The sequence below is a fragment of the Athene noctua genome, chromosome 5 (assembly GCF_965140245.1).
Source record: "Athene noctua chromosome 5, bAthNoc1.hap1.1, whole genome shotgun sequence".
Lineage (NCBI taxonomy): Eukaryota > Metazoa > Chordata > Aves > Strigiformes > Strigidae > Athene > Athene noctua.
The window spans coordinates 42,848,862-44,002,294 of NC_134041.1; the positions used below are offsets into that span (position 1 = coordinate 42,848,862).

Below are 1,153,433 nucleotides of genomic sequence, written 5' to 3' on the forward strand. Positions count from 1 at the left end.
CATGTTTTTTACTCACACTGTCCACACAGCAGGACCCCACTTCACCCCCGTCTCCCCACTTCCCATTTCTCTGTACATGTTCTCTCCTCAGGTTAGAAACTCTCTGTTATTGTGTGTTTATATAGCAGCTTGTATAAGAGAGCCTAATCACCCACAGACTTTGTCCAGCAATTGCTGAAGGGAAGTATGTATCAAGCACCCCACTCAGCCAACTATTTAACACTCCCACAAGTGTTATATCCATGACAGATATTTGGTGGGAATAGGAAGAAAGGCCAAGTTCCCTTGTTTGTAAGTAGCTACAGCCTGGAAAGTTTGAGTTACCCTCTGCAAAGCTCTTCTATCTGAGTAACTTATAGCAGGAAAGTTCACTAATGAAGTTAATGACAGATAAGGCAATGATGATTACACTGACACTTTCTTTAGAAGTAGAGCAAAATACAGGACTAGAAGCAAATTCCAGGGACGTAAATCAATTTGGTATTACAGGCTTTGAGTGTATTAAGAAACTAAAACCTATTAAAAATAATTCAAATATGGGACGCAGTGGATTTGTCATTTCAAAAGGACAGCTTCCACAAAGCAGCATTCATACAAACCACATTACCACACACACACAGAAGCCAGCATCTTCCTCTCATGATTAGAGGTCACCAGCACCAACTACATCTAAAAGTGGCTGTCAGTTTTATAATTAATCTGTGCTGACGGATCCATTAATTGGAGCAGATCACAGTGCTCAAGCAATGTAGGTTGCAATACTTTAACAATGCCAATGCAAAACAGTCAATGTTTCAAATGACCTCATGCCACAGCCAGTTCTTTTGGAAAAAAAAAGGCCTCCACAAACTGAAATCCTTGCACCTTTCTCCCTTTCCTTTTATTGCAGTCTTCTATCATAAAGAAACATCAAGCTGAGGGCAGATGTGGGAAAAAGTCACTTGCTATGCTGGTAAATGTTAGAGGCAAATGCTGTACTGTCAGTTGTAATTTGATCTTACAAACTGTTTCATTGGAAATTTTATGTATAGCAATAAGATTTCCCTGCTGCACCAAAAATAAATCTGTCCATCCAATTACCAGCAAATTATCAACTGTTAACTTCATTAGTGAACAGTAATTTCTTCCTATCCCACAGGGGGAAAAGGAAGCTAGAAAAATCCTACTCCTGCCTGACTTCAGTGCAGTTACAGGACAGTTGTTCTCAATTCATGACACTTAATGTGCCCAGAGTTGAATTCCCTGGTTACTGTATCTGAGTGGCTTTGGAAGTAACACAAAGTCATGGAAATCTGTGATGGCAAAACAAGTTCTGCAAGGAGTAACCCTACTTGAGATATATACACATACAGCTTTTCTTCTGGCTGCACTGATGCAGGTTCCTTATGTCACCCTGCAGAGACATAATTTCTGCATGAGACATAGCTGGCCTGAGAACATGGCTCCCCTGCAAGGCAAGGAGATGCTCCAGCTCCCAACATACACTTGCGCTGCTCCCAACAGCTCAAAAAGTGGAAAGGTTAGTTGGAGCAAGCTTGTAGCTTTAATTCCAAGTGTTTTATCTTGAAGGGCTTTATGAACAGCTGTTTTGCATTCCTGTTAAGAGCTGATATTTTGTCATACACAAGAAGCCTTTTGGTCATACAAAATGCAGAGGCACTAGCCTGCATATTCTTGATTGCCACCTACTGGCATTCTACATATTAGAGCAAGGCTTACAAATATGCAGATAATAGAAACTAGACAGCTTCAGACAGCTTTCTAAGCCCTAGTTTCTCTTAAGTACTGTGCAACAACAACAAAGAGAGAAAAAGACAAGACAACCTCACAAAGCCACTACTCGATGACTGATCTAAAAGATTAGAAAACCAGAAACTTGGGTTTAGAAAGGATATAAAGGTGTCCCTACAGGGTTTTTTTCTACTAACAACTACATCATTGACAAAAAGTCCACCTTTTTCCTCTGCTGCATTAGAAATTTTAAACCATCAGGCTTTTTGGTCTGACTTGGAGCTCACTTAATGATCTGCAACACAAAGAGGTAGAATAAAGAGCACCTAAGAGTTTCTGTAGCACTTTTTACGGGTAGATCAGAATACCGGGACAAGTGTCCTCCTGCACTAGGAATCCTCCATGAGAAGGGCTTGTACACTGATATTTCACTTTGGATCTTAAAGGAAACCAGAATCCTCAACCCCACTCACCAGACACAGAACTGGACATGAGAAATGGGAACAGTTTACCCCTGGCTACCCAGCAAACCAGAGAAACAACTAGGACAGAATGCAGGTCATCTCTAATAACACAGCCACAGGACATGTCCCAAACCAGAATCCAAGCCATTTTCCCAGCTGAATGACTCCACCAGCAGTGGAACCAGCCTTGTAGGACCCTGGCAACGACTGTCCTTTGTTAGAAGACAACCTTGCAAGACCATCATTACAATCAGCTTTAAGTCATCAGTAGTGGCTTTTCAGAATCCAAACCTGACTGCTCACTGCCCTGCACATTACATCTATTCAGACAGCTGGTCCCTCCTTGCATTCCACTGCAACAGTGCTGAATGCCAATCAGGCAATACGTAAAGCTTCTCAAAACTTAAGGAACAAAGTAAGATTCTCCAGGTTTTGCAGTCCATTGAAACCATGCTTTCTGAAGAGCTCTTTTAGGCAATGCTAGAGGACAAATAAGAATGTATTAAAACCACACCAGGTTCATAGTTTTGCTACGAAACCATAAGAAACTAGAAAATACATTCAGATCAGAAGTCACTGAAAAAAACCTCAAAGTCAAGAGAGTGCAGATACACAAGATGAAAACTAATGATTTTTTCTTTCTTTTAATGAATCAAGACAGTGAAAGTTTCACAGAGTAAGAAGAAATCAGCCTCTGTATCGAGCCATTCATCAAAAGAAACTTAAACATGGCCTACAAACTAAAGTCCCAATTAGTAGGTTCTTTTTAATACGACTCTATGGTTCAGCCTCAGTGTTCTAATATAGGTGCTGCTACTTACACACTTCAATACAAACTAAGGTTTTGAATAGCAGCATATGGTATTCATAGCTCCACACCCTTGCAGAAGCCACCAGGGTTTCCAAGTTTGAAACCTAGATCATACGTAAATTCATCTCAAAATCAAGCATGGTCCTTTGTGGAAAAGAACAACATACTTTGAGATTCTTGTAACTCTAAGTGTCCAGTTCTCCCAGTAGCATTTTGAATTCATATAGGTTTTAGTACATATGCCAGTTTATTCATGTCTAGCATACTTAAGGATTTCTCTGCCCTTTTTTTTTTGTAGTCAATTATTTGCTGGTAACAAGTAGTGATGCCTGGCAGAATTCCCAGGAAGAACAAATATTCATTTTTAAATTTGTTTATTTTTAAATGAGCCAAGTAAATCAAGAAACAATACTTCAAAAATATTTTTCACACCTGAAGTCTACAAATTCTCTTCAACAAAAGCACTGACATATGAGACAATAGTTTCCTGGAAACAGCATCAAGACCCAGAAATCCTACACCATTAGACAAGGTATCTCGTTCAGACTCATGAACTGGCATTTCATTCTGCCGAAGTGAGAACTGAAAATATTCTCTCTGTATTTGGTTTTCTTCAAACCTCTGCTTTCTACCCAAAAGATTACTTTTCATTTCAGGGGGAACCACAAGAAAGAATAAAAGTTCCATGACAGCACAATACTTTTCTTCTTTAGGTTGTGATCAAACTGCACTTTGAATGACAGGAGCCTCCAACAGAAAGGTGTTTAAAACCAATAGTCCACATTACAAAATTTTAGTAGCTACTCTGGCTATCTGCTGCTTACTGATGACATTAACATTGCCTACCAGAGAGAACACAGATCAGTACCTTTATCAAGTCACTGAAAGCAAGCTTATCATAGATAGGATTAAGACATGAACATTATACTCAGACCCAGACTTCAAAGTTGAGAGCAATTTCATCCAGACTTTGCAATCAGTTCACTTCTACTTCAAAAGAAAGAAAATAAATCATTACTTATTTTCTCCACTTTTATTATTTTCCTGCCAACTTCTCTAATCTCACAAGAATCTTTGCATTATATAACTGTCCAAGCCATTCTTCCTTGTCTGTCTTTCCCCAGCAAATCAGATGAACTGATGGATCAAGCTTCAAAGGTCAAATTTATTTTTCATACTTAATATTAGTTAACTTATTTTCAAAGCCTGAAGGTTGCAGCATAATCTTACACACATTCTATATCAAAAAACTAGCTATGGTTGATGTCAGGAGGACAGGTTCCATTAAATGCTCTCCTAGTAGGACTGAGGAACAAACCTGCATGTTAGGCTCACCCTACGCAGCACTTCTTTAAATACAGTTCCATGACAATGCAGGGAGGTTGACCTCTGTGTTGAGCCATACACATTTAGGCTAAAATCAGGCGTTAGTCAAGCAAGAAAAAAATTTGACTTCTTAGTCAACTGTTCTGGAACCTTCTGTGAGCCACAGCAGACAGTATTTACATGCAATTATCTTAACTGCAACATTTTTTTAAGCTTTGTTAAGAGAGGAAACCATGAAGCCAGACAGTATAGGATTGAAAGCCATGACTCGCTTTTAGCTGATTAGCTTCCCGATAAAGAGTTTGGGAGACAACAGAATACAACCACTTCAGTTAGACATTATGCAAGCATATTCAGAGCGTCCTCAGTTTACAGACACAGTCTTGATAATGGTGAAAGACAGAACCAAACGGAGCATAAGGAATGTACTCCCAGATACTAGTGGAGAAACCAACAGTGAAGAAAGTGAATAGAACTCAATTTCTTTCACCTGCTAAGGGATATATGTCACTCCAGACTGGAGAATTGCAGACATCACCAAAAGAAATGTCATAAAGCCAGAGTTAGAACTTGAAGGTGTTTGGAGCAGATCATCTTATGACCCCATTGAATTTAGTGTGGTCATATCAGAGATAGGTATGGCCTAGCTTAACACCTGGTTATTGCAGAATAAGGCTTCATGAAAACCAAGCAATGAGATACAGCTCCACTTGTGCATGCGCTGGTTATGTTCGTCCAGTGCTACTCCTGACTACTCTATGACTACTCATAGGAGCGCCCTCCTCCACAAATACTTCCCTTTGTCTAGGCTACCATCCAGTTCTTCCAGAAACACAGATCCTATCCAGCATCTGATCAAAAAATCATAACAAAGATGCAAACAGCTGGAAAAGTGTTGTACGCAACTGTATTTTACTGTGTATCCACAGTATCCATTGATCTACCTCCAGCCATCCTGTTACCTGACCACAGCATAGGAAAAATCAAACTTGTGTTGCTAGAGGGGTGAGGGATTTCACAAAGGGCCTAGGATCCAGAAAGCACTTTCAAGGTACTTGTACATACATATGTTATACAAACACTCTCACACAGCCTGGCTTCCAGGCAGCTCAGAGTACCCAGACTCCAAATGTATTCATTAGCCAATTACAGGATGCTCTGTGAGCTGGGAAGTGGAGAGGACAAGTTTCTCAAGTCCTTCTGCTGTTCTATATGTAGAGGACCTCAGGAACAGCAGAAAAAGAATGACCAGGGAGAGCCTCCATCCCCTGCTAGACACGGGAGGCAACACGGCAATGAGTGATGAGGGAAAGGCTGAGGTGCTTAATGCCTTCTTTGCCTCAGTCTTTAATAACAAGACTAGTTGCATTGACAGAATCCAGCCTCCTCAGCCAGAAGACAGAGACTGGGAAAACAACCCCCTCGCATTCCAGGAGGAGACAGTCAGTGACCTGCTGCATCACACAGACACACACAGATCTATGGGACCCGATGGGATACACCCGAGGGTGCTGAAGGAGCTGGCTGGGGTGCTCTCCATCATTTACCAGCGGTCCTGGCTGACCGGGGAGATCCCAACAGATTGGAAATTGGCCAGTGTGACACCCATCTATAAGAAGGGTCAGAAGGATGATCCAGGAAATTAAAGGCCTGACAGCTTGACTTCAGTGCCCGGGAAGCTGATGGAGCAGCTCCTCCTGAGAACCATCACGCAACACATGCGGGACAACCAGATGCTCAGGCCCAGTCAGCATGGGTTTATGAAAGGCAGGTCCTGCTTCACAAACCTGATCTACAACAGGGCGACCTGCTTATGGGATGAGGGAAAGGCTGTGGATGTTGTCTACCTTGACTTTAGTAAGGCCTTTGACACCATTTCCTACAGCATTCCTCCTGATTGTTCAAAAAGAAAAAGGGGGAGTTGTGGAGAAGTTTTTGGAAGATAACGGCAACCTGGTCCTTGATACCGACATGAGTAACTCTCTGCTAGCTGCCCCTGTGTAAAGAACTTACTGTTCAATGTTCCTCTCTGGCTTGCCACTGCATAGAGAGCTATTGTTTTAGCCAATTCCTTAACTAGAGATACGGAGTGAAGTTGAAACATTGAGTAGGAGGTCCATAGACTTGTGCTTCTTGCGTGTGCTTCTCGCGTTGTACCAATGAAATATGAGTTATATTGTGTGGACAGTAGCTTAGAACCAATCACAGCTTGTTTAACTGTATGTGATCACACCTTAATAGTATATAAGATGCTCTGTACTTAATAAAATTCGGATCAAGCTGGCAAACCATATTGGTGTTATTCTTGATACCCAGGCTTTATCCGTCGACACATTCCCCTGGCAAAACTGGCTGCTTGTGGCTTGGATGGGCACACGCTTTGCTGGGTAAAAAACTGGCTGCGTGGCCGGGCCCAGAGTTGTGGTGAATGGAGTTAAATCCAGTTGGCAGCTGGTCACAAGTGGTGTCCCCCAGGGCTCAGTTTTGGGGCCACTCCTGTTTAACATCTTTATCGATGATCTAGACGAGGGGATCGAGTGCACCTTCAGTCAGTTTGCAGATGACACCAAGTTGGGTGGGAGTGTTGATCTGCTCGAGGGTAGGGAGGCTCTGCAGAGAGACCTGGACAGGCTGGAGCCATGGGCTGAGGCCACCTGGAGGAGTTTCAATAAGGGCAAATGCCGGGGGCTGCCCTTGGGCCACAACAACCCCCAGCAGCGCTACAGGCTTGGGGAGGAGTGGCTGGAGAGCTGCCAGTCAGAGAGGGACCTGGGGGTGTTGATTGACAGCCGGCTGAACAGGAGCCAGCAGTGAGCCCAGGTGGCCAAGAAGGCCAACGGCATCCTGGCTTGTGTCAGCAATAGCGTGACCTCATCGCCCTCTACAAATACCTGAAAGGAGGATGCAGAGAGCTGGGGATGAGTCTCTTTAACAAAGTAACAAGCGACAGGACAAGAGGGAATGGCCTCAAGTTGTACCAGGGAAGGTTTAGACTGGATATTAGGAAGAATTCCTTTTCAGAAAGGGTTGTTAGGTATTGGAATGGGCTGCCCAGGGAAGTGGTGGAGTCGCCATCCCTGGAGGGCTTTAAGAGTTGGTTTGACATATTGCTGAGGGATCTGGTGTAGCTGACAACTGTCAATGTTAGGTTAATGGTTGGACTAGATGATCTTCAAGGTCTTTTCCAACCTAAATGATTCTGTGAAAATGAAACAAGCCCTCCCTGCCCCAAAGTCCTTAAATGTATCAAGGCAAGACAAACAAAAGGTTAAGAGGAAACCAGTAATATTATTCCCATTCCTGAGTACACATAACTGAGACACAAAAGAAAAGTTTATGGTCACATCATAGTCCTTTGGCAGCCTGAGCAGGTGATATTGGGTGTCCCAAATCCTAGAGCAGTGCTTCTCTCCTGAGAAAGTCAAGCAAGCAACTGAACCCTGCAAAACTCCAAACCACACAGCTAATATCATAATCAGACCTGAACTCAGCACACAGCAGTTTCCTTCCTCTGCGTTACTATTAAATGTGGCAGGAAAGACTTGTGTGCACACATGTATCTGTATATATTGCACACCCAAGTGGGATGTGGATTCCTTTCTAGTGATTGCTTGCAGTTTTTCTGGAGGGGAGCAAATATTTTAAAAAAGGTCAAACTTCCAGAAAGAAGATTCTCATGCTGTCGAATACTAGTCTGGAGAATCAGAGTAGCCTCTGACAGGCCGGTTTCTTAATCTAAACGATTCCACATTGGCAACTGACAGTCCTTTCAATGAAGAAGCACCTGAGTACTTAATAACAGAGAATTAACGATCTGACAATAGGCAAGGTACTTGCTCAGGCATTAGTAAGGAAACAGAGTGACACCTTACATGAAAAGCTACTTGAATGCCATTTAAACTTGTCAAATTGCAGAAAATAGAGCTGCAAATTGATAAAATCAAGGTTATTCATTATGTGAACTAATGTCTAATTTTCTTAAATTGCATCCATTTTACACAAGTTAAACCAAGAGAGATTCTCTGCCTGAAATATTAATGCGTGGGAATGATCCTGGATGGGGAAAACTACCCAGCACCACCAAGAACTGCTGTAATGCATTCAGAGATCCTGCAGCTAGAAGACACCAAACCAATCACCCTCTCTGACCTCCTATAAAACAAGATCATACCATGCTCTAAATGAATTCCCTGCTTCAGCTAGAGCACACTGTCAAGAGAGGGCAAAATTGCCAGTAAAGAAGAATCTGTGACAATCCTTGGTAAAACACTCCAGTGGTTAATTACTCTCATTCTTCTCAAACAGCTCTTTCTTCTGGCCTAAATTTGTCTAGCTGCAACTTTCAGCCAGCAGCAACCACAATACACTTGTCAGCTAGATGGCAGAACATTTCTGGTCCTTATATAGGTACTTATAGACTGGTCAAACCACCTTTAAACCTCAGCTCAATAAACTAAAACAGATTGTGCTCAGAGAATGTCACTGAAGGACATGGTTTTTTCAGACCTTTTAATCATTCTGACAGATTGCCTCTGATCCTCCTCCAATTTATCAGCATCATTCTAGCACCGTTGAAAGGAGACCCGGACATGCTATCACAAAAGCAATTGCACCGGTGACAACAGCATTACCTCCTGACTCTCATTTAACAATCCCTCATTTTCCCATGCGAAGACCTCACTAATCCTTATGGTAATTTGGGAACTGTTTTTTCAGCAGGTGAACCAAGTCCCTCTCAGAGTCCTCCCCTTCCCCAAAGGGTTTCCCACTCTGCAAGCATAACCTCTTTAGTTCCTAGATGCCAAATCTAACTTTTGGCCCTATTAGGATACTCCACATTTGCTTGCTTACATTCTCCTATATGGTACTACTGGCTTGGAAACCTGGTATCACAGAATACCATCTCCTTTGTTGACACAAGGCTGAGGGGAGCATATCTGCAGATTTTAATCACTAATGATTTGGGTTTTTCTTCTACATTCACTATTTAAAAAAATATTAAACAACATAGGGCTAGGAACCAAACACTGCAGGACTTTGCTAGAAATACACCTGCTCAACAATGATTCCTTGTTAACCATCGCATTTAGAGACCTGTCACAGCTGGCCAGTTGGCAATGTCATTAGTGTGTGCCATGTTAATTCTGTATCACTTTTTTCCCAAAATGTCCTGTGGTAGAAAGTCAACTGCTTTAGAGATGTCAAGAGTATTTCCTTTAATCAACCACATTTATCAAAAAAGAGATATCAAGTTAGTTTGACAGGATCTATTTTCCATAAACCCATCTTGACTGACATTAATTATATTACTCTTTTTAACTCTTTGCTACTCAAATCCCTTTATCAGTCATTTCGTTATTTTGCCCAGAATAAACATCAAATTGACAAGGCTATAATTACAGGGTTTGTTTTGTTTACCCTTTTTATACATTGGCACAACATCAGGCTTCTTCCAGGCTTCTGGAACCTCCCCCCACAGAATGAATATCGTCAGTGTCCCAAAGAGATGAGCATGCCATCATTTTAAAAACTGCTTATGGATGCAAGGGTCAAACTGGCTCCAGCACCTACTTACACAGGATGCACAGGATATGCATCAAGCATCTCACTAAAGCACACCTAAGACAGGAACGAACACTGAGAAAGAACAAATAAAAATGCTAGAGGGTAGGTGCCTCAATCTATTGCACTTTCAGGGACTTAAATTACTACAATAATATTTCAAGACTCCTTTGAGAGGGGAACACTCTGCAGCTGCCCCCTGACCTGTCCATCCAACAGAAGCAGGGAGAGGAGCCCTGAATGCCGTCCTGCTTTGCATGGTTTGATCAGAGACTGCAAATCAGAGCAACTGTGAGAACTAAGCACAAGTGAGCACATTTGGGAGGGTGGTAACAACTCATTACCATGAGAGGAGACAACTGTTTGCTCAAGCCTTCCAGGCATGGACCCTAATTGAAATCAGTGCTGAACAAAGTCAGGAGATAGGGAAACTTAGAGATGTCAGCAAAATCTGACTCTTAATGAAAAAAAGATTAGACAAGTGGAAACCAGGCTAAGAAGAGGCTAGAGGGCCTAGATGGAAGTGATAGTTGATATAAGAGATGGGGACATGTCATTGAGTAACAAAGGCATTGCAGAAGGGCAATAAGGCAGCAGAGGAGAAAGAAGCAGTTAACATGGAGAAGATGGTGGAAGAGGAAGAAATTAAATTGACAGTACCGCTACAAAACCAGATGTAATCACGTTTCAACAATCCCCTCTCAGCCTGCTTCAGTTAGCTTTCACAGCCTTTGCTCAGTGCTGTCAAGCTCCATACCACTTCACAGAGGGGAAAAAATATTACAGGAAGTGAGAAAATGAAATGGAAGTTTTCAGGACTGAGCCCTGGATCTCCTTACCACTCGCTGCAGTTGTGCAACTGTAGCTGCTCTGCTCTCCAGGGCTGTGTTAACCCTGGTCAGCGCCAGGACATTTGACTCTGACAAAAATTGTATACAATAAAACTCCTTTTGGTAGAGGTGCTGCAGGTCAAGTTAATTTGCCTTCTGACACAAGCAGCATGGTGGTGTGCTGTTCTGAAGAGGGGAAGTCACAAAAGGCCAAACCCAACAAACTTCGTAATTTCTCACCCTTAAGAGCAACCCTGGGCTTTAAGGATATAGATGATACATTGGAAATGGGGGCTATGTGTTTCCAAACTTAACCTACTACATTGCCTAAATTAGTTTTGGTAGGAAGAAGAGAAAGGGAGGAATTAAACTTCTGACTCAGAAAAAAAGCAGGATCCTGAGCAGTGAGGCAGTATGGTGATGAATCTGTTCTGAGGTGTATTTTGTAAATACAAGGATAACTATACTTAATGCCAGTAACCTGACAGCACAAGGATTTCAACTGCAAGTGTGACAATACCAGCAAGGGAACACTAGTTGTGCCTTACTTTTGTGGTAACAGACTCAGGCAAAAGAAATGTATCATCAGTTTACTAGGTTTAGTAAAACTTTATTGTGCTATGTTGAAAGCATATTTGCCTGTATGTAAAACAATATCAAACCCATTACAGAGCTGGCCAAATTGGCTGGCAACTCAGAAGAGATGGCATAGCTAACAGCAACCAAACTAAAATATTGGGACTAAATCAAACTGACAATGTCCCTTTAAGGGAATAAGCGTAACCAAAGAGGTCTATTTTTAAACCACTTTTGCAGAAGGCTGCTGCCATTTCTGACACTGTTACCAGCAGCCAAGACAGCATCTGCAGCAGCAATTTCATGGAGACAATATAGCAGGAGCGTCCTCCTCTACCTCCCTCCCCAGCCTTGTCTCAGGAAAACAGCAGTGAAAAGATTTTAATGAATTTTGTTCCCCAAAAAACTCAAAGCAAAGCAACCAACATATGGGGCATTCATCAAATGGAACAACAATAGCCATGATTGTGCATGCTCAGCGCTCTGATCTTTCAGCAGTGTTGCTATTGTTAGTCAGACCACTTGTGGCTCTAGAATATCAAAGAGGGAGAGATGCAGCAACTGATCGGTATCTGTAAGAAATGGGTATGATGAAATCTACAGCCAGAGCTACAAGGTAGGAGACTCATCCTTCCAGGACAGATTGGTCTCCAGGGGACCTTTCCACCTCTCCTCCACTCAAACAAAATTCATTCCTTTTTCAGAAAGTCTGTTAGGTGTTGGAAAAAAAAAAAAATCTTTTGATTATCATTTGAAGAAACAACAGTGTTCCTTGTAGAATGATTTAAAAGACCTCACGATTTTCATATTTTCTTAAACAGAATTTGTTTAGGACTTCTTTTTATTCCTATGCAATATTAGGAAACAAGTCTAAAGAGGAGATGTAGAACACCTAGGCAAAAGACCCACTTTAAAATTCTTAAGCCCATATTAGACATAGAGGAAAAAACCTACAACTCATATAGTAGAAAGTATTTTTATCTCCCACTTCTACCAATTCACTAAAGCAACATTGTGGTGAAGTGTCAAATTGGCCTAGCTGATTTATTCAGCAGTAAAATCCAAGAGATGCTCCATGCATCAGGAAGGTTGTAGTTTCAGATTAATAAATTCATGTTGACACAGCTCTTAATACAGGACTTGCTCATTTGCAGCCTATATTCTCACAAAATAGGGAAACAGCTGCTAATTAACAGTGTTTCTGTGAGCTGAGTAGTTGCACCCAATATTGGCAACATTTTAGGTTTTCACACTAGGGAATACAGCATTAACTTGGGTCAAGCCATCTCTGCAGTTCTTAAAACTTCCTTCACATTGCAGAACACAATTTAATAGAGACATAACCTCCCCAACATCTTCCCCTTCTCCCATCAACAGACCTCTAATATCCCCGTGGCACCTTGAGCAATTGCTTGCACAGCAAAGCAGTAGCAGAGAGGTATTTAAACTGTTTCAGCTGTCTTTCACACAGTTTCAACACCATGTGATCATCAAAGACTCTATAGACCACAGTAATCCACAAATTGTAACTTCATTATCTAGGACAAAACTGGACATTTACATGGATTGCAACAATGTAGCACAAACTTCATAAACATCCTCTTCTAACCTTAAAATAGCATAATTTCCAGAACAGAAAGTGCTCCATTCTTCATTAGCATCAAAATGTCACTAATGGTGCCACTAGACATCAAGCATCATCCTTTTGAGAATCTGGCATATTCTTCACTCTCCCAGCTTTCAGATGAGTACAGCATTCAGCTGAATAGCTTTTTCAACAAATGACATGTCACAGCCTTGACACAAAAATACTTGCACCTTGTCAATCATTCACTCACCATCAAGTTCAAATGCTCATGTTCAGAGAAGAATTTGATCTGCACTGCAGTTAACATTAAATATGGACTATCAGAGGAGAAGATGAGTGTAAGTAAAAGTACAAAGCAAATGTGGCAAATCAGAGAAAATACCATGTCATTTGTACATTAAATAGGCAACACAACTTCTGTATCATGTGGAAAATCAGGCACACAGAACAACAAAAGCTGAGTGTTAGATGACAAGGATCAAAATGTAAGCTGATATGGATGGTCTCCAATTTTAAACTGGTGACCTAAACATCCCAGCCCAAAGGTTAGCTACTGTTTTATCTATCAAGGTTGTTATTCTGCAAGCATCACTAATATAACACAGCCAGTCAGGTCCTTTATTGCCAGAGAGAAATCCATGTGTCATTTCCAACACCCCAGTTATTTCTTTGATAGATGTGTAAAACAAAGCACTATTGTGCACAGCAAGTTGCCTGTACTAGCCAAAGCATCATTCATCACTCCGTTCAAACCAATTCAGTCTGAACTGAAACTATGGTAAAAATTAAACATAGTCACTTTGGAATTATTCAGACAAAATAATGGTCATTACTAACTTTTGTACTCAACATCTCTGGGTCCATGTCACAGAAATAACTCAAATATCTTAAAGATGCCTGCGAGCAACTAAAGGCTTAGTCTGGGATTTCTGAAAGGTCTAAAAGAATTAAATTCAAAAGAGCTGGATGCTTAATACCTGCAGTTCACTTCAGAAATAACAATCTAATAAGCCTGGAATGACAAAGAAAGTAATTTCTACAGAATCCAGATGCTAGCAGAATTGATAATAATGCAAGATACAAGCTATATGAAAGGTCTTGTTTAGTATTACACTCTTACTGCTTTTCAGAGTCATTTTAGAGAGTCATCTTGGCCTCATTCTCCTGTCCTCCCCCTTCTTCTCCCTTCCCCTAAAGGGCTTTCCACTGAATAGTATGGTATTTCACAATTACATTCTTAATGAAGAATTACATTTAATTGAGAAGCCCATTTTCTGGCATAGCACTACTTTGACATGATGTTCTCAACCAGCCTGTTCCCTGATTTTTCCCAGTCCTCCCAAATCACCCAGAGAAGTCATTTTAACCATCTGTGCATGCTATCTTCTGTGGAGACCCTGCTGGGCCACCTCACATAGCTGGGACACAATTGAGTTTTTGCCCCATATGTCTCATTTTACAGTTAAGGATTTGGATATATTATTGCTCTCATTTAATAGTCTGTTTACTTCCTTTTATCTTGGTGCCAACCATCTTAGATTATGAAAGATTACACAAACCGGTCAGTCATCATACATCATCTAATCTGATACACAACAGTTCTGAAGTTATTGATTCATATAAATTTTCATATCCCATTGAACAGCCCAATCTGATCAACTCAATTTAATTAAATGCCACTGATTCATTACTTCAAGCTCTTAACTTCTACATGCTAGATTAGCTGGGTTTCTGTCCCTTCAGTTTTCTTTTCAACCCTCTTTCATGGATCAGGTAACTCTATACTGCATTTGCAGTCAAAGACCTCGGGGAATCAACTGAAGAGCAGCAATCTTCAATAAAGCCAAGTTTCTCCATTAAAACAGGCTCCACTTAATCACTCTTTGAATCAACGTGCTGCAGCTTCAATGAGAACAGTTCCAGTGCAGGGCATTCCCAAGACTCTAGGCAATGGATAACTGCCATACAAGGACACAAAAGCTTACTTAAATGACACACTGGGAGATTGTCTCTATGCTCAGTGACAGCAGATACAGATGAAGCAACCTGCTTTTGTGCCTCTCTCTTTTGACATTCTGATGCTTTTTCAAGCTACTTTTGGAAGCCTGGAAGCACCATGGATCCTCTTTTCATAGTGGTTTGTATGTACAGGGCTTCTTCCCATTTTACTGTGCCACTGCAGCACAAACGTATTTCCTGTTCTAAGCCACATTATCTCAGGATGTCTCTTGGAAATGAACACTGGCATGGGGGAGAGGAGTGTAATAGCAAGTCCTGAAGCTCTTAAAGTAATGTATTTTTCTCCTGGTTTTAAATTATTTTATTATATCTCAGATTTTCATCACATTACCTAAAATGGCAAGAGCTAGCCTACCACTCACTTCAATAGCATTGCCATTACTGCAAAGCAGCATCTCTTTTAATAGTGCCAGGGTTAGTGGCTCCAGACAGAAAAAAGGGATTATGGTAGGGTGCCCATTTACTCACTGCTACCTCATTTCATCAGCCATTTATCAACACATTCTTCATTTGGAGAAATAAAATCAATGGTAGGTGGAGCTCTTTCAGTGCATTTAACTTCCCTGGCATGATACAGGTGGTAACACAGCTGAGATCAAATGAGATCAAACACTTTCATCTTTCCTCCAGAGCCAGCTTGGCTGCAGACTAGCTGCTTCTCAATTAGAGATTGCAATATTTCTGGCAAGGGTTAAGCATGCTTTCTACAGCTGGGATTTGCCTGGCTGTTGCTTTTTTTACTTAAAGAACATTCACTTTCTTCTCACTAGCTCATTCCATAAAAAGAGAAAGGCTGGCTCAAGTTATGTGTGAGACATAAATCTATAGAAAGCTTTAAGCAGATAAGGAGACCAAGATACTAGAACACTGATGCTGTGTTACAGTTTATAAACCCTGTCACACACTGCAATAAGCATTTCTCTGTTAGCTTCCTACAAAAGGGTTATAACTGCATTGTGAACAAAGCCCAAGGAAGATTCAGGAGCCCTCATGGCTTCTTGCTAAGTTACTTCTGCTCCCTGAACATCTTTATTACAAGTTGGGATAACAACAGTTACTGAACAACAATTGCCTTGCACAGGAAATTTTACCAAGTTTAATTTCTTGGGCTACCCATGAGGACAATAGAAGAGGAGTACCATCATTCCAGTGCTTTACAGGGAGAAAGAGGTACTGTAGTAGCTTGTTTCACTTTCAGAAATCTTGATGCCTCTCTGAGTTTTATATTTAATGTGTAAGGTAAATATAAATTAGCTATCCTGTCTCTAGAAGGATTAGAGATCCTGAAATCAAAATGTTAGTAATGACTTATGTTCATATGGTACCAAAAATGGTATCTCTGTTATGGCTTGCAAGACTCACCAAGAATGACTTATACAGAATCAAAACCTGAAGAGAAGTCACACCAGCACAAACATTTTCTTTTTGACAGGACAGAGTATTTCAGAATGTAAACCAAGGGGCAAGGAAACACAACTAGATGTTCCTACCTTTGCCATAAATTCCCCAGATTATCTTTAAGGACACTTATTACTTCATGTGATTTAATATTGTAGTAGAATACTTCAGATTTTTACCTGTCTCCACATCTGGTGCCTCTCTACATCCCCTGCATGGTCCACAGGATGACAGCATGCCACTCTTCATTCATTTAAGATTCTATACTAACACTTTGACAGAAATGTATTTGCTTCAGTTGGTCAGTCTTCGCAATTTGTCAACGCTTCACAAGTAATGATTCAAAATCACTAGGATGCCTAGTTTTCAAGTTTAAAGCCAAATGACTTGTAGTCTCACTCCTCATACAATGATCAGCAACATCTGTCTGACAGGTAACATACTAATTTACATATACTTTTACATATATACATTTAAAACACTACATACAAGAGGCTTTTTTTCCCCATATTCAGACTAGTTTCTCATCCAGTAATGCATACATTGTGTTTTGTACTTTATGAATTCCTAGTATGCATGTAACTCAATAAATCAGCACTTATAAATCAGCCACAGTCTCTGTGTTGCATCCATCTTCCCACTCCCTGCCCTGAAATGCTTTGTCAGCAAAGGCCTGAGCTACTGGTTTTGCAGGTGCATGTAGATCAATATTAAACACATGGTAGTTTAGTCTGGAATGACTAATATTAGCTCTGCTTCACCAGTCATTCAGAGAGTGCAGTTACCTAAGGTGAGATTTCCAAAGCACTCAACACTGATCAAAGTCAGCAGTTCAACTCTTGTTGAGATCCAGCATACAGGTCTTCCCTTATGCACTGATTATATTGGCTATGGTAAGTAGGACAACATTAAGAAGGATGCCAGACGGTTCAAAACAACCTGTTGTGTTACAGCTAACAGCTCTTTCACCTGCTGAAACCCACAAACCTTGGCTGCCCTGAGAACAGGCACAACTCACCACATCCATACTATGTAAAATGTATGTCATCTTAATTTCTAGTATTTTCCACAGAAAAAAATGGGTACCCAGGACTCCCACTTCATTACCCTTCAGTGATATTCAATGCAAAGTGAGTAGTCAAATTTTTCTACACATTTTAGGTTGCATCTTGCCCGAGACTTAGGGAAGTAGAATCACAGAACTGTATAAAAGAAAGAAAAAACACACACCAGAAACCAATCTGAAGCATAACAACTTCACATAAGCTGTTTCCATCTCTAAAAGCAATCCTGACTGCTACCGGCATTAACATTTCCTTTACCAAAGAGCCAGGAAATGTCTTTGCTACTTAAGTACCACATGATTTTAGGCAGGGTATCATCATAAATTGATGAAAAGCAAAGAGCTTTGATACGATGGAAAAAATGGATTATTAGTTAACTTAAAAGGGATGTAGAAAAACACCATCAAGGACGCATCAGTGTTTCAGCCACAGGTATCACAGCTTAGTATATTGTCCCAAAACACACATGGGAGGGCAGCAAATTGATCCACAGGTGCTAACACAATTAGAGACCATAACTAATGCTTCAGATCAAGGAAGCTGACAGCATACCAAAAAAAAAAAAAGGAACCAGCAAAAACAGTGTCATTGTATGTTACCTGTCCAGCCTGGGTGTGTGGGCAGATAGTAAAAATAATTCACACTGCAAAGTTAGCACCTCTGTCGAGGGAGACAGTATGCCTATCATGAAGTGTCATGACACACCAGAGACAATCACAGCCCTTCACAGCTTGAACTGACAGACAAACCAAGCACAAGAACTATTTCCTTCACCACTGGAACGCAGCCTCCTTTGAAGAAAAACACTGAAGGGATTTAACAGCAAAAATTTAACTCTGCACTGCAGCTAATCCATAGGAAACTGCAAAAATAGGGGAACTTAAGGAAACAGTCTATAGCTGGAAAACAGCCAGGTACTGGAGATAACCCCAGCTGCACACAGTGATTAGAAGTAATACCACTTGTTAATGTCCACATCTGACTTAAATCCTTGCCTTAGATACTTATTCTGAGTCACAGCACAGTGCCGAGGAACCTGGAACCCCACCAGTTTAAAAATCACCTACTAAATCATCACCCCACCTCCTGCAGCAGCCAAGGTTTCTACATCCAAATGCTCACCCAAACATCTTCAAGATCTCATCAGTCACAACCTGAGTGCAGCTTTTGGAGGGGAGTTATAGGGAGGCTCCAGACTGCCACGGCAGGAGACAAGAGTGTTATATGCAGTCAGTAGGTGCTGTGAATACTGTCAGACTAGATCCTTGCTGTGTATCAAGGGCACCTTTTTACAGTCCCCACCAATATGAAATATGCAGGCTATTACATTTACATACTGCCTTCACCTTCCAGCTGCTTTAGGAACAAGACAATAGCCCATGGAGAATGCCTCTCCGCTCTTTCCTCTTGTTCTTTTGCATACCCTTGAGCTGCACTGCTCTCAGTGAAATGCCAAAGAAACCCAGCTTTCATCCTCCATGGCAGCCCTCTACCCCACAGGGAAACACATCAAAGCTGTCAGTCCCACACACACATTGCCATTTACTGAGAAATCACCCTGTCCTCTCACCCATCCGCCCCTCAACAGATGAGCAACTTCACCACATGCATGTCAGCCTTCAGTATGAAATGGAAAAGCCTGCAGCCAAAGCAACAGCTGCCATAGCTGATTTAGCCATTGGTAAAAAAGGAAGTGAGGAAAAGAAGACTGAAACTGTTGTCTCTGCTGTTACTTGTATTACAGAAGGCCTTGATCAGCACTGTTACAGATACATTGCCTACACACACTAAGACTCTGGCTCAGGGTAAGGTGTCAATACAGGAGTCAGGCAAGAGAATTAGTATTTCTGTTTCTACAATCCATTAATTCAGTGACCACAAGACATGACTAAGGCCACAAAAGGAAAACTGTGATTTGTATTTCCTCTTCTCTGACACTGACTAGCACCAGACCAGGAAATTCAAGTGCAAGAGCTCCAGCAGCCCAAAAAGAGACTTTAGAAAGGAAATCCAGTGGGCAAGCCTCAAAACTGCATTTGTCAAAATGGTAACTCAGACTTCCATGTTAATGCCCTAAGCTTCTCCCAGGCCCTGAACTGGCTCCATTATCTGTACAGAATGGTGCAGTACAGATGAAGACATGAACACCAGACTCACAGCACACATCTAGAGCAGGCATTCCAGCAGCTGTTCTCCCTCTCCTGAACTTCACTTCTCCTAAGCCTTCAGAAGAAAGCTGTATACAAGATCTCAAGCCCCAAGTTGCAGTGGGTTTTTGGTGAGGGTTTTTTATTTGTTTTCCTCCTGACAGACCCTAATTTCCATTGATCCAAGGTGGACACAAAAAAAGAACTGAGGGAAACTATAAGCCTTTTGGCTACTCCATTAGCACCAGCTATGTCCTCCTATATTCCAAGATGCTGCTGAAGCTGCATGACTTCACAGCTCTCTCTGCTTTGAAGGGTGCATTTACCCTGCCCTCCAAGCATATCTGTGTTTGTACTACTGTGGTAACTCATGGCTCCAAAGAGGGGAGGACACCATGATAACAAATGCAGCACACATACATAATAAGCAGCAGCTCCTGCCTCCAAAAGTAGTCCTAATTTAAAACAAGAGGCAATGAGAAGGATGAACCAGGTACAGAGGACAAGGTAAGAGGAAGGAAAAGCTATTAAATGAACAGGTGCTTTCATTGACTGTCTCTACACCCCTCCAGTTTTTTAGCTACCTACAACCAACACACCATAAAGACTGAAACCATGAATCAGGATTTGAGGCTTTTTTTGGTCCAGAAGAGGGCAAAAATACAGCATAAAGCTATCCTAATCCATGGAAATTCAGCTGTTCCAACACACTTTCGAGCAAGCAATTACAAGTGATAGGGTGATTCTCTAGAGGAGTGTTAGGGGAGGCAGGGATTTAAATGCTGCTCTGAATTTTACAACAGGTGAAGATACTTATCTACCCTGACCTGGCCCTGCTTTTTATGACTGGCTTTTTCCATTCTCAAGTGCCTATAAAGTACAAGGGAGAGAAAGTGTGGGAGTATCCCACTTCTTATCCCTGCCTGCAGCAAAGACAATGTTTAATTTATAGCATGCCTACTACACACACCCCTCCACATCTTGTATCCCTCAGAATCCACACCAGAAGGGCATGACATCTCCTCCAGATTGCAACATACTCATTCATTTTCAGATACCAGTGCTGCTGCTTAGGATGAACATACTGCATACGAGGAAATTACTAGGGGGGGAAAAAAAAGAAGAAAAAAAGACACACACATTGCCAAGCTCTTTTCCAAGAAGGTTATGCTAGAAAACTGGGCAGTGATCTGAAAAGACAACTTCAGATGAATAGACTCATATGCAGCCCATGTACTTAACCTGTATGCCAACAAGCAATATAGCACAGCTCTGCTGTTCATCCCATCTGATTGTAGAAGGGTGGGAGCTGGAAGCTTTGCGCTGCCAAAAGGCCAGCCACCAGCCAAAAGGTACATTTGGTTGCTTGTCAGTGCAGCAGATGTGAAATGGGCATCCCTTCCCTTCTCTGACCTCCTCAAGGACAGTAAAAGCAGCTCCAGAGAAGGAAATAACAGAGGTCAGGAAAAATAACTGATTTTCTGAAAGTTCTGGGTTTTGGCACTATTCCCACATCATGTTTTTCCACCAGAAATTCATAAAGAAAATACAATCCCTTTAATATTTCTCTCTTGCATAAGAAAATGCAGGGATCTGAGGACATTCAGATTTAAAAAGTCAGTTCTCAATAGCAGCAAGGAAGGTTTGTGCTGACAGGATTAAGAGGAGGTTTGACCAGCATGTGGGAACACCAAACATGTAGGACCACAGAACCGTAAGCCTATATGAAATATCTCAAATTCCTCTTTACAAATACCCTGCTTACTCACTGCCTGTTGGAGCACTAAAACATGTACTGGGGTATCTCAAACCTGAAGGCACATTCTTTAAATTCAATGGTCTTTTAAATACTGGGTAGAGACATTGCTCCACCTGGCCATGCAGCATGGAGAAGTATTGTGACCATAAATACAGCAGGAAGCAGAGTTTCCCTTCATGCCTCTACTCAAATCAGTACTGGGGAGGAAAAGGGTGCAAACAGGCAATGGAAAAATCTGTATGTAAGAACTCTACCCTTAAATGAGATTCCTCTTAATAAAGATATGACAAAAAAGTGATCTTGCTACCTAACACAACAGTAGAATATCTGCCCAATCCCGTCATACTATAAAACAGTAAAAAGAGGGAGTTGATTGCAGCAGCTAATAGACAGATGCCATGCAAAACAAAGACAGCAGAGATGTGAGAAGAGCACAGAGGAGAGGCTTCACAGAGTTATCATCCTGAAAGAGGAAAGGACACTTGCTTCTTGGTATGCTCACCACCTTCTAGATACTCCATCAAAAACCACCAAGCCAAAGATATTCATTTTGGCCCTTAAATTATAAAATTCACACATCTGACTGCTAGGAAGATCTCCTGTATTACATATAATTTTAAGCAAGGTGACTGGATAAATCCACCAGTGATGAGCTTTTTAAAAGTTACTAATTTAACCAGTCATTGTAATTTCAAATCAGAAACTGTATTTAAAGCCACTGGGACACTGAAGTTATTCTATTATTTACAGAGCCATTCTTAATAACATATTTATTTAATAAAATATATGTAAATTGTATGTGCTCATTAGAACAGTTAACCCAAGCATATTTCTAACTTAATACAATAATCCATAGCCTTCTCAGAGAACACCTCTCCTTCCCTGTTCACAGGAATTTACAGGGAACAGCCTCCTCTTCTTAAAGTCAGGGTGTAAGAGGGATATTAAAAAAGTTCACAGGAAGGACCAATGTTTTAACCTGTTCTGTCTAATCTGAATAATAAAATTTTAACAACATGCTCCACTTAGTCACAACTCAACAAGTCAAGTCTCCAGTCTCCATTTTCAGGCCCTCCTCTGACCGAGTTTGATCTGAGGATCAAACACAGTTCACTGCTTCAGCATCTCTTCTTATAGTGCAGGCTTGAAAAACCAATAGCCCTTTCTTTGTCCAAGAAAGCATCTCATGAACGATTCATTTCTGGTCATTCTGTATCAGGTCCAGGATTTTTTCCCACCACCACTCACTGTGTTACATTAGAATAGACAAGAAGGGAAGCAAGCTCCATAGTCTAAATGGCTTTCACAGTCTCAAAAGGAAGGGGGGTGATGGGGAGATGAGGGAGGGAGAAGCAACCCCTACAACCAACAGATCATACCCAGACAGTCATAACCAACTAATGATGAAAGTTAACATTTTGCTTTCACAGATATATAGGAGGAACTGAACAATGCTGATGCTGTGCACCGCCTTAATGGACAATTAAGTTCCTTTATAATGGCAGAAATTAGTAAGAAGCAGCAGGATTTTTCACTTCAGTCTTCCTACCATTACCATGCAGTATTGCTCAGGTTCTGGTTTGTGCTGGGGATACTTAAAGTACTTTACTCAGAGAAACTACTGTCCCTTAGAAAGGACTCTCAAAGAATCATTTTACCACCTCATAGGTTCAAGGCTCTAAAAACATGTTACCCTGAGGAAAACAGAAGTGAAGAATGACTTGCTGTAGTACTACCAAACACTGGAAAGGAGCAGTTTTGCTTGAGCATGAGGTACTTTAGAGAACAAAACAGAGTAATATATGGCATCATCTGGCAACACCAGGAAGCAGTAGTTTTTGCCAGGGACACAGGAACATCTGATGTATTTAGTCAAATGTTTTATGTGTATTAATGCTTAACAGAAGCCCTTGGCATCCTCCAAGTGGGTCAAAGCTCCCAAGACTCCAGAGAATCCCAAGGTACTCCTGGACTCCCATACTCCATCAGACTGTGTGGTGACAAGAGCAGTCCTCCAGTGTCTGCACACCTTATAGTCTTGTAGCTTTCTCCTTCGCCTTACATGCATGGCCTCAGAAGAAAAGCATCTATACTGCTCCTCCTTTTTCCTCTTACTTTACTTCATCTGTCTATTAAGAACAGACCTTTGTGCTTTAAGACAGGAAATAGGTCTGATCCAACAGACTAGAGCCATACTTTCAAGCATGGTGAATATTTGAGTCTGCACATTTATTTTAGCACTGGAAGACCTACTAACCACCTCTAAGGACATGCCAATACAGAAACCCATAGAAAAGGTACAGAATTGGGAAGGAGCAGTCAGCCTCATATTTCCTAGGATTGTTATAGGACACACAACACTCAGTCCATTATGCTGCTTGCCTTTTTTAGGTCCAAGCTAATTGCACAATAAACACCAAGTCCACGTTTCATGCCTTATTTTAGGTATACAACAACTCTGTGGGTGCATAAACATCAAGCTAAACAGTCCATGAAAGACACTGCAGCGAGGCTGGAAAAGTTACTAAACCCTGTTTGGTCAGAGAAACTGTCTCTGTCTTGGAACGAGACAAACAGCTTTGATTTTTTCCAAAAGGCATTTCATCAGGAAGGTGTATGGCACACAGTAATTACCTATGCTCTCAAAAGCGGTGAGACAGACGACCAGCTGCCTACCTATACTCCTCCTGGCCCAGCTCCCAAGCGCTCTGGCATTTTCTGCTGTTGCCTACATGAATTAGACAGAAGACAAAGGCAAAGTGCATTAAGGTTTCTGCCAATTGGGTAGCGCTTTGAGTTTTAAGGACCACAGCCTAGGATTCAGTTACAACAGTTACTGTTTACAACATGCTACAAATACCCTGTTAGGAAACATAACAGCTCTCTAACTGCAGAGCTGCTCTGTAGTGTGAAATATGTCAACAGGGCTTTGCCAGGGTACAGAGATGTTAAGTATTCTGCATGTCCTTGAAATCCAAGTGTTCATGCCACCAAGTCTGACTAGCCTCTCACATACACTCCCTGGATGGGAAATTGAAGGTGAGTAGATTAATTTCAAACTTTCTCTATTTTCTTTTTAATTTCAAATCAAAATAGTGTGTTCACCATACCACATCATTACCTTCTGTCCTTGTAACACAGGACATATGAAAATCCAGATGCAAGTAAAGGCAGCTTCTCTTCAGAGATATGATGGGACCAAAATTTCAGTTTACCTTCTCCAAGTTACCTGTTACCTCTGAAGCCTCATTCAGAAAAAACACTTGGCTCTTTTTGAGGGAAGAACACTTACAGTAACAAGCAGCCACTGACTCAATTGCCCCATTTTCACAAGACACTATACTATTTCAAGTATTCCTTTGCCTAGCAGATTCTGACATCATGCAGGTACAGTGTAATTTATTTCAGACAAAAGAGATCAAGAGAGAAAAACAGTAAAGCTCCCAGGAAAGCGCACAGCATGACCGTGTTTCCCCTCTGTGGCAAAATGCAGCAACTTCAAGAACAAAATGGCACCAGAAACCATCTTTAAAACGTAAAGGTATAGGGGGGAGGGGAGAGAAAAGACGACTAAAAGACTAGCAATTCTACAGCTGTACTTGTTAACCAAACAGATACAACGAATAAGTGACTATCTGTAAAAGAGGAGAAGTGCAACAGGGAATGTAAGGGGCAAAGGACTACAGGGAACACAAGGTACAAAGGAAAGACTGCAAAGTAAATTTCTCCCAGGCATTTCGTCAAAGACCATGGCAAATTCAGGAACAGATTCCATAGCAATTGTGCAATGTAACCTGAAAGAGTCAACTGTTGTCCAGGGATATTTATGATGCTTTATTGAGGGAAGCTATTATCCCTTGGAACGGACTACAGAAGAATCATTTTGCTACTTCACAGGTCCAAGGCTCTAAAAATCTCTGTTACACTTAGGAGAGTAAAAGTGAAGTATGCAGAAGTGATCAAAGGAGAACAGACTGGTTTTATAGCCTGCAGGGGAAACAACTGATCATATATTCTTCCTATGACAAACAACCGAGAAAGTAATTGAGAGCCTAGCAGAAACCAATGTTGTTACCTCAGCATTATTGATTTTGGGCAGACATCTTAATCTAACACATGACAAAACTTTGGTCATTGCAGTAAGATATAGCTTTCAAGGAAAAATGATATTTATAAAGGTGGTTTATGGTTCAGTTAGAGATTCTTATGAAGTCAAGCCCAGGCTATAAAGGAATGGAAAGAAAGGGACTTCTTAAAAACAAAATGGATAGAAAGTTCGATTAAAAAGTGAAAATATGATTCAAGTACACTAAAGCAGAAGGATCTTCTGATCTTCAAAACACTAAAGGGAAGCAGTAAAAACATGACTTTAAAATACTCTAGTAAGAAAGCCTTATTCTTGTCAAAAGGATGACTAGCACTGAAAAATTCACAGTTCACCTGTTAGGGGTTCTTTAAGAAAATTCTGATGAAATTTAACAGAAATGTTCCAATTGTTTATATTAAAAGGAGCTGAGGTTATTTAAAATATATATAACAAAATGAAGCCAGAACAGGATAAAACAATAAAAGTCTATATAGCCCTTTGTTTACCATTACGTTTCTTTGAGTTTGAATGTTAAAAAAAAAAAAAAAAACAACAAACTATTAATACTAAGGAGCAAAATCATATAAAATTGTAATGATCATCTTCAGAATATATGTAGAGAGAAAAAAATTGAGTTCAATTCATGGCAATTACTGAGAGCACATCTTCATTTTTTAAAAAAGTGGAGAAATAGAGGGAGCATTACTCACACTTAAAAAATTCTTTCCTACTTTCCCTCTGTTTCCTTCTACAAGCAATCTGCCCTCTGCAGTGTCAGACACTTCTCTCTGCACTTCCCATTCTCCTGTTTTCTGAGGATATCTGTGCCTCCCCCCCTGTCCTTTTCAGCCTGAAGGGGGCAATGCACCATAAATGGAGTTTCAGGTGATGACACCAACTGGGAGCTCTCTCCAGCAGATGTATTTTACTTGCTAAATCCAGTACTGCCTTTTACTGCATCATACTAGCAAACCACAGTTGACTAATAAAGATAGTCCCTTCTATATTCTTCCCAAGTGACAAAGAGTCTACTAGGAATTCTTGATTTTAAGTCCCACAGTGAATAGTCTGGCATGATTCTCACATGCTTATGTCAAAATCTTACTCACAAAAGGACAGTCTTACTTAGAGCTCTCTAGGAACCAGATCTATTGAGATGATCATTCATTGTTCTTTAATATGCTTGGGCCAGATTATCTAACAATACCCCAGTCCTGCACCTCTCCTGCTATCATGCTGCTGCCATTGCTTTTGTGCACTGGAAACTCTAGGACAAATGTCCTTAAGGGAAGGGGAAAACCACTGGGCTTCCGAAACTAGCCTTCTTTTTTTGGCATCTATTCACAGAACTGGTATGAAACAAATCCAGTTTGCTGGCCTTTGACACAGATTTCTTCAGGTGTTAAAAAAAAAAAAAAAGAGGCAAAAGATAATGGCATGGGAGAGCCTCGTTAATGAGGTGTCATGGCTATGGTTGATTTGTTCACCTCTTCTTTTATTACATGTGTCACTGTGATAAGAAGCAAAATTTCTTACATTTTGTTTATGCACAGCTTAAGACATAAGTGGAGCAGCATATTGAGACTTACATCAGACATTTTAAGTAAAGCAGAATGCTCCACTCAAGTTGCACCTATTTCCATCACATGGGGACCATCAGCAGGAGCAAATGAATACCAAGCTTTACTCCACAGTAGCAAGCACCCATTGCACCACTGTCCATGCACTTGCTCCACATGTGAGACTGGGCCACGACCTGGAAGGAGATCATTCAGAACAGTCTGTCACCTGTTTTGAAAAATTCAAGGTGCCTCTGAAACACATCCTTCAGTGACAAACTCTCTTTGTCAGGAGAACTGCTTCTATCATTGGATCTGTAAAGCTGAGCCACTGAACAAGCTATTTCACTGGGTCTCCCCCAGTCATGCTCAATTTGAGTCTTACAGTCCTTGATACTTGTGGGATATTTTCATAGAAGCCATTAACTTACATTGCACTGGGAATTACACTGCTTGGCAGGGGCTATCTCTCCTCATGATACCTGTATGTCCAAAGTTGAACCTAGTCTTGTAATGAGATGGCAAAAAGTAGTCATATATATTCAAAATGTTGGCCTGTAAGCCAGTAAGGCCTGAAAATATTTACCAATATGTCAAAATGCTTCTAGCTGAAAACCGTTTCTAAACCATTCGCTGTTTGCAAGTTTAATGGCTTAAGGCTTATGGGCTCATGAATCACTAGCTTTCTTAGCAGCAGCATTTGAAATGTTGATACCTTAGCCTTGAAATAGATGTGAAGGTACCACAGCCTTTACAAGCTGTTATCGAAAGACATACTTTAAAAGCTCCCACAGAAGACTGAATGCGATAGAAGTAGCTGAGCAGGATGAAAGTAACTGAACCAACTTAGTTAAAGTCATTGTTCATGTCCGCGTTCCATTTTAGTGATTATCCTCCAGTTGGACAATGAATCATATTAAAGGAAGCTTTGATACTTACAGTTTGTCTGATAAAAAATCCAGATGACTTTAGAAGCAATGATGAGTATTTGGGAAACTATTAGTCTTATTTCAAATTACTGAATTCAACTATCAGAAGAAAATTTTGGAGAGCAATTCCATTTATCACAGATAAAAAAAAAAAAAAAAAGATTGTACCACTCTTACAATCCCAAGATTTCAGTTGAGAAGATGTATGAACATTCATGGCAAAAAAATTGCTACAACAGATACACGTGGAATGAGTATCTCTAAGGTCAAGTAGGTTATGCCAGTAAATGGCAAACAGTACATTACAGAACTGCAAAATGAAATGTTAAATGTACACTATATTACAGAGATAAGAGGGATGGAACAGACAAATACAATAGCAAAACGAACTGGAAGAAAAAAGAAATCTCAATTGTGAATAAAAAAATAATAATTCCATATACGGTCTTCTAAAATATGCCACCATCAATTGATTTATCTAGGTCTTGCAAGGGGATCTACACTGTGTAGTGTAAAATTATAAAATATATATGTGTTTTGTCTACAATCCCTAAGATAAATGAATGAACACATAAATATGGTGAGTAAATTCTGTTTCAGTTTTAATCAAAGAGATTCCAAAAATCCATTAAAATAAAACAAATAAATAAACAAATACAATACAATAGAATGCTTCTAGGTTTGTTTATCTGTGAATAGCCTAAAAGGTATGGAAATTCACAGCTTCCCATTTTTTCTGAGTAACTGGTCCCATCTATGCATGCATTCATCCACCATATCAATCCAGACAATTTGCAGATCTGCCTCTTCACTCCCATCTCCTTGCAGCCAGATTAAAATCACAATCTGTTTCAAACACCTCTCTGAGGATGGCTAAAATCAGCCTCAGCTCTCCAACTGTTCTCCTCCATCAATATAGATAAATATGACAATTTTGCCTATCACTCAACTCATAACTCTTCATTTTCAACTCTAATTTCTCTCCAGGCCCTCCCATTTAACCATATAAAAATGAGAAAGATTTTAACATATTTTCAAGATTATTTCTGTATGTTCACCTTCACAACTAAAAACTTTTGTCAAGTTCTCATCACCTTGACCACTGCAACTTCTTTCCCCAGCTCTAATCTCATTCAAATCCCATTCATCCAGAATGCCACCTTAATCAGCATTTTCAGCAAATAGTTTAACCATTTGAATGCATTCTTCTCTGGTTCCTCCTTGTATTTCAGCTTTTGCTCATTCTGCACTCATATTTGAGGTAAACTCCTTGTAAACACCTCCAAACCTCATTTTCCTTCCTCCTGAATTCTCCTTAAAACTTAGCTGCTCCAATTTGTCCTGAGAAATCTGACAATTAGACTACTGCCAAGCACACTGATCAATACAACCCAATTCTTACACTTCCTGCCCAAGATCATGTTTTTTACATTCATATTGTAAGCTTTTGGGGGCAAAACCCACTGTCTCCTTTCAGCTGTACATAAGCTCCAAACACATTTCTGCTTACCGAACTAAATGCATGTAGTATTTACACTTGCTTCTCAACAGTTTATGCAAATGCTGCCATGTTTTAGAGGACCATGTGACTACTATCCTCATCGTAAACAGAATAATGTGTGAGTAACCAAGACTTGAAGTAAGCACCATTTAAACTATACTTGAAACCACACCAGCAACATTGCAGTCTGAATGAAGCAGACACAACATGCAACTCCACTGAATTCTTTCCAATGTCACAGGCCAATATACCTTCAACTAAAGTATAGGAGTTAAGTCCAGTGAGTTGTGCTGTTCAAACATGACTATACACACTTCCTTCAGGGTGTCTGTGTTCTACAGTGATTTTCCACCACAGAGTCAATATGATTCTTCAAAGGAGTCACCTTATACCCACTCCGGTCTAGTAAAACCATTCTAGCTACCACTAGGGTTAGTACGCATGTTGCCAGTAGATCCAGTAAAACCATGTCAGCAGCAACTATGGTTTAGTGCACATGTAGCAGGTAGGCTTTCAATCACTGGGCAGTGGCTGAGCCACCCACAGATTTTTACTTCTTTATAGTGCAAGATAAGACAATCAAGGCGGTTATATATTGCTCTTTACCACCACCTTGGAGCAGACTACAGACCACCAACATCCTGGAAGGCAAAGCTTGCCAGAACACATGGCTGAGCTCAGGTAGCTGACACGAGAGAGCGAAGAGGGGAAGAAAAACAAAACAACAAAGAAAAAAAAAAAATAGGTTAATGGAAGGGAATGGCTTATTAAATTCACGGCAAGTCATCTATCATTTTACACTGGTGCCTCAGTTACTAGGCGCTACTGGTCTATCTAAAATAGCTGCAAATGAAGGGCAGAAACCCAGAATTGAGAGGGCAGACTTTTCAGTAAGCTAATGCTCTGCCAGTCCCACTTCTATGGTAAGTCTGCACAGCTAGATGACACCATGGTGGATGGTGTGCAACATTCCCACATACAAAAATACTCCTGGAAGGAAAGTTTCCTTATGAGAACAGGTTATTGCAGATATCAATTACCCAGTGAGTGTGAAGCTGTGGATAGATTATCAATATGAATTAAGTGAGGATTCACACGCTCTGAGGTCAGCCACTGACTAGCCAGTCTGCATCCTGCCTGTCCTACTCCTTACGTTTCACAAAAGTGATCATGTTCTGGCTTCTGTCTGAAGATGCTGCCAAAGCCTTCCTACCCTTTCAGGGAGAAGACGCTTTCAGGCACAGCAAATATGCCTACTGACTACAACACTGCAAACAATCCTGATCTCCCATGAGATCTGCAACTGGACTGACCTCACAGATATAGGGAGCAGTGGGGTTTGTAACCAAGCCCCTTCACAGAGTTTTTATCTCTAGGTAGCCTTCACCTTACTCAGCAAAACTAGTAGGCAGAAATCTACCCAAATGTTTAAATGCCCAAGTAACCACAGCACACTGCAAACATGCGTCTAATTAATCTGATTAATCAAAGTTTCCTGTTCAGCAATATATCACAGAGCTATGTAAAATTAAAACTGCATGTCTCAAAGAAAAGCAGTTGGCTCCTTTCTATTTAGTTGGAAGACTTTAACTCTTCTGCCACTCTAAGAAAGCATTTTATCTTGACTTAGGTATCTGTAAATCAGCTTTCTTATCCAAAAGAAGCAATACATTGTCCAATACACTGACACAGTAAAACACCTTCTAACACTGCCACCACTGGTAAGCTATTACTGCATAAAAACTTGGGGCAAAAATGTTTCAGACACACGTTTAAGTACGTTAGCAATTCTGTTCACCAGTTCTCCTGGAGATTTCAGAAACTTGAAGTTTCCAGAGAGCTTCAAGAGTGGCAGCTCGTCGAGTTGAGAGTGCAACACAACATTGAAAGTTTACAAATTTAGAGTTTCATGAAAAAGTCAGCATATCCCCCAGTTACTCCCTCTCCTGCTGCAGTTGTACAGAATAGTCACTAGATGGAGCTGCACAGTCACAAATCTGATTTATGGCTGCTAGAAGAGTGTGTTGTCTACTACAGTTCTGTTTGGCCTAAAGCTGACACGTTCCAGCGCTTCCTGATAACTCTTCTGAAAGATGGGATGAAATGCTTTCATTTACAAAAGCAAGATGTACACAGAGAAAAGTGATGAGATACCGAATGGAGGGGGGGGGGAACAACCAAACACCAAAACCAGGAAACCAACAACACTCACAGCTTTCAAAATCAAATAAATTTTCAAGTGAACTGAAAGATATTTTACCTGCCAAGACAGATCAGATGTCTTGTTTTGTTCTGCAAGTCAGAAAGCACAGCAGACTCAGTGCTTGACATGATTAGCTGCTGAAAAAGAAATACAAGTGCTCTGAGCTCAAGTCTTTGCAAATAAGGTCTAGCACACGCTAAAAATACAGTGATAGGCAAACCCATTTCCCAGAAATGTCCTCGTGATACACTTAATCCTGCATTTAAAATGTACTTACAGAATAATCTTTTGCTGCTAACTGTATTGACACTAGACAGTTATACTAGCATAGGAACTAAACTGAAGTATCATCCTAACCTATCAGCACACCATTCATCAAGCTTTTTAGGGATTAACTATGTGCCAGAAGGGAAGTTTTACCTGCCTCTGTTGAGGCCAAGTTGCAACCCACTTCATTCCTGTGTATTCCTGGTCCGTGTGCAACATTGCTCATTTCATCTCCCGTAGAGTGACAAAATGATAGATCTTCACATCTTTCTTGGGTTTTGCAAAATTCATATATTGACAACACTTCACAAAACGAAAATCAAATCCCCAGCCTGCCTTCAAAGGGTACTGCAGGGTCCTTTCAGCACTATGTAATGAAACAAAAGCGCAGAAAAAGTTTTTTGCCCAGTTTCTAAGAAAAGATGGCAGCACAGTCACTGCTGGTTTATATATCAATTCCCTCTGCGACAGGCCAGGCCAGGGCGATCCCTAAACAACCAGGCTGTCTGTCAGACAGTGGCAAAGGCACTGCTGCACCTCATCAGGAAGATGCTGCGGGAGGCTGAAACAGCAACAGAGGAAACCAGGCCCCATTCCCCCTCTTGGGGAGATCTTTCTTGATCCCTTTCACCGGGAAACTCGCAGTTCTTCTGGTCGTATGACTTAAGTCCAACAATCTTACACGCTTTTTGAAAATAAATCTGCTCGCACCTTGGCTGCAAAAACCATCAGTGCTAAGGGAAGGAGAGCCTTTCCAAGGGCTAACTGAAGGCCCAAGACTCTCATGAGGACATTTCTCTGAAGAGTTCCACCGTCGAAGCCCATTACCAGTTCACACAACATCTGGGTGTGTTTTAAAACAAAGTCAGCAGCGAAGGCATGCCAGAACCAGTCTCTGAAGAGGTGGCGACACAACCCCCAGGTGCTGCTTTTGTGACTGCACCCCGTTACGGAGGGCGGCACTGCAGAGGACGGCGGGCGTGTCCCGCGGGACGCCCATCCTCCCGCCAGCCCAGCCCAGCCCAGCCCAGCCCAGCCCAGCCCAGCCCAGCCCAGCCCATCCTCCCGCCAGCCCAGCCCAGCCCAGCCCAGCCCAGCCCAGCCCATCCTCCCGCCAGCCCAGCCCAGCCCAGCCCAGCCCAGCCCAGCCCAGCCCAGCCCAGCCCAGCCCAGCACAGCACAGCACAGCACAGCACAGCACAGCACAGCACAGCACAGCACAGCACAGCACCGCGCACCTCGAGGCGCGGGTGGGGAAAACCCACCACAGTCCAACAACGCGCCGGCGCCAAAGGGACGCGCCGGACGCCACGCCCCGCCCCGCCGCCACGTGCCGCCGGGCCCCGCCCGCCCGCCCCGCGCTCCCTCCCGGCCCCGCCCCTCGCTCCCTCCCGGCCCCGCCCCTCGCTCCCTCCCGGCCCCGCCCCGCGCTCCCTCCCGGCCCCGCCCCGCGCTCCCTCCCGGCCCCGCCCCGCGCTCCCTCCCGGCCCCGCCCCGCGCTCCCTCCCGGCCCCGCCCCTCGCTCCCTCCCGGCCCCGCCCCTCGCTCCCTCCCGGCCCCGCACCGCGCTCCCTCCCGGCCCCGCAATGCCCCTTTTCAGCGTGCCCAAAGAAGTGGCCGTCGGGACGGCGATGCTAGGGGTCGCCTTCGCCACGGGGATGCTCGCAGGTAAGCGGCGCCCCCCCGCACGCACACGGGGAGGGGGTGAGGCCTGCGCCCTCCCCTTAGCCTCACCGGGGCCGGGCCGGGGACCGCGGCGCCCGGGCAGGTCCCCCCTAGGGCGGCGGGGCTGGGCGGCCGTCGGGGGAGCGGGGCTGCCCTGCGAGCCGGGATTTCGCCGAGATGCGGCGGTAAATAGACAGATGCTATTAGAGCCCAAGCCGCTGCCTCTAATCCCGCTACCGCAGCGTGGGGCCCTGCGGCCGGCGAGGTCGGGGCCAAGGTCCCGGCGAAGGCGAGAGCACGCTCCCTGCCCGACCCCTGCCTGCATTTGGCCAGGCAGGAAAGGCTGTGGTGGTGTCCTGGTCACAGCTTTCTCTTCTGGGAACAGTTTCGCTTTCATTCCCCGGGGTTAGGAGGAGCGAGCCCACGATCAGGCTGGGGACGGAGGCTGGTGCTGGGCTTGTAACACAGCCGCTTGCTTACTTACCCTTTGACTTCAAGCAAGTTGCTGAAATAATCTACACCTCAGTGTGACCGTCTGTAAAATAGAGCCATTACCAGGAAATGAAACAAAAATCTAGAAATAAAAAGCGTTAATAGCAAACAACTATCAGGAGACGTGGACTGGTGGAGGTTTTTTGGTTGTTATTTCTTCAAAGTATTTGCCTCCTTGGGTAAAAGAAGCATTGGGCATCAAAGCTGAGATCGGTTCTGCATTTAAGTAGACAAGCAATAGTCTACTTAACAGCACCTACTTTTTTTGCGTAGTGGTTTCACGCTAAACAAGCCATTTAGCAATGCCAGATTTCCCCTGGCTAGAGGGCAGGACACTGTCATTAGCAAAACACAGAGCTTGAGAAGATGCATCAGCTGATGGCCCTGAAGACCAGCAGCCTCTATCCATCTGCAAAACAAGGCCCCTAGACTGAGAAAAAAGTGTGCCTCATTCATGCTTCTCTCCTTACACTCCCCCTTTGAGTTCTGATGTGGTTACTTGTCCTGTAAGAATATGACAGCTTGTAGCTTCACATTGGCCACTGAACAATGCAGTACACAAGCCTCTTTCATCCTTTACAGACTTGGGCTGGACATCTTAGAGGTTAAAAAGAAGGTGGAAAAAAAAAAATGTAGTCCACTGAGATGTCCAGCTACGCTGTATTTTCCTTTTTCACTGGATTTTTCAGAGCAAAGTATTCTTTAACCTTTAGTAATACTTAAGTGCTTGCTTTATTTAAGCAGGCAATAACTGGAAAAAATAAAAGGTCTTATTATTCCTTTTTTTTTTTTTTTTTTTTTTTAGGTAAAAGATACCCTTCTTTAGGTTTTGGTATACCCAAATCATCCAAGAGTATTATTGGGAAAAGCAGCCCTCTCTGGCAATATATACTGGATCACTCTCTGCGGGAACATCCAATTCTAAAGAAGCTGCGGCTGGTCAGTATTATATCCCCCAAGGCAGGTTTTCTGTTGAGTGCTGTTACTGTTCCTCTAGGACCTGTTGGTCTCGCCCACACCTCATCCTGAACTGCTGGACTTTTTGTGATATTCCTTCCTCCCTCTTACTTGCATACACATTAGAATTTGTTTTGAACTTTGGAGTCCAGGAGACTCTTCAATATTCAGGGCTACCTAAATGAGTATTTAATAGTATTGTCATACGTTTTAGACATGTCTCTTCATGGCTCCCAAGGCCATGTGTTTGGGCTGCACTTGATTTTGACTTGAACAGATGACTTCTGTTCATTTTAGTTGGCATATAAGGAAACTATAGCTCAGAGAAGTGATGAACTATAGCTCACAGCAGACTTCCTGACTCAAGATTGAGTCATTTCAAGTGAGACAAACTACTCCTGTAAAAAAAGCAATTAACTGTTAAGTACTGGAGCTAGTTGGTTGGAATGAGCCCTAGAGGAAGAAAGGAAAGCAGCAGACCGTCCTTTTCCATTCAACTGCCAGGCACAGCTCTGCTTCTCCTGCTCCCCTACTCAGTGTCAGGGGCCCTCCCAACCCTGGCATGGGCACAGCAACTCCAGCTCCACTGTGTGACCAGAACCACAACCACGTAGTATGACCTTCGGCAGCAGACTTTAACCTAGCAGTTCAGGAAAACATCCTACATGTCTTGGAGGAGTAAGGGCATAAACCCAAAGGTTATAGCTTAAAAAAATAAGTGCATCTGTTTATGTAAATTCACAGAAATAAAGGACTTTCATGGTCAAGGTTCCTCTGTGGTTCTTCATCAGTTACAACTATTGCTGACTTTGCCACAGCCATGGTAACTTTGGGGCATATTATTGCTTTGATCAGCCACTGCGTATGACACACACCCCACGTGCCTTAGTTACTGTTAAATTCAAACCAATTTCTGGCTCAGGTGGAGCACAAAGCCATCTAAAATGAGAAAGGTAGGAGTATCTCTTTTTCATGGTTTCTCTGGGCTTTTTCCCTAGGAAGCTTTCGGTTTTGCTTGTGGTGATATTTTTTTCTTCTTTCTAGCTCACTGCTGATCATCCCTGCAGTAAAATGATGGTGTCCTGTGACCAGGCTCAGCTTATGGCAAATTTGGTCAAACTCATTAAAGCCAAGAAAGTTATTGAAATAGGTAAGAGTGTCACTTTGTCCTCTCTGCAGCAGAATAAAGCTTCTGGCTGTCCTTCTCCAAATACAGCCATGTGAACATTAAGATATATCTAAACATGGTAAGGCACTGCAGACCTGGCTTCGCAAACAGGAGGGCAAACTACAGTGTGAAAAGTAGTGTCTGATTTGCACTTTGCACTTACTTGCTACTTTTCTATCTGTGCATTCACTAATACTGGCATCAGCATGGATGTCTCATCAACTCTGAGACCATCTGAAAAAAATAAGATCAACATGTCACTTGGGTTTCCTGCAGTTGCAGGGCAGGGTGTATTCTTTCTGTATCAGTTGCTTGCTAGAAGGAATTGTTTTGCTGCACAGGCCCTGCATCCAAGCCACTTGCCATGATGCACCTATGTTAGCGGGATGTCCCAAAGTCAGAGTGATGCTGAGCAGCCAGGTATGGGTTCCCACCATCTTTATTCTTGGCCTGGCTGTTATTTGGCTGGTATTTTCCTGCTGGTCCAGTCCCTTTGACTCAGGATTTAGCTCCACTTTTAAATAAGGGCATTCCTCAGAGACACAGGACCAGACTCTGCCCTATGTGTCCAGACTTTTGGAAAAAGCTGACATTAAGCTTTGCTAAAGGATTGATTTAAAGAGAAAAAAAATAGTAGTAAAAACTTATCCAAACCTGCCATTACATTAAAATAGAGGGGAAACCCTTTTGTGTCCATTAGCAAACTGCTATCCTTGACTCCTTTGGGGTTTTTATTCCTGAACGGAGCTGTAGTTTGCTTTTTTCTTTTTTTCCACAATATGGTAAGTGTTGATGACTCTTATGATTTCCCTAGGTGTTTTTACAGGTTATAATACCTTGAATATGGCACTTGTCCTGCCAGATAATGGGAGAGTTATTGCCTGTGATATAAATGAGGACTATGTCAAAATTGGAAAGCCACTGTGGAAAGAGGTAAGCAGCATCTCTTCTGTTACATGTTTGGGACAGTTGTATTTTCATGTCAAGGGGTTTTGGTATCTTAGATGTACACATTCACACACAAGCACTGATATAATTAAAAGGAGGCTGAGACAGTTCAATTTGGAAAGACAAATAAGTCTGTCTGGAACCTAGAAATAATAGGAAAAATATTAGAACACCAGTCACTCCCTGAGTGCAACCTACTAAGAGGTTATCTCTTGACTGCTTTCATCAGCTCTTTGGGTTTTTCCATTCTAGGCAGGAGTAGAGCATAAAATTGACCTGCGGATTAAGCCAGCAATTCAAACACTTGGTAAGCAACCTAAAATACTTTTTTTTTTCCTTCCCTTCCCTAGAAATAGCAGATAGATCTAATACTGATGAAATCTAAGACCAAATATGCTTGTGGTATGATCCCTTTGCTAACAGTGAGACAGCTTCTCTTATATTTAAAAAATAAATTAATTAGAATTCAGAAAACTTCACTTCATAAGTTCAAAGTTTTCCTATATGCTAGCAGAGAGGAAAAAAATGCTTGTCCTGTGTAGCGTGGGCTGTACTGGTCACTCACCTGTTCTGTCCATCACCTTGTTTAATCTGTCAAGTACTATTGTCAGCTGCTTCTGGGAAAGCTGATTAAAATAGATTAATTAGACAAATCCCAATTTCTCTTACCCATTCTAAGCAACTATTTCTTTGTTATAGACAGGAAGAGTTTTCTGAAAGGGCTGAGGTGTAAACAAAATACAGAAGCCAATATAAGACTTAGGGTATAACAGTTGAATTGTAACCAGAGGAGTTAAAATATAGTATTTGCCAAAAGCACGCAAGGCCATTAGAAAGGCAATGACTTTTCTCATTCAAAAGAAGACAAGATGTGGGGTAGATGAAATATGAATAAATATTTCAAAAATGCAAGGACTGTGCTAGGAATGGAGGAGGTGAAAGGTTTTCAGCAAAGGTGTTTGATGGATCCATACATCCATCCATAATCTTGCATTACTTCCAAATTCATCCATCCTTTCTAAAATGTCAAATATTAGCAGTCTGCTAGGATGCACTGTCCTTGAAGTCTGAAGGAGACCTTGTCTAGGCAATGCTTCAGACAGAAAGATCCTCTGCTGGCAGAGGATAAGGGCAGGTGAGAGGGGTGGCTGAGAACTTTAGGAAGGCAGCAGTCAGCCCCTCCGCCACTGTCAATTTGGAGTTCTCAGTCAAGAAGTCCATTTAGGAGAACTTAAAACTGAATTCCACTTCTACTTAGAGCAACCTTTTGCTGTAATAATGATCTCTGACAGGGTTTGTTTATAACCTGTATCACAGCACTTGATCATCGAGAGATTAGCATTTAGGAGCTGTTCATAAATGTGAGAAAAGTCCTAATCCACTTAAAACAATTCTCCTCAGTCAGCTCAAAAAACAGCTGAAGGTGTAGAATGCATCCAGTTTCAAACTGCTTGACTTGTTTTTACTGCACCTTTCAGCAGTCCCGGCTGTATCCTGCAGGTTTAGAACTACTCAATGAACTTCCAAGTAGGCAGAACTTGGTAACTGAGTGTTTTATGGCATACATCATGTCTAGATTGGTTTCTGTGGGATAAGCTTTTCTAGTAATTAGTTGTAGAGGAATACGCTGCCTGGTCAAGGTGCCAAAACCATTATTTAATGAGAACTTTGACACAAATGGACAACTTCCTCCTACAGAGCATTAACCAGGGTGTAACTCACTTTGTTGCTCATCTAGATGAACTGTTGGCCAGTGGAGAAGCTGAAACCTTTGACTTTGCTTTCATTGATGCGGATAAAGAAAGCTACAATGAGTACTATGAAAAATGTTTGCGCCTCATAAAGAAAGGGGGAATAATAGCTATTGATAATGTAAGTACTGCAGCTGTAGTGGTAGTAGCACAGGGAGTTACTGCTTTTGCCTCTGGGAAAGGAAAAAAAAAGTCACAGTGGGATTCTGGTAATGTGATTTCTGACCTGCAAATCGGTTGCCGATTGCAATGTGTTTGTTCCATGTTATACAAAGGAGGCTTTTAAAATTCAACATAAATTCCTAAAGTAAGCTGTATGGAACACTAGTATAAGCAAGGAATAAAACCCTGTAGAAGTAAGAAGTAATGTGTTAAATTTATGTTAGTACATAAACAGCCTGTGATAACAGAAACTTTTAAAATTTTTTTGTAATTCATTACAGAGAATGCTGTGTATTATTCTGATTTGTCTTGTAGTGCATTTTCTACTATGTACAGTACTTACACAAGATCAAAGGTAGCACTTATAATCGTTAACTACTATTATCAATTAATAACTTTTACTAGAAACAAAAAATTATGTTAAACTGCAAGCACCTTTGGGTTTATGGTGGCAGCTAAATAGGGGCTTTTAAAAATACCTATGTTCAATCACTTCTTTTTTTTCTTAATTTTGAGTTCTAATTTGCAGTAGAAGTACAATTAGCCAGTTCTGTGGACTCCCAATCCCACTTGCTTATGAGAGCTCCATATCAGACACCACTAGAAATCTGAAATACAACAAATAATATCAGTTTCTAGAAAATATGCAGGACCTTTTCCAAAGCTTCCTTTGTGGTCCGAGGAACATATTGGAACAAATGAGGTGCATGACATTTCTTTTTTCAATAGGTCCTTTGGAGTGGAAGGGTGCTAAAACCAAGAAAGGATGACTTGGCCACCCAGAGCATTCACCACCTCAATGAGAAGCTTCAGAGAGATGCACGAGTCAATATCAGCATGCTCCCAATGGGGGATGGAGTCACATTAGCATTCAAGTTGTAACTGGAGGAAGCCCAGCAGATGGGAAACAAGCAGCATCAAATCATCAGGAAAAATGCAGGCGAAGCAGTATCAAAAAATGGTTATTTAACCTATATCTCCACTGAATAGCACAGCCTGGGAAAGTAGACTTTAGGAGCAGCAAGATCCTAAGGGCAGCTAAATTTGGAAGAGACACTTATTTTGAGACCTACTATGGCTTCTTATTTTAATTGTAATAAAGCAAGTAAACTTATGTGAAGTTGTCCTTGTAAGACAATGGTTGAAAACAATGTCCCTGTGTAGAACAACTGAGTTTTGAGTCGGTACAACAAAGTCATTTTCTGTCCTAAAAGAAGCTACTAAGTAGAATAATCAGTCCTACCATCAGAAGGAAAAGTGGAGTTTACTAATGTTAAAATCCATAATAGAAAAATTGATTTTTAATCAAATGTACATGACCTCAAGGAGATTGTTAGCCTTCTCACACTAACAATATTGAAAGTCACTGGTAGTCCTTGAAGGGTACTACATAAGAAGCCTCAAATATACACGTGTGGGAAGGAAAAAAAAAAAAAAAGTTGTCTTTAAAAGCATGTCAAACAGTATTTCCAATACAAAGCACTCCCTAAAAATTTTGTGTGCAAGGGCTGGGTTTCTTTAACCTATGTAACAGTGTAGGTTCTTACTTTTTTTGAAGTCAGGATGAGGAAGAGCAAATGGGCAAGAAGACAAGAAGAAAACCAAAACAATTCCTCCTTCCTCTCTCCCTCCTGCCTGCCAGCCAAAGAAGCAACTTACTAGGTGCTTGTTTCCTAGAAAGTTGGAAGCACAGAGCATTGGTGGCAAGTCTACAGAAGGAAAATGGTGATTGTAAGAGGATGCAATACAGCTGTTAACTGGCTATTCAAATAATTACTGCAAGCAGAGTTTCCCTTCCCTAGGCAGCATGTAACAAAATGATGCATTTTCCCTACCATATTCTCAACTCCCTAGTTAACTTCATTTGCTGTTATCATTCATTACTTTTGTTTCATCCTGATGCATTCTATAAAATTTTTGATCAGGAAACAGCAGTTGAAAAAGCTCACCTTAGCTGGGACCAATGAAAGAGACTTAAAGGGCAGGAGGCATATTCTGTTTGAGCTGGAGAATAAGAATCCAACTAATTACTTATTTCCACGGTGAAATAAAATTAATACTAACTAATTTTTAGGGATTTTTATTTCATCTTGAAATTCTTATTAGAAAACCTAATTAAACAAGAAAGCAGAACTAGCATTTTACAGACAAAAGCTCCACTGTCTTACTGTTTTAGGGGACTGATACACTGAAAGGGTATCATATGCATGTTGAGAGAAAAGGTCACTTTAGATTTGCTGATAAGGGGCAGACATTCAGGGCACAGGTCGTGCCTGTCTCAGGTGATAACATACCACAGTGGGAGAGTAGTGAAGAAAGGAAGCATCACTGATGGTTTCAGAGTAGGGCTATGAGTGAGATCTCAATTCTATTTCTGTCACTTCCACTTAAAACCCTGATTCAGCAAAGCATGTCAGGATGTGCTTAAGTACTTTGCTGAATTGAAGACTGGCTGCCGTAAAGTAAAATCCATGTCTGTGAGAAGACCAGGACAAGATGCATATGGCCCTTAAATGAGATTTTAAATAGGGCATAAAGCTTGCCCAATTTTTCTTTCTGGGTACAGTTTTACCCTCAGCGCTTCAAACCTCTGTGTGCTCAATTTTCTTATCTGCGTGAGAGAAATAACACATTAGCAAAGTCTTAATGACTATAATAGCTCTCAGATGGAGTGGCTAAAGGAATATACACAACCATTATACATTTGCATGCAAATCTTCTGGCCATGTTCTCCGTTACAATCTTTTGAAGTAGACAAAAAATGGTAAGGGTTACAAACACAAAATAGGATACTTTTAACAGCTGGGGCATCCTCTCAAATATTCCTGCTTTCAGAGGCCATAAGCTGATAATCACAAGTGAGCTACAAGCTGTTAAGGTTACATGCCCTGGCCTAAAAGTACCATGATGGCCTTTCCCAAAGGCACAGAAGTCACTGGAAGATTGATCACAGACTCTGTAACTGTTTTGCTACTAGCTTCCAGGTTGCAAGAATCCTCCCAGTCAAGCAGAGCCAAAAATGGGCAAACACTGTGAGTATTTTTGCAAGACACTGTCAAATAACAGTTTAGCAATGTTCAAAACCCAGATACAATCATAGTTCATGAATTCAAAAACTCTTCCTTGAATGGTGGGAACTGGCAAAGTCCCCATCCCCTATGCTAGAGAAAGACTTGTTGAGTGCCTGAGGCTGAAGCCGTGTGCAGTGGGCTAGTATTTTGCCTCTGCCTTGGACTCTGCTCCATTTTAAATATGCAGAGCATAGTGTGAGCATTTAATCAAACCTGTCTCCATCCTGATCACGTAATTACCATTAGAAAGAATAGCAATGTGTCCCTAAACTATAGATTGATGAGCCATCTGTAAGCTGAAACAAAGAGCAGAAGGAAGCTTAATTGAATCAAATATTTAGAATACATTACACTCTATCTTGTGGTTACTCAGAAGCTGGCCTTCTCTTCAGGCTTCTGTCCTGTGCATCTGGAATTCATCACTGCTAACTGCATTTAATCCTTCAACCTTACTATAAAGTGACTGCTGATAATATATAATTATGGTTTAATTCAAGTGGTGAATCAGCTTTGGGGAATTTGTGGGGACAATGGGAATTTAGGCTTTCATTAGGTGGTGAGAGTGGACGATAATGCAGCACAAGTCTTTGTCTCTCTCTAATGGTGAGATCATGTATGGGAGTTTAGGGGCCTGCTCACTCCTCTCAGGTAACACTGCCTGAGCTACTGCTCACACTGTAGAGGCTCAGGATTTTTGACCCCTAAAGAGGACCTGACCTGTGGGCATAGCTGTTGCCCAAACCCTACCACCCAATTCTTAATGCAACACTGGCAAGGGTTGACCCCAGAGGTAACCACTAAAGGGCACTAAAGAAAAAAAAAAAAAAAAAAAAAAAATTCCCCCTAGTGCAGTAACTCCCAGGAGCCACCATGACAATGAAAGCATGTAATCCTAGCTGCTGGTCAGGTATTGGTCCCTGGTCCAAAGATGTCACATTTGAAACGGTATGGTGTAATATTTGGATGGGTGACAGGGAAAGGAACAGAAGACTGTTTCAGAGCAGACTTTGCATCTCTACTGGCTAATTAAATGAGCAGAAGACACTCACTCATCAGTGCTGCCACGCTCCCCTTTGTGCTGGCCCTCTGTGATATTCCCAGAGGAAAGAGCAAGAGCTTAGACTTACCTACAGCATGGAAAACACTCAGGACTCAAGACTGGGTGCTCAGAAATCTAGACAGAGAGCTTGTCCCAGAAAGAAGCAACTCACTGTCCGAGGGTAGACACAATGGTTCTTCAATGCTCAAGGATCACTGACACATTTTCAACACCAGCTTTTGATCCCACTGAGACATGCAGGGGATGAAGCAGGGAGCATCATCGGTTTCTCACGTTGCTTCAGGCCTAAAGGAAAACTGGTTGTCGGGTGTAGTGTAAGTCAGAGGCATTTGTTTGAACCTCTGACGCTGCCATCCCTCCTCCTTTTAACAAACTCATCAACTGTTTTTAATCTGTTTGAATTTAGCCACAGTACACACAGACAGCATTTTCTGTGAATTGCTGCTCATAGAAGACAATTAGCAAGCTTTTTGTGATAAAGCCTTTAGGATACAGGGAAAGGAACATGAATATAAACCTCACCTAAATGCCCGCCCCTCTGAAGCATGAACATCTCCCCACATGCCGCAGAAACCCTGCAGCTCAGACCTGAGGCCACTGCCATATCTCAGACCCTGCAATCTTGACGATTATTTGGGTAGCAACAGCAGCAAGTGACATAACTTGCAGATGGTTCCTTTTTGATGATGCAGTATCCCACTCAGCTGCATCCCTGCTTATGTTCTCTTTATCACTTAAAGAAACCCATCCTAAATGGCCACAACATGGGTAAATAAGCTAAGAGGTCAGTGCTGGCTTAAGAGACTGCTCTCACTACTGGTCAAGACGAATACAGCTTGATTTTATCTAACCCATCTACTGAAACTGCACAGGCTTCCTCCATCCCTGGCACCACCCTTTCACTACCGCGAGGAACATGTCCCTGTTGAGCAGCCCCATCCATTCTTCCAAACAACAGGTACGCCAACACATTCAGATAACCTGTGAGCTCCACACACTCAAGAAATCTGGACCCATCTCTGTGTGGTTTGCAGCATATTTGATTTTACTGCTTATTTCATTTTCACAGGAGCAGCAGCACTATCACTGCAAATAAAACGAGAAAGGTCTTTTGGGGCAGGATTTCTGAGGAGATCCCAAACAAGAAGTACTGGACAAAGGCAATTCTTCCCTCTTTGCACCGTAAGAGCTGCAAATGAGAGTTTCCTGCAACAGGGAGCACTGAAGTTTCTTCAGAGAAACTTGAAGGTGTAAGCTTTTTGTTTCCTCACCCATACCTTGCTCTGCTCTGTGGTCTGCCAAGCCCTGCCCCAGGCTTTTCTCTGCCGCTGCTGCTGCATGTTGTGCACGGTGATTTGCACTGGGATGAAAGGCTCTGCACGGGTATAAAGCATTACCCCTGCATAATTCTAATCACACACAAATTGGTCTCATGCATTTGAAGCTACTCATGGTTTCTAAGTCACCTCTTTTATAATAATAATTTTAAAACCAATGTTTTGAAAAAGGAAATGAACAAACATAAAACCTGTAGAAGAGGGAAATTAATGTGGGATTTCAGTCAAGTTATTTATCTTCCTTTTAGGCTCTGTGCAATACTGTAGGGATAAGCACATAACTAGCTGCTTTAATATTTACTCCTATTACAGGAAAAGTAAACATTGCTGATAAGTCACCGCTTTCCAGGATTAGATTTCATATTTTAGAGGCTGCCTTAAATTAATGCAGAAGCAAACATTATCTTTTCTTCTTATTCATATATTTCCCTAATGAGTTCCAAGCAAATTGTGCCTACTTATATTTTATGATTTTAAATAATTAAAACATTTTATGTAGGCAACTAAAATTCTCCCCAGAGTTAGCAGAAAGATTATTGATTGAACAGATCTCAAGCTACAAGAAAAAAATATTATTTAGTTTAAAGGCTCATAATTTTATTCCTATTCACCTACTGAAAAACCAAGAGACTGCATTTTCACAGCAGCCTTCTGAGTTATGCTTGTGATAGGGTTATGTTGGTGAGCTGAAAGTAGTAACTTCTTGACATCATGAAATTAGATTTGCAGAAGATAGATAATGAGAGTGTTATTGCTGCTGTCACAAGTAAATGCAATGCCTAACTACTGCACACACACATGACAACACAGTGTTCATTACTCAGGATAAAGCCTGGCTATACATTCACAACACCAAGAATTTGAATAAAATCCACAAATGAAAACATCAACAGAAGTCCACTCTCAGTGGAAGACCGGTTCACAGGACACCCAACCTCTATGTGTCATGTTGCATGGCATGGCCACAGGAGCCCATAGGGTTATGGCCCAGATCTTACTGGCCTGTAGCACAACCCCCAGCAGAAAGGGGGTTTCTACCAGCATGAGAAGAAAAACAAATGAACCAAACCACAACAACAACAAAAAAGATAAATAAACACATTTTAAAACAGGTGCAGAGAAACCTGTAGAAGGGAAATGAATGCTTGCAAATCTAAAAGGAAACAAAATCCAGTGAAGCTGGAGGTAAAATTTAGGCTTATTTGTAAGAAACCTCATGCTTGTCCATGATGTCACTTGTATCTCTTAATGTGTGCTTTAGGAAGCAAACATTAGGAGTTCACATTTAAAGGTAAACAAAACATGTAGCTCCTTGGACTAGAAAAACAAAATGAAGAAACTGCAAAACTTAGGCAAATGTATATAAATATGTAAAATGCTGACTTCTATGCATTATTGTGTACCCTGCAGGTCCTGCCTTTTTCCCTGTAACAGCTAAACTCACACAGGCTGTGGCTCATGACACCCAATGCTTACTTCATTTCTTTATAAGGTACATATTTTTGCATTTGCCTGCTACAAGTTGACATTGCTTATGTCCACTACAGGCCAAAATCTGGAAGGCAGGAGGGGCAGTAAGAGCTGTAACCAGTAGAAGTGTAAAGTTCCATCACATGGCAGTGGACACCTTTGACTCCAGGCAGAGCTGTGAGGACCAAATGGGTACAGGGAGGGGGCAGTGAGACCACACTGCTCTGTGTGGAAGGATCCACATCTGCCTCCACCTCTGGCAAGATCCAGCTCCACAGACAGAGGTGAGAAATGGTCCCTCAGGTGCCTTCCACCCAGCTACCAATGTCTCCTCAGCCTCCTGAGCACATCAGCAGGGTATTGGTGTGCCATTTCCACAGCGTCACCTTCAACGTCCTCTAGCCATCTAAATGTCAGCTGCTATAAAATGCTCTCCCAAGACACTTAATCCATCTTTTCAACATAGAGTAATTAGTGGGGTCGTTCCAAAGCAGAAAGCCAGTTAATTGTGCAACTACTGTGCTGTCATGTATTTTACCAAAGAGATTAATACAACCTGAATGAAATTGCAGGGCCCTCCTTGGTTTCCTTCGAACATCAGAGCTAGATTATATTCCAGTGAACCTCAAAGACATCCCCAGTACAGAGGAACATTAATTCACTATCAAAGTACAATTGCAAATTACAAATATTCACTAAGTCAACCTCCTGATAAAACAGTTCCTATGCAAAGAGCTGCTTTTTCTCCACAGATGTGTAGAACCAGCTTCTACATCACCTCTTGGTCTTCCCATGGCTGTTGTAGATTTTAGGGGCATAGTCATTTCCTGGAACTATTCCCACCAACAGGCAATAGTCCTTCTCCTCAGGTTGGGAGGACCATCAATATGGAACCAGTAAGGTGTCCTGCTAAGGGCATGGGCCACAGTACCAAAACTGAGCTCCCTTGGTCCCTGTTAAGGACTGCTGCATGGGTTGGACCTATTCTCACAATCCAAGACTGATCAAAGTTATCACTGAAGACTATCTTGAAAGAGGCAAAAGTGTAAACACATTTAATCAATACCCAGAGATCTGGGGTCCCAAAATTTGTTCTGGTGTTAAAGAAAGGATCCCAGGTACCACCAAGCTTGACACATTCCCCTCTCTCTCACAGCTTTGATTACTTTGATGGATGCTACCAAGTTTTCCTTTCTTGATTTTCCACAGTTTTCACTCACATACCAGATACTGAGTGAAGCCCTTTAGCGCCAGCTTAACTTCAAATGTGTATTTAAACTTCCAGACATGGACTGTGGTAAACTCTTAATGAAAGCTTCAGACTTGCAGCTAGGGTCTGCCTGTTGACCTTAGCAATCATGTATGGTCACCTCCAGAAACTGCATTAAAGGTACATGATTAAGACTTCAACACTAAGCACTCAGGTTACAAAAGACTAATTAAATGGACACAAGAAATCTTAATTTTGGCCATCCCTATTACATATAGGCATTATAATATAGATTTTAGTTTTATGATCAAGCATTTCTGCATTCTACCTCTATGTGCTCCTTCCTGACCTTATTAAGTCTCATTTTACCTCTTCCGCCTTCTAATAAAGGCTAATGAAGTGAGAACATATAAACAGGAAAAGAGCTGGCTTTGAGCAGCCTGAGCCAGTAGGGGATTCCTAGATCTCAGAAGGGCCAAGGAGCCTTGTGCTGTGGTCACATTTCTCCAGCAGAAGAGGTAGCAGAAATTAGGGAACCACTAGCAGAAGTTAACTGCTTTTTCTATGTTTAATTATCCTTCTGCTTTGTGTTTATCTTACTTCATCTCCATAAAAGAAAATTGGACTGTAACAGCTAGAGCAACAGCAGATAATTTCAGCTAACTCCCTGTATGTTTCCTCCAAGGAATCAACGGCTATCAAGCAGAAGGGAGGAAAATCGGAGGAAAGGCAAGAATGGGTTTCCCTATGCAACAGGAAAGTTACTCTGTGAAGGAAAGCATTAAAAGTAAAGCCTTTCTTTTTCAGAAAGTTTACATTTTGAATGCTTCTCCACTTCTCTTTCTTTCTCTCCCCTGCTGCTAACCAGACTGAGGTCTTTGTGCTCGAAACCCTGCCCCTCAGGTACCTGTTTGGTGCTTGTGCAGGCAGCTCAGCTCACATGGCCAAGGCAGGCACATTGCCACTTGCACCAAACACCAACAAGGCCACGCTCTGCAGCGCAGCCAGCATGCAGAGGGGCCAGGCATGCCCCAACCCCACCAAACTAAGCACGTGTCCTATAGTGACACACCATATTTTTAATTCAGGAAATCCCAAAGAGAAGTATGAGTGCAATCTCATTCCAGGAAGAAGAAACTGAATTAGCCTAACATAAAACCCTTGCAAGGCAGTGAGCTCATGCTTCTTGCAGAGCACCGCTCTCTGTGCTGATAGTGAGTCATGCTTGGTTAAACACCGGGGGAACCAAGAGCAACCACCTAACTCCCTGGCACTCCTCTTGGGATGGGGCCATACTGTGAGTTAGAAGAAGCTGTGCCTCTGGGAGAGGCTGCTGTGAATGACTGCAGTGGGACTTTGAGCCAGATCATTTAGCCCACAAGAGGGAGAAATTTTGAAGCAGAAGGTGGGTTAGTTGTGTTGTGCTGGCTTGGCAGGGACACCTACCAAGACTCCCAACATTTACGCATGCTCATGAACTCACCTTATAATGGGCATGATGAAGTTAAATGAGGTGAGCTTCAGGCTACAGAAATGGGCTATAATCAATTTCAACAGCATGCTGAATGCACAAAATGGCCTAAATGCAGAGAGCCTTTCTACAAAGCTTTAGGTCTCACCTGAAAGCCTACCAGTCTTGCACCAGGACTGAATGCTGTACTAGATTTCCCAAGGAACTTCAAAAAAGTAAAACAAAAATACAGTGTAAGGAGATCAGCCTTCTGTTACAGAAGCTGTAATACAGGTCTACATCTACACTAAATTGCAATACCCTGGAGAGGTATTTGTGAATTGCAGTTTACTTAAAAACATTTCATAAAATACTGATTCCTGAAACACTGGAGACGCCCATTCACACTCACCTGGTGCTATCTCTGCCAGTGAAGACTCTGCAGCTGGCAGTATGGAGGGCTACTGCCTCCATTTGCCACACCCATAGAGATATCTGTCAGAGCTGGTCCCATTCAGCTCAATCGATGAACCTCTCAGGTACAACAATGAGCAGCCTGCATCCAAACACTACAGCAAAAACCAGTACACCCTCCTCTGCCATGGGCAGGCTTTTGTGCAGGCTAAAGGACATGCATCAAGTGCCAACAACAAGGGAGGGCAGAAACCACTCCCTGCCCTGCTCCCCAAAGTACATGCTGCCAGTTAGAGAAGTGAAAATGATACCAGGTGACTCATGATCAGTTGTAACCCACCCAATCCACTCAACAAGATAGCAAGGAAGAGATTCACTATAACTGTAAATCTGGCCTGGGCCCAGCCCCCTGCACCAGGGCAGTTGGCAGTGCACCCGCTCCTCCCACCCCCCCGCAGCTGAGGGACTTCATTCAGTGTGCCTGACAAAGAGGTGTTTGCATGCTCTGCTTGCAAAGACCAGCAAGTGTCCCCAAAGAAGGGAGAAGGACAAGGTGAGGCACCCTGCAGTAGCAGGCAGTGGGGAGCCCACGGCAGCAGTGCTGGCCACAGGGTTCACTGCCCAGCACCAGTTTTCTGATTTTGTCCAGGAAAGACAAATTTTGTACATTCATGAACAAAATAGCCCAGAGGAAGTTGTCTCCGCTTCCTACCCTCAACTGCCACATGCTGCACAACAGCTTTTTAACAGCCCCTCCATGTGAAGGGGATGGTGGTAGAGTTGCTCCTCACAGCAGTGCTGACCACCCTGTAACTGCTGCTGGTCAGAGGCTGCTGCTCCACGACACCGGCAGCTCAAGCAGCCAAAAGGGTACACATGCTTCACCACAGCATCCCCATGGGACAGGCCCTGAGCAGACTTGCTGGCCTCTCCTCTCTGTCCCCATGCTCCAATTGCTTGATTGGGACTTAAATTAATTGCAAAGCCGAGGGAAGAGTTTGTGAGCTACCTACACTGTGGCAGCGCAAGGTCCCCGGGCTGCAGCCCACACTGCTGGTGCGCCACGCGGCCATCAGTCCAGCCCTTCCGCAGTGCCCGGTACATGGGAAGATCACAACGTGGGGATCAAGGCACAGGAAGATCATGAGTCTGGCAACATTTTGAATCCTTTGCCTTCTGGTTTGTGGCAGCTAGTGTGCCCTGTCCTCCTGTCAGCAGGTGCTTCTCAAAGGTAAGGGTGGCCAGAACTTCTCGGGAAATCAAGAGATCTCTGCCACAGAGCAGCAGTCGGAAGGGTAACCTGCTTTGTTAATTAGTTTTTGCACCCAGGAATGAGCTGCCGACAGCCCGATGTAGAGAACAGGACCCACTGCTCTTGCAGAAGCGGACGGACGCTGCCCAGGTCTCTCAGGCTCAAGGCTTGGAGAGCATCCGAGCGCCAGCGTACGCGGGGGTTCGCTCCTCTACTTTGTCCCTTAGCTCAGAGCGGGGGGCGGCCGCTGCAGCTCCCGTCCTCCCGCCGGTGGGCTGCGGCAGGGCCGCGCCACGCTCCCGCGGCGGCGGCTCCCGGCAGAGGGCGGCGAGGACGCCAGCGGCCACCAGGTGGCGGCCTTGGCCCGCGGCCGGGCGGCGCGGGGCGGGATCCGCCCTCAGGGGACGCTCCCGCTCCCAGCCCTGAGGCGGCGGCCGCCCGGCGGCGCGCCCGCACTCGCACCGCGTAACGCTCTCGGGAGCCGCAGGGGAGCACACGAAAGTACCCCTCCTCCCCGCACCACTTATCCGCACAACAGACAAGCCCTAAACACTAAATAGCAAAACTTACCCTCTCCTAAGTGGTTATGTATGCCCAATGTTCAGTTAAGGTGGGGTTTTAGTAATGCCACCATCAGTCAGTAAAATATCCCAGCACAGATCTCACCAGTTCCTTGTGAGGTGCTTCCTCAGCTCTCCCACCTGTGCTGGGCCCAGGTTCAGGCCGAGCACTGTAACCCTGACTCACACTAGCACACCCAAACCTACTCCATGGAGCCCACCGAGTAAGATTAGTGAGGTTTCCACAATAGCCATTTAGTATTTTAATGCTCATAGGAGCACAAGCAACGTAAAACAGAAAAGGTTCCAAGTTGTTAACAATGCAAAATCATTAAACAGAGTCATTACTTTAGCATTAGGATCTCCCCCCATGGATCCAGGACAAAGAACATCCCAATGAAAACACCCACAAACCCTTGACAGATTTCCAATATGTGTTACTGTTAACCAGCAGTAATCATACTGCAAGTATTGCCATGCTATCAGTTTCAGCAGAAAATGCTCATTTAAAAACATATGCTGTAGTAAAGGTTGGAGCTGAAACAAAATCTGACTGCTCGACATCTTTAAAGGTCTGTCAGCACTTTTCCCAACACCAACAGATAAACGAGTGTAGATGTGAACCAAATCTTAGTGTATAACACCATACATTTTGCCTAATACCATTTTTATCAGTTTTAATTGCATATTATTTTTCAGAAATCACTGTGCAAAAAGACGTTTGCCTCCTTTTACATGAGCATCAGTGTCAAACTCACAGCTAAAGCAGAAGATGCTGTACATTAGGCTCACAAAAATTGTTTATGGCTTTCCATTTGACCCAGCAGCACGTGGAAAGACAGACACAACGGGCAACTAAAATGCAAGTCCAGGAACAACCATAAGAAGGGAAACTAAAATACAATGAATTCACACTACAATAATCGATATAATCTGTGTTTTAATTCCTATTCCAGATCAAGAATATTCCTCTGCAAAGGGAGGCTGACAAACACAATAAAATCACTTGCAACATAGTCCTTTCATGCCACATAACAACACAACCAGCTGCTTCTTTGGGTTGTCCTTCCTGCCAGTTCACAGGAAGCATTTGTACCTGCCATTAAGACACTGCTGTCACAGGTGTGACCCAGTATTTGTCATCAGTAGTGGCTTACCTCGCAATGGATTGTTTCTGTCTTTGCTGACTGGTACAATAAGGAAGCAAGGACCTTTGACATAAGTAGGGCTGGATCATCCATGCGTGGTTGTCTTCTGTTTGCTCAGATCTACTTCCTATAGTAGTGCAGTCACCGTGGATATAAATGCATCTTTGTGCCCGGTAGACAGGCTATTGCAGTAAGAAGCCAAACACCAGAACAGGACATCAGGGGGCAGTAAGCAGCACACTATTACTACCTGGCTTTATCCCAGTGACACAGCCAAAGGAAAGGTAAAAACATGTACCCCAACGCTCAGGGGTGAAGGTTTCCATGCCCATCCCAAAATAGTTCCAAACTTCCTGGTTTTGAATGACTGCAGTGCAGAAGAGGCCGATTTAAGAGTACACCATACCCAGATGAACTATGTGAAAAGTGCAAGGTTCATTGAAACAATCTGGAGAATTTCCACAGCACAGCAAGAACATAAGTGTTCAAGTTACTCAGTAACTTGCAAAATTCAGAGCATCATAATCTCATGTGAAATGTTTTTTTATTTATGAAAGTGTAATTAAGTCTCCTTGCAATACGCACATGGACAACCCCTAGCCCAGCTGTACCAGGCAGGAATGCAATGCTACAGTTCACACAAACAAGATGCACAGCCATGCTCAGGTCATTGGTTATCTCAAGTGTTTTTATTTTATTCAGAATGACACCTGAGGAAGGGCTGGCTAGCACTCAAAGTTATCATTAAGGCTTTTTACATGTTCTAACAAAATGGAGCTATTTAAACTACCAACATTCCTTATCATAAAACTCCAATTACACCACCAGCTTCTGTAACACAGTTGAAAAGAAAGTTTGAAAGCTGTTTTTATAAGCCTCACTTGAGAGATGTCAATAGACACCGAACTTCCTTTTCATGATCAAAGTAGTGATTTATGACAGAATATTTAGGAAAACTCACATTTTCACAGTTGTCTTAACTACTGCAGAGCCCTTTTATTTCTCCAGTTGCCTATCACATTATAACAAATGAAACTACTTAAGGTTTAAAGGCCAAGGACTAGTGAAGTGATGCACAGGAAAACAGTAAAATTAATTGGTTCAAGCTTTCCATTACTAATTTGTATGAAGAGTTGAACAGAAACTCTGCAATATATGCTTTTATTTCACTTGCCCATTTTGTGCCCTCAGGAGAAACAGCTAGAAGTGAGAAGCAGGTAGTGAAGAAAGGGTTAGAGTAGCTGTTTCTAAGGGAAAAAAAAAACAAAAACAAAAACCACAGAACAAAAAAACCCAAACCACCACCCACAAAAAAAATACAAAATACCACCATCAAAAAAAAAAAAAAGGAAAAAAAAAAGAAAAAAAAAGAAAAAAAAGAAAAAAGTGTCAGACCGCTAGACCACCACAGCCCTATCAAAAGCTTCCAAAAACTGAGAAACATCAGTGTTGCAGCTATGGTGGTTTAAGGACGTAAACAAGGCATTGTTCATAAATATAGGACAAGAGTCCTTTATTTGCCCAGGTGCTATAGCTGGACAATGCATACAGACACACAGCATTTATTCTTCTTTCAGAAGCCTGGACACACTTTGCGAGGCACCAAAGATGGTTATACTGAAAAGAACCTGTACTAAAATTCAAATGTCTGCCTGCAGAGTCTCTAGCTTTAAGTGGTCTAGCTCGTAAGAACACTTCAAACTAAAAACACAGTTTCCAAACATTAATATGCAATGAGTGCCACAAATTGCACCTTACTCGCTTCTTCTATCACCAAGTGGTGGAAGTGCTCCTCAGAAAAGGGCATTTAGTATGAACAACAATAAGGTACTCCAAAGCACAAATGCTGACAAACTTTTGCTTTGCTATGTAACAAAACTAGTTGAATACACTAGCAAGCCTGCTGAAGAGCCTAAGCTGGAAGCTCAAGCTCTGCTCCATCTTCTGCAAAGAAGGCAGCTCAGCTATTCCACAGCTAAAGCCTGAACACAGGCTGTTTACAACAAAGTACTTGAGAATTTGAGTATGAGGGCAATAGTGCAAGATGGAACGAGACCTCAAGCAAATCACTAGGACTTTTATGAGGGTTAAGTCTAATCCAGCATGAACCAAACACAGCTTGCAAACCAGAGATAATGATCTCTGATCTCTTCCTGATCATAAGCTAGCCACCTGCTCTATAAAATCTGCTGTGAACTACAGCCTGCACAACTAAGTATCAAGATATCCTTCTCAGCTATGAGAGACTGTAAGGAGTAGGCTCCAGGCACTCCCTTGAACTCAATAAATCCCGATTCTTAAATGTAAGCACTGTAACTACATGTATTTAATATATTCCACATTTAAAGCATTCACAGCTAGTTATGTTTGACCTTAAGGGATGTTATGCTTAGGGACCAAATATCCCTCATATTTCTATCTTCTTAATTCTATCCTGGAAAAACATGAGAGAGTATTTCCATTATTCTGCATGTTTCTGGACTTAAATGTCTATCTGCCAAGATTTATTAGTCAAAAGGAAAGCAAAATCAGATGCATTTTCCTTCATCTCCACTTAAAATTAAGCCTTTATTTCAGTCATTGCAAGCAGAAACCTCACAGCAGCTTGGATAAAAGCAGGCTGTTATACCATTACACCGTTAATGTTCAATTGCAGAGATACATCTCACTTCATACAAATAAGCAAAAGGTGTATTTGTGGTGAGGTTTTTCACTCCTCGGCCAAAAGCATCAAGGAGCAGTTCTTAAATGTCTCAGTATGCCAAGTACATCATTCTGCACTCTTTGCATCAGGAGGCCAACTAGTAGCACAGTAAATCTTGCCCATGGAACGCAGGGGGAATTAAACCATTGTATCACAAGTCTTACCTGACAGAAAAGCACATTCAACTTGCTTGAGGAATCCAACTGTTCAGTGAAAACCACCTATATTCAGTGTTGCTGGGGAGGGAGAGGGTGAAGGGGTGGTGTCCTTAATTGCACAAAGGTATAGAGCACTACTTCTTGGATTATTTTAAGCTAAAACTTAACTGAGCACTACCCTCGTATCTTAGCTCTTAAAATATTTGAGGCACAAGTATGTGTGTGTACTTGTTTTATTCATAATTTGTCTTGGGATACCAAATGTACTTCTACTTCAGGTGATTTAACAAAAATTGTTGACCTCATTTCAAAACATCCACTGATCCATTTTTCATTCAATGGCAATATCAAATGCTAAAAGGAACATAAAAACAAACATGCACACAATTGTACAGTTTTCATAAATGTCTATTTCATTATTTGTGGGTAGCGCATTAAACAGTTAAATACATTTAAATAATGTTTAAGTGACTGCACTAATGCAGAATTTTAACTAGATGGGTAACCAATTTAACTAGAAACCAGCTAACAAGTAACTGTCTAAATACTCCAAATACAGCTCTTGTTCTAGGTCATCCTTCTTGGGGAAAAAAAGCCTGCTGGTCACATTGGAAATACATTTTAAGGCCAAATTCTTCTGATATCCCTTCTCTGCAGCAGCTTCTTTGCCTTTTTAAGCCTCCAATTCCAGGCCAAGACCAAGTTTATGGCCACCAGCATTGATGCTCTTTCCATCTATCAGGGCAGACAGTGTAAGCTTCACACCTGTAAGATTTTTAAAACAGCACATTTAGAATATACAAGCAGAGTAGCTATCATGCAACTCAACCTCCGTCATTACAAGTCCCAGTTGTAGCTCCTTTTCCATGTCTTTACTTTCCTCTAAAGACATCTAAGCAAAAATATGTTTACCCATGAAATCTATTGAAAGCTATGAAAGCTAGTCACGTGAATCAAACTAGGTGCTTTTTGTAAATACCATGTTACAGAGTGGATATACAAAGTCTCTTAATTGCTAAGTACACAAGAGCTCTCCTTTTCTACATTAAGGTGTGCAAAGGAGGAAATTATGCACAGTTAAGACAGACACTTGTACCAAGGAAAATGGAATGAAACTATGATTTTTATTGGTTTTCAAATAAGGAACTAACCAATGGTAATATAGCATTAACAGGTCTTCCATATTTAAGCAGAATAGAAGTTAAGTTCTGAAGGTTTTTTTACTAAGTATGAAGAGCAGGAAGTATGTTCTTTGATGATTAATCATTATTTCAAGACCCACTATCATTCAATACGACACAACTGGAGAAAGCTATGACGAAGAAAGACTGCTTTGCCCAGCCTAAAGCTAACCTATCAAACACAATACAGTCCATTCCTACACAAATCAATGAGGAATGATGCAGAAATACCATCAGATACAGTGGAATTTGTCTTGTTTAGATAAAGGTTTAATGTCCAACATAAGCTACTATAAAACACCTACTTTGCCTTCAAGACAAAATTATTCCGAAGAAGGGAAATAGTTGCATATAAATACAAGATGTCCAAGATTTTCTTTGTGATGCATAAAAGGGATGTACATGACATTAATTCATGTAATAACTCTTACCTGGCCTCAGGGTTTGGGTGTAACCCACTCCAACTAGGCTAGAATTGTTCACTTTTGCCTGAAAAAAAAACAAGACAAAGGCAACTGACATGTTGGAACTGATTAGTTCTTTGTTATCATTCAGAAGCTAGAATAACTACAGCAAAACTGCCACTATCAACTTAATCAAGCTTTGATTGTTCTTTCAATATCTTTATGCTTACTGGATTCTTGCCAGCTATGGCCTTGCCCCCCTACTTACAAGTGAAGTAGTAACATATTTAAGAGCAGACAGAATGTAAGGGCAGGGAGAACTGTTACTGAAACATAATTTGGCAGGTGAACTTCCCCACTTTCCCCTTTTCAGGCGGCCGTAGCAATTTACCACCAGTCTCCCAAAACAAGCCACTTCAGAAGAATCCTCCGTGTTCATACTATTACAAAAGAATTTGTATCTTGCAAGTCCAATCAGTCAAGCAGCAAACATTTCGTAGTATCATCATAAACAATTGTGCAAAATTATTTATCTTGCTTGGCATCACTTCCTCTATAGGCTGATTCCCACAATCCAGGTTCAGTTCTAACTTGTAACAGAGAAAACTTTTCTGCAAATCGCCCTTTTAAACAGTATCACCAGACTTCTCACCATGAGAATATGACAGAGTCCCAAAAACTGGTTTTGAAAAAATTCTGTAAACTTATGGAACTAGACATGAGGATGTATTTATTAAAAAAAAAAAAAATTTGAAAAAAACCACAAGTCCTCTAGAGTAGCACAACATTTGACAGTTGGATTCTAAAAGAGACTTTGTTGCATAAAACATTATAGAATTTAAATACTGCTGGTTTAATTATAACTGCCTAGATTGTAAGAGTAATTCCTACAAGACTTCCTGACCTATTACCTTATTTTGCACTGAAAATAACACTGTGCTTTGCATAACCTTTTTGGTCAGAGCCATACTTACAGAGATAGAAGCAGTGGAATCCAACTTGTATTTAGCCGCGATGCCAAAGCGAGTGCTGTTGCTACCTGCTGTCCAGGCCAGGTTTACAGCAGTTTCAAGATTGTCACTCACTTTCTGGTAAATTGAACCACCAAATTCTGAACCATCATTGCTGCACAAATTAAGAAAAAAGTTAAGTTTCCTATATTTATGTAGTCCCAACAGCTGAGGTTTTTTTTAACTAATTCAAATTTTTATTCAAATGAGAATTCCAAAAGTTTCAGTTGTTTCACATTTTTCAACAGGAGAAGGGAAGATGAACAAAGGCTTCAAGGCAAAATAAAACTGCAGTAATTCATGGGAAAAAAAAAGATATTTCAGTGCTACATCTAATTCTCATACTAATGTTGAACTAAGTACTTGAATGTAATTCCAGATCACACCCTTACAAAACAGATGAATGTTAACAGTTCAGAAACAGGTATTCTGAATTCTATGATTACTGAATACATATATTCCTAAAGAATTAGATGACCTTTCTAAACATCTGTCACAATGTCTGACATAAGTAAACTGAAATGGAATTCTCACAGCCCAGACTATGAAGTGTTTTGTAGCTTCCTCCCATACCCCTCAACCTCTATAAACCCTGATACAATGCCCATCCTCCCCCTCCAAAAGGGCAAACTTCTACCTCAAAAATCATTAAGTTATTTCCTAACTAAATGCACTAGAACACCACCAATTAACTTATACCATGTTCTTCAGTAGATTTTGATCAGCTTGCTTTGAAGAGCATTTAAGATCTAAATGCAGCAAGTCTGAAAGAAGTTCATAAACAAGACGTCTTACACTTTAGTTACACACCAAGTGCTTCATGCACTCATCATCCCAGAAAGGCAAGAAGATGAACCTACTCAAGAAGTCCAAAAATAAAGCTCTAGTCTTGCTCCAGAAACTACTACTGGCCTACTTAAACAGCTTGACACTTATCACTACCTCTAACAAATCTACTGCCCTTAAATTATAGTCAGATACAGTTCAATGTAATGGGAAAGCTGGAAAAACCATTACCATCAGCACTGCATAACTGAACTACTGCACTTCCCATTTGGATGTACTTTGGTATTTGCTAAGCTGCAGCATATATCATGCTCTAAGTGCTAACAAGCCATGAGTATTTACTGTTTTGAAAGAGTACCATTTACCATTTAGTTAAGAGTTTCTTATTGAAAAATGCACTCCACCTAATGGCCTTGCAAGCATTTCTATTCTTACTAGAGGGAATGGTAGAAAAAGCCTGCTTCTCTAAATCTGGACACAATTTTCAGTACTTACACATTAGTGTGCAGTTGGAAGTCTCCAGTCTTGTAACCCACAGAGAAGTTATTTCTTGTCAATTTTGATTTGGCACTATCGAAAGTCATCTGATAGCCAGCAAGCCAGCCTTCATAACCAAAGACAGCTGAACCATGGATTGCAGGTCCAGCAAAATCAAAGTCAACATCACAACCTAGGTTTAGGCATTCACGTTTATAAGCTGACTTAATTTTACCACTTTTCTTTCTGAAACAGAGAAACAGTTATCTTAAGACAACGCTTGATCCTCCTCAGTGAGCTGTCAAATTCGAGCTGTATGACTCCACACAATGTATCTAAATGCCATGCACTCACATTCTCTAGACTAGCCCATCAAGTAAGCACAGGGCTACTGCAAACAGGCATTTTGTGGCGAACAGAGGGGCATTTTCATGCTTCCCGTAATCTTACAGGTACTTCTATCCCAAAGAAATTAGCAAAGTGAACTGTTGTGAAATGCCCATAGAAAAAGATGTGATGCTAAAGAGCAGAAGCCTTCAGCACTGGGATTTCCTAGTTTGGATCAATAGCAAACCATACAAATATCTTTGTCAATACAACAGACTGGATGAATATTCACTGACCATGGGTGTTCTTACTGCCCTAAATAAGGTGAAAAGGCTAATAATTCTTACCCCGTATTTGGTGAGAAAGTTGTATCAAATGTCAACTTCAAACCTTTGGCAATCTAATTCAAGGGGGAAAAGATAAGATAAAGCTATAAATCCAGTTCTGCTAGCTCGGTAAAACAAATAAATCCTCTCTTAATCTATTACCTGATCTTCAATTGCAATTTCTGTTCCCAGAGTGTTATCTGTGTTCCATTTTTCTGTGAAAGTCAGTCCATACTCAGCCCACTTGTATTTGGTCTCCAAGCTCCCATTCACTTTTCCAGTGTCTGTGTTCGATGAACCAGATGTTGTGAATTCCTAAAAAGGACAATGTCCATGTTATACAGAAAATACATGTGATCCTGAAAGCATCACACAGTGCCAAAAGAGAAAAGACTTTTCTTCAGCAAACACTAAGATCTTGTTATTCTATGCAACAATTTTAACAACATTAGACAACTTGTGTAGGGAGAGAGGGGAATGACACAGACAAGAAGTCCTAAACAATTCATGCCCACAGAGGCCTCCTTCCACTCCCCATCTCAATTGCAGTGTTTCTGCCACTATTACAAAATGTACAGGTTTGCGACATAACTCAGAAACAAGACAGTAGTTACTGTAAGTATTCTCCTTAAAAGGAGAAACACGTTCCTGAAATATAAGGTTAATCTGACACTCCTAATGAGCAAATTAAAAATCAAACAAGAGCCCTAAGGCACATAACACAACTCCAGCAAAATTCTTTAAGGATCACATATGTATTTTCATTATTCCAGTCAACCACCTCTAAAGATAAATTATGTACAACTGTAAAATGTCATAGAAAGTCATTGTTTTTCAAATTAGGGGTGGGGCAGGTGGTGGTTTGGGTTTTTGGGGGGGGTGTTGCTTTTTGAGTGAGTTCTTAGTCTAACCAACACAGCAGACTTTCACACAAGCCATAGGTACATGTGTTTTTACTGACATCTACAAAATTCCTCTTCCCCTGACAGGTTTAATGACACACAGGAGGAACATTCATGTTTGAATTGTGAGCTAAGGCAACAGTTTGACTGTATGCTTCTGATAAAGTCTGTCTTAGAATTCTTGAAAGAATTTAGAAGTTAGCACTATCACTCGCATCTCCTTATTAAACTAAGTAGTCTTTGATGTCTCTGGTTACTCACAATGACAGAATGAATAATTTCTGTGTTCCACTATTCAGAAACTAAAGGCAATATCCGGTAGAAGTGGAAGTTTGGTTTGCAATGTACACTAAAGAGCTCTTTCCACTGAAATGTTATTGCCCTTATAATTTTAAAAGCTTATTATTTCAACTTTTTAAAGCATATAAATCAAAATTTTTATCTCTGACTTCCTCCACCCGGAGTACTATTTTTCAGATTGACTCCTCACACTCACCTCCCTCAGAAGGGAAAACGAATTTGAAGCCACAAATCCTTAAGCATTCGTATTCTCACAGCCCAAAACCTACCGCACATCACAAGCGCCGACACTGTTCCTCAATGGTGGCTGATCAAATTTAACCACAGCCAAGACATCTACTTGTATTATGTTAGTGAACCACTAAACCATCTTCATAGTTGCATAGAGGCTTATTTCTTAGCAAGTGACAGGCACTATACAACTTCAAGTCCAAATAGCTTTCAGCTTTAACTTCTTGCTTTGTGCTATTCCTACTGCACAGGGCACATGTGACCACAACCATTGTGGTAATAGCTTTAGGAGAGCAAATCATTACATTATCTCTTATCTCTGCTTTAAAGCATCTGCAGTACATACACGCCAACACTTTCTCCTCCTGGGAAGGATAGCTTATAACTGATATGGGATTCACATGTGGGCTTGGATTTTTCAGAGAGTTTTACAAGTATTACAGGTAGTCCTCAAAAGAAACAGGCTAAAATAAGAATAGCTACACCTATAATAGGGTTCTTGCAAACTGTGCTTCAGTTGAGATACAGACTCCCAGAAAAGACACAACATATAACCCATGCACCTTGTTTCTAACAACCAGTTACAATATTAAAGCTTCCGGTTATGGGGAAAAAAAAAATTAAAAAAAAAAAAATCTACCTATCTTACAAAGTCTAGTCTAGAAATAGAGAACATTTATAGGAGCCACTGCTTGCATGACCAAGACATCTTGCACAAAACATTACTGCAGCACTTTAATACCTTTAAAGAGGAGCCAAAGACTCAATGTGCTAATTCACTGTCAGCTACTTCACAGAAGAATCAAGATGCCACGTTTCCTCCAAGTAAAAGTAGCATCGCAGGGTACTTCAGAAATAAATTCTGTGTACTATGACTGATACAAAAATGTGTCAGCTATTTGTTCAGCTTCAGACATAAGGTGAGGGACAACTAAAACTAAACAGTGCGATACGATACCCCTGTTACATTCAGATGCTTAGGGACTTCTGAAATTATTTTACACCAAAAGTTTATCATTCATATAACCTATAAACCATTCAACAGCATACAGAAGGTGTCCTTTCTAATTAAATATCAGAACAAACCCGGGAAAAAAATAATGAAAGGTATCTAAACTCACCACTCCACTTGCAGATTTTGTTTTCACATCCAGTTTCACCAACCCAAAACCTTAACAAACAGAAGACAAAGTTACACCAATAGGCTTTAACTGAGATCACACACATTTTCACAGAATCTGGTTTTCCAAGCAGTCTCGGCAGTGTGCCATATATATATACAGATATAAAACTAAGGCTGACTTCAGTAACACTCAAATTTTAGATGCCACAGTGGTTAGAGGCGGCCACTCTGGAGCAAGCCAGGAGTTCTATTCCATCATCACCACATCAAAAGTGGGAAATAATCTCTCAGTTATACACTGCATATCTAACTATCAAATGACAACTTCCAAGAGTAAATTCAGTGACAGACAAAATGCATTCTTTTCTGTTCCTGGAATGGCACCGGCTTTGTAGTCAATGTCATTTCAAGAGCTATCTCAATTTGTGTCTCAGCACCAAGAAAAAATATATCTCAAAGTAAAAAAAAAAACAAACTGTAAAAGTGAAGTCACTGGGAAATACACAGCCACTGGAACTGTAATATAAGTAGGTTTTATAGGAGTGTCAATTCACACTGTTACCCATAGAGCTGAGTGACAGTCTTTGTGAAAGAGCCCCCAAAGACCAAACAGCACTCTCACAAAGAATAATTCAACTATGCAACTGTCTGGTATTAAAGCATTATAAAATGTTAAAGAATTCTTTATCCCAATAGCTATTCCTCTCTCTATTTCAAAAGAGGCTATAATGTTTACAGTGGTATATATCCCTTATATATACCTTACATGGTATATATCAACAATGTTGTGGCACAGACTGGTAAAGTGTACTCCTAAATTAAATTACACTTGATGCTTACATTCTTGCATATTGTACACCTGACATTTATGTGACTAAAGCACTAAGATTTTAACAGATTTCACATTAAAACAGCCCACAAAAAGCCTCTAGAGACCTGTTAGTTGATGGTAATAATATAAAACCAACACACCTTCCCCCTCCTCAAACACAAGCATTTGAGCATTCAATTTTACATACAGGCTTAAAAAGGCAATTCATTGTTGCACCACAGACACAATGTTTTATAAAAGGTACTATTCTTACCATATCCTTTATTGAAGATATCTCTGGCAGATTTGCCAAGGTCTACATATGATGGAGGAATCGCCATTGGAGCTGAAAGGTAACAAGCTCATTAATAGCAAACCTTTTACCAGTGTGCACATAAAGAAAATGCTACCATAACTCTTTGAAGATACTCTTTAAGGTAGATTCATCTATGAAGGCAGTTAATAGACAGATGCCTCAATTACAGTATTCTGAAACACCTACAGATTTTCAGTGATGGTCACTGTGAATAATAAATGCTTTCTTGGCTTAGGTAATCTGCTTGTAGAGAAAAGGTACTGCATGACCACCCAGTTCCTAATTTTTCAAATAGATTTCTCCATACATTTTTGAATACCAGAAATCAACTAATAGCTCACGTTTCCAGAGTTGGCAGTTACCACCAAAAACCCAAAAACTGTAAATGTGAAAGACTATAATGCAGACAGTTACTTCCTACAGTTCCACAAAGTCAAATTTGACAGATGTTTATGAAAATTATCTGGAAGGACCTGCAATTCATTTTGAAAAAGTTATTTTCAAAATGTAAAAAGAGTGCATATCTGCTTTGCAACATCATTTGTCCCATTTTTTAAAATGGTAGACATGCAATTTAAAAAGGAATATCTAAAATACCATTAACTAGTAATCAATCTGATTAAGTTCCCCCCCTCCCTAACACACAAGAGTTTATATTTGGGGAGTTGTCTTGCTCAATTAAAATGAAGAAGTGGTAGGAGTGCTGGGTCAGTGAGAAAAGCTCTCTTTAAGAGTCCCTTTCTCAGGTGGTGAGCCTCTGGCAATCTCACTGTTAAAGAATCTGTCATTCAAGACTAGCTATGACCCAGGCTCCCTGGCCCAAAGGACAGATACCAGCCTAAGGTCTCACACAGGCCTGTATAGTTCTCCTCCCGGTGAAGATACACTCTATCTGTACCTTCATTCAGTGACTGTTTTGCCACGATTTCAATAGCAAATGGCCACTGTTATGGAGGCACTGTATTTTAACATTTTAAAATACAGAAAACAGAGCATATTTAACAGAGCTAACTCCCTCCATGCTGTAAAAGTAGGGGGAAAAAAAAAAGGGGGGGGAGGGGAGAACAATGAAACTAACTAGATAAAGCACCATTAAAAGGCTAAACACAAGCAAACAAAAATGTTATCTTTTCAAACTGATTGGTCACATTGGTTTTGCAGAGAAAGTCAGATTAACATAACTGACTGTTTATCTTGCTCCTGTGGGGTTTTTTGTTTCTGTTTAAGTAAATGGAAAAATATCTTCAGTTAACTTTCAACTGAAAGCAGAAAAAATAACTTTCATTTCTATATAGTCCTTTTATCCAATACTTAAATTTCCAACACCTGGCTATAGAATTGCTTATCTTCTGCAGATCTCTGCAAGATAAGTGTATTCCATAACATGGAATCAAGGTAAAATCTCCCCCTCCACTTAAAAAGTTTCTCTCCATCTTTTCATGGCCTACATAAAATGAAAACTTTCATGGAACACTCGATTCAGATATAATTCCTTTAGGGCACATTCCACTAAACAGACTGTTGTTTCAGAACAGCATCCATATAAAAACCCCCACCAAATTACACCTGCCATATACAGCCTAATTGTATGAACTGCTATTTAAAAAAAAGTTTTAGCAATCACTGGTAAGGCATAGGACTGTTTCTTATCTTTCTACAATTTCTAATACAGTCTTCCAGAGTACCTTACTCCACTTGCCTAAGCCATAAGAAGATAACTTCAACCTCCTCTGCACAAACACATTTGTATTTGTAGTTTAATGAAAAAAAAAAATAATGTTAAAACCCCTTCATTAGTAACGACTTGTAAACTCTACAACCAGGTCGCTACAACAAGACATCCATGACTTGTTCAAGAACATAAACCAAATCTGTTTTTCCAGAGTTAAATAAACTCTTTAAAAAAAAAGGACATGAAAATGACTTAGAGCATTTGAAGCTTAAAAAGGCCTAGCCCAAGTTGAAATCCATAGTAAGTAAGTCTTGAGGAAAAAAAAATTCTATAGCAGGACAGATACTAATCCCAGTGACAAGACATTAAATGGATCCTATTATTTATTCAATAAAAAAAAACCAGATGGTAGACCAAATTATGAGATAGTGTTGGAACAGTGCTCTTCCTCCTCTAAATTTCTGCTGTACAGCAACTGTACTATTCAGTAGTAGTTTAAAATAATTTAGAGAAGATTTAGCTATGTATTTTTCCTCTAATGAATAGGTCTCACTTCCAACTAACATCTTCAGAAGAATAATTATTTCTGGTTTTAAAGTTTTATACTAGGCTTTAGCACAAACAGGCTTTTACAGTATAAATATATAAATGAGCTTTTCACTTTTGTTTTCAATGTTTCCAATCTGACTAGACAACCATTACAGACAGGAGATTTATGGTAAGCAATAATGTCCTGAGAAGTTACCAAGCTGGTAACTGTGTCTAAATTCAAAGGATTACTACAGTAAAAAGGATGTTGTCATTTTATCTGGCCTAGGTAGGCATCCTTCCCATTGCAAGGAAACGAAACAGTATTTGTCAGACACTCCAGTCTACAGCCAAATTTTGTGATAAAAAGTTTTAACAGAGTACAACTGTCACACTGCTGCTCTAATGCTATACTAACAGAGATGGACAAGGACAAAATGGGAAATCAAGGGTTAATTCTGGGTGTATTAAATACCTGATAAGCCAGTGCCATCATCAGAATGCTCATTAAATGAAAACAGGGCCAAAAAAAAAAAATCATTCCTGTCCTCCAATGTTGGCAAGTTACCTAGGTTTACAAGTTCTTATACTCAGAAGCAACTTTCTTCAACCCTATTTTGAAGTGTCTTTCACTTAAAAACTAATTAGAAGTAACTAAGTAAGTACCATTTAACAACAAGAGGTTTGTTGTGAAAGAACTATCAGATAATCTTACTCCTCATTTCAAAAACACAGAATCTACTTGAATCAAATGGGAGCTCCATCCTGATCTTTGTTTCATGCTAATTAATCTGTTACTCAAGAGCAACAAGCATGCTTCCTTCTTCTGTAAAAATAATCATCCCAAGAACAGGAAAATGTATTCATGTTATCAGAATTATTACATCAGTTTTCCTTCGAGGTAGAATGTCAAAACTCTCTCAGAACCTACAATTAAAGGAATGCCAAATACTTCTGTAAAGATTTCTGACAGTTTTAACATCTCAGGATATTGAAGATCAGGCTATAATAAAAACACATAAGTGCTCGTGCAATTTTTAAAAAAAGGCCATCACTACACTGAAATTCTATTCCAGCAGCGTAAATAACAACAGAGAAATTGATAATATTCAAAAAATACTCTGCTAAAATACATGGGACACACGCTGACCTTTAGACTTGCACCGCTACAAAAGCTTAAAGAAAAAACACCACCTCGTTACCCTTGCTTCAGCTCTCTCCCTACTGACATCTCGGAGGTGGGCACACTAGTCTAGTAGCCATAGCTAGGCCGATTTAGAGACTCTACGGAGAAGGGAAAGAAAATTAAACATCTGAAAACAACAGCATGTTCAGAAACCGAAAGCAGAACCTCCCTGAAGAGGACACCGAAAGGGAACACGGGGATGCGAAGAGCCAGGCCGGGCCGCAGGGGCAGGCGGCACACCCTGCCCGGGAAGGGCCCGGGCGGCGGCGCCCAGGCCGCCCGCTGCCGCCAGGCCCGCCGCCAGGCCAGCGGCGCCCGCTGCCGCCGCAAGGTGAACTCCTCCACGCGGCCATCTTGGGCATCCCGGCCTGACCCCCTCCCGCCGCCCTTTATGTAATCGCGGCCCGGGCCGGGCTCGCACGCCGAGGAGGGCGCGGCGCCTGCGGAGGCCGCGGCGGGAGGCGGAAAGGGGCAGCGCGTGCGGAGAAACACCCCCCGCACCCCCTTGCCGGCCGCCGCCCCGCCTGCCCGTCCGCGCCGTGAGCCTGGGCGCTGGGGAAGATGCCGCCGGCCCCACGCGGCCCCCCGGCCCCACTCGCCACCCCTCCGACCGCTCGCACACGGGCGAGCCCCGCCCGCCTCCCCTGCTCCCGCGGGGCCAGCTGTAGCCCGGGCCGGCACCTGGCTAACGCGGGAGGGCGACGGGGCCGGGAGGAGCGAGGCCGGGGGCGCAGGCAGGTCTCGCCGTGAGGAGGCCGCGCTGCTGCAGCCGCTGGCACTGGAGGGCGAACTGAAGGAGACACCGATCCGCCCGCCCGCCGCCGCCGCGCAGGACCCCGACGAGCCGGGGCCGCCCCGCCCGCCGCCTCCCGCCACCCGCCGCCCCGCGCCGCCGTCCGGCCTGCGGGAGGCGCCGCCGCCCGGGGCCCAGAGCCGGGGGGCGGCGGGAGACCCCGCACCCCCGAGCGAGGAGCCGGATAGAGGCGCCGCGGCCCGGCAGGCGCTCGGTGGGGCAGCCCCGACGGCGAAGAGGGGCCCTGCGGTGGCGGGTGGGGCTTGCGCTGGCGGGCGGGGTCGCGTCGCCGGGGAGGACCGTGGCAGCCGCGCCGGGCGCCCGCGGGGCGGGAGGGCGAAGCCTGCCGAGGTGCAGCGGCGGGAGCGACTGTTGGGGCTGCGGCGGCCTTCAGGTGCCCTTGTTCAGAGGGAGCGGAGCTAGGGAGTGACAGGCGCGGCCAGGGCAGCCCCACGCCGCCTAGGGACGGCGGGGCAGAGGGTGCCGGCTCATCAGCGGGCCTATGGCTGCCGTACCCAGGGAGCATTTCTCCGTTGGAGTGTTTAAGTAGACATACTCCACGTGGGGATGGGAGGCTGAAGTAAGGCTCTCGGCAGTACTTAGAGGGAGACCCATGCCCAGGGCTACTGCCCTTCCCGAGAAACTACTGGTCTTCTTTTCAGGATCCCCCTCCTCTAGTCTTGGCAATGGCATGTGAAGTCCTTCGCCTAAGGAGCAGCCGCGGACAGCAGCTCTGCAGCCAGCCAAGGTGATGCTGGTAGTATTTGCTGGGAGCGCGCTTGTTGGAGGTAGCCCTTTGCTCCTCACAGCCCCCAAGACGCCTTCCTCACAAGGGCCAGCCGTTGCGGAGCACTGGGGCCATGGCACGCTGCCCTGCAAACCTCTGCAGGGCTGCTCTCCCATTTCTCACAACTCTTTGAAGCTCTGAACGTATTACACCTAACATGCTCTCCCCAAAACCCACAGACACATGGCAAAATCCAGCAGCATGGCAGACCCACAGCTGATCTGACAGCTTGTACACCATCTAATGAGGTTTACTACCTCTTTCAGACAAGTGCCACAGTCTCTCCAGTTGCCTAAGCTCCATTTTTACCTTCCTGTCAGCTCCACCAGAAGACTGCGTGTCTGGTCAGGAGAAGCAGTAACCCTCAGAAAGCTTTCTTACTGCTGTCCTGATCATAAATAAGACATCTTGGAGAAAACAGTCAGATGTCTGTTCTGCAGCAGTCACTGCACACTGCAGCAGGAATCACTGAGTCACCAGTGCAGACCACTGCTGGGCCAAGGAACTGCAGGATAGGCATTTTTGACAGTCATAGTTCTCCCTTCTTTACTTGTATTATGACATGATGAGAATTCTTCAAGAAAGTAAAAATATTTTACAAATTATATTTGAATAGTAAGAAAAATATCATCCAACACTACCAGTTTACCAGAACACATGGTACAACAGTAATTTTCCAGGTTATTAATAAGAGAGCAGATTAGCAGCAAAGCCCAGCATAATGCCAGTCAGCACTTGCTAGTTATATCAAAAGATAAGCAACTGATTTTTTTTTTTTGGTGTAAGACCAATATTTTCATGTTACAACACCCAACAGGTTAGTATGTTTCATTTTGATATTTTTAAATAAACAGCTTGGCATTCCACAGGGGATGTGTATTGATGAATCAAAAAGGAAAACCACATGCTGAGACAATAAATAGCACTAGGGAAAAAAACCTTAGTGTATCTTATTGTGCATGGGAACATATATTAGGAATAAATAGAAGTCTGATAAGTAAAAATAGATTGTGGCATGAGTTGTTCATTATTTAAAGACATACATTTATTATTCATACCCATAGTATAAATCCATTCTGAATAAAAGTTTAATTTCATGAGACATCAGCTTTTTACCTTTTTTTTTTTTCTTTTAAAGATTAATGTTTTAGTCATGGTTTGGCTTTATTTTTAGCAAGAAAGTACTTACTGCCCCACCCTGAGCAAAAAAAAAAAAGCAATGAATCACTTGCTTTGTGAGACAAAGCAGAGACAGAATCTGAGCCAGACAGCAGCACACAAACTCCTCTGCATTAACATTCCAGGCTTCTGTAGGAACAGCCTCTCACTCTCACTTGTATAACCATGTCTTATTTCTCACAGCATATCTGTTAAAGCTTCGAGCGCCTAGAAAGGCACCCTTTCAGTCCTGCAATAGCAAGCCATCTAAATTACTCTGGAGCTTTCTTAGCTCTCATACCATTCAGTGCACACACACCCTGTGCAGGTGTGCTCACTCCAAATGGGCTGGTTTTCTGTTGAAAATAAGCAGCGCTCGGTTTTTGTGCCACTTGCTTTGCAACTATTCCACTTTGTTTGAATATACCCATGTATATGCATAACTGACATCACAGAGTTTTGTTCTACTGGTGCATTTGGAAAAAAACCCACACACATCATTACATAAGTTTACTGCCATTTGAACACAAACTCTGCTTATCTCTCCATACATTATCATCACAATTACTTAAGTAATGTATGTGATCAACAAAAAGAGAGCAAGTGGATACAGTGCATATCAGTGTCCATCAAACATCTTAGATAAGTTTATGTTCACTTCTAACAGGAGCTGATGTCATTGTCTGGCTCTCCCCTCCAGATGCAGACCTTCAAGTTGAAGACTCAGTGGAAAAGAAACCTTAGCAAAAGTGTAGCAATGAACAACTAAGTAAATTAGGACTACTCATTCTGAAACAAGTTGACCTAAGAGATATAGCAGAGATTATGAAAGTATAACCAGCAGGGAAAAGGTGAAAAATAGTTGAAGCTAGCAGGAAACAAGTTCAGAACAAGCAAAGCAAAGGGATTTTTTCCATCAAAGGAATGCCATTCAGTGGAATTACCTGCCACAAGAAGCTAAGTGTTTAAATGGACTCCAGGGGAAACTAGACAGGTCTGTGTAAGAGAAATGCCATGAGGACTGCTAATTACTAATCCATTCAATCATTATGTATGGCTGTATGGCCTCTCTGGAGTCAGAAAATCCCCCAACTACAAATGGAGGTATCATTTAAGCTTGCCCTGTTCTTACACTTTTTTTTTTTTTTTGGCACACACTGCCTAAATAATTGCTTAATTCATCATCTCAGAAGCAGGAATATTATGCTAGCTACACCTCTTGTTTGATGCCATGCAACTGCCTTTATGCAAACCAGGCATCTGGAAAGCCCTAGGAGAGCAACCAGGTCAGGCCCATACTGCCAGCATCCTTTAGCCTGACAGATTTAAAGCCTTTTAATTTTTTTTTTCCCAAGCACTTTTATATAGTTTTCTTTCAGTTTAGCTTGAACAATTAGGAAGAAGTTTAACTTAAACCAGATACCAAGATACACTTCAACAGGTCAACACAGAAGCCAACACATTTAAATCACCTGAATCAGATGCATACGCAGATAATCCCTTAACTCAGAAGAATACCAACGAATATTAGCCTGTGAGTTTAGAGCTGAGAAGGCAAGCAGAAAACAAGTTTGAGAAAGCCAATGAGGAATCCACTCGTTTGCAGGCCCTGCTAAAGCTAATGGAGAGACTGAGTACCCTACAGCTTCATAGCTAACGAAAGCTGATTGCCCGCAGCTCTACAGCCAAAGCAAACTAAAAATCCAGTCCTTCTTGTTATGATCTGTGGATGCACTGTGCACTCTTCCAGTGCATGTTCAGTGCTAAGGCACCCTATTCCCAAATAAACAGTAAGAGGGATGTAGAAAAGTTCTATTAAAGAGCAAGAAGAAACTGAAATTAAAACTAACCCACACAGAAGAGCCTGTACTTGCTTCTTACAGATTTATCTTTGGTTGACTGTAAATTCTTTCCCTTCTTCTTTCTGTTGCAGTTTCCATTGCCTCCAGATCTTTTTTTTTTTTTTTTAATCTTCAGTAGCTCAAGGAATAAACAACTTTTTAACAAAGCTAACTATTACCTGATAAACCTACAAACCTTTGAGTTTCCTGACACCCTGAAATAGGCTTCATTCCTTGGAGGAGATATGTCCTGGAAAGGGAGGAGTAATCAAGTAATCAAATGCTGATTTGTAAGCAAAACACAAACATTCATGCAAAACTCACTGAGAAACTCGAAGAGATATGCCCAGTGTTCCTAAATCACTTATGTGGAGCAACAGGTTTGAGTGATTGGTGCAACAATGCTTACCTGAATTAAATATGAGAACAACTACTCATTTCTGCTGTATTGTTGGCATTTCTGCACATGGTACAGACTGTAGCAGTTACTGTGTCAGAGATACATGACACAGTTTTAGAGGTTAAAAATTCTTCAATTATCTCAAGTTTTTCATAAAAAATTGAATGAGGATTACATGCCTCAGAAAACTCAGTGCATTTTACAACAAAGAAATTACACTGCAGAGCAGCAGGCCTCCAAGACTTTACTCACCTGGCTGAAAACAGTTTGCCTGCATAAAACTGATTCCTTCTCTCACTGTAAAGCTTGACCTGGTGAGGGACACAGGTGCACAAGAACAATGAACAGTGAACAACGTTTTTATGGCCTTGTCTCTCACTGAAGCCACTCCAGGGTTAAGACTAAACTTTGTAAATAACACTGTAAAGGTGTGGGGGGAACAAAGTAAAGCTGAGCCATGGAGGAGGAAGAACACCTGGAAGGCTGTGGCCAAGCCATTGCAAGTGATCTACTGTGTTCAGAAGTGTTTAACAGAGGACTTGGGGAGGGGTATGGACAACAGTTTGCCCCCAGACAAATCCTTCCCTGACATCACGTCTTTTTACAATTATTTATAGGGTGTCTTTATTATGATCAGAGTATTCTGATGATAGTCTTTATTGTAAACCGCTCTGGATTCACAGCTCCAAACCTGAAAGCATCTGTACAGTAACAGCACATGTTGTTGGCCATTTGGTTTTTGAAGGACTAAGTTTTCTTCAACAAATACACAATGTAAAAATCTTAATATTTGTTGTCATTCCAACCTGCCGCTCAATCACTTTCTCTGTGAAGGTCTTTCTTAAGGTCACCTCTCTTTCTAGGGTGCCTGTTTGTAGCAAGCTTTACAACCTAGCAAGTGATGGGAGGCCATTTGCAGCGCTCAAACTGGAGGGTTTTCAGGCTGCTGTAACCTGAGCTCCTGCCCCAAATGGCCTCGGACTTCGAGGAAGCTGCAGCTGGGGACAGGCTGGCTGAGGTCTGACAGGAGTGCGTGCCTTGGCTCCTTGGAGGCTGTCCCCCCTGGGTAGGTAAGGCAGGTTGACTTGGGGTAGGACACACTATGGGACATGGGTCTTTCAACAAGTGAAAACAGCGGATTTCTGAAAGCAGACATGTTAGGGGTAGGTCGGTGGTGCTAAGCAACAGGACAAGGCTGAGCTAGTCAGCAGGGCCCTGCACCATGCTGCAGTGGTCCCTTTTTGGTTCTAGGTGCACCATTCAGCTGCAGTGGGTGGATGTGATGCCTATGACCCCTGAGCGAGCTCAGAACCAGCTATCACTTACCTGTAAAGAGTGTGGGGCAGCCTCAATTTCATCCCATAAGTATATAGGCATAAAGTGCCTGCTGTACACGTCTGCTCTATTCTTCGGACCCAGCAATCAAGACACATGTTGCTGAACAATTAATTCCCTGGCTGCTGCCTTTCAGGAGTGCAGGCAGTGGAGGGCAGGCTTTCCCGGCTGGCTGAGCACTACCATGTCAGGTTGTAGGAGGGAAACTGAACTGTTGATACTGAGATAGAGCCCAGACTTTGAAAAAAAAAAAAAAAAAGGATAAAGAGAAAGAGGGGGCAGTTGGGTTTCTTTCCACCGTCTTTGTAAAAGCAAACTGACATCCTGTGTTACGCTGAGGCCTCGTTGGTAGCTGCCACACCACCCAGCAGCACATCCTATGGAGAAACAGCCAATTTTGATGGAGTTGACCTAAAATCGATTGATCTGTGATCAGCTAGAGTTTCACCTGAGCAATCTGACACAGCTGGTTCTCTGGGAGGAAAGGCTTATCTTGATAGGACAAACCTGTTATGAAACCTACAAGTGATTTATCTGCACATATATTTTGACAGCTCTCATGCTAACAAATACAAAAGTAGTGAATGAATTACCTTTTCCACCTGCATGATTTCCTTGGAAGACTGTATAGTCCACACATTCATGTGACATGGGCATGTGCAAAGTGAGCAACCTTTGCCAACATATGTGAATTCTATAGTCCTTAAAGGCTTCACATTTTCATCTGAATATAAATTGTTAGAGCACAAAAATAAGGACCTGTGGGGTAATCTATGCTCTCTCTATGGCAAATTTTCCCTCTTTCACAGAAATTTGACTATGTGTACAATCATGTTCTACCTAGCTGTCAGGTGCTCAGTGCAGGTCTCAGTGCAGCAGGGCTGATGATAGTGATTCTTATAACTAGGTCTGCCTAACAACCCTCAGTAAACGGTCATATTTTATTAACACATTATTTCATTGACTCCTTTTTATTTACTCATAATGCAGGTTCAAGTCCAGAAATTTATATCAGCCTGAACATTTTTTCAAAAGTTTTGATTAAAATTCTCAGTGCTTTATAAGGGAAAAATGCTGTACCCAATTGAAATAGTTCTTGTAAAGGTTTAATTGAGAAAACTCTGTGCTTATTATGTGTAAACAGGTATTTCAGACATCACATGGAAGGAATGCCTTTTGCTGTCTAGTAAAACTCACCCATTCAATCTATAAACTACAGAAGGATCTCCCATGGTACAATTTGGCAATTGATTTCTCCAAAGGGTGTATTGATGGAGCACGCTTCATCTCTGCACTTAATGTAATTGGTCTAAGCCATCTCCCAGGAGCACCTGTGCATACTTCATCCCACAGCTGAAGAAGCGGGATGAGATTTCTTATAAGATTTTACCTCTGTATTGTAAACCTGACTGTGATTCTGAAGCAGAACAGAAAGTCCCCACAGCTAACCATTCAGGAGTCTAAGAACCCCAAATGCCTCCTATGCTGAGGAACAAGACAGACAGAAGCATGAGTAAGTACTAACACAAAAGGATAATAAACTTGTGACAGAAACAAGGGCAAAGGTATCTGTTGACAAGAATGAAGAAAGTGGGGCTTTACTGCAGATTGACCTGCAGCAATTAATTTCACTTCTCTTTAAGATTCTTTGCCCTTCTGCAAAAAGGGAGTAATGACACTGACATCTTTTGTAGAGCCCAGGACAAAGGAAATGTTGAAAAAAATTGTCCTGCTTTCCAGCTGTTACCTAACTACAACTTCTCTTTTTTAAAGTCACATTGAAAAACTTGCACACCCAGGTGTAAAACTAACAGAGCATGTAGCAGACAGATAAGACATTGCTTAAAAATCCACACAAATAAAAATCCTCTGCATTTAAACGTGACAAGATCGGTACAATAAATGTGGCCTATCACAGTCTAAAGAGGCAATATTTTTTGTGTACAACCAAATTACTGGGACAAATCATGCACCATTCTAAATAAAACTAAACTACTTCTTAGATGTCCCCTTTTCTTTCTATTTGGAAGGAAGATGTGTCTAGGCATACCTGTTTCATACCTGGAGAATGCATTCACCACATTCTTAGAATTCAGGCATTTAAAAAACTTTTACGCTGTGGTTTGGAGAGACGTTTGTCTGGCACTGCTGCATATTTGGTTTAAAATGTATTCCAAATGCTAAGCAATTTCTAAATAATGAAGTGTTAAGATAAATTTTAGATCATCCAAGAGTTCAAGCATAGCAGATGATGGACATACAGACATGCTGCTTTATTAGAGTCCCAAAGAGCTCCATCTCTCTGAGTTGTGCCTGGAGAGGTACTGTGGTGTTCCTGGTGGTAAGCTAACACGAATAATTTGGACATTCATAAACACACACTGCATGAAGGCTGATCTTTGGATTGTGACACTGTCCCTCCTCATTTTCACTGTAGAATCCGTTACAGCAAAACAATAAATACAACAAGAGTAACATCTTAAAGGTTTTTACCAAAATATAGGACCCCATCTTTTATACCTGAAGCTTTGCTTTAAATATGCACGTGACTACTTTGGGTTAAATATTTGTGTTGGCTTTGTGTGTGTGGTGGGGGTTTTGTTAGCAGGGGAGGGGGCAACAGCACTTGTCCCCTGTTACAAGCTTCTCAAAGCTTCCCTGGCCCCAAATTGGACCCACCTCTGGCCAAGGCCAAGCCAATTAGCTTGTTCCACTGTAATAACGTTTAAGAAGGGAAACCTGAAAGGAGGACTTGTGAGGAAGCGTCATGAAGGAGACGCCTGTGCAAACACCGAAGTCAGTGGAAAAAAAGAGTGGGGGTGGTGCGCTGGTGCAGAGGTTCCCCTGCAGCCCAGGACCCCATGCCTGAGCAGGTGCCTGTGCTCAAAGGAGGCTGGGGCTCTGTGGGAAGTCTCCGCTGTTGTAGTTCGTTGCTGGGAGGATTGCAAACTGCAGGAGGGGCCCACAACTGAGCAGCTCGGGAAGAGCTGCACCTTGTGGGAGGGACTTACACTGGAGCAGTTTGGGAAGAGCTGCCGCCCGTTCGAAGGACTCATGTCGGAGAAAGTTCATGGAGGACTGTCTCCCATAAGAGGAACCCCATGCTGGAGCAGGGCAAGAGTTTCTAAAATGTGGTTATACTTCTCACTGTCCTAGTCTGTTAACTGTTGTCATTGTTAGTGTTTGAATTAAACTGATGTTCTTTTTCTAACAAGCCTGTCTTTTGCCCCTGACAAAAATGGGTGAGTCATCCCTCTCTGTCCTTATCTCGATCCTGTTTTATTTTCTCCTTCCCCTTCCTGAGGGGGAAGGAGTGATCAAGCAGCTCTGTGGTGTTCAGTTGCCTTCTGAGCTCAAACCAATGACAATATTCACAAGCATAAGATGAAAATTGAAATTTACTTAGCTTTACTTCACATTGGCTTTGCCCAAGCACCCATAAAAAAACAATTTTATTGTGTAAGTGGCTATGGTCAAAGAGCATAAAGCTCAGTACGCTGTAAGATTAAAAAAGGGCAAATTTTGCAAATTTGTACTTTGATGGAGGAACAGGAAGAAATACTTTTTACATAGGTGTCTCTATATAAATGTTTTTTCTAAATTAGTCTAGACAGTATGCATCAACCTAGGAAAAATATCAAGAACTATTCTAATGACCAGTGTTACTGTCTATGTGGTCTGGAAAGCAGATGGACATTAACTTTTTTTCAAAAAGTTATCTTGCATTAGTCAGATATATCAAATGTGACATAAAACTAAGTAGGAGATGCTATTGCTAATAATGACTGTCTTTCAGATACAGTGTGATCTGGAGACTTGAAAAGCCTGTGTTGGTGAAAATGGATGGTATGTGTTTGCAGATGGGCCCACAGGTGCAGGTCGTGGAAAAATTCCATGTCACTCACTTCATCAGTGTGAGTTACGACCAGAACAAAAGATGTATCTTTAGAACAAAGACCTGCAAGTAATGACCCACAAAATACATATTTCTTAAAAATAACTTCACTGAGTACTGGGTAACCAAACAGACCTCTGTCACTTGATGTATATTCGGAGGTCAACAGTTCAATTAACCCAGCAACAGATTAAAGAAGTCATAAACATTAAGAGGCTAGCTAGAGCATATATAGAGAAATAGCACATGGTTCGTTGATCATAAGGAATGATCACAAGGAATGAGTCCTTTCAGTGAGAAAAGTGAGCCTTTATTCCATCTTTGTCATATAGAGATAAGTTTTCTACAAGGATATTTTCAGACCCAGGAGGAAGGTTTCCAGGCTTCCATGTAACTTAACGTGGTTCAAGCAGAAAATACAACCTTAAGAAACAGAATAAAAGAAAGAACTAAAATATATTTTTATACACATTTAAACTCCACATTTCTGTCTGCATTTTGATTAAAACTTAGGTACATACTACATATTTTAAGTTTATGCATATAGTTAAAAAAAAGTGTTTTGAAGCAAGTTGAATATTTTACTGAAGTAACTTCCCACATTTTAAAAAAATTATTGGAACACATTATAAACCATAGTGGTTTATACTGGTTGTCTACAAATGTATTATCAAGGTATCATGCATTACAAATGTATTACCAACAGCTTAGTAATGCTTTTTAAGTGACACTAAAGTTGGAATATCATGCTCCTCCACTACATTCAGGGTTCTCCTTGTGTGAATCCACACACTTTTGTTTTGTTAGAAATTTGTTTTGATGCTGACATCTGACTGTGCATTTCAGAAGTTTACAAAACCAGCTTTCCTTTGTGTATTTGCACTAAATCTGGCTTCTCATGTGTCTTCAGTTCAGTGTGCCAAACTGCTTGAAGTTATCCCACCCCAAGTATTCTTGTGGAAAGGATTAAAAAAAAAAAATCTTTTTTTACTTCAGCACTTCCATTCTTCTTGCAGACAGGCTTGGTGATTCAACCAAGCCACAATAGTTATAGTTCTGAGTCAGGCTTGAACTGTTGTGCTTTCTTTATCAGTGCAGTCTCTCCCTATTTCCCCTAGTAATAGAGTTAAAATTTAAAGCTTATTATAAATGAAAGAGAAAGCTATTAATTAGAATAACCTAGATATATTCATTCCTTCAGAGATTTTTAAAAAAAAGATTATGCTGTACCAAGGTTACAAATAATAGCAGTAATAGAGATTTAGCTATGCAGGAAGTCTCATGGTTGGTGTTTGCAATCCTGCATTTCCAGTATTATTAAATCAGTAGATACCCAGAAGTCATCCTACAATATGCTAGATTCATCCACCAAAATTAGATATTCATAGAAGAAAGCTGTAATGAGATCAGAAAGTAATCATATAAGATTTATTATACAGTACACTAAAACAGAAGTTACGGAATAACAAAGATAAAACTTGAAAGATGCTCGTACGTGGAGATCTCTGTTCTGTTTGGCCACAGGAAATATCTCCATCAAGCAGCAGCCTAACCTGCCTCAGCTTGATGACATCATCATCCAGCATTACACCATCACTGAAAATTCTACACTTTGGAAAAGTGAACTCCATCAGTCAAGAAGTTAATGGGGTTTTTTTAACCTCCTTTAAGCCAGGAAGGGCAGAATAATCTCCCTTTTGAAAGTCAAACCCTGTGAAATCCAAGTTTTTTGACAGTATCTCAGGTTGGGAAAAAGCAGTAATGAAACCCAAAACAACAATCCTAAAATAAAGACATTAATAAACTGCAGCTTCAGGCTGTATATCCACCAACACGGTCCAGGACAACTGACTCAGTGATACAGTGGGCTTCTACCTTTTTGCGCCATTATGTGGCTGTTAGCATTTGTTCAGTACTACATCATAAGATTAACTGCACAAAGTGCCAAATACAGCATGGGTCATACAGTGTACAACTTCACTCCATCCTGGGGGATCTCAGCCGAGCTGTGATCATTTCTGCGAGGGATACACTCTGTCTCCGGGCTTTCATGTTTCCAGCACCATTTTCAATATGCTTGGCAGCTTTCTTCTGACACAGACTGCAGTTAAAGTACTTTGAAGTGATGCTGTGGATGCTTTCTGATACATCTGCCCCCTTGCCTTTTCTCTGCAGTATACAACATACCACTCAATATACAGCCTTATGTAGAAGCCTCCATGCTTCTACAACTGGCACTGCCAGAAGTTCATAAGGTTTTTGTGAGCTGACTTATGTAGACTGCTAGATGTGTGGAATCAAGTACAATTGCGTATGCATTGTTTTTCTCATTTTCCTTCTTTCTTTTACTCAGCTGTTCATTGCAGGCACAAACAGGCAGTTTTACTAGCAGCATGTTTATTTTCTTTGACTGCAGTCCTGATTTCTTATTGCTCAGGGAATTTATATATAAGAGACTATGATTTGAAGATACTCTTGCTGTTTTAAATAAGCTATCTGAGAAGCCAGATGCAGTATAATAGGTTTGTCTGATTAAGTCCACTGCAATCTTTGGCATGCCTGGGGCTACTTCTGTGCTTTCATTTTCCAGGAGGATGAATTTCAAATGTGCTTTGAAATCCTCAGAGCAGGATACAGGTGTTCAAGTGACAAAAGTCAGTGCCCAGTAATCTTAATGCACAAACATTTCTTTTGGCAGGATCCTGGCACTCCAGCTGTTATTCCAATATGCCGGCTGGCTGGTTTCCATTAATCACTTCCGGCAGAAGAAAAGGCCTTCCAAAGATCCTTCACCTTTGGCCTGTACTCAAGAAGCAAAAAGGATGTAGCAACATCCAACATCCATCTTGTGCCAGAAGGGATCTTCAGCCTAACAGAGAGCATGATTCTGAGTTTTTTGCCATGAAATTCCCCACAGGTCCATCCTGGAAGACTCAACAATCTTGTCAGCCACACCACATTTTAGGTTTCTATATCTAGATAGGGTGTTAATCCTTGGTTACCCTGCCTGTGTTTGTAGCTAGCTGACAAGTTAGTTCATGCCTAGAAGAGATCTGGCAAGACATTATCACAGGGATGATGATTAGAAGGTGGATAATGTGGCACAAGCTTTCTAAGACTTCTGTGGTTAGGGGAAAAAAGTAGAAAAAGGAATCAAGAAAATATGGATGCAAATCCAAGTCAACTTCAGCCCTTTCTTTCCTGCATTTGGGAACATAAATATACAAGAAATCCTTAGGTAAAACTAAATTCCTCTTAGTGACCTAAAAATTAGAAAACTTCTAAAGAACACTACATTTCACTTAACATTAAGATTAAACATTTTAATAAAGTTGGCACACTCAATTAAGGAACCCAAACTACCTTTATTCTGGTTCTGATAAATGCCCTCAGAAACACTGATGGGTTTATTTGTCAATGCACTCTCATTAAGCTGCCTTATTTCTTCCCAAGGGAGTTAAGAAAGCCTCCGTCCTAAGCCAGCATCTTTCTTACCTGTCTGAGGATGAATTCTCACAGTTCTTCAGCTGTCAGATCAGAGTTGGAGATACCAGGGTTCTGCATCCCAACCACTTACTGCCCCTGGATCCAATGGGGTTTGAATTCCCACATCTTACACATCTGGAGACTAAGGACTAGTGCCTTCTCTTAAGAGCTAAAACCAAAAGTGATACTGAAAACTATATATGCATTTAATCTTATGTGGGGCATTTCTTAAGATCAAGTCAAAGAGCTGACCTAGTTTCCTTATGGTTCCTTAGTCTTTGTGTAACTCTAGGTGTAAACTCTTCCTGCATCTGATGTGGTAGCATTTATTAGTATTGGATGAGTTGGCATTGGACTTTGAACTTTTAGACGGGATGTGAATATGGACACCAGGTAGCTACGGGTAAGCTCAGGCTACTGTCTTCTTATGGATAATGTGCTCAGCACACCACATGCTGGCATGCAACTTCCTTTTGTGCTGCAGCGTTCTGGGCTATTCTGTCATTCCCTGCCAGTTCGCCCATGCCACGGGAAAAGCAGAGGAGGGATTTGTGCATATAAATAGTACATGGAAAACCAAGGGCAAATCAATAGCCATCAGATAATACAGCCTACATCTGCACTGAAAAGCCAAAGTGAAAATGACACAAGTTGTGAACCTTCCACAAACCACGCCAGCTAGCACAGGTTTGAATTTAACTGAGATGCATTTGGACATGGTAGGGATAATGCCCGAGTAGGAGTCTGTCTATGGATTTAGCTACTGGTGTAACTGTCTTGTAGGCAACTATTCCTGAAATAAAATAAGTTAATTCTGGCATATAAACCCCAGTTCATTCCCGGTTAGTGTGCACACCACACCAGCGCTGCCATAACTTGGTCATGCCATCACATCAGCCTGTCCCTGCTTTGACAATCCCAGTCTGAAACATCAGGACAGAGATGGCATGAGGAGTCTTTCATGTTGTCAGCTGGCCAGAAGCAGACACCAGCCCCTACTAAAGCTCTGGTTTTCAATTACTGCAACCCCCAGCTTGGAGAAACAGCCTGATTAAGAGAAAACCAGAGCAACCAACAGAAGAACACCTTTGTGAAGAAGTCATGTCAAGAATGGGCAGAGGCTTTCAGCAAGGCTTACATTCAGCAGAGCCCATTGCAAACCACTCTCCCTCTTCCTCTGCGGTCTCCTCTTGCTTATTTAATGCAGCCTGCAGGAGAGCACACACTTTTCTCAGCATTTCCAGTCTCATGCTTGACAGCTTATGATTGTCACATGAGGGGCATTAGCCAGGGTGGCTATTTTTAGTAGGCAGGGCAGAAACAGAGGTAGAGCCTTCGGGTGAGTGCACTGCAAACCTGTTACAGATTGAATCACTTCTTGGCACCCTCATAAAAGCATTTAGTTAACAAACTGCCTTCCTCTTCGGAAACACTGGTATCGGCAAGCAGTTGCTCTGTAACACACTGAAGTGCTGTTGTGCCCTGGGGTGGGGAGCAGAACACACCTTGCAGAGTCATCCATCAAGGCGCTGTTAACCGAGCTGACATCCCCCTAAGTCAAGTTAGTATCTTGCAAGATACTAATGGAACTTGCTAAGATACACTGAAACCTACTGAGCAGCAAAGTAAGGGCTGCAGGTACCTAGAAGACGTAATTTGGGCATCGACTACCATTTAGTTGGCGCAGCCTGATCTGATGCAAAATAATATGTGCAGTTTTACAGACGCTCAAGCTAGTGCTTTTGTTTTTATTGTCTTCTCTTTCCATAACTTCAGCTCCTGTTTCTAGGTCAAACTGTCACTTCCTGCAAACAGTTCAAGCTGCCTCCAAAAGCCTCCTGGAGCAGAGCGCTGCCATAACCCTGTGTGCCACAGGCGGGACCTACTCTCCTTTTCTTTCCACCATAAGGCGAAGCACAGGAGGATGGGGAGAACACTCACCTTATTTCTGGCAGAAGCATGCACGAAATTGTTACACATCACAAAAACTATTTTTATGCATGTAGAAACAATACTTGTATCAGGTCATTGATCTCTACATATTCAGTATTCCAAACCTCCCCCAATATTAAAAAAAACCAAACAACTACCAAGAAATCTTTTAGAGTGCCATTAGGATACAGAAGTCTTACCTTCTTAGCTTTGCCCCAAAACACCCCACAAAACCCTAATATCATAATTTCAATCCAAAAATTTAAACTCTGGAGGTGGCCTTTGTGATGAGACTTGTAACAAAGTTACAAAAGCCAGAAAAAATGCAGGTTACAGTTTTATCAGTTCCTGTCAGTGTTTCCATTCATACGTGAGAGATTCCTTAGAGGACACGGTCACCTCTTGAATACTTTCTGGTAAACTCCTCGAGCTTCATTCTTCAGTCTCCTTCACAGTATTTGTGAAATGAATTGCTTTTCCCTACATTTACTAAAAGACCATTCTTCAGCGCTACAGTAAGAATAGCAAACTTGTTGCCTGCTGCTGTCTTTTCTTCCTCTCTGCCCCTTTCTTTTCAGGTCTATTGCCACCAACTATAGTTATCTGAGAACCTACCAGTGATCAAGAGACACAGATTCAGTTTTGAGGACTTCATCTAAAGGAGTGAGGGGAAAAAAGTTAATAGCTTTTTGTATTTAAAATGAATGATGCTTCTTTGAAAACAAGCATTCCTTATTTCCTTCCAAATTGATCGTGCTTGCCGTGGTATGCTAGAGTTTAGAGCTTGAAGAGAACTTTTTGAGAAACCAATGACACTTAAAAAAACCCAAGCCTGTTACCGAATGGGCTGTCGATATTTTACACAAGTCAAATGATTACTATGAATAGTCCAGTGAGTACCCATCCTAGTATCAAACTTAAGTACAGTTTTGACAGCAACAGGAATGACTTTAGTATTTGTCAGCTGTTTAGCAATCCAGAGAGAACCAGTAATTTAATGAGAGTTTGTCATAAATCATTGCCAAAATAAAAAGCATATCAGTCATAGTAGCTGCAGACTTAAGACCACAGCTGTAACCTTTAATTACTACATCACCAAAACCAGTTATTTCTCCAGAAATAGTTTGAGGTATATGCACATACTTGTAACAGATTCATATAGTATGTGCCAACTATATTTTGTTAGCATTACTGATTTCCATATTGGAGGAAGAACTTGTAACACTATCACATCTATGCTTTAAATCAATTTCAGTTAGTCCAAAGTTAGTTGTGAAAATATGCTTAGTCTTTGTGAATTACTTTGACAGCTCTATGAAAGGCCAAGATTAATAATTCAATATACATTTTGAATGATGAATAGTAAATGAGACTGACACCTGCACGTTTAATTGATAAGAATAAACTACTTCCTTGGAGTTTACTGAAGAAAGAAATAGGATGCAATGATATAATTAAACAGCTTGCAGATGCTAAGGGTATTGTAATGTCATTAATTTAATTAATCAGGAGAATAGTTTCTGTTCTGTACCTGATTTCCTTATGAGAGTTTTGAAAATAAAACTGAAAAGTGGTCCAAGAAACAAAATCTGAAATTGGTTATCCTCAGATTCTATCAACTAAGAGTGTAGGCTAGTGAGAGGTGTTTCACCTGCATTTTCACACCAGACAAACCCATCTGCCTAGATTCTGTTTTATTTCTTCATTACAAATAGCAGCAACTATTTCTCTTTCTAGCTCTGGTTGTAGTAGAAACATTGAGAAGTGCAAGTTATTGTGGAGGGGAAAGATTTTTTTATTCAAAGTTCACATCTCTAAGCAGTATTGTAACATATTCTGGGAAGCAGGCAGCTATTTTCCCTGGAAGTGTTCCCGATCTGTTCTACAACACCCAAAACACATACTTGCTTAGTTCCCTAGAACACAAGCTACTGCTTCCCAGAATATTAGACCAAAGGCCACAGTAAGTACTTTGCAACTGGCACAGTGAACCTTATTCCTTTTGCTTCCCCTTCTTCCTTGTTTTGGTTTTTTTTTTTTTTTTTGTATTGCCATATCTGTTTTCCTTTTTGAATCTGGTCTTTTAAAAACCAATTCAAAAACCCCCAAAACCACATTTAAGTGTTTCATATTCAGTATCCTTTCTCTAAATTATCACACTGATCAAGATTCTGTAATTCAGAGGGAGGTAAACAAAAAATTTTCTAACAGTTCAGTACATTAAGTTTACCTGGCTCACACTAATCAGAGAATGTTTTAGCTGGATTAAGGTCACAAAATATATTTAAAAATTGTGATTTACAAATATGAACATACAACTCCAAGGCATACAGTATACTTGGTATGCTGTTTAAATTTCTCCACAGGAATAAATGTACATCCTTTCACATAACAAATGACTGAAATCCATGACTGAAAGCAACAACAAACCTAACATACAAACCCATTAGAAGAGTATGTAAGTTTTCAGAAGTTAACTTTACTATTTCTTTTTTTACCAATATTTTTTATAGACTATCGATTTAACACTGTTCACCATCAGTACCTAGAGACATTACAGTTACTTCAGTTGAAGTCTTGGAAAGTCTTTTTTCATATTTAACTGAGATATTACAAGATGGAACACATTTTCTACCTTTTTAATAACAAAGATATTGAAGTGATTTGCCACAACAATTTACAACTGACAAAAACATTAGGCACACCGATACATGCATTATGGAGCACGCATTTTCACACCAGTAAAACAGAGCTTAGGGGCAAAACAACTCTAAAACCTAGATTAATCAGGTATACTTTTACGGTCACAATGCTAACAGAGATAATGAGACATCATTCTACATATAAATAAAAACACTTAACATCTTTCAAGTATTTTATTTTAGTACTTTTAAATATGTTTTAATACAACAAAGATATAAAACAATATATTAATTCATTCTGAGTTTAGAATCAAAACAATATTTACTTATTTACAGTACTCATTTTAAACTTTACTGCCATAACTTCTAGCCATTAGGTAATACTACTTTCTCTGTCAGAAAAAAATTGAAGTAACTGTTCAGTGTGAAAAGCTATGTTTCTACATCGCTATTATGTTAAGTACCATGTACAATGCAGTCTGTGATTTCTCACAATTGAGAAATTTCTTGTATTTGAAAGAACTGTAAGAGCGAAACTAAGGTAGTTAGTCTTTCTAACTACGCAGTCACTGGGCTAATAAGTCAGATTATTGTGCTCCACGTTTATCAACTTAAGTTCTTACACACCTGTTACAAACTTGTTTTAAAAATGTGCATGTCACTGAATTATGTACATAATACTCACTGCAAATTTCTTAAGATACAAATTTTAAGTATGCAGAATACTGCTATATGGAAAGTTCAGTGTTCACAATACTATAGCATTTGAGGAGTTGTAAAAGGTTTTTTTGGTGTTTATTCATCATACAATGAACTAGATATCAGTAGGTTCACTCCAAAGGACTTTTTTTTTTTCCCCCAGGAATACTGTTTCAGTTAGAATACTGACAATGTCAAAGATGCATCAGAAATAGTAAACTGTATGAATCATCAGTGGTCTATCAATTAACCCCTGATTGATAAAGTCTACATGCACAAAATGATTCAGAGGGTAAAACTGTCTCACTGCTAGCACTTCTGCCAAATATACTTCTATCTTGACACAACTATGATGGTTTTTGTAGCTACAGGTCAAGTTTCTATAAAAGTATCCTAGTTTATTTAAAAAAAACAAAAAAATCAATATTGTTTGTAGATTACTGCAAATTCTCACCAACTCTTCTGTAGAAACTACATGACCAGCATGAAAAGCTATCATAGTTGTTATATTTCTGTTATACTCCAGGTCCACAAAACCTACTTGTTTTTCTTAAGACATCTGCTATTTCGTCAAATGCATATTTAATGATTAAGACTCAGCTCCACAATAGTTTTGGTGCTTGAAAACTTAGTGGACTTTGATATATCAAAAAAGTAGCTAAATAGTAATGAACAGGTGTACCACTAAGTATGCAAGCACTGCTTAAAAAATGCAAGGAGATACTAACTGTTGCAAGAGACTGGTACTGATGTCCAAGTTCAACCCTTTCCTCTTCCCTCTTCAGTACTCTTTTTGGCATGACATGAGACACAGCCATACAGAAGAGTATAGGAATCTGTGTTTTTATCCCCACTGAAGGGTTTTAATACTTCTAAATAACCTTAAAATGCTTACAACATTTAACTGACTTGCTTTTTAAAGCAGCTAATTACTAAGGGGTTTTTTTGATGCCTTTTTTTTTTCAGATTTATTCCCTCAGAACCCAGTTAAGTGGTAGTTTCTTTGATACTGGAATGTTTTTTTTCTATAGTAGAAGCGAGCAGGGGGGAAATAATGGAAAATCAAAAAGGAAGTTTCATTACCTATTCTTATTACTGTAGCAGTATACCACACACAGCATGCACTTGATCTTATCCAAGAAAACACAAACTAAAATGGTGACCCTCCCTGAAGTCAAGAATATTTAGTGTTTTACTTAAAGTTAAGCATATAATTTGCTTCATCACAAGCAGTATACTTACAGAATCCAATTCTTGCTAGTCTTGGACATTTACAAATTTCAGGCCTACCTACATTTCTGTACCAACACTCTGTATAAGTGTTATCTTGTTTGCCAAAGGACATGAAGATAATTAGCATATATAGAAGCTTTGTATATCACTATTCAAGAACAGTTGTAGGAACCTTGCTTAATGATCCTTTCATAAGCTTTTTTCACCGTAATCAGAATTTGCCAAGACACACATATATGAAAGTCTAATTTCTGTATGCAGGTGTAATGTCATAAACCCACTAGTTTAGGGGATCTTCCAGAAAGGAAAAAATAAAGGCAAAAAGTTTAGAAAAGCTATTATAAAAAACTGTGGCATAAGGTACAACCCCCCAAAAAAAAAGAACCAGAGGGGAAGTGCCTCTGTCTCTATCACTTTCAGGTATGTGCATACATATCCCCAAACATAATGATAAGGAAGAGCTCAAAACCACTGTCAAGTCTCCAAGTCTCAAATATTGCTAGATTTGCTAAGCTACTAAAAATATGTGACCTTCCCTTCTTTTTTGTATATTCAGAGTTATTCAGTTATGAGTTTTCCACTTCATTATTTTGTGCACTTTGTAGTGCTAGACTAACATTAGACACTTGCACTTGCTGGAGTAACACTTCAAGGTCCTTTCCAACCTAGCTGATTCTGTGTGAATTCAGATTATGTGTGCACTCCCACAGACCACAGAAGATGACTTTGGACAAAACAAGCCCAGCAAGTTAAAGGACAGCAAAAAGACTGGTGCATGAATGTAAGGGAGAAGGGCAACCCTAAACATACTTATTAAATTCAAGGCCCAACGATGCTCTGCCGCCTTAAGTGTTTGACAGCAGCAAAGCGCTGCAGAATGCTTCTAAAACACTGACTCTTTGCCAGTTACTTTCAACTTGTTTCTATCTAATTAACAATAAAGCTTACATTACCAACTTTACAGGCTGACCTGTGCTCTTTGCATGCGAGATCAGATTTTTCTGGTTTCTATCAATTTCAAGCTTTCTTCTTGCGTGTTTATAGACAGACAAAATGAACTTCCAAAATAGATGAGGACAATTATCCTGTCAATGTTTTAATCTGCTTCAATGCTCACAAAATCAACCTCTGTGTATTACTTATCTTGGATTCAGATACTTAGCATCAAGAGAAACAACACAAAAGAACAAGTTTCCTTTAAAAAACACTGATAGGCTATGCTGATTTAAAACATGGATTTACTGAATGGAATTTGAAAAATTAAATTAGAACAAAGAAAGAAGCCTTATGTTTAAAAGTATATGAACTTCATTTTTAAAAAGTAGTATTGAAATGATAGCTTTACTTCATGTAAACATTGTTACACTGGGCTGACAATTCTGCATGTTTAAGTTGCAAAATAATTTTTCAGTTTAGACACAGCTATGGTATTTAGCAGTAACATGGTTCTTTTCAGAATCATCACCTTAGCAAGTTTAACTGCATACCTCTCCACGTTAGAATGCAATCCTGCACCTCCTGAGAACGGATATTTCCTAGAGTTTAAAAAAATAGCATGTGTGTGCATTGCAAAGGCAAATATAAATTAATAGAGCTCTTTGATTATAAAGTCTCAAGAGGAATGTTCAAATTGCCTTTCTGAAATCAGAAAGGTAAGAACAGCACATGAAAAGTCTAAATCTTCCAGAATTTTTTTTTTTTTTTTTTCTTAAGTGTAAGCATACTCCCCCAGTTTGGACGGCAAGAACCGTCAGTCAATGTCAGATTGAACAATACAGTATTAAACCTGCAAATTTGCTAAAAAATTGGAATGCTACCGATATAAAAGTCTGCCATATAGTACAAAGTATATGTGCTCAATACGGTTGGCAGAGATACTCCAAGATGCAAAATTCCTCTGTAAAATAGGAGCTAAATTAAGTTACAAAAGTAATATACTATGAAGAGCGGAAGATCGTCAAGTTAGTACAATCCAGGTTTATAAAAGGAACACAATACAGCGAGGAGCAGCCCAAATACAGACTGTCTTGCAAAATGCCAAAGGCTTTTCCATGCAAATATTGTGGCCATTAAGTCAGCTTGTACCAAGCTGGAAGTGTTTTGTGTAACTTTCCTAGGCTGACTTTTGCACATACCACCTATTCTGAAGTTGCAATAACCAAATTTAAAGGTCCATACCATTTTTATGTTCTGCACCTTTTACCTATCAGTTTTCATGTAGCATAACTCTAATTTAAAGTCTCTACAGCCAACATCAGTATTGTCTCCTTACAAACCACCACATAAGAGATCACTGTGTCAGCTTTGCTTAGGCATTATGGACTTGGAGTGTTGGTTTGGGGGGGGGTGGGGGGGGTGTTCTGGGTTTTGTTTTGTTTTTTTCTTTTAAACAACCAAAACTTAACTGCTTATGGTACTTTTATCTTCAGTGTAGTAAATGAGCAACTTAAATTAAGAACTAGTCTCTTTTCATACTTGTTAGAAGAACATACACTGTGTGTGTTTATATATATAAACAAATATACTGCATGTATATATATCCACAGATATTCAACACTGATGACACCAGAGTGCTAAAACATACATCAATATGAGCACTATTTCCAATACTCACTATTATTACTTTTCTTGAAAGAGTTACTACATGCATTTCCCCATCCATTTATGGGACAGTAAGATATATGAAGATAACTGTTCTGTTTTCCCAGTGTTAAAGAGCTGCTCCTAAAAAGCATGCACAGGTTTGGATACAAAGCAATTAAAACCATACAAAAGTTATTTTGTGGCTTTAAACTCACTAAAGCTAAATTAACCTTACTTTCAGTGGATGTAGCATTTACTTTAACTCATTTATTTAAACACAAAAGGGAAAACTTCAAAGTGCTAGAACAATCATATAGACAACTGATACACTAGACTAAATAAGTTCCCGTTAAAGAAAACAGATCATCACTGCATAGCCACAAGGCAGACCTTCAGTTTTGGCAACCTGTATGCAGACCACTTACACTGTCAATTATACTTTAAGACTTGTTATTTCACAGTTAAAAGACCCTTTTAGCAAGGAACTATACTGCCTTCTTCATATGACACAGTACTCCTCAATCTTTAAGTATACACGGGGTTTGTTTTGAATTTATGACTGTTTTAAAGAAAGTCTTCATAAAGTCCTGATTTTTTTAGTCAGTATACATAAAGGCTGACATGTCAGGTAATGGAGAGTGTTTGGACCAGTAAGGGGTATATTATATTCAGTACAAGCATGTATTTGAGGTTTAAGTTACATAAACATTCACAAAGAACCTTACTAAGGGTATCAGTATTCTGGTTCATATTCATGGTTCACTGATGGCCTTTGCCAGTCCCTGCATTGTTTTCTGTTTTAGCAACAAGAAAACAAAACACATCCCTGTGAAGTATGAGAAACCCCAATTTATGGCTAAGAATCTAATAAACAAGACAATGAGGTGGTGGTCACGGAGTGAAAAATGTTATTTTACATCCCCCTGCAGCTAGCCTTGTAGAATCTTAGTCATAATGCTTCATGAAAATCTGAACTGACCCACACGCTCTTCAGCCAATCAATCTTTTCAGTATAGTAGGTTTTGAAAAGGGCCAGCAATATTCATTGGGAACAGTACCATTAACATTGCATTCAAAAAAAGAAAACATCGGAAACCAGATCCTTGCTCTCCTACTCTGTTGATATGCTCTAGTATTAGCCAATGTATGGTAATACAAAAAGAGTCTTGTAGTGATGTAAAAGGCAATGAATACGTCTATAGAATAATGTTCATGTGCAGCCAAAATGAAGAAGATTCCAAAGAGATTCAGGACCCAGGACAAGGTGTGCAAGAAGTTCCAGCTCCTTGGTGTATCTAGGAGAAAACAGAAAGTGACTAACCTTGACTGTCTCAAAAATATGGCTTATTACGAAACCCAGGTCTAAACATTGTAAGTTTTTGTACAGAATTTTCATCCAAAAATGTGATGAAGTTACTGTCTTCATCTGGAAATATTGTTTATGTCTACAGGTCCAATAAATCCAATGAAAACAACCACACAAGTTATAAATGTCTATCACTTCATGACTTCATTTACAAATACAGCTGTTACACATTTCTGGATTAACAGAGCATCCTAAAATGGTTTAGGACCATGTGAAGCAGAATTCTTTGTTCAACCAACTTCTTTTAATGAAAATCATGCCTTTTCCATGTAATAAGGGGGAAAATGTCATAAAGCATACATAACTCTCTTATTGCAGTTATTCCACCATAGATGAATTCAAACTATGTTAGCTTGCCAAATGTACCAAATCACACTTTGTATTTACAGAAGAGCACTATTGTTTCATATACTCTCAGTCAGCATGATGTTTGGTATTTTGGCTTTACGGATGATACTAAAGGTACAGCCACCTAGATGGGTATTTTGCCTGATAGGGGTCAGTGGCTGATACCTAGAGAAATGGTCAGGAACTGACAATCCTAAGTATCTTCCCTAGTATTCTCCTAGTAGAAAGCTAGAAATCTTTCTAATTTTCTTGGCTCATGTGTTCTCTCAAGTGTGTCCTATTCATCCTTCCAATTAATCTAGGTGGTGCTGTTCTTTTCGTGTCAAGCAAACAACCACAGACCTGAGAAAGAGCACAGCAAACTCAGTTTATATTTCTTTGCTTAAATGTTACACTCTGAACTTTCTGAGGAAGTAATGCAACAGATATTCTTAATACTTACAAGACATTTAAATATTTACACTCTTGTACCCTTGGTTGACAAGCAGTACATATTCTTAATACTTAAGGACATTTAAGTATTGACACTCTATACTTACATTCTGTGACAAAGAAGTTGAGCATGGTCAGGACAACAGTGTGGCCACTAAACATATAATCTCCACATGTATGTACTCCAGTCAGAGTCATTCCAAAGCCACTCCATATTGCAAATGCCCGCTGGAGTTTTGCCCAAACATTGCCATACAACTAAAACAAAGCAACATTAACTTTTAGTAAGTTCCAAACCCAATGCCTGTGCAGTTATGTTCTTAAAGTTAACTGTATAGCACTATGTAGGTTTAATAACGTTTATCATGTTGGGTCTTTTATTAAAATGCAGGTTAGCACATCACTGGATTTTATTTTGGTAGTGAGTCAAATTAGTAACTACCGTTACTAATTATATTCATCATACCTCTACCTCTGATGAATACTGGAATTTAGAGCAAGTATTTTGTTGCAAGTGATTTATATACAGTCGCCACCTGTTTTTGAATATATTAAACCTCTCAATGCATCACTGTCCAGCTTCCAATATATTCAGCTCAAACCTCTTCTAACTAAAAGTTAGGATAAAACCATAAAAATCCCATGTTCTATGGGTATCCCTTATTTATTAGAAGGGGTGAAATAATAAGTGTGGTGGTTTTTTTTTAAAAAAGCATGCATCCAACAAGACAAATGATTACTCCACTTCCAGCCTTTCTTCATTAAGTCAGTATCTTAAGTGCACACTTCTCTGATGTATTCTCTCCGGTTTACATTATGAAATATTCTGAACAGCCTTCCCCAAGTAACTATCTCCTCTCCAAAGTGGCAAGTGCTTCTAAGACCCCTAAGGATGCTTGCCTGCATACTGACAATTAATGAAGGGGTGTGGAGGGGAACAGGAGAGAAACAACACTGTTCTTACAAACACACACTTAACGTTATGGTCACAACAATCTAAATCATATCTTAAATAAAATTTTAAAAAAGGAAACAAGAAAAACAATCTTAAGTTTTTACCTTTCCAGTACACTGCAAGTGCTGGCCTGGCACAGAGAGTGAGGTAACAAACATTGTAATGCAACGTAGTAAGAATACTGTCCCCATGAGGCTGCACAGCCTTCGCAGAAGTATAGATCTGGGAAAAGTACATAGGAACTGATTTCAAGAATCCTAATAGATTATATTTTTAAATCAGGAAAGTTATGATAAACACATTTCCCCACACTCCAACTTAGTCCCATGAAGTCCATTCATCATTGCTGCATGCTTCACAGTAAAAAAAAAAATAATTTTTTTTAAAGTAGTACTGCAAAGATATAGTTCCACATGACAGGGTGAGACACTGTAGCAGGCTTACTGTGGCCAAAAGGTACAACTACACTCCTCTGAAGCTATACTTGTACTAGCTTTGGCACTCATACCTTCCGTTGGCAAACTGATAAAAATCAACAAACTGGTAAAAATTTAACTTAAGATACACATGCACACAAAAAGGTTTTCTACCCTTTGGTGACAGCAAGCTGCTAGGCTGGCTAAGTCATCCTGTGAAATTTCATTCTTGTAGGATTTTCTTACTGTACAGAATTGTTACAGTATGAGAGTATAAGTATATACTGACATTCTCTGAAACATATATTCTGAAGGAAATGACATATAAATCTGGTTAAAAAGTAAATTCAGATTACTCCTTTATAAGATTCATGAGTTGCCATTCTTGATTAAATCCTCCCAGTCAATTTTAACAGAACATATTAGAAACTTACAAGATTCTTATTGAACAGAAAGTCTTAAACAATCATCATAAATTCTTGTTACAGTCCTTTCTCTGAATCAAAGTAGCAGTTAATTTGAATTTTACATATAGTATATATATTTATACATTGTATATATTGTACCTGTGTTTGTGAAGCAGAAGAACCAACAGCCAAATGTAGCAAAGAATTACGCCGCATACTTCAGTCATAGCAAAAGCCCATGGTATCCTAGGGACGCTAAAAAAAAAAAAAGGATGAAGCAAGAAAGTTAACTTAAAATACCAAGGCTTAATTTTTCTTTCTAGTCTCAGCATTGAGAATAAAGGCATATAAAGTTCTAACTACAGAACTAACTTGCATTAATCTGACAATAAACTAGAACAAAAAATTATTTTGTTAGATTGAATAAGAATTTGAATTTTTAATTACATTATCTCATTTCTAATAATGTATTTTCAATAGACATTTACCCACAATTCACTAAGTCAATCTCTAGTATGCTCTCTTAATTTACACGTGCGATTTACTAACAAGATGTATTCCTCTACCATTGTTTCCCAACAACCTTTTCCATTTTGAAAAACTTGCATCATGTGAACTATGCTGCTTATGCTTATAAGAATGCCATGTCCACACAATTAATGAAATCCTGCAAAGCCTAAAATCCTAGATACTTGTAATGAAGTAGAACTGCACAGGAAACTTAGGAAAAATAAAAGCTGTTTTCCAAGTTAGATTTCAGTGATAATCACTATATGCAAACCTTTTAGCCTTGCTTGTGAAAAGATTTAATATTTTCTTGCACACGTATGGCACCAGTAACAATTTCTACTCTGCAATTTCACCAAATTACAGATCAACAGATTTCAGGAGGCTGCTCCTTGTAGTTTTGTGTTCCCCAATATAAAGGGGTGGCAAAGCACTGCTTAAACGCTGGCTCTATAGTAATCCCCTTGCATTGTTTTGTGAGCTGCTGCTTTCTGACCTCCCCCATCCTCCTGCCACTCAATACCGTGGTACTGTCCCGGGATCAAAATCCAGTAATGCCACAGCTCCTGCTCTCTCTTCCCTCTTTCACTCTGCTGGATGTGGTCCATCCCTGATGAGTTATATCTAAATTTATGGGGGATTCAGCAGTTACTCAAAAGATTAGACTCCTACTGACTTCATGAAAACCACTGATGAAAATGAAAGTTACTGGCAGGAATTAAGAAGATCATGAAGACTGAACTCTTAGTTTATTGTTTAGAGAGTTTTAAAATACAAGATAAGTTCTCTATGGTGCAAGTGTACTTCCCCAAAGGGAGCATTTATCCTCTACTAAATCTATAGTCAATAACTAGAATTTCACTTTTGCTATTGTGTCTCTTTTCTGCCTGAATTGGAACGTGTTCTTTAAAAAACGAGCATGTACTGCCTAAATCACAGCAGTGTTTTCTATTCAGTCTACTTCAGATGGTTTCTCTAAACCATCTTCAACAAGTTGACAGTTGGGAGACAACAAAATACAGTACCAATGCTATCCCCTTCCAATTTCCCTGCTCACTGGCAGACCAAAATATACCTTCATCAAAAGTTTTTCTATATCAAGACATGTTAAGCTTCATAGCAACAACTGGATTTCAGAAAAAACATGTGGCTGCCTACTGATGCCAGCTGACCATCACTCTTTGGACCAGAATGAGAGGACAGACAAATTAACTCCTGTATTGACATTAGCTAAAGATATATAATTAAATATAGATAGAACAGAAGCTCTATTTATTTACCCGAAAAGACTAAATCTCTGCAGCTAACTGATGCATATTTTAATCTTAGCAGAACATTTTATTACACTCTAATTACTATTTTGCAGAGGCATCTTCAAGAGCACATGGAACTTCAAGAATGAAGAAAAGACAGCCTATACTTTAACCATCAAGTTACTATTTTGTTTTAAAAGAAAATTTCTTACCTATCTAGAAAGATGTCTGGCAGAGGTGGATATGTTTGCATGTCAGGTACTCGCTCATGTACTATAACCATAACAAATGATGTAAAGCCAAACACTATGAAGACATACACACAACTTAAAACCGTTTTCCAATACTCAGGGTCCAGTCTTCGTGCAGAGTGTTTGTTTTTTCCATTTGCATATTGATACTGATCACCATTCAAGTCAGTAATTGGTCCATCATAGTCCCGAGGTACGTCACCATTACAAAACCAATCAGTACCCTGCAGTGAACCAACACTTGGGCACGCTGTGCCAACATGACTATCGCTGTTGTAACCCAGCTCTTCTAGGACATCAATATGTTGCTTCTGCAGTTTGCGTATGGACAACATCAGCCTTTTGATATCCCCCAGGATTTTGATTTCCAAAGGAGGGGATCGTAAATCATACTCAGTAAGTGTCAGTAGTGTAATTCCATCTAGTCTGTGTCTATTGCACAGAACATCCACATATTCACAGAAGCCTTCTTCCTTCAGCCACTTAGCCACGTTCTTGGTAGTCCAACGTCGAATGCAAAGCTGGTTATTCCCTGCCATCATCCTTCTTTATCCACCAATAGAATTGACCTGTTACATATTAGGGAAAGAAATAAGACCTGAATGTTTAACTAGGATTATTGAAACACCAGTGTATTTTGTGCAATTTTAGATCCTTAATAAGCCAAAGGCTTTTTATATGAGCCAGCTAAAAAAAAGGACATAGAATTTATTAGGTAATATTAAAATGCTTTTAAAATAATTTCATTTTTCTTGAATAAAAAGTATCTCACCTGTTCCTAAATAGAAATTTAAAGCTACTAAGAAGCAGAGTATTTCCTAGATGTACCCAGTCAACTTTTATTCTTTTGTTAATAAAATAAATAAATCCAAGTTTGTTAATTCCACTAGGCAATAAAAACCGAAGATTACTCTGTTTAAATACCAGCTTAATCATTAGCCGTTTCCACTGTTTGCAGTTCATAAACTAAGAGAAAGTATAGCCAGCAACCATGTAAAACTGAATTAAAGCTAAAATAACAGGTCCAATACATTCCACTGTTTTGAAGTATATACTGAAGCTTAGGTGCCATGGCATTCCCCATCCCTCCCCAATAAACCTAGGACTAGGTATCTACAGCTATATTGACCTAAGACATCTTAGTTGTATGCTGATGGTGCAGCCATCATGTTTCTATATTTGTTCGGTCTCAGTAATTTAGATGGTTATTATATTGTGAATCCTTTAAAATATTCAGCTTTCAAAACAACATTACTAGAAATTAAGCATTAGCTTTAATTCCAAAGAATTTTCAGAAGTGATGTGGTAATAGATAATGTAACAACACACCAAAACCAGAAAAGATGTATTCTCTTCACATAGATTTCTCAGTAATTATTTTCTTGACTCTACAATATTGTTTTAATGAAGGCAAGACATCTCAGCAACATTTTAGTCACATGGAAGTGACGAGTTACCAGAACAACTTAGAACAACCACCAGAAAAAAGTTAACCACAGAATGTTATGTAATACATGAAAAAACTTTGAAAAGCTACCAACATGTAAAAGTAATAAAAAGCTTATCCAATATTTAAGACCCACAGCAGTACAGAATGGATTTATGCATAATTTTTATTTGGTGGCTTATGTACAGCTACCATCTAAGAAACAGCTACAATTTCACAGCTCCTTTGTACTCAAAAAATGTCTAATTAACTAGAATGCTTTAATCATGCCAACCAAATCTCAGAAAATACAAGACAGTACAATACACTAGTGCCACATACATCAAGATTTTCAGAAGGAAAGCATCTAAACAGTCTATTTAGTCTATTATTTATCTTCTGTATATAGTAAACAGGTACTCAAATCCATCATGAATATTCAACAGTTTTACATCTTTTTCAGGGACACAGCTCTTCCAAAAACAGAGGCTTTTTGCTTCTTACTTCTCTTTTTAAAGAGGTACTGCACCTATTGTTAGAAGTAGCTCTTATAATAATTATTGGATGCAACTTTTTCTTCCAGCTTACATCTAATCTAATAGGACCACACACTATTTTGTTCTATATGAGACAATTCAATTTGTTCAGTGAGATTTCCCAGCAGTGCTAAAGAAATAGTTCAGAATAAAAATGAGAAGGAAAAAAAGCCAACAAACTTGCCCTTCTACAAGAATTGAGGGAGTGGTACTAAAAGAATTAAAGGAGTGATACTTATGAAGATATTCTCTCTGGAGTGGATTGTATATTAACAACATGTACTTAACGCATAGTTTTAATTTCTCAGAACTCCATATACAATCAATATGTATATAAGCTTTAATACTGTGATTTAAATAGTTGCCAAAACATCCACAAACCACTACTAGAATCTCTGCATTTACTCTTCCTTCTCCATATAAAAGGGTATTTTCTAATTTCTATGTTATTTTACTATTTTTTAAAGTCTTGCTCAAAACAACTGTAACAACTACTTTGCTCACACAGCTATTAACAAGAGAAATGATGACATTTAATTTGTAATTAATGATCAGTTAATTGACCTTTTTTGTACTACATATTTTTATCTTACTCCAGTAAAATAAACAAACTTCATTTGCTTATCTGGACTTCCAATTTTCCTTATTCAGAAATACAGATGAAATACTGAAAAAAATTCTTAATCACAGCATTTTTTTATAACACGGTAATCATCAAAAGTCTTCTAAAAGCAGTGAATTTAGACTCACCAAAAATACACTCAACTTACTGATTTGTCTTCTAACCTAAGCAACTTCTGAGGGAAAAGGCAGGAAACAAGTCAAGTAGCCTAACACCAGGCTAGTGCTTCTTCATTTGGCACTGCAGGAATAAAAATGAACCCTTACCAAACATGCAGTAAAAGTAACCTTACAACACTGAGTAAGCATACCCATCAAAGGTCACTAATGAATGGGCTGCACCTGGGAGAAAGTCTACATTAATCTTAAAATGCATCTGATAGGACCGGCTCCCGTTTTTATATGCTGTCAAAGACAAGACAACCAACTGGAAAAGACAAAGAAATCAACAAAAGAAACAAGTACTTACACAAAATACAACTCAAACCATTCCATACAGCTGGTAGCTAATTTCATCACAACAGTTAAGTTCAATTTTGATGACAAGGCAACTTCTTTCAAGTCAGAAACTGCCTTCTCCTTCAGACTACTCATTTAATGCCACTTTTGTAGTTTAAAGAGTAAAAGGCACTTTCCCTCATAGTCTTAGCACCTGGAATACAATACAGATCTCTGCGCCCAGCTGCTCCTGTTCATTTCTGAAGCTTAAGAATGCTACATAACATTTCCAACACTACCAGTCTGCAATGCAAAAGTGACTAACGTAACAGAACAGACCAAGTCACCTACATAACTGTACTTGTCTTCTGAAAGAAAGCAGCACTGGTAACTACTCTGCCTTCCGCATTACTGGTTTTATTGCTGAAACCAAATAATTATCTCACGATGAATAACATGCGTGAGCAACACAGAGCAAGCACAGACTTAAGCGTCAGAGGGCGAAATATACTTTTTGCCTGACATCAGCGATGTCTGTAGCTAGCTAGTTGATTACGTTCCTGCTACTGTGACTTTAAACTTAGTCAGCTCATCAGCAGTACGTATCATGTGTCCCATTTCCCTTTTTCCTTCCCTGGCCTTTCAATTAACAGCATGAACACAACTGAATATGAACTTCATCTGCATATGCAAAAGCATTTTTTTTTTTTAAAAGCAAAATGTTACTTTATGAGCCATGAACATTTCTACAATTTGGTTAGGGCATAAGAAATTAGATGCCTCTGAGAGGCTGAGTATACCCTGGTTGTTAGCACATATTTTTCCTAGATGTATATTTAAATATGGAAAATTAATCTCTCAAAATTTTTATCCAAAATTCTACCATGTCTTTCTCTACTGAATTACTGCCAGTCAGCCATTAAGTCCCTAACTTTCCCAGCATACAGACTTTGAGTCAGTATACTGAGGAAAAAATGTGGAAAGTTGAGTATATTATCATTACTCTAGCCAAGGAAAACTATCATTACTATCACACTAACATTAGGCTGCAATCTTGTTAAAGAAACCACACTTGATTACACCACAATTATAGCTGAAGGGTTAAATAAGATCCTAGTTATGTCCACAGCAGTTCACAGAATGCTGAGTGGATTTGTTTATTCCAGACAGCATGCAAAGCCCTACTGGCACCTTTACTGGTTCACCACCTGCCTTCATGTGCCTGGGAGAGCCTGTAGCTCTCTCCTTGCTGACATGCCTTGACTTTTTTGCCCCAGCTACGTTCAATTCTCACTATCCTTGAGAAGAATTTTAGGAAGGACACTGAAGAATTATCAGATCTCAAGTGACTTAACCTACATTTCTCTGTGGAAGGTTTCAAACTGAAGTCTGAATATAGGCAATTCCAACTTAGCCCCTCCTTCGCTGGATCCACTGGCCTAGGAGCACACCTTGGGGGAAAAGTTTTACTGTACAAAGGCTGCTGATTCACAATGTGGACAAGACCCAGGTTTGAGGCCTTGGCTCCCCAACAAAGAAGCCATACACAAAAACGTGTGCTGAGTCAGCCTGCAATAATAAGGCCACTGTCACATACCAACTTAGGAATGCTCTGCTGGAAAAAGAACACACAGCATTGCCTTTGTTACACATCAAGTCTCAAATACTCTGCTGACTTGTATCAAAAACCTGTCATTTGCTCTTCCTAAAAACTCTAAATTCTTCAGTGCTTGGTTAAAGCAAATAGCACCAAAGGTTTCATTGCTATATAATATACAGTCACTTAATCCTTACCTTTTAAATACCACCATATAGAGTACAATATCTTGTAAAACAAAAGTAGAAAAAGAACACTTGCAAAAACAATACATGATTTTTTAAGGGTTTAATACAATAGCTACCATGATATACATAAAATGATCAAATACAGCAAAATGCCCACGAGATTGAAAAATTGGATATTTTCCTGAAGCAAGCATACAACAACTTAAAACGCGGAAAAATTCCTGTAGTACTTGCATTCAGTTTTACTCGATGACTTTGCTATCAGCGTTGTTTCATAAACATTTCTAGTTAGTGAGATTATCAGCAGTATTTTAACTGTACTCAAAGGTCTCAGTGCTATTTATGAAGGTAAGATAAGAAATCTTATAAAGTAACACTTGCTTAGTTTTTCGTATGTCTTAGGTTTTAAACCATCAGGAAGATGTGCTTTTCAAGAATTATTCACTTAAGTGCTGCACTGTGGAAAATATAGAACTGATACTGTGAAATCAAAGGTTAGCTCTATACGCTTAGAAGAGTCTGCTGGAACGCCTCCATGCAAAACTGACAGCAGTTACTACAGAAAGTCCTGAAAGCTAAACATATTTGTCTTAAGAACCACTAAGTGCAATTACATAACTGCAGCAAGCTGAACAGAATACACACTGCTCCCTGACTTTTACACCTCATTAAACCAAATGGGTTGTACTATACTCGAGTGAACACTAAGAGCGCTCAACTACTGCTCTACTTACCAGTTAACAAAACATTTTTTATCCTACCACCGTAATTCAAGGCAAACACAAGTGATTTTTAAACAACTGATCAAGTACTCCACCACTTAACTTAGGATGTAATTTACAGTATTAACATTTGTACAAGATCTCGAGCATTTCAGGTGCTCAATGTGAAGTGTCAAGTGTTTTTCCCTCCAACTTCAAGAAATAGTATATCTGTCTCCTAACAAAATGTTTGCTGCTCTTCATCCTTATACAACTTAGCAGTAAAACAATTCTGGTTTGTTTTACACCTTTCATTTCCTTCTTTTCTTCCCACGGCCCCATCTTAGGATAGAAATAGGGGAAGACATGAACAAACTCTCCATCCAAATTAATACCAGAACAATATCCGAAGTGAAAGTATGTTTGGTTTTGCTCTCCACAAATCATTTACAACCTGATCTTTCTGGTCTAGCAAAAATCTAGAAGTCTTCTTCATTTCAGACGCATTAAAATAAATGAGAAATAAACTTTTTAAAGTTATGTGATTATCAAATAAACATTTGTAATGTAATATGGCTTATATATATTATACAGGCTGCAAAACTGAGCTCTGTACAAAGAAAAGTAATAACAGATTGCAAACCTTAGGCCAAGCTGGGTTTTTAATTGTATACTACCAAAAAAACGCCCATACAGCCAGCAAAAAGAAGATCACATAGAACAGAAATCAAGATAATTCTTGCTCTCTACAAATCTACAGAATGTTTCCTTCACATCTAAGTAGGACTGTCGCAACAAACTTACGAAACTTCCCAAAGAATTTCCTTCCACTGGGTATAAAAATCACTTTGCCCCAATCCTGCAAGTCAATTCCACCTTTTTTTTCTATATCACAGAAAGCAAAAGGAAGAACCAGATCACGGGAATTTCCTCACCTCTGGTATTCAGCAAGAGGCACCCCCTCCCAAACATGAGGGGTATTGAAATGCCAGGAAATGTCTTGCTGAGCTCTTGCCACTCCAGAGAGCAGCACAATCACAGACACCGTGTCCAGCTGCACTAGGGAGCTCTGTGGAAATAGAGCACATTTAGCTCAAGTGAAATCCTCCATCAACTCGTCTGACAACGCACACTGTGTGTTGAGTTTTTATAAAATTAGTTCTGCAAACTGAAGCATCAAATACAAAACCATGAGACCATTTCAACTCCAATTACAAACCAATAAATGTGAACATTAGAATTGCCTCTCATTTGCCTCGACTTCCATTAACTTAGAGAGCTGAATAAACCTATACTTTATTTTTTTAAATAGGAATCAATAATCATTAAGTAATTAGCCCGTGAGGCCACCTAATGCATCAACAATATAGATTTGAGAGACTGAGTGGGTGACAAGTCCCTGCAGGATGTCGGCTTTCTAAACACACTCGGGCCTTAAACTCACACAGGCAGACTCCTCCCTTTATACCTGAAACTCCAACAGCACGCATGCAGATCAGGAGCAGCGCTTTTCCATGCTGCCTTGTTAATTATCAAATTCTACATGTTCAGAAACTTTTTTTACTCAACAATATTTTGCCCTCAGAAAACCCACCAGTTTTACACCACTGGCAGAGAAAAAGAGTAAAACAGCCGAATATCTGTTTCGCCCAGGTACGAGTGTTTTGATATCTGACTGTAAGACTGACACAAAGCACAAGCACTCGGCACCAATTCCAAAAACGATTCGTTTCCTGTGAAGGCTGCCAGTGGAATGGGAAACCAAACGATTTCCCTCTCCTACCAGACTCTCTATAACGAAAAAGCACAGTAGCAGCACGCCCCCGACCTACCCGATATTTTTCCAATTCCTGCTCAGCACATCGCGGATCCTGCCACCTCCCCGACGAACACGTTCACGCCCTGTCTGCTAATGGGGCTTCTTCCCTCGTTGATCACAGCCGAAGTCGAAAATTTACTAAGTTCTGAACGAAATCGACACAGCCAGGCACAAAGCCTAAACCACTCCATCCTCTCCACAGCAGATAGAATAACTTAAGCGAGAGACGCGCACGATTTTTAGTTTCTCAGCAGGCTGGTTTCCGCAGGAGCTGGCGCCGAGAGCCCGCCAGCCCACGCGGGATGAGGGTCAGACCCCACGAGAGATGTGTCCGTGCAAGATACGCGCATTAATTTAGGCGGAGCAGATTTTCGTCCAAGAGACAATACAAGCGGCTTCCCCCTCACCGTGCGGTAGATGAAGCTGCCACCGGAGCGAAGCCGCCCTTTCCCTCCCGAGACCCGCGGAGCCCGTCCGCAGCCCGGGGCGCGCACACGCTGCCCCCGGCCCCGCCGCAGGGAGGGAAGCTCCCGGGGACCCGCTCAGGCGATCGACGGCCGGCAGCGGGGCGGCCCCAGCGCCGGGCACCGCGCTGCGACGCAAGGCTCCTGCGGGGAGGAGGGGGGGGGGGGCGCGCCCCCACACCGCCCCGCGCCTCGCCCCGCCTCACCTGCCGCCACGACTGCAGCGCTAATTGGCGATGGCGCAGCGCCCGGCCCCAGGGCGGCGGCAGCAGCGGCGGCGGCTCCTGCGCGCCCTCCCTCTCTCTGGCGGCGGCGGCGACCACCGCCACCACCCCATCACCCGGCCGGAAGTGGCGGCCGCCAGCGCCTCGCGGGCGGCGGAAGGGGCGGGAACGGCGCGGGCGCCGCTTCCGGGAGGGGCCGCGGGGCCGGTGTGTGTCTGCTCAGTGCTCCGCCGCCGCGAACCGGCCTCCCGCCGGGCTCTGCCGGCCTCGGCGTAGTGCGGGGCCAGGCCGTGGGTGACGGGTCCCTGCCGGGTTGTTACCGCGGGCCTTGCCGACACGGGCTCAGAGCACGTGCGGGACTCACAGAATGTTTTGGGTTGGAAGGGACCTCAAAGACCATCTAGCTCCAACCCCCCTGCCCTGGGCAGGGACACCTTCCACTGGACCAGGTTGCTCAAAGCCCCGTCCAGCCTGGCCTTGGACACTGCCAGGGAGGGGGCAGCCACAGCTGCTCTGGGCAACCTGTTCCAGTGTCTCACCATCCTCACTGTAAAGGATTTCTTCCTTCTGTCTAATCTAAATCTAACCCCTTCAGTTTAAAACCATCACCCCTCATGCTGTCCCTAAACTCTCTGATAAGAGCCTCCCCGTCTTTCCTGGAGAGTACTGCACAGTTGCTATAAGGTATCCCCGGAGCCTTCTCTGAACACCCCCAACTCTCTCAGCCTGTCCTCGCAGCGGAGATGCTCCAGCCCCCTGACCATGAGGGGCTGCTGCCCGCCAGTGCCCCACCTGTGTGCTGAGCGGGGGCCTCCCTTCCTGGGCCCACAGGCACGTTTACGCCCCAGTATCCACCCCGTCATTAACCTCCCCACTGGGTGCAGGCACGTGAATGGCTCATTGAATGGCTGCGACCCTGAACTCATTGGAATATGGGTCTTACATATGTGGAAGTACAGTCACAACACCTTCGAGCTCTATAAGAAACTCAAAATCTGTAAACGGTTGGCAGCATATTTTTTAGAAGTCATAAACCAAGAAGAGAATAAATCATCCATAATCTCCATAGAGATCAGCTGAAGGGAGAAGCAAGGGTATCTTGTTCTTCTGACTGAAGAACAGAACATGTCTAAAACAGGCTAAGGATATAAAACTGAACTCCTGGAAGTTACTATAGTATGTTTTTTTTCCAGTATGATCTTTCTGTCCATCATTAGGAAGTACCTTAGTACAGCCTGGATGTGAGAAAGATGAAGGTTTTCAACCACACTAAATAGGATTTTTCTTAGATTTTTTATGAGACATGAATGAACTCATAGAGTGACCCTGACATAATGTAAAAACCCACCAGTGTAGTAATGAAAATATCCCCATCCTTCATTGAAAGGCATATGTCAGGACAAAATAGCGGAGAAGACTTACAGGACCCTCATCCTGCCAATTTTCATATCAAACAATCATTACAAAACATTTCTCTTTAGATGCACTCTTTTTTGCACCACTATTCTTTTCTGATGTCTGTAGAAAAAATAAAACTGGCAGCTGGCTGACTGCACTCGGTCAGTCATTTATCCAAGGTGATCCAAAGCACAGATGTGAACAGCAGAGATGACTTATGAAAGCTTCAACAAGGCACTGTAACTTCAGGAGCTCCATAACCTATAAATAATACAAATGGAGGGAACAGAAGGAGACAGGTGAACTAGAAAAAAAATACTCCAGAAATAAATTTTTTTTTGTATATCAACTGACTGTGGTGCAGCCAGCCCTTTGCAGCAGCATAATGCAGTCTGAGGAACATTCAGAATTTGCTTTGTTGATGGTGTAATTATTATGAGGTTCAAGACAAGTCTAAATTGAAGTAAAAAGCAGGTGCCAGTGTAGTTCCATTAAGTTAATAACACTAGCCTTTTCAGAGATTTTGGCTTTGTATTTTTTCTTCACGAGAAAAAAAAAAAAAAGATATTTTGCAATGCTTACATGTTGCTACAGTGAAACAAGGAAATTTTGCATTTCAACATTCTTTAAAGCTACATCAAGTTGTCAAGTCATCGAGCAATCTGATGCAAATATCCACAACTGCTCAATCTCAATTGTAATGAGCTATATACATTTCAAATATATCAAATACTGGATATTCAGAACAGAAGCTGTAAGAACTTCTGCCCATTGCCACATGCCCTGATACTGCTTCAGAAATGCTTATCTCCAGCATTCTGTTCCATCCTGTTTCATTTGCTACACAAAATGATGTGTAGTTTCCCAAATGAGTTGCTGAAGTTGGAGGGAATGTTTTGCTTTCTTTTCCAGTTTAGCAGCCTCTGTGAACAATGTAGGAATTAAGTGCAATTTCAGTCCTCGCGATGTTCCCCTTCTTTCCCTCTCCATGCACTAGATGAAAAACTGACAAGTCTGAATTCATCAGTGACAAACCATAGCACAATACATATGAATCTGAAAACAAACAAACAAACAAAACAATCAAATGGACCTTGTTTTCCTGTTAATAATAGACCTGTTAATAAAGCTGGTTGAAAGTTGAGGTAATTTTGCTTACTCCAGGTCCAGATATTCACATTTAAAATAACTAAGAGTTATCTGACAAGGAAAACAAAACTATAGGAGAGCAGGGCAATTTAGTTAAACAAGAGTTTATGTTTCTCTATTATGTGCATTCTCCACTTTTTCTGCCATGAATTTTTCTTCACCAACTGTCAGTCAGTCACAACTTTTTGCACACTTCCAGGTGCTTGGTACAGTTTACAATACACTGACAAATTTGCCTGGATGTAAAAACTGGTTTAAACTAATAATGTAAAAATAAGTAAAAACTGAAATTAAAAATTGCTGCTAAAATAACTGTAGCAGGCTACAGAGCTGTCTTATCACAGAATAGGTCACGGTGTCAGTGTCTTAAATACAGTCCTGGAGCTAACACTCCTTTCAGATCTCAGCCTTTTTGTGGGAGGTGCCAGGAGAGTGCTGCTTTGTTCAGAGTGCTATTACTTTGTTGTGTGGTTTTTTAATATAAACATGCACTAGAGTCCACCAGCTCACCAGATTGCAGGATGGAAGCAAAACTGAAAGCAAAAGTTTCCTCATCCTGTTTCCCTACTCTGTTTACAGCAAGATCAGCAATCCCCCTACAAACGACTTCCCAGATTCAGTCTCCAGACTTTAGAAGTCCAGGTTAGAAAACAAACCATTTTTTCTGGGTTTTGAGGTGAGATTTTTTGGTAATCTCATTTTTGTACAGATCAGGTTCTGCCTTATTATTTCCTTGTAATCTCTGTGCTTCTGTTGAAGCATACTTAAATCAGTCATATGTGAACTTTCAAGCATCTATTTTTTTAAATTTCTTGCTCCTGCAATGGAAGAAGAGACTGAATGCCTATAGAAACACAGCTAGCTGAATTCCCTTGCTGTAATGTTTTCGCTATAAAAGCTTTCTTTTTTTCAGGATATGTGAAAGGAGTTTGATTTTGGCCCAGTTTTCACAAGAGAGATGGAAAGGTGTCACTGGAATGGTATCGGTTAGTACTGACAGCAGTATTTTCAATAGAAGATCCTCCATGAATGTCCCATTTTCCACTGCTGCACATTTTCCTGGTAATACCATGCTGAATGTTACTAGAGCATTCCATGGCATTTTACACTGTTGCCAACTAATACCTTATTAGCCAGGAAATGTTTGATTTAGATTATTGCACCCAAGCACTACCTACAAAGTAACCACAAGGCATAGACCAATTAGAAGGATGCCTTCTGCTGAGTGTTCTGAAATTAATCATGCATTAATTTCAGCTGAAACAGCAGGTATTTTAAGATCATATATAATTGTATACAGATGTTTGTCTTAGAGCTGCCCATCATTCCAACAGTCAGGATAATGTCCAAATTCTTGGAATCTCAAAAGTCCCAACTGCAGAGAAAACTAATTTTGCCTCTGTTCAGTGGAACCATGTATCAGTTTGTTGCTTTTTACATCCATCCTTACTAGCTTCAAAATGGCCAGGAAAAAAGCAAAGCTGTTGAGAGCCAAATCCGTCGAGACAAAAGATTACACCTGGAAGGAATCTCCTGCCAAATTTGAGGACAAAGCTAGGTTCATGCTTATCATAGTTTTTTAGCATTTGCATCCAGGCTACTTTTAGACAAACTGAAATGCAACAATTCTCACAAAGTCAGGGAACCGTGGCCTTTTCCTGAATGTTAACACAAGGACAAAATAAGGCACTACAGGAGCAGAGAGATGATAGAACAAAGCCTTCAAGCTTCACTTAGGGGAGTTAGCACTTCTGCTGAGAAGGATCTCCAGCTTCCTAGGGGTTTCTTGTCAAGGCATGTCCTAGCAGCAGAGAGCCTGACTGTCCTGCATTGGCCCACAGATGTAATGGCTAAATCCTGTGTAAACAAATGGAAGGAGAGGTATATTCTGAGAACAGCAGGCAAGGGAGAGCATGGAGCAGGAAAAGATGCTTTTGTTCTCTCTAGTGAGGTTACCTCCTGTGGGTTAGTTTGTAATGGAGCTGGTTTGAAAGACACGTCTCTGCCTCCTGTCCGTTTCAAAGGTATCTCCTGGAAAAAAAAGTCAGTAACACAGCTTTACTAAAGTCATGTTTGCAGACTATTAAATGTTTAGAAGATGCTAGGTGTGGAAGGCCAAAGTTTTGAAGCAGGTGGCTGTACGCCATACGAATGTTGGAGACACACAGGGTTTGCAGATCATTATTCTGGAGTTCATGTTTCTCTGCTCATCCGCTTTCATGCCACAGATGAACTCTGAATTATTTGTGCATTTGGGGTAGAGACCAATAAAAGTTTTACAGCTGAAAAGGGCCAGACTTAAACATGTCACCTTGACAGAACTTGATTGCCAACAAATGGGCTGGGCTTACATTTAAAAAAAATCTACCTCACCTTGAGCCTCCACCCAGAAACCTGAGAAAAGTAAACAAAATTAAAAAACTTCACCTGCTCAGTTATTTTCCTTATTCATGAGCACAAATAAATAATCTCTAAAAGTACTATCTTACTGAAGGAAAAAAGAACAAAACAGAAAGACAAGGAAACATATTAAGGACATGTATGTAGTGCTTGAAATATAACTTCAACCATTTTTACAGTCCCCTCTGCTGGATCTGGCCAGCTGGTTACCTCACTCAGAGAAGAGCCTTGGCTGCTTGTCCCACTGCTCCCTCTAGATAAGCACTACAGCACTGTTGCTTTAGTTTCTCCTACTTCACCTTTTAGGCCAGAACATATATGGGAGTAGGAACTAACAGACTCTTTGTATACAGGAGGCTCTTAAACAGTTTCTTCACTAAATCCACAGAATTTTAATAATTTCTGCTTTCATGAGAGGCTCTAAGCGAAGTCACCTCCTTCTTCTTGCATGTAACTTTTGCCCTCTAATGCTGCAAATTATTACCTTGTATTAGGGTGATCTCTCACCCTGAGTACTCCTAAACACAGTTAATTAGCCCAGACTTTAAGACAGTCTCAGTGGCTCTCCATTATATGCGTCTTGATAAAATAAAATATAACAAACCCTCTCTCCATTGTAGTAAATCAACACATGTGGAATAAAGGGGGCTTAGACCTGATCAAGGGTTCTTTCCATTCATTGCCTTTTTTATACAGGTGATAAGATCAGCAACAAGCTTCTCTTAGGTCACCTTCTCTCTGGACTGCTTTAGTAGAGGAACCATGGCTCTGCATGTCAGCTGCCAGGCTTACAAAGGAAGAGTACCTGCATTTCATGTGTTTTGCCCTGTAGCCCCATTACTGGCAGTCTTACAACCCCCTACCAGGAGTCACACATCCTACAAACCAGAAGCACAAGAACGGCTGCACTTGAAAGGGCCCACTAATATTGCAATTTGATATGATGGGTCTCCAACCTGTGGCTCATCAGTTCTTCCTATATAAATTAACTCAGTGGCTTACAAGTTTCACCTGACAGCCATTATACTCAGGTTCTTTGTTCTCTTTTTAATGGAAGGAAGTATTGTACAATATGTGGCAGGTATATTGTATTAAGACAGTGATGAAAGTAGTGACTGTAATAGAAAAGATTAAATGTGTAACATACAGTTAGGCTCAGATAATTTTACTTGGTAAAAAACTCAGTAGCTTCAAAAAATACATTTCTCTAGATTATTGATGATAAGCAAGACATCATCATCCATGTGTTGTTTAACCTCCTGGTGCCCAAGTCAGTGGGACCCGCTGGTGCATTTCTGACCCTTCTGCAGGTATGTTTTTAAGCACCTCAAAATAAGCGGGAGACAATTGTTACAGGGGGAGAGTTGCCACTCTTCTTGCACTGGACAGATTTCTATTTTTCCTTTATTGGGCCTTTAATTGCTTGTGAATGGCCAGATCTGGCTGAGTACTGCTGCTGTGCTGAGGACACCTCTGGAGACAGTCACAGCCATGTCCTGGTGGGCATCCTGTGGGCAGGGGGCTGCTGCCACATGCATCTGATGCTCCTGGCACTGAGGCTGCTGTGTGGTAGAGCAGTGCAGCTCAGGGGATGAGCCCTGAGGAGTGGACCGGAACCAGTAAGGGCACAGTAATGTCAGGTCTGGTACATGCATCGGTTTCAACTGGCTGTACCTGTTAGTGCAATGCACAGGCAAGCAGCCAGCCCTGGGGAGGGGGCTCGGGGGAAGCCGCAGCGCAGAGGAGACTTGGCTCAGTGGCAGGAGCTGATGCCTGGCACCTGCCCCAGCCCATCTCCCGGCCTCCCCTGTGACTGCCCCGGGGGCTGGCAGCACCCCAGTGCCCAGCACTGTGCCTCTGGCTGGTGGGAGCGGGGTCTCTCCCCGGCTCTCGGCATGTCTGGGGCAGAGGCGCTGGGTCCCCGGCGACCCGAAGGTGCTGGGGCGTGCACAGGGGACACCCCCTCCCTTAAAGAAATTGAGCAGCTCCTGAACACCGGGCGGCCGTCTTGCAACCACGTTGATGAAGTATGGCCTAATCTCTTTTTAGGAGACCTGTAAGTACAGCTTTACAGACACGCCTCTGTTGTACAGTCTGTCTGTTAGTATGCCTGACAGGTGCAGCTTTAGGCAGCTGATAGCTTTGCTAATTGCTCTTTCCGAGATAAAATTATGACTAAGGTAGTACTAGTTTCTCAGTTAGCTCTTAGAAGAAATTCACAGGCTGACACTCCAGCAAATGGCTTTGGAAATGCAATTGTAGTGCTTCTCCTGCTCCATAAATATCTCTGCACCCATGTCACTTTGTTTGTCTTTTTCTTTTCCTTAGAGTAACAGCTCACAACAGATTTGTTTTGTGGAAAATGGGTGTGACCCATGTTTTAAATGCTGCCCATGGCACAGCATACAGCCACGGAGGCCAGGACTTTTATGGAGCGACCATTGATTATTATGGGGTACCAGCCCATGATCTCCCAAGTTTTGATATAAGCCAGTTCTTTTTCTCTGCGGCACAATTTATCCACAACGCCTTGAACATACCAGGAGGTACGAAATTATTGTTGGTCACATTTTTATGTGAGTCGGCAGCATCTTGCAAGAGGTCAGCTCCACGAGCTCAGTGGTGGACAAATCACTACATGTTCTCCTGCCAGCTGCTGGCCACCTGCATGGTGGGTGGCAGGAGGAGGGAATGCTGAGCACATGGATGGAGCTCTAACTAGGTCCCAAAAAGTTGGCCTCAGAAAAGGGATGAACGGTGCAGGAAAGAGAGATGGGCAGAGAGGAGAGGAGAGGAGGTGGTATAGAGACAAATATCTGGAAGGAAAGGCTGGTTCAAAAAGGGGGAAGTAAAAATATGAAACAATGAACACTCTTTTTTGAGACCCTCATGGCAACTGTATTTGTAAGAACAAATGAATCAAGAGACTGATTTCTACAGCCACCAACTGCATAAAGAGGGTCATGTATTGCAGATGATCTTCTTGCATGAACAGGGCCTGCAGAGCTGTGCCCCTAAGGAGAAGATTTACCTTTACCCAAGGATATTTAGTGTGTTGCACAGGAGACTGAGCTTCTTGGCACTGGTGCAATAAAATACTAATTAACCTGTATTACATAAAAGACCGTTTCTTAGCATGAGTAAACTGGCATTAATGGAGCAGTCTCAGTCTGTATCACAAGTTCTGCCTTCAAAAGAGAATTACAGTTGCAGCAAATTGCCTTATTATGCAATGGTACTACGCCAGTCATTTTTTCTTGGTGGCTAATGTGTCAGTACCATCCTTTCAGGCCAGATTTTAGCATTCTTCTTCACCCAAGTAAGCTCCTTTGAAATCAGTGGGTTTGGTTTTCCTCCTGCTCACAACAGAACAACTTCATTGCTTTGTTCATTCATCCACTGTATTGCTTCTCTTCTGTGGTTATATGTTTGTTGTTTTGTGGTTTTTTTTTTAACCAGCTAAAATTTTGGTACATTGTGCTGTTGGAGTTAGCAGGTCAGCTTCCCTGGTCCTAGCATATCTCATGATAAATCACCACTTGCCATTGGTTGAGGCCATCAAAACAGTGAAGGAACATAGATGGATTTCACCCAATCGTGGCTTTCTGAAACACCTGCGAAATTTGGATGCTCAGCTACGGCAAAAGAGGGACTGCTGAAAAGGCAAACCCATTTATATTCACTTTTCTGAGTTTCAGCCTTCATAGCCATTGTGTATATACATCTTCCTATGATCAATGCATGCTGGAAAAATGAAGAAAATTGTGCATCAAAGAAGAGAACCATAAATGAATTAATTTTGACAGCTCAGTTCCTTCAAGACCAGTACAGCCAACATCAGCACCATAAGCACCGTGTGCTGCAGAGCTGCTGTGCCTAGCGTGGTGCTACGAGATGACTCCACTGCAGTGGTTAAGATGGACTGAATTTGTTCCTGAATTTGTGCTAATGACAGAGGCAATTTAATAGTTGCATCTAGCTGTACAGTATGTTTGAGCATAATCAGCTTCCTCGGTTTGGTTACAGTTTTCATGTGTGTGGTCTCATAAGACCATTTTGTGTTCCAGGCCTGGTGATATGGCAAGGGCAATTTCTTAAGAGCCCAAGCACTGCCATGGAAACATTCCTCTTTCACTGGTCTGCTAACTATTGCAGTGCTACAGGAAGCTGTGACAGCCTGAAGACCCACACCAGCAGAATAAACTTCTGTGCAGCTCTCTCTGCAGTCTCTGGGTCAACAAACCCACAAACCTTTTCTTGTGTAAATATGTTTTCAGCAATATAATGTGTATTATGTAATATATTGAGGACATTAAAAAAAGATACCAGATCTTCAAAGCATTTTGTGAGCTTGAACTCATTGGTTCACTCTCCCTCCAAATTATCCCAAATCAGTTCTGTGTAAGTGGCTTTGAATCATCCCTAGTTTAAACTAGGTAGGAACTTAGTTAGCTTACATCAAAGGCTAGGCTTAATTGAGACAAATTAGTTTTAAGCTGTTTTGAGGATGTCACTTTTACTGTCACTAGTTAATCAGGACTTAAACTGATGTGATTTTTAATACAGAAACAGCATTTGAAATTCATGCTCCTGCTCTGCCTGAAAATCAGCTTGTTACCTTGTGATGAACCATGAAGCAATAATCAAATCTGTTTTTTCCCTTTGCTACTGGTTTGATTCATTGATTAACCAACCTTATAAACCTTCCCTGCCAGATTAAGTAAATACATTTCTGCTGTTTGTTTGCATTTGAAGCATCAGTTTTGATCACTTTCTTCTCCACTGGAAGAGACTTACAAGGTTATTAGAAGACTTAGATCATGGTGACTTGTGAGTTGAATCTCTTCTTTCCCAGGCCCCCTATCCTCCTTAATTTTTGAAGAGGTTATGACACAAATGCTGATTCTGCCTAGCACTTATGGGAATGTAGAAATCCCTCCCAAATTGCAGTATAACAAATGCTTTGCAAAATAAGTATCTTTAAGATCCTTTCAGAGGTCTATTCAACTGTTCATTCAGATTTTCCTATATGTTGCCAAAGAGCTCCACTGATGAGAGAAGGAGATGACATTGTAGTGTAAAAAGATCAGCTAGAAAAATCATATTGAAAACCCAATATTGCTAGGACAATCTTTATACCTCACAAAGCAGCAGAGTGGTGGAGGAGGAGCTGGATTTGCTTTGAAGTTCTCCATTAGAGTTAATAGGGATTTATGAGGTAATATTTCGTTGTAATTTATATTTCATTCACATTACAGTAGATTTTAGTCTAGAAACCTTTTGAAGACATGGTATTGAAAAATCTGAAATTCATGTGAGTGAAATAATGCATCTTAATGCCTTTAGGCTGGGCAAAATTAGACACATGTGAGCAAGATTAATGGAACCTCCCATCAGGATAATGCTTTGCATGCCCCTGAACATCTGTCCCACAAAGCCACAGCTGTGAAAGCTGCTCCTGTTGTAAATTAGTACCTGCTTTTGGAGATACTGCTCATCCTGGGAGAGTATTGCTTCACTGGGGGTAGAGAAAAGAGTACAGAGCAAAGCTGAGTCAGTATGGCATCCATGCCACCAATGACATGGTAGTGATCTTGCACAGCAAGACTTACACCAGTGGAGGGAATTAATTAGAAACTCTTTTCAAGGGCACTGGCAAATCACAGAAGTGTTTTTAATCTGTGAAGTTAGTGTTGCCTATATTTCCTGCTTGCCTGTATTGCTCCCTTCCTTATATACAGTTTAACTTTGGCTCCAGGTCTGCTTAGGGTAAAAATTTCCAGTCAACATAAGCAAAAGTGGTAGAATTAGTCCTATAAATTATAACAGAAAACACTGTCTGCTGTGATGTGGTAGGATGAAAAGAAACCTTCTCACCTGTCACACTACTCATAGTTCAGGTCATGATGTGACATGACATTAGCACTTCACTGTTTTCCACTATCAGTGGGAAAACTTGTATTTCAAATATTCATTTGGCAAGTTGGACTAAGGAATCAACACAGAAGAAAAAATAGTGCTTCATCAGTGGCACTTTGTTCAGAAGATTCACATCTGTCAACAGGGTCTATGCACCCTGGTGACTAAAGGCACTGAATGTTAACTCCTAACTGAGGGAGGGTTCTGTTTTGAAAGATGTTTAAGTACCTAAAGGTAATCTGGGTACCTGCTGAGCTGGCCAGAGCACTGTGGCTCATGCAGGAGACTGCAGGAACTGTCAGTCCTGGACATCCAGCCTGACCAGGAGCTGATTACCTTACATCTCCTCTAAAACAAACAGGCACACAGGCCTTCCTGCCCCAGGCTTGCTTACTATGGGGTCTTTCCTCAATCTGTTCTTAATTCCATTATCCCTTTTCATTTAGTGGTTAGCTGAAGAACGAATCTGACAAAAGCCCACAGCGTTGTGCATACAGTACAGGAATGACCTCCTCCCATGGGAAAGGACTATACCAGAAAGAAGAGTTAGACATCCTCTGAAGTGAATGTGAAACTCAATTTTTTGTTCTTTTGAGAGCAATTTTCATCTAGATCCTGTTCCTGAACCACCTTACCGAATAGATCATGAGGGCTAGTGCCAGCTCAGCAGCAGCTGCGAGGGTGTGTCTGTGAGCAGAGAGCACAGGGAAAGGGACTGTCCCAGCCACAGCTGTGGCAGAGTTAAATCTGCTTAAAGTAATCACGAAACCACAGTGTCACCTGAAGGGAGCCATGTAAAATTCCAATGGAAACTTCCCTTCATTTTATTTTCCAGTACAAGAACTGAGGGCATGAGATCAAGTCAGTAGAAACAAGAGGAGGGGGTTTAGGTGAGCTGTGTAATGTCTTGCCACAGGATGTTGCAGAGGGTAAAAGCCTATGACTGTTCAAGGGGTAACTGAAAAAGTTTATGGGATGGAAATCCACTGAGGGTTAACAAATGCTCCATCAGATCTGGAAGTTCATGAGCTGCTGGAAGCTGGGAGAGTGTTAGAAAGCAGTATAATTCATGCTTGTGTAATCTTACTTTCCGTAAGCATCCACTTACAGCCACAGACAGGGGGAGGATAGTGGGCTCAACAGACTTTTGGTAAGGCCCAGGACAGCTGCTCTTATGGCCGTTATTTTGAACTCACCCTGAAGATGAGCTGTCCCCTCTTTCCCGGTAGCTTATTATTAGAACCAGTTCACATGAGGCATTTGGGACTGCGTCTCAGTTGCATTGACCGACATTTCTTTCATAGGGAAAGCTCTGTGCTGGCAGGCACAGCAACATAGTTTATGTGGTGAGGGGAGTAATGTTTTATTTGCATAAGATTCGCTTAATGCAGACTTTTCATTTATGTGGCTGTTCCCCGTTCCATCAGGGATGTAGTGCTGAGCTAATCCGGGGTGGCGTCAAGGCGCATGCCGTATTTAGAGACAGCCACCTGCTTGGGAACGTCAAGCCACAGCAAAGAGCATGCCTCAAAAAAAAAATTTCCCCTGTGGATTCTACAGCAGTGGCATTGGGCCAGCTCTCCCCTGCCTAAATCTACATGTGGCCACCAAAGGGGTCAGCACCCGAAGAGGGCCAGACACCGTCAGCCCAGGACTGCTCTGAGCCTGGCACTCCCTCTGCCCAGGAACTGTCAGATATTTTGGACAGCTGCAAAGTGGAATTAAATCACATGGATGAAGAGCGGCCTAATCTCTACATAGGCAGTATGTAAGTGTTATTTGAGGCTGAGCTGTTCTGAAGGGCTGGGGAGTATAGTACTTGTTAACATATGCTGTCCAACTATATTTAGTTAGGGTTGTTAAACTTCATTGCCTTAAAATAGGCTTACGATTAACATAGAAGAAAGCAAAAGAACTATCCATTAAAGAAAGAACCTACAGAACAGAATAAAATTAATTAAGAAGACTCTCTTTATTGCTTTACATTATTTTATAATTATTCAATGTATAGATTTTGTAAATGCTGCAACATTTACCACATTAAACACAAGACAGACTTGTGATCCTGAGTAGCCTTAAAATTGAATTATGATTGGTTTTTACCTTTTTCAATTTAATTTTAACTAGAATGGAATTTTTCACATTAAAAAAAGTACTCTGATTTTTGCTGTTTGTATGGTATGACAACTTGATTTGCAGTTGAAATTTCTGAAAAAAACCCCAACTATTCTGAATGACAGCAGACTTCACTGTTTATTTTTCAAACTTGTGCGGATGGTTGTTTCACTCTGGAGCATGGAGAAAGCACACAGTCATCTGCACTCAACGTGTATAGTGCTCAATGTTATGCCAAAACAAGTTCCTTCCACCACCCACAGGTTGCAAACTTGTTTAAGTATCTGAAAATTACAATTATAACAATTTGTAAATGAGAGAAGCAGGAGGAACTAAGAATCCTTTGGCTAATTGCCCATTGATTACAGCTAAAAGTGGACATTCTTTTAGCTATGAAAAAGCAAAGCCTAAAAGTGAACTAGATGACACTGGGGATATAATCTACATTTACAAAACTTGGTTTTACAAATTACAGCCTGCTTCCTAATCTCACTGCATTTTAATCAGGAGCGTGACACCTGCAGATGAGCCCTATGCACAGCAGGTGGCTGCCCCCTAGTAGGCAATGGTGGGCACCCAGAAACATGGTTGTGCTGGTCTGGCCCCAGGTGTGGAAAAGCAGAAGCCAGCAAAACATGCGGTACTTCACTGAACTTTTGCCTTGATGATGAGAGTGGGACTTTGTCTTTCCAGTTAAACTTCATAACTATACTTGGAAATTAACTTTTTTACTTTATTAGAACCAGTTGGTGAATAAGGATTTGCAGAATTGAGCCCAACAGGTAGTAAAAGCAAAGATCTAAGATTGTATAAAGATCACTGAAATTGTATTGTCTTTACACCATCATTTGATTTTTAGATAGTCTTCTAAGTGCAGTTCTAAGACCTTTTAATGCCTGTGGATATATATGCTTCAAATTATTCTCGCATGTTTATTTTCAATCATATTCTGTCTCTTGAGGAAAAAAAACAACAAATGGTGGGACAAAAATGTATAGGTAACAACACTGTTTACATGTAGTAAGGAAAAGATGAACTTTGAGACCATTCAGCTAACAGGAATAAAAATGTAAACAGCTTTGTTTGCTAATGCAACAGCTGATTGCTAATATTGAGCTTGAATACGAGTTACAGACTGCAATCAGTGAAACTGGAAGTTTATTGAGTGCTACAGATAGGATTTTCTTTATTCTGCCAACATCAATAAGACAACTATGAACCTGAAAATAAGGTTTCATGGGATCTTCCTGAGGTGGAAAGGGGGAACAGAGAGAGTATTCGCATTTAGGGCTCAACCCAATACTCAGTGAAGTCAATAAACAGAGGATGTTTCTGTACTGAGCAAACCCGTGCCAGCATCAGGACTTGTGCCAGAGCTAAAATAACCTGAAGCAGTACCCTAAATTGTCACTGCTTGTTCCTGTGGAACCAATTATGTGCAGTTTCTGTGGAGCTACTTGGAAATTAAAGATGAATCTAGAATTGATGCTATGTCTCCTTACGACTTTATCTGAAATTTGATGGCTAAGCACTTTAAACAAGTTAAATATCTCTCATAAAATAAAGTAGGGATGGCTGACTTTACATGATGTCTTTCATCCTGGAGGACTTTGAAGTGGTCAACAAACTGATTATTAAATATTTGTCTGGCTATCAGCCATTGTTGATACACAAGGCCAAGACCAAGACTCTTTGGGTTGAAAGGTAAAATATTTTTAAAGTGCTACATATAAGCAGCTGAGCATACAAGATGTAAAAGATCCTGCAGAAATCAAACTCCATGCTGATCTTAAGCAGGCAGGTTTATCAACTGGGGTTTAGCCGGATTAGCAAGGCTAATACCACTCTAGCAAAGAAACATATTACAGGCTGAGACAAAATGGTTACAGGCTATGCTAAAACCTGAGTGCGTTCTTTCAACAGACATATTTCAAGTCCAATTGTAGGAGGACCTGAGCTACCTCTTGAAGTGAACATTTTTAAGGTGTTTGGGCCAGTAATTCCCAATGCCTTTGTAGTCAACTGGAGCCTGTAACACTTGCTAAATTTGCAGGAAGTTATAAGCAGGAAACTGTTTGCAGGAGCAAAAGAACTTGGAATTCTGCATTTCCACATATATTTTGAGTATATTCAGAAATCACAACCTTTTACCTTTCTTTTACTACCTTACTCTTTCTTACACAACATGTCTCAAAGCATGGTGGGCACTGGGCTCTACAGAAAGGAATACATTACAAGACAACAAGATACCTCGAGTTGCTTTCTGTCGTGAGCTTTCATACATGTTCTCCACAGCTCCATAGCCCACAACAAAGAAGACCTGAAGAGGCTTGGTGTCACCCATGCACTGAATGCAGCACAATTTGCATGGGGAATCAAAGGAGACTAAACTTTCCATGGCCAGGAAAGGCATTATTATGGAATAGCTGCAGAGGACTTGACTGACTTTCACCTTAGTGCATGTTTCTGTACCACATCTGAGTGCATTCACAAGGCCAAATGGCGAGTCCCTCTCCTGGTGATAAACCACTGCTCTTACACAGCACTTTCATTAAGTGATCACAAATTACTTTAGCAGCATTAACTAAACCTCACTCAGCCATTTGGGTAAGCCTAATTATCCACTTACAGAATTGTCTCCATTGGCAGGTGGGAGGACAGCAGGATCCTGAAAGATTAGAGTTACCAACAAAACTTGTCCAAATCAGTGTCAAGGATCGCACGTGGTCTACTGATAATCATCAGAGTATATGATCAGAGTGTATCAGAGTGTATCAGGAGAAGAAAAAAAAGGAATTATAAAAAGAAATGTTGTATTTTATTGAGTGGGGAGAGAGTCCTGAATTCTCAGTTGGAAACCACGGATTTTTAAAGTTTTTCTGTACTGATTTGTCAGAATACATAACACAAAAATTGTTACTGTCTGGTTTGAGAAACAGCCAAAAGCTGCAAAGAGCTATTGTAGAGACATGCCAACTGGCCATTTACAAAGCCTAATGCCATGTGTTTTCCTCTCTTTCTGGACTCAGATCTCTAGTAACAAAAAGTGGTTCTTGATTTATGAAAGAGATGAATACCCTGGGGGCTACTTTGTTTCAGCTGCCATAAACTGGATCTCTCAGAGATGAGATGAGATGATGAGATGAGATGAGATGAGATGAGATGAGATGAGATGAGATGAGACGAGATGAGACGAGATGAGACGCGAGTGAGGCAGAAGTACAAACTTATGCAATCTGTGACCATGGCACTATTCCGTGCAGCCTGGAACAGCACTACATGTATTCACTTCTATTTTGAAGGGAAAATCTTTGTTCACTGTATTCCTAGAAAAAACAGATCTGCTTCCCTTGTGTTGGCTTAACTTATGATCTTCTATCACTTTCCTCTAGGCAATGCTATCCAAAGAGTTATCCAGTAGCAAGAAATTTCATCAGGCTGCAGAATTTACATATTGAACTGAGATACAATATACACCTACGTAAACTCTAAACTCTTATAAAATTTAAAAAAAAAAATCAAAGTGACAGAGAGAAACGTCAGACAGACAATCTGAATATGAGATAAAGATGAAAGGAACATGACCTAAAGCTTTGGCATCAAACCTATCTTTCATCTCTGTTTAGGGAATAGAAGGTTTCTGAATTTCATATGCTCCAGTCACTCCTCAATCATTCAGTTAAATGTGAAGCAACAAATGTGCTAGATACTCCTCTAGGATACATTCCCAGTTTGTTGTCCATTCTGCTCATTAAAACTCATAAAACTCAACTCCAAGAGAAAACAGGCCCCTGTTTAAAGTTAAAGCTCTTACAGATATCCCTGGACATAAAAAGATGCTAATCTGTTTTGCTGCATTGGGATCAGCAAATGAAAAGGGGAAAAAATGTTGCAGTCCAACATGTATAAGAAATCACCCAGATGAGGGACAGAATTTTCCCACCCTGGTGACAATAGATGTTCAATGGCTGGCGACTTTCCAGAGGTACCTTCCTCCTGCCATGCCCTCTGCCCATCTTTATGGACCTGAGATTTATAGCAAATGTGATAAATTTTCACTATAAATTAGCCACCTTTTCACACTCAGAATTCCCCATTTCTACAAAATTTCTTTTTTACACAACATTGCTGTGTCTGTAGCACTAGTGAACACAGAAAGAGCCAAGTTCTTTAATTTTACAGGAATAATTAATAAAGGAACCAGTCTTTCAACCCAACTCTGCTTGCTTAGAAGACAGGTTTCTCCCAGTACACTGTCCTCTGTGCCTCGCAAAGGAAAGGTGCCTGCAAAGATAAAATGCTAATCAGACTTCTGAAATGACTGCCCAAACTGGCAAGCTAAGCTAGACCACCCTGGTGTAGTTCTCATCTTAGAGCAGGTCCTGGAAAAGAAATTGTAGTTTTAGACTGAAGTCCTAGACAAGCAGAGGTAAAATACCTGGGGAAAGTACCTGGTGGCAATTCCAACATCTCAGCAGATTAACGTAGCATTTGCCCAGAGTTCATTTGCCAGATGCATTCATTTCTGTACAAGATAACTCAGTGCAACATCAGAACATAAACACTGGGACCAAATTAATCCTTGAGGAAACTCCCACCAAAAACCAGTGGTGTAACCCAGGGCCGAATTCGTCTTCCTATTTCCAAAAAGAGAAGTCTGCCAAGGACAGCGTGGCCTAAGAGGCACACATTGCTGGCAGGCCCTCAAGTGTCGAAATAGAACCAGCATCGCTGGCCGCGTACATCCCGTCCTCTGCAGGCAAGACACAGACAAGAAAAACAATCAAGTTGTCTGGTGAAAAAAGCAGCTTCCTGGGATTGCTCTAGCCACGGTGTAATTGTGATCAATCTGCATTGGCAAGTATCAGCTTTCCATGTGTGTTTCGCCTAATGCAGGCTGCCTGTGGAGAGCAGCTCAGGCAGGCTGATGCATGCTTGTTATCGCCAGCGTAAATATCTCTGCCTTGTGTTATTGTGGCACAAAGCAGCTGGACCATTTGAAAATCATTTAAAAAGCACTATAAAATTAGGGCTCCAGTGCTCTTATTTTATGACTTTCATGAGCAGCATTGCCTAGAGAGAAATTACCCTCTTTATTTTCAAGGCTAAAGGTTCTTTTAACATTCATCAAAATCAAAGTGCACCCTTGATAACACATTGAGCTGTTACTTATCTAGTACAGACTCTTTACCTTCTGCATAATATCACATTTGAGATCTTAGTTCTTCATATACAACTCATTTCATAGTGTCTGCTGTTGTTTTCACCAAGTGAATTTGCACAGTTTCAGGAGAGGCTGGCTGATGCCCTGAAACATATTCTTTCCATAATTCCTAATTTTTTAAAAATTTCTAACACAATAGCCTGGAGTGGGTTTGTTACTGATCCTCCTATAAAAATGGTTAATTACCTCTTCTGACAATGGGTTTGTACAGACCAATTATGCACTGTAAGCAAAAGATTTTCAAGGGCATAAATAATACTTGGGTGCATAACCTGATAGACTCCCCTTTCTCCCTTTGAAAAATCTCTCTCCCATATATATATATATATATATATAAAGTATTTGATAATTATACTTTTTTCCATTCTTGTTTTCACAGACACCTTCTTTACCAAACTCAGGAAAACGGTGAGTGAACCAAAGCAGCATGACAAAATTCAAACAGTACAAAGGGAAAGGCATTCTTCTTAGAAATAAAAAAGAAGCGCAGCCGTATCCACCATACATAAGTTCAAATCTGAAGGGTTTAGGAAGAGACACTGCATGAAATCTTCAGCCACAGAGATTGCGAGTGGGGAATGGTGGGGCCCTGCACATCCTCTGTCCTGCAGCTCAGGCAAACCACTGTTTTCCTCTGTGTTGTTTAACCTGCCTCAGGTTTCAGTAAGACACTGGTTACCTTATTATCCAGACATCAAATACAGACTGAAGAGAAACATTTTGAAAGTCATAACCTTAAGTCTTTGGCCCTCTTTGACCAGGATTTTGTCTTTATTTCCTCTGGGGGTAGCAGGCTGCAATCCTGCGTCAAAAGGTGGCACGCTTTCGTATCCTGCAAGGGCGGCTTGTTGGTGCTAATAGATGCTGCTGTGAAAGCACTCGTAGCCACATAGAGGAGCTGTAAAGTCAAGATGCTGCAGCATCCTGCATGGAGGAAATGTAACTGGCCAGAAGGCAGGCTGTGTGTGTGTGAAGAGAGCCTCGCCACCATGCAGCACCTCTGCTAGCAGATGGAGTTTGAATTTTTAACCACCAAGGTCTTGCCTGGTGCCACCCAGTTTGTGGTTCATCAACAGGATACTTAAGCTAACAGAGGAATGAGACGGAGTTATTTGGTAATCACAATTGTTTATAACTCTAGGAAGGCAGAAAAAGGGACAGGCATGGCTAGCAGAGTCTGCTGTCACCACGATAGAGAAAGTGGAACAGGCATTTAGTAAGTCAGGATAAGAAAGCACTTCAGCTCTACGGCACATTTTTCTATTCCAATGGTCAGCGAGTCAGTAGCCACTTTTCTGTGTCTGACAGTCCCAGCAACAGAGAAAAGGGCCCAACTGAGTTGACCTAGCCCTGAACTCCTGCATTTCAGACTAGTTTATCTTTTGCATTAGGACTGACCTACACAGTCTCAGCCCTTACTTTTGGCAATGGTCAAAAGTAAGCGGCAGGAGAAGAGCAGAGTTCAGTGTAGCCCTCTCAAGACCTTATCCAACACTGCAACCATGACTGTGTCCTGTTCAGGAGCTTACTGCCTTCTGAGCTGACCTGTGCGGATGCTTGTTCCCTCTCAGGTATATACATCTTGCTCAATAGAACACATATAGAAAAGTCAGGTATATACACCTCACCCAGTAGAATAGAAATAGAAGATTTCATCTACCCAGAACTTTCAAATTCTTAGACAGCCCTGAGTTTTCCTTTGTTTTCAGGATAAACCTGTGCTGAACAGTTTTCACTACTGTCTTCACTAAAAATGATAACAAATTGACATTTGAAGTTAATGCTTCAGTGCTGAAAGGGGAGGATTTTCCTCTCAAGCATGGAAGGGGAACAGATGTCTATAGAGTATTGTTTCCCCCTACACACATACCAACTAAAACCTCAACGTGTAAAGGGTATGTGCTTGCTCATCTCATGTCCAGAGCAGGATTAAGCATACCCTGGAGCTGCTTTGACCTAGATGATCAGTTGCTGGAAGCTTAGCAAAAGTACCCAGGTTGTAGGATGTCCTGGATGAGGCAGATTCAAAGTAATTTTGTGCTCTGTTAAACCTATTAAATTTCAGGAAGGTTTAATCTACTTCTGGGTAGCAGGTGAGACCCTGTAACCCAGATGTGGGCAACCAAAGGGCAAAAGAAAGCTCCTATATGCTGGCAGTGCTCTTGTGGTGTTGCCAGCAGCTGCAGAGCTTCCATCACTCACTTTCCTCACAAGATGAAGCTGATTCTGCTGCTAACTGCAGAACCAAGATGGGAAAAAAAAGTCATTTTACCAAAAGAAGCAATATAAGAAGCAATACCTTAAAAAGCCAAGTAGGATCAGCATCGTGAGGGGGAAGGTGGTGAGGGCACCGCGGTCTGTGTTAGCATCATCTCATGGGGCAAGGGTGTTCCTGCCCAGGTGATGGGCGTCCATATCATCAGTTGATTTTCCTCATCATAACAACAGTTGAAAGTGTCTTTAAACATTTTTCTTTTGCTTCTTCACTTTTGCTCCCTTGTCATCCTCCTCCTTGCTGCCACTGTAAAAAGAACCTTGGTTCATAGTGACAAATGTATTCCGAGCATGGCAGGCAGATGCTGGGTGTTTGGTGCCCATGTTATATAATTTGCTATTTAGTAATGGATATTGTGGACATCTCATTCATAAAACAGGTAGAAAAGGTGGCAAGGCTGGTTAGACGTGAAGGTCAATGATTCTCCATCAGCCCAGAGCAGAGTCTAGGGGAAAACAGCGTAAGAAACAGGACAACTATAGAGTGATTCTTCCCCTGCCTATCTTCCAGATTTTGGCCTTCAATACATTGGCTACTTCCTAAACTTCATAATGCTTTTAATGGCTGCAGACTGGACAGAAGGGCTGGTCCTAGTACAAAGCTCCCTAACTGACACCTCGCCCCAACAAGCACCCTGCCTCCATCTGCTGCAGGGAGGCTAGCTCAGGCTGTGAGGGAGAAGAGAGGAGGAAGGGTGAAGGACAGCTGAGCCAGCTGTTGCTGGTGGGTGGGCCTGCTGCTGAGGGGTCTCCAGCATGGCTGCCAGGGCCATGAGGCTTTGTCCCCTCCTCAGATGAACTGCAAATCTGCTGGTAGCTTTCCTCGAAGCCTCATTCTGACCTGAGTTGAAGGTCAGGCAGCAGCAGGCTTTACTCTGTGCTTCCCGGCTCCATGTGGCGGGATCACCTGGCGGGAGGGGACAGCATGACCGGGGTCAGGACCCCACCGCTGGGACCCCACTGCTGGGAGCCCCAGGGTCTGTGTGGTGCTGCTGTCTGGAAATAACTCCTATGGGTTAGTAAGTGCCTGGGAATTTCCACTGACGCCCAATAAGCTTTGCAAGTTTTCTTCATCTTTCTTCTGTCTTTTAGAAGGATGCAAGGGAAGCATCATTCCAGAGTGGGTAACTCAAAGCCTCCAGCAGTCTGACTGCAGTTTCCAAACCAATTTCCATTCTTGTAGAGGGTTTATTTCCTATACAAAAAATATTCAAAGTAAAAGCAGCTGGGGAGAGAATGCGAACAGCATGGACTCCTCCATTCAAGTCAGAGTCCCGCCTGCTCCTCAGAGAGGCTCTGTCCTGGCAGTGGAAATCATAGAATCCATAGAGTGGATTGGGTTAGAAGGGACCTTAAAGACCATCTATCTCCAGTGCTCCTGCCACAGGCAGGGACACCTTCCATTAGACCTGGTTGCTCAAAGCCTCATCTAACCTGGCCTTGAACACTGCCAGGGAGGGGACAGCCACAACCTCTCTCGGCAACCTGTTCCAGTGTCTCACCACTCTCACAGTAAAGAATTTCTTCCTTCTATCTAATCTGAATCTACCCTCTTTCAGTTTAAAACTGTTACACATCCTATCCCTACACTCCTTGACAAAGAGACCCTCCCCATCTTTCCTGTAGGCCCCCTTTAAGTACTGCACAGTCGCTATAAGGTCTGCTCTCTGTGAGACACATGTGACTGAAGGGTCAGTTTTCCCCTCAAGAACAGGCAGGAGAGACACTCTCAGAGGCAACCACCACTGCTCACCCAGTCCAGCAACTCAATGCAACAGGTTTTCAGTGCTCAGGCATGTTCTCCCACCCAGCCTCTCCCTTTGCATTCCCCTCTCTTCCTGAAAGCTGGAGGAGGAGATGTTTGCACTATCTTGGCTCTTTTCCTGCCATGACTGGAGCAAGTGGGAAAGGGAAGAAAAACATATTCGGAGAGAGAGAGAACAAAAGACTAAAAGAATCACCCTAGTTTTTACTTTGAGTGATTGGTGGATGTCCTGGACTGGTTTGTAGAACAGATTTTGCCAGTGGAAGAAAACCCAGGCCAACTGCACTGTGCACAGGAAAAATGAACACTGCTACAGGCTTTTCTGATATAGGATACAGTGTAGATCATTTGATGTATACACTCAGGTCAATACCAATTTAATTCATCCAGTACATTTCAAATTTTTCTTCCATCCAACAAGTGCAGTTTCTTGTGTATCGTAACAGCTCCCTTTAAATGCCATTCATGAGTATACTGTGCATTTTTTAATCATTCAAGATTGCTTTCTTCTGCCATCTTCTGGCAACATGAAAAATCACAGCGTTTCAGTAACAGCAGTGTTGCTGTGCTGGCCTAAGGCAAAGGTTGTCAGTAAAGACAGTGTATAATTATATCGGCATATTTGGAAAAAATATAGCCCTTTTTGCATAGTTGAAAGCTTGCCTAATTCTTCCAGCTCTACCAGTTGATCTAGTAGCTGGTTAGTAGCTGGTTTAGTAGCTGGTCTTGTTGATCTTCAGTGGTTATCCCGGAGCAAAATGTCTGATTTGTAGATCTTGCGTTTCTTGAATGTCTGTAACAGAAAAAGAGAGTTGCATAACATGTGAGACTTCACCATTTTATAATAGGACTTCATCAAGTATACCCTAAATATTTTGAAAAGAGTCATTTTTGCCAGTTTTGATCTCAGTTTTGCTCCTTGACAAAAGACATCTATGACACCACAGGAAGATCTTGTCTGATAGGCATGTAAAGCTTTTCCTTCTACTGCAACAACTATTTCTGTCTGATCTCTCAATGTAAACACCACAAATCATGCCAAAACACCTTGCATTATTTGCTTAAGTCTAAACCAAAACATTTTCTGTATTTTGTTAAAAACCTATATAAGATTTCTGTAAGACTAAATTTTGGTTCCTGAGGCTTTTGTCTGTTTTCCTGCAATCACACAGAGGTTTTTTGTAAATGACTACTTGTGATCCCCACTCTCCTGTCACAATAGCATTTTCCACATAGTTGTGCTAAAAATATGAAAATTATATATAATCATTAAAAAAAGAAAAAATTTAAAAGGAGAAAATGCCGATATTTCCCCTTAAAATAAACTCAAAATTCAGAGCCAATAAGAAAAACTACTCACAAAATTCCAGCCTGCAAAGAGAACATAAATAAAAGCTGTTCAAAGCTTTGTTCATTTTCAATAGCACCAGCAAAAATGACTGCTTGGGATGCCAGGCATTGGAGAGAAAGGATGTTAATGCTATTTATAGCTCACGGGTGGCTCCCATTACCATTGTACCTGAGAAGCTTGCAGTCCTTAATGTATTCCTGCTCACAGCAACTTTCTCAAGCAAAGGACAGCCTTCCGAGGGCTGTGCTTGAGGCACTGAGGTTTGCTTTGGGAAAATGGACTGTTACATTTGCAGTCTGTTCCCAAACTGTCTATTATAAACCGCCTGCAGCAGACACAACCTCCTGCAAGGCTGCACTCCCTGCTTGACTCTGCCTCCTGGGAGCCATGAAGCTGATGCTTTGCTGGAGGCTCTTCTTCCCTCCATCACCCTGCCAGCTTTGGCATCGATCTATAGTCCACACCAAGCCTCAGCAGGGAACAGCATCAGAAAAACAACAACATAAAACCTGACAAGATAATGGCAAGACCCTTCAAAAACTTGCTGACACATAATAATCTTTGCTACTGCCCTGCCTGACCAACTGCAAGACAGGTGGCATCAGCGTGGTATCTGGGGAGTGGGGCAGCACTGCACTGCTGGCTGCTTGCAGAGACAGCACTGCAAGGCCTGGCAGGGAAACTCCTTCTCACCAGCCAGCAAATGGCAGGGCAAGCTCTCCCAGTGACCCTGGGACTGGACATTCCATAGAGGAGCAACCATGTCCCTCCTGCCCTTGGCCCCTCATCCATCACAGCCCAGAGAGGTGGCTGCACACACTGCTTTACCCACACTCCCTGACTAGGCAGCTCCCTGGTTCACTCTCATTTACCTGGCCCCAATACCTGGGAGGAGCAACAGGAAAACCACCCCCAGTTTTATTTCTTCAAATTCAAGATACAGAATTAAGAGCAAATATTCATCAGACACATACTCAAATGTTTGCAAGAGAAAGTAAACCCCAGTTCTAGGTCTTAATATCTCCTCTTGGTAGTTTTCATGTACCTCATCAGTGGTCAATTCCTTTGTGACATGACCCTACTTAAAAGATGACTTAATCAAAAACCAAATAATCATTTTAAAGCCAGCAATTAAAAAAAATCTAAAGAAAAAACATTCCACCCTGCCCCAACAAAGCTGACAGCGTCCCTTAAGCTCTATGAAGTGCCTGGAAAAGCTTAAGTGCCAGAATAGATCTTCCACTGTAGAGTTTTGAATCTTTTTGCTCTTGATTGCACTCCAACGAGTTTGTACAGCTTTATCAACCTTAGAAAAAGGTGTCTTTTTGTATGTACCCTTTCAAGCAAGGCAAGGCAAGGAGAGCACTTCACTGCTTACGTTAAAAGAGCAGGGAAAGACAGACAGCTCAAAGATATCCCTGCCAAACAACTGAGGAATATCAAAATCCCTTTATTCGTGCCTTCAGATCTTCTGAAATCTTGCAAGCTTGACAGCATTGTCAATTTTGTATTGACAGCAGCAGTCAGACAAAAATAATTTGAGGAGTAAATCAAGGAGAAGACACCCCCCCGTTCCTTAATTGTCACACAAATCCATACTGCCTGCAGAAGGGCAAGTGCGTTGGAGTCCCTTTTAATAGCAATATATTAACATCCTTGTTTGTCTTCCCTGAAGTTTACAAGGCATCCCACTCCCCGCCTCAGAGTCTGGTCTCTTTGACATCATTCGTACGAGAACTGCCCATAATTTACACCTATTGACAGCCTGTGACACTGATGAAATCTCAGCACAGCGTTAGCTGTGACAGCACTCACTGAACTGTTATCAATATCAAGGTCACTTTGTTTTTCTTGCTCTCACTGGAGCTACTCTGCCCTCAGGGCACAGGCTGCCCAAGGAAACATGCTGTCTAAGCTCCTCACAAGCCACAGCCTCTCTGCTCCATTACTGGCGTTATATAAGATTAGAGTGAAGTTTCTGCTATTAGGAGCGGTTAGCTGCATGGTGATTGTGTGCTCTCCTGATTATAGCACATAGCACAGTTATGGCTGCTAGCAGCAGGACTTAAAACTACAGCTATTTTAATTCAGGGAGAAGCATCAGTGTAGTTGAGATGTGTCAAGAAACCCAGTAGTTTCAGGGGGGTTTAATTCCTAGCTGTGGTACCCTGGACAGGAATGCCCCAGAAGAGAATTAAAGGGGAAAGCATCACTGTAGGTTTGACAGATCTCCACAGATGAGTCGGAAATTATGGTAGGAGCCTCTGGAGGGCAGCGCTGTCTTGCTGGGTATGGTGCACTGAATAGCTCAGAGATGCCAGCTGCTAAGGTAATACTTCTTTATTTTTATTTTTATTTTTTAATCTCCTTTGAATCTGAAAGCTGCAGATGTAAAAGCTGTGATCCTGCCACAGCCATGGCCTGACACTGCAAGCAGGACTCCCCATTTTTCCACCCACCACCTCCATTTTTCAAGCATCCTTTCCTGCAGCATTAACCCTGTATGGGCAGGTGCCTCTTCCTGGGCTTCGTGGCTCTTAAATGGGAGGGCTGGAGGAGGCGGGGGGGCTGGGGGCTGGAGACAACACAGAGGTTCTCCCCCCTTGGAAAAATAGGGCCTTGGGAAAATACGCACATTGATAAAATATGTTGCGCTGCAAAAGAAAGGAAATGCTCTCCAGGAGCACTTGCATGAGCTAACAATAACATCCTCTCCCCAAAAACCAGCAGGGCACAGGTGAGGCTCCTTCCATGAACCTGAATCCTGTAGCAGGGCCATGAGCCTGGCTGAGCAAGCTGTGCTCCTCCTGGAGGCTTGCCTCGTCCAAGGACAAGGGTGGCTGTGTGAGCTGGGATGGGCTGTGGGAAGGAGCTGTGTGAGAGCAAGCAGTGGGAGGCCTCACTGGGGCTCCCTACCTCACTCAGGAGCCTATCTGAGCTGAGACACTTGGGCTTCAGCTCCACCAGCGTCACCTCACAGCTCTGTCCGTGCCTGGCCATGCACCCCCTTGACCTGCCTTAGCACTGTGGGCTCTCCCGGCTATCTGAATCCCTGGCTGAAGCTGGTCGCCCTCACCTGCCCTGCCATCCCACTGCTCCCACTCCTGAAACAGCCTTGTGTGTCCCTGCCATCCCCAGGTGCATGCAGCTCCTGTGGGGCCGCAGCAGGCTGTCTCTGCTCTGCAGCAGACCCTCCAGCCCCACAGGCAGCCCTGCACGGGCATGGGAGGGCTCACTGAGCTTTTTGCTCTCCAGCCCAGTGCAGGCTCCTCACAAAGCAGAAGTTGGTACCTTCCACCTCAGTTTGGAGGAGTCAGAGGGCCCCATCATAAACGTACAAGGCCAGACGTGAACAGAGGTGTCAGGAGGGAGACCAAGCAGTGAAGAGGTGTGAAGACTCAAATTTTCTCCCACCCAGTAAAACACGCCTGCCAGCATAGGGCGAAGGGCATCTGCGAGCTGAGCTGAGGGTTTAGCTGTGGAGGAGGCTTGCAGGGCTGCTCCCGCTCCTTCCCCACACTGTGGTTAAAGAGAGGGCTGTATTTTCCAGAGCCCTCAATCTGGCATCTTTCCCAGGTAGTAAATTCTCTTAAAAACCGAACCAAACAGAGCTTTACTTGTACATTCTGCTTTTCTCTTCACTCTGGAATAATGGCAATGGCATTAATACAGTGCTGCATTGAACATGTACCCACACTGAGGCCAAGGGACCGATTCTGGCTTCCATTATTCAGGGGCACTGCCTCTGGTGAGGCAGATCAGGCTTTAAACAGCGAGCAGGAGCAATGAACTTCTACTGTTCCCCGCTGTTTGAATGTGGGCAAAATAAAAGGCCATAATATATGATGCAGTCAGCCAAGAAAGCAATATTGCTCTGCCATGTGCACAGTCTACACCGAGACAAGTCCAGGATCTCATTTCTAAATTCCCATAGGTGCCTCATTTAAACCATCAGCCATAACCTGCTTCTCATTTTCAATACCACTTGGTATTAGAGCTGCAGTGAACTGCTGGTGAGAGATTCTAATTCCTGCAAACAAGCCCCTGTAGGTTTGCAAGGAAAACAGAGAGTTCCCCTCTCGGTTGCCTGCTAGGTTCCCATCTGGCTGTTTTAACTTTGCTATTGCTTTTAAATGTGCCTGTTTCTGCACACGAGGCTTTCAGCTCTACCTCAAGAGACTCCTGGGTTCTCTTAGCGTCGGATTCTGGCCAAAATGTAGAGACACAGATTGGGTCTTCTTAACAAAAAGGAAGATCAGAATTCACATTACAGTATCTGAAAGATTAATTCCACTTACATGATCATTTCCCTGTGAACCACACTTCTTTCCATCTGGATTTTTCCATCAGGGGGACAAAGAGCTGTAGTGTTAAGCACTACCTGAGAGAAAAGAGCAAGGAGTGTAAAAGATGAGTGCAGAGATGCTTGCTGAGAGAAAAAAGAAGCAAAAACAGAATAGAGAGCAATTTCACATGCATTGAGAAACTTTTATTTTATTTTTTTTTCCCACATAAATTATATTCTGATCTCATGCTTTGGTATTTTGAACCATTTAGTTTGTCAGACTTTGATTCAGGAATTAGGATATTTGGCTGCACAAGCTTTCTGTATCATGTTATTGTTATCTAGTGTTTGCATTATTTTAGTAACCACAGCCAAAATTAGTGCCCTGTTGTGCCCAAGGCTATCAATAATCTCATGTAAGACCTTGTTATTGAGAGACACCTGTCCCTATATGGGTTACTCTCATAATCACAAGCAGAGCTGTGCCAGCTAGGAAGGTGCTAGCAAAAGGGATAGAGGAAAGATGACTTGGGGTCCAACTAATGCCTTGCCATAGAATCCTCCTGGGAGCTTCAACAGCTATTTAATCTCTCTACAGCCCAGTTCAGTCTTTAGGAGTCAAGGTAACAACGTGACAAAATGGCAAGAGGCTTTCTCCCTGTTGTAGATGTGAAAATGAGGGCTAGGTGAGTAAATGGCTGCTCAGTTAGTGTTCATTTTTAGTTAGACAAAACATGTTTTTCTCAACCAGGAACAAGCCACTTTTACTTTAGCATTGCATAAAATCTGTTAAAATATTAAAACAAGACAATGCTAATTTTTTTAAAATAACAAAATGAACTATTTCAAATCTACAATAATGGAGTGCTTGTGTTTTTTCCAGAACTTTGCTAAGTTTTCTTTGACTGAAATCTGCAAATGCAACACAAATCCGTTAAATGCTTTAGCCAATTCAAATCAGTGGGGGTTGTGCGTTTTTTTCTTCTCCTTGCCAAAAAAATCTTCAGTAGAAAACGGCAATTGTTCCCAGTGTAGAAAAAGAAAAAGAAAAGCCTTGCAGACTGTAGTACTCAAGTGACCAGATAATATCAGGGAGATACAAAGCTCTCAGTGAAGTTGTTGTAAAGGAGGTCCTGTAATGACCACGTCCCTCGGGAGCTGCACCCAGCTGCATGTAAGCAGGGTGTGGAGTCACACCCAGCCCTCCCTGGGTGCTCCCTGAAGCTCCGCAGTGTCGGCCCTGCAGCCTGTGTCTCCGGGGTGGCTCTTGTGTCCCCCAGGGAAATCCAAGCCTCCACAGCTCAGATACTGAGCCAACCAGGCACCAGCCAACTGGGGTGTGCCCCAGTGCTCTGGGTGTGTGGGAACTGATGCATAATCAAAACAGTTTTAAAGCTTGTGCTACCTTATATTCTCCTGGGGAAGCAAGGAGGTTAACACATCTGGATTGCCCTTAAAACATCTATGTAGTCTCAAATGTCTCCTATAGGTAGAAGGCTATTTTTGGTTGCTGTTGTTTTTAACTAGAAAAGAAAAAAAAAAAAAGGGGGGGGGTGGGGTGTAAGAGAAAGAAAGAATCTAATGAGATGGTCTTTAGGTACTTTCAGGCTACAGTTTAAAAGAAAAGTAATCCTATCCAACTGCATGGTCTAGATCTCTGCAGAAAACATTAGGGACTTTGTAAGACAGAATTATTTTTTTTTCCAGTTACAGGGGCTCCTGCCCTCCTGCTCTCACTGGCTGTTTCCAACAAGAGCAGCTTCTGGGAGCCACCCAGAGGGAGAAGCTTAGAGAAATGAAATCAGTGGCAACACTTTGCTAGCTTTGCCGTATCTTAAAGTAGTAGCGGGGGGGGAGGAACCCTCAGCAAAGTCCCTGGTCTTCAATTAAAAAATTCATATTACTTTCCTCATTAGTCCAATCATCTGGTATAGCTATTTCCAAGCTTACCCCAAAGCCCCCGCAGAGCAATTCAATTTCAAGGCCAGTGCAGCGCAGGGCAGAGCGATATGCTTGGGAGGAGCTATGCTTTGTGTTCACACGAGGAGCTCACTCATCTGGTGTTAGTCATGTGAAGCAAATGATGCTGACACACTTTTTGGAAAGAGCATTGCTGTATGAAAGGAACCTCTGTTGCAAAATACCTCCCTGACTGCAAAGGCTGGAGTTGCCTGCTAAATTTCACCAGCACCAAACAAGCTCAATTCTTGGAGAACCTCCGCAAAGTTGGGTCTTGAACAAGAGGCCTTGCAATGTAATTCTCTCTACTAATCATCACCATTAGTGTAACTAGCTGACAGGCTACAACAGAAGTTTAAAGCAGTGGGGACTAGGAGAACTGAAAGTTTAGTATCCATCTGCTTACCTCCGTAACTTCAGCCATTAAACCATCTGCAGCAACTGAGAATCATCCACACTCCTTGACAATGAGCCTGTGGTCTTATGGATCTCCTGATGTAGAAGCTGTATTATCTTTTTCTTGATTTCATTTTACTGCTTCAGCTTAATGTTCTGTGTTGGTGAAAGTACAGACAGGTCATCATGACAGTGCTGGCAGTAGCTCTTGAGCACAGTGCATGACTTTTGCAAGGCAGTAAAACCTGTAGGGCAATGCTCAATATCCTTTTTTCTGTGCTATTCTTCATGCTAATCTGTGCTGGGATTACACAACATACTCTTTTACCAAAGCTCTATGTGTTACATTATCTGCCCTGAAAAATTTGTTGGCTTTTATCCCTATATTCCTCTACTTCCCTGCAGTTCTTGTCCTTCATCATTAAAAGTAAAATCAGTCAGCTTCTTTTCCATTTCTCCCATCATTTTTATTGTGCTTTTCATATTTTGCTTATTAAGTAGTTACCCTAAGGAGACTTCATTTTTATTGGAACATACAAAAAGCTACAACTGCTCTTAACATTTGTGGGGAGGAGGAAGAGGGAGAAGGGAGCAGGTGAAGCAAATTTTAGGCTGAGGTCACAGAAATATGTGTGATGTGTTCAACAATATGTCTTGCATCATTTCACTTCTTTTCTCATAAGCAACAAGATATTATCCCTTGCTTTCTGATTATTCTCCAAATCAGCCTACACTGTTACAAATAATGTACTTGGATGTTTGGACAAAGTTGTTGTTGTTGCTTTAAGAGCAACATCTAACATCTATCTGGTTGCTGCTGTTGTAGGGCAGGGGACAGATGAGATGACTTCCGAAGGTCCCATCTGCACATGTTTTCTAGAATTGCTGAGAAAATAAACCCAAACTCTAGATTTAGGCATTCAGGCATTAGAGTGAAAGCTGGTGCCACATCAGAATAAACACCAAGCCACTCTACTTTGGGAAGAGTTCTAGTGTGCCTCTCACATTCTTTATGGATTTAACAGCAAACAACCAAATGAAGGTCATCAGTGTTCTCTGGCAGTGAGAACAACAATTCAGGATAATGAGAACCTGGCAGGAGAAATGATTCTAAGGTCTCAGAGAAGGGACTGCTTGGATATCTTTGAACTCTTGCTCTCAGCTGAGCTCTGCTTCAGGCTGGACTGTCTGGCCCAAGCTTCCTGGGTCTAAACCAGCAAACAACTTTGCAAAAGGGATGCCCATATTCCAATGCATGATCCATGAGGGAGCAAAACAGTCCTAGATGGGATTCTTAACAGGGCAACCAGGCCAGAACTTTCAGCTCTATAATTTCCCCAAATTCACATGCTCTTTCTTCTCACATCCCAGGTAAGTACTCTACCTCTCAGATGAGAGAAACAGCCTCTCTCTGGAGGCAAGTAGCTACCACATTGTTTATACAAAGTAGAACAGCTCCCAGAGGAGAGACTGAGAGAGACAGACTCAAGTGTACAGTATAGCTGAGTGTTCAGGGGTATTCAACAGAGAGACAGAAAAAACTAGTTCAAATTCTCTCCATTTCTATCTATATACATACAGACATATATATAGATATGTATATATGCATGTGAAAATCCATTCATATGTATACATGCATGTAGGTGTATTTATGTGTTTAAATACATCTCTATAAATGAAAGAAAACTATGCAGATACATTTTATATATGTATACACATACACTATATGACTGTGTCTTACATACACACACAGCCAAAGATTTCCACCTTGGCCCTAGAAGCTTTGTAAGTGTAAGTCAGTCCAATGATTCATTCTTTCAAATACTTTCAGTTTTAACTAACCAGAATCAAGTGTGCACAAACACTTTGGTAACCCTCCAACATAAAGTACTGGAGCTTTCTTGCATGCACTCAACAGTGCTATAGTAACAGAAATAATACCTGCACCTGCGAGGTTCAGCTAGTGCTGGTTTGGGTGGCACAGGATGTTCTTTTTCAACAGTGTTACTTGACAAGAAATTACATCATATCGTGGTATGCTGCTGCTTTCTCAGGGGATGAATTACATGCCTGTAGAGTCCTACCACAGAATCAGTCCTGCTCTCTGGATGCTTTTAGCAACAACTGCAGGCCCTGCTGCACACACTAGTTATAATAATGGAGGGTAATGAACAGGACTACTTTCTAGGAAATATTATTTCTGTATGAAAGTTTCCTCTTAATTCATTTCAGAAAAGCTGTCTCTGATACAGCCTGAGTGCGTGCAAGAGAGGAGCATGATGCCTCACACCAGAGACTCTCCATCTCCGACTAGCAGTGCAGGGAGCAGAGCTTCCTATGAAACACCAGCACTATCAGACCTCCAGCGGCTCTTTTGGTTCAGAGGAGGGTCTGATAATCATGTGGACCAAGTCTGGCCAAATATTTACCTGGGAGATGCGTAAGAACATATGGTCCTATCATTACGCTGTTACTGGTCCCTGGGAGGAGGAAGAAGGGGTGCAGTACACTGGGGAGCAGCTTTTGGGTCTGCAGGAATGTTTTGCGATACAGGCTTCCAAAACTGATAACATAAGGAGTTTGTATGTCACGGAAAACATGACATACAAAATGGTGACTTGCTCATAGCGTGTCTGAGTTGGGTTTTCTATAATCTGTGAACCATAGAGGATTTGGCAGGGGAAGAATTATTTGCATTCTAGACAAAAGTCCTTAAAGAACCCACTCCAAATCGGTGTCAACTCTGAGATGCATTATCTGGCCTGGAAACTGTGCTCTAAGTCAGCAAACAGGAGCACCCTAGCCCTCACACTCAGATAGGAGTAGCAGAATCAACAGCCAAATTGGGGAGGACTCAAATGAACAATACAATAGGGACTTTGCCAGTCCACATCCAAACTTTCTTTCAAAGATGGTAAAACTGAAAATATCAAACAGGAATTTTCATGCAAATACCTTATTCTTGTGACCACTTCTATTTACTGCCATTTCCTTCTATTTCGACTACTGCAGATTACATAGATCATCAGTTCATTTTTCCTAACCCCTCCTCCTCATGAATACATCAAAGATCACAGTTTGGTGGAATAACTTCAGTCCGAGTTTATGGTGGGAAGCAGGGAGAACCTGGCTGGTGTGCATGATGCAGCTGCTTCATGTCCAATCCAGGAACGAGGTGCTGCTGCATCTGTGGGGGTTCTCGCCCTTGCAACCCATGCATACTATGAATGAGAGATTAGCTCTAGAACTTGGTAAACAACTATTTATAGGAAAATCTTGACCACTTTATATAGTAAACCATGTTCCCAGGGATTAACTGCTGGGAGGCATTTGCTTAACTAACAGTATCCCACCAGCAAGCCTGTGTTCTTGCTGCTCCCCACACCACCATATCACATTTTTCATGTGCAGAGCACTGTGGGCTTCTAGAAATGTGCTACTCTGTAAGCAAGCTGCAGTTCCTGCATCCCTCCCTAGCAGGAGCAGGCACTAACTTTAAAACCATGCTATTTTAGCAGAACGTTAGGAGTGTTGCCAATGAGCCCTTCATGTCTTTCAACAGGTGGGCTGCTAGGAGCAAAACTACTCTTCAAAGCCTCAACATTACTCATATCCTTAATGCAGCAGATGGGCCATATAGCATCAACACAGGAGCCAAATATTACGAAGATCTGCAAATAGAGTACTACGGAGTAGAAGCATTTGATGATCCGTCATTTGATTTAAGTATCTTCTTTTACGATGCTGCCAATTTCATAGGCAAAGCCTTAAACACTTCAGGAGGTAAGAGGGAGGCAAAGAGAAGTTTTGGGAGGAAGTTTCAGCACAAGCCAAATGACTTCTCCTTGCAGTAACAGGCAGCCAGAAAAGCTCAGATTCAGCATACAGTTCGAGACGACACATGCAGAACCGCCGCATCAAGGATGGGAGAAGGGGGTCTATGCCATGTGCTGCAGGGAAGGTGGCCGTGGCCAGGTCCCTGGGAGCCAGGGAAGGCTGGCAGCCCCAAGCCCCGTGTGGTGGGAGGAAGGGCCAACTCCAGGAGCAGAGTGAGAGGGGAGGGCAGAGGCTCTGGCACTACGGGTGCTCCCTCATGGGTCCTCCCTGCGGGAATTGGCAGGATCTGTGTGCCTTCACATGCACCTCGCACCCGCTGCACCCCAGCATGGGCTCCAGCCCGGTGATCCTGCCCGGTGTACCACAGCCCTGCTCCCGATCCCAATGCACTCAGCTGGGAGCAGTGGCACTTCAGCTCTGGCTTAAATGCTTCACATGCTTAAGTGCTTCACAGAACTGGAGCTTTATTCAGACTGTCTATTAAGCTAGAGAAGCAGCAGAAGTTAATGAACTAAGTCGAAAACTACGAGCCTGACCCACAGCCTGCTGAATTTTTGTCAGCAGAGTTTGGATTATGGCCTAGTTATAATTTCCATTTGTTCCAGAGTTTGCTCCGACTCTGACTGGCTGCAAGATCTGCTGCTTTCACTGGAGTGCTTTATTAAATCCCTAGTTATAGCTCACAGTGGGCTGCTGAGATACAGTAAATTATGAGTCCATTTTTACAGGCAGACTATCCTACAGAGTTTATGAGACTTGTCAGTGATCACAGTGAGGGCTGGGCCAAAATTTTCTGCCAAAACTGTTGGGTTTTTTTTCCACAGAAAACTATACTAACAAGTTTAGTCACAGAAAGCTTCTCCTTCCACAGAAAATTTCAACTATTTTAATCTGAAGCCTAAATTAGATGCAGGAGGTCAGTATGAAATACTGCCTTGCTGGAGATTTATGGCATTATCTTATAATAGCCCTCCCTGAAAACATGAGTATCAGCTAATTGTCATCATTGTTTTCTGAACTTGTTTCTAGTAGTTTTAGTCTTCCCTGTGTTTTTCTCACTTCAGAAATGCTAAATTCCGCTCACCTTGCTGTGCCTCTTTTTTTCTGCAGGTAAGGTGTTTGTTCATTGTGCCATGGGGGTGAGCCGCTCAGCATCTTTAGTGCTTGCCTTTTTAATGATCCATGAAAACATGACACTCGTGGATGCTCTGAAAACAGTGAGTGCTCACAGAGACATCTGCCCAAATTCAGGGTTCCTCAGCCAGCTCCGGGACTTGGACATTAAACTAAACGAAGAGCGGAGAGGAACCAGAGCATCTGCTACCAAAGAGCTGTAAAAGAGTATCACTGAAAGAGAGGAAAAAATGTTATTTGAGTTTCTTGTATCTCTCTTAAATTAATTGCATTTGTAAACTAGGGACACAATTTTATGATACACTAGAATGCATGTTATTACTAAAAGTAGATTTTACTTGATCTTTCCATTTTGCAAAGCCCTCCTAGATTATATTTACGATTGGTTATATATTGTATCATTCACTCTCCACCTTAAAACATTGCTCTTTGCTGGTTTAAAAAAAAAAAAAAAAGATATCAGGTTCCACTTCAGAAATAGCTGTGTTTCAGCAACTAGTGAAGCTCGTATCATTTTATGAAGTGTTAGGCTATTTGAGGTGAAAGATGCCATATTATTTATGCTACAATAATGGTTAGAAGTTTTCTTACAAACCAGCCCCCCATCCCCTTGCTCCCTGTATCTAAAATGGTTTCTATTTTGAGACTTGAATCTGGCACTGGTTAGTTCTTGCTTTTACAATTGGTGGAGCCCCTGAGTTGGGGGTAAGAGCCTGTTTAAAGGCAGAACAGCTGGGAAACAACACAAGCCACTCTTTAAGAAATTATTCCAGGTCTCTCTACAGTGTTTTCCCTTTGACTGTTCATTAGATTTAGGGGTTTTTTTTCTTCCATGAAAATACCTTTGTTTGAGAGGGCATTCAAATATTGTTCTTCTTCCCTAATAAAATTTATCCAGGAGATGCTGTGGAAAATGCTTCTGAAGAGGAAGGTGGGGTCCCAGCTGAGGCTCCAAACAGCTGCATGGGCAGCAGGAGCAGGAAAACATTTGACAACAAAGTTCTATGTATCTCAAACTTGTCTGACAGTTTAACGTTATAAAACATGGGATTTTCTTTCTCAAAAATAAAGGTCATTAACATTGCAACATCGTGTTCTGTGGCATTTGCTTTTGTGAGGGGACCCAAGTGAAAACTGATGGGACACAGGAATGGCAAAGGAGGTGCTGACAGGCATCAAGCTTTCATCTTTGTGTCTCTGGGCCACCATAAGAGCACTCAATAGCTACTGTCATCTGATGGATCAGTGCTGCCTGGAAACTATGTGAAGCACATCTGGCTCTTGGCTCCCAGCAGACAAACATTGGCAGCACTCGGGGAAGCCAGCTCGAGGATGGCAGTTGTTTGCATTCCTAGTACCAAACTCAGGAATGCAGAGGCATGAATACTCCCCACCATGTGAGATGGCTACGCAAGAACAGCACAGCAACAAGGGAAAACATTCCATGCCATTCCCAGTACTATCCACAAAGCAGATTTCTGCCTTCAGGGCAGACAACTCAGCACCTTTTATAATGCTCTTTGGTGATATCTACATCTGCTATGTGGCCAGGCCACAGGATCAAGAGCACACAAAGCTGAGCATTTGCAATTGAGGATGTGACCCCCACACAGAGGGCATCTCAGAGGGGTTTTGCAGTGGACTAATCCATGGATTGGACATCCCTGAGCAGCAGGAGAGTAGTGCTGGAGTGCTTCTTTGCTTTCGTTCCCTGCATAAGGAAATTTGCCCACGAGCTCTGGGGTTGCTCTGTAAGGTCAACAAAACCACAGCAAGTAGCAACGGTCAGCTTAAAAGTACGCTTCTGACCAAAATCGAAATTTAACATGCATGTCTCTGTCACCAGTTGACTCTAACAAACTGATTTCAAGGTACAGAACGAGTAGGGGAAAAAAACCAGTGGATCTGGCTATTAGGGAAGGCCCCAGCCCCAAGCACAGTTCCGTTATGCTTCCCACCGATAGGAAAACTCTCGCTGCCTTTAGCAGCAGCGGGACCGAGGCTCGCCAGCCATTTTCGGCCGCGGAGCCAAGGGCACAGCTGAAGATGCGTTCGCTGGGGGTGCGAGCACCTGCAAATTAAACTCGTTTCACGAGATAAAAACTTACAGGTTGGTGCAACTGGAAAACCCGCACCTTACTCGGGCGGTACGTGGCTGCAAACGCTGCTAAACGACACACACAGTGCAATGTAGGACGCGCGGCTCCCCCCGCCGGGCCCCCGCACCCGGGCCCGGCCCCGCCGCCTCCCGCCGCGCCAGGTGGCGCCGCCAGATGGCGCCGTCGGCCCGTCGGCGCGGGCGGCGGGGCGGGGCCGCGCGGGGCGGGGCGGGGCCGCTGCCCGGCCGCCCCCGGGCCCCCACTCCGTACCGGCCCTTTTGTTCCGAATTCGGGTCAAAGCCCGCGGGAAGCGGAGCAGCCGGTGCCCGGGGGTGGGCGCTGTGCTTGGGAGCGCGCCCGCCCTCTGCCGCCCGGGAGGCTGGGGCACAGACGTCGCCCCCAGGGTAGAACTCGACCCCCGCACCGTGCGCAGGGCTGGGGCAAGGCCCAGCCACCCCCCCGACGCCTGCTGCGGGCATGAACCGCAACTGCCCACCAACGCGGGTGGGCCGGGGTGAGCCCGGTCGCCCCCAGCCGCTCACACCCGGGGTAAACCGCAGCCGCGTGGCTAGGAAGCGCCCACGGCAAAGCTCGGGGTCTGGGTGAGCCCCCCGCGGGCCGCCGCCCTGCGCGCTCAGGTGCCAAGCCAGGAATGGCCACCGGCGCAGCCCCCGCCGGTCACATCTGCTCACACCACCTGACCACCGGCCTCGGGCACAGCTCAGCCCCCCCGGCTGCCGCCCGCCCCTTGCCTTGCTCTGCCCGATGCTTGCAGGTCCAAAGAGGGTAGAGGATTATGGTTTAGAATTAACACAATTAAAAATAGACTTTGAATAAACACAGAGGGGCTAGAAACTGGCACATTAAGAGGAAACTAAGTGCTATTACTCAAACAAAGGTAATCCAAGACACCGCAGCGCGGGAGCTTCGACTACCAGGCAAGTACTTTTAAGCTTGTTTACAAACCAGCCAACCCCCAGTGAACTCAATACATGCACTGAGCAGCATGAATTTAACCACAGCCAGCTCCGCAAGCACTGAGACAATTGCAGGGCTAGGCCAGATTATCGTCGCTGCAGTCGTACTCAGAAAGTCTAATATTTGTGAAATTCCAGTTTGCTTTCCGGCTGGATTCCCAGGCTGAGGATCTCTCACTGAAAAAGATGCTTAAATTCAATGGGCTTGTTTTTTAAAATACCAATCTGGCTTGTATTTAAAGTTCTTACGGATCAGTCTTTAAGATAATAGCCACGAAACACTGTATCTGGGGTTCCTTCTTCCCAGCTGATGTTCACAAGAGTTGTTCCTGGGAAGGGAGAAACTGGCCAGCCAGTTACACTGGAGAAAATGTGAAACAGACTATGAATGAAATGCTGTGCAGTTCAAAAACAAAAAAATCGAAAGATTAAGAATTTTGAGAGGGGGGTGGGGGGGATTTTTTTTTATGGTTTTCTTGTTTCTCTTTCTTTTTTTAATACTAACTCTATAGTTAGTTTGAGGCTTCTAGGGATTATTTATAACTTAGATAGAATTTTCAGACAGAAATGGGATTTTTAATATCAGCAGTCTTGCTCAGAAGATTTTTATTGAGGAAATATGTTTGTATGGATGTGGAAGTCATCGGGATGCTTGGAGTAAAAGAGTACAGAAAGAGAAGACTGGGTTAAATTAATTCCTGCTAAATACCTACCATCAGACTTGCTGTCTATATGGGGAGCTGGAGACAGAACTGTACCAGGGTAAAAAGGATACTGTGTCTATTTATAGCACTGCCTTCAACACTGTAGGAATTCAAAGGAAAGCTCCAACTCAGCACACAGACTTCTCATCATCTGCTTCTGTCAAGATTAAATCAGGGCTGAGATCATTCCCTTCCTCTGCAAATCCTTGCTAGGAAGGATCTGTTTCTTTCTGCAAGTAAGGAACTACTATGGTACAAACCACTCCAGGGTTCATATGGTCTGAGATCTGGGAGCCCTTACCCAGCCAAATGTCACTTCTTTCTACTTGGTAGTTGGAGGAAGGGAAGAAAAAGAGCCTCACAAGCCTCAGCACTTTAGCAGGAAAGACTTGAAGGTGTTTCACCTGCTCTGCATTCCTCCTCCCCATACTGTCCCCAGCCCTTCTCCTTATACCAGATGCTCTGGGGTGCTTGCAAACAAAAGGGTAGTGTAGCTCCAGCACGCTCCCAGGGCCAGGCAGTAGAGAGAGGAAGAGGAACAGGGTCCTGACACATGGTCATGGTCAGTCACGGTGTCACTTACTGAGATGAGGCCCTAACCCTACGGGGGGTATGTGCCCCTCTTGCCATTGCAGGGCCACCCATCTCTGGGAAGGCGTGGGCTGCAGTAGGTGTATGGGGCACCTGTTTATCAGTAGAAATTATCTCTGATGCTAAGAGTACAAATGAGAGCAGCCTTGGAAAAGGTATTAGCGAAAACCTGACCGCCACTCTAAAAATAAGGCAGGCTCCTGAAGTTCTTTTGCTTTGCTCTACTTTTAGCATCATGGTGCCTCAGATCTTTCCTTCTCATCTTTCACCTTCCAGTGTCTCTTTAATAAGAGCTGCTCTTTCGTTCTTCACAAAGCACTACCTACTCTACTCTCTTAGTGCTCCTCTTTTGTAATTCCATTATCAAGCTGTCTGCTAGGTGGGGAGCAGAAGTTGCAGGACTTGGTGCTGCCTTTGAGGTACAGGTAATTATTACGTGCATCTGTTATTGTGGTTGCTGCCTTAACAGGTGGAAAACATGCTGTTCTCTGATAAATTTGCAGCACTCTGCTCCTGCCTTTTCTCTAAAGCCAGTTTGTGTGGTGTTCCTAAAATAATAAACACAGCCTCACTGCTGCCACAAAAAACCCTTGGTAAATATATTTTTATGGGAATGAAATATTAAAGGATTTGAACAGTTATTCACTGAAAGCAAAGTATGAGCAGTAAGGTTGGGTAAAGATTCAAAGGCTGGCTTGCTTCCTTTCCCTGGGGCACATCAAGGCTGTACTGTTTGCACTTTAGAGATGGATAGTGGGGAATTACTTAACCCAAAATGATGGAAACAATTCAGACTATAATAATATAGCATGAGAGTTTCTCACATTACATCTATTCCCCATACTGCTGGCTATATTCTGCCTTCAACTTCATATGCACAACTCTCATTGGATTCTAGAGGAACTGTATTTGAAGCCAAAATGCGTTTCATTGTCTTTCTAAAGTCTCTCTAAGTTTAGTTGCTAAATCCTGAGCTCAAGGACAAAGCTTGTCTAAACATTTTCCAGTGTCTGTCTCTGTGAGATTCCCATCTGCTGTGTTTTATTTCCAGTTTCATCTTCCTGCTTTCCTAAAAACACAAAGCAGAAACACATGTTTCCTCTGCCCTGAAGTGGAGGAATCACCAAATTTCCCAGCAGGTTCTCTCACAACATATGATGGATCCAAGTTTGTCTACAAATGCTACAAGCCCTTTGTGGAGTAGAAAGGGAGGAGACCAGAAATGTGGGCCAAGTTTCTGAGTATTATGAACACACCCCCATCCCCCCAAAGGGACTTCATATCCTGTTTCCTCTCTCCCAAAAATTTCACCTGGCTTTGGGTTTCATTAGGAGAAATACACATTGCTGGAGTTCAGGCTCTAAGTCTTTGCTTCGTGCTTCCTGCTGACACTGCAGAGACTACAAGAGCCATGAAAGCTGTGTCTGACCTGGGGGCTTCAAATTTACTACAATAGCAGAGCAAATTAAATGGAGAGCACATTAAGCGGGTTGGGAGATTGTTGTTGACCAACAAATCTTCATTAAGTTCCTGCACCAAGCTGTGCTGAACCTCCGATGGAACTGATTATTGTGTCTCCATCTGTGTTTCAACTATTTCTCCACCAGGCTTAAAAGAAATTCAAACTTGCTTTAGGTCTAATTAGAAATAAAACACAATATTAATCCACCTTGCCCCATACACACAGCCAGTTTGCAGGTGTTGGTGCATCATTCAAACAGGCCAAGTTCCACTCTGGTCACCACCAGTTATTTACTGCCCTGGTTTTTGCTAGCTCTTTTATTTACTGCCAGTGTCTCACAGAGATTTTGTTCACTGTTTTATGGTGACTCTCTGGATTACTGGTTTGCATTACCAGTGACAAAGTCTGAGATCAGTTCCTGGCACTGGTCTCCAGACGTTTCAGCTCAACCCCAAGAGTTCATACAACTCGCACCTCCCCACGGCAAAGCCTGTGCTTGGCCTAACAGCAGCTTCCACAGGATTAGAGCAAAGCCCCGTTCTGATATTCATGACTAAAGGGAGGCTGCCACAACTGGGGCCTCTGTCAGCCTTCCCTGCAGACCACTACTAGAAATACAGTTCCACAGGTAAAAACCAGGTGCCAAGCTACTCTGCTGTATGAGCTTTAAAAAACACTCTTCCCAATTTAGGTCAAACATAGAGAGGTTTGGGGGAAAAGTGCAAGGGAAAGCAAGGGGAATTAAACAGCAGTACTGAGAGTTACGTAGCTTTAGCATCTGCAGTGTACATGCACAGCAGGATCTTCTACCACAGACTGTCCGTGCCCTAAGGTAAGGTAAGAAACAATTACTAGGTATTTCTCTTCTAAATGTAAGGTAAGAAACAAAAGGTACATGGAGATACAGCATGAATGAGGGAGTTAGCCTTCAGTATCATTCTTTGTCAGATAACGTTTATGGTGGCCAGACTATGTGTTGGCCATGGATATTAGCCATAGCCCATACCCTGTTGTGCTCAGAGTCAGGTAACACTTGAAAAACATGAGCGGGACTCAACCTAACCTTTTCTGTATCAAAGAGAATGCATCAGTTATTTGGGAGTGTGCAGCAGCACCTCAGTACACAGGATGTTACTGGTTCCCAGCACTTGGGCACTGCCTGCCCCTCACAAAGCTTTCCTGTTGTGTCCCAGGCAAGACTGAAGAGTGCAACCACTTGCCTTATAGTGGGATCCAAATTATTTTTTGCTAGTGGTTAACTGGTTTCTATGCTCTAGAAGAACATATGTTCTGTTCTTTTTTGTACCAGGTGATCTATGACATTTGGGGACACATTTTTAACTGCTAGTTTGTTTTATAAATATGGTAAGAGTTAACCTAAAGGACAAATGATTAGAATTACCCAAAATCCCACAAGCTAATATAACTGCTGGGAAATTCTAGACCTCAAATCAGCTGTGCTACAGAATATGATGAGTTCCTATTTTTCTCCATTCAGCAGACTTGGTAGCAAGATTTTACAATGAGAAGAAAGCAATTTGCTTAGCTGACTTGGGATTTCATCTCCTTCCGTTGCATCTCTTAGACTATACACACGTCAGCAAGCAAGTCTCAGCTCTGTTCAGTCTCAGTCTGACCTCTGTACTAACTTGATTTATTGTTTTCAGTTCTCAAATAGTATATTACGTTATACCCCAAAGGGTCTGATTAGAACTGGCCAGTATTTTAATGATTTATGAGGGGCATCTGGGACTGCATGGGTAGCATACGTGTTGTGTCACTACTATAGGAGGAGTCTGCATTGACCATACCAGCGTGCTCCAAGACAAGACTGTGTCAAATTCCAATAAGCTTTAGTTCACAAACCTGATTTGACAGGTGGCCAAGCTTGCACTGGGACTGACTGTAGTTCTCATGGTGGGAATAAAAGAAAACAGCTGGACTGCTTCTAGCCATTGCATTATGAGAGGATTTCCATTCCTTTCTTTTGTTCTATTTCTGTCTTGCAGTGGTTAAGGAGGTGTTTATCCTTCCTCGTTCTGTAGCCAAAAACCTGGGCAACAGGAGCTTGCTATCAGCTCTATGGTTTATCTTTCTGCCAGAAGATGCTGGTGAGAAATACAGGCTACTGGAACTAGCCTTACAAACCTCTCTAAGTCCTGCCATGGCTATCACATTGCTAGAAAGTCTTAGATCAGAGAGGCTGGGGTGAAAGACAAAGAAACAATTAGATTTTTAAGCCATAATGTCACTGCGTTTAATAAGGAATTGTGCTGTATCTTTAGGGTATCTCTAAAGGATGACTTTGCAGTTGCTGAAAGAAGGGTATCAGGAGCACAGCATGGTGATGTAGGGTTCTTCTGTGCCCTTGGTTTGATTTTACATGTTCTGAGTTCTATTTTGAGCACCAAAGCCAAAATGTGCCAAAGCATTCCTAGGAAATCTTATCCCCCAGCATGGAAGTCCAATCTTGACCATGCCTTTCACCTCATAATGTAAGCTGCTTTTGACTCACTAGAGGTGGGCACAACTTTTGACCCAAATTAAACCCAAGGGTGACTCTACCCAGGTTCAGCTATCACTACTAGTGACAGCACTCTGGCCCTGGGTTGCTTCCCAGCTCAGACTTGTGGTGAGATGTAGAAAAATCACCCAACTTAACTTTACTATCTCCACCTGTGTGGTGGGAACAGCAGTGTCTTCCTCACAGGCTCACTGTGATAACAACTATAACATTCATTCCAGTGCTTAAGAAACACCAGGGAACCACAGCCGCCTACCTCCTGCTGTTTCCTGTCTTCCTTCCTCGCAGGTTGCTCAACCCTCCTGCTATGCCACCATAGGGATACATGCCTGCTGTCTCCCTGTTGGGTAGCATAGAGCTATCTTCATGGTGCTGGTAGAGACCACAGGACAAGAACAAAGAGCAGTGAGGCTGTCAATAGTCCCAGACAGAATAGACCCCAAATAAAAGGCAATATATTGTTTTTAAGATAGAAGAACATACCAGAGCTAGTCACAGGGGAGAAGGGCTTTGCATTGTGCCATCCTTTCAGTTAAATCCTTCAGGCAGAAGCCATTCATTTGTAATGGGATTCTTTGAATTCTGAAGCCTGATGTTTCCAGTGCTGGACTGGAGGACACTGCTATACTAGTTATTGTTTGTTACAGCAGCCTCATTCACCTTCAGATGTGGCCTGCTAAACTCTGGTGGGGAACACGGGACACCGACCTAAGAGACTGCATTGCAACTGGGGTTCTGTGCAAGGCACAGCACAGGAAATTCTTGGCCTCTGAACACTACTGCAGCAAGAAACAAACATGTCTCCTGCCTCTAGATCATTTTGGAGGTGACCTGGAAAAAATAGATCAGGCTAGATTAAGAGTTTGCAACACAGAATAAGCCTGAAGAGTAAGACCATGTCAGAGACTGGAAACAACAGCTAAGTGACACTTTGTCCTTCTTTCATTAAGCTAGATGCAGCATGCCCAGCAAGCCATCTGTGGCTTTCTTGTGTTGCGTTCAGTTGGAAGTGAGATGTCCATATCAACACCCCTTACAAAGTAGACAGTATGCAGAAGAGTGTAGTAGAAGGGCTGCTTGGCAGTTGCAGTTTCACCCCAAACAACCACAGAGAGGGAGCAGAGCATATACCCTGCAGTGTATAGCACTAACAGGCTCTGCCTCCCACACAACGACAGTGCTGAGGCTGAAACATATCACTGCAAATACAAGCCTCCAGTCCACTGGATCTCCTTCAGAGAAATAGACTCAGCATATTTCAGGCGATTTGTGAATAAACCCAGGCTTGTACCTCTCCACAGGGTTATGCTGTACTAACATCATCCAGTAATGACAACACCACACACTCTCTGCAACCACAGCCTGCAAATATTGGTAAAGCATTACCAAAAGTCGTGTAAAAGCAACTAGGATTTGTGGTGTTCAGGGAAGATGAAGGCGTTGGAGTGGTTGTACCAAAACACCAGTGTTGGCCAGACAACCCAGCAGGTTACTAACAACTCTAAGAGGAAATCAGTGGCACGCGTTACTCCTCATTTATTAGCAATCTGCATCAACTCGCCCGCCTGTCTTTCAGAATGTCCTTTGAGTTTTTCAGTAGTCTTCTGAGGGTGCTTCCACAAGAAAAAGAACAGAGTTTATCCATTTAGAATATACTTACTGGCTTTCACTGGACAAGTCATTGCTGGAGGCAATAGAGATACAATGATGTAACAACCCTTGTGCACAGACGAGCCAGCCTTAACATGGAAGAACTGAATTTTAGGCAAGCTTGTCTTCAATTGGGAGCATAGGGATAGCAAGAGTGTATCATGAATGTAGCATGTCCAAGAGCTGTTTAGTGCTACAATACTGTAGATTGTAATTTTTGTTTTCTCAAGAGGGGGTGAAAAATATCAGTACTTCATGGAGGAACGAGTTATAGACTGTCAGAACTGGTCATCGGGGTCAAGTCTGATGGCTGAAGTCCATTGCAGGAGATGACACTCGCAATGATGTTTGATCTAGGAGTGGTAGCCTGACATGGAGCTAGAGAGACTCTCAAATATGGGCATGCTGTTGCAGTGACAAATAGCTTGGAGACACAGAAGATACATTTTGGAGCAGTTACTGTCTTTGGGTCATATGCAGTGTGTCTGATGCTCTACCAGATCAGGTTGGGTTAATGGGTATAAGGACACACTTAGCAGCTGAGAGCACAGGAGTACCAAGGGGTTCCAGAGGGCCCAATTTTGTAGCTGAACTTCTGTACTTACAGCCAAAAGCCCTGTGTCTTTGCTTGGACTAGGGCTGGAGGGGAACTCGCTTTCCTTTGCTTGCTTGCCAAGAGCCAAGTTCAGGTCCTTAGAGCTCTACAAGGCTTTCACTCCAGCTGATGACTTCATGAACACCTAGCGTCGGGAGGAACACAGCTCCCTGCACAGCTTTAAATGTTTGTGTTTCCCTGCATATGCCGATGACATCATTGCCACCTGAGGGCCTGAACTCTGGTCTTGGCAGGTAAAAGCCTTTCGGGTCACCTTACATTGGGATTCTTGCTCCCGATGCATATTTATGTAATGATTGCTAGATGGCTGTAATTAAATGACTGTAAAGCACCACCTAAAATGCACTAGTAATAAATTCTTAATAGCTGATGCTATAACAAGCAGTTACAAAAATATATATTGTAACATGCAGATTGTTAAGTGTCTGGGCCTGTTCAATGCACAGCTTTAAATAGTTACAATGCACAGTATTATAATGGCATGTAAAATTTGTAACTAGTAAATAAAAGGTCCCATTCAGCAACAGAATATACCCAAGCTTCAGTGGTGAAGAAGCCACAGAAAAGCTTGAAGTGGATGAGCTATCTCCTCCTTGCTATCTCTGCAATCCTTTTGGTGGATCTAGCAGCCATGGTTTCTGTAAAGCGTACTCCATGTGCCCACCCCTGCCTGGTGCAGACTCTATCCCTTCCTCTGTCCTAACTCAGAAACATGGTTACGATCCCATTTATATTACAAAAATGCAACTATGTCCACAAAACTCTTGGTTTTGCATTCCTTGAGAAAGGGGTGGGTCAGGGAAAATCCATTTAGCTGCCCATATTTTTCACTTTTCTTTTATCCAGTCAAAGCTGCAGTGTGGGCGATATCTCTACAGAGGTGATTTCTTGTGACTAAGGAATAAAATAAATATACATTCAAAACAGAAAAATTAGCAAAATCAGCAAGTTGGCCAGGTTTTGCTTATTTGATACAACATTGCTGCACATGGAACATTGCTGCTTCTGTCTAGCCACTGTCAGGAACCACACACATGGTTGGTAGATACAAGTGTACTAACCAGCTGATGACAAGGGAATATTTTATACTACAGTTGCAGACAAAAATGAGGCCACCCTGCCTTAGGGCCTGCATACTGATGTACATCCTGAAACAGTCAAGACCATCAGGTCTGAGCCCTGCTGGCTGGGCCTCAGACTTGCTATAAAAAAATTAGACATTTTTGAGGCTTCTGAGGCCTGGCAACCCATAACATCAGTGGAAGCTGTGGTAAATTCAACATATTTGAGAACCAGGATGGGTTGATTAATTTCTTCCTTACATTTGAGTAGGGCTTTGCATCAGAAATGTTGCTGCTGATTTCCCTGGATGTCACATGGAGGAAAATTCTACTTGGACAGAGGTGTACAGTTAGGACAGAAAATTGGGTACCAATGCAATACTGAGGGGGAAAAAAGCAAACAGATATTTTCTTCTTCTTTGTACTCCTCAAAGCTGTCCAATACAGTTTGATTTAGTTAGTCTGCTCCTCAACATAGGCTCTGCATGGTCCACCTAAATGGATTTTGCCAAGTCACACCAAGTAAGTGCCTTACCATAAGCATATAGCTGGGTTAAAGTTGTGGGTTTGGAAGCCTCTACTAAATTTGGAAGTGCTGTTCAGATTACATCCTCCAGCTGCTGGAGAGATTTTCTTACAAACAGTTGGCTACTCAAATACCTTGTGCCTCCCTGGAAACTGCCTCTATCTCAGCTTTCAAGTCCAGCCAGCCTTACCTCAGTCATCACTGTATTTGATTCATACCATCTATATCTCATAGCACTCCTAGCAATTGATAAATTACGGTTCCAGTGAGGCTATCGGGTTAGACACCAAGGAAGAAAGAATGATGACAGTAATACTTGTCATTTGTGTGGAGATGTAGCAACACAAAACCCTCTCTCAGACATATGTTATCTTGGAGGAATCTTTCCAAGGGGTAGGCTTTCTGGGAAACATTTATGACTTTTGAATACACGATAGGCATGAACTTGACATGACCTACTTTGGCCAAGCCCTGGGCTTCAGCCTGGTCTTTTACCACCACAAATCAGTCTATTTGAAGTGCAGTCAGATTGATATCTTCACTGAGATGTCAAGGTTACAATGCATACCAGCTTGAGAAAAAAACGGCATGTAGAGCACTTTGTTATCAGGATTTAAAAATTCAGAAATATTTTTACCAGAGCCAGAGTAAAATGGCTATGTTCTACCCATACACAAAAGCCAATACCATGCCCAGGATGATTAATTATTCAATGCATCATTGAAATGAGAACATTAACGTACTCATATTATACTCAAATCCCTCATTTACCTTGGTATTGAAAAATGCAAGGAAAAACAGAAGATATAAAGCTTTTCTACTAAATATCCTAGACACAAGAGTTGTTTTTTCCTCCTGACTTTCCAGAGCATCATGCTGCAGGGTTTTCTGTCATCCCATCTCAACCTTCACACCATCCTCTCAGCTTGACCTCGTGCTAATGTAATGCCAAACTGTCAAATTACACTGACTTTTGAGTTTGTTCTTTCTTAATTAAATACTATAGTGTTGGAGAAATTGGATAAAAGGTGGCACATATTTCCAAGGTCCAAGACACCTGTCCAGGGACACCTGTCTCTAAAGGCCCTCTCCTCAGTGCGGCGCTGAACAGTACTAATTGTGTTACAGATAAAGCGGTAGTCACTGAATTAACTGACAAACAACCAAAGCATCCACAGTATATGCAGTCCACAGGGGCATCCACTGCTGGGAAGAGAGGAAGCCTAAACAGTCAGGGAGGAGATATTCTCTGGGACTTTTCACAGAACCACTTTCCTTTCATCCTGGGATAGTCCATATATAAGGAACCACTGATGTGGCTGCTCTCATAGCCCAACTGCAGCAAAGCCACTAATGGGTTTCCAGAAAGGCAGTTACAGCTGCAGGCATGGCATGGCAACACATATGGCCTGTGTCATACTCCAGGTCGCTCTAGATATCAGAATGACCTTCTGCCCTGTGATAGGCCTATCTGACTGCAATTCTCCTGCTAGTCATAATTAAAGAAATTCTATTACACAGTTCAGATACAATTACAGTTGTAGTACAAACCCATTCAAAATTAGTCTAAATATAATGGTAAAATTTCTCCTACGTGATTGAATAATTACTGGAATACAGCTCCAGTAGGGCAAAGATCAGGAATGTTTCATATGAGTATCATTCAGAAACTGGCATTTTAGAATCTTATTGCTCATTCATACAACACACATCACAGAAACAGATCCACTAAAAAAAGCAAATATAGCTGAATTGAGCATCATTAAAAACATATTTTTAAAATGAAGAACCACCACATTATTACATATAATCATTTTCCTTTCACACTAATTTGTTTTAATCTATTCATGCTCCTTATAAAACATTACACAATTTTAATCATAGCATTGTTTTCTTTAAATATGTGCATTTCAGTAAATGATACTTGCATGTATAAATTTAGTGAGTTAAAATGTTAAGACTGACGCTAGAACTGAGCAGTCATTTATTCAGAAAAAAATTGCCTTGTTTTCCTGTCTGTAAATTTTCTATGGAAAGCTATTATTTTTTTTCAGTGTATTCATTATTCAACATATTAGTTGAATAGTCCTACAGAGACTTCTCTGCTTTTGAATCATTCACAGCCTGTTAGGTTCAATTACTTCACATTTGAAATTTGAACCCTGGTCCTTCCTTTTTATTGGACATAGAGTTTACATGAACCTATGCTGTTCTCCAGTTGAAAAAGTGCAATCAGAATGCAGATGGAATGAGTTTTGTAAACAGCATCAGCAGTTCTTGTCTGTTTCAACAGAAGTAAATTCCTTAGCTATAATACAAGATCAATATGAGCAAAAGCTTAAAGCCATCTTAAGATAATTCTGAAGAAATACACCCATCGTATAAAGACCATTATTCCACAACATTTGATATCCACATAGCACACACTACCTTCTTTTGCCAAGCCTACGCAGTTATGTTCCCTTCTAGAAAGACAACTTTAAAAAAAAAAAAAAAAAAAAAAAAGATCTCTGACGGAGCACTTTTCCTCAGGTGTGCTATACTTCAGAGTTATTCACCCAGCTGTTACAGGGATGGAGTTATGGACCTGGAAAGTACAGCTCCCAGAAGGGCTGCCAAGTAAGCTGTCGCCTGTCCCTCTCCATCATAATGGCAGCCTGAACACCTCAACGTCACCAGGACTTTTGGGCAGCGCCCTGTAATTCTCCACTCCTGTGAGACTTAGGAAAGCAGGGCTGACAGTAGCCTTCAGTCCTCCGAGGCTAGGTAATATGAAAATCAAAGTATTTATACAGGAGAGAGGGTGAGAGGAAGGGATTACAGGCAGTACTAAACAAGAAAAAAAATGCAAACCAGTTGAAAACAACTTTATAGGGAGTGAGAAGTGCCCTAGAGTGGTCATTAGCGATGCTGCAAAGAATGGGATACATCCAAAAAGGGGAACATTTGCTGCAGATATTATGAGGTGGGAAAGATTGGAGGAGGCTGTTATTCTTGGAAGTATTTAATGAACTGGCAGATGGCCCTGTGGTCAGGACACAGGAAACGCAAGTCCCATTTCTGTTGCAAGACCTCCTGTGTGAAGGAGAAGTCACACTGGTGTCTGAGATCACCAGTGGGAGCTGGGCAGACCTGGTGCAGCGGGCACTGGGGTGGCCAGTGTCAAAGCAGCTCTCAAAGTCTGGGAGATGTCTGTTCCAGTGTGGGAATTCCTCCATGCCTCCTCTTGCATAAAACCATCCAAAATGGGCAAGAACATCTGCTTTTGTTTTCACAGTAAAAGCTGACACTGGAGGAGATATGCACATTTGGGAGGGGAACACATTCCACAGTGGAGCTCTTTGTAATACAAACAATACAAGACCATCCTGGGAACATCATTATGTGGTGAAAACTTACTGTATTCAAGAGGACAAGGCTGCCTGTGAAGGTGGCAGAAGAAGGTGCACTGAAATAAGAGGGCCCCTCTTGGCAGCTGGTTGGCAAGGCAAATCACCCAAAGTGCACAGCGGAAGGGTGGCTTCTAGTCAAGATTCAGTGGCCTAACACTGACAGAACAGTCACTGCTGCCCTCCTTCATTTCTGGGGACATTTCAGGGACTTAGTTACTGCATTTCTCCTTCAGCAAAACAGTGGATTAATATAAAGTTGCAACGAGTTCCCAAGTTGGGCTAGTCTTTAGACTCTCTCTGTGCATGGAGAAGTACCTTGATGGGAAACTAGGAAAACCTTTCACCACAGTTAGTGTTTGGAAAGTAATTGTCAGTGGAGGTGCTTGAACGTGAATACAATCTATTTGTACATGATGGAGATGTTCAGCAGAAAGATTAAAGGTTTCAGGTTTAATGTCCTGGACTGTTCTACCCCAAACCATCCCTCTAATCATTTATGCAAAAGGCATTCAGTAGGCAGCGCCAGAGCAAGACTTTGAGTCACTGACTACAACTACACCCGTCCTAGACAGATGCTTCTGTTCTAAAACTGCATGAGTTTACAGACTTCCCAATATCTCTGTAATGCAGATGCTTGACTAATTTTTAGAATATAGAAAAAAAAAATTTTTAATCTTTTCTTAAAACAGAAATCTAATAAAAATAGAATTTCTATTCCCCTTTTAAAAAAATCCTCCCAGGAGTTCAAATCTATAGCTAACACAGTGAACCACTATTTCAAAAGAAATGTACCACATAGGAACAGAGTAATTCCAGAGATAAACTGATGTCGAAAAAAAGGTATTTCTCCTTGTAATTGAAGTATTTACTTCAAGATTAGAAATGGGATGGTTCTTGGAGGGGACAGAGAGGAAAGGAATGCAAATGAAACAAGCTAATAAAGAAAAAGTATTAGTGCTCATATGAATGGCAACTGGAATCATTATAACTTACTCTTGTGGATTTTTTCTACCATGAACATTTGTCATGAGGACAACATGTATGTCTGGTAACTACCATTGGAAAGAACCAAAATACTCCTTACGGAGTTTCCCCTGCTGAAGCTAACAGTTAAGAGCTAACCAGTGAATAAGATTTTGCATGACCATTAATTCTACTGAATTCAGCTCAGTTTGTTGAGCAAATTATAAAAGGAAAAAATCAGATAAAGTATATATAAGGAAGTCCTGGTTACATGGTTAAAGGAAAAGCTCAGCATACCAAATTAGTAACTTGTTTCTACACCCACTGAGTAGCTACACTTACACAATACATTTTCTGTAGCATTATCTCTTTCTATTTGAAAGCAGAACTCATGTGCTGGCATGTCAAGGACTGGACTGTTTCACTATGGTAATAGTGTGTAGAATTTCAGATAGTAGTATGAACTTCCCCACTTCCCATGAAAAAAATATTTAAAAATATAATAATGAAGTTTTAATCAAGTGTTGGAAAGAAGGGTTGAGTAGTCAGATCAAAATAAGCCTACTGAGGCCCTGAGGATAACAGTTAGCAAAAGCTTTTGCTTCCAATTTGCCATAATAATATAAAACTTTATTTTAAAAGCACAGGCTTTGAAATCATTGTCTGAACCACAACATGGAACTATGTGAACCACTGATTGTCTTTGTTTAGGACTATCATAGTTTAGATTGCAACAGTATTCCCAAGTCCAGTCATGGCCTCTGCTGTGATAAGCACATAAACAGACAAGAGAGAGTATCCAGAAGCTTATTACTGGAACTGTCGTTGAGCTTTGCGAGGGGGTAAGGGGAGGTGAGAGGAAGAGAGAGTGACCTCAGTCTCTGGCTGGTGGTGAACGTCTGCACTCCACCTTTCAGGATGGCCTGGGACTCCCTGTGCAGCAGGGACTTACTGCGCCCCAAGATAAGAAGTGCCTCAAGTCAGACGCTGGGCAGCCAGAACAGTGACAGAACACCGTCCCTGGAGGAGCTGCAGCGCCTGCTCTGGACACGTGCACACCCCACGGGGCACGTGGATGAAGTCTGGCCAAACCTTTACGTGGGAGACCTGTAAGAGAGAGGGAAGGGTTGGAAGTATTGATGCAACGCTTAGCCCCCACCCTATTTCCCTTGAAACCTTCCACTCTTTGTTTAAAGAAAGAGAAATAGGCACTGATTTGGGGACCCCTCACAGTAAGTCTAAGTGTGGAGCAAGGCTGAACCGTGCACAAGATGCTGTAAGCGTAGAGAAAAGGCATCCTAGGTATCCAAAAAGAATATCCCCCCTCCTGATTTCTCTTCCTGCATTAGTACAGGAGTCTCACGCTGCAAGAGCCTGGTGAGGCCATGGCATCGTTACTGCAGGCAGTCTTGCCAGAGCTAGGTAAAACAGGATCAGCCTTGTTTTTACCTCGTGTTGCCAGGTGACATCAGTCCCCTGAACTCATGAATGCTCAGCAGAGGTGACTTGATGAAAAAACAAACAGCAGAAGACTCTTTGCTTTGTACAGAAATACCACCACCACCTTTTTATTTTTTGTGAGTTGAGAAGAAAAACCTAAACTGATGTTTGGGAGAAAAATGCGGGAAATGTAAAAGTCAGTTTCTTAACAAGCCACTTCTGGTCTATGCTTTGGACCTGATCAACCTGTCAGAAAATAGCCACTACAACTTCACATGGTTTTAACAAACTGCACCATCAGCAGCATGTTCTACCCCGCATTGTAATGCAGCAGGCAAACCGTCCTTCTTCTAGGTACATTGCTCGTGACAAAGCACAGCTGAGCCGAATGGGCATCTCCCATGTTGTGAATGCTGCTGCTGGGCGATTTCGCATTGACACCGGACCCAAGTTCTACAAAGACCTGCCTGTGGATTACTATGGAGTGGAAGCAGAGGACAACCCAAGCTTTGACCTCAGCATTTACTTCTACCCAGTTGCTCAGTACATAAGAGCAGCACTGAATTCCCCAAGAGGTAACTGCACCATCTGTGCACACTGCATATCTTCTGCATAGGAGCCAAGTCTAGCAAGTTATCAAATAATATCTGGCATAAACCAAACACTGGCAGATATGGGTAAAAATGGAGATACCCAAACCAAGTAGCATCACACCTGCCTCTTGAACTCCCACAGTGAGTGGGAGTTCCCCTCTTCCCCTGAAACAGGGAAGGATGGACTGGACAGGCTTTCCAAGGGCTTTTCCCTATACTTAGTGCTATTTATTAGCAAAAGACAAAATAGCAAGTATCCTTTATTACCTATAGGGACACACTGACCTGGGAGGAGGCACATATACACTTGATCTTTCAAAATTAGTGATGGGGTTTAAAATAAAAGCTGGGATGGCAAGCATCATATCTGAGTAACAAGAATCAACTATAGTGCTACAATCTGTGCAAGTCCTACAAATGCAGGGTAGGGAGGAACTTGCTGGGAAACAATTCTGTAGACAAGAACCTAAGCAACACCGCCAGCAGGAGATAATGTCATGCTGTTGCTAGAAGGAGAATAACCTTGAAATAGGAAAATAACAAAATCCTTGGACTCGCTCAACACAGGCCAGGTACAATGCCAGAGGCCTGGGGCTAGTGGGGGATCATTATCATGAAGGACAAACCCTTACAAAAGCAAGTCTCCACTGTGCCACAAAACTGTACAGGTACCCGCTCACAAATAAGTGATTTTTTTAAAGAGAAGTTATGCACTCAGCAAACAGTTTTGCCCACATCATGGTGAGCTTTATTATCAATGAGGGTCCTAAAATACTAACTACCCAGCTTAATCATATGCAGCTAGTAGATATGATCCACACCATACAAGCTAGGAAAGGGAGACACAATAACAGAAAATAGTGTACCTCCATGCTAGATACTTCAGCATTTACTGCTGTTTGGAGGTCTTGATCCATCCTGTTAGAAAGTATTTGCATTTCTGCAACTGAGGGTTACATTTGGATTCCAAAACCACTAACATATTTGGGGAATTTGGATCTGCACTCATTTCTGTTACAGCATAGGTGATTTGCAACTGAAGTAATGATTGGTGGTGCTCCAGAGAAAGGTAAGATCCAAGATCTTTTCATGCATGTGTAAAAAAAAATAGTTCCAAATCAATTGACAAAAGACAGAAAACAACAGAGAAATCGTGGTGGCTGCAAAAGCAGACAAAACCAGTGCTTTGCAAGATGCCCAAATACTGAAAATTATGAATGCAGAACAAGTTAGGGCTCAAGGCTAACACAATGAATTCATCGTGTCCAGAGTACATATTTATCCCTCCTCCCATGCTTTTAGATAGTGCTTTACTGAATTCCATATGGAAGCAGGGTTCTGGGAATGGAGACAAGGTGAAATTCAATCATATACAGTCCAGCTGTTGCTGACATTCATCATTTTAAGGAAAGCGCAACAGTTTAGAAAATATATAAACAAGATGTTCTGGAAGCATAATTTTCTGAGGTACAGAAATTTAGCAGCTAAATACTCATGACCTATACAGGGATGAGACAGGGAGGGGATTGTTACTCAAATCATTTAAAAGAAGAAGAAAAAATGGCATTTATTATAAGCAGTGATGCTGAACAAAAGATTATACCAGGTGACAAGAGGCCTGTTCATATTAAATTCAGGATGTAATGAGGCACTTCTGTTTGAGAAGTCATTGAAGACTGCTGCTTAACTATTACAAGCAAATTCAACATGTTTTTTTTTTAAATGGAATTAGATTATCTTTTTCACCTGGGAGGATAAGTCAAAGTTAAGACTATATGAGGCACAAACATATTTAAAACTATAAATCAAATACTCATTAGAATTAAGTAAGAACTGTTACTTCCATCATGCTTGAGGAAAAATTTTGATGCTTTACACCAGAAGTCCAGAAAACAGCATGGACAGATTTGTTCCAGATTTCTACCTCAGCTGAACTGAATATCTCTTTGGTGCTGTAAGGAATTTATTTTTAAGGCAATTTCTTCAAACCTGAATGTGAGCATGTGCAGAAGGAAGCAGGGGAGCATGCACTCACGTGCTCCTAACTGGGAGCTATTCCTGTCACAATGGTCAATGGCTGCGTCACACCCTGAATGACTTCAACAACTTTGTTGTTGTACAGATTAAGAAATACATGCACTACTATTGTAGCCATGCCATATAAGCATTATTTTATGAACTCTGCTTCCTTGGCTGCCTTTCCTTCAGCACAGCCTTCCTGTTCCTTTGCCCACATAACAGAGCTGTTTGGGAAGGCTCATCCAAGAGCAAGCAGATGCCCAATCTGCCCCCTTCTCTGCAAGGCAAAACATAGTGTCAGGGGAGTACTGGCTTTCTCCCTCATGCTCAAGAGGCAACTCCTTGAATATCAATCTTGCCCCTCTGCATGGCTATCTGTACTATTTGCATTTTTCTGGAGTGCAGCTAAACCTAAGTGTAAGTCATCAGGGTTTGGTAAAGTCTAACAGAAAAGAGAGGGAAAGAGAACTTGAGAGCGCAGATGAAAGCATGCCATGAAAACTATTAAACTAACACCGTGCAGTGAAAAAGATTCCCAAGCTTCTCCTTTCATTGATCTCTGAACATGTTTAAAACAGGCAGGTTAAAATCACCCATTAACTTCCTGAAATGGCAAACCCTCTCAAAGGCATTTCCCTTCTTCCAATTCAGTGGAGTAAATGAAAAGCTAGGCACCCTTTCCTGCTGCTTTCTTGTTGGTGGTAGTTATGAAAGAAACTTAATTTAGGAGAAAAGGATCCTCTCTCTTGACTCTGCCATAGGTGCATTACATACATCAGTTTGTCCTCCCACTTTCCAGCAGATGACAGCCCTTACCTGTTCCAGAAGGCATGAGGACACACTACCATTTAAAGTTCTCCCTAGGCTTCTTGCTGTTTTCAGCTGTGACAAAATAGACACTGGATTAATCAAGAAATAGACAACTGAATCTACACCTGGCTACAGGACAGTGGTTAAAAGGTAACAGGAGATGAGGAGACCACGGTGGAGTGGGAAGAGTTCTTGGGGATCGCTAGCCCAGCAGAGCTCTCTTTTTGCTGAGCAGCATATTTCTGCTGGATTCAATGGAGTGAGGGCAGCTAGGGTGTTCACTCTGGGTGATGGATCTGGAGCCTGGTCTTAAGCCAAACTGAATCCATCCTGCAAGAAAGCAAGGGCTAGTTCAGGACATTTAGCTCAGTTAATGATGAGTAGCAAAAGGACAATAAGATATTATGTGTTTTAATGACTGATTTGTTCAACAACATTGAATTTCCCAACTTGAATTTGGCCAACAAAGTTGAATGTGCAAACTTTATCCCTAGTGCAAACTCTTTGATGTCAGTAGAGTTAGAGCAGGCATGAGCTGGATATAATATCCATAATCCGTTGTTAAAAACCAAGTGTTATTGTTCTGCACAAATCCCAGCCAGATGACAGTTATTGTCTGCCTCTGCAAAAAGTAGCTTGAGATGTGCAGTGCAACATTTCAAATAAGGATTGCAAGATTTAATAATGCCAGAAGCTAAGTGCCCCCACTTCTCCTCAGTTAATCCCATTATTCCTAAGGGATCCTGTTACATGCTCAGAGAGAAGGTTGCAACATGGCCCTCTAATGTGAGATCAGTCCAACTTCTTTTTTGCACTATATGTCAAAACAGATGGGAGCAGGAAAGGCAGAGTTGGAGGATGTTGGTTTGCAGCATGGATTCTGTGGTAATAACTTCCTTGCCCACCCTATGACAGGGGCATGCACCACCAGTGCCTCTGAGTGCTGCTTTCCTAGGCTGTGATCCAGCAATCACTTGGGAATCTGAGCCTCAGTGCTGGGATGGTGCATCTCGGCTGCATCCCGTGAGAGGGTGACACAACGCACTGTTATCAAGCCCGCTGCAGTCAGCCCACATGGTGCAGACATGCTTTGGGTGCTAGTCAAATGCAGTATATCATGGTGGGTGCAGAGTGTCGCTTAACCCACTTACAGCTACTGCTAAAAGACAAGGGTCTGAGCCTGTAAACAGAACCAAATAGCAACACAGCTTTTGTTTCCTGACTCAAGTTTAACATTCAATTTGTTTGCTACAAATAATCACATAGTAAATTCAAATCTGCTTTCATTAGAGCAATTTTACGTTAATTAAATCATTTCACAGGACTGATTTATCTGCAACAAACAGTCATTTTACTGTCAGTGTACCAGCATTTATCATAACCTCTGTGCATGCTGAAACAAGGGCTAACAATGTGGAATAGATAGTGCACATGTAAAAGATAATATATCTGCATCCTCATGGGAACAAGTGTATTAGAGAGCCGTGAAGATTAAGTCCATGGTCAATAGTTGGGGCTTGTCCAGGTTTTTGCTGAGACACCTTCTAAAGCTAATGTTGATCTAGGAGGACTCTTGAAGTGCAGATAAACCAGAGAAGCAGGGAAGAAAATTCAGTGTGTTCTTACTCACCACCTCCTCCTCTCAGACACAGAGTTGGATTTAAAACGGTAGAACTTCAGTCTATACAAGTAAGAACCTGGAATTTTTTCTGCTTTCTGTGTCCACAACAAAAACACATTAGGCAATATTTAATGGCAGCATCCATACCTGCATTCAGCTCAGTCTTCAGTTCCGGACTACAGGTGAGGCTGAGCGTTTTCCAAGAAGGCTCCATCTGGGTGGAAAAAAAATGGATCCAAGTACAGTTTTACAGAAATTCAGTTCAGAACAGCAAGTCTGTCCCCCATCCAATTTCTGGCCAACTTTAGATTGAACTTCAAAATATTAGTGATTTAAAAATCAAATCCAACATCAAAGCCATCTCTTCTTGGTTGTTTTTTTGTTTGGTCCCCCCATCCCTCCCTGGTGCAGTTCAAGCCATAAATATAATTTCTTTTTCTTTTAGTTGTAGAGTGCTGGTAGCTTAGAAGTTTTTAAACAAACAAACAAACAAACAAACAAATAAAATTAAAGTGGTTCTGGTTCCAAATATTTCAGAACATGTTGTTCCTTGGCTTCTGTTGTCTGAGGTGCGCATTAGGGCAAGTGTCTGAATTTCCCCAGTCCCTGCCCTTACATTACAGTTAGGCCTGCTGAAGCATGGATTTTCCAAAGACCTTTTGGACTTACCCCTATTCACAGTATTTCTCAAAGAGATATTGCACTCCTGACTCCTTTACATTCCTCTGAAAATCTCAGACTTGGGTTATGTGTGTCTGAAGTGCCTCCTCTGGGAAGATAATATAGAATACATATCTCACAAGGTTGGTGTGAAGGCTAATGATACTGCAGCACATCGAAGAAAAGTTTAGTGAAAATTCAAATTAGTATTGTCTTTTAGCAGGGGTTCAAAGCATTTCTCCATATTCCTATAGAAAGTAGGACTTCACTTCCAAGAATCCCCTGGAGTTAATGGAATTGAGGGGTAGATGTAATTTAACTTGAATAATGGCACCAGTATCTCAGGCTGTATCTGAATGGAAGAACACAAATAGAAATCATTTGATCTTCTAATTCTGCAAAACTGACATTATATTGGAAAAACCTCTTCCTTCCCTCAAAGGTTTTGATGTCCAGTCCAAGTCTGCTGTCACCAGAGCTTTTTTCGCTGCTTCCTTGGAGACTGTATTTGTCCCTTTATTTCTGCTGAAGACATGTCTATCTTTAGGGCTGAGATCAGATTTCTCATGCCAGGATAATGAAAGGTGGCTGTGTCACATACATTGTGGAATTCAACACTTCTCTCAACCTGCTGGCCAGAGCAGGTTTTTACAACACATGCTCATGCTCTCTGAGCATGTGGCTATGTCATTAGTCAGAACTGGAACTGTTGCTAAATAAATACTCTGTCACAAGCAAAATGCATTTAAGATTAAAAGCTGTACACAAAGTACCCAGAATTAGCACCCAGGGAGATGGGGGCAATCAGTCTGAGGTTTTTGGCTGGATCTGAACTCATCATCCAACAAAGATATTTTTGTCTCTCTCCCTGGTAAAAGAGAAATTAAGATGCTGCAAGCACAAACAAAACAAGGAACTAGCCCTGAAAAGTTGTCCATTCTTTCTACCCCTCCTCACATTTTACAGAGAAATAGCATTTGAGATACTTTATTCCATCTCCAAAGGAAGAACATCTTTTTCTGGATATAAATTGTATTGTTGTTATATTGCTTTTGGTACAGCTATACAATTAATAAATAAGAGACCATGAATGTGAGTCTAAAAAAATAAAAATTTTTAAAAATGCAGAAAATTTAGTTTCAAAGTTCTGAAGATTTTCAGAGAAGAAGTGTTCTGACATTTTCATGCCTAAAAGACAATATTTTTTTTCAGCTGCATTAATGGGAGACACAGCTGTCCATTAGGTGGTCAGAAGCTCAAATCTGATTATAATCACTGGTTACTTTAATAATGCCCAATTGTTGAGCCATGGTCTTTGTGAAAAGACTAGGTCTGACTGCAGCAAAGGACGAAAGAGTTTGGAAATTTTTAGGCAGATCTATAATTGAGTAGAACAACAGAACATTTTTTTTCCAATTAAAAATTTCTCATTGAGTCATACAATTTCTATGAAAGTTGAAGCATTTTACAATATTTACAAGATGCAGGTTTTCAGGTTCCAGAATGAGCTCTTTGTTCACATCCAGAGGAAAAGGACTACAAACCTGAACTTTTCCAAATTAAAGCAATCCTTTTGACAAAATTCCCTTTAATTTCACATTAGAGCATTTTAAAAAGTGTTTATCTCCTTCCAGCATGGGTCAAAGACACACATTAGAAACCTGGGAAGCAGTCATGATATAGAGTTACGTTTCTCAGGCTGCTCCTATTAGTGGTCACGGCAGAAAAACCAAAAGCAGAGCAGAGAGGAGGAGTGAGCTGTACTCCTGGATCCCTGAGAAGGTCTTCCCTGAGGCTCGCTTACAGCAACATTGAAGGACTCACAATATTACTCTTAATGAACGTGCACACCTCACATTGAAATCTCTGGGGAACTCAAAGCATTTCATAAATTGCTTTTCTAGTACCTAATACAGAAGGTCATTAGGGGAGGATAGTGACTATAGATGCACAGAGCAGGCTATAGAAATTAAAAAAAAACAGTAAATAAGCTAATGCAAATGGCATATACAAACAGGAGCTGTTCTTAATGGTAACACCCATTTTCTCACACACTTCCAACAAAGTCTGGGCAGCCATCAGCACTCTCAGAAAGCATTACTGCCCTAAGCAAAGGAGAAAAAAGCTTGTGGAAAACCAGGAGGGTTCCTGTAATAGCAGCAAGCACTCCTGGGCATTACACACTGGAAATCCCAAGTTTCCAGGCCCTCTGTTAGTAAGGAACCCACCAAGGCTGCTTGCCATAGCATGGCCTTCAAGTATGAAAACTTGAAGCTTTGCCAGTAAGTACATCAATCCCAAAAGCACATGTGAGCAAGCAGGGATACCATGGATGATAGGATGGGCAGGAGGGCTAAAGACATGCCATCAGGCTGACAGCTAAGCTCAAACAAGCAGTCATGGATCCTGGAATACAATTATGAATTTTCTGTCCCCATCTATTAAAAACCCCACTGTTCCCCAACCAGGTCTGCTCTGCAGGGTTGAGCACACCGACTTGCTCAACCCCAGTATCAGCACCACTTCCATCTCTGCTCCAGCACCATCTGGCCTCCTGGCATAACTGCATCTCTCTCCTTTTTCCAGGCAAAGTACTAGTTCACTGTGCAATGGGAATCAGTCGATCTGCAGCTCTTGTCCTCGCTTTCCTAATGATCTGTGAAGATATGTCCCTCTCTGAGGCCATTCAGACTGTGCGCTCACACAGAGGGATCTGTCCCAACTCTGGCTTCCTCAAGCAGCTTTGGGAGTTGGATCTCCAGTTAGGAAGGGGGAAAGGCAGAGGAACAGAAACCTGCTAAAGCCAAGGGACTATGTCTTCTGGCACCAGACTGAGATACGCTGCCCTCACTGAAGACAGTGCAAGGATGCTTTCAGGACTGTTCTGTAGCTGCACCGAGAAACTCCTTGTGAAATGGCTGAGCATGAGCAAGCTGGTAGGAGTTTGGTATGTATTTTTTGGATAAGCCCACTAATTGGAAAGAAAGTGAAATAAAGAGGATTCAAACTGGCAGTTTTGCCCTCCTGGGCCTGTTTATTTATTAACTACCTGTTGGGCAGGGCATAGGGAGCAGTTGGGTTTTCATGCAGAAGTAAAAAGCAGCACAGTCAACTTGAAAAAAGGCTTTTTACTTGCTTATAATTGCATTTACATGGCAAGAGGGAAAACAGCTAAACTAGTAAAAAGAAAAAGAAAGCATGAGGGTTTTAAGCAAATCTTTAACATTTCACATCCAGCTGGCATAGGGTGAGACTTCAGGTTTTGCAAGCTGACATGCTCCTTTAGTCTGACATGGTGACACTAGCCAGGATCCAACTCAGAGCTTGGACTCCCTCTATTACAAGCCGCAGAGGGTCTTGCTGAGACCTGCACAAGTCCTTTTAGCTTCAAATCTATGGCAAACACTCAGAGCTTAAAAAGACCATGAAATCCTCAGGAGCCAATACTGGAGGTCTCAGCCAGACGCAGTAGCCTGGGGCAGGGCTATCGACAGCCTCACTGCTGCTCAGAGGGAAGGAAGGTGTCCCCTTGCCCATGTAAAGCGAGGGGCATGCTTAGGGCACACTGCCGGCTGGTGCGCTGCAGGGCAGCAGCAGTGCCAGACAGAAACGTTCTCCTCTTGGCTTGCAACCCGATGCTCCAAATCACATTCACCAAATTTCCCTGTTTTAACAGAAAGTCAGAACCTAGTGTCATCATGTCAGAGCAAAAATGAGCAATGCCTCTAACAAATCCAAAGCAGCAGCTCTGCATTTCGATTACTCTTTTACGCCCAATTGGCCACATTTAATCTTGTGAAGAACTCAAAGCAGATATTTGCTTCAGTGCAATTACAGCCACATACAGAACATTGGCAAATGCAAACAATATAGAATTTCCACTTGACGGCAGATTAATTTGGTGTGATGTTTTCCCTTGAGAGGTCTTAAAGGCCTGTAGTTCTGAAAGTACCCTGCAGTTTGTATTTATAGCACTATGGATGTTGAATAGAAAAAGAGAAGCATATACTCATTCTGAATTGAAGTTTCTTTTGCCTCCGTACATTAAAAAAAATCAACTGAGTATAACACACTTCCACTGCATTTCTTATAATGCAATATGGAAGCATGACTTCCCTGCAGAACCTATAGAGAAATTCAGGAGGTGTTTCCACTTTTATAAACATAGTAAGTAAAACACAAGTAATGCTACATGCTAATTTCTTCTCAGGAAAACAGAAAGATGGGTCTTCCCTCCAGAAAGGGTCCCATCCTTTGAGACTGGAGTAAGCAGCCAGAGGGAGGTCATAGCTAATGATGGAAAAGTAAGTCAAGTTATAGCTTTCACAGGCCTCTTACTGGCTGCCATAGCAAGGAGATTAGATTTCAGTGAGCATGGTGGCTGAACCACTCCTGGCACTGGGGTCTCCTCCACCTCGGTCTGTCTGGGGATCAGTATTGTAGACCATGCTGAAGCTATTTTGTGAGTAGTCTTTTCAGTTGCCTTACTAACCACTCCCTTCAAGTCTCTGTAACTCAAGCCTATGCCAAGCCAAATGGCACTATATTAGAGCACAAGGGGCGTATGAAACACAACAGTCCAAAATCTCTGTGCATTGAGCCTGTCAGGACAAGTCGTAATTCCCAGCAAGTTGCACATCTGGAAACATCTGTGGTTGCAGGGCAGAATTTAAAGTGAACAACTTCTCAGAGTGACTTAGCCTAAATTTACCCCAGCTGAGGCCTGTTGGCCATTGCAGGACTATCCAGCTGGCCAGGGACAGCCACAGATTCACCTGCCATGCATGACCTGCAGCTGGGAGCAGTAAGTCTGGCTGGAGCTGTGGCCCACTGCTAAAGCCAGAGCACTGGCAAAGCTGGGCTGCTGGCTGGATGTCACTGGTACAGGTGTATAGTGGAAGCTTCCTCTTCAACCTGGAAAAAAACCAACAAAAACAATGACGAACAAGAGGTCAAAAACACTGACCCAAAGACAATAAAGTAGCTACCCAACCCCAGGACAAAAAATTTCCCTTTCTAGAAGAGTCTGAGCTGGTTCCAGCGCTTTGCATTGCCGGGATGTTCAGACAGTAGGACGCAGGTCCCCCCACCTCCTTGCAGTTTCTCCACCTTCCAGCAGACAGTACTTGAGCCCACCATTACCTTCCCTCTCTGCAAGGGCTGCAGCGCCATGGAGCTGGCCTGGCAGGGGCACAGGTGCAGGCTTGGTAGCTGATGACAATTAATCAGTCTCTTAAAGTTACAGCTGGAATCATGACAAGAAAGTGAAAACAATATTGAGGTGGTTTCAGGTATATCTTGTGCTGCAATTTTTTGAGATCCAGAAAGAAGGAATAGCTTCTTTTTACCACAGCTGTCCTTGCTAACAGCAAGGCTTTGGTCCTGGCATGCAGCTGTCAATTTTGCTGCTGCTGAGTGAGGTAAAGGAAGCCCTACTCACTGCCCTGCAGGTGTACTGCCTCTGCAGCACCAGCTGTAATCACATTTGCCTAGTGCCCTACCTAAATATTACCTGCCAAAAGCAATGTCAGCTGAGACTGCAGACAGGGTGGAAGTGATCAGAACAGCAGATTCAGACATATTAATGGACAGAGCAATGTTGATGCTACCATTTTTTACATGACTACTTCTTACCCAGTGCAGAGCAAACACTGAGGTTTATTTACAAACACCTATTCATTCTGGGTGCTTATGAAGGAGTGACCTCCAGCACTGTGGTGGAGCTGCTGTACTTCCTACACAGGTAAGCCTGCGAGGGAGGATGAGTGTCTTAACCCCTTTTCACAGACAAGACACCTGGATTTTGCCTGAGCTGCAGCAGGATGTTTGGGGAAAAGCACAACAGGATTGATCTCCAGCCTCCAGAATTGGCACGAAAGCATGAGAATAGTTTTCTCACATAAGATATCTTGCCTTCACCAGCTTTTCCTCCCAGACTTTCAGCAATGATAAATACAGAGAATATTGCTGCGGGCGTGTCTGCACTGCGTTATTTATCCTTTGGATTTGCACTTAGGGTTTTATTTGTAAAAGGAAAGTGGGACTATAAATCTGCTCTGCAAGGAGCCAAGGGAAGAGAGGATAGACATTTTCAACAAGTTGCATGAAAAGAGATGATGACAAGGACAGGTTTCCAATGGAAAGAAATGCCAGCCAGGGTATTGCCCGGGTACACATCATGTGTACTGGCAACAACTCAGAGTGTCTGCCTTTTTCTTGCAGGTGCATTAATTCCTCCTTGCACAAGTAGATTTGGGGTTGCTGCAGCAAGGATGGCTCTCCTACAGGACTTTTTAAATTCATAGCTTTTACCCTTTTTCTCTTGGAAAAAAAAAAAAAAGGGAAAGAAAAAAAAAGTGAACTGGGACCAGAATAGACCACAAAGCTGAAAACCTAAGTGTGACCAAGACTAACTTGTCGGTGTTGAGTACCAAGCCACTGGACAAGCCTAAGCTGACCACATGCCAGGGTAACCGTTTTGTTCACAACCTTCAGTGTACACACAGCCTCTCTTTGCATACAGCGCCCTCAGTAACACACAGTGCCTGTAGGCGAGGATGGAGGCAAGCAGTCTCACAGGCTGATCCCCTGGTTCTGCATTACACCAGCCTGTTCAACTTTAGCCAGTGGATCCCACTTCATCTTTGAATTCAGCACTACCCAACAAGACCAGGTGGCTTTCTTCTGCATAACCCTTATATCTAGAACAGATCTACCCAGCTTATGCCAGCCCCTCCAGAATTGCAAAGCACTGTCAAGTCCACTTGCCAGACATTATCCTCCTGTTATTTTATGTCTTGTATTTTCCCAATAATAAGGCTGAGCTATGTGTTACCGTGGAGAGGGGCTTCAAAATAGCTTGTGCTTTGCAAATTTACTTCATAGTCTAAGGTTTAAAAAGTATATGCAGCTCCTGAAGCCAAGTCAAACAGGGATGTAGGGCCTGCAAGGCTTTCAACAGTTAAGTTTTCTTTAGGCTACAATTATTTTGCTTAGAAACTAGACCCTTGATCTGTTGCAGGAGGCTGCAGTTTAATAAAGTCAAACAATTTGCTCTTTGCAATGTACTATTTGTGGTACAAGCATCATTGAGTTACGCTGCTCCCCCTCACCACTGCCTCCTGGAACTTTGTCTGTTTATATACAGAAAGCACTCTCAGGAAGCACTCCTAAAAATACCCAGCAATGTTAATTAAGGATCTGGCTCTGGCTCTCCTCCTCCTGATTCTGCCTCCATAACATCCTTCCATCATCTTCCTGCTCAAAAACCCTGGCTGTTCAAGCAACCTTATTCCTGTCTCACCCTCTAAAAAAAAAAAAAAATCATCCGTTTGCTTCCTCCTCTGCCAGTAGCCATCCTCCATCCTGTCAAAGAGCAACTTCCACAGTGTTGCCATGCCATGTGCCCTCTAGTGTTTTCTCACTTGATCACTAAATTACAGTGAGGTCCACATCGTCTTTTTCAAATCCTTGAGTACACCTACATGGCTCTGCTCCCTTTGCAAACAATAAGGTGTCAAGTCAGGGCAAAAATAGCACCAGAAAAAGAATAAGATCTTTACTTTATAAAGGGGCATTTGAAGACTGCAAAATAAGACACAGTACTCTCCACAGACTAACTTTTGAGACCATTCTCAGGGAAGTTACCCTGGAGACAAAGCATCTCCCAGTGGAAATACCATTGCAAATAAAACTATTTTCACAGTAGTATCAATAGAAAATCTGCACAGCAAAAATCCAGCCAGCTGACAAAAATATCAGTTATTAAACCAGGTAAAATTCGAAAGCAGATCAGGGATTCAGCTTACACAGATCTGTCTGTTGCCCAAGACGTGGGCAGAACCTCCCCTCACACAAAATGCCACTTGTCAGGGGATAGGGTCTTCTGTGGCTGCTGCAGTCTGATCCTGATTGTTGCCAATCATCTTCATGACCACAAAGATCTTCCAGCACATTCACTAGGCACCCAGCACAAGCCAAGATTCATAGCAGCACAAAGGATCTTTGATCCTTCAGTCTGTCCACATATCACCTATTGATTTGAATGTTTCTTTTCTGTACGTGTTCAGCAGACAGACCCTAAAAATGAAAACTCAACTGCTCTGCCATTGTGGTAGATAAGATCTACCATTGTGGTTATTCTCAGCGTAAAATTCTTCAGAGAGGCAGTTGCTGCTCTACAAACCCCTTTCTATGAAAATAAAACATCTAATTAAATAATTCCTCCTAATTCAATAGTAACTATAATTCATCAATTTGTCTAATATTAAATATCAGCAATGAAATATTCAAAAAAATTTACAACCAAAATGATTCATCAAAGCCCTTAAGATTGCTTTTGGAAGACAAATAGTTCTTAGATAAAAATTCCCAAAACCCAAGAAGCACAGAACTGTAAGAAGTGAGACACTGATAATTTTTGCACCAAAAACCTTTACGTTGCTTACAATAAATAAATAAATACATAAATCAGTTCTTTACAAAAACCCCACCCATCATTGGAAAATCATCAGCCAGCGAGGAGTGAGCAAGGAATTATTTGCTCAGCTCTGGTGACAATTGGCTGTTACTAGAGTTATTCTGACACATTGTTTTGGAGAACATCTGTTTCCACTCCAACTCCTTTAACTTTCAGATGTGAAAAACAAAAGCTCATTTTCATGCCATGTCTCCCATCTTCAGTTGGCAACGGTTGCGTGATTATGAAGTTATTGTTATGCTGGATGATCTGTTTGTCAGTTTATATTTTCCTATCATATCTATTTTTAGCTGCTCATTAGTATTACTTGGAGCCTCTCCTATAAATCTTAAACATTTATAGCACATCTCGACAATTCATCAAATGGAGCCAACCTCCAAGGAAAGGAAACCCAAACCACTTCCCCCTGCTTAGCTGAATGAGATTCAGATCCTTGTCTTTTAAACTTCAAACTCAACATTTTCCCATCTGCTCTTTATACACAACAGCCCTTTTGCTCTGCACCAATATTTTATTCTCCATTCATAACTTTTTACTTCCCTCCAGAGGTTTCCTGATACTTTTAGTCTGCTGGACTCGTAGAAGACTTGGATTTTGGAGGATTTCCCCCTCCCCCGCCTCCATTGAAGGGGAAAAATAATCATTCAGCAATGAATGGCCACTTTTCATTACTCATTCACAAGAGAGACACAGCATGATCCCAGGGCTGGACTAAAAGACACTTTTCTTTGCCATTCTCACACAAGGAAAACAGTATTTTATCAGAGACTATTCAAACTAAGGATATTTGGAAAATTATTTTTTACACTCTGTTCTATTCAGTGACTTGCATTTCTAATACTCTGTGTGTGCATGTATAACTATGCATCAGCTGCACAATTTTTGTAGCTGTGACCATGCCTGGAGGTACCAGTACATGTGATTTGGCCAGGTCACCCATGCAGGGAACATTTCTAAAGGGTTCAGTCTATAACGACCAATGACAAGATGATTTCAAGAAATAAGCACCAGAAGATGTTGCCTGGCCAAGAGTTTTGCAAAAGAAAAATCTCCACTCGTGAAGAAACGTCATCCCCCTGTCAGTTGGCTGCTGGGATAGGCTAAACAGCAGCTCCTGGCTGGTGGAACCAAACACTGCCCCAGGCCAGGGGAGATTGATCTCCTGCTCCTCGGCTGTCCTGGGGAAATCCCAGCCTTGCATCCTCTGCACATTTGAAGGATAAGCAACACATTTCTCAGATGCAGCTGTTAATTGTCTGTATGCAATTAGCTGATACCCAACTGGAACATATAACTGATTAAAAATCAGATGGACCATCTTTTTAATTTCCTACATATTTGAATCAATCAGAGGAGACATCATATAATAAGAAATTAAAACCGTACCAAGGAAAACAGTCCTGGCATGCATGTTAGTCTTACAGAATGGCTTTAATTTAAAGAGCTCATCTGATCAGGCAAAGAGTTGTATGTTGGTTTTTAGAGAGGTAGGGAGTGCTCAGGAGAAGGCAGTAACAGTTCAGAGTATTTAAATTTTTACAATTGCTTTCCATCAATTAACGCAATTCTTCAATTCACCTGATGTCTTTTCCTACTGTCAATTTTCATGGAAGAAAAAAAATAAAATTAATTTAGGCTCAGTTACAGCTCCAGCTCCATGTAGTTACAGCCTGATTTTACAATCACTATAACCTGCAGCAGGTCCTCCAGTTTCTAACCCATCCTGTTTTGCACCAGACATACATCAACTTACCTGCATCTCTGCTTTCCCAGATCCTTTTGGTCACATGTCAAGTATCAGTGCCATAGCAGTCTGTCTGGCCAGTCATCCAAAAGCATTTCAACAGGCAAATACTAATGCAACATTTTTTAGGCTAGTCATGTTGACAACAGTCATCCCAATGCTCAGAAATACCTGCCTGCCAGTAAAGGTGTTGTCTTGCTAAAAAAAAAAAATAAAAGAAATACATTTTGGGCCATTTGGAAAAAAAAAAAAATCCTAGGAGGATGAAAATTCTGTATATTCTAGTAGTTATCCCATGCAATGTACTGCAAGAGCACTTCTGGAGTGCTGTGATTGTCCTGGCAGAATATCGCACTGTGGAATATCAGCTCACAATGTGGAAGAGCTGTTTTGGGGAAAAAAAGCAAACTGTGCAGGCACAATGACTCACAGAGATGAAAGATTACAACCCAAGCAAGTCAAAGAAAGTACCATCATATCAGGATCCCCTCCCCACCCCAACCATTCTTCCCATGAAAAGAAGTGTGCCAAATCCCTTACAATTCTTTCAAATTAAAACATAACATTAAATTGAAGATTGACACAAAGTACAAGGTTCAAATCTTATCCAGATTTCCCTTAGAACTAGACACTTACAGATCTGGGATCTTAAAGTTTATTATTGTAATAGCAACCTTGGATCCAGAATCACAACTAGACTCAGACACGAATACAAATGACCCCTGTATCTACCTAAGCAAGAACTGTATTTCTGACAGCCCCAGATGTTCGGAACTCATGTATCACCCACCCACACCCTTTCCCATTGTGGGAATGTCTTTATAAAGCATGGGATTTTATTATTATTATTTGTCTCAAGGTTCATTGTTTTCATTATTTTCTTGACAAGAGCAATAAATTTATATTCCTCCTCCTCTCCCCTGCCAAGGAAAGCTGAGATTTTCTGGTAGATTTAGGAGTGTGTACCATGTTATGAGACATGAAAAAAGCTATAAGAGCTAGAGTACTGCCACCTGATACACCACAGCCATGTCCTAGGGCTAAAGCAGCTGGGAGCACATGCTGTTTCATTTACTTGGCTATGCCTTAAAATGAGCAGTGTCAGGGAAGGACGTATACGTACATATGTATTATGGCATCTTCAACATCCATGACATTGGGACATTTAACAAATCTCTTCCCTTCCCAGCAGCTCCAAGCCCTGCTCTGTCAGCTTTGGGAAGGGACAGTCCTTTGTGAGCCATCAGTCACACTAAGATCTCTACTCAAACTGAGATGATTCCCACCAGAAAGAGGAAATTTGACCAGGCCCTGTGTTATCACATACAAACTGATGGAACAAATCCGTGTCTCAATTTGAAGGGGATCATTTCTTAACAGAGGCATAACCAATCTATTTATTTATTTATTTAAACATCTGGAAAGCCCATATAATAATACGATTTATACAAGGCTTTGGTCTTTCGAAGGAAGATTTAGCTACATTAGCCCATAAGATGCGTGAATTGCCCAGTTTGGAAGCTATCCTTTTAGCAGTGTTGTATACACATACTCACATGAGAGTCTGGCTGCCAAAGCAGGAGGAAAGTTTCATGTCATTATAAAGTAAAGTTTATAAGATGAACTACTGCATAGTCCAAAGGAACCCACCTGTAACAATGAAAACATAATTCTTCTTAGTAACTAACGGCATAAATATTCCATGGCATCAAGAAATACAACTCAGAAACAGAAAACACTTGCAATACACACTTAACACTAGCAGAATGCAAGAGACAGGCCCCACAACACAGCTGGGACCATGAGCTTGCAGCAGCCTGGTGTGTGCCAAGCCACCATGCCTCTGTGCTTACCTTTAGATCTTTCTCAGATACTATTGCTCAGCCCCATGGGGGCAGAGGGATGTTCTGTCCTAAGCACAACAGCTACATGGCTGCAGGGTGGCTAAAGAGAGAAAAGAGGAGGACAGGACGTAGCAGGGACCACAGGAGGACAGGCACCCAAGTTGCTCCCATGAGCTGCAACTCGTCCAAAGGCCTGAACTCCCACCAGAGCGCAGTGATGCTTTGCCCACGTTGTTTCTCACAAACACCAATATGGCCTTGAGGTTTCCACTGTCCTGTCATGGATGCCCACAGAATTTGGAGTTCAGACTGAAGACTTCTAGTAATTTCTGCCACAGCAGCATAGCAGGGCTCTGGAGACACCAGCAGTATTTATAACAGCCTGAAAAATTGTACCTCTTCTCACCAGCAGAACCAGTTCCCTGAGCTGAATGCTACAGCTAATTGAGAGAAGACTGTCGTATACCATCACAGCTAAATTTACTGCTGATCCTCAAGATCAGGTTGTGCTGACTGCATTGTGACAGCAGTGTCTAAAGGGAGGTCATCATAATTTCTAAATTTTCCCTCTAGGAACAAGAGTTTCTTCTGCATCTGCACTGCTACATTTCTTTCTATTTATAGGTTTGAACCCTGTGATGTAATCTTCCTCTTTGTTTCCATAGAAACAATATTTAATGTATTCTACTTTCAAGTTTTTCTTCCTTTAGGTTACCCACCTCCTCCGCTCTCTCCCTCCCTTTTTAAAGAGATAAGTCAATAGGTAAAACCTGTACTTACTTATCTCTAGCATGCAGCATAGTTATCTCTTTCTAAAACCAGGCTTATTCACATCACTAAAAAATTCAAGACATTTCAAAAATATGCCTAGGAATAATTTTATGCAGTGTTTATACATATTACTTTTCTGATGGTAAATGATCTATAATTGCAATAGTCAGCAACTCCTATTGATAGCTCAGTTTTCTCAAAAATTTGAGTTCTGCATCTTGGCTCCAAGTCCTCTTTTCCTGGAAACATCCTCTCACTGACAATCCATTCAGCTTTCCCAGTTTTACTCATCAAGCTGGAGCTCCTGACAGCCAGTCCTGTCCCTGGCGCTTCCCTTCTGGTGGGAGGGCATCTCCTGACACCTCTCTGCATGCTCTGCTCTGCAAGGTGGTGTTCTCAGGTTTATTGTGGCTCTGAGTTCATTTAATTCACATGAAAACCCTCTATGTTAATGTTCTTTTAAAACAATTGGTTGTCACTTCACTGTCTGTAAGTTAAGAAAATGCAGGAGATTGAATCCATAATTTATACTGAAATCAGCATCTGTAACAGCTGGAATAAAGTGCATGGAATGTATTCTTAGAGAAACGAGGATGCTTTGGATGTGCGGTGGGCCAAGCTAAAAGCTTTCTTTAAAGTTCTCAGTGAGAGCGTGTTTATGTGGATGGGTTGAAAGATGTGAGAGAGACTGGCTGATTTCACAAAAAGAGACTATTTTAACACTGCATAAAAATTAAAAGTAGCAATGCTCTAAATGTCATTGATTAATTTTGACTGGGAAACGTTTTTATTACTCATGACTCGTGCCTTCATGATATAAAACAGTAAGTGAGCTGGACTGATGATCATCTGCTCTACAAACAATGAAGTTACAGCCAGAAATTTTTAGGACTACCCATCTTGGAACATAAAAGTACAGGTAAAATCCTAACTTAGATGTGGACCAAGAACCCTCAATTAGAATTTGTGTGCTGAAGGGGAGAAAAGGTGTTAGAGCATATGCTGGATATAAAGTCAGTAAATAATACAAATTTTATGCTATCAAAGTGAACATGGAAGTTATCTGCAGTCAGCATCTTCCATTTTGGGTCATATGGGTTGTAGACTGACATCCGTCAATTCCTGTGTCAGCTCCAAAAAATGCCAGGCTCCTTTCTAAGGTATCTGATCTTGATGAAGAGGCTCCAAGCCACTTCACAAAATCTCTGACTTGGCAACAGCAAGGGACGTAGGATGGGAAGACTTACATGATCTAGACCTCTGTCAGCATCTCTGGATCCTTTTCAAAAATTCATCACAATTTTTCCTCACCCCCCTAAAATAAGGGTTTCCCACACTCTGCATTCCTATTGGAAGCTGCTCCAGGAAGCCATTTCTCTCCCTCTTCAAACTCAAAAGCATTCATAGTGAGTTTTGTCCCAGGCAACCACTGCTGTTATTAAGCCTTCATATCTCCCAGTCCAACCATGGCTTAATAACTTGACAACTCTGTCTCCTTCGTAGTGGTTACTCAGTTTCTTGAAGAGCCTCAGTAAAAATCATGTTTGACAGGAAAGGGAACATTAGCAAGCTTCAAGTATTTGTCACTAGGTTTTGTTAGTTTATTTCTGAAGCAAAACATTTCTGGTAACTAAAATGCAGAGCATATTTCATGGTCTGGCAATGCATTGCTTTAGAGATTGTGGTTTTGTAAAGAAAGAGCTTTATCAAGTTGTTTTCTTCTCAAAGACACTCCTTGACACTGGACAGGTCCAATTGGGTCTCAGTAAATCAAATGCTTATTTGATGTTAGCGAAACTAAGATGCAACTGCTGTTTTCCTCAAGGTTGTCAGAAAGCTTTTCAGTAATCACTTCCAGCCAGAATAGATGCTCAATTGTTCTTCTTTCCTGCTTCAAGGGGGAAAAAACAGCAGCTTGCTCTTCCTCAATAATTCCTTCATATTTCATTTTTAATCTCTTAAGCAAATTATAAGTGAAAACCTTTGATGTATGCGCCAGCCCAACTCATTCATTTCTCAGTACTTGCTGGACTAGAGAGGATCTCCTGTTCTTATGCATGTGGATGATAATAACACTTCAAAGCCCCCAGGCATGTGTTAGCTTTCCCTGATTTCCTTTCTAAGTATGCGTTTTGTGGGCCAACACAAGTTAAGACCCATAAACAGCTGCACTTGAATGCCATCTATTAAGGCAGTCTTGCTATCTCTCATAGTGTAACAACTCTATTTTATCTTCACAGAACTACTCCGTCTGGCTTTTGTATTTTTCCTGAAATGGAGTACCTCATTTCCAACATTTAAGGTGTTCTCAGTTTAAAAGAGTCTGGAACCTGATCAAACTCAGAGGAAAAAGCCATTAAAAGGCATTGGCCCTGAGGTGGCGTGGAGCATTCTTGGTAGATTACAAGGCATTGTTTTGCTGTTGTGGGGTTTTATGACATGAAGTGTACTTGATTACTTCTAGGAGGATGGTAGGTCACAGCCATATGGTACTACAGGACCAGATGTTCCAAGTAAAGCAGAACAGCTGCACCTGAGCAGTGGTCCGGCAAAATTCCCCCAAGCTTGCTTAGGAAAAATGAAAACGGGACATATTTCAAACCAGTTAATAAATTACAGTTATCACCATTATTTAGTCTGTTGAACTCATTATCAGAACACTTGTAGGCAAAGAGCATAGAATAGTTAAAGAGAATATCAGTCACATAAATAAGGAAAAACACCATGAGAGACAATTTACACTGGAAGAAAAGAAATAGCTTTGGAAATGCTGTAAAACTCCACGCTTCAGGCTTCCAGCCAAGCTTTATCTAAGGAGGTGGAGTGGGGAGATTAAACAGATTTTCTGTGGGGCAGAAAATTTATCCCATAAGTGGGGATTTAATGTACTTTCCTTTGAGGTGTTTGTTACTGACCATGGTCGGTAGAACAGACACCAGACTAATGGCACCAGCACAGCAACTCTGATGTTTCTCCATCTGCACTGCCAGTGAGCCAGAAGCCTGTACCAAGAGGACAGCAAACATCAATCCAATTTCTGGCTCTCAGCTCTATTTAAATCTAGATTTGGCACTCCATATTCCATGAGATTACTCTGACCTGAAATCTGCTCTCAGCAAAACTTTCTGATCAGAGTTACATACCAAGTATCTATTATTTTTGTTTGTTTTTTAAAACATGCTATGCTTAGGGAATGGGTTGGGTCACATGTTTCTGGAACCTGTAGCAGTATGTTATTAAGGATATAGAGAAGTAGAACAAAAAACCTTCTTATCCCAATGAACAATAAGAGTAGAAACAGACTGTGGCAGTTTCCCAATGTGTCATCAAGAGAATTTAAGTGCAATCCCCTGTGTGTGATACTGTTGTATATTAGGGAAAAAAAAACCCTTGAATTTTGGCAATGATATTTTCTTTGTAGAGCAGTTTAAATGCTACAACCAATAGGAGGTGCCTGATTTGTGGACATCAGGAGCATGTCGGGATGCCCTGCTCAGTGCAGAATTGTACTCGCTGGTTAATACTCTCTGTGCAAGATTTCTCTGGTAGGTGCTCTTCTTGCAGCGCTTCCTCTTAGTACCAACAGAAATAGGGGGGTAAGCAGTTTAGGGGCCCAGGTTCTTCCTGTTCCCAGCATTCTTTGGTAAGGGGATGTTACAAGAAAGCCTCCATCCTTTATTTTCCACATTACTGTGCCTTGCGATCTATACTCCATTTCTACACAAATCTCCCAGAACGTTTTTTCTGCTGACAGTGAGAGAAAATGCAGAACAGTGAACAAACCTCCTTTCAGAGTCCTGACCCCAGCCTCCTCCACAAGACCAGGAAAGGCCAGGGAACCTCGATCAGGACTGGGGTGCTTCCCTCCTAGCTCCCAGAGAGCTTGCATTGTCCCTAGCCTCAAATACTGTCACTACTGCTGGGCTATTAGCCCTGTCAGAGACATAGTGAGATGCACCAGCCGGTAAATTTGACTCCTACCAGGTCAAATCCAAGTTATCCTCCTGACAACACTGCCTAAGAAGCTCATAAAACAGTATTTCTACCTGTTATACTATTTGGATAAACAACATCAACTGTTATTTATAAGAACACTTGCTTATTGACTTCACACACACACACCCCCCCCAACATAAAAAGTAATGTAGCAGGAGTCTAATTTCTGATGGACCTTTCAGTTCCCCCTATTTCCAGAATTTCAGAAATGCTCCTAATGTGTTGATTTAAAACATTCAGACACTGAAATACTTGCTCTGTGAAGCAAAGCTGCCCCTTTGATTTGATTTGCAGCATGGTCTCACAAGTCAACATCATTCTGATTCCCCTGCTGATAGAAGTTAGCACAACTGATATCTAGCTGAAAAAGAAGTAATGAACACAACAGACAATGCTTATTAAAGAATCAGATAAAACTCTGAATATATCAATCAAAAATAAGCATACAGTCAATATTTTCTGAAAATCCTTTACTAGGAGATGAAGAGAGAACAACAAACTCAAGCTCAAATGGTAGGTTACATAGGGCAGCAACTGTCTTTTTTGTTTTATGGGTCTGCAACGCCTGCCTCAGCAGAGCCCCAACCCCTGATGGGGGCCATTAAGCAATACTTCAGTATAAAGAGAAATTAAACAAGCAATGCCCAGCTAGATACTCATGCACGCAAGGTATTGTCAAAAAAGTTTTATGTAGTGCTGCATAAACACCAAGTAACTTCAGCAAGAGTCAAGGGCACACGGCATTTTGTGAGGAGGGTACACAGCCATTTAAAACATTTCTCTCTATCTGTAGTAATCAAAACAAGTTATAGCCAGGCTATGGCTATATGTCTAACTTGAAGACTACTTGTCTGTGCAAGAGGGAACCATCTGGATTTACTTTATGGTTAACTTTAAAATATATATATAAGGTTTCTTAACTTTTGCCAAACAACTGGAAACATAATGATTTCTGCATGCGTTTAGCATCTCAGTACAGCTGCAAATGTCAATTAGGACAATCTTATATAATTATATACTTATTCTTCCCATGCAATTGTTAAAAACCCAGCTTTTCCAAATAATAGCATATTTTGTAGCGAAGAGGAAATCTTCCAGTCCACCAGGTTGGAATGGGGGAGGGAAGTCTTCTAAAGCAGAACTTTACTCAAAGCTTTTATTTTAAACTAACATAAAAATTTCAAGCCTTAGAAAACAGTGTGCTAGATTTTTCCAGCTGTACCTCCAGTGTGGTCTGGCCAGAAATCTACCATTTCTCTCCCTTCTTCTTTTCTTTACCCAGTTCTTGTGGAAGAATACAGTCCTCCTAAGAACTCTTTAATAAAACAAAACAAAACAACAAACTTCTGGCTTCTGGTTTTTTTTCCCCTTCTCACCCCTTCCCCCCTGAATGGGTCTCTAGCTCTCAACCTTTCCACAGCTCCATACTCTGTGCCACAGAAACTGCCATCTAGGAAGCTGGTTGGTGGCATTTTTTTTGGCCTCAGTCTTGCTCATTCTGCTTGGGTGTTACGCTTTTTCCCTGTCTAAGCCTTTGCCTCTTGTATGTAGAGCATCAGCTCTCAAGGCTAGGAATTGCCTTTTCTCATGTATCTTAACGGTGCCCAGTGCTGTTCTTGGTTGGCACTTTGACACTTTCAGAATACACCTGAAAACTAAAGGGATAATGAATTTTGTCCAGGGTCATGTTCTGGGGCTGGTGCTGTTGCTTTGCTAAGACAGGCACGTGGGTGACTGCACACGAGAGCCCACCACTGACAGCAGGGACCTGCAGGCTCAACAAGAGCAGGCTGAATGCGTGCAAGGCTCCAGGAAGAGGGAGTGATCTGCATGTTCAAAGCACCATCGTCAGCTTAGCCAAGATTTTTAGAAACAACCAATAACATGGCAAACATCTGCTTTTAGGAACCCAAGGCAACTATTCAACTTTCCAGAAGGCAGGTGCTTACCTTGTCCAAAATAAGAGCCTTCCCGCTGTGTTTCCCATGTGTCCAGGCTCCAAAGCACTATAAATCATTGGCCACTCTCAAAATATCTCAGTAGCTAGTATTTTTTACTTAACAAAAGTAAAACTAATGGAAACACATACAACTGGTCCCCAAAATAGAACATTTTTCCAGGAGGCAAACGATCCCTCCCCACATGTTCTTTGGGCCCTACAGAAAGAGGGGCACAAGGGCTCGTTTTGTTTTGACAGCCAGGCAGACAAACAAATACTTCTGTTTCAGCTTAATATTCCTGGAACTCAGAATGCCAGCCTGAAAAAACAATACCACAAAACATTTTTGTGCCATCAATCTGACATCAGAAAGACAACCTTGGGGAGCGATAGCCCAACAGAAGCAACAGACCACTGCCCGTCTCCGTGCTGTGCTACCCAGGGCACGCAGACCTTCCATCACACAGAGCAGCCTCCTCTCATCAGCACTGCCTGTCTGCTGTATCATCGTACCCATATTCCCCCATACTGGGTCACCTGCAGGGATAAAAATAAAACAACCGCTGCTAGTTTCTGTTATATGGGGTCTGTATCTCCTCCTCTACAAAGTTTCTCTGTTATCAGTATAAAATTAATTTGCACAACAACCTTCCAAGTTAGCTTAGAAGGCACAGCAGGTTTCTAACATCTAAGCTCTTTCTCATTTTAAGAGTGACTATCTGAATAATTGGCAGGGAGGAGCTTGGCTGCTTTATAATACAGATACTTGGCTAGAGTGATGTTAGCATGAAACAGCAGCACATCCAATGCCCAGAACTTGAACTGAAACTGTTTGTTATTACTTCACATCTGTACTGCAGTATTAGCTACAGGCCATGACTAAGTCTGGTCGTGGCCCTTCTGGGATGAACTTACATCTTTTAAACAGACAGGGAATGACAAAGGTAGTTGGAAGGATTTGAAGTAACATTAAAAATAATTGGTGTAGTAAGGAACTTGTGTCCCACTGAAAATTAATGGTACCTGCCCTGGGAATGGATACTTTGGAAAAAAAACTTGAGCAACCCAAAACTTTGGTCAAGCACAGGCATTTGCTTTGATAGAAGACTTCCTTTCTTTCAAGAGATGAAAAAAGTTCCACAGTGGATGTTCATCAACAACTGGCTGCTTTTTGAATGCGATGGGGTAAGAATAGGGAGCACTGTTAGTCAGAAAGATAGGCAAGAAGCACATGCAGGTCTGCTCGGAGAGATCATTTCCAAGATGGTCATCTCAGTAGAAGGTGCTGGGAGGCCCCAGAAAGCAGGTGCAGAGACCAATGGGCTACTTCCCAGTGTCATGCGCTTGTCCTGACTGGTCTCTGCCTCCTTCCCCCACTCCAAGGCAGAAAGCAATGGATCTGAAGAATTTCCCTGAAGAAATATTGATACTCACATGATGGCTGGAGCTTCTTATGTCATTGCAAGCCTGGCTCCAGCAGCACCAAATTCTCAGTACTCCTAATAAAAGTTGTCTGAGCTGGCAACACTGAGGCATGGTTTGCTGCAGAACAAAGGCTTGGGGAGAGGATAATGGTCTGGATACCAGCTCCTAGCATGTGATCACTGAACCCTCTAGCAGACATCCCTGTGGGTCACAAAGGTCACCATTCTCATAGCAGACAGATTGCTGCAGTGGAAAAGGGGTGGCTCTGACACCAGGAAACACAGATTTCATCTTCTACGAATCTGGCCAGGGCTTAATACAGAAAGATTTAGATTTTCTTCAAGAGGAAGGCATGAAGTTTTTCAGGAAACTATTTTAGGGAAGTAGGGAATTTTTCAAAGGTTGGAGAGTGTACCTCCACCTCTTTTTGGCAAGCGGTGCCCATGTCACCAGACCTGAGCACCACATCACTTTCTCAGCAGAGAAAGGCATTTCAAAAGTCAGAGGGATACTGAGAGAGGCAGTGCTGAAGAAAACTGAGACAGTAGGTAGAGGAAGGTGGCTTTCTGGTGGTGCACGTGCAAGAGATGAGGACCTTGTCAGGATGCCACCTCTCCCCATTGCCTGTTGTTGTGCCAGTGCCAAATCACTTGTGCACAGGAAAGAGCAGTGCAATGCTCCTAATTTACATGCAGCAGTAAACATAGCATCAGGCTTGACAAGGGGACAAAAAGATGAAAGATGAGGTTTGATTTATTATAGTCGACATGCAGGCATCACATTATCTTAGTCATACCGAGGCTAGGTAACTAAATTGCCAAGTTTAATGTTTCAGGTCACATCAGGGAAACAGTTTTACCAGCAGATGTAAAGATTGTCCTTTGGAGTGGGTAGCACTCAAGGTCAGAGTCAGCAAATCCTCCTCTAAAAATAGACTCTAGTTGCAAAGTTGGTAAGATTTCCTTTGTCGTTCTGCCACACTTCACAGGACCCAGCTACCTAGAGCACTCACCTAAGCTTACAGGTAAGGCTCAACAATATATATTTTCTGTTGTACTTCTTGTGCTCCTTTTCGTCCTTTTATAACCTAGTTTAGTAAACCAGGGGGAGGACTGAGAGCTGGCAAACTTTCTAAGGTAACTGATAACTTCATAAACTTGTTGCAAAGAAAAAAAAAAAAAAAAAGCTTAAAACTACTGCAAGGTCACAGAGGTTTTGAAAGTATAATTCACAATTTTTTAAAAGCCAAGTTGGTGATGTTACAGAAATTACTTTAGAGAATAGGAAACAAGGTGCCAAAACTATATTTATCTGAGAGATAATTTCAATTTAAAAGTTAGGAATAAAAATGCAATTTTTCAAGCTTTTGTAACATGCATCACATAATATTTTTACTTGTTCTTCAATAATTGCTCCACCCTCCAGTCAAATTTAACTTTTCCAATTGAATTACAATTCTCTCAGATGACACTGTGTTTTAAGTTTCTTTGGGCACTCTCATAATATTTAATGAAATCTCATCTTAATCTGCTTTAAATTAACCAGTTCAGTCAACAATAAAGAATGAGGGCAAAAATAAGTTTTTAAAAAGTCATCAGTGGCTTAGAAATTCATTGAAGTAGCTGATTAGTTGTGAATATTCACAGAAGAGTCTGGGAAGTAATTGCACAGAGGCTATGATTCTTCTGGTTTAAAACTGTTTAAAGACGAACGCACTGAATGAACTATTTTACAGTCCCTGAACACTTCAGGCAGAAGAATGCAGGGGTAAAATTAGTGAAGTACTGCAGGTACCCCGGGGATTTCCAATTTTGGACATACAACACTTGGGTTTAGGGCTCTTTTCAAGAAAGCTTTTTTTTTTTTTTTAAGAACTTCTCCCTCCCAAGAAATATTTGTACAAAATTAACTTTTTTTGTCTAATGTTAGGGAAAAAAGCCACCCAAGGAACCTTTGCAGCACCCTAGCTCACTGCAGTACCCTGGAGCGCAGCATCAGGTTACACAGGAGAGCATACAGCTCTTCATGGCTATGGCCAGTGTTGGGAGTCCGAGCAAAATGTTCTGGGGATTGCATATCAGGGAGCACCACTTTAAATTCATTTAGATAAACCATCTGACAAAGCAAGCTTCCGTTACCACAGCTAACCAACCATCCCTCAGCTCAACTGATGTACTTTGAGTCATAAAATCCAAAGCACTGTTTACCCTCCTCCCAAGTGCAAACACTGCACTCCTGACAGCATGCACATTGGCTTCTGCAAGCAGAACTTTCTAGTTTATAAAACAGCCCTCTGCTTAGCCATACTCAAAAAGGGTAAGTACTTTTTTACCCTGAAGGGAGGTATGTACCTGGCATGCTGGCTGGAAAAGGAAGAACAGAACATTTCTTAAGAATTCAGGAACTTGCTCAATAGATCCTCACTATTTCTGAAGACCCTCAGTCATTAGATGTGATTTTTCTCTGCTTTCAGCACTAAGAGTGCACTTACCTGGAGACAGATTATGAAACTGGATTCAAGCCTTTTGCACATTTTTTTGACAGTGCAGGAGAACTGGTATTCTCTATCCTTACCTTCTCTCAGGTACTTCCGTCTCTTGTACACACCTGTTACAGACGCTGTTCCTCCATGAAGATCTTATCTAAGGTAGTTATTAAACTGAAAGAAGTAAATGAAAATAAAAGCATTATTTTTGCAATTGACTGGAAGCCAAGAATGCCTCAGGTCTGGACCCCATGGAAGATAGAAGTCCTCTGATTTCAGTGGCGTTGAATTGTACCTCATAAGTAAAAACTTTCAAATAAGTCAGCTCACCGTAAAGCATCAGAAAAGAAAGTGGGAACAATTTCCCAGTAACAAGCACTTCATGCATAAAAATTACTTCTTAATCGTAATTAAAGGTTATTTTTTTCCTTTTTATTGTTCTTTTATCCAAGTTTTGTGTTCATGGCATTCAATAAATTCAGTGCCCAGACTTCAGTCTTAAACCACTGACTAATTTCAAGGTCACCATGTTTATCTCCTATTGAACTGGTGTGGGCATAAGGTCTACTAGAAATGTCATTAATTCTGTAGACTTCTGAAAGGTCCAGAGCTGACAGATGGATAGTCTACTTTGATTATTTTCTTTCCCTTCCAAAGCAAAAGCAGCCTTAAGATACCACAGCTCCACTCCTTTTTCAGACATGTCATGAAAAAAAGAGGTAGGAAGCAAAATCTGAAAGCACTGAAACAGGAATAAGATTAAAATATGCCTACACATTTACAAATAGGTTATATATTTAGGTGTTTGCTGGATGTTGAAAACCTTCAATTCCCAGCTGAACCAGAAGAATTTGCGATTGCTTGGTCTTTTCAGGGACAGCAGCTTTTAGGCAACTCCCCCAATACAAAGCCAAGGCTGGTACACTTGTCCACACCAAATTAAATTTAATAAAGCCAGCATCAAAAGCCCCACTAGTACAGGTGATTGATGTCATAGGGGCTGGGAGAACTCCCAAGAGCAGAAGACATGGGTGGTAAAGAATTTAAACTATTCTGTTATATAAATATGGACTGAAGGGGACATTAAGGCAAGGAAGCCCTGTGCCCTCTCTGTCAGGCAGGACAGAACAGCTAACAGGATTACAGTTGTTCCTTCTGAAGGGAAGAGCAAGGAAAATTGTCTTCTGTCTCTGTTTTTCTTCCCACCTTTCATTTGTTCAGCCTCTCTTTCACGTTTGTACCAACACCACTGGGCTCTGACGTTATTGGAGATCTGTAGCTTCAGGCACACAAACACAGCTACAAATTGACAGCCGGAGTACATACACCTGGGACAACAGTGGTGATGGAGTAATCCCCCCTAGATCAAGGAGGGGTGCAGAAAAGAAGGGGAGAGGGTACATAAGTCCTCACAAAGGAAAAAGGCAAACATGAGCCTTTTCTCTGTGTGTCTGCTTTTTTTCCAAATTTTTTTTTTTTTTAAATCTCTACAGCTGACTTGGATCTTAACTCTCAGGCATAAATCTTGCCAAATTGTTTGGCATCTTTATACACAGCATTAAGGCTTGCACAGCACGGTGAGCCAAAAATATTAAGAAACTTAGTATTTTGTTATGTAGATAATGACTTATAGCTTTCAGTCTCAAAGTACTCAGAAAATTCCACATCTGGAAAATCAGCATTAGAAGTGTACACACCACCACTGAAGCTCTGACATTCACCTCTAGATACGAACCTCAGTTTCCCCACCAATCTGTGGGATTACCAAACTGTAGAGCTCATGACTGATGCTTCCAAAAGCATTAGTTAGCCCCCTACAAATTTTGGGATGGGGGAGACTCATCCCTCTGGTTGAACGAATTTGAAAATGGGCCACTATGTTCTGACTTCCCAGGGCCTTCCTGGAAACCTGGGGTTAATTTGAGTAGTTCAAGGGACTCAGAACAAGGTGCAGAAAAGAAATCTTTTGCTGCTGTATCACTGCTGCAGCCACTAGACTGTGTTCATTCTCTGAATCAAACAGCAAGTAGACTAGCATATTTTCCCTTTTTTCCCCTTGCACTTTCTTTCCTCCCTCCCTGTTTTGTTAAAAATAAAATAAAAAAGCTGAAGAGCTCTATAAGAAATTCCATTTGGCAGCTGTAGAGTGGATAGTGCACATAAAGAAGAGATTCCTTTGCTGTGCCTAATGCATGCTGCTTATCCAAATTAGCCACACAATTACTTCTATCAATGCAAAAATAGTTTAATGTTTTTTTCTAGTGCACAGCACTTGAGAACGACTTAAAATGCAGTGTAATTTGCCACAGTGTATGTCCTGAAGTGGCTCGCTAATGAAAAGAGGATTAACTCTCCATTATTCTGAATTACCATTTTGTGAAATCACTAACAATATTTTCATTTATATACATATAACCCAAGGGGGAGAAATATTCCAGCCATCCAAGTGATTAACAAATAAAATTCATTAAATAACATGCACTTTGGTCTTATTTATGAAGAGAAAGATTAGGGTATAAAAATGCAGATGACTGAATTTTTATCATCCTTGTTCTGATAATACACTTAAGCCCGTGACAGCGTAATTGTTGAGCACTGGCAGTTCGGCGTCACAGGCACACACTGGACTGAGAGGCAGAGCCCACGGGATGTCAGGCTCGGCAGACAAAACCTTGCAGGCTTGAGCATCGGACCCCAGTCCCGCGGAGGTGGGCCCAGCCCTCGGCTGCTAACCAGTCCACCCAGGCTGGGCACAGAGAGGGAACGGGAAGGTCTCAGCAGCTCACAGGGCCTGCCCTCATCACAGTGCAGCAGAACAAGAAAGGAGCCATGGCCTGGGCACAAGGGAAGAGTGGGACGAGACACAGATTGCTCTGGCTCACTAGAAGGGAACTCCCAACTCCAGATGCAGGACTCCATTCCTCACTACGCCCCAAAACTGGGCTTGAACCTTCCTGCTGGGGGACAATGGCAGTTTCTGCTGCTGACTCTCCTCTTCACCCCTCCCTCATAGAATAATAAAGGCTCTGCTGTGCTGGAGCAGCGCTGCAAGAAGCAAGCAGCGTGCAGAATCTCTTTTTTCAAAGGGTGTGAGGACTGTCCCTATGCCAGAGAGCTTTCAAATCCAAGGTTGCATGTCCCCAGCAGAGTATGGTGCCATGAAGCAACTGCCAAGCTGGTACAGGAAAGCTGTGTTAGTACATCATCGAGCCTGCACTAACTAGTCTATAAGGAAAAGCATTTTAGCCCAAACGAAGCACTGCAAGAGGTAGGAGACTGCTCTTGACAAGTCTGTGCAGGGGTAACCCTGCAATCTGTCTGCCATCTGCCTGCACTGGGTGAACACCCTGCAAGGGACAATCTCCCCTCCCCAGAGGTCTGCAAAAGAAATTTGAGCTTTCCCTGACTGGGCTTGTGCTAGAGAGTCATCCGTATATAGATACACAGTCATTTTTATAGCCACAACAGCATTAAGAACAGCCAACAAAAAAAAAAATCTAATCCACTTTTCACTTTTTAACCTAAAAGGGCAGGCCTAGGAAACAGTCTTCCCTGGGCACTGTTTGGTGTAGACAGAACAGTCAATGAGATAAGAGGTTAGACATCATTGGTTCCTAGAAAGACACAAGCCTTTCTGTCCTTCTCCCCCAATCAAATGCTTCATAGTAATTAATTTCAGAGCTCAAGTAGCAAACTAGACCCTTTTTCCACCTTCCCCTCCTCCTATTTAAACTGTTACTTCTTACTTAGTCTAGAGTGAAATCTGAAATACATATTTTGTTAGAGGAATTTCAGCTGATGCTTTCCTGTGTTCTAATTCAATTTAAATATCCTCACAGCAGATAATATTGGCAAGGCATAAAAGAACATAGCTTACTTAAAAGTTCAGGGAGCATATGGCTTCCGAGGACAGACAGAAATGAGTATTTCTCAGCAGTAATCTAACTTCCAGAGTGCTAACCAAGCTTCAAACTGAGACAGTGTTACAGTACCACAAACGATCACTTGCAGATTGTAATTGCCCTGTTTTGAGGTCTGCAGTCTATGAGCAGGACTATTGGTGTAACAAATCAATGCACTGTGGCCACCAAGCAAGATTACTGATTACATTGCTTTCCTCCTCTTCATTTCCTACCCTCCCATTTTACAGAGCATGAACAAAAGCACAGTCCGTCCTTCAGCATCAAGGCACCAGGCTCTCAGTTAAGATAATTCCTTACTAGACAAAGAGCAGTTCTTATCAAGTTCTAGATAACAGCCTATTCACTCACAAAGTCAGACTGCATTAGATTTGTATCTCTGACTGTCTAACATTTTCGAAACTGTTAAGTCTGCATATAGAATTAGCATAATTCTGGCAAGGGATAGAAAAAGGATCTCCTAGGGAATGGCCACTAGGAGCACAGAGATGGGACTTGGTGCTACTCAGAGGCACGCAAGACCAAGCCCAGGGTGAGTTTACTAGAAGCTGGAATTCCCAGAGTCCTTTACAAATCTCAACAGAGGACCACTTAGCTAAACATCATCATGTTTTAGGAAGCTTGGCTGAAAGATAGATCGCCTTGCCAGCGAAAGCAAGCCAATTTTTGAACAAAGGTGTATATATGCCAAACAAAAAATGACTCCACAATCTCGCTTAGCTTTGGAGTAGGAAAACAGGAATCATTTGGCTTTTTCAAGTTTTGCAGAGAAACAGAACATGACAGGCACAAAAGAGCCCAAACTGAGGAAACCAACCCCATGGGTACACAGGATGTCAGTGAAAAATGGTCATCTTGCTTTCAGGAGAGCTCTACAACAGCTGCATGGAGACATCAGCCAAATTTTTGTAATTAAAAGGACACAAACACCACCAGTGGCCAACACAAAAAATTTGTGGGAGACGCTACAGGATTTGTTGCCTGCTAGAAAGGTGGATTTTTGGCAGGCTATACTCATACACTTCATAAGAGCAAGCCCAACTCCACCTCTTGTTGTTATGAGACTCCTACAGAACTGCAAGGTTCAACTTGTCTCCTCAACTGGAGAGGCAGGAGCAACCACTGCCCTGAGACATCAGGGAGTCCAGCAGGAGAAACATGACCGACCACCAGGGAGATGGAGCAGACAAGAAAGGCTGCAGCAGAGGGCTGGCAACACAGGAAAAAGAGGAACTTATTTCAGAGGACAAGAGGGGAAGATGGTTAAGTGACAACTGGCAACAGGGTAAACAGGAGGTCAGGCATGTGGCCAGCCCCAAATTCTAGTTTCTAGAGATTTGCTGTAGCGTAAAGATCAGCTGCATGAGCAGTTTAACTTCCTGCTGAGAAAGAGCAGAACAAAACGTGCTTTGCCTTAAGAAACATGCAAATCCACAGAAGAAAACCAAAGGAGATATTACAACATCTATGTCCCTCACAATAATCCTTCTCCAACATTGTGCCTGCATCTATGACACGAGTATTTGTCTGGTAGTGTGCAGAGTTTCCAGTGCTGTTAATTTTGACTGAACAGCTCCCATGTACATCTTTATCGCTTGTCAATCACTCCCTTGTTTTTTTTTCTTTACTGAGAATACTTGGATGTACTGTACCTTAGCTTTCCCCCTGCAAATTTTCTTCAAGTAATCAAAAAATTAAAATGAAAAATGATCTGAAAAACCCTTGACCTAAACACACCCAGTGTTGTATGTGTAGGGATACCAGCTGATGCCTCTGGCAGGACAGTGCAGTGCCACACCTGAGCTAAGGAGCACAGCATTGCACTCTTACAGCTGTACTGCACCTGCAGCAGCTGGTAAGGTTGCTGCTGGTGCAAGGGTTTCTATATCACACATATTTTGCTGGGCTTTTACCCAAGAAACTTCAGATGCAGGGGATTAGGAAAGTTAAACATGGATGCAAAAAACCCACCTGTCCAAGAGACAAGAATATTCTTGTAAACCTGTAGTTACCTGCCATGTCCTAAGGCAGTATCTTTCTAAAGGCATGGATGGAGGAGGTGTCAAGACTCAAGTTCATCTCTGGCCTTTAACTCCTCTCACCAGCTTTGCAACAACTCCAGGCTGCCCTCAGCTCCCGCTGCACTGCTTGTGGGGTCAATGCCCAGGTGCTAAGTAAAGCACAGCCTTGAGGAAGTGGGGGAGGAGGGAGACCTCCTAACTGGGATGTAACTTTGACTCCACAGCTGGGAGAGGCAAACTCTAAAGGAAAAGCCTCAATCAGGACAGCAGCTGAGGAAATCACAGCAAGCAGGAGAAAATCTGGAGCTTTAAGAGAAGTGTGAAGCAAACACCAAAGGATTCAATGCTAGCAGATAGCTCAAAACGCACAGGACATCAAGGTTGTCAGTTCTGAGCAACACAGCTCTGACAGCATGGCCAGGCAAAGGGTGTTATTTCTGCCAACATTAATGATACTCTGATTTTAGTTACAGGATAACATTACTCCATTGCTCTCTTCTATATGTTCATCAGTGATTCTTCCTACCCATTTAGCAGGTACACATCTAGGTAAAAAAAAAAAAAAAAAAAAAAAGAGTGAACCTAAAAAGGAGGAAGTTCTTGAGCCCATCCTCACTAAAAAATATTTTGTCAATCAGTCAGTGGTGCTGCAAAAAGGCAAACTCTCATTGCTGCAAAAAGTCTGTGAGGTTCAGCATGCAGGGCTGCATTAAGATCTTGAAAGAGAAGAAGAGGTACACCCAGCATTCCCTTGAATGGACAAATTTATCTCTCTGCATTGCTGAAAATCACATAAAGAAGCCGCCTTTAGGAGATTCACAATTAATGCTAAAGAAACATATTTTCCCTACTCCATTCCCCTAGCTGCTCTAGATCCCTTGGACCAAGCCAAATTCTCACCAGTGGATTTTCCAATAAATAAATTCCCAGTGGACTCTGAACTTCAGTGATGACAAACCTTTGGCTTTTGTTCCCATTGCTGGTGAGCTCACCCAACGAAGAATTCCTTGCCTAGTCCAGGGGAGACAGAAATCCAAGTGCGAGTCTGTGTCATACACAGTACATGGCACATCCGTCCCATACCATGCCCAGCCCAATCACGCTTGGCCAGTGCTGCTCCCAGAGCCCCACCACTGGAGCAGCACTCGCTTGCTTTGTGCTTCCTCAGGTGTCCTGGTTCAGCTAGGATGGGGTTAAGTTTCCCCAGCAGTGGGGAGGGAGCTCCAGCCAGGTATACCATGCTGACATCAGGTCTGGGCGCCAAGCGCAGGGACAGTTTCTGTGTTGCTTTAGTCCTCGACGGGACCTCCGTACCTTTGTGGTATATCTCTGTATATCTTTTGTCCTGTTTACTGTTATTACTGCTTATTGTTATTGCTATTGTTGTTGTTCAGTTTATTATTTGTTACACTGTTGTATTAAATTTTTCCTCATCTCAACCCCGAGGTTTGTATCTCACTCCCTGCCCCGTCCAGTCTGAAGGTGGGGGAGGGACAACGGCAGCATGGTCTCTGATCCCAGCAGGGCCTAAACCACCACATCAGGTTAACTTATTTTGATTGCATTCTAGTTTCTTGCACATCCTGAGAGCACTACTCCATGGACAAGATGTCATCAGCAGGTTTGAACGCTGGGAAGAAAAATGCATACACAGCAATCAAAGTAGATCCTGATGAGGATTACTGTACCCCAGGTGCATTTGAATTGGAGCGACTCTTCTGGAAAGGATGCCCGAAGTACACTCATGTCAATGAAGTCTGGCCCAACCTCTACATAGGAGATGAGTAAGTATACGTAGTACAACTCTTCTACATAGGAGATAAGCTGTACTAAGTACAGCTCACCAACAGAACAAGGTGTTTTTTTCCCCCTCCTACCCATTCATTAGTATTTAGTGGTGATGATGTGATTTGATGAGCTACTGGCAGATGCCAGACTTCAACAGAGCCATCAGAGCCTGGTATGGCCCTTACAGATACAGACACACAGTGTTGGTTGCTGCTGCTTCAGGAAGTGCTGGGTAAGTGCAGCAGGGTCTACTTTAAAGACCAAGTAAGAGGAGCAGTTGTGGCACCAGCGTAGGCTGCAGAGGTCGAAGCTAGTCATGATCTATTTTTAAATGGCTCATTTCAGGGAGTAATTTGTCATTTATCTCTGAAAGTCCTTCCACAGTTACACTGAAAAGAGCACGGCCTAGATGTGTTGGACCACAGCTTAGGTTGGTTTAAGCCTAAAATGTAATTCTTGAAAAGTGACTGAAGAGACACCTCAACCCAAAGTGGTTTTCTGCATTTCCTAGCCTATGCTTGTGTACATGGAATACTCTGCATTTCCAAATTGCTCAAGAGATTAAAACAAGCAGAACCTTGCGGAAGGCAAAGCTGCAGATACACGTCTTGCTGATGAGACCAAGCATGATTTGAAAAAAACCCAAATCCTCAAAACAGACTTAGCTCTGCTGAGCACAGGACTAAACTAGAAACAGCCTATTCCAACAAGCAGAGATGACTTAAGCGAAGCAAGAGAACTTTTCTTATCCCTTAGGCAGTATTGGTCCATTTCCCATTTTCCTCTACACCCTGTGTTAACACAACATTTATTTCACATCATCACTATAAGGCACAAGCAGAAGCCCCACTGGCTCCAAAGTTCTCAATTTTTTAAAAGGTCCTAAAATTCATCTGTTGCCAGTTTATAAAAGAAGAAAGATATACAGCCTTGAAAGTTACAAGACTCCTAATATCATCGACCAATTACTTCTGTGGCACCAGAGGCAACAGAAAGACACACGAGTTCTGGGCTTCAACCAAGCTGGGGCTCCCACTTCCAGAGAAAGAAGAAGAAAAAAAAAAATAAAATAAAGAGCCATGGGAAGAGCCTGGTCAAATGATTCAGGAACAAAGGAAAAGGGGGTTGAGTTGTCCTCTCCCCATACTACCCCACCCCTCTTGTTAGATATTTCTAACACAAGATTCAGTGTAAAGAACAACCAGAATTATTCTGAATGAAGCCATTAGAAGAATTTCCATCTTATCTCTGTGATGAAGCTACAGCTCTGCCTTCTGAGCTAAGGGATGTTATGGGAACACAGGTCTTTGGACAGTCAGTCCTCAAGCCCAGGACACCAGTCACTGACTCTTTCCTGTAATCATTCCTTGATACACCTTGTAATTTAATAACTGCTAGGAGATATGTCTCTGAATACAACACACACCTGCACTTAGTACAAACCAGAGGAACCGAAAAAACAAACTTCCTGACAGGTACTTTAAGCTACACACACTGGGCAGTATATTTCTGCAGAAAAAAAATCAGGAGGAAAAGCAACAGTGCTTCAAGGGGAAACAGGTCCTCGATGTGACTGGGACAAAAGAATGAGAAAACCAATAGAGAAGGAAAAAAAAGTGAGGAGCAGGTGGGGGGTGAACAGAAGTAAAACTTCACCAGAAAAAGGGGCTCCCTGAAAGAGAACCATTATTGTCAGCCAGATAAGGGCAAACTTGACATCCAATAGCAGAAAATCTGAGATGAGAACTGGTCTTCAGGCAAGATGCAGCTTTCATTACCGGATCTAAAATCTGATTTGAAGCAGGCAGGGACCTCTGTATCTATCCTCAGCCAGTTCCACAACTTAATTCTGACCAACAGCTTCCCCCTTCAGTGTGGCAGGGTTTTTCGTATTGTTTTATTTTCAGATCTTGCTGTAGCACTGGTCGCCAAAGAGCTGCTATGGAGACGTGAACAGATGTTGGGTGTATTTGCATCCTTAGCCATGCTAAATTAAGGTTGATCTTGAAAGAATTTAGTGGAGCTCATCAACAAAATCAAGTGAACACACACATACAGTTTATCTTCAGCGCCTTCACATCTGTGCTTCATTCCTGCCTCCTGCATTTACAAGGTTAACAGAACTTGTGACTGCTTATGGAAATGCTAATTAATTACCCTGACTAGTAACCGCATCTTCCTTCTAATGCAATACAGGCTATCAAGGAGTCCTGTGAGGCCACTCAATCCTTTTGTTACACTGCTTTGCTGCAGATGTTGCCCAGAGGCAATGAAATCTCCATGAGCCTGTCAGGCCCAGAATAATCAAAGTCTCAAAATATAACATGCTGTGTTCAGCTCCTATTGAAATTTTCCTCCAGCAAGTTCCAAGGACTTTTAAAGACCAGACACTGGAACTTGCAGGAGACAGCCCGGTGATAGGAACAAAACAGGCTCTGCCAAGATTTTCATTCAGCAGTTACCAGGATTAGTGCTTGCATGTACCCTCCTCGCATCCAGAAGCCTTCTAAAGGGATAGAATGCAGCTTTGTCTTGCTCCTTTCTTTCACTGGTCACCAGGTTACTTGCACGGGCAGTTTTACTGGCTGATCCCAAGCCTGCTTGGTTCACTACAATCACATGGAAAATCTCTGCCAGTTATGCAGCTTGTAGTTTGTTCTTGTAGCTCTTCAGTGGTCACCTCATTACCTGAGATGATATTCATGGTTCCACATTTCTGAATTTCAAAGAATATTTTAGCTGAAGACAAAGGCCTCCCAATATTTTGTTTTCCTCTTAACCATCCTCTCTCTCATTAGGATTTAACGCTTGATCACATTTTCAAGTTTTTCTGTGTTCTCAAACTATTCGCAGGGAAAAAGTAGTCTTCTGGAGCCTAATTCTTCACAGGTTAAATATGAAAAATAATTTTCTGGATATGCAGCTGAACTGAGCTTCCACTTTAAGAAAGTTATGGTCAGTTCTTGTCCCAGTAGAGCCCCAGCTCAAGAACACAAGCTGTTCATAACATTATGTTCTTGAGAATTAACCCAGGTAAGGTTCAAAGAGTACACGAGTAACTCAAACCTACACATTGGAGTGTATGATAATTATAACTAAACTTTAAATATATGCTTATCTAAAACTCATTCTCTCCTCTTCCTTTTCTTCAGAAAAACACTACAGTATGTCTTTTTTCAAGTGACTAAGTAGAAAGACATTTTATACTGATCTAGATGGGACTCACTCAGGGTAGCAAAGTAATTAGTGTTACGAACTCCTAGGATCTACACCAGTATTAATCATACAAAAATAGGAGTGCATACAGATTATAACAACACTCTTGAGGACATAATTTCAACTCTGTTAGTTTGAGAATCTGCCAGTTGTAACAGCAGTTTAACAATCCAGGAAATCAGATTTGTAATACTGGACCATAGATGTCCTAAAGCAGCAGTGGTTTCCAAGACAATTAACACTTCCCCACACAATATCACCTCTGTCTACAGGTGATTTCTAATACTTGGTGAGTGACTGAAGTCAAGACCAGGAACTGACTGATGTCATGTGATATGTTGATGCCATGTGAATACATGTGGTATGTTGATGCCTTTGCTGTATGGAAAGCAGAGAGGTGTTTTCTCTGTCTAGGTTGTATCACTCACAAAAACAACATCCACTGTTTGGGGCTAGAGGAAAATAGACTAAATCTTTTTCTACGATGTGTTATGAAGATCCTGTTCTGTGGTACCTAAAAATTCTTCCAATTCACACTGAACAGGAGGTATTCACAGAAATGGAGCAACACCTCAGAAGGAAAAAGGGATACAATGCTACACTATCTAGATTCCCTCAGTGCTGGAGTTACCAAAGGAAATTGGGTCAGTATTATTGGAAATTCTCAACATCTCTCCTCAGGAGAGAGAACTGCCAGATTTTCTTAAGAAAGTGTCAATATTGCCTATATTCAGAAAGCTTCTTTCTGACACTGACCATCTGGTAAATTATCATCCTGCATCAAGCTTTCCTTCAGCGTTAAAGAAAATGGAAAACTTAGAGAGACGATTCCTTTTCTAGTAACATGTAGCCTCAGATTTCCTTGTGTTTTATCAATCTGGTCACGTCAATCTGTGGCTTTAACAGTCTATACTGAAACATGTTTGCATTGCCCAACCTTTGCATGAAGTTTAAAGAGACTTGGCTCTACCTAGAGCTTATGAGCATACCAGTTGTCCGGTTGACCAGTACCAGCTATAAAGTGCTAACATACCTGTGGAGGGAGCTGCTCTGCCCACTCCCTCATGAGGCATTTTGGAACATTGCTTCCCTTCCTTTAGACGCACTTGGGTTTTCATCATGAGATGTGTTCTCTTCCTTTTGTTAACTGCTTTTAACATACTTAATACTTGATGTGGAGTTGCAGGCTGCAGTGCCTGCAAGTTGCTTTTCCTCCCCTCTTCCAACTCCATACCTTTGGGCATCTTCCTGATGAAACCAGCTGGGACTAAAACTTGTCATGACAGTAATGACAGTATTTTTGAAAAGAGAGAGAGAAGGTATTTTGTACACTGGAGATGGCAACTTGAAAGCAAGCATTTTCTTTCACATTACAACTACTTACATTGTTGCTTCCAGAAGAAGGCAGAATTTGCTACAGCACTTGCTTTTAATCCTGTGAATCTTAGCTTTAAAACTGACAACTGGCACAGTTAATGTCTTGGGCCCTTTACTTGCCCTTGCACAACACAAGAGATGTAAATAGTCTTTTGAGAACCATCTGAAAATGGATGACATTTTTGTTTGGGTCAGTTCTCCCTCTTGGTGATAGTCTGCTACTGTCAATACATCCCTATGTGAAAGCGATTTTGTCTCCAATTTTCACCATTTAGGTGGCATTCCCATATCAAAGTACTCCCCCTTGCCTCCGAACTTTAGAAACATGTTTATGAGTCCATCTGTCCTACAGTAGATGCAGAGTCCGATTCAGCAAAGCACTGAGCTTTTGTTTAACATGCTCTGCTACAGAGAGGAGGACTTCTGGGTATGCTTAACTTCAGCACATGTTTATGTGCTCTGAATTGAAGAGCTGATGAGTTTTTACATGGGGCCAATCTGCCCAGTTCACCTCCTACTAAACTGACTTATACTGAAATTTTCACTGGTATCTCCCAGTGCCAGACTTCACCTTCCCTGCACAGGAACACATTCAAGGCAGACACTGGAGACCACAGCTGTACCATGTAAAAGGAAATCAAGTGCTAATAGCACAGATGGTGGAGACATAAAAAATTAAAACAACTGCAAGAATAGTCAAATGCTTATGGCTTCACCTATGCTGGCATTTGTAGCAAACTCTTCTTTACAATGACTACTTAAAATTCCACTATAATCACATAAATGGAAATATTAATTGCAATTTATTAGAAAATAGCAGCACCTGAAGAGGGAAAGAAGAATATTGTTAACTCAACTATTAAACTCTGGTAGTGAGCCAACTGCAAGGGGAAAAAAAACCCGTGCCATTTCCAGTTGAAAGTGAATTACAGTTATAAATCCTCCAGTAAGGTATATGATTCATATACCCCTGAATGATCCTACGCTATTAGTCACCTCAACCAATCGGATATTTGCAGATATTTATGCTTGATTTATTCCTTCATTTCATCTAAAATACTGATACCTCAGGCACAGTAAAAACTGCAAGGAAGATGAAAAGCAATCCCCTCTCCTTGGGATGCAACCAGGAATATTATGCACGATGGAACACAAAAAAAATTAGGCTCTGATTAAAATAAATGGATAATGAGGGATGCTTCCACAATGGCCTTTACACTAGAGGTTCAGCTGAAGTTGGAAAGCAAGCCAGTCCTTGACACAAAGCCGGAGTTCACTGATGGCTAAAGCCAGTCCAAACAAACACGTCAAGGGGTACAGTAACATTTCCATTTACAGACATATAGGTCCCCCTATATGAGGGCTTAACAGCCTGTTTCTTGCTCTCTGTTAACTAAGAATCAACATGCTGCAGACACAGCATGACCTCAAGTTTAACTGCCTATATTATGGCAGTGTCAGAGTCTCAGCACAGGCTGTCCCTGACCAATAGTATTTATGATCAGTGGGCAAGATAAAGAGACAGCTGATGGGAACAAAAAAGCAGACAAAGCTGGGTCAGTACGACAAGTGGTCATCCAACAAGGTTGTTTGCCTAGCTTTTGGGAAACAGTTTTACAAGGGGGAAAAAAAAAAGAACAGAATTTTTGAAGAAACAGAGAGATCTCTTTTATGAAAACATAATGGGGGATGGAGAGAAAGGAAAAACAGTAAGTGTAAGTGCTTGCTAATTTCTGTATCAAGTTTGAACCCAAGCACTCTTGCTCTTGAGAAAGAGTAAACATCTCTTCAACTTTCTTCAAAAGATACAAATTCTAAAGCCCAAGACAGGCACCTTTTGCAGTCCTGTGAACACTATTATGTACTGCAAAATAGTTGTTCCCTCAGATTTCTACACAACATTATGTATTACAAACCTTAGGAAAAGCTTTCCGCAGATAATACTGTCCAGGGTTATCTGCTGGAAGAAAGGTACCCGACATCCTCTTTACCGATTATATGCAATAGGTCAGCCTGTGGATGCACAAGCCACACACCCACAGAACGTACATACATTGACCATGCTCCACTTAGCCAGGGCAAATGTTTTAGGTCTTGTTTCAACTAACAAGTTCTACAACACCTACACAAGCACAGTTTGAGTATCCCAGTGAAAATGTGAAGATCTTAACAGATCTGAGTGCTAGAAAATGTATGCTCAGTGTTGAGAAGTCCTCTAGATTAGCAACATCAGTAGAAAGAAGAAAATGTGCATCCATATGATAAAGATTGTAATGGGCAAGGTTGCATTCAGTCCAAAAGGATATTGCTGAATTAGTATACATATTGAACACAATTAAAAAGCAGATGACATTTCAAAATCAGCCTGTCCCAAGCATTGAGGAAACAGTATAAATTCTTCAGTGCCAAAACCAGTAGAGTAGATAATCCCTTCAGTACTTCCTTGGTACGCTTAGAATTTACAATTAAAAAAAAAAAAGAAAAAAATTTCACAAATTATTTCACAGAATCACAGAATCCTCTAGGATGGAAAAGACCTTGAAGATCATCCAGTCCATCCATTAACCTAACACTGACAGCTCCCAACTACACCATATCCCTCAGCGCTATGTCGACCCCACTCTTAAAACCCCTCCAGGGATGGGGACTCCACCACCCAACAACCCCTTCTGTAAAGAAATGCTTCCTAATATCCAGTCTAACCTTCCCTGGAGCAATGAGACCATTACCTCTTGTCCAATCGCTTGTTACTTGGTTAAAAAGTCTCATCCCCAGCTCTCTGCACCCTCCTTTCAGGCAGTTGTAGAGGGCAATGAGGTCTCCCCTCAGCCTCCTCTTCTCCACACTAAACACCCCCAGTTCCCTCAGCCGCTCCTCGTACAACCTGTGCTCCAGACCCTGCACCAGCTTCATTGCCCTTCTCCAGACAACGTCCTTTTTGTAGTGAGGGGCCCAAAACTGAACACAGTCATCAAGGTGCGGCCTCACCAGTGCCGAGTACAGGGGCAAGAGCCCTTCCCTGTCCCTGCTGGCCACGCTATTGCTGACACAAGCCAGGATGCCACTGGCCGCCTTGGCCACCTGGGCACACTGCTGGCTCCTGTTCAGCTGGCTGTCAATCAACACCCCCAGGTCCCTCTCTGACTGGCAGCTCTCCAGCCACTCCTCCCCAAGCCTGTAGCGCTGCTGGGGGTTGTTGTGGCCCAAGTGCAGCCCCCAGCATTTGGCCTTATTGAAACTCCTACAGTTGGCCTCTCGCCAATCGCTCATCGCTCCAGTCTGTCCAGGTCTCTATTTAGTTACATCTGCGCATTTTCAATGGGCTTTTTGCAGCAGCATTCAAGGTCAATACACTGGCTGCTTCCGATTCCATTTCCAGCCTGAGCCATGGGAAAGAGGGAGCTAACAGAGTAACATGTGTACTCCCAAACTCCCAGCAGGCCAAGGGCAAAATGATGGCTAATGCAAATTGTGATGCAAAATGAACACGTAACTGCCTTGCCTTTAATTGATTAAATAAAAAGGAGGAGAGCTAATTCCATTCCAGCCCCCAAATTCACAGTATGCAGCTACAGGCAAGACTCAAGATGTGGAAAGGGAAGTTCCCAGGAGCTTAGCCAGATTGATCTGACGGCTTATGCAGCCGGTGGAAGACAGTATCCCTTCTTTCTGAATACCTACTGAAACACTAGGCCTACTGAACACTTGACAATGAGATCCTAAAACACAGAACAAGATTGTAAGTACACTCGTCAGGAACAAATGCATTTGTTGCACACACTATGTCAAATATCAATCTCCTGAGAATCTAATCAAGGAAACAGTAAAATTTCATTTCAGATGAATGTAACTGTCAAATGTTAATGACTGTCATGCGACCTATTGTTTGACATTGTCTTTGCTTGGAACAATTTTGTTATTTACTTCAAATGCTATTTATTAGCCTTAGCAGTGCTTGCAGAAGCCAAAATTTGGTAGTATCAACAGTCCATCAAAAACTTTGTTTGTATAGAGCATATGTACCTGAAGAGAATCTTAAGGCACAAGTCTCCTAAAAGGAGGGAGAAAAAGTATTTGTAAGTCAATCACTGCAACAAGAATATAAAGGAAAGGAGTGAGCATTATTTAACCTGAGGTGAAGGTGGCAAAGCACAGCACCAGCAGCAAGATACTGCTACTTGTCTGTCCAGAGCATGCCGAGCTTAGGCAGGCATCACCACACTAATTGGAGTTTTTATTTACTATTTGAAATCGCTGCATAGGGGACTTACAACATTTCATTGCAAAAATGCCAGTAGGGTCAAGACATTATCATTCCTGTCCATAAAGGAATTTTCTGCAGGGAGGAAAATCTACTCAGAACAGCCAATTATCATGAGCTTAATTTAAGTAAGAGCAAGCATAGGTAAGACCTTCAGTATCCATATCCCAGTTAAATGCTCTGATCACTAGGTTCACGACTGCTCAAAAAGAGGTTTTGAGTTCGACAGAGGCTGGGAATTTGGAGTCAACTTCAAGCTATTCTGAGCTGTCACCACTAGAATTATGAAACACAACAGGTAGCCCATCACAACGTCCTGTGTGACAGCAGCTGCATTTACACATTGAAAAGTTCAGGGAACATCCATGGAGAGAGGTACTTTTGATTGGAAAATGCTGTTTCAAATCATGCACTAATTCATTTATGGCAGCAGTAGTTATGTGAAAACATATTAACAGAATAAAGCCTATGCAACTTTTCATAAAAAGCTCAATAGTCTTCCTAGGCACTAACGAAACTTGACAGCTTTTCCAGAATAAAACTTGCCAAACCTAAAAGCTTTCTGTAATGCAATTAAAAAGTTTTTACATGCCCATCCACAAACTCTGCACTTTTTGAGGAATTTCAGGCTCCTGGCAAGCACTTACGAGTGGGTATTGGACACACAAAAATCTAGGACTTCCTATTCTATCTGACTTCGCTTGTCCAATAGAAAAGAGGACAAGAATAAATTAGAATATTGGGCTAAAGATATGATGTTCAGCTTTCACTAAAGGCTAATATCCAGTTTCCATATCTAGTTCTTTTTGCTTTAGACCTCCGGTTTAACAAAAAATGACAGTAAAAGGAAACCTGATAGGGAACTGTAACCACAGAAGGGTGACATTTTAAAAATATTTTTATTTTTAAAAATAGAAATGGAGAAAAAAACCCTCAGTAACTTCTTTTAGGAATGAAGAGCTTCTTTTTGAATCCCAGATGATCTTACTACTCACATATCACTGACTCTATTAGTTCTGTGATATCAATTGATGGGGAGACAGGTCCTATTTCAAATTCTGCCACTGATTTGCTTTTATGACTTTAAACAATTCATTCTGTTTCTTTCTGTATCTCAAGTTTCTTCTTGTACAAGATGGATAGAAGCCACTATTGCTTGCATTAAAAAGGTGCCAGGAAAATAAATTACTCTAAGGACCTGGGAGAGATAGTTATGAACTCCAGAAGGATCATTCACTTTGAATGACAGTATCTTAAGATCTTTACAATGGTAAATGATGCATTATTGAAGCATTATCAGTTTCATTAACGTTTAGAACATACCAAATCAGAGATTTTTTTTTCTGGCGTGCTGTGTAAGAAGCTTCTTCACTGACATGACAGCTCTTGTTTTACTCTTAACAGGAAAACTGCATTAGATCGCTACAGCCTTGAGAAGGAAGGCTTCACTCACATCCTCAATGCGGCCCATGGTCAGCGGAATGTGGACACAGGACCAGAATACTATCATGACATGACTGTGGAGTACCATGGAGTGGAAGCAGATGATCTCCCCACTTTCAAGCTCAGCCAATTCTTCTATTCAGCATCTAAATTCATTGATAATGCGCTTCAGGATGAAAGAAGTAAGGAGGGTGCTGAAAATGGTTAAGAACAGTACAGTACTCCATCTGATTATGAGCATAGCTCCAAGCATTCAAGCTTGTGGGAATGAAACAAGTCCAATACAGTTTAACAGAGAATATAAAACTAGTAGTAGGGAACTAGTATAAGAGAAGGTAAAGTTTTTTGTTGCTGTTTTGACTCCTTCATAAACACATTGGAGAGAATTAGACTTTGCATAGGTTCCATGAACTAGCTGTTTTTTCCTCAAATTAGTCCCTGTTAAGAAAGGTTGAATGAATATTGGCTGTGTAGTGGTGGGAGCGGAACACAAGTGCTCTGCAGAGATTCCAGGCTGTCACTCCACAGCTTCATGCTCTGCAGCATTAGATTCACTCTAAAAATATAAAACCACCTTCCTACTTTGGCCATCAGATCTACCCCATGCTATAACAGATTTATCTGCCATGTTCCAAGCAGCAGGGGACCCAAACAACTCTGACAGCAGAGATCTAGAGACATTTCATTAAAGCCTTTGTAAATTGTTAGCTTGATTACTACAATTCATAATTTTCTGACCTCCAGTAGTGTTCTATCAGAAAGCTTTACAGTGATGTAAAATGCTACAGCCTAGGTCTCACACTGGCTTTCAATACTACTCCTACTCTTTCCCTCACATGCTTTTTTTTTTTAAATAAATCTCTACAGGATATTTTAACAGAAACCAACTGAGAAACTTAAGACTTTCCTTCTGACCTACGAAGACCTTACTATCTGAGGGTCACATAGCAAGTTTCTAGCTTCATGTCAGCTTCTGTTCTTGGCTGTTTAGCTCAGCTGTAGGCAGCTACTACCTGGCTTCGCCCCAATAGCCAGACAGGTCTTCACATTTTACCCTTTCAGCAAATATCATCTACAGCAACTTTCCCTTGTTGAAGAGAAAGTCTTGAAAGTGGTTCAGTTTTAAAAATCAAAGTCTTAATAGCAGGAGAAACTGCTTCAGGAGCTTACTTGCTTGTGAAGAAAGGCACCTGATATTTCAAAAAGGTATGTTTGAAGCACTGCTTCTGGGAGGGAGTGGATAACTAACACCACCTGTGCCTAGACATGGCTGGAGGCCAGAGGTCAGCATCAGGCTGGAGTAGCTGAAATAAGAAATGAAGACTTCCTCACTCCCACTACCCTCCTGTTACTCCAAGACCTTTGTCTGCTGCACTGAGGTAAAGAAACAGGCACAAGGGAAGCAGCAAAGGCTTGAAAAAATAACCTTGCATCCCAGTACCTATTGGGGCAGGGAAGGATGGGATGCAGGGGGAGTAGTATTAACCTTTTTGTTTCAAAAACACATCAAAGTCCAGGAAGTTCTGAAACAGTATCAAGCACCAGTACAACAGTAAAACACTAGTCCAAATCGGAGTGACTGGATGAACTTCCAGAAAACAAAAAAATCTGCACTTGCGTAGATACTACCAACTGCAATCATTTCTGTAGCTGTCCATTGCCTGCCACATTCACACAGTTTTTAAACAAGACAGCTAGGATCTCTTCTGATAGACTCTAATACAAATAATTACCATAATAGTCATGAAGAAAAAGAGCAAGCTCTTAACTTTCTCCAGAGAAAAAAGTACACTAAATGTACATCTCCTATCCCAGCCAAAGACACACATAAAGGTCCATGTTGAACGCATGGCCAATACACATCTACAGAACAAGAGAATGACTCCAGAAACTACACTGATGTCTCTTACACTTACAGGAGGAAAGACTAGAGGCAAGTAAGTAGTTCTTTCCTCCAACAACATAAATGCATTATTTGTGAATGTGTATCTAGTGTAGAAAGGTGCTCTGTATTTCAAATCCCTAATGAAAGGACTATTTGTGTTCATCTTCCTGATTGACAAAGAGCATCCAGATTCCTAAACAGGACATTATACTAAGTAACCAAGTACTCATCTCCAGTGGTGATAACATGTGACTTCAGAATCTGGTGCAAAAGATTTCTGATCAATACCACAATTACAGTTATTTGCTACTTTGCGTTAGAACTGAGCAAATGCAAAGAGAGGGAAAATGGGAAAAAAGAAAGTTTTGACTCATGTGACCAGAATGTACGTATTAATGAATTTACTTCAGTTGTATCGCATTGTTTGCGGTGTGACCTTCAGTCTGCCAAGTGATCAAATTAACTGAATAGCTGTCTTCATACAACACTTTTTGCTGGGAAGATGCTCATTAGTCAAAGTTGTTGAAACAAGTTATGCAAATGAAGTAGCCTCTCTTTCTGCAACAGGCCAGAAATTCTGCCAATTTGAGTGCTGCCAAAACACAGTACTAATGCTGTAATTCTGATCTACCCTTCAAAAATCTTTGTCATGGTGAAAAAACTACCTTAGAGCAGTACTTGCAGAGTTTAAGCATGGGCAGAGGAACTTAAAAACAGTGAAAGCAGCCCAGCTATAAGAGTAAGTTTTAGAGGCAAACTCAAACCGTTCAATTATGCATGCTATCATTCAGCTGTGCATAAAGATTTCCCCAAACATGCAATTCAGCTCACAGAACAGCTTAAAATTTCTACCAGCAAGGCCTGATTAATCTGAAAGGAAGACATAATTTTAAAGAGGTTTTTAAGCTCCCTACTATGCTACAAATTTAGTACTTGTTCCCTTGGTGTCTTAGTTCCTCAGAATGTGAAGTAGAGGGGAATAGGATTTTCTTTCCATGTGAAGATGCCATGGGAAAAAAATACATTAAGGACAGAGATTAAAAAATGCAATGTGAGAAAAATAATGTATGAGACAGATACAAAGACCCAAGGCATTTGACCAAAGACACCTCAACATTCATCACTCCATCTGACTCTGGAGAGGGATCTGAATCTAGACAGATTTTCAAGTATCACAAGCCCAAGTCAAGTGATCAAAATATTCCAGGGACCTGTCACCACTGGCGTGTAGACCTCTGGCTCTTCATGCATTTTATACTCAGCCATACCTTGAAGGATACAAGTGGTCAGAATCAAAGACTGTAAGAGCAGACTCCCTCTTGGGGAAAGAGTTTTCAGATCGGTCCTTACATCAGAACTGAAGAAACTACAAAACAGTACAGAAGGGACATGGCTCTGCAGAATAATACCAGCGTTTTGCTGTAACAGGCAGTCAAATCTTGACTAGTCACACACACGGAAGAGACTTAGTTTTCGTACAACCAGGGGGCATTTCAGAAAATTGTATGGACATTTTTTTGCCTTTGCTAACATAATATAAAACTGTACATTTTCTCCTAGATCTCCTGCTTTTACCACCCACACAAAGCAAAGACTTCCTTGTCCTATCATGTATTTTACCACCTCAACAGCAACCCATTTGGAAGGTGGGAAGCTCTAAAGAGAAGCATGAAGAGCTGAACAAATGAGAGTTTTCATCCGTTTCAAATATTTGCAGTAATAATAGAAAGCATTATCATTTTCCAGGAGAGAAAAGGCACTTTTAGTTATCAGAGACTGGAATTTTGCCAAGATGCCTCTAAAACTATCTGCTGGGATTAGGATGCAGACTAACCATTAATCCTCTAGTGTTGGCAGTTCTTGATGCATCCATTACACAGCAATGCTACTTGTGCCAAGACATCTTCTTGTGCCTGGAAGCAAAGGAGTTAATTGGCAGGAGTCATGGCTTTGCACCCAACACTTCTCACTAGGCATAGCTGACAGAGATAAACTATTATTGGCCCTGATAGGATTTTTTTTTTTCCTGTGGTAATTCAGCTTAGCAGGGTGTTAGAGAGAATGCTCCAAATCTACTTCCTTCAGCAGTTCAACCCTTTGCGAGAGCCCCTCAAGGGCTTTGAATCATTTTTGGAAATCTTTTGAAGTGTTTCAAAACCTGTCAATCAGACCTGAACCCACTCACTGTTCTCTTCCTCCACCTCCTCCAGACACAGCAAATGGGGAAGGTTCCACTTTGACTTATATCCTTGCTAGTACCTGGAGCCAAGGACTTTCTGCCTCTGGAAGTCCAAAGTTAAACCAAGCAATGTCACTAAGCTAAATCTTGAGACACATTTATTCAGAGACAAAAACTATTAGCAGAGACTTTGTATTCACAGTATACAAGACAGGCCACTACTTCAAGTAGACGATCATATAAAACACTCAGAGGCGATGGTAGTGGTGAATTACTTTCATTCAACACAACAGGATAAGGGTGACTAGCCAGAGATTTCCAACGAAGCTCTTCTACAGTTTAAGAGATGGTTTCTTTCTATCCCCCTGGTTGTATGCCTATTAACTTCTATGGCCCTTCTTATTTTTCTGCCCTCAAAAATATCACTGAACCTTAAAAAGACTTGTTAACTATATCTTACAAATGAAGTATTTGGGCATAAAGAGATGCAATCTAGATCCTGAAGGACACGACTGTCAGAAAAACAACAACAAAAAAAATCAAATTCTGTTAGCTTTTGTGTCTAGCTGGTAGAACTGAAAAAGTCACCTCCATGCATCCCATTTATCCTCATGGTTTAATAGCAAACCAAAACCTACCACACCCTGCACTTTGGTCATTATACCCAAACACATAATTATATATATGCTGCTTGTGAGGCCTGTAAGATTAGGCTGCAGCAGGGCTTGCTATGTTACTTAATGCAAGGCTGCAGCCCCCAGGCCTTCTCTGCAACCTTTGTTCACAAATAAATTTAAAAATACTTGTTTTAGGATTAAATGGTGAAATGCTGGGGTTTCAACCCCAAGCCCCAAATTAAGGTTGACATATGGGTGATTCCCCCAGCCCTTCACAAAGGGGGTGAGTTTACCTTTAGGCTTCCCTCCAGGGTGCAGCCAGCCTTGCAGGGAGAGCCATGAGGTAAACGAGCCCCGGGAGTCCGCATTAAGTAAACAAAGGTCAGGTGTCCCACTTAGGGATAAAAGCTGGGACCACTTGCAGGAAGGGGCAGTGTCTGTCTGTGAGGTGGATGCACTGTGCAGAGTTCCCTGTTGGGGAAGGCCCTCCTGCCTCCCTGGGACTGGGCTCCAGTCAGGTCTGGCCTTTGTAAAGGTGGGCTGTGTAGAGATTCGGTATGTGGCTTCCTTGGTCTTATGTATTTGGTTTGTTGACTCGGTTGTCTCCTGTCCCTTCTATGGGAGACTGCATTTCACTATTTATTCCACCTATTGTTGGTTGTGTGGTGTCATTGTTGGGGTCAGTGGGATTGATGTCGATTATGTATAATTTGACTGACTTGTTTGTACCCCCAGTGCTCACCCATGTACTGACCCTTTTGTATCAAATACAATTAGGTTATTGGTTTATCTTTATGCTGGCTGTGTCCTTTATGCTAGGCCTAATAATTGGCAAAACAAATGGGTAATCTCCAATGCAGATGGCGTTCAGTTAGTACAGTAAGATTTACAGCCTCAGCTTCCCCATCTATAAACAGCTGGACCTTACAAAAATGCTAGTAAAGGTAATCAAGTCACCAAACAAAGCAGGGGCATTACAGAAACCTTCAATGTCAAAAAAAGAAATGACTGAGTGTCATCTCTGCATCATTTCTCTTTGTTTCCACAGACAAGGTTCTGGTTCACTGTGCTATGGGTCGCAGCCGGTCAGCCACACTTGTCTTGGCTTACCTTATGATTTACAAGAACATGACAGTAGTGGATGCCATTGAGCAAGTATTGAGACACCGATGCATCTTGCCAAACCGGGGCTTCTTGAAGCAGCTGAGAGAACTGGACATAGCATTGGCACTGCAGAGGAGGAACACCAAAAACAGCCTACCACCTGATGACAACGAGAACAGCACCATGAACTAGTATTGCTCCTGGCAGGGTTGTACTACTGGAAAAGAAATTCCATAAAAGGAGAGGAGGAGAAGGTGTAGTTAATTACACAGTCACAAGGATCATTTGTTATTTGGAAGGAAAAACAAAGTAATTTCAAATGCTGTCAAGATGAGAAAGAAGGGAAGCCAAATTTAAAACCCATCATCTTAGAATGTTCTAGCCCTAGCAGAATTCTTTGTTACATCAACAAATAAATTTTACCCTCTGTAAAAAAGCCTTTCCAACACAAAAGCAGGCACAACTTAAAGCAAACCATCTTCTAGCCAAGTACTCTCAAAATCCTGATCCTAACCCAAGCACAGAGCCTTTAAAAGAGTACAGCCAGGCATTCCTGAAGAAATTTTGCAGGAAAAACACCAAGATGATAGCAGCATAGATGAATTAAGTTCAGTCCCAGAGTCCTGAAGGATTTCATGGTTTGTCTTTTTGTGCCCTTTTCTGGCATCTCCATTTCTTCTTTCACAGTAAGCACCTAGGGCAGCACAGCCTTTAAAGAAGACCTCCAGATGAGGATCAACTACCCAGTTTTCATAATGAACTTTGCAGCAGACCATGAAAACTAGAAATAAAGCAAGACTCTTAAGAAGGTCAGATGCATAAGTAGCTATAACAGGCAACAATTCAAGGAGATACATACATACAATATTTTAGCAGTTTCAGGTTTTTTTTTCCTAAATGCTTCAACTCCCTGAATTTTAAAAGGTCCTACATATAGAGTATCCAAGTCAATTTACTAGTCCACAAAAAAGAAGACTGAAAAAATTATGTGTGGTGATTTGCTTTCCTGCACTTGGAAAAACTAATGGCTAGAACAAACAAAAATAGGATGTCCTTTACACTGCTAAGAGAAAGTTCAAGATCAAACTTGTGGAGCCCTGATAACCCCCTAAATAATCATGGATTATAAACAGTTCTAATAAGATTTTAGTTTTGATTAAAAAGGCAAAAGACACAGGCGAAGGCTTTAAAAAAATACTTCACAACCTCATTAACCAGGAAAAAGCTGCTGCTGTACTTTCAGAAACCACTGTTTATATTTACCACTACCAAGTATTTTCTCCTATCTCAGCTCTAGACACCTTAATACATTATTGTGCTCCAGTGCAGTTGCTAATAATTGTATCTGTTGACAGAAGTAGTCTAAATACACAAATGGGGACTACTTTTTTGCCTAAACTTATTCAATTTGCTCTATTTGATACAAATGAGTAACTGTTTTGACACAACCAGAGTTTTCCCACCTTAGCAGTACCTGAGATTCTTAAAATATACTGTAGAGGAGGATTACGATTAAGCCACATTTACCTTTTTTGCAGTTGCGAAACAGTCAAGTCATCACCCTCCCCACTGGAATTTTGCCTAATTCAATGTAGCAGGTAAGAGCTATTTACTGCCTCAGTGCCCAAGAGGAGCAACCTAGCCACTGAGAGCACAGTTTTCTTGGTCTTTACCACCTGACAAAGACTGTGACTTTGGTGCAGTACAGACTGTAGAAATCTTGGACACTTCCTAAAAAAAGAAAGAACACAGGGCAGAAACGTGCCAGTGAAAACTGGAAGTATACACTACAAACCAAATAGAGTTGAGCACAACTGTAGACCATTTTTTGTACATGTTAACAGCTCTTTATAGGCTTAACCTCTCTAGTGTGAAGGCTTTTCTATTCCTTCCCTTCCTTCTGGGGCCCAAAACCCAGTAAATTAGTCATCTCCAAACAGTAACTGTAGCGAAGGCTGCAAGCACTCATAATGCAATGCTTGTATTTACCTGTATAATAAATACCTTGCCTTCAAATTCTCAACACAGCAGAACACAATAAACACAACTAGACTACTATTAAAAAACAAATAACACATCACAGTGTGTATCTCTATCATGGATTTTGTTCACAAACTCTAGGACTTACAGCAGGATCTCTACACTTGGATTAGAAAAAAAACCACAGAAAAAAACAGAAATAAAAGGAAACTCAAAGGAAGTCATTTGACACTTCAAAAATATATAAGCAGTCACAATGTGGGTTTAAAGAGTCAAAAAATTCTTGGATGGGGTCCCTCAACTCTTTCCATCTACTTCCATAGACCTTCAAGTGCACCTTTTGAGAGCACCTTACTCTCTACAGTGATTTAATTCTCAACCCAGACATGCAACAGTTTGTCCAGCCTTGTGTCTGACAAACCTGCCTTTCAGACACATGGCCCTGCTCTTTCATTTACTGTGATGGAGAAAGCTGAGCTTTCTCACCTCTGTCAGCAATGTGTTTCTTAGCAGTAGCCTTACAGACAGCAATTCTATACCAAATGATGTTTTAAAATACAAGTATCTACCAGGATTTACTTCAGTCAAGGTACAGGTTATTTTCTTTCTTGTGTACTGCATGATAGCTTGATGACTGCTGTAACTAGAAGAGGTTTTGTAGCTGGTTTACATGCAGAACTGTACTTGAACATTTTCTGGGGCCTGGAGATGGGTATTTCTTTTGCAGTCTGAGACTTGTGCAAATACACAAGGAAAAATTTTAATTTCCTGAGGCCCAACTGCTTTTGGTGGAGACTGACAGAGCTTTCAAACAGCAGTCTCTCACCAATAGAAAGCAAAACACTAGACCGCTTAAGTAGTTCCCACTCATTTTGTCCTGTATAAGAGATTAGGAAATTGGCAAATGGCAACACTGACACAGTGACAGAAGAATGTATTGACAATCTAAAGGACAGGATTCCAAGCTACTGAGAAACCAGGAGCTGCTATTCTTGCATGGAGATGAAAAATAGCACAAAAGTGATTTCTCAAGAAGTAAAGCCGGAATAGAACCCTGTATTCCGGTGTTTCTACACATACTACTTAAAGGCCTTAAACACAGCTTAAACTTACTCTTATTTAGTAGATAGAGAAAAAAACTACCAAGAATTAAATTACTCAAAGTTATGATAAAGCCAGAACTTGTAACCCTACCTTGTATCTGCTTACAAACACACTCCCTACTCCACAAAAAGCTCAAACCAACAACTTTTGGTCAATGCATACCCCAGAGCTTCACTATGAAGAGTTGACTGATATGACTACATATGCTGGAAAGACATAGTTTTGATACAGAACACTATTAAAAGTAAAGGGAAGAGGAAGAAAAACAGTCATAGATCTTTACTATACTGGTCAGTTTGCCTGCTACTAAAGGTATCAGTCTCTACAGAACAGGCTGTACTAGGATCACCCTCCAAAACTGCAGATAATTGCCAGGCCCATTCTTTCTATTTATCACACTGTATATAAGTGCAGTTTGATTCCATCAACTAGCCTGCCCAATAGACAAAATAAACAGCTTACAGAACTGAAAGACATAAGACAGCGATCTAACATGACTTTTTTGTACGTTTAGAAGTCCTCTGTTTCTTATATGACACAGCTTCTCACAAAGTAAAAATTAGGTTATATTTTGCCCACTGCTAGGAGATCACATAGCTAGAGTGCAACAATGCATACCATTGCCATCTTAGCTAAAGGGCTAGAGTGCAGCTTTCAAGAGTACTGTCATTTGGCAGCTTCCAGATGAAGTAAATTCTGCTCCAAAGAAAGGTCTTTTCCCTAGAACCAGGCCCTGCCTGAAGTGCTCTGCTGGTACAGCTATGCCAATTATACAATTCTGAAGTAAACATACTTCTTACTTCCCAGCTTTTTTCCCCTTCCAATTCTCCCAGAATTAGACTAAATCAGAAAAAGCAAAAGTTTGGGAACACGTAGCTTCCTCAAAGCAGGCAACTCCTGCAAGTTGCTAACTAGGTAACTAACAAGCGTTAGCAGCAGTGACTTCACCTACAAGCCAGGTCTGCAAGCAAAAGTACATGCAGAATGAGGCAAGTTTATTTCCTTCTTGCAAATCACTAGTGGTATGGAGTATTCTATTTGTGAAACCAAAGACTAAGATTGCATGGGCAGGGAAACCTCCTGCATTTCACAAGAATCATCTATTGCAAATCTGAAGAATTCTTTGAGACTCAAGTAAGAGCTAATTCTCAACTGGGGTGCTGCTAGGGCACACTGTCAAAACTGACATTACGATGGGCACACAATACACAGAAGAAGTAGATTTGCCAAGGAAAAGACAGCCGCCTTATGAAACAGAAATTTTAGTGCAGTAATGCAATTCACAGCTATATGAGAAAAGATGTAAGAAAGCCACTTGTCCTCCTGAAAGACGTTCAGTTCCAAAATAAAATTAATATTGGAAACATGTCTGTTGAGCACACACAGTGCATCATTTTCCACCCAACTTTTAATCCATATATTGCAAATACAGAATTTTAGTAATATGCTGGAGTCAGGATGCTCCATTTCAGGTCAGCACATACTGAAATGGTAAGAAGGTCTGAATTGCCTGTATGTTACAGGCTTAGAAACCTGAAACTAAACAGCAGTGGATAAAGACCTGGGTGCTTTTTTCACTCACTGTAAAAACACACAAACGAAAAATCACAAAACATAGTGCTACTGTGAGATGCAATTATCAAGCAAAGTCCTAGATGAAAGGCTGCATGTTAACTGTGTTGAGTTCAACTTTCCTTTTCCTAAGCCTAAAAAAATGTGACAGCAACTTTGTGAAGATGAACACGCATATGGTTTACATACTATGAATACTCTCTGCCTTCAAAAAAGCAAATTTGACAGTGTAAGTGCATGAACAAAGATCTTTGTTGTATTTTGCTCTCCTTATCAAGCATTCTGAACTCCTAAAACACAAGTTACTCCAAATTACCATTTGACCAGCAATTTTAGCTCCCATTCAGATCTGCTATTTTAGACTGCTGCCCCATCATATTAAAAATGAACAGGTATGTGCATGAATCTGTAGCATCAGTTTCTTGATTTGGTAAGACCACAAACTTTAAGGATCTTATTTAAAGAAATACACATTGCTCTGACTTTTGAGCATGTATCACCCATAAAGCGACTTTATACACTGGAATGGGGACAGAGTTTTCAGTTAAGACAACAATCCTTTCACCTTAGCTAGCAACCTTCCTGCAGCATTTCAGTGGGCTAGAGGGGGGAATTCAGAGGCAACATTCACATAGAAGCATTTTTGAAAAATACTTAAAGGATTTTTTCTGGTGCAGATTGATACACACCCAATTTAAACATGGTCCACACTCAAGCTCCATGTATCAACAACCGTCTTGATTTTTACAGACCTTCTATTGCTAGATCGTAAGTGTTCATATATGTGTGTATGTGTTCACGGGCACACATATACATGCATTTACACAGAACTCAGAGGTTCAACACAAGATTTGCATCATCTTGTAACCCAGCAACAATGACAAAGGAAGAGATCACAATTCTACCATTAGGGTAGAGTTCCAACACCACGTCTGTTACTATCATAAACCTTTTTACATATATAACACTTTTTATAGGAAAGAAGTTTCATACATTAAATATTGACAACCTTGTAATGTATTAAATACATATTTATTCAATATTTTATTAAGATTATTAAAAAAAATAATCTTAGATACTCTTTATTTTCACAAGGTGTATGCAATTATGAGAGTAACCTACACTTAGGCTCTAACAGCCTAATCCAAACCCCATCAACTTTAATGGGCTTTAGATCAAGCATGTGAGAGCACTGTAACAAACACTGTTTCAGGAGGTAAGTCCCATGCAACATCAAACTATGACAAGACACAAGAGGCTAAAAATGGCTCATCATAATTTATTTTATGTTAAAATGTACAGCTTGGGGGTGTGTGTGTGTTGTTTTTTTGCAGTATTTATTTTTGTTTCTTGGGTGTTTTTTTTGTGTGTGTTTTTTTTAAGTGACTGACTAAAAAGATAACAGATAAATACAAGAGTGTCACTGGGTCCTATTTTTACATGTACCAAGCCTCTTCTGTTCGGCCCTTACAGTCACTCTGTACAGGTACAAAGGCTACAAAAAAGGAAGCAATATAAACAGACACAAATAACTTTTGCCTTTTTACATGCGATCTGTAAGCTTAGTTTGAGCTATTCACACGCTACTGCTCTATTTTTTCCCTTAAAAAATAACTCCAATATTTTATAAAGATAGAAAAATCTACAGATGGAATGAAAATGTAAAGTTAGAGGCATTTCCATAAAATAGCAACTTTACACCAAATTCACTACTTTTTTTTTTTTTTATCCTGCCAAGTATTTGGACATATATGAAAATGTTTCAAAACTTGACAAATAAACACTGAGATGTTTCAATCAACAAAAAACCGTAACAGTATTTATAAAACAGAAAGCTGCCTTTTTTCCTACCCCAGCCCCAAAGAAACTGGTCACAAAAATGGAAAAGTCTCAACTTTACACTAAACATACAGCAATAAAACCCTTTGAACTAACTAAAATGTGAATAGCTTTTGCAGCTTTTTTTTTTTAATTATTTTTTACAAGTTTTATAATTAACAAAAATATAGTTCTGTTTTTTTTACCCCTCAAACTAGGGTAACCTAATCAAGGCAAAAAAATTAAGAAATGGCTTACTGTTAAGCACAACACTTGTACAGTACTACAAAATGCACTGTCACTAACAAAGACATTAGCGGCATGCAGAAGTGTCACCTTCAGAAACAAAATAATACAATAAAAGAACTGCTAAAAGGCATTTACATGTGGGGAAAGGAGAGAAAAAGCTCACGATCCAGTACTGTCTGATAGTTTGGGAGTCTATTTATCCACATTTTTAATGGGAGCAGGCACATAAAATGGCTCTGAACCATCAGCTGCTGTGTAATTGCAGTTCATAGAAAGAGTTCTTCCTTTCCAGAGAACTTCAAGCTCAATGAAATAAACAAAAAATGGAAAACCACCTAATTCCCCCCAATGAAGAGAAGTTAAATCCCACAAAAAAACCCCCAACAAACAAAAAGAAACAAAATATAAAACAAGAAATAAAGAAAAAAGAAAAACTTGTATAAGGCTTTTGCTGCATACAGCTTTTAAATGGTGCCAACAAATGTTTTTGCATTCACACCAATTGCTGGTTTTGAAATCATACTCTCCAAAAGATATTTGTGCAGATCAATCCAATATGCCAGTTTGGTAGTCTGTCTCTCCAAAGGGCCTACCTTCTCATGTAGGATCCATTAAGAGACTGTTTAGACATGCCTGTATTCATGTAGCCATGATGCCCTGGAGGAGTGTACATCATGTTACTGTGGGGTGCTGTCTGCATTGGTTGCTGTGCATATGGCTGAGTTCCCATCATCCCCATCTGCATCTGCATAGGGTACTGGGGTGTTTGATTCATATACCCATGATTACTGTGATATCCACTATTCATCATTGGCTGGGACATACTATAACCATTCATAGCATTAAGGGTATTCATATTCATGTTCACTGAATTGACATTATAAGCTGGGGCTGGCATCAAATTTACACTCATGTTCATACCACGCTGCATCGTTAAGGTCCGTGCGGGCCCTTGCATGGCCACAGTCTGTGAAGCACGCCCATAAATTTGTGGCTGATGGGCTGCTGCAGCAGGTGGCAGAGGCGTGGATTTGGTTCTTACAGAAACATGACCTTTGCTGGCCATCTGAGTCTGCAGTCTTTGGGTGTGGGATATTCCAATATTCGATGAAGTAATATTACGCTGCAAAAGGGGAGGTGGCAAATTCATGGGAGGAGGAGTAAGGTTGGGGGGCGGGGTCATGGTAGCCTGTGCTTGGGGCCCTCCAGGAACAGCATGTGGAGACTGAGAAAGCTGAACAAGACCTGTATTACTTAAGGGGGTAGATAAAGAGGCACTGTTTGCATAGGAAGTTACAGCAGCTGAATGGCTGTAAGGCAAAGAATGATCCATAAGCGTGTTAGTTAACTGTTGCAGTTTGGCAAGGCTGAAGGTGGCAGATGGCTGTGAGTAATGCCCTGCTCCAAATTCACTCTGCCCCATTCTTTCATATAATCCAATGTTGGCATTGCCAGTCTCAGGGATTTCAGTTAACTGCATAGGTGGTGTAAAATTAGCGGCCATGCTGCACTGGGATAACTGTTGGTTGCTGCTTGGAGGCCTTTCAACAACACAACCTTGGGGAGATTTTACATTACATGTGGGAGGGGAATTGATGTTTGTTTGTTGCATCATACTGCAGCTTCCATTAATGTTAGACATCTGCTGTGTCACTGCACAGCTACTCTGTGTTAGGTTACTGGATGTAAGGCTACTGTATGAGCAACTGTTTTGAGAAGAATTGTTTCCACAGATACTACTACCCATCGTAGAATCATAACTGCTTGGGTTTTCATAGTTTTCTGTTGTGCTCTCAATGCTCCCTAAGTCACTAAACCCACTATCCACAACCTGTTGCGAATGATCAGAAACTGAGGGAACGTCCATCATTGGGCTGGTCTCCATGTTCTGTAGAGATGGCACAGAAATGGCACTTTGATCTGGGCTGATCTGAGCATAGCTGTTCTCTAAAGGAGCAACATTTGGACTATTAACAGAACGAACTGACTGGCTGGGATGAGAGTGTACAGACGAAACTGGGCTACTATGGTCAGACTGCTGACAATCATCCAGCGTGGTCATTTGGGGACTTTGGTCATTATGGGCATAGTTTTGCAAACTTCTACAGGCCTCTTGAGTCTCTGCACAGTCCTGAAACGTATCTTCATGTTCACTGGCTTCTTGGGTTAGAGACTGTACTGCTTGAACAGTCTCTGAATCAATCTCCATGGTCTCAGTACTCTCTCCCTTGAAATCGGAATGTGATTCTTCTCCAGCTTTTTGGTCCTGGTTGTTATCTGTATGATCATCATCAGATTCAGGCACTGGGTCTGAATCTGTAGCAAGTTCTTTCTGGTCACTTTCACACTCATCAGCTGCAAGGTCAACACCACATTCCATTAAGTCTTCCTGATTTGAATTACCAGTTTGAACATTTACGTCTAAAAAAGATTGCTGAGTTTCCAGCATTTCTTTGAAAGCTTCACCAGGCAATTCCTCTTTCTCCACTTCTGTTGAACCCATGTGGCTATCATCTTCATCGTCTGCATCATGATCCTCATTGTGAGAAGGTTCTTCATCCTCTTCCTCCTCCTCCTCCTGATCATCCAAATGCATGGACTCCTCTTTTTGCAAAAACACCTCTCCTGCTTTGTCTTTTTCTTGATCTTTTAAAGTGATTCCACTTTCTTCTACATTCCTTTCTTCTTCCCCAGCTTTCATCGTATCATTTTCTTGTTTTTCAAATGGTTCACTGGGTGGACACAGAGTTTCAGGTTCTACCTCTTTTACCTCATCACTGGGTGGTGGTAATACTTCAACAGGCTCTTTAATCACTTCCTCTGTAACAGCAGGAACTGAGCAGGGCTTGTCTTCAGCAACTTCCTTTTGTTCCTCCACCATCACCTGATAGTCAGGCTCCATAGGAGTCTCAGGTGGAGTGTATAAGTTTAACTTAAAGCCAGGTTTTCTTTCTTTGCTTTGTCTCCATTTAGAGGGACCACGCTTAACTCCTTTGGGCCAACCCTGCTTACTCTTTAAAGGTTCAAGATTGTCTTTAGTGCTTTCTTCCAACACAGCTACATCCTCTGTATTATCTTAGGAAGCAATAGAGACAAAAGAAAAGTCTTAGCTTGCACAAACTAATCAATATTTTCAAACATAAACTCAAAAATAATTTATAAACTCAAAATATATTATGAAGCTCTGGAACAAGAGTTATAAACAGATCTCAAACCACAATATAATGACATAATATTTATGGCTCAAGCACACTTAAACAGATATGTAAAGTTGTTCTTGTTTGGTGGCCTTTTAACAGTGATCTTCAGAAGCACTGTTGAAACACTAGAATAATCCCAGAGATTTGAATCACAAGACATGTAAACTAAAGCAAAAATATTGTCCAAATATTTGATTATCAACCTTTGTTTTTAGAATAGAGGTATGCCATCACTTTATAGAGACATTGATCTAATGCATATTCATCTTTTTCGATATTAATAACATAAGAGTCTGGAATTTCCTGTTTGACCATTCCAGAGGACAAGCCATAGTAAGCAGATAATCATGCTTTAGTACCAACACTGGAAAAAAAAAAAAAAAGGTGGTTCATTCTGGTATCTTCTCATGGGAAGCATATGTCACAACTCACAATACATGACAAAATGCAAAAGATAACTGAAAGTAAATACAGTTCATCAGAACACTAGATCCACTGACTATAAAAAAACTACCCAAGCACATTCACTCCTCTCCTCTCTCCCCAGGTATCACTTACACATGCACCAGAAAAACGGAGAATTCTCAGGATATAACATGCTGCACTCAGGAGAGTAACGGCTTCAGTGATAGTCCTTTGCCAAGTTCTGCCTCTCACCATAGTGTTGTAACACTCTTACAGTCAATTAATATGATGACGTGGTCCATGGACAAATACACAGTATCAGTCTAGTTAAAGCAGTGCAAACATGACCACTGGGACATAGCTGGAACACTCTGAATTTTCTACAATTAGTTTAATTCATTTCTGCTGAGAAGCAGGTAAAAGCAGTAATATTCTGATGTACCTGTGCACTGGTTTGTAACAGCACCAACATTCGTAAGCATGATTGCTCTAGTCACACAAAAGCTGTTCAAAATAGGAATCAGTACACGATCCCCTCAACTGAGGATCACAGAGATTAAAACTTCCCATGCAATTATGGAAATACTAAAATAATACCCACTGGCTTCTTAGAGAAAAATATATAGACCTAAGAATCTAGTCATTCATTCTGGAATTAAAACTTATAAGCGTAATTTGAGAGCCAGGAGGTCAAGGAATGAGTGTATGTTCAGAATAGCATTAGTAGTTTCACTATCCATCCATTAGCTTTTCCGCCAGAAAATATCCTTGAAGTCAAAACTAGATAAGCAGCTTTGAAAGAACACAGTTAAAACTGTCCCTCTGTTTTGTGGGAAAAAAATAAGGACCCTAGTACCGAGGATATATTGTGTCCCAGAAACAACAAACATGTCATTGAATTACCAACAATGCTGAATAGAAAGATATTTGTGTAAATCAAATCTTACTTTTTGCTTGTATCCTTTACCAAGGATACAAACCCAATATACAATATTCCAGTGATATCCCTGCTCCGTTGAGTAAAAATGCCCTGTTGCAGGGACATAAAAGTTGGTTTTGGCAACGTGACAAAGATGCATTGCTTCTGACTGAAGAACAATTGCTTCTTGAACATAAAAAACCAGATTACAATATTAATGGGTCAGGAATAACAAAAGAAGTAAACACAAGAGAAACAAAACAAAATCTGAAGCCATCATGGAATTCTAATAAACTACGTGAGATTAATGGCTCCAGTAGCACCTCTAAGAGGAAAGCACTATTAAGACTGTAAGATTTTAAGACTGAAATGGCTAAATATATCCTGTTAAAAATTTCCAGATTTATGACAAAAATAAACACATCCTTTGAAGGCCACCCAACAAATTAATTTTGTGATGATACAACATTTTCAGCTTACTTGTACAATTGTCATCACTCCTGTAACAATGAATGTCTTTCTCCTCCTTGTTCTGCTCTTCCTCCTCCTCCTTCTCCTGTTTCTGCTGCCCAGGTTGATACTCAAAAGCTTTTCTAATCACAGGCTTCAAGTCATCATCCTCCCCATCCATCTCACAGGTAGGTTCCAGCTGAGGCATGGGACGCTCTTCATCCGAGTTATCAAATGGCTCATTCAACACTTCTGTTGTTTCTGAAATTGTCTCTGTTGTAACACTGCTATTAATCCTTCTGCGTTTACGGCCCCTTTTCTTTTTCAGTATGAAAGGTCTCTGAAAAAGCAATTCCACAAATATAACTCTTCCTACATTACTGTTTATTAGCTGACTCTGGATATAAAAAAATACATCTTTGTGAACTGAGTTTACAATAACTATTTACTCATTCAAAAAAACATCTTACATTGCATCAAATTCAAATGTAGATAGAATCTGAAAGTAAAATGTCTGAACAGGTAAAATAAATATGTATCTATACATGCACACAAACCTTTCTGTATGTGAAATTAAGATGAGAATTTTCTTCATATTGTAGTGACTTTTACCTTCTTCTGTCAAATAATATTCATAGCAATATTACATAAACTGTACTTACATGGTTTTCCTCTGTAGATTTATAATCCCCCAACAACCTTCACAAGTATCAAAGTTTATTCTTCTACATTTCTGGTTTCTGCTATTTTAGAAATAAGTATGTATATAGAAAAACAGGTAACAGCAAAGGAAGCGCACCTCAAGTTTCACATGGGTCTCACCAATACACTAAAAGAATCCTACAGTTGGTTGCTATAAAGAAAAAACCTGTTCCATAGTTTATATTTCTATTATTATGCATTCTCACAGATTTATAGTTACTTTTAAGTTTGCTCATCTGTAGTATAAATTAAGGGACACTCCAGTTCCCTAACTGTCACCAGAGACACCTCAATACATATGCTAAAGTGAGTGCTTTCAAATTTTGGGATGCTTAGTTTACTAATTTAAGCCATTGAAATAGTTGATTTTTCAACCAAATTAAGAATTATGTAAACACTGCAGTAATCAGAATTTAACATTTAAAATCTCTTGGAAATTAGAAGAATATGGGTAAAAAACCCCTTTTGTTTTAACAGCACTTGCTTTGGAGAAAGAGTAATCCCCTTTAATGATTTCCTATAACAAAAACAACAGAAAGATAAACACCATAAGCTGGACTCCATCTTAAAAGGAAAAAAGGACTAACCATTAAAATATTGAACTAATACCAATGCCAAACAGCAGAGGGCAATCACTAGTTTAAAAATTAACAGGAAATCCTGATTGTTCTGTGGAAAATCCAAAAGATGAAAAAATGGATGGAGGAGAGAAAAACAGAAGACAGTTGTTCAGTGTCCAAACAATATAGAAAGGATTAAAACAGTCTAATAAACGTTTGTAAAAAACCAGATTGTTATTTTGATTATAACAATTCGATTGAAATCAGAGATGAATGACTTTAAACCAAACCATTGAAGTAACACACCTTTCTTTTTAGGGCCAGTGACTGTGGCTTTGTCAGCCGGGGAGGTGAACTCTGTTGATTCTCATCCCCGCCATCCTCCTCGCTGCTTTCCTTAGATTGCTCTGTGGATTGCCCTCGCTCCCCCACACTTTCTGGAGATCGCAAATATTTATTTTTAGATTGTACTTTTGCAGGTGATTGCCTACTATTAGTTCTTGTGGAGAATATTTCTTGCTCTTCCTTTTCCCAGCAGCTAGCTTGTTCCATCAGACGCTCAGCCTGAAGGGTTGAGGTTAAAATAATAGGTCACTGAAACAGCATTTACTTATCCATATCCTTTACGTTCAGCTAAAGAGTTACAATAAGTCAACCCTGATTAGCACTGCTGGCTAACCTAGCAACAACATTTCAGCTGAATCATCTAGTAGCTCCTTTACAACAGTTAGGATAACAAACCAAAGAAGATTGCATTTCATGGGATATTTAGCACTATTAATGATGCAGCGAATTGATTTAAGTCCTTTAGCACTACATTACATGCCCACTGACATGGATCACTTTGAGCAAGTTCATAACACAAAGAATCGATTGACACTGCAGCCCCTGAGCTCTGCACCAAATTTGATCTGATTACATGCTCTTCGACTACCTCAAGAGTGATAAATACAGTTCCATGACAAGTGATTCATGTTTTAAGTTTTCATATTCATCCCCCCAAAGTTACCATGTCTTGCTGCACAGCTTCCAAAAATTGTGCATTACAGTAATACCAGTATCCTCTATCATTAAGCAGCAGTCAAAGTAAAAACTGTTCTATTTAAGACAGCCTGATGTTGAATATTCAGAGTGATGAAATTCAAAGCAAGGGGAATCCAGAATCAGAAGTTTCTGCTATTACCTCCTTTTCTGCTTCTCTCTCTTCTTCAGAAACTGCAGCATTAGAAGCTAACAAAGGAGTCCATCTCAAGCTTTCAGGATCTACTTCGTTGATACGTGGATTCGCTTTCAGTTTCTCCATATGACTTGAAATCAGCTTTTCCCTTCTAATAATTACAAATCTACAATCCAATAAACAGTAATTTATTTTAGAAAGCAATCTTCTAAAACAACTTTCCTACAGTTTAAATCCTTTTGCACAATAACCTGTGAAAATAGATGAGTAAATAAATGGATACATCAAACTGAAAATATCAGCTGGCACTACTGACTGATTACTAAGAGGAAGTGAGGAAAAAACAGTTTATGAAGTGAAAGCTCAATACTAAACATCACTAGAGCAACAGAGACTGAAGTAAACGTTTTATAGTTGATTACTCTAAATCCATGCAAGTGTTAAATGTTAGCCCTTCAGTCACTGCCAGAACAATTTCCATGTTTAATATAACACAGAAGCATAAATAGAAAAACACTGTGGATCATCAAGTAGAGTGAGAAAGTCATTAATATTACAACTGAAGACAGTTAGGCAACTAACTGGACAAAAGAGCAAGTTAGAAACACAGGTTTTCTAATGAAGCATAAAAGTGTACCTTAGCCCTATGCTGATGCAGTAGAAAACAATTTTCTAATTACTACGAAATGAAGTAGCATATTGAAAATAGGTAAAGACTAACAATAACTGTGTTATTACACAGTGTGTTAATATACTAGCACATAACCCAAAGTCTCCTGTTACAAATCACAGAATACCAGGTTGGAAGGGACCTCAAGAATCATCTGGTCCGACCTTTCTTGACAAAAACACAGTCTAGACAAGATGGGCCAGCACCCCATCCAGCTGTATCTTAAAAGTGTCCAGTGTTGGGGAATGCACAACTTCCCTGGGGAGATTACTCCAATGGTTGATTGTTCTCATTCTTAAAAACTTCCCTTGTGTCCCATCAGAAACTCCCCAGGAGTAACTTGCACCCATTACCCCTTGTCTTTTCCATGTGACGCCTTGTAAAAATGGAGTCTTCAACTTTGTAGCCACCCTTTAAATGGTGGATCATGGTGATAAGGTCTCCCCTAAGCCCACTCTTCTTGAGACTGAACAAACCCAAATCTCCCGGCCTTTCCTCACATAGCAGGCTTCCCTGTCCTTTGATCAACTTTGTGGCCCTCCTCTGGGCCCTCTGCAGCCTGTCCACATCTTTTTTGTACAGTGGGAAACAAAACTGAACACAGTATTCCAGGTGTGACCTGACAAGCGCTGAGTAGAGTGGGATAATGACTTCTTTATCTCTGCTGGTGACGCCTTTACTGACGCAACCAGGCATCCTGTTGGCTTTCTTTGCCACAGCAGCACACTGTTCACTCATATTGAGCTTGTCACCCACCAGGAACCCAGGTCCCTTTCCAAAGACCTGCTCCTCAAAGAACTATACAATTCTAAACAATGAAAAATATGTCGGGGTTCTTTTTAGCAAGGATTTCAAATGCTGTAAAAATCAGGTAGGTTAAGTGATAACATGGCTTTTAACCATGAGGATGCTTAAAAAAACCCCAACAAACAGATCCAGCTGAACCCTTTTCACAGAACTGTGACAAACTTCTACTTCACTATGTGTAAGAAAAATTATCAAAGCTTAGGAAATCACAAGAAGCCATACCCAACTGTCAAGATAAGTGTCTGGCAGGGATTTCTAATACGTAATTTCTTTTCCTGGCTGAGCCACTGACCTTCTGGATACCTCTAGCCAGGTCAGTTCACACCCCTATCTAAGCTTTACTACCTGTGAAGAAAGACTAACTGACCTTGTTCATAAAGTATTTTGAATTCTACTGATAAAATGTTATTTTCTAATTGGGTGTCAGTATTCAGGGCCTGTAATAATTTGTGACAGGGCAAAGGCTGCATGTAAGTAATGAACACCTATTTGATTCTGCCTTAAAATGCATTTGTCCCATCAGGTTGTCCATAAAAAAGCACCACAGAAAGTTACAGTTTCAATGCAACGATAGTACTCCTCTTACTTCTCTCATAACACCATCAAGTAAGCTACTCTCCTTTTTGAAGACTTGCATTCGTATCAGTTCAAAACTTAGTTTTGAATATTAGCAGTGGTGCACATAAGTTACTGAGGCTGAGCTATTCCTGATCGTCATTTTATTTTTTGGCAACCCACTGTTTCTAAAGCAGTTTTGCTTAATTATAAAGTTTCTATGATTAGAATATCCAGAAAGAGTTATGCAGCTCTTCAGAAACACAAATACCATTGAAAGTCACTTAAGGTATTTTACGAAAAAAAAGAGCCCAAACAAGAAAAACCACTCAAGGTCTAAAATATCAATCAAAATTATTAAGAAGGAAGATATTCACAAAACAGAACTCACCTTCCCAGTGTGCTAACTCAACACTGATCATATCATTAAATAGAAACTTGTATTCCCAGTAGTACCTTGGGAAGGAGGACTTCATGTAGAGGTGATCTGATCCCATGGCTTGTGTGAATGCAGTAAGGACTGAAAAAAGGGGGTGTGGAGAGACAGACTGCCATCCACCCACAAACGCAAGTTTTTCCCTCACCAGTATTCAAAGCAAAATATTTGCAAAGCAACAGTTGGGAATTGTACTTACAGAAGATGATAGTGAATCAAACAAAATTCTTCACTGAAAATGTTTCAATCTGGCCACACCCTTCTATTAACCATTAACATGAAAGAGGATCCAAAACACCACCATTTGTTTAGGGAGAAAAACTTTTTAGACAAGACCCCATTTAGACAAGACCCCATTAACAAGACCCAGCTGTAATGACTTCTTCAGTAAGATGGTTATCATTCATTTTCAGGTCAAAATTTGACACAGGTATTTTTCACATCAAAAAACTATTTTTTGAGTAGAGAATGTGAATGTTTTGTCTTGGTATTTTAAAAATATTTTACAAGATTCACTGACCTATCTTCTCTTTTATCTATCATTCTATGTTGCTGCAGGGTTGTGGCAATATCATGTGGACACATTCCAGTAGCTCGACTCATTCCTTTGATGCTGATTTGTTTTTCATGGTGACAGTTAAGATATTCTAATATGACACTTTTCCAGTAAGCCAAGTATGAGAGACGACCCAGATCAGACAATGGTTTTTCAGGGGATCCTGCTTGACCCTCTCTTCTAGAAAGTAAATAGCCTAGAATAAAAAGAAACAGAATACCTTATTGAGATAACCAAAATAAAGCATTTGAACTGCCCCTTAAGAAAGTTGGTATTAACAGAAAGATCAGCATGACTGATTACATTATTGTAACTCTTGCAGTTAAAGAAATCCTATCAACAATAGAGATTGGTTTTCATCATTATAGTGACATAGAAAAAGATTTAATCTTCGTAAAAGACTCAGATCTTATGAGAATTAAATGTTAACCTAAACCCCCCTTCTAATCATAAGAGGAGAGAAAAAGCCAACATGTTTCAGAACAGGTGACATCATATATGATCTCATCTAGAACTACAACTGCCTGGCCTGTTAAGAAACTTTTACACCTGAGTTACATCACTGAAGCCAAGAACTTTCGTAAGAATCTCAACAGGAAATGTCATGGGTAATATCAGCTAAGTAATTTTTCTTCAAGAAGCCTGGGGTGACCTAAGTTTTTGATTTAACTGTTGTATTTCAGAGGTGACATATAATTTACAAGTTGAACTGCTAGAATTACTTATGAGAAATAGTTCAAAAATAATCTCCCTTAATTCACATTTAAGAACATTCACACAAGACAGTAACTGATCAGCTATTATTCAATACACCACCTTTGATTTATATTCCATGTACGTTGTAAGCCCTTTTTAACTCCTTTCAGCTTTAAGAAGTTTCTACAATTTAAAGGAGAACACACTTGCTTGGAGAAAAGAGCAGTGTGGTATTTGTCACTATTAAAATTCATTCCGGATAAAGAAAAAAATAAACAATTGATAAAATGTATCCTTTCACAGTAATTCACCCCTGCATAATACATATACTGCACTGTGTCTTTACAAACACTACCAAAACACAGGCCTTAGACATCAGGCTTATAAAATGCTTCTTCCACACTGCAAGCATGGACATCACACTTATGGAATTACCTTATTCAAAGTCATTTGGAATCCACCAACACATACAGTTCTTTTGTCTTCCAGTATTCTTAAATACTTTTTTTTTTCTTTCAAGTTGGAATCCTTCCTCTTATTTTTCACAGATTGCTTTAAAACATATCTAGTACAGCCATGTCATATTTGCTAAACAAATCCTCCTGACTTCTTCACAAAGTTTCTCCTAATCAAGTTAGTTATAAATTAAGAACATATTAACATCCAGATTCGAAGCAGTGGCTGTTCCATTATTTTCATGTATGCTCTACCATATACAAACCGTACACACACATATCTATTTTTATATGTATATAAAAATATGAAATGCACACTTACATACACACATGCATATTTACTCAGCCTAAAACAATGGTCTTCCTTCTTTGGGAGCAATACAAAAGGTCCACAACAGAATTTGGAAAACACATATGCACTGGTCATCATACTCTAACCTCCAGTTTGCATAAAAATGTTTACACAGAAAAACAGACATCCTACTACAGTTTAAGTGATCAGTAACAACATAGGTACTGAAATAAATAGCATACCCATCATACCTACTAGCATGATTTATGATAAAATGCCAGAGATTGAGGAGGAATGCCATCCCACATCTGCCTACTTCTACATAGCACACAAACACCTACATAAAGCCTGCGTACATCTGCATGGCACCACTGGAAACACAGCAAGTAAATTTGTTCCGTTTTACAGAAGACACGCTACCTTAAAACTTAAGAAAAGGAAGGTGTTTTGACATTTCAAGTTGCAGCATATTAAATTTTTTAATAACTAGATGATACACCTTAGTATTGTATGTAGCTGTTGTTGACAGAAAAAGCCAAACTTCACATTCAAAACCACACTGTATCCTGAATAGTTTGAAGATAAAGAAGTGTTTTAGTTCCAACTGCACAACAGGAGACCTATAGTGTATAGCTTATTCTGCATAATTTTAGAGACAAAGATTCACTTGTACCAAGAAAGAATTTTGGATCAGCTCGCTTACAACATATAAAGACAAGTTGTATACTAAGACATCATTGCCAATAGAAACACATGCCAAACTGCAGCAGTACAAATAGTGATAGAAGTCTCAACAGAGGAAAAGAGAGGGAGAATAGCCTACATTTTAAAAACAAATCCATGAGGAGAATTTACAGTTGCTTCAAGTAACTTTAAGTTTAACCTACCAAACTTCACGTTCCAGAAAACCTGGGCACTAATAGTGTTTGCAAGACCTGAATTTCATTCTTGTACTTCAGTATACTTTAAAATTACTTTGACAAGAGCTTTCTTCCTCCACTTCCATTTTCCTTATACATAACAGGGCTGTAACTATAGTTTCTTGGTAAACATCTTAATGAGGTTTAATAAGAAATTACTATCAAGAGTTTGAAATCATTAGTTAGGCAACCACAAGTAGCTTTAGTGTTTAACTAGTATATCCTTGCTCATCAGATCCTTCCAATGGATGGGAACTTTAAGACTAGTTCTTAGCAGTCATTTTCACATATTTTTATTCTACATTAAAACAGTGAAACTTCACCTGCATGGCAGTAACATCTGTCAGTATTCTTCTGCCATTCTACAATATAATCTATGCTTATCCAAGATACTCACATTTTATAGCATCAAAAATATAAATAAGAGGTAACAGTCTCAGTTACATGTAGTGAGCACTAAATGGAAAATTTCTCTTAACAGATTCTGTGATTTGAATGACATCTATTAAATTAAACTTACCAATGAGACGTCAAATAATTGATTTAAGTTGCAGGTAAATAAAAAACACTGATCTTGGTAGTTCGTGTATCTATCCTGAAGCATCTGAAATGAGTACAATATGCCCCTGTTAAAGAGATACCCTCAGTGTCATTGTATCTGCCTAATCTTAATAATGGATAGCCTTCAAGTGGAAACCTGAGAGAACTTTCTTAAACTATAAACCCTGATATGAGACTATCAACAATAGCAACATTCAGAGGACAAAATATAGCTCCTCCCCACCCACTCCCTAAGAGTAAACAAGTCAGACTGTATGTTACACACACACATAAAACCCCACACCAAAACGTAAAACCTGATCTAGATGAACAAAGAGTTGTCTATCTTATCTTCCAGACATATGGATGATAGTATCACAAAATTAAATGGTTAAAATACCATTAATGACTTATTTCTTGCCTTATCTCCAACCTTCATAGTGAAGCAACATGCCACATGCAACTTACAGCCTTTGATTTCTGTCATCTGAAATCTCCCCAAAACCTCTAAGGTTTTATCTTATTCAAGATTTAATACAATTAGAAGAAATTCAATTGGAGAAAGGGAGAGTTAGTGTAAGATACATATATTTTATGCCTTCAACATGAAATTAGGAGATAATCAGACATTAAAACAAACATTTAAAGAAAATAACTTGAGCAGTATCTTGTAATTTCAATCTAGAGCATGACTAGTATATAACACCGAAAATAGCTACAGCAGAGTTCACAACACAGGTACATGAAAACAGTAACTTTAATACATCAATGTCAATCTCCAGAAACCTTCAGATACTTAATTACTGATTTTGTTATGCTCAGCTCTGTCTCTTTAAACAAATTAAACAGCGTGAGATCAGAGGTCTAGCGTGATAGTACCCTGTTCTGACAGTGGCCAACAAAAAAAATCCAAGGGACAGACTAAAACAGGCAACCAATCAATCAATCTTGTGAAACTCACATGCAAACAGAATTAGTCTGGTTCCATCCTAAGAAATGGAATACACCAGATGTCTATCATCCCCACACCTTTTAGTATTTTTAAAGAACTTGATATGATTTGGCAAGTATCACTGTCTTTTGCAAGCATCACAGAGTCTATCTTCCTCCTCCACTCACTGCATTTACCTACATTTTCACTAGTCTTTATTGTTATGTCCACTAATATGGCTGGTACGGACATGAGGTGAACTGACTTGTATCTCCCTAGCTCTCTCCTGAATATCTTCTAAAAATCGGGATCACACCAGCCCTTTTTCAGTTCTATGACATGAAAGCAGTTTTATGCATACTTCAAGTTACAAACTGCCATAAGCAGCTATTTCATTACTAAGTCTCTCTTATCTCTAAATCCCCAAGACATATCCTTCTTACCCTGCCATACACATTTTCAAACTTCATTACCTTAGCTTTCTAATATTTAAACATAAATCACTCCAAAGTTTTAAATAAGGTGGATACAATTTAGCTTGAGACAGCTGAATTGAATTTTATTATCTACTGAAAAAATATATACTTGTCCCTTTGCTTTTTAACATGGTAGCAAAGGCAGGCTAGCCCTCAAGTGTGAAAAACAACAGAGATGCAGATTACATAGAGGCCAGTGGCACAGGAATAAGCAGCAAAGACACTTGACAATTGAACTGGTACACTGAGAAAGACCAAGTGAACACACTACAACTGACAGAAGTCAAAAGAAGATTTAAGGTATTCTTTAAGGACTCTCCTGCAATCTGTGTGCTCTCTATACATGCTCGATATTCTACAGCAATGAACATACCAATTTATCTTTTAACTTCTGATGAATGGTCAAAAAAAAAAAATCTAGCTAAAAAGTTCCATTTCTTTGAGTGTGTTTAAGATTGGCCACAGTCATTATAGAGCATTATTAGATTTTCGAGTAAGCTAAGTAATTTAACTTGATTCAAGTAAACCATAAACCCAAAACCCCATCTTGTCTTCTTGTTCCCTCCAGCCCATTTGCAGCCTGGATGTAGGTGTCTGAAGTACACTTCTTCACATGCACACAAGAGAGCATGGCCACACTATGGCTCAGTTACACACAACCATATTTCACACGATTGAATGAAACACTAGTGGTTTCCTAGCTAATATCAAGGTTTTGAACAAGTATTTTTAATGTAATCATATTTACTATTTCTATTTTAAAAAAAAACTTTATATCCTGGGACAATCTTAGAAATGTTGTATTTTATATTCAATACAAAGAGTAAGCAATAGTTGGTTGATTAGCATCCACACTTTGGAAAATAAAGAATTGTAACAGAGTAGGTTTTAAGAAGAAGAAATAGAAGGCTGTATTGGGTTTGTAAAGTAAGTGTATTAGTCCTCTTTTTATGGAAGTATCACAACATCACTTGCAATCTCCAGTGAGCAATACAATTATATATTTTATTAAAAATCCAACAAGTCAGAATACAATCCACTGGGAGCCTCCTGAGGCAGTTTTAACGCAATTTACTCCAGAAGATGCTACCAGATGAATCTCTACTATTATTTCCTGTGTTCTACTAACCATGTGCTCCTTTAATGGAACATCTCACAGATCAGCCTCACCACACACAATAGACACTGTGCTGATCTAATACAATTCCTCTACTCCTTGAACTTCACCGCTTACGGTAGTCAGGTTCTTTGAGGACAGTGACACAAACATGAGGCAATTCACACTCATCAGGATCCATGTATGATGTTTAACTATTGTTCTGAAAATATCTTTCATCTCATTGCATCGCATTGTCTTCAGCAGAAATAAACAGAATCAGCAAAAATGTGCCTGAATGGGAAATAAGAGTATAGAACCTCATTTTGTACCTGGACAAGTACTTACAAATTGCAGCTTTTTTCTCCTATGCTACTACCAAATCCATGTATTTGTTTTGCACTTATGCGGTTTAAAAATAAAACAGAGTCTTCAAAATGGATCCCAAGGGTAGGGATTTGTGAGTCCCACATTTTGGCTAGGATGGATTTTTTGTTTGCTACAAAAAGCTGGAAATAATAGTTTACGCTGAAAAATTTAAAATAAATTTATCTGAGAGTCTGTGACCTTGGAAGCAGTTTTATGTATCAATCACATAATACATAGGAGACAGAACACAGTTCTGATCTTACTTAAGAAGTCATGTTCAATACCACCTTCTAAGAAATCAATAACATTAATCTCTCTGAATAAGAAAGTTACAAATACTAGTGAAGAAAGTCTGTTATGTTCTTGTAACTGAGACAGTACTCAGTTTACAAAAAAACCCCAAATGACAAATGTCTTAAAATGAGGATGTGTACTACCAGAGTATTCCAGAGTCCTTGTCTTGAATCATCCTAGCTGTTCCAGAGAACACAACTCTTCATTCAAATTTTGCAATTCAAATTTAACCTTCACTTTTAAAAAAAATTATCTGCAGATTAGATTGGCTTTTAGCTTAAAGCAAAGCTGGAGCCAAATACAGTCTTTCTTTCAAAACCAGAATCACACTGTTGGTAGCTTAATGCAAGAAAAGAAGCATAGCTTTGCTTCACTGAAAACACTTATTACAGAGAAATGTTTACATGCTATTGCATCCCTCCACATTCACAGAATTAATAAATGTAACACAGAGAGCTCTTGCATTGGAGCAACTCTTACAGAGCACAAGAACAGTGCACAAAATGCAACACAGCAGAGGTGCCTAGATTAGAATAACTCCAAGAAGTCTTTTAGCAGTAACCCTGCCACTATAACCTACTGGACTTTGAACAAGAGTGGATTTGGCAAATAAGAAATCTTTATGCTATTAGCAGGGTTTCATCAAGACAGTTTCCTCTCGAGCTTTTTAGGCTATCACCTTTCATGCTTCCTAATAAAACTGCTTGATCATCATCATGGTACCTTGCTTCAAAGAGGAAAATTTCTGTTCTGACTTTTAAACTTCATTTACACGGAAGAAAAAAAACTCTCCACCTTTTAAAGCAGAAAGAGTCAAAATTCCAGAGAACTATCATTGCAAAAACATTAATTTATTGCTTATGTATTAACATACTCCCAAAACAGATGACACTATATTATCACATCTCCAAATAATTTTTAAATCAAGAAATTCAGATGGTATACTTGTAGTAAATAATGACTGAGAATCAGGGTATAGAATAAGTCATGTGAACCAAATTCATATCTCTTAACACTGGCTTCCAACATGAAGTCTCTCTTTGTAATGTAATTACTGTAATTCAGCTCACAGTAAAACACAAAAGCAAACTTAAAGGGTTCAAACTTGCTTAAGCCTTGCCCACTTCAAAAACAGGTTTCAACTCACAAATATGACACAGCTTAGAACAACTATCAGGTTGTCAGCTCTCACAGAGTCATGAAATAGCTCCTGAGCTGCTACAGAATGTCATAATAAGGTAAACTGTCACCAGCTTCAGTTTGCCTATGAGACATGTCATCTGCACGTACTGGTATTCAGCAGCTGAGTTGTAAATGACTTTACTGCCTGTGAATCAAGGACAAGACAGACAACAAAGATAGAAGCACTGCTGCCATTCTAAGGGACATGCTTGCTCTACAGCCATGCACTACAGTCACTGCAATCAAATTAATTTGAACAGCTACACAGAATTGCTGTCAATGCACAACTAAACTTCATTTTATCTTTCTGGACCTGTTCAGCTATACTCACAATAGTAATACATCACTGATCCTATAAACAGGCTGGAAGAAAGTTGCCAGTGTTGAGTACCACATCAAGTCCAGTTCAAAATGCACCTATGCAACACAGTGCCTAAAATGACAGCCTGCTGACAGCAATTTACTTCCAAACTTCCTGAAGTTTACTTCCAAAGTAAGTTATCCTACCTTGAACTTATCTAATGCTAACAGCAGAAGTTTCAGAAGACAGTATATGTAGAAATACCTGTAGACAGAATTTATACAGATCCAGAAGCACCTTACCATTTGTTATGTGACTTATACTAAGTCAAACCTCCATCATCTTTGTAATACCATGATGATACAAATTCATTTATTTCACTCATTGCCGTAGCTGTCCACTCTTCCTTGCCTTTTTTGAAGATGTATGTAACATTTGCCACCTTTCAGTTACTGAGGATGTCCCCCAGCTGGCATGACTTCTCAAAGATGATATGCAGAGGTCCTGCAATCATGTCAGCCAGTTCCCTTGGATGAATTTCACCTGGTCCTATAAGTCTGCGTATGTTCATTTTACTTAAGTACGCTGTAACTTGATCTTCCTAATTTACCATCTCTAGCACCTCTGTGCTCCTTAAGTTCTGCCACACCAGACAACAGGCCCTGTCAGTGAAAATCAAGGCAGAGACAGTATGGAGTACCTCAGATCCCTTCTGAGATTCCCACCACACCCTCATGTGTCACACGATGCCTACTCCATTCCACAGCAGGGCCATATGCTGCTTACTCCTCATTTGACTGTCCACATACTTGTAAGCTCTCCTGTTGCTCTCCAGATTCCTCAGTTTCAACTCCAACCAAACTCTGGCTTAATTCCATTCCTGCACATGTAATACCAGTACCTTCTGTAGACTTCGTTTTCGCTCGGGTCAGGAGTTCTCCCTGCAGTCTAACAGGCTTACTGCCATGTCTGCTATTTTTATGACACCAGAATAAGTCATTTCTGCACTTTGAGGAAACTGTCTCTGGAGATCAACATGTCCCATGCTCCTTGCCCTTCACAGCAGCCTCTCACAGGACACTACTTACCAGTTCTCTAAACAAGGTAAAATTCTGGGCCTTAGTCTGCTAGTTGCCTTCCTTACTTCCCTCAGGATCTGAAACCCTGCTATCTCACGGCTGCAACAGCCTGGGCTGCCACTACTGCTTGCCTGATCAATTCCTCTTTACTTGCAAGTAGCAGATCCAGCAAAGCATTTGCCCTAGCCAGTCCTTCCAAAACCTGTGACAAAATATTGTCCCAAACACCTTACAGATATCTGCAGGACTGCTTGTATACTTTCCATCAGAGCGTTTCAGGTAGTCCTTGAGAACAAGGGCCTTCCACTAGCAGATGTCATCCAGTTGCTTGGAAGGTTCACCCTCTTCCCTTTTTGAACAGGCTGTCTGTAACAAACACCTACCACAGTATTTATGATTGCTGCCCTAGCCTCTGATTCTGAGGTGTATGACTTGAGGGTGAGTGGGCGCCTGCATGGTGTTTGGCTGATGGCCAGGTTTAAACCATGACACCGGCTTATCACCCACCCTGTAGTGGAGCTCCATGCTTCCAAGTCATTCCTTTGTGAAGAGTACAATGTCCTCTCCTCAGCTTCTCTGCTTGTCCTTCCTGAGGAGACTGTTAATCCATCTATTGCAGCCGTCCAGTCTTCTGACTGAGATTACAGCTCTATGACAGAGCACAGTCTTCCAATTCCTCATTTTTGTCTTCAGGACTTAAGAAACTGGAATAATGAGATCTCAAATGCAGTGTGAGAGGGCCCCTTCCCCTGCCTACCCCAGTCACATTGTCTCTTGCAAACCCCACTCTCCAAGAAGCCCAAGACTTGGATTGCTACTTATTCCCCTAAAAGTTCTGTCCGAGTCAGTCTGTGTTGTGCCAGTGTGGTCATTCCAACTGGTGCCTGTGACACCTCACCACTGTGGTTGTGTGGGCTCTCTGGACCCTCAGAACACCTTATTCTGGGCCAGCTGTTCCACTAAACTGCCAGGTTTGCATATCTCAGTCATGCACATGTTTGTTAAGTAAGAAACTGAACACAAGTTTATCTCACTTCAAGACTTGACAAGCAACTTCATCTGCTGTCTTCCGGTTACCAAACATAGTTCTATCACCTTCTGAATTAAGGATCCATCAACATGCTCCCTTCTCCTATGCTATGCTTCAAAATGCTCATGCTGAATTAGGAACCAAATTAATTGTACACAAACTAATTTCTCCTTAGCTGCTATCACACAGTTCTAAAATGCACAGCTCTAGAATGTAGTATCTTGTTCCATTTCCTACCATTTAGTCTGAATATTGCTCAGTACAAGAAACTAATACAAATATTGGTATCATATTTTACAGTGTACCAAGTTTACAGCAAAGGTCATACTGCATTTGTATGTTTTTCTACTGTTATGAAAAAATGAAAAAATACTTTAAACAAGTATCAGTCTTCATGAAGTGTCAAGATAAACAGTTATAAGAAGCTTCACAAAGCGGCAAATATTTTCTCCTTGTATTTAGGATTCATCTTGGAGAGCACTTCTATGATCTTGTATCTACACAAAGGCTGAGGAAGGTTCAACACTTGTGGTTTTTATATTAATATTCTAGATGCATTTCTGCCCATTTTAAACATTATTTTCCTATCAGGAAGTATATTTAGCATTAATATGCCCTCTAAACTTGCAGCTATTTAAGTAACAGGTGACAAATTCACAGGTATTTCTACTAATCACTTGATCGAGAGTAACTACATAACAAACAGGAACATTTGGACCTTGAATGCATGGTGCACCTCTGCACCAGCTGTACAGATTAACTGCATTGCAAATTAGAGCAACAACACATGCAATTAAGCATCTGGATGATATTGGTTATTCACCCCATCATGTGACAGACTTAAGAAGTCAGCAATGAAGTCCCCTGATCTAGTCTATCTGCCAGTGAAGTCAGATCAAAAATACCACCACTGACCTGAGCTGCTGGCAGGTAGCAAAGGGATAGGAACAACGTACTGATGTCATGAAAATGGGAGTCAAATAGGAGCAGGTTGCTTGGATCATAAGAACAGATTTTAGTCTACCGATCTTCCCCCAGTTTTAGAATGAATGTAGCCTTTACAGCAGAAGTCCATTTATAAACATATACACTACATCAGCAAAATGAGAAATTAATGCTATGCTAGCATTCTGGATTTCAGAATGCCATCTCTTCCTCATTGTATAACTTACACCTGTCAATCTCAGGTTCATATTTATGCATGCACATCACAACCACACATATAAATGTTTACATATGCTTCCACACATAGCAACAGTATCCCAACACCACTGAAGCAACTCTCATACAGAAGACAGAATCAAGTTACTTATGAAAGCTTTCCAGATAGACACTTTAAAGATGCCAACACACTGCTAAAACCCTGAGCAGACAAGGGAGCCGCAATAAAATCAAACTACTGCCAGAAGTTGGAAGCAGCTTGATATCTACTTCTGAGAGTCCCCTGGTCATAAAATGGAGACTTTCTGAAAGCTGTAAGCAATAGTTTGTGGTCAAAAGATTGCCCTTATGTAATCAGCACTGTTCAGTTCCTATTTATATTTTGTTAATATTTGCGTCAGAAGAAAACATATTAATGAGAATCTATCCAGAACAAAAGAAGCAAGCAGTGAACTATTTGCCCTTTCATGTTCTTAGTTCTTCTCAGTTTCTTTAAAGGCCAGCCCCCCCAGATGAATTACCAGACTTGGGCAGATGAAATTGAGCACTTTTCCATTAAACTTTGTTTTGTTTGAAACATAACCAAGTAAAATAAGTCCCTTAATATGGAAATGAAGAACTCGTAAGTTTCCATGCAGTTTTCTGTATCAAACCAGAGATCTGAAAGGACAGAAAATGCTAGTACCAGTATCTAAAGTGAAGATGTCCCTCAAATCAGCATTTCAAGTTATCCTAAGAGACTTCCTTTTGTCTTATAAAACATCAAATACTTTGTTTTGAAATTATATGAACAAGTTGTGAAGACACAGGTTCAAAAGGGTAGTTGTAAAAATCAAAACAGCTGAGTATTCAGACAGGGCAGCTCAATGCAGTTAGGTCAGCTCAGCATTCAAAGTTCAACAGACACAACCGTGAGTGGAAGACAGAAATAGGTAAGGTGAAAGTCTGAGCTTATTAAGACTTAAGATTCCTAAAACTAATTCGTGTTACCGTTTTTTCCATAACTATTCTGTGTGCCTCTGAACTGTTCTTATCTATGTCAATGGGAGGAAGGTCAAAGATAGAGGACCTTAAATAGGTGTTAGTACCCTCTTTGAAAGCACTTTTGAGGCAGCTTCAAAGGACCCCAATGCCAAGATCCACACAAACACTATAAAAAAAAAAACACTAGCTGTAACTTGAGATGCTTAGATCAGTGAACAACCTGCTACATTCTCTTTTTTTCTTTGTCTGGTTAAAGAAAAGCTTTCTTTGTGATGAACAGAGTAAGCCAAAGATTCTCTCATTATTGTTACAAGAAATAATGCCAGCTCTTATTCCTCTCCACATCCTCAAGTAAACTCAACACAGGGGGCCCAAAACCTTTAGTTCCTTTACAGAAAGCTTCAGAGAAGAGGTTAGAACTAAACAAATGCCCTTCATGAAGGGAAGGAAAGGTAAAGATAACTGCATTACAGTCAGACCAACAAAAGAAGGCACCCTTTGAGTGAATTAATTGGCTAACACTTATTTTACCTGTGCCAGTTGACAGTAAACCCCTTGAATGGAGGTTCTGTGTACAAAGTACTTACAGAGTGAAAGCATAAGCAAGAGAAAAGGAACTGAAGTACCCTTAAAAGCAAGACTTGCATGAACAGAGGGCATTGGTCCTGACTAGCAATTTGATGAACAAATCTGTCAGCAGGTTAAGTAGTTTAGAAGTTCATTAACAAGGCTGGACTGTTCTTGATTTTATAAGCAACTTTTTTGTCATTATTTAAATTCACATTTTAAAATTATTAAGTAAATTATACTGAATGGTAAATTGCTTATACAACTGTAATTGTTGAATGAATTTTCTTTAAGAACTACCATTACCTTCTGGTGTTTAGTTTTGACAGCATATAAGTACCATTGTTAAATTTATATCATACATGCTGATTAGAAAATACTACCTATTTGCCTTCTTATAGGCTCTACATACTCCTGCAAGACTCAGTTGACAAGACAGGAAGATGGACCTAGGAGGCTATGCCTAATATAACAAGTAAAGTGAATATCCCCAGAACCTTTAAATGGCACTGAGGCCAACCAGCACAGACAGATGGCATACATACCATTAAGCTCTGACTTTCAGCTAGAGTGTTAACCTGGCTGTTAACATAACGCTCTCAGACTCATGGCTCAGGAAAATTGTTATCACACTTGGGAAGTGACAGATGCCCTGGACCAAAATTGTATCAGGGATGGTTTTAACAGTTTTAGAGCAGTAACCAAGTTCCAAAGCCCAAGAGCTTTTTCTATCATTGTTTTATCCCTACAAAAGACAGTGTAGTAGTACTAAAGAACATGAACAAAAGCAAAATGGGGAGTCAGTACTGAGAAGTCAAAAGGCACATGTAGGAAGTCACTGCAAATACCGTATTTGCTCAGGTAAGTGGTCATGACACACATACTCTAAGACACAACAGAAGATGCAAACTGCATTTGTCATATGTGAACAGCAAAATGTCATTGCTCTTCATTTGCTCTACTAAAGCATATTGTAGAACAAGGAACTAACGAAGTAAGATTTAGAAGAAAGAACCAACAGATGAAGAAGGTTATTAGGGAATCTCATGGTGATACCTGGTTAGCCAGCAGATACAGGAATTGCATGATAAAAAGAGTTGATATCACCCACCAAGTACTGAACACAAAAATCCACCTATTAAAGCACATTTCAGAAAGCTAAGCCCTAGACATGGCAATTTGCTATCTACCATTGCTCAAAAGAGCAGTAAACAAGCAAAAAAAATAAAATTCTTTACAAGCAGGTAGAACTGCCTGATAAAATTATTGGCACTGGAGAAGAAAGGTACCTGTTAAGAAAGCCACCAGGTTATCACATTGAGGTGAGATGTCTCACTGTGCCTCAACAACAGGGTGACAGGCTACAAAATATCCACTTTGTCCACTGACTTGCTCCAACAGAACCACACTCTGCAGTGAAGTTCTGATGAAATTCATGATCATTAAAGATGCTCTACTTAATGAAAATCTGTTTTCAGCCACCAGTCTTCAGCAGATGGCTTCTTCTGTTCACTAATGCCCTATAAAGATAGCTTTGTCCAACAAACATTTGTTTTGTTACCATGTTCGGCCTTGTCTTTTAGCTGTTTTCAATGCTATCTGAAATAAAGATGCTCTTCAGTTAAAACAGTCTTAGCTTCTGTATCTGAAGTGACATGCCCTCTTTCTTTTGCAGTTCTGATAAATGCAGTGTCTTGAAGCTATATAAAAATGATGCCAAGAAATCCCAAGAGGCTGATTTTCTTGGAATAATCTTAAATCAACAAAGCTTGATTCAAAATCTATCTTTATTCCTCCTTCATCTAAATCTCAGCTTGACACAATGTTTCTTCTTAGTTATTTAGGAGAGATCAAACCTACGTCTTCAGGTCAACAACATAATCAGTCATCAAGAAAAGAACATAAAATAAGAAGCAGTATTCAGGCTCCTTCACAAATTCACAGCTCCCATAGACACTTTCAGCTCCCTCTTAAAAAGAAAAAAAAAAAAGGCAGGTAATTCAACCTTTCCTTTGGACACAATACATCCGTAAACACGTCCTAGCTGAAACCAGGACAACACACCAGTAAAAACAACCAGAACACAGTGTTCTATATTGGGCTACACAAATCAAGTCAGTTAGTAGTAAAAAAAATACCCAAAAAACCAAACCAACATAGAATGATTCAATACTGGCCACCACAGGTAATAAATGACACAGGCCTGTTTTATACAGATCCTTAAATTTATGGTGTTGACTTTGTAAGTGTAGTCTGAGAATACATTATTCCAATAAAGCCTATTAGAAAAATATTCTTGTTCCTCTTCACCCTCAGCCTCTCACTCTCACCCTGTTGTTTGCTACACCCTCAGCATAAGAATACAGTTCTTTGAAGACTGTGAGAAAGGGAACGCCAAAATGTTCTTGGTTAAAATAAATTTAACTTTTAAAAAAAGTATATGGTCTCACTTCATCACCACCTCAATTCTGTCTACAGACTATAGCAAAGTAAAACAATAAACAACTTATTTTTAAAGCATGTTTATGCCTTGATTGTATTTCAGATATATTTCAGTATTTGTTACAGCAAACTCTAAAACACCTCAACACCGGACTTTGGAAAAGAACAGTGTAAGGGGTTTACAGAGCGAGCGCATCATTCCAGACACCCTTGTTTTCCAAATGTTATTTCTACTTCATATCCACATCTGATTGAAATACTTACACATTTTTAAAAATGCCCCCGGTTTTCTTCAAGTAGTTTTTCCAAAGTATTACTTTCTGGGCTATGTGTTATTTCCCATGACCAGATTAAGGGATTTAGACTACCAATTCTATATAAACACATACTAAAGAAGTAGATCCAACCACTTAAAACCCACTGCAGCTTAGGCCTAGCTCTAAACAGCACACTGCTATCAGAAGTGGTTCCCAGCAGTTCCACAAGCATACCAGAATTTACATGCCATACATGTGAACGTACTTCCTCTGATCTCTCCTAACAATTTGCTCCATTACAGCAAATTCCTGTATTTTTAAGAAATTACCTCTTCTTTTTCCCTGCAGTCTGCTTTGTTTTCCAGAAGTTCATTTATGAATTAGTATAAAGAACACAAATTTTCTCAGTTCAAGGTCCGTGTCTTTTTTCCAGTTGAATAGAGAGTTTTAAAACAGTTACCCCTCACCTCAGCCTGTTACTACAAGGCAAGTCTACACAGCTACTTAAAACAAGTTAAGGCTATACAGCAAAGAAACTGTGTGAATTCATCACAATGAAGAAAACTGTACGTCTTTCCATTATTCCTGCATTCAAGTATTCTTAAAAGAAGAAACAACACCATTTCCATACTGTAACGGCTTCATTCACCTCATTCCAGCTTCCTACCAAAAAATGAAAGCCCTTGAATAAAGAAAATATGTCACCTTTTCCAAGGCTCTTCCTTTACCAATAAAATACTTTTTCAGAGCCACTGTAAAAACCTCAAGCAGCATTTTTACTCCATTTCACCATTTAATTCCAACCCATTTTCTACTTTTAAAAAGTTACTGATCTTCAAAACAGGGATAACATTTTCTCAGATGCTACTATCATCTATTAGCCTTAAATGCGAGGCCACGTGTTCGTCCATTACTACTTTCAATTTTTATTCAACTTGATTTTTTATTTTTTTTTAGAAAGGAATAAACATGATGAAAAGAGTCATTGTTTTCAGGTTCAGTACACAGAGGATTAATTTACTCTGTTGTTAAAGCAGAAAGCCTAGAAATACTATAGCAAGAACCAGAGATAAAAGTTATGAAATCAAACTTTTAGCACAGCAACACTTCCAAGCCCTCTTAATATACCAAAGCACCACAAAGCCAGTATGGAAGATGGAACTAGAACACCTCACTGTTCAAACTGGAACTAGTCATGGAAAGCTCAACCCTGACTCCTGAAGACCCTGCAAAAACCCAAGATACAGCAATGGACATTAGTGAGAAAACTAGGCCCCAAATTGACTAAAAGAAATTCTTATTTTCCATCAAAAATAACCTTTTGCCACTATCAGAAGACAGAGGTTTTAAAGTACTGGCGCCATGAAGAAGTTGGAAATAACTAGCTGATCCTTGTAGGGAGAACAAAATTGCACTAAAGATCAGGAAAAAAAAATAAATATCTATTTATACTCTTCACACTCTCCTTAAACTGTGCCCTGCAGACTAACCTAGGTGTCACACAATGCAGTTTTTTTCAGCTTGTTTCAAAACTGTCTCAAAACTGCTGGCAATAATAAACAAATCCACTGTCTGCATTCTTATCAATAGTTTTATGTTATGTGCCAGTGCTTGTGGGACAGCTTCTGTGCCTTAAGTAATTCTCCAGACTCAATCCACAATGCTTACCACTTCTGCATGACTGCGCCCTAAGCAATGAATATCTTCCACATTTCCATAGAGAGATGCAGACCTTTCGAATCAAGTGCAAACTGGAAAGCATTCAAGAATGCACTGTACAAAGGTATCTGTCCTTTTTTTGCCTGTTCACTGCCCCATCACCGTCCCTTTACTTCTCAATGAAAAGTGCAGACAGCATCATTACGTGATCTGGGTTTAACAAACACCTTCAAGGACACCTGTCCTTACTCCTCATCCACTTCTAGCCTAGAATGTTTCACTGATTCAGCTTTGGACACAAGTGCCCCTAAATGGTTGCATGTGGACAAACGATTGTAGGAATCTGCAGCAAAGAAGAAAACGACTAGAATTGAGGTCAAATAGGCTGTAGTTCCAGATCTTCAAAAAAGTTCTTCAAAGCTGTAAACAGCAAAGGAACACTCCACCCCACCAAATCTTGTTCACAGGCCTTTGCTGAGCGTTTTCCTACTGAGAAGCAACACAGGCTAATGAATATTGCCACTAACCTGACTGAGCGAAGAAGTGAATCTCTCTGTTACCAATTTATAAATATTGGTAATAGTCCTGACCTTTATCAATTGTTCCTATGTTTAGTCATGAAAAGCATTTAGAAAGCAAGACATAACTTTACATGTACAGTTTATTTTCCCATTATTTGTAGAGCAAATTTTTTGTTCCTCTCATCCCTGGGAAACTTGCCTTCCCTAGTGTAACACATTAGCTGTTGCACAAGTTCTGCTACTGCTGGTACTCTGCTGCTTCTGCAAATCAGGACTTGAAGATTTACCCACCTGTTTGAATGGAACAAGAAAAAAAAAACCAAACAACCAAAAACAAGAAACAAATACCAAGTTTGGGGAAATGAGCAAACAAGGACATTTTACAGACCCACTTTTCCTACACCAGAATACAACCCCTCAAGATAAATTCTGTTTGTTTCTTCCACTGCCAGACTTGAATTGTCTTTCCCTATCATGGTCTCCTAACAAAAAACCTGAGCTATGCATCCTAGAAGGAAATCAGGGGTTAGTTCAAGCTAATGGAAAAAAAAAAAAAGTGCACCATTAAAAGTTTAGCACAATAAATGATAAAAAGGTCAAAAAGTCAGCACTGACTTTCCCACAGACAAATGAAAAAAACCCCAACCTATACACCCAAACTAAAAGACAAATGTAGCCCACAGAATCCCAGCACCATTAAAGCACGTTTCCTCTCTCTAGCAAAAATAATCATTTCACAATGAACAGAAGCCAAACCAAAAAAAGGAATTCTGAAGGGAAGAAATTGCTACAATCAATTGGACCAGAAACACCCTCAAGATAAATAACAAAAGGCTATCAAGGACTTAGCTCCTCAGCATTGAATCCAGTTGTTACTGTGTTGTAAATGAATCCTTAACATACTTAGCCAGCACAGTTCACAGAATCATCTAGGTTGGAAAAATCCCTTGAAGACCATATAGTCCAAACACTAACCTGACAGTTCCCAACTACACCAGATCCCTCAGTGCTATGTCGACCCCACTCTTAAATACCTCCAGGGATGGGGACTCCACCACCTCCCTGGGCAGCCCATTCCAACGCCTAACAACCCGCTCTGTAAAGAAATGCTTCCTAATATCCAGTCTAAACCTTCCCTGGCGCAACTTGAGGCCATCACCTCTTGTCCTATCGCTTATTACTTGGTTAAAGAGGCTCATCCCCAGCTCTCTGCAACCTCCTTTCAGGTAGCTGTAGAGGGCAATGAGGTCTCCCCTCAGCCTCCTCTTCTCCACACTAAACACCCCCAGTACCCTCAGCCACTCCGCGTACGACCTGTGCTCCAGACCCTGCACCAGCTTCGTTGCGCTTCTCTGGACACGCTCGAGTCATTCAATGTCCTTTTTGTAGTGAGGGGCCCAAAACTGAACACAGTCATCAAGGTGCGGCCTCACCAGTGCCGAGTACAGGGGTAAGATCCCTTCCCTGTCCCTGCTGGCCACGCTATTGCTGACACAAGCCAGGATGCCATTGGCCGCCTTGGCCACCTGGGCACACTGCTGGCTCATATTCAGCCGGCTGTCAATCAGCACCCCCAGGTCCCTCTCTGACTGGCAGCTCTCCAGCCACTCCTCCCCAAGCCTGTAGCGCTGCTGGGGGTTGTTGTGGCCCAAGGGCAGCCCCCGGCATTTGCCCTTATTGAAACTCCTCCAGGTGGCCTCAGCCCATGGCTCCAGCCTGTCCAGGTCTCTCTGCAGAGCCTCCCTGCCCTCGAGCAGATCAACACTCCCACCCAACTTGGTGTGGTCTGCAAACTGACTGAGGGTGCACTCGGTCCCCTTGTCTAGATCATCAATAAAGATGTTAAACAGGAGTGGCCCCAAATCCAAGCCCTGGGGGACACCACTCGTGACTGGCCACCAACTGGATTTAACTCCATTCACCAAAACTCTTTGGGCCCGGCCATGAAGCCAGTTTTTTACCCAGTAAAGAGTGTGCCCATCCAAGCTGTGAGCAGCCAGTTTTGCCAGGGGAATGCTGTAGGAAATGGTGTCAAAGGCCTTACTAAAGTCAAGGTAGACAATATCCACAGCCTTTCCCTCATCCCGTAAGCAGGTCGCCCTGTTGTAGATCAGGTTTGTGAAGCAGGACCTGCCTTTCATAAACACATGCTGACTGGGCCTGAGCATCTGGTTGTCCCACACGTGTTGTGTGACGGTGCTCAGGATGAGCTGCTCCATCAGTTTCCTGGGCACTGAAGTCAAGCTGACAGGCCTGTAATTTCCTGGATCATCCTTCTGACCCTTCTTATAGATAGGCGTCACACTGGCCAATTTCCAATCTGTTGGGACCTCCCTGCTCAGTCAGGACCGCTGGTAAATGATGGAAAGCAGCTTGGCGAGCACCCCAGCCAGCTCCTTCAGCACCCTCGGGTGTATCCCATCTGGTCCCATAGATCCGTGTGTGTGTGTGATGCAGCAGGTCACTGACTCTCCTCCTGGAATGTGGGGGGGTCATTCTCCCAGTCTCTGTCTCCTGGGTGAGGAGGCTGGATTCCCTCAGTGCAACTAGTCTTGTTATTAAAGACTGAGGCAAAGAAGGCATTAAGCACCTCAGCCTTTCCCTCATCACTTGTTACCATGTTTCCTCCTGCATCTAGCAGGGGATGGAGGCTCTCCCTGGTCTTTCTTTTGCTGAAGTACTTATAGAAACATTTCTTGTTATCCTTGATTGCTGAAGCCAGAATAATTTCTAGCTGGGCTTTAGACCTCCTGATTTCTGCCCTGCATAGCCTCACAGCATCTGTGTAATAGCTGTGAGTGGCTAGCCCCTTCTTCCAAAGGGCTGTAAACTCTCCTTTCCTCCCCGAGTTGCAGACAAGGCTCCCTGTTCAGACAGAGTGGCCTTCTCTGGTGCTGGCTTCTCTTACAGCACCTGGGGACTGCCTGCTCCTGTGCCATTAACACTTTATTCTTAAAGAATGTCTAGCCTTCCTGGACCCCAAGGGATCCTGTCCAGCAGGTGCCTAAACAAGTCAAAGTCAGCCCTCTGGAAGTCCAGGATGTCAGTTCTGCTGCCTCCTCTCCTGGCTTCTCTAAGAGAACTCTATTATTACATGATCACTGTGCCCTAGTCAGCCCCCAGCTACCACATCATCCACCAGTCCTTTGCTGTTCACAAAGAGGAGGTCCAGCAGGGCACCTTCTCTGGTCAGTTCACTCACCAGCCGGAAAGGTTTATCTTAATATTGTCACATGCATTTTCTTCCTCCAACTGCGGCTAGGCCTCCAGTATGGAATTTGCAATACAGTAAGCAAAAATACGAGACTGATGAGATAAGCTTTGTGAAGAGGTGTGAATCAAAATATTGCTTTAAACATACAGAAAACAAGTATCAAATACTGCAGTATTCCATTCTAGTAATATTGAACTCTTGTGTTAGATATGCCAAATAAAGAAATACTAATACTTTTTGACACTGCAGCTTAGTGAATAGAAATAGAAAGCACATGAAGATGCTAAGCTTTGTGAGAGCTCAAATCATGGAAGAAAAACTTCTTGTATAGGGAAGCTGCTGAAGTTTATAAGAGAAATGGGACTGCATCAAGAGAGGCAGCTACAACACTGTAGGTTCAGAGCTTGCACTGTCAAAACCACAACAGCAATGCAGGCTGAACTGACAGAGGGCATATAGAGACTTACCCAAATGCAAATAGTATAATCCTCATGACAGGAACGATAGTTGTGTATCACCACAAATGGACATGAAGTGAAACAAACTCAGAATGCAATCTTATACAATGAAAGCCTGCTCTCTCTGGTTTATTTCTGTACCAACTTAAGCTGGAGTCTACTTGTCCAAAATTTAGTTTAAAGCAAATACAGAAGACTGATACAGAAGTCAATTACTCTTTCCCTCAGGTACAACCCTGCACTCACAATCCAGTCAACCTCACAGAATACAAGAAGGAGGAAATGAAAACAAACAAGCTCAAATTCAATAAGTTTGGCAAGAATTATCAGTCCTGGAAAAGGCAGGAAGGTATAAATATAACAAGCAAATTAAGACCCTTATTCATTTTCAGTAACTGCTTATATACACTCCAAGTAAAGATTAGGTTCCCTATTTAAAAAAATCAACATAGTTCTAAAATAATATTTAATAAAGCATACTCAGTTTAAATAAAATGAAGACTTCATGTAAATCATTTTGTCTTCAGTATGACATGCTTCTAGAAAGTAAGACAGGTTAAGCTGTTTTTATCTTGAAGTGAATTAAGCAAAATGAAGCAGTCTCAAGTCTGCAATTTTACAAATCAACAGTTTCACCATATGATAGATATTTAGAACTAAACTTTTTTTTCAATTCTAACAGTCCAACTAGTTTCTATCACAGTCAAAACCTTTAATTTCCCTACAAAAAAAAAATCTGAAAAGCCTTACCAAGCTTTAAAAAACCAGAACAGATAAAGATGCATATATTGTGTTTTTAAAAACATTTCTATTTAAATAACCAGTGACACACAGTAAACTACACATTAAATGTTTGCTGAAGGTAATCAGACACTCAGGCATTTTACAGCACACTTTCTTCTCACAAAATTTATAAGTACTCCTGCTAAAAATATTTTTTCCACATGTAAGAATATAGATTTCTGAAGAGACGGACAGACCTTCCACAAAGCTTTTATGTTGGTGTCTACAGAGTAAGAATTAACAGCATTATCATTAAGTTGAAATGTAGTTAGGAAAAAGTTGGGAAAAAACCCCAGAATACATGGTCAGAAAACAAATAAATAGAAAACAAATAAAAGGATTAGTTTTCCCTTGCAAGTTACAGGATGACTGCATAGACTCATTGTAAAAATTAAAATTTATCCAAGACAAAGGAATGCATCACAATCTCAAACAAATGCATTTCACTTACCTAAAAAGAAACAAATTCTGTACCACAAACTACATTTTCATCATACTGCTGACAAAGCAGAAGTTGTGTAGAGGCTTAAGGCTGCATTCCTTCCATCCTAACTATCAAGTGTATACATACAAAGTAATGAGAGCAGTCAACTGCTTGCACTCAGTTCCTGAGACCCTCCCCTTTTGTGGTAACAATCATATTCTGAAAATTACTTGCTCAGTTACATTTTTATTATTTTAGTCTAAAACCTGTTCTGGTTACTGTTAGAAAAGAGACAAGTACCGGTGACTGCTTCACAAAATTCAAAATAGAGCAGTTTAGATGTGTTATTGCATAACAAATGAATACTTAACATTCAGAGTATAAAATTTATCTTCTACTAAATTTATGAGAACATGACAATCTAGATAACGTTATTGGCAAAAAATGTTTTAAATTATGGTAAACTTGCTCTGTTCAAGCTTAGAATAATAACCAGGCTTTTATGTTATATCCCATCTTCTCAGGCCAGTTAGAGCAACATATTCTCAAGAGACCACAAGTGAACAGAAAGGGTGAACCACAAAGATGGTAGTCAATCAATTACAATATCAGAGGTAGAAACACAAATAAATTTTTTTAAAAAAAGTAAATATTTGATTTTGAAGGGGTTTTGTGTGAAGACAGATTTTGGGTTCACTAATCCCAGTGAGGCTATGGCTGCCCCATTTAATGGCATGCAGCCTCCATCCGGCAGAAGGAAACAAGCCTTGAAGTTACCTTCCCTTCTACACCTAGGGAAAAACAGCCACAAGCAGTTCACTCACTAACTTTCACTTAGTTTGCACCTCACTCACTACAGAGCCAGACTTTCTCAGCCACCTCTTGGTTCTTCTGCTGGAAACTGAAGACAGTCTGATTCCTGCTCAGTTAAGGGAACCTCTGTCCAGAAAACAAAGGGAAAACACTGTGGAAAGCTACTGAAGGACTGACTGCATATGGATGAAGTGGGCAGTGTGTTAACTACAGCAGAAGCTAAAGCTGGTCTCTGGACTATGCCCAGCATGTATATAGCTGCAGCCTACACCTGTAATACAAACAGGAAAGGTATAATAATAGCACCAGATAAGCTTCAAAGCTAAAGATATCATCAGGTCACATTGCAAGTTATAGAAGTCCTAATGATTCAAACAACCTGATGAGCTTCCAGATTTTTCCAGAAGGATAAGAGGGACAGAATACCCTACTGATTTTTCCAGATTAAGAAGCACATAGCACAGTAAGAGAGCACAGATCCAGAGATATGCATCATATCCATATCCAGACCTTCTGTGTAATCCATAGGTTTCATAGGTGTACCATCGGTTTTGTACACATAGCTACCACAAACTCAACTAGAATGTTTGTTCAGAGTGCTTTTTTTGAAAGACACCACAGAGTAAAAAACAAAGGAAAAGCCTAGAAGTACTTACCAGTTGTGACCAGTAAGAGCTCCCCATCTCCTTTTGCAAGAAGAGATCCTAATTCTAAAACGGGGCCAACTTCTACCTAAGTAAGCTTAAATTTCACCGAAGGTCCAGAAATATGCGGTACTTCTCACTGCCTTTCCTAAAAGGTTGCAGAAGGCACACAATGGAACAGCTGATGTGTTCTGCTCCAGTGATAGCTACATTTCAATGGTGGATTAAGTGGTCCAGAACCATCCTTAAGTAACTCAGGGATACAGTGAAGACTGTTTATAAAGCCGTACAATGCTGAGACATACTCAGTATCTTTATGAACTAGTCATACTGGGTAGAACACTACAAGACACTGAAAACTCTACAGTTACAAATTACTGGTTTTGGCCTGATGCTATACTGCAATGTATTATTATTTGCATTTTCATATTCTTGTATACACCTTCAGGGAATGAATCCTATTAACTATCTCTTTTGTCATGTAATTCTACAGTGCTTTAACTAATAGTGAAAACTAATCACAGAGAACATACACTAATTCCTTATCGTCCTCCCTCAAAATTACAGTATAAAGTCGGATTCTGTAGTACTGAGGACACTCAACTGAAAAGTTTCTTTAGAGAATTTTGGCTGGAGTTTCATCACAGCTTAAAGATTTGGGGAGTATCAAATCTATATTTAAACAAGTGTGCTTGAAGCTTTCTGACAGGTCAGGCAACTCAGCAAAATAAAGCAGCAAGTACACATACACCTACACTTTTATTGGTAACAATTTCCACTAAGGAAGTGATGAACTTCAAGACAAAAACCAAAATAAATTCCTTCTATGCGCCAATTCTTCAGCTAAAGCATCTTATTTTAGCTAAAAAATTGTAAATTAGAAATATTAGAATGTAGACAATGCCTTGGACTAACACCTTCTTAGCTATAATCACAAATAATTGCTGCTTCTTATACTAATGAGCAAGGCAAAATGGAAAGTAATTTAGACAATTCATTCAGGGTAATAGCTTTGTGAGTTAATATTACTGCTGAGAGATCCATTCTCAATTTCCGTGAGTACAATAACAGAGCAGCAGTAAGTTTTTCACTTCAGGGAGCTTTTCTGTCCTATGTAAATATAAACAGAAATCCCATTATCTATTGATAAACAACAAAACGAGTTAAATAAAGTTTCATGTATTACAATTCCTTGTAACAGCATCAGCTCCCTGGATCACAAGTGTAAATAAAACACTTCACTTACTGAAATCAATGAGAAACCTTCCAAATCCTTGCCTTTGGTATTGGGGCATGATCATTATGCAGGAGACATTGTACTTCTGCTGGCAAAGCTTTTCCTGTGGGAAGGAGAAACAGATCAAGTATGTCAAAGCACTGCTGAAGTGGGCAATTGCCTGCACCTGCCACTGTCCTTGTAAAATATCCCAATAAGGTGAACAGATGCATGGGGTCAGTACCAAAGTCAAATAATTCCATGTTAATACTTCATTATAAGGAGGAAGTATCAAACATACCCTTCAAAATACTTATTAGTGAACTGCTCAGCATCTTAAACATTAAAATACATTATCTAAACAACATAATGAAGTTTAAGCGCTGTAAAGGAGGAGAAAGGTAAGACAACATATTTTCATGATTCGCTGACAATTCTGTCAAGGATGAAAAAGTGGAAAATAATATCCATACACATGATGAAGTTGTATTTTCTGCAATTGCTACATTAAGTGCCTGCTGGTTTCCATCTTTATTTTGTCTTCTTTCTCTAAATGAATATAAGAGTCAGGGTGGAGGGGAGGAACCCCATACCCACAGAACTACGAAGTTACACTTGAAGCATGCTAAATTTTTCAAAGCAAAATGCTTCGCACCTGAATCCAAATCAAGGCAGAACACTCAGAAGCCAGAGCTCTTTCAGACAGAGTGAACTAATATAACATACTGGCAATTGAGTCAAATATTACACTGATTATGACAACAGAAGGAAGAATCTCAACTATGGAGGTGTTTCAGCAACATAAGGTTATAAGTCCTTTCAGATTTAATGATAAAAAGGAAGAGCTTTCAAATCCTGTTACATTTAAAAGATCACACACCAAAAAAACCCCCCAAAGTCAGCACAAGGTAGTTTTCAGGGAGACCAAATAAATCAACTAAAAATATCCAGGTCAGCATTAACTGACAAGAAGTCATGTCAAGCACATATAGTTTAAGACACCACCTATCACTTCAGCCCCTCACTAAGATGACACCAGACCAGTGATGACACTGACAGGATCATGTGCCAGTACGCTGTTTCCAAACATTTCTTCAGCTGTGAGAACAGATACCCAAGCCATATTTTGCAAGGTGTCTTAGTTTCTACAGCATGGTGAATTATTCCCTCTGTATAGGCTACCTAAACCCTCAAAACTGTTGCTAGTATGAAGTTAATATCCTGGCAATGTATTTGTAATCTTGGAAGAAAAGACAGAGCATTTCTGCCAGCAAGAGCATACACACACAGAGGTTTTCTAAAAAAAAAAAAAAAAAAAAAAAAAAAAAAGGGGGGGGGGGGGGAAATGCAACAACACATGAACACATGCAGTTCAGCAAATAATTTGAGATTAAGTTTTTTTCCTCTAAGTTTTGGTAGTTAAAACATTTGTGATCAAATGTGACAGATAGTCTGGTCACACGCCACAGGGGGGAAGTGGGGGAAGAAGATGCATCCTTGCTGAAAAAAGGAGCAAACATCACGAGAGACTCACCTTAACACCTGCAGTATCTTAAATAAATCTAGAAAATACTTGCCTATATCAGAGTTGACATGTTTGTATGCCACAAGAACTTCTGACTGACATAAGAGACAGTGAAAATCATGCCTATACATCTCACTGTTACTTTAATCCCAGCAAGGCCCACATCTCAGAAGAACTGGCCAGACCCCCAAGAGATCGCTGTATAGTATGCAGGTACTTGAGAAGATTTTTAGACTTCTTCAAAACAGTATCTTCATACTAATCACCACTTAAAGAAAGAAAATTATATAGGTGATAGGAGGTGGTGATACTAGGAGCAAGTAGTACTGAATTTCTGAGTAACAGCACCAATTCATCACAATTCTTATGGACAATAATGGAAGCTTTTCTTGTTGCAGGCACATCCAATTATACTTCACCATTACTTTTGGTCATCTTTGTCACCACAGTACACATGGGTATTATTTTTGTTTATAGCAGCCATCTATTGCTTTAAAATTTAAAGCAAAAGCACAATCAACATACATATCCACTCTGAAGAAGGCATCCACCATAGTCAATGCATTCTTAAATTCAGTGCAGTGAGTAACTGCATTAGATCACACTGTACACAAGAGATGAACATGGCCACTTATGTCTAAATAGCCAGCCTGAATGAGCAGTAAAACCATGAAAACACATCAACATTTCAAACAACTAACACTTTTAAAAGTTAAGACTTGGTATACTATTGCAAAAATGGAAAAAGATTCAGTTTTCAACTGAAACCACACCACATTCTGGAAACAAACAAAAAAACCCCAAACCAACACTCCACTCCCCACAGCATGTGGTTGAATGCACATACAATTTCTCAATTTGCATCAGCCTTTGAGACAAGAAGATACAAGTGTATTTGAGACAACACACATTATATTTGAGATTTACGGAGAAGATTTCAGGCTTCCACATTTTTTTTCTTTGCTGTTGGCACAAGTATGAAGTAAAGCAGGAAATTAGGAATGTTAAAAAAACCCGATCACAATAAAAACAAACATCACTTTTTTTTTTACCTTAGAGAAATATCCAACTAAATGGCAGCCTTTCTCATCATTTTTTGTAAGGACATAGAAGAGGAATGGTTCTACATCATAATACAAGGTTTTGTGGTCCAGAAAGAGCTTAGCTAGCAAACAAAGATTCTGACAGTAAATTTTGCTCACATTTCCATCAACCTAGAAAGCAAGACAGATGCAGTTATTTCCAATGGCACAAAAAATGTTAGGACAAAACAACTTATGGAATCAATCATATCCCTAGAAGGAACGTGAACAATATGGTGTTACAGAAAGAAAACCACATTAAGGTTCAGAAGAAAAATGCCCCAGGTTCTTATTACATAAGAATTTTCCAGTGTGTACTAATTACTTTGCATGTGTAAGCATCTTCCAGGTATCCAGATTTATTAAACAAAGTAACTTCACCTACTCATTGTTTAAGTCAGACTTACCTCTTTCACTTCGTTCCTGGAAGGAAAATAAATATGACTGGCAGAGAATAAAAATTTACTAGCTAAAACTACATTAAACTGTGGTTTGCTAGAAGGTAGTGGTGTACAACAATTAAAATAGAACAAAAAACCCCCAATGAAGTGCATTATGTTGAATCCTTAAGGTGTAAGGCCAATGAATGAGTTGCCAATTATGTATCACTCACAGCAATGTTTTAGATAAATTAGACAAGACAAAATTTCTGTGCCAGACTAAAATGCTATTGAGTGAGAGAACTAAATATTCAGGCTAACTACTACAATTAGTCTAGGTATGTTATGAGTGTAAAGAGTCAAGCTGTGATTCAGACAGCTCCAGAAAAGACAGACACAGATGCAGATTTCCTCGATCAATTAGTTACTCCCTGAAAGGGATGGCTCAGTCAAAGGCAACAGCATTTTTGAAATAAGCATCTTAATGGAGAAGTTTGCTCGTACAGATACTCTTTGATGAAATCACTAGCTGTATTTCAGTGACAGCTAAATGGTATGTAAACCATGCTGAAAAAGAAGGCATATTTCTACTCTAACTCATCTTTTAGTAAGAATCCTAGTTACAAATGTGAGTAAAGCTCAACCTTTAGGATATATTTAGGGGTTTCAAGATGACTTCAACAGTATAGCTGCATTATCTGGGTTAAAGAAAAAAACATTTAATGAACAGCTACTGATTCTAAAGGCATAAGAATAAACACAGCACTCAACAACCTATCAAATACATTAAGCTCTCAACCAACTCACTCCATTGTCCATATATTTTTTATTCCTTTTCACACTTATTAGCAAGTGTTCAAATTAAATGCGAACATGAAGCAAGTAGAATTCATCACTGGGTAAGTCATAAGCCTGAAAACCCAAATTATGCAAGCTATCTGTTTCAGTAAGAACATTTGTACAAAACTTCTTCAATTCCAGCCAAACACAGCTTGTTCGTCAGTTTTAAATGTGAGAAGAGAAAAAGAAAAAAAAAAAAAAAAGAGGGACTGCAAGTTCAAAAGCAAGCATCTGTCGAAAGTTTCTTGGCTATAGCACAGTAGTAAACTATGTCAAAGTCTTCTCTCAAATCTGTCAAAGTCATGCTCTGGGCAGAGGCACATAAATCTTAAATGCCAAACTCGTTTCTATTTTTCTCAAAACCAGAAAGTATGAAGGAAACCACAAACCCTTCATTCTGCCCAACAGAAAACAGGTGCACAGAATTCCTGAAAGTACCAATAAAGGAAGGATTATCAGCTGATGAGTAGTTCTTACAGTTATCAGACTATAAACTGATGTTAACCTTTGAAATAAAATTTTAAAAATTTTAGAAATTCTTAACAGAAGTGCTTATTGAAGCACCTAAGATAAAGGAAATAAAAGCAGTGAAGAAAGAGTTGGGACATTGCTTTCACATGCACCTTGTTTTCCTTGTGTTTTTTGTGTCAATCCTTGACCTCTCCACCCCATTCTCACCGCTGTATTTTACTTTTTTTTTAACAAGTTTTTATTCACATGTTGGCAGTAGCTAATAAAAATAAACTGGAAAGCAGGATTTGCCTATTGTATGCTGCACAATTCTTACCATCTGCTAATAGAGAAAATGGGAATTATTTTGGACTGACTAGGACAATTTTGTTTCTTGATAGGAAAAGGAGTTAAGTCTGTTTAAAACTGAAGTCTTTTGCTGTCAGATCTACAGTCTTCATAAAAACCTGTCCAAGTCAGGAAGGAAGCCATCTTGATAAAGATAGCTATTTTTTTAATAGCACAAATCCAAACAAGTGAACCAAATACTAAGATTTTGTTCAAATTTAATAAGAACTTCAAGACTGCATCTACCATTGCTTGAATGAATAATGGCAATGACCAGGAAGACCAGACATTTATACAATATGAAAACACAAGTTTCAATTAGAATATATGATACCTGCAATTAAAAAGAAGTTATCAAGATACACATCTAAATACTGCTGTTGAGAAACAGCCTCAGACCAAGTCTTAATAACCCCAGCAGTCTTTTCTGTAAATGCAATCCTTAACAGCTCTTGAGAAACAGGAATGTGGAGGTTAACACACAGCTTTAATAACTGCAGGTATGCTATCTGAAACAGAATTCTGTTGTCCAGGATATCCTTCAAAGTTTAAAAGATGCTGTCTCTCAAGAGAATAGTGTAGATTATAAAAGAATACATTTCTACAAGCTCAACTGTGGACTTCCTAAATTCAGTGTTTTCTATCCAAAGTTAGACTGAACCTCCATCATCCAACCAGGATGTTCCAGGGCAGGTTTCTCAAATATCCAAAAGGAAGGTAAAAGCACTTAATAGCTGTATTTGTATTTTTAGAACAATACACAAGAAACTGTCTGCTTGCTTTTATACACTGGAAGCATCTACAAGATGATCAGTATTCTCTCAACCTCCAAGATACTCAAATAGCCAGATATGAATGGGTGCAAGAGGTACTTTTGCTGAGAAGGTAAAGGCAATCCAGTCAAAGGGCTGCCATTGCAGTACCCATCTAAGATGCATGCTATACAAGTATCTTAAGAGGTTGGCTAATGCACAAAGTACAAAGAAAGTAAGAATAGCAAGGGAACATGGCAGGGTGGGACAGCAAAGATGGACTTGTTTTTGCAGTGTAAGGAGAATCTCCAAGGAAGTATTTAAGTATGCTACAGTTTTCATGAGTTCTACAACTGGTCTGTAATGTCTACAAATTGGTTACTTTCAGAAATTTAGATTTCTTGATATACCTACCTCAAATACTGAAAGGTCATTTCTTCTGTAAATTTCATTGGCTGGAGGATGAAACCAGCCACATTTCTTTGAGTGCCTTAACAAAATGTTTTTACTTTTCATGTATTTAAGACAGAATTCACACAGGTAAAGCTTTGGTAATCTGTATGAAAATCAGAAAGATATTTTATACAGAAAAAAAATTTGTTGAATTCTGTAAAGAAGAAAGTTACCACAAAGTGAAAGGCCCTCCCCATTTAAATATAAGGTACGATAAGTACATGCTGCTTACATTTAAATAAATATCACATTAGAGTGAATGATTAAACATACACACATCAGCCATTAGAAAAGAAATAGAAGAAAAAAATCAGATTAAATCAAGCAGAGTGAACCTAATTCAATACAGTTGGAGTGCAGACAGTTGTTTTGCGGTCCAGACTCCAGTAGATCCCAGTTATTTCCCCCTTCCCACATTCTACCTAAGCCTTTGCTGTGGTCTCCATCAATGCAGGCACACTGGAGTCATACCTCAGGTTTCACCCTTTTTCCAACAAACACAAAGGAGGCACACAGAAGAATACAGGGAATCTCTCTCCCTTTAATCTTCCTTATTTTGTACATGGGGAAGGCTAGGAGATTATTTTTCTTTCCACTGTCTTCCAAATACTTGGGTGGGACTGCAAACTGGAGCAGGATTGAACCCCCTCACCCCCACCTAAACTATCACTTTACTTGAACAGAGAAGCCCATCCAAACTGTTTGCACACAGGCAGAAAGTCTCCCTTCCACACACCTCCATGACACAGGAAACACAGATGACTGTATTCCTCCAGGAAGGGTTCAGTTCCCACTACATACAAGTAAACCACATGCCCCATGTAAGACAATGCTGACCTGTGTTCTACATACTAGAAACCGCTCCTTTCATTGAATTTTATGGCTATTTACCTTCATTCTTAAATTACTGAAGCAGTGGAAGACTGCTGCAGAAACTATCCTACAAAGTTTCAGCGCAAAGGACAATCTATCAGCTCTGAAGTTACTGGCACATCCTGGGACACACTGGGATCACAACCATGGTTTACACTATTCTAAGAAAGTTTATCAACAACATAAGAAGTACTTTGAACTGTTTGTTGTATGATGTAATCACACTGCACTCAGAGCTGAGGACCACACTGCCTCCTACAGATGCCATTCCACTGTCACCTCATACTAAGAATTACCCGTCATTATGCCTCTATCTGGGATTAAGTAAGTTAATGGAACAGGTACCAACTCTTTCACAATATGATATAAATTGGAGGGAATAAGTAACTGAAATATTAACACTACAAAAGCAGTGGTATAGGCAATAAAAACACTCTACACTTTTTTAGCCCTTGTTTTTTATATTACCAATTAACAATATAGCCCTCATTCCCACCACGCAAATATGATAATATCTAGGAACGAGTGGGATGGAGAGAAAAGGCAGCTTACAATAATGCTATACAAAGGCATTTCTGGAACAGACCACATAACTTGGTTTTTTGTTATAGTAGTAGAGCTTGATAAACATACAGTTCTGAAAATCTCCATGTGTGCCATAGATCCAATGGATTCATAAAACATTTATTTTCAGCACATGCAAAAGTCAGCAGAGATCTTCTGAGCACACATACTAGTTCATGCTCTCTGCCTGACTCCGAGGTGCACCCTGGCAAAGAAGGCCAGAAATGAGACACTGTTGCCATGAGTTGCTCACTTTGACTTTATTTATCTAACATGTTCAGATTTCTCCCTGGTCCCTAGAAAGAGGAGGTTAACAAATTCTGGATGACAAACAAGATTAAGTGCTCTACATGGCCAGAAACTGGACATACCTGGTTGCAGTGGTTAAAAAACAAAAACCAGCTTAACAAAACCCGCACAAAACCACAAAACACCCAGCACAAAAAAATACACCAAGCAAAAACCAAAAAACCCACAAAGAAACCCCAGACAAAACCAGGCCAATACACACTCCAAGATTATGTTTATGCAGGACTAGGAAAAACAGCCTTCCATGATTAGAACTAGTTAAAAAAAAAAAAAAAAAAGACAAAAAAAGACAAATCCTTGTTCTCACTTTTAACTACAAAAGCATATTTACAAGTTGTAAATCATAAATAATTATAAAAGAGTAAGAGAATAAATTACAATTATCATAGTAAGTATTCCAACAATGTATGATGATCTTGACAACTCGCTACCTTGCGTATTCCTGTGGGTAAGGTGAAGAGTACCAGGTCTGGATCTCATATTTTCCGAATTCAATCACTGAAGGGTATCGCCCACTTGTTTCACCTGTGTTTTTACACCCAATTTTCTGTCAGGTGCAATAAAAGCAAAATATTATTTCTAGAAAAAGGAAAGTTAGCTTTAGATCATCAATTTCACCCAGTAAAGCTGTGAAAACCCTGAAGTATTCAAATCAGTTGCTAAAGTTCTTCCAACCTGGACAGAGGACATAAGTCTGCAAACAGCCAAGTATAAACAGTGAAAAATTTATTTCCAGGTGCCAAACAACTACACATGAAGTTAAATGAGCAGTGCATACAAGTAAGCACATACAAATAGATGGTGCATGGCCCAATCAAACAAGAAGCACAAGTGCCTCTGTTCTCATCTCTTGAAATACCTAGTGCGAGGACTTCTCTACAGTTCTATTTCAAACTCAAAGCTGTCCTTCTGCCAAAACAATGAGGGAGAAGGCATAAGATAAGCATAACCCTTCTAGAGTCCTTTTAATTTACCTCATAACAATCAACAGTATACTAACACACACTAATCCTGGCTATCATACTGACGTATCAGAAAATGACTACTAGACCCTGAAGTACTGGTAAATACAAAGAAGGAAGAAAGGTGGGAGTAAAGAAAAGGAATTTCAATGACAAATTTTAGAAGTCTTAGCACCTAGCATTTTTGGACTGCTTATGAAAGACAAAAAAAGGAGGAGATGGGAACAATTTTCCCCAAGCAAATGGAAGTGCAAACTAATAACAAAGTTGAATCTTTAAACTTGGTTCGAGTTTGTTGGTTAATACACTCTGAATGAAGACTATAAAAAGATCACTGCATTGAACCATAGCAGGTAATATCAGTTCTTGTACAGTAAACCTGAAATAAACCTAAGTGAATTCCATTACTGAAAAAAGTACAAGACATACTCTTTTATGATGCAATTTTATAAAAAATACCAATTGAAATGTTACATGCACCTCCCTACCCAGGTTCTCAAAGATACTGGTTGCTCATTTCATGGACACAGAAAAAGTAAAGTCTGGTTTGCTATGGGAAGATTCAGGTGCCATGTCCAGCTTCCTTGGCAAAAAAACCCCAAACCCTCAAACAAAACAATTCGGTCTCCACAAGGTTTAGTTTACCACTACATATGTTTAAGAACAACACTAACACCAGCTGGTATAAATAGTTTTAGTCAGATTCAGCTCAAATATTTTCACTGCTAGAAAAAGTCTGCAGTATTTAAACTCAAAGTGTGTTAAATAATTGCATAAAATGAAGTTACAGACTCACTAAACCCAGTTTCCCACCACCAAACAGTATTTGCTGGGACAGACTTAATTTTTTACATTGGTTGCTTTATCTACAGAGAAAAAAAAAAAATCATTGGGCACATTTTTACCGACCAACATCCTCTCCAGTCCCGACCAGGATGTCAGCTATGCTTAATCTCTATGCTTTATCAGTGGTACTCCTGTGCCCAAAATGCTCAAGCGTATCTTTCAAAATCTGTCCTAAGTGTCACTTATCATCTGACCCACTCCAGTATGATGCCTTGTCTCCCATTCAGGAGAATGTAACCGTATATACAGTGTATCCCAAATTAAATTCAGAACAAGCATGACATTAGATCAAAAGGTATATTATTAAAAACGAAGATGAATACACATATGAAGATTAAATGAGGTTTTATTTACAGAAATAACTACATTTTATGCAACATGATTCTTACCTCCAGGGAAAGTTCTCGAGCCTGCTTAAATACTTCCAAATCCTCCTGTGTAACAGTATCCTTGCTTCCCACCAGAAATACATCCGTATTTTCTTGTTTGATGCTTAGTTTGATTTCAGTATCTGTTATTCAAAACCAGCAAAAAGTTTATTTACAGACATGAAGACTATATGTGCCTTAGCAAAGTGATACTCCTAAAAAGCATTGTAGCAACTGTGGCTGTTATGACTCCCTATTTTAACTAAATTTGGGATTACCAAATAACAGAAATGAAACATTCCTCCCCTTTTTGTTTTGTAGTTTGCTGTTGCATGAGCTATTTTTGGTATTTGCTTGTCTGTCTGTCTAAGCCTTTACAGTCCAGTTTACTAAATTAGTTTTGAACCTCATGAAATGGAGTTTACTCTATCACTAGAACTATGCCAGGTGATAAATTCTGGTATACTCTACAAGGTAAAAAAGAAAAAAAAAATAAGAGGAAAAAAGTTGCCCTTTAAAGTTGGAGACCAGTGCTAAGCTAAGTCTACATTCAAACATTATAAATATATTCTTTTCTTAAATAAAAGCAATTATAAAAAAGGTAGCTCACAGCAGTACAGATCAAGTGTTGTGGAGACTAGCAGGATGGAACTGTTCATGAAAAAGCAATGGAGCAGAGGGAAATGAATTGAAATGCTCAATGTTATAAGCACTGACAGCACACAATCATGACGACAGCACTATTGCCAGAGAAAGGGCAGGGAAGAACAAGGAAATAGCATGAAAAATGGCTACTCATGCGGTACTACACAGCCATAAGCAACATTATGAAGGCATTTGGGGCTCCTAGTGTCACTACAGATGCAAAAAATAATAAAAAGGTGGTGTGGTATTAGTCAGAAAAAAAAAAAAAACCAAACATTTTCGGGATTTAGTCAGCATTAGATAAAAGGTCAAAGTTTTGTTGCTTTTGTATGAAAGTGAAGTAAGAACAAGAGAAATAGCTAAGACCTATGTGACAATATAAGAATTTTGGTTTGGACGGGACGCAGGTTTGGTTGGCGCTTTGACCTTTGCTTACCATCATCCTGATCAGGTTTAATCCTTCCGTCTGCCAAGCTCCCCTTCCCTGGTGAGGGGGTCCCCATCTGAGGGGTCACTTTATACTTTAATATGCCTAGATTCCTGTGCTTTTTAAGGAAAGTTGTTCTCTTGAGGTGAGCAATTGCTTTAAAAGCATGTCCTCTAGACACACCCCATCCAGAGGTACAGGCATGAGAAATAAACCTGCTCCCAACCTCTTTCTTTCCATAGAAACAGCTATTAGATTTTGATGTGGAAGATAATTCTGGTTTACGACGCAAATATTTGGGTGATGCATAGCTTGGGTGTCCCTTTTTTCGAGACTGTCCCTGAGTGGTATAGATATGAGAGAGTCCATCAAAGAGTCCCTTTAGCTGACTATTATTAGGAAGGCTACTAAAGGAGGGTACACTTGACCGACTGGAAGAACTTTGGGGAGAGTTAGAAGAAGTGGAAGTGCTGGATTTTTGCGAACTGGGGCTCTGACCAGAGATGGGGGTTGGGGGTAGAAGTGAAGAAGGTGGAGGTTTTAGCTTTTGTGTGGTACCTGTAGCCAACACAAGAGAAGTGCATGACTGTTTCTGAGAGACCTTTTTCCTTGGACGATAGTGCTTTGAAAAGTCTATTATTTCACCTCGTGATCTGCGACCATCAGGTGATGGTGTAAAGAACTTAGTAAGGCCATCAATGAGCCCTTTGGTTTTCTTGTTAACTTTAAGTGTAGAGGCAGATATGTAGGTGGAGGTGGTGGTGATTTTGGTGGTGGCACCAGGCCGAGTGGGGTCTGTAACAGGCAATCTGCTGCTTGAATCCTTCACAGATGCAGCATGACCAGATGAAGGTGTGGTACAGACTTTAGTCTTTTGACCCCTACCAGGTGACCCCCTTCCTGTGAATGCATTCACGGATCCTTCATCACTGGTTACAGACCTATGCAAAAATTTGGAAAATGAAAATCAGCATTAAACGTCTGTAACTACTGCCAAACAGTACTACAATTTATACAAGTTACTTATGCCACTGTACTTAATCTCTAAAGAAATTTAAAGACATATACACTTTGGAAATACATTTCACATTATGACATAACATCCAACTACTCCCCCCCCCCCTTTTTTTTTTTTCCCCCTAGCCTCCTTTTCTTAAAAAGACATTCCACAGTACATATAAATAGAAGCAGCTGGGATAGTAGGATCTCCAAAGTATATAGTCTCCCCACCTACTTTTAGGCATCATAGAAGCGTGCTTCTTTGGGGAAAAACACCAATGCACTGTGTCCGAGCACATCAACTGATCCATCACCACAGAGTTTATTGTACACACAAAGGAGATACACATGTTCAGTGTTAATAAATTACTGCATATCAAAACACTTAACTTCAGACTACATTTGTTTAAATTGTAGAGAAAGTCTATTAGTCCTTTAAAGCAATACAGTCAGTTTTCAAGAAACTGCTATTTTTTCCATACTGTATGTTAACACTAGTGTAAAAATTACCACCAAAGACCTAAAAGCAAAGTGAGGTAGTTTATGAAGAGCTTTACAACAAAACCGAAAAAATAGACTCTGTTTCCTTTAGAAATTGTAACAATAGCAAAACCAAAAATAGCCAAGAAAAGGGTGTTTGAAGAAAAGACATAAACCAGTCAGTGGAAGGTGTTAAGAGTGGTATATGTTATTTAAATGCTAGGAAGAAAAAGAACATGCTGAAAGCCAATGTTTGTGACACCAGAAGCACAGGTAGCTGGTCGCAAATGACTGAAGAGAGGAACAAGACTGAATGATACGCTGAAGAGCAGTAAATTGTAAGTATATAGAAACACAAGGTTTAAAAATATTTGCAGTAAAAGAAATAGGTATCAGGAGGCATGATCAAATTGCAAATCCAAACAAAGCTATACAGTTGAATCAAATGCTTCTATTCCCTCTTCCATCTTGCTCTTTGAAGTTAGCTTATTTACTCTGCAGTGGAAAGTTTTCTTCCACAGATTTTGCCTTCTTAATTGAGATGCTGAAGTAATTAATTCCAACAGGTTGCTTCTAATTAGAGATTGAACAGCCTGGGGCGACCATCTGGTTTACTGAACTCCAAGGGCCCACCAGTTTAAGAACTAGCCCCTTTTCCACTCACACATCCCTAAATTTGGTTAGCTTCTAAGAGGCAACAAAACCAAAAACTTCTAAGCCTTTTGAATCCTTTGGTGTCATAAGCTTATGTCCATCACAAGACCTATTCTCACTACCAGGTGCAGTAATCACCATCAGTGCCAGGGGCCAAACACACCTGGTTTTAGTTAATCCTACACAGTAATTTGCCTGTGAAGGGCTTCCTACAGATGGTCAACCAGCAAAAAATTACTGCAGTACTACTGGACAGATTTCTTTGTAGAGACAAAAAAAACTTAAGTGGCATTAGCTAACCTTCCTGTATTTCCTGTGACCACAGACTTTTAATTATGACACTGTCATTTTCTGTACCTCATGATCAATTTTAAATAGGATTACATTAGGAAGAGTCTCTCCCCTTATCCCATCTCCTACTCACTGTTTTTCCAATACAGGATTACTTTGTTTTCTTCATACAGATAATTATTAGGCATTGAAGTCACAGAAGTGTGCCCATAGTATTTAAAATATTTATTACACAAAGAACACTCACAAGTACTATAACATGCTCATGTGCTATAAAGAAGAGGAAATCTTTATAAAAATACTCACAATCATCATGCAATGTTCAGAGAACTTCTGCATCCTCTATTATGACATTTACTTTAAAAGTTGTATCTCAGAATCCCATTAGCAAAATATCACAGTAAAACCCTCATAACCTTCCAACCTTTGTTCTACATGTATGAGGAAGGAGGAGAAACAGAATTACTGTCAGACAAACATTCTTTCTAAATCCACTGTGGGAACCCAAATCAGGAATGTGTTTGGAGAAGATGGCAGTACTGTATTAGAACCCTAACCTCCAAGTTGAAGGCTTAGGAGTTTTCAAAGGGGTAAAACTAGAAGTGTAGATAGAGATATATGGAATATTTTTATTATACACACAGTGGTATATAGGAATTTCAGTTAAAACACTGAAAGTTGTATGGCTATTTCAATGACCTTCAAATTCCTAAGTTATTTAGTCAGGAAGAGAATGGAGAAGTAAAAGAATGTTTCACCCATTCTTCCTTTAACAACATGCTCTCATGAGCCACTACAACTATATCTTTTACTTTCATGTAGCACGACACTTCATCCTTGTCCTGTACTGCTTTCCTAGTGCAACATACGCTGCAGTTCAGGACAAGGACCAAAAAAGGCAAAATAAGAGATCCTGGCAGAGAGAAAAGAGAAAGAGAATATACCAAGCTGCACAACACCAAGTACATCAACCTGACTAGTGTGCCATATCCTAGTACTGAGAGTACATTTTTTTTTTCCCTTCTGTTTTTACATGTTGGCTCCACTGGCTCTAGAAATCCTTATTTTGCAAAATGCAAAGTTTTACAGCAGCTACCGTGCAACTCTGAAGAATATCAAACAGGTGTTTAGACTACAGAGAAAAATGGTTGGGTAACAGCCACATGACAGAATGAGTAGTAGATAGAGCCAGAAAGCTTTACAGCTGCTGAGTTGACATGGCCAAACAGATAGTTAAGTAGAAGGAGAAGAAAGGTGTATGTGGATAGGAACATGTGATGGAGGGCAACATACTACTTGAGTTAACACAGAATCTGTTCCTGTTTAACATTCAGTGTAATGTCAACTCAGCATTTGATCACTACTTAAACAATCCTCCAACCAAGCCTTGAGATGTTCAGCTACAGTGTTCCCTGGAAAAATAGATGCCAAAAGAATTACAGCATTCTCTTGTCTTAGATAAACACATTCCCAAGAAGCAAGAGGAACTGCAACCTCTTCCCTAGTAACCAGTGGCAGCTTAACAGCAGAATTCAAATAATAATTTTTTCCAGAGTACCACTGAAACTAGAACTTCTGTAGCTCTTGCATAATTTTCATTTTGGAGTGGGTTTTGTGAGCTGATATTAACTAATGAAGTCATTTTTATACAACTTTTGAGTAGGTCTTTGAGCAGAACAGTTTTCTGAAGTTGGAAATAATAACTCACTATTATCCACTTAGCATAGATTTTGTATGTACTTCAATTATTTGAAGTTACACTTAAAAGATAGCTGTGGCATATGTTATCATGCAGACTTTTATTTGCATCTGCTATAGGTACAAGTTTTTTTAAAAAATGATGGGATCTAGAAACATAAGTCACAGGAAGTTTTTTCATCATATTTTGACATGACACAGAAAGCACCCACTATAATTAAGCTGTTGTTGGCCATTGTGCTGAAAAGCATATACTAGAATACTTATCACATACCTTCCCCAACTTGAAATAGCATTAAAAACTGTAGTTGAACCTCCATCAACTCTTACCTGACTACATTCTCAGAAACATTTACAAAAAAAAATTCAAGAGAAACCTACAACATTCGTTGCTTTAGTTTATTTTTCGGTCGTCCAATAGGTTTTGCATATCGTCGCCTTATTTGGGCAGCTTTCTCATGAAGTAGCTTTCTCCCTTTCTTCTTTGGTCTACAGACCTGGCAAATCCACATTCCTACATAAAGGAAAAAGTTTAATAGTACACAGTTTAATCTGTACTGCAGGTGTCTACCAAGATACATGCCATGTATTACAAGGTCAACAAATTATATTATGAACAAGACATGGGAAAGGAGAAGTGGACAAAGAAAAGTGATCCACTTCTACCCATGCTTTGAAATTTCTGAAGGCAAAGTGTATCATGAAAGGGGAACGGGAAAAAAAGGTAATAAGGATCACAGAAAAGATTATGAGCAAATGGGTTCTTAAAAGAATTTCTGTTTTAATTTGTCCCTCCTTATATTACCTAGATCTTTCTTCAGACACAAGTAAGACTGGGGGCGGGGGGGGGGAAATCACATGTGTGTTACAAAGCAGTCTAGACCACAGTGCACTCAAAAAAATACCAGATCACGCACAAGTATGTTTAATATACAACAACTTCAATTTGGCAACCTTTTAACATTAAATGACCATATCTGAACACTTAAATAAGTGTTATAAGGCTGGGGACTTGGGAGAGGAAAAAAAAAAACCCTGGAAGAAGTCTTTAGTATAACTTTTAAGATTAAATAGGGAAAGCCATAAAGATGTGAAAGCAGAAGTAAGAGGTGCCATATATCAGAAATCTAGAGATTAGAGAACCTGAAGACACAGGTACAGGTGTTTTGTCTGTTTTTTAAATTACTCTTACAGAAGGCATGAAGAAGCAGGCTCTTTCACCTGCGCTACATTTCTTTGTCAGTGTATATACTCCAAACATTTTAACAGCCTTCACAAAACTTCACCTTCAATAAACTGGCCAACAACTCAATTCACAGTGAATTCACCTGGTCAGCTGACCACAGACCTTTACTATTTTCCTGAGGAAAAAAAAAACTCAAGTGAAGAAAAATAAAAGTGGCTTTGACATGGTTGAAATCATACTGTTTACCAATGCAAAAATAATTAGCATGCTCAAGAGCTTTTGGTCACTTAATACGAGAAAAGACTGTGAATGAAAGTATTTTCATTTAAAGGATTTTTATTATCACCTTTTGGCATTCGGGAAAGTGGTGGGTCACAGCACTCCATGTGGAACCCTCTATCACAGGAGTCGCAAAAAAGCATGTTATCCTGAAGGGGGGTGGGGGGAGGGGAGTGGTGGGAGGAAGAGGAAGAGGAAAAAAAGACTTAATACAGCATTGCTTGAAGTTGTACATCAGTGATTTGTATTTGCACATGTGCTAAGCACAGAGCTATGGTAAACAAAAGTCAGATAACACTCAACAGTCTAACTTACTGCATTTTTGCCTTGGATCCTACATGCACTGCATGTCTTGCATTCAATACACTGCCATCTTAAGGCCTTCACATTTGTTGTTAACTCAGGACAGAATTTCAAACATGACGGATGTCCTAAAAAAACCAAAATATTTAAAGCTTGAGATTTAACATTGATAAAACTGATTCTTAAATTCAACAGGATGTAGTCAGCATCCTCAGAACCTTGCAAGCACCAGCTGCTTTCAGAACTCTGCAACACATTAACTCATCTGCTCCATACAAAGATACATAACTGCCATAAAACTTGCTTAAGAAGACAGGTAGAAAGTTGACTTCTACTGTAACTGACATCTGTGAGTGGACTACACAGGCACCTGAAATTGAATTTTTATTTTCACTAGGTTATTTCCATAGCATATTAAACTGCCATTGGTTCTGAAAAAAGTATTTTTACAAACTTGACCCCATTGTCCTTTCACAGCAGTGCAACATAAATAGAGGAAAGCTTTGGATAAAATAGTTTTTGTTATTTTTTTAAGTATACAAAATCTTACCAGAGAACTTAATAGTCAAACTATATGCATTTTTCATTCCAACTTACTAGGTAATTATATATACAAAGACCAGCTTCAGAGCAGTAAGAAGGAAAAAAAAAAAGAAGCAGGCAACTGGCAGAAGAAAAGCTTACTGCAAAGGAGGATTTAAAACAGGGGGGAAAGAGTAGCTGAACTACTACCTCCCATGAAATATTATTTTATTCCCTGGTGGGACCATCCTCTTTTCATGGCAGCCTAGAAGGCCTACATGACTTTTCCAATTAATAGAAGATACCAGACAAGTTAACACATACAACACCGGCAGTGGTTTTTCATATCTTCAACAGCCTCAGTGGAGTATACCCTTAATCCAGAAAAGATAAAAGCACTGCTAAATAGGATGGGATAAGCCTTCTCAGGGAAACACTTTTTGACAGTATTATATTCAGAGATTATCAAGAACATCAACCCACAAGATAAGAATCCCTGACGCCATGATACACTTAGACATGGCTGCAGTGATATGATGCGCATGAAGGATGATTTCTTCTAACTGTCAGAGTGGGGATACGTGCCTTCTCCCACAGTGATTCAGAATTCCTCCATCCATTGCTTCTAAGTCCAAGACTGAGCTAAACCACCACAAACAAGAATGCAGGCTAATTCATGAGCATTTGCTATTTTTGTCTTCTAACAGACTGAGGCATGAATGGCAAAGATGACTGTTGGAATGCAAAAGACATTTTAAGAAGTATAAATTTCCAATTTTATTTCCTCTTATTACATATACCCAAGTCTTAATCCACTTTTTGTTAAATTTTGAAAGGCAACTTAAATTGCATAAATATTGCCTATTCTCAAAATAAAATGCAGGAATATATAATCTATTAGGTAAAGATCAATCAATTGGGATAGTCTCCATCCCCTGCTAGATGCAGGAGGAAATATGGTAACAAGTGATGAGGGAAAGGCTGAGGTGCTTAATGCCTTCTTTGCCTCAGTCTGTAATAACAAGGCTAGTTGTACTGAGGGAATCCAGCCTCCTCAGCCAGAAGACAGAGACTGGGAGAATGACCCCCCTGCATTCCAGGAGACAGTCAGTGACCTGCTACATCACACAGACACACACAACTCTATGGGACCCGATGGGATACACCCGAGGGTGTTGAAGGAGCTGGCTGGGGTGCTTGCCAGGCCACTCTCTATCATTTACCAGTGGTCCTGGCTGACCGGGGAGGTCCCAACAGATTGGAAATTGGCCAGTGTGACGCCCATCTGTAAGAGGGGTCAGAAGGATGATCCAGGAAATTACAGGCCTGTCTGCTTGACTTCGGTGCCTGGGAAACTGATGGAGCAGCTCATCCTAAACACCATCAGGCAACACATGAGGGACAACCAGATGCTCAGGCCCAGCCAGCATGAGTTTATGAAAGACAGGTCCTGCTTCACAAACCTGATCTCCTTCTACGACAGGACGACCTGCTTATTGGATGAGGGAAAGGCTCTGGATATAGTTTACCTTGACTTTAGCAAGGCTTTTGACACCATTTCCCACAGCATTCTCCTGGCAAAAATGGCTGCTTGAGATTTGGACAATCACACACTTTGCTGGGTAAAAAACTGGCTGGATGACCGGGCCCAGAAAGCTGTGGTAAACTGAGTTAAATCCAGTTGGTGGCCAGTCACGAGTGGTGTCCCCCAGGGCTTGGTTTTGGGGCCACTCCTGTTTAACATCTTTACTGATGATCTAGACAAGGGGATTGAGTGTACTCTCAGTAAGTTTGCAGACCACACCAAGTTGGGTGGGAGTGTTGATCTGCTCGAGGGTAGGGAGGCTCTGCAGAGAGACCTGGACAGGCTGGAGCCATGGGCTGAGGCCACCTGGAGGAGTTTCAATAAGGGCAAATGCCGGGGGCTGCCCTTGGGCCACAACAACCCCCAGCAGCACTACAGGCTTGGGGAGGAGTGGCTGAAGAGCTGCCAGTCAGAGAGGGACCTGGGGGTGTTGATTGACAGCCGACTGAATATGAGCCAGCAGTGTGCCCAGGTGGCCAAGGCGGCCAATGGCATCCTGGTTTGTATCAGGATTAGTGTGGCCAGCAGGGACAGGGAAGTGATCTTGCCCCTGTACTCGGCACTGGTGAGGCCGCACCTTGATGACTGTGTTCAGTTTTGGGCCCCTCACTACAAAAAGGACATTGAATGACTCGAGCATGTCCAGAGAAGGGCTACAAAGCTGGTCAAGGGTCTGGAACACACGTCCTATGAGGAGCAGCTGAGGGAACTGGGGGTGTTTAGTCTGGAGAAGAGGAGGCTGAGGGGAGACCTCATCGCCCTCTACAGCTACCTGAAAGGAGGTTGCAGAGAGCTGGGGATGAGCCTCTTTAACCAAGTAATAAGCGATAGGACAAGAGGTAATGGCCTCAAGTTGCGCCAGGGAAGGTTTAGACTGGATATTAGGAAGCATTTCTTTACAGAGCGGGTTGTTAGGCGTTGGAATGGGCTGCCCAGGGAGGTGGTGGAGTCCCCATCCCTGGAGGTGTTCAAGAGTAGGGTTGATTTGGAGCTTAAGGATATGCTGTAGGTAGGAACTGTGCTAGGTGAACGGTTGGACTCTAAGATGATCTCCAGGGTCCTTTACAACCTAGATGATTCTGTGAATTAATTCAAAGAGTAGTTTCAAAAGCAAAAACATTGAAAAGACCTTGCCATTTGATTCTTAGTGTAGAGGTTAAGATACATTAAGAAATTTTTGTAGTTAAAACTGAGTCTGAACTTAAAGTGACTATTTTTCTTAAAGTGGCAAATATACTCTGTAACTGCATAGTTGAGTTTGATGCTACACTGTTCCCTCCAATAAAACTTAACAAGTGCTCCATTTAAAAAAGTATCTGCCAGGAAATAAGAAAAAAGCTCCCTAGAGTGGCTGATATTAACAATCAATATCACAGAAAGATTTTTCATCAACCATGATTTAACAACTATCTTAACACATTAAAGTGCAATCATAAACCAATTACCTCAATATAAGTACATTTAAGTCAAGTTATCTACCCTGCACAGAAGTGATTTACTTCAAGGAGCAAGTAAGTTGGGGTTTTAACTGTTGGATTTAACTTTGCCTTAAGTAAATGACCGAGAAGTATAAACACAAGAAACATCCGTTCTCACTGGTTGGTAACTATGCACAGATTAGGCGTAACAAGAAATTTCTCTGTTATCTATCAATGTAACATTTCTCATTCAAGCAATTACATGGCTTAATACATTTGTTAATATACTCAGGTGTCAGCTTTTACTATTGGACAAAAATTCAAGAAAAAAAACTTATTGGTATTAAATTTCAAGGTTCTGCCTGCAACTCCAAGTCCTTAAGCCACAAGTAACTAGAGGCTGGAAGAGTGCAAATCACAATCATCAGTATGCACTTGCCATGTGCTTTTACTGTCTTTGCTAGGTATGCACTAGCAGAGAAAGCACAGAAATGTTCACATTTCAAAATAACATATGGTATTGTTCTTTAATGGCTGATAACACTTGCAGTCTTCACTTAGAACACAAATTGACATAGTGCAAATATAACAGTAACAATTACAGGGTAATGCCTACCAGACATGAAGTGGTAATCAACACTTTTGAAAGGGACTCTGTTTTAACTACTGTTGTAGTTTAACAAATTTCTGTAATCAGTTAAACAGAGTCACTGTGACCTTCAGTGATTTTACAGCTAGTTTCTTTAAATTTGAAAGAGTTGAAGAGTGAAAGCATGTTTCTGGCTTCAAAATTCGTAGTATTTCAGTTCTAACTGCAATACACTGAAATCAAGAACATACTATCTTCTCCATATCCAGAAGCTAATACATCTGCCAAGAGGTTTTCAACACTTGATCAAACTCTAGTTTGAAGTGTTTCAGATGGTAATTTCTCCTGGTTCAATCATGTGACTTTCTTTTAAATCTCAGCAGATTTAGTGTAGCACACAATTTAACAGATTACTGGAAACTTAGACATTCGGAGGCTGACAGTTTCCACCAAGAATACATATAGGCTTACTTTAAACTAAATCTATTAGAAATTAAATGCTTTACATCTTTCTTATCCATTCCAGTAAGAAAAGGTTAAGATGTGATATGTTGATGTGGCAGAAATAGGCGAGATCAGGAAGTTAGAGCATCTCACTCCCTTGTGACTTGAGGCAACTTCTTTAACCCGCCCACCTTTATTTTCTCATTGCAAATTTGGGCTTTGTTTATTCTTCAAAAGATTTGACAAAACAACTAGTCTTCTAAAACAACAAACATTATATCAGTAACAACAATTATGTACAGTGCAAAGTCAGATATGCTAATGTCTCCAGTTATTTCCAACTGATACAAATGGTGGGAACTAATATATAATTCACAATAAAATCCCCTGTGTTTGATAACCTTTTAGATAGAAAGCATTATTATTTAGGGTTACTACAGCTATAAACAGTGAAGATCAGTGCCAGGCACACAGGAGCTTTTCCACCTGCAGATTTCTTAGCAGTTCATTTTATGTGACTAACCAATGTCTTCCCATAGTCAGCAGTAATTAAGACAATTTCCATATGACCTTATTCTTAAAGCGTACCCCTAAGACTCCTTTATGAAGCAATCTACACAGTCCTTCCCAAACCTTTCTGTCCCTATTTCTCAACCTGACTCTTATGTCTTCATTGTTCTGCTCTTCAGCCTTCCCTACCCGTCTTTGATTGGTAACCCTCTTACCTTCTCAGCCTAACATACTATTTGTTTGAAAGGACAGTACCCACAGGTATTCTACTTCTAGATATTCCTCCTGCATTTTAAAAATATTTTTATAGTTCCCCAATAACTCAACTTTTTTTTTCTTCCTCTTTCCAAAATTTCAACTCCCTTTTAAAAATCTATCAGCTGCAGCTCTTTAATTGCTCCTTCACCTTTCAACTGGGAAAACAGAAGTAGAGTTTGATTCCAATTCTTGATTCTATTGATTTTGAAAATCAAAAGATAGGGGAAACAGGAGAGAAAAAAAAAAATAAAGGAATAATGTTTGCTTTTATACCAGGATTTGTTTTCTCACATCTGACATCCCTCATCTTACTCCTTAGAAAACACCCTGTGCAAAGTGACATAGTGCATTTCATTTCCATTGCCCAAATACATTACCTTCCCAAATAACACAAAATAAGAGTGATATCAATGAAATGTGCAGATATCCAGATAGTTCTCGCTTTCAGAACACAGAAGCATTACCTGAAGAGACATGAGCAACTGACACAAAAACATAAAGGAAAGCAGACATGCCAGTAGTGGGCACTGCAATTTAATCTCTGATCAACTGAACAATTTGCTTGCTGTGTGCAACACGCAATTTTTTATGTTTGTTAGACAGCAAGACCAGCTTCGAGATACACTACAATGTGCAAAATTAAAAATCCAATTACAATAAACCGCCACTTGAGTGAAGTTGTGTTATTTATAAATTACACTGAGATTGGTTTTTATTTTAGTTAGGCACCAGTAGCTGAAGTTTAACCATCCAGCAATCCAACTGGCAGTCTCAACATTTCATTCTTTATATCTAATACATCTGAGGAACTAATTAAAGATAATTTAGTCTTAATGAGGCAGAGAAAATATATCAGTGTTAATTCAAATGGAAGCTGATCCATGAAAGTCAAGACTTCCAGATCTAAAGCATCTTAGACCTAACAGGGGATTATTACACAACAGAAGAATAGCTGATATCTAAGTTCACCTGATTAATGTAAACTCTGCATATCAGAGTCTAATGAGCACAGATCCTACTAAATTTCCAAATATTAGAATACAGATTTGAAAAATACAGGAAGCCTGTAAACCATTAAGGGAAGACAGTTTAAAATCTATGGGGTTTGGTTTAGCACACTGGGGTGAAAAAGCCACTTACTTCACTGTTAACCATTTGCTTGAATAGATGAAAAAATACACCGGCTAACAAACACAAAGAATCTGTCTGGGGTGACAGATTCAGAAGCACACAATCAAAAGCATATCCTGATAACTGAAAACACATTTTTGACCCACACTATCTTGTTTTTACTCAAGTACTTTTGTAGCTATCATAATATCCAAGGCAGACTATAAAATGACAACACACATGGACTCTGAATTCTAAAACACAAACAGTACTTCCAGCCTTCTCAAAAGCAGCGCTGGCTTACACAGACTGTACTACTTCACTACTCACTTCCCTCCCGAGCACTTCCCTCTTCTTCATTCTGGCCTAGAAGTTGGCGTGGCTATACAATGTACTGGACTGAGAAACTGATCAAACTTCTTATTTGTTCTTCCATCCAGTTTATTTGCAACCAGGTGCCAGCACAAAGCAGTAGTGCTAAGCAGCCTGTGATTTTAAGCAACACTGTTATTTTGTCTTTGAGATGGGATGGGATGGCCTACACTGCAAAGCTTTACCAGAAGTACTTCCCAAGGCAGCTGAGAGCTTACAGAAGCAAATGTTTCTGGTGCAGCTAAATAAAAACAGTCCACTCAACTGACAAACTATACTGGCCAAATAAGTCCTCCTCCAGCATAAAGCTATTTTCCACAGGGGTTTTTTTCCAGAATAGTTAAACTGATCAGAGGACTTTTTCACATCCAGAACTCTAGAGTTGCGCCAGAAAAAGCTTTATGGCATAGAGCTGCTAAGAGATTTGTCCAAGTTTCTTAGCCAAAACCTTCTGTAAATCAAGAATAACCTAGGCCAAGAACATGTTTGGTATCATCTATGTGCATGCACTGCACAAAGCAACAGTGTGCTACAGTATTTCATTTTCAAAATCAACCTAAGTTGTTCACTTTAAGGAAAGCGCCTGCATTCAAAACAGCCACATGGAGTCTGTAAGACCTGCTGCAACACACAGGAATAAGGTATGCAGTAGAGTCACTGTCTTGTGCCTGACAAGTAACAGGTGCCTAACAGCTTTAGCATGTTATTTGAAATACTACTCAAATTCCCACCTGAGTAACAAAATAATTTTATTTTAAAATAAATTAAATGGATACACAACAGGCAACAGCAAAGACTGTTACACAGTCTTTATTATTATGAATATTCCTCAGCTTCTGAAATGTTGCAAATCTATGCACACAAAATTCTTGACCATCATTTAATGTCACAATGCAAAACTGTTTTCAGATCAAACATAGATCCTAAACAGTAACAGAATTTCTGTATTTTACAAGTGTGGTTTCTCTATTAATTTACTAAGCGGATCTATACTTTTGGCATAAAAATGAATTCACACATCTCATTTGTACTTATCCAGATGAAAAAATTTTAGTAAAAAGTTTCTCTCACCCCCTGCTTTGTTTCAGTTCTCAATCTATGTCCAAAGAGAGGATGACATTCAGAAGTTTAAAATATTGTTAATACCTTAAAAACAGACTTAAACATAAACACTTCTAGTATTTGTAAAATTCTGTCAACTTACCACTGCTTCCACAGTCTGCACAAGACAACAGCTCTTCTGGTTTTTTCTCACGATTTGATTCTTTTGTTCCCAAACAAAAGCTACATATCGGGATGGGATCAGCTCGTGGCTAGATTGAAAAACAGACAGAGTTAGCTAGAGAGAGAGGGAAAAAAAATAGAAATAAAAGAAAAAATAGTCTTACTTCACTTTTACCTGACATTTTGATGTAGCACTTATTTATTATCAAGACAAATGTCCATTTTACTCACTTTAGAGTAACAAATTTTACTGTCTTAACATACTTCATAAATATTAAGGTGAGTCATAATAAGCAACCTTGTGTACTAAAATCCATGTAAACCTCTCCAACACAAGACTAGTTTATCAAAAATGAGGAAAAATTAGAACTTAGGACACTATTCCTGAACACACAATTTCAATGCCAGAACACAATCACTTGGTCTTCAGATGCAATAGCACTCAGAGATGAAGACACAAACTGGATTTTATTATAGATTAATATAGTTCCTTTCCACACAAAAACCTATAAAAACTCTCAAAGTTAAGACATACTTTATTACTTTTCCATCCAATACAACTCTCACCTCTCTATCAAACTATCATTTTAGGGTAAAAACACTGTATTCAACAGATCAACAGTTATCCATTACAGTCTGAGGAGTCCCATCAGCTATGATAGTCAATTGGAATAAAAAACCCACGCAAATCTTTCAGTGTCTGGAAGCAATACACAGAACTTTTCAGAGAAAAATTTAAGAACTGACACAAACTTACTTCCTGATCTTCCCAATCTGTTATGTGACAAACTATCTGTAATTTAATACCTCAGTTTCTTCAGGTAAATTTTAGAGCTTTACTGAAACTATTTAGCTGCATCATCCAAAATATTCATTAATGTCTACATAAAAGTATCTGTAAATAGATCTCTAACAAATAAAATTATGTGCAACTATTTTTTCAAGTGGGATACTCAAATAATAGAGTACCTTCCCAGGCTGGCTTGTAGCACCTAGTATCACAACTACGGAAAAATTAAAATAGTTTCTTTCACAAAGTCATAGTTTCCAGGTTTAGCTAAACAATGCTGTTAGTTTTAGATACCAAAGTAATTATTTGTTGTTTTCACCTTCAATTTTTACATTTCCACTCTATGCCACATTACTTTGAGAGCTGACAGACTATCTTCACTTGACCTACAAATCTGTATTCCATTAGTGGGGAATGCTTGTTTTTAAGGGTATTCTTAAGAAGGCATCAGTTCCATGTAGATATGCCCTTACACCCCAACACAACGTAATACAGAAAGACTGAAACTAGGTTTATATTATTAAGCTTTAGGTCTTAAATCAAGTACCAGATTCCAAAGAACACTGACACCAGCAAGGTAAAGTTGTCCTACCCAGACAAGAGGAGCACCCATATCCTCACCCTACCCTACAACCACTTCTGTATAAACATACCCTGAAGCGTAGTACATTTTCTGAAAGCTTAGTCCTCAGAAGGTCTGATCACTGTTCGTCTCTTCACAGTCCAATTATCAGAATATTGACATACTTGTATACCCCAAAGAGTACACATAAAAGATACCAGAGCTGAAGACTTGTCTTAAGTATGGAGATGTCTGTTCTCTTCCAGAAACTACAAAAGGGAACTGCAATATTACCTTCTTATAACTAATGAGAACAAACACGGTCTGCAGTCCTTAGTGTTACCAAGACCTCTCTTATGAACTATACGGATAGCTGAAATATTGACTTGCTACCTGGATAAAAGTAATTGTTGAAGTTAAGAAACTGGCAGATTTCCAATTTAGTCACACTTTAAAAAAAAATAAAGAAAACTGATGTTCTCAGTTTTGGCAGGATGTCACTGAATGAGATTAGTAATTCTATAGGTGGGAAAGGATATACCAATTACCCGCAGAAATTTTTACTCGCATGTTAAAAACAATGCATAAGCAAATAAAAGAAAATGAATTAGTTACTATTCTTGCCAATAAGATATCATAAATCAAGATATCTGTTCAATCTTTACACTTTTAAACAGGCTTATATTTGGAACAAGACAATATTAACAAAAAACCCCCTAAAATATACCAAACAGCTGCATAAAGATGGTCGAGAGCTATCCAAACACAACTGTTCACTTGCAGCATCTTGTGGACATTTCTTAACTGCTACTTAAAGTTTAATACAGATAACTCTAAAGGACAGATTACTCTTTTAGTGAAATCCTGTAAAAATCTCATCTTGGCAACCACACCATTCTCCTTCCCTTTGATATCAACAGTGTTTTAGCTGTTTCAGAAAGGCTCGCTTGGATCAATAATTTACATACATTGCATATCATTCAAACCCAGGTCCACATCTCATTTAACTTTCCAATAACTTTCTTTTCCTTGCTCTAGAAAAAGACATAGCCATTATCCAACATTCATTTATTTTCCTATTTCAACTCCCACCCACCCTTTTTTTTGTTGTTGTTTTGTTTTGTTTTTGTTTTTAACTGAAGGTAAAATAAGGGACAAAGGTTGCTGGCAGTTCAAGGCAACAAAGACTGATGTTCTCATACCAAACCTAATAATAGCTTGCAAAGCCTATCACTTAATACACAAGTTTTCAAGAAACTTACAGGTTCCAGTATATATATTTTGAAGCCATTTACATTAGTGACTGTATTACTGGGTCTGATCTCTGAGCTACTGAAAATTAAGAATGCACACATTCTTGTCAGCACAGTAAACAAACATAGTTTCATATTGCTTTAGCTTGCACAGTCAAAGCAAAATTATATTCATACTGATAGCATTCTTCCTGGCTCATTACTGCCTCGATTAGGATCAACGGATTTTTATCCTAAAACGTGGGGTTGGATTTTTTGTTTTAGTTTTTTGACTGGGTCAGAATATAATCCAAACAGAAATCTATCTCCTACCTGTATCTCTTTTTTTTTAATCACTAGTTTATCTTTTAAAAATATATCAATTGTGTATCATCATCTTCTGAAAAACAATGATTAGTCACCACGAAGGTTGATTCCATTTAATCTCTTACAGAAACTAGTATGGCCAGTTATTCAACACCGTAATATTTTATACCAGATGAACCTGGAATATTTTTCATGTTACTCAACTTCAAAAGGAAAATAACTTTTTCACCCAATACTTAAGAACCACATTAACAGTTTTCTGCTCTGTCACTGAAGATAGGTCTGCGTAACGTTAATCCAGTAATACACTTCTATTTCGTCAACAGAGCTCATAAAAGCGAAGAAGAATTTTTCATTCCTTTAATTTTAGAAACAAGGTAAATGACAACTTTCAAAAGGGCTCAGTTTTCTAGGTCACTAGAAATTGTATATCCAAATTTAAAAGGCTGCCCTGTTCAAATAACTATTTCCAACTGCAGTAGGGGCAAATTTGCAGAAAATGCCTTATGCCAATATGAAATTGCATTCAGAAAATGAAACTTCACAAAAAGCAGTCAGGCCATAGGAATGTTCTCCTTTTTAAAAAAGGATATATTATATACCATGGAGCAATAATATACCATCAACTCAACACCTGTAAACAGGTTGGGTTTTTTATTTTACCTTCCAATTAGAAATTGAACAATACTTATTTAAGCATCATACATCTAGATGTCATAGCCAATCAGTCCTTTAAAACACCATACATCCAAATCGCTGCAGTCCATCAATCCTCTAAATAGCATTAGAAGTACCATATTTTTACATCAGTAATTCTGGCTCAGAAACCCTCACGATGCACACATGGTGATCATCTGCCCAAGTTTACATTTTTAGTTTCTTAACAGTCAGTAGGAAAGAAAGGACTACATTGTAATAAAAATTACACTGTAAAATAGTGTATGTATGTATGTATGTATGTATGTATGTATGTCAAATATGTAAGTTTTAAACAGATCGTATTACTTTACACTGATGAGTTATCAGAGTTTGGTAGGAGATACCTATTTAATCCTGCTACCATACAGTAAAAATTTTAAACCAGGTATTGTTTTTAACATTCACAACAGGAAGTTTCAGATGTATCCCACCTTCCCTTCAGGCAAAAAACACAGAAGCAAAATTGTTCCTATAAACAACCATTGACTGTAGCTGGACAGACACTGTTGTAGAAGTTGTGTGAACCAAGAAACCTATGCAGATATGTTTTCAGAGACTGGCTTACTAAAAAGATCATCAGAAACTATTTAGCAAGCCCCAGTCAGTATCTCTGCTTTCAGCATCGTATAAACCCTCGTTCTGATCGCATAACTGCACCACCTTCCTAAAAAGAAGTAGTAGTAAGGTCTGCAGCTCAGTTACTTCCAATAAAAATTTGGTATACCGTACACGCTATGATTTGTTTTGTATGCTGCATAAAAGATCCTACAAACCAAACAAATCAAAGCTATCAGAACAAGTGTCATAGTCAAGTGCTTGACCTTCAGTATCTAGACTGAAGACCATCAGATGGCCATGTCTGAAAGCAACTGCCTTTCCTCAGAAGGCAATGCAAACCCATTAATGATTTCAACCCCAGTGTGCCTACATATCCTCAACCTGAGTGATGGGAGAAGGAAAATTTCTGAGCTGTTAACCCACCATGCAAAGCAGGAATGCATATCTGCAGAACAAATCATGGGGACTGGGGCACCGGGTGGAGGGGGCAAAGAAAGACTGCAAGCTGGTGCAGCTGGCGAGGTGGAGAAGGATAGGATCACAGCTCATCCTCTTCTGCATGCATTTGATACAGGGTAGAAAAAGGAAGGAAGCATAAACCACCCAGATAACAAAGGAAAAAAGAAAATGGATGAGTGACATCATTCACCATAAAGAATCTAAAAATTAGATATTTCTTTATATTTCTTTATGATAAAAATCATCCAATTTGAACATCTAGCACAGCAAAAAGAACAGGGAATTAAAGAGCAGAGATTAGTGTTTCCAGATTTGGGTTACTGCAGTAATTAGAAAAAACCATGGGCTACCCAAGGCATATACTGTGAAGTTTTCAAGGCCTAAGAAGGATGCTAGCTCCATGTCCACAGACTGGCAAGGACTCAATTATAGTGTCAAAAATGTCAGTTGAGCACGGGGTGCTATAGCAACCTTACCTTAAAAAGTTCAGGTTCCTCCCCCACACCCCAATCTTTATTATACAATAACCACCCCCCCAAAATGTAGTTTTGTAACATTTATAGTTTTAAACTCATTTTAGGCAGTAATTGTTTGTGATTATCCTAACGTTTAAGATTGTTTACACTAATAACTAGTGCATTCACTAAATTTTGATTATAGCTTCAAGGTTGCAGTCTCTTCAGAAAACAAGAAAACTATGCTTAGTGTGTGCTACAGATAGATTAAAAATAACAAAAATATATTTGTGACTTCAGAAAGTGTTTTGTAATTGATTTTTTAAATAAAGGAACATGAATTTCACCTACTTAATATAGTTTACAAGTTGAAACATTAAGGACCCACTATCAATGCCTTCTCACAGTCTTTGCATATATCGCAAGCCCTGAGATTGGTCTACACAAAAATTGTACTAATTTATAAGTAATAACATCGTGTCAGCATTTAGTTAAACTACTACAGTTTCCATATTTAAGCAAAGACTCAGAAGTCATTTATGCAACCACTAAATTATTTTATTTATTTGTTTTAATGAATCACAGCTATCTATTCTGAGAAACTAACAGGCTTTGCCACTGCGTAAAATGAATCCTTGCTAAAAATTCAGCTGGACTTCTGCTACCTTATGCCAAAATCTGTCTCAAAACTCTGGCCCAAAATAACAATATTTTTCCTACTGTAGTTTCTGTGCTTATGGAATTTACAAGCTCATCTAATGACATCTATAAATCCCAGGATTCCCAAGCATTTAGCATGGTCTAACATCCCACCCCCCAAAAAGTCACATTGTTGCGACTGAAAAGTCTTATTTTTGAGTATGTAAAATTACCGGTAACTATAAATCCCAGTGAAAGCAAGGAGATTACTATTTGCATTGCTATAGCACTCTGAGGCTTTAAACAGATTGTCTGAAAATTGTTAGGCATTAGCTGTGTACACACAATTACGGTTTTAAGTGCTAATCTCATTAAATGTTACACACGCATTAAAAGAAAAGTTTCACAGACACTCCCAAGAAATTTAAATTTGAACAGTAAACCAAAAACTTCAACTGTGCACATTTACAACTGGCTCTCAATGCCTTTTCCAAAACATCTCAACACCATCTGACAACCTGCAGTAAGACACACTCTCATGCACACAAATATTAGATCTCCATTACCCTATGAATAGAAACACCAGGCAAGTAATTCCTGGGTTAACAAGATAGAGAGGCAAATTTTACCGAAAATGGAAACTACCACAACTTTCAGTAGGGCTTCCTTGTTGTGGTCCCAATCTTTACCCTACTTCAATTACTTAACTATTTACAGCCTTCAGAAAGACAGAAGAAGCAAGTTTGCTTTTTCAGAACACCTACATTTTAACAAAGCACCTTCATGGACTATCTGCCTTTTTTTTAAAAAAAAAAAAACAAAACGATCACATCATAAGTTTGAAAAAAAGAACTCTTTGAACAAGAAATACCACCAGCAGCAATTTCTAAATACTGTTTTATAAAAATTAATATTGAAAAAAAAAGTGGAATGAGCCACAGGTACTACTTTCTATCAGCTACTGAAGCAGTTGCTCTTGGTCACAAGCAAAGCAAGGTATTATGAATACTTTCAGCTGCAAACCCCTTATTGCACCCATTCTGTGGGTAAAAAAGAAGTTTGCTTTCAACATCTGAAAAAAATCCATCATGTTTCAGGAACTAGTTATTATAAAGTAAACTAAACTTTGATTTAAAAAACCAAAACCAACCCACAGAACAAAACAACTTCTTAATGACAACTGTCCAGTAGATCCCATGTTAGCTCTACAGCACCACACAGGCATCACATGATAAAAAGTACACACAAACTCAAATGATGATAAAAACATTCTGACAGGCTGTTACTGCAGAAGAGTGAAGACATCAGTCCTGCTACAAACCTTAATGTAGCACCTACACATTCAGAAAGCACAAAGCAAAAGCCAGCACAAAGGCAGTTCCAAAACGAGGACAGTCCAGGGTGCCAATTTTTTTTATTATGCCTTTAAGTCTATGAACGTGTTGAGGAAAAACTGTAGTCTGAAACTTATCTTCCCCCGAAAGAGTAATTTCGCTGCTAGAATACAGGTTTATGTTCTCTTATGCTCTTTAAAAATCTCCTATTTCCTTACTACACAGTAGCTTCCTCTGCTCACTTTCCCCTCCTGTACTTTCAAAGAGATGTCTGTATGGGAATTATGATACACAATGTGACTGTCAGAGGTATGTAAATTATCCAAAACTGAGAAGTTTAAAACTCCTCATGTCCTCCTGGATTGAGACACCCCCAAAGGCATCTAATTGCAATAGTGATACTGGATTTCAGAGTTCAAAACATGTTCTTGCAGGTCCATCCTCCCCTTTGTGTACAGACACAGAGCAATCAGGGGATGATTGGTCAACAAGATCGTGACAGCACACCCAGAAAGACTGTGTGTCATGTTCTTGAACCGTGGTCTTGAAAACTGGAAATCTCACTTTCACACTGCACTGCTGATGAGGTGGGAAACTCCTGAAAGTGTATCCAAATTGACATATTTCTACAGGTAACAAGCAGGAGGGGAAGCACTCTACCACCTCAGTGCATAAGAAAACTACAGTTCCCTAAACAGGCTTAAGAACTCTATTCACTGGAGCACTTTGCAAACCTGAGCTGAAATGATGTGTGCAGAGCATACAGTAAATTATTCCCAGCTTTTTCATTGTTCTTCAGCTAATAATTTCATGTAATATTCTTAAAACAACTTTAAAAAGCAAACAACCCGAACAAAACAACAACAAAAAACCCCACACCAAAAACCAAAAAACCCCACCCCACAACCAGGAAGCGTAAAACAAAAAACTTGCATCTTCCTTCCCACCCTGAAAAATATGGCCAAGCCTACAACGCAAACTTGTATGTGTACAAATTTCTCTCCCAGAGTATTTTAATTATCTTGTACAGCAAAACGTATTGTTTACCACCCTGGATACAATGAGTCCCACTTGAACACAGTTCCCTATATCACTTTGTGGGTCTTAGTATTAAACCTCATCAGTCAACAAGCATCACTACAGCTGATGGAACCTAACAGACAAAAAGCTAACCTGCATTTTCATTAGCAAGCACTGTAGTGAGGAAGACATGCATGAAATAACATACACAACTAGAGAGTTTTCTAAATGCAGTTTCTATTTTAAGTTACTGAAAGAAGCACTCCTGCTCCCTTTCTCCAAATTGGGAAACAATACAATGTAGAACAGGGGAGTTTGCAACAATTACTGCTTAAAAAACAGAATGCAGCTTCAGGCTTCAAAAGTATCTTTTCCTTGCAATATGGGAAAGACTATAAAAGCTAAATTCTATTTCAAATTAGACTTTTGTTGTTTCATATAATAGTACAAGATATTAGAAAGAAAAACAAAACTCATTTCAGTTTATTAAAGTTGCTTCAGCTATATTCAAGAAACCAACTAAAGATAAGTGGTCTGCATAGTGAATATTGATCAACATGCAGGAAAGAAGAAACCCTGATCAAAAAAGCCACAAAACCACCACAGAAACACACACACACACATTCTATGAAGAGTTTTATTCATTTGCCCCAGTCCTCTCAATTAGCTTCACATAAGCCAACTTGCCATTCACATTTTGTTTGTAATTTATATCCACTGAAAATTCAAAAAATTCACTTTCTGTTGAAAATCCACCACCCGAAGCACAGGATACATCTCCTGGAGAAGGGTGCAAAGCAACAGCTTAAAAATTCAGATAAATCTCCCAGTCCTCTGGAGGCTCAGCTTTCATTTTTAACAGAATCAATTTAAAGCCTCACTTACAGAGGGGAGGTTTGCAAACCATAGTCCAAGTTTAATAGACAAACAAGACTACTGTAGACAGCCTAAAAATACCACTTTGGATACATGTAGGCCCTGCTATCATTTCAAAATTTACTTAACTCAGACACTTATTTAAATTGCATCCCTTCGGTGTTCTTTCATCAATTTCTGTGATAGCACTGCAGTAGAATGAAGGCTCTTCCCTCCTGAATGGGAGGGAATTTGTTATTTCATGTGTGGGTTTCCTGCTTTGATCCTGCACCTGGGACTAACCAGTTTAAAAAATACATTTACTTTTCCATTATTGTAGTAGTAAAGAGAGTTTTTAAAATAATTTTTTAAAAGTCCTGTAACCAAGGCTATTAATATAACTGGGCTATGAAGAAGGGTAATCACAAGTCCCCTCTAATGCATTCTCCACTATGAGATTACAACCCAACTACAGATCCTGACACCAAGGGGTACTTAACACTTCCCAGCCACGTTATATATAGCTCAAGCTGTAAATACATACTATATACACTGCAGTTTTCTAGTTGCATCTTCCTGTAATTCTGATGACCATCATCTACATACTGCAAATCTAGCCTTGGGCCAAGCAGTCTTCAGACTTCTCAAAACTGTCTCTTTAGTGGTTTTGAAGTGAAAAGACCAAGGGGAAAGAAAAAAAAAAGTTGTGTTTGCTCCTTTTTTCACCTTGTTCAGGGTACCCTTGGGAAATTAATTCAAAATTACTTCTAAATTAGCTTTTTATACAAAGATAATTCAGATCCTTTTTTTTGAAAAAAAAAAAATTTGGTGTAAATAAGTGATGTCTTCAGCTTCATCTAGAGATATTTCAATAAGTTAAAGTTAGAAGGGCTCTTTTTCAACTCCTCATTTCTGTTCCCTTACTTGCCTACTATGAGGCCAGCAAATGGTTCAAAATATACATAGCTTGAACTCCAGTTCCTGGCTAAAAACACACTTTTTTTTTTTTTTAAATTAAACTCTTCAATCTGGCACTCAGACAACCTCACCTGTACCAACAACAGGCTTCCTTTGTTTCCTTCTCTCTCTGATTCTGTTTGTTGACTCCCACAGACTAAAGCGAAATAAGTACTGCAGATCCAACCAAGCAGATTATACCTAAAGTTGCATTACCCCTTGCACAGCAATCAAGTCAAAGTATGAGGTCATCTTCTAAGTGATACCTTTGCTTTTTATGCAGCTCAAACTCTTCTTTTTTGAAAGTAATGAGTTTTCACTCTTCACACCTCTCTCAAAACTCAATCCTTTAATTCCATCTAGATGTCTTAAGAGCAACATATATTTCTGTTACTCACCATGCACTGTCACAAAAACAGTGCACTTAAGCCTTAAAACAACCTAACATTATCATCCCCATCATGACCTCATCTTCTGTACCATAAACCACAATGCCATCCCTTGTGTCTGATGACATGTAGTTAAAACACACACATCATCCACATCAGTCTGCAATTCTTCCAAGAATCTCACCTTGAAGTACATACACTTCTAGGTATTAATTCAGAGGCAGACTTAATTATGTTAAGTATCTAGCTTTCTGCGATGCTGTTCATCACTTGCTTCTTATTTTCACATTTTCTTCACATATCTCAATTTATTCGTATGTTTAAGAGACTTCCAAACTTTTTGGCATAGATTTCATTGGGTTTTGTCACATGTGCATGTGGTTCTTTGCATGGGATTGCATTTCCTAACTCCAAATTCTACCTGCTACTGCAATGCCTCTAGGATGAAGCAGGTGACATGTAATCACAAGCAAGTAAGCAGTGGTGCAATTCATAGACCATGATCCCATGGGCATGTCAATTTTTAAATTCTTTGGGGAAAAGTATTGCTTTTAAGCAGGCTGAATAAACTCCAGTATGAAAAGCACACACCTTGTTGCCATAATATTATGTTTACTCACAATGTTTGTATATATGCATATTTTTATTCATAACATTACCTAAGTCATCCTACATAAATGTGTATAAGTCTGCAGTGTGGCACAGGATAATTATTAGTTGTCTTGATGCTAATTGCTTAAGGAAAATGTTTAATTGCATATTAAATTGATCATATGCATATTATATTTACTCTTTGTGGCAAGTTTACTGTCAGCAGTATCTAACTCTGAGCAGTGCTACACTAAATACAGAAGTAGGACTTTATGAGACTAAGTTAGTATTTGAAATGCAATGGTAAATGAAACAAGCAGAGCACCATTCTATTTCAAGATGAAGTAGATGAATTTCCACATGAAGTCATGAAATACCCTGTCTAGTTGCCCTCACATATCTGAAGGGAAAAATACCATCACCAAAGCAAAATTATGGCTGTAAATTCCAAAACCTGATAAGGGATTACAAGAGAACCATTTCCTTAGATTTCTTCCCCTGATGTGATAATGAAATTGAAGTTTTAAACAGAGCATGCTACATTTTGGTTTTGTTGGTTGTTGGGGTTTTTTGTTGTGTTTGGTTGTTTTGTTGTTTTGTTTGTTTTTTTTTTTTTAAAAAAAAAAAGGATTTAGTTTTAACACATGCATATAACTTGACATCCTTTATGTTTGATCAATTATTTTAAGAGCAGATGTAACACAAATAATGTCACTGTAAATAACACAGTCACTTCTCTTACTGAGGCCCCAGGAGTAGAGAACTCCCACAGCTGAACACCTATATTCCTGTGGGCAACAAGTAACAGCAGCTAGGCCATTGACCTTTCTATTGCTGAATCACTGTATTTTATTTGGTAAAAACACTGGCACTAAGATACTACTCTACCAGGTGAGCTACATAGATTTTTATTACCTGAATTGCTATTTTTCATTTATTTATTTTAAAATAATTCCTGATTTCCTTTCTGAAGGACAAGAAAGCTGGACAAATAGCTGTTTAAATGCTAACAGCTCTATTTCCCCTGCCTCCCCCCAAAAGGAACTGACCTTTATTCTTGAGAGAAGAGAAGCAGTTTATTCAACAGCCAAGACACTGAAATCAGTTGCAGGTGTTTACTTTTACAAGCCATTGCTCAAGACACAATGCCACTGAAAATCTGCCAGATCCATAAAGTACATACAGTGTATTTTATACAAGACCTAGGAGATCAACAGTTTTTCACTTGATGAAGTGCTGAAATCCATGGCAGAGTGATAATAAAGGTGAATAGGCAAAGTAGCCCTGTACCCCAAGGAGTGACCTAAGAGGCTGGCATTTCAAACAAATGAAACAGATTGCTCTATCAGTCCCTGCTTCTTCATATGTATAGGTGATGTTCAATATTGACATACTGTGAAGAAATTACCCACCCCAAATCAAAACGTAATTTTAGAATTAAACCCAGATCACTGTAGTTCATTTTACAAAAACAGTATAATTATCTCCATTAAAATATAATAAAGCACTGCTAACTAGCCAGGCTATGTAAACCAGAGCTCAAAGTGTTCATAACAAAACTAGTATTTCACAGAAATATTTCACAGAAGACCAGCTTTTCTTAAAAAAGTTTCCAACTAGGCCTATGAAATAAAAGTTAAATGAAAGTCTCTTGAAGGAAACAGGCTTGAGATTTGCCTTCAACTATTACACTTAAGCAAGGGGGGAAAAAAAAAAATATTGTCGCAATCTGTACTGAATGGCTTCTGTAAAGAAATCTAGTCAGATTAAAACCAGTGTTTCAGAGCCTATCTTCTACATTATTTCAAAGTCTGTGGTATCAAAATGAAGCCTATGAAGTCCAAGAGACCATTCTCTGTCCAATAAACAGTATTAAATTGCCATACTACCCAGGGAAAGCATACAAGTCCTCCTAGCATCAGATTTCATACAAGAAGAAAAAAAAAAAATAGAAGGGTCATAGCAACATTCATTCAGCCAGCAGCTTGCTTAATGTAATTTTGTGAGGGTTTTTCAAACAGTGTGGTTATGCTCTGCCTCAAAAAAAAAAAGGCAACCATAATGCTGATAGCCTACAGAAGGTGGTAAGTAACTTCACTCCATCAAAAAGCTGTAACTGAAGCAAAGAATGTATTAAAAAATCATCACTTAGTAAATCAATCTAACAATACTATTGGACCATGCCCAAGTTTGAAATTGAAGTCTTCTAGCATCAACCTCCCTCCAACACTGACAGGATTATTTAACCCAACAGGAAGCTGTTCCTGTTTACTTGCATTCAGTAACAGAACTAAGTCATGAAATGACCTGTACCTACAACATCATCCACAGTTAGGGGTCACTGCCCATTGAAACAAAAGTCTTATCTGTAATAGTCAAATTACTTCCACTGCAACCTTTCTTGGGCAGTGCAACCACAAAACCACTTTCTTTGATCTAACTCTAAATGAGCACATAGCATGGTTGAGACAAGACACACTGATAAACTCACGTAAGACATACTGCAGAAAACCACATCAGGAGAAAATTTTCTGTGCAGATAGTTTTGCTTTGCCTCTTCCTTCACATCAGGAAAAAATGAAATATCCCAATGGAAATCGAGAAGCAGCATGACAAGAGCTACCCTGTATAACCTACTGAGCAGTCTTTAGGACTGGATTAACCTGTAATGCCAAGGAACAAGTAAACAGGTAAGTCCAATTTTTCACTTCATGTACTCACTGTTCAGCTGTTTTAGCACTAGCAGATAAATACAACAGAATTCTGACCTTGAACTCTTGCAAGGAAGCTTGCAATTCTGATCCCTATGGACTACATGTCTTAGGCTCCCTTACAGGATAGTGTGAGAAAAGTATCTCCCTTAACCAATCATAAGTAGCAAGTAGACAGGAGATCCCAAGGCACAAGCAACAAGATTGGCAATACTGCTATTTCTTAACAGTCTAAACCAAAGTATTATTTATAGCTCTTATCCTTTGGGGGCTTAACTCTCCAGTATTTATTTAAAGTGTCTACAACAAAGTATCTATGCTTATACTATAGAATGCCATCAGTTCAGTGAAAACAAAAAATTACATGTGGTGTTTTTTAACAACAAAGCTAATTTAAATTAAGTAATTAGCTTTAGGATGAGCACAGTATTTCCCTCAGTTTTGCAAAAAGCAAGCATTTGTGAAATGGCCATTAAGTGATGAAAATCAGAATTTTCAAAGAGTGTAGAAAAGGTTTTGAAAGCTACTTGCCTAAAACACAGATCACTTCAATAGCCACCTATAAAGAATTCTACATAACCCAACCCAAAGAAGAGACCCTTTCAATCTCCCTCTACTTTGATGCTTACAATAGAAGTTAAAATCCTTCATTACTAACAAGAATTGTAGTCTTGCTAACCAAGTCAAGATCTGAAAGACTGAATGTCTACAGCTTGGAATTTTTGGAACATAATTTAACTGTACTGAATAGAGTTCTTGAAATCAAAAAATAACACTACACCAAACACCCACATACCACCCCCACACCCCCGTCAAAATAAATTAAAAAAAACAACAACCCAACACCAAAAAACCCCAACCCCCTGTGTTATAAGTTGTACAGAAAGTCCTCTCCAGACCTAAAATTCTGGTTGAGATCTTAACTCCACTGCCATCTGAGAGCTGTGCCACTGATGTCAATGCAGTTCAGATATATCATTCCTCCATTTCTTAACTTCTTGCAAAATTTTCTTTGAGTATGGCATTTAAAGGGCACTCAGCTTTAAGCAAACAACTATAAATTTTACTATTTGGGAAATAAGACATACTTACAGCCCAAGCTAGTTTCCTTTAAAGTTTATTTAAGCCCAAATGCAAGGTTCACATTAACTGACCAATGCAAACAACATATATTTCATGTTCCAAATCTAATCAGGTAATATATGTAATAGTTAATACAAAGCACTCTAAAGTCTTGATCTAACTAGAGTGCCTTCTACCACTTGCCAAGTAAATAATAAGTATGATCTAGTTATTCCACACACACCAAAATAGTTTCATGATAGGCTAATTAATCATGAACATAACTTTTCAGACATTACATAATTTCACACAGACTTGCTTGTAGCTCCTGCCAAAGAAAACAGTTTTTATGAGAAATAAATCTATACTTCAAGAGAGATGACACTGACCAAACATGAAGAGAGGAAGAAAAAAAAGGGGTGAAAAGGAAGGGGAAAGTATTAATATCACACAAAAAACCCTGTATAATTTTATTACTCAAAACATAGCAAAGCTTAAAAGCCAGAATATGTGAAATCAAGTGAACCCAGCAACTGAAAATAACTTTTCCCTCTTTTTTTTTTTTTTAAATGACTGACACACAAAACCCCCACAATGTAAATCTATGAAACAGCTATGTATCAATACATACATTTATACAGTGACGAGTTTGCTTCCTTCCATTCAGAAGGGAAGAGGGGGCTAATGGAAGAGTGTATGGTTCCAGTCTGTAAAGGTGTTATATTTCTACTCCTCTTAAATTCTTTGATTATGTAGAAAGAACAGTGCCATTCTTTGGTGCTGCCTGGGAGAGTTGAAAGCTGCACACATCATCCACTAGGTTTGGATGCACTCTAGCAGGAATTCCACAATTTGTTCATCAAGTGTGTGGAGAGCAGGAAGAAAGGACGAGTACTTTTGCATCACAATGAATACTATTTTCAGACAGAACACTTAAAATTTTATGGGCCACCAAGTACAGATCTGAATTAATTTAGACCAAGTTGGTTTAGCAAGATCATGAAATGCATATTAAGGAACATGTATTCTGAAGAGGATTTTCCTTGAAGGGCAACCGTCTATTCCTCTTACATGCTTTTAAAGTTTCATTATACCTAAGAAAACAAATTTGCACTTGTAAGATATCTGTAAGATAACAGTTATCACTGCTGCTGTTTGGCAAAGTTAATAAGCTTGTAGTAACAGAGGTTTCTCAGCAATTTCTCTGGTACATACTAAATTCTTAGGGAAAGCAAGCCCTTTCCTTCTGCTGGGGAAATTGATGGGTTGTAGCTCAGCTGCTACTGACTACTAAACACAACTCTCCTCTCCTCCCTCCTCCTGTCCATCAATGAATCAATAAAAATACAGTTAAAATGCACCCAGGAAGAGCATCACAACTACAGTCTCTTTAGCTTCTGCTTTTGTAATGGGGTCAACAGTCCCTCCTCTCAGTGACAGCAGCGTGAGAAAATTTTTTCCCCAACACACCAACAAAACTCACCTCACCCTGAAAGAGTCACAAATTTCTGCTAGAAAAAAAGGTTCTCAAAAGGTCTCTTCAAATCCTAGATCAGTGACAGCCCACAAAACATGCAGATCTATGAATTTTTTAATTCTATTATTGCAATTTAATGAATCTGTTTTCATATAAGCACAGGAGTTTGACAGTTATTCACTGAAGTGAAGTTTATTGTTCCAAAGTGTGCTGGAAAAGACTGGTAACTAGTAACTGTTAGGTATTATACCCCATAACCCTTGCCACATTAAAAAAAAAAAAAAGGCAAAACCATCTCCATACCAGAAGGCACAAGTAGAGAAAACAACAGCTGTAAGTCAAATATGCTGTTAATATCATGATTCTGTAAATGTTTCCTAACATCATCCCTTTCCCAGAAGCTCAGGAAAAAGAAGTTGCACTAACATGCCCAAAACATCAACATTAATTATGAGATCTTTCACACATTCACAATATGAAATGCTGTCTTATGGATGATAGGGAAAAGGAACAATAGATGCAACTAGGTATGTTTTCCCAAATACTCAGTTTTAAGCACAAAAGCATGTAAGATCTGGAAAATTTAAATTTAAACTAAAAATGCACAAATTTCTCCTTTAAGATCTGCATCTCCTCAAAATAAAAATGAACACAAAAACCCACAAAAAAACAACACACCACAGATAAACACCATCTACTCCTTCACAACAACTACAGATAACACCCACAGGTACAGAAGGAAGCAGAAAAGTCAGGATATCTGGCAAATTCATATCTGTGACTTTTTTTGCATCTTTTCTTCTGCAGTTATAATGACAAGTTAGGCAAGAATCTCTTTCTACATTCTAAGGCTTTTCCTGGGAGAAAATGCTGTTCTCCTGACCATAACCGTAGCTAATCATGCAGTATATTAAGCCCCAGCACTGTTTTCTAGGAAAAATCAAGACCTTCAGTAAGACATCCATCCTCCTTATCAGAGTTCGCAGAATCTGCTGACACAGCATCCTCTAGAGCATCTACACTGCTTAGACAGGAAAGGTGCAGTGGAAGTAGAACAGAATACTGAACCCATCAGCTTAGGCAAAAGGTATTCCTCATACAAATCTATACAGCCTCCTGAAATCATTATCTCCTAAATTCACTGACTTTTTCCCAGAGTACCTCTGTAAGGAAGTACAAAGAATTTCTATGCCATGTTCAGAGAGGGAGGAAACAAATTCACAGCAAAAAGTAAACTGATGTCAAGTCAGACAACATGGAAACATGGCAAATCAATATGATAGTGTCATGAACACTGCCAAAAATGGAGGTTCAACAATCTCTCTGGGCAGCCTCCCAACTTTTTCCTTCCACCACTAAATCCTTCCACCACCACAAGCATATTCTCTAAAAGCTTAAGATCTCCAAAAATTAAGAATCATATACAAAGCTACCAGCAAAAAAATCACAGTGGTACCACCTGGCAGAGGTGCATAAGATGTCAGACCCATAGTTGCAACTTTTGCTTATACAGGGGCATAAATTTATTACTGCACTAGTTAATCCCCCATTCCCCAACTTAACTGTATTTTCACTACAATACCAAACAATGTACCAGGGCATTTTCACAGCTTTCTCAAAGTTCAATTTAAATAAAATCATCTGAATTAAGATACAAACAGTTGCAAGAATACTAATCCAATGAAAAGATTCAGCTTCAGGTTTGGACCTGTGATTGACTCCCTTCCAACTGTCTTTGGATAGCTGATTATAGTACTACTGTTAGAAAAAAAAAAAAAAAAAGACAAGGAAAGAGTGCTGTTTATAGAATTTAAGGCCTTCTTTCCTTGTCTGGCAATACTGAAATACCACCAGAGAGAATCCAGCACCTTGGACCTTGCAGCTCTGACCCTATCCCTTGAACTGGAGCTGAATATGCAGTTGGACTACAGTGCTACACACAGAGTCAATGTGTCATGGCTGGCAGACACACAAATGATACATAAGAAAAAACAAACCAACCAACCCAACAAAAAACAAGAGAAGAAGCAGCCTACAGCACAGTTTTAGTCAAAAGCTCTGAGAAAGTAACATAAGGAATTAATATCAATTCATTCTCGGCAGTGCTTATACCAAGAACTTTTCAACTTCAAGATTATAAATTTAGAGACAGGTGGAACCTCCTCCCCACCCCAAACCCCCAAGCACACAGGAGATAAAAGTGAGGAGACCGTGCAATAACAGTCAAAGTGAAGAGTTTCTGGGACACCTGCAATATAAAGCAGTTTAGAAGTGATTGTCTGTCTTCATTTAACACTCTAATAAAGTTAGTGAACATGCATTCATCTGTACTCAATCTGCTCAGAGATGAAAGCAAGCATAATTTATCTGAAGAAACTTCACTATTTGCCCTAGACTTCAGTTCAGTACTTTAAAACTATTTTATTCTTAAGACAACATACTCACAAACTAATAAGCTATTCACAGTTTTAGACTACCCCACCGTGTTTTACAGCAAAACACCATAACACCTTTCTTAAACTGACCCTTCCAATCAGATATGTCAGGAAGAATTAAGGGAGATGCCTTCATTTTATTTCAGTTTGGAAATTGGATTATCTGACAACCAAACCTTTTCACTTATTTGTAAGAATAGGCATCTATTATGAAAGGATAAAAATTGAATGCACTGTGTAGTCCATAAAGGAAAGTCAATAAAAATATTTAGTCATGTGATTGGGGGAGGGGGAGGGGGGGACAACAGGGAGGGATGGGACAGACACAAGAGAAATCCCAAATTTCAATTTTGACCATGGCAGGGTCAAAGGGAATTTTCAGTGTCCCCAAAATACATTCCCAGGCCCAAAAATCATCAAGAATTTTTCACCTACAGTAACATATCATCTCAACATACATATTTTCTGTGGACAGAAGTACTCACATTTAGTTTATGCTACTTCAGCAAGTGAAGGAACTAATGCTAGGAATTTCTGCATAGCAATAAACTTGTACAATAGTCTTAAACCCATTAAACGTCTTTGAAAATACACTTGCCATTGAAACTGTTTTTTAAAACAGCATGCAGCTCTAACCTAGATCTCCCCATTTCATTAAAGGACATTCTCCAACATTCAGATTATAAAACAAATTTTGTCTATACATTTACATTATGAAGTATGTGTAATATATGTTGAGAGTTTAAGTGCACCAGTATTTCTTTCTAAATACACATCTCCTCTCTAAGGAAAACCATAAAAAGGAGTTTAAAGGAAAGAACTGAAGTCCTGTGTATATTGTTTTGCCTCCTGAACAGTTTTTAAGCCTCTATCTTTCCCAATAGTTCCTCACTTGTAACTCTGCAAAAGGTACAGCATGCCAGAGCTGCAAACCCTTAGCACTGCTGTCTAAGCCAGTGATCTAATCACAAATCACTTAATGATGCTAAAAATAAAACAGCTGATCAAATTCTGTTACTATACTAACTTACAACAAATTGATCTAATATAGTGCTACTCTAAATTCCCCAACTACATACAACAAATTGTGTTGGAGCAAGAAAGTATGCAACATGGGCAAAAGAACTGATTTATATCCAAATTAGCAGGGAAGCAGGGGGAGAGGGGAAATGTGTACTCAGGTGTATACTGAATACAGTATAAATTCTGCATGTAAGACAAACAAGGAGACAACTGATGCAACCAGGTTCTCTTGCAATATCATCACAGTTTTGATACTGAGGACAACTACAGCCAAGCACTTAAACTGATCTGTCACTTCTACCTTCTCAATTAAGTACATAACCCTCTGATCACAAGAAGTGTATAAAGCAAGACTGAAGGTTAAATATAAGACAAGATCAGCAAATGATCATGCTTCAGTAGTAAATCTGAGGATAATGCAGGGGGTGGGGGTGTAGTTCTGACAGTTAAGACAAAAGAGCAGTAGAGAAATACACCAAGAGGACACAGTGAGAGGATGTATTGCAGAACAGGAATAATACCAAAATTACTTCGCCTTTTTAAAGCTTAGCTTTAAAATTGATTTCTGTATGAAGCTACTCCAGCAAATTGCAAAAGCAAGAAAGATTAATCTTAACACAAATACAACTCTCCCAAAACATGCCACTAATAAAATGAAGAATAAAGCGAAGAAACTCTTCCAGAAACATGTGATCCCCTCATAAGCACCCAAAAAAAAAAAAAAAAAAAAATTAGAAGTGATAGTATGATCTGTTTAATGCTTAGGCTTATAAAGAACATCCTCATTTGGAAAAGGTCTTACCCATAGTTATCACAAAGCTTCCTGGAAGAGGTAAACTATTTAAAGAAGTAAAATGGTTGTTACCACTAAGTAGCTATCATTGCCTTTTGTTTCATTAGTACTTATTGCACCTAAAACGGATATTGGTCTGGAATCACTACAAGATTACTAGTAAAAGTATGCTTTTATTATAAAATTGTATGATTATTGGAGGGGATAATTTTGTAAACAGAAAAATCATCTCCATATGACAATAACAGATGATGCCAAATGCGCAAATATGGGACCAAGTTACTGTGTATCCTGATCCTGGATACAAGCACTCCCGTAAAACCTTTGACCTTTCATACTTACAATCAAGTGTCTAAAAAGTGAATACAAGAGTAACTATAAAGCAGCTTTTTATGGAAAAATGTTCCAAGAACCCCAATGAATGCACAGTATATTAGACAATACTACTTCCATTCAGCTCTTCTCTAGACCTATTTCTTCTCCCAATTTTACTTCACTGTCAAAACGGAGTTCCTCTTTTTTTGTAAATAAAAAATGTTAAAATTTGTAATTAAAGCACTGAAATCATAATCCTATTATGAAATGCAATAGATAGTTGAGCAATTTCTTTGGTTTCGGCATCTGTACTGGTATTCAGCTGCATTCAGCAGGGTACAAGAACAATGATATGCAGATACAGAAGGCAAACATCTTACGCAACTAAACCAGGTGAGTGCTCATATCTAACTACCAAATTCTGGCAAGCAATGAAGTTGATGCAGTAAGTTCCTGCAAATCCCCTTCTCCAGCTGTCAGCAGAAACAGGTATGACCAGCATCTGTTTCACTAGCCTACTGGACTACAGTTCTGCACACTGCAGTCTCCCCTCTTCCTCCCTCCCTCCCCTTCCTATCCATAAAGGGAGCCTGGCAGGTTTTGGTTTCAACACAGTTTTTCTATACTAACATCCGGAGTGACTCCAATTTTTCCCCAGTTCTGCTGGATTCAGAGTTAACTGCTTTCTGACAATATATACGCAGGAGCACGTATTACAAAGCCATCCGCTTTCCAAATAAATCATCAAAATAATATTTAGACCATAATCAAACCACTTTCAACCACTCAGATCAAAAATCTTTTCCCCAACTTTTAGCTTGTGTGTTGAGCACTGTGATAGCTTCTCTCCAGTTGCACTGTAATAACTATCAGATCTCCTGCCCTAAAGACCATTAGAATTTTTGAAGAAGCCAGACACAAGCTGGGACAAAGGATCCTTCACCAGTTGTGCAGATTTATCTCTAACGTGATCTGCCCAAAGTAAATTACAGTGCTTAAAATGCAAGAGTGCAACATTCTTGTAAGGAGAGAGGTTGGACTTACTGTGTCTTGAAGCAACCCCTACCCCCAAATAAACAACAGCAACAAAAAATATCCCACCACTAGCTGACTAATTTATTCAAAGAGTATATTGTGAGGTAGGGGTTTGTTTCTCCTTTTTTTTTTTAAAACAGATTATAAATCAGTTTTCATCAAAATCAGTTCGCCATCTCTAAAGCTCATGCACACAAGACAATTCAAGCACTTCAGAGACTAATCTTTTAGGGGGATGGGAAAGGCAAAAGTAGACAGGGAAAGAGGATGAATTTCAGCATTTTTGAAAGTCTGATTTGCAGTCTGTTCTGCATAAATTACAGTTGGTGCATTTATTTGGAGAAGGCTCTGTCGACAACAGTGAACAAGCAAATTAAGATCTCCACATAGGATTTTTGCATGCTGTCTTTACAGAAGAGCGTGCAACTGTAGCTTTATGGAGGTAGAAAATAAGTGTACAGTGGAAGAAAGAGAAAGCCCTTTAATCCTACCCCCTAGCAGCACAATCCTATAAACTGGTCAGCTGTAGTGGTCACAAGGAATCAAGAGCAGTGTGTTGCAAGCACCTTTTGAGATGCTGTCACTCAAAGCTAAACCATGTTGGATCCCAGGTTAAACAAGCACCAACAACACTCAGGTAGCCAGAACATAGAGATGCAGCCATTCACCACTTCTGCTGCCAAAACACAGGTTAAGTATTAAGACAGTGGCATTTGGTCCTCCCCTTAACTGACATTTATCAGATACTGACTGGGGAAGTAGTCCTTCCATCCCCTATTCAAGATGTTTGTCCCATTCCTTAAGTGAGCTGTGTAAGAAGCATCCACCCCAAAGAAGATTAGAGTACAAACATCAAAGCAGACTCAAATCCCAATAAATATTAACACCAGCAATGCCATCTCATTCATCCATTTTAGCTTGATAATATCTGAGAATCAGGAGATCAAGTGTGGAAGTGTCAGCTCAAAGTTAGTATTCCATCCCGTAATATCCCAAGGTTCTTCATTTCAGAAAAAAGAAAGTTAGCTTTACAATGAAGGAGTAATATGATTCAGATAGCTTTAGACGTAACAGGGGGATCAGATGGGGACAGGGAGATGGAACAGGGAGATGATTAACTGGCTACAAAACACATATATGTTGTTTCAGAGCATCTCACTGCCAAACATAAACATCAGACACCAAAATACTAAAGAGTAACACTCCACCATTCATCACCAGTGAAGATATCAGCATTACTGACAGTGTCCCAGACTACAGACACACACACAGAGAGTGACTATTTGGGGAATTAGAGAGGAGACATATGTCCTTTTACCACTACTTACAACTGTTCTACAGAAAGATCTGTTTCATATTTATTAGTTGCATTTAATTTAGTGCAGATCTATATAATAAAACATCTATTTTAAAAGTATCATTAGCCTATTATTAGCTACACAAGAAAACAGTATTGGATTCCCCCCCATGCCACCTCCCCCCAGCAATACTTCACTTGATACTCATTCATCTCCAGGATTATCATATAACTACCAGTTTAAAGCTGGATCAATGTTTTTTCACTTCACTGAACAACCCAATCAATAGCAACAAGGACATTCTGCTGTCAAAAGCAAACTGCTGCTCATGCTGCTAGTCCCCCTGGGCTTGGTGTTACAGAACCATGTTAGATAGATCCTACTATGCAGCACTCATTGTGACACTGATCACTCTGTAGACACAGTGCAGGGTATTGATACCAAGTATACAGCTAAATCAACACAGCTAATTGCTTGCACCTTCAGAAAAATAAAGCTGTAGTCATGACAAACAAGTTGTAAAATTATTTGCACCTCCTACTGAGGAAACTAACCTACTCTGATTCCTGCTTTAATTACATATGCATGTAGTTACCTTTCAGGAAGGCAAAGCAAATGGAGAAGCTTACAACAAAATAATGCAAAGACATTTCTCTAATCAAGTTTTCAAATTTTTCATCCCAACCACTGGAAATCATACCTCTCTTTTTACAACTCTTCAATTTCTGGATGGCTCTGCAAATCAAAAATATCACTGTATACTTTTCAGAGAAGAACAGTATTTTGTACTTATATCACCCACATTCTAAGGGGATGGGGGAAGTTGTGTATACAAGAGATTCCAGAGGTAATCTCTTCAGAATACATGCCAAAGAGTGTAACTGAAGCAAAATCCGTTCACTGGGCTGTCTATTTTGTATTTGATCTGGTACAGTCAAAAAAAAAGAAGAGCTTACATTTGACTCATGGCTCACCTTTTTAAATAAATTAGACAATTCCTAGCTTTGTTGCACCTTCCATTAAGGCACACAAATGGAAAAATGTGTTTCTTGAAATCAATTTTGTGTAATGGGAACAGGATGGGTGAGAAGAGGCCAGAAAGAACAGAGACATCACACCAAAGAAATAAAGTTTTTTTCATTACCATGTCTGGCTATCCTAAGCAGGCTAATTCCACAGCCTATGCTAATGGACAGAATATGCAGATGAGTTGCTTAAACAAGATTATGAAATCTGCACCTATTGCTGCAAAAGAAGAAAAACACTCACAGATTTCCTGTTTTGTTTCAGGCTATGAAATATCCCTTAAACTCATGAGATTTTAGAAGTATTTAGTTTCATAATAACACTTAAGCTAGAGTCTTGGACCTTTGTGAACAGTTCATTTCCCAGAACAACAGATCTAGTGAAATCTGGCTTCTGATTGGATTACCTCTTTTATACTTCCTTCATTACCTCCTCATCTCCACATTCTCAAACTATATCCCTCACACTCACATCCCCAATATTCCTCCTCTTCCTCTTTATTTACCCTGGGTCTCCAGCTTACCAAGAATGAACATATGCCACCTCTAATCCAGCATCATACATGAATTGTGTAGCTGACTATCACGTCTACCATTATCTGAAATACCAACAAGAAAGATGTAGGGAGAGCTGTTCTTCCTTTTCCTTCAGCAATAATGCTTCCAAAGGCAGCTCTGTCCCACTGAAAATTTCCACAAAAACCTAACTGCCATTTTTGGTTGAGTACAAGCTAACTGTTTGGAACTGGCCATTAAGTTAAACTTTATTGAGGTAAGATGGGCAAAGTACATCTGACACTGACTGCAGCTGCAGTGTAGCTACAACTTTTTTTTTTTTTAATGTATGAAAGTAGAAAGTAAACAAACAAACAGGTAACCTTGCCAAATGTGTAATTTTTCCCGTAATGGAAATTTTAGCTCCAATACTTTTTCTTCTCCTGTATATTGGGCCAGCCTCACCTCAAGCATCTCTGCTGATTCCAGCAGCGTATGTCCAAGACAGATACATCTCGGAAGAAACTAGCACTGTTGAAGCGCCATAGAAACTAGAGCCTTCCATCCAAACAAAACCTGTCAATCTGCTACAACACTGGAATTGCCTTTTTTTCCCCTCCCTAGTTTTACTTGACTGCATTTAAAAATAACCTTATGCAAGTCAAACCTTGGACATCTCCTCAGACCCAGTTACACTCAGAATTACTAAGCTGTCAGGTTTTAAGTGCAGTTAATCTAGCTTTTAATAACCAGAGGATCAAGGAAATACACAGTAAACATTCTTGTTAATAGTAGCATTCATATACTACAAAAGCATGTAGAGATCAGCCTGGAAGCTTTTTGGAGTTTCACAAGAACCCAAACTGCCCACACACTTAACTTCCAAGGAAACAATACCTCAGTGTCGCATCTTCATGAACAATGAGCCTGTTTTGAGCGAATGAAGCCTGTGTTTCCCCTTTTGTTATATTCAAAAAATAACTAGTAACAAGCAGTCTGAAAACTCATAGGTCATTCATTTAAAAAGATAAATTAGATCTTGAGACTAGTCTGTTCTGTTGTTTTGGAATTTGGTAAAGTGGGGTGGTGATTCAATCATATCCAAATCAAGTAAGCCTAAATCAAAACCTCTCTCCTACTACCAAAATGAACTGCTAGCAGAGTACATCTGCCAAAAGCACATCCTACCTCTAGATCTTGGGTCTAAGAAGCAGCCACACCTGTCTCCATGAATCAAGGGGCAATTAATAAGCAGCCACCTGCAAGGCCCCAGGTCCTACCAAGAAAATGAGACAACAGTAGAAACCTGCCAGCTTGCTATGGTATCACACTAACAGCCCTGGGAAAAGCACTGTATATTTTTAGTGTGTAAAACAAGTACAGCACATGAAGTTTCCTCAAAAGTGTTTATCAGATGGCTTCAGACACATTCTAAGAAATCAAAACAGGGATAGACTGTGTTAAATGGTGATACCTTCATGTATTTCCTATGCTACAGGAAATCAACAGCCCAGGCTCTCTGTTGAAACTTGCAAGTCCATGAAATTACTCCGCTGAAGTCTAAAAATGGACAACTGTTCATGAAGAACTGGACTGAGACTCCTCATCTCAGTTGTAAGCCTGCAAGTAGCCAATCTCCCATAGTAAGGGGCCTGAACCATTTTTCAAATAGTCACCTGGAGGTGAAAAGCATCATGTCAGCAGCATTCTAGGGTAAAACCAAACAATAAGCTGCCAAAATGCTGTCAGCTAACATTTCAATAGTCAAAGCAGAATCTGAAGATCATCCACAAAAACACAGACTGACACTGAAGCTCAAGTCTTGCCAGAGGTTCCCATTACTCACGGAGAGTTGACAGCCACTTCCTATCAATGGTGTCCTTACACTCATGCTAGTATTTTAGTAGAAATGCAAGCTTTGGAAAAAGCAGGCTACTGCACAAAACAACAGTGATGACAGATCAGAGAAGCAAGCTCAACACTGTCAAATCATCAAGCTCTCAAACCACAGAAGCAGTTAAAAATCCCTAAACACAAGGTGTCAATAAAATAACTATTAGATGAAAGAACACTTACTTTAGAATTTGTTTTCCTTTCTTCACCCACATAAGTCAAAGACCACCCACAACTAGCTATGCTTCAGTGAGGTTTAGCAGAACTCTGAATGGCTATTTTCTTTTAATGCCTTTGAAAAAAACTGATGATTGAAGAAATCATGATGTGCTGGATCTACTCTGGAGCAGTCAGTATAGTGTAATTCTTTATAATGCATGGTCAAGGTTACCCCAACTCATTGCTTGATTCTAGAACAGAACTGTTGAATGCATACATCCATACATATCATGTTTTATCAACTGTATCCCAGGAAGATGAAGAAAGCTGTAATCTAGTGTCCTACATAAATGTAAATTCCAACACATTAAAACTGGAATTATCTTATTGAACATGAGAATAAAGTCACACTTTGCTAGAGTGAGAAAAAGGGGATTTTAATGAATGATTATTTTGTTTGGCATTGTGAAGCATATTTCTTACAACATGTGGTAGCTTTCTGTGAGTATATACAGACCTTGCCAGTATGTACTTTCAAACTACATTAATACTCTTTAACAACAACCATATGATGTTTTGTAGTAACACTGCAGCATAATCAAGTGCTGCTATATTACAGAATGAAAATGATTTAAAATTAATTCTGATTTTACTATTGTTATTTAAACTATATAGTGTCTGGAGTTACTAAAATACATGCTTAACCTAGGGAAGGCTGCCAAATAAACTGTCAAATAACAGATCTGATTGCAAATTTTAACAGCAGCATAGTTCTGCCCAGTCAATCTTTAAGAAGGCTGACAATTTTACTAAGCCTTTGAATATCCACACAGAGTTAGTCAGTCAGATATGGATCCTGATGATGTAAACATCTGAATTTCTGTATTTCAGCTTCTTCCATTTTTCTTGTTAACTTGCAGTTCCTTATTATTTGTCTCCTTTCTTATCTATCCAAACCTTAAGTCTTCTCTAGGTAATGCACAACCTAGAATCTATCTCCAGTTTTCCCCAGACTCCTCACGGACAGATTTTTTTTTTTTTTTTTAAGTTTTTTAAAGGGATTTGAGAACATTATTAGGTATGCCTTAAAAATAAACAAGCAAAACTCTGTGGAAGTGTAAGCAAAGCAGAAAACATGGTACACACACACTACAGAGTATTTCTCCATGTTTGATTTAAATGCTGCTGTAGGTTTTGAACTGACATTACTAGGTCCAATTCCTTTGAAAAAGCGAGACCAGAAAAAACGACCAAGTTTTTGTATACGCAAATCACATTTAGCAGAACAAGATCAACATTTTTTTCTCTCTCAATTCATTCCTAGCTTGGTGATTAAATTTAATGAGTTAGAACAACTCCTGTCAGGACCTCTCTCCTTAGTATTACATTGCCTACTTCATGTAGACCCCAGATACCATGCTGAAACATATTTTGATGTTCACTGGCTACCTTGACTCCATTAAACCTTAGCTAATACCGTGACACTTGTTCACAAACTTTGAAGCACTTGTTTCCTGGGTCCCACTGTTTTGAGGAACATGAAGTTTAGAAACATTCTGCAGGCACATGCAGGGAAAAAAAAAAAACACATTCCATTTGCATTAAATTGATACAAGCTCTACTGACTTTACTGAGGGCAAACCAACATATACCACTGGAGAAATAGCTTTCTAACCCTAAAAGAAGTTCTGTCAAGAGATGAGCTACAGTGCTTGCCAGGGTCCTGTCACAAAAGGGAATGCTGGAAGACATTTGAAGAAAGTAGGTATCTTCTGAATTCCTTAAATGTAATCTAGGACCAGCAACTATTACACAAAACTTCTTCTGCTATTATTTTTATTACTTCTTCTGATTAAAATCTTTTTTGGAGAGCAGATAGGAAGTTTTTCCACTGCAATAAAAAGCAATCCTGGCCAAGAAAGGATCTGCCCATTTGCCACACTATCTCCACAAAGACAGCAGCCTTATTAAATTACAACTGTTTGAACAAGGTCAAGTACTCAGGGTTTAATTCAAAGTGTTTCCAGGTATGATGCTGTCAGGTCAACTTAAACAAGCCAACAGAGGCTTCGAGCTTGATTAAATATTAAAACAGAATCTTTCACATCTGTTTTTACCCAAGGATGAAATTACTGTACATCACTTCAACCAGCTCATTAATACACTAAACACATATCTTGCCTCAAAAGGTTACAGGAATATCAATGCTTTCAGAGGGCCTGCAGTGAAACCTACACAACTCAGCCAGAAGTGGGGTCATTGCATACTTTAGCAGGATGTCAATATTTCTTTATAAATGTGAGAGGTAATCAGTTAGACATAGATACATTTTAAATTAAAAGATGGGAGCCTCCAGTGAAGCTAAATCAGTTGCCTTTGATCTGAACCTTTTAATCACTCATTTTCTTTGATAGATAACTTGATAACAGACATGGAACATAAAGTTTGATCCAACAGTAATTATTTTTTCAAACTGGAGGGCTGTCATGTCCAACTAGATATCTGCTTTTAAAAATTGTGCTGTGTAATTTTTTTTAATTGAAACATAGAAAGGTCTATCAGGATCGTCTATTTCAACACCTATAATTTCTAATGATACTCTGATGCCATGTTAGGGTAGGGGAGAAGAGAACGTATTTGAGGATACAACTTCTTTGACAATGATAAATACACTGTATTAACTACTCCACATGGCATCTGCTGCCCTTTAAAACACAACCAAAAAAATAGATAGTCCTCTAGCATTATCTTTGCATGAGACAGGAGGCATTAGTCAAATCATGTTTCCTGACCGCAATCCATAAACTGCACAGAGACAAATGAAAGTCATCTATTTAGAGCAACAGATGTACAAGATGGGACTTGGAAGGGAAACAATGGGAAGTGTTCTGTGTCTAAACTACGCTTATCCCAGATGAGAAAATAATCCATAAATCTGTATACTCTGAAATTGAACCTAAACATCTTATCTCTTTTAAAATAAAACAACCCACAACTAGTGAATTTGCCACAAAGTGTTCAAACTTACTATGCATTCTTAACAGCACTCTCTTTAGGCAGGGGAAGGGGAAAAACAGTGCTTGAATACAGATGTTCTGACATAATAAATAGGAGAAACCCACTAAAAACACTTCTGAATGCCCTAGCATCTATTCCAAGAGTCAGAACTATACTTTTTAAGCACTGCTAGTTAATAAGGCATACGACAATTTGCCTAAGACAAAATAAAATTCCAATACAACACAGTCTTCTACCACCCACTAATTTACACTTGAATAATATAATCAGCTAGACTTAACTATGCTTAATGTAAAGTCAATAAATTCCTTTTTGGCTGTTGACACAAAAACCTACTGGGAATTAAACACTTGAGGAAATTAATCATTATAACACACTGGCTCAATGCACATCTATATTGAAATAATTTGGTCTTTAATTCACTTTATTTGTAGCTAGGTTTAAAGCAGTAAATTTGATAGAAGTGGGCCTCATTAAACCAATCCAGTTTGAGCTGCCTTTCATTAACCTTAGTGTATTTGAACAAAGTCAAAAGAGATTCATTTCCTTTAAAATAACTGTGCATTATAACCCAAACAAACCAAGACCATTAATACATAATAGAATAAAGGCATTTACATTTGATCTGAGCAAAAGCCAACATTTATGATTATTTGCTTTCAATACATTTTCTTGAGGCACAGAGATACTCTTTTCTTACTGACAACAGAAACTCACATTGACAAATAGCAGGAAGACCACCAAAATAAAGTGTCTAGAAGCCCAGGCTATTACGACAACCTCTCAGCTTCCTGTTTTAAGTTCTGTTTAATTCTTCTGGCACTGATGTGGTTTAGCATGGTGGCTCCCAGACTTAGTCTGCTTGGAAATCAACATCAGAAACAGGTGGCTTGTGCAAAACCAGTTTGGGAGACATCACATCCACGGGCTGAAGCAACTTGTGCTATGACTTCACTGCACAGAAGCGACAGATCCAGCTAAGAGAACTATACCAACACTCTTCTCTACATGAACTCAAAAGCAACAGCCACTCTGCAAAAAGTGGCAGCAAATCACAGCTCCATATGTAGCTGTCATGAGACACTGAACAGTTCAGCAGTCTTGGGCATGTCTCCAACTTGAAGTCTTAACCCCAATATCTTCCAGGACAGGTCATGACGGTCACTGCATATTATCACATGAGCCCTGATGCCTGCATAACGTAGTATGAAAACCTCTGGCAAAACAGAGATAGGTACACTAAAAATGTGCTTAAATACGTATGCAGAAACTCAAGAGCATAAATGCTAATCACTTCCACGCACATTAACCTTTCTACTCTGTTCTAGTTCAAGAGACAAGACAGGCAGTACACTTCATGTAAAGGGACTGCTTGCTTTCAGGTAGACACTCAATCAAAATCCTAGATGATAGGAGTAAGCTGATATATTCAGTGAAGTTTTATATTTTTCTCAAAGTGCACATACATCATCTACTTCAGATAGAGTAAGTCTTTCATGTGATTTCCAGAGGTGGAGAAGTTCACAAGTTAAGTTTTTATCTTCCCAAAACAATGATGTGTCCTGTCCAATCCCCCCTGCTTTCACTACACATCATTTATGCATTCACATCCTCTCTTGGAAACAAACATGCATCCACATAGTTTCAGGCCTTACTATGAGATACAGTAAAATACATACGTCACAACTGAGCTGTAAATAACAGTCCCATGTTAGACTGGGGTGAGAAGGAAGAGGGGAATAACCTAGCATGAAATACAACAGTATTCTTGGCAATTAAAAAAGCAAAAATCCCCACTATCATGAGTCCTTATGAAAGGTTTTCCTATTCTTCAAAACAAACAACTACTACCATTCAAAGCTGTTTAGACATGCTACTTTCAAACCAATCCCAGTTACTACTACATGCAGGCAATGAAATTACTCTGCATGAGAAAATACAGGACAAGATATAGGACACCACAAGTAAGAGAGAGGTGCTAGAACACACGCCAGTGTGTAGAATCCCTTCAAAAGTACATCCTGGTCCTTGCAGCTTTATAGCATGGTTTTCATCAGGAATAGCCTGAAAACCAGTCTACACAACAGCAAACTGCTTCTTTACAGACTGAAGGCAGAGAAACCACCTTCCGGCTTTACTCCCCTTCTCTTGCAGTAGTTACTAGAACAGAAAGGTTATTGGCTTCTCCATGTCATTTACATGTCAACAGCAACAGCACTACCTATGGGGAATGTAGAGTTATGATTCTTATGAAGACGACACAAAGAAGATATGTAATAAAGGTTAGCTGTCAACAAGCCAGGATGGTAGGAGAAAGTCTTCTTGCAGCAGATTAAGTTTGGAATTTAAGGTCCTTAAGATGGATCAGAAAACCAAGGACCAGCTCTGCAAGGAATATGAAAATCTCTCAAGGCGTATTTCTTTCAATAAGGAAAATTCTGTAAATGCAAAGCTTCATTGCAAAAAACAGATTTAAAGGTGAAGGAAAAGCAGCACTTGGTAAGCTGATCATTAGAGCTGGTTACTTATGATCTGCACGTTACCTAAAGACTTCAGTGAAGTATCACAGGTAGGCACTGAGACAATGACAATTTTGAAAGATCTCAGAAAGCACGCACAGAGCATCAGCTAATTATCTATCACTCTAACCAGCAGAATACCGAAGGTGTTCCAGGTAAACATGTAACTTCACAAATTATGAATCCTAGACCAAAACAAAGAGGGAAGGACACAAATAGTTTGTCTTCCCCATAATGTTTAACCCTCCATAAGGCTTAGACTGGCATACTTTTGTGGCTCCAAGTTCTGAACTGGGATTCAAGAATCTAGAAATCTTAGATCCTAACCTAGAAATCCTTGCCCACCTGTTGCATAACAGAGTTAAGTGATGTTCAAGTGATTACCACTTATTCCATAAATGAGCACTAAGAAAGTGTGATAGCGCAGAGGCTGTTCCTTAAATTCTATGACAAAAAGAAGCAGCCACAATCACCTGAATGACTGACCTACTGAGTTCCTCCCACTCCTCATGTGACTTTCTCATAAAATTTTCTCACAAGTGAGGAACACATTGACACTATAGATTCCAGGACAATTTTGCTAGTGATTTCAAAAGGCCATCAAACAACATGTCTGCAATAAAAGCCTGGTTTACTGCTGAGGGACAGGGTGCAATGCTGTTACAGCAACCCTGCATCTTTCAGCCCAAGCATCTGCAGCTGGCTTCAGCTATCACCAAGTTGCTCAACTGACTTGAAAAGACAAGTGAAAAACATGAACACTGCTTAATGGCTGAGAGTACCTGCAGAAAGGAAGCTGATCTAAATTATAAATGTCACCATTACAAAGTTAACAGTACACAGAGTATTTTCTTCTTTCACCTTTCTTTCATTCCCTGTAGTCTTTCGTTTTTCCCTTCCATCCTCACTGAATCTTGTACCCTACTTTTCTATTTTAAAAGTAAAAATCTGTCAGTCTTCACAAGACGCCAAGATCGGTAAATCACTGTCTAAATGAAGGTGATGCAAATAAACATTTATATATACACGTGTATAAGTAATGTGTAAAAATACAGTACCCCAAGGCACACACAGAAATTGCTTCTCAGAAGAAAAAAAAATTCACTTCCCTGGAAGCTGTTTATTTGCATCAATTCCTAAATCAGTACTGCTAAGCAGCATTAGAATGTAAAAATCACACTCCTACAGTTTTCTCCTCTTGAGATTTACAGTTAAATTATAAGAAAAAGACTTCCTGGTTAAATTGGACAGATAATGCAATATAGCTTTTATCAAACCAATAAATATGTTATCATACACAAGCCTCTGGCCCTAAGAGAGACTTCCTTCCTCAGGTGCTGGCAGTTTATAAATGAGCTCATTTGTAGCACAGAAAAAGCTTCATAATTAGTACCTATAATAGTTTATCATTAAAAACTTGCATTCACTGTATGATGTCACAGACTAATGAGTCTGGCTCTCATTTACACACTATTTTCTGGCATCTCAGTACAGTCGATCCCATTATTTCCTTTATAATTGACCAACTTCAACAGCTGCAATTCTTCTCTTGCAAATACAGAGCACAATGCACAAGACAGGATCATAGCTATCACTCTTAAAATATTCCACATAATGTACAGTTTAAGTTTGACAGGGCTTAAGATGCTTTGCCCTGCAGCCAGCAGAAGTTTGATTTAAAAAGCACTGTACAGTAATTAGATTTAAATCACAGAATTATTTAAAGTACCACACTCACTGACTGGTAGAGCTTTTACTGCAATAGATTAGACTCATTAGAGACTGAAAAGCAGATTCGTTTACCCCCAGTACTAGAAATAAATACATTTCCTTCTGATTACAGCAGTGAATGAGACATGCAGATAGAGATAGAAGTTCTGCAGGTCCAGCCATGCCAGATACCCTCCTGGACTAACAAGGAGCAGGAAGTGTCCTAGCTGATTCAAATCTCAATTAGTGACCAACATGCTAAATCCTCCTAAAATCCTTCTGGGAAAACCTGGAATGCATGTTCTTAGAATTTCTTCTACCCAAACAGCTTGAAATGGCAACCCCCTGTAGTGCAGACGTGAAAGACAATAGATGATTCAGTAATTTCAAAGAGCCATGAGAAATTCTCAGAAGTTTTCATCTACTTCTGCAAAATCTTTATCTCCAAGAACAAGAAGATCTGAGAAAATACCTGTATCTTGTTTAGCATATAAAGGTCTGAAAGTCAAGAAGCCATTTCTTAATAGCCCTCAACATGTGTCATACATGGTCTTCAATGAATCAAAGAAGAAAGCAGTAGTAGACAGACAGGATTCAACAGCCTGCAACAGTACAGCACAGTACCTACCCTTCATCCCTACAAAGCAAAAAGCAACGAGGAAAGGATGCTTTTCAAAAATCTAAGTTTGTACACTGCCATGCACACGCACAGAAGACAACTTTCATACGAAGGTAGTGTTTCTTCCCCCTCACTTCAACCCTTTATTTTATAGCATGAAAGTGAGTAACACTCCTTTTACAGCTTCTTTGCATCTTGCTTGGAATTTAAAGGACAACACCTGTTAACTGCATACATAATACAGCTTTTTATTATGGACTTTTAGAGTTTTATTAATATGGTCTGCACATCAGGTATAATCATGATGCCTTGGAATTTCAGACAATTTAAAAGTATTTTACTCTGTATTACTAGGGATGAACAACCAAAAAAACCAATGACAAAAAAAACCCAACCAAAAACCAAAGAGCCATGAAACTGCTTCCTGTTAGGAGGAAAACCACTGCCTTTTAGTTTTTGCACTTTTAACATGCCACTTGTCAACCCTGACAGCCAGCACAGAAAAACATGCTAGCACTCAAGACATTTTACTTCAGAAAGAACGTATTTCATCAAAGATAACACACTAGCCAAGTGTCTCCAGAAGTTTTCACAGGTAGGTACCCATCAGTACTGGTAAGAGTTGAAAAGTGTCTCAAGAATCTGCTGATTGAGTTGCACTGCCTGAAGCATCATTCAAATGAAGCTATATAATCCATGGGGAAAGGGAAAAGAGGAGGGAAGATTCTGTTTTGAAACCTGTACACTACACTTAAGTTTTTATTTGGTATTTCTGTTTTACACCATTAAAGATACTTCAGGTTTTCACCCCATAAAAGAATGGTGATACTTAAGGTCATTATGGATCTTACACATAAATATTTGTACTTACCAAATTCAGGAAGTCTTCAAAATCAAGGTAAACACCTCACCCAATTCTATAGATGGCCACATGATGTAAGAGCATAGAAGTACAACTGAGCTCTGTAGCCCAGCATCCTTCTGCCCCAACGTTTTAGCATTTAACAAATTATTTTATCATTTATCAATATATTAATTACACATTTGTGTTTATCTGCTACAAATACCAAAGCAAACCCACAGCAAAGAATAATATTTTAATTATACGGCATTATAACTTCAGTAAGCTGTAACTTTTAAGGAAGAAACTGACTTTTGTGGCAGAATGTTAGGCACAAGCCAGGAAGTTTTTAGCACTCCATTAAGAACATCTGAATATTTGTGTTCAAGACTAATTCAAACAAGTCAACCTTAACACACGGATAAGGCAGCTAGTAAGGTTAGCCTTCAGATTCCTGGAATTCGTTTTGTGGTCACTGATTACAAGTTAGTTACCAGCATACATTAGTTAAGATGATATATGGATAAAGTTGAGGGTAACAGCTTGGTCCTCTATAAGGAAACATTCCTTTATAAATTGTTATACCCTGGAGAAGAGTTAGGATCTTCTTAAATCAGGTAAATTATTTCAGACGTCAAACAGAAAAAATCTACAGTACTACAGAAGTGCTACTGCAGGATAAATGAGGCTACTCAATTCTGAATAACGTTCTATGAACAAAAATACCATCTTTTTTGTTTGCTCTCTCCTATAATCTAGGTAAAAGCCTTTCCATCCTCAAATAAGACATCTGCATGACACCTCTCAAGACAGAATCTTCTTCCAAGTCCAAATAATTAAGTATTAGGCTCTAAAAAACTACCTTCACTGCATTCATTTGGTCTTTTGATTCTACTCCAATGGATTATTTATTTAATTTAGTCACAACCTAATCCAGTGTTAGAACTCATGATCAAAGAAAGATTATTTTAATCCAGCTATAAAAGCTTGAGCTCTTGAGCTAACACACAAGATAGCCCTACTAAAGCTTCACCTGTGCTACTACTACTACTGCAGAGCCTGCAGCACAATATACAAGATTCAATAGTCCCTTCCCAAGGCTTTGGAAACTTAAGTACTGCCTTAAACCTGAATTTTTCTGGTCAATGCTACTCTAGTCAAAAAATACATACACTGTAGTCAGGGCCCCAAGCCAGCTGCTTTTTTTTAAGATGTGTGAACTGATGGTAGAAGGGAGGTAGGTGGGTGGAAGAAGCTATTGCCGGTGAAATAGAAAGGTGAGAAAAAGATTTTTTTCCTCATTCAGCAGATGAGAAGTCCAACACTTAACATGTATGTTTCCCCTTTCTCCAATTATTTTAAGCTAAATAATATTTAATTCTGCAAAAGACCCTAATAAAGATCATGACAAGACAGGAAACATCATGAACTATACTGTGTCCTACACCACAACAGTAAACTCACATCATAGTTGGCCTTTTCCTTCCCCTGATTATGAGCAGTGAAACCACAAAACCCATGTTAAGATCTTATCAGTTAAGGTCCCCTCATGGGAAAAGTTCAGGAACAGCTGTGCAAAGAAATGAACACTGCTCAGCTTGAGGTTTCTAAAGCGGCCACAAGTGTAGAAGAATGAAATCTGTCCATCTTGACACAATATTTGGGCCTCCTCTATCACTTGCTGTATTTGAATTAAGGACTTCCTAATTAGCAGTCCAAAGAAACACTCAAGTGACTACAAAAGTAACAAAAAACCCCACAGTATAATGTTTTCACTGATGCCGGTACCACCTCAGAAGTATAGAGTCTGAATATAAACTGGTAATTTGGACAAAAGAACCCTGAGAATTTATCTGAATTATACATAGTGTGAACAAGCTTTATACAGATTATATGCCACTACCTCCCACTCATAACAGGACACTTCTTAGTACCTCCACGGAAGCTGCTAATCATTTGCTATAGCTTTTCCCTCCAGCTTTACACAGATGAGGCTAAACAACAAACACCAACCTCAAAAAAAAGTCTTTAATACACTTCTACTACGCCAGCATAAAAAGTATTTTTTAAAAACAAACCAAGAAAAACCCTGTTTTGTTATTGTTTTCACTAAGTGGGTTATTTGTGCTAGACTAAGCTGCTCTTAAGACAGCCTGAAAAGGACTTGGAACCCCACTCATAAGAAACAAAGTCAGGCATATAGCACAAATACCAAACCTGTCTTCTGTGGTAATAACCACAGAGGGAATAGGTGCTGCCAGCAAGTATGAGCTGTATCAAACAGAACCGTGATGGAATTTAATAGATCTACTAAGAAAAATATTTTTGTAGACTAATTTACTGTTTTGTGAATACAAATGAGTTAAAACTGCAAGTAAAATGTAAACATTACTTTCTTGTAGTACGACTTAGAAACTCTTAGCAAAACTGGTGGTTTTACTCCTATAAAGTCAACATATCAACAGACTACAAGAGAACACACATTCATACAGCTCTTTACAAGAAATAGCTGCCATCTTAGTTTGAAATGCAGTTTTAATTCATGCTTCCCTATTGCTGTTTTGCTTGTATCAAGACATTTGTCATTGTACCTTTGCTAATATCAGCCCAAATTAAGAACTGAATTACCCTCTTACTGGCTTTAGAGTCTAAGAGTCTGTTTTCAAGAGTGTGATATAATAAGGCAATATACAATATTCCCTGTAGTACCTCCTCCTGGTGATACTCCTTCCAAGAAAATTGTTTAAAATTAATTAGAAAGTTAGGGGTTTTTTTCTCCAACCATAGCATTTTGCAATATTTTAATAAAAAACTACCTAAAAGAAAGCACCCTTTACTACAGGACTTAAAGACCTGAGGTGAAAATTTCCCAAGTTGTAACAAGTCTGTGCAATGCTAACCTCCACTATTTTTGGCCACATTATAGCACTATCAAGAAACAGTGCTGTAACTAAGTCTGGGGCATAAGCTGTCATTTTGAACTCTGATACTAGACTCTGGTCTTTTTGAAGTTATCATGCAGTCTGCATATCTTCATCCCTGTCTCCAGTGAGGCCACAGTCTCTCACAACTGAAAAATACTACTGCATAAGCAGTATTTAGGTCTAGTTTGCCTGAAGAAAGCATTTAATAACCAGATTACCTTAGTCACCCAGTATACTCTAGGAAAGGTTGCTTAGAGATGAAAGACTTGATTTTCATATATACTATTATGCAATAGCTAGTTTTAACATCAAGACAATCAGCTTTTATAAAATGATCTGCTTAACATCTGTTTCTCTATGACAGCATCTCAGATTTTTATGCCCTATAAACACGATTAATTTTCAAAACCTGAACCACGTCACAAAAGAAACCTGTTAAGATACTTAACAGAGGTGGAGAGGAATTCTTGGAAGTGTACTGGAATAACATGGCAGCATTTCAGTAAACCAGAAGGGGAGGAAAAAAAAAAACCATCAAAAAATTCCACTAGGTACAAGAGAGGAGTGATTTCTTGAATCTGAGAAGCTATTTCAAATATTTATGGTGGAATGTATTCCACCTAAGTGTTAATACTGTATTCAGAAATGGAAATAGAGTTGATTATTAGGGCAAAAATATATTGGGGGTAATCAAAAAAATATGAAGTTGCTTCCTCTTTTCCATAATTTCAAAGATGTATCATTTGACTGTGGTATTTTTATAGCAGGGATAATATTTCAGCTCCCAGGCTTCCGGCAAAGATTTCTTCAGAGTATCACATGCACATCTTACTATAGTTTTATGTAACATAAAATTCAGTCAACTTCAAAATAGATTAATTTCTAAATTCTATACTTCAGATACTGATTTTTAATCATCTTTTTCATTATAATCCTGACATCAAAATAGATTTTTCTAGTTTTTGAATAATGTAGCTTCAACAGAAACAGCCCAACGATACTTTTTGAAACTGCATGGAAGATGAGCAGCTGTTTACCAGCAGAAGTTTAATCAGTACGTATGATTTTGGTTGAGGGTTGGGAAGAAACCTAATAACCCATTAAAACATTATATACTTGATAAAATAAAAGTAAATCACACATACACTTTCAAGAATGAAGTTACACTTAAGCAGTGCAGGGAAAAGGAACCTAAACTGGACCTCAGAAACACCTTCTCTTATAGGTGCTTTAAATAGTGACCCTTAAACCTCTTAGCCCTCTTCTCTTTACCTCTTACCCTGGAAAAGACATACTATGATACCAAACACAGTTATTTCTAATCTATTTCTAAACCTCAGCAGAGGACCATAATGCCTTGAGAAAGCATCTTTCTAGAAGATCCCTCAAGTCCTAATCCATTACTATGTTACAGAAGAGAGTATATTAACCCCTATATACAGTTGCTATAACAATACCTTAATCTAGTTATATTTTATCCATTTTATTTCTGAAGCAAGAGAATTATTCTGAAAAACCCCCACTTTTCAGATCCTTACAAAATAGAATTTTCTTGGACAAAACGATACTGAACTGAGGAACTGTTTTTTGAAAGCCTGTACACACTATCTAACAATCCAGACGTGGGGTTTTTTTCTTCAATCTAAATAATTTAAGCTTTACCTGCTGAATGCTCCAATTCCTTCCCCAATCCCTTTCCAAAATCGTTCCAGAAACTAAACATTTTATTTAGATCTTGAAAACAGTCTTCAATAAAAGCAACCTAACTGAAAACCTAATTCTGTCCACTAATCTGTTTTCAAAAGGGTAGGGAAACAAGTTTACAAGCAAGTTTTAACATAACAACTAACTATGTCCTTTAAATATAACCCCCAACAGATGAGGTACACACTCACATGTGTAATTCAAAATAAACAGATATATTTATGAACTTCATAATCAGATTGCTTAAACTGTTTTTGAGGCAAGTTTCATCAATAAATTATGAATTAGTTTTAAGTGATACTTGCCAGATTGAGCTAGTATCAAGTCAGACTTTGGGGGGTGGGGGACAAAAAAAACCCCAACAAAACCACAAAAAACCCACCACCACCCCCAAACACCCCCACCAAAACAAAACACGACCCAAAACAATACAAAAAGCAGGCAGAAACAGCAATTACTTCTCTTTGCACCACTTCAAGAAAAGCAGAGGGAGAGGAGGAGGAAGGAAAAAAATGACGGCTCTTTGCAATCTCTTTCTGACTTACTTCAGAATTTTTAAAGTATCAATGAGTATGTGGTGACAATGAAGTTGAAAAATACAGTTTAGTCAAAATGTTGAAGAGACTGTCCTGATGACTAACACACTGGAGATAATACTAAATAAAAAAATTCTAACATTGGTCCAATGCTCAGTACCTGGAACAGGACTAAAATACCCTTTAGCATAATCTTTGTATTCACTAAATCCAGAATTCAACAGTAGAGCAGCTGCTCAGTGCCTGGTCTGCAGAATTCAATGAATGACAAAAGGTTACCTTAATTCAATGAGATAATCAGCACACATTTACCCACTACTAAGACTTTTCCAACCATCTGCAAGGCGGCAGAGCTAACTGCCTATAAAACAACTGGTAGCATGCTGACATGTCCTCACATCCCTCATGTCAATGAAAGTTTATCTCTTAGCAACAGCTAAAAAGAAACTGTACTTCTAGAAATGTTTTAGATGCATCATGAGCCAACAATTTCTTCATAAGTGATTCTGATTGCTACTGGTCTCCAAACAGATGTCTACTCTAATTGGTAAAATGTATTAAATATACTTAAAAGAAAAAAGTCAAGTTGTCATGGCTTAAGAAACCAGTAACAATAGGAATCATTATAGCTGTGCACATAAAAGACAAAAGCTAACCTTATTTAAAGCTGCTAGTCTTGCAATGATATCAGTAACAGTGAAGTATAAAAATGCATGTGTTGTGGGGAGAGGAAAACACTTGCTGTAAAAGCTGTTATCAGAAATGGAAAGGTAAGACATCTGCTAAAAACTATGATAAATATTTTTGAGGGAAAAAGCAAAATAAGATTCAAGGTTAAAACCACTTTAGCTACTAAAACTATTTTAGGATTCCCTCCTGTGCTACATAGGGGTGAGAAAGTTACTTTTGTTCTCTTCTATTAAGAACATCAAGATATTTATAACTTTAAATTAAAATACAAAGTGTTAAGGCATCAAGCTTTACAAGTAAATTCCATATAAAACTTGTAAGAACATTAGAAATTCACTTGTTTTAGTGAAACTCACTTGTAATAGCAAAACATCAACCCAGTTAGAATTTTACCACTGGCCAGAGATCAGGAAAGTGAAATAACTTGTCCTCAGCTATATTAGTAGCTCTTCTGTAGAAATCCAACCTGAGAGGTCTCTTCAAAATATATCCAAACACAATATTGAGAAGGAAACAATATAAATCATTGAGATTCAGTTTTATGTTAGCAGATTGTGGGCGGTTCTGTTTAGAACTACATATAAAAAATTAAATATGCCATGTTCAGGCTTCATTGCGTGAACATCCAGCTTTTTTTGTTTTCTTAGGCAGAATAGAGTTGCCAGCTGTCAAAGTTATTTTCTCAAAGTCAACTCCAGCAGGTTTATTAACATTAGAACAGATAAATCAGTTTTATTTCTAGTCTAACTCTGAAAATTATCAATAACTTTTCCACAACAGGCTGAAGATACCTAATAAATATGTTGAAAATGTTACTTTAGAAGGCAGAGATATCAATGATAGAGGGGTACAAAACAGAACTCCAGTACATCCCTCTCCCACCACTAGTATCTTCTAGGAAACATAAAAATTTGGCAATATGGACTGAATAGCAGCCCCAATTATTTTCTTAATTTCACAGCCAGATTTGAGGTACCATCTTGAATTCAGAACAGTACAGGAAGTTAGGAACATGGGGGAAGACTCCTCCAGTGGTTTATTATTCCAAATAAAAGACTCCTACCATACCTCTCACGTTCAGATCTGAAAAGACTTCTGAAACTCTCTAGTGAAAAACTGAAAATATGCCTGCAAGATGAGTAGCTACTCACTGGTTTTTGAACACAGTGCAGAAATGGATGAAGTGAAAAAAATGCCCATCGCCATACAAATTCCAAGTAGCAAAGCCGAGAGCAGAATTAATTTTCAGATTCCTAGTTCTTAAATAGTTGTCAATAAATGAAAGACTACCTAAAGCTGGGATTACTGCATTTCATGTTTTATCCAGGGTAAAACCTCTTTGACTTTTAACCATGAGAAAGTTAAGTTAAATGCACAAATGTAAAGAGAAAAATTGCTTGACAATGGAAGCCATCACCTTTACAAATGTAATAGTTTAAAATTTGTTTTAAGAACATTTAGAACCATCAAGAGACATAAGTACTCCTCAAGAGTATGTCCATGTCAAGTGACCCAACAAGATGAATTCTTTAAAATGGCCACAGAAGAATAAGTCACTGGTTTCTGAGTGTGAGCTCCCATACTTTTTCATGTAGTTAAACATATGCATATAGAAGCACAGTAATAGACCTTTCTGTATGCACATAGCACATGGTTTTCTCCAGTCATTTCTTGATTGATTTATTTGTAATTTTTAGACCTTCAGAAAAACATCTGTAACATCTGAATGAAAGCTTGCTTTGCTACATCAGCAGGATGTATGCCAAGCATGTCAAAATAAATAGAAATTGGTTTTACTATCCAATTTTCCAATATTAAAGCAGCATTAATATTTGTAAAACAACAAGTTCTCAACGACATTCAGTTTTCACGACTGGATAAAGAGGGAAGGGAAGAGAGCTGGACACTTCAAGGCAGAGCAAGAATATTCAGATCAGAAACTACCATGTTTATGTATAACCTCATTGTTTATTACATAAACCTCCATGTGTATATTTATAAACTGATTTGATAACCACTTACTTGCCAGAGTCAATAAACTGTACTCTTCCTCTACCTCTAACATTCTCCTTTATCTGACTCCTACAGCAGGTATACTTGTGTTCAGAGGACAAAAGAGAAAAAATTAAAGCTGAGTATCTTTTAAATTTGGAACAGAAGGCAGGGATACAGCAGCCTTTATAAGCATAGAAGTTGTTAAGTAGCTACTATTAAGTTCAATGATTATAATGGAGATTACTTTGGGCTTGAGACATTTTCAGGCTTAAACACTGCTTTTTTCATCACACTAACTGTATTTTTGTATAACTCCTTTGCTAACTACTCCTTATCATCCACTAATCCTAAACACTTCAGAGAATTCTGCAGTACTTGCAAGCTAAGCATTACTCACAGTTTTACAGATCAATATAAAAGGACAACAGTTCTCCAAGCAGCACCAAATAAGGTATCCACACAACATAATCATGAAACTTAAATGAAGCCTAGCAGGCTTCAAACTCAACATCCTGCATCTTGTATACATATCTAAACGTTCAGCGACCAAGCTCTTATTTTTCCAGATTCAGAGAGTCCCAAGAAAGCAGAAATCAGGATGTTCACTATTCTTAATGTGACAGACACAAAATGCACTTACGAAAGAAACTTTAACAACAAAAAAAACCAACAAACCCACCCACACACACTGGAAATTCTCCAGCAATTGTTTTCCCAGGTGAAGCTTCCATCCCTCTTAAAACTTCTTTAGCTTAAAATTTTGGCTATTTGATGCAGCTGTCTGAAAATCTTCATCATCACAGCCTTGCATAAATAAGCTGTACTTTCTGTTTTATCAGCCAACAGTTAGAAGCTGATAAACTTTCAATTCAAGTTGAAACAGAATACTCTAGGCTGGGAGAGACCTCTGGACCATGTACCCCAACCTACCACTCAAAACAAGACCAGACTCAAGTGTTCCCTGAGGTTGCTCAGGACCTTGCCTAGACAAGCTCTGACCACCTCTGAGGATGGAGATGTCACAGCCACTCCAAGCCCCTGTTCCATGTCTCTCCATCCTCACTATAAAGAAATTTCTCCATCTATCTGTAATTTCCATTTCTGCAATTTTTGTCAGTTACCTCTCATTCTTTTGCTCTCTGAGAAATCACAGTCTCTATCTTCACTATAATCACCCAATAGATAGTGCTGAAAGAGGTGCTTCAACACAACAGTCCCACACAAAGTCAAAAACATTCTACACATCTATGGTAAAGTTATCTTGACTATACTCCTTTCAACTCCTTTCAACTGTTACTTGTAACTACTTATTCATTAGTTAAGAACCATGTGTACTCAATGTCTGAAACACAGGTGCCACATTTATCTCTTATTGAACCAAATGCAAACACTGCTAGTTAACATTGCCACAGATACATGAATATTACATAAAAATTGATTCTTAAAATTATAGTCAGTCATTTTCACTACTTTGGAAAGACAGAGAGCTGTGAAATTGAAGCCAACTTCAAAACATCACTGGTGATGAAATTAAATGCTTCAGAGCATGTGGAAAATATGTGGCAAATTTACCACAGCTTATGCTAGTCCCCACTTCTATTAAGGATTCTTCCTAGATGAGGAAACATCAGACATGCCTCCCAGACAACTTTGCTGAGATCATACACAGCTTTTCTCCTGCGCCAGAGTCTTGCTTGTAATTAAAAACAGAAGTCTCAAGCCTACTCCACCTAGTACTGCATTAGTTGGTAACTGATGAGCTGTACCACCACAAGGGGAGATAAATGGGACTCTCTGCCCATCTAGAGTCAAAACACTTGATAAAGCAGAAATTCCTGCACATGTGTATCTATTACTGTAGAAACAAAACACAAGAGTTGACAATTTACAAGTCTGCAGCTACCCTCCCAAGGACTTTTTCCTTGTGTAACATCTTCTCTACAGTGCAACCTGAAATCACAATAATCCACAAGAACCTAGAACTAAATGCAGCAAACACAGACATTGCAAGAAGGCTGCCTGCGCCTGCAAATTCAAAACTTTAAGCTCTTTGAGAGCCTGGAGAGAAAAAAAAAAAAAACACCCAAGGAAAAATCTAAGTGATACTGGTTATAATTTCCGTCAATGAGGAGGTACATAGACAGGGAAAAACAAAAACAAACAAGTGTTTGCAACTGAAGGAAATCATACTAGTTTAAAAGTTAGTTTGTCTCCTATCAGGTAACACAAAGGACAGCAGTGGATCTGTCAGCTAAGTGACACCTGATTTGTTGTGAGTTATTCTCAAAATTCTACAGCCATAATCTGAGCCCTAATATTTCTGTACACAACAGCCACCCTCTCCATTTGGTTCCAGAAAGTCCTAGTGTCCTGATATGAAACATGCCCTCACAATCACAGGAACTATGAGTCTGTCCTTACACCCAGGCAAATACAGTCCTGAATACAGAGAAGAGAGTTGCCTTTTGGAAGAAGATGCTAACAGAACCATAAATGGATTCAAAGTTGCAAAGAAGACTTTTACATCAATTAATTGTTTTCTCAATGCTAGCTTGAAATTCTTTCACAAGTGACAGTATTTTGCCATTTGCAACCACCAAATTGGAAAACTACAGTTGATCAGCAGTTGATCTACACCTGGGGATCTTTCGTGAGAATAAATTTATTAAAAAAAAATATCAGACAACTTCACCTGAAAGTTATCAATGTTCTTCACCAGTTTTATAGCAAAGTTCCTGCAACAACAAGAAACAACATGGAATTGTTACCACATTTCAACTGCCACAGAAAGAACACCCAAGAGTCAAGACTATCATTATTACTGACCATAGAAGAGGAAAGACACTTAAGTAAGGAAATGGTAATGCAAGGTAATTCTCCTTATATCTAAGGCAGACTTCTGGTATTTCTATATTCTAGAAGGGATCTTGGTATATGGATATCTCCTTTGTCAAGTGGTTAAAGAAAATTAATCCTGGAGGAAAAATGCAACAAGTAAAAACCTCTAACTGTAGTATAGGAATCAAATGTCACTCCCATTTAAGAGTTCACAGAAAATAGCATAAATGAACAAACACAAACAGAACTGCTGGAACTACACAGGATTTCTTTAACTCACTGCTGTCAGTTTCAATACAGGACTCACAGCAGTACATCACACCAATTATTTTTGAAGTGAGACTACCAAAAAAAAATCAAATTTTAGCAATCCTTACAATTAAAGAGCTAGCAGTATACGGTCTGGAATTACTCCTTGCAGTAAACAAGAATCATGAGCACATCATGCAGAACTATGTTCCAAAACATCCATCTTGGGAGGGGGGGGGAAGGATGAGTCTTATGAGTCTTTAGGAATCTGCAAACAGATAACCTGTTTGCAGAAACCAAGTCACTAACATCAGAAATGGGAACCCAACCTCCATGTCTGTCACACCTTATGAAGCAGCGGACAAGTCTAACTCAGGAAATAGCAGGTTTTAATTTCCCTCCCACCATACAGCCCCAGAAAACTTTTACAAGCATGGTTCTTAGTTTGATTCAAATGTGCCAAATTGTAAAATACAAAAAAGTCCCAAAAGCCAGATATATCCATCTACAGTGGCACAAGCCACTCCTCCACAATCTGGGACAAGACTTTTCCACTTCAGTTTTAAATGTCAAAAAGATGGGGTAAGTCATTCTTCCATTTCTGGTAAGCTCCAGTATCTCAAGCGTGAATAGGATCCATTTGTAAGTGTTCACTTGGCTTCTGCATGGAATTAGTACTTTTAGAATTACAGAAGCTACCAGTACAGCAGAGAGGTGACAGAGCAGCAGCACCTAGCAATCATCCCAGAACTTCAAGGCCAAGAACAACACTCACTGAGGTGCGGGCCATGCTTCCAAGAAATAAAGGCGTCTTGTGAACTGAGGTAATTAAGAAGCACAAATGTGAGTTAGCATTTGTCAAGTAACACTAACATTTCTCAGTTTTTATCACCACAAAGGTGTTATGAGGGGAAAAACACAAGTTATCTCAAAACACAACAGTATTTTATTGATTGACAAAGTTCAAGCCTAGATTTCATTCTTCTTTTTTTATACCCCTGTCTACAGTCTCTTCTACTGTTGTACTACAGACACTCTCCTACAGCAACTTACCTATCACTGCATTTTGGTCCTCAGACTCACCCTCGGGAGCACAAACTGCATATAAAGCCAGCTCCAAAGTTAGGCATTATGAATAAATATCCCCTTACATATAAAACAGCAAGACACATTCTGTAGCACTTCCTTTCCAACAAACTTTTCTGTTTCTGCTCAGTGGAAAGTCTAGAGGCCAGAGGGGAACAAGGTAGAGCAAGCAAAGAAATCTCAGCCAACAGTCTCTTGTTGCCTACCCACAGGAAAGCAGGAAGCTGAAAAACTGAGCAGGGAGGAGCCTGGATGCCAAAAAAGCAATTCTCTATAGATTGGCCCTTTGCCTGAAAGACAGAAGGAGGAACACCCAGTGTCTGCACTGGCACAAGCTACATACCAGAAAACTGAAATTCAATCCATGCCAAGTTACACTTTGAAAAGCTAAATGTACGTAGGCCAGTGAAAACAAAATTAGATAGGAGTTCAGAGTATGAAAAATTAATAAAACAAGTTTAGTTTTGCATGAAAGTCAGCTTAGAAAGACAAAATAAAAGTGAAAGGGGGATTAAGAAAAATGTTCATGCCAAGAATCAGATGGAAACAGCCATTAATACAGTTGCTAAGCTGTTCAAGAGAGTGTTCAGGAGAACCAAGAAAATGCAGTATGGATCAAGTCATCTCCATTTGCACTGCATCTTTCAAAGTATACTTCAAGTAATTATTTATGTAATTATTCTGAACATAGCAAAACTGAGATGAAAATGTTACAGTGGCCGTTGTATCTTCACCTTTTAAGCTGAGTTTATTCTTTCTAGTTATAGTAAAGAGCTGTCTTAAGTAAAGTATAAGTAAATAAATAGCCTACAAACACCTGCTTCTTCAGGTTTGTAGTCACACAGCATTTGTGCTCAGGAGTTGGCTAACCCCTGTGACCTAGTAGGTTTCATACAGCTCCCAAACTGCAGAACCTTCCCAGCGCTTGTCGAAGTGACAAGGAAGAACATAGTCCACACAAAACACACCCCCAATATTGCCATTCTACAGCTGACACCATTAAAGGTAAATTAAACACCCATCTAAAGACTAACACAACTTTTAAATACCACTTTACTGCTGCATTTCCAGAAGTGTATTTTAATTCATTAAAGGCTTCTCAAAAAGCTAAGTATCTCTCAACAAGTTCAGGTTGATTTTCCTCTCTGTTCACACCCTTTCCTACTATGTTATCAGTTTTTACACTGCATTTTCTGATTAACATACTCATACAGCCCTTTTCAGAAGATGTTGGGTGAGAGAAGGTGTGAAGCACATGAGAAGGTATCTATGCAAGATACTCTGAACATAAGGAAGAACACATAAGAGCAGTTAAATTGTTAAAAGTAACTATGCACTGCAATATAGTAAATGCACAAGATCAAACTACTAGGTAACAAATTTCCTTCCTCCCCCCCATTTCCTGTGTCTGTGGTTTTTGTTTTTTATCTGCAGGAAAGAAAAAAAATAAATAAAAAAAATCACAAGTCTTCATGGTAAGGACACCATTGTTTTCAGTTTCCACCTCTAGCTGGAGGCTGGTCCTTTAACACACCAGTTTAACACTTTAGAACAGGCATCTTTTGAAGTGCTTTCATTCAAGTTACCTGTCCACATCAAGTAAGCATCCACCATAATGTAACCACCAGAATATTTTGGTTAACTGGGATATCCCTTTGAAATGTAATTTATACCACTCATTACACTTTATAACAGGTACAGCCTAGATACTATATACTGTTGAGAGCTACTGACCTTTCAATGGAATATGTCTGGGATCTGTCCTTCCCGTGAGCCTTGTGCTTGCATTTCTTCACACAGAAGCGAAAAAGCAAACCTCTACACACACTAGGGAATAGAAAGGGGTGGAGGAATATAAGATCTTAACAGCTGCACTGCATACTTCCTAGGAGTTAACACACCTTTGCCCAAATCCAGAAGAGTCAGGGTATCACTTGAAGGAAACACCATCTTTACACAAATGTTTCCTTCCGGGCCTATGGATAACAGGAAGAAACACTGCAATACAAGCTACATTGCTGTAACTACCTGCAGCTATTTCTACATCTGATGAAACAAAATCACTGTATCTAGTTGGACTGGAGTTAATATGAAGACAAGAAAAGCAGCTCCATATCATCAACACCAAGAGGAAAATCTAACACTTTAAGTTCCCTGTTCCATGTAAGTATTTTATCGAATGCAAAACACTCAACACCCCTGTAACACAGTCAAGGCTCCAGGTCTGCAAAACTCATGTCAGTGGCACTGCATTGCAATAGTACCTGTCTTCTCAGTGCACTAGATACTTCAATGCCGGGGGGGGGGGGGGGGGGGGGGGGGGGGAGAAGACAAGAAAACCCCTACAAAAAGCACCCAAAAAACTCAGGCAAAAACAAACACCCCCACAGGCAGTACTATCTCTCTTCTGATCACCTTTTACTCGGGAAGAAAGGTTCAAAGCCTGCATTTGGTACTTGTGTGAAAGTTAAGATTGTCAGAGGGAACTCTAATGTACTAAATCTTTTAACCGTCATCTCGACGAGATATTAATTATGCATTAAAAAAAGTCAGTATTATTCAAACTTTTGCAGTTATCTAAACAGATTCCTGCACATCCTCCTGTTCTTTTCTCTCCTCAAGGAGAGTAAAAAAAGATACTTGAACTTCACCTCTAGTAACTAAAAACAAAAAAAAAAACAACAAACAAACAAGCAGCTCTTACTGTCCTAGCTATACAAACTGCCAAAGAAATGCTAAAATACACCACTCTCTTCAAAGATTAGCCATTCCTGGGAGATGCCAGTTGGCTGCATTTTACTGTATAAAATTCAATACATAATCTTGACATGCCCCATACTGACACTAAAATACTTCCAATAAAAACAGCCTAAAAGTTTTCCTGCATCATCACTCTCCTTATTCATGAATTATCAATTTCAAATGAACATGCAGTCACATAATAGACACCTATGTACAGTTACTTTCAGAACTGTCCTTTAAGTGTAAAGCCATACAGCTTGAAGACCATCAAAAATCACACAAACTTGGTTTAAATATATTTGCCCAGTAACCTGTGTCACAACTAGCACAACAAAGCAGTGCACTACACCGATATGCAATTACTAATTTGCCAATCTCACATTAAAACTATTTTTGTCAGGAAAAAGTGCATGCCGAACCGTTTTTAAACACGCAAATCACACTGCTAATTTTGAAGCACCCAAATGAAAGCTTATTTCTTGCCAAAGCACTTGCTACAGAACAGATTTGTTTGGCTAACTTCTAAAAGACAGATTTATCCTTATACTAGTATTTTAGTACGGCAGTAACGGCTTTTTCAGCACTGTGACCCAAGTAACATTCCTTGCAATGGATGCCAGTCCCAGTAGGTAGCCTACCAAGGGAGATTTTTGTTTCCACAGAATTCACGTGAAGCATCATACTATTAAACTATTTTGGTTGCTCGGTAGTCCCATCTTCAAATTTTTCACATCACTATCAAAATTACAGAAGAATCTCTGAAAGTACTTCGACAGCTTTATCGCTACAAGTAATTAAATCTTTACAGGGACGGCTACAGCAGTAGTCACACAATAAGCAACACCTCTGAATTTCCATTCTGATTGTTAAGAGTGCAAAGCTCCATGCATCCTTCAAATACCTGAGAAGTCCAATTTGACAGAAATAGATATCCATATATAAATGGAAACTCACAAAAATCAACCCACAGCTACCAACATTTGTAGTGTCACCTCTGACATTTCCACAAACACCTGGTCTTGTCTACACCACTAAATATTTCTAACACAAGCACTTTCTACTCTGCATCCTTCAGTGCCTTCCACTCTTTCCTTCAGATGAAGGAAAAAGGCAAGTGAAAACCAATGATGCAGTTTCTAGGAGACACTAATAGCGCCTCTAACTACAGCAAAGTTGTGTGGATTATTCCATGTCAAAAAGAGCTGCTACCAAACTTTACCACTAATAGCGGGAAAAACAAAAACAAAAACCCCACAAATCTCCAATTTACAAATAGTCAAACCAACCCAATTCAAATAAAACAGGTAGCTTTTTTTCCCCCCCCAATACACTGAAAACTCAAAACACACTTTATCTTACTAAATGGGGAATAATCAAAGAATGCCTACAGACATGTCTTTGACACTATCCTTTCACAAACAAAACACTAATTGACACCCCCTTCTCCCTCAAGGCAAACCATGTGAATAATTAACCTAAAAGTAAGGCCCAAGAAATAGCAAAACCAAACCTGTGTAGGAGTCCAACAAAACTGAAATAGGAGGAGGATTCTGCAGTTTAGCTCAATTTATCACTCTGACACCTTCACTTATATTCCTAGAATGTTTACATTAACTCCAGTTCCTATTAACCGTAGTGTGAAAGCTAAGTATCTACATACCAATATCCTTATAAATAATAATTCTAACAGTCTTCAATATCAAGGGTTCTACTTGTAGTATTTCAGGTGGGGTTCAAACTACAAGAAAATCAGTACACCCAGGCATAAAATAAAGGTAAAAGGCCACAATCAAATCACATTGTAGATTTCAACCATGACAGTCTGCTAGGCAAGACAGAATAATCTGACACCTAGAAGACAGCTATGCTCTTCCCTGATGCTCTGTTCATCTACTGAAAATCCAAAGAGCAAGCTATTCAATACAGAACAGCAGGACATGGGGAGCTAAAGTAAACTTCCTTTAGTGGAATTGATTCTGCATGGATCTTTGACATGCAACCTCACTTACCTCACATACCTTTAAAAGGGTACATAAAGCACGGAAGATTCATTATTTATGCATTAGGTAAATAAACAAAGAACAAGAATCATTTTTGCATTACTACATTTGCTCTCACTTTTTAGACTTACCTGGTCTTTTTCATGCGGTAGAAGGCTGACAGGTGGAAGAGAAGCTGGGAAAGCGCTGGAGTATTTTAGAACTCCTTTGCTTTCCAAACTGCCATAATTCACTCTATATTGAGGTCCATCCTTCAGTAATCTCCCGTTGTTCACAGCACGTTTGGCCCCCAGACGCAACCTCTGCTGAAAGGCAGGATTGTTGAAAATATTTGCTAGGTCATTCTGACTTCTCAAATACTTCTCTATGTTTTTCAGGGAGGAGCCATTTGGTTCTTGAAGCCCTTCAATTGCTCTTCTCAAGAGTTTATTCCAATCCACATTACGAAGCTCATTACAAGCTCCTCTAGATCCCTTAACAGATTTAGGAATAGTGCCAGGTTTAACAGATGAAAACCGTCCAGGATTATCTGGGTCCTTGTAGGATGCAAGGCCTTTGTTGGTAACTTTAAGAATAGAACCATCTTGAACACTAAGTTCCAACTGTTCTGAAACAGTCTTCTTATCTAATCCATGGGAAGCACAAACAGCATGACATATTCTCTCTTCAGAAGGCCTTTGCTTTTGCTTTTTAACTTTTTGTATAGCTTCAAGAATCCACTCCGTATAAAGAGGGTTGGCAAGTTTTACCATGGTTGACCAGTAATTGCTTCCAGCCAAGGGTTACCCATAGAGATTCCTCCTTATCCTTTTCAAAGATCTTTCAGAGGTTGTTCACACCTCAAACACAAATCAAAGGATTCCACATTCTACTTGGATGCATCTCAAAAATATCCATCCCAAGTCAGAAAAGGCAGGGAAATATCCGCTGACTGAAACTTCCAATTACTTTACCGTTATGGAAAGGTAGAAGGGATTCATTCGTGAAGATACTGGTACATCCTTATAAGAAAGTCTGTTGCAACCTTTAAAAAGAAAAAAGAAGAGGCAGGAAGAGAATAGTTAATGCTGAAACAATAAAAATTAACAGAATGAATTCAGACGTGCATTCATACCGTAGATGCTGCAGCATGCAAAAATCTGTGAGATGATACAAAGTGTTGGCCAATTCCCACCCTACACCAAACAAGTAATCATAAAATCCTTCCACACTTCTCATAACATTGAGTGGATTTAGTTTTCCTAAATTCCATCACCCCAAAACTTAACCTACCGAGTTGTTCAACAATTCCCATTCAGCCAGAGATCTGAACATATTCTCTAAAACATAGTGCCTACAAATAAACCCATTGGTATAAGAAAATTACTATCTACATGGATTATACATGCACTAAGAAAAAAAAAAAAAAGAAACAACAAACAACCCCCAACCAATAAAAGCTAAATTACTAACCACTGCCATTTCTTACAGATTGTTGTCTGTAAATGCCATGCCATATGCTGATTATACAGCTTGGAAAAATAAAAAACTAAGTATCAGAACCAAGTTACTAGTATTACATCCTTCATTAATACCTAAGTACACTACAATACAGAAAGGAATCACAAAGGCACTTCTCATTCTAAGGTGTGCAGTAGAGGCATGCATTTTTGATGCAAACTCTTAGAAACTGACATGAAAATGAAGTAACAGGAGGGATTTTCACAGAAATACGCTATCAGCATGAAGACATATAAAGACGCCACATTGACAAAATGTTTTGGTGACTCACAGTTTTTCTTTACTTATTACAGAATATACCACTCCAGTAGAAACTTCAGTGGCTACAAAAACTTACACAAGAAACCTGAAAGAACATTTTGATCAGGATTGATTCATTCCGCATGACAATATATGGGGGGAAAAAAGAAAAAATAATAAAAATAAAAACACCACACAAATTGAACTCAGACAGTAGTCACCTAATGAAGAAGTAACTCTACCTGAGGTATTAGTTTTTAATGCCATGAAATGTGAGAACTTTTGAAGATATTAACAGAATTGTATAATTACTTCCAATCAAAGGAAAATAAATAAACACCAGAAGAGGAAAATAGTCATTCTCAATAAATAGGTTGTCTTGTAAAATAGAAGATTCATCAGTTTCACAGGAAAACTGAGTTAATCTGAAACTACATTTATAAAGCTATGGCAAGCAGCCTATAGCTAACAATAGTGTTTATGATTTGTCTTGGACCTCATTTCTATTCATTTATTCAAGTCATCTTGCAATTTCAGTCCTGTTTAAAACTTGAGTAAATTATAAATAGGGAAAAACCCTGAATTGATGCAGAAATCTAAATTATTTTCTGCAGCTGTGAAGAGGATGAGTACAAAACCCACTACTGGTCCCATACCTTCTCCTCCCTCTACCCCCTCAAAAAATCTCTTTAAATATAAACTGCAGATCATGCTTCACACATCATTATACCTACACAACAGGATTAGCAACAAAAGAACAGCAGATTAGTGGTGAATATAAAATTGCTCTATACCCAAACAGTAGAAATATTAATCAATTCATTTTATTAATTGTCATTCTCTAGGTCTGATTGAAGATTAAGCATTTTCAGATTTATAAATATGAAATTTCAACTGATCAACAGAATGAAAAGACAGAGTCCTGATACAAATGCAGGGCCTGAATGTTTAACTAGCTTTCATACTGAACCCCATTGATCTACACAGATTGGATCCTGTTTCTTGCATCCAGTCTGTACTCATGCAAGTTATATTTGATAAGTTCTGTATATTTCAAGTATTTGTAATAAAACAGTAACTTGTTCTGTAAACAGACATTTTAGTTTAATCCAACTTGCAAAAGCCATTCTTCCTCCAACAGCATTGTTTATACTCACTGTTTTCAGATAATTCCAAAATAACACTGTAGCTGTAAAATGCAGACAAATTTAGGGAAGAAAAAGGTTTCCATGGTATTATGAATCCTACAAATTCTCTCAACACTCTGGCACTGAAAATACAATAATACAACAAAGCAGAACTCTATACATAGTGGAGACACACACACTGAGACTATTTTAGACGCTCTGCCTATAGATTGAGAAGATCTCTGTGGCTACATAAAAAACCCCAGATTCCTAGAAAGCCATTTTTAAGTTTAGAAGTTATTTAAACTGTTCTATTATGAGTCTTCATGAAGATAGTCAGTACTTAATTAAATGCCAAACACTGCATTTGCTGAGTCAGACGTACTTGCCTTATTTTTAAGCCTCCTGCAGTACTGTTGTATTAAATTTCATACAAGCAACCACATCACTTCCATTAAATTCCAGAACACACAGTGCAAGGTCTGTTCCAAGCACCTGGACACCAATGAACATTTCAGTATAAATGCTGTAACTTGTGGGTTAAAGGAATTTTTATTGGGCACTGACTGTGGCAAAAGGTGAACATAAACCTGTATCTTCATGTAAAGTCTGCTGCTTGGTACAGGAATTCACAGCAATATACATTCAGAACTACATTTTTACTTATTCAAAACTCCTTATGTGTAATACAACCTCCTGCATGCTAGCGCCTACTAAATCAACACTAGCTGAGTGTATCAGCAGAAGCATAGTTTCCAAAACTCAGGACAGGATATTTCAAGAGGAAAATCAAGACATCTTAAATTCACACCTTCCAACAGAATCTAAGTTCATCCTACTTTAGGAAACCATGCAAAGTTCATCTGATCCAGTTTTTGAATTGTTTTACACAACCTAGAGTCTCTGTTATGCTGCCACTTTTGACTGCATACATACTTGAAGTGTAGCACTCTGACTTCCACAAATGGTATGGCAAAATATAACATACATAAGATTCAGAATAACCTCTTAATAACAAACATCTTTGCCAGCAATATAATTCAGCTCAGTGATCCTGGAGCTGCAAGTTAAAAAGGTCTTTCATAAATCAAGTTAAAGATAGACTGATCCAAGATTAGCAATACAGAGATATAGCCATATACATGCTGAGTGACTGGATAAAGACAAAACAAACTGCTTTAGAAACAAATTTTCCAGAGTTAACATAAGAGGACACATGGAAACTTAACATTCAGGTTCCCAAGTTCAGAACTTAATTTCACCAAAACTACAAGGTGGTCATACATAATTTATTATCAAAAGTGTGATACTTAACCAAACAGATTTTGAGGAAATACCAAATTTTAAGAGTGATTATACATTAGTAGCAGGCATTCATGTCTATTTATTAATTTTCCTCCCCTCATAATTAAGTAACTGTTAATCAAACCCTCAACAGTACCCATCCAATCACAGATTATATTTTCCAGACTATTGAGCTCACAAAACTGCTTCCAAGTTTTACGGCAACAGTCATTAAGCAAGCTCTTTTATGTCATATTTCAGCTTCTACTCACTATGGCATCTTAGTTCGAAAATAAGAACATTTGAGAAAGTTTAATTGCACTATATTACTGACCAAGTCTGTTAACAAGTCAGTTACTGAAGAACTGCAGAACATAAGTATTCAGAGTTAAATACATTACCTTTAAGACATGAAAAGCCATCTCTAGTCAAGGCTTGTCCCTTTACCCAAGTCATAAATTATCAGATAAATACAAAGAAGTTGCAGAATTGCAGCTTGGGATTTAGAACGAATGCAAATATGTCCTTTACAAAGCACACACATATTGTACAGCTGATTCTAATTAAAGAATACACTGACTGAACATGTCAGTCTTGGGTGTCATCAGTAATCCTATAATCCTGTAATAAGGTCTCTTTTAGACCAAACCAGTATCTAGAATTATTTCCAAGTGATCCAGATTGTGAAAACAAGCTGTGTAGTCAGAAAAAATTAGCTACGCTTCCCGCCCCGCCCCCCATCCCCAAGAAACAAAACCAGAAGTTATACACAAGTATCCAAAAGCATTTCACAAAATACAACCTAAAGTCTTTTTTTGATAAATTAATTAAAAATTCGCGTTCACTGTCTTAAGTATAAATGCTGTTAAACTTTTAAAACCCGAAGTTAACACAGTTAAATAAAAATTAAATAGGAAAGGGGGGGGGGGGGGGGGGGGGGGGGCGGCGCGCTCGAGAATGACAGCAACTTGTGCAACCTGCCAGTGACCTGTGAAGCAGTTTCATTCTGCTCCCTCCTACCTGCTCTGCACACTCACGAGAAGCAGCAGCAGGCCAGCTCTCTGCTGCAGCATCAGGGTCAGGTAAGGATTGCAGCAGAGGAGGAGGAAGAAGAGAAGACTGCCATTGCATTCAGGAAGCTTTTTGCCATTTTTCTTTCCCCCAAGCTATTACTTAGAATTCTGCCGCTATTCAACTCTGTATTCCACCCCCATCTCAATTAATGAAGCAAAAGAGGCAAGATACTTGTTTCCCCATTGCAAAATACATGCAACTACAAAGAAACAGAGAGAAAGCAAATCCTGGGAAGGCCTCCCAGCACACATGACACTCTTAAAATTACTCAGAACATGAAACCAGCTACTGTATTATTCTTTATACAACATACAGTTTTCAATTATAACAAGGATGGGCAATGACACTTGCACATGCTTTAAACAGACAGATAAAGAGACATTACAGTAACTTCAAAACTACACTAACAGACTTGTGGGTTCGGGGAGCAAAAGAGGTACATGTGAATCAAACTGATTTGATTGCACTCTGCAATAAATCACAAGCTAGTTTCAGATCATATGCTAAAAAGCAGTTCACAACGTGACAGCAGCAAGCACCACCAGAGGAAACAGCATCAGCTCGACATGACACCAAAATCACCCAAAATTCACCCTTCCCACCCTCTTCCGCGGAAGTTCTGAGCACTTTAAAATACGGTACTAGTGAACATTGGGGATCATGGGAAGGTAATATTCAATGCCCGCAGTTAACCTGGGAAGAGGCTTTCACTGAAAACACTTCTTCTTGGGATAGTGATTTTTCAACAGAAGGGGTATCCGTTTGCTTTTTGCAGAGCAGGTTATTTTCAATGCTCGGTGACAGAATGCTAAAGGTGAGGTCTGGGCAGAGAAAATATGGTGCGAACATCACTTCTGAAACGTGGCTTCAAGAGGCTTGAATATTCCCCTCCCCAACTTACTGAAAATTTCTGCAGCATACCCAAGCAATGGAGATTTGCAACGCCTAGTGCCTAGCGCCAAGGCATTGTTGTATTTGACAGGGGCCTCCAAACCTTACTCCGGGATTTTTCATTTCAAAGGCAGAAACCCCGAGCCCGAAGGCTCTGCTCCCCGGGGCACGGCGACCCCGCAAGTCAGGGCAGCCGGGAGAGGACGGCGACGGCGTGCACCTGTACCCACCCCACGGGGGCGACGGGCGGGCGGTGCCGGGGGCAGCAGCCACGCCGGCCGCCCCGCCGCGCCCGCCGGAGACAGGCTGAGAGGGCCCCCCCGCCCCGGTACCACTCACCTCCGCGGGACCGGGGCCGCGGGGGGAGGAGCCTCCTCCAGGCGCCGCAGCGGCTCCCCCTGCTGCCGGCTCTTCCCCTGCTCCCGCTGCCAGACTGCGCCGAGGCGGCTGCCCCCCTGCCGCGCTGCCCCCCTGCCGGCGGCCGCCGCGACTCCCCCTACCGCCGCGGCTCGGCTCGCCTCACCTACGCCGCCATTTTGTTTCGCCCTGCTGTACTTAACGTGAATCCGACATGACACTGATTACAGCCCAATGGAGTCTCATTAAAACCTTACCTACCCTCGCGCCCCGCCCACCCGCGCCCGCCATTGGGCCTTCCTGCGCACGCCGCTCCACGCTCACAGGCCGCAGGCCCGTGTCCCTCATCCGCCCACATCGGCCCTGTTCCGCCCAGCAACCAGCCTGTCTCTCCCATTGGAAGACGGGGCGTGCCAATCACGAGGCACGCCCCTGCCCTCACGCTCAACCCCGCCTACCTGCTAGAATGGGCGGGGCCGGAGGCTGCCATTGGCCGCCGCCACCGCCACACACCCGCCGGGCTTGCCGACCCGCCCGCCACAGCCCGGCCCGCCTCATTGCTGGGCCTCGAGAGCTAGCGATTGGCCACCCGCCGCAAGCGGAGGCGAGAGCTCTCGCAAGTCCGCCCTCCCGTTGGCTATCGCAGCCGTCCGTCTGGTCCCCCCGGCCTCGCTACCCTCCCCCACCCGCCACCGCCCCACCCGCTCCTGAAGTTTGTTCGAGAGGGTGATCGCCAGCGAGAGCACCGGCGGCCGCCGCCTGAGCCAGCCCGGCAGGGCGGGCGCGCGACACACACTAATAAGCAGCCTTAAATCCTGAGCATCACGCGCGTGCCTCGGATCCTGCCACTCGCCCGGGCGGGCGAGATGGAAAAGCATGCTCCCAGCACAGCCCTCCCGAGGTGCCTGGCACTGGCAGCCGCTTATCGCGCGCACACACACACACACACACCCCGCACCGCGAAGGGAGGGGAGGAGGGGGGTGGGAACGGGGACGGCGACAATGACTCCCAGCTCTCCAGCCACATGCAGGTCCCTGCAAGTTTCGCCATGCGAAGCACAGGGACTTCTCTGCCACCCCGTCTGCGAAGGAACAATTGCCGCTTCAGAAAGGCAGGGTGGGAGCATGCAACACAAAAACCTCAGCCATCCCCTGCCTCCCTCCGCCACCCCATTCCCCCTCTCCCCACCCCATCCAACCCAGCCATCACCTCCTGCTGCTGCTCCCCCTCCCCTACAAAACGCAGAGCATTGCAATGCATTTACCGAGCACAAGTGTCTGCAAACACGTGCATCAGCCTCCAATGCAAAAGAAAAAAAAAAAAAGTACCCAGCCTAGTGACAAGCCCCCTGCACTGGGAGAGGGGAGGGAAAGGGGGTTATTATGGCAAATTGCAGCCTGTCACCCAACGCAAAACAAAACCCATCGCATGCTCCCTATTATCCCCCACATAAACTCCTGGGAATCTAACCTCCGATGCAGGTTTTCCCCCCTTTGCTTGCAATGACCTCCTTTCTCTGCCTGTGTGTGTTTCTGCAGCAGCGGTTCCTGCGGAATGTGCTGCCCCTGAAACGCGATCGCGGCTCCTCTCTCTCTCTCGCTCGCTCCTTCTCTGTCTCTCGCTCGCTCTCTCGCTCGCTCGCTCTCTCTCCTGGCTGCAACCAGAGCCAGGAACACAACAACAACACAACCTCCCCCCACCCCCTTCCCCAAACACATACACACTGAAGAGACCCAGCCAGGAGAGCCAGACGAGCCGGGGAGGGGGTGGAGGGAATCCCCAGCCAGCGGATTGATTGCACCAGTTACCTTCTCTAAGCCCCTTCGCAAGAGGGGAAAAAAGAAGATGAATACAGAGAGAATACCTTGTCTCCCCTCCTCCTCCTCCGCGGGGCTCCTCTTCTCACTCCAAAACACTAAAAGGTGGACGGGCAGATCAGACACAAGACTTCAGCTCGCGGCGGGGGGGAGGCGGGGGAGGGGAACCACACGAACAATTATCATTAATTTAGAAATTAAAACAGAAACCCACCCCAGACCTCCAGCCTTCCCGATGCCGAGCGGACGCAGATTGCGAGGACTGGTGCTAAGACACAGGACCTGATAACAGCTAATTGAAAGGTTAATCTACATAGGCTGTGACAGAAGAGGTCCCTCCCCACTTTTTTATCTGCTGTTGGCAAGTGGGAAATTGAGCTCCCCCCACCTTTTTCCCTAAAAAAAAAAAAAAAAAAAAAAAAAAGAAAGAAAGAGAGAGAGAGAGCGAGAAGGGGGAAAAGGCAATAAAGTTTGGGGGAGGCGCGTCCCCGCGGCGCAGGCCGCGAGCGCGGCGGCGGCAGGGGATTGAGGGACGGGGCGCGCGGGTGGCCGTGGCGGGGCGCCTTGGGCGGGAAGGCGGCCTGAGGGGAAGTGGCCACCGCCGCCTCCTGGGGGGCCCTCGCGCAGTCCCCGGGGGCTTGGGTTAGGCTTCTCGCTCAGCATGGGGCGATTTAAAATGTCTTGGTGGAAGCACCACCACGGGCAGGCTTTGGCAAATCCTTCCAAATGGCTTTGAAGAGTTCCTCGGTCCGGAGGAAGAGGACTGTGTTTGAGGCAACCATAATTAGTCTGAGGGATGGAAGGAGGGTGAACAAATTACAGATGTTCTCCACCCATTGAGTTTGTTGTAAATGTAAAGATGTTAGGAGGAATGTATTTTAAAGGACAAGGTGATAATGCATATGGGCTTAAAACCTGTGTAAACGTTTTCTCCGTGCTGTCTTGAACCATGCTGCCAAAGGCCACTCACCATGATGAAGTTTTAATACTACTCGTGATGATTTTCTCAGCTATGGCGAGCAAACACCGCTTTTTGCAGAAGTATGACGTGACAAAATACCTCAGGATATATACCATAGAGTATCGTGCAAGGAAGGAAAAGGTAATCTACCTGCCTGAGCATCTCAAGCAAGCACCAACTAGACAATCTGTCCAACAAGGCCATTTACCCAAACCTGAAATGTGACCCATTCTGAGGTCTCCTAGATGTCCTCTTTTCCATGTCCTGTGGGAGACGTGTTGTGTTAGATGCCTGTCTGGAAAGTTTTCTAAAAATATCTGGTCCTGAAGAAGAAAAGATAATGATAACATTTTTTAAAAAGATGCTTTTATAGTGGGTGGAAAATGACCTTCTACAATAAATTAAGAAGGTCTTTCCTAGATGATGTACTTCATGTAGACCAGCAAGTGAACAAAGTTTTCATAATAAAATATTAAGCATTAAAGTTTAGTGCAACTTATTCAGAGTCAGTTGCTGGAGATGCTGTATAAGGAAGCTCTTTGGTGATGTTTTAGAGCACTGTAAAACTGAATTACCTACTTACAGAAAGCTACTGGGTGAAAATAATATTCCAGCATGTATCTATGACACCATACCTGTTGATTGAGGTTTTAGTGTTTTAACTGCCAGATGCAGCCTTTCAAACATAGCGCGGGAAATTGAAATGTGTAGTGACCTAATATTTGTTGGAGCATCCTTCAAGGTTCATATATTTTGCAGGACTTGGCTGTGATTGAAAATTGTTTTTAATATCGGAAACAGTATAAATCATTACAGCACAATTTGTAGCAGAGCCTCACATTTGCAATACTATTCTGAATGTTGTGTCAACATATCCGTTATAAACTTTTTCTTTCCGGGAAATTTACAACTTGGTTAGTGGTGAAAGAGAAAAATAATCTCTTGAAACTGAAACTTGGCATGGCACATCCCAGTTCAGGAAACAAAACACTGGAGAAAACTTGACAGTCTGGCCATGTTGAAATTACAAGTGTGCTGAAGATAAGTAATAACACAGAGAAAAATCATGAAAGTCTCTGGTTTAAACACTTCCATTATTTCTTCTTAATTTAATTCTTTTACTAAAAATAATTTTTGTAGGACAATATGTCATTGGATGTTGTATTCTAGTTTTTAACATATTCAAGAAGCTTTTGTTTGAAGAGACATTCCTATGGATCTTGACATTTACAGGTGTACCTAGCACTATGTAAATTGTGAAGTTAAGCACATGAACCTCTTTGTACATGAATCATCCTCCAGTGAACTTAGATCCACTATTACTGTCAATTATACTATTTCCCAAAATAATGACTTCAAAAGAATTGCACTGTGAATTTAGGGCAGTTCAGTTTGAGACAGTGCATGTTACACAGACAAGCCGTAAGTACCTGAAACACTTTGAATCTAATTGAGAATGTCTAATATGTTGTGTACATTTTGGTTTGGGATCTAGATAAGAAATGTTTTTGTTTTATTGTATGAAAAAAAATTACAGTAAAAATATCTATGGAAAAGTTATAAGCCCATCAAGGAAGTTAGTGTAAGCAATAAAATTCACACATTAGTATGCCTCCTACTGTCAGATTTTGGGGGATTTACTCTCCCATAGCCACTGGGAAACTGATGAAGTACAACAGTTAATGCCCCTGAGCAGTAACAGGTGCCTAGACACCTACACATTGAATACACCCATTCCATCTGCTAAAAAGACATCCCTGGTATTAAAAAAAAAAAAATCTAAATCAAAACCACTCCCTCTCATCTGCTTTTAGAAAGAAGTACTATGACCCTGTTCACTCTGTTCCATTAATTTCCTTGCTTTAATTATGGTTTAAATATCCTTATTTAAAGGATATTCCCCCCCCCCCCATGGATTTGATTACACATTTATATTGCAGTGTATGTAGTAAGGGTATCCTTCTCACTAAAAGTCCTTAGGATTATTCTAAGAATGCATGTTCAGTTGCTATTTTTGGATCACAAGTGAGAGAAAACAAGAAGTTAAGGTCTGAGCATGGTCTGAGTTAAATTCAGTTCTCACAAATCAAAATCTTGAAACTGCTCTATGTATAGAGTGCTGTAAGACAAGCTGGAGACTACTGCTTAAATGAAGCTCAGCCACACGCAGACCAAATTCATCAGTATACAAAAAAGAACACTAAATTAGAGTTTGAGCATTCATTTGAAATCAGTGAGAAAATTCTTTCGCATGAAATTACTGCCATAAGAATAAGAATTTCCCGGTGAGGGCTTTAATCACTGGTGCAGTTCCATTGGAACTGGTAGGGCTGTTACATATTTAGAAACAATTATATAGTTGTCCATGTTGGTATGGTGACAGATCCCTGTTTATCTTTGGAGCTGCTAGAGGGTGAAGTCTTGACCCCCATCAAAGTCTGGCAAAACCTCCTATGACTTCAACAAAGCCAGGATGTTCCTTGCATAATTACCATACATAACCACACATATGACTACAGTCACCTGGAGATTGCCTCCCCTGGCATATGCTGTTGAAAGAAGTGACCTTGGGGAGAGAAGTCATCCTAAGAGTGCTGCGAATTTATCCCTAGCCTCTACAGCCATCCTGAGTGTGTGTTCCCGCTGATGAGCTGAACCCATGTATGCTTTACTTGTATCACCTCCTCTGCATTGCTCACCTGCCATGGGTTCAGCAGCTTCCCTGTAACCCTAACCTTCAACCTCATATTCCTTCTGGATTAAAACAGCCTTTTCTTTTTTCACCTATGAGATTTATTTCTACAGCCTTTTATACTGAAATTTAATCTGAAAGATTAATCCATGAAACGAAATCTACCCCTGTGAATACAAACAGAATGTTTCTTGGTTTATGTATGAGGATATGCATTGCTTCACACAACAGAGTCACTGCCCAATTTAAGCACTATTAATAAATACTAATACAGATTATATTAATATATACATGCATGTATTTATACACACATAGACACACACAAAGTGAATAATCTGTGAGGATATTTTCTGATCATTTGCTGTCTCATCTATTGCATTTAATAAAATTGAATGATAGTATAAAATAGTCTCCTGCTGCCATTTTACTGATCTGGGGGCTGTTTTAATTCCTGAAACTAACAGATTATAAGGTAAATGCTATAACAGTCTCAACTCAGGAGTTGTAATTGGCGTAATACTGTAATTTGGAAGTGAGTGTTTGTGGTAGATCAGCTGTCATCCCACAGGGATGGAGACAGTGACTTTTTATAATAAATCCCACATGTTCCATTCTACTTCAGCAAATATACCACGTTGCTATATCAAAGTACTTTACAATCCTTAATGAATTATTTCCTATAAGAGCTCTGTTAGGTGAATGTATATTATTTTTCCTGTTCTTCAACCAGAGAGACAAAGCATAGAGGAAAGTGGTTAGAAGTTGATGCCAGTTCAAGGAAAAATCTGGCCACCTGAGTTCCAAGGGACCTGCTCTAGCCACAGGACATCCAGTTACGGAGTAGCTGTGCTAGTCATGAAGAAACTAGTGGCCTGTTAACACATATTTGAAACTTTAGCAGAAGCATGCCTTTTTTGCCCATTAGCTGTTATACATCTTAAAGAGGCAACAGGATTAATAGAATTTAGGAGCACAAAGGAAAGGCTAAAAGTAAGGAAGAAAAAACCCAGGTGGCTCTTATACATGATAGTGTCCTATAAGATTGTCTTTCATATACACAGTATCTCACAATACTGCATACGGAGGTTCTATTTATACGAACATGATAAAGGATTAGTAAGTGATTAATAGATGTTTTAATAAATGTTGATCAATTGTTCTGAGTCCAATGAGTCAGGAGGGGTTTTTTATCACAATAGCTCATCATTTTCTGAAACACCTTACTGATATATTTAAACACTCAACACTTTATGTAGAAACACCTGCTAATCTTGTGTTAAACCTCACAAATGGAATCTTAATAGAAAGTGTGACTCAAAACAAATTTGCTGGAGAAAAAAGGATTAGCATCTAGGCTCCACAGTAAATTGTTGGTTATAGCTATACTGGATTTAAGTTTTTCCTTTTGCTGTGTAAAATGCACTGATATGATGGGAAGCATTTTCCCACTGTGTGCAAGAGTAGTGTGTTCAAGGCTAATCCCAAGAGGAAGGCCTGGGATATTGCAGGACTCTATATCAATTGGCATCACTGAACTTGATGCAGCTTTGTGTTTTTATATGCATTTACGGTATACTTTGTGAGGGCAGCTGATGAGATGAAGGATGGAATTGAGAATGAATAAAGAACAGTTTGCTCAGAGCTAGGGAAAGCTGCCATAGTCAGGGGCTGCTCAAGTCCTGCTGCTATGTCCTGCTGCGATTAGTTAGTCTAGGTGAAAGGGGAGGGTGCTGGTGTTTGCAGGAGCCATTTTAACACCTCAGCTTGTCTTTGTGAGCTTTTAAGTAATTAACTCTCCAATCATTATCGGTTGACTTTGTCCACAGGTTTAGGTTTCCCTCCTGCTGTTCCCTTTGGGGATATTGGGTTGTCACTTTATGAGGGGGGGGATTCATTTTAGAGTTCACACAAAATCCCTTTCACAGCTTCCCAACAGCTTTTTGTGCTCTCCAAACTGCTGGAATACTCTCTTCCTCTCTGTTTTAATGAACATTACTTTTATAACTTTCTCCAGATCCAACTGGATAAGAAGAGAGAGAGAGAGAGAGAGAGAGAGAGAGAGAAAAAAAGCCTCTCCAAAAAACCTGGCTTCACACTTGCTGAGCCCTTCAGATGAAAAGAAGGCCCTCCTCAGTACTTAGAAGCCAATAAAAGAGACTGCAAAGGCAGTTTTGCTAAATAAGGTTACTTTGAGCCTCTAAAGGATCCTGACAGTCCTTAATGTAACTGAATGAATCCTCACAACTTGCAACTGTGATGTGGGTGTACTACATTCTAGTTCAGTTTTAGCCAGGAGAAAATTTCCAGACTTGTCATTGTTGGCAGTCTTTTATTGGTCAAATATTGCCAAGAAACATGGAGCAAAAGCAGGGGGAGAGAGCTTGACCATATTTTTGTTAATCCCATTTTCATCCAGTTTCCACTGTATTTTTAAAAATCCTATTAATAAGCTGAAGAAATTGGAATGACCAGAGAGGCTGTTATCAGCCACATAATTTGGAGACTATTCTGATGCTATCCAACCTGTGGTGTACACCAGCACGAGACAAGCAGCCAGAGCAATGAAAAGTATGAGTGAAAGGCACACCCACCACATTTCAGACTCCATGAACAGTGAAAATCTTTGCCTAATGTAGAGCTGGTTGGAGCACTTCCCCTTTCAACTTGTGTTCAACATCTCCCGGCACACCCACCTTCTCATAAAGGATGGGAGTTTGGTAAATAACTCATGTGACAAACCAGCCCTGAATTTGCTGTGCCCAGACTTAGAAGAACCTTAGGTCTGCTCTGTATTGTTTGAAAATTGAGCAAGCTCCACATGAGTATTTTCCTTTTGCAGCTTGAACCAAGGGGAGTTTGGCTGGTCTCAAGGACCAAACTGCTATCTCCAGCTGGAGCTTTAGCTAGGTCTGTATGAAGTTTCTTTACTTTCTTTGTTGGCAGCATCAATACTGAGGTTCCCTTGCTAAATAAAGCTCTGACTTCACAATTTATTTCAGTCACTTCCCATAGCTGCGGTACTAGAGCAACTCTACCTCTGTTAGCTAGACTGGGAGGCCTGTCAGAGTCAGGTGGCAATATACCACATCATTTCAAATGCCTTTCAGAAACCTTTAGATTTCCTCAATGCTGCTTTAAAAATAGCCAGTGGCCTGCTGGTGTTAGGGCTCCTAACTTGACTAGCTCTGGTTGTTAAATTATTGTCATGCACAGTAGGATTTTGTATTAAATATCATTTAGGAGGAAAATCTGAGTGAAAAGGGATTTGGGGGCCAGGAGAGACTTGCTTTTCTGTGTCAGGTAATGTGAGAATGTGAAGTAGCAACTAGAAAGAGCTAAGGTGATAATATATCAGTGCTGGAAACATAAAGTGTCTTCTTCATACACACTGAACTACACAAACTGTCTCCTGTGGTACAGAGGATAGGTGGCTGGTTATTTATCAAGATGCCAGAGAAGGAGTTGCATTATCCAGCATAATGAAGCCCTTTGTTTATTTCATTTAAAAAAAAGACAGAAGTTCTACCTCTCAGATGATGGCAGGACCTGGGCAAGCAATGAGATTGTCAGAATTGTTTCCTTAGCACTGGCCAGAACCCCCCTGTTATCCTGATATTATTCCCCTTTGTTATTCGATATCCCACAGTGCCAGCTAAGTCAGGAGTTGTCACACTCCTCACTGGTGCAGCAGGATACAAAATAGCTGGGGGTGGGGAGGAAGACTGGAATGGTTAGGAGGTGGAAGGGAAAAGGCCTTTTTTTTTTTTTTTTTTTGGTGAAAACAGTAGCACCAGCTGCATCCTGCAAGTCGCTAAATTAGCCAGTCAGTTGTTTTTCTTTTAATTTTTGTGTGAATTCAAGAATAGGTTGTGGATGTCTTGGCAACTCATGAATGAGGCTCTTTATGAAAGAATTCACCTTGCAGAGGGGCTGCTGTCAGATGCACAAGCCTCTTTCCATTAATTAAGCTGCAGAACATCCCCTCTTTTTTTTTTTCCCCATCCCTCTCAATGCCTGGATAATCAGACCCTGTGTCTTTCCATAACATCCACTGCTGTCTCTCTTGCTCCTCACAGTATTTCACCCACCCTCTTAATTCTGGGCTGCCAGATTTTTTTTTTTTTTTTTTTTAATGTAGCTTATTGCTGCTAAGTGAGATATCATGCTGCCTGATCTAAGAACCAAGATGAATATTCTGCTCCACTGCAACCAGAAGCATTCTCTATGCATTATTTTCAGCTGAAAGGTGGCCTAAGAGCAAAGTTGGATATTTTCAAAAGCTCAGCTGGGAGTTAATCAACTCTTATTGTGTTTCAACAGGAGCTGGGTGCTTAACTTGCATCCAGTGAGTCATCCCCTGGATTGTCACTCGCTTACATGCAAGCAGCCCCACCGAAGGTGCAGAGAACTTTCAGACACCCTAGAAATTACCTGCCATTAAAAGTGTATAAGCTAAACTGTATCGGGTTAGGGAGTGATTACAGATGTAATTATGCTTGAACAGTCTGGGGAGAGAAGGTGGGCAGTACCAAGAACCTCAATCAATCCTCACCCAGCTTTGCTGTGGTCTGAACAAGATGTGTGACTGCTACTGAATAGTTTTGAAGATTTTAGTGGGGATACTCAGGCGTATATTTATGAAGTTACATACCTGCTTCAGGGAATAATTCCAGATCTATTAAAAACACTGAAAGGTTTCCACTGACTGATGAGCTCACTATCAAACCTTAAAAGTTTGCATGTTTGCGTTTAATTTTCTATGGCTGATTTAAAATCCCAGTCATTAAGAACAGAAAAATACATATATGGTATTAATGACTGATTTTTTAAAATGATCTGTTCATTTTTCTTCACTTCCAAGTAATGTTGAACATTAATTTCCTACAAATGAAGCAATCTGTAGTAGAGTGCACAAAGTAATTAATCTTATTTTTTAAAATTAAAATAATTTAAATAAAGAACTCATCTGTGGCCTCAGTGCTCTTTCTGGAAAGGAAGAGATACATAAAAGAATCAAAAAGAAAGCAAATACCAAATTATCTAACAGGAGAGGAATCTACAAATATATGTAATAAAGTTGCACATTACATCATAAAAATAACTTTCTCACAAATGTTGTCATTGCAAATGCCAAGACACATAGCAGACCATTCAATGAGTAGTAAAACTGACCAAGCAAATGAGAAATTATTTACACTGGAAATATGCATTTGCTAATTTTGGGGCTTGCTGGCATTTTTTTAGATTGTCAAATTATCTATTATACTACAGGTTTTCCTTATACTAAGAACTGGATGTGGTAGAATCTGAAATACCATTTAAATTGTAAACTTGTGGAGGTAGAAATTCCTTTTATGTATGCATGCAGGATCGCAAAGAATGAGCATTCACAATAAACTCAATGTTTTTATTAGCAAATGTTGACTTTTTAATCCAACACCATAATTTGGTTAAAATTAAAACATAAACATAGTTGAATAGCTATCTGTAAATGGAGAACATTCAGGAATATAAGAAAAATAATTTCATCTTCATTAGATCCAGGAAAAGTAAGCCTGACCTTTTTTTTTTTTTGTTTGTCATCTTCTCTGAAAATCAGGCCCTGAATTTCTGTGCCTACATGTAGCCATTTCAGGAAAGACAGTAAATAAGCTATTTTTATTTACCTTCTGCAGAGGCAATCTGTAAAAATAAATCATTAATATTTGTAAAATAGCAGTCACATCCTCACAGAGAAATTATACACAGTAACAACATATTCCTAAAAACCCAGAAGCTTACAGTAGAGCATTCTTGTCCACTTTCAGGGTTTCACTTGTTTGGTTGTTTTTTTTTAATATTTCCTTGGTTTCAAATCCACAGCTATACAGAGCTATCAGAGGCAAATAGTCTAATGGAAAGTAATATGTCTGAGGAGATTAAATATAATAGTGGGCAGCAGGATTTTTTGAGTTTTAAACACATGGTACTGTCTCCAGTCTTGATGAAAGCTCTTTGCTACAGTTTTCTTGTTTGTTAAATAGGAAAAATATTAATCTGCCTCTTGGTGAAGCAGACTTAGAGCTCAGAAATGCTTCTGTCTGTATAAATGCTGGGGGTTATCAGAACATGTTCAGCTTGGGAAGGGGGGTTCTGAATATAGTGATGAACCCACTCAATTTCAATTGCTGCATATGAGGTTTTTTCCTATTATAACAATTAACCTCTTAGAAAAGAATTAGCACTGAGTTTACATGTTGACTCTATAGATATTGGATAATTGCTTTTTTAAAAAATCATCTATAGTCCAGGAAATTACATTTCTCCTTTTGCTTCTAAAATTACAAACTTCTGACTTCCCAGCTGGTAATGCAAGCAATCAAAATCAGGTCTCTTGAGTGCAGTTGCATGACACACATGAACAACAATCTCATTTCATAAAGAATTAACCCACAGCCAGCCATGTTAACTGGCTCCAATTCCTGCCACAAAGCCCATCTGATCTGAGCACCGTAGTTCCTACTCTGTGTAGGTAGCAATGTCAAGTAACAGCAAACCTTCTTGGAGCCCTACCCTGACAATGCTCCCTGACAGAGGGAAAGAGTTTGGAATAAAGCAATGAACTGAAACTCAGAAGATCTGGCTTTGTTTTTTGTCTTTCTTGTGGACTTTCTATCAGTAAGTCACATGCTTAACCTCCCGGAGTTTCATCTTCTATCATATAGAGACAATAATACCTCCTTTGACTGTCTTTTTAATCTAGAGTATAAAGGAAGGGACATTACTCCCCCCTCCTAATCTCAGCTAAAACATCTAGGCACTACTGTGATTCTCATCAGTTACATCATTAACCACTGTTTAAACAGAAGGGCCTACTTCAATTTGAAATTTCCTTGATTTTATCTAGTTAAAATGATCTTTGTAATTTCTCTGATTTTTTTTTTCTTCTTTTTGAGAGTAGGTAGGAAAACAGGAGTTACTTGTTTGGAGTTGATTAGTTCTTTAAGTGCTCCAAGTAAAGCATCATAGAAAGGAAGCAGAGAACATAGATCCAAATGAGGAAAAGCTGGCAAATGTTAAGGTTTTTTCAGCAGGACTGCTCCCTAAAATGTGTTATTTAGAGCTTCAATTTAAAGATGACCCGTAAATGAAAGTCCAGAATAAATGTGTAACTCAGCTGTGCACTTTTATCAATGAACTACCTTAAAGTGACCTGGGTGGAGGTTCTCTCAATACCTTCCCAGCATTTCATAAAATAAACACCTTGCTGCTTTCAGGGTTTTTTTCTTGATGTTCAGTCTAAATCTTTCTCTACTAGATTTTAAGCCATTGTAACCCTAATTATAGTCCTAAATCAGTTCTTCTCCTTTATGAGTGTTTACTGGAAATTGTTGTTTTGGGTAAGCAATTGCCATATTCCTCACCAGAAACCAATTAAGCAACCTGTAGCCACTTATTAAATTTTTCTGTTTTGAAGTACTTTTTAGCTGAAAGATTAAAATAAACAGCACCAGATTCAGTTGTGCCAAAACCTGCCATTCAGGGGGCTTTTTGCTACACTATCCAGTCCGGAGAAAGGTTATTCATACATTCAGAAGATTGACTTTGCTGGCACATGTACATATTTGTATTCGAAATTTCTAGATTGGCCACCCTTCAAAACCAATTGTCTTCTCTTGGGACAGGAACACGAACCTTTGTTTTTCTTTGATTTGAGAACTGACACCCCTGCGATCTTCATCATGAGTCTAGCAATATTAAATGTGTTGTTCTTTATATGCAGGACTGACTGCTTGAGTTGAATGACTACATGGAGAGGTTGGGGGAGCTGTGGGGTGTGTGTGTGTGTTTGTTTTTTAAATTCACCTCCTCCATGTTGTGAGGAAAGAAGCTCTTAGACATTACATGATCAGTGTGGATTTAAACAGCAGTTGATTTCAGCGGCATCTTACATTTTTCAACAGTGTTATGAACTGTTGAGGCTTAGTACAGGAGTACAGGATTTTTTTTTTTTTTTTGATGAAAGGATGTGACAGGCCAAAAAATATGCAGTGAAGAAATAAAACCAACCCCCATACACACCAAGAAGAACCACTACATACCAGATTTCCCTGACAAAGGTGTCTTTAGCATGAGTCCAGAAACTTGACACTTCGAACTGCGCATATACTTCAAGACAGACAGGCATTTTCCAGGGACAAAAGTCTGTCTTCTTCTCCCATGATGAATTACAATGGAGCACAGCAGTCACTGCAAGTTCAGTGAAAAGGGAAGCTGCATGCTGATGTGCTGCTCAACTGAGGGGCATGAGAAGAACTGAGAAAGAGCTGGAGCTGTCAGGTTCCTCAGGGTTTATGCCTCCGGACTGTGGTTCTGCTTCTGCTCTACCTAGTCCCCTGCTGCAACACTGGGCAGAAGTAGCCTGTCAACTGTTGTAGGTACAAGGCTTCTCGGATACACGGGGAGCCTTATGGCTGTATTTAAGAAGGCAGAATTATTATCCACTGCTAGACAGATTTAAAACCCCCAAAAGACTGAGGTTCTCAGAACCACATGTATAATTTTAAAATCCCTAATGAGGGAGAATCTGAAACTCAGAAGGCCCTGAGTCCAATTTAGAGACAAAATCGAGTGCTTGTGACAGAGACAGATGAGTTACATCCATTCATGGAAAGAAAAACAATTTTATGATCATGCAACTGAATTATTTCTAATTAATTCATGATCTATATTTCATACTGCTGAAGCAGGGTCTGAACCACACTAGAAAAAATCCTTCATGTGGCATATCCTAATGGTGGCGAGAGTGCTGAGTCACTGATTCCATTATTAACAATTTATTTTGAGTTTGTAATTAATCTCTTAATTTAATTCTCTTGTTCCTGGACACACATAGTGAGTTGTTAGTACCTTGTCAGGGAGCAGCAAGGGTCTGTTACACCCTGCAGCCCAGGACACAAGGGGTATCCCAGGGCCGGCAGCGATGGAGCAGGGTAGAGCCGACCCCAAGATCAAGGCCAGGTTTAACCAAAAGTCAAGCTCACCAAGCAAATTTGTGGTGATGAGGCAGGTCCAAGGTCAAGCCAGGCAGTCGATCTGCAAATCATGATCCATAGTGGGTACAGTGATGAGCAGGCAGGCCTGTGGCGATGAGGCAGGGCCAAAGTCAAGGTCTAGCTGGAAAGCTGGGCTGTGGTCTGGATAAGCAGGGTCCATGGCCAGGCATTGGCATGGCTGCAGTTGAGCTAGAACCCAGCACTCCTACTACATAGCCTAGGGTTGAGCTGAAATGGGGCTCCTGGGCAGGAGAGGGGTGGTGGTGAGGCCCCAGGTGAGGGTGGCCAGGGCCATTAATGCTTATATGCCCTGATATATAGATGCATTGTGCTTTCAAGATTTCTTTATAAATAAATGCCACGAAGAGTGCCATACATTTGCCTGCCACATAAAGCAGGACTTTAATGTTATACAAATAATAACCTGATACTACAAACCCTTGTAGATGTCACTGAGATCTTATTACAGCCTGGGTAAGAGGATGCTCGGTGTTTGCACTGATGAGGCTACTTCAGTATGATAAGCTGCACTAAGTGGGCTCAGTTTTGCATCAGTGGAGTGTATTTGCATATTGCACTGCCAGGGAAAAGAAACCTTCCATATTGCAAGAGTTTGCCATGCGCAAAAATGCCGCTGCAAACATCTGAGTATGTGAGCAGTTCCAGTGAAGGCAATACTCCATGAAAGTGCTGTGTTGGTGCTAGCAAGGCTAAATTAAAGGCTCTGTGACATTTCCAGTTTCTTGGATGCTCGCTGGAAAACTCATCCATATACTTTCAGGAATTTTTGCAATATCCATTGCCTTTTGATTTATAAAATTGCATATGGAAAAAGAATGGCAAATATTTTTGGCTATGAGAATTCCAATAGCCTTTTGGAAGAATCATTAATAGAACCAACCTTATGTCCAGCCAAATATTCCCATTTTCTTTCACTTCAATCCTTCAATGTATGCTTTCCTGTTGAAAGGCAGCCTGTAAGAGTTGTCCATATTTCCATTCTATACAACAACACTTTTTTTCTATCAGCTGCTGATTTCTGATTTTTTTTTCATTTCAGATTTTGTTTTCCATTTCATATGTTTTTAAAATGGACAGAAGAAGCCAAAATGTATATTTTCCATTCTATGTTGCATTTTGCAGTTGTGTCTTAAAATTCTTCCGTAAGTCCAACACAATCTTATTCCTAAATTAATACACCTTGAAAAGCTGTCACTGCATTTAAAAATCTAAGAAGACAAGTTTTATATTAAAAACCAATTGACTTTATATCTATATAAAACTGTAGACACATGCTCATACATGTCTGTACACACATGCTTTTAGTGTAGCGATGTTATAATGGGTTTATATAGAGACTATTAAAATAATGTAAAATAACAAAAAAAAGCAGATTATCAGCAAAAAAATGCAGTAACAGGATTAAGACCAAAATTACAACCCCCAAATAAATTAAGAGAGTCATAACATGAACAATTTAATTCTGCTTCTACAATTTACATGTTCGCTAATTTATCTACAAAAGAGATTTGGGGGAGAGGGGAGAGGCCCTAAGGCTCCAAGATTGTTTCTCCAAACAGATTCAGGCTGGGTCTTGTTTGATTGACTTTTGCAACAAGTGCTGAGTCTGAACAAGAGAGTCACCGCATCTGTTCAAACAGCAGCTCTGCCAGAGATACCAATGTGGGAAAGTCCTTTAGGAATATGTTGTGCTCTGGAATTTAAGCAGAACTTCCAATAGAAACTGATTGCCCAGTACAACTGCTCATCTCTCCCTAGGCCATCTTGCAAATGGAGCCAGTAGCATGGACCTTCTTCGGAGAAGCACGATGCAGGTTAGCAGGGCAGTGCGGGTGCAGAACAAAGCATTACCTTCAGGCAAGTCGGTGGGAAGGAGTTAATAAACAAAGTTACCCATGAAGTGAGAATGCAACAGTAACAAAAATGAAAGTGGTTGTAAACTGTGTTAATGCATGGATAATTCATGTAGTAAATAGAACAGAAGAGAAGGCACACAAAACATTGCTTTGGTGAATGCTGTAGAAAAACCTGTCAACAATAGATATAAAATATATCCTCTGTAGCTTCACTGAGGTATTTTGAAGTGAAATAAAACAATAAAAAATTTGCAAATCTCAATTATGGGACAAGAATATTGTTGTGGTTTGGTGCTAGGAGTTCCATGGCAGATTGCTTTGCAACGCTCAGTTTTTTGTGCTCAGATCCCAGCTGCCAGGTGAGTTTATGTAGTCCTGAGAGTACAGGAGCAGCTCTGTACCCCTGCGACATGGATGTGGTGAAATCACTTTCCCACTTAAACTGTGCACACACAGAAAGAGTTTGGTGACTTTTTCTTTTTAAATTCTTGTTCAGCTGTAACAATGAGCTTCACTTCTGGCTGTTCAGCTTCTGTGGTTTAGTATTTATGACTCTGCACCTTGGACTTCCCAGGTGGTCATCCATCTCACACTGTGCTTAAGGCCAGGGTCCTCTCTGTCCCATATCCACCAGAACGTTCACCAGCAGGTGCTGAGTAGCCTTGTGATTTCCTCAGACTCTATAGGGTTGGAAAAACCATTTGCTGGACCACCAGGCAACAAGCAGCAGTTATATCTGGCAAGCCTAAATCCAAAAGGGAAGATTATGGGTTTTAAAGCCATAGGGGACCATTCGCCATCACATAGCAACTTTCCGACTATTTCTCCGTGCTTCGGCAAGAGCAAACACAGAGAGAAGGTCTGTCTGAGGGCCCTGAGAGCATCCCCACTCCTGGCTGTTTGGCTGCCTGGGCGCAGGGCCAGCTTGGAGCTAGCACAGCTGAGAGCTGCCCCGCCTCCTGTGCTGGCCTTGGACGCGGTGCTGCAGGCAGGCCTCAGCCAGGGCCGATACCACTTCCTGCAGGACCTGCTTTTAAGTTAAGCCTTTTCCATTTGGGCCCCAGCTGAGCTAAAGCTCCTGCTGTGTCGCATGCCTGTCCCTGGCTATGGGCCCATTGCTCTGGACATAGACCCTGACCTGCAGCTGACCTCCAGCCTGATCTCAGACCTGCCCTACCACTGTGTACCTGCCTGGTGCTCACTGGGCTGTGCCTGATCCTTGTTACCCTCGCTGGACCTGCCTTGCTGGCTTTGCCTGGGGGCTGTGGGACTGGTGAGACTCCTGCCCTGCCAGCTGTGTTACTGTGCTCAGCTTACCTTCCCTTGCAGAGAGCTGGCTCTTGCTGTTCCCTGACAGGATGTTCCTCTCAAAATCTCCACAGCTTTTAAAGGCTGATGATCTCAGCGAAAATGTCAACCCATTTTCCTTCACAGACAAACAGAAATGGTGGATTCAGCCAGGAATCAAACCTACCACTTGTACTACTGAACCATGTAAGGAGCAAGATTAATAGTCTTACATAGTTTCCCTTCTCTCAGCAATACAAAGAGAGGGCTAGAAACTTCGGGAACTCTTTTTCTTAGTCCTCCAGCCTTCCTGTACCTAAAGTATAGAGACATCCTGGAAATAAATGCCATGAAAACACAAACAAAAGAAAACAACTTGTGTGAGCAGTTACACTTACAACTCTTGGAGTCCAATGGATCTTTCAGTTATGTGCCCTTTCGACCTCAGCTGCAACCTGTATCACACTGGCACCACACAGAGTACCACTGCACCAGCAAGTGTCATGAGACTAAAACGATAGAAAAAAATCCTCTTTGAACAGTAAGTCAGAGGAAGTCCAGGGAAACTGTGGTCAACATGTCAGGATGTTCTTTTCTTCTTCCTCTGCTTTCCTCTCATGCCTTCCTCCCCCTGCCCCTGTTGATTTTGCTGGAGGCTTGGGCCCTGCTCCTGGAAGAAGACTTTTTATGCCTATTGCTAAACTCCTGAAGCAGCTGCTCAGACCTTTTCCTACCACTGTGTTGTGATGCAGTCATGATTTTACCACAAAAGTGGTGTTTGCCTGCCATGAACCCCAAAGAGTTCAACACTGATTAGGAAGGAAGGCTGGCTGGCTGGCAGGCAGCATGACTGACTAAGCCTGGTTTCCTTAGGAACCCAGCCTAAAGGAGTGAGAAAGTTAGAGCATGTGTGTTCTGGTAGGCAGTGAATAATCCATTAAAACTCTTAATTAAAAATTTAAACATGTGTCTGCTAATTACATCACCCTTCTCCTGCCCTCAAAAAAGCAGCAAATGAGCATGGTTGCACACCTGCCTGTGTGTTTATTTCCTTAGGATGCTGCTCACTTGCTCAGCAACCCAAATATCAGCTCAGGTAGCAGCTGCCATTGTAAAAACATTCTGGGGAAGAGCAATGACAAATATTTTCTTTTTGGTAATGAGTGACAAAACTGTTCACAGAAATCCTGTTCACTGTTGCTGCGTGCCATGAATTTGTTGATGTTTTTCATATTATCAATTCTGATACTATTAGTTCTCATCCCTCAGACAGGGCTGTTTAATGCCAGCAATGCACACTCTGCTGACCAGCCACCTGAAGACCTATGAAAAGAGACAGGGTAAATGATTTAAAAAAATAGGCTGTAAGGATATGAAAATGAACAAGGACATTGTAAACTCAAAAACTGCAGAGAAAGGTCTGCCAAGCCTCTAGATCCTCTGGAGATTCTCAGTCCCACAGGGATAGTGTGGTGCTCCACATTTCAAGCGCACATGGGGTGAGGAGCCTCAGCATGGTAAAGGGACAGCTCATATTAACTGTTGTCCACGAAAATAAGCGCTCACAGCAAATGAAACCTCTAAGTTATACTGCAGTGAATCTCCCCTGGTACATGTGGCCTCCTCAGCGGCTCTGAGTTGGCTGGGTTGCAGCCACTTGACATCAGGCCACAGCCTCTGAGTTGGGAAGGCTGTTTTATTCACTGCCTAGAGGAGCAGGATCATGTTCAACATTGCTGTTGTTATTTATTACAGTCATTAGTTTGGCAGGAATTGACCAAATTCTGGCAGGTAGCATATGTCTCTGTACATCGGCATAACTGTGCTGAGCTATAGTGGGTACACTGGGTGAAAAATCAATTCCCTGACTTTTGGCTCCTGTCAAAACAGGCAGGGGCCAGAGCAGGAGGGCATGTATGTCCACTGGCACATATATGGTCAACCTCACCAGAGGTTCATCCAATATGCTCTCCTCAAGGCCTACCTTTACGCTGTGGTCCTACCACAGCCTGCTGAACCTCTTGGGAAAGGGTCCAGCTGGGATGTGGGTTTGTTTCCTTGGAGGCACTTAGAGACACACTGATACTGCTCAAGGCCTTCTCCAACACAACCTAGAAAAGACTCAACAGACAGCATGAAACTCTGAACCCCTAAACCCCAACACTGGGCATCACTAACAAAGCACTGCCTCAAGACTGTGAATGACCCTATGAGATAATCTTTCAAGTGATATTTTAATGCATTCACTGACTGTTTTAGAGCTTCACAGGTGATGTCTTGAGACATACTGGAGAAGGTTTCATTATCCTCAGGGGTATAGAGAAGGAGACAGCTGCCCTGCTGCTGAGCTTCCGCATGTTGAGGTCACATCCATCTAAGATGGCTGGAGTCAGGCAACTTAGCTCAGGGGCTGCTAGAATCACTAAATGATTTTTCATGTGAGCTGAAGCATCTGTTATTGCAGGGTAGAGAAACTAACTATTCCTTCCTTTTAAAAAATGGTTATTTGTTAAAATCTGAGGTATATGTAGAGTTTAGGATGCCATATGGCAAACCTAGGGGCATATGAAATCCCAGGCAAGACCATGAGGTTAATTGGCTTTAGTCAGAAATATTGGGCCTGGCAAATCTGGGCTTTTGTCACAGAGGAGGGAGCCCAGATCTGAAATTCAAAAACTGGCCTGTCTTTATAGGGTGTCAGCTCCCAGTCCTAGGGCTTGATCATCCCCAGAAATCCTGAGCTCATCTCTGCTCCTTTTGACTTTCCTAACTTGCTGGGAGGGTGACACAAGCATCTGTGTAGTTTACTGGCAGGACCCCACTGTAGTGCACTGCCCTGCTACATGGGGGTCATGGTAAGAGTGCTGGGAGGAGAGAGTGGTTCATATCGAGGTGGCTGTTTGATGTGGACTCATCTGCTCCAGTAAATGAGAACAGGTCATTCTCATGGATAATGATCACTCTGCTGACCAGGTGTTCGGCTGAACCTTCTGCATTGTTTTTGCCCGTCAAGAAGAGTGTAGTGGCAGAGCCGCTCAGGACAGGCTGATGCACTCACCTCATATGTACTGTCCAGCCATGGCGTGAAGCAGTGTGGTGGAGTGAGCGAGGGCACATAGTCACAGGGCCTGCATTTCTGTGGGTCAGTGTCACTACCCTTTGAGCTGCAGTGGTGGAGAAGCACCCACAGCTTACACCAAAACCTGTTCAAGCCAGGAGTGGGAGGATGCGTCCCCAGCTGTGCTCCACGGACAAAGCTCAATTACTTTCCATTTGTGTAGAGAATGGGTGCATTTAATCCAGGAACAGTAGCAACCAAGATGTCATTTCACTAAGTAGCAAGATCATCCACCACTTGGGAGTAGCTAGAACTATTTGCAAAATGTTTTCATACTTCAGCAAGGAAGAGGCTGCATATTTCTGACTGTGGAGCAGAAGGCAATCCTATAATAATGCCTCATCTTTACCAATCATTCCAAATTATTCACATGAAAGATCCTGCTTTCTCTCTTGGACTTTAATGAAGCTCCTGTTGAACCAATTATTCACTAGCTATTCATGTATTGTCAGAAAGAAAATCACAGAAGCTTTGTCATTAGGAATAAGATTTGATTGGCAAGGCACATGGCTTTGGGGTGGGTTTTCTTCTTCCCCTTTTTTGCTCTAAAGCCATAGCTTTTAGCTGGCAATTTCCACTGCTATAATCTGATGGAAAGTGATAAAACGCATCAGGCTGCAGTACTCAAATGAGAAAACACTCCAGATTAGTAGGAATATAATTATGTTTTTCATGACATTGATTTTTTATTTTCTAACTGATAAAAGTAAACAACTGAGGGGGGGGGGGAGTGCCGAAAAACAACATTTAGACTTTAGTGAGATAATTAACTCAGCAATTAAACATATTTTGTATTCAGCATTTGTCCTCCATAGCACACAGCATATGTGACGTTTGTCCTTTATTCAAATACTTGCTTCTTGCAATCTTTTTTGTCAGCAGGAGTGGCAGCCGGCAAGAGTCCTGTATGAAGGCCCACTTCTATGGTGCTTTAATTTAAAAGATGAATATTCACAGATATGGTTTGGAAGGGAAGAGGGAGCCAAAAAGAATCATTAAGCTGAGCTAAATGAGCAGAATCGAGAGGCAAGAGACTTGTGCAACAGGCATTTGTGTCTGTTTTCTTTTTGCCAGTAGTGTTTGGAGGGGAAGTAAACCAAGCCCCTCGTGATCCTTGCTGCTCTGCATACTAAACTTCATCAAGATGCAATGTGGGGCTGCAATGCCAAATGCCCTGTGCTCTGATCTGACTCAGTATCACAGCATCAGGGTGGGCTAGTACATGGGCAGGATATATCCAAGGAAAATTAAAGAACCAGAACTGAAGTCAATTAAAGAAAAGCGGCTGGTCCTTTGGTAGGGCTGCTGCTGGTTCAACAGAGTTGATTTGTCCCTACAGCGTGAAACATGGGAAGAGGCATAAGCAACAATGGATCATTAGAAATCTCACTGGCTTTTTTAGCACAGAGTAGTTCTTTTGTCATCAGTTCAGCAGAGAGTGAGTGGGTCCTCAGGGAAGCTGACAGTCTCAGAAGGTATGAACTACGATACAGAAGACATGTCCTCCACATCATTGCCCCATCTTCATCTCTTTTAGAAAAATGAGGCCATTAAGAAAAAGTTACAAGTCTAGGATAAATAAGACATACTACTTGTGGCTTTATAGGCTGGTTCAAGAGGGACAAGCAAACACTGTCAGGCAGAGGTGTGCAGATATGTCATGCAAAGCATGACACAGTACTTTTGCATGTCAACCCAAACTGCAAAGCTGTAGCTGATACTGTGCAAGTTAATACCCAAGCACACTACAGTTTATCTTTTTTCTTTGAGACAACAATATGTGAGTCTTTTTTTCAGGGCAGAACTCTGAGCCTCAGGGAAACTCAAATATCTTCCTACTCTGTGAGACTCCCATGGCCCAATTTAAGCTGCTGCTGCTGCTGCTGCTGCTGGGGGGTAGAAGGGCTAACTTCCGAGCTGGCATAAATTTCTATAGTAAACATACTATGACAAGTCATTCCAAATTAATTTCTTCCTTTCCCCTGCTGAATTTGCCAGGTTATGTGCTAAAATCCTGTTTCTTGCTTTGTCCTGAAACACCGTAGTGCATAATAAACATCAAGCCCCAGGAGGCTGTTTTACTGCTAATTTTAGACAATGAAATGTATCATGTATGTATTCATGATACATACAAATCACCATGTATCTGGAGCACAACCTTCCCCAAATCCAGAGTGTTCATCTTGAGAAATCTGTGGTCCTTTATGGAATGCAAAAGATGCACCGATAAATGCTTTTCACTATGAGACATAAAATGTGTTTGTTATTGTACTGACCTTGGGAGATGGAGAGTGCTTTATCCTTACCCTGCAAGACAGGCACAGCAGCTGGCTATGCTTTAGGACAGGCCAGACTAAAATAGGTTGGTCTGTGTGATACGTTGATAGAAGAACCCTGGAAATTCTGCAAGTTGAGTGCCATTAATTGTCCCACTAATAGGTTATATCCCTGAAAATGAATCCTGAAGTTCGATCAGTGATTTCATTTATAATTCACTGATCCACAGATATGACAACAAGCTAATTTTTGGGGAAACTATTGTGATTGGTAACTGCTTCACCCCTTAAAAAACCCAAACCTACTCTTTATATGAAGGTAACTGGGACAGGAAGTGTGTTTGTGGGGAAATACTTCAGGAGAGAGATAAAATCCTGTGGAAACAAAAGGTTGTGTAGGGAGCACTGCCCAAACAGCAGATGAGCAAAGGGGTTTTGCACTATATCACCATTATTATTATATATTCTAATATAATATATATAATATATATATTCTGATATTCAAATATTATAGTATATAGTGTATATATATTCTAATCAGGAGAGATCAGAAGAATCATCATTAACTTGCAACCCAAATAATTTTAAGAAACTGAGATCAAGGTAACTTAAATGAAAGTTATTTTGCTGATGGTTATATTTTTTGCCGCTTTTGCTCTTTGTTATTTGTTTTCCCTCCTCTTGCCTTTCTGTGAAAAATGCAATACCTATAAAGGGAAAAAGCCAGGGAAGATCAGTCCCTCTCTCTGCTCCCGTTTTAGATGGCTAACAGCCTTAAGAGTAGGTAGGTCCCATCCTACCTCCTCTCTCTGAGTCAGCAGAGATGCCTGCAGAGCATTGCGGGAGTTGTTGCTCAGCTCCCTGCTCCAGCTTGTCCTCTCGAGGCATGCTTTCCAGTGGCTACGCAGGGAGCCTGGAGAGCATGGCCACCTAATCACTTACGTCTGGTACTTACCATTGCATAAGCACAGATGGCAAATATATAGGGCAAGAGGGAATGTGGCTATTCCCAAGGTCCCCAAAAGTAGGTATGTTCAATTTTTAAGTACAGTGAAGTGTTACTTCTAGCATTAATAATAATAATAATAATAATAATAATAAAAAAAAAAAGTAGAAAGAGGTGATTTTCAAGCTAAATCTATTTCTTGACATATTCTCTCATATGTTGTTATTATTTCACAGTAATGCTTCTTTTTAGAGCAATATTCTACATTGATGTTAACATAGACAGGAAGGCCTTCTGAGCACACAGTTTCTCTCACACTCAGTTTAGGAGCTCTTCCATTTTTCTATGCATTTATGCTGCACCACTGACTTCAGATATTTGATCCAGAATAATGATAATGCTTTACTGAATTCCAGTCTTTACTCAATCTTCTTTACAAACATTGCTAGGGAGTAACAGAGCCTCAGGAGACAGAAAGCCCAGCCAAAACTTGCCTGTGAGTACCTGGCAAAACTAGGACTAGAAGACAGATGTACTCAATCCTTCTCTCATTTGAGAAGCCACTCAGGTCGACATGGCTCTGAACTTTGGAGATGCTCTGCCTGCTAAGCTATAGCACATTTATGATTTGCGGGTTTCTAGTCCGACTTGGCTTTATTTTTTAACTTTTCATTTTCCTTTTAGGAAACCAAACTGTTCACTAGGTTTGGCAGCTGACGGCTATTAACTGTCACACTCCAATAACCAAGGGATAGTTAGAACAGCATTAAATATTTGCACTGTGCAGCAAGGCTATACTTCATCTCAGTACACATGAATCCCATGCTTTTTTCACACTGGAAGAAAACCCACCTTATTGCTATTCAAATCTATCTGTCTGTCTCTCTTCCCATACTGTCATTATGTATTCAAGGCCTGACAGTGCCATTGACACAAAAAACCCCTCTCACTTTATGCCAATACCAGTGACACCTGAAAAAAAGACACAAAAGAATTACTGCTTTTAAAAATTTTGTTTATTTGTCCTTCATTTTCTAATAAGGTCACTTATTCCATGTATTTAAAAAAATTTCCCCTGCCCTGAAAGGGTGCATGTTTTCTCTCAGAGGAACGGCTTATAGATAATTCTGTATGAAGAGTGGGTTTTGGTAACTAAGGTTTGTCCATTTTGCATGTCCCTGGTTAAATTGTGAAGCTTTGTTTTGAGCACAGTTTTTTCCCCTCATCATCTTAACTGCCATTTTGAGGCTAATCTTTTAGGAAATATCCTACATAGGCACCCCTTGTGGTCCGCTTTTAAAAAGCAAAATTTATTTTGGCCTCTGCAGGAAGCGTTTAAAGCACATAATGAATAATGTTTGACACAGGAGTCAGTTAGCAGTCATTTTAGATTAACAACACTGCTCAGAAAAAAAACCTTGCAGGGGATTAGACCAAGGGAAAGATGCTTAGGCAATAACCTCTGAGACAGTTGGTTGCTGAACTATTCACAATAGACAAAACTATCGCCGAAGGTCTTAAGTGTGAGAATTATCTCCAGTAAGAGAACAATGAGTTAGTGAGATATAAAACAATAGGCTCATGCTCTAATACAAGCAGTTAGCACCACACATGTTCACTTCTCATTTAATCTGCAAGACTTTCAGACAGTAGCAGTTGGTGCCCAAATTAAGACTTCCCCTCTCCCTTTGATCTTATGTAAAAACTAATGAATTGTATAATCTCCAACACCTCTGAAATCCTGCTGGTTAAAGGGAAACTACCCCTACCTTTCCCATGCCTGTCTCAATTCACTAAATAGGAGCTATATTTAACAGCAGGCCAATCACATGATCGCTGAAAAGGAACAGCACAAGGATCTGTAATCCTAATGCTCTAGAGCTGTGATTGCTATAAATCCTTTGCAGAACGATTTCCTTTAAATCCCAAACATGTCATCACACTTTTAATTAACATTTCTTTACAAAAACTGTGGATAAGACCCTTTAAATTAAAGATTGTTCCCAGACTTGTCATCTTAAAACAGTGTGCATTTCTATTGTCATTTTCATGTAGAATATTTTACTTCACCTTATAAGTAAAGCTTTTTTCCTTTCCTTTCCTTTCCATTCCTTTGCTTTCCCTGCCTTAACCGTCAAACAAGTAGTAACAGCTAGCAATATTTTTTAAGGGTAAACAAATAGCTTTAAGTCAGTTAATGTACAAAAGGGAAAATTCAAATAATCAAAAGACCAGCAATGAGTACAGAGATGTGGCTGATATTGCCCTACTTGAATTCTTATTGCCTTCATCTCTTTTACCATCTAATTGAGCTTACCATTTTCCTTACAGAGAAAGAGATTGAGAGAGGAAAGTGATCTGCTCAAAGTAACAAAGTGGATCATCTGCAGAAACGGAAACACAACCTTTGTTTCCTGATTCCTTTCCTGTTGATCTCAGCAGCACTGATACCTGCTTATGTGGTACTAAAACAAGCCTAAAATGCATAGTGCTGGACACAGGAGATGCAGTCATTTCCAGCAAAAAGGAGGAGTTTTATCTGAGTGAGGGTGATATGCTTTGGCTGGTGGCTAGTAGGAAATGGATTTCTAGTATTTGTTTTTGTAAGTAACCCAGGTAAGAACTCTGGGTTTGAATGATGGCTCAAGCTCAGTGACAGACTCACTTCAGTTATCCCATCTGGGATCTGAGACAGTGGCACATGTCACTGGCAGACAACTCTTTCAGTGACGTTTTTCAGGAAGCCCAGTTTTCTAACACGCCTCTGTGTGGAATAAGCTGGTAGAGGACCAAAGACAGAGGAAAAGTATTTGTGAGAGAGAATATTAAGGATGGCACCGTTATCCATTATATAGATAAAAAACCCCCTTCATCAGTGAGAAGCAGGAAAGAAATACAGATCCTGAAAAGAATCCAGAATGAAATTGTCAGGCAATCTGACAGCACAGATTGAAATTATTTAGCATGATGCAATACGTTTCTAAGTATCTATACATCATCCAAGAATATCCATTGACAGATATTGGAGAAATAATAAATGGCTAAATAGAATGGGTCAGACTCTGATGCCCTTCCATGAATTGGGTAGTAGTTTATTCCTCAGATGCTCCCACTGGCTGCAAATTCTGCTTTGGAGCTGTCACTCAAGAGCCAAATATCAGGAGCTCAAGCTCATCAAGCACGTCAGTGGAAGAGCTCAGAAGGGAACCTCTGCTTTGACTCTCTTGCATCCTGAATTGAAAATGAGGAATAGCCTAGAGAAAGAAAGAATGACCCCCCACTATGGTATGACTACTTTCCTTTACATATCCTCTCTTCCTTTACAGGAGTTACGCTTTCTTGTAGTTTCATTGGTAGGGTGAAAAATGCTTACATATTTATATTTTGTTTTAAATGGGCCATAATTATCCGCCCAGGACATTGATAAAGTTGTTTCAAAAGGAATGGAAAGTGTCATGGATACAGATCAAAGGGAACAGTAAATTTAACCACTAGACCACTGGGGTTTTCCTTATTGACAGCCAAATTCTTGAAGTAAGCATATGTGACCATACATTAAAAAGCAAGGACTGCAACACATCCTTCCTTGGTCTGTCAGCTTTTCTTGATTAAAATATATTGGGTGGATATCTCAAGTTAAAGAATTAAAAATTAACCATGAGATGTAAAAAATAACATTCTTCTGATCAACCCATAAAACCTGAAAACCATGTACTGTACCCTCTTTCAGTTTTGTTTGCAGATCCATTTTCACTCCAATATATTCATTCTTCTTCCTTCCTCCTATGCTAGAACTTGAGAAATGTCAAGTCCAAAGCTCTTTTGAGAGTAGCACTATGAAGAAACCAGGCAAGTCTTATTTGCACAAAGCTGTTCATGAGTAGGTCCACAGATAGACAAGGCCTGTACATGCAGCCTTCTTCAGATAGAGTCTGTGAGCTTGAGTCCTTGGGGAACAGACCATGCTTACAATGCAGTGACCTGTGCTTGTGACGATGGCCCCATGAGGATTTTCAGAAGCGGCTGGTTTGAAGCTCATTGATGTACTTGCAGGGATCCCACCGGGTGATCTCTAAGACGAGAGAGCCTGCTGTCCAATGTATCAGAGTGGATGCTGGGCTAAACAAGCAAATCAGGATCACAGCCTTGATTTCTCCCCATGCTCTTTGCAATACACAAACTGTAATAACAACATTCTAACTCTGTGTATCCCTTGTTCCATTCTATGCAGTAAAGTGCAAAGCTTGCACTAATGAACCCTAGCCACTAATTTTTCATCTCTCCTGTGGTACAAATATCAAATTGATGTTCCTTCCCTTCCTTACTGCTGAGATCACCCTTGAACACCCACCTGGACACTGAAAGTCACCTATAAAATGGTGAGATCTAGTATGGACTGTGGGTTAAGAACCCATTTCTAGTTCCCACTTCAGTATGATACATGGAAGAAAGCTGAACACATACCACTGCAAAGCCAGGAGTTACTGTATGACAATTTTTTATTTATCAGTATCAAATTACATAGCAAAGTAATGAATGCAGTGTCAGATCACCTCTTTGAATACTGTAAATACAAACAAAATCCACCATATTGTTTAATTATCCAAAGTAAATTAAAAGTTTAAAAATGTGCGTTTCAGAGATTCCGTTTGGCATATCCTGTCAATATATCCTGCATAAAGATTTCTGTACCTCATTTTCACTATGTGTACCTTAATTAAATACAGCCTCTAGAAAGCTCACATGGAGGAGATAAGATCTATCTGCATGTTTATGTTCATCATCAACTCACGCATCTGCCCTGAAATCACTGAAAGTACCTCTGCTAGCTCACCTGACAGATGAATGTGACTGTGCATAGAGTGGCCAGACCCTTCTCTCACACAGTGCCAGACCCAAAGCTACTGGCATCAGTGCAAGACGACCGAACGCATGGCATCAGCTTCGGATCAGGTCCTTAAATCACAGGCAAAATAGCTATTCACTTTCATGGAAACTGGGCTGGATCTGACAGCCAGCTCTTATACACTCATATAAGGAAATTCTTGGGACATTTACAACGCTCTTTACACTAGTGTGACTCCACTATACGGAAAGAACAATTCCTGGTTTATAATGTTGAGTGACAAATAAAGTCAGGTCTGTTGATTTCATGTAAGTTGAGCAGGATTTGGCCACAGCTGGATACAAACTAGATAATTTAATAAAGTATTTTAATGGTGTTAATCGGCAGTGTCATTTACATGGGACTTCCTTATAAACTGTGTAAATATAACAATTTTTCCTGATGAATGAGAGAATAAGCTTCACTTAGCGCTGTTTCCAAAGTTAAGATTACTGAGACATTGTAGTGGTATGAAAAGGAAAACACCATAGAAATATCTATTTCGTTTAGAATACAATGAACAGAAGTACAGAAGCGTTGATGCAGGTAATTGGAAAGGTGAGGAAAGGGAAAGAGGAAAAATGTAGGCAGCAATCCCTTGGCAACATGGGGGTTACTCTTGATCCCTCCAATTCACCAGTATCAGTGGAAGTCAGGCTTCTCTGGGAAGGTGCAACCTGAACGCTTGATAATTACGCTGGCTGCGTAATGTCCAGCCCGGATGCACTCGGTCACTGGCCGGTCATAGACGAGCTGTGAGAGAAAGCCTATGGAGCAAAGTGGGAGAGAAAGGAAAGTTGGAAAATGGTTAGATTAGGTTTTTTGTGTGTATCAGTTTGTCACAGGGCAAAGCACTGAAATACTGGCCTAACTGTATATACAGAGGTTAGCCTGGTTAGTTTAAATTTAGTATTGTGCTTGAGTGACCTGCTGCTGTTATTTCTACCTGAAGTCTCCATTTGGTAGCTTCAAGTAAATTAAAGATTACCAAGACTGATCTTTATTAGTGGCCTCAAAATGATTCTATCAGACTTTCTGCTCTCTTGTTTTCCAGAGAGAACCGCTGATTCCTCAAATACCATTTTAAAAACAAAGAAGCAGTTTTCACTGCTGAAGAGAGCTCCTTCTGTTCATACTGGCTATGGCTACGGCCCCACACAACTGTCACGCTGCAAGCTTTCCTCAAAAAAAGAGAAAGGCACATAACAAATAAATGTTATCTATATTCACATTTACAGGTGTTCACAATGAAAAGAAGGTGAGAAATTTTTACATGATGGGGGAAGTTAGATGATATCTGTTGCCCTTGATTATGGGAAATCTAACCTAAGACTTCAGAAACAGTGGGTACCTCTTAGCATGTTCAGATACCTATGTAAACAGCAAACCGTATGGGGAAAGAAGCACCTCTCAGAACTGGGGCACTTGGTTAACTGCTTTAGCTAACAAAGCCCTAGCAGGCATGGCTTAGAAAACCAGAAATCATTGGGAGCTGAGTGTTTTGAAAACCAGAGCACCTCTTGAAATGAATAGAGAGCAGGGAGTCCTGAAAAGGAGATTATTCATAGGTACTTGGAAAAGTTAAGTACAAGTGGCACCAGAAATTTTATCGATTGAATCTTTCATTTATGAAACATTTTGTCTTGGCTGAAACTATTGTGATCGAAAGCATGACGGAACTTATGGCAGAGGTGAAATATGTATTTTAAATTTGGAAGAGGTTTTCAAGATGTGAAAAGTAAACTTAGTGTTTTATAATTTAAACTTTCACTCTGTCATTCTAGAGGTAATATTTTATTCACTTTTATCCTGTTTTTAATATGTTTCAGATGTATCTCTCTTCCTCATCCAATCACAGAAGGAAAGTGAGGCTTGCCCAGGAAAATCAGAATTCTAGCAAGCTGAAACATGTTTTTTTTAAAACTTTCATCCACCATTCCAAGTTCCTGTGTCACATTCTGACAGGCCTTGGGCCTTGACAGTACAAATCTAGTCTTGAAACCCTGTCTCTCATAAGTACTATGTAGCTCATAGGTACCAATTTCTGACATATTACAAATTTTGATTCAAGGATGGTATGTTTTGCTAGCTTGCTTTCAAATACACTTTCTTTGTTCAGCTTGGTTACTACTGGGAACAAAAACTTCACATTATATTGTGATGCTCTTATTTCACATGTGCTCCTTTTCTAAATATTTCCATCAGTGGCACGTTAGAGGATATTTTTAGAAGATGATAACAATATTTTATTCTATTCAATAATGTCTGCTCCTTGAAGATTAAAAATCAGGTCAACCATGAAATATAAGTTTAGATCAATGAAAGATAATATGGGTGACCAACAGACATGAATGGACACGTTTTAATGAATTACCAAGATCTATCTTGGCTTCTTAGTCATGACCGATAGTGAAAGGAAGCCTAGTTGATGTATAGTTTTCTCTAAACTGCACCGAATGGGAGAAGAATTTAAAGCTACTAAATCTATAAATAAAATACTTTTCATTGGAATAGGGAGGCCATAGAAAGTAGGTGTTTTAGTTGACAACTAGGAGAAAAGTCATATGTTTCTGACATCAGTATTCTTCTAGAGAGCTACATACTAGCTGGAATTTCATAGATATTGACTGACACTAGCTGGGAAAAAATGACTGCTTCACCAACAAAAGTTAAGTCCATAAGCACAAGTGGAGAAGACAGGAATTTTCAGTATACATAGATGAGAATCTGAAACACTAAGAAATTGTGCTGTGAGTACTCTCACTGATGGCAGTCAGGGGATGACAGACAACACAACTGTGGCAGGATGGTCCAGCTGTAATAGCTGGGTAACAGCTGAGAAATTCAAACAGCATGCCTGGCAGAAATCAGACCATTTCTGAATAACGAGATGAAAATGGTCTGCTCTCCATTAAATGGAGATTGCATTCTTAAGAGAAACTTTTTTGGATACGTGGAGAATGTCAATCATTAAATTTAAACTGCCTGGGAGGCAGGAGCTTGCCAGTGTGCTTCTGGATGGTTAAAACTTGAGAGCAAGTTGTAACCGTATGTAAAATGAGGCTGTTAAGAGAGTCCATTTCTGACTCAGTAAGTATTGAAGATGCACTGGGCAGGCCTCCAAAGGCAAACATGAGGCTAGGTTTTGTGCAGAGCATGAATTCAGAGAGGGGTTTATACAAGAGAGAACAACTGTCCTCTATGCTTATGATCAAGGCATCAAACATATATGAAGATAAGAAAATCCAAGGAGCAAAGGACCATAAAAAATGAATTATTTTTCAGTACAAACTAGACTGAGACTGTCGTCACCTCCCGAGCTCACTGTAGTTTCAAGCTAGCATGTATCTTTTGTCTTCAGTGAAGCTACTTCATATTTATTCTGATCTAAGTGAAAGCAGAATTAGGTGAAAAAACATCCTGTTCTAATTGGGGATAGAAATGAGAGATCTCTGTGAATTCAGAGTGGTGGAGAAATGACATTAAGTACAGCTGTCATATAAGAGATGTAGAAACTGCAGTGGGGAGTTTGCCCTCAAACCATTCTCGTCTGTTGAGTTTCTCTTAAAAGGTACGTGTTTCATAGAAGAACTAGAAATAGCAATATCTGACACAAATATCACATCGAATGACAATACAAACACACATATCATAAACACAGAACTACATCATATACTAAGACTAGGCAGTTGGCAAAGCAGACCCCGAGGGAACACCAGAAAGCAATGCTGTTTGAGCAGAGAAACAAAGAGCTCTATCAGGTTGGCTGCCTTAGCTGCAGAATGTTCTTTTTAGTTAATGCAGTAAAAAGCAACATGGTCAGAATGTAATTCAGAGTTTGCCTCCTCCAGTGTATAAGGTACTGTGATGCAAACCCCATGAGTCATACTCTCAAGGCATGGATTCAGATCTTCACGTTCCAGCTGAAGAAGTTACTGCCCCATCTGTTTTTCACCATCCTTCTTTGCTGCTTGTATAACCTGATACTCTGTCAAAATGAGCCAGATTAGTTTAAACAGTAAGCTGTTGAATAGTATATCTTTGCTAACCCAGCTGATTTAAACTGAAGTGGGTTAGGGAGTATTCAAACAGTTCTACCAGTGAGCAGGGCAGTGAAGGGAAGATGATAAGCAGTGGAAGGCTGTAATCTCTTTAAGGTACCATGACTGGAAATGCAAAAAGATAAGTGAACATGGCTTCAAACTCCTCCTACAATTTCACAGACAGAAAGGGCAAGATTGAACTCTGATCCTGTATCACAGGCTCTGGATCACAGAACTAGATTATCCCAGAACATACTAAAGTAGCTCAGCAACTATTTTAACTTCTGCCACGGCCTGAACTAGTTCCTAGCTATCACTGGACTGGAGTGCAGAACACAGTAGTATAGTTTGGCTACACCAGACAACCTCACTTCACATATTTTACCAAAACAATGTCAGGCAATACTACCATCTTCTAACTGCAGCCATTCTGCACTAGCATTTCTACACTGCTGAAGCTGTGGATGGTGTTACACACATTGTATAACACTCTCTTCACACTAGGACACAAAGGCAAGAACCAAACTCAAGGCTTTCCCACTTGTCTGCCTCCTGCCCTGACATTCAAAGTATTTATTGTTTCTGGAGTAAGAGAAATGACAGTTGCAGGATGTCTAGTAGGCCACCTTGCTGTAATTAGCCATCTTGGTAAGCTTTCAGAGTAGACCGGGATGCCTTTTGTCCCTCACAGGCATGGACAGTCAAGTAACCACCTTGTACATAGTTATGATAAGAACTTATTTGGAATTCTGTCCAATTCATCCCACTTATTCAGCACCTTCCTAGAAAGCAAAGACAACTTTACTTCAAAAGTTGCTTTAAACCTTGGAGTGGTACAAAATGTATTTGCATTCCCAGATTGATGGAAGTGATTATAACACACCAATAGCTATTTTGGGCCCATAATTATTTCTTTTCTGCTCAGTAAAGCGTCTCTGAAATCACTTTGCTCTGAAAAGTGTGCCTGAAATAATTAAGAGTTAATCTTTATTATCTCCAGCTTCCTTACTACATATGCTCAAAGACAATGTTTATAATTGTTAGGTCTGCAAACAGAATGAGGAACAAAAAAGTCAAGTTGCTTTCTTCCTTTTTGTGCTCACCACCAAATGAAAAGTTCTGAAAGCCAAGTGCCAGAAGTGGTGCTTGAGGCTCAAAATCCAGACTCAAACCAAGGCCCTCACTGAAACCAGCTCAAATCTTTATGGGGATGTCAATATAAGTCTGAAAAGACACAGCAAGACAGTCCACTGACTGACACAAAAGGTGTTCTCTTACTTTTGTTACTTCTAAGAGCTGAGCAGCACTTAAAAATCATTAAAGGAGAACCAAGTTAATTTTCTTGTGGCCATCAAAATAGACATTTCAGAAGCAATTTCATCAAAACCAGTGATGTCTTTGAGAGTTTTGTTTGCGATTATGAGTGGTAATTCTGAACGAATGCCTAGCAATAGTGAAGTTGGATAGGAATGTGGGAGTCCAATAGTGGAGATTTTTAAAACAGTTCTGGTCTGCTTTGGTAATGGTTTAAACAACACTTAAAAACAGCTCATATTGAAGCCAAATGTTTCATTTCAAATTGTACACTTGACAATTAATTTTAATGACTGTTAATTACTAATGCTGGCTGGAAATCCGTTTATAGCCTCCGACACCCAGCTCCCCCACTACTCGTCTTTCTGCAGTTTCTCTCACACTTCCAACCTTTATAAAATGCCCAAGGCAAAATTCATGCATTTTTTTAAATGCAAGAGAAAAAAGCAGAAAAAAAAGCAATTATCAAATGCATTAATTATAAACAATTACAAGCTGACCCTGAGTCAGAGCCCCTCAAAACCTTTCTGCTACGTGATGTTCCCAGACAATCCTCCTCTTCCAGCTGAACCCTGAAGCACCTAGCACTCCATGCTAGCCTGGCCGTTCACCAGCAAAATTGTCCCAGTCACAGAAAGGATCATGAACAGCTGATCTGCCTCCTCTTTTTTGTATTTAAAGTTTCTACAGATTAATTTATGAACTGCCTTTTTAAAAATGGTGTTATTCCACCATGGGGGACAGTTGCAAGCACCTTTTCACACTCTTGTTCGTAAACAGCATTTATCACAGTTGCTCAAACGCTCATCTATTTTTATGTGATCCCACTAGCTTTCCAGGCCAGCAGTGTGGGAAGATGCAGTTTTCAAGAAAGATTATCCTAGCAATTTAAAGACTTGTAGCTGATACGACTGAGGCTTTCTTGGATGTCTTTTAGCGTCGCTGGAGTGGGCTAATGTTGTGGTAGCACAAGTCTGGTCAGTTGTAATCAGGTGGTTAGCAATGCTGGTGCCAAGAGCCAAGCAGCCAACCTAGATTTTGTAAAAGATGTTGGCATCAAATGATTCCACAATATAGTCACTGAACGACCGTACGTCAACATGCTGAGGTTTCTCCTTTTTTAATTTTGTGGCAGATGGTGGATATTACAGCCAAGAACTGTGGTAAGCCAGAGGCCCTGCCCATTGCTATCAAACTGACTGTTGGCTATTCTAAATGGAAACGTTTTTGATTAAGGGTGGGATTTGGCTTCTGTTTTCATGTATTTTGGCACTGTGGTCTGACACATTAGACTTACAGTATATAAGACAAATTAAATGTAAGCATCTTCAAATACATTATACTTCTCAACCTTCACACACCTTAGCACTTTCTCTCTCAAAATAGAGTGTAAAAACTATTCCACACACACACATATATGTTATTAACTACAAATGTATAAGTGTACAAACAAATGTCTTTCCCTCCCTTTTAAAATGAAATGGTTCTGTGCTTCTACAGAACTGCAGTGCCAGGCTAATTACAAGTGAGAGAAAAAAGGTTACCAACCCTTTCAGAAAAACAGTCATTTAAGATGTATATCTAACAAGTGGCAACCTTGAAACCTTACTCTCACTGAAAAGAACATGAGAAAACCCTTCCTGACTATACCACTGGAGGAAAGTTTTAATAAAAACTAATTAAACTACAAAAATCTCAAGTGGTTAACTGATTTTAGGGGCTAAATTTCTGGCAATTCTAATTATCCTCTTGTGGCTTCACTTAGTGTTTCACAACCATGACAGATGACAATGAAAAACTGCAGTTAAATTCATCCTTCCTGACACCATGCTAAGCACTAGCATCTCCCTCTCCAAGTAAAATCAATACCATGTTTGAGTAAACACGTTTACAGCTTTATTAGGATGTCTCGCTTGTTCTGTAACAGCTACTTGAAGCTGTGGTAACAAATCGACTCAACTCAGTTAAACCTAGAGAGCTGAGTAAGAGGCTCATCGATAAGGTTGTTATAAAAATAAACTGCAGGAGATCAGAAAGCTGGAACAAACAGCCCGGTAAATGTCAATATTTTGACTTCCAGAGAATGACAAAACCATGAGATCGCGAGTAAAATGTTTTGAAAGTCTATATTTACTTTATTTATAAAATGGTCACGTGCTAGATGCATTTCACTGTCTATGTACAACCCTCTTACGCAAACTTCTTATTTTCTAATCACCAGCATGAATACTAAACCAAACCTGTTTTCATGAACAGCAGTTAGTATTGGTATTGCTGTCCTTATCTTTCTCGTTTTCTTCATATTTACAGACACGTTTTGAATGCATTGGCTTTCTGTAAGGTGTACGTCTTCCCTAGTCTGAGGTTATACAGTCATTTATGGACGCATGCAAATAATACAACTTTGCATTTACTAGGCAACTACAAATAAATGAGTGTTTTCAGTTAAGCAGCCTTTTCCTGGAATGGAGAGGAGGTGTTGAATACACAAAGCAAAAAAAAGTTCAGACTCTAATGAAACCATTACATGTGGAAAATGTTAATGAAAGATTCCTGCAAAAATGAGACAATAAAAATACCAAAATAAAACTCCACTACATCCCTGCTATTCCATTAGGAATCAGTTACTCAAGGTTGAATAATTTTATTGCACTGCATGTATGATTATCACTGTTTGGACCTACTGAGCCAGCTCACTGTGGCTCATAGAATAAGGTGTCATCACACTTCCCAAGGCCTGTGTAGATGCTTGCGCCCATCAGTGATTCTCTCTAAGGAAAATAAGCAGTCATTTTTTTGATGCCTTTGTGCAAGTAGGAATGGTGGTTGTACCTATAGTGGTTTGGTCCTGAAGGTTGTGCAATGGATGGAGAAAACTTAGATCCTGATTTGAAGCCTTATGAGATTGATGGGAGTTCTCCTATCAGTGGCCTATGCTGGCCTATGCCTTGACAGAGTACTGTCCACCCTCTGAGGGGGAACAGCTCAGAGCTGGAGGAGAGGCTTCAGTATTCTGCACTGTGACACCCTCTACATTTATCATCCTCAGTGGACTCTATTTATAACCTGTTGCATATCACCTCTATTAAACTTGCCAGCATGTCTTATGGTCCAAGAAAAGAATAATTTCAGTCTACAATATGCTCCAAGAAAGATGTGATGGAGGAAACCAGTAATAAAGTTAGAACTTCTGATGGTTTGGTCCTATTTTTAATTTTTAAGTTCACATGATGAACTTTGGGAAATTCCCTTTTGGATCAGAATCTGGTGGCTTTGGACTTGTCTCCAACAGCCAGGATCAGGGGAAAACATTTGATTAAAAGAAAAATCCCTCCAAGCTTACATGGAATATTCAAGGCACTGTATATGCCAAACCAAATACAGGTATTTTCATTAGAAGCATCTTCTCTAACTAACTGAAAAATCTACTTTCCAGGCTGGTATTTCACTTTGTTTTTCCTAAACATATTTCCTAGAAAGTTTCCTAAAAGTATTCTTCAAAAGCTAAAATTCTCCTTAGCCATTTTTGAGGCAGCAGAATGAAATACGCTTTTCTTTTTTTAGTACCTGAGGAAATTTTCTGAGCCTCAAAACAGATCTGTTGTATTGACATTAAATGGTGCAGATTACTACACCTACTGCTTGGGATAAGAGGAAGAGAATTTCACAAATTTCATGTAGAAATAATGAAGTTCTAAGCATAACAAAATGGAATACTATGTACTATTCTCTATTCATTTTTTAACATATATTCAAGTACAAAAGAGGCTATGTGAATGTAACTTCATAGCTGACATTCACATGCATAAAAGCTAGGAGATAGGGAGTTGTGCTTGCAGAGTGACCATCTCTTAGTAAAGTTTTGTTTGCAGGCATACTTCCATGCAATCAAGGCAGCAGCACGCAAAGAGAATCAAAAAGCAACACTCAGTGCAGCTGGAATACGGTAGCTAGACAGCCTACTAATTTCTTGACTTTCGTGGGCTGTAATAGCCTACCCTAGCATTATATTCATAATGTTCCTATTTTAATACAGTGGCATTTAATATCTTTTGCCTCTTTAAATATCTGTTACCGTCCTGGATTGATACTGATCATCAATAACAGTAACATGCCTTTAAGTAGAGTCATGATCAGTGTCAAACCAACTTACAAGCACTGCTACTACCACTGCTTTAAACTGGGATCATGTTTTTTTTCCTTTCATTTCTTTTTTACTGCAAACTTGCCATCTTCCCACTTCAAGTAGGAGCTCATTTCAGTGTGGGGAAAGTGAACAAATTATAGGAGACTTTACCATCCTATTCTATAATAGAGGCAGCTGCAAATGAGTGAGGGTCCTTCTAGCTAATATCACAGCCTGGGAAGTACCTTTATGGCCATTGTGTCAATCTCCATGGCACCACACCAAGTTATATCAGACATGAAATGGATAAAATATTTCAGTGCATTTTTATATTTAATTATGTGTTGTTGTATCTCCTGCAAATATAGCATCAGTTTAATCTGACACATCATTTCTTAGGGGACTATATCCTGTCTTGATTCCCAGGGGAATGTTCTTGATGATCCAATCTGACTAGTGCCTCTGTCTCTACTCAGAATACATTGAAATAACACAAAAATATTACCAACAGTCTGCAAGCAAGGTAATAATAACTCATTAAAGTAATTTCTAACCTTCCACATGAACATTTTCTTTATTATTACATGATTTTCTAACACATGACACATTAACATAAAATGAAACATTATGAGGATAGGTATAGTAGGCATGACAAAGTATTTTAAATGGTGATGATTTGCTTTGAGGCGTTAAGTCAATTTGTAATTGTCCCATAGCTATTACAGCAAAAATTGGAACCTTATAATTGGTTTTGAAATTCTATTTTTAACACAGTAGGTTTGTTTTTTAAAATGTATGCAACGTCTTCGATGTTTATTTCTCCCAAAGCCTGTCCAGAATGTCATTGAATTTATGGTGAGGTAAATGAGGCCTTTTAAAACCCAATTTTGAAAAATATTAATCCTTTTATTGTGAACTGAGTCTTCTTTAACATTGATGGTGTCACTGACAGGAAAAGAGACACAGCGGCTAGAAGGATCAGGTCCTGCTTCAGTCTAATTAGGAACTTCTGAGGGTTTTAAATTCCATACACTGATCCTTTTAAATGGATCTCTCACTTCTACATGTTATTTAAAAAATGACAGCAAATATTCTAATATTTTGCCTTACATTAATTCTATTATGTGTTTTTCTGGATTGCTTTTAAATTGTATAGGTGAAAATGTGAATTACCATATTGACGTGACTGTATTTTGATAAAAAAACCATATGTAATAAAATTAAGATGAACAGTTGGAAACCAAGAGAAGGATAGCAATGAAAACAATTGTGATCCAACAGATTGGTTCACAATTAGATTATACTTGGACAACACTTGTTACCAGTTTTAAGTATAATGCCAGCACAGAAATGATTTTGAATGGAAATTGGTAAAAAGTGAAGTAGGGAATTAAAAAGAAAACAGGAATATTCCATATTTTTCCTGAGTGATATCTATTTTTATGGTTTTGTTTAAGTAGTTGCAATTCAAACTGTGGCAAATTTCTAAATTGTGCCATTACTAATGTTGAAATTACTAGTGACTGGCTACACTATTGATCAGAATAATGATGTGTCTCTAGCTGAGACTGAGAAAAATCAGCCAGGAACATATAATCTGGTAATTTTCTAGTTTGTAGAAGGTCAGTTTCAGAGATAACATGGCCATCTAATAGCCTGGGTTTAGATGTGATGTTTATCTGAGAAAGTTACGAATACCATCAGAACAGATGGGTGGTAAGTCATGAACATGTTGACAAGTTATCCCCTAGCAAGCAAAGATTGATGCCATATCTGCAGCTCAGCTATTATACTCAGGTATGCTGTTTGTAAAACAGGAGTATTAAAGATGGGCAAAATGGGCTGTCAGTCAAAATGCTGATGACATTAAGAAGGTATTTTTATTTCGAAGCTTCATATCTCATCAGCCATGATCTTAGTAACAACAGGATTGCTCACAGGCAATTAGCCACCCATGTTGTATAAATGAAGACTAAGAGAGTGCTGATTTCTGTGTAACATTTATCTTTAAAGAAAAGACAGAACAAAGTAATATTCCCTTTTCTCTTTGCTCATGAAGATGAATTTTGTAGCAAAAATTAGCCATAACAAGTTACATGCACATACACATTTAATTGATATTCACCAAGAAAATACCCCTCACTCCCAGCAGGCAAATAAAATTGCATCTCAGAGCCCTGGTGTTACCACAAGGCAATACTTCACAGCAGTGATATTTTATCCACTATATTTCTTTCTATCAAATGTGATTAAAAAATTATGACAACTTCCCAAGGTATCTTAAAGAAGTATAAAAAACCTTATACAAATTAAAGACCACTGTAAGTGGATTAAGTAGCTTCTGATATCACACTCCTGCTGTTCAGTAAAGAACTGTTCCTAGTTCCTTGAACTCCTATTTCAACAAATCCAGAATGTTTTAGGGGTGGTGAGTACTGGAGAGAGGGCGGCTCTTACAACAGAGAGCTGCCTTAAAACAGAGAGAATATTTCATTTCTCTGCAATGTTTTTAGTGAAAACAGATTCTTCCACAGTCTTAAAGAGCTGTATAAATGCATTAAAGAACTTTCTTTTCAATATAGTCACAAGCTCAATCATAATTTAGTATTCTGACAAAACATTCAAATCACCTGTCTATGCTGAAGGCATTATCAGATCTTTTTGGCATGTTTCGCACTCCTGGTACAGCCATATAGCAACTATCCGTAAGAACTTATTTAATTTTTCATACATGCACATGCATCCGTCCACACAATTCCTTCACATGAAATTCAGAAGAGACTTATTAGACAAAGTCATGAATATAGTCCATCTTTGCCCAGTATCAGATTTATCAGATTTATTGTGAGAAGACAGAATTCGCACTGCATAAACTTAGTTTTTTAATTCAGTCAGCTTCTACTTTTTAGCCACCAACAGTGCCCTCTGAGGATGACTGAGGCTGGCTTTTCAAAGAAACAGGAAATAGTACCTGGGATCCTAATTCCTACAGGATTGGAACTCATAGGACCATAGCACAATTTAGGTTGGAAGGCACCCCTGGAGGTCACTTGCTCCGGTCCCTGGCTTAAAGCAGGGCCAACTCAGATGATTTTTTATTTTAAAGATTCTTGGATTCCTTCCATAAATGATGGATTCTGCAGAACAGCAGCATAAGAATTATGATACTGGATTAAATTATGTTTCCATTTTTATCAATAGTATACTTGTTTAAATTCACTGGCTTCAGTCAAGGTATTCCAAAGTTATTACTAGTGCGTTTAGAAAACAGAAGTAGACCTTTTTTAAAGAAGGTTTCTGAATCAAACTTTTAATAGTAGAGGAGTAATGATGAGCAATTATTCACTATGGGTTCTCTGCAAACCTATATTTATATTTCTTGTGCTGTGTCTTTATAACCGTACATATATGTATAATATATTCAAAGAATGTTTCACATTAAGGATAATATTTTAACATTTCAATAATGTAGAAGTATACCAAATATTACTTAGCTCTGAAATCAAAGCTAGGTGTTACAGAAAATCATTTGCATTTACCTCATGAAAACAGGCTAAAATATGAACAATGTGATAACCTTTAGGCCAACTCTTAGGAGTCCAAGGTCTTTATCTAATTTGTAGAGGCATTTAGATTAAGATGGAAAAATAATTTTTAGAATTAACCTCTATATTAAAGACGAGGGAATAGCTTTATTGAGCCAGTTTGACAACAGAAACAGTAACAAAAGGACTTATCTCCATTAAGCTCTGTGGTCTAAAGAAAAGATAAGGATGGCATGAGGCACATTCACACAAGGACACATATAAAAGATGACAATTCCTCTTTTGGTGCTGTCCCTGTCTTCTATCAAGAGTAGTTCTCTGATAGCTGAGACAGCAGTTGGCCATCTCGTAAGATTCATGCTAGGTTGCACGAGAGAGAGAGAACTGCTTATTCTGTAAACATGTGCACCAAAAAAATTCTGAATGTAGCTTTCAAACTATAGCTAGCAGCTTTATAAGATTCCTCAGTACATGAAAGCTGCCAATGCGATTGTTAAACTGACAGGTGGTTTGAGCCACTGACCTCAGCTTTGATACCGGCAGAGGCAAATTGCTATCAGCTTGTATTTGGCACCGTAGAATGCTTAATGAATAGCTCCTTCTATCTCAGGATTTCTTTTCCTTGAGAATAGTATAACATCTTTATAACATGGTGCTAAGTAATATACACTTGGAGTGATCATTCTGTCACTACTTCATCACACTACTTGAAAATGATTTGTGATTACATTTCATACTCTAGTACTTTTCATGTGGTATATGATTAAATCATAGTGGATTACTAAGTCAATATATTTATATTGACAGAACCTGAAGAAACATTGATTTTACACCTTCTCCTATTAATTTATTATGAACTCTCTACCCAGTTCCACTGAGTAGACAGAATCTGGGGGAGACATTTTGCAGGGAACAATGGCAGTAACTATCAGAAAAGATGCTTATTGTTTTCATTAGTTATGGTGGCAAAGACAAAGGGGAGTCCAAACAGAAGGCAGACCAGCTCTGGTTAAAGAGAGCAAGATGGCATAAAAGAAAGCATAAGATAGCAAAACTGTCCATATTTCAGTCTACTCACTGCCATTAAATATGCTTTGATTATCATTATGGCAAAGCTTCAAACTGTGGCTGCTAGTAATAAACGTATGTTAACTTCACGAGTAATAGAATGTTCCCCAAACTCTATAAACGAAGGCTGTAATTCCATTAAGAGAACTTTTGTGACATAAGCCATGTCAGCAAAGCTCAAGTGATTTGTCAATGTCATCAGAATCTGGAGGTGGAATTGCAACTTTAATTTATGGGTATTTCAGGGTTTTATAACCAAAAATTTGTGGTACCCCTCAAATCCACATAAGGGGGCCGAAATGCTACAAAGTAAATCATTATTACTTAAACTTCTAAGAGATAGCAGTGTTGCTGGCAAGCAATAAAGGCAGAACTCTGTTACTATTGTTTAAAGAAGTGTTTTTAGCATAAAGATACCTGCAGCAATTTTAAAACCCAGTTTCTCATTCACTAATTGCACCAGCCTGAGTGGCAGATGACTTGATGCCTGCAGTAAGAGGCAAGAAATTCAGAGACATTCCTGGTAACAACTTAATAAAAACACATTTCAACTGAAAAAAAGCAGTTTGTTTCTTGTTGCTAGCTGTTGGAGTGATCTAGTTCTCCTTGGAGGCCAATGGCTTTGTGTTCAGAAATGCTGAACTCATGAATCAACTCACCAAGTCAGAAGTGCTCAGAAACTTGGTGTCTTTAAACTTTTTCATGACTTTAAGATTTCAAGACCTTCAGTAGTTAGATAAGTTCTAGAGAAAAAAAAAAAAACCAACAGATTTCTTATTTTCCACTTTCACATGGAGAAACACATGAGGAGTGATTTGCCAAGTTGGCATAATTATTGAGAAGGAATTTCCTTACAATCTGTGAGTTATACCTCTGGAAGAGAGTGTTTCCATGAAAGACCTTTCAAAATATGATAGAGTCTAACAATCTCCTAGTGTAAAATAAATCCTGGTTGATGGGGTTAGTTCTCATTATATCCCACATTCGCCTCTCAACCAAGACATCTGCTCCAACAAACCCACTGTTCAGTCATGTTAATATACCAGTCCCAGAGAAGTATGGAAAGCTTTGCCATGGGAGTCTTGTTCTCTGCTGTTTGAATAAAGGAACGATGTTTCCAGGAGAGTATCTTATAACACTGAGTGCATTTTTTTGTCAAGGGATGAATCTTGAAACATTTTACTACAAGGACACTAAAATCAAAATATTACATGTACTGTTGCCTAGGTAGTAACAACTTGATAAAAACCTCAATCAAAGAAAAAACCTAGAAATACACTGAAGAGAATATAAGCTTCTCATTATAAAAATTTTGTCAGGACAATAACACTGCATCTGGCTCAATGCTAGAATCAACAGAAGATATATATGTTGAGTACTATTACCACCGTTACTGCATAGGGCTTTCTGGTAAGGAGACAATAAGGAACTTTTCCTTTTGCAAATATGTACTTTGAAAACACATGAAAAGTGTGATATAGATAAAATACAGACATTTCCCCCAAATGAAACACAGACCAAATCAAAGCCTATCCAGCCCAGTATCCTATTTCCTACATATGGGAAGGAAAATGAAATGACTCCATGAAGAAGGAGACCACAGTATAGAAGACTAGAATCAGCTGTGTATCTAGACTGTTATGACTCCCAAATCTCCCATCTGGACTAAACTCAGGAAAATCGGTGCTCTGAGGAGAAAAAATGACCAGTTTATTATTTATGGGGTGACAGAGGAGAACTAAGGTATCTTAGAAGCTAATGGAAGAACTACGGATATTCTGAAGCTCCTGTTGCTTTGAGTCACAGCGGAAAGAAATACGGTGCAACAAGAACCTAAGCTCACATACCAATGCTCAGGTAAGTGTCTAACCACAATGAGATTTCTGACAGATTTGCAACTGCTGAGCCAACTTCCATTACAGAAGGAAAACCATCTGTGTTCCTTTCTTTCCCTGGTATCAAGGGAGAGCTGTACAATGCCGTGCTACTACTGGGCTGCACTGCACTTGTGCTCCATACAAAAAGCATCTGATGCCTCACTGCTATTTGTGGGGAAACTGAGGGAAATAATACATGACCATAAACAGTGATACAGGACCTTTGTTAAGATTACCCCAAATACACTGAAGCTTGCTTTATCCAGAAATGTTATCTCAATAGACAGAATGATAAAGGGCAGTTGATCTTTTAGAAGTTTTTTTCTTTTTCTTTCCTTCCTTCCCAACAGAGTTTAGCATTTTCCACATAATTTCTCCCCCTGGAGAAAGAAATCTCACAACTGATCCAAGACCAGCCTGACAGGAGTGCCTGACTCCTTAAACTGCTGGTGAAAGGTAGCAGTTTGGAACAGAGTCTGATGTGGCTTACATCAGTCTTTTCATTCAGGATGTTCTGAATAATTTAACTAAAGTCAATGTTTTAGCCCTTCCACAGAAGCTATGGCAGTACCAGGGAAAAGGTTATGAGAGACCAGGCAGTTCCTAAAGCCCAATTATTTAGCTGCAATGGTCTTCCTGCTATTAAACCTGGAAAGGACAAAAGTAGGATTATTAAAAAAGTCCTGATCTCAAACTGCCTAAAATATGAGGAACTGAGAATACAACCCGAGATAAACATGGCAGACACATGAAAAGCTGCTTCCTGCTGAGGCAAAGCTTGGTTGATGTCTACCATATTGCCCACCAGGGCCCTACCCAGTATTATTTTATTTTTCAGGATCTGAAAACAAAATAGGCAAGATCTTTTCTCTTTTTTTCCACAAGAACAGCAGCTTACTGGCACAGCTGATACACAGAGCACATATATACAAGGACAAGCACTTGAAGAAGATCTTATTTATGTTATAGTCACTGCTACTTACTGGTTCAAATATAGTCTTGTTTGTGACTTAGGAACAATAGAGAGTGACAAGCGTGTACTAAAAGGTGTATGAATAATATGACCTAACGTGTTTCTCTATTTCTGTCCTCTTTGATTCACGAAAGCACCAAAGCAATGAATAATAACATTCCTATTTTTAGCCAGATTTAAGCATATACTGAAAACTTATTATTTGTTTAAGTGATGTATTAAGTATGGATGGAATTACTCACAAGCTTAAGATTAAGCTATGTTGAATACTTTCTTGAAGTGGGACACAATTCTGAGGCTTTAATTTGGTAACACACTGCTTGTTATCTCCTTCAGAGTTACAGGACTGAGCCCTGCAATCCTATTTATAAAGTCTCTTTGGTAATGTTTCCAGTAAATTAGTGACTAATGGAGCCCCTTACAGCTACTATGCACTGGATATTAGAGCCTTCACGATGCAATAGTGCATCACAGAACTACATGTATGAAGGTTACAATGAATGACAGAACTTTTGGATTAGATTGGTTTTTGGCTTATATTGAATGATTTTTAAAAACAGGCATAGACATAACATCCTCTTTTTTCCTTAGAGCTTGTGCCAAAAAAAATAGTAAGTTTGCAAATGGATATTAAGCAATGCCAGATATTTTCTGCATTTGTTTTAACAAATTAACCCTTTGTGTTCTTTTCTGATGTCCAAATAATTGTATTGGAAGCAGATGTTCTACTAAAATTGACACAATCAGAAGACATTATGCTCACTTATTAACATATTGCTTAATATTCACTACAACCTGTTTTAAAGAACAACAATGTGTTAACATTTAAGCCAGGAGGGATTTCTGTACACTATATAGTACTTTATGCAGCTTGTTTATGCAACAGTTTGACAGATACAATTAATCTCATGAAAATGACCACAGTACAGCATAATAGCATATTATTTTTAAATAGAACACACTTTTGCTTTGAAAATCAGAACTTAATTAAGCCATATAACTTCAGGATGCAGAGAAAAGCCCTAAAAGAATGAAATGCACTCTGAAGGACAGTTCAATGAAAAAATAGTAATTTTATACACAGAGAATAAGAAAATAATCTCCAAACAGAGAAAGAAGTAAGAAATACCTCCAACGAATGCATCTCCAGCTCCATTGGTATCCACAATTTCACTCTGATCACTCACCAACACGGGGAAAGTAGTCACTTCATTTTCTATAGTACAAGGGGAGAACAAAACACGAGTTACTTGGAAATATGACTTTGAAAACCACAACAAACAGTGAAAATCAAAACAATTCAAAACTGGAGCTCTGACCTTTAACTTGATAATTTGGATAAAAATGGATTTGGTTTATAATTCTGTATTTACTGTGTAGGCATACAGGAACACATCTGATCAACCTATTTGTTGTGAATATTTTCATTAATTACTTCCAGCCTCATTTCTTTTCTTTATCTCCTAATATTAAGGGCAAAAGAAAAAAAGTAAATCAGGAGGAACAATATAAAATACCTAGACAAGACTAAGAAAAATCCATCCTGCCAAAAATAGTGCTTCCTATTAGTTGCAGAGAGGTGACGTGGCCTCCAGAATGGCCAGTCTAAGCCTCCAAAAGTTCAGCACAAATTGCTGCATTGTAAAAGACAAAATGTACATGAACTAACTAAAATAAAGCTGTGAAATAAAAAGCAGGACCTAGTGTAAATCAAAGTGTTCTCAAATTGCATCTTTTTAAAAAACACATATACGTAAGAAGCCTTGCAACTTGCCATCTGACTAGATTTGGTTTCAAGATTTCAATGACTTCACCCTCTTCCTTAGCATTTAAAAAAAAATATTTCCTCTGCAGCTCCCTGCCCTCTACCGGCACTCGTTAAACCTATTGCAATAGGTGGATACTCAGCATCTTCACCTCCGATTCACTGCCACACCACAGTTCAACATAATTACACCACTTAGGTATGATAACTTTAGAGTTCTAGGGTTATAAATTTAATATATGCCACTAATTAATCAGCTATGGCTTTCCAGGTGGTAATGTCATAATGACGTGATAAAAATATAATTACCACCTTGTCACAATACCTTGTTAAAGTGTAAATTACCCCTGTAACAGAGCCAATGGAAGTTCTGCCTCTGGTAGTCAGTATGCATTAAACTGTCTCAGAGCAAACAGATTGTCCTTTGGCAGACAGCAGGAATTAAAAAAAGGGGAGGGGGAAGAAAAGCCTGTCAACCAGTGAAAATGAAAACCATCAGAGCTGTTTTCCTTTTAATTTTTGGTAAAAATATAAATAAAATGGGGAATAGATCCTCCAGCAGCTGAAAGCTGGAGATTAGTAGTTTCTTCACTGTACAGCAACAGAGCAGATCATAAAAATTGCTCTTACACTGACGTACACAGTAGCAAACAAGGAAACCTAGTTTGTGAGGCATATAAAGAATTCACAGTCTCAAATCAGGCAAGTCTGTGTATGCTGCAGAGGTACCAGAAGGATCCTGGTTTCTGTGAAATGCAGTGTATCAGCTCTACTGCTCTTCACCATCTGCTACTAAGTGAACCAGGCAGATATAATGATGCTGCCTCCAGAGGGAACTGTTGGCTGGCCCACCAGGAGGGGAGGGGAGGGGAGCATTAGCAACAACCATCCATGAGAGGCAAAGGAAAAAGAGTAATGAAAAACATAAGATGAATATTCCAATTAAAGAACAGGTTTCAGTCAGTTCTCAGTGCATCCTACTCTCTATCCTGTTAAGAAAGCTATTTAGAAATGTGCTTCAATGCTGAGTTGTGCTCTTAAGATAGTCTTCAACAGCAATGTTTTTTAGTAATTTTAACAGGATTCATTTGAATTGGAAATCAAGAGAGGTCTTACATTAAACTCTGCCAGACGAGCAGTGTATTCATCTATTTCATAAGAAGGTATATATGATTTGCTCTAGATAATACTAAAACAATGAACAAAGTGATAACTCTGTTGAAGACACATTGTAATAAACTAATCTGCTTCCTTCCCAAGTGTGCATGGGCACACACAGATGTTCTCTGTTAAATACACAGTAGACACTTCCATATGCATACAAATGTATGTGTTTGGGCACAGAGAGTGAATAATGCACAGACACTGTATTTTGAATGCTGTTAATGGGGCTTGGCATCAAATAAGACTCCATTCAAGCAAAGTAACAAGTGAAAGTTCTCACCATCATCTTTCTCCTTTATTTTCCTCCTCTGTCTTGATTTATTTCCTCAGCTCCCTCTAGTACTTGCAGGTAAGTATTGCAATATGAGCTCTTATTCTATTCTTTCTGCAGTAAATGTAATTGCAAGTAACTGAGTTAGTCTAAAACCCCAAATACATCAAGGAATTAATCTGGTATGAGAACAATCTTTTTTTTTTTCCTGATCATAGTTTCCTCTCTCTACCTGGGCCATACATATTGTCTCTACAAATTTATTTCAAGAGGAGCAATAATATCATATTTTGAAGTACTGAAGTTTCAGAAGGAGACAGCATGGCTTTGGAGCATATACTACATTATAAAGATACTACCATATGCACATATCCAATAGGCAAATCATCTTTCTTTAACCTTAGGAGAACTTGTACTAACATAGTAGAGTCTACTAAACTATAGTTAACAATAATACATATTGAAAGATACAACAAAATAGTGAGGTTTTTTTTTCTTTCCTTCACAATAAATGAAGTCAGTTAAAATTAAAGCTGCCATTGAATTACCTTCCCGTGTCTGTGTAATACCATAAAAATATCTAACATCTCTCACTGATCTGTTTTGTAACAATTAGGCACAAAAGGGTGAATTAAGATGAAGCAGAAGTCTCCATTCTGAATAGCATTGTTTTTGTGACTTTAATGTTGCTTTAACTTCATTTTTGTCTGTGATTTACTATGTCATAAAACTCCCAAATCCATCATAGTGAACACAGAGACACCTTGGCTAAGTGCACTGGTCACCAGTGGCCTTGCTTTTCAAAGTCAGTTCCAATTTCATTTATCATTCTGAGAGCTTATGAAATAAAGAATAATTACGTAAGTGTTTTGAAGTCCAAGTGCTACTCCTCTGGGCATAAAATCCAGTGTTCTATTTTTAAACAAGAAATATCTTCTATGGTAAACACCCTGGGATACAACACATTCCGCTTGGATATAATTTCCTGGAAGTCCAGAATTGTGGGTGCAAATTGCAACAAGGTGTCTATAATTGGGGAAGTTTTAGCAATAAGCATTAATGAAATTAAAATTTCAGGACTTTGATTCAACTCTCAATGATTTTACATTAGTGAGGAACTCAACTGGCTTAGAATGATATAGAAATAACAAAAATAAACATTAATGTGGTGATTTCGTAGACTGAAGACAAAATTCACAGGTAAATCAGAAGAAATCAGCTCACTGGTAAATTTAGTTATTGTTAATTTGTCACATTATGTACATAAAGGTACGAAATCTATCTATTTTCCTCAGGCAAAAATATGTGCTAGCATATCTAGCTTAATATATTTTTGTAGGTAAAACAGTCTGGAGTGATAATAATTGGAGAGCAATATTAACTGAAAAAACAGTGCTCCTTCCATTCCAATACACTTGAGCTCCCAAATGAACACAAGTCTATTTCATGATGTTAACTGAAACAATCAAACTCTGATGATAGCTACAAAAACTACAGGTCTGTCTTTAAACCAAATTAGAATCACAGACTACACGTCTACCCTTAGTACAGTAATAAACACCAGCAAGCAATCATTACATCCAATTAGGCTGAGTACTTTCCTTAACTGGGTCATTTACCAGTCTCTCTTGCTCTTAAAAGTAGATTAAATGTGTAAACTTACATTTAATTACCTGTAACAGAACTCTTATGGGCAACATGTTGGAGTGTCCTTAATTTTGTTTTAAAATAAAATGAGGCAGGGAGCCCTAAAATATATACAAAATTGTCTAGCTATTTCCTCAAATCATCTTTTGATCCGTGAGCTGGTAGTGGTAGTACAGATGCTTACAAGATGGAGACACATTCAGGTTTCTTTTGTGAGCTTTAACTTGTAAAAAAAGGAACAACTGTGAAACAGAATTCTGTCCCATCTCCTTCCCCACCTCCATCCTCTCTAATTTTCTTTAGATCAGGGGCCAAAACCAGATAAAAAGAAAGGAGGGGGGTGGGGGGGTGGGGGGAGACAGGAAGAACTTAACATAACATAGAAACCTGAACTCAAAACCTATAAATGTCTCTGGGCAGCCATAAGGTAAGAAGCAATGAAGAAAGTATTTGAAACAAGCCCATGTCAGTCAGGATGATTCTGAGCTCTTCTCAGTGGATGGTAAAACCCAGAAGCCCACAGGCTCTAAGTCTTTGCACCTTCTTCAGCACATTAATACATCTTTCAAAATCATTAGCATAACAAAACTTTCTCCTGTTTCCTCTACAGTAAAAAATGCTGTTGTTGCTGTACTTCACACAAAGATACCACACTTGATGACATAAATGAAAAAGATACGCAAGTCTCCCACTGTATCAGCACAGCACTGTTCCAAGTTATAAGGTAATGTGGGGCAGGGCACTGTGTGCTGAACCCCCAGTTAGAAATTCCAAAGACTTCCAAGTGATGATGTATTTCAAACCTGGCAGTGCTGATTCACCCTGTCATTTCTAAGCAAATAAAATGAGATCCTGCATTTTCAGGCTGGGACTTTCAGATAGCTGTACTGGATGAACACTCCAGCCCCCCAGCACTTTCTGTGTGCATGTTAATTTGCCTTGTTTTGCATGCCAACATATCCTCTCTTCTCCATCTACTTCTGTGCATTGTTTGGCCCGGTGCTGTAGCTATGCAGGGTGTGTCAGAAAAATAAGGAATTTATTTGTGCAAGTCAATGGAGTTAAACAGTATAACAAGTGAGATGCAAGTCAGCCACATGTTTTGGGATCTTTCTAATCAAGTATTTTAACAATATGCAACAAATGATGCTGTGTTCTAATGAATTCAACATGTAGCAAAGAAAACTTTATAACTAGTAATCTAGAAGAAGTTAAGCCTTTATTGCTGTAACAAACAATGTGACCCTAAAGAAGTTATAGAGCAGTTGTAATTTATAATGTATTTATATGTCTACGGTATGATACAATTAATACAAATATTAATTTATTTCTGTAGTAAAAGACCCAAATAGTACAAATGGGCTAAAATTCTCAGCTTGCTAAGCAAAAGTAAGTTCATATAATTGTGTTAGGCAGGATGCAAAGTACTGTCCCTCAGAGGCAGCTAGTTCATTCTCAGTAGAAACAGAGAAGAAATATGACTCCAAAGACTTTGAATCTTCTGTGGCCCTACTCATGGTCCTGTAGATAACTGCAGGGAAAATGACAGTGTGCAGATCCTATTTTCCCTCTCTCCTAGGAAGTAAAGTTAATCCAAAGATGTTCAGTGAGATCTGTCGTCCCTTTATAGCTCTCCTCAGACATACGGACTGTCCCATTATCTAGTTAAGAGTATTTTCATTCAGAAGTCATATTCATAGCATCCCACTGAAGTGTGATTCAGAGGCTTAGAGTCAACAGGGGAAAGAAGGTTCCTCCAAAGGAACTTGTACACTCATACACATCAACTATTAGCCATGATGTAAAATTAAACACTATTTTTGCACCCAGCATATATCCTCTGAATCTGCGTCTGATTCTGTCTGCACTCCTCTTAATTCAACACCACTTCTTTGAAATAACTCTTGATTTATACCAGCATGAGATCAGACTCAGAACTCTGTATCCAATTACAATTGTAAAAAATGTTAACAGCATCAACTAATGACTTATGAATAGCTTCTACAGGCTCAAATATGTTTTGTGTACTTTATAGAAGGTATGGAAGTCACTTAAACATCAGTATTTTCTGTAACATCACTGCCAGTGCCATGAGTTGAAGCTCTACTTTACTTCTGATATTAAATCATTGTTTTCACAAGTAAACAAAAGACTATGGCTGTGTGTAAAAGACAGGGAAGCAAGAGGTCAGCAGAAAATACTAGTTTTGCTTCAGTTTGGTGCTAATATAACATTTTTTTAATATATATATATATGTGTACGCATACATATATGGAAAAACTGCTCTAAAGAGCAAGCCGCTGAATTTTTCTGGCATGTGTCACAATGTTTAAGGTTTAGAATGGCAATGAACTCTGTTGAAAAAGCCTTTCCGAGCACACAAGAGTACTGCCATTTGCCCGCTAGGCACAGATTTCAGAGGGAGCTGAAACTGCACCCACTGAACTGCCAGAAAACGCACTCCTCTAACTCAGCATGGCTGCTGAAGACATAAGGTAGCGTTCAAACCTAAATCCTTTTCCGGTGATCTCTGTCCGGACCATGAAAGGGACTGAGGAATCAGAAAGGGCAAAGGGTGTAAAGTCATAAGCACCAAAACCAAGAAAAGCTTCTGTGGAGGTTTCACTGATACAACACAATGACTGTCTTGGAATTCCTATGAAGAGCTCAGATGAAAATCAGTCCTGAAGACAGAAGAGATGGGTTACAATAAATGAAACCGATTAATTGTATGATCTTAGTCTCTACTGAGAGCATGCTCTACTGCAGCAAGCCTAGCCACACCAGTGAAAGTATACGGTGACACAAAACAGATCTGGCCTTGGATATTAACAAACACATCTCTTTCTGTACTGTAAATCCTACATGTATTGGTTTGTCCACTGTACGTCTTATCCCATCCTTACATGTAAAAAACCAGGACACCCCTCCCCCCAAAGTACTATTTTCTGAGATGTATCTGTGAATGGGAAATAGAAACAAATCTATTTCTAGCCATAAATAGGTAGCTAAAGAATTGAAAACACACACAAATGATGACAGTTGAAATGTCCATGTCTAATGTAAAGAATACATCACATATGTATGTGCAAGTTACACTGACACATACGTTCTAGCTCACACATGCTCTTCAACCTTCTGAAACTTGGTTATGAGGCCTGTGCAAAAATGAATTACCTTTCAGCTCAGAAAGCAGACTGTGCACTTCACTTACTGATGGCACTGACGCACACACTAGAAGGAATGCATGTATGTTTGTACTCCATTTCATGTTTTTCTACAGACATATTTTAAACCATTGCATAGCTGGACCATCAAAACACTGTCCTATGGGATAATTTTCTGACAAATATCAACCTATAATCAGGGCAGAGCTTATCAGGGCATTGGCTACAAAAAACCCCCAAAACAAAACTGGAGAAAATTATAAATTCATTTTGAGCTTGACAAAAACTGCATTATGCCTCACATTTTTTATACATGAAGCATATTGCCCTAGCAGGGCAAACACACCTGTCAAAACTTGCAAGCTTTCTTAGCTATACCTCAGTTTCAGAGTGGTGAACACAGAAATCACATCATTTAAATAAATGCCATGTTACATGACAGCTTTGTTTATGCTACATGATAATCTGAGAAGCATGGGTTGTCAGTGGAGGCAGCAATGGGCCCAAGGCACTTCTATTTTACTTGAGCATCAGTAAGACTGAAAAGAGAAGGAGTGAGCATTAGGTCACTACAGAGAAGTTCTGAAGGAGCTTTTTCTTCTGGGAGAATTTATATTTTGTTTCATAAATAAAATCAGTCTATTGGAATGAAAGAGACAGACTTCCCTAAAAACATTACTAAAAATAAGTTAATGTGTATATATATTTCTCCTTAAAAAAAAATAATTAGATACGAGTTAGATATTGCTGAGGTAGATGTAGAAATTCTACATCATTGTCTTTAAATATTCAAATTACATGTAGCAATTTAAATTTTTCATCCTTTTAACTCAAGAGTTCAGCTCTAGAACTTTTACAATTACCACTTCCTTCTCATGCTGTATTTGTAAATTCTGTGTTGCCTACAATTAAGATCTCCCTAGACTACTTATTTATTTTTGAAGAATGAAACATTCTTGCTAAAAGAATTTTCTCAGGATTTTGCAGGTTTTAAATCTATTAGAAGGTGTCACTGCAGTGGAGGCTGAAATTTGTTCTCATCTCAATGGGAAAATATTTTGCTCTTAAAATAACAGTTAAAAACAGAGCAACTCCACTGTTTTTAATGGAACTTTTTAAACATTATGCCACTCTAGAAAGATAATTTGGCCCCAAATGAAGGAGTTTATTTTTCCCCTACATTACTTGCAGATAATTTCTTAGACAATTAAATACCTCAAACTATGATCTCTGTAATATCACTTAATCAGTTCTAAAAGTATTACATTGCGGTAAGTAGGACAGTCAATCTAACACCTTTTAAAATAATATCACATGCATTTTAATGTAAATTATGCAATCTTGAATTTATACAATCATTAACTACATAGTGAATTAATCTGGTTACAGTTATTATAATAGCAGTTTTGACAAATGCTTTCCAGCAAGAGCTCTTGAATCATGTTTGTGTAATAAGCCCTTTAAAGCATGGCAGTAGCATATAGGCACTCATAAAGGTAACACAACAGGCTTTACAGTGCATGCACTGTCATTTAAAGTAAACCCCAACACTATAAAAACAGTGTGCCTGACAAAAACAAAATAACTAACCTAGCAGACAAATTAAAAATTTCCAGCCTCCATCTCTGTGGAACCTTGTCATTGCCTGTCACACTCAGTTACTTTTCTTTAACATTTTATTTCTGTAGTATAAAATTGCTGAATCATTCATTTTTAAGTTATTTCAACCTAAAAACCAAAGTAACACATTGATTTTCTTTTTAGAAGCAATAAAACATTTAAAAATTAATCAAACTTTAGTTGGCATGTATGGCCAAATTCAACTTGTGATCTTTTAAACATAATTTGTATTCTTGTACTAAGGTAACCACCAAAATATGTATTAGAATAAAAAAAAAAAAAAAAAGTTCCTGCTCTGAAGAGTTTGCAATCTGAAAAACAAGGTTGGTAAGCAAGCAAATTGGTATGTATAAATAAAATGTGGACACTCTGATAATTAAGTTATAAAAAGTTATGAAGAAAGGCAAGAAGCAGATACTGCTTTAAAAACCAGATACATATGCAGGAAGAAACTCTGGTTAGCCTACAGTGTGAGATCATTTGACCTGTAACTTAAAAATGTGGGGAAAAAAATTGGAAAATGCTTGTTACTAGTTCCTTGTAGAACCATTTCAGTATGAAACATATACTTAATGGTTATTTAGACATAATGCCTTCTTTTTTCCCATCTTTACCTAGAGGAAATAAACACAGATTAAAAAAAAATTAAGACTTTAAATTTAACATTTTGAAGAAAAACTTTCCTTTTTTAATAGAAACAAAATTAACTTCTGTAACTCTCAACTTGACAAATTTATACTTGTACCAAGCCTTTACTCATCTTTGCTGCTTACGGGCTTTTCATTCACCCTCTTTCCCCACATCCTTGCCGGTTGATTAGAGAAATGACTGAGGTGTCTACTGATGGCCTGGAAGCTGATTGTAGCCAGCAGTCCTAGCACAATTTGGAATTTTATGCTAACAAAATCTTAGAAGATTTCATTCTTTTCCTGTATAAATACAAATCTGATCCAATAGCTGCTACTCAGCAGCAGCAGAGGTGGGAGCAGAGGGTGCCAGGAAGGAACAAAGCTGCTTGGAAGCAGACTAATGTTTGGAGCAGGTTTTTGCGCTGAATGCTCTTGTCAAACTTCACTTTTGAGCCTGTATTGTTTTACTCATCCAGTCTCTTCTTTCCTTTTTCTGATTTTACTAAAAGCCTGTACATTTTGCATGTTCAGGCTGAAATTGGAAGAGTGGTGCTTCCTTTCTGTAGCTCCAACCTTTTATGAGTAAGCCTCCACTTCCCTGTTAACCAAAACCAGGGAATCCACCAGTGCTCACAATCTCCAAGGAGAGGAGGGCTGTCACTCCCCCTAAATTAAGCAGATTCCAGCGAAGAGTGTGCTCCAAGACAAGCCTACCCCTAGCAGTTTGTCTTAGCCTTGAAGAACCAAACCTTGTTTACCTTTATAATTAATTTTGAACGTATTTTAATTTCTGTATTTATTTCCCTAAGCCATTTGAGATTACAGCTTTACATGCTCTCATCTCCTAGACCAGTGACTACTCCAGAAGCCAACACACAATAGATATTCAGTATGAATATCTAACAGGCCTTATTCTGTTCTGGTTGCACACACAAAGACCGCTTTATGGTTTCTGTATTCTACTTTTCACAACAAAACAACTGTGCCTTGATTTTTGAAATGTTTAAGTTGTCTAGTTAAGCAGGAAATCCCCAAACAATCTTTAGGTTTTTTACATTTGGTTTTAGCCAAATATAAAAATGTCAGTGCAAAAAGCAGATACTTATATTCCATGATGCATCAGAGATTAAAAGAGAATTGCATATTTAGCACACTACTAAATACAGTATTCAATTGCTCACAAATGGATCTTCATATTTTTGTAGTAATTTACAGCATGCAATAGGTATTGTTATCTAATCCACCACCATTGCATAGTTTTTGACCAACTTGCTGTTGATAAATAATGCAAGTATTAGGTTATTAAATTTTTTACAATTAAGTGACTAAGAAAGCTGTTTATTGCCTTCCGTTATACCCTCTGTTAATAAGATCGTTGTTGCAGATGTTCATGTATGCTGCATTGATGTTTAATGGTGCATGATGCTCTAGGTGGTTCCCATAACCTTGCTTTGTCTACTATGAGCTGACTCAATTGATATGATAATAGAGAAAAGAGGTCTGAAACAAGCTGGGCTGTACTGGCACAATTTGCATAACCTTTAAATTTGCCATCATTTGATAGCCAACTGCTCCTAAAAATTCTTATTCAGTTGTCAGCAACAACAATATACTGTACAAACAGCATTCTGCAATTGGACAGGTGGGGAGGAAAGAGAGGGCATGCATAGTTTATTGCACTTTCATATTCTATCAGGAAATGTACTTATTATCAAATTTATAAAGCCAACAATTTGGAATAAAGTTCTGCAGTTTCGTTTGCGATCAATTGCTATTTAGCCACAATGCGTGGCCTGGAATGTTTTCAGGTTCACAGTACAATATCACAGTGTCGGATTACAAGGGACATAAATATTTGGTTCCATAGGCTCCTTTCTGATTTAGTTTTGACTGCTAATCACTGGGGCAGGCAGAGGAATCAGGATGGATTAGGAAGGCAGTGGGGGGCACAGAGTAGCAGACTACAGCAAACAAAATCAACATAAACAGACTTCCAAGCTTTAAATCTGGTTTCAGAGGACTCTCTGTATTCTTTTTTAAATAAACATTAGTATTGTATCATTCAGTATACTTACTGAATATAAAACCTAACAACATAGAAACAGTTCATGTTTACTGTAGTGACTAAATCTGCTGTCTGTATATACTTTAAGTCAGTTCTGCTTTCTTTACTGACTTTATTATTCATAACAAAGAAAACAGCAACGGTGAAAGCTGGAGCCTACTTTCATTCAAATGGGATCAACTACATAAATGTTATTTTTGTGGTATCCAGAGGTTTATATCCAAACTGCCATTTCATATTCTATATTATGCTCAGGTGTGTCAAGGATAGGTCACTGGTATATGAGTAATGCGCACAGCCTACTTTTGAGATACAACATCTAAACAATTTTCACTTTGCTTTATCTGTAAAACTCACTGTGGAAATCAGCCAAACGGATCATAAAATCTCACAATTCCCCTTTTTGACAATTAGCCATTTTTGAGAACTCCAGTTAACCTTCACCCTGCCTCCCCCTGCAATGTTAACTCTAGGTGTTTTGTCGTTTTACACAAAATGAATCCTAAATCCCCAAAGTCGGGTGAAGCAGGACCCATTCAAACCTCCCCTTTGACCACTTTTTCCACTGGGCAGGATCTCTGCTCTGTCCCTCCTGGAGTTAAGGATTTGTCTTCCATTCAGCCACCTATTTCCCACAACTTCTATTGCCTGCAACTGGATGTTATAGCAGAGAAACTTCTAATCAAAGGGTCAGTTCCTGCAGTTAATTTTCATCCAGGGTCATCATACATACACACATTTTACTCTCCTTCCATTCTGTGCAATTATTTTATAGTGAGTATTTGAGCAGGTGAATCTTAGAGGCTTGGAAATGTAGGTTCATCATTTAAACTTTTCTACAATGTATGTTCAACTGTAATCACAAGATGGGAAATAAAATCTCTAAATTAAAGATGATAGGCTATCAGAGTCTGTAGGGCACCTTCTGAGTAGAGATTCTGCTGTTCAAACTCCTCTGTGATGATTTGTTATGAAGTGAACTGCTGCCTCATAAAAAAAAGGCTAACGCTGTCAAAATAATGGAAAAAAAGATCTTCTACAGAAGATATTCTGCCTGGGTACCAGTGGTCAAAGGCTCCAGTTCTTTATGCACCTCATTTTTAACAGACAACAAAGAAGATACGTTAAGATAAAATGTGTTATCAAAACTTTCAGCATATATAAAGTTCACTTTTTGTATAACCTCTAGGTAGACTACAAAACTTGAATCGGAGATTGCAGACAAGGTACAGTACACAAAAAGACACAAAGATCTGTATAAACCATTAATATTCATGACTGTTTTAAGTCCTCCATGGCCATAATCGATATCCAATGAAGTTAATGAGATCTTTCCATTGATTTCAGAAGACACTGGGTTGAGCCTTAGAGACAATAATACCACATTCTCTGTGAGTACTCCAGCTGATAACATACTTTGATAAGTTGCTACCTTCCCATCCAGAATTTCATTAATGAACAAAAGATGCATTATCTTACTACAAACTGGTTTTGCAAAATGAGAAATATACTATTATAAAACTCAATATGGATAATTTAATATTTTTAATTGAAGAACAGTCAAGGCCACAGTAGATACTTGTGATGTTAATACCAATATGAGATCCATAAATAAGACAATTACTATTTATTTAAGAGGGAATTGAAAGAAAAGCCTTAATGTGTTATCCTCCCAAAAGGTTGAGATTTTGTTTTGTTTTAGCTTTGAGCTTCTAGAAGATGGTGCTTCAAACCCTTAAGTCTTCTAACACATCTAAGCCCATCCAATAGATTTAATCACTGATAAGTAGAGTTATAAGTTCAAACTGGCCTTGACCTTGGGCAGTATGACATTATCTGAAAACCATTAATGGTCTGAAACTAAAGGAAAAGCTCATTAATAAAAGCAAAAATGTACAAAGGTACAAAGGCAAAAAATTAAAAAAAAAGAAAAAGAAAGAAGTTTTATTAAAAGTATTGATCATGACCTAGGGCACTACAGACATTGATCTTCCCATACCTCCACAGGAAAAAAAAAAAGTTAAGCCAACAAATTATTGATCTATTACGAAACCTGCTGAACAAGCCATACATTTAATTTCTTACAATGAAAAAGCTAAATTACACCAAATTAGGGTAAAGTGAAAATATATTTCTTAAAAATTATTGATAAAAAATTACTATGTGAATAAGTTCATAAAATAGCCGCCTTGTTAGTATGATTTGAACCTAAGTGTTAGGAGGTTAGAAGCCTATGCACTGTAAACCGTTAAAGCATGGGTTTCAGATTTCAACTCATTGAAGCATATGCTCTTGAGGAGAAATGGGTAGCATCCAATACCTAATATTGCAGCAACACAGAATGCATATATAGAAAAAGACAATGCTGAACTTTGAACTTAATGCATAAAGTTAATTAAAAGTTTCTAGGATAATTATTTTACATGAAACAGAATACTGTAGTTTTGGATTTTCTTCAGTTTGTTCAAAAAGTCAGAAAGATATATTTATTCTGACATAACATTGTAGCTGCAAAAACGGTTACCGAAAAACTAAAAGTCACCAGAATTTCATGTTTGGTGTACATGGAGAGGGGTAGGTATCATTTTCAGAAAATGGGATAACCTTGACAAAGTTGCATCAATTACACGTACATGTGAAAAGCACAAATTGAATTTGGAAGGCTGTTATTAGTTCCAGTGCTTCCCAATTACTGAATGACTGATTCTGGTGTCTCACCATTTCATATAGTTCTGATAAAATCAGTGGTTTTCAGCATATGTCAAAGTGATCGTTCCCCTTCTGATAGTACATTCATGGCTCTGTCCCTTTATTCTTTGCTCTTTGCTTTGCAGACATAATTCTGTAATATTACCAGCTGATCCTGGAACAACTTTGCTTCCAACTTTGGAACTACAGTCTTTGTTGCTAGATGGAAGTTCAAAATAAAAAATCATGTTTTATGCCTCAGAGTGAGGTTCCACAGATAGTTCAGCCACTTTAGTCTGTAGATACTATAGCCTCATCCTTGTCTCCTCCTACTGCAAATGCTGCATCATCTCCTCCCATGCTGGCACTAGCACTTGTCTGGACCCTACAATGAGCTGGGTTCAGAGAGCTCAATACCTCACCAGGGTGGGTTTCTGCCAGCCTGTGCAGGCTGCTGAACTGGTTCCCCATGCAGATGGAGAAGTGCTGGCAGGGTGGGGGAAAAGGAGGGCGTGGAAATGTGTGTCCTAGGAAGAGCCAGTGATTTCTGACTTTTCTATCAGTTTAAAACTACCAGGGATCCAACTGTCAGTCTCTTGTGCTCTGAGGACTACGTAGCCATAGAACGAATAAGGTGAATCTTCATTCCTTCCCAGACTGCCCAGAACAGTAGGGGACTCCTTTGGTAACGAGAAAGCTTAATTACTACAATTCTGTCTTTTCAGGATTTCTGGTAGGTAGTTCTGTTGCTTCATGGTTTGAACAAACAGAATAATGTGCCAGTGTAATTTCTTCTGTACAAACCACCTCAGAACTCACTCAGATCATCAGTAAAATAGTACCAGTTTTAACGTGTTACAGCCATGTATACAGGAGGCATCAGAAATTTACAATAAATTAATTCTATGTGAAGGCTCTAACTGAGGAATAATATCACAGGAAGGCCTAACTTCTCAAAAAACCCCAAACTACAGTGTACTAAGATACTTTCCTTAACAAGAATGTCCATGTAGGATTTAATGGCACCTGAATCAGTATCTTACTGTAAATTTATCTAACTTTGCTCTCCAGAGTCAAGCAAGACAGGCCTCAGGTGGTTTAAGAGGTGGCCTTACTGAAATCCCCCTGCCTAAGTCCAGTCTTGACATTAACTGTGCATACCTGTTTATGGGTAGCACCTCCCCGTTTCTGAGGGGAAGCTCTTCAGTAGTGTGTGTGCCGTCTTCTTGTGATACATTTAGACTCATTTGGGATAGTAAAAACAAAAGTTGAGCATGAAGAATTGCAAAAGTGTCTTACACCAATGGGCTATAAAGTTCTTTGTCAATCAGTGTAAAAAAGGTGCACATAAAAAACTCTAGCTTTAAACACACAATGATGGGCTCTAAACCACCTATTACCACAGCATAAAGAAAATTTGAAGTTATAACAGATAATTCTATGAATATGTCAGATCAATCATCAGTGGCAGCCAGAAAAGCAAATAAAATGATAGGAATTATTAAGAGAGGAATATAGAACAAAGGAAACAACAAAATTAAACCAATTTGTAAACTTCTCAGGCACTTGCAAGTTGAACATTCTGGTCCCCTATTCACAAAGAGCATAGCAGACCTGAAAAAAGGTGCAGTGAAGGGTGGCCTGGGTGTCAGAATTACAGAGCAAACAAAGAACAAGTAAAGAGAATGGGAGAAGAGCCTGGAAAAAAGACCAATGAACAGGAGATAAGCAAGAGTTCTGTGAAATCTAAAGTAACAACGCATTGCCTATGGAATGATTATGAACTGACCATGCAATACAAGCAGCAGGATATAGCCAGTTAGATTCTCAAGTGGCTGAATCCAAACAAATAAAAGGAGGTATTTCTTTACATAACAGAGTGTCTATAACACTCTATCACAAGACATTATGTATAGTAAAATCCTATTTTGGACTATTAAGCACAAAGACAACATCTCTAGTTCAGAAATTCCCAAGCTAGGAGAGTGTAACATGGATAACATGGAAGTATCACTATAGATTTGTTCTGGTTTCATCCTCTTTTACAAGCACCCACTACTGTACACTGTTGCAGATACCACATTAGACAGACCTTCGATCTGCCTCAGTCCTGCTCCCACTCTTTTGCTCTACTTTGCCTCTCCAGCACCATGTAATTTCTACTGCCTAAGCAGTATATTAACAGTTATGCCTCCAACAATCCTTTTTAGAATTATGGTACAAAAACTGACTTCCTAAATCTATGTATTTGTATCTGAGAAACGAATATAGAAATTCTTTTGTGTAAGAGGAAATACTGACTAGTCCTAAAGAATGGAATAGGGGCCTATATTTATTGTCCTTCAACAAACATGCATTTTTCACAGCTTAAAGGGGTAATTTTTCTTCAGAATGCCAGAATATAAATTCATTGTAGCACCTGAAATTCGAGCTAGGTTTAATAAGAGGCACAGTGTTGCCTTGAAAATTCCTTATTTCTAGTGATTGCACATGAAAAGGGGATTTCCCAGCTTCTGAACGAAACTGGTGTCTTAATGCATTAGACTAGAAATGACATCCTTTTCTTAAATCATTATGAAATTATTGAAACTTACACACACATTACATATATATATATTTACATATATGTATATGCATTTTTTGAGATGCAACAGTCAATACACTTTTAAGTCCAGTCAAGAGACCAGTATCAGAACTTACGTTTTAATAATGTGTTTCAGCTGTCTAATAAAATGCTCAGATCACCTCTCCCACACATGATGAAAGCATGAATGGTCTCAATTACAAAAAGGTATTACCAGCTTTGCTATTCTTTAATCCCTATCAACAAATGTTCATTATTAATTTAGGTTTTGTGGTTTCCTAAGTCACAACTAAACTAAAAATAATTTTATTTGGCTTCCTGGCTCATTTGTTATGCTAATAGCAGACTAAAATTTAATTTTTTTCATAAATCCATTTTTGTTCTTTAAACTTTTCTATTTGTGAATATAAATGGATAGGGAAGAGTGAAAGTGTGCAATACTGTGAAAAAGAGAGCATACTGTAATATAGCCCAACTACTATTTCCCCAGGTCCAAGACACTACTTTCGTTTGTGTAAACACATAAGAAAGGCTGGCTGATAAAAAGAGCTAGTCAAGGTTTTCCTGTCTGGAAGGCTAAGCATGAAAGCTGTGAGTAAGGAAAAAAATAACTTCTCCTTGCTTCTTAGAGGAGAACACACAATACTCAGTAACTTCCAGAAAGAGGAGCTGCAAACAGGCCCACCATAAAATGTCAGCAGTGTCAATAGTAATAAATACTTCCATGTTTTATAGATAGTCTTACAAGCTAACATGCTGGTGTATGATTGCAGCACAACCTGACAAGCAAAACCTACTGACCTCTGTTTAGAGTAAGTTGTACGCTTGAACATCAGGCCTTTTTATTCCCCCGAAAACCATACAGCACCATGCCATTATGATTTAAGAATTCCCTAGTTTCCACAATTTTGACAACCCTTCTAAAACAAACGGTTTAAAAACTCTCCTAAAATATTTAAGATCTAACATATCCTTACAAAGTAAAAGAAGCTTCATCATTCATAAAAACATACTATCCATACCTTTATTATTTTAATTTAGATCAGGTTTTGGTTCTATCCAACCCCAGAAACTTTTAATTTATGAACATATCTGCATATGTTCATACCTTAAGAATGGTTGTACTGGATGACACCAACACAAATTTAGCTCGGTATCTATCTTGTTTCAGATAATAGGTAGAGCAACTGCCTAGTACTACTCCAACAATAAAAGCTTAGTAGGCTGGGTCTAAAATTTGGTAATGTTGCAAGTTTTATGGCAACATATTAATGTAGCTACACTGCACATGCTGTTTAATTTATGGAATAGATTAAATAACAATAATAACAAGTAGAAGTTCAGTATGGCCTATATTCAGTGGTAGATGCACTAAGAAATTTTTAAGATGGACCTTTCTCATTTTACCACATTTGACAGCACTGCTAATACATTTCCTGAAATATCTCAAGTAATGTACCCCAAAAACTGAAGAAGATGTAAGTGGTTAATAGCCCCAACTGAGGTGGCTTTAATGCTTGAATCCTTAAAAACTTCATTTTTACTGCTGTATTCTAACAAATGAGGTTATTACAAATGTGCCCATAACAGAGGTGGTCTTGCAAACACGGAGGGGAAAAAAGAATGGAAAATTCTATGTTCACATATGAACATGCCAGATTTCATCATTCATAAGTTGAAAAATGCTGGAGTGATTTTCTTTAAATTTGGATTGTTTTTCTTTCCTCTATTAAAGCTATAAAACAAGCCAAGTTTAAAGTTTGTAGCTTCAGCTGTTTTTGAATTATGCAAATATTTCAATATAAAAGTATGTTTTTCCATTGCTGAACCGATTTTACTCAGACTTTCCAGAGATTTCCCTTTGGGCCAAGACCAGTCATAAAATGTATCTGACCAAAAGCAATTTGTTTAAAAATGTTATGAGCAACTCTGTAAAAGGGATAGCTTTCACAGCATTTGATTCTGACAAATGTTACAGCACACATATAGATGTGACATATATGTTCTTGCCAAAGCTTGTGATTTTTGGTGCATTTCTTAAAAGCTCCAGCTGCTGAAATCAGAAGATTCCATGTGTTCATTAACTCTGTCGCTTTCGCTGCATATGTATTTTTTGTGGTTACAGAAAACAGTATCGAAACATAAAATGAATGTATCCCATTAGCTCAGGAACCCTCAGACAAATTCAGAATGTCAGGCCTGGAAAGAGGGATATGACGGAACAAGGCTGTTGTAGTGGGATCAGAGTCTTGATAGCCAAGTAATTCCTTGTATGGACAAGGAGCATCCACACAAGGAATCAACCCAATACTGTCCCTCAAATAAATTTTTCTGGTAAGCAAGTCCATAGATCTTATTTTCAGTTATCAGTACTTTTTCCAAACCATGATCCTCTGTACTGAAATGTTTTGTCACAGGTGTCTCTCATAGTTGTTTTTTTTTTTTTTCAAGAGAGTTTTATCAAAATTCAGTCATGTTGGGGACCGATGCTAGAGAAATTGTCAATGCTAATTCTTAGGGTCACTGAGAAGATCCAATGCCTTCAAGTTCTTCAGTAAAAAGATAAAATCTGGCATAATCAAAAAATGCACCTCAGGTTGCCCAGAAAGGTTGTAAATGCCCCATCCCTGGAAACATTCAAGGTCAGGCTAGACAGGGCTTTGAGCAACATGATCTAGTTGAAGATTTCCCTGCTGGACTAGATGACCTTTAACAGTCCCTTCCAACCCAAACCATTCTATGATTCTATGATTTTAAGAGGAAAACATCCGACAACGAGCATTTGCACATGCTCTGTGGGGTCTTATTAGAAGTTGACAGTTAATTTAGTCAACATTTCATCTGCCATGGCTCCTGTTTGCCAATTCTAAACACTCCTTTCCTTCTCTATAAAACACACTGATCACACTCAGCTTGAATTTGAGCTTGCCTGTGCCTTGCAATTATTCCTACTGACAGACAACAGGAAGGAAGGGGAGAGAAAAGGGGCCTTGGGGCTGGAGTACTGTGACAGAGAAGATACAAACAGACAGGAGAAAGACCCAGTGTGCTCCATGATAAAGAAAGAAATTTTTCCTCTGAAACCACAAATAATTCAGACAAAGAAAGTGGGCTGACAAATGGAAATGGCTTAGATTGGGATTGCTGTTGCAGTTATTGCTTCTCACCATTTTCATGATCTGCTCCAGTTGCACGGACCTCTAAGTTGTTTGTCAAATCCATGCCTGAGTGCCTACAGCTTGTGGTCAGTTTGAGGTGAGCTACCAGTGGTTTTGGTGGGCATTAAACCAATGCTGTGTAAACTGCTGCACTTTGTAAGACAACTAAACATCTTTGCGGTACAGCTAGGCCAGAATTTTGGAGGAATTAGACGTTTTAGCTGTCTCAGTCTAAGCTCTCTCCCTTGTCTATAACAGTTATATTCTCAGAACTTTTTGGTCAATCTTTCTTTCCTTTTGGTAACAAACGGTGCCCTTCTGCTCTACGCTCTACTCATCAAATACCTGTTGATACTTCCATTCTCTGGAATGTTCAGGAATCCACAACTGTTTCCTCAGTCCTCTCCACATGTAATGATTAGCTGTATCTGGCCTTCTTCATCCCACCAAGAAAAAAAGAAAAAATGGAAATTCCACATCTATTTTCTAGCACCTGTAATTCTGTGCCCTTTCACAAATGAGCTGGCAACCTGCAACAACCGCCTTTATCCATTTTATTTCCCCTCCTTCCAGTCAGAGCTGTATCAAACTGTATCCCCTCATTACTTCCATTACCTGATCCCTCATTCAGCCTACCCATAACTCACTGAAGACGTGCACTCCTCCTCTCATAACCCAGCCCCTCTCATCCTAGTCCCATGGCTACCTTGTCCTGGACAGTACGCAGAGGCTTTGACAGAAAAACCAGAGCTCTATTAAGGATGTTCTTACAGCCTCAGTATTGCCTATCTCCTCTTGCCATGTGTGGGCAGGAGGAAGGCAAAGAAGGGGGCAGGGGAAGGCATCCGTCTGTGTCTCTTCATGGAGTGCAGCCTGATCCAAGCCATTCACTTCTACTCCCCATGGCTCCCAGTAATGCTGCTCCACGCTGCTGCCAGAGAGCAAAGACTTTTCCATGTCGAAAATGGGGAAGGGGAGGAGGAACAGAAGGTGGAAACCCCACAAAGGCCAAATTCACCTTGGAGTCTTACTCTTGCACCTGTAAGCTCCAGCTCCATCCTGCGCTCTTTCAGACATAACCTAAGACCACTGGAATATATCACCTGCCCAACAGCTGATGAAGGATGGTTAAAGGCAGTAATAGAAGGGAAGAAAGAGCAGTGACCTTTGCCTGGATACTGATCCTCTCTGGTTGAGTCACTACTGACAGAAACATCTTCCAGCTAACAAACATGTTGCTATTATTATTATCCTGCTCAAAATATAAAGCAGAAGGTACGAACAAGCATATCCAAATCCATAGCTGACTGTGCAAATACTATTTTAATCTAGCCACAAACTCTTTGAGACTATAATGTTTCCTCAGAAAGGCAGAATAAACAACTACACACAGCCTGCTTTTTCAAAACATGTACTCCTGTGCATTAGAAAAAGTAAATTAATTTTATACTGGTAACTACTCCTAAATGCAGTAATTCTTCCAAATACCATTTAGAAACTTTTTACACTTTCCACTGCAGGTTTCAAAGCCCAGCTAGACCTAATTAGTGTTGAAATAAGTGTGTTAGCAATACTCTATGCCATTCTGTGGTATTATCATATGCTAAATCAAGGGACACATTTTCGTTCTTTCATTATTATTTTAATGTGAGGAGGTGGGAAAAAGATGATCCACACCAAAGGAAGGAAAAGGGGGGAAAACAATAACAAATTGGTATCTCTTTCAAGAATTGCCCCACAGGCCAAACATTTTTATGTTCTTAATCATTATTAAATGACTTAACATGACACACAGAGCCTGGCGAATGATTGCATCCTGACATGAGAACGAATTACAAATGAAATGAAAGATCAAGCTGTATTAGAGGACTGCCTCTGGGAAATGAAAATCTTTAATTCTCTTTTATTATTGACATTTATTTGGCTGCCATGAATAACAACATAGCAAAGAGATTCAGCTATGCTTGTGCACTGAATAGCTTATCCCATGGCTCAAAACTGCCTTAACATTTATCATGTTTGCTTTTGTAGCTGACACCATTGCATATACTCTCTATCCATCTCGCATTTATCATGCATATAAAGTGAATTCTCTAATTTAAGTTCATTTCATAGCAAACAAACAACTAAGATTAGCAAGTGTCAGTCCTCAAATAAGCTCCCAGTTGTAAAAATATCAAAGAAGGGATTAATGGATTTGTTAACAACTCCAGTTTGAAGAATAAAATAAGTACACAGTGAAAATGAAATCAGAGCACAGGAGGGTTACATATAAGATTTGGATTTACTACCATTATTACTAGCTCATCTATAAAGACATTTGTATACTGCTATTTTTCAGTCAAATGTACAAAGCTCAGGTGCAGTGCCTCCATATGGGCTATTCATGTAATGCAGTAACTTTCTGGAAGCAACACTTCCACCATTATTCAGTGAGATACACATACCCAACTCTCAGTGACTGCTTTCTATTTGCTTTAAACCACTTTGTAGCTAACAAAATAGGGGAAGAAGCAAACTATTGGGGAAATCATTCAAACTGCTATTAAGAATTATCTATATAGCAGTGACATACCTACTTAGTGCCTAGCCCTGCAGCCACAGTCTGAAGACAATTCTGATTTTGAGGCCAATATCATATGAGTAAGCACCAGTCCCTCAGGTGCAAAGCTTCCTCAATTTCACTTGATTTCCAAAGAAGGAATTCAGCCCTGACTAATAACTTACCTTGTGAAGGAATGAACGACTAAAATGGCTTGCCACAGCACATGTTTTTAATAGCTTTATTTAGTCTAGGAGCATAGGTGGACAGAATTAAAGACACTGTCAAAAGGTAGGCAGTCATGTTTATAATGCTTAAATCTGTGCGTCGTACATCATGAATTTAGACAGCACAAACTACTTGTATCCCTGCTAAAACACCTTTTTCCCGCATACTCCTTTGAGAATTGAAGAGCAGACGGCTGAGAAAAGCTAAAGTGAGACTTTCTGCTCAAAGCAAAAAAGCCTGGAAATTCACTTAGTACTGGATTTCACTTCCTCCTCTTCACAAATGTTTAAATATACTACACTGTTGCACAGCTGTTCTCAGCAGGCATAGTGTGTTCTTGTTTGCAGCAAAGATGGCTACACAGATAAAATCTCAAGTCATAAAAATCTGAGTAAAACCAACTGGATCAATTATTTTAGATCTATGCTATAAAAAAAAAGAACTTAAGATGTTCAGAACTAAATTCTCAGGCATTCTTGTGCAATATTAACTTAAATTCAGAATCTTAAAATAATTAAAAGCGTAACAGATGAGAAACATGGGCTAACATCAAAAGGCAAATGCTCTGACTACCATTTAACAGTTATAATTTGTAAAACCACAACTTGTAATTGATTAACTAGAATATTTACTGTGAGCAACAACAGAAACCTGAAAAACGTACCTGTAGCCATTACAGTGTCATCTTTCCCCTGGGTAAAAACTACAATTCGTTGCCTTTTAGTGTTCACCTTTGGCAGGGCTTGTGTCTTCCGGGCTATCTCTTTAATGTCTTCAGTCTATTAACAGAGAGAAAGAAAATTCTTGTTACCACCATACTAGAGCAGTGAAAGATGACACTTTATTAGCAGATCAAAGATTTATTTTCTTATGGCTAGGTATAAAATAGACATTATTATCAGTAGAGCAAGAGTTTTAAAGGGAAGAATACTTCATTCTCCTAAGGGTTTATGTAGTACTATGAGACCATTGTTTTTAATCTTGATAATGATAGTTCAGGTATTCCAATTGCTGCAAAACTGCAAAGCTGACAAAGGAATTACAGAGCATTTTCTAATGAGCAATTAGTGGGTTTCATTGCTGCGGACTGGATTCTAACCTTACCTGTCATAAAATTAAAAATAAAATTGGTAAGAGAATACTTTGGATAAACTCTGAGCCTGATTTTCATCCAGTTTAGTCAGGTTTTAGAGTACTATAATCCCTCTGATTTCAGCAGGATTACAAATACTGTTTCTCTAACCTCCCTACAGCAACTGATCTCAGCAAGTAAACTGACTGTATGCTACGGCACCTTAGAGGGTGTGGAACCCAGGTGATTATGCTCTGTGCTCACTAGCTGGTTGCGTAATTGAGATGCAGGGAAGCAAAGGGTTAAAGGTACACTCCATGGGGCACAGAACATCTCTGATTTTCTGAAGTAAGGCTCAGCTGCAAAAATTTCAGGAATCTTTGCTTTAAAGGACTTTGTATGCCATAGTGTATGTAGCTAGGAACAGAGAAACTGGCATACTGAACCAAACCTCTCATCCATTCCATGTCTTTGACAGCAACAAGTTTGAAACGTTTAATTTGATGCAAGAAACTCTAACAGCCCAACTTGTCATTAGAATATTATCCTTCCTATTCCCATAGTTGCCTTACGATCTGAAACACCAGGATTTCAATCTCTGATTTACTTAGTTTTCAATCTAATCTAAATACAGGTACTCCTGTTATTTGTATAAGCATCAAATCCTTTTATAAAGCTATGTGGGAAGCTTTTGTTCTCAGATTTATCTCAAGTCAGCAAGTTCTACAAATTAATTTTGGTATATGTAAACCTATTTCATGCCATAATATATATTTTTTCTTTTACTTTTTTAACATTAGGAAAAGTAAGAAAGACTATAATTATTTTATGTGCTACTTACTATGTACCACTTTATTCATACCAGTGTTAAAGAACACCATACTTTTTTTTTTTCCAGTTTGCTCTTGTGTACAAGAGACTGTAGTGAAGCATAGCTGATTTGGTGAGGGCCTAGCATTGAATATATGAAAACATAACAAAACTTTCTGCACTATTTGTGTCCTGTTCATTATGAATCCTAACTCATTTTTTAACACAATTACATAATGAATAGAGTTCATTTATAAAGCTGTCCAGAATGGTTTCAAGTAATTTCCCAGAGTTGTTACAATTAATTTATATTACTAATAAATTGACTTTCATCTTTCAAAATCAGCATGTAATGTTATTTTGAAATCCAGGTACAGTATGTGCCATTTTGACTCCAACTGCCGATTTTAAAAAAAGATTGATTATTTTTCATCAGCAGGTCAGTTAAATACTTCAAGAACTATAATTTGCATACCATTCAGTCCTGCTTACTCACTGATTTTAGATAATTTTGTTGATCTTCAAGTACTTCATCTTCCTTATGGACGGAGAATATGCCTGGGCTAGGTATTTACCAGTATCTATTGATGTGAAAATTATCTAGCTCTTTTGCAATACTCTTAGCCTCCCTTTAATTTCTACCCCAGCTCTGGTAGCCAGTGAGCCCACTGATTCATACACATTTGCCAAACATGAAAATCAATTCCCCTTATTTATTGGTCTCTTTACATCTTTTCAAAATTCTCTCATATTTTTCATTTCCATATACTAAACTCTCATTTGTGTTATTTCTTCCTTCCTCCTGCTTAGACTGTTAACATAGCTTTTAGAAGGCAACATCCTCCACCAGAGAAGAAAGAGAAGGACCTTGAACCCCTCTGCATGAACTGAGGACAGTGAACAGGGGCCATCTTACCCCTAATTCTCAAAAGGCAAGAAGTCCCTTAAAGACGCCAGAGGAAAAAAATGGAAATTGCTGCTCTTCTGTTTTGAAATGTCTTTTTAAGAGATCTGTGAAGAGCAGGTATCAGCTGGTGGCACAAGCTGTTGAAAAGGGGGATGTATGGAGAACCACAGGCTGCCAGCTTGGTAATATGTAGGATTCTGAAGGTTCACCTAAATTCTGAACTATTTCAGGCCTTGATAATTAAGAGATCCATGAATTAGAAAATGCAATAAAGCATCATGGAGATCAAAGAAAAGAGGAGAGAGGTGTTTAGCTTTTGCTAAGTGGGAAGTGGCTACTAGGGACTTTATTAAACACATTTACAGTGGAGCAAAGCAGGCACAGAAATCAGAGCTTGAAGATATTTGTGCTATGTATTTACATGCACTTTGAATTTTAAAAGAAAAACGAGGAAGTTATAATAGAAGAAAATGGCACAATCAAGAGATTATTTCTTCAGTTTAAGAAAGAATAAAGATGAACTTATATGAGGGAAAGAGGACCCTGAGGAAAAAGATTAGTGAAGAATGATGGTAAAGGATGAAATAAAGTAGACAGTGAAAGTAAAACTCACATATGTTTTTGGGAAGAATTAAATATATAATTGGCATGTAACAGTAGAAGGAAGGTATTTAGGGGGGAAAAAGGCAATTTTTTAAAACGCAGAAATTTCAAAAAGAGTGGTTTGGAGACTTGTGTCTGATTGTGCAGACTTTAAAAGTAACTGAACAGAATCTTCTGTGAGAATTAACTTGGCCATTTTAGCCAAAATCACTTTGTATGCTAATTTCTTTTAAGGGAAGAGAATTTTATATATATATATATATATCTATATATCTATATATCTATATATCTATATCTATATATATATATCTTATATAGTGAAAGAGCTGCAGCCTCTGTGTTGGCTTTAACTTTTCCACAATATATTGGAAAAAAAACACCTTACCATTATGTTTGTAATTTGAAGGTACAACTGGCATTTTATAATATGTGAATAATTACAGTTTAAGACTGCAGAGGTACTATGCTCCTCATTTCATTGTCAGGCAAACATCATTAAATGTTGTCATCTCCTATTTCTGCTCAGAATATACACAATATTTTCAAATAGCTGAAATGAATAATATTTGTTTTGCACCAACTCATGCTTGCACACTTATTGAGAGTTTCTTATACATCCTGTATCTACAGACATGGCTGAGTGGTAAGACTGTACTGGTTTGTGGTCCTAAAGCCTCTATAACGTGTCCCATATTCCCAGGATACTCACACATATCCAATTATATACTTGAATCTTATTTAACAAAGCTAACATACAAATCTCACAAAAGCATGAGTGGCCTATTGATGCTGCACCTGAAAAATCTTGCATGTGGCATTCATTCCAGCAAGTAAGTGGAATATAAGCATGTCAAGAAAGTAAATCGGATATCCCAGGATCAGATAGAGGTATGTGAAAAACTGCATACAGTTAAAACTGCTAGTCAAACTGTCTTCTGATCTTTGCCTCTGAACAGATACACTACAGCTGGGAGTACCATCACCCTGACCCAAAGAGGCATAAATCCATTGAAAACAGTGGACTTGTGCAGTGTACCTCATCAATTTGAAGACCTAAATCTGGTCCAGGGTACCAAAATTCTCTAATTACCATACCTAGGAAGAGACCTCTGCCTCTAACAGGAGAAATTACTTTGCATGGCAGCTGCTACTAACCCCTTAGATACCTACTGTTCCATTCACGTCATTTTACTGCTTGGGTTGTCAGACAGAATTGAACTCTAAGTTTTTTGTTAAAGTAGGATTTTGTTTTCACAATTCCTACATAGAATAAACAGCAAGTTACCATTTTGTAAAAACAAAACCTCATAATCCTTTTTCCTGGCAATTTTGTTACTTGAAACCTATTATAAGCATCCAGTAAAATATACTGACAACCATTCTACCACTTCAAGGGGAACCAAGACTAAGAGTTTCCCTGGGATAAAAATTGTGACTATTATAATGGATTACTGAGATGACTGCAACATGCAATTAGGATGAAGCAGTGTCTTCACAGACAGTGAATTTACTATATATTTAATAGTTTTAAGATGTCAGAGAACATGAAATTCACAAAAAAGGAAACACTGGTGCACTTCAGGAAGAGACTGCATCAGAAGTAATGTTCTAATGTTCTACTTCTGATAATTACAGATAAGTGTTGGTCAGGAGATAAAATGGAGGAAATAATGGTCTTCAAATATCGTGACTGAATTTACAAAAATACCTTGTATTTTAGCAAAGTACCGTTGAAAACTAAATCTTGGTAAGGTGAAACATAAAAATAAAAATTCCTTTGAACGTGGTTTCTCTTACAAAGAAAAAACCACATTTGTGTCACGGAAGTGTTTTCTATTGCCTATGACAAGATTTTATTTCTTCAGAAAAGGTGTATTTTTTCCTGAAGTTGACTTGATTTTATTTCTTTATTTTTCAAAAATTGTTTCAGATATACTTAATCTGTGTTTAAAAGATGCATTTAGTCCACATAAACTGTAGAAATTACTGGGAGGTAGAAAAGGAGAAGATTAAAAGAAACCCCAGTCACAACTGATTCTCTATGTGAAAAGATTTCTGATTATTTTTGTAAAAAAATAAAATTCTGTCCAGGCTGCAATTCAAATTCAGCAACCAGCAACTTTTCATCACTTCTATGATCAATATCCTCTTAATTTTTGCTCTGGTCACTCGAGGTCACCCTTTCCTTTATTTTTCCACATTTCACCGGTTTTCTATTCTCAACATAAATCACAGAATCAATTTTACAAACTTTTGAGAGTTGCTGGAAATTCTTTTTGGTTTTAATTGAAAGGCTAATTGAAGCTCTTTAAGTTTTCTCTAAGATACTTCATTAGTAGTGTGATTTTTTTGTGCCTCCACAGCACAATGGGAAAACAAGACTGTGGACACTTACCAAGTTTTACACATCTGTCAGTAAACTTGACATGTGAGCTGTTGCCAAGCAAGGGGGTAATAAGAGGTAAGATCATAATCATTGTGCACTTTACTGATATGCTGTAATCAAATGTGGCAGATTTAGGATGTTCAGAAGGAACTGTGCTAAAATCTCTAAGCAAGCACTAATGGAAAGGTTAATATGATGGTAGTTAGCAGACACCAGCAAAAGCAGTTTGTCACTAGAACTGAATTTAAACCAGGCACAATCAAAGTCTTTAGCTCAAGGGGGCAATAAAAACATAGAATGGGTAGACTTAACACACTACTTCCTTTCTTTTTTATTGTCTAGCTACCAGAGGGTACCAATAATTTGTTATGCTTCATATTATATTTGGAGGCATCTGTGAAATTCATTCATTTGATAGAATAAACTCAAAGTGTATTTTTATGCTAACAACACAGATTATACAAATGAAAATTGACAGTGATAAAAAGTCTTGATTTCTACAAAGCAGCCACATGAATTCAGGAGACATAACATGAAATGGGACAGCCCACAATTTTAATATCTAAAACACTGATGGCATTGATGTACCTGCTGGTGCATGGTTCTAAAGAAATCTAAATTGTAGAACAAAAGCTGTCAGTCTTTCCCTCTTTTTTTATATGCAACCATCCACACACAGAAGTGGCATGTTCTTAAAGCAATGTGGTTTGAATTGCGCGGCTTCTATTATTTATGCAAAATGGGTGTTGAGCAGTCAAACTCCTATCTATTCTTTTACACTGCAAACAAATCAATTAAGGTAGGTCTTATTCCAGTGGAAAAACATGTAAAAGGATTTATGTGTATTCAGTTCTGCAATTTAGATTTCAGTAAGATCACTTACTATCTGCAAAATTAGCACAACTGTTGTCACATTAATTATAGTATTTAAAACCTGCCTATTTGAATTCAGCATTAGACACCAATAGCTGATAGCTCACCAGATTAAATTATCTGAATTTAGCCAATGGGAGACATTAGTCAAATAAATACCTCAAGAAGGTGAAATCAAAAGCTCTGAAAATCACTGTAAAATCAACAGTGTTTACTTCAAGAAAGTGGATCATACATTTTTAGAGCACAGATGGAAAACACCAACTTGAATATGTTTCGAAACACAAATTCCACACTACCCCTTCTAAAGGAAGCTGTTTGTAGAAGCATGGTTTACATTAATCAGTACCTAACAATTTTATATACAACCTTTCTAAAATTCATTTGCATAATTATAATCCGCATATGGCAGGGTTTAAGTTATTTAAGCGGTGTTATATTTCACTATTTAGTCTTGCCTCACCACTGCTTTAGCAGTGAATCCTTATGGAGTGTAATGCAGCTAATGAGGTAGCTTTTTAACTGAACAAACTGACAGGTCCCATATCTGCAGAGGCAGCTTGAAACCGTGCCCAACCTCTCGGCTTCCCAAGAGGCTTTTCAAAATTCAATAAATAACATCTGTAGGCGATGTTGGGTGCAGACCTAGCAGAGTGCGTCATAACACTGAGCTGGCAGAACAAAGAAACCATGACGACTGCCAAGTTTCCATGGCAACCGCTGCGAGGCTTGGAGAGTATAATAGCACATCAATCATTGTCCAAAAGAACTTCATTATCAGCAAGAAAAAAACCCTTTAGGATCTGTTTAGTGTGCAATTGTGGGTTAACTCACCTCAAAGCCTTGCTCTCTAGCAAAAGTGGCAGCTTCCTGAAATAATAAAAAAAGAACAGTTAATTATAAAGTGCTAGATAATGAAGAAATAACACATTTTGAAACTCATTCAGCCAGTTTTCTTTTTACACGATTATCTCAATATACCCATATACAGTTGTTCAATTCTGATAGTCGCACCAAAAGCTTCCCCCCTCCTTCCCTCAAGCCCAACAACAGCACAATGTCAACACATTTCACAAGTTCAAATAAAGGAGGTACAATATGTTTTTTCCAGACGAGGAAAGTTACTTCTGGAAATAGGACTTTGACTAGGAAACCACTATTTCAAATCCAGACAAACATCCTTCAGACATTTTTAAATTGAAATTGTATCATATCTCCATTTATGTATGACACTTCATGGGATAAAGGTTATCAAGCCATTTTAAATAATCACTTGTCATCTACAGTGCATGAAAAAAATAGAATCACAAAATGTGTTCAAACCCTTGTAGTGGAATCAGATGAGCATTTTAAAATACTCTGATGTCTTAATCACTGCTTTAGGCAATTTAACTATGTTATTTTCCTGAAAGAACAGAGGAAACATCAGGGTATCAGAATGTCCTCATTTCTTATTTATATTAATTGGAGCAATTAAAATCTGTTTTGAAATAAAAGCGAGGAGACAGAAGACAATAGCAATGTTTTTCCCTTACTCACTTTCTACCTTAACATTGCAAATATTGCAGAAACCCCTCAAAGTCTTTAAATTTTAATTTGCATTCTTCCAGATGATCTTTGTTAAGTGATATTAATAGAGGGATAAGTCTTGAGCCAAAATGTTGAGTTGATCCAACTAAAAAAAAAATAACTATTGTACTAAACAATTCAAGTCCAGTGTCCTCATGACAGCTGTAAGCGCTGCAGAAAATACATACTTGTGGACCTATATGGTCTGCCAATTTGGGGGCGATATAAGAATTTGAAGTGGGTAGAATTGATTATAGCAACAGTAAGTTGAGGTTAATAAAATGTGATAAGCTGAAAAGCACAACTCCTCAGGCTGCTTCACTGCAGAAACGTAAGGCTGACCGGGTTAGCCTTAGCTGATGTTGACAGAAAAACTGAATCATGGTCCTGACAATTGGGTGCGGGCAAGGTTAGCCACTTTGACAATTTACTTACAATTGAATTCCTTCTTGTACATCACACAGTCAATGACATTTGCTAGCCTGGCTGTCAAGAAGGAGTGTAGGGTTCAAAGATATCATGCAGTGTTTTCCTAAAGCAGCATGTGATTAACAAAGCCTATGCTCATATGAAAAAAAGGAGCCTGCAAGCTTCCAAGCTAAAGTGATGCACTTACAATGAACTGCGACACAATCAAGAAAGACTCAAATGGAACTGGGATACAGAAAAAAAAACATCAACCACCACAAAAATAAGAGAAATAAGGAGGCAGAGAATAAAAAAAGTGGACTAAAAATTACATACTGTAGCCAAATTACTTCTTTAACCTCAGGTTTTTGGTCATGCAGTCGAAATCGGAAGTTACACTGATCTGTCCTAAGGGGATTTCTTTAAGGTCCCATGCAGCAGGACATTAACACCTGTGTTAAACTATTGTTTGGCCAGGAAACTGGACACCAGCACATTCTTATGTGTGTGAAACAAAACCTATTCCAGTTAAGTAGTGTTTCCTTATGTGGAAGACTTTGAGAGAATTCATCTTCATTTTCTGTACTGGGGCACCCATGCATAGCACATGTGGTTTGAAAAACCTGGCCCTTCCACAAGGAAGGATAAATGATTGCACATTCGTTGAAAAGTATCTCATCTTCAGATTTTCCTGTTAGAGCATTGTCTTTTAGCCTGGTCTGCTGCCCGGCTACATGAATAATGGTAGGTAGCATACAATCACAGATTTTCCTGCAGTTGACCTCTAATCTAAGGGTGTCTGAACAAACCAAAGAACAACAGCAATCTTAATTTTCTTCTCTCCTATCAACTGAACCTCAAAACAACTCCTGAGCAGTTTCTGTCAGTAAGGATTGTGCCTACAGCCCCCTAAGAATCAGCCTCTCTAAGGACTACATCCCTTTAAGAATTAAGACTCTTCCAGTAAAAAAGATAATAAAGCTCAAAACACACATTTGGAGACTACACTTTGGTGTTTGCAAAATGGTGAGAAATGCGAGGCAGGCCCTGAATGCCAGGGACAGTTCAAAGTAAATTAACCAGATAAAAGCGATGAGAACCTTTTAGTATCTATTCACAATAACAGTGAGAACAGGAAACAAGCAGAACCCATCTGTGCAGCCCTAGGGCACCTCATACTGAGCTTCACGTCTCTAATAAAGTAGTCAGGTTAAAATCTAAGTGGCTGTAACATGTGGAGACTGCTAGGGTTACAATGGCCAGCCAGGGCGTTCCCTGATGCAGGTGATAATCAGTATGATAATCACTATATTTACAGGCTTTCCATTTTATATCTGACATTGGAAATGAAGAAGAAGGGGGATTTAAGGAAATAAACAACCTACACTGAAGCTTTACCGCTCCCCAGAGAATGCAGCATTTTCATTCATGCGTGACATGCGACAACAGCAAAGCAAAACAGCGACAGAATAAAATTTTCTTAGGAGGCTTCATTTCAAATCTGGAGTTCTTTCAGTTTTGATAAACTTTAGACATTATTCATTCATCACTCCAACTCAGCATTTTCAGAGCTATTTTCCATTATTGTCTACAACAGAACATCTCATTTCATAAAACTCTCTCCCCCACCTTTTTACTCTTTCATAATAAATATATTAAAAACTCACACTCCTTCTTCTATATAATTTTTTTACTAACCGTGACAGTGATTTTATTGTCATACCACCTAAACTAGGAATGGGATTTGTTATTATGAAACATTATTTGGCTTATGCAGTTGGGGGGGGGGGGAGAGAGTACAGTCATGCTGAAAAAAACCTGTGTACAACATTACTCAATGCGAGTAACACAGTGTCACCAAAGTTAACACACACCCTCTCTTTGCACAATAGTGAGCAGTTTACACAGGAAAGCGAGATAAATTAAAGAGATAACAATAAAAAAGACAACTTCCGTTAGTATTGGTTTTGCTGTTATGTTTGAACTCGCTTGCTAGCTGAAAACTATTTCCATTCTTGCACATATTTTACTGCTGTTGAAGTCCCATCATTTAGTAAATGGAGCTGTCTATAATATACACTGGGGCTAACTGTAACAGGAGTTTTAATATTCTGAGCCCTTTTATTACCAGCAATGCAAACTGTTTGTAAGTAAACACAAACATACCCTCCAAACACAGAATCCATTAGTATCTGCATTCCTAGGAGTATTTGTTAGTCCCCTGTGTTAGAAGAATTTTATGATTATAGAGTTAAGATGGCTCAACTTCAGTAACTGTACGTTTGGTTTGCCATAACACACAAAAGGTACACTATATATTAAATATTCTTGACACATCTAATTTTTTTTTTTTTGTTGGTACCAAGGTTTTATGATGACTTGATCAAATTATAGACAAAATGGTAACAACATGCATGTTGTGATAAAATTAATTCATGTAAGCCAACATAAAGATCATGCAGTTGCACTGAACAGCATTTAAAACATTGAAAAGCATTTAAAATATTGCTGAAATTAGCTGACAAAGACTGTTTCAGAAGCACCACCAACAGTATTATCTACAATACGTATTTTAACCTTTACATGGAGAAAAGGAGCTCTGTAAACTAAATTTGCATTTCATTGCTGAAATCAACATTGTCTCATAAAGAAATGATAAAACAGCAGGACAGCAATGATACCCTTGCACACTGAATGCATTTCCCGTAATTACACAAGAAAGCAAATGCAGGGGACACTGAGGCTAATCCCTCCCCCGCCATCCTTCTTGGTAGAGGAAACATCTCACAGAATAACCTAAACTCACATATTACATGACTACTCTGTGCAGCTCTAATTCTCTGTTTTTTCTCAGGGGAAAAAAAAAAAAAAGAAGAAACCCCCCTGGATTTGGTTTACTTTTTTTAACTGGGAGATTACTGACCGGTTTTGAGGGAGTTCCTATTGCAATAACCATAAACTTCCTGACTCACCCAAAATGAGCCCCAAACAAGCCCTATTCACATTTTCAGGAATACCATCCTCTTCCTCTGCATAACAAATCTGTGACTCAGTGGGTTCAGCCCAGCCCATAAATCACTGTAATCATAAACCCGCACACACACATACAGCAGGTGTAACTGCGGAGGAAGATCCTTGCAGTACAGTGTGCAAATGACAAAAAGAAATGAAAAAGCAAACTTGAGTGGACTCACTCAATGGAAAACAGTAAATGACTACAAGGACCATCCATTTAAGTGTCTGCATTTGATTGAACCATTCTTACCGGCACCAAACATGTTTGATTATAACTTGAATAGTACTTCTACCACGATACCTTACAAGTCTTTTTAACTGTTAAAATCTCCTAAAAATCAATCTTAAACATTTCCTTCCTTTCATACATTCCAGAAGCATGGATTGTTAGTGTTCTTCCATTTACACGGTTTCCTTGAACACATTAAAGGCTACTCACTTGGCTAATTCCCTTTTTCTTTAGTATAATCATTTAGTAGTATCCATCCCACCCATGAGTTCATCCCCAATCCGGGTATAACTGTGTTCTGTATCCTCTCTTGCTTTTCTACTCGTTTGTGGCAACAAAGTCAATTTCACAAATCCTTTGTGTCATCAGAAACCTGTTATCTAAGTTAAATGGGTGACAGCAAAGTAAAATAAGCAAATGGGGGTGTAGGACAGACTTTCATGCAAGTGACACATGGTGATAGCCACAACTTCATCCTATATAAGACTGACTCAAATATTTAAAGTTGTTTTATAACAACAATCTCCTTTCTTAGAGATAGGTGCTGAAGATTTGTGTTTCTGAAATAGACATTTTATCCATGATTTTCTAAAGGACAATATACTTGTAAAACCTTCTAAAACAAAACAAAAAAAATAACAACCAACCAACCAACCAAAAATTGATGTATTATTTGTCTCACTGCACTATAGAGATATTAAAGTCTTCTGCTTTATTATAATTACTAACACTTGTAGTTCATCTTTCCTTAGGTAGGCACATTTGTCCTTCCTATCTGCCTATCCCTTCTGACATCTTTCCTTGTCCCTAACAAAGAGCTTTATTATAAATTTCTGTGCTTTCAGAGCTATACCCTTAGTTTTATACACTCCATAGGTACTGAGAACCCCTGATTTCAGCAAGTATCTGTTGTGCCCAGTAATTCTGAATACAGGCCAATAAAAGACATCTTTTGTTAAAATCTCCCTCTTTTTCATCAGAAGTCATGAAGAATGACTTATCAAGATCACCATGTGCCCTCCTTTTGATATTTGTTTCATAAAACACTTGTCACAGCGCAAGGGCTAAGCTAGTTTTTAAAAAGGGAGTCTAGTGAGCTGTGCCATGCCATGTTTTCCACTCTTCCAGTTCCAGGCCAGTTTATGCTGAATATGACCCTGGAAATGTGTCTTAAGGCACAAACAGGACACTGGATTTTCAGTTGCTGCCTTTGAACTATAACAAAGATGTCATACATACACCCACTAACTTCATGACACAGTTGGTGGGGTGTTCTTATATCAAATCTAGGTACTTAATGCAGCCCATAAATGTGCAGTGATATGATCTATGTTTATACTACTCTTTCCTGTGTATGCTACACAAATCCAAACTAAGTTATACCTGATTTTATAGCCCATCCCAATTTAAAGTGGGAAAATAATAGATGCATATATATATATACACACACATATATATAATGGCAGATCCACAGTTCTTAACATGATGAATTAACAGCATGCAAGAACTATGATTACTTTCATGCTATGCAAATAGGGGTGATGTTAAAGCTGTGGTAATGATAATCATGACCTACCTAAGGAATTCGAGGTAGATATTGCTCAAGACTATCCAGTGATCAGTTGAAAACATGATTTTAAAAAATGGCCACTATTATTCTGTTATTTAAAATGAATGGATGGAAAGTCTACAGGACATAGTTCCAGCTGGATCACTAACCTTTAGTGCCAACAGTACATTTATTATGGTTAGTGGTAAGATACATACGTTCCTCTTCAATTCAGTGCTAAATAGTTACCAACAGTTACTCAAAATGCTGTAGACTGTACTATCCAGCCTTTTTGGTCATTGTAGTCTGATTTAGACAGGCATTACTTTAAGGTCAACTATTACTACGTTTCATTGTCTAAAAGAATACAAGCTCATACGCCTTTATTAAAAACTGGCCATTTACGAAGGCATCAAGGGCTCAGGAGGCAAATGAGATTTTATCCTTTTTTCTTTTCTTTCCCCCAGATACAGTTGCTTTAATATGGGTTGTATGAGAGTTTGAGAAACAGAAGTCAAAAGAACCACCCAGCATAATTTTTGAAACAAAGGCCTATCTGGTGAAATTCTGCTACAGGTGATAAAGTTTGAGCTATACTTGGGAATGTGCTACATTGGATGCAATGCTTCAATATTAGTTTTGCTTGACAAGCACAGAAGACTAATCCTTGATTTGGTCAGTAGTGTACAACTGTTCATGTTTCAGAGAAGATCAATAAAAGTGGTCACAGAACGGGCAGACCCCGCACACAGCTTGAGAATCAACACTGAGAATCAGCAGTATCTGAGCAAGTATCTACCCCTCACTGGTTATTATTGAAGAAAGCACAGCTGGCATAAATTGGATGGGCAGATTATCATAAAGGAAAACTAAGGTGTTTTTTTCCTTCTTTACTTTTTCCCGTGAGCAGTGCCAGACCCCAAAGTTGCTTTTTTTCATAAAGATAGCAAGAGTTCATATCATATCCTAAAATATTATTTCAGCTTGCTCCAGTAGTACTAAAGACACTGGTAAATACATCTACATGGCCTTCACCCAGTAGGTGAAAATATAAAACAATAATAATCAGTTCAAGTGAATAATCAGAACAAGTATAAATACCATATGAGGTTAAAGCTGTAATGTTTAGAGGGGGTTCTGGCAGAGTACCAGAGGGTTTTGTCTGAAAAAGCCCAGTGTGAAAAGAATTGAGAGAGAAATGTATTTCCTGTCCTGCTTGGGTTCACCCTGGAGTGTCTGTATCATGTACAATTCATTAATATTCAAGTTATTTATTCTCCTATTCAGGTTATTACCAGAACTATAGTTCCTGCTAGAATCTTCTACAGCAAAAATCACCCTGAGTCAGAGCTTAATACCATTACAAGGCCTGCAACAGCTGCAGCAGTGATATGCCTCTGAGCCATTTTGAAATTTTATGATGGATAAAGCACTATTACTTATATCTCTACCATACATCCTTATCCAAAGAACTGAACTATCTATGACTCTGGATGTGTGCCTCTCCTCCCATATTATAAGCATCAAATTAGTGAGTGATACTTCCTTACACTACCTCTTTATACAAATGTGCCTGTCTCCATCTTAAAAATAGATACATCATGATCAGAAGAGAGGGAGAATAAAAAAACCACCCCCTCCTTAATCACCACTGAATCAGGAGAACATAATAAAAATGAAAACAAATATCTTAAAATTAGTTTAATAGCGACAAGATAAGAGTTTTATATACATATAAAAAATAAAAGACGTGTGGGGTCTTTGAAGTCTTTAATAGTGCTCATTGGATGCTCTTAGTGCTAACTTTCTGGCTGAAAGATGACAAACAGAAATAAAAGACTGCATCATTTTCAACAAGGCCTTCTATGATTGCAACCACTCAGACCAGTCTGAAATCACTGACAAGATATTCTCACCTAGCAATTTCAGATGAAGAGAATAATCAGACACTGTGCTAAAAGTGCCGGGATCCTGCAGGACTTGTCTCTAGTCCAGTTAAAATATTAACACATTTTTAGCAGTGAAATTGAGTTGTTTTATACACTTTGTTTGGTGTGATGTCATGCACAGCCATTTAGAATTATAACTAAGGCTGTGGTATTGGGAACCCTGTAAAAAGCAATTGTGACATAACTATTTTCATGTGCTAGGCTTGCATTGCTTGTAACTCTAGCAAGAAAATAAAAAAATTGCTCACTGCAACCTCCAGCAATATACCAACTTTTTAACTGATCTAAATATTACACATTTTACCCTTTCAATGAAGTTTGACCCCAGCTGACTTAAAGATTCTTATTGGAGTTTGTTGTGCTATTTAATACTAATTTGATGATGCATTTATCTGTGTTCAAGATATAAATATTCATGATACAATTTTTTTCTTGTATTTTCAGTTTTAGCTACTGCAGCTACTTCATGGAAGGAAAAAACTAGTTCTCAGTCTGTACTAATGGCTCTATCTCACAACATTGCCATTATATGGAAAAACAAAATTTCAATCTGACCACAGTTAGGTCACTGTGGTCCTGACTGAAGACGAACAATAATTCCAGATGTGACTAAGACACTATTTATCATCTTGGACAAGTCGCTAATTTCTTGCACCAATTTTTTGTTAAATGTATAAAAATTAGAATTTACCTGCTTCTGACCATTAAGTGTCGAGGATGAGTGGTTATTTGGTATATTTATATATTCCTTTTCTAAGAGAAGCCAATCTGAACTTGAGATGGGTTAAAACAGAGCAGAGACTGAAAGAAAAGTCAAGTAATGAAATAAGAGGGATCACAAATTCCTACATATTTTAAAGAGGTATTACAAAAATCAGAGAGTAGTTGAGGTTGGAAGGAGCCACCAAATATCATCTAGACCATTTGAGTCGAGATTCCACAGCTTCTTTTGAAAAGCCATTCCAGCATTTGACCACCCTTTTCTTATGTTTAAGTGGAATTTCCTGTACTTGAATATGTGCCTGTTGCCTCTTCTCCAGTCACTGGACACTGCTGTGAAGAGCCTGGCTCCATCTTAACTACTACCTCTCATTAGGTATTTATATGCATCGATAAGATCTCCCTTAGCCCCCTCTTCTTTAGGCTCTCAGTCTCCTCTCCTCATACAACAGATGCTCCAAACCCTTTATCATCTCTGTGGCCCTTTGCTGCTATCACTCCAGTAAGCCTATGTCTTTCTTGTGCTGGGGAGCCCAGAACTGGACCCAGGACTCCAGATGCATCTCACCAGTTTTGAGTAGAGGGGAAGGATGACGGCCCTCCACCTGCTGGCAATGCTCTTCCTAATTGCAGCCCGGAATGCTGCTGGCTGCCTTTGTTGTGAGGACACGTTGCTGGCTCAAATCTGTTTTTTTTTCCCCTGAGATCTTTTTCTGTAAAGCTGCTTTCCACCCAACTGGTTCCCAGCCTATCCTGGGACCAACATTCCACCCCAGATAAGAGGACCTTCCATTTTAATTTATTGAACGTCATGAGATTCTCATTGGCCTATTTCTCCAGTCTGTCAAGGTCTTTAAAATTTTATATTATACTTTGCGATACAATAGTAGTTACTGACTGGAAGCATGGGTTAAAATCCATGTTGGGCCTAGGTACACAGGGAAAGACTTTATTAAAGACTTACTGATATATGCAGAACAGTCAGATGGCTTTTAGGATGGAAAAAAAACAGCTAAACAAACCAAGCAACTAATCACAGCCACACAGCAGGTGAGGATAGTCACGAACTACATATGATTCAGAACAAGCTGCTCTGACAAAGAAGCAGTATCTCTCAGAGACTCAGAAAAACTGTCCACCCAACTTCTGTTGGCCAAAGGACTGCTAGCATCAGTACAACACACCAAAGATGGAAGAAAACATGTAAGTCCATTAATGTCTTGAACACTGAACTTCACCTATTACACGTGGGTTATAATATGCTTGGCAGCAGACGTTCGAATTATCTATAAGCAATTGCTTCATGCATTTAAATCACTCTCACTTCATTATAATTGCTTTTTCCTTTAAAAATTGGCTTAGAGAAAAAGATCATGATATCCTATTGGTTGGTTCAGTCACTGTGCTTTTAAACATGAAAGGGATTTTTTTTCAAAAAATGGGGTTCAGAATTCCTGTGACAGAAAGCAAAGTATAAGCCTTCTCAGCACTCCTTTCTACTTTTAAAACACCACACTCATATAGAAAAAGGAAAACAATAAAAAGATGCAAAAAATAATATAAAATGATGTATGAATATGCATGAATTCCTATAGAAAAAAAATTCAACATTAAGTAACATAATAATGGAAAAAATTACACTCCTGCATCAAAGATCAGTAATCTTTCACATAATACATAGCAGCATAATTATGACAACAACTTGTTAAAAATGCATACTTTAGCAATGCATTATTACCTGGATAACTGTATGCAACCCCCTTTCTGTCAATGTGATCATTTTCTCTGAGATGCACTGGATAGCAGCAGTAATACTGATCAGAAGCTGAATCCATAGTGGTTTTGTCTGTCAGGCATTTGCTTTCCCTGTTAAATTAACTTTCTGTACACATACACACACACACACACACATATACAGAGAAACCCAAGACTTTCCCAAATGCATATATATCTTCTGACAAAACAAAAGTGATCTCCCTCTCTGAAACCTTCTGTATTTCAGTCTTCTACCTGCACCCTTTCTCCAAACCCAGTTAAATCAATGATTTTCACAAGCATTTTTATTCACTAGTCTTCTAACTAGGGAAAAAAAGGTGCCTGCAATGGAATCACAACCACTAAAATACCATAACTTATCAGCACTTTCAAGTTTTCTGAACACACACCTACAGCTCTTGTTTGAGGTATACTGGTTACAATAGCACTGATGTATCTTCGTGCTACTATGAAGTAATTTTACCTCGATAAAATAAGTTACAATGAATTATTATCTATTCTCTCTTTAAAATATCATTTGATACATTCACTAGTTATAAAATATTAAAGTGAAAATACAGTTTCCAACCAGGGTCAAACCACCATACACTGTAATGACTGAGGTGGTTGTACAGTTTGCAATGTACCATTGTTCTTCAGTTTATTAATTCACACAGATAACTTTGAAAGCCAAGTTGAAAAGTAAAATTTGGACTCAGTCCACATGGAAGAGAAATGAAATATTTGAATAAAAGAAAACATTGAGTTTCAAGTGTGTTCTTTTTACAAGAGCAGCTCTCTCAATCTCTACTAAGCAAGGACACTCTCCTAGTGGCACCAGTTGTATATTCTAAAGAGTCATAAAAATGTATCATAGTTTTCAAGCAATAACATTGTATAAATTTTGTACATAAGCATACAAAAAACTTAGCATCTCTGATTATGCCATATGCACATTTTTCACATAATCTGAAGACTCAAAGAACATTTTAAAATCCTCAGCTATACTTCAGAATGGTTACCATTTTACTTCTGTGTCTTTAAAATGCTACATGTATTTTAGGATTTGTCTCACAACTATATTTTAATTACTGAGATAACAGATTGACATTATATTTTAATATCATTTATATATTTGTTAACCATTACTATACGCCTAGTATATGTTAGCATATTGTAAATGAGCCTGAAATTGCACCTGATGCATTTCTTATTTTATTACATGACAAATGTAAGACTGTAAATTATTCTGAAGCTGAAATTAGTAGTCGTAGTAATAGTAGTACTAGTAATTTAGCTTTGGACAGGTTATTTTTAGCTAAGTACTCACTCCCGCCCTTCACTACAGATTCCTCACACCTCCTGAGTGCTTAGAAGTGTAAATAACCTTTTTTTTTTTTTCTTCTCTGCCTGTAACATTGTATTTGCGTTTAAATATAACAGAAGTTATTTCAATCTATTTAGTTTGCCTCACACTTTCCAACACAAAGAATTCCTGTGATTTCTTCAAAGATGCTGTGTCTCTTCCAGTTTATGCAAAATTTGAAAAGAGCTGTAGGGTCAAAGCAATGCTGTTCTTTTGTTCAGATTGCATTCCGATTTGGGCTCTTGAAAATTTACATCCTTCTCTTATATTAGTAATAAATTTTTTGGCCAAATACCATCAACAAATGAATGGGAACTTTCTAAAACAGTAGTGCTATGCTTTCAGAGCGAAAGTAGTGGCAATAACAGCACACCAGATGCTGCTCTGGAAGCTTTTTAAAGACAGCTATTTAGGGATTTAGGGAAATAAAGAAAAAAATACGCTAGGACCTCTGAAAAGTGGCACAAATTTGTAGAATCTACTTGGTTTGAGGTTTGTTTTTCCTAAAAGAGCTAAGAGGAATGTAGTGTTCATATAATATAGTAAATCTAATTATGTTATAAACAAGCCAGAACAGATATTCAGTACTAGCAGCCATATACACATGTTCCTAATTCCTTGTCTCTTGTCAGATATCTGTATCATATGCTTTCCTCTTTCAGTCAAGTTAATCAACTCTTCTGAATTATGCTTCGAAACATCACATATGACCTCTACCATGCCATGTTTTGATCTTAGGTTTAGACTATGAAAATAAACAGTTTATTTGGAGCCTGGCTGGCTTACATGGCAAGCGGTGAACAGTTTGCAGAGGATACTGTGCTAAAAGTGTCACTTTTAAAAAATAATATTGAAGCAGTTCTTTGCAAACATGGCACTTGTCCAAAGCACATATGGAACATTAAATATAACCATAAAATTTTATGCACCAGATTTGACCAAGGTCTTGAGCTCTAATTTATATTTTCTCCATTTTGCTGGAAGACTAGCTGCATTTGATAAAGCTACTTCATAAGGACTCTGTTCTCCTAACATTTACACATCACACATCTGGACTTGGAAAAGGATTCTGAGTAAAAGAGCCAACTAATGCAGATCTTGTTTACATTATGTGCAATTACTCTTGTGTCATGAATCTCCCTGGGATATCAGAATGTGCTGAAGACACTCAAAGAATATGTACTGCCAATAAAAGTGCAAAAGCCTGGGTGTTTCTGACCCTATCAATGAGCTTAGTACACATGATCATGTAAGAAAGTTAATGGTATTTGTATTTTCTAATAATATTGCATTTCATTTTTATTAATTATTTGTATGTAATGAGAGCTGCCCTCGGTGTCTGAAGATCTCTGTTTGGATTGTTTTTCTCTCACAACTTGCTCACTGCAGCCAAGGGAACTAAGTGATGGCAGTTGCAACACTCAATTCAGTTACATAAACACATCTTCCTTGCCAGATTCCCCTGCGGTGTTCCTACTTCACGAAATAAGTCTCTAGCATTTAGTAATGTACTGCACCAGCAAGTTTCTTTTCATGTCACAAAAAATTAGGTCTTCTGCTCCTGGCAGCAGAGCAGGATGTGTGCGAGCATCACACACATGGAATCCACCCCAGACGGGTGGCCGCACCAGCAAGAGGACAGAGGAGACATACAATACTTAAGTAGCTATAGAACAAGAACTGGATGTCAGATTTTAGCATGAGAAAGTCAGCCTTCATCCAGAAATTGAGGCAGGTTTATTCCTAAATCTGTTGCAGGGCCAAGACATGTCAGTGTATGTTATACCTTCAACCATATACAGGATGCGTGTGCTTCCGTATTGAGTGTATTTGCCAGTAATGATAAAAACCACTGGCCTGACTATTCCTGTAGGTATAAATGGAGTTATACTTTTTAACATCACAGCTGGAAAAAACACTCTTGACTATGAAAGCATTATGTGGTAAAAGTGGAGAGACACGGACTGAACTGCTCTATCACACAGCTGATCAGCTGCAGAGAGAGGGGGCTTTCTGGACATTTCCTGCCATACCTGCCCATCAGAATGAAGTTGGGTGGTCATATGCCACTGACTTGCTGGAGCTTACCCTTACCATGGAGAGGTCACTGTTGAAGGCTATCTGATACAGTAAATTATACAGTACCTGTATGTCTGTGCAAAGATCAGAGACAGTATGTCTTTGGACATGTTTATATCAGGCAGTGGAGCATCACAGAGATCTCTCAACTACCTCAGCTACCAGTCCGAACTGGTAACTCAGGTAGCGTCACACAGCTTAAGGTACTCCTGAAGCCCAACACTTGCACCAGCAAATTGAATCATCTAGCTTTGCACGTCACATGTCCAGGGTCAGTTCCAATGTCTTTGGTTGAAGGTACACCTATGCTCAAAGGTTTATTCACAAATTCCACTTGCTGCCTAGATAAACATAAAAATACTGAGGGTTTTTTCTGAGAAAGAAATATAGGAGAATGAAGAGAATCCAAATAAAAATGGAAGTAGTTAGAATTACTTATTAATGATTACTAATTACAACACAATGAAAGAGGCTTTTTTTGATCCTTTTACACAGTTTGCAGTCAACATGGAAGCCATGAAAAAAAGTCTCCTTCTTTTTAATTTAAGCCTTCATTTTCCTTTGGGGTCTTCTGATCAGATTTAAGAGTCTAAACAGCAGCATTGCTACATAAAGCTCAAATCTGAACCACTCAGTCTCCAACTCCAGTTCAAGGACTTAAGGAGACTGCATCAAACTTCCCAGCTGAATTAACTTCCTAACTCTTCCCTACAACTCATACAGATAAACTTAACACCTAACAGCATCATGTCCACTTCCCTACCCAGCAAAGTGAGATTCCTTTTTTGTGGGAAGAATTTTGCCACTGCACGATGTGAGGGAGAAGAGATCAACCATTATATGGATGTGAATCAATTTTATTCTTGCATCTTCACATGGAATTGCTAATGGCTGGCTCCATGTGTTGACACATGTTTGTTCAATAATTCACATGCCCTGCTCCAGTTAAACACATTATCTGAGTAAGTTAACCAGGAACAAACCACTCCTGTTCCAGCATAAGACTGTCCACAAATGGACACAATACAAATCTGAGTTAAAGCTGTTGTGCTCAAAATAACGTGCTATCTCAGTTCAGATTAATTTTCCTGTGTAGACAAGTCTTTATCAAAGGAGAATGACTGAAACGGTGGATTAAGTTTACAGTTCCTCCAACTGCTTTTCTTCAAATATCTGTATTCACAGTTGTTATATGTATTCAGGTTATCTCACACTGTCTACAGGTGAGAAAACATAACTCAGCTGTAAGAAGGAAAAGTCTAGATCTGTGGTACAAGAGCTTTCATCTTTCACTTGCCCACAGTCACAAGTCACATTGGGTTAGCCCACCACTACCCCAGTGGCTAATATTGATTTGGGAAATGTACCTTGCTTCCCAAATCTATTGGTATTAGTGAGCTGCACCTCAAGGTATAGGCCATTACCTAAATTCTTCATAGATTTGCCATTTCTATAGTAGAAGAAGCAGCAGGGAGAAAATACACCATTTTTGTGATGCTATTTTTTATAACAATAACAAGCTGTAAACAGCCAAAAGATGGCTTTGTTTATGAGTTCACACTTAAAACCAGAAAAAAAAGTCTTCCTGAATACTACACATTATTTTCCTGGAATATTGTATGTAAGTACCAATATTCCACAGAATACTAAAGGTTAAGTATATACTAGTGGAATCTCTGCTGATAGGAGCCAGTGAAGTTTTCTTTCAGCATAGTGGCAAAGGATTTACAATACAAGGGATGCTAGCGACTTGAGAACCAGTTGCACCAATTGCTTTTCACCATAAAATGTTCTGTAAATCAATGTGTTACTGTTTGTTTAGAGAAATGTGTGACACTCTCAACTTATACTTTCAGTACTTGTGCAGAAAATAATCACAGTTCAGGTGGCATATGGGTATTTTGTATTTCAGAACCAGCAAAGAAATCTGGTGACATGGTCATTGCTATGGTAACTATACTTTTGTAGTGAACATTGAAGTAAATAGGTACATAAAACATGTATAAGTTGTCACTATGTAAGTTACTGCTGCCCTGGAGCTGCAATAATTTGCTTCCTTTAAAACTGTTAAATCTAGCCAGAAAAACTTGGTATCTCACAATGTCCTATTATTTCAATAAAATGACAAGGCTCCTCTTGTATAATATAGTGCAAACACACGAGCAGATTGATTTATCAAAAAAGGAACTTTTTGGAGAAGTAATTTATTGGCCTGTAAGTAGCAAAGTATGAACATGCTTCTGGCCTGCATGAAGAAAACTATTCCCAGGCCTTGATGTACTGAGGTAAGGTTGAGCCATTGTGGAAAGTTTGAAAGGCTAAGGAAATTTCTCTCTCTCTGGGAAATACAGAGCCATTTTCAGGTAGAGAGCTCCATCTGATCCTCGCAAGTCTTCCCCTTATTCTTTGTCTCCTCCTTTCCTCAAATAATCCACCAACGGCTGAGATGTGAAATTAGAAAAGAACAGGCTGAACCCTGCCTCCTTTAGCAAACAGCAGTAATGTGCAGAAAGAGGTTTTGGTCTCCTTCCATGCTCTGCTCTTCATCATAAAATGTTTGGCTTAAGGAGGTCCTCCTTTTGTCCCAGATGAGCAATATAACACAATTGTTAGGTCTTTCATACACAAACTTGTTTTGGAACAGTTAAGTGCAAGCTTAACACATAGCTTAACACAAGCTTCTCACACACAGTGATGATGAACTGATACTCAGAGAAGGAAAGCACAGTTGTCTTCCAATTTAGACAGGGACTGTAATCCTGCTGAGCAGGTAACTGAAGGGACCAGTCTACCCATGACACAAAAGGAAGGAAGGCACTGATTGATAGGTCAAGTGGATCCCTTGGGATCGTTTCCTTGGGTTAGATTACATGTATGGCTTGGAAGTCTCATGTTTCTGAAAGAAAGGGGATAGTGTTTTGTGACAGCTGCATTATATCATCATATCAAATGGATTAGAATGGCCATGGAGACTGGAAGGCCTACACAGTTATCAGTTATCACAGTCACAGTTACGCGGGAGGTACAGTTGAGAAAGTCTTTCATAGAACATATACTAGTGTATGTCCAGTGACTTGATAAACATCAGCAGGTACCTTTAGATAATCCAGCTGCTGCCAGAGAAAATAAAAAGGTGATGATTATATTTTATGTACGAGGAGAAAGTATCCACCTTAATGTATCATTGATGTTCTGGTCATGTCTCTAATGCCAATATTAAGTTCTGTTTTTGACTTAAAGCAGAGATTTGACCTCTGTTTATTATAAGGAAATATTGTATCAAGACCTTGCATGCTTTGAATGTACTTTCCAAGAGCATACAAGAACTTTAGTTATCAATCCACTGGTTGGCAACTAGGTCGTTTACCACAGATACCAGCACTGGCTGTATCCCAAAGGACTTAATAAACACGTCATAAGTAATTATAATTTAAAAATTGACATTCAGGCTGTATTTAAAGATGGACATTTAAACAAACTGTTGATGATTGTTTTATCTAATTATTTCTAGAGGGACTACAGCAGTGCAGGTAGCTCTAATATGGGATTACTAAAATGTAAGTTGCCTGTCGGTCATTGTCTAATGATTTTATAGATTGCAACAATTTAGCAATGGGGGAGAAGCTCAAGGACTGTGTTTTGGTTTCTTACTTTTAGATTGACTGTCTCAAATTACATCCCTGTTTAAAAATCATGTGGCCACACCTCCTTGGGCCTTTTTTTTAAAATATCTCCCATGTCTCTGCTGCCTTAGCTGCACTGTACAGAGGGAACCTGAGATAGAAGCTACAAGTCTGAAAAGGGGGAGAACTGGGAGCAAGATCTCCATCTTCCTCTGGCAGTACATTCCTAGATCAGCTCAGGCTGTAACGCGCACCTTCACATTAATATAACTCTGCAAATCACCACCTTAAGGGTCTGATTCATCAGTAATACTCTCATTTCATTATGACGCTCTGCTGATAGAGAAGGTATACAAGTATAGGTTAACAGGTTGGTGCACTGTGGCTGTTTCTCTTATGCTCTGATATACTTGTAAATCCATTCTTAAGAGTCAACATCAATACAAAATGACATAAGGTTAGTACTGCTTTAAAGAGAATTTTTGCATGGCTGTGTAATCTTTGTGTTTGTTGTTTGGACACTTTAAAAACAACAATCATCATCATCATCATCACCATCATCCAGGACTAGAACTTACATCAGGTCAATATAGAGTTAAAATCAGGGTATGAACCAGTAACTTCAGTATTGAAGACTGCAAGCATGCTGTAAGAACTCTGAAATCCGTAAGAACGAATATAAACTCAGGAAACTCAGGATTAAGTTTATATTGAAAAAAACTCAATCATGTTAAGATAAAAGACAAGCAAGCTACTCATACATTAACTCCTACCTGTCATGATACTGTGAACAAATACATACATGAAAAACGTCCAATGTCCTAAAAACATGATTCCCAGCTAATCCAGTACCACAAACACAAAAATATTTAAATCATAACAATGGTTATTACATAGTTTTCTACAAGGTACCCCGTCATTCCTATTCTCGATAGTGGGACTGAGAATACACCTCCCTGTGACACAGCTCTTTCATGGCTCTTTTGTGCTGACAGAGGACCAAGTTAACAAAGAGCAACCTACTTCTTGCAAATCTTGCAACACACAATCCCTGCTGCCATCTTAAAGATTAATGTAACAATACAGGGAAGCCCAACCTCCTTTCCCTTTGCTCTCCTGCATAAGACTCAGGCATAATACAGTCAATAATGAGTATGCATTCTTAGCCCACAATCTTTTACTCTGTTCTGCTAAAATTCAACAGTTGTTTTAAAACATGAGGGCTACTATTAAAAGTTGCTGTAAGTATTCATGCAGAAAGCTGAAAAGATTGACAGTGAATTTTGTACTTATATAGCAAAGACTAATTTGTATTTTACGCTGTTTCAGCAGTCTTTGACTGTTTTCTTCAAAATCACTGGCTCAGTGGCACCATATGGAGCATGTTGAACTTAAGATACCAAGAATGTGTCCAAGATATATCTCACTCCAGTGTGTTAAAACATTCCACCCTGCAGCTGTCATTATAGGAATATAATTCATACCCTAAAGTTTAAAGAAAAACAGTGTAGCTTACTATGCTTACAAAAATACAAGATTTTTTTCATTCCAAGTAACGATCAGTAAATTAAGAACAGTTAATCTTAAATACAGCTTTCTTAAATATTTAAAATTTTAACTGATCACAAACTGCTTTAATTCTGCATGATATTTAAGACTAAAAACAAAGAAAACCCCCAACATGCAAAAAGAACTACAAAAAAATCTATAGTGAATGGACTTGTATATCTAAACTTGGTATAACCCACCATTACTTCTTTCTTTTCCATTGATTGCATTTCTTTTAAAGATTGATATATGAGATTACAGGGTAAAAACCTTAGCTACATTTTTTTATAATGGCATGAGCAAGTGTATGAATATTGTTACGACATTTCACCTCTACCTAGTCATTACTTCTTCGGTCTTTTGTTTGTTATCTCTCTTTAAAATGTTAAGTTTCTCAGGACAGGACATGCCTCTTACTCTGTTTTGTACAGTGTACAGTACTCCAAACACCTTCTATAAAGTTAACTGCTGTAATAATAAGGGTAGGAGATAGGCAAGAAGAAAGAACACATGACAGTTTCTTAGAAAAGCTGTCCTGGGATGGACATATTATGCAGATGGTCAATTTGCAAGCTAGTAATGCAAGTTGCCTTAGAAAAGGATCCACAAAACCATTTTAACATGCCAACCCATCATATATTCTTTATATGACACGTTTCAGAGGGAAATTATTTTAGAGAATTAAAAAAATTTATTGATACAATTTTTTCATATGCCCATATGTCTGTCAAGTCAGGAAGTTGTATGAGGCTTGGGGGAAAATGTTTTAGAAACCTTCTAAGGTTATCCCATAACAGCTTATTGATAAATGGTAAACTCGTATGTAAGGCTTAATATCCTGGAGGCCTTCAAGAGCAGGCAGTAAGTTCTGTGTGTCTTGCTGGCAAGTTGGGGACCTCCCCTCTACAATATTGTCAGTCTTCCATTTACAGCCATCCAAGGACCAGAGATACTGATGCAGGCCTAAACATTGCATTCCTTATGTCTCTAGCCAGTATAATGTTAGGGAGGCATTTCATATTTGCAGGGAGATTACTGGAAACAGGAGCACAGAAAGGGTTTTCAAGGGGCAGTCTATTATAGAAAGATGGCTAGTTGGGGTAGTTCAGAGCATAGAAGCTGGTTCTATTGAGAGAGAACAGTAACTGTGCTCAGTAATAAGTACTACTGAAGACCTTGTTATACTTCCCACATAACTGAGACAGGCAACATAAGATCCATAGAAGTGTTTGTAAAATGTGGAATTAAAATAGGAAAACATTGCACAGTCATACCAAATTTGCACCCCAGGCTGTTGCTGGGTATGATGTGTTTGATTCCAGAATAATGGTATGCAAGAAATATACAAGCTAAAAAAAAAGTAGTTAAGGAAATGTTATGAAAAGGTAAGCATCATAACTTGTTATGATCTTGATTTAAATTAGTAGCATGGTTTGGACAGATTAGTATAGACAAGATTAGTTACATTTCAAACAGTTTGCAGGATGAGTTGGATATATTTCAAAATCTACTTTGGGGAATTTTATCTACATGAAGTATAATTTTTCTTACTCATTATCCTGAACAAGGATTTATTGCAAGAGGTCTTCTTAACAGATGAACAAAACAGTAGCAGTGAAAACAGTTGTTCAATTCTAATTAAAAAACAAAAATCATTAGAAAACTTTCCACATGTTCTATAAATTGTAAAATGAGATAGTTCTAATTATCTGACTAATCTTTTCTTGAAAGAAATATCTTTTTTCAACGACCATAATGGATCAGATCAGCAATCTATCTAGTCCAGGACCCTGGCTTTGGAAAACTGTAACAGAAAACTGAAGGAAACTGAAAGTTTACAGAACACTCCCATTTTCTTTAAATTCTCATCAAAGAGTTGGCTTTTACCCTGAAAAATAAGTTAAAGTATCTTAACTGTGAATAGCCATGTTGTCTAATCATCCAATTCTCCCCATCCACATAACACTCAAAATCGTTGCTGTATCATTGAACGTATAGAATCACAGAATCATTCAGGTTGGAAAAGACCCTTGGGATCATCGAGTCCAACCATCAGCCCTACTCTACAAGTTCTCCCCTACAGCATATCCCCCAGCATCTCATACAAACAACCCTTAAACACATCCAGGGATGGTGACTCCACCACCTCCCTGGGCAGCCTATTCCACTCTCTGACCGCTCTTTCTGTGAAAAATTTTTTCCTAATGTCCAGTCTAAACCTCTCCTGTTGCCGTTTAAAGCCATTCCCTCTTGTTCTATTGCTAATTACCTGAGAAAAGAGACAGCACCAACCTCTCTACAATGTCCTTTCAGGGAGCTGTAGAGAGTGATGAGGTGTCCCCTTAGCCTTCTCTTCCTCAAACTAAATAGTCCCAGCTCCTTCAATCGCTCCTCATGGAATTTATTCTCCAGGCCCTTCACCAGCTTCATTGCCTGCCTCTGCACTCGCTCCAGCACCTCAATATCTCTCTCGTACTGAGGTGCCCAAAACTGGACACAATACTCAAGGTGTGGCCTCACCAGTGCAGAGTGTAGATTTTGAATAGGAAGAATTACGGGGTTTGCCTTGTGTTTTATTACTATTCTAAAAATTGGTACCTTGAACAGCCACAAGAAGGAATGCTGCATGATTTATTCCTGAATTAAGCATCTCCCTGATGTGATAACATTCCTCTTTAACATATTACATATTCTTCTCTTACTCTAGATCTATCCAAATGCCCTCAAGAGTAAGCAACTACTGTTACTTTATATTGCAGTATTCTATACAGTGTACTTTTAAGTTCCAAATAACAAGAAAGAGAAACACTTATTTAAGAATAGCAGAGGTGAAGATTGGTTGAAAAGAGATAATTGACATTTAACTTCGTAAAAAATAATTTCAGTGGAAGAGGTGCAAAATTAATAGGTATGCTTTGAATAAAGTCTGTTACAAGGAAGACACACACCCCCCCCCCCCCCCCCTCAAATACTTAATATCTTTACCATAAATGATAAAATAACTTTGGGATGTCTTACACTGTCACTTCCATGCCAGCTTAAAAATTATCCCAAGAACACAGCTGAAGATGATGTTGACACACAAACACTTAGATATCAATTTCAGGTTACTCTACCTGAAATATATACATGCATCACTCATCCTGGGTCACAAAGTTCTTGTCTGAAATATTAAAGAAACTCATCTGCAAGTAGAGTTAATATAGACTCCTGAAACTTAAGGTTTCCACAGTGTACTCTAAATGATGGGTCCACCTCCCACCAGGGCTACCCTTTAGAATACTCATACGTGTGTCCACCAACTTCTCAGATAAAGCATGTTCAGAGATGGGGTACAATTGGTCAGCATACGGCTACATACTTCATCAGTTCTTTCCACCAGTTCATATTCCAGAAGAAATGAATCTGGTTCCAGATGATGAGTGTTCTTTTTTGAGCAGTTAGATTCAGTAGTCTGACTCGTTACTGTAATTCACATATACCAAGATGTAGGTCCATCCAAAAATGGCATTTACTTTGATGTTCAAATCAAATGCATAGTGTTTGGCAAATACATGTGCAGAATTTAAATTGACTGATCCATTTATCAGAAACTGGTATATGTCCAAGACCACTCACAGATGTATCTACTGGTCTAGTTGACATGCTGGGGTTTCAACCCCAAGCCCCAAATTAAGGTTGACATATGGGTGATTCCCGCAGCCCTTCACAAAGTGGGGGTGAGTTTACCTTTAAGCTTCCCTCCAGGGTGCGGCTGGCCTTGCAGGGAGAGCCATGAGGTAAAGGAGCCCCGGGTGTCCTGCATTAAGTAAACAAAGGTCAGGTGTCCCACTTAGGGATAAAAGCTGGGACCGCTTGCAGGAAGGGGCAGTGTCTGTCTGTGAGGTGGATGCCCTGTGCAGAGTTCCCTGTTGGGGAAGGATCTCCTGCCTCCCTGGGGCTGGGCTCCAGTCAGGTCTGGCCTTTGTAAAGGTGGGCTGTGTAGAGATTTGGTATTTGGCTTACTTGGTTTTATGTATTTGGTTTGTTGACTCGGTTGTCTCCTGTCCCTTCTATGGGAGACTGCATGTCACCATTTATTCCACCTATTGTTGGTTGTGTGTTGTTATTGTTGGGGTCAGTGGGATTGATGTTGTTAATATATAGTCTGACTTGTGTGTACCCCCAGTGCTCACCCATGTACTGACCCTTTTGTATGACATACAATTTGGTTATTGGTTCATCTTTATGCTGGCTGTGTCCTTTATGCTAGGCCTAATAACTGGCAAAACAAAATTGGCAATGAGGATGGCCCCGTCTGAAGTTGGGAAGATCCTGTGTATAGTTTGCTGGCCCTTGAATGGATTAAATTTGGGGGACCCTGTGAACGGTGGGAGAAGCGGTTGGCGGAGGCTGAACCACAGGATGTATTAGAAAACATTCAAATATTCTTAAGTAAGGCATAGGATGTTGTAATCTTCGGGAGACGGGGATAGATCCTGTTAACAGCATATAAGAAACAGCACCAGCAAAAAGATCACTTACTGGCTGAATGCTCCCATATGTGAGCTCAGATTATGACATTAGAATCTGTAAACAAGCTCCTTACTGATAAACTTGACACTTCTCAAACTGTACCCGAGAAGGGTACAGTACAAGTTGCCCAGTGTAAACGTGGGAAGAGACGAGGACAATGTAGTCATAAGAAGGTCCACTCAGAGGTGGATGTACACCATAACCCTGATGACTCGGATGATGATATCTGGTACCCTGCGGAGTCTGATGGGGCTGGTGCCTCAGATGACTCTGCAGATGTGAGACCAGTCATCAGGAGGAAGGTGGAATTTTCTGAGGGTGAGCCACCAGTAAAGAGACCTACAATGGAAGATTTCACACAGCGAGAAATCAGTGATATTCTTGCATGGTTCAGTCAGAGCCCAGGAGAGCCCCTGCTTGCTTGGATGGTACGTTTATATGATCAGGGAGCATCAGGGGTTAGCGTGGATAATTTTGACTGCAGAAAGTTTGTAACTCTGAGTTCAGACCCTCTGGTGAAGGAAGCGTTTTGGACTAATGATGACAGTACTAATCTTTTGGCTTTAGCCCCTGTGGGGTGAAAGGCAAAATACCCCCTAGAGAATTCCTGGCCAGGTTCTGACCGGCCATGGTATACTCTGCAGGATGGTATACAGCGATTGAAGGAAGAAGGAATGAAACTGGCCATTCATGTAGGCCATGTTGATGTGTTGATGCAACTTCAATTGTCTGTGCCTATGAAAAATGCAATCATTAGGACTGCTCCACCGGCTTATAAGGATGTTTTTGTAACTCTCTTACTGAGTGAAACAGGAAATCCCATTAGAGATGTAATTGAGAAAATGCATCAGCTAGGTGACCTTGGAGAATGGACTCCCCGGGAGCATCAGGGCTATTGAGAATTCCAACGTCAACGGGGCCCCTGGGAGTATACCCAGAACCGAGACACCTGACATGGTAAAAATACTGGATGTCGGTTGTCTCGGACAATTGTTTAAAGCTTTATTGAAAGATGGTGTACCTCTCGCTAAAATTGATGGTCTTGACTCCAGTGAGTTATGGAGGTTGTACAAACAGAGAGGGTTACAGAAACCCCGTAGAAAAGTGCAGAATTATCAAGCACACGGGTCAAACTGTTCAGCCTACAGCACCCCCTCTGGATCCTCAACAGGATCCCGCCTTTGCTCACGGTGGGCCCTCCGGGAGCAGTTCAGTTCTTCGGGGGAAGAACCACGAATGGCAACAGTATTCTGACCTGTACCCCTCAAGAGACAGCAGGTACTGTAACCCATATTGAAATATTGGCCAAGCTCCAGTACATTGGGTGCGGGAGGACCGACGACCCCATGTGGAGCTACAAACATTCTGGAAAAACTGGTCCTCTCAAATAGTAAAGGCTCTAGTAGATACTGGAGCGGAGGCCTCCTTGATTTATGGAAATCTGAAGAAATTTAAAGGTCAGTCTGTGATTATTACAGGACTTGGTGGAAAACAAATTGAAGCGGTAAAAACCCAAATTGATATGAAAATTAGAAATCTTCCGAAAGGACAGTATACAGTCATGATTGTTCCAATCCCTGAATATATAATTGGAATAGATATTCTAAAGGGACTTACTTTGAATCTTGTTGATGGTCGTTATCAATTTGGGTTAAAGAGTTATATCACTAACCAAGCAGTTTTAGTAGGGAAGATAAAGATGCCTCCGGTTCAGATCCCATCTGTGACCAAGGTAGTAACCATGAAACAGTGCAGGATTCCAGGCGGTCATGAAGAAATTTCCCAAACAAAGATTTACTGGCTGCAGGGGTTTTAAAACTGACTACCACAATGTGGAATAGTCCAATCTGGCCAGTCAAAAAGGCTGATGGATCCTGGAGAATGACTGGATTATAGAGAACTGAACAAGAGCACCCCACCTCTTGCGACAGCTGTACCTGATATGATCATTTTAATAGAAAGAGTTCAGAGGCATCCTGGCACGTGGTATGCTGTCATTGACCTGGCCAATGCATATTTTACGATTCCAATTGCAGAAGAGCATTGGGATCAATTTGCATTTACATGGCAAGGACGGCAATACACCTTTACCAGGTTGCCTCAAGGATGGGTGCATAGTCCAACTATTTGCCATAGAATAGTGACTGAGCACCTGGATGAGGTACAGCTCCCTTCTCATATGCAAATGATCCACTATATTGATGACATCCTGATTCAGGGGACCAGTGAGGGTGAATTACAACAAATGCTCGAAGTGCTACTAACGCATATGAGGCAGAAAGGTTGGGAGATCAATCCAGAAAGGTTGGGAGATCAATCCTACTAAGATCCAAGGGCCATCTCAGACAGTTAAATTCCTAGGAATACATTGGAACTGTGGTCATCGAGAAATACTACCTAAAGCTCGGCAAAAGATCCTTGACTTTGCTATACCATGGAATAAGAAGGAGGCGCAGAGATATTCCACATTTAGGACAGATTCTGGCCCCATTATACAAGGTAACTCACAAAAAGCATGACTTCGAATGGGGAGATGAGCAGCAGGCTGCCTTTGAATTGGCAAACGAGGCTATTCAAAGGGCTTTGGACTTATGGCCCGTGCAGGATGGCGAAGTAGAATTAAATGGATCTGTAAATGGGTCATATGCTAATTGGAGCCTCTGGCAGAAACAAGGGAAGAGTCCCCTTAGGATTCTGGGGAAGAAAGTTACCAGAGGCAGGGCATAATTACATGCCCTTTGAGAAACAACTGTTAGCCTGTTATTGGGCCTTGATAGAAACCGAGCAGCTCACAATAGGCTACGAGGTGGCCCTGCGCCCCGAAATTCCTATTATGCAGTGGGTTAAAAGCTCCCTGAAGACTCACTGCATAGGGCATGAGCAAGAATTGAGCATTATAAAATGGAAATGGTACATCCAGGACAGAGCAAAGGTGGGACCTGGTGGTGTTGCTGCCCTCCATGAGCAAGTAGTAGCTGCCCCCTTGCAGGATCAAGAGGTAAAGCCTGATCCTATAGCTGAACAGGAATCCCCTGTGCAATGGGGGAAGACCCTGGATCAGCTGCTACCTCTTGAAAGGGAACATGCATGGTTTACAGATGGGTCAGCTAAATATACAGGAGGGAAAAGGCTTTGGAAGGCAGTGGCTTATCATCCTCATTCAGGGAAATTTCTGGAGACCACAGGAGAAGGGGAAGGTAGCCAATATGTTGAGTTATATGCAGCATATATGGCTTTAAAACAAGAGGATTTAGGGGAATGTCACCTATACACCAATTCTGGGTCAGTGGCAAATGGATTGGCTACTTGGCTGCCAACATGGGTAGCCAAAGACTGGAAAATTTACTCTAAAATGGTCTGGGGAAAGGCAATATGGAAAGATATTTGGGAATTGGTTCAAAGAACCAAGGTGACAGTATTCCATGTAGATGCTCATGGTAATATAAATTCACCCGAGCGTCTTTACAATTCTGTCACTGATAACCGGGCAAAGATTTCCCAAGCCGGACTGGAGTTCCCTAAGGAAGGAGACCATGAAGGCTTGGCAAAATGGGCACACCAGAAATGTGGGCGTCTTGGGGAAAAGGCCACTCACAAGATGGGCACACCAGAACTGTGGGCCCAAGAGCGTGGCATAGTTATGTCACTGGATATGATTAAAACAATAATTGCCCAATGCCCTGTGTGCTGGCATACTCATAAGCGCCCGGTACCAAATATTGTAAAAGGAGAACTGGGAAGAGGGAAATTGCCAGGACAAATCTGGCAGATGGACTATATTGGCCCTTTACCCCAGGACCAAAGGTGCAAATACATCTGCACTGCAGTTGACACATATTCAGGATACTTGATTGCTTATCCCTGCAGAAAAGCCACGCACCGTAGTACTACCTCTACCACAGATACAATGATCCTATACTATGGCGTCCCCTTACAAATACAAACTGATAATGGGTCCCATTTCTGAAATTTGTACAGCAATATGCAGAGCAGCATAACATTCAACGGATCTTCCATATCCCACACTATCTACAGGCTGCAGGATTAATTGAACGAATGAATGGGCTTTTAAAGGAGCAGTTACAAAAGCTGGGAAATGGAAACCTATCCCGATGGAGATCTCACCTCACAGATGTGCGCCACACCCTCAACAATAGACCCATCAGGGAGATGGAGACACCCTTGATGGGTATGACTAGGCTGAATCTGCAAATAAAGCCTCTAATGGTAACTGAAACTTTAACCTACTGGGAAATGGTTCCAGGTGCAATGGCCCCCTACTGGGCCACTCCAGAGGCTGCTGGGCTAGATCTTTATGCATCAGAACTGGTAAAGATAAATCGAGGCCAGACAAGGGTTATTAACATTGGGACAGGAATCCAAATTCCCCCAAGACACTTGGGCTTAATAACTGCTCGCTCAAACCTAGCCCTAAAAGACGTTCATGTAATGGGAGGAGTGACTGATGCAGACTACCAGGGAGAGATCAAAGTAATCCTGCTGAATAATGGTGAACAAGATTTAGTTATTCAACCCAATGATAGGGTAGCACAGCTATCAACATTACCAATTTTGACAACAATGGTGAGGAAGGGGGACCCACCCCAAGTCACTACTGTTCGTGGAAACAAAGGATTTGGATCCACCAACTTTAGTAATGGGGCAAAAGTATGGGTCCAAGGGCCAAGTGGCCCCCCTGAGCCAGCTGAAGTAATAGCTGTAGGAAAAGATAACACCATCCTAATCATGAAGCCTGGACAGAAAAAATGGGAACATGTCCCGCAAATAAATGTTATTTGTGGGAATAACGATGGTCTAAGGTTTTGTCTTCTAGGTCTTGCGTGGCACCGCCAAGAATATGAAATCGCTCCTGTGACAAATGTATTCAACCCGAATGGGCAGCACGTGGACTAGAATGCAAGTTGATGCTGAACTGTGCTGAGCAGAACAGTCACACTGATCTTCCAGTGAAAAAGACCCCAACAGTGAAGAATATGAAGAAACAGCTGAGATGACCGTGGCAGTGTCTGTAGCCAAATACAAGATAAAGATGTGACACTTAGAGATCGTGTGAGGGCTGTGGTCCACCCATATGTCAAGGGGCTGAGTGAAATGCTGGGGTTTCAACCCCAAGCCCCAAATTAAGGTTTTCATTACGGGTGATTCCCCCAGCCCTTCACAAAGGGGGGTGAGTTTACCTTTAAGCTTCCCTCCAGGGTGCAGCCGGCCTTGCAGGGAGAGCCATGAGGTAAACGAGCCCCAGGAGTCCTGCATTAAGTAAACAAAGGTCAGGTGTCCCACTTAGGGATAAAAGCTGGGACCACTTGCAGGAAGAGGCAGTGTCTGTCTGTGAGGTGGATGCCCTGTGCAGAGTTCCCTGTTGGGGAAGGATCTCCTGCCTCCCTGGAACTGGGCTCCAGTCAGGTCTGGCTTTTGTAAAGGTGGGCTGTGTAGAGATTCAGTATGTGGCTTCCTTGGTCTTATGTATTTGGTTTGTTGACTCGGTTGTCTCCTGTCCCTTCTATGGGAGACTGCATGTCACCATTTATTCCACCCATTGTTGGTTGTGTGGTGTCGTTGTTGGGGTCGGTGGGATTGATGTTGTTAATATATAGTCTGACTTGTGTGTACCCCCAGTGCTCACCCATGTACTGACCCTTTTGTATCAAATATAATTTGGTTATTGGTTCATCTTTATGCTGGCTGTGTCCTTTATGCTAGGCTTAATAACTGGCAAAACGCTAGTAGAAATTCCAATGAGAAGAAATTCCCAAGAGACACATTAATCATAGCTGCTCTAATGTTGTGTGTTTTAAGAACATCTGACTGCCCACCCCCAAAGGTCATACGTGTTTTAAAAAAAATTATGAAAAAACCTCAGAAGAACTGATAGTGAAAGATACCTGCAATTCCATGAAATAACAGGTATTTTTCCAGTTGCAACAAGGTCCTCCTTTCAGAGTAATCAGAACAGCCCCAACAATACAGTTTATGGCTGCAACTTCATTTCTCATGAAAATTTCAGTTCCTTTAAAAAAGAAAGAATAGGGCACAACCTGGAGATGTCAGCGGTCTGACTACACAAGATAAAAATGTGCTGAACTCTCAGCAGAATTCCAGAGCAGAAACACACTTTGTTAAAAGAGATCCTGAAGAGGATCTGATTCTGTAAGGTATCAAAGATACAGCTAATAGCTTGGCCTCTCAATTACAAAAACAGTATCCTTCAGAAGGACAGCTACAGGGAAAGAGAAATTAGCATGCTGTTGACTGGCACCTGCAGATTGGCTTAGACTCAAAGGACAATAATATCAAGATGAAGAAGCCAAATTTCTCAACAAAAATTAGCGGCCCCTGAATCAAGATCCATTGATCTTCAGCATCAGAAAATTTTAAAATAAAACTCATAACTCCAGAAATATTTGTGACATTCTCAAAAAGCCTATTCAACAAGCAGAGCTGTCTGTACCTTGATAACAGCAGGACAGCTTGAAAAGTATCACTAAGGACAGATTACTTGGGGATACTAAGAGTCTTCCATTGGAACATGTACCACTTTCCCATTGCTTTCGAGTTTCTCAAATGCTAAAGATTTTTTGCTTATTGACAAGGACAGTCCATGGCCTTATGGAGCTAGAGAACCAGCTGGGTCCAAGAAGCAGATGCTGATGGCCATTTCCTTTGTAAGGGTGCAGAGGAAGTCCTTCTTCTTGGCTGCAGCTGGGAAGAAGAAACTTTCTGCTTGTGAAACTGCTGCCTCCAAATGAAATAACTTGAGGATGATGAATACAATTGTTTGTTAAATTTCAGATTCAGAGTAGGGGGTCCCCCTCTACATAACCAAGAAACAAGATTTATATGTTTCAAAATTTCTACCATCCCAGCCATTAGACTGCTACAATTCTTTCCTTTGGAGGAAAGCTTCTTCACCTGGAAACTACTTCAGCATGGAAAGCAAACTGACTCATGCATGTTTCCCTAACGTGACTGCCTATGTTGCTGGTTTTTACATGGAATCTAACATGTCAAATGAGGGTCTGAGGACTTAACAGGCAACATTTTGACATTGCCATTTATCACTTATGTGTTGGCAGTAATTCTACTAAAGTAAAGGCTTAGTGGAGAATTAAAAAAGTGTCATGACTAAGAGTTCTGTTAACTTGGAACAAAAATCTGTAGCAAAGCAAATTCTCCACATTGCTTCCCTGGGAGATTAGTATTTAAACAACTGATATTGTAAGTCAGAATATGACCACTAAACCTTAGGGAAACACTTTCATGTGGCTGTAAAATGATCACCCAAAGGCTGTTGTAAATGGGGTGGTTTATGTTTATAAATAAGGCAAGGTTTTAGAGATCAATTAATACCTCTGGGAAAACCATGGATGCTTTTATGTATCTTTCAGGTATTTTAAGTATGCTGAAACATTTTTTTTTTCCTACTCCTTTTCCAAGCTCCATTCCTAACTTTTTGACAGCTCTTTGAATTATTATTTAGAAATTAATAAAATATTTTTTCAACCCCTACATATCTTTATGACCCATTTAATATGCTTCCTAATATAGTGCATGTTTAACTTTCCTTTTAATGCCATTTGTATGAGGGACAAATTGTGTTCTAATTGTATAATTAGTAAATTTAATTAAGGAAAATGCCCAGTATTATCAATTCTAATGTCTTAACTCTAAAATCTAATTAAAAATTAAAATATAGATTTTAATCAGTAACAGTTTAGCAGAAGTCAATTCTGAATACCTTCAATGTGTATGTCAATGCATGATGGAAAAATCTTTTTGTGTTGTTTACTTATACACGGCATCTTTTCAGTAGTCTTAAGGAAACATCAGTGAGTTATATTTATTCTTATTAAATCTACAAACAGTAGGAATCCCAGTGACAGAAGATTATATAACTAGTTGGAGAGAAGAGAGAGTTCAAATGCCTAGTCTTGCTCTTCTTTGTTGAAGGTCAAAAAAGTGGAACTACTTCAGATTTGTAATCAGATGTGAAACCCTCTTTAAGGAATAAAAATATTATTTGAGCTATAAAAACAGCGTGAAGGAAGGTCCTCACAGATAAAGATAACATGAGAAAGAAAACAAGGTTAAAACTGTAGTTTTGAAAAAATAGTGCTATGTAATAGTATAGAAAAAGAGGTTAATGTAATAAAGATATTGCCAATTCTATTCCAAAACCCCCAAACCATGTTTTCAAGACTATTTCCTTATAAAACAGTTTTATAAACAAACAAAAAAAACTGTTCTAATGTAGTTTCAACTTACTTTTGTACATGTTTGCATTTTGTATGCATTTTTCTTAAGCAGCTTCACTACTGAAACAATTACTAAAACATTTGCACTAATACAGACTGAAAAAAAAATCTATTTTAGTCTCTACATTTATTACATTATATTGCATATTTTCTTGAAAAATTTAGTTTAGAGCAGCCTCCAGACCTCTTTATAATACATGAACACAGGGTTTTGAACACCATCATGGACTTACTACTGGCTCGTTGACTATCCTTCCCTTTTCTTCTCTTTCAAGTACCCTTTGTTTAGACTCAAATTTATAAACACAGGAAGCATCAATACATACTCTTTAGTCAAATACAAGCTCTTTTATATAAAAACCTCTGTCCAAGAACTTTGCAGCTAATACCTGAACTTATGTATGCATAATAACATTCAACTAAGTACATGCTGATAAAACTATAGAGTGGCTGCATATATAACATAAGTCAAGATTAAAAAGGATATTTCTGTAAATACTATACAACAGAATTAAAATCTTTGTCAGACAATGTTCCCAAGCTATATTGTTTGGGAAACCTTAACAATATAGACTAGTTAGGTCAGATGAAACAAGGAGGTTATCAGGCTTTCAAAGTCCTCCATAGCATCATTTATTACCCTCTTATCTAATCAGATCTAGTGATCTTGTTGTCTGGGAAAGCTGGACCAGCTCAGTGATTCAACAGTAACTTAGCCCACAGGACTCACTCTTGCTATGGACATAAAATTGCTAAATCTGACTAAAGGGGGAAGATGAGACTATGTGATAAGGGCAGGTGAGAGAGTTCTACGTCAGCTCACATTTAGATATTATCCATGGGGATAACACAGCACTGCAGCCTTACAATTCACTGTAACAGGGGGAGAATCCCCAGTATATATTCACATAAAAGGCCTTAGCATGATCTAACAATGCTCTGCATCAGAAACTGGCTACATCTGCCCCAAAAGGGCTTGAAATGTGGAGTCACTGAATAGACCTTAGCTTGGACAACAGAACCCTTATTGAAAACTATGTATTTTACCTGCATTGTTATCTGCAAGTATCTCCATGAAATTTAATTGTTCTGGACTTACACTGATTTTAAAACATTTTTGTAAACATCTCTGCCTTCATTCTTCTAGTTCTTATCGACTGTATAACTAAATTTTATACATACTCTTTATTTTTGCAGCTTACACTACATATTTGTATTATGTCATTTTTTTGCCCTAGTACTCTGATTGTTGAAAATGCATATGCAGTTCACCTTTAAAAGGCTTTCAGAGACATATATTAAATTACACTGAAAACTGAATGACAAATTCTGCAGGTCTCTTCCTCCAGACAGGTGATTTTTGTCCTAAATGTATCGAGTGGCTGACAACATTTCAGGACACTAACTGAAGAAAAAAGTTAGAACGTGATTTTACTTGTTCCTGGTTCTGCTCTTGCTGTATGACCTTGGGCAAAAAAACTCTCAACTGTCCACCTGTAGAAGAGAGACAAGACTACACACCCGCCTTATTGGTTTATTTGGAACTTTAATGTTTATGAAGTGTTACGGGACCCTCTGGGAAGTGCTACAAAGTGAAAAGGGTTATCAATCATCATCAGCACAACACAAGCTGTTGAAATACAGTGAAATCTACCTTCCCTTCTCACAGGACATGTTCTGTCTTGCGCTGCACTCTCTCCAATATTCACTATCTTAAAAATATCTCAACACGGCACAGCATAAGGAAGGATAAATATCCCTAAGCATTCTGAGAGACTACCAGAAAATATTTTTAGTTTTAAGAAGTGAAGCTTTTTGGAAAGTATAAGTTTATCTTCCAAATACCTGCCTGTTTTGCGTAACAGGAAAAAGGAAAGCCATTTTTCAGTTAGGATTCCTAAATTGCTTAAATAACTAGACATTAGCTGAAAGCAGCACTAAATATAAATTTAAATACTTGGCTCTCAATTTTCCTTTCATTCATAATGTACTAGGTAAACTATACTATAATAATTACTTGCTTATTACTCATGAATTTCAGTGCAGCAGCTGAGACAATGTAGATAAACAAGATGATTAATTGAAACAGAATGAATCACAACAAAATATGTTGTTGTGTAAGGTATGATTAACTCCACAGTGATTCATATCATTTCAGATAACAGGGCTTTTATCAAAGACGGCTGCAAGGTTGGGAAATGATTTAAAAGCATTTTATCTTAGAGAGCCACTGCAGTTCACAAGGGGGCGGGGGGAGGAGAGCAGAGAAGAGAGAGGGAGACACAGATTCGGTGTCTGCAGCTGAAATAGCCTTGGGCTGTTTCAGCATCCTTCCCACAGCACATCTTTACAACATGCCATTGACATTATCAACCTCCCCTGTGCTAGAGACCCTCTCATTTTTCAGTTGGTCACAATTTATTAGATATTCCAATACTGAAAAAGTAAATTCTATGAATTCAGCAGCAATATTACAATGTCATAGCGTTCCTATAATTGAAAACAAAACACCTGCACCAGGAAATAAATGCCAGAATTCTATCAAGATATGAAAGAAAAATAATATTTATTTTTCCTCCATTCAGAATTACAATTTTTAATTCCCAGGCTCCCTCCAAAGACTTTGCAGAGATCTTAAATGTAGGATTTACAAAAATAAATTGCAACCTGTTTACTACAGTTTAGAAAAGCAAATACCATCAGCAGCTGACCTTAAAAACCTCTACCTGTTAAAATAGAAGATAAGATGTGTCCTCACAAAATTTTTTCCCATGTGTATTCAATAAACTGGGTCAGAATAGCTGACTACAGTTTTTAAGTTAACTGCAGACTCCCTGTGGGGGACCGTGCAAGCCTCAGTCTCTCACTCAGCCTATGAAATGAAGATAATTATCCTCACCTGTGGGGCAAGTTTCTGAGAACTTCTGAAAGCATAACGAAAAGGAAAATACTGGCATATAAATTGAAATGCAAAACACTGACATTCAACTTAATTTCATTTAAGATGATTAATGTTTCTGAAAACTTAATTCAAAATGAAGATGTAGAAGCTGAACGTAAAGATTGATCTTATAAGGAAGATGGCTTGCAAACAACTACTGACTGAAAATAACCCCTCAGTATGAACCAGTACCAGTAAGCTAAAAAGAAAGAATCAAGGCTTCTTAAGGGCTCTTTACATAACATATGTGCAAGTTAGCAGTACAGTAAAGTGAGCCTCTTCCAGATACTGTTACAAATACGATCTACTATTTGCCTTCTACTAATAATTTCAAATATTCAAAAATAATTTTAAATGCTTACTTGAAAATACTTCAAACAGAAACATCAATCTGCTGGTATTTATGGCATGATCAGTCATCCTTTGCAGTGTTCCTTACTTCTTGGCCTCATATGATACAGAAGAACAGACTGAAGTGTTTGTCTCCCTTTCATTATTTATTGAAAGCCAAACAGGGTTTCCCTTCCTCCACACACCAAATTACATCTGCCATCTGATTTTCTCCTGTTTCTTACCTCTTAATCGTTTCCTCAGAATCAGACAATTCACCAGTGTGAAAGGACATTCAGGTAGTATGGAAAACTATCTGCTAGGTCTATGAAGAGTAGCAATTACAGTGTTGTAAATTCAGATCAATCCAGTTATGCCATTATGAATGCACACTAGTTTAAAAAGAATCACCACCAGAATCATTTATATTACAGAAGTGATTATGTCTCATTCAAAATTCTTGTGAGCTGTAGACAGATTCCTAAGCCCACAGGTATCAGTCTGGTCCCAGGTGACAATCAGGCAGAGGAAATTTGCAGCCAGGACTAAAGGTTGTTCACAGTGTCAAACCTTAATGTAGTATATCAAAGTATGTGGAATGAAAGTTGCTTACAAACATGCATTATAGGTTACAGAAAGGGAATAGACCAATTTGTTTGGAAATGGTCACTTAAGTGTAAATCCTAGTGTGTTGAACACAGTTTTATGCCAGAAAACTTAGCAGCATTTTCACTGGCTCCCCAGGTTAAAACAAACACAAAACTACAGACTGACTGCAAGTTCAAAATCAGAAGTATGTTAACCACTGTTACAGTTTTAGATTTACTGTTTTTCCTTGCCATTAAAGAGATTTTTCCAGGTCATTAAAGAGACTCGCCTTTATAAAGGCTAAAAAAGGTTCTTGAAGGTTGTGTTCAAACCACATACATTTGTAGGGATGTGAGGTATTTGATACCTCACTTGAAAATATTTTAAATTAAGGAGGCACAATATAGCATTCCAGTATAACTGTAAGATGAAATGAAGACAAGACCCATTTGATATCTATTGCACACAAAGGCACCCATCTTTTTAAAGCTCAGGATTCATAACTCCAGAACCACCACTAAAGCTATTGTCATTGCTTTTTAAAACATAGAAGTCTGGCATGCAACTTTCTTTCTTTTCAGCACATTTATTGTCACACCAGCATCAATTTCCTGTTGAGCTTGCAAAACCATCTGTCTTTGCAGAACTTCAGTTTACAATCCTGTAATTAATTTGTTCATAGATTGGGTGTTTAGAAGTAACAACTCTTTACACTAGAGAGGAAGAGGATCTAATTTCCAAGAATAACTATTATCTTAGTTTTCTTTATTATATTTGTGCTTTAGAAAAAATCCATGATTTCTCTTCTACACAACCTCCACAACTTTTATGGATCGCTGTACACCGTATACTGGAAGCTATATTGTTTGCTTATGGTTTTTGTTGTAAAACAATAGGTAAGGAGCTCAGCACGTCTGTAATTCTAAAGTTTCTAAATTCTAAAATTTCTTAGCAATGTCCTGCCTACACGTGGGAAGAGAACACAGAAGATCTTTACCACATCAGTATCTTAATATTCTTCCGAGTCATGAATGACTGCCATATGCAGGGATGAATCCTGTGAAAGCTTTGTAGTGTCCCTTGAGTTGTGAAGCCTCCACAGAAAATAAACTCCTATCCAGCTGCACATCTCAAAATACAGACCATTCCCTCCAGTAGTTCCTTCCCTGAGAAGATGCCATTATAACTCACATCTTTTGGAGAGACTGGAAATTGAGTTCAAATTCCTGTGCCCATTATTGACTTTGATGAGTGTATCAGAAGCATCAAGCTTTAGCCCTAACTGGGAAAGTGGAAAGAGGTCTGGGGAAGAAAAAAATGCAAATTTAAGATCCTAGTATAACTGCTGTGTAGGAAACATTCCACAACTCTGTGTAGAGATGTAATTTTACAAGCTTTCACTCCTTTGGCCATTCTGCTGCTGCAAGTTACTTTGAGTTGTAAAACAGGTATTCTAAGGTGAGCTTTTACAGACGAATTAAGCAGCAACTTGTGACAAAGCAGTTATCATCAGGAGATAATTGACCTTATTTGAGAGTTAAGCATCCTGAGGCAAAGTAGAGTGTGCTTAATCCTGGCAGGTTAATTATCCAGTGATTATGGTAGCTTGGAAGGTATTATTGCTGAGAACCATTTACAAAATGACACTATTAAAAAAACCTTAATTTAATAAAAATTAAAAGCAACGACAATAATCAAGTTCTCCAGTCATGTATTGCTAGATAATGACTGCAGAATGGCCCTAATTGGTTAGCAGCAATGAACATATAATTATTCCTATTCTGAATGTTCTGCACTAAATTTATTATATGAAGTACAGTTAATAAGTATCAAAAATCCAAGAAAAGATGTTTGGCTAGTTATAAAGGGATTTAAACAAATGATCACACCGTGAGTGGTCGCTGAGCTAATGCTGAAACTGATACATGTACTGAGTTGTTATCACAGCATTTAGTGTCTCCACTGCATTTAAGGGTATGTTGGCATTTACATTCTAAACTGGAATATTTATTCCAAGAGGTTTATAACTTGCCCATTTTAATTACCATCTGGCTGAAAACTGAAATAACCAATCTCCATTCAGATGTAAATTTTTAAGTAGAAGATGTAATTTAAAATCACTTCGCCAATTGTTTTTAGTTTAGGAATGGCAGCAATTTTGAATTTTGCTGCTCTTGGATGTTTTTGTATTACTCAAAAAATAAACAGCTCGGCACTTAACAATAAAATTGTATTGGTCTATAATGTGAAGATAAATATAGGGAAGAATAAAAATTGTGTCTAAGAGTATTGTTTGTACTAATAAAGTAAAAACCACACCACTTAGTATACCTTGCTTACATGTTAACTTGCACTTTTAGTGTTTAACTAAACTAGCAAAACTGATGGAAAATGTAGCAAAAAGAAATCACAGTAAATGGGCAAAAATTTGGTGTTGGCTAGCTGAAGTGGTTCACTGCCCATCAAGGCATACATAAACACAAAAAAACCTGTATGTACTTGTAGATTAAATTAATATAGGAGAGAAAAAAAAAGGGGAAGCTACTAGAAGGTAGAGCATGTCAGAATGAGCTTCTCTTGAATTTTGCAACTACTCTTTACCATAAACCATATGCAGAGAGCAGAAATATTGACCGTTAAATGATACACCAGCTACTAAAAACTAGAATTACACCATGCCAAGAGCATGGTTTCAAGTCACACAGAAATACAAGAGAATAAACCATTGCAAATAGCATTTCAACAACTCAAAAGCAGCAATGGCCATCTTAAATAGCAGAAAGCAGAGACTAAAAAATGATCAGGCTTTCAACTGATTAGTATAAATAAATCATAAGAGGCTGGTAATCTGAAGTACATATGTATCATACTTTTAAGTTTTAAGGATGATCACTTAAGTTAAAATAGCATCTTTTACCCTGAAAGACAACAAAATGTTTTAGAAATTATACAAAGAAAATGCAGGGATTCTTTCAACTTTAACACACACAACAGTCCTATACAGTATTTTATGACAGCAGGTGAATAATACTATAGCAAACTGAAATGGCAGGGGAAATTAAGGTAGTCTGAATATAATTTCTAAAATTGGGATGTTGCCAGTATAGTGGAATATTGCTTATAAAGTGTGCAAATATACAAGAAGCAACAACCTATGTTTTATCTTCTGAAAAACAGCCTTCTAATGAACCACTGTGATCTGAATTCTCCTAACAGGTCAACGGGGCAATGTTTAAATAAAGGACCAGGAAGGTTTAATCCCAGAAGTTTCTATGAAACCCTTCCACCCAAACATCGACTGGACTTGGTATTACTTAATTTGGGAAATCTAACAAAATTTTTTGGTTGAGATTATACTGCTATTAAATCAAAATGTTCAGTACCATCTTTGTGAAGGGCTACTGTGAAAGACAGAATAAAGGTAACTGCAATAGCAGTAAAATGTCTGGAAAATATTTCTTCTGTATCATTAACTATATTTAAAAAGTTTTCCTTATACTACTGCATCTAAAAACATTGCAATTTTCTTCATTTTAAATTTTTTTTTTTTTTTTTTTTTAAAAAAAAAGTCCTGTATCTGTAACAATGCTAGCCCCTAATGTGGACATATGGACAATTGTGTAAAGAGTGACTTGTGCTGGTGCAACTCCCTATGTCACAACTGGGAATAACCACTGACAGGAGTAAGTCACTTTCCCATTATTTTCCTGTAGTAATGTAGTTATCTTGAGAGAAGCCCACGCTTCATTTAGGTGTGTCACACTTTCCAAGGCTTTTTTAAAGCTTTTTCTGCTGAGCAAACTAATACATATTTAAGAGCACTTTCTGAAGTGAAAAAAAAATCAAAAAGTGATAGCACTACAATGACTGAAAACTGAATTAATTTTGTCTATTACCATGGACTTCCAGGCAGAATTTCATGCAATTTGTTTGCCAACTGTTGCATAGCAAAGATAAGCCTTCCTTAGATGGACTGCCAGCCCATCTACCATGAAATCAATGAGAACCTTCTAAACCAATTAATTGTATGTTAGTTTTCTACCCCCACTTCTCCCCAAAGAGTTGTCTTCATCACAGAAAATGCTATTAATAGCGGCAGTAGGGATATGAAAACAAGTTACAGAACTTCAGCAGCTCTGCAGTAGCCCTTCACATGTTTTCTGCCAGCAGAGAGTTAATTCCTGGGTGAGTACATCATGCGCATGCACAGTTATTACAAAGCAGTCAATGTATTAGATATGTCCTCTTTTAACCTGGAGTAACTCGTTCATGTGTCTCTACACTAGAATGAGCAAGTTGTAAGCCCCTAACAGGCCAAGTGACATCTTTGGCATCTACTGAAATATCACAGTCCTGTGACCATGGATTTAATTTTCTAGTGACACTTCACATGGTCAGTCTCTCTAAATAACAGAGAACCAGGAAGCAGGATCTTGGGCACAAACAGCTAGGTGCAAGAGATAGAAATACTTCAATTACTTTCGTAAGACTCACCGTCTCATTTCCAAAAAGGACGTCGACATAAGGCATGACTTTCATCATAGGCTCTTTGTAGAACTGGCTAATAAATGGTGCAGAAAGATTCAAGCTGAAGATCTTGTTGTTTGCAGAAGCCTGAGCAGCCACTTTTAATACTGCTTCTGGTGACACTGTCAGGAAGAATCCCTGCAAGCATCCAAACAAACCAATGTATGTTATTAATTTCATATTAGGAACCACATGAAATACGCTGCTTCTAGAAGGTCTCCCCAACCCACCCTTGTCATACACGCACACAGATACAAAATTCTGGAAAATACTGCCCTTTCCATTGAGGTATTACAGAGGTGATAAAGCATCTGTATATGCCTGGAATCATAGCCCTCCAAAATTAAACGTAACTCCCTACCTCTGCATTAGTACAATTAGTACCTCTGCATTCCAAGTGCACGCCACTTTCCCATGGCAGCTAAGACTGATGTTCATATTTTAAAAGGTGATATAATTCTAAACACCTCTTTTTTAGTAATAGAGTCAATTAGACTGTGCTGCTTAATTCCAAAGTCCAGTACAATGGCTGTGTACACTGCTAGGGGATTAATGAAATCCCTTGCCTGAAAAATTATTACCTTGTTTATAATAAATATGTTGAGTATGCTGTCATTGTAGTAGTTGTAAATTGTTTTGCAGGAAAAACCTAGGGGCTTTCAGGCTTCCGTACATGTATTTTATTTCCACCCCTTCAAAAAGTATTGTTCTTTATTCTGAATATGAACATTCAAGTAAGTATCAATTGTGAAACAAAATAAATAGAATTTATGCAGAAATGACTATTTGTCCACTAAATTGTACCTGTCAATTTTAACCCTGTATGAAGAACAGTTCAAGGCTGCCATTTTGAATTCAGCACTGCAGATGGTTACCTCAACCGCATGTGTTCCAGGAGTTATGTAAAGAACCCCTACAGTTTCATTAATCTACTAATTAGACAAAGGCTTAGTCTTTACACTAATTGAACAGATTCTGTATGTTTGATTTTTGTAATCCTAAAATCAATTTTACTAACTGTTCTCAAAACTCAGTGAATAATAGTAATTTTCAAGAAAGAGCAGCAACTCTTAAATTTAAGGCCAGAGATAATGTCTAAGGTAACAAACAACTTTGAGAGGAGTCTGATAAAGAAAACACCATCTCAGTCCTATCTGTAACATTGCCACCATGACACTCTAAAAGGTGTAATAAAGAAACAGTCTTATTTTCCAGTTTTTACCCATATTAGTATGTCTTCAGATCACAGAATATCTGTATTTTTATACTGCATACTTCAGCTAACAGATCATCTTAGGCATTCTACTCACTGGAAAAATAATATAATGGAAAGTCTATAGATTAAAGAATACTTAGAAAGTCTTTCTATTTATTCCTCCTTACTCCACGCTCTCCAGTCTTAACAAATACATGATTGATTTCAAAATCTGGGTACAATTTGCTACATGACAATAAAAGTCCAAAGGGCACAAGAATGCTTTGCCTCTTGTGGAGTTACTCAGTACCTTAAACGACTGGAAGCTTGTAAACATCCAAGCTTCTCTGCTATTTTTACATTCTGAAGAATTAAAATGAACAGTTTATATAACATCTCGTCTCCATAGCAATCTCTACCATCTTTTAGTTTTTCATTTAATGAACACAGTTTGATTTTTTAAAAAAGTGTTCCAAACACAAAATAAAAACCTTTCACGGCTAACGTTGCCAATTGTGGATAAATCACAGATTGCTATACAGTGGTCTATGTAAATAGTAACCTGGTTAAATAATTAGGCTTCTTACCAATTTTAGGCTGAAAACTTCATCTGAACTAAAAGAAATCTGATGGTAATTTAGGGAACACTATCCCTGTGAGATCTAACTCAGGCCTGCATCCAACTCCCTTTTCCTTGGAAAGGCAACATAAAAGTACCAAGATGCAGATAGGAGAGTGCTTTTCAGATCCTGCAAAGTAAAGGCCAGGAACTCTCAAAGGCTAGAGCCCTGTCTTCTGGGTTTCCCAAGAATCACTTCTGCCATTTAATTGCATTCTTCTGAGAGTTTTTTAAAACATTTAGAAATTAAGAGTTGTGTGTATGAGAATTCTTTGCCAAGTATAACATTCTTTTGAAAAAAAAAAAAAAGTTATAGCAATGCAAAAAAAATCTTGTAGCAGACAATTTACACAATGGAATTAACAAAGTAGGAAGAAAAAGTATAAAATCTGAACTGACCAGACTTGGGTTTAAAAAAACCTAAGTAGACTCTGCTCCTTAGGTATATACAAATTGAGTTTGTCTCTTATTTTAGTGGAATTCCAATTACAGCTATGGCCAGTATAGTTACAGGAATCCAGCTTTCTAAGTTTGAATCACAACTCGGTATGTCCACCTACTGTAGCATGCTACAATTTTTTACAGGAATGAACTCCATTATATCAAACAGGTTTTCTTATATCTCACTGGGATTCACAACAAAGTCACTCCAGGGCTTCCTTAGAACCAGAGCCTGCAATGCTCTTGCAGCTGACACTGCTTTTGGTCCTGACAGATGTATACACAGGAATGCCTAAGTCAACTACTCCTACCTACTCTAACAACTATTAGCCAACATTAGCTTTGAGTGCGAGAATAAGCATATCTTGGTATCACTGGTTGTATTTCACTAGTAAGAAGTTCTATTCCTTCTAACAAGAAGGTTAAGAGGTCCCTCAGAAGATATTCTGTACCCACCTAGACACCTCAGTCATCTACTTAGAGTTTTGGGAACCTTCGAACCCTCAAAACAACTATAAGGAAAATATCTGTAATCGAAGGATGAGACAGTTAACATACAGAAATTCCAACAGCCTGAGAAAGTTGTGTTGCATATGAAATGAAATTACCATGTATGTATCTATCTTTGTGAAAGAATGTTGTACGTATAAGGACATATAATAAATGGACAGTGCAGTCAAGCAAAGTGAAAGGCAGCAATACTGTACTAAGAAAACTTATTAAACTAATATGTTTATCAGACATACTAGCAGCATGCAGTATTCCTTTGGTGTGCACTGATGGAGAGACTGAGTATACCAGATGCTACTGCTTCATGATGTGCCACTGTTTTCTGCTGCTCAAAATGTAATGAGCTTCTTTTCCATGCCAGAAGGAAGGTACCATTGTGCCACAAGCCAGAGAACAAGACTGAACTAATACATACACACCAGGAAAATAGGATGATAGATACAAGTATTTATATGCATGTTTGTATGTATATACACACACAAAACGATAATTTTGTTATGCACTGTAAGCAGTCCTTCTGTTTAAATATAGTCCTTTGGTGGAGAAAAGGATTTTCCTTGTGGAAGAAAGAGAAACGGAAAAGAAGAAATAAGAAAAACATATTTGTGTATTACAGACACATGGCTATGGGAGATACAGCAGCTTGTAACGTAAGAGCTTCTACAATTCAATATTAAGATGCACATGACAGCAGTAGACAAAGTCAAGAGAGAATATCATATTAATCTCACTTTTACAATATTCAGGAATTCTTTGATTATTTCAAAATATGCCAGGGTACTGTGAATATAGGATACTCGTTTACACTCAACTCTTCTTGTATAGCCATTATCAGAAGGATTTGATGGTTTTACACACAAGCAATTTGCCTTTGCAAGTCATCTCTCTCATTTTTATCCCATGCAGACCCAAAAGGTTTCTTCTGACCTAACTAGCTAGAACAGATGTGAGGGCAGCAAATTAAGGGTGTCAAAAGTGTCAGCAGCACAAAATCAGAGAGTGTTGAAGGACCTCATGAAGCCAGAACAACTCTGGCTTTGGTGAAGGTAATTCTGTGTAAGGTGTTTTGTCTAAACTGAGAAGTCTTGCCATCATTTGTTCCCATGAAATAATGTGCTTGCACTGCATTTGACTGATGTTTGCACAGTGAGAATCAAAGTTATTACTTTTTTTAAGCCAGTGAGTATTTTCTTAAAGCTAAAACTGAAATCTGTGACCCGGTGTGCATTTAGACAAATCCAGGCTAAGACGATAACAAACAGATTTGCAATTTTTGATTTATTACTGTTTAATAGCACAGAAGCAATGCCTGCATAAGAACATACAGAGAAAATAAAAATTAGAATTGTTTTCAAGCCTACTAAAATGCCTTTGCCCTCTCATTCTTCTAGCTCTTCCTCTTTCCTTGCCACTCCCATTTGCAGAGTAGGTTACATGAAAATAACTTTATCGTATGAGTGACAGGATTTTGAACCATAGTATTCTGAGCTGATTTTGAAATGCCATTTGGTAACAATGTAAAATCAATAAATCACAAGTGTGAATCAAAATATTTAACTTTCAGAAACACATATACAACAGTCTGCTGCCATTTCAGACAAATTATATTCTGCCAACATGAAAGGAACACATCATTTAATCCAAAATTATTTTATAGCAAGCATTTACATAAAAATGCAATTATGACGACATCACACTCATCCATCTAAAGGGTGGAATTCTTCAGGCACATAGAAAGTTTGACAGTTACGTAGTGACAGTCCTGATAAATACTGTGATTCAGTAAAGCCCTACAGAAATCATCTAACTTCAAGTATGCTGGCAGTTCCAGTAAAAGAGTGAGACTGCTAAGGTGCCAAAAGAACTTGCTCTGTTAAACAACAGACCTAAGTCAGAGCTTTTGGACCTGGTTAAATTTCCTATATTCTGTACACAAAGAGAACTTCAAGCCACACACTTGGGCCGAAGAGACTTTCCTCAGCTCTACTCTGCCATCAGTCTCATCTGCTGCAGTCTAGCAGAAATATCAGGGCTTGGAAGGCATGAAGCTGCAACACATGGCAATTCTTGGGATGGAGAATGAACCACTAGGTAACTTCTCTAGACAGAAGAAGTCACAGAAGGCTTCCAGGTGCCCTTAAAAGCAGAAGAGACTGAAAGACTTTTGTCTTCTAGCCTCTGAACTTCACGGAGCACAGATTGGGTGCAGTCCATGTCCCACCCCCTGTGAGACAAGGCAATGAAATCATCTTCCTTCAGAACAAGAACCAGAAGGAATCTTCTTGGAATGTTAGAGCAAAAGCTCTTCATCTGTCTTAGTACTTACATGAGTTTAAAAGAGCAGGGATCAATTTAAAAAACTATCTTTAACACTGAAATATCTGAGCATAATACTTGGAAAGTGCAACATTTTCAAGTTAGCAGACAGTGAATCCTTACTTCTTCCTCTGAGTTTTGAGCATTTATACTTTGCAACCTGTTCCTGCTTGAAATTATTTGTTAAATTATATTTCCTTACTAAAATATGACAGAATAGTATCAAATGATACCAATATTAAAATACTCATGATGTGGAAAAACCCTCCAGAAATAATTAACGAAACCCCACAAATTAAATAAACAACGTGACTCTTATTAATGAAGGTGCTTGTGCTTTAAGTCATCTTTTACTTTCTCTAGGAAGGACAAAAGCTCTATATAACTACCCACTTGGGAAATGTTCAGTCTGTAAATTAGTGAAATACATGCACATTATTTTAATCTATGTACCTGTTCTTCATGTAATAGGTCATTTAGGAACTTAGAAAGTACCTACACAGTATCAACTGCATTTGGGAACTATATTTTATCTTGTACTGATCAGCAAGTGGTTACTTAATGAAACAAAACCCGCTGCTTTTCGTCCAGTTCCTACTGGAGACAGTTGTTTTAAATCAGGAAGCAAGGACAGCAAGAATGCAACAATTTCTCTGAGTAATTGTTTCAGCTTGTTCCTGTATGCATTGTTTATTTTTATGAAAGTATTGCTTTATAACTGGAAAATGACTAAGCTGTAAACTATTGTTTTATCATTCTGAGTGGCCAGTGTTTCTGTTTTTGATAAAAGCCAAGTTTCAAACAGTTTTCAGTAACATAGGAAAAAACCTAACTGTCAGTAAATGTGCTTATATTGACCGTGACATTTTTCTCTATGATGGTGCCAACATGTCAGAAGGAAGGGATTGCTTTCAGACTTGAACAGCTTCTTTGTTGCTGAAGTGAACTCTGATTGCTGCCATATTAGTATCTATCAGATTACAACAGTAGCAGAAAACCTCCAATACTTGACATTATATGTTAAAGAAAATAATTATTTTATGTATATATCAGCAATTTCTTTTTAATTTTGCACAATTTGGAAATCTTCTTAAATTGTGATTATTATTGATTCAGTTAAGCACTCTCCAATAAGTTCTTCCAAACCATATTTAGGACAAAATAATTGTGTGACTACTTATGAGATGTATACTCAAAGAGCATGTAGATGAGAACTTTAACAATGAGGTGGAGGCGTAAATGCATATGCGAGAGAGCAGTAATATACCTAGTTTTGGTGTAGGGAAATATCATCCCAAATAAAAAATTCTCCTATTTCCCTAGAAACTACAAAATTAGTTAAGCTCATTTTGGCAAGATGAATTAAGATCTTAAGATGATGGTTTGACATAGCTCCCTAAAGTCTGCCCCTCTGTGAAGAAGCAAAAAATATTCACTCTAAAGTTCAACATACAGCTTTGCGTGAATTTATTAAGCTCAGGGAGTGAGATGCCTGTTTTTACTTATACTGAATTTATAACAAAATATTGGAGGAATTATTAAACATCATTTGGGACACAGGAGTCTAGAGGTTTTATGATTGATTAAAAATTCAACATTTTTTGTGTCTGTTTACCCACTTGCAAAATAGTTATAATGATAAATACACCTCCATTGGCAGAATCAGTGGGAGGTTTAATTACTTAACATTACTGAAATGACAGAAATTCTGTGTTGAAAGGTATTATAAAGTACAGGGTATTACCATCAATAAAATAAAAGCTGCAAATAAACAAACTATGATAAAGACCAAGGCACTTTTCTTGTTTTCTCCTAGAACCCCAAAAAAACTTTGCTACACTTTTTCTTCATTGAAAAGCAATTTAATTCTTATTGTGAAAGCAATGAATCTTAAAATATTTGTTAAATTGCTGATTAAAGAGAGAAACTGTTTCTTTTACCTTTCATTCTCCTAAAATAACTCTTTATCAAAATTAGGGTTGGCTAACCCATCTATTAATACAAGGATAATGTTGTGTTTAGACCAGAAAGTAGAATCAGACACACCAGTTATTGTTTAATGAAACAATAACCAGAAGCCTAAAAATTGGTAATTATATTATTTATGATGTTTAGAACAATGAGATAGTTGATTTTCAATCTTAATTTCCACAATTTTGAGCACAATCCCAGGTTCCCTGTTCTGGCAAATAAGCATTTCAGGAAGTATAGAATAAGGTATGGTTATTTAGGCCCTTGATGATTGTGCAACATTTTCTTTTTTGTGTATGGCTAGTTACATTAATATAATTTGTCATCTCATTAATTATGTAAACATCAACCATATGTTGAATTCATTCAAGTTTGGTGTGTACATAATATTTACAGTGTATTACTAAATTGAGAGAATCTATGTAACTACAAATGCATAGAGAATTTCTCATTCTCTGGACAGTTAATTCTGAGTTTGAAAGCTCTATAAGCAAACATTTAAAACAAGCCTGTTCCTTGGTTATTCATATAGTTTTGAACAAGACAAGAACAAATATGAGTATCTTTTTAATTAAACATTCTTATATCAGCACAATGGTTTATATTATAAATACAGGTAGAACACAGGTAGGCTGAAACAATGACTGACTATTGGTTTGATAGCAGATAATCACCACTGACTGACTGCGCATCAGAAGATGTTGTAAAAATGCAGATTATTTGATATGGTTGTACAAAGCCTTGTGGAGAACTGTTCAAAGCCTGCGTATCAGTACTGCTTACTTAAGAATGTTGGTTTTAACATTCCATGGCCTAAAAATCATAAAAATTCTTCTGCTGTATACATGCAAGAGACTTTTTGATTATGTGACTATGCACACAAATATTGTGACTTTTGCAGTGGAGGACAAAACTAATTTTGGCTTGCCCTGCTGCATTTATAAATATTAGTTTCCCTGCTCATAAAAAAGAGAAAAAAAAAAATCCTCACCAACCTCTTGCTCTATACTAGCATATACTGATATACCTGTGCCCTCAGAGTGTCAGGATTCCCAGGTGATGCAGAGGAATGAGACTGTTACCAAATATAAACAAATACAGGCATGAGTACAATGCCATGAAAAATATGTCATCTCCAGCATGACTTCTATACCTTACACATTTCCCTATCAATAATGTGCTCATGCTATAAAAAGTTTCACTCAAATTCAGGTTAGAAAACAGATATAAGGTATAATAAAACATAGGTTTTTCCCTAAGCACTTTCATATTGAGAGACTTAAGCAGAAATCTTTCTTCCCTCCCCCCAACTACCTTTGAGATCTTGTAAATTATAAGAACATAGCAGCATGGGGATTAAATATTAATCAAAGTCATTACCATCATCATTATAACATATTTCAAGATCCCCAAAGAAAGAGCATATTATTTCACTAATAAAGATCATATCATCAGAAAGACTAAACTGATTAGCATGATAGGTGTGAAGAGAAAAAAAGAAATGATCAAGAGGTAATACAAAAGATTTCTGAAGCTTATTGCACTATTCAAATGCTAACTCACCCTTTAACTGAGTCTGTTTAAGCAAAGCAGATTCACCATGGGCAAAACAGAGCTCCTACATAGAACCACAGAAGCATACAGTGTATTTACAAAATGTAATTTTGCTGAGGAAAAAACCCCAACAAATCACACAACAAAAAAAGAAGGATCCAAACTCCACAAATTATATCAGTGAAAAATCCAGAGCAGCTCTAAAGCTTCAGTGGAGATCTGAATTGATTTGGTGTGCAATAGGGCTACCTAAAGCACAAGCAGAGCACCTGATACTTTGTTCACAGGATGACTTATTATTTGCATTAAAGTAATGACAAGTTTTATGGAATAATAGGACTTTTGCTATTTGGAAATTAAGGTGAAAATGATTAATAAAACAAATAGTCTCTCCATCTTCCCAGTGTATTTGCTAGCTCATTTTAAACATCCTACATGTCCTTATGATTAATTTAATGTATAAGCACCACTATTGCATAAAATTAAGTGCATAGTAAAATAAAATGCTCAGAACTAAAAAAGTAATTGGCAAAATAATAAAGGATGTATTTCTTTCAATTTCTTCTGGCCTACCAAGTTTAAAAGTAAGTGTGTTAACATTTCCCTTTAAGTATCACTCTTCTCACAACTCTAGCCCCAGAACCACAATTCCAAAAAGAATTCTTTCACAGCAAATGTAACATTTACTGTGAACATGCAATTAAGTCCTAATCACTTAGATTAATTACCACATCAGGGTTTACAATAAAACATTTATTGCTCACACTTCCACACATTAAAATTAATTATTTAAAAGAACATTAATGTTATTGCTTGGACTTTTAATTTTCATTATATAAAGACTGTTGAATGACTTTGTTTCTGAATACACAAATAAATGAGGGTCAGGACCTATGATAATTCTAATAATTATTAAGAAAGATAGTTGAAATGTGGACAGTTGGTGAACTCTAAACAAAGATATTTTCACTTAGTTTGGGTAATAACAATTTACTGTGGAACACGTTCAATACAATGAACTATGTAAGTGCCTAGTATTATTACAGTCTGAATGAGTACTTTCTTCAAATTCAAATTGCGGGGGAATACCCCTAACAATTAGCTTTTTAGAGCCAAATAATACTTACATTAAGTTCCTGTTTCTAATGAACTCATGAGCTCACACCTTTCAAAAGAAACCCACTTTTAATAGCAGGATCACTATTGTAACCAGGGAGAGTAGTGTTTGTCTTTTACTCCCAGATCTTATAACCCGAGAGAAAACTTCTCTGTTAAGACACTATTTTCTATAATGCCATATTGTGGGAGTAGCAAGTTTCAGCAGGGCCTTCAATTTGCACTACTATTCAAGATGCTTGAATATTCTAAGTTTTAATTTTCTACTGAGTATTTTCCATACCTCTCTATTTGAAAATTACTCCACTGTCACATTGTTTGCCCACCTTTCACAGAAAATCAGACTACAGGTACAGAAAATATGACTGAGCAAACATTTTTTTCCATCTAACTAAATTGTGTAGTATTTTAAAAAACAGTTTTAGATCAATAAGAGATCAAGTGAGGTGGTCAGTCTAAGGCAGAGAACTAACCTTTCTTGATGCAGAATACCTCCGCATTTTCAAGTAAAATGGTTTTGAGAAAAGGAAACCCCTGAAACTTAGTGAGCAAATACCTATTTGTTCCTTAAGAATGTGCGGCCTGTGACAACACCCCTTTAGCCACCTTAGGAGTAGAAGGCACCCATGCAGCTTCTCAGGCTTTATACTATCCAAGTTCAATAGGGTGAAGGTACATTTTGCATCTGTTGTGGTGTGTTTAGTACTAAAATGTTCACGTGAGGTACATCTTCCGATAGGAACACTTGCAAATCACAGATATGCCACTAAAACCACCAGTGTCTGGCAACATGGAATTCGGGAAATACCGAAGGAAGCTGCTCACATATATATATATATATTGTGATGCAATTTTTGATGGTAGGATTACATGCTACTGATTTTAAAAACACTGTGTAATGTTACACCTTTTTTCTGCAACAATAGAAACATGGGCAGTATTTTTTACTTAATGTATGACAGACAAATGGATTTTGTAAACTGTCATTTAAATGAGAACTTACAGTTCCAAATCAATTTACAGATTAAGAACAACAAACCAGAATACAAATAACAATTAAAAAAATCACTGGTAATTGGTAATTTGTGACTTCCTTTGGACTCATTTAAGCCTCTAAAACTGTTACTTCATGGAAAAAACTTTACATTCAAGGAGATATTTCAAACGTGGCAATTCTAGTTTTGGAAGACAGGCCTAACCCCTTGAAGCACCATCTCTCCTCTTTGTTAGTGCTCAGATTAGTTTGTCTGTTTTAACTAAATTTCTTTTTTGAAATGTTGATGTGTACAGGGAAAGAGAAGAGAGATTTATATGAGTTAATGTTCTTAAAAAAATGTATCTGAAATGATATAATTCAAACAAACCGTTTTTGAAACTCACAGGAATTTTAAAATATTTGAAGAAATTTTACGCAGAAAAAGAATTTTCACAATAGGGGGTCAAACACTAGAATACCCTTAGAAATATTCAAAACAACTGAACATAAAGCAACTGTGTAAACTTCAAATTTGCTCTACCAAACCTCTGGTGGTCCATTCCAACCTGAATTATTCTAGAAGTCTATGATATACTACATCTGCATGTATTTGAAAATTACGGACAAAAAAACCATGGACAAAGCATATAGTCTCCAATGTTCTATCAGCTTCTAGGAGAGTATTTCAGAGCAGAGCATCCCCAATACTGCATATACCTCCAACAATCATATAAGAAATTAGTTATTTTACTCAAAAATAAACAACATTAAATGTATATACTTTGTAAATGAGCCACGTAAATGCATTAGGAACAGAATAACACTTTAGAAGTTAAGGTCCTCCTGTGGCCCTTCAATTTCAAAAGGAGCCTCTCTGAATTCCAAATTATGAAGTCAATGAGATCTTAATAATGCCTACAGCCCTATATGTAGACAGTCTTTTAGACAGGAATGAGCTTTGCTACAAGAACATTAATTACGAAAAAAAATTTCCCTGCTCTTTTGTGTCCTTTACTTGAATCTCTGCCTATCCAATTTGTGTCTTTGAAAACACAGAGAATAAGAAAAATAGATACTAAAGCTATAATAATTTACTTAGCAGTGTAAACTTATGTGCCAATTATTACACTATCACCATGATTTTCTAGATTAGAATATCAATGAATAAGTTTAACATATCGGACACATATAAATAAAGACAAATGAAAAAGCACTCCTTTTCAAATCAGCTTTTAAGCTCATGTTTTAGTGCGTTTATAAGAAAAGGAAGTTCGGATCTCTCAAAATCACCTCCTCAGTTCTGAGAGTTTAAATCCATTCTTTATGCTAAATAAACATAATTTCTATTTTTTTAACAGCCAAACTAGAATATTTTGGAACTGTATAATAAATAACTTTATTTTAAGGAATGAAAATTATTGGTCCATGTCAAAGCAAAATGCAGCATGCATTCCTCAAAGCAAACATGGAAAGTTGCTGTCTCAAGTTTTTGATATATTTTTATGTATCTAGCTAGATCAATGGCATGCCTTCATTTATAGGAAAGTCCAGTGATTTGGTATTTATTGGAGCTTGCTCTCTCTTCAAAACAGCTAGCTATGGAAATCCAGCATTTTCTCTTTACTCCTGTTCCTGCAATAGCTCTTAATCCACATCTATGGTCCAGCCCAGCCAGTAGTCTAGTAAGAAACAAAACACTGGCAGAGTGGTATCAAACACTTCTACAAATAACAGGAAAAGAAAGTGATTGATGGTACCTCCAAAGCAGAGTTCAGAAGCCATGGGTAAATAGTTCACATTTCTTCAGCTTTCTAATACTTAGAGCTCTAATTTTCTTCAGGAAGGGCAGTGGAGACACACATCAACTGTTTTTAGAAAACCTTTCCTGGAAACCAATATCTATATGATGCTATTTAGAACATCTTCCGCAGAAGAAAATTAAGCTTAAGAAGCTCCCTTCTGAAACAGATGCTTGTAGGCCACTATAAATCACAGGACAACGCATTTCTCTCTCCAATAGTCAAGTTTATCCATGGTAATAATTGTTGTGAATCAAAGGGTTAAGTAGTTGGTAATGACATGAACCACAAAAAAAAATTACTTGACAAGATTCCACCCTCATTCCAATCTCTACCAAAGTGTCAAATGTAATTATAAATTTTCACCAAAGATGTCAGATTCTTATGTTAATCTTTGCACAATCTGACATTGCCATTCTTCAACTTTTATGGATGTGAACAGTTATCACTTTGTTTGTATGTCACCACAGACAACATAATCAATAGTTTTCATATCTTTCTGTTCATACTTTTTGTTAAAATGAATTTTGTGAGTGCTGCTTACTTTTGTTCCACTATGAAACTTGTTACTGCTTGAATAGAGAGTACTTAATCTCAACAATAAACATTATAATGTATGATAAAGCAGTCAGGAAAAGAAAAGGTTCAACATTTTTTTCCAGTCCCCACTTTAACATACTCTGTTCTTATCAAATTAATATCTAACAACAGTGACAAAAAAGCAACACAATGGATGGCTTTGTTCACTTTAGATGTACTAATTTGAAGCACAAACTGCCTTTCACTCCTTTTCCTTTTATGCTCTATATTTCTGTAGTAAGAAAATCTTCCTCCATAAAACTCAATGCAAAAAAATTGTAACTGGAAATAACTGGTCTACAAAATATTACCTGTCCTCATCAACAATTTAAACAGGATCCACAAACAAATGGATTGCTTGTTTATTGTTTCCACATTCAAAGAGCCACCAGGCAGGCTGGAGAGGTATTCTTTCTAACCTGTCACTCAGGCGAAAGTACTATGCAGGCACCTTCAGCTCTTCCTGCAGTTCTACAGCAAAACTTCTCAAGGTCTGAACACAATCAGCACAGTTGCTCTGTACCGCAAATGGACACCAACAGATTTTCATAAAAGTTGCAAAATGGCACTCGTTGAAAATTGTTTGACAGTGGCTCCTGTGAAGGTAAATTGATCCTTGATATGTCTACTCATATACCTATTCTCCATGGATGCTATGAAGCATCAAGACTTCAAAAAAAGGTATTTTTTTTAAATCAGTGACCAGGGCACAAAAATGAAATGTAAAGAGGAGAATAAATTTCTTGCTGTCATAGGCTTTACATTAGCTTTTACAAATGAGCACCACTCTGCCAACAGTGAAACTGGTCCCGATTTTGTAACATTTGCTGAACTTGAGTTTAGAGATTGACTTTCTTGACATGCAGTCTGATGGGAAATTTCCCTTCTAGACACCAAAACAGACAAAACCGCTCCAACAGAAAGATCTTATTCTGAATATGATGATTTAGCTTAGGTTTTAGACTTTAGCTTGACCAAATGAATATTTCATACACTTAATATCCAACAAAGAGAGTCAAGACTTTTTGTTGCCAGCACCCAACTGATTTCTTCCAGTGTGAACTAGAACCAGTTAAAGTCTGCTTCATCCACGCCTTCCTAGCTTAAAACTGATATACATAATCATACGAGAATATGCTTATGTCACCTAACTGCTAGGTTTAGCCAGAGGTAATTACTGTTACTTATTAGAAACTGCAGCCCTTGTCTAGAAGCAGAGAAATTATACGACTCCTCCTTGAATGAGAACCTCAGATCCATGAAGCTATGTACTTAACTTTGTAAATCCAACAGTACTGAAGTCTAGTCTAATGCACATACACAGCCTCTGAGTAATAACACCACGGTATGGTTCAGGCTGCTGAAAAAGCAGATTTCAGAGAATGTGTTGCAGCACAGCAGTACTTCATCATATGTGTAAGAAACAAGAGTCTGAGGTGTTTTCTGACCCTATTTACTCCTGACAAATTGCATTCAGATGTGTCAGAGTTGCAGAAGTCTTCCTGTGAAGTTGCTTTTCCAGCATCTACTCTCGACAACAATGATTGCTTGTTATCTCATGTACCTTGCCATATCGCTGTCCACTTTAATCTCAGAGTAAAGGAACTTCAGAATATTCACTGCGAATAAGTGTCCTTGGAAAATATTCAACAATTTCAAGTCTGTATGATACATTTTAGAATTTAGATATTTAATAGCACTGATGACTCGCAATTTTCCACAATTACCATCATAATCATTCTATGTTCTGAGAAAAGGATACATATGACAAGGAGCTGTTTGAAAAATTAAACTTTTATAAAATATCTTCTGAGTGTCTGACATTTTGATACAGTAATACTTTGTCTGCTTTTCTGACTGCCTGTTACAAATTTGTATTTGCTTTTGGATATTCTTCTTATGGCAAAAGAGTCTGTTCTAAGATTTGTACCTTGGTTTTACTACAGTGAATTATGTATCTATTCAGAGATCATGCTCTCCCAAATGAACAAACATCCAAGCCTGCTAAAATAGTCTGCCAACATACTGTGAAGATCTGGGAAATGGCACACCCTCACAAATGCCAGATGTAATTCTGCCCACAAGAAAAGTCAGATGGATTCCTCCAATAAATTCCTACTTCTTTTGTCTGCCTCTTGGTTGATATATGATACCACTGCAGATGTATCCAATTTTATTAAAATTTGTCCCACCAGCTCCCTTCTGAAAGGAAAATTTTCAAATTTATCCTGAGTTTGTACACATTTTGTCATAAGTTGTTCCTAAACTGAAACCCAAGTGTTAAGTTTTATTACAGTTAGTTCAGCGGGGTCTGTATCTGGTCAGACAATCTTTTGTGTTTGTGATTTTAAGAGACAGCTATATTTTACTAAAGTTCTTGAATGCTTGGGCTCCCATTTCGGTATTTTTTTTCAGTTACCACATGGCTGAGTTTGAAAATTAACATAACTAGCAGTTAAGTTCAAACACCAAAACTTCCCACAAGACTACATACAAGAGACAAAGATCTTATCACAGTCAGCTCTTCAAATCCTAGCCGAAGCTTTGCTAAAGAACTGAACTGTAAGAATAACATTCTTTAGTGTTTAAAGCTTTATACAGAAGGCTTTTCCTAAATGAGTGGCTAATAATCTACTTCCAACTATGGAGATACCGGTAAATCTGTTCTTAAAGATGTCATATAATTCCTCCATTTCAAAGACATACCTAATGTTAAAAAGTAAACTCACACAGTTAAAAGCCCACAAAATTGTCTATGGTCTTTGCTGAATTTGATACTAATAAAATTCTGAACTATTCCAAAAACATCATGTCCTAAAAATCATCATGTGGTAGAAAAGTATCCACTAGAAAGTTTAAAAAAAGGAGCAATTCAAAGTAATTTTAAAAAAATCTTTTTGAGTGAATATTTACTATGAATTTAAGCACAATAATTTACAAGTAGTTTTACATACTAAGAGAACAACTGTAGTTGCTACACATTTAAGATTTTCCTAAGGGGACATTCTTAGGAGGCTGGATCAATATTTTTTGAATTGGGAAGTACTGAGACTTGACATCAGGCTAATATTAAACAATCTTCCACTGAATTATTCACACATTTAAAGACTGATGAAATAACTCCATATAAATACATCCACAAACCAAAATACAGATATACAAACACAGTGTTTGTTCTGCAGGTACAGCAACTAAGCTTCTAACTCAACTTCTCTTTGTGTAGTATTACTACCCTTTAGAAAAGGGGGTGTTTTGTTTCTAAAAATGATATTTTTGGCATTATGCCCAAATTACTTAAGATATTGCCCAACAGTCATTCTCCCACTCCCAGTCATTCATTTTGTTACTAGTGTTTGCAGAGAATGATGATCTAGAATGTCTTTTATGGTTAAGTTTTTGCATCCCACTTTTTTCCTTCTCAACTAAGTATATTATAGTTTGATTCTATTCACATTTAAGGGATCTCAGAGCGTAAAAGTTAGTGATGCTCACTGGGAGATATTTTTCTGCTTGGAGATATAGAAAGGAAAAATACTGTGTGAGAAACAGGGAGATAAATTTTAGCACAAGGGTGAAAATGAATTGGGGTAACTCTTTTTGTCACTGTGGTGTCACAGCTGGTCCTGTGATAGATGAATCTTAGCCTGCATATGAAATGAATATACACTAAAAACTTTATTAATAGGAACTATTAATTACTTCAAGATGATAACATACCTTGGATCTAAATCAGATGCCGCTCAAGGGCACACTGGGGATAACTAATGTTGTCTTTCTCATGTGAGAAAAATAAAGATTCTGTATATTTCGTTTCTTGCACAAAACTATCCAAAAGCATATTGGGGCTTCCCATAGAAACGGAAAACCTCTAAAAGGGGCCTTTAAAGTTGGCAAAACCAGCAAATTTAATCTATCCACTTTCTTTTGACCTTTAAACCTGACCTGAAAAAAGTGTTCAGCAACATAAATTTGATCTCTGAAGGCCTGCTGCAGATCTCATTTTCTGCTGTTTTTCCATTAGGCATTTATGGGGCTTGCTGGTGTTACAGGGGACTAGTAAAATGTCGAAGTAATCCTGCAGTTCCTGTGTATGAATTCAGCTTTTCCCTATGAGATGATAACATTTTTTTTCCCCTGCCAAGGCTTTTTCAGATACTGGAGTATAAGACTAATACCATAGGTGTGATGTTATTTTTTTTGCATTTGGTAACATTAACCAGATCTAGCAGTTCAAGTGTTGAAACAAAAGAATTCTTTTTTGAGCCAATAAGGTGGCTTGGTGCACATCTGCACTAATTGAAATCACAGCATGGTTTTTCAGGATAGGAATTGTATCCAAAGCATACAGAGGATTTGAAGATCTTGGTTGTGTGTTTGTACATTCTCTTAAGTGCAGAGGAAACCAGCTGCTTCCATTTATAAACTGTGCTGATACATGTGCCTCAATGTACCAATGACATAATGTGCAACTCAGCAAGCTAAAGGTTTGCCAACTGTTTTAATAGGAAAAAGGAAAGGATGGGTATAGAAGGTAAGACAATAGAAAAGAATTTATGATAAAGGTATCTAATTTTCAAGTAGCACATTTTGTATTTTATAGTAATTTACCTTATAGTAGAATTGACCACGTTCTTCTTTCTGAAGTGTCTTCTCTCAACTTTCGTAACTTTTCCCTTTTTTGATGCTTGGATCTCTTTAACAACTCCTTCAGCACATCTTTTAAAAGATCTTCCTCAGTGTTACTGAATATAGTTACACAGGTTGGTTTAAGACATCTTTACACTACCTCTAGCTCTAGTCTATTTCCAGGTAATATTACCAAACACATTTCTTTACGGAACGGGTTGTTAGGCGTTGGAATGGCGTGCCCAGGGAGGTGGTGGAGTCCCCAGCCCTGGAGGTATTTAAAAGTGGGGTCAACATAGTGCTGAGGGATATGGTGTAGTTGGGAACTATCAATGTAAGGTTAATGGTTGGACTGGGTGATCTTCATGGTCTTTTCCAGTCTAGATGATTCTGTAATTCTGTGATTTAAGCTGATGGTGGAAGGACCTTTCTCCCTCCCTGTCTCTCTCTGTGTTCAAGTCTTGATTTATTCTGTCCAAGCTGAGACCCACACTTTCAAACCACATTCTCAATTCAAATCTATTTTAGGACTTGGTTTTAATTCTTCTAATAGTTTCTGCATAACATTTCTTTTACTTTTAGTCACACAGCTTAAACTGACCAGACATCACCTTATTTCAACTGACCTTGAAAAAGAAATAATTTCCATCCTGTATCTAATCAGATCACTTTCCATTCATCTCCTTCTTGACTGCATCAAGTATTCAGTACCTGGCTCCTCTTTCCGGCTTTCCTACCCATCTTAAACGAGATTATCTGTGAGCACTTACCACTTGCTACTTCACTTTTGAAACAGTTAGCTATGTGCTTTTATTCCATTCTGTCCCACAAGCAGATGAAGTGCTTCTCATAAGCCTCTCCTTTTCCAGATCCATTATAGAACTTTTACCACCAGTGATTCTGGGATACTCAGACCAACATCACTGCTATGTTCTTATTTCCATGTGCTTTCCCTACTGCACGCTTTACAACAGGAAATATTTCTTTGAGTAGCACGCCAACGGGGCTTGGATCTGTCATTAAGGCTCCAAGGCACTAAAATAATAGGATGAAAAAAGAAAAAGTTAAGTTTGTATGACAGGTTGTAGAGAAGGTTCCAGGGACAGAGAGGAGAGAGAGAAGGGTTTGACTGTGTGTTTCCTTCCTCTGTACTCACATAATACCGACCAAAGTCAGTCCTGTCCACACTTTGCAATTGTAGTAAAACAACAGAAGAAATGGAGGGGGAATAGTTCTAATTATTTTGTTAAACAGGAAAAATAAGATTAATCATTATCAATTGATGAATTGATCCTGGAAAATCATAAATGCATTTCCATTCCAGAATGAAGCACTGCACAGAAGAGGGATGTATAACAAAGACAATTAGGATTCTGACATTCTCACAAGAGAAGTAAAATTTGATTCAATCAGTGACTGAATTTCAGTACCAGCACTTAAGATAACAATTAAGATTGTGGCCACATACAATCATAAGCGTTCCTTTCAAAAAAATTTCATATAATTAAAGGTGCTAGTTTCCACATCAAATTCCACTTTGGATGTGGTTAAATTCCATCTTGGTTAAGTATTTCCTGTCTATTTAATTTCATCCTGTAGATCCAGCTGCACATAGTTATTCCACACTTCCTGTCCTAAACTATCACATAGTGCTGTTGTGAGTCATTGAGCAGCTTCATTCTTTTTGATTCTTTATGTGATGTATCAATTATGTCATCTAGAAAGTGCTTTGAGTCTGAGAAGTTACCAGAAATGTCAGGTTATATGCCTAAAAAACAACATGTAGTGCAAACTTTAAAAACTGCCAACTTTTAAAAGGTAATATAAGCCAACTAAGGATTGGTAGATTTTGGCAAATTATGCAGAGTCCACTAAAAAATAAAAGCCAAATAAAAAATTAATTCCAGAACACAGTTTTCAAAAAAGTTACTTCAATTTTCCTCATAAACGGGCTGCAGTTTCTATGGTAGCATTAAGAAGAAAAACCAAGGAGATTTAGAAATAATTATACAAAACTAAAAAACTGATAAATATATTTGTCCATATTTCGTCTCTTTCACTTAAATAAAAAGTAGGTGACAAAACCAGAAGTATGCCCTGTCAATCACTTCATAATACCCTAGCACTCTTAACAGCTCACAAAGGACTAGAGAAACTGACTCCTCAGATAACACCTGGTCTAAAAGCCTTAAAAGCATTTAAAAACCCTGATCAATATATAAAACTGAACGACACATAATCCCCAAAAGGAATCAAGTCACTTTTATTCTGCAATCAGAGGTAGCAATAGAAGCTCTTGACTGCCAAAGGACTTCTTACCAGCTCTGACAGACTTGGTAAACCTAAGGTGTTGTGTTTGATTTTTTCATTTGGGATTCAGTCATATAATTGAGTATCAGTTGTTCATATTATTCTTTTATTCCCCCAGTTAGACAACTAAGGCCTCTGTGAACTGAACTCAGAAACCAGGATTCTTTGACAAGCAGAATGACAGAAGCCATCCCTTAAAATCTTCTATTGTTACATGCAGGCGAAAGCAAAAGAAATAGTGGTCTATCCATGAACAAGTAACAGGTAACACTCAAGACCACGACTGGAATTGCTGATGTTTCTAAGTGTTCTCCCTGGGTGCCTCATACATGCAGTACTTCCCCAGCCACAGGCACTAAGTATGAAACAAGAAAAATGGTTTTGAAGGACACAAATGTATTTGTCAGTGTGGGTAAGTAAAGCAACAATATATCTCAACTAGCGATGAGTAAAACATTCATCCACATGGGAGCCGTCCCATAACTCATCGTCTACAGCCTGAATAACCAACAGGAAAATTTACCTGAAGATGGCTCCAATTTCCATTGCTTTAAACCCTCATTTCTGGTTTTACATCTGAGCATTAGGCCCAAACACCTGAAGTATGTTTGTTCAAGGCAGTAGGGAAGTTCAGGCAGGCATACAGGGAAGGGATGTCCATTCTTGTACTGAAGCTGCATCACCCAAGCCTCTGTGTTACAACAGTGATAGGATCGACTCACAAGAACTCAATTACCAATGATGGAACTTCAGCAAAAAAATTCCTCTCTTGACTGTACCACACTGATGAGTAAACTCAGCTATACCTGAATCAATCATCTGCCTCAATCTCCCCCTTTCCAAAGGCTGACAAGGGAAGTCCTCAGTGTGTATCATCTCTAGCCACATAATCTACCGATTGGCACACGGTTCCTGTGAGGAAGTAAAAATGGCATGGATGGGATTTTGGCAGAATGCTTCCTCCTGATATTGATTGTTTATTAAAAGGAATAAACTCTTCTTAGTATATATACACTACCAATTACAAATTTAGCTCTAGTTAAGACAGGCCCGTGAACATCACCGTAAGAATTCTGCATGGAAGTTTTATATAATTGAAGACTAGTTGGTAACTACCTTTTTCCCTTCTTAACCAACAGTTAGGAGTAGTGAACTTCTTATTCTAGTTTAATCCTACAAAACTTAGACAAGGTCCATCTACACAGCATTGTCATTTTTTTCAAGAAACCTAGTTATAACATTGCTTTGACATTGTTAACAAATCTAGATTCATCACTCAAATGGGTTTGAACCAAACTTATGTTCTTAAACAAGCTGGTGCTCACTGTGTCTCAAAACCAAGGTAAACACACAAGATAAACATATGCTGCCTACGATACCACAAGGCATCAAAGGGACTGACCCATTTTCTATCAATACCAGAGACAACACGTTAGTAAGACAAATTGCATTCATGCTATAGAGCATTTAACATCTGCAAAGACTTGTTATAATTCCTTCTGCACGTTTCAGGCTAATGACCCACAATAGTGAAAGTGCTACCGGTTTTACAATGCAGATCAATGCTTATATGCAGTGAACAGCTTCCTTTGACTTTATACAAATTATAAATTGCTCTGGAGAAATGGTAACAGCAAACTAAGTAAATGTAGTATCTCTTTCATTTGCTCTTCTGTAGATAACAGTACTTGCTTGCCAATAAAGTTTCTCTGCTCTTGAGCAAGAAGAAAAAGTTGCACACATGTAAATACATGCAAATGAACCCATAAATGTAACTCTGGACACACAGAGACACTAACAGGGAGACACCAGTTAAGCTATTTTCACATTCAACCTCAAATCACTTCTACTGTAACATACACATAATACTTTTCATCAGTGTAACTTGAAATAAATACTTTCTTCTTTCTAAATGTTTTTGCTGATGTAGGGAAACATAACCAAACAATGAGTCTTCATTTAGCAGTGGAAACCCAGAAATGATATTTGCTTTTTTATTAAAATAACATGTGAAAGATGTATTACAGACTGAACTTCCTTTTGGAAACTTTAGCTGCCCTGGGAGACAACACAGACTATAATATTTCTTACTAAGAATATCCATAATAGTTTTGGAAATGCCTTAAAATAAAATCTAAAATATGCATGAAATATATGTTTTTCATGAGTTCTTTCTTCCCCTGTCTTTTCCTCATGAGCTCTAAAATGCCAATTTTAATGTTTTAATATTTAATTCAATTCAGTTAGTCTTTTCACCCTTTGCCTTATAGAACTTAGGAGAGAAAGGTTGAAAAGTTAAAGAAAGAGGGAATTTATCTAATTAAAATGAAATCTTTTAATGATGTTATGAAACCACTCAGAGCAATGTTTTAGATTTGCTCCTGCTGTTGTTTGAAGCTGTGGTGTTAAAAATGCCCTGGTTAGAGTTACAGACTGTTCTAAAAAACTGTGAGGAATTTATGTAGGATTTAAAACAGACACATGCTTTTAAAGTCAAGAACCTTCAAATACTACAGTTAATCCACACAATAATTCAACAACCAACCCATGCTCAAATTCCTAACAGATACCATATGCAACCTGTAATAAAACCTGCATCAAGGTATTTTAAGCAATAGGATAATTTCATTTTCCACTTAACAGCACTATTTACTTTTAATTAACAAACTACTAGAAGGTGCATGAAAACTATTCCACCATTCTGCATACAATGCTTAAACTGAAATGGGTTCTGAAGAGATTTTACTGTCTAAAGAGACTGCATTATTAATTAGATGAATTATGATAAAATTAGCTGTTGCTTATCTAAATGTACTTGACATCCATATGATACTTTTCACTTTTACCTTACAACAAAAAGAAGGATAGAACAAAGTGACCCATCTGTTTCAGAAGTAGCGTGGGTATAAATTAAAAAGCAAGAAGAAAAGAAACCTCCAGAGTTCAACGTCATGTATCTTATAACAGAAAATGGTTCTTTGACAATATCAGCACAAAACGTAAGGATACACTGAATTTAATGGCTTAGCCTTTACATTTTTCTATCCACTTTTTCATATCCCCTCTCTCAACATCTTCCTCTTCCCTAAGGATTACACGTCTTCTGGATTTAGACTTTCTCACAGAAATAACTATGGTAATAAAGCTGGACCCAAATTCCTGTAGTAGTTAAAAAACTGTACTTCATACAAATAACAGGATGTAATTCCTCTTTTGACTGTCTCTTTGGTTAAGCAATATATTTAGCTGGCTAAATAATTAGGCCATTGCTAAATGTGAAGTTTTTTCAAATTTGAATCTAATTAGCCTAAGTAAAGAAGGTATTTCATGGGAAATTATTTTTTTGCCTTCAAGGAGATGAGTCTACACTCAGTGAAATTGTGTCATCTTATTAACACTCATCTTGTCTCATATAGGTCCTGCATGATTTACTCTTGTACTCTGTTCCAAATTACAGATTCAGTAGCTCTTGAATACCTAGCAATCTTTACCAAGATTCTGAGGATTTATATTAAAATGTTTTACCTTGTAGAAGCAAAAATCTGACAGTGTTAGTATATAAAAAAAATTAATAAACTATCCTACTACGTCAAATGAAAATTTTCTTCAAATGAACGAATTAATTGGTTAATATGATGGGAACATGATGCTCTTGAGTGAGGAGATTCAGCTTCAGATCAGTGAAGTCCCTAACGGCTGACAGCCACAAGGTATCAGGATACCATGGAAAAAAGACTCTTTCTTCCCTCATTTCCTTTAATATTTAAGGAATATCAATATCTGACCACTGTCAGATACATAGTATTTGGCCAGATGGATTTTTGCCCTGATCTACTATGCTAGATTTTGTTTTGCAGATATGAGCAGTTGGAAAGATTTTAATGTATCCTTGGGCATACTAGCCTTTTATTCTATGAACACATTATAATTCAACACAGTGTATCTATTTAATAAACACAGCATGCACTAAACAAAGTATTTAATCTTTTCCGTTAAACACCAAGAGCTTAGCAGTAATTCCTAAAGAGAAAATAACAAGACAATAATACAACTCCAGATAGCAAAAAACCTTGCATTGTCCAGTCAAGGTAATCCTAGTATTTTTCAACAACATAGATTCCCACTCGACAGCATGGGAAAAAAGTAAGGAAACAAAATGAGTAAATAAGCCACATGACAGAAAAGAATTTACCCTGATTAAATTACTTCATTCCATGGCCTGAATTTCGAGTGCTTGCTATTTCTACTTCTGACCTGCCCCATTCAACAATTCACAAAGCTTTTTTGTAGAGTACCATCTCCTCTGTACTAATGCTTCCACAAACTTCAACAAGTTATTTATGCTCACTGAGTGGAAGCATGATCAGTCCATCCTGACAAGTCTGGTGTTCACACCTAATGTATCTTAAAGAAACTGTTTAGCACATAATGCTGTACTCTAGCTGTGACTTTCCTTTCCAGTGAATTTGCTGCTTTCAGGTTTGCATTAATCCATTCTGAAGTGCTGAATACAACTATCAATAAGAAAGCATGGTATGCCATCATAAACTGATATGGACACACTTCTGTTTGATACAGTTAAACAGTTTTACAGGTAGATGCACGCTTATGATTTGTGTAACCAGATGCAAAACCAGTTGAAAATCAAGAGTTGGCAAAGTTATGTTAGCGCAGCTCTGAGCCTAAGTTAGTTAATAAGTACATCTCAGCAAAAAGGTACATTAAGACAGGCTCAGTGCTGTATAGAATATGGCCTTTGGACACATCAGAACAAGGCATAACAAACTTGCATCTGCTTGGGAGTACAAAGAGTGAACGTATGTCTGCGTACTTGGGCAGATATTCCCTTGGTGCACTAGAGATTATGGACAATGGACGATAATCATTAGTTCTATAGTGCACATTTTGCATTTTTCACTATTATGCACTCAGCTTCCCCATCCCTTAACACCCTCTGCCATCAAAAAATCTTCCTCAAGTTGCAGGATGCAAAGCTTCCAAGATGAGGAAAGCCACCATCAAAACCAACCCACATAACCCTGATTCTGTTCTTTTTGCATATTTGATATTACCGTCATTATCACATGTCAAAGCTTTCTGAGGAAGCTTTGTGTGAAACAATCATTTACTTTACAGGACCACTTCCTAATTCGGTGTAGAAAATTAAGCTGGGGTGGAAATTTTGTACATAGTTTCTGTTGTGATTTTTGGGTATAAAGTTCAAATAACTTTTTCATAATTTCAAACATCATCAGCTGTAGTTATTTTACTTTTCTGAATGTCACTGCTCTCTTTATCAAATGTAAGATCTCTCAGTATTCCATTAAATCCTTGCAAGGTGAAGCTGTCTGATATCTCAGCATATGTTCATCTTTCCACAATTTTCTGGCACTCACACATCATTAGAATCTTTAAAAAATTAACTTATTTTCACCATAGAACTCAATCTTTATTCTGTGTCTCACTGACAACTTATTTACCTGTGTAACAGCTACAAGAAATTCAAAGTAAATATCCTCACACCATTCACTCCAAAATGACAGAACACGTCCCTCCCTGTTTTCCACAAAGGGATGATGAACTACCAGCTCTATGTGACCATTACTTCCTTGGTTTACTCCACATATTCCATTTTCTTTACAAGGAAACTAGATTCCTTACCTAGATGTCAAAAGAAGTTCAATAACTCCCTCTTTGCATGATATTGTACAATGAGATATCTTGTATTTTGAACTCTGATGACACCACTTGAAGATCTGTATAAGCAGCGAAAGATACCATGACACTGCATAGCCTTTCCGATTTTTCTAATATTTAAAGATGGCATCCCTTTATATATGGCATGTTATATAAATTGAAAATCTTCTGAGCCTCTGTAAAACCCTTTCTGGATTAAATAATACTGCTGTAATACACGTAAATCCTAAAATGTCTCTGGAACAGTCTAGTGAGAAAAAACCTCTCTGAACAGAAATTATTCAAAACAAAATGCACAAATCAACCCCCACCCCAACACTGGATTTCTTTTGTACCTTAAATGACATAAATGACATAAATGTCTCTAACTATGGTTAAAGTTCATCAAGCTTCATTATTTTTGTATTAAAAGGAAGAGAATTACTTTTCAGAGTCCAAAATAGAATTAAAAATGTCTTATTCTTACAAATTAAACATTCCAATTAAGATGTTTCTAAGTTGTTGCTTAATTTTAAGTTTGAAAGCTATGGGGTTTATGTATATATAAACTACTCAATAAAATGGTGCTTTGCCTTTCTTCTGAAGTTGTTTTATGAACAGATGAAGCAAAAATGACCATAAAATGATGAAGTAATTTCTAAAAGCAAAATTATTGACTTCAACTGAAATGCTTTCTAAAGGTTTTTAATTGCCCTAAATTTGTGAAAAACTACCCAGGAGATCAACAAATTCATATCAATGAACTGCATTATACTATTGAGAGAACCCTTGGCCTCAAGCCAGGGAGAACAAATAGAAAGGACCATTTTCACTTGGCTGCAAATTATCAAAAAGCTAAGAGAAAGCTATGGAGTTAAAGTGACATGTTTGTATGGTGGGAAAAAGATCAAATATTGATCGTCCAAGCTGAGGTAATTAGAGCGGTTGTCAAGGAGATGGGATGCATGTCGTTAGCCCTACAGAAATGCATCTTTGTTTTATATTGAGTGAATTAGCTGTTCAGCAGTTGGCAGTGATTTTTTTCTTTTCTTTCTTTAAAAGGCTATACATCATTCACTAGTAAGATATTCTTGTAATTCAATTTTTTTCAAAAATAAACATATACAAATACAATTTGAAAGCTTATTCTAAATATTGAAAGTTTTTCTACATAAAATTTTATGGATATTTTGTAAAGTGGAATTGTAAAACATGCACCTTCCTATACTTTAAGGCTTGTACCACTGTACAACACCAGACTGTAAATGGAGAGAAAGACGCATGGCGTGGAACCGAAGTGCCTGCCATTTTATTAAAACTCTTCAACCTCACCCTAGGTAGTAAATCCTTTCAGATTAATGTCAGTCCACTGGGGACTGGAAGCTCACACCACTATGGACACCACAGAGACCCATCTGCTGGAGCTGGTGCCACTCATGCATTTCATTCGGCTGCCACTTCCCGGTCAGCCCAGCCCGTAATGCTGAGATCTCACAGCGTGGCTCCCCTCTCCTCCAGCAAACGGAGCTGAGAAGACATTAGGCTGGCAGCAGCATCTTCTGCTATGGCTAATGCTTTGTTAGTGATTTGTCTGGGACACTGAGCAAATGAGCGTCAGAACAGAACATGGTATCTTCTAGAAATATGTGACTGTGCAATGCTACCAGACTACTCAGAAAGACATGGACCAATCTGTTAATCTGTTTCATCCCTGCACACTGGATACACTTCAGTCATAAAACATACATCCATATCAACAAAGAAAATCATTATTGATAGGACACGTAACCTTTGTGACAACTAAGAACACGGGGACCGCGTGTGTCAAGTCTAATCTCTTCACACAAAGAAGTGTTGTTTCTGATAGACATTTACTAAATATCTTTACCTGCTAGACTACTGGCAAAAATCCCCAAAAAGTTCTCCAAATGACAACATAAAGGTGAGATGGAAAAGACCTCAACCCACAATTGCAAAATGCCCCCAGGTAAAACAACCCATCTGATACCTAAGAACTCATATCAGAAACTTAATTTCTTATGTCAGGAAATAATTTTCAGTGTCAAACAGCTATTTAAGTGGTTTTCTCAAACTTCCCATTTGGGCCAAAATTTCTCAGCACTGGATGTCATCGTTAAGCTAAGATAATACTCTTTCCAGGAAATTTTAAGCAGAGGAAATCAAAGGAATGCGTGCAGTAGCTCTGACTTTCATTTGGATCTCCACAGGATGACAAACATGGGAGGACTATGCTTTATCCTAATGTGTTGCTCAAATACTTTTTAAAATAGCAGAGCCTGAGAGAAATGAATTTTGGTCAAGGCCAGCAATTTTTTTTCCAAAGAGAAAGTCACCTCTACAGTGCTATTTTGCAGACATCTCTCACAAAAATCTGGCCTGGAAACTGCTGGAAGAGAGAATACACCAAACAGCCACCTTTCAGCAGGACACTGAACTAAGCCTTGCTTTCTTACCTTGATGATTCCAGATTTTTTTTTTAATACTTACCACCATTTTAAAGGTTCAACAGTAAGCACTAATGACAGATTATTTTTTTTTTCTTCTAGCAGAATGTTTCCATACTGTTTTCAAAAATTTTGAAAATTTTTTATAAAGGAAAAGCAAAACACAGCTGCTCAATACACCAAGAAAAAAACCTCAGCATATTAAAATACATAATGAAGTAGCCTGTCTTTATTGCTCTGCCATGTGTTCAGTTTATCCCAGGTAATTCAATAAAAAGAACTAGCTTTAAAAGAAGCAGGCCAGGTACTGGAGTTGATACTTTTTCACAAGTTTCATAGCGCTGTACAGAATGCATGAACCTTTCGCTTCCTCTGGTTATTTACTCCTCCCTACACAGAAGCCGATTCCTGGAATTCCTATTTGCTGGAAAAGGAACTCATTATAACCACTTAGTTTGAATACTACCCTTGTTATGAAAGATAAACTAAAGAAAAAACCTGAGCCAAGTACAATATTCCATCAGTCTAGATGCCATGGAGCTCCATAACATGGCAATGCTTTATGAAGACTTACTAAGCAATTAGACTGAAGACTGAGGGACTAGCAACCATTGGGCTGCATATTCGCTCTGAAATACTGAGGCATCTATTTCACATTTGCATTCCTGTCATACCCAAACTGAGAAAATAGTCTTTTTCATTCTTTCTGCCATTAGAATTTGGTTGAAAACACAATAGTATCAACGTAAAAGCTATCCTTCAGATGATGAAAAATTGCCCCAGAGGAACATGTTCTTGTTCAGATTGTTGAAGAATTTATTCCTTTACTGCATATGGAAAAAAAAAAAATATTTCTAATTTGTCATTACAGTAACAACTTTCCAGTTCCTCTTAATGGAACCCCAAATTTGATATAACATGAAAACTGAAAAAAAAAAACCAACTCAAAAGCCCAAGCAAACTGCTAACCCAATAACTACTGAAAGCAGCTTTGATACTCCACTTTCTTATATCACATATTTGGTCAAGACTTGTCATATATAATGGAGGAATGACTCAGGGCAGTCTTGTCCTGCTAAGACAGTATTTTTACACAGTACACTATAAGATGGTAGTTATTTTTTAAAAAAGACATCAACATTATCCATTTAGTGGTAAAAGAGCCATATCACAAAGAATAGCGTACGGATACTGCTAGTTAAATGTTGAAAGATGCTGAATTTTTAACTTAAGCAACTGTATATTTACTACATTGCTATCTTGATCAACAATTAAAGTATACTTATCAGAATACATGAACAAGAGACATGATTTCAAATATCTTAATTTATTATGTTTACTTGCTTAATCCAAAACCTGATCATATTTATTTATTAGTGAAGCTAAGAGTTTCAGTTGCACAGGATTGTGTTCGGCATAATCAGACCTTTAGATCGGCACAGTACTTCTGTTTCAGTACCAGTACTGAAATTATGATTCAACATAAGCCAATTTTTGGCCAACAAAAATGTTATTTCAATAACAAACAGCTCTTTTGCTTACTACAGGCACATAGCAGTTGGCCTCTGAATAGGAACAAGAAAAGGGAAGAATTTTCCTCTTCGTGTCCTGCTCACAGTAGTAGACCTTTAATCTTATGTGTTAAAAACTGCACCAAGCTCACAAATCTCTTGAAAAACAAAGCCCAGCAATGGTCTCTAGATATCTCAATCTGCTTAATAGCAAAGACTGTTCAACAGCTGCAGAAGTAAAATCATAAGATGGCATGCACTGCCCTTTAGTGGTTGTAGAAATCCTCACCCATAAAGTACACAACTGCTTGTTTATCACAAAGAGAAGCATACCTTACTCTGCTTTTCTGGAAATATCCCAATGCATTTTCTCCAAAGCTATAGTTAACAGTAGCTTGCATACCTCAACAGCATGAAAACTATTAGTCTCATTTTAACATAACAAATTGGGGGATATGTTGTCTAAATGTACCATGGTTTCTGACTGACCAAACTGCAGAGCAGAGTAAGAAAGGAGTAGGCTTGAGAAGACAAGAAAAGAGAAAAGCTGAAATTAAAGAGAACAACACAGTCTTTTTTCATCCTTGTAATACTGGATACAGTCTTAAGGATTTTTAAAAAAGAATGTATGCAGGGATGGCATGTAAGATACTAACTACTTCTGAAACTACTATTGGTGTCCATCAGTATTATCATACACACAAGTAGCTTTGAGTACTGAACCCTTAAACTTTTCTTTCAATTTACTGAAATTTTCATTAGGGTAACTTCACATATGTTTTCTCTGTCATGCCTTTAGAAGGCCAGTGATAATTGCTATTTGAGTTCAACAGAATATGTAAGACTTCTGCATTCTTCCGCAGTTATTTCTTATACGCCTCACAGTTCCAAGATTACAGCTATTGCAAAAAACAGCAGCATGAACTCTCAAAGCCCTGATCTACATTGGCTTTAATACTCTCTACAGGCCAATGGCTGTCATTGAATTCCTTAGGTTACTGTGAAAAATTCAAAGTTTTAATAGAAGTTTAAAGCTCATTTGAGGGAAACGTTGCCATTTCTGAGCTAGTAATAATGTGAAATAAATTGGGTTTAATTTTAAGGTCTGCTATGGATTAGCTGGCCAGTCATGACTGTCATGTAAGTTTTGTCTTCTATATGTTCACAATATTTCAAAAGTGTACTGAAATATTCTAACAGATGGGCTTTATTTATTATTATTACTTAAACGATGTATCATGCATAATAGATTTTCAGCTCTGAAAATTAGGGCTTTTATATTAGTTATCCAACAATAATATATCTCTAGGATTGTATTGTAGAATTTTTGTTTAAAGTCTCTTATTAAGTTTGCACTTGATAAATGAACGAATGCCATCCTGTATTTTCCTCAAAGCTGAAATAATTTTTACTGCACAAATCCTAGGTGCACATTCAGAATTAGAGAAGATGGCCTGTTGGCCCTGAAAACACCAAAATTAGCACCAGTACCAAACTTGAAGTATGTTGTAGATACAGAATATGAAACTGCTGCATCCTCACGGTGATTCTTGTATTTCAATAATGACCACTTGGTCTCACTAAGTTTCTTCTGCCTTTATCTTAACAGTAAAAACACTCAGCAATTCACAGAACACAAAAGCAATGAAAATACAAAAGTGTATCACATGCAATTTTCTACTGGGAAAAAAGAGGACTGGAGAAGGAATGTGTGTGTCAGATTCTAAGTTACTGCTAGACAGAAAATATTTATTATATTGTTAGGATGGCATGCAGTTAAAAACATGGATTTTTTTTAAAAAAAAATTCTTATTACTTATTGTTGTGCAAATAGGAGCAGATCAGCACCCCAAGTCTTTGCAAAAACACTTCTTGCTCGTTCTGTAACCATGTGGACTGTGACATAAATTCATACCCCATGTTAGGGCCTTGTCACCTGATTTTTTTGGTATTTCAACACATTTACCCAGATTCTTATGACACAGTGATTTTATAATTTTGAATACAGAATGACCTTCCATGGTATTTATTGTGAATTTGGTAAAAATTGGTATGCACTTAGAATCCAGTGGCAATTTAAAATGATGGTAGCTGTACTAGTTCATAGCTACATGCCCTGCCAGGAAAAGACCAAGTAATAAAGTCTTTAAATTAGTCTTGCATCCCATCTGTGACTGGAACACTAGAAAATGTTCTAACTACATTATGTTAAAAATTCTGTTGTAAACCTACATTGTCACAATACCCTTCTTAGCTATCTAATGTATGCTACCAAAATGAAAGGTAGTTTTATAGTATTTCCCAAAGGAAGAAGACTCATCTCTTCTTTACAAAGAAAAAAAAATTAGATTTTTACAAAACTTGAACTTTCTCTAGTTCTCCCTCATACAACAAAAAACTTACAGAAAGGTGACTGAGACTCTGTTAACAGCATAGCCTTGTTCAGAGATGGAATGGAAGCTTGGCTGCTTTTTTGTCTTTTAACATCTTCAAAAAGATAGTTAGGAGAAGCAGCATAGTGGGAAGTAAAACAATCTTCATGCATTAACAGGCCACTGACCAGCAGATAGGTAAGAAAGTTAAGACACCACATTTAATTAGTCTTTAAAACATGCAACCTGAAAACCATTATGACTTAAAATAGGTATTTGTATTTTTTAAAAAAAGTTACATATTCAGTTATTTTGACTGTTTTCTCAGAGGTAGCATGAGGCTGGATTCATGCTCTTTGAACTCTGCAAGACCCTGTGTTCACTGTGTCCTATTGGATAAAGCACTTGTGAAACAGGCAGTCAGCTGGGAATACTAGGAAGAAGATCTTTGGCAGAACTTAGTTAATGAATCTGATCCGTGACATCCAGTGGAGAACTTGGAGCATCTAAAGAATACCAAGGAGTTAAAATTATATAAGCTTTAAGTTATTACAGGCCACTTTCCAAGTAGCACGACTTCCAACACTTGAGCATGCAAGCCAGATTTCATTTCTGGCTCTATCTCACAAGGCTGTAATAGTTTAATTCAGTTGAACTAGAGATTCTCATCTGCTATTAAGAACAAGAGCTAGAACAATACAAGTGTTTTATAAACTGCAGCAAAATTAATTTGCAATTGATGAGAGAGTAAAATCAATAGCATCCTACAGTAATTCTGCAACTGTGCTGGCTTTTTTGCAAGTTCTGCTGGCTGCTTAAAAAAACCCGGCATTGACCAAAGATGCATGTTTTTGTTAATAACATATTACACATTACTACGATTTTTATTGTCTTTATCTAAAGTATGTGTTAAGGCTAGTTGTGTGACCAGGAAACATTGACTTTCTCTCTGAGCACTTTAAAGTCTGGGAATACCAAATCTAACCTTCACTAGAGTAAAAATATCCTGAGATAAAAATGAATGTTATTTCTCATGTCTGAAACATTATTTTTTAAATTGCATTCACAGTTATATTATAACAAAGACAAATTTAAAATTATGGCAAACAAATTGTGAACTATATAAATACAAGCCTGGTGTCTTTATAAAAAAGTAAGTTTGAGACTGTGAGGGATTCCAGCCAGAAGAGAAAGACAGATGTATTTGTTTAGACCTGTGCACATGCATGTAATACCTCTAAACTCTTGCTTATATGGCCAATAGTTCCTGAATACATCTACCATACAATCATGTCCTCTTTGAAGCACTGTTCAATGAACAAGTCTTAGTCTTGGGACAGCAAAGCAGAATTTTTATTTTTAATAATGTTACATATAATTGGATTCATACAGAACATTTTCTTAGAAGGTGCTTCTAATTTCTTCAGAAACATAATTCAGTTTCCTTTCTGAGCACATCACAATCACAACAGGGACCAATGGGACCCATGGGTATATCATATATATAGCTACTAGTGAATACAAATGGAAATACTTGGATGAAGCAGTTATCCCTGAGGCAAATTGTCAACAGCAAGGCAAATAATACTTTGTGCTTATAACAGAAGCTGAAAAGATTTCACAAGTGTTATTGAGTTAAACTGAACAGCAAGCTTCTAAGTCAAGGTTCTGCAAAAAGTTCGAATTGCACAACCAGGAATCAAGGCCTTTTTCATGGCTCCAGACTCAGTATCTTGATCTTGAAGACAAACTTTCTCTCATTCCCTCTCTTCCTCCTAATAGTCCTCAATAGAGCAGTTACATTTTGCAATTAAGAGAAGACTAATATTAATTACGTGCTTCCAGCCTTGTCACTTTTGTCATCTTCCTCACAATCTGTGACTGAATATTCAGTCATATTAAAAGTATAAATATTACACCAGTACTGTTTTGTGAGAACTTTGTATATGCATTGAGAAATGCAGTGAAACAGCTACCTTTTAGTAAAAGTGGATATAAACTTTATAATTATGAGGTGATGGCCATTCTCAGAAGCAAACAAATTCTATTTAAATTTTTAGAGCTATCAAATGTCATAATGGACTCGTGCAAAATCCATTATAACATAATTTAGAAAATTAGGCTTTAGAACTGTAAAAACGGCCTATATTTCTAGCCCTCATGGTTCCAGTGATAACTTTAAAAATAAGGACTGTTAAATAATGCAGTAGTAATCTGCTGAGTCAGCAAAGAGCCTTGGCCACCAGCTCTGCTCAGAAAACTTCCATCTTCATCAAGAGCTGACTGAAATGTCATTACTGCAGCTAATGTCATTCCTGATGCTTTTAGATAAAAAACCCTAAAGAATGTGTCGAATCTAAAGAACATGTGTGAAAAAAAGATAATTCTTGTTCCCTTTGGGAAGTTTTGTTCCTCCCAACAAAAACCATTTTATTCTTTCTCAATTTGATTACTAAGTTAACACTGAACTTTTATTCTATAAAAGCATTCAAACAAGCAAAAAATCAAGTTTAGTAATTCACTGAAATTCACACCCCTCCACATCCATGGAGGAAGAAAACAAACTGCAATATCCTTTTGATTTCCAAGACCACTGTGTGTCTTAATTTCCTTGAATGGTTCTGAGAGAGCCATGCCTCTACTGTTAAGATGTTACATGGGAAGAACTGAAACTAGTCAGATGGGACAAGTCATCAACATGAAAGCCTATCTGTTATGACAGTGGCAATAACAGAAAACCTTACATGAATGTTGGGGTGTTGTTAGCATCCAGAAACAGAAAGCTGATAAAACAGAAACTCTTCTGCTTAAGCCAGCATTATTTTTTTGTAAGAGACACCTAAGAGTACACCAATAAGCTAAGCTTTTTAGTGATAAGAGGCATAGCAGAAACAAGTGTGGGTGAAACATCTTCCTATTGTTCTTTCAATTATGTGGCATTTTCTGATATCTACTATGCAAAGTGAGCCCACAGATATTAACTGAAAATGACTGAAGAGCATGTATTAAAACCCCCTGTTGAGTAAGAATTAAACTGCTTGCCATTCTTAGAAAACTGAATTGAGAAAAAAAATACAGAAAGGACCAGATTTTTATTTTTTTTTTTTAAACTAGTAGGCACTCAAGTCATCTGCCTCTAAAGGGTGAAGAATTTAATTTATAGTTCAAAGAAACTGCAGATTTTTCAATTGCATTTTAGCAGTTTAAGCCACTAAACCAGTTCCTTATGTGTAGAACAATAATGGCCTGATTTTGCTTTAGTTAAATGAGACTTTGCCCAACTTTCAATGGGACAAAAACAGACTCTGAGGCCCATTTTGCGTAATCACTTTTCACACAAAGATAAAACGCACATAGCTTTTATCTATTCTCTTAAGAAACTTTACATAGACAACATTTTACCAATGACACACCAGGATTACTTTTTTCTTATTAAATTAGAAACATACTAAATTGCAAAAGAATACACTAACGTACTTATGAGCAAACAGTATTATCTGCCTTTGCAAAAAATGGCCTGCTCTTTCTGAATCTGTTTTACATTATCTTTCTTAACCTGAAAATACACAGCACAGAAATTTCTCATGGAAATAGACAAATAAGGTGGGAGATCTCCCCCCCATCCTCAACCACAAGTCTCATTCATTCTTAGAGTGAGTGAAAGGAACAGGTTACAATGACATTGTTAACAACTCATTTTAGTGAATTTAATGGTAATTACTCTGCAATCATCACTTATTTACAAACATGTAAATGCTTGCTTTAGTTATGGAAATAATCATAAAACACATAAGGTATTTAATATTGTAATTAAGTATAGATTTATTAATGACACATAACACTTGTAACTAATTAATGCACACAGTTAATCATTAACTATCTTGCTACGTGCTTATTAGGGTGTCTGTATCCATAGACAACTGATATTTCCTTTTGTCATCTGCCTGATATCTGCACATTTCAAGACAGTAAAGAACATAAAGGAAGGTAAGACCTTTGAGTAAATAATTTTCTATCATGAGTATTACTTCAGATTTCATTGTGCTACTGCTTTACAATTAGAAAATGACGCAACAGCTCCTGTCTTGGAATGCTTACAATCTACTAATTTAAAACCTCAAAAGCAGGAAGTTCTGCTAGGCCCAGATAACTTGTAGTTTGTGTTAGAATATACATGTTTCTTCTTTTAATAGGCATTTGCATACAAAAGTTCTTTCTTCATGATGAAGTCTTTTATTGATTAAGGAAATATCCTCTACACTGGAAATGTGCACTACCTCAAAACCCCCAAAGTTTGCAACTCATCTACGCTTGACATATATAGAATATAGGGTGGTTGTACATCCTGTGCAGATGGGCTGCTGTTTCTTATTAATATTGTTTTATTATTTATTCATGTTGTGGTACTGTTCAAAGTCTCTGATCTAGATCGCAACTTCATTATAATACAGGTGATCAATACATAAAGGCTGACTCAATTCCTACCTTAAAATACTAACTTTAGAAAAAATGCAAGTGAATGAGATACAAAGTACAAGCAAAGTAATAAAGATCACAGACAAACCTCCTATTAGTTATCCACTTTTTTTATATCCATGATAAATTCCCTATTGCCTTTCCATTTACTCCTCAGCCACTCTAAATAACTTCAAAATTATGTCTCTCTCTCAATTTCATGTTTTAGCCACAAAAAAAAAAGAAAAGAAAGAAAGAAAGAAAGAAAGAAACATACTGCACAGAATCAGAACTGCTCAGCTTACTTGGTATGCATTCCTTTCATGGATAGCTGTAAGATTTTCAGTGGCTCCAGTTACCTCCTCCTGTTCAGGGAGCAGTGATGGCTACTGTCATGTATGCTGTGATCAGTCATTCAAAACTACGGAGTTAAGCCAACTGTTGCTCATGCTCTGAATATAGTCCTACCCAAAGAACGTTCCTCTGTCTTGCCCCTGTGGGGCACATCATCCTTCCTAAAAGTTATTTAGTGGTTATATTTCTTTCCTGTTTAAAGGGGTTTTTTTTGAATGGTTTCTAACTGTCAGCATCATCACTGTATTTCCAATATGATTTCATATTTAAAGCTGAAAACATACCCTCTGTATTGCTTGCTTCCTCATCCTTCCCCCTCTCCTTGGCTCCTGATTCATGTTTGCAAGTCTCCTGTTTCTACTTTGTTCTTAAATAATTAGCCAACATTTATAAAACAGTACAAACGTCTGGAAACAGAAAATAGAAGTTCAAGGATCGGGAACACAAAAATGCCCCCACATAATTGGATATATACATTGATATTTCTGTTGGCTCTGAAACCTGCACATGATGGGGCTTTGTTTAAACAAGACTTTTTTTGTAATAGCCATATGAAAGTAACAAGTGTCTTCATAAGCTAATTTCAAGTTAGGGCAATCTTCACTAGTATCTTAAAATATCAGACAGAAATTTATAACTGATGGATCACATATCCTTTACCAAGTGCAGAAGACTGGATTCTAACCTATTAAGATGATTTTATCTTATTTATGAAATGAACACTTTTTTAAGGTTTCCAAATGTTTCACTCAAATCAGTGATAGCTTTTATCAGAAACCTGAATAAAATGTAGCTGCTTAGTATGTTTAGGTAGGTAACTTTTTTTTTTTTTAAAAAAATGTTTCCAATAATATGGTACATACCCTGTAACATTGTTAATACTTTGCCATGAAGGGAACTTCCACTACTGCAAATGCTGGAATAAATCTTAGTGATATTAATATGTAATTTATATGACAGTAGCTACATGATAAATGCCCAGAGCATCTGAGATCAAAACAGTGAATCAGTCATGAGCACATGCATGTCATTATCTTAAGAGAAACAGTATGCTCCTTTACTACTTCTGAAGTAATTCAAATTTCAATCCAGCAATGCAAGATTTTACTTGAAAATAATTAAGCTGCTTTCTCACTATGAGAGAAAACAAGCACCATCAATATCTATCAAGCATTAATTTCTATAGTGTTGGGTATTTTGGTATCGGCTTTTTTAATTTCAAAAAAAACCCTCATGATGAGCAAAGGCTAACAGATGGCTAAAATGACTGTGTTCAAATTGTCCAGAGAAGTTTGTCTTGACCTAAGACCTTGCAGAAATAAATACATACATAGTTATTACCCCTTAGAAAACAGGACATAAATGGATTGTGAGCAGCACAACACAAGCACATATACAATAATAAAAGCACGGTAGACAAAAACATTTTAAAACTTTCTAATAGAAAGCAGTGAATGTGTGAAGCACAAAAGATAATTTAATTTTCTTTTAAAGGAAGAAATGCATACTTGTGGGATAGCACATCAATCTCTCTCACTGTCTGCAATATCCCTGCCCAACCCCAACATAAGATAGCATCAGATGAGTAACAGGCACTCATCAAGACTCTTTGCCATGCCCACATGATTTGGAATCCCTGAGTTGAGACAGGACAATAAATGAAATAAGAGTTAGAATTACATGGTTTATGGTCAAAGACACTAGGATTGATAAAAATGGCAAGCCCAGCAAGTGATGATAGCTTCACATACACAGATAATTCTACAACAGAAACACACTTCAAAACCCACCCTACTCACTGTTTCAGGGATGCTGGCTCACTCTGAGCCATTATAGATATCTTTCAAAACAACCTGTGTAAAGGTAAGCCATAGGCAGATGCTCACTCAGGGAGTTTACTTTTATTCTTGCTAACTTTTCAAAATGAGTCCAGGATACCCCAAACAATTTTTAATTCAGTAACATCTGCAGTGCAGTGAAAGAAGAATGCTAGTAATAATATAGAAAAAGACATTATTTTTTGTATAATCCACTCAAAGCTGAGTGATATGTTGCTGCTAGAGTGAAACATCTGAAGTTAATTTTGCATTTTAGCTTTCTGGTGCTAAAGATTTTTCCAATCATTTTTTTTGGCAAGAGCTGATGGCCAACATATACTGCTTGAATTAGTGCTACTAATTGTACTTATTCTGCAAAAATAGATGTTCCACTCCAACTGAAACTCTGCTGGATGAAATAATGGGGTTTACATGAAGGGCAGTTTGCAGATCTCCATTAGTACTTATGTAAGCTGTTGGTTTGTATTTCCCCACATTAGCTAAGCATCAGGTCACATCCATATCATTCTGCTAGAACTCATCCTTCCCACAGCTCTGCCTTAGCAAACTTCTACCAAAGTCAAAGGCAAAAGTAGCAAATAGAAACAGCTCTAAATCCAAGAAAAGTCTCTCTGTAGAATAGGACTTCTTTATAAACCTCTTAATGTTTCAGTATATTCTGGATATTAACCCACAACTTCCAATACTGAGCATAAGAATAGCTGTATTTGTTTAATCTAAGATCCATCCAGTCGTGTCCTGCCTCTAATAATGACCATGAGTGGATACACGTAGGGAAAACTAAGAACAAGGCATATATTTTTCACACTCTTCCTATGTAATCTTTCAGCATCCAGTTGTTTCCAGTTCAAAAAATTTCCTGAGCAGGCTGTAGTTTGTCTTATAAGGCAATACACTCAGTGGAACCATCTTCCAAGAACTTGTCTTGGAAGCAAACATTTTGCATCTACAACCACCTTTGGCAAGATGTCCCGAATGTCTATTACCTGTATTTATTTTGAATCTGGCCTCTATTACCTTGACTAAGTAACACTTAAGTCTCATCTTGGAAGAGATAGTGAACAGTTGATCCTAATGTACCCTCACACTGTGACTGATTTTTCCAGCTTTTGTAGTTTCTTTCTTTCAACTGTTTTTTTTCCAAGCAAGTGTTCTACGTTCCTCATATAGAAGACATTCTTTATCTTTGCTTAACTTATCGTCTTCCTCTGAACTTTTTTTCCAGTTCTGCTACAGCCTTTTGGAATTGACAGAACCAGAACTATAAGCATTATCCGAGGTGGGGATTTCTTTGTTGACTTAATGATGTTTTGTCTTTTGTGGCTTATTCTAGTCCTTGCTTAGAATTCCTGACATTTGGGTTGTTTTGGCTTGGTTTTTGTTTTGTTTGGGTTTAGTTTTGTCTTGTGGTCCACTCAGCCAGATAAGAACTATTCCCAGTGCCCTCTGCTTCCCCCACACCAAACATAACGTGGCTGCCTGGTCCTTTGCATGGTTTTACCTTGAAGACTGCTCCTGTAGTATGGCATTCCTCCCTAATGTAGACATAGCTGTATTCTTGGATAACCCTTACCCACATGTTTTTTGAGTCCTTCAAACACCGTAAATTGGATTTCCCTTTGCAGAAACCATACTGACTTCTCCCAAGTAGACTATATTTAGCTGGGCATTTATCAATTCTAATTTATTATAGTCTCTACTAAGCTTGCCTGGTGAAATCCTCCAGTTTACATGCCTGTAATTCCCTAGAAATTTCAGGGATTGCTTGAGCAACAGGATTATCTCTAATCCTAATCTCTAATAATCTAAAGCAAAATGTTTAAATATTTGCTAGGGAAAATATTAATTCAGAGATTCCTTTGTGCATGATTAGAATCCTCGAACAATGTTTTCTAAAAGACAAACATACTTAATTTTTCAAGGAAAGGAAATTATAGAGATGTTTTCATCTTGGCTTTAGATAAGGTGGTAATGGATACAGTTGCCAATCAAACCAACAGAAATAGTTTTGTACCTTAAGCATATTTTCCATTTCAAACTTCTGCCCCCCAAATTTTATTTTATTTTTTTTAAATTTTAAAGTAGGCATATGACAAACATTCACCACAGATGTGAAGAGTCATGTACACTTCTGCATCAATGTTCAGGAAGGGAACAATTTACCTCTGTTCTTCAGCTACCACACTACATACTAAGCTTGCATTTACTGGCAAAATATGAAATACAATTGCATCATCTCTGATTGCCACAAAGCTCCAGTCTGAAGGCATGTGGTATTTATTAAATACAGTCAAAGCTACTGAGAAAAACAGAAGCAAATATATCTGACCAGCATAACATTCATCAATTACCAATACTTAAGGAAAAAAGACCTAAAGGCTTATTTAACAACAGTTCTGAAAAAAACAATTCAGTAGTTCATAGAAGGATTTCTCCAATAAATACTCCCTTACTCACACATACAAGGTATTTTTTGCTACTATAATGTTGTTTGTTCCCAAGAGTTCCATGCTACTCATGATCAACCATGGTTGGAGTATCTGATTAAGCCTGGTTTGGTTGGAGAGCTGCCTGTGTACAGGAGTGACAGCCGTGCTAGTTTTTTGTTGCAAGGGAAGTACCTACCTATGTGTCTAACTGGATGAGACCTTCTGTGTGCACCAAACGTTATCATAGGACTTTTATTTCCATTAAGCTCTCAATGGAGGCTCTTGCAAACTAATTTTACATGTGTTTTGTGTTAGTCACATTTGCAATTACTCAGGTTATCCCCACCTCCTCATTACATTATTATAATTGAGAGTTGACTAATTGAAACCATAGGTGCAGTTTTAGAACAAGACCTACTTTTCCTGTAATAAGACACAACTCCCCCTTCCTTCCTCCAAGGAAAGCATAGGTAATTCACAGCCAATGCTCTTCAGTAGAAAGCTTTTAAATATTGATCATATGCAAAAAAATCTACTGATAAGTAGAGGAATCAATTTTCCTTCCCTTCACCTCCTTGTTCCCCAAAATATCAAAGGATAGAAATAGACTAAAGACACAATACCATCTCAGAAAGGCATCATACAGGAAATACAAGGAGAAGGAACATCTACCTTTGCACCTCACATAATTTTTCACTTTTCTGGGGGATGGATGAGAGCATTTCAACATATGCCAAAGCAGTGCTAATTGCTGCTCTAACACATGGTGGTTACCTTCTTTCAACAGCTGTTCTACAACACAGACAACAGAGTTGAAAGTGCTCCATCCTTTCAGGCCCAGACACTCCAGCAGTCTTCTCCAGTAGATTTCCAGGCTGCAGTTTGGGAAAGCCACTGGGGAATGTGGCTCAAGGCGATTGTTACATTGCTTTTGAAGCTGAAGATCTACTGCAGAACAAATGCACCACTGCAGACCTGCCCTAACAGACACGGCAGAAATAATAGCAATTCCAATTTTATAAGTAGTTTTAAAAAACCAAACAAATAATATGTATTTTTTATATCATTATGCCAAACAGCAAAAGGAAAAAAATATAATACACACCTTACTTTGAAATATTTCAGACTTAAATTTCTGTGTATATACCAGTTTTTACTCAGCTACTACACCACCATCTACCTACATTTAAATAAGAAGATATCTTAAAAACTAAGTACTACATTAATGTCTTGGAAGTCCAAAATAATAATGTACAAGCACAGTGGTATTAGAAGTGGGGGCCAATAAATATGCCTCACATAAATCCTTTTTTCTTTATTAAAAATGTAAATGTGATGTAGAATGTTAGGCCACAATTACTTGCACATTATTATTATTACTTCTATTATCAGCAGTGCTAGGGCAAGTAATTCCTAACCTCCACCCTCCTCAATTGCTCATTAATATCCCTATATCACAGCCAGTTTTATGGGAGAACTGTTTGTGGGGTTGCTAGGAGATTGGCTAAAAAAACCCCCCAAAACAACAACGAAAAACCATTTTATTTTCCTTTCTTTCACTCAGTTCAGTTCCCTGCTTCAATTCAGAGTGCAGCCCAACAGATTATAATACTGGACAAGTGAAGACACAAAGTAAGGACAGGGAGAACATGCTTGGGTACACTACCCTTCACAAGACCTGTACAGACATCCTTGCCTGAAATTTTTTCAGATACAGAGATTTGAAAACACTGCTTCTTATTTATCTTTAAGACTATATTGTCTCTCATGGAAATGTAGTAAGCACTTTTTTAAAATAATGAATTTACACATAGTTTTACAACCACACTCAATCATTTTTTCCAAATGACAAGATGAATCAGGGCAAAATTCGTAGCTTAAGGCCTGAAAGTGTAAAAGAATTATCCCAGGTGGGCCAAAACATTTTTCTGGAACAAGCCACTTATCGCATTTGGTGACAGACACAGAAGCAAAGCAAGTGCACACTGCACTGCTATCCCCTCATCTTGGCTTGGACTCAAGATGTTTGTGTATCCCTCCTTTCAGCCAGCGGACTTGCAAGCCCCATGGATCCTCAGGACAATCCAGCTTCCCCAGCTGGACCCCGCTCCTTCACAACAGCCATGGGCTCAGGGTCCGCTACCCCTGAAAATGATTCACTCAGAATGATGTTTCCTTCTATGCCTGCTTTTTAACAGTGTTTCAAGTCTGAAGTCACACTTGGGGATTCCTGCAACCTTGAGTATTTATGGCTTATTTGGTCTGTGCATCCCTAGGGTTTTTTTATGCTAGCAGAAATCTGTTTCAGTCACCATCCCCTACAGCTGCCTTTGGCATGCCTCTCTCTGCTGGCTGGACCAATTTAGGTTCCTACGTCCCCAGGCAAACCAAAGGCAATGCTTCCTAACAGGTCCATAAGGAAAAAAAGCATCACTTCCTAGTTCTCAGGAGCTCATATCCCAAAACCTATTCATTACATCAAAGTAAAAATTTTATATTAACATTCACAAGAGCAGTGAATACAGTTTATCCTTAGTTCTAAAGTGACAGCAAACAAATATGGAGGTGAATGTTAATTTGGAGAGATGACACCTAAACACAGACAGTGAAACCGATGTAGGGAAGAAGTGCACTGTGAGATTTCTTATAGCTCCCATAGCCTGAAGCAGATTTGCATAGGTAGTTTGTACAGGCAACACTTAGGATACAGTCAAAGCTTTAAGTTGACACTAGATTTTATGGACAAGTTTAAGTATTAACTTTAAACTATCTCTTTATAACATAAATACTAACAAAATCTTAAACACTGTAGAAGGCAGTCTTACAAATAAGGAATAAGATGTTGCACATTTCTAGATAAATGCAGAATGCTTTAAACACTGTTAGAAACATAAAGGCAAAATAATTTTAAAATTTTAAAAGCCACTAAGAGAAGTGTGAAAGTTGTTCTCATCTACAGTATCAGAGAGCTATTATGTAATATATTTTGGAACATCCTTAAAATAAGCAGATCAGATTAACCACACTCAGAGACACCACTGAAGCCATTACAGAAAACAGCAGCTCCAGCCAGAACTGTTAAACTATTTTATAATTCTGGAATTAGTGCTATCATGTACTTAAGACATACTTGCCCACTATATTACCATTTTACGACTAGTTTTCCCTGTTCCCCCATATACTAGTAGCTTTCCAGATAAATTCACTTATAATATGTTACGGGAACATTGTTGTTTCGGGTCAACATTTTCAATATGAACTCATTGTATTCATGAAGCAAAGAAATATTATAATCCATTAATATCTCTTTCAACAAAAAGGATGAAATCTTCCCCTGGTTAGGCTGATAAACACTTTGGTGTCAAAACTAAGCCTCTTTATCATGATAACCCAGAGTAATGGTCTGCTGCTCCAGGCACTTTATCTACTTTACAGATGAAAAATCAGTTCTACTTTCATGGAATTAGATTAATGCCATAACAGGAAATACTTCTGGGGCTGAACTTGCTTCATGCCTTCAAAGCTGGCTGTAAATTTAAAATACTTCCTGAACTCAAAAGATAAGACAGGAGAGAAGGAAAAAGAAAAACAGTGGAGTGACCCTCTTTCTGAAGAAAAATATTGCTTCCTGAAAAAGCTGTCGAAAGCTACTTGCTAAGGGCATTGTGCTCCAGAAGGCCCAGGGCAAGTCTGGTTTAGTTGAACATGAGGATTCTGGGCATATATCAGACACTTGCCATAAATCTGTTCCTTCCATAATCCCCTCTGATAAACTTTTCTTTTTTTAGTCATCTTACTTGGCAAAAGCCAAAGTAATAACTTTCTCAGCTTTTAGCAAATATAAAACAGCTTGCTATTTTATGTACAATATTTTTCAAGGATTACAGTTTTGCAAACTTTGAAAAATGCTGACCCCAAGCCTTAAAATTGAATTTCAACTCTGAAAATGGACAAGCAGCAAATTCAGTAACACCTTTATATATAAATAGTCTTACAATAAAGGATGTAAAGCATTCTTAACAGTAATTTCACATTTATAGTAATAGAACCTGTAGTCCGATACAAAATATTACGATAAAGGCAGACTTTAGGGAATTCTGTGATAGCTTTGTAAGGATAGGGAAGGTTTTCTTTAGTTGCCTTTTCCATAAAACAGTATATACTAAGGAGTCACTTGTTTTTTCATGTGGTATACATTTAAATTCATGGAATATCACATCACTAAAAACTTAGGATCAAATATCTTCATAAATTTTAAAATTAAGTACTGAGTAACAATAACATTTACATACTCAGAACTTTGAGTCAAAGAATCTGAGGAAGATAATATATGTGACTTCCACCTATTCATCTCTTGACTAGATCAACAGTTGCTCCTACTTGGGCCAACATTTTTATGGATTGTGTAATTACTTTTGCCTTTTACGTTTGTTGCACTCAGTACATTCCTGCAGTTGGAGAAAAAAAACTCTGTCTTGTCTCCCTGTTCAAACTTCACCTCTGTAATATTACTAGCCAAAAGACATATGGGTTTAAGTGTTTATTCCTGTGCCTAGCCACTCTCCTCTTGATCATGAAGCAAAATTGGTACTTTGAAACAGTAAACAGGAAAGGAAGTTTATAGAACAGCACAAATCTAAAACCAGCACAAAAGGTATCTTCTTGTAAGCATTCATGTTCAGGCTTCCATGCCACATGTCAAGAGCTTCATGCTAGTTCTGAATGTCAACTTCACTCCCAGGTTTAAACAGGTAAATAAAAAGCCCATCCACAAATCACCACCAGTCTTCAAAGATCACATCAGATCCACAAGATGCATAGCCTGCAGCTCTCTACTCTCTACTCATCTCTAAGCAGCAATTTAATCAGTAGGAATAACTACAGAGGTTTGCTAAAGATGAGTGGGAGGTGAGAGAATGCTGTGAAAAGGGCATGTAAGTAATGCAACCAACTGAATTTTATGACAGAATTGTGTAAAGCATGCACTTACATATTTTTGAAAGATCAGCTTGAAGCTGAAACATGCACACAGTTGTTTAAATGTTCAGGAAGACTGTAACAAACCAGATGCTTTCCTTAGTAGAGTTTAACTGAGCTTCTTACAAATTATAATTGGATTCATTATTCCACTAGTTCTTTCTGTAATATAAGACTGCATACCAAAATAAATCAGCACCACAGCAGGATCTACCCTATTGACAATAATTCCAACTTTCACCTTACAGTATGCCCAAAAGTCCAGGGAACAGATGACAAAACCCTCCAAAATTTAAGATCCCCCACTATGAATTGTACCCTTAATGCCTATTATTTCCCCCACATATGAAATCTATTCATAATAGGCAGTCCTCAGAGATTTCTGGAAGGATTGCAATATTGCTATCAGTATTCTTTTTGCTTGTAAGTCTTCAGGATCAAGTGCTTCTTCATGAACACTTTACACCATGGCAGAAACATAGTGCAATTCAGGGACAAACAAGCTAAGTAGGAAATGCAGTATTTCAGACGAGCCTTACTCAAGAAAGACAGTACTTTTAAAAACTACATTTAAATTCATGTACTAAAATTGTCCTGTGCACCAACTGCCCTGTAAGGAATTGTAGGCACACAGGACCAGTTAGTGCAACAACAGGACTATCTGCTTCTCGGATAAAGCGATCTTGCTAAATGACACATCACTGGCATTTAACTTCTGTAACAGCTATACTGATTGATGAAGATGGTTAGACAGAACTAGAGCTTTAGTCATGTATGTGTTTTTCCTGTCACATGGAAACCACAGGATTCAAAGGGAAAATGTAATATCACACCTGCATATTTATCCAGGAAGCCTTAGGGAGCAGAATATAATCATTTCCACTAACTTCTATAGAAATATTTTATATCAATACATTACTAAATACGAGCATTGACCTCACTAGAAATTAAAGACGAATTAACAGTTTTTTTCTTCTATAAACTGGCAACTACATGAAAAGGCTAGTTACTATTAAAAAAAAAAAAAAAAAAGGTCAGATATTACAGTAACAAAAAACAAAAAAGGAAAGCAATAGTACAAAATATAAACTAACTGGAAAACTAACTTTCTTTGGTTGTTTTTTTGTGGGTTTGGTTTTCCTGAAGGATAGATTTGTTTGGTTTTATAGAAGACACACTGAATCTAAGACTTTGCATTTTCTACAAAATAAGTATGTTAGCTTTGATGTTGGGATTGCTGACAAGAAGGGTTCCTACAATAGGCAGCCATCATGCTCAGAAACACTGGTATGGGATGCCAGCACTCCAGAAATGTCAACTTTCCATAAAACTCTCTACAAAGTTACAGAGAGCATTGGACCCCATCTCTACTTCCACAACACTTCCTTGCACTCACAGACATCTGTTAAGTTTTTTCTTTCTTTCTGCAACACAGACATAAACCTTGCTGCTATGGGCTGAAGACCACATGTGAAAATACTGAGACTACGCAGGCCATAGGTCACTTGAATGAAGAACCATTTAAATCTTCTGAATAGAAAAATATGAATGAAAGACAAAGCAATGCTAAAAGGCACATTTCAAGAATCAAATAATTTGTTTTATCAGAGTTAAAAGCATCATTAATAAAGAATTAAGCTCCTTTGTGAAATGGATCCATCATGTAGAAACTTCAGTGGGAGACTTTAGCCTCATCAATTATTCACATGTGAAGCACATTTTTATAAATTAACACCGCTCCTGTCAGAATGTTGTTATATTTGCATGTATTTAACAAAATGTTGTCTTCTTCCACCTACACTCACTAGAAATAGAGCAAACATTTCAGTCTTCTCATAAAAAAAAGCCACAGAAATACTGCTCTCCTAAACTTCAAACCCTCAATTTAATAAAGGGAGGCATTTCAGTTCTGAGTAGAGGCTGTTATATTTTACTTCTTTAATCTTTCACTGTGAAGTTTATTACTTCAATTATTGTAATACATCAAGTCTAGAGTAAGACAAGATCCATAAGCAGAACATGTGATCACAACAGGCACCAGCTGTAACACTCATTCATCTACTGGTGTCTGTATTTGTTACAAAAGGGGTGGAAGACTTCACTTGAGTGAGCTCAAACAATCCTTTTCTGTCCCACATGGATACCACATCAACATGCACTTTTGTGAGAGACTAGTCTTCCAGAAAATATTTGTTTTAAAAGAAGAGAACTGGAATACTCAAACTGTTTGGTATATTTAAGAAAATATTCTTCAGATTTTCCCCTGAGAACATATATTTGGTGTTTATGAACAGGCTTGTTGTATTATGAACTAAGATTCAGAGGAAAAAACAACTCTTGAGGTAGCAACAACATTACTGCTAACCATTAGCCCTTTTTATGGATGGAATTTTTTTTTTTAATGTTTCAGAGTTCAATTCAAAGTCTAGACATTATCTTTTGGAGTGTTGTCCTGTGGGTAGTAACCTACAAGGGAAGGAAAAGACTGTCAGCTGGATGCATTTTGCCACAGCAGAAACCTTTATGACACAAAATATAGTAAAATCTAAGCTAGAACAACTCAGTTCCTGCTAATGTAACTACTGTCAATGTGGATGCTGACAGACTCCACAGCAAGTCTTCTAATTCTTTGCCACATATCACTATGCGCCCCAAAAGAATCGATTAGCTGTAACATAACTGCTTAGGAAGCATAGGGGATAGTGATTTAGCTAACTCTGGGAAGAGCCCCAGGAACCTCTGTGTCACACACAAGATACAGTAATGGCAAGGCACGCAGAGTAAGTGAAGTGCTATTTTGCACATTGTGTATCCACCTTCGCTCAAGACAAGCAAACTTCAGTGTGTCAACTTGAGCTTAGAAAACCCGACCAAGCTCTGCAGTGCAAATGTACATGATATCCTTGCATAATAACACAAGGCCGTCTTAGGGAGCGCTCTCTATCTGAATGCAAACTACCAGGTTGTGTATGTTCAGTTACTATCAGGTTCTACTGACAAACGTATTCCTGCAATTCAAGAACAGACATAAAGGTGGGAATGGTTTTTTTTGGGAAAAACAGATTAGCAGATCTGGACAGAAAAAATTCTAGAAAAGGATCTCAGAGCAGCCAGTCAGGGTAAAACACCTGGACTGTTTATACTGTAGTGCTACTAAGATTACATCCAAAGAAAAAGAAATTAAAGTAGATGGCATCTGAAGGCACACATGCTTTTCTGAGGCCTGGACAGAAATACAGCCTATTCACACTTCACAAAAGTCGTGCTCAGGCTGTTTAAGAAATCAGCAATACTGCAAAAAAAGCATGTCACATAGCACCACTGCATGCCCACGATGTCCTTTTCCACTTACCACTACTTTCTTTCTAAAGTATTTGCTGATTACTTTGTTACATGTATCTATAAATCTGACCTTACAAATCATAAGTGCCTGCACAACAGCCTGTATGAATAAGAAAACATGCTCCTGTGACAACACAGAATGATTTTATATCCTCATTTTGAGCAAGGCTACAGGCCGGGGTTACATGTAGGAGGGCATGACTGTGATAAAATTATTTTCAGGATATTACTGATTCATTGCAAATCATTTACCGTTCTGGCATTAAGCCATGTGCAGCAGCCCACATTTTATAATTACCAAGTTTTGGGTTTTGGTGTGGGTTTTTTTGTTTTTTGTTTTTTAAAACGTACTGCTACTGGATATACAATAATCTTAGGTTTTTAAAACAGCACAAGTTTACACTCTTGGGAGAAAGTATCCATACTCATGTATGCAACTCTCTGTGAGTTGCCTAAACAATGTAAAACAAAATCACAAACCAAGTTTGTTTTGTTTTGTTTTGTTTTTTTTAAAAAAAGCTTTGCATGCCAATTAAAAAATGGGGTAAAACAATGTAAGCAACATTGATTTTCCTTTATTTTTTGGGGGGTGGGGTGGGGGGGTGTGGGATTTTCAACTTCACAAAACCTAGTCTATCTAGATAACAGTTAGAAAACAGCAAACTGATTTCTGGGAAGCATACAGTCTTTCTTCAGGTTGCCCTCTTCTTTACCAGCAGCACCACACTAGACATACAGAGGCCTCAAGAAAGGTACTATTTGCACACGCTGTCAATTGTTTCATTCCTTTTGTCTTTACCCTCCCAAATATAGATGATTCATTTTTTTCCTAATCTTTTAATCTCCATTCTCCATCACTAGAATCCTATATACTATCCTATCCTAGGTCTTCTACAGCCATTCAAATGCGTAAAGAAAGGTTTTCTATTTTAATATCAGGGGCTTGGATTCCCTCAAGATTTACCTGCTTGAGAAAAACTCATTGCTCAGCAAGGAACGAGTCTATATTAAGTTTAGTAAATAATTCTGAATAAATTACAATCACACATCCTCATACGAAACACAGTGTTCAGCTCTTGGGAGGCAGAAGCAGGTCTCCATGACTGCAGGCAGACCCAGCGTACAAAAAAGTTAAGAAAACCAGGACTGTGAAATTTAGAGCCAGGATGCCACAAACGTGTGAAAAGCAAGTATTACTCACAAAATTAAGAGCTAATATGTTCAATATAAGAGTGAAAAACAGGAAGGATAAAGTTACTAAGAGAAAACAGATCTATGTGCACATGCTGTATTTGGGTTTGTCCACATTGGAAAACAAATGTACCATAAAATAGGTTGTAGTACAGTGTGTACTCCATGGTCATTTCTGGAAAGGCTATACTTGGAGCTTATCCATGTTTTTCATATGAAAGCATATCTTGCAGCACCTTCAGTGCGGTGTGCGTTCAGAGTACTCATGTAATAGCAGAACAACTACCATGCTATAAACTCACACACTTACCTAGTTTCTGCAGGCAAGCCTTAGGACTCTAAAGCCACTGCACACATTAACCTATTCCACTTCAAAAGTTAGATGCGTTTCCTTACAACCTACCAACCCTAACAAGATCCATATGGGATCAGCCTGGCATTCTACGTTCACATCATTGCTTACTCCATGTCAACCATCTCATATGAATGCACCCTTTCTAAAACAAACAGCTGGCTTCTAGTATCAGGAAGGACATGGAGAACAATCGGCTCAGTGACTCTCATACTATGGGGACTAAAGGACATAAAATAAAACTACCAGGTGACAAGTTCAAAACAAAAAAATATACTTCCATACCTACACTACTAAAGTGTATTGTTATTCCAGGATGCCACAAACACAGAAGTCAAAAAAAGCTATTATTTACATTTACTTGTGAAAAACCCATAAACCTCAAGAACTCTTAAGCAACATGCTACCACCTGTACCTCAGAAAAACCTTGAGCTGCAGATTACTGAAAGCTTCGAGTATTTTGTGCACAATTCCCTACACCATGGCCATAATGTCCTACTCTTTCCTTAGCACTTGCCTTACTCCATAAGCTCACTCTCTCAAGAGTTGTAAGTGTTGCTCTTATTTTGTCCCACAGTTTTACTTCTCATGTATTTTTCTCTTTTTTATTCTGTTGAAGAAAATATTTTAAAGGTAAACAGTATCTAAATCCCAGTTTTACATATGTTTAAATATCTAATGAGAGTAACATAAGAGGAAGGGAAAAAAATGAGTTTATTTAATCAATATGATTGATTTAAAGCAAATAGAGGGGATGAGGTTAATTCTTGCTTTTGAACTTAAAAGAAAAATCAATGACAATAAATTTGTCCAACCTATGCCTGAATAGTTGTACGAAACATCCTCCCTATAACTTTGAAGAGCACCTTAAACTATCAAGATCACTCAGAGCACAAAGTACTCCTAAACGAAGCATTGCTCAAAGTAGCTCAACTCCCATTCAACTAAAACCAACTGTCAATACTCCTGCTATGTCACAGCTGGAATAACACGGCCACCTCTGAAAGCAGACTTATCAAACTGCTTTCAAGCCAGTTGTAAACTGATACAAGTGCATGCAATGTCAGCTTGGAAAGCAGTAATAAACGCTGTCCATTTCTTACCATGTTAAGTAATATTCTCTCACATACACATCTTCTTGGGAGAATTCACTTAAATCCACAGGAATTTCCCTAAATTTAAATCCTTTTTGACAAAGCAGCAACCTGAAAGTACACTTAATTTTGCATCTGACTTGCTAGTATCTGAAAATTTATTTTCTGAAATGAAATCACATTTTCTGACTTTTTTTTTAGGGTTAGCTTGCTGAAGTCAGATGACAAGCTACCTTTTTTACTAAAAGAGGAACTCACTGGTAACATTTATATTAAAAACTGAGATACCCATTATGAACATATGACACAGTGTTTAATAAAATTTTTACAAAATTTTACTTAGTAAGGATACAGTACAGTCAACATAATGCATCAAATATTTAGTTATAAACTTAAAAGGTAGTCTTACTAGCATATGACAACCTCTTATAAAAACAAAGTATATGAAGTATAAAACAAATATATGAGCAAAATTGGAGAAAAGTTACACTTAGATTTAATGCATTTGAACCACCAACCATATACACGCACATTAGTGCAAGGCAAATAAACCCCCACCAGTCTGGGGCTCTTAACAGCCAACAGTCACAGAATATCAACACATATGTCTGGAAAAAATTATTTGTTTGCTTTTTTGTGCTTAACCAATGCTACCTTTAGGAAAACCACACTGTAAACCAAATGGTGTATCCCACATCCTAACAAAGAATCTTAAATATGTTGAATAAAAACATGACCAGCATTATCTACAGTGCACTAAACTCCTTTATAACATGTTCTTTGCCCCCTCTTTAATTTCCTTCCATATTGTGAAAAAAAGTCATACTTCCTATGTATGACAACAGCTGCAGATTGTATCATTACTGGGTTTTAGATTATTTATGAGGTCCATGACTCAGTTTAAAAGGCCCATGTGACTGTGGGCTACCAAATCCTGCAGCTCATCAGCAGGAGAGATTCTGAGAATGACAAGAAGAATTTTTAGATTTTACATCAAATTACAGTAAGCAACAGAAATCTTTCATGTGACACAAGCAAATTAAACTATAAACGTATAGAGAACATTATTGTGAAGAGGGTTGAGGCCTAAGGAAATTTTTTTAAAAGTATCTCTCTGGAGACTAAACCAATCACCTTTGCAGCATAAGTCCTCTGCTTCCATACACTTGCAATCCAGGATTTTATTGCCAGCATGGCAGTAATCTTTTAATGTGGCAAGTTAGAGCAAACAAAGATGACAGAAGAATGAAATCCAATTTCTCTGGCCCATTATTACCGAAACAGTAGAGTATTTTGGAGCTGAAGGATCTGTGGTGTTCCATTATTTGAAACATTATGCCAAACAAGGCTGTACAAAATAAAACAGAGATCAACCATATCTGTGTCCTTTTATAATGCATTTTAGACAAAAAACCCCCCCTTGATATCAGACATTAGAAGCTAAGAGCTTTTAGAAAATAAACTATAAGGTTCAATATAAAAAACAGTGTACTGAGAAATTTTGGGAAAGTTGTCTTCTCATCAGAGGTTTTGGTAATGAAAAAACTTTATAGCAATTACAAAGCAAAATTAGTCATTAATAATAATCCTTAACATCTGGGTAGCATCGAATAGTTTATTATAACATTCTCAAACATTTGTGGTTCTTGTGGTAATAAACACTACTGACATGGAAGATGAACCCACAATGTTTCACAGAATTTCTAAAAGCTTTTCATTCTTTTTAAACAAGTGAGTTTAATTTGAAAACTGCTTTTACGCCTTCTCTAAAACTTCTTACTCATTTGTTGTATCAGGCAAATATTAACTCCTCCTAATTTGCACAGGGCTTATTTTTGAACCATCATCCATTTCAGGGCAATCATCATTTCTCAGTACTGCTAGGCAAACTTATCAGTGAAGACAAACAGAACTCCAAAGCAAATATTACTCATGTAGAATTTACAGCTAACATGCTTTATGCATTTCATCAAAACTTCCATATTTAGATAGAGCTCTTCAACTTGAAGGGACTATAAAATCATTCCAGATTTAGCCCCAAAATCTGTACAGGATTGTCTCTAAGACATTGCCTAATTTACAACATGAATTTTTAGCTTATTGATGTCATAAAAAGTATTTAATCTTACTTCAATTAAAATAATTAAGGCACATATGCAAAACATAAGAGTACACAAAATTTAACTGATTTTTCTTTTTATTTAGCTGTGGGCTACTGTTGCCCTTCTAGAAGAGATGAATCACTCTGCAACACTGATTTTTTGCCAGTGGCCATATCAACAAACCAAGGTTCTTATTATCTCAATCACCCTTTTCTTGTCATACTAAAACCAGAAATTGATTTCCACTGGACATTTTGAACTGGCAAAACCAAGAACACACATATGCTACCTAAAGGGCACATACACACAATAATATTAAGACTTTTTTTGTTTTGTTTTTCTTGTTTTAAGATTCTTCCAGCTACCAGTGAAAGCAACTTCCATGAGTTACAAATAAAGCTATATATTATCTATTAATTTAAAACTAAAACATACTATTATAAAACTGGAAAACTTCGCTGAATTGTAACAAGAGAACAATACAGTACTGTTGCAAACTAATGCAATATTAAGTAGTATCAATTTACAATAAAATGTAGGTGACTACTTTTAGCATTACAATATATATGGTACTAATAAGAATGAAAAGACAAGATGATGATTGAACTTCGATTTTTGAAAAAAATCCTCTTACTGGCTGTAACAATACTGCTCAATTATTGTTATGAGGAAGAGAAAATTACTTTTCAAATCCCAACTGATGCATCAGTTGCATGTGCACAAATACATTTCTGTAATGAGCAGAAAGGAGGAAGCAAGAACAAAGTCTACAGTTTGCTACTCTCTAATCTAACTGGGCTGAGATGAGGAGAATGGGGGGAAATGTGGCAGGGATCTTCCTTCCTGACAATATGTCACTCAGCACCAAAATATCCTGTACTCCGTCAATTGGTATGAATTATTCTCCCAAATGGGGAAACAAGAGGAGGCAAGGATGGCTTTGACTCCAAGTATATTGACTGTGATTAAATGATAACTTTATAGCTATTATAGCCATTTATGGCCTTCAGCTTAGAAAATGGAATTCATGTCCTGGGTAGCATATTAGGTGTTGCCTTCTACATGTGAAAGTCTAAATCCACCCTTGAATTTTCTATTTACCTATATATTATTAAACATTTTGCCCCCAAGGCAGATATTAACTGTTGCGTGTCTAGTTGTAATAGAGGCTTAAGACAATTATGGCTTAACAAAATCTATTTTCAAATCTAAAACCAATAGCTTGAACACTGTTGAAAACATAGTAAATGCTCTGCCACAGTTCACAAATATGTGAGTTGTACTCTCTTGTATTAATATTATCACAATTTTTCTGAAAATAAAACATTGAAGTATGTGTATTCTTTTTATGCAAACGAATAACAGACACAATGTTATAACATGCCCAGGAACATTTTTTCCTAACATCTAAAGATTTACACTTTTGTTTTTCACCTCTAATACTTTTGTCTTACTTTTCATTATTGTTCACATTTTTCTTCTCTTACTAGGTCAAAAATTAAGAAAGAGAGGTGCAAGCCATGAATCTTTTGAACTTAAAAGCTGCAATAGTCTATTATCAGGTCAAAGTTCCTCCTAGTCCAGTATCGTATCCCACTAACAGCCACAAGTGGATGTCTAGACAAGAGTAAAACAAGAGAAGCACATACAATACTCTTTCAGCTGCCAACTATTTTCAGCATAGAAGATCTCCTACAGAGATCTGCTGTTGCAGAAAGACTCAAGTACTCTTCTGATACTCTTCCCTGTCAGTTCAGTGGTGACCATATGAAAATTAGCAGACGCGATCAGATTATTTATTCATTGGTAAACTAACCTCCAAACCTATATCAGTCTCAGGTTCCTCGGTTACATGATTTCTACATATCATTCTAAAGTGGTTTTGCTACTGTACCCCTATCCTCCAACCTCTGATATCACTTCATCAACACAGCAGTCAGTAATTACTTCTTTTAAAAACAAAATTGAAATCAACTTCATACAGATGAGATCAATTCAACTTAGTGTTGGGAAAACAAGCGAACAAACAAAAGAAGACTATTCCAGCAAACAGGTATCTCAAAAAAGACAGCAGCATGCCTGTAATTCGACATTTTATAAAACAGGATAGTTTGGTTAGGGAGAATGACTGAAGTTTAATGTAAAATTGATGTGCTAGATGGACTGAATAAAGCAGAGAGTGTGCTTCTAATTACAGGGGGTTTTAATACCCTTTTCTGATACTTATCTACTAAATTATAATACTGAATGTTTTCTGTTGTTTCTTTTAACACTGTACAGCACTTGGTACCAACTCTGCAACTGGGCAGATGACTATGTGGAAATTTTTGCTCAAAGGAAAAGAAAGATGACACCTGCTTTCAATTCTATTGATGTAATTTTATCATCATATTGATAAAACTAAGAACTTGCTAAATTCATATTCGGAAGGTTTGGGGACTGTGTAATAGAAGTCCAATGCTTTCAAAATAATTAGAATCTCATTATTTTATTTAATATATTTACTGTATGAACATTCAAACATTTGATTCTGCTGCAATATAAACCTTACAGTATTCTGTATCAGTCTATTCTAAAAAAATTTTAACATTTTCTCTTTCCCTTTCATGAAATACATTTTCCACTTTTTGCTGTTACTGAGAAATGCATTAAAGGCAGGTCACATGATTTCACTCATGTCAACAAATGATGGCTCAATTAGGCAGATAAGAATCTACAGCCCTCAGCAGAAACTCTCTTCAGCCCATTCTCAGCAGTATAAAGAAGCACTTAGGGACAGCACTAGTTCTGGGGAATGAATACTTGCTATCCTTTATATACAAGCTCATTGAAAATTTCTCTTTTTCTTCAAAGAAAATTGGATCCTTCATGTTGCTAAAAATTTTCAATCACTTACAGTTTGCAAATTTATATTTGTTTTTACATTCAGCTATAGTTCATTATTAAAATCAATAAAATGGTGAAGAATTTTAACACATTGCTCTACTAATTCTAAATCATCTTTTGGAAATAATATATCTCAATGAGTAAATGAGTAAAAAGCTTTTAAGTTTTTACTCCAGTCCTCAAAGGACAGGGAAAATTCATATTTAAGGATAAAATTCATTCTTACCTTGCTTTGCTGTGATCAAGTGCCTTAAGAACTCCACAAAGAAAGTGTGCCAATGATAGTAAGCCTAGCTATAAATGCCAGTATTCCTAGGTGCTCTCAATGTATGATAAGGTTGTTTCTGCCTCATTCCAATGACTTACATCATCTTCCATGCCCATGACCTGCTATTGTTGTGCTGAATTTCTTAATTTTAATCCTACTGTGAAGAAAAATCTATTACAAATACTGTGGTCTCTCACTTCAGGATATGTAGAGAGAGCAAGACAGAATATTTAGTACCTCTCTCCTTTCTCCCATTACTTCCATTTGTCTCATTCTTTAAGATTTTATGACTCTTTATAATGCTTAGCCTTTACTTTTCACAAAACACCTCAATGTTGTTCAGCACCAATTATACTCCATATGGTCTTAAAAAGACATGTTCAGAGGCATATGCTGAGGCATATTTCATGCTAACTACTGTTAACTGCTGTTCCCCACCATTTTCAAATTTGCACGGAAGTATTGTTATATTGCATCTGGCAATAGCATAGTTGGCAAAAAACTATTAGGAGCAGTGGCACTCTGCAAAACAATTTCAGTAACTTTAGCATAAAAAGTGGTAACAAGACAGATCATCTCATCTACAGATCTTTGAGGACTAGACATTACTAGCCACATACTACACATGGGAAATTTGTGATTTAGAAAGGGCTTTGCAATTTCTATGGACTACGAAGTCTGAGTATGCTAGTATTTATAGTGAACATTGTGGCCAGTTATTTATTAAATGATTTTGCCCAAGCAGCTACATTATTTAGAAACATGAAAAAACCACACTGTCATTAACCAACACAAGTCCTGCCAATAAAAACTCTGGTGCAAGTATGATTGGTCTGGGAAGGTGAGAGCATTTCTGCTGGTACAGCAGCTGTTATAAACTGTCTCCACATTGGGGTGCTTATGCCAGAGAGAAATGTAAATCCCCAGGAGGGTTTTCCACAGCAGCTTCATCAGCAAAACCCTTCTGTTGTGGTCAAAATGTAAGTGCCCTTGGCTTTTGCTTAAGTCAAACCTTTGCAAGGATTAGTACTGGTGTTTTTATCTTGTTCATATTGCTGAAATGATGTTTCATCAGTCAAACCCCACCTGCTACCAGGATGGCTGGATATGCCTTAGAAAGAAACAGTGTCTACTTCTATTTCTCCAACTTAGAAATTTCTTCTAAACCAGCACTCATTACTTATTCAGAGAATTTAGTATTTCCTTAAGTATTTTATTCTTCATTAAAGGAGGAAGAAAAGAGAAAAGGAGGATCATCTTTCTTTTCACCAAACCAGACAATCTGAAGCACATTTACCAAGCAGGTGGCCCAACACAGTGCTGGTTGAGCATTAGCCCCACTACTAGGAGGATTAAAGCCACACCACAGAATCTGCTCAGCCCTATCTTTAAGGCAGAATTCTACCCTTCAAAAAGAAACTCAGTAAACACCACAAAGATCTCAGCTAAAGCTAATGTTTCCTGAGAAAAAGGCAGCTAGGTCAGTCCAGGATCTGTCTTAAGTCCTGTAGCCTCTTTCAAATGAATTTCCAGAGCCTGCTTTAGGAATCAGTCAATTTCTGTTTCAAATAAACCTGATAACAAACAAGGTTGGTGGGACTCAGCCCTTCTCTCTCCTAATGGGCTAAAAAAAAAAAATCTATCACAAAGTGGTAAAAAGCCCAATCTGCAAGATACTATTAATGTGTTTATTATGTTAACACTGCAAACCTGTGCAGAAGCATTTTTGCAAAATACTTTTTTACTCTAGTACACAATTTCTAAGCATAACATAGACAAAAATTTACTTGACACAGATTTTTTAGGATATTGATTAGCTATGCTGTAAAAGCATTTTAATTTTTTAAAGTTAGAATTTACTTGCAGAATCCAAAAGTAGCCTTCAAGTTCCTATCTTGCTTGCAACCACTACTATTTCAAAACACGTGTAATATACAGTGTAAATCAGTGCCTTTCAGTACAGTTCAGTTTCTGAGCTAAGAGAAAGCATGTATGGATTCCTCGCACTATGTATACGTATTTTAACGTTCTAAGTGCAAAAGTTACTGGCTTTGAAATAACAAGCACAAATGTGATCATTTCAGAGTGCTTATTTCAAATCAAATCATTAATCATAACTATTTGCAAGAAAAAAAAAAAGGTTTGAACTTTTACAACTGGACCATCCCTATTACACACGTAATTGAGAAATGAAACTACAATTTCAACTTCAGACCAAGTAGTGGGCTACCATAAATAGCTTAACTTGGCTCTCATGTTACACACATGCACATAGACTTTTCTGTTAAAAAATTAACCTTCTTCATGAAAAAGAGAGCACAATTGCTGTAATATTTATATGCAGTTTTTAATGCAACAGTTGATGACATAGGCACAAAGAATATATATTGCAGGGTTACCCAGATTACAACGTCTCCATGTGTTAATGAGAAGATCTAGAAGAAAGGTGGAACGCCAAGTTTCAGTCAACTATACACAGAGTGGTGACTACCAATTTATTACAAATTTTGGTAGCTGGCATCCAAAATCAGTGTTACCTCAAATCAGAGAAATTCACAAATTTCAAGTTTTAGTCTTTAGAACAGTCTTATTAAAATTAATGACTTTTAAAACTTTATAAGAGAAGTACTGAAATGAAAAATAATTCAAGATAGAACCAACACCGTTTCAGTCAGAGCTTCTAATTCCTTGATTTGCTGGTGCTTTAGTTTTGAGATTTTCCTCTAACAAAGTTGACATGGTAACAGACAAATTTCTTGTGCTCTCATAAAGAGAGCATCTAATAAAGGCTGACATGCAAGAGGACCTGCAGTGAAAATTTCCCTTCAAATTGACTCACCTCACCCCTTAGAGTGTGAAGGCTTCCCTTTTAAATTTACATTAAAATAGTGTGTTAAATCTGCCCATACTTTACATCTGATTCGACACTCAGTGTCCCTAAAGGCAGAGGCATCTGGGAGCAGAGGTCTCTGCAGTGGCCTGTGGGTGGCATGGTGGGTCCCTGTCCCTGGTGAACGCGTCTTCTCACCACTCCCCACTCTGCTACAAAGTCTGATTCAGCCTTTGCAGACAAGTAGTTTATAACCAAGAGACTGATTTAGCATTTCAACAGATTTACAAATTCTACTAATGAAATAAAAGCCTGCCCCTTTCCCTACTCCCCCCCCCCCCCCCCCCCGCGATATACTTTTAAAAGGGTAATGCAATCACCACCATTATGTCAATGAAAATTACATGCTGGGTTTATCTCTGTAGGTATCTGTCAAATGCAAAGTGCGCACAACATCTTTGGAGTAATAATGATGTTTTATCATTTTAATTACAAACACTTTGAAAAAAATCCCTAAAGTGTACCAATTGGGGTGGTCTGAATTAACAGTAGCTTGATAGCCCAAGGGTAGCAAAAATAGATTGAGCTACCAAATTTCATAGTAGTTATGGCAGCTGTCTTCTTGCCTCAGGGAACCTGGGTATTTAACAAAGGAGACAGCTTGGCATTGGCATCTGATTAGTAATGTGGGCATTGTTGGACAGAAAACGCGCAGTTCTATTGTTCCACTGTTTGATTAGAAATTTGGAGAGCTATGGCATCATTTAGCTTTTATAGTTAGCTTCTGTATGCTCACGTATAGGTACTGTAAAAGGGTATTTTCTCACTTATCACTGCTGCAAGTAGGGAATATTGTCTTGAACATGATCGATGAAACATGACAGGATTTAAATGTCAGGATCAGTTGCCTCCCCATTTCTGTGCCAAAATTTTGTTGAACCAACTGCATAAGTTTTTTTAATTGGGTAGAAAAGTGAAAAAGGTTCTTCCCTTAGCAGAGGATACAAATTATTTGGAATTTAGAATAATTCAGAAACGGTTCACCTTTACAACGGAAAATGTCTCTTCACAAAGAAGTCTCAGAGGAAAAATCCAACTGTTGGGGTTTCTGGGAGAGGGGGATTGATTTTTATTTTTTTAATCCCACAGTAGCCTGACAGTTTGGATAACCACCCGAGGTAAGAGAATCTCTGGTTCAAAACCAATCTGCTTAATGGTAAAAATCTTAGTTAACATGCTTTATCTAAAAAGGCTTGATCTCAGGGAATAACCTTAGCACAAACAACAATATTATTACTCTGAGGTTTGTGTTTGAACTTCATACAGCCAAAAAGACCCCCCACGTGGCTCTTCTCTTTCATTCTTTAAGTACACATCACAAATTATTGGTGCTTGTTGGCAGAGTTCAAATCACTGAACTCATTGCAAATAGTCTACTTCAGCTAGAAGTACATTCTTTTACTCTATCAAATCCATCTGAGGTAATAAGACTTGATGTTTTATTCAACAGAGCTGAGGAAAATTGTTGCACAATAGGTTAATTCAAAATGGCAGCATAGAAAATGCATCTGTCAGTGGGGATCAAATTACAGGGCAAGCTCCTCTCAATGCTTAGAAAAACAAGTCTGCAGTTCTACAGATTATGTGCATGTGTGTGTTTAAAGGGGTGGGAAAGGAGCTAAATATCTGAGCTAACCTCCAATTAAAGTCAATCATAAAAACAGCCAATTTAATGAGTACGGATTTCTTTGGGTAATTATAACACCAACCACTTTTTTCTCCCTCTCTTTTAAATCTGTAATTCTGCCTTCTTGTTATTGCTTGCTTTGTCATTAATCGCCTCAGGAACTTGATTTCCTAGCAACAGACTCTGCCACCAAACATTTGGCTCCTGTTCAACATTTTCTTTGTGAAAAATGGCACTGCTATTGCCGCCTGGCTGTTGCAGCTAGACTGGCTGTGTAAGCGCTCTAATAATGCATTCTTATAAAAAACACCCCAAAATCACATGATAAAAGGAGCGATGACTGAGCTTCACTAATTACTGTGCTGAAGAAGTGTATCTGCAATTTAAAGGCTACTGCAGTAGGAGGAGAATGAAAGGAAAGGTACATATTCTTCATATAAATAAATTATAATAACATAGAGGTGAACACTTAGAAATAAATATTTTTACAATGTTAGACAGATTTCCATTAATTTTCTATTATGGAAAAAGAAGACAATCTTTCTTAGAAGTTGATGATACATTTTTCTGCATAAAGTATAAAACATTCAGCTTCAAAAGAATGACATCTTGAGGATCAAACTTTGCAAAAACTAAGAAAAAAGAAGTTTCTAATTCACTTTTCCACATCAATTACTTGAGAAAACACTGGCAAAATAGTCTGTGCATGACGAGTTATACCTGAAATGGTAGCATAATACACACCATGTCGTAAATACATCACAGAATGACATAACACATGCTGGTGCCAGTTTAGACAGAGCTCTTTTGCTCAAAGAAATAAAGCTATGAATTTCTGTATTTATGAGAGAGAAGTATTTTTCCCATATTTGATTTGGAAGACAGTAAATTGCAGATTTGCTTCCTAGTTAGGTACAGAGTCTACCATCTCTCCACAATGAATGCATCACACTTCAGCTATAACTTCCAGAAAACACAGTCCCTCAAGATGGTGGGCTCCAGGAAGGCGATGTTATCCCAGGCCAGCAAAAAAGGCCACAACTAACTGACTGTTGCTAGCTGCAAATTCTTTATGTTTAAGACATTCAGAATGGTATTTTCCTGGACATAAAACCTGTTAATTATTGTAAGAAATACTTTTGCATGTCAAATGGCATACATACTGAAGCCAGTGCACTATGGCAAAAGTTATCAATGGAAAAAACCCCACTGTGAAGTTATTCAAATAAATGTCTTTTTTAGGGGATTATTTTGATTCCTGACAGTGTCTACATCTCTTGTTTCCCATGATGCACACACAGACCTAGCATATCTCAAAGAAAAACACCTATCACAATCCATGTAAATTATCATACTCATCAAAGCAGTAAATTACAATAAAAATGCCTTCATTGAATATGCCTCTGAAAGGAGGAGACAGCACAAAAGAAATTTCATTTATACTTACATTGTTATAATAATCAGCATTTCTTCTCAAGTAGAATAGCCAAACCCTATGTAAAATACTGTAGAATGTTATTTAAGCTTTGCTACACATTGCTGACATCAAGCTTATGTTTTGACAGACTCGTGTTGAAACCAGATAATTCCGCCATCAAGCCCACTACACCACCACAGTATCTCTCTGCTTAGACAAGCACTTAGGCATTAAAAGAAAATAAATATAAAAATACCACAGTATTTGTTGAAACATACCGAGATGGTTTGAGCTTTAAAAACCTCTCCTCCAGCAGACAGGCACGTTACATTGGGTTCATGATGACATGCCACAGCACATGACATTTCTGACTTAAAACTCAGACTAAGACCAGAATACCTGGTCTTGATCAGAACTGTCATTAACATCAAAACAAACTACACTTGCCAATAACTTTGTAAACACAAAAGAGGTGCTGAAGGTGGTGAATGTAATTTAACTGTGGGCTAACAAATCTAAACACCATTAGAAAATTTATACTTAATGTAGTACAACTGAAGAGCATCACCACTGAAAAACTTCTATTATTTGCTACATGGAAGTACGAGAAGGGAATAGTTTAAACTTACAGACTGTGAAATAACAACAGCCCATGCTAAGCTGACTGAGTGAAAGTCTTATCTGAATAAAAGGTTGTATGGCAATACGGAAAGTGAGCAACCCAGAATTCAGCTGCACAGAAATAAATCTTAGAGCTACAGAAAAGCTTCATTGCTCTTCTACTCTCTAGCTAAAACAGGTAGCACAGGAGCTGAAGTTTTCAAGCACTGTAAATTCAAAAAGCAAAGATGAGATCATAATGCATAAAGTACAGTGTAAAAATGGTCCCACATCTCTTTAATGAACACAGTTAAGCATGAGTAACAGCAGTGCCATACCAATATGAAATGGGTAGGCAAGGAGTCTACATAGATACTAATGAGAAAAGCTTTGAGACATCACTTATAACAGCAGCTTTTTAAGAGCACAAACTACATCCACAAAATACAAATTTAAATACAGTCCATAAACAACAACCTACTATTCCTTGGTACAGAAAAGAGACAAGCATTTTATTAAAAGGAAGATCTTTTTGGTTTTTAGGAGCTACTTAACTGATCCATTCTAAGCTCAAGTTACTACAGATCTGGAACCTAACTGCAGTCAACACTGCCATTTCATATGCTTAGTAAAGTATTCAAAAAAGAAAAATTGAAGCACACAAAGAACTTTCAAGAACACATTTATTACTTCAGCACCAAGATAATATTAGCATCAACTGACAGTGTTTCGCCCACCTAATGCCTCCAACTACAAAGAATAAACACATACAGGTGCTGGACTGAAGAACAAATTGAGTAAAATTAAATAACAGGCAGAAATAAGGATGGCTAACTGGAAGATGAGAAAACACAGATCTGGGAAGCACCACACTTGTGGCAATGTTTAAATACAGGCAAAAAGTTAAAGTTCAGCTGTGTGAGCAAGCAGTATCACTAGTCACAGTGTTAAGATTTCAAAAGGTTAAGTGGAGTTTTCAATGAAGAAAAGCATTTTCTCCTTTTCCATTTGCTTCTCATTATGAAAAGTACAGAATTCCTTACATACAGTAACACAGAGGTGCTCACTTGAGTCAAATGACAACTAAAATTCTCCTCAGTTTTTTGCTCTCCTAAGTAACTTTTATAAGCAGATTATTTTTTTAATCAAAAACATTGAAAATATAAATACCTTTGCATTCCAGGCCTTTGTAAGAAAGATATGAAAATTAATAGCTATATACTACAAGTTGCATTAAAAAGATTACAATGTTTGTGTGTGATGTCAAAAAACCTGAGTACCAGCATCTCCTATAGATTTCAATTGGTGCTAAAGATCTTGATGATCTTAAAAAAACCCACAAACCAACACTACCCCAAAACACAACACAAAACGCCCACAACTCAATACATTATAGAATTCTTTGCAATGCTCACATAAATACAGTACTACTATCAGTTTATTAAATGCCTCTGACAAGAAGACAAATAAGGTGCCCAAATATGGAGTTTTGTAACCCAAGTTTGTAAGATGCAACTCTTAACATCTAAGAATTCTAAAATGCAAGTCCTGACAGAAAGTACAGATTCACAAAGCCAGAGAGAAGAAACAAATGAAAAAAACCCCAACAAAACAACACAAAACACAATATAAGATTATTTTCATGTCAGGTTGTGTCCCATTCACAATTTCAGAGACAGAATGACAATGTTTAGTGTTATCATAACTCTCAACTTATTCTGAAATAAGGGAAATGTCTGAGGAAGAGACATTTTCTAGCCCCAGTAGGAACCAAATAAAATCCCTCACAGTGAATTCTAATCAGACACCAGCAGCACAGCTAGCTGATCCACAGTGAAATGAATATGACAGGACTGGAAGATATGATGTCAATGGTAGAAATTACTGCAAGTATATGAATAATTTCTGGAGAAGGGAAAGAAACTGCATACAGTTTGACAGTACATGTAACCTATCTTAAATGATATAGAGTGATTTTAAAGGATTAAAATACACCTTTAAAGTTTACCATCTTTGAGAAAGCTGAGGCAGCCTCTGTATTTTGCTTCTATCTGTGATTTACGGGGTCCTATTCTTTGCTAGTCTTTCTCCAATTTGTCTGCTGGATCTGATTACCAGATGGCTAAAATAAATGTATTGTGTTCATTCATGGTAACAGAAGTTGTCTTTAAGGGTTCTGTCACGGCTTCACTATCTTTTCCTTTGTACCTACTCCTCCCTCTGTGAATTGATTAGATTTCAGAGCTAAGTTTCATCTGAGGGCCATTGTGCTGAATGCTGCATTGAAAAGCGTACTACCTGTTCTAGAAAACACATATACATGACCACAGAATATCACAGAGCTGTCCTAAAGCAACAACTGCCCTACTCTGCCAAGAAAATGGGTTATTTGTTAATCTCAGGACACGGATTTCCAAAATAAGTATCTGTCACTAACATACATTCTAATACAATTCAAGAAATAGGTGACAGTTGGATGGAAAGAAGGAAATGAAAAGCAACGTATGCACAGTGCAAAGGCAAGGAAGGTAACAAGACTAAAGTGAAGTCAGATAACAGTAGACAAATTAATGACTCAGAGAGCAACCTTATACCTCAGGAGTGGTAATCATTTGCTACATGGTTTTGTTTATTCTGGTAAACCACTACAAACCTGCAAGTAAACAAGCTAAATAAAATGGCATGAATGCACTGTAGCATGAGGGAAGGAAGTTACACAGGCAATCTGCCAGCTGAAGTGGTAAAACTGTCCTAGAAATCTCTTAGATGAACTCATCCTTGAGTGCTTTTGCTACAGGTGTGAACCAGGTTCTTTACCCAACAGATCTTCTCCTGCAGCCACGTTTCCCTAATCTGAATTCCATTTTGCAAATATCTAATACAATTCATTAGCACTTCAGTGTTATTTACCCATTAACATATGCGCATCTTGGGTTTTATTTTTAGGTTAGTACGATAATCTGTCTCTTAGTTAAAGCTTCGATGTTGTAGAACTGGCATCTGAAGAACAGCTTTTAATATATATGAAAATCAGTGTAGTAAATCACCTAGTCAAAATTTAAGTGATCAAACTGACTGAACACAGAAGAGTGGCTTTGGAACTAAAATAAGATGAAGGCTGTATCTTAAAAAAACCAAAGCTGCTTTTCATCTCATGTAACATTTCCCACTTTTCCTGAACTACTTCTACTAAGCTTAATTTTTCTAAATTGCATATTGGAAGATTCATTGGTAATTATATATAAGCATGGTAAAATAAAAAAAAAAACAAAAACAAACCAAAAACCTGAGTGCAGTACAGCTTTTGGTAACATTTGTCATTCTTCTTCTTCATTTAAACTATACTGTCAGCCTTTCAATATTTTTTCAGCCAATAGCATTAATTCCTAAGCTAATTCCATTTGGAACAGACTGAGGTATAATTATATATAAAAAACTAAGAAACCTTGAAAAACAGCAATAAAAAATAAGAAGACAATACACCTATGTGTTTTTTTAACTGCAGCACAAACATATGGTCATAGCAATGGGATATATTTTCTTTGTATACTGAGGTTCTAAGTATTTTTTGACAGTTATAAAGGGGCAGTCTTGGCCATACACAAGAATCAATAACAACCATGTAAAGCCTAAAGCAGTGCACACTAACAGGCTGTAGGAGACATTAACACTAGCTAAAAGAAGTAACTGTATTTTCAATGAAGTTGTTCCTCCTGGATAATCAATTTTTTACACTTCTTACCAGCTGTTCTCACATAGCTCAGGTAGTGGAATAGAAGCAGCTGTCATACAGAATCCATATATTACATGCATTTTAGGAGGTTTTAATCTGTCATACATGTTTTACGTTTGCTAATTTTGATCAGTCATATCAACTTGAGAGCAAGATGAAAACAAATTCACCACTTCTATTTAAGCAAGATGTAATCTACACAAATACACTAATCTGGCTTAATTCATTCTGGATGGTAAGAAAAGAATACTAATTGTGAATCTACTAATGCCCCATCCCCAAAACCCCTTTATTCCAGAAGTAAGATTTCATCATTAAAATCAGTTTGCCCCACCGCCCACATTGAAGAGATTTGTCACAATCATTGTTTCTGAAATATTGAGTTATAAGGTGCTGTAGTAATTACTATGGAATAAATAGCAATTAAGATTGTTCACACAAATAAGCTCAAACTGTTTGCAATGAATAATTATGCTAATAGTGTTTTTCTACATAATTTGTGCATCCTTCACAACAATTTACTAGAAAATGTGAAATGTAAATTTGATGCACTACTACAAAAGCTCTGAAAATGTTTAGTTCTTATGATTTTTTCCCACTGATTTAAGAAAGCACACAACATACTTCTACATTTGTACATTTAAATTCAAAGAAATCAAACTATGCTGAAATTGAAGCAGTCATTTCTTTCCACCATATTCCTAAAAAATCATCCTAAACCATATACAACAGACGTGCTCATTGCTTGAACTTCACAATGTTGTCACACAAATTTTAGCAATTTTAAAGAAGCTGAACTTACTGCTATATAATAAACTTTGGCCTTTTCTACCAACTTCCAGTTCTTCTCCAAATCAAGATGCTTTTCCTTCTTATAGCAATTAGCAGCAGCGAGGTTAGCTACAAGAGACCTGAAAGTGATTAAAAACCAGGCATTAGATCCTCTTCAACTAACATTACTGCAAATTTCTCACAAAGAACAAAATTTCTCGAAGATAATCAAAGATCCTAAGGAACATAAAAGCAATTAACAAAGAGCACCATAAAACACATATACTTTATTTGACTATTTCATAGTATTTAAATAATATATTTTAAATCAATCATATACTAAATACTATTTAAATTTAAATCATATACTAAATAATGTATTTAAAATCCAGCTACACAGTTTATGTAACCTATCGCTACTATACTGTTTACGTGCCTTCATTTGCTTAAAATTAACTTCTGTTGCATTTTGTGATCAATTCCCTCTGTATGGTAGAGCATCTGAAGATTTTCAATAAAACTCTTGCAGTACCTAACACCTAAAGTAAAGTAAACACTTCAGTTTATCTTCTGAAAACTATTTTCCCTCACTGGAATAAAAATCTTGATGGCTATGTATGTCTTGCCTTTATCATTTTCCAATGAATAGTTACATTATTTAAAAAGGGTTTTTTCCCCCATTAGGTTCATATTTTCCTTTAGCAAATGAAAAAGGGTGGCATTACTACTTTTAGATGATAAACTGTTAAAAAAACCTTTGGCTTAGCTGTGTATTACTGGAAAACTACCAAAACCTCATTTGTACTTCATTCTTTCCTAACAAGTTATAACCCAAGCCATGGGGCACAACTTCCATCAGCAAGAACAAAAATACTGGTATCCTATCTACTTTGTTACGTGTAAGATACATTCTATTTTAAATCCTCCTCTTCAGCCATTCAGTTCAGCCTTATGAAACACACAAAACGTACAGATGTACTCCTAAAAACAGGTCATAAAAAGATGTTTATAGTTCTTCACTCTGGCTACCACAACCAAATCATTCTTTGCAATTTTATTATGAGAATGTTTAATAACATCCAATATTTGGAGAAAGGGCATTGGGGAAACAGACATTTCCATGCTGGCATACAAAGCTTTAAATTTAATTTTCAAAATTTAATAGTCATAGGATGCACTTTTAACATTAACACACCACTGGTTTGTGATATTTAAGTACATTAGCCAGCTAAATAACATGTAATTACACATAAAATATATGGCTATTGAAAACTTTTGCCTTTTCCAACATGCATACAATTGATAATCTATATATCATCCTTTTCCATATAAATGCTACTACAACCCAGAGAAAATGGCTTGGAGTGAACTGCTAATCTGCTTCTACCAAGTTATGCTTCTGCCTCCAGACTGAGTACCATGCACAAGTGTCAGGAATTCTTGGAAAATCTATTCCACCTCAAAACAGCATCTTTCCACTATCACCATTTCTCTTTGTCCTATTCAATAAAAACCAGACAAAATCCCCAAAGAATCTCCTATGAAGATAGCAACCAGGTCTCCCCGTAAAATTCCTGAAGCACTCAACACTGACAATCCCTGTAAGTAAACCAGATCAAGTGTATAAAAATTAAAAAGTTAGACTAATTTTTCTGAATGTATCAAAATACACAGCACAGTTCTGTGTCATTTCATCCCAGGAATATTCTTGGGACTTCCCTCTAATTCTGAAGCCTAAAGGCAATAAGAACTAATGTGAATTTGGAAATTTAAAAAATATATATACACCAATAAACAAATAGACCAAGCCTCTGTAGCTCTACAAGTTACAGGGCGAGAAGTTTCATTCTTGATGAATATTATCATTTCAATGACAAGAAATCCACCAGAGAACCAAGTTAGTCCAAGACAGTCATGTGCATAACTGTGGTAATTTTCTGTAAACCAAATTTAAAAAGCAAATGAAATCTTTCAGTTTTGGCAAACCCTAAATATCCATCAAGGACCTAGCTGGAAAAATCTTGTCTGTCTACGTATGTTGCTAAATGAAAAGCAATTTTGTTCCAGAAAACTAAGCACTCTCTTGTATGTTTCCTTTCACTTAACACATGCCCCTGAAACTGTAAACCTAGTTCTCTCTGGCTACATACAACTGTAGAGATGCTCTGCACATGATGTGTAATAAAAGACTGTTACACTGAAGACAAAGCACCAAGCTTTTCCAAATTAAAACTGTAAGTCTACCAGCACTATGTTCGACATGTGGAACACAGAAAAAGTAGATATCTTTTCAATGAAATACAGTAATTAGAGACAGCCAGAGTGCTTCAAATCAAACAGCTTAATGGAGACCCTGTGCACGTAGGTATTTCTGAGCAGAATGTGCAAGTCAAAGTCAGAGATTATGATGGAGTGTAGGTACTACTTTAGATTTTAATCATCTGTTAGGATTTTCTTGAAAAGCTCTGAGAAAACAAAGCATGTTAGTATTGCTAAACTACAGAATTACTAAGAGTGGTAATCACAAAATAGCTCCGAACCCTTTCCTGCAAAAAGCTACAGTCTTAGCAGAAACAAGAAACGTTCACATCAGGGTATCTGGAACATAACTATACACAGCCACTTACTGGGAAAACCAGGAGTCCTGTTAGCCCACTCCTCCAAAAGAGACAAGTCTGAATTACCTGAAGAAGGAAGTTAGCATGGTCCTCAAGTGGGACAAGAGATTCATCAATAGAGTTATCAACTGGGGGCAGGTTGAAGTGATTCTTACAAATATAGGAAATGCTGAAAACCAAGAAACAACTGGAGGGTAATTAAAGCCTGAGAATAAACTTGCTTTCACCAGAAGAGGTGGGGTTGCACAATAAAGTCTTTAGCAGCAACCATCGGCCATTTTTTTCTATCTCCTGAGGAGGGAAATAAGTCTCTTGTACTCCCTGCACACTCTCAAGCATGCTCTAAAACAGTGATTGAGATGAAGCCGCTGCCTCTAGTATTTGAGCAAACATTTGATATTAAGAGAGAAAAGTGTTTTATATAAGCAAAAAAAATTACTGCTTAGTAAGTTAAAAGAATACTTGCAGATGTTTTTATGAATAAATTTACCTAAACTTTTAAATTCCGTTGAGATGCATGGCCTAAGATCCACATATTTTTCCTGAATTCATGGTATATGTCTATTGACAGTCTTGACTTCAGTCTCCCATCATGTCATCTAGAAAATTATTATTGCTACACAGACACTATGTGGCTGAAGAGACAGAGAATCGCAGAGCAGAAATATCTTTATTGCTTGTCTTCTGTTTGAAAAACTGAATATGGATCCTGGAGATGAAGGGGGAAAGTCTGCAGCCATAATTAATGTCCAGACTCCAGATGAAGACAAATGAACTTTCTTCCTCCACTGAGTATGTACATTCATTCCTGAGAGTAAGACATTATATGTAATATTAAATTGTGAGGGACAGGTTGATAAGCTGGAGGACAGGGCTGTCTGTCTTTCAGTGAATCTTCAACAGCCTGGAGAACTGGGCTGGCAGAAAATTTGAAGGCAAATGCAAAGTCACGCAACTAGGAAGGAATAACTCCTATGCAACAATATAGGCTGAATGTTGACAGGATACAACACAGCTTTGCAGAAAAGAACCTGGAGGTACTGGTGGATCTGGCTTGGAACACTGAATCAGCAGTGCACCAGCACAGAGAAGGTTAATCACATTCTGGTCTATATGAGCAAGCATGAAGGCAGCAGGACAAAGTTATATATTCAGAATAGAGGAAAACCTCTGTTCTGGGCTGGAACACTTAACAAATGAAGAAGGGCTTGGCTGAGCCTTAAGAAGAGGTAGCTAAGGGAAGACCTTCCTGCCATCTTCAAATATCTAATTACAGTTTACAGAGAAGATGGAGCCAGACTATTCTTGGACATAAGAAGGAACAGACAAGCTGGAAGAAGGGAATATGGATATTATCAAAAGAATTTCTCCCATGAAGAGAGGGCAAACACTGAAACAGGTTGCCCAGAGAGGTTGTGCAACCTCCATCCTTGGAGATATTCAAAACCTCACTGGACATGGCCCTGAAAAACCTGATCTAACTTTGAAGTTGTCCCTGCTTTCTGCAGGGGTTTGGACCAGACGTCCACGCTAAAATTGTTCTAGGGTTCTACATGTTGTATAGAAAATTCTCCCTCCTTTGCCTCTGTTCAGTTCATGTTGCTGCCTATTGACTTTTCTAATTATACCCAAAACATTCATTAACTTGTCGGGAAGTTTGGTGTGGATTTTAATTATGGGACTGATATCTTACTTTAATAAATTCTGCTAACTCCTGATACTGCTTTGAAAGGGAAAAAGCAGCTCCTCAGGATCAACGGCACTGACAGCCACAGAGGGAAACCAAAACGGATAATGACAGTTATATTGCTCTTACTCAGAGCCAAAAAGAAAATATTTTTCAGGGTAATCGATGCCATTTTCATTATTTTTTCAATATCTAGTATCAGAAAATTAGGATATTGGCAGAAATTAGGGAGGGTTGGTGTGTGCTGGCAACATCTCAAGATTAATGACTGTCTGGTTTTGAAACCTTTAAAAAATCATCAGGAGGTAATCAGCAAAGTAGTACATAAGTTCACGTGTTGAGGGTGGAAGGAGAAAGAAGAAAGTGAAGGGCCATGCTTAAGATAAATGCCTATTGACTCCACTATCGCTTTCTGAAATTCCCGGTTTTATTAATTTTATTGCAACATCCCAAACAAATCACTCTATAAACAGGTTCTTATTTATGGAATGCTCTGAAACCATATAAAATATCACAGACCATTGTTCATGGTTTGCAAATATAAGAAAGGTTGAATAGAGTTCTGGAAAAGTGGGGTTTTTTTCAATATAACAAAGACCATCTGAAAAAAAAGTAGCAAATGAAAACACGAAAGACAAAATTCAGAAGAAATTGTTAAGATGTAGACATACAGAATTACAGTTATTAGATGAACTCAATAATGCAACAGCAAAAAAAAAGTTAAAAAATATCTTTTTTCTTCATCTTGTATAAAATCAAATTAACTCTTTCAATGAGGCTATATGCTGACATTATTCTCTTTATACCTGTTATCACCTGAAGTATATTCCTCATCTGCCAATCAAGCATATGCCTTACATGACAATCAGCTTTCACACAGGCTGCATAAACATACTTGTTAACCAACTTTTGTCTCCCACATATTTTCTCTTTCCAGAGCAACTGGAAACTATAAAGTTCAGAAAGAAGTAGTATATTATTATCTTACACTTTTCTGCCATAATACAATTGTTGTTCTCTAAAAGGAGATTAATACCACCCAGCCTCAAACTATGAGCCAGGCAGTGCTGTACTGTCTCAAACCAGTGCAAGTACTTTCTTTATCATGCAAATTACAATTTTTCAGGTATTTCAAATATTCCAAACCAATTAGGCTCCACACACTATGCCAGCTGCCCTTATATCTTAGGAAAATATCAAAGGCCCCTGACCTGTTATCACTAGTGATGCAGGCAGCACAGGTTCCTGTTGGTTCTTCACTCTGCTCATAGTAATGAGCATCCACATGAGCTTCCTCAGCCTTCTTCTTTAAGATCTCTCCAAATTTATCTTTGCCAATGCACCCAAAGAAAGTTGCAGCTTTGTAAGGGCTCTGAATCATCCACTGCAGAATGACAAGCAAAAAAAAAAAACCAAAAAACAAAACAAAACAAAGTTAACATGCCTGGTACATTATTTTTTGCCATTTTTTTCCTCTCCACTTGCTATATTTAATTCTGTAACTGCAGAGTACTGTGACATACAAAACACTTCTATGCCTGAAGTAAAAAACATCTGGTACATCAAGGGAGGGAAGTTTAGCAAAGAATAAAAAATTTACCCTTAATGATCCCACTGAGTGTTTAATACCTAATGTAAAACTTAAATACATGTAGTTCACTATCAAATAAAGTAGATTAGTATGTTTTTACAAGGCATTCCAAAAGAAGTTTCCTTGCTCAAAGGAGATGCCCCTACACTTATATTTAATCAAGCAACATATGGTTATCTTTAAAGAAAATTTGTAGAAAAGACAAAAGAAAAAAAAAGCAACAAAACCCAGAGATACACACATAAGGAAAAATAATACATTTGAGAAACCTAAGAAGAAACACTGTGCAACATTCACAATGTATATATAAAAACTAAACGATAATGAAAATAACCATTTGTGTCTCCATTTAATTATATGCAAAAAAGGAAATGCTCATCATTTACATTGTTAAACCACCCATAAAAATATCTATCTCCAACTTTCGTAAGAGCAGTTCTGTCACTCGAGTTGTAAAGAAAGAGCATAGCTGCACGGTCTTGCTAAGGTGCAAGGTTATTTCATAAGGCTCCTCTTTTATTAATAAAAAATATGTATCATTCTACTGTAAACATAATTCCATTTTGCACTAAGTTAAAAAAATGGCATTTAGCAGCAATGTAAAATCAAGAGCGAACTGAAAAAATAAATGTGAAGAAACAATCATAGGCCCTACTCTGCTAGTGGTGAGTCAACCAAATGAAGTCATTATAATTCACTCTAATTACAGTCAGAAAGCTTATCCACTCAATCTATAGTATAAATTAAAGGCTACATCAATTTACTGCTATACTAAAACCCTACTTATAATTGTTTCCTAATCAAGATTTAAATAAACGATAATGTCTCCATTACAAAGCAGCATTAGTGGTAACTGTGGGTTGTAGAAAGGTCAAGTATCTGCGTTGCAAATACATGCTTAGTCACATCTTCATTACATCCAGCTTCAGAGGAGGAAAAAAAAAAAGAAAAAATCTTTAGTCATACACAATTCTTCATTAATAAGGCAAAGGTGGACAAAAGTTGCAAGGCCTCTTTCCTGCAGGAATTTAATATATATGAAGTTTAAGGACAAAAAAAGATTGTGTCGTCAGATGGTGGCAGCATTCCATCTCTGCACACTACACATGCTCTGCTAATCTATTCCATATCACTCTAAATTAATATAAATTAAGAAAATCCCTAACAAGAGAATTATCTACAATATCCTTTATTTTACATACATTTACACATACATAATACACATTTGCACAATGTTCATTTAGGATGTCTTAGGAACTGTAATCTTTTATATTTGGAGGTATGGTTAAGTAGAACAGATTATTTCACAAGGCTAAAGATGTTTTGACCTACTGTAAGCAAATATGGAACCAATTTCCACACCAATAAGAACAGAAGTACCTGAAAGCCTTGTGTCCTGTGTTGAAAAGCATGCCTTACTTTCACAAATAACAAGAATTAATAGAGATCACTATGAACAGCATGCCTTACTTTCACAAATAACAAGAATTAACAGAGATCACTATGAACAGCATTTATCAAAGCATCATATGCCAACAATTCTTCAGAAAACATAGACTTCAAACTGCACCTTGGGCTTACAATATTCTATCAAGTGACATAACTTTTCCATCCTTTATATATAAAGTCTGACAATATTTGGAGCAGTAGTAAGTAATATTTCACATACATCTCTGAAAAAAGAATTTCTGTGCAAGTATCACAGTTTTGGCTATTGGCAGCAGCTCAGTTTGAATTCAGATGTGATACACGCCATATATAACTGTCACAATCCTTATTTTAAATGTAAGTATTCTTGAGAATCAGAAGTCGGGATCTAGGATTTCTTGTGATGAACCTCTGTATATTGTGCAGACAACTTCTTCCATAAGCAGTGTTTCTGCTCATACTTACGATTATTTAAAACACAGGTATTATATAGTAGGGGAATATTCTCACTATATAGATACTCTTTGCATTTGAACATCTGAGCTAAGTTAAGCAACACTGAGGAAGATGAAAAAGTAGCCCAGCAGTGTTTCTCTGGAAAGACACTCTCATCACAGATCACCAGTTACAAATAGGCTCAGTTTCTTGGTATTACTCCACGTATTCCCACAGTAATAGTGGTGAGGTGTTGCTAGTTGCAGAACTCCTCTAAACTGCTCCTCCTTTCCTCAGCTAAAAGGCTACATATTAGTAAAGGCAAAAACCAGACATCACGCTACAAACTTGAGGAAACTGAACTTGCAGAAATAGCTCTGTGGTGTATCACTGAAGTTGCACCTAGTGGAATGAGACACAGCAGGCATTTTTTGCCTATGTGTGAAAAAACAAGAAACAAAATAACATCTTCAAGGCAGACTCTGAAGCACTTTTAAAAAAATTTGATCCTGGACTGGAGTTTAAGGTTGAATAGCTTGATATGGAAAAAAATGGTTTCTATAGGCTACTTCACACCCCACCATCGTTGTTGTTATTAGCAACATATTGGCTAAAACACTCTAAATGGGAATGGGGGTCAGTCATCACAAGACATCACCATGAAACAGTTGTGCAGCATTATATTCAATATCAAACGAAGGCCAATAACAAACTGCACACATTAATGCCAGATATATGGTTATATAAACTGCAAATTCGTTTTATAAATTTATGTGGAATACAAGATCTAATTGAATGAAAAAGACTCTAGACAGAAAGGAAAAATGACCCAGCTCAGCAGGCACTAGCATAATGAGTTAATTATCTAGGGTTTGGCTAGGCAGTGAGGCAGCTATTAACTAACTGTATTGACAGCCTGGTCAGGAAAGGCTGGCACCTGGCCACACCATGAATCCTCACCCACCCAAGGGAATTTGAGGCTGTTAATGGTCCAAAGACAGAAGTGTCAAAAGTAGGAACTTATCATGAGGGAACAAGACAGCCTCAGAAGTGGGATACCACAAAGGAAACTCAAAATCTAGAGTGGTTTATGAAATCTAATGTGTTTCTCTGTCCTAAAGTTTTCTTCTGTCAACACAGACTGGACATCAGGTACACACACAAGGACAGGCCCTGACCTTTTCAGTTAAGATATGCATCCGTGACACAGGAAGTAGCACAGGAAATAGAACACCTCTCAATCTTCTCAAATTCAACAGATTGCATTTTTGTTGTATACACCCTGGTAAACTAAAAGTAAATATTAACATTTAAAAAAAAAAATATTTCTTGCCTTTAGCATAAGTATCTTAAAATGAGGTTGATTTCAAAATAAGCATAATCTAATATCAGATTATTTTATTGCTACAGACACATTATTCCTTATAATCAAATACTGAAGCCAGCACTTTCAAAGGAGGCCAGCACCCTGGACACTCAAGGATACACTAGAGAGTGACAGAACACTTCACTCCGTATTTTCATGAGGCTAACTTGGGCTCACAGTAGTAGGAGTATCTGTTCAAGTGTTTTTTTCATGATCAGAGTTAACAGGGTGAACTCTCTGGCATGCTTTAGCTATCAAAGAAGTGTGAGAACCTTTGTGTTCCAGGGAGTGGGTGGCAATTGCAGAGAACAGCATCGTCTTTTCTTGCAAGATGTTGAGATGCCAAGAAAACTTGGTAAAAAGTAAAACTTCTGAAGACTCAGTTGTGACTGTGAGATAGCTTAGAGTTAACTATGTCCCACTCTTTCACATCCTCAGAAGATGTGGTACACCTAACACCCCTTTTTGTCTGATGAGAGAACAGCTTTGGAAACAACCTTTCTTCTGAGTTAAGAAAGCACTTCTGGAAGCACTTCTTCCAACACTAGAAGGGACTTGACTTTGATTGGCTACTCAATGCTGTCTTTTGAGAACAATATTCAAGATGAGATGACAAGAGTTATCTGAATGGTCCCTTACACCCAAAAAATGAAAAAATGCCCCTTCATACTATGTGAAAGAAAATCAGTGGTCTTAAAGAAAGAAAGGAGATAACTGAGTTCTTTGACTTTTATTTCCCAAGCTTATCCTATTCAGCTTGAGAATGCCATGCTTCTGCCACAGGGGCAGAGTCCAATATCCTATATCACAACCCTTGATCTGCATTCAGAGCTTCTCTTTGTTGTTCCTGCGAAGTTCACTATAAAGGAGGACCTCTACTTGAAAGGTAAAAAGCAGAAAAACTAAATAGTTGATCTACTTTACCTCACTCTCCAGTTGCAAAGATACTTACTCTGCAAAAGGAGTTTGTTGCTGCTGGGTCTAAGTATACAATCCCCTAAGACTTAAAAAGAGACATCATACCGTTGCAGCTTAATAGAGCTTTAGAGCCCTCTGACTAAAACAAAGATCCTTCAGAAATTATTTCATTTTACTCTGACTCTATGCTCTGCTGTAAGTGCCACTGTTAACTGGACATTGGCAATCAGAACAAGGAGGCTGATGGAGACACTTGCTGCCAGTCCCACATTGTTCTCCATCGGAACTCCTTAGCTCCTGATTTCTTTTTTAAAGCTGCAACCAGTAGTGCATTTCCACATCTGTCAGTCATCCTAAACTAACAATGCCAAAGCATACAAAGCTTTGCTTAGACTGACATACCTTCTGCACACAGGAGTATTCAGCTGTAGACTTGAATCCTAAATGCCTAGGAACTGACAACACAACAGGAAGCATTATGCCCCTTCACAGTGAAGATTCTTCAAAACTCATTAACACTGAATACAGACATCTGAAGTGAATCTGAAGTGTGTTATTTGAAGCTGGACTCTTCTCTGCATGATCTGTCAAATCTGATCTTATTTTAAACTGCAGCTCACAGAGGAGAGGACTCCGCAGACCTAAAATTAGCTAAGACTTACCATGCTTGCTGAAATCTAAACTAAACAATGTTAGCAACTACTCATGAAGCTTTCTTTTCAGTAAATCAGAACTGAAATGGCTTCTTTTTACACAGTGCTATTTGGAGTATCTCTTATTTTTATATTCTGAATTTTAGAATGAATCCATACACTTCTCAGAAAGTTTCACCAGTCTGTTGGACCCCTTGGAAACATCCCTAATAATCCCAATTATATACACAGTCCATTACAAAACTCTTACAAATATTTTTAGGAATATTTTAAATGCTAAAAGAAAATAAATCACATCTCATCTTAGAAAACAAGATAAAATGAGAAAAAGTGAGACCAAAAATGAAATAATTGTATATATATTTTAAAAACACGAGAACCTGTCAATCCTAAAAAAAGACATTAGTATCACTGTTTCACATGAGCTCACTTATTTCTTGTGAGTGATGTGATACATCTCAAGCACAACTGGAATGCAATATTCAGTTACCAGCACATCTATTATGTCATCTAAAATCCCTACTGTGGTGGGTTAACCCCAGCCAGCAGCTAAACCTCCACCCAGTTTCCTTCTCAATCCTCTCTCCTGGGGGGATGGGGGAGAGAACTGCAAATGCAATAGAGAGAAAAAAAACAATAGGACAAGATGAAATGATGCAAAGGCAATCATACACCACCTCCCACCAGCAGACTGATGCCCAGCTAGTCTCCGATCCACAGGTACCTCAGAAAAACTCCCCCTCCCTCCCTGCCCCCAACAGTTTTATTACTGACCATATTCCATATGGTCTGGACTATTTCTTTGGTCAATTGGGGTCAGCTGTCTTGGCTCTATCCTTCCCCAACCCCCAGCCTACTTGCTGGGACAGCAGAGTGAAAAACAGAGAAAGCCTTGATGCTGTGCAAGCACTGTTCAGCAATAACTAAAACATTACTGTGTTAAACAACACTGTTTAGGTGACAAACCTAAAACACAGCACCATACAGACTGCTATGAAGAAAATTAACTCCACCCCAAGCAGACCCAGTATACCCATTCCAGAATCATTGTTATGAGAATACAGCATCAAGACCCTGGGAAATAGATGAGATGCTACAGTTTTGTTCCAACATCTTTGCAAGTTTTTTTTCTTTTTCTTTTTTTTATTGATCAACATTCAAAGACTGCAACAGCTGTTATCACATAATGGCCATATAAGAAATAAATAAGCTTATCTTTATAAAAGCAGGCTTGCAAAAAGGAGCCCCATGTCCTGCACAGTAATTCTTCCACCGTTAGTTGAAACTGCCTAATCTTGCATGAAGAAGTGATATTGTTAAAATGTATGACAACACCCTCAAGCAACTTCCAGTCAAACGAGATAAAAGTGATAATATTTTTTTAAAAAGAAGGACTAGCTAAAGCCTTGCTCTGAGACCAACATCTAAGTCTTATCAGAATTTGATTCAACAGGTACTATCCAAACCTCTGCACAGGAATATGTTAGTTTTATTGTGGTGCCACAAACTACATTTTGCTATAGCTTTTCAAATTAAGATCTCTATCAAAATATTAATGATCCAGGAGCAGCACTTCATTCACTTCTATGTTTAAAACCACAAAGCTAACAAACTGTCTCTTAACAAAATCTATAAACCAAATAACTATTCTCTGTGGTGCTATTCTTTTGTATTCCATTTCCTATTCTTTCCCTCTTGCTCTTCATCTGCTTGTTGAGTGTTTTATTTTTAGTCCAGTTTGTAACCTTCTTGCTGTACAAGAAAATACAGGCATATTTTCTGTAAATAAACATGTAACAGCCATATTCCAAAATTTCAATGTGGCCAAAAGCTAGGTCTCTTTTATTGTACCCCCTAAATATTGGCTAGTCTAGGCACCTCATTCCAATATTCCTTACTCCATCACCCTCTTATACTGAACTTCACAAAAGAGGCTGTAGCACTTCAGGTATTTGAGGCAGAACTGTAATATTATAAATACAGGATATATTATTTGAGGCCAAAGGCAGAATGTCTCCTGCAAGACCTTACAAGGCATATACTGAGACCACAGCTGGCCTTGTGTCCCTTCCCCATCTGAAGCACAGAACGTGAGACATCAACCATCTCCTTGTTTGATCTGATGCATCACTCCCTTTCTACAACATTAATGTGGTCCCTTCTCAAAAACAGGTAAAAGATGATACACCTACAAAACAGGGCCAGTCTTGCCAATTCTTCATCACTCAGATGACAGGTACATGAAGAGTATCACAATGGTAAGAATTCCAGGTTTACTTGGGACTCTTCTGCAGCTGTTTCAGTGTACACAACTGTTTATTAAGAAATTTGGTAGTATTACAAAGCTATGTACAAGGTAAGGTTTAAGAGCATCTTTATCAGTAAAAGAACTCAAAGATACTAACCTTCTTGTTGAACACTGCAAAACATGGCAAGGTGGCAAATAAAGTACAACACAAAAACGTCTTGCTACTCCGTGGCTAGAAGCTGTGGTGTTAGTATGCTTCCACTAACAGCTTAACAACATGAAAATGGAACATCATTCCTGGGTACAGTAAGACAGACTCACTGGGCAACTCTACACTACCTGTTAACCATGCCTCACTCTACTCTACCTGTAAAGAATTAGCACTCACTTCATAGAGATATGGGGAAGACTGACAAGTATTTTTAAAATGTCTTAAAATTCTCCAGTGTAAAACATTGTATGTATTTTAAGTGCTAACCTATAGCGAAGTTGATATTGTTGCAAAGTGACATTTTAGGATATTTTGCATACAATTGTGCATATCTATAACCTTCAAATAAATCTTCCTTTTCAAAATGCATGCATATGTCACTCTCACTCCCCTGCTAGATGATGCGCCGTCTCAATGAATACACCCACACTCAGAATGACAGCAAAAAATCCACAAGAGAAGAGACTTCTTTCATTGTCTGGCAGCACAGAATTCATAAAGCACAAACTGTAAACAGCTGCCTATCAGCTTCTATCAGTAACAGTATCAAAAACAGATGGCAAAGGTCAAGTCAAAGTTTATTGACAATGATGAACTTTGACAGCCTCTATTAAATTACTTCTTCCTTTAAGGTGTATGTGATCAAAGCAGCAGAGAGGTTTTCACCCAGTCACATAACAAGCTATTTGTTGAGATTGAAACATCTGGTCAATATCTTCTAACACTGAAATTTCATGCACAGTTACCAACAGGGTACATTTCTTCTTTTCTTTTTACAGAGTCCATAAGGGTGGCACATATGGCCGATCATTTCATTCAAAAAGATTTCAGTTCCAGGCATTACATACAATTGTCTCTGCTTTATAGTATTTTAAGTCTACCTACCATCGTTTTCCATCATCACTGCTGCCTGCTCTACTCTTCGCTATAAAAGCCCACCAATATGACAGAGCACTTAAAGCTAAACAGCTTTTGACTACTGGAGTTAGAAAGCGGTTAAGGCAAGGGAGTTTTTGAAGTGACAGGTCTTCATCTATCTGTTGTCAAGAATTTCCAATGCATTAAACTATTTACCACAGCTCTAGAAACACAGATTATAATTTTTGTTGTAATAGCAAATGCTTCATTTATGAAACATTATTGAGCAATTAGAGATCACCCTTTTTACTGATTTAGAAATTATTATTTTACAAACATAACATACATTATATTTCAAGTGAACATGTGATAATTAGGATTATGATTCATCATATTCTTATATTTCTCCATCTAAAATAGCAAGACGACACAAAATTTTATCTATTCCAAATGCTGAGAAATGCTTGCCTTTAAAATTATGCATCAATGTTGCCACAGCAACAAGTAGTGGATAATGTGAAATGTACTTCACTCTTCCATTTCTAAATCCCCAATCTTTTTGGTCAAAAGAGAAAGGAGGGCTAGTTGCAAACATGCCTACAGAAAATTAATTTCAAGTAATTTCCAGTTACTATTAAATACTACCATTTTTATTCAGCTAATGGTTGATTTCCACATCTCATTCCCACACTTGCTGACTCTAAGTAGTATCCAAACCTTAAAAATTTACTTAGCAGTTGTAGGAAAACATTGACTGTAAAACTCCTCAATATAATTACGCATCATGCCCAGATGCTGCACCAAAGGCATAACCGGGGGGGGGATGGGGGGGGGGGACAGGGGGGGACGGGGGGGGGGGGGACGGGGCGCGGGGCAGGGCAGGAAAGGGAGACAGTAGATAATTTCCATGTGGGAAAAACCTACAAAATGCTTGAACACATACATCCCTCAGACGTGTCATGAAGATGCCTGGGCTTTTCTGGAGAGTGTGTTGATTTTTGGCACTGTTGCAGTAACTCAGTAGTACTTCATTGATCTGAATGAATGGGATATGTAACCCAGATTTAAAAAAAAAATTTTAAAAAATCAGAATTGTCCACTAGAAATTGATGGGTTCCATATAAATGTCAAGATATGGCTTACAGGTAACAGAACATGTTTACAGGTTGTAAACATTAGCCAAAATAAGGGCCTATGAAACCATGCTACAAAGGCAGACAATCAAGTCAGAAAAGCAACTATTTAGCTGTCATTTAGCACTAACAGCATTGGTCTAGAAATTAAGCAGCTAGCCAGATTCTAACTGTTTTTTGATATCAGTTCAAAGGAGGAAATGTTCCAGGAGCTCCAAACAAGTTCAGAAGTGATGGGATTAGCACTATTAAATCGCAGTCCTTTTTCAAAGTAACCCACAACAACCCCACCCAGTCACAAAGGGTGTAAATTCAGTGTGACTTTATTGTATATATACATCAAAGCTTATAGTATTGCAGTGGAGAATTCCACCTAAACTGATAAGAAGTTTATTTCTGCCAAAGTTAATAAAAAACTTTCTTCAGAAGAGATTAGGAAAACAAAAGTTTAAAAAAAATAGTAACAATCTGGTGTCTTTTCTCCAAATTCAAGGCTTTCTCTCATTAGACTAGGAGCCCTCTAAATGACCAAGACAACATTTTGGAGTGGTGATTATTAGCCTTTGAGTCAACCCCATTAGGAATTAGTATTTCAGGATTGGCCTCTCCATATATCCCCATAAACTCTATCCAGTTCCACATGGAAATGCCCCTCCTCCAAGGTTCAATAGTATTAAGGAATGATTCCTCTTCTAAAATGACTGCCTTAGAATAGGCAAGTCTCAGAAAAAACCCTGGATTCCTCATGTTTGACTGCCAACCACATTTAGTTGGAAATGCTCTATGTCCACCAAAGTTTGTGACTGGCACACAGCCCAGGATGAGATTCCAGATGGAATACTGGATCCACAATACGTGTGTGAACAGTGATCTGGAGGAGAACTCATACATGCTCTCACAAAATAATGAAAGTAATTGCCACAGTTTTCCCAAGATGAAGTACTCACTTCCTCAAAATTATAATGTTTTATGTTACTGAAAGAAATTCATTACCATGTTTATTGCTACATGTACAAACATTGGTGCCTTACCTTTAACAGTTCAGAAAGGAACAAGATAAGAATATACTTTCACACTTCTAAATTACCTTTCAGCTTATTCCAGTACCAACTAGATATAAAATCAGTACAGAGTATTAGCTGCACACGAAGCACTTATTTCTTATTTTTCCTCCTTACTGACATGAAGAAATCTGGATAAACAGCTGTTGCCCATAACACTACATTTTGCCAGTCAGTCCCTGTGCACGTACCCTGGAACCCCGCTGCTCACCCACAGAAAGCCGGACGCAGCCAGAGTGCCCAGGAGTGCCCACACCAACAGCAGCCGTCCACGCCGTGCACGGGCCGGTGGTCGGTGTGCTGCGCCAAGCATTCTCTGCACATGCTGCATGGCTCCCACTCCTTTCTCTCCAGAAATTCTGTGGTGGAAATTTTGTAGCCCGGTGCAGAGAACTTCTCAAGCCCCTATATCAGATGCTTTTGCTAATCACTTCAGGGACAGGTGGGAAGTTGTGCCTCCACAGTAGTTAATGGTTATCTACTCACATAAAGATGGTTTTATTCTATTCACCAATAACTGAATGGCAACAATATGTTTTTTCCTATTTCTTCATTTATTAAGCATATAAATATTGTATTTACTCCAGCTCACAAGAATCACTTTCCTCCTTGCCAGTTTCATCCATAATGCCTTTAAATTTGCTGGGGTGGGACAAGTAATACCTAGGTCAAAGTAATGTAAGAAACCTATTTGCCATAAACTCCATTTTGATTCCCAAACATCAAAATAGCAAAATGCAATTATTTATTATAACTTTTAATTACTTTTGAACTGATGTAGTCCTTCCTCCATGGTAAGATTTATACCTGATGCTAACAAATTTTAAGGTTTTTTTGTTTTTAATTTTAACAAAATGTATGACAGAAGTCACATATAATTATGTGTAGTTGAAAGTAGAGCTTGGCACTACCTGAATTTCTTGGCACCTAGCTCAAAACATTCTACTAAGTTCAAACAACATTCACAGCACAGATAATTTAGTTGCCAACTCCTGTGTACTTCTGAAAAAGAACTGAAAATTGCTCATAAATTTGTTTTTTCCTGAATTCAGTGCAGATAAGACACTGGACACTTGACTCCCATGATCAGCTCAGCCTCAGCACTACCAGACCTAATTTGGCAGGAGTGGAAGGCAAGGGAAACTTTGCGTTTACTAAAATGTTGGTTTTTGATTCAAAAACCAGTCAACCCTTTTACTGTCGGCTTCAAAAATCACATGATCAGACCTGATGAACTTTATCTTATCTTTTGTATAACAGGAAATTTTTTTCCAAACTCTAAAATCAAAATTAACAGAAAGAAGAAATATATACATGAAACACTAAGAAGATGTTTTGCAGACAACTGTACAGTCCTGATTCAGTTAACATTGAGTGAAGTATATTTTGAAGTTAATGATTTTCTTTTCCACCTTTGTCTGTGAAGCTGGAAAGCCCAGACCCAATTGTGATGTCACTTAATACAGTTTTATATTGATGTAAATTTATTCACTTCAGTCGAGTTGTGCATGATTTATGCAAATGCAAACAAAATCAAATCCATACCTATTATGAACCTGTATATATTATCTTTTAATCTTTTTTTTTTTTAACCTAAAGGAGTATCTGCAAGAATGTGTGTATAACTTCACTATTTCAATGTTCTAAAAAACTATGCAATACCATCTTCTACAAGGCATGTATAGAGCACTATTAAACTATAATAGTTAAGATGAGATCTATGTCAGGGATACACATCCAGTGCAGGACAGACTTAAAGAGTACCACCTGAGGAGTTTAAAGTAAAATAAGGAAACGATGTCTCATCTGTAGCAAAGCATGTGCAACAATAAAATGCCAAATTTTGAAAACCAGCAATGTATAAAATAAAATATGGAGTATTGTGTCTTTCTTTTTTTCCATGAACATGGCAAACCGAGAATAAATTATAACTGGAATTCCTGTCAGTATAAAAAAAACCCATAGTGATTTGTTTATAAAAACAGTAAATAGAACTTTATGTTAAAAATATGTTTTAATTACAGCCACCATCCCAAAATATTCAAGGTGCAGGAACAGCTCCCTAAGCATCTTGTGTATTCAGATCTGCTGAAGATCAGGTAAATTGGCTGTCAAATCACTCAAATACCATAAACCACTAAGTGATCACAAATGACCCTTTAAAAAAAAATTAATTTAGTGCCAGGCATTTCAGTTCAGTCTTATGATCCTACTGGTAACAAGATCCTTTAAATATGGCAAAAAGAGCGTCTCTGAAAATGTGCCTATCTTCTATCCCCCAATTTCACAAAATTAGAATTTTCTCATTTACTTTTTTTTTTTTCTGTATTTTTGAATGCTTGCTATTGAAGATTGTACTGTAAGGGCGAAATGTCAATTCACAACCTAATTTTGAAAGGCAAGAGTTGGAATACTACCACTGAAGAAAGGAAAATTTAAAAAATCAGACAAATATCCAGAAGGAACTGCTTTCCAAAACATACTCTGGGACCTTTTTGTTTCTACTAGCATCATAACCAATAACTATTTTTTAAAAAAGTATAAAACTAAATGCAAAATCTTGTGGCCAAAATTTGGTGTGATACACTCTTGGCCTGTACATGTCATAAAGGATAGTCATGTTATTAAATGAGACACAAATAATCAGATGATGCATTAGGAATACAGTAACTTTATTAATTGTTATAAAGTTTGATTTTTTTTCCTTTATGGGAAATTCTAAATATCCAGAATTATCTGTTCTTTATAATAAATCTGTCATAAAATATCTCCATCTGAGCACACAAATAGTCCATTTACTTTTAAAAGAAATATCTTAGTGTATACCTTATAGAAGATGATGATGTAAGAGAGTCTAAGCAATAATGTAATTCAACACTCTGCTGTTTTCTGCTCAGGGGCATCAGGCATGCCAACAACCCCGTATCTTCCTTGCACTGGCTGCAGGATATGCTAATTGTGAACCCTGAAGATGCAACATATTAGACAAGAGGTACTTAATCTGAAACCTTAAATTCATATGTGCTAATTGATTTGGATCTAAAATTGTAGTATTATTACTTGGGTATTTTGTATAATAATTTTCTGTACAGAACAAAATCAACAAAATCCATCATACTTAAAATGCACAAGTAGCTATATTTATATATAAATAAAAAACTCAACATCTAAGAAAAACTAAAATCAAGTGTTTTCAAACTATAAATATCTTGGGATATGTTCCTTCTCAGGAAGATAAAAACTGCAACATCATTTTAAGGATTCTTTCTGCAGTTTTTGGATATTGTCATTATTGTTAGCTGTTCTGCTAATGTTAATTACATCATTACATGATTTCCCATGGATAACAACTTGTAATTCCATCTACTTATTCTCTATAGAGCCAGAGGAACACAGGAGATTAGGAGGCTGTCAAGATGATAAAATGACATCAAATGCAAATTTGTATTTGTAATACAGCATGCAAGATTTGGAAATGCTACTTAAAACAGAAGCAGCAAGCTAGCTTCAGGCACTGAATGTATGCTTCAGGCAGCAGATGTATGAAAAAATGCTAATATATTAGAATATCTGAAGCAACAGGAAAAAATATTCTACCTAAACTTCATTAAGAGGAGAATCTGTCAATAAATCAACTCAAAGATAAGGACAAGTATCAATATTAAAACACAATTATAACTGGTATAACACCATTTCTCTTGATGCAAAAGCTAACAAGTAATGATACGAGGTTAACTGATTAGTCCTTACTATTAATTTTCCAGAACAAGTTCCTAAGTATTTCAGATACTTTTAATCCAAAAGCCAATTTTCTTCTTTTATATTGATGGAACCTGACTGGTATCTATCTCTAGGATTATACCAGTATGGATTAAAAGAGAATTTGGTCCTATTATCTTAAATCTGGTGAATTGTTAGTTGTGATACATAGTATATGACTATTCAAGACTAAGTCCTCAGGACACAAATACACTGCTCTATTAGTGAGCTGTGAGGACATCTATTAGTAACTGTAAAGCAATTTGAAATTGAACAGACCAGATCAATGCTAGACACCTTTATGAAAGTACTGCTAATGCATGTGATTTTAAAGACATCACCACTTCTTATTCCTAAGAAAATATAAAAACATTTATTTTTACCAGTTTAGGTACAAAAACTACTTCTATAAAAACAAAGCAATTTAATATTAAAAAGAGCAAGCTGAAATTAAGTTAGAATGTTCAGGCATCAACAAAAACAATTTCTGCAGATCCATTGTTTTAATGTTGAAAGTATTCATCCCTTTATTAACAGGACATAACCACAGTCCAGAAAATGCTGTAGAGATTTGATATGTTATCCAAAATACTTTTTTTTTTAATATATATTTACACTAGAGAGGACTTTGTTATTCTTATTAGTATGGCCATATGATTACTCTTGTTTTAAGACAGTCTAAAACACAACTGGACAAATTGCTACTGAAGGTTAAAAGCAGCCTACTACTGGCCAAGAGCGACAGTGGCCAGTGGCAGCAAGTTTATAATGCATATACTCCCATATTCACACTTACTGTACCACATATCAATACACAGGGGTTGCCCTGTGGATACATGGTAAGAGACAGCCCAAGTTTTTCTAAGTGTCTCACTCCCTAGGGAGAAGGTATGGACTGTGTACAGCCAATTCATCACATCACTACCACTGCTTCTATTTTTATAATTTTTATTTACCATTTCTTTTGCCATTTTAATTTTACTATTATTTTCCAGAAAACAAACGTAGCTGTCACACAAGGATAGCCTGATATGAGGCTGACATCTGCTATTCTCTAGATTTCCTTGAAAGAAATTTCAGAGGAGCAAGACCACAATTATCAACTTCTCAGAGGGCCTGACATAATGTTTAAATTTAGCCTAATAAGGCTAACATTTCTACTGATGAAATGCAACATGGTAATGAAGATTCTTCATTTTCAAACCTCTCCAGTTTTCTCCTGGAAGTGCACATCCACTTAGATTTTCAGTAGAAAGATTCCATATAGAGACAAGCATTTCTCATTCCATTTCTATGGACTACTTAAGTCCATGATCACTTTTAGATCACTTGAATACCTACAGACAAACACAAGGCAAATACCAAGAAATAGGCTTCTTCAAAGAGCAGATTAGAAATGAATTCAGTTAGTTCAAGTCAACATTTTCAGTATCTGCTCCTATTCCACCACCACCGCAAAACCAACAGAAAGTTACAAAGGAAACTAGTATTACTAGCTTACAGTTAACCTTTGTTAACAGACCAGCCTGTCATGCCTGGTGTGCCTAAATCCAGATCTATCAATTCTTCAGGTTGTTCCCTCAAAGAGGAGAAATACTTGCCTGAGTGAGAATTCCTTCTAGATTTAGTGATACTAAAAGCTCACCCTTTCACAGCAATGATTTTGATGAGTTGCCTCTCTACAACTGAGACCCAGCACAAGCATATCATCTTCTAGAGCTTTTTACACACAAGCCAAAATAAACACGTCATTTTGCAAAACATATTTGTTAAAATCCAGTCTAACCCAGTATTTTAATATTTTGGAAAGTTTATGGTGACAAATGTAGGAAAACAATGTTGTTACAGTTATCCCTGCAATTAAATATGACTTACAGTATAATCACGTCAACTTTTTCTCTTTGAAAAAAAATAATTTTCCTCCACTTCAGGCCAAAAGTAGCATTCTTAAGTCAAGGAACCATATCCAATTTCCTTGCTAATCCATTATCCATTTTAACAACTGCTAAAGTCTGAACAAAAGGTAGCAGTGTTAAAAAATGAGAGTGAGAAATACATCAAAAGAGGTATCTTGGACTGTTTTGGAATGAGGTTTTAAAAAGACAACAACTCTGAAGTTCTGTAGGCTACACATACAGAAGATATTAATGTAGGATGGTGTAAAAATCCTTTTAACCCTGACTTTACCAGAGATCACACACACAGCAAACTCCAAGTGTTACATTAAGCTAACCTTCCCCTCCCCCCAAAACCCCAAAACCTTTCCTCAAACATGCTAGACTCCTTAAAAACCAAAACAAACAAAAAACTCCCAAACACAAAATCCCTCTTAAACTGTTAGTAAACTGCCAGTCCACACCACTGCCAGTTTGTACATACCAAGTTTAGGATTAGCAGACTGCATTCCTGTACACTGAGAAAGAACTAAAACAGAGAAAAGAAAATTCAGAGAGAATTCTGCAGCACAGCAATGAATTCTGACAACTGACAGTGTGCAGTGATGGATCCCACTTAGCGAGTATTAACAACTCCTATCGAAGATGTAGGAATCAGCTGATTTATGGAACTCAGAGTTTAATGCTGCACATGAAATTTCAATTCAGAGAAAAATGCAGTGTTTTGGTAAGATGTAAACTACCTTAAAAGAAGAAAGTGATTATAACTACACTACACATATGACTCAGCACTATATAGTCATCCAATATTTTATTTTGTCACTTTAACAGCTTAAATACATCTCAAGATGTACCTTCTTTATTGTAATACACAGCTATTGTACAACAAACTCCTTATGGCAGGAGAGTACTTTTTGGTCGCTTACAAGCATGTCACCAGAAGACGACATTCACTTTCTGGTTCCCCCAGTAGAAATTCTGTCTTTTCTGTCTGGAAGAGTGCATCACCCAACCACTTCCTACTGCAGCTACCTGGAAAGCAATCACAAATTGTTCTCCCTTGAGCAACCTCAGAGCAATTTCAAGACAAGGTCTCCTTGAACTGTAGTAATGAAATGAATGTACCTGGAAGAAAACCAGGCTATTGTTACTAGTACATGGGTAAAATTTCTTCAGTCAGTTACAATAAATTGTTCCCAGGTATGAATATCTGCTTTCATCAGAATACATAAAATCACTGTCTTCAGCATATCCCTAGAAATTTAAAGGTAAGTATTGATAAGTAATTATGAAGCCATTTTCCATGTGTATATTTTGTACCTAACTCCAGCAAAAGCCTAAAATTTGGTTCAGAAAAGCTGGCAGATATAATAATAAACCACTTCAACATTTACTTCACTATACTGTATCATACCAAAAAGAAAAAAGATTTTGCTTACTCAAAATTGGCTAAAATTCACCTAAACCAAGCAATAAATATTGTATATGCAATCAGTATTATCTGTACTATTTATTGTGTTCTAAAGACAATGCCTACCACAAGGCTCAGTAAAGATGAACTTGTACCTTATATTTGGAAAACAAAATTACTTCTTCCAAATATGCAGTCTGAGATCCAAACCACTCAGTGAAGCCTTCTACATGTACACTAACAGGAGCTCCAGTTATCTGCAGTCTTCTGCAGAAATTGTAGGGTCTTATACCATATTGTGTAACAAAAACAAAACAAAACAAAAAACTTAAAGCCACTATCTACAAGCTCAATTTTTTCAGATCATCACAGCAGCACTCAAGAAGGCATTCACATTTTTTTCAGACACTACTTAAAGTAACAGACGCATGGTGGAGAGAAGAGCAGGTTACAAAACTTTCAGAACAACCCAAATAAGTTCATTATTTTCTGTTCCACAGTCAGGCCTAGAATAGAGCCAAACAAGAAAACGTAAGAATTCTAACTACTCTTATCTCTCTAACTTAACATACAGAGAATAAAAAAATGAACACAACACAATTAACACCAAGTGAAGCAGCAGAAGAGGTTTGAATACATAACTCTTAAAGTTCTCTTAAAGTTACCAAACTATTTCAGTGAGTCATTCTTCATGAGGTTACTATAATCCTTTTAAATGTCAAAATGGCTTGCAAAACAAGTAATATTTTTCTTTATAAGCAAACTTCAATAAAGCTCTCATTTCACCTCATTTAACTGCACAAATAAAACATGTTCCTTTTACATCTTACAGAATCAGTAACAAAATTATGCCTTTTTGTCATGCTATACCTTCACCATAATCATACAGCAAGTATCCAAAAGTTAACTGATCCAATAGCTCTGCCTTGGCAAATCAATAGGTTTCTGCACAGCACAAAGTAAACTAGTACATCACTTGAATACTTTTTTCCTTTCAGTCTAATGATCACATTTCAGTAACCAATGAACCAAACATAGCTCAATTAATTCCTTTACTGCATGAAGTTATTCTCCTCTTCACATTCAGGCAGAACTCCCATTAATGTTAGTGGGAGTTGTGCATGTTTATCACAGCGACAACAAAGTCCTTTAGATACACAGTACAGAGTCTGCAGGCAAGTGTGAAGATCCTTTGATAATATACTGTACTTCCCGATTCCAACACAGAAAAGCTGTATGCTTCAGAAGTTGAACTATTTATTCACACCAGAGAGTGGAGACAGTCATCATAACTGCTAGGAACTACTTCTGTTTGTTTTAAAGAACTCTTTAACTTGAGGGTCATACATAAAAACACTGAAGAGGAGAAATTTTGTGTTCTTTGAATGTGTTAAGACAATGCAACTTGTAACTTTAAAGAATAGGAGAAAATCATATGATGGGACAAAACTTCCAGGTGGGTGGATCTGCAGATCTGAGGAACAATTCAACAATGCAATGTACAAACAGAATAAGGTCTTGGGGAAGAGGTAAAAGTGGTGTTGGGGAGAAGAAGCCTCAATGGTCAACAATAGGAAAAGAACAGTGAGAAGAGTAAGATCTTACAATGTTCTACATACTAAAATAATTAAATTTACAAGTTTGACACTGAATTTAACTTGGCTAACACAAGCTTACCTGAATCTTTTTTTGTTTAAAATCTGCAATTTATGCTGTCTTTTTGTGAATTTATTATTTATTCAATCTAGAATATTGGGCAGAGTCAGACAAAGTTATATACACGGTAAAAAACTGTGGCTTTAGATTTCTTGAATGTAAGTTTTCAGAATAAATTAAACTTAATACATTTTTAAATACTTCATAAATACTGTGATGCCCATGTTCAGTTTTACAGCTACAGTTTGTATAATTGTAACTCAAATTATTCTTAAAACACTGGATAGAAAACTGGATTCTTTCAGCTACAAAAGAAAAGTTTCTTTGAAAGACTGCCAAAAATACTTTTATAGCTGATATGTAGCTGACACATTAACCTGCTAAATGTTTGTGGAAGTACTAATGACTAAGCAAGGGATATCAAAGACAGTGTAGAAAAGAACAAACAGCTGCCAGTACTTGGCATTCCATCCTGCTATCATAGCTAATATGACTGGCAAAGGAAGTTACACCTACTTTATAATAATAATACTACATTTGGCAAAGACTTCTAGATGGAAGTATTCCAGCACTTGATTTTCCAAAAGGTGTTGTATGATTCATTAGAAAGATCAAAATCAAATATACTACTACTGTAACTGCAATACAGCAGAGAATTATAAAAATAATGCATCCAGATATACTTTTTATATCATCAGATTTTGATGCAGTTGAAAGCATTCAGTCAAATATATATACATCAATGTCCAGTTGACTTGATGCTGACCATTTTACTGAACCATGGTTTTTTGGATACTATGATAGCATAAGGGTCCAATTTTAAATAATCCATTCTACATTAGTAATGATAGGAAATATTAAAAATTTCAGCTGCTTATCCACTGAAGAAGCATGAACATTAACATTTAAGTGCTACCTACAGCTTTGAAAATCCCCTGAAAAATCCTAGGTTGTATAAAAAGCCAATAAAACTTGGAGTTCCTAACTTACATGCACTATTGGTCTAGCAATTATTCTACTACTCTTAGTGTAAAATGGAACTCTACATGTTTAAGATGATCAATATTTATCTTATTTTTTTACCCAGTATGTAAATCTTTATTATATTTTTCATATACTTTCAATATTTAACAGATTTCAAGTACTGATTCTAAACTGTTACAATAAAGTGATTTGAAAAAAATACCGGTTTCAGAATACATAGATTGTTGTTGCAAAACAGTTGATTACAGAAACAGTATTATGATGATAGCAAGTGTCATCACGAAGCAGAAGAAATTATGCAAAAATTGACTCTAAATCCATTTGGGTTACCAAAGAGATTAAATTAGTCAGATATAACTGGTTTTAGAGATTAGGATAAAATAAGTACAAATGATATAAAATGACCACTCTCAAATAATACAAGGAGTTTGTTTTCAGCAGGTAAACACACAGTAAAAATTGTTCACATAAATGTAACATTTTAAAAATTAAAGTTCTAGATTTTAGAAATATTACTTTAAAATCTGAAAACACTAGTTTAACATGCTGTCATGAAGTTCACATAATAATGTTTCCTTAAATCTTTCTTTGTGGAATTTATAATGCAAATGAGGATTTGGAATTACCGTCTTCTGTTTCTGTCTGACTTACAATCTAAATAAATATTTTTGGTATTGTTATTCTAAGTAAATTAATAAACAAACTAAAACTCCCAGGGCAAAAAAATTATTTGTTTCATGTCCTTAATTTTCAGTACCTTCTTGTTAGGAAGCAAGAGTCTGGGGATGTGTTACCCCCAAAAGCACTATCATCCCAATGTGCTAAATTAGTTCTTGACTGGGACCAGACAGGACAGTAATAATGAGCTACATATACTTATTCTACTTAAGCATTTGTACCATGCATGTTTACTAATGCAGAAACTGATAAAATGATAATTCATATTCAAACACAAGGCACCAAAGGAAAAGGGAGATAACTTTACTCCTTGTTGAACTTGCCTGAGGAAACAAGTCAATCCCTCTTTTCATTAAGAAAAATGGCCAGACTCCCTCTTGGATAAGAAAAAAGCATATTGAGTTTACAGCAAAGGACTTAATTTGGTGTCTCTGGAAGACTTTGCAGGGTACACTAACTCATAATAATCACTCATTTCCATAGAAAAAGTTGGCTAAGAGGAATCTGATGTGCAGGTCTATGAGATGCAGTGAGTGATTGTCAGCAGCTCCCCATTGCTCATCCTACCTTACTCCCGTCTTAGCCGCACGCTCCCATGTGCCCATCTCATGCCAGGTCTAGCAAGGATTTCCTGGGCTATTCCTAGAGAAGCAGCAACCAATTTATGGATATGGATTTACATAATATTGGTTCATAATACTGTGCCCAACAGCTGCCTGAAGTATGCTTTCCTACTAGTTTTCACCTACACGTCACATGCCTTGTTTTCCACCTTTATTCCAACACTGCAGCACAGCATTATAAGAATTTTGGGTAGGAAGGCACATAGTTTCATACAGCTGCTTTATAGTGAGCATTCTAAAATAAAAGTCATGTTCACCTGCCCTGCCAATTTCTTTAGCACCATCCCAAAACCTGAAAAACCAGAGTATTTTCTGAGATAATTTCTTGAACTTTTAATTTTTTCTTAAAATTTGTCTTAGTTAAACCAGTAAGATTTCACACCACTCAGTACCAGGTTTTTATCTCTTCACTTAGGAAAGCTTTGGAAGTGTTTGCTTCTGAAACAGATAAATAACAACTCACCACAGAATAAAAACTATGTTCCAGATCAAAAATCGAAAAATAGCAGAATTCTACGAGGCAAAACAATCAATCCCTCATTTAACTAATACTACAAATTTACAGAGTTGATGAAATAAGGGCATGGAAAATATGCACAAAGAATTTTCAACACAGCTACTGGAAACATGATCAAGTATCTCAAATATAATTTCTTACAGAAAATGTCTGCTTCAGAGATTTATAGCTTTTTGCCCACAGGTATTAATGGTCATCTATAAAAAATTACAGGATACAATAGATTGACTACTGAAACATCATGTACTGCAAACATGGGGAGCAAGAAATAGTTCTTATATTTAAGAAAAGGGAAAACATTATATAGATAATTGAAGATGTGCAATGTGGCCTCAACATCATGCAAGATTACAGGCACTCTTCTTGAATAGTTGAATGAAATGTATGGAGTTAAAAGTGGGGAAAATGCCACACGGACTTCCTAAGGGCAGATTATGTCAGACAAATCTGACATTTTTCTTTTATATTTATCTAAGCTTGACCGAAATATTTGATTTAATGTTGTAGAAGAAACTATTAATAAAGCTGCAAAAATGGTAACTGGTAGTACACAAATCCCAGGAAAGTAATAGGCAGTGGTGCCTGGCAATAGGTTAACCTGAAATAGGGATCATCAGGCTTCAAGCAAGTTAATGCTGGAACTCCTCCAGGATCAGCCCTAGGACAGATCTTAGAAAACACTAATGACAGACACCACAGAACAGTGCTAAAAGATTTGCTTACAAAGAAGCTCAATAAAGAGGAAAAGCAAAAAACCTTACAGAGGAACCAAATGAATTCGAGAACTATTCAACTGTGGAAACAGAAATGGTTTGGAATGCCTTAGTATGAAATGCAAAGTCACATATTCAATGCTCAGTAAATTGTTGTTTCATCCTGTCCCATCTCCCCCCTCCCCCCTGATACAAAGGTAGGGGCTTATTTGTTGGAGAAAGATCTAGACATAATAATTGGCCACAACCTTAGACAACCTAATATGCCTTAAAATACACTTTTTTTCTTTTTTTTTTTTTTTTTTTTTTTTTTAGTTTAAAAAAATAGCATTTCCTATATGGAGAGTGAAACATTAAGCCCATTGTAAGAATCCTTGTTATGACCACAATCAGAATACCTTTCGCAGTCTGGTCACTGTTTTCAGAACAAAAAAATAAAAATTGAACAGAACAGTAACATCATGAGAATGAAGAGTGTATAAAGGAATCCTAAAATAGTTCACCTTTGTATAGCTTAATAAAGCAAAGGATCACAAGGCTTGTGTACATTAGAATATCCTCTACAAAGAGATTCCTACCTCAGTGAATGAGGGGAGAGCAAGAGATGTTGCTTATCTTGATTTCAGCAAGTTTCTCTCATAACATTCTCAAATGATGAAGTATGGTCTACATAAATGGACAATGAATTGGACTGAAAACCGTCTGAACTGCTGGGATCAAAGGGCTGTGATCAGCCCACTAAATCTGTCTGGAGACCAGTCACTGGTAGTATATCCCAGGGACTGACATTGAGGACAATACATCACTAATGACCTGGCTGATGGGACAGATTGCACTCTCAGCATACTTGCAGTCAATATGGCACTGTGAAGTGTGGTTGATAGACCAGATGGTTGTGGGGGTCTTTGACAGGCTGGAGAAATGGGCCAGCAGGAATCTCATGAAGTTCAACAATGCTAACTGGAAAGCTCTGCACCTGGGGAGGAATAACCCCATTCACCAGGACAGGTTGGATGGAAAGCAGATTTGACAAAAAAGACAAGACATGGACGTTCTAGTGGACAACAAGTTAAACATGACCCAGCAATGCACCCTTGCAAGAAAGACTACTAACAACATCCCGGAGCTGCATTAGGAAGAACATTGCCAGCAGGTCAAGGGAGATGATTTCCCCCCTCTATTCAGCGGGACATAGTGGACTGAGTCCAGTGAAGGGCCACTAAAACGATTAGGGGATTGGTACATCATGAGTAGAGGCTGAGAGAGCAGGGACTGATAAGCCAAGAGAAGGTTCAGTAGAGGTCTTACCAAGATGTATAAATATCTGATAGGAAGTATTGATGAAGACAGAGCCAAGCTCTTCACAGTGATGCCTAGTTACAGGGTGACACGCAACAGGCACAAATTGAAATACAGGAAATTCCATTTAAGCATAAGGAAGACACTTTTTTACTGTGAGGGTGGTCGAAAGTTGGCACAGGTTTCCCAGAGAGGCTACGGAGACTCCAGCCTTGGACTCAAAACCTGACAGTCCACATCAACCTGCTTTGAGAAGGGGAGTTGAACTGGAGGGCCTTTCAAACCTCATCAATGCTGTAATTCTGCATAAAGACCAAAATGGTTACTTGAAGGAGAATCTTGACACAAACATGGAAGCAACGTAGACAAGAAAAAACAACATTACTTACTTTGGAACAGCTTTACAGAAAAAGTAGAGTAGGGTAGAAAACCAATCAGATGGCTTTTAGATGAAGCTGACAAATTCGTGGAATAAAAGACATAATTGCCTGTGGTATCTAGACAACTTCAAGTCTTTCTCTTCAAAGAGAAAGATAACTTCATACCTTACATCTGCAGCTACCATGAAATAATACACCACTGAATATGTAAACAATTGAGCATTCATTTTTACAGTCTCCACAGATGTGCAACAATCTTTTAGCAGCCCCAAATTTAGTGAATCCTGTCCTGTATTAAATGAAGTATGTTCTTCAGGCAATTACAAGTTTTACATTTAAATAGCATGCTAAACTATGTTTATTTAAGCAAAATTAACCAGAAAATTTTAACTAATGAATATTTCCAAAACAAAGAGCAAATTGTACATAGTCTGTGTCTCACATGACACCTTTGATGTTTACAGAGAATGACAGGATCTCAGCCCAACATCTTACAAACTCCTGTAACTGGAGCCACTAAAGTATGTTAGTCCTTACCTTTTTTACCTTAGAAATATGTTAACTAACATACCTTGAAAAGAATTGAAAATGTTAATGACTTCCACCAGCTTGTAAGACACCAAAACCAACCAACTCCCATCCCTCCAACACCACCACGAAAGATTAACAAAACCACCAAAAAACCTAAGTCCAACATTTCTATTTGGATTTTTTGAATGTCTGCCTTCAGTATGATTTCTGCAATTAAAAGATAAAATCCTGAACTAATAAGCAAGAGCTAAAAGATGTTAATTTTAAAACCTAAACCTGCAAAGCTGAAACATTCAGAGCAGCCTCTGCCACCTCTCCTTCTTGATCTCTGGGTCTCAAGATCACTGTATATGAGAAGTCTATTTTTTGCTTTATCTATTTTACTCCAAAGCAACTTTACTGCCCTACCAACCATGGCATATCACATAACTTCTGAGCAACTGATTTCATAGCAACAAGCAATAAAACACACTACTAAATAAACATCAAAAGCCTACATCAATTGAGGCTTTACCTCAGTTTCAAATACAGTAGTCTACGGAGTTAGCCTTCCTTCTCATTTGGCAGTTTTACACCGCTATCACTAGATTTCCTCTCCTGTAAACAGCCGATGTCCAAACTATAGACAAAATTGCACCGTAATTATTTTGAAATGGCATAATTCTTACACGACTTAAAAATTTGACCTATGTTGGCCTTCAACATACGCACTTTGTTGGCTTTTAGAAGTCACCCTACTTCAAGCAGTGAAAATGGATCACTACAAAGTTAAATAAGTATCTGAAGTTACTACTTTACCACAGTGCCCTCCTAGCAAGCTTTTACTACCCCCTGGCCTTACAAAATGAAAACACCACACAAAGAAATCCCTCTTCCCAAATCTCCTAACACTTATGGATTCTAGTCCATCTGATCCATAACCATAACTATAACCATAAACTACAAGTAACCAGTTTCCTAAATGCCTGCTGTGGCATCTTCATGCTTATTGTATCCAAATTTGAAACTTTGATTTAATGCTGATGTATCTACCATAATATATGTTGCCAAGGAGAATAAATGCATACTCTAGCTACAGATGATGTGTTATTTATTCTTGCTAAATCAGGGCAGTACTTCTGCCAAATACTTCATTTGATAACATCCTGCATGGAAATACATCAAAAAAGCAAATATATAATAGATACAAGCCAAAAGCCACTGCAAGTCAGGAAAAAAAAGGACCTTGGAAAAAAGAGCTATATTTTAACTGCTAAGAAGCCACTGAACAACTGTATTTCACTTGAACTGATAACACCAGAAACATCTTTTTCTGACAACTAACATTTAGAAACTGTCAGTTTGTGTGCCTAGCAATCTTTCATCTCTGTAACAATTATTTGTAGCCACACTTTCAATCCTTAAAAGAAGGAAGCAACTTAAAATTTAAGAACATTGTTCTTCACTAGAAATAGTTTCTGTCAGTGTTTCTTCAGCGTGAATAGAGACTCATGAAAATTTTCAAGTCTACATGCTTAAACTTCAAGAATACAGGCTTCCATGTTCAACAGTACTAGATAACTCCAACTTCTATTGATAATGATTAGAGATAAAATTACATATCATACTGTGAAAGCAAGGTGCTCATGGCTGTGTTTCTGTGTGAACATTTAACCAAAAGAGATTTCATGAGAAGCTCCTGTTCTCATGTATGGTATAACCAAATGCTATTCTCTGACAAGCTGAAAATGGCTATATGAATCTCCCACTTGCCAACAGGATAACAGATTTAAACAATTGGGATCACGAAATTTGACTCTCATTTAAATAGTTTCAGGTTCTCCCAGCTTCACTGTTACATGACTTGGGTCAGAGAGGAATAAAAGAATCATTTTATACCCAAAATACATCTAAAATTCTAAATACAACTTCACATGTTCTCTCAGATCTGTAGAGACCTAAATGGTTCAGAAGATAGTAGTCAAAACTGAAGACAGGAAGAAGGGTTAAATGGCAGGAATCCCCTTGTACACTGGTGTGGATACTTAGAAAAAAACCTACAAAACAAATAAAAAGCCACAGATATGCAAGGATACTATTTCAGCCAGAAGCTGGAAAAACCAAGAGAAAAGACAAGGGAAGCCAGGGAAGTGCTAGCCAGCCAGCAGCCTATTTGTCAGATATCTGTTGTGCAGAAATGTGCATTTCCATGACTTCTCAGGACTTCTGCACAGTGGAATCTAGCAAACATGTCTGGCATGAAGATTTCTCTGGTATGCCACCCAATCTTATTCTTTCAAATTATAATAATGGCTGTTTCTCCAAAACAGGTGGTCAGCATTCTTCATAAAAATCACAAAACTACTCAGAAAAGGTTCCCAGGTCAATTTGGCTATATTGTGATTCTAAATTGCTTTTTACTTAAAGAACTGAAATCAGCAAGCCAAATAAAAGTGTATTTTAAAAATTTAAAACAAAAGTACTTAAACCAAGATGGAAAAATTAAATATAATGCACTTAATCACTTCGATCTGTAATACAGCCCTCCTAGAAGATAGAAAATTACACAGCTTTCCTGTATGCATAAACAGATATACTTTTTTTTTTTTTTTTTTTTTAATTGGGACACAAAAAGCACAGGTTTTGAAAAAACTGGTAGTAGTAAGATTTCACCTGACCTGTATGCAATGCTTTCAAATAATGTAATTTTATTGCTTTTGAAAATGTTAGTTAAGAAACAAAATTGATAAAAAGCGAGTAAAAAAACTGCATGCCACTGTCATAGTTTTTTACTGAATTACCAATAACACACATACTGAGAAAGACTGGTGTTGAAAAATTACTGCCTGCTAAAATGGATTTAGTACAAACCAGAATGCAGAGTATAAAAGAAAATTGATCACTACTTACAGAGTGCTATAAATGAACACAGTGCTTTACAGATAAACATTAACAGGGTTCCTTCCCCTTAAGAGCATATAATTGAACTCAAATGGGATACTCTGAATGACAATTAAGGTTTGTGAAAATGAGCAGAGGCATTGTTATTGCAAAGATGAATATAGAAAGAAACAACAGAGACTTTCATACTCCCTGCTTGATTTCCTGCAAAAGCTGTAATTCACACACTGCTATTGTTCTGATGGCTGTATGGATTTGTACAAAGGAAAGATTACACACCTGTAATTTAAAAGGTGGCAATTGACTATTAGAACTATCAGATTTGATATTCCTTTTATTAATACAGAACACTTAAAGAAAAGATAAGAATTCTATAATTGATGTGGTCCACTGCTTAGAGTATGACATTATTTTTCATCTCAGGACAAATGAATATAGTTATAGCATGCATTTTGTTCAGATTCTGGTTGTGGTGGAACAGACTGAAAGCTGTTTGACATAGCCAAGATCAATATAGATGAGATGACAAATGACCACCAGCTGTGTAGGGTACAACACAAATGCAATACACAAAAACCAGAAGAGAAACAATCGGAAATAAATGACAAAGTAGGAAACTGAAAAAGTCTTTGTCAAAAGACAATTTAAAAATAGTTCTCTCAAAAGTCCTGAGACAGTTCACAGATTAATTCACAGAATGAACTATACATGAGTTTATAAGAAACACATAATAGGACAGCTGGGAGTATTCCTCTGTCACTGGCAGCATCATAAAATTAACAAAATCAAGAGACAGGTGAGTGAGGTAATGGGCACTCTAAATGACAAGCTAGGAACATTTTGATGCAGATGCTGCAGTTGAGAAAAATCACACCAGATACTTTTTATAGCTTTAGTAACTTAAAGCTACTCCTTATTCCAGCATCTCTTCAGAATGCATAGAGAAGATGGTAAGAGACTTTCTAATAAATTACATAAGATGGGATAAATTCAAAGATTTCTTGGAGAGTTAGATACTAGACTTGAAAGAAAACTTTGAGGGAGTAAATGGTCTGCTTATTAATATGCATGATCACACCAAAATACTGTAAGATATGACAGAAGAAATGTGAAGCATAGGTAAACATAGAACATCAATCCAACAAAGCAGGCCCAAGAGATGATGTAGGTCAAGTTGTTCGAGAAATACTCAAATAAAAGCTGGTTTTCAGATTGTTTGGGGTTTGCTGGTTTGTTTTGTTGGGGGGTTTGGGGTTTTTTTTGACAAACAGGAAAACCACTTGAAATAATTAAGCAAGAAAAGAAGTAACGAAAAAGCATCAGAAAATATTACTTCTTTTTTGGTCCAATCAATTAAATTTAGAAGCTACTGTTTAGATACTCACAGAGACAAAAGAGATGTATGAGTATCTGAAAATTTTTCAGACAATTAATAAAGTATTTTTAACCACACATTAAGAAGTTGAGTTTCAAACATTATCCTCTGACACAAGGCAAAAAACACCTATTTTTAAGTGTCCTCATTTCTTGTCTGTGAGATCTGAGAAAAGGTGTCCACCCACATGTAACAATATCACAGAGTACAAGAACAATCCAACCACCAGAAAGGAAGAACACTGCTGTGGGATCATCCAAATACCTGCAGTGTTGGAATTTATGACACAAAAGGCAAAAATTAATGTGAAAATTATATATACAGTTATAAAACGTAGTTAATATACCTCCTAATTGTTTATAGAACTTAGCAAGACAAATTAATTTTTCCCCTAATATCCAAACTAAAGTATTGCAAAATTTTTGGCCAAAAATAGAAAATATATACCTATGAAGAGAACAAAAATTCATCAATAGTTATCTTAGTGATAAATTAAAATACAAATAGCATTCCACATTTCATCTATCAGAACAAAGGAACATCTGAAAGGGGTGGCAAGGGACAAACACAAATACGTAAGTTTAGGTAGCTAATGTTTTTACATTGCACCTTCATAAGCATTTATTCAGTTAGCAATAGCTCATCCGTTTCTGTAAGAGCTTCTGGTCTTGCAGCTAGGAATTCAACACCATGAGATGTGTATTTAACTACACGAATGGGCAAAATAAAGCTGTAAAGCAGGAGCAAATCTGCATTATTGAAACGTGAGACTGAGTAATGATCTCAACTTTTTCAACATCATAACGCCCAGTACAGCATCTAAACATCTAATCTTGTTAGTGCTGTTGCTTTAAGCCTTTCCATCTAAAGTAGATCCTGAAATAATACAAAACTTGAGGAAAATACAGTGTTATTTTAATAGGATTTTCAGTAACCCAGATTATATATAATGGAAAGTAGACGTTACAAGAAGGGGCTTAGAGATGCCACTATACCAGCACTATTATTCATTTACTTGAGACAGAAAACCACATTTTTTGGTCTATGATTCCATATTGTCTAATCTCACCATAGAATTTTAGCCATAACATGACATAACTAGTTAATACACAACTGTGATGAAAGCAATGCTGGCATTTGCAATGTCTCTGTAGTCTATTGCTGTTTTTTGAAAAGAAAACTTGAAATGTGGTTAAGTTTCACTGAGTTTTGACAGAATACTTGAACAGAACACAGTACTTTTGCTACAAGCAAATCAGAGACAAAGAAGTCTATTGACATTAACCACTGAGAACAATATATACATTTAGAAGGATGTGCACTGAAAATGTCATTTTCTTATGCTATTTAAACATGTAATAAAAGCAGGTTAAACATTTCAGCTTCATTCATAGAATCTGTTTTACAACACATTACACAAAGAGAATCTAAATCTTTCTCTTAATTGTAGCAGATGCAAAATTAGTGAAAGCTCATCCTTTACTTATCACAGGACTGCCCTCATGTCCATAAATACTGGCTTTAAGTGACAGTTATATTATACAAAATTCTCAGTTGTAAGAATCCTGATAGAAGCCTCACTGTTTTTATTGGGTAATAAAAGGCAAGTCACTCTAGTGGAACCTTTAGAATAAATTCCTTTAATATGTCATTAACACTACCTCATAAACTAAAATGTTGATTTGAAAAGAGTGCAAGGAAAACTGCATACATTTCCTGCTGGACAATTTACACCTAAGAATAGAGAAATAAGGCTGACTAATAAATTCAAACATTTTTAACCTAAGATATTTCAGAAAACAATATTCCAAATTGAAAGACAAAAATAACAGAAGCAAAAGTAATTTTATCATGAAAGCTTAAAGACATCGATGCTAGAAAACTGTCATTGTTTCTAAACCTGAGAATACACAATGGAAGAAACCTAGTATCAGTTCATCCCTATTACATTGTGAGATTATGCAACTAGAAACAAGTGGAGTTTAATGAGAATCCAAATATAGCGAAGAAAAGCTGGAATATAAACAGCCTCGTGCAAAGTTTAGATCAGCTTCATGATCTTTTCCAACTGCATTATAGCCAGAAGAACTTCTGCAAGACTAAGTGGCAGCTGGAGGGTCTTCGCTTGTTCCAGGTAAACTCCCAAGACATTGGAGAATGTACAATGATGTATTTATAAATTCACTGGAATCACAATGGACTCAGAACTATGCCTCCAGTAAGTATAGCTCTGAAAGCAATCCAATATGCCTATCATTTAAAACTGGGATGTTACTTAATACAAGGATCTCACTCTCTGACATTCTGAATATGAAAAGTATAGCATATTCAGTTCAATTCAAGAACAATTTTGTCAATATAAAAAGTAGTTTAAAATAGCTACACAAGTCATCCATATCTATATTTCATTGGAAAGAAATAATTTTTAAAATTAAATCAATGCAGAGCATTTTGATCTCTTAGCAACTGGATTTGTATATTATTCAGAAAATTGGTATATTGGTTATACTTTTATCTGCATGATGCCTGGTTAATATTGGTAAGAAATATGAAGCTTCAGATTTAAACAATTTTTCACTTATGTATTACAAGGAAAAATCTAATTTCTAGAAGAAATGTCATTCAGATTTGGTTGAACGCTGAATTTCACTATACTAGCTGGATTATTGATGATAATATAGAGGGCTATATATTTTCTATCTCTACAGTGTCTTCTTCCATCTGAAGCTTAACATGCTGCCGTTGCAATAAGATTTTTCTGTTAACATCCTTGCCAGTACACATCATATCATTATCTTATACATGGTTATAATACTTTTAGATCTGAAAATACACTTGTTTCCCCCACTGACTAGAATTATTTTTCTTTTTTTACTCTTTCCCAACAATTTTACATGTTATCTTTGAAACTGTTAAAATGAAATGGGAAATATATTTTTGTGAAACTTTAAATGTTTTAAATAAAACCAAAGCAAACTCCAAATAGTCTTGCATAGCCTAATTAAAAACCACTTCAAAATAAGGGGTTTTTTAAGACATTTTTATACACATACAGAGAAAAAACCAGTCCCCTCCATGCATGCACATACACACAAAGGAATTCTAAATTCCAGGTTTTGAAGTACCTCCAATACTTCTTAAATGATTTACTGAATGTAAGAATACACTCAATACACTGAGTTTGATATATCGTTTATTATATGTATTTACTTGTTTTATGCTGGCTGTGAATCATTAAAGCAGAGTCTGTATTCCTGCTAACATGCAGCTCTTAGTTTGTACTGTGGCTATTTCAGTATACTAAGTCATGGCCATGATAGCTTAATGATTTTAAATCATTTTCCCAGCTGGACACCATAGACTTTTCGCCTTCCTCATTAAAAAGTGTATTGCATACCCATTTAATGCACACTGGTAAATGTGCATTAAATCTCACTGGTAAATGTGCATTAAATCTGGAAGTCTTCCTCTATTTGTCAATATTAATATTGAGTTCAATATATGGAAAAAATACCTTATGAATAACTACAAGATTCTTGAAAACAAACATAAAAACAAGAGAGCTTCAAGGTGATGGAGACGTTGCTCCATTCAAAGTATATCTTTACATTTTTATGGCCCAGATCCCACCATTTTGCAATTCTTGACACTAATACAGCTGGTTATGGTAACTAAAAATATTTTTCCATCATGTAATTAAGAAACTATTAAATAATAGGACATGTTAATAACTCTGTCTCATTACCACGTAAGAAATCACTATTGTCACCACACAGTATAACATAATGCTGGATTAATATAGTGGAAAATTGCTAATCATATAATAACATTTCAATGTTTTTACTACATTAGCAAAACTGATTAAGAATAAAGTGCAAATAATAAATAAGACAGAATTTTATAAGCCAGGAGAAAATTACAAGCAAAATGACAGCACTGAGAATGCTGCTGTAGCCAATAATATAAATATCAATTATGTTGTGCTTCTGGCTAGAATTTAAAATACTTCAGAGTTGCTAATACACAGCACTTTTAGAAATCAGATCTATTCTTCTATGTCTTAAATAAAACTAAAAATTGTTATGGCGTTTTCTAATTGCAATGGAATTTGCAGCCAAATGGGAATTACTTTAAAGGTTGGAAACCATCTACAATTTTAACTTCTGTTAAACTGTACACATTTTTAAGCCTTACATTATAGTAAGAAAGGTGGCAGATAATTTCAACTTTCAGCTTGAAAATAACTGTATCATTTTAATAATCCCCTGTAGCATATTTAGTTATTACACTTTTGACTTAGTATGCATGAAATGGAAAATACTAACAGGATCCAATTTCTGTTAACATCCAAGTAGTTTTTTCCAAGGACTTTCAAGCATCCACAAAAACTACTTCTAATTTAAAATATCCTTTCTGTAGCATGCAAGTTCCAAAAAGCATGATGAAATATGAGATTACAATAGAAAAGCCTATCCCTTTTATCAGACTTAATTTTGTATACTCTTATGAAATATTAAAGAATTATAATAAATGGATTCATTAGTAATTTAAACATTCTAAATAGTACATATCACCTTAAAACCAGTTAACAGCATATATTCAGATGCTTCTGCAATTTCTTTTGATATAAACAATGCAAAATAGCATTGTAAACACAACTTTTACTAATTCTAGCAACTTTAGTGCAATTCAGTTTACAGACTTGCAAAATGAGTTTGAACTAATCCGACTTCAGTACAAACATAACTTCAATAAATATTTAATCACAGAATGCTGCTTTAGACCTTTATTAATTTCAATAAAGATGCAATGAAAAGAATTCAAAAGTATTGAAAAGAATAAACCATTGCAAATGTTTTCTTTTCTAACCTCACAGACAATAATACTAAATTAATGAAAGTGAAATTTTGATATCCCCTTTCTTGGAGTCTCCCTGCTAGATTTATATTAAATTACAGTACTAATTAGGTATGTTTTCAGTTACAGTACTATACCATACTGCACTATGCACCTCTGTCTCAGACAAGTTTTTGGCACTCAGTTACCATTAGAAATTAACTCAAGTTCCACAGAACGTCAACATACATTTTGTATTCCTCTCCATTGTTAAGAAGCCATCTCTTCTCACTTGGTTTTAAATTAGAGAAGAAAGTGGATCATGAATGCAGTAGATTGGGAATTTAATTTTATTCCATTTAAGATTTCTCATTTAAGAAGCACAGTCTCCCTGAAACCAAGGCATAGTGCAGAAAGGTATCTTTATTTGGCAAGATTTTGTTGGGGAAGATTGCTCATGTTGAAAACGCGTGTCTTCATCAGAGACAGACCTGAGCACACCCAATAGTTTTATTGCAGATCACCTAGCTAGGGTGTTGAGAAATGGCAAAGCACGTTTTGAATACAGGTTTTCTGTATCCCAGTGACTACATGGACTACTTCAGTATTCCTGGGACTGATTACTGCTTATACTTGTTTGGCTCAGTTGGTAAAGGTTCTTGAAAAAGCTGGCTCTTGAAATCTTTAAGCATTGCATAGGAAGGAAAGAGTATTTGCTAACAAAGCTGAGAGTGTGAAGAGTCACAAAATACAGTGAAACCTCATTATATGACAGAGGAAAAGAAAAAAACTTCTCTATATTTTCTTCCTCAAATCCACAGAGATATGTCTTCCTCTAGTAAATAGGTGCTTTAAAGTCTGGATAAATTTATGATTCTTATGCCCATGTTAGGAAGTACTATGTTTTATATTGATAGAAAACCCTAAGAAATAGAGGGAAGAGTAACAGGAAAACAATTCTCTGAATAATCAAACCCTGTATTGTCAGTTCCAAGTTTCCAACTTTGAAGTTACATTTTTGTAATGCCGAAATTAACAAGATTGAAATACATAAAAAGCTACCTAAAAATTCCTGAAAAGGGCTTTTAAAGCAAACCTAACTTAAAATTTCATTGCTGTTAGATGATATTTAAATTTTTATGTTCCAGTTCATTTTTAGAATGAGATATTTAACTACTCATCTATCCTGCATTTCAGTTTCAATTTCTAAAGCCCCAAACTGAAAAAATTTGCCCTGACATTCATCATCTTAAGTTACATTACTAGAAGTGTAGTATCTGCTGACTAGGACTCATTACTTCCTTCATGAAAGACTGGAGTAATGAAATTAAATCAGTATCTGATCAAGGTGGCTCATATTTTGGCATGGGGTTTTATAGTTTATGGATTTTTATCTGTAGTACAATCTCAAAACAATGTTTTTTTGAAGAATGAGTTGATACTTCCTGAAATTCACAGGAATGAAGGAAGACTTGATAGCAGGTGCATAACAACTCATTTGTTCTTACAACACATACTTGTAAACCAATTGTATTCTATTTATTCAGATAAAAACAACCACTTAAAGTACTGACATAATAAATTTTTTTGCATTTTTAAATGCAATTTTTTAGTATATTGGTCCCAGTGAAAATTTAAGAGTTTCTACAGATGCTTATTTGCTGTAATTCAAAAGTATTGTCTCAAATTCAGTTTACACACATAATCTCCAAAATACCACTGCTTTTGAGTTTTGAACTTACACCAAGAAAACATGATACAAAGTAAACAACTCAGAACATGCATTAAAGGCCAGAATTTACCAACAAAAGCAAAGGTATCCCAGCTGGAAGCCTCACCTTAATGGCTTGGTGTCTAGGTAATGAACCACATGCCATGTACAGATCAATCACAGATGTGAAACTGTTACAACACCTAGACACAACATACTAGACCAAGGACAGCAAGTAGATCCACACTGAAAATCTGTTACATGTGTTCTCAAGATGTTTTATTGTATTTCCTATTAAAGAAACACCAACAGTTTTTAAAGGGAAGATAGCAATAGATTTGAATAAAAACATGCAACTGTTTTGTTCCATTACCTAAGAAACCATAACCTATGAGTACATTCAAGTTGAGCTGCTACTGTCATTAAATAATTATGCTCTAGTATCACAAATTATGTCAGTCAATGGTGATATGCATGCTTAAGTAAAGAGGATACCAAACCAAGGAAAATTTTTGAGAAATTTTGTAGTGTTGTAGACCAATCCCAATAGTAAATCTTTTTATTTCTAAGAAGTTATTGGGCAAGTTTGAAAGAGAGGCTATTTCTACAGTAAAAGCTCGCTTTTCTCACCTAGTATTTCCTGTCCCACCATCACTTTGATCAGAAACTGATGAGTGCACATGCAACTCGATTTACTGAGACAGGTATAGAATCAGACTAAAAAGGTCAAAGTGAAAGTAGGTAAAATACAACTGCCTGACAGCATTCTACCAAAGACTTTACACTTCCCCAGGAACAACTATTTTTATGTTCTAGCCCAACTGTAGAGCTAAGTATTTCTAAAGGTACAGGTTTTTAGAAAAAAAAAATTTAAAAAATCAATCCTTATTTTCCCTTCAGTTGTCTTTCAGTCTTGTCTGAACTCTTTACTACATTTATCTTGCTTTACACTTAAATCTGTAGTCATGTTACTCCACAGAAAGCAAGAAATGAAACGGCCATTATCATAAATAGTTACTGAAAAGGCATCAACATTCATGTCAATGAAAGAGTAAAAAAAGATCACAGAGGTCTGGAATTCAAACCAGCATGATAAAAGAGTTGAAGCAAATAAACACAAAGATACAAAAATGGGCTCTCATTTTTACATATTGCTTCCTCTTACATGGCCATTAATTTGTGAAAGCAAAAAGCGCACACTGCTGCTTTTATCATCCTAATACCTTTTAATATATTTCCTTCCTGCAAATTAAAACCTGAGCATAACTAGTAGCAGTAATTATGCTTGTCATTACATACACATACATGTGCTTCAGTCCAAATCTAACTTGACTGAAATCATCACCACTGAAGGTTTTGCACTAAAAGTTTCTAATGCATAGCATCCAATTATCTCCTGCTACTAGATACTGCATGAAATTCAGAGAAATATACTGCATTGAAATGAAGTTAAAGTATTTGACTTAATAATTAAAGCAGTCTCTTTCATATAATATGCTTCAGTTTGCAAATTCAGGCTAAAAAATGCCACTGAATGATTTAGAAAAGAAAGATTCTAGAATGTGCCTTTATCAATGAAGACTATCTGTGCCCTGCCACTCAACGCTCTTTAGGAGCTGTAATTTCCATCAGATACTGATACAATGCAATAGGGTAGGAAAGGAGAGGGAATCAGAAAGCATTTGTCTCATTCATATTTCTGATACAATTTTGAACAAAGGCCATAGGTCAAAGCAAGACAAGCAACTACTTTAGACCCTGAAGACTTGTGCCACCTCGGTAACTCATTGTTCCTCAGCTGTACATGAAAGTTACAGAGGTAACTCAGCTGTACATGAAAATAAGCTCTCTTTCCAATTCAAATATTTATGGCCACACATAACTATGGTATATCCATACAAACTAAAGCAGTTGATGGAAATCACACATTCTTTCATCCGTCCTGGATTTATTGTCACCATTGAAAGTTTACAGGTGATTCAGAAGGCAGTAAGATCTGAGGTCACTAATTTCCCTGGGAATAAAGTTTCTGTGGGCCAATCATCAGGAAAAAAATCTAGACCATATTCGGAAATGATATAATATGCTCGTAAAACCTATTGCTTTACATTGATTTGACTCATTTGTCCTCTGTTAGGATGTATAAGATAAGAGTTCATACCTATAAATTACTTTCTTGTATATCCAAATCTTATTACTAGTTTCCTGATTTTGCAGCTGTTATTTTTAATAGCTCCCCTGTTTCTGAAGAGGACAGCCCTTGTGAGAGAGATCTTTACTGCTAAATGATACACAGCCCCCTAGGTAATCCAGTCAGCTTCGATATTTAGTACCATGCTCTGGAGCCAGTTTCAGTATGTAATGGGAAGCAATTTAGAAACAGTTTAGAACTAAAGTTTCAGCTCAACCTTAAGTTGCCACATTCTGGACCAGAGAGCGTTATTTTAAGCCTCACATATTTTCCAAGTACACGATTGTTAAACAAGCATGCGAGTCTCAAGATCTGTATCTGTCAGAGTAACAGCACAGACTTGTAGCCAATAAAAAGCAACTTTTAAAAGCTCTCTCCTAGACTGAAGAGGATCATAAGCTGCACATAACTTTTAACAAAGCACAGTATTTTAAGCACTAACTTCTAGCAAGGGTTTCATCTTTCCATTGGTATCACTTCTACACTAATTTCAGTCCTAATACATTGCATTTCACTTATGTTCAGATATCTCAGAAGCTTTTAGATGATGCTCCCTGCACTGATTTAAAGGAAACATACAATTATTTCATGCCTGCATACTGGCAACATTTGATAACCCCCTGGGGTTTGATGTGAATTCTAACTACCATGGAGAAGAAAACAGAGGTCTGAAAGACTCCACACATGACAGTGCACGCAACAAAGACGTAATTTCCCATAATACAGTTACCAAACTCAGTTTGGTATCACTGCTCCTGAGAGTAGCAACAACATTTGGACCTCTGAGCTGTGAGCCAAATAAATAATGAAAATGACTGTGGGAAGGCTGTCCATCTCTTCTTTCATTACTCCTCTGATTACACCCCTAATATTAGCTCTGTTAAAATGAATGCTTACCCGCATCCAAAGCCAACCTAATGGAAGGGTCAAGTGAAATAGATCCACACAACAATGGCACAAGATGGGTATTTTTTTGAATTGTCCTTCCATCTGTTTCTGAAACAAATTCCTCATAAATTAAAAGCTAAGTACATAGAGAAAGATACAGAAGCATCAAGTGGTTTTCATTTTCCTCTATATTAGATTTTTAAATTTTATGTTATAAAAAAAAGGTACTACTGGTCTCCTTAAAAGAGATGTGGATGTCTACAATTCAAGCATGATCCTATAGGACAGGCTGGACCCTATGCCCTACCATAACACTCCCAAACATACTCAAAAATCAAAGCAACAAAGCAAGAGTTTTGGAACTAATTCCTTCCATAAGGACAGTGGGTCATGATACTTGGCAGACCAAGCAGCACCTGACAAACTCCTTATTAATGAAATACCAAGTATTATACTATTCAAAGAGCCACCAGCTATTCCCTAAGCAGACTGTTAAAATAAAAAGGAAAACTTCTAGTATATGACATCCTGCCACTGCACTGAGTCCCTCTGTTAGGAGAGGAGGGATATTCCTACTTTCTGAAAATAACCTAGAGCAGCTCCCTTGAAAAAAAGGGATCCTCCCTTCTTAAAATCAGGATGTGGAAAACAGAAAGGTAAGGCAACAAGAAAGCTGGAGAACAAGGGAAGACTACAGACTCCTAAGAGATACAGTGAGTTTGTGTTAGAGAAGAAATCCAAAGCAAACACTTGCAGAGATCTGGGGGTGAAGAGCAAATTGCACAATTTTTCTAGTGTCAGAAGCAATCTGAAGTTCCTGAACTAGCGAGCAAAACCATTAAAAAAGCCCTATAAAAAATGGAGAAGGGTGGGATTTGTTTTTAAACCTTATTTAATCTGCCTCACCCATATCATTTTAAAACATAGCTTTAGAACTAGTACTTTTTAGAACATTTGGCATCTTTCACATGCTCACAAAAAAAGGCAAGGAACGGGATTGTGATAAGTGGAAGAGGTCGTTTCATGTTAAGCTGGACACACCATAAAAGAGAACTTCAACTTCAGTGGTCAGACAGCAGTTCAGAGCATGAGTTATATAAACAAAGTTTTTGTGTATTTGGTTGAACAAAAGATTTATTTTTTGGTAGTCAAAATGCTGCTTTCAGCTGTCTAAAAGCATTCTAAAGACTAGACACTTCTCATGATGCTAATAAAATGAGAAAAATCTGGGAAGAACACAGGCCAGATGATTGTCTATGGTTCTATGGCTTACAGAAAAATTAAAGAATAATTAAAACTCACCTTGATAGGATTAAAAAAAAATTCATCAATATGTTTTAAAGAATGGATGGGAAAAATGAGAAGATCTAAAAAAATAACCCAAGAACCCAAAATGCCATCGCATTTCATCATGTTGCAATTAAAAAATAATTATTTGATATGTGTTCTTGCTTGCTTGACTTGATACATACTCAACTACTATACCTCAATCTTTTTAATAAAGCATGCCATGCCATTCTCCATTTTGTAAGTGAAGCTGCTTTAGAATTTAATTATTAACCTTTAAATTGATTCTAAAATTTAACTTGTCCACAGTATTTAACAAAAGGAAACCTGGATGTCAAGCCTGTGCTGCCTCATCAATTGCTGCATACAGCTTATTTTCTTTCTAAAAAATATTAAAGCTATTGACATAGGGATCTCTTAGACAGGTAACTTACTATGACCAGGTCACAGTTATCTTTTAAGTACCTTAGTTCTCAGTATCTTAAACCTTTGAACTGTATGTCAGAGTTAAATAAAATACCATCAAAAATCTGTCATACACAGAAGCTCACTTTTTTTTAATTTGCATATGTATTCTGTATGTGTACAGCTCAGACTTTAAAACAGAAACCTGCTTTATTTTTAGCAGGGCAGCTTTGAGTCATCTAGTCTAAAATTCTAGCACAGTTAAGATTGTCACAGAAAATCACACTTGGTCTACTTCACAGCAGCATTCCCAGCACAAAGCTCAAATTTACATTATGTATGTAAATTTAAAAACTGTCATTGCTACAGTTTTTTAAATCAAGTTAGTTCTTCTGAAAAAATTGTATTTGTCATACCTAAAGCCATTATCCATCCATACCAGAAATAAGATAGCAGAAAGAGAAAATTTTCCTTTCATTCCTACCAACTTGCCCTTATTTTGTGACCCATTGGTCCTGGCTCATGGCAGATCATATGCTCTGGATCCCAGAATGTACTTAGTAGAAAAATAAGGTATGCAGATTTTTTTTTACAGAGCTGCAGCAAAGCATTTGAAAAGTAGATGTATCTTCACTGATAATCCTTGCAAAACTTGATAAATTGCCCAGTTTAAAGGGTCATGGACTAGCTTGTAAATTAAAAAATAAAGAATTTTGTTCATTAGGAATGGTTCTGAAAAAACAAGGTAACTATGCAAATACTTGGACAAATGCTTATTTGAGAATAATTCCTTTGCCTTCGGTAGCTCAGTGTTTCCTCACTTTTATATGTTAAGACTCCCTCAAAAGAATGAGACCTACTTCCTTTTGCTCTCCAGAACTGGTTCCTTTTGTCATTTCTGAGATGCGAGCTTTTAGTTCCATGACCCTAAAACATCAGAAAGACCTGTCTCTTATGGGCCACTAACACTGGACAAGAGAAAAAGCTGTAAAATTTCAATACAATTTTGAAAAACAGACTTTTAATGTTTTGTAAGCACATGTTTAAAAAATGCAATTAATGACATAATTTAGTTTAGTGTTACGATATAATTGTAATATAAGTGTATTCCTGCAGTGCTAACTTTTTTGCATTCTGAATATTTCAATTCAATCAAGTTTTGAAAATAATCTTTGAAGAAAACTTCACAGTGATTTAACTAGGCAATCCCTAAATTTCTAGATTTGGTTAATCAGATGCATTACCATTTAAACTCATTTACCAAAAAAAAAAAAAAAAAAAAAGGGGGGGGGTGTATAAGCAGTAGTATTTAGCAACTTTTCACAGCAATTTTAAAAGGTAATATATATCACCATGTTATCAAGATATCTGCATTTCATATATGACAACCGTTAGAAAAATCAATTTGAGGATTCACATTCCTAGGTTACTGTAATTAGATGAATGTTGAATTCTGGACTACCTTGCAATTCTCATTAGCTATATTCATGAACTGAAGATGCAATAATCTGAGATCAAATTGCCTCCCACAGTAGGGCAGGGGCCCTTACAGACATAGCTGGACACCCCTGAGAATGACCCATCCAGATTTCTGTAGCGTGTATCCCTAGAGAGGAAGAACTGATTTTCTGGGCTCTCATCTAGGCACAGAGCCCTGACTTATGACCAGGAACAAATTTCCATAGGAGAGCTTAGTGGTGTTTAACCAGCAGACTACCGATCCCTTTCCCAGGAACCCTTGCCCTCACAGCAGGAACAATTCTGTTGCTCATGACATATCTACTGAGCTACTGCAGCTGACAGCCTGGTAAATTAAAATAAACTAGCACCCATTTTCTCTTAGTATTTCAGCCTGCAGGTTCCAGCAATTTAGCAGCTGTTACAGAATAAGCTGATCCATCTTGAGATCATAGGTGACAACTGCTGAGGCCACACAAAAGTTAGCTTTTTTAAAAGATCAATCACACCCACTGTAGTCTCAACTTGTACACAAAGTGTTTTAAAAACTTGAACAATTAATAATAACAATATTAAACCTTTATGTCAACAAGTTTCCTTCTTTGTTTAATAATCGTCTACTGCAAACTATGAAATTAATCTAGTCACAGAGATTTTCTTCCACATAAGATGAATGAAAAAGGCAGAAAATCCCAGCTCAACTCAGAGTCCAAGTGAGCTCTGGAAAGCTTGTTGGTTTGTTGTTTGTTGTTGGTTTTTGTTAAATCCTTTTATAAAATTTATTCACAAACTAAGAATATGAGCTCACTGCGATTTCAGGTTGTATCTTTTAAAAGAGGAACTAACCAGCTTAATAGCACATTTGTACTATAGTGACAGTGAAAGAAAGAGTTGTGTTCCTAGGGTTTACAAATACATCTCAACGCATTAATGCTACTGTTAACAGAATAAGAGTAAATAATTTTCTTAATTCTTTTGTCAGACTGTAACATCATGAAGAAACTCAGTATAATTTTGTGTAGCCATTTAACTTTCCTAGGATATCTAAATTTAACTCTTCTTACACAGACTAGTATGTAATATAAAGTATATCTTCTATTAGTAAGTACTATTCAACTCTAAAATGTTCACATCTAACTCCTAAAGTAGTCTTACTAAATCAGAATGGTGGTCTTATTAGAAAAATTGAAAATTTAAAACTGTGTGTAGAAGCAAACAAGTTTACTTGTTTGTTTTCTAGGGCAAACCTATAGTGACTTGGTAGAAAGAAAAGCAAAAATACTTGAAATATTGTTCAGTTAGTCCCAATACTGTGGCATGTGTGAGGATGGGAGAAGAGCCCATGGTTCTGAGAAAGTCCCATTGTCACTTGCCTACAAAAAGGTTAGAGGGTTCACAGCATGGCATTCTTAGAAGCAGGTCTCCTAAATGTGACTCACTGATACTTTCAGCTGTTTATTTCTTCAGAATAAATCCCTGCCTGCACTAATTATTGTGTTACCTAGAAACATCTTTATTTTCAGGATAAACATAAACTAGGGAATGTGCTAATTAATCTCATTCTCATATATAGCATGTCTTACAAGTTAGAGATGGCATTGGCTCAGGGGAAAACAAAAACAATGAATTTTGAGTCCACTCATTCAGCTGGACATTAGCTTAGGGACAGAGCCCAAATTCCTTCATTGCTTTCAAAAAAACTGACAAATTTTTACAGCTTTAAAACATAGTGCTAACATAGCTAAACAGGCATAGAAGCCGAGTCAAGCAGCAGGCAGCTGAACTGCACTCCCAGGAAGGGCCAACTGCTACCATTTAGAAAGTGCCTTCTGATTCCATGTGGGTGACTGATGTTTGATTAGTCTGGAATATGAGAACAGTCTTTAATCATTTAAATAAATTAACAATTTTGAATAGAAGAACAGAGGCTGCATAAGCACTCTGAAGCTCACTCAAACACACTGAGGAGAGAGTTTCAAGGTTCTGTCTGAATGGATTTAGGGGGAATGTAATTGTACAACTCTTTCTGCTGTTTTTCTAAAGTGATTTTGATGTGACGTATTTCAAAGACATTCTTCCCACAATCCTATTAATGTTGCTGGCAGAGACAAGACCTGAAGAAATAAGTAGATATGCTTCTGGTGCATCAAACAGGCAAGTCCATGTGACCAGCAGCCAGCCACTCGATTCCATGCCAAAATGATGCACATAAGGACATTTGTCTTGCAATGCTTAACAGTTACCATCTGTCTCATAACAAAGTCTGCTGTAACTGACAATGGTGTCACTGAAACCGACTCCTTTTCAAAAGGACAAATTTAGGGACCTGGCATTGCAGAATCTGAAAAAATGCCACAGGCTCTTTGGAGCTACATTTTCTGACCATCCTGATATTTGTTGAAACTATATTCCCAGGCCTATGAATACACACAGAGAGTTGTACAGAGTTACTCCTGATATGCCACCAGTACCAGTGTGCAGAAAAAAGCTCACTATCAGTAACCTTGAAAAGTCAGGTCCTCCAGCACACTGCTGCACCATTTACTTTCAACATCTGACACATAACCACAGAAACAATGTATGGGCTCCCTTCACAAGCACAAAAAAGCTTGAGAAGTATGCAGCTTTGTAACCTGGGGGAAATTTGCTTAGAATTTTGCAGAGTTTGCCATAACGATAAAGTGGTTTTGTTGCTTTTTTGAACTGTTCCAGGTAGCTCTGAATAAGGCTTTGAAATTGATCTTAGGTACAGTGGAGTGAAAGGTCTAGCAATCTTCTGTAAGGCTTTCCAAAAAAATCTAGGCAGCTCATCAGATATTACAGAATTTCTCAGATATCTGTACCAATCAGCATAGGCATTACACCAGTTTCCCAGGCTGCATGTTATAATTCTGAAGAGGAAAGGCTGGCTGTTCTGTCAGAAGCACAGACACATCACCATGCTGTTTGACATTGGCTAATTTGGAAACACACATGAATGATAAGAGTGTGCTTGAGAGAATAAACAATTTAGGAAACTGATGTCACTGGCATGTGATAATGTCCACTATGACACTATCAGTCAGACATGGTCTTTGCAACAGTGGGAAGAGCCATTGCTGCATTTCCAGAGAGACAAACTTACATGACTATCTTTGTCAGCACTGAGGCATCGTTTGTTATTTCTTCACCAAGTACAGGTCTCACTCATTAGGACCAGTCACAGCACTAGGGATAGATGTTTAATAAGAGATTCTGTTTACTGGCTAGTATCAAAGAAACTTTAGCAAGGTATAAATAAGAAAAATTTAGCTTTAAGTCCTAAGTCTTTCTCTATCTTCTTTTACATTGAATAGGCTTGAGAAGCAAGCATGGGCACTTGCAGGACAGCACTGGGTGCCCATGTTGTCACTGGGGTAGCTTTCTACCAGCATGGTCTCCCAGCAGAAACATGCAGGACCTGGTATAGAAGGAAACACATGCCTTAGGATTGTTTTCTGGCAGAGATGATGAGGCTGTACCCCTAAGTTTATTAAACCATACCAAACAGAAAATGGTTGAGAGCTTTTTCATACTTTTTCTTGAAAGCTGGCTTGAACTATTGAAAATATTGGAAACACATGTTTGCCGGGGCCACCAAGCCCCATCTGAGTAGGGTGATGTAATGAAGGCCAAATAAGACCAAAACTAACTGAGGAATTTGAGATTCTGATCCAAATGGTTCAGAAAGAACAGAGCCTACCTCTCTCGGAAAAAAAACAAAACCCATTTCCTTTTGGTCACTAGAAAGATACAGAGCTCAATGTTCTCTACTTCACTAAGTAGGAGGAAAAAGTTGTTTAGGGGAATTGTTTGCATTTTCTGGAAGCACTATTCTAGAAACAGCTTTTGGAGAAAACTCATTTGTGGCATAAGTGAATTTAAGCACACAATAAGCAGAACAGAGAACATTTCTAGTTGATGGCATAATGGATTCCATTAAAAAAATGACGGGTCCTGCAAAGTGGCATCAACATAAAAAATTGAGAGTATGCTTGGGGTGACCTCCCTGATTTGAAGGCCTGCTCCCAAGACAAACCTTTCTTCCTGCTATGCTTCAGTCTAATCAATTGTGTACAAGTAATCCAGAAATGTTCACAAATGAGGAAAACATTAATTCATTAGATATATGTTAATTTATATAGAATGATAGGAAAGTAAGGAAGAAATCACTAAGTAACTGAACACTGAAGAGCTAATGTGTGATGGACTTTGTAGATTACATACAATAAGTAGTGTTTAACCAAGGGTACTACTTATCAAATATATACAAACTTAATTTTAAAAGCATGGAACCAGTTGCAGTGAAATTAGTTGTATGTGCACAAGATTACAGCTTATATTCTTTAAAAACTGCAGTTCTGCCTGCAAGTATTTTTCATAGCTGGATTTTTAATTTTACAGACTATTTTTGGATTAAACATGACATCACCCAGTAGACACATATGTGTAATATAAATCCAATGTTTGGCTAATCACTCACATAACAAATAGTAAAAATTTAAAACACAACTAAGCCTTCAGCACATATAATTTTTTATAAAAAAGCATGAATCTGTTCATTTTTCAAAATTAAATTCTCAAACTTGTCAGTTTATTAGAATGCTAAAAAAAAGCACAATCACTTTCGATTAACAGATCACGTTCATCATTGAAGAATAAAAACTGGGATCAAGTTACAAACCCTTGAAATATAGGCTGATACTGGGAAAGTGTCATACTTCCCTTATGTACGAAGACAGTGGGACTCAAGTGTACAATAAAATTTATCATATCATTCTCTCTTAGTGTTATCCCTCATTTAAAAGTCACTCAAATCAACACATTAAGAGTAAACAAATGCATCCTCTCATTTAAAACCAAGCTTCTTTAAAGTATCTAAGAGCAGTATGTAGGCTTTTTGCAAAAATGCTGTACAACCACAAAAACCCAAAAGCTTACAATTAGATAGCAAGAGGTAGTGCAGAGAAAAACAGGGAGACATTACGATTTGGAGGTGTGTATTATAAAACATTATTGTGAAGTCCCAAGAGTACCTATATAGAAAGCTTCCCAAGAATTCTAACTTACATTTTCATTTTATCTGCTAGTCCCACAAATTCAACTTGTAATGTGTCGAGCTATGTTCTTCCAAGTTCACATGACATCACTAGTAATAAAACTTGTGTAACAAGACTTTCACAATTCTGAGGATGCATAAATGATAGAATATAGCATGCTCTAACTGCTAAGTTAGATCCACAGCAATAGCAGAATTGTTAGAATGAAAATAAGATATTAAGAAATTGAGCATAAACCAAGAGCACCCATTCTGAGGATGAAGAATGTGGCATCCTTCATATGCACTTCCAGAAAAACAAGAACAAAAGTGTGTTGTTTGTTGCCAAAATTGTTTTGTTTAAAATCCAAGTTATAAAATTCCATCAACTCAGACCTGAAATCTAGCACTTGAGTTAGAAAGATAAAACTTCAAAGACTACTTCTTGCAGTTCTAACCTCAGCACTCAAAAGTCAAAATAAACATTGATAAAAATCATGCAAATATGGCTGGTCAGCAATGCTTGTCCTCTCTGCACATGTGTGCTATCTGTTTTAGATACTTTCAAGTCATAACCCCTATTAAAAGATTCAGATTTATTTTTCCTTCCAGATCAATGTCTGTTGCTAGACAGGCACAGTCTTAATTAAAATTACAGAAGGAAGTTGAGTAGTAGTAAAATACTGTCTTCACAAATCTGAATTTAGATTGTTGGCAGAACTCTAAAACAATACATTATTTATGAACTGCATGCAGTTACATGTATGCATATTTTATAGATTTAATATAATGGATCCAATCATTTGGAGGGATTGCAAGAGCTCAGATTAAAGCAAGATGTCACATATCATATTAGATATAAAGCCAAAATTTAATGAGACAAGTAAAGGTCAGAGCAGCACACTGCAGTTTCAATTTGATAATACCCCCACTCTCCTCCTTGTTCTTAAGCGTGCATCATAACTTCAACTTTAAACACAGAGCAAAACTGGAAGTTAGTATAAAAGGATAATTCTAATGCCAAGGTCACTAAAGGAAACAGGAAAGTTCAACTTTAGTTTCTATCCCAGAAACTAAACAACTGCAATTCAGCTCATCATCTATAGTCCTCATTTTCCAAAGTACTATCAAGCAATTTTCAGTGAATAAGCCTGATTAAAGCCTGGACCAACAAAGTTATTAACACTCCCCTACCGGTGGGTTAAGGAAAAAAAATCCCAAACAACTGTGTCTATTAGTGACATTGCACCTATAGAAGTGCATCACCTGCATTTCTACCATTAATCTGGTTTCCAATTGTTTTCTGCATTGTACTGCACTTTAGGAAAGCCCTTTAACATTATTCCTTTCCCTTCTCCCCATTCTTTACAGTCTGTCTATGGTTTTCCACTCAGTACCAAAGTCTTAAAAGATACTTATTTCAATATGACTTTTCCTTAAGGCCTTAGAAGTACTCAGTCTGTTCTGGTTAGCCATCTTTTCTTTACCGGGTGAATAAATTTGCACCCAAGAAAGACCAGAGTGGACGAGGAAAAGCACATTGGTAAGGAAGAAACAAGGACAGGACAATGACACAGAATCAGAGCAATACTGAGATTTTTATACTGTTTCTCACTTTCCAGATTACTTATTTCCTATCCTCTCAGTTTGGTCTTTTCCCTCACATGCTTTTCTGTCTCTACTTTCTTCAAACACTCTGTCACTATACCTCTCCTAATATGAATTAGTATTTCCAAGACATAATCATCTGTTAACTTAAATTCAGGCTTTTTTCAAGAACAGAGACATAGTCTTTCTTGAGTAGATCCCACTATCATATATCCAAAATATATGAGCTTGTGTAACAGAAGTGATGATCACCATACACCATTTTTCCTTTTTAAACACATTACATACCATAAATTTCCCCACCCATTTTGCCTTTTGGTGTTTTTGTTTCAGCAGTGTTTTTCTGACCTTTAAAGCAGCAGACTATTTGAAACAACTAACTCAACTAAATTAAGTTGCTTCTTAAATTCTTCCCTTTTTTCTATTCCATTATTAATTGCTCTCCAATTTTCCTACCACACTCCTTAATACTCTTACCACTCAGAAATTAACTTTTAAAAAGTAATTGCCAAACTTCAGAGGCCATTTGTTAATTTCCAACCATCCAACTCAGACAGGTATTCCACTGCAGTCAGGCTTCCAAGGATGGTTTTCTTTAACATGCCATTATTTCTCATCAACTTCTAAACAGCTGAAACAAACTTTTTGGTTTATATCTCTCAGCTTTTAGCATACTTTTTCAAGCTTTTCCCATAAAGTAACACAGGTTGAGAAATTAATACGAGTTGTATTCTCAGGATTTCTTCACCATATGTCTTCCCCCAGAGAAAGCGTGTGTCTACCTCAGAGATCTGAATTTATTTATTGGTCCTTTACTTCTCAACCACCAGTCAGACTTCTTGAATCAGTCTTTTCTTTATCCTGTTACTTTCAACAAATAAATATAAGTTTAAGTTATTCAGATCTAAGATCATTTACACACTCATTCTCTCCAATATGCCAATGAATACTGCTGTATAAATTCTTCCAGAATTTCTAGTTTAATTTTTGGTTTAAACTATCTACCTATCCTCACATTTTTTACTTCTGCTAAAAGCTTACAGAATAACAGCTTCTTTCAAATTTCCAGAATTCTCTTTTCTCTCTCTCTCTCACCCTCCCATCCTTCTTTTTAAAGCCTCTTAGTAATGTTATGTTATTCATGCACAACTGTTTGAAGTTTCATCTTATTTGAAACAAAAACTAGGAGATGACAACCCTTCTGGAGACAAATACAATTCCAGATGGCAACTGGAGTTGAATGCGGCTCCCAGCTCTGAGCCAAGGTAAAGTAAAAGTTCACTGACAAAACCCGCTCAGTATAAGAAAGGAGCATTGACATAGAAAACTCTACATTTCATTGATCGAAATTTCGCCTATTTCATTGACTGTATAGGTTCCGTATACTTCATAGTATGGTTATTGAAAAATACCTGGACTGAAAAGACAGTTAAGCACGAGACATAGTTTACTAATAAATTAGCTGATGCCACAGGTCACTTCAAGAAGAGATGGAACTAAAATCCTTGGCTCTTGAACACTTCAAAGTTTAGAAATTCTGAGTCTGCCACATGCACTTGATTCTAAATCTCCTTAATCTTGATGTAGGAAAGAAAGCAGAGTTTCAGGCCTCTGAACTAATAAACAGCTGCAGAACTCCCAAAAAGCTGACCTCTAATCAGCGGTCATGGAGGAGACACCATCTCTACACCGTTCCCACAGGTTAAGCAACAGTCATACTAACACAGAATTAATCCAGTAGCTTCAGCCCTCCTGAAGAATAGGGTTTTTTTTAAAGTATCAGAAGAAAAAAATTGGCTTGACCACATAGTAAAAAACCAAAGAAACAAACAAAAAAGCTCTGCAAACTGTTTGTATTTAAAAACTTAACCATTTCAGAACTACAAGCTATATACAATAACACACATGCAACTTAGATTTCTCTCTGTTGTGAAATATCTTTATCACAAATATTTTCAAGACATTTGGGGTTTCAGAAAATGAAAACTTTAGTAAAGAAGCAGCAACTATTTTGTACAAAGGAGCAGCAATTATCACTATAACAAATTTTTCCTTTTTATTGGTGGGGACAACCTTAGTTAAATTATAACTTAATTTCTTCCAAACGTGTATTTAATGCTATGGGGCAGTAAATTTTAATTATACAGGAATTCTGGAAGTTAATAAGACAGGATCATTAACAGAAACTATATAAATACAGTTTGTATATTTTTATTTACAGGATTTGTACATTTATTGCAATCCAAAAAAACACACACAGAGGTGTATATGCTTAAGAGTATTGTGACAAAAGGCATGCTTTAGGTAAAGAAAAATTAATATACCTGAAATCCAATTCATCATTACTGTTATTCATAATACCCATAGCCAGAATCATTATCCTTATGTAAAAAAACTTTTCAAGTTCTAACAGGATAAATGTTGTTAGAATCACAGAATGATGCAGGCTAGGAGGGACCTCTGCAGGTCTCTAGTCCAACCAACCACTCAAAGCACGGCAGCCTCAAATTTAGATCTGGTTGCCCAAGGACTCATTGTGTTAAGTTATGAAAATCTCCAAGAACAGAATTCAACAACTTCTGTGTTGAATTCTCATTGTGACTTTTTTCTCATCATTGGAAGATTCCTAACTGCAGCTAGGGATCTTGTCCTGGCTTCTTATCCTTCCACCATACACTTCTGACAAAAGCTTGGTTCAATCTTCCTTAAAACTCTCTCTTCCACTCCTAGGTACACAGTAGTTGCAACTATAACTTTAACAGAAAGTGTATGAAAGGAATGAAGAGCACAACCTCAAAATAAATCATGTCAAAAAATACAAGCATATCCTGAGCAACAGAATCACAAGCACTCAGTAGTGCTCATGACAAACACAGACAATAGAAAGCATCAAATTGATACAAACTCAACACTTCAAGTTATCAATAATTCTTTTTCAAGGAAGAACAAACCTGGGCCACTTTAACGGAATTTTGAGTAGAACCACCAGCATGATATTCTACTTTGAACTTTTTCACAAGTTCTTCAAATCTGTTAAAAAAAAAGAAAAATAGATGGTTGAGAAAAGTTAAACTGCACTTTTTTTTTTTCCCAAAAGACGACATGAAGATTATAAGGAGATGACATTGTGTTATTTAGAATCAAGAAATTCAGATACATTAGTTGTTACACATGGTGCAAGCCTAGGAACATCTATTTAGATCTTGTCCAGATTACAAAGCAAAGTGTGACATCAATTTGTATCCTTCATCTTACAGTTGCAAGTAAATAACTGAAACAAATAATTATCTGAACCGTAAGCTTGATTGTAATGAACTGTTGTATTGATAAAATATATGCCTGAAGAAAAATTATGTAAATGAAGACATTCAGATATTTATTTCACCTCATTAAAGCTAAAAACAGAATGTAAAATTAGGTGAGAAGACTCCGGATATCTGGTCTCTATTTAAAAATAAATTGACCCAAACAATGGTGCTAAGTTTTAAGTTTTCACATTAAAATGGTGCTAAGTTTAAAGTTTTCTTCACATTTTGACAGGTGAAGAACTTTTATGAACAAATCTACTAGTATGTGAGAAAATCTGATAACAGAAAAGCCAAGTGTCTCCAGATGAGCCTTCAAATCCTTCAAGTCATACTACTATGAAAACAGCACTGTCTGGTAACATTCAGCAGTATATTATTAGGTTTGAATGTCAAAACAAATATTTAAACTTTTAATGAAAATATCTACCCTCACATTTCAGATCAAACTTTAGGGTTAAGACCCTGAGAGAGTTCTATAGAACACTCTTCCTTGTCTAAGATATATTTTGCATCTCTGATGACAGTATACCACAGCTTAAGAACCAGCCTTCTCTCTAGTCACTGGCTACAGAAAATGGAAGTGTCACAGAAAAGAGAATTAGAATGAGTGAGCTGTGGAGACCACAGGGAGACTGTGCATAAATACTGCGTCATGTCTTTAAGTTCTAAGCACACTTCAAAAGTCAGTGGATTAAACAGCAGGATTAACAACCTCAGAAGACATTAAACTCAGAAGGAAGTACTCTTGGAGGCAAGTTAAAATGTTTACTGTAAAATTTCTTTGTACGTTTGAGGTTCAAAATGACCTCAAGGTCAACCCTAATTAATAGCATAAACGTGCCCATAAGGTCTATTAACTTTAGATGTTTATCTTTACCAAATGAGACTTGCCCAGTTAGATGTATTTCAACATATTTTATTGTATTCACCTTTAGAATCTTTTAAAGCAGTGACACATCTTCAGACACAATAAACAATGAACACTATCTGCCAACTCTACCCTTCCTCTCCCCCTCACAACCTCCTTATAGTATGTGAACAATGGCTTTGGAGATAGATTTGTCAAATAATGGCTTGTTTGTTTAAAAGGTTTTGATTTTCAATACCATGTTACTAATAAGAGCATTTTTATTTCTACAGTACTCTCCATTTAAAATGTTTGAATAACAAACTACTCACCCTAGCAAACTACCAATGGGCAGACAATTAGAAAGAACCAAGAATTAAATTACCACATATGCTTTTCACAGTTATCCACACTACTAATTATCCACCAATTCTATGTCAAGCAATTGAAACCTCAAATGATAGCAAGTAGCAGAGAGTGGGAAAAAATAACAAAAACCAATAGATCTAACAATTGCTTCTCAAGCAAAGACATACAAACCATCATGAACCAATTAAGTTTTTTGGCAATATTTTTTTCTTTAATTTAATCGACATCTTTTTCAATCAATTTGAGTGCATGCTGCCCAAAACACATGGATTTTTTGGTATTCTTTGATATCTACAAGCATGCTAATTAATATTTTAATTCCTTTACCTAAAGACATCTAATGTTTCTATGTCCGTATTATTTAATGGCATGTTAAATCTGATAAATTTAGTAAACTGTAGTTGATCATCTATGTTAGCATCTCTAAATCTAGCTGAGTATGCATTTACATGTTTATCTTGTAGTTTTAATAAAATATTTGGTATCTGCATTTGGGAAAAAAAAATAGAAACAACCTTAAAATACTGTCTGTATTATGAAGAATTCAAGGTGACAGCTACGTAATCTAAGAAATAATCTGAATAAAGTATTTACAATTACCTAATAGAGTAAAATAAACAATGGTGACTATTTTTCACTACTTCAGATTGAGCATTAACAGACCTAACTCCTTTTCTTCTAATTAAGATAGCAAACTCAACATCTCCAAATATCTGTTATACAAAATAGAACAAGACTTTGTACAACTGCAAGAAAAGTAATTTTTTCTGGTCATTCTCCATGACACATCAAAATGACAATATAAATGGTGTTATTTTAATCCACAAGACCATGATAATCAAGTCATGTCAAGAATGACCTCAAAATTAAGAATGCCAATAGCTTTTTATCTTGATGAACAATTAGATGGACATTTTCCCAAATGTCAGTAGATGGCACAAGCAGCATGGGAACACTGACTTTGTCACTGCTGTATGTATGACCTGCAAAGAGAAAACTGTCATTCCAGCATGCCTCAGAAACATGGTATTTGCTTTTATAAAACTCTCCATTTTAAGGAAGGAAGTTCAACTGTACAAACTGCTCTGAGGCCTGGGAATGCTAAACAGAGCTTCTGTGTGTGCTTCAGGACTAAGCTGTTATCACACTTAGGATAATTCAAGAAAATTAGAACCTTATGAGCAAGACTGAATAATATTATTGTTTCAGTTTCTGAAACTGTTGGTCTTTCTCAAGGCTGTGCTATATCTGAGAACTGTGACCCTTCTCCTGACCTAGCAACATACCATTACCTTAAATAACAGAATAATAAATCCCACAATCAGCACCATAGAGGGGCCCCTATTTTTGGTACTATGAATTTGTTCACCACATTACAGCATATTTTAACAGAAACAACTTTGCATTTCCAGCAGCATGTTTTCATCTGTGATACTGCTGATCAACTCTAGCACTGACCAAAGAGGATATGTTCATATTTTGCTCAATTACACTAAAGGTAACAGCATTTCAGTCAGTTGCTTTTTTTTCCTCCCCTTTTAAAAATTGAACTTGATACTGAAAGGTGGGCTTCATTTTTGACAGAATTAATGCCTATTCAAAAAAGTATAAGGTGGTAATGGAAGAAGCTATTTTATAAAAGAATACGAACAAGAATGAGAACAATATTTTTATGCTTTTTTTAAAGAAAATATACTTCCTTACATTACAGAAGGTGGAGGCTTATTTTTGAAAGGCACAGACTCCTCTTACATATGCTATACCATTACCTTAAACTGGAGACGGCTGTTAGAATTTCCCCCCAGTAAGTACGACTGCTGACAATTCCACCACTCTGCTTGTCACTCAAACCATTCATAACCTGAGCATCACTATCCATCTTCTCTGTGTCCTCTTACCAAACTATGTTTAAACCTTACACTATTCCTTCTCACAGCACCTCTTAAAAAGTACGATTTCCTGTACTATACAGATAAATGCACTCATCTTAATATCTAATCTCTTCAGACAGCTGCAAAGATCATCTGTGTCGGCTATCTCTCTGATCAGCTCACCTCTCTCAACACACCTCTTCCAGCCCCTTCTCAGGCATTTCAAGCAGAAGCTACTTGTCTATATTCTCAAGGCCCTGCAAAGCATTATGGCACTGAACATACCATCCTTCATTCCAGACATTCAGATTTACAACAGCCTCTGGGCACAAAGCAGTCAACAAAAATACCTTTTCTCTTGCTAACCCATATCATCCAATGTCCAGTTACTGGAATTTTCTATGAATTTTAGCAAATCTACTTTAAATCTTCCTTCAAAATATCTTTCACCATAATGTCTTAAAAAAGTCATCAGCAAGGCTGTGTGATTTCCCGAGGCTATTCTCCAGCCTAATGACTGGCAACCCTCTCCTGGATCAATACCCATCTCGCAACTTGCTTTATACACAAAATCTGAGGCTTTTTGAAGACTATCTTCTTGTTCTATGCTATACAGCAACAAATACAGTTATATTTGGCTCACCATGGTTTCAAAACCAAACTGACAACAAAAACAAGCACATAAAGCATTCTCTACAACTGAAGGCAGACAACATAAGGCAATGGAACTACAGTAAGGAAAATTAAAGCCATTCAAGAAATGCCGTTAAGTTTCTGGACACAATTTATATTAGACTACAAAGAAACTCTTTTTGAAGAGTAAAATGGCCATAGATTACCAACATTTAACTGTCTTATATAGAGAGAATCAGGACAAAAACCACTTCTGATGCATATCTCAGAAGCTACTTACCTGCAAGAATGAGAGAAAAGTAATCTCTTGTTTTTCAGCAGGGTGTGTTGCCTTGGATATCTTTAGATATATCTGCTTATTGCTTAAGAAGTACTCAATAGCATATATCAGCAGGGAGTTACACTTTAAAAGAATCAGCTGCCAAAACCAGCTTTTTGCCCTTTTTGCTTTTGTCTGCCAGATAATGACAGCCTGGATATAAGACAAAAATCTGGTTGTTCTGTATAATAGTAATAATAAAATATTTCAGTGGATTGTACATTTTTGTTTGGTGTTACAAAACCCCTTCAAAAACACTAAGATGGAAACCTCTTAATCAATAAAAGGTTGCAAGTTGCACATAAGTCTGTAACTTCTTTTTCTTTGGAGGTCAGTTGGGGCTGGGGAAGCTGCCTTTGTTGACACCTCTAAAGAAGGTAGTAGGATTTGGTACGTTTTCAAGCTATTGAATGAATTTTAATTAAGATTTTCATTAAAAATCCTAATTAATGGTGATTGACACCTTACCCAGATATTTATTTAGTTGAAGAAGTAGTTATATTAAGACATGGCAATAGCTTAAGTGTTCAGCTGTGAGGAGAACCAGACAAATACACTGACAGTTAAATGTTTGATCCTTTTAATTGCATTTTTTTTAATCTCCTTAAATCTTCAAATTAAGTAACTGTGTCAGAATGTCCATGAAATCACTTCATAAATTAAAGAAAAACATACGCGAGAGAGCATCATATACAACCTGTTATAATACTACTAAAAGCTCAGTAAAACTATAAAAAAGTACCAAATCTTATTCCTATTTTTTCAGAAAACCCTTCTGGAATAAACCTACACAAACAACTAAATAACGCCAAATGTGCATCCTGATTGTTTTGCAGGGCATGGCAGAAGTAGTTATGCATACATCTGGACAAGCCTGTCATCTGTCACATTCTCAGTTTCATCACAGCCTGGGCCAATGCCAGAACGATGCCGGCAGCCACACCGCCAGGCAGATGGGGCACATGTTGTAGAAAGACAACTTTCCCTGGTCAGTGTTAGCAGGCAAGCTGAAATCCTCATAATTTGTTCCTAAGCAAAATCTAACTCAGATTTAAGAAAAAGGTCTAGTCTCAGGATTCAAACATTAAAGGTAAACCACAAGGTATCATTTTTAAACAGAAGTAAAAGGGAGAATAGTTTAGGACAAATACTGTAGGTAGAAAGTAATTAATATTTTTATCTTTTAAGAGTGTACTTAATTTCTCTAAACTGTACAACTCAGTGTTCAAAGTGCAAACACCAGAAAGGATAGTTACATATATGAACTATTTAATCCTTAGTCTTTGACATATGACCAATTAAGATTGAGATGCAGATATAATTGGTTGATCTTACTTAAAATTGGATCTGAAAGAGCAAAAATACTGCCTTTTAGAAATGAGGCAGAATCACAAAGGTACATGAGAAAACTTTGTAACAGCTGCTTGGCAATGACTGACTTAACCCAGAGCTAGTTCTTCTCCTTATTAGCTTGGCACAGAATTAAAGAGCTTGGGAATGGGTAGGGGAATAGAGGGGAAGAATGAAACATGCTAAAAAGGAAGTATTGGAGCCAGGTTAGCACCATGGACATAACACAACAGAAAGCTAAAAGTGTTAGGAATATGACTGCTACAACTGAATATAGCAGATTATCATATTTTTCTCCTTTATTTACTGAAATTCAGAAAATAGTGACTCTTATGGAAGTATTTACTGTTGCAAACTAGAATTTCATATAAAGTATTTTTCTAATCACCTCATCCAAACAAATAGCAAATGAAAAAAGCCAGTAATTCCAACCAGGTTAGGATTATGAGTACCAAATGTTAATATATGAAAGAAGAAAAAAAAATGCATAGGCAAATTGCAAGATTCATAGCTTTGAAATATTTTACCACAAATGTTAGTGAGGTTGAAAAAAATGCACTTAAATGTCAGTTTGATAAAAGCCAAAAGAACATTTTCCACATGTGTTTGCATTTAGGCATATTGAAACAAGATGGAAAAAGTAACAGTCATTCAAATGTAAGGTTAAAACATCAGCTCTTAAGGATCATGATTTAAAGACATTTCTCAAAGTAATTTTTTTTCTTTTCTCAGTAAGGAGTCGGGCAAATTTATTCAAGTGTTCTTGAAAAGCTGCCCTTTTTCCAGATTATCTGGATATCTTCCTCCTCTCCATTATCTCAAAAATGTACATGATTATACTCAGAAGCATCAGCCATCACAAGGCAAGTGTTTCTGTTGATATTCTGAAGTGTTGTAGGAAAATGAAAAGAAAAACTATACCACTAGAATATTAAAAGGATTATATTTCTGTCAGTAAATGCTACAAATACATACACACATTATATATACATAGAGTATCTTCACAAACCTTAAAATCTGTGTATTATATGATTACTACATATAGGTCACAGAGACTAAAACTTCTCTCTATTAAATTTCTCATCAAAACATTTTAAAAAGTTTCATCTGAGGACAGATAATCAGAAATACTGTGAGAGAATTTCCACCAGTTCAGTAATTCACTACAAGTTTATGCATTCCTCCTACTGTCTTTTTGGAAGATCTTCCAAAAGATTAGCCCAGACTCAAAAATTTTGCAGATACATCTAGGGATCTGCACCATAGTATTTGTTGTAAAACTTCGTAGCCAGAAATAGCTCCCTGCCCTTATGCATAGCCAATAAGGATCAAAAGACATTGCAGGCAGGGAAAAGCACGTAGCATTTGCCGCCTTCATCTCTGGATGTGCCAAAGTATATTCTGGAGCACTAAGGAACAAGGTTATTTCCTTTGTTATTTCTCAGCAGTATTATGAAAACATTTACACTTGCTCCTGATGTTCCCAGTATACATTTGGCAGCTTGTGTACAAGAATACCACTTCCCAAAAGAAGTGTCATTTTCTGTTTGCTTCTTGTAAGTAGCGTGGGAAGCATACGTGTATTCTGAGACCTACAAGTAAATTTGTCATGTCCAAATTTCCTTGCTAACTAACCAATGAAAGGGCAAGTTGTTTATCATATTATAAAGTAGTATACTTCTTAATCCTTTTAATATCAATAGTTTTGTCCTACAATAAAAATGCAGGAACACAAGTAACACTAACAGGTTTTGAAAATAAGACTAGATTTACAAAATCAAAAGCAAATTAGAGATCATAATCCTAATTATGCAACAATCATATGAGACTGCAATAGATGCTTCCCATTTGGCACAGTAGAGACCAGGTGTTAACTGTCAATAAACCTTTAGTGAACGCTAATTGAAACTGCTGTTTCACAAGCATCAACTTATGCCAGCTCACATCAAAGTGAAAATTTGTTTAACTTTACAGAATATTTGCTAAGAATATTAAAATATTAAAAGTATTCAGTCATCAAGAGATCTTAGACCTTAACTCTGCTACAATTTAGACTACCTAAAGCTGCAGTACAAACCCTATTAAGCTGCCTGTAAAGAGCTGACAAAAAACCCCCATATGCACATTCACACCTGCAGACAAATATTTTACTACAGTAACTTTACAATTTGTACTTTTATCTATAAATACATCAAAACAGTAAAACAATAGAAAATAAGTTAACCAAGTTGCAAAGTTTGGGTTCCAATTCAGAGTTGATAAAATATTAGAAAGTTTTGCAGAGCTGTTCCAAAACCAAATTATAAACTAATTGTTTCCATACACTCAGATTAAGAAGCATTTTATCCAAATAACATTCTCTATTAACACAAAGTCCAAAACAATGGTGACACTTGTTAACCACAACCTAAATACATTTTTTGTTCTTTACAATAATACAAATGGTTCATGTCAATTCAACTACACTGCTAAAACATTTATTTTTCTTCACCCATTGTGCTATTTCAAATTTTTACATCAGTGACCAGTCAGTAAATTTAAACCAAGAAAACATTAAAAATACATCAGAATATTTAGGTAGACGAAGACAACAGTACACCTCCACTCCAAGCTACTATTAACATTCAGTGAGCTATAATAATTTTCCTCATGAACAAATACTGAGTGCAGAAAACCCTGCTTTGATCATAACCAACATTAAATACCAAGTAAGATTCCTATTTTAGTTCGCTTTAATCTCCCTGTTTCTCAATACAGCTCTGTCTTGAACATCCTTTAAGATAGTCACCTACTGATAGCGGGTAATAACAGAAATTTCTGTAGCTCAAAAACACAGGCAGTATTTATTACCACAAGCACACATGCACACTCCTTTTTTCAACTTTTTGTTAAGTATGTAATCATATGTCCACAGCTTTATTTTCATTAGCTGGCACTGGAAACTACAGAAGGAATCAACTGTTTGTTTATTATCAACATCTTTGGATACTCAGGGGAAAAAAAATATACAAGAAAGAAGGAACCAGAACTGTTCAGAAGGAATAACATAGAACTACACTGCTTTCACTTCTGGAAAAGACAAAAATCTGGCGCTCCTACAAGCAGCAGAACTTACACTGGTGGGATGACATCCAAGGACTGGATACATAAGAATACACTGCTATCTGAGAAGATGCATGAATTGCCTACCAGGGGGACCATTACAGGATAACCTATAGAGTCAGTGTAGTGTACTCAAACAGGCCATAAACACATGATATCAGGATTTGGAAGCAGTCTAGCCACAGCAGCCTGATGTTTAGGAGAAGTTAATTCTTTCTGCGAAAACAGAGGTAAGTTTTACCATGCAACTTTCCATGCTACTACAGTTAAATTGATTCTGATACTTACACTGGCTTATTCATAGGTTTCTCAAGTGTTTTGACCACAACTCTACTGTCAGCAATGTAGAGATATGCCAGATTTCTAAAATGTAAAATACCAATCTTGACTAAACCGGTCTAAAACCTGCAGATTATTCAGGAGCTGCACACACTGGTAATATCAGAATCATGAAACCATTCAGGTTTAAAGCATTTTGTACAGTGACCACAGCAAACTGAGAAGATGGGTTAAAATGGTATAGGTTGAAGGGTGAACAGGTGCTAATAATGCAAAAATATTTATCTGAATGAGGTAAGATAAAATGTTCTCTTTTATCTCAATATTCCATTGATAACTGGAAAAAGCAAACCCTAACAGCTAAATAATCAAGAGAGAGTAAAAATTATTAGCTCTAAAGGAAATATGCTCTTGCCAACAAAACAGAAAGGCCTCTTCAGACTTGTAATATGCTCTACAAGAGTAAGATGTGTAAAAAAAGAAGGTAAACATATAGATTGTAAGTGGCACTGGCAGTACCAAAGGTGACAAAAAGACTTGATACCAATGCTATTCTTTAAATTATTTCCTTCATAGAAGAGGGTTTGTTTCTTTCCATCTTTCATACAGTTCTCCCTGTATGTAAATCTTTGCATTTTTTTTTTTATAAATGAATCATTTGCACTACCAAATTCTGGAATTTCAATAATACAAAAATGAAACAACCAGATTAACAACTTTAATTACTCTTACATTGAGTTTTTTACTTGAGCAGTGATATTTTCAGCTGCAAAACAAAGCCTCTGATGTTGTATCAGCACAAAACCTTCAAACCTTGAGGGAAGCAGTCAGAGAAGAGACTATGAATTGCACACAGAAAGAAAAAAAAATTTAAAATATGATTTTCAGTTGAGACCCAAAACAAAGATGCTGGATAACTCTTTAAAATAATACACCGAATGTTGATGAATTTGGGGTTCTCTCAAGGATGCAAGGCTTATATAGGGCTTATCTAGTTAGGAATCTTTCCAGAAGAACTAGAGAACATATTCAGACTTCAGGAAGTGTATGATGTTCTGAATTAGAGAATAATACATAGTTGCTTCCTATCTGTAAAAGGTGACTGTCTTCAATTAACCTTCTTTCTCAAAAATGTTTCACTATTATATCATTACCAGGCTCTTCATCAGTTTTCCAGTTTTTGAGATTTTCATATACATCATAATACAATAATAATAGTGACTACATGCTCATTCTTAGAGGGAGATAAACCTCCATTTCAACATATTTTCTAGTTGAAGCTTTAGTTACTTGACAGAACATCTCCTGCAGAGATTAGCCTATTATTATTTGCTACAGACCCTCTCCGAAAGCAAGAAGCCCATTTTCTCCAGATGACTCATTAACAAGCACGACAGAATGAAGTGTTCCAGCCTGAAATGCCAACAGCTAAAAATAACTTATCCCACAGCCTATGACAATTCAGTCCATCTCTTCACTCCATAGGCACAATCTCAGAGGGTCACCTTTTGGGGAAAAAAATTAGCATATGCAATGAACAGGGGGGACACAATCCACCCAAAAATCACAAGTTACAGAAAAGCTGCAAGGGAATAGTACTGCATAAATCATTTCAAAAAGCAATGTTCCAAGAAGCAGTAAAAGGCTAATTCCACAGCAGAACAACAATTCATGGACTGAAAGGAAAAATCCAAACATTTGACCCAAATATGACAACACTGAGAGGCTCCCTCGATAAACTGGTCATTTTGACTCCCTCTATCTGTGTATACCCTGCCACTATGACATTAACAAGACATGTTTAGTGACCCTGTGTTAGTCTTCATGCTATTATTAAAAAGCTGATGGTCAGCTGTTAAGTTTCAGAGAATCACACAAACTCACTGAACAGTATTTCTAAAAAGCAGCATTTCATAACAGGAGTTGTTCATGAAAGAATTTATCTCCTTTCTCAAGAAGGCTGGAATGAATGAGGAAGAAACTTACCTTCTTACACTCAGCCCTGCAAAAACTAGGGAGGGAAAAAAAAAAAATAATTTGTCTTACAGATGTGGGGCATCTACCACTTCTCTGGGCAACCTGTTCCAGTGTTGTGCCATGCTCATTGTATATCTAGTCTAAATCTACCCTCTTTTAGTTTAAAAGCACTACCCCTTGTCCTGTCGCAACAGGCCCTACTTGTCCCCATCTTTCTTATAAGCCCCCTTTAAGTACTGAAAGGCTGCAAAAATGTCTCCCCAGAGCCTTCTCTTCTCCAGGCTGAACAACCCCAACTCTCTCAGACTTCCTTCACAAGAGAAGTGTTCTAACCCTCTGATCATTTTTGTGGTCCTCCTCTGGACCTGCTCCAACACATCCATGTCTTTCCTGGGCTGAGGGCTCCAAAGCTGGACACAGCACTGCAGGTGGGGTCTCACCAGAGCAGAGAAGAGGGGGAGAATCCCCTCCCTCGAGCTGCTAGCCATGCCTCTCCCGATGCAGCCCAGGATATGGTTGGCCTTCTGGCTGTGAGCACATGTTGCTGGCTCATGTCCAGGTTTTCATCCACTAGTACCCTTAAGTCCTTCTCCACAGAGCTGCTCTCAATCCCTTCATCCTGCAGACTATATTGATACTGGGGGTCGTTCTGACCCAGGTGCAGGCCTTGCACTTGGCCTTGCTGAATCTCATGAGGTTCACACCAGCCCACTTCTCGGTGGGAGACTCAGAAGCTACACATTAGCCCTCAGTGGCCTGTACGTCTGGAAAACTGCTGGAACAAAACACCAGTGCATAAGCACCTGGTAGTTAATTGTCACAGTGACCATTAACTTCGTATCAACATTTTCTTTACAAATCAATATGCATTTCTTTCTTCAACAAGATAACTGGCCTAGTATGGAACAGAGGAAAAGTAGACATAATAAACCTCAACTTAAAAAATGTTCCTGGCATTTTCTCATGTGACATTCTCATTCAGAAAATACGAAATAAAACTAAGTATTCTTAAGTTGTAGCACCAGTAAGTGAAAAGCATCAACTAAAACTGTAATTTCCTATATAATCAAACTATATCTCAGCCTTGGTCCAGATGTGATTATCCCATTCTGCTGCGCAGTTAACATTTATTAATCAGGCACCTAAACTTAACAAAACTTAAACTTTACTTAATGTTCCAAATACAATTTAAATTAAAAAAACAACAAAAAAATTCTTTTAAGAAGAAAGCTAGTGAGGACTAGCACAGATAAATCAGAAATTTAAAGAACAAGGACCAAACAGAAACTAACTAGGATTAGGCAGCAGTATCACTGGGGGCAGAAGGGAGAAGTTATCTGAAAGTAACGGAGGATCAAAAATGTAAAAAATCAGTCAGCAACATAATTCCATTGTGGCAGCTGTGGGAGCAGAAGTGTGTATATTTTTCTGGAATATAGTAGTAAGGATGACAAATGTTAGACGCAAGGAAAATGTATTCTTTTCTACTCAATCATAACGGAGGCCCCAACTGTCAAAGTCCTATTTTGGTAGCCTACTTTGAGACAAAAAGCAGTCTGGAGAATTAATTGGAAGGCAAGTAGAATAAGGCAAGCAGGTATTAAAACATGATGTATAAGAAAAGAGTGAAGAAACTGAGCTCAGACAAGAAAAGAAATATCTAGAAACAAGATGGACAGTTCAATAATGACTCTTACAAAGAAATCAAACATTTCTCTATATCCCTTGCATACAGGAAGAAATGAGCTTAACTAAGACTTAGACTACACATTACAGAAAGCTAACCACATGTAGTGAGACACCCTACATATAGGGGGGAGAATCTCCTCATTGAGAACAGTTAGACAAACTTTTAGATATTCCAGCTACATATGTTTAGCTTGGTGCGGTACAATGGACTTGAGGGTCATACCAGCGCTCTGTGTCTATAATTAAAAGTACAGGAGAAAACTGAATGACATTTTCTCAGTTCTTTTATTTCTAGGTTGAACATTCCTTTAATCTTCTACACATAGAAACACAAAAGCTCCCACAGGAGAGAAAACAACATACAAAGAGATTGCAAAGGAGCTCACTACACACTTTTTGAAGAAAACGAAAGTCAACAACTCATTTCATTTCAAACGCAATCTTTCACATTAAGGTCACAAAGATAAAGAATATCCAACTGTTCAAGAAATCAGACAACTCTAACAAAGTTCCACAGAAACTCAAAGCCATCAGCACCACTTCTGCAAATGCTAGAAACATTTCTTTAACTTTCTCTTTCACAAATAAAGAAAAATATTACAAAAATTTGTAAAAAATCAAAACTCAGAACCATACCTAAATCTCCTGTTGGGGAGAGGGTAAAAGGAAAATACATGTAAGAATTAAAAAAAAAACTAAACCCACACATCCTCTTGCAGTAACTGTAGACATTCCATATAGGTGAAAGAGCAATTTTGAATACCTAGACAAGACCAGAATGAGAGTTTTCATGAGCAAATCTGAATGTCCTGAAGTTGATATGAGAGACCAACTTTAGAAAACGTACTTTTTAAGAGGATGTCAAGACTTCATTTTAGTGATGTATCGGTGTGTATAAAGTAAAAATAGTCCTAAAACAATAAAGGACACTGACTTAAATACTATTGCTCATGTATAAGATTTGCCAGGTTGAAAAATCTCCATGTTATGATTGTTCTCTGCTCCTCCTAACAAAAATGGAGGATGTCATCATGCCAGAGTGAAAAGCAACAGCGTGAACACCATAAGAAGCTTTGGTCCCCAAAACCTTAAAAGGGAAATTGTGAGAGGCTGAAACAGGTACAGTGAAGAGTAACAGGCATAATCAAAGTAATGGAAATGCTTTCATATTAATGAAGACAACCAGGACAGTCTAGAAGAGTCAACTATGGAAAGAAACAATAATCTAAAAATTCATAAGTGGAACAAGTTGTGACTATTCACATCATCTCATAATACAAGAGATAAAGGGCATCAATGAACCAAGCTAGTGACAGATTCTGAAGATGGAAAAGAACATACTTCTAGAAGATGTACAGTAAAGCTATGGCACTCTTTTCTTAGCAGACCATGAATGTCAGAAGCATACTGGCTTCAATAAATTACTGGATAAATTAATGGACAAAACATCTAACAAAATTTATTTGGTAGGAAATTCTTCTCCCCACCCCCAAACACCTACCATCTCCATTTCACAAACTCTCTAAACATTATTTGATGGAAGCTGGGAGAATATTCAGCATCAACAAAGAAATTCAGTAATGCTTGCTATATTTCACAGTCCTTCCCTCCAGTTTAAAATACTAGTAACTGAGCTTTTGAACTGACTGGATGTGACCATATCCACATTCTTACATAATACTGAACAGAGGAACATGAGCCATTTCATGTGTTTTAAGTAGCCTTTGACACCATGACACACTGTTTTGTTATTGAGAAGACTAGGGCTACTTGGTATTATTGGCACTTGGCTATTCTTGGGACTAACATTTATGTTAGTGTGGCTGAATCACTTGCAAAAAAAAAAAAAAAGTTTGGTCCTTATGCCAAAGACTGGCCAGTGATGTTCACTGCATTACAGCAATGCTACCCAATTCAAACACATTTCAGCTATATTTTCTGTAGTGCATGTAGTCTTGTGGGATGATCCATAGAGAGCATTACTGAGTGGAGAGCTTGAAAAGAGTGTCTCTACCTGACAGAAGATGGTGGGTGACTCCCCTGTAAGTTTGTATATGCCACTCTGTAGGGGAACACCTCTGCAAGAACCTGACTTTGTTCACAGACAAAGTCTATCCTTTTCTAGCAGGAGTTCCTGACTTATGCTCACCACAGGAAGAATGTCTCAAATTGTGTAAAACTATTTCCCTCTCCAACTTTTACTCAGTAATTATACTGTAAAAATAGTAGAAGAAAGGCCTCCGTCCAAATCCTTTGAGATGACAAAAAAGGAGGATGAAAAACTTATTCATCCTGTCTCTCTCTCGCTAAGAATGACCAGTGGTAGTAAGAAAATTAAACTTTATACACAAAATATACACTAAAGCTTTTTGTCACAGAGCTGTTATTTGTATCAAGACCATGTTTGAGTCAATAGAAATGGAAATACATCTGATCAAAGAATAAGTTGAACTGAGACAACTTGCAACATTTTCTCTTTTTGCATGCCATGTAATTCTCTGAGTACAAAATTTCAACCAAGGTAGATTAAGACCAACAATTAAACCAATTTTATATCTTTTATTTCAGTCTCTAAAGATTTAGACTTTTCAAAAATATGTTCTAAATACATTATTATGAAAATCACAGTGAAATAATAACTTCAAAATTAGAGTTTTCAGTTTTAGTAAACAGTTTGATATCATGGTAAACTCTAATTTGTTTGCTTGAACAGGGTCTTTTCCTAGTGGGTAGGAACAAAGCAGCTTTGAATTACAAACAATGCGCTACAGTCAGTAAAACTCATGAGGTATTAATTTACAGTTTCATCTGTGATCAGTTAAACTGTATGTGAAATCTTAAAACATCTTTTAAAAAAAACATTGCAAATAGCTCAATAAGGTTTTTTTCAACAGTGCTTTAACAAAAACCATACAATATTAACTACTATTGTCAAAACAGAGCCAAATGCAAGTTGTGTTTAAAGCCTGCATTCTAGTAATGAAACAATACTGAGACATGTTCTCCTTCAATAATATCTAAGGAGCTGATACAGAAGTAACAAATACAGTCACCAAAACCACTTTACTCTGATTTTTACTCATACAAGAATAATAACAAAAATGGAAGTAATAATAAAAAGAAACAAAAAAACAAGTATCTGGAAAAAATGTATGTATGCATACATATATATAAAACGTATTATATATCGCAAAATAAATACAGGGATTTTGCTACAGTGTAGATATTTATCTATGTATAACACATGGCAGTTTAACTGGTCTAGAATCAGAGTACTGTCAGCTTATTCTCTTACATCCCTCATCTCTTCTTCTGGCTGAAAAGTGACTATGTCATGGCTTTGCAACATACTTAAAGGCACAACTATATTTGCAGAACTTGCTTTTGAGGGAGACAGCTTCCCAGCAATATGTAATTGTGGTCAATTGTGAATACTGGGGACATCTGGAACGTTTATACTATTCTTAAAACATATTTATATTGCTAATATGTATTTATTTCTAAAAAGTAACTTTTTATAACTGTTGAATTAACTTTCCATAATTGTTGAGGACTGCATCCATTCTACAAAACTTTTTATTTAACAAATATTTTTATTAATAGGCACTCATTCATTACAGAGGGAAATTATAATCTTGAACTTCAAATAGAAGCTCATTATGAACAACATACATCATATAAATACTTGAAAACATAAGGAAACTTTTGCAGCAGTCATCATAACTTGAAAGTAGCTAACATTCTTCACACATTTAGAAATACTTGTTTTGAAGATAGAATACTAAGCCATCAGTTACAAAGGCGATTTAAGACAGTTTTCACAGAAGTTTTTTACTTCCCTATAGAACTAGGAACATAAGCACATACAATTTTTACTGCATAAACATAGATGGTAGAAAGTTAGCCGAGATCATGACTTAACTATTGCCTTTATATCACACAAATCTAAACTCCTGCTGTGGAAATGATGTATCACTTGCTACTTTTCAATGACTTGCAAAGAGAGCTACTGGCATGCTACACAGAACATTCTCACGCACAGTGGCACACACCTAAGAGCATCAGTTTAAGTTATGCATGTGCCCATGCTTTTTTTAAAAACTAACTCCTGAAACAACTAGTCATATACCATGAACATAATTATACCACTATAAATTATCACCTCATTAATAAAATATAGTAATTTGGTTTTCATTCATGAGGTTACCTTTTTCTCCACTTGTAACTGTTCTTTACTAATTAGTAGCAGAGTTAAAATAATTCATTAAAACATAATATGTAACATCTATTTTGAGACAACAGGCAATATTACACAATTAGACCTCTCACGATTCATACATTCCATATATAACTACCAAAAAAAGTGTATGATGCTCTATAGACAAGGGTATCTTTTCGTTACACAATCACCATTCTTTTCATATTGTGCTCTGAACAGTTCTACATAAAAAAATCATGTATGATCATATTGCCAAAAACCACCAGCACAGCAACACATACCTGTTATCAAGACTGAAGAATTTAAGACAATCATACAGCTGACAATTACTGTAACCTTAGTGAAGATGGCAATAGCTGTCTGTATAAATGTTGTTGATCAGTTTTAACCTAAAGCAAGGCCCACTACTTTAAATCACTTTCAGACATAATGAGTAGACACATCCACACTAAACATACTCCCAAAAGTAAACTCTTGTGTTTCATGAGCAATCACCACATTGTTACTGGAACTGATATTTGACTGCACATTTGTTAGCTTAACTCATAGAAAGGACAAATATTTCCCCAAAATGTAAATACAAGATATCACTGGACAAAAACACATCCTGAAAACATGAAATGAAGTATACAATATCCAGAGAAATTTCAAAGACCTTTTTTCCTCCTCGGTTCAGTTTCTGATCCTACTACCGAGAAGTAAAACTTGTTTGGCAAAGATTATTAAACTAAATCAAGCCTTTACAACTTAAAAAGCTCTAAAAGGCTGCCTTGCAAATCTCCTGGAAAAGTGAACTGAAGATGCTGTTCATCTTCTGAACACATTATTTTTATAAAAGGCTTTGTAGGTTTAGGACAGGAATGTGACAGCAATGGCGATGACAGTCAGTCATCAATGTATCACATACAAGCCTCAGATTAAGATACTGGAAAACAAATAAGCATATTTTCCAAAGCCTTTATTGCAAACCACCTGGATTTAAGAATTTTTAAATACGCATTTCATCAGAAGAAATCTTGAACACGGACAGACCAAGAGCATATATAGTAGAAGACAACAAATCCTGGTCATGATTTTTTTGTACCTGAACAGGGAGAATCTCAAAAAGCTCTTTTTTCAGTTCCCTTTCTTTGTAAAGATGCATGTTATCCAGAACAGCAGGCCTGAGGATAGTGACAATTTTCCATGTGTTCTCTTATTCCTGTTTACCAGTAATGGCTTATAACAATTTTTTTACAACCTAATTGTCTTCCTGAATTTTCTCTTGCAAAGGTATCTGAAAACTTAAGATACTTTCCTCTGAGTGATAAAATTTAATTTCATTTATTATTTAATTTCATTTCTACCTAGTGTCTTACTTTGTGAAATACCTATTGAAGTCCCTTATTCCCTTTCAACCCTTATCTAGTTATGCTAAACTATTTCCAAAAGGAATGGGTTTTAAATGACCTCATCTGCAGACCTTGTCTTCTTGTTTGATGGGCTCTCTTTTTTTTCCCTCTTTTTAAGAATTTTTGATTTGTCCAGTTATTGTCTTTATTTGTGAGCACTTTTGGAAACCATATTAGCTTTGTGTGGCGTCTGTATTTTTCAGGTGAACTGCACCCTGTAGCTCACAAACTTTTAGAGTCTCCAGGTGGCAGATTTCAGTCATTCATAGGCCTTGCAAAGAGAGAGGGAAAAAGAGAGCATGTAGATAGCCTTCTTGCACATATGGCTATGTAAAAGAGCCCACCAAAACAGCAGTCCCAATGGTAAGAGGAGCAGATAAGTTAAACTTTGACAAAGAGTTATATATAAGTAAAGGTTTTAGAAGTCTGAACAGAATGACAGCTACTCGGCCACTAGTTTTTACCGTTCTACCACAAAGGCATTACAACTTTTGGCAAATTTAATTTACAACTAATAATTTAAATAATATTAAAAGCGAGACAATTGTCTATATTAGGTAATTATGTATAGCATTCAGAACAACCACCACGATCTGCTTAAATGTATTATATTATCAGTGGTTTCAGCTCATAACAATAATCTGCTCACAAAGAAAGAACTAGATTCAGTTAAACACCCCAAGGAAAAATGAAATCTTTTGTAACACATTATTGAGAAGAAAGTATTTATGTACACTGTTTGGCATCGTGACTTCATCTCCCCACATTTGAATACACCATTTTTTTGGTGAATACAGTAAATCTGTTGTATTACATCTGAACCTGATTAATGATGCACTGTATCAAGCTAAGTAGAATTAAATTAGTGTATAATTGATTAGTGTGTAATTGGAGCAGAGCTGTAGATTTACCAACTTTAATTAGGATGGCTTATTGCAGATAATTTATGTTATCATAATATAAAACAGAAGACAGAAGTACTTGGTTCATCAAAAAGCTTAAGATCAGGTGGACAGCCTCAGATTAGAGAGGCATACAAACTAATGCCTTGCAAAGTTCTTTAAGACATGTAAATCATAACAAGCTAAGTCCTTAAAAGAAAGGCAAATTGCTGATTAACCTTCTACCCTGGATTTCCTAAGCAATTAGATTGTTTATACTAATTCACTATAATAGACCATTCTAATAGAAGAGGGTAAATCTACAATCCTGCTAACATTAAATATCAAATCCTTTTAGTCAGTAAGCAATACTGTCAGACTGAGAACAGGAAGATGATTACTATTCTCAGAAATCAGAAAAAAAGTCCCCAAACAAAAAAAATCAAAACCCACAAACCTTTAAGAATAAAGTGTACAAAGGATACCCATTTACTAAAGCAGCAGCAGGAAATAAGCAGCAGTAAATCAGCTGAGACCTCATCCATATTTTCTTAATACTCCTTTAGATGGTAACTCCAGTCTAGACAGAGGGAAGAACTGCACAATCCCCCGAGTATGCTGCCACAGTAATTATGTTCATTATCTTGCATGCTAACAACAAAGATATAATAATCTACCAGTGAATAATTCATACATTGTCAGGTTCCTCTATGATGTTCATTACTAATGGTACTACTTACACTGCAGCTTTTAAAAGATGCGTTTGCTACATAAACAAAAAATCTTTAAGTTATTTTTACCTTCTTAACCATTAATGAATTTAGCAACCAGTAGAAATTTTTTTAAAATTATTTTCTTATATTTAAATAAATACCAAGCAGGGGAAGTGAAACAGCCAGTGGGCAACTTCAGAGATAAACATAAGTCATAATTTTAGAGGTTAAACCTTAAAATTTGTTTCTTGTAAATTAACAACAAAAGTCAAAAAGCTTTAATAACAATCATTGGTTCTCCCCCCCAATCCCCACCTCCCAGTGCTTGCTTTATTCACTACCAAGATTAAAATATCTTTTCCCTGGTTTTAGCTAAATAATTGTAATCTTTCTCACAGAATCTACACAAACGTAAAATGTAAGCAAACACATTAATAAAACTAACCTACTTGCCTACTATAACCGATAACTACAGTATTTTTCTATTACCAGAACTAAATTCAATATCCCCATACCTAAGATTTTGCCTACCATTTTCACTCACTTTTATCTTTTTCTTTCATTAAAACTGCTGAATTTAGCTTGGAAAAGTTAAAGTGAGTGCATCTTAATCCATTTCAAAGATTGTTTCAGGTTTAGAACTGCCATAACTTGTCTAATAACCCACATATATTACTCAGTTCTCTGAATCAATGTACTTAGATAACTTCAAAACAACTAGGTACAAACCCCCCCATCATAATTTTTTCCCTCCCCCTGCTCTCCTCAAACTCTGTACCAGTCCCTCCTAAATATTTTTAAATGTATCTAATACAGACACATTTTTTACTCATACAGCTTAGCACCAGCGTCGCTTTCTGCATACACAGGGTATTAAAGACTATGATGAAACTCAATAGTAATAATCACAATTGATCATAATGTTCTGATTTACTTTTTGTATGCTTATTATGAGCACTTTCAGCAAATCTATTCACACTAAATTAACAGAAAATCAGTTCTCTGAAATAATTATGAGTAACTATGCAGTTTCATTAGCCCATGTAAGAAACATGATTTTGGCACAATGAAACACTAAAATGGTGAGACTGATAAGAAGTTAATTCAATGCATATGCATCACCAGTACCCGTCAGCATCAAGAAAATATTTAGTGAAAATAAGTGGTTCTCGGGCTCCCCTCACCCATTTCCATAACCATTAATGGAAGATGCTATTCTGTGCACCTCCAGGTGGCTCAGCCCTATGAAACCTCTAGTCTCAGCAAGGCATAGTATTAACGTTAGCATGAGTCCCCTGTAAGAAACTGTGGACATACACAAATCCAAGTCTGTTCTTCGCAGCATTAAGCATCTCAGACAAGTAAGAAAAAGCTCAGTGCGAAGACGTTCACTTTCAGTTCTACAAAGAAATGTTTAAAGTTTAAGAGGACACTGTGAACCAGAGATCGCAGCTTACAGGAACAAACGAATACATTTGTTCTTACTATTAATTAATCAGCTGAGGAAACAGAATTAACTATCTCAAGTGGTTACAAATATTCTATAACATAATAGTATTTATCAATGTCATATACACCTGGTAATCTTCTATTTACATTGCTTCAAGACTGCTATATTCTTAAGTTTGTGCAATTTAACTTTGATTCAAAACAAACAGTGTTTATTTGAACATGACCTAACTATATTTGCTGGTTCCAGGAAACTAGCCACAGAATTAAGTTTACCCAAAACAGAACCCCCAGTTGTAAAGGTGTAGAAACAAAAACAGAAATCAAATTTTACTTTCACATGCTTCCCCCAACTGTTGCTAGAATTCTTGCTGTTGAGATGGACAAGCCAAACACCGAATTGTGCAAAAATGACTATTTTATTGTTCTAACAAGCCTTTTTATAACTTTATTAAGAGTATGTGTCCATATATAATTGGTTTAATTAGCGACTAACAGTTCATGATTGGATTACCTCTTCTCTGTTGCAACCTCGATAACCTTCCTTTCCTTGAGGTCAGGCAGTTCTGGTCTGGCAGTTCCTTAATCTTGTTAACTCAGCTCTTCTCAGGACTTTCAAGACTCTTAAGGGTACATGGTTATCTGCTCAAGGTCAATATCAAACTTACATTCTGATCCCTTGGACCAGACGAGGTCCCTTGGTTGCTTCTCAGGGTTAACTTCAGTATCTGACACCTTTTGAAACTTTCCAGTATACTAAACTTCTAAATTTTCCTAATCAGCATCATCTGAATATATTATGCTAGCATACCATCTCATTCATTACAATTGGAAAAGCCATTTATTTAGAAGGTTTTATTAACTAGACACAATGCTTGCCAACTGAAGCTTCAAAGCATGCTAAAAAAGGAAAGAAACACAATTGTTAAAAATGTGACAGTATGGGGAGACACATTTTAACAAGAAATCCAGAAATATTCAGGTATGTTTGATTTTCAATGGGTTACACTGAAATTATTCCCTGAACAAACTGTGATAGCCCTTTTACTTCTTTCCTAGCACTGCTGCCTCTCCATTATCTACTTTATTATACAAGTACACATGCTCCAGTTGGTCTCTAAATAAATCATCCTCCCATAAGTAAGAGAAACTAGTTCCATTCTTAAATTATGAAATTTAGATCAATTTTCCTGCACTTTAAATCAATGTAACTAATGGTCCAATTTCAAATCAATTTGATGCATGTAATTTACAATAAGGATGCTAGTCCTTCCTCTGGAAGGCTAGCAAATTAATTTTACAATGACTTCACCATTGATTACCATAGGAATTTAAACAAGTTAAGAACATTCAGCTATAAGGGTTTTTAAAAAAAACTAAACCAAACAACCAAGACACGTCCCTCCACCTCCAAAACCCCTTGAAACTTAACCCACAAGCAGCACATAAAAGGTCAAAGTGCTGCTCTTCACCACAGTGATCCAAATGTACTATCAACCCCCTCTCATCCAAGTAGGTCAGTAATTTCATGCTTAGTCTATTGACAATTTGTTACATGTTGGTACTTCTTCCAGAAGTTTAAGAATATAACTGATTTTTCTCTCTCACTCAACATTGGTGCAATAACAATACTCACCAGAAATTCAAATTCACTGGTAACTCAACATATGGCAGACATACAAAAGAACCCAAACCCATTTCAGGCTGAGGAAAACAGTCATCCAAAAAGTTTTAAATCCTATACAGTAGAGAATCAGGCCTCAGTCCAGATGCTCGTCTAACTTCTGAACAGAAATCACAAAACCAAGGCCAAAGAAACAGGTTAGAAGGTTTCAGAAGGAAATCTGAAGATGAATTAACAGGCTTCAAAGTAAGTAAATACAAAATAAAAACAAAACCTTAGAGAAGACGGTAGGTGCATCATCTAACAACTTCCTCCTCCACTCTGTTAAAACTGACATCACTTTCTCTCATGTATCAAGAGTTCAGAGGCTGCAGTTCCCAAATAAGACTGCTTAATTCACTCACAACGTGGGTGGTACAAACACAGAACTATTGTATTTCCTTCTCTTGCTACTCCCACCGATTTTTTCCATGTTCCATTGCTATCTAATATCTGTAAACTTTGTTTTACTTAATTGATTTTGCAAGCAGCAATTACTCTGACATCTAAGTAGTGCAAATGAAATTAAAAATACAAATTATACAAAAAAACCCTGCAGTGATATTAAAGTCTCTATAAAAACAGTTTGTGCTATTGCTGCTAAGCCTGAAATTTCCATTACATGTCGTGTTTTTAGAAACACGTTCTGCAAAGACAATTTGTTTTCAGTAGTTTTAGTGATAGGCAGTCTTGCTCTCCAATTATTAAGGCAGCAAAACATCACTAAATGGCAAAAATGGAAATACAAAACAATACAAGAACACATGGACCATTTGATTTAAAGTACAATCCTCTCCATAGCTATAGGCAACCACTGATAATCCAGACTGGTCATAAAACATATACTTTCAGACCAAGATCCATGCTAGGATACCTTCCTGCTAATGTTAGCCAGAATGTACCCTAACAAAATACCAGGTTTGCCATAGATAGGGTGGAGAAGGGGGGAAGGGAGGAATCAATAGTCAACAAAAAATAGTATAGAAAGAAGGTATTAAAAATGTCTTAAGTTCTTGCAATATTAAGAAATGCATTAGATGACCTAGGGGACTCCACCATGTCCCAGAACACACAAGAAAGTGAAAACCAGTACTCAAGTTCTTGTACATCTCATTCCACATCATGAACTTCAGTTTATGAATATGATTTGCCTGACAGGCATGGAATATATTTTAATACTGCTAAAAGCACAGCACACTCTGCCACAAATCCTGGTGTACTAGCATTACCATTACCTGCAACAACTCTGAGACTTGGATGCAAAACCAAGTTATGCACTGAAGGGAAAGTCTCTCCTAGTTACTGCATGCAGGCAGGCAAAATCCTAAAGGACTGGAGGATTGCAACAAAAAAAAAAATAATCCAAACAGAAATTCTTCCCATAGACTGGTAAACGGATAGCGTTCACTGCCAGGAAAAAACAAGTACTCCCTCAATTGTACCTTTAAGGCTAAAAGCAGAACTTAACTTGAACTGTAGAAAAGGGCAGCAACTGGATATTACTACTCCAGACTTCAGTTTATAAAGAGCAAACTTTTTGTAAAATCTTAACTGTATGGCAACATCTCTAAACAAACATACAAGCATTACTAGCAGACAGTACATGCATTCCAGACCAGTCCTGATTTTTTCTCTTAGCTTTAAATCCCACATTGGTGGTTACTCTTTTCCAAGAACAGAGTGGTGAACTCTTCACCATGTCTTCACTTGTTTATTCTTCAAAGATGATAAATGCTTCTATATACATTAACCACTATAAGCTTAGCAGCAGCAGTCTCATATTTGAAAGGTTTAACAATGCCATCATAATTATGCAGATAACTTGATGGGTAGTGCATTGCCCCAAGAAGTCCTAGGTCTAAAAATAATTTCAAGGTCGTATGTATGGAGCCAATGGTAGAGCCAGATAATTAGCTGGGTTTAGGAGCAGGCATGTACTCTACAAGTATTTTGGGGCATCCGTCTGACTAGCTCTTGCCTACTCCCATAGCCTGAGTTCACAGCAGTTGGGGCTGAAAAGGTATGCTCCTGGAGCATGCTTTCTTTTTTGTTCTGCCCAAAAAGAATTCAGTTCATGTGCTCAGAGATCGCTCTACAATGGAAAGCCAAGGGCAGAAAGTGGGGACAGCTGGAAGATTCAATGAAGGAAGTAGAGGAAATCCAAACTAGATACTGGTATAAATACATCTATTGAACACATTAGTTCAATCTGTCCAGACAGCATCCAGATTAGCTAAGGGTCTTTTCCTCAAAGGCTAATACCCTGATGCGTTTTTAGGATTATATATAAACATCCATCTTCCCACCTACTATTGCTGTATGTAAATCCAATGAATCAGTTTAATTAAGCACCCTTCATTTATGTATTAATATGGAATGGCTTAGATAACCTTCAGTCTACTTAAACCAAAAAAAGAGTGTCATCTACATGAATAGGGCTGATTACTAGAGCTGTAGTAACCAAGCGTATTACAGGTAGCATTATACCTCAGACTACCACAATACTCTCTTCTACCAAAAACACAGACGTAATTTCACCTTCCCACTACAAAGTATACAGAGGAGATAAGGCTATAGCAGGGACTGGCCCCAAAGTACACTACTTGGAGTAAATGACTTCCCATTGTGCCAGCACCGGAAAGGATCAGGGTAACAGCACTCTGCATCCTTTAAGGCCAAGCCTATACAGTCTCATTCCAGACTTACGTTTTCATGATGAAAGAGCAGGAAGATAAGCTAGTCCATAAAATGAATACTTCTTTCTGCTAAGTGAAACTGAAGCATCGAGCACAATTTGGAAAGCAGTAAATACATTCCTTGGGCTAAGATAAATTTGCATATCAACATATAGCACACTAAACCCAGAAATTTTAGATTGTTTAGATATACATATAATACTTACTCGCAAACATTTCTTCAAGATTAAACACCAGTTTGAAGTTTGCACTTAACATGATCAAATGTTCTTCATTAGGATCAAAGTTCACCCAATGCAACAAAGTTGCTTTAAATAACACCAAGTATTCAGAGACAAGTCATGATGTAATATGAGAAATTCATATACTGTGTTCCCTCACATTGAGGCTTTGGGGGTTTAATGCACAATGTAACATCTGCATATGCTTTCCCTTGCCCGAATTTATTAAGGACTTAACAGGGAAAAAAAATTTGTTTCATAATCGTCAAGATACCCCTTGCAGGATTTTCATTCCTTCATCTAACCAGCTTACCTATTTCAGCATGTTTCATTTTAGATCAGTTTGCATGTCTTAAGATCCCAGATTGGTTTAATCTTCGTTTGCTTCTCTTTTGTACTAAAAGCCACTCTCCAACACTCTGCATTTTCTCCCTATCAAGATACTTGTTTGTAGGCTTTTGTCAAGTCTGGGACAACATCTCTAACACTGAAGTTTTTATACCAGAAGAGGACAGCATGTGAGGCAAGCTGTTTCTGGCAGAAGTCCAAGATTTTTACTCCTCTTCTACTTGCACATGTGTCTCCCCACAGTAAAAGGCAGAGATCCCACAGACAGGAGTCAGTCATAGCATGACCAAAATGGGACAACTCCAGCACCCCATCTTTCAGAAAGGGTGGAACAACAGGGTAACAAATGAAAGACAGCTTACAGATTTAACTGTGATATGGAGAATAGATGAAGAATAATCCAGGATAAATGATAAAAAAAAAAAAAAGAACCAAACCATCAGAGGAGCAGTATAAAAGGCCAGTGTTCCCGCTCCTTAAAATGTGCCTGTTAAGGATTCTCAGTCTTATAAGCTATAGAGTTTGAATAGGAACCCAAGACATAAGGGAGAGCAAAGAGGTAACATGGGGCACTAATGCCTAATCCTGAGTTCTAACTGCTTTCATGTAAGAGAATGGATCAAGAAAAAATATCGTTAGGAAAGCAAGGTTAAAATAAACTGAAAACTGGAAAAAAGTTGTAGAAGAGACTTCTAATAATCAGAGAAGATTCATCAGTCTACACTAAGAAGATACTGGAAAACACAAGGCCTCAACAGATGGTATCTTTAAAGAATTCTCTTTATTTATCAAATTAAGCTGGATGCTCTGAAACAATATCTGTTTTATGAAATCTATCATGACTACTGTACATTATAAATTTAAAAAAAAGACATATGCTACTACTACATCTTGGTTATTGAATACCCCATCTATATTCACAATCACACTGACTAAAACATGAGTTTGTGATGTGTTACCTCATTACAGTCAGAAAATGAATCTCTAGTAATAAGAATTTAAGTGAGACAGACCTATGACACACTGAATATGAGACTTCCGTGTGGGAATGTATCTAGGATTTCATACTCCTTTCAAACAAGTGATAATTCTGCTTAGCTATTTCATACAGAAGCTGGAGGGCATAGTAACAGTCACATAATAGAACATAGTCACTCTTCCACATGCAGACCTGATAATCAAGAAAAGAACTGAAAAACTGAGGGGTATCTGAAGTCACGTACCTAACTACAATAATTCATAAATTTTGTACTGAAATTTTTTTGTATGGACAGTTCGTTTTTGGTTTTATCACATAACATGCAGAATTTGAAAAAAAACTACAGACACATAATGTCAACTTTTTTCCCCCCTGTTAAATGACAGATTATTTTATAGTGATCCTACAAAAAGATGCAAAATAAAGTATGATCAATTAAATTATAAAATATATTAATCATATTTCATTAATAACTCACACAGACATGAGACTGTCCAATAAACATTCCACAGAAGACTTTCTACCTTCAGTTACAAGAACACATATTCTTGCAGGTATTTGATCTTGTAGATGATCTCAGTTTGTCCCAAATAGATGAACACAAAGAATGCAAAGGCTTTTTCCGTTTTTAACTTCTGAAACACCACCTTCAGGTATTCAAAAGATGAAGAAATAAAAACATATCACACTAAAAAGGAGTCATTCAGCTTACATTACAGGGACTTTAAATGCAGTAAGATTAACATTAGTTAAGATCTTTACTTACTTTTAAGCATTTTAGGTCTTTTATGCCAAGGGATTTTAAGAAACTTATGTGGAGAGTGGAAAGTTAGAAAAATAACAGTATCTTTAGCTATCCATTTGCTTGTATCAAGTGAGAAGAGTTACATATTCTATTACAAATATTTAAACATTTCTACCAGCTACTGTGCAGAGAACTGAGTAATAACAAAGGGGTTTTTCAACTAGAATTAAATCTCTCCATCTTCTCAACCCTCAGTGCAAGAGAAATGGATCCATTAAATCATAATCCTTTTAGATTAAGCCTTTGACATATTTAGCCTAATACTCGGGATGTCTTCTCAACTTCTATCACCTGAAACATAACTATACATAGATAGCTTGTTTCAGATAAGTACATGCCATAGCCTTCAGCCCAACAGACACTTCAAATATAAGACCAGTAACACCTGTCACTGCTGTAAAAACCCTCAGATGAAGCTCCAAAGTACGCTGGACAACTTCCTGTTAAACCACTGCACTTCAATTTCCAGCAGGAATTCCCTGCACCTTCTCTTGCTCCCCACCTGACACCAAGGATCTCCAGTTAGACCCAACAGTACTGCACCATGTCCTTAAACCTCTGAATAGTTTCCAAGATTTCTCTCAGAAAGTTTGTCTGCCCTTTAGGCCAGCTCCTCACAGTCTAACTTCATCCTGTCTCATCCCAACCCCTATTCTTGAGCAGAGCTCTAGGAAAAGATTTGCCTTCTCTCAGAGAACTCAAGATACATAGCACTGCTTTGTAAGAGTATATACTTACTGTTACCTCAAAAGTTTAAGTCACTATCAGCAATGTCTGTGCTACATAGAGCTAACAGCTACAACAGCAAGTAAAATAAACACAGTGCAAGAGTTAATGGGTTGAGACAGAAAGGACAAAAATTAACATTAAGCACATGAAATAATTGCACCAAAAGAAGCAGATTGAAATCTATTCCTGTTAGAACAGAGACTTTGGAACAGGCTATCTGACAACCAGAAGAAATAAAAAAAAAAAACACAATCAAACAAGAAAAAAAAAGATAGCTACTTTAATCTCAGAAAAGTACAAGTAAAAACGTGAAAGTTAGAACGCCAGGGCAGAGGTAGCATATGTAGCTTAAACAAAGGTCTTCGCCTTCAAGACGCAGATGGAACAAGTTAACAGCTTCTGATTTCAGTAAGCAAAGAGCATATCCAACAAGCAGCCTATTGAAAGATATACCTGCTGAATGTAAATCTGCTTCTTGATCAGATAAATAATGAAGTCTCATTTTTTTAAGAAAGCATATTCTATAGTTGCTACTTCAATAGCATTACTTCTCTGTCATGTTCCTGAAATCCCACCACAGTACCATACCTCTTCACCCTCATCTTCTTCCACCTCCTCCAACCTAGGTGTTTGGCTGGTGACAAAAGAGGACCTGCTGATTTGGGGTTCCCTGCATCGTGGTTGTTCCAGACAGCTAGGCAATAAGCTGCTGGGAACAAATAATGTCTGAATATTACCCACCTTTCCCTCCATTGGACTCTCTTCTTTATCAAGCCACAAACTTGAAATAACTTACTATCCTACACAGTTTTGCTGCCCTGTCAAATATGGTTATGAAATATTGCCCACTGAGCTTAAAAACTATCAGAAGACAGATATAGGATAGCTCAGTTGGTAAAAGAGACAGGCTACAAACACACAAGATGGTGTCTTGCCAAATCTCATAATTTCTTCCGAAGTGAGGATTGACAGCAGCAATAGTTTTCTTATGTTCTAAAGATACATTTTTTTCCTTCCTCTCCTCTCCCAGGCCTCTTAAAAAAGTTTACTTCAATTCCTGTGGACAGATATATGAAAGAAAATGAAAGTGGGAGAGAGACCAAGCACAAAAAAATAAATTGTTTTTAAGCCATCTTATAGGAAAATTGGACATTTCCAGTTGTTCATAGCACAAAGATGAATTTCAGAAATGTCTAAAGTAATTTTAATTCTGAAATCTCTACCTTATCAAACTGCAATCTTTAAAAGAAGGCGCACCTTTTCAAAGTAGCTATTTACTTCTTGAAATGCAAATTTATAAGAAGCATTCATTTTCTCCCCCCTCAAAAAACATGAAGGGCTTTCAAAGGCTGATTTACCTTCTCATTTATACAAGGTAATGCAGTTTATTTGCATAAAACAGTCAAAACTCTTTTTTTTTTTTTTTTTTTTTTTTTGGTAACGCAATAGGTAGCTAGCTATGTAACCCCTGCCGTTTTAAAAGACAGTCCCCTTGTTAGGAAACTGTTCAAAGTGACAATTTCAGTAACTCAGCATCTCTTTCTGGATAATTAGTCAGATTATGAATATGCAGATTTCACAGAGCTGATTGGCTCAAATACATCCCATTCCTCAAGAACACCACCTTCCATAAAAACAACTGTATTACCAAGCAGCAGACTCTCGTTCAAACTTGTATTAAACATTCGTCTGCAAAGCTCAAATACAGATCACATAAGGTAGAGTTACCTTTGACCAACCTTTGTGAAGGTACAGGTTATGGATGACTCTTTTCCTGTTGGCACTGTGACCTGTATAGATAGGATTTCCTTGCAGCAGACCTTTACAAAATCTTTGGGGAGGACAGGGGTGGAGATTTCATGTCATCCACATTATCCCAGAATGTAAGTTAAATAACATAACAATAGCACCATCCAGTGGCAATATCTTCCCTTTAAGAAGTTAATCACTCGCATCACTTACAGTGATTCTGCTGGAGCAACTGTAAAACAGCTAAGTAGGGTATTTGGGTATTTCTACTTCTAATCAGTTTACCGAGCAGCCAGCCATCCGAGAATATAGAATTCTTAGTGGGAAATGCAGTACTAGCAAAGACTTTGAAAAGAGCAGCTGCACATACAAGTTAATTGTGTAAAACCAATACTGAACTTCAACTATCAAACATACGATTCTGCAACTTGTAACATTTACAAGATCTGTAATGCGAGTTTATTCTATTGCTAAAATCCTACAAATATATTTACCGAAGGTTGAAAATGCTTTTTTCCTGAACTATGTAGCTCCTTATCGCTTTTTAGGTAGAGCATGACTCAGTGTCTTCTTGGTATATACTTTCAAAAAAAAAAAAAAAAAAAAAGCAGCTACAACCCACACACTCCTCCCCCGACCCTCCAAGAACCAAACAACTGTTCTCTGTGTATTTTAGGCCTGTTCATTCCTCCTTCTTTTTTTTTATTCATACTCAGTTAGATTTCTCCCTTCTATTCATTTGGTTGATGTCCTATTTCCTCAGAAAATAGAGCTGTTTAAAATTTTGGATACCAGAACAGTGACTCTCTCTACTCATGGTAAGCTCCTGTAGCAGGTGTGAAAGAAATCACAAAAGAAAATAAATGAGAAAAAAGGCTGCTGTACTGTAACTGCCATCTGCAATAACCAGTACAGCAGAAATACAAAAAGAACTGGTTTTAAAGACATTTGCAGGGTGTTTTTGTCAGAGACAATAAACAAACAGTCACACAGTTTAATAGTTCAGTGTCCAACCCTTGACAGAGGCACATCCTTCCAACTCGGGAAAGACTCCCATAAATTACATCAACCACTAACACATGGATTTGGACAACTATGATGGCATGATTTTCTCTTCGTTGAGAAGTGGGCTGTTCACACACTGGGAGGTTTTAAGAAAGCTGCTGTTTCAAAATATTCCCATAGCTGTTGCTGGGATTATACCCCAAAACTTTTATTCTTTTTTAAGAACTCAGAAATCTGTGTGGGACTGTGCCAAAAGAAGGCTCATTTGCTGTTGCATACAGACATGTATCACTGTTGCTGAATGCTAGAAATGTCAGCTGAAGAGATCACCTACTTTAGAAAAGTTATTTAGGTGAGTTCAAAAGCAAATTAGAGAAGCCCATCTCAGTCTTTACCAAATCTGTAAGATAACTTCTCACCAGAATTTAAAAGCACAGTGTTAACTACTGTAGTTGCATATCTTGTTTAAATACACATTCTCAACTTAAAGCACTCAACACATTTTTGCACTAATATTGACTTTCCCAAAATACTTTCTCCAATACAGTAGAAGACTGTGTTTCCTATCTCTGGTAGTCCAGTACAACACCTGCACACATCCTGCTGACCTAATGCTAGGACAAGCAGGATAAAACAATGTGTATTCAGTTTTGTTTACATGGATATTAGAAATTAATAACTGAAATAAATTAATACCCTTATATTCTCACTATCTGTAGCTCTATTGTTCATCCTCTTGCAATCAGAGCCAGCTACATCAGTTACAGAGACAAGGCCAGGCCAGGACACATGTACTGGGGGCAGGGTGCTTAAGATGCTTAACTGGCACAGGGAGTTTATCTCTGTCACCTCCCACACGTTCCTGCACCAGCCTGAATAATGTATATTGGTTTCAGCTGCTCAGCAGAGACACGGGCATCTGCAGCTGCAACTGCACCAGCTGACTCATGTGACCAGAAGGTACCACTGAATCCCTTGCAGCAGCTGCACTCCATCTGTGATCACTAGTTTGGGGACAGAAGCTGCAGTGTATGTCAGTTGCTGTTTTCACTTCTTGTAAAGCAAAGTCATCTGATCATACAGTCACAGTATTAGGGCAGGAGACCCCCTTCAGAACAAGCAGATGGCACGGTGGTTAAGGCTCACAGCTTCTGAATTTGCAGCAAGTTTTCCATGCAGTTTGGAGCCCTGTTTGTTTTGGCCACAAATCCATAAAATTACAATCTTATCTAACAGAAAGCTGCAAGAACAAATCAGTTTAAATGCCTGGGACACCCATATACAATGATTACTGAGCTATATAAATATGTAGATCAGAAGATGAGATATTTCCTGGCAAGTCTTCAATGCTATTCATGATCAGTAAGAAAGCAAATCAGTTTTACACTAGAACACAAACTTATCTCCCTGCAAATGTAAAAAACATACATATATACTTACACTGCTAAGCAGGGGCTTCTAGATGTCCTGATTAAATCAGTCAGTCAATTTTAAGTGATCTTCTCCATCACACTACTAAAATGGTTTAAATCTCAGTGTTTTCCTCGCACTACAGGCTACTCTGCCTGCCCTAGGTTTTTGCCTGTAGGGGTGCATAGGTGCGCAGAACCTTACCCTAGCAAATATATATGTACATTCTCTTTGCATATGGCCTTGTCCTACCAATCCTGGACTGTTCTGGCTCCCTAGTTTGGAACCACTGCCTTTTCTTCCATCCCATTCCTATGCATTCTGTACTATACCCAACCTACTTTTCACTGTTCTTTCTCCGCTGTTCAGTTGACTTATGGGCATTAGTTCTGTGGCCCTCTGCCATTTCATGTTCTTACAGCATGTGTTGCAAAGGGAAAATTCTATAATGAAACAGGACTGGCAAATTTTGTGCTGTGATTTCTAATAAAAGGAAAGCTCATCCATAAAACCTATGTCAGAAGTACAAAGAACTGTTCTTCATAAATAAATTATATACAACTTTGATCACTCCAGTTTGTAAATGACGACTAACTGCCTTCAACTCATGGTGCCCTGCTTACCAGGAGGCAAAGAAGATCCACTCCCAACACAACACAAACTAGCAGCCATTCCAAAACAGCAATTTTCAATTCTCTGAAGCCACATTAGAAATTTGAGTCACAAAGAAACACTTCTGGGAATTCATCATGCAACACTTTTATTGCTGTTTTATGTATCTAGAAGACTTCTGAGAGCCAATTATCTGAATTGTTTAAAGTATCTTCTTTCTTTTCCCAAATTCATTCATTCAAGAGGGGGAAGTCAATCATATTTGAGTAGGGGTTAATTAGTAGTACAGTTACTTTTGAACTTAGAAAACTAAATCCTAAACATAGGAAGTAATAGATGCTGGAAATTTTAAGCTTTTTTTATCAGTCTTGTCTCTTAATTAAACAATTAAACTGAATGTTAATAACTAATTTTTAGTTCTAAAACATACCAACCAGTATCTCCAAAGTGACAGGAAAATTTAATTTAGAGGTAAATATTTATGATTCTGATACTACTTCTCAGAATACTGCACTTTTTCAGCCTTGAGATTAATGTGTTTTCATCTGATGCCTTAGGAATTCCATACTACATATGTCAAGGCCACAGCTGGAAGATTGTATCCCATTTTTGGCAACACACTTCATGAAGTACCTAAAAAAACTGGAAGGAGGCCAGAGGAAAGCAGTGAAATTGGGAAGTTGAGATGATGTGAGCTGCAGGAAGAGATGTATCCTGAATTCTCCAGTCTACAGATGAAGAGGGCAGACTTGAGAATATAAAAATAGAACCAGTAGAAAGGGAATAATCTGCTCTCTGTGTCAATGGACAATAGGACAGCTAATAGAACTGAACTCTATTCAGAACAGATTTAAACCTAGATTTTGTGTGGGGAGGAGGAACTTTTCAGTGAGAAGGAAGCAGCACAGCAAAACAGATTATGCAGAAAAACTGCACTGTTTCCACATGACATCTCACTATTTCCAAAGACCTTTAGAGGAGGTTAGACAAATATCTGTCAGGAATGACAAAGATGCATCTCTAGCTGGATTAAAGAAATGAAACTAAATGATCTCTTGAGATCTTTTTCTAAAGGTCTATGAAAAGAAAGGCAATTAATGGACAGCTACTAAATTTTTTTCACACAAACCATTTAATCTGCTCAGATAGATGATCACACCTCTTTAAAAAAGCAGAATCCACTATACTGAGCACTAATTGGTACTCTTGGGGTTAAGTTTAAGCCAGAAAAGACTGAATGGACAACAGAGACTTATCTATTCTTTCAGTTGCTGATACAGCTTATTATATTTTTTATTTGGCATGCTTACATATGTAAATGAGGATACATTTAAAGTTAAATTATTCAATAGCAGCTTTGGAAATGTAATACACGATGTGATGACACCTTTTTTACAATAGTGTAACAAGCAGAGCATCAGTCAAATTTCTCTGACAATTCAGTTCTAAACTGTCTTACTGAAAAAGATTTTAAATGAGAAAATTGAACTCCTAACATGGCAAAAATACATGTCATGTTATTCATTGAAAAGCACACAAACATCCAACAACAACAGGACTACATCAAAATACAGCTTACTATCTGATTATTTAGGAAAATAATATATATCATTATATCCTGACTATGTCTCTTATGGAATTATAAAAAACAACAAATTACATACTTCATGCATTTAAACAAAGCACACACACACAGGTTCCATCAAGCAATTAATTTTGTTTTTAAAATTATAAGAGTTCACAAAAGCCTGAAGCTATTAAAAAATAAATAAAATCAAAGATACCTGCATTTTAAAATTCAGTTATAGCATATCTGCTGTTACAGCAGGTTTTCCCATTAAAATGCAAAAATATTGAAAGCTTAAATTCTCCATCTACTTTTAGGAGTATCCAAAAAAATGACTATAAACTAAATAATGAATATTTTTACTTTATTTTGCATTGGCCAGCTTTTAGGTAATCACATCAGCAACATGTGTAAATTATTTTAAAGCATATCATTTCAATCACATCATGCGATTAACAAAAACAAACAAAAAAAAACCAAACTACAAAACTGAGTTTAGAGAAGAGATAATTAAACTATCATTCTGGGGTTTGCAATTTTGCTTATTGTAACATATTCTGTTACCATAGTAATCTGAATACCAAATACGTTTGTGGTCTGCATTACAAAAAAAAACTACCACACAATTTGCTTGCTGTACTCAGGTGCATCTTATCTCAAGCTCAGACTGCTCACGCACACAATGTACTAAGTATATATTTCTTATTTTCATTGTTTTTAAATAGTCTCTATGAAAGCAGTAAGCCTCCTCACCTCAAGCTTAAAAGTACTTAAACAAAAAGGCAGCAGTGCACTGCCAAGTTCTTTAGTGGTTAAAAGCTTTTAGACATTTTACATCTTTAAGGGTGGTCTTCAACTACTTGCCATAAAGCGAGCTACTACATAAAGCTCCACCTTGTGGCAAAAGCATGCTGACTGCATGTCCCTTTTCTGGGCCTTTCAAACACTGCAACAATTTCAACGGCTTTGCTGTGTATTTCATTAAAATCTGAACAAAACCAGAATTAAAGTATGTGTCGAAAGAAGATTCTCTGCAGATTCTCCTCCACACATACTATATTTCTGAAATATAATTTCATTAAATAGGTAGATATTAACTTTTTTTTTTCTTATCTAGTGCTGTTTCCAGAGGACTGTGAGCAAAATACAACATGTAAGTAGTACAGTAAAAGAATGGAATAAAAATCCCATGTTAAGTTAAACTTTCATTCCATCTCTCAGAATACTTCACGCTGCAAGAGCTGCATAAATTAATTACTCTGACAGCTCAAAAATATCCCACAGCAGTATCTTTATTTACATTCTCTAAGAGACACTAAGACAGATGGTATATCTTCCAAGGTAGTAAAATGACGAATTAATCATTTCTAAATTTTAGGCTATCGCAAGTTTAGTGCTACATTGCGTAACACACAAAAATTAATACCGTAAAGACAGATTTTGTCCAATTCTAAGCTGTGCGCTTCTGTGTAACAAAGATGTAGAAATCTTTCCAGTTACCTTAACTAAGAAATAGCAGTCCCAGAAGGCTTTACATGCTCTGCAGTTTAAGATTGCATCTTACTCTAAGTATGCATGCCATCCTCTATCTGAAAGAAATCAATACAGATTGATTCACAGTGACAGAAATATGGAGCATTATGGAAAAATTAAGTTTGTGTATTGAAAACTCAGTCTTCAAATACGTCAGTGATTGCACACAGTCACTCACCACTGTATTAGCATCACACTTTGTGCTTATCTGGAGCCAATGCAAAATACAGTTAACATTTTCATATATCATACCATTTTCAAATTTCTTGTAAAATTTTTTAAAAAGTGTCAAGAGAAGTGGTGAAGGAAAAATCTCCTTCTGGACAATCATGCCTCACTGACTGCCCAAACTTCATCTATTGAAACATGAACCCCAGGGGGGGACAAGAGGGTGAAATTATTTCATGCTGTTTGTGAAGCCTTTGCTACAAACACTCGGTGAGCAGCAAGATGAAACCCTTTACAGGAGTTCCGAATACTTGAACTTTCTAAGTCTCAGCATTCAATACAGTGCTGTGAGCTACCTGCTCAGTCTGTGCTTGAGGGTGATTTCAGGAATAGGGAGCAAAAGCAAAAATGTATTTCCTTGCTTTAAACAAAGTATGTAGAGTACATACTAAGTAACAGTAATTAGTATCGGATAGAGCAATAGAGTAACTCAGCTCATTAGCTCACTACACAGAAGAGCTGGGCAGGTCCACACCAATCCAACTATTTCTGCATAAATTTTCCAATTGTAAGAAATCATTATGAAAGATCAATTTAACTCAATAATCAGTACTGTGAGAGCTCCTGAAAGCTCTCAAATTTGAGCTGGAATTACAGTTTGGAATATTCCAAAACATCTTCCCCTTGGAGAATTTTGTTATATCTCTGCTTGTACCACTTATATTATACTAGTGATAATCAAAGTAGATGACACAGGTACTTAGAAAATATCTCTTGAAGGTAAAATAAGAAAAATTAATATACAAAATTAAGTTGAATAATAGCAAGACTACAAAAGAACAATAAATGTGACACTATGAACTTCCATAACTTGATTTAAGCAAATTAAGTTTCAATCTTCTAGTAGCTGTTTCACGTTTGGGTTCTCAAGTCACACAAAATACTTTGGATTCTTCACTGGCTTTCACATCCATCGTTCTCTTTCCTCTCCAGTTCTCCTCCTTCCCACTACCATGGAAGTGTTGTATCACACAACAGTGTCAGACAAGTAGCTCAGGCTACAAAAACAAGTTTCCCAGAGGAACATGAGCCTTGCTCTTATCTGTCAACCATATACCCTGGACAGAGAGAGTGGTGGGGGGTTTTTTTGGTGGCAGGGGAGGGGGCTACAGTGGTTGCCCCCTGTAAGAAGCTTCTCAAAGCTCCCCCAGTCTGAGTCAGACCCACCTTTGCACCAAGACCAGGCCAATTAGCTGCACCTCTGCAATAACGTATTTAAGAAGGGGAACCTGGGAGGAGTTGGGGCAGTTGTGAGGAAGAGGTGCAAGGAGAACATTTGTGTGAACACTGAGGTCAGTAGAACAGAGGAGGAAGGAGGAGAGGTGCACGGGAGCAGACTCTCCCCTGTACCCCATGGTGAGATGGTAGGGCCACCCCCCTGTCACCCTTGGAGGTCTATGGTGGAGCAGATGACAATTTGCAGCCTGTAGGGGGCCCCACATCGACCCAGGTGACTGCACCCAAAGAAGGCAAAGACCTCATGGGAAGAAGCCCCTGTTGTGGTAGTTAGGTGCTGGGAGGATTGCAGCACGTGGGGGTGACCCACACACCTGTGGGAGTGACTCATGTCGGAGCTGGTTTGTGGAGGACTGTCTCCTGTGAGAGGGGGACCAGGCTGGAGCAGGGGAGGAATGCCAGAAGTTCCCCCTCCCCGAGGTGGAAGAAGTGTCAGGACTGACCGCAGCCCCCATTCCCTGCCCCCTGTGCCACTGGAGGGGAGGAGGCAGAGATATCAGGAGAAAGCTGAGCCCAGGAAGAAGCAAGGGATGGGAGAAGGTGTTTTCAGGACATGGTAACGTTTCTCACAGTCCTACTCTGTCTGTTACATGTTGTTGTTGTTAATGTCTGTATTAAATTTATGTTTGTTTTTTCTTCCCCTAACAAGTATTTCTTTTGCCTGTACCATAATGGTAAAAGATCATCCCTCCCTATTCCCATCTCTAATCCTGAGCCTTTTGCTTTATTTTCTCCTTCCCAGTGCTGGGGAGAAAGCAGGAGGGAGTGGTTGTGCAGTGTTTAGTTGCCCTCTGAACTCAAACCACAACATCATAGCTATTATTATCATAAGTTTTCTTCTATTTTTTAACAAGTAGCCAGTGTCATATAAGAATGAATCAATGCTAATTTCCAAGAGCTGCTTAATAATACAGAATATTCTGAGCCTATAAAGCTACATAGCAAAATTTTGCTTCTATACACAAAATAACAGGCAGAAGGCCTAATCACAATCCTGTATTGATACATAAGCACTATTTTAAAAATATTGATCCAATATGTTTACCACCCTGTGTAAGTAATCTACAAATTACTTATTTCATATCATCAATACCAGGATGCAAAATTAAATTACACAATATAATTAACACTTGTAAATTTTCATTTTAAATTCAAGCAGATATAAATATTGCCTCCATCAAAGAAGGAAAAAGCATTTCCACTATAATTTAGATTCTTAATTTTTTGAAATTTTATGCAGGATTGTCTGTTACCAAGAATGTCATGAAATGATTTGTGTAACACTGATTTGCATTGGTGCTGTATTCAAAACATTTGTGTGGGGCCATGGAAAAATAGAGGGAGGAATCTGTAGTAGAAATTTTGTAGCTAATCATAAATCATTCTTCTCATACATGTGAGCAAAGACTTTATATATACAACAGAAGTGATAAAACAATTCTAGAAAAATCAAACTGCAGTTTAAAGTAATTTCTACAGAGGGAGCCAACAACCCAAGGAACAGGATTAAAAAAATGCATTCCAGATCAGCAGAGTTCTTCCCAACCATCTGTCTGTTTCATTACATTCGCATGTTTATTGAATATCCACAGCACATCATCCAGATTCTTACTCCACATAATTCCCAAGCATTTAACGAGAGTTTAATTAAAGAAGTGCTTGATTAGAATAAGAAGAGTGTCAATATACAACAGAATTCATATTTGCTTTGGGAAAAGGTAGCAATTTAAGAGATTGATCATTATAAATTACTTATTAATTAAAAAGTAGTTTAGATGTTTCAGTTTATAGCAATTCTTAAAATATTTGGTCTGGTAAAAATATATCAATTCCACAGTAGACACTTTAACTAAGTTTTCATACAAACCTCTACAACAGGAACACACCAGCTTGATCTAAAAAAAATTAGGAAGAAATCTAAAATAAAGTTGCATAAAGATAAGAGTTGGTAAGCTTTTTCATAAAGCTGGGCACCTTGTTATTGCCATAGCAGTTTTCCACATTACTTCATTGCCAAATAACATTTCATATTATATACTAATCCACTCAAATGTAATTACAAGCAAGGTACATTATATCTAGTAACTCGACAGCTTTGACAGACATCTGTGACAGGTTCATGCATCACCCCAATCATACAAGCCATCTATGTTGTCAGCATATGTTGAGTAGGCCAAAAAAGATTTAAAGCTTAGTATTTCTGATATTTTAGTATCTCCCCCAAAACAACTTTCTACCCTCATTTTCAGGTTTTGGAGGGAACAGGATGAATAAAAAACAAAGGTATTTTAGAGAAACTATACACCAACAGGACACCTAATCCTAAAAGCAACATATATGGAAATATTTTTGAAAATGTTCCTGAAGATAAGCTACACCCTCTAGTGGCACAAAATACTGTACTTTTGTTGCTTCCAACAGCATTAGACGACAGTTGTACCCCTCTATGTCCCCAGCATTCGTATGCTCTCACTGCATACTGAACCATCAATGAGGCATGGTTGCACAGTAAATGGGTTTGGGGTTGAGTGCCTTAGCTTTTGCACTTAAATACTGTGATAGATAGTGATCTATATACAGTAACCCACCCCAAATACAAAGAAATCCCACTACAACATTCCCATGAAGAGGTTCAAATCCGTTTCATATCCTCTAGCTTTCTAACATACCCAGACTACTTCTAAACCCCTACTGTAAATGTCTCTACACTTTCCCAAGCATCATACAGTCCCTCTTAATCCATAAACAGCCCTACTATGCCTCCACCCTTTGAATACTCACTTATATGCATCTTGCGTAAGCAAAACCAGACCACACACAAAAAACCCCAGATGTTACAGATAAGTCAAAACTGCATCAGTCACCCAAATAGCTGTTCTCAAGCTGAAGAGTCCCTCTCTCCCTTGTTCAGGTTCACTATGAAAAATTATTCATATAGCAAGTATGCAGCTAACAATGAAACACCTAAATAAATTTTTCTCAGTAAAACTTGCAGCAGAGGAACATGTCTGCCCTTCCTTCTGACTGCAACACATCAAACAGCTGACTGAAGAGAAAGGAAGTTTATATATATCTTCTTCTTCTTTCTCACTTCACTGCCTGTATCTCTTGTAAAAAGATAGATTATGAAAGCAGGGGTAGCTGTGGGGCACAAAATAGCTGCCACATTTCCTACTTTCTCCTTCAACCAACTTCCAAAATAGTTAAGTATTCCACCACAGCCAGAACTGCTTAAACAAAACAGTTTATAAAACTGTACAACCAGCAGTCAAAACTGTATTAAAACAAGTGTCCTGAAACATTGCTTACAGACTCAGTGGTACCACTAAACTCCAAACAACGCTTTTGAGACTCACAATGAATACATTTCAGTTGCCTGTTCATACAAGCTGGTCAAGCTACCAAGATTTTGCTACAGGCCGTATTTTAGTAAAAGAGAATATTACTAAAAAACCCCCAAAACCTCTGCCAATCCTACTCTACTCAGTGAAAATGGACCCTGTACTGGGCATTGGATAAACAAATTGTTTCTACTTTAAGATCAAGACAATTTGTTATCACACACCATCATTTGATGCAGCTAGCTTAAATTTATTCTCCTCAAAAGCTGCTGATGTGGAACCATAGTAAAAAAAAAAATTCAGCCAGGCAACAAACAACACATGCACACACATGTCTATACTTGGTTAATATGACCTTCAGCTGAAGTCATTCAGTCCAATTCTGAGAATTAAAAATAGGAGCAATTCTTATGAAAGGACTATACAAAGGGTCAAGAGAAATGGTTGTTGGGGGTTTTTTTTAACGTTTATACTTATTTATTGTTCTCAGAAGGGGAAGACATAAAGACATATGCAACATTAAGGCCTCACCAACTTTATTATGTTCAAGTTTCCCCAGCAGTCTTGCAGGACAGAATTCTTTTGTACCCCTCCTCAAAGTTACAGAAGATTAACTGGGTTGTGAGAGGTAGGAAACATCTCCAGGACCTATCTGCAGCCACAAATGCCTGCTTACCTTGTGAAACACCTGTGCAAGCTGAAGATAGTACCATTCCCTCGTCTTTGCTCTTCTCACTGCACAGTAACAAACAATACTGGCACACTTGGCTTAATCATCAACTAAGATGATTTGAACTAATCTGATAATTTTACACAGAGGCAGAGACTCACCACACATTCCACTCCCTGTCTGAGCTGCAAGACAGTAACCTCCCCAGTTTGTGTGCATTCAGGAGCTGATTGCAGCATGGGGGGGTAGATATTTCCAGCCAAATTCTGAAAAGAATGTATATATGCACCAACATACAACTTTAGTGCTAAAAAATTCCTTTAAAATAAAAAAAGTACACACTAATGAAAAGGCACAATTTTAAAAGGCCACTGAAGTCAAAGTGAATTGGAAGCGGGGGAAAAAAAAAAAAAAAAAAAAAAAGGTGATCTTTCATACCTTAGCTCTTAAAATAGAAGTACGATGCCATGCCTGTAAACTAACTCCAGTCTTAGTGACTGTATGTCTAGATAACTAAGATTCAAGGACAAAAGGATCAAGCCAAGTCACTGTGTAGCTGGCCCAATACCTTTGGAGATAAGGCATTTATTACTGAACAAAATTTACACTTTATAAAGAACAGTTACTGAGAAGTGATCTCTAAGAAACTGAAGGACATCTGACAGTCAGAGAAATCATTGTGATACTATTAGATAAAGAATGTCAAAAGAAGTCTTCTTTACTAGGTAAGTCAATATAAAAGCTGCTGACATTTCAAAGACTGTAAGATAAAGTATTTTAAGCAGGGGGAATTTTGGCACTGAACAGGAATACACAGAGTCTAACTTCTTTTGTATTTGACTTAAAAACATTAGGGCAGGTTCAGGAGAACACCTTAGTTATAAGGGCACTGAACTTCTGTTCACAATCAAATCAGCAACAATCACCCTAGTACTAAATTGTCTTGCATCATTCCCTAGAACTGGGTTTTCTTTTAAATATGAAAGCCTATCTAAAAGGATAGTTAAGTATCTTAACTATCCAGAAAAGGATAGTTAAGTATCTAACAACTCATCTGTAAATTAAACCAGAGAATTTAGCCTGAAGGACTGAAAGTGCTCTGTGGTTCCACGATGTTTAATCTGTTTTGTACCATACAGTTAACATGGTCTGAGAAGAGCACACAGCATATTAGAAAGTTTCAAAAACCACTCTTGAAACAACATGACACTGACCTACAAGAGTTTTCCCCAGTGACATTCAGGATGCCAAGGTCAATGGCAAAAGCATGTTCAAACTCCTCCATTCTAACCAACAGCATATAAATAATCTCAGGAGCTACTGTAGCAGTAATAATTAAAAACCAGCTGATTCATGTAGACTGCATCTGATTCATGTAAAACTTTATAGTTTTACTGAATTTTGTTTAATTAAAGGGGTTCAACCCTCAATTTAAGAAGTGACCATGCTGTAAACATAAGTAACTTATACACAATTAAGTAATATGAAACATACTTAAAATGAAAAGCTTAAACAGGATTTTCATGTTTAAACGACTTCAAATGAAATCTCACGTCAAAAGGCTTAGTTTAATCAGTATCTATTGTGCAAATAAAGCTTGTGTACACAGTACAACTTGTTCTGTCCAAAATACAGACCTGTATGTCATTTAATTGGTGTTTAACTCCTCTAACATGCTAGTAGTTTTAATACTTACAGCTTCTATCTTTTAAAAATGCTCTAACACATTTAATGGCTTAATCATAATTCTGCTGTCCACAAGTGCTCTGTCATTAGAGAGAGTGCTCTACATAAAACCAATCTTATCTACTGATTAAATGCAACAGTTGTTGTCTGCCTTTTGCCTGGAGCTCAAGCAGTTTTAAAGTCACAAGTACATTACCATGATGTACAAATATAAATTAAATGTCTTTGTTCATCCTCTGAAAGAACATGAAAATTTTGTTTGGCTAGTAATCCAATCACTAAGGCTTTTAGCAAATAAATCTTTTTCAAAAAAAAATTAAATCTTTGTTACCAGAAGACATTTTTACAGTTTGAAATGTATGACCTCACTGAGATACATCCAAACTTTCAACATGGGAAAACCTGACACCTATAGATATTAATTAATCTTAAACAGTTACCTCATCCTACACATGGATAACTGCTTCAGTCTTTTGGGAGTACTATGAAATAATGCAAAATAATGCTAGTGTAATAATGGAAAGAGACAATTAGGTGGAGGAGCTGAAAGTCTAAAATAGAAAAGAAAATGGTGTTTTTCTTATATCTAAGCATGAAGATGCACACAAAAGGGATCAAATCCCCCATTATCTCTATCTTGAAACAAAGAAGTGTGAAAGTAATCCTAAAAATCTATATCTTATTTGGAAATACTTCTTTTATATGAATATTCCACTAGTCATCATGGAGAAGACACTGAATAAAATTATGTAAGGGCTGACAAATGAAGCATTTTCTACAGTCTTTCATACCAACTATCTTCAAAAAAAAAAAAGCAGTTACATAATACAGATTTGAGGGATGGCAAAGAGAACATTCACATAGAACATTTCTCAGGCAGTTCATAGAGAACAGCGAATGAATGAGGCAAGAAGAAAATAGGAGTTCATGCACTGAGTATAGCTCTTCAGCCAGTGGTATTAATGTGTACAAATTAAAAACAGCAGTAATAAGAGAGACAATTACTTCACATCATTAAGAGCTTTAAAAACAAGAGAATTTTTAAACTAAATTGTGAAATAAAAAGTATTATAGTATTGCCTTTATGTAACTTTTATGCCTACACATACAAGTGAGCAGGAATGTTCCAGTTGTACATCTGTTATTTACTGAGTACTTTTTTCCCATTTAATATATTAACTGATTGAACTAATCAGTCATCACAGAAAGCATACCAAGCTCTGATAAATCCCCTCCACTTTTAAAAAATGTATACTGTTCAAAAGTCAGTAACTTGAAAAACTTCAGTATCTGTTTTAAAAGTTATTTGAAAAAACCAAAATGAAACAACAACAAACCACCAACAAAATCAAAACACACCAAAAAATGAAGGTTTCAAAACAAGGCATACAAACTCAAAATCCCCCTCCCCCATATCTAGATAATACACAGACAATACCTACCAGTCTTTTTACTTTGCATTTTCTAAATACATATACACATGCTTATGCACAGTACCTAGCATTTGCTTTCAACTCAATTGTAGAGCTTTTGGATTTTAGTACATGGTGTGCCAAAATAAAAATAAAGAATATTTTGCCTGAACATGGAAAACTCTCTAAAAATTGGAATAAATCTGAACTCCAAGCTTTTTTTGTTTGGGTGCATCTTTAATGAAGGAGCAGAATAACTGAATAAGCCATTACTGAAATGTTTGATTAAGCTTCCTGTGGGTACTTCTGCAAAACAAAAGAATGATCCATTCAACAATGGATCTTATTTCTTCCCCGGGAACAAGAGTTTTTAGGGTATAAAATCAGATTAGCCAAAACTAGAAAAATTTCAGTATAACTGACAAAGCACTGGTGACTCTTAGCTACACAGCCCAACTGCACTGATGAGAATTTGCAAAGATGAGAATGGCCATGATATCACAGAAGTAGGAAAATTACAATAATGTGTCAACACTGAACCTCAAAAAATATTTTAATTTCTGCCAGATAAAAGCAAACATTTCACTTATACAGAGACAAACTGCAAGCAGGCAGTATCTGTTACTACAACCACTGTTATACATAAAACATCAACTAGGATGAACATTAAGACATTTAAACTGCATGTGTACCAACTGCAGTTAAGAATTTTTAAAACAAATTAATGAAAAAAAAAATGTTTAATTTTTTTAAACAATTAGTTTTCAGACAATTGTGTAATTTACAGCAGACAATATTGAAGAGCAGAAGCTATTTATGAAAACATAAAATTTTTGTTTCATGTCTTTAAAAATAAGATATGTATGTACATAGAAAAGTAATTACATATAACATGCATGTATATCACCATAAAAGAGCTTACAGTTCTTTGTGCTTCTCCTCTGCCAAAATTTGGTCGTTTGGCTTCAGCCCGTACCTTGAAAAAAAAAAAAAAAAACAAATACAAAACAATGCAGTTACTCCTTTGAGAACATAGACACAAAATGTAGGTTTTTCGTTTCAAACAGGCAAATAATTAAACTGTGTAGTATTTGTTGATTCTGGTACCTCCGGTATTGCAAAGACAGCAGCAAAGTTTTCTAAAAAATTTATTACATGTTTATTAAAGTAAACTTAACATCACACAAAAATTTTGTTTTATATCATGGCTTCAATTTATATCAGATATATCTTGCTATATATCCAAAATAATTGCACTTCATACCATAAACTGTAAAGTGATCATCTTATTTGGATCTGACAAAACATGACAGTGAGTAATACAGACAATGTGAACACTAAAACTGGCTGTAGTGTTTCCCCCGTACCAAATAAAACTATTAATACCAAAAACATGCTATAGAAAAAATACACTAACAACAGGCTATTTAAGAAAATTTCTGCAGTCCATACAGGCAACCTCTGATGAAAGGGAGAGCCTGAGACAAAGAAATTTTCTTTGCTAACTTACCCTAATAGGCAATTTTACAGAATAACTTGCCTACAGTGAAGGAACCCCATTTCCGACAGCACAGGCTACCACTGGTCATGCTGCAGGCTGCACTGTCACTCACTTTGGAAAACCTTTAAGAAGTGACCTCACTTTTGTTCTGCCTCAGAACAAAATCTTTTGCCATCTCAAAATATTCCACAAATCTAACTGATACGGTTTTCTATGCAGTTTGGGGTTTTGGGTTTATTTTCTCATTTGGTTGACTGGTTTGTAAGAAGTCAAGTGTCCATTTGATAATTCTATAAACAGCTAACTGCCCACACTCAGAAGGCAGAAGGTTCCCACTGTCTCTGCGCTCTGTTCTTGTTCCTTGCTCCAGTCAACTGCAGAACCATAAATTACTCCTCCTGAGGAAAGATTCTGGTCACCAACCAACAACAGTCAAGCTATCTTGCAAACTGATTTTTGTTTCAAATGAACAGATAAAATATGTTTGCTATTCCTCACAGTATTTCCTGATGATACTCTCTGAAACTTGTTTTTTCAGCATCCATTTAAAATGCAAGCACCAACCCTGGACACATTCTCAGGCTCTCTAGTGCTGCATTCAAACATACAAGACACCGACTGACTGACCCATTTTTCTTGTTTACATATGCAGAGACTGCCTTAGGTTATTTGCCACAGTATCATGCTGACTTGCATCCATTTATCCACTTTGCTGATAAATCCTTCATGTAGTCACTTCTCATCAGAATACAGTGGGGTCCATCCACATCCTCCTAAATGCAGTGTTTGCATTTTTTTTACAGCAAGCAGACTATACTATAACACTGTTCAATAACAGATTCAAGTCACTTGGTTTAATTGCCAAGTCTTCTTTATAGTTTGCCATCCTATCAGTCTTTAAGCCACAGATTTTAACTGTTGTGATCTTACATTTACTTCCAAATCAGCGTTTTCTATAGTCAACACTATCAGGCTCTTTTTCTTTAATGAAAAAGGGTCTAGTCCAACACCAGTCTCTTCATAATGCTGCTACACCTCCCATATAGGTCCATTTGTCATGTCTTAATAAGCATTTTATTGATAGCAAATACTTGTATATCAGAGAAAAAGCAAAGAGCTACTGGGAAATTCTAAAAGGAACATCTTTCACAGGTCAAAGGACACTAAATCTTCTTATGTAACTTGCAACCTTACTTAAAATTAAATCAGGTCATTTGTTAAAAGGATCTTCCTGTCACATACAGATATACCCTTGGCTAATATGCAATCCCTTTTGTAAATGGAGACCATTTTGCCCATTAAAAAAGATACCTGCATAAAGTCATAACTGTTCTTCACTAAAAATAACACTGCATGCTTTTCCTCTGACCAGAAATCAAACTACTTCAGCTAGAACTGAATACAATTTTATTGCTGAAGATATAGAAATAGTATCTATACCTGAGCTTTTTAAAGCTTCTAGATTCCTTGTTCCTTCACTTTTTTTTTTTTTTTTTTTTAAATCCACAGTTTAACCCTCAGAATTATTTAGAGGAAAAAACCCAAATATAACCCTTCACCGCTTAGACTAGTAAGTCAGATACAACAGAAACCATGTAACATAATGGGAATGCTGTTTAACAGATGAGCGATTTTTGCCTCGGGTATGTTACTGACATGCCAGAGAGGGGTGCGGGAGAGACACAGTTGCTACCCCTGAGGTTTGCAGAACAGTTCCTTTGGTGAACCTTATCTTACCTAATCTTTTTCACCACCACCCCCTTCTTTCACCATGAAAAAGGCATTTTTCAAATATTCTTCCTTGACCCCTAAAGATATTTCTTTGACAAGTTGCTATCGGAGGAAGTTTCCCACAAAGGGACATGCTTGTAGAGTTCAAACATTTGTTAGTACTATATGCATTAAGACAGGTTGCATATTATATTTCATACACAGCTGCTGAAGTATTTAATAAATTTAAATGTACAACTAGCACAGTGAACAGCTTACATAATATTTCCCAACATGTGTTTTGTAGGCAAGATTGATAAGCGCCAGTTGGCACTTCCTAACTAATGAAGGTTAGATTTGGGAGAGTTTCTCTAAAAAACATTTCATGAGCCGAGAATATTAAATGTAAAATTGAAGCTAAAGATACACAGTCGAAAAATTTAGAATAAGGACATTTAAAACCATCTAAGCAACCAGAAAAACATACTGTATATGTATTATACATTTACATAACCTAGTAAGTACAAGAGAAGCAAAGAGGCTATGGAAGTAGGCAAAGGAATTGAAGGGACTATAACTTCATCTTTTTTCCTATTTTCTGCCCTGTGAATTTCAAAGCTCAAGACATTCTAGAACATTAGATAATTCTTTTCAACTACGCTATACCAAACTGATACAGTTTCATAATGCTAACAGTCTCTTCATCACTGCTCAATATCTTATTTCAAAAAAGGGACCTTAGAACAAAAACATGCAAGAGTCTAAAGCAAGATTGTAGGTAGGTGTCAAAACAAACTGTAGTACCTGTCAAAAATTATACATTTAAACACTTTGATATTTAATCTACTGGAAGAGTAGCCAATGATCCAGACACGCTGTTCAAAATGGCAGCTGCACACAACCATAGAGATAGACAGAAAAAGCACCCCAACTGCAGTAATTATCACACTGCACAGCTGCATATTTCCACCAAACAGTGGTGCAGCTGCCTGCCCAGATAGGCACATCCTGGTCTCTGAGCATCATAGCTGATGGCTTCTGACAGTCCAGTAGTTGATTGTACCTTGGGTAAAACTTCCCCTTTTGGAAGGCAGAAGCTTTTTCCCCAAACCCAGTTTCTTATGGAATTTTTTAGCCACATCTTGGTCTAACCTCTAGATGTCATCATATCATAGTCACTCCAACATACCCTGTGCTGATCAAAGCTCAAGTGACCTAGCTGCAGATAGGAGCGAAGAGGGATCATTATTCTATCACACATCCTCTAATCACAGTTTAAATGAGAAGTTTCAGCTGCTTTACAATACTCTTTTCAGTGTCGAGATTTTTTTTTTAAACAGTATTCTTTCCAACCTGGTTACAAAAAGGCATGTTTAAGCATTTAACTTACCAGGACAAACGAGAAAACTAATTCCCCTACATTTCATCAAGAAACAAAGACCCAACTCCAATTCACACTCTGGAAAAGCACCTCTCTGTCCTTTGCTACAGTGGAGCATAGTGATACAGGATGTCTAAATTAGCCTGCTGAGCAAGTCGATTTGAATGCCTCCCATCAGTCCCCCCAATTCCATAACTTCAGAACATTAACAAACTGGGGATATATTTCAATGAGAAAAATCTTGAAATAATTGAATTTTAATTATCAATGATGTTTTCAACTTCCCAAGACAGCTATCCTGAACTTCTCAATCTTTTTCCTCATTTGTTTACTGTAACCAGTAACTCTACCAGAACTCAGATCTGAAATACCTAACTGCTGTGTTTCCAGAATCAAATTTTATGTACATGCAGATATATAAAAAGCCCCCTACAACATTATTTCTAAATTCATAATTACATTAATCTTAAATATTTACCCTTTTCCACACATCTGAAAATAAAGTAGCACAGAACCAGACTAAAAGATTATTGTAGGCATTCAGAGGACAGATAGTATACAGAGCCATAATGGCATTTAGGAAATTTTGCTAAATATGAACTAGTTTTTAAAAATGCCAGGGCCACTTGGGAAGACTTTTACTGTGTTTAACAGCTAAATGTACAATTCTGACCAACACATTCTCTTTGGTTATAGTGTTAGGGAAAAAAAAAAAAATATGAAGGCAGGATACTTTTCTCCTCTTGCATATATATGATTTCCCTAGCATTCACCTACAAGTTTATCATCTCAATTTCAGTTTTTGCAGAAATGTAACATTTTTACTAAATGTCTGCTTTTCATTTTTTAAGCATATTAGAACCTGCAAATTCAGCTCTGACTTCTGCAGTACACTTTAAAGATCCTTCTGAAATGGTAATTCTACAACACTTCTTTATTTCCCAACTCCTAATATGAGAGTGTATGAAAATTAATGTGCTTGGACTGTCGTCAGCATTTTTACAATAATGCTTTTAATGTAACAAACAGCCATAAGGCATGGTTCCCTTCAGGCAACATCCAATTTTACAAAGCCCTAACCAAATTAAAAAGAAAACGCGGCCTACGCTAAATATGTACTGGTGAAAAATTCCAAATGACTATCAAGTTCAGATCTGCTCTAAGAAGAAGAGTTTCCTGAAAAACTGGTAAAACTCACCTATCCAGAATAAAAACTGGTGATGAGCAGTTCTAAAAAATGGCAATAGGTCTTCATAGCTTCAAAACGAATTTACCTTTCAGAATTACGGAGTTGAATCTGAAAGCCTAAGCAAAAACTTACATAGAAAAAATAGCAAAAATTGCACAGATATCAAACTAAAAATCAGCACATAGACACTGCTACTTGGGCCAGAAGGACCAAGACAAAAATCTCCATCATGCAGACTACCCAGAAACAACGAGGTACAAAAAACTCTATACATATCAGAGTAATATTTTCACCAATATTTTCAAGAATACTTGTGAAGGAACACTACAGATAGGGGTGTTTTTGCATTAAGTATCACTGTGAGTACTTAGCATATAAAAAAAGATTAATACTACTTCAGTAATACAAAATTATGACAGTAAGGCACCCTAGGAAGCTCTAAACATGTATCTATGCAGACATTCTCTACCTTGTTTGATATAGAAATAAATAAGAACTTTTTGCCACAGTACATAGCTCTAACCTCACTCCCCTTTAAGTGCACTTGGGCTGTGCTATTCCATAAGCTTATTGTGCTTGATATGCTTTGCTGCAGTTACTGTTTTAAGTATTTCTCAGATTGATTAAAAATGGAATTTATGAAAGGGTAGATTTCCAAGATGTTCTTTGAACTTTGTAGAAAAGCCATCAAAAAAAGGAACAGTGCACTTTCTCTGTTGGTTTTACTAACTGGACAAGACAAGTAGAATTTATGCTATGCTAGGCTTTGCTTCATCAATAAAAGACAAGACCTTTTAAGACAGAGCTCTGCAGGACCATTCTTCATAAATTTTCAACAAAGCCATTAAGAAACTTTAAGGACTTCAGTATAGTCTTCTCGTATTTCAGATTAATCTAAAGAAGTTTCCATAAGAATGATTCAGCAATTATGCTGCTTCAACTTTCAAGTGATGTTAAGGCTACTTTAACTGTTCTAAAAAAAGAAATGCAGTCCTTCTTCTGTTGATTTTTCTTAATTATTAATTTCGTAAAAACTAGGACAACCAGCCTGTGGGACATTGGTGCTCATATGTCCTTTTTCAGACTGTATTGACTGCTTTCAACCAAATGCATTTAACGCATCCCACAAGACTTTTCAGGTCAGAAACACAACCATGTGTGAACCTGCTGTAACAGTGCATCCTCATGAGCATTTACAGACCAATGCACACAGCAAGCCCAACAGAAGCTCCTAAAATATTTCTAACACATCAGATTTATGGGGGATGGGTATAGAAGGTCAGCCTGTTTCTCTACTGCTTCCATCTGCAATTTATCAGACAGAATGAGTAATGCTGCCATAACTGCTAACTGCATCTCTTCTGACTTGATCTATACAGAGATCGAAAGGCAAAAAGTGAACCACTTTTCTACAGTAGTAAAATACTACTTAAAGCAAGGTAGTATTTCTGCATTTTTGACAAGGCTTATAAATTTCAGTTAAATCTAATGTACCCTTACTCTTCTGATTAGCCTAGTAATCTTTTTCATGTACATAAATACGGAGTTTAAGAACCATGACTTCTATTTGTTTGGATCACTACTTTAAGCTTACTAAGCCAGATTCTAGAGGCTGTGCATTTTCTAAATCAAGACAAAAACAAAAAACCACAACCCTCAGACCACACCTCATGTATAAATTCAGCAGCCAAATTCATCACGGACCAGATGCAACCAGCTAAACCAAAATTAAAAGTTTTGTGTAACTAGCACATATATACACCCTAGTACAAATATTTGTATTAAGACATTTTTTCCCCCCCATTAAAAAAAAACAAACAGTAAAGGGCTTTGATTCATAACCTGAAAGTCTGTCTCTTGCCTGATTTGCAATGTTTTTATTCTGCCAGTTTAATATATTTGCTTTTTCATTTTTTCCATAAATTCCTCTGTTGCTTTGCTATATAGCCTCCCAGCTTCATCATCTGAAAGGCACCACACTTCCCCACTCCCTCAAAATTTCTCTCCCCTTTAGCCTCTCTCCTATTCCATAATACAGCAGTTGGTCCCCCCTACACCTTTTCACATTCTTTCTTGGCCTCAAATTGACAGCAAAACAGGGACCCCTTCTACATTAATTTCTGGTTTTAATGACAGCTGATCATTATTCATTGTTACCCTAGGATGACGTTCTACAGGTTAGACAATTTTAGAAAAATTCCTTACTGAGTAGATACTGGTTTGTTGCCAAATGAAAAATGCAAGTCCAGAACCTTCTTCTTGAAAAACTGAAAGTATCAAAGAGGGATTTTATGACAGCAATACAATCCCAAAGAAAGCCTGTGTCCAGAAAAATCTAAATTTTGCAATAGTCCATGTATACCAACAAAAGAGGCAACGGCTTAAAAGACTTTTGAGACATTCCTTTAGGGAAGTATTAGGGCTGTGAGAGAATGCACGTTTCGGATTGACCCCAACATGGATCAGTGCTAGATCCAACACTATGCCACACATTTATGAGTGACCTAGAGTTAAGTACAGTAGCTACTCATGAAATTCACAGATGACAGCAGACTGGCAAGGGTATGTAGTGACAACGTTCTAGCAGACAGTAAAATGAACCCACTCAAACACAGTTATTTCAAAATACAGACAGATGCAGAGCCAAGTAGGTAAATAAAAACAATAAAAATATGGGCAGGGGTAAAGGCATGCCACAAAGCAGTAACTTGGGGGGGTAGGGGGGGGAAATATGTGTCATAATTTGCAACTAACCTCACCTGAGCTTCCAACTCATGTCTAACATTGAATCAGTGAACTACTTCTACATAGAAATAGGAAAGAGTAAAACAAATCAAAATGAGAAATAAAGAACAGAGTAAGTGGTCAGCCTCATTAAAAATGGAAGGGCATGAAGTAAGTCAACAGAAAAACATGTAGTTAAGACATTTAGCTTGGAAAGAAGAAATGTAGGTGGGAGTAAAGTACACACTAGTGGTAATGGAAAAGAGACATGAAAAAATAGCAACAGAAGGTTAAGATACTTCTATCTGAAGACTGTTGAAAATAAATTACTTCACAGTTATCAATGACAAAGAATCAAGGTCTGCTAGGGAAAGAGCATGTAGCATTGTCCCAGCACAGAATTACACTGCTTAACAAAACAAAAGCATTAAGGAAAAGTTTAAGCGCAACTCAAACCACAGAACATGGCTGTTTCATTTATTTAAAACATCCAGACTTTAAACACTGCTACTGGAATATAAATATCAGGGCTGAGAGAATGAAGGACCATCTTGGAAAACCCATGGAGTCATTTCTGCTATTATCATTTTTACCCAGTTATTAGTACCCAGTTCCTGTGTATTAGTGTGACTGGAACCTTATTTGGCTGCATCACATCCTATATAAACCTCTGCTTTTCAGAAAAAAACTTGGAATTTCTGGGTAAAAGGGATCTTAAAAACGTTAACAGAAAGATTTTACCACAAAACATTATGAAAATGAAAGATGATTTAAATTTCAACAGAATTAACTTAAAATTTTACACTCCTGAAACCTAAAAGAAAAAAATAGTTATTGATGTCATAAATTAGAAGCATTTTGCTTCTCCAATTTCTCACATGGATACAATCACTAATTTAAATATAAACATTACTAGGTATAGTTTTTCTTCTTGATCAGTGTTTTCCTAAATAGTTGTTTCTAAATTATTAAGCATAATAAGATAGACTCCCCACTGATAAAATGGTTGGAAATCAGGACTTTAATCAGCTATTAATATTATAAGACAGATTTAAAGGGCTTTTGAAATTGTAGTCAAAACAATAATAGGTTTAAATGATTAAAAGGGATTAAGAAAGCCATGAAAGTTCAAAGCCTGTTAATCACCAGGCTGTTGAAAACTATGATCATTTAATAGGGTCAGCCCTATCACTTTGGACTTAACCATATAGTAGTGGCCTTGTTAAAACAGTTCTCAACTAGTGAGCTAAAAATTTAAGACACCTAAACACTTCCAGTATAAAGAAAACTGTTTTTTCGGAAACAATTTTTGAAATATCTGATTATTGAAGTATCTACTATTGAAGTATCATTTGACAAACCCAGAGTAGTGTGGTTGTTGATGCAACCCTGCCTAGATTTATAGATTATTTTAATGGTTTCTTTTAAATTAAGACTCTCTGTATGCCATATATGAATAGCATTGCCAGCTACTCAATTGATTTTCTTTATGCTGGCAAACGAATCCTTCTTCTCCTTCTTCTAAGGAGAAGGCAGACTTGTAAAGCAATGTGCTTTAGGTGTCAGGATGAAGTGTGACAGGCTCTACTTCTACAATAAAATACAGGTTAATACTTTGGACAAACTAACAAAGGTAGTAGCATTACACTGTTGCAAACATAAAACAACAGTGTTAGGCTCCATCAACATGCATTTCATAACTGAATTACAACTTTGTCCCCATACCAGATCTGTCTCTATCTATAAAAGAAAAAATGAAAACAATTTCTAAAATACAATTATTTTAATATCTCTAGTACAAAGAAAGAAATGCCACATCAGTAAAAATCAATTAAGACACAGCAAAAGACAATTATTCTCCAGTTAAGAACTCATAAGCCACAGACAGTCCAGAATATTACTTTCAAGCAATAAAATCCTCCAAAAGGAGAATAGTGGAAGTGCTGAGGCTGTATGGAATCTTCATTGATGTTAAATAATTTATTTTCTTAAAAATGCTAAGAATTGACCTTTTCATCATTCATAGGGACACAGAGAAAAAGACTGATGTATCACATTTAATGCAAAATGCATTGCTCCATTTAGAAATCATAAGGACACTAACAGCAAGTCTTACACACCAGTTAAAACTTTTTTCTTATTTATTTAAAAAATATAGTTTAAGATGTATTGCATTTTCCTGTTACACAATTTTATGGATGTCTTTCTGTTTGTGACAGGCTAGGCAAAAGTATCAATTCCATACTATTACTGCAACCTAAACAAGTCTTCATGATGCCTCTAAAAGCTAGATGTCTTCCAACATCTGTCTGCACCTGAGTACTTCTACAGGACAGTCCAGATTACAGAAACTTAAATAATTGCCATGGAGTTCGTATGCCTCAATTTGCTTTCTCTAAAAATTATTTTTAACACTGACTAGAGCAAACAGCAAGCTACAGAAAAGTGTTGCAGCTACTGTGAAATTCCAGCCATGCTGAAAGAACTTATCCAAGCCACTAAAGGCATTAGCTCTATTGGAAAAAAAAAGTAGTATATGAAAAATGACAGAGAACGTTTCTTTACTGCACTGAAAATTTTAATTTCACCCTAAAAAAATGAAGGAGCAATACCAAGATGGAGATATAGGGCTCTTGAGAGATAAACTCCTTGCTCTGCTACCACTAGAGGATCAGACATAGCCAGAACAGCAATTACTGCTTCTGGGAAGAACTGTTCCTCCTTTTCGCCTCTAGCCATAGCCACTGTTTTGTATCTTAACCCTTCATCCACAGTGGTACCTGCAACATCAAGCCCAGACATCAAGGATCTGGCAGGGGAAAAAGGGACTGAGGTATTTGGACAGTTCTTGCCATTTATGGCCCAGAAGAGCTTCCTGCTTTGGCTGAGTTAAGAGTTTTGTCCCAGGGCTGGTTCAAGAAAAGTGTTTCGAGCATTTCTAATTCTGTGAGTCAGCAGAAATTTGAAATTCCATACCTTCCTATTTTGTAAAGTTGCCAGGCTTCTTTTGACCCCAATTTACATTTAAACTTGGAATGTCCTACTTTTGAAAACAAGTCAGCTACACCTCAGATGTTCCTGGCTACAGCAGAGATTTGTAGTTAGTGCTTTCAGAACAATAAAAGGCTAGCAATTACTAAAGCAACTTACTCATACTAATTAATGTTGTATTTGAATGGTGGAATCTGCTGATACAATTCTACAGTTTGCCATAGTTTATATATACTAGCATTGTCACTAGCACAAAAGCTGCTTAAGAAGGAAGTCTGGGATTTTGCACAGGCTAACTTTTGCAAAGGTGGTAAGATCAGCTGGGGTTTTTTTCCCCTTAAGTAAAGCAGATAACTAATTCCCAGCCCGTAATCCTCTGAAATGTGATTTCCAACAACTCCAAGCTTATGGAATTGAAAGCTAGATTTAAAATATTACAGACATTGAAACTGAAACCGTATCTAATCAAGACACACATCCAAATGCTTTGCCTAATGTAGACCAATTAACAGTTGTGTTCTGTTTAGTACTTTAGTTAATTGTTTTGTACTGCTGTACCTAACATCACAAGCACAATTCAAAACCAAAATAGCTTCAACGAAATACACTAGAACACACTCTTGCAAAATGAAGTTATAGCAATCAGATTTGAGGGAAGGTCTTCAACCTCTTTTCCACAGAGCAGCTCAAAAAAAAAATTTCCCAAGAGACACATGAGATCTTGAAACAGTTTGCTTCTTCTACTGGAAGGCCAGGGAAATATAAATATTAGAAATTAAAAGACTGACATTGTAACTACAGTTCTTGTCTTGAAAACAGAACAGATAAGGTATGCTAGCTTGAAGCCACATAAAAAACGGATTAAAACACTTGCATCCCCATGTACCATTTTTGGTTTTCAATTAATTTTGTATCTGTTGTTGAGACTGCATGTCACCTTTACTCGGATGTGTCAGGCACTGAATTTGGTAGTAGTTTCACTTCTCATGAAGGAAGATGACTATACTAGATGACTATCACTAGAGCGATAGCATAATTTTACAGTGATCTTTATTACCTACCTTCCTACCAGTGGGAAACTCCTGTGGCCTAAAAAGAATAAAACCCAGCCTCAACACTAAGGAAGTAAATAGTCTCAATAATGCAAGAACTGAAAAAATGTCCATGGTGGTATTTGTATTTCTGTAACTTCTTGCTACTGTTCACTTGTTACAGCTTGTCATATTAGGAAGTCATATGCTCCCCTTTATGCTTTGTCATGTGCATCTCAGATTCTTGCACTGAAACTTAATCACTTTTGCTGTCACTTCCTGACAAGGGAACAAATACAAGAAAAAAAAATAAAATCAGTGGACCACTGGAAAAATAATCACCCAAAATTGTTTAGTCATAGCTCCCTAGTCTTCATGTGATAGTAAGACAGACATAAACCCACAAGTTTAAAGTAGAACCAAAAAAGTTAAGATAATTTGTACATCCAAAATAATTTCTCAGCTTGCAAAGACACAAAGCTTTTATAATGCAATTTTTGAGTTGTCCTAAGAGATATAGTGTTGTTTTATAGGATGTGGCACAGATTCAAAATAAGGATCTAATGGTATAGCAGGACACACAGCACAAAAATCTACATCAGTTACTGATAAAACTCAATTGAAACTCATGATAATATTAAAACAAAACAAGGCATACAACACTTTCACTGAAATACTCTATTATCCTATTAAAGAGGGAATCAAAGATTTGTAAATGAAAGATATTTGTTTCCAGCTCTGCATTTGATCAGAACTTACTAGGGAACTGCAGGCTTCATGACACCCTACAGTCTACACCACAGACTTGGGTCTCCAGTAACTGGAAGTATTGACTGTTCTGCCCTGACAAAAATAAAATAGCACTCAGAGATCGGATTTACCCTTTTCCAGCCCTTGACTAAGGGAAAACAAGAACACCAGTAATTAAGAGGAAGACAGGCTGCCTCCACCCTCTCCTGTGGCCACAGCAGAGACCACAGGTCCAATCCTCCAGAAAGGACCAAGACAAGAAGAGGCAAAGCACAGAGCAGGCCTGGATGTGGTTATGTGACACAGAGCACAAGTATAGTATCGGGGATCACCAGTAGCATAAGCCCCTCATAACTTAGGTTACAGTTAACAGTAACACTGACGTGGTATCTACACACTGTTTGGGAGAAGCAAGTTACTAAGAAGAAATACTAAAAACCAGTATTTAACTTCAAAAGGAAGGACAGAATCCCTCTCATCTTAATACATGAGAATTTGGGAAGAAAAGCTATTGAGATTGAAAATTGCCTCACCTGAATGAATCAAAACCAATCAAGTAGTAATGAGCATTATAATTCACTTAGATATCTAATTTTTTAAAAAACTGAAGTTTTTAAAAAGCTGAAGGTATTCCAACCACTGCAAAAATGCTATTAAAAAGCTGTCTTTTCTAAGACATGACAACTCAATTTCATCTACATTAAAAGAACTAAGAATATGACAAATAAGAGTTAATTTTTGACTGGACTTTTCTTCAATTCATGAGGGATCAAACTGTTTCACTATATTACTATAGTAACTAGAAAAACTCTAGCCTTTCCTATGCTGTTGGAAATTTTTGTTGGGAGAAGCAGGACAGGAATGGAAAACAGTATTAAAATTGCATCTTAGCACCCTGTAATTAAGAATGCCTGCAACCATACCCAGAACATGAATCACAGTTTTTATCTACTGTATCCTAAATAAAAATCAATCTTGTAATTGTGCAATCAGGAAACTCAAAAATGAAAAGTTTTTCAGTACAAACAGCAAGTACCACTTTCAAAGAGAAAGTTTTACCATCTAGTTTTGGATTGAAAAACCCAGCTTTTTCCATCAAAGACATCTTCAGCGAGGGTCTTTTCATTTAGTATTATAGTCTAGTTAAAAACAGAGACACTTACTTAATATTCATACAGCTCTTTCACTTAAAAGTTCCTTGTTTGCATTGAGAAGGTAAATGAAACGCAGTATTTCATCAATTGCCTTGTAATGCAACTCTAGAAGTTTTGTTAAACAAATTTTCACTTGGGAGTGGAGGAAAACACAGGTAAGATGTGTGCGTGTGTGAGTCTGTCATGTGCTATTCTAAAGAAAACAATCCAAGCACAAGACATGTTCTATTGACACGTATTACATTAGCAAATCTTCTGAAGAAGTTTGCAGTATATTACTGGGCAAGCATTTAAGAAAGTGAAAACATACAATAAAGAGATAACAAGGAGTGGAATATTTCTTATTCATTAATTCTTAATGGTATTCTTACATCACTTTACAGGTAAGTAAGTAGTTACAAGCTCTTCTGTAATCATTGCTCAAGCTCAGTATATCCTGAAAATATCACAGCTCCTCAGGCAAAACTCTGTCATTGCACAGGCAGAGTTTTCAAATAGCCTTTTCCAAATGGAGCTTAACTAAAATCTTTCATTCATTTAAACTACACATTTAACTAGACACACTAGGAGAGATTATCAGGCTTGTAGTAAACTCTGATTATGTTGTCAGGAATGCTACCAAATTTATGGGCACATTAGTACTGAGAGGACCTTCTTAAGGCATTACCCTGTTTTTGCAAGCAAACACTAAAGTTTTTATAATTTACCAGCAGTCAGATGATGCAATTTGGCTCAACAGTTTCAACAATGCTTTATGTTCAGACCCTGAGATAAGCGAAATTGACTTCCACGGTACAACTCAAAAACACAAGGCAAAAATAAACCTCTCAGTTGATCAGCTTCTCTGCCAAATGAGTCAATGCAATGGATACTTTTAGTAGAAAACTTTCACAAGGATTATTAAAACAATGGAACATCACATAGCAAGCTATCTTCTAAAAAAAAAAAAAAAAAAAAGACAGGGGTGTAAATTTTCAGGGACACATTTTGAAGTAATTACTATGTACTTTCCACGCATTCAGCACTGTACAGACAGATTAAAAAATCCCCCAACTCAAAGCAATACAAAACCCCATTAACCTGTCCCAGCAGGTTGATGAAGCACACAGAGTCAAAGTAAACACGTTAGTAAAACTAAAAAAGCTGTAAGTTTAGGGGTTTTTTTCTCAACTTAAATCTGGCAGCAAAGTCCACATCTGCAGCTTTCACATTCTTTGATCCTGCAACCTCCTAGTACAGAATCACCACTCATATTTCTTAGTCTTCAAGCTCACTTACAAAGAGATTTTGGGAAAGGCCTTGTTTTGTATTGAAGCCTTAAGACTGTGTGGAAACCTGAGTTTGGTGAACAAATAATCACTTCTGATTGTATAAAAGCTATTTAGTCCCTTAGACACTTTATGAGAGTTAACTGCATGAGTGGTGTTTTGATTTTTTTTTTGCTATAGGACATTACAAAGCCTTCTGTTAGATACGAGCAAAGGTAACAAACTGAAAACGTTAAGAATAACACACGGTAGAATGTCTATAGTCACAGCTACATAAACCAACCTAAATTTAATGCAATTAAGCAGACGTTTTTCATTTCAACTGCTTCTCAAACCCTTTCCCTTAATTTATAAACCAAATTCCCACAAGAGCAGAAAAAAGATCAAATATGTACATCATCTTCACTTCCATCACAGTAAGCACCAAAACACCCTCAAACAAGAAAGTTTAATTTCAACATTGCTCTGTTAGTAAAGTTTGTGCTTAACTAATCCATCACCCTTCAAAAGTACTCTGCAGTGAGGAAAGGTAGAGAATGAACAAACATCTCAAGATCTCCACTAATGACCCAACAACTTTCAATGCTGCGGACAAGTTGGTATCACACTGCAGAGGATCTATACCCATACTTGTGAAATTACAGATCAAAATGACAGCATTTCTTCCTTCAGTGTGATGATAATTCTCTTTTCAGATATTAACCATCACCACCTCTCCAATATACACATATTCAGAAGACCCCATTCATTCTTACTCTCCCATTTCTTCAAAGCTGTTTTTCCAGTGAAGAGTAAAAGATTATAAACCCATTTCTTGGTTTACAGATAGTTTGTATTTACAGCAGTGTCACAGATAAGGCAGGGAAGAGAACTATGGAGCAGGTAATACAGGGCATGAAAGCTATTAAAAACTACAGACCTTTATTGAGCACCTTCAATTAACTTGTGCAAACACTGCCATAGACCCTGATTTTAAGGACAAAAAAAAACCCCAAAACACACAAAAAAGAAGACTTGGCTGCTTTGACAACCAACAAGTAAATCAAATAGCAACTTGTAATCCTGGACAATGACAGTGATCAAATAATCAGTCGGGAGATGACAAATATAATGAAATTTGGCATCCAGACTAGTAAACATAGCCCACTTCATGAGATCATGGCTCTGGCAAAGAGCCCAGGAAATAAGAGAGAAATAAAACAATAAGTATTCTTAAACTTGATGTGAGAAACAGGACACATATCATAATTTTACCTATATCTCCACTCCTTTTTAAGAGCACGGACTGAAGGATATTTATATGCTTATACAGTTGCTGCCAATTACAAATATTTTCCTTGCCTTCCCCCAGCTAATCGGGGAAGATACGAGGTTTTCACATATTTAGAAGTGCCAATACTAGCATAATAATTCTGTCAACATAAATTTGTCAATAGTGGTTTTTTCTACCTCCTCAATTCATGCAGTCATAGACACAAATGTTGAACAGCAAGAGAAGAATTGTGTGAACACACATTTCTCAACTGCTGGATGTGCCCTTGATGTAACAAGTAACAACCAGATCTCCAAAGCCTAAAAATTAACTACAGTTAGATAAATGTCAAAAACTAAATATTTGCAAAGCAGAGTGCTACAGAAGGAGCAATGAAACAGATGCCATCTCCTAACTTTTAACAGCAGGACACTGGCGTATTCACAGGAGCCAGAGTACTGAGTTTCTATGGAGTCTTAAAACATCAACATGTTAATTCGAATTTCTTTGTCCACTTTATTACAGTGTAATATACATAGTGTAGATTAAGTTATTCTTAAATGCCTGTTACAATTCACTCGGTAAAGGAATTATTCCTTAAATGTCACAGGTAGAACTGAGTACACCAAAAGTTTTAATGAATACCTGTTAGCAAAGTTACTTTCACAGATTAGCATAGCTATATTTAGCAATTCACCTACAAAGCATCAATCCTTTTTCTGTTCTTTCCCCTGCCACCCATAAAAAGCTGATCTTTGTGCAAGTATCTATATCCAAGAAAAAAAAAAGATAAATACTGTTAGGTTATGGAATTCATGCAAATTAAATTAAGCCCTCCCTTCCCGCCCCCCCCCCCCCAAAAAAAAAAAAAAAAAAAAAGCATTTCTGATATTTGTTTCATGCAGGTACCCAGAAAAACCAAGGGCATACAACAGACTGCATTTACTTCAAGACTGCTATCCAGCTCTGTGAACAGAAACTAAAGTGGCTTTGGGTATCACCAGTTTTGAACAGTGCCATCAACATTGCTAACACTTTTTCAGATTTTTCTCCCTGTAGAGAGATAAGAAATGAGACCCTATCTGATAGAAGCCAAAGCTTCTCTGGCTCAGGCAATGCTAGGCTGCTGGTGTGGTCTAAAAATCTTGCAGCCACAGTGAAGCTATGCTGTGATATAAATTAAGACCACCTCTCCTAGAAATAGTCTAGGAAAGACTTAAAGCTTTCCAAAGCTTGTCAAGAGAGCAAAAGACCTTGGATTAAACCAAAGTCCACCTTGACAGAAGGGTGACAGGGCTGTGCTAACAACCCAAGCCAAAACCACCCAGCCAGCCTTCCAATACTGGTATTGCATGGCAGCAAGCTCTTTTGAATCTGCCAGGGGTAGGGCTGCATTATGTACTTATTTTCAGGTTTATTTATAACATGGGTTGTAGGACATTTAAATATTGTTAAAAAGGACCACTTGAGACTTCTTTCTCAATCTTACACTGTTTCCATTTGCATTTTCTTAATAGGAAACATTAAGTTAACTAATAGTTACAAAAATAATCTGGTTACAGAACTCATTTTAATACTCTCGCATTTCATTGACAATATACTTGCTGATTTAACTTGCAACATCAAATCCTTTATTCTGAACAAAGGTATTTACTCTTAAAACTGGTTATACAGGAGAGAAGGATAACCTAACGTAACCAGTGAAAAAGTTAAATTATAAAATTCTTATGGGTGTTTACCTAAATTCTTTCCTCATTTTCCTAAGCTACCTGCTCAAGTCAGGGCCCAGCTGACCTGATGGCCCCGTTAAACATGCCCATCCAGGTGAAGAGGCAAGAGATCAACTCCAGAGTTACTTGATCACTGCCAAGATACCAAGAGCTGACGCTACATTGCTAGAGATGGATGCACGTCTTCTTTGACAAGAAGAAACAGAGTCACTAGGCTGGTATGATGGACAATTTCTCTGTTAAATGATTCACAGTCCTGAAATATCTATGTTCTTGCACCTCCTGGCAGCATTTGAATCAGTAACTTCATTGTAGCAGTTGTTCTACAGCTAGGTTTGCTATTTTATCTCCCTTCACAAACTGAGGAAGCGTGGGAGATGATTCTCATTTAAGGAAGCACTGCAAAGGTAGTTGGACTTAAAGAGTAGAAACATGCTTGTCTGTTTGTTAAATGGACGACTATGCATACACTCATAAATAAGGAGCTAGAAATAAAATCAGGTACATGTGAAGAAGGTAGACAAGCTTCTCAGTTTTCAGATTACCACCAGAGCTATCACACTTATCAGCTATCAAACTTCTGTTGGAGGACTGCTTATTGCTTTAAATAATGCAATACTCCCCAAAGGCATTTTGGCAGTAAAAGAAATGCTCACAAAGCATATGCTGTTCCAGGAGATAATTTAACTTGTCCAACAGGACTCAACTTTCAGTACATAAGACTTCTAATTATTAAATGAAATTCTGCAGAGCAGATCAGGTCCAGTGAAAAGCACAATGCACGGTTGCAGGATTTCACTGCTGGAATATAGATCCTACTACCTCTCGTGTCAGCAATTTATAAGGATTAGCTGGGGAATATTTTTGGGTTGGGGGCTGGGACATTACTTATGTTCAGAGACTAGTTTTCAAGTTATTTCACTAAAAGCACAAGGCAGAGAATTACATCAGAATAATTTACTTTTTCAGAAATCGAGTCTATGTCTTGAGTGTTCAAAGTTCCAGATGTTTTTGAGATTGATACAACCCATTACATTCTTGTCTTTTGCTTCCAGCTTATAATATCCATTGCAAAATGAATTACTGCTATTATTAAAGGCTTCAGAACAAAATATTTGTGGCCGACAGTACACATTTACAAATAAAAACTCTGCACCTGTTCTTTATTTGGTGATGTGAAATTTATTCTTGATCCAGTATTTCCATTAATAAGAATAACTAGAGAAAAAAAAATCATTAACACTTTAAACATTAAAGAAAGAATTCTGAATACTCTGAAAGATGAAATCAACTTATTGATTGCTTGCAAGCAAGAGAAAGCAGCAACAACAACTGGAAGAAAGTGAGCTCATGCAGAAGGATTTAAAAGCGCAACTATATTTTACATCTCTTGAAAAGACACATCTCTAAGCTGATCAGAGAATGAGTAAACTTAATGCCAACAGCAATTCAGTGATATGGTTATATGGCTGGTAGCATAACTACTAGGCTTAAGCAAGATAACAGACCACACGGTTAGAAGTGGTCCTGGTCTTGACTGATAAACTGGAATATTAAAAAAAAAAAAAAATTACACTTGCACAACTTCTCCTGATGTTACAGAAATTGCTCATTTGCCCCAAAGTCATCACTGAAGAGCACTGTAATAGTACGTCAAAAAGAAAACACTACTCATACAAGAGCTACCTACATTTTACTGACATTGATGATTGCTTCCAATTAAAGGCTAGCAAAGACAGCATGAAGGGACTGGAATAAATAATTGATAGAAAACAAATAAATACCAAAAGCACATGAAAACACTGAAGCTTTTCATTGACACTACCACCACAGCTTCATATGGCTTCTAGCTAATCAAATGACTGATACAATGTTGGCTTCTTTCAGAATAAGGTCAAAATCCCACAGAGATTACATTAGCATTACACAAGCAGGTAGTCCTCTGTTTATTTATAGGCATCATTCTGGAAACAAAATTGACATTTAAAAAAATTTAAAAATTAAGACTTACTTGTCAAGGAAGTCTTTGTCCACAACTGCACAGATATCAAGCAGAGGATTTCCCATTCCAAACAGGACATTTTCACTGTAAGAGAATCAATTATTTCAAGTTAGCTTAGCACTAGTTTATTGTTGCAAGTATAATATGTTGAATACTTCTTTTCATTAGAGAGAAAAGCTTTTTCTTGAATACAGCTAAAGAACAAAAAGATACAGATTTTACCCAGTGTAGTAGTCACATGGAGACCTGGCATATAGACAGAGTCAAATTTGATTGAAGTATCATCCTACAATAATCTTCTTTGACCAACATACAGACTGCAAGCAGTCAAGAATATATAAAGGTATATATTTTGTTAAGCTATCATTCACTCAGATAAAGAATTAGAGCTGCATAACACATTCTGTAGTTTTAAAGGACTACCTTCAGGTTGTAATACCAGATTTTAGACAGGGGGAGCATCAGACCAGATTATAAAAATTTCACTGAACAAATTTAGATGCTGGGTTTACTCTGCTAAAGACCAACAATTAACAATTTAAGTCTGTTTTAATAAAATGAAATTAAGAGACCATGGATTCTGCACTGTCAACCATCTTAAACAGCATAGTCATCTACAGATACAAATCTATGTACTTTCTAATAAATTTGAAATTCATTACCATGACCTCTGCCACATAAAAACAAGATAGCAGAGATAGGATAAACAGCTGAAAGAGCTGGCTTTAACTTTTTTTTAGATTCATTCAGAAACCATGTGTTACATTTTCCTGAATAGCACGTATTTGGGTGATAATGCAGTAATACCAAACGATTAGATACATGGCCCAGTGTCAAGTAGGAGTAAATGCAGCTGTTCTCAAAGGCTGCCTAAAACTACATTCAAACCCATCACATTCCTGGCTAAACTAACACCTGCTGCCTCCAACTGGCAAGGCAAGCCCTTGCTGTAGCCACCAAAGGTAGCTTCAGTACGACCATCAAATATGCCTGCCTCTTTATGTTTCTATCAAGTATTTGCAGAGGGTATTTCCAGCATACTCTCTGCATCTCCATCCCCCAAAAAGTACTACTGTAACACTGTAGTTGGATCCAAATTTTATCTGCAGTTTATCCAAAGATGAAAACAGTGTCAGCTGAACCTCAAAGAAAGTGAGTTTTCAATTGTTCTGGCCCATTCAGAGCAAGATAAATGTTTTAGAGACCCAACATCTGCCTACTAAATGACATATTTCACTAATTTCTACTTAATAGGATAAGAAAAAAGAACATTAAACAAGCAGAAAAGGGATGGTATGGAACAATCTCATGAATTGTGTCCAACAGAGGTTGGAAACTCATTCGCATTCTCACAACTGCTATGAAAAGCCCTTAGCTGACAAACATTCGTCAGATTTGAAGTTACTTGAGAGAAGTAGAGTCAAACTTCTTCCACTTTACGATGCCACATTAGTTTCCATTAAATGCTAAATTCTGAAGTCCAGAAATTAAGAACTGGAAAACATGATTATAACCTTGATACTGACACACAGCAAACCATGCTTGAAGTATCAGACTTTTTGGTCTAGCTTTAAAGACAGGCCTTTACAGTCCATTTCACTGTAAGTGAAAAGCGAAAGACACTGCTTTGTGAAGATGAAGCCAGAAATCCAGCTCACTCCTAACTGAGATGGGTAACATCTTCTTAGCAAAACCTACAAGACTCACTAAATACTTTTGTCAGTGTGAGAATAGCATAACTACGAGTTATATCTAGCTAGAATAAAAGATGAGGGAGAGACAGATGACAGTTAAGAAGACATGAGGATAAAGGAGATTGGAGTTGGAGGCTCAGGACAGGACATTCTCTCCATTTTAAAGGCTAAGTATTGCATGAAAATGAATGAACAAGTCAGAATTCTGAAAGTGCTGAATGCAGATTTGTCCCAAATCATATGCTCCTGTACCTGATGTTTAGCTGATTCTCACATTCTGTGAAACTCTACACATCAATAATTTTATACCTCCACTTAAGAAAAAAAATGCATATCATGCATGACTTCTATATAAGACAAGTATCAGCACTTAAGTGTACGGTATGTCAGAATACAGCAACTGTACTTCAAAAACTCTCTCAAATACAGCTGACATGTTGAGGTCACTACCTATGAAGAAGACACCTTGTTCAACGGAAAAGCAAAATAGAAGCTACCAAACAGTTAACAAGCTGCAGGCTTCAGAACATACTGGTCAATATACTTGAAGAGCATGAGATAAACTGGTTTCGCATCCACAGAATCTCTATGAAGCCAATAATGCGCATACAAACTCCTAATCTGTCAGCAGCAGCAGGAACTAGCACTTTCAGTGCCATTTAACCCAGGCAGCTCTCTACATCACATAGAAGTCCTGTTCCATCTCCAAGCCTTCCTTCTCTCACAGCATTTTATAATCACCCCCATTCAAGTACTCTAAAGGCTCTGCAGTAGGGTGCCATCCAGGATGGAAAGTTTTAAAAGCCAAGGTAGCTATCACTAATCTAGTAAATGTATGTTCAGAAACATTTCCCTGAAACTTCTGGGCAAACTCTCCCCAACTTCAGCACAGTTGTTTCTCAGAACCAAAGGTAGGATAGCAGAACTTGACAGCTTTTCAAGTACATAAAACTTTGAGTACATTAACTCTTCGATGTCTATGAAAAAAGAGACATAGAAAGGTTTTAACACTCAACTAATTTTTGCAAATAATCTAAATACATGAGCTAATATATACTAATAGCTAACTTTGTGTTTTCAATTAACATTGGTTGCTTCAGCTCAATGTTTGAATTAACGAAGTCCCAAAGTACTAGAATTTCCATGCTTAAAACCAGGTATTAACATTCCATTGGCAAAAAGGAGAAAAATCCATACACTCCATTTGTACTGGAGACTGCGGTTGTGTCATTCCCTAACTGACACTGCATTTGGAAAAAATACCTTTCTGAGCAAAAGGGGAAGAGTCTAAACAATCTCTTTCCAAGTCACAAATGTAAAATTTAACAAGTTTAAGCAGACATTTAAGATCACCACTGTGATCAGTGTTTTCTAACACAAGTTTTGTGAACCATGATCTGGAAAGTTCAGTGTTTCTACTGTTAAAGAGAAAGATCTGGCTGTGTAAATCCATAGTATCCATAGTTCAACATAGTAAACCCAACACTGGCTACATTTCAGTGCAGCACAAATCATTTTTTCCTTCTTGAAGAGCTGCAAAGTATCTGCCCTGTTACACTATTGAGATTTTTTTGGCACAACAGGAGGCATAGCAGCTACTTGACTACAGTTTGTTCCTCTGTAGATATAATTATTTTTTTTTTAAAAATCACATATACTCTGTAAAACCACATACCTTAAAAGCATAAAATTAAACATAATATTTAGGATCCTGGAGAATGTTAAATTTACAAGTCTCCAGAGAAAGAAACTGAGATATTAAACTGTTATCTCACCAAGTTTAACGCTTTCAGCAGTACATGTGAACCTTACTAGCCTTATGTTTGCTGTTCAGTCACACTGGACACCTGCATTGATTAAAATTTCACAGATGATTTCCAACCAACTAGACATAAAACATAGTGAAGAAGCAGCAATAGTTTCTTGAAACATGAGATTTCACAATACATATGTTATTTGGGAAATACATCCCCCCACAGACAGAACAGACACTTAGGTACTCCACAGCCTCCTTGACTCTCTCCAGTCCCTCCTCTTACATGGGAGTGCTGGTATCTAACCATCTGAGAAGAATGTTGTTGATTAAGGAAACTAACCTATTACAAAAGAATATTTGGCTAAACTCTTCAAAAAGTATGTGACAACACCTCCACCTGCACAAATTAAGGGCATATCATCACTATGTAGGTGTGTGTGCGAATCTATGCGTACACAGCCACACAGAGTACATATGTATATGAACAGTGTATCTACCTTTTACACTCTAAAAATAAGACATTCATACAAATCTAAAACTTGTTTGGACATAGAAATACACTAGAAAGCAAAACTACAGCAACAACGGTAAGTTACTTTACAGAAGACTTGGATGTACACTGCATTTGCATTGAAACTTCTGACAGAAAGCAATATATTTTGAGTTTGTCATTCAACTTTGACTAGATAAAGTGAGTTGTAATTTTAATTTCAAGCAATGTAATTCATTACATATAAATAAATCTTCACCTGCTAATTATGGCACTTTGTTTGGAGATTGCCAAGACGATTGCTTTTTCACAAGCAGCTAGTGTTTTCATATATTACTCTTATGACAAGTTACAGAAGTAATTAAATAAAACTGAACTGGATGAAAACAAAACAAAAAACCCAACCAAACAAAAAACCCCCACATCAGTACTGAGCTACCCTTCAATCCTTTTTAAGAAGTCAACAACATTAACTGCATCTGAACACTCTGGAAAGCTGTGTCCAATATCACGGTTATTCATTACTAATGCTCAACTGTAGCAGGCATTTTTAAAAACACAGTCCTGTCTCACACTGGCTGCTGAACATTAGCAGTACTGTATCTAACTACCTTATAATCCTGTTATCATCCTGTGCTGCTGTGCACTTCAGTGGAATAGCAACATCAAAATATTAATGAAAGCATATTATTGGTTACTGGCACACAGACAGAATATTATTTTGAGCCTTTGGGTACTGGCATGTCTTGCTTAAAAAAAAAAAATCCTGCTATTTCATAAAAACCATTTTTTTTCTTGTTAATCGTTACAAAAAATTTCTCATCTACATAACAGTAACTAATAGTAAAGAAAGACATGTTGAAAATTTCATCTTTTTTATTGCTCTATAACAGCCTCATACTGCTGTGCAACTGTAACGCACACTCAATATTAAATCTTACGCCAAGACATTTTACAGTCAGAAAGTCTTAATAAAACATCACTGGGACACGCGACTGTCCCAACTGCATGATATCCAGCTGTATGCCTAGTCTTTAATTTACAGTTTTGTATAAGGGGTTTTTTTGTATAAGGTTTTGTATAACCTTTCATAAGGTTTTGTAAGATCTAAAATGGTAGTATTTCTATAGGGTTTGACTATGCCCTTAAAAGTAAGGCCAAATGAGACATGTTCTAAAAGCCTGTTCTCAGCATACCAGTTTCAGTCAAAGTTAAACCCCATATAACAAAAGATTTTACTTTATCAAAAATCATTTATACATGTCGTTAAAACGAAAGAGCAATAGTACCAGATTCATTGCATTTGAATAAGTATAAGCCCTTGACTCAGAACATCCTTCTCTCATTCCCCTTACCTACCCAACAGAAATACAAGTGAACTGGGTAATGTTTACTGTTAACCATAACTTGTTTGACACTAAAAGCACCTCTGAACTATTATTCCATGATTCCAGAGTTCAGACAATTTCCCTTGCATCACTCGTCAGCAAATGAGTTTAGCATATAGACCATAAAGATACAAGTAGCCTGTAGAACTGCTCACATTGCTTTCCTTACTTGGGTCTTAAGTAAAGGCAGTATTTGGCTAAGGAGTTACATGTTTACATACTGACTTAGAGGAGTCTCTTCAGTGAAGATTTCATTCATTATGAAACTTTCATGGTCTTCTAGAGTGATCCATTCACAGGTTCCAGCTTAGAAGCCAAGCCTAAAAGCATTGGCCTTATGTAATCAAGACTGCCGCAGGAAAAAAACTGTTCTGCCACCACCCAGCTCCTTACACAGCTGCGCTAATTCCAATAGTGAGATACGACTGCAATTTCAAAGAGTTACCGTCTGTACTCCTCGGTCAGAAACAGTGTGAAATCTGATACACTTGAGTTTTGAGGGTGTAGAAGACGCGATGGGAGAGTTGCCTTGAACGATCATTGAACTTGGAGTCTGTAGTTGTAGGCATTTCTGTAGCAGCTAATCAAAATAATGACTGATCAAAATAATTACGTGACGAAGGTTACCAGCTCACTTCACAATACCGCCCTGTTTTAAGATGAAGTGCTTTAGGATACAAAACTGGGCATAATAATTCCCTTCACGCATGTCAACTGAAGGGTTTGTCATTCTTCAGTTTTCCCTGGCAGAGTGACATCGCAGCAGCTCCAACAGGCCGCTAAGAGCAGAGCCCGTTACTATGACCCGGCTTCTCAGTATCTGGGGTTCATTTAAAATTAGGTTCCAGTCACGGCACGCTACAGCGATGCTTTAAGGTTCAACCGCGGCTGCCGGAGTCCCAGGACAGCCGCCCTGCCACCACCACGGGCGGGACCCCGCCGCTGCCTTTGACAGCGGCGCCGCCGCCGAGCCACGACGCACGACGCCCCCGGCCGCGCCCCGGCCGCCGCCCCGCCATTCACCTCCAGGAGCCCGGCCCGGCGCATCTCCGCGGGGCTCTCGCCAGGGCTGGCCGGGCGAGCCGCTGAGGGCTGGCATCGGTCCCAGCCGGGACGACCGCTGGCAGCAGTCGGCGACGCCAGCGCGCGCGCCCACCTGCCCGCCAGAAATAAACTCCGCGCGGCCGGGGCGCGGGTGACCCCCACCCGCCGGGCTGGGGGCCCGGGAGGGAACCGGCGCGGCGGGGGCCTCCGTGCAGCCGCCACACCACCTCGCGGCGGAGGGACAGAGGGAGGGGACGGAGCCGCGCTGCCCCGCAGCCTCATCCCACGGGTGGAGAAGGAGGGAAGAGCCGAGAGCCGGGCGCCCCCACCCCGCGCACAGGAGCGCATGGGCGCCCGCTCACCCCCTCCCGTGGGCCGCCGGGCTGGGCGGCGAGAGCCGCGGCGGGGCTCGGCGTTACCTGAGGATGGGCATGGCGCCCCGCTGCCAGCGGCGTCGCCTCCCCGCCCGCCTCGGCCGCGACTGAGCTGCCGGCCACGGCCCGGCCGACCCACCCGCGCGCCCCCGCCCCGCCCCGCCCGCCCGCGCGCCCCGCCATTGGCTGGGCGGCCGGCGGGGGCGGGCCCGGGCCCTCCGCGGCGGCGGGGCGCGAGGAGCCCCGAGAGGCGGCGGCGGCCTCGGGGCACTGGCGACGGGCCCCGCGCCCCGGTTCAGAAGCTCCCGGTACCGAGCGGCGCCGCCCGGCCGGCGCCCCGGGGTCCCTGGCCGCCATCTTTGGTCCGGGCAGAGAGCACGCGCCTCCCGCACACCTCCTCCTGTCATCTCCCTCCCACAGCCCGAGGAGGCAATTGTCGCCAGCGACAATTAAAAAAAAAATTAAAAAAAAAAATCAAAAAACAAAACCCGAAACGTTTCATCGAGGTAGCGAAGAGGCGCGGACTTCTAGCCGTACTGCCCACATTAAAGATGGCCAGCGGAGCCCCTAGCATCGCTGCCCCTCAGTTGTTACGGGACCGCGGGCATCGCCGCGCTCCCGCGGGACCCCAACCTCCTCCCGGCCGGGGCTGCTCCCCAAGCCGGCGGCCGCCCTCCCTCCCCGGCGTCTGCCCGCCGTCCTGCTGCCGCCTCGGGACCGCTCGTTCTTCCCGGCCGCTGACTGACGCCTCCCCCGACGCGCGATTTTGACACACTCGCCAAGAACGCATTTTCACTCTTTTTATTTGCGTATTGGGTCAGACCTTGACGCCGCCTCAGGTGAGCGGCCTTCCGCCCTCCTCGGCCACCACCTGGGCCAGCGAAGACCCCGTCACCGGGTGCTGGGGCAGGGCCGGCCGGCCTGGCGGCACGGGCTCCCGCTCTGGTACCAGAGAGAAGGGCTATTGCACTCCCGGGTTGCTGGAGCACCCGGCAGCCACCTGTGGGACGCAGCTACCGGACATTACTCATCCTTCCAACCTGCCAAAGGGCAAGAGAAGAGACGCGGATGAGATGTGGACCCGTTGGCCACCGTTTGCGGGAAAAAAAGGGCAGCCCTTTATTGCCCAACTGGTTTCTTGTCCGCCTGACGTTCAAGCAAAACTGCCATAGAAGAAAGGAAAAGCATCGGCAAAGCCCGGTTCTTATTCTCGCCCTTCCTACCCGCTTACTCTTCATTTGGCTGTCAAAGTCACTGCTACTCCGTGCAGATTTGGCACCTTCGTTAACTTACCAGCACCAGAAACACTGATTCATGAAACTGATGTCAGAAGGGGTTGTTTTTGCTAAAAGTAAATCCCACGTTGTTAAGCACTGCCATGTCACCTCTAATTAAATATTTAAACTTCCTAATCGTGACTATTTAGCCTTAGTTTCCCTTTCTCTCCATCTACAAAATGGGAATATTGTACTCAGGAAAAATAAAGCCAAACTTTTCAACTATTTTTGATTTTTGTGTGTCTCGGAGAAGTTCACAATGCTCAAGGACCTACAGTGTCACATGAAGGTAACAGGAATACTTATGTTCAATACCTGATGGAGGACAAATTTCCTAGGTTCTGTAAAGTGGACCCTCAAAAATTAACCACCACTTACAAAATTCTCATTATTAAAGTGTGTCAGGGGTCTTGAAAAGTCAAACTAATTGGAATGGGAAATGCATCCATCCCCTTACTGTTGCACCACACAACACAAGAGGCCCCCAAATCCTGGTGGAGGATCTTGAACTTCAGTAAAATGTAAATATTGTATTTGGATATATAATGGCTGTGTCCTCCGATCAGTGTTGAACAATAGATTATTCCTAGTTTAACTGTTCCAGTGCCTAACAGCCAAACTTCTGGTTTATACTTGAAAATGGAGGGCAGGGGGAGGGAATTCCATCACAGGCAAATATAACAATAGTAGTAACAATGCTTGGTGTTGTTGGTCCCATCACTGTATTTTAAATAATAAACCCATTTTTTTAAAAAAATCAAATTGTAAATTCCTTATAAATAATTGCCTGGCTTTAACAAGCACATAAGAATATGTAAAGGCAAATAGATATACATAATGCTAATGTTTTATATTTATAGTAATTTGTAACATAGACCTGCATATTATTAATATTAAGCCATAGAGTACAAATGAAGTACTATCAAATGTTTCCAACTTTTGTAAGAGTTCAGCAAGATACGATCAAAAGTGTTTTTCTAAAAAATTAAACAGCCTTTTATGAAATAGCATGTATCACACCTCAACAGCACCTGTCAAACACACTTTTATAAATCTCCAACAGTTCCCAAGTGCCCAACCACCTTGCTTGTACTATCACATATCCACAGGTTCTACTGGTACTGATGTCTTCAAGGCATCACCCACCACTATGGGGGTTTTTGTCATTTACCAGGGAACTTCTGGAAGTTCTGACATGTAAGTGGAACAACAACAACCAGGGTATCCCCGGAAAAATGGTCATTTATTGCTTACAGTCATTTATAGATTAGTTTTATGATGCTTGTGCCACAAGTTCAACTCATAGTCACATCACATATGTGCTAGGCAGCCAGCCTGAGTTCGCTCAGCCTCCCTGACACCTTCTAAACTTGCTTTGCTTGCGTGGGGCAGATGACCTGTGCTGTCACATGCATTTTGGCTTCATAAATCCTTGAGGGAAATATAGAATTCAGAGCTATGGTATCTAAAAACATGTAATACCTGACAGGGTCTATCTGCAATTTCTCTCAACTGCTTCTGTTACCATACAGTAAGTAAGAGATCTGCATGACCATATGAGTTCCTCTATGTATGATGAACAATAACTCCTCAGGTGATTTCACTCAAACGTTTCCTTTCAAGCATGGTATGAATTAAAAATCAAGTGCATCCCTACCTGATATAACAACAGGTAAGCATGTGAGAATTTTTAAAATTGTGCTTTATTGAAGCAATCCATGAAACTATACATTTTATACATTTTTAACTAGTATATCCAATATATAGGCAATTTATGACTTAGCTTTTGACTTGTGTTATGTTTTACACCACCTATACTTAGTACCAATTGTCCAGTTTAGAATACAAACAAAAAGTTCTCCATTAACTCCCATATTTTACTCAATTTCTTCTTCAAACTACAAAACTAAGGTTAATCTTAGATGAACTGCCCACCCTTATCTCTGCAAGACAGAAGGATGATCTTTTCATAACAACTTCAGCAGACATTATAAAATGGGACTAACAAGCAGGAAATCCACAAATTCTCTTTCAATAACAGCATTTTGCAGAGCTTGCATGTATTTTCTACTAGAATAGCGGTTGTTTTGAAAACTCTTCTACAGAGAGAATTTAATATTTTGCAAAATAAAATAAGATGTATTTTTATCTTCTATGGATCTACTAGCAAAGTATTAAAAATAATTTTTTTACTATTTTTAAATTCCATAGCATAATCCCATTTATTTTAACGCAGCTTCATAGACCATACAGATGTAAGAGCAAAGGGAAGTCTATATATCTTGTAAGTCTTCACCATATTGCAGACATATTTCTTTTCTATCTTATTCTAGTCAAATAGCCTAGCCCTTGAGACAGTTACAACTTCTTTGTACCACTGAATGTACAAGAAACAAAAAACCATAAAACCCCCCAAAAAACCCACCACAAAAATCGTTCACCATAAATGAAATTCCAAGGTAGCATAAAGTCAGCAAGTGGCTTTATGTTACCACATCCTTCAAGCGTGGAACAGCAGTCAAACAGAAATTATTAACAGCTCAAAATGGAAAAAACCCCCCACCTTTCTCTTCACTGAATCCTGAGTAATACCCAGACACATTCCTTCACAGAAAATGCTTTGATATTCTTTAAATAATATTAGTATGCAATTTGAAATTACTTAAGAAGCCATTTATGGAAATAAAAAATGAACAACCATGAGAAAACACAGTGTTCACATTGTATCTGCAAGTTCAATTTACTTTTTTCAAGAAGATAAGGTTTTCCAATATGTTGCCAGCAAAGACTAATTAATGACCTTTAGATAGCAACCCATTCCCTGCTTCTGAAACTGGTTTTGTGAAATATTTGTTTACCATGCCTGTGTAACTAACTACCCAAATCCAATGTTACAACCTTGAATCACAAGCCAGAGTTTTGCTTCAAACATTTCCACATGAAATATACCTCAGCAGCAGCAGAGTAAGCCAAGGTCTTGTTCTACAGAAAGCACATTTCACAGTAGTGCACTGACAATGTATGCCACAACTACTGCATTCACTCAAGCCTCCTCTCCAGGCAGCTTCCTTGTCTGTTTATAAGTACTATTAGTAGATCCAATTAGATGAGTAATTCTAAACAAGCTGTTTCAGTAGGTGAAAAAGGAGGAACTCAGAAATCTCATAAAAATTCACAGGGACTTCTTCACCATGAAATAGGCATATTTGGACTGGCTCCCCTCCCACTGGTAATGAAGCACCCAAGCAGCTCTAGGGACAACACTAGTCCTGTTGACTTCAGCAAGGCAGCACACCATGTCAGAAGCATATGTTTCTGCAGGATATCAGCAAAGACCACTATGTCTAAACTATCATTGTTCGTTAGTATGATTCTTCTGGCCAGGTGGGCTGAAGTAACAAAAGAAAGAGACACCAGCCATGCTTGTGGTCCAGAGCAGAAAGAGCCTTCCCACGACATCCTCTTTCCTCAGGTTACACACTCCTTCCCATAGAGCAAGGAATTACTTTAATTAAAAGGATGAAAACACCATAACAAGCTTCTCCAATACAAGAACACAAAACGGTGGAAATATGACACACACTGTGAGAAACCCCACAGGATCACATCAAAGGCCAGGTGAAGACACGTCAATCTAAACAGTAATTTGAGAGTTACATATCTGAACAATGAAAACAAGTGCCTGAACTCTAAGAGCGAGGTATTTTTCATGCTGCAAGTCATTCCAGTTTTGGATATATTGCTGTCAACACAACTTTGAAGGGAAGGTTGCTGCTGTTATGTCCTAAATAAAGCAAAATCAGCAAAGTCTGTTGCTAGTGTCTTCAAAACTATTTGTCTGTTTTCTACAGGAGTCTAAAGACATCTGAAGAAAAAAGTCAATTGCTTTTATTACTCTGGGAGCAAACACAGCAAGGTGGTTGAGTTTCAGATCTTTCTTTGTACTAAAGGGGCATTAAGAGTATTGACATGGAAAAAGTCACCCACATTTGCAGATATGAGAAACCGGAAAGTGAGAAAAGTACAAGCCATGGAGACAGAAACGGAAATGCACACAAATGGGGAGTGAGGTGAAATTAAAAAAAAAAAAAAAAGCCAGAGATAATCAAAGAGAAAGAAAAATTATTTACTAAATTACAACTGGAAGCTTTGTAAGAGCTAATTTAAAATATTCAGAATTTTCTTCCTTTTGTAGAGAGGAAGGAATAAGATAAATTAAAAGCCAGCTTCTTAAGAAAATTTAAAATGCATGAAATTAGCAGGATTTTTTACAGTCACCAGTATCAAGTTGTCTAAAATCTATCAGAACAGTAATGACAAAGGATTGCTTTTGATAACAATTACTCAGAGTGTTTGATAATTTATTCTGAAGAGATGTCTAATAGTAACAGAAGAGGAATACTGTACTTCGTACTTTTAGTATAAAGTATTTGTCAAATTCAATGCTTACATTGTCTTCATGTAGATAAACTTATTTGTCCACACAGCCAGCCACGTCATGACTATTCAATCAATACAGCTGCTGCAGAACAGCCAGAAGGCCATAATGCATCAGAGGGGACTTCACAGCAGAGGATTTCACAAGTTTGTTAATTTTTTCCTTCTGCACACATGAATATTTCTATACAGACATGTACACAGAAACTCAAAATTTCTACAGAGAATGTCCAAATTCTTTTGTAACTTTACCAGTCTGTTAACAGATGTCTGGTTGAGGTTCTCACAGACTTCCAAGATAAAATCAAACCAAATATAAAAGGATGCAAGTCCTTAGTAACTCTCCTCTGAAGGAATGCCTCATGATGTTTCTAGTAAGTTGATGCTACTGCTCCGTGACAAGCCATTTGCAGATCTGCAAGCCTATTTTCTGTTCAAACAGTACAGTTTACACACACAATGATATTTTATTTCACACAGCAGAGACACAGTCAGAAATCTGAAACAACGCAGCATGCACTAACAGCCTTGCCTAAAGCCCGTTGGTTTTAGCAGGGATTTGCACTCATCAATAAAGACAATGCAAAACCTGCCACCCAGCAGATTAATGTCAGCAAAACACATTGTTGAGCTGGGAATGCCAGTTTGGTTCTCGAGCTTTGTGTTCTGCTCACTGGGCAGCAAAAGCCGGCCACCCTATATTGCTTTCAAACAACTTCAGCTGAACCCGGTCAGCTTTGCCTACCTCATGAGGGAGCAGCAATATTTGCTTTCCTTTGCTTGAAAGGATCAAAGGGGACTTAAAAAAACCCAAACATATGTATCCATGAAACCTGATGTCCCTTTGAGAGAGAAAATGATGAAAAAAAGTACTGTTGATAAGGTACATCTTATATTACAGAGTAGAATTTGAATTTTTATGGCTTTTTTAATATTAAAATAGCTTTTGTGGGAGCTATAGGGAAGATTTCAGTTCATTGCATATGAGAGAATAAGTAAGGTACAAGACCATCCTTGTTGAGTCCATTAGACATGGTCTTCTGAAGAAGCTGGAGTTCTAGAGATCTAAATGTCAAGAACAAGGAATTCTCCTCTAATTCTTGGTACAACAAATATGAAGTAGTTAGTTCCCAAATTTCTCAAGTGATTTTTCACTTCTTTTCAAATCTGTAGGTTAACTGTTTCTAATGCTCCCAAGCATACATAGCAGTGTTTTGCATTAAGAACCGAACCTCATTAAAAATACAACAAAGTCAAGGAACCTTAACTGTTCTGGTACCTTCCGTACCAGCTTTTAACACAGGACAAAGTCCCACAGAAGCACTCAGTCAAACATGTTCTTGCTGCTACCTTCAAACGAGTGCAGAGGTCTGCCAAAGCTAGTCCAAACACCTCACCCGCTTCACGAGTCCAACCTGTGGCCCACAGCACACATTAACTCTACTTGATCACCAGTTAATTATGGCATTTCTCCTCTTATGAAACAGAGCTAAAGTCTAGTTTACATTTCATACTGAAATAATTTGACACAGAACTAGAATACCCAAGCTCTATCAACATTCCTCATGTTTTATCTATCATACCTTACAAAAGTATTACTTTCAGTTTAATCAGTTGTTATCAGAGTATGTCACCACAGCCTTTCATTTCACTGTAAACATCCTTTACATTTTTAACTCAGTACCCTAATAATGTTCTTAAATTTTTAATTTTTCATGTTTAGGCTTGAAGCAGATAAAATGTGGTTTCCTCTAATAAGCTTTATAAACAGAAACATTACAATCACCAGTTTCTTGCCCCACCTTGCTTTAAGGCCCACGGAAATGACTGTTGCTTTTTAATTACAACCTTACACTGCTGCCTGCCATTTATTTGCTTTCAGAGCTCAGTTACATTTTTCCTCTTCCACTATCTGCAACTGAGCTTGTCAACTATTATTAGACCTGAACAGTCACTCTGCTGCCAAAGTATTCCGACTTCGACAAATTTAATAGGATTAGTTCTTTCAGTAAGGACATCAGTACGAAAAGGGACTCTTCTCACCTCAGTACTAATGTACATCTCCTTTATGCTATATTTGAGCAAGTTACTAGTTATGGCCAAGGTAATTTTGGACCTTTCAGGCCTTATGTCATTAATCCTCTTCATATACTGAAATACTTAGAAGGAGATCACCTATTTTACAATTGTATTCATGTCTGAATAATCCCGAGAAAACAAACCAGAAACCGCACCCACACAAGCTCCGCTATAGCTCTCAGTACTCATTTTGCCCTTCCTGCACTGAGAAATCTTGTGTTTTTCTGCTATGACATTTAAAAATGAATGGCTTGTTTCTGTGCAGGCCATCGGTCAGATGGGATTCAGTCAGTGACATGACACAGTGATCACACAAACAAGGAAGTATAACAAATGGCACAGATTATTTCAATAAGAAAACATTTAAATGTGTTCCACGTGTCCTGAAGAAAATGTGTCTGTTAACGGGGATTTTTAGATAACTAAGTTCCTGTCTAACGGGGTCAGAGACACTCCTCGAGAGTATTAATCGGGGCTTTCAGGGGCTATGTTCAAAGACGAAGAGCGCGGGGTGCCGGCCCAAGCCGTGTTTCGGTCCCGGGAGGCGCAGCTGCAGGCAGCATTCCGTTTCACCGCACGCCCCTACCCAGGTGCCGGCAGCTCACTCGCGCCAACCGACCCCGGGCTGCCCCAAGGCACAGCCAGGGCCCCGCGGTCCCCGCGCCGCGGCAGCAGCGCTCCCGCCCGCCGCCGCCCCGGCTGCGGGGCGTCCAGCCTGGCGACGCCCCCGGACAAACGCCGGAGCCGAGCACCGGGACCCGCGGGGCGGCCGCTAGGACGGCGGCGGCAGCGCAGCGGGACGGCCCCGCCGCCCGCCTCCACGTGCGCCCAGCGCCGCCGTGAGCGGAGCGCGGTCCCGCGGCAGGGCTGCCCGCACCGCACCGCGCCCGGCCGAGCCGGGCCCGGCGGGACCCTCCCGGCGTGACTCTGACCGCGCACCGCGGCGGCACATGTCTCGTCCTCCACCGGGGGCAGCACCGGCGGCACCCAGCGACGCTCCGGTAGCCGCCGGGGCTTCTTCGTGAAGAAGAGCCCCTCCCCGCCACCCGTTACCTCAGTTGCTTTTGCTCCAGCTTGAGCTTCTTAGCTTGCGGCTCCCCCGCTGCCATCTTCGCGCTGGGCGGCGTACGGCGCGCTCCGCTCGGCCCGCCAGCCCCGGCCCGGCCCGCCCCGCCAACCGCGCCGGCACCGCCACCGGGGGGCGGGGGCGGCGGGGCGGGCGGCCGCGCCGGGCGCCTGACGGGGAGGGGAGGCTGCATCGCCCGCCGCCTCTGCCCACCGGTGCTCTGCCGCGCTGCCCGCCCGAGTGATTTTAGCGCCTGGGGGGAGCCCCGGCCTGCTGCTCGCCGCCGAGGCCGAGAGCCGGCGGAGGGCGGCTGGCCGCGGCGGCGGGGCCGGTGGAGCTGGGAGGCGTAGCGGGGGGCGCCCGTTATTTGCCGCTCAGCGCAGGCAGCGCCCCGGCCGCCCGCGCCTCCGCCGGGGGGCGGCCCCGCGCGCTGCCGGGCCTCGCCGCCATCTTGGCCGCTGCCCCGGGAGCGGGACGGGCCGAGCCGGGCCGGGGCGAGCGGGCCGCACCGGGCCGGGGGAGGTACGTGGGGCGTGGGGGTGCCCGGGCCGCCGAGGGAGACCTCATCGGGGGGCGTGGGGGCGTTGGTCTTCGCGTTCGGGGGAAGCGGCGGCCGTCGCGGTGGGGCGGGCCTCGGCGGCAGCCGCGGCACCCCCCGCCCGGCCGGAGCCACCTGGGCCCGGCCCCGTCCTCAACCGCCGGCAAGTCTGGGTGGCTGGCGCGGGGCAGAGGTGACAGCCCTGGAAGCAGTGGTGGCGGGAGACGGCCCGGTAGATCCGAGACCTCCTGTTTTACCCGCGTCCGTTTTCATTGTCCGGTGTCCATTTAAATACAAAACGATTTCCGCGTTTGAATAAAAAAAACTGTTTTCCCGGGCTCTGGTGCGTGTGCCGGCGCTTGTCAGAGCTGCGGGTGTGTGGGGCCTCGGCGTGAGGTCGGGCGGGGAAGCGGCGGGGCCGGGCTGGCTGCTGCTGGGGGTCTGTCCGGGGCGGTGTCCCCGTCCCAGCGGGGTCTCCACAGGTTACTCTCGGAAATGCCAAGCCGTGGTGAGAAGGAGGGGTTATGCACGGGGCGGTCACTTGGTTTAGTTTTTAGGGGAGAAGGCACAGGGCTTGCTGGGGGGGATGCAGGAGCTGCCGTTTAAGCTATGTGCAAACCCAGCAGCAGAGTCCCGCCGGGAGGGAGGGGCAGCACCGGGGTCACCTGAATCTTTCTTCAGCAGCATTGCTGGTGAACGTGGTGGTTCTGGTCATGCTGTACTTGATTAATCAGCAAGGGGGTAGCGGGAGTGTAGATTTGCATAATACGCACCGGAAATTCATCCGTTATCACCCACCCCTGTGCACTGCACATCTCTTCTGCCCTGTTCAGTACCTAACAGGGTAATTGAGTGGAGGTTGTTTTTCTTCTATTTCAGTGCTAATCTGCTTTGAAGTAGCAATGCACTTAGCACCTTTTCAGTATGAGGAATGATGTGTACCCGTTAGATGTTGATCAAACTGGAGGAATAGCTTCACCATTAAATGTAGCCACTGTATAAACAACCAGGCAAAAAATCACACTCGAATAACTAAAATTTGTGTTCGTAGGAAGGAGACTGCAGAATGGGAGAGGAAAAGCTATTTTGCAAGAAAAGCACAAGCAAATTACATTATTCATGCAAACAGTAAAATGTTGGAAGCAGTGTTTTACAAAAGAACTGACTATGCCAACCATGAGAATGATTCAGCTGGCAGTTCTGAGCAGATTCTCATTTATTAGGGAAAAAAAAAACATATGAGTGATATTTCACTGCAAATGTCTAGTTTTGTAATTTAGTAAATATTGGGTGCCAACTCAAAACCACAAGCAAACCTCGTTTTGAAAAAAAAAAAAAATGGGATGAGCAGATTCTTTCCCATCTGTGTGCATATACTACCTGAAAATTCCTTGCAGGTGTCAGATTAAACATTAAGACCGCTCCACACCCTCTAGTGCTTAACTTTGCTGTCCTTGTCCAGGAATGAAATTTGCTGTTGTGCGAAACAGCTATGCACCACTAAGTCCCAGTTATTCTTTCAAACAAAGCTCTCCTTACAAGCAGTTCTGCATTAAGAATCTTAGATAGAAACTTTGTCATGAGGATTCATGAAAGATAAATTGAAGTCCTTGAGGTAGAGAGGTCTGAACAGCAGGTGACAAGTGGCAGCTGTGCTTCATGGCTGTAATAATGGGAAGAAACCAAATTAAACCTTTTTAAAATCTTAAGTTCCTTCCTGATATTTCCCTTCTATTTTCCCCCAATTTACAGCTTCCTGTATAGCTTTCAAAATTTGGTTAATACCCAGAAAATAACTGAAATTTTTTAATGCTTTTTCAACATAATGCATGAGAGGCTGCTTTTAACAGGAACTTAGAAGATTCTACAAGAGTGTTCATGAGCCTGATTTTATTCATATAGGGTGGAAGAATTAAAAGAGTGCTGCTAAGATCTCCTCTCATAGAAGTGAAGGGAGGTAAAAATGGTTATATACTTTCTTTCTACCATGTGCGTTTGGGCTAGTTGTGGCGGGTTACACACACATTAGTAAGAGCTGCAATTTACAGCAGGGTTCCAGTGATACTTGTTGGTTCTTATCTAGTATTTCAATAGTGCGTGGCTCTTTGGCACTGTGCTTGTCCTTTCTGGAACCTCGAGTGCCTCTTAAAATAGAGGCTGTGAAAAAGAGCGGTATAAAGCTGGTAGCACTGTCACTCCAGCCTATCAGACTTACTGGAATAGTGAACTGGGAGACGACAATGGAAAACAGTTTACCAAAGAACTACTGAGATGAGGCTTTGATCTCCGGTGATTGAATCCTGCTGTCTTGGCTGTTCAGAGTTCTCCGTGGTTTGCCTGGAATATGACCCTAATTATCAGTCTGTTCCTGAAAATCCTGTTGACAGTAAATGAGTGACAAGATACTCACCTTATTTGTGTCCATTTGGTCCTCACTTACCTATTCAGTACTGCTTTCAGAGAGCTAATTTCTTAAGTGGTCCCTGAGTTGTCCTAAAACATCTAATTCGGATGTAAATTGTGTTAGAAATGTTCCATCTTCATGTAAAAATGTAGGTTTAGGAATGAATTTTTAATTGTTTTATTGTGGTTTTTTTTCTATGAAACTCTTGCTTTTTCAGCTTTTAGAGTAAAGCTTTCTGTTCTTGCAGGTCCCGAAGGGAACTGCAGTTACTCAGTATCTAATAGTGTTGTATTATTCCGGATCTGACATTGTCCTGTTGACAAGAGATGGAACTATCTTGCCAGCAATTAGAAGATTTATACTGGAACTAAATTGAACAGAGGCACCATGCAAATGTATTATTGGAAAGCTCATCAGTCAGTAGATGAAATGCTGCACAAATATGCAGGCTCTGATTGTTACTGGTAAAAGCATGCAAGAAGTTGAAATTTTGTTACGGATACCAAACACCGATTTAAGACAACTTGAGAGTATTCTCAAAGGATACTTCATTTTAAAAACAATTCCAGAAAGTTACTAACAGTGTTTTAAATGAGAGTAAATATAAATAAGATAGTAAAAGTAAATAAATGTATGCTGAACATCTGAGAAGCAGTGTTTAATCTTTAATAGGGATGATCTTGCGGATAAAATATGCATCTGAGTAGTTGTACAGACACAAGTGCTTTACGGTGTTGAGTTAGAGTTGATTCGGTTATGGAAGTTTTGCTTGATTAACAGAGAGGGACACCAGGCAATTCTTAAGAAGGATTGCAAAAATGTTTTTACCTTAATGTGCAGATACAGATACTTAAGCCATGGGCATCTTGTAAGTGAAAAGATTAATGATACTTGCGCAGCAGCAGTAAGATATGCTAACAATGATAGGAGCCTTACAACCATGAAATTACAGAACATTCACATTTTAGTAAGATCTGAGACTTCCAGGTATATCAGTTTGAATCACAATTTCTAATGTGTCAGCTTTTCCAGCCAGTTACATGTATGTTCAGAGCTGCCATGTTGGCTGTCTTGAAAATGTCATTCAAGTGTTTAATAGGACTTCTCTTCATTAGGTTTGCTGTTTTAAGAGCTGGTGAATGGGACTGGGGAGCTGGGGAGCAAAGGTTGTCTAGTTTTGCCACATCTGTGGCATATTTGTGACACATTTTGATTTTCTAGGAAAAAGCTAAACTACCGACCAGCTGGTTGTGACAAAAATACTAGCTTTAAAATAGAAATATAACTGCCTATTTTAGCTTATTTGTTTCTCCAGATTAATTTAAGCATTTACTTTCCATTCGCTTGTCACTAAAGTTCATTTCCACAAATCCATAACAAAGGCTCAGACCATCCACCCCCACTAATCCTTCCACCTTTCAGAGCAGCTGTGCCAAATGCCAGGAACATGGAAGCTGTGGAATACTTTCCCAGTGATAGTCCTAGTTTGAGCTGTTTTCAGTAATTACTACTAGCTCAGTGATCAATTCCTCACTTCCTGGTTTTCTGAGCTTTGACTGTAACTCGTCGCAGTGTTAAGGAAAAGCAGCTGGTAAGAGTCTTTCTGCATTAATTACATTTTAGAGTGCTTAATTGTAGCCAAGGACAAGCATGTGTAATCAGTCTTTTTCCCATGCTCGCAGCCTTTTCTTCTTGCCAATGAGCTCCACTTTTGTCTTGTGAGCCTGCTGTGACTTCAGTCCAGATGTTTCTGTGCCAAGAGACTGAAAAAATAGTAATGTTGCAAAATCCAGATTTAGTCAAAAGAAAAGATACAGACTTGGAAACAACGTATTGAAGGCGCCTTAGTTAAAATATTTAGTTCTTCTGTGAGGACTTCAAATTCTGGTAGGATGAAAATGACTGCAAAGAATCACATTTTGCGTGTCAGAGCAGGGGTGGGAAATCTGAGAAGCAGCAGCAAAGTCTCTGCTGGACTGCTTGTTGTTGCAGAGCCTGTCAGATGCCTTTCAGTCAGGCAGTAGTATGGAAGGCTGTCAGCCCACTGAAAATGAGCTTGTATGGCTTGCTCTGGACAAAAGATGCAAATAATAATCCACATACATCTTCAGTCTAAAGCAGAAGAGATGAGAGGCATGTCCTTTTGAAATAGTCCTAGAAGCACACCTTCAGTATTTTTCATCAAGTGGTTCTATGCTGCCATCTCAAAGTGGTGTATGTGAATGGTTCTGCACAGATACTCCGACGAGTCTTAAATTTTGGTGGTGTGCTTTTGCTACTGTTTTTTTTTAAACTTACAAACTTTGAATCAAGACCTTTACCCTCAAAGTGCTGCAGCTCTTAAACATGCTTTGCTGTTTGGCCACAAGTATTAACTTGACTTGTTGGTGTGAGGAATCTTGCTGTTACTAGATGGATTTCTTATGTTCAGCATTTTTTAATCTTCTTTTCTTTGCCTATCTAATGTTCTGATGAGATAGAAGAAGGTAGGGTACTGAGAAGTTAATTTAGGAATGTCTACATTTCTGAAATGGAATCTGGCACTCAAAAATAGAGTAGCAGGGAGATCTTCAGTATTAGGAGCACTGTAAGCAATTTTTGTTAAATAATAGCTTACATAAGGTATTTTTGTAGTAGTACCAGTTGTAAGGTATCCAATGTGAAATCCATCTTTAATTGGCTGATGCCAATTGCTTGACAGTGTGTGGGATAAATCAAATTACTTAGTCTTGCATATAACAGACTGATGTCCCCACTGCTGTAAGGGCTTCTTTATTATGGTGAGCACTGGGAAGTGTACAAACTGAGCTGCCTGTTGACTGATAGGGCAGGGCTCCTGCCGGTGGGTCTGCCTGCTCTGTACTTAGGCTGCAAGGAGAGAGGTTCAGTTTCCCAGTGCTTCAAATTAGCAGCAGATTAGTGTACTGCTAAAACTTGTGAAGGAGAAAAGGAGTATTTGAGGGGTTTTAAAGGGAACTCTTACTCTAGAAGCAGAACAATTGTGTATTATGGGAAATCCTGTAATTCCTATCTTCCTACCCAGAACACAGGGTAGGCAGTTAGGTGGAATTTTACTGCTCAGTTTCCACAGATACTGTAAAGTTGTGATCTGCCAAGCATGGTCCCCAGGATCAGTTTGCTACTCCAGTTCAGCACAAGGCCACACAAACACTTGAAATGAACACAGCCAGTACCTGGGCAGCTTGGGACAGATGAGTAAATAGGGGCAGTGGTCCAGTGCTACAGCCCTTTCTGGCTACCCATGCCCTCCCTCGATTGTGTATCAAGTCATGGTCTAATACCCTAAGTGGAACTTAGGGCAAAGGAAGAGGCCCTGCTAACACAGCCATTTCGTGCACCAGGAGCTTGCTGTGGGCACAGTAGAATGAAGTGGCAGTGTTAAGGTAGCAATTATGTTGACCTGCTGCGTGGCTGTGCTTGTGAAAAGTATATCGTGACAAATGCAGTCACTTCTGATCAATAGAATCTGTATGAGGATTAACGGCAGGACAATTGTTAGGGCTTAAAAACACTGTCACACGTAGCTGATATACTTTGTGAGAGTATCGTCCGAAGGTGCCTGCAGGCCAACATGGCTTCCCCACAGTGGGCTGTAGATCAAGTCCTCTAGAAACGGAGTCTTATTGGTGCTGCTTGTATGGAAACTCTGCAGCTTTGTGTGCACTTACTAGGAATTGGATCTTGTATTTGTTAACAGATATGCTATTGTATCCATATTAAAATGTACAGAGAACTATTCTAAGCTTTATAGCTGATCACCTTCATATGTTAGGGCTGCCTTGGTGTGGAACAATACTGATATTCAGTGGTTGATTATACTTGCCACCATTGTGTGACTATCCAGGAGATTTTGGAGGGTTTTAATGTTCAGCGCTGGCTAAATTCAGAACATGTTTAGTTGAACTGGATTAAAGCAGTTGTGTCAAGGCTCCTTTATAAAAATGTGGTGCTTACAGTATTAAAATTGTCTGTTTTTTTAACAAACTAAATTAGAGATTAATTTGGGCTGGGAGAGATACAGTAGAAACATGCAATAATGCTTTGTGGCTTTGTTTTCTTTCCCACTCTTAAGCAAATTGGCAATCACAGTTCCCAAAAGAACTTCGTCTTAGATACCATACTGGCTTAGTTGGATATTTCTGTTCACATTATTGGTCTTTTTGTGTCTACCACCAAGACAGTGTGCTCTTAGCCAGAGGTACCTAAGACCTGGCAGGGTCCCAGTGAAGATGAGCACATTGCTGTCATGCATATGAAGGAACAGCTGGAGTTTAGAATTTGAAAAGCTGGATCTTGGCTCCCTTCTTACATCTGCTGACTTCGGTGGAGGGAAATAGCATGCTAACTACCTTCTTTAGTAGTCCTTTTTCACTTCTCTGGTGAGCTTTGGAAGACATACTTTTTGTTTTGTCAAGATCTGTAGGGCCAGACCATTTATTTTTCAGTGTTACAAGTATGTTGGGAAGTCAGCCTAGTACTCCGGGCAGTTTAGATTCAGACACAGCAAGAAGAGCTCACTCTGGATGGGGCTAAGTGCTTATTCCAGTGTTTTGGAATGAGGTTTAATCATACAGTGGTTGGACTCCTTAAAATCTTGGGGGGGGCTGGGCCATTTATGTCTAGATTCTTCTGTTCCATCTTCATATTTGTGTGGCAGAGTTAACATTAGTAAAGGACCAAATTTTACCTGCATTTTATGGCATGATCCTGGCCAAATATCCCAAGATTAATGAAAAAAAACTATGATAGGTTTTTGCTAGGTGTGTTTGGCTTCTCTTGGGTATGCAGAGTTGACTGTTTCAAGGTGTGGATGCCCGGTAACTCTTTGGCCTCTTTCCAGTCATGTTTGAATTCCTCCAAAGGCTGAATAAACTTCAGTTCAGGACACCTCCATTGCCATCATCGGCCCATTTCCACCACCTCCTTTGCGTCAGCTGTAGCACTCTGGCAATATTGCATCAGGAAGCTAATCTGACCGGAAACTTGTTCTTCTGGGACAGTTTATGGCTGGACCAGTTTCCTAATGTAGGTAACTGCAGAGCCACAAACCTGCTCAAATGGTTTTTTACCTGGAAGGCAAAAGGGATAAATAGCCAGTGGCAGGGGCAGCTTCTTCAATAACAGAATTGAGTTTATGCAGGATGTAAGTACCAGGTTAACTTCACCTTGAGGAGCTGATGCTTGGGTTACAACTTGTTTGTTTTGTTTTCTAAGCCTAAGTTTAAACTTGGACCTTATTTTTGTCAGAGGATGGTTATGCTGCAGGTCACCCAAAGCATTACATCTGTCTTATGTAAAGGCTGAAGAGCTAAACAAGTCTGATAGCATTTGTCTCTTCTGTAGATGTGGAGAAAATAGTTTATTCACTTCATTTGAATCAACAACTTAGTTCACTTACTATCTTGTTGAAAGTTGAGAAATAGACTGGGAATTAGTTTCTTAAAAAGGCAGATAAGCTTCTTGTCCCATGAATAAAATGAAGGATCAGTGGCTGAGGCATGTTATTTGTAAATCTTTGATGATATAAGAAAAAACAGTTACATTCCTTATCTGCATTTCATACTCCCCTTTTTCATGAGTAAGTTTTTAAGCATAAAACATCTTATGTAAACATATTTCATGTGTCAAGCATATTTGAGGCAATTTTCCTCATTAAATCAGATTTAAACTTCTAGTTTTGTGTACATTTAATGAATTCCAACCCTTTAGCCAAGTGCAGCTTGACATAAAACATAAGTAAAAGACTAATCACCAGCAAATTTTCTAGTTTAGTGGCTGGAATCTGACAAGCTAAAGATCTGTATCTTTAAGACAGTGCAGTTCTTAGTTATGTGTGTAAATGTTACCCAAACTCCTCTGACATAGGAAATTCTATGTATAAATTATCCTTACATGTTGCCAGACATCTTTAAGTAAGTGTCACCTCATGAGAGTCAGCTTTTTCTTTAAGAAATCAATTACAAATACCAGATGGGGTGAAAGTGGAAATGAAGGGTGCTAGCTTCTTGCTTACATTGTGATATATGTTAGTGACTTAATCCACCATGAAATATTTTGTGGTGGAACATTCCTCTAAGTAAAGAAAATGCAATTTAAAGAAAAGCAGCAAAGCCAGTCTTAAACTCTCAGTGCATGTTCATAAAGAATAACTGTTTTAAGAAAAGAAATCTGGGAGAAGAAATAATGTCAATCCTCATGTCCTTTTGTTTATTTTAACTTCTTTGAATGTGTTTCCAACAGAAAATGATCCACAGCCTGTTTCTTATAAACTGTTCTGGTGATATATTCTTGGAGAAGCACTGGAAGAGCGTTGTGAGCCAATCTGTGTGTGATTATTTCTTTGAAGCTCAGGAGAAAGCAATCGATGTTGAGAATGTGCCTCCTGTCATCTCAACACCACATCACTACCTCATCAGCATCTATCGGGATAAAATCTTCTTTGTGTCTGTCATACAGACAGAAGTGCCACCACTCTTTGTAATTGAATTTCTGCACCGAGTAGCAGATACTTTCCAGGTCTGTCACTATCAAATAATTTTAACATTGAAATAACTCCAAGGGAATTTTTGTATAAACTTCTTTTAAAGAAAGGTAATAAACACTTCTGTCAGTGACTTTCCCCTTTGCAATTTTCAGCTCAAGCACTGTTTTATAGAGTACAAAGGAAAATAAGGTATATTTTGTGTATTCATTTGTAGTTACCAGTGCACGTGCACTAAAACCCAAGTCCCAGTTTGTAAATGATGTATTTTTTCTGTTATCTTTTGTACTGTTCGTGTTATATAGATGAAAAGAAGGAGCTTGCAGTCATGAAGTGCTCTGTAGGGAGGAAAGAGCTGCAAAGTTTGAATCAGTTTTCAACCTATTTCACAAACAGTGTAAATAAAGGAACCTCTGTGAAGACTGAGCATTGCCAAAAGATAGTCTCCTTATTTTACAGGAGTCTTCTAACTGAAGTTGTGCTGATGTTCACAAGTGGGAGAACCTTTAGGATACATAATACTAGTAAACCAGATTACATTAATTTCACTGTTCATTCTGTATTTCTAATTAGATTATAAATTTAACATACGATGCCATCATGTCACTAAAATTAAAAATATAAATATATTATTATATTTATTTTTTTATATTTTATTAAAATTAAACCAGATTACATTAATTTCACTGTTCATTCTGTATTTCTAATTAGATTATAAATTTAACATATGATGCCATCATGTCATTAAAATTCCTTGATATATTGGAGGGTTTCTGTAAGAAAAAAATGCTTTGCAGAATTTTGTTTGCATTTTAACAGGAATAAAAATCCTCTCCTTTGTAATCTCTAATTTGTTTAGGATTACTTTGGCGAATGTTCTGAGACGGCAATTAAGGACAATGTAGTAATTGTGTATGAGCTTCTAGAAGAAATGTTAGACAATGGCTTTCCACTGGCAACAGAATCTAACATACTGAAGGAGCTCATCAAGCCTCCTACAATTTTGCGCTCCGTTGTCAACTCCATCACAGGTATGAAAAATAATTTTCAGCGGTGACTGGCTGCTTAAAAACAAAGCCCCATTGTGCCTCAGAGTGAAAAAATAATATCTCACTGGTATGAATCTGTAAGGTGAAGCCACTGTCCAACTACTTCTCATAATTAAGAGCTGAATAAAAGCAATTTCCTTCTTATTTGCAGTTCATGCCTGGCCCCTTTGATATCCCCAGTGGCAGGACCACAGCTGCTGAAATCCCTCAGGAATTGCAGTTCCCAGCACAAACAGCACATACTGTAGGCAGGTGCTCAGGGATAGGTACAGAGCTAGCCCCAAGCCTTGAATAACGGAGGGGCATCAGAGAAGGTTATACGTTTTGTAAGAACGATTATAGAGAGGTATATAACAGGTATCTAATAAATCTTTGCTGGCTGGGAAGAGATAGCATGAAGGGAAGCAAGTAGCCTGTCCTCAGCCTTCTCCCCAGCCCCACCACCATCAGCATCCATCAAGTTTGGAGCTGGTTTCAAGCAGTTGTAAATGGGTATGTCTGGCACTGACAGAGCCAAATGTCTGTCAGCTGAGCTGGTGGAATCTGCTTGTCTGCCAAGTGGGTGCAAGGGAGGTACGCCGTGAGGTGTCACATGGGGACAGAGATATGCGAGATGTTTGCCTGCACATTGTGTTAGTGAAGGGTAGTAGTTGGGCTGCAGGGCCACACAGAGGTAGTGCTTGGACAAGCTGGTCTTTGAGGTAGCACACTTTAATCTTTGAGTATAAATCTCATCGGTTTGAATTTCTGGGTTTTGGTCTTTGGTTGTTTGGGTTTTTTTAAATGTGGTTTTGGATTATAGTAGTTATGAAAAATATCTGTTAATGGACTAGATGCACCACTGTAAGGGGAATTAAGACTCCTGAACCAAGGGTTGCAGCGTCATTCTTGTTTCATCTAAAGCCCTATTAGAACTCCCTAGGAGGCTAAAGTGCCTGCCCAGGGCAACCTGCATCTTGTCACTGTCAACAGCTCAGCGTGAGCGGGTGGCAGACAGCAGCCAGCCGGAGAGCTCTCCCACCTACCTGGCCTGGCAGCCCAGCCTGCGTAGCGCTGCTGCACCCTGGAAGGCTGCTGAGGGACACGAGGCACAGACACAGCAACTGCTCCCCTTCATGATGCAGCACGAGGGAGGAAATGGTTGCAAATCCTCCCCCATGTGGTATAGCACCAGTGTCGACTTTAGGGAGGGGTTTTCCTGTGTGGATTATTTCACTAGCTCAAAATAATGGAAAACTCTATTTTCTGCCTGCTAGGAGAGGGACTACCTAGCAGGTTGTGTAGAAAAGAGAAATGGTGGCTACCACCCTGTCAGTGAAGCTGTCTGACACGGCCGGACACGCTGCCATATTGGTTGTGCTAAAGCACACAAGCAAGCATGAGCTGTGGCCCTGTCCTGAGACCTCCTTCTAGCAGAGGGAGTTACTTCCACTATACTGAAATTTCAAGATCAGTCATCTAAGCCCCAGAAGTGTTAAGTTTGGGTTTTTTTTTTCCTTTTTAAAGAGTCATCAGTTTATAACTGTGTAGCTCAGGAAGCCCTTTTCTAACACTGGATGGTAATAAGAACCAGGAGCCAAGGGTGACAGCAAGGCAGGCAGGAGCAGTGGCATCACTGTTAAGGAGCCCAGAAGTTGAGCCAACAGGTCAGGGTCAGGATCGGGATCAGATGATAACGGGGTCATCTACAGCTCAGTGATTGCCTGGAAAGTCCATCATGATGAGAAAGGTCAAGCCAGAAAGTCAAGTCCATGGGCCAGGGTCTGGATCAGTTTGGGACGTGATCAGGTGTGAACGTGGCTGTCATGTTGCTGCAGGGTAGCTTGTGTGGGTACCCAGAGTGAGAGCCTCAGCTGAACAACAGCTCCCAAGCGAAGGGGGTGGGAGCCCTCCCTAAGGCTTCTTCCAGGTCTTTCTTCATAAGAACTCTCATCAGTAAATCAGCCCTGAAGACAGCCAGCTAAAACTCTTAGGAGAAGGGGGAGGTGTGCTTAAGGCCCTCACAAGGAGCTGTAATGTCTTGAATTGTAGTGATTAAATCTTTCACAGGATCTAGCCCCACATGTACACACACTCAGACCTCCTGCTAACTTCACCCTTTTATTTTTTGTGCAAAATAGAGTCTGAAAACCATTAAGTCTGAACACATACTTAAAGTGTATTCACATCACCGAATGAATGAAATTTTTGCGGTCCAGGTTCTATTTTGCATTTATTGGGGGCAAATCTTGCTTTTTTTCTTAATTTTGGCAGTTGAAACATTCCTCTTGTGAGTAATTACTGATTTTGACTTCCTCTTCATTTTTAAGGCAGTAGTAATGTAGGTGACACACTTCCCACCGGACAGTTGTCTAACATTCCTTGGCGCAGAGCAGGCGTAAAATACACAAACAATGAAGCCTATTTTGATGTTGTTGAAGAAATTGATGCAATTATAGACAAATCAGGTAAGATGCCTTGTAAACTCATTTTTGTTTGTTGCATGTTTACATTTAGCTGCTGATGTTTAGAGAGAATACAGTCCAACTACCTTTGTGTTTTATGTACATGAATCTATATCTTTAAATAAAAACATACCATTTAAAATTATGTGCCCAAGTGTATTTCTTCAGTTCATCTTAAAATAGCAACATGCTCTAGGCTTTTTCAAGAACATCCACAAGAAATATTCTGTACTTTGATGTTTTCTGTTTGTATATTGATTGTCTCTTAAGAGATATAAATGGAAAAAAAATAGCTGAAGTCTTAAATGTGATGAAAAAATTATCTTTCATTTTTCCTGCCAACAATTTACTGTAGTCCTTGCAGGCCCTCAAATGAGCAAGACAAGAGCTTTCATTAGGTTTTTTCTGATAGCAAGACAAAACTTGGTGGAAAATAGCTAGACAGTATTTGTTTTCCTTATATAGAAACTGATAAAGCCAGATACTATGAAGTGTAATAATACTCATATCTTTTCTGTAAACGAAACATGATATCTTTAAATACAAACATCTTTAATCTGAGATTTAACTTTGAGGAGGAATCTGATAACTTCTATGTAAATGTTGCCAGTGCCAAGTAGAAGAAAGTGATCCATAAAGAAAACTGCTAAGCTGTGGACAGGAGCCTGCTGGTTTGTTCATTATTGGGGCCATCAGTTAAGCTTAAGGCTGCAAGACACCATTTTGTGATGGTATGGGGCAGGGAGCAAATCTCTGATTTCTTCATTCAGTGCTGCTGTTGTAGCAGTAGTCAGTGTTAGTTTGGTTCCATACACCAACTCGACAAATGCTTTGGCCACAGTTATCACTGGATAGTCATAAATATCTATTGTGCAGCTCTTACTCTCATGGATTTGAAATTAAAAGAAGATGGCAATCACAGTCAGAACACCCTGACAGCTGTGTTCAGGCTCGTAGCTCAGTAGGATTCCCCAGAGTAGTATTAGTGCTTAGTCTGAGGAGTTTTAATCAAGACCATGTTTGTATTTGTGTATGTATTTCAAGCTCAATCAGTGTCCACTGAGTGTTTAAATTTTCTACTGAGGACCCACAGCAGTGGTCATGGCTACTCTTTTCTGCTCCGATCACCTGGGGACTAGCAATGCAAGAATCTTTCTTCCTAATCTTCACTAGGACTAAGAAGTACATAAGGTTGCTCCCCTACAATAGGGATATCTTGTTTCATAGGGATATGGTTAACTGCTTTCATCTGAAACAAGATCCCTTCTTCTCAGAAAAAGTATTAGCCCACAGTTTCTCCTTCCCCTTGACTAGACCAGCAACAGTTTCTACATATCTTCTAAAATAACCTTTGCTTGTAGGGCTAATTAGTCCAGACTCCTGCTCATGCCTTTCCATCCTTATAGGGCATTTAAGGAAATGAACCTTTCCTCGGTAAGATGCTTTGTATTCTTGTTTTGGGTTTTGGGTTTTGGTTTTTTTTTTTTTTTGCTATAGGTTTATTTCACATCAAGATGAATATGTAATCCCACTGTTAAAAAAGCCATGCTTGTGAAAGCCAAGGTTATCTGGAGCTTTGTAGCACAAACTTACTGTGTTTTGATGATGACTGTTTCAATGTGGTTCAACTTCCCTGCACCACTACACAACTTGCTAGTTTTCTGGAGACAGGGATGAAAGGAAGATTCAGAGCTTGCATATGCTGAAATTTTTATTTGCTCATTGCTGGCAACCAGTTCAAGCACACCCAGTACAAGTCCTCTGTAACAGCTGGCACAAGTATAATTAGCTGATTTGGGACAAGCTGTTTGCTCTGGCTCATGTGTTTCAGCAAGCTGCCCAGGCCTCAGGTAACTGGAATGACCTTTCCTATCTGTGCTTGGCATGTTCTTGAGTGTTGTGCAAATGTCATCTGTGCCCTCTAGCTGTACTTCACATTTGTTAGGCCCTCGATAATAATGTTGTCAAATGTCTTTTTTTTTTCCCCACAGGTTCTACGGTCTTTGCAGAAATCCAAGGTGTTATAGATTCATGTATTAAGCTCTCAGGAATGCCAGATCTTTCTCTTTCATTCATGGTAAATTTAGCATATAATTGGGAATTTTAATTGCTCAGGATTTACTTTTCTTAAAGATGAGAGTTAAATAATTTAAAGAGTGCAATCGCTACTTCATGTGTTACACATACAATAAATAACAAGTTTTGCATTGTATTGTAGAAGCTGCTGCATTGCTCAGTGGTTGGAATGGCTTTTGTCTGTACATAAAAATACATTCACAGGAACTGCTATGCCAGATCAGACCAGAAATCCATTTAGTTCAGTAATGTCTCAGATAATGGCTAGGAATGATACTTAAGACTCTGAGAATTGGGAATTATGTAAAGTTCAGTAGCTCATTCAAACTGCTGATACTTGTTGAGATTTTACTTACCACTTTGCCACTATTACAGAACCCACGGCTGCTGGATGATGTCAGCTTCCATCCATGTATTCGGTTCAAACGCTGGGAGTCTGAGAGAGTCCTTTCGTTTATTCCTCCCGATGGGAATTTCAGATTGATCTCATACCGTGTCAGTTCACAGAAGTACGTTTCCATTTAGACATGCTGGTTTTTCAGATATACCATCTACTGCTTTCTAACTGAGTAACTGCAGATTTCTCCTTGCTGGGGTGGGAAATCGGCATTGTTGCTAAAATGCATGTTCTCAGGTTTGTCTCATCTGTTGTTCTGTCCCCACTAAGACAAAAAAACAGTTTTTCAGTGAGCTGCTGGTAGTCAGCAATCACTTTTTCAGTGGGATAAATCACACATGATGCAGGGATGTTCATTCCAGTAATTGCTGCTGCTAGATGCTTTGTGGCTAAGCCTCTGTACACATAGAGGACTGATCTTCATAAAAAGAATAAAGAGAAAATGTCTCAACTGCAGATACTTGCAAACTAAGTCCGATTTGACAGGTGGCTGTTCTCAGAATTGGCTCAGTGAGATAACTTTTAAAAAAATAGATAGAGGGAAAGAGATTAGGACAAGTGATTTGGAAAAAAAAATCTTTTTTTCCTGTGATTCTCTGCTAATAAAATCACTTCAGCAATGATATTGAAGAGCTGAGTATCACATTTCACTTTTGAAACAAACTGGTTCTAACTTGAATACCTGCCAGAAACACAAGGACTATTTATGAGAAAGAGCAGAGAAGTAGCCAGGCTGCATTCAGCTACTGTCTTCTCTTTTCAGCTTGGTGGCAATTCCTGTATACGTGAAACACATGATCAGTTTTAAGGAAAACAGTTCTTCAGGAAGATTTGATGTTACCATTGGTCCAAAACAGAATATGGGGAAAACAGTAGAAGGAGTTGTCATGACAGTTCACATGCCAAAGGCCGTACTTAATATGAACCTCACTGCTACACAAGGCAGCTATACGTTTGACCCAGTTACTAAAGTAAGTCATAAATTTTTATTTATTTAAATATCTAAGACGACATTAGAATAAGTCATACATATTGCAGAGCACTGCAGCAGTGTTCCACACGTAGTAGAAAACTCCCTTCAGCATACATTTATGAATTAAAATCTCTCTTTAAAATTTACTTTTTCAAAATTAGATATGCACCAGTTGTGATTTCTGATTTTACCAGTCTCCTTTCCCTTCCCTTTCCCACTCCCCTTCCTTCATCTCTTTTCCCCTGCTCCTTCACCCACCTAATATTTTTCTTTAGTGGATGCTACAGTATTTTGCTGGTGGTTTCAGCTATGGTATATTTTGCAATCTATGTTCCTTAAAGCATACTTATCTGGAGAAAAGGCAGTAGACTCGAAAACAGGTAGCCAGAAAGATGGGGAGGAGGAGATGAGAAAAAAAAAACCCTCTTCCAAAAGATCTGCCTGAAGACACAGAGGAGGGAAAGCAGAGGGTCTGAAAAACTGTATCTTGGGAGTCCTGCTTTCTTGCCTTTGAGCTGGGGTTTAACACCTAAACTTCGTAAAGCTCCTGAAGCTTTTTAGTACCCAGGAACCATTTCACTGAAATGCAGTCTGAGCCAGACCTTTCTGCTGGCTCTGACACCCTGCTCTGAGCTTTCCACTGCCCTTGGAATATCTCAGTCAGCAGTTGATTTGAATTGTAAGTAAAAGCTCTCCAAGTAACATTTTGTTTCAAAAAGAACAGACCTTGATCTTTTAAAAGAGAAAACACCACCAAAAACTCTTGAAGTCTCCTTTCCTCTCTGCAGAAATAAATTATACTGTGTTTTAATCAAGTGCTGGGATAACTAGGTGGATTGTAACTGCAAAAGTGTGTAGAAGTAGTGAGGACTGAGGTTTTTCTGCATTTATCAACAATTCTCAGTTTATGATAAGAACAAAAAAGCCCCTTTTTTGGGTTAGTAAAGTGTCAACTTGATTCTGTGTGTCTTCTCTAAAGTGTAAGAATCAATGGGAAACAAGTGACCCTTAGAAAAGTTACTGTAGCTTAAACATGTTTTGCCAAGTGCCTTGCTCCTGTCCTTCTCATTCTCGTGTTTAAATTCCTAAGACCTTTGTGCTGGTTACTCTTCCTGCTTCGTGGATCTAGACAACGCAGTCTTAACAGGAACCATTACTAAGGGAACAAAATGCATTAAGTGCACAGACCAACTAAAGAATGCTGACAGGGCAAAAGAAATGCTGGGAAAGGAAATACACCATACCTGCAGGAGCCCTAACCATGCCATCTCCCAGTCAGTGGGATAATTCTCAGGGCTACCAGGCTACTTTCTGTACCCAGCCTGCAAACGAAAAGCCTGACATGAACTTGATCTCACAGGTTGTTTCCTAGAAAGCTACTCCTACTATTTACTCTCTCCTTCCTGACAAGGTGTTAACATGGGATGTTGGCAAAATTACCCCTCAGAAGCTACCGAACCTGAAGGGCATAGTGAACCTGCAGTCTGGAGCCCCCAAGCCAGAGGAGAATCCAAGTTTAAATATCCAGTTTAAGATACAGCAGCTTGCAATTTCAGGTGAGTGGGTGGGCGTTACATGGAATTGGTACTGACGGGATGAGTAGCAGTAGGAAATGAAGTGGGAAAATTAATCTTTTCATTAGAGATGCTGATCTGAAATCAGCTTGGTCCAAAACAGTAAAGTCTGGTTTACCCAAACCTGACAGTTACCCTTGCTGGAAGACTCCCTTGCTGGCAATTGTGAATTCCCAATTGTTTTGCTCAAGAAAGACTGTGAGAAGTGTACAGAATAATTTTTCTTTGTTGACTTGTGCGTTAAACATGCAAATTTATCTTTTCAGTGAAGAGTGATGGATGATGATTTAGCATGCTGCCCTTGACTTGCTTTAGCCTTTTCTAGTGGTCAACAAACTCCATTAATTTTAAAGAATGCTCTCCTTATTCTTTCCTTCTGGAGCTGGTTAGATTTTCATCTTCAAAACAATCTGCAAGTAAAATCAGAATGAAGTCTATAGGGTAAGTGCAAAAGTAAATTTAAAGCAAACAAGGCCTCAGTCTGCAAACACTTAAATCATGCAAGTTGTCCATGTATGTGTACAGTGCTTCTGCAAGCAACCTTTGCAGGATTAAGGCCCTAATAGAGCAAAGGCTCAAATTTGGAAAGAAGGAGGATGACTGAAGGCAGTAGATGAGAACTGGTGGTAGTACCTGTCTAGGTAGGTGCAAGGCTATGGTCCTTTTGCTTTCTAGGCTACTTCACTAAGTAATGCTTAGTTGTTGCATAAGAACAGAATCCTGCAATTTCCTGTTAAATTTGCAACCCAATAGTTTAAATCTAGCAAAACATAGTGAATCCAGTGGCTGGATGCCAGAGGTAATGGACCTGTGAGAAAGCAGGGGACAACCTGAAACTTCTAGGTAATTAATAGCTACTGGCATGCCTCTGTTAACAGTGGAAGGATTGCTGGTCCTTGCAATTATGACTGAGAGTGAAAAGAATTCTAAAACTTGTCCTTTGCTTCATCTACATTATTGGAAGCAAGTGCAGTGTGCCGAAGCTGTGGAAGATACTAATTTGTTCAGTAGTTCATCTCTTGGAAGGAGGATGTTGGCACACTGAGCAGAACAGAAAAAAAGTTGTTGCCCTGCCAGGGCAGCTACGATTAGATGACAAGAATGGTCTCTTCTGTTGTTTCAAACCAGATGAACTTGTGAAAGGAAGGAAAAATTACCTTCCTGACTGATCTTAACATGCTTCAAGAATGCAGGACTTTTAAACAGACTGACATGATTTCTAGCATTCTACTCAACTTTCTACTTGTTTTTGTCTTTTTCAGGGCTGAAAGTGAATCGCCTGGATATGTATGGAGAAAAATACAAGCCTTTCAAAGGTGTCAAATATATTACAAAAGCAGGAAAATTCCAAGTCAGGACATGAGAAGATAGATGCTCTACTTCCAAGAAGAAATTCCCCTTAAAAAAACTTGACTGCTTAGTGACTTAGGTTGCTATTAATTAGGTGCCAATTAATTAATAGACACTGATTAGTTTGGAATCAAAGCATTTGTGCACAGCAGCTCTTAAAATTGAAGCATAGCTTAGTTTTTTCTTAATATGGCTTTAAAATAAGGTACTTTTTTTCTAATACACCTTCACTCTTTTTTTACCGAATTGTTGTGCTGGTGAATAGTTTGATATAGGTGATCCACAAAATGTTGCAAACACTACACTGCCAGTCAGATACCAAAGCCCAGAGGCCAAGCACATTGTGAAGGCCAGACAGACCACTGGAGAAGTCTTGTGGCGGCACATTTTGCTGCTTCAGCCGCCTGCAAAGAAAGCTCAGCTATTCTCACAGCCAGCTGCAAGCTGGCATTCCACAAAGCATCTTGTAATCCCCTCAGAAATAGAGAGTAGCAGTGAGAGGGGCAGGGGTCTCACAGGGGCCTGGCCCATAGCAAGTGTCACTCCTGAGAAAGAGCTTCTGATGAAAAAAAATCCTTGTTGTTTACAAGAAATCGCCTTTCTTAAGCAGCATTTGCCTTAATCAGCTTTCATTTGTGCCATCTACAGATGAGCTGATAAAAATAACATTCTGCATTAAATCTGGGAGGTGATTGTTGCTTCAGTAATCCACTTTCTTTCCATTATATCTCATCATCACCATCATTTTTTTTTAATAATACAGTTGCAGAGAGTAAGATCTATTTTTTATGTGAAGCCTTTGCTTTGATTTAGATGTTCCACTTGTTCAAAGTGGATGCCACCAGATTTTTGCCATGTGTATGTTGGAGCGTAGCTTTTTAGATAGCACAATTGAAGTGTCAAGTGTATTTAATGGTTGTGTGCTTTAACGTTATGAAATAAAGGGAACTCTACTGCAAATACATCTTCTCCTGTGAAGTGTTCACACTGTTGTAAACTGTTCATGATGCTTTTCAGCAGGAGACATCTGATATACAATTAAATGTTGACTATTTGCTACATCTTTACTGAACTTTATCCCTGTGCAGCTATACAAAGTTTAGAAAGGGCATTTCGGAGCATGGCAGGAAAACTCCCTTTCATATTTTTTATTTCTAAATGGAGGACAATTAATGTTTAGATTATGACATTGCAAAGACACAACAGTAATTATGCAAAGCTGACTAAACTTCCTTATACACCAGCATAAGCTTGTTATCTCTGTAAACCAGTGTGTGCTCCACAGTACCTGTCAGGTGTCAAACCGTACACTTGGTCTGTACATTGCAGGCTGAGAAACACAAATTCAGAATTAAGGAAGGGTGGGATACTGGAGAATCTTTATTTCCTTAACCTGTTTGGCTTACAGATTGATGACTAGGTGCTAACTTTGCTTCAGGTAAAGAATATGAACTGAAGTCAATCAATAGACAAAATTTCAAGTACTGGGACAAAAAATGGTCCCATCTGAAAAAAGGGGAAACCCATCTGAACACTGGCAGTAAGCCACTTAGGAAATGAGCACATATTCTCTATTGGTAATTTTAGTAGTGTCACTAGGGTAAACTTGCCCACAGACAACCATTGTGTATTTCTGAAGTTACAGCAGATTAGTGTAAATAAAACAACACTTCTGAGAACCAGCACCTGCAAGCAAGCCTTGCATTTGCACAGACACAACACTGGGTATTAAAAGCTACCAACCTCCTAGTCTACCTTTTCCAACTAGAGAAACATCTGTCAATTCATTCCTCATCTTACAGTTCTGCTCTGTGTTTCAGCAGATGGCATCCCTCAGTTACATTAATTTTACTAGAAGTCTTGTCTTCAGATGTAACTGGTAACATCCCAAGCTTCAGTCTGAGTTAGCTGGAGCTGCTCTCTGCATTAGCAGCCTGGAAATGCTGCACAATCTCCTTTCAGAACTGACACCATTAATGATTCCAAACACAATGTAATATCATACTGGCTAGCCTTAATGCCAACACTGCCCTTTAGCACATTACAGAACAAACCTTGTCAACCTTCTGTACCTCAGGCACCAGGGAAGCAGTCACAAATCTGCTGTCTTGGAAAGAGATTTGATCCATACTTCACACCAGAAGTCACTGTCAATGAGAACTGCACTCACTTGGTAGGAAACCACCCTGAGCATGGAGACGGTTTTCATCAGGAGGTGTTTGTTGTGTGAAGTTTACACCTTTTGCTGTAGGTGTGCTGGCTCCCACCATTTTTCCAAACACAGGAAACTCAACTGCAAAATCTGCAGAAGCAGGACTGTGTTCATATTCTCCCTGTAATAAAAAAACTGCACCAGCACCTGTATGAATAGTACAGCTTAAGAAATTGGAGGATGTCATTCCTGAGGAATTAGTACTGCCAACTTCTGATCTCCCGCTCTCTAGGTGTCCAGTTCTGGGAGTCTCTGAGGTTCTCATCCTCTCTCAGATATGGAAAGAACTGTGTGAGCAGTATGAAATCTGAATTTTATCAATTATTACTAGATTCCAGATGCCTTCCAGCACTGTGGGACCATGTTTGGTCCTACAGCAGCAATAAATGTTGGTTCCACAAAGTCAGAACATTATGTGTGCTGGTAGAAATTTTTAGTGAGAAGTAGTGTTTATAGGAGGTTCTTACTGGGACGGAGTGAAGGAAACAGGACAGTGATTCCATGCTGACTGCCCTTGCATTCCATTTGTGAAGTAAAATTCAGATTAATGAGGTGCTGGCCAGAGTAGTAGTTGTTCTCTTATTGACAAGATCAGGCAAATGCCATTTCACATTTTCAGAACCTTGTTCAGTGCTACTACAGATGACCTTCAGGCCTCTGGAAAAACTCCTGTTTTCTCCCACTGGACCACAGCTTCCAGTACTTTTAATTACTAGGTTTACCAGCATGAAAAAAAAGAAACAACTTCTTTTAATCTCCTGTTTGAGAAACTTGCACTTTTTTCTGTTCAGAATATGTAGAAACAACTGTTGCTTTAGTATTTCCGCTGTTTTAGCTTTTTGCTCTTGTTATGGTGTTATCTACTGCTCCATTATCATTAATACTCACAAGCTGACATTTGTACAAATGCATTTTTATTGTTTTAACAGAACCAAAGAAAGGTTGAAAACATTAGACTATACAATACCTTTTGGTTTATAAACAAAGTTTTATAGTGGTAAAACATTTCTAAGTGACATTCATGGTCTTTTTCAAATTTTTGCTGCATTTCAGGTCTAAAGACCTATAGAGTTCAAAAAAAGCAGTAACTGCATAAGGTGGACAAATATCTTAGCTTCTACAAAACAGTTCAAGAACTTAGAGCAAACATTCTGGAAGAGTATCAAAGGCAACCATGATTCATAACTTTCCTGCAAACACTCCTCAATAAACAAAAAGTGATCTTTGGCATAAACAATTATATGTTAAAGGCATTAGTAATATTGCATTAATATCAGTCAAGCAACTAAACAGTGATGCTAAAAAAAAATCTCATGGAGAAGCCGGGGGGGGGGAGGGGAGGGAATGTGAGGAGCATTGAAAATACAGGAAAAGACTATTTGGAAAATCCCTTAAAAATAACCCCTACCTACTCAGTGTTATTTACTATTAAATAGAAATTACTACATTACAATTATGTTAAAGATCTGGTAGAAACCAACCAAATGCAAGACATTCACGTTAAGGCTCTGACACCCCTTCCTTCCTCTTCCTGTTCCAGGTAATTGCAGGAAGAAAATACTAAGGAAAGATCTTAAGTACCATATATTTCATAATACCCAGACAGAAGGAGTGAATTAAAGACAAACATGCTTTCTCTTGCTAAGGTCAGTTTGAGGCAGCTGTATTATAATCAGTTTAACTTCCCTTTTTAGTTAACAGTGCAATGAAGCTGGGGGTGGAGGGGAGAAAGTCCAAGTATAGAGTAACTGTTGCAGACAGGTAAAGGACAGCTGATGATGTTGTGTGTCTCTTCCTTTGAGCTGTTCAGACTGGGCAGTTTTTCCCCAAGGGCACTTCTGTTAAAGGTATGTTAACTTGCTGAAGATTGTTGCACGATCAAGAGGGCAAGGCATTAAGTCAGTGCTGATCTAGGCAGAAGTCTGCAAGCGTTCCTTGCAAGTGTACAGAGATTAATTCTAAAACAGTAATTCTCCTCTCTGTCAAATGCCAAAAGAGACTATGGAGCAATTAAATGAATGGCAGGTTCAATTATGGAAGGATGAATGCATCCCAAGTCCATTTTAGTAAGGGGGGAGGGGGGGGCGCGTGGGGTGGATTTTGTGGTTTTTTTTTTATTGTTGTGGTTTTGTTTGGGATTTTTTTTTAAGATACAGTAACAATTTGTTCATTATATTATTACTTGAACCTGAAAAAAGATTTTCAGCCTCCAAATGTCAAAAACAGTTACAATATCCTGGTATGTTTAGTATATAGGAACCACTGTTTGCTGGTAGCCATCAGACTACCTAAAAAGGGTTTCATGTCCCTGCAGTGCCTGGGTTTCAAAAAGCTTATGCATTGTGGAAACAAGGGCAGCAAGGCAAAAGGTATATTTTAATTGAATATCTTTATATTTTATTTCCATCTTGAGTGGCTGGAATAACATTAGATGGAGGTAAGAAGAAAAATAACAATAATTGTATGTGCTGATTTGGTTTTCAAAAGGCAAGAGCCAGCATGTGGCATTTTCTGGTCCTGGACTTGCAGCTAGCTTAAGAGAACCAGGACTTTCAGCTCAATACATTACTGAATTGAGCAAGAAGGAAAGAGTTCCATGATTTCAGGTCTCCAGCCATAAGGCTCAAGCTGTCAACAGTGTGCCACTAACAGCCACTGCAAAGCATTTCAGTACAGTACAAGAGTTCTGGAATGCCCACCTACAGGGTGACAGTAGGGGGCCAAAGACAGCTCCAGTTTTTGTTAAAAGTACATTTGCCAGGCAAAAAGCAAAAAAAGAGTATCATTTCAGACACAGAATTTTAATGCTCAGTTTACAACTGTTCTGCTGCTCCACCTCCCCACTTTTAATTAAAAGCTCCACACCTTCCATCATTTCTGCATGGCTCAAGAACAGCCAGCTAAAATCCTGTTGAAAAGTTGAATGTTGTTATATCAATGATTGTCCCTAAAGAACTGCCAAATAACCACTAGTGTCCTAGACTCTCAATACAAGCTTGAAGTGAGGTCCATGTTTTATATCATCACATGGTAACTACTGGAATACACAGTGCATAAATGAAATGTGCTTCTGGGAGTACAGAATTCATGAAGAGAATCTTCAAAAGAAAAAAAAAAAGAACTGTCTACTGTCAGAAGCAGTTTTGAAGTGTTTGATATCAAATGCTTTCTAAAGACATTTGAAATGCATTCTCTTATAATTTATACCCTTAGAATGGGGCATTAGCATAAGCTAATCTTAAGCTCATGTATACAGCACCTTTTGCTGTTAATATATCTCTTCTGTTTCCGAAAAAAGGCATTTTATGTTACAGAAAACAATGTAGCAAGTGTTTACTGATACCATGGGGTCTTTCTGACCCAGCGAAGAGTGAATCCAGCATCTGTTCGTATCTTAATGGATGCTGCTTCAGCTTCTCTCACCGTTTCCTTCACAGACTGCATGAGATTCTGGGCATTGTGAACCAACATCTCAGTTGCCTATCAAGAAAAAGAAAAATTTCCAATGTATTAGCAAATACCACCTTTGGGACAGTAGCATGGAAACCCACTGTGCATGAGGGCTCCCAGTACAAGCATCTTAAGTCAGTTTACTGCTGACTTAAACTATGAAAAAGTAAATTAAACAACTCGCCTCTAGAATCTGGCAAGTGTGATCCTGACTCAAAACAAGACTTTCCCATTTCTCACAGTGTATTTGTGCAAAATATGAATAAAAGCTTAGTGTCTCAAAGCAGAATCCTCTCTCTCAGAAGCCAAAGCTGCAGGATTTCAACTGAAAGCATGCATTTGGAAGCTAACAGAACTGCAAGACAAGTACTCAAGATGTTACTGGAGAACAAATATTTTCACTAGAATCCACCGGAGGGTGCTACTACTCCTCCAATGTCAAACCTGCTGTAACGGTAGAAGTGAGTTCTTTTCGTTAGCTCGTTTTTAAATCAAGAAGATTAACAAGTTGCTTATATAAAAGCTTGAACCAGAGTAGCTTGTTGGCTTGGGAAGGAGTGATGTTCCTCTGTTAAACCGTAGTTTTTGAGCCTGAAACCAAGGTGCCATACTAAAATTATCTTCACTAAACAGCTGAGGTAAGCTTCCCCACATTGAGTTCCCAGAACACATCTGATAATACACATTGTATTTTTTCCCCATAAAACTCATCAACAATTCCACACTACCATCAATTTTTACACTTCTTACCTGTTCCGACTCTTCATCGCTGATATTAGTTCTGCCCAGCATGGTAGCTTTGACAGTGGAGAGAATTTTCAGTTGGGTACTGATGGTTGGAATTCGCTCACAGACCTAAGGAATGGGGATAAAAACCACTTCCCATTATAAACTGGGCCAATACATTATTTACTGTTTCAGTGAAACTTTTGGTTCTGTTTTACTATTAGATAGGGAGTAAGCACAGAAGGGATATTTCAACCTTCAAGACTTTCTGACAAATATTGGTAGGATACTTGAATCTTATTTTACTTGCTTTGGAAATTTTGGGGACTGAGCCAACATTTTTCTACTCCTCAAGCATCTGCTTGGTTAGGAATGGAATGACATATATTTGGCTGAGACTGAAAAACTAAGGAGCGTTATACTTCTGCTACTATTCTTTGACACAAATGAATAAGCAGGTGAAATACAATGCAGTGTAGGCTTAGGACAGAGCAGCGTTCATAGCACAGTATTTTTCAAAACCTCTTTGGACACCAGCATCTTCCACTCACCTGTAAACAAATCCTGACTTTGCAGAATATACATGGCCCTAGGATCTAAAAACAGACATAGAACTTGACAACATTTTACAAGCCAAGGAAGATACACATGATTTACTGCCACAACTGATGTGCTCACTCACACTAAGAGGGGAACAGAGAGAAAAAAGTATTTGAGGCATTTACAAGTAAACTCATTACCTGCAAGAGGTTTGTTCTAATGCGCTTGTCAGTGCACTGCTTTGCCACCTCTTTGGCTAACCGAGTGACTTCATCTGATGCCTTAGCAATATCCTTCGCACACTGAATAAGGGCACGCTTGTTCCCACTACCTCCTCTCACCAGGCGCGACATCTCTGCCATTAGCAGCGCCATTCGTTTAGCGGCAGCAATGATGTCATTACCCTGAAGAGAACAACACGAGTTAGTATTCAAGCCAGGACAGAAGCTTCACAGAAGTCAAAACTCAATGGCAATCTACATTTTGGTAGCAACCCTTTCAAGAAGTTAAGGAGGGAAGAACTGTTTGTGAATAGAGAAGAAGTTTCTTCAAGGAACAGGGGACATCTGTACTAATTATATGTTCCTAACACTCAGGAAAAAAGTTCACTTCAAAACTGGAAAAGAAGTGTTAATGAAAAGTGTTAGTTTGTCCATGGAATGAGAGTTACTGCTCTGCTGGCTAGGTTTTAAGATAAAGCATGTTATTAGCATTTGAAATTTCAGATTTAAAAAAAAGGTTTTTTTAAAATTAAAGTGTGCTAAATAGCTTGTTAAACCAAATAGTGCTAATTGTTAAATAGTGCAGTCATAACAGTTGAGCATAAAATTCAGTGGCATCTGAAACTGAAGCTGTTAAAGCATCAGCTATGCTGCTATAATGCTAGAGGATAAATGCAAGACAGTCTGTAACATACAAAACCTTTGTCACAGGTAATGCAGAGATGCAAATATTTTTTTAAAAAACCCAACTTACTCCTTGAAAATAAATATTCCTTTTTGACATAATCTCCTCCTTTAAAATAAAGCTTCCAGGAGAGAAGAATATGATAGTTCAAAAGATAACCTAGTGGTATTTCTTACATTAAAATCCAGATTCTTGTACATCAAAATTACAGTCACAGAAATACTTCCAAGAAATATTTGAAACATGTGAATTAAGTATGACCCAAGGAAAACTGTTTCCTACACACTGTTATAGAGAGAAACCTAGTACAGGAAAAAGCAGACCTAGATGATCAATTGTTAGTAGTCTGTTAGTATACTTTGATTCACCTTTACAGTAAAGTTGTTAGACAAAAGTGAACTATTTTGTGACATGAAACATCCCTATTGTGTGGATGAAGTATTAGTAGAGTGAGTTTAAGTATTAGCAGGCTCTTTCCTTGGTATAATTCCACAATTAATGACCGATGAAGTCCGGATCAAAGAGTATACAGCGAGAACCCAACTTAGCAAATGTATTCTCTATTCCTGTGCAAATACTTCATGACTCACTACTAGCAAATTCAAGAAGACATCCCAGATATTTTACAGATATAGGTGACACAAAAAGCTGAACTATTCACTACTGTGACCTAATAGCTAAACAGTTTGCTAGTATAACCAGTTAGGATGCAAGTGACATAACAGAAAACTTCTCCAGGTTTTCACATAGGAGGATCAAGAAATTAGGACCAGTGTCATTTATGAAGCCCTCTAACAAGTTATCCAAGCATCAGAATCTGAAAAGGACAAGAACATTTTTAAAGCCCTTTTTATTAAGAGTTTAGTCTATCTATCTATGCAAATACACACACACATACATATACATACACACACCCTTAACCTTTGTTTGTTATGGGACACCAACCTTATTTTTTGCAGCATGCTACAAAAAGTGACCAGTCTTGCAAACATTTGTGCTTAGACAGAAGAGACAGGCTACTTGTGAATGTCTGAACCTCATGTTAGATTTCCACTGATTTCATATAAACACAATCTCAGTTCAGCAGCTAACAGCATTCAGCACAGCTTCTTCAGAAAAAGAGTTCTCTCAAGACCAGCATTTGCAATACAGCCAAGTGCAAGCCAGCAGACAGTCAGTCCTCTTCAATAAACACTGCCATACAAAGCCATTCCTTGTTGGAAGGTATTGTAATTGATGGCGTCAATGAAGGCAAAGCACAATAGACACGTTAAATGACTTCTTGAATGCTGTATACTCTGCTGTATCTGGAAGTCATTAAGAAACCATTAACCGTGGCTTCCCAGGTAGCCCAAATGAATGGAAAAAGAATGGGGAGTGGGGAGGGAAGACAACCCCTATTAAAATTTGAAAACTGCCATAACAAAGAAGAACGGGTAGATGCAAAGGGAGAGGAAGCCTTTGAATATTAATAAGTGACCCGAATCAAGCTTCAATCCGGCACTGACAAACAGATCTAGCAAACTTGTGAAGCCACTCTCAGTCCTTAAAATGAAGTGCAGACACACTGATTCATTCAGAACGGCGGGGCCCAGCAGGGATCACGAGTGATGCACATGTGTCAGCGTTCCCGATGGCTGAGTGCACGCGGATCAGTCCCCGGGAGACTCAGGAGTACCTTACTAGACCACTTGGTTGCTTCCCGATGTAGAGACTGAGCAGCAGCCAGAATGGGCTGGTTAACAGGCTGATTGGTTGGCATTAACAGCAGCTCAGGCTCGTAATCATCTTCAATGTCAGAGGGGAGAGTGAATTCAACATCTGCATCATCCTCCTCATCTATATCTACACCAGCCTCAGCCGCTTCATTAATCACAGTCACATCAGGCTTTGCAGGTGGCAGCAAGGGTGGAGAAACAGGGGACAGTTAGTACAAGAAGCAGAATTTGGTAGAAGAGCATGAACTGAGCTGTTTTAGTGACCAAAACATCCTCTTGGTCTCTCAGGATCTGACAAGGCAGCTCTAGGATCAGGTCAGAGGGAGGAGGGGAAGGAATACAAGATTAGCAGAAGGAAACAAACATTTTGCCTGTGAACCAAAGTTACCAAAAATATTAAAAAGTTACAATTCAAAGATGGAGCAACATTTTTCATCTGAGCATACAGCTTGTACAGACAGATGCTGACTTGCACAACAACATTTTTCTGGCAAGACAATGGTGAAATGAATGGATTTTCTGTTTCAATGAAAGCCATTTTAACTGCATAGAAGCAGTCGCAGCAGCTGATGACTGTGGTATTTGTGCAGATAGAGAGCTTTGTATGGAAGCCTGTTCATATATATGGGATAAGAAGAGCAGGATCACAGAAAAAACAATGACACTGCTTGCTGTAGAGTAAAAAAAAAAGGTGGGATGGGAGACACTGTAGAAGTGAGTACTGAAGTACTGGCAGATAACATGAAAAAGAACAAAACTGGATTATGAGAAGAGGAGGTGATACTGAATGTTATGAATGCTGTGAATATTATAGTTCTTAGACTGAAATAGAATTAGTAGAATAAGAGGATTATGAAGCATATGATAACTGTTTTGCCACAACATGTTGTATCCATTACCTTCAAAAAAAAAAAAAAAAAGAGGATTCAAGCAAATATATCGTGATAGGCTAGATCCCAAGGAAGAAGTAAGTGTAATAACAATACAGGCATTTATAATACATCAGTGTTTCAATAGAAAAGTATTCAACGTTTACTAACTGTATTTCTTTGACTAAAGCCAAGTGTGATAAAAGTCAAACTACCCTTAACCAAAAACCATGCATTTTCAACTGTGTTGCTTAAGATATGGGCTTTTTTAGGGAAAAAAAAAATAATAAAAATCTACACCAATGAAAACAGACAAGTTTTGGAGGAAAGTGGTAACTTTCTTATATACTGCCAAATCAACTCATCTTCTATTTAAGTCTTAATCTAATGAAAAATTTAGAAATATGCCTCATTCTCTATCCAAATAAGGGCAAAAGCAGGGAAAGTTAAAGCAGTAGTGTTCAGCTTGTGCTGTCCATGAGGAAAATTGAGTACATAAAAGCCCAGAATCCACTCAAGTGAAAGAGGAGCTTTTGTAAAGGAGAAAAAACAAATTGATTTTAAATCTTACAAGAATGAAGAATGTTATCAACATTTTTTAAAGTACTTGTTCATCTCCTCTATAAGCGTAACACATGGTAAAGTACCAGTAGACTGATGTAATTGGGTAAAAAAGCAGAAGACAGTTGATACACAGTCTATTGTTATTTATTATGAGCAAGACCTTATATTTCTGCTTTCTAGGTCTAACATATATTCCTCAGTAGCACTGTCCATCAGTCCCTCTTCCACCCAATAAGTGACTTCAGGGACTACAAAAATGTTTTTAAAACTTCTTCCCCGAAAATTTACTGTCAGAATAACCGTACTCTTACTGGTGAAATGGGATTGCTAAAAAAGCATTAGGAGGACAAATGCTAGGCTAACTTACTGGTTTTAACAGTTGCACTATTTAATTCGAATGTATATAGTATATATGTAGGTAATTTAGTATGCATATAGTAAAAGCATTTTATCACCTATGGGGTATTGTTAAGTTCCCATTGTGGGATTCAAACATCCAAACACTTTTAGGGAAGCTGAAATTAAGGCTTTTGGCCTCAAAACGACCTTCTGAGATGACCCGTACATTCCAGTACTATCCCTTTAGTAATATAAATATGTATTTGGTATATCCAGAAGTATGGGGAAGATAGAGCTTTTAAGTTTATGGAAGAGACACTCTAACAGATTTGTAGGACTTCTTTTGTATTTTATCTGTACTTCCAAAACAGGTATTCCTTAAGCACAAAGTGCAGAAGTTGATTGTGTAAGGTATTCAAGTTTATCTTCTCATTCACCATTCATTTTGGTGGAGAAAAAAAGGGGAGATCTTACAAAGCAAATTTTGACATTTATACCTGCAGAAGCCTGTATCTCAGAAGTTCTTACTCAGTTGCTGCCAGAGGAAAAATGTAGCTCTTTGGGGGGTAAAAAAGGGGGAAAGCAAAGAAGTTATATTAGCTTTTATAGGACTGATGAATTCACACTTCTTTGTCATAGCACTGAAATGGTGAGGCCTTCATAGTGAGTGTGACTCATTATAAAGAAGCATGAGACTGGGCCATCTATATATGCTCACTTTTTTGATCGTAAACACACCAGATTAACTGTAAAGTAACTCGCAGTTCCTTCCAGAATTAAGACAAACTGGCTCATGATTCCTGCAGCTGGCATCTGCAACATCCATACAGATTTTTCAAAGTCACTTAAACATAGCAATCAGCTTGTCAGCCTAGAAAGGCATAAGTATTAGTGGCTCTCTAGGCAATACTAGCATCAAGGATCACAAACAGCTTAGCATACAAGGCATATTTGTGTTCACAGAAGCATGTTAATAAAGCATTCTAGCAATTCTATTAGAACAGTTGACCCTAGTTCACTCCAAACTTGAAAGGGTTTCTAATTCTTCTTACAGCAGTGTTTTTACTATTTAGTCTATAAAAGACTTTCTTTGTCATTGAGACAATTTACTTTGGACCAAATGCACTGATCCAAAAATAAAAAAAAAATATTTTTACCACAAGACACATATAACAACATCTTACCTTGCTAGACCATTTCCGGGCTTCATCATGCAACTGCCTAGCAGCCATCATCATGGGCTGATTAATAGCTTCTCCTGCTTTCTGCTCCGGGAACTCTTCATCCTTTTCTTCAGGTGGTGGTGGTCTGGGTGGGGGAACCTCACCTTCTGGAAGTGGTGGTTTTGGAGGAGCAAGCTCATCAGCCAGCTAAGAAACACAAAAATCTCAGTGCAGTGAGACAGTACACAGATTGAGTAAAGAATGGTGTCATGGCAAGACATGATTGCATGACCTCATGCCTTTTTCCAGTTTTTCAAGTGCATCCTGTTAAACTAAATACCATGTTTTAATTTCTTCTTCTGAAAGCTGGATCGGCATTTTTTAGATTTAAGGCTACTTGTAGGCATGGCTGGCCAGACAATGCATTTTATTTCTAAGGAATAAAAATATACTCAGTAATGCCATTGACAACTGTGTATTACAAACTATGCTGCACTTACATTAAGCTGCTCAAGGTCAGGAGGAGGAGGGGGGAAATCTGGCTCCTGAGGCTGGAAGGCTTCTCTGACTTTGGCCACAGCTCCCAGAATTCTATATCCAGAATCCAAGAAACTCTTCTGCAAACCTGAACAAAAATCCCATTACCGGTTTAATACTATTCTGTAATATTTAAAACCGCAACACTACCCCAAAAAAGTACTTCTATATACACTTTACTCATTAAAAGATGCTTAGAAACTATCAAACTGTTTATAGTGGATTTACATGTTTGAAATGTTAATGTCATATGTAACAGGCATAAAATAAAGCCTAGGATAAGTAAGTCACTATCAATAGCCACAGTAATTCCCAAGACAACTTTTAGAATAAAAGAAATTATATAATATTTTCTTATATGAAGTAGTACTACTGATAACTAGTAACAACTACTTCTAATAAAGGTTATGAAAATCACATAATTAACTAGAATGCTGAATCCTTTTCCCTTAAACATGCCAAAGGTTTTTGCTTGCACTTTAAGAGAGCAGGATTTAGCAGTTAGTGACATGACCTTGATTTCACCAGTCTGGGATTTTAACTGTACATATTTGCATAAAAGGGGATACACAGCTGTACAAGATAAAATGAGCACTACTTTGTTATCTTCAGCTAGTAAAAAAAAACATTTGAAATCAGCTGACTGAATCCTTACCAGGATCAGAAATGTTTCCTGCCACAGCTTTAGCATCCATTACCATCGGTGATACAGTTTTGCTTAGCTCATCAGAGGCTGCTTTAACAGCCTCCCGGAATTTAGGGTCTTCTGAATTTTCAACCTCCCGTTTTGCTACCAGTAGGATGCGGTTTGCTCGTCTAGCAATGCTGGTGGCACCAGCTACCAGCATCTGAGGTTGAATATTGGCCATTGCAACTTTACATTTATCAAGATCTTTCTTAATAGCCTCTTCTGATGCATCCAACAGAGATTTAGTATCAATGGCTTCATCCACCAACCCTAGAATAAAGTTTAAACACATTAATATTCTAGTTTTATCTGTGGAAACAAGATAAAACCAGAAAAGTAAGTATTTCCAAACTGTGGGGAGAGGCAGAAGCAGGCATGGAAATGAGACCAAATGTTATGTGGTACCTCTATCACAGTAATCGTGCTCAAGCAAGCTCCCACTAATAACATCCCAAGCTCTTACTCATCTATCATGGAATGTTGCTTGAGTCAAGAACTGTCTTATACAACATATGCAGCAGAGATTGCTTCCTCTCACCAAATTTCTTTAAGCATATTCTGTACTTTTTCTACCTCTCCCATTCATTCAAAAGGAAATATTCCTCTGACTGTGCTTTTACCTAAGGGTGATACATAATGGCAAAGCAGTAAGATTCAAAATACACACAATTTAATTATGGGGATGGGGAAGCAGGTAGTACACAGTCAGGAGAACAGCAGACCAGTGCAAAGGATCTGCACTCTGGAAGGACTGAAACATTAAAGTGTTTCAGCAAGATTCAGTAGATCAGTAGTTCTGTTTTATTGACTACTTTCATCCAGCTGTTACATAATTTTTAACATGTTTTCTTACCCCCACTTATCTGTTCTCATTCAACATGCCAAGATGACAAAAAAACCACAAGTTGCTACAGTGATATACTGCTAGAATAGAAATTGCAATACAAAGTAACAGTATTCCGTTTTTCCGCACAAAAGAGCTAAAGCGATATTTCCCCCCTTACAGCTCAAAATTAACACATATGAAGCAAGCTATTTTGTTCATGTTGTAACATACACATACTTCTGGAGCCTGAGAGCACATTCCCATTTCTGTTCTTTTTAATTAGCCACTACTCTTAATGTGTGTTACATCAATCCTGATAGAATGGAGAAAAAAATCCATACCAGCTAGTTAGCCACAATTATCTTCTTCAACAGAAATTCCTACTTTACCTGTCATTTTTTCTACATTATCAATCCATTGGTTTTTCATGGTCTCAAAATGTTCATAAGCGGCTTGATTTCCAGGATTTCTCAGGAGAATACGAGCAGCTGATACTACCTGCCAATGGAAAATGTTTTTAATTATGGAAGTATCAGTATATAACATCATCACACATATTCTTGAAAAAGCATTTGTTTTTTCAGGATAGGAAGCATAGCTCCTCATTTGGAATACTAGTTCATTAATTCTAATTCAACATCTAGAGGCTTGAAGATTTACAATGCTTCTGGAATTTGCTAATGAAAGAATACTTCCTTTCTGGAACTTCAATTACATGTTAATATATCTTAAAAACACTTCTTGAAAGCAATGAAGTACAATGCATAGTAGACAACCAAAATTTTAGAGGGGGGGGGGGGGGGGGGGGGGGGGGGGGAGAATTTGGAAAAAAAAAGTCATTAAAGAGCATTTTTTTCACTTACATAGTTTACTAAGCCTCAGAGTAACTTTGTTTCAAGGATAAGTCACTAATACTTTTGTCCAAAAGTTGAAGAGTAAGAGATATCATTTAATCAGTTTGCTCTATTTGTATCACATACACAAATATTTGCCGTTCCCCTTTCCAAAGTGTCAGCACTATGTTACTTGCTGGTATTAACATCTTTCTCTGAGAACAGAAGCATAAAGAAAATTCCACAGCAGTCATCCCCAGCCCTTCAAGACTAAGGAAGCAAACCTGTGGCGTAAGTTCTCTTGCTGATTTCACCGTTGCCTGAATGCCCTCCACAGTAGTTTTATTTGCAGTTCCAACTGCAGCTGCTTTTTCTGCTGTAGCTCCCAGTCTAGCAGCATGGTTTTCAAAGTTTGCTGCTCTTTCATCAAACACCTAATGGTCAGAAGAGAAAACCATTAAAAAAGCCCAAGTTCCCTAACAGAATACACGATTTCTTCCAAGTGCCAAATACCAGAGACACCTTCATAACACCCAAATTTCATTCGTCTCTTTTGAGGATACAAGAGGACACAAAAGCTCTGAAGCTGTTTTATTTTTCTAATCTTTACATTACTGGACTTCCTTCTTTACTAACTCATTTGGGCAACAAGGGATACTACCACATCTTATAGCTTTGAGGTATTAAGTACACTAATTCCTGATGACTACTTCTGTAACAAATACTGTGTTAAAACTATTTTAGCTCAGAGATTAATCTTCAAACCTATAATCCAAAAGTAGCTGGGTTTGGAAGATAAATAGGGGATTTTATCATAAAAATTGAAGCTTCACACTGGAAAAAGAAAATCCCTCCTTCCACATGTCCTTCCTTAGTCATGCAAGACACAGAACACTGATGTAAAGCTATCCTGTCATCCAGCTAAATTCCCCAAGGCCTTGGGAATCATTTTGATCATGTTCAAATTAACTAGTCAGAGCTGCCAGACACAAAGTTTTAGATGCTTCATATGCTATCAGTAGCTCTGAAGTACAGGAAATATTATCCAGCAAGAGAACAGGTCAAATCTGTTGATCAACCTTGGAATGAATTTGACTATTTTAATCAGCTTATATAAAAGTTGAAATATACAACCCACTAAATAGTGTGCCAGTGATTTTTGCACAAAAATTTTTAGCATGCTGAAGGCAACATGGCACAAACACCATAGGGAGATATCTTTGCCATTTATGGAGTCAGGGACAATACAGTTTCCATATATATACAGCACAATTTGTCTCCAAGAGTCCAGAGAGATTTGCATGACAATCATTATGCTATCAGAATTAATAAGCATGTATCACAATCTTAAAAAAATACCAATTCATTTTTCAGAATACTGATTCATTTTTCAAAATACCAATTCAGGTAACATTATACAATAACTGAAGCTTCACATGGGAAAAAGACTGCCTGGATATACTTGCCTCATCTCTATTGGGAGCATCAGAAGGAGCAGTGGCTGCTACTGCCAACAATTTAATAGGAGTTGTGGTGTCACTAAAAACATCGGAAACCTCCTGGGTCATTGCCTCTTGCATTCGTGTTTTAAGATCCTTAAAAATAATATATAATTGTTAGTATAGGATACAGAAATATTAAATTTGTAGGGATACAAATCCCATAAAACCTCTTCTTGCAAAAAAAAAATCCCATTACAATGACAGCTATTAAGATAAAATGATCTTAAAAGCATTAAAAGCAATATGAGAAACTTACATACCACTCTGAAGCAGCATCAGAAGCTATGAACAGTAAGATTTGAGACCTGGTCCCTCAAATTTACAATGCTAGGATACTGTTTTCTTTTAAAATTACTTTTGATTTTACTTCTAAATTGTTCATTTGGAATTAATCCCTTCGGCATGATATCAAGGCTTTTGTAGAAAGTTTGCTTTAAGTATCTCGGCTAAACCAACAGGTTTTTTTCTGCACTTTTGATGTTATTGATGCCTCATACAAACAAGCACTTTATCAGAGGAGTGCAAATACTTCAACATATCATGTGTTGCACTGCACAAGAGCAGATTTTTACCTTCAGTGAGTCCTGAAGCTGAGCAGCAACTGCCCTGGCCTGCGGAGATTCTCCCTCCCCTCTTGCTGCGAGGTCAGCTAGCTGAGCAGCCAGTTGGTCTACACGGTCACACTTGGCAAGCAAGTCTTGACGATAAGGTCCCATCATGACATTGGCTAAACGACGACCTTCTGCAACCAGACCCCGAATTGCTGCCTGGCCTACAGTGGAAGAAGTCATGGTGCATTAACATACAGTGGAACAAAAAAAATTGAAGGCATAAATCAGATGTAACATGAAGTGAGTGACACTTCAGAATTCCTGGAGTTTTAAGAACACCTTTCAAGATAGTGGAAAGGATCTTCTGCAGTTCATTATTGAGTAACTGCAGTTCAAACCCATACAGAAATTAAACTCTCACCAGTTTCTTTTTGCTTATTACAGCAACTCTGGCTAGACATGCATCCTTTTTAACTAGGGTGGTCTCACAGAAGTTAACCATTACAGCTGACAGCTATTCCTACATAACTAATCTGTTGACTCCAACAGAAAGCACCGGCAAATTCCAAGCACTGTAACTCATCTCCACATCATTACAAGTCATTAGACAATGAGCAGGAAGAGGGGGAGAAAAGCCAGGAAGAAAATATAAATGAAAAAGTCAAATACCCTCTCCCAGAATTCCAAAAATCATGGGTAAGATGTGCCAAGTGTTCTGGATGGGGAGGGGGGACAGAAGACCATCTTACAAAGCCTTCACAGTGTGTCAAAAGCTTTTATGTAAAAAAATTTATTTTTACCATGGGTGATTTCCTTCATGCGCTTACAGAAGCTTCCTGTTCTTGCAATTAATACAATAGCATTCTTCTTTTAAAGGAAGTCATTGTATATTAAGTCCTTTAAAGATCTACTGAAGAACCATTTTAAACCAATGCTAACACACAAGTAATCCAAGTTCATAATCAAGTTCAAAATCACTTAGAAGTTGTCACAGGACCTGACTACCCAAGAATCACTCAGCATTGCCACCATCATTTTAGAACGCTTATTAGCATAGCTAAGTTTGGTGCTGTTGGAATGCCCCAAGATGTTTTGCATAAATCGAGTGCAGCCAAGCAAGTACACTTCACACATCAGTTCAATACTTCAATACATCTTGCCTAGTCTGTATCTGCCAATTACAAGTACTTTCACCATCACTTAGCTGGGTAATTCATAGTATGACTGCATGTAGATGTTTGTAGCAGCTAACACTACTGAAGTGGTTCTCGTGTTTATAAAATAATACATATTCTGCCTTGTTACTTCAAAATTCAGTGTTGAAGCACTATGTTACAATAACAATGTGTGTTTGCAGTTATTTGTGACATGGTCATTACTACTGCAGAGAATACTGAAGTATTTTCACATTATCATAGCACTGAAAATATCAGGCCAAATTCTACCAGAAGTGCTGTCAAGACTGAAGACAGCACAAATCTGATTTATATTCTTAATATACCTTTCCTATAAGCACCCTGCCACGTGCCAATGCAATTGAAAGACATTTAAATGAAAGAAATTGTACAATGACATCATGCTACAACTAGAATTTTATTAAACTAGAAACACTAAAGTCATGGGACAGGCCACATCTTGCATCTCTACACACATTTTTGTCAGATGTATTACTCCAGATTTGATTAAATTCTGTAGTATATATCTAGTGTGGAGAAACTTCAGTTTCTTCAGCAAGCTTTCAGTATGTATGCAAGCTTCATAATTAACTAGGCACTTACAGGTTCGAGTTACCTTTGTTTCTTTCCAATTAAAAATAATAAAAATTAAGTTTAGATTTCGCACTTTTTTGAGCCAATCACCTCACAGGTGTTCGAGAGAAACACCAAATTTAGGAAGGCTTTCAGCCACTGCCAAAAACATCTCATGAGACTTATCTACCGCCTTCTCGGTTATCTCAATCTGTGGGAAATTTGCTCATCAGAAAGTGTCAAAACATGGAACTCCACTATTCTGTTTAAAATGTTGCATATAAATTTGCACTTCACAAGCATCCGAGCTATCAACATCATTAAATCTTTAATTCAAGGATCTGTCATTGGTTATTCACACAACAGAAGTTATCTTGACAGAAAAAGGTGTAAGAAAGAGGTATTAGAGGTTTGCAGTTATACTACTTCTTATATGGCATGTTTCCACTTGTCTTTATCAGTTGCACTGTTCAGTGTAACTGCACTTACTCAGACTTAACTGCTATGGAAGAAATTACTGAACCCAGTTTTCAAGCTTCATGCACCTACTTGAAATGACATCAGAAGAAGTTAAATAAGAAATTTCAGAAAAGGTTTACAATAAGTTCTCAGTGGAGCAATTCCTCAACCATAATTATATGCTTGCTGAGAGCATGCTTGGATTCTCAGATCACCTTTCTCTTTGATTAAGCAGCATTTTCCTCAGACTAATCAGAAATCATACAAGTGGTATTTTTAGATCAGGCTTATGAATGTTTTTCTCCTCTGTGAAGGACTTTATTTGCTGGAGTAGGTAGAAATTCAAATTCAAGATACTATATTTACAAAGTAAGAGCAAGGAGCAGTCTAAAGTTTTTCTGTTCTACAGGACACGGTCTCCTATTCTTCCCCAAAGTTTTCCTTCCAGAGACAAAGAGAATCATGGGCCAGCTTGATTCAATAATACTTCATGCAGAGCTTGGCTATAAATCTCCAGCCACAAACTGCAGGTGTCAGTAAAGAGATCAGTAAAGAGATTCCACGCATCTCAGAAGCAGTAGTTTCAGTAAGTAAAAATTACTTACAAGTTTTACCATAAACCGTGAGGGGAAGAGCACACAGAAACACTTACCTACTCCCCGATCAGCAACTGTAGGATTGTCTATCCACCTTTGAGCTTGCTCAATCTTGCCCTCCAAATGGACAGCTGCTTTAACTGGCCTAGTATTTGCTACAGCCCTGTTTGTTTTGGACTGCAGATTCTGAAGTGATGTGGCTATTTGCTTAGCCAACGCACGGGCCTCAGGAGAGTCACCTTTCCCGCTAAGGATTAAAAAAAAATATAGTCATATAAAGGTCATTCACAGCTAATCCCAAATTCAGCAGGCACACAATGGGAGGTACTTCATCTTTTTAAACAAGGTTGAATTCAACACTCGGGTCTCAGAGCAAATATTGCAGATTTGATATCCATAAATCCCTACCTCCCCTTCTCTGCTGTGGTACCCAGACATTACATATATTCAACAGATCACTGAGGTGGGGGAAGGCATGGTACTGTCATCGATAATACTGATGTATGACTTGATTTCCCATACTCATGGCTGTCTTATGAACAACTGCAACAATGCCACACATTACAAGCAGAAAAGTAAGCAGCAACAGACCCAAGGCTATATACAAACTTGAAAAGAGGTAGCACATTAAGACCTGCAACAGTTAAATCTCAAGAGAAACTTGATTAAAGTGTCTAATGAAGAAAGAAAATTATTTATCTCCATATTTGCATCTGGCCATAGATAAAGATCACAATTTATACAATAACTGTTTCTCTACTTCTGTTCTCAAGCATCCTCTTTCATAAATGTATTTCTATATCGGTTTTGCAAAGTCATATCTTTTATGTAGTTTGCAATTACAGCTTAGAACACTGGCACTGACTGAAGTGGAGATGTTCCACGCTGCTATTTACTAAAATGCTTAGCAAAAAACAGTGATGACATTTTTCTGTATAAACAAATTTAAATTTCACATTCCCTTGTTCCTTTAAAGTGCTTTGACAGTACAGAGGAGCTCACTTCGGTCTTTGGTTTGCTTGTCAAATATTCCGTAGGCAGTAGAAAGAAAATACTTTCTAGGTAATATTTTCTAGTTACTCTCTTTTTTTTTTTTTTGAGAAAGATAGCACAAGTTGAGCTTTGGGATAAAATCATTAAGTTGAAGCTTTAAAAACGATACCATATTTTATAAGTTAAATTTTTAAAAGGATCTTAAAGTTAGCTTCCTCTTGCTGCCCAGAAACTGAAGAATTCATTGCATTCAATTTTTACTAAATACAGGATAGAAACTCAGAAGTATAAGATGATGACCATTCCCAGTTCTTGGAGGAAAATATATTCCCCAATTAATCATCAATATTCTGAGTTTGCTCAGCACTTTGAACTGCAAATTAAAATCATTCAAATAAATTAATGCTGATAAGGCTAATACATACTGTCGTCGCAGATCTGACAGCTTAGCTGTCAAAGCAGAGATCTCCCCTAAGGACCGAAGGATATCATCTCTTTCTTTAGGCTCCTCACATAATTCTGCAACTTTCCTTGCTTCAGCCATAATTCCCCGAATATGTTCTTCTCCTTCACTGCCCCCATTAGGATCCGCAAGCCAATTCTTAGTAGAAAGAAGTTGTGTACAAGTGAAGGTAAACAGTATTATTATTTATAGAGACTTTTAAACAAAAAGAAATACTAATACAGCTTTCAAAACTTTATTTAACAGAAAATACTTTCCAAAAGCAATTTCTGTTTATTAAATAGATACCATGAAGTTGCTCTGTTGTCTGGCAGATTTTCTGTTTTGAAAGAAGATGGCAAACTAGATGAAATCTACCCAAATATTTCACATTCTCTCTCCCCAACATTTGCCAACAGTATTTTCAGAAAGTAAAATTTATCTAGTAGCTTTAGAGACTCGTGACCTGAATTTCAGGGAAAAAAAATGAAAACAGATGCTCTTGTGCAGTGTGGCACTCTTTACAGAGCTCTACCTAGAAACTTTCATTATCATTTCATTTGAAATATACATAATAATAATGTATATTTTCATTTATAATTATACACACACACATTTAGATAAAGTATATACAGAAGGTTCATTATCTGATGGCCATCACCACTGGGTAATAGGCTGACCATTATGGGAGTTAAAGGATCAACTAAAAGAAAAAGCAGTTTCATTAACATTGCTTTGCTTCTGTCATGAATACAATGTTCTAAATACTGAACTCTACTCCCAAAAAAGAGCCCAAGGAAAGTGTTCTGGTTTTACCCACGGGTAAATCTGTGCAGTTTTAAATTCCTCTGCTCTTTTCTGTAACAAGATCAGTTTATGTCTAAATTTAGGGTGTTCCCTCATTTTAATTTCATAACCTTGAAAATTTCAGCAATGCTAAAAAAATTATGTAAAAAAATATCATAAACTGTAGCAAAACTCACAGCACCCTGTAAATCACTGAATTTAAGATTTTTCTTTGTAAAAGCAAGTATTTCCTGTGTGTTCTTCCTAACAAGTAACTGTGTTGTGTTTGGAAACAACTACAATAACTCAGTTTAAGAGGTCTAACAGCAGCAATGTAATCATCTTCTGGAGTATTTATTAAGTCATTAGTGGTACCTGAGCAGCATCAATCTTCTTAGCAATTGCCTGCTTAGAGTTTGTCATGGCCTCCAGTTTGCGGGCTGCATTCTCCACTTTTGCAGTGAGCAAATCCAGACCTTGTGACACCTGCTGTGCTTTCTGCATAGCCATGGGTGTAGCACCCTGTCCTCTGCCCAAGACAAAAAGAGCATCACAGATTCAGCTCAGGACTGAACAAAGCTTTTTTCTAATGAAGAAGAAAAGTTCCTTGTGAGCATTCCCAGCAATTATTGCAGAGGTACAGTATTTAATCTTTTTTTCCCCCTGGGAAAACAAAAAAACTGAGGAGGAACACAGCAGGAAGAGTTTAAAACTAAAAGCATATTTTCCCCTTTCCAGAATTTGGCATTTAACATCCTCAGAAGAATGAACAAGTTGAAGTGTCACAAAGTAAGGCTATTTGAGGATACAGTTCTATTAAAGTACCCAGGGCAAGGCCTGTTATCTCCTCATTTATAGATTACTGCAAGTCAGTCAGAACCTGCAGGAGTTATGTCTCACCATACCTAAGTGAAGACAAAGTCTGAAAGTGAAAATGTCTTAGTGGCCTCTATCATGTTGACAAAGTAGATTAAAGGTTATGGGCTATTGGTAAGACTTCTTAAAATGGCGAAAAGGATGCTAGCAATACAAATTTACAGGACCGTAAAAAACAATTTGCAGCACTACCACTGTTCAAACTCTTAGGAGTTAAAAGATGGATAGAAAGATTACTTCAAATACATATGCCTGAGAACATTAGATTTGAATAAGAAATCTCATATCCCATTCCAAAATAGCCTGACTACCGGAAAGTTTTTTGAGCATATTAACTTTATCAAACTACTATCTTTAAAAAGACCAGAGTACGTGGAAGGATGACAAGCATGCTACTGAGATGCTAAGGTGTATTAACACAGTCAGGCCAGAGTCTCAGAAGATGTTTCCTTATACCTTATTTCTCACAGGCTGAGTTGAAGTCATGTACATATTAAACCAGCATAGAAATGAACTCATTTGTTAGTGAATCTTATTTCTGTCTCTTCCTCCACCTCCAAAAATCTCACACAATACAAAGCTGACACTAGCCCCTGCTTTACAACAAGTTTAGCCTAATTCTAATACTCTGTGCAAACACTGGTTCAAAGAAGCTCTTACATTCTCTAAGGTCAATCACAGCTGGAAACCCAAGTAAAAATAAACTAAAACCAGCTTCTCACCCACTACCACTATTACAGCTAATACAGATCACTTTAATGACAATATAAACCAGTATTTCTGAATTTTTGCCTTTTTAGCCTTTATATTACAAACTAACAACTCTTCATGGAAATAAGTTATAGAACTATTCCAAGCTTGTGTATATATCATTGCAACACTTCAGAGCCTAACAGTCTACAGATTTAAAATTATGTCAGGGAATCTGTTTTTAAGGTAATCCAAAACACAGTTCTGCAAATAATTTTCATTTCCCCACTTCCTGCACTTCACTGAAGTCAGAACAGGCACTTATTTTACCTAAAAGCTTTTTTTAAAGAACACCCCAAACAAAGAACTCCAAACTTGTATTTCTTTTTCTGACAATTTGAAAGACTCATTAACATTTCAGGGAAAATATTTTATCACAGAAAAATTACCTGCATCCCTAATGTATCACAATAATAGCTTTCTTGGGTTTCTGGGTGTACTATTTTTGGGGGGTGGGAAGGAGTGTTACAACAAAACAAAGAAACCCATGTTAGAGCACTCTAGCTTAACAACTTACTACATTGATAAGCAGCTGAAAAATTCCTTATACTCCAGGATGTATATATAGTGTTCAAACTATATGGAATGGTATTTAGCTCATTCTCTTTACACCTTTACAAAGGAGTATCAAACTTCCCACTTTCTGGTAAAAGAACAAAATGGCATAGTACCTAACACCAAAACAATACAGCAAATGTAAAGAGACTCATCTGCTGCCTAAAAACAAAACCTCTTAAATTCAAAACACCATTGCGAAAGAATAACCAATTTCTAATGAAGAGGCAGAAAACTGATAAAGGGCTCTGGTTAAATGAAACTCTATGCAAGAAATGCAAATGAAGTTCAGCAGAATTTATCAGTGACTGATAAACAACTTCAACAACTACTGCTTGTGGTCTAACATCTCAAACAGCTAAAAACTAGAATACTCATATATATTACAGTCACCAGGTTTAAAATTTCATTTCTGACTAATTTGGAGGAAGGTTATGTGTTTGACATTAAACAAACTCTGAATTATTACCTGAGCAATTTTGCTCATCATGTTATGTAATTAAGATTTCACATGTTAAAACATATTACTCTTATCAGAAGAGACTGAAAGAAAAAAGGCAAAACAGAGCTACTGGCCTACTCTCTTACAGGTTAGGAATTGACAACTGCATGTTCAGAAAACCTGTTTCAATAGTACTGGAAAACTGTCCATTAAAAGTAATAGATTTACCTAGCTCGGAGGTCAGCCAGCTGATCAGTCATCTGGCCCAGCGTTTTGCATGTTCCCAGAATCTCTCTGCGTTCCTTGCCTGCACACAGTTCTCCTGCTTTTCCAGCTTCATCAAGGATCTGCCTTATTGCTTGCTCACCAGCATCCCCTAAGATGCAGAGTCAGTTAGTAAAATAAACAAGATATTCCTTGACATGTAAAATGCTAGTCTCATCATGTCCCACCACATCAACTGCACTAGGTTCAGCCGTGAAAATACATTTATCAAAAACTATGAGATATACACCAAATGTGATCATTATAATGGGATGATATTTCTGAAACAATATAGCATAACCTTAATGTTCATCATGTGCCATATTTTTCAAGTCATTTAATCATAGTTATTATAGCTTAATTTCTATTAATATTTCATTTGTAGAATCTGTAACTCAAGCTGAGAAGGAAAAGAGTAACATGGCAAGATTCATATAGCCTTAACCTCAGCCAGTTGCAAATTTGACTTGATTTTGGCTAAAGAAGATGCAAGAACAACATTCCTTTTACTTGCAACCCACCCAGATCCCATAAGTATCACACCCAGTAAATAATGATTTGCAGTTAAGTTCTACAATTATCTTCACATTTGTCCTTAGCTACTGAATTCTTCATATTTTATGTCATTAATTGTCAGTGTCAATGACAGAAGGCTTTGAAAATAACTTTCAGGTTTCTGGAATTAAATGTGGCAAGGAGAATGAGGTCATAAGTAGCATAAGCAGAAGCTCCACAGATAATTCACTTCTGACGTATATACAACTGTATTATTTTGGCTTCAATTTTGGAGGAAGTCTTTCAAAGTCCAAATGGAACAGGCCTCCATCTGGTTTTATTTGCTTTAAAGATGCATACAAAGGCAAAACCTTTACATAAGTAAAGGTGACTGTAGTTACAGTATTTATGGCAGATTTTCATGTTGAAAATTTTAGGTCAAGACAGAAAGAAAAATGCTTAAAGAGATTCTGTTTGGCAAATCTAAAGTTACACAAACTTGAAAATACAAAAGAAGGTATTTTAAGTATTAGCAACTACTGAAGTTAAATACTGTTCAATGTAGTTTATGGGGTTTTGTTTTTACTAGTGGACTGCAAAGAAAAAACATTTATGTTCTAGAGAGTATACTATTTAGGCAACTGAAAACAAGCAAAGCTTTCCAGGTCATTTAGACACAACTTGTGAATCTCTAGTATCTAAAGAAAATAATAAATACAGGCTCCTCAAGAATGATAAACTACATATGGGTTATTAATGCTTAAAGGCAATTTTGTCTTAAATAACGTAATTATTCAGACTTATTTTTTTTAAACATTACCTGGAGGTGCATTTGGATCTCTCAGCCAACCTTTTGCCTGGTTCATCTTTGAATCTATTAAGGCTAAAGCTCTTTTCATGGCTTCAGTATCCTTTACAAAAAAGAAACCACCAAAATGATTCTCAAAATCAAAGCATAAATAGTCAGCACAGCCAAAGCAGACAGAAGTTCTATAAAGCAGAGTCTACTTACAGAAACACACCCATATAAGCAGCTCAAAACTCATTTTAAAACTAGCAGGTCATAATCACTTCTTTCAAATTAAGGCAGACATTTTCATTTCACTCAAAATGCAGAAAATATGCATGCAATTTTAGTGATTTTTCTATTTCTTTATTTTCTAGCGTTTAATTTCTAAAGTCAGAGCTCTAATAAGCTTACATCTTGGCGTTAGTTCCATTTTTTTCCTTAATGTACATCAGATCACATAGAAAAGTTGTAACAATGAGATTAAACTTTTCAAAAATGAAAATTGGCCAATGAATTTTACTGCTTACTTCAGTCTACAAGGATGTACATCTACATTTTTCACCTGCTCTACTGTTTAAAGTCAAACAGCTGCTGTTTGCAGAAAAACAGACTGCCAGCTAATTCCTGGAATTCTCAAATATGGAATTTAATGTCTTAGGAGACAACCACATGTATTCCCATGTGGTTGTTTTAAACTCAGAACTCCTCTGCCAGGATCATAAGAAAAGCTGCTTCTTTGAGTATTATACTGCTATTATCCAGCACCTCTGACCTGAGAAGAAAAAAACCATCCAGTTCTCATTCCTGTGCATACACTGTTAATTGTTCATGTGTCATCTCTCCACTAGAGGCCAGAAGTTTTCTATCTTACACAAATGGAAAGACAATGAAACATGTAACTAGTACCTTAAGTAGAAAGTTGGGAAAAAGCCAAAATAGCTTTTTACCACACATCATAGAGATAATCTGAAATGCATCTAACATTCCATGGTATATAGATGATGAAAAGCAGCCTAGCTCTTGCTCTCCAACTGAATTGGACTATCCATGTCCCACTCTTATCAAGAGGAGCCTACTAGCATCAACAATCAGTACGTGGTATAGCATGTGATATCCTGACAACACTAAAGAACTGCTGTTTTTGTGGAGTTGTTCACTCTGCATGCTTAGGCTCAAAGATACATCACTGTAAACATTCTGTCATTTTTATTCATGCTTGTTGGTCTGTCAGCTATTCGTAAGGTGCTATAATTCAGCAACCGACTTTCTAAAAGGTCATGCAACAACACTGCTGAATATTTTTAAAGGTTCTTGAATCACAGCCTGAAAGAGAGCACCAAAAGGAATCATTTTCACCTGGATGATCGGTTCTCAAATCTAGAAACTGGGTCTCAGAGCTTAAGTCGGGACATGTCTGAAAAAAACTTCTACAGGGTAAGATATGCAGCCAGGGGTGGTGTGGGCACATTCTTTTAGAAATCATCTTCTCTACAGCTTGAGAATTGTGCATTTAATATATGATAAGAGACAAGTAAATAATCACTTAAGTATTCAAATGTATATAAAAACTTTCCTAGCTATGAAGGTAGGTGTTACAGTTTTCTATTGTTTTATATGTGAAGTTACTTCAGTTTGGAACTAATGGTCTACTGCAGGCCTGTCTATCCAGAAATAATCTGAAACAAAGAACTGAATTTTTTAAAAAGGCAAGAAATGTTGCTTAGTTTATTGATGAGATGATAGGTATGGGATGGCTGAGAAAAAGAAGAGTGTTGGGAAAACTGTTTTTGCCCCTCCCTTTTTACTAACACAGGCTTTTGTGTTGTCTTGGCTGCCTGCAGAATTGCAGTTTCAGCAAAATTGTATAGAAGTCTCTGAATCTAAAGTCTTGTATCAGGGGACAAAATCAAGGGTATTCTAGCTTTTACACTCATGATTTTGTAACTGCTAGCACTATCCAAGCAATAACAATCCATCTGTCCTATCATATGAAGACTATACGACTGGATTGCTCTGCAGTGTAAATCTTGCTACTCTGTGTGACTCTGCACTCACATTTGAAAAATAGTGTTCCGTTCTCCTATTTAAAAAAAAAAAAAAAATCTGGTGAAATCCTAGTGTAGCCAAAGTGTTCCAGGACAACTGCTCTCAAGACAGATTTTCCATCTTCACAGCTCAAACTGCCACAGCAAGGAATTCCTCTCAGCTTTAGCCTGATAAAGAGCTTTCACTGCAGTAAGACAAGTAATTTTTAAATAGAAAATCAGAACATATCCTTAACTAGATTTGTTGGTACTGTACGTTTGTTTCTGCCACAGGTGCGTCTGGTGTCAGACACTCTGCAAGCAACAAAGGTGTAGCAATCCTGAAATGTCTGGACTTACCCAACAATTCAGGCTATTAAGCAGAAAGAAAAAAGGAGAAATACTCAATTTAAACAAAACAAAGCAACTTGCTCAAGGGTCTTATTGCTTAAAAGTGCCGTGATATTCCTGATTTCTGAAACTGTTTAAATGCCTTGTTCCTTCCTAAAGCTCTAAACATGTTTAAAATTTTGCTCTTTGGGATTTGCCAGCATAGTATCAGTTGCAATGAAGAAAAAAAACCTACAGCTATCCTGCAAAAAAGTTTCATATAGAGCAGTTTTATCAGCAAAAATCAATTCTTTCCCTCCTCTCCCCACAGCCCCTCTGCTGACCACAAGAAATTTATTAACAAAAGCAGTACTATTACCTTTCCAGAAGAGATAAACAAGTTAATCAAGTTAAACTGCTAGGGCAACATTGTCTAAAGGGAAAAGAGCAAGTTGGCTTTTTGCAAATCAGTTCCTAAAGTAAATGAGCACTTATTCAAGATACCTTCATGCATCACTTCTGCCACTACCAAGAATATCGAGATTATTCATAGAGCAGGTGGTATTGGCACTGCGTTGAAAAGGAGCAAAATAAAACCTACACAATCTCTTGTTGAATATAAAATACAACCTCTGACTCAGTAAAGTGGTCTAATGTAGCAATATCTGCATTTCATTACCAAAGAAGGAAATGTTGAAGGAAATAGGCAAAGACAGCCTTCTGGCATAATAGATGGCTTAGTCACCACCCAGGGTTCAATCCTGCAAGATACGAGATACTCCTCAGCTTCATACAACTTTTAACTCCCTCAATTTCTGTGGAAATGGAAGATAACTGAATTGAGTATTACCTCAAGTTCATTTAAAAATAAACACTACCAAAAAAAGAAAGCTAAACTCCCCTGTAAAATTAAGTTCAAGGAAAAGAGGTACAATGCTATGAATGGGAAAAAATAAATATACCCTTCTATTTTTCCCCAAGATTTTGTCAGAGATCAGTATTTTCTCAGCATTTCGATTCTAAATCATCATACTATTTTAAAAAAAATCCACTTCTGGTGCAAGCAAAAATTATTTGCAATCCAGTAACAGTAATGCACATTTCAGAGTCTAGAAAGACCAAAATAGTTTACAAAAAAGCCTGCAACTCTGGCTCCACACACTTCTTCATTCTTCACTATCTCTAGGTAGATTTTGTAATAGTTCAATGTATTAACATCAACACAGAATAATAAACATAAAATAAATTACAACATCAACAATAGCATGTACCACACAGGTAAAAATTCAAGGCTGTGCATCCCCAAACACGCCTTACTTTGCTCTAGAAAAGCATGGGGAAAATATCTTTCCCTTGAATGCCAGGCATAAAATGCATGCAACAATAATCTCAAGTAGAATTTAAAAAAGCTCCTCCATTTCCCTCCAGAAAAATAATGAGTCAGTCGTTAGATATATACCCAAATACAGGAAAAGGTCTGTAATAGGTGGCCATTAGCAAACTAGTTCCTGCTTCTTCATCCCACTGTGTTTTTCAACGCAAATTTTTTGTCATAATTGCTTGGTTAATGCTCAGTGCTACAGTTCCAAACTGTCAGCTTATCTTAATTCAAAAAGAAAATACAATTAAGAAGTTCTTAACTCAGAACAGAGTGATACTTCGATTATACTAGTCCACACAACATATTTATGCATTACGTATAATGACCAATATTTTCCCTTTGGAAATACTGCTACTACACCGTTTTCTTAATAAAAAAACTTCTATTAATCTGCCTCAGTGGGAAGAAGAGTAAGAATTCCCTAAGGCTAAATTGCCAACTTGTTGCCACATTTTTTTTTGCCAGAAAAATTACCAAATTTGTTGTGCAAAAAAACCAACACATACTCATATTTTGCAATTAAATAAAAAAAAAATAAAGCTGAATTGAAAAAATGCATATACAGAACTGAAGTTTTAGGTGCAGACCAAAAGAATATGAACCATCTGAACTCAAGGAAGGCTGCTGGCAAAATACTACAGAATGGACAAAATTCCTGATTTAATAAAGCTTTCTGGGCATACAGAAAGCTTGCTCCTGCATGACTAGATCCTTTATTTGTTGCTACAGAGACTAGTAACATAAATTAACACAAAAGCATTCAGCAAGAATGTGCTTCAAAATCTTGGGCTAACTCTAATCAGACTCAGAAAGACAGTCTTAATGCAGTTCAGCTTTCAATTATATTCCCCTAGTGACAGCCAATTCTACATATAGCTAGACAGAGCTATTAAGATCCTTTTAAAACCTCTGTGTGTATATATACGTAAGTATAGTGTCACAGCTGGCACACAAATAAGAAGTTGCACAGCACACAGTCTGCACACAACACAAAATCCCACATGCATGCTGTTTTGGTTTTAGTACAAAGTAGAGGTGTAGGGTGTGGAAGAAAGCTTACCTTCTAAAGGTGAAAAAAAGGGTAAGAAACAGGAGAACAAAAACAAAGATGCATAAAGGAGTCATAATAAGGAAGTGATAGTGACAAAATAAATCAAAAGGCAAACTAAGGGTCAAAGTGCCAAACAATATAGGCCAAAGTGATTTTAATGCCTAGATTACATCAATGTTAGATCTTCTGCAAGATTTCATTTGTTAATAAGTCTGGCTTCAGGTCTCTATTTTCTTTAAATATATTTACAGTTACTTGTTGTTCATAGCCCTAACCCTTAAAAAAAAAAAAAAATCAATTTACTTCAAAATATCCCCACAAATTGACAGGAATTTCAGTTACAAAGCTACATTTACTCATAAGACCACAACAACACTTTTACTGTTCTGTCAGACCTGCTTTATGTCTGCTAGACATTTCAAGTATCTTCAGTAGGTATCAGTTAAGAGCACCACTAAACTCCAGGTAAGCGGTTGCAGTCACTTATACAGCTTAACACTGAGTTGTAAGGAAACAATACTGCCCATACATTAACCTCACAGACATCATACCCACCCAGAGGCTATTCAGTCTAACATATATTTCACTGAGACAAGGCAAACACTTCAAATTTACTCCCATGTCCAGACTAAAAATGGAGCAGGGGGACAAGGGAGAGAGGTGTTCAAGGAGGGTTCCCCAAAAATTGACTAAAATTTGCACAAGAAATATGACAGCAGCATATCTTTTCTAGTAGCATCTAGGAGAAAAGTCTCACCTACAAATGCCTACCTACAAGACCACTTTAATGTATAGAACAATAACTTTTATACCTAACTTCCCTCTGTCAAATATGATATGTAGGGTAGCTATATATATATTTATTATATATATATATATATATATATAAATAAAAGAAAAATCCTTCTCTGACAGCAATACACTATATTCCATGATCTCCTAATCATGCCAGAACTAAACTTTGAACAAATCTAAGTCTTCTGTTTGACCATCCAGGTGCAACCACTAAGCCAACTTCAAATGCCACACTTAAAACTCATTGAGAGTGAGCTAATTTTGAAAGATACATTAATATCTCTGAAGATGTTCTTCAATATTGAAGAGATCACATGATGTGATTACATAGTGTTACAAAACTGATGCACAAACACACATTTCAGTCTCAAAACACAAGTTAATAAGTGTATAACATAGTAGATAAAAATTAGATTTCTATATACAAATGTAGGTGTGAAACGTACCTTGCTTGCCCAGGCATCTTCATCCCAGGAAGTGAGTTGTAATACACGGATTATTTCATTTATCTCGGCACTCATTTTCTCTACTGTGAAATTGCGATTTTTCAAAGCCTCTTCTATTCCCTGGCTTTTAGAATTTTTCGTGGTTACAAAAATCTTCATAGCTATGAGAATACCACAGATTAGAAAATGGTACATGCAAAATATGATCAATGCTTAAGGTAATCTCCTACTGCATTTATATGGAGGTAATACATTTTCTTTTGTATGGACCAAAAAGATTGTAGTTTTACTACAAGTAGCAGAGTTATTTTCAATGAGTACAGGAGCAATGTCATGAGTGGCTTTTTAATAAACATAAAACATTGGAAATCCCCTTCAAAATAGACAATTCAGAGTGATATTAAAAGTTAAAGCCAAAAATACCTGAAATAAGTACTGGTAATAGCTCCTTCACAGTATTCATGGAGTTTACCAGCATAACTCTATGTTCCTGATGAGTTAATTCCTGTTGTCTCTCATCAATCATTTTGGCCATCTTTGTCATTCCTAAAGATTCAAGTAATTAAACATAGTCATAAATAAACGTAATACTAAGTCTAATTTGCAACAGTTGAGCTTTCTAAATAAGAACAAAGTATAATGAATTATGACAATTATTCTGAAGTTTAAAACAATGTTTGAATTAGCAGCTGTTACTTAAAACACATTCCAGATGCTTCAAAGAAGCCACTGATTCAAAACAGCCACTAAGCAAAGCAGAATGGACTCTTCAAAATTCTTGATTTAAAGCCCCAACAGTAAAAAAATAGGAAAATACCTCAAATGACTGCTTTGGGACATGAAGTCACATCATGAACTCTGGAAGCTAATTCACAGGGTTTTTTTTTCCTTTTCTGTTAAGACTTAATCAAAGCCTTAAGTGTGAATGGCAGAAAAAACAAAACATCAGGGGTTTGTTTGTTTGCCTTGAGGTTCTACCAGAGTTCAAAAATTGTATTTATTTATACTTCAGTTCTGCTAGAAATGTTTCACTGTTCTAGAAGGGTGGAAAGAATTAAATTTAGTCTAGAGCAAATCTATTTTCAGTAGCTAAAACTTGTGAGGTTTAGCAGATAGCACACATGAAAACTTCAGAGCTTCATAAAAGTTTAAGCTGATTTAAATTGGTACTATTGTGATCCTACTCTCTCTCCTACAGGAGATAAAACTAGAAGAAAGCTCTATACTCTCTGGCTGAATTACTTTTCTGCTGGCTCGCATCTTAATATAACAAAAAGGTTAAATGAGCTTTAATGACAATACTGAGAAGTAGTAGAATCCTCACACTGACAGCATAGAGGAGTAAATTGTGCAGAACCACTTTTTCTTTCAAATACAAAAGCCTAAATAGATGTTCACGTTCTCCTCTCTACTTCCAACATAAAACCTATAAGCACTTTGTTGATTTTAAGTGTACATACTCATATTCCTGTTATTTATATAGTGCTTACATTAAGTTTAGATGCCCGTTGATACAGCTGAAGGGAACAAGGACCAGAGGCATATAAAGTTTTGTGGGCCTGGGCATTTACCTTGGAGGAAGACAGTCCTTCTAGAGCATTCCAGAAGCACAAGATTAGCTATTTATTCAGAACACCATGAGTTTAGAGAAGATTATTTCAATAAAGTACAAGCCTACATCTCATTCTAAAAAATTGTGACTGAGCCAAACAGAGTAAACTGAAGTTTGGGGAAACTTCCATTTTAAAGACATGGAAGACAATGACCACAGAGAAACTGAAATTGTATATACCAAGTCAAAGAACAAGTTTCACAGAAAGAGAAGATTGCCCTTTCTGCTTCACCTTTTCCTGTTCAAAACGAGGCAAAATCTATTTAGTTGAAGGTAACTTCTCAGAGGACATAAAAAAAGTTCAGAGAACACTATACCTTCACATGAAACTTAAGTTTTTCACATCCAGAAACAAGTACACACGTTAAAAAAACCCAAGATAATCTACAAACGTGCTCTGTGACATGACAACTGCTAGTCATTTCATTTATGAGCTAGTTATTCTTACTCTACATATGTATTCTTATTTATATATAAAGTACTAACTGGACTCCTGCTCTGTTTATATAAGCATTCCTTTGTTCAGTGTAACTTCAATTCCAACATCTTCCTATATTACCACCACAACATCTAGATCTTATAGAACGTTTTTGTTAAATACCTAAACAACTTTATGACTGTTGAAACTAAAGCATTAGAGTAGTAGATGACAGAGATTAATGACAGTTTTCCACTATAGCATCCCAGTGTTTCACTTACCAATCACTTACTTCCACCAGTGAAAGTGTGAGTTAACACAGCAAAGTAACAAGTAGTGAAGGAGCATCAAATAACAAACAAAAATAATTTCTGTAACAGATGGACTTTTGTATTATACTGCAAGACAGCTACTTCTCCAACCTCATTAAGATGCTAATATATGATATGTAGCTTATACTATTCCAGGAAATTCCTACTAGGCCTAACCATCTCAGTTAGTACAGACATTTTACCAGCTTAATGGACTTCATAGCTGTGAGTGCTTAATTACACAGCTTTTCCAGGGTTTTTGTATTACTAGCACATGCTTTACTTCCCTCACATAATATAGTGTAGGAAAAGTACAGTACATATCATCTACCAACATCTTGACTCTTCTACGTTCTTACAAGAGAATGTGAACTAGAAAAGCATCATCATTGGCGCTCTAGTTTGAAACTGTTTCCAACAGACACTTTCAAAGCAACTGCTTTATCATTGTCCAAACACTCAAAACTTGGGTGAAGAAGGTGCTGGAGTGAAAAAGAGGTAGTGGAAAAGACTATACTTAGTATGTTTATGATATGCTGTAGCAAATCAAACCTGGCCCTAGATTCTTTGTGTATGTCACCAAATCCTCCATAGTCTCTACTACTTCCGCCACAGTCAGATATTCCAATATTCCTTTGCAGACACGGATGATTTTACGGACCTAAAAAAGGAACATTCCATCATTTATTAGCTGAAGCTAAGTTACACTTGAATTAGAAATGCAAGCCTATTATTAGAATAGAACAGGTATAGCATTTGCTAATATGATGTGTGGGCAAACACAAAGGTTACTGATTATGTTACCTACAATGCCATTACTCACAAGTGCTGTATTGACAAAGACAATATTTAATCAGCATATCACTACTCAGAAATGCAAAATCCTACTTCCAGTGTTTTCATTTTGTTTGATAAATGAAGGATAGCATTAAGAAAACAGGTTATGAGGAAGTGCATTTAAGTATGCTGGCATGCTTGAAGTTTTTAATTGCAATTTCAGCAATTAAAAAATATTTAACTTAAATCACAAAGCACAACTACATAAAGCAGACTCCAAACTTTCCGGGGAACTATTATTTACCATACAGCTTTACATATGGATAAAGCATTATCCAGCACTCCGGTGGGAAAGGTTGATCCAACATGTTAAGCTTTACAGAAAAAATCTGTGAAGACTGTACTTTATTTACCTCTGGACATCTGCCTCAGCCTAACTTTTTCAGTTCATACTTGATTCCAAAACATTCTCTGTCAGTTAATCTTCTACCCTCCTGAGCCACATTATTTCCGACAACACCACATACAATTCTCATTGAAGAATGAGCTAATTAACATTTAATTCCTAACAATTATATGCAGTGTTCAGTGCCTAGAACAGATCATAGTTTCCTCTGTTATTTCAGTTTTGTCCCAATGTTAGTTTATCTTGAAACATAGTAGGATAGAGACATGCCAACTTTGTATTTGTGAAAAGTCAATTATTCCAGACTAATATTCTTCTTCTGGTTAACATGCAGTCATCAGACTAGTTCAATGAAGCATTAAGTCTGCAAAAGTCAACTAATTTCCTAAACACTGGAAGCAGGGAGATTAAAAGCTATTCACTTCCTTGCAATTCTGTCCTATAACACTTGTAGTACCTATTAAAAACTACTTAAAATAATGAGTAATCAGAAGTGCCATGGAGAAATCCCATAGCATTCTCTTCATTTCAGAGAAACATGCTAACAGTACTGTGAGCTGATTAAATGAGACAAGGATGCCATATTAGACTACTCAGAACAGCAGCAAGAGCAACACAGTTTCATAGATTAACAGACTGTTGCAGATGTAAGATTTGGAATTAACATCAGCATTTCCTCACAGTAGCATGATATTTTCTATTTAGAAATAAGAAAGACTCCCAGAAAGAGGATCACAAAAGCAAGATTTCTAACAAAGAAACATTTTCAAGTGTAAGACACTCAAAACCCCTTTTTAAGTTTTCTTGCAACTCCGGCTTTTTTGTCCATCTTTAGATGGACAAACAGCATCTCTGAACCACTTTTTGCCTTGTGCAGCAGCCAAAATGTAGCACTGTTAGATCTATCAGAACTCATCTTCTAGCTGACCATCCAGACAGTCCAAATTTGTATTACCTTCCATGCCCCAAGGACAATTAAGTTGCTAGGGCTAATGAGTCAGACAGACCTGTTAGGAAGTGGCCTACAGCTTTTCAGTGAAGGGGTACAGAGAATACAAGGATCAGTAATGGGTATGGTGAAGGGAACACAGGAAGATGTAAGACAGGGATGATGGGATCTGGACTTTTTGAGGAATAATCGCAGGCAATGCCTAAACATTATGTCATACAAAGATGCTTGTAACAAAACAGAGCAACAAGCCTAAGCTCCTTCTGACAGAAAGGAATGCAAAATATCTTTCAGTCAAGGTAAAATGATCAAAACCCCATTCATCTGCTCAACAGTTTAGAATACCTAATTCAGTTCAGTGGGTATTTGAATTAATCATACTACTGTGCAGATACCTATGTCAGTCATGTTGGGATTCCTACCTCTGCTTCATCAAATGTCAGGAGTAAGTCTGATGTTCCAGAAAGGATGCCTCTTGATCCATCAATTAGATAGTCACGAGCTGGTACTGAATAAGGATCTGCTTGCAGCATCTGGGCTGCTCGAACAAGTTTGGTGCAGGCATTCTCCACTCTGTGGAAGGTCATCAGACAAAACTTGCCGATTAGTTTCTGTCTATATGACAACAGACTTGAGAAAACATTGGATTTGTTTTAAACTTTACTACTTAAAGCACTGCAAGCAAACTGATCATTCTAAACCTTTATAGTTTAAAAAGTAGAGTATTTCTTGTATTTATTTTAACAAGAAACTGTACAACACATTTTCAGAAGTCATGCAATCTTCCAGCGTAGGCAACGTTTGAAGTAGTCAGTACAGTCAATACAATGTCATTAAGGAAAGGCCCCAACATGGCAAAACACCTTTCATTCTTAATGACAAGGGCAGGGGACAAAACAATTATTCTTTTAGGACTCTACAGTCAAAGCAGTTGTTGAACTTTATCAGCCTTGTATTTGCATTGTCATTCAAGAACCAATTGCTATTAATAAATATTAAATGATAGATACACATTAAGACAAAAGAACATAGTATTAAGAAAACCAAGACACTGGGCCCTGCTCATTGAAGCTGTAGTCCAGTTCTTCAGGGTGTTAACACAACACAAACAGCATTTTAAATAGCCACAGGATTCAGTGATATGGTATGAATTTCAAATGCTGCTTGCAATTCCAGACTTAAAGAAATGAGGTTTTGCAAGATATTATAGTGTGTAATTACAGTAACACAGAAGGTACTACAATAAGCAAATGAACTCTGAAATTAGGTTCCATCAAGCCATTTAACAATCAACTTTCAAATATTAAGAACTGGAACACTGAAAAGCTTTAGGGTTTATTCTGTTGTAATTACTTCATGACAGCTTAGAGAAACACAAAATTCAGACTTCACTTCTGTGTCAGCTGTCCTACTCGCAACTGTAGTTACTGACTACACTTACTTTGACTTTCCTCCATTCTCTCCCATTTCTTTGACAGAAATGTAAGTGTAGTCTAAAACATAGACTCTATGCATGTGAATGCCATGTGCTCATTCAAGTTACAGGAGGTTCCAACAAACATTAAATTAAACCCTTTTACTACAATAATACTACATTTTATCACAACTTTTTTGTTCCTGTCATATAGCCTATTTTTTACTGATCACCTGAACATACTCTTTTATACTTTCAGTTAAGTACTATTGGAAAGTTACAGTTATGCCATTTTCTCCCCTATGTTCCTTGTTAACACAAATGGCAGAACTTAATGGTTACATCCAAATTTAACTGTAAAAGAAATAAAGACACTCATTACAGGAAAACATACTCTTTTCAGAAAGTAAAGTTTTCACCTAATGGCTCCCTAGGGTAGACTGAATTAGGCCCGCTGACCCTATCATAACCCGCTCTTTAGTGAGACATCTACTCAGGACATCAGACAGTGGTAACTCATAACCGAGTAAGAAATACAGGAGGACTTCAAGGCAGAAAGTGAGAATGGTCTGCTCATTACTATGCTATGTACTTAGTTGTATTATCAAAGTCAACTGACTTCAATAAATTAGATTTCCACGCTTGCTTCTCAAATTTATTCCTTTCAACTCTGCCAAGAAAGGAATTAACAAATCACCTATTCAGTCAGTTCAGAGCTATAGGCTCAGAAATACTTAATTTCCTACAGTTCAATTTCATGGTCATCTGTTTATTGCTAGTAATTATCTCAAGACTGGCTTTTTCATTTGTAAAGAAAGGAAATAACATAGATGTGTATTACCCCAGAAGTCACCATAAGTAACAAAAATGTTTCTAACGATTCAAAGTTTTCTTTTACAGTTTTTAGAGTTGAACCTCCAAAAGGTAAAGTTGCATTTTAATTCTACAAAGTCTATTTTGTATAAACTTCTCAACGCATTTGGAAGACTTCAGGAGTGTGCACTATGTGCAAGAAAGCAGAGTGGTGTTTAAGAATCAGACACCCTACATCCCCTGCTAGGAAACAAAATATTAGAATACAAGGAAAAAAAGTAATTCAATTAATTTAAAAAGCAAAACAAAGCAAAAAACCAAACACTAAAAATATTTACTGAAACAAACCACTTATTCTATCACAAGAATCAAAAGTTTTGAATAGAAGTACATTGCCATGGTGAATTTTCTAATCCCTGTATGATATCACAACCTAAAAAAACCCCAGCTTTATAAAAAAAATTATATTTATTTTTGAGGCATGATTACAATAAAGCTATGTTAACACCAGCCAAATTCTTTCTGGAAAAGACACAGGTCATGACATTTCAAACCATACTACTTATGGTAGTCAACCAGCTTTGTTTCTGTTAGTGTTCCTTACAAAACATGTGAGGAAAAAGTTTAGTTTATGCTAAACTACCATTTTAGGTTTTACCTTTTAGGATTGACCTCTGCTTTTCCCAGAAATGGTTGCCCAAAAATGCCAGACAATGTCTCTGATGTTTGAATAATGCTCTTTTCAATTCCTAATCACTTAAGTTATAGTGAGCACATCCATTACAGTTTAGATTACTTGCAGTTCCAGCAATAGAAATTAAAAAGCAAATATTTTACATACTAACTTATTAATACAGTTACCAGCAATGCAGCTCCAGCTTGGCAACCAAAATAATGTTAATATAGAATAACGTTACTGCTTGATTTATCAAATGAGTTTGTGTGTGCAAATTAAATGCAGACAAATTTTTATTCTCAGTGTAAACAAATCAGGTGTCACCCTATTCATTGCCTAGAGATTACAGTTCTTTCCTTCTTTACAAGAGAAGTATAGCAAGTAATATGAACACATTGCAAAACATCTGATGTAAATTACATGCATTAATCATACTCCCTAGTGATTAAGACAATGAAGATAAAGAACACAGCATTTTTAACTCTAGGTCAATAGTTCCAATGTGGTTTATGTCAGTAGCAAGCAAAGGGATGCATGATAGTTTCTCAGCAGCCAACAAACTATTTTGCTGCACAACCACACTCCTACTGAAAAACTTTACAGATTACCATTATATATATTCATTAAGAACCCTCAGTGCCAGTCTCAGGCAAACCAAAACCCAAGTCTTTGAAAAGAATAAGTAGATGTTCTCTCTCATCCTCCAAGTATGGTTCCTTCAAGACTAGTGGTGCTTTTGAATGGACAAAACAAGCACAAGGAATGCCGTGCTAGCACATGCACATTGCTCCTTACCCCATCATCCATGCACCAGTACAAGTTCTGCCAGAGCACTCCCTTAAAGAGGAATGCCAATTCCTAAACTAACACTTCAGAAACAAAAAAGGTTTGGGATTTTTTTTTTTCCTTTTCCTCTCAGGAAAGAAAAAGACAACCCTCATCTCTCACTTCCAGCATCCAAATCCTGCCCTTCAAGGCAGGAAAAGGTAAGGCTCCCTTGGCAGCTCACCTGTGACTGTCACTTGTCTCTACAACACAAAGATATCAGTGACAATACACTCCACAGTGTTAACAAGGAACTGTTAATATGTACTAGTTCATTTTGATATAAACTCCAGATTAACAAAAACAACAAATGCAATAGGTTATCATTCATAAAGGCCACTGAACATTCCTAGCTCACATTACTGCATCTAGGATAGTAATACTGTGTAAAGTAGGTTTGATTACTATGACAGTTTTGTTTCCCATTTTTCATTATATCACAATTCAAGCACTCATGAATTGCTGCAGAAAGTTCTTGGACCCAGCATAAAGTGGTACTATTCATAAGTGCTTGTATCACATTGCTACAGTAATTTAACTATTTAAGTCTCCACAATCTGCTAAATGTTGATCAAAGGCTGATTACAGAATAACAATCAACAAAATCTCTTATCCTTAATCCCTTAGTTGTCCAGGTGAACAATTAGCTAATTAACTAGAAACTTTATACCTCCTAAAAAATGAATACAATCAAAATTACATGTTTGTATACAACTCATCAAGAAGTAAGAAAAAAGTTTAGGCTCATTTCAATACATAAACACTCCCCTCAAAAAAAAATCAGACCCCTCTACACTCAAACAAGATCACACACCAGGAACACAGCATAATAAACTCTGTAATGGATTGTATCAAAGGCCCATTTAGCTCAGCATCCTGTCTCCAAAAGTAGCTGCAAGTAGATGCCTAATGAAGGTTAAGAACAGGATAAGCATTTATCAAGCTTCCTCTGGACACTCTCCCATCCTCTATTTTAAGTTCTTGGGATTTCCTGCAGTTTGTCTATTTGATAACCCACAATGGATTCCTCTAAGTACTTATCTATTAACCTCCAAACCTACATAAAAAATTTTAACAGTACATGACTTGTTGTATGAAAAGGCGCTCTCTATTCTTGGTTTATAAACTACTAGCTTAAAGCAATGCCCCCACCAAGCTGTTGCACAGAAAGAAAAGAACAAGTTTCTATCTTCTCCATGCAACTCATACTCCCTTAGACATTTGTCAGGGCCTCAATCCCCTCTATCACTTACCCCAGGCTGAAAAGATCCAGCCTACTTACCTTTGCTTTATAGAGAAGCAATGCCATACCTTTGTTCTAAGTCCTTCTATGAGCTTTTCCAGTTCTAATACAGCCTTTCTAAGGGACCAAGGTGTGAGAGGAAAAATATAAAATGACATTTTGGTCTCTTATTCTTTGCTGATAAACCTAACATTTGGTTTAATTTTGACCACTACTGAGCACATGATGGATGTTCTCACCAATCTATCACAGCTCCAAGAACTTGCTCACTGTTGGTAACTGTAAATTCAGAGTCAGTCATCCTATCCAACACTAGACCTGCTGCTCTCCCACAAGTACGTTTTAGTACTTCTAAAATAACATCATCCACACTTAATATCAAGTCACTCAGTTTAATAAGGTCCAGCTGTAATTTCTCAGAGTCATCCACTAATTTCACTACCCTGTGTAAGATAGGTCATCAGCAAGTACTTATGCCTCACAGTTCATCCTGGTTTCTAGCACACTTGTAAACACGGTGAAAGCACAATCCCAGCAGAGATCTCTACAGCCCTACTGATTACATTGCCACCAGGGTTAATCATGTAATTTTTCCTTTCACTTGCAATTTTCTCTTTTCCATACAAGAACTTTTCTTATTACACTGTGGCTACTTAATTTTCCTAAAAGCTTTGCCAAAAAGCTCAGAAATCAGTGTATACTTGGATTACCCAGAATATCACTTGGATTACCCTTATCCCTGTTTGTGATATTTCTAAAAACACCAACAGATTTATAAGGCAGAATTTATCTCCACAAGAACACTGTCAATTCACCCAAAGCAAATCATATGTATTTGTGATCTGTTAATTCTATTCTCTAGTGTAGAATTTCTAGCCATTTGATCCAAAGGTATGTCAGACCTATAGACCTCCTTTCCCAAGATTCCCCTAGAAAGTTTCTCAGGCAGTAGCATCACCTTGATTGACATCCTAGATGGTCACAAGTGAAAGACTGTACTTCGCCAATAATTCAGTTGTTTCATTCTTGAACTCTTACGCTAATACCACCTGATTCTAGGCTTTTTTTATTATTCATTTTGTCAACCTACAGTGCAAACTAAATCCTTTTTCACTGCCTAACATAAATTTTCTCTTTAGACATCATCTCTGTTATCTATTTTAGTATTTTCTTAGTTGCCTTAAGACTTTCTTGTTTTGACTATCTTCCTGTTTGGGAATACAGTAAAATATTCAGTCATTCTATATACATTGGACATCACTAATTACATTCAGTAGTTTGCAGGGCAAAGACACTCAGTGAAAGTTTGTCAGTTGGCAGTAAGAAGTTTGGCAATTCCACAACAAGAAGTGATGTATGATTTTTAAGACTTAAGGCAGCAGAAGAAAGTCAGTTGTCCTTGACACTGAGCCATGGAATTAAGGGTATCAGTCACTGTTCTTCACATGTCTTAGATTTTCAGGCAGCTGTATCATGCACCAGCTGCCTACACTAACAAATTCACACTCTTCCACCAACAAAATTAATAGAAAAGATTGAGAACACCACATTATCTCTAACACTGTTAGGCAAAACTACAACAGCACATAGATAAGTATCCCTGTGACTCCGATTATTTTTCATTTTTACATATGTACCCGCATATACAGAATGTAACAGAAAAAGTCACTGCTGGCAGAAAGGTCGTTCCTAACAAAGGTCAGCCTCAAGACCGCAAAGAGCTAACCAAACATAAGTGAATTTTCTAATCTCTGCAGCAGAACTAAGTGACAATAATCTAGCATTGGAACAGGTTCCTTGTACCTACAGTAGAAGATTTTTAATAAAATGAGTTTACTTGATAAATGCTGGTGGCATATCCCTTTTCAAGATCTGGTCTTCTGTTGTCTGCACGGTCTCTTTTCCAACCTGCAGGAGAAAGATGTCATACTTAAGATTCAGAATTTCACTGCAAAGCCTAGAAAAAAAAACAAAATAGCAACAAAAAACTGATTTGTACTAATGACAATTTCTTTCACTAGGTTTGCTGGTACTTTATTTTTGAGATTAATATACTGTGGTTAGCCTAATGCTTATATCATGCGCTGTTTCTGGCCAACACCTCTACTAAATTAACCAGTGTGGGACACAGACTTTTTCCTCTTCCCACTCTCCCTAGAAACAATACTGTTTGCTGCACGTAGTTGTGAAAACTTAATCACCATGAACTCTGTAGGCTTCCCTCCCTCCTATTCCACATAAGTCAGAAATCAAGTTCAAAGTTTAAAAACAAAAAAATTACCTCCATTTTGCTATTAAAATTAGTCTATTAGAAAAATTTAGTTAATTACTGAGAATACACCCCACATTCATATCATTCTTTAAGCAAAAATAATTATGCAGAAGCTAATAAAGAAAGAGATAGAGTAAGATCTAGACTTTTCGACACACTAGCTCATGTTATACAATAGAAGTCTTTATAATTGGTAGCTGGCTCTCTGAACTGTGAGATCACCAACTTGACAAAATATTTCCAGCTCCTTTGTTCACTGTATTTTCCAGCTGAATAAGCTATTCAGGAAGGCATCACAAAGCAGAAGGTCTTTAACCCAGACACTAGTTTGTGTTAAGAAATGCCAGGCCTGCTCAAGCTAGACAAGATAGCCCTGAAAATTCCTCATCAGCTGGTGTTTAAAGACTTGCTGGTTTTTGACAGAAGTTGTAGTGTGCCAGTATGCACAGCACTTGCCAATTCTAACCCTGTACAGCCTTCCAAGAAGCACCATTTCCATTCAAGTTTACACTGCTTGCCAAAAACTGTGTCTCCCTAGTCTGGTCCTTTTCAGAAGAGCTTTACAGAAAGAGATTGGCCTTAGTATTTTATTTGGTTCAGAGTCAGCCTAGCCTACTTTTATTAAAAAAAAAAAATAATCTATTATTACTAGACTTACAAGCAGTCACACAGATATTTATAAGCAAAGAAGGGAAGAACAGTGAGGAGGTTAAAAGTCTTCAATTTTATGATAGGTTTCTGTCTCTTATGTTCATTGTAGGCTCACTAACAGTGTGCTGGGTTTGCATAGTGGGGTTTTTGGTAGCAGGGGAAGGGATTATAGTGGTGGTCCCTGTGAAAAGCTTCTCAAAAGCTCCCCTGGCCCCAAGTCAGACCCATCTCTGGCCAAGGCTGATCCAATTGCAATGGTGGCTGCACCTCTACAATAACATATTTAAGAAGGGGAACCTGAGAGGGTGTTAGTACTTGTGAGGAGGTGTTACAAGAAGGACACCTATGGGAACGCCATGGTCTGTGGAAGGAAGGAGGTGGAAGAGGGGGACATGCACTAGAGCAGAGAGTTCCCCTGTATCCTGTGGTGAGACAGCAGGGCCACTCCCCCACTGCCACCCATGTAAGTCATCAGAGGAGCAGAGATTCACCCATGGCCTGTGGAAGATCTCTGAAACTCTGTGGGAAGAAGCAGCCCCCCCACTGTTGCATTCCTCCCAGTGCTGAACTACAACACATGGAGATGACCTACATCAGATCATCTTGATAAGAATGCATGCTGTGGGGAGGATTCACAATGGAGAAAGTTTGTGGCTGGCTGTCACCCACAGGAGGGATGCCACATGGAACAGGGTAAAGAATGCAGACAAGTGGTTCCCCTGAGTCCTGGAGGAAGAAGAGGCAGACTGACTGCACCCTGCCTCCCCCTGCCCCTGTGCTGCTGCAGAGGTAGAAATATCAGGAAGAAAACTGAACCTGGGAAGAAGGGAGAGGTGGGGAAAAGGTGTTTTTGAGATATGGTAACACTTCTTCCTGTCCCATTCAATGTGGTAAGTGTCATTATCGTTAGTGTTTTGAATTAAAGTGATGTCCTTTTTCTTCCCCTAAGGAGTCTGTCTTTCACCTGTGAGAGGTTGCCTTTTAACGGGTGAGAGACCCCTCTCTGTTCTTATCTCCATTCCTGAGCCTTTCGATTCTTTTTTTCTCCTTTCCAGCACTGGTGGGGGCTGGGTGGGAAGGGGTGAGTGAGGGCTGCCTGGTGTTCAGTTGCCCTCTGGGCTCAAACCACCACAAAGAGCCATGCATCATAGTGCACAGCAGTGTTGCTTTGACACCTAAACTCCACAGCAATGCCTCAGGTACAATGTCTTAGAAATGTATCTCATACCGCATTTCTTAGGACAGGGTTACATGACCCACCCTGACTGTTTGTTCTAATTATTTCCATTGCACTCATGAAACATCCTTTGTATTTCTCACCTGTTTGTATGCACACATGCATGATAATTTGCGAAAGTTTTGGATTACACATGGTTCACACAGAAGGCTGTCACCAGGTAAAAATACAGAGTAATACTTCATTTCCAAAGAACTATGCCTTCAAGATTTGCTTCTTGCAGCTGTACCAATCTGCATATAGTTCAGTATATTAAGTATATTTCTGAGGATATACAGTTTTTAAATAATGCATGAGAAAGTTTAGAATGACCTTCAAATTGAAGCTACCCTCTTGTAACCATCATTATTGGTATATTGAACAGAAGCAGCTAAGGACCAATGTCTGCCGAAGTTACACCACATCAAGTGTAAGTTACTTCTAGTTTTATTCGACCATACAAAAAGCATTTATTCATTCAGTCTGGAAAGCATAAGAGGATCTAGGTTCACTACTCCAGGAAACATTATCAAGTAATTATAGATCTATGCACACTTTATATATACACATACATATACAGACATTCTTTGCTATGGCTACCTAGTCTCTTTAGTCTTCAAATGAAAGCAACATACAGGACATGGGTCAACTTCCATTTTAATTTTTTATGGGGAGTTTTAATTTCAACACTGTCCTAAACTATGAAGGCATTTCTCTTCAAAGTCCAAAAAAGCAGAAATACTCATTCCTCCAATATCCTCAGCACTATATAGCATGCAGACAGGACCCAAGATTTCAGGCAGATCCCATGAGGCCTTGTGTTGGGTTTGGTAGCAGGGGACAGGGCTACAGCCATGGCCCCTGTGAGAAGCTTCTCAGAAGCTCCCCTGGCTCCAAGTCAGACCCACCTCTGGCCAAGGCTGGGCCAGTTAGTGACCATGGCTACACCTGTGATAATGTATTGATGAAGGGGAACATCAGAGGAAACATTGGAGTTGTGAGGGAGACACCCATGCAAACACCAAGGTCAGTGGAGGCCAAGGGGGAGGTTTACCAGAGCAGAAACATCCCTGCAGCCCACAGTGAGAGGGCAGGCTGTGCCCCTGCAGCCCATGGAGGTCCACAGCAGATCAGATGCCCATGTACAGCCCATGGAAGACCCCACACCAGAGCAGGTGGCTGCACCCAAAGGCAGCCAGGACTGAGGGAAGACTGTGCTGGGACAGTTCATTGCTAGGAGGGTTGCAGACCCTGAGAGGCACCTATACTGGAGCAGTTTTTGAAGATCTGCAGCCCATGGGAAGGCCTTATACCAAAGGAAGTTCAAGAAGGACTGTCTCCCACGAGAGGGACCTCACACTGGAGCCAGGGAGGAGTTCCCCCCAAGGAAGGAGGAGCAGCAGAAACAACAGGTGATGAACTGACCACAACCTCCCCCCACTGGTGCAGGGGATGGTAGAGTTAGAGAAAGTAGGAGCAAAACTGAACCTGGGAAGAAGGAAGGGGTGGGGGGGAAGGTGTTTAAGATGTGGTTACACTTCTCACTGTCCTACTGTTAAATTAAATGGTGGTGGTGTAGTTTAAATTACATTGATGTTCTTTTTCTTCCCCTAAGAAGTTTGTCATTTATCCATGACCATAATAGGTGAATCATCCCTCTCTCTCCTTATCTCCGTTCCTGAAGTTTTTGTTTTATTTTCTCCCTCTGGGCTCAAACCAGGACAGGCCTCAATTAAAGAAGTCCCATATCTTTCTAGAAAAAAGGAATTTTTACAGTATTTTAAGCACCAGTACAGCATACACTCACTGAATCCGTTTAAATATAAAATCTTGTGGATCAAAGGAAAGCATTTCATATTTACATGGCCATTAACCTTTCCAGAAGTTGCTCTGTGCATTTGTAGCCAAGGTGTAGAGATGGCATGTAAAGAACAAATGTACTCCACATACCATTCATCAGACAAAGTCTCAAAACATGAAGCCACATTGATGACTAAAAATACACAACCACAAAAGAGTTTTGTGGGTTTTCCTTTTTAGCTTTGTGGTTAGGGGGGTTTTGTTTCTTGCTTTGTTTTAATAAGATACTCTTTCTTCAGACTGAATTTTACATGGCCTACGCAATTTTTAGACACACAGCTGTGTAACACAAGGTGGAGAGTCACTCAACTCTACCCTCTTTATACTCCAATATCAAGGGAATAAAGATTTTTTTCCTTAAAATGTAATATCTACACATACCCCATTCAAACAGAAGGCTTGTCAAGCTCCATGCTAGTACAGAACAATTATCTGTGAAACCTGTATTTTATTTCTATCCAACAGTATACATGGGGAAAAAACCTTCGGTTTCAGATATTCTTACCTCCTAAAATAATCTTGCCCTAGCTAACTGGGAAGCAACAATCTCCATCGAATAGAAGCTTTTAAGTAATACTGAAGTGGCCATTATTCAAGGTTCCTCAGAAACTGCACTGATTACTACAGTAAAGAGACCATAACATCTTGAACACTGTACCTGCCCAGAGCAACACAAAGTAAGGGAAGCTCTCAAGCAAAACTTACCAAGACAGTTTCATAGTTACAACATCCACCCACCCATATTTATTTCCATACTCTTTGGGATACTAGAGGCAAATCAGCTGAATAAAGAATGAGCTACTTTCCTGCTTGCTCCCTGCTACTCAGAGAACAAGAAGCAGACAAGTCTTAAAATATAAAGAAAATGATAAAGAAAATGGGGGACACAAGTCAGAGGGCATATATATGGTCTCTGAAAAGCCTTCTAGGAATGCAGCTGAAAGAACCAGGAGATGACAGATTTCCTGCTGCTTTTAGCTTTTAACCTTGCTTGTAAGTCTTTCTTATGCACTCTTGTCTGCCAATGATCAGTAAAAAGATCAGGACGTTTTAAGCTTCTTGCTGGGGAGTGTTTTCTCCCTAGAAAAGCAAGAGGAAACTTTTCTGATCAGGCTGAGGTTTTCCCTTGTAACCAGTTTTACAACTTTTTGTCATATCTGCTTGTATTGCAAGAAAGACAGACAAGACGAAAGCACCCCACAAGGTCCCTTTCCTGTCTTCTTAGCCTGCTGGACATAGCAAAAGAACAACTGTTCAGTGAAAAGAAATAGTTTCAGCTTCTGTAATTCTCTAAGTTTAAATAGACACATAAACATCCAATAATATCTAATTATCTTAACATCTAGATGTTTGAAAGTACAGACTGTATGTATCTTAGAATAAACCATGCAAATATATAACATGGGACTCTAAAGTTTATTGTTTGGGGGTGGGTTCATTTGTTTTGGGTTTTTTTAAACAAAGATTTTTCTAAATGCCTATATTGACAATACCAATTTGACAAATGCTGAAGTGTAATTTTCCTTGCAGCTTATAGGATTTCCCCAGTTAAAAAGGAAGATGATCTTAGAATTATTTCTTACAATCTTCCAGAAACTAATTTAAAACATCTGTCATTTTAGCAAGGAGCCTAAAAAATACTCTCTCACATCATCATCCAGTGAACACATACAGCTCTAGCTGTAACACCAGCAGAGCCCCAGGTTTCCCTCAAGAAATAAGCTACAGTATGAGGTTTGCATGACAAATCAAAGTACCACTCAAAGTGATTGAGTCTGTAGCCTGTAAAAGTGACTTTACCATAAGCCATCTCCCATTAAAATCCAGTTACTGGTTTATGCATTCTTCCATGTTCTGCAAGCTTCCAGGAAGAATAGTGACATGACAATGAATGTTAAATCTCACATCAAAAATTTGTTATACATCAGTGCAGTTCCATAAAGTTCTCTGCAGATTCTTTCTCTATTTCTTTAAACGTTTGTCCTGAAAAAATTAACTTAAGTATGTGCTGTAACTCTGCAATAACAACAGTTTCTACAATGCATATCCATGCCTAGAATCCATCTCTAAACAGAATTGCCAGTCCTTTTCCCCAACCCCACTTTTTAAGAAAGCAAAACTGGCCTAGATTTCAAGACTATGAACAATCCATCAAGCAGAGCTAGAAGCAAGCCAAAGTTATGCTGAATTTATGCCTATTCCTTGCTGAATTTATGCCTATTCCTTGCTGAATTTATGCCTATTCCTTGCTGGCATAGATGATATACATTTGCAGTCTAGACTAAAAAAATAATAATACATGAACAGAGAATTAAATCTTCATGAAAGCATTTTGAATTCAGGTTACATACTATGGGGCACTGCTCACCCATGACAACAGAAGGAAAATCATGACTGAAGTAAATGATACATAGCTGTGTAGCCTACACCTTTTTACAGAGTTCATCCCTACCCACAGGGCTTGTCCATTGAAGTTGCTAGAAAGCAGGTCCTTCATCTCAAAATGAGTTCAGAGACAGTTTGTCTCAGTGGGATCAAACACAGGAATGGCTCAATAACTGCTTCACAATTATTTCATTTTCCCTTTGTGAAACCAGTCATTGGAGCCAAATAACACAGAAGGAAAAGAGCTCTGACAACCAACGAGACAAAAAATTGGAATTAGCTATTTACCTTCATCATTGTCAGTCACAGTACTTTGATTGCAACCCATGTTCTACCTTTATTTGCAGTATCTAGTAGGTCTAGTTGTTGGTATTTCAAGCTCTTTCACTAGCCCTTTTAGAAATACAACTTTTGGAGTCAATGTTGTTTTATCATGCCCTGACCCTTAGCCACCATAATCCATGTGGTAAACATTAGCAAAACAGAACTGCATATACCCTGGCATAGCAGCAAAGCATAAAACTTTGCCAAATAAACAACTTTGGGGTACATCATGAAGTGTCTTAGTCCCACCTCAATTTCATAAGTCACACAAATGATCATCAGATGACAAACAGCTTCCAGTAAAGACAGAACTGTGAAAGAAAAAGCAAGCAATGTTAAAGTGTTTTTAGAAAAAAAAAAATAATCCAAGATAACAAGTGTACAGATCACTCATCACAATTTAATCCTTCTCATTCAATAAAACTGAAAAAAGTCAGTTATAACAAGGTACCACTTGGGAGTTTAACACAACATTTTGTTTTTACTTCAAAGGCCCTTTCAGAAGCATTTAGCAAATAAAATTTCCATTTTTTTCATCATTCCACTCTCATCTTGCTTTAAATTCAAAATATGATTGATAAGTCACTTGGAATTAGTGAGTTTAACACTGGTTTAAGAAGGTTTAAATTCTTCTAGTACTATGCAGGGGAATAGGCCAATGCAATTAAGAGACTGAAAAATAAGTCCAAAAAAATATACAGCTGTATTGTCTTCCTGCTTATAGTTTAGTGAGCAATGCACATATACTACCAGTGACATCAGTCAACAAGACGACTATTCCTTCAAGCCAGACATGAACCTAGAGACTGATAAATCAGAGCCTATCCACTTTGCCTTTCAGTTAATATGGAAGCTGTATACCAGCTTCTGGTTTTCTCATGATTACCCTGGAGACTGCATTCCAGGCATAGCAAGGTACAATTTCAAAGTCATCTGGCAGTAAGTCAAGTAAATTAGAACACTCCAACCATCTGGTCTCTAATAGCAGCAAACTGATCTACCTGTCTACAATGGCAATTAAGACAAATTCAATTGGCTTGAGGCTAGGGAAATCCTGCTGTCCAAGTAAAATACGTAACTATGAAACAAGAACCATACGGAAACCGAAAACTGACATCATTTGGGTATCAAAAGACATTTATTCATGCTGCTAATGTCTACTAACTCTGTTACCAGTACAGAGCTGAGACTTGGATGGTTTAGCTAATTGCAGAATGCACAACTTAAAGGAAACAAAAGCATATACTGATGATGTGAGACTTTTTACAGAACTATTATAATTTGGAAGTTAATTCTTTAACCAAGAAAGTTTCTTCTTCTAAACCAGTACTCCAGAGTTAAAACTACTTTAAGACATTGTAACTCCACTTCACTCAAGCAAGTCAGCTCTGATGTTTGAGCACATACAAAACTCACCTGGAAAAATCAGATACAGCAATTATCCTCTACAAATTAGATTCACAGCTGCAACTATCTACGTTTACCTTACAAGGAAGTGGAAGAAAGATTTCTTTCCAGATACAGATTCTCACAGGCCACTCTGCTGCATTTCTAGTAGAGGTAAATATTGTACTGCACAGTCTCCAAACCAACCCAAGCTGTAGCTTCACATCAGTAGTAACAGACTTCCTCCCCAGGCTGGTTTTTTCCTTCATCAGAATGACAAACTAAGTTAAGGGTGGCCTCTGTAATAATACTATTAAATTGGTATTTCACTTATCCATGTGTTGGCACAGAAAATATTCAAGTTGCTGAAGAAAGAAGACAAATTAATACCTATGCTCTATTACTTCCTGAGTAAGTTTCAGATGCAGAATATTAGTTAAGTTTCTCCCTCTCAAGGTTCTAAGGTATCTGGCTAATCAAGTGCAAGGCAGATGTCCATTATAAATTACTTAATTATAAAATACATTGCCACTTTTTATAACCCATTTTATTTTTTGAAAACGCTGCTAATTTGACAGGTTGTTAACTACAAGAAGCATTTTAATATACCACAAATGTAGGTTGGCTACCAGGCACTGAATTTTGGGATCTTCTATTTGTTATATGCAAACTTGGACTGACTCCTGAAGACCACAGCTCAACACTGATTTTTCCCTCTTCCACAGAAATAAAGGGCAGCACCCCTTACAAGCTCCCTCCTAGAGCATCAGTGGTTTCACAGTAACAGAATTTTTTTCCTAAGTTTAAGACAGCAACAGTTTCCTGCAGTAAGACAAAATTTATAAACATGAGAAGGAAGAAGCAGTTCTGAACACCTTTGATAGCAGGGAGGAGGAGAAATACCAATCATTGATTTTTAAGACACAACAAATCAGAATATGCACTGACTTTCAGCACCTGCTAGGGGCAATGCATTTAGCAGTAGATAAAGGAAAGAATACTCACCACCCCACTATTTTCATGACACTGCTTTTTAGCATGTTTTAAATGTAACTATTTTGCCAAAGACACTGTCATAACACTACCCTTCATTCTAAGCAATCCTGAAATGTTTACGATTCCCACCACGTCTTCCCATGACACTGTTTCAAGTTACTGACTTGTTCTCATCTGCCTGTCATCTGTGCTGGCTTATTTATCTGCAGCCTTGTCAAGCAAGTATCTATTTCCATTACCTTGATGAGTTACAAAAACTAGATGGGTTTAGTGCTAAACAAAGTACTGAGGCAGAGAAGGAATTTACATAAGAGATGCTACCTTAATCTATTTACTTAAATCAATCGCAAGTGCAGAGTTCTCTCTTTCACTGACTTTGTTTCCCTCGGGAAACACAAGGATTAAACATACTCATTTAAAATTTCCTTTATTGATAAATTAATACTTTTCACTGAGCTTTAAATATTATATTAAAATTATCTTCATGTGTTCACTAATATATGGTTGAAGTAACAGAAACTCACAGCATTCATCTTTTGGCATAAACACAGTAAATGTTTCTTCACCAGCATGATATGTACTAACACAATATATTATTATAGTGATTGTCCACTTCTGTAGCATATTGGACAATTTGTGTTTCATAAGAGTCTGATTTTACTTGACTAACAGTTAATTCGTTGCTCACGTTAAATGTAATGTTTTAATTAGCTACAACAGTATCTAGTTACATTAAACAGAAAAAGGACTAGAAATGGTGGGCTGTTTTCCAAGGAACAGTGCTCATTTTACAGCACCATTAAAAAAAAAAACTTCAGTGTGTCAGAAACTTGAAATCATGTTATTGTTTTCCAGCCTGATTTTGCCTTCAGTGCTTCTGACCACTTGTACCAGCTCTGCAAGTAATTCAGCATGTAGAAGACAACCCACTTATGTGCAGAGTCATCATAATGAATTTGCAAACTGTTACAAAGCAGACACTCAACAGAAGTAACTGATAGAGGATAATTAAAAAAAAAAAAATCAAAGAAATGTCTGATCTGGTATTAGTTCTGAGTTCTTTTACCGTAATTCATTAGTATTTTAGAACTCCATTGTGCCAGGCACTGTACAAATACATATCATCCATAACAACATTTAACAGCAGACCATTGCTGAGTCACATTAGAAGAATGTTGACAAATGAACTCCACATTAGAAAAAGGATATTAAAGTGCCACCAACACTTGATAGTATGTAATTGCTACCACTTTGAGGAGTTATAGGTACCATTTCTGTTAAAACCCTTTTAGAAGTTTAATAGAAATTAATGAAAAATCCTTTAAATCTTTGTAAGGTAAACACATTTAGAGACAAGTTCCTTTATATTTGCTATAAGAATGTGGTTGAAAAGAGAAACAGCAGTATTGCTGCAAGTCTGACTAAAAGCATCTCCTATAACAGGAAGCTACACTCTTTTCCAACATTTTGTCCTATCTAAGGAAGCTGGCTCCAATTTTAAAAGCAATGGAACAGAAGAGAACCACTCTTCTGAGCAACCATTATACTATAGTAAACAGGAATACAAGTTTTTGGCCAGCTAACAAGCAAACTGGAAAAAACATCTGAAGAAAGGAATTGCAGTCAACTGTGAAAGCAGAAGCTATATGCATCAAGTTCACAAACTGTTTCACAGCTTCCATTCACTTCCTCCACTGCCACACAGTATCAAGGTTAGTTATCAGCATCACCAAAATATTTAAAACTAGTAAGCCATGTGCAGGGAAGTCTGCTTTTTGCAAGAAAAAAAAAAAAATGCAAGACAACTATGTGAAAATCTGCCACAACAGCTAAACAACAACTCTTTGTAGCAGTCAGTAACTCCTTCAGGGTTGCAAAGTCTCTTTAGCATTTCACTATCCTGAATAATTGGATAAAAGGTCAGATTCCAACTGCTCCCCCTCAAAAAATTGTCACAGCAAAACTGTTATGCCACAAATTAGCTTCCAATTGAGAGATAAAACACTTTATATTCTATACCTTTGAACTACAATAATCACTGATATCAAGCTGGGAAGAGGAAAAAAACCCTATCAGCCAAAAAAAACATTCCTTTCTGTTGCATGGGGGCGTAGAGTGCACCTGGCTGCTCTGGCAGCTCCAAGTGCCAGTGGAGTCTAGTCAGAGAGATAAGGAATGCAGGTTTTCTCCAGCATTAACTTTAGAGAAATAAAAGAAATGTCATGCTACTACTTTTCCCCATCAGAGAAAGACTGAAGTCAAGCTGAAACTTACCTAAAATTTAGTGAGGTTCTCACTCCCCACCCCTTTATTTTTTTGAGAAAAAGGGAACTTCTCATAAGTGCGACAAGAAATCAAGCAGCACTTTTCCATTTGCTACAGTTAAGTCAGTAGTTTGGCAGTTACCTCCCCTTCACAATTCTGGTTTTTCGTCATTGTATCAGGGCAAGCTAAATAAAAAGTGACCTTTTTGCTACTATTCTGGAGTTTGAGAGAAACCCTATTTGATTATTTCTGTTATTCAGCACAACTATTATGCTCTAAAAGCTGCAGAGACTGCTAGGCTTGTGAAAGTGATTTTAGAGTAGTCCAAACGCTAGTCAGTCTACTAACTTGTTCTCTCACCTAAAACCTCGTAAGAGGTTATATGAAGTAATTTAGGAAAATGTTTTTACACTTGAGAATAAGTTCTCTTTCAAGTATTGAGTGGTTTTTGTGACCCGTTTTAACAGAATCAGATTTTGAAGACTTAGCTGAAGGACAGTTAGACACCTGTATACACATTCAGAGGCTGAAATGCAATCAATCTTGAGCAAAGTTACAAAAACAAGATCTTTAAAAGCAAAGACACACAAAAGCAAGTAACTTTCTCAGGAACTTCCAAGTAGATGCTTGAAGCAGCATTTTTTTAAATAGTGATAACTCTTAATATAAACATTCAGTACATCACACACTTCAGTATTAAAAACATCTGCTAAGCAAGTTATGATGACTGCATGTACATATGTTAGCAACTGACAAGGTTTCCATAGAGTTTAAATAGGAAGGTTGAACATGTCACCTTGCATACAGCTAAACCTTAGCACTAATTGTTTCATTCAATGATGTACTACTTGATACTATTTTGAGATTAACAGTTTAACTATTCATTGCTTATGCCCAGGCAAATATTTTACTCATTTGAGTAGTTATTTTATATATAGATATTTTACTCATTTATGAGAAGTTGTTCAAAGCATAACCAAATCCACCCAAACACTCTTGCAACTTGTAAGTTACCTGGCTGTCACATGTACTGACTATCAGTCTGGTTGAAGTCTGTTTCTGCTCCTTCCAAGGTAGTATTTGTGCAGGCAAACAAGACAATGCCTGCATAAGAAAAAGTTTTATTAATGCCTTCCTCCTCAAAAACAGTTGAAGTATACAGCTTCTTCCAAACTCAGGAAAAAGTTTGAAGACAGCAGAGAAAGCAACTCAGTTGGAATAACTGGAGTTCCAGATGACATCTTTTAATAGCTTCCCTGCTGGACAGGAGTCTTCAGACTCTTCTGCAAATGAAGAGCTGATACCCAGAAAATGGCTGAAAGACTAGAATGGACAAGGAAGTTGATATGGACTTTCCTGGCTCAGCCTTTAATAAGCTTCCTGGTTTAATGCACCCGTTTCTTACATTACATAGCATCTATTTGATGAGAATTTAATAAAACTAAAGACAGAAGAAAACAGTCATTACTGTTTGCCATTACCACAAGGACAGCTAAGGTGACACTTGTGACTTACCCAGTACAGGCCAGAATGCTCCTCATCAATAAAGGGGTTACAGAAATAATTGCCATTGCTCATACTAGTACTTCAGCACTTGTGTTACTATACCTGTTTAAGAAACTAATTTCTATAGCTATTTTCTTGTGCACTCCTCAGCACTTAAGAAGCGACAGCCTTGTCTCTTTTCATGCAAAGACTCCGCTACTAAAATGCAGTTCAAGTTTAATACCATTGTACTTTACTATTCCAACAGAAGACAAACATTGAAAAGAGCATAGTCTGGTACTGCCATCAATGTGTCCATTAAAAAGAAAAGACAAAATGCAATCTTTACTATCACCTACTTTAAAAAGATACATTGCTGGATAAACACCATCACAAGAATATCAAGCACGCCTGAATATCCTTATGAATTGCAAATGCAGTTACATTTACATTAATTACAGAACAAGGCTTTTGGTCTTTGCCTACTGCTAACCTGAACTGAGACTGCCTTCAACTAATCCGTAGCTTTTAGGACAGTTAAATAATTTAGACAATTCTGAAATTAAGATAGAAGATTTACTGTATCCTAGTCAAAGTGACCAAAAACTGTCACAACTCTAGTACATAGAACACTGAGACCAGAACACTTGCAGCAATAACAAACATTTTAAGCTGCATAAACAAAGCTACCCTAGCATAAAGCTTATAAAGCTGCCAAAGCAGCACTTTCTCAGGTCTGTTATTTCCTTTATGCACCATATGTACCTGAGGACAAAGACTAAGCATAGTTGCTCAAGTCAAACCTTCTTAGGCCATCACAGAAAATCAGTTTAATATGAAAATTGCTTACCTCCACTGCAATACTGTACAGAACTACTGTACTTTTCCTATCATGCACTGTAAGCTCTAAATATCGTCTTTCATTAGTAGATAGATACAAATTGAGGAGCCAAAGATAGGAGGCACTCTGCTATTAGAAACAAGGAAGAAGTGGTTGGGAATGCAAAGGCCAGGTGCAACCTTAGCTGCAGTGACCATGAGATCGTGGAATTCAGGATTCTGAAAGGAAGAAACAAGAAAAGTCAGACCCTGAGCTTAGGAACAGACTTTAGCCTCTTCAGGGACCTACTTGGAGAAAACCAATGGGATATAATTCCTAGAAGAGGGCTTCTAGAGAGCTGGTTGATTTTCAAGAATCACCTCCTCCAAGCTCAAGGATTGTTCACCCTGAGGAGCAGGAAGTCCAGCAAAGGTGGCAGGAGGCCTGCATGGATGAACTGAATGCTCCTCACAAAACTGACATAAAAAGAAGGCACACAAAAGGTAGAAGCATGGACAGGTGACTCAAGAGGAACACCAATACACTACCTGAGCATGCAGGGATGGGGCCCATCCCAAAGACAACCTAGAGTTGAATCTGGTAAGGGACATGATGGACAACAAAAAAAATGCTTGTGTTAAGTACAGCAGCTGCAAAATGAAGACTAGGTAACATGTAAGGCCACTGCTGAACGGGTGGGGGGCCTGGTCACAACACGGAAATGGCTGAAGTACTCAGTACCTTCTTTACCTCAGTCTTTACTGAGAAGATCTGCCTTCAGCAACCCCTGTCCCCAAAACACACTGAAAGTCTGGCACAAGGGAAACTTATCCTCAGTGAAAGAGGATCAGGCTACATTCGCTCACTATTCTGTGAGTGTAACCACTGATGGAAAACGCAATGGAGTTTTATTACAAAAGGTCTCTTCATAAGGATTCTAAGCCAACAGCAACAAGACACACAAGTTTTCTACAGGAATGGCTTGTTTCTTTTCTCCACTTTTACAGGAGAACCCTGACATGAATCAGTTTCCTACCCTACCCATGAAGGCAGGGTATGGAGAAACTTTCAACACACATTCTCTCAGTGAGAAAGATCATCATCAACTAAGAGTCAATATGAGCTGACAGTTTCATTAATCATGGAAAGCCTTTGGGAGTTGAGGGCTTTATTTCCTTCTTTTCCCTTTCCAGTTATCCACTGATAATTATTCATAAGCAAATAATTATTCTGAAGCATCAGAACATTATTTACTTCAGAATAAGAGATTTGTTCCAGAGTGAGTTCTTCAGTACACTTTTACAGAAAACTTAGTTCCAGTCTCAGAATAGGGACAAGTACAACTACAACAAAGACCCATCTAGTTGCAATCCCCCTGCCATGAGCAGGGACACCTTCCACTAGACCAGGTTGCTCAAAGCCTCATCCAACCTGGCTTTGAACACACCCAGGGAAGAGGCTGCTTTAGGCAACCTTACACTGCCACAACTTCCCAAATATGATGGACAGTGGCTCAGCCATTTCATCTGCCAGTTCCCTCAGGACCTGTGGATGCCTCTCAGCAGGTCCCATGGACTTGTGCACAGTCAGGTTCCTTAGTCTAAAACCTCATCTTCTCCTGCAGTGGGCAGTTCGTCATTCTCCCAGTCCCCACCTTTACCTTCTATGTCTTGGACGTTGTGGTTGGAGCACTTCCCAGTGAAGACTGAGGCAAAAAAAGTTGAGTACCTCAGCCTTCTCCATATACTGGGTGATCAAGTCTCCCGTTTCCTTCTGGAGAGTGCCCACATTGTCCCTAGTCTTCCTTACCTATAGAAGCTTTTCTTGTTGCCCTTGATGTCCTTTGCCAGATTCAATTCTATTGGGACTTTGGCCTTTCTCACCTGATCTCTGGCTGCTTGGACAGTTTCTCTGTATTCCTCCCAGGCTACCTATCCTTGCTTCCACCCTCTGTAGGCTTCCTTTTTATGTTCGATCATGTCCAGGAGCTTCCTGTTCATCCATGCAGGCCTGGTGTTCTTACCTGACTTCCTCTTTGTTGGGACGCATCCCTCCTGATCTTGGAGGAGCTGATCCTTGTATATTAACCGGCTTTCTTGGGCCACTCTTCCCTCCATGGCTTTATCCCACAGCAATCTACTCTGCCAAACAGATCCCTGAAGAGGCCAAAGCCTGCTCTCCTGAAGTCCAGGGTAACAAGTTTGCTGTGCACCCTCCTCACTGCCCTAAGAATCCTGAACTCCACCATTTCATGGTCACTGCAGCCAAGGCTGCCCTTGAGCTTGTAGACTTGAATTATTAATCAAAGTAAACAAAGGAAGGGTTTTCCCTCTCTACTGATTCCCTATCCTGTTTTTCATATTCTTACAGATGCACTAGGCCTGAAATTACTACAGGGACAAACTAGACCTACTTCCAAATACTATGCACTTTGCTTCTCCCACCCACGCCCAATTCAGTTTTGAGTTGCTAGGATGCTAGGCTTATGTTTTCAAGAGATATTCATCGGCAAAATATTTGTAACTAAAACGAAGATCCAGCCTTTATTTCATCAGTTCATCTCATGCAGCAAGTCATCTTGTATCCACAAAGTGTTTTCCAATATGCAGGTAGCTGCAATAACCACTCATCTGTGGTGCATCGCCATGTGTCAACACAAGTTGTTACTTTAGACTCCAATTAGAGGGCAATTTAGAGTTAATTTTCTCTTACCTGTTGTCATAAAAATTAAAGAAGTTACACAATTAAACATTACAATTAATTTAGTAGATGAACTTACAACAGTTATAAGAGATACTTTACTGTTCAAATTAGATAACAACAACGTTCCTTAGTAAAAGCTCCTACTGCTGTGTTTAAAGATAAATACCAGGAAGGTTATCATTTTGCAGGAATTAAGAACCATAGCCACAGAGGCAACTTCTGTATCAAGAAGAATTGCTTCTCAGCATTTGACTGAGCAAGTGATAGAACAGAACCTGGATCACTGAAGGAAAAAAGTATCACATTGCAATGTGCCTTAAGGTCTAGCCTGCAAGTCTGACTTGCTTTTCAGAGTGAGAAATGGCAGCAAAAGATTGATATTACTAACTGTAGATACTTTATTTTCATATTTGAGGTGAAAAAATACAAAGCCAGTAAGACTAAGTAAAACAATACAATCAGAAACAAGAGCTTAGAAACAACACAGACAAGTTATACAACAGAGAAGTAGAGATGAATAGCTAGTCTTAGCTGTATGTGAAGCCACTACCAAAATTGAGCAATACTAAAGGCAAGGACTGACTAGGACCAGCCTATTCTCTCCTTTGGAAAACTCACTGCCAAAAAAAAAAAGTGTAATTTGGCTTTCATTTAATAATTCTAGCAGATTCAGAACAAGAAACATACCCTAGCATTTGCAACCACCAGTTAATGATTATTTCCAGTAACTAGCATTAACACCACATGTTTGCTAACATATCTTGAAAACCACTGTTTGGTTCTGCCCCCACCCTCCTCCAGTCCTCTTAAAGACTTGCTTCATGAATTAAAATTTCAACTATATTGGGAAGGGGAAGACATATGTCAATTACTCCACTTATGTTCTGAAGCTACACATTTCTAAGTGTAAAAACATACCGAACCATGTTTTATTTGGTTCACTGTTTTATTAATCTCCATAAAAGGAATTCCATGTTTACAATCCAATATCACTACATGGGGAAAAATACCTTCTTGTTTCAAAGCACAAAGCAAAACTACATGACACTGAAGTTACAGGCAGCCAGGAACAAGAATAAATTGCTTGACATTGGCCCTTAATATGGATTTAACAGCTCCTCCCTCACTGGTGCACTTAACATATGCTTTCTGCTGCATAAGTGAAGTTTTCCAGAGCAGGAATGGTATATACCATATTGTTGGCATATAGAATTTTTTAGTCCAAGTGCCACTTTAAGGTTATCCATTCCACAATAATATTCTCAGGCTTTATGCCCAAAAAAGCAAGCTGCCTGTAATTACTAATGGAGACAGTCACCATCTCTATGCACATTTAAAGAAAAAGAGCATATTCCTTTTAAAGCTGATGGAAGACTGGTATAAATTAAGTCTCTAAACATAACAAAACAAAGATTATTCAAATCAGAAGTTGATTTATCACTTATGTAAAGATAATTCCTAACAGATAAAAGCAAGAAAGTAGTTTATGATGTGCGTTTGTTATTACAAAGTTGCTTTCTGTCTGATTAAAAATTAATCATTCTTCTCCCTGTCCCTCCTATGCACACACCCTAATGGGTTTTATTCACTTTCTCAGAGCATATGGCCACAGTTCCCACAATATGTTAATTTGGCCCTTAAGAAATTGCAGGTACACTGAAGTAGAATGTTCTATTTCAAAAAAGAAGGAATTTTTTATTATTTAAAAACCACTTTCTCTAACACTAATCACAAGTTTCTACTACACAGAGAAGACCTAGAAACCTGTGAGGAAAAGACATTCTCTCATGAGATCATCAAGGTTCTTCCGATACAATAAACTGGAGATGGGGAGGTGCAGATCTATACATACCCCCTCAGAAGTTAAAAACATCCAGAAAAAAAATTCAGAAAGTTACAACCCCTTGAGAGCCTTTTTCCTTTCTTCTCCATCCTTTTCCAAGACACATAAATATTGCAAGTTAATTCTCTCAAAACGGAGAGCCACTAACCCACCCTCAACAGCTCACTCCTCTTATGTACCCTGAGATACAGGCAAGTCAGCTACAGCAGAAGAAAACTTAGGGATGAGGACGCTGTTTTACTGTCCCCTCTCCACAACAGTCAGATCATTTCTACTCACTCTCAGTGTTTAGCCATGTATCTGACTTTCACTGCTGCAATCTTCACAGGGATTTCAAGGCAGGGTGCATTTTTCACAAATTCATTTATATAGGTGATTTCCAAGTTGGTGGTTTGCAGGTGGTGGTAGGCAATTTACAGCCTGTCCAGGGAAAATGCACAGCTCTTTCTGCAACCCCAGGGAACTTCTCACTTAACAGAGGCCCATGGATATGCACCCAGAACATACCAATTAATTCAGGTGATTACTACTTCTTCACCACTGAGACAGAACAGCTGCTATAGCTACACTAAATCCTACTCTTCCACAGTTAAGGCTTTTTGGTAAGTTGTTTTTAAACTTTATGTTACTGCCTAAGTACTGATACAGAGTTTCACCTGTTCTGAGTGTATGTTTGTGTGGATTTAGTTGTGCCTAGATGGGGTGGGCTTCAGCTGGTGGTAAAGAGACTGACCACACAACTTTAGGAAGTGGCAAAAGCCTCTGACATGAATGACTGACCCAGTGCTATAAGGGTGTTGTTCTCATCAAGTACAGTCTTCAGTTAAGCTTCACCTTACTCTAGACTGCATTTATTTTTAAAAATAGTGCTTGGCCCTGCTCTACTTAAAGGACACATCTGATAAACCATGACTACAAGACAGGTTATTTATAAGCTAAGAGACCCTTACTGATAATTAGCCTGACCTGCTAGTTGTGGTTACTGACTGAAATGCAGATAGACGTCAGCACAGTTTCATAAGCGTCAAAATCTCAGTAGATAAATAAAAGGTATATCACAGCATCCACTAAGAATACATTCGAGAGATGTATTAACAATTTAGAGAGTAAGCACTTTTTCCCCACAGAAAATAATAGAAATTGGATGCATGTAGACACTTATGAAAGATTCAAATACAACAGGACAGCACCTATAGCGTGGAGGATAGAAACACAGAAGCTGCATCATCACCTAGAGAACTGCTGGCCTTTCAGAGCAGATCTCAGTTCTGAAAGATCTCTGCCACTTCATCTATGACCATAAGTGTCTTAAATCTTTCATTTATGAGCATTTCACACTAGTGCCACTTTCATCCGGCAACTCAAGCTCAGTCAAAATGAAGGTCAGAAAAACAGGGTAATGGTCAAGTATTTTATCTCAGCTAAAACAGATCAGATCTTTCAGAGCACTGACCTGGTTCAACAACCCAGCCTCTAAAAACCCAACATCTCCCTGTGTTGCTCATCCTGCTCCAATATTTAAATTTTGTGTACTTACTAAGTCCCTTGTCAGGTTCCCTTCTATTACCTTAATTCTCACGCACAGAATTATTTCCCTGTCAAACTCAGCAGCTTCACCCATGGTACTGCTGGTATTTGGCAGAGCAGGACCAACACTGCTCTAAAGTAGTTCTTTGAAGCAGTGGAAAGAAACGACAAAAGCGGGCTACACCTGTACTGATAGAAAGCCAGAATCCATACAAGACAGTAAGTGAATTGAGTTTAAAATATCAAAGTATAATCTGCTTTTTCTGTTTGGCCATAATATAACATTACTCTGAACATAAATGCTTGTAAATTTACTCCTGGAAAGTGGAGATTTTTCTTCTCCATGAAATAGAGTTGGTTGATATATGTGTGATAGGTTTAAGTCTTCTGCATCACCATTAGTCATCTTTGATAGAAATCCCTCTTTTTAAAAATAGACTAGAAGTTTGATTAATGTTTTATTACCAAAAAAAAAAAAAAAACCACCAGGAAACCACCATATGGTTCACTTCCTCCCAGTTAAGTTTGGCCAGTTAGAATGCAGAATTTTATTTCACTGCCCACTATACTAATAGTATATTTAACAAGCTCCAAGTTATTCCCTGTCTATTGGGTTTGATTATTCCCTCCCCAAAACCAATTCTGTTGTCTTACAGTGTTACATCTTTAGCTACAAGAAATACCAAACCAAACAGCAACCCTCCCGTAAGAGGCACACATCCACTCCAAACATCAGCCAACAAAAACATTAAGATCTTCAGTTTAAAAAAAAACAATTTGGGACATTATTAATCTTGTGACACTAATCTAAAGCCTCTCCCTCAAATTCTTGGCTCCAATCAAAGGTTATTTTTGTGCAAAAAAGCTTCTGCCACTTACTTCTACATGCAAGAGTTTAATAAGTTACCTTTACCTTCAGAACAACGCACTGAAAACACAGCTCGAGACAGGAAAAAGAACTTTAATTCTATTTTTCCTAATGTAGTCAAAGCTGTATTCTAACAGATCAGGGCATCTGCCTTTTAAGTACCACCTCAGATTACACCACTTCTATTTGCTATTTGTGAATTAACACTGAAAAATAATTCAACAGTGTTCATTTTTATCTAGCTAGCATGCAAGAACAGAAAACCACGTTTCCAAAACCATTCAAAAATTAAGTAAGAGCTGGCATTAGTAAGCTGCAGAAACTAATCCTGTTTCTGCATTTCTCTAATAAATGCTATTTGATCAGATCAGGTTTCTTTCAAGAGGGAAAGGGAGAAATAGTCACACAACCCAGTGATACAGGCTAAACTCAGAGAGGCAAAGCGTTATTCTGAAGTTTTCCTTTCAAGGAAAAGTATTTCATACACTCAGGCTTCACACCCTTACAGCCAATATACCTATTATTACATCAGTTCACTGCTGCAGACCAATTGTTCTTCATAAAAACAAGAGTTTCAGCTAAAGTCAGCAAGAAACACAAGTATTTCAGACAGTACATCCTGCAAAATTCATGGAGTCATGGGGACCAAGAGCTGTAGTTACACTGTAGTAAACTGCAAAACCTCAAAAGCGGCAAGTTATTCTAGCATTAGCAAGTACTAGAGGCCGAAATCTGACAAACACATCACATACATTAGTCATCATACACCAGCTTCCTATACCCACAAGCCTCATTATTTCAGTGCATTAATACATCAGTTAATAGTGACACAGTATTATAACTGTATGCAACTACTTTATTTTAAGGTAAAGCTTGGTCACAAAGCCACGAATGACTTCAGAATTTTATAGGATTCAAAGTGACCAAGTAATTCTGATGTTCAAAAATGAACTCAGATTATCTGTAAATGAACTTAAGAGTAAGTGCAAGGTAAGTTTTACCAGGCAATTCATAATTAAATAGAGAACTATGCAGTGCTTTCTGTATCAAATGCAGTTGGTTATAAAAGTACTAATACAACTAAAACGTTTCAAATGTGTTGATCATTCACTTCTCAGACTGAAATGTCCATATTGCAAATACAGAAAAAAGACGTGCTATGTATAGCTACCTAAAAGAAGTCGAGAGATTCAAGCCCATTTCCAGCCACCTTTAGCTTCCCACAAGAAAACAGTAGCTCACAAACAGAACAAATTACGTCTCCAAACTTCTAGAAACCACAGGTCTGTCTCTCCTCGACTCAGGCACTGCTAACGAACTGCCAGCCTTCACCAATATAAAATCATTATCAAATGCCCGGAAGGTTTTGTTTGTGTTTTTTTAGGACAGGAACACACCGAGTAAATATTTTGCCTTTTATAGTGCATACACTTAAAATAGGAGTTTCCAAGACAGCAAAAAACCACACAGCGTATCAGAGACATCTGTGAGGCATTTCAGGGTATGCTCCGCATTGAGTGGAGAGGACGGTATAAACAGCAACAATCAGAGCACTTTACTGCACTTTGCCATGATGCTGTCCCCCAGGAGGAGAAAAAGGCAGGCTTCGGCCAGAAATATGGTGACCAGCCCACTGTACCGGACAACTCACTGCCCTGCAGCACGGCTCGACGAGCTCCTTCGCCGGCCGGGGCGGGAACAGCCGAAGGCTGCTTCAGACAGGAGCCGCAGAGGTCCAGAAAGGACCAGCTTAACCCCTTCCCGACCCCCGCTACCAGAGGCGCCGCCAGGGAAGCCGCTCCGTTACGGGGCGCCGGGCGGGACGGGGGAGGGGTGGGGTGGGGGGTGCCCAGCGCACCTGTGCGTGACAAGCTGGGCCAGGCGGGCTCCGCAGGACCCCGGAGTTGGCCGCAGCGGCCAAAGTTGCTCCCGCGAGGAGAAGCGGAGGAGGCGGGCCGGCCGCTGCTACTCACCCGCACCAGGTTGCTGACAGCGGCCTGCACGGCGGACACGGGGGCGGTGAGGTCCGGAATGGCCTTGCCGTCCACCTCCCCCTCCTCGTGCATGATAACTAGGTGGGAGATCTGCTGGGCCACCGGCTCCAGGATGCTCTCGATGGTGCGCGTGTGGAAGACGGGCATGGCGGCGGCAGGGCGGGGGGGGCCGGGGCCCGAAGTCCGCACAAACTCCTGGCAAACTCTGTCTCTGCGGGCTGGCGCCCCACAGAGAAAGCCGCGGCCTCCGCGCGAATAGGAAAATGAATAAGAGAAAACCAAGCCACCACGCAAACCTCCTCTCAGCAGCCCACAGAGGTGGCTGCCAGTTAAGGCTCGCAGAGACGGGACTCGAACTCACTGCCCTCTTGCCTCCCCTTAGTATCGCCCACCCCGCACTGGCACCGCTCCTCAGCCAGGCGGCGGCTTTTCAACCACCACAACCTACCCCTCCCACGGCTCCCCTCCCCCTCGGCCGCCCTCGTCCAATGGCCAAGCCGGAACCGCCGCTCCCAGTGGTGCAATGCCACGTCCATCAACATTCCAGGGCCTCCCTCCCCCTCCGCCCCCTCGCCTCTCCCGCACCACCCGACTTCCCAGCCAAGCTTGGTTGCGCGGGCGCTGGTTTCCCAGCGTTGGGATGACGTCAGACATTCTGGTGTCCATATAAGGCGACGATTAAAGCCGGGGTGCCGGGAGAGCGCCCGCGGAGCGGCGGCGGGATCCCTGCGCCCCGCCCCTCCCCACGCTGCGCCGGCGGCTGAAGGTCGGTCCCTGGGGCTGCGGCCGGCGCGGTGCGTGTCGCTAGGAGCGGCCGAGCGGAGGGGAGGGGGCGCCTCCCGCCCCTGCCCGCCGTTTCGGGGGGCTTCCCGCGGGGTGCTCCCCCCACGCCGCCAGCGCCACCTGTTCCCCCCGCCCCGGCGGCGGCTGCTGCCGCCCTCCGCGCGCGTGCCCGCTCTCCCCACAGCTTCCCCTCCCCGCGGGGCGCCCGGAGCCAGCCCCGCCCGGCCCGGCCCGCCCTGGGCGCGGTCCCGACGCTTCCGCCCCCCCTGCGGAGAGGCGGCGGAGGCCGCTTCCCGCCCGCGGGGGGAGGGGTGGCCCCGCCGGCCGCCCCGCTGCGGCTGAGGGGACGCGGCGGGACAGCGGCCGCCGCCCCGGCCGCCCCCGGCTGGGAGAGCCCTGGGGTCAGGGCCGGGCGGCGGTGGCCCTGCGGGGTGGGCGGGAGGGAATCGCGGCCGGCGGTTTCCACCGTTTTAATCTCTGGTGGTACCGGCGGCACGGGCGCTCGTTCAAATATATTTCGGTGAGCGACGTGGCTCTGGGGGAAGGAATACAGACCGTAGCCGGAGAGTGACGTGAGTTCCCGCTTTCCCGTAGCGCTGACGCTGGAGCCCGGCGGCGGCTCGGCCGGGAGGGCAGCCGCCTGCCCCGGCGGCCCGCTCCGGCAGCGGTGTCACCTCCGGCAGCGGTGTCCCGGGGCCTGCAAGTACCGCTGCCAGGCTCAGCAAAACTCGCGCTGCGAGCTCGGAACGGAGGGCTGCGTTGCCCGCTCGCCGGCGCTGCCCGTGCAGCAACTCCTGTGACATGGGGAGTACTCGTTGTAATAAAATCAAGCATATGAGTGAGGGATTGCGGGCTTGCAGTCTGTCCTTTTTCCTTTCCTTGATAACCTAAGCGCGGATTTGGAAAATTATTGCTGCCTTTTAGGTGTTTTTTTCTCTTTGTCCCGGAGCTGCTATTTTAAAGAAATATCAATATTCTTGTCAGACTAGCTTTCACTCCTAAATGTTTCCGAGCAAACAGCATGCTTTCTGTGCAGTGTTTGAACACAGCTGGTCCTACCCGCAGACACAGGGACGTATAGAAAGAGCAGTTCAAACAGTAAGGCTTCTGGCGTGCACAAGGATCTGTCTTTATAACTTCCAGTACCAGAGTTGTCACTGTTGGAGCTACAGGTATAGTTAAAAGTTGTAGGCCTAAAGAGCTGAGAAAAAAAGGTTTTGTGCAGGGTTAGAAATCTTAGTAACACCTTTAACTCTGAATTTCATTTTTTGATGTTCTCTTTTAGTATGCTGGGAATCGTGTTTAGGTGTGTGTATTTATTGAATCTGTAACAGTAGAAGTCAGATGACTAATTTCCATGTTGCGCAGTCCAGTTTTGTTTGGAAAGAGGTATACCTGTAGGCTTGATAACAGATAATCAAATTATTGGTATTCAAAACGTACTTAAAACATCGACCATGCATCATAGGAGTATTTTATGCTGCCAACTATTGGCTATATAGCATGTACGTATCATTTCTAGTATATGCATTCCCAGCAGTGCTTCTTTAGGATACTATGGATCAGTAACAAGGAGCACATGTGAAAATCCTTCTGGATAGTAATATGCAGCATCTGGGAATTACAAAAAGCAATTAGTCCATGTTATGAACTAATAATCTGCTAAATTCTATTTTTTAGAAGTATGCAAACCACATATTTAGTAATTTGTGGGACTTGCACATAAGCTCTCTGATTAAAAAAGATTACTCTAAGTCTGGGATCGTGTATACTGAGTTCTGGCTGAAACATGCATGTGCATGCATATGTTTTAAAGAAAAAAAGAAGTATTATCTGGCCATTGTAAAAGGCTGTCCTGCTGGCTCTAATAGCTACAGTTACTACAGTAAAATAAAATATAGAACAGATGGTCATTTTTGGTACCCTTCTGAAAATTCACTTGTCTACAGGACAAAAATATGTGTGTTTGCATTTGTATTTGGGGGTGTGTTGGTATTGAGAGTTTGTTTCACTATTTGGGTTATATTGGTGTAATTTTTGCCCAGTACTATGTAACTGTACTGTAGGCCCATCAACTGAAATTTTCTGCCTGCTGTGGCTATCTAATTTTTGAAGCCACATATGGAAAAATTCCAGACAATTTACAGCAATACATGTAGCTGTATTTTTTCTTTTTAAGTAGCACTTTTACAGTGTTTTCTCTTTCCTTTGCAGTATTCAGACCTGTCACATTGATGTCATGTGAATAACAGCTTTGCAACAGGTACTTTTAAAAAAAAAAATCAGGTTTTTTTGCCCTTTGCACTATTTAGTCTGTAATTATACATTAATTATGCTACTACTGCTTCTCCACTTTGTACAGCTTCATTAAATCTCCAGATTTTAACATTGTTAGAAAGTAAAAATGGATTTGATCACAATATTTTCCGTTTATTGAACTCAAGGTGGAAATGTATGAATTCTTTTGTCCTCTTCCAGCATGGTATTCCACATCAACAGTGGATTACCCACTGAGAAAAAAAGATGCTGAACCTCCTTTACTTTCCACACACTCAAAATCTTAGTACTGTTAAGAAGTAGTATCTATTATTAGCATGACAGTGGTGACTAGCATCTCAAGTAAGTTAAAGTAGTTAGAATGAAAGGATGAGCTTTTAAAACACTCTTTAATTGTCTTTCACTATTTCATGAGAACTCAGGTGAGTCCATTTAAACCCATTTCTGCAGAGAACGGGGATGTCAGCAGATCTTCTGGTTACAAAAATCTCCATTGATTTCAAGGACATAATGTCTCTCTGTCCCAGATAATCGGATAACAAATTCTCCTTTTCTCACACATAATTAAGTCTTTTAATGAAGCAAATAAATCTTATTTCTACTTCCACTGAGGTGACATATATGGATACAGAAGTGATAGGCTTTGGTAGAAAAAGAGGGAACACTTACAAACCAATGTAGCTGCAATGCAGCCCCTTCCACAGTATCTTTCCAAGAGTTCTGTATTTTGTGGTCAGGGTGCATGGCACTGCAACTGCAAGTGGCAGCAGCAGCAGAACAGACCTATTTTCAAAGAGCTTCATGAACTTACAGTTTTATGTAATTATAAGGTGTTTTGCTAATATTAATACTTCACTGAAGTGCATGTGTTGGCTCTAAGCACTAACCTACATTTTACATTAGTTATTTTAGTATTAGGCAGAGAAGGATTAGGTTTTCTAGGCAAATGCACTTGGCTATGATGAATCACTTTTCCCTGGAATAATCTGCTGTTGTTCCTTGTCTGCACCAACTTCTAACTTTTCTGAATAACACCTGAATAGCTGCCTGAGGAAGTTTACAGAAACACTGTATTCACATATTCCATAATTTCGATTTCATTACTGTCTTGATGTTATGAAAATTTAAGCATATGTTGAAATTTAAGGAGTAGGGTCTCTTTTTATGAGGTTTGGGAAGATTGGAGACTGATCAGTGGGCATAGACTGTAAGGTCAATGCATTCTGCAGTTCTTATCAAGCCCTTTGTGTAATGTAAGGAGTAAGCAATGGATGATTGAAGTTTAAAAAAAAAATTCTCTCTGTGGTAATGTCTGCCTTAAACATAAATTTTAAATTTGTCGTGGGTTTCTTATAGAACGGTGTTACTATATTGACAGCTCTAGCATGTAGGTGACTGGCACAGAAAGAATACATTTCACACTGAAGAAAATACAATTTAGGGGAAAGAAAGAGCAGATTACTAAGGAGGTATGACAGTCTAGCTTCACCATAATAGTCTGTCAGTGTGCTATGACGTTATAAATATGACTTCTGTCATGAAACTAGGTTAGGTTCTGTTTAGTTCTGGGTCTTAGCTGTTGGTGTTCTAGGAACTGCAACAAGACCAACATTTAAGCATTTTTCTCCACTGACTCATCATCAGTCACTATCTGAGCTAGATGGGAGCAGCCTATTAGGATTGGAAAATTTAAATCGCAATTGTCAGCCATCTCTTGAAAAATGACCTTTATTTCGTCATACAAGGCTGCTTGGTTCCTAGCTGCCATTCTGTAGTTTGTTAAAACAGTGGGGCTTAGATTTGTGGAGAATGTTGCTACCAATTCACTATCTCCTTTAAGGAGTTTCTTGCTAGAGGCTCTATACATCTGTGTAGCATCTACTGGGAAACAAAGAGTGCAAATGTAGTTTATTTTTATATCTTCTTAGTTACTGTGCTCTGATCCCAAAACATTTTATTAACTACACTGCATTCTTAAGCGGTTTATTATGGACTATCTTAACAATTGTAACAACATAAGAATGTTTTTTAAGAACATACAACATGTAGAAAATAAGGATGAGCATATTAAATATATATTTGTGTATATATATATTAATGCTTATTCTAGAAATTGCTACTTAGGAATGAGGTTCAAAAAACACATTTTCCTACCTTTCTTCTGAAAAATTCCAGACGAGAATATATTCTCATGTATGTAGAAAGCATGCGTGATAGTGAATGTGTAGTTAAAATTACACAGTCTATTCACACTAAATGCAAACAAGAAGTCTTTCTACTCTTGTGACAAAATTACTGTGAACCTACGATAGACTTTGGTTTTTCAAAAAGCAACAGGTAGTTTTCAGGAGCTTGACTCTGTGATTGGATAGATGAGTACCACTACAAGAAAAAAAAAGAAAAAAACTATTCCTATATATCCCACCGAGTATCACATTTGTTATGGCAGTATTTTTTCAAAAACCATTTTTAGTCAATGAGAGGTGTATACTTGTTCTCTGAGTATAGGCATGCTGGCTCAAAGCTTGTCAATATAATTGACTATCCGGTAAACAATTTAAGTGCTTTATTCACAGTAGGTGACCATTTTAACAGTCTAAACATTCATTTTACCACTAGAGATTTTGGTTAATATTTATGGTCATGTCTACATATGGACACAGGGAAATTGAAGCAAATAAACTGAGGATGTTAAATGTCTTGCAAGAATATTAAACCTCATTTGAATGTTGTCATTCAGCTTTAAATGGCCTTTGCTGCACCATGATTCTTTTCCAAGTACATGCTTCTTGGGAGTAGTAAGACTCTTGTCTTACTTAAAGCAGTTTACAGAGCTGCTGTATTTGCTGGCTGAGAAGTGGTAACTGACTTCTTGTATGCCCTTTGTGCATTTCTTTAAAAAGTGAAAAGTTGGTTTAAACCACTCCTGTTGATCAGTTTAAGCTTCCCTGTTTTACTTTGCACTGAAATGGAGATACCTCAGCTGAGATGCCTACAGTAAGTTCTCAAATTTCTTTCTCTGCCTTGTAAGAACACATCTTGATAGTTCTTGAATAAGTATTTTTGGATATAATTATGTACAGTTCAATTTCAAGGACCCCTGTATCCAATCAGCCTATAAGATGACATATGCAATACTAGCATTTTTTTGGCTACATGTTTCTCGGTGCCTGTTGCAGCTCTGCAGGCTTTTTTTCCCTCCTGTAATATTAGGCACTTGTATGTATCAACTCCTTTCCTATAGTTCCTCATATTGGATTTGATTTACCAAAGTATTAAAGCATGTGTGCATTGGTAAGTATAATATTAGTCTGAAATTTTAAGTGTTTTGCTGGTTTGGAGTCTCATAAATTATTTATATCCCTACTGCAGAATGAACAGGCTCAGGGGTTTCTGCAATTTTGTGTACGTTCCAATTCACCACAAAGCCAAAGCCTTTGAACTGGACAAGACTTCTGGTAAAGCCACTGTCTAAAATAATACTATATTTAGTAATAATGAACTCTTTGAATATATGCATGTATGTAATTGCTTTTTTACTGGGTAATCGTGAAGATCTTTAACTCTTTCATAGATTATGTCTTAAATAATTATCTTAGCATACATACTAAAGATTTGTATCTTTGTATTAGTAGATATAGGAGTTTACTACCATCAGCAAGTACTAAATGGCCAAATTAGGCAATACTTTAAAAAGAAATTGCTAGATAGCGCCAAATTGCTGTATATATGTATAAACTCCTTTTGTATACAGTGGAGATCTCAATCCACAGAATAAATCACATTGACATACTTCTGAGTTTCTCATCTGTGCCGCATTCATTAATTCATCTTGACTAAAACTCTTCTAGTGTCCCAGACCTCAGAGGAGCTTCGAGTAATTACAGTAAGAAAGAAAATTAACCTAATACAAAAATACTCTCTTCTTCCTGCCCTCAGATCCTGAACCTACAGTTATTTTCACATAATTGGACCTTGTACTTGCAGAAAATTCTGTAGGACTCATTGTAAGATTGCTCTGTGAAGGTATACGTTTTGTTCTTCATAAAAATGCAATGGTGTCACAGAAAGGACAGTGTGTATTCAACACTGTGCCACTCATAGGTTTAAAGATCATTAGGACCATAGTAAGAGTTTTATCCTGTTGGAAAGGGAAGAATCCAGAATTACATTGATCCATGCAATGCTTCTGTGCTTGAAAAAACTGTCCCCATGACTTGTTATGTCCAAAAGATTTGTTTTAGAATATTCTTAAAGTGTACTGAAAACATGATAATCTTTTCCTTAGTCTCCTCTATAGTTAGATTCATAGCTATTAAGAATTAAATTGTGATTCTCTTACACATAGAGAAGATCTCTGTGCTTTGCCTTACTTTCCTGTAGGGTTCAAGTGTCAGTGGACTGGATTTTTGCCCAGTTACACAGGTGAGATTACCCATGTGAATATTCAGAGATAGGAATGAGAGGTTCTTAAATCCTGTCCTAAAGGAGCTTGGCTATAAACTATTAGTTCTCTTACAATATTTTAGCATAATTCCTATTTCAGGTATTATGTTCCATATGATATTATGTATGCAGTCCACTGACAAAAAGTAACATTTGAATAATAAAAGTTTTAACATTTTTTAAAACTAGCAGATGTTTGGGTTCTGCTGTCTTGGAGCTGCTGCAAGGTGAGAAGCAAAAATTAAGTGCTACTAAGTTTGCGGCAGATGCCCTAAAATTTCAGGGGTGAAATGAAATCGACGTTTAGGTTTTGGGCTCTGTGTATAGAAAAATGCCTCCCGATACAAGGCAACAATATTTTCCATGCGAGTGTGTCATTCTTTACTGTTGCATACTGTGTCAGCATTGCCAATTAAATGTGATACACAGTGGTAAAGTGTGTGCAAACTGCTGCCGAATGAGGGTCAATAGCCTCAGCAATGTCACACTGCGCAAAGCATGCTGTGCTTGTGAAACATTTTCTCCTGAGACAAACTTTCTGCATTCATTACAGATTTCCTTGCAAAGCAGTTAGCCAAGCCTATACTCACATTTTTCACTCATACTGTATTTGATTTACATCAGCTGAAGGAAATGGTAATGTGCAACACTGGCTGTGGAATTTAAACAGAAACCCACAAGGGATCTCTGTACTGCAGGCCAACTTCCAAATATGGGAGAAGAGAGGCAGCCGTAGTAGCTTGGGAAGCCATCCTCCACACAGCAAGGGACAAAATACTTGGGGGTACATGAGCTCTTAGAATTTGTTCAGAAAGGTAACTGCTGTAATGCTTTAGTCAGAATAAAGGAACGAAACACAAATACTATGATAGAAGCAAGAAGCATTGTAGAATGTTAACTGTCTAGCACCTGAACAACAGAAGTGCAGCTATTTTTTCAATTCTGTTTTTCAGTATGTAATAGTGCACTTACCTCAGATCCAAACGTGTATCCATACTCTGGCAATGCCAATCTGTTTTCACATTTATCAGGAAGACTCATAAGAATGCTTAAGAGATTAGTGGGACTTACTACCAGGTCTGGTTGAAATTCTGCCAGAACAATCTCTCCCAAGAGAACTAAATTCACCAATATTTAGACCCCACATTCTGTAAATCCTTATTCAAAGGCTTAACAAGAACTTTTCATATACATTTAACACAGGGAGGACCTTTTGAAAAAGCCTCAAGAAAGTAGAGGATGAATAGATTCTAACTACTAGGTAATAGATTGATTTGTATTTATCTGTTGCAGATTTTCGATGCTTCTGACTTCCATAAGTAGCAGTAGCTGCATGTCATCCAGGCACACAGAGAAGCAGTGGCCTACAGACCAAAGGAGTGCAGAGCCAGATGAGCTGGGGCAAGTCTGACAGAGTAAAAGGCTGCAAAGTGGTTCACGTTTCTAGTGAGCCACTGTTTACAGGATACTTTGTAAATGGTACCTTTACTGGCTGCATTATAGACAATGCGTAGGACTTTTTGTTAGCATGAGGATAAATATGGCTTTTAGAAACAATCAAGGCAAATGAGACCAAGTTCATATAAATTGAGAAAGCCATTAGAAAAGCCCTCTTATGGAGGTGGGCTTTTTATGAAAGAAAATAATTTGTAGGCTATTTTCCCTTACTCATTGTGAAAGAGTTGTTTTTCTAAAAGAACATCTCAGGCAAGAACACCTGTGAAAGAGATAGGGTGCTTGTTGTCCTGGGAGACTCTGTTAAGGTCAAGACGGAGGTAAAAGGTTCTATTTTTCTTTTCAAACTGCCTAAACAAAGTATCCTGTGTTCTACTGGCAAAAGAGATTTGATTGCACTGTGTTTCAAACTTCTGAAACTAACTCTGCTGTCTGAACAATAATTGAATTTGAGTTCCTTTAGGGTGGTATATTGTGGTGGTATATATGAGAGTATATTATTTATATGTCCTAGGCAAAAGCATCAACATTTCTCTCTGGAGATTCTAAACAACTTCTTGTGTGTCTTCATGCCTTCCTTTCCTCTACCACTGCTGCCAAAATAAAGATACCATATCCGAGTTGTAATGAGGACTCCTAAATTTCAAGTCACAAGTCTCTCAAATTAGGATTGTAATGTTAAAGTTGAGTCATAGTGATTCAGCTAACGTGCCATCAGTGAAAGACTTAGCAGGAGTGCTACTAAATTACACCATTAGCTTTCAGAGCTGTCAAAAATAGGAAATGTTGCAACTTTGATAAAGTTGTTTCTAACTACAGAAATTTTGTACTTTATTCTGTAAGAAGACATTGCTTTGGCTGTTGTTTGAAAGCTGCATTTTACTGCTCAAAAGGCTTAAACCCTAGTGCCTGATTTGGTTCAGCTTTTCACCTTCCATCCCTGTACATGATCATGGAGTCCAAAAATCAGTCTGCAAAGAGGTAAAAGGCCCTTCCTTGCAATACACACTTAAACTGCTCAGACTTTAGTTGGAGATTAAAATAAATACTATGTGCTATCCATAGCTGTAAGTGACAAAATAAGGGGTTCTGAATGTTAAGTGCTTACGACTTTTTAGTAGAGATACATTTTCACTATATTATCATAAAAAGATGTTATTGATTCCAAAAGTTTGTGCAACAAAGTCCAAAATGTTCAAAAGCTTCTTGAACAAATTCACAGTAGATAATCCCATCAGGGTCTATGAAACACAGAGACACTATTTCTGCCTCAAGAAGATCCTCAGCTTTAGAGGTTTCAACTGGACATGTGTACTTTGGGAATTGTTATTTTATTCTTGCCTTGCTTTTGTACTCTTTCATAGACATCTACTCTAGTCCACTGTCAGCTGTGGTAGTGTGTTAGATGACACACGTGGCCTGACTCTGTGTGTCTTTGTGTTGTTTCTGTAAAACGATTCTGCTCTAACACCTCAAATCGAGAAAGAAGAACCAAAATTAGTGTCAGGCTAATGAGAACCTTCAGGGTGATGATGTGCAGTAGAAAAAGTAACTGGTTATCTGCTATTGCTGTTACTTCCTCTTTTCTGTGTGACTGAGCTTTTCTTCTGCTAGAATTGACTCGTCTCTGTTACAACAAAGCTACATATCATATAAACACAGCACTGTTCCTATTTCCAGAGTAGCAACAATATGAGGGAAAACAGAACACATGCTGCATCATCGTGCCCTGACCCTATGGACAACCATGGACACAGTGACCTGAGAGGCACAGCTGCTGGTCAGGTCGTAGAGTGGTCTTGCATCTAGTCACGTGACAGAGACTGCCTTGCTAGACAAACCTCTAACCGCCATGCCTGTTTTCACACTCAAAACACAAGCTGTAAGAGAAAAATTGTGCATACATTAAAGATACCTATTTGTGTACTCCCATGCACCTTATTTACATTACATGCTTTATGATACTCACTGTGAGATACAATCCTTGCATCTCCTTCATGTAAGTTGGGAGTAAACTTGTGGCATCTCTTCCAAAAAAGAAGCCTGGAAACAACCTCCCATGGCTTCCTGCAAACCTATTTCCTTTCCAATTTCTAACTGTCTCTAACTAACATAGCCTAAAAATTCCATGTGTCTTTAATTAGGTTTGCATTTCTCTTGGAGACTGGGAGAGAGGGCAGAGAGAAAATAATGCAATAGAAACTCAGGGAAAATTAGATCTGAAAATGAGGTAAAGAAAACAGACTCTGAACAAAGAACTGAGGGAGAAAAATTATTTTGGGAAAATCATATAAGCATTCTACAGACAGGACTGCTTTGAGTATCTGAGAGGTTTCATGAAGGGAGGAGATTTTATTTTGTCTGTGAAAAGACAGTGAACATAGACTTGCTTTTAGCAATGGAAATATGCCTTCTATATTTTAATTTTAAAGTAATACTAAGGGAGAACAATAATATGAGTTTAAACTGAAGCAAAACATTTTAAGAAATCCCCCCATATCTGAGTAGATACAGTTCATGCATCTACAGCACAAAACTCTTGGGATGTCAGCTTCCTTCAGCTCCCATAGGAAATCAGTGTTTCTGTAGCTTTCAGGAAGAGTTAAAAATAATATCACTAAGTGTATTTCCAAATGTGACAACCGGCAGGGAAGGCCCTATGCTGCACTTGCTGTTGTCAGTAAAGCTCTGTACAGGCAATGTGTTTCTGAGAGCTGGTTGCAGTACTTGTGTACAGGATGTATCACCTCGACACAGTTACTTTCCACATCTTGCAAGAGGGAGGATCCTGGGGATAACACAGTAACCTTCACTACTGAATGCTGCAATCTGGTTCTCCTTTTAGCTGTCTAGTTGCAAAATATAGGATCAACATCAGTTTAAGTTCTGAAGTACAGAGAATCATGGTTCACAGATTTGCATGGCTCAAACCCTAAAAGCAAATAGCTTTCAAGTGGTTATAGAAAGGGCCTCCAAAGCTCCTGGCTCTAACAGTCTGGGGACCCCTTTGATTTCTTGTCAAATGTTCAACACCAAGATAAATGTTAGTTGCCACATATTATGGTAGGAAGGAAACCTGCCAGTGCAAGAACAGATGGCATTACATGAAGACTTCTTTACATGGAACATGAAAGAGAGATTATTATGTCCAGGACACTGATCAGCTGGGGAGCACAACAGATAACATGGTCTTTGGATTTGTGGATTTGTATCTGCAATGGGCTTAAGAAAATTTTTGTTCCATTCCATGCTAGCAAACAAGTGTTGTTATTCTTATTTTAAAAAATAAAAAGTGAATGCAATAGGAGCACAAGTATTTTTTAAGAAATAATATCACAGATACCCTATGCCAGTCCAAAAATCCAAAGCAGTTATGCTGATTATAGTAGAGAGAGGCTTGTGTTTACTTTTTTCACACAACTTTAATAGTGGGTGCAAGCAACTAAACTTAGTGTATGAGTGGGACACCATGGCCTTTGCATTACATTTCTGCAGATCATACTGAATCATGCAATGGTCTACACCACTGTGGAGGGAAGGAGGAAGAGTAAATGGCTGCTGCCATTCAGCTGTCTCCATCATCCACAAAGTGGGAAGGAGTAGAGTTGCAACCCAGGACTGACCTTGGCTTGCGTCTCTAAGAGAACATTAGGAAAAGAGCAAATAAAACTAAAAAAACCACAAAAAAAACCCCAACCAAACAAAACCCAAGCCAAAACCTAACCCACAAACAACCCAATGTGCTCAATGTGCATAGTTTAGATTCTGCTCAGGGTCTCTCCAGTCCAGGAGAGCATAAAGACTCAGGAGTAGAACAAGAAGGAGTGTGGACATACAGGGAACAGGGAGGGAACTCCCTAGTAAATCCAGGGCCCAAAGAACAACAGGTGCCATAGGTCAAGGGTTGAGGTGCCTTGTCAGAAAAGAGCTATGTAAAGAATCTTGTCCAGCACTTGTCCACAGTGTCCCAGGCTTGGTTGTTCTGTGACAACATCTAAAGCTGCCAATATCTTTAGAAAAAAAAAAAAAAAAAAAGGCAGAAAAGAAAAGTAGGAAGAAGAAAAAGACAATGATAACAATGATGACATTCATTTGGAAAGGGTTGTTTAGGAAAGATTCAGCTCTGGGACAAGCTGTGGGGAAAAAAAAAAACAAACCCAAACACCCAAAACAACAGAGTCCTAAGGAAATGAGTAGCCATTATGATAAAATGATTGGGTTTTTTAACGGAGAACAAACTAAGTACATGCAAACATAAATTGAAGTATATTTAAAATGTTGGTAATTGGCTACAATCAACTTTGAGCCTGCAGTAAAATATGTTAAATACTCTTAAGTTACAGCTTGCTTTCAGTACATCTGAACGTATGGACACTGCAGGAGCACTCCAGGGAATTAAACATGCAGCTGGTAGTACTGCAGAATGAAGAACTGTGCTTCTTCCCTCCATATCCAGTATGTGGCTCTCCCACCCCACTCAGAATCAAAGGAGTTTTATTTCTTTCTGCTGCACTGTTTCCCCTTCTGCTCTCTGTAGGCTGAATTTCAAGCATGACAATACATGGGAAACAAGGTAGCGCTGTCCCCCTGGACTGCAAAATTAAAGAGATGGCAGTTGACATCTTAGAAATGTATTCTCTTGCAGTTGCCACAGTCAAAAGATAGCCTTTACAGTGAGAAGAGGTAATTTGGCACTACTGCTAATGCTACTCCAAACTTTTCCATATGCTTGGAATGCTCCAGAGCTTTGTGAAAATCTCCAGGCTTCTTTTCTTTTCTCTTTTTTTATTCCCAGCTAGCACCCTACAACCACACTGTGTGTGGACTTCTTAGTATTCCAGAGGCAGACAAAGATACTTTTATTCAATATAAGAAATAGAAAGTACTTCCTATTTGCATTTTCCTAGGAGCACAAATACTTACACAGACTTTTTGTAGAAAAGTAGCAATCGTCATATAGATCACATCACCAACCTGTCAAGTCCAATCAGATTGTGGCCAGTCCTAACACTTTCAGAGGAAGGTGTAAGAAACCCTACTTAGGAATTCCCACCCAAGGTAGAAAAACTGGGGGTTTTTTCCCCCAGTGAATTTCATCGGATAACAAGCAGTGAATTTCTCCTGTTACTTGTCTTGTAACCTGAAAGGCTGAGCGAGCTCATATCTGCCATGACATAGTACATGCTGGGTCAGATTTTCGATGCATGCATTCCACTATATATGAAAATCCCACCAGGGTAGTCTTTTTTACAGGCTGTGTGGTTCACATACTAGCAAAATGACATTCAGAAGTACCTGGACTTACAAAGCTGCTGAGCTTGCAAAACTTCCATTGTAGTCTATAAGAAATACAAATACAACACATAATGGTTTGATATTATCAACAGTAAATAGACCTTTTGCTACCAAAAATTACTGTTATTAAGTAACAAAGTATTGTTTAGCAGTAATAGTAATATCAATTTATAGTAATATCAGTTTATCTGCCAGTAGTTTGATATCCCTGTTTGTGAATGTTCTGTTTTCTCTGCAAGTAATGGTATTACTTATATCTGTTGATGGTCTATGCAAGTTTATTCAGCACTACATATTTCTCAAAGGATGGGTTAGTTATTAGCTAATGTGCAGTACTTTCTTCTGAGGTTGGCATGGAATAAGTCCTTAATTTAGAAAAGAAGGAACTGAGACTATTTAAAAATAAACATTTCTTCATTCTTTAATAGTGCCTGGAAATTACTGGGTCGTATTTTTAGGCTTAGTCTGTGGAAGGCTCTTTCTGAGCCCTTTGAGAGCACTGTTTCTATGTGCTTTTATTTTACGTGACTTGACATGAACACAGTCATTACACAACAATGTTGATTGCCTTACTGTTAATGCACTCAGATGTGTTAAGAGGTGGTCTCAGAGTTAGCTTCCCAATTTAATGCTATTATGGGTTTTAGCCAGTGGTCTTGGATACAGCACTGAATTAACACATGAGTAAAACTGTTGGTTCTCTTCTCCTCATTCTGGATATTATAAGCTAATTCTTTTAACTTCTCTAGCTCCAGTAACACATACAGCTGAGAATCCATCCTCTTGAGTTCTTAACTTTAGGTGTTAGATTCCAGATAGAGATGATGTGATACTACTTATGTCTTGACAGTCTCTTTTCTTAGGCACTCCCATTCTTGAAAAGTTTGGCATAGTTATAACTTCCTTACATGGGGATGATTTATTTACTGTATGCAAATTATACTATTGTAAGACTTCTGCATATCTCTCAAATACTTATAGGACTGTTTGAACATGTGAGAGAATATGTAATATTAGCTACTAGTTGTATATGCAAAAAAACCCCAACAGACCTTATACCTCAGTCTTCCATAATTTCTACATAAGCTATGATTTGGCCCAGATTTCTTAAGGACTTAGCCCAACTTTGCAAAATTTTATCCAAGTCCTAAGCATGCAAGGTAATAACTTTGCTGGAATCATCATCTCACTGAACTAAGCAGCAGAACTTACACATATTTTAATAGAGCAAGGAATTTACCTCTGAACTTCAAAGAATTTATGTGATCTGGGAAAATATCCACAGACCTTTTTCACATTTAACCATTACCAGGGTTTTTAATTTTTAGGAAACTTGTAGAATTAATGCAACAGAATTATGTGTTTAGGTACATGCACATTATTCCCAAACACATTCAGTCTAGACCTAAACCCTTGACTGTCCAGAGATGCTCCTGGATATTGCAAAGGAACAGAGCAGGAGCTGCCTTTGGACTGTGTACATAAAGACTCCGAACACTACTTAGTCTGTTGAAATCCAACTTCTTGCAGCAAAAGAATTCCTTCTGCTATACAAGTTCCAGATTCTTACTCAGCTATAGATGTCGTCAATAGTGTTTGACCACAGTAAGTAGTGATATGGTAAAACAGTGCACCCTAACTCACCCTTTTTGTGGTAAAGTGATTAGCAAACTGCACAGAGGTTGACGTGCATAAGGTACCTTTGTGAAGAGTCAGCGAAGAATAAGTAATGTATGGGACACTTTATAACTATGATGGAAGTTGAGAAATATCCATTCAGTCATGAGTGTAGTTGACGAGTTTTAACATCTACCAAAACATCTTCCAGAATCTCCAGAGCTTTAAAACACTCTGGGAGATGTTAAGCAGCTCATATAGGCCTCTGAGACTGAATTTATATAGTCTGTGTCATTCCAACATGCTTTTGGGTAACAATAGTCTATTGCAATTACAAAACTGCTGTTAACATTCTCCTGAGAGGTGAGCATATCCCCTTGCTTATGTTTAAACCCCTGATAGGAAGTGCCTCAACTGCAGCTGGGAGCAGTGCCACCCATCTGCTAACAATTTACAGAGGTGTCACAAACTACAGAGTAGAGCTGTAAACTTTTCCTAGTGGATCATTTATCTCCTTTCCCTAGCAATCCTAGGAATAGTCTGGCCACTTCATGTGGGACAATACTAATTTTCTATTTGCTGAAGAACTGGGCATACCAAGTAGCACTCAGAAGGCTAGCAGAAAGACAAGTATTTCTTCTTGCAGTGGAAGCTGTCATGGAAAAGTAAGTAAGGCAGTGTAAACTGTGATTTTATTTACATGTTATCTGCAAAGACACAAAGGCCTTGTCTTTATTTGGAATTAGGCCTGTAGACACTGACGTAGAGAAAACAGGACAAACTCTAGTCTTGTAAGAGAGACCTCAGACTTGTGCTTTTCTCAATCCTGGAGTAATCTCCTCTCTTAGTATTTTTTGTCCCTTTTTCTTGTGTGAGTTTACCTTGTGCAGAAACACTAGAAGCTGCAACTGTGGCTTACGCTTCCCATATAGCTAGAACAGACCAGATAATGACACAGATTTCAAATGGTCTGAAGTGTTGCAACAATGTGGGCTGTGACCTGAAGTCAAGTTTTTTTAAGAACAACACCCCAAAGTGTGCAACTCATTGTGAATGAGGCAAGAGTTCTCAGTTCAGAGTATTTATTATGGAGTAAATATTTTTAAAAAGAAGTAAAAATGGATCGTGTATAAAAGCCAATTTAAAATCCCCTCTAAAAACCGGTCACCTTTAATCACTTCAAAAATATTAGAACAGTTCATAGCTATCACTGGGAATTCAGTGACAGGTCATGAAACAGGCTCCCTTCATGCCGTGTGTATCATCACTCCCATTTAGTCCACTCGCTAATCTAGCTGTTATTAACTCACAGTCTGAAACAAATTTGTCACCTACATCTGTACTTCTCAGGCTATAGCTTTATAGCTTTCTCTTGAAGCTGACATGGTGGTGTGGACAAGACTTTAAAACAAAATACTTATGCAGACAACTCATCTCATCATGCCCACAAGCCCCAGTGTCAGCCAGCAAAGCTTTAAAGGAGTTCCCCTGTGACTGCAGTGTGTTCAGACACTCAGTAATGTTCTTTGTTTGAAGACTGGAGTGTTGTTTCTGCCTTTTCTTCTCAGAAGCATAATTTTGTCTGCTTATTATCTGATGAAAAAAACTCCACTCATTACATTAGTTTAGGTATTTTCTAATCTCCACTAACTCAGCATTCAGTGTTCCTGACTCTAAAACTTTAGAAGTTTTCTTCTTAGCCTTACTATTACTATTAATAGAGCACTAGTTCCAGAGTTCTCTATTTAATACCATACAAACTCTTAAATGAATATGTCTAATTCCCATATCTATTTGGGGGAGAAAAGGTCTAAAAGTATTTTGAGTCACAACACTTAATTACAACACTACACTTAATTAGAATACTACATGACTTCTCAGTATCTGACTTACTTTCTGTTGTCCCCATTAAATGTGCTCGTTTATTAATGTATTTAGTTTGCATTGGGCTAATCTTTATCAATGGCCAGTACAGGCCTAGGAAGGGATTCAGAATTTTCCTCTATTTAATGTCAAATATGTCTGTACTGTTGCTAATATCTATAAATCTGTTGCAAAGGAATTTACCGGTGCTCTGATTGCTTCTGAGACTTCGTAATCTCAGAGATGGTGACCCTTAGAGAATACCTCATATAGCTTGGGAAATTAGCCTTTTAGAGCAGGATGCTGTAGTTCATAAATAGGAACTCTACTTCTGCAGGAGTTCCTGTGGTTGGGGCCTTGAAGGTTCTACAGCGCTTCCCTTACTGAGAACTGTAAGGGAAGTTGTATCACCTTTTCCATCTTTAAATTGAAGATGTGTGTGATGGTGAAAAGCTGATGGCTAAACTTCTATAGAATCAATCAATCAATCAATCACCTTTATCATGATTTTTTAAAAATATTTATTTGAAGTGTCAGGTCATTTGATGGCTGATGACAGTTCATACTTTTTAAAGTACTGTTTTAAAGTGCAATTTGATTCTGAGAAGGGATTATGAAGTGACTTTGAAACACTCTGTTTGAACATTGGTAGCTATCTCAAATCTTATCTGTTTATAAATAAAATGCTATTTCTGACAGCTACCGCTACAAATTCTGATTAGAAAGTGAGAACTGAGGGGGGTTGTCTTCCCATTCATTAATTTCTTGCAGTAAAGAGCTCAATTACAATAGAAAAGATACAACATGAGAACCTCTGTAAACACTGCCTATTTGAAGCCTTGATAGCTAGAATAAAGAACATTTTTCCAGAGTGGCATAAAATGTGCAGGTACAATAAGAATAAAAGCAGAAGATGACAGCTTTTCTCACCAGTGTTCATAAATCTGGTTTGGAATATTCCTTTAAAAAATAAAAAATTAAAAAAAATACCCAAACAAACAAAAAAAATCCCGAACAGATGTGATTGTTTTTTAACTGGCATTTTCAGAAGTAATGAAAATCTTAATATAGAAGGTATCTTTTGCTCAGGAAATTGGCTGTAGTGTATTCAAACAGAAACTTAGCCCAATCTCTGAATTGAAGCTATTTGAAATAGATAATCAGCAATGAGGAGGCTGTTGTAATTTAAGTTTTGTAGGGACACTGAATTATTTTACAGAATCCCTAGATTACTACAATCTTTTGAACAACCATTGATTGTCTACAATATTTTGAACAACCATTGTCTACAACACATGTAGACAACTCACCAAATATTTTCTTCCAGGTTTCTTGCAAGTGTAGTGCATATTTATTGCAAGCTTCCTCTTCTTCAAGACCACCAACTGTTGTAACAACATGATATACTATAGTTGCCAGAACTGCTCTGTATTTCTGAAATCTGTAAATCCACACTTGCTAGCAGTCATGCACAAAATAGGAGGAGGACTCAAAAATAGTAAGGCTGATGAAGATTGCAATAAAACAAAATCAAATTTGGTTTAACAGCAACTAAAGCTATGAGGTTTTGACCATCAGATGTTTTTTGCTTTAGTGGAAAAAAGAGATTTGGAATCTTGCAACATCAAAACCTAACTTTTCATCCCACTAAGTGATCTGTGAAAATACTTTCTGTCTTCTAGAACAAGGCACACAGACCGGAAGTATACAGCTGTTCTTTTTCTGTGGGAAACTAAAGGCAGATTCAGAGTTCCTTGAGTCAGGCTTTTTCATTGTTTATTTGGAAAGACCTGGATTTCTGTTGTTTTGTCAGTGTAAGTCATACAAGAAGAAAATTTGTCAAAGTGTGATAGTTACATAGAGAAAGATCCCTTTTCCCCTCTCTGTTTCACTCAGCTGTCTCTGGCTGTGTAACTGGCACATGCACAATTGAACTCTACTGCCCCTGAGAAAAGCCTGTAGGAGATAGCTGCTAGAGATATTAAAATTTCAGTTTGGTCCTGTTTTCCTTTATCTGTTGACAAAATTATGATGCCTGCATCTCTTTTAGGCTAATCTATCAAAGAAGCTTCCCAGAGTTTGTTGTGCTGACACGCTCTGTCCCTGTGAGAGAGTGTATATATCAGTGCTGAATTCTCTCTGAAGTTTTAGTTGATAATTATATTCCCTGCAATGTTAAAGACTAGTTCAGGGTCAGGAATGATCATCAAAACAGAAACAGAATAGCCTGTGGTCCCATTGGGAAGGCTATGCTGTCTTGATACCAGTATCATTGCCAGAATGTTATAGGCTGGAGTTGTAGTGTCTCTTGTGTGGGAAAGTGGATTGTTTATCTGTCACAGCTGCTGTGTGTCACAGTGGTTGCAGGCTATTTCTTATTTTGGGGGAGAAAATGGAAGGTGGGGAAATGGGGCATCTGTTAACAATTCCTAGACAAGTATGCCTTGGTTGACACAGTGATCAGAGCCCTTGATGGTAACTCAGGAACTGACTCTAATTCATCATAAGACTTGGCACCACAAAACCCCTCAGTAGGCCACAGTTCTTATATGGTGCTAAGACCTTGTACTGGCTCTGTACAAGTGATAGATATCAGCACCCCTGCTGTGTATCAAGCTCAGCAAGTGTTGATGAGGTCATACTCCTAGTTACTGTAGGAAACAATATGTGTATGAGGAGTGAGGGTTAAGTCCATGTATTGACACAGTCTCCGTTTTGTCATGGTGTCACTTCTGAACTGTTAACAGTCAAAACTGCCCTCCATCTAGTTTCCCGTCTTCCTCACTGAATTGTGTGCAGCTAAACTATGCTCTGTCCAGTGATTTTCTTGATTCTTCCTGTTGTGCACTGCTAGGAAATTTTCCTGAGCTGCCACAATCCTAAAATAAAGAAATCCTTCTTCCCACTCTCCAGCCCTACCGTATCCTCTTTGATATGGAATCTTTTTTGTCAAAACCAAAACATATTCAATTATCTTTCATAGCAGATCCTGCTAAATGAATAGTTATATATTGCTGTGGCTCTTTTTCTGTATACATACATTTAACTTACTTCCAGTATTATCAGGGCAGGAGAAAGACCTCATCGTGTGATGCTTATCTGTACTTCACCTTTTCTCTAGTTCTTGCAAAACAATACTAGTGCCCAATTAGTGCACAATTACCCAAAATATTGCAATTACTTTGTCTGTCTTACCTCTTAAGGATAATGGCAATCTGCATTAACCAGAATCACTGCCCTTAATATGTTCCCTGAAATACAATTGCCATGATTTTATGAACCCAGTAGCCAAATAAGATTTAAATTCAGACTAGTTTGACTCAATGAATTCCAGAATATCATGACATAATGCTGAAAAAGACAGAGAATGTTATATTAACCTTATGTAAATTTTTAAAAATGTTATTTCATTTTAAATTAAACATTCTAAGTTGATAAAAGTTTGAAAAGACAGGCAAGAACTGGGAGCACAGTACAGGGAACAGTTGATATTGACTATTGTTTCAGTAATAAACCTTCTGCTTAATTTGATATGATCATTTAGTATCATGATGGTTAGGGCAGTAGGAATATCCTCTAATAAAGAATGTCCTGCTCTATGTCCATTCCCTCCCCCTCACAGTGAAATCTTTCACAAAACTATTACAGGTAACTTGAGAAAAGCCTGAGAGCAAAATTTATAATGCAAGAACACATGAGTAAATCCCACAGTGATCAGAAAACTTGACTCTCTCGTGATCATTATTATGATTTTGGGACTAGCAGAAGGGAGAAGCATGGCTTGAAGTTCACTAAGATGTCCTATAGACAAACATTTTCTCATCTTCTAGAAAGCAGAGCCTGCTGCTGCTATTCAGTGATGTCTTCCTTATACTGACTTATTTCTTGAGATTACTCTCAGAGTGCCAACATTTCTTTCAGGTAAAATAAAAATCTCAGGAGTCCAGATTTTTGTGGTCTCTTTCCAGCTCTGCCACTGATGTCTGTCTATTATCAGACAAGTCTGAGCCTCCACGGCTGAAAGAGGTTTAATATTTACACATCTCAGAGCAGTGAGTCACATCTTAGTTCTGTCCAGTAAAGCACATAAAGTTCATCCTCAAATACAGAGTTATTTCCAGACAGGGCCCCTCTCTGAAAAATGTTAACAGGTGGAAACCCTAGTAGATAAATTAAAGTCTGCTCTTCAAGAGAGGGTTATTTATACCACCAGCCTGGGTTTGGTGAGTGCAAGTGTACCATGCAATGATATACAGAAAGCATTTATAGCTAGAGTGCTCTGGACCTGTCCCTCCCCCATTTTTAAAGCAGAAGAGAGAAACAGTCTGATGTGTGTGTGTGTGTTTGTGTATTAGTAACACCTACATAAGGATGTTATTTGATTTCTAGGCACAGAAATTATTTGATCATGCAGACTGAGAGAACTGGATCAGAGGGTCCAGATAGAGGCCATCTAACACCAAGTCCATGGGTGCTTTGATGATAAGGAATGTACAGAATTATTTTTCATGAAAATGCAGCTTGTCTTTGTGTGGTTACTGATCACAGTGAGCTTACAGCCGTGTGAACATATCTAGAATTTTCATATGCTTATATATGAGAAGATGTCTAAGGAAAAAAGGCATTTTTTTCCCTCGACCCATTTTTTGCTTGGGGAAATATTATTAATTTGTAGCTTCTCAGAAAATCTGTGCCTTTTTCCCAGTGTCTAGCTTTGTTTTTTACATTGGAGAAACAATGCATACCCATGAAACTGAAGAATTTTTATGCAGAAATTTGAGCTGGTAACTGGATGGTAACTTGCTCTGCTGAGCAAGAATGAGACCTGATCACTCGTGCAGTTCCCACTGTCTCAACTCGAGTGGATGGGCAGTGACCTGCACACTCCCTCGACCTGGCAGCTCTGGTCATGGCTCATCATAGTGACTTCAATGCCTTTGACATGACTGTCTGCTCAAGCACTTGAGGCCCACCAGTGCCCCTTGTGTGTGGGGGATAGCAGTGTCTTGTAAAATGTGTGTGTTCCTACAGTGTTCCTGACAGAAAGGAAGGACTGTACAAAAGAAAGCCCACAACAACAATGTAAAAGGGTAAGTCACATTATGCTATAAACAGAGTTTAAGTTCAGGAATGAGGAATTCAGTGATGAATCACGTGAACTCTCCTTCCCACTTACTGAATATATTACATGTTTTTAGAAAAGTCTGCATTAGTAATACTATAAAAAGCTACTTTTATTCAGGGATTGCATTGCATATCCACAACTGAAAAAAGGGAGGCTGTGCTCCCCACATGCTATTCTAGCTAGGCCACTAATCACATATTTAAAGAGAACTGTTCTGTGTATTTTCATTTCTTGGTCTTTTCTGAAACACCCAGTATGAACGCCAAATAGAGGCATGTTTTTGATGAGTATCTTTTCTCTAGAAACTGGGCTGAGAGCCACAGACTTGCTTCCAGTGAACCACCAAAGCTTCTTTTATTTTGATGACCTAAGTTGCTGTTGAATTTGGATGAACTCAGACAAGTTTATATGTGAAAGTGTCTGTCTTTCATTGCTAATCCTTTGAGCTATTCAGTCCTTTTAAATCCTCTTCTTTTTAGGCTTAAAAAGGCTACATCTCCATCCAGACACTTTCAATGTTCTGCTTTCAGGACTTAAAACCACAGTTCAAGGCTCTTCCTGTATTTAAGATAATACTGATAACTGCAAAGAAATCTTTTTAGCAAAGATGTTTGAAACATCAGCCAGCATACAGTCTTCTTTCTATTGAGTTATAGATGTGCTTAATTAACTAAAATACATCACTTGCATATTTTAAAATCATCTTTTCTAGGAGAAGACATATGAAGCACGTAGTCAGGTTGTCTGATGTCTTGCTTAAAAGAATTCTTCACCAATAAATGACAAAACCTCTTTTCAAGAAAGGAGACAGCAGATCATGTCATGATTTTCAAGGTAACATAATGATAGATTGGAAAACAGGAGAACAGCAATGAAATAGAATAACATGCCCGAGTTCAAAATAGTCAGTGCGTCATATAAATAGGCTTTGAGACAGGGGTAGAAGAAAGTTTTGTGTCATGGGCTCTGACATGTTGAGCATGCTTTGACACTGCAGCCTTCTTTCCAAACCTGGGCAGTTGGAGGGGTCACCATTGTTGTGCTGTCACACTGGAGAGAAGCACAAGTTCCCCTAACAGAGCTACTTCAAGCTCTAAAGTGTCTGAACTTCTGAAAAATTATTGCTTCCTTTTTCTTTTTTTTTTTTTTTTTCATTTCTTATTTAGTGTCATGTTGAAACCTTTTATGATTTTAACAGCCAAAAAAAAAGTATAAGAGGAATAAGTACGAAATCAATGACATAGTAGTTATTAAATCTGTTAAATTCTGCAGTTTCAATGATACTTAGTATCTTCTGACAAAAGATTCCCAATCTTTATCTTTAAGCTTACGATTTGAATCGAGATGGTGATCGCTGACTCAGGTAAATTTTAAGAAAGATGGATGGTGACAAAAAAGGTATTTTTCTTCTTTTTTTGCTTTTTTTGGTTTTAGTTAAAATCAAGCTCATCACAGAACAAAGTATGTTTCCATTAAATTCTCAACAGCAGAAGTTGCCAGCTTTTCCCGAACAAATTACAACTTCTAGCTACTCACAGAAATTGTTCTCAGAATGCTCTTTTAAGGTCAAGAAGAGTCAAATGTAATCAATCATCCAGGAAAATGGAGCCCTGCAGACTCAGAGGTCTGAACTTGTCTGCACAGGGAACTCTGTGCTTGCTTAGTGTAAAATAAAAGTGTTCACAGCTCCTATGAGCAGTAGGGCAAGGAAGATACTTAATTTTTTCGGTACTTCAAAAAGCATTTTAAGAGACACTCATGTAAGTGCTGTGCTCATCTGGTAAGGTGGCATGACAGTAGTGTCTACCATCCTAATCTGATATTGTTACTAGGCAAGCATATTCCTACCTCTTATCATATATTAAAAAGGTATCAGGAAATGCTATACTCAAAAATGGAGATACAGTTCAGTCTTCAACAGTGTAAGTTTGCATTTTTCTCTGGTGGAAGTCAAGAATTTTTTTAAAATTACCTTTAACCTTTAGAAGCCTCCAGAAAGAAGTGCACTGAACATAGACTTGCTTTAGCTTTAAGTCCTTTCTCTTACAAGTGCCCCTCCTCCTACAGTACACAAAATCTGGTGCTTTACAAGTCCAAAAGCTATGATACAATATGCTTTGCATCCTGAAACATTCTTCTGTGCTAGCTGGTGACTCTATCATGGAGATTGATGCTAAAAATCTTGACACATTCCTCACTGTGTGATGCAATATTTTAAATAAAAGAGAATGGTTCAGTTTAAGGCATGCTAACAGATGAAAACAAATTTTGGAGAAGTAGAGCCTGACCTCCCTACTGTGTTTTTTTCTTCCTGTGCCTTAAACCAGAAGCTTTAGCAAAATGTTTATCACAAAGCTTCCTTTGTATGGCTGAAGAGGGAATGCCCTCGTTTCCGTGAACCCTGGGGGGCTCCCTGAAACACCCCTGTGTTGCCCTGCCTCGCTGGCCTCCTGGGAGCAGCCCGACTGAGCAGAACATCAGATTCGTTCCAGACGCTGCTAGCTGCCAGCACGTTGTAGGACTAACTTGCAAGGAATGTTCCCCTTGGCAGGCAGCCTCCTCCTGGCAACAGCACCAAATGATATCAACCATAATTGTTGCTATTTAGGATTTTTCTTGTTGTTTATATGAATCACTGCTAAGACAGCTAGGTTATCCCAAATCTTTGAACAAATCATACAGTGGGAAGCCTGACAGTAGGTAGAGGATAATATAAGCTATTTTGAACTGAATCTACAATTTTTTGAGCTGAGCGATAAAAGCATATTCTGCTTGAGCTTGAAACTCCAAATCCAAGAACTGCTGAGTCTTATGACTCAAGCATTGACACTGTCTTGCTATGTATCCTGGAAGAAGTTTCTTCAACGTTTCTCTTGGTTTTCTTTTACTTACACTTTTCTCTATTTTCTGTTATTTTGCTTTTTGTTCAGCTGCTTTGAAACTAATGTAAGCAAGCAGGCCCACATGTAAATAAACATTCCAACGTTAAAAATAGTATCACCTGTATGCAATGGGTCTGACTGTGTATTAAACTCTGAGTTTCTTTGTGTGTGGATGAAATATATAAATAAAAATGGTAACTCTGGTTTTGCTGAAACTAACAAACAATTAAAAACATAACAATGACCCTGTCCTTCTATTTCACTTTTTCCAAATAAACAAAATGCAAATATCCCAAAGCATATATGAAATTCCTGATCTGGACACTGCTGTAAGTGCCCAACGGCTCTGATCTGGGTTTGCACTTCCAGAAACCTTGGGCATGCTCACTGTCACAGGCATTCTGGAAAGTGTCGAGTAAAACAGCTATGCACACACAGTAATTCTGGCATGTCCTAAAAGCAGGTGACTTTGCTGTGCAAGTACAGTGCCATATGAATGCATGCAGCTTTGATCAAGAAATCCCAAACAGAAATACATTTGTCCTTTTCTGTGTGTCGCTACTAAAGCAGACAAACCCCCTCATTTTCTGTAAGAGAGAACACTATATGCGGGGTGCTCCTGTGTAGAATTTTTGGACGTCTACCATAACAAGCTTAGGCAAATAAATCTACTCTTTGATGCTGTAGAATAACATTCTGCAGCACATGTTGGCTAGTAGAGACTTCTGTGGTAATGCGTGAAAGGTAATTTAAGTTCTAAACAAAGAGGTTTGTAAGTGTTTTTCTCCACTTTGTGTGACTGACTGCGGGATAAAATAGTATACACCTCTTCTTGCATTTGCACAGTGTGTTTAGTGCCTCCACAATTATGTTATATAAATAATACTGCTCATTTAAACTTACATAAGTAAGCTGAGTGCCAATAACACTCATGGCAGAGTTTGAGTTTTGCATTGCTTTTAGATACTACTGTGCATTTTATTCTAAATGCAGTACTTCATACTTCATTTTGCAAATGAGAAGCACCTATCAAACATCACTATTTATGATGACAAACATGAACTGTACTGTTCAAGTAAAATATAATGCTCTGTTAAAGTTCAGGATCTATATAGTCAGAAGAGAACAAATTCCAATGTGGGGGTATAATGTGATTGTGACTATCCTCAAATATTGCATTTTCATCAGGTCACCCTAAGCTACATGAAGAAATGGGTTGTTAGTCAGTGTAACAGACAGACCAGAGATGTGAAGCATAGGGAGATACAAGAAAGCAAGGCACCACGACTACATTATGCCATCAGAGATCATGCAGCTTGTACAGAAATAGAAGGTTTGAGCTGATTAGGGACACTCTGCCAATGCCAGTGCTTTTTGTTGCCTTCAGACTGGCAATGTGTCAGAGCAGGCAACAACACTTTGTGAGGAAAGACAGGATATGGCTTAATACAAGGCACAGAGAGAAGTGAAAGAGTTTTGAGGTACACTATGTAGGTGATATGCTCAAAGGAAAGGATATGGTAAATTTTTCAGTCTCAAACATAAGACTGAACCCTGGGGAATGCATACACTGGGGAAGCAAGCAATCTCTCTACATCACCACAGAGAGTGCATCACTGTGCATCCTCACTCCTGGTATCCAAAGCAGCAGTCTGAGGCTCAGACTGCAAAGGATGTACAAGCTCAGTTGTTTACTGTCATGACACAGTCACTTAAATGCACAGAATTATTTATTGTATCTTGCTTACTTTGTTCCAAACTCCAGTTAGCACAGAACTCTGAAAACACAGTTATGTGGAGGATAGATGAGATGCTTTATTATGACGCAGTTTCAGAATCAAGAATCAAAGGACTCTTTGGTGTAATCCTACCTAGAAATTTTTGTGATACAAGTGGGAAATCTTCACGTTTCGTAAATGTGAAGTACAGAAACAAGAATCAGTTTGTTAGGTTTGAGGCCATTCTGAATGAATGGATCTAGACATACTGATATTTTAAATAGTAACCCACTACAAACTGGCTTTTAGTTGTTCAGGTTCCCCCTTCTTTTTTTTAATCATTATAATTTTTAGAAAACAGAATGTAGCCAGGGGAAGGATAACAGGGAAGTTGTGGTTTGTTTGGTAAATACTATGCTGAAATGTTATTTCTGTCTTTTCTAGTGAAGAAAAGGCTTTTCCAGGATTGAATTATTTTTTCCTAAACCTGTAGTAATATCTCAACTAATTTACCATATATGTTCAGCGGTTGTCTGGCCCAGCCAGGAATGTGAATCTTCTGTTTTCTCACTGTTACTAACTTAGAGATAAAACCCTTCCATATTTTAATTACTGCAAATCTATCAAAGTGCCAACCACAAAAATACAACTAGTTTTGTTTTCTTTAATTGTTACTTTGTTACAATAAAATTGTTTTGTCTTCCATTACCTTTCCTCTGCCCTGAAGACAGTATCCAGCAGATTGCAAGATCCTGGCTGTGTGGCATTATGTATGATCTGTTCAGGTGTATCTTTCTCCTTCATAAGAACAGACTTGTTGCTGCTTTAGGCCCTGGATGTTCTCTGCCAATGGTTGTGACAGTTTTGAACATGCCAGGAAGGCGGTGGCCAGAGTGATGATTTTGCTTTAGCAGTGTATTTCTCAAAAGCCATCCAAATGCCATTGTGATGAGTGGCTTTGAAATACGTATTTAGGTTTATAAACTTGCAATTAAAGAGCTTACCTGTTATGTCAGAGCAAGAGAGAATTCTTAGAAATCAATTGTAGAAAGCCTGAACTAGCCACAAGATAGATTTTTGTGCATTGTCCTTTCTCACTTCTGTCTCATATATGTGGTGGTTCCTGGTGAGCCGACTGTAACAGAACATAACATTCTTTTCTTTTTTTAAAATGTTTGTCTTTCTTGAACTATTCTGTTCTTTATAGAACTCTGACCATATCCTTTTCCTAACCTTTTTCACTAATGTCATTTCTTTTTGCACAGTATCTCACAATATCTGACCTGAAGTCAGTACAGGTGCAAAATCTGAAGAGTATTGATACCAAAACATTAGAGGATTATAGTTGTGTAGAGAAATATGTAAGCTGGAGCACTGCTGGAAAGCAAACCAGAAAGATCGAAATTACTAAATATTGTCTACACAAGACTACTGCCTTGTGCATGACTATTCTTGTTTTACTATAAAATGACTTGCATCAGAAGTGCAACTCTTGCATTGGCTATTGTCGCAGGTCACAGCGTTGCTGCTTTCTTCCAACTCACAACCAATTAAACAGAAGGAAAAAGAGAACAGGCAGGATACAGACTAGCTTAAATTTCTTAGGTCTTTGTCCAAAGTCATATTCAGGATCCTTATTTTGACAAGCACTGCTGAAATTGTGTAGGTTTACTGCAGGGCAGGGCATCTGGCTTCATTCTGTTGCACTTGTTTGCCATAAATTGTAACATTCTTCAATCTAATGCCTTTGTAATTATACTGATAATTGCTGCTTGGCTGTCAGGGACACTTCCTAAAGAGCATCTGCTGCAGGAATCTCCAAAAATAGGGTGTAGCACGTGTGCCTTTATGATCATTAGTATCTAGCAGTTTTAGCGACCCACCTGACTACGTTTTGCTCTTTAGGAATGTATGTTTAAACAGATGTATTTTTAAATTAATGATATCTTCTTCTCTTGCTATTGATAATTTAGGAGCTTTCTGCACTTTAAACTCTCAAATTATACTCTAGCAGGTAGCAACAGTACTTAAATATAGCGTTTTTAGAGCATGGATTACAAGGCACAGAATTCCAACCCGGAACAGCTGGCTGATAAATTACAGTGCATACTAATCAGCATGTCATGGTGGAGGATTTACAGGGTCAATAGCAAGTGCCAGCCAATTACAAAGCAAATACATCACTATGTCTGTCTCTTCAACCAGAGCACTATCTGTATAGTAATTTTCTTCTGCACCCACTAAACTGTAATTTCCTAGTAATCTGGAGAAAGATGCTCTACCAATAGGGAGACTGATTCTTGGGGGAGAAATCTGAGAGTGCTTGGACATTGTAAGCTGAAAAATTTTAATGTTCATAGTTCAGCTTCAAGAAATAAATTTTTACCTTGACTAGGAGATATTGTATTTTCCATTTGTGAGATGGAATAATAACTCTAAAAAGTGACAGCATCTTCCAGATCCTCAGAATCAAGTTATGATGTGCTTATTGTCTGAGTAGATGCTTGGTGCTTATAGAAGAATCTCTGCTTCCATTTCATACAGGAAGCCAAGCATCAGACAGCATCTAAGTGTGTGTGGCACATGCACGTGAGAGATGTGCCTGTACACAAATGTCAAATTAAAGTAAATGGAGAAGGATGGGAAAGATGACTAACAAAAAACAATTAACAGTGAAACAGAGCTGTAGTTTGTGGGTTTTCCTCATGATTTTTCTTGTTCACCAATGGCTAAAGATTTCTTGCTGAGGGAGATGTTAGTTCTGGCAATTGAGAGTGCATCTTATCACCTGTAGAATATAATGCTTCACTTTTTGTAGGAAAAAGGCAGAGCTCTAATATACAGCTCTGATTTTATATTTTGTCTGGTAATGGGCCATTGTGTTCTTCAGCAGCTCAGCAGTGTAATACTAATTGTGGATGACTGATGAGCAATGCTAGCTCATTTAGCTAAATTTACAATGACTTTACGCTGAGCTGGGGCTTTCTAGGCATCAGTAGAACTCCTTTTTGTTGCTGCCTTGTGTACATGCTGCTAGGCACCAAAGCACCAAATTTCAGATCTAAACCTGCACTGACCAAACAACAAGTGAGGAGAAGTCTGAAGGGGGGAATGTTTCAGTTTCTGAGAAACTTTCACTGCCTCCTTAAGTGATCTATTAACTAAAATTGTGTTTCTGTTTGTTCTGAAAATTTCCACATATGCTTCTGTTATATGGATCTATACTGTTGATGAGACATAAACTTGTAAGGAAACGACTAAGCCTTACTGTGACTAGTTGATTGCTACGGTTAAAGATGGTACTGGGTGGATGTGAATTTATGGAAATACAGCATACTGCTGAGCCCATTGTGGCTGGGGCTTACCAGTCAGTGAGGACAATATCTGTCAATCTGCTGAAGGAAACAGAATGAAGGGGGTGTTCATAAGATATACTGTGTTTCTAAAAAGAAGTCATAACTGACATTTCATTTGTCTGACCTTGCCTTCACTTGTCTGCATTTTGAAATTTTTCTGTCACAGCGCATGGGGGCTCCCAGTAAAACGCACTCCCTAACTGTTGACTCACATATAGTTGTTTCAGACTTTCTGATTTTTTGCTTATGCTGTCTCAAGCTTGGATCCCTAAGCAATAGCTACACAATGGCACTGGCAGAGAGAAAATGAATGTATTTAAATAAATAAGAGAATGCTGGCCTCTTACTGCGCAAAATTATGAGAATTTTCTTATTTAAGGAATGAGTCACAACACATTGACACAAGTTACTTGCTCAGCTCAGTTGTTCAGCTGCTATTATGTCTGATTTTGATTATGCATGTGTTGCAATGTCTAATTTAGGGGAAAAAAAGCATAACACTCACTTATGTATAGGAATTTTTTTAAGAGCTAATGGTATTATGGAGCCTGATTTGAGCTTCCAGGAGTGCCCTCTGACTTCCAAGGACTACAGACATTTGCAAATGTAATTATAAAAAAATTGTTTGGAAGCACAGATGGAGATCAGACAAAGGAGCACTATAAAATATACTTAGAATCATTGTTCCACCTCCATGTTTGTAACTAGACTTTCCTTAAAACTAAGTTCATGGAATACATGTTGTGTGTCTCACAGGGATCCTCAGCAATCCCAAGGGATTGCTTCAGGGTTAGCTAAAGAGTGTTCTTGCATTATTTACCAATGACTCATTTGTAACCATCTGCCACTCCTCTTCCTTGAGTAAATATTGGCAAATGTTGTTGCTGCAAAAACAACAGTCAGCTCTACATCACAGCTTTCTCAGATACTGGCACAATGGCTGTGCCAGGATAAGGCAATGAGCTTATCTGGAAGCTGTAAAAACCATCTGGGGCTTTCTCACATTATATCAGTCAGAGTAACCCTAAAGCTGTGCCATTTGATGATGGGAAAATGAGGACTGAGGTCAGGAAATAGCAAAGATCTATCCCTCAGTTGTTTCTGTTATGCCAAAGGGCTTGATCTGTTTTACCTTAGCTGTTCTTAATAGCTTCTGGCTTGAAGAAAAGAGCAAGTGAAATCCATTGGAGTTCTCATCTCTGGGTGAAGCTTTTGGATGCTAGTGATACCTAATGTTCTTGCTTTCTTCAGCAGGACCATGAAGGAGAAAAGATCCCTCATGTGTATGTACATATATATATTGCTTTCATGCTGCGACATGCAGTTATATCTAATTTCTATGCTTTCAGCTTCTCCATCTTCATTGTAGAACTGCAGAATCCTCTGTGACCTGATGTTGTATATCGATTATTCAAAAAGTGGCATCTTGGTGTAAAACAGCAGACAGTACTTTTTTTCTGAATTCTATGAGTTGGTCTATTTTTCTTACACAGAAATCAGTGATCCAAAATTATATCTTCATTGATTTGGCACTCTCAACTTTCCCAAATAAGACATTGCAAGATCCTTAATGGCTGTACTTTTGAGAATTAGTAGGGGACTGGCTCCTTCTGTTTGCTTTCAGGGTAACCTTTCATGTTCGCTGCATTTTCAGAACACTTTGAATATATGCCCAAAACCACCAAAGACATTCATCCTGCCCCATCTCTCTTCAAAGGCTATTTCAGTCACTCTCTCCTGAGCAAATGAGGTTGTTTTAAGAGGATTATTTGTCTAAGTATCTTTCTTCCCTCTACGTTGGTAGCTATTCAATGCATACACAGTACTGAGCAACACAGCATGGAGGTGTCCTGCTAAGTCTGGGCCATTTAGCTTGGCTTCTCGAAGCAGTACAGTTACAGGATCCTGTGTGTGGCTTCACCTTTTCACCTTGGCTAAAATTTTCAGCTTCATGTTTGACCATGCTGAAATAGGGTGGTCATGCTGAATAGGGTGTCAGTAGAGTGAAACTCTGCCTACCCAACAAGAGGAAAAAAACCCCACATTAACTCTTTCATATATTGATGTGTTATTCTGGTGAATTGTGGTGGTAGGCATTGGGTACTTGCAAGCTGGCTTTTCAACGAAGAAGAAACAAGTGGTGTGGAAGTCTGCTACGTCCTTCTTGCTACATGCAGGCTAGTAAACGAGCTTGTCTTCTAAGACTTAAAACTTGCTTGCACATAAAGAAAAAAGATTCTTAAGAGATGGTGGTGATATTGCTGGGTAATATGGAGACCTAGTTTGTGGAAATTAGATTTTCTGTAAAATTATTGAGTAATGTGAAAACTCTGAGAAACAGGCAGAAGGAGATATTTAAAGACTAGGTTACAGCCCGCTGGCTGACTACAGCTTGAAAAGTAGGGCTACTGACATGGTGTGTGGAAAAGCCCATTTAAAACCATGCTGTGCCTGATTTAGAGTGATGTAGGATGAAAATCTATAGTAAATCCCCATAATCCACATTCAAATATTAGAGCAGGGGCTTGTATCAGATTGTCCCGAACCCTTGTGTTATTACAAAAGTATTGAAAGTCTCTGCCTGTTTTCGCTGCAGAAGGAAAATAACACTAATTTTGTGAGCTTGAAAGATTCTGCAGGGCAGAATTAAGTTATGCTAGTCTAGTTCTGTGTTCTTGTGGTGTAGCATGTGAGAGTGAAATGCAAATGTTAGCAATATTATAACCACTCAGACTTGTCTTCTGTTTGCTTAGGCTTTACTGTGGATAAACTTTAAAATACATTGCATCACAAATATAGTTATACAGAGTTCAAACACGTTAATATTGTGCAGACTTCTGTATCCCTTCTCTCCCCCATCATCCTGTAAAATCACAGGCTGTTCTTTGTGACTCATGAGAATTTTTCTTTTCTTTCTTTGTTTTGTTTAAGGAAACACCTGAGTTATGATTTTACTTTTTTTTTCCTCTGCAACCATGAGGGATACAATTTTTCTTATAAAGGAAAGCTTAAATCCCTTAATCCTGGGCTTTAAGCAAAACACTAATTATCTTTACAGGTTTTCATAGCTTTTGTTATCCCACTTTAGGATGAATGGTATTATTTCTAATTAAACACACTGTTAAACACCATTGGTACTTCCTTTAGTGCTATAAACTCACAGAAAACTATTTAGCTTGTTCTGTGGAACAGGATTCTTGTTGATCAGGCTGCTTGTTTTAAACCAAGTCTGGTCTGTGACCATGAGAGAGATGCTAAGGTGAAGGAAGACAAGAACATTGCAAGTTCAATCTTCATATCTTTACACTGAGAGAACAGTAAGTGAAATGGGGAGCTAATTTTAAAGTTACTTTCTATACTTGACACACCAGCCCCAGCTGAGAAACATAATTGCAGTTGATTTAATTACTGTGCCATGATCTTTCCCAGTATGATAATAAGTATTTAGCAGCTTGGTGACACTGGGATAAGGTTATCTTAGGAAGCATTCTGTGGTTTTATTTGTCATTATCAGGGATGTGGAAGTACCCTTTGGACTCTTTGTACACAGATAATAGAAAAAACCCCACATATTTGCTGCAAGTCGTCTTCCTTCTAGTTCTACCAAGATCAAGAGATCAATGTCAGCTGAAGAGTTGAAGACAGCTTTCACAGGGGAAGGTTGCTTTGATTGTTGGTATTTGCAACCAGCATACTAAAGTTTTGTAGTCCCACATGGGAATGACTGCTTATGAAAACTAATTCCTCATTCCTTTGGTTTATATAGTGTTGTTTTGCCAGTTATTAGGCCTAGCATAAAGATGAACCAATAACCAATTTGTATTTGATACAAAAGGGTCAGTACATGGGTGAGCGCTGGGGGTACAAGTCAGATTATACATAATCAACATCAATTCCATTGACCTCAACAACAATACCACATGACCAACAATGGGTGGAATAAATGGTGAAATGCAGTCTCCCATAGAAAGGACAGGAGACAACCAAGTCAACAAACCACATACATAAGACCAAGGAAGCCACATACTGAATCTCTACACAGCCCACCTTTACAAAAGCCAGACCTGACTGGAGCCCAGCCCCAGGGAGGCAGGAGATCCTTCCCCAACAGGGAACTCTGCACAGGGCATCCACCTCACAGACAGACACTGCCCCTTCCTGCAGGTGTTCCCAGCTTTTATCCCCAAGTGGGACACCTGACCTTTGTTTACTTAATGTGGGACTCCCGGGGCTCCTTTACCTCATGGCTCTCCCTGCAAGGCCGGCTGCACCCTGGAGGGAAGCCTAAAGGTAAACTCACCCCCCTTTGTGAAGGGCTGGGGGAATCATCTACATGTCAACCTTAATTTGGGGCTTGGGGTTGAAACCCCAGCATTTCAAGTGTTTAGCTTGTTTCTTCATTTATAAAATATTGATAATGGCTAACTGGGAGTGTCAGAATGTTTTTGTATGAACGTTTATCTTCACAACCATTTTTTTAATGCATTAAGTGCCCTTACAGATTCCAAATGGAGACTCATCTCCATGCTTATTTCCTTTGTGTTGAAATTACCTGTTTTAATTAGTCTAAATGCCTGAAGAGTTTTATGTCTTCATACATCACTAAGCTTATTTTCCTTCTGAACATACAAGCAACCATCCAGGTACAGAATACATGGCATTGCAATGTTGTTCACCTGGCTTGGTAGTGCAGCTTTTGCAGCAAATTCAATTAAGGCATCATTTTTAGGCTATGTGATGATAATAAATTCCCCGTTTAATAGAAGTTATGATCTGATGGTTTTTCACATGTCATTTTAATTAATCAGTATAAGTGCTAATGAAACAATGAAGTGGTTGAGCTATAGAAAATAACTATCTTCTGCTAAGTACTATGCAAGAAAGAATAACAGCTCTTACCAGATGGATGTATAATTAATGGAGCTTCCCTGAGTTTATGGTTTTCAGCTTTTTTTAATTTGTATTTTCATTAGTCCTAAAAATGTGTCACAAAATGAAGTAAAACTACCAAAAGCATGAAAGTCTCATGCAAGAGGTTAATGCTTAAGTTGTCTAATTACAGTCAATAGAGGATGGGATTTTTGTAAGTAGGATTGAATAGTCTTCCACTACACCTTGAAATGGGATTCACTACTAAAGCCAAGAACCTACACAAAATGTAGCCCTTTGCTTCCATCAGAAACAGAGGAGACAAGTTATCTGGCTTTTGCATGATGTGCAGGGCTTCCATTCTCAGTATACATCAGTATCAGAAGCAAAGCTGGGACCGGAGGCATTCCTCCCTCAGTCGGTGATTGAGCTATATTCGCCACTTGGAGCTGGGGAAAGTTGCAGCCAAGTTGGTGACTAGTTTCCAGTCCACATGAAGCTGGCAGTGCCTGTTTGCTTCTGGTAGGCTTCACTTGAGTGCAAGCACTATCTAATTAGACATGGAGAGATTTGTTGAATTATATTCCCTTTGCTCACTTGGTCGATGCTCGGAGTATGAATCTTTTAACAGATATTGACTCATGGGACTCCAGCTGATGAGGGAGAAGGTTTTGCATCTGGCATACTCAAGGTCATGTCATGGATTCACGTGTTTGTGGGAAAGTGCAGAGCTGCTAGGCAGCTGCCCAGAAAATGTGCATTGCTGCCATGTCTGCTCCTTCTGAAACCCCAGGAACAAGGCACAGCAAAGAGCTAGAGGAAAATCCTGGCACTGCAAATACATGAAATGCAGACTCTGTGGCACAAGTGCAAAAGTGCATAAACTGAGGTCTAATTGAGTGAGTCATATGCTCGGAGCAATGAGACTTGACAGGTCTAAGTGAGGAAAGCCCCAGAAGGGCTCTTCAGAGAAAGAGCACTATTGCTACAGTGGTTGAGTTCATTCTCAGCCTCTTGGTAGAGCAGCAGCCTAGCCCTGAAACTATGACTTGCAAATGTTTGCAAAATATAAACTGTATAGGAAGTTCATACTTGTGCATTCTGTAGTACCTTGAATCTCTTGTCTGAGAGCTGTCTTTGCAGGCATTTGATTTCACTGAGGTATATTTCTGTTTAATGACAATCTGGACTATAAGGTAAGAGAGAAAGTTGCCAGATTTTGCCTCTGAAATGAGTACTTGGTCCCTGTGAGATTCAATAGGAGCTGCTGGCATTGAGGAGGATAGGACTGAATATTTGGGCTTGATCCTGAAAAAAAATGTAAAGTCCTGCTGTTTTATTCATTAGGACATAATCTTGACAAACAGGATTTGCATAGGATTTTAATTTTTTTTTTTAATGTGGAACATATGTTATCATGTATTTAATTTTTGGTAAAATAGCTGTTTTAAAATGATGTGCAACATAAATACCATTTTTAAATTTGGCTCCAGCTGAGGGAAGACACATACAAATGAGAAGGAAAAAGATGCATGATGAGAAATCTGACCTTAACTTACTCCCTTGCTGAGTGCCTGCTCTTTTACTCGAGAGGCCTATAAATAATAGATTTTTAAAACATTTAACTTACATTTTAAAAACATTTAACTGAAATCATCAATGTATTTGAATAAATATATTTAGCCCTTCCTTTCCAACTAACAACTGCCATGGTGTTTGGTTCCTCAACACCGTGCTGTTAAAGCAATTGCAGGCTAATCTTTTTTACACCTACCTGATTTTTGTCAATTCTGAGTAGTCAAGCAAGTCCTACAGCTTAGTTTTTATTCCTCTCCTGTCACAGAGGCAGAGAAATAGCCCTGCTGCTAGTCTTGTTCAATGATGAAATTGCTCTTGAGTCTCATTAATATAATGAATCAATATGTTCTCCTGAACTGGCATATTTTATGTTCTTAGTCTCTGCTCCCTAGGAAGACACTACTATTTAGGGATCAAATCTATCCAGTGAAGTAAAAGGAAGTGATTTTCCCTCTCTTTATATATTTTTCTAGCTAAGGAGTTTTCCATGCAGCATTCTAAATTATTCAAGACTCTATAGCCTGTGGAATTTTCAATCTGTTGGAAACAGCTGAAAAATAAAAAACCCATGCTCCACTGGCTCTGCATAGAAGAGTCTGCATTTTAAACCAGAGCTGCTGCATACACTGTAGCATGTGCCTGTATCGTTTGGTGTTGACATCTGCATTATGATGAGGGGAATTATTCAAAGCCAAATTACTATTCAGGGTGGTAGTGTGAAACAATGAAAATGAGATTGCTAGAGGGAAGATATATGCAACAGTTTGTATAGTCAGGAAAGAAAATCGGGTTCATTTGCTGAAGCACTGCTTTCCTCTTTAGCAGAGTTTAACCCCTTTGCAACAGCTAAAATAAAGATGTGACATGTTTCATGACAAAATGCAAAATGTAAGTGCTTTCTATGTGCCTTTTTAACTGATGTAGTTATACTGTTATGGACTTGTTTTGAAAATGTCCTGTGGGATAGTAAATTCTTTGTTTAGACATGGGTCTAAAAAGAAGACCAAAAATCACCACTTTTCCTCTTATTAAACTGTGAACACACTGTTGTGGGTTTTTTTGGGGTTTTTTTGTTGTTGTTTTTTTTTTTTCCTTCTGTTGCATATGTAAAAATGTCTCCTTCAGTCTGTGCAATTTGATCTTTGGCGAACTGGGCTCGTGCATTGTGAATATTCTGCCACATCCTGTATTGGTTAGCTTAATAGCTTGGAATATTAATTTCTGTCCCTGAAAACATTTTCTTCCTTAACTAACCAAGACAGTCTGGCTTGTGAATACTGAAATATAGTATTAGAACTAGCAGTTAGTTTCTACAAGTTTGTAGTAGTTTATAATTGCTTTAGAAGTAGGGTCCCAACATTCTCCAGCTACCCAACCTTTCAGATGTCCTAATAAAACTTTTAGAAAGTCATCCTTGCCTTGTACCCTACCTCTGCAGGATTCAGAAAAGGAAAAGAAACATCCATAGATTATAGATTCCTTCCTACACTTAAAAACTATCTACAATAGCAATAAATTAAAGAGTTTCTATATAAATCTTGGTCAGAAATCCTGCACATCACATCCTGCCCATGAAACAGGATATTTGTATCACATCACTGTTTTACAGCTCATTGGCAGAGCAAGATTTGCACCTATTCTTGAAAGGTTTATGCCAAAATGTAGCTCTAGCCTGATTTGCTGCCTCTGAGACCCCACTCCTTTTTCTTATATTGTCTGTCCAGTTATTTTACAAGTGGCTTCAGCATCTTGGGTCTGGGGGGCTTAGGTGGATGATAGCATTCCCATTTTTTTCTTTACGTCTTGAATTGTATGCCAGACCAAACACTGGCATATGGACACATTTGAACTGTATGCTAGGTAAGCAATGGACACTTGTCTTTTTCCTTGAAGGCTGTTTGCTTATCTGCAGTTTAGCTTCCCTTACCTGTCTTTTAACTGGTAGAAATAACAGCTTTTACATGTGATTACAGGAGCTCACAAAATTCCTTATTGATCAAAGAGATTATTCTAAGGAAACAAATAACTGGAAATTCAAATTTAAGACCTGGGACAAATTGACTAATGCTATTAAGCCTGGTTTGCTTTTATTAATGTTGGGTTTGTTAATTTATTGAGTCTTTATTTAAACAAACAAAAACCCCTGAACTGAGTTGTTTCTTTTCCAGCAAGATGATGTTTTTATCAATGTACATTCACAATAGGGGAAAGAAATTAATTGTTACAATTCTCTGATTACTTGAGAAGGAATTATAATAAAAAGGTACTTGGGATTTTTTGATAAAAGACAGTGAAGAACCAGATATTTTAAAAAAATCTTATCTTCATGGCATGTAGTGCCTTTTCTTCTAATGGAATTCTGCACTTTCTTATAGTAAGATAATCTATTCTACTTATAGTTGCATGATGTGCCTTTTATGTGTAGAGGTAGAAATACTTACCCAGTGAATAGAGAAATTTTGCAACTGTTAAACCTATTTTTGGAGATGGACAAACACAGAAGCAGAAAGCAGACACATAAGTTAGAGCAGGTTCCACACTGAAGAGACCAGGAGTACATTCAAGGGTACAGGAGATACACCCCTGGCTCTTGCAGTGTCTGCAACTGCTCTTAGCCTGACCATCTGATACTGAGGTCTGAGAACTGCATGTTTGTTAGCTGAATCGTGATGTATCTGCACTGTCTTGCAAAAGATCTGAAGAGGTTATCAGCTATGTAAGCGCTCTGAAAAGCACGATAAGCTTTGGTCTCAGGGAGGTAGAAAATCAGGAGTTGTCCATGAAGAAAGACACTGATGGATGAATTAACTTATGGGACCCAGTAAGTGTGTGTTTGCAGTAAGGTGCAGAATTCTGTTTTCATACCTATGCAACAAGATACCAGTTGTCCAGACCCTGTTCAGTGCCCCAGTGTTACATGTTAAATATCCCTCATTGCTGCGGCTTTAATAACCTTCTCACAGACACTGGAAGGCTGCCACCCAGAGTGCAACCTGGGCAGTAACAGTAGGAGATTATTCATTAAACTTCATTCTTCAGCAAGGCCTAGAAATGACGGCTGTTTAATCCCCATCTTTTTCATGACAGAGGTTTTTCCAGTGTAATGCCATCTTGAGTTTATGTAGCATATGTTAATAGGTCAAATGCATCTTGTTGAGGAAATTAATTACTTGACTGTTACCTTTCATTTAATTTGTAGCTGAATGCTTTAGAAAAATTTCTACACTCAATTGTCTTCACATTTTCAGTCAGAATTTATCCTTTAAGATAGAAAAAAATCTACTTATTCTTGGCATGTGAACCACCAATTTTTGTTAAAGATATAAATTCTAGAAATAATTTTGAAAGTTACTGAATATTATCAAAATTATCTATGTCCTCCTTTAACTTCTGTTTCAATGCTGATTGCCACATCTTAATCTCATCTGATTTCAAAACATGGTATATCATATAATTGTGGCAGAAATGACTATAAAAGGAATGAACGATTTGGCATAATTTTAGCATGTAACTGATTTGTCATGAAGATCAGTAGTAACCTAGAAACGGGGTAATCTTTGTGTGCTGTTCTCTTGTAATAGTTTAACAGAGTATGTAACAAATCTATTTAAATGTTACAAAACCAGTTTCTAATGGGGATAGGTAATTTGCGAGAAATGCAGAATATCTCAGGCATTCTGACTGATGTCATGTTTGACATATGTGGAATGAGATTAAATAAGTGCTCAGTTTTGGTCTGGAAAAGTAGCATTTGCTTCCTTAAGCAATATTGAGTTCTGTTCATATGTCAAGGAGAAAATAATCTTTAAAGTGCTATTTAATGGGATGACAAATTAGGATTTTTTTTATCTTTGCCATATATTTCATATTTCTCTTATAGCAATGTATTAAAAAATATGTAAATTTGATAAGTCACAGCCTGCAAAAAGTTCTTGACCTTACAATGTATGTTTTCCAGTCATAGGTGTTTTAACAGCTTTGTATTTCCCAGATCCAGAATGATAAGGATTCCTAATGTTTGTGTCATGGGCTTCATACAGTTTGTCAATGAATGATAACACAGATGGACACCTGGAGGAAAGGGGTGTGCAGACTTATTTCTTAAACATATGCAAGTGCTTTCTCACTGGATGTTCTGTTAATCTTTGTGTTACACATATTTTAATATAGTAATGCCATTTTTACTTTCAGAATGGGGCTTCTTGAACAAAGTGGTGTTTTGTCTTTTTAGCTGTGCATTGGTGCCTGAATAGTTTACAATAATTACCCAGTGTAAAATCAGCTGTGTTCTGGAAATATTCATACGCCGTCTGATGGAAGTGCATTGTCAAAAGTCATTTGACAGTGCTTCCCTTCCCTGCTTGAACGTGTCAGATGTCAGAAGTGAAGACCCATGAGAAGTAAATTATAAAAAAACCTTTTGGCTATTACCTGAGCAAGTCTGCATTAAAGTCAGAAAGCAGTTGAGGACTGAGTTCTCTGAGCACCTGTAGAAAATCCATGGGTGTTGTCTTGAAGTTAAAACTTTCAGCATCCCAAATCCAAGAGATTAAACCAATTCAAACCAAATTGCAGTACTTTGTTGTAGCTCGGGTCCAACAAAGCGCTTGTCTCTGTGTGTGGCGTGTAACGGAGGTGGGCTGGGGCACAGCGGCCAAGCGTGGAGCCAGGGATAGCTCAGTGCTGGGCTGGGGGTTCCACCCGCAGCCTCACCAATAGCTCCATCCGAGGAGCGGTAACGCCTCGCAGCTCTCAGGCCAGAGCCCTGAGCTGGCTCATACTTAGACGTGGTCACACGGCCTGAGGATAATATGAAAATTCATATTTTCATAATCGGGGGTGTCCTGGTTCAGCTCGGATAGGGTTAAGTTTTTCCCGCAGAGAGGGGGAAGGGATCTCCAGCCGGGTTATTCATACCATGCTGGTGTCAGGTCCAGGGGCGGAGCCTTTTTTTACTTGCTTTTTGGCGTGCTCGGTGGCGGCGGGAACCTGTTTCTGTGACCATTTAGCGGTATTTCTCTGTATATCGTTTGTCTTGTTCACTATTATTGTTGTTTATTGTCGTTATCATTGCTACTGTTATTGTTCAGATTGTTTATCACACTGTTGTATTAAATTTCTTCTTATTTTAGCCCGGGTTTGTGCCTCGCTTCCAGCCTGACCGGCTGCGGGTGGGGGAGGGGCAACGGCAACGTGCTCTCCGGTCCCAGCAGGGCTTAAACCATTACACCTCCATGACCATGGAGAAAACATGAGGAGGTGGGATGGACAGCCCACTGCTGCCCTAGCTGCACAAGTAGAGCAGCTGAAAGGGAAGACCATCACAAAAGGGGAGTCCTCCAAGAAAAGCGCAGCTCCAGTGTCTAGTCAGAAATCCCCCAGGCAGAACAGAATGGTGAACGTTATGTCTGACCCTCTTGAGGGGACCAGTAAATCATTTTTACAAGAAGTGAGTGATGCTGAGCAGGATTAGAGGGGCCCTGCCTCCAGCCAGGTGGAGGAAAGGAATAATCGGATTTACTGGACAGTGTGGATCCGATGGCCTGGCACATCAGACCCACAAGAGTATAAGGCTTTGGTGGACACTGGCGCACAGTGCACCCTGATGCCATCGAGCTACAGTGGGGTTGAATCCATCTGCATCTCCGGAGTGACAGGGGGATCCCAGCAGCTGACCCTACTGGAAGCTGAAGTGAGCCTGACTGGGAGGGACTGGCCTAAGCACCTCATTGTGACTGGCCCAGATGCCCCGTGCATCCTGGGCACAGACTATCTCAGGAGAGGGAACTTCAAAGACCCAAAAGGGTACCGGTGGGCTGTTGGTGTAGCTGCCCTGGAGGAGGTTGAACAGTTGCCACCTTACCCGGCCTCTCAGAGGATCCCTCAGAGGTGGGGTGGCTTAAGGTTGAGGAGCAGCGAGTGCCGACTGCTACCAGGACGGTGCATCGGCGGCAGTACTGCACCAACCGAGATTCCCTGGTCCCCATCCATCAGCTGATCCGTCAACTAGAAAGCCAGAAGGTGATCAGCAAAACTCACTCACCCTTCAACAGCCCTATATGGCCAGTGAGAAAGCCTAATGGTGAATGGAGGCTAACTGTGGACTACCGTGGCCTGAATGAAGTTACGCCAGCAATGAGTGCTGCAGTGCCGGACATGCTAGAGCTCCAGTATGAACTGGAGTCGAAGGCAGCCAAGTGGTACACCATGACTGACATTGCTAACGCGTTCTTCTCCATTCTGATAGCGCCAGAGTGCAGGCCACAGTTTGCGTTCACTTGGAGAGGCATCCAGTACACCTGGAATCGATTGCCCCAGGGGTGGAACCACAGCTCCACCATTTGCCATGGACGGGTCCATACTGCACTGGAGAAAGGTGGGGCTCCAGAACACCTGCAGTACATTGATGACGTCATTGTATGGGGGGACACAGCCGAGGAAGTCTTTGAGAAAGGGAAGAAGATAATTGAAATCCTCCTGAAGGCTGGCTTTGCCATTAAGCAAAAGAAATTTAAGGGGCCTGCAAGGGAAATTCAATTCCTAGGAATAAAATGGCAAGATGGGCGTCGCCACATCCCAGTGGAGGTAATAAACAAGATAACAGCCATGGCCCCACCAACCTCTAAAAAGGAGACTCAGTCTTTCCTGGGCGCTGTGGGGTTCTGGAGGATGCACATCCCGAACTACAGCCTGATTGTGAGCCCTCTCTACACGTAACCCGTAAGAAGAAAGATTTTGAATGGGGCCCTGAGCAACAACAATCCTTTGAGCAGATTAAGCAGGAGATTGCCCAAGCAGTAGCCCTCGGGCCAGTCCGGGAAGGGCAGGAGGTTAAGAACAGGCTCTACACTGCAGCTGGGGAGAATGGCCCTACCTGGAGCCTCTGGCAGAGAGCACCTGGGGAAATCCGAGGCCGACTTCTAGGCTTTTGGAGCTGGGGATACAAAGGCTCTGAAGCCAATTACACACCAACTGAGAAGGAGATACTGGCAGCATACGAAGGAGTTTGGGCTGCCTCAGAAGTGGTTGGCACTGAAACACAGCTCCTCCTGGCACCCCGACTGCCGGTGCTGGGGTGGATGTTCAAAGGAAAGGCCTCCTCCATGCATCATGCAACCGATGCCACGTGGAGTAAATGGGTTGCGTTGATAACACAACGGGCTTGAAGAGGGAACCCCAGCCGCCCAGGGATAGTAGAGGTGATCACGAACTGGCCAGAGAGCAAAGATTCCCGGATGTCACCAGAACAGGAGGTGACACGTGCTAAGGAGGCCCCACCATATAATGAGCTGCCGGATGAGGAGAAGCAATATGCCCTGTTCACTGGTGGGTCTTGTCGCATTGTGGGAAAACATCGATGATGGAAGGCTGCTGTGTGGAGTCCCACACAACGGGTCACTGAAGCTGCTGAGGGACAGGGTGAATCCAGCCAATTTGCAGAGGTGAAAGCCGTTCAGCTGGCTTTGGATATTGCTGAGCGGGAAAAGTGGCCAAGGCTCTACCTCTACACCAACTCGTGGGCAGTGGCGAATACCCTGTGGAAATGGCTGCAGCAATGGAAGCAGAACAACTGGCAACGTAAGGGTAAAACCGTCTGGGCTGCTGAAGTATGGCAGGACATTGCAGCCCGTGTGGAAAACCTCGTTGTGAAGGTGCGCCATGTGGATGCCCATGTACCCAAGAGTCGGGCCACTGATGAACATTGACACAACCAGCAGGCAGACCAAGCTGCTAAGATTAGAGTGGCTCAGGTGGACTTGGACTGGTAGCGCAAAGGTGAACTGTTCATAGCCCAGTGGGCCCATGAGACCTCGGGCCACCAAGGTAGGGATGCAACATACAGGTGGGCTCGAGATCAAGGGGTGGACCTCACTATTGACACCATTGCAGAGATCATCCACGGATGTGAGACATGCTACAATCAAACATGCCAAGCGGGTGAAGCCCCAGCGAAATGGAGAGCGATGGCTGAAATATAGATATGGAGAGGCCTGGCAGATCGACTACATCACACTGCCACAGACCCGCCACAGGAAGCGCCACGTGCTCACAATGGTGGGAGTAACCACTGCATGGCTGGAAACTTACCCAGCACCCCACGCCACTGCCCGGAACACCATCCTGGGCCTTGAGACCCAAGTCCTGTGGCAACACGGCACCCCAGAGAGAATTGAGTCAGACAACGGGACCCACTTCCGAAACAACCTCATAAATGCCTGGGCAGAAGAACACGGCATCGAGTGGGTCTACCATATCCCCTACCACGCACCAGCCTCTGGGAAGATTGAGCGCTACAATGGACTGTTAAACACCACATTGAAAGCATTGGGAGGTGGGACCTTCAAAGACTGGGACATGCATCTAGCAAAGGCCACCTGGCTAGTCAACACAAGAGGATCTGCCAGTCGAGCTGGCCCGGCTCAGTCGAAACCTCCACATGCTGCAGATGGGGATAAAGTCCCTGTGGTGCGCATGAGGAATATATTGGGAAAAATGGTCTGGTTTAGTCCTGCGCCAGGCAAAGCTAAAGGCAAACCCATCCACAGGATTGCTTTTGCTCAAGGACCTGGGTGCACCTGGTGGGTGATGCAGGACAATGGAGAGGTCCGATGCGTACCACAGGGGGACTTGATTCTGGGTGAAAACATGCTGTGAATTTTGCTGTGCCTTTGTTAATTATAGTTTTGTTATTGTTAACTGCTAAATGGCAGCTGGACACGACGCAGATGGTATAGAATAAAGGGGTGGGTTATGTCCTGGTTCAGCTAGGAAGAGGTTAAGTTTCCCCAGCAGAGAGAGAGGGGGAAGGGATCTCCAGCCGGGTTATTCATACCATGCTGATGTCAGGTCCGGCATGGGAGCGCAGGAACTTTTTCCTTTGTGGCTTTGGTGGCGGGGAGCATCGCAAGCGAGCTGTCTGTAACCATTGCGGTATTTCTCTGTATATCTTTTGTCTTGTTTACTGTTATTGCTGTTTATTGTTGTTATCATTGCTACTGTTGTTGTTCAGATTGTTTATCACACTGTTGTATTAAATTTCTTCTTATTTTAACCCGGGGTTTGTGCCTCACTTCCAGCCTGACCGGCTGAGGGTGGGGGAGGGGCAACGGCAACGTGGTCTCTGGTCCTGGCTGGGCCTAAACCAACACAGGGGGTTACAGCCTCCCATCACTGCGGGTGTCTGGGGTGTCCTGGGGAAAAGGCACCTTCCCCTCCCTGTGGGTTTTGTCTGACCACACGCCCGCCCAGCTGGCCTGCCCCAGCCGAACGGGGACTTCCAGCTGCTGTTCCCCAGGGCCCCGCTGTCGCACAGCTGCTGCCGGGGGAGGGCGGAGGGTGATGCTCCAGCACATGCTCGGAAGCGGCAGCAGTTGGCGGGCACGTTTTAACCATCCAGAGCTTTAGAGCGAAGATCACTGTCATCACTCCCACTGAAAAAGGTTATACCTCTTTGTAGGCAAGATGCAGTACTGTCGTGTTTGCTTGTATTTTACGTGCCACTTTATCTTTGCCTATGCTATTTTAGCCAAACTCGTGTATTGTTGGAGGAAAACAGTAATGTGTTTTTGCAATCCCTTCTTAAACACTTTTCCCGCTGTTTCCATGCCTTCCTGTGAGCGTGACATGAAATGACTGGCCTTTTTTTTTGTTCACGAAGACTCTGTTGTCCCTTTGTTGTGACAATGGACTCTCATAAGGGCAGCATCCTGGCCCTTCTGCCAGTGCTGCCTGAAATCTGTTAAGTCAGGAAGATGCAAGATTGTAAGTGTCAAGGCAGAAACTCAGTCTTCTTTGGCAGTATCAGAGTCAGAAGTGCGGGGTTATATACGTAAATGGCTAAGTACCTACTGTTTATCCCTTGCTTACCTTTTCATAAGTTCCGAGGTGGAAGGGGAGCAAAGGTTATGCTATAAATAAAACCACTTCGGTGTATTTACGTGCACAGGCTCAGTAAACCGTCTGTATTGCCTGCGAGGGACAGCGTCTCCTCTTCTGAGGCTGCTGCCCCATCTAGTGTCAGTTGTGTGCACAGGTACCTTGAGAGGAGGCGAGAGGCTGCTCCTCGCAGTCTCGGTTGGTTTTCGATTGCAGGAAACTTAAAAATAGATTTGAACAAAAGCAAGTGCGACCCATCAAAGTTTGAGTGTATCTAGGCCAATCAATGAAATACATAATTACTTTTTCTTCAGATATTCATAGAAGTTTTAATAGAGAATAGTGACATTTAAAGACAGGGAAGCTGCCCTATATGCTGAGAGCTTTGTAGGTGTGAGATTGTTTCCTGCAAACAAGAGGTAAGTTGGCCCAAACAAGTAGGACTTGTTTGGAAATAAGAATTCAATTGCTCTTGTAGATCATTCAGTAATAAAGATGTCTTTTGGACTTTTCCTCAGTGCTATATTTGCATTCTCCCTTTAAAACATTATTTCCTTGATAGCTCACAAATCCTCAAACTGATCTGATTACCCATATCTTTGATCTGAGGGCTTTTAAATTCCATTTCTGTTGATGAATCTGTATAAAGGCTGTCACCATGCATCTTTGTTTTCATAGCAAGATTCTGTAACTAAAAATACAAGACTAACAGTTCTGTTTGGCAGTGGTTTTGTTAATATGAAACATGAGCCGCTGGCTCCTGTGCAGTGATACCAACTACATGGCTGGGGTACTGGTAATCTTCTAAGTAAGAAAACTCATAAATAAGAAAGGCCACACCTCGATTCCTGTGTTCAGTTTTGGGCCCCTCACTACAAGAAGGACATTGAATGACTCGAGCGTGTCCAGAGAAGGGCAACGAAGCTGGTGCAGGGTCTGGAGCACAGGTCGTACGGGGAGCGGCTGAGGGAACTGGGGGTGTTTAGTCTGGAGAAGAGGAGGCTGAGGGGAGACCTCATCGCCCTCTACAGCTACCTGAAAGGAGGGTGCAGAGAGCTGGGGATGAGTCTCTTTAACCAAGTAACAAGCAACAGGACAAGAGGTAACATCCTCAAATTGCACCAGGGAAGGTTTAGACTGGGTATTAGGAAGCATTTCTTTACAGAAGGGGTTGTTGGGTGTTGGAATGGGCTGCCCAGGGAGGTGGTGGAGTCCCCATCCCTGGAGGTGTTTAAGAGTGGGGTCGACACAGCGCTGAGGGATCTGGTGTAGTTGGGAATGGTCAGTGTTAGGTTAATGGTTGGACTGAATGATCTTCAAGGTCTTTTCCAACCTAGATGATTCTGTGATTCATACAGAAATGCTCTTTGCTATTCAGAGAGCCCACAGACTGTAATTGTAGTTGTAGTAGCTGGACAAGTAACATACCCTGAAAATGAAAAAACAATGATTAAATAGCATCCGATCTTGATTGTTCCTATAGAAACTAGGATATACCAGCAGCTATATCTACCTTCTCAGGCTGTTGAATACAGGAGCTCAAATTCTGGAGATCTGCAGGATCAGTTGATGAAATACATCATATATATACATGTAAAAACTTCAGCCTTTGTCATGAATTGTTGGTAGGAAAAAATGTAGTAGAAAAGCTCATGTATTTATGAAATTCAGACCTTGTTACCACACTGTCTTTGTAGCTGTAAAGTTATCATATGGGGAAAGATGATTAACTTAATCAACATAAATGCCAGCATAGGTATGTGTAGCCTGGCACTTTAGTCCAGTATATTTTCATTGAGTTCCTGAGAGATCTTTAAATATTGCTGCCTCCTGACATTTTCAATGCTGCAATTAATAATAAATATTTTTGTTACTATTGCAAGTTTATTGCTGACAAATAAAGACTGCTGACATAGATCACAGTCAGGTGACAAACTTCACTTTTAAGCTTTGCAATTCAAAGCACTCATAAGGTAGCATCCCTGGGCAGCTGGAATCCACTGTCCCTTTATCTCATTTCCACCATTTGTCAGCATATACGTTTGACAACTCTGTTGCCTCTGAACAGTCAGTATTTTTCCTGTCCATGTGATCATTTTCATGCTTCAGGAGGACATATGTGTATTTTAAGACTAGAATATGACTATAAAAACAAAAACTATTCCAAACTTTTTAGAGCAAAGCTAGTGGCTTATATAATTTCCACCCTACATGTTCTGAAAGTCCCTTTAATGTAGTTTTAAGGCTACATTATCTAAGGCTACATATCTAAAAGTATTTCCATAGCCTGGTTTCAGCCACAGAATATGATCAATTTCTCTGATTTGTCTCCCCAGGTAATAAACAAAAGAGCTCTTGATACTTCATGACTTAAAACAAGCCTACTGTAAATAAAGGATACAGTTACTGTAAAACAGAATTGTCCTTAGATGCTAAAAGATTTCAAATGTAGGATAAACCTAATTGCAGTTATTTTAGATGAAATTGGGTTGTTCTAGAAAAATATTTCAAATTTATCTGTTATGTCTAGTTTGAAATGAAGTTAGCAATCTTTTGTTCTTAAAGATGATATGTAGAATGTGGTGTCTGTGATCAAATACAGGGTGTGATCCCAAATTCAGGGTGTCTAAGGGAAATAAATGAAGCAGCCAAGCTTAGATTCATCCTCTCTAGTGATCTTCTGTAAAAGTGAATACTTTAAATATTTGTGTTGTGCCCTGTCTTCATATGATAGCATTTCTTACCCCACGTTTTTGAGGGATTCTTCCACCTCAGTTTCTGCCCCCATGCCCCATTAGGCATTCAAAGCCAAATCAAACACCCAAACAAGGATGCCTAGGACATATTCGGTGAAGAACCACAATTGTAAAATGACAGCTAAGATCCTTCCAGAAATAAAGCAGAAGCTATTAACCACATAAGGAGGTAAAAATGTCTTCCCACTTGAGTGATGGCACTTGAATTCTGTCACTGATTTAAATCTGATAGTTTCTCTCATTTTTCTGAAAGAAATAATTTCTGAGACAAATCAATTCCTTTTTGAATGGCAGCTACTTAAAGCTTCTTCTTGTCCTGCAATGTTGGCTCAGGTTCTGACTAGCAAGTTCTAGAGAAAAATACAACTGAGATGGTCAAGGGTACCTGTTCAAGGCAGTTCTTCATGTGGCTGTGGTTGCTATTAATATAGCACATTAAGCATATTTAAAAATAAAATAGTTACCCAACCACACCAATTTTCAATGTGTCAGACTTTTGCAGGTGTGTTTGAAGACGAAGGAGTTGGAACATTAGTGAAGATTTTTTTATCATGGGTGTTGATGTGCTGTAATGCCAAGTACATGCTGTGATCTTCATGGAACAGCTGCAATTTCAACAGCTGTAGTGATGTTCTGATTTATGTCACTTGGGGATGTTTTGTTTTAACTTAGAATAAAGTTTTGTGCCACAACACAAGAAATTATAGGGAAGAATTATTAAGTGGTGATTCTTAATTACTGCTGCTGAAGTTATGAATATGCTGAATTTAGAACATCTGAGCTGTGACTAGCAGAGATAGTTTGCTTCATTTCCAATAAATGATGAAACTGCCAGTGGATGTTTTTTATTTGTAAATGTGTCCATCTGGTTTTCTGGAAGTATACTGTGACCAAACAGGCATCAGATCCTAAAATGCATAAGCCGCGCCTAGCAAAGTCTGGTGGTTGCCTGTGATTTTCAGCTTCTTTCGTGATTGCCTCCTTATGATAATACTGTGCTTTGGAAGGTTTTATCACACCCAGAGGTCTTCAGCTTGAAACATACTGAGGTAATTCATGCGTATGATGCCAAGTCATAGCATTACGTACCAAACACTTTCCAGTTATTCAGTAGAGAAACAACGTTTCCACTATCCAATGGGGGATAATAATTTCACTCTCTTGCCAGTTGCACATGTTATTCATTGAAAATATTTTGCCCAGTGGGACATGGAGACAATTAATTTGATTCTAGTTCTGTCTGGAATATTATTTTGTTAAGAGTCACTGAAAAGTTTGCTCAAAAGTTTTTATAGTTATTAGTCTACCATTAAGAGGTTTGCCTTTAATTGTTAATTCAGACATCCAGATCATTTTCTCTCATAGGAGCCATTTTTTTAAAGCCACTTTTTAAAAAGACAGTTAAATTGTGTAATACTATTTCTAAAGTTCCTTGTGGTGTCTATATTTTCATAAAGTCATCTCAGTCACTGAGCATGCTCATTTATTTCATAATAAAATGGGGAACCTGAGATTAGATGATTTCTCAAAATCTCTTCCATTTTCATCGCAGGAGCCTGAAATAACAGTTTATCTCTGTCTGAATTGTTCTGAAAAATTCCAGTGGAGGAGGTTCAACACCACTCAGTGCCATTTATTGTTGTGCTTCACTACTCTTACCAGAAGAGTAATTTCATAATACTTCGATTCAGTTTCCCTTCCTGCAACTAGGCTTACTGCTTCTCACCCTGTTTCCCATAGACACAGAGAACAGTTTATTCCCTTCTCTGCCACAGTCTTTTCCCCTTTGAAGAAAATCTTCCTTGTAGATTTTGCTACTCTGGATAAAATAAACCAAATATTTTCAGCCTTTTCTCCTTATCATATTCTAGACCACTGATCATTATTGTTGTGTTCTCATCAAGAAGAATGATGCTCAATGCACAGCTGAGTGTCTGCCTACTCCCTAAGTTTACAAGCTGTGCTCTGGTGTATGTGTCAGCATGTTTACATTTTTTCACTCAATACTTTTGATTTAAATCCATCTTGTGGTCTGCTATGCCTTCTGCATTTGCTTTAATACCGGTTGTCACTCATCTACATCTGTGCATTTAGTTATTCCTCTTTGTCTTAGCTTGTTCATTTCCAATAACTCTGGTTTCCTAAACTCACTCTGAATTCTGTTGGGATGCTGGTATATTTGCAGTCCTTCCCTGCTTCAAATATCATTAGTGTATCCTAGAGACAGATGCAGCCTAAATCTGAATTTTGCTAGCTGGCTATAGCTGTGGAACAGGACACAGGAATTGAGCATACTACTTATGTGGGTCTGTATATCTTTTCATGCTTGACTCGAGAGTCTATATCTCATTTTACTGTTGATGAAGTTCATAGCACTTGCTCCATACATTTGTTGCATTTTCCCTTCTTAAAATTTCACTTCCTTCACTTGCCAAGAGGTTAAACACCACAACCCAAATTCTGCTCAGATTGCCCATTTGTGTAATTGTATGAGATGGAATGGATTTGGAAGGAGTATGCCAGATCGAGTTTGAACCCAGAGTTGCTCTTTAATGAATATGCATTTTTTCAAGTATGTTACTTACTTTTTTTTACTTTGGCTTGAGATAGAGGTATCTGAAACTTCAGATTACAAGTTTGATGAATGCAGAAGGGCTTGATTCTGTTTTCATGGATAAACTCTGTTCTCAGTTGCCCCAAAGCAAGTGCTGTGGTTGTGTCAGAAGTGAGACAAAGGCTCGGTGACCAAATAGTCATATTGTGCTTTGTTAGTTCAGGTTTCAATATGCACAAACAAAATCCTCCCACACACACAATTCCACATGGAAGTGGTGTAACGTATGCAAGAAATAGGTGACTATATATTGTGTTTCATCATAACATAGTTTATTTAAAACAGATTTTATTTTTAAGCGCTTTGAGTCACATTTTAGTTTCACTTCCATGTTTAAAGCTTCAGCTATATAAGGTAAAGCGGTCTGTCCATTCAGGATGCATCACTTCCTTTTAAGAACTGACAGGTTAAACTAGCTTCCAGTGCTCTGGACATATACTACTTTATCCTCATTGCTTAATATGTTTCTTCTGTGAAAGTACTGAAGATAAGTAGGGACTTGAATTCATATTAGTTATGTTCCTAAGGCTTCTGAGAGTATGATCTCTTTTCTTTGGCTGATGCCCACCTCTCAGCTGTTTCCAAATGCTTGATGGATTCCCATTCTTCTCCTTTCTGTCTCCTGCCACATACCTGAAATCAAGAAACAGTATGCTTAAGTAAGAGCAGATTTATTGTATCAACATTTGTCTTGCATGTATATTAGTACCCACCAGATATCTAATATCTTCCAAAAATCTCCTCTTTCTAGTATTTCTCTTGTCATTCTGCAGTGGTGTTTGCCAAGCTCCATGTACAGTTCACTAGGCTGTTTCTCTTCCTCTTCACCAGCACCACAATCTGTATCATCCTCTGCTCGCTCTCTGTAAGAAGGGAAAGAAAATGTTTCTTCTGGATCCTGTTACAGGAAGAGTAAGTTTTGCAAAACAGTGCTCTCCTCTTCTGCCTTTCTTTTTCACAGACACTGATAACTAGTCAGCCCGATGATACTGTAGTTGTGGGGCCAAAGGCATGCAGAGAACATTGAAAGAGAGTATATATACATATATTATATCAGACAAAACAGAGATGTCTGTACACTGTATGTTTGTTTAAAGATTTAATTTTTGTTGGGGTAGTTCATCTAGCATAAAGAACAAATAAGACTGCACACCCAAAGCAGCATCTAAATTTCCTCTGCTCTCAAGAATCTCTCTTTATTCATACTTTCTCTAGACCTTCCTAAATTTCAAAATGAAAGAGCCCTAAATGCAAATTTTGTTTATTGCTTCTTTTTCATTCTTACTTATATTCATAATGATTGCTGTAGTTGAAATCTAAAGTGTATTGACTTTATTAATAGAAAAAGCCCATAGAAGTCTACGACAAATGTGCTGTTCATTACAGTGATGATAATATGCAATCACCCTGAAAATATTTATATTCTCTACCTGTTGGAAATCTGTTGGGTTTAGTACTTTGATAAATGTTCAAATGAAACAAATACTGAAGTGAGAAAGCTGTAGCATCCCAAAAGACATGATTAAAACACAGTCTATTTTCATCTAAAACTATATTATCATTGCTTACTTTGTGCCCAAAGTATTCTTTGTCATCACTGTTCTGTTGGTTACTGTCTAGAAAAGCAGTGAAGAGGTGACTTCTCTTCTTGCACAGTCTCCAGTCTCACAGTCTCTCACAGAAGCAGTTAAACAGATCTCTAGAAACGATGCAATTTTAACTTCCTGCACAAACTTTAATCAGCAGTCCACAAACAGCATGCTTTTGACAGACAGCTACCACTCACAGTAGTAACCTCTACTAATAAATTTCTGTTTGCAGATCTGAACCACAAACCGTATTGCCTAAGAGTTTACAATCCAGTATTGTTGTAATAATTTCATGTTTAAGTAGTGCTTGCTGTCCCTGTATGAGACCAGGATGTCAGCATGTTACTCACAATACATTCACATGGTTGTCAACTCTCTCTCCTCCTGACAAACCATACCCGGGCAGATGTGTGGGAGAAAGGAAGTACTGTCCCACCAAGGGAAACTGAGGTATAAAGACAAGTGACTTAACAGATCTGGAAATAGTCCAGATGTTACATGCTTCAGTCTTGAATCTAAAGTACAAGATTTCATTAAGATTCTTACTCCTGTCATTCCATCACCAGTGTGCAAGGTTCATGTACCCAGACTACAATAAGTTACAAGATGTAGCATGCTCCTCACAAATATCAGTATGCTTTTTGGAAAGAGAGTTTAGTTTATGCATTTTACCTTGGTTTTTGAAAGGATTGCTATAACCGAATTTGTATCTGAGCAACTGAATTCACAGTTGCCTTGCTATGAAGTGAAGACATCAGTCAGTCTAACAATGAGTTGAATTTATCTAGGTCATCTCTATTTGATTAAAAAAAAAGGAATAATAAGTTTTTCTCTCTTTGGAGGCTTTTTACATTCTTTGGTGTGTATAACATGACAAAAACCCAGTTGACCAAAATGCTATTATGTGTGCTTTTAAAAGAGCCCGTTCTGCTCATTTGTAGCCAGAGCACTACTTATAGGTCACAACAAATTTCTTGCTCAAGATTTTTCAAAAATGTTCCTGAAATCTGTAGTCATTCATCATTAAGCAGCTAGTCACTGAGACCAAAAGGTTTGTATGAGAGCTCCACAAGGAGTGATTGCACATATACATTTGAAGTTTTTTTCTGAATTCTTGAGTGAGCTATAATGAGAAAGTAAATGTTAATACAGTCTGATCTACAAAAATCAGTTAAATTTTGCTAGTGGTTCTCTAATTTGAACCCAAATTCTTCATTTGAGAGAGATGGATAACTAACAAAACATCTGGGTACTAACTTTTTTAAAAACAGGTCAAAAAAATGGCAAGTCAATTGGCTAGTCTGAGATCTTTTGACTAGTAGCTACTGAAGTCTTGCTGGGTCCCTCTGTTATTCAGGGATGTATGGGATTGCTAACTTCAGAAATTAGCCTGCTAATGAAGCTGCTAATTTGTTCCATGATGACTATCTCAGTGTAGGAAGCCATTTAGTGCTTGGCAGAATATTGTTATGATATGTGCAAGCATTTTACTTTCATAGTTACAAGCATCACACAGATATGTGGCATCTTGATGCTGTGATACAAACTCTTCTCTGTAAAGCTGCTATAAATCCTGTTTATACACTTATCTCCAGTCTGTCTCATTTTACAGCTTCCTTAAAAGAAAAAAAAATCAAAGTAGACAGTGAATGCTCTTTAGAATGGTGAAATAATGCTAGGATATCACTGTGTTCCCTTAACAACCCAAAAGAGAAGACCTTGAGAATATTTTCTGCCTTTGTTGTCTGTCCAAATGAAAGAACTCATCTTCAGTGAAGACTTACTTTGAGTTTGTCCAGAATTAGAAATGCATCTAACTAAGTATTTCTTTGTTCTTATCACTCTCTACTATGAAATCTGTTCTAGCCAAACTTCTTTCTTGAAAAAGAAAATAACTAAAATATAAATCAATCTCGCTGTTCAGCTGTAATTTCTACTACCTAAAATTTTGCTTGGCAGTACTTGAGGTCAATTGCAATCACACCTCTTCAAAAGTTAATTGTCCACAAAGAAGTACTGAGGAAAGCTGAAATTATCACTTTCATTTTAGTACCTTTTTATGATATTGCTACATTGCATTCTTTCACATGCAATAGCATCTTAATGAAGTTGAGTGAACCTTTGAAACTAAATCTCTTGATCCCCCCACCAAGTGATTTGGATCTTATTGCAGAGCAGTTCTGGAGCATGAGAACACTATTCCCTTAGGGTGAAGCCTGAACAGGTTTTGCTTTATACTTCCACCTACTATTCCACAGGTACTTGAGAAGGGCTTGTCCCCGGGGCTAGATGCAGCATGGATATTAGACCCTCAGCACTGTTGTTCATCCTATGCTCTGTCCTGCTAGCGCACACAGTTTTTTAGCACTCTAGCCTACCGCAGAAGATATTTCTCATATGAAATGCTTTAGCAAACAGGAAGTTCAGACATTTATGTTTTACTAAAGAACTTTATGGTTCAGACTTTAACTTATTAATGGCCATTCTCTTTCACATTATACCCTTTTCCTTTCAAGAGAAGAGGGACACATAAGAATAACAGAATTTTTTTAATGATAGTTTAACATCCATAATACAAACAATAAGTTAAACACAGTAAAAATAATTAAATAAAGCTTGAGGTTCCAGCCCTCATACAAATAATTCAAATGTATAAAAGAAAGACAGGTTTCAAAATAAAACTGGCATAAGTCTTGGGAAAAAAAAAAAAAGTAGTTTCCATATGATATCAGTTAAATTAATGGAAATAAAGTTCTGACTTTTGACATCTGCAGCATTCAATGGGTGCTAAGTCCTTAAATCCTCTCCTGGGTGCATAGGTAGATGTTAGGGAGGTTGTATTATCAGACTTCAAGGCAACTCAGACACCTTCAGGTGTGACCTAGATGTCCAGTTAAGTTTCCAATTTGCCTTCTTGCAGCACAGTTCTTAACTGGAATACATTAAGAATTTGTAATGCCAACACAGCTACAGGTGCCATTCTTAAGATTTTACTGTATGTCAGGTCTGTAGCAATGAATCCTATACACCAAGTGTTGCCTCACTTTAAGTAGACTTTGGTCCTTCACGCAGTTTCTTTCACTTTCTTCTGCTGCAAAGCCTGATCACTCTCTCAGTACTGGTTTTAACAGGTTGCATTTTTAGGGCTTGAGTTTAGTGTGATGAGGAAAGATTTTAGACTCAGGCCATGTATAAAAATGAATATTTGAGTTAAAACTGTACCAATACTTCCAGACAAAATGCTGGTTCATAAATGAAGTGGGCAGATAACTTGATATGCATAGTATTGTGCATGGGAATACTCATTTAAATGTTAAATATTTTAGCTTCCCGCTGAGTGGTTTTCAGGTAATTCAGAGTAGTAAGATTATATCAACCGTCTCTCTCTGCCTCAGAAACACTGATGTGAGTGGCAGACCACACAAGCATTTAAAAGGAAATGCCTCTCATGACATTCAGGACTTCAGTGTCCTGGTATCAGGATAGGCTTAATCTTGTTCATTTGAGTCCAGCTGTAGAAAAAAGGTCACTTTGGTTCGGGAACAAGACGACTCTTGGCAATTACTGCATTCATACTGGAGTCAATCCAGTTAAGGTATTGAGTAACTCTGGTGTAAACACCAGGCTTGTTTTCCTTTGCACAGCCATCTCCCCAGCTGACAATCCCATAAAGTGTCATCCTGCCATTGTGCTCACAGACCATGGGACCACCGGAATCTCCCTAACAACATAAAGAGAACATATTAAGTCATTTTCTGCAGATGGAGCCTTTGTAACAGAGAGCCTGTGATTGTTTTTCTAGAGTGAAACAAGCTAGTAAATACCTATGAGTTAAAGTTTTGATTTTTGAGAATACTACATAGGTGGAACAGAAGGCTTAGCATCTGCTGCTACTTGAACACAGTCTATAAGGTAAGGAGTTCTCTAGTTCCCGCCTAGAAGGGCACAGATAAAATAGTTACCTCACATGCAACACTCCATCCTAAGTTTATAATCACAGATATTAGGCTAATGATAAAAGGCCAAAGCCAACACAGCCAATTATTTATCACAATTGTTTCCCTGTCCATAAGGTACACTTAAGGACTACACCTGTTCTTTTTTGTGGCCAGTATGGCCACTCTGCCCAGTAAGGGTACAGCAAAGTAAACCTAGGTTTGTGAAAGGCTCAGTCTCACCCTGTAATTCACCTTTTATCCCTTTGCAGATCTATAGTTAATGTTAAGAAAACACAAGCTGAGACTGGAATAGCTGCTGTATTCCTCTGATGCATATCAGCCATTGCCTGAATAGGTTGTAAAATAAGCCATTGCTGTTCCTCGTGGCCTAAAATTCTGAATTTCTTGCACCTCCGAAGAAGGGTCTGGAGGGGATAACACCTAACTCTAGATCCCAATCTTCTTCCATATGTTTGACCACACTACATGTCAACTCCACTGGATGTACTAAAATCCTGTTACATAAACAAGAGATTCTTCTTACTAGTAGAATTGTAAGATGCCACCAGCTGATCTATATATGGATACATGCATTTAAAATTATTTAGAACATAAAACAAACTAGTTTTACCTTGCATGCATCAGTCATCCATGTGGGATCTCCAGCACAGACCATGTTGTCAGTAACTCTGATATTGTCATAGTATTCATATTTGCATTTTGTCTGTGATATTAAGTTTACAGTGGCTGACATCAGTCTTTGAGCATAGTAGATGTCATCTGCAAACAGAAGATTATTTAACTATTTTTTCATCATCCAAGACAAAAACAAAATAACCCCCATAATACATATTTTCAACACCTAAAAAATTAGCATAACCATTCCAGTTCCTATTCAAGGCTCTTAATTCCATCTTATGCAGTACTGGTTTACTTTTACTGTTAATGAGTAAGGTTTTCCTCTTTAAAACAAGTGTTCCAAATGCAAACTATTGTGTTTGGTTTCTAGAGGGGAAAAAGTTTGATAGTTTTTGAAGAAAGTTCTGCACAAATGCAATCCTTTGTTAATCCTCCAGCACAGCTTTATTTTTTTCTACTCATCATCCCATCAGGAATGAAAAAGTTGATGTGTTTTACATCTTGGCTTACTTTGTATGATCTCAAGTGTGAGAAGCATCAGATAGGAAATGCCATGGACAACCAAAGATAGCAAAGATCATCTTTGAGATATGCACATGGAGTATATCTAATAATAGAAAGGAATCTTTTTTTAATCCTTTGCAGATCATGGTATAAAAATATCCAGTTCTCACATTGTGGAAATAACTTTGGAAAGAAGAGTCATTCACTTACAAAAATCTTGTTTTCCATAGCCAGATATTTCACACCGGGTATTGTCTCGTAAGTAAAGGTTCTTCTCTGGCAAGCAGACTGTTCTGACATATTTGGATTCTACAGCACACTGTCCAGAAGTTGTTCTTATCCTTATCAAAGCTAAGAAACGAGACAGAGAAGGTAAAGTTAAATTTGTAAATAAAGTTTTTTCCCTCAAGTTCTCTGACAATAGGAATATCAGGTACAGTTAATGGCAACAGTGGCAATTACATTTAGTTCTGGTTACACTGGGTTATTCTCATTGCTTTTGGAATAACACTGGGTCATTGTTTAGCAACAATAAAACTAGTTTTCCAGCACTAGAATTGCCAAATGTTCTAACTTGAACTTTCTTCCTAGCAGGATAGAGGTTGATAGCTCAGGGAAGACTCTTCTGCAAGTATATCTGCAGATGCTTTAAAATGTCAGCTTTCTGACTGGCTGTAGTAGCAGCCACTGCCCTGCTAAAGAGGGGGCAATTTATACTGTACTTCTCACCAGAAGGGCTTATGAAGCTATTCTTTGAGTCTTTTTCCTTAGCAGCAGAAATTTGGAAGGGGTGGTAGAGTCTTAAGTGTCAAGTGCAAGAGTGGCAAGTCTATTCTGGGAGAGTTGCAAAAATTCATCTGACTTTGTTGATTGTGATTTAGGGATAGGCTTGTGAAAGCCAGAGAGACTTATAGAAGTCAATACTTATTCAGGATAGCCCTCAGCTAATGTGGTACCTGATTTGGCATTCCTCTACTATACACTACGCATGCATTTTTTTCATCATTTACTATACATACAGCGTATTGTCTGCAGACATAGAATAATATGTTAGAAATAGGATGCTGGTCACCAATGCTTATGAAAAATTTGCGCCTTGTACAGGTTCAGAGATAAGACAGGCTTATAGCTGACTGCGTGCCAGGTAATGTGTCTGACACATAAATTTGGTTTGTGGCACAAGTGGAAAAATCTTGCTCAGTACAGGCCTAGTTCTCAGAAGCACCTAGTTCCTGTTCCTTCATCTCATCTCTGGTTCTACTTTTTAGAAGAGGTATGCCACAATTACATAGCCTTCAGCTCAGTGTTTTAAAGGCTCATATTTAGATGACACTTACCAATATCATTCTCATTGCCACCTGTGTCATCTGTGAAGTCAGGGTGAGGGATGATGTCATCAACCATGAATACTTGTTCTTTATCATCAGTAACATTCAGTATGGACTTTCCAAGAAAGACTTTGTAGATGGATTTGTTTTGTTTTTTTGACCTGAGTGAGAGTAAAAGAGATTCAAGACTATGAGTTTCTGAGAGGTCAACAGTTCAGATCCAGTCCCAGTTCTGTTTCATGTTTACGTTAATGCTGACAAGAAAAAGCAAAATTTAGTCAGCTTTGAAAGCTGATCCTGTTTTTTAAAGGAAGGCATCCCAATTTTTCATTTGAAGTGATGAAGATATTCAGGCATTTTTAAATGCACACCTAGCTAGCTGGTACTAGTGCCAGGCATTGGTGATGAGAATCCTCTGCAGAATGCTAGGAGGATCAACTTTCTACAGGAAAAACAACAAAAAAACCACCCATAAATGTATTGCTTGACAGCTCATCACCTTTCAGTGCAACTTTTAAGTTTCGTGAACAGCTAAGGTAAAATGAAACCCTGGCTCCAGTTCACCCTAAAATTGTTTAAATTGCATAATCCACCAAAATGTTGGCATCTTGCTAGCTCATGCTGCTAGAGTTGAACTCTGAGGCATAATGCTTAGGGCTGCTTTTCTTGTTTCGCTCAATCTTACTATGGTACATTTTGAAGGGTTGCTCAGTGAGCATTACACAAGAAATCAGTTGAAGAAAGTTATAGATAAGAAGGATGCAGAGCTGTAAACTTACGGAGTATGAAAACAGTGTGCTGCTGTAAGCACCCAGCAAGGGTCAATGAGGCTGCCACCACACAGAAAATGGTCAGTGCCTTTTATATTTTGGAAGATGCCAGCTACCCAAGGCTGAGACTCAATCTCTGCCTGGCTTCCACCAACAATCTTGAAGTACTTGCTGATGCTTCTTTGACCACATGCATGCCCTATGAAAGGAGAAATTTTGTTCAGATGTTCTTACAACTAAGTCCAAACCTTGTGCTATTAAGAAAAAAAAAAATTCACTCTCTTAAGCTAGTGTTACTTACCACACTTCTCTATGTTGCAGGGTGTTTCTTGAATGGCAAATCCCTTCTTGGTGTAACACCAGGGACTGTTCCTTCCATTTGGGTTTCTAGAACATAGAGGAATTGTTCTTTTTATAATGACAATTTTAAAAAATTATAGTATCTTAGAATTTAACTGTCCTGAAAGGGCCAAAACTGTTCTGTTGCAAGACATGCCAGAGAAAATAATTAACAACTGATTATTACTGTTGCATACTGGGAATTTTACAATATGATCAGCTTCAGTGGTGAGAATGCTAGATGCTTCAAAGAATTATATTCCAAGTATTTTTAGTCAAAATTAATCTCTAATATTTCATTAACACATGTACTATCACTTGAGGCATTTCTGGGCCTGTGACAATCCTAGAAAGAGTGATGCTTTACTTACCTGCAGTAGCTGTGTTTGCCCAGTCCAAGCTGCAAAGCATTCTTCAATTGAGCATGGTAACGACCCCTCCTGATTACTGAGGGAAGGTCCCATGGCAGACATTCATCTTCCATGGCCATTCCTCTGTAGTCTTCCCCATTTTCAGTATAGCATATGCTGTTAGTATCTGGTAAAATAAATATTTTGTTAGCAGTGTGTTCTTGTTTATAATTGTACTGAGACAAAAAATATGAAACCTTCTGATGAAAAGAGTCAATGCATTACACTTGAAAACAGATGATGCAAAGATCTGGACTGATTATATATTCTTATTAAATTTGTTCTGTATGAATTCTGAGCATCAAGTATCTTATGCTTTAAAGTATGCATATTGCTCTTTAATAGTTTCAGTGTACTTCACAATATAATCAGTTCTTCTGATTCTGAACACTCCTAAACAAGTTCACTTTCACCCCAAATGAAAACATTTGAGTTAGCCAACATTAGTGAGGAGGCAAGGATAAAAAAAAAAAAAAGAGATCCTGATTTTGTACCTATATTTAGTTGATTCTCCTCACTTAGTCTGATAGCACAAATGCTAAAGGATATCCAGTCATGTGTTTATGGGTAATACTTTCACTTGGCATCTCATTTTAGTTCTTTTCAATCGATTTAGTTAGTACTAAGGAAGATAGATTACCTAGTTCACAGTGAATGCCAGTGTATCCTTCTGGGCATATGCAACGATTAATTCCACTAAAGAGGTAATAGGTTATGCAGGTTCCTCCATTCAAACAGTGGCATTCTGAAAGTAAAAGACATCAATAATTAGAGGCAAAACATTTGCATGAAGTGAAATGTAGTTGCAAACTAAGTTTCAGGCATTTAAGTATCCATAAGAGTCTTCCTTCTTGTATGAAGATGTAATTGCAGGATAACAAGTTCTTTTTAGGTTCAGATAGAATAGGCAGATATTTACCTTTGTGATCTGATCTGTGTTTATAGGGCAGTTTGTAGTGCTTCTTGATATAAGCCTAGGGGAAAAGAAAAAAGGATTTTAAGGAAACAGTTTCTTTTATGCGGTTTGATTATCCTTTATAGGCCCAAGCTCTATTCTCTACTGGATACATTCAACAGTTTAGTTTTTTGCAGGTAGTTACCAGCTGAACCTGCTCTGTGGAATCTGGTTGTAAATGAAAAGTAGAACTCTACATGAGCAAAGCAGAATGGGGAAGAAAAAGCCCTACACTACACAAAAAACTCTGGAAAAACACACCAAGCGGGTCCACTGCATCAGGTTAACATTGCAATTATTTCTACTATAAGGACTTAAGCAGCTCTCAATGGTCAGTGTCCCTAAAACAGGAAAGGAAACTTCTCCCTCGCTACCTCTCAGTCACCAAGCAGTGCAGTGAAGAAGCAACATTCTTCAGCTGTCTCTCATTTTGTTTGGTGACCTTAGTGCTTCATGTTTGTGCCATGGAATAAAAGCAAGTAGATTTATACAACAGATTCTTGCCCTGTACTTCAGGTACTGCCTCTGGTTTGCAGGCTGTATATTTCGTTTGCCATGGAATTAAATAAGATTAGGCTTTTAGTATACTTTTCCCAGATGTTAAGTGGGCTTGTCTGAATAAAACAAGTTATGGTAACAATATAACTGCATAATGCTGGTGAATAGCTCTGCTGATAGATATCAACTGTCATACAAGTTGATAGTCAAAAATACCCGAATCCATGTATCTGTTGGTCCCATTTTAGCATCACACTTTCAATTAGGGGAGGTAGAAATTTAGCTAAGGCCCAATAACCACTTCCATGGAAGACCAGTGAGCTCTTGGTACTCAATGCCCAGGTCTAAATTGCATGAAGAAAAAAAAAAGCTAGATCTCCTGGTTATTGCATGTCTTCACTATCTGAATGCTAGCAAAACATCTTAGGGTGGAGCAGAATCAGAACAAAAACCAAAGGGTTCAAAAACATATTTCCTGGAGCTGTGTGTGCAGCAGATGTATATGTAGATGCAAAGGCAGCAAAAAGGAGAATTCAAGTCAAAAGCCTACTACACTGTCCAAAGTAGAAGTATAATCAAAACTAGAAGTGGTTCCAAGTGAACCCCCCCATTTGTTTCAAAACTTACAGAATCCAGTCCCATGACAAGTGCACCCAGGGTTACTGCGAGGAAGATGAGTAACTTCATGTTGTTAGTTAACTTCTCACTTTGTTCCTCTTCTATCTATTATTTTGATTCTGAAAATAAAGAGGAACTTAGTGTCATGTTGTAGCTTGCAGCATCAGCTTTCTGGCTTCTATTGTCATCTGTTGGTTTCAGATTAAGTCACAACACAATTAACAGAAGATTTAGGCATTGACTTGCTGTGGAATATCTGCTTATTATTTCCATATATTAAATTAGAAGTTATTGTTTGAAGCTTTCCTTGCACATTTAACAATACAACCAGACTTGTTTAGAGTTCAAAGGAAGCAGAGAAAGGGAAATTGGAAACATCCATACTCTGTTTCTGCAGGGTAGACTGACACAGTTCGAAATTGGCGGAGTAACTCTCCAGCTGTTTGTACCTGTTTAACTGATTATTAACTATCTTGCAACAAAAGCACTGAACAACTACATTCAGTGTATGAAAGGGAAAGGTCCTTTTCTCATTATCTCTATAGTTGCTGACTGCATCTTGTTGATGCTAGGCACTTACATAAGCTTGGCCACCTCACTGATTACCTCTGACCGCTGCAAACTCTTGAAAGTCTGCTCTTGGTGTGACCTCACTTATTTACAGTATTAGAGAGGCTTAGAACATGTTCTGTCTTGATTTCTCATATGCATCTGGATCATGTACCCAACTATCTATAACAATCTTCCCAATAGCAACTGTTAAAAAACAAGCTTATAAAAACACCCAGGGAAGATAGCTATTTAAGTACCACTATGCCTTCTGGGTTTTTCTTTTAAATTGCAATGCCAAAAATGAGATTTATTTTTTCAAAGTGGTCTCAGTTCTAGAAAACTGCAAAACTTGATTTTTTAAAGATTCCATGGGAATCTTTGTTATATCTACATCAGCAAGCAGTGCAGTAGGAGAGGGGATGCAGAATGGAGTTGGTGCTGAACACCTGTTCCACACTGCATCTACTTCAGAGGTTTTTACATTCAACCAGTTTTAGTTTGGTCCTGCAGACTGAACACCTGCTGATATTCAGAGTGCATCTTCCAGTTTGGTTTTATTCAGAAGAAATACAGCACAAGTACTCTAAAGCCATTTAGTGGTGTGAACAAAAACATGGGGAATAGAGATCACTGGATTCATTTGGAAACAGCTGACATGATCCAAACCAAAACGCTAATGTAGATGCACCCTTTGCTTAAGCAGATTTCATAATGCAAGAAAGCAAATCATGCCTCAGGTACTCAGGCATGCACACTGTTCAGATTCAGCCGTGATTTCAGCAGGTATATTTTCCCTTAAACGCTATTCATATTAAGATTATTTTTAGCATATTTGGCAGCTGTGCAAGCAATTCATCATTTATTACCACAACCTTAGCATCACATATAGCAGCAGTGCTGATTTCTTGTGAAAGCTACGATATGCTGTAGCATGTAGAACATCTCTTCCCCACTACCAAAATACTGCATCACAGGAGATTATTTTTTTTTTTTAAATTTAAAGCGCAACCACTCAGTCCTCTTGGACTTAAACCTGACATTTTTGCCCTTAAATCATGATAGGGTTGTAAAGGCACAGCACTTACCAGCGCGGAAGCCCCGAGGAGCGATGCCGATGGGCGGCTGGCGGCGGCGGGCGGGCGCTATAAAGGCCGGCGCGGGGCGGGGCCGCGGCTGGTGCCACCGCCCTGGGGCGGGGCCGCCCCCCCCGGGACCTGCGGCCGCCTCGGCCCGTCCCTCGCTGCGGAGCGGCTGCCGGAGTGACTCAAGGGGGAAATTTTAAATGCTGCTTTTTAGTTTCGGGGGGCGGGGGGATACGGTCAGGGCGAGCAAACGGCTCGGTTCGCAGTTAGATTTCTGTAAGGGGCTCCCTGGCTCCCCGCGGCACTCAGCGATTTCTTAGAGGCGTTTAAAAAAAAAAAGAGAAATGTGAGGGGCAGCCGTGAGAAGAATGACTTGTGCTGAAACATGTCTAGCGAGATGAACAAGCGTGGTGTATCCGATTCATACGGCGCTACCCATAATGAGAGAAGCACAAATGATTTATCAATTAGTAGAGGATTAAACTGATTCAGGTGTGGGTTAAACAGCCCACTGGGAGGGGGTATTGGGCCAGAATGTGTGCCGGAGGCACCCAATGTGTTTTCAGAGAGCTGAAACGCAGGACATTTGAGGCGAACAGGGTGCATTCCTCATGCCAGCTGGAATCTGTTAGGACACGGGGCTCGCAGCAGGTGCTAAACTCACCTACTCCAAAACTACTTACAGCTCTCCTGCCCCTAAGCATCATTCTGCTCCTAAGAAATTGGTCATGGTTTTCCCATCATTTCTATTTTCCAAAGACATAGTCAAAGTGGGGTCATTATTTCATAAGATGTGGGTGGAGATGTGAATTGCCAGACATCTATCTAAGAAGGCAGGTCCGGTGAAATAGCCTTTCCCAGCCCAGTCAAATCTGTTTTTTCACATTATGCTGTGATGTTGCAGCAACGCAGTGAATAACAGCAAACCCATACATAGTATTTGTGGGTATATTCGTAGGGTTTAGCTTCAGGTAGCGCAGGTGACTAAGCTGAGGCAGGTCTCCATAGTCTGTATAGCTGATGAAGAGCAGTTTCTTCAGGGGCCAGGTTAGAGCAGGAGTTGATCTGAATTTCCCTCAAGAGGAATGTTCATAATTGGAAAATTTAGAGCTTAAAGAGACAACCCTTCAACATTTGACATCTAACTTCACTGGTATGAGTATGGCTTAGCTTTCTTCTTCCCTCCCCACCTTCTGTTTAGGTCAAGTCTGTGGTATAACCATACCTTTATTTGGGTACTGGCCACTTACATTCTGTAATGTACACACACATCCATTTCTGTTCAGATCTTAAAGCTCACGTCAGAACAGACATCATGTCTGCCAAAAGCATGCCCAATTCACTTCACTGAATGGCAGGAACTGAGTCAAGAGAAACAACTCAAGCTTAAAGTCCAAAAATAAACCAAAGTAAGGAACAAATCTTTCTGTATTTCAGGAGAGTCCTTTTTCCTCTCTCTTTGTGGTGACTGAATATATCAACATCCCAAGCAATTAGATCCTCTAAGAAACAGGGCAGAAAATATCAAGGTAGAATCCCCATGGCATGCTTCACTTCAGAGGAGTGGCTGTGGAGTAAATTTATCCTAGGGAATAAATTCCAGGGAGAGGAATAATCCAGATTTTAAAAGCAGTCTGGAACATGTACTCACTTAACGAATTTTCATATATCAACCTTACACATAATAAATAAAGAAATGGGTCATGGTTTGATTCAACAGGGAGAGAAGGGAAGGGACAAGGTGCAGGGAAGAGGAGGGCTCCTCAAGGCTGGACAGCTCCTCTTCTTCCTCCTCCACACTCCCAAGGCGCAGTGCTAAGCCCAAGGTGCTAGGCCTTGGTGGTTTCCTCAAACTCTCTTTCTGGAAAAACAGTCAGCCCTAGAGCATCTGGGTTTCCTCTTTCACATTTGTTGCTCTCTGAGAAGTGCTGTAGAAATGTGAGCAATTATCTTCAACCTGAACCTTTGACCAAGCTGTGTAGATGTCCACTGTTCCTCATTTGCCCCCTAAAACCTGAAGGTTCATACTTGTTTCCCAGGTCCAAGAGCCAAAACCTTTTGTTGTCTTCACTCTGGCACAAGATACAGCAAGATACAAAACTCCCTTTTTCTACCATTTGTCATATACTTAGGTTTTACTGAAATACTCTATTACTTTATTCTCAATAACAAAATGTATCTAAAAGGCCACCAGAAGTGACCCTGGCTGTGGTGTTGCTTTGTTTCAATTGGACTGGTAACAGTTACTACTCAGAAACCCTGACATGTTCACAGTACCGCTTTAGTGCTATCAAATTCCTTTGGTCTGAATATTTGCACCTAGATAGGTGAATTAATTATAGTTGAATGACTGAACTGAAACTGTGGTTTAGTGGAGAGATATCCAAGGTAGCTGCAAATGGGTTTGCTTTGGTACTGCAAGTAATCTCACAACAAACAAGGCTGCATGATCTCTGTGAGCATTAAGTGACTCTTAGGGAAGCAGAAATGGATGAGAGAATTTCCAGTGCTTGAGTTCACCGAGCTGACTGGCACAACAAGTTCTGAAGTGAGGCTTCAGGTGAAGTAAAGCATTGGACCCTTGTAACGTGCCCTGTCTTAAGGCAGAGACCTTGGAAAATCTGTAGCTTGGCAGTTCTGGCAAGACCTCCACCTAACCTCAAAGCTGGACCTGCCTGCACAGATAGGAACTGCACAGACCCAGGGAGTGGGAGGGGTAAAATGGAAACAGTTCTGCTACCAAGGGACTTTCGGTGGTTTCAGGGTCAGGATTTATTCATTGCTACATGTCTTGAGAGTTCAGAATGGCCCTGTTACAAGCCATGTTGTCTCTCCAGAATAAGACTGTGATAGGGTAGAGGAAAAGAAAGTCTTTGTAACTCAAAATCCAAGTTGCTTGGGAAGAACAGTGAATAAAAGAAAATACCTACAGGACTCTCAGTGAAATTTACTTGTCCAGTAGATACTGAGTAATGACAAGCCATGGGGCTTAAGAAAGAAACTCTTGTACAGATTCATGAGCAAGTTTTGTATGTTGAGAACCACTTCTGCTTTCCACTATTTAGTTCTTTTTCTTTGTACATGTCTGTGGTTTCATCACTCTGGTCTCTTATTTGAATGTGGCAGAGGTGTGGGCAGGATAGGAAGGGGGAAGACTTATGAAGAAAAGAGAGGTGTTACAGAAGGGGGTATGGGTGACCTTATAGAAGATACTTGACTTGCTTAGTAGGAGTACAGCACCTAAACAAGAAAATACAATTCAGAAAATATAAAGTAATTATCTCATTTACATAGTCAGGCTGTTAATAATAGGGCTTTATATATTTCTCTTGTCCATACCTGGATTACAGCACAAAGAAATCTATACACATATTATGAGCTGCTCATGTGAATCAAGTCTGTGAACCCTTTGTAGTTGTATACTACTTCTCTCAAGCAGAGATCGGATGCAGTGGATCCAACCCTGAAGAGCTAGTAGGATCAGACCCACAGTCAGGCAGTTCTTGGTTTACTGTGATTCTGTGATTTAGTTTTCAGCTGCTGATAAAAATCTTGCTGATTCTTTTAATTTATAGTTGAAGTAACTTGAATGTTTCAGACTAATCTGCCAGCCTGACTTAGCAAATTTAGAAAAGATAACATTCCATTCCAACTAGATAAGGACACAGACCCTCTTAAAGAAATACAGGGTTTTTATCTCATGGTGGTGCACTGAAAGAGATTGTGAAGTTTGCATTGTTTTGCAGAAGTTGTCAGGGGTGGAGGTATTATTAGTTCCAGTGTTCATTTTCACAGCTGATGATAAAATATTAAAACTAAAGAGAAATACTATCCATGACACATTGATTCTAGTGGTCCATCTGTAAACTCCAAAAGAATAGAATTCATGGAGAGTTAAATAACCTGTAAATATTAGGAAAAATAACTGCCACAGATGTACTGTTCTATCAGGAAAAATTTCCCTTACTGTGGTACCCTGATATTCCACACTGATTTTCTCAGTCGGGGACACTCGCTAACCAAATAGGAATTTCCACATGCTTAAAATTACAACCATGATTAGAAATCTGCCCTAAACCTGAAATTCTGCCTCTGTGAGCAGGCATTTTTGTAAGCCCCTGCTCAAGGTAGTGTGTCTCAGTGCAGGGGGAGCAGTCCCTTCTGTCAAGGCACTTTCAGACTCAGAGCTCAGACTAGCCTGAAGCTTCTTATTGCCTTAAGTCTGGTGGTTGTGTGGAACACTTTCTGGTTTGTATCACATATATAATATCAGAATTACTCCTTTGACTAGTAAAATATCTGTTTTGCCAACATGGCTTCCTGTGAAATAGGAAAAAAAAAAAATCATTTGCAAGTTCTCTCTACTCGGCAAATTAAGAACAATAAGTCAAAATTTGCATATGAGCGGTTATGCGTGCCTAAACGTCTGACATCTCACCTAAAAGAGCAGGGTTAAGCCTCCCATTCAGTATTTAGTTAGTGATTAAGAATACAAAAGCTAAGAAAACACCTAGATCCTTTTGACATGACTTGTGATCTCTGTAATGATAATAATTTTGTTGGGTTTTATTAAAAAAAGAAAATAGCTTATCACTGAATTACATAGTTTCAACTACAGGTATAGAATATAAAGAATACAGCTATATTTACAACTGCTTTGTGTATTGGAATGCAACTTCAAAATCGAACAGTATCGTGTTACAGTAAATTTTGGATTATGGCAGAAAGGATTTCAAGGCAGTCATAAAATGTGTTATAATTTTAAGGAAAATCTTCTAGTATAAAGTTGTTTTAGAATATTCTAGCTTCACCTTTAAAACGCGGTCACTTTTACAGTAAAACATTTTGTATTATCCCTTTGATAATAGCCAAGTTAATTCTTTTAATCAGTTCTAGCTCGTGAGATAATAACAGGTATGACTGAATAAACCAATAGATTTTTAAATTAAAACCAATAGATTTCAAATGTTACATTATCACTGTTCATAATGTTAAAAATATACAGCTTGCTCTTTAATCTTATACTTTCAAATCAGAGCTTGTATGAGTCCCAGGAATTTCCAGAGGAGCTGATTTTAAGTCAAATGTGATTCATAAAAATTCTTGTACTTTAATGACTCTTGATTACTTGTCAGTTGTTTGTGGTTGAAATCTGAAGCAAATGGTGATCTCATTTCCTTTAGGTATAATTCAGCTACTCAGGTTTCTTTGTTGATTTAAAATTTTGTTCCTTTTCCTTGCTGCTTACTGTTTTTCTCTTATCTGTGTTATCTGTGTGGGTAGAAGTAGCAGAGTGTATCAGCTGAGGGCCACTGGACTGTCTCCAGATGCTTGTTGTCATTATTTACTGCTTTGCGGGCAGCAGGAGTAGGCAGCCTTTATCTTTAAGCCAGTGTCATCAAAAACTTGCAAACTTGCTTCAGTCTCAACAAGCAACCAACTGCTGTTGGTTCAGCTGTTTTATTACACGAGGAGAGAATGTGGTTGAAGCTTTAAAACAATACAATCCCTCTCAAGCACAGTTTTGTTGAATATTCCAGCTGTATTCTTCAAAGCGACTGACTCTGCTAGAAGTTGACTCTAGGTACAGGCTGAGCACCTTGACCACCTGCGAAATCCCCTGTCTCTGGTTCCTTTCATTCATGCGTAGAAAGCAGCTACTTGATGAGTGTTGTTTTTTTATATACAATGGTTTGTTGTTTCAGTGAGCTGTCCGGATACGGATATTTTTTTGAACAGCAGTGATCACATCTGAGGATTTCTTCATCAGCTTGCTATGCACCTGCTTTTAAACTATGTCTTGCATCTTATTTGGCATTTATGAAAATCCATTGATCATGAAAATCACCAATCTCTTTGACATTTGTTGAAATGGCTCAGTTGAGACAGCTAGTATCTAAAGCAAAGATTAGTCTGAGCTACAGACCTTGCATCCAGATCCTAAGTAGCTTAAAACTATGTCTGCATTTAGTTCTAGTTCTATCTTTAGTTTCTAGTTGCTAGTAGCACTGGGGGGAACCCAGAAGAGAACGTTTCTGAGTCTGAAGGTAGAAGGCAGAAAGCAAATACAGAGTTTTTTAGGGGTTAAGCTGTGCTTCTTTTGGTGAGCTTAAGTGTTGAAGTAGAATATTTTTCAAGGGAATCTTGTGTCTGCCTGCCATTTACTGATCTGGAATAGCACATTGAAATCTAACACTGGAAATTTACAGAAACAGCTGGCTTGGACTATTATTTCCACAGTGCGTCAGTCAATCAGATTCACATTCTACAGGAAAACCAACAAACTGGGAGTGCGCCAGTTGGCAGACTTCTGGAGAAAAAAGATTTGCTAAAAACTGGGAAGAAAGCAAATTTTGGGGGCTGAGTTCTGCATGCTATATCCCAGTGATGGTGTATCCAGGGAAGCAGCATACCCTATGTCCCTCTGCAGTACAGCTTGAAAGAGAAAATTGGCACTGCTCATCTCCACGAGAGGCTGCCTCAGAAGATCATTTAGGATTCCACTCCTTCTTCCTCTGTCTTGGGCTTTCCTACTCATGAAGGAAGATAAATGCCTAAGCTAGCATAGACAGTTCCTACCTACATAGAAGGAAGTGGTGATTTTACAGGCTGTCCTGCCAAGTAGCCCTAATACCATAACAGATGTCTTAAGTGGGGAGACAATTAATTGTTCCTGCTCTCAGTAGGGTGTAACACTGCCTGCTCTTACCAGTTTGAGAAAACAGCATGTTGTGTAGGTCTCAAATCTCTCAGGTAGAATCCAGGGGTGCAGGATCTGTGGCAGGGAGCTCTGTCTGCCCAGAGGGCAGCAGCTGGGCTGAGTGTATCCTTTGCTGTTCACCTGAGATGCAGATTGCTTGCAGCCATGGCACAGAATAGTGCTACAATACTTAAATGCAGGATTGTTTCGAATGTAAATGTCCAGGTTCCATAATGGTGGGCAGCAGTATAAATTTCTAAAGCATTAATTATCTAAATAAATATAAGCTACAGAAAAATAACTTTGTAACAATAACACTAATGACATTAGTCATGGACTGTTCTATGAGGTACTGAAAAAGCTCTGAAGAAAGAAGACACCCCTGTGAATCTACAGGTGAAGGAAAAGAATACCAGATGCAGAAAGATGGGAGTGTAGAGAGCCCATAGGGCAGTACTGCCCAGTGTGTCAGGCAGCGTCTTAATACATTTGCAATTGAACAGCTTTTGACCAATTCAGACAAAAAAGAGTTTTAAGGAGAAAAAACAAGTTGCTTCCTGGGTGCTGTTGAACAACAGCATTCTTCCTGCATAAGCTCATAAAGAAACTGTGCTGAGAAGAAAGGGGAAACAGAATTAGCTTGGGTACTCTAATAACAGCATGTATCTTGGGTGCTCTAATAATAGTACTTATCTTTTTCCCCCCTCCCACTCCTTTGAATGTTTCGGCTGCAGTATTCTTTTTTTTTTTTTTTTTACTTGTTAGCTTCCTGTAACTTATTTCTAGTACAGAAACTGCTACCTTCCCTAATCTTTGTTTGCTGATTGTTGTTTAAAGTTTATAGAGTTTAAGTAACTACATCTCTAAAGAAAGTTGTGCTTGCTCTTCTGCAAGAACTTTAACCCCTATCCCATCTATGGCAGTCGCAGCTTTTATTGATGGACAAAGGGGAACAAAAAAAATGAGAAAAAAGAGAGATTACAGAGCCTTCTTGTATATGATAAGCACAGAAAAAAACTTTTAAAAATACTTTTTGTTTTCAAAATAAGACTTTTTTTATCCTTGTGCAAAGTCTTGCAGAGGTCATACTATCCAGTATGTCATACTATCCAGATAGACATACTATCATCAGTACCACCAAGGGTATTTCTGCCAAAAAGCACAAATACTTACTTTCTGTCTCCCTCCTCTGTCACCATTAATTTTTCTTGGTGATATTGACCACTTATGCCATTCTATGATTTTGGTTAGAACTGTTGGAAATGACAATATTTTATTTCTCCTGAAATGTATGTGGGTTTGAGCAAAATATCTCCAATTGAGATACAACAAAGCCTCCATCATTGCGAGTTTTTGAAACAGCTTTGGAGTGCATCTTCCCTTTGTTCCCCAAGAGGTGTCATGATTATGCTCACTTGTCTCTATGAACCAAGCAGTGGTAGGCATTTACAGGCAAGTTGGAGAAGGCAAGGTGTAGAGCAGAGTCCATGCTAATAAATCTGTAAGGCTCAGCATCTTGGGCTGCAGCTGGTACTGCTGTTGTCATGATCAGAGAGGCAGGGTGGAAGGTGGCAGTTGGGTTGGGGGGAGAGGGGAAGAGACAGTGTTAAGTGTCATTTGCCTTTCAGAAACTGCTATGTGGTTTAGCCAGGAGAAGTGTAAGAAGTGTTATTAAGTAGCTGGCAGAAATGGAAGGAGAACACAGTAGCAAAAGAAGGTTGTGCTAGAAAAGGTTGAAAGCCACTTATCCATGGACATAATATCAGAAAAGTTAGTAAGTGGACAGTGGAAGCTGGCCACGCAGGTTATTCAGGAGGAGTCAGCATCGAGAGGATGAATGTGAGAGGACAGGCCTAGAGGACATAGGTCATGAGGTGCTCTGAGAGTGAAAACAAATTATATATGGTTGACTCAGTGAAGAACAGGCAGATGAGACAGGATGACTTGATCAAAGAGAATTCCATAAGAGAAGCCTTTGCAGGAGCTTTTCTGAGTGCAGACAAGAGAATCAGAATTACATTTGTCAAGGTTTCGGACAGGTAGAAAAGTTGCATTGCTTTCAATGATAAAGAAGGTGGAGGACAGTGGTTTAGGGCCCAAAAGGACCAGGAAAGATGGAGCTCTGTCATAACTGAGTTTCATGTTATGAAAGATCTTACAAAAGGTGTTACCAGACAGATGTGCGGATTTACTCTTTGACAGAGTGAGGGGGGTTTACAGCAGACATGTAACATCACCTGCATAGAAATGGCAAATTAGTTCATGTTTCCAAGTGATATATAAAATGAAGGAAAAAAGGAAACCAAAAGAGAGCCGTTTCAAGGCAAGAAGTGTTGAGTTAGAAGAGTACAAAGAGAGGCAGTGAAGGAGAGAGCTGTGGAACGTAACCAGTGATGTATAAAGGGATCTCCCAAGCCCACGGAGAATGAGGACAGAGCTTTGCTTCTGAACAGTTCTGGTGAGAATAGCTACCACTCCATGCAAAGGACAGAGGAAGACTGGAGAAAGTCTAAACTGCAGTTGGAGGAGGAAATCCACTGTTAAGTTGGTATTTGGTGAGCTCTGAAGACATCAGTGTGTGAAAGTGTTGCAAGTAGTCTAAAGAGTGGGATATAGTTAAGGTAAGACAGACAATAGGAAAGAATTGGATTTTCCCTCCCGGCACCTGGTGATGAACATTCATGTTGTAGTCCAATAGGAAGGCTTTTGCCAGCCTGTGTGAATTCCCCTGAGACAAATGGAAATTTCTAATATAGTCTGTGTAACACAATTAATTATATGGAACTACTTCTATGAATAAGCATTACTCAGTGGGAGTAAGGAATGTCAGGACAAATCCTAGGCTGCTGTATTATGCTGTACTGAATATTATTTAAAACTACCTTACACTGCACTGAATATTATTTAGAAGAAAACTAGCTTATGGAGATCCTTGTCTTCTGTTGACTTCAATGGAATAGGTCTGGGGGCCAAAATACTAATTCAGAGACCCAAACCCTCTTCTGAAACACACATCTATAAGCTCAGGTACTGAATAACATGTTTATACTGGTGTAACAAGAAGCAGTATTTGGCCTGTAATAATTCATGTCTGTTTTCTTGTATCCACAGAATTATACAAAAAGCCCACTGTAGAACATATGTTCCAATGAAACTGCTTTTCCTGGAAAACTACCTAGCTGTCTCTTGTGCCTCATAGATCTCCCATTTATCTATCTGCAGGTCCTCGTTCTCATCAGGACAAGGTGATGAATGACTCCTGCCCTAGGCCACCCTCTTCACTGAAAAAGCTGAGAAGAGCCTGGAATCCCAATCTTTCCTCTCAGTGTAGCTGCAATAAGTGGATGCTGCTATTGCTGTCTCTTTTGTCAAGCTCCTACTCTTAGAAGATAACTTGATATGAGTCTTAGCGCAGGTGCTGAATGTCAGCTGTGCGATGGTTCTACAAAAGCATGAGCTCATATACCATGGGACCTGTTAAATGTTTTTAGGGCTGCTGTCATGGGACATAAGGACGTCAAATACCTACCTTAGGCATTCTGAACCAGGCCAAGCAACTTTTTTTTTTTTTTTTAATGTTTTCATGCCTAAATTCAATATGTGTGGAAATTAAGCTCATAAGAGTGATGACTTTCAAGCTAAATTCCAATAAAGGCAATATAGGCTACTAGGTCACTTGCTTGCTTCGGATAGTTTTTGGTGATTAATGCTATTCTCCTGCCTTTCGCTCTTCCCACTGTGTGATTCATATTGAAAAAGTAATTTATCTTGTATTAGTAGGTGATTCCACAATAGTATTCAATGCCAGGCAGAGGCATTTGCTGTGACCCTCGAAGCAAGTCACTACATTAACATGAGATAATTCTTGAAAGTGAGGTTCATTAAACTGACAATGCAACACGGTTATGGTTTCACAGCTCTTAGTTCTGGAGCAAGATAATTTGGCACACTTGGATCTCTGTGTTTCTCCTATTGCCTTCCATACACGTTTGATATTTTTCTCCCTAGCTGTGGTAAGCACTGAGAAGACTGATTCCTCAAAAAGATGAGAAAATGCAGAAAAAGAGGAAAGATAAAATCATTTACGGAACATAAGGAAACCACAGTTTGAGCATGTGATATTCGAGTCTGTGCAAGCATATATATCAAGTATTATAACTTGAAACAGTTTGTGTAAGTAACTTCACACTAGACACACAAGCAAACTTTACTATAAGTATCTTCAAAAAACTGTCAGAAATATAAATATAAGCTCTAATATGTATCTATGTAGTACAGACACTTTAAAAGGCAAAAGAAATATTATAAGCTATGTTTTGGTTATTAATAAATGACATGGACATCTCCCAGCAATGTAATAAAAGTGAAAATAAGGGTACATACATAAATACCTGTTGTGATTTTCATGTTATGAGAGGATTTCTTCAGATGTTAGATGGACAAATGCTATTAGAGCCAGGAGAGTCCCAGGAGCTGTGATTCATCAGGACATCTAAGGTACCTTTGGTTTGACAGGTAGTTCTCTGAACCCTGATGTGAGATTTACCTTTTGAAGCAGTAGTAACACTTTTTTTAAAGAAGTCTTTCTAGGAAAAGAAGGAGCCAGAAAGTTGAGCAACTGGAAGTCAACATCATATTTTAATCTTAATACTTGTCAGAATAAAAGTGTTTATTGCTTATAAGCATTACTTTCAAGCAGGTGCTTAACAATAGGTGTGTGTCCTTACCTGATACTCTATCCCAAAGCCTCAGAATGGTAGATCTTATGCAACAACTGAAGGAAACAGTGAACTCATGAGTTCTTGTATAGTACTATTGCCATCTCACCTCTGCTGAAACCTGTATTCAACAGTAGGACAATTTTCTGCAGCACCATGTTGGGTTGTGGCTATGGGAAATTCCACAATAATGTACTTAGAAGCAGAAGTTTTGGGTACATAGGAATATTGTGAATGTTATGGATCTATTGTATAAGCTAAGAATTATATTAACTGCAAAAGATTAGATTCAGATCTTCGTGCCTGGCGCATACACAGCCCACCTTATGTCATCTGAGAATTTCTAATCTGAATTTTCAGGTTTGCCAGTGGTTCTTTGTTTCATCATTCAGGTATAGGATAAGAGGTCAGTGCTGTCACTCTAATGGCAAAATAATGCCCTAGTTCCTTGTGCAATAAACTTAAGAAGGAAATCTGAATGTGTTAGCAGTTCATGGTTAGGCTTACATACTTGTATTCTCAGCACTACTCTCTTTTTGGACAAACTTCTTCAGAAATCTAGTTAATGGAGCATCCAGACTAATTAAATCTTTGATCACTCTTAGAATGAAAAGTGACTTACTACCTACTACCAATTAAAGCAGATACCTGGTGTAAAATACTGGCTTCTTTGGCAGGCATGCAAGTAGTCAAATGTATTTTAAATAAGCTCTCAAACAAGAATAGTTACAGCTAGACTAACAATGAGAAATCTAAACAAAAACATCCATTACTTCTGATTACAACTTCATTTCATGCATATTCCTACTACTTGATAAACATCTTTATAAGCACAACTTGCCAAAACTTTTGCTAATGGAAATCATAGAAGGAGAGTCACCGAACTGTAGGAGAATGCCTAGGCTTGGCTGTGCTGCAGAACCAGCTCAGCTGTCCCATGTACAGCTGAAGTGGTTAGCGCTGGCATGCAAGAATGACCTCATGATAAACTCACTGTCCTCACTAGGAATTAACCATTTAGCTACTTGCAGCCAACAGAGTATCACCGAGAGGAAGAGACTGCTGTATTTCTTTTCCATATCATAAGAACAAGTACATTTACCAGCATTATTGACCAGAGACTTAGCAATGAATTTATGAGCTGGGAAAGTCATGTGCAATATGTGCACATGAAATTATATGTGTAATTTCTGATAATAGTACCATGTAAAATTCCCCCACTAGTACTTTGTTTTTAAAATTTGTAATATTACAGGGACCTGAGAGTCGCTTGTTTTGGTTTTGTCTGTGTTGTACACAGCCTAAGATATAGAAACCAAAATCTCAGAAAGTTTTAGCTCTCATGACTTCCTGATAAGGAAAAATCATCCTATTCAATAAGATGTCCATTCTGTTATAATGAAGTACTTTGCAGCGCTATTGAAGAAGACACAAAGCAAGAAAAGCATAAAAATAGACATGCTGTCTGTTTTTTCGTTTGAAAAAAACTTAGTTTGTCTTCCTAAGAAAAATGAATACCATATAACACATATGAAATGCTACTGCATATGAATAACCTCATTCAAAGCCTGTGGAATGGAATAGTGTATTTTGTTCAAATGCTACACAAACTGCATATATCCTGCAACTCTTTATTGTCTTAAGCTGTGAGGTTGATTCTCAGCTAACCAGCCAAGCACTCCTTCGAAATACTCCAGGCTGAAACAGTCCCGCAGGAAGTGGTGTTTGTGATTCAGTGAACGGCACCTTGCCCACTGACTCAGTGTTGAGCCAGTGTCCAAATGTGTTTCTAGAGTATGGAATATAAAGTCCTGACTGTTTGTGGCCACTGGGAAATTCATTGAACTATTGACGAGAATAGGGATATTAACCACAACATCCCAGAGTCCAGACAGGGATAAATACAACTTTCCCCCGCTTACTTCATTGGGAGAATAATTCTTCTCCTTTCCTCTAAGCTTGTACCTTTTTCCTGCACTTAGCTGGTCACCATCGTCTGTCTAGGCATGTTGGAAGGATGAGTGCCACAACTCAGATGTTCAGTCCATCTTTCTGTGGGCACTGCTGGCAGTGCCAGGCTTGGCACCTGCAGTTTTGCAATCCCATGATTTATCCCACTTGGAGACTGTCTTTGAGATGGACACCATCACTGTAAATCCGTCTGGGCATTTTCAGCTAGTTCAGTTTTGCAACTGAAGGGATGCACTGAGGCATTTGCAGTACATTTCCTCTCAGGGCTCGTGACCCAGTAGATGTGCACAGTGACTCAGAATGGCCTTTTCTAAACAAAGTCTTAATTTATGGATAAGACTTGAACAAACCTCAGCAAAGTTTAAACTGGAGATGCTCTGCACAAGTAATGTTTCTTACTGGCTTTCACATGTTTAGTACAGAATTATTCTCTACTCAATATGTTTTCTGTTGTTTTGTTTTTGGGGTTTTTTGTTTGTTTGTTTGGTTGGTTTTTTTAACACCATCATTATATAGAAAAAAAATCCCAAATTCACAATTTAAGAAAATTAAGTCCTCAAAACAGATGTCTAATGTCATTCATCCGCACACTAATTTGTGTGAAGGTTTATGGCAGCAAATTTTTGTACCCAGATTTACAAAGTAATGCCAGGACCAGCTGTGAAAGATCACAGCTTCAAATCTGAAGTTGTCCAACAGACAGTGTAGGTGCTGTGATCCTGCATGTAGTTGATGACACAGTGCTTAAATTGTAAATCTTTTTCATGTTTTATTGTTCACAGAAATATTTTTATCATTTTCTTGATTTTAATTTTTTTGCAATTATGGAATAATATCTACCCGCATTTGACAATTTTAGAGAAATTTTAGTAGTACTCTTGGTAATGCCTGTTTTGGACCTGCTAGCATTAGTGTTGAGATCATTACTAGCTACGTATAAATGGTTTGAATTTTGTAGCAGGAAGATGCCTTTGGACCATTTAGTTAATCTCTGTAATCTGTATGTAATGGTTAACTGAGTTCTGGAGTTATGGACCATATGAAATGGTAGATAGCTCATTTAGCAGGTGGATGTAGGTGGAGTTTGTTTGTCAACGTACCTCCGTTAATGCTGAGAATGTGTTTAAACATTAGATGTACCATCTTAGCAAGAAGATGGGGTTCAACAAGGGTGATGCAGTAGCTTCCACTGCAGAGAAAGGGACATAAGCATGCAAAATTCAGTTCCCTGGGCACAACAGTACCAACTCTGAGCACCTGCTGGAACTAGGCTTGCAGGTCCAAGCACCTTTGTTCTTAAAGGAGTAAATCATTCCATCAGAGTGAGGAATAGGATATTACTCAATGTGAGAAACAGTGGCAAGATTTCACTCTGAAACATGTCATATAAAGAATGCACTGATCATGCACAACACACCAATTAATCCTGGTCTCTCCCCTTCCCTTTCCTTTATCTTTCCTCCACCCTCCAAAACAGAATTTTCCACCAGATCATGAAGGAAGTGAGGGAGCCTGGATGCTACCTTGGGAGAGAAACTAGAGGAAGGGCTGGGTCACTTAGTCAAGTGAAGGGGAGGAGAAGGAAATGGTCAGCAAAAAATAAGGTTCTAAATGCAGGGCTTTGGAATAGAAATATGTTGAAACACTTCTAAATAAACGAGGAAAGGGGATAATGTAGGCAAAGCCATTTAATCATATGCAATTAGTAGCGGGAGCTTTCAAAGTCTGTGGCCTTGTGTGAGACCAACTGCCAGCAACATAATATAGAGTGCCAGTTCTCATTATGTATTGAACCAGAAATGCCAATCATTATGAAATTCCTGGTACCCCTTTGTCCTACCATCCACCCACATAGCAGTCTGCCTATTCTGAAGTTGACCATAACTCCACCTTGATGAGAATCCTTATTGATGCTGTCATCTATCATATCCTGCCTGTTGCAGCATCTTTGTGGCTTCTCTCTCCCCCTCAGATATGATGATTTAGGCTGTCCACATTATGATAGTTTAAAAAACAAACAACAACAAAAGAAATTGATCACATCATATCCCATTACCATATTGGTGTACATTTGTATATTAGCATCTGCTTATTTAAAAGAACATATAATTGCTGGTCTTTGTACTTTGCAAACATACACTAATATATTTTATGTTAGTGCATCCTAAGTTAAGTAGTTTTTCATTCAATTTTTCAAATTTTACTTAAGTGTTGATTTTAAAGTATTTCTTCAACTAGGACATTCTCTGCCTGTAGTTCTGTGAACAATTATAGAAGGCAAGCAACTTGCTTATGAGCACACTGGGGTTTTGTGCATGTATTGTTCTCACCTTGTAAATCTGAAAAGACTTACATGGTGCAGAAAATTAAAAACTTTTAAAAGCTCTTCAGTCAGAAATACTGGTATTTTATATCTGTATTTCCATAGCGTGGATGCTCACAGAGTGCAGGTGATGACTTGGGCTAGTTGGCAAGAGCGGTGTGGTCACAGACAGTGGAGTCCCTCTGCAAGCACTCTGGCTTCCTGACAAATTCAGGTCTTAGGGACTGGCAAAAGAGAACTGAAAAAAATAGTAACATTGTTATTTTGAGATTTTATTACTTGACTACCACTTTCCTAGCCTTTGGAGAACTGTGAAGATACAGATGGCATGCTGAAGCAGTTATTCATTTCAAGTCATGGGGAAAGGTTAGTAGTTGAAGACTTACTGGAAAGGTCTTACATTGCCAAGTAACTAGGCGGCTCAAATCTCTTCTAACTTTAGGGACATTTTTTACAGCATATCAGTGAAAACTCGTTGAGTAAATAAAAGGCATTGTCCCTTCCTGTACTAAACCTGGTTCATGAATAGGATTTGTTGCCACTTCCTGCACTCTGCTATTTCTGAGCCTCACAGGATCACAAGCAAAGCTGTTGCATATCTGATTAAGGACTGAAAGGGCAGACTTATTTCACCCTTTCCTTGGAACTGCAGGTTGAAGATAAAATGGCTAAGACAGACGTTTTTTACTGCTTGAGAATTCAAGCATGTGTCAGTGCTTATAGTTTGCGAGCATTCACTGAGTTTTGCAAGATGAGTGTCTGGCATCTCTCCTTGATGTCTCTTTACATTGCTCTTATACAACTCATTTGCTTACAGTGGACCTCTTTGCTTTATGTAGCCTCATCAGAAAGCAAAAAAGTAGATGCTGTCTCACCTAACTTTAAGAATTTTAGCCAGGGTACACACAGCTCTCTGGGATGAAGATTAAGAGAGACTGAGGGTCAAATATTGAGGAGAAGCATGTCTTTTATCCACAGGTCTTTTTAGGTATATCAGGGCAACTTCCTCATTTCCTTCAGATACATAAATAAAAACATCATGTTTAGTGGCAGCAGGAAGTTTCTATTTCTTTCACTTCCTGGGAAAGTATTTCTTCATTCTTTCTTTCCTGTAGCAAATAAAGCTCTGCTAGCAGATCCTTCCCCAGTGGTTCACACTGGCGAGGAACGATTGTCAACTCATGCTCTGAAAGCAGCTGATTGAGGTTGCTTGCAGGTGCAGGATAACGTTATTACATTTTCACAGCTCCCTTTCTAGCCATGAGATTTCTTTCTGAAGTGTGTGGCAATAGGCATAGTCACTAGATGTAGACCTCTGTCACCCATATTACTTGTCATCTAGCTGAAGATGCTCAAATAGGAGCATCTTACCTGACTCTGCCTCACATATTTATTTGACTTAACTTCTTATCTACAAATGCAAGGGGAAAGTAGATTTTTCAAGGTCATAAGCAGCCAGGGTGAGGAGTGGGACAGAGACCCGCCTTTTATTCTAGTGCTTGAATTCTAAGCCAGAGGTTTCCCAAAATGCTGTCTGAAGAGGACTTGATTATTATTTAGTACAAGTCCCCATTCTGTTATTTCCAGCTGCCTCAGAAACACCTCAGAATTTTCCGGCCCACTAGGTATATGTACCCATCAGCAATTATCAGGAGTACCACAGATAGCAAAGACAGACATCAGTAATTTTCTTGAAGCCACTGGAAACAACTGTATCTTTAGCATTACAGACATTTATTCATATCACTTACTGCACTTTTCTACTACTTTTTTGAGTTCCCATGGGTTGCTAGGGAGGTCATGAATGTGAATGAGAAGTAGGCATATGATGGCAGCTATGAAAGTAAGTGTAGGGCAAGCTCCCTGTTGAGGTGGAATTCATTCGATCAGGATATTCCTGAAGAGTTCATAATCCTTTGACTGGCCATGTTTCATGGATAAAAAGTTGAATAATTTAGAATGGATGATATTAAAAGTTAAGAAAATTTCATTGTCTCTAATGGAAGTTAATACAAACTTAGTTCCTTTTCATTGTCCTTGTTTCAAAATAAAATGTTAGAAATGAAAGTCCAGGTTTGACTCTTTTCCTCTAACTCAGCAGAAGGGAGCTCTGTTTCCAAATTCCATTTTTAAATGCTTTTGCACAACCAGTTTCAAAACATGAGAGCAAGGAGTTGATAGTTTTGACCTTACAAGACTGGAAGGTACCAGACATCCTGAAACCTGTTCAGTTTTGCAGATGACCAGGCAGGAATGAGTTTCATTTTGTGAAATTGTAGTTCAATTCTTTCTACTAGTAAAGTGAATTATTTGCTTTCACAATAAATACATTTGATTGCTTTCAAGAAAAAAGCATCACTTCTTTCATGGAAATAATTTTTTCTAAGAAAACCAATTATTTTCATGCAACTGCTCACCTCAAAAAGTAGCAGAATGTTCCCCAAAGTATTATTCCACAAAGACCAAAAGCATCTGCCACACCTAGAAAAGATGTAAAAAGAAACTGTTCCATGGAGGAAGACTAGAGCTCTTCTTTCCACTGCATTGGAGGGTAGGATAGGAACTAAACCTGTTGCTAGTGGGATCTGTTTTGGTGAAGGTGACTTTTCTTGGAGTTCCAGATCAAAAAACCAGCTTTCACCTGAAAGTAAGGTGTGACTGGGTATTGCCACACAAGCAACAATAAATGAAAGAGGTTTATCTGTCTCATATTCATTCTAGAAGATATCTGACATGTAAGAGTCATGGGTTGAAATGACATCATGTCCTCACAAGGGAGGAATCCTGGCTTACTCCAAAGACATGCAAGAAGAGGGGTTTCTGTCATATGTTTGAAAGTAGTCTGTGATAGTAAAATAAAAAATTTTCAAACTCTAAATCAAAGGACTTAATTACCTGGTATTGCATTAAAAAGCAAGGTGCAAAACATATTCTATTCTATCCTATTATGGAAACTATTTATTTTCACCCTTACAAATGAGCCAAACTTTGCAAAGGGATATGTTTCAGGGAATGTTAGCAGTATGAATTTCTTCATACAATGCCCTGTGTGTTCTCAATCCTAGTCTGCAACATGACAGAACTCACCAGTGCATCCTACTGCCTGACATTTCATGGGCATTTGGTCACATCATGTTTGAACCCATTTTGTGTAAACAAGAAGGGGCTGTTTAGTTTTGTTTAATTTTAAAAGATTTTTAAAGTATGATAAGAATACTCCAGTGAGTTGGAATAAGTTCCCTGTGGAGTTCAAAGTCATTGTTGGTTTATCTTGTAATCTAGAACTGATACCTACAATAAGTATGACTTAGATACTTACTTTTAACCAAGAAGATACTAAGTTATCTTCTTGGTTAAAAAGGAAAGAATAAGGTTTGGGCTGCCTTTCTTTAAAATAAAATAGTAGAAAGCAAGACAGTTCTTAAAATTCTTTAGTTAGTAGATGAATAACCAAAGAGACCATTCAAATATAGGAAGGCTGAGGCAGTTACCCTGTTAATTGTTGAGAAAAAGTATTTAAACGAGCAGGCTTTGGAGGAAAGATACATAGCTGCCATGCACCATGTCCAGTTCTTGCTAGAGTTGACCCACATTAAGAAACATGGCTATTTTAGGACAGAATCTGAAAAGAGCTAATTAACAGTAAATATTCATTTCACACAACGTTTCTGATTTGTATGCCTTAATGTAAACTCCCTGCAAACTGTATCTGAAATTCCCTGTAATTCAGGTGGGAAGCACCGTTGGTGTAGGTATTCCTAAGGTAGCTTTACACTTGCCAACTTAGCCATGTCTAGTAGAGCTGCAGGGGCATGTAGCTTTCATTGCCAGGCCCAGAGTCCCTTTTGGGCATGTGGAGCTGAAGCTGCCACAGCTGTGCTGGCCACACTGAAGATTCATGCTTAAAGTGTCTTGGGATATGTCTATACATGTTGCAGTGCCACTAGGTTGCCCTGTAGGCAGATTCAAAAATGTGAGTCCCAGTCAGACCTCTGTTACAGAGGTATTCAAGTTACAACCATTTCCAAGACACTTTTCTGTGAACTGCACCACTGTCTCAAATCTGTAGAGAATGTCTTGTTGATCTCCGGTTCTCCAGCACATCCCTTATGCCAAGGCTTGCAAACAGATCCCCTGAGCAGCACTATCCTGCTGTCTGCTGAAGTTCCAACCCAGTGATGCACTGATCCAGCTTCCAGTCATAAAGGTGGTGGAGCGAGTTAAGTTCTCACCTAAAGCATGTGCGTTTCCTTGTCCTACATAACTGTTGTATCTCAGTCCTGAAATTAGTCAAGCTGTACATGCTCCTGCCATTCTGTTTGCTGAGGTACATGTAACATACTGTGTTGGGGAGATATGTCATAAAATTGCTTGTTGACTTCATAGTGCAGGAAGCTCTTCATTTAATCAGTAACCTAGAAGAGGAAAAGCAAGGTGGTATGAGCAAAGTAGCTGAGTGATGGAGGACTATAAATTAGTCATATTTACTGTAGAATATTGTATTTACAATAGGATGTGTTCATAAAATAGGTGTTTGTGGATGCTTTCTGTGAAATTTGTGTGAAAGGTGTTAATGACTTGTCCATTTTCCCTCTACTTCTTGTCCTATGGATAGCTATCTTCCTATATTCAACTATTTTCCCCAACTACCTTATTGTGGGCAATCTTCCTGGAAGGCCCAGAATATACTCCCACAAAAAGACCCTCGTATTATCAGAGACATGCCCAGCAAAGACCATTAACCCAACTAACTCCCCTTTCATCAGCTCCCTCCATGTCTCATGGTTTTTGCTTCCCTCATCTCCTCAGATTTTTTACTGCTTGTGGCAATGATGTGGTTGGTTGCATAGATTGTTTTTCTGGTCTGACTGCTGTGTGGAGCTGTGAATGTCACATTGTGTCACTCCACAAAGATGGGGCAAAAAGGAAGGGTATCCTTTACTTCTTTCCTAGCTGTATGTTGAATACTGCTGATTTGGGTATGTGAGCCATCAATTTATTCACAGTAGAGAGTGACTACAGGAGTGAAGGGATCACAACTTAAAAGTCTAGCGGGTATCTTTCAACCTGTTTTTATAAGATCAAGTTATTATCTTCTTTCAAATTACAAAAGAATGGCAGGTTTGTTTGTTTTTTTTTAAAAAGTGTGAAAGTTTGGAACAGTTAAAGTCTTGTACGTGTCTTGGTTTCCATCTATGCATGAAAATTTCTATCTCATAATTCTGCAGACCATAACCAATGTAGTTCTGTAAAACAGGTATAGTGAGAACTCTTGCTGCTGTTTTATAACTGCTGAACTGGAGGTAGAGCTCAGAAATTAGAGAAATGGCTCACATTACCAGCTGGGCTGAAAACTCAGGTACACCAAAGTTTTTGCCATAATACCCAGTCCGCAGAGAGCATATATTCACAGATGGACGAAAGAAACTGTTGCGTTGTCCACAGTCTTAAATTGTTCAATAGACTCAACCAAAATTTGTTATTAAAAGTATATAAACAGCTTACCTTTTTAACTTTCAAGTGTTTCAAAAATAACTCAACGAGTTATATCTTCAAGTTCCTGCTTATTGTTTCCCATGAGTAAAGATACAGTGAAGGGCTGTACAATCTTGACAGTTGACAGTAATTTTGAAAAGACGCTGTGGCAATACCAGATATTGTGCTTGTCACACTGTGTTCTAAAAGTAAACTATTCACTGTATTATAGGAAGAGAGCAGCATTGCATTTTTGCTACTAATGTATGAATGTTACTTAAATAATCTGAAAAAATTCTACAAAAATTGTAAACATCTTTCGCTGTGGTGAAGTAGCTCAGTATCAGACTGGTCATTAGAGTGATCATTTACAAATAGTGAGTCAAAATTTGTTCCTAGCTACACCCTCACAGTTCCACTGACGTCACAATTTTTGACCTTCGAACAGTTGTATTTACAGCTATCAGTGATGCAATTAGGAAATGTAAAGATGGCAGTATTGTATGCTACTTCTACCGAATCATTAGCTGTAATAGAAAGAGATCTGATTATAAGAACACAATTAGTAAGAGGAAGTAGCACTAATAGTCACAGCCACCAAATACTTTCCTGTGGTGCTTTCAGTCAATAGGGGCTCCATTTATTATTTTTTTCCGTAATGAAGATGGCCAACTATTTTCAGCTTCTTGAGATTAACTAGGAAGAAGGTCATCCAAGTTTCAGCCTGGTTTCCAGTCAACCTGTAAAAATTTCTACCACTAAAAAAACAACTAAAAGTCATATTTTATTTGCCTTTCTCATTAAGCAAAATTTTAAATGCTTCCTAACTGGTAGGTCAGCTTTTGTTTTGCCCTTTTTAAGGATAAGAGATAAAATGGAACCCATGTCTATAAAACTGGCATACGCAGTGTAAACTGGAGGAGAGATCAGCCTGCTGCTTTTGCTGTCCCCAGGTGTATATGAGGGATGGGAGGAAAGCCATGGTAGAGACTGGTATAGCTAAGGGCATACCTTACCCTCGCTGGAGCTGTCATCTCCCACACCCTGATCCTTCCTTTAAAGACAACCACAAGAGCACATCTGATTGCTTGCAGCTCTGGTCATTACTCATTTCCAGTTGTGCCCTAGCAATCACCTGCTCTAGGCAACTGCTGGCACTTTACCTATATGAAAAATGACCCCACTCAGAAATGTAAGAAGTCTCTATGCAAAGTCTTACAGTTCTCCTGAATAGTCTTAAATTTCTGTAACGCATGGTCTAGATGAAAAGCCCTGAAAAACATACTATGTTTGTGGGGGATGCCAGCTGTAAATTGCATCTGGTATTCTGGATAGATGGTAGTATGAATACATGGTTTAGCTGAAGCAGGAGACACCAGAAGTTTAAATTTTTTTGCTTATAGGTCAATGGAAAAACAGGGTGTAAATGTATGTCTTGTGAGATCCATTCCAGGGCTATACTTACAGGTATCTTCAGTGAAATCATGTGAGCAATGAAATGCCCTGAGGGCGGTGTGTGTGACTCTGTGGGATGTGTTTGGTTTCATTATTTCCACTTTTAATAGCTCCATAGTGATAAATCCCCTCAACTATTATTTCTCTCTGAAAGAGAGCATTAAGAAAAGTAGCCTGCTGTTCTAAAAACTACTGAATAGTTTTGGAAAAAATTCATAAAGAACAATAAAGCCCCTTGAAATTGAGGCCTTTTCAGATGCCTGTATTTCTCTGAATTCCATATCAGCCTTTCCTTGGAAACTTTGGGCTTATAGTTTAAAGTAAATGATAAATATTTGTATTTTCATGTTGTTGCATACTCCAGATTCTTTCAAGGCATTTAATGTGTTCCAGTTTGTAAATACAAGCTGTTACAGGAATCCTTAATACCTACAAATTGGAACAGATTTGTTTTTTCATGAAATTTGAAATAAAGTGGCCTGTCAGTCCAGAGTATACAGTTCTCCCACAGAAGCTGGGACATTGCTCTTCCTCTCATGCCATCTGTCTCTAATGGAGTTGAAGGAGTTCTGGATCATTCATGGTAAATTAGTTTAGTTAGGGTGTGGAGTAATTTTTAAGATTACATAAGGGATCTCAGTATGTGTGGTCTATATTTAGAATAAAAAAGCTAGCGAAACTCATGTGCCATACTAACTAGTGATTCAAGTCCATAAAGTGTATGGAATTATCTTGAGTACATTACAAGTGCTGATTTTTTTTTTAAAATGTGAGTGCTTCAGTGCCCCCCTCTTAAAGATTCTTGAGTTGGCACTTAAATTTGATGAAAAGTTGACTTAAGTATCTTAAGCTGACCAGCCAAAACTTATTTTTCCTTTTTTTTTTTTTTTTTTCCAGGTATTTTTTGAAAACTATATGCTTTTTCTTGTTTTGGTCCTTCAAAAGCCTACGGTAGAGTAGGATTTTGTTGTTTTAAGCATTTTCTAAATGCATAGAAAGTTATGCTTTCAAAAAATTCACAATTTAATACACCATTGTTTGGTAGGACAGCAAATGAGAAACTAAGGTATGGAAAATTCAGCTGACTAGATCAAGGTCATAAAAAAGAAATCTGGAAAGAGAAATCAATGGCAGTACTAGAAAGGTTTCCCAAATCATTTTCATCAGCTGCAAAGTCAATCCTATATATCTCTGTTCTCCTTAAATGAACATTGCTTATAGACATCTCCCCACCTAATAGATTTCAGAAGATGTGTGCTGGAATATTGACAAATTGAGATCTCCAATCTTAAAGATGACATGTCTGTCAGAAATAATCTTTGCTATGGTATGATATGGTGTTAATTTCTGTGGAGATTAGGTGTTTGCATTTGATTGTCCAGTACATTAACTCAATTCCTCCATTTGAGATGTTAGAGTAAATCAGGAGATGTTTACTTTCCACTGATACATGGTATTGGTATTCTAGCTGGAATGTTCGCTGGCTGCCAAAAATATATTTATATACTAGTTGTTTGGAGAGCACAACACTTGAGAAATGAAACTTCAGGCTTTAAAAAAACATATCCACATACTTAGCAGCAGTCTCATCTGCTGCTTCCCAGCTTCAGCAGTATTATCTGCCATTATCTGTCAATTCCTATAATGAATATCTCCCCCAGATGAAAACCTGGACTATTGTTCTTTGAACTAAGATCAGTCAGTACTGATAATTTTATATTTTTCCCTGTCAGATATTTTACAGATCCTACGTCTTTCAAGCAAAATGTTGTTCAATGTAAGTTGAAGTGTCCTAAAAGAAGAGCCCTGTTAGGGAAAACAGCTTCCTGTGTGGAAGGCAAAGTTCAGCAGCTGGTAATGGTGACATCATATCCATCTGATCTCCGTGAAATGATGAACAAATTGTAATTTTAACTATTGGAAATAAGAACTGCCACAGAACACAGATGTTAGAGTAACCAAGGGCTATGTTTAAAGAAAATTACGAGTGTCTTCATATTCTGGTTTATGACGATAGATGTTGTGAGTCAGCAGCAAAAAACCCCCCCAAAATTCTGTAGAATTCCTGTCCCTGGGTTGGAAAGATGCATAAAAAACTTTTTCCTGCACATTGTACCTTTACAATTAAACCTTTACAAAGTTCTTTTAATAAACAAGTTTCATGTGCCAAGTATCCAGAGACGAAAGGATTTCAACAATTCTTCTGCCATCAGTCACTCATTTTCATTTTGATATGTCTTGCAAAGGAAGGAGAAAAGGCTAAGGATCTGCTAGTCTTTCTCTTGCCCTCAAAGTGAGATGACTGAAGACTAATTTTTTTCAGGCCTGAAGGGCATAGCTAGTTTGAGTACTAATAGGGAATATTACAGGAACTCCAAGAGTTGAGAAGAAAAGATACTTTCCCAGGCACCTAAAAAGGGTAATACAAAGATCATTAAGAGACATAAACTGAGAAGTTTTCCTCTGCTCTACATGCACAAAGTCAGTAGGGAGTAAGAGAGGTATGCTGGAAGAAAGCAAATATCATGTCCTACTGAGACAAGAGAAGGTACAATGGAGATGCTAGTGCCTGCTAGAAAGAGTAGAAGTATGTTCGGGGCCTGCTGGAAGGATAGGAGTTCAATTTTGATCAAACCAGCATCATTCTGAAGTCCAGATAAACATTCAGACCTTCTGGACCATGGAAGTTGAGAACTAACTTTCAGAATTTTGTGATTTTTTCAGAATGAAGCTAAACATGATTTGAAACCTATTTGCTTTCTTCGTTGGTCAAAATAGTGCTTACACCTCTTCCACGATTAAAGCTCATTAAAGCCCATTTCCTTTTCTTTCAGTATTCTGCTGTCCATTATTATATCTATGTATTTAATGTAAAAGAATAATGTAGCTAAAATAAAATAAAACAGGTGGGTTTAAATTCCCACCTGGTTCTGTATTTTCTGCAGTAACTGCCACTTAGTGGAAGGGGAGTGGCAACATGAACCTATACAGTGCACTGACACACACTCCATGCATTGTCCTGCAGTGAAGTACTGCGCTCACTCAAGTGGAGAACTGCGTTCATCCCTAGGAAGATGAAAAGTAGACACTTTTTTGTATCACCATTCCCATTTCCTGACTCTATTAGTCATTAAAAATCTGTAGAAATTCTGAATCAGACTTCCACTTCTCTGGAGATGTTAATTTTAATGAGGAAGAGAAAATAATAGGATATTGTGTTTGTTGTTTGGCTGATAAAGATACCCTTTCTTCCATGCTGATAAGGATTTCCTTCCTATGATTAATATCTCCACCAGATGAAAAGCTGGAATAATGTTCTTTGAATCAGAATTGGTCAATACTGATAATTCTATATTGCTGCTTGTCCATTATTTCACAGATCCCACATATTTCACACAAAAGCCTGTTCAGCATATATGCAAATTATACAGTTAAAGCTAGAGGTTCTGAAGATAAAATTGTCACACTTCTTATATTAATCTCTTATGCTTATTTGAAGTGAGGTCCTGAGTGAGCTGGAGTTCAATGAGATTTTTCATACCATTCTTTAGAAAATGCCTACCTTTGGCCTAGTTTATTATAGAAATTTTTATTTGGAATACTTTGCAGATTAAGCACATAGTAATTTTATGAGCAAAATAAAATATATGACTATCCTTAACTCTTGTCCATTCTAGCATAGTAGTACCTGCACAAAGATTTCTACTAGTATAGAAATATCATTAAAAATTCCCATTCACTTGTAATTGGTAGCACTTTCTAATGCAAACTGAAAATTTCCTTTAATCTGAAATTTCGCAGTTAAAATCTGTGAATCTTACAGATGTATTCCTAGGTTGCACATAATACTGATCACTTTGCAGCTCTCAGGGAGGAGTAATGAACAGGTGCTCTTAAACTGGCATATTTCATTACCTTAACTTCACCAAGATCAATACAGGATTTATGTACAATAAAACTCCTTGCTTTCTGAGAATCATGCACTTAATTGACACTCCAGGACTGGTTTTAATGACAGTTAAGCATCATGAATTCCTGTATTGCTTGGAGCTCTACGTTCTGCCCATGCAACTGACCTCTTTAATATTGAAAGCTTGTATGTTTTACTGTCCTCGTCAGAAACTAATCTATAGGATTATTTTGTTGTTGCTGACATGCAAAAATAGGTTCTGTCACTTGCAGTCACACAGACATGTGAGGTTTACATACCCAAAAACTTTCAAGGGGCAGATTTTTGTTCTTAAATACATTTTAAAAAATCTACATTTGAATTTATTATGTACAAAAGATGCAGAATTAAGTTCAGTAGTATGAATTGGGGGAAAAAGAAAAAAAGTATTTAGATGATGTCTTTTCTTGAGTTTCTTTTGATGTTTCAAAGATGTTTGAATGTATACTGAGGATCTGTTGTACAGTATCTTTTAGTACCAGTGTTTCTACTGGTGTCAAGACATATGTAAACCAGATCTTAAAGTGTAACTATTTCACCGAGAGACTTCATGACATGCCAGGTCTGGATGATAAAATTGGATATAATAGTGTGCAAGTACAGCTTAGTAGGCATTCTTCCCCATATTTGTGGGCAAAATGATAATGAAAATCATCCAGGTGTATGGAGATGTGCCTCTTTTGATAGTACTGGTGCCAGAGCAAGGACTGACTGACAGTTTTCCATCCAATTATCAAAGAATTGAAAATCCAAGTCTTACATGAGTGAAACATTGGTTGATTTAGTTGTTCCAAACTCAGGATCTGAAGAATAAGGTTTCCCTTCACAGTACTTCTTGACATTTCACATATATAGGGCATAGCACAGCTCTCCTGAAGCACATTAATGTATCTCCTTAGAAGGACATACCATATTGCCTCTTCACAACTGTCACCTTATCTGAACTCAAATCCATAGTAGAGTATAATCCAGATGCTTGCAAACCTATTAGTTGTCTCATTACCCATATGACTCGTTCCTCAGAGCCAAGATAGAACTAAGCTTTGTTTGCATATTCAGTATTTTGGATGGCAAGGAACAATTTTTAAACATATCTGTCCCTACGTAAGTTTGCTGATCACCACAGCAGCGAAATGATTGCAATAGCATGAGCGAGAGGACTGCCTAACATCAGTCAGATTTTCAACATATTTTTCACGCTGCTTCCTTTATTTACGCTATTGTAAATAAGTTTATGCAATCATGACTTGACGCTAAGTCTGTCTTGCTTTACATAACTGTGGGCAGCATTTCCAAACAAAGTAGGATGTGACTTAAGTAGCTTTTAAGACCAAATATGACTGTCAACTTTGGAGGGTCATCTTTATCTGTTTCCTCTGCATAGATACTGCATACCATACATTGTAGTTTCTCTTCCTTTTTTGCAGGTTTTGTTAATGACTATTAACCATCAGCCAAACTACATTTTGTCTTTCCTTTGAATTTACACTTCAGATTTTTACTGATATATCCACACTGCTTTATGAACTTTGTGATTTTGTTTCAGGTTTTTCCCACCTGGCCTGCCTTTTTTAGCAGCCCACTTCTGTGGCATTGAAGCCTGACTCATTTGACACCTGTGCTGTTTCAAAGAGGCATTGCATTGGTACGACAGGGTGGTCTGCGCTCCTATATCCATGGTTGCTCAATTTTTGTTAATTTAAATTCTTCTAAAGGGAATTAGAGCTAAATACAGAAGTTTCAAAAAAAAAATTTGCCCCATTCCTTTCCAAATAATTATTTTGGCTACATGGTAAGGTTTGAAAATCCACTAAAGCCACACAGAACTCTTTGAAAAATGAAACCAATAAACTGGAATATAAATTATGACAGGAATTAAGAGGGAAGATATAATTACAAATAATTCAGAAAATGGTTAATGTTGTAAAATCAAACAAAATAATCGTGCCCACTTTAAGTTTATTGGCAAAGGCAAGCCCATGACCGATTTGGTTAGCCTAGTGGATCACAAGGTGTTAGGAAATAGTTAGGAAATTTAGACAATTGCTGTGATTGCAAACTTTCTGTATCTATCTTCTCTTTTAATTTTGGAGACACTTGTCTTGGGCCTGCTTTCTCCTTGTAATACATATAAAAAATGAGATACCAAAAAGAGGTGTGCCTGATCAAACTAGTAGTTCGGAAAGAACTAGCACTGTTAGGAGGTAAGAAGCATCTGAAACTTCTGAATGACCTTTAACATGAAGGTATGGGAATGTTAAAAACAATGCTGCTTTTCAATTAAAATTGCTGCTGCTGAAGAGGATCAGAAGTAGTAAATATAACTCTTGTGTTGGAAAATATTCCAAGGTTAACTGAGAATATTTTATATTTTTAAAATCTTACCTTTATTCCCAACAATTATCTGAAACTGTAGCTAAAACAGAGGGAACTCTAGAAGAAGCTGTTCTCAGAGGATGAAAGAATATAGGTTTTGCAAGGTGAATCTTTCTTCTTTTATCTGAGAATTCTTTGAATATGTCAATAGAATGAAGAATGAATATGAACCAGATGATGTAGCTTAATGTGTTAAAATTTTGATTTTAATATCCTAAAGAAGTTAAATAATCATGTTAAAAACCAAAAGATATTTAGAACAGAAATTGTCTTTCTTCCCCCTTACTGGTATGGTCACAGATATTGATGTGGAACTAAACCCCGACTACTGGTTTGTTCTATCATGGAAATAGTCTTCTTCTCAGATTTGGCTTCAGTTGTTGGGTTGTTTTGTTAATTGTTTATGTAATTCATGGCAAAGCTGCATATTTTAGGGACATGTTCAGAGACGTAGCCTAACCTAGGAAAGAAAACAATTCTCCCAAAAATTATGAGTATATGGAGAAGACTGTCAAGTTTTTTTCTTTATTAGTTTTAAAAGCTCAGTAATGGTTATACAAGTCTTTCTCTTTTCTGTATTAAAGATACTGTGATAGTTTGAAGTATCTTGAGTGCAATTCTGGCATTACTTAATGTAAATTTATGATTATAACAATATGAATGTTAGAGAAAAATGTGTTGAAAAGGACAAATGGAGTTTGTTGAATCAACATTGAAAATACTGTAACACACAGAGGCAAAATTGTTTGTGAAATTCCATTCAAATAATTTTCAGGTATTTGTGAAAAGGTTATGATACGCTTATATGACCCGATGACTACATCTGAAGAAATCAGAACTGACTCGTGAAATATTTGCAAACCAAAAAAACCTTCAGTGTAAATGTTACAACCAAACTTATTTACAGTGCAGTCCCTCTTTTACTGGGTTAGACTTCTTGCTGTATGCAAAAGAATGGGATTTTCATGGTAGCCATTGTTACAGTTAATATTATAAACCACCTTGTAATGTCCTTTATTCTCAGACACTGGTAATATACTGAAAAAAAAAGAGATGTTTCAGGCTAAGACTCTGTTCAGAAAGACTTTTTCATTGAAAGTGGCATTTGGGAGTGCTCTCTCAAAAGTTAAGTTATGCTGTTAAAAGCCTGAGACAAATCTGAATCTTACTATTTGAACTTCTGTACAGGTGAAGCAACTTTTTCTTGCATTTGTCAAATAAACTTGGACTGAAGTGAATCTCAAGATGCACAAATGGCCTACTGAGCTGAAGCTGGCATGCTTACAGGTTACCTGCCTTCAGCTTGTTTCAACCAGTTAGGTCAACGGAGCCCTGTATTTCCTAAACTTTGTTCGTTTTTTGTCTCAGGTCACCCGAGGGTTATTTTAAGGAGTTTCATAAAAGAAGATAAAATCTACAAGTCCAGCTTTTCTCCAGGATATAATGCAGATGTGCAGTAGTTTACTCGGGAATTTAAACAGTTCTCCATGAGTCAATGTCCCCAGTATTGTTCTTGGCACTGTTTTTAGAACTGAGGTTGCTGGGTCTGTCCTCTGTAACCATCTCTGGTTTTCTGTGTTTTATTACTTTGGAGGCCTTGTTTAGAAAACCGTTCCTGTTAAGCAGTTTGTCTATTAATATCCTTACATTTAGGAACATAACATATGTTTGAAATTTCTTGTATGTTAACGAACTTTGATCTGAAGTGGCAAATAGGAAAGTTCATTCAGAAGGGTTATTTCAGATGCAGAAAGGCATGTAAAAGTTGTCATATTACCACACCAGTATTTCATGACTTACAACTGTCTTCATCAAATTGAATGAAGGATAACTGTCTTTTCAGACAGATTTTTCTAGGCAGTAGAAGCTCTGTCCGTGCTGGTGGTATGTCTTGTCTGGCCAAGAACCCAAGAGCTCCTTGGCTGCAGAATTACAGTCCGTGTTCCCTATCGGGATTCAAGTTCTACTACTACTTGTAGTGCTTGAACTGTTTAAAGCTGGCTGCTTAGCAGATGGTGGGAATGTCTATTTCCTTCTCTTCTGCAGCCCGCTCTTTGCAGGATTATAACTAGTAAATGAGGTTCAATCCTTGATCCCAGTATCCTGAACCCTGGGTCTGGATGAGATTTATATATACTTTATTTTTTTCTTATTTTGAATCCTTCAGTCAGCATAGAAAGGCTCCTATAAGGATCTTCATTATAGTAATTCTTCCAGTTGCGAAAATGGATCTTTAAGTTCAGATGTTCTCGTGTGGAAAATGTGTTTATTGAATCTAAATATCTCTTACCTTATGCAAGTCATTGAAGTTCTTTTAGCAATTATAGCAGCCATTTTTACTAACTGAAAGAAAATGAGGAATTATGCATTTCCTTGTTTTCAGATCCTTTTGAGATTTTACAACTACTGGAGGCATCTTCCAAATAAAACCAAAATAAAATGCTGCTAAAATATTGTTAATTTTAAAAGCTGTGTGTAATAGGAGCAACTCTCATGCATTCCAGCCAACATAATATCTAGATTATTCCCTATTTACTGATGTATTGGCAAGGAAAAGACTCTTTTAAGTCTATTGTGATGTACCTGTTAGTGACTTTTTTTTGACAGTCATGGTTTTAACCTTGCAGTATTCTCAGGAAATAGGGTCTGAGGCACAGGGAAATTGGATAAACCTGCAGTCAAATTTAAACGATTAACTAAATTCCTAGGTATCTGAAGGCAGTTTGTCTCACAGAGGCTTTGTGCTGAGTAATGGATTATAATGAAGGAATTAATTTCTGGAGGGAGTAATATTTCTTAGATCTGCTGTTAGTGTGTCAAACACTTCTCCATTTCTATAATAGGCATAAACCAGAGAATTTTTGTTGTTGCTGTTGGACAGAAGGAACTTGTGTCAAAGATTAAAGAGGAAAAGGATGATTTGCTTGAGGTTCTTTTTTCCCATGTTAGTATTTTTATTTTTCTGCATATCATAACAGGAATAGATAATATTCACATCCTCATGGTCTTGTGAGAAGGAAGTCATCTGAGAGACAGAGGCATGTACATCACTTTTTTAGATTTGTTTTCTTTTATAGTCAAATTCAGGAATGAGTCATCTACAATACAATGTCCTGTGTTACTCTTTCTTTCATTGAATTATAAAACAAATCATATTCAAAGGAACCTTAGGTTCATCCCTCGGTCCAAAAGCAGGGTCACTCCATTTATGACTTTGTTTCACCTGCTTTAAAAAAACCAATGATAATAAAGACAGTGTATACTCCTCATCAGTTTATTCTGATGAAAACCTGGATTACAGTCACTGTTGCTGAAATCCATTAGTTCTCGTCCTGTCTACCACAGGCATTTAAGCATTTTAATTCCACACTCCTCATGTAGTTTAACACTGCTGTGGCATCCCCCCTCCTGCCTTTTTCTGTGACTGATGCAGTGTGTGTCTGATCTCTGCTCACAGGCAGTGTTTCCTGAACCTCTGAATGCATTAGTCGGTCTCCTTCTCTCTCTTACTGGCCCGTGTCCTCCCTGACACCTAGAACTGCACTCAGTGTTTCAACTGAGGATTTATGAGTGCCTAAATGGGTTGTGAAGCAGGATTATTTCATGTGTTGTACAGACCATACTCCAATGTAGACACTTCAGTACAATGCCTGCATTTTTCACAGCAGGATGATGTTTTTGACTCATCTTCTGTGAATTATTATAACCTTGAGATCTATTCCCACAGAACTGCTGCCAGGACAGTAGTATCCCAGCCAGTGCCATCTTCTCATTGGAGCTCGTTTTCTTGTATTTACCAAAAGAGATTTGCATTCTTTTATTTTTTATTTGTTTTTTCAAGTTTGCCAAAATTGCCTTAAGTTCTAACCTGATCTTCACTAGTATTTGAGCCCTGTATGTTGAATAATTATAATCTCTATTCCACCCTCCTTGCTGTTTTGAAAATATTGAACAGTCCTGGGTCAAGGACAAACTAGTTTTTAAAACACCACCAATGAAACCCTAACCCATATCAACTCTATGGCAATTAGAAAACCAAACCAAAACAAAACAAAAAACAATGCCCCTTTCCCCTCCCAAAAAAACAGGTTACTTTGATTGGCTCTGAAGAACATTTACTGTGCCAGGATAAGAAATCTGCTACTTGTCTATCTCTCAGAGGCTGTGCTAATGATGACTGAGAAAAGGAATGCAAAGAGCTGCCTCCATGGCCAAAGTGGAATTTAGGTATGGCTCTAGGTTGTCACTGCTGTGATGGTTCTTCTCTTCATGGTGGGCAGAATGACTTTCAAATGTTGACACAGAGGACTCATGTATTCTTTCACAGGTCTACAAGTACCACAAAGGAATAGGTGTCCTTGCCAGACAAAGGCAGCCTCACATTCTCTACCATAATCCCTATAAAAATGTGAGACTATTTAGAATTACTGCCATAACTGTCCCACAGTTTATCTGATGTTCAATAACATTATCAGTCTTAACACTTAATGTACAGTGTATAAAAAGGAGGAGGAAGCTGGGAATTTCCTTGAGAGTTCTGGGAATGCATATCAATTTGCTCAGTACTTAGAGCTGTGTGCATAGTGGGGAGAAAAGGTATTGTTTACAGCAGAATATTTAAAGTCTCATGATCTGTATTCTCTCTTGGCTTATTTCTAGTCTATCTCATTTTAGGGAAGCCATCATAACGCTGTGCTTATATTTTCCTGTTTGATAAAATGATCCCAGAAATGTGAAAATGAAAGAGAACTTTGAGAGGTCATGTAACCTCCTCACTGAGGTAGTATTACTTATATACAGATAGAAACGGTTATAAATTCCTGAGATACATTTGTGTTCAAGTCTCTGGTGAATGGGACTTAAAACCTCTCCATCTAACTTCCTTCAGAGTTTTTTCCATAGCATTCCGGGGTTTGTACTAAACCTCAGCTTCTGCATGTTGTGCTTCTCAATTTCCTGCTGCTAAAGATGGAGAAGAGTTCAGCAATATTCTTTTTATAACATCCTTTCATATGTTAGAAGCCCTTTACCTTTGTGTTTCCTCACGGTCCTTCATAGTTGTCTCTTCCATACTTTACCACCCCAATTTCTTCAACCTTTCCTTCCAGGGCATGTTTCATAGTTGATTTGTCATTCATACTGCCTTTCTCTGGACTTTGTCCAGTTTGCCTACATATTGATTTTGTTTGTCTTTAAAACAATACCGTACTCCTCCTCACCAGCACTCAAAAGCATTGGATTGTCACCTCCATTCTCTAATCTGCAACAAAACCAATAATTTGGAACAAGATGAGATTTACTTTTTTGTAGTCATCATATTGTTGATCCCTGTTCAGTGTGTGACATTTTGGACAAGTGCTTCACTGCTCTTTTGCTAGTAAGCAATTATTCTTCATTTTGAATTTGTGTGCTTTCATTCTTCCTACTCAAGGGTGGTAGTTTGCACCTCTCTTTCTTAAATTTCATCTTACTGCATTCAAACTTCCTCTTATCCTAATCAAAACAATTCTGAAAATTTGTCCTGCTCTACAGAGTGCTTGCAATTCCCCCCAGTTTTGCACTCTGACAGATGTTATAACTGTAATCTTCAATATGTCATCCAAATCGTTAATGAAAACATTGGCTAGTAACAGTCCTGTGGGAACTGACTTAAATGGGTTCCCCATTTGCAAGTAAAACACAGGTAACTACTGTATGTATGCCACCTCATAGCAGTGTCCATCTAGACTGTATTTCACTAGTTTCCTTATGAGAATATCATATGGGATTGTGCTGGAAATGTATCTATTAACTCCACTTTGACAGGTCAGTAGGTCTCCTGCACCATAAAGGAAACATGGTTTGACATGATTTGTTCCTGACAAAGCTGTGTTGGCTCTTGTTAGCAGGCCTTAGGCTTACCTGGGAGCAGAACGGATTTCTGCAATAAACCCAAACAAGACATACTTAAGAGCGGATACTACTCCAGTAACACAGTGTGTCAGCTGAAGCCCCATATGTGATTGATAATTACATGACTAGTGAGGTACAGCAAAATACCTAGCAGCTACACAGGATTAAACTGAAAATATATGGAGGCTGAGAGAGTATTAGGGCAAAACTGTCCTGTTTGCTTAGCTTGTTCCCATTCCTGTGAAGATCTAGATTTTATAATCTCTGTGGGAAAGGATAGTGGTGGATATAGCCTGACCTTCTTCAGTCATTATTACATAGTCAGTAATAATCCTGTTTGCATTCCCCCTTCTCTGTTAGCATCATCTCAGTCTAGTGCTCTGGAGAGCTGTAAGGTGGCACAGAGAGTTGGATTAACCAGGTCTGTGGAGCCCGGTGGGATCGGGAGGGGAAGCTGTTGTGTCCTGTTTTGACAGGACTGGGGAAGACCCACTGTGTGTATACTACAGGAACTGAAGGGGCAGGAGGACCGTGAGCAGCAAAGCAAAGTGAATGTTAATAATATATTCTTCATTTTTCATCTCTGATCTTACAAAAGTAATCATAATCTTAAATTTGAGATTAATTTATAATCAGTATGGTATGAGTGCACTGTGTAATTAAAACGCACATTGGCTTGGTTCAAGAAATCATGCCTTTTCAGACCTGCCTATAAGTCATATGTGTTTGAAATTAAAAATCTGCTTAAATGCATTTCTGAACCATGGTTTATGCATTTAAAGTATTTTAATTGGAAAAAAAAATCTTCAGTGTTTATACTTCATCATGATACTGTGTAACCCTGGCAGTTCTAGGAATTTCTCCTCAAATTCTTGTTTATCACCCATCGACCATGGTAGAGTAGAAACAATTTGATTATTTTTAGCAGCTTGCATACACAGCCATGCAAATCTAGAAGATAAAGTTGTCAAAACTCCTGAATATAAATACCATGGAGTCAGGCTGGAACAGATGGAGAAGTGTCAGCACTGTCAATGAGATTAGGGCAGCCAGACATTCAGGGTAAAAGTAATTTATTGTAAGTGGCTACAAAGTAGTGAGCAACATATGTAGTGCAGAGGGTTTGTATCTGGGGAAATTTTTATTGCCTTCTTCCATATTTGCTCTCGCAGTCATGACAGCTAAGCAAAAACAGGAGGTGAGACAATAAAACAGCTCAATGAAGGGTGGATAATGTTTTTAAAACTCATGTTCATGTCCATATTCAATTTTTTTATTCATAGCTCCCATTCAAAAACCCATTTGTCACTTTCCAGCCATCCTCTCTTTTGAGAACAGGCATTGGATCATCAATGACTTATTTCCAGATATTGCCCCACCATCTTTCTGCGGTGGAGATTATTTCTTATTACCATTGTGTGATTGACCTCCTTAGTCACAGGCTGTCACTTCTTTCCACAGAAATGGGAAGACATGAAATCACTACACATTTGAACCCCCTCCTCATCCCCTGAGAACATTTTCTACAGAAAGAGCTAGCATCATTATAGAATTTTTAGAATTAGTCCTTACCGTATGGTTTGAATCAGACCTTTGCTAAGATAACCCAGACAGTAAAACCAAGCTATTGTAATAGAAATGCAGGTGTCAGATGTAACATCAGGCCATGAGTGGCATTGTAGGTGGTGCTTCTAATTAGTTGCTTTATTATTTCACTGTTAGTAAAGCGCTTTGGTCTGAGGCTTAGGAAGTGTGCCCTTTAAGGGACCATGTATCATCCCCTGTACAAGTCTGTTACATTCACCAAGATAATATGCCAGATTTGCTAGACCTAAGTTTTATCACCCAAACTATCGCCCAGGCACTATTGGTCATTGGTAGTTCTGACATCAGAGTGTTACTGAGAAGAATCCACATTCTGCAGACATTTCAATAGACCTGGTGCATAGATGTGTTAGTAATGCAGTAGCCCCTTAGTAACAGTATAGTAAAGGACACACTAATAAAGAACCTGTTACTGACTAATGCAGGCAAGCTCTGTGTAGCTTCAAAGGAGCATTGATACATATATTGCATTTTAATGGTTTGGAGGCCTTTTGTTTTTCTTTACAAGAGTGAATGTTACAGTGATGGACCTATCTTAGTGCTGGTTATTTGCAGTGGGAAGGAGATACATTGATCAAAACAGAAGAACCAGCATGTCAGAGCACTATGTTGAAGAGCTCTGAGGTCTAAGGGGAAGTGTTCCTTCCTACAGGCTGCCAAATCTGGTGCTCCAAGCAAAGCACGTGTCTCTTTCAGAGACAATTTCCTGTTGTTAATAAGTGGAAGTCATCTGCAGGGGAAATGATGCGTCTGTCACAAGTTTGAAAGCCCAAGGATTTGACTATCCAGAGTTTGAGGACCACAGTTGGAACTGCAGCTGGCAGATCAGAACTGTTCTGCAAAATTCGGTTTCTAATTAACTGCATTGCTCAGATAGCCTTTTTTTTTTGTTCTTTACCTTCTGAACATGTTACTTGCATAGGAAATTCAGAGGTTCTGCTCCTAAAGCCAGTTACAAGGCACTATACTCCTGGGAAAGGAGTAAGTTAATCAATTAAATCAGTCACAATCAAGTAATGCAAACCACTCCTTTCTCCTGAGGCTGGATGCATGGAATTTGAAGAATTCCCAAAATAAGCTGCCCAGCAGTGTTGCACCCCCACCTCCACCCCAGTACCACAGACCCAGGGAACACTAGAAAGGGAAAAAATGGATTTTAGTTTCAGAAATTATGAAAGTTACAATAAAGAAAGAAAAAACCCCAACAATTTAGAGTTCATTCTGTCTCAAAGACTCTGAGTCTGGTCATGTTTAATAAAACCATGGAAACATTTGAATAGTTACATAGGCACCATGTCACAAAGTGGGCCCAAAGGAGTCTGTGTAGTAACTCAGTCTTCTCGCCTGGCTGAATACTCTTATGAGCTAACTATGAGGGAGCAGCAAACCACCCTCCAGTTGGTCAGTATTGCCAAATTTCACAATTTCATGGCAAGACTTTCTACGGTTACTATATTACTTCAAGGTTCCTTGGTGTGTTGGAGCAGTGGAGAACCTCAGTTGTATTTTTTTCACCTTCCTGATTATTGGAAAAAGGCTTGAAGCATGGATTCAGATAGGAAATCATAGGACCCACAAAATGTTTTGAATGTATTTGGAAAATGACATTAATGCAAGCACAATCTTTTTTTAAAGCATTTGAGGTGAGAATTTTGTTCCCTCCGGTCACTATCAGGCTCCTGATGGATGCAGCATACGATACACTATATTACAGCAAGGTAATGCCATGTCATGACAAAGTAATGATGCAAAATCTTGCCAGCTGAAGATTGCAAACTTGAACTGATGACCTGTCTTCCTCTCTTGGACATTGGTCAGTAGAGCCAGAGAATGAGTTGACAGGGATGAATCTGCTTTTCTATGGATTTTGGTTAATTTTTTGTAAATCCCATTTCAAATTCAAAACCACCAACATTCCTATAAACATGTTTCCTGAAGTCCTGGCCTCTGCAGCAATGTTTTTCAAGAACAGGCATCCACCAAACTGCTTATAATCAACAGACACTGCAGTGAGTCACCACTATGATTCAGTGACCTAGTTGTAGTGCACGGGATTGTAAAAACGGGTCCAGATTTTCCTCTGCCACTTGTAGAGGGTACACTCTGACTGTCAGCTTCACTACACCAAAATGAGGGATGTGGCCCTGGGTGATGGATACGAGTAGGAACACACAGCCTGTCCTCAGAAGGTGCTCCACAGGCTGAAGTTAAATGAGATGCCATATGAACTTAAAAGCAGAGACTGCCACCAGCAGTGACAGAATCTTTACAGTCCTGAGCATACTGACCAGTGCTTTATAACCACCAACACTGGCCAGTGTTATCCTTACATTTTCCGATGTACAGACAGTTATGGACACAGTCAGATGGGGCTTTCAGGCAGTTTGTACAGTTGCAGTTCAACCAGCTATTAATCTACACAGCTTTTCTTAGTGTTACAGTACAGAGAGGGAGGGAGGCCAGCTATTTAAATGGCAGAGTTACCCAAGAAGATCCTTATCTATAGGTCACTTTCCCCCTTACTATCACTTCCTTTTGTAAATATTTCTAAAACAATTGGCAAACATGTTGTCACTTGCAGACATCAGTAGAAGTTTGATGTAAACTAGGAGGTTGATATGAAGGGTTGGTTACATTCTATTTACACATATCCCACTAAGAACTGGATGAACCCTGTTTCACAAATAATGTGGAAAACCCGCAGTATTCCAAAAACCACTCCATGAAGATGTGCAACGTAATAAAAGCAATGTGGAAATGTATAGAGAAAATGTATGCATTGAACAGGCAATGTATCAGAAGCTGCACAGCACTTTGGCATGAGAGAGACTATGAAAAGAGATGAGGCTGGCCAGTAGAAGAAAGAGGCTTGCAGAAAAGAAAGTGGAAAAGAAGTTGCTTAGCTGCAAAAAAAGTCAAAGGGTGAATGTTACGGTGTGGTGCTCATTCACAGACTAGCTCCTCAGAGCTTGACCACCAAATTGCTAGACAGTGAACTCAGTGAATCACAGGTTAGAGCAACCAGATGTCATAATAATTAATTCCAACTGTACAGTAACTGAAAACAGCATAGAGGCAGTAATTTCTTGTTGACAACATTAATACAACATCATTTTTAGGCTGAAAAGCCTCAGGTTTTATAGTTCTGGGTAATACAAAATTATTAAATACTTGTAAAGGAAAGAATACAGTTCTAGATTCTGAGACAGGTTTTGCTATGAGACAAGTCTTTGCATATCTCTGAAGGGACTAACACAGCATCCATAATTCTAAAATATCCCTTTTAAATCATGTGTCCATGTATAAGGCAGGGCTTCTTCACAGGCACATATATCTATCCATTATGAAGCAGTAATTTCAAATCCTCTTCAAGAAAATATTTTGAAATTTTATAAAGGAATTCCAAGAACTTTGCTATGGGAGTTCTGTCTTTTATGTCAGTTCTAACTTTACATCTTAATGTAATGATCCTTGAGGTAAATTATTCTTAGGCTGCTTTTTTTCTTATTTAAAGGTGATATTTTGATATACATCTTGGGGATTTAAATGCCCAAACTGCATTGAAATGCCTTAGGGCAGAGCACACAGTTCCTGTAAAACCTGTTGCCTCTATTAGTATCTCCTGTGTTCGTAGGATCAAAAATGTAGCTTCTCATCTGTGTATTTCTATTCTATTTCTCACTTTATTTGGAGGATGTTAAAAATGAGGAAGACAAAGATTGTGCTTGTTGATATGCATAACAGTGCATGAAGGGTGCTGGATCTTCCATTTTTTAGGGTGAGAGCCTTTCCATAAAGTAACGACAGTCGTTTGCATCTGATCTATAATGTTCAGTTCTTTTAACTGAGTGTCAAATTATGGTTCCTCAGGATACCACAGGAATTTGATTAAGTGGAGCTACTTGTTTACACAGTGCAAATGAAAACAGAATTTACCTGCAATTGAGAGACAATTGAGAGAGATTTTCTTCATCATCATCATCAGAATACTATAATTTTTAAGATTTTTATGTAGTTAATTGTAGATAGGTTAAGAAATTGTTCATTAAAGACTTTATAGTTGTTGTCATTCCACTCGTTTATCCTGTCTAGCAGTTTAAATGAAAAAGTCATAACTGTGTTTTACAGTTCTTATGTTTGCCACAAGAAAGGGGGGAAATGGAACAGAGAATTAAGGCATTAACTTTAACGGGGGCTTGAGGGGGATTTGGTTAATTGTTTGTGTTTTTTTCAGTGTAATTGATACTTGGTACCATAAAAAAAAAAAAAAAAAACAAAAAAACCCAAACACAACAAAACACAAAACAAACCAAAACAAAACACAACCAAAAAACCTCAGACAACCCTCTAGCACTTAGTATCTTTCATGTAACAACAAGCACATCTTCTACAGTTCAGCACTTGTAAGCAATCCCAGAATAGCAAACCTGTGCAAACAACTCAGATCTTCTGAGAAACTTTGAAGTAAAAAGTTACTTTGTGCAAAACTCAGCGCTTCGTGACCATTCAGACAACGTCAAACCAATGTTCTCAGCTCAGCACTTGCCTGCTCTCCTGCAATAATAAGCCAGTGTGAATGTATGACCGAAGAAAACCACTGAAACAAAGATTTCATTTCCAAGTTCACCAAGGAATGAGTAAAACCAGATTTTGTCATTTACAGATAAATTTTCTTACATACAGAATAAAGTGCAAAAGGTTATACCTGGGCTTTTGGTATGCTGCAATACTTGTAGTTAGTATGCAAGATGTGATTTTTAATTTTTTTTTTTTTTTTTATTTCCTTGCCAGAATCCTGAGGCCACATTAAGCAAGGGAGGGCGAGGCAGGCTGGGATAGCCGTCAAGCAGTGATTAAGGATTTGCTCCTTTTCACAACAACTTTGGGGTCATAATTCTACTATTCACTCAAATGTTTTCAGGGCACCTTTCTGTCTTTTAGCTGTATGCTGCAGGAAACCATTTCAACTTGTGCTGCTTGTGTAGCAGTGTGACAGTGACAGCTGGACTAACTGCTCAGGTCTGCAAAGCTGTGTTCCGTCCCCATCCTTTTCCTCGTCTGAAACATGACTCTCCTTTTCCCATATTCTCTCTCCCTATTTCTGACTCATTCACTGTTTCTTTTTATATACAGAACGGAATGATTCCAGTGCAGGAGAGGTCAGAGCGACTTCTGCAACTTTGCGCTGCTCATACAAAGGCAGTATCTAGCTATCTCATTCACACAGTGCTATGCAGACTTGGAGGACCAAAGTATCTGGCTCACAGCAGATTATTTTCCTATAATATTCAGCTCTTCTGTATGTCTCATCTCCTCCTGGTGGTACTGGAGGAGGGGAGGGTCTGCCTGGAGGGAGAACATCACAGCTGGATTGGCATCTGTCATGTGGCAATAAAAATAGCAAATCACTATTACGATTTCACCCACAAAATTATTATATAACCCTGAGTTATACAAGATTCAAGCTTTTTTCCTCCTGTTCATGAAAGTGACCTTTAATGACCGTTTTCTAGTCAGACAAACACCAAACTTTTGGAAAAGGAAAGTCCAATGACGTACAGAATGTTCTCAGCTCTGACATAGAGCTGGGAATCAATCTAACAACTGGATTAATGACGAACCATCATAGTCAGAACCCATCTTACAAACTGAAGTTAGCCTGTGGAGTATTTGTCAGGAATTTAACCAGAAAAAGTCTGGAAATTAATCTGGAACACAAACAGCCTTTGTTCAGCAAACTGCTTACATGTTCCTTCAGGCAAATTTTTCCTTTGGCTGGATTAGCTAAACAAATAACTATGCAGAATGTTAACTCCTGGGTTTGCAAATCTGAATGAAATTTATTTCCTTTACAGGTGCACTGTATATATGAGTATGTCAAGACAAGATCAAAGTCTCAGTCTTTGGGACTGTGTTTTGTTTCAGTAAAACTCAGGTCCTTTGAAACACAAGGGAACTCCGGTTCTGAGTTTTCAGCAGGACTACTGGTGCTCATCACCAGGTGGTTAGGAAACCCTTTCAATACTACTGAAGTCCTGTTCATATTTTCGTGCCCTTTAGACAAGGAAACAAAACTGAAATAAGGGACTCAGAGTATTTTAATTCCAGACTTCTGACGGAGGATGCTAACAAGCTACAGGGCACTTGGCTGAACCAAGTAACTCATGAATAAAAACCATGACTGAGGACTATTGAAAATATGGCTTTGGAGAGCCCTGTAATAGTATAAACTATAAATAATGATTTAGAAATCCTTTTAATAGACAGTTAATCAATTCAGACACACAGGACTGTGTGTGTGCAAGTGTCTAGTAGTGAGCTAGCTCCTGTACAGTCAGAGTGAAAAAACAGTTTTCTCAGGAAAAAATAATGTAATGTAATTGTCTCTGTATGTCTTTTAGGAGTTTGCAAGGGAATGCCAACATCAGCAGAGCTGCCTCCCCTTTTCTGCAGTATCTTAATATGTTGTTAGCTCTACTTTAGACATCAGCTTTGTCCAAAGGTGTTCAGTGGAACCTACATTTAAGTGAGTCTGAAATTGCAGTCTGCAAATATTAGGCAAATTGTTAGTACAGGTTTTTCTTTCTTGGCTAAAATCCATACTGTCCTTTAACCCAAGTTGCTTGTGTTATGTTTTTAATTATTACCACTCTATTATACAGACTTTTTCAGTGATGTAGCAACTGTATACTCTCTTTCTGAAAGTGTCCTGCATACTTGATTTTTTTTGCACAGTGCCTCACAGACTCATTCAGTCCCACCACCTCTGCCATTAGGAAGTTTATATATTTCCCATGCTACAGGTGCACACATTGGTGGGAAGGACAACACTTCTCAGGGTTGTGGAGGAAATCAGCAGCAGAGCCTGAATGAACACGTAGTTGACATCTCTGGATGTCTGGTCTTACATTTCAGTTGAGAATTCAGGACAGCATCTCAGAACACAGTGCAAAAAGAGCCACCTTCCCACCAGCTGCTCTCCCAAGGGCATGCTCCTGCACTGAACTCCTCTGGAGTCTGAGATAAAATGAAGAGCCTGAGTCTCTCAGATGCCTTTGAGATTGCAACCCAGAAGCCCATTCTTCACCACAGGGCTGTTTTCGGGCAGCTAGCTAAAACCAGAACAAAACTACAGAAACCCATCCATTGTCAAAACTATACATATTTGATGGGCTGAATTTTGTAGAAAATCTGTGGCTTTTCTAGAGTCATTCAAATTTTTGCTAGAGAGAGAGTGAGGCATAATAAATTACAGGTGAGACATGCTTCTCTTCCTACTTTGAAAAAAAAAAAAGTAAAAAAATGAGCTTGAAAACATTTGTTGCTGTTACACTGTTATTGACATAATGAGGCAGTGAAAAGCAGCAAGAACAAGGAGAGAAACAGAAGCGTGCCCTAATCAGCCTGCATAGGCTGTCTTGCTGTCTCATGAGCTAGGGATTAATCTGGGACCTCACTCCACAACCGTGCAGGTGATTCCATGACCACTACAGACCTGCCTGTAGCTACTTTTGGACTTTCGAAACACCCAGTTACTGTTCACAGGCCTGAGTGATGCTCTGGCTTGCCTGGGCCTATGCCTTGTTCTGTAACATGTAAGTTGTGCAGGTATTGTGCAGCTCATTGCCCTAGCTGACTTCCCCTGAATTCCCTTCCCCATTGCCTTTGGTGGCTCAGAGTGGCAGAGCTGAAGTCAATGAGACTGTCTAAGGAAGGAACTGGTCATGTCTACCTTTCCTGTTGAGCTCTTTTCCTTTTACAGCTATAGTAGACCTATTAACACATTAGAGAAAGTTGGGAGTCGTTTGCTCTTACAGAGTACTTGCGCATACTGTAATTGAGATGTTTCCCAACACCCCATCAGGCAGACAGAATGATTGTGAAAACATGCCTGGGTGTTACAAGGGGATTTTTGCCTGTTTGAGCATCACGAGTCCAAGCACACATTAAGGTAGACAGGGAATGGAGGTGCTGAATCTTTCAGAAACCATTTTGAAAGTTATGACCAAAACAGCAAAGTAAAGAACAAAATAATGAGCATGTACTAATGCAGATACACCCTGCATCAAGGTGAGAGGAGTTAACAATTAAATAGGCAGCATGAACTTTGAGGAAGGACTCCTCAAAGGTTCTATGTGGGGGCTGAAGAGTTTTGTGAATCTGGAGACATTTGCAGAGCATGAGCAGGGAAGAGTGCAGCTCATTGTCAGCACTTGGGACTGGAGGGACTGAGAGCTCTTTGGAAAGAAAATGGGATGTGATGAAAGCAGAGCTCGGTGACGCATACACAAAACAGGACAGTGGTTTGCAGAAACATTCTTGTTGTGCTGGCTTTTGCAGAGATTGGTTTGGGTATAGACACACCAGCCAGCTCCCCAAGAAGGGAGAGAGGAGGGTAGCAAGCAGGATGGATCCATCAAGGAGGGATATGGTCTTATCCTCTATCTTGCTCCACAGACATTTCACTACGTTTCTCCAGTCTACCGTGCCCCATATATCCTGCCTTTCATGAACCCCTACCTCCTATGTGAAAGGATCACACAAACAGACAAGGTATGGCTGAAGGGAAAACAACAAATGACCTGTGATCCACATCCAGAAGAGAGGAAGTCCACCTCCCTGTATTTCTATGTCATATCTTACTGTTTTACACCTGCTTTTCATGGTTTTGTTTCCTACTGAATGTTAGCTCTCCCCCAGCTGCAGCTGCCTAAAAGGCAGATCTCTCACATACGCCCACATTGCTCAGTCTATGTGGCCAAGCTGATCTTTGATCCTGGCAATGTTCAAATTCTAGTGTCATGGAAATCGCACTTCCAAGATAAGTTACTCACTATCTTACCTGTACCTCTGTGAATAGAACTGAGATTACAGGGTCATGGGGAGAGAAGACAATGGTAATATAATGGAAACTAGACAGAAACCCCACCTTCTCTCCTGATATATCTTGGTGACATGTTGGGATTGTAGCTTTTCTTCCAGCTCTGGCTGTCTGTGGAAGACACCCTAGCAATGAGAAGTTAATTCTGACTTCTAGGCTATCCATCCTGTGTCCTCAGATCTAGCTGAAGAAGAGACCTTATAATACACTTTTTCTTTGCAGTGTAGGGAATTACAGCTCTGTGTGGGAACATATATTCCTTTCCTTTGGTTATTGGAGGCTTATTGGCTGTTTGACTGAGAAAAGCTCAAGCAAGCAGATGTGTTAGGGTAGGCGTGGTCATCTCGTCTAATAGGCTTTTCTGATCAGAAGAGATTATTGAGGACTAACCTTTTTAGAATGTGAGACAGCAGAAGCTGTCTGGCTTGACTCATGGGATTGACAGAGGAGTTAGTAAGTTTACCTGAGGACATTCTGAAACATCATGAGACATGCTGTAGCTAAATATAAAGCAAGTCAATTGGTGCCACCCTGGGAAACAGAACTAATGGGTGGTGTGGTACAGAGATAGTAGAGCCTGCTGAGAAGAGGGAGATAGACTCTCCCACTGACTTCTTGCAAGGTGTCAAGGCAGTCAGGCTTACACACAGTTGTAGAGCTGTGGCTGGAGCTAATATCCAGTATCTGTAGGATGCTGGGGAGGTGAGGAGAAATGATAAGAAGATACAAGAATTAATAGGACAAGGAATACAGATAGTTGAAAGTTGAGAGTTTCAAGGGATTCCAGGAGTACTTAAGGTTTTCCATCTTGAACCTGGGATGATTCTTACTTGAACTCAACACACATCAAAATAGGCAGAAAATAGACTTCTGCTGGTCTCCTTTTGGATTGTATATTGATTTGATTAGCTAGCCCATAGCAACGATGCTGTAATACACATAAGCCCAGATGTTTTCTGATAATAAAACTGTACCTTGCTAACACTTAAAGAAGAAAGATGCTGGGTCTTCTCCAGGAAGAGAATGGTTGTGTCCTGCAAGAGATGTGGCTTAATGAAGCAGGAGAAAATCAGCCAGCCAGAGTATTTGCTATACAAAGCCAGTCTCAGCACCAAATGACAATCTCCAAAGCTGGTTACTGTATTAAGCTTCTGTTTGTCAGAGATGCAAGAGTTGTGTTCTGATTTTAAACCTGCCTCAGATCTGGCCTCCAGTTACGGATGTGGAGGAACTGTGTTTTGGAACTTGACCCTACCCACAGGTAACTCTTTCACTGAATAGTTCAGGAATTTAACTATTCTAGCTACCTCTGAACGTCTCTTCAAATTGATTCTCATTGATCAAATTGGGCCACTGGTGCTTCCTTTCACCCACTACTTTCTTTACTTTTTCTTTCTTATTTAGAACCTCAACTGTTTGGGGTTTACATACTCTTGGCTAGGGCAGAGCACTTCAGCTTCTCATTAGTGCTTCCAAAGCTTAAGGGAAAAAACAGAAATGTGCAGCAATGTGAGCATGTGTGTGGATATGATATCGTCATCCATGAAAGCTTTCAGTGACCCCAGAAAAGGCATGGTGATCACAGCTTGCAGGTGGGACTGTCACCAAAAGAAAGTAATAAATCATTTGTGCCTGATATTTCTAGTGCCTGATCACTGAGCTGCACGAACAAGTCACACAGAAAGTGGCTTCCATAGTGGAAGATAAAGCATACTAATTTCCTAAATGTGAAAAGACATGGGTTTTATTATCTTTTGGCCGACTTGAACTAGGGGATATATCTTGAAATATAAGTAAAAAATCAACTAAGTATCTGAGTATCATGAGATTTCTGTTTTCGGCAAGCTAGTAGAGGGTGGGGAGACTCCCATGTTAGCAATTGCATGAAAATTACAATATTCAATGGCAGCACCACAGAATGTTCGTCTCCCCATAGAAACTGGTTTTGCTGCTACAAGCACATTCATGTTGAGATCATTATCTACTCAACAGTTCTTGATTCCTTGTACTTAAGAGGATATGCTGTGTCTGTTTTGAAAGTGGATGGCAGAGAATATGAAGACTGACTTTATAGACAGGTATTTTAAAGTAGTATAGCACATTTATTTTAAACTGGAACACCAATAGATTTTATATACACTTACATCAGAATCACTCTATCCACCCCTTCTGGAGTTAAAAGAAAGAATATTACAGACATAGAACATAAAATGAAATTCTTCTGTATGACAGAAATACATATTTTAGAAGAGCTGTTATTCAGGACTAGCTGTACCTTTGGACTTTTCTTTCAGACCTTTTCAGATCTAGTTATTTGAATGACAGTACCCAGGTCTTCTCATTTTTCTGGGTACAACCATGTTTCAAAGGTGTTTTCAGCCTGTGGTTCCAACCATCATTGTTCTTCAGATTCAGATTCACTCTGCTTGACCACTTCCAAAGAACTTGTTTGGAAGGGAGCAGTGATTTTTTTCATGTTACAAGGACCCAGAAATAATTACTTATTATTTATGCATCCAGAGAATAGGAGTCACAGAAGAAGGACAAAACAGTAAAAGGCCAGCATGCAAATTATCCTATTAAGCACTTAGCATCTTCTTTTGCATGGAAACAGGTCCTGCTTATTCAGGTGTCACTACTCACGGGGAAGCAAAATCTAAGCTCTTGCCTATCCTATTCTGGAACGATCTTCAAAAATTCCATTAACAACTGCATATTCTGTAGCACTGTTCCACTGGAGATGTGTGGAGCTTGATCAGAGGCCTTTGACACCTGTTTTGGTATCAGTTATGTGAAATATTTTACTTTTTACATGTCGGTATATGAAACTACCATTATTAAGTTTAACTCTTAGCACTTTGCAAGCAATGCAGTAGCCGTCAAACAGACAAGAGAGTCAGATAAAGATCACCAGTAGCACCCAGGTGCTCCACAGGGAAGCTGCAGCAAAGTTTATTATTGTCTCTTGTGTTACCTTTTAATTTTGCCTGGAGGCCAATGCTGAAATCAGGTTTCCAACATGCCAGGAAATTTACAGCTACTTGCTAAGTCAAGTCACCCTCCTTGCCCTGAAGACTTTCTATTCTAAACCAGCACTCTTCATTTTACAGAAAGGTGATGCATAAACCCAGTCCAGAGTTAGATTTTGCATCAGGTTGACACTGACTTACCTGATGTCTTGCAGAGCATCTGTGAGAGAATCAGAAATGTTTTCCGGAAAGCCATGAGTTTCAGCCATGTGTCTTTCTCACCCAGCCTCTTTTATAGGCTATAAGACAATGAGTGACTTAAGTTTTTAAGTCATCCTAGTCAGTAGGGGCACTTACATTTATTTATAAAAGCACCCAAAATTGCAGATACAGTGGATATGCAACAAACCTGTTAGAAGTTGGTATCTCTTTTCAGTTCCCATAAGAATGAATATTCTACCAAACATCATGTTTTCATGGAGATTAGATTGGGTTTTGTTCTGTGTTGTTTGGTTGGGTTTTTTTTTGTTTTTTTTGTTTTTTTTTTTTTTTTAATTTTTTTTTTTTTTATTCTATTGAGGAGAAAAACTCATGGAAAATCATACAGTTTATTTCATCTGTTTGAGAAAGAGCAGGATGTTTTGCTGGTTAATTCATCATGTGTGAAAAATAAAATGTTGCCAAAACTTACACTGAACATACTTCCTTAAGAAAAGCAAGTTAAATTACATTAAGCCTCAAGGGATTTTCGTCACTGTAGAAATGTCAGGCTATAGTTTCTACTATACCAGCAGGTTGGAATGTCCATACTTGCCCAGAATATTGCTTCTGTCTTATACATCCTTGTGAGTTTTATTTAACATGCCAGTCTCTGATTACAAAATAATTTTTTTTTCTCTTTTTTTTCTATATGCAAGATTTTTGGAAAACTCATCTAAAATCCTTTTAGACAATATTTTATCTTCCTGTCTACATATATCAAAGCTTGAGCCAGAATTCCTTAAATCTTCTGAAATATCTGTACATGAAAGGAGCACATACTGATGAACTGGAAAAATGCTGAGGATTGATAACATCTCAAGTAGTTCTCATATCTTCATGTTGCTGGGACATGAAACATGAAATGGCACTTATAACAAAAAGTTAGGCATCTGCAGGTGACCTGTGTTTGAAGTTGTTTGAAATTTTTATCAGCTCTCTTGATGTCTGTTTTACAGATGTAACCTCTCATCTTGCAGACAATGTATATGGTGCACTAGGTAAATGTACTTACTACTTAGAACAGAAGAATGGCGCTTGCCTCTGCAGACATTCATGTCAGTCATCACCATAATTTTTAAAGTGCAAATTTTCATGAAGCACCTGCATGACAAAAAGTTGGTAGAATTAGCCTTTAATTCCTTAATGTGTTTTAAAATTTCTTCAGGATTTTCCAGCATGAAAAAGGCTCTAAAAAGACAGAAATACAAATAAGTCATCAGCAGTGAAATGTGATGGTTGCAAGTTTTATTATTTGAGTGCTGACAGGTCATTTCCCCTTTGCCTTTTGCATAGAGTGTAATATTGTAACCAGTCAGCACCAACCATTTGGCTTGTCAGCAGAAGGGCAGGGAAATCACACACCAGGCAGGGAAAGCTTCTTTGTTTCTTTCCCAGGGAAATCCATGACAGGAAACAAAGGAAGAAATTATAAACGGTGATCAAATAAGATAGAATCATCCACTCAGGAATTTCATTCTCTTTTCACTGGGCAATGAGAACAAAAGGCTCAATGTTTAGCTGCTCTGATCCCAAGAGAGCCAAGTCAGTTCTCTAACTGATCACTGGGGCTTTAATAGTGACTAAAAGCAAATGCAGAGAATGGTTGTGCTCCAAGGGGAGGACAAGTGGAGCAGGTTGAGGATGGACTACACCTCCAGAAGCCATGAAGCACTATTAAAGAATCCACCTTTGCAGATAAAAGTTTGGCTAGATATTAGGATTTTTTTCTCAGTGTGTGTCAGTCTGACCTATGAAACAAGGTGCAGCACTTCAAATGCACAAATATGTCACTGAACCTCAACAAAGCCCTTAATTACATAGTGGTTAGGGAATTACTGCATTGCTAGGAGCATGAAGTGCTCAGTAATATCCCACAGCTGTCTGGAGAAATCTTTGTGCTGCTGCCAAATTGTTTGTGGGGGACATTAAAACAAGCAGTGAATTCTCAGCAAAAAAAAAAAAAATAGGCTGAGCTCCTTTACTTACAAAGAGTGCCTGTCCTTCTGGGCTCCAAATGTGGGCATTCCTGCCCTGGTGCCCATGCTGGTAAGAGAGAAGGGCTCTTAAATATTTATCTGTTTCAGCTTTTGAGGGGATGAGGATACGTCTTTGATCCATGCTTTATATCGGTGTGTCTTGGCCATTTATTGTGTACCTTGTCCATTTATCTCACCTCCCTTACAGAATCACAGAATCATCTAGGTTGGAAAGGACCTTGAAGATCATCCAGTCCAACCATTAACCTAACACTGACCATTCCCAACTACACCATATCCCTCAGCGCTGTGTCGACCCCACTCTTAAACACCTCCAGGGATGGGGACTCCACCACCTCCATGGGCAGCCCATTCCAACACCCAACAACCCCTTCTGTAAAGAAATGCTTCCTAATATCCAGTCTAAACCTTCCCTGGAGCAACTTGAGGCCATTACCTCTTGTCCTGTTGCTTGTTACTTGGTCAAAGAGACTCATCCCCAGCTCTCTGCACCCTCCTTTCAGGTAGCTGTAGAGGGTGATGAGGTCTCCCCTCAGCCTCCTCTTCTCCAGACTAAACCCCCCCAGTTCCCTCAGCCGCTCCTCGTACGACCTGTGCTCCAGACCCTGCACCAGCTTCGTTGCCCTTCTCTGGACATGCTCGAGTCATTCAATGTCCTTTTTGTAGTGAGGGGCCCAAAACTGAACACAGTCATCGAGGTGCGGCCTCACCAGTGACAAGTACAAATATCATTAGCATGCTTGAGTCCTCATGTAGGCAGACATAACAGCTGGAGTGTGGATCCAAGGGAAGTGATAAATTATCAGATGCAAGGGATATATCCTCATTAGATGTTATTTTAAAATTTTGTTCAAAGCATGAAACTAGTGGAGACAGAAACTAGTGGAGACAGAAACTTGTGACATGCAGACAGCTTCCTTGAAACATAACAATCTCATATTTTTAATGGCAAGAAGCTTATGATTTCCAGCCTGGCCAGTGTACAGTGAGAAAATCCCACAGGTATGGAATGGAAAGATTTGGTTTTGGTTACAGAGTTGAAGAGTTCTGCTAGTTAACCTAAAAAAAGTAACATCAAGCAAAGCAGGAAAACGTTACTATCTAGATCCAAATTGTTTGCTACCATCTTGTTTTATTGCTTTAGGTAAGTCAGAATTTTTCAGTTTCTCACCGTACATTTCCATTTAGTGGACTATGCAGCTTACTTACCACCTAGACATGCTGTGTACTTTGACTAATGACTATGTGAAGAGCATTCTGCTGTCCAAGATAGATGTTTTAGATGTGCAAGCCAAAGATGTTTCTAGAAGAGGAGAGTCTGAACATCCACAGTACATAGGCTTGTTTTTTTTCCCTTTGTAAATCTTTTTGACAAACGTATGTGCAGATCTTCAGAGTCAAGCATTCTCTGAAATAATGAAGAACTCAACTGAGCAATTAAGGGGCCAAATTCTGTGATGAAATAACCTGACAGTTGTGTCAACAGCACTGTCAATCACCAAGCATCAGCCCTGGGAATGTCAAATGCTGTTTCCTCAGGGTTTCTGCTGCACAGGATTTAAAAAAAGAGCTCTGCAGGTCAGAACTGTTGTAGCAAAGTAGCCTTTGATTATATGCCTCTATCCCATTTTGGCTCTGTACTGAATTTTCAGGCCTGCCACTCCTTGCTGACACATTACCAAGTCACCTCCGCTTCCGTGCTTTTGCTCTCTTTTTCCCAGGCAGGCCACCCACAAGGTCTTTTTGAACAAGTGGCATTCAGAGAGCCTAAGAAAGTCTCCTCTGCAAACTGGAACTATTCTTCAGGCAAGAGAGAAATCTACTAAAACTGCCGGAAATTTTTAACTGCTTTTAAGGGCCATCAATGCAAGTGCTACACATATTCATATCCTTTTGTGGAACAATACATATGGCTGCCTGTGAGTCAGAATGAATTCTCTTGGCAACCAACAATGTTCAGGAGGTGAATTTGACAAACGCTGTTATTCAGTGCCCTTCCGTCTCCATTTTAACCTCTGCAGCCATGAGGCTCTTGAATGAAGTGTTTGTGTCAGACAGCATTCTTATTAAACAGGAAGATGGCCTTTCCTCCTGCCAGTTCTCAGTGCATTTCCTGCTCAATTCTCTGGCACCGCTCACAGAAATAATTGGTAGATTGGCCTTACCTTGCTTGCATAGGTTTCTGTTGTCTGTGGCATGAGTACAGCTGGGGAAAAAGTTCCAAAATGCAGGTGCATCTTTGGAAACTCCTGACTTTTCAAACGCCTTTGCCTTCAGTTTGTTTCCTATCAAGATTTTGCATGAGTTCCATAGGAAACAGTAGGGGCTGATCTCACCTTATAATGTGACTGATAATGTGACTCTTAGCAGCTGCAGCTAAAAACCTGCCGAGGAAAAGAATAGCACGGTGATGGTTCCATGTTTCCTTTCACGCTGCTTTCCAACAGGATGATCTTACATTCCTTCATTGTATTTATTGTTGATTAAAGGCTTCCTTTATAGGATGGCTTATCTCCTTCCTCCCTTAACTAGTGTTTAACCTTCAAGGAGCTAGTTTGTCGCAGATGGGGAGATACAGATGTATTGCAAGAACATTTGTCTGTTTGGGACTTCATGAATATAGAGTAGCAGTATATCATAATATGCTGAATACCTGGTAATGTGCCAACTACATTTGGAGCTCTCAATCTGTTCTGTGGGTGGAAATCAACCGGAAGACCAGGTTTATTCCCACCTTCTACTCTGCTGGGAAGAATGTTGGTGGTGCAGACAATTTGGTCCAAATCTATTCCTGAAAACTGTTAATGGAATTGTAAGGAAATGGGACTCAGACACATAAACACTCTTTGTGTTTTAGTGTGTTTGAAATTGAAATTTGAGCCTAAATATTATAGGGGAAGGATATCTCTAATGAGAAAAGTGATGAATGATTCCTTTTCTTCTGTAGAGAGCAAGAAACTCTGGCTGCAGGCTAGCACCTTCGTACACAACTGTCAGTGTGAAGGTGAATGTGTTTGACAGTGCTGATTCACGTGCTATGTGATACTGCATTTCAGCTTTCTTACTGACAGTGGCTTGAGTGACTCCAGAGAAACCAGTCTCTGTGCTCAACTGATCAACTGCTTACAACTTTATTTGCTTAATTAATTTATCTTTTACACCTGTTCTCAGGCCTTGCGTTTTTTTGTGGTGAGGGTTAGCATGCTGCTGAAAAAATATTTGCATTCAGAAGCCACTGTAGTGTGATTAAGGAATTTTTCATACCATATCAACCTTTGAGAAGGAATGCCTACCTATTTGACCAACCTGATCTGTGGATCATACTCTTAAAATGAGTCATTGAAATTCTTTAATACGTAATGAATTGTGAGGTATCTTTCAGTTCTTTTTTTCTTTTCCTAAGGCAGAAATGCCTTAGGACGTGGGTATGCAAAGAACATATTCACTGTATTCAATCATTTTACAATTTTGGGGATTTACTTTGTTGTGGGATATCTGTATTAGAGAAGGTTGGGAAAAAGAAAGGTATGGTTAGTTTAGCTGAATACTGAACCCAATTAATGAAGCTGTGCAGCTTCAAGTGTAAACAGATTCAGTCACTTAAAATCTAGTTTATATAAAGCTAACTTATACCTATAAGTGACAATTTAACTTATAGTTAGACAAAACATGGGGACATGGATCCTATTCATAAACACAGAGTTGACATTTACACAATTACCCTCCTCAACTTCCTGCTTGAATCTACTCCTTGGTTACCTGGTGCTTGATAATTGGAAAAGCAGGGCACATACACCACCCTCTCTAAGTAGTGTTGGTGGAAGGACCTTATAAACAAAAAGCTATGAGACAGGTATTCTCATTCCCTTCCCAATTCATTAAGCAATGCTGTGCTTTCTGTTGTGCCTGTTTTCCTGCTCTCCTGTGTGCTAGTATGGGGGTTTCCTTTTCTTCAGGCTAAGACAAGAAAGAGGTAATGCTGAGGAGCTAATAAAAAAATTGCTTATGATCAGCTGGGAAATTCACAGATACCTAGTTACAAATGACACCTACTCAGGTTGCCTGGATAACGAGAGGTCTAGCCCATTACAGAATCTGTTAAGATGGTTATAGATTTCACATGCCTTTAGCAGTGTCATCATAGATGAAAGTATTTGAGCTACCCCGTTGGCACCCTGCCTTTTGACCTGGCTGATCACTGAGAGTTAGGATATCAGCACAGTTTCCAATCTCTTCCCTCACCCTGAAAACACACATAAATTGCTTTAGTGTAGAGGCCAGTTTTATGCCTTGGAGGGACCCTTGATTCATGAGTTGCAAAGCTAGGTTTTACTACTAGCTTTGCCACTGTCTCACATGTTGGCTGTAAACACCTTCATTACTGTTGGGTTATTTAAAATTTCCATCCTACTAATTTAAGGTTTGTCTGTTCTTATGATTCTTGTGGTGTTTTGTAGAGATATTATTTATTTTTGTTGCCAATGAAATCTATTAAAATGTATGCAAATTAATTTCCTGAATCAACATGTTAAACATGATCTTTTAATGCAGGTACCTGCAAACGCTGTTAATAATCAGAAATGTTAGCTGTCAGGCCCAACAAGTGTCCATCTGTTGAGCTGAAGATCTCTTTCCCAGCTGAATGCTGTCCATGTGCCATGTCATCTGCAGCTTCTCCTCTGTGAGAGGAGGGTGAAGGCCTAGCCTACAGCTAAAGGCTGGGAGGAGGCTTCCTTCCTTCCTTTGCTCAAAGGTGGTGAATCTGCTAACACTGTATGCAGTGTTTACTCAGGCAAAAAGCTAAAGAATACAAAGACAAGACCAAATGGTCACAAAGGTGGCTGGATGGATGAGATGTACATCTCCATTAGCATTTACATGGCAGAAGGTATTCAAGAAATGCCATATAGGGAAACCCCTGGAACAGACTGTACAGACAGTGTCCAGTGGTTGTGAGTATGTTTAGGCTGGAAACTGAAAGTTCTCTGACAATCGCAGCTAATAGCATGGAGCGCCTTCCCAAATGATGAAATAAGACAAAAATCCTGTCACTGTTTCACAGAGAAAATTGGTCATTTTAAGAAACGGGATTTTATGAAGTGGCTTCCTTCAATAACCAGGGACAAAAACTGCATGTCCCCTTGATCTGATATTCTTAATGTTTGTTCTCTAGCAACTTAAGGCATTACTTTCCTAAGTATTCTTATACTAAGGTTCTTGTATGTGTGCTTTTGAGCATCTGTGTTTGGATAATTTAATCTTTGTTTTCATCTCTGCCACTGAACTTCTTCAAGGAAACCAAAATAATTTATAGTAAGAAAAACAGTCCTATCAGGCACAGGCTGAAGACATAATGGAAATACCCTATGCAGCGTAATCCATTTTTAATTGGTCACGTCATTCAACTATGAGTAGTTAGGGAAAACGCTGGAAACAAAATGTTAGGCCTCAGAAATGCCAAAATGTGTTATAAATGTATGCGTATAGAAAATTAGTAAATCGGTAAATTAGTAATATGGAGAATCTCAGCAATCAATTATCATGCAATCATTGAGATTATTTCAGCGTATTACAGCTATACATGGGCCTGAAACAATGTATTTTTTGCTTTGGGTTACACCATTAATAATTGTAAATTTTTGATTCTTGACTACTATATTTACCCAAAAGGAAAACTAGCTTTTTTTAAAGTTAAACTACTTGGAAAAGCCAAGGTCAATCTAGATTCCATCATTCTCCCTGTAGGCTAATATGGTAATTAATGTCTGTTTTTTAAAACAGAGCAACTATTCAAAAACTTTCTTTTTTTATTCAGATTACATAGGGTGTAGGCACAGCACAAAACTATCCTACCATTTTGCCTCTACATTTCTTCCAAAGTTATTGCCTTTGTCCTATCTCATCCTTAGTCTGCCCTGTGACAACCAGTGAGGTTATCTGCTAGTTGCACTGGGCAATTTTCTGATATCTCTTAAATGCTTCAGCTATTGAATAGCTGTAAGAACACTGGTTATAGAGCAAAGCCCCATAATTACTGTACAAACACAAGACAAGCAGAGGACCCGGTGCCTTCCCTCAAAAAGTACAAGCTAAATGAAGCAACATTTCAAAGTGTCTATGCCTAAATGGTTAGCTTGTAGTAGATTTGTTTTGAATCTTACCTCTACAGAGTAGAGTGACAAGTATCTCCTTATTCAGCCAGTGAAAAGGATTTTCTGCCTGCCTTTTCCTCTTTAGATAGTACACAATGCGTTGCCTACAACAGGGAGTTACAACTTTGTGTTCTCTCCTGAGTGTGTTTACCTGGGGTAGGATGACACAAGGTGAATGTTGGTTGGTGTTCATTAGCATTGCTCCATCTGCCTTAACAAAGGCAGGCCAATATGGCCAATATGTGTGAGCCCTACCAGTGTAACGGGCAGGTTTGTTTCAGACTGACTTGGACTGTTTCGGTGAGTCAGGGGTTGTACACACTACACCCCTACAGACCTCTGCAGCACGCCAGCTAGCTGTGCGCAGTGAGGAGCTGGTGGTATGTATATGTGCCGAAAGCACTCAGCAGTCTCCATTTTAGATTACAGAAAGTTTTGGTGTGTATTTCCCAGATTTAGTTAGTTCATTGTTGAGGATCAGCTAGGCAGCTGCCTTGTAAGAGCAGAGTTTCAGGGAAGATTTTCCATCTAAACACAAATTTTTGGATCGATTCACAATAAGGTTTAAGCTAGGTCATCATAGGCATAGAAGAGGCTTCTGCTCACAGTAAAACAGTCAAATATATTTGTTTTTCCAGGATAAAAAGTAATCTAGAAACCTTTTTCTTGCATCTCTGCTTCCTTTGTGAGAAGGTAATAGGGCTGCTCTGAAGCCTGGGGTTCAGGGAGCAGCAGGAGGTGAGCTGGCAGCAGGGGCTCACCCTCAGGCAGGCAGGGCTGTGTGTGCATGGGCTGGAGTGCAGCTGGCCGGCACGGCAGGCCGGGCAGGAGCAGGGATGGTACCCAGCCTCAGCCAAGCACCCAGCTGCCAGGTGAGCCCGCAGTGAGTGGCACGTCCGAGGTCAGGCCAGGAGGTCAGTGGGGCAGGGAGGTAGGAGACCAGGGACATGGCTACCCTCAACACAGCTTGGGCAAGGACCAAGGCCGAGGGTCTCAGCTTCAGGGGCAGTCCCCAGTTTCCCAGTCTGAACACAGATTACAGCTGAGCACCATCATCCCAGACCTGGAGTACAGGCAGCTAAACCCTGGGGCAGGGGAGGTGCAGGCAGGGCCCTGGTGGGTAGAACTTGCACAGTCCCGTGTTGCACTGGCATCTGGGACTGGGTGGTGAAGGTGGCCGGCACAGACTTGTCTCTGTTTGTTCAGACCTGCCTCTGGTTGTTTATGCAAAGAAATCTGGAGTGCCTGTTTATTCATAATGTTCATGTCAGAAAGGCTATGGCTTTGGCTGTAATTTCGGCAAGGTATGTAACTACAAGTGGTTGGATTTTTTTGGTACAACCTATTTGTTAAATTAAAACAGTTCAAAAAACAAAATCTTTTAAAATGGTGAATGAATGATTTAACCATTCCTGATGTGTGAGAACAGCAATTAATCATATCTAGTATAAACATATTGTTATTCAGCCAAATTAAAAGGAGAGATAACATTAAATAACATTATTATTTACACAATCCAGAGGAGGAAAACAGGTCTCAGAGAGGTCAAACAAGAGGTGACCCAGCATGTGTGAGGTCAGTCTTCCAAGAATTAATATATGGCACATGAAAGCAGACTGATATTTTTACATTTATTTTTTCTCCAGAGGTACTCAACATCCACAGCTTGCCTTGAAATTACTTGGAAAAATCAGTCTGTGTTTGTTACCCATTTATACTTCTAAATAGATATGTAACTTCTGGTTCAGCAGTTTGCACTAAGCAACTTGCATACAGAGAATTCACACCTAACTCTTATGAAGAAATAGAAATTGATATCCATGATTGAAAATCATGTTTACATCCAGTTTTATTGTAAAGCATCTGGTTATCCAGGAGTGACAGAATGAAAGGAGTAGCTTTGCTCCATTGCTCTGTTTGAATCTGCCAGTTTCCACAGTTGCCTTGCTGATGTTTTTTTTTTTTCTGATTTTTGTGCTGGGTTTGCTCACAGCTGCAAAAAAAAGCTGGCTGTGGGGTCTGTGCAGTACAGCTTTGCTGAGGCAAAGCTTCCCAACCCACTAACGTGTCATTCTCATTTGGCTCATCTCTTGCTAGTGAAAAACACTCCACATTTGGGGCTGAGACTCTACACAAGCCCCAGGAAGAAGCCTATGCACTTGGATTCCAAGGGACTGGATGAAGCAAATTGCAGCATTTCCCATCACTCAAGAGCACCCAGCTGTAATCAGCACCCCCATTGCACCTCCAACCCACTTCTAGGTGAGTCAAAGTCCCAGAATACCAATTGCCTAGCGGAAGGAAGCAATGAATTTCCTTCATACATCACCAGCTGGGACTGGGATCTAAAACCTTTTGGGAACAGCCTCCGGATGGACATTAGCCTGGAACTGGAGTGTTCCCAAGGATTTGAAGAACCCCCTAAGCCCTCAACCAAGGTGCATTGCTGACGACCCATTTATAATGCAAGTACTAAGTCACTAATTCCCAAGACAGTTCTCAACTGGACCAAATAACTTTTGCCAAACATGATGTTCAGTGTTGCTCTTACTCACAACAAGGCATAATGTAGTAGCTGCATAGCTGTGTAACTAGAGCTAGCTGCTTTTACTGTACGTTCTGATAAGAAAGGACATAGACCTCTGTTTCTGCAGCTCCATGATAAACAGTTAATCAAGCTCACTTCTCTGGTTGTGTAGGGCATGCCTAATTCCTTTCCTTCCCCACTCCCTAGAGTACTGGCAGAATTTTGCTGAAAAGCCGGCACGGCACACTGTGGACTAGATCTGCTACAGAACAGAGCTTATTAGTGCAGTTCACCCGCCTCTTCCAAATATCACAGTTGTCTTCACATTTTGAAAAGCAATTAAAATCAACAGCACGTAACATATTACAGATGTAGCAAACATTTCCCTTGGCCATGGCAAGCAGCCCTGGGAACTCTAAACTGCAAACAACAGCCCCTCCTCCTGTTTGCAATGAGGATGCACGATTAGGTTCAGCAGCAGAAGCGATTTTTTCCCATTTTTTCGTTTGTCCTTTGTCAGCCACCTAGGGAGCCACAACCTCCAGAGTATGGTGTTTAGAAAAATTAAGTCCCTTGAGCAAACTGGGGCTTATTGTTCTGGAGTTTATGAAAAGCATAAACTCTAGTAGAAACAATCATTAATCATGGATTGTTGAGAGGGATACACACCCTGCATAGTATTCATTTCTCACTGGCTACAGGTTTGTCTGGTTAATCCCACACACTGATATTCACTAGCTAAACGAATACACCCACAGCAAGAACAGAATGAATTTGTGGGGTTGTTAGTTGGCATAACTTCAGTGACTGTTAACAAGTCTTCATTCTTTATATACCAGTTGTAAGTCATAGCCCAATACGTGACTTATAGGAGAGATAAGTGCTATCATCATCTTGCAAATGAAGAGAGAGAAGCAAGAAGTGTAGGGCTCATCTGAGGCCACTGTGGAGCAAGCAACTGAAAATCTGACAGCTTCAGGCCCATATTTACAAATGTAAATTGTCTGATGGTGTGGGTCTTGTCTTACTGGTCCCAACTCTCCCAAGGTACCTTAGTTCACAAACAAATCCTCTATTTGGAAATAACTTTTCAAGAATGATGTCTCACAGCCTGTGTTATGTTTAAATGGGATGTTGCCACAGAAATGTTCCGTGTTTCATGTCGTATTATCTGTTTGCTCTTTGATCAATACCTCTTTCATGTTGAGTTTGCAATTAAGTGTCTTTCAGAAGATCCCAGCTTTGAGTGGATGTGTTGATTACTTGCCGGGGTGCTGCAGGAATTGGACTGCGCAGGGCGGTGATTTGTTGGAGGAAGGCAAGCACCACAGCCAGACCGTCCCTCCTACACCTCAGAGCTGTACCAGACCTTATGGCTGGTCAGGGCCCGCGTTATCATCTGCGCCGCGGGCTGTGCTTGGGGCTGTGCTGGGGCAGAGCTTGGGTTTTAGATTTACAGCAGTCCTGAGCTGCTGTTAGGATAGCAGAAAATCCAAACCGACGTAACTTGTGCAGCCTGCTTAAACCCACAGATCTCATTTTAAATCTGTCAGTGTAAATGTTTGAACAAGTTTGAACGGGTTCTGCCCTTAAAATTTTTGCGTGAAATTTCATAGACTGATAAAGACACAAAGTACAGCTCAAAAAAGTCTCCGCCCTGTATGATTTTGAACACCTTACCCATAAAAATAACTCCTTTTGTGGCTTTGGCCACGCCTGAGCAGCAGGCAGAAAGCAGTCTGCCAGCGCCGGCAGGTGCCAGCCCGCCGAGCCCAGCGGCCCGGCGGGGCGGCGGGGCTGCGGGGCCTCGGGCCCAGCCGGCCCCGGGCTCCCGGGCTCCCGGCGCCCAGCGCGGGCCGCGGCGGGCGGGAGGCGGCACCGGCCGCGGGCGCCCCCTGGCGGCCGCCTCCGGACCCGGCCCGGCCGCCGCTGCCCCCGCCCCGCCGTGCGGTCCCGCTGCCCGGTGTCGAGTGGGCCCCGCACCCGCGCCCGAGCGCTCCCGCCACCCCGCAGGGCACGGAAGGTAGCTGCTGTCGCCTTCCCGGAGCGCCGTAGTCTTTCTCGCCCCGGGTCCCGCGTGTCAGACATCCCCCCGGGTCGCTCCCCTCGGCGGCTGTGCTGTCGCCCAGCACTGCGTCTGTGAAAGCACACGGCCTGTTTAGAGCAAAGCCTCCCGTGGGACCAGGATTTAACATTTTGAGCCGGTTAGGAAATGGCAAAGGGAATTGCATTACTGCAGATGTCTGTGTGTGCTGCAGAGGGGAAGGTTGGAAAAGGCTTTAAAGCCCCCCCAGGCTTCAGAGGAAAAGGATGTATCAATAAAGATAAACCAAGTGAGAAAATCGTGCAAAAAATTGCTCTGAAGGTGGCAGGCACTTTGATATCTTAGGATGGGTTCCCTCAGTTCTCTCAGGGGCTGCGTTACCTCTGCTGAGGGTTGTGATCAGTTTGTGCAGGCCTAGGTGGCAATCGGAGGGAGCACTCGGAGCCCTGCTCGGGATTATGAGATCCTACCCAACTCCTCCAGGAAGCACCAGCCCAGCCCATGCTGCCCTTCTCCCCCAGGGCTCAGGCTCAGGGGTGGGAATGGCTGTGAGTGCTGCTTATGAGTTGGTAGAGGGCAGGGTGGACTGCTTGGGAGGAGCGTGTTTCTGTAGGTAAGACTGGTCCCGATCTATTTTTGGGAAGCCCAGGGCCGCAGCAGGGATGCGAGGAACTCTGAAGGACCATGTCACCCTGTTCTTCTAAGACCTGTTAGCCTGATACTCACCTAGCAAGTCTGAAGCTACCTGGCTTGGTGAATTCCGGGGGAAAATACCAGGACTAGCTTCCTAATGGAAAGTATATGTTTATGGCATTTATCACAGTTGCTTTCTCTTCTTTCTTCCCCTGAACCCCCTTGTTATTTTATACGCAAGTTCCACATTGCTTTCATTTGTTTCCTTTGGAAGATGTTTACTTAATCTCTGTTAGAGCGGTGTTCCATATATTTGGCTGTCCTTGTTGCCCTTCTTACTTGTGAATGGTAAGGACCAGCTAAGAGTCCATCACTTCGTACACGAGGCTGGGATATTTTTTCCACTGGAGAATCAATTGACATGCATCTGCAAGAAATATTAGTGCAGCCAAATGAGAAGCAGCAGAAAAAAGCAACAAGAGCTGAAAAGTGTGGGATGCTGCCTTCTGGGGGCAGTGTGCGCTTGTGTAATTACAGTAACCATGATCAACTTTATTTCTCAAGTGCAAACTGTGTGCTTGTTTTTTCAAGAATTCCTCTTTTGCTGGAACTACCACCCCATCAAATCTAGTCTGGCTCTTTAGACCTCCTGTGCTCATTAACAGTGGGGTCATTACTTGAGAAATTAAGTAAATACTTCCCTTACCACCACCTCCAGTTCCCAGACTTTTGTCTCTTTTTATTTTAGGTATCTTTGGAGTATTTTTTTCTGTGTTTCTCAATACATACGTGTGTTGATTTTTCCCTTATTACCCTCCCAGATGCTATCTGGAGGGACCCTATAGAGATACCCTTTGTGAAGGCTGAGCTTTCAGTAAAGGTTATCTAGGCAAACTGCTAAAACCAGCAGTTAGAGGTTCTCCTGCCTATAGTTTGACACATGACAGAAGAAAGTGGCACCTTCAGCCTCAAAAACCTTAATTCACAGCAGACCTCTCCTGGGTGCTGAAAGATATGCTTTGGGGTCTTTGATTTCTCCTCTGTTACAGTGTATATACTAAAACAGTATAGCATAATTATTTTCTGAAAAACACAAGAAATTAATAATTGAGATAGATCGGTTTGTTTGTTGTAGTACATCCTCATGCTTATAAATCCTTTGCATTAGAAGCTTTCTGAGATGGACACAAAAAGAATGAGTACCTCATAGCTAGCCCAGCCTGATGTTAAATCTACAGTCATTTTCAGGAAAAATTACTTAATTATGGTGGGATAATGGGGTAAACATCACATTTTGCCTTGTGCTTTCCCCCCTCCTTTTTATACGTAATATTTAAAAGACTGTTTTAAATAGATTCTTAGAAATTTAATTTTAAAATATATACTTGGCTATCTTGTATAAATCAGGTCTTTTCCTCAAATATGTTAATGGCTTTCTGTCAATCCTCCTTTAAACAGCTAAAAAATACAGAGTGATAGAGATAATTCTGTAAGTGCCAAAAATCTCTTTAAACCTAGTAAACTGAATCTAAATTATGGTTTCTGATTTCTCCCTTGAGGTAAAGAACACAGAAAAGGAAAAGATAAATATCTTCTGAGCCCTTTCTCTAAATAGTTTTACGCCAGGATTAGGAGGTCTGCCTATGTAATGATGTCCAGGCATGGACAATGTCCAGGCATTATTGCAACTCTCTTATTATCTCATTCTGCTGTACATCACTATGTAAATACTTGCTGACCTGTGCAAGTAAGTAGCCCATCTCCAAAGAGTTCTGTTTACCTCCAAGAAGGCACAATAACCATTCAGTAGAGGAGATGATTTATGATGAAAAGGCAGGGTCACCTGCTTCAAGATCCTATTGTAAGGTTAGACTTAAACAAGGGAACGCTGGTAAATGAGCACAAAGAGGGTTTTATGGGCTCAGAACACAAAAAAATAAGAAGGCGTAATGTCAAGAGCAGGACACACAGACCCACAGCTGAAGCTGATTGAAAGGAATATAGTTTTGCAATGTGGGTAGTTCATAACCCTTAAACTGGAAGTGTTTTCTTAGATAATTAAACCACAGGATTAAATAGTCTAAAATTACTGTTATGGATGTGGTTTTAATTCTCAGGCAGTCTAGAGATCTTGTCTTTACACCTGGGAGGGATTTATGTGTCCAGTTATGCAGCCTTAGCCAGGGTTGCAGGTAAGTGACCTTTGCAGTGAGCATGCACCACCGCCGCCGCAGCCAGACTCGGCAGCAGTGCCGCAGGGCCAGGCTGGCTGCAGACCCCAGGTGTCTCTGGGTGACGCTTTCTTGAGGACACCCGAGCATCTCATATATGTGACTGGTGATCAAAACTCTTCCAGTGCAGCACAAAGCTCAACTGAGGCTCTCCTACCTTCCTTTCTACTAACATTTTTTGACTGTTAAGGAAGAAATCTGAAGCCATTTGGTTTGGACTGTCTTTCATGGGTTTATGTACTGTGATTTCCTGATGACGTTTCCTTTTCACTGCTGTCTGTAGGACTTGAGATCTTGCCATACTGATGCTTGTTTTATAAATGCTAAATTGCATTGACAATACATTGCTATTTCTCCTACAGTGGCCTTTCTTTTTTTTGGAGTCAGTAGTAGCAGGACTGTTCTCGTATTTGCTAAAACTTTTTCACTTTCCTTGCCTTCCACACAGATGTTCTACGTCTGTTTCAACTGTATGTAGCTTGCATATTTTTCCTTGCTGCTTCTTAAATCTTTACTACGTCCCATATGCATTACTGGCTGGCCTTCACAGACTAAGTACTCAGCACTGTGTCTCTTCCCTTTCAGCTGGGTGGACTCACATGGGGATAGGTTCCCACAAGCATCATTCCCAAAGGGCACATGTCCTTCTAAGATGGTCCTGAAAGCAGCAGGCAAGTCCTGCATGTCGCTTGTCTTCTGCTCCTGTTCCTAAAACAGTTCCAGAAGCAAAAACAATTCCAGAAGCAACTTACATGGACAGGGTTCCACACAAGCCCAGCACACGCAGGACGTTGTTGACTGCCAGCCTGTTCTAGCATTTGGAGAAGTTATGCTGGAAACTTGTATTCTGAATGTCATCGTTGCTGGGTCTTGTTGCAATAGCTTAAGGCTAGAGGAACCATGTGTTGTGTGTTTGAATAAAACATTTTACTGAAATGGTGGAATGGTAGACTTGGGACAACCAGAAACCATTGATATTATTTATCCTTTTCACTTAATACAACACTTTCTATTGTACTGGCTATACACTTTGTAACTAACAAAGTTTTAGCTCCAGAAAGGCATTACATATTCTTGTCTCTGGCAATCGGATAAATTTCTGTGAGGTTTGGTCTGTTAGCAGGTGGACAAATAAGTACATATACATTTAATGCACAAAGGGTGCATGGTGACTCTAAAGCAGCCACATCTCTAAATCAGCTGAGCAGCAATCATAGCTCAAAACTGTGTCCATCACAATGTTTCATATACAGAAAGGAACAAACATTACTCATAGTAAAGCAGGTCTGTTAGTGGTATTGGACAGTCACATGTGCCCCAAAAACTGGTGATCTAGGCAGCTACCTTTATGATATCAGCGTTGGTAAACACACTTTAGAAAATGTTGAAGAAACACTTTCATTTACCAGAAGTGCATACTAACCCAAGGGAACAAGAGGATTATAACCTCTAGACAGAAGGATGAAGACATAGATTGAAATAAATAGGCAATATTTAGGTTTAGAGAGTGTTTAAGTTGTTGACAAAAAAATATGGGCACAATATGAAGCTATCCTCAAAGCAAGAGAAATGGAATCATATGGGAGCTCTGAAAGTTGTATGTGTGCCTATTAAAATTCTGTTTCACTCTGTAATGGTATTTCTAGTGACATACAAGTAGGTTTTTAGCTCCTCTGTTCCCCCTTGCTGCAGGGAAGTGCAAACTGGGAATAGGATTTTCAAGTCCTCAACTGGCATCATTCGTCAAATGAATTACACTGGCTCCTGGGCCAACACCATCCCAGCCCCCGGCTTGGGGGCTGTCCAGTGAAGTCAGTCCAGACTGTGCTTTCACCTGCCACCATGCTTGCCTAGGAGCAGAGACAGATGCCAAAACTGAGACAGATGTTATTTCTATGGATCTTTTTACTGCCAGCAGGTGTGATTTCCATGGGGAGCTTGCTCTTCCCTTGAGAATGACAGTCCAGTGCTACAGCCATGTGGGATCACAGAGTGCACATCCTCTTCCAAACTCACTCAGAGCCAAAAGCTAAATGAAGTTTGCCCCATAATTGTATCATCAGCATTTAATTTCTCATGTAAATATAAAATGTTTTGTCACTTCCTCTGACACACCCACTAGCCTATCCTTCTTTGCTGTAGGGAGCTCACTTTAAGTCAGTTCCTCCCTGTTGTCTCTGGATCCTCGGCCTTTACAGATTCTGACTTTTTTGTGTGTGTGTCTTGAAATACATATATATAAACGTCTTTAATCTTTCCTTGCACAGTTTATGGTATGTCTCTGATTTTTTTCCCATTTATGGGACTGTAGTACATACATACACATAGGCTATGCACCATCCAGTTGCATGTACACATGCAGCATGAGTCACCTTATTCACATCTTTGTGACCAGAAACACAGTTCTGCTTCATGCATTGGCACGCACTTCTGTGATTTGCGGGTACTGAAGAAACAAACAGCTGTAAACTAGCATCTTACTTGGCTGTGGTGATGTATTTTTCGCTAGTGCTTTTCAAATGTAACATAAGGTCATTAAACATGGAAATAATATCCTCCTCTGCAGTACAGAAATTCCTTTAGATACTTTGAGGGCTTCTGAATGTGCAAATATTTGTGTTTCCACGGTCAGGTGTATTTGCCTCCTGCCCTTCAAAGGCAGGAAGTCTGTGTCACTGCAGGACACTTAGTAGTGGATTCTTAATGGGGATCCCAACCCAAAATGACAGATCTTGGGTGGAATTTTTTTAGTCTGTCAAGAACCATCTTTTTTTCTTTTGCATTTTAGTTTTATTAACAAGATACAAGGAACACAGTACACTCAGAAGGAGGCATAGAAAACAGTAACATTCACAGCCACTCCACAGGAAACTGTTGCAGGAGAACAACAAAGGTTTAGTGAGTTTTTAATTGTGAATGGTATGCTGTCCTGAAGACACAGTTCTGAGGAGAAATCTGGTGAGAACTGCATGTGTAATTCTGAGTGGCACCACTGCATTACCTTCATCCAAAATCAAGATCAATAGGAAAGTGTCTGCAGCTGTTCATGTTGGAGGAACAATCTGAATTCTGCCTTTCTGTGGTGGCTGCATTCCCATGAGGTCATGAGAGAGTCACTGTCCCACTCTCTGCCTCATTTCTCTCATTGTAAAACATGATTTACTTTACTTACTCCCACAGGTTTTGTGACCGTTAATGGGGAGTATAAATCACTGTTTTACTATTGCTCTGGCTGGGTAATCAGGCCCATCTTTCTCACTGCGTGTCCTCTGTTCATCGCATGCAGGCAGAACTGAACCCTGGAGAAACTGGAGAGTCCAGCTACTGGTCGGAGGCCTCACTGTGGTTCCCAAATACCCTCTTGCTGCACTTGTTGGCTCAGGCTATGTTTGTAAACACCCACAGGCCCTCTCCTTTGGATTGTTCCTTGGAGCCAGATTTTCTTTTGATGTTAAACAGGATGTGTGTGTTAATTAATTTATTTTACTCAGGATAGGAAATCGCTGCCAATGTTCTTTGAAGAGTCCTGTGAGCCATCTCTCCCCTCACATAAACATTCAGCCAATGTTGGTTAAAATGTTTATTTTTTTTAACTATGCATAAATGTTAATCTGGCTGTTTTACAGCAGAGAGGTTTTAGAGGCTCCTTTAAAAATGTCAAGGTCATGTTTAAACAGTTACTGTTTAAATTGAGGAGATGAAACACTGGACCAAGAGGATTCAGACATGAAAAAATGAAAACCAGTATTTTCCGCTAACAGGTGTTATTTGAGAGTTTAGTGCTGGTGAAAGTGATGGCGAAATACTTCGGAGACTGATTGTTTCTGCGTCTACTTCTTCGTACTTGCATCGTGGACACTTGGTGAAAATACACCCTTCCTGCATTAGTCCTAAATTGAAAGGGCTTCTGCCTAGTGATGACAGGAAAGCACGGCTCTGTAAACGTTGACTTCCTGAGACTGCCAGGAGGGGCCAGTTCATGCCAATTACAGCAGGGACTTTTGTGATGTGAAAGCACTCTACTTCATGGTTTAGAATGGTCTAGGAGGCTGTGATGATTAAATGTTGCTTGTGAGGTCTCCCAGATTCAGGGTAATCTCTCAGGAGAAAAGGACTGAGAATCCTAGTGCTAGATTATTATGTCATTTTGCATATTATAATGCTGCACTCCCACTTGGCTAAGGAGCACAGGGCGCTTCTTTTCAAAACCATAAACTTTCAAACTGCAAGTTTGGCAAAAATAATCAAGATTTATGGAATGCTGTTAAGTTATATTTAAGATGGAAGAAAGCAAACCCCTGTATTTTTTAAAATTACCTTATCCTTTTTTTTTTGATAACATTAAATAACTCTGGTCTGGGTTTGATGTTGAATTGGTAGGGTGTTATGATTTGAGACCTGATGCAGTTCAAACTGATCAGCCTATCACATGTTATCAGACATGTACAGTGTTTTACCAAACAAGACCAGACAGATGCCTTGTTCTGAAGAGACTGCAGTTTGAGACTGATCTTTCAAGATACTGTATGATGGCTGATTCCTGAAGGGAATGATTTGGTCTCTTTGTAATCTCAGGTGTCTGCATACATGTCAGTGCAGGTCTGGCGTCTAGCACTGTTAATCTAGGACAATAATCCACAGCCATTTAAATCAAGACCTAACGGAGAACTTAATGGAAAAAGTTTAGTATCTCCCCAAGGACTGTACCATAAATTCAACTGAGATGACAGGAAGGAATTGCAAGATGCATAGTGTGAGATACATTACGTTTATCTTTAAGTTGAATTCAAACATTGCTGGTAATGGCCAAATGTTATGATGACTTTGGTGGTTTTCCCAGTGATCTGTGCTCCATTTTAAAAAGCAATGAAACAAAATTTCTTGTGGCTGGCACTACATGGAAGTCTTTTTTTTAGCGGTAGCAATAGATGGCAATGACTGACCCACAGAAACCAAAGGGCTCATTTCTCATTCCTTTTGGTTATGGGTGACCCACAGCAATGAGGGACTCGCTTGTTCATATTCTTCTCAATACTGACAGACAGAATTCAGCTCATGAGAACTGTCCATCCATCATCTTTCTTGCAGTATTAGCCTTCCCCTTGACAGAGACCTTATTTCAGAAAAAGAGGGAGACCCCACTCCATGATGTGGCATTAGTTTTCAGTGATCAATACCATTAGGTATGGTTTATAACGCCATACAATAATTTAAGTTGGTGGAGATATCTGGGATATAGGGAGAAATCCATGTTCATCCTTTATGTAACAGTCATTGAGTCACACAATCTTGTTTAAACAAACAGTGTGAATCTTAAAATAGCCTCTGGACATTCCACTGTGATGGCCATATTCAAATGAATGTTCAAGATGTTTCCCCACTATCGTATACCCACACAGTAACCCTTCAGTGGCAGCAGAGCCATCTAGAGACAGTATTAAGCTACACTTGGCACTGAGCACACAGATCTGTTCACTTGCTCTGGTGAAGCAGGCAAATCTGCTTGTCTATTGTACCTCCACCAAGGGAAGCAATAGACATGAAACATTCTGAGGTTAAGCTCATCTGAGGGTGATTTTAACATACCAGTTATTGTTACTGGATAATTATTAGAGGAATTAATGGAATATGACCTTGTTGCCATATAAATGGTGGGAAACCCTGCTCTTCAACTGATTAACAATTGACATTGGCCAGTTTCAAGAAGATAGGAATGAAAACTCAGAATTCTTTGAATGCAGTATTATTAATATCGCTATAGATACAGAACTAGAGGAAATTGTTCTTACTGCTCAGAACATTTGACTGATTTCTGTAACCCTTGCTGGTGTTTCCTATAGTGTCTTACTGATACATTTCAAAGGATAGTTTAGATATGGTGAAAGCATAAATATTTTGTGGAACTGATCAGTTAAGAGAGCAGCCAGCAGACATTGGAGCTGAGCACTCAGAAATTGTTTAGTGGTGTCTCTCTAGCAAAGAAAGCTTCAAAGAGGAGGCTGGAAAGGCTACTCTTCTGGAGCTCACTCAATTTCTAACCTAGAGCTCAAGTTAGTATTGCAGGGACTTGGATTTTCACATAAATTCAGGCTGCTGCAGCCCATACTTGTATGGGTCTGCAGGTGAAGTACTCAGCTCTTCAAGACTGTCGATGTGTTACCTTCCACCAGGCTTCGACTATATCATGTGTACTTGTGCAGGAATCCAGAATAGGCTGTGAAATCGGTTAATAAAACTGGTATTAATCCCTCAGTAAAGGTAGGATAAGGCTCCAGAGAAAAGACTGTGTGGAGTGAGCTTATGGCAGCTAAATAAGCTGTACGTGTATTGAATGCTTCCCTTTCCTAGTTGGGGACCTAACTTGTACTTCTGAAATCCAAACTTGCAAGCACTTCAAGCTGAGAGAATACCTCATGTCTAGATGGCTTGCAAAACTCCCAGTGAAAGGCATGTGTCCCCATGAGTCACTGGGGGAGCCGGGGAACCAGTCAGTCCATCAGCAGGCACACAGGGCCTGCCCAGGGGCACCCAGGCACTGAGATCCTGCCGGATCGTAGCTACCCCCTCCTTTGTCTTGAACTCCCTTGGGGGCAGTGATCCACAGCATTGAAGAGCAGATGTATAGAACAGGGATGGCCATGTGAACATACCCACTGACCCTATGTCATAACAGGAGAGAGCATTCAGTGACATTAAAATAGAACAAATTTGAAATGATATCAGGTTATATGTTTTATGAGCCATATAATTAACATGCGACACTCAGTGCCATGGGATATTATTGACTTAAATAGCTTAGTAAGTATCAAAAAGGATTAGGCATTGACATGAAACAGAATAGCATATGCACCGAGACAAGCTAGGATCAAAATTACAAGGGCTACCAATCCTTGTGCTTCAGGGCATATTTTGATCATCAGCTTGGGGTCAGGAGGAACGCCACTCTCTAATCCAGTAGTGTGCAGTATGCACGTGGGTTATAGTTATACAGATGTCTTTATTGGCCTGTTTTTATTCCTTTCCTTTCTCCTCCTCTGTCTTACTTTCATCCCCTCCTGTTCCCCCTCCCTCACATTTATTATCTGGAATAGGTCACTACTGAAGACAAGACGCTAAACTAGATGGATGGCTGAATAGTCTGTACTAATAGGGTAATTTAGTGTTTGCTTCTCTCTAGAACTGTAACGTTTATTTCAAATATAAATTTTATATTCACTCGCTAAAAGTTCCTCTCTTTCCAACCTTCCTTCTATGCACACTACTTTTTATTTTTGTCAGCTAAAGCTAAAAATCCACTTAGGCTCATTAGAATCATGATTTTTCAGAGGTAACAAATGAACCTCAATTTGTGAGAAGGAAGACAACAACCAAGCATAATAAAGGAACTTGATTTTTCTCGTAGATACTCAACAATTGCTCTAAGTAAAAAAATTCTTGAGAGATCTTGTATCGTATAGCCAACATAAATAATCACCTATGAAAATAAGGGGTTTTCTTCTGTGTACATGACAGTGACTCTGTGGATAGCCACAACAAAATGATGCTTGATTTGGGTAACACTTTGCATTTTCCTCTGTAGAGACTTAAGCAAAATAATTGTTAAGAATTTTAACACTTTTTCTCCCTTTCACCTGCCAAAAAAATTCCTCATTTTAAGATGATACAAAAGTTCACACAGCTCTAGAGGTTTGGGTGTTTTGTTTTGTATTTTCATTTGTTACTATAGTGAAGTAGTGCCAGGAAGTCCCACGTAAGAGCAGGGCAGGTTGAATTTTATATTCTGTAAATTCCTTGCCTCTAAATAGACAGACTGGACAGCAGTAGCACAGTGAAGAAAATTACTTGATTCTTTGTGGGACCCCAAGTTAACAGCATAAAACCAGATACCTTCTATTTAAAAAATATGCCTACTCATTTTATTTGTTGCTTATTGCTTTTTTTCTTCTTGTCTTCACCCTCCCAGACTAATTTCTAATTTCACCCATTCTTAGCCCTCCCTGGTCTTTTATTTTTGCTATTAACCTCAGCCAGTGCTGCTCCACTCAGCACACTGATATTGCTGCCCTCTGGCTTATTCAACCTTGCTGGAAAGATGCTATTGTGCAGCTTCTCCAGCATCCTTCCCATTTTCCACAGTGGTCAAATTCCAGTTAGTCTCTGCAAACTCATTTTGTAGTCCTTTACTCTGCTTCCCTAAAGACCAATGCTTTTTTGTTATTGCCTTCCCACAGATATTCTTCAACATGCCAAAGCTGACCTTAGGCTCCATGGACAGATAGGGCCTGATCCAAAGTCCATTAACATCAGAGGAAATGTCCATTTACACCCAAGTCCTTTGTATTTTATTCACTTTCTTTAGTGCCTCTTACTCAGCTCCAGTTATTAAAATCAGATTAATCCCTTACAGTTCAGTGTACTGTATAAGCCAAACTGTGCTATCAAAAGACAGAGGCCAAACTGCTCCTCTGCTAATGTGAAATCTGCAGCTGGCTAATACTAAAAGCAAGGTATCACTTCCAGATTTCAATCCTGCATAACTGAGGTCAGAATCTCCCTTACTGTTCATTAGCTGAATCTCCCGTTAATAGCACACAGGCTTGCTCAAAACCATGTTTACTGTTCAGATATTTCCTAGTCCCTACAACATTATTCTGACCAGACACCATTCAAAATTCACCTCTGTTTGCAGTTTTACTCTCAGTACAAGTAGGCTGCTATGTCAGCCAGAACATCAATATTTCTTTCTGTTGACACAATACTCTCTTATCCATATTGCCACCCCTCCTCCTGCTTCATTTTGTCTACATTCCTTTTGAAAACTCTACTCCCATAATTTAGTCTCCCACTCAGTACTTGGTTTAATCAAGTCTGTCACTCAATTTATATCCCACTTCTCACTTAACACAAGCTTCTCAGTTCGCAATCTGTTTCTGTAGCACTTGCTATGCATAACACATGGTTAGCTTTCCACACTTGGTCCTCTGTTCGCTTTCTGATTTCCAGACCTCACTTTTCCTTGTAACACTTGAAGATGAGAAACTTCCTCTTCTGTCTCCCTCTTTTTACGTTCCTCATGTATTTTTATGAAAAGCCCTGCAATCAGGGCTTCTTAAATATCATGGGGTGCTTTGCGTAGGGCACAGAACAGTCTTTGAGTCCAGTTAAAAGTTTTCAACTGCAGAATCTCACTACGTTTAATACATAGCTTTAGGTAAACCTCTCTTGTTGCTGTATTTCTTTCTCATGGCTTGTACCCCTTTCCATGTTCATCATCTTTCCTTGGTTTGTAGGAGGACACAGGACAAACACACGAAAGCTCAGATTCTCTCCCTCTGGCTGCTCATTCAGCACAGCGTGCTAAAAGCTTATCTTAAACACCCACCCTCAGTTTTTATGTGGAGGAACAAAGAATGGAACAGAGTCCTTTTTCCAGTTGTTCCGTACATTTTAACACAGGGGACCAGGTTGCGTATATCTTGACTACATTGCCTAGTGCAACCACAACACAAACTTTAACAGCTCACCTTTTCTTCACAAAGAACATCTAATGTCATTCTGGATGGTGGAAGTGTGCTGCAAGTTGCATATCAGCAACATTGCCCACCACTGCATCTAGGGTCCCATTCGAGTTTCATGTTATCAGTCATTTCTCCTGGTAAGGACCGTGGGTTGTCAGACTGTTTTCACCTCTTCTGCAACTCTTCTAACTGTTAGAGAAACTCGTGAACCTCTGATTAAGGCTGTTGGAGCAGTTCTAGCTCGGTAGGAGGCAGATTCACTGATTGGCACCTGTTGGATAGATCATTTGTTAGATCTCTCCATTATTCTGCTGGATCAGCAGGTTTCCAGGTTTAAATGATGGCATGGTGCAAGACGCAGAACGCTGTTGTTTCATAATCACCCTCTAGAAGTATTTCTTTGCTGTAATAGTACTGTTATGTTGTCCTACTTTTGCTATCTACTTTCTGCATAGGCTGGGTGAATTTTTGCCCACTGCGTCACTTAGGTGTAAGACTTTGCAGCACTGGGCTGGCTGCATTTAACGTGGAGTCGGAGAGTGGGGGGGGGGGGAATATGCTGGTGGCTGCTGTCAGTGCTTTTTGTGTGACTGAGTAACACGACAATTTCGTAGTCCAGTCACAGAGCAGTAATGCATGGTACTTGTACAGTACTTTTCATTTTCAGATCAGTTAAATACTGTTCCTGGCTTACAGTATCTCACCCGTCTCTCTGTATGTTGTTAACATAGCTCACGCTCCTGGTCGCACAGGAGAGGCCAGAGCAGTCCTTCCCTCTCTGGCTGGATCAGTGACTGCCCTATATAAATCTGCATATTAAGCAGATTTGGTAATTGTTCAGACAGACTCACTTAAGTAAGAGGTGAAAATAAACTTGCTTATAAAGGCACCGCAGGCAGCACTCTCGGCTCGTATGCTACTAGACTCAAAACAGAGGCTGGTTTGTTTTCTTTTGCAGTTAGAGACTGACGATTTTTGTTCACCTTCTGCGTCGGAGTCCCATCACCATAAACCATACGCGTGTGCGAATGCCGGACTCGCTCTGTGGCAGTTTCCATCCATCTCGCGCGTTACCGCTCTACCTCTGCGCCACATGGTTCATTTCCTCGGGGACTCCCCCGCGCACCCCCAAGGTCGAGCAGCCCGACAGCCGGGCAGCAGCCTGGGCCCAACTCTGCGGTGGCTCGGCGGGACTTGGGGCTCCGCTTGTCCCGCTCGCGGGGGGCAACGCAGCGCGGCGCGGCGGCTCCCCCGCGCTGGGCGGTGGCCTCAGACTGCGGCCAGGCCGGGCGGCAGCGGCCGGGAGCTGCCCCTCCTGCCTCCTCCCCCTCCTCCGCCGGCCGGAGCGCGCCCAGAGCGGCAGGGAGAGGCCGGGAGAGGCCGGGCGGCGGCTGCCTGCGGGCCGGCAGCTCCCGGGCCGGGGCACGGAGGGGCCGGCTCCGCCGGCGCTGCCAGCCCGGCGCTAGCCCCGCCGACGTGCGCCCGGGGGAGGGCGGTGGTGGCTCCCCCCCTTCTCTATTCGCCGCACGCAGGAAGTTTATCCGGCCGCGGCTCTCCCCGCCCCGGGCACAGCGGCCCCGGCCCGGCGCCCCCCGCGGGGGGATTTAAGAGAAATACCGGCCCGGCGTGCCCGGCCGGGGGGCTCCTCCCCGTCCCGCAGCCGCCCGCGGAGCGAGTGGGGAGCGGGCGAGCCCGCCGCAGCCCGCCCACCCTCCGCGCGCGGGGCCGCTGACTGCAGTGCCCGCGGCGGCAGGGAGGCGGCCGCGCCCGGGCTGCAGCCCCCCGCCTCCCCCCCGGCCAGGCGGGCGGCGGCTCTGCGGGCGGCCCGGGAGCGCCCCCGGCGGCCACACCCCGCGGCGGGCCGGGGCCGGCGGAGGGGCGGAGGGAGGGGGCCGGCGCGGGGTGTCTCCGAGCCAGTTCTCGCGGTGCTGGCCAGGCTCAGCCTCCTTCCCCTCCCCGGCGAGCGGTGACTGTGCACGGCGGAGCGGGGAGCGCCGAGCCGGGCGCGGGGGGAGCCCGCGCCGCCTTGCCGAGCCAGGAGGGAGGCCGACGAGCAGCCCGCCCGGCCCGTCCCGGCCCGTCCCGGCTGCCCTGCCCCATGCCCCAGCGGCACTGAGCCCTCCCGCAGCCCGAACATGGCCACCACGGCAACGTGCACCCGCTTCACCGATGAGTACCAGCTCTACGAGGAGCTTGGCAAGTACGGAGCCCGCTGCGCGCCCCGCGCCGCGCCCCGCCGCCCGCCCCGGGCCCGGCCCCGGCCCTCGCCGGCGCTGCCCGGAGCCCCGCGCCGGCGACCCGGCTCTCTCCCGGCAGCCGAAGGAGGATTAGCTGCCGCGCTGTAATCCTGCTCTCCGTCCGCCCCAGCGGCATCGCCGCCGGAGGGAAAGGTGTCTCCGTCCCCGGGTCGTCCCCGCCGCTGGATGGGGTGTCCCCGCAGCCTGCCTCCGGCTGCGCGCTCCTGTTGCACCCCGGGATTTCCTCCCTCTCCCCTTCGCCCTCCTCGGGACCGGGCTGCCGCGTCCTCCTCCCCGCACCGTCTCCCTGCTACACGTTGCCGTTCCCTTCAGCTGTTTCTGCGCTGGGACCCGGCGCTGGCACCCGGCGCTGTTTCTGCCGCTCCGCGGTGCCTCGGTCCCCACTTCCTCGTCCCTGCGAAAGGACCAGGTGCTGCTGCACCGCGCTTCTCCCGGCCGCTCTCCGCGCTTGTCTCTGCATTGGCAGACCTGCTGCTGCAGCCTAGGACAGGGCTTTGCGGGTGGACCCTGGCGGGCAGGAGAGCGGCGGCGCAACGGCCGGAGTAGGATTGTGGGGACTGCGTTCCTGGGTGCTGGTGCTCCCCCCCTCCCTCCCTCCCTTCCTGCACCAGCTGCCGGGCTCTGCTGCATCTCTTCTCGCCAGCCCGGTGTCCCCGTCCCTGCCCGCACTGCTGCAGCCGTGTGTCACTGAGCCCGGGCCCCGGTGCTGGTGCTCACCTTGCTGCTTATTGGTTTGTATGTAGAGGCTGAGGAAGGGGAGGAAAAGGCAGGACTCTGCAGTGTCGGGAGGATTCATATTTTAGGCTCTCTGTAGGGCTAACTGTCTTCTGGAGCCCTTGTGCAGCTTCTGTTCCCCTTTCTTTAAATATGTATCTTTGTCCATAGACGCAGGTTTGCGTTCCTGGTCTGAAGGACTTGGAATTTTCTGCCAGTTTTCTCTTACTTGTCCTTTTCCCTATTTTGGATCTTTCCCATAAAGCCAGTTGTTACTCTTTTCCCACCCTGTTTTACTGGTTTTTTGGTTTTTTTTTTTTTTAAAAAAAAAAGAAGAGAGTGCTTTCAAGCTCTCGTCTGTGTATTCCTGTAGATTTTGAGTCCCTATCTTTTCACCTTGTTTTCTGTTGTATTATTTCTTTTTGTCCGCACAGAAATCCTTCTTCCCTCTCTCTCAGACCCCTTCTCCAAGTGGCTCTTTGGAATAGTTGTAATAATATCAATAGTTCCAGCTTGAGAAAATGTACAAAGCCTTGTAGCTTCCTACTCACTTCATTAATAGGTACATGCTTATCCTCATTTTGCAGGTGGGTAGAGAGAAGTAAGAGAACTAGTAACTTCTGCAAAGCGTTGTAGCGATTTCGTGGCACTTGAACATGGGAGAAAAAAGTCCTGGTTGTCTGATGTAACTGCTGGGGATACTGTCTTTGGGAGATGGACTTACCGGCTAGTGCTTGCAGCGTTGTTCTGAGCTGCTTGTCTCCTATTCATCAATCCCTTCATGTCCTGTTTCTGTGCCCGTATGGTCTCTCTCTTCCCTGCACAGTGTGCTGTTCTTACAGTGCTGTCTGTGAGGGGGCTTGAGGGGTCTTCAGGAAGCTTGAGTATCATGTAGACTAGGTTTTATTTGCTGATCAGACAGCATGCACTATTCATCAGAGTCATGTGTTGTTTCCCTCCTCTGTATGTCTTCTGGCCTGTCCTTAATCTGCTCTGGGGATAGAAATTGCTGCTATTGTATTCTTATTTTCAGTTTCATAGCTCCTACCCTCTTTATTTTTCTTTTAGGGGAGCCTTCTCTGTGGTCCGCAGATGTGTAAAGAAAAGTTCATCACAGGAATATGCTGCAAAAATCATCAACACAAAAAAACTGTCAGCCAGAGGTTAGTGTCTCCATCTACCCTTCTTCCTTTTATTAATAGAAAACACTTCACTGGAGTCGAAGCTGTAATAAGTTTAAGGGATCTGTAGTTGCTTGTCTCAGTCGTTATTTCAGCATTACAAAATAATTGAGTTGTGTGGCAAAGAGGCGATTGAAAGGAGGCAGCGTGGGACAGTAGGAAAAGATTTCTGTACCTGGAAATGGGTACTCTGTGAAGTGATGTTGTGGTTTTTTTCTTCTTGAGATTTTTCTTCTGCAAGTTGAGCTAGAGGTATGTTTATAGAAGATTTATGTATGTGTGTGTGTACCAATCACTCATAATAAAGAGAAGTGCTGGAGACTGATTTTGCTGAATGCCTTTTCTACCTAGGAGATCTGTCTTACCAGAACAGATGTGATTTTTTTTTTTTTGGAAGGATAGATGCTATATGCCTTGCTTCTTTCATGCTGTAGTTAAACAAGGTGTGTTTGGAAACAAACAAGGTTGCCTTCAAAGACAGAAGTAGGCTGGATGGAGCAATCTTGTGAATTTGACTTTCAACAAATTAGAACAAGTATTTGCTGTTGTTGTTAGTCCTGGAGCCTGCCAAAACCTGAGACCACACTGTAGTCTTATGAAAAGAGAAAAAAATCTTAACTCTTCCCCCAAGCTGTTGGTCTTCTGTTTTCCAGGGACATATGTATGCACAAAGGGTAGTGTACCTTGTGTATCTTCTAGTGTGTAGGGAACCCTTACAGGGATTAAGGTTGCTTTGTAGGTGGGCTGGATGAGGGGAAGAATGAGAGAAACTGAACTGCAGTAAAAGGTGCTGAAAGCAGAGTGCGACAAGTTGAGATGCTAGAGGTGACTTGTTTCTGGAAGAGGTGAACAAGACGAGATCTAAGTCTATAGAGGCCTTTCAGATTTAACAAAATGAATGTCTTAAGGCCCTTGACTGTCTTGCTAGTTGAATAGATGGCTTAATAGGGGGGTTGACTGAGAAATGAAAAAAGAGCGGGAGGAGGAGGCAAATGATCTTGATAAATCGAGAAGTGAAGAATGTTTTGCCTAATCCCTATAAAAGAGAAAAATAGAATATGTATTCTTTCTTTTGCTGGAATGTGAAATGTGATGATAATAGCAGAAGACAGCTTGAAGAATGGTGAAAAATTTCCATTTGCTGTAGTTTGCATGGAGAAGTAGTGTCAGGAGTGTTCTGTGCCATGAAGGTTGATTTTTTTTTTTTTTTTTTTTACTTAAGGAAGTAAGCATATGTGATAATGTGGTGTTTTGGTATCTAGCTTGAGTGAGGTCATGTTGAGGACCAACCAGCAGAGCCCAGAGCCCTAGATTGTTTAGGAGATGGCTGCGGATCTTATGAGAATTGGTGTCCCCTCCATGGTCAGGTGACAGTGCCTGCTGATGTAGATGGGATATCCTATCTCCTGAGTTCAAAATTAGTTCAACTTAATATGGGAGAGGTTCAAAGGATGGCTTTGCTTTGCTGACAGCCATTAATGATAGGTTCGCTCCACAGAGTTCCCTGTGCATCCTGTAGTGAGGACTAAAGCTCAGGAGAGCCATCTTCTCAGATGCTAGTGGACACAAGCCTACTCAGAGGAGGGAGAGGGTAGCTTGATAAACTGATTGCAAATGAGAAACCGTTTTCTTACAAATGAAGTGGTATTGAAGTTAACTCTGCAGACAAGAAAAATTGGGAAAACAGCAGGATGAATATAGTCGAAACAAAATTCAGAAACATAATAGCAGAACTCCAAAAGTAACAGAACAACTGATTGAGTAAATTTTTACGTGTTTGGACACCTAATGAGTTACAGAGGGAGCAATATATGGATTCTAATTGTTCTTCATATTAAGGTGATGATGGTTTTATGACTGAGCAAGTAGGAAGACTAAGTATGGGTGCATACAGCCCATGTTTTGGTCTACTACTTACTTTCTAGATCTCATACCTTCCTATTTATAAAATGCATTGAGGATACTGGCCTCGTCCTCAGCTACATAACTCGGGGCAGCTGGCAATGATTTACTTAAAAAGGTATTGCTTAGGTAGAGGGTAAGCATGGGGAGATCCAAGAAAGCAAATAGACATTTCTGCTAGTACAGAAGAATGTCAGAAACAGGGACTGATCAGGTTTCATTGCAGTCTTATCTGAGGACTAAAGAATCTGTATTTACAGTGAAGAGTGGATGGTGACTTCAGCTGATTATATAGGTTCCTCAGTTATTCCAGCTGTCTTTGCTGATAGCTCAAGTGGTTAGTACAAAAAGGGACCGAATATTTTGATAGGAACTTATTGAATTCACCTTGGAATAGGTCTTCAAAGCACTGAAGGAAAAATGCATGCTATTTAGACATTGCAGCTGTAAATCAGTGATTAGCGAGATTTGATTCAGCAACCTGAAAATGAAAGTTTCAGGGAAAGGCATTTTAAAAAGCTGTCTCCCACGGGAGAACTATGGTGTTAATTCTGCAGTATCCTGGATATATGCTGGTTGATGCTTCCTTTCCCCAAGCTGGCAGTTCTCCCTTGGGAGGCCATGTCTCTGCCCAGCGCTACTTACTCGTGGGGCTTTCAGGTGCACCCAGTGCATGCCTGTCTGTCACACAGGTTAACCAACCCACCCTCCTGACCTGCCTCCTGCGCTGTTGGTTTTCTTCTAGGCTTGGTCACAGCACCAGAATATTCCCTCATGTATGAACAACCTGCCCCTCTCCAACTTAAGCATAGCTACATTTAATGTTTTGTACCTTCTCTAGCAGAATTTGAACCTGTTTGTAATAACTGCTACTTCAAGAGTCAGTGTCTTGCTGCTGCTGAGAAGTATGGCTAGCCCGTTGCTGCTTCACAGAAGTTTTGCCTGCTGTAGTGCTTCCATTGATTACGTCCACGGAAATAGTAGCAAAGCCTTGCTCTCCTTCTGTGGTACTTACTGTTACCTTTATTTTTCAAGACTCTTGAAGAAATGCTAGGTAGCTGACTGGGAAGTGCTGAATAGCTTGTACAAAGCTGAAAAGGAGGGAGACGAACACTTCAGGGTGATTTGTATGCGTTTAAAGGGTTCTGTATTACTTGACATGTTTATCAAACTGTTTTCTTAAAGCAGTAAAGAGTTGAAGTGGCACGGTGCTGTTACAGGGCTTTGCTGTAAAAGCAAGGAGGATGAATGTGGTGCTGGTCTTTGTGAAGGGCGGTCCTAACAACTTCAGTCTAGTAAGCTTCACCCTTTGTAAAACACAAAGTCAGATGTTGAGAGGAGAGTCTGTTTCTCTATTGTCTATGATTTTTGGATTCTTGTTCTCATTCTTTTTTAATAAATCATGTCAGTAAGAGCTGGTCTAGATTAAAATTCATATTTCTGCTTTAATGAAGTATTTGATATTATTCATATTGTGTTGATGCTTAAGACTGCCCAGTGAAGAGTATGCCAAGAACTTTAATGTTAAATAGGGGCCAAATGCTTGTGGAAAGGGAGGGGAAACAGACTTCACCTCAGTCAGTGCTCAGCTGACATATAAAAGCAGTGGTTATTACACATGGGGGAAATACAGTGCTTCAGTCATCTGAAGTCCCTATGGGATTGAACACACAGGCTTTTACCAGAGCTACAGGTAGAGGGAAGTAATAAATCCAATTTTTTGCAAGTTGTTTTGTGGGTCACCAGAATGCTTTTTGAAGATGAAAATTCATAGGAAATAATGCTTCAGTTCCTGGACAGCAGTGAAGTTCAAAAAAAAAAAAAAAAAAAAAAATTGCTTGCAGTGATCAAAAGGATCAAGAGAGAACAGTTGCTTTAATAGCAGTAGGGAAATATCCAGGATTTGACTCTCCAGTATGTAGTTTAAGCGATGGTCCTGCATTGGAAGGAGGTAGGCAGAGCTCTATCGTGGTAATTTTTAGGATGTTGTTTATACCAAATAGTGTACAGTGATCCTACCACCATGTGTAGGAATTTTGGCTCTTGTTTGTTTGGGGTTTTTTTGGGAGAGGGGAATCTCTGTGCATTATTACATCTATTGTAAATTTCATTTGCTGCTGAAAATCTGTATCTTTCAACTCTTGCAAGTGACATCTCTTGATGGAAAAGTGAAAAGCAGCTGTCTTGTAAGTTAGACCGCCTCACTGCTTTCTTCTTGTTGTGACTTTGCTCTTGCCTGTGGAATAAAGAGGTGGATTCTCTCCCTTGCTCTCCATTTTTCCAAATTTGTAAACCAGATTAAAATTTGCAGTCTACCCAGTTATTTTGTTGTTCCTGTAGGAGATTATGTGGATTGTGGGAGGAGCAGGGAATTACCTCTGTGTGTCAAACCCTGACAGGAAAAAAGCGCTCTCTACACTTCCAGCTCAGCTCTTTTTCATACACCTCTCTTCGCCTGGCTTTCAGTTCCGTAGTGGTTGCTGATTTGGGCTTTACAGTACGTTTTGTTGGAGGTATCAGTAGTAGCTTTCCTGGACACTGAAATGTGGACCTGGAATACTGCAGAGGAAGTTTAGCAGCCCCAGTCCCTACCCTCTACCTTGCTCTGCTCAGTAAATGTTCTTATAATAGCAGGTGTTTGCCTTCGGATTCTCTGGGACTGCTCCCGTGGCTGCCGCGTTCGCAGCGCCGGGGGTGCCGCACAGCCGGCTGCGTTAGGTGGGCGCAGCGGTGGTGCAGTGCAGCCCGGCACCTCGGCTCCGGGGGAGAGCGGGGGGAGCCCGCCGCGCCGCTCCCGGGAGGCTGCAGCTCGAAGCCGAACTCGTGTAGAAATGTGGAATGCGGTAGGTGTCCTCTGTGCGTGCCCGGGCTCCTGGGCTGGGGACAAATGTCCCCTTCCGCGCAGAGGACGGCAGGGCAAACCGCGTCTGCTCGGCTGGAGTTGCGGAGCAGCCCAATAGGGTCTGGTCCCTTGGTGTGTGGGGGGGCTGCCCTTCCCGCAGGGTGGGCCTTGGGCTGGGTGTGGAGAGCTCCCCTCGCCCCAGCTCCTCCTCCGCCTCCCGCCGCCGCCCGCGGGGAGCCAGAGCGATGCTGCGCTGAGGGGGCGCACGGCGGAGGAGCTGAGCTGCAGGGAGCGACTTGCTTGGCGGTCCTGGCGCGCGTGGCGGGGGTCGGAGCGGAGGGCTGCGCCCCGCAGCGCGGCGGGGCCGCCTGGGGGAGCGGGCGGCTGAACCCTCCGCTCTGCACCGCAGCGCACACGCGTGCGCGGGGGGGGGCGGGGGGGCTGCTCTGCTGATGTCACAAACTGCAGCCCGCTGCCGCCCGCCAGCAGCCTGCCTCCCACCTCCTCCTCCTCCTCCCCCCCGCCGCCGCCCGCAGCCCCCCGCGCAGGGGAAGAGGGGTTCGGGCGGTCATGTGTGCCTAGGGGAAGCGCCACTGGAAGAGAAGGGGTGTGTGTAAAAGCAGAGACCCTGACCCTGGAGGAGAGGCCGGGGCTCGGAGTTTGCTGGGGCCGCCGGGGGTCAGCCTGGCTTTTCGGCCGCCCCGACCCAAGGGCGCAGGCAGGAGAGCGCCCTGGCATGAGAGCCGGCAGAGATTGGCGGGGTGGCGAGCGGTGGAAGCCTTGCTAACGCTGTGGCTCGCTCTGGCCAGAAGCTGGCTTCCTCCCGCTGTGGATGCCAGTGATGGCTGGGGTTACCCCAGGTTGCCTCTCAGTTTACGCTGTATATTTTATAAAGGAGCTGGAACAGAGCAGACAGGATTTCAGCTCGTGTCTATCTTCTTAGTGGTCACATTGAGTATTAAATTTCCAGCAGTAACAATGGGGGGGGGGGCAGTGGGCACACAGATTGGGCAGGAGCTCCTACTGCCTCCACGTCAAGTGGGAGAAAGGTGCTTGGCAAGAGAGTTTGGTTTCTTGTTTTCCCAGTATAAACTGGATTTGTGTACGGCAGAGATGTGATTAGACGTAACTCCTGCACATGTCCCAAAGCCCTTGGCTCTAGAACATTTGCTCTGATCAGTGAGCCACGACTGAAATACTTCCAGGTGTCTCTCCAGTGAAGAGTAGTATGTTGGGCACACTTAAGTATTTGGGGCAGTGTGGGCTACTTGAATTTCTTGTAAGAAGGATAGGGTGCAAAAGCTATGGATTTTTTTTTTTTGTTGGTTTTGGGGCATAGAGTGGAAATTTCACTGCCTCCAAATTTAATCCTTCTTTGGACAGTACCAAACCATCACTGCCAGAGGAGGACTCATCCATAGATCATAAGGAAATTTCTGAAGAGTGCTTCACCCCCCAGACAGTGCATCAGCACCACAGTTTTAGGAGAGGACTATGAAAATCTTCTTGTTCCCTTCCACACCCTGAAAGTATTTTAGTTTTTCTGGCCCTGCAGATTGGATGAAGACAATTTTTAAAAGGGAAGCATGCTATTATTAAAAAAAATTCTTTCCACTCTGCCATCTATGAGCACCATCTGTCTGCTTCACAACCCTGACAACCAGGGCATCACTCCCTTTTTACTAATTCTGGCCTGTCACCTGTTTTGGTGTTTCAGGTGTTTCTTTTTCTTTTCTCTGATCTTGAAATATCTTGATTTTCACCAAGATAACAGACTTTACAAAATTGTTAATTTGCCACTGTTTGACTATGGAATGAGATATTGTGTTGGCTGGGACAGGGGAAGAGGGCACTGTCACCTGTCACCAGGATCACCAATGCAGGAAAGAAGCCTTGAATGTTGTAAAAGGAAATGTGAGGTGAGACCGTTTTGTGTTTGCCTGCAACAGGAGTGATGTCAGTGCTCAAAGTAGTCATCCTGGGGAAAGCAGAGAGGCATTGGTTTCTGATGGGCAAATGCGTACTTAAGATTTTGAAGTGCTTGCTAGATTATTTTTTTTTATTGTATGGGGAAAATGTCAAGCTGTAACTTAACTGTAGTTCCTGTTGGCTCTTATGACATGGGGTCCTATGAGTTATGCGGACCTCCGGTTCCTTTTTGTACATTCTTAAATTTAATGTCTCTTTAAAAATCACTGTATACTTCTGTTACAGCTCCCCAGACATTCTGGTATTGCTGCCTACATGATTTTTGGAGAACAGTAGCAGAATACTTCTGAAGAGATGGGCTGACAGTATCTTTAGAAATCAGCTTTTTGAACACTGAGAGTAGCCAAAGATCAGTGGGGCGTGGATTTATCTTTCTGGGGAAACTGAGTTTATAGTTGTTAGATTTTGATTCCTCATAGCTTTTTCCACCAGTTTTTCTCTGGCTCCCTTTCTTTCTGTTTTAATTTTGAATTTGTCTTAAATGTTCATTTGTCTCTTGTGGATTGGTTATTTTAACCAGTGATTGTATTAATCCATAATGCTTTGATTGAAAATATCCCTTTAGTGTTGCTGCTTTACCCTTTCCTTCCTCCCAGAGAATATTGCGGGATTCCCATTGCTCCCACCTGTTAGAAGAGCAGAGTGGCGAAGATGGTGGCTGGTGCAAGTGGCTAATTACTGATGACTCAGAAAATAATTCAGAGATGTAAGGAGAGCTGGTTAATGTTGTATCTTGCCTTTTTGTGATGGGGTCAGGAGAGGAGGAAATAACTGGGGCTTTACTCCTGGTGTTGGGATACATCTTGCTCTGTTTCTGGCAGAGTCAGAAGAATTCCCTGTCTGAGATGTGAGTAAATACGATGACCTTTCAGAGAATGTGTGCGCATATAGATGTGGTACTGTACTCTCAGCACTTTTATGTTCCTGAGAGCATGCGTTACATATCTCTCCAAAGCGGTGACCTGCTGTCCTGCTGCTTTAATCCAAAGTTCCCATCTTGAGTTAGCATTCTTCGAAGCATCCTCAGCCCTGGGCTTTCAGGTGGCTGGAGTCTGCTTAGCAGTGACACTGGGACAAGTCCAGTTAGTGTCCCCTTTCTGAGAAGGGTTCTAGCTAATCTTTTCTTGTTGCTAGAAGGCACGGGTGATTTGACCATTAAACACAAGACCCTTTTTCTGCGGGGCAGCAAAGGTAGCATGTGTCTTTGAAATGCTGTTGTTAGTGTGATTTTGTCAGAGTCCCAAAAATTGAGCTGAGAGCCATCTTGGAGAAAAGAGTAGGCATTGTGGGAATGAAGATACAGTTCATTTAAGAGGAAAACAAAACCCATACAAACAAATTTCTAGGGAAGGAAGGTGGCTGTGAAGGTGAGCCTGGGAGTGGGCATAGGTCTTTGCAGTCCTACCGAGCCAAAGGCTAAATGTCAGAGAAGGCAGGGAGTGGCAGCCTGCCTGCTGTGCCAGAGCTGCTGGGTTATCTCTGGGGGGCTGTTGCCCCAGTGGCAAACAGGGACTGAAAAATTTACCAGATGCATGTGAGCCAAAGGATTAAACTTCCTCAAAGGAGTAAAGGGAGGGGGGGAGGGGGGGTGGTGATGATGTATTATGGAAGGACAGCATCCTCCTGAGAAATACCAGGCTCACTCTTCTATAGCCACTGGGATGGTGGTGGAGAATGCCGCCTGGCATTCCTCCTCTATTCTAAACTCTGGGCAGTACTGCTCTGACAGATCTGCTCTTTGAAGAGGAGGTGAATGCACCCTGCTTTCACTGGGTAAATCGGCAAGTTTTGCATTGTTTGGGCAAGTGAAATGTAAGAAGTGGGAAAAGATGGTGTCTGTTCTTTCTGTCTTTTTTGCTATTCCCTATACCCACAAATAACTCTAGTTCTCTACCTTGTGCTTAGAGCTTTTCTGCATCAGAGTCGGTGCAAATAATCAAGTCTCAGTGTTGCCTGCAGGTTTCAGACAATCGAACATGAAGCTAATCAGCCTGCACTAGTGTTATCGATAATGCAAGGCTGTTGTCATTGAAAATGTCTGATGCAAAACTGTGTCAACACTATTAGGGCTAGTACTGGTCTTGACCCTGCATACTGCTGTTGTCCCTGCTAGCTTCCCTTCCCAGAGCTGGAGTGGTGTCCCTGCATATTAGACCTGATAGCATGGAAAGGAGGGCCTGGATGGTGGGCAGGTAGCGTGTGAGAGAGGCCAGGCTTGAGCAGTTTTCCCACCACTGGAGTCTAAGGGAAGTCCTAACGCTACCCTGTGCTGCAGCCTCCTTTGCGGAGGTCGATCATTATAAAGACTGGTCCTAGAAGAATTAGTCATTTGACTGGGGAACGAGGAGCTGGTGATGGGGTCTCTGCCCTCAGTGCCCCATAGCTTGAAATGTGGTACCAGTTGGTTGTTTGCAGTACTGCCCATTATCATGGTAGCTTTTTGCAGGCTGCCTCAGGAAAGACTTGTGTCATCATGCCTGGCAAATGCCTGTGCAGCAACACACATACTAGCATAGAATGTTTGTCTGCAGACTTAGTAAGAAAGAATTGCGGTAATTAAAACTAGTGTGTTTTGTTTTGTTTTTCTAGAAGGGCTTCTTCAACTTTAAACTTTTATTTATGAAAGGAGGCATTAGTATTCGTGGAAATTAGTGGTATAGGTCTTTCCTGCTAGCTCAAATCCCAGTGGGCTTTTTAAGCCCCTGTGAATACAGACCATGAGTGAGAACAAAGATGTTAAGGCTCCAAAGCCAGTTCCTGAAAGCTTGTGGAAAGAATTCTTTCCTTTCCCTTCCCTCACTTCCACTCCTCTTCTAGGCACCCCAGTTAGCTGGTGTAGGCTGCAGCTTGTCTAGTGGAGTAACTCAGTATTTGGATGTGCTTTATCTTCTGCTTTTACTGTGTCATCTCTGGTAAGTCAGTTGGTGTAGACTGTGGTAAGTGATAGCCGTGAAGAGAGAGATGTCATTTTTTGATGTTGAAGACAACTCTCCTTTGAAGGAGGAGGAGGTTTTCTCAATCCCAGGGGAGCATTGAGAAAAAGAGGACTGACACAGCCTGAAGTCTGAAGTGAAAAGAGGAGGGAGAACAGCTTTAAATACATCTTTAAACTTAAGTGCACAGTATTTTTTTCTTTCCTCTGAGCCCTCTTTTACAGGTGGAACTGATTGTAAGATAGCTCAAGAAGGTGAGTTTTACCCTGACTTCTCTCTTGAAGGAGATTATTTCCTGAACCTGTTGCTTTGTTCCAAATCTGCCATACATTCCAGAGGGGTCTGCAGTTGGTGGTCTTGCTTCTGAGTGGGGGATCTCCTTGCCTGTGCAGCAGAATGTAGTCAGTCTGCAAAGTTCCCTGCAGCTCTGGAGATGTGAGAGATATGTGTGTTGATCCTCCTGCTGTGCTTGCTGCTAGAGATATGATATCATACACCTGACTTGAAATGTGACTTCAGAGGGGATAGTCCAGTGCTTTCTTAGGGACACACTTACTAGATGCACATTTCAAATAGCGTGGGTGCCCTGGAAGCTTTTACAGGGAAAACAGCTTGTTAAACCTCTTGTATTGGTCTCCCGTGCCTGCCAAATATACTTAGCATTTCTACTGTAGTGTAGCAGCTGTCATTCTGAAAATGCCCTTGTGTATCTTGTTCTTTTTTTTCTTTTTTTTTCTTCCTACACCCTTGTGTAAAAGCATATAACATTTTGTGGGTGATGGGCCAAGAAATCACCCAGGGTGGCTGGAGGAAAAGATAGATATGGAATAAGCAAGTTGTCTTTAGTGCCCACTGTAACCCACAGGGACTTGCTGTAAGGTTGTTCTTGGAGGCTTGTAGAGAGGTCTGGTGATGCCAAGCAGGAGTTCTTTCTGTTGTTTGCCTCAAGAGTTAGTGTGCTGTTAAGTTTAATTTTGCCTGCCTTGGGGCCTCTCCATCTAAGCTTTGGGTATCAAATGTCCTCTGTTGAGATTGTGTTGGAGGGATTAGAAGACTTGAAGTTGTGCAGCTTTATCCTATAACTTGTGCCAGTGCAGAGACAAAGCTCAATCGTGATGGATGTGCTTCTTCAGTGCAAGTTAAAGTAGTGATTCATAGCTCTTGTGTTACTTTAAATATTCCTGATTTTTAGACTGCAGGATTGAAAAGTGACTTCCAGCTCTGCCCATTTTTGTTTGACTAGTATGTCATCTGGCCTAGAATCTGCCAGCTCTGCAGATTAGGATATTGTGTTGTGTTTACTGCTTGTTATGAAGTTGCCCAGGTAAAAAATTTCAGTTGTTAGCCTGATCAGTGCAGAGCAATGATCCACAGCCTTCTGAGACTGCAGAATTGCTCCTGCACTTAATGATGTAGAGGAGCAGACTGTTGGTCAGCTCGTCTTTTCTGTGGAAGCACTTCTGTAGCAGCAGACTGGGAGTCAGGCTCTCATAACGCACTTGTCTTCTCCAGACAGCCAAGTTCAGCATCAGAGATATGAAAAAAGAGGAACAAGGTAGTTTGCTTTTTTGATAACCATTATCAAATACTGCTGACAAGTCCAGGGGACTCTCCCTGCTGCTAGCAGTTTATGTTGCTGCAGAGCTGGTTACCCAGCTTTAAAGAAGCGCATTATGCCTTGTTAACTCTTTGTGGCTGGGTACACTTAGTTTCTTCAGTAGTCCCAAAGATGAGCTTAAAAAGTTTTCCCACCCACCACCTCACAAATGGTCAAGAAGTTTCTTGTCTTTCCTAGGTTTTTCGGCCTGCTTATCTCCCTGATGAAATATGAAATGTTAACTGCTGCCATTTTTTCTTGTTCGAAGAACAAGCTAAAACTCCTTCCCCATCTTGGAAACAAAACTCGGGTCTCACCAATGCAGTTAGCTTATCTGAGGAGGTGGGGGGGGCTGGCTTGGGAATGAGGAAACATGCAGCTCGACTGAACCAGAGGAATTTATATTCTTCCTTCTGCATCTCTGAAATCCTGGATCCTGCATTGCAGTGACTTGGCAGAGACCTGCTTCCCTGCCACACTGTTACCTTGTCTGCTAACCAGCTGTAGTCTGATACTTATTTAGCCAGTTCATCCAAACCCGCTGGCACTTGATGTAATCTGCTGATGGGGAGAAGAAAGGAGCTCACTTGGCGGGATTTCTCTTTAAGCTGTACACTTCAGGACTCTCTGTGCATACTGGGATTGAGACAGTCACTGGAGTTCTTGCATAGGTTGCGGTGGCTGTGAATGCAGTGGAGAGGTTGCTGGTATGGCTGTGTTGCCTTCGAAGCAGCTCCATGCCCTAGTCTCACTTACTATATGTCCAGTTTAAGACAATTAAGCAATGCAGCTGTTATCGGGGAAGTTCTGTAAATCAAGAGAGAGCAAGCACAAGCAAGCCCAGGGTCTGCAGTTGTGGCTGGGTTCTCCCCACAGCACAGGGAAACTTGTTTAGAAAGACTTTTTACAGGAGGAGGAGGAGGAAGGGAGAGCCCCTCCTTTCTGTGCCTGTGTCTGCACCAGCTATTCAAGAGCTGGAAAATGTATGAAAAAGCACACTGAGTTAGCAGCCCTGGAACTGGAAAATCCTGTCATGCTTTTTCCCCTTCTCACACTGCCACAGAATCTAACCAGGTGTTTGCTTAGGACCGGTCCTGTCAGGATGTCTTTATTGCCCACTCCTTTCTCAAACAGGATGTCCTGTTACAATTTGGAGCTTGTGAGCTTCTGCACGTGACTCAGAAGCTCACAGAGGCCTCGTGAGTCCCAAGTTTATTATTCTTCACTCCTCCATTGCACGGGTTGTCAGAGCGACCACTTGCTGGTGCAAAGGATGCTGGTGAGTTGTGGGGATGCTGTGGTGCCAGGGAGGAAGCCCACAGATGGAGTCAGCTGGAGTGCCAAGGCTATGCAGGTGTTGTACCCGACTGGGGACAGCTGTTGAGTGACGTCGTACAAGGAGGAGGAGAGGGGCTGCATACTGTGGTAGCCCTGCTGCAAGTGGGGCAGATACACTCTGAGGGGAAGCTCAGCAAGGGTTGCAGCATCAAAGTGCATGTCAGAGAAGCTGGCTGGAGAGCATGTGGCTTTGAGCACATGGCTGAGGAGTGGATGGTTTACTGTCCTGCTCTTTCCCTGCCCCTCTGCTTCTCCAGTGTGTAGAAGCCCTTGGAAAGACTGCCTGGGTATCAGCTATGCCTGGGAGTACTTGTAGGATTGTTTGCTGGTTCCCTAACCACAAGTTTCTGAGGATATTCTGGTGAAGAAGGTCCTCCGTGTTTTCTACAGTTAAGTAGCTGGGAAACGTGATGCCTTCCCACAAAGATCCACAGAGGTATCTGGAGCTCCCTGGGCTAGAGCTGGAGAGGGCCCCACAGGACCTTCCTTAAAGGTGGCTGCAGGTGGGGAGGATGCTTGCTCTTTTTCACTCTGGTGCTCCGTGGGCAAGGCTCCCTCCTTCACTGCATTTAAAAGTATTCTGGGTTTCTACTTCCATTTCTTTATTCTGCTTTGGAAACCATCTCCTATTGACAGTCATTGGTGATGTAGTTGAAATTGGTGTATGATTCACCACCTGCTTTTCCTCCTCTGTTTCCTCTCTGCCTCTCTTGTTTGTCTGGGCTTTTGTTGTCCCTCTTGTAATAACCTAATTGTGCTAACCATGTATAAGCAATGTTCCCTCCTCTTGCCGGGGGACTGGCTGACTTGTTGTAAGAAGTTATTTTTAGGGTTTGCTTCCTGGGATATTCTACCCGTGGCCAGTTATGGTGATGAAAATATCACTGAGATGCAGAAAGGACTCGCAACTCATTGCTAGCATGCTGATCTTTCTGTTGTAAGGGTGTTCATGGGGGACAGACATGAGTCCCTTACCACTACATCACCTGTGATTAGGGAGATAGCCACAATGACTGTGCAGCATGACTCCCTGTGAAAAGCAGACTGAGCTTCCAGGGTGATAGGTTATGTTGCAACTGAATTGGCCCAGGGGAAAAGAAAAAGGAAAGAAAAAAAAAAAAAAAAGCACGTTTATTTGCTTGCACTAGAGTTTGTTTCTGCCCTTTTTCTTTTTTGTACATGGGGATGTCAGTGCTGCAGAGCTCTGTGTTGGTGGACAGGGCTGTCCCTAACAGGCAATTTGCTCCTTGTACTGGATGTATTAGGTTGCACTGGGTTGCTGCCAAATGCCTGGTCTAGACTAGAGGAGAAGGTGTGTGCTTATTCTTTTTAAATGCTTCTCCCACCCCAGATCTGCCACTTGTAACACCTGAAAAAGTTGATCTTTATGGCAGCTATAGCTAGCAAAGCATGAATGTAGTACAAACAAATTACAGAGCCCAGCTGAATGAGGCCACAGGTTGACAGTGTGAAGTCTCTGGTGACAGTGTTGGTTTAAGGAGCACCTGCCTCTTTTCCTGGGGATATCTGTTCATTTCTCTTTATCACAGCAAGCCTCTTTCCTCTTCCTTTTGGATCAGGAAACCAAGATCAGAAGAATCCTTCAGTAAGGAATTATTGTAGTGGTGAGGATGGGAAGGCATTTGGTTTCCAGACAGGTTTTTCAGAGCAGCCATAGAAGTGGTTGCTTGGGTGTAGCTCTGGGAACCAGGATCTCCTGCAGTTGTGCATGTGGAGTGGTACGTTAGTGCACCAGACAGCACACCAGCTGGTGGTGTGGGGATAGCTCTTGTGTGCCTGTACTGTACTCCTGGAAGAGGTTGAGACCCCTGAGTGGCTTTGGATTGAGGTAACAGGGAATATTAATGTGGTTTTCAGGCCTGATGCCATTGGGACTGTGAAACTGGGTGGCTGTGGTGCAGGGGTGGTGGCAACAGTCTTGAAGGGGTGAGTGCTGTGCCTGTGCAATGTGCAGCCTTGCCAGCTGCCCAAAGGGGAGCCTGTTTACAGAAAGACTGGGAGACTCTCCTTCCTGACTAGTTAGGATCTTCAAAGTTATCAGTGCTTAGAAACTGTTTTGTGTATGTTTTGAAGTAATCCTTACACTTAAAGTTGCTTTAGTGTATGGTAACTTTTCCGCTTAAAATGTCGTCTTGCTGTCTCACTTCTATACAGTATCTAGAAGTACCTTTGCACTTGGCATCTACAGGATTGAATTTCTGGACTCTTCAGGGGCTGGAGGCAGCCATGCTGTCTGTTTCCTCCCCTGCCTCCTAACTGCTGTGGGGACTTACTGATACATGGTGCGTTTTGCCCTTTTGTATAGAAGTGTTTTGGTGGCTCTGCTATAGGTGATATCTGGCGTGGCGCATATGTGTGTTTTAAGTCTTCGCTCACTGAAATTTCTTGGTAGCCTGTTCTGTATTTACAGTTTTCTTTGCTTAATTTAAAGTTATCCTAGTATTGCTAGAGGAACTTAGTCTTAAAATAGATGGTTCGGCCTTTTTTTTTTTTTAATTATTTTAGTCTTCTGAGACTTGATGTTTCATCTTGTCAGAAGAGCGTATTTTGACAGAGGTATTATCTCTTTTTGGAGAGAAGTCATTCAGCACTTGGATGCAGAACCATTCATCTGTGCCCTCAAGAAGATTTTTTTAATTTAGTTTGCTCCTCTCATTTGTGCCCCTCAGATACCAAATCGAGGCAACATTTTCATCAGACTTCCCTCTCAACTGGTTGGAACAGCTGAAAAATAAGCAATAAATGTAGGCTTGCTGTTGTATAGACACAGGCCCCCCAACGTGTCTCATGCAGTGTAGAATGGCATTCTGCTGAATGCCAGTATTAGAAGCATGCAGAAATTCTGTGTTTGTGTTTCCCTCCTGAGCTTTCATCATTTGGGTTCAAACATAGATTTTCTTGGTTCGTTCAAAAGAAATCCAGCTATTTGATGACCAGTGACTGCATTATCGTATAGCATTTTGTTCAAGGGCCACATCATACAGATATGTTGTTGGAAAACTGGGGGCTGGATGCAGTCAGTCTTCAGTCTTGGACAGCCCTGATGGTGGTGGCTGAATTGAAGTCTGTTGGGGTTGTATGAGAAGGAGCCTGCGTAGCCCTCCTGAACAGGGCAGCCTTATGGTTTCTGTTCATATGTTGGCAGAAGTGAAGTCAGTGACAGGAACTTCCTCTTCCAAGTAGAGTTTTTTCCCCACGGTGTTTTTAGGGCTTTGCTCTCTGTATGGAAGGGGATGGGTGTTTAGTCTTGTTCTCCAGGAGTTTAATTGTGCACACCCCTTGTCCTTCCACTGCACTGTGCTCCTCTGCACCACCACAAAAATGTTCCTGCAGCTTTATTTAGCTATGTACACTTAGTCTTGCTTTGTTGTTTCCCCCATCAACTATGTAATGCATCAATAGCTTTCATTAAGCATTCTTTTATACTTCCAGTACCACTACTGGGCAGGGAAGTGTTAGCCCTGTTTTACACTTGGAAATACTGAAAGAGATGAAAATTTTCAAGTGCTTTCTAGAACACGTGGCAATTAGCCATAACAAGTTAGGAAAAGAGTCCAAGTCATATTCTTTGCTATAACAGTGGTAAGAATAGTGTAGGTAGAAAAAAGACTGCATTTGGCAGGAAACTAGCATGGGCTAAAGCATGTAGTATGAAGAGGAGTTGTAGTGTAGTTTGGTTGCAGGAGTAGGACTGTGATGTGTTCCTTGTACTACTTTTTCCCTGATTTACCTATTGTTTATGGAATACAGCTCTGAAATATGCTGTTGGGGATGCCTTTGGATTCTCTGTCTTTCTATTATTTCTCTGGGTGATAAGAGACTGTTTGAAAACTAGTGGTAATTGCTGGTGGTAGAGAAGGCTCTTACACAGATGACAATAAACAGCGCATGATTTTTTTTTTGGTGTGTGTTTGTGAAGACTGATCAGAAAAAGTAAAGAACATCACTGAGATATAAAATTGTTTCCTTGTATCAGTCATAACTGCAGGAATGGGGACACCTGCAATAGGTTGCTTTCTGAAGCAGGTTAGAGTAAGGTGACAAAAGTGAAAACTTAGCTCTCTAGGATCAGCAACTGTACCTAAGAGTGGAAATAAGAGCAATCTGATGACAAGAATTTAGATAAATTCTAAAACTGGCTGCATTTCAGGATCCAAGTAATTAAGTCAGTTGTGAAAATTTAGATTAAGGGATGCTGTCAGAAAACCGTTCCCATTCCCCACTCACTGTGTCTCTTTGACTAACTAATCAGTCTGTTTGTGCAAAGGTTTCCTACCTCCCAGAGAATTTGTAAACATTCACGTTAATGGTTAAGGCATTTGAAGTCTTTCCAAAGGAAACAGCTGTAGATTCACAAGGTATACTGCTGTAAGCCCTCTTGATCACACGATAATGTCAAACTAATATGAAGTCTACGAGAGTAGAACATCCTTTCCCACCCAGGGAGAAATAAAATCTTGGATGCGTTTAAGAAGATTACTGTTAGCTCCTCAGAAGGAATAATGAGAAGTTATGGGACAGAACTGAAGACCTATCATTAACTGAAAGCTGGTTCAGGGGAGGGAATAAAAAATGGGAGGGAATGACCAGAAAGCTATTGTACACTTAATAGTGTGTGTGCTGGGGATACTGCTCTCATTTCAAATAGTGTGATTCAGGTTTTGTTTAGAAGGCAGTTAGAAACCATGCTGTCGAGGTGCTGGAAGGAGTATCCATATGAGGGGGAGGGGGGGGGGGAGTGGAGGGAAAAGGAAAATACTAGGGAGAGGTAGAATGTGATCAAGGTTAATTAAAGTGTGCTGTGAAAACTAGTTAGATGTTCTTGTGTGCCCTTTCTGTTACAAGAGACAAATGTGATTATGCAACAAACTGAAAAATTATCTTTTCAATAATTCATTTCAAACTTTTTGCCTTGAGAAAAATATAGGTTGGGAAAAAAGCATGAGAAACTTGTGTGTAATTAAAGTCGGCATATTTGGGGAGGAATTATTTTCAAAAACTAAACGACTTACAGACTTACTTCTTCAGGTTATTTGTATTTGGCACTGGGAAATTAATCTCTTCTCCCCTTTGTACAGGATGACTGGGACAGTCCTGAAACATAGATCCGTGTCTCTCTGTTTTTTTTGTTTTGTATTTTTATTGATGGTTGTTTTCTTCATAACTTCAGAGAAGAATACAAGCTTCCCTTTGGAGATGTACCCTTTCCTAGCACCACAGCAGGAGGGTGGAAGGTGGGGGAAGGGGTGGAGGTTTGACTCTAGCACTGAGAGTGATCCATCCTATTGCTTGATTTTTAAAAACAAAAAAACAATAAAGGACATCCAGCCACTATCCTTTTTCAGTCTGTCTTTTCTGCCATCCGGCTGTCCTAATGTTCCAGCACATTGTAAGTTGAACTGTCGCTGTTCTACCTGAATTAGCAGGTTTCAGCCACCATTGGTTAAGGAATGCGAGACAAAATGAATTAGTGGTCTGGCAATGAGTGTATATTAAATTTAGGAGCTGACAGTACTGCCCATTGTGGCTTGACTTTCTCCACTTTTGGAAATTGCATTTGTCTTTGTTTGCACTTCAACTTTGTTTTCTTCATCTCCAGCATGTTAGACCGTGTAATGCTGCTGAGGACTAATGCTGGTGCATGGACCTTTGCTAGCACTATTGCATGTAACTTTTTGGCCTCCAGGTTGCAAAGAATTTTACTGCTAGTTTGTTAGGGTGTTTTTTTGGTGGAAGATGGGGGAGAGGATAGCAAGGGAAAGCCTCAAGAACCAGTAATGTAGCATCCCATGATGCTGTTTTTAGAAGTTATGTGTGGTGCAGGTCTACATAAAAGACACTTAGGAAGCATTTTTTTTTTCCCCTAGCTCTTTATTTGCTATGAAAAGGAATGTTAATACTGTGAAGAAGGATGTGAAGCACAGTCCTCCCAGGCTCAGTCCTGTTAACTGCCTGGATGTGGCACATGGTTGGAAATAACTCTTTACACTGAAGATATAAACATTGTTCTGCTTCTGTCTGGGGATGATATGCTGGTCACCTCCAGACAAACAGGGTGTCTGTTCATTACTAGAAATTCAGGTTGATTTTTAGCAGTATTTGAGTTGAAAGCATGAAAAGTATGATGTCAAGCCTTCTCTGTGGAAAATTATAAGTTATTAGCTGATTCAATGCACAAGTTGTAGGGGTATCAGCTGTATTATTAACTGAAGGCCCTGGTAATTCTGAAGGTTTTCTGGAGCACTGAAACACTACAACAAATTGGATAGGTACTTCTCTCACTCTTGAGTGGGGTTTTTAACTATTGCCTGGGCTGTCTCTTCTGAAAAAGAAGCCTGCCAGCTTCCTCTGTGCTTAGTGGCTCTATAGCTTCTTAGAAGTGAAATTTTTGTACAGCCTTCTTTTTTAGGCTTCCAAGAACACATGTTGTTTCAGACTTTGAGCTGAAGTGGGAGTTCACTATCCAGAGGCTCTTTCGGGGGGAGGAAAAAAAAAAAAGTTTCTTTTAAGTTGCTTATGTACCTGAAATATAAGGATGTGGTCACATATCTTTATAAATCCATGATGTGATCACTAGCACCAAAAAGCTCGGAAAGTTTTTCTTAAGTGAAAAAGAGGTGGGTTTTGCTTTGTTTTGTTTTCCAATTGCTGTATTTTAAAATTAAATTCATTTTTAAGTCATGAGGTATATGCTAATTGCAAACTGGAGATCTTTACAGCCATCCTTCTCTTAACTGTCAATTCATTTGGAATAACTGAACCCAGATGATGGGCAAATAGTACTTAGTTTTGAATTATCTGTATTTATGGAAAGGCAAACTGTTTCCTTCCCTCCTGCCCTTGCCACAATAAAGGCATTGCTTTTGTGCAGTGTAAACTGCATTTACTAACGGTCTTGCACTTAAGAGTTTCTAGTTAATGAGACCTATTAGCAATAATGAAAAATGGCATCTTTAAAGTGCAGACCTAGTCAGAAAAATGATTCTCCAAGAATGACTGGATGTCTGTGTACTCTTTCTTGGCTTATTTAATTTAGGGAATGGGGGAGGAGCACAGTCTTGGCTCTGAAACTAATTATTCTCCTACAAATGTGCCCATGATCAGCAGTTCCCACTGGGGATTTGCAGGGTTGGGGCTTCTAGTACTAAAGAAAGAGCTTCCCAGACTGAGCCTAGCTGAGACTGGAGTAGACTTGACTTTGCTTTCCCAAGCCTCAGCAGGAGTAGCAGAAGTAAAACCAGCTTTTTGTCTGCTGCAATGAGCACATCTGAATCAGCAACATAGCACTGCATGGAGTAGGAAAGTGATGGTTTTACATAATTATTTATCTGGCTGTGTGTGTGTTTTAGTGTGTTGCCACCTCTGTATCATGTGCTGTTTTAGCTGGAAAGGGTATGCATTGCCATTCAATACGTGAATAATTCTGCTTAAGGAAAGGGGAGGATTGGCAACAACTACTGGATTTGAAATACAAAAGAGCCCCACATTCCTGCTTAGGATCTGACATGAGAAGACTGCATGGATGATGTCTGCTCATATGAATAAATAGTAAGGAATTACAGGGAAAGTCTAGAGAAGTGGAAGCTCCATTTATCTGTGTCTTAGTGTCCTCCCACTCAGTACTGTCCATACTAATAATTTCCTTTTGAGATAGGACAGCCTGTCATGCCACTCTGAAAGCTTGGAATAGCTTCCCCTAATATGGGACCAGCTTGTCCATCCTCATTGAAAAGGATTTCTTGGGTTGTTCTTTTACTCCTTTGTGCTAAGTAGTTCTTAAGAATTACAACTTTATGTGGTTATAAGTGTTCTGTATATTGGGAGAACTTCCCAATATACAGTGGGACAGAGTGGGCACGTTTTAGGACAGAGCGAAGATTTTCACATAAAGGAGATGTTTCTTCTCCTTTTTTGGGAGTAGCATTGATTGCTGAAGACAGACTTGATTTCTTGATTCTGTAACCTGGCTGCCAACTCGAGCTAATGTTATCAGACCCTTTAGGGTTTTAAATGGACTTCATCTTAAAATAAGGCATTCTTCTATTAACTGCTATTTTTGGCAGGATCATGTACCTGAAGCTCAGTGGTCCTAGATGGATAGTCAGCTGCTAGCTTAGTGGCGATTCCTCTGTCTCTTCTTCTGGTGCTAAGCAGAAGGGTGTCAGTGTCTGCTCTCAAAGGAGCAGTTTCTGTGCTATAATGAAAGCAATTCAAACCACCTTGCCCTTGCCTCTAGCAATTGCATCTTCCATGTGGAGGCAGAGGGGTTTTGGGGAGTTCATGTAATTTATCAGGATGTGATACATACTCACAAACCTGCCCTTTGTGGAAGAGGGGGATTGGAGTGTTTGCCACCGAGCACTCAAAACCCCACTGTAGGGACTATTGAGCCATCTGTGGGAGAGATTCAACTGCTTGAAAAGAAAACCGACTTCTGAAGCTGTTCATGTGTGGGAATTAGAAACTGGTGGATGCCTGGGGTGTGCAAGAGCATTGGCTAGCAGCTTTAGTTAAAATGGAGCTGAGAAAGATGCTGCATGGCAAGCTGCTGCATCCCGGTCGAGCTGCGAGCCTGCTGAACAGGAAGCGGGCCAGTGCATGGAGGAGAAAGTGGCTGGCAGCCTGACGGGGAGCAGACCACTAGTGCCGCTGTCCAGAGCGCTGCTCTGTAGGAGAGAGGAGAAATTAGCTCTTGGTGAAAAATGTTTTGTGGCCTCGTGGCCAAAAACACTCAACAGTGCCGGGCTTGCATGCATGCAATTTGGCCAGATTTTCTTTTCCAGGTCTTGCTCTTCTGCTGTGTATTGCCATGAGGCTAAGATTTGTGAATTTTAACTCAGAATTGCAAGGATGTGTCAATGCTGTTTTCTTAGGCTGTAGAGATGGAAGCGCTGAGCACCCATGCTTCTGCTGGGCATAGTTTATCTTGACATACCCAGCATTGCTGAAAATCAAATTTTTGGGTATTCCTTGGAATTGGACATTTAATCGTGTGTTCTGTAATCACATCTTTGATGTGTCATCACTGTATATTTGCATAGACAATATTAATTCTGCCATTTTCTAAACTTTAAGGTATTTTGTAAAACATTTTTTTTGGAGCAGAACTTAAGTATTACTTTTTTTTAAAAAAAATTGTGTTATGCCTACAGGGTCACGGTAAGTGTTTTTCCTCTATCTCTTCATTGGCTTGATCAGTGTTGCAGCCCAGGGTTTTGTTACTCATGCTACTGGGTTAACTGTTGGCTGGTAGAGAAGGAAAGCTTTTACATCTTTGAATGCTTCACTAAGAGACCATGCCTTTGCAGTAGCTGCCACTTAATCTCCTACTCTTCCTATGACTTCTGAAAAGTGTGCAGAAAAGCATGGGGAAGACAAGACACAGTTTGTCGTAACTTACCATCTCTTTCAAGGTGTCTGGAATGTCTTTTGACTGCAGTGGGTCAGTATAAATGACTGGGTGCCACTTGAAGATGCATTGCAAGTTTGGATATCAGAGCTTAGTCTGTAAGTAGCTGGTGTTGAAGAGGAGGTGCCCTTTATTAGAAGTGTCTATAGAAAATGGGTATCTGAGGCAATATTGCCCTTTTCCTTAAAAAGAGGGTAAAAGATGGTGGGCTATCTGTTGTCTGATCTTGCCTTACTCACAGCTTGTGTGATAAGCAAGTTACCTGGTGTTCAGGTGTTTGTTCAGTTTTGTTATAAAACTCAGTCAGAAAACCCAAAAGCCCCCCCACCCCTGGCCTCCATTTGTCTGTTTCCATTCTTCGAAGAAGTAGCTGAAGTCTAATCAAAGCAAATCTGATTGGGCAGACGGTGTCTATGGTAAAGCAGAGAGTCATATTGCGCCTCAACCTTTTAAAATTCAGACTATTTTGAGTCTCAGATTGTGTTTCTGCAAAATGGTGTATTCTCCTTTTGCTGCTAAATTAGACTAAATTAATTGCTGTTTAAAGCATCTGAAAATCCAATGCCATAAGTTGTTGTAGGAAATGCTGGGTGTTCTTTTTGCAGCCAGTACGAACAATCTGGATCTGTGTTTTATTTGAAGGGCATTTCAAATTGTTTATCTGGATTCTTAGTCATGACCTGTCTATATTATAACGTGTATTTTCCACGTGATAGAGACTTTAGCAATTTATCTGCTGAGCAGGATGATCTTTCCTATAAATGTACATGTAAAATATTTGCTAAGAAGATGTCATGTTTTGGGTCACTCCAGTCTCTACTGAGGTAGGCGATTAGAGATGGTGTTGTGGTTTAACCCCAGCTGGCAACTAAGCACCACCTAGCTGCTTGCTCACTCCCCCCTGGTGGGATGAGGGAGAGAATTGGAAGAGTGAAAGTGAGAAAACTCGTGGGTTGAGATAAAAACAGTTTAATAAGTAAAGCAAAAGCTGTGTATGCAAGCAAGGCAAAACAAGGCATTAATTCATCACTTCCCATGAGCAGGCAGGTGTTCAGCCATCTCCAGGAAAGCAGGGCTCCATCATGCGTAATGGTTACTTGGGAAGACAAATGCCATAACTCTGAACATCCCCTCCCTTGCCTTTTTTTCCCCAGCTTTATCTGCTGAGCATGATGTTATGGAATATCCCTGGGGTCAGCTGTCTCAGTTGTCCCCTTCAAAATTCTTGTGCACCCCCAACCTATGCATTGGCAGGGTGGTATGAGGAACCGAAAGGGCCCTGACTCTCTGTAAGCTCTACTCAACAATAACTAAAACATTCCTGAGTTACCAATGCTGTTTTCAGCACAAATCTAAAACATAGCCCCATACTACCTACTTGGAAGAAAATTAACTCTACGCCAGCTAAAACCAGCACAGATGGTCTAATGATGCCCTCTGAGCTTTACTAAGCATAATCTTATGAACTAAACTAGGAGAAAATATTTTATCTTTGTAATAATATTTCATATGCTGAAGGATCTTAAAGTACCTCCCAAGCTGGCTGTGCTAACAGGACAACTGAATTGCAGTCATGGGCTGGGGAATCACTGAACAAGGCTGTATCTCAAATTGGAGCTGAACCCAAATGATACTGTCGAGTAGCTCAGACATGATGAAGACAGTTAACTTGTTGTGAATATGATGCTTCAGCATAAAATCAGAAGAAATAATAAAGCTGTCTTTTTAGGGGGCGTGTGTGTGGTTATTGCTTTCTCAGAAGTGTGAGGAACAAAGGCAAGCAGACAGGTTTAACTTGTACTGATGAACACAGGAAAATGTAAAATAAATATCTGTGGTCTATACTGTATTTCTGCCCAAATATGACTCATTGTTTCTCTTGTCCGAATTATATTCCTGAGACCATCTGATGACCACAGAACTACAGGCTGATTTTGCATAGTGGTTAAGACTCAAGGGTGCATCTTGATATCATGAAGGCAACCAGAAGTCCCTAAGGACAGCCTCTTGTTAGAATAGCTGCCTCGGACAGGGCAAAATGTGTTTAAACTCAGCAGGAGGCAGAAAAGACTGGAAAAACACCTTAGAGCTGCAGATGTTTGGTTTTCTGAGATACACTGCCCTCTTCCTCCTCTGACTTCTGAGAATGAGCTGTCCCAAGTCCTCCTACGTGGGGAATCTGCTTGTTTGATAAACAGAAACTCCTCAAAATCCCCTTTTCCTGGTAGTCTGGGTGTTACCCCTCCCTGGGCTGAATGCTTATCTTGTGTTCCCTGTGCTGCTGATCAGAGAGGCCAAGATGGGTTTATCTTAGCCCACAGCAGTGAAGGCTGCCATCAGCGTGAGGCTAGTGCAGCGCTCCCTGCCAGCCCTGGCTCCTGGTAGTGTCACCTGTCTCTTCCTTCTGAAACTCCTTTCTTCAGTACCTGCAATGGCAATTTGATAACTGCTTTTCCAGACCCATCTTAACTTTCTTTGTTCCTCTGGTGCCATCTTTGTGATTTTTCTCTTAGAGTGCAGAGTTATACATAGGCTGTAATAAAGAAAAGTTTCTCCATAAGCAGTCAGTGATGTGCTTTTATAGATACATTACTCTAAGTTATTTTCCCTTTAAAGCTTTCATTTCTTTTAGTCACCAAGTGAAGTGTCCTATCATTCTAATACTTGAATAATTCTTGATGTGTGATCTCCATTCTGCCCATGTAGGGCAAACTGGGAGCTTTAACAGTCTCAGATCATCTGAAGCTTTAACTTCAGATAATGTAAATTCTTTGGTGCTCTGGCCTGCCAGTTTCCCGACCAGCTAGAGAGATAATGGCTCTGTATGCTTGTAGATACAGGAGGAGATGCTGCCTGTTGCAAGTTCTCCAGTATATTGAATGGATGGGAGCTACATGTAGAGTTGGGTGTCAGTACATTCTGGTTCTGGCTGTCCCTGTTAAAGAGCAGTAGACAACCTGACGGATATCAGACACTGTCTGTTGTTCTCATTGGCAAGGTCCTTGGTTTTGACTGTAAGCAGCCAACTGCATAATTGCTTCTTGGGAAATCAGTGTGTTTCACTAGCTGCTGACAGCCTGCCTTTAAAGCAGTGCTGTCTCAATAGCAATGTCATATTTGCCTTGCTATAATCCAGATCACATGCGATATCCTGGTATTACATGACTGGGGGTTTTCTTCTTTCTCTTAGGTGCAGGATCTAGGACTCCTCAAGTCCTGGCTGTACTGCTGAGTGCATGTGATTTTTCAAATAAATCACTTTATTCTCACTCTGCTTTTTTTTAATATGTGAAATTGGATATTTTTCTTCAATATGTGATGAGGGGATGGTAAATGTTGATCTGCATTTTGTACTTACAAAAATGATGATCTCTTACATGAGTGCTGGGAGTTATAAAGGGAGAATGTTGGGGGACTTCTGATGACCAGTTGTCTCTCATGATGGATTGGAAATTAGGGGTAGACTAATTCAGTCAAAGACTAGAACATCACAGAGTCTGATGTAAACCACTTGTGGGCACTAATTCTTGGAGTATCATAGCAAAGGATAGTGGAATTGTACCCCGTAGCTTCATAAGCAGTTGCGGCTGGTGCAAGCTGTGTGCTGCTGCTGAAAGAGGGAGCCTTTCTCCTGACCGTTTGTTCCCTCCTTGCACCAGCACGAATTCTTTATATAGTTACATGGTGAACCAGGTTAATGATGGATCAGTTCAGCTATTCAGTTCAGTGCGCTGCTGCACAAATGCTTGCGCCAGCATCAGAAGCAAAGAGGATACAGGGCCGTTAGGAAACATGCAGGGGAAGGATGGGACTGCGGTGACTCCCAGTGTTACAACAAAGGGGCCTCTTCTGCACCTGCTGCTGGACAAATCTGCACCATAGGCAGTGCCAGGAGAGTGACCACCTTCTTAGAGATAGTGCAAAAAATCTGGCTGTATCTTACCTGTGGACTTTTGGGGAAGAAGGTGAGGGGAATCAGTGCTGTGGTGGGACCTTTAGCTCACACAGATGTACTACTGGAATCCTCAATTCCAGTAGCTTAAAGGAATCAGAGCTGCCACTGCATCTCTATACAGCTGAATTCCTAAAATACCAGCTGAAGGCTAGATGTGCTTTTTGGAGGGAGCAGGAGGTTCTTCAGCCTAAACAGTGTCTTGCTTGATGCTAGCTTTGCTGTTTTCCTTGCTGTAGGAACTCTTCTAATGCAACATGCAGGAATTGCTCTGCTCATAAAGTATGTTTACTGGTAGACATGATCCAGATAGAAATGAAGACCAGCGGTGGCTAGCATTGCCTCTAGCAGAGAATTTTAATGTTCTGAAAGCGTGGACTTGATCTGATGGTGTTGTTTGCCCCCTCTCATGCATGCCTCAATTTCACTCTCTGAGGTGCAGGTATTGAACCCAAAATTTGGGTCTGACATTGCTCTGATTATCTATCTAAAGCCACTTGCATGGTTGGAGAGAATGTCGCACAGTCTTAAGTTTGCTTGAATGAAGAGATCTCCATGTACTGTGTCTCTCATCTCTTTGGGAAGTCATTTCCTACGATTAGAGAGCTAGGTTCCTGGATTGGGAGCAGGTTTCTCTGTGATCCCTCACAGTGTCATTGCCTACATGGTGAGTCACTGGTAATGCCTGAGGTCTTATTTTTAGTTCTGTTGCTGCCATTGGCCTGAAACCATTGGCTGGTAAGAGACTTAAGCGAGGAGATAAACACATTAATCTCCCTAGGCCTTCCCTCTCAGCTGCTGCCTCTGTGCCTTTGCGCATCTCAAGATGTAGCTTTTCCTGGACCATCAGGCAGAATGATGTCCCATCCATACCCTGGTGGGATGCCATTCAAGTCTTTTCACTATTAAGCTCTGGAGCTGGGAGGAATGCCCTCCGTACACGTGGGTTTGCATGTGCAGGCAGGGCAGCGTGCTTTTTCAGCAATGAAGGCAAGCTGGGCAGGCTGTTACTTTCCACCCTGCCACCTTTGCCATCAGGGTTTTTCAGCAAACATCCATTCTTTTCTTGGCTCCTATCACCACACTGCCTTTCCCTCTGTTCCCTCAGGAAGAGTCCTGAAACAAACTAACAGGATTATTTTGTAATAAGCTTTCTGTAGCAATTGAGAAAGTCTGTCCCTTTTGGTGAGCCTTTAAAATGTCCTATTGGATTCTTGGGGGAGGTCACTGGACTCAGTTATGTTGTAGGACTCTAATAATAGTTTGTGCATTCATTCTTAGTCTTCCTTTTTCACTTGCTTTCCTGACATGGCAAGGTAGTGGATATGGGAGTACTGGTGAGTTCTTTGTTGCCCAGTAGTGGACTGGTGGTAGTGCAGGCTAAATAGGGAGTTTTCTTCTGCCCCTTCTTTCTCATGCTCTTTCCCAGATACCTCTGATCCTGCTAAATGAACTAGTCTGCACATCCCAGGGTTCCAGCTCTTTTGTTTTCTGTGCTTTTTCTGTTAGCATATGCATCTTCAACTTCAGGGAGTCCTTTGCACAGATTTATACCATGTGAATTTTAAGGGAAGAAAGGAGTGTGTTCAGCTGTTCTTTACTTTTGTTAACAGGGTAGATTATTTTTTTAAATTATGTATTTTGAAGGTTTTGCTTGTAGAAGAGAAATGAAGGAAAGTTAATCAGCTGTCGGGGACTTGCTCTTCTTCCAGCAACAGTACACCTGAACCCTTGTGGACCTTGTTGTTCCAGAAGTCCCAAAACACACATCCAGAGCTGGTAGCACTGTGTGATTGTGGCTGATCTGCTTCTCAGTTTCCTTGGCTCAGTGGCCTCAGGTAGCCAGCCATAGCTCGTAATTTGAGTAAGGCTCAGACTCCCGACCTCCTGGCAGTGTGCTGGTGATACAAGCACATGCTTAACTCGGATGGAGTTCAGTCCTGTTGATTATGACTCAGTGTCATTCTTCTGACCTTCCTGTTCCAAAGCCCTTTTCAGTTCTGTGCCCTCATTTTGTTCCCACGCATGTCTTTGAGAGTGGCCCAATCTTTACAAAATTCAGAAACAGATTTTTGAAAACCTCTCTTCTTTCTGGTACCTGCCATCTGGAGAGGAAGGGATGAAGTTCTGGGTGTTTGAGGCCTCCTGTTTTTCTTGGCAATCTCTTCTCTGGTACAATTTGAAAGCACTTCTGTCAGATCAGGGAGAACATTAACTCAACCTAGGGATAACATGCTCCAGTGTGGAGTTGAGGCATAAGTTGAACAAAGTAACTACCAGTATTTTCCCATCTGCTGACTGATGTGATGTAAAAGGCAGCTGAAGGGGGTGACCACAGTTTTGAATATGGAGGAGTGCTGTCAGCATGCTGAGGTGGGGGACCAGCCATGTGGGAACAAGTTAGTCCTGTGTGTGATTGAACTTACCTCGATCTTCTCTGGAGGCTCTGAAACTTACGCAAAGCTGACTCTGGTTTGTTTCCTCTCCTGTAGTGCTAGTTTTGAGAGCTAGTGTATGGGAGCAGGGTACCTGTGGATTCTGGCAGCTTGTGCTCAGAGACCACTATAATGGGAACTATTGTGTGTGTATTTGTAAATCTCTGCACTCACTGAGCTGGAGATTGATGTTGCTTACTCACTGCACTGAAAATGGAATTAGCTGTGGGCAGTGGAGTTGTGAGATAGGAAGTGTAATCACTTCACCCACATGTGCTATGAGTTCCTGGAGCTGCTCTTCATGTGTCTCTCCCTTTGGATATGTCTTTCTATTATTAATATTATTGTAGAACTTGTCTCTAGATGTATTCAGTGTTTGACTGGGAAAATGTGCATGACTAGATAAACAAAGCGTAATTGGCAATCTCTCACCATGTGTCTGTATTTTTTCCCCTCTTTCTCTCCATTCCTCTTATCCTGCTCTAGTCTGTATATACAGTACTGAATATCTGATACTAATGAAGAGAGAGTTTGTTGTCTCTGACAGCAGTATACAGAAGGTGTGATTGCAGCATGAAGGACATACTTCACTAACTTTATTCTCAGCAGTGTAGAGGTAATAGCATTGAAGTCACATTGATGTGGATTTCAGTGTGGGCTAGCAGCTAAGGCACATATGTAGGTACCCAGCAGGCCTGTACAATTTGTGTTAAAGTCCATGAATCCCACTATTACTACTTCTGCTAGTGAGTATAGTGCTAACATGGATATGTCTATTCATGCTGCGTTTAAACCTTTGATTGCAGAGTAGATATTTCCATAAAGCTTTGAGGCTCTTTTGCAAGGACAGAAGGTGCCCAGCAGGAACAGTATCAGAAGCTGGGTGTCTGTCTCCTGCCTGTGAGTGCCAGCTCCAGAGGAAATTGTTACGCAGTTTGCTTACAACTTCAGTTTTACTCCAGCTCTCACTCTGCTGCTGCACTTTTAAAGTGAAGGTCTTGGCTTCCTAGAGAACAGCTGCTTATGGTATCCCCTTGCACAGGGTCTTGTTCACTAAAGCCCAGCCTCCTGGAACTTTTCCAGCCTGTAACCGTATAGAGAAAAACCTGTGTCACCACTTGAGTCCTTATAGACAACAGCTTCTCTGCAGTGCTGGATATGTCATCATCAGATCCTACAGAAGGGTGATTTCTGTCCTTTCTCTTAGTTGGGGTGAGAAGGCAGGTGGATGGAAGATGCTAGCAAGAGCCACCCATCTGTCCGATAAGGGCAGAACAGCAGAGAGGGCAGTGGAAACCCTGGGGTTTTGATAGCCTACATCTGTGCTAATGTGGTGTGTTAGGTATGCTGGTGTTTTTAATGTCTCAAGGTCGAGAAAGTTAGTACTGTGGATGTGGTGTGCATGGGTAATTACCATGACTTTCATGGCTTCTGAAATGTGAAAAAGGGATCTGAAAACTAGGAAAGTGACCAAAAGCCCAGTGATTCGTGTGTGCTGCAGCATGCTTTGCTTTGCTCCTCCACGCACCTTTCCTGCCAAAGGGAGACAAACTGTGGTGACGGCAGGGCTGAGCCTAAGACCACCTTTGGTCTGATTCTTGGAATCAAAATAACAGATACCTGCTGCTTCCCTGTGTGTTTTGGGTGATAGTGAACAGGTGTTGACAGCTGTATTTTGCTGGTACCTAAGTCTTGACAGAAGGTTCACCAATGATGATCGTTGCAGCAATGGCCATACAGAAGTTATCCTCTTGTCCCTGCCAGAGACCTTCCCTTGCTACCTGGTTCTGTGTCTGCTGTGTGCTTCCTCCAGTTCGCTGAGTGAGTTTAAGAGTCTTTCCTCCTGTTCACCTGGAACCTCACCAGCTGTTGTTCTGAATCATAAGGGTGTTCGTTCTTTCGCTCTAGACACCACCATGGTTTTGTTCTAGACTGCCCTTAGCATCTCTTCTCAGGCTCTCTGAAACTGGGTGTTAGATGGGGAAGGTAGTTTGACCTTGCTGGATGGGATGCAACTTTCCTGTGTCCATAATGTGGTCAAGTGATGACTGTGAAAATCCTTGTTAACCTGTTCTGCTGGACTTGTGTAGCTTTTGTTTCTGGATTAGACAAAGACTTTTACCCAGGAGTAGAAAACAGTTTATATGCAAACCGATGGCCCAGCCACCTTCTGTGGTTCCTTTGCAGTAGCCTCAGCTCCATTTGAGCTGCTGTTTCTGCTGGATGCTAGAGTGAAAACGTGTCCCTCATGATGCAGTTCCCTCTTCCCGAGACACATGTCCCAAATGCTCTACACTGTCCTCGCTGTGGACCTCTTTGAGCATTCAGTTTTCCAGTGTTCCTGTTGCTCCTCAGTCAGATACCACTCTGGGTATGCTGCCTGTGTTGTCCTTCTCCTTTTTATTTGTGGTTTATGACAACTGTGTTGTGCTCTGGACCTTGCTTCCCACTCATGCAGGGAGGATGGTAGTTCCTGTCTCTGCTCCCATGAAGCTGTGTAGGAGATGAGAATTACCACTCAGCTTTTGAATGAGGCTGCAGCCAAAAGGGAGTTAGCCTCTGACGTATGGATGATGGGATGGTGAATGCACAACATCACTGATGGCACGTGGGCATAGGTTAAGAAGGTCAGGATAGCAAAGCAACATCTGCATAATCCCTTTGCTGTTTTGTGTGAAGATGAATGAGTGGCTGGGAGGGGGGAGGGGGCAGCAAAATCACTGTTAGCGGGGCAGATGTGAGTGTGGTTACAGGCTTGATTTTGTTTTATTTTTTAAATAGGAATTAATAGATTCGTGGGACAGTAGCAGTAAAACATGCACTAAGCTGGCAGCCCTCAGGGGTTTGAGAACTTCCCAGAGTTTCTCAGATGAACTGGAAGCAGATTCCCCACAGCTCGGAAGCTCTCAAAGAGTTGGTAACAGCTCAGTGTTTGAAGGGACAGCATATTCCGTGACACGTCTTGCATTCCCCAGCACGTGAAGCTCTCTGCAGGTGCCCGCAAGAAACACAGCCACTGCATTTCTTTGGCGCTCCCTCCATACCGAGGGGCAGGTCCTGCTAGCTGCAGCCTTTCCCAATGGCCATAGCCAGCACGGGGAGGAGGCGTGCGGGAAGAGACAATTCCTGTTTGATTGCTGGGGGTGAGGTACGCTCAGAGAGCTGGGGCATGCACAGAAGCTCTGCAGAAGTATGTTTTAGTCCAGACACTTCAAACTGCCCTGAGTAGGGTAGGGTCTCTGTATTTTAGGCTTTCTGCAGCGTGCTGTGACTTAAGGGAGGAAGAGAGGAGCGACTGCCTTTGCAATAACTCTGATGTGCTTGCTTTGCACTCTATCTTCCTTTGTGGATGAGCTTTCATGTGAGCAGTGACAGCTACTAGAGAAGCTGCAGTCTTAGTATTTTCCTGCATCTTCCATCAGAGCTGGTGGTGCTGTTTTGATGTGTTTAATAGACCAAACCCTGAGAGGCAGTGTAGGCTAATACTAATGGGAAGAATTTATTTTCCACCTGTGTCTTCCTAGTTGGTGTCTGCCAGAGAGCAGAAGGCAGCACCTGGGTGGAGGGATGCAGGGACTTCATGCCATTGTGAGTGCTTTCTGGAATTGTGTGCAGTGGCTGTGCTTTCAGGCATGGAGGCTTTGTTGCACATGGAAGCTGGGAAGACAGAGCCCTCCTCTGCTCCCTCTGGAACAAAACCAATGGATGACTAATGCAGTCTTTGTAAATACAACTTATCCTATCAGTGACTAATGAAGGCTTTTTTTGTTTCCTTCCCCTCCTGTCTCACTAAAAGAAAAGCAGTTCTCAGAGCAAGGTTGCTGATGGGATCTCTTTCTTCTTGTTTTATTTCAGTGGTGTAGTAGAGTGTGGAGGTCATTTACAAAAGGCAGCTTATTGCCCCTTTTCCTCATGTGAAACTTAATTCCATATGGTAATTTGTGTATTCATTTTTGTTAGTCACGGCATGCTCCTAAAGCAATCTTCTGTTCCATATGCTGATCTTTGCTTCTCATACTGGAACCTGTGTCATGTCCACAATGCAGGAGAGTCAAACCTTGCTTTAACTTTTTTCATAAAATCTTTGACAGCATGCCGTTAGTCACATACATTTGGACCATGCTCAGATGCTCATTCCTGATTGTGTGCCTGGTCCTTGCAAAGGGTCATGCCATTTTTCTCTTGGCACTCTACCAACAGACAGGTTCCCACTTGCAGGTTAGGAAGCTTGTGGGCTTGCTAAAAGCTCTTGGAGAAAGCTTATTGTTCTAGTGACATGCTGTCTGGCCCTTGCAGATACACACAGTATGTTAACAAGCTACCCAAAAGAACTAGAAACAATGTTCACCAAGATGTTCATGGAGATACTACTCGTGTTTGGTGTGTTGTTAAAAAGTAGGACTTGTAATTCAATAAAAGGCTTCCTTTTAGATTGAAATTGTATATCAGATTATAACACGGAAGTTCTCTGAACTCTGCTCTGTGAATTGCTTCCATGGTCCCAAAGGCATTCATCATGGGAGATGGATCCGTAAGGGACTTGAACAAGAATGCTTGAGTGCTGTCTTGGATTTGACAAGCAGATTCCTGTCTGGGCTTGTCACAATGACCTTTTCTGAAATCTAGAAAATTGCTTGTAAGTTTGGTCAGTTTGTTTTGCACCTCAGCTATTTTCAAGGCAGCAAGGATGGGAAAAGGGTATCCTACTGCCATCAAATGCTGTCCTTGCAGCACTGCCTTGTGAACCTCCTGGGGGAGCAAAGGAGAGCAGTACTTGGCAAGACCATGTGTCCTTTTTGGAGGATGTCATCAAGTACCTTTTCCTCCTTTCCTCTCTGTGCAAACCAGCCTCTGTTGCATTCATCTGGCATTTCTGTGGCTGCTAGAGCAGTGGTTTACATGTCACTGCAATATTACAAAAGAGAATTTTCAAGAAATTGACTTTTTACTTTTAAAAATTTTTTTTCAGTCCTTTGTCTGGCAGGTGGGTGCCTTCTTTTCTCTCTCTTGCTCTGCAGCTCCCATCCTGCCCTTCCCCCAGCCAGATCGTGACCTCATTCTTCTGTTGCTCTCCCTTCCTGTCCTGGTATGACACTAGGTCTTCTCTGCAGCCTTTCCCCACCCCCTCTTTATATCCAGCTTTAGTTGCCACTCCTGTGGCAGGGTGGCTGCTTCCTTTTGCCTACGCTTGCACTTGCAGGTCTCCTGGGTGCTTGCAGAAGTGGAGTTAGCCAAGTGCCATGTGTGCTGACTTCCACAGGTCATCAACAGTGACCCTCAGCTGTCTTTCGGGTACCTTCTGAATTAAGATTTATATGAAGCTACTTGCTGACTTTACTATAAAGAGCCAGAGCATGCATTTTCTTCTATAGGCTTTTTCAGTTTGTTGTTCATGTTTCAAACTGAAAAATTGATTAATTTAAAAGCACAAATCTATTAGTTAACATGTGAAGTAAGGAAGAAGTCCACAAGTATTGTGAGATCAGAGGAGTGCAAGAGGGAAACTTGGATTCCAGAAGCATGAAATCTGTGCTGGACTTGGACATTAAATCAAACTCTGGTCACTAAAACATATTTGCTGTTTAAAACCTAGTATAATTGCTGGTAGCAGAACAGCATCAAGCTGTTCCTCTTAAAACCATTTTTTTCTCTGAAGAATATAGACACGTGCTCTATTCCACACAGGCTCAACAATCCTAGTGACTTCCTCCTCCCAGAGACCTTTTTATCTCTGAGTTCTTGGGTTCCCTGACAGCTTGGTGAGGAATCTGTTGCCCCAGGTCCCAGAGTTTGGCTAAAGAAATGCCGCTTTCAGATATGACAAAGGGTGCTTGATTGCACAAGCAGGACCTGAGCCAGTTGATATAAATCTGCCTCTAGCACAGATGTATAAACACCGGGGCATGTGACATATGTTTTGTGCTCAAGACCAGATGCTCAGGGAAGTTAAGCAGAGATTACACTGGAGTGGTATTGGATGGACCAAGACAACCAACAGAAGTAAATAAAGAAGTTTTCCCAGGTCTCCAAGTCCACTGCTTGGTTTGTCCATTGCTGTGTTTCCGTGTGATATTTTGGACACAGTAGAATGGGAGGCTGCTCTCCTCTGGCTCTCCATAGTTTGTTTAGCCCCTGGACCACTTTCTTTTACAGCAGGGATTTGCTGTGTTTTAACTTTGCCAGAGCTGGGTGGGAGACAGGCCTTTTTAAGGCAGGACGTCTTTGCATTTTCGGGCAACTTTAGAGGCCTCATGGATACATCATGTCTTGGGCTGGCCTGGTTTTTGGCACATGGGCATTGCTAACCAGATGATTGCTTGGAAAGGGTAGCAGCATCAAATGTTCAGGAGAATCAGTGGGCTGGAGTACCCAGCTGGAGACTGGACACTGACTGTAGTCAATTTGCTTAACCTGTCTTAGCATATGGTATGCAGTACTTCATGTCATGGCCGCTTTGTTTTATTCATTCTCTTGCTCTGTTTCTCAGTGTGAGCTGTGTTGGTCTGAAGGCTGCAGAAATGATAATTTCTTTCCTCTTCACTGGTTAGTATTGCAGTAAATGAGTTCAGATATGCTTGTTTTGACTGCAGTTTCCTTAGGGAGACCTAGTATCAAAGCATTCAGGCAATTCTGCCTGTCTAGAGGGCTGTAGAAAGACTGCACAAGTAGTTTAAACTGTTGACCTTTCCTTGATACTTAGTTATATCAGTGACCCTTTATGAAGCTGTTGTATGTACATATACTTGGTAGGATTTACTGTTATCATAATCTTGATTGAGACAGGTGTCCTATGGAGCATCTTATTTTCTGCCTGTGCAGCTCTCTTCTGTGCATATTCTTTGCTTTTAACCATGTGTGACAACACTGTAATCCTTCCATTTTATGTATTAAAAGTTACAGATGAAGAAGTTTTGCAGGTGCACCTTAAATGATGGGGTTTTTGTGTTAGGGAGTGGGAAGACCACGGTAGGATAAATCTTCAGACCAGAGGAATAGACAGGTTAGGCAAAGGAGAAGCTATTCTTTTATTTCTTTGCATTCCATGAACTACTTATAATAACAGTTTGGAGGAGAAGCCAGTACTATCTCAAGCAATTATAACTGTGAGAACCACCATGTTTTACCCAGGGTCCTCTGTTTTGTCATTTCACAACCAAGAGCCACGGGGGAAGTTTTCAGAATTGTGTGACGTAGAAGATGGAATTTACAAATTGTGAAATTTAACATCATTAGCCTGAAACTTAGAGTTTGTGGCCTGACGCTTGCTTCTTGGTGTGAATATCAGCTAGCCGGCTTCTGTTGCTGAAATCCTCAGCATCCAGCGTGTATGCCAGCACTGCAGATGCAGAAACTGGACACTCTGTTCCTTCAAGGTTCTTTCCTTTTCTCTCCCCGTTTCTTCTAGTGTGTCCATACACTTATGAAACTAGGGGAAAGAAATCTGTCACACACTCAATGGGTGAGGATAGTTAAAACTTAAATAGCTCTCCCATAAGGGTTGCATCTAGCACTACGGACTTACTTAAAACCCTCCATTCATAAAGCGCTGAACAACTTTACTGCAGGATATGCAGCTGTGGTGCCTCAGTAGCAGTTGAGGCTTGCTTTTGTGTGGTAGAGATCTAACTAGCTGGAGTGTCTGTTTTAAACCAGTTCACTGTCCTTGTAGGGCAGATGTTACACATGTGATTTTGACTTGATGCAATTTGCTCCTAGTTTTGATGTGTTTTGTGCTTTGGGTGGTTAGCAGGCTTACTGCTAATCTTACTGCTCCTTCTTCCTAAACTTCAGCACTGAGGTGAGGCAGTCCTGATGTGATCCATCAGAACTCATGGCTTGAGTGGTACAAGTGAGAAGCCAGCACTGTAAGCAAACTACTGCTAGTATAGGGACACGGAGCAACTTCTACACAGTGTATTCATCACTATTTTTCTTTTATTATCTATTTGCTTTCACATTTTTTGCAATCTTTTCCTTATCTAAAAGGGAGGACTTTATATTGCATCCTCACCTGCCTGAGATCCCAACCCTTGAGGAGTGACTTCTGTAAGCAGGAACAAGGACAAGAAGAGACATAAAAGTCTATTGGAGCCATATGGGAACCTTGGAGACCTAATGGCTGTTGTGACTACCTCTCCTGCTTGCACACTTGCACAGAGATTGTGTTGTTCAGTGCAGGCTCTATGCCGGCCGGGAGAATAGCAGCAGGGATGCTGTGGGCTTAAGAGTTGGTTTGCGGCACCCATCATCTACTGGCAGCAGCATTTATCTAGGCCAGCAGGGATGCAGGGAGCGAATGACTCACTCAAGGATTCATGAGCGTTTCCCCCCCTCTCCTCCCCCTGTTGCAGCTGTGTCTTGGTCATCAGCCATTTGGGAACTAGCTGCTTTATTTGGTTGCTGTTTGCAGTGGGCAGTTTCTGTTAAGGTTGTTAATTTTATCAACTGCCTTGGAAGCTCAACTGACTTTGGATAACAATTAAAATTGCCTTTTCTGCCTTTCCTCCTTCCCTGCTCATAGGGCTGCCACCCAAACAGCTGATCTGGCACTGGACTCTTCTGAGGAGGTGAGAACAAGCAGATGGGCCAGAGGCAGAAACTTCCTAAGCTGATCAGCCAACAGCGTGGTCACTGTTTTAGGTGGTGGCTGATGTTGTTAGACAGAATGCCCTCTCTGGGTGCCACCTTGGCTGTGGTGACTGGAGGGTCTGGTGGCATTGCTGCAGCTGAACTGAGAAGCACATTTCATGGTGTGGTGGAAGAATGAATGTGGGGAGAGTGTGAATTACAGGAAATTCTTTAAATAGTTGTAAAATGAAAAGCTGGTTACTCTGATCACAACAGTTAGTTGATAAACTCATCAGAGGCTACCAGGTTTAGTTTCTGTTGAACTGTGGGTGACATGGTCAGTAATGCTTCAGGCTGTTGCTGAGGGTTACGGCCTGTGAAGGAGATCAGCCTGCCCTGGGCAGCCACCATGCTGTCCTGTGCTCCCTTTTACCAAGGCCAGTGAGTCTTATCTCTGAGCTGGGCTTTCTCTTCTCATGTGATCCCTTGGACTGCTTTTTTTGGTGGGTGCTCTGTCCTTTCCATGCTCCATACTTTTTCTTGTGGCTTTACTTTCCTCTGGATGCTTTAGTCATCTTTGTCTCCTGTTGGTGTTTCTGGCTACAAGTTCCATTAGTGTTTTTCTTTTAGAAGCACATTTTATGCTTGCATTTACTCGGGTCTGGAGGACGTACTTTCTAGGTCTCCCTGCCTGATGGCTATTGTCACTTCAGATCCTAGCTGTGTTGTATCCAACACAGACTTGGTGTCCCTAAACCCTGAACAGTGCTGCCTGCCCTGTCATAGCCCCCCTTCCCTGCTGGGTCATGGAACTTGGGAATCTCTTTTTGCTGTAGAGACCAATCCTACAGCACAGATTAATTTTTTTTTTTTCTTTTTTTAGGTAGAGGGCTGTACTTCTGTTTTCCCATGTTCCTCAGCTGAGCTGTGTGAGCTGTGTATTGCTATGCTGGGGCTGCAGCAATATCTTCACAATATACCATATTCAAATGTCTGTAGTTGTCCTCTGCTTGCTGTGCTGAAGGACTGCAGTATTTGGGTACACTGTTTGATAGAAGAACTGAAGGAGAGAGGCTGAGGAAGGGGCAGGGATCACTTTTGCTAGCATTCACCTTGAAATGGAGATAGTAGTTTTGGTTCCCAAGTCTCATCTGGCTGGACCAGCTGTCCAGGTAGCGATGGCAAAAAGGGAAGCATAAGGAGACTTTTTTACTATGCTGTGTGCTGGGAATGGTGACTATTGGGGAGTCTCTTTTAACAGGGGGTGCTGTAGTCTGTATCCCACCTTTTGTGCTCCACAGAGCTTGAATGGAACTGTGGAGGCTTCTCAGTTGTTGGCCATAGGAGACCATGCTCTGCTGTCTTTTTGTTTTGGTCTGAAATTCAACCTGTGTGGGTCAAAGTAACTTTTGTAGGGTGGAAGTGCTTTTCAGGACAGAGCTGAGGCTGTCTGGTGGGTAGTGTGGGAGAAGCTTTCTCTTGACACTATTCCTCATTTGTGTGTTCTGTAGAAAAAGGAGGGTTTAATCTTAAAACATGTTGGCTTGATTTCTTAACCGCCACCCCATTAAAACCCAATCTCAACAAAGAAAGTTGCTTTGTAGATATCAGTGTTAGTGCTTTAATAACTGTTGCACTGCATTTTATTTCTCCGACACACCTCCCTTTCCTCTTTCATTTTTTGCTTGGAATAGGCAGCAATTTACAGATCTGCATGCTTTGACATGAGAGCTGTCATTTCAACCCCTCATCCTCAGTCTTTGTTTGTCGATCAGTATATGGGGTGGACTTAATCAGTGAGGATTGTTGTTTTGGTATGTCTGTAATTGATGAATCTTGCCATCTCTTGAGATTCAATAAGTGTCTGTCATCTTGATACGATATTGTAGAATTCAGTGCCAAAATGCACCACATAATTTAGGTCCAAACAATAGCAAAAGACTGGTGGGGGGAAAAAGCTGTAGATGGCCTTAAAATGAGTATTACGGTAATGAAGCAGCATTAAATGCCCTCTGGCAAACAAGATCTAAACTGATCTAGCCAGGAGCATTAAACATTCATCAAAACAAGAAATAACCTTAGCCAGAGAATAAATCAAATCTCTAGCATAACAGCTGCTTTTTTGGAAAAGATGAAAGTCAAGCGCTTCTTTCCCTGGAAATCTGAAAGGAGGGAAGGTGACTACTTTCAAGCTCTTGTGCTCGCCAGACAGGCCAGATCTGTTTTCAGGTTGTGTTCTTGTCAAGCGCAATGCAGGCTTTGTTGGGTGGCATTTCCACCCAAACAGGCTAAATGTAGTTTTTTCAATTTTTTTTTTTTTTCTTTTTCTTTTCTGAACACCAGACCTTGTAATAAAAATCTATTAGGTCCTAGTGTGGCATTGAGGTAGGATTTCATGCTTCCCACAGTGAGGTATTGCAACAATGTTAATGCTGCCCGTATCAGTTTTTGCTTTGAGAGACTACTCAAAATCCATTAATTTGAACTGTATTGGTTCTGTCATCATTTCTCTTTCTGAAGAAGGATGAAAAACATGGTAGTGAGAGGCTAAAAATTCAAAGATCTGAGTTTGTTCACAGATTTGTCACTGACATGGTCTCTGGTTTCACTACATCTGCTTTGCTCCTCCATCTCTTTAAAGACAGGGAAAACCCCTTTTACTTCAGGGGTTTTCAGACTGCATAGTAAAAGGTTTTTTTACACACCTGGAGATTCTCCAACAAAAGATGCTATGGAAGTAGTTGTTTTGGGAGGATTTTTTGTTTTCCAATAGCTTTTTTTTTCTCCTTAAATATATGTAATCTAGAAATTTGTCAGAATTTTTTTTCTCAAAGTCTCTGCTTGTGGTCTGCAGGTCTATCTAGGGACAATTAAAGAGCTCTGCAAAGGGCATCTGAGAAAAACATTATTGCACAGCTCTGTGTGAGCTAAGAAACATTGCTGTGCGTATTGTCCTGTCCATCTCATTGCAGAAAGTGTGTAGAACCCCTCTAAAATGTAGACTGTATGTTTATTTCAAAAATCACTTGTCCCTTCTTAATCTCTGCAAAAGCATGTTGGGATGCTATTTATTTAAACACACATTCTACAGCCAGCCTCTTAGATCTAAAACACTGCCCCCACCCCCCCTTCCTAACCTAAAAAATGTAGTTGTGTGTGTAAATTAGCATTGTAACTGCAGCCTCCTGCCAATTAATCCCCTAATCCACAATTTTTACCTTTCTCTGCATGGGAGACCACAGCATGCTGTGCTGCTCCACACCTCATTTTCAGAGATGAGATGGGCTCTTGAGTTGCCATGTCAGGACATCAGACATCGTTTGCAGTATTTCTTGGGGGCTCTCATGCTTCTAGTGGGATAGGAGGAACCATCCCAACACCTGTGGAGCGGCAGAGCATGCTCCTCCTCTCTGTCCTACCTTTAATACTGTATTTTTAAATGTTTCTCACCACCTGTTTTCCATGACCCATTACTGTTTTATAGGAAAGATCAGCTCCTTGTGTGTAAGCCTTCAGATGATCAACTGGGGTTCGAGGCTGGTGTCTCACTGCTGCTCTGATTTCAAGGCTGACTGCAGTCATGAGATGCCAGGCTCTCTGTTGTGCATTTGCTTTGCATCTCTGCTGTGAGACCATCTAGGGGAAGGGGTTGATGGTGAAGGAGGGCTGTAGGGGTAGATTTTGCTCTTGGTCTCAGCCGGTAGAATGGTCACATGAAACAAAAAATACATCAGCTCCCCTCCCCCACGCACTGGTTTCTTGGCTCTGCACCCAAACTAGCGGCTGAGCACGTGATTTACTTGTAAAATGCAGTTAAAAAACAAAACAAAACAAAACGGTGCCCTTGCAGGTGGGACACCAGGCATGGGAGGGCGGGACTGTGGCTGCCCTGCGTGTGGCCGGGAACTGCCGTGAAGGGAAGGGGTACCTCTCCCTGCTGAGCTGCAGGAAGCTGGCAGAACGCAGCGCTGCCAGCCATGGGCATGGGGGGGTGGTGTGTGCTGCAGGATGTGGGGCCACAGAGGAAAGTGCAAGCTGCAGGAGGCAAAATGGAGGGGAACATGCTGAACCACAGCCTTACTGGGGGAAGGAGGTGGTAGGTGCTGCCTGTGGGGCAGGGGGAAGGAAGGGGAGGGCTCTGGTGCAGGTGGTGTGGGGGCCTGTGTTTTGAGAGTTAGGCTAGACAGTTACTCTGAACTGAAGGTCTTCTTATGGGATACAAGGTCTGAAGTGAGAGCAACAGAGGATTGTACTGATCTTTACTCTTCTTTGGTGCAAGAAAGGGGAAGTTGTTTGACCATTTAAAGCTGTGGAGCTCAGCATCTTCTGGTTTGAAAGCTTCATTCTTTCTGCTAGTTGTGTTTGTCTCCCACAGTTCTTCCTTTCTCTGGGATGTAGGCTCTCATAAGCTTTTGAAATCACACTAACCCAGTATGCCCAATGAGAGCTAAAATATGCCATTATGCTCATCTCACAAACCTGGTGGGGGCCTTCAAGCGAATGCCCCGCCAGGCTGGACAGCATGGCAGTTGCGCCATTCTTAGGGGGAGTAAAATTACACCGCATTGCTTCCTGTGTCAGGTCTGTGGCGGGTGCAGTTAACGTCTCCTGGCCACAGCAGATAAAATGAGATAAAAGAATTCCTGCCCTTTGCTGTGCTGCCTGTCAGTATTGGTGGTTGGTGATCTCCATTGCTTCAGGTCAGGATGTGAAGGTGGCTGCTTTGTTACTGTCTGTTGGCTGGAGGGTGTATTGCTTTAGGGGGGGGATACAATGCACTGTGCAGGAGTGATTCCCAGCACCTCCTACTGCAGTGCTGGCTTTTCTTGTGCTTCATCCTGCTCTGAGCCAGGAGGAAGTCTTGTAGAAGCAAGAAATGGCACTCTTTGCAGTAGCCAATGGAGCAGGTGGTGAATTGGTGGGTAGTTCTAATGGTTAATTGGTAGAATTCTTGATTGTTGCAGCAGACTGTAGGTACTGACTCCCGTGGCTGTAGGTGTTAACCTAGCACACAGTTTGGAAAGTAACCTCAGAGGTGAAACATTTCCTTCCCACCTGTTCACCACCAAACCTGGGAGGGATGTTCTCTCTATGACTTGCCTTCATCACGGTAGCATGAAATAAGCTGATGGCTAGAAAGAAAAAAGTCGGGCAATGAAATTCATATCAGGAGTGTCTTGGAAATTCTTCACTGGCTTTTAGTAACTGAAGTAACTGGTTGATGGGGAAAGCAAACAGAATAAAGCAGAGTTGGCACAGCCCTTGTATATCCCACTAGAAACATGGTAAGGATGACTGGGGCGATGAAGAGACATTTCTCTTGCTAGCAAGAGGAACTGGTATGGCCTGAGAGGATATGTGGACCAGAAGCAGGGGTTGTATGTGAGGGATGACATGTGTGTCATGTCAGAGCTTATTGAAGACTTTGATTGGGGCCTGAATGGTGCTTTGGCCCGTGTTTAGTTGCTTTGTAGGCAGATACCCTCCGCTCTCCTAATGCAGTCATGGTGCTGGCTCATTTTTCAGTGGCTGCACTGATACTGAGGCTTCAGCCTGAATTCACTGGGCTTGATTTGGCCCATTGCTTTTGGCTGAATAAGACTGGGAACAGCTTTCAAAACAGCCTGGAGAGCAGTGACTCTAGGGGCCTGGGGCTTGTGGGGAAGGATGGGTCATCTGGGAAGGGGGCATAGATGCTGTGGAGGGTTGTCTCATCAAGGGGTTTACAAAATCCTGCTGAGTGCTGTAACTAGCTCAGAAGGAGGTCCCTTACCCACATTCTGAGTTGATTTCAAATGTGAAGCCAAGGACTATGACTTCACTGAATGGCTGGGGTGCTTGCTCCTTCCCTTTTTGTATACTGGTGCATACACATACATTCAGATTTCATGTTGCTTTGCAGTGCTGGCTTTGGTGAAACCGTGGGATCTGCTATCGGCAAGAACCAAAACGGAATGGTGGGAGTTGTCTCAGAGAGAAAACCCAGTCTGGCTTTATCTGTGCCTTTGTAGGCAAGGAATGGCATGTCAGGCTTGAGCATACTTAACCCCCATGTGTTCACATTGTTAATTGTGACTGAGATGTCTCTCACCTATAGCTGTGAGTCTGTGCTGATTCAGTAATTTGACCTCCTTTGACTTCTGAAGTTCCTGGAAAGTTGCTGGTGTCTGTGAGAGCCCAAGCTCCCAGCTTCATCTTAATGTGCATGTCAGGTTGCTTTTCTTTTGCCTTATAATGTGTACAGTAGGTAATACTCCGGGTATACATACATTCCTGCTGAAAGCAAGAGGACAGGAATTCTCCTTCCCTTAACCAGGTCCACCTGCTGGATAACTGAAAGAAGAATATTGGACGAGTTGTTTGCTGATAAACTGAAAAATATGCATTTGAAAAGAAAAGTCAGCTTTGAATGACAGCAGGCATAGAAACTACAATGGCAAGAGTGCACACTATAACTTTTTAAAAAAGATCTATCTCTTTCAGGTATTTTTAATACCTTCTGTTTATATCTGCCTTCAGTTAGATTATCTTTGCAAATTAAGTACGAGGTGATGAAATAGTGGAAAAGAGAATAAACTTCTCTGGCTCACTCCTCAGGGTGCTTGTTAGAGATAGACATCTAATTACTTAAACCATCTTGACTTCTACTCTGTTAGTTTACTCTGATAGTCTAATTTCTGCATTACTTGAACAAAACAGTGGAAACTCTCTTCTAAGTTCGTGTAGTTTGTTCCTTTTGTTTGTTTTGTTTTTCTAGTACAGTAATACCGAGGGGTTCACAGATACTAGTGTTTGGAAACAGCTTGTTACCAACTGTGTGAGCTTTCTGGCTGTCTTTAAGGTCCATGTGTGTATGTACTTTTAGGGATAGTATTACACTTTTATGCATGGATTTGTTTGTTTCTGGGAGACTGGGAGAGCGTGGGAAAAGGCTGTTACAAGGTAGTAATATTTAGTGGTTTTGCTAGAGGAAAGGCTTTGTCAGAAAGTATGTCTGCCGGCATTTCTTTAAAGAAGTCTTATATTTGTTTATTGTGTCCTACTGGCACTTGAACCTCCTTGTTTGTCTGTAGCTGAAGGCAAATGATGAGGATTTTACCACCATCTTGTTTCTCTAGCTTTCACTGAGCGAGAAAAGTGGAGTTTTGCTGTTTTATCTTCACTTGCTCGTTCCAGCCACGTCTTCCCCTTAGTGACTTTATGACTCTTGCACAGTTGCTGCAGCAGAGATGCTGGTGGTGGTGGTAGGGGACAGCTTCCCCTCTGCCCTTGTGCTTGGGACATTGTGCCACTGGGGTTGTTCTGCTTTGGCAGGCTGTAAGACAGACTTTGGCTTTCAGAAATGTCGCCTGCAATGGGGGTAGTATGCTGTTACAGATTTATTAATTTTGGCTGGTCTTTGAAATGGCAGTGTAGAAACAGTGAAATGGAAATGTCAAAGTCCTGTGCTGCAAATAGCTGGAGGGAGGGAGGGAGAGAGCATTTGGGAAGTGTTGTTATGCTTATTTTCTTCATATTTCTCTTTAGGCATCTGCTGCTACCTCTGTCAGAAAGGATACATGGAATCTATGGAGGCCTCTGGTCATTCTTAAGGCCTAGGATGATATTTTGTTTCTACTAACTTCTACAGAAGGGGAGATGGTGATCTGAGACTTGCTGGTATTCCTGTTTAAATGAATAACATGGTGGTGTGGCATGGCATACTGTCCTGTGCAACCCAATTGCAAATGCTGAGAGATCTCAGCTGTTCTGTAGCACAGTCTTTTTGGAAAAACTAGAGAATATGGAGGAAAGTCTGTGGCCTGGAAGTATGGGATGAGGGAGCTAGCTCTCTTCCTGGGAATGTCTCAGAGAGGAAGTTTAAATTTAAACAAGCAGAGAAAAGCATGAAGGAACCTGAAGGCTCAGATTAGTCTCACACTACAAAAAGTATTTGATGCAAATTCGATTTCTGTCTTGAAGCAACTCAAATGATATTTTAGCAGCTGGCACCAATTGACTATCTCCCGGAATTGGCATGATGACAGCAATCAAACTGAATTTATTGCTTTGGGTTTGATTCCTCTTCCGGCCTCTTCCCATTCTCAGAAATGTAATCTAGAATGTATTCCCACAGGAATGATAGCTTCAAGCCTCTAACAGCAAAGATGTGCAGAAATGAAAACAGGTGAACTCTAGTATGCTGGATTCTTCATAACAGTTTCTCATCAAACAGATGATTCACAACTAAGCATTAGTTTTGTTGCTGCTTGTTTTTACTACACTTATGAAATAATCTGCCTTCCTGTTGGGGTGACTAAACTTTTAGGGTGCTAAAAGTTGTGCCCCCCCTTCCTTTTTTTTTTTCTTCTTAAGGCAGGTGTACTAAATAAAGAGTGAGCTTTAGCCACAGGACCTCAGAATAGCTGCAGTTTGGTAAAGTAAGCCAGTAAACGCTGCTGTGGGTGTGCTTCTTTGCATGTGGAAGTGTTTCAAAACAATGATCTGTTTCTAATTCTTGTTGAAGTAAGTATGGTAGAATTGACTTTTTCCACCTCATTTTCTGGTAGGTGTGAAAATAATCACTTTCACTGATAAATCTAGGTTCGATCTATTTCAGTAACTGTTTTGTCCACTCTTTCAGTTAGTTTTTAATGCTAACTTCTGCTTGCTAGGAGAAGGAACTGCCTGAAATAGGTGTGGTTTTGCTGATGTTTGTTCCTAGAGCAATGAATGTCAGTGCTTCCTGGTCAGGTGGAGAGGATGGGGCACAAACGGCACATCTCTTTCAACCTCCCTGGTCACTAGTCCTTTGAGAAGCTTGTGGCAAAACTCCAGCTGCAGAGCATGTTTGCGCAGATGCCTGCAGCTGAAATAAAACCCCTCTCCGCATCTCTCGGGAGCAAAAGTCAGTCAGGGCATCGTAGCTATGTTCGAAGCTGGGAGGGTTTCATGCTGTGCTGCCTGTGCAGGGTGGCAGTGTCAGCACCTGGCACCTAACCATCTTCTCCTGCTCCCCAGCTCAGGTTCAGCCCTCACTCCCCTTGCTTGGAACTGATCTCCTTTTTGGGTTTGTTGTAGGTGTCTTTCTCCAGACTCTGCCTTTTGCAAGCGTGCCTCAGCTCCATGCAGACAGGTCTCCCTGTGCTACCCTGGCAGCCCAGTCTCCTCTGCACAGCTTCCTATCAGGCTGATTAGGCGCCGTGACCTTTTTCTTAATCTTTTTTTTTTTTCTGTTGTTGTTATGTAAATGTTCTCACTTGACAGCTCTAGACTACTGGGATTTGTGGATGTCCTGTGCCCTGTCTGTGTGTCTGAAAATGTTCTTCTCCAGGCCTTGGGTACCCTTGGAGAAGAAAGACCTGGTGAGCAAAAACCTCCTGCGAAGCAGCTGTGCATGTAGTGGCTAGAGTAGGAAACCAGGAACTGATTCCCTGAAGGATGGAGCCCAGAAGTTGGGTCTTGCGTTACTCATCCATCTCTGCCACTGCATCTTTGGGGTAACAGACTGAAGTGATTAGACAATGAAAGGATTTTCTTAAAAAAGAGTAAGAAATTTGCATCAGTATAAAACTAGTTATATTCCCCACACTGCTGGAGGCTGCCAGGTTTTCATGAAGTAAAGCTGGGTGCATTTTTTATTTCTGTTGGGTATACCTTTCTTTTACATCATGTTAACCTGTTTATCAGCTGAAGTTTGGTGCATTTAGGACAAACAGGACAAACTATCATGGTTTTGTTCTGCTGTCCTCTGTACTTGGGCAGGGTTGGTTTTGCTTTAACTTACTTGGTTAGAGATTTTTACAGCTGTGATGTTATTAATTCCCAGAGAATGGGCTGCATGTTTGCATAAAATAAAGTGGTTTCATTTTTGCAGGTCCTTAACTCTCACAAATGATGCTACAATCATTCTTGTTTTCTCTTAAAGTAAATGCCTAGACAAATCAAAACCCAACCCAAAGAAGTACCAGTTGTCTGAACAGACAGTTTCTTCTAGGGTATATTCTGAAGAAACCCGGTATTAATGTTACTAGAGTGACACTTAGCTTGGTACTTGCAGAGCAGTAATGTTAAAGGTACTTGGGTTAAATGTAGCCTCACATGCTGAACAAGATGCAGAAATTGTATCATATAAAGGACTAATAAGAGAAGTAAATGTTCACACCTTAGTTTGTGTATCAAACATGAGAAATTTTTCTCCTGCTGTTTTTAAGCACCATCTTATGTCTACATTTTGAATTTTGCTACAAAAAAGCTACGTAGACTCACTTTTCTGTTTGTATAGATAGTCATTGCTTCAGACTGTAAATAGAAGAACTGTCCAAATAGCAAGATTCTCTTTTTTTTTTTTTTTTTTTTTTTTGTCTGGAAAACAGTAAATGAATATTAGATGAGTGTTTGTAATATCCTGTACTTAAGCGTCAGCTATTGTTCAGGGCTAGACAGCTCTGTAACATACCAGGCAAAGAGCTTAATGAAATCCAATATTTGGAAACAGGAGGTAGATGAGTTCAGACTTGGAACAGCAGTGCTAAATTTTAACAGGAAGGGTAACTAACATTTGGAGTATCTTCTGTGGGTGTATGGCTTTATCACTTGAATGTGAACCCTTACGTTTTCTGAAGGATAAACGGTGTTTTAGGCAAGTTATGGAAATTGCTAGTTGAATTTCATAGATTGTGAAAGGTGGGAAATAGGTTTAATGTTGGAGGCCTGGGATCCTGTAAGGTAGGTCAGATGTGTTGCTTTGTTTCTCTTAGCTATGAGGTGTACTTCCACTGTGCATTAAGAATAAACACTCCACAAATGGCTTGCAGAAGTAAGTTTGGTCTTTTGGGCAGAGGGAGAAGAAATTATTTGCTTTGCAAGCTCTTGGTAAGGCAGGGATCTGAACCCATGTCATCCTTTCATTGTTACTCAAATACAGTTAAGAATACTTCATATTTTAAAGGTTTGGTGAGACCACGTATAAGAGATGTGTGAAAGCCCAGCCTTTGGCTGCTCTGCTGCTCTCACAGAATTTTGTTTTTTCTGTCTCCTACTGGGAATACCTGTCATTAAACCAGAGAAAGGTAGAAAAATTGCAGCTCTTTCTTTATTTCTTACACATTTAGGTGTACCGGGTTGTTCCCCACAAGTAACAAATCCACTCTGCCACTGATCCCTGAAACAAGAGTCAAATGCCTACATGTGCCAAAGGCCACCAGACGGCGAAGAAAGATTTAAAAAAGGGCTTTCTATGGGGGTGGGGGGGACTCTTTTTGAGTCACAGGCTGGGCTGTGTTCTGGTGCCACCTGCAACAGGACGGGTGATCCTGCAGGAATGGGGTCCGTGGATCCTCCAGGACTTGCGGCAGGAAACCCGCCCTGCCTGACCTTTCACTGCTCTGGTTGTGGCGGCTGGCTGCTGCGGCTGGTGCTCCTGGGGCTGGAGTGTGCTTTCTCTCTGTGAGATGTGCTTGAGTTTGCCTATTTTGTTGCCCTGGAGACAGAAGAGTGTGGTATGCTTCCCCCCTGACCAGAAATAGTTTCCTGTACCTTGTGACTGGAGTGCTGTACTCTTCCTCTGGTCTCCAGCCAGGCTGTGTGGTGCTGGAGGGATGGGGTGTGGGGTGATGACCTCTTGTCACAAGTTCTGGTGTGGCTGCCCATGATCACTAGCTGCCCTGCCCGCTCCCCTCCCTCTGCACGATGGTGTAGGATTTCAGGGGAGCAATTGCTCTTGATTTACATCTCCCATGGCATTTTGATGGTTATGTCATTTTGTTTGAGCCTTGCTCCTGTCAGCTGTCTGTCCTGGCTGTCAGGACTTGGTGGCTGAGTAGCACGTGGTGAGAGCTCTTACCTCTCCTTCCCCCTTTGCTCAGCTGTTTTTGCTGTCTGCTTCCCCATGTCCTTGTACTTGGGAACAGATTCTCAGCAAGTGTAACCGTGCACAAGGGCAACGTGATCTGGGTGGATGAAGGATCCCCGTCTGTAGGAGTTCCAAGTAGAGCTGAGAGGGTAAGTAGGGAACTCGCAAGACCCAGGCGTGCAATCAAGCTATGGATAGTTTATCTCAGACTGTTGTCCTGCTGTGAGAATCTGGCCTGAGTGCCAAGTACGCAGCACAGTCTGTTACCTTGCAACTGTGTTTTGCAAAACTCTATTGTGAGAGATGCTGCTAAAAGGGAAGCTAAGGCGCCCCCACCCCTCCCCAGCAATGCAGGTGAGAAAGTGCTTGCACTGCACCAAGGCCTGGGGAGCATGGAAGCTCTCCAGGCTTTCTTGCTGCCTGCTACTTTATTGGAAAGTGGTTCTGGCATAGAACTGTAAAATATATGCAGCAACAACAATAATTTCCACGATTGAGAAGGAAGGAGAGATGAAAGGAGTAATTTACCTTCCCCCCATTGCTGAACAGTGGCAGATGAGGATGTAAGCACATCTCAGCGCTATAAAATATTAATTGGGATATTTTCTACAGTTCAGCATTGGGAAAGAAGACAGAAATCCTGCAGTGCCCTGAGCTGCTGTTCCCAGCCTGGGAGAGAAAAGTGTTCTGAGCTGAGATCTGGCTCAGTCTCTGTTTCTGCTCATGGGGAATAGAACAGTTGCCCAAAGCCTTCCTTTACAAAGGGGAGGGAAGACTGTGCAGAGACCATGGAGTTGCACAGGCTGTTCTCGGGCAGAGCAGTGCAGTGTGGCTTTGTTGAAATGGGTCTCTAGTGGGTTTCCTATAAATTCGAGAATGCTGCATTCCAGTGATCTGCTGAGTAACTCAGCCAGCCAAGGGTCCTGCTTACTCATGCAGAGAGGACTTGTGTCACAGGGGATGCAGAAAGGTGTGTTTTCAAGTTTGTGTGCTGAAGATCTATGACAGAAGAAATGTCAAGAGCAGGCAGGGACTGCTGCTTCCCCTTGCCATGTTCTTTTGATGGCTGGACAGAGGAGGAAGGGCTGTCCTTGCTGCTTGCCTCTTTCTAGGCCTCTGCATCCCTAGAAGTCTAGAATTTAGCAGCTGCCAGGGCTGCCTAAAAGATTTGCATCCATCAGGATCCTTTCAGTGAAACTGTTTGTCCAGAGTGACCATTTCATTTGACAGGGTGGGGGCTTTGTTGTGAAAGTTCAGGAGTCAGTCATTGCTGTAGTGAAAAATCTCCTGTCTGAGCCTCAGTGGCTAAAAGGCCCCCTGGTTCTTGGCTGAGATAGACAGAGTTGCTGTAGCTCCCTCTCCTTTCCTTGCACTCATGCACGTTCCATTTCTAGGAAGGAGAAACCATTTTTTACTCTCTTTGATATTTTTTTCTTTAATCCAGATGATGATTGTGCTCACACTGATGTTGCCTTTGGGCCAGAATAAGCATACTTAGCATTTGGGCAGAAATTCTTGCCTGGAGATCTTGGAGTGCTTGATCAGCATTTCATCAGCAAGTCTGTCCATGGGTACCGAAGTATGGTTACCTTTACAGTTCACTGGACCTGACAGAGTTCCATACTTCATGTGATGGCTGTGCACTAGCAGGAGCTGTGTATTTCTCCCTCCTACTCTCCTCTTCTTCCCCAATGTTTCTCTGGAGTGGAAGCAGGTCCTATTCCCATTTCATGTGGGCTGTTCCTTCAGCCTTGGACAAGGGGTTAAGTCTTGGAAGGGTTGTCACTGGAAGTGGCTTTGCATATTTGTGAGGCTGATGGAAGAGCGCTGCTACTCACTTTGAATCCAAGAAGGGAATAGCAGTTTAATGCTAGCTCTGTAGTGGGAGGAGAGGTCCTCCTGCAGCCTCGGCTGCATAGCCCTTGCTTGAAATGGCTGTGAGGTTTTGGGAGACAGTCGCATGTCAGCAATTCACATTCATTTGGATGTTTGCTGGGTCACTGTGTTCCTTTCTCTGTTGAATATGAACAAGAGCTTAGTTCAGAGTTGTGGTGCTTAATGCCTTGTTTCTTATTCTCTTTCAGATCACCAGAAACTGGAACGTGAAGCTCGAATCTGCCGACTTCTAAAGCATCCAAATATTGGTAAATCTCCTTGGGCTCAAGGGGATGAGGGTGAGAGAGGAGCAATGTGTCTCATCTAGCGCACTGTGAGAGAGCAGATGTATTCTGAATGTTCACAACAACTAGTCAGACTTGCCTGTTGAAATCGCCTCAGTTTCTCTCTTTGACGAATTCTGCATATGATCCTGTCCAATTCCTTAGCATCCTGGCCCAGATGTTCACTAAAGTATCCCTGCTCCTTGGGTGATGTATGACTCTTGGTTGCTCATCTGACATTCTGCGATGGGAGTGAGCTGTGGTGTTTGTTTTCCCCACACCTGTCTAAAGTTAGCACTTTTTGATGTATCCCTTTAAATGTTGTGTTCAGTGACATGGCCAAAGTTAAAGGAAGGGAGGCTAATATGTCAGCTCTTGTCAGTGCAGTGGCTACTTCCTCTAAAAAAAGAGACCAAAACCAAATTGCTCATTTGGCAGTGGTGGGGAAAAAAAAAAAAGAAGTAATGAAGTAAATGGAGTAGTTTTCTATAGAAATACAGGAAGAAGCAAAATAAGGCACAACTTCAAACCAAAACTGATTTATTTACTGAGCTGTAGAGGGAAGGTACGGATTTTTATCTAGTTTGAAAGTGCCATCAAAGCTTATCCTAAGTTTTCTTTTAGAGAAATTTCACATTGTTGGAAGTTGCTTTGAGCAAAAAAAGTTGGACCATTATAATCCCCTTTTTAGGATCTTTAAATAAAGCCTCTAGAATCCTAGCTAAGGTCTAATTTGAGTTCATTTGTTTAAGAAAACATGAAGATATACCAAATTGCCACCTTCAACCAAACCACTGTTAAATATCCCTGTTTGGGAAACAATGCATTACATTGTCTTTCTTTTGCATAACCCTATCTGTCAGTGTAGATAATGTTTAAAGGGCATCTGTCTGGTCTCCTGACTTTCAGCTTCGTAATCATTTACCTCTATCATCTGAAGACCCGAGAGAGGAAAGGTGCCTTACAGCATACCCCATGAACTAGCATCTGTAGCCTGTTCCATTTGGGATGAAAAAGCAATTTCCACAACCTTGGGACCTCACAAAATGCAAAGCATCTTAGTAGCAGCTTTTCAACAGAAAGAGCTTTGTTGCATCTGCGTGTAGTTGTGGAGGTATTGCATGAGGAGAGGAGCAGTGGCCACCTTCTCCAGTAACTTGCACTGATGCATAAATTTGGTAAATTCAGTGCTCGTCAATATTTATTGCTGGTAAATTTATTGCTTGGCAAATTCAGAATGACTAAAACTCATATTAGCTAGTTATTGAGCTTCATTTGCCCCATAAGACTTGTTGCACTTAGTTTAGTAGGGGATACCACTTTTTATTTTGACCTTAACTTCGTTTTCATCATCTCTCTCTTCTATAATTTCTTGCATCCTTTCTTGCCTGGCCTCTCACAGAGTAAATCTTATACCTAAGAGGAAAACTACTTCTATAAGTAAACTGCACCAAAAGCAGAAACATATCACATTCCTGGTTCAATTCTACAGCTTGTTCCTCATCTGTAATGAGTGGCATTGCATGTCTCCTGTTGTGTTGTGGTTTGGAAAAGACAGTATGGGGGAGTGTCAGTGGTTCTTGCATTTTTTACAGAGCATTTCTTGTCTTCCTAGAAGAAACAGTTTTTCTTTTAAGATAAAGAGACTAGTCATTCTAAACTCAATGGGTGGTCACAAATAGTAATAAAGGAATTAATTTTTATGCCTACAACACAGGATCAAACTGTGTTGAATAAGACATCAGGAAGACATATGGTCCATTCGGCAGTCCTGCAAAAACCTTTTATACCTGACTGGTTCCAGGCATGTTTGTTCTTAAAAACCTATAATACTTCCACAGCCCCTAGTGGCAGTCTTTCAAATGTTTAATTTTTCTGTCGGTTAGACATTAGAAAAAAATATTTTGCTGCTATCTTAGCTTGTTGTTTCTAGTTCTGTCTGGAGTATATGTGGAAAGTAGTTTTTCTTTCTTGTAACAGTCTTTTACATATTTGAAGACTGTTAATCATGTCTCTTTAGTCTTTTTCTTCAGACTAAACAAACCCAGTTCTTTCAATCTTTTCTCATATGTCATGTTTTCTAGACTTCGAGTCTTTTTCTTTTTTTCTTTTTTTTTTTTCTTTCCCCTTCCCTGGACTCTCTCCAGTTGCTTCATCTTTCTAGAAATATGATGCTGAATACTGTACATAAGATGAGAACTAAGGCCATGTCAGTGCTGCCTAGAGGGAGAATTGCTTCACCTGTCCTGCCAAAGATACTCTTGTTTTGTACATCAGCCTGTGAAACTTGCCATTTATATTGTTAATGCATATTTGTTTTCTGACATGTTATTGCTCCATACTACTTTCTTCAGAACTTCTGGCAAGCAAATGGTTTTTCCATCTTGCATAGATGAGGATTCCTGTTGAAGTATGCATTACATTTGTCTTTATTAAAACAAATAAGAAGAAATCCACTCTGTGGGTTCCCCCTCCAGGTTGTCAAGACCATTTTGATTTATCTTCTGATAGTGTAATAGGGTTGCAACTCCTCCCACAGTGACGTGATCTTTAATAGCAATGCCATATATTGCATCATGTAGACAATTAATAGCATTGTTGAATACTGTTGGACTCTAGACAAACTCTTGAAGATATCACTTGATACTTTGTTCCAGTTTGACAGTTACCAATTTCGAGTATGTTTTTTCAATGAGTTGTATACACCATTGTAAGCTAGTTATGAACACGTATTTTATTCTAAATTGTGTATGCAAATAGCACCTAAGATGCTGTCAGAGGCCTTGCTGAAGTGCAGATGCTACATGCATTGGTGCTTCCACATTCCTTGGAATTGTTATGTTGTCATAGAAGGGAAACATGTTGTTCTGACATAGCAGTAGGTTTTTTCCTTGAAATTTGTATTAGCAGTTAGTAATCACCTAGTTACTGCTGTTCTGTGTTGTCAACTGTTCTGGATGAATGCCTGGTGTGTTGCCTCAGATTGAGCTATGCTAGTAACACTGCATCGATCCTGAAGACTTCTGCAGATTTTGCATGTGCTTTAATTTCCCCATTAAGTTTTGTTGTTACTGTTTTTGTTGCAAACTCTGTTGCAGCATGTCCTGCCTCTTCTATAGTGACCTGAGCCTCTAGTGAGTCTGGGGCAGAGGACTGAAAGTTAGGATACTGAGAGGTCAGCTGCTTTTCTCTCCTGTCTGTACACAGGATATAAAACAAACCTGTTGTTGTGTTTGTGGTTCTTGTCCATTTGCTGCAAGACATTTGATTCTGCTATGGAGATTCTGGACTGCAACACACTGACCATAACACTGCTACTCCAATAAAATAAAGGTTATTCCAGGTACAAAGTAATGGTGATATTTCCATTTATTGTTGCTTTTTGTGAAATGACCACTTCCTGAGTTACCCTAACGTGTCTTCATAAAATCTCAGCCCTAACTGTAGGCTATTGCTCTGTAGTTGGGTGTTTTGCTTGTCTTCAGATGCACATTATGGCCAAGGTAATCACAGTAGAGTGATCCTTCTAAGAGCTTAGTGCTGCAGTAAGTTTTTTTTGTCTGGACAGAAGAAAGTTGACTTGAGGCTATTTTCTGGTTTCTGACTTGTGGTATGTACCATGTCCTCATTGCAAACCATCCATCTGATTATGCCATTATAGCTGGTCACCTTAGACTTTAGTTCAGTAGAGGAAAGACTTCCTTCCTTAACTTTCAACTTTTTTTTTTTTTTCCCTCCTGACAACTTCCTAGAGTATTTTGCATTCAGTTCCAGGGAAACCATTTGCCAGCCATGCTCACCAAATACAGTAGAATTGGATGGAGATCAATCAGTGCTTTGTTCACCATGTTTTAAAGGCAAAAAAGATGTACCCATTACTGAGGATATGGAAGTGTTAGAGGCAGAATGCAACATCATTAAAAACCCCACTGTCTGTAAGCCGATAAAAGGCCTGTTGAAGTTGGCAAGAGTCATGGCTCTGTGGGGAATTCCACTTCTTGAACAACTTACTGTTACCTTACTGTTCCAGTGATTCACTTATCTATAAATCTTATGGGCATTTGACATGTATGTATCCAGGAACACATAGAAGAAAATTATATGGCTCTCTTCTCCCTTGGTCCCTGCTTTGCAGGAAAGAAGCATGTTTCTATAAGCACACTCATAGCTCTGATCCTTCATTTGCAGACACTTTCCTGATTGTGCCACTGAAGCTTATGCAATGGTTAAGGTAAAATAAACTTCACTATTGCTTTCTAGTTGTAGAGCTAAACTTACAAAGTATTGAATATCAACTCTTGCTTACTGGAACAACTCTTTTGTCTTCTGCTTAGTTATAAACTTAATTCCAGTCAGTCTGTGTATTTCACTTTTCAGTCCTTTAATTCATTCACTACATAGAGATTCTCTTGGGGAGCATTCAGCTTTTTCCTGTGCTTCCTGCTACCCATCAAATACTAGAGCAGTGACAGAGCTGGGAACCCCAGTTATCTTCCTGCGGGCTTGTTCATTGCAGATGTGAAGTTCAGCACAGTGCTGAAAGTGACCTTTCCTGTCCTAGGACTTGCAAAGCAATAATGATGCAAATTTTGATAAAAATCCTCATTCATAATTTGAAAACTCTTCTTTGATATTCCTGTATTCTCTTACAAGAGTAGGATTGTGTCTTGTTTAGTCACCATGAAGTCTGTTCTCTGCGTGCATTTTGTCCACTGTGGTGTTAGGTGTTGTCCTTCTCCTCCTCCTAAATTTTGTTAGGCCAGTCTAAATATGTGCTTCCTCTTTGTATCTGTCATCAGATGATCTATACTTTTTCTTAGATATTTTTAACCCAACTGTTCAAAGTAGTTCTTTAATATCTTTTGTTTGTAGTTCAAACTGAGCATTTCTGGTCGGTTATTGTGTCCCAACTCGTGGCAGCCTTTGCTGTGAAGAACTGCATGCACTTAGGTCTAGAATAATGAAAATACATATTTTAAGAGAGACTGGTAGTAGCCCAAGAACCAAAGCCAAATTCTGTTTCTGATTTCTGCCTTCATATCCTTTGCTGAACTGCTTCAGAGTTAATTTATTTGAGGGAATTTATAGCAGTAGTGAAATGCTGTCCTCAGCATCTACCAGAGTTATTGCTTTTTCAGGTTTTTCCTACCTCTGACTTTTTCTCCAAACTATACTTTCACCTGAATTCTTTTCATTTCAGCTTCTATCTGTTGTCATCTCTCAGCAAGAACGACAATTTTGGACATGTCCTTATTTAAAATGGGGAGAAAATGATATAGAAATCTCCTGTGAATTAGAAGAATTTCTCTTGACCTAGTTCAGTTTTATATTCTTTGACAAGTCGTCTGTCCTCCTAGTACCTTTGTCTTGTGGGAGTGATTTTGATGGGTGTGTATAAAAAAAGGTCTCCAGTTTGTGTGCCCTTAAATGCTGGTTATGGTCAATGTGGGAATTGCTGCAAGGACCAAGAAGGATGCTTTGCTTCTCTGTGCAGCCCAGCTGGAGAATCCCACAATGCTCACGACTAACCTGAGTGAGAAATGGGGTGCTTTAATCATGTCTGCAGACCTAATAATGAATTTGGTGTCTTAGTGGTATCAGCTATATCTTCAGGTTTGCTCATTTCCTTGTTTTGAGATACTACTCTTGATAAGCAGGCCCTCACTTTTTCCCCCCCTGCTGCCCCGTAGAATGTTTTCCTAACACCTTTTCCCTGACAAGAGACTTGAATCGCTTCCTTAAGAAGAACAAGAAAAAATGTAGGCTGTGTTTGGTGTAAACAGCAGATTTCCTTGTTTTCATTTGGCTGTAGACACTCACACTGCCTTTGCAATTGGGATGGAAAGGATGTTATGTGCAAAAAATAGTTAAAGTGCTGGGGATTCTCCAGTAGTTTGGCCATGCTTGCTGCCCTGTGGAAGCTCAGCATTTTCCAGGTGGGATGCTCCCATGCCTGGCTGGCTGTTTAAAGCTGCTGTCCTCTGATTTCTATTGCTGGGGGACCGCTCCTGTTCTTGGGTGAAATTGGTGTGGAGAGGGGATGGTGTGGGGAAGCGGGGGCTGATGGTGGGAGAAGAGACCTTGTAACAAAAGTTATGCTTTACGGCTTTCTCAGTTACTGAGCAGCTTTTCCTTGGAAGTGTCATGGGGCTGAGAGGGCAGCAAGTTGCAGTGCTTCCTAAGAGGCCAAGCAATGATGTTCTTGGCCTTATGCCATTAACTTGCTCTCCTCCTCTTCCTCCACCCCCTCAGAAAAAAAAAATAATCCAGAAACACCCCCCCAACCACCAAACACTCTAAAAAACCCCAAATATAATATCAGAGTGCAATCCTGCAGGAAAGTTTGAGCCTTTGAGCTGCAAGTTACCGTTTATTATTTCTGGTCCCTGTGCTGTTAGGGATTTAGGTGAGTGACCATGCAGGTCTAGCTGAGAGGAGGCTCCTGAAAACCCCAGGCAGTTCAGCTTTTTATTTCTCATTCTGATTCTCCCAGTTACTTCTTTTACTACCTATTGTTTATTTACTTCTTGTTTTCTCCTTGTTCAGCTTCCTTTTCCTATGGCTTTTTCTGTAGTTTTAAGAAAAACATTTCTTGATACTCCATTCCCAAATTGAGGGGGATTAACAATGGCATTTTCTTCCTTGCCAGGGGATATATTTGTTCTGTATGTCTTTGTGGTCTGTCCTAGAGAGAGGTATTTTGATTCCATTATTTACCTATTTAGCTGTGACACTTTACTGTATGAAAGCATTCCCTTAAAAAAAACCAAACACAGTGGGATGATGGCCAAACTCAGTCCACTCAAAGGTATAGCAAAAGTCAGAGGAGGAGGATTCCCCTACTTTTTTTTTTTTTTTTTTTTTCCTTCCATATCTTTTCTAGTTAGAGCACCAAACAGGACAGAGAGACAGCTGCACGTGCAAGCAGCAGCCTGCCTTTTGAACCAGGCAAGTGAGAAAGCTGTTGTGAAGATCAGGTTAATACATCAAGGTTGAGGGGATGTCAGGTATACCTGTCTGGTTGGGCAGGAGCACTACTTTGCAACACCAAAGCCTAATTTGTCCCTTATGGCAGAAACGTGTGTAACAAAGTTGCAAAGCCTATATGAGACCTGAACTTTGTCACAGCCTCTATCTTTATTTTATTAATTTTAGTAAAGTGGGGATGTTCTCTATGGATTTTCTTTGAGATACCAGGAAAGTTGGCTTGTTATTTTTTTGGGGGTTTTTAGAAGCAGCTCTTCTATAATACTAGTGGTTAAAGTACTCTGCTTATCTGGTATGTGGATAATCAGAAATTATTAATGGTTGTGATTGCACTGTTATCAGGAGAGTAGAAAATATTCCTGCTAATGTAGTCTTTTGGCTCATGTAATGTTTAAGTAGGGCACACTAAATGTTATGTATCATGTGCTGAACTTCAGCCTTTCAATACAGACATTACAAAATCAAAGGAAAAATTACATTTAGTTGGCACTGAAATGTTTTTTTACAAAATACTTTGTGGTTTTTTTACTTTTGCTTTTTACCTCTGCAGAAGGACTAGTTTCGTACCAGGAAAGATACTGTTGTCCCTATAACTTCTTTCTAGGCTGTGAACTTATGTGCAGAAGGGAATTTCCCCTGACTTGGCACTGTGTATGGCAGGAAGGGCACTACTCTAACCTCTTTTTTTAATGCCAGAGTGTTAAAAAGGTTACAGTGAGAACAATGGTGAGGGGAGAAAAAAACCCAACACCTCTATGTGCCTTTCCACACTCCCTTGGGACTGTTCCTTGTCTGTTTTTCCAGCGCCTACAGCAGCTTGGTTCTGCCTGAACCAGAGCAGAGTGTTAACAAGTCCTTCTTCTCTTCCATTTTCCAAAGCTTTAAAACTGCAATTGGTGTGAAATGCTGTGGGCTTGGGGAGTTTCAGGAAGCTGGTATATATCCAGCATAGTGTAACCTCTCTGTGTCACATTTGGAAGGAGAAGGGGCGAAAGAGTCGACATTCCTAAGGGACTGGTTAACAGCAGCATGGGATGTCCTGTTAGCTAACTGTCCTGCTCCTGTTAGTTACTACTCTAACAAAGCTGGTCATTAGCTGCTGGAACAGATGATTTCCAAAGGATTACTTGCATTACACAATTTAATGCTTTTTAATAGCAAATTTTTAATTAAAAGGAGAGTCCTTTTGGAAGCAGCCTGAGCAGCTGCAGCTGAATTCTGCGTGTTTAATGTAATTAGAGAAACAGCTGGAGTGGGAGCTGAGCACCCAGCTCACAGGCAGTCTCAGGTTGGTGGTGGCTCCTCGTGGGACAGGCATCCTGAGTGGTGTGAACCGTGCAGGAAGCATCCTGGCATGCAGCCAGGCTTGGAGGTGGTGGGACAATTCCCATCTTGGCTGCCCAGGCTGGTGAGCAGCTGGGGAAGCAGAGAGTGAGTGGTAGCCACCTGCGTCAGTTCACTTGTCACTTGTGCTGCCATGGACAATAGTGTTCAGTTTGCAGTCTGTTGGGCTACGTGTATTTGTATCTGTAGTTTCAGCATCTCCTGGCACGTTGGAGAATATCTTTGGAAGAGGGCATCAGGCAGGTTTTAGTCTCCAATTTTATTCTGCTGTTTCTGGCATGCACTGTCTCTTGAAATATGCCCCTTGTGGTATCTCTTACCTCCTCCCTTTCTCCATGATGCAGGCAAATGTCTGATGTCTGGTTGGAAACTGCTGAGAAGTGAAGCTGTGGCTTTTTCTAATGAGTGGCTGACCTTTCAGTAGCATTGTTCAGTCCAGAAGATCCCAGAGCACTTTTGAGTTTGCATTACTAAGGCTGTGTGAAAGTTACTGTGGTGCAATTACTGTGACCCAGGAGACAACGAGAAATCTCTGTTGCTTTGTATTGGCTCTGCTGCAGGTACTGCAACACAGGTAACTTGATTTGACAGCCCCAAATATTATATAATCACAGCACATGATGTGTGTTGGTGCAGAGGTAGTTGGCTAATGGTGTCCTTCGCATTCCCGTAATACCCAAATGCATCACACTTAGGAACACCAGTGAACCTAGATTTATCAGACAAGATTGCCCTACCCCGTAGTTTGAACACCGTCCCTAAAGACAGGCAAAGACCATTGGTACATTACAGCAAGCATATTTCCGCCCATGCTACCTTTTCCTAAGCAGAGATGAGCAGTTGCAAAGTGAAGATACTGGGAATTGTTCTGTGAAATTCTTCTGCTTGTGTACTTGCCTTTTGCTGTAACTTCAGTAACTACTTTGCTTGCAGAGATTTATTTGCAGCATGTTGTCAGAAACCACCCTGTGTTACAAGAGCCTGCCTGTCCCAGCCGTCAGCTGAGCCCTTGGACAGGCCTGCTCCACTGTTTGCTGTAGACATGGGATATATGGGAATGTTCATCCTGGGACTTACATAGCAGGCATACGTGCTTCTGGCCTGTTATGCTTGATATAAGAGTTAAAAAGTAGTAATATTCAGCACACTGGGCAGAAGAAGGGAAGATGTGGGTCAAATCTAGGCTAGGCATAAGTCTGTATTTGTAACCCCAATATCAATTGGCCTTTCATATGTGACCTTTTAAAAATGAGATGCCTGTTGCTTTTCAATATCTTTTTATATTCCTGTAGCTCAGGTGAATGTTTACAAAAATTGAAAGCTCTTTTCTGATTTCTTCATGGTTCACTTCAACTTTTGCATTCAGAGTCTTGCTTTGCATGACTCAGCAGCAATTTGCATTGGTTGTTAGGCTGGTACAATTCTCCTCTTAAATTCAGTTGCTTTATATCATGCTCTGGCATCAGAGAGCTGTGGCTGCCTATACAGGGTCACATTTTTCAGGCAGGGAATGCAAACCACATGACATGACTGTTACCGTATCGGTATTTCTCACTAAAATGCTTAATTTTCTGTAGTTAATATCATAGTTTATTAGTATTATTTCTTTCTAAAATAAAAACTACATGTATGAGGATTTTGAAACACTTTGAAGTATCAGCTTGAGGTTTTGTTCTTGAGACAAGATTTCCAGCAAGACTATGAAGGCAGCAGGCAGAGAAAAGTAATACTTGCAGCAGATATTCTTAGAAGGTGTTTGAACTCCTGGTATCCAGCTGTTGTTAGGTTCAGTAGAGACAGCATGTCCCCTTGAGCCGCTCACTGTGGTATCATGCTCTTTGCAAATGCTTACACCTGCAAAATACAGAAAATAATTTGTGTAACCTGCATCAGGCAGTGTTGAAGGTCTGAGATTTTGGGGAAAGGGAATGTTTTGGTCTCACTGTTTTTCTGTTGTTAGTTATTTTTCCAAAAGACTAACTTTGTGGGAGGTGCTTCCTGTACATGTAAGATCAATTTACATAGGATGAGGCTGGAGAGGAGACTGGGGGAAGAAGAGGATGCTTAAACCAGTTACCTAGGTTGTGTCTTGTGTGTAGTGATGCCTCGCAGCTCTTTAACCATGCAGAGTTAAAGGTGTGCATTTGAAATTGGAGGGACATTTTTAGGTAGCAGTCTCTCACTACCTTTGGTGGAGTATCACTACAGTACCAGATTCAGGACTGTGTATGAACAAAGTTAGGCTTTTTTTGTGTCTTGCTGAAAACATTGTTTCATCAAGATGCTGTACTGGAACCACTGCTTATTTCTCCCGGAATATATGTGCTTCTTGGAGGTATCACCCAAGTGGTGATGCACACTTTCTGCTGACCATCCAGCTGGTAGTGTTGCAGAAGATGTTTCTGCCTAACAGTCTGTAACTGATTTTGCTCCTTTGGATAGCATTTGTTCTGGCATTGGTTACTAGTGCTATGGTTTTTTATTTATTATTTCTGAAGATATCTGTAAGACTTGACAGTCTTACAAGATTAGATGTGCTGGTGAACTCTGCTGTCTATGCTTTGTGTGGATGGTGCTTTTTTCTGTGCCCTGACTGAAACCTTGGGTACAGTCTTTCGCCATATCCTGTAACTGATTTAGTGCCTTGTTGTCTGACTTGCTTCTGTGTTCTTTCTTACTGCCCTCTCCTTGTCTGTTCTTGCTAACCATTATAGTAAGCACTTTTTCATCCATCAGAGACCTTTGACATGGGAACAGTCATCAGGTGACCCTGGTGCATGGTGTTGGCAGGGATAGATTTCCTACATCTGTAAGAATCTCTGTGTTATGTGTGTGTGGCTACGAAGGAAATAGGGTTTAAATCCCTGCTTCTGGGCAACAGAATCAGTTAATAGAAATAATCTACTTCATCTTCTGGTGAATAGTGAGATCAGGTGCCTTGGCAACTACTAAACTCTTCTGTAGTTTTTTCATTTGGAAAACCCTGTGTTGCTGTTGTGCAACTTGCCTGTTGCTGTGACTTGGGACTCTGTGATGTGTGTGTTTTTCTAGCCTGCTGCACTAGACATAGACATCACTGCTTCCCTAATGAGAGGAAAAAAAAAAGGGTTCTGTAATATTTTTGAAGAAAAAGTTAACTGGATGAATACTTTTAATTCTTCATTTTTCTTATGGATAGTCAGTTTTTGGGAATCCTTCACCCTCCAGCATCTACATATGATTATACTTTTCACCCTCTCTTGTCAACAGGTTACACAGGTATGAGCAGCCTATGTGGTCTCTGCTCAACTGCTTGGCTGAAGCTGAACTTGTGGTAGTAATGGAGATGTTAGATGATGTGTCAGGACCAGCATCCTGTGGAACAAAGGGGATCTCCTTTTCGTGGCAAAATGTCTGAAACAGAGGACAGCCCACTCTTGGAACTGGCCATTTAGGAACCTGTGTCTTGCCTTCAGGTGGAAAGTACTCGCATAGGACATCTTTAAAGCAAAGAGGGCTCTATACTGTCTGGAAGGTGGAGATACCAGGTGGTTTCTGATGTTTGTGTATCTTTATGATGAATGTTAAGTCAATGTGGATCATATTTATAAACCAAAGTGGAGAGGAGACCAAGAAACTTTTAAAATGCTTTTATTCTTGACATGAGCTAAAGGTAGTGGAGTGAATTCTGAGTATGTGCCATTGCATGGGCTGGCTGAACGGTTTTGGAAAAGGCAGATCGTGTTTTTAAGCTGACAGTCCCTGGTAGTTAGCACTATATTAGAAAGGAGAGCATTTCATCTTGTGTGTCAGCAGAGTGAACTATGGCATCAGAGCTGCCAATTGCAGTATCCTTGCTGGTCAGGAAGACTCTTGTGGCTCTGCAGGAGGGTGGGTAAGCAAAACGTTAGGGTAAAAGGGCACTGCTTTTGTTTCTTCCTGTAAGCACTGGTATGAAGTAGATGTGGGATGGAATTCCAAGTCACAAGAGTTTTGGTGTATTCAGACTGTTGTTCACCCTTTTGGACTCCCTTCATTGCTGCCACTCTCCACACTTTAAGCCTAATATTTTAAGCTGTTCCTGTGTTTGTGTTTGTTGCACAATCGTTATTCCCATGCAGGGTGGTGGGGCTTACTGTCATCTTTGAGATAGCTTTTTTGGTTTTGCTGTTCTACTGTTACTCCCTGATTTTTGTTACCTCAACAGATTAAATCCTGGGCAGATTTTATTCCCACATCACTCTGGACCATGGTGAGGAAGGAGCTCCCTTGTTAAGTTAATGACCTGTGTCCTGCCTTCAAGGCCTTCTTTTGCTGTGCAGCCCTAGGGTGATGTCAGTGTTTATGAACTGTCTTTGTCCTCCTGCCACGGTTCCTCACCTAAGGATGCAAATAGTGTCCTTGAAGGCTCCTCCTGCTGCCTCTGCCAGTATCTGCCACCTGAATTGCTACTTCCTTCCCTTTTCATAATGTATCTGACAAAACTGCTTTCCTCAGGACAAAGAAATAGCACCAATCGGCTCATTTATGTTTTATTTTCTGATGTAATTTGCTGCCTGCATCTTTGCATCAAAGTTTAGCATACACTGTTTCTCACTTCTACCTGCAGATGTGTTTGCTGTTCCCTTTTCATGGCCTCTGCTCTCAGCCTGATGTGCTCCATCTCCATCTCTCTGCTTGGTGTTTCTTGCAGCACTTCAGTGACCTTTCAGGTGCCAGAGGAAGAAGAATGCTTTTTCATGCACACTAAGTGTCACCAGACATGACTTTATTAGCACATTCAGCTTTCCTTGAAGTTTCTCTGTCTTTTCCCTCTTTATTAGGTCTCTTCACAGGCTTTTGCCCACGTCCTGAGCCTTAGCCTGTCTCCTGCATTCACCTCAAATAGTCTTGTGCACTGGAGTGAAAACTGCCCTGCACTTGGAATCCAAGTGTCTGTTTCAGCTACTTCTCATCTTGTTTCTAGACTTCAATGGAAATCTTTCCTTCTAGGAAATACCTTTCTTCTCGCTTGTGTTTTTGTAATGCCACCTCTGCTGGTTTCTGTCAAGTGCTCAGGCAGCAAGTTTTCTTGTAAACTCAAAGTTGTATTGCAATGAAGTTATTACAAACCCAACTAAAACTACTTGTTTGGAAGAAATTTTTTTTGCAGTGAATGATTGGAGGAACATAGTTCTTAAATGTGATGTGTCTCTGTTTTCATGCTGTAGGAACAGTGTGTTACTTCTGAAACACGTGCTGTGCTAGTACTCTGACTGTACTTGCTTGTTTGCAGCATTATGCTGGGTGGAGTGCTCCTCCCAAACCCCTGTGGTTAGATGCAGTAGAAATGCTAAGGAAAGAGAATTGGTCAAAGGCCCAGCCCAGAGAGCTTGTAAATAACGGCAGCGAAAAGAATAAGGAAATAATGAAATCCTTTTAGGAAAGGTACTGGCAGTGGTCTCTCCACATCAGTGCCTCTCTCAATTTTGAGTTTGTGTGTGTTTGTGTGCATATGGAAGGGTGTCTTAACAAAGGAGAGTTGCAGGGAGGATTAGGGGAGAGCACTGAGAACATTTGCAAAAGCTATTCCATGTAAGGTAGGAGCATGTGCCAAGTGCTAGTTTGAAACATGGTGGTGATGGTAGCTGATGTCATGCGCCAATAAGAGGTGCGAACTGACCTCTTGTTACTGGCAGAGAAAATTATGATGTTGGGAAAAGTCAAGAGAGGTCGTCTGTATTTTGTATGGAAGGGAATGGAAGACAGGGAAGAGGCAAAGGTACCATTAAAGTGACAGAGTAGGATAATTTTTCTTGTAGGTATGAGAACAGTAATGTTAGTTTACTCAACTACAAGGTGTTACAGTGACCAAGACCCAGTCTAGTCTCCGCTAGTTCCTTTAATTGGGTGAGTCAACAGGGAAAGAGTCAAAAGGTCATGTGAAGAAGAGAACTTGTCTAAGTCAGGGTGTGAAGATTTAGGAATTGAGTCAAATAGGTTTGCAAGCTTGTGACTCTGATTAGTAGGGAAAATAGTGAAGTTTTCCGGCAGGGGAGAAAAGCAAAAAGTAGGGAGTAAGTAGCAATATTGAAATTAAGGGCTTAGCTTCTCCTCTTGGGTTAGTGGCTAGGTATCCAAGAAACACCAAAGAAATTGAGATTTTGATTCAGACAGGAGGAAATGGCACTGTGCTGGCTGCATAGATACAATAGTTATTGTCCATGTGTAACATGGGGAAAGAAAGACAGAGCCCCAGAGACCCCAAAATGCCAGAGGATAGTGTCCCATCATGGGGGCACCCCGTCCTTCAGGTTAAAGAGGACAAGGAAAGGAAAAATTATTTAGGCAATAGGAGCAGAACTAGAGGTGGATAGGTAAAGAAGCTAGAGGAGGATGAAATTTTGAGAAGCAGAATGTGATCAGATACGTCTCTGGTAACAAAGAAGTCAGAAAAAAACAAGACAAGAAACTGACTCTGAATTTTGGGTAAGGATTTGGGATGTAAGTCAGAACGAGGTGAGGAAAAGAAAGTAAAAGGAGGGAACTTCATGGAGCTTCACAGATGAAAAGCAGAAGGGAGATCAATGGCACTCACATGTAGGTGGGGTCAGAAGTCAGTTTTTGGACTGGGGGCTTGTTTGTAGATTCTGAAAAGGGTTTGTTCTGGGCAATAAGAATGAGTGGGGAGAGACGGCAAAACGTGAGTAGGCAGATGTGAAAGGAGGGTACCGAAGCATTAGAGGAGGAGAACGAACAGGAGGTCAAAGATATTTAGAGTTTGTTTTGACGCTGGAGAGGGGTGGGTGTATGTGAAGGACACCCATCTGTTCCTTTGAGATAACGGAAGGAAATAGGTCACTGAGTGAGTACACAAAGCAAAGGGCATGAGGAATTATAAACTGATTGGGTTGAGGGAGAACTTGGCTGTGTGCATGGGTTTGATTTGTGAAGTGTCATATTTGCTATATGCTCTGTAAATCTGCATTTCTTGATTATGTTTTTGCAGTGCGGCTCCATGACAGTATTTCAGAAGAAGGTTTCCATTACCTCGTCTTTGATCTGTAAGTGTCTGGCTTTGTCTTTGATGCTTCACCAGTAATACAGGCACATGGATGGTTGACTAACAGTGGAATAAAAAGCACCTGCATTAATATAATTCTCCCTCTCTCTTTTGAGACCTGTAGATACCTCTGGCCTATTTGACAAAAATCCATTGACTGTGTGGTAGGGGATGGACCAGGAAGGCTCCTGGCAGCAGGTGTAAGCATGGGATGGCAGAGGATGGCTATCCTGTATAGGGAGGCTGTTCGACTTTTGTCTCTGAGGTAGCCTGGAGGGGGTCAGAGCAGGAGTATTCTGCCCAAGCTTAGCATATACTAAGCTCTGTAGAGGTGCATGGGCAATTCATGCCCAGTGTGTCAACAGTGTCCTGTAGACTGCTGGTGAAATGGCAGTCTAGGGGATCACTCACAGGGGTGTACCAGTGCTGGTGCTGTGGTGGTGGAGTTCTGCCCTGGCACTCCTGTGCTGCAGATCCCCACACAGGCTGCGGGAAGGGGCCCAGACAGATGGCCATGTACATCCCATGCAGCATTGAGCTAGAAGTGCGTGGGCTCCGTAACCTTCCTTGTTCTTTTGCGCTCCAGGGTTACCGGTGGGGAACTCTTTGAGGATATTGTTGCCAGGGAATACTACAGTGAAGCAGATGCCAGGTAAGACTGTTTCCAGACCCTTCTGTGTATGTGCCACGTGTGTTGGCAAGTGGAATGAGTTTCATGACTGCTGTTCTGTGCATGGCTTTGTTCTGACACTTGCTCCCTGTCTGGAAAAAACGATTCCTCTTTCTGCTATTAGCATAAACTATTGTCACTGGACAGCCTGACTCACTGCAGCTTTAGCCCTTGCTGCTTGCAGACACTGCTGTCTCTGCCACTTGCAGACACTGTGCTCTTTGCTGGGAGACCCGTTACTAGTGGCTTTGTCTGCCTGACCTTTCTGGTGGGTGGTGACAGTGTGTCCTTCGTGAGCAAACATAGGGGAGTGCTGTCATGTGGCGGCGAGAGTGCTGCCTGCTTGGCCTCTGCCTCCTCCTAGTAGGGGTTCCAATGATGTGCCATTGCTGTTGGGCAGAGACATTCAATTTGAGTGTGTCTAGGTAATGGTTTATGGGGCAGGGGGAGAGAGGGCTTTGGAGGCTATGTTTCTATGGAAGCCATCTCTGACTGTGAGCTTGTTGACGCAGTGAGAAAAGGCACAGTATGAGAGAGCAACCTTTATATTTTGGTATTAAAAAGATTTAGAGTTACGCTCTTCTTTTTCTGAGCGTGTCCCTTTTCTTCCATGCGTGAGCTTCCTGAAGTGACATGTGCTTGTCCCTTTGCTGTTTATGCAGGGTTGGGTGTTTTGTGCATCAGTAGCTGAGGGTGTTCTCTGACCCGTCCGTCTGCTGGACATGCAACATTTGGAATTGAAACTGGGATTAGGCAGCTCCTGTTTGCTTTAGCAGGGCCTGGGAATGTCCCAATGGTGACATTTCACCCCTGCTTACTCCGTACCTGTGTTCTTATCCCATCCTAACCCTTGCTGGAGCAGGATTTAGGGGAGCTGTGAGAGGAGAGGGGTAAGAAGGGAGTTGTGTGTGCTGCTGCAGGGTGAGCTTCGTAGGTAGTACTGTGAGAAAGATAACAAGTGCAAGAAAGGAAAGATCATGACCTGGTGTGTTAGTGTAGGTACTGTTGCAGAGTCTGTGGGCGCTTGTTTGCTTTCCCTATGATATGCTTACAGCCTCTGTCTTCTGGGCATTGCATGATGCTTTCAAATGAGGCATTGCACTGCACGCTCCACCATGAGTCGTCTGCTGATTGGGAAGGTCAGTGAGCTCATCATCTCTGACAGAGCTCCTGGCAATAAGTCTGAGAACCCTGTAGATGTTTTCAGTGGGTTGTACAGATGTTGTAGGCACAGCATCTTGGCCAGATACTCAGTCATTCAAGCTGTTCTGCCTTGAAGTTGGGGAGTATTGAAGTTAGCAATCGTCATCTTTCTCTCTGTCCCTCTTGCCAGGGCCTATTCCCTGAAATGGTTAAGAGCTGGCAGTGACCAGCAGTGCTCAGGAAAATTATGGCAGGGTTGGTAGAAATAGAGGACTGTCTGTTGCTCTGTGAGCCTTCCTCAGGGTGCTCAGCACTCTGACTGTCAGTTGGCCAGGTCTCACAGTGCCCACAAGATGACAGAGTGAAACTCCTCCCTTTCTCTCCCCATGCAGAGCAGAATTCCAGAGCAGGCTGGGAGAGTGAGGGAGTGAGGTCCGTGCCAATCTGCCGCACTTGGCTTGCCTGGGACACCTCACACTTTTGCCATTTTTGGCCAGAAAATCTCTCTCGCTCAGACTCAGCTCTGTTCTAATTATACATTTTTGTTTTGGGAGCGGGAAGATATTCATGGACTCCGACCCTGAGGGTTGTACTGCCAGCACTGGAGGGGTGGGGGTAGCAAATACACAGTGTTGTACCTCCTCTCCTCTTTCTTCCCTCACCCTCTTTCCATATTTTCCAGTAGCCAATGTCTGTTCCCTCAAATATTTCACTCATTTCAAATTTGTTCCCCATAGATTTGTAGAATTTGGTGAGGGGGCTGACCAACCCTGCAGTGAGGACACAGACCCATCTGAGCTGCCTACATCTGGGTGCTTACTGCCCAGCCATAGCTGTCAAAATCCCTGCTTCATTCCACATTCACCCTTGAGAGCTGAGTAAATGTTTAGCAGCAGAGATATTTTCAACCAGAAATGTCACCCATGAGTGTGTTGCACTGTCCTTATGCAACAGGTGTAAATAACATCTTGCTTTTGCCCCTGTGGTTACAGCAGTGAGAGCAGCAGAGACACAGTTTTCTGTGAACTGGGGGAGTGCAGCACACTGCACTTAACAGGGAATGAGTCTGCTTTTCAGATCACTAACCGCTTAAGTGGGATCTGTACTTAAAAGGCACCCAGCAAGCGGGTGTGTGCACATTGTGTATGTAAAGTGCTCGAGATGCTTCTCTGAAAGCTCTGCAAACTGGCAGGCACCCAGGAGTCATCATCCTGAATTTGCCAGGGGTGGCTGCTGCTCTCTAAAAGTTTATTCTTTGCTTGGGACTAGCCCAGCTGAATGTTTCCTGGAACAGTTGGGTCTTGCTTGCCCAATCTCAGCTGCTGTTTGCAGATACTCAAATGCCTCGGTTCTCCTGTGTGGGGTGGACACTGTTGGCTGAAGGAACAAGTAAGATGCTTAGTGTGATGTGGAGGAAAGGAAGGACATGATGGGAGGTAGGAGAGAGGCTTTGTGGTCCTGCTATAGATAGGTTGTTTAGCATCCTGTTGCTGAGGGGACTGAGCGTGTCCAGCTGTGACAGAACTGAGCTGTGGCATCCAGTGGGCATGATAAAGGGATTCAGCCTGGGGTCTTGAACTCTCCTAGTACAAATATACAAGTTAGGGAAATAGTTCTGGGATGAGATGAGATGCCAAGTGTATGTATGTGTGTGCGTAACTCTGTGTGTCTCTCCCTTTATCTTACAGCCACTGTATTCATCAGATACTGGAGAGTGTGAATCACATTCACCAGCATGATATCGTGCACAGGGACTTGAAGGTAATATTTCCTCCGTGCCACAGAGGCTGAGGAGAGCAGCCAGGGGATCATTGGAAGAGGCAAGACAGGAATGCTGTGTTGCCAGATGGCAGGGGTTTTTTTTACTTGAACTAGGCTCAGGGATTCCTGAAGCATGAATTCAGTCCTTCAAAGTTTTCTAGAGGGTGTGCTGAACTCCTGAGGAAGTTTTCAGTCTTCATGAACTTTGCCAGCTCTCAGCCTCTCTGAGGCAGATCCAGGATGGAGTAGTGAACCTTGGAGTGCAATAGGCTTTCAGAGAAACTTGGGTAGGATTCATTATAATGAAGGACACTTTCTACTTTGCCATTGAAGAGATCTCTAGAGACCTGGGGCAATCTCTGTTCATTCTGCCAGGATGAATTTGTCTGCACAGAGAATGTATATTTTTATTCTCCACTGTTTCCAAACACATGCCATTGGGCTAGGGCAGAGATGCACAACAAGAATTTTTCATGTCACTTCTTTCTTCTCTCGTCAGTAGAAGCGCTTTTAATCTAAAACCAAAACCACTGGCCAGTTAAACACTGGGTGAATCAACCATTTTCCACATTATAACACATTTATAGACCCAGAGCCCCCACAGTGTAGTTACTTAAATTCCCTTCCCACGCAGTGCCAGCTGCACTGGGAGCTGGGCAGACTCCAGAATGAAGAGGTTTGTGCAGAAAGGTCTGCCTGCCCTGCAGCCCTCTCTGTCTAAAGTGGGAATGGTGATGGCCACCAGTGGTCCAGTTAACTTAATGCAGGATGACACCTGCTACTACTGTGGGTTTTGGTTTGTTAAACAATAAGAGGAAGAGTAGAAGAATATTTTGCAGAGAGCAAGGTAAAAGCATGTTGCAGGCTCAGTGGCAGTGTTTCCCCCAGTGTTTTGATCTGGTGGACAGCTGTTAACCCTTAGTGTTTCTGGCAGACTCCCATGCAACACTTTTGGCCTTCTAATTTAGAGCACTGTGAAAAGATGCAAGTGATCTACTGTGGAAAGGCTGTTCTGGATTAAAGCTGACATATGCTCTTGAGAAAACAGCCTCCAGGAGGCACTACTGTCCAAAATAAAGGCCTCTATGAAAATCGGTAGTGTTTTCCAGTACAGGATGGTTTAAGCTTTCCTGTGCATCCTGTGTGCAGGTGTAATCTGTTTTGCTTCCCAAGTTTTGTTTGTGTGAAAGTTGTGAACTTGTTTAGAACTTGTCAGCTGTTAGACACTCCCCACTGTAGTAGTTAATGTATTTCTCCTGTTGCTTGCTCTGATTCACTGAAACCATCCAGGCCTGAGGAGTATCCATTCCTTTTAGCAGTAAAAGATCCTGTGCCCTTTATTTAATATTTAGCTCCTTGCCAAAAGCTTGTCTTTCAAGATCAGTGTGTAATAACTGCAGAGCTTGCCTCAAGGGAAGTTTTGTCTTTTGCACCTCCCTCTCACAAGCCTGTCTTTTGGCTGGCATGCTTTTACAGAACTCTAAATGTTGAGCTGCCCATAGGAACTGTAAGAAATTAGGGAATACGTTCACATCCTTACCAAAAAGTATGTGAGACCTGAGCCAACCCGTATGTTGACAAACATGCACATGGGTAAGCACCATTAGTCTTAAGGTGTTTGTAGCTGTATTTTAGAAGCAAATAGTGCTTAGCTAGCACAAGCCTGGCCTAAATTTCACTGTTACTTAGTCAAGACAAGCCCAGGTGTGATCTGAAGTTGGGAGGGATTTTCAGAAGACTTTACTAGTCTTCTGCTTTAGGGACTTGTTAATGCTGGTGAATTTTCATCAGCATAGGTTGACTAAACACAATCTTTTCCACTTCCTATATAGTGAAAAGCCAGTGGCATCCAAATGTATTGAGACACAGTTCCCCTTCCTTCCATGCTGCTTATGGCAAGGACTGTGATGGGCAAGGCTGTTTTCCCTTTCTTCAAAGCAGATTCAAAGCACATGCCCAGTACTTTAAGGCAGGTGCCATTAAGGAATGAGCATCTTGTTCCTGTCAGGCAGAACAGGGATAGATACTGTGTGATGAAACTGGTGAGCAGGCTGCAAAAAAAGACCTTCATCAGATTTATGAAACTGAGACAAGCTCTTGTTTCTGGATTTCCAGGCTTCCATCTTACTTGGTTAAAAAAGTTGATAGGAATTGCACAAATGATCAGAAGGGGATAGGATGGGAAATCACTTTTGTCCTGCCTGTCTACAAGTTGTGTTTCCTGCAAGCTGTAATAGGCACCACCTTAAAGGCTTTGGGGTTTTAAAGAGTCCCATGTAACTAGTTGCTCCAGTGCTTCAGAGGAAGCTGCTGATTCTCAGTACATTTTGTGGAGTTGTGTTAGGCCTTCTGCTGGAGTCATCTGCTGGAACACAGCAGAATTGTGATTCAAGTAAGATTCACGTGAGGGGCAAAAGTCTGTCTCTCTTTCCTGGCAAACAGGGGAAGTGACATGGCTGCTTGTTATATAGGTGGTGGTGGTGGCAGTAGCAAGACAGAATATTTTACCCTGCTGTAAATGTGTAGCATGAAAAAACAGCTTACAAGAATACTCACTGCTGGACTGATTATACCAATTTGAGGCTGAGTTTTTTTTCTGTTAAGGGATGAAAGCTATTGCCTATCCAGATGATGCCTTCCAACATTATGGTGCTGTATTTGGCAGCCCTTATTAACATCATATTTACTTTTCCAGTGCCTTGGGGACTGTGGGATGTTCATGGGGAGAAACATCACTGCAGAATTTATCTACTGCATCTCCTGCCCTTTCCCTCCCTCCCACCCCAGTTACTCTCTGTGGGGATGACAGAAAGAAGTTCTGGGTTCTGTGCTGCAGGAACTGTACTGCCAGTGCCCTCTGGTGTCAGCATGTAATGTATGGGCTGGGTTGGGAGAGGCTCTGGCTCCCATAGAGTGTGTTAGACTTACGGATTTTCTGCCACTCTAGGACAGGGCCATTTGTTGCTGTTGCTCTACCTTCACCTGAACAGTTTTAGTACATATCTGCTAAATTCAGCCAGCAGATTGAATTTAATGATGGGAATACTGAGGTAGGAGGCTTTAACGAGGATGTCAGTCTTTCATTCTTATGCCTTTTTCTTTCTTCTCCCCAGCCTGAGAATTTACTACTGGCAAGTAAATGTAAGGGTGCTGCTGTCAAACTGGCTGACTTCGGACTGGCTATAGAAGTTCAGGGAGAGCAGCAGGCCTGGTTTGGTAAGAGTATTTGAGCTGTCTCACTTTTGCTCCCCCCTTTCCTCTAGTGGCTGGTTGAGTTGTACCCTCCCTGAGTACTTTCTCTCAGCTTTTCCAGCACCCTTGTGTGTATTTGGCATTGCTGCTTCCTTTCCAAGCATCTCAGCCTATGGGTCCTTGGGCAGAAGCCTAGGTGCAATAGAGGAAAGTATTTGATAAATAAAGACAGGAAAAATGGCTATGTATTTCTCTGTTTTTCTTCTCGGTTTACCATAGATGCTAGTGTCAGAGATGAATGCAGCTGCTAAGTTTAGACCCTGATCTGAACTTCCCTATTGCTCAGGAGTGTAGACATCTGGAATTCTGTTTGGTCATTTTACAGAAATGTATTTGACCTGGCCTTCCTCAGGCACATTTGGATCTGGCCTTATTGTTTAGCTAAAACATAATTAGAAATGAGACCTTTTCAGGCTAAACATCAACTCTGAGACTCTGCAGTGCTGTGGAGATTCTGGAGGAAAGGCTGCTTCTCCTGGTCTGCCCATACCATACCATCTTAACAATCAGATGTGTCCCATCCATTTCTTGTGTTTTCAAACTCCAAACCATTATATGTAACAGTGATATACGAGCCTGTGCCCAGCTGGTTGACACGGTCCCTTTTTCTTTTCTTTTTTTTTTCTGCAGTACATAGATACTTGATCCCATCTGATTTTCTTTATTTTTTTTTCCCCTCTGGGTTTACCAAGGGGTAGCTCTAATAAATATGAGATGAAGGGTGGGAAATGGGTTTTGAAATTTGTTGGTTACCACTAGTGGATTTTGTGATACAGCAAGATCCCTTCTGCTTGAGTACTGTAAGTACTTCATGTCATCCATTTCCTGGCAGGGTTTGCTGGCACTCCAGGCTACCTCTCCCCCGAAGTCTTAAGAAAAGATCCTTATGGAAAACCAGTGGATATATGGGCATGTGGTAAGATTCTGTCAAAACATTTTACACTTAAACAACATTGCTTCATGTAGAAGAACAATTTCTTATAACCTATTGCTGGGAGGGTGTGCAGTGCTCCTTCTTATTGGGTGGAGAGATGAAGGCAACTTGAGGATAAGCACCTTGTTTAGATGGAGTTAATATTGGAGCCTGAACTCACTTGACTCGAGATAGGACCTGTCTGTGCTTTGCAGAGTCAGTTGTTTAGATAACTGTAGGAATTTCCTATTACATTAACTATGTAGAAGATGAAATACTGAAGAGAGCCAATCTTTTAAAAGGAAAAAATGAAATGTATCTGGGACTGATAACTTTAAAGATATGCGGTATCAGTGTTGCCTGACATGGACTAAATGGTTCTCTGCGGGCCAGGAGTATTAGCTTTGTCAGTGTCATTTTTGTCCCAAGACCATGCTCAGTAAGTTATCTAAAAACGTAGTCCTTCCTAGAAGTCCCTTGCTGCCCAGCAGCCCCAGGGTATGTAGCTTCATTTTATTCTGAGAGCAACTGGGAGTTGTGGCTCACCAGTCATGATAGGCAGAGGAGGGTAGAAGGACATCATGCACCTTGTTCTAGCTCCTGCCAGCTGTCATTAAGCACTGAACATGAAGTGCCGTGGTGAGGTTTAGCAGAGGAGAGCTTTGTACTGTCTTTTTTCTACCTTGGAGGGCTAAATGTGATGGCAAATGAAGATACAGAGCAATCATTACCTTGGGGACTGTCATTGCCTTGGGGAAGGAAGAGGGCTGAAGGAATAATTGGCATATTAGCCTAACCATAGTGTATCTGTGTCTCTCCCTCCCAGGAGTGATTCTGTACATATTACTAGTGGGGTACCCTCCCTTTTGGGATGAAGATCAGCACAAACTCTATCAGCAGATCAAAGCCGGAGCCTATGACGTAAGGGCACTTTCTTGCTGAGTACCTGCATGGGTGTAGAAGCCATCCAAAACATGGCACTATCTAACTTGGTGTCCAGCAGCAGGCCCCAAGCTACTGTGCAAAATGATGTTTGGCATGTTCATACACCTTGTTGTCTTCACTGCCCAGGATACAGTCCTGTTTGGGGCTACTGAAAGGATGTGTGGAAAGCATTGCAGTGGGCACCAGGGCGTTGCTGGTCATTAGGGAAATGCAGATCTTGTAATGCAGACTGTGGGAAATGGTGTCTTCTAGTGCATTTACCAAAATATGTTGCAGATATAGCCAATGATAACTCTTTCAGGGGAGCAGAGGGAAGGGAGAATGATGGACCCTATCTTTATCAAGGCCTAATTAAAAGCACAGGGAAGTGTTCTGTAGAATAATAGCTTAAATTATGGCCTCTGGTCTCCTCAGTGCCATAGTGGAATTTCTTCCAGCTGTGGAAAGCATGGAGCCCAGCATGGACTGAATGGCAGGGGTCTTTGGACGGGTGGCTCTGTGGTGGGGATCAGCGTGGTGGTTTGGAGTCTCTGGTAAAAAGCCAAGCAGTTCATGGAATAGTTCTCAGAGCATGGCAAAACTGAGGTGTAAAAGGTTGCCTGAAGAAGAATAGCAAGGAGCTTAGTAATGGGGAGTAAAGGTGGTGTAAAATGTGGTTTGGGTACCACAGCTTGAATGTTTGACGTAAGTTCTTCCACATAAGGAGTATCAGGAGGGAAGAAGGAGTTCCTGGTAATCCTAGCTTAAATCCTGTGGGCATGAATATCAAGAGGAAGTTGGGGAATTCATTTTGTAGATTGTTCTGTGGTTTGTATTTAAAAAAAAAAAAAAAAAAAAAAAAAAGGAAAGAAGAAAGGGTTCTGGTGGTGGACCCCAGTTACCTCCCAGCTTCTGTGCCTGAGGCCTTGAGAGCAGCTGTACTGGTGAGAACAAAGGTCTGCCTAACCCCTTGTCCTGGCTCTGGCTTCCTGAGTGAACGTAAAGTGATGTCTTTGTACTTGATAACCTTAAATGGACTTGTGTTCTTCTCTTGCCTTCCTGCCCTTCTTGTTTCTGTTTTGCTTGTTCTTATTTGAAGTGGTTTTGTACTAATTATACCTATGGGGATTTTCAAAGTACTTGGGGGTTTAATGTCTAACTCTTTCTGTAAGTCATGAGGAATGAAGTGCCTGATGCCTCCCATCTACCTGTTGGTTTTGAATTCTTACCTATAATGAACAAGTATCAGTAGATTCCTCCCCTGTTTTATGTGGTAGAAAACAACTCAAGTTTTATTGGCATACCTGGCCCTGGTGTCCCTACTCCAGTACCAAGGGGCCTGTATGCACTGAGGTAGTCTGTTCTCTTTTGGCATAGAGGAAGTGGCAACTGTGAATTGGACTTTCTGCTGTTGGGTGGGGGTTTGCAGGAGTCCAGGTAGGGCAGAAAGTGTCCTGGCTTGAAAGCTCAGTGTCATAATTTTTGAGTAGACTCTTGTAACATTTGCAGAACAAATTGTATAATGTCTTGTTGATGTCTGAGAATGCACAAATAAGATTATATGCAAATCAGATATGCTGGGTGTATTTTTATGACCCAGCTGAGCAAAGCACAAAATTCAGAAGAAGAGATGGAATAAACTTTTTCTAAATAATGTAGGAGAGCAAGGAAATGTTCTCAGAATCGATCAGTCTCTGCCCCCCCCCCCCCCCCCCCCCCCCGCCCCCAATAAAGACAGGGAACTTTATCCCAACAGGACATTTATCTTTGTGTTCTCAAGTTTAAGTAGATTCATAGGAGTGAGATGTGCTGCATTTAATTTCAGCATGCTGTCATCTATAACATACTGCAAGCATCTGGAGAATGGTGTAAATATCTTGTCTTTATCATTATTGGAATTATAAGAGATAAAAATTATAAGAGAAAGCAGTTACCCCTCATGGATGATCAGCAGCTGAAATACATGAGAATCTCTTCTTTGATCCATGCTTCTGCATTCCCATCCACTATTACATCTCTCTTGCTCCCCGAGTGATGATTTCTGGTACAGTAGATGCTTGCTAACAACATGCTGATGGGTCACTACACCTAAGTGACTGGTATTGTTCTAGGATATTGTGCTTTATGGTGAGGAAAGTATACCTGATGGGATGTTCTCTGTTAGTAATTTGCTTTCATGAGGTTTTGCTGTAGTTAAGTGTGATTTTGCATATGCTGTTGTAGCTTTTTAGCATGCTGGAGAAAGAGCAAGGTGGGGTAAAAAAGATAGTGCTTGTCTTTTTCATGTCAGAACTCGGTTAAAAAGATCTGTGACTTTAAGTTTTTGACTGTTGAGTGTGAAAAAAATTCAAAGCTCTGAGTGATTCCTAAAAGGCTTTTAAACTGTTAATCTCCCTGCCTGTGTCTGGTGAATGGTACAGGTGTGTCCTGCTGTCTGGTACTATTCATTTTCTGGATTCTGTACAATTTTTGTTCAGCATGGGTTTTCACAAAAATTGATGGTTTTTGCAAGCATGTTAGCCCTGGTATCAAAAGGGCAAAAACTGGAATTCAGCTGTGTAGGAGGGAGAAACTCTTCTGCTAGTAGAAGATATTTGCAGTTCATCATCTGTTCCTTCTTCCTCTTTCAGTTCCCATCACCTGAGTGGGACACTGTGACTCCTGAAGCAAAGAATTTGATAAACCAGATGCTGACGATAAACCCAGCAAAGCGTATCACAGCTGACCAGGCTCTCAAACATCCATGGGTCTGCGTAAGTATATTCCTCTATTACAGGCTGATTTGTGGTTTACCCTGAACTGACACTTCAAGAAGACTTAGCTGCAGAGGAACCCAGAATATTTTAAATATTTCAAATTATGGTGTTTTTTGGGGGGTTTTTTTGGGAGGCTGACCTTGAACAAACTGACTGTGTCATGCTGTGGTACTTCTATTGCCACTGTAGGAAAAAAAGCAATCCCTTATTCTCTTACAAGTTTTATCAATGTCCATATTTTCTGTTTTTCCCCACATCTCCTCTTCCAATCCATATCATCCTAAAATGTCAGATGGAGTTTGGCATTAGACAAAATATTTTAGGATTTGTTCTTCATCTCTACTTCAGTTTATTGCATTGCATCTTTGCAATGTTGGAACATTTCTACTGTGCTGCAGCTTAACTGGCTATAAACAAAATCAGCAAAAAAACTTTTGCTGTTCTGCGTTTGTAGTTTCTGCCTTGCCAGACCCCACACATAAGTATTTTTCATCTTTTGCAAAGTTGGCAAGGAAATCCCAGAATGCAGCTGGGAGTGGGCTTAGGGGAGGGCAGCAATGGTGCACTTCTATCTCTGCAGTATGGAATAGAAAAGTCTAACCAATGCTCTTGTAATACCATAGCATACTTCTGCTTTTTAGGATCTGTCTAGTGTTTTCCTTTGCTCATGTGTTCTTGAGGAACTGTGATTTTTTTTTTTTTTCCCTTCTGCCACAAACCAACAAATTAGCAATTTAAACTTACTTATGTAAACATCTGTGTAACAGGAGTGTAGTATCTGCTGTAAAGTGATGCAAGTTCCTTGGAGGTTAAAAATGCACACTAGCTGAAACTTTGCATCTCTGTTTTTTTTCTCCTTGCATGCTAGTAATCAATAGCAGTTCCTGTATATTTAACTTTTGTCCTAATGCCTGTAACCAAAGCTGTATGTATTACGATAGCTTGCTCCCTGTGGCAACATAATGTAGAACGGTTCAAGAAAGGCTTTACTTCTCTGAGTTATGGGGAGTTCTGTTTCATTTCACAGCCATTTCAGCCTCTCACCCAAACTGCCTCCTCTTGAGTCAGCTGTTTCCATTTGCTCTGCAGTCTCTGTGTACAACATACATTTTCTTTCTGGAGTTGTATTACTCCTCTGAAGTAAATGTGGTAGGAAGTCTTGAAAGTTTATCTGAGACACTATATTTCTTAGCATCACTGAACTTCTGAAGTACATGTCCTGACTCTTGTAAGCCCACATGGAACAACTGGACATGACTGTCACTCCTAAGGAGGCTGTATGTACAGTGGTCACCATAGTTGTTAGAGGACAGTTTAGCTGCATTCTCCCTCCACACTGCTGTGTGTACTGCAGCAGGTGACTAGCTCTGATGACAGGATCAAAGCAGAGGCTTCCCATGAAACTAGCTGAATATGAGCATAGTTTACAGTTCTTCTGGGTGTTGCAGAATTTTTTCCAAGCAGGAGAAAGGTAATGGAGAGTTTGTACACACTGATCTGCCAAGTCAGTAATTCACCCACTGTCCCTGTAAAGGGAATTAAGGCTTATGGCTCTATGCAAGAGCAACAACTACTTGGCATTAGTCTCTGGTTTCCTCATGTGCTCTAAATGCCTGGCAGCATCAGTCTCTTGTTTCCTTGTGCACTCTCAATGACTGGCAACACTTCTGGGAAGTTCTCTTTTTGCAGCTGATGGGATCCCAGTCTACTATGGGTGACAGGTGTGCATCACTGGCGGCTGGAGGTTAGGCTCAGGTTTTTGCATTGGTACAACAGAGCTATATGATCTTTCCTCTTACACACTGAAAATCTATTTCTGCAAAACTGATGCAAAGATGCCAAGGCCTCTGCTAGTCAAGCACTTACATTCAGGGAGTTGCCACGCCCAGGAAGGCTACTGCTCACTAGTCTTCACTTACTGCTTGGAATTTTCCCTTAGAGCCATAACTAATGCAGTCCAGATCTTTTCTATAGTGCCTCTAATTCAGTTCCCTGTGGGTATGCTTGTTCGTTTAACTTTGTCTTCTTACTGTCTTGATCCATTTGTGTGCCTGAGAGACAGGGAGCATTGACTTTCAGCTGTACCTTAGTCATAGAGTTTCTTGGGTGCAGTCCTTTAATATCCCATCTTGACTTGACATGTTTTGCTGTATTGAGAAGTTCTTAAGTTATGAAACAGTTGCAGTGTTTTGCAGCCCTGCAGTGGTGAGAGGTTTAGCCAAGTCAGCTTGCATGTCACAGTTTTGTGCAAGTGGCACGAACTCCCCTGGCTGATTTGGTTAGGGTATGTTTCTGATCTGTTGCTGTTTCTGTTTTTCAGCAACGATCCACTGTTGCTTCGATGATGCACAGGCAGGAGACTGTGGAATGCTTGAGAAAGTTCAATGCTAGAAGGAAGCTAAAGGTAAGTTTATGTTAGTTTGCCTTAAATTTGTTTTTAATCCCTTGGATTTGAGGTTAAGGACTTCCTAGCAGCATTTTTTTTGTGTGTGTGATTAGCTCACTAATGTTACTGAAGTACCTTATGTGACCCTCCAGCACACGGCACTAAAGTATTGTATTGAGGAACTGAGTAGTTTCTTTCCCCAAAGCTGTAAGTTTCCCATACCTCTTCTGCTACATTATCACCCCTTCTACTTTCTGCAAGAGAGTTGAAATAGAGCAACTAGTTCTTAAATGCTGGGACTTTTAGTTCTGGTCACACTCTGCCTCTCAGTTGCCCGTAGCTTGGGCAAAGCCTCTGGCCTGTGCATGAAGTGGCTGTCTGCTGTTTGAAAGCTAGGAAGCAGCTGCGCGTCTAAGCTTAACTCTTGGTGCCATTTTAGATTTCCTAGGCTATCCTGCCTGGCCTCTGGCTGCCGCTCTAGCAAGGCAGGAATCTGAGAGGTCCCATGTCAGGTCCAACAGCCACGTGTGGGAATCCTGGATACACTGGGATTTGCCATGTAGCATTGGAATACCTCTGCTTTGGCACCTGATGCACTGTTCTCCATGGGTCAGCCCAGCTCCCTTCTGAAGTGACATTGTCTGTTATCCCTGCTTTCTCTTCTCCCCAGGGTGCAATCCTTACGACAATGCTTGTGTCTCGGAATTTTTCAGGTAGGTTCTCACTGTTCCCATCCATTCTTTGGTTTTGTTTTGTGTGAATGAGGGGAGGAAACATGTTCCCAATTCATCATGATGTAATGGTGGTTGCTTTGCCTTGGCTGGTGATCAGTGTGAAATAGAAAGTGATTTGTTTGGGGAGGAGCATGTGGCACTGTAGTCTGGTACAAAACAAAGTCAGCTTCCACAGTCTTCTCATGATATTTTGTTACCAGATTTTTTGGGGGGAATTCTAGCTGACATTTGTTAGGTTTCACATCTGAAACCAGAAATCAAGAAATCTTATTAGGTAGCAGTGATTCCTTTAGACCTGAGGCAGGGAGACAGGGCAAGTAATAATATTGCGGAAAATAGGGACAGAAGCTCTTTGGGTATTGTGTTACTTTGACTCATTAAAAATGGGTCTGAAGCATCTAGCTATTAGAGTTTTCCTTCTTGGAGTCTCAGAAGTGGTTTTCATCCTTTTAAGCATAATAACTGGTAGTCTGGCACCCACCCAACTGCATTACATAGTGCACTTACTGAAAATGCAAATTTCAACATGCAAATCAGTGCTTTTTGGAAGATGGTTGTCTTGGCTCAGCATATCTAGGTGATGCAGTCTTATCTGTGTTCATTTCCATTTGGGTGGAAAACTTCTACTTGCAAGTGCTTTTGGTTTATGGGATTGATTGCTTGCTTTGCCCTCTTTGCCATTTTTTTCTCTTTTAAAAAGGGCAATCATTGAGTGCATGAGTCAGATCTTTATTGCACCTGACTACAGTTACTTTCAAGTGAAATTCTGCTCTATGGATTATAAGTGATGATGAATGAAATGGAAGTATATAAATTTCATCTGGCCATTTACTAATATTGGATACTAATACTTATGTTCTGGGTGATGTTACAGTAAACTTCTAATTGGAATGAAAACCTCTGTGAAATGATCATCCCAGTATTCAACGTGTGCATTCATGCATACATTCTTTTGTGAAATCAGGGCAGCATTTTTAACCTCCTATATGGTGATTTTAAGAAAACATTAAAGGATGTGAAATCAGTCTACAATTAAGGGACAACCCTCAGCAACTTCAGAACAGTTTTTCCTTAGTTCTTGCTTTCAGGTGTATCTGTGCCAGTATGTTAGGACTACTTGTGGCTACAGCAATTTCTCTTTACTGCATTTCTGATAATCTGTCCTTAAAGGGACAGAGTAATTTGATCCATTTACCTGTCCCAGAATTGTGCTGTTACAGGACTTAAAAATTATACATTGTTGTCTGAGTGATTCTGAAAGAACTGTTTGAGGAGCTATGGCACAATGACAGGGCTTCTGCAGGACTCTATGAAACTTAATGTTTTCTTGGGCTTTCTGCTGGTGTGAACTGTTTTTGATCTATTCACACAGCTAGTTTTTATTTCACTTAAATGATGAGTCTGAAATAGTCAGGTTTTTTATTCTTTTTAAACAGCAGTTTTAGATTCATTTTTAGTCTGCAAATGTTGTCACTTCTAATGAAGCTGCAGAAGTGCTTGGGTAAGAAAATCTCCTGTGGCCCAGATTTTCAGTACAAGAAATGCCTGAGAGAAGGGTTCTTATTAATGGTGTGTGACCTATGCATCCACTTACACCCTGAGCTAGTATCAGTGAGGAAAAAGCTTGCTCTGTTCATTCTCTGTCTCAAGGGCTGAAACTGCTGTATCTGCTTCAGTTAACAGCTGAAGAAAAGGAAATCCTAGGTGGCCCATAGTGAGTGCAGAGTTCTCAGTTTCACTGAGTTCTGCCTTGACTGTAAGCTGTGATTCCAGGTAATGAGATACTCTGAAAAACTGCCCAGAAATAAATGTGAATTTAGATGTAAAGCATTTCTAGCTTCTGCAGATAGTAGCAATTTCTAACATTTCAATGTGTTTTGAAAGTGGGGAGATCAGCTACTCTTGTTTTCTTTGCAGGGCTGTGTATAGTATAAGCTTGACTTTTAAAATTATTTTTTAATTTACTTGGGTTTTTTTAATTGGTGCGGTTGAAGAATAAGTGCATGCTAACTGAAAGTAAAAAGTTAGAAAGTCCATATGGGAACTTTGGGTATAGCTCAGACTTCCTATCATGACAGGTCATCTAACTGCACTTGAAAAGTTCTAAAGTATTGTTATAAATGCAGAGGCAGAACCAGAAAATAACTTTTATGAATTTATTGAAATGAGAACAAGCAAAACAAAAAAGGTTTGTATGCTGGGGAGCGGCGGGGGGCGGTTTCTGCTCCGCACCGAGGATGCTGCATGGATGGATGCGCAACGACCATGTGTAAAGAAATCCACCACTCTTTATAGTCTTTCTAATACATATTCATAAGATGGGTGTGTTTTAGTCCGAGCAAGCGCAGTGGAGTTTCTCGAATCTTCTCAGCTTTTCTGACGTCCTTGGGGTGTGTGTATGTGTGTGTGTATTGTTGTTTTACCACTCCTTTTCTTGCTAAAACAAGAGTCCTTCTGACAGGGGTTTTTCCTGTACTTTTCCACATTTGCAATAACTGTCCCTATGAGTCTGTATTTACTTGATAAAAAACCTCCAAACCATTTTAACATTTAAACTACAATAAATTTCTTTCAACTTATGTACATAGTGAAACATCAGCAGCACCCATGCTCCTCTATAATAAAGTCATTACATTTTTAACATGAATCACCACCATATTCTTCACAGTATTATTTGTTTCTTTCCCTAAAGACCTTAAGGAGTTTTTATTTTCTCTAATTGGGTGACACTGTTTTGTGGTCCTCTAAAAGCCCCATTCCCAGCAGACAGGGAACTAGATTTATGAAGAGAGAAGCTTCTTCCTGCCTGGGTATGGGATCTTCTAAAATCTTCTTCACAGATGTTTTGAACCAAGAGGAAAACAAAGGCTTATGTGACTCTGTTATCAATTAATTAGGCACGATAGTACTGTCTGCAGGAAATAGGAGAAGACTTCTTTAATCCTATTGTCATTACTGTCTCCTTTGTTACGCATTTTGTAATGGGGAGTTCCTTCATTTGACAGTGTGGCTTGTGACAAATTATATGCTTAAAGAGCCTGTAGCAGTACTTTCTCCTTTTTCCCCATCCAAAAAAATCTTACGTTTTACAAAAAAAGAAAGTTTCTGTTCATTTGTGAAATAATCTGTGGTTTACTAGGTGCCTTTTGTGCCAGATCAGTTCTAAAGATAATGTGATCTGGCACATTTCCCCAGTTACAGTATATTGAGCAATTTAATACTGGCTGTTTGTGGTTCTTTTCAAAAGATTGTGTCTCAGATCAGCTGTAGGCTATTTGTTAAAAGGAAATACAGTTGCACTCCTTTTAGTCTAAGTCAGGAACTTGAGACCTGGTTGTAAGGGGTTTATAGCTTCTGTCCACACTCTGGTAGGTATTCACTCAGCTGCAAGAAAGAACACTGCAATCTAAACTTTGTTGGGGTCTTCAGAGTCACAGCAGGGTATACACAGGATGATTTGGGTGTTCACTTGTGGCTTTTGATGTTCAGATGATTGAAGCAAACACTGATCTGATTGTGTTCACTTACAGAATACAGTAGTACAGTCAAGTAAATCAGTTGATTAGATCATAGGCAACAAACTCCTGAATCACCTTCTGAGAAGTGAATGGAAATTTATTACTAGGAGAAAGTTGGCAAGGTTTTCAGAGATTCCTAATAGCTGCAGTATTTAAGGGTGCCTGGATTAATTTATGTAGATAAAACTATAAGCCTGCTGTAAATTGAGTGAAAGGATGGTCAAAATCTGTTTCCATCTTAGAAACAGCCAGCTTTACAAAGTGCTGAGAAGTGGCTTTTCTCCATAAGTTAATTTTTATGCAAGACTTACAAGTGGACTACATGAAATTTGTAGCACTGTTTTCCTATCTGGATTGCAACTGTTAGTTTGGGGAGTTGTTGTTCAACAAGCTTTCACACTCTGTGAAATCCACTTCTCAAGTGTGTGCTACCCTGTATCAAAATAAATCCTAAGGCAGACATTGTAGGTAATTAAACCTTACCCCTGAAACCTCTATCTTTAACTGATGTAAAACTTATTTCTTGGGAATTGTTGCTGCTTGATCTAGTCAGTTTTGTGAAGAAGTTATGACAGCTTGTGACAATAGCTGGAATTCATTACATGTCTACAGATCCTTATTAACACTCTGATGTGCAGTTTGAGGTGAGGTTGAGAGAGGGTAAAGACAGATACAGGGAATGGAGTCCTTTCTAACTAAGTAAAGAAGGGCTGAATATGCCTGTGCCTGTTTGGTATAACCTGTGCAGAGATGTTTTTATGCTAAGGAGCAAGAAGGAGGAAATGATACAAATACTAAAGGGATACTGAAATATTTGACTGTCCTGTTATACCTGCTTTCCAGAAGTGCTTGCAAAATTGAATTTCTGCTATTTGTGTGTGTGTGTACATATATATATATATTTATACTCAGATTAGAATTTGGGTTCTCTCCTTTAACCAAAGTAAAGTTAAAATTGTGTGAGTAACATATCTCAAGTTTCTGCTGTGTTGCGTTAGTTATGTAGATGTCTATTCGGGTCCAGAAATTTGTGTCACCTGACTCATGTGAACACTAACCTCTGGATGTGAATTCAAAGGATGAAAATATGAAGGGAAAAATTTATCAGGATGTTTCCGGAGAGCTTTGAGTAAATGAGTATGAGATCACTGGCAGCCACATTTCCCAAGCAGAAGATGAAGTCACATTTAATTAAGAATCAAGTTGTTTCTAAGTTACTTGAGAAACAGTCAGGGATTTCAGGGAACACTACTCAACTACTACAGTGTGGACCTGCTGAAGTAGTGTACTTCAGTAAGCAAACTTCCATTTTGCAGCTTCCCAGAATCACATGGATTTCATTGCTGCTTTTAAATGTTTATCCCTGTGGCCTGAAAGTCTAACATCATCAAAAGTGAATTTAAATTATTATAATTCAAATAATTATAATAATTCAGGAAAACTCTGTGAATTACTTTTCTTGTGGTATTTGCCCTTCATCCCTTCATTTCTTGGTTTGTCAGGAAATGGATTTTTTGTTATACTGCAAGAGAGGTGCTCTTGTCTTTTATCAACCCTTGAATTTGGGATAGACTGGGGCATTCAGGCTCAAAAGTCTAGGATGGGTGTTCAGGCTGATTCGATCCTTTAAGATTCTGCTACGCTTTGTGCGTGTACATATGTATAACTTCAGAGACTGTCTTTCAGGATGTGAAATTTCTGTGTTGACGGGAAGATGTTTGAAAACTTTAATTGAAATGTCACAGACTATTGGTCTGGCTCCTGGTTTTTGGCTTTTTATATGTAGTCTTGTTGGAGAATGTTTTGGTTTTCTGAGGCTGGCAGAGGTAAAAAAAGCAGAAGGAAATCACCTGGCCCCCACACAATTTCTCCATTATCCATTAGTGGGAGAACTGGGATCTCTGTGGCTCATGCCAAGAGGACACCACTGGGTTGCATATTTCAGGCTTCAGTTTTAATGAATGCTCCTTCTTTTAATACTTTGCTGAAAACCATCAGGTCATGTCTGAAAGATGGGTGTGCATTGTCAAACACTATCTATCCTTGAGAATTTCCCGATCACTGGAAATATGTGCACAGTGCTAGGCACTGGCTGCGCCTGATGAGATGAACAGGATAGGAAAGAAGGTGTCTGCTATGTCTAGAGATCCTGTCAGTCCAGATCACATAAAGGCTTGCAATGCCTAATGGGTTGAGGTTTTTACCTGCCTTTCTACCTGGTTTTACTCTTCTCTCTCCGCTTGTTTTAAAAAGTGTTTTGAAGTGACTGGCTGTTTTTTATGACCCTTTGTTTATCCTGTAGTAGTTCTTTGAACAGAATCACTCTAGTCTTGCTGAGGAATAAAAGCCTTCATGGAAGGCTCTTCATTCAGGGGGAAATGTTAAATGTTGCTGCTTGTCTGTTGTTCAGGTACATTTCTGGAACAGTGGTGTCATTTAGGAAACAGAAGGAGTTAATAACAAAGCAGGATTTAAAAAAGTTAAAATAAACTTTTCAGCGGGAGAAAGAGTTAATGTACATTCTGCCAGGCAGTTATCCCATGCAAATAGGTTGTCTTTGTACTGATCTCTCACAGTGCATAGTGTTCCTGTGCAATTGCTATTGCAACAAGTTCCCACAGCATGTCACTGGAGAATCTAAGAGAAAGGGTACTGCCGAGACAGAAACCAAAGTGAGAGTAAACACAAGGGAAATCACTCTGCTGTGTTTAAATGGCCACTGGCAGAATGACTTGTGCCTAAATAGCCATCACGGCAGAGAGTTAAGCATCAGTCTTTGCTCTGTCTTGTCCTTAATAAATACATGTTTCTGAAGTTAACCTACACTCATGGGCATTGTTTGTAATGGTAGCCAGAGGTGCCTCTTTGTGACTATGTACTGATGGTCACTTGGTTTGTGGTGAGCTCCAGAAGTGACATCAAGTTGAGAATTAGTTAATCTGACTTTCTTTAAACTGAGAATATGAGGATGACAAGCTGCAACTCTACGCCATTGGGAATTCTGTGTTGGCATGATACAATTTTTATTTTAATAATTTTTAACAAAGTCTAAAATTCTTTATGTGTTTAGAAGCCAGAACTTGGCTTGTCTGTCAGACTAGCATCGTGAGTTAGGCTTAATAAAAGCAACCTCAATGTTATCCCTGCATCTCAAAAAATACTCTCTGAAAGGTTAACCAAGATGAGAATGTAACTGAGATTTGACAGCTGGGGACAGGGCAAACCCAGAACAGGGTGGATGAAGGTCTGCTCTCTCTGGAAGAGAAGGAGTGGGGCTGCTGGGGGTGGGCGGGGCGCGCTATCCATGGCTGTGTTTGGAGTGGGTATTTCAGTCCCTCTTGGAAATTCCCTCCTCTACCATCCTCCCCTTGACATTCTGGATGTACCGGAGCCTAGTGTTTATTGCTGATGAGTTCAGCATTAGGGATTTGTGTTTCTGCCAGGAGCATGGTCCAGAGCCCAGGCTGTTTCCTTTGGAGGCCAAAACTGAGACATGTGGGAAGAGGGAGGGGTATGTGGAGTGTGTGCAGGGGAGGTCTTTTGTGTTTCTCTTCAGAGATTAACTGGAGCGTGTCTTGTTAAACCAGGAACAGAACTGTGCTTTCAAGTTACCAGGTTAGCAGCATGTGCCTTTATATTACTTCATTATGGAGGAACTGTTAACTCCACTGAGAAGAGGGAATTTAATCCCTTTAACATGTAGAGGAAGCAGGAAGGATGGTGCAAATAAATACTAGTGTCTGATGCCTGAAAAACTGCAGAGCATGGGTACAAGACCATTTCCTGAACATTAAAGAATATGCTTTCATGTGTCCTTGGATTTTTCACCTCCTGTTGTCTTTTTGCTAAGATGCATGTTGGATGGTGCTACCTGTCTTCTAAAATGATTCTTGTTACAGGAAATTCTGTCTGATGCAGAAATTTTACTTGCATCCCCTCTATTTTCTGTCTCATAACATGTGCAGGTTGACCTGTGGGTAAATCCGCATGCCTCCATTTTGTTTGAGGTGTCTGCAGTCATCTTTGCTTGTGAATGCATTTTATGGGCTCTCCAGTTGTCCTTACAAATCACAGTGCAATGCATGAACTAAATACACCATAGACCAAGTTTCCTTCTGCAGTGCTGGGATGCTGACAGGCCTGTGGGAGAGCAGTGTGCGCTGTGCAGGGGTACAAGCAGGGAAGGGGGCTAGATAAATAGGTTGCACTGAGGACCACTGGGTCAGTATTACATAGTGCTGGACTGCTCACAGGGACTCTCAGCTGAATTTGCTTTAATGCTGTAGAACGAGATTTCAGCTGCCTTCTTTCCACAAAGACACATGTGAGGTTCTGGGGAAACTGCAGAAAGTGTGAAAAATGTTGCTTCCCAGCTTGTGCCTGCATCATTCCCAGGACATATGGTGGTGCTGTTTCCCTTCTCTGATGTTTTTTTGGTTTGGTGTTGTTTTTTGTTTTTTTTTTTTCACTTTTTCACTTCAAGGATGTCCCATTTGTGATATTTGTTAAGTTGCAGAATCCTTTATTCCTTCTGAAGTGCTGTAAGGCCATAACAGTTTCTAGTTTCAACAGTTGTGTGAGACGTCGTGATGTGGACCCCTTTTGACCACATGGTCACCTTGTTTGCCTTCTCACTTGCATGTGCAATCAAGCTGATCTTCATTGTGCCTTGAAGGTGGCAAGAAGTTACCTGTTAGATTCAGTCTTGCAATGCTTTAGTGTGTGTACGCTTAGCAAAGAAACTGTTGCAGGGCAGATGAATTGCTTGGGTCACTTTGCCCACCTTCATGTGTGCACATTGGAGCATTGTGTTTAACATGTCATGTTCAGAAAACCTCTGCATAACGTTCTTCTGGTGTTCTTGGATGGTTTCTGAGAGCAGGAATGAAGACAAAATCCTGATCTAGCTTTATACTTGAATTAGGGAGTAGAATTAGGAAGACCAATTCAGAGATTGTAATAAGCCTATATGGGGTGCCACCTCTTTATTGTGAGGAAAAGCTGTAGCCCTTTTCACCAGCTCAACTAATACTGTCTAGTTACGTGATCTTACAGATACAGATTGGTAGGGAAGGCAGGAAGTGCTTTTGGCTTAAAACTTGAACAGTTGCTTGGATATTGCAAAAACATTTTTGCTTAATGTTGCTGCTTCTAGAGACTGAGCACTATGCACGAGTTGGTCAGCATGCCTTTGGGAGCGAAGCATTTCAACAGTCAAGTGTGCGTTTTCTCAGGACTTGCTTTTTTTCCAAGCCTCATCTTTGCTGGAGCTAAAATGCAGGTCAAGTACCCAGACCTGTATGCTTCCCAGCAGCTGCTTAGGAGAGGCATATCAGTGTGTTGGTCCAGTAGGTCTCTAGCATGCTGTTTACAGAAGTTGAAACAACTGAGTATGTTCTTCATGAGTAGGCAAGCTGTGTTTTCTATCTGTTGAGGTTGTAGGTGGGGTCTTACTGTTGACAGTCTTCATCAACATACCACTTCCTTGTAATAGGTGGAGCAGCTCCTTCATCAGTCCCAAGGTGCCTTCTGCCAGGCATTTGGTGTGGGCTCCCTGTCTGTGTTTATCGTGTTATTTTCATTGCTAGTGCCCGTTGTTCAAGTTGAGCACAGCAGAGCATCTTTACCTTTAAATTAAGGAATTCAGCCTAGTTCTGTTGATTTTTCTCATATTTTTTTTAAAAGAGCTACCAGACAGTGCATTTTGCACTTTTCCAGTCTCTTCCTTTTAGCTACCCAGATGTTTCCCCAGAGTAACTGTGAATAGCAGTAATTAGGAGGCCTCTGCATTATCAGTGCCCCCCCTTTATAAGCAAAGCCTGTTATGTGAATGACTGTACTTGAGGGTGAAGCCTTTATCATGTTGCAAAGATATGGCAGATGTCTCTAGCTTTTCCCCTGTAACTGGGGGGCAATTCTGGATGGAGTCACAGTGTGTGTGAGTGGAGGATTGAAACAGAGTTGCTCTAAAGTCTCATTTCAGGCTTGGCCTCCCTGAGATAGTGAAATGGGAGCATTTTTGCCTAAATAAGTGGACAATAGATAGGATGGCTGACTCTCTGCTAGCAGGGTGGATTTGATGAGTGACTTGGCCAGTTTTCCAGGTCTCTTGCTATTAGAGAGGATGGTTGTCCTGAAGTCTTGTGCAGTTTTGAGGGAAGTAGGGAGAGAGAATAGTCCTGAAACCAAAATCTGACCTACTTCTGCTTTTCTCCGCAGCTGCCAAAAGCCTGCTGAACAAGAAGTCAGATGGAGTGAAGGTAAGTTCTTGCTTTTGCATTTCACTGTGTCTTCCACCATCTGAACAGAAGGCAGCCGCTTTTTCTGGTGCCCATCCCCTTCCAGGGTAAAACCACAGCCTGTCTTGTGGCTGGGATTATGTTCAGTGTATCATTATGGAGCTTTGGGTGGGATCTTAATGTTCCTTACATGCATCTTATACATCAAACAACTAGCTAAGTACGCTATTGTACTAGCAGGATTCACCTTTCTCTGAAGTATGGAGAACTGGTTAATGCTATGGATTAGAAAAACCAAGGACTTGCTCAGGTGTGACAAGTGCCTCTGACTAGTCTGTTCTGTTCAGTGCAGAATGCTTCTGGGTATTGAAATTGCACAGAACAGTTGTCAGTCACTGATGATACCCAGCACACCCCATGGAAATCTCTTTGTCCTCCTCCTTGGACAGATGTTGAAGGTTGAGCTGGGAAGAGGCATAGGGAAAGAGGAGCCTCCAGATGTTAAGTGTTTGGACAGAATGGAAGCTGAATCTTTTGTTAGAGTTCAGTTCACATCCCTGAGGACCAGGTGCTATCCTTTCACCTTCTGAGGGGAATTATTTTTTCCCCACTTCAATTTCACTCCTTGTGTGCCTGGTTCTGGAGGTCAAACAGGCCATTCCCAAGACTGTATGTTGTTGCAGGCAGTAGCCCTTTACCATCTGGTACTGGAGTAGAGACAGGGGCTAGAGTACTGTTTTCCCCTAACTGTTCCACAGGATAACTGTCTTCTACATGGGAAAGTAGGGTTTGGTTTATTTGCTTGCATTTCCATTTGAAGCCCAAACCTTCCTCCACAGCTGTTAGGTGGAATGGTTAATTTCCTGGTTTTGCACTGCAGACACTCTTCATTCTCCCCATGCTGGGGAACTGACATAGATACTGCAGGACCAGCATGCTTATTCTCTCCTGCTGTCTTAACCCTTTTTCATTTTAATGAGGCTGTGTTTCCAGAGGGCTCACAAAGCAGGGTGCTGGAAAAAGAGGTGTTTTCAGAGGAGTTCTGTTTATTTTGGGGACTACTCTAGTAAAACCTGCATTCTTGAGTTCTGCTGTGTTCTGCCCTAATGACATCAAAGTCTCTGGGGTTTTTTGACCAAAATACTATGTGGAACTGCTGTTCTTGCCCTAGGATACTTATCTTTGAAATGTGCCTTTCAAAGAGTGTGAAAAGAGTGAGCTTTTTGTGCCTTTGCACATGTCTACCTCTTGCACAGACATGCACTGAACACATGCGTGCTGATACAGAAAGTGTGTTTGAGTTGTAGCATCTGTTGATGTGGAAAACATTACTGTAAAATCCCAGTGGAATAAGAATGGATGATTGCAAATATTGTGAACTGAGAACCAGCAGATACTTTGCTTCAAATTCCCAGCATGGCAAGGGAGAAGCAACTAGAAAAGCAGCAGACAACATGTGTTTTATGTTACCTACCTAGAAAAAAACTGGCTTTCTTGTCAGGATTCTTGATTTCTAACAGGATCTCAGGGAGTGCTACAACTTGGGTCAGAATCTTCCAGAAATGGACAGATGATGCGCACACACATTTTGAGACACAGCTTCCTGGTCATGTCATTACAAGGAGACCTGTATGTTAGAGACTTCCAGCTCCACAGAAAGCATGTGCTGTTTGGTTCATTGAGAACACAGTGTCTTCCTCTGTGAAAAGGGTAAAGCTGGATTTGCTTTTCTAGCTGATATATTCTTCTAGCTGAAGTATTCTTCAACTCTTCACAGTATACGTTGTTCCTAATATATATGATTGAATACTTGTGATAAAGTGGAAGATAGATTGGAGATTATAGCATATTCCATACATGGTGAAGGAGGTTGCCCTCTGGGAGCTTCTTCTCTACTTCTGCATGACACTGGAGACCTGCAGTCAAGAGTCAGCATGCAACTTCCTTGCTCCTAAGCATCAGAGCAGTCTTGCAGTATGAACGGGAGTGGTGCCCACAATGGGCGTTGCATGCTTTCAGCCTGGGCTGAAAGCCCTCAGAAGAGTTGCTTAAGCTTTCCATTTTCCCTGCAAGGCATCTATCTTCAGGTGTGGCTTTTGACTCCTCATTTCTGTAAGCTTTAAAAGTCAGAAGGAAGTTATATTTTTCTTCTTAAAGCTGGTGTTTTGAGTAACCCTCTTGCTCAGTAATGCAGACTTTTAAAACTATAACTCATTTCCCCCAGTGCTAAGTTTGGACAAGATAGAGAGCAGGTAGTGGTCTGGGTGTGTTTGTGGTATATCCTTAACACTTCTGTGGTAGGATTTCTGTGGCTACATGCTTATCTCCTTCCTTGCTCCTACTGTCAACAGGGGGTGCTGCTTCCCATTAGTCATCCCACTGAAGTGTAGCCTTTTACCACTTCAGTTTTCTTATTGGAGCAGTACTGGCACACTTGGCTGTGCAGCAGTCTCTGTGCTGGTCACTGTCTGGTTGGTGGCCCTACTGTTGTGAACAGCCTGCTTTTCATGTGTTGCTCCTCATGCAGGAAACTTGTAATTTTAGCTTCACTGATTTTTGCATCTTAGATAGTTCTGACAAACAACTTGTGCCAGTGGCTGGCTGAGTTAAGAGCATTACTTGTAGCGCACTGATTTTCTGCCCATTGCAGTAGTGCAGAGCACAGATACCATGATCTGAACACCAAACAGATTTTCAGCTTCGTGGTATCCTTTTCATTCCTACTTCCTATATAAATAATTTTATATCAGATGTAGGTTTAGAACAAGCATTGCGTGCTGTATTTTTAACTGCAGTCTGCTTGTGACCACATGCCATAAGGTTAGGCTGTTTCTTATGTTCTCTCCAGATATGGAGACTCCTGGCTGGTTTGGTGGGTGGGTTTTTTGTTTGTTGATTTCTTAAAGCCTTTGTTGAAATTAATTCCTTATGGAGATTTGGAAGAAAATCTTTATCTGATCCAGGGTGACACTGCTGCATGAGAGTGCTACCACACAGTAGATGAGAATGAAAGGAGTGTTTCTTCCACAAATTGATGATTACACTAGTGTAAAAATTTGTTTGTCTTAATTTACTTTCTGTTCAAGGTAACTTTCCCATCCTCTTGGCTGGTATTCAGAGCTATCTATGCTAGAATCCTACATCATTTGACAAATACAGTAGGAATTACTATTAGATAGTATTAAGCAAGTTTGAGTGAGGCCTATACATCTTTCTCATGCTTTATTCCCAAGAACTCCGGGAAGATGTGTGTTGGTGAATATCTAATACAAGGTGCAGTGTGTTGCTGATTTAGCATAAATGAGAGAGGAATGATGTATTAGTCATACGTGGTGATATGAGCATCTAGTGTGAGTAAGTAAGAACACCACCACAATTTTTGTTTCTACGGGAATTGGCTTTAATCCTTTGCTGAAGGAAGCCTAACACAATAAAGCAATGAGGATATGTGCATTTTACTAGCAGCAGACCATTTTGGGAGTGAGGATGGGAAGCTTACATCAGGAGGGGAGGAGAGGAAGGAAACTTTTGTTTTTATTCCAATATATATTCCAATAACTGGGGTTATTTTGATAAATGTCCATGTATATGACCCTCTCCTCTAGTGAATTCCCTTCCAAAATCTATTTGAAGCATTCCTGGTTTTCATTTTGCACTGCTGCTTCTATTTCAAGTACTAATTCTGCTAATTGGTAGATATTTCAGCAGCTTGGCACTTGAGAACTTTTCCATTATCTTAAATAATGAATGATTTAAACTGCCAATCTTAAATTGTCCCTGCTCACCAAACCTTTGGTAGTGCTGCACTCACTTTCTTCAGGCAGAATTTGGATCCAAGCTGGTGGAGTAACAACAAGGAAGGCCCAGGTTTTATCCCTAAGGAACATGATTTTTTTCTTTCAAATCCAGAAAGTGAGGCTAGAAGATACTGTGTGACGAATTGCAGAGCCATATAATGTACCACTTATCTTGTGGCCACCACTGTAGGTCCCAGGTATTTTTTTTTAAGATTCTAAATTTATGAGCAACATTGTGCACCTGCCATTTTTAAATTTACTTCAGATAGTTTCATGTCAAACCTACTTGCTTTCTTGTTCCCCTTTTTGCCTGTAATCTGGATTTGCCATCCACTGCAAGGTGAGGAAAGGGTTAAGGAATGGGCTGGGGCAGACACCTGGGTGAAGATTAAGGACACTTTATGCTGAATGTCCTTTCTCTGACCTTGTCAGGGTCTGGGCTCCTGTAGTTAGTGTTACAGTCCTACTGTTAATTTTTTTGTCTCTGGGCAGCACTTCAAACACTTGTGTTCCCTTTTTCCTAAAGGGGAGTTTCCCTTCCTACTGGTGTGAGAGGATGCATGTGTTTCCTATTCTAGCAGGGCCTGTCAGATCCATCTTTATAATCAGAATTTGTTAATGCACAAGGTGCTATTTGTAGTTAAGTATGTATTTTTAAATCAGTTCTCTAGGCTCTTTGTGAGTTTCTTCTTCTTTTTTTTTTCCCTGAGCACTTTGGTTTGTGATTGGGGGATACAAAATTATATCAATAATGTTTTTCAGGCCCCGGTTAACGCTCTATGTAAATAGTAACTTGTGGAGAATGCTATGGGATGCAGATTTTAACAGCATTCACTTGCAGTGCTCTGCAAAATTTTATTTTCTACCTTGGCTCTCTGCTGCATGCACACTGTTTTCTTTCACAGTGAAAGCTGAATAGCATAGCTGAAAGAAGAACTCAGCTGAAAGAGTAAAAAATCCAGATTTTTGGTGTGACGAGGTTAATGTAAAACTTGCCCTTCATCTTACATAACTGTAAAGATGCACCAAGTACCATTGGTTCTGCTGTTTGTAAGGAATATTGTGGTAAGTGTACATTTTATGCCTGATGGGTACCAGCTTTTCCTGCCCGTTGCCCAGTAAAGAGTATGTGGGGAAGGCAGGATCCTCTGTAAGATGGCACAGCTGCTCAGAAAGCAGTTTGTGAAATATGCCTTAGAGAAGGTACAGTAGCAAAGTGAACCAACAGGGAATCCTTAGGAAATCTGCAAGGGCCTGGAAATCTGCAGGGGCCAAGTAGCATCCATGTAGTCACCAACAGGAGTTAATGCTCCTATTTCTCTATCTGGACTTTTTATGATCTTAAAGCCATACTGTTTAAAGATTGTTATGGTGAAGCTAAATGAGGAGAACCCAAGCTCACCTGAATAGCACAATTTTATGCCAAACTGTTTTATGCAAGATGCTTGGGGAGGGCTTCATATCTGTTTTAAGTGCTGACATCCAGTAACACATTCTACCCACCTTTGATGCATTCACTTTTTTCACTGCATTGTTATAATGTCTAGAAACTCCAACTGAGATCAAGGGTCTAGTGTTCTTAGCTCTGTAGCGATGCCTAGGCAGAAAATCCCTGCCTCTTAGCTTACAATTTAAATAGACAAGCTGACAAAGGGCAAGAGAAAAGATGGATTGACAAAGATGAAATAATTTGCTCAGCATCACACAAAAGGACTAAAGCAGAAGTAGAAATAGGACCTCAAATCTGCTAGTTCAGGCTGCCTCTCACTGATCTTTGAGTTCAACTTCTTTTTTTTTCCTACTTAAATCCTGAAACAACTATGCTTTCTATAGAAGTATGAGTTACAGCAAACATCATATTTTAACATAAATATACTATCAGTATCAAACTGTGGGAGAACTGCATGTAGAAGACAGAAACACAAAAAGCTGTTGTAAAAGATATTCATGTTAAGTGCCCAGAACTGTGAATGGGACCTTGCCTGGAATCATTCTACTTCCTATAGCATCTTCTAGTATGTATTGTATTTTCTACAGGTGCTTGGAATGATTTACACTTGCCATTTCTTGTATTGCTGCTATGCTGAAGGGACTTCTATCACCTGCTGACTTCTGTTTATTGTTACTTAAAATATCTTCCTCAAGTCTCATTGTAGAGAATCTGCCTCTCTTTTGAGATGAACACCTGAGTTTCACAGAAATACAGAAATAGAACTTTAACAAACATTCATCTCTGAGTTTGTGAGGAAAATGTTGTCTATGCTGCTTTGGGAGAATGTTTTGTCACTCAGATGTAGGGAAACCCTTAAAGTGATCAGTGAGGAACTTTACCATAGGCTATCTGCCTTAAACAATTTTTTGCATTCCCTGAGATGTCTCTGCACTGCCTAGAAATACTTAGAGATGTAGCTGTGTTATGGTAAGAGAACTCTCTAAACTTCTGTTATCTTATTTACTTTGCGAAGTTACAGTCACTTTACAAGAACAAAAACTTCTGCTCACTTGGCAAGTCACCTTGGGAAGGTGGTATTATGGGTCTGATACAGCTGTTACAGAGGGGATTGGGAGGCCGATCTGGTTTTAGGAATTTTCTTGTGTATGTTTTGACTTATTAAATGCTGAAGCACTTACTGCCAGTGCCTCATGTTGGCATTATCCAACCTGTCTTGAGTTGTACTAGTACTTTCATGCTCCGGTCTTAACACAGACCTCACTCCCCACCCTTTTCATATTGCCTAGATAGCTTTTCTTCTCCCAGTTATTATAGTGGCCAGTAATAGTGTGCTTTCTGGGATTTCTACACTACATCATACCATGTTAATAGACCAACACTGTTTTAAATTGAGATTGTACTCTAATTAAATTCTGATCTGCAGAGGGTTCTGTTTCCTCCTGTGTCAGTGTCCCTTGTGCCTCTAATACAGGAGGGTGATTGTTTTCTGTATGGCTTGGTTGACTTTCATATTGAACCTTTTGCTTGTCCCTTAACATTTCCTGTCCCTTTTCTTGTTTCTGTAAGTCATTGGAAATCTGTATGAACCTCAGATGAAACTTTCTTCCTTAGAGATAAGTTTCCCTGCAGTATCCATAATAACCTCTGTCTGCTGCAATTTGTAGGATACATAAAAATAAAACCTGAAGTTTTGGGGCAATTTCTCAGCTGATGTGAATTTTCATTTCCAGTTAAGAATTCTCTGTTGTGTCTGGGTACAAGGATTTCTCTGGGTTGTTGATGGTCTAACCATTGTATTCATGTACTGGTAGTACATCCTATTTTAGTTCTAGCTTGAGGAAAAGCCTGTGGAGAAGCTAAATTTTCCTAAAAGGTGAGAGGAAGCACAAGTTTGTAAACCAGGCAATGGCAAGCCCTATGTTGTGCCTCCATGCAGTGGAAGATTCATGAGCCAAAAGCTGAACAGATCAGTGTTCCAAGTCTGTCTTACTGGAATTAAAGATGAGATGAGGCAGAAGCTTTGCTAGTTTGAGTCTGTTCATGCAGTGGCTGCATGATTCTGGACTGTATGGTGTGATTAGAAACATGGTTCTGGGTATGAGGTGAACTTCTGCTCTCAAAGACATTCCAATCTGTATGCGTGCTTGAGCTCTGATGTGGGGATAGCAGGGACGAAGGCAGTATTCAAGGTGACAGCTGTGAAGGCTCAGTAAATGTGTGAAATGGGGAGGTACAACTCCATGGCTTGTACTGAGTTCAAAGGGCTGCTCCAGAGGTAGGCTGTGGTAGTGTGCAGGAGTCCAAAGCTACATAGCTGAGCCCATGCCATTGTGGTTTTTGGCTGAGATGTGCTGTCCTACACTAGTCTGTGAACTAGACTCTGTAGTAAGCAGCAGAGGAATAGCCTAGATAGTACCAAGGGAGAAGGGCAGATGGAAAATGTATGTGGAGACAGCAGGAGGAAGGGGTGGCATTGTAACACTGAAAGACCTGTCAGGCGCAGTTTGGACAGGATGACACTAAGAGTGTAGTAAAAGAGTAGAGGAATGTATGCTGGGTCTAGGTTACTGGAGAGTGCAGTTTGGTGTGAAGGTGTCTTTGAAGATGACTGAAGATACGTTTGAACAAGAGTAGAGTCCAAGAAGGTTGAGTAGTGTTTGAGCATTGCTCCCTGTGTGTTCTCCTCCCAGTATCTAAGAGCACCAGGTGTTCTTTGTCTGTCTTGCCTTTCCTCTACGTCTGAGCATGGGTGCACCTTGCCTCTCCAGTCAACCCAATTTCTGTGTGAGAGCCCCATGCTATGAACAGAAGTTCCCTCTTCTTTCTTTAGCCCTTGGGGATACCTCTCCCGTTGTGCCTTCCTCCCTACCCTCCAATTCTAGTTGAAACACAGCTCTGCTTTCTCCAAATGTGAACACACGCAGGGTTTCTGCCTACCTCTTCAGAGTGGCTGGGGAAGCTGCACAGTTTTCTGAGGTGGGAGAGCACCTTGCATCCCAAATCTTGTGCATATATATTCCTCTCTCCTCCTCTCCTCATATCAGTGTGTGGGGCACCTATGTTCTGACCTTGATGTTTGAATGGATGGGGATCTTCAACCCTGCCATTTCCCGTGGTGTGTAGTCATGTTCTTTAATGGTGACTTCCTTCTGCACCTTCTCGTGTGTCTCTGCATTTCTGCTGCTGCTTATACCTGCCTCTAGGGGAGCAATATTGGCAGGGGGGCTCTTGCTGGCACACTAATGTGTGAATAGTTTCTGTGCTTTTCTTCTCATCTCCTCTCTTCCCTTCTCTTTCCCTCTCTCAATGGTGTGTCCAGAAAAGGAAGTCGAGCTCCAGTGTGCATTTGATGGTGAGCACCTCCCGTAAGCTGCCTGCAATTCGTGCGTCCGCCATTCTCATGCCATGCACGCTCGGCTTGTGCTCATCACCCTACATAGCATGTCTGTGCAGGGGGGCGGTGGCAGGGGGGAATCATTGTGCACTGAAAGGTCCATGTCCTCACTAAAAGGGCCCTGTGATTGTCTGGCCCCCAGCCAGTCTTACAGTTTCCATTTTGTGCAGAAAATCAACTGCTGGCAATGCAGTTTGACCTTGCCTGCTCTGAGTGTGAAATGAAAAAAGGCAGTGGTTCTCCTGGGCTCAGCAGAGCAGGTGCGGGCCTTGTCTGGACATGGGGCTTTGTCATTCTGTTGCAGAGGTGCCAAAAAGAGGAGCAGGTGCTTTGCCTGGTGTTGGTGCCGTCATCCTTGGTGGGAGCCCTGCAGTGTAGAACAAACTGGGAGTCGCTCCAAATGTGACAGAGACTGATGGGGCCTCTCTGTTCAGATGAAATGTGTGGGCACAGCACCGCCAGGCAGCTCAGAGCTGCCGGTCACTTCTTTTTTTAGCATACTTACTGAAAAGGTTTGTCAGAGCCTTTATAATCCAAAACTTCCTTTTGTCCTGATCTCGTTTATGTATCCCAGCATGACAAAACACCCAGTAACTGCCTCCCCTGTCCTGTTTATTTCCTTTTTTCATCCATCCAGATGTTTGACATCCATAGAATTTGTCAGAAAAATAGTCAAATCCACTCTCAAGGGAGCAAAGAGAAAATTGGCCAGTACCATATTGTAAGGAGTCATACACAGCCCATTAGATGATGCCTTTGTCTCTGACACTGAGGTATGAACAGTAACTAAAGTACAAAAATTAGTTATTACATGATATCCTTTACACAAAAAAAACAAGAATAGAAAATATTTCTCCCATATTGTAGGTAGGAACAGGAATGTTATAGTACTGAGAAAGCAGAATAATTTGTTCCTACATTACTTTCTGAGAGAGATTTCTCCTCTTCCTCCTTAAATGATAGCTGGAAACTAGGTAAATGCAAACAAATACTCTGAAAGTACTGCATGTGGGGGGACTGATTTTTCACCAGCCCTGCCTTTATGAAACTCCAGGGCAGGAGTTCGTTTTGCCTGCCTTGCCCTTCTTTCCTGCCCACTACCAGCAATGCTTAAACTCCCTCTGCATGTTGTTTTAAAGCAGTTGGGATATGTAAACCATGTGTCAGCCTCAGAAAAAAAGGAAGCAGTGAAGGTGGCTAAATAACCAGAGATGGCCCAGGTGTTGGTACTTATTTTCTTTTAGCTGGCTGGAAATATGTGTCCCTAGCGATATGATCACTGGTCTCTTTTCTTTTTCTTGCACCCTCTGTGTCGTTTGTGCCTGTCTCTTGTCTAGTGCAGGAAGTGCTGCCTACTGCTGTGCCAAAACTAATTGTGTTACATAGATTTTATGAAGGGCCTGGCGCCTTTTTATGTGAATTGACCTCTCTTAACTTGAACTGTGCTGCTGTGAATTACCAAGGACCATAGCCAGCCTATCAGTGTCTATGATATTGGCTGGCAGTAGGAGGGGAAGTAGGGGTAGGAGCTGGCTGTGCCACCTGGGGTTCTGGGAAGGGCAAGCCAGTCTTTTCCAGGGAAGGACCGTTGTTTAGGTGGCCACAAGACACGAGTGTGTGTGGGAAGCTCAGTACATCAGATACCTCCATCTCAGAAAGCTATGAGGAATGCTTAGGCTAAGTCTTCTGCCTCTTATTTCCTTGGGACTCTGTCCTGGAGTAAAACGTTATGTGATTCTGGACTAGCAAACATGATACTTTGTCATCTTCAGTTCACTGTCTGGGGAAGAGTATGATGGCTGAACTGGGTGTTCAGTGCAGCCTGGAGGGCAGACAGTGTGCTTTGGGTGTGCATGGGTTTGCACTTTGTAAGATGAGATCCCACACCTAACAAGCTGCTGTCAATTTTTTTCCTTGAACAGTGGCTTCTTGGATGTTTTTTTTTTCCCTCCCATTTGGCCTCAGTTATAAAGCCTTCCAAAAATTAGAAGTATTTTTGTATAGCTTCTTTTATGCTAACGTTATCTTCTTATCTCAGTGGAAGAAAAATGGGCTGTGCTATTCTCACTGGAAGAGGTTTGGAAGATAGATCTCTCTGCATTAGGATCACTGTTTCTGAAGAAGTATGGGAACCTCAGTGCTGTGTGGAGGGGTGGACCCAGGCATTGCCAGAAATTGGTTGTGCTTATACCACAAAATAGCTTGGGATTCATTTTTTCAGGTTGATCTGTGCCTCTCTTACATCCACAGCAGCCTGTCATGTCTTCTGCCATCAGGCTGGAAATATATGCAGGAAACAAAGCTATTGGAAGGCCAAAGTTTTAGGACAATGTGGTGATGTATAGGAAGAGGCAGTAAACAGTAATTTTCCTGTCTTAGCTTTGCGGATGAATGTGTCATATGCTTTTTCTTTTTCCAATGGACTTTTAAAGAATTAATTCCTGTCTCTCTCTTCTACTTCGTCCCCTCTCTACCTGCCCCATCTTCCTCTTCTGTTTCTCCTCTCTCCCTCTCCAAAAGGGATAGCTAAGCCAAGGCATGCTGCTTGTGAAGAAAAACTGAAGTATGAGTAGGCATGTGTGAAGTCATCGTAGGATCTGTCTCTGGTTGACATAATTAAACCTTTGGCAGGTGTTTTTCAGCTCAACATTTGACTTATGCATTCTTTGTGGTGGTTACTGGGTGATGAGAAGGATCTGATCTTTTGCAGTACAAATTTGCACTCCTCAAGAATGGTAGGATGGAGAGCTCATGCAATGAGAGTCATGCTGCTCTGAGCTTCCATCTAGTACCCTCGATTTGTAAACCAAGGAGTTTGAGTGAGGCTCCTGCAGCGCTGATTTTGACATTGTTGCAGGTGTCTGGCAGCAAGAGAGATGTATACCTGGTGTGGGGGTTACATGGCAGTGTAACTGTGGGCCTAGTTCTCCAGCAACTGATTAACACATAGTAAGTGTTTGTACTCAGTAACTGAGTAAACACATAGATTTGTGGGCTAGGAACTGTATACTAGTGGATGCAGGTTTGGCTTCCTACAGACATAGACTTTGCTCATTCCTGATGTAACTGACATACATGACTCAACGGGATGTTTCTTTGCAGTGAGCTGGTGACTGCCTCACTGTTCTGATGTGTGAATGAAGGAAATGGAGATTTTGTAATTCTACCACAGCTACAAGAGAGGCTGAAGAGGGGAAAGATGAAAAACTACTGGGCACTATGCAGAGGACTTGCTACTTGAGGAACTACATGGCCTTTTCCTTGTGTCCCACCCCCAACCCTTTCCATATTTTGATCCTGAAGTCTCTGCACAGGTCACAGCAGGGACACAACATGACTATACTTCTCCTTTTCTCTACCTTTTCTAGGGCTGACCACACTTTTTCTTGCATCAGTAGATTCCCTGGGACTCTCAGCATCATCACATTCCTAGGACTGTTCCTGCACGCTTTGGGACTCCTCAGACGTGACTCCCATTTGTGCCCTGTTTGAGACTGCACCATGACTATTGTGTGTCTTTCACTTCTGTAGTCTTTTTCTCTCAGGGACTTCTGCCATCTCTCACTCTTGTTCACCACATAATTTGTTGGTGCTCATTTCAGGATTCTCCCCATCCATTTGACTACTGCCTTTCCCTTCTGTTTTCCTTCCTTATAGCTCTAGCAGTCCATGCACATTTGGGTTTTGGTACATCCCTTAAAATATCTGTTGCCTCTGAGGGAAGGATGATGTCCAGCACAGCGGGCAGCACTCCTTCCTCCCACTTTTTGGTGATCAAGCCTATGGGGAGGGGAGGGTCTGAGGAGATGGTTGGGGTTGAACCAATACTGTCATTTTCTTGCTGCCTCTGCTGCCCAGCAGGGGAACTAAAACCATGTTTTTCTGTCTCAGCCACAGAGCAACAACAAAACCAGTATAGTAAGCACTGCAAAAGAAACACCCCCAGTGCAGACGTCCATGGTATCTTCCCCAACCACTGTTTTTTTTCCTGTTCGGTTTAATTTTGATTATGTCCTCTCCCCTTCTCTCTTCCCCCCCCCACCCCCATCCCGAGTGCTGCCTGTGCTGCTCTGTTTCAGCTTGTGTTTTGGCTTTGTTCTGTCTGTGTCCCTGTGCTGCTGTGGGGCCTGATCACAGCCTCACGGGCTTTGGGGTGGGGGTGCTGAGCAGAGCTGTGGTTGGATGTGGGGATCGCAGCTTGCCTGGACTTCCCTGTGTGCCATCCCTGTATAGTTCTGTGTGTCCCGTTCAACTGTTCCTGCTGGCTTTTGGGAGGCTGGTTTGGAAGAAGAGAGTGGCAAGCTGCATCCACTCTCCAACACTTAAGAAATGGAGGATGAACTTCAGGAGACCACAGAAGCAAGGGCAGGCAAATGGTTTTTAGAGGAATCCTTTGATAGCCCATTTGGCCTGCTCAGTTGTGTGGTTGATCCTCTGCAGCTTGCTGACTTACTGGGCTAGCATTTTCTGTTTGGGCTGTGTGCAGCGGGCTTCATAGGGTGCCCTGTGCCTAGTGCATTTAACGGCACAGATCAGTGTGATGTGCCTCAGTATGCTTGGAAGACCAGGCAGCAGTGCAGTGGGTGACAGAGGCAGATGGGTGAGTGTCCATCACTGCACTGTCACAGTCCCTGGTGTCCTCGCTCAGCCACCCTGCAAGAGTGACAGCGCTGGGAGGAGATGGTACAGGATCTGAACTCTTGTCCCGGTAATGAAGGGATGAGTGCAACAGGTAGTTAGCACCCATAGGCTTGGTAGCTGCTCTTTGTTGTGTGTCTGTGGAGAGTTGGATTGGCATTTTTTGGGGGGTGAGAGGGTGGAATTTGATGGTTTTTTTGTTTGTTGTGGGGTGAAGGGTTCTTGGGACACTTCATAATTTTCTGCTTTCCCTTCACTGACTTTGTTCATGATCGTTTTGATACTGAGGGAGCCTTTCTAAATTATTCATTATTTTTGTTATTATTGAAATTGGATCTCATTTTAGAGACTTTTAAGAAAAATGTGCTTTTTTTTCACAGCTCAGTTCCCCTAGCAACTCCTCTGAGAGGCGTTGAGGTGGTCTGCCTTATCCCCTTTTTATTATGGAAATTATGAATGTCCCTTTTTTAGGGTAAAACACACAGAAAACTTTCCAAAAAAGTGGGAGACAAAGGCCCCAGCCCGGTATTATCCTTTCCTCTTCCTCCTTTGAAGCATTTTCCAGTGAGGACGCTGCTGAGGGCTCATTACTTCACAAACGGCTGCAGAGGGTGCGGACTGGCTGCTCACTTGCTGTCTGGTGTTTGTGCCAGCCTGGTTCACTGGAGGAAAATTGGGAATTAGGGGCAATTGTGGGGAAGCTGGAGGCTTTGTCTCTTTGTGACTGTAGCTTTTAGTGCAGCCTCTCTCTTCAGGAAACCTTCTGTGCAGGAAGTGTGTGCACACGCACGCAAGCACACGTGCTGTTTGGAGTTTGTGGTTTGATTTATTTTTTTTATGTCAGTCACCTTTTCTCCACTTGCTGGGGAGTGAAAAGAAATGAGAGAATGCTTTGGAACTGGAGTTTAATGATTCTTCCATCCTTTCCTAGGAGCCTCAAACAACTGTTGTCCATAATGCTACAGATGGCATAAAGGTAAGGGATAGGAGTGTTGCCAGAGAAACTTTCACTTCTCTCTTGTCGTCCTCGTATTCGTGTGTCTTACTTCAGTTTCTGCCTTTGCGACGTCTAGTTTGTAGCATGCCCCTGAATACTGCTGGCAGTAGACTGGGAGGGTTGTGTTGTATGGCTGTGGATCTCTGGAAGAGGCTGAATAGGGACAGGCATTCAGATGCTATCATCTCTTTGCTACTGTGGTGTGTAATCACCACTCTCTTTTGTATGTGGGGTGGAAGAGAAGATACAGGCACTTGCGCACTTTTTTTTATCTTCTGGAAGTGGAGACCTGTTCCTCTGAGAAAGCCTAGGAGCCCTTCTTCAGCTTTTTGTGGCTATTCTTTTTCCAAACAGAAGCAACTCCTATTTGATCTCATTTGACAGAGTTTGGTAACTTCTGTCCTTGTAAAACTTCTGGGTGGATGGCTTGAACATTCAAAAGCTGAGCAGAGATGCTAAGTTTTGCTTAATATGTGGCCTGCTTCCATCCAAGTCTTCCTTGTATCATACTCTCCTTGCCATCCCTGCCAATGTTTTTTGCGCTTTTCCTCATCTTTCTTCACAAAAAATCAGACTATTTACTCATGCTCCCAACTGCTGATGCCTGGTAATGCTCTGTTCTGCTGTGCAGGGTTCCACAGAGAGCTGTAACACCACGACTGAAGATGAGGATCTGAAAGGTAGGTGTTTTTCCTGTAATTTCTAATACAGCTGAGTACAGGCAGGGGATCCTGGAGATCCGATCATTGTCTTGAACTAGCTTCCCAGATTTCTGTGTCTGACTCAGTTCATAAATTCGCCATGACGCTGTCATTCCTGTCACAGTGGGACCATGCATTGGGGAACCAGCTGACTTGGCCTCTGTGGTATATAAACACTGTTTGCCCTGAGATAATTTGTTTTTGTCTCAGAGTTGGAATTCTTTTCATGCAAATATCATAATCTGTTCATCTCCAGTCCATTTCTAGGTGTGGAAAATCCCTACTAGTCCCTTGAGGTTTGGAGTCTGGTTGTTTTTGTGTTTCCCTGTAGGTTAGGCTACAGACAGTTGAAACCTCACTGTTACGGCTCAGTCTCCCTTCTCACCCTTTTCTGGGAATCTCTTCAGTGACATGCAAACACGTCCCTCTTGATTTTTTTTTTCCTCTTTGGGTCTATTTTTGTTTCTAAGATGAAGATCATTCTCAGCCTGTCATCTGTGAATGGAAATGATTTTTCATGTTCTTAACTGAGGTATCAGTCGAGGAAAAGGCTGAGAAGAGATTTCACACCTTTCAGTGACCATACCATAAATATTCTGTGCTTGTAAAACTCTTTAAATAAAGGAGCTCCGAGTCCCATATCTGCTTATGTTGTTTGAGCAGCTGTCCTTTTCCTGACCTCCCTAAAGAAGGACGAGCAGACATTTTCCTGAATGAGGAGGTTTGGGATGGGTGAATGCAGTTCTCATTCTGAGGTAAATGTGTTAATAGTTTGCATTTTGAGGCAGAGGTATTTTCATTCTCCCTGTAGTCAATCTGAATTACATATCCAGGGTAAAATCAGTGCTGACTCTGTGGTGTAGCAGCAATGTCACCTCTGTCAGCTGGGCTAGTTCCTGATGATTTTCCTGTGGCTTATCACAGGCTGCTGCCTTCTCTTCCGAGGAGTCACAGGGAGCAGAAACACATGCCAGTGAGTGAATGAGCTCTGCAATACAGATTGTTTCAGATATGACCTGACCTTATTCTAGGACAGTATTCTAACTCCCACCTTTTTGCCAAAGAGTAATGCATAGTTTAAGAACCTAGCTTTGAGGGAAGGGAACCGAATGGTTGTGGTAGTGTGGTAAAGAAATTGATGTATCTAATCTCTGCTGGGTATCCTTCCAGAACAGATATTTGTCCAAAACCTTGTCTCCTTTGGCAGCTTTTGTTCAGGAGAGGCCCCAGGCTCGAGCCAGTTGAGCCAATGCATCCTGTAAAACAGGAATACAAATGCTGTGAGGAGAGGAAGGCTAGAACTGAAACAGAAGGGTGACAGCTGGCCAGGGTTAAATTGATGAAGAATTGTATAGGGCTACATTGCTGCAGATCAAAACTGAGGTGTTTTTTTTTGGCAGAGGTCAGAAAATTTTGTTAAGATTTTAATAGAAGGAACCATTTGAATGGTGGTTGGGAGGGAAGGAGCTTGCACAGTAATGGTTTGTGCTATAGCCAGCTCTGGTAATTTTAGTGCTTCAGTTTTAAGTGTAGCAGTGTTCACCAGTGTTCCTTTCCAGCTCCTGCCTTTCCATGTTTTAAGCTAAGCAAGCACTCAAGCAAAATTAAATAGACCAAAAGGTTTGGGGGTGTTGGAGTTCTCGGCAGTCTGCATAGCCATGACTGGGAAAAGGGAAGTGCTTGTGCAATTCCTCTGCTGACTTATTATTTTCAACAGACAGCAGGTTACGTAGATCTGTTCTGCTTTGGTGTAGGAGACATCGTCTTGATCCATCAGTGACAGTTGCCTCAAGGATGTGTTGTTTCCATTGGTGGGGCTAAAGGCAGTGCCCCGCCCCCCTGTGTCATTCTAAATTGCACAACAGGTCCATGTTGTAGAGCTGTCTACTTGGCTTTGCCCTGGAGGATACTCCTGCATGTTTTGTGCCCAGCATTGTAGTTTTTTTAATGTTCTCCTATTTCCTTTCTCTTTTTTTATTTACTGAACTTGCGTGTTTTGTTTGTGTTTGTGTTTTAATTCCCTGCCATGCTAGCTCCCCCTCTCTCCACCGGGGACGGCAGCTCAGTGCTTGAAGGACGGAGGCACAGTGAGAGCAAAACACAGACTGAGTCCATGCAGTCCCAGCTTTCTCTCTGTTTCTCAGCCAGTAAGTCCAGGGGTGCAGTGCTTCACGGCATCTTTTTCCCACCCCTCCCTCCACCTTCCCCCTTTCTCCTTCCCCAAGATTTTTCCTTTCCTCAACTTCCTTCCAGAACGTTGATTTTCATTTTGAGTACTCTGGAATAAAAAGAAATCATCTCCCTTCCTGCAAAATACCCTCCTTTGCACACTGAAAATTTCCAAACCTTTCCTTCCCTTTTTGAAAAAAAAAACAAAACAAAACCCAACAAAAAAACCCCAACAACAGAACCTCATCCTAGCTAATTTCATTCCCTTGCTTTCATCTGGGCGAGACGTGGAGTTCTTTGCAGAGACACTGTCTTTTGGGGTTTCCTCGGGCAAGTAGCTGCATCTCTTAGTTTTCCTTGTGGTAAATGGGGTCAGTGGTGCAGGCCTGCTTATGAAGGGTATGGACAAGGCTAAATTCTATCTCGCTTATCAAGAACTCCTGATCACCCCAGACATGGATGGTGCTTGGGAAGTACAAAAGGAACAAAACCCCAGTTTTTACAGACTGCTTCAAGGATGCTTTGGAAGGGAGTGTGTGACTGACTGCTGGAAGACCCCATAGCATTTCTGAATCCATTGTCAGGTGCTCTTGAGTGAAAATCCTTGGATAATGTTGTCTCTGAGGGGCATTTCTCTGTTGTGAGCTTTACCTTGCATGTCTGTCTTGCTAGCTCAGTTAGCTGGTACCATGCTCAGTCTGATAGTTATGGTACCGTCTGCCTGATCTCTCTTGAATTGGCTGCATCCAGGCTTCATCCTGTGGCTGAAAAACTCTGAAAATGGATATGAGAAAAGCTAGTAGGTTGGAGAAAATCTACATGGGATTCCTAGCTTTTCCCCCCCACAGACATACTGTACTAGCTGCCTGACTTAAAACCTATAATGGAGGGGTCCTTAATGTGAGTTGGGAATGTCTGGAGTATTTGATTCTGTTCAGGTCAGTGTGGAAAGAAAGAAACAGGCATGCCCTCTTCTGTCTCCTTCTATCTTCCTTCCCTGGTTTCCTGCACACAGCACCAGAATCTCATACGATGCAGCAGTCAGAGCCTCTGTTACTTACTTTTGATGTAGCTCTAAGGATGTCAGACTGCTGGTTTGTGAGGTGCAATGCAGAAAGTGTTTTGCCCAGCCAGGATGGAAGGGAAATGATCTCTTCTGAAGTCCTTTTTGCTGTGAACTGTCCATCACTGCTTTCTTATTAACTCCTTCCTCTTCCTCATAGCAAGGCCCTGCCTGGTACACTGAGGAGTGCCAAATCACTGCTCTGCCAAGTGGGGCAGTATTCTCCCACCCTCCTCCCCTCCGAGTTGAGATTTGCAGTGATTTGGATGCCCTACTTTCTTTCCCTGTCACTCAGATCTCGTACTTGCCCTCGTGCTGCTCTGTCACTGCTCCGACCGGTGTTTTGGGTCACCCTCAGACTACCTCCAGCAGCACTGGTGCGATTCCTGTTGTGCTTTGAGGGGTCTCCTGTGCCGGTGCTGGGGTGGTCCCCTCTGAGCAGCGGCTGGCCCAGCTGATGTGTGACAGAGGCAGGAGAGCGGGTAGAGAGGTTGCTGGGATGTGGCTGTCTCTGTGTGCTGACCGGTGTTGGGGCTGTGTGTGTTTGTACTTCTTTGTTGGTTTTTACTTTGTTTTCTGTTTTTTGTTTATTATTTTAATGCTTACATTTGTTTTGCAGCTACACAGTCTTGTGAAGAGAAGCTTCTTGCCTGGGACAGCCCAGGGCAGACATTGGAGTTAGAGCGTGCTCGGTCGGAGCCTTTGCTAACTCCAGTAGTTCCCTTTGTACTTAACCCTGCACCGTGTAAGTTAGCAGCTGGGTAGCAGTAGTAGAGTAGTGCAACTAATACTAGTTACCGTAGATGTAAAGCCACCCCCTTTCCTCTCTCCACGTCTGTGGCCCTCCCCCCCGTCCGTCCGAGAAGGGACGGGGCGCCCCTCCGAGCTGACCGCCGACGCGGGTTGGTGCCGGCGGCCGGCAGGGCCGAGGGCAGCCCGCCCAGCTCCCCTCGCTCGCCCCCGCTCCCGCTGGCTGCCGGTGCCGCTCCCGCCCGCCGCGCCCCGGGGCTGCAGGCAGCGGCGGCCGCCGCCGGGGGAACCGCGGGGGTGCCCCACACCCGGCCCCCGGCTCTGAGAGACCGACCGGTTGTAAACTCTGGCCGGTGTTGGGAGTGCCCTCCGCCACAGGTGCTGCGCGGGGTGCCCCTGCGCGGGGTGCCCCTGCGCGGGGTGCCCCTGCGCGGGGTGCCCCTGCGCGGGGTGCCCCTGCGCGGGGTGCCCCTGCGCGGGGTGCCCCTGCGCAGCACTGCTGGCGGGCGGCGGTAGCGGGGCCGCCTCCTGCGTTACTGAGAAGTACAGGAGCAGAGCCGTGAGTCACACTGGTCCACCCGTGCTGGTGCATGCTTGCCCTCCCCTTCGTGCCACTGTGCAGCGTGTGTTAGGAGGCTCCTCATCAGGAGCGGCAGGCGCGAATGCCTTCCCCCGTGACATCCCGAGGTGCTCTGTCCTTCAGGAAGAATGGCTCACCTCCTGTGTGCTGGTTGTAGCTTGGGACATGTAGTAAAAGCAAGAAGACGAGCCCAGTCTGATGGAATGGACCTGTGTTGAAGGATAGGGGCGATGCTGCTGCATGGTGACACTTGGGAAGGGAGTGCAAATCTTGGGATGAGTCAGCACACAGTGGCTGTTGTCTGCAGATTTCCTTGCTCATCCCAAATGGAGCCTTTCCCATGGACTCCGTTTTCTGGACATCGCATGCACTGGTGTGTGCTCCGCATAGGAGAGAGGTACAACAAGTAGCCCTGCTTCATGCAGAAGCAATTCCAGATGACTTGCTTGTAAAGCCATTTTTCGCAATAGACATAGCCCACTGTGTCGTTTTGATTCATTCGCCGTATACATCTTTCGATATGTGGAAATACATACAGCCCAAGTGGCAGAACCAGCTCCCTTACCTAGTTGTCCCCTATCTGAGATGTTTCTGTGGCTGGCTGGATAGTATAATTCTCTTAATTGATTTCCAGAGTGGGTGCACACATCTTTCTTAGCCAGTGAGATTATCATCTTGTTGCTCTTCAGCTCTGTTTATCAGTGGTGGGTTGAGATGTGCATGTGGATGGAAGTTTACAAGGGAGAGCAGTTCAGACTAGCCTGTTCTGGCATTTAGAGTAGAATTCACCTTTCCTGATTTGGACAGCTAAAGATGGTAGGTTGGATTTAAATGCCATCCCCCTAATGATAGGCATCTGGGATGCCTCAGGTGAGACTTCTAAAATGCCAATTTCTTTCAGGGCCTGGAGGAGGACCCGTCAGGTGATTGGTTCCATTTCAGACACCTACCTTTTAGATGCCTCAGGGCAGATAAATTCCACTTCTGGTGGTAGGAATTGTCAATTGTAACATTGAAGATAATGCTAGAGCACCTCCAAAATGTTTGTATAATGTGCAGGATATTCTACCTACAGTGAAATTGTAGGGAAGGCTGAAGAGATGCAAGGGTAAGCATATAGGCTCAGGCATATGTATGGTGCACATATAGTCATAGAACTAGAATTGTGTTATTTAACAGAGCCAACCCAACTGCAAGTGTTAAGAACTCTTGAGTGTGGGTGATGGAACACCTCAGAGGGGATGGGGCCTGGGCAGTTGGCTGTGGGAAACAAGAGAAGAGAGTGCAGAGGTGCTGGCCAGAGAGGGTCCAAATAACAGTAGACAGCTAGCCCCATCTTCATTCATCTTGAAGTCCAGTGTGCTGGGTTGGGCTAAAGATAGTGCTGTCAGAGTGCTGAAAATAATTGTGCTGTAGGAACTGGCAGAAGCTAACTGCCTGACGAACGGTGTGTGCACTAGTGTGTAGCTAGGACCTGTTCATCCAACCCATCCATCCTGCTGCGGTTGTCTTTCTAGCTTGCGGAAGTCATCCCTACATGTCCCAGTTGCTCGTTTGCAGCATTCATAATAGCTGAGGTATTGGTGATGGTGACAGGCAAGTTGTTGGGAGACTTTTTTTCCAATTGGCTTGATCTGTGTGGTGGCCATTTGTGCATAACTACTGTGGTGAAGGGTTTCCACATCTTAAGCTGCCAGAGCAGTGCTTCACATTGGCAGGTTCACTGACATTCATTGGTCAGACTCCCCAGAAGCACCTCAGGCTGTCATTCAGGAGATACCTCTGGTGCCTTAGACCTTTCTAGAATTAAAAATTGAATATGACCTCTTTATTTTCTTTCTCCCTGCATTATGGGATCACCATTCCCCTTTCATACCACTGCCCCTCTACTCTCATGTGGATGGCTGTCATTACTGCATATCTCCAGAATGCAGGGAGCAGCATCCTATGAGATCTAGACTAATGGTGCTCTGCAAATTGCTTGTAGGAAGCACCCACTAGCCCCATATTCACACTGAAGTCTTATGCACGGTTAAATTGCTCTTTCTTCTTGTTTGCAGTGCGTAAGCAAGAGATCATTAAGATAACAGAGCAGCTGATAGAAGCCATCAACAATGGAGACTTTGAGGCTTATACGTAAGTACAGATGTCTTCTGACAGGTTGTTTATCACATAGTGTGAAAATGATGTTCTGGCTCCTGGGTATGAGGAGCTGTTATGCAGTCCAGGATGGTGAAAAGTTTTGTGCTTTTTAACCTCCCATCAATTAAGGCTAGGGATATGGTAGAGCTCTCTAACTGAGCATCAAGAAGTCAGGTATCAAACAGCAATGGGAGCAACAAAAGGAGAATTGTAAGAAAAGTAGGGGGGAGGGCAGTGAGATGGGCAGAAGGAGAATAAAAGAAAAGCCAGAAACCTGGAGGCTTGTTTTATGTGAAATGCCAACTATCGCCAACTCCTTGTTGTTGCAGTAGGACTGAGTCCTCCAGGAATTTACTCCTTGGAGTATGGCAATAGTTAGGTGGACACTGGGTATGAGTCAAATGACGTACCAGTGCTTCATTGTGTTAAATAGCCCTTGGGCTCAAATGCACGCTGTAAGGCTGCGGTACTTTTCTTTGCAGAAAAATCTGTGATCCTGGCTTGACCTCATTTGAACCTGAAGCACTCGGGAACCTGGTTGAAGGAATGGATTTCCATAAGTTTTACTTTGAGAACTGTGAGTAGGTAGATCTGGTAACACCAACAGCTTTCTCTCTAATCTTCCTTTATGCCACTGTTTTGGGGGAGAATTGCCCTTTTTTTTACTGGCTATCAGAACTAGCAAGAACTTGATTGTGCATGGGTTATGATGCATTAGTAAGAGCCAGCATGCTTTCTCTCAAAAGCCTTTTTCAGCAAAAATTTCAGTTCTAACCCACAGATCATTTCACTGTATGCGTACAATTTGCCAGGTGCAAATATTTTGTAAGCAGGGACTGCAGGAGCTTTAAATGTTTGAGGCACACCGGTTTTCATACTGATATGGAAATGGAAAAATTGAGCATGTTTTGATGGAAACAACATGTATGTTTGGGATAGACATACCAAATGGTCAGACCTAAAGATAGTCATGAAGAAATCAGTCACACCTTTGCTTTGAGTTTTCCCTGGATGGTTTCAGATCTCTAACACCTAACTAGGACTTGGGCAATTCCTAGTGCTCTAAGTACGCAGAGACTTTTGTCTCTCTCAAAAGCCTGTTCTGGAGTGAGTTTTAGACTTCTCAGGCTTGTTCATATTTAATGCAGGCCTAGCTTAAAGATCACCTGATTGACTCCTTCGTAACAATATTCTGTGATTAAAAGATCTTTTCCTATGACGGAAGAAGCAGCAGCACTGATGTTTAAAAAGTGGAGAGTATGCTTTGCAAAAGCTGGAGGAAAGGGGCCAGGGGATTCTAGGCAATAAGTGTGCAGTTCCTAAGGAGAAGAATGGGTGATGGGGGAAAGAATTGCTTGGATTTTGCCTGGAAAATTGCAGAAGTGATTTTTATTGTATCCCAGAATCCAGTGGAAGGTGAGTAGAATACAAAACTAGGTTGAAGGATGCAGGGGCTATTCCTTCTTAGTAGTGAAATGAAGCTGATGGTTTTGCATGTTCTGCCAGTACTGTCGAAGAACAGCAAGCCAATACATACCACCATCCTGAACCCCCATGTCCATGTCATTGGTGAAGATGCTGCCTGCATCGCATACATCCGCCTGACACAGTACATCGATGGCCAAGGCCGGCCCCGCACCACGCAGTCTGAAGAGACACGCGTCTGGCACCGCCGAGATGGCAAGTGGCTGAATGTCCACTACCACTGCTCTGGAGCTCCTGCAGCACCTCTCCAGTGAGGATCAAATATGGGTATGGATTATTGGGGAAGGAGTATGTCATACACACAGCTAAGGCTACTGTATGTGGGAAATCAGTGTCAAGGCTGTTTAGCTGGTGGTGAGGGAGAACCATTTTCAGTTGTCTGCAGGCTAAAGACTTCTGCTGATCAGCTGATGTTCCTTTCTCTAAGCTCAGACTCAGTAGGACTTGTGTGCAAGTGATACATCACCTTCTCGGGACTCAGTAGGATTATCTGCCTCTCCTGACAAACTGGAGTCATGTGCCAGACAGTTGTTCCTGAGCATGACTACCCTTGTAGCGGCAGTGCTTCTTCCCAGGTACTTAGCTTTGTGCTCAGACAAAGTGCTAATCCAGAGCAGAGAGGAAGACTATCTCATGTTGTGCACAGGTTTGCTGTTTCCCAGCTATCAGGGATCTACCTTTACATGCTGGTGAAGATTTCAGAGAACTTTTTTGATGAGAATGTCATATCCTAGAGAGGGTATTGTAAAATCTATACAGAACAATTTCTGTGTAATAAGGGTAAAGATTTATTCATATAAATTTTACTGATTTTTTTGATTAGCAGAAGCTATTAAGTGTAAATGAGAAAACTTAGTGGGGAAAAAAGATCTAAACAAATATTAATATCGGAGGATCTAAAATATCCCCCAATTAGCTTGCCACAATTCAGCATTGGAGGAAACTTTGAGTATAAAATCTGATATGAGTAAACAATTGTTGCCTGCTCCTGAAGGACAGCAGATGCACTTCTGCAGCATTTAGGCATTCTTGTTTATTGCCTTACTGGTTTCTTTTAGTGAGATGTACAAAGTCTTTCTGCCTTGTTTAATTTCATGCAGAAGTACATGTTACATTAATTTTAAAGATCTACCTTTCCTAATCTTAGGACCTTTTTACTAAAGATTTTCTATTTAAGAGCAAAACCAAAAAACATCTCCACCTGGAAGACAAGCTTTTCTAATGTGGTCATTTGAGGATGAACCACTCAAGTATAGTTACTACTTGAGTCCTAGTCTTGTGTACTACTTGAGACTAAGCCAAGAGCAGTTTTTATTCTTATGTGTAATGAGGGATTCAATCCTGCTGGAGGCAATGGAGAGGGATGTGGACTGTCACAAGCAAATTGCAGAGGTCGCAAATGGAATTTGAAAAGCAAAAGCCAGTTGGGGGCACCAGAAGCAGGAAAGCTTTCAAGAAAGCTGGGGAATCAGCGGAGTTTCCAGGGAGTAAGGAAGTGAGAAGGATAAAGCCTTTGCAGGGGAACAAAAAAATAACTTACTTGCATCAGTTTTAATCGTAGAGATGTTGAGGGAGACTTCTTCCTGGATTTAGTTCAAAAAAGATGCAGAAGAAATTATTAAATTAAAGATCAGTATAGCTCAGTGGCTGTGCCTGGGAGTTGTGAGGAAACTTAGGAATGGAGAGTCTTAGCTGCTACAGAAGAGGTATGTTTCCTTGACTTGGTTGCTGAAATGTTGCATCTCCTCCAAAAGAGTATGTTTCTGAAAAAAATGGCAGCAGCCATTTCCAAACCACAAAATGTTAAACAATATTTTTAAAAAATCCTATAAACTAAATTGAAGTTGAAATATTTGCATGCATTTCTGGATTCTGAAGGAGGAGTAACTGTGCAATTACAAGTTGGGGTCAGTGAGGGCACCCCCCAGCTGAACACGGAACCCTTTTGGAGCAGTCTTGGCTCATGTGCAGTGAAGGGCAAGGATGAAGAAGAAATGAGGTTACTAAGAATGCTTAAGTAGAAATCAGTGGTTTGTTCTCACCTGGAATTCAGTTTTGGGTAAGTCATCTTAAAAACTGCAGCTGTAAAGGAAGTTTGAGGTTAGTCAGAGAACTTCCATGTAAGCAGAGAGGAAAAGGGAGAAGACTTTAATAAGAGAGTTTATGAGAAAGACTTGCAGACTAAGAACTGGTAGAAGATTTTGACTAGACTTCCATGTCAGGACAGTTCTAAACAAACATGAAAAAAATCCAAACTTAAAATTAATCAAGATAAATCCAGTAATTTGACCCAAAAAGATTAGGCAGGAGGAGACTTTACTAAAAGCAGTCACTAGGGATACAACTTTGCAAAACTGCAGAAAACCTCATACATTTGTTTAAATATTAAGAATACTCAGAGACAAAATTATTGAAGACTTAAATCTTTCAGTTCAAGGCAAAAGCCCATGAGAAATGAGGCAGAAGCTGTTCCTTAGGACCAGAGCCTTTGATCACCCCTTGGGAAACTGCAACTTCTGGGATGTCGCTGTTAAGATAGTGGGCCCGGGTCTGCTTCAATCAAGGGAGTAATTAATTTTAGCAAGTAGTTTGTTTTCATTGGCACATTCAGTCACCTGGAAGGGAAAGTGTGTGCCTCTTGTCTTCAGGACTCTCCTCATGAGCCTGTGTTGTGTGAGGAAGGGTTTCTGTCTGCACCAAATAATTAGCCTGTAGAAAATGTTTTATTGATTGTGTACAGCTAATGTTTGACTTTATTTTCTTCCATCTTCCATCCTGTTCTCTCCTTTCTGGGTGGACGCTACCCCTCCCTGACTGCAGCAACTTGTGGAGATACTCAGCTGGAGGGCAATATCTTCCTAGCAAGCAGCTCTGGAGTGCCTGAGTGATAGCAACGGTCATGTCTGTCTTGACGTTAAAAAAATAAATACAAATTGCAAACAGGCAGCAGCCAAATGCACGAAACCCTGCATGCATCTGATGCTCCGGGCGCTGCCTTTCTATTGTTTTCATGGATCCATCGTGTCTGTTTCTGCTGTACGAAGGTGTTTTTAAATCTAAAAAAGACATGTTGTTTATATAAAAAAAAAAAACAAAAAACAGGAATAATGCTAAGTAAATGACAGATTATCCAACATGCCCCCTCCCCCAGGGCTAAGAAAATGGCAGCAGCTGGAACATCTTTCAGAAATGAAGTGAGGGGGAAAGCAAAAGTGAAGGAGAGTGAGAGAGAGTGGGAGAGCAAAAAAAGGAGGCGGCTTGAGCAGCGGATGGCTGAACTGTGCTCCGCAAAGCTATGGTGGAAGTTAACATTGCATTCAGGCTGTGCTGCAACTTCAGTCAGTGAGAGGTGGCGAGGAGACCCCAGAGGAGCCAGTGTGAAGACTGGGGTTGAAGAGAGAGGAGGTGCTTCTCTTCCTGTTGCCCGGCAGACTGACTTCAGCCTGTTTCTTCTTCAATTCCTGCACAGCAAGAACGCTATGGAGAGCCGGTTGCTCAGCTGCTGGATCCCAAAACAGACTTTTTTTTTTTTTAAGAAAAAAAAAAAACAAAAAACAAAAAACAAAATGGGATGTTGATTTAAAACTAAAGGTGGAAGTAGGGATTTAAAAAATGGGTTTAAGTGAATATAACTTAAATATAGAAGCTTGCTCTTCAGAGATTCTGATTTTAGAAACAGCCACTACCTGGCCAAACTTGAAGGTTTGAAGCCAGCTTATTTAATTTAACAAAACAAAACAAAAAAAGCATTGCATTAAGAGCAGAGATTTTAGAGGAAGAGTGTACATGTATGGGATTTTCTATTTTTTTTCCTTTCTAGTATCATAGTTGGGATCCACAGTGCTGCAGAACACGTGTTCCTTAGGAAGCAGACAAAAAACTTAGTGTTATGTTCTTCATGAAAACTTGCACATACACTCCTATATGAGGCATAAATAGCGTGTGTTTTTTATACTGAAATATATGCACCCTTAGAATTAAAGGGGTTACCTGGCCTCCTGTTTGATTTGTTTGTTCTCCGAGTAAAGTAGCAGTGGGAGCCAGCAGCCCCAGCCAGGTGCTTTTCCCCACCACTAACCCATCTGATGTTTGTAAGTGTCATGTTTCCTAGTGTTTATTTGGGTAATTTTTCTATTTTTTACAGTGAAGTTGTAACACAGAAAACTATCAGATCAGAACCTCAAAAACTGTAGCTGAAGGACTCCAGGCCACCTCCCTATGTTGCCTCTGGGTGTTAGAGGATACCTCATGAAGTTAGAGGGGACAGGGAATTAGCACATGTGATCTGATGTTTGTCCTTTGGGCCAATTAATCTTTCTTTCTTTACTTCAAAAAGAGTCCATTTCCTTTATTCATTGGGTGGGGAATGTGGAAGTGTTTTGTTGACCTTACCAAGGAGGGAGCCTAGCCCCAAGAAGAAAGTAGTCTTTCTGGTGGACCTAGTAGGATTTGTCTTGACCAAGGGAAGGCATCACTTGCAAAAGTCGGGATGGGCTTTTGCTTGAATTTCTGTCTAACCCTAATAATTTTTCAGATCTTTCGAGGGAGTTGAGTGATTGCACTGACAACATACTAAGTGTGAGGCAACCTTTTTACAGGCTACAGAAGAAAGCCAATTTGGAGTTTTAGTCCTTATTTAACAAAATACAGAAAATTAATGCTGTTGCACAAAGAGGAGCTGTTGCTTTGCAATAGCTCTCTGCTCCCTTTGTTAGAGAGGTGCTATCCCACACCAGGATTAGATCAGCTAACTCCTGATGAAGGAAAAGACCATCCACACTTCCCAGGTTTGTCTGAGCAAATACCCTTTTTTTTCCTTCCTCCACCATCCCAGGGAGGAGTATGGGGGGGTATGGGGGGCAAACACAAGATTTTATTATTTTGAAACATTTTTAAGACAGCACTAAGTCAGTGAGTGAAGTGGAAAAAATGAAAAGTCTTGATATTTTATTCAGATTTTTTTTAAAGCCACAAAGAGAGAGCAAACAGGAGATTACAATTATGGCACTTAAAAAAGATAATACAAAACATTATGCATGCCTTCTTTAGGTCTGATCTTCCTTGTCTCTTTACCTGATTATTATTAATAATTAAAAAGAAAACCCTCTGTATTAAGTACCTGCATCTTTCAGAGAAATTTTAAAAGAACAGAACTGTTGGGCTTTTTGGTTTTGCACAGTCTTGGAGACAAAAAACTCTTTTGGGTTTTTTTTGTTTGTTTTGTTTCCTTTTAAGTTAATGAGAAACTTAGCTTGGTATGGCCATTATCAAACACAGCTGTACACCTTTAGCATTCTTAATGTTCTCTTATGGGGCTAATATAAGCATCTATATAATATATATTATAAATATCACATTTTAAACAGGAAATGGAAGGCATTTGATGCAGAATTTTTGCATGATATAGAAATAATTAAAGTTAGCTAGTGTTTGTTTGTTTGGTCTGAATGTTGGTAGAACCTTCATAGCTTTGTTACAATGAAACCTTGAACTGAAGATATTTAATAAAATAACATTTAAACAGTGAAAAGTTTGAGTGTCACATTTTTCTCTTAAACCATGGGACAATGTGGAATTGGCATTTCTGAATAAGAATCAATCTGCAAAGCTTTTTTTTTTGTGTGTCAGTAGATCATGTAATTTGAAAGTAGGTTTAAAAAGGAAAAAAAGTAGTACCATTCCTAAAATGAAAAAAATACTAGCATTAGTAAAAGCAAAGGCACAAAAGAACCTGTTAAAATAAACTTTATGGCATTTCCCTGACAGACCGTGGGATAATACAGAAACGTTGGTTCTGTTCCTGATAGCCTAACCCTTGGCAAGACTATGCTGTTACTTCCTTTCTTGGTCTTTGTTTTCCTCATGGCTATTTCAGAGTCTTTGTGGATGAAGCTGTCTTGCCATTAGGTTTGCCTGATGTAAACGTGCTGAACTGGGGTTGTGTGGCAGCTCTTTCATTTGTGAGCTAGTATATTTTGTGTCCTAGATGGGATGCGCCTGTGAAGGCACAGATCAACCACTCACCTGTACAAATTTGCCTGGTCTAGCAGCATATGTGTGATTTCCTAGCAGAAGTTAGGTGGATTTAGCCTGTTTTGTTTCTATACTGCCTCTTGTTATTAGCATTTCAGTTACGCTTGCTTGGGTAGGCTTTCTTTCACCCAGGCCTTCACTCTTTTGGCATTTTTCTTTTATTTCCCACCTTACACGGTTCAGGCTGCTCTCTCAAGGGCCGGTGGGCTCAGCGGTGAGCCTGCAGCATGTGCTGCTCTTGCCTTCTGCTGAGCCCCCTTCCCAGCTGGGCCGGGAGCGTGGCCATCAGTGGGCCCGAGCTGCTTGTCTGCCTCTCCTGCTGCTGGCCTTGTGGCAGCTGAGCGTGTGTTGGGGCTGGCATAGTTACTGCTCTGATAGCACTGGGAATACACATCTTGTTTTGGTACTGGCTGCAGGTAAGCCTGGGGGGCATTTGTGCCCCCAGTTTGTCAGGCTTGGCTGGCCCCTGCTCCCCTCGGCTCTGCTCAGGTGCCTCTGGGAAACGCTGCAGGTGGCAGGGGGTGGCTTTGCCTTAACACCGAGGGAGAGTTCAGTGTGCTTAATCCCCTCTAACTGCAGCAATTACCTAGTAAATAGGTGTCGGTTGCTGCTGCTTAAGGAGATGATTGCTTTTGCTGCCTGATGAAACAGGAGGAAAATTGTCCTTAGCGTTTAAAGGGCGAAGGTAAGAATTTTACAGCCCACTTCACTGAGACTGAAGACAATCTGTTCATGGCCAGGAGAGATAGCTCCTGCTATTACGGCAGAGAAGAGAGGTTCTGCTATCGCTTTTGACATCCAAGGCGGTATCATTCGTCAGGTAAGGTCTTTCCTGAAGCAGTTAATCATACCTTAATGATCTTTGAAGAAATGTTGCGGTATGATCTGATACGCGCTGTGAAGATACCCATGGAGTTAGTGATGATTTCCCATGTTCTTTGTAGCTCTTTTAACCAGGACAAGAGTAATTTAAACGCTTACTGAAAGCACAATAATCAGATCAATGCTTATGTCAAGAATATTTATGTAGCATATGTGTGGGACCTTTCAGAGAGTTCTTGTATATGTATGTGATTTAAGCACATTTTTAAAAGATGATGGTGTTCCATTTAAGCTGTACTCTATATGCCTTTACCACCTGCAAGTGCTCTATTAGTCAGTCTTAGGCAGGGCCACTGAAAAATTGAATAGAATCTGCTCTAGAAAGGGTTCCCATCTTATGTTTTCTTATGTTTTAGCTGACAGCAGGGATTGGGAATGGTACTTAACTGCAATGTGATAGCTCCAGTATTGAGCTGTCAGGCAGCAATATTCCCAGAAATTTTTTTTCTGGTATGCCCTATCTGGTTAAAATCTGCTCATCCTATTGGATGGTGTTTGACATCTTCCTACCTGAGCAAAGTGTCTGAGCATGGTTTTCTAAGTTCTCTCCCTCTTTCCCAATATGTGCACATGTATGCTTGTACATACAGGTTGATTACTCTGTGGAAGGCAATGATTGATGGTACTTTTTATTTGTGCCCAAATCAGATTTCGTTTTAATCTAGGATTGGTCTGCTCTCAGTTGCTGGGCTAGCGACACAAGTCTGGGAGGATGCTTTTATGCTATAGTACATATGAGACGTGGGGAGAAGCATAAGCAGAACTAGACCCCAAGTGTTGATACCCTTTCCACTTTATTATGAAAACTGTTACTTTTTACTTGTGTGTAGCTGATGACATAGGCACATAGACAGAACATCTGACTTACAATCAGGAGATTTGTGATCTGTTTGTGGTTTTGCTATGACTCTGTAGGATGTCTGCAGACAAGCCACTTGTGTGCTCTGTGTTTCAGCTTTCCCATTTGTCCGTGCAGATAATGAGACTGACCTCTGTAGAAACCGCTGGAATAGACTGATGAACAGTGATGCAGAGCAGCTGCGTGGTATTGCTGCTACACTTCACAGATGTTTGTTTTTTTTTTTTTTCCCTGAGAATTTGAAAGATTAGGGACTGCACACTAATGCACTGGAATGCTTGTTTATTTGGGTTTGGCATAAATTTATTTTAGAGTTGGGAAAGGTGGTCCTTGGGGGCACTTAAAGCAGCTTGAATGGAGGGTTATGAATTTTTCCCTTGAGATCCTTAGTGCCTGATAATTCCTCAACTGCAGGAATGCCCTGCCTGCCATTAAGGAATACAAATTTGCTGGTTGGTGTGTAGTATTATGAGGAATTTTAAGCAAGCAATTTCTTCTGTATGTAAGTATTAAAAAATAAAAATGCATATGCTTCTGTTTTTTTAAGACAACCTGCCCACAGTGAAAGGATGAAAATAATTAAGTCAATAAAATCTCGGTCTGAAAGTTCCTTATGCCACAGTGGAGTCCTCTGAAACACAGGTGAATTGGAGGAGAGTGAAAGGTTTTTGTCCCTAATCTGTGACAATTTACATAATTTTCCTGGCCATAATTATACATGAGTGGATGGGCAGGATGACATTTATTTGCAGAAAACCTTTTTGTTAATGCATCATATGACTGCATATTGGCAGAGTTTCTATACCTATTAGAAATACTTCATTGAGCTTCCACATAAACAGTAACACTTTTAGTCTTCTATACAACATTGTACTTTGACCTTTCCATTCCTGACCCCTTAAAACTTGAATAGAAGTGGGCAATACTTATTATAACTCAGTTTTTTACTGAATATCTAGGGAAGGATTGTTTGTTTGTTTATCTAACCTAAGAAGAAGAATTGCTACAGAGAAACACAATGTTACCAGGGATAGCACTTTCTAAGTGAGGCATAGAGCAATATCATAGCCTGGAAGATGAAAAGCTATGGAGCACTTGGAGCTGTTTGGAGTGTGAGGAGGCTGGTGTGGGGAAGAGAGTGGAGATGCAAGATGGATTTAAAGGTGTCTTGCAAGTGAGTAGGGGAAGCTACATATAGGGTAGCTAGAAAGACAGTGATGACGGAGGGATTGAGAGTTGTGATGTGGTGAAACAAAGGCAGGTGAATTCTGCTCTGGTGGTTTGAGGAGGGAAGGAAGGGTTTGGAGAGGTGGGGCATATTTTGGTATGATTTCTTCCACTGTAGATTTAGATGGAATTTTAAGCCAGTATTATTGCATCTGTATAGCGTACTGTAGTGCACAACATATGCTCCTGTCAGTGATTCCCTCCCTGAGTGTGACTGAGATTGGTTGGACTGGGGGAGAAGGAGGAACTACCAAAAAACTATTTTTATACCAGAATATCAAACTGTGGTTTGAAACGGTAAATCCAGTTTCACAGAACTTAGTACTGGATCATAAATGCTACAAGCACGTAACATGAAGTGTTGTACTGCCACAGACTCCCTGTTGGCTCAGATTTGCTCAGCTGTTTAGGAAAGTGCAAGTTCTGTGGTAGATGGGGTATCACCTGCTGCTGCCACACTAGCTTTGGGATGACTGCAGGCAGGGGGACTGTATTTAATCTGATGTAAGCACTGTGGCACGTGTTGGGGTTAATTCAACAGCAATGCAACCACGTGTTCAAATATGTGCTGCTGGGTATTTTGGCAGCATGGAGATCCAGCCTGATGGGACCACAGCTTTGGTGCAGGAGATGGGATCAGCTGCCTTGCTGGCCTCTGGCCAACAGCACCCCCACTTCAGCAGAAGCAGAACAGGCTTTTGAACGGCACTAAGATATGATCGGTTATAGCTTTGTCTGCTTTACTTTAGTTATTTGAACCACCTGCTAACTCAGGCTTAACAGGTTTGCAGAAGCATGGTCACTGTGTGAGGTACAAAACTGATTAACTAAAGGCAAAAAGCCCTGTATGTGTTCGAAAGCAGTGACTTCCAAGCTTTCTCAACTTTTCAATAGAGGAACAGGTTCCTATACAGCAAACTTCCATCTTGTGATGCTTTTTTTGAGGGCTTCCTGGGAGTGATCCACAGGGTGCCAGCACTGCTCAGACTGTGGGATGGGAAGCAGTGCTTTGCCAGGATAAGGCTTCATTCCCCGAGCACCACCTTTCCTTTGCTTGCTCCTCTTCTACCACCAGCCAGTTCTGCTGCTTTTGACCACTCCAGGTCCTACTCCTGCCAACCTGTCACAATTTTCACTCCCTCGCAGCACCGTGGGTGCTTTCAGCACCTCGGGTTCAAAAGCAGGACCGTGCTAACAGCACTGCCAAACTGCTGTCCGCTTCTCCATCCTCCGCTGAGAATCGGTGTTCCTGTGATGTGGCTCCACATCCCATTCTGGCTTCCTCCTACAATTTTCTCCGTCTTTCCGAGTAGGAAATCGCACCGCGCGTGTGTTTGTTTTTCTCGGGCGGGTGCTGCCGCAGGGGCTGTTACAGCAGTGTCAATCCCTACCTCCCGCTTTTCGGGGCATCCCACGCCTTCCGCTCTGCCAGGAGCACGGCGGCTGCACCCGTGCCCTGTAATCCCGGGCTGCGGCGGTGCCGCCGTCCCCCCGCGCCTGCGGTGCCTCCCTGCTGCAAACCGCAGCCAGCGGCGGCGCTTGCAGGCGGGCGGGGAGCGGGGGCAGGCGACCCGCCGCACCGCGTTTCGGTACCGGCGTGCGGCGCCGCCGAGCCCCCCAGCCGCGGGGTCCCACTCCCGGCGCACCGGGCGGGCCCGGCCCGGCGGCGGCGCACGGCGGCCGGAGGGCGGGGCCTCCCGCCCCTCCCCCGCGCGGAAGATGGCGGCTGAGCGGCGCGGCGGCGGCGGCTGCTCCCCCAGCGGCCGGAGGGACGCCCAGCGGCCGGGAGCCGGCGGGCCGCGGCCGGCCTGAGAGGTCCGTGCCGTGCCGTGGGACGCCCGCCCTCCGGGAGCCGTGCCCCGCCCGCGCCAGCCCGCCCGGCGGGGCCTCCCTGCGGCAGGTGAGGTGGAGGAAGAGGAGAGCAGCGGGGTGGCGGCGGCCCGGCCCGGCCCGGCCCGGGAGGCGGCGGGGGAGGGCGAGCGGCGCTGGCGGGGCCGGGGGAAGTTGTGTGCTGGCCGGGGGACGGCGGCCCCGGGCGGGGTGTCTGCCGGGCCGCGGGAGGGGAGTGGCTGCGGCCGCCGGCGGGGGCAGCCGAGCTGGGGCGGGCGGCGGGGAGGGCGCCGCCCGCTGCCCCTGAGGCGCGGCGCCGCCCGCCCTGAAGCCACCTGTGCGGCCGGGGGGGCCCGGCCTCGCGGGAGCCGACCCCGGGGCGGGCACCTGGGCCCCGCCACGCCGGCCCCGTCTCCCGGTGGCCCCCAGGGCCGGAGGTCTCCCAGCCCTGCCCGGCCGCGCTTCGTGGGCGCCGAGCCGCCGACACGCGGCCCGGAGCAGCAGCTCTTTCACCATGGCAGCTGCCGTGGCTCCTGGCCCTCGGAGCCCCGTTCTCCCCGGCCGCCGGCTGGGCGCACCGTCCTGTGCCGGAGCGGCGCTACCGGCCTCGCTCCGGCTTTGTTTACCCCACGGCGTTGCGTTGCGAGCGGCTGGGTTACTTGGTCCGGCGTCGACCGCCACGGAACAAGTCAAGGTGCAGCGGGGCGAAGGATGCCCGTATCCCCGTCGTACGGCCGCGGCTGGGCAGCGTGTGCTACACGCGTCTATTTGGGGGTTGTGTCAGTGGAGGCCAACAGCCAGCTCGGCTGTGGTTGCGTGAAAACTCAACAAAAATGGCGTTATGCAGAAAAAGTCGATAGAACGTGAGGAATCGTTCCTATAGTATGTCCCATTCTTTATTCGTTAAAATATATTTGTAGTCGTAAAGCAATAAATAAAGCACGAGACGCCCCTGTTTGCTTATGCAAGACTGAATAAATCCTGTGTGGCCCAAATTAGAAGTGGGCAAATGTCATATATCTGAATTTAACCACGAGTTACACTACTCCACACTGGGATTCTTTGTGACCAGTCCTACCAGAGAAGTATTCAGACTTGTTAATTGTATGTGCGTTTCTCATTAGGAAATGTAAACTTGCCCTTTGTGGCAAAGAGGTAAACAAGAAATGCCTGATGAATTTTTGAGGTTATGTGCAGTCAACTCAATTATCTATGATTGGGCTGGGAAATTTTAGATGATGGAGGAATCTAGGTGGCACCAGTAAGGTGGGACACCTTGTGTACAAAAACACCCCGAGAGCCGGAAATAATTGCAAGCTCAGCATCAGCCCCAAGAGTTTAAGGTGCTCATGTTGCCCATGTGAGCTGGTCTGCATCCACACCACTAAGCGGTCCTGGAGCTGAGCCCTCTAAGGCTGCTGCTTGGAGACACCTGAAGTGCTCCATCCACAGTGGGTTTGGGTGGTGCTTCTGCACTAGGCTTCCCAGTGCAGCTGTTCCTGTGGCACTGAGATTACTGTTCCAACTCCTGGTAGATTGGACCTAGAAGGTCTTTTTACTTTGGACTTCACGTGAGACAAAAGTGATTGTGCTGTGTTAAGAGCTGGGCTGGCTCCAAAAGCAGCCCAACTCTGCTAGATCACATTTGAGCCAGTGGAAAAACTGTGCTCAAATATGGCAACCAGCGTAAAATGTTCTCAAACTTTTCCACTGTCAGCAACTGTGAACAAGTGTGTATATCTTAAGGTTATTGTCTTGTATGCTTGCTGCTTTCTTTTTAAAGTTTTCTTCTTCATCCCAAATTCTTCTTTTCGTTCATTCTTCCCTAAGTCCATGATACTGTTTTCCCTGCTGCTGCTTCTCGTACATGGTTCCCTAATGTGTCTTTTCTTCCTCTGTTTCAGTATTTTTTCAGCACTTGTAAAACTGGGTTTTTGTATATATGATTTTCAACTAGGAAGGACTGGAAATTTCAAGAAGCAGTGAAAATTAGCTGCAAAGCAAGGACATGGAGTAGAAGTAGTGGTACGTCTGTCCACGTCAAATTTTCTTCTCTTGTCGCAGAAATGAGTTTTGCTCTTGGGTACGTGTTGGCAGATCTGGTGCCAGAGTGGAGAGCAGGGGCCAATCCTGCCCTCCAGTCTTGCTGACTGCGAGGAGAGAGGAGTTCTGGGGCATCTGGCAGCAAAATGGGATTGTGGTACAGTTTTAAGGTATAGAACAATACCTGTGAGTGTTTTGCAGGACACGAACGTGTGCACTAGCAAGCTGTGTGTTTTTCAGCAGTCTAAGTAGCGCAGCGATGGTGCTGTCTGCTGTGTGGTTTTATGTAAGGCATGTTTTATTGTTGTCATGCCTATCCTTCTGTCTGATCTGCATCAGAATTCATGTGGGTGACCTGGTAAAAAAGCCTGAGCCTGGTTTTGTATTACCATTTATAATTCCATGATTTCTTAAAAAAAAAGGGGGAGGATACCCAAATGCAGCTGAAGCCTCACCGGTGTCCTGAACCACAGCATATCTTCTCATCACTGAGCCTTGTTTCAGAGATTTAAATGCCTATCTCAGAGCTCTCTGTGGTATATCTGGAATATGCAGTGATTCTCTGAGCAGAGTTGCATAGATAAGATAATCCATTTCATTTTAATTGGCAGAGTTGTTTACACATGATCTCTCGTTCATTTTCCCCTTTTAAAGGAATGCATATCCATCCCTGATTACAGCTCGGGTCAAAATCCCTCAGCACTTGTAGCAAATCTCTTTTAATTGGTCTCATTTTGCTCTCATAAGGTTGTGTTTTAATTCTCTCTCTTCTGAATCCTTTTCCCCAGTCTGTAATGTAATTTATTACAGGATATTTTATAGACAAGGGAGCAGCCTCTGGCTGTCAGCAACCTTTGCAGTGTATCAAATTTCCAGCTCAACAGGCAGCTGCAGCAGAGTTTGTGGGTGTAAGGCAGCGATGCTGCAGCAGCAGCACACAAGCAGTCTGCGGTGGCAGTACTGGGCACGAGTGCCGGGTCTGGAAATAATTGGGGTGAATGCTCCCGTTTGCTCTCTCTGCTCCTCTAGCCTTTTTGTAGCCGTTGCTGATGCAAGGGTCTCTGAGTTCAATTTTTCCGTTTCTAGCTGTCTCTTCAGTCTCTGCAATTGAATGCAAATACATCTAGGTTGCTGCTGTTGTCTGGTGACAGATTTTGAGCAGCACAGGATTGGTAGAAGGCTAATGCTGGAAGCGTTTTTAGAAGGCCCAGAGCAACTTCAGCTGTCTTTATAAAATTCCCTGTGACTCTCCTGAACGCAGTTGCTATGGTTAATTGAGTGTAATGCAAAGAGGTGAAGCTCTGCGTTTCATTATGCCTGAGCCGAGCACTTCACCTCTGGCCTGGAACAGCACAGTCTGCAGGCATAGCGTGCTGGTGCAGCACACGCCTGATCTCGAGGTGCTCTGACATCAGCTCTAGAAGTCTCAAAGGCTGGTGGTTTGGGGTTTTTTTTAACTGTGTCCCCTGCTCTTACACTGGCACCTTTCCCACTATAGCAAAATCAGAAGGGAATACATGCTGCTTCAGCTGCTGGAGTTGAGATCCAGGCTGTGTGGTGCAGCAGCAAAGGTACAGGCAGACTTTCTGCTTTGCTGATCCAGCTCAGAGGGCAGGAATCTCTAGCAGAGCTGTGGAGCACAGTTACGTCTTAAATTGCCACTGAAAGATTTACTGGAGTGCATACATCAGAGCCCAAACTGGTCTTTCTGCATAGCGATATTTGAAGGTCTCAGGCCCCTGGTAATTGCTTTCGGGGACTGTTTTTCAATATAGACCTATATCCAGAAAGGAAATTATATAGAACACTAGACTCAATCCATATGTACCCTATTAAAAATGCACTAGAAATCTCTAGATGTGAATGGTGAATTAATCTTCTGCACCAGGAAGATACCCTCCATCATGTTCTTGCCTGCTGTAATATTTTTAGTAAGCTAACTGATCTAGCAGTGAATGCGAGGGGGTTGATAAGATTGTAAATGTAGTTTGGACCTTCTCAAAATATTTGTGGCTTAGTCTGGGCAATGTCACAAGATGTGTTTTCACAGAAGTGGGAATTGGTGTTTGCTTGTTTTTGAAACTGCCCAAACTCTCCAAACGAGGAGAGGGATAGTCGCGGTCTATCTCTATATATAGACTCAGCCTGCTTTTGAATTTGTGGAGTAAAATGAATAGTGCAAAATAAGTAAGGACAGCTTCACGCAGCACTTGCTTATGTACCAGCAACACTAAGATGTTAAGAAATACCGGTCTTTGCCAAGTGTGTTTGTAGCTGTATGTAACTGAAGCTGTTCTTCCTGCTGGGGTTGCAGACATTGAATATCAACAGCATTTGCAGCTGCTCTCAGGCTGAAATGTTAACACCTTAATTTAGCTTGAAATACTACACACTTTTTTTCCATGAAATGAATTTAATATTCATCATTAAATACAAATTATGAAGTTAAGCATTAAAATTAACAGTGATTAGGTACTGGTGTGTTTGTTGGTTTGTTGTTTTTTTTTTTAATGCAGAATCAAAGGAGAGTTAAAAGGAGAGACACATTTTGTCCTCTGCCCAGTGCACAGGGCTTCTGCGGGTCCTTGTGCTGGTCTCTGTGCGCTCTGTGTGTCACGCCGCAGTTACCATGTTCAGCACTTTGGTGTGTGTTTTGAGTGTGGGATGGGAATGAGGGGAGTGTGATCTAGGGTTTTGGTGGGATCTGAATACAGCTGCACTAATCAGACCCTTTTTTTCCTGGCACTGCAGTGGATTATTCTGAATTTATTTTTTTTTTTCCCCTTTGGAAGTGTCTGCATTAGTGAAAATGATTGTCTTGTGCATTGCCTGTAAATTAAGAGACAGCAGAGTCTGTCCGCTATTTTCCTACCTTCTCGTAGCTCACACGAGGAGACAAGGGCTTGCAGGTACCTCCTCAGGGAGGAAGGTTTTCCACTGTGGGGGAGAGAGTAGGACATGTGTTCAGTGACATGTCAACATGTCATAGCCCTCTCTGGGGCTAGGGATCACTGCTGCTTTTATTTATTGATGTTTTTCTTCTGTATTCAGCACTTCCCTTGGGAGCTGGGTTGGCAAAGCTGATGCAACAAGGAAGGAGGAAAGGAGGACAGCAAAATGACAGTTTTACCTCTTCTTAATCTCTTTTTGCAGTTCTGGTCTGCCATCTAGTCAGTCTCTTTGAAAGCATATACAACCCCAGCACCCTGCCCTTTCTCCTCTGTTTCTCCGGTGTCCTGCATCCTTCATTTCTGCATCAAAAACTCTCCAGGAATATGGTGTTCCTCTAAGTGGTTCCTGTTGGGAGGCTCCCATATCAGGACTATTAGATTATGTGACAGAGCGACTTGTTTTTCTTTGATCATGTTTAGTCTTACTGTTCTAGATGATTCCATTAGCCTAGTATTTTATTGGTCTTTCAGCTTGTCTCTAATTAATGCTAGTTTCCTTGGCAGTACTTCTGAAGTAAAATCGGAGCTTGCATGTGGATTTTTAGAGCTCCTCAACAGATCTTAACTCGTAAATTTTCAAACACTTTGGTATAAATTCCTCAAAGGAAACAGTGGGATGACAGGCCTGAGCTGTGATAGACTCCAAGTAGTAGAGATCAATTTAGAAAAGAAGGGAAACTTGAGATTTGGTTCAGAAAGGTTAGAAGAACCCCAGAACATTTTATAAATGTCTGTTTTTGTCTTAAGAGCCTCTTACTGAATGGCTTTGCATTAGGTCTCTAGCCCTACTCAGTGCTTTAAAGCACATGGGAAATTTCATGTCAGAAAGGGCTTTTAAAACAGTCAGTTCTGTCATCGTGTGGATGATAATAGTTGGACTCGTCTGACGATGCATGAAGATTTGTAACTGAAGTGTCCAAATCTGAACTATAGGCACTGTAAGTTCCCTTTGTGTGAACTTTGTTAAGTTCATTTCACACTGAAACGGATGCCCACATTTGGTGAGAAGAATCACATTCTGGAAGTTATTTTTTGTTTTTCAAGCAAATATAATGAAAACAGAGGATGTTAGCCCAAATGTAGAAAATGTCAGCAGGACAGATATCTGAGCAGAAGGCAAGTTGAACACCTCCTAGAGTGACACTAACTTGCTCCTAATCCTGGACTGCTTTCAGTGTAGCATTTTATTACCTTCAGTAATAACTGATTTACATAAAATTGCTTCTTCTGATCTTAACTACCTTTCCCATCTTTAAAGCACTTCTTCTCTGGATTTTTTTTTTTTTTTTTTAGCTAATGGTGATGCAGTGATTCTTGTGCCACTCACACTTTATTCTGAAAGCTTTTGCAGATGCTGAATGTTACAGCATGCTATGCAACTGTGGACAGTCTTTGCCATTGCTTGTGTGGTTAAATTGTTTAACAGCCAGGATTCCCCTGTAACTGGTAACCAGGACCTTACTGTGGTCCTGGCCAGCTGTGCCTGTCCCAGAGAAGTCAGACCAAGCTGTGAGTAGGCCTTTGTTCATTTCAGAACCTTAACTGCTGAGATTAGAGTTGACTGTGGAAACAAGCTAAATGCCAAAATGTCAGGTAATGGCCTATGATTTTTTTTTTTTTTCTGTAAAGAGGCAGGCTTCTCTCCTGCACAGTCTCAGTTTAGCACTGCTGGAAGTTTTAACTTTGAAAGAATTTTGAGGTCAGGCTTGTAGTGCCCCAGTGCAGTGGCGTATTGTGTCTAGATCCCTGCTTGAGATGGATAATGTAATTTCACAGCAAGCTGAATACCTATTAATATTTGACGGCCCAAGGTAAATGAGGAGCACAGTAAGACTGAGAATGCTGTGCAGTCTAATTACAGGCAGAAGTTTTCAGTGGAGAAAAGGTTGGCGTCTTGGCTGACTCCCTAAAATGTCATCCTCTCCCATCTGTCATCGCCCATGTCTTGTTTGTATTTCTCTTCTGGGCATCACTTGTGTGTGAGTCTGTTTCAGGTGTAGAGATCTCTTTGAAGTGGTATTGTTTGTCTCAACTGAGGAGCTGCAGAAATGAAATCATCAGCAGCTTGCCATTGGTGAACTGGTTGTCCTTCCAGTTATCAAGGGATGCAGAGGATTAAAAAGAGCAGGCAGAAACTAGTGTAGATGTTGAATCCATCAACGTGGAGTGGCAGTGCTTGAGGACTGCTGTAGCTCCCTGTTTCGTCAGCCGTGTGAATCCACTTTCAGGAGAATATTGTGGGCTATCACAATGTCAAATCTGTCTTTTCCATGGGATAAAGTGGGATCCTGGCCCAGTCCGGCAGCCACAAAGAGGCAGATTCATTTCAGCATTGAAGCCTGGCGTAAATTGCTAGTCTATGTGTCTGATCTGTTGTCCAGAACACCTCTGAAACATCAAGTTTTCCCCTGCCCCCCATTTCAGTTACAAATAATGTTAATTTGTTACCTGTAATTTCCTTGGTTTTATTCATTTTTAATTAAATGTTCTGGATTCAGTCAGCGATACCTCAGCTCAAACTGCATGTGCTTGACTTGTGGCTGAGTCATAATCATCTTCCTCATAAGCAGAGATCTGTCACTGTCTCCTGATTTAGTTTTGTCTGCAGGCTTTCATCCATATGCTTTCTTTATGTTCCTGTTTCAGATTTGGCCACTTGTATCAAAGCATGATGTGAATAAGCTTACTTCCCTGAGTTAAGACTGCCATGAAAATGTGCTGTTATGTGTCAGTGTCTGTAGTTTAGTATCATGTAACCATCCGTGGAACAGGGTATGTTTCCATGGCCCAAGTCCACATAAACATATAAACACAGAGCTTCTGCAGGAAAACTTGCTTTGCCTCAAACAAAATATTTATGTTTGCCTTTCACAGCATTACTTCTAAATACAAATTCCTCACTAACCACACATGATGGTACAGTGCCTGTGGTAGCAGGCAGAGCTTGGACGTCCTTTTGGTCTTGCGCTGTGTATGTGGGCAGGTTAAGAACAAGGTAGTGTTCAGGGATTGTCGTAATTGCAGTTGGTGTTGAGTATAATGTTTCTCTGAGGTTGTTATAGTTAATTTCTTTGAAAGTTTTAGAGCTGTTGTATAATTACCTTATTTATATGTCAGTTGTAGCTTTTTCCCATTGCTGCATGAAAACGGGGTGAAGATGCCCTTTGAACATACTCCTTGTGATTTGCATTTAAGCTGATGCTACTACTGAGGAAAGCAATGCAATCCTATACCGACCCTTCTCAGTATTGGTGCAACCACTCAGCAAGCAGAATCAGGAAACTGATGTGGAAATTAAAATAAACAGAACAAAACAAATATCCTTTTCTTGCTACATTATCATTTTACAGGAGAGAAAAAGTTACTTTTCAATTGATTAGTGAAAAACCCAGTCAGGCTCAAATGCTTTTTCATTGGCACAGCACGTAGTGTTTTGGGGATAGGATAAGTTGATGAGTTGCCAGGACTGCCCTCTCTGGAGAAGAGGAGAGGTGTGACCACCTAAACATATGCCAGATGATCACCTTAAAAGTACAATTTCTCGTGGTGTAAGCTGAAGAGGAGTCTTAGCTACTTCTCTTTGCACCACTCCAGCAAAACTAAAACTCAAAAGGATATCAGAACCAGACAGCATGATTAAGAGCCAAGCTGCATGCACAGCAAACTGAGAGGCAGTAACTGCAGCTCTTCATTGCTGCCTGTTCTTTTCCACTTTTAATTGGAGAGTGGATTAATTTTTATATCAGTGATTTCCTCTGAGGGGAAAGATTGAAGAAATCATAGAAATAGTCATTTCTAAAGGAGATGCGTCCAGAAGAGGAAAGCAGTCTCTTCGATCAGGGTGTGGACCAGACCTGGGGTTACAGGTTCTGCACTGTAATTTTTGCAGTACTGCTCCAGGACTTCTCTCATGAGCAGTGCTGCATTATCTGTTCCTGTGTAATTTACTAGAAAGACATGACACATTATATCAGAAAACTAGTTAGGCTTCTATACAATGGTTCTTGGTTTTGGTTTTTTCCATACCTTGTTTAAAAAAGAACCCCACATTTATGTGTTTTTCTCAACGTCTTTTCCTAACACCCTGTCACTGGCAGCCTGACCCATGATACTATTCTGGGCGGATCTTTGGGGACTGAAATTGTTGTGAGTGCTCAGGCCCCTTCCCCTTCCTGCAATTATATCTTCCTGAAATGCATCCTGTGCAAGGGTGAAGATCAGCAAGAGACAATGCTGAAAGGCAAAGCAGTGGTAATTGATACAGTGTCTGCACTGGAAGCAAGGCTGTTCTTGAAGGATATATCTGTAAACTGTTTGGTCTTAAAGTCTGTAGTTTTTAAAATGGACAAACTTCTTAAAAATAAAGACAGACAAACAGCTCTCCATACAGATGTATGGTGTAAACCACAAATGCAAGATTCTGTTAGAATTTATCTGGAGAAAGCATTAGGTAGGGATGCAGAGTTTGGTCTTCATGGGCTAGTGATTTAGAAGCCTTGTGCTTGCTCTACCAGGATTGAACTGATGGCACCAAGCTTGAAAACGAGTTTTGAGAGCTGTACTGGTTTTGTCCTGTCTTCGCAACCCTTTGGCACTGGTGTTATACAGCTTCTGCTATCAGCTCTCTATTGGGATATCTGTAGTTTTTCCTGGGGGTGTATGGAGTTCCATCTCCCTTTGCAGTTGTGACCTTTCACCATCACTGTCTTCCAGTGTAGCTGTGAAACTGCTGACAAAGCTGGGGAAGTGGTTGCAAGGCTTGTGAACACGCATGCCAGGACTTTCATGATGGCCAGAATAAGATGAGGAAACTCAGCCAAATGAAATGGGAATGGCCTTGTATGCACAGAGGTTAGGATATAATCTAACACTCAACTCTTAAAATTTAGATTTCCTACAATGAATTATCCTTAGGTAATATTTTTTAGGAAAATTTTGCCATCTAGCTTGAATCCACCTGTCTTGAAGGAAAAGGAAGAAGAAGCAGAAAGAAATGTTTTGTTTCATGAAAAGTTATGGGAACAGACTGGCTGCTGCAGTGAAATCCATCCTGTGAGTATGTGGAGGCTTCTCACTCCTTCCTGTAAGGTTGGCCTCACTGAGACTGCAGAAATAGAGATCTGTGGGGAATATGAAAAAAAAGTAGAAATTACTTTTGACTAGTACTGATCTGAATCTAGCTTCAAGTTGGTGTGAAAGACTTTGTCCTATCACTGTCACCGAAGAGCATCTTCAACAGGGATGAGGAAATGTCACATCAAAAATTCTTAGAAATTTTTGTTAATTTTTATTGGTTTTGGAAATGGCAAATTCTCGGAAGCAGTACATGAGAGCAGTGAGTGGAGTAGTTCTTTCCCTTTCACAGTTGCTCAGATATGGTGTCTCTCTCCTGAGGAGCAAGTTATACCATGCATTTTTTTGGCTTGGCAAACTTCCTGTACAAGGTCGACATTGCCATTATACTAGTAGCACAGCATCATCATGCTTTAAATGTACTAGCTGCTGAGGTTATAAATGACTCCTGATTTTTTTGAATGCTGCAATATTTAAGTATTCAGCTTGAGGCATTTTATTAAAGGGGCCTCATTACCGGAGCAAGTGCCAGGTGCTTTAAAAATTCTGTGCCTGTTTAATATAGCTCATGTTGGGCATAACTAATCACTGCTAAGGCTTAAAACCTTTGGTGTATAGTGCATCTGGGAACAGGTAGCTGTGAGACTGGGCAAAGGAATCCCCTTTCTCATCCCTCTTCAGTAAAAGCTCGCTCTCAACACAAAGGTCCAATTTCTGCTGTTTCTTGTACAGTGTGCATAGCATAGCAATATGTGGGCAGCAAACTAATGCAGAGTGCTCTCCTGTCTAGAGTTTCATTGTTCTTTCTGCCTGAGGCTTTGCAACCTTGGTCTTTTTTGGTTAAAATCTTTAAACAATGGATTATCTGTTTTCACGGGCTTTAGAGGATTTGAAATAGCAGTCACCCTTAGGCATTTGGCTCAAGATTATAGCAGTAAATATATTCATCAGAGCCCCCTGGCCCTTCCAAGAGCCAGGCAGTCATAAGATTACCTCGACCATATTCTTCTGCTTCTGTCTCCAGTGAAGTGTGTCAGCGTCTTAACAATTCAAGGTAAGCTCTGTTCCTTCTGACCACTTGCTCTCAGATGGTATGTGAGAAAGGGAGGATGTGTGTGGTGAGATTGAGAGCACCCCTAATAAGGGATCTTCATTCTTGCTGGGATGTTGGATTTTATACACCAGTATGGATTTTCCAGGAGATCAGAAACCTGTTCTGAAAGCCAGCATTGCTGCTTTTCCCCCCAAAGCCCAGCGGCCTGAAAATTTCATATGGCTTTAAAATTTTCAAATTGGAGTGTCACTTTAATCAATATTGATGTTCCTGATCTTTGAATGCCAGCTGATATTCTTCTGAAAGGTGGTGCTGGGACTGGAAGGCCCTATTACCAGAGATTACAAACCAGTTGCCACCCAATTGTGATATCTGACGTGGCGTTTTCTGTAAGAGTGCTTCCTGGTTGTGAAGTTTAAACAGTGAATTTAATGTTTTTCTTCTGTTATTATGAGATATAAAGTAGTTTACAGATATCAGACATTCTGCTGTGTTGGTTTGGAGAAAGATGTCAGCTGTCAGAAGGAGACTGAAAGTCAGTTCCAATAAAAAACTACATTTTCTAAAGCAGTTTATTTATGGCTAGAAGAGCTGTTCGTTGTATGACTTTGTACAGGCTGTGCTTTGCACAATGGGACTTAATTTTCTAGAGAGCAGCTTTATCTCAGGAAATTTCATTGCATGAAGAGATCTGTGATGTCTGTACTCTGAGGTCCTGTAAAGATTTCCACCCCTAACAGATTCTATTGATTTTCATCAAGTGCTATTTCCCAGAGTTCTGAGCTGTTCTTATCACATCACATCATGCTTCTCAACACAATTAAATAGCATGTGCTGGTTGGCCGCTGGCTTTATCAAAAGACCCTCCCCGTACAGGTACGCAAATTGGGAAAGGAGAAAATTGAATTCTGTTTGGAAGGTGTTTTTACTTTGCTGCTTTTTTTTTTTCTTCTTCTTTCCAGTGAGTAATGATAAACATTTACTAAACCACACTGTATGTTTTCAAAGTATAGAATACACATTACCTTTACCTTGGAAAACTTTGAGCTTACTTTTCATCAGAAGATACAAGTATTTAAAGCATTTGTAAAGAGAGCTGAGTCAGCTTCAGCACTTCGCCACATTTTCAATAGAAAATGGTGGAAGCGTGGAGTCTTTTTGGGCTAGTACTTAGAATGGTTGCAGCATTTTCTGCAGTAGTTTTAGTCTTTACCTCCACACCTCAGTTCCCCCTCCAGGGGAAAAGTAGTGTTGCTTTTTTTTTTTTTCAGTAGGTGGATAAGAATTACAGGAATTGGTAACTTAACTAAGCTATGTAGTGGCTTTGTGTCTGTACTCTAGAGGATCTGTATATTGAGTCTGGTGGGTTTTTTGCTAATGTAGATAGGTGGGATAGGGGAATGAAAATGGACTATCATGAACATGAATGATAGTGTTTGTAACTATTAAAAAGAATAGAATATACAAAATAGGTGGTTGTTGATATTGCATTACAGCTAGAATACTCTCATGTTCCCATGGGAATTAGCTGAGTGATACAGTGTTAAGGGAATAAATGCAGTTTAAGCATGCTTAAGACTGAAGAGCTGGTCAGAAATTCTGAAGATGCTACCCTCACTGAGTGAGCGGGAGCCTGGGACTGACCCCGGTTTCTCCTCTGAGTTGCAGGTTCCTGACTGTTGGATATGGTCAGCACTGGAGTTGCACCAGAACTGAGAACCTGTCCTGTAGTCTGGACTCTGCAGTCTCTGTATAGAGGGGACAGGAGGAAGGAGCTCCTGTACTGGGGCATCCAGGGGTTGTGAGCTGGAGCAGGCTAGCAGACAAACTGATCTTAAAGGAGAGGGAAGCTGAAGGTGTAAATTGTGGGAAATGAAGACTGACTGTTGAAAAAAAAAGTGTGATTCTAGGAAATGAATGGGTTTCATAGAAGTGGTGGATGTGCTGAGGTGCTAGTAGGCTTTTGGGTGCTAATGAAATGGAAAATACTGCATCAGGATGATCCTGCATCTGTCAGTATGTGTTGCCAAAGGAGAAATGCTAGACAGGGAACTGACAGATGACCAGCAAGGACGGGCAAGTGTGGCACAAGGAACACGAGAAGGTTAGGTTATAACAGATTGTGTGAGAGAGAGAGGCTTTGGAGGAGAAAAGATGAGATAGCTCACATAGCAAGAAGTCGGTACAAAGGTTTGTAGCATCTTCTTGTGCCTTGGATGGAATCCAGGTCTCTAAATCTGAAGACCTGGCTGTCAGAGTATATCTAAAACCTGCTGGCAATGGTGCTTCCATTTTATAGTTCTTTCACACTGAGAACAACCACCTATAGTTGCTATAACTTATGGTTAGCTCAAGGTGCGCCGTGGCAGATCAGGTGATAGCTTTGCACATGTGATATCACTGGGGTGATTAGGTAGTGGAATTCATCATTTAGGATTTTGTTTTAACATGGAAATTGGTGACAGGAGGAGACACATGAAGATGTGTATGGGTGCACACCACCACATTCAGATATTCTGAAGATTGTGAAGACAAACACTCATAAGATAGAACATATCAGAATTAATTTTGCTTATACAACCTTAATGCATCCCCCTTAAAACAATTTCTGACTTACATAGATCATGAAAATGCAGGGGAAAAAATTAATTTTCCCAAACTTGTTCTTTTAATTATACCGTCTATACACATTTCATTGTAATTACTATAAGGAAAAAAGCATGATACAGATTGAAGGGGTTTTTGTATTTACTGGTATTAATTGAACTTTTGGAACTCAACAGTGTGAGTTAAGCAAGCATTGTATATATATTAATTCTTCTTACTGGTGTTATAGAGTGGTATGTGCAGTTTGCAGCCTTGAAACACTAGATCTTGGGAGCTGAACTTGCTGTGTTCTCTAGGACTTTTTTCCCTGTCTGGGGAATAATGAGTTGCAGAAAAAGTCATACCTCGAATTACTTCCTGTATTTTGTCCTTTGGTCTTCTGTGGCAATAGCAGTAGTGTTTTGTCCTAAACGATAGGGAAGCTTTGCTAGCATAAAGGGAGAAAACCCTATAAATCTAAGCACTGTTAGGGAAAAAGGAAGTGGAGAGGTTGAGGGTGAGAGGTCCTGTGAAACAGCTTAATATACAGCTTATGAGTCAGTAATTTCCTTTCCTTTTATGGTCATCTTGTCCAGATTTGGTATTTTCTTTTTCCTTATCAAGCCAGCCTCTTTTTCTACTCCTTTAGGGAAAAAAACCAGCAGCAATAACATGCAGTGGCACAGGTGTTTTTCAGGCCATGAAACTTAGAGCAAGGAAACAGGCAGGAATCCACTGCTGGAGCAGCAGGTCCTACAGATAGTAGGATAAATGATGATTATATCCCTCTCCTAATCTGTATACTGCATGTCCTAACAACCCAGAATCACTCACCACCTTGAGTTTATCTTGCCTGAGAAGAAAGAAGTGTGCAGCTTCAGAGTATATTCTAACGTAATAACTAACATGCAAGGTCTTTAGACAAAACAAGTTATTGTGAATGATTATGAGAAAATTGAGGAAATCTTTTTAGACTCAAGACTGAAGCAATAGTTCAGGGAGGTATGACTCCCTTAGTTGCATATCACCACAGAGTTGTTTCAGTAGTTGCACTTTTTCAAGTTTCCTTTTGAGGGGAAGAAAAATAGCACTTTTTATTACTGTATTCTAAATTAAGAATTCCATGTTATTTTTACAGGAGGGTTGCTCCTTTTGTAATTTATATCTGTGGGGATTTAAATTTGGGGGCTCTTGGTAGAATTGCTGTTCTGTAGACTGGAATATCTTTTATTACATTAGACCTGTTTATGTTGCACTTGGTGATGTAGCTGAGCAGTCCTGTGATCTGGTAATTCGTTCTTAAGTAGCTCTGAACAAAAATCTGTGTGATCAGTGGTCATTAGGCACTATAATTAAAGCAGACCTATTTTTCCATATCACCTAGTTCAAATCCATGTCTTCAACAGTCAAGAGACCATAGGTTAACCATCAGTTGATCACTGTGTTTAAACAATAAAATACTTCATCTCTGCTCAGTTATAAGGCTACCCTTATTGTAAGACTGTTGCTAGCAACCTGTGTGCAGATTTTGAGGTGTTTGCCTCATTTGTAACTTTGTGGAATTTCATTAGTTCTCAGAGTTGTGATTGGTATTTAATGATATAATGATATTTTTATTTACTTAGCCCTAGAAAATTTCCACTACAGAAGGCAAGAGGCAGTCCTTGCATCCAGAAGCTTACTACTTGAAATAGTCAGCATACATATTTAACAAGAAGTAGTGGATCCAGCAAACATTTGTGTTACTGCATGCTGACCCATGGCTTGCAGGATTTTTTAATTTCTGAGGGGTGCACAGGGCTGGTTGTGAGCCACATGCCTTTTATGGGGGAAAGGAGGGCTGGAGCAAGCATCAGATCTCCTGGAGCAGAAAGTCGGGGTAGGAGACAGCCACAGACTTTGCTGATAGGATTTGAAAAAACAAACAGGAAGTGAGTCATATTCATCTTCCTTTGTCAGCAACACCCACAGGAAAAAGTCACTGGATACATGTTTTTGATATTAAAGAACAAACTTACTGTGCAAGGTGTTGAGGCTTGGAAGAGATATGCTGAAGAGGAAAAATTGATGTGGAGATGTCCTTTTTTAGATGTTTTTAAAAGGAACTTAAAGGAGATGTTGATTTGTAATTGACCTTTTTATTTTGTGCCCAAAGTTGAATTCAGCTGTTTTGAAGCTCTCAGTAGTTTGTCTGTGCTAGAAGTTATTTTTTGAGATCAAATGGAAAATGGCATTTGCTTGAGGCCTTTCTGTAAAATGCTCTTGCATTTTATCTCATCTGCATAACATGTATCAGAGGAAGGTGCCTGCTGTGTCTGCTGTTCCCTCTCCTCCTTGGCTCCTTAATTAGCAAGTAAGTATGTATAGTTATTTGTCAGTACTATTTCAGGGAAATTAAAAACAGGTGAATTGAGTAGAACACAGATTACTCTTTGGAGATAGTTAAACTGAATTTTCAGTGATGAAAGGAGATAAACAGGAAAACTAGCTTATACACAGGGCAGGTCTTTGTCCTGTCTTAGTGTTTGTGGGTAGATTATGTACTATTGTAATGTTTTTTCAGAGGACCTGCTAAAATGATGGTTTTCCAAGTAGGTGTCACTGGACTGTGTCACAGATTCACTGGAAGCGTGTGTGTATAGTGGGAAGGGGTAGCAGTAGTTGCAGTGTTTGTACCTCTGTGGCTTCAGAGGGGTAATAGTCAGGCAGGTGGGACCATCTTCACTCACAGCCTGTGTTGACAAGGAGAAACTCAGCAAACATCCATCATATTTAACTTCTTAGCATTAGATAAACATGACAAAACTCATAAAAAATGCTGTTTCACTGTTGTTTTGGTGTATGATCAGTTTGAATGTCTCTGGCTCATCCAGATTGAGCAGTCTTTGTCATAGCCCATCTGTAAAGTACCAAAAGACCTTTTTTCATATGTCTTAAAAGCACCATGTCATTGATACTTGGTCACTGCTAGTGTCAGATGACTCAAAACCATTGCATAAGCTTCTGTCATTTCAGAATTAGTGTTGATCTCATTGTTAGGACTGTCAGAGATGTCATTTAATATTTAAAAACCTGTTGAATCATCTGTAATTGTCCTTCTAATAAATGGAGAGATTATTTGATGCAGGTGAAGCCCTGATGGCTAACATCAGTGTTTAGATATCCATCCATGTTTTCCAACTGTCAGTACAAGAAAAACTGAAATCAAGTAAGAGTACCTTTGAAGATGGATAGCAAGATATTGAATCTATTTCAGGGCCACCCGTAATTGCAAGAGAATGAGCTACTGGCTGTGCAAAGCTTCTTAACTGGGGAGTGGGTCACATACTTGTTATTGAGGTTTTCAGATGATGGAGGGGAAGTTAGCCAGCACACTGATGGGGATTTGGTTCCAGCTCCTGTCAGTAGTTCTGGCCAGATGAGGATAGAGCATCCACTTTATGGCAATGAAAAGTATCAGGAAATGCCTTATTCAGCCTGCTCAAACAATTTGGGTGGATGAAGAGTTCAAATTACTGTATCAGAACCTCCAAGTGTCTGTCTTCCTTTCTGTCAGTTAGCTAAGTAACCTCTTTTCATTCTTAGGTGTAATTTGGCTGGGTTTTATATATGCCACTTTCTTAATTCTTTAAAAAAGCATCATGAAGGCACCTACTGCTGCAGACTTCACATCTTGCAGGTAGACAGTATGTCTGATGGAAAGTTCAGAACAAAAATACTCCAGTGATCAGCTAATTCATACAGCTGTTAGGCTTGTTCCCACCATCAAGGGAAGAGTGTCTCTTTCTAGTATACTGTGGCTGTGCTAACAGAAAACCCAGCAGCCCTTTAAAAACTGTATTTTACCATTGTGCTTCACGACAATGGTATTGATGTTATTTCATGATGGGACCTTGGTCCTGCTGTTTCTCGGCCTGGGTGTTGAGCTGGGAGGGAGGTGCTCTGAGCCCTGCTCTTTAAACCTAAGTGCAGGGCACAGAAGGGGTAGTACTGCTAGTAAGACATGTCATCTCAGATGCAGAAGGTGCAGTGTATATACATTGTTGGTAGCTTTCATACCGATTACAGCATCTCTATGAATTATGGTCATTGCAGAGCACTTTATGAAATAGTTTCTTTGTAAAAGAGATATTGACGATTTCTTGTTTTGAGTAGTGGTTTAGGAATAGATAGCTTGCTCTCATCAGAAAGGGAGACTGTCAAGATAAGAAATTCAGTTCTGGCCAAAGGGAAAATATTTCATTGAGTGCATAAATTAATCTGTGGAACTCATTGTTGCAGTACATCTAAAACTGTGGGGTCAAAAGTAATCTTATATTTATGCGTTAGATGAGCAGTAATTGTTATAATAGACAAATCCTGCAGATGAAAACAAACTTTTAAGGCATTTTGGAAGGGACAGACAGCTTCCTTGAGCTTAAAGTGTCCCTGAGCGTAAAGGATAATAAAAAGGACTACTTTTCCTGATGACTATTTTGCAGATTTGTCTTCAAGGCTTTCTTCTGCTAATTTTTGAAATACCTGGGACTGGATAGTACAGATGGTAGGATACCAATGTGAATGAGTTTTAGGCCAGATTCAGAATGACATTTTTATGTCCTGGATAATTTTTGAAGCGTTTTAAATCACTGATTCTTACCAGACCACAAATAATTATCACTATCCCACTAAAAACAAGGTGTTACATTCAGATTATTACACTGGTGATAAAATATTAGGTAGAAATGTATTCTGCAACACAGGCTACTTAAAATAAATGTAGGGTTTTGACAGGATTGAGGAATAATGTATAATTTTTATGTTTTTTTTTTTTTTACAGTATCTTCAAAAACCGTAACAGAGTAGACCTAGCTGTTATTTGGATGGATCAGGCAGACAGTGGCACATCTTTAACCTGTTCTCAAATAATGTTTGGTTGGAACACAGTCCAGTGTTACCTCTTTTTGGACTGAAGTCTATCTGCTGTTTTGTTTGTCTAAACCTTTGTCCTTGTTGAGAAGAGAGGTTAGAGACCTCTGCCAGTGCTGGTGCTCAAACAATTGCTTCACAGGAGTGTGACTTTTAAGTGGGCAGCAGTGTTTCTCTGCTGCTGATACAATTCGGATATGGGTGAGGTGCTCTGGCAGCCTGTTGATGTTGTTTTGTCATTTATACATAAAAAGGCTGTGTATTATCCAGTCCTACTCTGCCATAAGTACTGGGGCCACCACGCTGGTATAGAGCAGCCCTCAGTTTGTTTGTAGCATTAATGATCCTTTGAAGCATCAGGGCACAGCTGGGCCTCTGCAGGGCTACCTGCACCTTTTCTGGCCAGATTGCTCCCGAGTGAGTGTGAAATGCCACAAGATAGAGTAAGAGAAATTGAGTTGGTGGCTTATGGTCGCAAACACAGAAGTATTTTCAAAACAGTCTTTACCTCTCTTAAATGATTAGGCTTCTCTTGGGTTTTGTGCAAAAAGTAATATTTAGATCCTTATTGGTTCTCTTAGTCCCAGTTTTTTAAAAATTAATTTACTTCACGTATTTCATGAGCAAAAAGACAAATCAACAAACCTGTGTAGTTGATGGACAAAATACTGACACTGTATTAGAGAGTTACTATTTCCTATCCATTCAACCATCAAATGCCAATAAATAATGGTATCAGTGTATTGCTATTACACCATGTTATATTTTGAATGTGTGAAAACAGAAGAAGAATTGTCAGTAATAGAAGATCTGAAAAGAAACTGTTTAAAATAATCCAAGCATTTTAACTTTGGGCATCTTCTTGCAATTATGTGTTTTGCTTATTTCACCTATGCACTGGACTTTCTTCAGCCTGAGCTCCATGCCCTTTTTTACTGCTGTATCAGAGGGTGGCCTCTCAGAGGCATGACTGATCTGATGTGGTATCACAGTTTATAAATAACTCTAGAAAATAAGGGCATACTTCCAGTTAGGGCTGAGCTCTGTATGTTGGATATGTGTTGGTGGACCAGGACTGGCATGGTAAGGGATGCTGCTGCCAGGAGCTAAGATGTGTTGGGAATGGTTCATGATCTCAGGATTGGAAGAGTAGGGGAGGGAGTAGGGAAGAATAAAAGGAAATGTGTGCCTTTTAACCGACGCCTTCTGGTTTTTTTGTTTTCCTCATTAGCAAATTCAATGTGTTTTTATTACTTTAGATTTTTGCTACCTCCTTGACTTGTATTATCTGAGTCCCAGTGTTATGACATGAGACATGTTAGACAAAGATTTTTGTATACAGGTTGATGGAAGAATACAGCATAAATGGAAGGAAGAGAAGCCTTTTCATAGAAGTGTCCAAATAGAATACATTTAGATTCCAAAGGCACATTTATGAAACAGATGTAACTTAAGAATGTTTATTTTATAAAGTACCAGAGAGAAATTAATGCTACTGAAAGGTTACTTTTTCTGTATAGATATGTAATATTCTTATATCTATACTCTTTTAGCATGTGGTCATTGTGCATAGTGCTTTATTGCCACCTATCTCCTCTCATCCCCCTGTTTTCCTTCATATCCTGTCCTTTATCCTCAATGCTGAAATTAAAATTTATTTAATACTGCTAAAACTAGGGATCCTGGTTTTGGTATATTGGAGAATAAATTTGTGGTTGGAATTGTTTTCATCCAAGCTGAAATTTTGTCTGCTTCCCTGCAATTTCTTGTGTGCTACAAGAGGATATTGGCTATGTATTAGTGCATATGTGGCTGAAAAGGATATGTAGAAGGAGAGGCAGAAGCTGGTATTTTCTTTCCCTGTGTTTTTTAAGATAGAAACTAAATATAGTGAGTGTTAAGCAGATGGCTATGTTGTTGCATAATAAATATTTGAAGAAAATTAAATTATGTCCTGCCTGTTTGCTGACGACAGTTCCAGCCCCCATAGTAACAGCAGTAATAATAATAGGAGGATTTACAGTGTATTTATTTTTTAATTCTCAAAGTGAGGTACCTAGGAAGGTCATATAAGGAGAATTTTTTTTTTTTTTTTTTTTATGTGGGAAAGATCAAGTGTGATGTGCCTGAGGTCATCCAGCATGTCAGCAAGTCTCTTTCAAGAGTGTGCAGGTCCCCTTGACTCCCAGACAATACTTTTCCATTTTAAACCATGCTGACTCGCAAATACTTAGTTGAGCATTTCCTTCAGAACTTCGTTGTTTGTTTTTTTTTTTTTTCTTAATTCCAATCTAAATGTTTAAAAATGTTAACTTGCCAAAAGGAGATAATAAAACCAGACTTACATTCCTGTCCAGTGTACCTGAGCAACAGGCTTGCTATGAAAAACCTACACTGAATGCTCTCCTGAAGGTTTTGTTGTGAAGAGGAGAAGGTGGTGGATGCCAGAAAGATGATGAAGATTTAGCTGAAATAAGAGGTTTTATTTATACTGCTGAGCTTCATCTTGTGATATTAATAGCATACAGGCATTTCTTTTGGATAGAGAGAGTGGATTCTGTATTTAGCTGAGGTCAGTGTGCTGCTCTTTCTGTCATGAGCCAGAAATCCTGTTGCCATTCAGCTATTTGCATACATTACCTTGTCTTTACTGGGAGGACTCTTTTATTTCCTTCTGTAAATCATTCTGATGTTGCTAGATTGAAAGTTGTGTGTGAGAGGTACAGGATAAGAGCAAGAACTGTTAATATCTGACTCAAAGGTGAGAAGCTTGGACAGCAGATTCGATCTGTAGCAGCAGAAAAAGTAATCTGGTTGATGGTCTACCCCCTTTTCTTAAGGACTCTGCAGACATGCTGGAAAGCAAGTTGAAGAGTTTATGAATTGTCCCAATTACCCATTTCCTGCCGACTCTTACTGATATTTTTCTGTCCTCTGACTGGAAGTAATTGTATCACGTGATAGAAGTGGAATTGGCGCTTATCACATGGTAATTTGTGTGATGGGAGTAGTTTGCAGCTGTATTGCAGCAGAGTGTATCATCCAGAGTATGAGTGGGATGTCTTTTTCCACTTGGTGGGGAGAGAACAAGGCCTGGGATTCTTTACGGCCTCTGTAAAAAATTATCATCTGCCCCAGCTTAAAGATATATTAATAGCATCGTGATCTCTTACATGCATGGTTGGTCCTGTTGCCTGGATACAAACATAAAGTGATTAGAAAGGTATCATTAATATAAAATGAACAAAATAGGTCATAAATGTAACCAGTTAGATGTTTTTTCCTGTGTGCCCACCGTGCACGTTGGTGCTTGGCTCTTTTCCTTGCTTGTTGCAGATTGTGCTTTGCTGTAATGCTGCGTTAGGCTTTTCACAAAACTTTAAGTATAACCTCTGTGATATTTTCTGCTAACTCTCTCTCTGTGGTTTCTTCCCTGTTCTTTGAAATAAACCCTTATCAGTTTTTCTCACATCATTTGTACCCTTCTGTAATCTGTTACCTTTTGTCTGTCTTTGATCAAATGCTGTCTTGTCATCTTAACTTCTTTCAGAATGAAGTTGTATTTTTAGTTTCAGTGTGCTGCATTGCTCTTCTTGGTAAATATATGCACTGTATCACATAAAGGAGTGTTAAACATTTCTACAAAAGGCCCTTGTTTTTAGCATCTCCCTAGGGTCTTGTAATGGATTTGTTAGGGCTCTGGGGAGATGTCCCTTTCTAACCTAGTTTCTGGTTCAGTGGTTCTCTTTTCCATAATTTCCTGCAGCATTTCTAATTTTTTTTGTGAAAATATATGCTCACTTCTGAAGCTGCTCTTACCTCTTTTTTACATGCTTCTTTCAAGTGTAGATGAAAATGTCTGTGACAGGTTTGGTAATGTTTCTTCAGTTAATTCTCTATTTCTTAAAGTCTGTTCACATATAGAAGCACTGTACTTTAGGGTGTTACTTTTCTCTTTCCAGCTGCTCTGATAGCACTCTGTGATACTGTTGTTTCCAGGGTGAAGAAACTAAGGCAATTTTTAAGGTCTCATGACTTAACAACCAACTGCTAGAGGTAGACAGCAGTGACTGAGTTCTTAGTTTGCTTCAGCTGTGAAATAAATCGTTTGCTTAAACCCTGTCTGTGTAGGCCTTTGGTATGAACTGCCAGAGAAGGAGGAGGAGTGAAGAGAGTGATACTGGCTTCCTAAATTCAGGACAGTAAAGAATGAAAGTATTCCTTGCGTTCTCTTGGAGAATCGTTACATGTTGTTTAGCCACCAGTATTACTGTGAATGAGCGCTAGGTGCAGGCGTCTTATATCTGTGCTGTTTGGTGATTAGGGAAAGGAATGCAGAACAATTATTTAGTGGTTAATATGCTGTAACGGAGATTAGAAGATTTGACCTAGGTCCCTTGCTCTGCTTTTCATGTGAACTTCGGTAGTTTACTTCATTGCTGCCTCAGTTCTGTTTTTGTCAAATTAGGATAATATTTATGTTCTAATACTTGTGTGCTATCTCTGTTTATTTTGAAAAGTGTGTGGGACAGGGACTGTCTTTTGTTAGGCATCCAGAAATCTGGTTAAATATACAGATACAGTTCTGTGCTTGTGTATGTGTTTAGGTAGATACATAATACATAGCAATCCTAACCTTGGCTGAAGCCTTTTGGTGTATGCTGTGATGTAAATAGAAATGAGAATATGGTTGAAACAAATTATATGATGCTTTCTCAACGGTTTGGTCACAAAATACAGCTTCCTGTTTTTAACTGTAGGTGATGTTTTTAGGTCTTGCTATAAATGCTGTATGATAGCTTTCAGAACTCATACATCCATGCACAAATATGTAAAAGAAAAATTTCTATCTGCCATTTCATGACTTTATTTCTTTGATATCATGATTCATTTTATTATAAAGCCCATTCTCCTTTTTGGCTTACTTTGTGTCATAATATGCACTTATGAGAAATAAAGGAGAAGATGAGAATGCCATACCCAGTCAGAGAAATTGTATGTGTAATACACTGTTTTGTTTCCAGTAGTACCCGATGATTGGTGGTTTTGGAGGAAGTGTTAAAATCTTCACAGTGGACAATTACATAATTATGAGTGAGTTTCAGAAACACTGAACAGATTTAAGCACACACATCTCACTGAAAGACAAGGAGGTTAAAAAAACCCCAAACTATAAATGCCTATCTCCTTTGTGTTTTTAGAAACTAAAGGAGTTTCTATTTTCATATTTATTGTTAGATTTAACTAAAATAGTGCTCTGATACTAGATTACATGATTATGCATGTCTGCTTCTCCCTTCATTCCTCCCACTTCAAATAACTTGGTTTATAATTTTGCTGTGAGTTTTGTTGTTGCTTAAGGTAAACATCTTATTTAGTCAAGAATTATCAGCTGCGCAAATAGTGAACAGTGAAGGCTAGCTAAGTAGTAGGCTTGTGGAAAAGAAGCAGGTGTTGTAGTGGATCATACCTTGTACATGAGTCAACAATGCAAATAATGTTTATGAAGGAGCCCAGCATCTGAGACGCATAGTCTTTGTACTGTGTACTGGAACTGTGGATGGCTGCAGCTTGTTTGCACCATACTTGAGGAGAGATGAGAACCAACTGAAAGTAGCTCAGGAGAAAGCAATAGCAATGACAATCAGACCCACAAGTAAAGAATGAAACAAGCAGAATTGCTTAGGCTGGATAAGTTAAAATAATTTTAAAATTTTACAGTGTTCTGCAAAGAGAAAAATTTCTCCTCCATGTTCACGTAGGGTAAGACCAGAAGTAAAGGGCTTAAATTGGAGAATTAGAGTAGACTTCAGGAAAAACTTTACAACAGCGCAAGCAGTTAAGCAGTAGACTGCATTGCCTAGGGACCTTCTGGACATTCTGTCCTGAAAGATGTTATTGGAGATAACAGGCAAATGTGTCGGGAATGCTTTAGATATCACCGATTCCACCTGAAAGAATTTCCTTCTGTATGTGATTTCAATGGTACCAACATTGTTTCTGTATAGTTTCCCTTCAGTGTTAATTTTCATTGCATTTTCTTGAGGATTTTTCTTTCTGCTAAATACAGTTTCAGTCAGGGTGGACTTAAACACATTAAATGTGAAGATAGTGTATGTTAAAGAATAATATATATAATGTCAATATTATTTTTTTCTAAATGTCTTGTTTACTTTTTTACCATGCTGATCAAGTGACTGTTTTCACTGACATGTGACACAAATTCTTACAGAGTAACTACAGGTAATTTATAGATCATAATTTAAAACCTCCCTCTCTCTGTTTTATTTCTTTCTCATTTTCTTTGTTGCTGTGGCCCCAAACTGCCCAACAGTGCGCTCTCTTAGAATTTCCTAAACTAATTCACGTTATTCTGTATATTCAACCAACCTCACTGGAAGTTGTATTCAGTTGAAATTTTATTTAATTTTTGCTTTCTTTTGCAACTATTTAATGACAACCTGAAAGAAGATAGATGCTAATCTTTGAGACCTCCACAAATACCCTTCTTCCATGCTCAGAACTGATCAGTGGTTCTTGTTTTGTTTCTTTTTGCCAGTTTCCCGCTTGTGACAGTACTTTGTTCTTGCCTGAACAGTGATTTGAGTAGCCCTTTGTGTGAAGGACTTGACCAAATCTTTTGAGAAATTTCCAATAAACAATGTGTTCTTGTATTCCTTTACTCCATTGGGTTTTTTTCTAATCCTTGAAAGAATTCAGCTCCTTAACAGATCTACCTTGTGTTCAGTTCATCTTGTCCCCTCAACTATGCAGAAACCTTCAGTGTTCACATGCTCAGGATTCTCCTTCCCTCTGTTCTTGAGAAGTCTTTGGGTTTGTTCAGACTTCCCAGTTTACAACATTTCAGGTTTACTTTCCTGTGCTGAGGTGGTGCTTACAAATGGGAATACAGGACCAGTATCCCGTGGACAATTTTCAGTGGCGTAAATTCTCACACAGTACTACTCCTCTCCTGTGCCTGCATAATCTGGTGCATAGGGCCATTGCAAGTATTTGTGCACATGCACAATGCACTAAATCAGAAATTGAAAAATACTGGCTTACCGCAGCATATGCCAGCACAGGACAGTGGCAGCACAACAAAGGCGATGTGCAACTGCTTCATGTGTAGGAAGGGAAGGGGAAGGAAGGGAGATATCTGCCACCTTCTTGACAGTGCTGTTGGCTTAACCTGGTTTAAGATATGTTGGATTATCTATACTGGTATTTTCCTTTTGCATTAGGCAATTTAAGGCTGAGTAGGAAATTCTCAACAGAAAGTCACAGAAATGTAAACACAGTAGTACTGAAGAACATCATGTTTAGACATTACGTTAGCCACCTTTTCTCATTGTATCTTACTGAGAAATGCATGTTTTTAACATCTTTATTACAGCCTGATTTTTTTTAAAAACCTTATTAGATGCTGAATGTTGAGAGGTGAATCCGGATGTAGATGAAGACACTAACAGAGAAGAACTAGAGATACTAGAAATTATGAGAGAGCGTCAAAATTAGCTATTTCCCATTTGTGGGGAGGCACTGGAGAGAATGCAGTCAAAGCAAAGTTTAACCTGAAATGTGTATTTGTCTGTGTGTGCAGGGGAAGAGTGGAACTGGAAAAGTGCTAGTGTTTTTCCAAGCACAAGAAGGCTTTGGAGTTAAGTAGCTGTGCAGCTGATAAACCAGTTTGCAGATGTGTCATGGCAGCAAAAACCAAATTAATAAGGTTTTGGGTTATACAAATGAAAGAGGAGTTCCTTCTTGAACAACTGTGAAAGTTAACTTGCCATGTGTGCAGGCCCAAACATCTTGTTTCTGAATGGATGTAAACTAACAGAAGAGAGTTGAGGGACAAATCACAAATGGGTATACACTAAGGGACCGACAGGCAAACATGCTTGCTTTGGCTATGTGATAACTAGAAGTGTAGGTGGGAGATGTGATAAGAGTCTACAAATATTTGAGAGGCACATACTTGAAAGATAGAAACTAATTAATTTAGTAAGGTGAGAAGGGGCATAACTAGAAACAAGGGAGTGAGATTATGAAATATATTAAAGGATGGAATAGTTTGCCCAAAGGAAAGGTTGGAAGGACAAATGTGTAAGATCAAATATATAAGACTAGTAGAAAGATTCAGGAAATAATCTAACATCAAAGAGTCAGTTTTCTGATGAAAATAGATTGAATAATTTGACAAGTCTCTTCTACATTTAATTTATGTTTGCTTTTGAGGTATTAAGGCAAGTTGTCAGCCTCTCTTAACTCTTTAATTTTACCTCCCTAATGCTTCCTCACAATTCAAATCTATGTTATTGCATACCAATCTTAGATGCTGCCTTTCTTTAGAAAAATGTTTAAAAAAGGAACAGTTGGGCAAACAATGAAAAAAGAGACAAGGGGAGAAGAAAGGTGAATAAGCTTTGGGAATGACTTTCAAGAATGTTGTCTTGCTACATTTGGCCTAAAAGCTGTAGCTGCAAATAAATGGGAGCAAACTAATAGCAGATATAGAGGTCTAGTTGCACTATTTTGTTCCCGTTTGCATCTAGGTGAGCAAGGGTGAGGGACGTCCCAGGCGGAGAGTTAGTATTTGTGTTACATGCGGCGTGTGGCTAAACATGCAACTGATGGGATGGCAAGAACAGGAACAAAATCTTTTTAGCACAGAGGAGGCAACAGAATTTTTGCTTAATGAAATGAAGTGCATTTAAAATTGCAGCCAGAAAGTCAGTTTGACTCCATCTGAGAGGATGGAGAGCAGCCCTAAATTGCTCCGTTTGGCTTATGCAATAGTAGTAGAAAGTGTTCAGGTTCAGTGCTACTCTCAGTGGCTTCTTGTCCGGATAGATGTGAATTGCCTGCTAGTGTTCTGGTGTGTGAAGGAGGACAATGAGGAGGAGTCACATCAAGCTGCTGCTTGTGAGAGGAAAGATGTGGTTATGTTTGACATTTGCTGTCTGGCTCCTGCTGGCTAGAAGGCATCCCTGGGATTAATTTGAGGAGATTATTTAAAGAATTTGGAAAGTGTACCAGTTTGGGGGCTTTCCTTTGTAAAGCAAAAAACCCTAAACCTTAGTTTTCAAACAGCACTAATAGAAAGTAAATTTATGATGCTGCATTTTATTTCTGTACATTGTCTCTACATGCAGTCTTTACAAGGATTTAAACTGTTGTCTGCCTGAGCTCTGTTATCGAGGACTTCATCTGAGAGTGTGTTTTAATTTTTTCATTATTAAGTAAGGTCTTCATGTGAAATTTAAAGCCAAGTTCACAGTGCCATGATGCTTATGGTCCTGGATGTTGCAACTCTCTGACTGTTTTTTTTTTTTAAAAAACCTCCAGCTTTTAAAACAAGACAGGAGGTTCTTAGCATATTCTTCCCCTTCCTGCTTTTCCTTTTATATAATTGAGAATCAGTTTCAGCGATTAAGAAATACTGTCTTCGCTTTCACTTGACATGTTTTTAAGGAGGCACAATAGTGTGTGCACTGTCTTGTTGAATAATTTGCGTTTAGAACAAAGCATTTGTTTGCTCAGCCTGTGTGCAGTGATCTTCATACTTGTATAAAATAAAGTACCCTTTGATCTTTCTTTCCTGTGTATCTCGAATCCAGACCCATTTTACTCTCCCCTCCCCACACCCCAGCTGGAGAGTGGGCTTGTAAGCCAGGCATTGTTGGCTTTTGCTCTGTGTGCTGGCTTCTGAACAAAGGTGCTGCTGAAAAGGTGAGTACTTAACTTCCATCCTCTTTGATGCAGATTTATGTTCAGAGGAACTGATAAATTTAGACTCACCAAACCTATCACCTTAAACCGTGTCTAGGTTTGCAATGGGGAAAATCTAATCTACCAGCTCATAAAATCGTGAGCGTCAGCCATCAAAGCACTGTTAAATTCTGGTTTAGTGTAAATTGTGTGGCATTCTGCAGCACAGCAGATCAGAGTAGCTGAAAGGTAGGCATGTTTCATCTCTTAAACAGGTTTGAATTTAAAGCTAGAGAAATCTCTGACACCCTGAAAATAAACAGTATTAAAATTACAATTCCCGCCCTATGATGAGCATGGGATAGGATGGCTGAGAAGAGTGCTTGACTACCCATTTCCTACATAGTTGTGTGAATTCTTCATCAAATCTAATGTATGTCACATCAGCTGTCTTCTGAAAGTAGCTGAGGTACCTGAGCATTAACTGAAAGGAAAAGAAAACAAGCTTTTATCAAATCGAGAAAGCTATAATACTTATGAGATGGGGGATAAGTTTAATAGTATTGCTCTGCTATGAATACTTAGGAATTTCTCGAAACCTTTCCCTTCAGTCAGTGAAATACCAAGTGTGCCAGGCATGCAACGGTGCAGTAGAGGGGGTGGGGTGGTCGTGGTGGTCGTTTTACAAGTGTTTCCAATTGGCAGTGAATCGAGTAAAACAACAAAGGATTAGTACAGAAGGGAACTCTCAAAAACATCTAGAGTGCGTTATGGATGAGAAATAATGTGTTTTATCGGCATGCAAACAAAACTTTGTTTATAGGAGAGTATTAGTACTTTAAGGAAGGGTAGATGAAAGTAAATATGTGATACTGTAAGGTCTGTATTGGTCTGTTTTCCATGAGACTGCATTAACCATCAGAAATGGGGATGTCACGCATAAGGGTTGAAGATGGTTCTTCAGGAGCTTTTGTAAAACTTTATGCTGTCAGATATTACGTGTGTATTTGTCGTCTGCAGACTGTTTTCCTTATGCATGTTCTGTATTTAAAAATACTGGTGTTATCTACCTGTAAAACCACTCCACATTAGAGTTACTAGCTTAATATTTTAGGAACCAAAGAGAGTCATGGGTAAAACATTCTAGAAGTTTCCAGCTAGTAGCCTAAAATATACTTACATACAAGAAAGTCTGTAAAGTGAATACCTTGACTTCATGGAGAAAAGTATCTTGGAATGTTCAAGATTAAAAGCAAATATTGTGTATTCCACTAGAAAACTGGACTTTTATACTTGATAAATACTAGAACATACTGAGATACATAGTTTTAAATTTTGTCAGTTACCATTATTGCTTACTTTTCCTGTAGTAAAGTTTTAAAGAGATATCACTGTATTATTAAATGTGATTATGATATATATTTAATAAAATATATATTATATATTTTTATATGTATTTAATAAAAATACTAAAAAAAATTTAAGTATTGCCTTTTCTTGTAAGAAGCTTTTAAACACTTTTCAGGAGAGATATGGGTATTTGTTAAAAGGAAAGAGGTTGAAGGAGCTTCTGTTCTGTAACTGCTATTTGGAATCTGGTTTTGAATACCCTTGTTTTAAAAATCCGTATTTTCATGGTACACTTGCTGTTTGTCTGATCTGGAGCCTCTTCATCTTGTCTCAGAAGATTTGTCTGTTGATGTCAGAAATCCATGTTAACATGACACTATTGTATCACAATTCTGGTTTTGACCTTATAAGAATATTTCATGGAGTTTAGTGTCCAGAAGATGTTACATGTTTTTATTTCCTTTTTTAACTTGTTTGGGGTTTTTTTTTGTTTGTTTGGGGGTTGGGTTATTTTTGGACTTTGGTCATTTCAGAGATATCTACTAAATTTCAGGGCATGTATTCGAAATCATGAAAGACAAAGCAAGATTCTTTTCCTGCTTTTGTGTGTAGATAAATATTCCTGGTGGAGCAAGATCTTGTTCTGTGATTCTCTTGCTCTGTGACATCTACGAGAAGAGCCTTTCTGACTAAGGACACTTATAATCTCTTAACAGAAGGATACTAGAAGAAGTAGTCCGGTGCATACAGCTCAAAAACTAGTTCTTTGTGTCAGAAGTGTGTCCCTGACTGACATTTGGCAGAACAGTATGAATTGAATTAGAGTTTGCAGTTGTATTTGGCATGTTTCTTCTGTCAGGAAGTGGTGAGGAGCAGTCAGGAGGAATACAATATACAGAAAGATTTGCAAGCAAGCAAGGAGCAAGCTTAATAGCAAGAAGTAGCAGGTAGATGTAAGGATCTGCCTGGAGTTATAGTTAAGAGGTTGCAATTTTACTTAATAATATAAAGAATAATTCTATGTACCTGGGGGGTTGTAGAGAATAATAATTTCCAATAAGGTTTAATTCAGCAATTATCATGGTACTCTTGAGGCTAGGCATCTTTGGTCTTTTTACTGTTAGCTGCTAAATCGTGTGCGTAATGGTACAACTGAATTGGAAAAAGCATTTTGTTTTTTTCTCTAAAACTTTCTGTTGTAGACAAGGCCCTAATAGCAAGCAAAGCCTCTGTGTTGAAAAGTGTTAGGTCAGTTACTGAGGATACTTGTGTTTTTGTGGTTGTCCTCTAGAAGACATGGATTCCTTAAAAAGAAACAAAACAAAAACCCCAAACTGATAACTGAAACTCCCTTAACCTTATTTTCAAATGTGATACTTTTATAAAAGATGAAGTTTCAGGGATCTGAAGCAAGTTTCTTCTTTCCTCTTTTTGTTTCTCTCACCCTTTTAAATGAGTTACTGTATGCCGTTTAACTGACTGAGCTGTAGACATGTGCTAACTTCATGTATCTAACAGAAGAGCAGTAAGTAATGCACAAGTCAGATTTGTTAAATCAGACAGCCTGATGAGACCAGAAATACAAAATATTTCTTTATGTGGAATATAGCCGGATTTAGCAGTGTAATTTTAGGCATGGAAGGAAGCTGACTGCTCATCCCTGATGTTCTGTGGTATCTGTTTCTTTGTTCTCTGATTTGTGATGGAGGAAGGCTTGAACACTACCTTTGATACATGTGAAATCTGGAGAGGGATCTTTAGAGTCCTTACATTAATGTACTGCATACTACTCTTCATTTTCCATCCCCAGAGAGCTGATGGTTTGGAGGTGATTGTATGTACCTAAGCTTACTGCAGGAAAACCTTCTAAGCTCCCCCTTCGTATCCTTAATCAAACCAGAAATTTGTGCACAGGGCAACGTTTCAGACCTCTGTGTTAGAAACACCGGATTTCAAGATGGAGTGCTCTTCTGTTTACAAGCTCTGGGCATGTGGGGCTGTGTTATCAGCAACTGCCTGAATCAGGCCCTTTCTGTTGAGGGATTTTTTTCAAGCAGACTTGACATCTCCCTCACCAGTAAGCAATAGCATCTTTGTGATGCCTTTAAGATGCACTGGCTTTCGTGAACTAGAGTATATGGGGGTGGATATTGCATTGAATTTGGTGTATCTCCCAAGCTGGCAGGATTGTTCCCAGCTGTCAGTGACTGACAGTAGTTGAGTTGCTGTCTCAGAGTTCAAGTTAATGGAATTTGCAGTTCAGTTTCCCTTGCATTGTCTGGCAAAGATGAAATTTCCCATGAACTAGAAGAGCAGGAGAGATTCCACAAAGTAGAAGCTTTCTTTACATGTGTGTTGGGTCTGAAAAATTGCTGAGAAGTGCTGTCCTTCCTGGGGATAGCTTCTTGCCAACAAGCATGCTTTCAGGTGTTTCATTTTGTTCTAACTTCTTACACTGTACTTACTGCTGAACATTTCCAGTTTCCAGAATTGCATTAAAAATGTGATAGATGTATGTTATATGATTGTCATCTTATTATTTTTCTACACAGATGGCACTTTGGATTTAGAGGTTCTGTTCTCACAGTAGAGGTAACTACTTTGTTTATGTTAAAGGAGCACGAGTGTCATCAATGCAATTCAGTGATAACTTAATGTATTTACTGAGCAATGAATTACATTTTATTCTTTTTTCCAGCTTCTTCATTTTTACCAATCAGGTTGTCTCTGCCCCTTATGTTAATGTGAAGGGATATTTGAAATAGCTGTGGTACACCATGTACAATGGGACCTGGGTTTACAGGTTGTTGTGATAGTGTGTGATTCCACTGGAGAGCCTGCTGGGCTCTGTTAGAGCTGTGTTTGGATATAGGCAGTGTTAAATGCTGGCTCCCGAACATCGCAGAATCAGTAGGATGCTTTAGATTTAATTTATTTTCTTTGAATACTAGTTACGTGACTGACAATCTCTGTCATTTTCCAAAATCAGTAAGTCTTCTGAAGCTTATTTGCCTTGTTGGTGCTCTGTTTTAGAGTATCAGAGTATCTAGAGTGAGTTCAGTCTGCTGCAGATACAGTCAGTACTGACTAGCCCACAGTTGTGGCTCAATTATACTGCATGCAGTGCTTGTTCTCTCCTTTCTGTCTGTGGTTTGTACCTGTGAACCTTGGGTACATGTATGAAAAGTATCTTCTAGTTTAGAGTGCTGTTTGAAAAGATATGAAAGGCAAAGAAAATAGCAAGTGTTTGTTACTCAGTGTTGCAGCTTTTCCATTGTCATTAAACTATTAAAATGAAACTCCAAGCACCCAGAGTAAGATGATATTTAGTTCGCTAATCAGATAAGCAAAGAGGGAAGAGGTAATGGACGCAATTTTATTTTCAAGATATACTAAGCAAGAACAGTCTGAGTGGATTAAAATGCATGTGTTTCAGACTCGAGGTACATTTTTCCATGAAACAGGTTTACCTTCTTCAGTTCTATATTTGCTTCCTTTCTATGTCCTTTTATAAGCAAGACCGGTAAAAATTTTCTGTCTTCTTCAATGAAATCATAGATAACTTAACTCCTCTTTTTCCACACTAGTAATGGTTTCCCATGTTGATAACAGCTCATGAAGATTCTCAGTTCTCTGATATCAATCTCTTATAAAGATACAGATATGCATGGTTTCTTCAGACTTTAATGCCTGTTGGCCAGTTTGAGAGATTTCAAATATGTTTGGTTAAATGTGCAAATACTGTGTTAGACGATTAACTGTGGCTATACTTCTAGTCACCCTAAGAAAGGAGTATTTCTGACTACGTATGTATGTGATGCATCAGGCTTTAGGGACTACTTTCCTGCACTGAGTATTTCTGATAAGATAGCTGAAAAAATTTACCTTGTCCCTAGTTGCCTGGGTCTTTCTTCCAAAAATTAGAGTTTAGTATTACAGGTTTTTTTAAATCCATTCTGCGAAGAGGGTTGTTGGAAGTTATATCCAAGTTATGGGGTTGGAAGTAATCAATCTCAGTGCTATAGGGGATGGTATTTATAGTGACATAATGACCCTTTTGGGGACGTTTTCTCTTTGATACAAAGTAGTCATTTCAGTGCCTGCTGTTGTGATTTAAACCTGGCCAGCAGCCAAGCACCATGCAGCCGCTTGCTCACCCTCCCCCACCCTGGGGAATGGGTGAGAGAGTTGGAGGGCTAAAGGTAAGGAGAGTCGTAGGTTGAGATAAAAACAATTCAATAATTGAAATAAAATAGCAATGATAATAACAGTAATAAGAGAAAATACAAACAAGTAACGTACAATGTGATAGCTCACTACCTGTTGACCAATGGACAGCCCACTCCTGGCTAGCAATCCCAGAGAAGTGAGAATCCCAAAACTGCAATCGCGGAAGCAAGAAAGAGCTTCTCGATCAACCCTTGTCTATATACTGAACACAACGTTGTATGATATGGAATATTCCATTGGCCAGTTTGAGTCTGTTGCTCTGGCTATCTTGTGTACCTGCACACTAGCAGGGCATGGGAAGTTGAAAAGCAACAGTGAAAAACATCAGTGTATTATAAACATTCTTCTCATACCATATTCCATACTGAATCCAAACCACAGCAATATTCTCTCTACTAAGAAGAAAAAATTCATTCTATCCCAGCTGAAACCAGGACATCTGGTAAAATCAGTTTTCATTTTTGGTACATCCACCATCACAAGGAAGTGTTTTCACTTGAAACAGTTCTTCTGCCTTGCACTTTGTTTTCTGAATGTACATGGAGAGTGGGAGTTTGACCATGTTGACTGCTGAAGACTTGTTTGCTTGAATGCATTGAGAAAAAGTGAAATTTAACTTTATAAAGATAGGAAGTCAGTAGGTAGTAAACTCAAGTACCTTAAATCATGGTGTGAACTTATTATTCAGAAATAAGTTAACCTGAGTTTGCTGTTCCTTTACCTTCCTTTCCAAATGCCCAAAGAATAAAAGTTCCCTCCATGTATGTCAAGGAATTTTGCTAATGATCTCCCTTATTAATCTCAGTGGCATAATTGATTCAGCAGAAGTTATACAGTAAATGCAAAAGTTCATAATGTTTATCACATTTAGATTTTCTCAGCTCAGTGTTGTGCACTGACTTTGGTGGTTGTTCAGAGTCCTAAGAGCAGTCTTTACTAGAGGTCACATTATAATTAACATCAGCCTGATTAGAGCAGCCTAATTATGGTCTCAGAATTGTACTATAGTCTCTCGAAATGCTCAATAGATGATAATACTGAAATTACTGTGTAGATAATGTATTGTCACCTGGACTTCTTAGTGCAGTGTTTTGTAATTCCTTTAAAGGGCAGGAAAGGATACAAAAGAAAAGGAGAGATAGAGAGGTACATACACAAATAGGAAACAGCGTAGTACCACGTAAATATGAATCTGGGTTTAAAAATCTGGTACTTTTTTGAAGACATGTCAAATCTGAATATATTAATGTTTTGGAAGCAGTGAATAATACTTCAGCACAGGTAATTTAGAATATCCTTTTTTACTTTTCTTTATGCAAGAACAAAGGGTTATTCAGAAGAGCTGAGCAGAAGGAAACCTGAACTGCTAACAGGAGGTACTTTTATTGTGCCCAGTTTTGTCTGTTGAACTCATGGCCATGCTTGTTATTAATTCCAAGGTGTAAATGGGAATCAGTGGGACTGGGCATGCATGACTGATGGGAAAGACAAAAAAGAAGAGCCAGATAGAAGAGGATATAAACTCACATGATACAATGTGTGAGTGAATTTCTAAAGACTGATTATTTTCATTAATATTTTAATTTAGGATTTCATGAAACTTTCCAAAAGTGTGGAATGACTTATTTCAAATTGTCCAATATTTGAGCAAGATAAACTCCAGCTCTGAATTGTCTTCTGTACTATCATGTAGTTTCCTCATATTCTGAACTAATGGTCATCATTAACTACCAGGGAAATGATGCATCAAAATTCACTCTGTTTCTAGAAGATGCTTTTTGTGGAAGGGGAGCTCCCACAGAAGACATTATGATTCAGCTTACCTTGTCCTCTGTTCTACCTTTCCTCTCAGTTCTGTAATTTGTAACTTCTTTTGTTCTTCCTTACCCTGTTGATAGTGCAGTATTCCAAATCCTTCAGTCATTCTCTCCTTGCAGCTCCTGCCTGTATTAATCCCAGCTGACTCCTACAGTCTAGTAGAGGGAACCTCAGGCAAAGCATGTAATCTCATATTTTGGAAATCAGGAATCAAAAGCATATGTTTCAAGTGAGGAAGGGAGTATCTCCATCTTAGAGTACCTTAACTGCTGCCAAAGTGTCAAGTCCTGTGGCAAAAAGTGAATAATCTGGTAAATTTCCAGCTGTCATTAAGATATCCAGTCAAAAAAATTGTTTTTAAGTCAAGAATACTGTAGACTATTTCTTTTACTGAGCCACCTGGGAGAATCTGAATGTAAGGGAATTTGCTCTCTGCATGTAGCATTAGAAGGCAGTGGATGTGCCTAAGTCTTTCAGCCAAGTCCTAAAGGGAGCAAGCAGTCTTCAGGATCCCTTGTCCAGAACTGACTAGTTGGCAAACTGTCTCCCCTGCCTTGAGTGGCACCTGAAGCTTACAATTTGCCATGTAATTAGTAAGAAAAGTGTACGTTTATTCTTCTGGCTCCACAGTGCTTTAAAAGTGCTTCACAGCTGCATGTCTATTCCTCTTCTTCTGCTCTGTGGCTCTAATTTGTGTCTGAGCTCTTTCTTGCTCTTTTTTCTTAAGCTGAAATGTTCTATCTTGGCATAAGAGGAGGTCCCTTTCACTTTTGCTCTCTATATTGTAACTTCAGTCGTAGAATTTGAGTTAGAATTGTGGCTTACTTTCTAAGCAAGTACAGGTGAGGAAAAGCACCAACACTAAGCGCATAGGTACATCACAGTAATGTAGTGAGGGGAGAAAAAGAGAGAATAATGGGATGACGAATGGCAAAACATTCCCTGAAATGAGCTTCTAAAAAAGCACAGAGAGAGTATGTGTGTGGTGGAGCAGGGTTTGTCTCAAAAAGCTGTGTTTTTTCCCTGGAGGCTCCCGTGTGCTATAATTGAATCAACATGTCAAAGTGAAGTATGTGGTGAGCTTTGGGAGTGGGAGAAAACTGCTTCTTTTGCACATGCAGGGCTTGGATGAACCCTGTCCTATAGCAGTAATAAGCACTCTGCCTTTGCATTGTTGAAGCCACAACACAACAGAATAGCTGTCCAGCCAAGCTCTATAGCTGAAGTTTCTCTAAGAGTTGCTTTAAATCTTTGTTTGGTTGGGAAACCAAGAATAATTGGCTTTGACTTTGCTTCTGATGCAGATGTGAACGATGATGAACAGAGGGGAAGATGACTGCACTATTGAGATACAGGCAACGCAAGCTGCATGAGCAAAGGCCTTCCTTAATTTATTTCTAAATAGCAAAGAAACAAGTATTTGTATGTCCTATAATATTTCTTAGGTCGGTGTAATGTTTTTGGGATATACTGACTCTTCTTTACTGTCATAGTTTTCTGTTTTAAATGGATGGAAGAGGGATGATTACAACACTTTGTCCTGGTGGATAGTTGCAGCTTTTGGCTCTGTAACTTCATGCATGATACTGCACTAACAGCTTTCTCCTTGGTCATAGCTTGCTGCAGCATTGCCCTAGGAATTCATATGAACTTGAAAATCCTTTAATGTTTCCAAGCTATCAAGCTAATTTTGTCTTGATTGTTTTTTATGTAGAGTCTTTACCTTTGGCACTTCCATATTTTATAAATCATGCTTACTGACATATTTGATGTTCTGATTGTTTCCATAGTGACAGCAATGGCAGAAACCTGCAAACAGAAGGTGACAGCATTGTATTTTAAAGATTAAATTTTTCACAGAGGAATGGTTTGAGGGGGTGGAAATACAGTAGATTTTTCCAAGCAGTCACAGAATATTTAGGAGTATTTACTTGGAGGTCAGAGAGAAAAGGCAGCAGGACAGAAGGATTGGTTTGGTATTTTAGCATTTGTTTGTGTGGGGAAGCAGTGAACACAAGGTCAGCCTGGAAAATATGAGATGTTTTCAGTAACATGTCTCCCTTCTTGCTGCTCCAAAAGATGATGAAATTTCAAAATGCAGAAAGCTGCAACATACAAATTATATTCATAGAAGAGGTAGAAGTTAACATGCCTGTGAGACAATGTGTAACATACAGTTGTTTCATAATTTCTCCTTTCCAGATTGATAACCTAAGTGCAGGAAGCTTTTAGCATTAGAAATCAGACACTTACAAAGCCATTAGTGAGCGCTTCAACCTCCTTTTTTTCCTCTGGTAAAATCAGCTGCCTGATTTTATTTTCTGGGAAGCAAAGCTTTATCCCTTTCATTACCCATCATGTTACTGTTTTTGTCGGTAAGATACCTTGAGAGAATGCAGGTGTTCAATTAGAGTCCATGTTGCAGCAGAGAGGGTTGTTTTAAAGCATTTGTAGGAGAGACAAGCCTCCCTAATGTGTCCTTCTGTGGTAGGTGTTGATGCTTCTGTCTGTGGTGTGGTCACTTGAAGCAGTTGCCTGAATTATAATGTGTGCCCACCTTTTTTTTTATATCAGCACAGACAAGTGGGAAGAGATAATGTGAGAGATGCTTGTAAATGATATTAAATATTTTCCTTCAGAGATTATCCCTCTTCTCCAAAATATTTGATAGCATTCAAAGTGTGCTTCCCTCCCCACCACTATCCCAGTACCTAGGATCTGCGGTCAGGTTTAGAACTTGCACCTCTGCCTAGGCAGAGTAGGTCAGCCTGTGTGGCCCCTTTCCAGGTGGCAGGCCTATCTCCTGCCCTGGGGAAATCAAGCAGGCTGGTAGTAAGACACAGGTGATACACTCCAATTTAACACATTGTTAAATTCAGATCTCTTATGCCTTCCAGCCAAAATATAACATCATACTGTAAACTGAATTTGTGTTACATTTTATTACACTAGGGAAGAGAAGACAGCAGCTGGGAACTTGTGTTGCCTTGAAAGTTGCAGAAGTTACTTATTTGTCTGTGCCTGAGGCCTCTTAGGTCACATCTGCATTGGTACCTCAGCTGGTTCTTCCATTATTTTGGTATCTTGGGAGCAGGGGTATATAAAAATATGTAATCTGTGGTTCCTCTTTATATTTATCTGTAATGTTTTGGTCAGCTGACATGTTGAAAAGGGTTTTGTTTCTGGTTTTCCCTTCACTCCACTGAAGGAGAAGTTTCTCTGTTTTGTACCAGCTGGAAGAATTGTGTGTAAAACTGGAAAGTGATTTAGAAACTGTGGGAGCAGTTAGTTGTAGCAGAAAGGCTGAAGTAAATTGTGCCACCTGTGCTAAATACTGTCCTCTTATTTGCAGAATGATACAGAATTAAATCAGTTTCTTCTTAAGAGACAGGTTCAATTATAGATAGTTAAGCTGTTGAGATGCTGACTTAGTGGGAAGATAAGATTGGTTAGGATGTGTTCTCTCCACTTCCCCCCCCCCCCCCCCCCCCTCCATCCCCCAACCCATTGTTTTTGCATTGTTTACACTGATGGACTTTTAAGACATAGCTTAGGGCTGTGCTTTAAGTAGTGTCCTGTCTCAAGCATATGTTGGACATCACTTGTATTTCAGTAGTGTTATGAAATATAGACAGAAATAGACATTTAGACATGCCTCTGTCATATGAAACTTGTATCTAATTTATTCATATGTAAAACACTTCTTAAAATTTCGAGCCTTTTCTTATCCCTCTTAGAATGAAGGGGTAGTGTTTTCCTTTTCTGCACTGTTAGTGATAGCAGTTAATGCTGATTCATTTGCATTGACCCCCCCTTGCTGTCTGTTAAAAGATAGCTTTATTTGCAGAGGTATCACAGTGTTCTTTATTTGGCTTGCAGAATCTTTGTAGCTGTTTTAATCTCATATGAAATAGGTAAAAGGCAAGAGGAAATTGGGAATTTAAAAAAAAAAAGAAACTAGCTATTCATATGTAAATTTACCCATTAAAGCCATAGACCATGTAGATTTTGATAGTGTTATATTCATTTTTTGAAGTAGAACTTTCCCTTAAATCTCAGAAAAACATCTGCAAATAAGAAAGCATTTCTTATACATCTTTTGCTCCTGGTTCCAATTGCAGGCAGCTGTCTGATTTATACTCAATGAAAACAGCTAATTGTGCCCTTGTAAACTTCTTCAGTTTAGAGGAACATGTATTTATTTGCATGAAAATGTTTGCCTGTGAAATACTGAAAACCTTTACTGCAGATACAACATTTCGTAGTACAAAACATACATGCCTCTAACTGGTTGGTAGCTTTCACCTCCCCATGTGTCATTAATGTTTAGTGCTATTGCAAGTTCTTGGATAACAGATTGAGGTGACTTTGTGTGTGTTGTTTCAGATAGCATTAGCCAAACAAATTGCTAGGTTTCTTGTAGTCATTTGCTCTCTGTCTCTTATGAAACATGAAACTCTTATGATGCAAAGGATTTTGCATTTATTCTTTTGTTTCTAAAGTAGTGGAAAGATTGTTTAATGGATGATGTTGAATATGAGTTCCTATTTTATGAAAAGTTTTTAAAACATGCTAATTAAAAAAAAAAGAATTTAACCTAAAATATATTAAAATTTCAATCCTGTGGAAATCAGGAGATCTTTACCCTTATGGGGATAGTCTGAATAAATAATTCTGATTCTTTTGAAGATATTTCTATTAAGCTCCCCTCTTTGATTAATTTTGTGGTGCACGTGAAGTTAGGAAGCTGTGGAGTTAGTATCATTTTGTTTATTAGAGAAATATAGTTTGATAAAATTTTATGTATGAAGTTCATTCCTTCCCTTTTGGGGTGGTATATCTGCAGTGGGAAATGACTGTTAATTTCAGTGGTATGGTGTGTTCTTTTATTCCTGCCACATGTGTTGTGTCATCAGGTCAGTCTCTGTACTCTATTCATATTAAAGAATCACAGAGTCATTCAGGTTGGAAAAGACCCTTGGGATCGAGTCCAACCATCAGCCCTACTCTACAAAGTTCTCCCCTACACCGTATTCCCCAACATCTCATCCAAACGACCCTTAAACACATCCAGGGATGGTGACTCCACCACCTCCCTGGACAACCTATTCCACTGTCTCACCGTTCTTTCTGAAAAATTTTTTCCTAATGTCCAGTCTGAACTTCCCCTGTTGCAGTTTAAAGCCATTCCCTCTTGTTCTATCGCTAATTACCTGTGAGAAGAGACAGCACCAACCTCTCTACAATGTCCTTTCAGGTAGTTGTACAGAGTGATGAGGTCTCCCCTCAGCCTTCTCTTCCTCAAACTAAACAGTCCCAGCTCCTTCAGTCGCTCCTCATAGGGTTTATTCTCCAGGACCTTCACCAGCTTTGTGCCCTCCTCTGCACTCGCTCCAGCCCCTCGATATCTCTCTTGTATTGAGGTGCCCCAAACTGGACACAATACTCCAGGTGTGGCCTCACCAGTGCAGAGTACAGGGGGACTATCACCTCCCTACTTCTGCTGGTCACATTATTTCTAATATAAGCCAGGATGCTGTTGGCTTTCTTGGCCACCTGGGCACACTGCTGGCTCATGTTCAGCTGCTTGTCAATAAGAACCCCCAGATCCTTTTCTACCCACAGCTCTCCAGCCACACCTCCCCAAGCCTGTAGCCATGCATGGGGTTGTGGCCCAAGTGTAGGACCTGGCACTTGGCCTTTTGAAACTCATCCCATTAATGTTGGCCCACTGATCCAATCTATCCAAGTCTCTCGGTAGAGCCTCTCTATCTTCATGCAGATCGACACTCCTGCTTAACTTGGTGTCATCTGCAGACTTACTGATGATACACTTTATGTTCTTATCAAGATCATCAATAAAGACGTTAAACAGAAATGGTCCCAACACCGAGCCCCAAGGAACACCACTTGTGACTGGCCACCAGCTGGATTTAACTCCACTGACCACCACTCTCTGGGACCGTCCATCCAGCCAGTGCTTGAGCCAGCAGACCATACACTCATCCAGGCTACGAGCAGCCAGTTTTTCTATGAGAATTCTGTGGGGAACTGTGTCGAATGCTTTTCAGAAATCCAGGTAGACAATATCCACAGCTTTTCCCTCATCCAATAGAAGGAGATCAGGTTTGTGAGGCAGGACCTGCCTTTCATAAACCCATGCTGACTAGGCCTGATTCCGTAGTTGTCCATTATATGACTTTTAATGGCACTCAAGATGACCTGCTCCATGACCTTCCCTGGTACCGAGGTCAGACTGACAGGTCTAGAGTTTCCTGGATCATCCTTTCTGCCTCTCTTGTAGATGGGTGTCACATTTGCCACCCTCCAGTCCAATGGGGCCTCCCCAGTTAGCTGTGACTTCAGGTAAATCATGGACAGTGGCTTGGCAAGCACATCTGCCAGCTCCCTCATCACCCTTGGGTGTAACCCATCCAGTCTCACAGACTTGTGTGCATCCAAGCGGTGTAGCAGGTCTCTGACCACCTTCTCTTCAACTGTGGTGTCCTCAAGCTGCTTCCCCTCCCCATCTCCCAGCTCATGAGGCTGGTGTCCAGGGAACAGCCAGTTCCACTGCTAAAGACTGAGGCAAAGTAGGGGTTGAGCACCTCAGCCTTTTCTGCATCCGTAATTACCATGTTTCCCTCTGCATCCAGTAAAGGAGGGAGATTTTCCCTAATCCTCCTTTTGTTGTTAAGGAATTTATAGAAACATTTTTTTGTTTAATAGCTGTAGCCAGGTTGAGCTCTAGCTGTGTTTTGGCCCTCGTAATGTTCTCACTGCATCTTTATAGTCTTCATGAGAGACCTGGCCCCTCTTCCAAAGGTAATAGATTCTCCTTTTGTTCTTGAGATCCAGCCAAAGGTCCCTGTTTAGCCAGGCCAGTCTCTTTCCCTGCCTGTTTGGTTTTTGTCATGCAGGAACAGCCTGCTCCTGTGCCTTTAAGACTTCTCTCTTGAAGTATGTCCAGCCTTCCTGGACTCCCATATCCTTCAGGGCAGCCTCCCAAGGGATTTTGTTAATCAGTCTTTTGAACAGGTCAAAGTTTGCCCTCCAGATGTCTAAGGTGACAGTTTTACTAACCCCTCTCTTTGTTTCTCCAAGGAACAAAAATTCAATCATCTCATGATCATTCCTACCTTGAAATTACTTGTATTGAGAATAGCTCAGAGATATTTCAGCTATATTACCAATTTAAATCAAGATGCTTTGGCTTTCCAGAATGCTGTCTAGAATTGTTAGAGGTCTGGACTTCTTGGAAGATTTTTGTGTGCTTTCTAATCACATTTTATTCCCAGAAACCATTTTAATACATGATTTGAGAGATTCATGTGTAGTATTTCTACTGTTTTGTTCTCTGAATCTTTATCATTGAGTATCTGTCTTTTTTGCTTGATCTTTCTCACTTCTGCATTCCAGCCAGGTAAAATACGAGTTTTATTCTATGATGCTCGTAAGTATAAATTTGTAGTTCTCTTGCCATGTTTATTAGAAATTGTCTTTTGTTTAGCTGGGATGAAATTGGGAACGTCAAACCCAAAGTAAATGTTCCTTTCCCACAGCAGATGGACTCTTAACATTGACAGAATCTGCAAAACTGTTAACCTAACAACTACATAAATTATTTCTGTGATGGTATGTGATTTCTGACCTGAAATCAAAATGGGTGTTTATTCCTCAGGTGGTGATGATAAGTTAAGGTGTTGTTTAATCCCAGAAGTAAAAATTGCTTTTAAAAAAAGAAAATCTGAATTGTAGTTTCAGAATTGTAGATACCTGAGTGGGGTAGCTGTTGGCCTGGCTGGAAATTGCTGGCCTTGGGTCTTTTGCCCTGTCAGCATGATAAATGCTCTCTTTCCTTCTCTGGTGACATTATGCTGGAGCTGAAGGGTTCTGCTTTGTATGAAATAAGAGGGCATTGAGGACCAGAAAAGCATCCAGTGAACAATGACTCATGGCTGCCCTGCCAGTCCCTCTACTCTTCTAGTTTTTAGTTAGGGGTTTTTACAGTTGTGTTACTTTATGGCATAGTATCGATCTCTGTGAGTACCTGTAGATATGGAGTATCTGATTGACTGAGCTTCTTCCATGGTTGTGAGCAAGAACAGGAGGGTATTTGTTCTGTACTCTTTCCATGTGTCAGGTGAGTCAGTCTGGGGCTGGGGTATTTCTCCATTTTAGTAAAACAACTTTCAGGACATCTTCTCTTGGACACTCCAAATTCTGGGTCAGTCTTGACTGTGTTGGTCTATGGATGGATACTTAAAACTTGGCATATTTGCTAAGTTTTAATGTATTTATTTTCTTTTTCAATGTAGAACAGCATTGCTTATTTCCCTATTTTAAAGTGGTACTTCAGGGGGTAGCTGTAGTAAAGTGTTCTACTGCTAAATCATAGCACTGTTACAACATAGTTACTTCACATTAGTTTTCTTGGTAAGCATATCAAGGTTTTCAGAGCAGGCATCTACTTTAAAAAAGTGTGAATTTAGTTCAGGGTTCACAGCTCTGTCAGCAGAAAATGTGTTTGTTTCCTGAGCAGGTGCAATACAGGCTGCTATGACGCGCCATTGCCAATGCTGTCCCATGAGTGAGATTCACCACTGATTCAGGTTCACCACTGGTTCACTTCTCTAAAATTGCTGCCAGTTGAGATGGTAACACAAGAGCTGTGTGGGGCCACCAAACTTGATCAGAACCAAAGTAATCTTCCTTCTCAGCCAGCCTGAAGCTATTGCTGTATTCCAGCTCTTATTACTGCATGACAGGCATGCATGGTGGGCAGTCCTTTGAATGCTGGCTGTGCTGTACTGTTTATTCTTCTGTTTTGGGAAGCTGGATAAGACCTTGATTCTGTGTGTGGGCATGCTTCTCACTTCAGTACCTCTCGGTAGGGTGCCTTTTGAGATGCTAGCTTTTGCCAGTTCGTAGTAGATTTGTTTCCAAAATGTGTATCTCATTGGTGAGACACATTCACATTCCCTTTCTGGTGGCTGTAGGAAAACACAGTAGCACAGCATGGTTGGTATGGCCCTCTACTCTTGGAATGCTTTTTGGCACATTTCTGAATATTGGTAATATTGTCAGTGTCTTCCTCCTTGCCTAAAGCATGCTGCTAGAACAGATTTGGGAAGGGTCTCCATTTCTATGGTTATAGTTTTGGGATCACAGGAAGACAAGTGGATGGTGTCAGTAGATGCCAAGTCTTTGAAGTATGTTAGAACCAACTTCAGAGAGAAAGAAAATCCCTTCCTTGAGCTGAAGATAAACAACAATGCTTTCAAACCTTCGAGAGGATCAAGGTGAAACTCCGTGAACAGCAACTGCAGGGAAGATGCTGCTGCTTTGTGACAAGTGGCAAAAATATCTCTTTCATTTTTGTGCTCCCATAATAAAGCAAAATAACAAAGTACTCTGAGATTGTTCTATGAAAGGAACATAAAAAGCTTTTTATGTTAAATATCTTCATCTATATAGATGTGGGTAGAATACGTTTTAAAAGGGATGGCAGTATCTCCTTGGAATTCTGAAATATCTTCAGAAGTTAAAAGAAATTAATTCATCTGATTGTGTGGATGCATTTAACAGCATTTATTTGCTTATTTAGACTTGTAGAATGCCAACATCTCCCAGATGGTTTGTGTCACTCCCAGTTTAGTTGGCTTTGGCTGGGAGAGAGAGAATGGAACAGTCTCATTTCTCTTTTAAAATTCTTCAGGAAAGAAAGTACTTCTAAACCATGCACCTCAATTACCTTTCAGAAGGTAAATATGCCCTCCTTTACCTAAGGAAGGACAACACCCCCCCACCCCCCGTGTTGAAGACAGAGGAGAAAAATAAACACATTTTTTCAGAAGAGGAAAATATTTTTCAAAAGCAAGAATGTATTCACACTGCTTTGAAATGGTTGATGGTGGATAAAGGCTGAAGTTCAGTGGTCAAGGGCATGTATTAACTTGCCTTATGGGTTGCAATGTCATGAACGGTAAATAAAGACTTACATAAGAAACTGAAAGACAAAGTCCAAAATTCAAATGGGAAAAATGAAGAAAAATTTGATAGTTTAAAAAACCCTGTGATTTCTAAACGTATTTGCTGAGATGTGAGATCTACTGGGAAAACTCAAAACTCTGCAGGTCACGTTTAACAAAAAGCTCACTGTATAGATGTGGCTATAAAAAAAAAAAAAAAAAAAAAGTACCACACAACAGTGTGTCCCATATGCAATAGAAAAGTGAGAACAAACTCAGAATTGAGAGGTAGTGGGTTTGGGTGGGGGAGGGAGATTTAAATGTGTCCTTCAGCAAAGAATCTGTGTAAAGAATTGAGAAAGAAATAAGATGGCAGTGGCAGCAGCCAGGATTTGCAGAGCTTTTCAGTCCTTTGTTTGGTTATCTTGCATAAGTGCTTTAGCCAGAGACTCTTTCAGTAGCTGCATGGGGCCAGCTTGGAACACAAACGTGCATGAATCCGAATGTAATTTCCCTGTTGTGCACATTCGGGCTGTGACAGCTCAAGTTATGAATGTAAAATAGCAGAAAAAAAGTTCAGAAGATGGCCAGGCCTGAAATGTTAATAACAACTGACTTACCCAGAGCTCCTGTGACCTTGGCAAAGGTTGCCCGAATTTTAAGTCTAGCTGCTTCCATGCTTCATTTTGGTTTTCCTCGGAGAAGAAATACCCTGTTTCTCTGTGCATCTAAGTGATTCAGCATAATAGAAGTAACAAACATTTACTTCCACTTAAGATGGAAAGCAGGCAAAGAGGCTGATTCTCCGCTGCAGTTTGTGGTCTGTGCTGGCACACAGACTGAGTTGTCAGTGGCTTCAATCTGTAGACATGAAGTACAGTATGGGGAATGGCAGTATCTTTTCTTTTTCAGGCAGTTCTGTTTCCTGTGGGGCAATAATCTGCAGCTTTCCCTAATTCCCAGTATTCAGAAGGCCTTTGTCTTTCCTCTGGGGAGGACTGGTGCAGAGTAAGGGATTTCCTCCCCCCTCATAAAGGGTACCTCATCATGGCTGTGGGACAGCTTGTCTCAGGGACTGTGCAGGCAAGGAAAGGTTTTTTTCCCTCTTCTACATGAAACTTGCACAGCAGAGAGAAGTTGCAAAGTTTACAACTTTCCCTGCTTTTTCAACATCAGTTTTTCCTGGGTTTGTCCTTTCTCTCTTTTTCCAACCTCCTTCCATCTCTTGTTACCATGGAGAATGAAATGCCAGTTCCATTCAAGTTGTCGGCTGAATAGGTTTTGAGGTTGATGGATGGTGAGAATCTCTTATCCCTCCTTCTCCAAACACCGCCCCTGCCTGGTTCTTGACATTTCACTTGCCAGAGACTGGCAGTCAGCGAGAGGGAGCTGAAAAGGAGGCTGGCAGTGTCCTGCTGAGATGCTCTTTCAGTTCCATGGATGAAATCAGCAGCCGTGAGAAGGTCTTAAGGACTTTAGTGCAGAGCCTTGTCCTCAAGCTGGCTGAGGCATGAATGCTCACTTGAGTGCATGCTCTCGCTTCCCCAAAGCACCCAGAGAAAAAAAGATTCATGTACGAGACTTGCTCTTGCTTATGACTTTGTTTCAAGTGGTGATGTAACCTTTGCAGTGTAAAGGGAAAGGTAAGGAATTAATGAATATATAATGTATGCTCTGGTATAACCTGTTCTTCTCGTATATACTTATTTTAGCCTTCATCTTAGTGCCACGTCACATGAGAAGTGGAATTTCTTTGCTGCAGTCTGACTTGCTTGGTTTCCTGGCTGTGATGCTGAAGTTAGCAGGACAGTCAGTGTTTAGTGAGATTCTAACAGTCCCTGTATGCACTGGTTGCTTACGTGTGGTATTATTAGTGCAGCGTCAAAACAGCTCTCTGAATAAGGTACCTCTTAATAACAAATATGTGGAATTGTGGATCTAGACAGGCCCAAAGTTGAAATGTGATGTTGGGGATACTGCTGAAGTGCATGAAATGGAGCTACAAAGCAGAAAAATCAAAACAATAGATCTGTAAAGTTACACAGTAAATATTTATTTGTTTTCATGCAAGAGTATGGCTTTAGAGGGGATCAGGAGAATTTTCAGTTTATGCTGAAAGGCTTTAAGCTTGTCATTTTTACTGGAGGGGCTGTTTGACTGATGACCACTTAATAGAGTTTGGGAGAAGTGAATACATTGTTTGGTAGGTGTGTGGATTTCACTTGTGGAAGTAGTGGTTAATAAATTTTCTGACTTTAGAATTAATTCAGACAGCTTTTCCAACTGGAAGCCTTCCATGAACATGTACTTGTTGGGAGTGGGAAAGTGTTTTTGTGAGGTTTCTGCTAAAACCTGCAGTGTCAGGACCATACCAGTATAGGTTTTAATACTGGTGGTGTACTTTAGCGGTTGGTATTTCAGTTTGTTTAAGGTCATACATGGAAATTTGTTCTGATTGCTTTCAAAAGCTGTGCTTGATAAGTGACTGTGAATTCTTTGTCTTTTCAGAGCATTGCACTGGTAAATATTTCCACACCTTCCCTGTGTTCCTAAACTTGCTAAACAAATACACTTTTCCACACTACCACCAACAGCTTTTGCATCTGTCTTAGTTCCTTAAGAGTTCACTTTCTATTTGATGCTTTATGTCCTGTTTGTTGTTGGATTGTTGTCTCTCTGCTGGAGTTTTCCTACTGTGTCTCGCTTTTTCTGTTGTGCAAGCCAGTTCCAAAATGCTAATACATTAGGTGTTCAGCCAGTGGTGTGTTAAAAGGGAATTCTTAATTCCTGCATCAGAAAGGCATGTGTGTGTGTGTCAATACATACAAAATAAAACCAGATATATGTATATGAAATATGTATGAGTACACCATCACATTCCTTAATTAGTTTATTGTGACGATTGTAGATTGTAGTAGTATTTTTGTCCTCAAAGCTAGGGATTCCCTGGAGGGATGCATGTGTAGTGGGCCTGATTATCTGTAACTTATAGTGGTATCAGATAATATGCAGCGCTTTGATTTCCTGGTTTGAACCTGGTTGGCTGGGGTACACAATAACCTTAAATTTTCAAAAATACACTGCTGAAGCAGCTTCTTTTTGTCATAAATTACATCAGCCATGTCAGCTGAAGTTGAAAGTGATACAGGGAGGAAAAAAAGAGGGGGGAAGTCCATTGGGACACAGAATGATACTGTAGTTTGGGATTAGCTCTCTAACAGTCACTCAGCTTCATGATGCCATTTGTAAGGGATAGGGAAAAGGGTGAGCATCTGTTTTAACATAGTGATTTTGAGTGAGCTGAAACAACAGCACCAAGGCTTGCGTTTTTTGATTTAGGCTATACCTTCTGTATTGAAGAAAATATACTCCTACCTGCTTATGAGTTTGCATGAGATGAAATCCCCAGTCTTTCTCTCCTACTCTGTGAGGATTGTTATGCTAATCATTTTAGAGGTTGTCAAATTTTTCTGGGTATTTCTGACAGGTTTCAACTTCTGAAAAAATCTTCCAGTTTTCAACATGGATATATTTCGATTCACTTTGCCCTCCGAAATGCCACCTCCTCTTCCTCCCACCAAAATTGACCTTTACTTGATTGGGGTTTTTTTATTTTTTGATGTTTTCCCTAATGAGAGTTGGACTGACTTAATAACAACAATAATAAATTTTATTATTAAGACACATCTGTTAGCTTCTCTACTTCATTCCATCTGGTCTCTGGTTAAATTATTCTTGGAAAATTTTTTCATGTCCCACTCATTTTAGATTCAGAGTTGATTCATTTTTCCCTCCTCCTTTCTCATCTGAACAGTAGCCAGAGCATGTCATTTTCTTACCACCCTAAAGCCTCCTGGCTGCTATTTACATCCATCTCTAAACTTCCTTCTGTGTGCTATGTTTTACTTCACCTTTCCTCAGTGATCAGTGTCTGGGTTTCCACTCAGAGCTTTCCCAGGCAGGGCAGCATGGAGCTGACCTCGTTTGCTTCCTCTCCACTCTTGTCCCTGTTGCCTGGTGGCCCAGTCAGTGAGCACCAGCAAAGCTTTGTTCTTTGCAGCTGCGGAAAAAGCCTTGACCAGAGCAGCAGACTGAAGCTGTCTGTCCATAGATTTATGAAGACAGCTCTTCACTGATTCATATTTTGCAAGTTACCTTTATATCTTTAAAGTCTGGAAGACTAATTTTAGTTTAGCTTTTGCCAAGGCTTCCTACGTGCTCTGGTCAAGTGAATTTTTAAGCCTTTTATTATAGGCTGGTCTATATGCAAAGAATGAGCATCGTGCTCTCCAGTTGCTCATTCTCTTATCTCAAGTGTCATTTACTGGAATCTCTCTACCTTTTGTCTTCTGTAAAATGTAAACTGAATTACAGGCATATAATTAAATCAACATATTAAGTGTGTGAGGAATGAGAAGCAGTGGGGATTTTGATGGCCATATCCACATTCAGAATATTAAAATCTATGATATCAGGTATCTAAGCTATTTTCTAGTGTATTGAGAGCACTGGTTGTGTAAGAACAATTTCCAGCGGAGACAAAATGTGTTTCTGTGCTAGGTCAGCACAACAGGAGATCATTTCCCCTCACCTTGGCAGAGCGGCTGCTCCATAAACCATGTGGCTGCTAGTTAAAAGACTGAAATGTGCAGTATTACTGCTCATCAGGATGGGGAGATTTGAATAAATAGTTGTGAGGGTTTGACTGGAAAAAATGTGACAGTTTCAGGTACTGTGAATTTGCTTTTGCCTGTAATTACTGTCCAAGTAGAACTCTGTTGCATCTGGCATACTTTATACTTAAAATTACCTTGGTCAGTGTCTGAGACTGATTTTCTGCCTGATTTTTTGTTCCTAAAAATTGTGCACATAGTATTGATGCTTGCACTATCTATAGATGTAGAACACTGGAGTCTCCAAGCTGAGAGTCTTTCTTTATTTTGTTTATTTTACATTGTGCATAGCAACTGAAGTTACTGTTGCCTTGCCATACCCAAATTTGGAACACAAAATCAAAATGAAAAACTGTAAAATACAGTACAGGGGGCATGACAAGAAGTGGGATTAATTTCTTTAATGTAAATACTATTCTCTCTGACCTTGGATTTCTGAGTAGGTGTTTGATACCAGTTTACCATAAAGACTAGGAATAGCAAAATAGTGTGGGATGCAGTCAAATTTGGGTGCAACATGAGGGGTGCCCCTTACAATTGGATGGATTTGTGTAGCGTATGCCTCAAGGTCAGCTGCTGGCTATTTCAGATTTGTCCCTGTGAAATTCTCTCCTTTAGTCTTGTTCCAGAGCTGTAGGAGTGTGTACCAATACATCCCTCCCCAGCCAGTCTGGTTATTTTTTGTTGGCTCTGTATTGCTCTTCCCCAGCTGTGATACTGGTTTTTTATTCTAGCAGTAGAGCACAAAGGTAAGCGAGAAGTAGGGGAAAAGATATCTGAAAGTGGTATTTGCTTCTGTTTTATTTAAAAGTTAAAATCTTTCACAGCAGAGAGACACTACAGAAGAATCAGGAGGGCTCTCTAGGGAGAGCTTTTGAAAGTGCTGCTTGTATTTCACTCTTGTTCAGGGTTTTGATTCCTATGACATATTCAAAGTTTGTTACCATTTTACAGTTTAAAAGTCTAGATGGAAATAACCAGTGTCTCAGTTGCACAGTGATTCTTCAGATTTAGGACTAGACACACACACATACATGCACGCACACACACAAAAAAAAGGTCTAATGGACTAGGAAATTCTTTAGCCAGCCTCTATATCCCCTGCCTTCCCCTCTAGTCTGTATAATAAAGTTTTGTAAAGTGATCTCAGACTACGCTTCTCCTGGAAAGGTCAGTGTTGCTCTCATCTGCCATAGTTGTGGCATTTCTGTCTTGCTTCAGTTCCTGCAGTCAGACAGCTGTAGGGTGTATTCAATCAGTTCATAAATCTGACCGACTGATAATGGTTTTTTTGTGGATTAGTTATTTGGATCAGTGTGCTATGAATAGCCAGGGATGTGGGTCCACCTTGTTTGCTGGTAGCTACTAACATTGGTTTGTGGTCCTTGTGGAACTGTACCTTGAAGCTATTAACGCTTCTCTGTAATATGCTTTTGGATAACTGACTGAGCACAGAGAAATACTATATTGCAGATGAGTACAGGACAAGCTGCAGTTTCTTTTATAGGCAGTATCTCAATGTGGTATAATAACTGCATGTGTGAGCTGTGGTGTCCACTTACACAGGGTTTTCAGACGCAGTTGGGCTGAGTATCATCTGCAGTGAGTAATATCAGCTCTGGGCCAAGCTGGTATGGCCATAGTTGGAAGCACACTTATGTTCCGTCCTCCTCTGTCTTCTCTCATACTTTCTTGGGATTAGCCCCACAGGACCAATTATGTCTTCCTTATTTCCTGGGACCTTAACCTTGTGTTTCCATCTATGCTTTGCAACCCCACAAACCAGGCATTGCTTGAGGTTAATCACAAACACTAAACCCGTGCTCTCAGATGCATCTCATCCTGCGATGCCTGTGGTCCTGAGCAACTCTGAGCAGGAGAAGCTGCCTGTACACAAAACAGAGTGTTAGTGAGCTCAGTCAGAAGACTGGTTCGTCGGAGGTGCTGGCCCCAGCGTTCAGATGAGAACCAACAAGGTGCCATCAGGAGTTGCCATGATGTACTAACTTGGAAATTGGTTTTGAGATTCTCTGCTTTGGCAGTTGATCTTCAGAGACGGTATGGATCATTTATTACCTTCACCCAAATTTGCTTTTTCTTGATTTATGGTGAAGGGATTTATACAGTAAAGGAGATGGCTTCTAGTCCCATCTTCCCATTTCCATGTTTTATCTAGCAGTTGCTTCAGTTGTTTTAAATTATGTGGGCTTGTTACTCTGGATCATGGATATAAACAAACGCCAGTAGCATGAGGCCTTATCAGCTGTGAGCAGCTGTAGTTTTTTTTCATTTTAAATCTAGGCACCTAAAGTGCAGATGAATAACAAAACTTGGTTTTCTGGAAGGTAAAACTTTTAAATTCTTTGAAATTTGTTGAAAGCTATTGCTTCTGTGCTTAAAGTAAACTAGTATTAGCCTTTTTGGGAAGGCTGTGACCTGTTCATTGGAGCTGAGATTTAAGGTTCAGGGTGGTGATTATTAGGGTCCATAGTAGTTTGGTTTGTATGAACAGTCATGCTTAACTAAGTATATGTTACTTGCATACACTGGACTGCCTAGAGAGTCAAGTCTGATTTCCTTGAGAGTATCATCTTTATACTCTTTGCCTATGTGGCTCTTGGGGAATGCCTGAGGATGCTGGGAAGTGAAGAGTAATACACACGGGCAAAACTTTAGAGGACAGGATTTCAAACACTGTATAGGTGTGTTATATATATATTATATTACTTACCCTTTGTAATCATGGTAAGTTGATTTTTGACCTCTGAACTACTGTGTAGACACTGCAATTGGCCTTTCTTCTATTTAATTTTTACAGCTAATGTTTTCTTTTCCATGGGTACGATATTCAGGTAACTATCCATACAGAAATCCCAGGCTCAGACCTGGAAGCAGTACCTAGGTTTTTGTGTGGCTCAGACCCTGAGCTAATTCACCTGATGAGCCTTCATCAGCTTTGTTCAGAGCCACTGCTGATCTCTCTGCTTTGTGCTCATGGAACATGGGACACTGGGAAGCTGGAGAAGCATTCAGGAGTCAGCATGGGGTCCACAGCTTGCAGATTTGGGCTGAAGCTCTGGCTCTTCAAGACTTAGAACAATGGAGCTGATGATAGCAGTAGTTTCAGAAGGGATAACTGTTAAAAAAGAGGAACATATTGTATGTACTGTAATCCCTTCTGCTTTGAGAGATTTGTCAGATGGGTTCCTTACAGGACAGCCTCTGTACCCCAGCTAAGTGTCTTCCCAGAACCTGGATCGCTGCAGAGCATGGTGCAAAGACACTGGGCTCTTGCCTCTGTGCAGCAGGGTTCGTGTGCTCAGGGTTTTTCTGTTATCTGGCTATTTCCATCCCCCACTATCCTAGACAAAGGAAAGATGATTTAGTTTGCTAATGCTTGTTTGAAGGCTGTATCAAGTGGTGTCTGACCAAGCTAAGAATAACATGTTTAGTTCAGATGTTTTCTCCTGGGATGCTCAATGTACAGAACATTTATGGAAAAGATTGAGAGGGCAGATAAACCTGTACCTGTCTCTGCTGTTAAATCCATCTACCCTTGAATAATGGCTTTCTTCCTAAAACAGATGTACTCAGTTTGAAGTATCTTTTATCTCTGTAGTATAAATGGCAAAGGTGCCTTTTTATTTTCCGGTTCCAGGAAAGCCTGTAGACCAGTGTGGTTTGCATGCACTAAGAAGTTGTATAGCAGAAGTATTTTGGGGGGGGGGGGGGAACAACAGCCAATTTTCTTTCAGTAAGAGGTGTCAGGTTTTTCCTCATATATTGTGTGGTCAGTTTGTGATGAAAAGGTGTCCAAAAAAGGAGGTGTGCATGAATACACCACTTACTATAACGTAATGTCCCACAGGAAGCAATGCTATGCGTGTCCAAAGAAGAGCAACAAAGCTTGTGAAGAGTCTAGAGCATGTGTCTTATGAAGAGCAGCTGAGGGAACTGGGGTTGTTCAGCTTGGAGAAAAGGAGGCTAAGGGAAGACATTTTGCTCTCTACAACTACCTGAAAGGAGGTGGTAGCAAGGTGCGTGTTGGTCTCTTCTCCCAAGTAACAAGCAATAGGACAAGAGGAAATGGCCTCAAGTTGCATCAGGGGAGGTTTAGATTGGATATCAGGAAAAATTTCTTAACCGAAAAGCTTGTCAAGCATTGGAACAGGCTGTCCAGGCAAGTGGTTGAGTCACCATCCCTGGAGGTATTTAAACAACATGCAGATGTGATGCTTTGGGACATGGTTTAGTGGTGGACTTGGCAGTGTTAGGTTAACAATTAGACTTGATGATCTTAAAGGTCCTTTTCAACCTGTATGATTCTAATATTTGTGTTTGCCCCAAGGGGTAGAAAAGTATTGTTCTGTCCTTGGGCTGTGGTAGTCTACAGAAAAGAAATTAACCTAGTTTGTTAGTTGTATAATCTGTTCACGTTTTACATTGAAGTTTTGTTTTCTTCACCTGGTTTTGCAACATTTGTTATGCCAGGTCTTCAGTGGTGTTGTGTCATGTGCAAGATATCTTTGCTCCCCTAGGAGAGCCCTTCACTGTGCACTGGTTTTTTCCTTTCAGCTGGAATCCTGTGGTCTTCCTAGTCCTTGGTTTAGCTGTTCGGCTTAACAGGTACAATAATGTGTAAGCAGACTGAGCAACAGCACATGGCTGAGCCTCTTTCATTCAGGAGCTTGTGACTGGAGGCTAGTCAAAGTGACACTCAATAATTCTTATTAACCCAGGAAGAAGGAGGAAAACAAAGGAATCTGGCTGAAAAAGATAAGACCGGTATGCCTAATTTACAGTTCTTCTTTAATCTTTTTATTTTATTTGCAGCTTTGAGTAGTTTCTAGTCAGTTCAGTTATTCCTGTTCCTCGCTGAAGGAATCACTAAAATCAGCACTACTTTAATTTCCTGAACTGAAAACTGCAGTAGTTCAGGTACTGAAATGCATCAGACACCCTGGATGGAGAATGTTTGCAGTTTGGAAAATATTACTGCCTTACACTGTCAGGTATGCATACTTACATGAAAATTCTCTCTCCCCAGGTTCATGGTGTTTTCACTCAGTCTGCATCTGGTACAACACAGCTCTTTCTGAGACTGCGTATATACTTCTTGAGGTAAGGAAGAATTGATATAAAGGATCATTTTGGCCTGCATAGCATTGTATGCAGAGATACTGGGAGATAATTCATGTTTTGTGAGTCTTTGGTTCAGTATGTTGATGGAGCTCATAAGAAACAGATCTTTGGTGACTTGGGACATTAATCTGTATCTACATTATTATAATGTAATACTTTATGCTTTCTTGATGGTGTTATTTCTGAAATGCCATAAAGTACAAATAATCAAGTGAAGCTGAGTAGCGGCTCTTCAGGTTTTCAGGCTTGTATATTCCTTGGGTTGACCTTTTTTCCCCCTTGGTATTGGCACTGAGTTATAAAAACATTACAGTTTGTGCTGGGTATCTAGCTTATATCACTGTATGATGGTACTATAGTGAAGTACATCAACATTTATTATATTTAAAGATGGAAAGACTGAGACACAGAATGAAAATTAAGAGTTGGCTTGTCTGGCTCTTGGACAAAATCTGGGTAGGAAAGGATGTGATGTCCTCCTCTATGGTGTAACTATTAGTATGTTAGGTCTGATGTTATTCTAGGTTATTCTTTTTTAGTTTTTCTGTTTTGTCCAATATGTTCTTCAAGATCGACTTTTTGTACCACAATTTCAAGGAGTGGGGATATGAAGATGAAGCAGTAACCTTCTCGAGAGTGCACCAGCAGTTATTTTTGGCACTAGCTTGCTGTACTTTAAGCAGAAATGTTCATTTTGCTTCAGGTAACTTTATCCTCCAGAGCTTGGTGGGATGATTGTGCACAAGATAGGGAGCTGTCACAAGTTCAGCCCTATGGGTTGCTTTGATGTTAGGAGCAGGAGCCAACTCTAGAGTGTTTGAACAATAGATGTAATTTCTCATCATAATCTTCTGGGAACAGTGGTAATAAGAGATTATGACTTGTTGTCTCCCAAGTATTCCCTCAAACATGCATCCCTCATAGCTCCTCATCGGCTGCTGTGCTGAAGGGTTAACAGGATGGCAATAACTACAGGCATTGCAACATGTGGGCCTTAGGGCTCTATCACTTCCCATTGACTTATGAATACTTCTGAGATCTAGAGCACTCCAGAAAAGTTAGGAGACATTGATTGCAAGTGAGGGAAAGTCAGTAGTCTTTGGTAAGTGGGCACAGATGACTGAAGAGGTTGGAATGGAATGGATAGTCTACTTCTGAGAGTATCCTGGAGATCCTCTAGCCTCAGCCTTCCCACAGAATTGCCATGTTGAGAGGAAGGGAGTATGATTTTCCTTTATGATCTCCTTCTTTGTTTCTGTACTACTTCCTTTCTTTTTGTTTTAATTGTTCTTTAAAGAAATAACATAAAACCCCCTTATGGTTTTTCATAATTTTAACAAAACAGAAGGGAGGTGCATAGGAGCCTCATTCATCACCTTTTGTCACCAGACTTGATTTGACATCTGAGACTACAGAGAAACTTTGGCAAGTTCAATGATTTCCCGTGTGGGGGTAATAAGAGAGAAAAAAGCTGTCAGTTGAAAACAGCAGGAGCTGCATTAGCAAATATAAATTAAACAGATGGCTAAGATACTGCAGCTGTCGCGTAGAAGCTCCAGGAAGATCCTTAGCTTAGAGCTGCAGGAGGCTATTTTAAAAGGAAAGATGAAAACAACAACAAAGCAAACTTTAGCATGACGAAAGAGACAATAGAGCCATTCAGATGATTATATGAGAGTTATCCAGCACTGATTCTTTTTTCTTCACCTCTTCAAACCTCAGGACTCTAGAAGTAATTTAGGATCAGCTATTATCATATCACATTACAGATTTTCATGTTGTGGGTTTGTCTGCTGATTTAGAGGTACTCTTCTATACTGTGTGAGACTGGCTCTGACACATGCTCTGGAAATGGGGGAGAAGTGTAACAGCATGATTTTGGTCTTCAACTGTTTGTTTTTACAGCTGTTTCAAGAAAAACTTCTTATAAAAGAACTGTTTGTAAATAAAATGTTTGTGGAAAAGCAGTGTTAAAAGTGTTTTCATTTTGATGGAGAAGGCACCTGCATTTAACATGTCTTGCATGTTCAGTCTTAAAATAACATTTTTCTGACCCATTTTCAGCTGAAGAGTGACGGTTCTTTTCCTTTGTGAAAGAAGTGGTAAAACTGCATCCAAGTATGTTCTCATTATGTTAAAATACAGACATATGTTAAAATGAGAACAAATTGGAATTTCAGTGCTGTTTCTTGGAGGCCAAAAGGCAATTTTCTAATAATTGTCTACAATGTATTTTCCTCAATTAGGCCTGATGGTTTGTCATAGATACCTTGTGCATAAGCAGAGACTGTTATGCTGCCTTTATAGTTAGGTGATGAAGATGTGAATTATGAAATAGGTGCAGTTGCGTTTGAAGCTTGTGTTTTACATTCGAAGAAATAGTGTGCATAAATGGATTCCTAGACAGGCAGAGTTCTGCTTTTTCTGTTAGCTTTTTTATACTGAAAAAAATTTCTTATATTTACAGCTGACCTTTTAAATTATACTTAATATGCAAGATTTTCTGGATTTTGATTGTGCCACAGTCATTTCTGCAAAATCAGTATATCTTCAAATCTGCATATTTTTTCCAAATTGTGTCATTCTTTAACAATAAATATCTTTAGGTGCAGTTAGATCTAATTCTAAACTTCATCTACAGAGATTGAGAGATACAAAACTTACATATCAAAAAATTCAATATTTTATCCTTCTTCTCATCATCTCCATAAAGTTTCAGTACATAAGCCCTAGCATGCTCTGAAAGTTGGTGAAGTTGGTGAACCTCCATTCTGTTAGAACTAGAAAGTTAATCCTTGAGATATAAATGCTCTTTACTGGTTAAATCTTTAACCTGTCCTAGACTTTTTCCTGATCTTAGTGGTTCAGGACACAAATCATGAAAGGCCTTAAAGGTCAAAAAGCAACAGCTTGAGCTTATTTGTGTGAGCTTGCTGAAAGCATGAAGCCTCAGTCTTCCTATATCATTCAGGGTGCTTCAGCTTTCTCTCTGAGTAGAAGTGAGCACCTCATCATTTTCCTGCATTTCTTTTGTGGTTGCAGCTTTGTGCTTTGATGTAGAACTTCATGCCAAGTAACTGTTGTTTCTCCTTCTACCCTTTAATTTCTACCCCTGAAGAAACTTTGGAGCAGGTGTAAATTCCAGAAAACTTAAAGAGAAAAAAAGCCTCAGCCTGAGTTTGGGCTTTTTCTTCCATTTTTGCTTAAGAGAAACAAAGTTGGCCTTGAAGTGTACCTGAACTTGAGAATGATAAATGTGGGATATCTTTGTCAGTGGTGGAGGGATGTTTCAGAGTAGGTGACCTTCCACTTGGAAGCTGGTCTCAGCCTCCACATATTTACTCTTGGACTCTTACTCCAAATGCTTTAGCTAAACTTCAGTGCCAGGACATGCTAAGCAAGGGAGCAATTTTGTGTAGGCAGGACCCAGGAAATACAGAAAGATTATGCACTGAACCCTGCAAATTTCCTGTGAGTTCTCTTCCTGGGGAGAAGTGAAGGGATCAGTCATTGTGATCAGAGGCTAAAGAAAGATGACAGTTAAGAAGGGATGGGAAGGAGCTAAAACAGACAAGTGAGCAGAATGGGAAGAAACAGAGGGGCAAGATAGCCTTGCCTTAAAGGTTGCTAGCCTTAAATTTTTCTACTGAGTATCCCAAAGGAAAGAATGAACTTTTCCAACTAGAAATATAGTTACTGTCTAATGGCCGTATTCTGTCCTTGATCTTCATGCAAACCTTCTAGTGATACCGATGGAGGATGCTATGGAGGATAGAGGGGTACATGGCTGTTGTGTTGTAGGTAGGGGAAATTGAGTGATGTCTGGCCTGTGGCACAGAGCTAGGGGGAAAATGTCTTTATAGTTTTTGAAAGAAGGCTGTGACATAAATTTTCATGTTGCATGAAGTGTTAATATCTAACTCTCATTGATTAGGATCAGCTGCTTACATGCATTAATGTATGTTAGTGGAGAAAGGAAACACGATCCAGCTTTTTTAAAAGCTCTTATGACAAGAAAGTGCTTCTTAACTGGAAGCAAGAAAGCTCAGCTTTTGGTGCTATAGCTTTATAGAATCATAGAATCATTTAGGTTGGAAAGGACCTTTAAGATCAAGTCCACCACTAAACCATGTCCCAAAAGTGCCACATCTGCATGTTGTTTAAATACCTCTAGGGATGGTGACTCAACCACTTCCCTGGGCAACCTGTTTCAGTGCTTGACAAGCCTTTCGGTGAATAAATTTTTCCTAATATCCAATCTAAACCTCCCCTGACAAAACTTGAGGCCATTTCCTCTTGTCCTATCACTTGTTACCTGGGAGAAGAGACCAACACACACCTTGCTACCACCTCCTTTCAGGTAGTTGTAGGGAGTGATAAGGTTTCCCCTGAGTCTCCTTTTCTCCAAGCTGAACAACCCCGGTTCCCTCAGCTGCTCCTCATAAGACTTGTTCTCCAGACCCTTTACCAGCTTTGTTACCTGTCTTTGGATGTGTCCCAGCACTGCAGTGTGTTTCTTGTTATGAGGGGCCCAAAACTGAACTCAGTGTTTGAGGTGCAGCCTCACCAGTGCTGAGTACAGGGAGATGATCACTGCCCTAGTCCTGCTGGCCATGCTCTTTCTGATACACCTTGACCACCTGGGCACACTTTGGTCTATAGTTTAACCAGTTTGCAAAAAGAGTTCATGTATTCTGGCTCTTGCTTGAACCTTGCTCTTTTTAAGCCTAGTCCAGAACTGTCAAGTCTGTTTTTTGAGTCAGTGCTGTTTTTCATGATACAAAGACAGGTATATCAGTAACTGAGGAATACGTAGCAATTATAAATTACTACTTATTATTAGATTTATTATTTCAGAGGTCACATAAATAATTCTGAGGCATAACAAAACTGCATCAAGTAGTCTTGATATGTGGGCTGTATAATCTACAGTGCTGCGTTGGTAAATAATAGGTTACTGATTAATTTACATTAGCTAGTCTTTTTCTACTTTGTCTCAGTAGCAAAGAAGATTGAGTTTAATGTTTCGTTTTGCTTTAAAGTAGATTTAGCTTTACTTTTCAGTGGAAAGCAACTGAATACACGTGCTTAACTTTGGTAATGAAACTGTATTTCATACAAGTTTTCCATATTGTTAAGTAGCTTACTTCCCTTAACTCTGGCACTTCTGTCTTTGGATTTTGAGCTCTATACCAGGTTCAAGCATGTCTGATCGGAATCAGTTTGTGGGAAGATGTTTAGCCAGTTTGTAACCTGCCACAGATTTTAAACTGGCTCTGCCAAAGTCTTACACTGTAGTGCATAGCTTTGGTGCTGTGGGTGTTAGAAAATTGTGTGCTACTGCATGTAGATATGGAAAGATACCCTTCTAAAATAAATACAGGTATCTGCTGAAGAAAAGTCTTCCAGAGATGTGAAACAGATGAGTTTCCTTTTGCTATGTAAACAAGCCTTCAGGTGATAAGATTTGTTACAGACTTCTAGAAAGATAGGGAAAGGTTGAAAGGCAAAATGTAAATACACTGCTGCTGGTATCTGCAGGCTACCATCCTGAGCAGCTCAGAATAAGGCTAAATGCGACTAGAAAAAAATGGCGAGTAGTTGTTTGAGAACCTGGCATAATGGAGCCTCTCCACCTTTATTAGGAGACAAATAACAATTGGATATTTTATGTTATTTTAAACTTGAGTGAGAAAACTGGCATCTTGAATAGAAAATAATCATAGCACAGTTAAAAGTGACTGTTGCATGAACTAGTTTCTTGTACCACAGTCGGTGTTTTTTGCAGTTGTATAATAGTTTCTAGGCATTCATTCTAGTGCTGTTAATATTCTTTTCTATTTGGCAGAATATATCTGACCAAAGCTTTATCTTAATTGCCTTTATTCCTCTGGCTTCTTGCTTCTTAAAGGAAAAAAAAACCCAAACCAAAACAGTTTGTATAAAAAAAGTAAAGTTAAATGTATTTGCTGCTAACGGGATCTTTTTACGGAGGACTCTGCTTCTAGCTCACACACGTGAATAAACGAACGCAGAGGCTTGGTATTGTAGAAGTAGTAAATACACATCCTTCATTTGCAGTCTCCAAAATACATTAATCAGAAGTACCCTTCAACGTTTTGCCAGCATAATTGTGTTTTGTTAAGATTCTGCAGAAATCACCCTTAGCTGACATAAAATATTATGTGCTAGATTCAGTGAGATACTACCAAAAATGTTCCTCTGTAAGTATAGCCTGTTTTTTCAGGGAAGTGGTATTGGCTGTTCTGGCAAAATAACTTTTTTGCCTGTGTAAACCACATCTCGGCTAGGCAGATTTGCTAGTATAGCTATTTTAGCAAAGCCTTCCTACTGTAGAAAAGACCTTATTGATAATACTGTGAGGTTCCCACAGTAGATGAAAGGCACAATACAAAGGGCTTTACAAACATGAATTAAGCTTCACAACACCCTTGTAAAATAAATCATTCTTCTAGCTTGCCAATGTCTAGTTTCTTTTAATATGAGATGTTTTGGGAGGATGAGAAGGAAGGGTAGAAGATTCAGAGTTAGGGGAATTAATGTCCGGTAGCATTGATTAACTAAACAAATTTCTAACCTGTTGGAATCCCCTGCCATCTCTGTCTGATGTTTAAAATGCCTTAACAAAATTAGTGGTTTAGAGTATCAAATAGCTACTAGTTGCTGGTTTCACCTGATCTTTGATAGTATGAGGAGTTCTAATGCTGACACTTGGCAATTCCTTTCTTCCCGAAAACCTGGAGCTGGCTTTTGTGTATCTGTGTTTTTAACTACAGTGTTTTCTGTGATTAGCTTCTTGCAGTCTCATACTGTTCATGTAGTTCAGGATATGAACAGCTTCCACAGTTAGGGGATCTCAAACAGAATGGAGAGAGGAACAAAACTATGGATTTATGCACAAGAATTATTTTAAAGTCAAGTCACTCGAAAATTAGAGTAGTATGATACTGTGTTTGACCATGTGATCTTAATTCAGACATTTTTGTGTGTTAATTATCATATAGTCTTTAATTACATTATCACATTCCATTTATTCCCTTTCATCTCTTGGGGATCAAGGAACAGAAGAACTCTACTAGTATGAATGTTAATTTTCTTCTTTACCATTCACCAGCGTTGCTTTTGAATTCAGGCTGTAAACTTGGTTCAGGCTCAGGCATTTCTGCAGTCCTCCATTAAACATCATGTCCTGGATTCTGTATTAATGCATCTATCAAGTATTTAAGCAAGCTATGCAATTTATCTTCTTCCCAGTTCAGGGCCTTCATGTGATGGTAGTTGTTTTAACAAACAAGATGCCTTTCCTCACCAAGTGTAGTGAGGGACTCACTTCTGAAAAGCTGTACCAGATCTCCCGAAAACTGGGTACTGGGTGATGGTGGAGACATCTGGGCTGACTGTGTTCCCTGTCCTAACCCTTCCTGTATGCTAGGGGAAGTTCCAGTAACTGTTCGGCAGTGTGTTTGATCCTCCAATAGGTACTTGAGTTAATAGGAGTATTTTTGTGCTCTGTTTCCACAGCAACAGCATGCTTTCTTACACCACACACCCCACCCCACCCCAAGGTGGCTGTTGCTTTGAGAATTAGACCTGTGGAAAAGTTTGTCCTTCTTGTCCCCTGTTGAGATTTCAGCTTGCACAAGGGAGAGTGTAACTCTCGGCAGACAGTGTGATTATGAAGTGACAGTGGAAGGAGCAAGTCCAACTTAATTGTGGGTTTTAGTGTTAATAAAGTTATTGTGTTGAAAGTCATGGCTCTTTCTAAGCTGTGCAAATTAAAGGCCTGGGACTGGGACATTAGCAACGACCATTTTAGCCCTTTGCATGTGCTCTTGTAACCATTTAGGAGCTTGTCCACTTCATGCATGTGTTCATGCGCAGTACGACACCAGGTGTACATTCTTCTGTCCAGCTGCTCATAGATACTTTTTGTGTGTGTGCTACATTAAGAAATCTATTTTTCTGTCACAGCATTTGTCCTAGCATTGTGGGGAAGGGACATGTTATGTTTAATTGCTCCACTGAAATAAGAAATAAATGTTAAGCCACCTCTTGGGCTTCAAGCACAGCTTCAAGCTACCTCCTGTAGGTAGCAAGATACTTCCCTTCAAACTGAAGTACACATAACCAGTCTCAACATCTACTGCTGTGTGGAGGACTAAGAAGCTTTCAATTTTTGAAATATTTCCATAGATCAGCCCCTTTTTGTTATCATTTAAAGGTGAGTAAGACTAGAAGTATATGGTTCAATGCTGATATATTGCTGGGATTGGCTTTTTCATCTGTAGTTAAGAAAACAGTCTCTTCTTATGTGGGTGCCTAATGCAAATCTAAATATAATTGCTTTGTTTTTCAACTGGTTTATTTTGACTCTTCCCCAGTATTCTGGTCCTAAGAACTAAACTGTTATCTTTTCCTGCAGAGCATATAATCTGTGGTATTGAACTGTTCTCTGTGGGGTTTTTTGTCTCCTTTACTCCTCTTCTGTTTCTTAGGAATTGCACGTTCTAGGAAACGTAGTAAGTGCTGTTCTGCTCTTAACACAATCACTGACTGAATATGTTGTGGAATAATTTAAAATTCCATTTGATTTAAAATTCAGACAACTCAATTATATTATTAATATTTGATTTGGGAATCTCCCTTTAAGGGAGTATCTGTCACTATGTTATGCTTTTGCAGTAAAGGCTTCTGCTTGATGTCAAGAGTGTGGTCGCTCTTCACCATCAGTATTCTAGTTCCCAGTAGTTTTGAGTAAGGATGACAGAAGTTTTATATTTTTCTCTGTCAAATAGTATGTGGATGTGTTGACTGACAAAATGAATGGCTAATGGATGAAACCACATGATCTGGGGTTATCATGGAAAGGCACATTGTTTATAGCCATCTTTACAGTGCTAAGGCCAGAAATTCACTGATGCGTATCCATATAAAATGTAAAAAGCTGTTCAGGATTAAGCATCCAAGTCAGAAATGTCATATATGTACAAAAGCCAGAAATTAATTAAAATACCTTTTATGACTTTCTAATTATAAGCACACCTGGATGTATTTTTCTTGTTAAAGGTAACATATTTAGTTCAAAGATAAGAGGATTCCAATACTGAACCTTTTTATAATTGAAATTTAAGTTTATGATTTCAAGTCTTGCATTGCTTGACTTAACTCTGGTTGTATCTAGCTCTTTTTGACTTCACATTGAAGAAACCCTACGATCTAGTTTACTCAAAAACTTGTTTATTGAAGGACCAGACTGTAAAATTCCATATCTGTTTAACACTGAGTAATTTACCATTAAGCTACTTGACACAAGTTAGAAGTTATTTTAATACTGTCTCGATTAAATAGCACTCATTGTCACTCACTATGATTTGGCCAAATCAGTTTCCTAGCAGATGTCTCAATAAAGGAGCCATGCAGCACATAGCGTCTTTCATTTCAAAGCACTTGACACAATCATATATGATATTGGGAAAACATATTAGGTAATATAATGACCAAAGCAAATTTTGAAGAGCTACAGGTAATTCTCTAACTTCAACACGTCTGGTATTACAGTTTTTAATGTTTAGTACAAAATAGTTGTCTAGTGGATTCTAACACAGGACTCAGTTTATAAAGCTTGCAGAAGAAGGTTTTAGTTAACCCTCCAAATATTGGAACATGTGCCGATACTAAATATTTGAAACCACAGCTTCAAACTACTTTTAAGTACTTTTCCAGCCAGTGTCAGGATCTTTAGTGCTTTTCAAGCCTCTCCTCTTTCATTTTCTTTTAATACTGTTTTATCACCTCAGAAAATACTTGTGATTTCCCATCTTTCCCTTCAGTTATTCTTTGGTGTCTATTTGCAGTGTCACTTAAAATTCCTGTGGTGTGGGCTTTGCCAAACTATCTGAAAACTGAAGTGTAGAGGACATTTTTTTCTGTATGCAGTGTTAGGTTCATAGCTATGGGTTAAGACATTGCACCTTAAGTTCTCACAATTTGTTTTTACGTATTTTGTTACTTCAGTTTATGTATGCAGGGAAAGCTGATACAAATCATAATTGTGCATATGCAAATCTGAGGATTTTCTACATTCAAATTGTTTGCCTGTAACGTGCTTTTCCAGCTCCCATTTTCCAGCCTCTCCAGCATTTGGAAATTGTATTATAGTTCCAGTGTACTGCAAAGCAGGTATCTGATACATGACACCAAAACAAGTCCCTATCTAATTTTTTTCTGTTTAAGAATTGGACTGATCATGTTTTGCATTTACTTAATGGTTATGTTTATTGATTGTGTTTTACAAGTAGCATAACTGAGAGCAGACACTGAAGGCAATTTGCTCAAGATCCCAGTATTTCCTGTAATTCTGGTTGTGTTTTCCTGATTTGATTTGGAATTATTCAATTAAGAACTGTATGTAATTTCATAGATGTGTGATGTATCAGGTTTGTGGCTCATCAGATAATGTTCAGACTCACCACTTCCCTCTGTGCATGCACCTGGCTGGATTTTCTTGTAACCACAACTCATTTTATTACCAAACTTTCCCAAGCTTAATGGGCCATCTAGTAAGGTTGAAGTGCATGTTATGTCACAAGGTGAATAGTTCAATTGGATTTCATCTATCCTTGAAAGCAAAAAGTACTTTTTCCAAATAATAAAACTATTTCTTGCATTTGTTACGTCTTAATTTAAATTCCCTTTGAGTTATATAATTTTACTTAAACCAGGGATGTAATATTTCAGTGCTGAAGGCAAAAGTTGAAGAAGCTGAGGAGTAATTGACAACAGGCTGAGAAGGTGGAGGAGCTAGTTGGCGTAGCCAGGAGGCTGCAGGGGCCACTCCCCTCCTGGCCCCCCTTTGACTCCGTGGTCTCTTGGCTGCATGGTGCTAGATGGGAAGGTGCTAGATGTGAGAGCTTTGGGTTTGTTTTAGCGCTGGTATTGTAACATTTAAAGGAAACTAAGGATAAGACAAGTGAGAACTGGTGAGGGATCCAGTAAGGCTTTCTGAGTCATTAATGGTGCTCGAAGTGGGGTCCTCTTACATTATTCATGCCCTTTGAGCTTTTAGCCAAGCTGAGCACTCTGCACTCAAGTGTGATAGTAGAAGGTAAATGGAAATTAACCCTGTAGTGATATATTGAAAGTTTCTTGCCAAAGTAATAATTTTGATAGTGTGTTGAGGGAATATAAGCATGTCTGAGAGAGGGGAAAACAGATTTCAACTCTGAACTGAAAGTGCTTGAGTACTCTGCAGCAAAGAGAAGGAAAGACCACTTGAACCCATATGCTAACTTCTGGGGTCCTTTCTTGCCTTATCCTTTTTCATCAAAGTATGCCTTCCAAATTTAAAAAGAAGGTATGTCTTATAGCTGCAAGATGAGCTAGCACGCAAACCTTTTCAACGATTCTATGGAAAGCTTTGCTGTGGAAGGCTTCAACATGTTAAGACTCACTGTAGTAGCCAGGACTTCTCAGTGATTGTAGATCAGGTACCAGAAATCTGTACCTGAATTCAAGCTTGAATCTGTAGATGTTACTCTGTGTGTGATTGTTTCTTTGAACATGTTTACCTTTCCTTAGGTAAACTTCTTATGTTTAGGATTCTTCTTTTCTTCCTCTCCCTCTACCATTTTTAAATTATCCCATCATTGCATACAGTAGGACTGTGTGCTTGAGGATTCTTTTAGGAAGCATTCAGAAACAGGAGGCTTTTAATGCAGGAGATCTATATTGGTAACTGATCTGGATATTTGTGCTGGCATGGTCTCATATGTTCAGCTTTATTACTCCCTGTCTATCCTCCAGCTCCTCTGAGGTTTCATAGCAAGTATCCAGAATGTAGAACAGATCATTGCAAACTAGTGGAGAGTGACCTCACTCAAAGGCTAAGAGTTACTTTGGGAAAGGCATGGAGAAAGTGACTGTAAATAGAAGTCCTTTGCTGGTGCATAAGCTTAAGTATGTCTAAACTTCGATTTACCGTATGTACCTTTTGTAGATAGAACTGAAATATATTACTTTGGAGGCAGGGAAGATAACTCGTTGTGGAAAAATGCAATACCTGTGCCAAGTACTGGTTAACTTGTGAGAACAGAACACAGATTTTCCCCATGTGCTCACAGACTCTTTATATCCAGATTCTTCCTCTTTCTTTCCCACTTACAAAAAATCATTTTCAAAGGTAATGTTTTTAAAAGCAAATTACTACTTGGCAGTGCAAGGTCTATGACTTTTAGGTAGAAGACAATTCTGAAAATTTTACCCTGGAAAGTATATGTATTCTAAGTTGGAGGTAGGTTTTTTGTTTTTGTTGGAGCCAATAATTTGATCCATTTTCCACTTGACATAAGCCTTAAGAATAATTTGATTGTAAGATTGTGCCTTGGAGTCCAGCAGTCTGGAATAAAGGGTCTCAGTGAACAGTGTACCTCTCCATGCTCTGGTTTTTGGGAGAGACTAAAAGTGTTTGGGCCACAGCCCAAACCAGGAGAAAAATGATACATAAAACACAGTGATTAGTACTAGTCTGGGTATCATAACAGCACCCAGGACCCTTAAGAGACGGAAAGGAGAAGAGCTTAAAATAAAAATAAAATCATTCTTGTGAAGATTGTTCCTCTGGAATTGCGCTCTTGATTGTGCAGCCTCATAGCTGCCTCTGAGCTGTTGCAATTTTACCCCTTGGACATTTTTCAGGCTACTAAACATTTCTTTTGCTGGCAGATATCAGCAATACATACTACTGAATGCTCTTGAGATCCAAATGTTACTAATGGCAGCCTTTGAGTGATGATTGAGAAACTGTGTTGGAAGTTTTGCCTTACTTTTAAAGCATGCTAAGCGTTTGATAGTTAAGCAGTTAAACTCTTTTGACATTGGTTCAACTATGACATTTCCTTGTAACCATTGCTGATGACAGATAATTTTCTTGATGTAGTCATTTTTGCTTCAGTGTCAATCAAGATGTATGATCATAACAAATGCCATGAAAAAGATGCTAGAAGTTCCAGGAACACTGTTGAAGGGCTTTAGCAGTCGAGGCTTTTCCACCACTTGCCTGTCATCTTATGAGACTGAGCCTTTTACAGTAGCTCTGTTCTTGGTTAATTTCGTAAAGAGTTGCAGAAATTCCTGTACTGTTCTGTCCTTCTGTAGGTAATACTTTCAGATTCCTTGTATGCTGCTTATTTAAAGAAATCTCTGTAGTGTTACAGCCTCTAAAACCATACAAGCAGATGCAGTCAGGCATGAACCCCCCTGAGCCCCTCAGCACAGTCAGTGGTAGTGGGGGTTTCTGTTCACCTCCGCCCTGTGTACAGCGGTAGAGCCACGCTTGGATTTCAGTCCAGCTTTGTGTTCCCCCCATCAGCAGTCACTAAGGTGCCTGCAGAGCCGCTGGGGTAAGGGTGAAAAGCTGTGACTTGAAACAAAGAGGCTGTATCCGTAGCCTCCACTGCCGTTAGTAAAAAGGGGAAGCGATGGCGAAATAAAAAGCTGTAGTCCAAGGGTGAGAGAGCAGGGAAACACCGCTCCTCTCTATCAGAAGGAGTGTGACAGGAAAGTCCTGCTTTGGAGAACAGGTAAGCTTAGCCTGGGAAATAAGGGGGAGGAACTGCAGAGACTGGGTTTGGCATAAAGCATGCTGGCATCATTTGAGTATTCAGCATGCGTGCTGTGCTTAATATTGTTGGTATTTAAATAGTTTGAAGCAGTCTTTGAAGTTAGAGCCATGTTGAGTTAAGGTAGAGGTCAGCGTGTTGTAACTGTTGGCTGAACATTGATAACAACTTTGTGTACTTTCACATTTTTAAGCTATTTGACAAAAAAGAAAATTCAGGAGTACAATTTTTAATCAAAAACTTAGTAATTGTGTCAGTTTTGTGCAGCAAAGCCCAACAAATTGCAGAAGTTTGTTATATTTCTGCATCCATAGTACTTTTCTTCATGGCCTAAGTTTTTCCTCCCAACACACAGAGAAGAGTGTATTTATGGTATTAAAGTTTGAACCATGCTTGTCAAGTGTTTTCAAGCAAGAAAGTCCCGGGCAAGAGGGAAATGGGTGTCTCCCGTTCGAATCGGCGTACAGGCGTTAATGGCTGTGTCTGGGAAACTGGTACAGAGCAGCACTTCATGCTGCAATCCCTGCGGGCACTGGCAGCAGTGAAACAGAGGAAATTTTAAAGAAGAGTATCGGTGTAGACAAGCCCAGCGCTGCTTATGTGGAAGGAATTGGTCCAGAAGATTTTATCTTCTGTTTAGGGTTGCTGTTCCCTGATCTTGTCACACCTCCTCACTATTCTTCCTTCTAACTTCCAGGACTGCCTTCTCTTGCAGGAGAGGCTCCCCTTTCCTGATCTTTGTTTGAAGAGGGTGTAAGAGACAATAGCAGAGCGTTGAAGAAGGGCATGCATTCTTATTGCCTGTATTGTCAAGAGCATTTACAATACATGGGATGGTGATTGCTGGTGGCACAATGCTGCTTCAGACCTTTTAAGTTATAGTTGAGTAGAGACTGCACTGGTATAAAGAGGCCAGTATGGGTTGAAAGAGCAATTACAGGAGAGCACTCCAGCACAGATGAAGTGGGGGAAAAAAGTATTTCCTCCACGCACTGTTTGACAGCACCATGTTTACATAATTAGTAGGAAAACTGCTCTCAGATATCTGTAATTTTATGTATATTCCCACGGGGGAAAATGCTTTCAGAGATCTGTAATTTTGTATATATTCCTGTGGGGACAGTAGAATGTGTGAATATAAATCGCCCTTCATACCACATCTTTGGCACATCATATGTCTGTTCCTTCAGAGGTGCACAGCCCTTCCTTGCACTCAGAGGTTGCAGAAACCAGCTAACATCAGCTCTGAGGGCGCCAGTGCCCTGAGAAGCTTCATTATGGACCCCAACCTGTGCACTGTTTGGCCAGGGACTGCCGTCAAGCCCAGGCCTGGGCTTTCAGTCCTGGCCTGAGTGGTGCTGTAGGTGTGCTTGTCTCCTCTTCTGTCTCCAGCCTTATTTCCTGAATGGACCATGAACTTATGTTGTAGTCTGTCTTCTGTCTTGTTCTGTCCCTGGCTCCATCTCCTTTTTCTCCTAACTGGACCTCTGAGTGGCCCTTGGACCTGTTTCATCCCTCTCCTTGCTTGGAACCTTGTCACCAGCACACTGCTCTGCCTGCCATGTTCAGATATGGTGGAACTGCACGCTGTAAGTGCCCTGGAGTCTCCTGCACTTTCTCTCTTGGAGCAGCCAGCCCTTGATGGGACTCAGACCACAGGACATTGTACGAAATGATTAATTTCTGGTGAGAAAGTGGCCAGAAGAGGTGGAACAAAATACCTGCCAAGATCATTGTCTCCTTTTGAAGCTGAAACAGGAAAGGTGAAAACATGAGAGCACAGGGTTAAAGTGCTTCTTTTTTTGCTGGTGATATTTTAGTTTTTCTTTATTTTTTTAAAGCTGTTCCTGCCTGACACCAGCCACCCACAGTGCTGGTAAACAACACATGGCACATAGCAAAAATTCTCTTTTCTGTCTCCCCATACTTGCCACAGGACCAACAATGGGAAGCGGCAGTGACAGCATTGGTGACAGTCACTATCTCAGTCATTGATATGGCTTCTTGGTATGAAAGGGATCCTAAAGTGAAGGGATCTGCTTGTATCCAGCAAGCATATCTTGTCAAAAAAATAAGTAATGTGTCTTCCCTTTTGTGGCAGTATATAGCTTTTATCTCAGGTCAATGATAACATCTTCCATCCTGTCTGTCATAAATTGTCAAAGTATCATCCTCTCATTCTGCCCCTCATATTTAAGAAGGTCTCTAGAAATGTTAAAAAAACCCCTTACTTTAAAAAAGTTAGACCAGTATTGTTGATTACTGTTGTCTTAACTTCTGTTGCATCTTTGTCTATACATCTTTCTGTTGTCTCTTAAGCTTAAACTATAAACTCTTCTTTGTTCTGCATTTGTGTGGCACACTTCATAAGACTTTATCACTGTAGTTACAGTGATATAAATTACAACATGTTTTCCCTGAGAAGAAACTGCTACTGGTATGTCTTCTCCATTGCCCCTAGTGGATCAGAGCATCTGTCTGTCAAGATTCAAAGTCCTTCCCTTATCAACAGTAGCTCTGTTCAAGAAAAAAATTCCGTGCAAGATTATTATATTACACTTTTTCTAGCTATTTATAGTTATGTTTTGTGTTGAAACAGGAGTGTTTCTATGCTTTGTGATTGATGTTTGTTGCTATTAATTCAAATATGCGTATTATAAATATTACTGTCTCGTAATTTTCTTAATATCAGTGTTAACGCCATATAGTAAGCACTACTGGATAATTGTGTATCGTGTAAAACTATATAATCTCAAACTACCTAGATTTTTGCTCCCGAGTTTCATTATGCATTCCCTTGTTCTTTTATTAAGAAATCAAATTAATAGTTCTTAATCTGTCAAGTCTCTCCTCTTGACTGTTTTGGATTTTTTCATGTACCTCTTAAACCTTCTGTCAAATCGGGGATAAAAAAAAAGAGAGAGAAGAAAACCAGCAGACTTTAGATCTTTTTCTTTATATATATTTTTTTTTCCAATTAGCAATTTCAAACAATTAGTTCGGTGTTTTTCTGTTTTAGGATAAAGTGGTGAGAACTGAACAGTGTTTCAGTGGAAAACACATGTTCATTCTTGTACTACTCACCTTTTAATTTCTTATCCATCTTAATATAACTCAATTTGCATTTTTACTCTATTTTTTTACTGTCACTACTTACTGAGCACACAGTGTACCTTCGTGAAGGTGTCTAGTTTTTTCCCCTTTTTTTGAGTTGCTAATTTATTTATGACCCTGTTCAGAAAAAGTATGAGTGGTTATAGTTTTCACTGTTTAGTACTTCACTTGAAACATGCTGGTACATCATACCTTTCTTAATTCTATTCTTCTGATGAGGATACATATATATGAAATTATTGTTTGGATTGCAATTTGGTTGTATTGCCAAAGTGCATAGAGTCCTCATCACAAGTTAGGTGCCAGCTGTTTTGGATGCTTGGTGAATACAGCACAAAACCCAAATCCTTCCGTTCAATTCATTTGCAAGCTACAAAAGTCAGGTTTATTAATCAAAACCGCACTGCAGCACCATTTCTGCTTCTTTAGAGTGCAGCATTTGCTACTTCAAATTTTTAAAATCTCCTACTGTTACGTTTGATTAGTTCAACTAGATACATTTTCTGTTCAGCAGTGTTATGATTTTATCAGATTTTACTGACAGCTTGCTTTACGTCAGTGTTACATGCTATTTTTCCTGAATGTGTGTTCTACATTTTGTACCATGATTTGTATAATATGGAAGTTGTTTACATAGGAATTGGATTATGTTTTTCTCTTAATAGAGAATGTTTTTATTAGGCTCTATGTAATCCTCTGCATATGACAGATCTTTTCCTACCTCATTAATGTGATGTATTCTGGTTTATAGCTCTCTGTGATTACAGCCTAGTGACTTCTGTCATTCTGCTGTGTTTCAGTTTTGCCTGTTAGGTCGTTCTCTTCTTACATGGCAGAGTAATTTTCTCTCTCTTTTATACCATCCTTCATCCTATATCATCCTCTTGAGCCCCAGATGTTACTGGGACAGAAATTAACCCTGAACTCAGAAGACCCCAAAGACTCTCTTTTACCACTTCTACAGGCTACTGTTTATGAACGAATCTTGATGCCTCTCTCAGAGAGAACGTTTTGAAAGGGGACAGGACTGTATCACAGCACAGTCATTTCCACATCCCTCTGCTGTGAGGGATACCTGGAGTAATGATGAGCTGTGCAGATAAACCAGTTATCCATATTCTCCAGCTGTTTCCCCACACACTTTTCCTTTACCCCCTATCTTGTGGGCACTATTCTGTGTTGTTCTGTCCATAGCCAGCCTACACCAGTCTGTCACGTACTCGGTGCCTACCATCCACTTGTCAGCAATTGCACATTATTTCCATATGACAGCTTCAAAATCTATCCTTGTCTTCAGAGCTCCAGACAGGCCTTGCTTTCTTGTTTTGCCTATAGAGCTGCCCTGTGCTACAATGGGTGCTGGTGAAAGGAGGATCTGCTGGCAGAGAATGGTTAAGAGGAAAATCCTGGGCAGAGTCCTTCCCTAGTAAACTGGAAGTCTGCATTTCTATTTCTACCAGCATCTTCAGCTGTCAAAATTTAAGTGCTGTGTGATGGGGAATTTCCTGATGCTTGCTGTAGAGTAGGGAGACGTAGGATGGTTCCCGTATTTACAGCAGCTAGGTGTATGATGCAACATGTGGAGACTTTATTTTGCCAGCATTGGGTGCCCTTAGGCCTTGTTTGTCAGCATAGCAGTGAGCGTGGATTCTCAGCCATCCTATTCAATTCATCTGTCTCGGGGAGCTGTTGTCTATGTCTCTGAGCTTTGGTGGGGTCAGGGAAAGTCTAGGCAATCAGGGCGATGTAACCTGTATTTTTATTTATGCAGGGGCTGGGATAAGGCCTGCCTGTTTTGTGAGAACTTCATTGTGATGGATTAACTTTCCTCTTGAATGACCGCATATGGTACATCCAAATGGGAGATCTCAAAGTGGCTGAGCAGCCTGAGCAAAATGATTAAAAGGCCCTGTGTGGGCAGCGAGTCGGTGAGAGGGCCTTACTCCCTTGGCATGGCCTCTTCCAGCATGTTGGGCATTGGGGGCTCCTGTGTGTGTACTTCCTGCCATGGCCAGCCCTCCCTCCTCCCCAGTGCTCCAGTAGGTCACCAGTGAGCCTCAGCGGGAAAAGACAAAATGCAGTTCATGAATAGTTTTACAGTCCCCTCTCTCCCGCCCAACCCATGCTCTGTCCTGGGAATGTGCTGCCCACACAGTGACCAGAGAGGAATCTGGAGGCATTTGCAAGATAATGCCATATCAAATGTTCCATTCTCACACTTTTTTCTTGTATTTTCAAAACTGTTTACATATTTCCTTTCAGTTTGCATGAATAAGCACATAACTCCGAGACTAAAAAGGGGGAAATGCATTTCCAAATGTGAGAAGCCACATAACTGTAATAAATTGCTTTAATTACGTATGGTGTGTTTAGTTTCTGGAAGCCTATTACGCATTTCTGCCTCCAACAAGTAGCCTTTCCTGTTTGCTTGCTGCTGTTTACCAGGCTGGCCATCCTCCCAAAGTCATTCTTATCCAAATCCTCCACTTCACAGATGCTCACCGAGAGCTTTTTTGATCCTGAAATGCTCAGTGGCACTCAGATGTTGCTCTGGCAGACAGCAAAAGGTAGAGACTAGGTTTTCTCCCTAGGAATTTTGTGTCTTACCATATTTTTAAGTAATACGTTTTTCATCTGGTTTATGATGTTTTTAGAAAGATAAAACGTTGCAGCTCAAGGCAGAGTTTGTCTCACTTGTGAATACAGTTTCAGCCAACTAGTAGGCACAGGTGGAGGTCATTTATATCATCCTCCTGAGGCAGTCACAGCTCCTGGGTACTGGAACAGTAATTTTACATGCTTTTCTGTAGTTACTTTTTTATTCTGGTAAGTGCCAAGTTTCTTCTATTTTCCTTTACTGTTTGGGAGGATTGGGAAGGTGCACTATCAAAGTCCTTTGGCTTCTTTATTTTTGGATGACAAAAGCTACAGAAGCATAATTATGTTATTTTTACTCCTGGCTGAATATTTCTCACTCTCTTCTTGCCCACCATTGCCTGTATTTGACCTATCATTTTCTGTTTCAGTCTAGAAATGAATGTGCATTTTAATTTTTTCACCTTTTGTAAGGTAGATAGTTTTGGAGTTAGTAAACTTAAATTATTCCCTACAACAATCGGGAGTGATTTAAGGACTCAGTATGAGAAGAGGTCTTACTTTGAAGACTTTCAACTTGAAGTTTTAAAGGAGGTGGGAAAGATTAAAGGAAAGCTTTTCTATTTTCTGTTGGTGTTTTTCCCTACCTACAGAGAAAAAAAACTGTTCAGTACTGTTGGGATAAAATGCAGAGAACTGACAATAAAATTTTCTCTTCCGCTAGAAAGAAATTATTTTTTCAGAAGGTTCGGAGTCAATTTGGAGAGCTAAAACAACCCTTCACATCATGGTGGCCTGTCTGTGCCCATCATACCCCCAGCCTTCTCTGAGGAGCTCCAGCAAAGCCAGCCAAAGTTATCATAAGTGTGTAGAAATAACCTTGTGCAGCCCTTCCCACAGCTGAGAAACTGATAGCATTCATTTATTCCTCTGCTCATAACTATCTGTTATAAGGAGATACTTGCTCTTCCTTCCTGAAACTTTCTCTGTAGAAGTTGCTGTGCTCTCAAGATAGGATGACCATATTAATGAATCCATCAGTCACAATAATCTGATTAAATTGATGGGGGAGAAGGAGCCAGCAGATGAAGCAAACAGATTATTTTAAGATATATGAGATACCCAATTAGTAGCTGACTTAGCATTTAAATGGAAGTGTTGCACAAGAGATTTACTGGTAACCAATGTATTAAATTATACTGTATGGTTTTTCATCTAAGAGAAGGGCTTGTGTACTCTTACAGGGACCTGTAAATAAAACTGTGGCAAAGTATTACACGTAAGAAGTATGAGTTATATATTACCTTTTTTTTTAATCTGCATATATATGTGTGTGTGCATTTTGCCTAGTAATGGACTAGGACATGGACAGTACTATGGAGAGATTAGCATGGATTTTAAACCCTGTACAGGCACTTTGGCCAGGACCTGGTGAATGTGTTTTCAGGCATATTAGGAAACTGAGATTTAAGTAGGAAGGGAGTTGCTTTGTGTTGCTGAGGTTTTGGGGGCAATCCCCTAGAGTACAGAGATAGTAGAAGGGAAGCTTTCTGTCAGGGAGCATATGTTTTTGTGATGATTACACTGTGTATAGATTAGGACTTCTGGGAGGAAGGGAATGGGAAGATGTGCTTGGAACACAGGACCATCTGCCAGTACCTTGGCATAGTTGTTTCATTAATGAGAAGCTTATTAGCTTGAGTCCAGCTGAGATAGACAAGAAAGGCAGCAAAAGGGACAGAAAACTGTTATCCAGCTGCCACTGAAATGGCAAAGAGATAGCTCTGATAACCTGTAAAATCTGATTTTGTTAAAAGAACTGTTCTTGCTTTTCTTGGTAAAAAGGTATCAGTTGTCTTGTTGGTGAAAAAATGTTTTCATTAATTTTGTGATGCAATGTGGGATATCCTTTGGTAGGGCAAATATACAACACAGGGTGAGCTGGAATTGACAGGATACTAGGAAAAAAGGAAAGAACAGTGCTTTTTAGTGGGAAATAGGTTTTGCATCAAATGACTGCCTTTTCTCTTTAGTAAATGCTTGAAGGTGCCCTATATTGAATGTTGGGTGTTTGATGTTGTTTGTGGTGACAAAGTATTAACACCTGGAAGACACAACTTTGAGAGTGCCACAGTCCCAGCCTTGGCTATGACAGCAACCTCAGAGAGCACACAGTCTGGCCTGTGCTCCATGTAAGGTAAAAAATCGAGGGGTGCTCTGGGCGGGCAAAAAATAGTGCTCCAGCAACAAAAAGGCAGTGGTTAGGAGCCTGTGAACTCTGTTCCTGCAACCTCACATTCTTGATTCTGGTGCCGACATGGTAAGTGTCCAAGTGTGTGCTCTGTTCCTCAGTTTTGCTGTCCTGTAAATCAGACAAGTTATACTTAGCCTGTTTTAGAGAGAGCTTTGCTATTATTCTGTCGACACAAGACTTAAATGCTATTGTATTTAAACAGCTCTGTTTAACTTTTGCCAGTTTAGTCAGACTTGAGTCTGGATGAGGGTGAGACGGCAGAGCCTTTGCCTGGAGAAAATGGTGAAATGCAAAGTGGTTTGAGTGTTGGTATTTTGGAAATTATTTCCCTTTTGAATGGTTTTATGCTGTTCGGGTTGGACTGGTCGTTAAGATGAAGGGAAGAAATAAGAAAAGTGTTTCCCATGAAAAGGCCTGTAATCTGCAACTGCCTAGGTCCACAAGAGCATGGACATGTTCAGGACACGATGCGAGGGTTATGCAGTTCACCACCAGCAAGATGGTCTGGTAAATAAGGCTGGACAAGGGTAATTTCTGTTTGCACTGCTAGGATAAAAAAGTTGGCTTCCCCGATGTTTTTGTTGATTTATGAGATAACTCAGATGGGGCATTGTCTCTTGACTTTGTCTCTTGTAAATCTGTTGAAACAAAAGGAACATGCATTTTCAGAAAATGAGTAGAAAAACATAGCTTAGGAGTGTCAAAACACCTAAGCAGAGTGAGCCTTAACTGAAGCGGTTTTGGTTAATCATACTCTTTGCAAATTCTCTTTTTTATATTGAGGAAAGGAGCAGATTAGTGGGATGAAAATCTGTGTTATTACAGAGATAAAACCGAGTTATGGTTGGGTCCCAAAGGAGAAAGAAGTTTTAAAATATTAGTAAAAAACCCCAGCCCTTTGCTGTGATGCATATGTAATACTTAGAGAGTTCCATGCCAAAAAAAATATTATAATACTGTATACCATGGTGTTTACATACATAAATGTATGTACAAATACTGGTACAACATAACTTTAAATCTGACCCTGTGCTTGTTGAGTTCAGTGGAAATGCTTCTGATGGTTGCGACAAGTGTTAGATCAAGTTCTCATGCCGACATGTAAATGTGGTCTAAAACTCAAACTGAAGCTTCTGCTTTTGCATATTTTTTTTTCTACCTGGCTTAAAATGGAGCAGAGTTGATTGGAGGTCTTAAAAAAAAAAAATTGTCCTGCACACCAGATCCTGCTGTGTTTCATCTACTGAAACTCTGTTTGATAGTATCCTACAGTGATAATATTCGGTTGCCATGTTGCATGCTTTCTAAACTGACAGTTAATGTATTTTCTCTCTCAAGTAGTGGAAGAATATTGTTGGTCCCCCAAGGGCATGGTAGGTCAGGGTTTTGGCTCAGTCTATGAATCTAAAAGGCTTTGCACTTAGTGAAGCCATAAAGAAACCTCCAGCTGGCTGGATGCCTCTCTTAAAAACACAAGTGTGGCCTTATTCCGAAATGATGATCAGGCAAAGTTGTGTATGCCTCAATCTCCTGGGATGAGAGAGGAGTGGGAGGGAGGCCTTCACTGATGTTCCGATGAACCTAGGGAAGTCAGATGTTTGCATGAAAATACAGGGAATTTAATCACTGATTGACTCAGAATCACTGTGAAAGGGTGGAATAAAGACCGAGGAAGAGAGAAGGCAGGCAGCAAAGAGCTTTTAACTTGAGGAGTGAAAAGAAATGAAGAAGGGAAGTATAAATTTTCATTTCATTGCAAGCACAAAAGCTCCCTTAGCTTTTTGTGAACTATGAAATTGTGGAGCTCCAGGCAGTGTTTTCCTTCTAGCAGCAGAGCACAGAGCTGAGTGTCTGCATTGGGAATGTTATGTACAGCTTTGCTTTAGTGCCTTTCTGGGTCAGTGTCTCTCAAAAAATGCCACACAGAGCTGCTTTAGTTGTGCTTCCATGAGTCAATCTGTAAGTGCTGAAACTTCCCTGATCATAACCCAGTGTCCTAGAGAATCTGCAGGCTTTTTTTGACTACTAATCTTAAAGCATTTACAGTGTTCCTTGAACTCAGGTTTGTTGATCATGTGCACCTTTTTTCAGATGCCACATTCTTCCTGGCAATTCAAACCACAGTCACATTGTTGACTTCAAAAGACCAAATGAAAGGATGTGGCAAAGTCCTTGCACCTGTAGCACTGAAAGAATTGATACTCCTCTCCTCACATTGTTTTGGCACTACTACTATCTCAGTAGCCACAATCTGTAGTGTTGTCTCATGGAAAATAAAGAGAAAGAGAATTACTGGTTCATGCAAAGATTATTTTTTTTTCCCAGCGTAACGAACGAAAGGATTAAGCAGCTGCATCATTTATATTCTTTTAAAATTGATTAGTTTACCAGGTTGTTTCACCTCTGCATCCCAGAAAATATAAAGGAAGAGGGATGGTAGATAGAGGCAAAACAGTGCATTTAAATATTCTTCCAGACAAGCTTATATGGTAGTGGAAACTTATGTGGATGGATCAGGTATCTGTTTCCATTTGTGGGAAGGTTTGGTGACAATTTGAGCATTTATACAGCCACCCTTGGTGGCAATTGGGAGTGCCCAGGGAGGAGGAACAGTCTGTTCAACATTTGTGTGTTCCTCACTAGCTGACTGCACCTGCAGCCTTCACCATCAGCAGCTGGGTATAGAGGCGTTTGGAAGGCAGCAGCAGTGAGGAGCAGAGCTTAATAAAACTGTGGAAAAGAGAAAGCAAGCTATCATACCTCAAAGTGTGGGAAAGATCCTGAAGATACCTGTCTGTTTCTGAGCACTGGCTAAGCTGAATTTGGGGCTGAACATTGGCTAAGCATGTAAAAGGTAATTAAGTAAGAAGTTTTGATTTTTTCTTTCCTTTCATCCCCCTGAAAACATAAATTATTTTTACCTGTTTTCTCTGTTTCCATATATGCACATTTCCTTCCTCTCACCTACTGAAAAAGGCAAAATGCACCTAATTAAACCTGTGTGGTTACAGCCAATCTGCTAACAAATCTTACCCTTTCACAATTTGGCTTCAAAATACCATATTTATTCTTCCAGATTTGGATTTCATTCAGCTTTGAGCATTTGCATCCAGGAAGAAGAACTGTATCTGTAATTTTTATTTGGTTTATTGGATGGAGTATCTCATTATGTATTTTTTTCTGTACAGCCAGCTGTGCTGTGACCACTTACTAGACGTCTTTGAAGTTACTACTATAAACCTCAAAGTACATTCAAGGAAAGCTCTTTAAACAACATATTAGAACTGAATTATGGTCAAAACTCCATTTTCTTTATTGCAGTGTGTCTTTACAGTCATATCGGATGTATTTTATACCTTTTATTTGAGTATAGATTATTGGCTTTATGAATTTTCTTCTTTATAGAAAATGAACAATGTTAATATTAATTTTAATTAGTTCCTTGGTGGGGATGAATCATAACTTGGAATTGAAGATTCATAATATTGTAGGCGCATTTGTGAGGTTAAGTGAGAAGCTGTTTATGCATTGTTTTGCCCCTCACATCATCTTAGATATTGGAGGAATCTCCTTGGCAATGTAGAGTGCACTTTGCTTTATGATAAAAGACGGGGATAAAAGCAAGCATAAGGAGCCTGAAGAGGCAACACTGTCCAGATCAAATATTGACAATGATAAATGAAAAACGTAGAGAAGGAATTACATGGACTTAAAGTCAGCAGGCTTCTGACTTAATTTGCTTTATTTAATGGAGGAATAAAATGAAATAAATAAATGACCCACTTTGTTTGAATTCTCCATGGTAGCTGTTGACTTCACCATAAATTGGGGGTCACCATTTAGGCACAAAGCTGTTACATAGTTCTATGTTGACATTAACTTCATTCCTGTGGGTCTTGGGCTCCTAGGTGTTTTCAGGCTGTGTCTGGAAGCCTAACACATGATTTCCTTTCATTAATCTAGTTATTTGTTTGCTATTTTTTTCAAATGCTATTTTTCTTAAGATAATGATTGCTTTATGGCTGGTATAGGGGAGATATGGCTCACAGACAAAGCAATGCCTTGGTTTACTAGCACCAGCAAAAGACTAGTACCAGACTAGGTGTCTTTAATTCTTTTGGGTGTTCTGAATTTTGAATGCTTTGAGGAGGCATAGCTTAGGCAAGCCATGAGCAGAATTGTTTTAAACGATCTGAGTGGGGTGAAAGGTTTAAATACAGTGCTCTGCTACTTTAACCCAGTAATTCAGAGAATGCCTAATGCTATCAACTTAATTACAGCATTGCTATCAGGAGGCAGTGGCTCTGACAGAATGGAAACTGACAGTTTTAAGATATATCTGTCTAATACATAATTGATCTTTTTTCCTTTTTCAAGATCATTCTTTGCTCATTGAGGAACAGTCATAAACAAAGGGGCAGGGGAGAGAGAGAATTGCAGCAATGGAAGCTCATCAGCTGAGAAAGCTGTTTCCTTCCTACTCACGTGATGAAAGCAGAAAGCAAAAGAGAAATCTCTCCCTAATATTTTAGTTGTAGTCATTTCCCCCCCCTTTTTTTTTTTTTTTTTTTTTTTTTACAAATTTATTCTGTCTTCACGAAGACAGCGTGATTTTAGCTGCAAGGCTGCAACATTGGGTAGAAGGTTGTTACTGATATCTTTTTCCCCGTTGGCCTTCACTGCAACTGGTTTGCTTTTTTGCTTGTTGGGAGCTGATAGCAGGAGAGAAAAGGACAGAGTCAAAGACAGATAGCATTAACGGTTTTAACACTTCACTGCTTGCATTGGCCTTTCTGCAAAATCGGACTGCTGGAGCAGTCAGGGTCATGGATGTTTCAGAGCAGCATGGTTGCAAGCAAGCACAGTCATGCTGATGGCAGATGGGGTATGTGCCACATGCCCTCCATGCCGTGAATAGGCTTATAGGGAGGAATCCTTTCGTTTGTGCAGGCAAGGTGATACCACATAAGGACATGCAAGATCTGAAGTAGGGCATTGATTGAATGATGAACCATGCTAAGCCCTTGGCTTTTACATTAGTGAAGTGATGCTTCACCTTCCTCGATGCCTCTGCCTTTTTCTTCTCTTGTGAAAGCTGCTCTGGTGATTTACATTGAAGGTAACCCATCATACAAGAGAGAGGGGAGGAATTTAAGAGATTACTTACAGTACTTCGAAAATAAGACTGCTTTCTCTTATCAGAAATATGAATTCACTTAAAAGCTTCACAGGGTCTCTCACTTCTCAAACCAGTTCTGCTGGATGCTCATGAATGAGCCATAAAGGAGCTATGTCTTAATCTGTTTTGATGGCAAACGTCCTTGGTTAACTGTGTCAAGTATATCCTTGCTGCCTAGTCTCCAGTTCTTTCACTTCCTAGGAGAACCTGACAGGCAATGCCATTTTCTCCATAGTGCTTCTTTCTTGAGCATTTGCAGTTTCTGATGGTGACTTTTTCTGATAATTGTTCCTCAATTTCACTCTTTCCCACATAGCTCTGTGCCTTTTCTCTTCCCCTTCTCTAGTACATTTTCCCCTTTTTTCCTGCAGTCTATTCATCCTTGCTCCCTGTAGCCACTGAAAGTCACCCCTGTCTTTGCTCTGTGTCGTCTTTGTGCATCTTTGAACTGTAAAGCTACACAGCTCTTTCAGTGATATAAAATATTCGTTATCCAGGAACATGCAAGCCTCAGGTCCCTGTAGTTTATATTCTCTGTATTATTCTTTTACAGAAATTAACTGAAAATCTCCACCATTTACTAAGCAGGGCTTTCTACTCTCTGTTCATGTGCCTGTAAATCTTTTCCTATTTTGACTGTATCAAGCTACCTTCTGTGTTTACCCAGTGTACGCTTTATCATTATGTATTTTCACTGTGCTTCTGATTTTGGCTTTTAAAGTTACTATCATTTCTAAACTAAGGACTGTCATGTTTCTTTGGTGTAATTATTACAGAGAAATATAGAGTAGAACTGTTGTCTGTCTAGTGTGACTTGGATTATTTGCCCAGACTAAGATCTTCATGGGAAAATAGTTCTACTTGGTTGGGTTCCCCTGTGAATACTGTTCTTCAGACTAAGTGGACCCTGTTGCTTTTAACTTGTGAAAATATTAAAGTTTTTATGGTTAGAAAAACTAAGCACCCTTCTCATTTTTCTGAAAGCTGTTTTATCTTGTAATAGTGAAGGGGACCACACACATGCTCTAGTATGTGTCCCAGGCATTCCAGACAGCATCGGTTACACTCAGGTTTGACCTTTTTTCACGAGTAAAAGGTAAAGTGAAACTTCCAGTGTGGCTGGTGTGTAAAGAAATAAAACTGTCAGAAATACAAATGTCGTTGCTTATTGAGTCTCCATACAGCATGCACCCTGACTAACGGGAGCTCCTGCAGGAGCCTGCATGGCCAGCACACAAGCTCCTGAGCTTTTCCACTCTACTGTTATGGCTGGTAAATTTGAAACTAAATACAAACACAAAAAAAGATATGATGCTCCTAGAGTTAATGACACCTTTCCAAAATCCCTTAATTGTGTGCTAGGCAGAGGTTTATTTCCATTAGTAAATGCTTTAATGCCTAGAGATTAAATGTGGTGTTGCCTTCTCTATTAAGCATTTAGGAAGTGGTTGATAATGGTGGTAAGGTGCGCTTTGTGCTGAGGGCTTTATAGACAAACAAATCTGTTTGCATCTCATGGACAACATAGGCAGATGAGTTTGTACTGAGAAGGGAAATGGGAAATCATTAGGCAAGGTTTTTGTCACCTCACTTGGCTTTCTATGGAAACGACAGCAGTGTCATCTCTTTAGTGTTGCTTTAAACCACTCCTTTAGTTTAAGGTTCTTTAAAACAAATCTTGCAGTGAAATCAGATTTAGCCAATTCCAGTCATACTCTCCTGATGGAGAAATCTACCTGCTTGGTAATATCACTGTGTTCTTTGTGTTTTGTCACTGGCTACTTATCAATTATTGCAGTTGATTTAAATTCCTTGTTACCCCATTCAATTGGTGTTAAATTCTGCCTCCCCTGTGTTTCTAATTCTATTGATTGTGACATGCCTTAGTGAAAAACTGTGGGACTGCAAAAGCAGGAGTTTCCTTACCTCATTAATACAACTGTTTCTGAGCTTCTGTAAATGTGAGTAAATTGCATTTTTAAAAGCTTAAGAGAGAATTATTTGTAACTCATTTTCCTCTTTGAGTGTCTCTCCTGTCTCTCCTTGTGATCTGTTGATCCTTTTGGGTTTTTTCAAGTGTGCTGTATTCTGGAGAGTAAAACCAACTAGAACAGCGTGATACTCCATCTTGGTCCAAGTCACCACTTTGGTAATAGTTTGAATCAGAAAGTGCAAAATATTTATTTTGCAGTGAAACATCAGGGGACAGCCAACCCCTATGGGAAACTTACATTAAATGCTATAGTTGGGTGTTGGTGTGTCTGCTGGTGTGGGTCTTAATGACTACCATGGGAGTAGTGGACATATCCACTGCCATCGTATAAATTCTACTCATAATTAACTTCCTAATTTGGTTTTCTCAGTGAGTTTCACTGGATTGTGACAATTCTGTGAAAAACTTTTCTTTAGTTGTCTATTCCTTTTACAGTGACATCAAACATTCACCTCTTGTAGTCTAGCTGTTTTTCTGTTGCATCTGGCTGTTTTGATGTTTACCCTGGTGTGTTGGGATCTGTGGAGGCAAGACTTGTAGGGCTTCTTGTTCTGCCTTCTCAAACTGTTTAGTAAAGAAACGTAAGAATTATGGATCAAAATAAAAGAGGAAACTTATGTACTGAGGAAGGGTAGGTGCTTTCTTTCCTAAACTAATCTTTATCTAACCAGCAAAAAGGAAAAGAGCAAATTTTGCTCTTGTAAATTTGCAAGGAAGGCAAGGGAGCTGGCTGCCCTTGGTTATATTTACAGACAGTGCAAGTGTGGTTCTTATTTGTTTACGAATTGGCTGTAGAGGTATTAAAGATTATTGGAAACTCAAAGGTCAGAGTTTTTGCTGAACTAAGGTCTGTGTGAGCTAGAAAGCTACAGGAGAGCACTTGTGTATCTGAGATACAGCTGATGTGGAAGAGCTGCCTTTAGAGGCTGCCTGACAGGTATAGTAAAATTAGCCTTTTAGACCCAACCCTGCTCTAATTTGTGTTCTCCCTCGGGGTTTCGGTGACTCCACTGAGACGCTCTCACTGGTAAGCTCTGTGTGTGCACACACAGAAGTTTCCTGAGCTTCAGTTAGCTTCACAAAGTACTTTCATCTCTGTGATCAGTAGCCAGGTAGAGGGGTGGAGGAAGGGTGTAACTCTGTCCTTCAGTGGTTTGGTTTTTGTTTCACAGTATGCCTAATGGTACTGACTCTCTCAAAGGCTCTGGCAATAGACTACACAGACTGTCACAACACTGAAGTTTTGCCGAACAGATTTAGCTGTGGCCAAGACTAAAGAAGGTAGTGTCTTACAGTTTGCTTTGTTCGCTGTTTCAAAGGCAACTATATTAATGAACAGATGTGAGAAATCTCATTAGGACTATGCTGGCATGTCCAGTTCTCTCAGCTCATACCGCATTTGCTTGTTCTGTGAACTTTCTTTTTTCTTAATGGTTTACCTCTAAATCCAGGTTCCTGGTTTGTTGGTTGGTTGGATTTTTTTCCCTGCTCTTGTCATTTCTCATCTCACCCCACTCTTTCTCACTCTTGCACAATTGAGCCTGCTGCAGTGTAACCCTACATCATCAGCTAGTCATGCCAACAGGGCTGTTGTCACAGCCTCATTCTGTCCTCATGCCATGGTTAGGGTACTGTAATCATTACCTTGGTTCTAGAGAACGAAGGTGCTCCTGCTAAGTAAATGTTTACAAACACTGATGTGGAGGCTAACACTAGGGAAGAGAGAGAAGCACTGTTTAAAGTCTTGTTTATTTTTTATTTATTTTTAAACAGACCGGTGTTCCTGAGAGAAGCCGCTGATGAGTATTTTTCCTTCACCAGGCTGTGATCAGAGGTAAGTGCAGAATCTTTTGCATTTTTATGGGCTGTCATCTCCAGATTTGGTATGGGGAAGAGCTTACTTAAGTCCTTTTGAGTGGTCTCATCAGAGAGGAGGAGGAGGTGGCTAGACTTGTGGCTAGACAGTGTGAAGTTGCGCTCCTCCTTCCTCCCCTTAAAATGATTTGCAGAGGAAACGATTCCATGTGTCTTGTCTTCAGCTGCACAGTTGTCAGCATGAAGTGTCAAATGAATTAATTTGGATCAGAAAGGAATTTCTAATGCAGTTCCAGAGTGAGATAGGACTGGGTGGTTGCTTATTGCTAAATATTACTTTGCTTAAATGAAGTTACTACTTCCATACCCTGTGGACAAAATGTGGGGCAATGTATCTATTAACTCTGCCTTTGAAAAGGAATGGGAAGGATGTGGGCTAAAAAGAAGTTTCAGATTTTATATTTCACAGAATCTCTGACCCATGCATAACAGCTGTAAGATCCTTTTGGGAATGACTATATTTATGTTGCTCCCAGCATACTGGAACTACATTCATGACTTATACCCACAGGAAATATTATAAATGTAATTAAAAATAAAAATATTGGGTTGGTCTAAATTCTGTGCTGAAGGAAAGGAGTCCTACTTTTTTTCCTTCATTCTGTCTGGATGAATAATGAGGGAAGGTAATTCTTGTGGAGTTTATTTAGGACATGTGTTTGACTACTGCACTCTAATATAGCAAAAAAGCACCAGTCCTGTTGAGGTGCCTGATGCAAAATGTTCAGGCTCCTATGACATTTATGGATTTCAGGTGCTGCAATACTTGCAAAAAGGTCAATCCTGTTTTAAAAGTTCCTACAGTGAGTGCAGTAGAAGAGGCAGGCATGTGGTCACGTCTTCCCTCCACTGAAGTTCCTAGATTTGCTTGGAAAGAACAGAGGTGATTTGGTTTTGTGTGTGTGCTGGGCAAGTCTGGTCGAAATACTTTTTCATGCCTGAACGTGTTCTCAGTTATATGGATATCTCAGATTGCTTTATATGAGCAGACTGTTAACGGCTTCACCTGTGCACAAAATCAGAGAGCAAAAAAAAGGGAGACTGGAACTGCAAGCTCCTTATGCAGGTAGACTGGGTTTATAAAAAGTGAATTGCAGGAGGTGGTACTTAATGAATGGTTCCAGTGTACAGAAACTCAGGTGGTGAGGAAAGGTAGACATGCTAAAATGAGGACTTCAGATTCCTTGAGCTCTACACATGCTTCAGGTCTAAACTGTCTGTCAGTCGGAAGCTGAACTTTAACCTTAATTTTCCTGGAAAGAGATAGGCAAGTCCAATACTGTTGCCCAAATGAAAGTTTTCTTCCACGGATGGTCTCCATGCAGCTCGCACTTTTTTTGGCAGCCCCTTCCCAGCCCCACTCACACTGCAGCTCTCTGCTTTCTCTCAACCATAGCCCTGAATTTTCTGGAGACATGTAGACAAGGGTCCTCAGGCATTGGTTGGATAAAAGGATTTTGGAGGGTTGGAAAAGAGGTAGGACCTATGTAGTTGTTGTGCCCCTGTTTTCATAGCTCATTTTTCCAGTGTGATTCAAATAATAAAGTCTTGTCTCCTGTAAACTTTTTGTTGGTAATTTTGCAGGTGCAACTTGCAATGAGTAATAAACAAGCAAAACCAACTTGAAACATGTGATGGGTTTTGTACTTAGAATACATTGTTGTGAGTGGTAATAGAAACCAGCATTACTTTTGCAAACTCAAGAGTAGAAACAGAATAAACAAAAACGTCTGATGGAGTAGAATGAGCGTGATGACCACATTAGCATTCTGTCCAGCTTGAATAGTTGCATAATTCTAGAGACACTTGGTGTAATATTCACATGAGAAATTGATAAATATTTCTAAGTGAGAGAGTGAAAATATTAATGGAATGCTTCATATATTCTACTAGTGTTGAGATACATGTGACATTATGGCTAAAACAGCAAAGGGAGAAGAATGCTTTGATTTCAGGTACAGTAAATCCACAGTAAATCTCCAATGCACCTTTGATTTCATTGACACAGAGGCTAAGAAAATGGGGAAAGACAGCAAAAATGTAGAAAGACAGCAGATGGAAAGAGGATCATGCAATAGAATATATAGCCAGGTAGGCCATGCAGAACCCATTTCACTGTACATGCAGATAGAGTTATTGGAAACTGTAAGTTATTGTTACTAATTCTAAAGTGGACTGTGGGCCTTCCTTATGCTCTAACCCATGATTAGTTCATTCATAGCAATACTTATTTATTGGTTAATAATGTTTCAATGTTTCCTGCAATGAGATGCCTGTGCCAGTAATATCCCACAGTTCAATTATAGAAAGAGAGGAGCCCCAGAATGCCTGCAACTTACTTTTCAAGAAAACTTTATTTTCCTAAAAGCCTTTATTTTCCTGTGAGATATCTCAACTCTATTCAGTTGTAGCAGAAGTAGAGGAACAAATAACTCCTTTTCTCTTTCATTATATTTAATCTTTTTCTGGTTCTTAACTGTGTCTGTTTTGTTCTGTTAGTTGGTTTCTAGTGAGGACTTGTTTATCAGGTGTTTCTTTGCAGTCACCAGTTCTTCATCTCCTTGTTGGGGCAGGTTACAGTAACCAGTTCCTATGAAACATTTGGAATTGATCTAATCATATCAGTGAGGTCCTGTCATTGAAACATCTCCAGAAGTATGCTGGCTTACTTAGATGGTGTGTCTTCATGACATCATGCTCATTTCTGTAACGGAGATGAATTGTAGTGCTTGGACGTGATTTGGTCTTAAACATTTTAATTAGTTTATTGGACTTAAGTTCAAGAGAACTGGCAAGTTAGTAGTGAATTTTTGCCAGTTACTGTTTATATCATTTTTAAGGATTGGCTGCTACTGAAGATGAGCCTATTCAGTATTAAAGATGAATACAAAAATGAAATGTCTCAAATTGTAGGCACTACTAAGGCTAAAGACTATGTAAGGCTAGCAACCTGCATAGCAACACCTACTAACCTCATTATCCTTCCCTCTGTATAAGCTTACTTTATGCACAAGTGGGCTTTGGAGATCTTCTGTGAAATAAGATATGTAAGCACAGCTGAACAGAGAGAAAAACTTAATTACAAAGCAGAAGGGCATGACTTAGGGTGCTCTGGCAGGGGCACGCTCCTTTCCTCTGAACATATCATCTGTTTGTTAATTGAATGGCTTCACTCTCTGGCACTTTTCACCTTTCTCACCATGCGTTTTAAATGAATATAATCTTATGGTTGGGGAGTGCTGTGTTCACTACATCAAGAGCTTTTTTCCTACTTCAACGTGGAAGAGGTAAAGTAACAACATTGCCATTAAGTTTTCTCCTATAAATGCAAACATACATTCTTCCTTTCTTTCACGTTCTTCCACAAAATTATTCATGTGCTTATATATTACAAAACTCTGTTCGTTTCTCGATTATATTTACTGTATTTGGCATTAAAGCTGCTGATCCAAGGCTGTCACCAGACTGCCAAGGTTGGTCCTAAGGCCACACTTAAAGGCTTGGAAATCAACTTAGGTTGTGATTATAGACATCTTGGAGGGCTTCCCAGAAAGGACGTGTCCAGTCAACAGTTACAAGAGATGAATATTGTTTCCATTGATTTTTAAATCTGTTTCTGCAACCTCTATGCACTGGCCTCCTGTCAGGGCACAGCAAGGGCCAGGAGCTGAGGCAAGCCAGGAGGCAAGGGTGACCCCAGTGCAGGCAGTGTGCTCAGCGATGGGGCAACAGTCCCACAGGGTTGGAGCATGGCAGGCAGAGCTGGGTGCTAGTAACAGCATCTCTTGACAGTCCCAGGCAAGATGGAGCGATAAGGCTCCCTTCCATCCAGGAGTTTAAAAGACCAGGCTGGAGACAAAACTACAACATGGGTCTAGACTCCACCCAGGAGACAGGGCCAGAGGCAGGACTGGGTACAAGCTAAAATGTACATATGAGGGGTCTCTCCAGGAGACAAGCTACCTACAGCCTAAGTCAATCCAAGAGACAGGGCCAGAGGCAGGGCTGCAGACAGGTACACTTACAGCGAAGTTCGGGCAAAGAGCAAAGGCCCAAGCCCGAGCGCAGGTGGGGATGCTGGACCATAGGCAGAGCGGTGCATGGAGGAGCAGTCCCACTTGAGACTGGTCTGTGCTGTTAAGGGCTGATAGTGCCCTCAGGGTCCTGACACCTTCAGCTCCTTAATGGGACAGATGAAAAGTTGCTTGCTGTGTATGCTGTCATTTCTCACAAGTTTTAATGCTGTAACTGGTACCTATAACAAAGCCCCTTTGTTTCACTGAAGAGGAAGAAAAAGGTTTTCCCTCACATGCTTATTCTGGCCCCAGAAATTCTTGTCAATCTTCAGATAGGCACTTCATTCCAAACAGGGAGGATGATAGCTCACTTGTCTTCTGATGTAAGGGACAGAGGTGTGGTTTTCGTTTGTGGCCCCACCTACCCACCCCCGCCTTCTCAAGAACCACTTTTTCTTCTATATCAGTGGCAGGGGGAAAAAAAAGGATAATATGACACAGATGTCTTCAGTTGGATTTCAGGTAGGGTAGATTTTACCAGTGACAACATAAACATTAAAACCAGCTAGAAGTTTACCAAAATCTGTGCAAATAAAATGAATTTATTTGATTTGAACAGTTTATACCTACACAAGTCTGCAGGGTCCATCTCTTTTTCTCAGCCCCCCATCCATGCCTCAATTCTGGCACTGGTCACATGGCGTGTTGCACCAGAAAGCTGTTGAGTTTAACGGTAGTCTTCCTTGTGCTAGGGAGTGGATCTCAGCTAACTTCAGTTAAAGGGGAAATTCAGGACAGAAAGCTGTTCCTCTCATCAAACAGGTACTGGCTGGGTTGAATGCATCCTTAAATCTTCTATCCCTTCTGTGGCTGCTAAAGAGGATGAGAAGTTTTCTCTCTTCCCTTGGTGATCCCCAAGATCTGCTTTGTGTCCAAGTATTATCTTTTTGAAAAGAGCTATGGTAATCTAGGTTATTTATCAATATTTGGGTGAGGAAGGATGGAGGAATTTAAAAGAACTCTAATTTTTTTCAGGTACTCAGTGCAGTATTAAAATACCTCAATAGTGACCTGTCTTTGCTGGTATTTTTCCAATGAAATTTACACAGAAACATGTTTTGTCTTCACTGACTCCAGTGAGAGTTTCAAGATTTATGGGACTGGGTACAGCATATCCTGTGTGTTGTCACTACCTGTAAAATGTGGTAGTCAGTGGGCCGAGTCCTGAGGGACAAGATCTGTGCACAGATGAGACTGATGTGTGTGTGAGACTGAAGAACTGAGTGAGAAATGCTTGTTTGGCACATTACTGTTTGTTGTGTGGTTTTGTCTGGAGATTAGGAATTGTCCAGGGATAGTACTGTCAATGCTGTCGTGCCTTGGTGCCTTACAAATAAGGCTTGATCAAGAAAATTTTTCAAAGAATGTAACCTAAACAAACATGTATCTTGCTATGTCTTGGTAGTTCCAGAACCATTTAATCCCCATCCATTTCTCAAGTGTAAATAGCACCCTAAACCTTGAGGTATTTTGAAAAACATCTAATGGAGAAGTGTATGTCCTTCTGACATGGCAGGGCATGAAAAATGTGTTTTACCTAGCCATGTACAGTCATTGTAAAGGTCCAAGTAAACACCTTGTATAGCCCAATAAATGAGAGACATCAGAGAGGACTGTCGAGTCTCTCTTGGGGTTTGAAGCCCAGGATTTCAATATAGGTCTTTTAGCAGATTTTCTTGGACAGTGGGATTTTGCTTCTTGTTTTTATTTACCTTTTCAAGATTGGGTTATTTACAAGCTAAGGCCACTTATTTCAAACATATTTACCTTGAAACCATATACCCTTTTAAGCAACAGATACAAAGCACAGCAAGAGGTTTGGGTCTAACCAACATCCTGGAAATTAAGGTATTACACAGTATGACCATGTTAAGGAGGAAATACTGCAAATACTGTTAATACTTTTGTAACAACCACTATTCTTAGTTTAGGTATAGAGACTCTGAGAGGCTCCTCTCTTTCTCCGAGTAGTTGATTCTGGTTTTCAGATGGGTTTTACAGATTTTTGTGTATTTGAAGTAGAGGAAAGATAAAGGCTAGTCCAGAAATGCTGCAGCAGGCATGTGATTTCAGCCAGTGACAGAAGAGAGACTTTATCTGAACCATGACTAGACATTCTGAGTTTGCTTTCATTTTCCCGGGCACTACCCTAACAAAAGGTACTTTAAAAATCTGTTTTAATCGACAGATCTACAAAAAAATGTCTAATAAAGATACTGATACCTTTACAGTGAATTAAAGCTACTGATGATTGCCTTGATTTTCTTGGTAGTGTTTCCGTGGACCCATCAGAAATAGTCTGCTGATTCTGGTGGAAAACCTCTGCTCTGGTGTTGTATAATTCTGCAGCTGTGCCTCTGTTCTCACTATAATTGAAATACATGGAGTAGTCAGAAGGGCCTTGTATATCATAGCCAGCACCAGGAATGTTAAAGAAACACCGTCGTGGTTGTCCCTATCTTCATGACTGGGGAAGCTGGCTGGGAAGGGGAGGCTATACTTAAAATGTGCATCAATAGAGGCTCTATCTTGATTGGTAGCAACACCCTGCATTTCCCCCTTTATTTCCAGGGCTCTTTGGAGACAGTCACCATGAAGTGAGATTGAGCAGAACTACAGTTTGTGGCATGCCAGGGTAGTTAGGACTTGACTGTTCAGGAAAATATCACTGAAATTTCACTATAACTATCTACTAGCATGAGGACATAGTTGATGTATTTGCCTCTAAGTGGTGCTTAACAGCAATTGAGTGAAATTTTTCTCTGCTTGCCATTCATCTGGGGGGACAGTGTGGCATAGTTATGGGAGTTAGGGGGAGTGGGAAAGTGCAGTGGGTTTGGGTAGGGAGGATGGAGGAGAGGAAATCTAGCCTTTGAGAGAGATACTGAAGTTGTGACTTGAGGCAAAAGTTAATTGTCTTCATATACCTGGAGCAGCAGTAATTCTTCTCTCTAATATTTTTTTAAGTGAATAAATTTGAAAAGATTACCAGCAAGTGTCCAATAAACCTGAATCTCTATAAAACACTGGAGACTGGAGAAAAATGTATTAAGTGTATGGTGAAAACTCATCATGAAAATCTTGGTTATTCTAAAAATCAGTTCTTTGTTGTGTGGAGTCAGGATTTTCTGTTGTCTTTGTGATTAGTGGAGTATCAAGAGATTTCCAACATCTGCTTTTTGCATACTGCAGCCTGAATGGAAAGGGGAGCTGGAAGCTAAATATTTAAATGGTTTTAGGTTATATATAAATGATTTTTTTTTCAGCATCATCCATCTGCAGTTCACAAAGAGGCTTGAAAACTTACAGTGTTGCATTGTAGCATGACATGTATGTGAGAAGATTTTTTTAAACGAGGCAGAACAGAGAGTTGTATCCTGTTAGATGTGGAAACCACATTTTTCAAAGGTACTCAACATCCATTTAATTTTGCTGATTGATTAGGACAGCAGCACTAGTTTCATATGTGGAATACTTGTCCCTCAGCACCTCATCTTGTATTCACCACTTAGCAATAAATATCAATGTCTGCATGCTTTTCTTTCTGAAAGACTTCAGTGCTTTTTTCAGTTTTCATATTAAATTAATAAATAATTGCTATGTTTTTGTAATGTATCTTTTAGGATTAAACAACACTGAACAAATGACTGTGCCATTATAGGAGAGGAAGAATACATAATAGTATGCCCATTCTAAATGAGTTTTATTGTTAATTCAAAAGGAAAATCATCTACTCATCATAAACAATTCAAAACTTTTTCTACCTTAGCTTCCAGGGCTTGTTCCTGTCCTGTAGGAGCAAAGAGACAGTAGAAAATATCTTTGAGACAGACCTTACTGCAGCTACCTGGTCAGTTTAACTGTGAGAAGCTAGACACTCTGCAAAAGCAGGGTAAATCATAGTAGGTAACCCCAACAGCCTGATAATTGACCTTTGTTTCTGATTTTAGTATTTAGCTTGTAATTGTCAGGGACAAAATTTTCAGGAGGTGCTTTGTTCACTTTATTACAGAGATAACACCTGAATCATTGAGATTCAGGCCTCTTTCAGAGCACTCTCTAATACCCTGTAATGTTCCATTGCATTAGTTTTCACTGTCTTATTACAGAAGTGTTTGCTGTGTGCTGTCAGCTCCTGTTAAAATAACTCCTCTAGAGATGTGTGCTAGTGTGTCATCCTGTCTGAAAACCCTCTTCTCCCAAATATGCTGACTGGGAAAGGATACAACTTTGAGCATACCTAGGTCTTTGCATCTCCAAAGAGCAGAGTATGCTGCTGTGGTCAGAAGCGCCTCCTTTCCTGCCTGCCTTTCTGTTCCTCTAGGACACCTTTTTTTTCTATTGCATTTTAAAGTAAAAAGCCCCTCTTGTGCCAGTCTTTCAGGAGTATAAAGAGAGTTTAGCTCCCCCACTATCACAGCAACCAAACACACTTAGATAGGGACAGAACATAGCCTTAGATTTATGTATTTGTTCTTTTAACATGTTAATTTTTTATTAGTGGTGCACAAGAAGATGATTTTTCAGTGTCCCTCTGCAGATTTATTCCAGTCTCCAGGTTTCATTAATAGTGTCTGAGTATACTTAGCTGGTGTGCTGTTGGGTTGGCTTGCCCTACCCCCCTCCCTCTGATAATGAGATCAGTTCACTGAGTGAAACTGCAAGGCGCATTAGGGCAAGAGAAGCAATTTACTGCTGCTGAATACATTTGCTGAGTGTAGTTTCCCTCATCTTGTCAGCTTGTCAGTCTGGAGGCATCCATAAACCTGTGACAGCTTTAGAAGACGAACTCCGGCAGCAAGCTGTCAGGGTGCCAGGCGCTGCTGTCTGGGCTGCTCTCCTCCTCTCTCCCCCCTTGCCCACCCGCTTGCCCTCCCTCTCTCTGCCTGCCTCTCTCTTGTCTCTCTCTCTCCCTCCTCTTTCCCCCCACTCCCCGACTCCCTCTACCTTAGTGATGTGGGTTTAGGTGCTGCTGTTCTCCCTGGCGGTACCTTTTTGGTTTCCTCCTTGATCCTCTTGCCACTGGAACAAAGGCAGAACTGGCTGCCCGTGGTGCAGCACCTGCCCCTGCTGCCTGGGGAGCGAAGCGGAGGAAAGCGGGGCGCTCTGCATCCCCGTCTGCCTGCGCCAGCAGTGAGCTTGTTCAGTCACTTCGCTAGAAATGCCTTTGAACTGCTGCCAGATCCCATTGTCTGCCGTGCAAATGGAGTTCAACGCCCTGCCAAGATTAGATGCACAGTGTGTAAAAGGAGGAAGGAGTGGAGCTGTATCCCCACCCTGAAGGAGCATCTCAAATCTGCTGTGTGCCATGATAATCTGAGTACTGGACCATACTTCTCTGCCTTCCTCTGCACACCGTCTTCCTTACTTTCCTTGCTGTTCCTGGGATTTCAGGAAGTGACATGGAAGCTTTTCAGAGAGGAGCTGCAAGGCAAGATAGTTTCTGAGAAGAAGAGGGCTGTGCTTTCGGATTGTTTTATGTGGGACTGTGCTTTGCCCGCCACCCACCTGTAGCTGCAGTATGCTATACCAGCTAGTGGTTAATGGTGCTTCTGCTCAGCAGTGATGTGTTCTTTTCTAGCATGTATTTATTTACGTTTGTCCATTTGTCTGCACTTAAAATTCCATCATCCTTAGTTTCACAAAATGATCTGAGAGATTTTGGCAACACTGAGTGAAGGGAAGGCAGCCACTGCTACTAATAATGGTTCAGCCATCTACCAACTGTGCAACCCAGCTGCCCTTCTCCAGAAAGGCCAGCTCACTTCATATATGATTTTTGTGAAGAGCAGCTCTCAGGCTTTCTTGTTTTCCCTTTGGCTTCATGTGTTTCCTTGGGTTGCTGACTATACAGACCCCTTTTGAGAGAGTAACCTCACTTAAGGATTTCGATTTTAAAGGTAGGATTTTGAATCTTTGTGTTTATCTTTGCTATTCCTTATCTAATTGTTACCTAAGGTGTTACAAGAAAACATTGTTTTCTTTCATGCGTTGTTATTTGACTCCTTAACCAGTCATCATCTGCAAGGACAGTGCTTTGAGAGGAGGATAGAGGAGCTGCCTTTCAGTGACTGTATTAGGCAGTGTACTGAGTTGGCAGGGCTTGTGTCTCCCACCAATATGCCTGCTATGTTCCTTGCTCATTAAGCTCTTTGTTAGTTTCTTCTCCTCCTCCATCTGCTCTCCCTTGCCCTCTCTGATAGGATGTCTCTACGTCTAACCTTGCTGCTGGGTTAAATTCAGGTTCTGAAATGTGCTGAAGGAGGATGAAATCTGGCCTGAAATTTGTTGCTGGTGGCTCACGAATGCACTTAATAGTACAAGGAAGCTGGTTAATACTGTGTGCCTTCATCTGGGTTACTGCTTGCACTGCACTATAAATAGATACTCCCTTGACCCTTCATAGTCACTTTATGTGTTGGGAACCCGAGTGGAAGATGAACAGATACCAGCAATATTGGTAACTGACGAAGTAATTGTAAAGATTAGAGCCATTACAAATAGAACATTTTAAAAATCAGATAATGTCTTATATGTTCCCTGAGGACTAATGCAACCATATTTTCTAGTGGTATGTCACACAGCAATCTAAATTCTCATTTGGATCTCAAGAGCAAAGCTAGTTGTGCTAAGTTAATATTTAGCAACTTGAAAGCTTAGAAATGGAAATTGTTACAGATATTCTTCCTTTCACTGCAAACTAGTAAAAGAAGATCCTTTGGTTAAAAATGTGTTTGATTTCCATTTTTTCGTTCCCTGGGAAATAAGATTCACTTGAAATGCTGAGGATTTTCTGGTCATTAAGAAATTTCTTGATCCTCGAGCTGAGATGTAGCTGACATTTTCCTGATCAAGGCACATTAAAAAGAATTTGGGCCTTTAAAAATGTTCTTTAATTAACCAGTCAAGTTCATGCTGATAGTACAGATGCTTCTGCAGTGTGGCCAAATGCCACAGATGTAGGAAGCAAGGACTTGGTCTGGAGCACAGACCAGAAACTTCTCACAGGGCTTCTTCTCTTAATGGTCTTTGGTTTTTCCTCTTACAGTAACAGAGATAGTCAGGTAGTTAGGCTGCTTCATAAGTAACTGTGTAGATGTAGCTCCTGATGTCTAAAACCTTCCCTCTACAATGTGGCTATATGGAAGAGGAGACACAATTTTCAGTTCCATTCTCCTCACTCCCTCTTCACTCCCCAGCTTCAGCTCATAAAGGATGAGGAAGGGTGGTGGTCTCTTCTTAAGTGATGTCATATTTTTCTGGACAGATAAAATTGCAGTGAAATTTTCCCCATATTGTATTAGAATATGGCCTTTTAATAGGCCATTCAGTTCAAGAATCCCAAAGAGTTAATGAAAAGGTGTATGTTGACAGGAGTATTTAACCAACACAGAGCTGAAGTAACCTGTCAAAGGTTGACCTGCTGCTAACTCCAGGAATCTTGGGTCTTACCTTGCTGCTGGAATTGTCAGACAGCCTCTAGAGTGGCTTTTCTGCTTTTGAAAGAAATTACTTACAAAATATAAATGATCTGTCAATAAAAATGGTCTCCATTGTTTTAAACCATCCAGAAATGATGTAGCAAGTCTGTTCACCTTAGATGAAATATAACAAAAAGTTGTTAACCACACTGCTGTCCTTCATTGTGAAACAGCCATTTTATGCACTCAGTAAAATGTTATATGTCAGAGGCATTTCATGAGTGGATGCAGCCATTTGCTTGAAACCACAGTTTAAGATCTGGTTGCACGAGCACCCGTTTGGCCTGGTGTTACCACTTCAGTGTGACATGTGTCTCCATTGTCATACCTCACTCCACACACCTGGACCCTGCTGGAGTTTTCTTGTAGTAGGATAAAGCGGCATCTGTAATGCAGAGCTGGACTGGAGCAGATACTTGAGTAATCATCACTCTGCGGGGTGCCTGTTTTCTGATGCTTCATGTTGGAGTCACCTAGTGCAGTAAAAGTACTCAGGCCTGTTTGAAAGCTGGAAACCTCGTTTTAGTCTCTGAAACAACCTAAAGAAGGTGGTGGATTCAATAAGCTTATTTCAAGAGAGGCAATTGATAGTGCTCATTTGTTAAAAATGTTGCTGGGTTGCTGGAAAATAGGAGAGGGAAGAGGTTGAGAAAGAAAGTCTGCAAACTAAGCCTGCTTACACACATTAGGATGAGCCCAGGCATGAATCAAAAAGGAAGCTCGGAGCTCTTCATTATCTAATATTCCCTTAGGGCAATAACAAACTCACTGTAGAGCCAGCAAGCCAGGCACAGGGGCTGGTGGAGAGCAAGCACACATTGTTTTTGGAATATGCCTGGTGCTGGAATCTTTCACTGCAAATTTGAAGCCATCTTTAATGCAATATATTCCTCCAAGGGGTTTTGTTTTTGTTGCTTACCATTTCAAAAGCTGCTTTCAAGCCAGTGTGATGCCCTCTTCCCAACAAAAGGTTGTAAAGTTAGGTATTGTACAACAAAGGAAGCATAATCTTGCTTTTTCATACCCTCATATATGAGTTGAGATTATACAAAGAAATAAGAAAATGACCAAATGGAGAAGTTCGCCTCTCTCTGCTCTGGTGTGTTGTAGCTTTTCAGACTTTCTGTGGTGCTTAGTGACCACTCCATATTGTGCTTCATTTCAGAGTAAGTAATCATTTTTATACTGAAAATTCAAGTGCAGAATATATTTGTGCAAAGGCCAGATGTTTTTCCTGGGATGGTAGGGTGGGGAATGTGAGAAAGCATGTAACTGACCTCCAGGGTCTCCTGATACATGTACAGTTATTCTGGTTTGGATTTCTATAAGGAGCAGGGAATAGAAGTTGAGGTGTCTCTTCTGAGGTGATAGGGCAGTTTAGGGGTAGGATTTGTGGCATTGGTTCAGCCTGCATTACATTAAATTGGTTGTATATGTTAAACTGGTTGATTGACATTCATCTGTTTAGGATCGTGAAGGAAAGTGGACCTCTCTAAAAAAGCAGAGGTCTCAAATAACTCCTCTTATTTGTATTCCTAGATTTGCAGAGCCCAAGGTGATTCTTTGTATAAGCAATTTGACCTAAAATAAATTCAGTCTCTTCCCCCTTCCCACTAAATTAAATGCTATTGCCAGTATTTTAACCTCCAAGGTGGCCCTTGCTGAATGAGCGTGGTTCCCTGTTTGATGCAGATAGCATCAGTGAAGAAAAAGAAATGGATGAGAGCCTGGCAAATGCAAAGGAAGGGAAGAGAATTCTCACCCCTTGCATGGAACAACCTCTGTGCTGTCAGCAAACCAAGCCGAGTTACGATCCTTCTGCTTATTGAGAACTGCTAAAGGATTTTTCACCATCTGTCTCAAATCTCATCCTCTGGAGTGTTTGCAGTAGAGCAGCAAGCAGTGGCAATCCCAACCTTACTGCTCTTTTGAAGTTTGTGTTTTACTCAGGTAATGTTAGGATACCAATTCATTCCAATATATTCACAAAGCAGTGTGGAGGCATCAGTGCTCAGCATCTTTGTGTAACGTGATTCTTATTTTACAAATGGGGTTCAGGAGATGTGTAACCATATCAAGTTAGAAGTGGAATAAAGAAGAGTCTCACTTTCAGATTCCCTAGCTTTTAGGAAAATGTCTAGCTCCGTCCCAGAGGGTACATGAAGAGCTCTCACTATCGCAAAGATGGTATTTCTGATGCTTGTAGACCAGTACACAAAGGGGAAGTTGAAGATTTTAATATCCTGTCTCATCTTCGACGATAATGCTGTTCTTCCTTCTGCCCTGTCTGTAACTGTGCAAGGAGAGAGGGAAGCCAAAGAGGGTGCTGAAATTTCCCTGGCAATTTCCAGTGTTGGTCTCTTGAACATGGAGTGGCTCAGCTGTGGAGTCTTCCTCTCTGAATGCTCTGGAAAATTGGTGTCTGTATGAGAGAACAAAATTGGGTCCTCAGTTTATGTGTGCAGGAATGAGTTAGAAAACAGTCACCCTGTCTTAACTCTGGAGGAGCTGAATGAGGGTAGCATATGGCTTGATAACCCCAACACATGCACCTTTGCACTGCTTTGGTACTCTGTTGGCACTTCTGCCAAGGGACTGCCCCATGGAGCAGAGGAACACCAGGGCTTGAAACAGAGCCACGTCGGTGGGTTTCCTGGAATTGGAATGACCAGTGCATTTGTCAAACTGGCAGCCCTGCACAGCCAAGGAGAAAGATGTGCCGGTCTGCTCTCCTGACCAGGGTGGGGGATACTGCTGAATTTGCACATTTGTCCATGTCCCCTCCACCAAGAGGGGAGTCAGGCAGCAAAGCCAGCACCTGGCGAGTGCAGAGGAGGCTGTTGCATCCAGTCACAAGCAGCTGCCCTGCGATGCTGCCTGGTTATGTCAAACTGATTGGGAAAATACAGGCAGGCAAAGGGCAGTATGGGCAAAAAGAAGTATAAACAAGCACTGGGACAGTATTCTTACTACCATACCGAGATGTCAGTATGTCCTTTGAATAGGCTTTCTGTTAACACTTGCAATCACAGATGTTCTGCAAGCCACTTAGCGCTTCAGGGGAGAGTGAGGACAAAGTCAAAGCATTTCAAATTATTGCAGAAACACTAACCCAGATTCATAATGAAGAGGGAATTTTACAATTCAAGTAGAGTCTTCATTTTTTTGTTGTGAAAGAACACAGTTCATGTCTTCCAAAAAGCTGTAATCTTTATATTCCAGCTACCAAACTAATTGACAGTTAAGTAGACCAAATAATTAGAGTTAAAATTAATTTGTGTATTTAGCTTTAAAATTAATGTCTAAAATTTTAAAATATGTTTATCACAGTGTGTTTTTTAGTAACATAATTACAACTCTTCAAAGTTGCTGTCTCACTAAAAAAAAATATTTACTTCTTGTGTTTTGGATACGGTAAAGAAAATAAGAAAATTCAGTTTGGATATCCAGACTGTCTTTGCTCTTCTCTTTGCAGCAATGTTGAGTAGTAAAAGAAGAATTCTTGTCTGGAAGTATAGTGTTAATCTAATCTGGAGCTACTAAAGAGCATTAATTATTTAGTTAAGTGTTGCTGCAAAGTCAAGTTTGAATTACTTGAATGCTCTAAATGGGGTTGTTTCTCTCCCGTCACATCTGTGCACATGATTGTAGTGTTAAGTGATCTGAAACCTATAAAGTATCTGTTACCTCACTGAGATCAATTAGCACATTTGTGCTTGAGATTTCAACATTAATAATGAAATTTCAGCATGTATAATGTTTTCTTGTGGGTATTCTTTAATGCAGGTAATCTACATCAGCTAGCTAATACCACTTTTGTCTCTGTATGGGAAACCGGTTTACAGTTGAAAGGGCAGAAAGCACTGTAAGAATGCAGTTGTGGCAACTTTCCTGCCTAATGCAGTCCTTGCCCTCTTTTGCTCCTGAATGCTTCTCTCTGGACAGAGGGGGAAGGGATGAATGCAGTTAGACAGTACTACAAGTGTATTAGATTTTCACAACCAAACCAAGAGTGGCTTTAGTCAGGATATGAGTGAAATAATGCTGTGGTGTGTCCGGAATATTGCAAGACATGGTGAATTTTAGACTTGCAGACTGTATGAGCCCCCGTCCATCAGCATTAAATACGTAAGCTGTAAGCATGCTAGTGTATTTCTGCTGGAACTTGTCTTGGAAGATGAGCTGTTAAGCCTTTTAGACTTCTTTTGATTATTAAAGAACCTATGTTTTTTGAAAGTAGGCAAGCCAGACCTAATGTCTCAGGCAAATTCTGTCTTTAGACACTATGTTTCTGCCTCCTTAAGTGATGTGAGCTGTCATTTTTTTCTACTCCCTTCTGACTCCTTGTGCACTCCTCCCTTTATCTCTTCCTCCTACTCTCAGCTTTGCATTTTGTTTCATGCTGCCTTCTATTCCTGGAACAGTCTTCCAGTCTCTGCTGCCAAATCCTCCCCCCCCCCCCCCCCCCCCCTCTGCTTTTGCGAACCTGTTTCTTCCAGCAATCATTCCCAAGTTGTTTACTTGACTAATTCTCTCTGTATGCTTTCTTCCCTATATCTGTTGTTCTGGATCGTGTTTCTTAATGTGAGATAGTAAGTATGGCAGGATAAAGGAGTGTATTTGCCACTGTTTTGTTGAGCATTGTTTGCATTAGCTCTTTTTACAATGATTAGTAATAAATTCCCCTTTCCATTTTGAGTGCAGAATTTTTCACATAGTTCACTATTTTCGGTATGCTATTAAAGAGCAGCCATGTTTTATCTTAAGGTAATTGCTAGGCTGTGGAAGATTAGTGTCTGTGTTTAGCAGGTGCTATCAACTAGTCTGGCTATATAGGCAAAGTTCAGCTGTGTCTATCAGTTGCATGAAATGGTGGTAGAAAACACAGGGCTCTGGGCAAATCTGGTGGTGTTTTGTAGTATTACTGTCATTGCACAGCTTTACTGCAGTGGTAATTGTGGTGCTGTGGTTATTTTCCTAGCATGGACAAGCTTGCAGAGGCATGGGTGGAGATGTATCTGCTTACTATTTATAAAGCATTTTTGTGTCCTTGTTTGTGGAACAAGTCTTACCACAAAAACATTGCAGAAAAGCACAAGGCCCACCATATTAGTAGAACTATGTGTTGGTAAGTGGTTATGTTGTTGTATGTGAGTGGTGGATCAAGTTACTGCATATTTTGTAGTGCATTTTCTAGGCCGAATACCTTCTACCAAACTAGACAGAGTTCTCCATCCCACTGAACACCTCACCATACAGGTTGATGCATGTTCCTACCTGGAGAGAATTCACTTTTCTAGCAATTCTGTTCTTTCCATTCCAACTGAGACAAGGCAGTCCGATTATTGATTTTTTTAAAAGTTACTGGGTTTTTTTGGTTTTAATTCACTTACTTGAACCAAGTCGAAGATTTATTAAGAAAGAAATTGAAACCCTGAAAACATTAATGTTGCTTTAGACTAAGTTTTGTAATAAACAGTGTTCTGAATACTTCTATTTTCAGGTCCCACTTCTGATAGTATCTGACTTCATGACTTAGTGTTATATGTGAAACAGTAATAGTTTCATAATTGTTTAATTATGTAAATACTTAATGCAAGCTTGCAAAATGGCAAACAAGATTAACCTCACTGATTTTGACTTGAAGGTTAATCATATGTTTTTCCATTATCAGAAAATAAAAGTAGACTTCAAAACTAAGCTTCTTCATGGAAAAAACAATTTTTTTTACTTGAAAACATAAATAGTTTCCATGTTAATGATGAAAAATGAATCTGATTTCCAGTAGTTGAATGCATTTTATTGGAAATTTTACTACTTGTAAATTTTGGAAAAAAGTCTCCAAGGTATCTGAATTAGTCTCCAAAACCCATAATTGGGCACCTTGCAGTTTCATTCCAGATCCTTTTTGTCTTCAACTGCAGTCCCTAATGGAGATGAACATTTTGCTCGAAATTCTTGAGCTTTCCTGACAAAATGTAAGTTTTGGGGTTTTTTTTGTTTTTAAGTTTTTTGTTTTTTTTTTTATCAGAGGGTAGATTAGATTGCAAATATGGCAGCTTTTGTTCCTGAGTTTGTATGTACTGTTAATTAGGATGTTAATGAGATCTGGGTTTACTGTGCATGAAGGAGTATATTCTACTCTTATTCAGTTGACTAATTAAAAATGTAAGCATGTAGCACCCACTTTAGCAATTAAGTCTATAAAATGGAAGGCTGAAAACTAGTGGCATGTAATTACAGTACCATTTAAAATGAATTATTGTATTGGAGGTATATGTCTTTTGAAATAGTAAGTTTTGTTTCTGTGTTGTTTGTCTGAAACCAAGGTTTCTACAAGGGGGAACAGGAGGTAGAGTGTTGAAATTCTTGTTTTAAAATGGTAGTGAGCATGACATAGTGTAAACTGTGGTGTGGGAATAAATGTGCATTGCCTGTGTTGTTCTGAGTTTGTAACGATTACAAACACAGATGGTTTGAGAGAAAATTAAATAATTCCACCCACATCAAGACAGGGAAGTCTAACAATAGCCATAACTCTTTATCACCCTGTTTCTCTATCAGACTCTGTCCTGCTGTCATTTACGCATCTTTCATGCATTGAAAGCTAACTAGCGTGTGAAACTGCCGCCGAGTCTATCAAGGCTGTAAGGACCACAGTAGGCTGGAGTTGCCCTCACCCACCATGCATGGAGTCTCCATCCAACCTCCTCCTCCAGCCCAGGCAGCATTCTCAGCAACAATAGGACAACTAAGAGGTGGTCAGTGACAGCCACCAGGTTCAACCTAGAGTCCACTGATCACCAGATGAGTCCATAGTCTTCAGGCAGATCCAGAATCAGGTCAGCAAGGCAGACAATACTTGTAATTCAGGTCATGTCCTGGGCTTAGGTACAGCTCCCAGGTCAGTAGATGGAGGATGGTCAGGGCATTCAGCGACCATTGGTGTATGCAGGACCCTGACAGTCTTCCTGACAGAGTTCCCCCTTGAAATCTATTTCTACCATAATGCTTGTGAAAAAACAGATGATGATTTTCATTGCACAGGTAGCTGTGAAGACAATAGAGCACTTTGCATTTATTTGTTCCTGTCTTGCAAAACCCAGCCCCCCAAACCAGTGTCTCAGCCAGCCTATGTAATCTCCATACACTTTAACTAATGCCTTTTCCACCTATTCTACCCTTCTTCCCTTTGCTTGTTTTTACTCATTTTGCCTTTGGTAGGCCAGATTTACAGCTTGCTTATATCACTTTTACTCCCTTTTTTTTGAAGTAAGTTTGCACTGTCTTAAAATCTGTCTTGCAGTAGCCAAACCAGCAAAAATGTGAATCTTTTGTTCTCTCAGTCCAGGAGACTTAATTATTTTGATGACACAAAGGTAATAGAGAACTGGATATTAGAAACTAAAAAGGCTGGGAGATAAGCTATTAGCTTTACACTGGGTAGAGGTCTGATGAATAGAAGACTTCAGCTGAGGCAGGAGGGACCTGCTGTACACAGCTGGGGAACATGTGTTTTTACAAGCTCAGCAAATTCTGACCCTGTGCATCTTGGTGCAAATGCACGAGTACAGGTAAGCACAAGAGCTTTACTGAGGCTTTACTGAGGTTTTGTGCTTTGGTAGAGCATATTTACTTTTGGTGTCAGTTTGGGCAAACTTTCACTGTAACACTATTAGACCTGTTCCCTACTGTCATATATTCCTAGGTAAAATAGTTTGGAAAAGAAGATTACTTCTGATGTGTTACCTGACAGGAGGAAGCAATTGAATATAGAAGATCAGCCTATTACTAATTGAGGTTAAATTTTAAAAGTATAGCTCGAAGGAAGAACGGTTAGGCTGCATTCATAGCAATTACAGATAAACTTCCATAATATACATTTCTATATTAAGGCACTTCAACTCTGACTGACACAGAGTTGTCTTGTTTTTGCCACAGTTTGACTGTATTTCCCCACTTGATTAAGTTACTTAGGAGAAGACAGCAGAGAAGACATTTTGCTTTTTGCAGCAGGATTGTTTATCTGAATTGTGATAAGCAGGGTGCATGAGGGAGTGGAAGTTAGATCCTTGTCAATATCTAATGCAGAAGGAACTGCATTTATTTCCTGTTCTCACAGTTGAATTCAAGATGTTCTGTCATGATAGAGCATACATGTTGATTACTGATGTAAAGAGGAGGCCGAAGATGGTGTGTTCCCACCATTTGGGGTGACGGGTGACTGTGATACTCACCACCTGGGTGGGATTGGAGAGCAACTTGGAGTCCCTTGTGTGGCAGTCTCAAACCTGTGCTAACTCTGGTTTTCCATCCCACAGCTCCAAGGGCCTGGCTGCAGAAAGGAGCTGGTATCTCATCGCCTGGTTTGGGCAAAGGGTTAGGGGTCAGAGTGTGCATAGACCTATGTGTCAGGAAAGGCACAAAATAGAAGGAACAGTAACGCTAGAATGAAACTGCAGTTCTTGTGGTGGCCTGATACCTAGGTGTTAGAGGTTCAGGAGCACATGAAGTAAAGGAATGGATATGCCCCTGTGGTTATTTCTGAGGAAAGTGCCTCCTTTCTCTCATGTGGGCAGCTGCGTTAGAGGCCTGTGTGATCCCAGAGCAGTTACATTCCCTCAGCTGCTGAAAAGCTCCGACTTCTGTGAGCACTTCCACTACCACAATACTTGTAGTCTTTCCTTTTCGTTCCAGCAAAGGTGTGCATCAGCCAAGCTACATATTGTTTTTATTACATAGTCAATCATCAGCAGCTGTTGAAGGTTGAAATTTTGTTTGTTAAATAATTCTTTGGGTTCCTGATTTGCACATCTGATCGTTAGGCAGGCTAAAAAACAAGATAGCTGTTCTCCCTTCCCAAATTTGTCCTGTGCCAAGACAGTGAAATATGTAGGGGCTTGTGGTGCTGACATTCAACTTGAGCGAATACCTCAGTGTAAAAGTTTGATATTCCCTCATTTTTGAAAATGAGTCAGGTCAGTTGTAATGACCCTAAACAGTGAGTGTAGTATGATGGGGAGAATGCAGGGAGCTGAAAACCAGATTTCCTGGAAGCTCTGATAAGGAGGGTATTTTTGTTTTCAGAGGAAAGGGTTGGTTTACATTGCTAGCAGGTAGTGCTGGGCCATGCCTCTGTCACTGGCATGGGAAGGACTAAACCTGTCATTTCTTTCTTTGTGCTGTAAAGGAGTAAGAGAACAAAGATCTGCCACAGACTAGGTTGTCAATGGAAGGGGTGTATCATATATCCCACCAGCAAGATCCTTGCAGGAGTCATGGGATCCATGTGCAGCCTCCTGTGGAGCTGGCCTGGCAACATGAGCCAGCCTCTTTAAGATCTGTGCCTTCGTGGTACCTTTAAAATTCATTGCACTGGCACAAGGATAAATTCAAACCTGCAGTTGGGTTTCCACCAGGCTGGGCTGAGAGGAGTTCATGAGATCTGTTTAGCACGGACTGCAGTTTATTTCTCATGCAGGAGGTGTGAAGTTACATATCAGTCTGGGGATGATAATAATTAAAAAATAATTATTATTACTCCATCACACAGGTCTTCTCCTCTTATATCAGACTGACACATTTCAAGCTTGCTGGCCAGCTGGCAGCTTTTCGGCTTACTTCAGGTCTGTGCTGAAAGAGGCCTATCCTTGTGTGGGGACTTGCCGAAGCAGAGCACAGCGCTGGCTGGAGGCTGCAAGCCTGTCTGCCGGAGCAGCACGGTCACTGTTAGTGGTTCTTGCCTCTTTGATCTGAGTTTTGTATTCCTTGGGCAGTCTCTCACCACAGGATTTGACTGGCAGTGGGTGCTAGCTGAAACGCATGCCCAGAGCCCAAAAATGAGCTTGGCTGGCAATTACATTACAACGTGGTTGTAATTTCCACAGTATTTTTTTTTTTTTATCCAGTATGTGGAATACAACCAATTCTCTGGAGATTCTACTCATTCTTTTGCCATGTGGCTCACTGTGCTCTGCTGACTTTACTTGCCAGGTTCCCCACCTTCTTGAGAGAGGTAGGCTGTACATAGAGGCCTGGCAAAACAGATACCACCACAGACAAGGGAGGGGCTATGGTGTCTAACAATCAAGCAGATTAATGAGGAATTGTGTGTCATGATGACACCATTAAAGTGGAATGGGTTGGAAAATCAATCAGATTCCTTCTCTGATTACTGTGTAACTCAATTACTGCAGTCCCTCTGGGGCCCAAGGCAACCCTCTCGCAGGAAGTGCCAGAGAAAGACCTCTGAATTAGAGCTGTTCTGGACAAAGGCATGATCCTGCTGCTGTGCATTCCAGAAAGAGGAGTTATATTATGAATAATAAAAAGGACTGGGGAAATGTACTTGTGGCACTGGTTTTTAGGGTGGTAAGACCTTCTGTGGCTCAGCTAGGAAGGGAGCTTGGATGACCGAAGTTCTTGATAAAGGTGTCAGATGACACTCCATTATCTTCCACGTGCCTTGGCATGAATGTACCAGCAGCCCCAAATACATATATTCTGTTCACTGTTTTGGATAAGAGCTGGTCTTGAGCATTTGTACTGATCCCACAATAATTTCCAAGCACTGGAAATATCTGGGGATCAGACATTAAAACCACACAACTCTGATTGTTATCTTGCTTTCATATCACATAAGTTGCCATGTGGCTTAGCAGCTGATAATTCACAAAATGGTTTATGTTTCACATTAACACTGTATATCACTAGGAAACAGAACATCTAAGTTTTATAAAGCACTTGTCTTAATGCTGGTGATTTGTGAGATAGGTGACCTTACAGCTGATGCTCTCTCATGTAGTGTTACTTTTCTGGCAGGGTGGGAGCCTGCTGAGCCTGCATCCTTGCACCGATGAAATACTTCATCCTTGCTGTGGGTTCTGACTGCTGTCTCTTGCAATTATCACTCAGGCAGTCCTGACAGGGGTTTGGAATGGACCTTAAGTTATCTGTAAACTTGGGGGGTTTGTGTTAGATTCCAAGCAGTTTGATCTCAAAAGAAGACACAGGTATTTTCTTTTCTTTTAAGAAGGACCATTTTTTGAGTGAGGATTTTGTTTCCCCCCTCTTCTTTCTCCAGTATAGATCTTTCTGGGCTTTTGTTTTGGATATGGGTCGTTTCTGACAGCTCTCTCACCTTTTAATATAAATTTAGGTTGGTATATTTGTTTTGTTGCTTTTTTATCTTTCATTTGAGCCTAAACCAGCTGATGTGGTCCCCAAAGAGCTAAATGCATCTACCGTGCCAGCTGGCATGCCCTCTGGCTGTGAAGCCTTGTTAAAGAGATCAGAGCTGACAGATTCTTGAGCAGCAATCTGATACAGGCCTTTTTTTTTAAATTTGTTTTTTTGAGCTCATCCATGTAACAAATGGGGGCTTGTTTAGGAGCTTCGCTAGAGGCTTGAATGGAGTCATTGTTACCAAAACACTGCTGTGTTTCAGAATTGCCCAGCAAAGGGGGTTCCTCTCCTCTTGCCCCTCGGCTGGTCACTGCAGGTGTGGCAGCCTAGCTTAAACTGTGGTTTTCATCCTTATTCTGCAGAATAATTCAGTTGTCTTGTGATTTTCGTATTTAAACTGATAACCAGAAAACTGAAGCTACAGCTCTTTGCAAAATAAAGACTCAGTTCAACACTAAAATGAAGTTGGAGAGGTGAGTGAGTGTAACCAGGGAAGAGAAGTGTTTTCCAGGTTGATGTTTTGGGGGGTAAAGAGTTGTAAGAGTAGTACAGTACTTTGCCAGGCTTTTGTACAGATCAGATTACTCTCAGTTTTCTTACTGTTACCGTGGTGTTTAGATTTACAAATTCTACCCCAGAAACACTTGCTTACAAATTTCTGTAGGAAACGCATGGGCTTCTGAGCTTTTAAGTCCCTCTTTACATTATTTTCTCCTACAAAAACAACTTCTTGTCTAATACATGCTAAGATATGAATCTTTGAATCCAAAATAGTCTAATTAGCCTCTTTTATCCAATGAGATTGAAAAACAAAAAAATGTGAGCTATTTGGGAAGACGCTCTTTTTGCTATTCTCAGTCTTCTCAGTCAAAATCGAGTATGTAGGAATCTGAGTTGAATGTTTTGCATGAATTTGTTGTAGAGGATGAAGACCACACCTCATAGCAGCTGGTATGCATGGAGCTGTGTATATTGTGTCTTACAGGGAATTCACCTCATAAAAAACCATGCAGCATTTATTATATGTTTCTATCTAACCTCTCTCTGCCCTGGTGAATTCTGCCGCCACTGGCTCCTGCAGTGTGACTTTGGAGCTCTAGTGCCAAGCATGAGGGTGGTAACATCCCCAGGGCCTTCCTTGCAGAGGCAGTGAGATGGGAAAGGCTCATTGTGGAGGTAGAAAGGTAATTTTTGTGGTTGCTTTTGTAAGGTGACACGTTTTTGGGTATTATGCTGATACACTGGCAGTCCCAGTGTATCACTGGGACTGATCTTGAACTGAAATTACAAGCCATAGCCTGCACTCAGTCCAGAGTCATGCATTCAAAATCAGTTGTCACTTCAGTAACAAGTAAAAAGCCATCTGAATTCTGTTTTTTACATCTTCCCATAGTAGTTTCTCCCCTTCTCTCCCTTGTCCTTTTTCCAGTAAAAAGTTAACAGTATGTAGAGACTAAACAGAGATGATAGGTCATCAGTGTTGAAGAAAACACAGCTTGTTGTCACTGCCTGAGCTGGATTTCCAGAGCCAGCTCTGTCATTACAGAGGGCCATTTGGGAATGGAGACTCAATCCATTTGGAGTCTGGTGAACAGGATTTTTTTATTTTATTTTTTTAAAAATCTTGATTCATCTGCTGCCTTGTAGTGTGACCTGCAATAAGATTTACTGTGTCTCAGTTTCTCCAGTGGAAAATAATTTCTGTAATATACTTTACATTTACAGTCTGCAGCTGTTCTGAAGACCTCATCAGGGCTAAGGTTTAATTGTGCACTACACAAGCCAATCGCTGCTCTGCTGAGTTTATAGCATAGAAGTTATCTGAGATAATATTAATGATCATTATAAGGCTTGTGTAAAGAGCACTCTGACTCTTTTCCATCTGCTGTACAAAGTAATATTATATCTCTTTATATAAAATCTGCTTGGTTTTTTTTTTTCTGCTTCAAGCTGCACCAGCAGTTTGGAAAACAGTCTAGTTTTAGAGTGGGACTTTTGGCCTCATCTGTGAACTGATATTTTCTCTGACTCAGAAGGATTTTTTTCTGGTTAGTAATACACATTACAAAATAAGCATCTGTCTCAGAAGTAATTTCTTTTCTGGTAGAGCAGAATAAGCATCTGTCTCACAGTAGTTTCATTTCTGGTGGAGCGAGTTGTTAAAACCCTGACTTTCTAAAAACTTCATGTCTGTCTGAAACTCATGGACAAACTAGTCTAATATTCTTTGCTTTATCAGAATGATAGTAACAAAAAGGCTCAAAAATGAGAGGAATGGAGAAAGGATGAAGAACTGTTTTGGTAGTACTTTTTGTTATTGTTGCTCTTATGCCTCCTGGTGTTGTAAGCTGTGCCAGTTGAGCAGGTGGTTAGAGGGATTGTGTGTGGTGCAGCACATGTCTGCAGGAGTGTGGGTGTGTAAGTAAGAAAGGTTTTGAGAGAAAAAAGTTTTTTGAACTTTTACAGGGAGCTTATTTTGAGCATGACTGACTTGGTGAGCAACATCTGGCATTTAGGCTGTCCTTGCACTCTGCTGGGAGGGGCAGCAGGTGTTCCCCCAAAATGTACCTGTATCCCAAGTAATGCACATCTGGGTGTTGTTGCTGTAGGTAGGTCACGCTTCTGGTAAAGGAGAGAAAACTACACAGTGATTTTATTTTTAAACCAAGGAGCAATTTAATTACTCTCCCTGGTGTTTATGTTTTAGATGGCTTGGTGTTTGTTGGCTTTGTTGAGCATTTTATCCTGGAAAAATAACAACATATGGTGAAATAGTCTGCTGTCATAAACACAAAGCGGGAGGTGAGAGAGCTTCATAACACGAAGCTTTCACGTATTTGAGACCAACCCAAATTTACATTGTGCTGTTGGTGATGTAAAATAGTCTTCATGCTTTTCAGTGGCGTATAAGAAAGGCGAGGAAGGTTTCAGATGTTTCTTCTCCAGCTGCTGCTGAATCAGTTGGCAACAATTAAGTGTGCAGTGTGTGGGCAACCTGTAACCCCTGGCTCTGTGATGCCTGAGGGACGATGCCTCCCCAGAGCTGTGTTCTGAGAGCCTTGGAAGAACATTAGGGCAACCTCATAGAGAGGGGTAGGAACCATGGAAATCGACAGTTGTAGAGCAAGAGAGCTGATGGGAATTCAAGGCATCCCGCTGGGTTCAGGGCAGCCATATCCTGAAGGTCTGGAAAGTCACTGACGAGGACTTGGACACATCATCATTAATATGAGAACAGGACAAGACAGAGAATGTGAGGGCTCTCTCTTCCTCTTGTTAATTTTGAAATATAAACTAGAATAAAAGGGGTTCATGTTTTCCGTTCAGTGGCATAGAGAGAAGTGCAGGAAGGCCAGGTACACTGGCTCTGTTTGCTCTGTTGTGTGAGAATCTCACCCAAGGCAAACGCTGAGTCCCTGTGCACTCTCAGGACCTTTCTTCCAAAGGCCGTTACGGTTGTTCTGCCAAGCTCCCGCACAAGTGGTGTGTGTCACTTCCCAGGGAACAGGTCTGCCTGCTGACAGGCGAGTGACGCTGCCCACCTAGCACCTGCTGATCCTGCCATTTCATCTCAAACCCATTAAATACCATGAATCCATACCAAGAATTGACTTTTTCTTTTTAAATTGCAGGATGTAAAGAGAAGGTGCCATCATGTGAATGTGAAACAGCTAAATGAGAAACAGGACACCTGGGAAGGCTGAGCTGAAACTACTTGTGCACAGGATGACAGACTGATTTGCTGTTGGAGACAAGATTCAGGAAACCTCTCTCCTCCAAAAGACTTTCCTGAGAGAGAGAGGAGAGGAACAGGAGGAAGCACACAAGAGAGCGATGGGAATTGAGGGCCATGGTTACTTGAGATAAATGGCAGATCGCTGGGATTCTAGCCTTGTAGCTGTTTGCTTTAGCTTTGTCTCTCTCTGCAGCTGCTCACTCTTTTTTGTGAGCTGCTGCTGGGTACTGCCACGGCGGCACTGGAGATTTCAAGAACAACGTGGGTGCAGACTGTGAGGAGGGGCTGGGCAGCCCGCCTCACCATGATTCAGTTGTGGAAAGTAGTGAGGCACGTGCGACAGCTGGAGCTCCACAGATTGATCCTGCTGCTTATTGCCTTCAGCCTGATCTCCATGTGCATCCTGGCTTACTACGTCACTAACAGTCCCAAAATCAAAGAGCCACCACCCCTGCCCTTCAGTGACTGCAGCAACCAGCACCGCATCTTGATCCCACCGCAAGCCAGCTGGAGGCTCACAAAATCTGTGGACACCTCACGCACAGATCCTGTGGTGCTAGTCTTTGTGGAAAGCATTTACTCCCAGCTGGGGCAGGAAATAGTGGCTATCCTGGAATCTAGCCGGTTTAAATACAGGACAGAGATCGCCCCTGGCAAAGGGGATATGCCCACCCTGACAGACAAAGATAGAGGACGCTACGCTCTTATTATCTATGAAAACATCCTTAAATATGTGAACCTAGATGCTTGGAACCGAGAGCTGCTGGACAAATACTGTGTAGAGTATGGAGTGGGGATTATAGGCTTTTTCAAAGCCAACGAGAACAGTCTGCTCAGTGCACAGCTCAAGGGTTTCCCCCTTTTTCTACATTCCAACCTGGGGCTGCGGGACTATCACATCAACCCTAGTGCTCCCCTGCTCTACGTCACCCGAGCTAATGAGGTGGAGCAGGGTCCCCTGCCTGGTGATGACTGGACAGTGTTCCAGTCAAACCACAGCACCTATGAGCCAGTGCTGTTGGCCAGCACAAAGTCCTCGGAGTCCATTCCTCACCTGGCCACCCACAAAGCGTTGCATGCCACTGTGGTGCAGGACCTGGGTCTCCACGATGGGATCCAGCGGGTTCTCTTTGGCAATAACCTAAATTTTTGGCTGCACAAACTCATTTTCGTGGATGCCATTGCCTACTTGACTGGCAAGCGCCTCTGTCTCACACTTGATCGCTATATCCTAGTCGACATTGATGATATATTTGTGGGAAAAGAGGGCACTCGCATGAAAGTGTCTGATGTAGAGGTAAAATCCCCAGAACAACTACAGGCCCCAGACAAATTTCTAGTTGTGTGGTATGCCAGGAGAGTCAAGGTTGCATTTAATTTGAGTGTAAGAGTTGATTGCTGCAATTGTTTTCATCTTAAACAGAGAAGTAGCCTGCAAAGGTGCTGAGGCACCATATGTGGTGTTCTCAACAGTTTTGCAGGTTTAAGTGGACCATTTTTCATTCTGGGACCTGTAGCTGGGCTCTCTGAATTTAAGAGCAGGATGCCTGTGGTGGTCTGTCCTGTCTCCTCTTGACATAGGAAACTAGCATATGCAGATTTCCTCTGTCAACCTGTTTGTAGCTGTAAAATCTACCACTCAAAAGGAAAAGGCAAATTGTGTTAGCATAGAACAGAATACAGTAGAAAAACTGTATGTATTGTATTATTTTGTATTATGATATGTATAAACTGTATATATTATATTGCAAAAGAGTAGGCCAGGCCAGTCCATGTGGTGTAAATTGCTATAGCCTGTGTTTTAGCCATCTAGTTTTTCAGGACATAACCAAATTGGGAGAAGAAAGCTTTTCTCTCACCCTTTGTTACAGCCCACTCATATCCTCCACCAGCAGCCCCCATCCCTGGGCAGAGAATATCCAAAAATTCACCAGGGAAACATTCTCAGACCAAGCCTTCATGTGAGTTGTCTCTATGGCCTCACCACTGGGAAAGAGAGATACCATCTTTGTGATATGCTTTCCTTGGCTGTTCCTTAAGTAATACAGTGACCTGTTAGGAAAGGATATGGGAAAGACACAGAGAGAGATTTTGTGAAGGAGAGGGAAGTGAGACAGGCAAAGGAAAAAACAAGTAGGAAGAAAGTAAGAAACTAAATGCACCTTCTACTTCTTTGTGTCCTTGAAAGTATGTGATAAAATGTTATCCTAAGTCTGTGATATGTGTACCTATGCTCCTTCACAGAGCCAAGACTTGCCTTTGTATCTTCCCCACCAGTTCTGGTTTGTAGCCATTGAGACAGGGCATTGCCTGTTCCTCCAGGTGTTGTGAGGTTGTTCCCAGAGTTAAGAGGCTCCTGATCTCTGGATTCCCATTTAGCACTTGCCCTTAGATAGGTTCTGGATGGAGTTCCCTGGGTGCCAGCCACGATGACAATAAGCCTGTGACAGCAGCTGCCTTAGCATGTTTCCAAAATGACTTCAAGGTGAAGCACCTTTTTGTGTAAGAGCACAGAACATTTGAGACAAGGGTATAAAACAAAATGTTGTTGTACATTTGCATCCCCTTACCTCTACTGAACCTCATCCATTACATATTCCCAAGAGCACTCTTCCACCTCACTAGGAGTCGTACCACCTTTTCTACATGTTTTATGTGACCATGCAAGACATATCTCACTTCATCTCCATTTTTTCAGGTCTTTGAGATTTTAAGTTCTGCTTCTGATCCCAGAAAAGGAAGCTCTTGCATTCTGTTTGGAGCTAGCTTTATCTTTACAATTCATTTGAAGCTGCATGCCTGAAGCAGTTCTAATTGCATGCTGTTATTTGTTTTACTTCCTTCATTCTTTAGAGCCACCTTTGACCATAACTCTCAAAACAAACAGGTATAGAAAAAATGTTTCTAAGCAGGCAGGTATGGAAAAATGGAGCAGTTCTATATAATACTTATTTAAGGAAAATGCAGACATTTTCTGCATTTCACTGCAGTTTTGAGGTGCTGAAATGCTTGGAAAGATTTTTTTTTTTTTTTTTTTTTTTAAGGATCACAATCTTACCTTGTTCCTAAGCAGGGCCTGCACCCTCTAGTCCAAACTGGCAGAGATTCTCACCTCTGTAGTATCTGTGCGGGTTACAGACCCATGTAAGAAAACAGGAGATAGGTGGCTAAAGCTCTTGGAAACAAAGGCTGCTCTAGTGATGTTAAAAACAAACCCAGACAAGATAATTCCAAAAGATGCTTTGTTTGGGTTTTAGCAGGGTGAAATGGAGGAATAATCTGTGATCAGTAAACAGGGAATCTCAGGCAAAGCAGATAAAACCCAGATTTATCCATTTAAAAGAAGCTCTATGCAGAGCCATGAGAGGTTAATGAATTTTTATTTTTTTAAAAGCGAGAAATAACTACGTAGATTTGTTGATAGCCTTGCATCGTGGGGAGAGAAGGAGATATAATAGTGACAGAACAGCTGGCATTTTCTTTGGCCTTTTATATGAAAGCTCTGTTTCAGGGCTGTTATCTCAACACACAGGTCCTTATCTTAAAGCTCAGATTACCGTGGTCAGGGTAGCGGTTTGAAGATTGGATGTTGTGTGAAGGTATAAAATTGACCCTGCTGTCCCAGTGAGCCTGTTTGACATATGCAGGTCCACATTCAGAGACCTTCCCAGACAAAATGACTATTAAAAGAAAGTGCTGAATACAATTTGATTGAATGCATGCCAATGGTAGATGTCCTGCATGAGGGGAGAAATGTTTTTATTTGTGATGCTTAAAGGAGAGCTGAATAGCTTTCTTCTTTAACAAGAAAGAAAGGAATTGTGCTTGCTTTTACTTTAAAGTTGATAACTATTGAGTTTCTGTTTCTGCTGAAGGCCTGCAGCAGGAGCTTGCAGTCCTCAATTGCAGCGAAACAGTGGGAAGTTGCATAAGGAAAATGTTTTTCCCTTGTAAAGTTTACCAGAAATTTGAGCTGCACTTAATTAACAAAACAAAATCTCTGAGAATCCCTTCTTTTCTCAATTATTCCGCATTCAGTCTCTTCTGAAATCATAATCCTTGGAATTTACCAAACCTCCATAGAACTAGCCAACAAAGATGAGCCGTTTCTAATGCAAAAGGATCTGGCTCTTATGATCCTTCCTGGTCGTCTTTAGGTATGAGGAAGGAAGATTAAGTAGATCAGTTTCTGCTTCTTTTGCTGGTAATCTCTACAAGGGCATAAATAGTGAGCAATCATTGCTAGCAAGCCTGAAAGCAAGCTAAGTGAAGATTAAGGACAGTCATTTCATTTTGGGCTATGAATGCTGAGGGTGGGAGAGAATCTAGGGAGGGTGGCTGTCAGCCATTGCTTGCCTTTCTAAATTGTAGCAGAAGATCTTACCTGAAATGAAAATACTCAGCAGTTTCTAACTCCCTAATTTTAACATTGTAGGGGAGGTAGAAATACCAGTACCATGGATGCTTTCTTTTTTGACAGCACTGTTTTGAGTTATGCTGGTGCTACTGCTGTGAGCTGTAAGAAAACTGCAGAAAATCCTCTTGAGAATGTGCTGCCCAGTGTCCACAGGGGCAGTTTTTATGAAGAAGGTGTTTCTGCAACATGTTCCTAGTATACTTTGCATGAGCATTTGAGAAGAGGCTATCAAAGGAATCTGCTTTCTTCTTCCATTTTTTATCATCTGTTCCTCTTCATTTCCCTGGACTCGTAGTATCCTTTCTTGTCAGCATCTGACTCTCAACCTTATTTCTCCCTTTTGTCTTTTTTTAGAGGGATGTGAGATAGGGGAGGTAATATTTAGGGTTTGTATGAAACGGCTAAAATTTCTGCAAATACTTTCGGAAGTTAAAAATTTCATAGCTAAAAAAGCAGAGTTGCGTGAAGGTTTAGCCCTGTATTACTGTGATTCTAAGGACACTGTGCCATCTTAGAAGAAGATTAGGTCCTAAAGAAGCAACCTAGAGACTGTAGAATCAGGGTGCTGTGGCTGCCCCTGATTTCTTCCTCACTTCTGGAATTTTAACCCCATTGAGAGAGTTTTTGTCTTTCTCTGGATGGCATCAAGAGCATTGTAGTGACTGTTGAGTAAATCTTTGCAGATCCCATCAGTGAGATGATACAGCTTTTTTAATGTTTGCAACAAAAGACACAATGTTAAACTTCTTCCCCTAACATTTGCTTAGACATAAATATTTATCATAATTTGAGATTATAGAAAAGCCTTTTTTAAAGTGATGGGCATTGAACATTAGACTGAAACTTAGACCTTTTTTTCCATTGTGTCCAGAAATGAAGATGTCTCAATTGGTCCTGCAGCCTGGCTGCCCTAATTAAGTACTAAAGACCTCCAGAAATACAGGTTGTGAGTTGCAAAGAATGTTCTCTGGTAGACTGTGACAAGCATGAAGCAGGTCTGGACTTGATTGTGGTTTATGAGTTCTGGTGGCCAGTGCTGGGAATCTCTTGAAGATCCCATCTGTTCCTTCCTGGGGTGAGCCTTGCTGAGCTTCAAGTAAGGAGCTTAGCTGGGGAAGGGGCCTTTCTGGGTTGGGGGTTTGGCGGCATCTTGGAAGGGTTTTTGGAATGGAAGATAGTTAGAAAATATTAAACAGAAATTCTTGGAGGGATTGGAGGGGCTGTGTCCCTCCAAGAATTTATGGGGCGTAGGTAAAATGCTAGCCCTCTGTCCTGTACCATGTGAGCAACTAAATTTCTCAAATATGCACATGAAGATCTGTTTGTATCTGGCTATTTTATATCTTAATGAATAGCCTACTCCTACTCTTGATTGCCTTTCATTTAAGAATCTCAGAGCACATTATGGATATAAATGAAACGCCACTTGAGTCACCTGTAAGACATTATTAGTACTATCATTCATCCTACTTTATAAAAGAGAAACAGTGCAGCAGAGGTGTCAGAGCAGAGAGAAATGCCATCTTCCTGGCCTGTTCCCACATCCGTATTGTTTCACCTTACTACAGCTCACAGACCTCTTTGAACCAGGGTGCTAGAGAACAGTGAATGCATAATTTGTTAAAACAAATTTCCAAATATCTTACTTGGCACCTTTGTCTCTTTTATTCTGTGCGGGAGAAAGACATTTCTTCAAACCTATGCTATGCTACCTTATGGATTTGGTTGTGAAAAGGACCCAGCATCAGCAGAGGGGTGGGACATGATTGGCAATAAATCTGTCAGAAAAACAGGACTCTGTGAGGCTCCATATTTTCAGAATTTCTGGGACCTCCGCAGTTCATCCTGGTCCCTCCCCAGACACAAAAGATTGCTGCCTGCTGGAGCAGGGCTTTTGGGGATTTATCATCAGACAGATGTGTTGTCATGGTAACCCCAGACAGCCTTTACATCTCCCTCTATGCAGAGGAATGCTAAGCCTCTTAACTGCTGTCTTTCCTCCCTCCACCTTCCTACCCAAGCTGGAGGACCTGGATGTGCCTTTCAGGGCAGCAGAGAGAAGTGGTGAGGCTTGGGACAGCTCTGGAGACAAGAAAAGAAAGTGGCACTTTCCTGTCTTAAGATATTGGGCAATGTGTTCAAGGTGCTGGTCCCAAGTTTGATGCAATATTGTTATCCATCTGGGCAGGCAGATGCTTCTCAGTATAGAGAAGCACAGCTCTCAGTCTGTGCTCCCTGATGTGTAGGATGAGTTCCTGTGTCTTACCAGGGTTATATGAGGGGAACTTGACCTCCCATTGCCTATTCTGGATCTTGTGCAGCAAAGGAGGCTTCAGCCATCAGTGCTGCTGGCATGTCACCTTTTAAAAGCACTACCTACGTTTGTGATAGGTTCTGGAGATGTCGTGTGCCATACATTGCTCAAAATACTACCCTTGCGTGAGGACTGGGGTAAGGTAGTCATGTGGCTGTGGAGGAGCTGGGATCTTTGAAATTTGTTCCAGGCTGCATTTGATGTCACTGTTGTGTGGATGTGGGGAGGAAGAACAGGCAATCAGGTACATATCTAGGGTAAAGTCTGAAAGCTTGGTTCCCTCAGAGAGAGCATTGATGAGAGTGTCTGCAGCACTGCAGAAATAATCTGTCTGCTTTTCCCACCTTGCCGTGTGTGAGAGGTCATGGGCTGGCTGCCTCGGGAATAAAACCTCTCAACTTCTTTGCTCAAAGGTGGGTGGGTGATTGAAGTAAAATACAGAAGTCATCATTTTTAAATTAATGTGATGATCAGTGTTTGGTCAACACTGTTTTGAATTATTAGTGACAGCAGTGATTAAGTGGTAGGTGTCAAGGCTGATCCCTGAACTCTCTGAACAGATCCCTGGTGTCAAGGCAGATGGATCCCTGAACAGACTGAATGAGAGTCTGCATTTGTGAATGCACTTTGACCACTTAAGGAGCAGTGTGCCTAAACAACACATATAGAATGTAAGCCATGTGAAGGCAGCATTGTAGTGCTCTTTTGTGCTCCTTGAGGCTGGGGAAGGGCACCTGATGCAGAATGATCTGCCTGTCTCCTCTGCACATTTTGAAAAGTCTGTATGCTTCCCCTGGTATTATCTATGTGACAAGTTGCTTGTGTATTTGCATCTACCCCAAGTCTGCTGTTGAGAGGTCATCACCTTCACCTTGGTGTAGCCACCAATCCATTGCTTTCTTAGAAAAGCGATTAAAATCTAAATAACTGCATCTCTGTCACCTGCCAACAGCCCTCCTGCCAGGCCCATATTTGATTGAGAGCTTCTCCCATAGGGAGCTGCACCAGTGACACTTTTCCCGAAGCATGCAGGTAGCAGCAGAGCGTGCATCTCAGGGCATTTCTCAGAAGAAGAAATTTGACTGGAATTAGTTTGTGTCTTGTCTGTGACATACTGAGCCCCTGGGTTGTATTTTTTTTTTCTGTCACGGCTGTCTGTTGTCTTACTCTGTACACTGCTGCTGGACCTTGGGGTTTGTGGCACAAGGCTCCTTCCCTTTGGCTATAGCAATTATTTTGGACATTTAAAGCAGACACAAGTGAGGAAGTGAGAACCTGTAGGAGATGTGATGGCTGTGAATGTCAGCTCCCCCAAGTTTTCTTTCGAGAACCCAGGAAACTTTCCTGCCACAAAAGGATTTTGTCACTTTCAAGGGACACAGAACCAGGGATACCTCCCTGCCATGGCAGGGCTCCTTCCCTGGGTAGTTCTGCTAATCCACCTTTTCTCTCTAAATACAAGCCCCCTCCTTTTGCATCACTTTGTTACTGTTCATGATCTTAGTGACTGCTCTTCCTTCTACTGTGTACCGTGTGCTGCCCCATCCTCCTTTTTCATTAACACGTAGGATGAGAGAGAAAGGGGAGAGGTTCAGTAGCAAAGTCCCAGTGAACGTTGGAGAGGAAGGGAGTGTTGAGGTTGCACCTGGAAAAAATAAGGGGTCTGTTGCTTGGAAGTGAGATACACTGTCCTTTTGCCTTAGCATCAGACACTCTGGGTCCTTCACACTGAAGTGGAGAGCATTATCTGACTGTGGTTTTAAAGTGGTATCATTTAGTACAACAGGACTACTTCAAGTAAAGACTCTGTATGTCAAGCACTTGGTTACTCTGCTTCACTCCACAGGCAACAATGCCTTAGTCCCATCCCCTTTGATACCTCTTTAGACTGAACTGGGTACCAGTAAGGCACAGAGAAATGTTACAGAGCAACTGAATATGAACATTTCTTTTTCCTTTCATTCAAACAGGCTTTACTGAGCACCCAGAATAAACTAAGAACTTTAGTCCCAAATTTCACCTTCAACCTGGGCTTCTCAGGGAAATTCTACCACACAGGTAAGCCCCTGGCACCCCCTTGGTCCCAGCACCTATGTACAGCCCCAGTGTTCACATGTGTATGCATGCATGATTTTCTGTTGGCACAACTCAGCATTGCAGGGGATTAGCACTGCTTTGAAACATTGAGCACCTCTTCTGCCTTTTGTTTTGCACTTCCTCTAGGTACAGATGAGGAAGATGAAGGGGATGACATGCTGCTCAAACACAGAAAGGAGTTCTGGTGGTTCCCTCACATGTGGAGTCACATGCAGCCTCATCTTTTCCACAATGTCACTGTGCTGGCTGAGCAGATGAAGCTCAACAAACAGTTTGCTGTGGTAAGGAGCACTGCAGATTATTTACCTTGCAGTACTAATTCTTCTCCTGGAATAGATGTTTGGACCCTGCTGAACCCAAATACTAGTCTAGTAACTCAGCTCCATTTAAGAAGGGCAGTTCTGAAAGTTTAAATTGGTGCATGGCTCCTGCTGTCTTCAGGCAAGAAATACCATTCCCGTGCCTGCCTGTGCAGTGGGAAGTGTTTCCTGGCACCTGCATGGCCCCAGGTAGCTCTGCTAGTTCCAGGGTGCAAATCCCAAGGCTCTTGATTGCTGAAGTGTGAACTTGTAGCATTACCATCCAAATGCAATTAATTTATAAACTCTGGCAGTGAGAAAGCATTTCCTTTCCCATCCTTACTCACAATAGTTTTGTAGGGAAGTCACCTGGTTGGTAGTATAAAATGCTCTATGGCTAACAGCCCTACATCTGGCCTCCCCAGACAATGCTGAAGGAAGTTACTTATCTAGGAAGTCCAGGGGAAATTCGCTGAGTTTTGGCAGAGGAGGGGGAAACCTTGAACATCCTGCACTGCTGGAACAATGTCTGATGCTTACAGCCCAGAGTTGAATATAGCATACATGTTTCTCTGAAAAGAAGTGTCCTCTTCACCTCTAGCTTGGTGCTTTTGATGGTAATCCCTTTGGGAATAGCAGGCTGCTGTTTTGTGTTCCCATGACACACACAGATTAGGAATGATCTTGAATTCAGAGCACAGTTGCAGCATTATAGAAACAGTTTAGGCTCCTCCTTTTCCTGGTTAAACAACAGTACAGTCTTTTGCAAAGAGAGACAAAGCGCAGACCACAATTACACATATTTAACGTAAAACAGGCTAGCAGTGAGAAGGAGAAGGTTGCTGCTTCATTTAGGGGCTCTGGTTTTATTGTACACCACCAGGGCAGAGCTGTCATCATTCATATTGTTACCAGAACCACATAGCGGAATTAAAAACCATGAAACTCAGATATTTCCTGTCATTTTAGTATAGCTCCAGGCCCCATATCTTTACCCTCAACAGTCTCTTGCTTCATGTCTGCTTTTCTTTGAATTGCTAGAGACAAGACAGAGCCCAGTCGTCATCTTCCTTTCCGTCTATATATTAAGGAAATTTTGTTTTACTCCTTTAGTGACTCAGACTGTGGGAGTCAGATGTGTCTGTCACTTAACAGCATTGATTAGTTTGTAGTAACCAAGGAACCTGACCTGAGGCTTGTGAATTAATCTGATTTGTCACACCTGCAAGCTACAAGACCATTCTTACAGCTGGACATCCTTGTTGATATAAAATCACTCATATTTCTATAGATGCATAAAACAAGAAGTACAAGCAGTATTTCAGGTTTCCCAATCCATAGAATTTCCATGTTACTCTGTCAGCTTGCTCTGACTTGGAGTCTATTGCTGAGTATGATCCTTATTAAGGATATTAGTTAAATATTGAATGACTGAGCTGCATATTCTGCTTCCAGGAGCATGGGATTCCCACAGACTTGGGCTATGCCGTAGCCCCTCATCATTCTGGGGTTTATCCTGTCCACACACAGCTCTATGAGGCATGGAAATCTGTGTGGAGCATCCAAGTAACGAGCACAGAGGAATACCCACACCTACGGCCTGCCCGGTACCGGCGTGGATTCATCCATAATGGAATCATGGTGAGCACAGCTGCGTGAGCAGAGCCCGCTTTCCTGCCCAAGGGACAGCCTTTGAGCGACCTGCATCAGAGACATTAATCTTAGTATCACCAGTGTTTCCAAAATCATAAAGTCAAGCAAAGAGAAAAAACTTGGCTAAAGCCAGTGTCTGTGTTTTTCATTACAATTCAGAGGTCAGTACTGAATGGGGTGCAAAACCAAGCACAGCAAGCCTAAATTGTGATCCCACTGCCTTATTTGCACTGTGATGAGTAAATGGTTGGGAGGAATATCAAGAGTCCTCTGAACCTATGCGGCTGTGTCGGTTACTCCTTATGTTGATCCACAGAGTGCTGCTTTGACACATTCATGTGTAGGTTCTGCTGCATCTGCCTCTTACCTAACTTTGCTTTTCTCTGATATTGCCAGGTTCTGCCTCGACAGACCTGTGGTCTTTTTACTCATACTATCTTCTATAATGAGTATCCTGGTGGCTCAAAGGAGTTGGACAAGAGCATTCGTGGTGGTGAACTCTTCCTGACGGTGCTCCTGAACCCAGTAAGCTCGTCTGAAAGGGGAATCAGTGCACGGGTGTCTCAGCTTATGTGTGTGATGTGGGAAAGGGCTAGATCTTATGGGAGATTCAGTATAACCACTCATCATGGTGTGGGTGTCTCCACTGTCATGCTAAGGAGATGTGAAAAAGAGGGCCAAGGAAGTACTTGCTAGTTAATGCTGCTTTGCTTTACGCTCTGCCAAGGAAGCATTAGTATTGAGTGTTGACAAGTGTAACACTCTGCAGATAGAAACTAGCAAGGGTGACATGCTGAGCATGGCCCACCGTAGCGTGGGTGTTACCTAGGCTGCTGCGTCTTCATGAATCATAAGTGAGATGTGCCTTTGCTCCTTCTGTTCCACGCACATCTGCCGCCTGTTGGCTTCTCTCCTGGCTCACTGATGAGTTTTGTTCAGAATAATTGCTTTCTCTGGGCTTTCATTACGAAGAGCTCTCCCCTTTCTTTCAACATGTATACACTTGAAACAATTTCTGCGTGTAGCTGTTGCCCTGAGGCATTTTTTGAAGATCTGGATCTAACACAGGTGTTTCTTTCAGATGTTTTTTCCCTTTTCAATACCTGACAGTTCCATCAAGCCACCAAGCTAATGTAGCACCTTCAACACCCTGCAGTCCCTTCCCAGTTCTTAGCCATGGATGGCAAATCAAATGAGTTTCTCACTTCCCATTGAAAAAACCAGTCATTTTTAGAAAATCCTGAATGGAAAGAATTGGGAGATAAAGCTTTGTAGCAATTTCCAACCACAGATCACAGTCCCTCATATTCCTGCTTGTTGGCTGCAGCAGGATGACATGCCGTTCATTTGAATTGTATAGTAACTTACTCAGTTCCCCACCTGAATTTTTTTTCTTACTGAAGCTGATTTGGCACCTATTGTCCTCCCTTTCTCTGAATGGACATTGCCCTGCTGCATTTAGATAGTGATTTTAGAATGTCTACCCCGGCCTTCTGAATAGAATGATGTTAATCTCTTATTTTCTCCTGACTTCCAAATTTCTATGTTCTTACTTCTCCTTCATACATCGTTTACACCAGTGCCTGAGTATGGGCAAGAAGCCATGCAAACAGATCTGAAAATAGGTTGTTTCTCACTGGTGTCCTAGGTGGGAACCCTAGAGTAACGGTTCCAGTCATTGAGTAATTGTTTGTGGGATTTGTCACGTAACATCAGTGGCTCTGCTTATTGTGATGTTTTCTTTTATTCTCTCCTTCTTGTGCATCTTGATTGCTGTGCTGAATATGCAGCTTTGGCAACTTTTAGATAGGACTGTAGAGGCTCAGTGAATCAGAAGATCAAGCTTTTTCCCTCAGTGAGCTTTATTTTTTTCTTGACTCTTACTTTTCCTAGTGTTTAGTGCCTTTCTACTCCTAGAAGTAGAACTGTGATAGTGAAAAGATCCTTGCAATGTTGTCTGGGTATATCACACAGACAAGATGTAGTTTACAAACAGGCCCTGTGTTTCTGAAGGTTAGCCAGTGACCAGCCCTGGCTTGGTGTGTGTGGTCTGCAGAAGGTATGGTTATGTAACAGCCCTAGCTCAAAAGCTATAGGGGTTCATACTTCAGGTCTAGAAGCCAACCTTCCATCCCTAAGGTCTAGAAGCCAGCCTTCTGTCCCTGTCACCTGAGACAGAATTGTTATCTTTACACACAACAACCAAATCTACCTGCTTAATGAAAGTCTGTAGTAAGGAGAAGGCTATTCTTTGCATTACGTATGGCACAATTGGTCAGCTGGAAAGAAACTGCTTTCTTTTTTGGGCTTCTCTTCCCATATGTTGGGTGAATTCCACCTTGACCCAATTCATAATTGTCAGATCTTAAAGAATGCCTGCAGAAATAGCCACTGTGAAAATAAAGAGCTCTCAGTTTCTCTAGGAAGACCAGTTGCCAGACTGTAATCCAGAGATCGCTGCTGGTCTAGGAGGCTGTGCCAAGGAATTTATAGAAACATAGTTTCTAGGGCTAATCATTAAAATTTATGGATAAGACGGTCAAAGCAGCTGGCAGTGATATGTGATCTAAAAAGTCTGGAAAGATCGTGCTGTAGTACAGGGTGAATTTATTTGCCAGATTTACTGTTGACTCTTCATGGTGACTTTTAAAACTGTTTCAGGCACCTTCAGATGCTTCTGATGTTTACACTTTTGCTTTGTTTTGGCAGTGGAGCATTTCTCTCTCTGTGTCAACAGCGGAGTAGTGTGCTCTAAGCTCCTCGTCATTGCTCATGTTTGCACAGTGACTCAGTCCCTTGCATTCTACCCCTCTCTGATAGAGCCATCTCACAGACCTGATAGAAAGCTGGCCAGCCCTGCAGCCCCAGCAGTGATCCGTAGCAGGTTTGGACCAGGCTCTTTTAGTCCTTTTTGGTGCTTCCAGCTCCCTTTGAGTGGATATACACAAGTAGGAGTCTCCAAGCCTGTATGCGTATGATCAGCTCCACAGTGCAAACAGAAGATGTTTGATCTTCTGACCTGAACGAGGTCTGATGTCAGGAAGGAGAATAGCTGTTGATGTTCAGCAGACAGGCTGATCACTTCTCACAAACACTTTTGCTCACACTGCGCTGGCAGGTTACTGCTGTGCCCACAGCTGCTTGTTACATTTTGCAAGGATGCTCATACCCTCCTCGTTTCTGTATTCTGGGCTTTCTGTGACCTTTCCTTTCATCTTTCCTCAGCATGAGGGAAGGGAAACCATGGCATGCTGACAGTGGAAGGGATGGGGAGAGGAGGGAGGTGTTATTACCAAGCCAGTCCCTGGGGTCACTGGGTGTGGATGGGAGGGAGGGAAAGATGGGAATTGAGTGTAGCTTATGTCAGAAGTAGTGCTCAGAGCTGTTTTGGCAGCAGTAGCTGTGATGAGGCAGAGCAAGCTGCCAGGCCTTGTTAAAACAGTGCATGTGTGTTACAGGACATGACTGCATGCTCAGAAGTACGGGGACATGGCTCTTAGGTTGGGCTTCTCTCATCATCTTCTAAATCCAGTTGCTTGGGACTGTTTGCAGGTGACAGCATTACCTGTGTGGGCCACTTTACTGAATGTAGTCAGTCTTGAGAGACCTTTGGTAACCTGGATCACATGCGGGCTTTTTTAATTCTGGAAATCTTGAAGGGGCCCCAGGTGGTGACTTGCATCCTCCCTGCTGCAGTACTTGGTTCATGCAGCAAACTTTACCTCTGAGTGTTTCACTAGTAAGTAAAGGGATGAGCCATCCTTTGCAGTCACACCACCTTGTGGTGTCTCCCAGAAATGGGGAGCAAAATACAACATGAGACTCATCCTCTGCTGCCTTATGTGCTTGGTGGCATGGCCCTGCAGTTAGACAGAAGATCTTTCTGTCCTTTGCTCTGTGTTGTATTTAGCACATCCTTTTTACACAATAGCACCAAGCATACACTGCTCTTTGAAGTGTAGGTGCCAGAGCCTGTCTGGCAGGGCCTCTCTGTCAGCTCAGTAGGAAACCAGAAGTGAAAAACTCACAGGCAGACAAATGTGATAAATCTTTTAACTGCACTTACTTTCCATGTGTCCCAGAGTCCTACCACTTTTTTCTGTTGCCTACTCAAAAGACCCTGGGGTGTGAGCACTTTATGGACAGGATTAAATTCATTCAGTGTCTTGGGGATGGCTCAGGCACAAAGAGCTAACATCTTGCAGCACTGAGACCAGTCTATGGTGACACTGGGCAGAAAACTGAATTCAGACCTCCTGAGTGCCAGCAAATGTCTTCATCCTAAGACCATCTGTTTCTGCTTCCCTTTTTTGCTCTTTTCCTACTGTGAGTGGAAAGCCATTCATGTCCCCTGCCAGGGAAGCCTGTTGTTGCCTGCTGACCTTACCTGGCATCATCAGGATTCAGCACTGAGCTGCGCAGCAGTGTGTGCCCCTACTGTGACTAAGTTCTCTTCCCTGCACTAGCAAACACTGGGTGGGGAGTGCTAAATCATCCACATAGTCCTTCTTCCATAGGCCTTAGTTGTTTTGCTAACTTCTAGCTGTGGTGTGGTTTAGTGTCTGGCAAAGTGCTGTTGTGTTACAGGCACTGGGATGCCCAATTCCATGGGACCTGTCAAAGCCACACACCAGAGTCAAGCTGACAGCAATCTTTTGCACTCTTTTCCAGAAGTTAAGATACTGAAAAACAGACAGGAGGGAAATGTATGTGCTTGAGAAGAAGAGATGACTTGGCAAGGGAGAGACAGCATACCAGCTCCTGAGCACTGCAGTGCTGGAGGAGCTCCCATGGGTGCTCAGTGCCACTTTGCCCAAGGGTTTACATCCTCTGGCTTGGCAGGACATTTTTCAGGGGCTGCCTGTGCTGAAGGCTCTTGGAAGCTAAAACTTTATCAGCTGATGTCTGTTTCTACAACAGTGTCCCAGTGCAAGGTCTCTTTGCAGTCCCTGTTCAGATCCCCAGGTACTCTGGTTTGGAATTTAAGATGTGAATTGTCAGTTGTTCTTTCACACTTGAGATGTCAGCTCCAAAGTGAATGAAAGGTGACAAGCTGTGGGCCTAGAAACAACTCGCTGTGGAAACCATCCTTTGTGCCACTGTGCCCTGGCCTGCTCCCCTGCTCTAGCAGGCACCACAGATAGAGAGGTTGCCCTGGCTGTGCCTCAGGAGTGGAAGGGAAGCTCCTGTTCTCTCATGGAAGAGGCTTTGCAAGGCTTTGACTAGGAGGGAGTCACTGACTAACATTTGTTCCGCTAAATGTCTCAGAGCCACTTGAATGGAATTTTGAAACTCTTTTGGACTGACATCCAGGGCTCAGTTATCACCCCCCCCCCACACCATTCCCAAGGGTTACTGAAAGGTTTGTGTTCCTCCTCTCCTGAGTTCCTCCTGTCTTGCAAGTGCTGCATTTCTTTCATTTTATTGTTAGGGCAGTGCTGTATCCTGGCAGATGGACATTCATCAAGCCAGACAGCCAGGACCGTCTGAGATGTGAACAGCCTCTTGCTGACAGTGGAATCAAGCTAGAAGGAAACAGTGCTGTTACCTGATCTACCAGTATCCCATGTCTTTCCTGTTTTCAGATCAGCATCTTCATGACGCACCTGTCCAACTATGGGAATGACCGTCTGGGACTGTACACTTTTGAGAGCCTCGTCAAGTTTGTGCAGTGCTGGACCAACCTTCGCCTGCAAACATTGCCCCCTGTCCAACTTGCAAAAAAGTACTTTGAAATCTTTCCACAGGAGAAGAATCCCTTGTGGCAGGTGAGATGCCAGTTTTAACTGCTCCTAGTGGTTTTCCAAGAGGTATGTCCCACATTTAAAGTGTGGCAAGACTGCTGATCCAGAGCGCAGAGGTGGAATGCATAAAGCTATTAGGTTTAACCTTTGTGGCTTGAGGCTGCAAGTGACAAATTACAAGGTGAAAAGGATGGGGAGTAGGAGCAGTAGGACACAGTCATGGTGTAGCTGTCTTAACTGACTGGGGGGCAAACTTGCAGGCATTGGGGTCATTAAACGGCTTATATTAGAGCAAGCTGCTGTGAAATGTTAAGTGTGCGAGGAAGAGCTCTGTTTGGTGCTGGAGGAGCTTGCAGGCGTGTTAATGTGATTAATCTTAAGGTAATTTCACACTGCAGAATTCATGTTCATTAAATAAAAACATGCTTATTCCATTTTATCCCAGGGCAGCAGCTCTCTGCATGGTAACGAGCAGATGAAATTAACTGAAGGTGATAGAATTGTCTGTCTGCCAGAAGTTCACAGATGCTGAGCTGTACAATCCTGATGGCCCAGCCCAGCATGGCTACACAGGGCAAGGCCTGTGGTTAACACTCTCAGAGGGACTTTGGCTCCTGTGTCACTTTGCAGCTTTTGAAACCATTCCCTCGTGTTTTTACTTAACTCTTCTTGATGCCTGGCAAAGCAGCTGTGTGGCTGTGAAGTGTTCTTCATATGTTAATAGGATTTTCCCGAGAGGACTGGCCTTCCAGCTTTTCCTCCCCCTTCCATTAGCTCCCGTGGTAATGCTTAATCCCATCACTTGTGCTGCAGAATCCCTGTGATGATAAGAGGCACAAGGATATCTGGTCCAAAGAGAAAACGTGTGATCGACTCCCCAAGTTCCTCATCGTGGGACCTCAGAAAACTGGTAATGCAAATGTTTTATCTAAAGAGAGATTGCAGCTTCCATCTTATTCCTCCAGAGAGGAGAGCTGGAAAGGTCTGTGTTGTAGATCTGTATGGCTGCCCTTTGTGCAAGCTGCCAAATGGCTGCAGAGGACATTTCAGAGAAGCTCAGATTTGTTCTAACCTAAACCTGGCAAGCCTGTCAGTACTTCACCCTGGCACTTTTCTTGGCTCAGTCCTGATTTGCAGAGAAAAGCCCTACCTGCAGAGTTGTGTTTTGGCTTTTCCATGTAAGCTCAGAGAAACTGTGACCTTTCTTAGTGTGTCACAAACATAAGCTGTCAGCAGGACTAAACACACATGCTTTAGCAAAGCTTATGATGAATGCTTCCTAGTGCTTTTATTGCAACAGATCTGTGTACCACTGCGTGCTCCATGTCACTGTCAGTGGGAGGCAGGGATCCTCTTTGTCTGACCTCTGTCACCACCTCTTAACTGCTGTGGCATTGTGGTTGGCAGTGACATGGCTGTATATACTGTATTGAAGAGTCCCTTCTAGTCTGAAGAGAACAAAATCTCTTCAGCCAAAGCCAAGTCTTCAAAGCCGGGCTTTCACTGCTCTGTAGTGCAGTGAAACAGCAGCCGTGAACCATGCACAGCAAATGGTCATCCTGGCCTTGGGAGGAAGTTTGTCCCAGCAAGCTGCTGTCTCCTGCCTGTGTCACTGTGAAGCTCTGTTGGTGAGTGCAGCATGAGCACTCCTGTATCATGGCCCAAGCTGCTTGCAAGTAAGAAAACCCTTCTCTCAGCTGATTTATTGGCTTGCTGGAGGCCAACAGCTGGGTGCTGAGCAGGACTATCAGGTTTGGCTGGGTAAAGGGAAAACATCTACAGCAGAGGCAGGCCAAGGCATCTCTAGCTGAATTCTCATCCAAGGACACTAATGTTGTCCCTAGAACATCTCCTTCCCAAACACATAATACTGTCCTGCAGGGCCCAGGCCACCTCCCCTCTGGCAGTTGTGGGTTCTGCCACATGACAGTGGAGCTGTGCCACCGGGGAAAAGAAGACATGGGGGTAGCCAACATGGGTGACAGCTGTCATGCTGAGCAGGTGACTTAAATCAGCTGCATGAGCTGAAATGTGGGATTGAACCGCTCGGTCAAGTTCAGTCCCAAAGTGCTTGGTGTCACTGCTGTTGTAACCTGCATGAGTTAGCCACGCATGGTAGGAGTGTGCCCATCTGAGGACCGTGTGTCGCAGTGCAGATAAAGCCTGTGCTTTCAGCCAAGCATTATGTGTGAGCTGAGTCCTGTTAACTGGTTCCTGTTGCAGGCACAACAGCTGTGCACTTCTTCTTGACCATGCATCCAGCTGTCACCAGTAACTTCCCAAGTCCATCCACCTTCGAGGAGATTCAGTTTTTTAATGGACCCAACTATCATAAAGGAATCGATTGGTAAGAACCCTGATGCATGTTATTCTGTGATAAGGTGCACCCATGTTGTCTTCTCTCGAGTCTTTACGTCCACCTCAGCCACCTTAGTAGCTTCTCTATTTCTGAACAGTTGTTTTCACTGCTATTGCTCAGCGCATGTTCTCTGTTTTCCTACTAACCCAGCTGCTTAGTCCCAGGAACAGGACAGGTGGTTTCTGATTTTACTCACTGGTCACCAGGAGACTTGTAGGCATGACTTAGCTTTGAAAAATCAGAGTCTTTGTTCAATGCACTACTGTCATGAGTTTTCTTTTCCTTTCACATGCAGAACAGACAACAGTGTGCTCATTAAAAAATTCTTTGTGGTTTCCAAGTTCAGACACATCCTGTGGAGGGGGTAACCTCCCTACTGTTGTTCTGGGCCCATTAGACTTAGAGCTGTCACTGCCTTCCTTCCTCTGGCTCCCAGTGTCCACATGCATACCTTGGTCTTTACTTGTCAAAGTATGCAATTGTGATACGGTGTTTCCACCCAGTAGTGAAATTCTAGTGTCACTATGGCACTATTATGCCAGTATGCTTCCAGGCAGAGAAATTTTAAAGGTGTTCCTTGCTCGAAGCACTGAACTCCCTCATGCATGGCTCTGAGGGACGGCTGTGTGGCAGTAAGGCATTCTGCTGAGGAATCTCTTTGCCCATGAGCTGTGGGAGATTTTGTCTGATCATTTAGAGAACTGTTGAAAAGATACTGGAAGGTGGTTGGTATTTGAGTGAAATACTTGATTTGAATGTAGCATCACATGCAAGAGGAGAGAATCTTTGTGTTTAGCATGGAATTTGAATTTGTTGTACAGCTTAAATTTCAGCAGAGATGGAATTTGAATTTGTTGTACAGCTTAAATTTCAGCAGAGACCAGTCTTCCAGTGCTTTATAGTGCCCTATCTCCCCATTACCCTCTACCATTATTTGAACGTCTTTAAGTTTCCATGTTTACTAATGTGACAAGCTCCCGTGAGGTAGAGCAGAGCCCTTTACCCTGCCTCTCGGCTATGGACTGGGGCACAAAGAGACAAATGATTTAGACGGGTTTGAACAAGCAGTCAGTGGCATGGCCAGCGGCTGACTCTGACCTTGCTCTTGTACAGAACCTCCTTTCTGCTAGAGCTTGCAACTAGTACCCTACCCTCTGCCTTTTCCTTCCATTGCCCAAGGACTTGGGGAACACACTCTCAGCAAAATACTTTCTTACCCTCTTATCATCTCCAACTTTCTATGTTGTGCTCTGCCACCCCTTTCCAAGTCATGGCTCTGCCAGCTCTGCACCCATTTGCCCATTCGCTGCATTGCTGGGGAGGTGCAGTTGTTGTGAACTGTGCCTGTTGAAGAGGAGCAAGGGCATAGTTTTGTCGTGTGCCATTTCTTTTCTGGGCTGTGCCACTCACCAGCATCCCCTCTGTTTGGCAGGTACATGGAATTCTTTCCCATCCCCTCCAACGCCAGCACAGACTTCATGTTTGAGAAGAGTGCCAACTACTTTGACACAGAGGTGGTACCAAAACGTGGTGCAGCCCTGCTGCCTCGAGCCAAAATCATTACTGTTCTGATCAACCCTGCTGATCGAGCCTATTCGTGGTACCAGGTAACTTCCCTGCACTGTTCTGTGGGTGAGGGTCAGAGAGAAGTTCCAGCAGGGTGCAGGGGACAGCCCAGGGCAGAAAGGCCCTGGCTGTGCTTCCAGAGAGGGGCCGTGGCCATGATGCAGACTGCCCGCAGAGTGCGGACAGTTACACACAAAGGCATTGGTGGGTGGTTGTGCCAAGTCAATGTGGTCTGCACAGAGATGTGTAAGGTGGAATTTTGTGTGGATTTTGCTCCTAAATTCAGTTTATGTTTTCCAGCACCAGCGTGCTCATAATGACCCTGTAGCCCTCAATTACACCTTCTACCAAGTGATCTCTGCAAAATCCCAGGCCCCTCAGGAACTCCGCAACCTGCAAAGCCGATGCCTGCTCCCTGGCTGGTATTCAACTCACCTGGAGCGCTGGCTGACATACTACCCCTCTGGGCAGGTAGGAGGTTTGGCAGTAGAGGCTCTCCTGGAGCCCCTTGTAGGTTTAGTGGAGAGGAGAACAAACCATAACATGTGCACACACTCCCTGCCGCCTTGATTTCATTTCACCTTCTGTCTTGCCTTTTGGAACAGGAGCCACAATTTGCTTCCTTCTGTTATGATCTGATAAGAAATCAGGCTTGAATACTCCCAATTTTGCACTTTATCGTATTTGTAAAAGTAAATGAGTGCAGGAGGATCCTGTGATGTCCCAGAGAGCTCTACAATATTGAGAAGTTCAGCAAGAACAGCAGTGTTAGCAATCCCTTCCTTTCATCTTGGCAGCCTGCAGCCCAGGGACCCTCTTCAAGCCCAGTAGGTGTTCAAACTACTTGCTGCAATTTTATTGCTTTAAAGAGAGGCTCTTGGGCTCTGCCACTTGTTAGTTTCTGTCTTGTGATACCTTTACTGTCTGCTGAAGGGAAGTTTCACTGCAGAGATGTCAGGATTCTGTGTTTTGTGTATAAATTTGAAAAAAGTCAATTAATAGACAATGTAGACCATTACTGTCTCTAAATTCCCAAGAAATTTATAAACTGTTTGAGTCAGGATATGTTTTTTTCAAGTTCCTTTCTGCTGCTGTGGTTTATCCTCAGGCAGCCTGTAATCCAGCAGAGGCTTATAATGCCCTTTTCATCTCTTACTCTCTGCCAAAGCAGCAGCCTAAACTGTACATGACAGATCTGCCAAGACTGAGAGAGACATGGGAAAACATTCTTGGGCTCATATCTCATTGCCTTCCTATTCCTGGAGGTTACTGCTGTGAGGAATGATCAAGCCAGACACACCATCCTTGTACTGACCCATAGTCAGTGTCAGGGTATCCTACCTTCCCCAGACTTCAGTTCATGTGACTATTTTTCTGTTCTGTTCTTTGGAATAGGTAATTTATTAGCACAAATGTTGTTCATTATAGTTTATCATACATGTAACAGAAGAATAATCATAGGTTACAGAAGAATAGTTTGCACAATGGCTGCTGACATCTAAAAAGAATACATGAGATTTCCAGAGACAATCTGTAAATGGTGCTACTGCTGGGTCTTAGTGCTTAGTTACAGGGGGTTTGGCCAAAGGCGAGTTTATTAAGCAAAGCCTGTCATGATCTACTGTTTCATGGTACTGGTGGCCTGTATCTTAACTTCTCTATCTGAGGTGACAGATGGTCCACATCTCCCCACCTTGTTGCTCTGGAATAAACGGGCTTTGGCAGCCTTTACTCACATGCAGAAAGGCCAGGGGGAGTTTTGAGATCCAGGAAGCTCATGGGTGCTGTTCAGCACAAGCTGTCAGGCTAAGGAGGCCGCTGTCTTTTCAGCTTCTCATTGTGGATGGTCAGGAGCTGAGACACAACCCTGCCTCTGTAATGGACAACATCCAGAAGTTCTTGGGAGTAACGCCACTCTTCAACTACACCCAGGCCCTCAGGTAGGGAAATCGTTCTGGGGAGGGCACTTTCTTAGCCAAGTGTGATACTAGTAAGCACTTGATTGGAAGAAAACTGACTCTGAGACCTGCCAGGGTTTCAGAGGTATGCCTAACCCTAAAATTAGGTTCAGATAGCATGAGATGCTATGCTGAGACAGGAATCATAGCTTAGTCTTTCCAAAAATGATAGAGGAAGGGGTGGGTTTTGGCACAGTCATGGAGAAGCACGAAGATGCTCACAGCAGTAGTTACGATGTTTTCCATTTGTATTTGTGGTTTCAGAAAGGGAGCTGGAATTATTAGCACTCCTTTTACATTGTGTTATACCTGTATCTGACAGGAAGTACAGGAGCTGTGATAAAAAAACATGTGACAGGTGCCTTGTATCTTCAACTAGATGGAGATTAGGGATGCATCACACAGTCTGAAGTAAAGAGCCTATTACAGAAGACATGGACCTGACAGGTGCCTGGAGCAACTGCCCTTTTCTTTAACAGTAAAAGAGGAGAACCAGCTCCATTCTCCTACAGTTGGTTTCCAAGGGCATGGCACATGGCTCCCCAGGGGAGGGCAGGTTTAGAGAAATGTCAGATTACTCAAAAGCCTTACTGGCTGAAGCACATGTGGTGATTGTAAATGGACTATTTCCAGCTGTATGCTTCAGCCAGAGCCAGAAAAGAAATGGTGTTGGTCAGCTTGCCTCAGAGTTTGGTAGAGGTACTTGCTCAGACCTCACGCTCACCTTTGGCCAACTGAGGGGACAGGATAGGACAGACCAGACCCTGACATGGTTCCCAGCATTGCCTTATACCTGTGTTTTGGCAAGAAAACACTGACTCTTTAAATGGCTGGGGGGTTCTCTAATATTTCTCAACTGTAACAAGGCGTTTTAAAAGAATTTATATACACTAAAACACTTGACTGTTATTCCCCACCCACAAGCTTAACAGACAAATACTGTAACACCATGTTACCTCTACATAAAGTTGCAACAGTCAAGGTTGTAATGGATTTCTTGTCAAAGTAGACAGGTGCTAAGAAAAAAAGGAACCAATACCATAAAGAAATAAAGCCTCAACCCAATTTGTAAAGCATTGAAATGGGAAATACCTATGGAGTTACTTAATTTGTGCTACTACTAATTGGGCATGTGGCCATATCTTTTAAAAACAAGTGTCCTTTTCAGATTTGATGAAGCAAAAGGATTTTGGTGCCAGCTGCTAGACGGAGGAAAGTCTAAATGCCTAGGAAAGAGTAAAGGAAGAAAATACCCTGATATGGATTCCTCGGTGAGTAACTGTCTCAGATCCATTGGCAGCAAAAGATGTGGAAACATCCCAGCAGACCAACCTGGATTTACCTACCATCTGTGTCCTAGATGACCTATGGAACATGTGTTGAGGGTAACATTTCCTTTCACACTAATGGGGTCTGTATTTTCCACACAGTCACGGCTGTTCCTAAGAGACTTCTACCGGGAGCACAACATTGAATTATCCAAGCTGATGAACAGACTTGGGCAGCCCCTTCCAACCTGGCTCCGAGAGGAACTGCAGAACTCCAGCTGGAGCTGAGAGGGACCTCCCTTGCCTCAGTGCCATTGGGATGTGTGGTGCTCCTGCGTGTGCTATGATGCCATCTCTTGTCAAGCCAAAACAACCGGACAGATGAGCAGGGAATGTGCATGCGGAGCCTTTCCCCGCCACTGGGAAGGGCTGCTGCCTCTGACTCTGCCCTGCCGCATGGAGTGCAAGTCACATTCTTGAGTGTGAATGGTGTGTTACACTTTGACTTTTACTTACAGGAAGGATTTGGAATGCTTGCCCTACTTTGAGCAGGGGAGAGAGCACAGTTAACACTTTAAATTACTCTTCTCTGTGTATGGAACAGGCACCAGCTGGAGAGTTAATGTGTTACTCCTCTGAGTCCAGAAGTAAAGACTTCAGAGGTGAGCTGTTGAGCCCACTGCTGAGAAAAGAACAGCATCTCCGTAAAAGGGGAATCTAGTCCAGTGAACCCCAGTCTGTTTGCCAACAGCAAGGTACAAGAATGCCTTGTTCCTCCCAGTGGCTGTGATCATTACTTACAGTGCCACTGTGTGCAGCTGTTGGGGACTGCACCTTCTTGGAGACACGTAATAGACAAGATTGCCTCCTTACCTCCAGCACTGCTGGTGTGATAGTGTCCAGTGACTTTGGGCAGTGGGAGATAAGGCAAAGCTACAGATGTTGACACACAGAATTGATTTGTTGTCTTAGGGAAAAGGGTGCCGTATATGGCAACATGGCAGCTGTTTCTCTGCAGGGACTTCAGACATTTCAGAAGATAACCAAGAAGCTACATGTCCCCTTAGAGCACTTTGGAGGCATGTGTTAGTGCAGCACAGCAGTTGGGGGAGGCAAAGCTCAGGTATTGTAAAATAAGGCTGATAAAGCTGAAAGCAGACCATTCCATTCCCCATGTCTGATCAGGTTAAAAAAAAAAAAAAAAAAAAAGCAACATTTTTCTCTAACAGCTTCAGGGCCCCTACTACATATGCTGATAGATAGCACCTGTTTTAATTCCCCTGCAGTCCCAAAAATACAAGGAGAAAAGCAAAAAACAGTTAAGTTCATTTGGATATAAAAGGGAAGGTTTAGACTTAAAAGGGGCTGTTTAGTTTACTACTTCTGCACACAGTTAAGCAAGTACACTAAGGTGCTTTGCCTCCTCCTGCAGTTGCTGGATAATTACTCAGAGGAAATCCTCCATCATGGTTGTACATGTTTTCTGTTGCTGACCCATAAGTTGTGTGGGCCATCGTCCCTCCCTCCCGGGTGCAGATGGTCATCGGAGGTTGCTGTAGTTGCAGAGAATGGAGGGGCAGGATCTGTACAATGAAGTGTCGTGAGCTCCTTTTCTCCTATCCCGAGGGAAGTTGCTTCAACTAAGCTTCTTCATTGAGCCTTAGGTATTGTGTATTTCTGAATGAATGGTGCATTTACCATTGTATGTAAATGTATATAGTATGCAATATAGTATTTTATTTCATGTGCCCTTGGAAAGGGTTATTTTGTGCAGCCAAAAAAGGACAGAAAGACTAGAAACCCCTCTCTCACTCCTGTTAGAGAGAAGAGCCCGACTTCCTGCACTGGATTCATGTATAGCATCATTCACATTGAATGATAATGAAGAAATTCTTGGCTCTCGAAGCTGAGCATAAGTGTCTGAATAAAGGCTAGAAGTAGTAGTAAGTGGAGATTCAATAAATGTACTACTTATTTTTCTTCTTTGTGATGATTTCGAGTGATGTCATGGACTCTAAGCTGGTAAAACAGTAAGAAAAACTGAAAAACCTACTCCAGGCCTTAGAGCTGATATTTGGGAGGGCAACAAAAGTGTTTAACTTACATTTGTAACAACACAGAAACAGTGTCCTAAGGGCACTTTCTCTGCATGTGCACCTGTAGGCTTGCAGAAGCTGGCACAGCACAGCCTGCAGGCTCATCCGTAATGGCCTGCTGCAGTGATGACTCTTGGGCCATCCCTGGCTGCTGCAGCAGCTTCCAGCTGCTGTGCCCCTCCCATCCAGGGGCACAGACCTACAGTAATAACCAGCCTACATTGAACTGGAAGCAAAACATTGTTTAAATAGTCACAGTTGCGACAGCATCATAAAACAGCCTCACAGCTCTTTCTCCACCAAGTGCTTCACACACAAGTACAGCAGCAGCACGGCTGTTTTTACATGCTGCCCCAGGAGGAGGAGGATGCCAGGACCAGTGCTAATGATGCTCCATTAAACTCTGCTCTTAATGCGTTACAGGCTGTCACTCACACAATTACTTCATGCTTTACCTCAGACCATGGTACATCTGTGAGGAGATGGAATTAAACATTACAGAATAATCAAGGTACCAGGAATAAATGTTGGGAGGAGCTCACCAAATGTCAGGGTGAGTTTACTGGTGATAGTCCTTCACTCAGAGCAGCAAAGGGCAGCTGATTACTCTCATTATTTATGCTTTTCCTCCTCCCCATTGCTTCATTTCTATGCCACACTTGTTCTCTTACTGCTTATGCTAACAGCAAACAAGTCACCTGCTGTGGTCAGATCCAAATGTGGACTGTCCTTCTCTGATTTAGCTGATGAAGAGTCATTTTCAAATCTGGTAACTCCCTCTGACAGCACCTTGCTGCAGAAGCTGCCCTCTTTCCAGACATCCCTTCAAGGCCATGGAAACAAATACCCCCTCCTAAGAGAAACTTTTATAGTATCAGCAGCTGTGTGCTATCAAAAAGCCGACATCATCTTTTCCAGTGAGATATGAAGGTTACTAGATACTAATCTCTTAGGCACCTACACATTACAGACCCTCCTGTTTCATTTTGACAGTGGAAATAAACCTCTTCATCATACCTCACTGTTGAGTAACAGAACTTCATGGTAAACAGTTCACTTCTAAGGTAAGGTAAACAACAGTAAACACAAAACATTACCTGAAAAAATTTTCTGTAATATATTTAAATATTTTTAATACTTCTGGTGCATAGGAAACTGACCCATTTAAAAAAAGAGTAATTTGCGCTAGGTACCAGAAAGGCACGCGATTGTAATAGAAACAGTAGCCAGATGTCACTCTTTGGAAGGGTGCATGAAAGGTGAGAATTGGGAAAAAACCCACTAGGAAACAACTTTTTTTAAAAAAAAAAAAACAATCCATTAGACTATGTATATATGCAAACCTGAGATTATAAACCTGGAACTTCCACTCACACACAACCTCTGGAATTCAGTCAGGAAGCCACTGAAAAGGAGCCTGGTACACTGGTATGAGTCTCAACTATAGGGTAAAGACATGGGAGCTGGGAGAATGTCTCTGTAGGCAGCAGCATGTACCAGCTCTGCATAAAAATCCAGTCCCTGCAAACTGCAATTTTCCATTGCTGACAGCACTGCAAAGGCGCATATTGCTGGCAGAAGCCTGCAGCTCCTGGCATAGGAATCTACTGAGTAACTCAATCAAACTCTGGCTGTTTTGCAGCCCTCACACTGTCGGTAAGAGAATCCTTTGTTTCCTTGCCAGTCATTTTGCTGTATCAATAGTACATGGTAAGAACAGCAATGACAAACAGGTCTGAACACACCAAATCAATCTGAAACAGATGTTTACCCCACCCCTTGCTGGATCCTGAGTGTCTCCTGGCTGACACAGTGCAGCTGCAGGCAAGACCCCAAGACAGTAATAGCTAAACGAGTGTTTTCAGCAGGCTGCCATCACGAAGTAGGATATGGATTGGGCACTGGTATCTCCTGTCAAGTTATCAGGGCTTTGCCTAGAGTTTGTTTCTTTCCCCTTTTTCTTAAAGGTGTGTGGGGGTTAAAAAACCAAAAAACCACAACTGTCAACACTGAGCATTGTTAAGATTAGGATCTAATTTGAGAAACACTTTGCAATCTGGTTTTGCTACAAAAGAAATTATTCCTGATGCTGTCATCTCCACTACTCTTGAGAACTATGTAGGAACAATCAATGTTTTGTTTTAAAGAGTGGTGGTCTTCCAAGACTCCATTTCTCCCCATTCTCATCTAGCTAGTCTTACCAACTCTCCAGTCTCTCCAAAATGCTTGTAAACCAGCACATCCGTAACAGTGACACTGCCCCAGCAGTCTGAAGCCCAGCTCACGTTTATTTCACTTATGGTAACAGAGTATCATAAATCAGGCTGGTCTCAGAACCACTCAAGTCATTGGAGAAGGTGCATTTCAGGACTTCTAACAACACTGTGTTGACACTTAAGACCCTCCACAACAGCTGCCCTTTAAGCCCCAACTTCCTGACAGAGAAGCTCTCCTGGCTGACTTAAATGAGGCAAAGTAAAGCATGACATGGAAGGAAATTGTGGGGACCCAGTCCCTGTTCATAGTGCACACTATCTAGGTACAAATACTACATACAATAGACTTTTAATGCATTTCCAGCCTTTTCCCCTTCTTAGAGCTCACATACCCTTCACGGTAATAAAGTAACACTGCAGAGGCTGCACTGCATAGTTAAGTAGTTAGGAATCTGTAACTGTAAGCCAGCAACACTAACAAGGAAGGGAAAAAGTCAACTTGTTTACAGAGCACAGTCACTGTCTTTATACCAATAAGAAACTGCACAGCAGTGACGTTATCTTCTGACAGCACACAAAG

The 1,153,433-nt window shown here is 39.8% G+C and overlaps 14 protein-coding genes and 1 long non-coding RNA gene across 62 annotated transcripts; 9 read left to right on the forward strand and 6 right to left on the reverse strand.

Annotated features, from left to right (window-relative positions):
• Window positions 1-33,353: 33,353 nt before the first annotated feature.
• Window positions 33,354-40,134, forward strand: COMTD1 (catechol-O-methyltransferase domain containing 1). The gene is made up of 7 exons (XM_074908312.1): window positions 33,354-33,489; window positions 34,784-34,917; window positions 35,980-36,085; window positions 36,918-37,036; window positions 37,304-37,358; window positions 38,790-38,923; window positions 39,694-40,134. The coding sequence occupies exons 1-7, from the start codon at window positions 33,408-33,410 to the stop codon at window positions 39,844-39,846; spliced, it is 783 nt and encodes a 260-aa protein (XP_074764413.1). The 5' UTR covers window positions 33,354-33,407; the 3' UTR covers window positions 39,847-40,134.
• Window positions 40,135-54,485: 14,351 nt separating this feature from the next.
• VDAC2 (voltage dependent anion channel 2) lies at window positions 54,486-67,216 on the reverse strand. Its single transcript, XM_074907188.1, has 9 exons — window positions 67,060-67,216; window positions 62,951-63,022; window positions 61,864-61,913; window positions 59,472-59,624; window positions 59,331-59,383; window positions 58,675-58,902; window positions 57,358-57,508; window positions 56,411-56,468; window positions 54,486-55,563 (listed from the first exon to the last, which is right to left on the reverse strand). Exons 2-9 carry the CDS (start codon window positions 63,015-63,017, stop codon window positions 55,472-55,474), a joined length of 852 nt encoding a protein of 283 aa, XP_074763289.1. The 5' UTR covers window positions 63,018-63,022; window positions 67,060-67,216; the 3' UTR covers window positions 54,486-55,471.
• A 16,864-nt stretch (window positions 67,217-84,080) lies between these two features.
• On the reverse strand, window positions 84,081-103,237 carry SAMD8 (sterile alpha motif domain containing 8). Of its 4 annotated transcripts, XM_074907191.1 has the most exons (7): window positions 102,437-102,819; window positions 101,540-101,673; window positions 95,059-95,666; window positions 93,246-93,341; window positions 92,368-92,485; window positions 91,416-91,566; window positions 84,081-90,457 (listed from the first exon to the last, which is right to left on the reverse strand). In XM_074907191.1, the coding sequence occupies exons 3-7, from the start codon at window positions 95,637-95,639 to the stop codon at window positions 90,153-90,155; spliced, it is 1,251 nt and encodes a 416-aa protein (XP_074763292.1). In that variant the 5' UTR covers window positions 95,640-95,666; window positions 101,540-101,673; window positions 102,437-102,819; the 3' UTR covers window positions 84,081-90,152. The 4 variants fall into 4 exon arrangements, with proteins under 4 accessions (XP_074763292.1, XP_074763294.1, XP_074763290.1 ...); XM_074907193.1 differs by lacking the exons at window positions 101,540-101,673; window positions 102,437-102,819 and adding an exon at window positions 102,831-103,073; XM_074907189.1 differs by lacking the exons at window positions 101,540-101,673; window positions 102,437-102,819 and adding an exon at window positions 103,094-103,237 and having other exon boundaries at window positions 84,082-90,457.
• Window positions 103,238-109,953: 6,716 nt separating this feature from the next.
• On the forward strand, window positions 109,954-111,717 carry DUSP13A (dual specificity phosphatase 13A). The gene is made up of 3 exons (XM_074907803.1): window positions 109,954-110,114; window positions 110,387-110,604; window positions 111,518-111,717. Exons 1-3 carry the CDS (start codon window positions 109,954-109,956, stop codon window positions 111,715-111,717), a joined length of 579 nt encoding a protein of 192 aa, XP_074763904.1.
• Window positions 111,718-120,817: 9,100 nt separating this feature from the next.
• Window positions 120,818-139,404, forward strand: LOC141961425 (dual specificity protein phosphatase 13B-like). Of its 3 annotated transcripts, none has more exons than XM_074908315.1 (6): window positions 120,818-120,949; window positions 121,696-121,724; window positions 135,579-135,786; window positions 136,909-137,129; window positions 138,294-138,565; window positions 139,216-139,404. In XM_074908315.1, the coding sequence occupies exons 3-5, from the start codon at window positions 135,623-135,625 to the stop codon at window positions 138,518-138,520; spliced, it is 612 nt and encodes a 203-aa protein (XP_074764416.1). In that variant the 5' UTR covers window positions 120,818-120,949; window positions 121,696-121,724; window positions 135,579-135,622; the 3' UTR covers window positions 138,521-138,565; window positions 139,216-139,404. The 3 variants fall into 3 exon arrangements, with proteins under 3 accessions (XP_074764416.1, XP_074764414.1, XP_074764415.1); XM_074908313.1 differs by having other exon boundaries at window positions 138,294-138,400; XM_074908314.1 differs by having other exon boundaries at window positions 138,294-139,404.
• Window positions 139,405-155,800: 16,396 nt separating this feature from the next.
• On the forward strand, window positions 155,801-164,943 carry LOC141961426 (dual specificity protein phosphatase 13B-like). Its single transcript, XM_074908316.1, has 3 exons — window positions 155,801-155,991; window positions 156,677-156,897; window positions 164,612-164,943. Exons 1-3 carry the CDS (start codon window positions 155,801-155,803, stop codon window positions 164,824-164,826), a joined length of 627 nt encoding a protein of 208 aa, XP_074764417.1. The 3' UTR covers window positions 164,827-164,943.
• A 27,305-nt stretch (window positions 164,944-192,248) lies between these two features.
• Window positions 192,249-208,947, forward strand: DUSP29 (dual specificity phosphatase 29). The gene is made up of 3 exons (XM_074908318.1): window positions 192,249-192,433; window positions 202,696-202,916; window positions 208,464-208,947. Exons 1-3 carry the CDS (start codon window positions 192,249-192,251, stop codon window positions 208,709-208,711), a joined length of 654 nt encoding a protein of 217 aa, XP_074764419.1. The 3' UTR covers window positions 208,712-208,947.
• Window positions 208,948-214,232: 5,285 nt separating this feature from the next.
• On the reverse strand, window positions 214,233-335,886 carry KAT6B (lysine acetyltransferase 6B). 8 transcript variants are annotated; one of them, XM_074907197.1, is made up of 17 exons: window positions 335,627-335,886; window positions 327,420-328,312; window positions 275,210-275,318; window positions 267,210-267,325; window positions 266,962-267,043; window positions 265,811-265,943; window positions 261,317-262,248; window positions 260,257-260,378; window positions 258,491-258,606; window positions 256,275-256,416; window positions 253,061-253,222; window positions 250,514-250,607; window positions 225,644-225,875; window positions 222,662-222,821; window positions 221,785-222,042; window positions 220,247-220,556; window positions 214,233-218,317 (listed from the first exon to the last, which is right to left on the reverse strand). In XM_074907197.1, exons 2-17 carry the CDS (start codon window positions 328,038-328,040, stop codon window positions 215,832-215,834), a joined length of 6,075 nt encoding a protein of 2,024 aa, XP_074763298.1. In that variant the 5' UTR covers window positions 328,041-328,312; window positions 335,627-335,886; the 3' UTR covers window positions 214,233-215,831. The 8 variants fall into 8 exon arrangements, with proteins under 8 accessions (XP_074763298.1, XP_074763300.1, XP_074763296.1 ...); XM_074907199.1 differs by having other exon boundaries at window positions 335,571-335,886; XM_074907195.1 differs by lacking the exon at window positions 335,627-335,886 and adding an exon at window positions 335,233-335,379.
• Window positions 335,887-362,252: 26,366 nt separating this feature from the next.
• Window positions 362,253-658,192, reverse strand: ADK (adenosine kinase). 5 transcript variants are annotated; one of them, XM_074907206.1, is made up of 11 exons: window positions 658,039-658,192; window positions 642,456-642,530; window positions 622,686-622,739; window positions 576,428-576,506; window positions 524,645-524,817; window positions 519,160-519,268; window positions 450,733-450,903; window positions 410,616-410,651; window positions 403,795-403,909; window positions 380,732-380,818; window positions 362,253-363,423 (listed from the first exon to the last, which is right to left on the reverse strand). In XM_074907206.1, exons 1-11 carry the CDS (start codon window positions 658,092-658,094, stop codon window positions 363,299-363,301), a joined length of 1,080 nt encoding a protein of 359 aa, XP_074763307.1. In that variant the 5' UTR covers window positions 658,095-658,192; the 3' UTR covers window positions 362,253-363,298. The 5 variants fall into 5 exon arrangements, with proteins under 5 accessions (XP_074763307.1, XP_074763308.1, XP_074763310.1 ...); XM_074907207.1 differs by lacking the exon at window positions 658,039-658,192 and adding an exon at window positions 650,210-650,238; XM_074907209.1 differs by lacking the exon at window positions 658,039-658,192 and adding an exon at window positions 649,238-649,338.
• Window positions 658,193-658,282: 90 nt separating this feature from the next.
• AP3M1 (adaptor related protein complex 3 subunit mu 1) lies at window positions 658,283-678,338 on the forward strand. 3 transcript variants are annotated; one of them, XR_012633713.1, is made up of 10 exons: window positions 658,283-658,573; window positions 667,255-667,530; window positions 668,355-668,526; window positions 670,854-670,991; window positions 672,980-673,065; window positions 673,440-673,573; window positions 674,225-674,432; window positions 675,846-675,990; window positions 676,391-676,449; window positions 677,271-678,338. XR_012633713.1 is itself a non-coding variant. In XM_074907203.1 (9 exons), exons 2-9 carry the CDS (start codon window positions 667,258-667,260, stop codon window positions 677,369-677,371), a joined length of 1,257 nt encoding a protein of 418 aa, XP_074763304.1. In that variant the 5' UTR covers window positions 658,283-658,573; window positions 667,255-667,257; the 3' UTR covers window positions 677,372-678,338. The 3 variants fall into 3 exon arrangements, 2 of the variants coding, with proteins under 2 accessions (XP_074763304.1, XP_074763305.1); XM_074907203.1 differs by lacking the exon at window positions 676,391-676,449; XM_074907204.1 differs by lacking the exons at window positions 676,391-676,449; window positions 677,271-678,338 and adding an exon at window positions 676,275-676,390.
• Window positions 678,339-680,473: 2,135 nt separating this feature from the next.
• VCL (vinculin) lies at window positions 680,474-745,674 on the reverse strand. 3 transcript variants are annotated; one of them, XM_074907212.1, is made up of 22 exons: window positions 744,024-744,433; window positions 721,287-721,357; window positions 714,901-715,051; window positions 712,899-713,007; window positions 710,429-710,551; window positions 710,006-710,166; window positions 704,009-704,099; window positions 702,658-702,805; window positions 700,182-700,335; window positions 699,004-699,179; window positions 697,642-697,832; window positions 694,804-695,003; window positions 694,196-694,324; window positions 693,014-693,163; window positions 692,286-692,394; window positions 691,038-691,340; window positions 690,346-690,470; window positions 689,867-690,052; window positions 686,871-687,080; window positions 684,487-684,690; window positions 683,771-683,875; window positions 680,474-683,050 (listed from the first exon to the last, which is right to left on the reverse strand). In XM_074907212.1, exons 1-22 carry the CDS (start codon window positions 744,189-744,191, stop codon window positions 682,904-682,906), a joined length of 3,411 nt encoding a protein of 1,136 aa, XP_074763313.1. In that variant the 5' UTR covers window positions 744,192-744,433; the 3' UTR covers window positions 680,474-682,903. The 3 variants fall into 3 exon arrangements, with proteins under 3 accessions (XP_074763313.1, XP_074763314.1, XP_074763315.1); XM_074907213.1 differs by lacking the exons at window positions 686,871-687,080; window positions 744,024-744,433 and adding an exon at window positions 745,383-745,674; XM_074907214.1 differs by lacking the exon at window positions 686,871-687,080.
• LOC141960921 (uncharacterized) lies at window positions 744,849-821,100 on the forward strand. Of its 2 annotated transcripts, none has more exons than XR_012633715.1 (5): window positions 744,849-745,399; window positions 745,864-745,999; window positions 747,042-747,090; window positions 750,477-750,562; window positions 752,844-756,305. It is a non-coding gene; the product is annotated as an uncharacterized LOC141960921 (long non-coding RNA). The 2 variants fall into 2 exon arrangements; XR_012633714.1 differs by lacking the exon at window positions 744,849-745,399 and adding an exon at window positions 819,699-821,100 and having other exon boundaries at window positions 745,912-745,999; window positions 752,844-752,951.
• Window positions 800,684-808,262, reverse strand: PLAU (plasminogen activator, urokinase). Its single transcript, XM_074908319.1, has 10 exons — window positions 808,152-808,262; window positions 806,991-807,045; window positions 806,712-806,816; window positions 806,033-806,198; window positions 805,624-805,709; window positions 805,332-805,521; window positions 804,562-804,713; window positions 803,435-803,575; window positions 802,713-802,861; window positions 800,684-801,864 (listed from the first exon to the last, which is right to left on the reverse strand). The coding sequence occupies exons 1-10, from the start codon at window positions 808,209-808,211 to the stop codon at window positions 801,670-801,672; spliced, it is 1,299 nt and encodes a 432-aa protein (XP_074764420.1). The 5' UTR covers window positions 808,212-808,262; the 3' UTR covers window positions 800,684-801,669.
• A 64,246-nt stretch (window positions 821,101-885,346) lies between the features above and the next one.
• Window positions 885,347-1,006,925, forward strand: CAMK2G (calcium/calmodulin dependent protein kinase II gamma). Of its 24 annotated transcripts, none has more exons than XM_074907219.1 (23): window positions 885,347-885,653; window positions 887,494-887,588; window positions 938,510-938,569; window positions 953,883-953,937; window positions 954,523-954,588; window positions 957,438-957,510; window positions 960,624-960,726; window positions 961,595-961,678; window positions 962,502-962,596; window positions 965,230-965,352; window positions 967,676-967,759; window positions 968,412-968,454; window positions 978,213-978,253; window positions 986,802-986,834; window positions 990,768-990,836; window positions 992,446-992,490; window positions 993,143-993,191; window positions 995,246-995,359; window positions 997,064-997,189; window positions 999,835-999,910; window positions 1,000,399-1,000,493; window positions 1,001,423-1,001,668; window positions 1,004,222-1,006,925. In XM_074907219.1, the coding sequence occupies exons 1-22, from the start codon at window positions 885,589-885,591 to the stop codon at window positions 1,001,653-1,001,655; spliced, it is 1,827 nt and encodes a 608-aa protein (XP_074763320.1). In that variant the 5' UTR covers window positions 885,347-885,588; the 3' UTR covers window positions 1,001,656-1,001,668; window positions 1,004,222-1,006,925. The 24 variants fall into 24 exon arrangements, with proteins under 24 accessions (XP_074763320.1, XP_074763318.1, XP_074763328.1 ...); XM_074907217.1 differs by having other exon boundaries at window positions 1,001,423-1,001,651; XM_074907227.1 differs by lacking the exon at window positions 997,064-997,189.
• A 5,191-nt stretch (window positions 1,006,926-1,012,116) lies between these two features.
• Window positions 1,012,117-1,150,521, forward strand: NDST2 (N-deacetylase and N-sulfotransferase 2). Of its 4 annotated transcripts, XM_074907243.1 has the most exons (16): window positions 1,012,117-1,012,302; window positions 1,067,648-1,067,721; window positions 1,098,288-1,098,348; window positions 1,124,763-1,126,163; window positions 1,133,568-1,133,655; window positions 1,133,821-1,133,975; window positions 1,135,449-1,135,634; window positions 1,136,043-1,136,171; window positions 1,141,232-1,141,414; window positions 1,142,204-1,142,300; window positions 1,143,614-1,143,737; window positions 1,145,182-1,145,356; window positions 1,145,616-1,145,786; window positions 1,147,146-1,147,255; window positions 1,148,442-1,148,544; window positions 1,148,704-1,150,521. In XM_074907243.1, the coding sequence occupies exons 4-16, from the start codon at window positions 1,125,171-1,125,173 to the stop codon at window positions 1,148,827-1,148,829; spliced, it is 2,640 nt and encodes an 879-aa protein (XP_074763344.1). In that variant the 5' UTR covers window positions 1,012,117-1,012,302; window positions 1,067,648-1,067,721; window positions 1,098,288-1,098,348; window positions 1,124,763-1,125,170; the 3' UTR covers window positions 1,148,830-1,150,521. The 4 variants fall into 4 exon arrangements, with proteins under 4 accessions (XP_074763344.1, XP_074763345.1, XP_074763346.1 ...); XM_074907244.1 differs by lacking the exons at window positions 1,012,117-1,012,302; window positions 1,067,648-1,067,721; window positions 1,098,288-1,098,348 and adding an exon at window positions 1,108,238-1,108,365; XM_074907245.1 differs by lacking the exons at window positions 1,012,117-1,012,302; window positions 1,067,648-1,067,721; window positions 1,098,288-1,098,348 and adding an exon at window positions 1,111,094-1,111,112.
• Window positions 1,150,522-1,153,433: the final 2,912 nt, after the last annotated feature.

Coding starts and splice junctions, on each gene's coding strand:
- DUSP13A (XM_074907803.1), top strand. CDS start 109,954: ATGTCTGGGGCAGAGGCGCTGGGTCCCCGGCGACCCGAAGGTGCTGGG. Junction 110,115..110,386: donor AATCTCTTTTTAGGAGACCT/GTAAGTACAGCT, acceptor TCTTTTCCTTAG/AGTAACAGCTCACAACAGAT. Junction 110,605..111,517: donor CGCCTTGAACATACCAGGAG/GTACGAAATTAT, acceptor TTTTTTAACCAG/CTAAAATTTTGGTACATTGT.
- PLAU (XM_074908319.1), bottom strand. CDS start 808,211: ATGAAGTTACTCATCTTCCTCGCAGTAACCCTGGGTGCACTTGTCATG. Junction 806,199..806,711: donor TGGCATTCACTGTGAACTAG/GTAATCTATCTT, acceptor TTATTTTACCAG/ATACTAACAGCATATGCTAT. Junction 805,710..806,032: donor GGCAAACACAGCTACTGCAG/GTAAGTAAAGCA, acceptor TCTATGTTCTAG/AAACCCAAATGGAAGGAACA.
- KAT6B (XM_074907197.1), bottom strand. CDS start 328,040: ATGGTAAAACTTGCCAACCCTCTTTATACGGAGTGGATTCTTGAAGCT. Junction 260,379..261,316: donor TAAACCTGATCAGGATGATG/GTAAGCAAAGGT, acceptor TTTGAATAACAG/ATACTGAAATCAAACTAAGC. Junction 225,876..250,513: donor AAGGTTTCTCATTGATTTCA/GTAAGTGAAGTG, acceptor TTTTTATTCTAG/GCTATTTACTTTCTAGAAGA.
- VDAC2 (XM_074907188.1), bottom strand. CDS start 63,017: ATGGCGATTCCTCCATCATATGTAGACCTTGGCAAATCTGCCAGAGAT. Junction 61,914..62,950: donor TATCTTCAATAAAGGATATG/GTAAGAATAGTA, acceptor CTGTTTGTTAAG/GTTTTGGGTTGGTGAAACTG. Junction 55,564..56,410: donor CACCCAAACCCTGAGGCCAG/GTAAGAGTTATT, acceptor AAAATCTTACAG/GTGTGAAGCTTACACTGTCT.
- AP3M1 (XM_074907203.1), top strand. CDS start 667,258: ATGATCCACAGCCTGTTTCTTATAAACTGTTCTGGTGATATATTCTTG. Junction 667,531..668,354: donor GAGTAGCAGATACTTTCCAG/GTCTGTCACTAT, acceptor TAATTTGTTTAG/GATTACTTTGGCGAATGTTC. Junction 668,527..670,853: donor CGTTGTCAACTCCATCACAG/GTATGAAAAATA, acceptor TTCATTTTTAAG/GCAGTAGTAATGTAGGTGAC.
- DUSP29 (XM_074908318.1), top strand. CDS start 192,249: ATGGACAAGATGTCATCAGCAGGTTTGAACGCTGGGAAGAAAAATGCA. Junction 192,434..202,695: donor AACCTCTACATAGGAGATGA/GTAAGTATACGT, acceptor TACTCTTAACAG/GAAAACTGCATTAGATCGCT. Junction 202,917..208,463: donor TGCGCTTCAGGATGAAAGAA/GTAAGGAGGGTG, acceptor TTGTTTCCACAG/ACAAGGTTCTGGTTCACTGT.
- VCL (XM_074907212.1), bottom strand. CDS start 744,191: ATGCCCGTCTTCCACACGCGCACCATCGAGAGCATCCTGGAGCCGGTG. Junction 694,325..694,803: donor AGCTTCAGGACTCACTGAAG/GTAAAAATCTGC, acceptor ATTATTTTTAAG/GATCTTAAAACACGAATGCA. Junction 687,081..689,866: donor CCCGGAAATGGTCTAGCAAG/GTAAGATGTTGT, acceptor CCACCTGCAAAG/CCTGATGTGACTGTGATTAA.
- SAMD8 (XM_074907193.1), bottom strand. CDS start 95,639: ATGATGGCAGGGAATAACCAGCTTTGCATTCGACGTTGGACTACCAAG. Junction 93,342..95,058: donor CCAGACATCTTTCTAGATAG/GTAAGAAATTTT, acceptor TTTTTTTTTTAG/CGTCCCTAGGATACCATGGG. Junction 90,458..91,415: donor CAACTTCTTTGTCACAGAAT/GTAAGTATAGAG, acceptor GTTTTCTCCTAG/ATACACCAAGGAGCTGGAAC.
- LOC141961426 (XM_074908316.1), top strand. CDS start 155,801: ATGGCCTGGGACTCCCTGTGCAGCAGGGACTTACTGCGCCCCAAGATA. Junction 155,992..156,676: donor AACCTTTACGTGGGAGACCT/GTAAGAGAGAGG, acceptor TCCTTCTTCTAG/GTACATTGCTCGTGACAAAG. Junction 156,898..164,611: donor AGCACTGAATTCCCCAAGAG/GTAACTGCACCA, acceptor TCCTTTTTCCAG/GCAAAGTACTAGTTCACTGT.
- NDST2 (XM_074907243.1), top strand. CDS start 1,125,171: ATGATTCAGTTGTGGAAAGTAGTGAGGCACGTGCGACAGCTGGAGCTC. Junction 1,126,164..1,133,567: donor TGAAAGTGTCTGATGTAGAG/GTAAAATCCCCA, acceptor TCATTCAAACAG/GCTTTACTGAGCACCCAGAA. Junction 1,145,787..1,147,145: donor CATACTACCCCTCTGGGCAG/GTAGGAGGTTTG, acceptor CTGTCTTTTCAG/CTTCTCATTGTGGATGGTCA.
- ADK (XM_074907206.1), bottom strand. CDS start 658,094: ATGGCAGCGGGGGAGCCGCAAGCTAAGAAGCTCAAGCTGGAGCAAAAG. Junction 403,910..410,615: donor CTAGAGAGCAAGGCTTTGAG/GTGAGTTAACCC, acceptor CTCTGTTAATAG/ACTGAAGACATTAAAGAGAT. Junction 363,424..380,731: donor TGGAGATGCATTCGTTGGAG/GTATTTCTTACT, acceptor TTTGCTCCATAG/GCTTTCTCTCACAGCTCGTC.
- LOC141961425 (XM_074908313.1), top strand. CDS start 135,623: ATGATGCCTCACACCAGAGACTCTCCATCTCCGACTAGCAGTGCAGGG. Junction 135,787..136,908: donor AATATTTACCTGGGAGATGC/GTAAGAACATAT, acceptor GTCTTTCAACAG/GTGGGCTGCTAGGAGCAAAA. Junction 137,130..138,293: donor AGCCTTAAACACTTCAGGAG/GTAAGAGGGAGG, acceptor TTTTTTCTGCAG/GTAAGGTGTTTGTTCATTGT.
- CAMK2G (XM_074907217.1), top strand. CDS start 885,589: ATGGCCACCACGGCAACGTGCACCCGCTTCACCGATGAGTACCAGCTC. Junction 938,570..953,882: donor TCTAAAGCATCCAAATATTG/GTAAATCTCCTT, acceptor ATGTTTTTGCAG/TGCGGCTCCATGACAGTATT. Junction 968,455..978,212: donor TGTGTCTCGGAATTTTTCAG/GTAGGTTCTCAC, acceptor TTTTCTCCGCAG/CTGCCAAAAGCCTGCTGAAC.
- COMTD1 (XM_074908312.1), top strand. CDS start 33,408: ATGCCCCTTTTCAGCGTGCCCAAAGAAGTGGCCGTCGGGACGGCGATG. Junction 33,490..34,783: donor CGCCACGGGGATGCTCGCAG/GTAAGCGGCGCC, acceptor TTTTTTTTTTAG/GTAAAAGATACCCTTCTTTA. Junction 37,037..37,303: donor GAAAGCCACTGTGGAAAGAG/GTAAGCAGCATC, acceptor TTTCCATTCTAG/GCAGGAGTAGAGCATAAAAT.